The sequence below is a fragment of the Pan paniscus genome, chromosome 11 (genome assembly GCF_029289425.2).
Source record: "Pan paniscus chromosome 11, NHGRI_mPanPan1-v2.0_pri, whole genome shotgun sequence".
Lineage (NCBI taxonomy): Eukaryota > Metazoa > Chordata > Mammalia > Primates > Hominidae > Pan > Pan paniscus.
This window is the reverse complement of record NC_073260.2, coordinates 11,500,338-12,639,641: the sequence shown is the minus strand read 5'-3', so window position 1 is coordinate 12,639,641 and position 1,139,304 is coordinate 11,500,338. Positions and strand designations below refer to the sequence as shown.

At 47.9% G+C, this 1,139,304-nt stretch overlaps 20 protein-coding genes, 3 long non-coding RNA genes, 1 other non-coding gene and 1 pseudogene across 106 annotated transcripts; 15 read left to right on the top strand and 10 right to left on the bottom strand.

Moving 5' to 3' along the window:
• The first annotated feature begins 4,552 nt into the window (after nt 1-4,552).
• LOC129398701 (uncharacterized) lies at nt 4,553-10,542 on the top strand. 2 transcript variants are annotated; one of them, XR_010109179.1, is made up of 4 exons: nt 4,553-4,724; nt 5,737-5,866; nt 7,854-7,903; nt 9,465-10,542. It is a non-coding gene; the product is annotated as an uncharacterized LOC129398701 (long non-coding RNA). The 2 variants fall into 2 exon arrangements; XR_008626577.2 differs by lacking the exon at nt 4,553-4,724 and having other exon boundaries at nt 5,368-5,866.
• Nucleotides 10,543-88,748: 78,206 nt separating this feature from the next.
• ZBTB43 (zinc finger and BTB domain containing 43) lies at nt 88,749-121,418 on the top strand. Of its 4 annotated transcripts, none has more exons than XM_003808033.5 (3): nt 88,749-88,927; nt 92,579-92,701; nt 115,694-121,418. In XM_003808033.5, exon 3 carries the CDS (start codon nt 115,717-115,719, stop codon nt 117,118-117,120), a length of 1,404 nt encoding a protein of 467 aa, XP_003808081.1. In that variant the 5' UTR covers nt 88,749-88,927; nt 92,579-92,701; nt 115,694-115,716; the 3' UTR covers nt 117,121-121,418. The 4 variants fall into 4 exon arrangements, with proteins under 4 accessions (XP_003808081.1, XP_003808082.1, XP_034784966.1 ...); XM_034929075.3 differs by having other exon boundaries at nt 88,764-89,365; XM_003808034.5 differs by lacking the exon at nt 92,579-92,701 and having other exon boundaries at nt 88,763-88,927.
• A 22,422-nt stretch (nt 121,419-143,840) lies between these two features.
• On the top strand, nt 143,841-169,067 carry ZBTB34 (zinc finger and BTB domain containing 34). Of its 3 annotated transcripts, none has more exons than XM_034929076.3 (3): nt 143,841-143,941; nt 146,786-146,906; nt 162,577-169,067. In XM_034929076.3, the coding sequence occupies exons 2-3, from the start codon at nt 146,887-146,889 to the stop codon at nt 164,099-164,101; spliced, it is 1,545 nt and encodes a 514-aa protein (XP_034784967.1). In that variant the 5' UTR covers nt 143,841-143,941; nt 146,786-146,886; the 3' UTR covers nt 164,102-169,067. The 3 variants fall into 3 exon arrangements, with proteins under 3 accessions (XP_034784967.1, XP_034784968.1, XP_054973574.1); XM_055117599.1 differs by lacking the exon at nt 146,786-146,906 and adding an exon at nt 157,406-157,529 and having other exon boundaries at nt 143,874-143,941; XM_034929077.3 differs by lacking the exon at nt 146,786-146,906.
• A 28,872-nt stretch (nt 169,068-197,939) lies between these two features.
• Nucleotides 197,940-507,543, top strand: RALGPS1 (Ral GEF with PH domain and SH3 binding motif 1). Of its 17 annotated transcripts, XM_055117590.1 has the most exons (21): nt 198,604-198,651; nt 200,074-200,189; nt 245,569-245,690; nt 249,185-249,292; nt 261,054-261,104; nt 318,794-318,877; nt 334,366-334,455; nt 337,154-337,246; nt 353,506-353,632; nt 450,419-450,556; nt 453,028-453,121; nt 459,072-459,139; nt 479,473-479,599; nt 480,932-481,089; nt 483,473-483,524; nt 495,090-495,173; nt 496,538-496,643; nt 497,034-497,126; nt 497,351-497,456; nt 499,162-499,253; nt 503,122-507,543. In XM_055117590.1, the coding sequence occupies exons 2-21, from the start codon at nt 200,174-200,176 to the stop codon at nt 503,149-503,151; spliced, it is 1,839 nt and encodes a 612-aa protein (XP_054973565.1). In that variant the 5' UTR covers nt 198,604-198,651; nt 200,074-200,173; the 3' UTR covers nt 503,152-507,543. The 17 variants fall into 17 exon arrangements, with proteins under 17 accessions (XP_034784974.1, XP_034784972.1, XP_054973569.1 ...); XM_034929083.3 differs by lacking the exons at nt 198,604-198,651; nt 200,074-200,189; nt 503,122-507,543 and adding exons at nt 197,940-198,187; nt 501,292-503,082; XM_034929081.3 differs by lacking the exons at nt 198,604-198,651; nt 200,074-200,189 and adding an exon at nt 197,943-198,187 and having other exon boundaries at nt 495,093-495,173.
• ANGPTL2 (angiopoietin like 2) lies at nt 371,585-407,534 on the bottom strand. Its single transcript, XM_003824008.5, has 5 exons — nt 406,618-407,534; nt 392,219-393,084; nt 377,982-378,175; nt 375,922-376,192; nt 371,585-373,391 (listed from the first exon to the last, which is right to left on the bottom strand). Exons 2-5 carry the CDS (start codon nt 393,033-393,035, stop codon nt 373,192-373,194), a joined length of 1,482 nt encoding a protein of 493 aa, XP_003824056.1. The 5' UTR covers nt 393,036-393,084; nt 406,618-407,534; the 3' UTR covers nt 371,585-373,191.
• A 1,374-nt stretch (nt 507,544-508,917) lies between the features above and the next one.
• Nucleotides 508,918-679,393, top strand: GARNL3 (GTPase activating Rap/RanGAP domain like 3). 5 transcript variants are annotated; one of them, XM_034929091.3, is made up of 30 exons: nt 508,918-509,068; nt 528,630-528,800; nt 550,527-550,596; nt 576,769-576,843; nt 597,204-597,303; nt 599,015-599,133; nt 603,643-603,707; nt 606,292-606,355; nt 610,643-610,669; nt 617,846-617,921; nt 618,595-618,693; nt 620,802-620,905; nt 621,698-621,806; nt 623,684-623,729; nt 625,211-625,317; nt 627,785-627,900; nt 629,805-629,909; nt 630,973-631,047; nt 634,494-634,605; nt 639,419-639,517; nt 639,867-639,983; nt 640,869-641,044; nt 642,896-643,054; nt 650,981-651,047; nt 669,161-669,268; nt 670,750-670,868; nt 672,911-673,049; nt 674,626-674,841; nt 676,359-676,485; nt 678,816-679,393. In XM_034929091.3, the coding sequence occupies exons 2-30, from the start codon at nt 528,658-528,660 to the stop codon at nt 678,985-678,987; spliced, it is 3,111 nt and encodes a 1,036-aa protein (XP_034784982.1). In that variant the 5' UTR covers nt 508,918-509,068; nt 528,630-528,657; the 3' UTR covers nt 678,988-679,393. The 5 variants fall into 5 exon arrangements, with proteins under 5 accessions (XP_034784982.1, XP_034784980.2, XP_034784981.1 ...); XM_034929089.3 differs by lacking the exon at nt 508,918-509,068 and adding an exon at nt 509,612-509,769; XM_034929090.3 differs by lacking the exon at nt 508,918-509,068 and adding an exon at nt 509,953-510,064.
• LOC103787029 (density-regulated protein-like) lies at nt 581,063-589,315 on the bottom strand (annotated as a pseudogene).
• A 3,466-nt stretch (nt 679,394-682,859) lies between the features above and the next one.
• On the top strand, nt 682,860-695,153 carry SLC2A8 (solute carrier family 2 member 8). 3 transcript variants are annotated; one of them, XR_612782.5, is made up of 11 exons: nt 682,866-683,035; nt 683,125-683,287; nt 683,655-683,861; nt 685,653-685,752; nt 688,313-688,509; nt 689,415-689,558; nt 689,714-689,822; nt 690,573-690,746; nt 691,175-691,320; nt 692,908-693,334; nt 694,235-695,153. XR_612782.5 is itself a non-coding variant. In XM_003824005.5 (10 exons), the coding sequence occupies exons 1-10, from the start codon at nt 682,980-682,982 to the stop codon at nt 693,043-693,045; spliced, it is 1,434 nt and encodes a 477-aa protein (XP_003824053.1). In that variant the 5' UTR covers nt 682,860-682,979; the 3' UTR covers nt 693,046-693,710. The 3 variants fall into 3 exon arrangements, 2 of the variants coding, with proteins under 2 accessions (XP_003824053.1, XP_008975973.1); XM_003824005.5 differs by lacking the exon at nt 694,235-695,153 and having other exon boundaries at nt 682,860-683,035; nt 692,908-693,710; XM_008977725.4 differs by lacking the exons at nt 691,175-691,320; nt 694,235-695,153 and having other exon boundaries at nt 682,892-683,035; nt 692,908-693,710.
• A 14,494-nt stretch (nt 695,154-709,647) lies between these two features.
• ZNF79 (zinc finger protein 79) lies at nt 709,648-730,669 on the top strand. 15 transcript variants are annotated; one of them, XM_034929097.3, is made up of 6 exons: nt 713,486-714,410; nt 716,096-716,204; nt 716,376-716,464; nt 720,400-720,526; nt 721,218-721,313; nt 729,335-730,669. In XM_034929097.3, the coding sequence occupies exons 3-6, from the start codon at nt 716,432-716,434 to the stop codon at nt 730,501-730,503; spliced, it is 1,425 nt and encodes a 474-aa protein (XP_034784988.2). In that variant the 5' UTR covers nt 713,486-714,410; nt 716,096-716,204; nt 716,376-716,431; the 3' UTR covers nt 730,504-730,669. The 15 variants fall into 15 exon arrangements, with proteins under 15 accessions (XP_054973563.1, XP_034784986.2, XP_034784985.2 ...); XM_063594199.1 differs by having other exon boundaries at nt 716,055-716,204; XM_055117589.2 differs by having other exon boundaries at nt 716,055-716,226.
• A 2,356-nt stretch (nt 730,670-733,025) lies between these two features.
• Nucleotides 733,026-736,868, bottom strand: RPL12 (ribosomal protein L12). Its single transcript, XM_003822291.5, has 7 exons — nt 736,637-736,868; nt 736,087-736,160; nt 734,963-735,061; nt 734,632-734,713; nt 733,684-733,770; nt 733,224-733,336; nt 733,026-733,070 (listed from the first exon to the last, which is right to left on the bottom strand). The coding sequence occupies exons 1-7, from the start codon at nt 736,671-736,673 to the stop codon at nt 733,065-733,067; spliced, it is 498 nt and encodes a 165-aa protein (XP_003822339.1). The 5' UTR covers nt 736,674-736,868; the 3' UTR covers nt 733,026-733,064.
• On the bottom strand, nt 733,848-733,977 carry LOC112440899 (small nucleolar RNA SNORA65). Its single transcript, XR_003028890.1, has one exon. It is a non-coding gene; the product is annotated as a small nucleolar RNA SNORA65 (small nucleolar RNA).
• Nucleotides 736,869-737,304: 436 nt separating the features above from the next.
• LRSAM1 (leucine rich repeat and sterile alpha motif containing 1) lies at nt 737,305-788,653 on the top strand. Of its 5 annotated transcripts, XM_003822286.5 has the most exons (25): nt 737,305-737,443; nt 739,881-739,984; nt 740,383-740,439; nt 740,961-741,005; nt 742,700-742,777; nt 744,196-744,264; nt 746,361-746,445; nt 747,440-747,561; nt 752,879-752,969; nt 758,930-759,060; nt 764,084-764,113; nt 764,530-764,652; nt 764,986-765,125; nt 766,331-766,375; nt 768,095-768,165; nt 770,875-770,974; nt 772,819-772,906; nt 774,583-774,657; nt 776,350-776,430; nt 777,936-778,031; nt 780,450-780,548; nt 781,084-781,215; nt 782,373-782,454; nt 786,180-786,310; nt 787,928-788,653. In XM_003822286.5, exons 2-25 carry the CDS (start codon nt 739,913-739,915, stop codon nt 788,051-788,053), a joined length of 2,169 nt encoding a protein of 722 aa, XP_003822334.3. In that variant the 5' UTR covers nt 737,305-737,443; nt 739,881-739,912; the 3' UTR covers nt 788,054-788,653. The 5 variants fall into 5 exon arrangements, with proteins under 5 accessions (XP_003822334.3, XP_003822335.3, XP_008974054.3 ...); XM_003822287.6 differs by lacking the exon at nt 776,350-776,430; XM_008975806.4 differs by lacking the exon at nt 780,450-780,548.
• On the bottom strand, nt 755,680-774,593 carry LOC134728560 (uncharacterized). Its single transcript, XR_010109087.1, has 3 exons — nt 770,437-774,593; nt 767,644-767,757; nt 755,680-756,094 (listed from the first exon to the last, which is right to left on the bottom strand). It is a non-coding gene; the product is annotated as an uncharacterized LOC134728560 (long non-coding RNA).
• Nucleotides 788,654-790,482: 1,829 nt separating the features above from the next.
• On the bottom strand, nt 790,483-855,419 carry NIBAN2 (niban apoptosis regulator 2). Of its 4 annotated transcripts, none has more exons than XM_063594192.1 (14): nt 855,398-855,419; nt 816,705-816,835; nt 812,254-812,382; nt 810,113-810,218; nt 808,735-808,902; nt 802,945-803,060; nt 802,231-802,335; nt 801,976-802,138; nt 795,265-795,452; nt 794,165-794,320; nt 793,593-793,709; nt 793,264-793,371; nt 793,038-793,149; nt 790,483-792,602 (listed from the first exon to the last, which is right to left on the bottom strand). In XM_063594192.1, exons 1-14 carry the CDS (start codon nt 855,402-855,404, stop codon nt 792,016-792,018), a joined length of 2,193 nt encoding a protein of 730 aa, XP_063450262.1. In that variant the 5' UTR covers nt 855,405-855,419; the 3' UTR covers nt 790,483-792,015. The 4 variants fall into 4 exon arrangements, with proteins under 4 accessions (XP_063450262.1, XP_003822337.1, XP_063450263.1 ...); XM_003822289.5 differs by lacking the exon at nt 855,398-855,419 and adding an exon at nt 853,871-854,142; XM_063594193.1 differs by lacking the exon at nt 855,398-855,419 and adding an exon at nt 852,909-853,030.
• A 41,127-nt stretch (nt 855,420-896,546) lies between these two features.
• On the top strand, nt 896,547-976,686 carry STXBP1 (syntaxin binding protein 1). 3 transcript variants are annotated; one of them, XM_034929104.3, is made up of 20 exons: nt 896,547-896,794; nt 935,980-936,029; nt 938,089-938,170; nt 942,754-942,830; nt 944,400-944,478; nt 945,480-945,583; nt 947,577-947,725; nt 949,612-949,696; nt 950,474-950,604; nt 952,388-952,495; nt 954,198-954,258; nt 956,347-956,412; nt 957,477-957,557; nt 960,099-960,237; nt 960,939-961,048; nt 962,409-962,510; nt 964,136-964,221; nt 966,385-966,539; nt 968,343-968,468; nt 974,752-974,801. In XM_034929104.3, exons 1-19 carry the CDS (start codon nt 896,758-896,760, stop codon nt 968,450-968,452), a joined length of 1,812 nt encoding a protein of 603 aa, XP_034784995.1. In that variant the 5' UTR covers nt 896,547-896,757; the 3' UTR covers nt 968,453-968,468; nt 974,752-974,801. The 3 variants fall into 3 exon arrangements, with proteins under 3 accessions (XP_034784995.1, XP_034784996.1, XP_063450257.1); XM_063594187.1 differs by lacking the exon at nt 896,547-896,794 and adding an exon at nt 926,943-926,961; XM_034929105.3 differs by lacking the exon at nt 968,343-968,468 and having other exon boundaries at nt 974,752-976,686.
• On the bottom strand, nt 976,027-999,538 carry PTRH1 (peptidyl-tRNA hydrolase 1 homolog). 8 transcript variants are annotated; one of them, XM_008975810.6, is made up of 5 exons: nt 999,404-999,538; nt 998,835-999,054; nt 998,463-998,562; nt 998,239-998,284; nt 997,523-998,142 (listed from the first exon to the last, which is right to left on the bottom strand). In XM_008975810.6, the coding sequence occupies exons 1-5, from the start codon at nt 999,536-999,538 to the stop codon at nt 997,960-997,962; spliced, it is 684 nt and encodes a 227-aa protein (XP_008974058.1). In that variant the 3' UTR covers nt 997,523-997,959. The 8 variants fall into 8 exon arrangements, with proteins under 8 accessions (XP_063450259.1, XP_034785000.1, XP_008974058.1 ...); XM_063594190.1 differs by lacking the exon at nt 998,463-998,562 and having other exon boundaries at nt 999,295-999,538; XM_024930200.4 differs by lacking the exon at nt 998,239-998,284.
• On the top strand, nt 990,804-999,862 carry CFAP157 (cilia and flagella associated protein 157). Of its 2 annotated transcripts, XM_003822296.3 has the most exons (9): nt 990,804-991,051; nt 993,281-993,552; nt 994,462-994,615; nt 995,090-995,357; nt 995,681-995,811; nt 996,060-996,210; nt 996,570-996,736; nt 996,881-997,067; nt 997,694-999,862. In XM_003822296.3, the coding sequence occupies exons 1-9, from the start codon at nt 990,819-990,821 to the stop codon at nt 997,763-997,765; spliced, it is 1,635 nt and encodes a 544-aa protein (XP_003822344.2). In that variant the 5' UTR covers nt 990,804-990,818; the 3' UTR covers nt 997,766-999,862. The 2 variants fall into 2 exon arrangements, with proteins under 2 accessions (XP_003822344.2, XP_008974059.2); XM_008975811.4 differs by lacking the exon at nt 996,881-997,067 and having other exon boundaries at nt 997,694-997,885.
• A 58-nt stretch (nt 999,863-999,920) lies between these two features.
• Nucleotides 999,921-1,016,413, top strand: TTC16 (tetratricopeptide repeat domain 16). 5 transcript variants are annotated; one of them, XM_034929108.2, is made up of 14 exons: nt 999,921-1,000,023; nt 1,000,704-1,000,876; nt 1,001,194-1,001,284; nt 1,001,489-1,001,632; nt 1,004,619-1,004,719; nt 1,004,807-1,004,936; nt 1,007,947-1,008,161; nt 1,008,948-1,009,192; nt 1,009,584-1,009,725; nt 1,011,075-1,011,240; nt 1,011,783-1,011,925; nt 1,012,083-1,012,278; nt 1,014,393-1,014,480; nt 1,015,448-1,016,413. In XM_034929108.2, the coding sequence occupies exons 1-14, from the start codon at nt 1,000,006-1,000,008 to the stop codon at nt 1,016,215-1,016,217; spliced, it is 2,622 nt and encodes an 873-aa protein (XP_034784999.2). In that variant the 5' UTR covers nt 999,921-1,000,005; the 3' UTR covers nt 1,016,218-1,016,413. The 5 variants fall into 5 exon arrangements, with proteins under 5 accessions (XP_034784999.2, XP_054973561.1, XP_054973560.1 ...); XM_055117583.2 differs by having other exon boundaries at nt 999,948-1,000,098; nt 1,015,448-1,016,402; XM_055117586.1 differs by lacking the exon at nt 1,014,393-1,014,480 and having other exon boundaries at nt 1,015,448-1,016,396.
• On the bottom strand, nt 1,016,336-1,020,329 carry TOR2A (torsin family 2 member A). 5 transcript variants are annotated; one of them, XM_003822297.4, is made up of 5 exons: nt 1,019,925-1,020,329; nt 1,019,113-1,019,378; nt 1,018,198-1,018,373; nt 1,017,378-1,017,505; nt 1,016,336-1,017,092 (listed from the first exon to the last, which is right to left on the bottom strand). In XM_003822297.4, exons 1-5 carry the CDS (start codon nt 1,020,073-1,020,075, stop codon nt 1,016,848-1,016,850), a joined length of 966 nt encoding a protein of 321 aa, XP_003822345.1. In that variant the 5' UTR covers nt 1,020,076-1,020,329; the 3' UTR covers nt 1,016,336-1,016,847. The 5 variants fall into 5 exon arrangements, 2 of the variants coding, with proteins under 2 accessions (XP_003822345.1, XP_008974061.1); XM_008975813.4 differs by lacking the exon at nt 1,017,378-1,017,505 and having other exon boundaries at nt 1,019,925-1,020,164; XR_612477.4 differs by lacking the exons at nt 1,017,378-1,017,505; nt 1,019,113-1,019,378 and having other exon boundaries at nt 1,016,958-1,017,092; nt 1,019,925-1,020,163.
• A 2,756-nt stretch (nt 1,020,330-1,023,085) lies between these two features.
• On the bottom strand, nt 1,023,086-1,070,265 carry SH2D3C (SH2 domain containing 3C). Of its 9 annotated transcripts, XM_003822299.4 has the most exons (13): nt 1,069,653-1,070,265; nt 1,063,393-1,069,332; nt 1,058,717-1,059,194; nt 1,046,328-1,046,367; nt 1,035,926-1,036,054; nt 1,033,974-1,034,428; nt 1,031,909-1,032,033; nt 1,029,322-1,029,857; nt 1,027,611-1,027,726; nt 1,026,559-1,026,730; nt 1,025,027-1,025,138; nt 1,024,451-1,024,657; nt 1,023,086-1,023,690 (listed from the first exon to the last, which is right to left on the bottom strand). In XM_003822299.4, exons 2-13 carry the CDS (start codon nt 1,063,427-1,063,429, stop codon nt 1,023,515-1,023,517), a joined length of 2,583 nt encoding a protein of 860 aa, XP_003822347.2. In that variant the 5' UTR covers nt 1,063,430-1,069,332; nt 1,069,653-1,070,265; the 3' UTR covers nt 1,023,086-1,023,514. The 9 variants fall into 9 exon arrangements, with proteins under 9 accessions (XP_003822347.2, XP_003822348.2, XP_008974064.2 ...); XM_003822300.3 differs by lacking the exons at nt 1,058,717-1,059,194; nt 1,063,393-1,069,332; nt 1,069,653-1,070,265 and adding an exon at nt 1,055,882-1,056,250; XM_008975816.5 differs by lacking the exons at nt 1,058,717-1,059,194; nt 1,063,393-1,069,332; nt 1,069,653-1,070,265 and adding an exon at nt 1,046,838-1,046,940.
• An 81-nt stretch (nt 1,070,266-1,070,346) lies between these two features.
• CDK9 (cyclin dependent kinase 9) lies at nt 1,070,347-1,080,881 on the top strand. Its single transcript, XM_003822302.6, has 7 exons — nt 1,070,347-1,071,060; nt 1,071,523-1,071,604; nt 1,072,340-1,072,430; nt 1,072,769-1,072,935; nt 1,073,036-1,073,207; nt 1,073,366-1,073,514; nt 1,074,000-1,080,881. Exons 1-7 carry the CDS (start codon nt 1,070,615-1,070,617, stop codon nt 1,074,363-1,074,365), a joined length of 1,473 nt encoding a protein of 490 aa, XP_003822350.2. The 5' UTR covers nt 1,070,347-1,070,614; the 3' UTR covers nt 1,074,366-1,080,881.
• Nucleotides 1,080,882-1,086,964: 6,083 nt separating this feature from the next.
• On the top strand, nt 1,086,965-1,098,579 carry FPGS (folylpolyglutamate synthase). Of its 8 annotated transcripts, none has more exons than XM_034929120.3 (16): nt 1,086,978-1,087,186; nt 1,088,400-1,088,528; nt 1,088,614-1,088,667; nt 1,088,751-1,088,815; nt 1,091,097-1,091,211; nt 1,091,333-1,091,410; nt 1,091,545-1,091,606; nt 1,091,710-1,091,812; nt 1,092,358-1,092,435; nt 1,092,682-1,092,829; nt 1,092,924-1,093,013; nt 1,093,809-1,093,959; nt 1,094,132-1,094,207; nt 1,095,046-1,095,112; nt 1,097,268-1,097,396; nt 1,098,281-1,098,579. In XM_034929120.3, the coding sequence occupies exons 1-16, from the start codon at nt 1,087,049-1,087,051 to the stop codon at nt 1,098,298-1,098,300; spliced, it is 1,503 nt and encodes a 500-aa protein (XP_034785011.1). In that variant the 5' UTR covers nt 1,086,978-1,087,048; the 3' UTR covers nt 1,098,301-1,098,579. The 8 variants fall into 8 exon arrangements, with proteins under 8 accessions (XP_034785005.1, XP_034785011.1, XP_034785007.1 ...); XM_034929116.3 differs by having other exon boundaries at nt 1,098,181-1,098,579; XM_034929115.3 differs by having other exon boundaries at nt 1,098,178-1,098,579.
• A 508-nt stretch (nt 1,098,580-1,099,087) lies between these two features.
• Nucleotides 1,099,088-1,139,006, bottom strand: ENG (endoglin). The gene is made up of 15 exons (XM_003822301.4): nt 1,138,392-1,139,006; nt 1,127,215-1,127,366; nt 1,113,764-1,113,904; nt 1,110,590-1,110,752; nt 1,109,775-1,109,940; nt 1,109,312-1,109,438; nt 1,108,883-1,109,057; nt 1,108,386-1,108,528; nt 1,103,970-1,104,107; nt 1,103,692-1,103,730; nt 1,102,781-1,102,897; nt 1,102,185-1,102,442; nt 1,101,214-1,101,268; nt 1,100,011-1,100,121; nt 1,099,088-1,099,874 (listed from the first exon to the last, which is right to left on the bottom strand). Exons 1-15 carry the CDS (start codon nt 1,138,456-1,138,458, stop codon nt 1,099,750-1,099,752), a joined length of 1,977 nt encoding a protein of 658 aa, XP_003822349.1. The 5' UTR covers nt 1,138,459-1,139,006; the 3' UTR covers nt 1,099,088-1,099,749.
• On the top strand, nt 1,100,049-1,102,178 carry LOC100994766 (uncharacterized). Its single transcript, XM_008975820.5, has 2 exons — nt 1,100,049-1,101,408; nt 1,101,824-1,102,178. Exon 1 carries the CDS (start codon nt 1,100,647-1,100,649, stop codon nt 1,101,229-1,101,231), a length of 585 nt encoding a protein of 194 aa, XP_008974068.2. The 5' UTR covers nt 1,100,049-1,100,646; the 3' UTR covers nt 1,101,232-1,101,408; nt 1,101,824-1,102,178.
• On the top strand, nt 1,102,361-1,106,254 carry LOC134728559 (uncharacterized). The gene is made up of 2 exons (XR_010109086.1): nt 1,102,361-1,102,776; nt 1,104,934-1,106,254. It is a non-coding gene; the product is annotated as an uncharacterized LOC134728559 (long non-coding RNA).
• Nucleotides 1,139,007-1,139,304: the final 298 nt, after the last annotated feature.

The window sequence follows — 1,139,304 nt, the reverse complement described above, 5'->3', positions numbered from 1 at the left end:
TCTTTCCTGTGGGTCTTAGTTATATAGTAGACCTTCTCATCTTTCCCTCCCCTCTCTCCTAAGCATCTTTCATATTTTACCTCTCCTTTTTCTGTGTTGAAAATTATGCAGAAAATTATGCAGAAATAGGTACTTCTGTGGATCCATTTTCTATTCGGTTGGTGCAAAATTAATTGTGGTATTGGCCATTACTTTTAATGGCTAAAATCACAATTACTTTTGCACCAGCCTAATAATTCATAATTATCTCTTCAGCTGCATCTGATCTGCTATTTAATCATCTGATGAGATTTTTGTATCATCAATTATAACTTTCATTTATGCAAGTTCTATTTTGGTTTATTTTCCAATCTTCCTGGACATTTTTGATAGGTTTGTATTCTGCATTCAGTGTGTGTGTGTGTGTGTGTGTGTGTGTGTGTGTGTGTGAGAATTCATCTTGCATTTCTTTAAATATTTTCTACATAATTATGTTATTTTCTGTATTTTGTCATTCCAACAGCTGAAGTATTAAAGGGGTATGTCTACGCATATTGTTTTATTTGCTGACTCTCACTCATAGCGGCTTGTTTCCGTGTAGTTTGGTGACCACTGATTGTGAGTTCATATTCTGTTGAACTTAATCTGTGGGAATCCTGAGGGCCTACACTGGACTTACATTCCTACTGAGGCATTTGCATTCGCTTCTGCCAGGAGCCAAGGGGCTGCTATTAACCTGGGAGGACTTTAGCCACCTTTAAATGACTCTGGCACAAGGCAGGAGTCTCAGGTGCTCTCACCTTGCCTCTGCCCTAGACTTAATTTGCCTATCGCAGTGCTTATTTCATCATTTAGCTCGATTTTCTTGTTTCCCTGTTAGTCAACGCTCCATGCTTTAGCTTCAGTTCCCCACTGTCTTGCCACGCTTTTCTTGGCAGAGGACACTTAGTCCTTACAGATTTCCATTACTCTCTAGGAAGTCCAGCAATGCATTAAAATAATGGTTTTTTATTTGTTTTGTTTTTGTAACTCTTGTTTTTGTTGTTTTTGTTTTGAGCGGAGTTTCGCTCTTGTTGCCCAGGCTAGAGTGCAGTGGCGCGATCTCAGCTCACTGCAACCTCTGCTTCTGGGGTTCAAATGATTCTCCTGTCTCAGCCTCCCGACTAGCTGGGATTACAGGCATCCGCCACCACACCCAGATAATTTTTGTTTTTGTTTTTGTTTTTTTTTTTAGTAGAGACAGAGTTTCACCATGTTGGCCAGGCTGGTCTTGAACTCCTGACCTCAGATGATTCGCCCGCCTCGGCCTCCCAAAGTGCTGCGGTTACAGACGTGAGCTACCGCACCCGGCCTTGTTTTCGTAACTCATGCAGAATCCAGTTATATTTTCATGGGGTGACCTTTGAGAGCCCTAGCCCACCATCTTGCCAAAAGTAGAAATTCCATGGTGCTACTGGGATCCCCATTTTACAGATCGAAAACCGAGACTCATAAAATCAAATATGTTGCTGGAGACCACACAACACTCAGGCTGAGTGTTTAACCAGAGGCTGATGCTCCCCAAATAAGGAAATGTATTTTCAGGGTTGCAGCCTTGGCCAACGCTCTGGGATAAAACCACAAACTTCTGCTAAGGAAGGAATGAGGAGACCCAACCCAGCCCAGGGTGGGCAGGCCCCAGGCACCCAGCACCAGCTCAGCCAGTCTGCACGGGGCACTCCGCCTGCACCTCCTCCCACCCTGGGAAAGAGCCAGCAGCACTTCTGGCACTTGGGTTTCCATGGCAACCAGTCACCCTGTGTGATGAGATGCAAAAGCCACAGGCAGTGAGTGGAACATTCCTGAATCTGAAGCCCTCATTACAGGTGGGTCTCCTGCAGCCTTGGGGACAGTGTGAGGGAGGCTCAGAGGAGAAAGAATTTGTGTGAAGGGGTCATGTTCAAACTAGCCACAATACCACTTGATAGCCCCTTTCTTTTTGCCCATACCCCGGTTATGATGGCCCCAGAGTCGCAGGTCCAGGAAAGTCCAGAAGCAGGCTGGAGTCGGCCTGCTGCTAGGTCCCACACAATACCAGCTCTGCCTTTTTCATTCAACAACAGTCCCTTCATGCCTCCTCAGGCCAGGCCCTCAGGATCCTCTGACAGATGAGGGTACCTGCCTGCGGTGAGCTATCTGGCTAGTGCAAGACTCAGACAGGCCCTAAAAGCCAATTACAACCAGGGTACAAGGGAGCACAGAGGCCATGAGAGCACAGAAGAGCGAGTGCTCCCTGCAAGGAGGCTTCCCAAAGCAAAGATATTTGAGCCAAGCCGCAAAAAAATTCGTATGGTAGAAAAGGGAGGGAAGGGCCAGGCACGGTGGCTCATGCCTGTAATCCCAGTACTTTGGGAGTCCAAGGCGGGTGAATCACGAGGTCATGGGTTCAAGATCAGCCTGGCCAACATATAATGACATCTCATTTCTACTAAAAATACAAAAATTAGCTGGGCGTAGTGGCGGGCGCCTGTAATCCCAGCTACTCGGGAGGCTGAGGCAGGAGAATTGCTTGAACCTGGGAGGTGGAGGTTGCAGTGAGCCGAGATTGCACCACTGCTCTCCATCCTGGGTGAGCAGGATGGAGAAAAAAGAAAAGAAAGAAAGAAAGAAAAGAAAAGGGAGGGGAGGGCATTACAGGCAGAAGGAAGCACAATGCGGTGGGCTCAGAGGAACGAAACAGCAGTGACTTTAGTAAAACAAGGGCAGGGAAGCAGAAAAGGTGACCACAGAGAGGAGCCACAACAGAGCTTGCAGGACACTGCTGTGAACTTGGGCCTTATCCCAGAAGGAGTGGGCAGCCTTAAATGGTTTTAGGAGAGTGTTGTCTTCATGGCATTGAGGATGGATAGGAGCCAGGGAACCCGGCAAAGGGCCCCTTGCAATAATGCAGAAGAGAGATCACAGTAACCAACATAAAGGGTGTAGCTACGGGGATATGCAAGGAAGGGGCAGATTTGGCTGGGTGCCATGGCTCACACCTGTAATTGCAGCACTTTGGGAGGCCGAAGCGAGTAGATTGCTTGAGGCCAGGAGTTTGAGACCAGCCTGGCCAACATGGTGAAATCCCATCTCTACTAAAAATACAAAAAAAAATTAGCTGGGCATGGTGGCACACGCCTGTGATCCCAGCTACTCAGGAGGCTGAGACATGAGAATCATAGGAACCCAGGAGGTGGAGCCAAGATCGGGCCATTGAACTCCAGCCAGGGCAACAGAGCCAGACCCCGTCTCAAACAAAAGGGGGGCGACGACAGAGCAGCTGGACTTGGTGAGATATTGGGGCAAAAAGGATGGTAGCGTCAACCTGAGAGGGGGCACAGGAGCAGGGAGGGACTAGGGTAGGGGTGGCCATTCAGGCCCCTGCTGGGTCATGTGAAAGTGACCAGTTTTCCTCATACAGATGCTGGGGCTGACCTCCCTGGAGTGTGATATCCAAGACCTTTTCTCTCCAGGTCAATAGAGAAAAAGAATGTTCCAGAGCCTTCTTCAGCCTGGAAGCTTCTGGCAGGTTCCAGTCACTCTGTGGGCAGTACCAGCTGCAATCTTGCCGCCAGGCCCCACCCACTCTGCACTGCACCACCCCTGGCATCCCACAGCCTCTGCAGGGGGCACCCCAGGCACCTCCAGGCCACTGGCCCCTGCATCTTCCGGACCAGTGTAACCAAATTTCTGTTCCGTGTATTTCTGTTCCGTGTCCCGTTTCCTTGTTCTGGTTACATGCATGTCACAGAGTTATGTCTGTGGCAGCTAGCTGTGTAGCCTGAGGCTGAATTAATAAGGAGTACATTGTAGAATCAAGTTAATGACTGCAACTCTAAGACAGGTGGCTTGGGAGTCAGACAGAACCAAGTTCAAATCCTGACTTATTCGCTCTGTGTCTTTAGGCAGTGACTCCTCAGACCCTCCGTGCCCTCTGCTCACCCTTCCTCCTGTCTCACCCCTCTGCGGTTCACAGCCCCTCTTCCCTCAGGCCCCTCTTGTTCACACTTATCTCCTGTTCATGTGCCCCTCTCCTCCTTCGACCCCATCCCCAGGCCACACGCCTCTCACGCCCACACCTAGGGCAGGTTCCCCACTGTCTCCAGATTGATACTGGTCAGTTACCTCAGGGTTCTGAAGGAAGAGCGCTGGGGCCCAAAGGCCACCCCATGCCCCTCCCTTTACCTCCAGCCCCCAACCTGGTCTCCAGGCAGGTGCCAGCCCGGGCCGGCCTCGGGGACCTGGCTGGCCTGCCTGGCTCGACTGGAGTATTCCGCCCTGACTCAGGTCTTGGGAACACCGCTCTGCCCCCCGGGGAAGTTGGGGGTGGCGGTGGCAACTGGACTTCCAGCCTGGCCCGCATTTCTGCTCCTCTGACTCCCTCCCCCAGCAGTCCCCTCCCACCGCCCACCCCGCTGCGCTCCCCGGGAGCAGGGGAGAGGCGTGGCCCGAGACTAGGCCCAGAAAGGGGGCGGGGCCGGACTGAGACGTTCCGAGGCCAGCCCCGCCCCCTGGGCCCCGACAGCCCAGACCCCCTCAGGGAAGGCCCCGGGAACCAGAGTAGGGCACAGGCCGGGCGCCCCTCGGAGTTCGGACGCCCCGGGCCTGACCCGCACCCGGCCTGGTGGGGCCACCCCTCGGCCGGGGAGGCTCCCAGAGCCAGCACCCGCTTCCTCCCCAGGGCGGGGCCCGGCGGCCACGGGCCAAGCGCTGTAAAATTTAAAGAGGTGAGAGAGACACTTCGCAGAAACCTCAGCGGCGCGGGGAAATGAAATAAGGCCTCCCCCCGGGGCGCCCGCCCCCGCCCGCGCTGCCCAGGCCCCAGGTCACCCTGGAGGGTCCAGGTGCGGGCCCCGCGCACAGCAGCCTCTCCCCGGGCGGGCGAGGGCTCTCTCCCTTTCCAGCGCTGCCCCAGGCACTCGGGGATCGGGACCCAGCCAACGGCCCCAGTCCCAGGCGGGGGCCGAGCTGGCCCGAGAAGCTCTCCCCCTCCAGGGCAGAGAGCGTCCCCTCCCCCACGTGGAAAAGCAAACCCAGACCCCCCTGCCCTACTAAAAACTTGTCCCTCTCCTTTCTCGGTGTCCATGGTGGGTCTGGTTCCCACCGCTCCCTCCCTCCCCGCACAGTCTGAGACCCCCCCCGCCGGGCCGCCCCGTCGATCCCAGGTGATGGATGGAGCCTTCAGGGAGCCCGCGCGGGCGGGCTAGGCTCGGGCGGAAATGAAGAGGATAAGATCTGCGAGCAGAGCCGCCTGACACCGTGATATCCGCCTGGCTCGCTGCGCTCCGGGTGATGGATGGGGCGGAGCTCCCCACCCCCCAGCCCCGGAACCTGGCGCCCCTCCCAGAAACACCGCCCGGCTGCCACACATGCGGCCGCCGGACTCCCAGCCACCGGCGCACTCACGCGGCGCCCGCCACGCATCAGCCCGGCGCGCACGAAGGGAACCGTTCCTCTTCCCAGTCCCCTGGCGCTAGCACCAGCAGGACTGCCCTTAGCGCACACAACACCTTACCCACTTGCCCATCACACAGCCTCTTCCGCGCACGCACATACACATGCATGCAAGCTGCACGCCACCCCTCCCGCCCCCCAAACATGTGTTCTTTCCTGAGTCTTGGAGCCACTCAGGAAGAGGGTTTGACTACAGTGAAACTCAGCCCTGGGCGGGGGTCCTGGGACAGGGAACAGAACAGCAATTGCTAATTGTGCTCAGCATCTTGTTCGGCCACTGAACAGGTCGGGCTTGGCATGGACCACGGCAGCTGAGGCACCAGGACTGTCCGAGCAGGCCTCACCATCAGTGTTACCATGGTTACCATCTTCCTAGCATTATCACTCAGCGACATCGTCGTTACCATGGTTACAGGTACCGCATCTCCCTCTTCCGCGTTGCTGCCATTTGATTCCCATCACCATTACCATTCATTCATTCACTCATTCGTGTATCACTCATCCCCTCTATTCATCAGCTGGGGATAGAGAGATCAGTCAGTCGGTCCCCACCTTTGAGAGCGCACAGCTGAAAAAGGGGAGGCAGAGGTAAGCAGCCAAGAGCCTGGTGCATTCTGTAGAGCCCTGAGGAACAATGAGGCCTTGCCACATAGATGGCACCAGGCAGGAAGGACCACAGTAAGAAGAAAGGCATGCAGCTGTCAACAGCATCATCGCCACCACGGGGTGCTCCATGTGCTTGGAGGAGAGTACACTCTCCGGGGCAGGCAGGCAGGGCAGTCATGGGCAGGCAGTAAGGAGAGGAAACCGGTTTGGGCCACACCACGAAGGTTTAATGACCCAAGGTTCCTGTGGCACAGTGATTAAGAGCCAGCCTTAGGGAGTCTGAATGAAGGACCTGGACTTGAATCCTGACTTTGCCAACCCCTGGCTTAGGGACTTTGGGCCCGTCATTTCTGCAGTGTCTGGCACTTTGGAAGTGCTCTGGAAGTCATTGTTTTCATTACTATTCTTTTTCCTAGAGGCCACGCTTTTGGCCTCTAGGAAAGCTCAGGTTCCTCTCTTCCCTAACCTACCGCTAAGCCACACCCCTGAGGAGCCAACGTAGGTGGTTAAGGCCAAGGGTATTACTGGAGGGTGAAGTCTGGGAGCGGAGCTTTCCTAGAACCAGTCCACCTGTGTGTGCCCTCTCCTTTGTTTCCGTGTGGCTGCAGGCTGGAGGACCAGGGATTGTCTGTCATAAGGAAGGAGTTCCTACCCCTGCACATGCTAGGCAGGTAAAGGCTTGTTCCCGCTTACCTGAGCCAGGGATTCAACATCATGATTGGAACCCAGGGCCTTAGGTGATTGTTCTTTATCCAGGGTTTCCATCAGAACCACTGCTGGATTTTTTTTTTTTAAATATGGGTGCCTGGCGGCCTGGAAAACATAGCAAGACGTCGTCTCTACTGAAAATAAAATAAAATAAAATAGCAGGACGTGGTGGTACACACCTGTAGTCCCAGCTACTTGGAAGGCTGAGGCAGGAGGATCTCTTGAGCCATAAGGTCGAGGATTCAGTGAGCTGTGATTGTGCCACTGCGCTACAGCCTGGGTGATAGAGCAAGACCCCTTCTCAAGAAAAAAAAAAAGAAAAAAGATTTGTGCCTTATTATATCTGTCTGATTGTGCCTTCCTTGTCTCTTTTTACTACCTTCTTCACACCTACTGACTCAGAAGTGACTACAGTTTTTTGTTTTTGTTTTCTTTTTGTTTTTTTGAGATGGAGTTTTGCTCTTGTTGCCCAGGCTGGAGTGCAATGGCTCGATCTCAGCTCACCACAACCTCTGCCTCCTGGGTTCAAGCGTCTCCTGCCTCAGCCTTTCCTGAGTAGCTGGGATTACAGGCATACACCATGACACCCAGCTAATTTTGTATTTTTAGTAGAGATGGGGTTTCTCCATGTTGGTCAAGCTGGTCTCAAACTCCCGACCTCAGGTGATCCTCCCGCCTCAGCCTCCCAAAGTGCTGGAATTACAGGCATGAGCCACCATGCTCGGCCAACTACTGTTTTTAGCTGGTGTTTATTCTGCCTGTTCTCATGTTTACACTTTTACTATAAAGGTACCTGTAAAAATGTAGCATTATTTTGTGTATTTACATAAGTTGTTATAAACTATCATGTACATATTTACCTGAACAGAATCATTCCCAACTTTTCACTAAACATTATTTTCTAGGATTTGTCCACATTGATATATGTAGCTTTTGTTCATTCCTTTTATCTGATGATAAGTAGCCCATTGTACAAAACGACTGAAATTTCTTTATTTACCCCACTGTTTGTAGACATACAGATTGTTTTCTGGTTTTGTTGCAATTACAAATGATCATCCTCATGCATGTCTGTTTGTGTATTACAGCAAAATGGCTCTGGCGCATACACTAAGGAGTGGAATTGCTTGGTGCCAAGGTGTGTATATTGTCAAATTGTATTTCCAAATTGCTGTCCAAAGTTGTTGCCCTAATTTACCCTGCCACCAGCAGTGCGCAAATCTTCATTTCTCCACATCCTTACTAATACTTGCTACTGCCAGACTTTTAAATTTTTGCCCATTTGAAGGATGTGATATGATATCTTGTTAATCTTTTAACTGTGAGGGTCTTCACCCGATTATGAATGAAGTTGAGCATCTTTTCATTTGTTATGGGAAATTCCCATTTTCTCCTTTGCGTATTTGCTGTTCACACCCTTTGTCTATTTTTCTGCTGGTTGTTTGTCTTTACCTTATTGGACTGAAGAAGTTGTTTACATAAACTGAATATAAATCCTTTACATTTTTTATTGTGAAAATATTTTCTCCCACTTTGTGGTTTTAAAATACTTTTGAAGAGTGTTATTTCAAATTTTATTTCATCTTTAGATGACAAAAAATAGCCATATATATTATATATTTATGGGGTACAATGTGATGTTTTGATATATGTTTAAATTGTGGAATGATCAAAGCAAGCTAATTAACAAATCCATCACTGCACATTCTTAGTTTTTCATGGTCAAAACATATAAAATCAACTAGTAATTTTGATAAATTTTTTTCTGTACTTCAATGGATGTAAAAACTTTTTAAAATTTAGGATGCCTTGATATATATAATGGTTTTGGCACAAGGATAGGCAAATAAAACAATAGAACAGAATGAAGAGTCAGATTTATCAGTCTTCAGAGTTAGTGCTTTTCTTCCTCCCTCCCTCCCTCTTTCCTTCCTTTCTTCCCTTCTCTCCTTCCTTTCTCCTTTTATTCCTTCCTTCCTTCTTTCCTTCTGTTCTTTCCTCTTTCCTTCCTTCCTTCTTTCTTTCCAATACTTAAGAAATTTTTCCCTAAACAAGACCATGAGATATTCTTTAATAATTTCTTCTATTTTATTTTTTATTTGTATTTATTTATTTTTTGAGATGGAGTCTCGCTCTGTCACCCAGGCTGGAGTGCAGTGGTACAATCTCAGCCCACTGCAAACTCTGCCTCCCAGTTTCCAGCGATTCTCCTGCCCCAGCCTCCCGAGTAGCTGGGACTACAGGTGCACGCTACCACACCCAGCTAATTTTTGTATTTTCAGTCAAGATGGAGTTTCATCATGTTGGTCAGGCTGGTCCCAAACTCCTGACCTCAGGTGATCCACCCGCCTCGGCCTCCCAAATTGCTGGGATTACAGGTGTGAGCCACCTCACCCAGCTGATTTCTTCTATTTTAAATGCTTTGATTTTTTTTTTTTTTTTTTGCATTTAGATCTTCAATCACCTAGAATTTATTTCTATATATGATCTTCCAAATATTATATATTATTTTATATTGGCTTTCATATTGATAGCCAGTTCTTCCATCACTATATATTACATGGCTCCCCACTTCTGCACTGATTAGTGAAGCTGTCACGGGTATATACAGAGTTTTCTCTGACATATGGAAGTCAGTTTCTGGGCTCTACTTTTTGTTCTACTGATCTACTTGTTTATCCTTTGCCCCACCCATACAGTTTTAATGACTGTATCCGTATAAGAAATCTTGATGGTGGCCAGATGCAACAGAGACTGGCTAGCTCTTCACTACACCTATTTCCTCTTGTTCTTGGTACCACAACTGGGCTCCATCTCACAACCTCTCTTGTAAGTAGATGTGGCCACTTAAGTGAGTTCTGACCACTGATGTGAATGGAAACAACGTACACCATTTCTAGGCATTGCCTATAAAATGTCCCATGCATGACCCTTCATCCTCTTTCTCCTCCCACCACCTTGATGCAAACAAGCATGATGACCTTGAAAGATGGGATCCCAGAATGGAAGAAGCCTGAGTCTCCAAATTGCTATGTAAAGAAAGCTGCCCACTGAAAAGAAATGTCCATTTTGGATTTTACACCAGCTGGAAATAAATTATTATTATTATTTTCTTTTTGGATGGAGTCTTGGTCTGTTGCCAGGCTGGAGTGCAGTGGCGCAATCTCAGCTCACTGCAACCTCCATCTCCTGGGTTCAAGCGATTCTCCTGCCTCAGGCTCCCGAGTAGCTGGGACCACAGGTGTGCGCCACCATGTCCAGCTAAGTTTTGTGTTTTTAGTAGAGACGGGGTTTTGCCATGTTGGCCAGGATGGTCTTGATATCTTGACCTCGTGATCCGCCCACCTTGGCCTCCCAAAGTGCTAGGATTACAGGCGTAAGCCACCCTGCCTGGCCTAGAAATAAACTTTTATTATGCTTGGGCCTCAAATATGTTGAGGTTTGTTTGTTTCAGCAGCTAGTGTTACCCTAATACAGCATGGCTAAGTGTGTACCTACCCTCCCCCTTGTTCCTCCTCTTTAAAATTGTCTCGACTGTTCTTGGCTCTTATCCTCACAGGAATTTTAAGATCAATTGACGGACTTCCTTAAAAAAAAAAAAAAAAAAAAAAACTTGCTATGTCTTTGGTTGGAATTCCATTTAATTTCTATATTAATTTGTGGGGACTTACTATTCTTATAATACTGAGTCTTTTCATTCATAAACACAGTCCACTTACTTAGATATTAATTATTAAATGTTAATAGATTTGGTTTGATTCAATATTATTAGATTAATATTTATAATTTATTTTATATATAGGTCTGTGTATCTTCTATTACATTTAATTATAGTTATGTGGATTTTGTTGCCATTGTAAATTAAATATTTTTCTTTTTTACATTTTATGTCTTAATTGGTTTCTGCTGTTGTATAGAAACCCAACTGATTTTTGAACATTTATCTTGTATCTAGCAACCTTGCTAAATTCTCTTCTTAATTCTAATATATTTTGTAAATTTTCAATGTAGAGAATCATATCAAAGATGCTTCCACTTGCTATTCCTTTTGCCTGGAACTCACTTATCCTAGATATCTGTATAGTTCATTTCTTCACAACCTTCAGGTCTCTATTCAAATATCATTTAATCAGTCAGGCCCTCCTTGACCTCCTATACAAAGTAATACACATGCATACAGTGCTCTTTATTCCATTATTCTACATTATTTTTCTTCTTAGGACTGATATAAATTGTTCGCTTATTTTTGCTTGCTTCCTGCGCTAGAATGTAATTTAGTGCAGAAAGTTTTTCTGTTTTACTTACTTCTGTATCTCCCAGTGCTTATTTCAATAGATCATTTTTAAATGAATAATATCAAATGTATTATTTCCTTTCCTATCCCTAATCCTGATTCCTCTTCAGTACAAAATCAAAGGGGTTGCTTCTAAGATTTCACCACTTATATTCTTTGTAATAGGCTTGTGATAGGTTCACTTTATCTGGTTAAAACATTTCCTTTAATATCAGCTTTTCTATGAATATAGTTTTTCTATAAATATGTCGTTTTCTAAGAATTTAAAATACTTTATTATCATTGCAAATGGTTTTTCTCCATCTATTGATGTTAAAAATTATTTTTATTTTCAATCTGTTAATGTAGTGAATTGAACCAATAGATTTACTAGTAGTTAGCTATTCTTGTGTTCCTGGGATAAATTCAATTTAGTCTTGGTGTATTTTTAGTGTAAGATTTAAGGTTCATTTTGCCAACATTTTTAAAGGATTTTTACATCTATGTTCATAAGTAAGATTGGCCTGTCATTTTTATTTCTCTTACTGTTTCTTCTAAATCAGATATTAAGGTTATCTTAGCCACAGTATAGATGGAGGTGAGGGTTCATTCTCTAAGCAGTTTAAATAAGACAGGAGTTACCTGTTTCTTGAAATTTTGGTAAAGCTCACCTAAAAATAAATCCAAGTTCCGAAGTTTTTTTGTTTCTGTCTTTTTTTTTTTGAAACACAGTCTCACTCTGTCACCCAGGCTGGAGTACAGTGGTGTAATCACAGCTCACTGCAACCTCAGCCTCCTGAGTTCAAGCAATCCTCCCACCTCAGCCTCCTGAGTAGCTGGGACTACAGGTGTGTACCACCATGCTTAGCTAATTTTTGTATTTTTAGTACAGACGGGGTTTCACCATGTTGGCCAGGCTAGTCTGGAACTCCTGACCTCAAGCAATCCACCCACCTTGGCCTCCCAAAGTGCTGTCTTTACAGGCCTGAGCCACGGGGCCTGGCCGGCCATGAGGTTTTAATTGTAGGTCAAATTCTTAAGTGGTTATATAAGTGATTATAGATCGACTTGAATTTTCTATTTTTTCCCAAAGCTGATATTGATCATTTTTTAGATTTCTAAAAAAGGTTTTATTTCATACAATTTTTTTTCTTTTTTTTTTTTTTTTTTTGACAGAGTCTCGCTCTGTCACCCAGGCTGGAGTGCAGTGGTGCAATCTCGGCTCACAGCAACATCTACCTCCTGGGTTCAAGTGATTCTTCTGTCTCAGCCTCCCAAGTAGCTGGGATTACAGGCATGCACCACTACGCCCAGCTAATTTTTGTTTTTTTAGTAGAGATGGGGTTTCACCATGTTGGCCAGGCTAGTCTCGAAGTCCTGATCTCAGGCGATCCACCCGCCTAGGCCTACCAAAGTGCTGGGATTACGGGCGCGAGCCACCACGTCTGGCCTTCATACACGTTTTTAAATGACTTGGCAAAGAGTCAAAGTAGTCCCTTATGGGCCCAGCATGGTGGCTCAGACCTGTAATCCCAGCTACTAGGGAGGCTGAGGCAGGAGAATCACTTGAACCCGGGAAGTGGAGGTTGCAGTGAGCCAAGATTGCACCATTACACTCCAGCCTGGGCAACAGAGCCAGACCCCATCTCAAAAACACACACATACACACACACACACACACACACACCCCACAAAAACAACAACAAAGTAGTCCCTTATGATCCTTTTCATCTTTACTGTATACATCCCTTTGAAAAAAATTCTCTCTTTTTTTCTTCATTAAATTTGCTAGCGGTTGTCCATTTTACTAGTCTTCTCAGAGAACTAATTTTTTACTTTGGTGGTAATTTCTGTTGCTTCTTTGTTTTCTAGTTCATTTCTCTGTCTTCTTGAGTTGAAAATTTGGTTCAATTGTTGTTGGTCATCTTGTTTTTTCTAATACAGGTATTTAAGGCTATAATGTTCTAAGTTCCACTTTGGCAGAAACCCACACATTTTCTTATGTAGAGCTTTTATTGTTCTTCAGTGGTAAAGATTTGTAAATTTTTGTAAGGGATGTTACAGTTCCTTTTTTAACCCACTAACTATTTACAGGTAGTCCTGCACTCTAGTTAGCCTTTTACAATTAAATGCTAATTTCATGAGGTCTGCAGGATAGTGCTTCTTGGTTACTTTTGTTTCTTCGTTTATGTGTTAGAATGGGTTGATTTTTACAAACATTCCACACATTCAGGAAGAGAATGTATATGCTCCATTTGCTACATTCAGAATTCTACATGGATTCTTTACATTAGCTTAATTCTGTTATTTAGTGTTCTATATCTTCTTTATCTTTACTAGTTTTTTTTTTTTCATACTCCCTCTGCTAAAAAGTGTTAAAATCTCCTAGTATAATTGAGGATCTGTCCATTTCTGCTTAATGCATTTCAGGCTATATCAAGTTCAGTTTTATATGTTCCTGGGAAGTTGTTTTTATAATTAATTACCACCCACTTTTCTTAATAGTTCTCTTTTCCCTGAAGTTTGTTTACAATTAACATTGCTATACCTGCTCTCTTTTTGTTACTATCTGCTTACTGTTTGTCTCTTTCCATACATTTACTACAACCCATGTCATTCTTGTAGATGTGTCTCTTGTAAAGAGCACTTAGAGCTGATTTTTTTTTTTTTTTTTTTGAGGTGGAGTTTCACTCTTGTTGCCCAGGCTGGAGTGCAATGGCATGATCTCGGCTCACCACAACCTCCACCTCCCAGGTTCAAGGGATTCTACTGCTTCAGCCTCCCAAGTAGCTAGGATTATAGGCATGCGCCACCACGCCTGGCTAATTTTCGTATTCTCAGTAGAGACAGGGTTTATCCATATTGGTCAGGCTGGTCTCGAACTCCCTACCTCAGGTGATCCACCCGCCTCAGCCTCCCAAAGTGCTGGGGTTACAGGCGTGAACCACCTTGCCTGGCCTTATAGCTGAATTTTTAAACCAATCCAAAAATCTCTGTCTTTCAGTGGGTGAATTTAATTTGTTCACATTTACTGTGACTACTATTTTATTTAGAACTATTTATAACATCTTATTTATGTCTGCATGGGTCTCTTCACTATACTTTTCTTTATCCCTTATTTCTTTTTTTCTGTCGTCCATTGAATTAATCATTTCCCCTTTTCCCCTATTGGTTCATAAATTATATATTCTATTTATATTATTTCAATAGTTATCCTTAAATTTTAACATAATTGAAAGAACAAAGCCAAGAGATAATAATCAGTATCTCCTTAATAATATGAGAACTGATATTTAATTCATGTGTCAGCCCCATCATCCATATCTTTATTGCCTAGCTTTTAGTTTCACCTTACTTTTTTTGTTTTTTGTTTTGTTTTGTTTTCTTTTGTTTTTTGAGACGGTCTCCTGCTCTGCCGCCCAGGCTGGAGTGCAGTGGCGCGATCTCGGCTCACTGCAAGCTCCGCCTCCCAGGTTCACGCCATTCTCCGGCCTCAGCCTCCCGAGTAGCTGGGACTACAGGTGCCCGCCACCTGTATTTGTATTTTTTGTATTTTTAGTAGAGACGGGGTAGTTTCACCTTATTCTTTACTCTCCCATTAGTTAGTTATGTTTTAGAGCTAAGGCTTACCGTATTTTATCAAACCTGAGATTTCAGCAATTGTAAGAAACGCTATTATTTTATGGTCCCCTAAGAAAAAAAGGGGGTGACATCAGCAAAAATGGCAGAGTAAGGTCTTCTGAAAGTTCCTTCCTTCATAAAAGCAATGAAAACACTGGCAACAATTGTCAGAAACAACTCTTACAGAACTCTGGAAATTAATCAAAGGCTTGCAGCAATCTGGGAGTACTAAAAAAAAAAAAAAAAAAAAAAAAAAAAAAAAAAAAAAAAAGCCAACAGCTAAATCTCAGTAACAACAGCGAGCTCTGTGGCATTTTAACTTTTCCTATTTCCACATCCCCCGTCCCCAGCTCTCCAGTAGCCTTTTCACTGCAATTACAGTAAAAATCAACAGTCTGGTAACCAGTGGAAGGGACAGAAGGGGTTGGAGCAGTTCAAAGTCCCATTCCCAGAGAATTGTCAGTATTTGACTTGTCTGGTGGTTCCACGGAAGATCCCACTTAGAAAGCTGTCTTTATTCCACCTGATTCAGAGCTCACCCAGTGAAAACAACTTTTCTTCAGGCCCATATGCCCAAAACATTAGAGGCAATTGTTGAACATTGGGTGCCAGAGGCTGCCGTAGCTGTTGGGGCAAGCAAGAAGCTGAGCAAAAAGCTTAAAAGGAAAATCTGGGGAGTGAGATGACAATAGGGGGCCTTTTAAAAGCTCCGACGTATCCCAGGGAATCAAGAAAGCCAGACACATCTGTAGGGCTGTGCACATGCTCTGGAAAGATGTGGGAAGGCCTTAAACTCTCACCTCTGGCTAACCTTGAAGCTCTGCATCAGCAGGAAGTGAAGGCAAAAGCGGAGTTGTACGCTGCCTGACTGGATGTTGAAGGCATGCCCCAAAACACACATATACACAAATATAGCCCCTCAAAGAGACTTAGGGACTTATTGGTTCTAGGCATTTAAGAAAATGTCGACTGGGCACGGTGCTCACGCCTGTAATCCCAGCAATTTGGGAGGCCGAGGCAGGTGGATCACACAATCAGGAGATCGAGACCATCCTGGCCAACATGGCGAAACCCCATCTCTACTAAAAATACAAAAGTTACCTGGGCATGCTGGCGCGTGCCTGTAGTCCCAGGTACTTGGGAGGCTGAGGCAGGAGGTTCACTTGAACCCGGGAGGCAGAGGTTACAGTGAACCAAGATCGTGCCACTGCACTCCAGTCTGGCGACAGAGCGAGATTCCATCTCAAAAAGAAAAGAAAAGAAAATGTCTGTCCAGCTGTTACCTGGCCCACTAAGGTAACAAATCAGAGACTTCAGTAGCCAACACATGACAAGGAATATGTCACAGTAGCCACACATGACAAAGAATATAGACCTTGCAGAATTTGTTCAGAAAAGTCACTAAACAAGCAACAAAAAGCTACCACAAATACAAACCTTGGGGGGCAGAAAGGAGAGGAGGAAGTGGATTTCCAGAGTTGCCACATTAAATTATTTGAAATGGCCAATTTTCAACACAAAATTGAGACATGCCAAAAAAAAAAAAAAAGCAAGAAAATATGGCCCACAAACAGCAAAAAAGCAATAAATTGAAACTGTACCTGTGGAAACCCAGACATTGAATTTATGAGGAAAGCAACTTAAATCAGCTATCTTAAGTGTGTTCAAAGAACTAAAAGAAACCAAGTCTAAAAACTAAAGTGAAGTATGAAAATAATGTCTTATTAAGTAGAGAATATCAATATCAATAAAGAGATAGAAATTATAAGAAAGGGCTGTGCAGTATGACTCATGCCTGTAATCCCAGCACTTTGGGAGGCCAAGGCAGGAGTATCACTTGAGGTCAGGAGGTTGAGACCAGCCTGGCCAACATGGTGAAATCCTGTCTCTGCTAAAAATACAAAGATTAGCTGGGCATAGTGGCACAAACACCTGCAATCCCAGCTACTCGGTATGCTGACACAGGAGAATCACTTGAACCCAGGAGGCAGAGGTTGCAGTGAGCCAAGATCGTGCCACTGCACTCCAGCCTGGGTGACAGAACAAGACTCCTTCTCAAAAAAAGAAAGAAATTATAGGAAAGAACCAAATAGAATAGTCAAAAAGTAAAATAGCAGAAGTAAAAAATTTACTAGAGGGACTTAATGCAGATTTGAACAAGTGGAAGAAAGAATCAATACACTTGAAGATAGGTCAACTGAGATTCTCTAGTATGAGAAACAGAATAAAGTGAAGAAAATAAATGAAGAAAAATGGACAAAGCCGCAGAGACCTCCAGGACATTATCAAGCAAACCAATATATGTAAAATGGGAGTTCTAGGAGAGGAGTAAGAAAGGGGCAGAAATAATATCTGAAGAAATAATGGCTCCAAAATTTCTGAGTTTGATTAAAAATGTTAATCTACAAATCCAGAAAGCTCAATGAACTCCAAGTCAGATAAAATCAAAGAGATCCACACCTAGACACATTATAAACTATTAAAAGACTATGACAAAGAAAGAATCTTAAAAACATCAGAAGTAGACTGAGCATGGTAGCTTATGTCTGTAATCCTAGCACGTTGAGAGGCCAAGGTGGGAGAATCACTTGAGGCCAGGATTTTGAGACCAGCCTGAGACACATGGCAAGACCCTGTCTCTACAAAAAAATTTAAAATTAGCTGGGCATTGTGTCCCATGCCTGTAGTTCTAGCTGCTTGGGAGGCCAAAGTAGGAGGATTGCTTGAGCTCAGGAGGTCAAGATTATAGTGAGCTATGATCATGCCACTGCACTCCAGCCTGGAAGACAGAGTGAGACTCTGTCTCAAAACAAAACGAAACAAAACAAAAAGTAAAGTGACTCACTACAGACAAGGATCCATAATAAGATTAATAGCTGATTTCTCATCAGAAACCATGGAGGCCAGAAGACAGTGAGATGACATATCAAAGTACTGAAAGAAAAAAACCAAGTCAACCAAGAATTTTATATCTAGCAAAGTTATCCTTCAAAAATGAAGAAGAAATTAAAACATTCCCTCATAAAGAAAAAAATCCTAGACAATTTATTACTAGTAGGTCTGCTATAACCCTACAAGAAATAACTAAAGGAAGTCCCTCCAATGAAAGGACTGAAATGCAAGCACACTAAGCAACAATTCCAATCTGCATGAAGAAATAAAAATCACTGGTAAAGGTAACAACATAGGTAAATATTAAAAAATAGTATAGATGTATTTTTTTGTTTGTAACATTTTTCTCCTATATGATTTAAAAGACAATTGAATAAAGCAATAATTTTAAATCTGTGCTGATGGACACTCAATGTATAGAGATGTAATTTGTATGAAAATAATAGCACAAAGAAGGGGAAGGGGATGGAGATATGCAGGAATAAAGTTCTTGTATGCCATTGTAGTCGTACTAATATAAACTAGATTGTTATAAGTTAAAATGTTAATTACAATCCCTAGAGCAATCACTAAGAAAATAAATCAAGTAAGTTTAAAAAATGACAAGACAATGAAATGATACACTGGAAAAAATATATTTAACACAAAATAAGGAAGTAATAGAGGAATAGAAGAACAAAAAAGTCATAGGACATATATAAAACAAATAGCAAAATGATAGATTTAAATACCACCTTATCAGTAATTACACTAAATGTAAGTGGATTGAGCACTCCAATTAAAAGACAGAGATTGGGAAACCATTTATTTTAAAAAAAAGATCCAACTATATACTGTCTATAGGAGACAAACTTTAGATTTAAACATACAAATAGATTGATAATATAATAAAGGATGGAAAAATACATACCATACCAACATTAACCAGAAGAGAACTAGAGTAGCTATCCTAATATTAGACAAAATAGACTATAAGACAAAAAAGTGTATATATATATATATATATATATATGAATCATACAAGGTATCTCTTCTCCAACCACAATGAAATGAAATTATGAATCAATAACAGAAGGAAATTTGGAAAATTCACTATGAAATTTCAACAACACAGTCCTAAATAACCAATGGGTCAAAGAAGAACTCAAAAGAAAAATTAGAAAATACTTTGAGATGAAGTAAAATAAAAACACAGCATACCAAACTTAGCTAAAACAGTGCTAAGAGGGAAATTTATAGCTGTCAATGCATGTTTTTAAAAAGAATGACCTCAAATCAAGAACCTAAACTTCCACCTTAAGAAACTAGAAAAAAAATTAAACTAAACCTCCAAAAAAGCAGAAAGAAAAAAATAATAAAAATTAAGTTGGAAATAAATGTGATAAAGAATAGAAAAACAACAAAGAAAAATCAACAAAACCAAAAGTTGTTTCTTTAAAGGATCAACAAAATTGACAATTCTTTAGCAGACTGACCAAGAAAAGAAAGGATTCAATTATTAAAATCAGAAATAAAAAAAGAAGAAAATGTTACTGATCTTATAGAAACAAAAAGGAATATAAGGGAATACCATGAACAAATTAAATAACCTACATGAAAAGGATAAATTTTTAGAAAGACACAAACTACTGAAACTAAATTTAAAAATTTAATGTCTGAATAGACCTATAACAAACAAAGGGATCAAATTAGAAATAAAAAACTTTCCACAAAGAAAAGCCTAGGACCAGATGGCTTCACTGGTGAACTCTATCAAATGTTTGAAGAAGAATTTATACAAATCCTTTACAAACTCTTCCAAAAAACAGAAGATGAAATGTTACCATGCATTCTATGAAGCCAGTATTATCTTGATACTGAGACACCGACAAATCACACAAAAAGTACAGAACAATATCCCTTATGAATATACATGTAAAAGTTCTTAACAAAATATTAGCAAACCAAATCCACTAACATTTAAAAAGGAGTATACACTATGACCAAATGGAATTTATCTTAGGAATACAAGGTTGGTTCAACATAAGAAAGTCAAACAATGTAACGCACTATATTAATAGAATAAAGGACAAAAGCCACATGGTCAATAAATACAGAAAAGCATTTCACAAGAAAGAATGAGATTAACAAAACTCTGATGCAGTGCTTCAATTTTACACTTACTGAAAGCTTTTTAAAAACATCTATTAGATTTATTTTGACATAGATGTTTACCGTATATTACTCTCATGAATATATGAGGAAAATATAAGTGAAATCAATGAATTCCTAAAACTTTTCACATTCAGAGTACAACTCTTCTGAAGAATTGGTCAATATATATGTATATTCATATATTCATATCAAAGTATGGAAGGAGTACTAAAAAATACTGCAGTCCTTATTTCTGCAATGGGTGACATAGTTATCGTCAGTTTTTTATATTTCCTTCTTTCAACCACCTAGTTCATAGTCCCTTTGCACTCATCAAGCACTCAACTGGTTGTGGTTCCTTGCCTTCTGGATTGACCCTAGCTTTCATTCTGAAGGTCTGTGCCACTAGCAGCCTTGTCTCTATTGGGATGTGGTGGTTCTTCATTAACCTTTATTCCAGGACACGAGACTACTAAAAGTTACCCCCAAAAGACTTCTTGTATTCCACACATACTCCTCTCTGCCCTTATTATAGAAATCCAAATTCTGGACTGATTTCTGGATCAATCAACCTAAACAGTACAATAAATCCTTCATTGCCTGTTAGTTCATTGGTGTGAAGAGCCCAGTGTGGCCAGCTGGCAAACTCAGCTTCCAATTTAATGAAGCCACATCTATACCCACTAATGAGAGCATTCCTCCCTTTGGAACCAACACCTCTAAACCAGCAGAGCCCCACATGTCAGGGACATGAAACAAAAATTTTGCTAGTGAACCATTGGGGTAAAAGTGAAAAGGGCCACTCTCATTTCCACCCTTTGATTCCAGGACCTTGAATCCTGTTTATGGAACAAATGAGACCACATATTGGTCACAATGATTCAGAGCATATACCGTATCTTAGAAGATTCTGCCTTAGCCCTACAAGATGTTGCCACACACCTGGTGTCATAATTGAGTCTTCCAAAAGCCATGTCATTATTTTATCAGGCCAGCTGCCACAGAGTAATGGGGAACCTGATAAGCCCAGTGAATTCCATGAGCCAGGAGCCTTCTGCCACACTTACTCATTTTCTGTAAAGTGAGTTTTCTCTGGTTAGAAGTGATGTTGTGCAGAATGCGATGACTGTGGATAAGGCTGTTGCCATAGTTTGAATATGCTTTGTTTGTCCCCACAAAATCTCATGTTGATATTTGATCCCCAAAGTTGGAGACTGGGCCTAAATAGGAGATGTTCAGGTCATGGGGGTAGATCCCCCATGAATAGATTAATGCCCTCCTCAGGGGTTAGGAGCGAGTGAGTTCTCACTCTATTTGGTCCTATGAGAGCTGATCATTAAAAAGAGCCTGGAAGTTCTCCTGCCCTCTTGCTTCCTCTCTCGCCATGCTCTCTGCACATATGGCTCCCTTTCACCTTCTGCCATGAGTAGAAGCAACCTGAAGCCCTCACCACAACAAGATGCTGGCACCATGCTTCCTGTACAGGCTGCAAAACCATGAGCCAAATAAACCTCTTTTCTTTGTATATTACCCAGTCTCCAGTAGTATCCCTTTATAGCAACACAAAACAGACTAAGACAGCTGTGGATGGTGATTTTGAAAGAAGCATTGTGAGCAGAGAAAGCAAATCCACATCCAGAGTATCTATTCCAGTGGCAACAAAGTGCTGCCCCCTTTATGCTGTAAGTAGCCCGTATAACCAAACTGCCACCACATGGGGGGAATGGGCCCCCCACTGGAGCCTATGGGGAATGGGGCCATCTTGGGGGCTCAGTGTTGGTCTCTGCTGCTGGCAGGTCAGGCACACAGCAGTGACTGTGGCCAGATCAGCTTTGTTAAGTGGAAGTCTATGTTGCTGAGCCCATGAATAACCTCCATCCCTGCCTACATAGCCACTTAGTTCATCATCCCATACAGGAGTAACTGGGGAGAGAGGTTGACTGGAATCCAGAGAATGGGGCATCCTGTCCACCTGAGTATTATGATTCTTCTCTGCTAAAGTTACTCTTTGATGGGCATTTGCATGGACACAAATATCTTCACACCATGTGACAATTTAGGTTTATTCACATATCTCTTCCCCAGATCTCTTTGTCACCAACTATCCAATCTTGTTCTTTCCAAGTCCCTGACCATCCAACCAAACCATTAGCCATCTCCTGCAATTAATTTTTATTAATCACCACAGATCTATACCTCTTTCCAGCTCTCCTTCCAGGAGAAATGAACAATAAGGTGCACTGCTCAACTCTCCACTGGGAGGACTTCCCATTCCCACTGCTCTTCGGAACCACCCCAGAGTGTGGTTTAGTACTACAGTGGTCCACCTATAGATTGTTCCAGCCTGTCTTGCAGAACCATATATTTTCCAGTCCAAATGTTTTCTTTCTCAGTTAACTGGTCACTGGGAAACTTCTCATGACTGCACAGGTACAGACTGAAAAGGAGGAGGCAAAGTAGGAGAACCAGGAGTCACTTGTGCCTTTCAGATCCACTCAAGCCCAACCTAGTACAAAACACCTCTGCTTGCTGAGGGATTGATGGGATATGATGATGTGGATACTGCAGAGTTGTCTGTGGGCCCACCAGGCACACAGTGAAGTTGACACAAGCCAAAACTCCATTAGTCACCCAATTGCCATAATCCCCTTCTTTCATTGGTGAACCACGATGTCATTTTGGGTCCCCAAGCATGCAGTGATCTCCAAAAGTCTGGTTCTTTCCCCCTCCCCAGTGTATAGTCACCCTGGGAAATGGCTGCTGGTACCTTAGGAAGGTCCAGGAGGAAGAGTCATGATGTATTGAAAAAGTTGCAGTGCACACTTTTGGCAGTAGCATTCCTTGTGTTGATTCAAGTCAGACTTCCATTCACTGGACCTAGAGCTTTTTTGCTTATCCGAATCAAGCAAGACTTTAATAATCAACTGCCAATGCTAAAGCATTCTTCAGATCAGACCATTCTGGATACTGCTTTGGCTTCGCTGTCCATTATGGGAATCATGCCCACCTTGTCTCTGTTAAGTGCTACCACTTGGTCCCTGCTACCCCAGGATCCCATCATCCCTATTGAATCCAGAGAGCTCAGTTTCATGGCTCATGGCATCATTTCCCACTGTAATTCCTCTCTTGAAGAGAACTGATACTATGGGACTCTTCGGAGTTGCTGAGACTCCCTTCATCAATACCAATGCATTGCTTTTTCTTTTCTTTTCTTTTCTTTTTTTTCTGAGACAAGATCTCATTTTGTCACTTGATCATCAAGCTCATTGCAGCCTTGAATTCCTGGGCTCAAGTGATCTTCCTGCCTCAGCCTCCTGAGTAGCTGGGACTACAGGCATGTGCCACCATGGCCAGTTCAGTTTTTTTGTAGAGATGGGGTTTCACTATGTTACCCAGGCTGGTCTCAAACTCCTGGCTTTAAGCAGTTCTCCTGCCTCAGCCTCCCAAAGTGCTGGGATTACAGGAGTGAGCCACTGCACCCGGCCTTATTTCTAAAACCCTTGGTGAGCATATTATTTCCTAAAACTAATTATTGGTGAGCTAATTATCTCCTAAAGCCTTGATAAGCATAAACTTAGGGCCCTCCTGGGAGACATGGAGAGGGAGTGGGTGAGTAGGACATAAACAATGAATCTCTTCCAGCTTTCTGTCCCTAAGTTTTGGATATCTCCCTCTGTAGTATATGAAGAAAGTCATGAAATTTCATCCTTATTCAGTATGGTCCATATATGGATCCAGGTTTCAATCAACCAACTGAGCAACTGTTAGAGTCCCTCTCAGCCACTCAAACTACTGCAATAAATCTAGAGTCTTCACTTACATATTAATATCAATAAATTCAGCCAGATTCTACATTATATTGCTCCCACCAAAATCTGACAGTTAGGGTCCATTCCCATGTTGATACAAGTTGGAGACACCTTATAATTCTTTTCTGTATGTACAATGCCTCCTCATGAGTCACACTTTGTGCTTGATCCCATGAAGCTTACTGGGTTTGAGTCTGGTTATAGTTCTAGAAGCAATGGGTGTGTATGCGGGGTGGGGGTGGTGTAGGTCCTGAGGAAGATGGCCATTCCCCTGTAGGAATATCACCTCAGGAGCGGCCATTAGAGATTTTCCAGGCAAGTGGTGAGTAAACTCCCCAGAGGGAGAGGAAGGGATGCTTCCACTGACAAAAAGCTTGGTGGGATTGGGAGTTCAAGGTTCTTATCTTCATCGGAATCTTCCCAGATACCCCCACTCCAAATTTTAGGGTCGCACTCCTTCTCAATCAATGACCTCTAACTTTAACATGAGACCTTCCAAGGTTGTAAATTCAATGAGCATCATAATTTAGCTACCCAAGGGATTAGATTTAGAGTTTGGTTTTTAGAAATCAACCTGCAGCTCCAGGAGGTGAAGTTTTTTCTTTTCAGAGCATATGGAAGTGCTTCTTGATTGTTTACCCATTTCTTCATCTGAGAATTTAAAGCCCTGCACTCATCATCTTCCTCTCCAAATTTTCCAGTGCACTTAGAAGCAACCAACCTGTTGGGCGCAGTGGCTCACACGTGTAATCCTAGCACTTTGGGAGGCTGAGGCAGGCAGATCATGAGGTCAGGAGATTGAGACCATCCTGGCTAACACGGTGAAACCCTGTCTCTACTAAAAAATACAAAAAATTGTCCAGGCGTGGTGGCTCACACCTGTAATCCCAACACTTGGGGAGGCTGAGGCGGGCGGATCATGAGGTCAGGAGATTGAGACCATCCTGGCTAACACGATGAAACCCCGTCTCTACTAAAAATACAAAAAATTAGCCAGGCATGGTGACATGCGCCTGTAGTCCCAGCTACTCAGGAGGCTGAGGCAGAAGAACCACTTGAACCCAGGAGGCAGAGGTTGCAGTGAGCCAAGATTGCGCCACTGCCCTCCAGTCTGGTGACAGAGCGAGACTCCATCTAAAAAAAAAAAAAAAAGTAAAGAAGCAACCAACCAACCCCTGAATCCTTGTACCATTTATTTCCATCAAAATGTTCTATGGCAGTAGTTACTTGTTCAACAAAAGTCATGCCTTCTGTAGGCCTTGATGCCAAGAGTCTAAAGATGATAATTTAATAGCTCTTCTCCAGCACATGCCATCAACCACCGGCATCCCCTTTACTCCTAAAAGCAGAATCCTTAATGCCTCTATATCTACTCGGATGGGAGAACCAAACCACATTCCCATCCTTAACATTCTCTTCCCTGGAAAGCATCATTAGTATCAATAACTGCATCAGTCAGGGTTTGGTTAGGGAAGCAAAGCCACTGTGAGTGTTACAGGATACAGATTTATTACAGAGATTAGGCCTGAACAATGTGGGTAGAGCTAGGGAAGTGAAGGTCATGGGGGGAATTGGAGGATCACAGACAAAGTCACTAAGTCATCCTCCTCCTGATGCATCGGAGGCTCGGTTGGAATCGAAACCAAACACATCGAGCCACTAAAAATGGGATTGCAAAGGGGTCATTGTAGGGAGGTCCATGGGATGCTGTTGCCTCTTGGTAGCTCCTCCTCTGTGACTCCACAGTTAAGCATCTTGTAGGGGACATGGAGCTGCTCCTGGTCAACAAGAAGAGCCGGTTGTGGAACAGAGAACAAGGAAGACAGGTTGGGACCCACCCTGCACCTCAGCATCTGTCTTTTACCATACTCGACCACAGTGACAATCAGGGAACCATAGCAACTCCTGCACTTCTTCCAGCCACCTCCTGTCTTGGTCAAGCGTCCCCTGGAAGGAGATTCTGGGAGCGGTAGTTCATAGCTTAACCAAGCTGGCACTAGAACATTGCAGTACAGGGAATATAATGGCTTTAGAGCTCATAAACTTGCAAGTTATTATTTCAGATGCCGATTGAGACTAGATTGCTCTGTCAAAGCATTCTCCAAATGGCATGGAGAGAGAATCTGATGGTCTCAGCTTGGGTCCTGTGTCCACTACTTGTTTAATCAGCTATGCCCAAGGGACATATGTCACATTATGGCCTGTGGCCCTCCCCTGAGAATCAAGAAAAGGGAGTTGGTTCACAGCCCTCAACTGGTATTGTGTAAAATCGAGGACTTTGCTAGAATTTTTGTTTGTTGGTTGGTTGGTTGGTTTTAGAGACAGAGTTTCACTCTGTTGCCCAGGCTAGAGTACAGTGGCATGCTCATAGCTCACTGCAGCCTCGAACTCCTAGGCTTAAGCGATCCTGCTGCCTCAGCTTTCCAAATGGCTAGGATTACAGGTGTGTGCTACCACACATGCCCAGGTTTTTAAAATTATTTTTGGTAGAGATGGAGTCTCATTATGTTGCCCAGATTAGTCTCGAACTCCTGGCCACAAGCGATCCTCCTGCCTCAGCGTCCCAAAGCATTGGGATTACAGGCATGAGCCACACACCCAGCCGGAATTGAGAACTCTGCAGAGCTGCTTACTAATGTGAGGTACCCTGATCACAAGAGAAAGTAGAGGCTGTGTGCATAGGAGCTCACGCTCCACTCTGGGTGCCAGGATGGCAGGAACCAAAGGGAAAATGGAAATCTTCAAAAGATTTTCCCCATGGGCCAGGCACTGCATTAGGCTTCGGAACCAACACAATATCAGCTTTTGTGGAACTTACAAATTAGAAGGTTTTAAGTAGTTGGAGCCTGGCGCACAAAAGAAGGGATCAGAAAAGACATTGAGCTTGTTGGTGCTAGGAGACAAGTAGCTTTTCCCGTCAACAGGCCCAACAGTCCCCTGTGGCATGCTCATCATTGGGACCACCACTGCCCCTTGCACTGTCACCTGAGAAGCTTACGTGTACAAGCAAAAAAGATTTCCTAAACATCTGTTGCCATGCTAGGAGACTATTCTGTCTTCTTTTAGGTGATGGTCAGTTAGGTGGGGCCACAGCGGGAGACATAAGAGAGGCTCAAGGAAAGAAAGTTTATCATTCTCACAGCTCCTGGAGAGACAGAATCACTGCAGGAGGACTCGTGGTTGAGTGCCCTTATCAAGGGTCAGGGTGAAGTGCACAAGAAAAGGTGCAAGGGAATTTAATTGGTGGATTTGAATGTTACCAGGTCACAGTCAGGGGAGGACAGGAGCCTACCCTATCACACAGGTCACCTGGCAGGGTGCTTTCTGCAGCCTGTTTGTGGAGGCGACAGGAAATATAAAGTTTTTAAAATATGCAATACAGGCCAGGCACAGTGGGTCATGCCTGGAATCCCAACACTTAGGGAGGCCAAGGAGGGCGGATCACCTGAGATCGGGAGTTCGAGACCAGCCTGGCCAATATGGTGAAACCCCGTCTCCACTAAAAACACAAAAATTAGCCAGGCATGGTAGAGGGTGCCTGTAATCTCAGCTACTCAGGAGGCTGAGGCGGAGAATCGCTTGAACCCCGGAAGCAGAGGTGGCAGTGAGCCAAGATTGCACCACTGCACTCCAGCCTAGGTGACAGAGTGAGATTCCGTCTCAAAAAAAAAAAAAGTAATACAGAGATGGAGCAAGGGCCTGGGAGAACGTGCAAGAGAGGAAGATGCTGGAAAGAACTGAATCAACACGGTGGTTTGAGATCAGTGAAATATGCTCAAGGTCTTCTTTTTTCCCTCTCTCCCTCCCTTCCTTCCACTTGCCTTTCTTTCCTTCCTTCCTTCCTCCCTCCCCGTTCCCCTCTCCAGGAGAGATAAGGAGGCTGGGGCAGTCTGCGGCTCAGTGGTTAGCCATTATATATTACTGGTCACATATTTTACACTCGGCAGCATGAAAAAAGGGCATAAAACTGCAATTAAATGTCTGAACTGTTGCTATTTTGGAAATTAAAACAGCCTACATTATCCTCGGTGCAACTCCGATTACTGACTCAGGGCTGAGGAGCAGTTATTCCCACCACTTTAACCGACTTCTTTCCCATAAAAACCCGTCGTTAATGGGTCCCCAGGGACCTCTGAAAATAACAAGATCTGTAATAAAGAAATTAATAACATGCAGAGCAGGCCACAGCTAAAAAGCTTTTTAGAATACATTAATGGTTCTGTTCTGAATGAGGAATACTTGTACCCAAATTCCTCCCTCCTGTGTTTGATTTCTGGTTGATGCCAGGGGATGGGGGAAGGGGACTTTTTGGCTGCAGTGGCAGTGGGAGGGTGGTCCCCACTGGTGGGGGGAGTCAGCCACTCCCCAGTGTCAGCCTCCCTGCAGACAAGGGAGCTGGCAGTCCGGAACGCTGCCCAGCCTCTGCCTCCTCTTCCCTCTGCCTCTCCTTAGTCCTCATGATTTCTCTCTCAGTCTCCTCTTCCTCTGTCTCTGTCACTTTCTGTTGCCATCTGTTTCCTCTTTCTCATTATGACTTTCTCCTTCTTCCTGTCCTCCTTTCTTCGCCGTCCCCACCCACCAGCCACACTCACTCTCTCTCTCTCCTCTTTCTCTCCCTCTTTCTTCCTATCTCAGTCTTTATGTCTCATCTCTCTCTCCATTGATGTCTCTGCATTTATGTCTCTCCCTTCGTCCTTCTCTGTCTCACTGTATTCTGTTTTCTCTCTCTTCATTTTACATTCTTTTTTTTTTTTTTTTTGAGATGGGGTCTCAAAAAAATGGTGACAGACAAGACTCTGTCACCCAGGCTGGAGTGCAGTGGCACAATCTCAGCTCACTGCAACCTCTGCCTCCCAGGTTCAGCGATCCTCCCACCTCACCCTCCTAAGTAGCTGGGACAACAGGCGAACCACCATGCTTGGCTGATTTTATTTTATTTTATTTTTGTATTTTTGGTGGAGACAGATTCACTGTGTTGTCCAGGCTGGTCTCGAACTCCTGGGCTCAAGTGATCTGCCTGCCTCAGCCTCCCAAAGTGTTGGGATTAGAGGTATGAGCCACAGCACCTGGCCTTCATTTCACATTCTATCCTTCCCTCAGTTTCTCTGTCTCCACTTCAATGCTTCTCTTTCTGTATTTCCGTCTCTCTCTGCCACTATCTTCCTAATACATACATATATATGTACACACACGTGTGAATGTTTATATATCCGTACATATCACATATATTGTATGTGATCTTTCTCCTCACCCTTTCTCAACCACCCTCCTCCCACATCTTGGTTTCCCTCCTGCCCGTCTGTCTGGCCTCATCTCCCCTAGATTTTCTGCCTCTTCAAGTTTGAAAGTCATACATTCTATATCTGCTATTTTATTGGTTATCTTTCAACTTTTTTGCCCTTATATTTTTTATTTTTATTTATTTCTTTATTTTTGAGACAGAGTCTTGCCTGTCACCCAGGCTGGAGTGCAGTAGTGCGATCTCGGCTCACTGCAGCCTTTGCCTCCTGGGTTCAAGCAATTCTCCTGCCTCAGCCTCCTGAGTAGCTGGGACTATAGGTGCGCACCACCACGCCTGGCTAATTTTTGTATTTTTTTAGTAGAGACAGGGTTTCGCCATGTTGGTCAGGATGATCTTGATCTCCTGACCTCGTGATCCGCCCACCTTGGCCTCCCAAAGTGCTGGGATTACAAGCATGAGCCACCATGCCCGGCCTGCCCTTATATTTTTGATGCCCATTATTAAACATGCGTTTTTCAAACAATGTCTAAAGTTAATCAGAGTCTATGTAATTCACCCCCAAAAAATCCAAGAAATTGGATATTTTTCTGATTCTCTCTTCTACACACATGCACACACACATGCGTATACACACACACACACACACATACACAGACTTTCAGGTTTGAATTGTGGTTTCAGCTTGTTACTTAAATAATTCTTGACTATCACTAGTCAATAAAAATTACTGGCATGTGTTATCATTCCATTGCCTTGCCATTGTTTCATATAGTCCACTATTTCCTTCTGGCTTTATTTTTCTTCTCTCTCACTCTCTCTTTTTTTTTTTTTTTTTCTTGAGACAGAGTCTTGCTGTCACCCAGGCTGGAGTGCAGTGGTGCGATCTCAGCTCACTGCAACCTCAGCCTCCTGGGTTCACATGATTCTCGTGCCTCAGCCTCCTGAGTAGCTAGGATTATAGGCATGCACCACCAAGCCCAGCTAATCTTTTTGTATTTTTGGTTGAGACAAAGCTTTGCCATTTTGACCAGGCTGATCTTGAATTCCTATCCTCAAGTGATCCATCTGCCTCAGCCTCATGATTTCTTTCTCAGTCTCCTCTTCCTCTGTCTCTGTCACTTTTGTTGCCATCTGTTTCCTCTTTCTCATTATGACTTTCTCCTTCTTCCTGTCCTTTTCTCTTCCCCCCCCAACCAGCCTCTCTTACACGCGCTTTCTCTCTCCCTCTGTCTTTCTTCCTATCCCAGTCTGTCTTTCTTTATGTCTCATCTCTCTCTTCATTGATGCCTCTGCATTGTGCCTCTCTGTCTCACTGTATTCTGGGATTTTGCCCTTCCCTCTCCTCCCTTACCCTCCCCTCCCCTCCCCTTCCCTTCCTACAGGGTATTACAAGCGTGAGCCACCACAGCCGATTTTTCTTCTTTCTGGAATTCATTTTTTATTAGCCATAAGTGGATCACTCATGGCCATTTAGCGTTAATAAAAGATGGCCTTTCTTGGGTATCTGAGATACCCTGACATTTAAATGATGGTATAGAATTCTAGGTTCAAAGTTATTTCCAATCAGCACATTCAAAACGTTACTACTCTTCTGTCTTGCGTCCATTGTAGCTGATGAGAAGTCTGATGCCCATTTGATTCTCAGTTCTTCATAGGCAATTGATCTCTTTTTGGATGGATGGTCACTGTTAGGATTTCTATAGCTCTAGTAGATAGATGTTTGCAGTTTTGAATCTAGTCTCCATGTCTCTTTTCTTTTATACTTTTCTTCTTTTTGTTTTCTTTGTGCTATGTTCTAGAAAATTATTTTAGCTTGATCTTCCAGCTCATTAGTTTACATTTCAGCAAACTTGAAAAGTCAACAATTACCTATTTCTTATTTACAAGCTCTCTAATCCTTCCTTCCTTCCTTCCTTCCTTTTCTTTTTCTTTCTTTATTTTTGAGACAGGGTCTCACTTTGTCTCACAGGCTAGAGTGCAGCTGCAAGATCATGGCTCACTGTAGCCTCCATCTTCCCGGCCCAAGCAATCCTCCCACCTCAGCCTGCACAGTAGCTGGGATCACAGGTGGGCACCACACACCCAGTTAATTTTTTTGTTTTTTATAGAGACAGAGTCTCACTTTATTGCCTAAGCTGGTCTTGAACTCTTGAGCTCAAGCGATCCTCCCACCTTGGCCTCCCAAAGCGCTGAGATTACAGGCATGAGACACCATGCCCAGCCAGATTCTTTTTTATAAATGCCTATTTGTATTGTTCCATAAAAGGGGTTCCCTCCTTTATCTCTATGATCATGACTATCCTTAGTTCAAAGTCCTTTTTTTTTTTTTTTGAGGTGGAGTCTCGCCCTGTTGCCCAGGCTGGAGTGCAGTGGCGCGATCTTGGCTCACTGCAACCTCTGCCTCCCAGGTTCAAGCAAATATCCTGTCTCAGCCTACTAAGTAGCTGAGATTATAGGTGCATGCCACCATGCCCAGCTAATTTTTTTTTTTTTTTTTTTTTTTGAGACGGAGTCTCGCTCTGTCACCCAGGCTGGAGTGCAGTGGCGTGATCTCGGCTCACTGCAAGCTCTGCCTCCCAGGTTCACACCATTCTCCTGCCTCAGCCTCCCAAGTAGCTGGGACTACAGGCGCCCTCTACCACCCCCAGCTATTTTTTTTGTGTTTTTTAGTAGAGACGGGGTTTCACCGTGTTAGCCAGGATGGTCTCAATCTCCTGACCTCGTGATCCGCCTGCCTTGGCCTCCCAAAGTGCTGAGATTACAGGCATGAGCCACTACGCCCGGCCAATTTTTTGTATTTTTAGAAGAGACGTGGTTTCACCATGTTGGCCAAGCTGGTCTCGAACTCCTGACCGCAAGTGATCCACCTGCCTCAGCCTCCCCAAGTGCTGGGACAAAGTCTTTTTCTGATTGCTCACTCATCTGTTTCCTTGGATGTTGAGCTCACTGTTGCTCTTCACTCTCGGTAGCACTGACACCCTGGGTGGGTGCTGGCCGATTCTCAGCTGACACTCACTTTGGAGAAGAGCCCCCAGTATATGCTGTGGTGGCACAGCCTCCTTCTTCCTGCTGTGACTTTAGCTGCTTCCTTCTTTTAGGGATTCTTTTCCTATTATTTTTATTATTTCTATTATTTTTCTATTTCTGTTGCTCAGAACATTCTCTTTTTTGTTTTTGAGCACACTTTTTTTTCATCAACTTACTTTATAAATCTTCTCCTACCATTTCTAGGGTTTAATGAAATATGGCAGGATTTTTGTGCTCACTTAGTCTCTGCCAGGAAAGCAGATTGCCTGGCCCCTGGGAATTGAGTGTTTAGCCAAAGTGTCACCCCAAGGCTCGTGCAAACCAGGAGTCTTTGGTGCAGTTCCATCCTCACCTTTACTAATCAGTACCCAGAGTCCAGGAAGGAGCAGCCACAGCTTGGGTAAGGTCATGATGAACCCCAAGAGACACCCCAGGACAGCAGAGCATCCCCAGGGCAGCGAAGCTTCTTCCATCTCCTCCTCTTAATCTTCTTGTTTCTGTTGTTCTTTTTCCTTTCCCTCCAGCCCCAGCACCTCTTCCCTGTATTAGTTAAAACTCTGAGGGCTGAGCACGGTGGCTCATGCCTGTAATCCCAGCACTTTGGGAGGCTGAGGTGGGTGGATCACGAGGTCAGAAGATTGAGACCATCCTGGCTAACACGGTGAAACCCCGTCTCTGCTAAAAAAATACAAAAAATTAGCCGGGCATGGTGGCAGGCACCTGTAGTCCCAGCTACTCAGGAGGCTGAGGCACGAGAATGGCATTAACCTGGGAGGTGAAGCTTGCAGTGAGCCGAGATCGTGCCACTGCACTCCAGCCTGGGTGACAGAGCAAGACTCCGTCTCAAAAAAAAGAAAAAAACCTGTGAGTTATTGTGATTTAAAAAAAAAACACACACACACAACCTACTAGCTTAAGCAAAAACGGGGATTTATTGGAAGAATCCTAGAGAAGAAAATAGTGAACAACCAAGTTGAGGAAGGACAAGGGTGTGGCTGAACCTCAATCCCTGGATCCCGGGAGTGGAGTGCTGTGTGTGGGCTTCTCTCCATCTCTGCTCATCCCACTTCTCTGCATACCTGCTTAACCCTCCACTCCCACTATACACCAACTTCCCCTACCCCTCAGCCCATATGTCCACAGGACAGGACACCTGTCCACCAAGGGCTCCAGAGTTGGCCATGTTACAGCCCGGGCCATCAAGAGAGCCTGCTTCAACCCTCACTAGATCCAAGATCCTAAATCCAGGGAAAGAAATCACTGGCTCAGCTTGAGACACTGGCCATGGAAGACAGACATGGAGATCTACCACTTATATCCCCCTTCAAGGAAGAACTTGCTGCCCTACTGCAAGGAGGGGAGTTAGCTGCCAAGCCCTAACTATTCATTCTTTCAGGTCTACCTCAGCTTCGCAGCCAAGGTCATTCTCTTCTTGGGGTGGTCTCAACCAGTGACTGTGCAAGACTGTGGTGGATGGACCCAATACAGGACTCCTCCAACTGGTGATCACTGTTTTCTGGAGCTCTCCACTGGGCGGGCACAGCCTACGTCAGTTTGCATCACCATCTCATGGCTCACACGCCCATTCCCACTTCCTCCTCCATTCTCCTTTCACAGGCATACTTCTCAACAAACTGTTTGCATTCCTAACTCTTTCTCAGTTCCTGCTTCCCTGAGAACCCAATCTACACACAGCCCACCCCTTGGCCATCCTCTGAGCTTATGGGATCAGGCTGACATTGCACAAAATAGCTGCTCTCATGGAGATGCATGCTTGGAAAGGGGACATTTCCCTGAAAAAGAAGTGCCCAGAACACGCCTTCTCCTGCCCCTCCAGGTCTAGATTTTTATTTATTTTTATTTTTATTTTGAGACAGAGTCTCGCTCTGTCGCCCAGGCTGGAGTGCAGTGGTGCAATCTCAGTTCACTGCAACCTCCACCTCCCAAGTTCAAGCAATTCTCTGCCTCAGCCTCCCGAGTAGCTGGGATTACAGGCACTCGCCACCATGCCCAGCTAATTTTTTTTTTGTATTTTTGGTAGAGATAGGCTTTCACCATCTTGGCCAGGCTGGTCTTGAACTCCTGACCTCCTGATCCACCTGCCTCGGCCTCCCGAAGTGCTGGGATTACAGGCGTGAGCCACCATGCCCAGCCTGTTTTGGGTATTTTACCACAATTTCTCCATGTACTCACCAACACCTGCTATTTTCTGGGGTTGTTTGATAACAGCCATCCTAATGAGTGTGAGGTGGTAGGTATGAATTTTTTAATTGATACAGAATAGTTGTACATATTTATGGAGTATATGTGATGTGTCGACACATGCATACAATGTGTATTGTATGCATGATATCCACCACCTTGAACATTTATCTTTTTTTGTGTTAGAAATATGGAACAAACCTAAGTGTCCATCAACAGGTCAATGGATTTTTATTGGGATGGGCACCCAGCCATCCCCACTGACAGTGCAAGCCTTGGTGTTATGCCGGCTGTGATGAGCTGCCAAGATTACCCTCAGGACCAAGGCACTCACTCAGCTTCCAGAAGTGTCACCTGCTGACAACTTACAACTAAACTCCTCCCTCCCTGGGAGTTGCCTTTGGCTGGAAGGACCTGCCTCCTCCAAGTTTACATTCCTTTCCTCAGGATGGCACATGCTCAGTGACTGGTCGGTGCAGAGGAGGCCCAGCTTCAACTCAGAGTATCTCTGAAGAGCCGTCCCAGCTTCAAAGCTCCTGGCACAATCAGCTGAGGTCTCTGCTGTTCCTACACGGCAGTTCACCTTCACCCTCTGCCCAATCCTGCTTCCCTTGCTCTGGCTCTTGGGAGCAGGAAGGACAAGATAAAGTCATGTGACAGTCTCCCCAAGGGATTCTAGGACAAATCTAAGTTTGAGGACCACCGTACTTAACACTGGAGCAGTTCTAGCTAGACTCATTGGAGCCCCTGACAACAGGGAGGTTAGCCGCAGCAGCATTTGAGGCCCCAAACTGACACCTCTGGGCTTTGAACTTCGTCTGGGGAACATATACTCCTCGCATTCCCTGGGAGGCACCGACTGACTCTTGTCTATGCTTTGGTTCCCTGAGGACCTCCACCTGCACCTTGATCACCAGGAGCTTCAAGGGACAAACATTCCTCACCCAGACACTGACCTGCAATCTCGGCCCCCACGGGTTGGTCCTTTGCACACTCCATGCTGTGATTCATGCTGGGATCCCATGAGGAATGCTCTGCCCACTGCTGGGTCCAGCTCAACTGACCTCCTTCATGAAGTCTTTTCTGATGCCTCTCACCACCAGCCCACACAGCTAGACTAGACTGGGCACTCTTTGAGGGCAGAGCTTTGGTTGGATTCTCCTCAATACTGTCAGTGCCCAGCGAGCACCGGGCCCAAAGCAGGCATGTGAATATCACCTGCAAGGGAAAGGCCTGGCTTGGCCCCAACAGGATTTGTCTGATCTTGTCCCAGTATTGACTAGACTTCAAGGAGGTGTTGGTTCTATCGAAGGTGAAACTGCTCCTGCTGCCTGAATCCCAGGGGCCTGCTTCTGTCCAGACACGTCTGCCTACCAGCCAAGGTGGAAGAGTCCTAAGTAGCTGGGCCAGGCCCAAAGTAAACCTCGGAGTGCAAGGAGGTGTTCACCCTGCACCTGCATACTTCTGGGAGTGAGCACCTTCTTATATTTTGCTCCTTGGGAAGCTGCTTTATAACAATAACAATAACAGCCACACGGGGCTGGGCACAGTGGCTCACACCTGTAATCTCAGCACTTTGGGTGGATCATCTGAAGTCAGGAGTTCAAGACCAGCCTGGCCAACATGGTGAAACCCTGTCTCTACTAAAAAAATACAAAAATTAGCCAGGAGTGGTGGGGGGCACCTGTAATCCCAGCTATTCCGGAGGGTGAGGCAGGAAAATCGTTTGAACCTGGAAGGCAGAAGTTGCAGTGAGCCATGATCGCGCCATTGCACTCCAGCCTGGGAGACAGAGCGAAACTCTGTCTCAAAAAAAAAAAAAAAACAAAAAACCACAAGGCGGGAGATCACCTGAGGTCGGGAGTTCGAGACCAGCCTGACCAACATGGAGAAACCCCGTCTCTACTAAAAATACAAAAATTAGCCAGGCGTGGTGGCACATCCCTGTAATCCCAGCTACTAGGGAGGTTGAGGCAGGAGAATCGCTTGAACTCGGGAGGCGGAGGTTGCAGTGAACCCGGGAGGTGGAGGTTGTGGTGAGCTGAGATTGCACCATTGCACTCCAGCCTGGGCAACAGGAGCGAAACCCTGTCTCAAAAACAAACAAATAAACAAAAAAACAAAAACAGCCACACGTGATCATGATATCTGGGAAGCAGGTACTATGTGTGGGGCTCTGAGCCGCTTGCATTGCAGTAAGTCTAATTCACTCTACACCCCAAAGAGATGGGAACTTAGACATCTCCATTTTATAAATGAGGACACAAGGCCCAGAGAGGTAAGTGACTGCCAAGCTGACACACAGATTTGCTCCCAGCCCAACCTGGCACCGTCATCCTGACCCTGGGGAGGAAGCCATTTCCCTCCACGGAGCTCCATCGTGTTCCCCCAACACCCCTAGACTGTTCCCTCCTCTGAGTCTTTGCACAGGCTATGCCAGGCACCAAGTGAAGTCATCTGGTGCCACGCTGCCCTGAGTCCTTGCAACAGCTCTGTGCAGTGGGTGCTATGGTGCTCCTCATTTTACAGGTGAAGAAACTGAGTCTCAGGGAGGGATGGCGGCTCACCATTGGCCACCCAGGGTGTCAGGGGCAGAGCTGGGAAGAGTTCTCTTCTCCTGCCTCCCCATGGGACTCCTCTGTGAGACCTTCCACCAACCCTCACCTCATCAGGTATTTATGGTTTTGCCCATAAAAGGACAAGCCATCCTGATAAGATAGAAACGTTTTATGGGGCAACAAAAATATAGATAAAATTTTATAGTGCAAATCAGGGGGAGGAAAGTATTAAGTTCCACAAACACCTTTAAATTTTAAACAGCCCCCATTGCAGGGTCCCTGGAGGCAAACTTAAGTAATGGATCAGAAAAAGGATAAATCTCCCTGGTCCCCTGTGCGACGAGGGGAGAGGCCTGATCGACAAGCAGACAGCAAAGGTGGGGTGCGGTGGCGGCCAATGCAGTGCCGGGCCCTGGCGGGCCGCAGTGCGGGCACAGAGCCTCGTCTTTATTGTACTTATAAAATATACATGGCCCTTTATTGAATTGCCTGCTGTCGAAATCTGCAAGAACGTTATTGCCTTTTACTGTCCTGGAGTGAAGCAGAGCAGCAACATCTGTGTAATTTCGTAAGATGCAGGAGCCATAAATCTGATTGTGCCGGATATAAGATCGATCGTAAAAAATCACGCATGGAACATGGGGGATGTCGGGAAGCAGCAGGGGCAGGAGCAGCTTGGGGGGCCCGTTCCGAACCCCGCACCGCAATTCCGGTGGGTGCTGGCCGGCAGGTACTTTGGAGGAGCAGGGCCTGCTCTGTGGGGCCCTGGGCCTCTGAGGGAAGGGACGCTGTGTGGAGTCAAAACCTTCCCCAAGCTCTGGGGAGACCCACCCACCCAGAGAGAAGCAAGAACCAGAAGGGGACCTAGGAGCCCCTGTCCTTGGTATAGAAGAAAGACGGGCAGCTGTAGACACAGACACACGCACCCACTCGCTCACAGGCACCCCTGTGTCAGGGACAGCCCAGGGACACAAAGGCACAAAGGAGACACACCCCCCTTTCACCTCCACCCACCGTGCCCCAGCTGCCTGATTCTTCCTGTCTGTCAAAACTTGCTTCATATCTTCAATTAAAAACTCAGTGATATGGGGCCGGGTGTGGTGGCTCATGCCTGTAATCCTAGCACTTTGGGAGGCTGAGGCCCGCAGATCACTTGAGGTCAGAAGTTCAAGACCGGCCTGACCAACATGGTGAAACTCCATCTCTACTAAAAATACAAAAATTAGCCAGGCGTGGTAGTGCACGCTTATAATCCCAGTTACTCAGGAGGCTGAGGCAGGAGAATCACTTGAACTCTGGAGGTGGAGGTTGCAGTGAGCCGAAATGGTGCCACTGCACTCTAACCTGGGCGACAGAGCAAGACCATCTCAAAAAAAATTTTTTTAATAAAAATAAAAAATTAAAAAACTCAGTGATGTTGAATACGCCTGTTGATATTTGGGGGTAGAGACAACCAATAAAACCCCTCTCTTTCCCTCTGAACTTGGAAGCAATGGGAAAGAAGTCACAGAGACAGGTGAAATACGGGCTGGGTGACTGATGAAGCAGATTGGAGAACACGGCTTCCTGAGCCACCCAGTGGGCTTCCTCATGCTCCTCCTGGACTGAATTTGCCCTTCCACTCACATGCTACCCCTGCATGGGCAGAGGCTTCTGGGGCTGCCTACAGTACCCCTGTCATGAACAGGCAGCAGGCACCCTCCCTGCAGGCAGGCCAATGGGTCAAGAGAGCCCCACAGGGACTGGGAGGGGCAGGCTCAGTTCCTACTCCCACATGCACGGTCAAGTCTCACCTCCCTTGGGGCGGAATCAGTGAGGGATGCAGAGAAAAGTCAGGAGTATTCCTCATGGAAGTATGAGTCTTCCTAGCAACAAGGGGAGCTCCATCCCTGGCCTCTCTCCTGAGATGAAGTCCCAAGAAACTCATCAGAAAATGTGAGAAAATGGGAAAGGTTTGAACAACAACTCTCTGTCCTCTGAATGCCTGTAAATTACTTTTTCCTGTTAATCACAACTGCCCTTGCCCTAAAGTTGTGTGAGAAGAGTGAATTTTTAAAGGGCAGGAAAATGATACCGAGAAAGCAATTGGTTGCTCCCAAGGAGATGGTTTTCCAGCAGCACTGGATTAGTTCTCTGTTGCTGCGTGACAAATTACCGCAAAACACAGGGGCCTGAAACAAAAGCATTTGTTATATCATGGCTTCTTGTAGGTCTGGACTCCTACAAGGTGCAGCTTAGCTGGGTCCTCTGCTCCGAGGTCTCTCAGAGGCTGCAATTAAGGTGTTGGCTTGGGCTGCGGTCATCCTAAGGCTAACTGGAGAAGGATCTGCTTCCAAACTCACTTATGTGGTTGTTGGCAGCATTCAGTTCCTCATGGGATGTTGGCCAGAGGCACCCTCAGTCCCACCTTATATAAGCCTTTCCCACATGACAGCTGGCATCACAAAGCACCCAAGCTGAGAAGGCAATAGAGAGGGGGTGGCAGCAAGCCAAGTCTTTTGTGACCTAGTTCCAGGCATGACGTCTCATCACTTTTGCCATCTTCTATTCATTAGAAGCAGGTCACTCCCAAGGGGAGGTGAACACCCAAGGGCATGAATATCAGCATGTGAGGTCCTTAAGAACCAAGTCAGAAGCTGCCTACTGCAAGCACTCTTTCTCTCTTTTCTTTTTTTTTTTTTTTTTGAGATGGAGTCTTGCTCTATCGCCCGGGCTGAAGTGCAGTGGCGAGATCTCGGCTCACTGCAACCTCTGCCTCCCGGGTTCAAGCGATTCTCCTGCCTCAGCCTCCTGAGTAGCTAGGACTACAGGTGCGTGCCACCACGCCCAGCCAATTTTTGTATTTCTTTTTTTTTTTTCTTTTTTTTTTTAGATGGAGTTTCACTCTTGTTGCCCAGGCTGGTGTGCAATAGTGTGATCTTGGCTCACCACAACCTCTGCCTCCCGGGTTCAAGCTATTCTTCTGCCTCAGCTTCCTGAGTATCTGGGATTACAAGCATGCACCAACATGCCCAGCTAATTTTTTGTATTTTTAGTAGAGACGGGGTTTCTCCATGTTGGTCAGGGTGGTCTCAAACTCCCAACCTCAGGTGATCCTCCTGCCTTGGCCTTCCGAAGTGCTGGGATTACAAGTGTAAGCCACCGCACCTGGACTAATTTTTGTATTTTAGTAGAGATGGGTTTCACCATGTTGGCCAGGATGGTCTCCATCTCTTGACCTCGTCATCTGCCCACCTCAGCCTCCCAAAGTGCTGGGATTACAGGCGTAAGCCACCGTGCCAGGCCCTTTTTTTCTTCTTTGAGACAGAATCTCACTCTGTTGCCCAGGCTGGAGTGCAGTGGCACAATCTTGGCTCAATGCAGCCTTGTCCACCAGTGCTCAATTGATCCTCCCACCTCAGCCTCCTGAGTAGCTGGGACTACAGGTGTGTGCCACCACACCCAGCTAACTTTTCTTCTTCTTTTTTTTTTTGGAAAGACAGGGTCTCGTTATGTTGCCCTTAGGCTGGTCTCAAACTCCTGAGCTCAAGCAGTCCACCTGCCTCAGCCTCATAAAATGCTGGGATTACAGGTGTCAGCCACCGCACTTTGCCTAAGCACTCTTCCTAGGAGCTCCTCTTCTCCAGCCACAACCAGGACCCAGAAGGATCCCTGAAATTTGTGTTTCGAAGCAGACTACAATGAGAAGGCAGGCATGGTGGTGTCAGACTGATGAGCGCAGCCAGGGGCTATGACCAGGACAAGGACTGTGGCCCTAAATTCAACCATGGGATTCTTTACATGAAGGCCTCAGACCTGCAATTGGGATAGATGGTATAGCACACTGTTCTTGTCCAATCAATCAGCCATTGCCAATCTCACTTACCCTTGCCACCATCCACTATAGGCCAGAAAGCTGTTATTTTTCTCCCAGGCTCTTTTGCAACTGGGATAGCCATGAGATCCAGCTTTGACAATGAAATGTAAGTATTCCAGGTGGCTTCTGGGTAAGAAGCAGCTAGTGTCATCTGCCTTTCCTCCATCCTGCCAGGGACAGAGACATGCTGTCTGGAGTGGTGACAGCTACCTTGTAACCATAAAAAAAGTGAGAGCAAGTTGACAGTCATGAGGAGAGAGAGGCCCACCTGCTAAGAATGTTGAGTTAGAAAGAGAGAAAGGGTTTTTTTGGTTTTTTGCTTTGTTTTTGACCTTGGCTCACTGCAACCTCTGCCTCCTGGGTTCAAGCCATTCTCCTGCCTCAGCCTCCTGAGTAGCTAGGATTACAGGCGCCTGCCACCACGTCAGGCTAATTTTTGTTTTTCTAGTAGAGACAGGGTTTCCCCATGTTGGCCAGGCTGGTCTCAAAGATCTCAGGTGATCCGCCCACCTCGGCCTCCCAAAGTGCTGGGATCACAGGCATGAGACACCGCATCCAGCTGAAAGAGAGAAAGAGCTTTGAAGGCATGAGGAGAGGGTCAACCACCATAAGCAACCACCTTTCTCCATTTTTTTACGAGAAAATAAGTTATTTGTTTGAGCCAACGTGCGTTGGGTTTTCTGTAATCTACACAGCCCAACACAATCTCTATCTGACCAATAATGGTAACCAACTGGGGAAAATGCAGCTTTGAAAATGGGTCTCCCCCTCTGTGACGCAACACATTGCACCAGTGTACAGATAACAAAGTGTTTAAAAGAAATGCTCTCCAATTTGGCAGGAGTGTGGGGAAACAATCATTCTTATGTACTGCTGGTGGAAGCATAAATTGGTTTAGCCTTATTAGAGAGTAATTTGGCTGTATCTATTACACTATAAAATGTAGAAACTCTGACCTAGAAGCTTTAGCTGTATAAATCTATCTTAAAGAAATAATCACATGAATGTATAACGTGATAAGCATAAGAATGTTTACTGTAGCATTACTTATAATGGCAAAAATTGGAAGCAACCTATATTTCCATCAGCAGGCCCACAGTTAAATAAGTTATGGTTGATGCCTATGTCACCTAGTATAATGGGCACTGGCCACATATGGCTACTGAGCACTTAAAGTGTGGTTAGTCCAGGGCCAAGCATGGGGCTCATGCCTGTAATCTCAGCACTTTGGGAGGCCAAGGTGGGAAGATTGGTTGAAGCCAAGAGTTGGAGACCAGCCTGGATAACAAAGTGAGACACCATCTCTACAAAAAAATTAAAAAAAAAAAAAATTAGTCAGGTACCCTGTAATCCCAGTTACTTGGGAAATTGAAGCATGAGGATCGCTTGAGCCCAGGAGTTTGAGGCTGCAGTGAGCTATAATTGTGTCACTGCATGCTAGCCTAGGCAACAGAGCAAGATCTCATCCCTTAAGAAAAAAAAAAATAGCTATTCCAAATTGAGATGAGCTGTAAGTGTAAAATATATGCTAGATTTCAAAGACTTAATGTTCTGAAAGAATGTAGATTATGTCATTAATAATTGTATATTGTTTACATGTTGTAATATATTGGACACATTGAGTTAAGTAAAATATATTATTAAAATTAATTCTACTTGTTTCATTGAATTTTTTTCAACGTGGCTGTAAGAAAATTAAAATTACATGTGAGACTCACATTATATTTCTGTTAGACAGTGGCGTTTTAAACACAAACGGAAGAGTACTCAGGCTTTAAAAGGGTGAGGTAGGCCAGGTACAGTGTCTCACACCTGTAATCCCAGCGCTTGGGGAGGCTGAGGTGGGCGGATCATGAGGTCAGGAGTTTGAGACCAGCCTGGCCAACATGGTGAAACCCTGCCTCTACTAAATATACAAAAATTAGCCAGGCGTGGTGGCGTGTGCCTGTAATCCCAACTACTTGGGAGGCTGAGACAGGAGAATTGCTTGAACCCAGGAGGTGGAGGTTGCAGTGAGCCGAGATGGTGCCACTGCACTCCAGCCTGGGCAGCACAGTGAGACTCTGTCTCAAAAAAAAAAAAAAAAAGGTGGGGACACTGAGGTAGATATGAATGTGCACTTAGCAAAATGCCCACAATATGACTCAGTTAACAACACATTTATAGAACTTAAGAATTAGTATGATTCCAATTTTGGAAAAGAAAAAAAGTGAGTGTTGCGTGCATCGACAAAGTTGTTTGTTGTTTTTTGTTTTTTTTTTCAGACAGAATCTTGCTCTGTCACCCACGCTGAAGTGCGGTGGTCTGATCTCAGCTCACTGCAACCTCCACTTCCTGGGTTCAAGCAATCCTCCTACCTCAGCCTCCTGAGTAGCAGGGGCTACAGACGTGCACCACCACACCCAGCTCACTTTTGTGTTTTTGTAGAGATGGGGTTTTGCCATGTTGCCTAGGCTGGTCTCAAATTCCTGAGCTCAAGCGATCCACCTGCCTTGGCCTCCCAAAGCGCTGGGATTAGAGTTGTGTGCTACTGCGCCCCGCCCAAAGCTCTTAAAGGACATACTAAACTACTAACAGTGGTTACCTTGGAGTGAGCTCAAGGAATCACTTTTCATTTTTTGCACATCTGTTAATGTATTTCTTGTGTAACTGAAATGATTTTTAATAGGAAAGAGAGAGGAGTAACGGCAGCAAAACAGTGGCTGCCACATTTTAATCATAGAAAATTGCACATTAGAAACCGGGTTTCTCTAATTACAGAGGGGCCAGTCAGGGAAGAGAAGAACTACAGAGAAGGCAGCCAGACAAGGGGACCGTGCCAGGGGACAGCAGCTCAAAGGAGGCTGTCAGCCAGGGTTGAGACGCCACACTTGCGCAGCATCCTGGCGGCACTGCACTGCCCTGCTGTTCAGCTTCAATGCCGCTGCCCTACTGCTTGTTAAAATATTTTGAATCTCCTCCCTGACCTCTAGGGACCCATGGCTGGACGTCACCACCAAGCCCTCTTGAGAGGGGCACAAGATATGAGTTTTCTAAGGGCTGCTGTTTAGTAATGCTGCGTGTAATTCACCCACTTCAGTGGGTGACAGACAAAACAGACAAAACATGCTATTGACAAGGAAAGGAATAAAAAATTGGCAGCGGATATCAAATTTACCATACTAAGTGTGAGAGAGAATATATCTTTTACAGAGTTCTGGAATTAAAAGGATTGCGATGATAGAATTATTTTTATTTTTTATTTGATGCTAGAATTCTTTTTTTTTTTTTTTTTTTGAGACGGAGTCTCGCTCTGTCGCCCAGGCTGGAGTGCAGTGGCGCGATCTCGGCTCACTGCAAGCTCCGCCTCCCAGGTTCACGCCATTCTCCTGCCTCAGCCTCCGGGGTAGCTGGGACTACAGGCGCCCGCCACCACGCCCGGCTAATTTTTTGGTATTTTTAGTAGAGACGGGGTTTCACCATGTTAGCCAGGATGGTCTCGATCTCCTGACCTCGTGATCCTCCCGCCTCAGCCTCCCAAAGTGCTGGGATTACAGGCATGAGCCACCGCGCCCGGCCGATGCTCGACTTCTATACCCAGTCAGAATATTATTCATAAAAGACAAAAGCAGTTCAGACCTGTACCACCAATATATCCTTTCTGAAACAGTTACTTCAAGAAGTATCTAGTTAAAATAAGGTAGTTTTAAAATGTGGTCTACAAGAAACATGAGTAAGAAATCAAAACTGTTAAGCTGATAGTTTATTCTAATGGCTGACAATGTGGTTGTGGAATTTTATGCAATCTTTCAAAAAGGATTCTTGAAATATAAGAGGCATAGAGTAAACAACTAATAATAATGTGTAATTTACCTTATTGTTAATTTAATAATGCTTTTTAAGTGTAGATGATAACGAAAGAGGCATTAAGACATTGTAAAGGACAACTTTTTTTTTTTTTTTTTTTTTTTTGAGCCGGAGTCTCTATCACCCAGGCTGGAGTGCAGTGGCGAAATCTTGGCTCACTGCAACCTCTGCCACCCGAATTCAAGCAATTCTTCTGCCTCAGCCTTCTGAGTAGCTGGGATTACAGGCACGTGCCACCACACCCGGCTAACTTTTGTATTTTCGGTAGAGACGGGGTATGGCCATGTTGGCTAGGCTGGTCTCGAACTCCTGACCTCAGGTGATCCACCCGCCTCAGCCTCCCAAAGAGCTGGGATTACAGGCGTGAGCCACCACGCCCGGCCTGTAAAGGACAACTCTTAGTTGAAGAGCAAGAGAGAGGTTATAGGCACCACTTAACTTTTGACATTGATAGAACCATAATTTTAAATATGTTAAAATTTTATATCAATAAAACTAGTAGAAAACCATATATAGTTACCCAAAAAGGGGGAAAGAAAAAGAAGAAAGATCAACGCCCTACAGTACAAGCCAATAAGGAAAAAAAAAAAAAAAAGCAAACCACACAACAGTATAAGAAACAGAAACGTAACCCAAGGGGTGAAAAACAAGATCATACTGTTGCATCCGAGGGAAAACTCAATTATTAACTGAAAAAAATTTTTTCATGTTAAATTCTATTAAAAAACAAAGATTCTCAGATTAAATAAAACAGAAAAACTACTTCCAGTTATTTCCTGATGAGTAACAAACCACTCCAAAACTTAAAACAACAATGAACTGTTATTTCTCATGATTTTGTAGCTCTGGGATGCCAGCATGGCTTGGCGGGCGTCTTTTGTTCCACAGGGCATGGGCTGGGCTCACTCATTAAGCTCCATCCTGCGGGCGGCTGGGCTGAGCAGTCCAAGATTTTACTCACATGGTGCCTCCGTGCTCCTGCACTGTGGCCTCTCTTTCTCCAAGCCTGCCTCACAGTTTAATATTCCAGCCTGAGCTTCCTTAAAGTATGCCTGCTGGTTTCCCCAACACAACCTGAAGTCACCTGACTGCTTAAAGGCTAGGTCCAGAACTGACATCATATCACTTCCTCTGCTTGCTATTGGTCAAGGCAAGACACAAGGCCACCCGTATTGGAGGAGAGGAGAAACAGACCCCACCTCCTAATGGGCAGAGCCATCAGGCACGAGATAGGCACAGGAAGGATTTATGGTGGCCATCTTTTGGAGACTGTCTACCTCAATTATGCTTTACAAGGGATTCCCTCCAAAGTTAAATAATTATGAAAACTCTAAAATAAATACATTCCAGGGAAATCCAAATAGAAGAAAGAGAGTGTGGCAGTGTTCATATTTTCAACAGTGTAATTCAAGGGAGGCAAAGCGTTTAATGGAACTGAGGGATTTTTTTTTTCTTTTTTTTTGAGACAGACTCTTGCTCTGTCGCACAGACTGGAGTGCAGTGGCACGAACTTGGCTCACTGCAGCCTCTGCCTCCTGGGTTCAAGCAATTCTCCTGCTTCAGCCTCCTGAGTAGCTGGGATTACGGGCGCACACCACCACGCCTGGCTAATTTTTATATTTTAGTAGAGATGGGGGGTCTCACCATATTGGCCAGGCTGGTCTCGAACTCCTGACCTCAGGTGAGCCACCCCCCTCAGCCTCCCAAAGTGCTGGGATTACAGCCGTGAACCACCATGCCTGGCTGGGATTTTTTAAATAATTGTATTGATAAAATACCCAATCATCAAGAAAATATAATAGACATTTGTCAAACACTTACATGAATAATTTCATTTAATCTCATAACAATTATGTGAGGTAAATGTTATCTTTTTTGCCCCATTTAACAGATGAGGAAACTAAAGCTTAGAAAGATTAAGTAATTACTCCACCCCTACATATTTTGTAAGGGGAAGAACCAAGATTTGAACCCATGTACCCTAACACCAGAGTTCGTGCTTTTGTTTTTTGTTTTTGAGACAGGGTGTAACTCTGATTCCCAGGCTGAAGTGCAGTGGCATGAACATGTCTCACTGCAGCCTCGACCTCCTGGGCTCAAGTATCCTCCTACCTCAGCTTCCTGGGTAGCTGGGACTACAAATGCAAGCCACCGCTCCTGACTAATTTTTTTTTTTTTTTTTGGTAGAGACAGGGTCTCAAACTCCTGGGCTTAAGCGATCCTCCTGCCTCCTCCTCCCAAAGCATTGGGATTACAGGCATGAGCCACCTCGCAGGGCCCAGAGTTCGTGCTCAATCACTGGGTGGCTGATTAATCATGAATCTGAATCAGACAGATACATGGGCAGAAATACTGAGAAGAATATATAAAGCAAAAAGCAAAAATTGAGGCTGGGCGTGGTGGCTCACGCCTGTAATCCCAGCACTTTGGGAGGCCGAGGCAGCCAGATCACCCGAGATCGGGAGTTTGAGACCAGCCTGACCAACATGGAGAAATCTCGTCCCTACTAAAAATACAAAATTAGCCAGGCGTGGTGGTGCACACCTGTAATCCCAGCTACTGGGGAGGCTGAGGCAGAAGAGTCACTTGAACCCAGGAAGCGGAGGTTGCGGTGGGCCAAGATCGTGCCATTGCACTCCAGCCTGGGCAACAAGAGCAAAACTCCATCTCAAAAAAAAGCAAAAATTGAAAAACTAGGAGAATTTTACAAAAGCATGCAGAGTGGGAGATTTTAAAACACCTGACTCAAAATTTAACAGGTCAGATATTTTTAAAATCATGAAGACAATCTAAATAACAAAATTAACAAGATTGTTTTAATATATCTAGGTAGAATTTGAACAGGGAATTCCTTTTTTTCCAATGCTTACAGAACATATAAACAAATTGATTAAGTAATGAGTTTCAAAGTAAACCTTGATAAATTCCAAACAGTAGAAACTACACAGGCAATTTCAACAAATCAATAATAAAAAGACAAATGACCAAATAGAAAAATGGGCAAAGGATTGAAAGGGACTTTTTTACAAATGAGGATATATATAAATGGCCGAAAATATATAAAAAGATGCTCCAACTTCACTAGTAAACATAGAATATGAAATCAAATCAACAAATACTATTTCTCTTCACCAAAAAGATTGGGGAAAAAATAGAAAGTTGGATATCAGTTGTTGGTAAGAAAATAAAGAGAAGATTTTTTAGAGTTCTAGTGTAATGTAAATTGACATGCCGTTTTAAAGAACAATTTAGGGCCAGGTGTAGTGGTCACGCCTGCAATGCCAGCACTTTGGAAGGCCTAGGTGGGCAGATTATCTGAGGTCAGGAGTTCGAGACCAGCCTGACCAACATGGTGAAACCCCATCTCTACTAAAAATACAAAAAATTTTTAGGGCCTGGTGGCAGGTGCCTGTACTCCCAGCTACTGGGAGGCTGAGGCACGAGAATCGCTTGAACCTGGGAGGCAGAGGTTTCAGTGAGCCAAGATCACACCACAGCACTCCAGCCTGGGCGACAGAGTGAGACTCCATCTCAAACAAACAAAAAAAAATAGGCCAGGCATGGTGGCTCACACCTGCAATCCCAGTACTTTGGGAGGCCAAGGCAGGGGGGTCACCTAAAGTCAGGAGTTCGAGACCAGCTTGACCAACATGGTGAAACCCCGTCTCTACTAAAAATACAAAAATTAGCCTGGCGTGGTGTCGTGCTCCTATAATCCCAGCTACTCGGGAGGCTGAGGCAGGAGAATCGCTTGAACCCAGGAGGCAGAGGTTGCAGTGAGCTGAGATCGTGCCACTGCACTCCAGCCTGTGTGACGGAGCGAGACTCCGTCTCAAAAATACATAAATAATACATAAATACATAAATAAAATAAAGAACAATTTAGAAGTACGCATTAATAGCTTAAGCATATGTAACTATGTCACACACCAATTCAATTTGTAAATTCTACACCAGAGTTCTGATGCTGGCCAAGGCAACGTGTGCCACCACAACCTCTCTGTCCCACTGACTGCCAACTAAAAGATCTCGACAAAATACAAAAAGCACTGCCTGAGGATTCAGGAAATAACAAGTAGATTGGCAAGAGGGGCAAAAACTTGAAGAAAGACCCTAATGGGGTGAGTTTCCAGGGTTGTGTTCCTCTTTTATCACCCAGCTTTGACCCGAGGGTGGCCCAGATCTGGAACTGTGTAGCAGGTGCAGGCAACAAAATCTCCAAGAGAAACCCATCTTTCTGAACGGAGAATTGGAAAAGGGGCCTCTTGTGAGTTACAGAGTGTAGGGTATCTTTTCTTCTCTTTTCTCTCTTTCGACCTGTCCTAAGGGTGAGCCAGTCAGAAAGCTACACTATGGTGGCAGGGGTGGTGGCACAGACACCCAAAACCCCCAAAGAAAACCCATCTTTCTTGCCGGATGAACCAGGAATAGGGGGTGTGAGGGCGGAATCCCCCTTGCTTTTTCTCTTTCTTTTCTCTCTTTGCATTACCCTGAGGGCGGCCAAAGCCATGTGGAGCTATACAATAGATTATCTAGAGTTTTAGCCACCTGTGCTATTGCAGAAGCCAGAAGACTGGTCTAAACACACCAATTAAAAGACAACACTGGCTGAGTGCGGTGGCTCATGCCTGCAGTCCCAGCACTTTGAGAGGCTGAAGTGGGTGGATCTCTCTTTTTTTGTTTGTTTTTGTTTTGTTTTGTTTTGTTTTGAGGCGCAGTCTCGCTCTGTCGCCCAGGCTGGAGTGCAGTGGTGTAATTGGCTCACTGCAAGCTCCGCCTCCTGGGTTGACACCATTCTCCTGCCTCAGCCTCCCGAGTAGCTGGGACTACAGGCTCCCGCCACCATGCCCGACTAATTTTATTTTTTGTATTTTTAGTACAGACGGGGTTTCACCGTGGTCTCAATCTCCTGACCTGGTGATCCACCCGCCTCGGCCTCCCAAAGTGCTGGGATTACAGGTGTGAGCCACCGTGCCCGGCCTGTGGGTGGATCTCTTGAGGCCAGGAGTTCAAGTCCAGCCTGGCCAACATGGCGAAACCGCATCTCTACTAAAAATACAAAAATTAGTCAAGCATGGTCGTGCATGCCTGTAGACCCATCTACTTGGGAGGCTGAGGCACGAGAACCACTCGAACCCGGGAGGCGGAGGTTGCAGCGAGCCGAGATTGTGCCACTGCACTCCAGCCTGGGTGATAGAACAAGACTTTCTCTAAAAAAAAAAAAAGACAACATTGTCAGAGTGGATTGAACACACATATATACACATTTACATAAGACCCAACTACATGCTCTCTACATAAAACCCACCTTAATGTAATTACATAGATAGATTAAAAGTAAAATGATAGAAAAGGTTAAACCATATAAATACTGATCAAAAGACAGCTGGAGTGGCTATATTAATATCAGACAAAGTAGCCTTCAAAACAAGCAATATTACCAGGGATAAAGAGAGATATTACATAATAATAAAAAGGTTAAGGCTAGGTCCAGTGGCTCATGCCTGTAATTCCAACACTTTGGGAGGTTGAAGTGGTTGGATCTCTTGAGCCCAGGAGTTCAAGACCGACCTGGCCAACATGGTGAAACCCTGTCTCTACTAAAAATACAAAAATTAGCCAGGTGTAGTGGCGTGTGCCTGTAATTCCAGCTACTCGAGAGGCTGAGGCAGGAGAATCTCTTGAACCCAGGAGGCGGGAGGTTGCAGTGAGGCGAGATGGTGCCACTGCACTCCAGCCTGGGTGACAGAGCAAGACTCTGTCTCAAAAACAAAAAAAAAAAGTTAATTCCCCAAGAAGATATAAAAATCCTAAAGGTTTATGCATATAACAACAGAGCTTCAAGAAGCACGAAGCAAAAACGGATAGAACTCAAATGAGAAATAGAGAAATCCACTATTATAATTGGTGAGTTAAACACTCCAATAGAAAAAATAAACAAAAATTAGCAGGGATATGGAGGATCTGAACATCACTCTCAACCAGTGTGGCCTAACTGACATTCATAGAACCCTCCATTCAACAACAGCAGCATATACATTCTTTCAAGTGTGCGTAAAACATCATCAAGATAAACTGTATTCTGGGCTATAAAACAAACCTTAACACTTGTAAAAGAATAGAGAGAATATAATGTCCTCTGACCATAATGTAATTAAACCAAAAACCAATAACAGGAAGCTATCTTTTAAAATCCTCAAATATTTTGGAATTAAATAACATACTTCTAAGTAACCCGTGGCTCAAAAAGAAAGTCTCAAGGGAAATTTAGAAAATGTTTTGGGCCAGGCATGGTGGCTCACGCCTGTAATCCCAGCACTTTGGGAGGCCATGGCAGGAAGATCACTTGAGGTCAGGAATTTGAGACCAGCCTGGCCAACATGGCGAAACCCTGTCTCTACTAAAAATTCAAAAATTAGCAGGTGTGGTTGCACACCCCTGTAATCCCGGCTATTTGGGAGGCTGAGACAGGAGAATTGCTTGAACCCAGGAGGTAGAGGTTGCAGTGAGCTGAGATCGATATTGCGCCACTGCACTCCAGCCTGGGGGACAGAGCAAGACTCCATCTCAAAAAAAGAAAATATTTTGAATTTAGTGAAAATAAAAATACTACATGTAAAATTTTGTGGGAAAATTGTGGTTGCCAGGGACTGCAGGAAAGGTGAAATAGGGAGTTGCTGTGCAATGGGTATAGAGTTTCAGTCATGCAAGATGAAAAAGTTCTAGAGATATGTTATCCAACAATGGTTAGCAATACTGTACTATTTTATGTATATATAAAAATTTGTTAATACTATAGATCTTAAGCTATGTGTGTGTCTTTAAAAATTTCTTCCCTTCTCGGCCAGGTGCGGTGGCTCATGCCTGTAATCCCAGCACTTTGGGAGGCCGAGGTGGGCGGATCACAAGGTCAGGAGATCGAGACCATCCTGGCTAACATGGTGAAACCCCGTCTCTACTAAAAATACAAAAAATTAGCCGGGCGTGGTGGCGGGCACCTGTAATCCCAGCTACTCAGGAGGCTGAGGCAGGACAATGGCGTGAACATGGGAGGTGGAGCTTGCAGTGAGCCTAGATCACGCCACTGCACTCCAGCCTGGGCGACAGAGCAAGACTCCGTCTTAAAAAAAAAAAAAAAACAGTTCTTCCCTTCTCTTCTGAAACATATGTGTTTTATTACAATAAAAAAGTTGTGAGATGCAGCTAAAACATTGCCTAGAGGGAAATTCATAGCATTAAGTGCTCATATTAGAAAACTAAAGAAAGGTAGCAGACTGAGTAGCATGGCTCATGCCTGTAATCTTAGCACTTTGAAAGGCAAAGGTGGACAAATTGCTTGAGACCAAGAGTTCGAGACCAGCCTGGGCAACATGGCAAAAGTCCATCTGTACAAAAAAATACAAAAATTAGCTGGGCCTGGTAGCACACATCTGTGATCCCAGCTACTCGGGAGGCTGGGGCAGGAGCCTGTGCCCAGGGAGGTCGAGGCTGCAGCGAGCTGTGTTCAGGCCACTGCACTCCAACCTAGGTGACAGAGAGAGACCCTGTCTCAAAAAAAGAGAGAAAGGTATCAAATGGAATATATAAGCTTCCATCTTGAGATATTAGATAAAAACCAAATTAAACTCAAAACAAAAAGGAAGAAAAGTATTATAAGCATAAATCAATGAAATCAAGAACAGAAAAGCAATAGAGATAATCAATAAAATAAAAAGCTGGGCTGGGCACAGTGGCTCACGCCTGTAATCCCAACACTTTGGGAGGCCAAGGCGGGTGGATCATGAGGTCAGGAGTTCAAGACCAGCCTGGCCAAGATGGTGAAACCCCATCTCTACTAAAAATACAGAAAAAAATCAGCCGGGCATGGTGGTAGATGCCTGTAATCCTGGCTACTTGGGAGGCTGAGGCAGAGAATTGCTTGAACCCAGGAGGCGGAGGTTGCAGTGAGCCAAGATCACGCCACTGCACTCCAGCCTGGGTGACAGAGTGAGACTCCATCTCAAATTAATTAATTAATTAATTAATTAAAATAAAAAGCTGGTTCTTTTTTTTTTTTTTTTACATGGAGTCTCGCTCTGTCGCCCAGGCTGGAGTGCAGTGACGATCTCAGCTCACTGCAAGCTCCGCCTCCTGGGTTCACGCCATTCTCCTGACTCAGCCTCCCGAGTAGCTGAGACTACAGGCACCTGCCACCAGGCCTGGCTAATTTTTTGTATTTTTAGTAGAGACAGGGTTTCACCGTGTTAGCCAGGATGGTCTCGATCTCCTGACCTCGTGATCCGCCCGCCTCAGCCTCCCAAAGTGCTGGGATTACAGGTATGAGCCACCCTGCCCGGCCAAAGCTGGTTCTTTCAAAAGATCAATAATATCAGAGCCCATGGGTTATTTTTACTCATACTTACTCTATGACCTTAAATGATTTTATTAACAAAGAAGAAAGATTACAAATAAAGAAACCAAGCATTCTTCTCAAAAAGTTAGGAGAAAAATTAAAAAGTAGAAAGAACAAATTAATATAAAAGTAGAAACATAAAAGTAGAAATTGCCTAGGTTTAAATCCCAGCTCCACATTTATTAGCTGTGCCCTTAGACAAGTCACTTACTAATTTTGTGATTCAATTCCCTCATTTGTAAAATTAGATAATAGTAGTCCCTAACTCATAAAGTTGTTATGAAGATTGAGTTAATATAGCTTAGAACAGGGCTTGGAACAGAGTAAACACTTTGTAAATATTTGCTATTATATTTCTCTACTTCTGCTACTATTACATTTTTTATAATTCTGATGAAGAAATGAAAAGAAATAAAACACAAAAATACATCATGAGTAAGATGAGATCTTTTTTCCCTTTTCTTTTTTTCTTTTCTTTTTTCTTTCCTTTTTTTCTTTGAGACGGGGTCTCACTCTGCTGCCCAAGCTGGTGTCAAACTTTTGGCCTCAAGCGATCCTCCTGCCTCAGCCTCCCAAAGCACTGGGATTACAGACATGAGCCATAGCACCCAGCCCTAAGATTAGATCTTTAAAAGAGAGGGAACGATACAGAGATTTTTTTTAAATCATAAGTAAAACTATGTTTTTTTATTCTAATAAATCTGAACTTCTCTAGGTAGACAGAATAATTACTTCAGCAAAATATAAATGACCCAAATTGACTCAATCATGAGAAACCAGAAATGATTAATAATGTAACAAGTTTAAGGTAATTGTTAAAGGCCCCAGGTCAGATGGTTTTACAGATGAAGTAACAAACATTTGACAAACAGATATTGCCTAAATTCCTTAAAAAGTTTTTGAAGTACTAAAAAGCACTAAAATATATGGAAAATTTTCTATTTGTTTAATGAATATTGTATAATCCTGACACCAAAACAAAACAAAGCACAAAAAAAGAAAACTTTGTTGAAAAATTTCACCTACATGCAAAAATTCTAAAAACTATGTGAGCAAACAGAATCGAGTAAAAAGGGTAGCAAACTATTATCAGATTTATTCCTGGAAGCAAATGGTAAGGTTGGTTTCACTCCAGAGCATGGGTTTTGGAGGTAAACTGCTAGGTTTTGAATCTGGCTTCACTACTCACTAAGAACTAGCTGGGTAACCTGGGTAAGTGATGTAACCTCTCTATGGTTGTTTTCCTGTTTGTAAAATGGAAATAATAATACCTAATTCAGAGGGATGGGAGGAGTAAATTTAAATTATTCATTTGAAGAACTTAGTTAAGTATTTGGTATATAGCACTCAACAAGTGTTAGCTGTAAGTATTCATTTAAAAAATAATTTCAAGGCCAGGCGTGGTGGCTCATGCCTGTAATCCCAGCATTTTGGGAGGCCGAGGCAGGCAGATCACTTGAGGTCAAGAGTTTGAGACCAGGCTAGACAACATGGCAAACCTCTATCTCTACAAAAATAAATAAATAAATAAATAAAAATAAAAATGAGCAAGGTGTGGTAGTTCACACCTGTAATCCCAGCTACTTGGGAGACAGAGGCAGGAGAATTGCTTGAACTTAGGAGGCGGAGGTTGCAGTGAGCCAAGATCACACCACTACACTCCAGCCTGGGTGACAGAGTGAGACTCCGTCTCAAATAAATAAATAAATAGGCTGGGCACGGTGGTTCACACCTGTAATCCCAGCACTTTGGGAGGCCGAGGTGAATGGATCACCCAAGGTCAGGAGTTTGAGACCAGCCTAGCCAACATGGTGAAACCCTGTCTCTACTAAATATACAAAAATTAGCCGGGCATGGTGGTGCGTGCCTGTAATCCCAGCTACTAGGGGGGCTGAGGCAGGACGATCGCTTGAACCTGGGAGGCGGAGGTTGCAGTGAGCCGAGATTGCGCCACTGCACTCCAGCCTGGGCGACAGAACAGAGTGAGACTCCGTCTCAGAAAAAAAATGAAAAATAAAAAATAAAAACAAAAATAATAATAAATAGATATATATATAATTCCAAACCCCCTTGATAATGCAATTGGAAATTGGCTTGAGTTCTTCACCCAGCCCAAGTTCTCAAACCGGAATCAACTAAATTTCTCCGTTTCTGAGTGGGAGAGTGGAGGGATATGGAGAGGAAGGCAAGACAGGGCAGGAAACTCAGATTCAGGGAGCAGGGACCACACGGTGAGTCCCTGTGTTCCTGGGATTCTTCCAGGCCAATCTCCGTATATTGGTTTGACAAAATTAGTACCAAATTACCTAGGGGATTGTGGAATTGCTGCTCCTATCCTAGAAGTCTTAGCCAGCCGAGCTCAGAATCTTCCCCATGGATATTTAAGTCATAGCAGCAAACAACCACCAGGAGACAGCAATCTGCCGCTGAAGCAGAGGCACATTAGATGCCACAAACAGACAGACCCTGGGAGCGCGGGGCCTGCTGGCTGCTGGGGCTTCCTCCGCCACATGCGATTCTCTGATCCTGTGGGATATTTTGAACCACACAGGATGCATTGTGGTGGGGTTTCACTATACTAATTTAAAAGAGGAAAATTGGCCGGGTGTGGTGGCTTACGCCTATGATCCCAATACTTTGGGAGGCCGAAGCAGGTGGATGGCTTGAAGTCAGGAGTTCAAGACCAGCCTGGCAACATGGTGAAACCCCGTCTCTACTAAAATACAAAAAAATTAGCCAGGTGTGGTGGCGGGCACCTGTAATCCCAGCCACTCAGGAGGCTGAAGCAGGAGAATCACTTGAACCCGGGAGGCAGAGGTTGCAGTGAGCAGAGAACGTACCACTGCACTCCAGCCTGGGCAACAGAGCAAGACTCTGTCTCCAAAAAAAATCAATCAATCAATAGAAGAGGAAAATTGTTGACCATTTCCACAGACATTCAACAACCATTTGATCAAATTGACTTCTATTTCTAACTTAAAAAAAAACCCTCAATAAACCAGGAATTGAAGAAAATAGTCTTACCGCTATAGAAAGTACTTGTCTATTCACCCAACAATTCTTTTTCCAGAAATCACAGCAAACATCATACTTCGAGGTGAATTCTTAGAACAGCAGTTCCAGTACTGCCCTGTAGAACACTACTTAACAGGAGATGTTGAACAAGAAGGGCACATCATGTAAATGTCAGTGGTTAAATTAGCTCAAGACATGTTACTTAGTATATCTCCTTCTTCCACATCTGCAAGCAAGTCAATGTCAAATTTTCTGATTACTTTTAAAGTAAAGAAACAAATTTGTCTTTGTTTAACACAGTATATCCTAAAGTTATTTGGACCCAGAACACTTTTTGTCCGCAATACTACTATTAGCATCCTCTGATCCGTGTCCTTCAAATGAGTTTTGGAAATATCACATTAGGGTCTTTCTATTCAAGGTAGCAACATTTCAAGGATGTCTGCTATCACAACTGTCACTTTTCTTTATTCTAGAGGTGCCAGCCACGTGAATAAGATAACCCATGGCATGGCGGAGACAAAATTCTCATTATTTATAGATGATGTGTTTGCTCACCCTGAGAAGTCGAAAGAATAAACTGAAAACCTATAAGAACTAATCACGGCATTGACTATAGAGGCTGACACAAGGTGATAAATATATCAAGATCAATGCCTGTTCTCTACGCCAGCAATAACAGGTTCGAATGCATCAGGGGAACAAAAAAAGAATGCGCTTAGCAAAATAATGTGCAAAGATATGCTCGGGAGGTGGATGAAAGGCATTAAAACAAGATTTGAATCAGTAGAGAAATTGATCTTGTTCTTGAACTGTATTGTAAAAGTGTCAATCCTCCCTCAAATAATCTATAAATTTGATGTGATTTCAGTGAAAATCTCCACAGGAATTTTTTTATCTTGAGAGATTGATTCTTTTTTTTTTTTTTTTTGAGACGGAGTCTCGCTCTGTCGCCCAGGCTGGAGTGCAGTGGCGCGATCTCAGCTCACTGCAAGCTCTGCCTCCTGGGTTCACGCCATTCTCCTGCCTCAGCCTCCTGAGTATCTAGGACTACAGGCGCCCGCCACCACGCCTGGCTAATTTTTTTGTATTTTCAGTAGAGACGGGGGTCCACCTTGTTAGCCAGGATGGTCTCGATCTTCTGACCTCATGATTCGCCCGTCTCGGCCTCCCAAAGTGCTGGGGTTACGGGTGTGAGCCACCGCACCTGGCCAAGAGACTGATTCTATAGTTCACCTGGTGCAACGATTGCACAGAATAGTCAAGAAATTCGGGAAGTGAAAGGAGAGTCATGGGGGGGCTTGCCTTACAAAGTTCAATACTATAAAACTAAACTAATTAAAATGCTGGTGGACAATCTGGCAAATAGACCAAGAGAGCTTTCAAAAAGGGCACAGAAATCAAACAGCCATGTTTCTGTGGTGGTCTTAGGAGGTGCAAAGAGTAGAAACCCATTCAGGTTAGTTTAATCAAAAACAGGGACTTTGGGAGAATGTTAGATTATCTCACAGAATCCAAGGAAAAACTGGACAGCCAGACTCCAGAGTGGGCAGGAACTGGGGCCATGCTGAGGTGTCAGCAACACGAGCATGTGTCCTTCAGGGGACGAGTCTCTGTCCTGTGGTCCCTGTGTCCATCTCCTCTCTTTCCATCTGTGTTTCATTTCAAACCTCAGGCTGCTGATCTGGCTCTCCCCAGCCCAGCTGGTTCATCCCTGATCCCATTAGATATGGTCTGGGGTTCAGGAACTTTCCTCTGGATGGAGAGAAGCATGAAGGTGCCTCCTTAACCACACTTGTTCTCTTCCTTGACACTTTCAAACTCCACTTGGAGAAAATGAACACAGGGTCTCCCCCGACTAACCTGACCCTTCACCAGGGGTTCTATATTTCAGAAGATGCCACCATACAACCGGTTGGCCAAGCCAGAAGCCAGAGGCCCCCAGCCCCCTGGTTCTCCCCATCCCATGTGTCCAACTGGCCACCAAGTTCAATTGATTTTAGTTCCCAAATATTTCTAGAATCTGTCCACATTTGTCCATCTCCACTACTGTTACCCTAGTTTAAGGAATTGTCCTATTTCACCTGGACCATTTCAACAGCCTTTTGGTAGGCACTTTTGCCCTCTGCCAACATTCGCTACGTGACAATAGCCATCTCTGCTCACCCCTCAGAGCTCAGCTCCTGGAACCACAATTCTGATTTCTGTAATTATAATTTTGCCTTTTACAGGATACCATATAAGTGAACTCTATAGTATATGACCTTTTGAGTCTGGGTACTTTCACTTAGTCATCATATAATAATGTAATGTTTGCCTTCCCTGCCACCATGTGGGTTCTGTGGAGTGAGGGACCATGTCTGACTTGGTAGCCTCTGTGTCACCCTAGTTTAGCATGGCGTCTCTCACCCTTTTTTTCACTATTCTTCCTCTAAGGAGAAAATTTAATTTTAATTTAAATTATCGCAGATGAGAGAAATTAATTAAATAATTAGAATGCATCAAGCTCTGCCCTTCTATGCCAAATCTTATTCCATTAGAACTAAGGGGTAAGATTTGGTATAGAAGGGTGGGGCTTTGGAAGTGTTTCAGCTCAGGCTGCTATAACAAATTACCATAGACTGGATGGCTTAAACAATATTTATTTCTTACAGTTATGGAGCTGGGAAGTCCAAGATGAAGGTATCTGGTGAGGGTCCAATTCCTCTTGCAGACAGCTGTCTTCTCACTGTGCCCTCATGTGGCAGAGAGGAGAGAGAGATCCAGTATCTCCTCCTGTTTTGTTTGTTTGTTGTTTGTTTTTTGAGATGGAGTCTCACTCTGTCAACCAGGCTGGAGTGCCGTGGCGCCATCTCACCTCACTGCAACCTCTGCCTCCTGGATTCAAGCCATTCTCCTGCCTCAGCCTCTCAAATAGCTGGGATTACAGGCGTGCACCACCACTCCCAGCTAATTTTTGTATTTTTAGTAGAGACGGGATTTTACCATGTTGGCCAGGCTGGTCTCCAACTCCTGACCTCAGGTGATCCACCCACCTCAGCCTCCCAAAGTGCTGGGATTACAGGCGTGAGCCACCGCACCCAGCCTCTTCCTGTTTTTATAAGGCATTAATCCTGTAATGAGGGCCCCACCCTCATGACCTAATCTAATCTTAATTACCTCCCCACGCCCTCTTTCCAGGGTTACCTTAGCAGAGAGCAGATAGCATAAGAAGCAAAGATACCACAGGGCAGATGCCCAGAAAACAATAGCCCCGAAGGATGCCTGACATGAAGAAGTTGGACCACTGAGAAATTAACCATTACTGAAGCATTCACGTTTAGGTTGTGGCCAACTTTTTGTTATTGTTGTTAGTTGTTTTGCCTTATTTTGTTTTTGCTAGGATAAACACTGCTGCCATGAATATCTTTGTGCAGAAAGCCTTTTCTGTGTATAGGATTATTTTCTCAGGATAGATTCTTGGAAGTGGATTAACTAGGTTAAGGGGTAACACCATTTGTGACTACTGATGTATTCGGCTATGTTGGCTTCCAAAAGGTTATCCATGTGACCTCCTGTCACCAAAGTATGTGAGTGTGCTGTCATCAGTACAGGCAGTCTTGAGTCTTCTCTTTTTTTTTTTTCTTTTTCTTTTTTTTGAGGCAGAGTCTCGCCCTGTCACCCAGGCTGGAGTACAGCGGCACAGTCTCGGCTCACTGCAGCCTCCGCCTCCCAGGTTCAAGCGATTCTCCTGCCTCAGCCTCCCAAGTAGCTGGGATTACAGGCCCCCCACCACCATGCCTGACTAATTTTTGTATTTTTAGTAGAGATGGGGTTTCACCATGTTAGCCAGGCTGGTCTCGAACTCCTGACCTCAGGTGATCCACCACCTTGGCCTCCCAAAATGCTGGGATTACAGGCGTGCAGGCATGAGCCACCGCCCCCGGCCAGCCTTGTTCTTTTTAATCTGTGCTAATTTGATAGGGAAGGAAAAAAGGAAGAAGGGAGGGCGAGAAGGAGGGAAGGAAGGAGGGAAGGAAGGAGGAAAGGAAGGAAGGAAGGAGAGAGAGAGGAAAGAAGAAAGGAGAGGAAGGGTGGGCAGGCTGGAGGAAGAGAAAAACAGGCAGGTGAATGGAATCCCCAGGAATTGATGACTGGAGGTGGAGCATGACAGAAGCAGAGAATTCAAGGGTGGGTCTCAGCTTGTCCACTCAGGCACCTGGGTGGATGCTGGGATGGATACTTAGAAGGGAGGCTGGTTTGACATGAAGGTGCTGAGTTTGGTTTTGGTCTCTGGGTTTGAGGAAACTGTGAGGCATCTGGAGAGTCAGATGTCGATCAATGGACCAATTGTGTCTGCAGATTGGAGGCTCAGGAGAGAGTGCTGCGCTCTAGGAGGGAAGGGCTGCAGTAATAGTTCCTGACCCTGAGGTGGAGGGAGCATCAAGGAAAGTTTCTGGGACGCCAGGGTCCTGTATCCCATCCTCTCCATTCGCCTCGGATTTCAGCTGCAGCTGCTGTGGACAGTTCCACGCAAGCACAGATTCCTCCATGCTAACAATGTCGCCTCCAGCAAACTCCATGTGTCTCTCCCTTGCTCCAGCACCATGGCTGTGTGCTCAGCCTGTATTCCAGTGAGACGTGGAAACGCAGGGAGTGGGTGCCCCGGGACATCCCCCCGCCCATCCTCTCGGCAGATCATTCCTGGAGGCTTCTGTACCCTTCACAGTGGCCCTGGAGGAGTGGGGACCCTGCTATAGAAGCTGCGACCTCAGCCAGGCATCCTTACCCCGACTTTTTCTCCTTCCTTCCCTCATTCTCCTTTCCCTGTCACCCTGCATCCTAGGATCGCATCCCAAGTAAACTGCCTGCACCCAAGCCTTTGTCTCAGGCTGTGCCAGTGGGATGCTGGAGGGGCAGCTGACTGTGCCTTCCCCCTGCCCCATCACAGAAGAAACAGATGCAGTTGACTTGCCCCCACCCCACTGCCAGCTTTCCCTCCCTTTCAGTGCCTGCAAGGCAGATGTGTCCCTGGGCAGGGTGTTTGTTTCTTGCTAGGGCCAGCTCTTTTTCGGAGAGATGAGCAGAAGGAAAAACACTTGGTCTGGGCTAGGCACAGTGCCTCACGCCTGTAATCCCAGCACTTTAGGATGCCGAGGCAAGTGGATCACTTGAGGTCAGGAGTTCAAGACCAGCCTGGCCAACACGGTGAAACCCTGTCTCTACTAAAAGTACAAAAAAAATTAGCCGGGCATTGTGGCACACGACTGTAATCCTAGCTACTCGGGAGGCTAACATAGGAGAATCGCTTGAATCCAGGAAGCAGTGGTTGCAATGAGCCCAGATCAAGCCACTGCACTCCAGCCTAGGCGACAGAGCAAGACTCCATCTTAAGAAAAAAAAAGAAAAGAAAAGAAGACAGGATTAGGGAGGGGGTTCCTTTCACATGCAGACCCAGGTTTATCTGCACGCATTCCTGGAATCCTGACCCTGAGCCATCTTCACAGAGCCCAGGTTTTTTGTTTTTTGTTTTTGTTTTTATTTGTTTTGTTTTGTTTTGAGACAGAGTCTCCCTCTGTCACCCAGGCTGGAGTGCAGTGGCGCAATCTTGGCTCACTGCAACCTCCACCTCCCGGGTTCAAGAGATTCTCCTGCCTCAGCCTCCCAAGTAGCTGGGACTACAGGTGCTCGCCACCATGCCCGGCTAATTTTTGTATTTTTAGTAGAGACGGGGGTTTCACCATATTGGCCAAGCTGGTCTTGAACTCCTGACCTTGTGATCCACCCACCTCAGCCTCCCAAAGTGCTGGGATTACAGGGGTGAGCCAACGCGACTGGCCAGAGCCCGGGACTTTGGTCTCCTTCCTGGAGGATGTTCGGTCCCCCTCCTGGGAGCTGGGGGAGGGCGAAGAATGGACTGCAGGCTTCCAAATTCCAGGGAGAAGCTCTCCTGGCTGGGAATCAATGCCTGGATCTTCTTCCCGCATCTCTGTTGACCCCAGAACTGGGGAGCAGGGCCCTGCTTAAGCCCAGGGGGACACTCCAACATTCCCTGAAGATTTGTCTCCACGCCCACCTCGCAGGCTCAGGCTGCTCACCTGTCCTGGACCGGCTGCAGCAGCACCACCTCCAGGCCATCCCAGAGAAATGTATTTTCAGAACCCCACGGTGTGCCTGGATGACCTGGTTGGGCTGGGAGGCAGGTGGCAGGGGCCCGGCTGACACTGCAAGCCAGTGGCCTGGGGAAGCTCACCTCACCTCTCTGAGCCCCTGTAAAATGGGGATGTAACACCTCAAGGCGGGGCTGTGAGGATACAGTGAGACAGCCATGTTACACACCTGGAATGCACCTGGCCCAGCAGGAGCCCAGTAACCAATTCTGATACAGTTCGATGATGTATTTGTTGGCCTAGTTTGCAAAATCCCCAAACATCCAACCATTTCTGAGCTTTATAAAAAACTCATCAAAGTCCTCGCCCCTCCCCCTCTTCTTTTCTTTGTCGCTTTGGACCTCAGATGCTCGGAACTAGGTCAATCACGACCGTCAGCTCAGCTCACAATCACTAGAGACCACACGTGGGTCCTCTGGTGTGTTTCTTTTGTTTTTGATTCTTTCACCCACTTTCTCCCACCCACTCCTGTCTCTCTCCCCTCTCCCACAGGCAAACATTCTTCTGTCATCAGTGTGTGTGTGTGTGTCCATGAAATCATAGATTGCAGCATTCACAAGTAGTATTTGCAGGACTTTTTGTTTGGCATTACATTTTTACCATCTTCCAGAGCTAAAGCACGTCATTCTCACTTATTCCACGGAGCTGCGGCATGGGGTTTCATTACTCGGCTATGTTACCGGTAACCTACCCATTCCTTTACAAGTGGACACTTCGGTTGTTTCCATCCCTTGGCCAGTACAAAGAAATGCTTTCAGGAGGGATATCCTCAGGCAAGTGTCTTTGTCTACTTGTGTGCAAGTCGCTCTGGGGCTTGTGCCTGGAAGTGGAATTGCCTGGGCATGGGTTGTGTACTCTCAACAGTGGCCACACCAGCTCACTGTCCTGCCAGGACCAGAGTTTCTGCATCCCCGTGTCTTCACCAGCATGAGCCTATCTGATGAGGACCAAATGAGCTTCTCAACACCTCTCTCTCTTTTTATTTATTTATTTATTTTTGAGACAGAGTCTTGCTCTGTCGCCCAGACGGGAGTGCAGTGGCACAATCTCAGCTCACTGCAACCTCTACCTCCCAGGTTCAAGCAATTCTCCTGCCTCAACCTCCCGAGTAGCGGGGATTACAGGCATGTACCACCATGCCTGGCTAATTTTTATACTTTTTTAGTAGAGATGGGGGAGGTTTCACCCTGTTGGCCACGCTAGTCTGGATCTCCTGACCTTGTGATCTGCCCGCCTCGGCCTCCCAAAGTGCTGGGATTACAGGTGTGGTTCACTGTGCCCAGCCTCGGTTGTCTTTTTTTTTTTTGAGATGGAGTCTCACTCTGTTGCCCAGGCTGAAGTGCACTGGCGCAATCTCAGCTCACTGCAACCTCCACCTCCCAGGTTCAAGAGATTCTCCTGCTCAGCCTCCCAAGTAGCTGGGACTACAGGCGCATGCCACCACGCTCAGCTAATTTTTTGTATTTTTAGTAGAGATGGAGTTTCACCGTGTTAGCCAGGATGGTCTCAGTCTCCTGACCTCATGATCCATCTGCCTCAGCCTCCCAAAGTGCTTGGGATTACAGGCATGAGCCACCGCCCCAGCCTTGGTTATCTTTTAACATAAGTGGCTCCAACTGCTGATGCACCTCCTCATGGCCCATCATAACATCCATGTTATCCCTAGTATCCTCTGCTAGGGAGGTGACACGGGCACTAACTTGGCTATGGCCAGCTGGACAAGGGATGGTGCGTAGGTCTAAGACAAACCAAGGTGCATGGCTAGTCCCAAGATGGCCCCTCAAACTCCACTCACACTGAAGGTGCCAATCAACTCATCAAAAAGCAAATGCATCAGCCTGGACAACATCGCAAAACCTGTCTCTACAAAAAATACAACATTTAGCTGAGCCTAGTGGCACGCACCTGTATCCCAGCTGATTGGCTTGAAGGGCTGACACAGGAGGATTGCTTGAGCCCTGTGAGGTCGAGGCTGCAGTGAGCCAAGAGCATGCCACTGCACTCCAGCCTGGGTGACAAAGTGAGACCCTGTCTCCAAACAATAACAATAACAACAAACACACACACACAAAAAACAAAAATCAAATGCAGCTTGCTTTCTCACCACCTCTCTTCAGGAAGTCGAAACGTGCAACAAAAAACAGGAATGTGGTTGATTTGGTTTGGGCTCCTGTCCTGAGCCCCCGTTTGCAATCTTCTTGGTTGTCTATGAGACAGGAGGAGGGGCCACAGTATACGACAAACTAGGGCCTAAGACTGGGTGGCCCTGTCCCCTTCAAGCTCCAAATCCCTGGTGCTTTTGCATATAGGCTTTCAGAGTCATAAGCTCTGGAGTCAGAATATCTTGGGTTCAAATCTCATCTTAGCCACCTGGCAGAGCTGTTGTAAATGACAAGCACTCAGTAAATGCGAAGAGCTTAGCAGGGCTCCAGGCACATACTAAGCCTCGAAAGTGGCAATCTATTACCATTAACAACCCATAACATAGGAGATACATTCTCCACCTTATGGATAATAAAAGTCATTCCCAGAGAGGCTGATAGCTTGCAGGAAAACAGAATTCAAACCCAGGTTTGGGCCAGGCACGGTGGCTCATGCCTGTAATCCTAGCACTTCGGGAGGCCAAGGTGGGCGGATCACTTGAGGTCAGGAGTTCAAGACCAGCCCGGCCAACATGGTGAAACCCCATCTCTACTAAAAATACAAAGATTAGCCAGGCATGGTGGTGCTCACCTGTAATCCCAGCTATTCGGGAGGCTGAGGCAGGAGAAGTGCTTGAACCCGGGAGGCAGGGCTGCAGTGAGCCAAGAGGGCACCACTGCACTCCAGCCTGGGTGACAGAGCAAGACTCCATCTCAAAACAAAACAAAACAAAAACAAAAACAAAAAACAAAAGCCCGGGCGCGGTGGCTCACACCTGTAATCCCAGCACTTTGGGAGGCCGAGGCGGGCGAATCACGAGGTCAGGAGTTCAAGACCAGCCTGACCATTTTTAGTCTCTACTAAAAATACAAAAATTAGCCAGGTGTGGTGGCGGATGCCTGTAATCCCACCTACTCAGGAGGCTGAGGCAGGAGAATCATTTGAACCTGGGAGGCGGAGGTTGCAGTGAGCCGAAATTGCACCATTGCACTCCAGCCTAGGTGACAGGGTGAGACTCCGTCTCAAAAAAAAAAAACAAAAAAAGCAAACAAACAAACAGAAAAACAGGTCTATGGGTCTGGCCCCTCTATTTGTTCTCGCTGCCTGACTTCATTGACTTCCACCCCTGCCAGGAGCTGGACTGAGTCGAGCACTAGATGCCTTCATAGAGCTCCAGGTCCTGGTCTTAGGGTGGGAGACCAGGCCCCCTTAGCAGGGGTCCCTCAGGGAGTGGGAGGACCAGGGCGAGCCTGGGTCCAGGCAGGGCTACAAGAGGCTCCCAGGTGATGGGGAAGGGGGCTGCCTGGCCCTTCTCCAAGCACATTTAGAGCCAACCCAAGGGAAACCCCGATTCTGTCAGTGCCGGCACGCCTGGGGCACAAGCATCGGAGACATTAAATATTAAACACGTCGGCTGCCTTCCAAGCTTGGTAATTAAAACTCTTATTTCATATTTTACACAGGATGGACGGGGAGGTCACAGACCGCTCTTAGATGTTTCATAGTGCCTTGTTCACAGATGAAGTGGCTCTTCCGAGAAAAACCTCCTCTCACTTGGGATCCTCGCGCCCTATTTATTAAGTGATTTCCTGGGAGGGAGGCCAGGGAGCGGAGATCGGGGAGGTCTCCGGGGTGTAAGGCCCCAACCAGGAATCCCAGCAGGGTCTCGGGCTTTCTTTCTGCTCCTCCAAAATGGGCCTGGGTTCCCAGGAGACGGCCGAGGGCGCCTCGCCCCTGCTGGAAGGGCAGCTTGGGAGCTGCAGTTGGCAAACGGGAGGGGACGGGAGGGGACGGGAGGAGCCCCGGGGGAGGGGGTGTCTTCCCTTAGCTTTTAGCGCCATCTGCTGGCCGTGTGCTAAACTGCCGCTCCCCCGGAGGCCAGCTAGAGACCAATTTCGAGTTCTGAGCAGGGAGAGAGAGGAGGGGTTCCAGGACAATCAGGCCTGGAGCTTCCAGAAACATTCCAAAAACACAGTTTAGATTTTTAATTGTTCACTCAGTCATTCTCCCGGGGTCTAGGGAGAAATCGGACTCAGACTCGGATCTTTGGGGACCTACCCCAGCCTGATAACCTGGGTGTGCCTGGGGTTCATGGGGGCCTGGGAATCACGGAGGCCCCCTCACCTGCATTCACTGTGTGCCAAGCACTGGCCTACATCACTGACATTTGTTGTATCGCTGCAGGTGCTGTGATCTTGCTGCCGTGCTCATTTGACAGATGAAAACACTCAGGCTGTGAGAGAACCCCAAAGCCAGAGGATTCCCTTGATCACTCCCCACCATGGCCAACATGATGAAATCCTGTTTCTACTAAAAATACAAAAATTAGCCGGCCGTGGTGGCAGGCACCTGTAATCCCACCTACTCGGGAGGCTGAGGCGGGAGAATTGCTTGAACCTGGGAGGCGGAGGTTGCAGTGAGCCAAGGTCACACCACTGCATTCCAGCCTGGGCGACAGAGCAAGACTCCATCTCACAAAAACAAAACAAAAAGAAAGAAAGAAAAAGGGAGAGAGGAGAAAGCAAGCAAGCCAGTGTGAGGGAAAAGGAGTGAGAATGGGGAGGGCCTGAGATAAGACTGCAGCAGAAGGTCCGGGGCTACTGGATTTGAACCTGCAGCTTTAGAGCATGGGGCACCATGGAGAGATGAGAGGTAGGGAGGAACACGAGCAGATTTGTGGTTTTTTGGGGGTTTGTTTTGTTTTGTTTTTTGAGACAGAGTCTCACTGTGTCGCATAGGCTGGAGTGCAGTGGTGCAATCTTGGCTCACTGCAAGCTCCGCCTTCCGGGTTCACGCCATTCTCCTGCCTCAGCCTCCCGAGTAGCTGGGACTACAGGCGCCCGCCACCACGCCCAGCTAATTTTGTGTATTTTTAGTAGAGACGGGGTTTCACCGTGTTAACCAGGATGGTCTCCATCTCCTGACCTCGTGATCCGTCCGCCTTGGCCTCCCAAAGTGCTGGGATTTGTGTTTTTAAAATAACCCTCGGGCTGCACAGTGAAGCATCGCAGTGTAGGGAGCAGGGTGGGGGAAGGCTGGAGTCAGGTAGCCCAATTTGGAAGCCGCTGTTGTCAGGTGAGAGAGGATGGGGTTGGGGGAGGGAGCCTGAACCAGGGCAGAGGAGACAGGAGTGGAGATAGTGGATGGATGTGGAGATTGAAGCTGGAAATAGAGACCAAGAAGTATCCATGGCTCACATTTCTGCAAAACTGGACACCTGGAGGTGACGTTCACTAAAATGAGGCCCATACTTCTCCCACCACATCTCACTGACCAAGAGCAGTCAAGGGTGGGAGCATTCTCCACCTTTGGTGGGAAAGACCATGAAGTTACATGGCAAAGGGTGCACATGCAGGGGGACTGAAGAATCAGGGCCAGTGACGCACAGTTTTTTGTTTGTTTGTTTTTTGTTTTGAGACAGAGTCTTGCTCTTGTTGCCCAGGCTGGAGTACAGTGGCACGATCTCGGCTCACTGCAACCGCCGCCTCCCAGGTTCAAGCAATTCTCCTGCCCTCAGCCTCCTGAGTAGCTACAGGTGTGCACCACCACAGCCTGCTAATTTTTTTTTTTAATTTTTAGTAGAAATGGGGTTTCACCATGTTGGCCAGGCTGGTCTGGAACTCCTGACCTCAAGTGATCTGCCCTCCTCGGCCTCCCAAAGTGCTGGGATTATAGGTGTGAGCCACTGTGCCCAGCCAGGTGTCCAGAGAGAAAATGATCGATGTTTGAGAAGCCACCTTCCCCTTCCACACCCTTGCCCTGGTAAAGGAGAAGGAGTCTTGCTTGCTGATTCAGCTCCTGGCCGCCCTTCTCTTGTGGGGATTCTGGGTGAATGGTGAATCTCACATAAACAAGCTAGAGGTTAATCTATGTAAAAAAGACTTGAGAGTGAGGGCAGGTTAGGGAGAAAAAAACTGCTTAGGCAAGGAGAAAGAATACTGCCTGGCTCCCAGTAGCAACATGGGCCTTATTCCAGCCCTTCCTAAGGCCTTGCCAAATTCCCAGCATTAGTTCCTTTTAATAAGCCATCAGAGGAGACTAGGCTGGGAGTGATGAGACTTGGCATACATTGTTTTTAGAACACTCTGGCTAAGAATAGCTGAGAGGTTCTCAAGGGCAACAGGTAGGAGGGGTCAGGCCATCCTTATCACAACGCTCTAGTCATTAAAACAGTGTGGTTTCAGCACAAGGACAGACACAAAGACTAATAGAGGGGAAGGTAGAACCCAGAAGCAGACCCTCAAACACATAGGCACATAATCCATGACAGAGGTGGCCCACAGAGCAGTAGGGGACAGAGAGAGTCTTCAGTAAGTAATTTTGGGACGAAATTGAGTACCCATGTGGAAAACATGAAATGGACCTCCACCTCCACCATATGCAGCAACACCCATTCCCTGCAGGCCTCCCGGAAGGTCTGGAACCAGGAACTGGAGAGCTATCGGAACCGTGGCAGCTCTGCCGTCCCCAGCCCACTTTGCCTCCTCCCCTCCTGATGCTTACAGAACGCATTTTAGACACTGGGCACTGTGCTAACGGCTTCTTTGCATTCTCATTGAGTCTCCACAACATTCTTCTGAGGCCAGTATGATGACCACATTTTACAGCTGACGAAACTGAGGCTCAGCGATTGAGTCATTTTCCCAAGGGTATATAAATTATAGGATGTGGGGTTGGTATTTGAACCCAAATAGGCCAGTTCCAGGGCCTACTGTGTTACAGCACCTGATATGGTTCAGCTGTGTCCCCACCCAAATCTCAACTTGAATTGTACCTCCCAGAATTCCCACGTGTTGTGGGAGGGACCCAGGGGGAGGTAATTGAATCATGCGGGCCGGTCTTTCCCGTGCTAGTCTAGTGATGGTCTCATGAGATCTGATGGGTTTATCAGGGCTTGCCACTTTTACTTCTTCCTCATTTTCTCTTGCCGCTGCCATGTAAGAAGTGCCTTTCACCTCCCACAGTGATCCTGAGGCCTCCCCAGCCATGTGGAACTGTAAGTCCAATTAAACCTCTTTTTCTTCCCAGTCTCAGGTATGTCTTTTGTCAGCAGCGTGAAAATGGATGAATACAGCACCCCTTCTGGAAACAGAAGTTCAGTGTGATAGGGGTCTGTGGTATTGGGGTGGGGGGCTTGTGGTGTGGAGGCTGGAAGTGAAGGAGTGGGGTGGGAGGAGTGCCCGGGGAGGGGGGTAGAAGCAGACCATCAAGGGCATAGAACGCCAACCAGGAAGCTTCCCCTCTTTCCTCAGATAGGAGAGAGTGGGAGGATTGGAAAGTGAGAGAGTCACGCTGGCTCCTCCCCGCAATTCCCCTCATCACCACTTAGACCATCCCAGGACCCCAAGCCAGCAGTTCTTCAAGAAGGCTGTTCAGACACAGGCCGCTTCCTGCCAGCCTTCTTCCTTGTCTCTTAGGCCTTAGAAGTGGCTCAGTTACATCTTCCCCTGTCATGCCGGAATCTGGCCTCACTGGATGCCACATCAGGGTGAAGTGGAGAACCAGGATGTAGGCTAGCCAAAGCAGCTAGAATGTTTCAGTTGTAAAAAAAAAAAAAAAAAAAAAAAAAAGGCCGGGCATAGTGGCTCACGCCTGTAATCCCAGCACTTTGGGAGGCCAAGGAGGGCAGATCACGAGGTCAGAAGATCGAGACCATCCTGGCTAACACGGTGAAACCCCGTCTCTACTAAAAATACAAAAAATTAGCCAGGCGCGGTAGCGGGCGCCTGTAGTCCCAGCTACTCGGGAGGCCGAGGCAGGAGAATGGCGTGAACCTGGGAGGCAGAGCTTGCAGTGAGCTGAGATCGTGCCTCTGCACTCCAGCCTGGGCAACAGAGCGAGATTCCGTCAAAAGAAAGAAAGGAAGGAAGGAAGCAAGGAAGGAAGGAAGGAAGGAAGGGAGGGAAACGAAACGAAACGAAACGAAACCTACTTGGATTGGCTAATGCCCTAAAGTGAGAATTTGATGTTTCGACCACTGAAAATTTGAAATGCCACCGGGGCCTAGAAGGACCTGAAATCAGGAATTAGAGATCCAATGGGAAATAAGAGGCTCCTCTTCTTCATCCTAAGTCCCCCTTCTTTCTTTCTTTTTATTTTATTATTTTTTTTTTTTTTAGACAGGGTCTTGCTCTGTTGCCCAGGCTGGAGTGCAGTGGCGCAATCTCAGCTCATGGCAACCTCCGCCTCCCGGGTTCAAGTGATTCTCCTGCCTCAGCCTCGTAAGTAGCTGGGATTACAGGTGCCCGCCACCGTGCCCAGCTAATTTTTGTATTTTTAGTAGAGGTGGGGTTTCGTCATGTGGGTCAGGCTGGTCTCGAACTCCTGACCTCATGTGATCTGCCCACCTTGGCCTCCCAAAGTGCTGGGATTATAGGAGTGAGCCACCGCACCTGGCCCTTCTTTCTTTCTTAATCAGGGTTCCTGTGGTCCCTCCTCCCTGACATTCCTGCAGTCCTCTGCCTCTCCAGCCACCTATGTGCAGATGAGCCCCACATCTCTGGTTCTAGCCTGGTCTGCTCTGGAATCTCACACCAAAACACCTCCTGAACATGGCCATTAGGATATTCCACTAGCTCCTCAAACTCAGCATGTCCCAAACTCAACTCAGCCCCCTCCCCTGAACCTGGTCTTCTTATCCTATGTTCCTCTGCAGCGAGTGTATGATAGCGCCACTATGATAGTTGACCCAGTTACCAATGCCAAAAATCAGAAAGTTGCCCTGGACAACTGCCCCCTCACTCCCACATTCACTATTCAGCAAGACCGGTTAGTTCTTTCTCTTAAATGGCCTTCAAATCTGCCCTTTCCTCTAAGTCTCCACAGCCACTGCCTTAAACATCTTTCACGTGGACAACTGCTGTAGCTTTCTTACAGATCTCTCCCACTTCACTCTTAAAATACAAAGTAGGTGTGCCACTCCTCTGTTTAAAACCCTTCCGTTACTAGGATAAAGATAGATAATGGTTCAATGGGATAGAATTGAGAGCCCAGAAATAAACCCACACATTTACGGTAAATGGATTTTCAACAGGGGTACCACAACGATTCAGTGGAAGAAAGTTTAGACTTTTCAACAAATGGTGCCAGGACAACTGTATATCCACATGCAAAAGAATGAAGTTGGACCCCTACCTCACACTGTAAACAAAAATTAACTCAAAATTGATCAAAGATCTAAATGTAAGGACTAAAACTATACAACTTTTAGGAAAAAAGGTAGATGTAAATCTCTGTGACTCTGGATTAGGTAACAGTTTCTCATATATAACATCAAAGCACAACCAGCCAAAGGAAAAATGGATAAATTGGACCTCATCAAAACTTTAAAAATTTGTGCTTCAAAGGACAGTATTGAGAAAGTGAAAATGTCTGCACATCATGTATATGATAAGGGTCTAGTATCCAGAATATATAAAGAAATTTTATGATTCAACAATAAAAACACAAATGCAACTAAATTTTAAATGCTCAAAAGATCTGAATAGATATTTCTACAAAGAAAATATACATATGGCCAAAAAACTCATAAAACGATGCAAAATGTAATTAGTTACTAGAGAACTGCAAATCAAAACCACCAATTGGTGGGGCATGATGGATGGCTCATGCCTATAAACCCAGCACTTTGGGAGGCTGAGATGGGAGGATTGCTTAAGGCAAGGAGTTTGAGACCAGCCTGGGAAACATAGCAAGACCCCAACTCTAAAAAAAGAACAATTGTTTAATTAAACAAAATAAAACAAAACCACAATGAGATACGTTACACCCACTAGGGTGGCTATAACAAAAAAGACAGGCAGTAACAAGTGTTGGAGAGGATGTGGAGAAATTAGAAATCTTGTATTAATATATTGCTGGTGAGAATGAAAACTGGAATAGCCACTATGGAAAGCAGTTTGGCAGTGCCTCAAAAAGTTAAACATACTATTATCATATGACCCAGGAATTTCACATCTAGGTATATGCCCAAGAGCTCTGAAAACATATGATGTCCACACAAAAATTCGTACATGAATTTTCATAGCAGCATTATTTATAATAGCCAAAATGTGGAAATGATCCAAATGCCTGGGATATTCTTCAGTTCTGAAAAGGAAGTACTGATACATGTGACAACAGGGATAAATCTTAGAAATATGCTAAGTGAAAGAAGCCAGACACAAAAGGCCACATACTGAATGCTTCTATTTATATGAAATATCCAGAACAGGCAAATCTGAAGAGAAAATAGATTCATGGTTTCCAGCAGCTCGAGGGAGGGAAGAATGGGAAGTGATTGGGTGCAGGATTTCTTTTGGAATGATGACAATGTTCTGGATTAGAGAGTGGTGATGGTTGTACAACTTTATGACTATGCTATAAAAATCACTGAATTGTATACTTTAAAAGGGTGAAGCTTGTGGTATATGAAATCATGTATCAATCTTAAAAAAATAAAACCTTCAGTGGCTCCACTGACCCCGAGGACCTTTCATGGTCTAGCCCCTGCCTACCCCTCCAGCCTCATCCCGTGCTAGTCCTTCTACTGATCACTTTGCTCAGAGGAGCAGATCATTAGGATTTTTCTTGAGATTGTGGTTGATGGGTAAGCAGCTTTTCTGTCTGTTGCCCTGCATCTAAATGTGTCAGCTGCAATAGCACCTGACTAAGCAAAACCAAGGCTGCTGCTTGATCTCCACCTTCCTGACTCATACAAATTTCTCTTGAAACAAAACCTGACCCAGAACCACACAGGGAAAGGCATCTTGGGACATGAAGTTCCAGCTTAGCTAAACAGACATAGTACCAAGCCACCCGGGCTCTTCTCACATGCTATTTCCCTACCCAGAGCCCGGTCCCCACTTCTGTTTTCACCCACACATTCCTACTCCTTCTTCAAATCTCAGCTACCCTCAGGAAAGCTCTCTGGCCCTTGCTCTATTCCTGGACCGGCCCCTCCTCTGATCTTCCCTGGCCAACTTTATGAGGTCCAGGATGTGCAGTTGAGGAGGTTGTACACGACTCCAAGAGCACAGTTCACACTCCTAGTCATCAGAGTCATCACACACATCCTTAATGTGAATTTCTCCACCGATGGTAGTAAAGTGACTAACGCTTAGGGCAATTCTTTCTCTTTCTGTCCTCCCTCCCTCCCTCCCTCCCTCCTTCCCTCCTTTCCTTCCTTCCTTCCTTCCTTCCTTCCTTCCTTCCTTCCTTCTTTCTTTCTTTCTTTCTTTCTTGACAGAGTCTCGCTCTGTCACCCAGGCTGGAGTGCAGTGGCACAATCTCGGCTCACTGCAAGCTCCGCCTCCCAGGTTCACGCCATTCTCCTGACTCAGTCTCCTGAGTAGCTGGGAGTACAGGTGCCCGCCACCACGCCCGGCTAATTTTTTGTATTTTTAGTAGAGATGGGGTTTCACCGTGTTAGCCAGGATGGTCTCGATCTCCTGACCTTGTGATCCGCCCACCTCAGCCTCCCAAAGTGCTGGGATTACAGGCGTGAGCCACCGCGCCCGGCCCACTTGCGGCATATTTTTCTAACACAGGTGCTCATAGGCGGTTCTGGGGCTGACCGTAGTCCTTTTGTTTCAGGGGATGGAGGTACCTGGGCACCAGGCTGTTTCCCTTCCTAGACTGTGGGCCCCATCTGTCAAGAACCATGTCAGAACAGCTCAATATGGGGTTCCCAGCATTTAGCCTAGGGGCTGGTACACAGCAGACACTTGACATCTATAAAACAAAGGAATGAGTGAATGTCTAGAGGATGAGAGAGGAGCGGCAGGAGAGAGAGCAGGAAGATGGGTGGGCTGGGGGCTTCAGGAACTGGGCTAGAGGCAGAAAGACGAGACAGTACAGTGAGGTAGCTTGGAGTGTGGATTCAAGGGCCGGACCCTCATCCCCATCACTTACCAGCTGTGTGACCTTCAGTGAGTTACTTCACCTCTCTGTGCCTTAATTTGTTGATCTGTAAAAATAGAGCTAAGAATAGCACCTCCCTTGAGGGATTGTAAGAGAATTCACTGGGCTAATATTTGCAAAAGACATAGATAGCAGTACACACGTGTTCATTAAACAAAGAAATACATATATGCATGCATACATACATACACAAACACACAAATGAATAAATACAATAAAAAGATGAATAAATTTGTTTCTCTTTCAAAGCCAGGACAAAATGCAGCAGAAGGTGGTACTGGGGTTCCCTATTCAAGTGGTGGGAAGGCAGTGTAGTGCTTTGACTCTGAAAGTACATAGGTTTAAGAGCATCAAGACAAATGCCCCAGCTGGCAAGAACCTCTAGACTAGAGGGTATTGCATTAGCATACTGTTAGTTAAGGAGTTATAGCTCTTAGGATACCAGCTTCTGCACAATAAAATGATTTTTTAAACATTTTAAAAACCCGATTAAAACATAATGCTCTGTTGAGTTACTGCCACGAAATGTTTTGTTTGCAAATTACAGCCTAGTGGATTTAATTTACTTTCTGCTGACACCCGTATTAGACATGATGGACCAGGCAAGCACAGCAAGGCTGCAGGCTGCGGAACAGCATTGCAGGAATTGGAGCTTGCGGCTCCACCGTGGAGCATCTGTGGAGGAGGTGGCATGGCCAGGCCTCTCCACTCCCACCACTAGGTCCTGAGGGTCTTACTAATGGCCTGTCACTATGGTCCTTCCCATAGGCTCTCTGCACCATGGAGGGTTTGGGGCTTGGCAGGACACTGTACACTGAGGACAGAGACTGAGAAGGTGATCCAGGGCCAAGTTCAGCCACCTCATTGTTTGCCTGGCTCACACCAAGATTTCAAAAAATTTGAGCCAAGCTTTTTTTTTTTTTTTTTAGTGCAGTGGTGCAATCTCAGCTCACTGCAATCTCTGCCTCCTGGGTTCAAGCGATTCCCCTGCCTCAGCCTTCCAAGTAGCTGGGATTACAAGCATGTGCCACCATGCCTGGCTACTTTTTGTATTTTTAGTAGAAATGGGGTTTCACCATGTTGGCCAGGCTGGACTCAAACTCCTGACCTCAGGTGATCCGCCCACCTCGGCCTCCAAAAGTGCTGGAATTATAGGCATGAGCCACTGTGCCCGGCCTGAGCCAACATTTAAAAATCAGGAGGTACAGGCTGGGTGTGGTGGCACGCGCCTGTAATCCCAGCTACTCGGGAGGCTGAGGCAGGCAAATTGCTTGATCCTAGGAGGCAGAGGTTGCGGTGAGCCGAGATTGTGCCACTGTACTCCTGTCTGGGCAACAGAGTGAGACCCTGTCTCAAAAAGAAAAGAAAAACAAAATCAGGAGGTACTACCTTAAAAATCTTGATGTTTTACTACTCTTGAAAAAATGAGAACAACGGGCAACACTGGGCTGTCATTGTCATGGCAACGAAAGGCTGGAGTATGTATGAGTGGTCACGTGCTTTCGGTTTGTCACACTCTCTACCCTTCCCTACCGCCTCAGGAATCTGAGACGCACTGAAGTCCTATTTGCTGGTGCATGTGAGCTGTTGTTTTTTCTCTGGGTGGAGAAGTATTTCCAGACTCCATAGATATCATTCCAGTACCAGCAGGAAACAGATGACACACTCAAGTTGAGTAATTGAGGAGAGTTTAGCAATGAGATTATTTACAAAGGTATAAACAGGGATTAAGAAAAGCAACAGGGAAGGAATGATTTAGTACCCTGGGGCTAGGAACACTGGGGACTGTTGCCACCCTAAATTTGAAGCGGTGCAGACAGGGGACCTGGAGAGATTTACTGACGGAGCTGAGGCTGGGTCAAGGGCTGTGGCCAGCCCATGGGGACTCCACAGGAAGGGAGCCCGGAAAATGATTTTTTAAATGTACTCCTCCTTCCCTCCAGTCTCCCCTGGGGATCCCAGGGGCCACACCAGCTGGAAGCTAGCAGACAGAAGAGTCCATATGAATCAGCCCCCCAGACACAGACTCGGGGTGGGGAGGCAGAGAGGATCTGTGGGAAGAGCCAAATGGAAGACAGCCAGCCTGTCATATGTCCTTCAGAAGTGGCAGGATGGCCAGGCGTGGTGGCTCAGACCTGTAATCCCAGCACTTTGGGAGGCCAAGGTGGGTGGATCACTTGAGGTCAAGAGATTGAGACCAGCCTGGCCAACATGGTGAAACCTTGTGTCTATTAAAAATTAGCCAGGCATGGTGAAGCAGCCTAATTGGGAGACTTGAAGCAGGAGAATCAGTTGAACCTGGGAGGAGGAGGTTGCAGTGAGCTGAGATTGCACCACTACACTCCAGCCTGGACAACAGAGCAAGATGCTGTCTCAAAAAAAAAAAAAAAAATGGCAGGACAAAAAAATACACATGGAGGAGCCAATATCTAAGGACAAATGAGAGTGCATAGCTTTGTGTGGATGTTAAGAATATGCATTCTGGCCGGGCTTGGTGACTCACACGTATAATCCCAGCACTTTGGGAGGCCAAGGCAGGCAGATCACGAGGTCAGGAGATTGAGAAATTCCTGGCTAACATAGTGAAACCCCATCTCTACTAAAAATACAAAAAATTAGCTGGGCATGGTGGCACGCACCTGTAGTCCCAGCTACTCGGGAGGCTGAGGCAGAAGAATCGCCTGAACCTGGGAGGTGGAGGTTGCAGTGAGCTGAGATCACGCCACTGTACTCCAGCCTGGGCAACAGAGCAAGACTCCGTCTTGAAAAAAAAAAGAATATGCATCCTTATACAGTTAATGTGCAAATGTCTACTGTTCTCATTTGCATCACCGACTTTGGCTCTTGGGAAAGCTTGCCTCCCCTTGACCCCTTCATGCCCCCTCTCACCCCACCACACCATGTTTTTGTGCTGTTTCCTCTTTGGGAAATGGATGGGACTTTCCATCTTCAAATGGAAATAGCATTAGAGGATCCTACCCCTCCCCCCCTCTGTGTGGGGAGGCAGAGGACAGGTGACAGCTCAGACACTGGCCTCCCCTGGACCTGCCCTCATCAACAGCTTGTCCCTTGTTTCTGTTCCCGATGTCAAGCAGTATCTCAGCAAGGCAGAGCATCCCTGCTCCAGGAAGAGGGCTCTCCTACAGCCAGGAGAGAAATTCTGTTCTGGAGGCTGGGCATGGTGGCTCACGCCTGTGAGCACTCCCAATCTCAGCACTTTGGGAGGCCAAGGTGGATGGATCACTTGAGTGCAGGAGTTTGAGACCAGTCTGGGCCACACAGGGAAACCCCGTGTTTGTATTTTTGTTTCTACAAAAGATTAGCTGGGCAGGTGATGGCACACCTAGCTACTGAAGGGGCTGAGGTGGGAGGATCACCTGAGCCCGGGAGGTCAAGGCTACAGTGAGCCATGACTGTGCCATTGCACTCCAGCCTGGGTGAGAGAGTAAGACTCTGTCTCAAAAAACGAAAAAAGAAAAGAAAAGAGAAAAGAAGTTCAGTTCTGGGAGCGGGGAGGGAAGATTTTGGCCCCAGGTTCCAGTTGCATTCTTTGATTTAGATCTACCAGGAATAAAGCTGAAGCCATTGTCTCTATTTGATCTCAATCCCTTATGCCCTGTATTGAGACTCCCTAGCATGACACCCCATCCTGTGTTTGAGGAATTCCCCATTCTCCGAAACTTGGAGAGAGGCGGAAACTACGCCCCACTGTAGAAGCCCAAAGGGCCAGTTTGTTGCTTCCTCAGCCTCCCTTGCAGCCAGGGAGCAGACGCTGGGCCAGGCTCAGCCAACCAGAGGACTCTGACTCGGCAGCTAGTGGCACATGAGGGCAGTGGTGGCAGCAAGATCTGCTTCCAAAGTAGCAGGGGCAGCGCAGTGCAGACTGGAGGGGACGGGGGATCCAGTTGGCAGCAGCAACCGCACTGGCAAAAGTGGTGGCCATGGTGGTGGCAGCAGTGTTCTGGCCACCCCAGTTCTGTGGCCTGATTGTGGGTGTGGCTTGTCTGCATAGTCACAGAGCTCGATTTTCCAGCCCTCTTGGGGATCAGATCCTTTTAGTGAATTCTTTTTCTACTGTAATCAGCCAGACTCCATTTCTGTTCTGTGCAGCTTAGAACGTCTACCCAGACATGTGCACACATGCCCCAAAAGCCAGAACCCTGGAAGAAAGAGTGGGTGACTCCTCCAACCACTCCCCCGAGCAACCACCTCACAGCCTGTGTGTCAGTTAAGAGTGTCTTGATTGTAAAGAAACAAAAACAAAAACAAAATTGCAAACTGATGAGCAATGAAGGGAATGTGTTGGTTCACCTGGGTCTGGTCAGGTGAAGCTGGATCCAGATTCTCACCAAGACACTGACTTTTCCCTACCTGTGTTTTATATCTTTCTTGCTGTCAACTTCATTTCCAGCCCCCTCACACAGGCTCCTGCAATTCCAGGCTCTCTCCTTACAGAAATAAAATGGCTGCAATGGTTCCTGACCTCGCATCCTCCCACACCATCCAACAAAAGGGTGTCTGTTCCAGTAGCTCCCCACAACTCCTGGGGTGTCCAGCTGGTCCCACAGCCTGAAGCAGAGCTGCCCAGTTGAGCCCAGCTTAAACCAGCCAGCCCTTAACTGATCTGCAGACACACAAATGAGAATAGGTAATTACTGTTGTAAGCCACTGAGCCTTGCGGTGGATTGTTTTGTAATAACAGCAGGCGGACACAGTCATCGGCGCTGAAACTGGGAGCCTGCCATAATAAAAACTTCAAATATGAGGCATTGGGTTTGGGACCAGGCAATAAGCAACAAGGAAATATTTACGGGGGGCTGGAAAGTGGTGAGAAAACTTATAGGAAACAGGAAAAGGCAGCCTGTGTTAAGTAGTGGGAAACATTTAGTAAAACTCCTGTGTATGAAAATTTGAATGAGAAAAATGTATCTAATGAAGTTTTAGAGTTGGGAGAAGACATTTAGAGGCAAAACGTCAAAAGTAGGACTTTCTTGGCGGGCCACGGTGGCTCAGGCCTGTAATCCCAGCACTTTGGGAGGACGAGGCAGGTGGATCACCTGAGGTCGGGAGTTTGAGACCAGCCTGGCCAACATGGTGAAACCCCATCTCTACTAAAAATATAAAAATTGGCCAGGTGTGGTGGCACGGCCTGTGGTCCCAGCTACTCAGGAGGCTGACGCAGGAGAATTGCTTGAACCCGGGAGACAGACGTTGCAGTGAGCCAAGATCATGCCACTGCACTCCAGCCTGGGCAACAGAGAGAGACTCTGTCTCAAAAAAAAAAAAAAAAAAAAAAAAAAGTAGGACTTTCTTGGTGTTAGATAAATTTGAAAAGACACTACTATAAGAAAGAGATGTGCTCAGAAAAGAAATGGCCAATTTCACAAGCAATAATTAGGGAGAATATGGAGTCCAGAAATTGCTAGGTTGGAAAAATAAAAATAATGTCCAACCTCTCCAGACAGTAGAAGATTCTTATATCAAGGCCGGGTGCGGTGGCTCACGCCTGTAATCCCAGCACTTTGGGAGGCTGAGGCAGGTGGATCACGAGGTCAGGAGATCGAGACCATCCTGGCTAACACGGTGAAACCCCATCTCTACTAAAACAAACAAACAAACAAACAAACAAAACCAAGATTCTTATATCAAAATACAATTTAGGGACAAAAATTAAATCAAGGGCGTGGATCCTTTCAGCTGACAAAAAAGGCTTCTAGAAAGATTAAAAGGTATTAAGGGTATGGTCCCACAAAATTTTAATACCCCTAAAGTGCCAGTAAGTACATTGAGTCTATAGAAAGAGGCACATGTTGAGAAAAACTATAAGTATACCTTTGTCATATGAAGTTGACTGGAATCAAATACATAGAAAATCTACAATGTCTTTGAGGGCTATGTACTGGCAAAAGTGCCACCAGTCTGGATGGAAAGAGGGCAGAGATCTCCCCAACTTTCTTCTTTTTTTATTTTTTTTTTTGAGAGGGAGTCTCACTCTGTCACCCAGGCTGGAGTGCAGTGGTGCAATCTCAGCTCACCACAACCTCCACCTCCCAGATTTAAGGGATTCTTTTGCCTCAGCCTCCTGAGTAACTGGGACTACAGGTGCACACCATCATGCCCGGCTAATTTTTGTATTTTTAGTAGAGACGGGTGTCACCATATTAGCCAGGCTGGTCTCGAACTCCTGACCTCGTGATCCACCCGCCTTGACCTCCCAAAGTGCTGGGATTACAGGCATGAGCCACCGCGCCCAGCCGAGATCTCCCCAACCCTCTCTGGGAATGTAGCAACCTGAGAAAGCTGATCAGCCACCAAAAAACGCGCATATTTTTCAATGCTATCTTCAAGACATGCTTCAGAATTAAGCAAGGGAGTTGTTGCAAAAGGAAGGATTTCCAAAAGGGTAGAACCAACAGCTGTAGAGAACTGACTGAGGAGCTACTCTCAAGGAGAAATCAAGGGCCTTCATCTCAGCATAGTGATACCTGGCAATATTTGTCCACTGGGATTTTGGAATTGCTATTGACCAGTGACTGACTACTATGTGCCTCCCATTCTTAACTATTTTCAAATGAGAGTGTTTATTGCAGTTATCTCATTCCTATTCTATCACTGTGTGAGGCTGAGAAGGCAGACAACTTGTCTTTCTAGTTCGTAGATGTTTTAGAACGAAGAGGAGCCACATCCAGATCCGACGTACATCACAAGACTGTGAACTTTGATCCTTATGAGGATTTTAAGTCCGGATAAGATTTCGGAAGGTCTTGGGATTGAGGTGAATGCGCTTTGCATGCAGGAGGAATTTGAACAATTGTAAGATGGCGACTCTGGTCAATTGGTTTATTGTTCCCAATCCTTCACCCTTCCCTGTGTACATGCATGTTTTCACATGACTTTTTAGTTTCTCCCTCTAAAGGTGAAGTGCACTTCCTGCCCTTGACTTTGGGCTATCATGTGACTTGCATTGGCCAATAGAATATTAGCAAATAAGACATCCACGAAGGCTTAAAATGTGCTTGCAGGGTAGGGCCTTCTCTTTAGCCCCTTTGACATCATCACGAGATAAGCTTTTCCTGGGTAGCTGCTGTCCCTTTAGCCTGGACCTGCCTAAATGAATACATGTGGAGCAGACTTGGCCCCCAACCTGCAGAGAGAAAAGCCAAGCTCCGCCAGAGATGCAGTTTAAAGCAGAGGAAGGACAAATTATTATCGTTTTAATCCACTAAGTTTGCAGTTATTATTTAACAATAGCTAACTCTACACTTGCCTCTTGCCTCTGCAGTATGCTCTCAAACGGATTGGTTTATCAGTTGGAAACATATCTGGCTGCAAACAAAAGAAAATCCTCAAAACGTTGTTTAAATAGGAGGTCTGTTTATTCTCTCTTCTCTAGATAGATAATACATACAGAGAGATTTACAGAGATATCTTTGAGAGATACTCTCTATGATCTATGATATATATATCTCAAAGATATCTCTAAATCTTTCTCTATATTATATGTATCTTATCGATCTTGCCTGAGATCTGTCAGGTTTTTTTGTTGTTGTTTGTTTGTTTCTTTGTTTTTGAGACGGAGTCTCCCTCTGTCGCCCAGGCTGGAGTGCAGTGGCACCATCCGGGCTCACTGCAAGCTCCGCTTCCTGGGTTCACGCCATTCTCCTGCCTCAGCCTCCGTAATAGCTGGGACTACAGGCGGCCGCCACCATGCCCGGCTAATTTTTTTGTAGTTTTAGTAGAGACGGGGTTTCACCGTGTTAGCCAGGATGGTCTCGATCTCCTGACCTCATGATCTGCCCGCCTCGGCCTCCCAAAGTGCTGGGATTACAGGCGTGAGCCACCGCGCCCGGCCCCTGATCTGTCAGTTTTATTAGTCAATTCAAAAACTTAACTTTGGGCTTTATTGGTCTTCCTTATTGTATCTGTTTTCTAATTAATATACAAACTTACCTTTTCTTTTCCTGTGTCTTTCCTTTCACTTTCCTTGAGTTTACTTTGTTTCATTTTTCTAACCTTTCAAGTGATTAACTCATTAACTTAGGCCTTTCTTCTTTTATCATAATTGTTGCATATAAATTTCCCTCTTAAAACTTTTTTTGCTGACAACACAGATTTGGAAGGTAGTGTTTTTATAATCATTCAATTATAAATATTTCAAAATTTTCATTAGGATCTCTTTTTTAACCTGTTACTTATTTTTCTTTCTTTCTCTTTTTTTCCCCCGAGACAGTCTTGCTCTGTGGCCCAGGCTGGAGGGCCATGGCGTGATTTTGGCTCACTGCAACCTCTGCCTCCTGGGTTCAAGTGATTCTCCTGCCTCAGCCTCCCGAGTAGCTGGGATTAAAGACAGGCATGCACCACCACGCCTGGCTAATTTTTGTATTTTTAGTAAAGATGGGGTTTCACCATATTGGCCAGGCTGGTCTCAAACTCCTGACCTTGTGATCCACCCACCTTGGCCTCCCAAAGTGCTGGGATTACAGGCATGAGCCACCACGCCCAACCACCTGTTACTTCTTTTCTTTTCTTTTTTCTTTTCCATCCTTCCTTCTTTCCTTCCTTCCTTTCTTTCTTTCCTTCTTTCTTTCTTTCTCTTTCTTTCATTCTTTACCTGTTACTTATTTTCATGTGTGTTGTTAAGTGTCCAAATAGAGACTATTTTGACTGTATTATTTTGTCGTCAATTCCTTACTGAATTGCACTGAGGTAAGGGACATAACCCAGGTGATTTTATTTCTTTGAAAATTGTTTGGGTTTGCTTTATGGCCTAGCACACAATTTTTATAACTGTTCTAAACATGTCATATAATAAAATGATGTACATTATCCAGTTCTTCTGTGCAGAGTTCTACCTATATCCTCTCTCAGTCTGTTTGTGCTGCTGTAACAAAATACCTGAGACTGGGTAATTTATAAAACAGCATCCATTTATTGCCCACAGTTATGGAAGCTGGAAGGTCCATAACTGTGAGCAATTTATTGATCAAGGTACCAGCATGTTTTGTGTCTGGTGAGGGCCCAGCCTCTACTTCCAAGATGGCACCCTGAAAGCTGAGTCCTCCAGAGGGGAGGACAGTGGTGTCCTCACATGGTGGGAGGGATGGAAGGGGCAGAAAGGGCAAAACAGGGTGTACAGCTCCCATGCAGTTCTTTTATAAGGTCATTAACCCCATTCATGAGGGTGGGTCCCTCATGACTAATCACCTTCCCAAGGGCCCCACCTTCTAATATTATCACCTTGGAGATTAGGTTTCAACATGCAAATATTGGAGGGACACATACACTGAAACCATAGCAAATAATGAGTTGCATAATCTCCATACGAGAGTTAATTTGTCTATTTCTTCTTATAGTTCTATCAATATTTATACAATAGTTTGAAGCTGTATATAGATACATATATACACACACATATATACATATATTATATATGTATATACATATATATACACACACATATATACACACACACATATACACACACACACACACACACATATATATATTTGAAACGGAGTTTCACTCTTGTTGCCCATGCTGGAGTGCAATGGCACAATCTCGGTTCACTGCAATCTCCATCTCCCGGGTTCGAGTGATTCTCCTACCTTAGCCTCCCAAGTAGCTGGGATTACAGGCGTGCACCACCATGGTTGACTAATTTTTGTATTTTTAGTAGAGACGGGGTTTCGCCACGTTGACCAGGCTGGTCTTGAACTCCTGACCTCATGTGATCCACCCACCTCGGCCTCCCAAAGCATTGGGATTACAGGAGTGAGCCACTGCACCCAGCCTGAAGCTATATTTTTATATGGATACAATTTAGAAGTATTATGTCCTCCTGGTGAGCTGAACCTTTTCTCATTATAAATCACCTATTTGTATTACCCATCTTTTGCTAAGTTAGGCCATAGTAACAGCATGATAGCATGAATCATGCACTCGCTCTTAAAGTGCCCACCTGGAAATGATGCATGTTTTATAATACATTAGTGAGGCCGGGAGCAGTGGCTCATGCCTGTAATTCCAGCAGTTTGGGAGGCCAAGGCGGGTGGATCACCTAAAGTCAGGAGTTCGAGACCAGCCTGACCAACATGGAGAAACCCCGTCTCTACTAAAAGTACAAAATTAGCTGGGTGTGGTGGCACAAGCCTGTATTTCCAGCTACTTGGGAGGCTGAGGCAGGAGAATCACTTGACCCTAGAAGGCGGAGGTTGTGGTGAGCCAAGATTGCTCCACTGCACTCCAGCCTGGCAACAAGAGCGGAACTCCATCTCAAAAAATAATAATAATACATTAGTGAAAGAAAGGTATCTGAACACATCTACTTTCAAAAATTTCTGCAGCTTACAATAACGGTTAATTTCTCACTTACGTTATATGACTTATGTGTGTCATTTGTGGCACTATCCATTCTTCATTCTATATTCTCTTCATCCAGGGACCCAGGCAGGAAGAATAGTCAATCCCATCCAGGACATGCTCTTCTTGTGGCAGAGGGAGAGAGCAATGGTTCTGAAAGCTGTGCTCAGGAGTGCACGCATAACCTCCAGTCACATTTCAGTGACCAAGCCTGACATCCATGGGATGGGAAGTAAACCCTCTCACAGGAACAGCCACAAAATTATTGAAAACAACAATATAAGCTACCACATATTTCTAGAAATGCTTTTTTTTTTGAGACGGAGTCTCACTTTGTTGCCCAGGCTGGAGTGCAGTGACACGATCTCGGCTCACTGCAAGCTCCTCCTCCCGGGTTCACACCATTCTCCTGCCTCAGCCTCCCGAGTAGCTGGGACTACAGGCACCCACCGCCATGCCCAGCTAATGTTTTTATTTTTAGCAGAGACAGGGTTTCACCGTGGTAGCCAGGATGGTCTCGATCTCCTGACCTCATGATCCGCCCACCTCGGCCTCCTAAAGTGCTGGGATTACAGGCATGAGCCACCACGCCCGGCCGAAATGCTTTTTGTTTTAGAGTCTATTTATCCAATGTTTTTTGGTTTTTGAGACTGAATCTCGTTCTGTTGCCCAGGCCGGATGGAGTGCAATGACGTGAACATAGCCCACTGCAGCCTCAAACTCCTGGGCTCAAGCGATTCTCCTGCCTCAGCCTTCTGAGTACCTAGGACTACAGGTGTCACCACACTGGCTTTTTTTTTTTTTTTTTTTTTTTTGAGATAGGGTCTTACTCTATTGCCCAAGCTGGAATGCAGTGGTGCAATCATGGCACACTGTGGCCTTGACCTCCTGGGCTCAAGTAATCCTCCCACCTCAGCCTCTCGAGTAGCTGGGGCCACAGATGTGTGCCACCACACCTGGCTAATTTTTTTTTATTTTTTGAAGAGAGCATCTCACTATGTTGCCCAGGCTGAATGTTTTCATTTTTTATAGAGACAAGGTTTCACTATATTGCCCAGGCTGGTTTCAAACTCCTGGCCTCAAGTGATCCTCTCACTTTGGCCTCCCAAAGAGCTGGGATTAGGGGTATGAGCTGCCATACCCATCCTTATTTATCCAATGTTAATATAATTTAACCAGCACAGAATCTCTTTTGCCATTCTTTTACTTCAATTTTTCTTTTTTTCCTTTTCTTTTTTTCTCTTTCTTTGAGACAGGTCTCACTCTGTTGCCCAGGCTCGAGTGCAGTGGCATGGTCATGGCCCACTGCAGCCTCAATCTCCTGGGCTCAGGTGATCCTCCCACCTCAGCCTCCCAAGTAGCTGGGATTACAGGTGTGCACCACCACACCATTTTTTGTAGAGATGGGGTTTCACCATGTTGCCTTGGCTAGTCTTAAACACCTGGGCTCAAGTGATCCACCTGCTTCCCAAAGTGCTAGGATTACAGGCGGGAGCCATCATACCTGGCCTGAAATTTTCTTTAGGTTTGTGTTTTAAACAGTATATAGCTTGATTTTTTTTTTAATCTCATGTTTCCATTTCATCCTTCCAAGTAGCTGGGATTACAGACGCCCACCACCACGGTTGGCTAATTTTTTTGTTTTTGTTTTGTTTTGAGACAGAGTCTTGCTCTGTCACAAGGCTGGAGTTCAGTGGCACAATCTTGGCTCGCTGCAGCCTCTGCCCCCACCCCAGGTTCCAGAGATTCTCCTGCCTCAGCCTCCTGGGTAGCTGGGATTACAGGAGCACACCACCACGCCTGGCTAATTTTTGTATTTTTAATAGAGACGGGGTTTCGTCATGTTGGCCAGGCTGATCTTGAACTCCTGACCTCAGGTGATCTGCCCACCTCAGCCTCCCAAAGTGCTGGGATTATAGGCGTGAGCTGCCACACCCAGCTGCCTGGCAATTTTTCAAGAGTTTCTTGATATTCACTTGTGCTTTTAGCCCCTTTGTTTTTCTAAGCATGCTTGTTTTATATTCTGGTTCTAAAATATCTAATATCTAAAGCCGGTGTGGATCCACCTCTACTGCTTGTCTTCTCTGCTTATTTCCTCAGGGGGTTTGTGGTTTCTGGTTGTGAGTTCATATTTATTTAGAACCCTATCTGTGGGAATTCTTTGAAACCTGGGTTGCCAGTGAGCTCTTCCGGAGAAGATCTGTGTTTGTTTTGGCCAAATACTGTAGGCACCACCTACCCAGGTTCATTTCAAATTAAAGCGATTGCGGGCTTTTGAACTATGCAAATTGTGTGTCCATTTGATAGCCAGACTTTTTGGCCATGAATCCTCCAGGGGAATGTTTTCCCCTTCTGCTCAGAACCAAGGCACAGAGAGACATCTTTAATTGCTGCACCTCTGTACGGCAGATTTTTTCCACCATAGTTTATCCTTCACCTGAGGACATTTCTTCGTGAGTTCCAACCTGATGTTGCAATTTGACTCTTATCCTGCCTGGACCCAGGTGAACGCTCCCATAGCTGGTAGCAGTATCAGTGTTTACCTATCTCCAGAGATAATTTTGAAAATATTTGTCAGTACAGGACATGCACCAATGGATCGGAACAGATGCAGACGGTACCTCTGCATAATTTCTGAACATCAATTGTTTGACTTCCCAGGCTTGTGTTCTTGTTTTCCTCCTAGCTTCAGATAATTTTCCTGACTTTTTTTTGCAAGTGTATCCATGCGTTTAAGAGGGTATTCTAAATATTTCTTCTAGCAATTTTATATATTTTGTTGTAGTAATATTTGTAAATATATAGTCCTCAATATTGCCAGAAATAAAGTCCAAGTAAGAAGTTTATTTGGCTCATGCAACAAAACACTTAAGGGTGTCCAAAGCTGGAACTGTGGCCTAATGTCATATGGGACCTAGGTTCTCTCAATCTTCCTGCTTTGCCAGCCTTAGCATTTACTTACCACTTCATAGGCACATGATGGCAGTTGAACTTCCAAACTTCAGGTCTGCTTAGAGGCAGGAATAAAAGTGGCAAAACACTTAAAGAGTATACTCAACTAGGCTGGGTGCGGTTGCTCACGCCTGTAATCCCAGCACTTTGGGAGGCCGAGGCGGTTGGATCATGAGGTCAGGAGTTCGAGACCAGCCTGGCCAAGATGGTGAAACCCCGTGTCTACTAAAAATACAAAAATTAGCCAGGCATGGTGGCGTGCACCTGTAGTCTCAGCTACTCGGGTGGCTGAGGCAGGAGAATCGTTTGAACCTGGGAGGCGGAGGTTGCAGTGAGCCAAGATTGTGCCACTGCATTCCAGCCTGGGCAACAGAGCAAGAATTCGTCCCCAAAAAAAAAAAAAAACCACAAGGCGGGGGAGCTGGAGCATACATGTTTGAAGTAGAATCTTTGACAAGCAGTTCTGCATCCACTCCCATTTCTGTGCTTCCATATTTGTTTTCTTTCATTTTGTTTTCTAGAAAAAAAAATTTTTTTTTGGTAGAATTCTCTAGGAAAGCTACACTCCTGTGTCCTAGGGCCCAACAACAAGCAAGACAGGCATAACAGCTGGGAAACCAATCAGCTTAAACTGAGACAGACAATATCAAACGGGCATGTCAGGCTCCACGAGAACATCCACCCTAAATCCAGAAGGCATTATGACCACATCGCTTCAGCTGCCTGGATTTCAGGTATAAATTAGTTCTTCTACAAAGAGGGCACTTGGTCTGTAAACGGGTCCAAAGGTAAGAGTCCCACTGCTAAAGACCTATCTCTCTTCTACACTAACATGGTGGGGCAGTGGGGAAGAAAGGGGCGAGAAGAGGTATGGAGGGTTTTGGGAGGGAGTGGGAGAATTGGAGGCTAGAGAGATCGTTTCTGTCCCACCATCTGTGTGACCCCAGAGCCCAGCACAATGCAGCCCACGGAAAGGCACTGGTCCTTTCATTGACCATTTACTGAGCATCTACTACATGCCAAAAAGCGGGATGGGTGCTGTGAAGGCAGAAACGGATTTGGAGATAATCTCCGCCAGGCATACTGAGGTCAAGGTTTTCGTTCGTTTGTTTAGAGAAGAGACGGAGAAGGTCAAGATGTTTTTGTTTGTTTTGTTGTTGTTGTTGTTTAAGAGTCTTGCTCTGTGCTCAGGCTGGAGTGCAGCGGCGTGATCTCGGCTCACTGCAACCTCTGCCTCACGGGTTCCGGCAATTCTCCTGTCTCAGCTTCCCAAGTAGCTGGGATTACAGGCGCGCGCAACCACGCTCAGCTAATTTTTGTATGTTTTGTAGAGACAGGGTTTCACCATGTTGGCCAGGATGGTCTCGAACTCCTAGCCTCAAGCGATCATCCCCTCTCGGCCTCCCAAAGTGCAGGGATTACAGACGTGGGCTACCGCGCCTGGCCTATGCCAAGGTTTCAAGAAGGTTTAGAACTCGGTATCTGCTCCCCTATTTTCAACAGCGTAGTCAGTCCCTAAAATTGACCCGCTCCAGACTGTACTGCGCAGGCGCCCGCTACCTCCGCGCTCTCTCCCGACGCCCAGCTCAGACGGTAAGTCCCGCATGCGCACTCCGCTTTCTCTCTGACGCACCCCCGGAAGCACTGTCAGTTTCGGGGGGCGGGACCGGGAAGCGTTTCCGGGGGCTGAAGGCACAGGCTGAATCTGTTGAGGCAGCGGAGGCTAGAACAGGCCTGCGCCGGCGGCAGAGAGAATATCTTGGGCGGGGGATGTGAGCGCTGAGCCCTTGGCAGGTACTGCGTGGCCAGGACCACGGGCGGCAAGGGTAGGGGAGGAGAAGTCGGTGGGGGAGTTAAGGGCTCCTCTGCAGGCCCCGACGCTCGCGCCGCTGGCCCCGCCAGGCCCATTCCGTGGACCGGCATACCAAAGCCCCGCGCGGGAGGTTGGGGTCCCGGCGCTCCAGCTCCGAATCCCGCAGTCTTCTGCCCACACGGCGCGCAGACCGCGATACCGAGGCCTTTGGGGCAGCTTCTCGCCCAAGGTCACCCTCGCGGCGGCGGAGCTCCGCTGGCCACAGCGCTTAGAGATCCCGCCCCCGTCCGTCCGCTGGCCTTTCGGGGCGTAGGGTGGGCGCGGCTTGACGGCCTCGGGTTCGAGCCACCAATGCCTGAGGCCTGACGAGCCGAGCTGGGAGAAAGACTGCGCCTGGACTTCGCTGATCTTCTGTTTAAGTAAAACATTCAGCAACCCCTGTTGCTGTCTCTGTCACCTGTTGTAACCTGCCCTTTTTGTCTTTCAGCTAGGTCGCTGTCAACCTGATATTTCTCTCCACTTTGTCTTTGTCGGGGTATCTGGATCCTGTTTTATATCTGTCTCCACCTTGCTTCTGTGTCTGTTCACCCTGTCTCTGCCACTCAGCCCTTACTCTAATTCAGGGCCTGTCAGTCTGGCTTTTTGGCCATCTGTCTGTTTCTCTCTTTCTGCCAACTTTGTTTTTGCCTCTTGTCTCTCTTTCCTGAGTTTGTCTGGGTGGGGCAGGGCTGCCCAGACCTCTGAGCCATGGAAGGTGACTCATGACCCCGTGAAGTTCCCTGCACTGGTGACACTCTCAGTGACTCGACCGCAGTTTGTCCTCAACTCTGACAGGTGTCGCCCAACATAAGTGTCAGAGTGCAGGAGAGCCTGTCAGGGAGACAGGAGACCCATTTTAGGGCCAGAGCTGCTTGATGAGTCCTCTCCTTTTCTCGCCTGTGGTTTCTCAGGCCTGCACAGCTTCCCAAATGCCTTCGCTCTATCCACTCACCACGGGATGGTCTCCAGGGATCTCTGGAGCCTGCTCTTTGAGTTACAGCTGTTTAACAGGCCTGTCTACAGGCTAAGAAAGGATCAGACTGAGGTCTTTGGGGCTACTGGAACAGTAGCAGGGTTTCTGGGATAACTGCATGCTTAGTTCAGAGATTGTGTCAGCATTTTCAGTTAAATTATAAGAAACCTAATAATTGGGAATTTATTATTTGCTTTACAAAAGCACCACGGGAGAAATAAACCACACACAAAAGGACAAATGTTGTTTGAGAGCACTTAAATGAAGTACCTAGAATAAACCAATTAAGAGACGGAAAGTAGAATAATTTACCAGGGGCTGGGGATAGGAGTTATTGCTTAATGTTACAGAACAGAGTTTTGGGGGATGATGAATAAGGTCTGGAAATGGGTTGTGATGATTGCACAACATTGTGAATGTACTTCACTGAATTGGACTCTTAAAAATACTTAAAATTGTTAAGTCTTAAAGTTTTATGTATATTTTATACAATACAAAAAACAAAAACAGTATTCATTGGACACTCCTGAAACCAATAAGCTCCTTTTACATGTAATTTTTCAAAATTCATTCTGTAGTTGTTAGGAACACAGTTGAACCTGTGTTTATTGATTCCTACTCTCTTTACAGCAGTGGGTACAGCTGAGGTTCTTAGAAAAGTTTAGTTAAATGAATTTGGTTAAAGTCTTTCTCAGGCTTTCTACTTACTTTCTGCCCTGGCTCTCCTCCCTCTGCCTTTCTTGGAATCAGTGCAAGAATCTGCTCATAAGTAGGATACTTGATAATTATGCTTTTCACAGGAAGAAAACTCATAAGGTTGAAAAATAGCCCTTTTATTATAATGCAAAATTATGTGTTATTTCTTGAAATTTGTTATGGGGGATGCCTTTGTGGTTTTTTTGTTTTTTAAAATCTCTTATTTAAGCTATTTGCCTTTAAGGTAGTTTATCAAGCTTTCTAATAAGATATCGCAACTGAATTACTGCTTTATTTAATTGAATCCTAGATGCTGTTATTTCATGTACCACCAAGGAAGGGAGAAACCCTGCTAATTAAACTATGGCTTAATACGCTCTTATCGTTTAGACTTTTTATTATTGAAAACACTTTTAGACACTAAAACATGGTATCAATGCCTATTCTAATGCATATATACAAAGGAAAAATAAGAACACATTGGTTAAAGTGTTCATTAAACTTAACATTCCAAGTTCTACTCTTCTGTGCACTTTTCAATTCAGAGTGTGTCCATATTTTTTCTAGAGTGTCATCCTTTGTGTCATCAAGAACATTGATGAGGACCTCAGCAGTTCTCTATCATTGTCTCAGGCAGTGACAGCTATTAAAACTGCCACCTGGTGATCACATTCTGATTTCAGGAATTTTAAAATGTGAAAAAATGCATGTCTGAAAATTAACTGAAGAGTATCAGTTTCATGAATTTTTTTTTCTTGTTTTTGTTTTTGTTTTGTTTTGTTTTTTTGAGCTGGAGTCTCGCCCTGTTGCCCAGGCTAGAGTGCAGTGGTGCAATCTCGGCTCAGTGCAACCTCCGCCTCCTGGGTTCAAGCGATTCTCCTGCTTCAACCTCCCGAGTAGCTGGGATTACAGGCGCCTGCCACCACACACAGCTAATTTTTGTATTTTTAGTAGAGACAGAGTTTCACCATGTTGGCCAGACTGGTCTCAAACTCCTGACTTCAAATGATCCACCTGCCTTGGCCTCCCAAAGTGCTGGGATTAACAAGTGTGAGCCACTGTGCTGGGCCTGAACTTTTCCTTTTCACTCTATTTATATTTGCAGTTAGAATAGGGGCTTTTGTCTTATTTGTAACATATTGAGGAAAAAATATTTTTTAAAATTTGTCGATATGTTGTTAATTTCTTGAAATGAGTACTGTTTCCGCCTTCTGCTTTCTTGATTTCAGCTTCTTATCCTGAATTCTAATGCACATGAGGGTACAGTTAAAAACATTTCCTTGGCTTTATTGAAATTCAATGGAAGGATGATTGATAAATGGGGGGTTAGTTTCTAGAACGTTACCTTCTCTTTTGAATCTCAGAGAGTTTGCTGTAATAGAATGTTTGTCCTAGAAGTTTTTAAGTAAAACATTCAGCTGTGGCTTAAAATCGAAGGGAGTCATGAATCAAACTTCATAAAGCAGGTGGCTTGTTTTTTTAAAAAAAATCTTAAAATAGTTTTTACTAAGTGATTTGGCCAAAGTGTTCTAATTAGGAAAAAAATGGAAGAATACTGATTGACAGTGGTCAGGAGACCAATAGCACTGTTCCAAAGGATATATTAATTCTGCAAAATTACATAGTCATTGACCATGTTTTCTAGTTTTAATGAATATGCCACAGTAATGGATGAGAGGTATATGGGAATTATGCACTATATTTTCAGTTTTTTTGAAAATTTAAAATTATTACAAATAAGTTTGTTTTTTTAAAAAATACAAAAGCAGGAGCTACGAAGTTGCAGAATGGAATTTAATATAACCAAAAATGCCGGTCTTGATTACTTTTCTTTCTGCCGCTAATGTACATCTCTAGTGTTTATTAGCAAATACACGAGTACATAGCATCTCTTTTACATTTTCACTGTTACTCTTCCTTCCAGAAGTCAATGTGATTTTAATTTGAAGCAAAACTGAAATGGGTTCTTCTTCCTCATTCTATTCATGTTGCTTTTTGATGGCCATGGCATAAGGAACTCTATCCCAGGAATACAGCTTTGCATTAGGTAAGCTATCAACTTGCTCACGATACCATTTTTAAAGTTACTTACTGTAATCATTTCTCTTTTAGCAAAAATAATAATGTATTTTGTTAAGATTTTTAATTCCTCTAGACCAGAAGATTCTTTCTTCTCTTCTGAAGAGATGTTACACCTTCTAAGGCCCACCAATGCCATACTTTGCACTGATAGAGCATTTAATGTCAGATAAATTTTTCTGCCAAGTGAATTTTTTTTCTTAACTTAGAAAAATGTTAGATTTGGAGTTATACTGCTGTTTGAATGCTGACATGCCATTTCTGAGATGTGTAACCACCGGCAGTTCTTTTAATTTGAGCTTCAGTTTACTCATATTTCAAAAGGATGCAATGATACGGGAGTGTTGCACAACGCAGGTTTACATAGTGTGCTTTGTGAACTCTAAAGCATTTCACTAATGTAAAGAGTAGGCATAGGGTATTGGTGTTTTTGTACATTTGTGCCAGGCTTTAAATTTACTGAAGCAACATTTACTATGTTTAAATATGCTTTCTATAGTAAGCATGCAAGTTACCATATGCTCTGATTAAAGAAATCTCTGAAGGACTTCACAATAAGTAGCTGGTGGGTCTGCTTCCCTATTATATTGCTGTCATCTGTGTTTTTAGGATGTTTAATCGGTGTTTAAATCACGTATAAAATTTGACTTAGAGTTCCTCAGCCGAATAATAAATAGTGGCTGTTATTAAACTCATCAAAGTTGGAAGGAATCTTGAAGGTCATCTAGTTCAGGATTTCTTCAGTATGTTGCCCTTCATCTGCGTTAAAAAAAAGCCAAATAGCTTTTAAGAAGCATCGTGGAACAGGCTGGCATCGGTGTGTTTGTTTTAGAACTGTTGCTATTGGATTAAAAAAATAAAATACATGTGCAAAGTGGCATAAAACTGCTGGTATCTTTTTTTTTTTTTTTTGAGACAGAGTCTCGCTTTGTCGCCCAGGCTGGAGTGCAGTGGCAGGATCTCAGCTCACTGCAAGCTCCACCTCCCAGGCTCAACTCTGCCTCAGCCTTCAGAGTAGCTGGGATTACAGGTGCCGGCCACCACACCCGGCTAATTTTTTTGTACTTTTAGTAGAGATGGGGTTTCACCATCTTGGCCAGACTGGTCTTGAACTCCTGACCTTGTGATCCACGGGCCTCAGCTTCCCAAAGTGCTGGGATTACAGACGTGAGCCACCGCGCCCGGCCCACTGACTGCTGGTATCTTATTAAGGTTTTTGTTTGTTTGTTTGTTTGTTTTTGAGATGGAGTCTCGCTCTTGTTGCCCAGGCTGGAGTGCAGTGGCAGAATCTCCGCTCACTGCAACCTCTGCCTCCCAGGTTCAAGAGATTTTCCTTCCTCAGCCTCCTGAGTAGCTGGGATTACAGGCGTCTGTCAGCATGCCCAGCTAATTTTGTATTTTTAGTAGAGACAGGGTTTCGCCTTGTTGGCCAGGCCAGTCTCAAACTCTTGACCACAGGTGATCCACCGCCTCGTGCTCCCAAAGTGCTGGGATTACAGGCATGAGCCACTGTGCCCAGCCGTCTTTTTTTTTTTTTTTTTGAGATGGGGTCTCGCTCTGTCACACAGGCTGGAGCGCGTGGCGAGATCTCGGCTCACTGCGACCTCTGCCTCCCGGGTTCAAGTGATTCTCCTGCCTCAGCCTCCCAGGTAGCTGGGACTACAGGCGTGGGCCACCACGCACAGCTAATTTTTTTTTGTATTTTTAGTAGAGAAGGGGTTTCACCATGTTGGCCGGGATGGTCTCCATCTTTTGACCTGGTGATCCGCCCACCTCGGCCTCCCAAAGTACTGGGATTACAGGCGTGAGCCACCATGCCTGGCTTGGGCCATCTTAAGTCTAAGGATGGTCAGCGTGCTAAAGTTTGTGAATGCATTGTATATAATAAAATTATATAGATTATTTGTGAAAATGATATTCACGTTTACTTTCCATACTCTCTAACTATAGTGATATTCACAGCCAGGCACGATGGCTCATGCCTGTAATCCCAGCACTTTGGGAGGCCAAGGTGGGCAGATCACATGAGGGTCAGGAGTTCGAGACCAACCTGGCCAACATGGTGAAACCCTATCTCTACTAAAAACACAAAAATTAGCTGGGCGTGGTGTCACGCACCTGTGGTCTCAGCTACTCAGGAGGCTGAGGCAGGAGAATCGCTTGAACCTGGGAGGCGGAGGTTGCAGTGAGCTGAAGTGGCACCACTGCCCTCCAGCCTGGGCGACAGAGACTCCATCTCAAAAAAAAAAAAAAAGAAAAAATTATATTCACCTTTTCTTTCCACCTCTTAAGCTGTAGTGGGCCTGAACAAGTACTTTGGATTTAAATCTCAATTTTACTGCTTACCAGTTATATGACCTTAAGTTGCTTAGCTTTTTTGTCTATCTCCAATTCTGTACAATGGAAGTAAAAAATACCTATTGAGTGGGTTGCTGTGAAGATTAAGTGAGACAGAACATATAAAGTGCTTTGCATAGACTTTGTACAATGTCTGTATTAAGCAGTTTATATATTTGTATACGTATGTCATAAATAGTAGTTGCTGTTATTTCCTATTAATGATGACATTTTCCTAGTCACTCAGTCATGAAATTCAAAGTCGGCATTGGTACATCAGTTTGCCTTGCATTACTCTTTATTTTATTTATTTCCATTTTTTGGGATGGAGTCTCACTCTGTCACCCAGGCTGGAGTGCAGTGGGGTAATCTCGGCTCACTGCAGCCTCCGCCTCCTGGGTTCAAGTGATTCTTCTGCCTCAGCCTCCCGAGTAGCTGGGACTACAGGCACCTACCACCACACCCAGCTAATTTTTGTGTTTTTAGTAGAGACGGGGTTTCACCATATTAGTCAGGCTGGTCTTGAACTCCTGACCTTGTGATCCACCCACCTCGGCCTCCCGAAGTGCTGGGATTACAGGCGTGAGCCACCGCACCCGGCCACATTACTCTTTTTTAAACAGCTTTACAGAGACATAATTCATAAGTAATAAAGAGGTTTTTTTTTTTGGTATATTCACAGATTTGTATACCCATCACCACAATCTAATTTTAGAACTTTTGTCTCCCCTCAAAGAAACCCAGTTAGCAGTTGCTCCCCATTTCTTCTACCCGTAGCCACGAATCTACTTTCTGTCTCTATGGATTTGTCTATTCTGGACATTTCATATAAATGGAGGCATAACAAGATACGGCCTTTTGTGTCCGACCTCTTTCATTTAGCATAACGTTTTCAAGTGCCAGCCGTGTTGTCACATCTGTCAGTATTTCGTTCTTTTTTATTGCCAAACATCCTATTCTAAGGATATATCCTGTTTGTTTATCCAGTCATAAGTTGATGGAGCTTATGATGGTTTTCACTTTTTGGCTTTTAAGAATAATGCAGTTATGAACATTCATGTACGAGTTTTAGTGTGGACATCATATGTTTTCATTTTTCTTGGGTATGTACCTAGGAGAATTGTTGGATTACGTGGTAACTCTATGTTTAACTTCCTGAGGTGCTATCACACTGCTTTCCACAGTAGCTGTACCATTTTACATGCCCACGAGCAATGTATGGGGGTTATAATCCCTACACATCCTCACCGACACCTGTTATTGTCTGTCTTTTCACAGCCATTTTAGTGAGTGAAAAGGGATGTTTTGTAGTTTTGATTTGCATTTTTCTAATTACTAATGATGTTGAGTGGTTTTCATATGCTTATAGGTTATTTGTATATCTTCTTTGGAGAAATGTCTCTTCAGATCCTTTATCTGTTTTTCAGTTGGGTTATTCATCTTTTTATTATTGAGTCGTAAGAGTTCTTGAGGTATTCTGGATGCAAGTCACTCATTAGTTACATGATCTGCAAATAATTTCTCCCATTCTGTAGGTTGTGTGTTCACTTTCTTGATGGTATCATTTGTACCTTGTACTACTGCTGTATCTTCCTGCTGACCAGTTCTGTCAGTCTCATCAATGCCACCCCTTTTCCATACCCACTGTTACTTTTTTTTTTTTTTTTTTTTTGAGATGTAGTTTTGCTCTTGTTGCCCAGGCTGGAGTGCAGTGGCATGATCTTGGCTCACTGCAACCTCCGCCTCCCAGGTTCAAGCAGTTCTGCTGTCTCAGCCTCCCAAGTAGCTGGGATGACAGGTGTGTGCCACCATGCCCGGCTAACTTTGTATTTTTAGTAGAGACAGGGTTTCACCATGTTGGCCAGGCTGGTCTGGAACTCCTGACTTCGAGTGATCCACGTGCCTCAGCCTCCCAAAATGCTGGGATAAAAGACGTAAGCCACCGTGCCTGGCCCCACTGTTACTTTTATTACTACCTAGACTACACTTGTTGAAATCCTATAATTAGCTTCTACTTCAGACTTTCTCCTGCTTTAGTCCGTCAGCAGATCAACCTTCCTTAACCATGCCTCACAGCACGTCACTTAGAAGTTTTCAGTGCTGCCCCAATGCAGACGTCTCATTCGGCTTTTTCTAGATTTATCTCCCATCACTCATTGTCACTCATAGAAGGAAGCACAAGTAATGATGTGTGTGTCACCAGGGTTAGTCTTGAGTGGAAGAGAGCCGAGGGAGATCTGAAATGGCTTTCTGATGGTAATTTCACCATAATCTAGGATCTTGCCGTTAGTGTGATTGGACCAATAACTCAGTGTCTTCAACATATCATACTTATGATGTACCAAACCCGCAAGAGATTAAAGTATACAAACCAGAATGCCATGTGATTTATAATTTTTCTTTCTATGTTAATAAATGAGATTGGCTTGTAGGGTTTTTTTTGTTGTTGGCCAATTTTGATACCAGAGTTTTGTATAAAATTTATGAATTTTCTCCTACCCTATTGCCTTGTCCTCTTCTCCCCCTCTACTTTTTACATTTCTAGTTTTATCACATTGTGTAATCCATTGTATAGTCACATGTAATCAAATGTGCCCTGTGCATTTCCGCTTTGGAGAATTTATTGATATTCTCTGTAGCCACGTATATTATCATTTTTGTAAATGTCCTACAGACATTAGAAAAGGAGTATTATTTGTAGAGTATATAGGTATTGCATTAAATTAGCTTTATTGATAGCTGTCTAAACCTATAGATTCTTGTCCTTTGCCTACTTGATTTATTAAGAATTAAAGAGGGATACTTATATTTCCTGCTACAATTACAGTTCTGTTACTGTTGCCTTATTTTCTAACATTGTACTCTGACACATAAAAGTTCACAGAGTAAACTTCATTGTGAATTATAGGTTTCATCAATTAACAATAAACTTTCATCCTATCTGATTTTTACAGATGAAATTTACGTCTGTAAAATGTAAATTTTACATCTGTAAAATTTTTACAGATGAAATTTACAAAGTAAATTTACATTGAAATTTACTTTGATATTAGTATTGTGTTGCTTGACTTTTGTTTTCATGTGACTTTTTTTTTTTTAACTTTTGACCTTTTTGGTGATCAATTCTTTCAACTTTTCTATGTCTGAAAAAGTATTTTGGGCTGGGCGCGGTGGCTTACGCCTGTAATCCCAACACTTTGGGAGGCCGAGGTGGGCAGATCACGAGGTCAGGAGATCAAGACCATCCTGGCTAACACAGTGAAACACTGTCTCTACTAAAAATACAAAAAATTAGCCAGGCATGGTGGTGGATGCCCGTAGTCCCAGCTACTTGGGAGGCTGAGGCAGGAGAATGGTGTGAACCCAGGAGGCGGAGCTTGTAGTGAGTCGAGGTTGCACTACTGCACTCCAGCCTGGGCAACAGAGAAAGACTCTGTCAGAGAGAGAGAGAGAGAGAGAGAGAGTCAGAGAGAGAGAGAGAGACAGAGAGAGAGAGAGGAAAAGAAAAGAAAGAAAGAAAGAAAGAAAAAAGTATTTTGCCTTCACTTTGAAGATATTTTCATGGGTATAGAATTCTAAGTTGACAGGCCTTTCTGCCCCTCCCCCACCTTCATTTCAGTATTTTAAAATGGTCTCCTGTCTCTTGGCTTGCATTGCTTCTGAGGTTCTCTGTACACAAGGGGCATTTTTTTTGTCTGGCTGCTTTTAAGATTTTCTCCACTGATTTTAAGTGATTTGATTATGATGTGCCTTGCTGTAGTTTTTTTCATGTTTCTTGTGCTTGGGTTTTGTTGAGCTGCTTAGGTCTGTGAGTTCGTAGTTTTCATCAAATTTGAAAAAGTTTTGGCTGTTGTTTTCACATATGTATAAAATGTGTGTGTGTATTGTTTATATATATAGTTTTCAATATATAAAACTATATAGTTTTCAATATATAAAACTATATAGTTTTCAATATATAAAAGTATATATATATATATATAGTTTTCACGTGTCTGATAGCTTATCACATAAAACTTTTTGCCTTCCCCACAACAATCGTGTCTACATTAGGTATCTGGAAGTTCTCTCACAGCTCACTGATACTCTATTCCCTTTTTATTTGCCTTTTTTTTTCCTCTGTATGTTTTATTTTGGGTAAGTTTTTGTTGCCATGTTTTCAAGCTCACTAATGTTCTGCAGTGTTAATTCTGTTGTTATTCTCATCCCAATGTATGTTTGTTTTTTAAATTTCTAGATGTTTTATTTGGGTCTCTCTCTTTTTTTTTTTTTTTTCCAATAGTTTCCCTGTCTGTACCTAACATGCTTAATCTTTCCTCTACTTTCTTGAAAATATAGAATATAGAATTGTTTACCGGTTGTATAAATCTTCTGTCATTTCTGGATCTGTTTCTGTTGATTGATTCCCACCCCCACCTCAGTATCCTGGGTTATATTTTCCTAGTTCTTGGCATGCCTGGTGATTTTTAAATTTGATGTCAGATATGAGTTTTACCTTGTTCGGTGCTGGATATTTTTGTATTATGTAAATGTTCTCAAGTTTCATTCTGGAACATAATTAAGTTGGAAACAGTTTGATCCTTCTGAGGCTTGTTTTTAAGCTTTGTTTGGCAGGACCAGAACTGCATTTTGTCTGGAATTAATTTGTCCCCACTACTGAGGTAAGGCTTTTCTGAATACTCAAGGTTTTCCATTCAGGGCAGTTTTCTTCAATTAAATTTATTTTTTATTATTTCACGTTCTCTGGTTCTTTCTCTCAAGGACATTAACAGGCTGTACATTGATCTCTCTTCTCTGTTCTCCTGCTTTATCATCTTCTCTCTCGCTGTTTTCACTTTCTTATATTTTAGTAGAAGGTCCCCAAAGTGCCTTCCACATTATCGATTCCATTTTTTTACTGTTGTAATTCTGCTTCTTATTGCCTGTGTAAATTTCTGCTCTATATTAGTTTCCTGATACCCTATCGTTAATTCAGTCTGCCTTTTTTTCATATCATTCTACTGTTTTGTCTCATCTTCCTTATACTTTATTCAGAGACTGTGTTTTCATGAAGTTTGTGAAAAACATTTTAAAAATTGTTTAAAATGTACCCTTTGTCTATTTCTTGCTATTTTTTCTTTTTGATATTCTGGAATATATCCACAGACCTGTGTTGGTTTTATTTTGTTTAATTCTTGAGAGGGAAACATTCTGTTCAGGTCTGAAATTTGCTTTTGGGTCCCTTGTTGTATACCCGAATATTGTTAGAATCAGCTCTTAGTTCTTAAGCTAGATGCAGGGCTGAACCACATTGACATCTGGGGTTAGTTGAGTGGGGCAGGAGGGGTAGGCCTTAGGCACTCTCAGGGGAGCTTGAGCTCTGTGTACTTTCTTTGCAGTTGGTGAAATTGGGATACTAGGACCCTCTGTTGTCTTTGGCCCAACTGGCAAATCATGGTTATGCCTTTACCTCCTTCCTGGGGCTACGGAGTCCCACCCCCTTATGTTAATATTTTTTCCTTCTGCCAAGGCAATGTGCAACCTTTGGTATCCTAATACCACCCACCTCTGAGTTTTGCCAGTCTGCAGGACCTGTCTGTCCTTGGCTTTTAGCTCTGGGACTCCCAAGTGAAAGAGTGTTACTGATCCTGTCAGAATTGCCTGGAATAGGAAGTGGAGTTTCAGGCCAGTGTTTCCCTTCAACTTGGCCCCATTTCCACTGTATCTTTTTTTTTTTTTTTTTTTTTTTGAGACAGAGTCTTTCTCTGTCACCCAGGCTGGAGTGCAGTGGTGGCAGTCACAGCTCACTGCAGCCTCGACCTCCCCTGCTCAAGAGATTTCCCCTCTTCAGCCTCCTGAGTAGCTAGGATGTCAGGTGCATGCCACCATGCCTGGCTAATTTTTGTATATTTGTAGAGATGGGGTCTTGCTATGTTGCCCAGGCTGGTCTTGAATTCCTGGGCTCAAGTGATCTGCCCACCTCAGCCTCCCAAAGTGCTGGGATTACAGGCATGAGCCACCATGCCTGGCTGGACTGTGACATTTCTTGATTGTCTTTGAAGTCCCCCATAATACATTGAATATAATGTTCCATGAAGTTTTTTTTTTTTTTTTTTTTTGAGATGGAGTCTCGCTCTGTCACCCAGGCTGGAGTGCAGTGGCGTGATCGCGGCTCCCTGCAGGCTCCGCCTCCCAGGTTCAAACCATTCTCCTGCCTCAGCCTCCCGAGCAGCTGGGACTACAGGCGCCTGCCACCACGCCTGGCTAATTATTTTGTATTTTTAGTAGAGATTGGGTTTCACTGTGTTAGTCAGGGTGGTCTCGATCTCCTGACCTCGTGATCCACCCACGTCGGCCTCCCAAAGTGCTGGGATTGCAGGCATGAGCCACTGCGCCTGGCCCCATGAGGTTTTTTAGTAAGCTAATTAATTACTTCTATGACATCATCTAAATAACTGAAACAACAGCTATACTCTCAGTATAGGTCACAATTGCCTATGAGTTTGTAATAGAAAAACCTGTAGAAGTTTAGCGTGTTGCAGGTCAGAGAATATGGAGAAATGCCATATTCACCCAAAGTTAAGGGCAAGGATTTTTGATAGGGCTTGGTTTGAATCTGTGTATTGCTTTGGGTAGTATTGTTATCTTAACAATATTATGTCTTCCAATCCATAAACAACATGGGATTCTATTTATTTGTGCCTTTAATTTATTTCAGCAGTGTTTTGTAGTTTTTTTCTTTTTCTTTTTCTTTTTTTTTTCCTTTTTGGACTGAATCTCCCTCTGTCACCCAGGCTGGACTACAGTGGTGGGATCACAGCTCACTTTAGCCTAAAACTCTTGGGCTCAAATGATCCTCTTGCCTCAGTCTCGCAACTAGCTGGGACTACAGCTGTGCACCACTATTCCTGGCTAATTAAAAAATATATATACATATATTTAGAAACAAGGTCTTGCTGTGTCGTCCAGGCTGGACTCAAACTTCTGGCCTCAAGTGATCCTCCCAAGTAGCTGGAATTGCAGATGAGAGCCACCACACATGGCCGTTGTGTAGAGACAGGGTTTTACCATACTGCCCAGACCGGTCTCAAACTTCTGAGCCCAAGCAATTTGCCCACCTCGACCTCCCAAAGTGCTAGGGTTACAGGCATGAGCCACCACGCCTAGCTTCTTGAGTGTTTTTGTCATGAAAGGGTGCTGAATTTTGTCAGATGCTTTTTCTGTATCAGTTGAGATGATACATGTTTTATGTGTTTTTTTCCCCTTCATTCTGTTAATGTGCTGTGTTACATTGATTGATTTCATATGTTGAACTATCCTTGCATTCCAGGAAGAAATCCCACTTGCTGGTGGTGTATAATTCTTTTAATATGCCGCTTAATTTGGTTTGGTAGTATTTTGTTGATATTTACTCCAGTGTTCATAAGGGGTATTGGTCTATAGTTTTTGTATAGTGTTTTTGTCTGGCTTTCATATCAGAGGGCACTCCTGACCTAATAGAATGAGTTAGGAAGTGGTGCCTCCCCTTCAGTGTTTTAGAAAAGTTTGAGAAGGATTGGTGTTGGTTCTTCTTTAAATGTTTGTTAGAATTTACCAGTGAAGCCATCAGGTTAGGATCTTTTCTTTATTGAGTCAATGTCCTTGATAGTTATAGGTCTTTAAGGGTATTGTTTAATTTCCACATATTTATTAGTTTTTCAGTTTTCTCTCATTGATTGCTACATTCATTTCATTGTGGTTAGAAAAATACTTTGTATTTTTAAAAAGACTCAGTCTTGTTAAGTGTATTAAGACTCGTTTATGGTCTAACACATGATCTATCCTGGAGAATGTCCTGTGTGCACTTGGTGGCTGACGTGTCCTATACAGGCATACCTCATTTTGTGCTTCACAGATATTGGATTTTTTTTTTTTTTTTTACAAATAGATAGTCTGTGGCAACCCTGCATTAAGGAAGTCTATCAGCATCATTTTTCCTGTTGCACATGTTTACTTTCTGTGTCATATTTTGGCAGTTCTTGCAATATTTCAAACCTTTTCATTATTATTATATCTGTTATGGTGATCTTTGATCAGTAATTTTTTGATGTTACTATTGTAATTGTTTTGAGGCACCACAAACCACACCCATAAGGGACAGCAAACTTAGTCAATAAATGTGTGTTCTAACTACTCCACTGACCCACCATTCCCCCATCTTTCCCCCTCTGTTCAGGCCTCCCTATTACCTGATACACAACCACTTGAATTTAGGCCAGTTAATAAACCTACAATGGCCTGGTGTTTAAGTGAAAGGAGGAGTCATATGCTTCTTACTTGAAATCAAAAGCTAGAAATGACTAAGCTTAGTGAGGAAGGCATATCAAAAGCAAACATAAGCCAAAAGTTAGACTTCTTGCTCTAAACAGCCAAATTGTGAATGCAAAGGAAAAGTTCTTGAAGGAAATTGAAAGTGCTACTCTAATGAACACATGAATGATAAGAAAGTGGCAGCCTTAGTGCTGATATGGAGAAAGTTTTAGTGGTCTGGATGGAAGATCATACCAACCACAACATTCCTTTAAGTCAAAGCCGTCAGAAGAAGACCCTAACTCTCTTCATTTCTCTGAACGCTGTGAGAGAGGTGAGGAAACTGCAGAAGAAAAGTTTGAAGCTAGCAGAGGTTGGTTTGTGAGGTTGAAGGAAAGAAGTGTCTCCATAATGTAAAAGTGGAAGCTGAAGCAGCAAGTGCTAATGTAGAAACTATAGCAAGCTATCTAGAAAATCTAGCTAAGATAATTGGTAAAGATGGCTGCACTAAACCACAGATTTTCAATATAGATGAAAAAGCCTTCTATTGGAAGGAGATGCCATCTATGACTTCCATAGCTAGAGAGGAGAAGACAATGCCTGGCTTCAAAAGACAAGCTATAACTCTCTCGTTAGGGGCTAATGCAGCTGGTAACTTTAAGTTGAGGCCACTGCTCAGGTACCATTCCCAAAATCCTAGGGCCCTTAAGAATTATGCTAAGTATACTCTGCCTGTGCTCCATAGATGGCACAGTGAAAGCTTGGAGACAGCATTTACAGAATGCTTTACTGAATATTTTAAGCCCACTGTTGAGACCTACTGCTCAGAAAAAGATTTTTTACAAAGCATTACAGCCCGTTGAGGAGGCACTTGGTCACCCAAGAGCTCTGATGGAGATGTACAAGGACATTAGTATTGTTTTCATGCCTGTTAATACAACATCCATTCTGCAGCCCATGGACCAAGGAGTAATTTCAATTTTCAAGTGTTATTATTTAAGAAATACATTTTGAGCCAGGTGCAGCAGCTCACACCTGTAATCCTAGCACTTTGGGAGGCCAAGGCAGGCAGATTGCTTAAGCCTAGGGGTCCAAGACCAACCTGAGCAGCATACAAAACCCTATCTATACTGAAAATGCAAAAAATTAGTGAAGCATGGTGTCATGCACTTGTAGTCCCACCTACCCAGGATGCAGAGGTGGGAGGATCACGTGAGCCAGAGAGTCGAGGCTGCAGTGAGCCACAGTCGCACCACTGCACTCCAGCCTGGGTGACAAAGTGAGACCCCCATCTCAAAAAAAAAAAAAAAAAAAAAAAGGATATTTTGTAAGGCTATAGCTACTATAGCTGCTATTGATAGTGATTCCTCTGACACTCTGATGGATCTCTGGGCAAAGTAAATTCAAAATGTTTTGGTGGCAGTGTGGTAGCTCACACCTGTAACTCCCAGCACTTTGGGAGGCCAAGGTGGGTGAATCACTTGAGGTCAGGAGTTTGAAACCAGCCTAGCCAACATGGTAAAACCCTGTCTCTACTAAAAAATATATATAAAAATTAGTGTGGTGGCGTGGTGTCACATGCCTGTAATCCCAGCTACTTAGGAGGCTGAGGCAGGAGAATTGCTTGAAGGCGGGAGGCAGAGGTTGCAGTGAGCTGGGATCGCACCACTGCACTCCAGCCTGGGCAACAGAGCAAGACTCTGTCTTTAAAAAAAAAGAAAAAAAGAAACACAAAAAAAATGTTTTGGAAAGGATTCACTATTCTAGATGCCATTAAGAACATTCGTGATTGGTGGGAGGAAATCAAAATATCAGCCTTAACAGAAGCTGATTCCAACCCTCATGGATGACTTTGAGGGGCTCAAGACTTAAGTGGAGGAATTAATTGGAGATGTAGTGGAAATAGCAAGAGAAATAGAATTACAAGTGGAGCCTGAAGATGGGACTGAATTATTGCAAAGGCATGATAAAACTTGAGTGGATGAGAAGTTGGTTCTTAGGGATGAGCAAAGAAAATGGTTTCTTGAAATGGACTCTACTCCTGGTGAAGATGGTGTGAACATTATTGACAACAAAGGATTTAGAGTAAGCTTTTCTAACCTGTGGCCCAGGACGGCTTTTCTAACCTGTGGCCCAGGACGGCTTTTCTAACCTGTGGCCCAGGACGGCTTTTCTAACCTGTGGCCCAGGACGGCTTTTCTAACCTGTGGCCCAGGATGGCTCTGAATGTGACCCAACACAAATTCGTAACCTTTCCTAAAACATGAGATTTTTTTTCTTTTTTTGAGACAGTTTCTCTTGTCACCCAGGCTGGAGTGCAATGGCACGATCTTGGCTCACTGCAACCTCCGTCTCCCGGGTTCAAGCAGTTCTCCTGCCTCAGCCTCCCAAGCGATTACAGTCGCCCACGACCACACCCGGCTAATTTTTGTATTTTTAGTAGAGACAGGGTTTCACCATGTTGGCCAGGCTGGTCTCGAACTCCTGACCTCAGATGCTCGCCTGCCTGGGCCTCCCAAAATGCTGGGATTACAGGCATGAGCCACCATGCCCGGCCGATATTTTTTTTTTTTTTTTTTTTTTTTAAAGCTCATCTGCTATGGTTAGTGTTAGTGTGTTTTATGTGCAGTCCAGTTCTTCCACTGTGGCTCAGAGAAGCCAAAAAATTGGACACCCCTGATTTAGAATATAAACTTTATTGATAAAGCATCAGCAGGATTTAAAAAGATTGACTCAAATGTTGTGAAAGAAGTTCTGTGGGCAAAATGTTATCAAACAGCATTGCATGCTACAGAGAAATCTTTTGTGAAAGAATCAATTGATGTGGCAAACTTCACTGTTGTCCTATTTTAAGAAATTGGCAGGCCAGGCACAGTGGCTCTTGCTTATAGTTCCAGCACTTTGGCAGGCTGAGGCAGGCGGATTGCTTGAGCCCAGGAGCTCAAGACCATCCTGGGCAACATGGTGAGACCCTGTCTACAAAAAATACAAAAATTAGCTGAACATGGTGATGCATGCCTGTAGTCCAGCTCCTTGGGAGGCTGAGGCAGGAGAATTGCTTGAGCCCAGGAGGTCAAGGCTGCAGTGAGCCGTGATCATATCACTGCATTTCTTCCTGGGCAACAGAGCGAGACCCTATCTTGGGAAACAAAAAAGAAAGAAAGAAATTGCTACAGCCACCCTACCGTTCAGCAGTCACCACCCTGATCAGTCAGCAGCCATCCACTCAAGGTAAGACCCTCTACCAGCAAAGGGATTACAACTGGCTGAAGGCTCAGATGATTGTTAGCATTTTTTAGCAATAAAGTATTTTTAAATTAAGGTGAGTACATTTTTTTTTTTTAGACATAATGCTATTGCACACTTAATAGACTACAGTATGGTGTAAGCATTACTTTTATATGCACTGGGATACCAAAATTTATGTGGCTCACTTTATTATGGTGTTTACTTTATTGCGGTGTTCTTGAACTGAACCGACAATATCTCTGAGGTATGCCTGTATATGTCTTTATAGCAGGCTTAACTGGTTTATAATGTTGTTCAAGTCTTCTATTTCCTTATAGATCTTCTGTCTGCTTTTTTCTATCAATTCTTGAAAGTGGGGTATTGGAGTCTCCACCTATTATTATAGAACTGTCTATTTCTTCCTTCAATTTTATCCACTTTTACTTCATATATTTTAGAGTTATCTTGTTAGGTGTGTATATGTTTATATTTTCTTGATAGATTGAACCTTTTTACTCAACATATAATTCTTTGTCTCTTGTAACCTTTTTTGACTTAAAATCGATCATTTCTAATAATATAGCCATCTCAGGCCATTTTTTGTTGCACTTACCTGGAATATCTTTTTTCATCCTTTTGCTTTCAGCCTCTTTGTGTCATTATATCTAAAGTGAGTCTCATGCTCACCTCGGCAGCACATACACTAAAGTGAGTCTCTTGTAGACTGCATGTAGATGAGTCGTTTTTTAATCCAGTTACTGACAAGGAAAGATTCACTTTACAATTTAGCTATTTGTTTTCTGTATGTCTTACATGTTTTTTATTCCTCAATTCTTCCATTATTGCCCCCATCCTACTTTTTATTATTTAGGGGTTTTGGGTTTGTTTGGCAGTAAACCATTTTGACTCTCTTCTTTTTGTGTATGTTTTTAGTTATTTCCTTAGTAGTTACTTTGGGGTTTGCAATTAACATTTTAAACTTTTAACAACTTACCTTGAATAGTACCAACTTAGGTTTAGTACAGTCACAGCAAAGATATCTCCTGTCCCTTCACCTTCATGTTGTCATTGTCACTGATTATATCTTTTTATATTGTATAATGTGTATTAACATAAATTTATAATTATTGTTTTATGCATTCATTAGCCTTTTAAATCATATAGAAACAAAAGAATTAAAAACCAAAAGTACAACAATGATGGCTTTTTTTTTTGAGACAGAGTCTCACTCTGTTGCCCAGGCTGGAGTGCAGTGGCGCAATGTCCGCTCACTGCAACCTCAACCCTCCTGGGTTCGAGCGATTCTACTGCCTCAGCCTCCCAAGTAACTGGGATTACAGGTGCGCACCACCACGCCTGGCTAATTTTTGGTTTTTTGGTAGAAATGGGGTTTCACTGTGTTGACCAGGCTGATCACAACTTCTGACTCAAATGATCCACCTGCCTTGGCCTTCCAAAGTGCTGGGATTATAGGCATGAGCCACTGAGCCCAACCAGTGGTGACTTATATATTTACCTAAGTAGTTAACCTTTACCAGCGATCTTTGCTTTTTTATGTGGCTTTTCATTGTCTAGTGTTCTTTTATCTCAGCCTGAAGGACCCCTTTAGCATTTCTTGTAGAGCAAGTCTACAGGTAGTGAACATCCTTAGCTTTTGTTTCTCTGGGAATGTCTTAGTTTCTCCTTCATTCTTGAAAGGATACTTTTGCCAGATCTTAATTGACAGATTTCTTTTTTTAAGCGCTTTAAATAGATTGTCCTACTGCCTATGGCCTCCATATGGTTTCTGCTTATGGTTTCTGATGAAAAATTAGCTGTTAATTTTAGTGAGGATCTCTTTTACGTGACTAGGAGCTTCTCTCTTGCAGCTTTCAAGATTCTCTTTGGCTTTGGCTCTTTCTACAGTTTGACTATAATGTGTCTTTATCCTGCCTAGAGTTTGTTGAGCTTCTTGAATGTGTAGATTCAAATCTTTTATCAGTTTTTAGAAGTGTTTGACCATTATATATTTCTTCAAATTGTTTTTCAGCCCTTTTCTGTGCCTCTACTTCTGGAACTCCCATGATATGTATGATGGTGTCCCACAGGCACCTCAGGTTGTGTTCATTTTTCTTTTGTGGTGGTTGTTGTTTTTGAGACAGGGTCTCACTCTGTCACCTAGGCTGGAGTATAGTGATATGAATATGGCTCACTGCAGCCTCAACCTCCTGTACTCAAGTGATCCTCCCACCTCAGCCTCTTGTATAGCTGGGACTATAGATGCATGCCACCATGCCTGGCTATCGTATTTTTGGTAGAGACAGGTTCTCACTATGTTGCCCAGGCTGGTCTCGAACTCCTGGGCTCAAGTGATCCTCCCACCTCAGCCTCCCAGAGTGCTGGGATTACAGGCATGAGCGACTGTGCCCAGCCCATTTTTCTTCATTCTTCTTTCTTTCCGCTACTCAACTGGATTTTATTTACCTTATCTTTGAGTTTGTTGATTTTTTTTTTCCTTCTGCCTGCTCAAGCATGCCATTGAACCCCCTCTTGTGAACAAGTAATTTCAGCTTGTATTAGTTTGCCAGAGCTACCGTAACAAAATACTACAGGCTGGGTGGCTTAAACAATGGAAATGTATTTTCTCACAGTTCTGGAAGTGGGCAGTCTGTGATCAAGATGTTAGCAGGTTTGGGTTCTTCTGTGGCCTTCTTCCTCAGCTTGCAGATGGCCTCCTTCTCACTGGGCCCATACAGAGTCTTTTCTTCGTGGTTGTGCATCCCTGGTGTCTCTGTGTGTGTCCAAATCTCACCTTATAGGGACACCCATCATACTGTGTTAGGGCACATCTAAATGGACTCATTTAGGTTAATTACCTCCTAAAGGCTCTACTTGTAAATATAGCCAGACTCTGAGGTACAGGGCATTACAGCTTCAATGTGTGAACTGAGGGGCAGCAGGGGAAATGCAGTTCGGCCCGTAACGCATCGTTGCACTTTTCAGCTCCAGCTTTTTCCATTTGGTTCCTTTTTATAATTTTTTTTTTTTTTTTTTTGAGATGGAGCATCACTCTGTCGCCCAGGCTGAAGTGCAGTGGTGCCATCTCAGCTCACTGCAACCTCCCGCCTCCCGGGCTCAAGCGATTCTCATGCCTCAGCCTCCTGGGTAGCTGGGACTACAGGTTCATGACACCATGCCCAGCCAATTTTTTTTTTTTTTTTTTGAGATGAAGTTTCGCTCTTGTTGCCCAGGCTGGAGTGCAGTGGACTGATCTTGGCTCACTGCAACCTCCACCTCCCGGGTTCAAGCAATTCTCTTGCCTCAGCCTCCCGAGTAGCTGGTATTACAGGCGCCCACCACCACGCCCAGCTTATTTTTGTATTTTTAGTAGAGATGGGGTTTCACCATGTTGAAGACTGGTTTGGAACTCCTGACCTCAGGTGATCCACCCATCTCGGCCTCCCAAAGTTCTGGGATTACAGGCATGAGCCACCATGCCCGGCCCATGCCCAGCCAATTTTTATATTTTTTGTAGAGATGGGGTTTCACTATGTTGGCCAGGCTGGTCTCGAACTCCTGACCTCAAGTGATCCACCCACCTTGACCTTCCAAAGTGCTGAGATTACAGGCGTGCGCCACCACTCCTGGCCCCCCCGCCTTTTTTTTTGTTGTTGTTGAGACAGAATCTCATATTGTTTCCCAGGCTGGAGTGCGGTGGCACATTCTCAGCTCACTGCAAGCTCCACCTCCCGGGTTCACGCCATTCTCCCACCTCAGCCTCCCGAGTAGCTGGGACTACAGGCGCCCGCCACCATGCCTGGCTAATTTTTTGTATTTTTTAGTAGAGATGGGGTTTCACCGTGTTAGCCAGGAGGGTCTCGATCTCCTGACCTCGTGATCCTCACGCCTCAGCTTCCCAAAGGGCTGGGATTACAGGCGTGAGCCACCACGCCCGACCTCCTGGCCCCTTTTTATAGTTTCTGTCTCCTTATTGACATCGTTGTCCTGATTTTCTTTATTCATTATTTTCTTTTGTTCTTTGAGCATATTTAAAACAGTGGATTTAACCTCTGTGACTTGTGATTCTAGTGTTGGTGTTTCTGCAGGGACAGTTTCTAATTCTTTTTCCTGTGAATGTACTGTATATTCCTTTTTCTTTGTGTGCTTTTACTTTCTTGTTGAGAACTGGACATTTGGAGTATGATATTGTGGTAACTCTGGAAATCAGATTCTACGCCTCCTCTGGGATTGCTTTTGTGACTTGTGAGGTTAGTTATCTGTTTGTACAATGACTTTTCCTATTTTGTAAAGTCTGTATTCCTTGTTGCATGTAGTTGCTTAAGTTTTTTTTTCTTTTATCCATGCAACCAGCCTGTGACCAGGTAGATTTCCTTAAATGTCTGGATCTGTGTGTGTGCGTGTATAGATGTAGGTGTAGGTGTTTTAAATCTTGTGGTAGGTGCCACCAGGGAAACCACTGCAGCCTGAGGGGGCCAAAACAAAGCTGAGCGGGTTTGCCAGACTGGCCAAAATGCACAACCGCACATTTTTGGAGGACAAGGTCCTTCCTCCACCCCCCTCCTCTTGTATGAGCCAGCTGCTGTGGGAACACAGGCCACCTTCCTGCAGGCTGTGTGTGGCAGGGCTGCGGAATGGGGATTTATGCACACTGATCTCTTCTGAGCTTCAGCAGCCTCCCTCCATCCAGCACTCTCCTGGTTGCTGTGAGTGTCTGATCCGCTTCCAGAGTCCTGAAATCGTGATTTTGATCATTTTTTCAGCTTCCTGATTGTATTGGTGGAGGAACCAACCCATGGAGCTTCTGACTCCACCATTTTCCATAACCTCCCTTGTGGCATTTATTTTTTTAGAACTGATTTTAAATGTATTCTCGTCATTTAGAATTCCACAACAGAGGCCGGGCGAGGTGGCTCACGCCTGTAATCCCAGCGCTTTGGGAGACTGAGGCGGGCGGATCACTTGAGGTCAGGAGTTGGAGATGAGCCTGACCAACATGGTGAAACCCCATCTACACTAAACAAAAAAATACAAAATTAGCCGGGCATGGTGGCACATGCCTGTAATCTCAGCTACTTGGGAGGCTGAGGCAGGAGAATCAATGGCTTGAACCCAGGAGGCAGAGGTTGTGGTGAGCTGAGATTGCACCATTGCACTCCAGCCTGGGCAACAAAGAGTGAAACTCCGTCTCAAAAAAAAAAAAGAATTCCACAACAGGTACTTGCACTTTATGAAGCAAGCATAGGTTATTTGGCAAATAGTGTTAGAAAAACAGGCTAGCCATTTTGGAGGAAAAAAGGCTGGGTCCCAACCTTACTCTTCATGCCAAAATAAACACCCATGTATTAAAGGTTTTATTTTTTATTTATTTATTTATTTATTTATTTTTTGAGATGGAGTCTTGCTCTGTCGCCCAGGCTGGAGTGCAGTGGCGCGATCTCAGCTCACTGCAAGCTCCGCCTTCTGGTTTCACTCCATTCTCCTGCCTCAGCCTCCCAAGTAACTGGGACTACAGGCACCCACCACCGCGCCTGGCTAATTTTTTGTAGTTTTAGTAGAGATGGGGTTTCACCGTGTTAGCCAGGATGGTCTCGATCTCCTGACCTCGCAATCCACCCGCCTCGGCCTCCCAAAGTGCTGGGACTACAGGTGTGAGCCACCACTCCCAGCCTTCATTTTTATTTTCAAAAATAATTTTGGGCCAGGTGCAATGGCTTACACCTGTAGTCCCAGCACTCTGGGAGGCCAAGGCGGGAGGATTGCTTGAGCCCAGGAGTTTCAGACCAGCCTGGGCAACACAGTGAGACCCCCATCTCTAAATAATAATAATAATTATGCCTATAGACCCAGCTGCTTGAGAGGCTGAGGCAGAAGGATTGCTTGATGACCCAAGAGTTCAAGGCTATGTCAAATGCACAGCCCCTTAACCCAGCAATTCCACTGGTAGAAATTAAGCTATAAATATTTCCAAAGGTATGCAAGATAGTTATGCAAAAATATCTATTGTAGCATTGCTTGTGATTTTACAACCCCTGCCAACTGAAATTCTGTAAGAGGAGAACTGCTTACATTACGATACATCCATATAATAGAAAGCTATGTGGCCATTAAACAGAATGAGTTAGCTCTTTTTGTGCTAATGTGGGAAGATCTCCAAGATATATTAAGTGACAAAAGCTAAGTGTAGAATAAAATGTAGGTAATGAACCCAGTTGAGTAGGGATTTTTAAAGGATGTATATGATTTATTCTGATATATGCACAGAGAAGTTTCTAGAGATATAAACAGGAGTTTAATGGTGATTTCCTTTGGGGGAGACTAGGAATAAATGATGGGAGAGATTTTTTTTTTACACCTTTCTATAATTTTTTTTACATGTGCATGTGTTATATCCCACACCCCCTTTTTCAAATAGCTAAAAGCAAAATTCTACAGTGGTGAGATCTAGCAGAGAATCTGTTCACCCAGATGTAGTTTCCAGAATTTACATGCTTTTAGTCTACTCATTTATATAGTCAACTTTTCTTTTTGAAATTACGAATACCTAAATCATTTATTTCATGATCTATTTTTGTTTTAAATTACTATGAAATGTTTTAAGATGTATAGAACGATAAATTAATACTTCACTCTAAAAACACAGTCTTTTAAAATTATTAGTGCCTAATCTGGCATTTTTGGCATCTTAGAGGAGGCAGAGTCATGTGATAAGAAAAATCACATAGACTTTAGAGTCATCCAGACCTGGATTCACATCTCAACTTAATAAAAACTAGCTTTTAACCTTGAGAAAGTTACTTAAAATAGCTGAACTTCAGACGATCAAGCCCTACATTTGCAGAGTAATTATAAAGATTAAGTGGAAAAAAAGGTATCAGTCCCTAACATATCATAATTACTCAAGAAACCTTCATTTCTTCTCTTGTCATCTCTCCCTATCCCTCGAAGATGACTTTCAGTCTTTGTCTGGGTTGTCTGGCTCTTTTATATCATACTTAGAAAATTTGGGGCTGGGCGCAGTGGCTCACGCCTGTCATTCCAGCACTTTGGGAGGCCAGGCGGGCAGATCGCTTGAGTTCAGGAATTCGAGACCAGCCTGGACAACGTGGCGAAACCCTGTCTCTGCAAAAAATACAAAAATTAGCCGGATGTGGTAGTAGTGCATGCCTGAAGTCCCAGCTACTCAGGAGGCTGAGATGGGAGGATCACCTGAGCCCAGGAGTTTGAGACTGCAGTGAGCTGTGATCACACCACTGTACTCCAGCCTGGGTGACAAGAGTGAGACCCTGTCTCAAAAAAACAAAAGAACACTTGGTAATTTAGCAATGTTTGGATGTAGTATCAGAGCAAGGTGACATATGCAGTAATAAATCGTTTGGGTGTTTTTTTTTTTTTTTTTTTTTGCTTTAATTACAGAATTTGGGGGAATTACAGAGTATGGGCAGGATCTCTAGCACAGCTCATCTTGTGTGCCATTGTTAGGAATTGTTTCTAATGCTTGACTTACCCCACAGAATATATTTACAGTAGCAACACAGGCAATGCCTTAGTCTTCGTTATAACTTTGTCTTCTGATCGACTCTGTTCAGTAGCAGGGACTTACTATCCTCTTTGGTCTATAGACAGTTTGGAGATCACCAGATAAGAAGCATACCTCACCTTGCAGTTTCATTCAGTTTCATATTCTCAGAAGCTCTTAAAGGGCTAAAATTCTGGCAGCAGCTGGAGAAATCTGCATTGCTCAGGGCATGAGTGACTGTGCCCCTTTAGTGCTGAAAGACCAGAGGTGCAATTGTCCCGTCCTCACTGCTCAAGCCCCCAGGCCCCTCACTCCCTGACTGTACTCTAGTCTAATGGTCTCCTTGCAATTGCCAAATGCATTCCTGCCTCGGAGCCTTTGCATATGCTTTTCCTTGTTCCCACCATTCTGTTCTCCCACCCTCACCACAACCTGTCAAATATCAGTTAAATCTGAGGCTTAAAAGTTCTATCATTTTGAGCTGGGCATAGTGGTATATACCCATAGACCCAGCTACACAAGAGGCTGAGGTGAGAGGATCACCTGAGCCCAGGAGTTTGAGACTACAGTAGCTATGATGGTGCCACTACACTCCAGCCTGGGTAAAAGAGTGAGACCTCATCTCTTTAAAAAAAATTCTGCCAGGAGCGGTGGTTCATGCCTATAATCCCAACACTTTAGGAGGCTGAGGCTGGTGGATCACTTGAAGCCAGGAATTCAAGACGAACCTGGGCAAAAAGTGAGACCCCTGTCTCTACAAAAAAAATTAATTTTTTAAAAAAACTAGCTGGGCAGCTGGCGTGGTGGCTCACACCTGTAATCCCAGCACTTTGGGAGGCCGAGGTGGGTGGATCATGAGGTCAGGAGTTCGAGACCAGCCTGGCCAACATAGTGAAACCCCATCTCTACTAAAAATACAAAAAAAAAAAAAAATTAACCAGGTGTAATGGCAGGCGCCTATAATCCCAGCTACTTGGGAGGCCGAGACAGGAGAATCGCTCGAAACCAGAAGGTGAAGGTGGCAGTGAGCCGAGATCACACCATTGCACTCCAGCCTGGGCAACAAGAGCAAAACTCTATCTCAAAAAAAAAAAAAAAAACTAGCTGGGCATGGTGGCATGTACATACAGTCCCAGCTACTCAGGAGGCTGAGGCAGGATGATAGCTTGATTACCCAAGAGTTCAAGGCTGCAGTGAACTATGATTGTGCCACTGCACTCCAGCCTGGGCAACAGAGCAAGACCCCATCTCGTTTAAAAAAAAATTATATTATTTGAATGGGTATCTTGTTTGTTTTAACTGTAAATATTTACAGTACTTGGTTTTACTTGGGAGATTTGTATAGCTTACAAATCTTGTCCCTATGGATTCAGTTCTCTTACCCACAGACACAGAGCCAAAATCAGGAGTTCCACAAGGTGCGGTGGTGAGTCCTGCCTTTGGCAAACTCGCACCTGCAAGCTTTGCTCTAGGGATTGAATCCCTTACCCAGTGGGGCCTGTAGGCTAGAGGACTTTGTGGAACTTTGGAATTTGTCTTAACAATGGAGGAGGGGATAAAATAAGTTTATCTTTGGGCTGGAATTTGTACTAATTTTTCTTTCTCTTGTAGCACCGAACAAGATTTGTGATGAAATGGAGCCTGGAACAAACTCTTTTCGGGTAGAATTTCCTGATTTTTCCAGCACCATTCTACAGAAACTGAACCAGCAGCGCCAGCAAGGACAATTATGTGACGTCTCCATTGTTGTCCAAGGCCACATTTTCCGGGCACACAAAGCCGTTCTTGCTGCCAGTTCACCCTACTTTTGTGACCAGGTACTCCTGAAAAACAGCAGGAGAATTGTTTTGCCTGATGTGATGAACCCAAGAGTGTTTGAGAACATTCTCCTATCTAGTTATACAGGACGTCTAGTAATGCCCGCTCCAGAAATTGTTAGTTACTTGACAGCGGCAAGCTTCCTCCAGATGTGGCATGTGGTAGACAAATGCACTGAAGTTTTAGAGGGAAACCCTACAGTCCTTTGTCAGAAGCTAAATCATGGCAGTGACCACCAGTCACCAAGCAGCAGTAGTTATAATGGCCTGGTAGAGAGCTTTGAGCTGGGCTCTGGGGGTCATACTGATTTTCCCAAAGCCCAAGAACTGAGAGATGGTGAAAATGAAGAGGAGAGCACCAAAGACGAGCTGTCATCCCAGCTCACCGAGCACGAATACCTGCCCAGCAACTCGTCCACAGAGCATGACCGCCTGAGCACGGAAATGGCAAGCCAGGATGGGGAGGAGGGCGCCAGCGACAGCGCCGAGTTCCACTACACCCGGCCCATGTACAGCAAGCCCAGCATCATGGCTCACAAACGCTGGATCCACGTGAAGCCCGAGCGCTTAGAACAGGCTTGCGAGGGCATGGATGTGCACGCGACCTACGACGAGCACCAGGTCACAGAGTCCATCAACACCGTGCAGACAGAGCACACGGTGCAGCCTTCGGGAGTGGAGGAGGACTTCCACATCGGGGAGAAGAAAGTGGAAGCTGAGTTTGATGAACAGGCTGATGAAAGCAATTATGATGAGCAGGTGGATTTCTATGGCTCTTCCATGGAAGAGTTTTCCGGAGAGAGGTCAGATGGGAATCTAATTGGGCACAGACAGGAGGCTGCCCTCGCAGCAGGCTACAGTGAGAATATTGAAATGGTAACAGGGATTAAAGAAGAAGCTTCCCACTTAGGATTCTCAGCCACCGACAAGCTGTATCCTTGTCAGTGTGGGAAAAGTTTCACTCACAAGAGTCAGAGAGATCGGCACATGAGCATGCACCTCGGTCTTCGGCCTTACGGCTGTGGGGTCTGCGGTAAGAAATTCAAAATGAAGCACCATCTCGTGGGCCACATGAAAATTCACACAGGCATAAAGCCGTATGAGTGTAATATCTGTGCAAAGAGGTTTATGTGGAGGGACAGTTTCCACCGGCATGTGACTTCTTGTACTAAGTCCTACGAAGCTGCAAAGGCTGAGCAGAATACAACTGAGGCTAACTAAAAATAGGATCTGGCCCTTGAGTGGCATGCACAAAAATAAACTATGGTAATTAATGCAAATCTGGGCACAGATGATGCGTGCTACTTGCTATTATGAGAGAAGCTTAAAAAAAAAAAAAGGAAGATATTTCTGAAAGACCAGCTCTAAGTAGGCCAATTAAAAAAATCTAATTCCTCAAATTTGTGTGTTCCAGTCCTGGCCTGGAATGGGTAATGGGGTGAGTTAACCCACCGCCCAGCTGGCAAGGGAAACCTTCTGACTGGTTGTGATTGAAACAGGTGGACAGAGACACCTGCACTTGGAACTGGACTCCACCCACCAGTTCCATTTTGGGTGGCAGCAGCTTTGGATTACTCATTATTACAAGGTCATGCTGAAATTTTATTTTGCTCTTGCTATAGATACTTAGGTAATGTGGATTTGTTTTGGTAGCTATTTCACTGAAGGAAGTGCTACTTATATAAAAGCTACAAATAATGTGATTCCTAGGATGAGAAATTGGTTAACAGAGCTCTGTTGTCTGGTTTTAGTCTTTCTAAAGGATATTTTAACTAAAACTATGGAGATGCTAAGAGAGTGACTTTCTAAATATGAAACAGATAATTTACGGTACAAGGCTGACATAGTGCCCTTGTCAGTTTCTGTAAGATGCCACTACTGTCGCAAGGTGTTTCAGACTCTTGATAAGGCAGTGTTTTGTATTTTAGTTCTAACATTGAGTTTGGACAATTGTATCTAATTGTAATTCTCTAGGGTGCCAGAGATAGGTATTTCTCATTGGTTTGCTTTCCCAAATCCTGTTTGGTTAATTGTAGCCTCCATACAGTGGGGTCTTCTCTGTGGCTGGTAGACACCAAGCTGCTGTGACTGACCACGGTACCACGGGCTGCCACAGCCCCTGCTCTGTCTTAGATTATGGTGCTTTACAAAGAGAGTGGTCCATGACCACACTTAGTGAGAAGGAGCCACAAGTTGTGGCTGAGAGTTCCCTGTGAACTTGAGTAGTTCATAGAGTGCTAAGGTGACACTCCACCAACCAGAGTGAGAGGGCAGATAGGCAGGATTCTATGAGTGGTTATACTTAAGGGGGATAAAACTGCCCAAGAAGAATCTTGAGAATACACTCTTTCAAGGTGGGGGAGATACTCTTTAGAGGGTACACTGAGCTAATACTACCAGTTCTTTATGAGCGCTGGAATGTGTTTGTAAAAGGAGTCCTAAGTTTAGCAAGGTAGTCTACAGAATCATGCTCCCACATTATAGATAAAGCTGCTTAAACTTAAAAGTCCACAAAGCTACGCCGACCAGAAAAAAAGTAAAAAAAAAACAAGAAAAGCAACTATTCTGAGACCTTTTCTGCCCATCAGTTAGATGATTTAGGTTAAAAAGAAAGGTAATATTACACATGCTTTTAAGCTGTGTAACATACCTGAGGTTATCACCAGGGTAGGACAGGGTGCTACTACCATGTCATCTTTTCCACAATCGTACTGGGTTATTTACTTCTAAATAGAAACTTTTTTTTCTTAAAATAAAAATAATTTTTCTTGGATTTGGGGTGAAATTTTATTTGAAAAGTTTGGCTTTGCTGTAATGTAATAGACATTGCTGGCAATGGCCTCTGATTCTCAAGCTCCTAACACCAGGGTGTTTACTTGTTGAACATTGTCTGGAAAGAGGAAAGAAAATACTTATTTACCAGTTAACTCTTGTAAGCAAGATTACAAACAGGGATTTATTCACAACACTGTATCATTCTCGATATATAAAAAGCACTTTGTATTTAAAACTTTATTATAAATATATATATATATATATTGTTTTTTTTAAACCTAGAAACTAGATATTACCTCTTGGTTGTTTGCCACATTAATAGCTTCTCTTAGTATTGAAACGTTACTGGTAGCAGTCTTTTCTCTGTGTACCTGACACACGTATACTGAGGGGACTGTACAATCAAGCCTATTGTCTCCTTTTCTTTCACTCATGGTAGAGGCCAGTGGGTTTTAGGTATGATCCTAGCCATTATATTTGAGGAGAAATTGTTCTATTACTCCTACTAATTTCAGTACTAAGGTGGTGATGCCATTTTGTTCTGCCAAAAACTGATCACCCTCTCCCATGGTATTAGCAGAGCATTTTCTGCCTGTTTGGAAGGTTTGATGTCCTGTTTCTCATTGAAGACTATTTACATGATCATTAGGACATTGCGGGAGAAGTCTGAGAGGTAAAAATACAGATATTCTGGGAGAGTCGTGGTCCTTCAGTTCTGCTGAAATCAGCATAGTGCCCTTGTCATGAGGAAGAGTTTCTGTTCAGCCAAGAGTGGTGGCACGCTTGGGTGGTAGTTTTGGAAGCAGTCAGTTGTGCTAGGACTTATTTAATATGTTGTGAAGAGAAGAGTGTCTTCTTGAAAGCCTTATGTGTCCATCAGCTACTAAATGTAGAACTTAAATAAGTTGCTCACATCTGTTCTTTTAGGTTTTTTGTGGTATTTGAGGTTTTGGCAAAAATTGGGATTTTTTTTATCAGGCAGCCAGAGCCTGGGAGGTGGTAGGGTGTCTGAAATGCTGGCCATGTTCAGAGAGGCAGGAGAAGGGGGTTGCTTTCATTTGAATATTAAAAGTGAATTTTTGTAAACTCTGGTTTTTACCTTTTTTTCATCCCCACGTTGAGTTGGAGGAATAGTCTCTTCTCTTCACCTCAATATAGCTTTAGAAAATCTTTATCCTTCCTAATGAGTTTGGATGGTTGTGGGTAACATTGTTCAAACAATCTTTCAGGGATCACGTCAATGGCCTACAACCAAGCTATTTGTCCCCTACTTTGAGTCTTAACTGTGGTTTTTCTTCAATCCCCATGGGAAAGGGCTTCAAGGCACCACCAGTGGTATTTAGTATTCATACTTGGGGCCAGGCATGGTGGCTCACGCCTGTAATCCCAGCACTTTGGGAGGCCGAGATGGGTGGATCACCTGAGGTCAGGAGTTTGTGACCAGCCTGACCAACATAGTGAAACCCCGTCTCTACTAAAAATACAAAAATTAGCTGGGCGTGGTGGCGCACACCTGTAATCCCAGCTACTCGGGAGGCGGAGGCAGGAGAATCACTTGAACCTGGGAGGCAGAGGTTGCAGTGAGCCGCGATTGCACCACCACACTCCAGCCTGCACGACAGATCGAGACTCTGTCTCAAAAAAAAGAAAAAATTCATACTTATGCCATGCTTTTACCTTTAGATACACACGTTACAGTAATCCACATGGTGAAGTGCATGTCACCGCTAACTAAGGAAGGACTGCGGTAACTTACCCTGCAGGGCTGTAGGTTGCCTGCAGGCGCTCCAGGGCCCCAGCCTGTTGATTCCGATTTCTAGGTCTCATCTTCCTCTGGTCCCTTTTGGCCACTACTTTAAAAGCTTGCCCAAAGGGATCCCCTCCATTCTAGTGGGCATTTGCTGAACTAACCCGCCCCTAAGGCTGGCTTCTAACCACCGGGGAAAGCTGCTTAGCCTCCGGGGCTCCCTCCTTGAGAGGCTCACACACCCCCAAGCTGCTGTGGAGTGAATTTGAGACGGAGCAGAAGCTGCAAAGCTGTGCTTTTCCCTGGGGAAGGGAATGTGCTGCGGCCTCCTGGGTGGGCGTGGAGAGGGCGCCATCACAACGAGTCCAGGTTTTTGCTTTTGGAAGGTCTCTGATAATTTAGGGGTGCTGGAAACCAGCACTGTGTTATCCCCAATCCCTCCCGTGCCACCAGTTTTGTGATTTAGGTTGCTTTAGTGGGTGACTAACTTTTGTTCAGTGAAACCAGGGTTTGTTTGGGGTTTTTTTCTTTGCTACTTACATATTTAAAGGTACAAGTTTCTTATTTCAAATCTCTACTGATAGTGCCCTATGGGAAGATGCTGGAACACATTTTGCAAATGTGACTTTTTTTTTTTTTTTAGTTTTTGCCTGAAGCCTGTGTCATGTTAGTTGCTGCTGCCTTCTTTCCTTTTGTGAGGTTCCCAATGTTTCGTCCAGAAAAGTACTTTATTTATGCAAGTCAGGTGACTCTTAGGCCACAAAACCATTTGATGATAAACAGATTATCATTAGGTGCATATATTATTGATATTTTGTGAAATGTTATGCCTATGTTGCAAAAGTTGAATAGTTTTGTCTTTATATATTGCTGTCTTCAGTGTACAGCATGGTTTTACTTAATTGAATGTTAATGTTTAATATTTTCTTCTTATAGAAGAGATCATGCCCTTTTGTATGACATGTTTTAATAAATGTTATCTGTCAACTTTGTAAAAGTTTTGTTTTTCACTATGAGTAGATGACCACATCTTGTTTGACTCTGGGTTTTGCCACCTGAGAATACAGTTATATGGTGGCGTTTTGGTAAGTAAATGCCAAATAATCTGATCCAGTGGGCAGTGAGTGACTGCCAGGCAGGCATTTATAGTAATATTTTAAACCCCCACTGGCCCCATCGGGTACTTGGGGTGTGCTAGAGGCTCTCTGTGCCCCCTGGGTCCCCTTCCTGCTATGCACTTCTCTCCAGGAAGCTGGCCACTGTGGACCTGTCCTGGCTTCCAGTCAGGATCCAGAGACACTCTGGGTGGAGCCTGGCAGAACAGAGAACAGAGAAGTCAGGGAATTCATTCCCCTGGCTCCTTCCCGCCAGCTGTGGGTTGGCGGTGGCTGGGCTCCTCTGCCAAGGCCCACAGGTCCTGTCAGGCAACTTCTGGGGTTTAGTAGCCACACCCTCCCCTTGTCCCCTCAAGCCAGTCTCGGTCCTGACTCCCTGCTTTTGCCAGGCCTTGGGTACATCACTGTCCTCATTGGAGTCTCTTAACCCTGCCCACACCCTTTGTAAATAGTCCCTTTATGAAACTCTTCTTGGTCACTCCATCTGAGTGTACCATCTGTCTCCTGCCAGGACCCTGGCTGATAGCTTAGGTGTCCTCATTTTACCAGTGAGCCAACTGTGATTCAGAAAAGGTAAGTAAGGTACCAAAGATCGTCCAGCACCCAGAGCGGAGCTGGGCTTCTCTGCATGGTCCGCGGCTGGCACGCTTGGCGGTGGGTTTCTCCACTGCTCTCTCATGCCTCCACGCATTTGAGTGTTCGTTGGGTCTTTGCTTCACGTCACTTTGCCCTCTCCTACCCCTACAACCCTGCCCTCGAGAAGCAGCAGCGGTGCTCTTTCAAAGGCTGCAAGCGCCGGGTATTTCCTAACAACAGCTCATTACCAGAGACACTGCTTGTTTTAGACCAAACTCAACCACCTTCCCACACAAACCTTCTGTTACCACTGTTTGTTGTGAGGTTCTTCCCCCTCCCCATTGCTGATTTTGAAGCCAACTACAGATTGCCTCAGCTAGCTTAACCATTCTCTGTATGGGGAAGAAGTCATCCAGAAAAAACACTTCTAGCCTTTATCTGAGGCAGGGCTTGTCCATCCTGACCAAGGACAAGTAGCTCAGCCCCTGCAGCATGGTGACCTCTCTGACCCCCACTTTCAGCCCTGCAGAGGACCCCACCGAGGCCCTGGTTAACCAGCCGTGCACACCTGGGAAGCAGGTGTCCCCACTGCACATGCTTCTCCCCGGGGTGGAGGCCGGTGGGGTTGAAGGAGAGCAGCGCTGCGGTTCTTGTGAGGAGAAAGAAGATGGAGTGGTTCCTTTGTGTTTGGGAACAGAAGGGGGTGGGATGTGAGGGGTGTCACCCACATGGAGCATTTAACACCTGTGCGGTTATTTTGATTCCGTCACACTCAGCTCAGGGACTGCTACTTCCCACCAAACCACCGAAGCGTTCCTTGAGACAGTCCCCATCCCTGGGCATCTTGGAGGGTGCAGGGCTCTAGAATTTGCCCAGTCAGTGGACCAGTTAGCAGGTCATTGGAAATGAGGTAAGCTTGAACTTGCTGTAACAGTCTGTTATTCCGTAAATGATGTAAAATATGTTCTTTCTCAGTGCAGATAAGTAAAGGATAAGAACGCTCGCTGTACCCTTGGTTCCAACTCTTAGGTTCTTTTTAAGAAAATGTTCTACGTTTAAAGTTCAGTGAGTGAAGATGGGTGCGAATAACATTTTTTTCCTTTAACAGGGAAACAGAAAGTGAAGTAGTGGTGGGGAGAGGAGTCTTGGGGACTTGTTCTGAACTGGTTTGACTTGTTTGAATCAAAACCAAACAATTTGCTGGGTGCACTGGCTCACGCTTGTAATCCCAGCACTTTGGGAGGCTGAGGTGGGCAGATCACCTGAGGTCAGGAGTTCGAGACCAGCCTGGCCAACATGGTGAAACCCTGTCTCTACTAAAAATACAAAATTAGCCGAGTGTGTTGGCACATGCCTGTAATCCCAGCTACTCGGGAGGCTGAGGCAGGAGAATCGCTTCACCCAGGAGGTAGGGGTTGCAGTGAGCTGAGATTGCACCACTGCACTCCAGCCTGGGCGACAGATACTCCGTCTCAAAAAAAAATTGTTTTTTTTTATTTTAAAATATTGTACCACTTTTAATTTCTTCCAAATAAGCCAAAGTTTACATTGCAAGTAGCTTGATGCAATTACAGGAAGAGTTAACATTGTCCTTTGAGGGACTTTGTGGGCTCTATAAAAAAGGATAATTCATAAGCAATATTGTAGGTAAATACATATTATTTTTTAAAAGTGGCTTTTTACTTAGACTACAGTGATTATGAGATCTGTTTTTTTCCCCTCATTCCAAAATAAGAAACCAATACAAAAGCCATTAAATGTATTTATAACTTAATAAGATACTATGTTGCTCCCCAGAGTATTCTGGTCTGCTCAGTGCAACAGCTAACCTTTGTTAATGGAAGCTAAAGGCTTGCCTCTAGAACTGCCACCGTTAATTAGATAGGGACGGCAATGTCACCTACCTGGCAGGATTGGTGTCAGGGTGAAGGCTTAATCCATGGAAAGCGTTTAGAACGCCGCAGAACGCAGTGGCCCCGGGGAAATGTAAATGCTAGCAAGGAGTGAGCCCTTTGGTCACTGTGGCACGTGAACTTAAAACTGCTGTGGTCGGGAGAGGATGGGGAGGGGTCAATGCTCCTTTTACCCGCCCATTCCTTGGAGTAGGCCTTGATGATAGCTTTTCTACTAGTTTGAAAATCACTGGACTTTGTATTCCTGGGGTTAATTTCTACATGTATTTCCTAAACCTGAGGGTTCAAGTAGGGTTAGCTGCTGGTACCAGTCCTAGAGCACAGTCTGGGGGTGTGTTAATTTGGGGTTAGCAATGCTGTGATGAAATCTCACTTATTAGGATTCTCGGGAAAGATCCTCAACTGCACAGCGTTCCACTCAGGATAGAGGGATGACAACGCTGTAAATGCTGCTGGAATTCCTTCAGGATCTGGCTTAGCTAGAAATTCTAGGCTTAAACATGACAGCAAAGTGACCTTCAGCCAAACTAGAAAGGACTCATTTTTGCTTCACATAGAGCGTGTCATATTGTGTGAATCTCTTTTGTCTATTCATAATATGAAGAATATAAGCGAATTTTTCTTGGAGAGAATTTTTTTTTTTACTGCAGTTCTATATATTTATTGGACTCTGAACACCCACTCAACTCACTAAACACTATGCCGACTTTAATAGATATAAGAAAAATTGGGATTATGGAGTAAAAATAACAGCTCTAAGTGAAGATCCACTACATGCTTAACATGTGTTAAGAACGCAACTTGGATTAACTCCTTTATAACAGAACCATGAAGGGGAATTTCCTTCCAGGCCTCATGTAGCGGAAAAGGATGACAGCTTCCTATTCTGTTGGTGAGATGTTTTTCTTCTTCAGGGAAACCCCTCTGTAAGGCCTTCCTCCTGGGCCAGCAGGGATGTCTATGTCTGGAGTGAGATGCAGACAGTTGTCCCTCTCAGGGCACCAAGGCCAGCTTCTGATGCTGGGGAGCAAGGACCTAAATAGGCCAGGCTGTCCTACTGATGCCTTTAGGTGGTGGGTGACTCGCCGGATCCCCCTCAGGCTCTTGCCCTGGGGTCTCTGAGGAGAAATAGAGACTCCACCCCCAGACTGTGCTCTAGGACTGGTACCAGCAGCTAACCCTACTTGAACCCTCAGGTTTAGGAAATACATGTAGAAATTAACCCCAGGAATACAAAGTCCAGTGATTTTCAAACTAGTAGAAAAGCTATCATCAAGGCCTACTCCAAGGAATGGGCGGGTAAAAGGAGCATTGACCCCTCCCCATCCTCTCCCGACCACAGCAGTTTTAAGTTCACGTGCCACAGTGACCAAAGGGCTCACTCCTTGCTAGCATTTACATTTCCCCGGGGCCACTGCGTTCTGCGGCGTTCTAAACGCTTTCCATGGATTAAGCCTTCACCCTGACACCAACCCTGCCAGGTAGGTGACATTGCCGTCCCTATCTAACAGGAGAACACTAACTTTCACAGATGTAAGAAACCCAGGCAGCCGGTGTCCTGGGCCCCACTGAGCTAGCTACGCGTGCCCTGTTGCTATCTTGTGACTGCCGGCCCAAGGGCCCAGAATGTCAGAGGAAACCCCACTCTGCCTGCTGGCGCCCTAGAGAGGGGTTCTAAAGGCCAAGGGTTTATCTGGGCCCCTGACCATTGCCCTAGTGTTTATCTCCAAGAGACTGTGGGTCTCAACACCAGCAGAACCTGCTTATCTCCACGTTTTTGGGCCCCAAGCTGGCCTACCCTGTTCCCATTTGCTCTGGGACAGCCACTCCCTCACAGCAGCCTCAACTCCACACGTAGTCTTCTGCCCTTGACTGCTCCAAGGCCTCCTCCTAAGCAGATCTGATGCCATCATCTCCCACGTGAGGTCCGCCTGACAGGATCTCAGCTCCTCAGCTTGGCCTCCAAGGCCCTTCCAGATCTGACACCAGCCCTCTTGTTGGTTCTGTTCCTCTGCTCCCCACTTGGGACCTGGCTACTCTCCTAAGGCTTCTCTTGGCTCTTCCATGATGATTCTGCCTTGAGTATTCCCTCCTCCTCTTTTCTATTCACTCCCCTCTGACTTTTCCCCTCCTGGGTGAGCTCCTTTCTATTGTTCTAGGCTCTGCAAAAATCATTGCCAAGACACCTTCCCTGAGCATCCCACCCAGCTGCTTAGCACTCAGTGATCCCATTTCAATTTTTTTTTTTTTTTTTTTTTTTTGAGATGGAGAGTCTCCCTCTGTCCCCCCAGGCTGGAGTGCAGTGGCATGATCTTGACTCACTGCTACCTCCACCACCTGCATTCCAGCGATTCTGCTACCGCAGCCTCCCGAGTAGCTGGGACTACAGATGCCTCCCACTACGCCTGGTTAATTTTTGTATTTTTAGTGGAGACAGGGTCTCACCATGTTGGCCAGGCTGGTCTTAGAAGTCCTGACCTCAAGTGATCCACCCACCTCGGCCTCCCAAAGTGCTGGGATTACAGGGGTGAACCAGCACGCCTGGCCCCATTTCATTTTGAACTTGGCTCTGCTGTGGCACTTGTCACTTGGTAATTTTGTATATACCATCCATCTTCGCTCCCCTCCCCGCCACACACACCCACATGTCCCCTGCTAGACAGCAGGCTCCTCCGAAACAGGAACTATGACTTCATTGTCTGCCCGTTCCTGGCACAGTCCTGTTCCACACTCAATCAATACTGCTGGTTTTTTTTTTTTTTTTTAATGAATGCAGATTCACTGTTGAGTCTTTACCAGTTACAGCCATGAACTTTTTGCTTCCAAGATCTTAGGAAGTACAGGCACACAACAATGTTACGAAGTGCCCTCTTCCAGCTGAATGTCACCTAAGTGTTTCCAAAATTGCCTGTTACCTGAGAATTCTGAGATAAGTATGGGTCTTCTTTTCTAACCCAAATGAAAGATTTTATATCTCAGCAGACACTTAGCTGAAATACTGGACACTGGTTTATGTAAGTCAGGCAGAAGGCGGCAGTGGGATTGATCAGAAAAGGGTTTCTGGTAGAGTCAGTGTGTGTCAAGAGAATGACAGTTGGCAACTAGCTTTGGAGGTAGAATAAATGGAATTGACACATTCTCGATTAAATATACCAGAACTATAGTTATAAAAAGTGACTAATTTTGTTGTTAATTTCTGCTGGGAAGCTTGTTCTAGAAGGGCATATTTTCAGTGAGGTTTTGGCACAATCTAAAGCAGATGGTTACATGTTATTTGGTGCTTCATCTAATACTGAAATTTGTGGCAATTGATTAAGGACCGAAAGTTGCTTTTGGACAACTTTCAAATTGTGATTTCACCAATCTGAGCTCCAAGTAACAGTAGCACGTTGCAGTCAGGAAACACAGAATGTGGGCTAGATAACTTAGGAGGTTATATGTAATAAAAAACTGTTTCGTGTGAGTCAGCCCTGAAGAGTATGGTGTGAGCCTGTTCAGACCACCCGAAGTTAGAAAGGGCAGGAGTGAAGTCTGTGACTCACACAGGGAGCTCTGCCAAGGAGGTGCCATGCAGTTCTGCTGGCAGGGGCTTCAGAAGCATCTTAGGACAACTGTTTCCAATCTTTTCAAGTACTGTGGAAGGATGGATATTTATTTATTTATTAATGAATGAATGAACGAGACAGAGTCTCACTCTGTCGCCCGGGCTGGAGTGCAGTGGCATGATCTCGGCTCACTGCAACCTCTGCCTCCTGGGTTCAAGCAATTCTCGTGTCTCAGCCTCCCGAGTAGCTGGGATTACAGGTGCGCACCACCATAACTGGTTTTTTGGGGTGTTTTTTTTTTTTTGTATTTTCAGTAGGGACGGGGTTTCGCCATGTTGCCCAGGCTGCTTTCAAACTCCTCAGCTCAGGAAATCCACCCGCCTCAGCCTCCCAAAGTGCTGGGATTACGGGCTTGAGCCACTGTGCCCGGCCTGTTTTGGACATTAGAAAATTTTGCAGAGCATCCCCTCCACCACATAATAGTTGGTCAAGAAAAATTCAAAATCACAAAACTATTATGAATTCAGTAATGCTTAATGCATTTACATTTATTCTTCAAAAAAATATACAATTGATGCCTGTAATCCCAGCATTTTGGGAGGCCGAGGCGGGCGGATCACCTGAGGTCGGGAGTTCGAGACCAGCCTGACCAACTTGGAGAAACTCCGTCTCTACTAAAAATACAAAAAATTAGCTGGGCATGGTGGCACATGCCTGTAATCCCAGCTACTCGGGAGGCTGAGGCAGGAGAATCGCTTGAACCCAGGAGGCGGAGACTGCAGTGAGCCGAGATGGCGCCATTGCACTCCAGCCTGGGCAATGAGAGCAAAACTCCATCTCAAAAAAAAAAAAAAAAAAGTAGTAGTGCAAATATATGGGGGACCTCAAAAGTAGCTTTATATCCTTCCAGAGTCTGTTCTTTGGCTTAGTCATTCACTCCTTTATTTACCAAATATTTATTGACCATCAGCTTTGACTCTGGGCTGGGTCTACAATGGTGATTTCCCTGTCTTCAGGGGTTGTGAAAATCAGTACACAAAGTAGATAGGTCCCTTGCTGTCTGTGTCTCATAATTGGCTAAACCTTATGAATCCAGACCTATAAATAAAATTTAACCATCAACTTACAGAGAACAATTCTCAAACAAAGCTAACTGTGCTTGGTAACTAGGACACTTTTTTTTTTTTTTTGAGACGGAGTCTCGCTCTGTTGCCCAGGCTGGAGTGCAGTGGCCCGATCTCAGCTCAGTGCAACCTCTGCCTCCCGGGTTCGAGCAATTCTTCTGCCTCAGCCTCCCTAGTAGGTGGGATTACAGGCATGCGCCAACATGCCTGGCTAATTTTTGTATTTTTAGTAGAGACGGGGTTTCACCATGTTGGCCAGGCTGTTCTCGAACCCCTGACCTCGTGATCCACCCACCTCGGCCTCCCCAAGTGCTGGGATTACAGGCATGAGCCACCGTGCCCGGCCTAACTGGGACACTCTTAACTGTGAATATGGTCCAAGCTACTGAACTTAATTGATCTGTAGGACAAGACCAAAGTTAAGGCCACTTCTTGTAATAGCTGTGTAGCTATCTTCAATCACATCTCCTTTGCTGGGTGCTTTCAGTTAACTCATAACTTATCACCTGACTTTGAAAAGGGGCAAAACTTCTCCATCAAAGATTTCTATTTCTGCCTCCTAGGCTTTTCCCATTCCCCTATTTGAGCAGAACCTTTTTCTTATGTTTCACCTGCCATAGTTCAGCACGTCGACTTCACAAGGGCAGCATGGAAGCTGTAGAATAAATCAGACCCTCAAACAGCAGTATCCATCTAGTAGGCAGAGTCATGCTTTCAAAAAACCATAAGAGCCTAATGCTGTGTGATGTTCTAAGCACTGGAGATACAGCAGTAAATAAAATAGATTTTTTAAATCCCTCCTATCCTGGAGTTCACATTCTAAAGACAGGTAAGAGTGGTCCCTCTCCAATGCTAATGAGAAGTACCACGGACTCTCATGTAGGAACAGAATACCTAGGAAAGATGCAGGAAGAATGGCTGGAATTCTGACCTTGGGAAATGTGGATTGGAGTGAAGAAGAGGCCATCCACTGCCAACACCAAAGTATGAAGAAAGGTACGGAGGTGGGAAAGTGTGGAGGTAGCTGTGGAAATACAGTAGGACAGGTAGGTTGAGGGCCATATTGTTACCATAGTAATGGATATCAACTTCCGAGCATTTACTTATGCCAGGCTGTGTGCTACCTTCCAGATGTGTAATCTCATTAGGTCCATACTACAACCCAGCTTGACAGGGGAAACTAAGGCTGAGACAGGTTAAGTGATGGAGCTGGAATTCTGAACTAGGTTGTCTGACGCTAGCACCCCAGCTCACAATGATGACACCGCATTGCTGCACAAGGTCATGAAGGGCTACAGATTCCAGGCTGAGGACTGGTGGACTTGATTTCATAGGAGCTCATCAGAGCTGCCAGGAAGATTAGCCTGAATGATAGGATCTAGGACGTGGTGTGTGTGCTGCATTCCCTACGTGGGCTGAGTGACTAATAATAGGCTTACCAATATGGTCTCCTGGGTGTGGAACAGGTGCCTGGAGGGAGGAGCCACCAGGAGCCCAGGTAGGTCAAGTTCAAAGTCAGTGATGAAATGAGGCAAACCCAACTCCTAGTAGCCTAATGGGGGGCTGTTGTTAGCCTAAGTAGGGCCATCTGAGAACAAGGATTGCAGAGGCTTCTAAACCTGGTTTTCTTCCATGGGACTTGCCTCTGGCAGTGGTCACGCAACCTTCTAGTCATGTATGCCAGCCAAACTCCAATGAGCAATTCCTTTCATATAATCAAGCATTGCTCCACCAGTGTCCTCAGGATGAGCCATGCTCGTGCCCTCCTTTCCATGAGGCTCACGCAGGGAATGTCAAGAACCCCATCCCACACACGTGCTTCAGAGGTCCAGTCCTTCATACCGGGAAGGTGGCTGTCCCCGCCCATCCTCATTGTCTCTCACCTGGATGATTGCTGCAGCTTGGCCTCCCCGTTGCACGTCATCCTACATATTCCTATCTGCCTCACTTTTCGAAAACCTCATGCTGCCAGGCTGCTCAGAAACCTCCATGGGTTTCCCAGTTCCTGCCAAAGCATACCTACTGTAGACCTATGCCTAGTCCAGACCGTAGGCTTGGACTTTCTTTCTGGTTTGTTTCCTTCCCCACTTCTGCATCCTACTTACTCTACTCTCCAGCTAAATCTCGTATTCCTTGAACATTCCCCTGTATCCGGATGTAGGCGTTGCTAATGCTGTACCCTTTGGGATGCCCCTTTTGTCCTCTCTCCTCCTGCTAGAATCCTACCTATTAAGCAAAGCTTTTTTTTTTTTTTTTTTTTGAGATGGAGTCTTGCTCTGTCGCCCAGGCTGGAGTGCAGTGGCATGATCTCAGCTCACTGCAACCTCCGCCATCCAGATTCACAAGATTCTCCTGCCTCAGCCTCCCGAGTAGCTGGGACTACAGGCATGTGCCACAACACCTGGTTAATTTTTCATATTTTTAGTAGAGACAGGATTTCACCATGTTGGCCAGGCTGTTCTTGAACTCCTGACCTCAGGTGATCCACCCACCTCGGCCTCCCAGAGTGTTGGGATTACAGGTGTGAGCCACCACGCCCGGCCTATTTTTTATTTTTTGACAGGGTCTTGCTCTGTCTCCCAGGCTGGAGTGCAGTGGCACCATCTCTGCTCACTGCAACCTCCACCTCCTAGGTTCAAGTGATTCTTGTGTCTCCTCCTGAGTAACTGGAACTACAGGCATGTGCCACCACACCCAGCTAATTTTTTTGTAGTTTTATTACAGATGGTGTTTTGCCATGTTGGCCAGGCTGGTCTTGAACTCCTGGCCTCTAGCATGCCACCTGCCTTGGCCTCCCAAAGTGCTGGGATTACAGGCATGAGCCACTGTGCTCAGCCTAGGCAAGGCTATTTCTAATGCCAACTTCTCTAAGAAACTTCCGCTTTTCTAGCCCAGCATCATCTGTCTTTCCTTAGAACCCCATAAAGTTTAGGTCGTGTACTGCACACAGGCATCATTTAGAGCACATTTCTAGTTCTGCGAGGACCAGAGGGCTGCGAGATCAGCTTGCTTCTGTGTTCCTTACAGCCTAGGGCCTGGCCCCCAACAGGTGATTGTTCAGTTGAGGTCACAACGGTCTCCTACAGTCTTGAGACAGGCTTGGGAGTGGCACTAGCAGGGTGAGAGACTGGGGAGACCAAAATACTCCCTGAGATCCAGAGATACCCAATTCCTGTTCTGGTGAGGGCTACAAATGTACGAAACTGCACCCTTACTGGTTGTGTTGCCTCTTGTAAATTCAATCATCCAGTAAATACAGATGTTTCATTACCAGCCACTCCCAAGCCAGGCAGGACCTGCTTCAGAAATTACTGGGTGTTGGCCGGGCGCGGTGGCTCACACCTGTAATCTCAGCACTTTGGGAGGCCCAGGCGGGCGGATCATGAGGTCAGGAGATCGAGACCATCCTGGCTAACACGGTGAAACCCCGTCTCTACTAAAAATACAAAAAAATTAGCCGGGTGTGGTGGCGGGCGCCTGTAGTCCCAGCTTCTAGGGAGGCTGAGGCAGGAGAATGGCATGAACCCGGGAGGCAGAGCTTGCAGTGAGCCGAGATTGCGCCACTGCACTCCAGCCTGGGTGACAGAGCAAGACTCTGTCTCAAAAAAAAAAAAAAGAAAAGAAATTACTGGGTGTCACAGGTCAGCTTGGTCACATTCAAGTTTCTCCCCTCTTCGGGACTGAAATGTGCTGAGCCACAAAGAAGCTCCTGCAGCTCCTCCACCAGCCTGGCCTGCGAGCATCTGTCACAGCTGGCGTGCGGTGCCTGGGATCAGGAACTGGTCACTGTTCACAAGCCAGAGTGGTCTGACCGGGCCGTACGTCAGCCACCTTCTACTCTACCCCTAGCTGAGCTGCTTCTGCACCTCCTGGTCTCTGCACCCTCTCTGCAAATGGAGGCCCATGGTCATTCAGGCTGGATTTTCTTTTGGAACTTAGAAAAATGACTAGCTTGGCTGACTTTAAAAACACAATCTCTTGTTCTTTGAGTCATCTTATCAGGGTCACAAACCTCCCTTTCAGAAGTCTGGACCCCAAATTGCCTCCCTCTACCTTGGGCAGGATGAAAGTCAACTTGTTATTCTACCGAATGCCTGGGAGGCAGCTTGTCCTGTGATCAGAGTTGGGGGGTGGGGGGATTCTGCCGGGTGGAAGGGCAGCCTCCTTTGTGGTTGGCAGCCCCTCCCCAAATATGACCCTTATCTGCTCCAGGCAAAATTGTTACATGCTCTTACAGATTTTCGCCTGTAACAGCTGCACTTTCCAGCAGCTACTGACCCCTGGCCTCCATCGGGGGTAATGATACGGAACTTGCACAGACAGTGATCCAAGGGAGAGACCCTGGATAAGCATTCCCACCGCCCCCCCCCCCCCCGCCCCCCACCTTTATTCACTAGAAAAGGAAGGTTTTCTCTTGGTAGAGTTTAATGACCCCTATGGACACAGGAGAACTGGGCTGAATGCACCATTCTTTCCATCGCGCTATTAGTTTAAACTTAAAGAAATTTACACAAAAGCTTGCATTATCATTGTGTGATTCAGTCATGGACCTCAGGATTTCCTGCTGGCCACATGCACTTTTTTTTTTAGTAACTGAAGTATGATCAAGCATAAAAGCACAAATCATAAATGTATAACTCAATGAATTTTCACAAAATGAATGTGCCCGTGTCACCAAGTATCTAGATCAAAAAACATGGAGCTCAAAATTTCCCTCATTCTTCTTTCCAAGGGTAACCTATCCTGACTAGTAGCACTATAGAGTAGTTTCACCTGTCTTTGAACTCAGTATATGGGATCGTAGTGGCCGGGTGCGGTGGGTCACGTCTGTAATCCCAGCATTTGGGCAGGCTGAGGTGGGAGGATTGCTTGAGCTCAAGAGTTTGAGACCAACCTGAACAACATAGGGAGACCCAGTCTCTACAAAATAACAAAAAATTTTTTTGTGGCCAGACGTGGTGGCTTACGCCCATAATCCCAGCACTTTGGGAGGCCAAGGAGGGCGGAGAGTAGCTGGGACTACAGGCACCTGCCACAACGCCCGGCTAATTTTTTTTTTTTTTTTTTTTTGTATTTTTAGTAGAGACAGGGTTTCACCGTATTAGCCAGGATGGTCTCAATCTCCTGACCTCGTGATCTGCCTGCCTCGTCCTCCCAAACTGCTGGGATTACAGGCGTGAGCCACCGCGTCCGGCCTCTGCTGAAGAAGTTTAACGGGAAGAGGAATCCAAAAGCTAAGATATCAGCAAACATGAAGAAATGCTGCATCCGTTTCACTGAAAAGAATCGCTGTCCAGGCCGAGCGCAGTGGCTCACGCCTGTAATCCCAGCACTTTGGGAGGCCGAGGCGGGTGAATCACGAGGTCAGGAGATCAAGACCATCCTGGTGAAACCGGGTCTCTACTAAAACTACAAAAAATTAGCCGGGCGTGGTGGCGGGCACCTGTAGTCCCAGTTACTCAGGAGGCTGAGTCAGGAGAATGGTGTGAACCCCGGAGGCGGAGCTTGCAGTGAGCTGAGTTCGCGCCACTGCACTCCAGCCTGGGTGACAGAGCGAGACTCTGTCTCAAAAAATAAATAAATAAATAAATAAATAATAAAAAGAATCGCTGTCCCACAAGTGGGTTTCTGGAACATATTGTTGGTACAAGAGCGATGATTGAGGAGAGGTTGTTGCAGGTGATTCTCCCACTGAGAGAGGGAACGAGGTCAGTTACACCCAGCTCTCCTGGGGCTTCGCTGTTGGTCATCTCTTACAAGTGGACTCTGCCTGTTTGTCAACTGTATGGAAAGGCAGGGTGAGCAGCAGTTTTGAGAGGATGTTGGCATAAGGACCCAGGAAGGCTGGCATGGTGGGAGATGGTCTGCCTACAGGCAGGGTGGCTGGAATGCTGCCTAATCCGGAGGGTGCTACAAATCTGTGTTCCCTGGTTCCGAGCCATCTCATTCTAGCAGGAGCCTGACCTCTTTTTGTCCTTCCTTTGTTCCTTATTTTAAAACATTTATCGAGCACTTGCCTGTGCCCAGCTTGGTGTTATGCTCAGGGACCACAATGGGAAATAAGACAGTCCCTGTCCTCCAATCACAGGATGCCCGTGACAATAGGAGATGCTGGTAACTTCTAAGAACCACGAGAGAGCAAGACAAGGTCCCTGTTGTTAAGCTGCTTATGCCTGACAGTCAGCAGATGTCCAGGCTCAGTGTGATATTTCCCAGGTAAGTTGGGCGTGATAGAGAAGCTGCAGGAAAATAAGACCTCATCCCAACAAACCCCAACCTGGATGTAAGAACTACTATCTATTGCATGTCTATCACATACTAGGCACTTTGTAAATCTCTATACAATCATTATCTCCTAGGACTGCTCCCAACAACCCTGGGGGATCAAACAAGTATCTCCATTCTATAGATGAGGAAACAGAAGCTCAGAAAAGCATCTTCATTGTTCAGTGAGTTTTGACAATGGAAACTGTGTCCTTAATTTATTGCTTGACCAGAAGTTGAGCCACCCCTAACTAGACTTCAGGTCTGAAAGTTCTGTTGAAGAGAATGGGTGCAGGTTACCCACTTATCTGAATGTCCTATGAGTACTGGAGGCAGGTTATAGGGAAAGTCTTTTAGTATATTTTTGTCAGCTAAGCCAGGCTTCTGGGCTTGGAAATTAAAAACCTGCTTTGGTTCCAGCCAGGAGGAGGGATTGAAGCAGAGATACTGAGATTCTCTCTGTGCAAAAAAAAAGTCATCTGGATGAATTTAACCTACTGACTAGTTTGGCAGTGAACACCAAGGTTTCTGGAAGTTCTAAAAGCTACTTACTCTCAGGGAGAAAAACGGTATCTTGCAAGCCAGGGAATTAGAAATAAAGGAACAGCCAAGATACCTCAGTCTTCCGGAGTCTTGATTGACAAGGAAGACATCCTCCCCTTTGAACAGAGACAGCTCTTCAGGCTATGAGGGGGAAGGGAGGGAGGGAGCAGATCGGTTGAAGAGTTTTCTCTTTAAGTGGCCAGAGGCAAAGATTCCACAGAGCTAAGCTCCATGATGAAAGGGGAGCCCAGAATGACAGCAAGTCAGGGGTGGAGTGAGGGAGGGGGAGGCTTGAAGGAGGCCAGGGGGAAACAAAGCCAGGGTGCACCTCCACACCGTGCTGCTCCCTCACTGCCCCCTGCATTGCTACCATCTGCTCTGCCCCTCATATGCCAACAGCTCCTATTGACCCACCACCAACTAAGTGCAATGTTCTGCAGACCACTTTACCTCTGCTATCTCCTGGGATTCTTCTAACAACGAGCTAGGACAGGTACTGTGACGATGCCCATTTTACAGAGGAGAAACCTGAGGTTCAGAGAGTCTGATTAACTTGCCCAAAGGCTCATGGTTTTTACCATGTGTGCCCAATCTTGGAAATGCAGTGAAAGAAGTCAACTGCCCAGTAACAGCGGAAGCACTGAATGTGAAAACAAGGCCAGTGAAGCTCTGGGCCAGGGATGGGGAGCAGGACTACAGAGCTGGAACCAGGAGACAAAGGGGACCCAGGAGCTGAGGAGGAGCAGATCCCAGAGGAGCCAGCAGAAGAGGACTGATCAGAGCAGGACAAGTAAACAGGGCTCAAGTAAACCCCGGGTCAACATCAGCAGAGAGGAAGATGGTCAGGAAGGCAGGTAATGGTACCAGGGGTCCCTGCTCCCCTGACATCCGTGAGCCTCCTCTTGTTTCATAGAGTAAGGCAAGACTAGAAGAAAAGTAAGAATTCCAACTAGTATTAAAACACCCTCGTTGGTAATGTATTTCTTCTCCTGTTCCCCTTTCCCAGTTTATTTTTCCCACACCCCTTCTCACCATCTAGCATATCACACATGGTTACTCTATGCCTCTCCTTCCCATGAAAGCATGAGATAGCATGTAAGCTTAAGAGTATGGACTTTTCCCCCTATCTAGTTCTTTTTTTTTTTTTTTCTTTTTTTTGGTGAGATGGAGTCTTGCTCTGTTGCCCAGTCTGGCAATGTGCAATGGCACAATCTCTGCTCACTGCAACCTCCGCCTCTCATGTTCAAGCAATTCTCCTGCCTCAGCCTCCCGAGTTGCTGAGATTACAGGCGTGCACTACCATGCCTGGGTAATTTTTGCATTTTTAGTAGAGATGGGGTTTCACCATGTTGGCTAGGCTGGTCTCCAACTCCTGACCTCAGGTGATCCGCCTGCCTTGGCCTCCCAAAGTGCTAGGATTTACAGGCGTGAACCACTGCACCGGCCTCCCGTGTCTACTTCTATATTCACATTCCTTCTAGAGCAATGCTTGGCACTTAGTAAGAGTTCAATACATATTTGTTGAATGAATAAGCATGCAACAGTAGTTTTCATGACAGGCTCTCCCTGGCACCATGGGCCTCCCTCGTGCAGCTGGGTCTGCGTGCATCATGGTGATCTCACCTGATTGGGACTCCTTCATTGACTATTTCACAGCCTGAACAAGCAAGGCAAGGATGCATGGGGACTCTAGGAAGCAGAGTTAAAACAGATGCTGAGCACTCGTTCATGTTCAGCCAGGAAGAAAGGCAAAAGTCAAAAAAGCAAGGTCAGCCAGATGTGGTGGCTCACACCTGTAATCCCAGCACTTTGGGAGGCCAAGGCGAGCAGATCACCTGAGGTCAGGAGTTCGAGACCATCCTCGCCAACATGATAAAATCCCGTCTCTACTAAAAATACAAAAATTTACCAGGCATGGTAGCGCATGCCTGTAATCCCAGCTATTCAGGAGGCTGAGGCATGAGAATCACTTGAATCTGGGAGGCAGAGGTTGCAGTGAACCGAGATCGCACCACTGCACTCCAGCCTGGGCAACAGAGTGAGACTCTGTCTCAAAAAAAAAAAAAAAGCAAGGTCATGGTGACAGTGAACAAATGGGTACATTGGCCAAGACTCATCATACCTCATTAAAGTTTATTAAAAGAAAAAAAGCAAAGACAGACTCTCCCTCCTCCACAGTGCTTGGGACAATGATCTCATAGCCCCCTGGGATTTTTATCCCCAAAGGGCTCCTCTCCATTCTGATTCTCTTGTAAGGAGGAAGGGAATAAAGGACTAGCAGAAGAAAAAAAAAAAAAAAAAAAGGAAAGAGATTAAAGAGAGACTCCCTCCCCTCCTACTCTCCAGATCCTCACATTTGAAATCTTTAGTGAGGTCTTCAAGCAATCAGATTCCATAACTTTTATTTTTAAATAGCTCTCAACTCTGAAGAAAGCCCTGAAGTCATGTCTAAGGTCAGTGGAACTATTTGCTCTAGGGAAATTTACTTAGAGGGAAAAGGTTCCATCTTCCCAGGTATCTATTTAAAAAGCCTTGGTCATCAAAGTCATCCTGCAAAGCCCTCTGACTTCTGAGCGAAGGCGAGCAATGTTTCTGGTCTCATGTTTGATGGACAGGATGTTGGCTTTAGATTAAACACATGTGGCGGTGTGAATGCTCTTCACGTGCGGTTGGCTCCCTTCACTGAAATCCAGGGTGTGCTCAGCAGGTTTCTGCCTGGTTTCTAACACTTATAGCACAAAGTCACCTCTTTAAACCAGGCTAGATCTTTGAAGATGTCTTCACTTTTCTGACTGCGTGTGAGAAAATGCAATGTGAGTTACATCAGTCCACCCTGAGACATAGCTTTCAAGAATGCCATTGATTCTGAGCTATACTCTGGATATAATGACTGCCTTTGGGGCAAAAAACACACAACCATATTAAATATATGCATTGATTGTAAGTTGTCCTCTGATTCCAGAACAGAAATTCAGTGACATTAGTCCCTGTTTTCAGATGAGTAAGAAAAAGTAAAAAAGATTAAGTGATGCACTCAAGGCAACTTTAAAGGCCCCTCCATTCTCTTAACCAGCACACAACACTGCCTACCACAGTACTGTGAGTGTGGTTATGAAACTTTGCAATTGATGGCTCTGATGAAAATTGAGAGGCAATTGCACTGTGTTGAAAAAATGCGTCCTGTTGAAGGCACGCTTTTTGACCAGGTAGGTGTGTCCTCTGCAGGAACTGGGGTGGAGAGGTCCGTGCAGATTTCTTGAAAAGCTTATTTTTTATTTTTATTTTTTGAGATGGAGTCTCACTCTGTCACCCAGGTTGGAGTGCAATGGCGCGATCTTGGCTCACTGCAACCTCCATCTCCCGGGTTCAAACGATTCTCCTGCCTCAGCCTCCTGAGTAGCTGGAACTACAGGCACATGCCACCACACCTGGCTAATTTTTGTATTTTTAGTAGACACGTAGTTTCACCGTGTTAGCCGGATGGTCTCGATCTCCTGACCTCGTGATCCGCCCCTCTTGGCTTCCCAAAGTGCTGGGATTACAGGCGTGAGCCACTGCACCCGGCCTGAAAATCCTATTTTTCTAATGAGGATTCCCTACAAATGTGGAAGGCATTTCTCTCTCTTCTCACCTATTATCCTTATGGGTCAAGGGAAGCTTCCAGGTAGGGGCTGGTTAGGACCAAGAAAGCACTTACAGTGAGGGGAGAACCAGTGTTAAGGCATGATACAGGTAAAAGGGGAAGAGAAATGGGGCTTCAGTCTCTTCATTCATTCATTCAGCAAACATTGTTGCCCATTCAGCACCAGGTTCTCTGTAAGGTACAGGGAAAATGGAACAATAAAGCAGTCCTTGCCCTCAGGGAATATAGGCTTAGAAGAAAAACAGGTAGCCTCTCATTTTCTGTTAATCCAAAAAATATTTATTAAGTATCAAGCACTGAAGAAATAGCAGGGAAGAAGTCAGACAAGTTCTCATCCTCATGGAGTTTACAGGCTAGTGGTAGGAGACACAGCTATTAAACACATAATTATACAGGTAATTAATTGCCATTGTGATTACTACAAAGAAGTGCAGAGTGCCAGGAGAGTCAGTTAAAAGTGCTGGAGAACCAGCAGGAAACCAGGAGGGCGCAGACCAAGAAGAAAATTACAGAGGGGAAGAACTCCAGAGGCAGCACCTGGGCCCAGCGGGTGTCAGCAGGGCTCAGGTCAGAGAGAGGCAGGACCTGCATGGAAGCTGAACAGGGGAGGCAGGCGGAGAGTAGAGAGCAAGTCATCTCTGCAGGAAGTGAGGAGTGGCCTCATGGAAATGGGTGGCAGCTCTTGAGACCATCCTTTCTCCCTTTCTTTCCTCCCTTTCCTTCCTTCCCTTCCTCCTTTCCTTTTTCCTTTCCTTTCTTCCTTTCTTTTTTTTCTTTTTTTTGAGACAGGGTCTTACTCTGTTGCCCAAGCTGGAATGCGGCGGTGCCATCAGAGCTTACTGTAGCCTCAATCTCCCAGGCTCAAGTGATCTGCCCACCTCCCATCTCAGCATCCCAGAGTAGCTAAGACTGTAGGTGCACACCACCATGCCTGACTAATTTTTGTAGAGAAGGGGTCTTGCCATGTTGCCCAGGCTGGTCTTGGGCTCCTGTGCTCAAGCAATCCTCCCACCTCAGCCTCCCAAAGTGCTGGGATTACAGGCGTGAGCCACTGCACCCGGCCTTCCCTTGCTTTCTTGCTGATCAAAAATATTTATTGAGTATGCCATTCTGAAAACATTAAATTATTATCTTATTTGCCCACTGAGGTAGGTACCATCCCCGTTGCTACACAGACGAGGAGGCCAAGGCTCAGTAGGGTCAAATGTCTTGCCCCATCTCAGGTCATAGAAGTCTTGTGTGGCTGAGCTGGGGTTTAGACCTGGATCTGCCTCATTGCTTAGCCACAGGATTCTCTACTGCCCGGTCTTGATCACGGAAAAGAAGCTCTTCAGATCACACCCCTCAGCCTCACCATCATCTAACAGGTGAAGAAGAGAAGCTCCGAGGGGTAAACCAACTACCTGGTCCCCATTGCAAAGGCGGTGAGTGTCTGAGGGTTCTCCAAGGAAGTGCTCTCCCTGACCCATGAGGAATGTTCACCCTCCTCTGCAGAGGCAGCCAGGTAGAAGGAACCCTGACCTACTGGAATGATCTGGAAGTCAGTGGACATCTTGGGACTGTTTGGAGAGACAGGCTCCCCCTTCGACGGTACTGTTCAGGTAGTGAGGCATGTGGAAGGGACACACTAGTGGGTCCTGGTTAGAGGAGGAAGAATGAGGAAACCGCAAATAATTCATATATTTTGTTTAAGGGAGACACATGAGTTATATGTGTGTATAAAGACTAACAGGTGCCACCAGTCAACAGGTTTTGCCAAACTCTGAGGATTGCCAGGTGGACCAGAGCCAAGTCCTGCAGCCAGACTTCTGGCAGAAAGGGTCCCTTGTGGAGGCCAGAAGGAGAAGCTGGGACCAGTTATAACCTGGCTATCTTGGCTCTCCAAGTGCTCAGGAATCTGGAATCAATGAGAAGCGGAGATTCAGGCCGTATCTGTCCAAGGAGGGGGAGAAGAGGAAAGAATGGGAAGGGAATTAACTTTTACGGCAGACTCACACATGCCAAGCACTTCACAGGCTACCTCAATTAACACATGACATGGCGAGGAGGCTGGAGATGTGTTTTAGCCATGTGCTGTGGAAGAAGAAAAGGCAGAACACAAGTATTGGTAAGCTATCAGCCATCACCCTCACATAGGCTGACCCCCACGATGGGAAGCCCCGCACCTTTTTTTCTTTTTTTTAAGAGAGGGTCTTACACTGATGCCCAGGCAGGAGTGCAGTGTGGTGATCACGGCTCACTGCAGCCTTGACCTCCAGGGCTCACGCGATCCTCCACCTCAGCCTCCCAAGTAGCCGAGACCACAGGCACGTGGCACCACACTCAGCTTTTTTTTTTTTCTTTTTTGTAGAGATGAGGTTTCACTATATTGCCCAGGCTGGTCTCACACTCCTGGACTCAAGTGATCCTCCTGTCTCAACCTCCCAAAGTGTTTGGGATTACAGGCATGAGCCACCCCACCTGGCCAGAAAACTCCTTCTTAACTGTGGATTGAAGGGCAACCCCAAACTTCAACAAAATGTGAATTGGATCATTTCATAAATGCTGCTGGGGAAAATGGGTAACTGTGGAATAAATTAAAATGAGACTTGTACATCACTCCCTAGACTTCTTGATTTCAAGGGAGCTAACGAGTTAAATCATTTAAAACTGCCACAAAGATTATGGGAAAACAGAAACACATATGCACCTCAACTGTGGAGGAGTGACAGTTTTTTAACTAAAATTAGTAGAGACCATGACAATCAGCTAAACAACAAGAACGAAAAAAGCAAGGGGCTGGAAAAATATATAAATGATGAGTTTGGTGACCCAGTTAGGTGGGAGAGTAAATATAAACTATGAGGGAAATACCCAGCATCCAATGGACAGACAGATGGCCAACAACTTTGAGACACTTGGCAGAGGAGGGTCAAAAACTCAGGAACTATTTTAGTCTTTATAGTCCTTAATGATATGCAAATATTGTGTCACAGCCAAGAAGACCCTAACTCTTATCAACGAATTTAGCAAAAATCAGTTAAAATGATGAGGCCCAAGGCTGATCTGTAGGAAAAACTCTGGGCATAAGAATCAGCTCAGCAGTCCGGAGGAAACCTGACAAGATGATGTATTCCTGTGCCCTGGGTGCACACGTATCTCACCCTTGGGGACAGATCTCAAGAAAACAACTCAAGTGCAATAGCAATTCAAGAGCGAGACTACCTGTCTGCCCAGGTGCCTGCAGTTATAGGCAGGTTGCCTAAAATCCTATGCTTGGATGTTCTGTTGCTATAAGAAGTCAGAGAGACAAGGGAGTTCATCCCAAGTCTGCCATTTACTAGCTGTGTGACTTTGGATAAGTCACTCAACCTCTCTGAGCCTCAGTTCCCTCTTGGATTAAAATGGGAATAGATTGCCACCTCCTTAGGTTGTGTTAAATGAGGTCATGGCTGTCAAGTGTCTACACAGTGCCCTGCATGGAGTGTTTGACAAAGGGTAGCTGTTGTTATTGGAGGATGACCACTGGACAGATCCTGGAGAGACAGTTCCTGCTTGCAAAGGATGAAGTAACATCAGGAAGTCTCAGCAGCTTTCTATCCTGAAGAGGAGCTGGTATCTTTGCCTCCTAGTTTATTTTTATTACAAAGCCAGAAAAAGGAAAATAAACCTCTGCCACAACTACTGACTCCACCAAAATGCAAAGGGAAGCTCTTCAAAGAGTGTTACATTGGTCTAAAGCTGAGAGGAAAACGCTGGGTGAGGCTCCCACTCCCACCCAACGGTTTGAAGATTGGGGTGTCCCCAAGGGTCTGGAAATGCACATTTTTTGAGGCATGCTCTGTGACATGGGTTTTATAACAGTGAGTTGGGAATTTTCACCTCCGTTTTGTTTTGTTTTTGAGACAGGGTCTTGCTCTTTCACCACTGCTGAAGTACAGTGACACGATCATGGCTCATCGCAGCCTCGACCTCCCGGACTCAAGCGACCCTCCCACCTCAGCCTCCCCAATAGCTGGAACTACAGGCATGTGCCACCAAGCCTGGCTAAGTTTTAAAAATTTAGATGGGGCCTCCCTATGTTGCCCAGGCTGGTCTCAAACTCCTAGGATCAAGTGAACCTCCCGCCTCGCCCTCCCAAAGTGCTGGGATTACAGGCGGGAGCCACCTCCGTTTTGAGAGAGAGAAAACCTGCCCAAGGTGGTAAGTCAAGAGACCCCCTATGACAGGTCCCCAGAGCCCTGCTGCTAACCACTGCACCTTGCTGCCTTCAGCTGCCCTGCCAGGAGCAGCTCGGGTGCGTGGCAAGCGCCTGAAGAGATGCAGGAGGGAGGGTCTTGGAAGGGAGGGCTGGGCTGGGGGCAGGCCCCCCAGTGCTGAGGGGGTCGAGGGTCCTGGGCTCTCTCCCACCCGTTCGATTCCGGGAGCCCCTGAAACGCGCCCCACTGCACCGCCCTTCTCCCGCCAGCAGGGGGCGCCGAGGAGAGCGCGGGCTGAAGGCAGAGCCGACGCCGCTTCCCGGAGTCGGGACTCCGGGGTCCAGACCAAGGCTGCCGCTAGCCCGCGGCGAGGCTCTGGGACGACAACCGGGCGGGACTCAGGACCCCGGGACCCGGCTAGAGGTCCGCCGCGCAACGCCACCACCCGGGTTGGCGCCTGCCCGGAAGCGCGGGCGCCCAGGGGGCGGGGCCGGGAAGCGCTTCCGGGGGCGGGGGGCGCGGGCTGGGGCGGCAGCCGGAGCGGCGGGGACGGGCCTGGCGCCGGCGGCGGCGGAGGGGGCGCCGCGGGCGGGCGATGTGAGCGCGGCGCTCTGGGCAGGTGAGGCACGCTGGCCGGGGGCGGCGAGCAGCGGGCTAGGCGCGGGCGGGGCGGGCGGGGCGGGGGGCAGTCCCCGGGCCGCTGTCCGGCTCCCTCTGGGCGCGGCGGGGCGGGAGCCTCCGCGCCTGGTCAGTCCCGCGGGCAGGCGGCCGGCGCGGGCGGGAGCCGAGGCCGGGCGGGGTCCGGAGGCCCCGGGCACCTGCTGGGGTCAGGCGCGCGCCCCCGAGGGGCCAGCTGTGCTCGGTCCTGGAGTCCCGGCGCCGCTGGCCCGGCTGAGGGTCGCGCTTGGGCAGCTGCCTTGGGCTCCCAGCCTCCGCCCGGGGCGTCTCGGGATCCCCAGCTTCCGGGCCCCTAGTCCTGGGGGCGCTCCCTTTTGTACGGGGAGGGAGGGCAGATGGTTGAGTTCCCTGGAGAGCCGGCCGGGCCAGGGGTCGGCCCTTCGGGTGGCTGCCACGGAGCCGCTGCCTCACGCCACCGCCTTCCTCCAGGTAAACAGGCGGCGGCGACGGGTTGCGCTTGGCCCCAGACGTCTCCGTGGTCGCTCGCGCTCAGTTGGTCCTGCCATTGCGGAGGGCTGGGCTGGGGCTGACCGGGTTGTAAACAGTGCCCTTCTAGGCCAAGTGGCTGTGCTTTCAGGGCGGCACTCGTCTGGGAGTCTCTGTCTTGAGGCCTTCCGCAAGCCCCTTCCATGCTAGGACTCAGTTTCCCCATGTGATCATTGAGGGTTTCATTTAACTCTCTAAGAACCCTTCTGGCTCTGCCATTCCGTGTATGTCTCAAATTGGAAGGGCTGTCCCTGGTTCAAGATACTGGGCAGTTTCGCTGAAGACTTTGTCAGTGTGGACTTTTTAAGCCACTTACTGCATTTTGTTTCAGACAGGCTTTAAAATGATTTCAAGAAGCGTTTTCTAAACCTCACCTTAATCCTCATTCATCCCTTGCTTTTGTCCCTAGTAGTAGTTAATCACATTCCGCCGAGTTTTTGCATGCAGAATTTTTTGTTGTTTATATTTGCCCATTTTCTCTTTGTTCCCTAGTCCAGGCCCTCTTTGCTTCACATCTGGATTATTGCAACAGCTTCTAAGCTGGTCGCTGACTCCAGAGGTTCCCCCCTCCCCCATCCTTCCTTTATGCTAAAGCCAAACTTACTATAGGAAGTCAAAAAATAGTTGAGTGCTTGCTTGCTTATTAAATGGCAAGATGCTGTTCCATGTGGTGGGAAAGTAGTAGAAGGCACACTTACAGTCTCCAAGCAGCTTTACACAGGGTGCTGAGACATTACTTATGAAAAGGTAATTTTGATGAGACAAGGCTGTGTGCTGTAGAATTAAGAAGGAGAGATGGAGGTCACTGTAGGCCGAGTGGTTAGGGAGGGTTTAGTGAGGGGGCGGGATTTGAGCCGGGTGTTAAAGGATGAGTAGCATTCAGATAGGAAAAGAGGAATCAGGCCCAGTGATCCTATGGAGTTAGTGAATAGACCAGTCTCCTGGCAGAGAAGGGTTCATATACGAGGGAAGTAGGAGGAGAGGTGGGCCGCGGCTAGTTCCTCAACTCAAACACTAGGTCAAAGTTGAAACTACTGAAGGCATTGGTGAAGAAGCTAGAGGCCAGGAGATCAGTTAAGAGGCCACGGCAGTTATACCACTGTTCAAAGCTGAGTAGTGGCCTCTTGCCTGCCACGGTATGTCCAGCCACCGCCCACCCTGTCTTTTCAAGACTCTCCGTGGTTTGGCCCCACCCCACCTATCTGAACCTTATTCTCTGCTTCTCCAAGTCTGTCCCCTGCAGAACTGAGTTAGTTACGGCTTCTTGGGTTTTGCTTCTGTTGTTCCCCATTCTGAAGCACTGGCCTCCTTTTTCTTTTCTGTGCAAATTCTCCATTTCACTTCCTTCAAGCCCCTGCTGCAGATATACTTCCTCCAGAGGGTGTTCCCTGACTTCCCTGCCCCCATGGCTTTGTGGCACTCGGATTCAGCACTTGTTCCTTGGCTGTTGAACTTGTTCTTGTCCCAACTGGAGTGGGAGTTTTTTTAAGGGCATTGTGTCTTAATACTCCTCTCGGAGACCTTATAGTATCTAATACTGGGGCTGGACTTCTATAATAGGTACTCAAATACTTCCTGATTTTTGTTGGTAAACAACTTTTTGTTTTGTTTTGTAATTTGCCTTTTTTTTTTTTTTAAGGAGAATCTGTTTTTATCAGCTTTCTGTGTCATAGATAAGTGATATGTAATGCTACCATTCAAGGTGGATGTTTTCAGCTTGCTCTCTTAGGGTGCAGAAAGCACAAAACGAATCTTTGAAACTTTAAAACGTTTCCCTCTGATCATGGGAAAAGGTAAAAGTCATGTGATTCTTCATTCGGAGGCTGTGGGGAAAGAACAGCAGCTTTGGAATCAGAGACCTGGGTTTGAATCCTAGCAAGTCTGCTTACCAGCTCTGTGAAGTTGAGCAATTTATCTAATGCCTCTGAGCCTCCGTTTCTTATTTGCAGTGTGGAGGATAATAAAATCCAATGAACTGTAAACGAAAATGGAACGAAGTAGAAAAATGTGCAGCACCTAGTAACTGCTTAGTACATTTTCATTATTGTTATTGTCATTATTGGGTGTACATTTATCAAGGTGGAGAAATGATAAGCTGCTGAACTGTGTACCTACTGAGTTTTGGATTTCTGCACCTCTGTGTCCCCCCACTTTTGCCTTCCATTTGAAGCACTTGTCTAAAATGTCAGTACCATGAATCTAGTTACGTTTTATTCCCGTTAATGTTCATGTTACTTTAGTTTAAATTCTGCTTAATGTTTTTCAAACTTCTTAATTGTGTCTATTTAATGTTTTGTAGCTGACAAACTGCTGAATTTAGCTTAGTGAAGGTCATCAACTGAACGCAGTTAAATTTCTAATGGTTATTTTCTGGTTGATGTTGATGGCAAGGAAAACCTCATGGAAGAATGCAAGTCAAGGTGAGCTTTTCTAATCCTTTTGTCATAAGAGGCAGGACTTAATGTATTTTCCAGGGCCAGTGCCCCTGAAATGCTAGCCAGAAGTAAGCAGATAAGATGCTGTGCCTTACTATTTTTTAGTTATTTGCCTTAAGAAAGCTTATTTTATCTGAAACAAATCCTCTCAATTAATGATTAAAATATGAAACATCTTTTTGCCTACTTCACTGACAGAAGTAAAAATAAGGGACATTTTGCAAAGAAATGACTGCAAACCACTTGAAGTACAACATATTGTGACCCCTTAATCATCACAGTGTCAGACCCAGCCTGACTTTGTGTGGTGGAACATCCTTAAATGAGAATTCTCTTTCTACTCGGAGTTGATCAGTAAGAATCCAGCACCAATAAAAATCCTGCATCTCACCAGTATGCCTGGATTAAAATCTTACTCTTATAAGAGATAAGAGTTCTGAGTCTGAGACTGACAAATCTAGGTCCAAATCCTGGCTCAGCCAGTCATTAGCTGAGTGACCTCGGGTAAGTTTCTCAGCCTCTCTGGGTTTGCTTCCTCGTCTGTAGAATGGGGATAACTGCAGCCTCTTAGTGTCGTCTAAGAGCTTACTTACCATACTGTACACAGTAGGAGCCTACTGACCGTTAGTCCTTGTCATTGCTAGTAAAATTAAAGAGGCCATTTCTCTCCTGCTTGGAAAGCTCAGAAGAAGCTTCTGATGATGTTTTGCATTGACTAAAAGACAAATCACACCCTCTTGGAATTAGTGTATCTGAGCAGACCTGGAGAATGTTAACGCCTTGGTAGGAAATGTAACAGTTTGGATAAAAATGTTCTTTCAGGCTCACATGAATTAATGCAGTAAGAACTCTAAACTTGTTTTCTTTTAAATTAGGATGAGTGCTTCATGAATATCCATCACAGAATGCCATTTTATTTATTTTTTTTTCTTGCATTGGGTTTCAGTAGCACCAGAATGTTTCACACAGCCCTGGTGTTATTTGACTGCTGCTTTCTAAAAGATTAGATTGTAGCTCATGACAGCTCAATTTTGGTTTTAATCTAGACCCAGGCAGAAATACCTAGAAAAGTTATTTTTATATAATTGTTACTTCTGTTACCGTGCCTTTTGTCTGCGGTGCTTCAATCTGTGGTCTTTTTAATGACTTTGTATGAAAATGAAAATTAGGGATCTTCAGGTTTCCAGTGCCTGCCAGAGAAAGCCTAGTTTGAGCTGTGTCTCAGGTATCAGCAAATGACTGAAGCCAGCAGGTGCAAATCTGGGTTTGGAATCATGAGCATCTTGATTGAGAATAATGGGTACCTCCTGGTGCCTTAAACAACTTCCAAATTTGTAACTTTCCTTTCTTTTCTTGGAAGTGTAACTGGATATTTTTAAACAAAGTGTAGCATCTTGTGGAGCAAATTAAACTGTTTATGGGTTAGGTTGGAATAAGCCACCTTGCTAGATTTTGCTGTGGGCAGAGACGATCCCGCATCTCTGGGGTCTCCAGAAGGAAAAGTTCAGAGCTGAGGGTGCGGCTGTAGTGGCAGTCCATGGATCTTGAGCCACCAGCTTGTTTTAGTTGACATGTACTGAGAGCCTCTCTGCCCCAGACACACTGCTGGGCTCTGGGCACGCAGTCCCTGCTCTCGGAGAGTTCACCGCCAGGAGTGGAAGCTCAGCAGTGAGGAGTCTCACAGAATCAGCACATTTCTAATTGTTCAGCTTTTACATTTTTACTTTTGTTCTGGTTGTTGATATGTGGAGACAGTTCCAAGGCTTTATCCAAGAAAGTTGTAGAGGAGATTTTAAGGCCCAGGTGGGTGTTTTGCCCAGATGGCATCTGAGAGTCCCTTCTTATTTTTAGGTTCTCTGCAGAATGGGTCAGCAGTGTGAGAGGATGTCATTAGTTTTCCATTGTTTCATTTCCTCACAGCTTAACAGAATAGGTGGTGCAGAATTTTACTTAAAGATACTAGCCAATGGGGCCGGGCGCAGTAGCTCATTCCTGTAATCTCAGCACTTTGGGAGGCTGAGGCAGGCGGATCCCTTGAGGCCAGGAGTTCGAGACCAGACTGGTCAACATGGTAAAACCCTGTCTCTACTAAAAACACAAAAATTAGCTGAACGTGGTGGCACATGCCTGTAATCCCAGCTACTCAGGAGGCTGAGGCATGAGAATCACTTGAACCTTGGTGGCGGAGGTTACAGTGAGCCGAGATCGCACCACTGCACTCCAGCCTGGGCACAGAGCAAGACTCTGTCTTAAAACAAAACAGAAACAAAACTAGTCAGTGGAAAGGCTTGAGGAGAGGGCTAGGTGAGGATGTTACCCCTTTCATCAGGTGCTGTGTTTCCATTCCTCTTTTCTAGGAGCAAACACCCTTTCTATTCTCAGCCTTCTCTTTTTTTATTTTCCCTCCCTGAGTAACCTCATTTTACCAAAACAATCCTCATTCAGTACATGGTCAATCCCAAATCAGTATCTTCGGGTCTAATATTTCTCTCTAGCTCCAGCCCCATATTTCCCACGACCCCGTGAAATACCCGAGCCCAGCTTGTCCTGGCTGAGCTACGTGGCCTCCGAGTAGACACCATGCCTCAGTCTCCAGGTGCTGCCGCCAGAATTCTGTTTGAGTTCTCTGAGTATTCAAGGCCCTCCACCTTCTGACTGTGGCCTTCTTCTTCCATGGCCTTCCTTGTCCCTGAGCTGGGGCCACTGCATGCTGCCTGCTCTACCCCAGACGCTGTTTGCATTCCCCTGTGCCCTGTTCCTGCTTTTCCTTCTGTCTGGAGTGTTCTTTTTTTTCCCTTTGAAATGCAAGGCCCTGTTCAAAAATATCTTCCTCCATGAAGTTTTCCTTTGTTCTATTTTGATTTTTTAAAAATCTTTTCGGTCAAAAGTAATCAGCCTTGTATTGTTCCTTGTAGTTCTTTGTTTCTGCCTCTATAACTGTCTGCTTGATGTAATAATTATCCATTTACAGCCCATCTTTCTCCTCTAGATTCCTTGGTTTAAAAAATTATATATTTGTAGGTACTAACCTACATGTCTTAAAAAAAAAATTTTAGTGAGAATAATAGTTATGTGATTTTTTAAATGCAAAGGTATAAAATAAAGTCTGTTTCCCTTCCCTCTCCTTAGTCCTTCCCCACAGTGACCACCATTAATAGTACCACATGGTTCCTTCCAAAATGGATACAGCAAGCAACGTAATATAATTCCTTTACAAAATGTACATGAAGGGAATGACATATATGCATACATATTAGTCTACATCTTGCTGTTTTTGGCTAAATCTTAGCACTCCTTCCATATCAAAGCATACAGATCTACCCACTCTTCTTAATAGCTGCGTAGTATTTCATTGTTGATTATATTTTTTGAAACCAGTTTCCTTTGGGGGTTCTTTTTTTTTTTTTTTTTTTTTTTGGTATAGCAAAGAAAAATTCTTAGTGGTCGTTCTCATATGTCTCTCTTACACTTTTGTAGGTCCTATATATTAGTAGGCTTAATTCCTCCCCGTTATTTGTGGACCAAAAGGTAAATGCCTTTTACATTTTGATAGATATTACCAAATTATTCATTCCTCAGGACTACACTTGCCAGCTCTTTTAAACTGTGTGCAAGGCTGATGGGTTAAAAATGGTATCTCATTATTTTTTCTTTTTGTATTTCAGATGTCTTTAATCAGAAGTAAATTTTAGCATCTTTGCTTCTTTTTCTGTCATTTTTCTTTTTTTTTTTTTTTGAGCTGTTTGTATCCTTTGCCCATTCTCCCATAGGGGTTTTTTTTGTGTATGTCACCTAATTTGATATATAAATTAAGGAATTTGGAAAGTAGTTCTTTGTCAAATATGCATGTATTTTTCCTCAATATATCATTTATCTTTTGGCTTTTGGAGAAAAGGGGTATTTTTTTTGTCATGTACTTTTACGTTGTCGAATGTATTTGTCTTTGCCTTTGTGGCGTCTGAGATTTATGTCATGCTTGGAAAGGCCTTTGTGTCAGTGTTATAAATAAATTCACCCATGTTGTCTTTCTTTTTTTTTTTTTTTTTTTTTGGTGATAAGTCTTTTTAAAATACTGGCATAGGAATAGAATGGCATTAAATGGAAAGTAATGAGATCCTCCATACATTCCTTGGTGCTTTATAAGAAATTGGTTGACATGTGACACCTTTGAAAATTCAAAGGAGCTGTGTTTGCCATTGGTGGGCCATGGTATTTTATGTGACCCTCTAATGTTACATATAAGGGCAGTTATTGCCTTTTTGCCTCTTTTACTAACTCAGTGAGGGTGGGGAGCTGAATGGAAGAGCAGGGGCTTGAGTTACTGGTTTCTGTTCACCCTTCTCAGCCTCAGCCGTGAATGTGACATGATGGTCGCTTGCTTTTCCTGTTTTTGTCGAGTGGCTTTTTGTTCTTAAGCCCCTTTGGGTAAAATGCGTTAACCTGGATTGGGAGGTGTCTCTCCCTTGTGTGTTGTTGCAGAGCAGCCTCTTGCTGGCCTGATGCATGGGCGCAGTGATGGATTCTGTAGCTTTTTTGAGTGGGATCTTGCGAAGATGTCAAGCAGCATTACTTACCAAGCCTGTCGTCATATGGTCTCGCATCAGACCTTAATTTTCTTTTCAGCGCATCCATGCCTGCTTATTTCCAGAGCCCCCGCTTTGGCTTTGGACTTCAGGTCTGTAGGAGGAGTGTCCCAGGATGGCTCGTGCGGTCATTTCCAGGCAGTGCCGCTCTCCCTGTGGCTTGTACCCACAGTGCCTCACTGTGTGAGTGGCCTCCTGCTCTGGTTGCCCAGCCGGCCATCACTCCACAGCGTGTGTTCATTTCTCCCAAAGCTGCTCGCCTTCAGCTGTGCTCCCCTTTGCAGTGTGGCTTCCATGTCTGCCGTCCTCTGGTGCTTTCAGACTTGGCTTCATCACTGCTTGGTCAGTCCTGGAGGGCCCCTCACAGTTTGCTGTTGCTTTCAGGGCGCCGGTCTCAATGCTGCTTTGAATCCTGTTGAACTTGGGCTGAACCCTGTGTCTTCTTGGCAGCATCTGCTCTCTGTGACTTTCACCTTCAAACACCAAAAGGACCGGTTTACTTGAGCCCTAGATCTGTGGTTTCTAATTAATTGAGGCTTTCGCATGTAAAGATAGCTTTTTATTTAAAGCAAGTAGAGTGAGCCAGGGTCCGGGGCTCTGAGGAGGAAAGGGGGATCAAAGCTGTGAATATGGAGGGCATGATACACGGTGGCTGTGGGGCCCACCTGGAACATTCTTCTCCTCATAACCCTTCTGCCAGTGATTCTGGTCTAGAAAAGAGGGAGATTTTGCTCTACAAAGAGGGTGCTTCACTAAACTCCTACAGCTGAAATTGCTTGGTCACAGCGAATATGCAGATGTAATCTTGATGGATATTACTAAAATGCCCTCATTTGCCCTTCTCTATTCTGGGCAGCAATAGGGAGGATGTTTGCCCACCCCCCACCCCCCCCTCCCCCATCTCCATCCCTTTCCTTGACACTGTCCTAGGGCAGGAATGTAACACAGGTCCAGCTCGCTAGGGATAAGGGGTTGTTGTATAGGGACCTAGATACGCACACTTCAGAAGGGTCCTGGGAAAGTCAGCTGCTTGGATCCTTGGTTTCCTCATCTTTAAAATGGGAGCAATTGTACCTGCCTTAAGGGGCAGATTGGGAGGATTCAGAGACATACTGCATCCTAAGCCTTACTTACGACATGCCTGGCATGTATCACACATTCAATAAAAGCTGGTCATGGATGATGATGGTGGTGGAGTGACTCTGCCAAGTAAAGGGGGAAGGCTGAGGGGTGTGGCAGCAGGGGCAGTCATCCCCTTTTACAGTAGCCCAGGCTGGTGTGGGGGCGGCTGGGTGCCTGGAAGTAGGAGAATGTCGGTCCTGCCCACGTCAGAGGTGGTCCTTCCCAGAAGCTACCTGGGAGACCAGTGGTGGCCTTGTGTGGTCACGGCAGAGGCTGTGTGTGAGGTGAAAGCTATTCCACAGGTGTGAAATTATTCTCTTTCTTTGTAAGAAAGTAAGAATTTGGAAGTAAGAAATTAAAGAAATTGAAAGAGCAGAAAGATTGTCTTTCCATTGATTGAGTGAACAGAAGAGACCTGTGAAGAAGTTGAGGAGGTGACAATTTTGAACTTACCAAAAAACCATTTCAACAAAGTTCTATCCATGTGTATTTTTTAAAAGAAGTATTTCACATTCTTTTTCCAGAGTATAGTTTTTATAAACAAAAACAGAATTTTTGTTAAAATACGTATCGATACTGAAAATAAATCCAGCTTGTATGTGCTTGTTTTTTAAATTAAAATAATAGCAGTGTAAATGTCTAATTTGGGTGTGGTTTTTTTGCCTAGAATAATGTGACAGAAACACCTATGATTAATCTCCTGAATTAAAGAGTTCTGGTTCTGATGGTTTTAGTGAGTGGAATAATCAAATTCATTATTGTTTTCTGAGGCAGCTGCAAACTTAATCTAAATGAAAAACTAATATAAATCACTACTCTGCATTATCAAAAATGAATTCCATTCCCATCTCTCTGAGTGGGGAGGAATCTGCATTAAGCCTCTATCAAACTGCAAGACTGGGACTTGTATTCGTCTTTGAATTCCCTTTGGTTTTCTGTATGTAAGAGATTGATATTGAGTGAATATTTCCTATAAATGTAGGAAAAATAATTTAAATTCCCAGTCAGTGTGCCATTTAGTGATTGCAATTAAATCTAATACTTGCAGCGCATGACAAAAGGCTAATTTCCTTAATTTGCGAAGAGCTCTGACAAATCAATAAAAAAGGCAAATAAGGGCAAAGGATATGAGTAGGCAGTTCAAAGACAAACTTAGACAAATTGCCATTAAACATGAGAAAAGATATCAACCTCATTTATAATTAAACAAATGCAGCCGGGCGCAGTGGCTCATGCCTGTAATCCCAGCACTTTGGGAGGCCGAGGTGGGTGGATCATCTGAGGTCAGGAGTTCAAGAACAGCCTGGCCAACATGGCGAAACCCCGTCTCTACTAAAAATACAAAAATTAGCCAAGTGTGGTGGCTTGCACCTGTGGCCTGAGCTACTAGGGAGGCTGAGGCAGGAGAATCACTTGAGCCTGGGAGGCGGAGGTTGCCTTGAGTGGAGGTTGCACCACTGCACTCCAGCCTGGGCCACAGAGTGAGACTCTGTCTCAAAAAAAAAAAAGCAGCACATCAAAACAATGAGGTACATCTTTCACCTATCAGTTTGGCTGAAAAAGTGAAAGGGTTCGATACCCATTGCTGGCCGCTATGGGGAAGGAGGCCCTTCCCTGTGAACAGATAATTGCTGCTACCTCTTAGAGGGTAATTTGGCATTATCAACTGAAATGAAAAATTTACCACAATTCTGCTAGAAGTTGAGGCCACAGATTTATTTACATAAGAAAGCCAAGATGTAAGTGAGGGGTGTGTGTGTGTGTGTGTGTGTGTGTGTGTGTGTGGAGTGGGGGTGACATTCTGTGTTTGTAGTGGCTTTCTTAGTATCAACTGGGAACTGGTTAAGTACGTTGTGATATAGCCATCCATGGAATACTATGAAGTTAGAAAAAAATAGGTCAATGTGTATGTGCTGCTATGGAAAGATTTTCTTTTTTTTTTTTTTTGAGATGGAGTCTCGCTCTGTCGCCAGGCTCAGCTGACTGCAACCTCCCCCTCCCAGGTTCAAACAATTCTCCTTCCTCAGCCTCCCGAGTAGCTGGAATTACAGGCGTGTGCCACCACACCCAGCTAATTTTTATATTTTTAGTAATCTTGATCTCTTGACCATGTGATCCGCCCACCTCGGCCTCCCAAAGTGCTGAGATTACAGGCGGAAAGATTTTAAGCTATATTAAATAGATTTCTTTAAAGTAGGATACAGAACAGTTTATGCTGATAGATGTTGAAAATTTTCTCTGAAAGAATACCCCAAAACTCCTACCAGTGATTATCTTTGGGAAGAGGGGCTGGGGGAAAGTTTTATTATTTCTGTTCTATGATCTGAAGTTCTACCATATGCATATATTTTATTTTAAAGATAAAATTAATTAAAAATTGGCCAGGTGCAGTGGCTCATGTCTGTAATTCCAGGACTTTGGGATGCTGAGGTGGGAGGATCCCTTGAGGCCAAGAATTCGAGACCAGCCTGGGCAACATAGTGAGACCGTGTCTCTACAAATTTTTTTTTTTTTTAAATGGAGATTCGCTCTTGTTGCCCCGGCTGGAGTACAATGGCACGATCTCGGCTCACTGCAACCTCCGCCTCCCGGGTTCAAGCGATACTCAGCCTCCCGAGTAGCTGGGATTACAGACGCCCGCCACCATGCCCGCCTAATTTTTTTTGTATTTTTAGTAGAGACGGGGTTTTGCCATGTTGGCCAGGCTGGTCTCGACCTCCCAACCTGAGGTGCTCCACCCGCCTCGGCCTCCCAAAGTACTGGGATTACAGGCGTGAGCCACCGCGCCCAGCCTACAAAAATTTTTTTTAAAAGCTGGGCACGGTGGTGCGTGCCTATAGTCTATAGGGAGCTATAGCTTTAGGGAGGATAGCTTGGGCCTAGGAGGTTGAGGCTGCAGTGAGCCAAGATTTTGCCACTGTACTCCAGCCTGGGCGACAAAGTGAGATCCTGTCTCTAAGAAAATGTAATTCAAAATTGATCTAACCTAGGTGTAGGCCCACTGACATTCCACACAGGGGAGAAAATCAAGAGCTTCAAGAAACCAGTGAGTAGCCCATGTTGTAAAGCTGCTAGTACAGAGGGATAGAGGATCATATTTGAACTTGAATTGTGCCTACGTAAGAGGCTCTGACCTCCTCTATCCTGGGATCACTGGACCTGATAAATCCACACATGGAGTGTAGAACTTGTGATCGATGATGAGTTTCTCTTCCTTTAGTCTGGTCATATGGCTCAGACTGAAATTAACTAAGTTCACTATGTGCCAGTCATTTAGAAGCTTCTTGTTCAAGAGTGTGGCTTGTTAGCAGCTCTAGGGGGGAATCTTTGAATCTCATTGTCACTGTGGAAAGGAAGTGTTAATGTAAGGGAGAGGAGAGCAAAGCACTTCCTTTCTCATATTGCAGAAAAATGGAATCCCACTCTTAGGTGTTAATCATGGCGTTCCGTTTTTCTCAGTGATTATCTTTCAAGTGTAGTTCTCCACCTTTCTTCTGAGAAGTAGATAAGAAAAAAACACACAGAGGAGGGGGAAGCCTCATTGGGAAGCCGCTTTCAGTTGTACATTCTATTTCAGAAATGCTCTGTTGCATTCCTTTCTGTACTGGTTTTTGCCCTGCAGTCCACACCTTTAAAAAGCCTGAACCCACCTTCCTTTTGTCCTTGCATTCCAAAAGTCACTATTTACACACCCCGTGTCATGAGAATGCTATGATGAGTAGGTAACATTTGCCTATTTGTTAGGTGCCAGCTGAGTTGCATTTTTATAAGTTTTGCCAATTTGAGAAAGAAGTATTTTGTCTCATGTTTATGCATTTATTTATTTTTGAGACAATGTCTCACTCTATCACCCAGGCTGGAGGGTAGTGGCACAATCTCAGCTCATTGTAACCTTGACCTCCAGGACTCAAGCCATGCTCCCACCTCAGCCCCCCGAGTACCTGGGACTACAGTTGCCCACCATCTTGCCTGACTAATTTTTGTATTTTTAGTAGAGACAGGGTTTCACCATGTTGGCCAGGCTGGTCTCAAACTCCTGAGCTCAAACGATACGCCTAACTCGGCCTCCCAAAGTGCTGGGATTACAGGCATGAACCACCATGCCTGGCCTCATATTGATGTTTGTTTACTGATGAAGTTGTTAAGCATTTTTTTTCTTTTCTTTTTTTGAGACGGAGTCTTGCTCTGTCGCCTAGGCTGGAGTGCAATGGCGCGATCTCGGCTCACTGCAACCTCCGCCTCCCGGGTTCAAGCGATTCTCCTGCCTCCGCCTCCCGAGTAGCTGGAATTACAGGCTCCCGCCACCATGCCCAGCTAATTTTTGTATTTTTAGTAGAGACAGGGTTGCACCAGGTCGGTCAGGCTGTTCTGGAACTCCTGACCGCAGGTGATTTCACCCGCCTCAGCCTCCCAAAGTGCTGAGATTACAGGTGTGAGCCACTGTGCCCGGCCTAAGCATTTTTTCTCTACATGTAAAGGCTATTTTTATTTCTTTTTAAAAGCCTCTGTTCATACATAGTCGCGTTTTTCAGTTGTTACATTTGGCTTTTATTGATTTGTGAGAGACTCTGCTGTGTATGTTCTTTTTTTTTTTTTTTTTTTTTTTGAGACAGAGTCTTGCTGTCTCCTAGGCTGGAGTGCAGTGGTGTGATCTTGGCTCACTGCAAGCTCCGTCCTCCAGGTTCACGCCAGTCTCCTGCCTCAGCCTCCCGAGTAGCTCAAACTACAGGCGCCCACCACCATGCCCGGCTAATTTTTTTTTTTTTTTTGTATTTTTAGTAGAGACGGGGTTTCACCGTGTTCGCCAGGATGGTCTCAATCTCCTGACCTGGTGATCTGCCCGCCCCGGCCTCCGAAAGTGCTGGGATTACAGGCGTGAGCCACCGCGCCCGGCCTCTGCTATGTATGTTCTAAGTATTTTTTATTGTTTTCTACCTCGGTGTTTTGTTTTGTTTTGTTTTTTGCTGAAAAGAATTTTTTTGATATATAAAAGTTGTATTTCTTCTGTAGTTAAACCTACGTTTCTTCTGGTATCTTTGTGTGCTTAGAAAAACCTCTAGAGGTTATTTTGGGGTATGCTGTGAAGAAGGATCTAAATTTATTATTAATTCAAATTCTCTAAGCAGCATCTATTTCAGTAATTCTCCCCTTTTTACTTACTTGAAATGGCCCGTGAGGCCATCTCAGTCTGATTTCTACCTTGACAATCTCACGTGGCTTCTGTCCTGCCCCTTGCGCCTTGTTCCAGCTGTGCACACACTTCCAGCACGTCCTTCCTCCCCAACCCTTTGTACGTGTGATTCCTTCTGTCTGGACAGTTTCCCTGCAGCACCCCGATGCCCACATGTATCTGACTAACCTTTACTTGTCCTTTAGTTCTTATTTAAAATAGCAGTTGTTCACATAGGCTTCTCTGACCACTCCCCCATCGTGAAAGATCTCATAGCTTTTATCATGGTTTATGATGAGAGAATTAAAACTGATGGATCCCTAGTGCCTGACACTTAATACATACTTAGCCGATGAATTATAGCCCAATCACACATTTTGACATCTATAAGTTTGGTTGTATTTGTCTATTTCTAAAATTTCTTTAGTATTCTAGATCTGCACTATCCAGTTTGGTGGCCACTGACCACAGGCGACTGTTGAGCGCATGGAATGTGGTTAGTCCAAACCGAGCCATGCTGTGTGTAAAATACACATCAGATTTCAGAGACTTAGTGTGAAAAGAATGTAAAATGTCTCAACTTTCTGATATTGATTACATGCTGCAGTGATGTATTGGGTTATATAAAATATTACTACAATTTATTTTTTTAACTTTTAAAAAATGTAACTACTAGAAAGCACTAAATTACACATGCAGTGTCTTATATTTATGTTGGACCACAATGTTCTAGATGAATTTTAAAATCATTTTTTCGGATTTCTAAGAAAAGATTTCATCAGGCTATGTTATATTTATAAATTAATTTTGGGGGAGAGTGTCTCTCTTTACGATATTGAATCATCCTGCCAGAAGCGTGTTCTCTCTCTTCATTTATACAGGCTTTTGTCCATATTAAAATGAGTTGTATTTTTCTTGTTGACCTTGTTTTTTGCTTATCTTCCCCCACCCCTAGGTATTTTCTGGTTCCTGTTGCTATATTGTTGGTTGCACCTTATTGTCATTATCTTACCTGTTTTTATGTATAATTTTTTGAAACCCTCTACTTAGTAGATGCCTATTCTGACATTTTCCAAGTGATTCTCTTGGGTTTTCTCTGTAAATAATTTGCATATTATATCTGCATGTAATAGTAATTTTGTCTCTTTTTTAATGGCTACTTGCCTTAATGTTACTTTGGCTAGAAGTTCTAAAATAATGTTAAGTGAGAGTCGTGATGGCAGATAACCTTGTATATCTTCCCAGGCACTGATGGGAATGACTGCACTAAAGTTTTACCAAAGTGTGCTCCAGGGAACACTCATTCTTGGGAATATTAATATGTGTACCTTGAGAGAACAGTTCCACCATGAAATGAGTTTGCAAACTGCTGAGTTAAGCAGGATTCTTGTCCGCAGGACTTTTCTGATGGGATATTATGCCAATGTGTGTTTTAATCCCTAGGAGGTGAGGATATTGGGGCTAGCTATTGGGCTTGGGTTCTACTAAATGCATTTTGGGAAATGCAGACATCATGTTTCCTTTTTTTTTTTTTCCTTCCTTCCTTCCCCCCTTCCCCCCTTCCCCCATTTCCCCCTTCCCCCTTTTCCCCCTTTCCCCCTTTTCCCCCTCTCCCCCTTCCCCTTCCTTCCTTCTTTTCCCTGTTAAGTATACCAACATATGCAGTGTTTCCTTTTTAAGGATGATGTTGCTATTGGTTTGTAGTAGATACACTTTATTGTATTAAGAAAGTATTGTTCTGTTTCTAGCCTATTGAGTATTTTTGCCTTACTCTGAAAGGGCATTTAACTTTTTCTCACATGCATTTTTGACATAGTATTGATTTGGTCATATGGGTTTTCTCCTGTACTTATTGATGTTGCAAATTATATTCATCTATTTATTTCTGAAGATGTAGACATCCTTACATTTGTGAAGCAGCTGTTCTTGGTCATAATATATTATTTTAATAGGTTGTATTTGCTAGCATTTCTGTTAGGACTTTAAAATCTATTTATTTAGATGAAGTAGACAGTTTTCTCCTTTCTGCTATTTGTCATCTTCTGGTATCAGATTTGTGCCATATGAACTGAGATGCTTTAAATGTTTTTACATGCATCTAGAACAGTGTGAACGGCCTGAAGATCATTTGTGCCTTGGCACTTCTGTTTCTTATTTAGTTCTGCCAATTTATGTTATCCTAAAAATATGTTCATTTCATACAGATTTCAAATTGATTTCAATCATAAATCTAGGATAAATAAGGGCACAGTATTCCTCTTCGACTAAAATGTTTTAACTCAAATTTCGATGTGATAAAAAAAAATTCGGACATGATCTAGGCACATTTAACTGATCCTTTCCTGTGAGAGCCTTAGATTTAGTTGCACGTTGTTTTGTCTTAAAATTTAAAAATTCCGTCTGTGATTATGTGCTGTTTTTCTATATTAGTTATTTTCCTACTGTCTTTGGGCATCATTTGTTTTTCCTTTTCTGACCTCCTGAGTTCAGTCATTTCACTTGTTTTTAGTATTTATTGTTTAATGATAAAAACTCTTAAGGCACTGACTTTTCCTGTTACAGCTTTTTGTTGTTGTTGTTTTTCAAAACTCCCAACATTTCATTTTGAAAAACCTCAAACAGAAAAGGTGAGAAAATTTCACAATAAGTGCCCAGATATCCACCATGTAGACTTTACAATTGTTAACATTTTACTGTGTTTGCTTTATCACATATCTGTCCATCTCTTTTTTGGAGATACATTCTCAAGTTGAAGACATGAGTAAACTTCACTCCTAAACCCAGATTTTACGTGTTTTCTCATTGTCTAAGTAGTTTTATTCCATTTAGATTTTTTTCTGATCTAATACTTAGGAGGTGTTTACATTTCTGTTGGTCAGGTTTTAAAATATAATTGTTAGATCTGGTTTTGTTGTGTTTCTGTCAGAGGATGGAGCCGGGGCTATATATACTTAAGTAGTTCTGAGCAGTCTGGTGCTGCACATTTTAGGCCACAGGAAGGAAACCTGTTGTAGGTGTGCCGCAGCTGTGAGCGCTAGTAGAAGGTGATTCCTTTTGATGTGTCCATCACCCTTTCACTCTTGTTGTCTAAAATACCTACTGTTTAAAAACACTGTCTTGGCAGAGCGCGGTGGCTCACGCCTGTTATCTCAGCACTTTGGGAGGCCGTGGCAGGCAGATCACTTGAGGTCAGGAGTTCGAGACCAGCCTGGCTAACATGGTGAAACCCCATCTCTACTGAAAATACAAAAACTAGCTGGGTGTGGTGGTGCATGCCTGTAGTCCAGCTACTCAGGAGGCTGAGGCAGGAGTATCACTTGAACCCAGGAGGCAGATGTTGCAGTGAGCCAAGATCATGCCATTGCACTCCGGACGACAGAGCGAGACTCCATCTGTAAAAATAAAATAAAAATAAATAAAATAAAATATTGTCTAAAATAACTCTTCACTGGTCGGGTGTGGCAGCTCACACTTGCAATCCTAGCACTTTGGGAAGCTGAGGTGGGAGGATCACGAGCTCAGGAGTTCAAGACCAGCCTGGGCAACATAATGAGACCTCATCTCTAATAAAAAATAGTAATAATAGGCCAGTGTGGTGACTCTTGCCTGTAATCCCAGGACTTTGGGAGGCCGAGGGGAGCAGATCACCTGAGGTCAGGAGTTCGAGACCAGCCTGGACAACATGGTGAAATCCCGTCTCTTCTAAAAATACAAAAATTAACTGGGCATGGTAGCGCATGCCTGTAATCCCAGCTATTCGGGAGGCTGAGGCATGAGAATTGCTTGAACCTAGGAGGCGGAGGTTTCAGTGAGCCGAGATCACGCCACTGCACTCCAGCCTGTGCAACAGAGCAAGATTCTGTCTCAAAAAAAAAAAAAGTAATAATAACTCTTCACTGAAGGAGACTGAGCGTGGTAAGTCTCAGCCAAAGCAACCCAACCCAAAAGAGATATAAAGGTGTACAGAGCTGAAGGGCAAATACACAAATCAAGACAATAATACTGAAAAGGGTTTAGCTCCATTTATTGTATCCAGTGTGCTACAGAGTTGAAAAATACCAATCAGAAATACACAAGTAAGGTAGAACATTTTTAGATGAATTTAGTTTAGTTTTTTTTTTTTTTTTTTTTTTAGAAGGAGTCTCACTCTGTCCTCTAGGCTGGGGTGCAGTGGTGTGCTCTCGGCTCACTGCAACCTCTGCTTTCTGAGGTCAAGCGATTCCCCTGCTGCAGCCTCCCAAGTAGCTGGAATTACAGGTGCACAACACCACACCAGGCTAATTTTTGTATTTTTAGTACAGATGGGGTTTTACCATGTTGGCCAGGTTGGTTTCAAACTCCTGACCTCAAGTGATCCGCCTGCCTCAGCCTCCCAAAGTGCTGGGATTATAGGTGTAAGCCACTGCGCCTGGCCTGAGTTTAGTTATTTTTCACAAAGTACTTCAAACCCTCAAAAGTACTTGAAATGGGGAAATATTTTTCCTAAAAGGAGAACAATTTCTCAGTCAGAGCCAAAATAGTCCTACTATGTGTAAAATATTTTATTTTTGATCAAGATGAATATTAGGCAATTATGACATTAGGCTAATTGATCATTAGTTTATTTGGCTTTAGGTGAATTAACCAAAACATGAAAGACTAAAACAAGGGGAAGAATGCTTCAGGTAGATTTTAGGAGGTATGATAGCCACAATGGTATTGTCGTTGTAAGCTTGTGTTTATGCCACTTGTACTTAGTGAGGAGTCATTGGTGAATGATGCAAACTCTCTCTCTCCGCAGAGTACGCTTCATGTCAGTAGAAATGGACAGCAGCAGTTTTATTCAGTTTGATGTGCCCGAGTACAGCAGCACCGTTCTGAGCCAGCTAAACGAACTCCGCCTGCAGGGGAAACTATGTGACATCATTGTACACATTCAGGGTCAGCCATTCCGAGCCCACAAAGCAGTCCTTGCTGCCAGCTCCCCATATTTCCGGGACCATTCAGCGTTAAGTACCATGAGTGGCTTGTCAATATCAGTGATTAAAAATCCCAATGTGTTTGAGCAGTTGCTTTCTTTTTGTTACACTGGAAGAATGTCCTTGCAGCTGAAGGATGTTGTCAGTTTTCTGACTGCAGCCAGCTTTCTTCAGATGCAGTGTGTCATTGACAAGTGCACGCAGATCCTAGAGAGCATCCATTCCAAAATCAGCGTTGGAGATGTTGACTCTGTTACCGTCGGTGCTGAAGAGAATCCCGAGAGTCGAAACGGAGTGAAAGACAGCAGCTTCTTTGCCAACCCAGTGGAGATCTCTCCTCCATATTGCTCTCAGGGACGGCAGCCCACCGCAAGTAGTGACCTCCGGATGGAGACGACCCCCAGCAAAGCTTTGCGCAGCCGCTTACAGGAGGAGGGGCACTCAGACCGCGGGAGCAGTGGGAGCGTTTCTGAATATGAGATTCAGATAGAGGGAGACCATGAGCAAGGAGACCTATTGGTGAGGGAGAGCCAAATCACCGAGGTGAAAGTGAAGATGGAGAAGTCCGACCGGCCCAGCTGTTCCGACAGCTCCTCCCTGGGTGACGATGGGTACCACACCGAGATGGTTGATGGGGAACAAGTTGTGGCAGTGAATGTGGGCTCCTATGGTTCTGTGCTCCAGCACGCATACTCCTATTCCCAAGCAGCCTCACAGCCAACCAATGTATCAGAAGCTTTTGGAAGTTTGAGTAATTCCAGCCCATCCAGGTCCATGCTGAGCTGTTTCCGAGGAGGGCGTGCCCGCCAGAAGCGGGCTTTGTCTGTCCACCTGCACAGTGACCTGCAGGGCCTGGTGCAGGGCTCTGACAGTGAAGCCATGATGAACAACCCCGGGTATGAGAGCAGTCCCCGGGAGAGGAGTGCGAGAGGGCATTGGTACCCGTACAATGAGAGGTTGATCTGTATTTACTGTGGAAAGTCCTTCAACCAGAAAGGAAGCCTTGATAGGCACATGCGACTCCATATGGGAATCACCCCCTTTGTGTGCAAGTTCTGTGGGAAGAAGTACACACGGAAGGACCAACTGGAGTACCACATCCGGGGCCATACAGATGATAAACCATTCCGCTGTGAGATCTGTGGGAAGTGCTTTCCATTCCAAGGTACCCTCAACCAGCACTTGCGGAAAAACCACCCAGGCGTTGCTGAAGTCAGGAGTCGCATTGAGTCCCCCGAGAGAACAGATGTGTACGTGGAACAGAAACTAGAAAATGACGCATCAGCCTCAGAGATGGGCCTAGATTCCCGGATGGAAATTCACACAGTGTCTGATGCTCCCGATTAAGATGGTAAAGAAGTGCACCCAAACAAAGCACATTAATCAATGCATATTTGTGATTTGCTTTGTTGTAATCTTTGGTTTTCCCAACCATCTGGAAATCTCTTGGTCTCTTGGCAGTTTTTCTAAAGTTTCTGGATGGAACACTTCGTTGTGTTTATCCTTTTCCCCTGCCCTCCCTCCCCGAAGGAGCTCAAAGCATGAAGGGCAACGCATCCAGGGAAAACACAGGCTGACAGTATTCCTCTTTGGCTGAACTCTTAATCCAAAATCTGCCAGTGATTTAGCTATGCCAACTGGTTGACCCTCCATTCTCTGCCAAGAGGCATACTCTCTCTCATTGTGTGCGCTGGCAGCAGTGCACTTCCACGGAGGGAGATTAGGATGCCGTCAGCTGATACAAATGGGTAACCTTTTCTAATTTAAAATTCCTTTTAGGGGGTAGTTAGACAATTTATATATATATATAATAAAACTATTATTATATATATAGTATATATACATTTTCAAATTTGATTTTATTCTGGTTGAGGTGAATGTAAGAGGAATATATAATTTAATACAATGTGAACAGGGCTTCTGAGTCTATCTCATCCCTACCTAATATGTTAGGGTTTTGCCCCTTCATTTCCCTTACAAAAGAATGTTAGTAGGTTTATATTAATCATTGTGTCCAAAAGCAAGCAAAGCAAATCACAGTGTTCACAGCTCTGCTTCATAACAAATACATAAACCAAATGCCATAAAATTTCTTCAACTCTAGTTGGAAACCGTTTGGAATTTTTGTTAGTTGTCCAGCAGGTAAGCTGGATGACCTGTGGTGCTGACCTTTTTACATAGTGTAGTGTTATATTAGCCAACCCCAAAGGAGCAGTGGTTTTCAAGGTTTTTACTGGCCTACAAATCTACCTTCATTCCGTACTGTAGAAACATACATACCAGGTAACTAAATCGAATCACTATCATGAGTTAGTACTCACTCGCACTTAAGGAAAGGGATTTGTAGTTCTGTCTACAAAATTCTCCAAGCAGTGTTGTGGTTTTTTTTGTTTTTGTTTTTTTTTCTTTCTCTTTTCAAACAGCCAGTTCAGGTGCACAGCAACTTTTTCTACATGCAGTTCCCAGGGAAACTGCAGAACTTAGAATTTGTACTTTTTGTAAAGCTATACTCTATGGGAATTGCAAGCAATATATCTATCTTAGTATTGTGTGTGCTAATGAGAGCCTCAGTGGCTCCCCCACTCTCTCAGTGTTTCCTGCTTAAAGAACCAACAGTTTAAAAGCCCTCTAAGATACTCCGTGTCACCAAATCTGTGTGTCACCATTTTTTGGTCATGTGGTGCTATTTTTGTTAAGTGTCTTTTTAGGTCAGTATAGTTGTAGAAAATGTGAAATCTGATGGTAATAATGAATTATAATTGTTTTCCTCTCTTGAGTTCATAGCTTGAAAAGAGACCTCAAAAGCATGTGCTGGCAAACACATTACTGTATGAAAAGATACCTGAGTCCATTTGAATAATGTTTTATTAGTACTTTCGGAAATGTCTTCAGTTCTGTATTGTGTTCACATACACAAACAGGCTTTACAAGATTGCTTCGGTACTGTAAACTCTGGCAGAGAGTAATTTTGTAGGCAGTTTGGTGGTGAGTTTGTGCTGCAGGCTGCCTGTGGGATGTCAGCGTTCTGGTATCTGCCTGAGTGAGAACCTGGGCTCTGAGACGCACAACCAGTGCACCTCCGTAGGAGAACAGTGCAGCCACCTAAAAGAAAAACGAACGAAGGACCAGCCTCAGAGGCTAGAAGTTAAAGGAATACAGAATTAGATGTTTGCTGGTTTTCTGTGCTTTTTTGGCTCCTAAAATACCAATGGTGGATTTGTTTTTGTTTTTGTTTTTTGTTTTGAGAAATAAAAAGTCATTCAAGCCCTTTGTGTGTAATAGCCCCCAGGGGTGGCAGCTGTGCAGTCGCATCTCTTTAGCACACAGGATCTGTTCACGTGTGAACTGCTGCGCTACACATCAGTGTTAACTCCCTACAGATTACACTCTAATCCCGCTGCTCCCGAGGAGCGGCTTTGCTAAATCGGGTATATAGTATATGCCTTTTTCCTCGTCAAACTGCCTAAGTAGGGGTTCGTTCTCTCCCTGAAGCACTTGTTCAACTCCTGTTAAAGCCGCGTGCCTCAAGGGGAGGCTGGACCCCAAGTGTTTACCCACTTAAATATGTTCTGGGGTTTCAGGTAAATGTTTGTGGGGTTTTTTTTTCCTTAAATGAATAAGTTTGGTTTTGATTTTTTTTTAATTGAATGCAAAAAATTTGTGTTGTGATACAAATTAAGTTTGTGACAAGAAATGCCCAAATCCAAGGACATAAGAGGTCAAGCTCAGGGAAGGAACCTCCTTTTCACTCAGGCTTGGGGCCTTCAGCGAGGTTTCCAGAGCATTCCATGGTATGAGAGACAGTGAGGAGGGAGGGCACCTGGCGCGGGCACTTCCAGCGTCCTGGCTCTTGGCATTGTCCGTCTTAACCTTATTTACATGGAGTTCTTTGTATTTGTGAATCTGTTTAACTGGTTTGAGTTTACCAAAGAGTGACTTATCCAAAATTGTCTTTGACAAAAATATCCATTGCTTTGATTGTACAGTTCAGGTTCAAACATTGTAATGGGACTGTTAAGGGGCAGAAAATTGATTGAGTTTCTCTCTAAGAATCATGATTCCACATTTTGCAAGTTCCACTTGCTCCCATTCGTGTTGCTAACACTTTACCCTTTCCACTGCTCGCAGTGTTAAGAATGAATTCTCAAGCCATAACACAGTACTGTAAAGTTCCGCAGGGCTTCGAGGGAGGCAGCGCCTAGGCCAGCACGGAGCTGTGTAGCCTCTCTGAGCGTTCGCACTGTCATGCTTCCCAGGGGTGTGACTGGTGAGAGATTAACTCCGTTCAGATCGGGCAGCAGCAATTAATTGTGCCTTGCCGCATGAGGATGTGTCAGGAGGATTAACATGACCACAGAACCGAAACATTCTCTCCCTGAAGTTCACTTCACGTCTCCGCAGACGAAGTACGCTGTGTAACTCCTTAGAGCAACTCTTTTTGGAAAGCAAAGTCCCTATTTCTGTACAGTTTTAGGTTAGGTGTTTCATTTATAACAGATGCAGAAATCAATTAAGATAAAGTGATATGTGAAGAAATCTTTTACAGTAAAATATATCCTGAATTCATATAGGCTTGTTCATAATTGAGTCTCTTCTTGAGCTACCTTTTCAATATTAGACAATGTGAAGACAGTGACAGCGTCCTTTTCTAGAGATATTTAGCCTGTTATTACAAACTGTGAAGACAAAGAATTTTATACTTTTACTAATGTTTGTGGTTTTAAACAGTTATTTTCATTCTAATCAGTTCTCTACCCTCTAATTTCTACTAAAGCTGTAAATACATTTAGAAATTATATTTGTAAATACAGTATATGGAGACAAGTTAATTTTTTGGTCAGTGGAAAAAGCCTCCCAACCAATTGGCCCTGCCTTGGCAGTTGTGTTTTTTGTTGTTGTTGTTGTTTTAGTTTAGTTTTTTTTTTTTTTTAAACAGCAGAAAGGATACTGTCGGTTCACTGTTGAGCAGAATATACTGTAGAACGAAAATGATAATTTTTAAATCTTCCAGAGCATGAGTAAATGTCTTTTCTAATGATAGCAAATATAACCAACTCTTTGTTTTTCCCTTAGCCCAGACCATATAGACCTGCGTATTTTGTGTGTGGTTTTGTTTTTATTTTTGTTCTTACAGCCTAGACCCTAGGAAAAATTTGCAGGAACACAAAACAAGGGCTGGGGGGAAAATCATCTATGTGAATGAGCTTTACTTTAAAGAGATCAATGTATTTTATTTTATCAACTTTTTCTCTTAGTTACTGTGATTTTTGTTGTTGTTGTCCTCGTTATTGTTAAATTCTGTAATGGTTTCCTGTGAAGCCTCCACTGAAAGGGACTCAAATATGCAACACCTAAACTATTTTCCAAGGGCACATGCCCCTTGAATGGTGCTTCTAGACTGGTCAGGGTTATTTATTAAATTTTATATATGAAAGTATTGGGGAATTATGTAAATTCTTTATATGAAACTATCTAGTTCATAAATCATAGATTTCATATTACTCAGTGCAACTGAACTAAAAGTTCAGAAAAGTCATTCACATTGTTCCAAATTTGTAATGGTTGTCACATGTCACATGCGTCTTTTTCAGTAAGTGCCAGAGTGTTCCCACTGTTTCTGCCCAGTGCTTGACTTCTCGGCCCAGAAGAGAACCTGCTTTCTCTGGTTTCCTTCCTGAGTCTGGCACAGACAGGCCTATTGTAGTTCTTGATCAAGTCCTGGAGTCAGCCTTGCCTGGCTCTCCTTGTAGCAGATTCAGTCCACAGACCTCTTGCTGCCCCTCAGTGACAAGTATGCTGTGAATTCAACCTTTGGACTTGCTGCCCAAGCCTTTGGTTGCTGCCCTGACTATTGTAAGAGGTAAACTTACCTGGTTTGTTTGAGAATGACCATTTTCCTAATGTGAAAACCATCTCTCTCACCACTTTTATTAGTAGGGCTAACATTTTTTTCCGTTATAAATGGTTGAGCAATTTGAATGACTTAACACAGTGTCATTATCTTGCAATATAAACTGGTAACCTCACAACTCCACACTTCATCACCATATGAAGTAAATGAAGCTAGCTAAGCGGATGCTGTATCAACTAGTAACTTGCCATTAAGGATTATTTTATAGCATGAATTTAAGACTATTTATTCAAATGATATTTTACTCTTGTATTCACTTTGTTTTAGATTTGTGACATGAATATTTCAGTGCTGCTTAATTTTGTTCTGAATTCTTGTTTCTTGCTTGTAAATGGCTTTTTTATGGTATAAATAAAGTCAATGGACATTGCTGTTTGTAAATAAAAATGCTGCTAGAGCAAATGTGCTGTGGTCTCCCTCTGCGTGGGCCCCCTGAGCTTCGGTGAGTGTCAGTGGCTCTGACAAACATCTGCAGTGTCATAGTTTCTGTAATCACTGTTTTTGAAAGGTGAGGGTTTCCTAAGAAGCTCTTGTGCCACTATCGTGCTGAAAAGAAGAGAAAGAAGCGTGTATATTTCTGACCTCTTGTGTGGCGACTGAATTGTCGGCCTCGGTCTGCACCCAGGCACCCCCAGAACAAATCATGAATCCCTGCCCCTCGCGCCTGCAGAGAATATCTCTTGCTCAGTCGTCCACAAAGGGTGGGGTTGCACAGGCTCTTCTGTCTCCACTCAGCCAGTTAACTCCCCCTCCTCCTCCAGGTTCCAGCCCAGGGGCCCCTCTTCCCACCAGCAGCCCTCCAGGTCAGGCCCCTCTAACATAGCGTTTGTTGAACTGTGTTCCTGCTCTTTGGAGCACCTATTTCAGTTTGTAATAGGATATTCATTAGCGAGATGATTCAGTTAGTATTTCTGCCTCTAACCTGGAGGCGCCCTGACAGCAAGGGTTATAAACTCTTTTCTCTCCCTCAAGTATCCTCAGCACAGGACCCGGCACCACAGTAGGCACTCGGCAGTGTTCGTTGAGTGAATGAGCTAATGGGTGTCTCCCGAAGGGTCGCACAAGGCAGTGTGGCTGGGATGCAGGCAAGATTGACCTCAGCTCCTGTGGGGCTGCGAGGTGACCTGCTCCTTACCTGTAAGTAAGGGCTGCTGTTAAATGCTCACCAGGCCTCCTCCAGGGTGAGATGGGCGGTGAGATGGTGCACAGCAGGAAAGGTCCCTGCAGGAACCAGCTTCACCTGCTAGCTAGGGGCCCGGGGATTCCTGAGGGAGGCAAGGGAATGCTGGAGAAAGTGCATGGGCTAGCATAACTGAAGGCCTGGCTGTCATCCCTGCCTTTGACTGTGACTTTTAGCAAGCCACTTGCCTTCGTTAGCCCCAGTTTGACTCTGGTGACTCTGAAATGTGAGGCAATGGCTTCTGATGAATTTGCTTACTCCCTAAGGCCGGAAAAGTAGCGCCACATCAAGAAACGGGCGAGCTTCTTCTCCAGCAGGGTTCGAGGAATATCCCAAGGGGGTAGGGTCCTGGAAATAGGAGCATCAACTGAGGCCAATGCACTGAGTCGGAGCAGATGTTGTGTAGACCGCACTGAACTGCATTGCTGGCAAAGGCCATTGGCAGTCGTTGGCTCATCTTTCATTTGTCCTGATGTCAGACCTATCTTTACTCTGGTTTCTTCCAATTATAATTCATACAATTGTTGACCAAGCCTGGGTGGCTTCAGGGATGCTTATGAATATTATAATGTCACAGGACAACCACTAATCCCCAATTGTCTGCTAGTTTTCACCTCTGTTTCCTGGACCATTTCCCTCAAGCTCCTCAATCCTCAGTGGCTGTTTTTTTGTTTTTTTTTTTCCTGAGACAGGGTCTTGCTCTGTCACCCGGGCTGGAGTGCAGTAGTGCGGTCACAGCTTTCTGCAGCCTCCACCTCCCGGGCTCAAGCAATCCTTCCACTTCAGCCTCTTGAGTAGCTGAGACTACAGGTGCACGCCACCATGTCTAATTTTTAATTTTCATAGAAATGGGGTCTCATAATGTTGCCCAAGCTGGTCTCAAACTCCTGGGCTCAAGCGATCCTCCTGCCTCAGCCTCCCAAAGTGTTGGGATTATAGGTGTGAGCCACGTTGCCTAATTTTTTTTTTTTTTTTTTTTAGACGGAGTCTCGCTCTGTCACCCAGGCTGGAGTGCAGTGGCGCGATCTCGGCTCACTGCAAATTCCGCCTCCCGGGTTCATGCCATTCTCCTGCCTCAGCCTCCCGAGTAGCTGGGACTACAGGTGCCCGCCACCACGCCCAGCTAAGTTTTTGTATTTTTAGTAGAGATGGGGTTTCACCATGTTAGCCAGGATGGTCTCAATCTCCTGACCTCATGATCTGCCTGCTTCGGCCTCCCAAAGTGCTGGGATTACATGCGTGAGCCACCATGCCCAGCCTGATTAATTTTTAATTTTCGTAGAGATGGGGTCTCGCTATGTTGCCCAAGCTGGTCTCAAACTCCTGGGCTCAAGCAATCCTCCTGCCTTGGCCTCCCGAAGTGTTGGGATTATAGGTGTGAGCCACCTTGCCTGGCTCAATGGCACTTATTAAACATCTCCTATGAGGTTTTCCTTTGGTTTTTCACAGCAGACCTACCTTGCACATCTTTTGTCAGCATGTAGGGCTCACAACTTCAGAACACAAAAGAAATGGCAGAGAGGCGACGGTGAAGGAAAGGCATTACAGACCACATCAACTTGGGATCATGCATGGACCCTGTGCTGTGTGGTTGCTGTGCTTTGCCTGGCCAAAGATGTACAATAAAGCTCACTGCTCTAGCACTCACTGGTGCCTGCAACACTGGTGTATGTGTGTTTTATTTTTTGAGACAAGATCTCTGTCATTCAGGCTGGAGTGCAGTGGTATGATTGTGGCTCACTGCAGCCTTGACCTCCCTTGCTCAATTGATCCTCCCACCTCAGCCTCCCAAGTAGCTGGGAGTGTGGGCACAGACCACCTCACCTCGCTAATGTTTTAATTTTTTTGTAGAGACAGGGTTTTGCCATGTTGCCTAGGCTGGTCTTGAACTCCTGTGCTCAAGTGATCCTCCTACCTCAGCCTCCCAAAGTGCCCCGCTTATGTGTGTATTTTAGGTGTACAAATGAGAGTGAAGGTCATTTTGAATTCTGTTCCCTTTCCCGGAGTGCTAGAAGTAGAAGGGGAAGACCTTTGCAGTTTCCTAACAGTGGGAGAAGGACCTCACGGGTGAGCTACTACCTGGCCTGCCAGTACTGGGGCTCCTATAGTTGTCCACATAAGTAATCTCCAGTTATGGAAACCAGCTGCCTCCCAAGGGACTCTGCAAATTTGACAGCTTTGGATGAGCCCCAAATCAGCCTCCCTGGAGCTTGCACCCCTGCTCTCTGTTCTACTCCATGGGACCACAGTATGTTTTAAATCTTCAGTGATGGCTGGGCACCGTGGCTCACACCTGTAATCCCAGCACTTTTGGAGGCCAAGGCAGGCGGATCACGAGGTCAAGAGATCAAGACCATCCTGGCCAACATGGTGAAACCCCATCTCTACTACAAATACAAAAATTAGCTGGCGTGGTGGCGTGCGCCTGTAGTCCCAGCTACCCAGGAGGCTGAGGCAGGACGCTTGAACCAGGGAGGCGGAGGTTGCAGTGGGCCGAGATTGCGCCACTGTACTCCAGCCTGGCGACAGAGCGAGACTCCATCTAAAAAAACAAAAACAAAAACAAACAAACAAAAAAATCTTCAGTGACAATATCCAGTCTGTCTAGCCCTCTCTTTGGGCTTCCCTAGGCAAAATGTGTCTCTGGGCTATCGCCTTTTCCCTGGAGTCCAGGCTGTGGGGACAGATTTGCCCTTTCTCTCTGCCCACCGCCCCCCTCCAGTTTAGGGACCTGTTTCCAACAGAATTTTCTTGGAACCAAGGTGGTGGAACCCATAACTTGGAGGAACACTTTTTGGCCAGCAAATTACTTTAATGTGACTGTTATTTTAACTAGCCTGTCTCTGCCAGATGATCTATTCATCACACATCTGGGGCCCAGGTGCTGTTTTCAGGGGTTTTTCTAAATCCTTTTTTCCCTCTTCAGCCCATTCCCTCTCTCCCCTTCCCTCTCCAGATATTCAGGTGAGAATCAGAAGCCAGCCATCACCTTTACTTTGAGAAATCTGGGCTCTGAGCATCTTGCATCCGAATTTCCCCCAGGCCTCTCATGCCATCCATTCCCTTTGAGAGCTTCCTCCCGCTTCGATCACTGATTCTACCTGCTCTCCAGGGCGCTCTGGCTTCCTCGGGGAGCTGGGTCTCAGATCCCAGGCGCTGGTGCCACCTCAGGGTGGCACCAAGGCTGGGAAAAGGGTTTCCTGCCTTGCCTGGTTATCACCTTTGCAGAGGGAAGGCACTTGGGCCAGTTGCTAGTCTCACCCTCCTCCTCTTTGCCCGTTCATGATAGTGGCTTTTCCACGTTCTGGCCTCTCTCTCTCCTTCTTGCCCGCTGTGCCCTGGTCAGGCTGGTGGTAAAATGGGAATGTTATTAGGTTCAATAGCTAAACTACTAGTTCCCTTCTTTTCTTCCACTGTGTGTCCCTCCCCCGACCTTCCCCCAGAACGGGCCTCCAGGGACCTTCTGCCACCAGGCTCTGTTGAAAGGCCCCACTTCCGACCGTGGTCAGGGGATGGCCAGCTGTAGGCCCTGTGAGTATTAAAGCCTTCCACCGTGAAGATAAGGCCGCAACTCTCTGTGATTGTACTCGTGGAAGTGGTTCCCAGGCCAGCACCCCTATGAAGTGTCAGGCATTATGTGAATAGAATGGTCTGGCCCAGCTGGAAAGGGTTGAGTCGTTCCCTTCCTGGGGGCTCTGTGTGGAAGATAAGGTCCACAGAACGTCATCAACTGCCCCCACGGGGCTGGCAAAGGCCTGGCAACCCCGAGAGATCTCAAGAGGGCAGAGGATTCAGGAACAGGGTATTCTGCACCTGGGACTTGCCCTGGGCACAAAGATGGCCACTCACTTGGGTCCTGGAGGGCAGAATACAGGGAGAGCCAGTGCACACCTCCTGTAAGTGGAGGCCTCAGCCTAGGGCTGAGATTGCCTGGGGCTAGTTTGGAGGTCTCTTGAGAACTTATATCCTGCTGGAGGGAGGAGGGACCAGAAGAGGCCTAGTCTGAGGGAGGAGGCCCCGCTAGGTGAAGAGAGAACAGGCCCGTGAAACAAAATTCTGGTGAATTAAACTGTTAATTATAGAAAAATGAAGCCATAAACTAGTTTTTAAAGCATTTTATTTATGTATTTTTATTTTTTGAGATGGAGTCTCTCTCTGTCGCCAGGCTGGAGTGCAGTGGTGCGATCTCGGCTCACTGAAACTTCCACCTCCTGGGTTCAAGCGATTCTCCTGCCTCAGCTTTCCGAATAGCTGGGACTATAGGAGTGCACCACCATGCCAGGCTAATTTTTGTATTTTTAGTAGAGATGGGGTCTCACCATGTTGGCCGGATGGTCTTGATCTCCTGACCTCGTGATCCACCTGCCTCAGCCTCCCAAAGTGCTGCGATTACAGGTGTGAGCCACAGTGCCCGGCCTATTTTTTATTTTTATTTTTTGGAGTTGGAGTCTTGCTTTGTCACCCAGGCTGGAGTGCAGTGGCATGATCTCAGCTCACTGCAACCTCCACCTCCCCAGTTCAAGCGATTCTCCTGCCTCAGCCTCCCGAGTAGCTGGGACTACAGGCGCGCACCACCATGCCTGGCTAATTTTTTTTTTTTTTTTGTATTTTTAGTAGAGGTGGGGTTTCACCATGTTGGCCAGGTTGGTCTCGAACTCCTAACCTTTTGATCTGCCCACTTCGGCCTCCCAAAGTGCTGGGATTACAGGCGTAAGCCACTACTCCCGGCCTAGTTTTCTTTTATTTATTTTATTTTTTTAAAGGAGTTGAAGATTTACTTGCTTTTGCAGTAGGGAAGATATTATTAAGGATAAGACCAAAAAGAAGAAATCCTAAGGGGAAAAATAGATTTGACTATATACAATGTAAAATGTGTTTAGTAAAAGCAAAGCAAAAAAACCCCACATAATTGAAATGAAAACTACACATTTAAGAAAAAAAAAACTTTGCAACATATAGAACAAAGAGTTTGTAAAATTAATAAGAAAAAAGATGAATACTCCCATTTAAAAGGGGAAAGAACATGAAGCAATCCACAAAAGAAATACTGAAGGCTAATAAATATAATCCATGGTAAAGATGTTTTACCTCACTAGAAAACAAAGCAGCAATGAAAGCCAGTTTTCCTGCCCATTCAGTTGGCAATACCCAGCATTGACAAGGGTAGGGGAAAATGGGACATTCTTATCCTGCTGTTGGAAATATAAGCTGGTATAACGAGTTCTGGAAGGCAATTTCGTATCATGTTTCAAAATTGTAAATGTATCACTCCCTTGATATAGCAGTACTACTTTTAAGAATTCAATCTAGGAAGATACTCTAAGTAACTGAAGATGTACAAATGTATTCATCCTAGTGTTGATTATAATATTGAAAAGTTGGAAGCCACTATAATGTCTATCTATAAATCTGGTACATTCCTACAATGCTATAGTAGGGAGTCATTAAAAATAATGTTGTAAGCTCGGCACGTGACTCATGTCTGTAATCTCAGCACTTTGTGAGACCAATGTTGGAGGATCACTTGAACCCAGGAGTTTGAGACCAGCCTGGGCAACATAGCAAGACCCCATCTCTACAATTAATAATCATGATAATAAAATGACTTATACATGTGTAAATAAACTTGTATGGCATGGGGAAATATCCATGATGCACTGTTGAGTGTGGAAAAGCAACTTAAAAAAGAACCTGTGTTGTGTGAGACTATTTAAGTCAAAGCATACACATGTGGTCAGGTGCAGTGGCTTATGCTTGTGATCCCAGCACTTTGGGAGGCCAAGGTGCATGGATTACTTGAGGTCAAGATTTCAAGACCAGCCTGGCCAACATGGTGAAACACTATCTCTACTAAAAATACAAAAATTAGCCGGGCATGGTGGTGCACACCTGTAGTCCCAGCTACTCGGGAGGCTGAGGCAGGAGAATCGCTTGAACCAGGCAGTCAGAGGTTGCAGTGAGCCGAGATCGCACCACTGCGCTCCAGCCTGGTGACAGAGTGAGACTCCATCTCAAAAAAATAAAAAATAAATAAAGTATACACATGTATATGCAAGATATGATGTTATATTACATAATGTATAAATAATGGTCTCTATATTGGATACCTATGGGCATCTTTTTTTTTCTTTTGGAGACCCAAGTCTCGCTCTGTTGCCCACGCTGGAGTGCAGTGGAGTGATCTCGACTCACTGCAACCTCTGCCTCCCGGATTCAAGTGATTCTACTGCCTCACCTTCCTGAGTAGCTGGGATTACAGGCACGCACCACCACACATGGATAATTTTTGTATTTTTAGTAGAGACGGGGTTTCACATTTTTGGCCAGGCTGGTCTCAAACTCGTGACATCAGATGATCCACCTGCCTTGGCCTCCCAAAATGCTGGCATTACAGGTGTGAGCCACTGCTCCTGGCATATAGATATGTATTTTTGTTGAATGAGATAATGAGATAGTATATTTCATGAGACAAAATGTAGTAAATACTTTGTAAATGCTGGCAATTAGGAAACGAGGGTGGATAGGGTGGTTGGAGCCAGATATTAAGGTGTATTTTATTTCAAGCTGAGAAATTTGGATTTTACCCTGTGGCCATGGGGAGGCAGTAGAACTCAATTCAACGAACATTTATGGAGCGTCTACTGTCGAAACTACGTTAAAAAGGTCTTTTTATGGAGAATATTGCTGCAGAGAATGCCATTTTTATCAAGACAAGGTCAATAAATTGGCTCTCCAAGGTAGATTGCCTTGGGAACTTCATCAGGGTCTGAGGCTAGTCCTCAGCCTTGCAGACCTAGAAATCTATCTTTGAGACACAGGGAAAGTGGATCTGAATCTGTCACTGACTTACAGTCACTACGTGTAAAACTGACATGTAGAATTAGAATGCCACCGTGTTAAATTTCAGAGACCCAATAGAATGCAATAATCAGACATATTGCCACATTATTTTCAGCCACTTCTAGTAATACTAACATGGAGGGCTGCCATTTCTCAGACATTTAACGAGCGCTGGACAATATACTAAGCACTTTTTTTTTTTCTTTTTTGGAGATTGAGTCTCACTCTGTCGCCCGGGCTGGAGTACAGTGGTGTGATCTCGGCTCACTGCAACCTCCACCTCCTGGGTTCAAGTGATTCTCCTGCCTCAGCCTCCCAAGTAGCTGGGATTACGCCACCACCAATGCCCAGCTAATTTTTGTATTTTTAGTAGAGACAGGGTTTCACCATGTTGTCTAGGCTAGTCTCGAAATCCTGACCTCAAGTGATCCACCCGCCTTGGCCTCCCAAAATGCTGGGATTACAGGCATGAGCCACTGTGCCTGGCCCAACAATATACTAAGCACTTTTCATGCATTATTTCCTTGCATCCTCAGAACAACTCTGAGGCAGATACTATTATTATATTCATTTTACATAAGTGGAAACTGAGACTTCTGGAGATTCAGTTGGTCAGGGTTGTACAATATTGAGGTGGCGTGAAGTGGGATGTGCCTTCATAGCTTGCCCTACTTTAGACTGTATATGTCAATCATGTCCCAAACCTGTGCTAAGCATTAGGGACACAGTAGTGAGCAAAGCTGACAGCCCAGCCCTCATGGAAGCTTCGAGTTTAGCAGTGGAGAAACATCAGTCACATTAATCACATGGCCAGAATAGCACATAATCACAAAATGCAATGAAGAAAAGGTCGAGGGAAACAGGAGAGCCTATGGCAGGAGGATCTGACGCCATGTGGGAGCCACAGGAAGTGACACTTGAGAGAAACCTGATGGTGAGTAAGTTACTAGGTAAGGGGGGTGGCAGGGAAGGAAAAGCATTTCAAACAGAGGGAACAGCACGTGCAAGGGCCTTGAGGCTGGAAGAATCCTGATATATACAAGGAACCAAAAAAGGCCAAAGTGGATGGAGCACAGGAGAGCGGCCCGAGATGAGACACACAGAGGGCCCGTTGCTGGTGTTCAGCTCTGCATTTCCAATGTGAACCTTGGTGACCCTCTTACAATGCTTCTGTGACCAAGCAACCTGCCTTCTTTTTTTTTTTTTTTTGAGACGGAGTCTTACTCTGTCACCCAGGCTGGAGTGCAGTGGCGCCATCTCGGCTCAGTGCAAGCTCTGCCTCCCGGGTTCACACCATTCTCCCGCCTCAGCCTCCCGAGTGGCTGGGACTAGAGGCGCCCGCCACCATGCCCGGCTAATTTTGTGTTTTTGTATTTTTAGTAGAGATGGGGTTTCACCGTGTTAGCCAGGATGGTCTCGATCTCCCAACCTCGTGATCTGCCCACCTCATCCTCCCAAAGTGCTGGGATTACAGGCGTGAGCCACCGCGCCCGGCTGCAAACTGCCTTCTAAACAATCCACTCCTCTGTTAGGGTGGTTAACTTTTTCTTTTTCAGAGGACAGTCAAGTTTTCTTAGGCTGAGAGTCAACTCGTCTCTTTTTTTTATGAGACAGGGTCTCACTCTGTCACCCAGGCTGGAGTGTAGTGGTGTGATCACGTCTCACAGCAGCCTTGACCTCCCAGGCTCAAGCAATCTCCCTCAGCCTCCCAAGTAGCTGGGACTAAAGGTGGGTGTCACCACACCTGGTTAATGTTTTTCATTTTTTGTAGAGATGGGGTCTCACTATGTTGGCCAGGTTGGTCTTGAACTCCTGGGCTCAAGTGGTGCCCCTGCCTTGGCCTCCCAAAGTGCTGGGATTACAGGCATGAGCCACTGCTCCTGGCCAACTTGTCTCTTTAAGGTGTCTTTGCATATCATAATTCTGCTTGCTTCACTTGGTTTTAAAGTTGGAGTTTCCGAAGACAGTCTGACTTCCTTTGTAGTTGTGTTTTTGGATCGTGCCTTTCTCTAGCCCCAGACGATATTCTTACTGGTCTTCAAGCAAGGAAAGACTTTTTCTCTCAGACATGGGAGGGCAAGCTGCATCCCTCCCACAGAAGGGAAGGAAGCAGGGGTCCGGGCTTCTCAAATGTATCTGAGTCCACTTGGATAGTTGGGCTTGTATAAAGAGTCTCTCTTTAGCCCCATTAAAATGCAGTGCTTGGTGCTTGCTAGGCACTAGGCCACAGACATAAAGTCTTTATGGTCCCTGCCCCTGAACAACTCACAGCCTTAGTTGTAACTTAGATTTAAAAAATGACTGGTGGTGGGTCTGGAGCGGTAGCTCATGCTTGTAATCCCAGCACTTCAGGAGGTGGGTGGATCACTTGACGTCAGGAGTTCAAGACCAGCCTGGCCAACATGCCGAAACCCCGTCTCTACTAAAAATACAAAAATGAGCCAGGTGTGGTGGTGGTCGCCTGTAATCCCAGCTACTCAGGAGGCTGAGGCAAGAGAATTGCTTGAACCGGGGAGGTGGAGGTTGCAGTGAGCTGAGATTGCACCACTGCACTCCAGCCTAGGTGACAGAGCAAAACTCCGTCTCAAAAAAAAAACCCAAAAAAAAAAAAAAAAACCACTCAGCAAACTATACATTTAAAATGGGAATATTTTATTTTAATTATACCCTAATAAAGTTGATTTTAAAAAGAAAAAATATGTTAATATGGCAATACTGGGAGAGAAGTACAACCTATTTTCCTAGTATTAAGCTGGGTCCCTTCTTCAAACCTCTAAATCCTAGTAACCCCAAACGCTTCCCTTTTATTCACCCAGCCTGAGGGAGGGTAGCTTCCTTCCACAGTTATTGCCTCTCACAGTTTAGTGATCCTTTTTCATTTTTTCTTAGACTGCCAGTACATGTTTAACCCATTTCTTAAGTTATCTTTGCTGAAGTAACCAGTGTGATTTCTGTTTATTTTTTCTTTTTTTTTTTTTTTTGAGAAAGCGTCTCACTCTGTCGCCCAGGCTGGAGTGCAGTGGTGCAATCATGGCTCACTGCGGCCTCACCCTCCAGGGCTCAATTGATCCTCCCAGCTTGCCCTCCTGAGTAGCTGGGACTACAGGTGCACACTACCACACCTGGCTAATTTTTATATTTTTTGTAGAGTTGGGGTCTTGCTTTGTTGCCCAGACTGGTCTTCACCTCCTTGGCTCAAGCAATCTGCCCACCTTGGCCTCCCAAAGTGCTGGGATTACAGGTGTGAGCCACCACACCTGACTGATTTCTTTTTTTTCTTTTCTTTTTTTTTTTTTTTTTTTTTTTGAGATGGAGTCTCCCTCTGTCACCCAGGCTGGAGTGCAGTGGCATAATCTCGGCTCACTGCAAGCTCTGCCTCCCAGGTTCACGCCATTCTCCTGCCTCGGCCTCCTGAGTAGCTGGGACTACAGGCACCTGCCGCCACGCCCGGCTAATTTTTTGTATTTTTAGTAGAGACAGGGTTTCATCGTGTTAGCCATGATGGTCTTGATCTCCTGACCTCGTGATCCGCCCGCCTCGGCCTCCCAAAGCGCTAGGATTACAGGCGTGAGCCACCGCGCCTGGCCACACCTGGCTGATTTCTTTCTCTTGCCTAGGATCTGGCTGGTCTCTTCCGGATGGGACTCTGGGACTGGTTTGGTTGTTCTCCTGGTCTTGAATGCACTGCTGCCTCACTTGCCAATGGGAAAGCGCAAGTCGGAAACGCACAGCATATAGCAGCATCATGACTCATGAAATGATCCTCTGAAGTTGATTTTGATGAAATGTGGCTGCCACTTTTACTGATAGGCAGGAATACTAACTTCAAGGGCTGAGAAAGGAATGGCTTTCTCTGCCTGCACTAGAACACTTACAGAAAGAAAATGAGAAGCTTCAGACTTGAGTCATGGTTAGAGAATCCACGGGCTTTTATGGTGGGTCTGAGTGCATCTCTTCTTTCTTGAGTGTGGGTCAACCTCAGTGAAAACCAGACCCAAACTTTGTGGGTTGCAGAATTAAAATATTCGTTGAACTCACAGCCTTGCCACATTTCTCATGAAAAATTTAGGGCATTGATTTAGAAAGACTGGAAGCCTGAGATCCTGAGAGGGGCATCCAGGCAGACTCAGGTAAATCTGAGAATCCCCAAACCCCTGAATATCTGTGAGCCTCCTTCCCTTCTGTGGGAGGGACACAGCTTGCCTTCTCATGTCTGAGAGGAAAATTCCTTCCTTGCTTGAAGGCCAGCAATCATCTCACCTGGGACAGTGGCCTTGTGTGGAGGTGTCCCTTCTCTCCAAGACCCACTCCATCTACCACTTAATCACCCCTACAATTGTATCTAGCATCAGATTTCAGCATGCTTCAGAATACAAAGTGTGACCTGGAAGGAGATAGTAAATACTACAAAATGATCTTGCCATTTATTGAAATAATTTTGCCATTTATATCACAAAAACCTAAGGAGTGTGTTTGGCAGTAGTTAGACCAAGGAGGACAGAATGGAACACTGGACAGGGCTGAATTTATTTATATGGGTGCTCTGACCAGAGAGCCTGGATTCATTGTGCCAGCTCATGTAGCTAGAAGTGGCACAGTTTGCCAGGTTGCTTGACTGAAACTTGGATTCACTGAGGATGATGGGACTTATGGTGACAAAAGTCAAGTGGCAGGCAGCCTTTAAAAACCAGGCAGAGGCTGGACGTGGTGGTTCACACCTGTAAACCCAGCACTTTGGGAAGTCGACGTGGGCGGATCACCTGAGGTCAGGAGTTCAAGACCAGCCTGGCCAACATAGTAAAACGCTATCTCTACTAAAAATACAAAAAAAAAAAAAAAAAAAAAAAAGGCTGGGCATGGTGGCTCACACCTGTAATCCCAGCACTTTGGGAGGCTGAGGCAAGTGGATCACCTGAGGTCAGGAGTTTGAGACCAGCCTAACATGGTGAAACCCTGTCTCTACTAAAAATACAAAAATTAGTCGGGCGTAGTGGCGGTGCCTGTAATCCCAGCTACTCAGGAGGCTGAGGCAGGAGAATAGCTTGAACCTGGGAGGTGGAGGTTGCAGTGAGCCAAGATTGCACCATTGCACTCCAGCCTGGGGGACAGGGCGAGACTCCGTCTCAAAAATAAATAAATAAATAAATACACACAAAAAATTAGCCAGGAGTGGTGGAGCATGCCTGTAGTCCCAGCTACTCAGGAGGCTGAGGCAGTAGAATCACTTGAACCTGGGAGGTGGAGGTTGCAGTGAGCTGAGATTGCACCACTGCACTCCAGCCTGGGCGACAGAAGAAGACTCCATTTCAAAAAAAAAATACCAGACAGAAGGTGGGCATAACGGCCACCATGGGCAGCAAGAACACAGTGGCCATCAGAATGTTATGACCTATAGGGAATCTCATGGGTGGTTAATTAATCATGGTATCTCCAGGGATGAAACAGGTAGCCTACTGAAATATTATTTGATTCATCATTATAATAGAAAATATTTCTAATTGTAGAAACCCAACTTGGCCGGGCGTGGTGGCTCACGCTTGTAATCCCAGCACTTTGGGAGGCCGAGGCAGGTAGATCACGAGGTCAGAAGCTCAGGACCAGCCTGGCCAAGATGGTGAAACCCTGTCTCTGCTAAAAATACAAAAAATTAGTTGGGTGTGGTGGCACCCACCTGTAATCCCAGCTACTCCAGAGGCTGAGGCAGAGAATTGCTTAAACCTGGAGGGGCAGAGGTTGCAGTGAGCCGAGATTGTGCCATTGCACTCCAGCCTGGGGGACAGAGCGAGACTCTGTCTCAAAAAAATAAAAAAAATAAATAAGAGATCAAGACCATCCTGGCCAACATGGTGAAACCCCGTCTCCACTAAAAATACAAAAATTAGCTGGGCATGGTGGCACGAGCCTGTAGTCCCAGCTGCTCAGGAGGCTGAGGCAGGAGAATCGCTTGAACCCAGGAGGCGGAGGTTGCAGTGAGCTGAGATCACGCCACTGTACTCCAGCCTGGCGACAGAGCAAGACTCCATCTAAAAAAAAAGAAAGCCAACTTAAGTGCCCATAATGGGAAGTTGTAACTTTTCACCTAGTTCTGGACCTAAGCCAGTTCATAGCCCTAGAGCCCCATAGTGGAAAGGAGATGAGGTTTCCTTGAGAAAGGATTCTGCAGTACTGGCACCCGAGGTACCTGTAACTATTTACTAAAGTGACTGTGCATCTTTTGAGGAGTACTAGATACTGGCTGTGTCTTGGTCTGTTCAGGCTGCTATAACAAAATACCATAGACTGGGCGGCTTATAAACAACAGAAATTTATTTCTCACCGTTCTGGAGGCTGGGAAGTCCAAGATCAAGGTGCTGGCAGATTCAGTGTTGGGTGAGGGCCTGTTCCTCATAGACAGCCATCTTCTCACTGTAACTTTATGTGGTGAAAGAGGCAAGGCATCTTTCTGGGGGTCTCTTTTATAATGACACTAATCCCATTTGTGAGGGCAGGGCCCTCATGACCTAATCACCTGCCAAAGGCCTTCCAAATGCCATCACCTTGGGGGTTAAGATTTCAGCATATGGCTGGGTGCACTGGCTCACGTCTGTAATCCTAGCACTTTGGGAGGCCGAGGCAGGCAGATTGCCTGAGCTCAAGAGTTCAAGACCAGCCTGGGCAACATGGTGAAACCCCATCTCTGCTAAAATACAAAAAAAAAGTTAGCTGGGCCTGGTGGCATGCGCCTATAGTCCCAGCTACTCAGGAGGCTGAGGCAGGAGAATCACTTGAACCCGGGAGGCAGAGGTTGCAGTGAGCGGAGATCATGCCACTGCACTCCAGCACTCTAGCCTGGGTGACAGAGCAAGACTCTGCCTCCAAAAAAAAAAAAAAAAAAAAAATTCAGCGTATGAGGCCAGGCACGATGGCTCATGCCTGTAATCCCAGCACTTTGGGAGGTCGAGGCAGGTGAATTACTTGAGGTTAGGAGTTTGAGTCCAGCCTGGCCAACATGGAGAAACCCTGTCTCTACTAAAAGTATGAAAATTTGCTGGGTGTGGTGGCATGCACCTGTAATCCCAGCTACTCGGGAGGCTGAGGCATGAGGATCGCTTGAACCCTGGAGGCAGAGGTTGCAGTGAGCAAAGATTGCACCTCTGCGCTCCAGGGTGACAGACTGAGACTCTGTCTGCACCCCACCCCCCCACCAAAAAAAATGGCCAGGTGAGGTGGCTCATGCCTGTAATCTCAGCACTTTGGGAGGCTGAGACAGGCGGATCACTTGAGGTTAGGAGTTTGAGACCAGCCTGGCCAACATGGTGAAACCCTGTCTCTACTAAAAATACAAAAATTAGCTGGGCATGGTGGTGGGCACCTGCAATGCCAGCTACTCGGGAGGCTAAGGCAGGAGAATCACTTGAACCCAGGAAGCGGAGGTTGCAGTGAGCCGAGATTGCACCACTGCACTCCAGCCTGGGTGACAGAGTGAGACTCCATCATACACACACAAAAAAAATACGAAAAAAATAAAAGGTTTCAGCATATGAATTTTGGGGGAACATAAACATTTAGTCTATTACAGGGTCTAAATAGATGATGATAATTTCTGCCACACAAAGTACCACTGTGGTCCATGTGTCACAAACTAGGGGCTTATGGTGAGTAGGTAAAAAAAATGGGGTTTTGGCCAAAGTCTGTCTCACCGTGGGCCTGGCAGATCCATAGACCACCTATGGTCATTTCCGCAGTTCTTGAATGTATGATTGGAATAGACACACTCAATAACTGGCAGAACCTCCCACATTGACTCCCTGATCTGTGGAGTGAAGATTGTTAATGGTAGGTAGAGCCCAGTAGAAGCCCTTGGAATTTCCCTTCTTTACTAGGATACTTAACCAAAAGTAATACCATTTCCCCAGAGAGAATTGCAGAGAATGACATTAAAGACTTGAAATACATGGGGGTGGTAATTCCTGTCTCATTCCCATTTAATTTACCTGTTTGAACTGTACAAAAGGGATGATCTTGGAGAATATCTGTGGATTAGAGGTACTGTGGTCTATTTCTACTCATACTTCTGACACCAAATGCATGTTTTTTGTTTTTTGTTTTTTGTTTTTCCATACCAACAACCAATTCTCCAACTTTCTAGACACCAGCTGGGTGTCCAGTGATTTGATTCTATTCCAACACTAACTACTTGGAGTTAGTGCAGACCCCACAGGTTAAGGGTACAGTCCCACAATACTGCCCCTACTCCACATGTCCGTCACAAGTCTGGGCCTCCCATACCTCTGACCAATCAGCTAGCAATTGGAGATTCCCACGATCCCCTTCTCATGTCTGATAATTTCCTAGAATAGCTCACAGAACTCAGAAAGGCACTTTGCTTACTAATACTGCCTTAATGTAAAGTATACAACTCAGGGACAGCCAAATGGAGGAGAATGGGGTAAGGGATGTGGGAATGTTCCTGGAACCAAGCCGGGTCCAGCTGCATTTTCTTGTGGCACAATAGCAAGAAGTAGACAAACTAAGAAAGAAGGGAACTTATTGCTGTAACCGGATACAGGGAGAAGGCTGGAGATAATTCCACCAGACCAACTCAAAGTGTTAGAATTTTCTTAGTGCTTATACGGGTTGGGGTTATGTGCCTATGTGCAGTATAGCATTTGCTTAAGTCTATAGGTAACTAATTTTGTTTCAACTAGGTCAGAGGCCAAAAAAATGATTGCTAAGTCCAACTAAGGGGCCTCAGTACCTTCAAGGCCTGTCTACTGTGGTATCGGAGTGATTATTTTTGTCTTATCTCATTAACAGCTTGGTCCAGAGAGCTGCCTTAGACGGTCCAATAAATCTATTCACACAGCTGCCTCTGTTACCTTGACTTGTCTCAGATTTCGTCAACCTGAGACAGGTCCTGGCACTAGGAATGGAAGGCTGTCTCCATTATTTTGGCTTGCTCCAAGTTAGGGAGAAGCCCATGCAAGCCTCCTACTGACCATATGTTTCATGTCTAGCTTTGATGTCTGGGCACTGATTTCCCTAGGTTTAATTATTTGCTCAATGTTAAGGCAGCTCTGTGGAAATTTGCCTGTGTAACTGGAGTGCTGTGCAGCCTGTTTGTGTGACTGTCATGGAGGCCTGTTTATGTGATTGTCAAGGAGAATTGTCCTGCCACAGGAAGGCCTGCTCTCTCTGGGCACACCAGCCTCCCAGCACCTTGACGTGTTCAACCTAGAAGCTCTCTGAAGCCCACAGTTTAGGGGACTTTATGGAGGTTTTATTACTTAGGCATGATTGATTACACCATTGGCCACTGGTGATTGAAGTCAATCTCCAGCCCTTCTCTCCTGTCTGGAGGTTGGGGGTCAGGGCTGAATGTTCCAACCCTCTAATTACAAGGTTGGTTCCTCAGGCAATTAGCCCCCAACCCCGATGCTATCTAGGGGCCCACCAAGGGTCATCTCATTAGCATAAACACAGGTATGGTTGAAAGGAGCTTATTATGAATAACAGAAGATGCTCTTCTCACCTCTATCACTCAGGAAATTACAAAGATTTTAGGAGCTCTGTGCCAGGAACCAGGGATGAAGACCAAATATATATTTTGTATTATGTTGCAGTATCTCAAGATGGTTACTTCAATTGCAGCTACTCTCCCAGATATGGAATCTGGTGGAGCAAATCAGCACAGTCCTTGGTATGCAGAGAGTGATTTAGAAAAAAGTCCTTTTTCTTTATCTTTTTCTTTTTCTTTTCTTTTTTTTTTTTTCTTTGAGACAGAGTCTCACTCTGTCATCCAGGCTGGAGTGCAGTGGCACGATCTCGGCTCACTGCAACCTCCACCTCCCAGGTTCAAGCGATTCTCCTGCTTCAGCCTCCTGAGTAGCTGGGATTGCAGGTGCGTGCCACCACACCCGGCTAATTTTTGTATTTTTAGTAGAGACAGGGTTTCACCTTGTTGGTCAGGCTGGTCTCAAACTCCTGACCTCGTGATCCGCTTGCCTCGGCCTCCCAAAGTGCTGGGATTACAGGTGTGAGCCACTACGCCCGGCCAAAAAGTCCTTTCTCTTTATGCAAAATTGCAGGGACCACCTGACATAGTCAACATAGTCAACTATATACCTTTTTCATCTCGCCTCAGGGCTTCCTCAATTCTCTTGCCCTCTTTCATAATCTAGTCCACGGAGATCTTGATTGTCTTGATATCCCATACAACGTCACACTGGTTGACTACATTGATAAATCATGTGTACTGGTGTCAAGCCTACAGGATAAAGCAAGGTCAAGGCCAAGGTGTGATTGACAACTGATAAAGTTACAATGAGCCACTTTTAGATTATTATTCAGACAGCAAAAAGAAGAATAGCTCGTGGGGAGTCAATATCTTTGGCAACTAAGAAGCTGATACTAGGCTGCTGCTAAGCAGTTTGCAGGACTGATTGTGTAGCTCTATCTATTCTGAGGGGTTGAACTGGGAAGTCTCATACCTCATCAGAACCTGGGAGCAATAAGAAACTGTCTCATGACAACCTCCTAGGGAAGATAGGAAGGTGAATCCTCACAAGCTTTCCATCTTCTTGTGTTCCAGGAGGATTTCGAGGCATTCTTCCAAGATTCAGGTAAGCTGCCATTCAAGCTTTTTTTTTTTTTTTTGAGACAGAGTCTTGCTCTATCACCAGGCTGGAGTGCAGTGCCGCGATCTCAACTCACTGCAACCTCTGCCTCCTGGGTTCAAGCAATTCCCCTACCTCAGCCTCCCAAGTAGCTGGGACTACAGGCATGCGCCACCACACCCGGCTCATTTTTTGTAGTTTAGTAGAGACGAGGTTTCTCCATGTTGTCCAGGCTGGTCTCGATCGCCTGACCTCGTGATCCACCCACTTCAGCCTCCCAAAGTGCTGGGATTACAGGCGTGAGCCACTGTGCCCAGCTGCAATTCAAGCTTTTAATGCATGGCCTCTGTGGATAAGTGCAAGTTGCCAGAGTGCCATGGAGGAGCCGTTCCCCTACAACTGGATTACAGGGCAGGAAATAGCAAGTGTTTAGATGTCTTAGAAAGACACGTGAGCCAAAGAGTGGGAAATAAGCCTCCCAAAGATTCAGGAGCCCACTACCTCAATGAAGTTCCTGAGGATCCAGTGGTTTGGGAGAATGTTGGGATATTCCTTCTAACATGAAATAAGAATGTTTCACCATACACTGCTTATCATTAAAAAGAAACACAATGCTTGGTAAGACTTTTTGGATTTTGGATACAACATATATTATATTTGAGTCAGCTGCTCTGACCCAGTTACCTGTTTAGCTGCTGATTTGAGTGGGACCTATAGCAAGAGAAAGGTCTGGCGAAATCCAGACTGCAGTGCAAAGTTTTCTGCCACTTGGGCCTTATGACTAAGTAGATTCTTTGATGCTCCAAGTGTGTATGGTTAATAGGAGTGCTCCACGGAGCCTCTGCCGAGCCCCCAATAGGAGGATGCAGACCTCTGCAAAGTCATACCCTTGTCTGTAGACAAGTTTCTCCTTTTGAGAAACATTTCATGTCTTGCTACTGAGCCCTTGTTGAAATTGAACACATAATGTGGGAATAGTGAGTGACTATGTGACTGAGCTGCTCATCAAGCATTGAGTATTATCTGATCCACCAAGCCGTAAGGTTGAGCATGGGCAGCAGCAATCCATCATCAAGTGGAAATGGTGTGGCCGGGCACGGTGGCTCACGTCTGTAATCCCAACACTTTGGGAGGCTGAGGCAGGCAGATCACGAGGTCAGGAGTTCGAGACCAGCCTGACCAACATGGTGAAACTCCGTCTCTGCTAAAAATACAAAAATTAGCTGGGAGTGGTAGTGCGTGCCTGTAATCCTAGCTACTCGGGAGGCTGAGGCAGGAGAATTGCTTGAACCTGGGAGGCAGAGGTTGCAGTGAGCCAGATTTCACCATTGCACTCCAGCCTAGGCGACAAGAGCGAAACTCCATCTCAAAAAAAAAAAAAATCAATATATAATTGTACTTTATGTGTTTCTGTTTAGAGATACCTTGTTAATATACATTGTTGATTTGTTAACATTAAACTCGACTGGGCGTGGTGGCTCATGCCTATAATCCTAGCACTTTGGGAGGCTGAGATGGGTGGATCACCTGAGGTCAGGAGTTTGTGACCACTCTGGCCAACATGGTGAAACCCTGTCTCTACTAAAAATACAAAAATTAGCCAGGCGTGGTGGCGCGTCCCTGTATTCCCAGCTACCTGGGAGGCTGAGGCAGGAGAATCACTGGAACCCAAGAGGTGGAGGCTGCAGTGAGCCAAGATCTCATCACTTCACTCCAGCCTGGGCTACAAAGCGAGACTCAGTCTCAAACAAACAAGCAAGCAAACAAACACACACACACACACACACACGAAACTCACACCCAACAGCGCTATAACTTACGCCTGAATGAAGCTTTATCTAACTCATATATGTTCTCAGTAAGGTCCGGCCACAGCCGGCTCGTGCTCAGGAACACCAGACAGCATTTCAGCGCTATACCTGGGGCCACTTTAATCAGGGCAATCACCCAGAAAAAGCACAAAAATATGAAAAATATAGCACTAAATAGATGGAGAAAGGATATTTATTTATAGTACAAGAGGAAACAAGAAGACAGAGTGTTGTTTGACCTTAGCTGGGAGTGTATATATCGACCGACTCAAATTTTTACTGCTCTGTGCATGTCCATGAATGACCACAAAAGTGCTGCAAGTATTCATTCTGGGATACAAATAAATTGTAGTGAGCAGGCTAATTCACAAATATGGAACTGGAATCCATGAATAATGAGGATCAACCGTATGTCTGTTTCAGCATGCCTACTTCTGCCATCTGCCAGGGTAGAGGAAGATGGTAGAGAATTTCCACTTCACTGAGAATTGGCCATTGTTTTTGCCAGGCTTCTGAGAGCCACCCCAATAGCTGGATTCCTCACTGGGGTATTAAATCCCTTGTCCTGGCTGGGCATGGTGGCTCATACCTGTAATCCTAGCACTTTGGGAGGCCGAGGTGGGTGGATCACTTGAGGTCAGGAGTTCGAGACCAGCCTGGCCAACGTGGTGAAAACCCATCTCTTAAAAAAAAAGAAAATTAGCTGGGTGTGGAGGTGTGTGCCTTGTAGTCCCAGCTACTCGGTAGGCTGAGGCAGGAGAATCGCTTGAACCCAGGAGGCAGAGGTTGCCGTGAGCCGAGATTGCAGCACTGTACTCCAGCCTGGGCGACAGAGCGAGACTCTTGTCTCAAATAAATAAATAAATCCCTTGTCCGGAGAAAGTGTCCCTAAGTGAATGATTTCTTGCTTATCCAATCTCACATTCCAGCTTCCCTGATCAAGTATCCGCCAAATCCAATCCCAGGGCTACTCCCCCGGCTTGTGCCAGTACAAACTGGTTAATTTTTTCGATTTAGGGAGGGGATCTCTGTTCTCCCTTGTTTGGTCCAGTCTATCCCCAGCCAGGTTACTTTGGTATTTAATCCTAGTTTCCAGCCTGGCAGCCAGGAGTGGAAGTGGGGGCAGCACCCACGGGGGCATGTGTTGCCTGTGGCAGAAGAGCCTCTGTAGCATCTTCCAGCACAGCAATAGCTCCAGTCCTAACTCAGCTTGGGAAGCCCAGAGAGGCCTGGGGTACATCTCGTGGAGTCAACATCCTGAGGGATACCCATCCAGATGTCCTTATCCCATGTTTTAGAATCCTTGGTTTACCCCACCAGGGGATCCTGACCTTCACACAATAGACCTTCCTTGCCTGAATATTCGAACATCTCTGGGGCTCTAGAGTGTAGCTTAGCTCTTCAGCCTGCAACTCAATTGTGTCTGTCCTTCACCACCACAGGTGATAAGAGCCCTTTTGTAAGCTACCATCAAAGCTCTCTGGTTCTCATGCTTAGCCCTTAACTGCCCCTGAACAGCTCTCAGTCTCTGCTTATCCTTCTGCAACACAGCCAGTCAACTAACTTCCTCTGTCTTTGTCCACATTGTTCTCCCCATATTTTTCAGACTCTGGAAAATATGTGCCCGGCACAGCATTCTCCTCCATGGGGGTCTTTTCCCAGGTTGCTGTCAGTGAAATCTTTAGCATGTGAGCTACCACCTTGTTCCAGGGACTATCTGTGCTCCAGCAGGAGGGTATTCTCTTTGCCTATTGAGCAGTGGGTGAATCATCCCAAATCCACATCTCACCACCTATTTTCACTGCCTATTCCTGGGGCTTCTTGTGTCTGTCCAGGTTCACTAAGGAGCAGGTGCCATAACAGAATTAAACATGCAAGGATTGGCTGGGTGTGGTGGCTCACGCCTGTAATTCCAGCACTTTGGGAAGCCAAGGCGGGCAGATCACGAGGTCAGGAGTTTGAGACCAGCCTGGCCAATATGGGGAAACCCCGTCTTTACTAAAAATACAAAAATTAGCTGGGCGTGGCAGTGCACTCCTGTAGTCCCAGCTACTCAGGAGGAAGAGGCAGGAGAATCGCTTGAACCTGGGAGGCGGAGGTTGAGTGAGCTGAGATCACACCACTGCACTCTAGTCGGGGAGACAGAGTGAGACTCTGTCTCAAAAAAAGCAAAAAACGTGCAAGGATTTTATCAGGGGGAAATGGGTTGAGAGAGCCATCAGACTGTGAATCAAGTCTGACCTCAAGTAAAGGAGAGAGGGAAGGGAGTGTGAGGAAGCATCCCATACTCCCACACAGTCCAACAAAGCGTCAGCAAGGCTGTCGGGCTGTCTCTGAGCCAAAGATTATCTATCACCAGAGGACTCCCATTGTCACCCGGGGACAGGCCTGCCTTAGTACTCCTGCCATGGTCAGTCATTGGGTGCAGCCCATGGGTAACATGGCTTTGGTGCCAATGCTTTGATGGATTTCAGAGTGCAGAAGCTGAGCCCTTGGTCAAATAACCTCCCTATAGTTGGAAGTCTGCCAGGTGCATACTCATAGTCACTACAGGATTAACTCACTTTTCCTCAGGAGCACCCTGTAAGATAGGTACTCTGGATATTATCTTCTCAGAAATGAGAAAACCGAGGCATAAAGAGCTTTGGACACTTGTCCAAGGCCACATAGATGGGAATGGAAAAGCCAAGATTGTTTCCTAGAACTGACCAAATTCAAAATTTCACTCTCAGTCCCTATTCTTCCACCTCCTTCCTGCTTCCCATAGTGATGGCTGCTTTCCCTGACGCCCCTTGGTGGCACCTCACCATTGTACCTGTGTGCACAGGAAAAGCACCTGTGTCCCTAATGACAGTGCTCTTTCCTGCGCCCTATTTTCTGTCTTCTGATGCCCCCAGAGATACCAGCCACCAGGATCTGGAGGATACTTTATTCCAGAATCCTTATAACACCTGGGTGTTGATGGCCTCTGAGCAGGAGCTACCTCTTAGGCAACAGAAAAGAGTGGGTTATGGCCTGTATTAGTTATCTTTTGCTGTGTAACAATTTTATCCCAAATGTGGCAGCTTAAAATAACACACATTTATTATCTCAATGTTTCTATAGGTTAGGGACAGCTTTGCTAGGCCCTCTTCTTCAGAGTCTCACAGGCTATAATCAAGGTGTTGGCTGTGGCTGCAGTCACATCTGAGGCTCAACAGGTGAAGGATCTGCTTCTGAGCTCATGTGATTATTGGCAGCATTCTGTTCCTTTCAGGCTGCTGGGCTGAGGGCCCCAGATTCTTTCTTTCTTTCTTTCTTTTTTTTTGAGACGGAGTCTCACTGGGTCGCCTAGGCTGGAGTGCAGTGGCACAATCTCGGCTCACTGCAACCTCTGCCTCCTGGGTTCGAGTGATTCTCCTGACTCAGCCTCCTGAGTAGCTGGGATTACAGGTGTGTGCCACAATGCCCGGCTTATTTTTGTATTTTTAGTAGAGATGGGGTTTCACCATGTTGGTCAGGCTGGTCTCGAACTTCTGACCTCATGATCTGCCCGCCTCGGCCTCCCAAAGTGCTGGGATTACAGGTGTGAGCCACCGTGCTCGGCCAAAGGCCCCCCCAGTTTCCTGCTGGCTGTTGGCTGGAGCCTGCCCTCCGTTCCTTGCTGCGTGGTCTTCTCTATAGGGCAGCTCACACCATGGTGGCTTAGATCTTCAAGGCCAGCAAGAGAGTCTCCTAGCAAGATGGGTTACAGTTTTCTGTAATGCAATCACATACCTCCTAAAGCCTTTGGCTCATTCTATTGGCTAGGAGCAAGTCAGGTCTTGCCCACACAAGGGCAGGGACATAATGAGGTGGGCATTATGGGGACACCTTAGAGTCTGTCTGTCAGACCTTCCTTATGGGTCAGCATCTCTAATGAGAACAACTCCTTGAACCTTCCCAAGTTTGGCTCTCCATGAAGTATAAGTTTGTGCGAAGACAGCTGGGTTGAGGCTTGACCCTTAGTGATTTCTCCAATCCTCCTTTCCTCCTGTGGCTCAAAAATTCCTTTCCCTCATGGAGAGCGACTCAAACACATTAGATACTAAGAATGTGCCCATTTCACCAGCACATCACACTTTGACAGTGAACTCTAGTGGGCACAGCTAAGATCCTCTCCACATCCTGTTACACATATTTAAGCATGGGAATGATGGGATTGACCAGACTTTACAGTAACTTCATTTTATTTATTTATTTATTTTTTGAGATGGAGTCTCACTGTATTGCCCAGGCTGGAGTGCAGTGGTGTGTGATCTTGGCTCACTGCAGCCTCCACCTCCTGGGTTCAAGTGATTCTCCTGCCTCAGCCTCCCAAGTAGCTGGGACTACAGGCATGTACCACTGTACCTAGCTAATTTTTGTATTTTTAGTAGAGACGGGGTTTTGCCATGTTGGGCAGGCTGGTTTCAAACTTCTGACCTCAGGTGATCTGCCCGCTTCGGCCTCCCAAAGTGCTGGAATTACAGGTGTGAGCCACTGTGCCTGGCCAACAATAACTTTAAAAAATAGCTTTACTGGCCAGGTGTGGTAGCTCACACCTATAATCCCAGTACTTTAGGAGGCCGAGTCGGGTGGATCATGAGGTCAGGAGATCGAGACCACCCTGGCCCTGTCTCTACTAAAAATACAAAACATTAGCCGGGTGTGGTGGCACCCACCTGTAGTCCCAGCTACTTGGGAGGCTGAGGCAGGAGAATCACTTGAACCCGGGAGGCAGAGGTTGCAGCGAGCCGAGATTGTGCCACCTCACTCCAGCCTGGGCAACAGAATGAGACTCCGTCTCAAAAAAAAAAAAAAAAAAAGCTTTATTGAGATATAATTAACCCACTTAGAGAGTATAATTCGGCCAGACATGGTGGCTCATGCCTGTAATCCCAGCATTTTAGGAGGCCGAGGTGGGCAGATCACTTGAGGTCAGGAGTTCAGAACCAGACTGCCAACAAGGCGAAACCCTGTCTCTACAAAAATACAGAAATTAGCCAGGTGTGGTGGCATACGCCTGCAGTCCCAGCTACTCAGGAGGCTGAGGCAGGAGAATTGCTCGAACCCAAGAGGCAGAAGCTGCAGTGAGCTGAGATCGTGCCACTGCACTCCAGCCTGCACAACAGAGTGAGACTGTTTCAAAAAAAAAAAAAAAAAAAAGAAAAGAAAAAGAAAGAGAAAAAAAGAAAAAAAAAGAGCGAGAGTATAATTCAATGGCTTTTAGTATATTCAGAGTTTTACAACCATCACCACAATTAATTTTAGAACACTTTCATCCTCTTCCAAAGAAACTCCTAAGTTGTTGCCCCTAAATCCTCCTCTCCTTCAGCCTTAGACAGCCACTTTGTCTACCCTCCATCTCTATAGATTTGCTTATTATGGACATTTCATATAAAAGGGATCATATAATATGTGGTCTAGCTTCTTTCGCTTAGCATGTTTTCAAGTTTCATCCATGTCGTAGCATGCATCAGTACTACATTTCCTTTTACATTCCATTGTATAGACAAACCATATTTTATTTATCTATTCATCACTTGATAGACATTTGGGTTATTCACATTTTTTGATATTGTGAATAATGCTGCCATGAACACCTGTCTACAAGTTTTTGTGCAGACATATTGTGTCCATTTTTTCTTGGGTGGTAAGTAGGAGTGGAATGATTGAGTCATATGCTAACTCTATGTTTTCTAAAGTGGTTGTACCATTTTATATTTCCACCAGCAGTGTATAAGGGTTCCATTCTCTCTCTCTCTCTTTTTTTTTTTTTTTTTGAGAGGGAGCTTCACTCTTGTCCTCCAGACTGGAGTGCAATGGCACCATCTCAGCTCACTGCAACCTCCACTTCCCAGGTTCGAGTGATTTTCTTGCCTCAGCTGGGATTATAGCCACTTGCCACCACACTCAGCTAATTTTTTTGTATTTTTAGTAGAGATGGGGTTTCACCATGTTGGCCAGGCTGGTCTTGAACTCCTGACCGCAGGTGATCCACCCACCTTGGGAGACAGGCGTGAGCCACCACGCCCAGCCAAGGGTTCTATTCTCTTCACCTTCTCATCAACACTTGTTATTGTCTATCTTATTTGTTGTAGCCATCCTAATGGGTGTGAAGTGGTATCTCGTTGTGGTTTTGATTTGCATTTTCCTAATGGCTAATGATATTGAGCACTTTTTCATGTGCTTATTGACCACTGTGTATCTTCTTTGGAGAAATGTCTATTCAGATCCTTCTCTCTCTCTCTCTTTCTCAGACTGCACTTGGCTTTATTGCTTTAAGAAACCTATTATTTCTCGCTTATCACCATCTAAACTTTTCTGTCTTCTTTAACGTTGAACTCCCTTCTTCCTTGCTTCATTTTACTCCCATAGCACTTTTCTCTATCTAGCCTACTACTGTAAATATTGATTTTAATAGCTGCCTTACCCCACTAGAATGTCAACTCCACGAGGACAAGAATTTTTGTCTCTTTTATGCACTGCTGTTTTCTCAGCATTTACAGTAGCACTTGGCGCATAGCAGAGAACCATTAGATATTTGTAGAAAGAATGAATACATCCTTCTGGAAGCATCAAGAATCAATATTAAATGACCTTTCCTCATTTTAAAATTGGGTTTATAATAACTTCTAATATATCACAAAAGAATCTGTGTTCATTGAAAAAACTTAGAAAGTATGCATAAGCATAATAAAAGTATAGATGCCATTTAGCAAGCGTACATTGCACACACTTCTGTGCTTGCCCAAAGTCACACAGGTAAATATAATAGTAGCCAATGTTTATTGAGGTCCTGTTAGGTGCCAGGCACTCTTCCATGTATCATCTCATTAATTCCTGCCAACAGCCTGTCTAAAGAGGTTGCTACTTTTATCATTCTCATCTTTCAATAAAGAAACCCAGGCAGGTTGGGCGCGGTGGCTCAAGCCTGTAATCCCAGCACTTTGGGAGGCCAAGGTAGGCAGATCACCTGAGGTCAGGAGTTCGCGACCAACCTGGCTAACATGGTGAAAACCCATCTCTACTAAAATACAAAAATTAGCTGAGCATGGTGTGTCTGGCGTCTGTAATCCCAGCTACTCGGGAGGCTGAGGCAGGAGAATTGCTTGAACCTGGGAGACGGAGGTTGCAGTGAGCCAAGATCATGCCACTGCACTCCAGCCTGGGCAACAGAGCAAGACTCCGTCTCAAAAAAAAAAAAAAAAAAAAAGAAACGGAGGCACATAGATATGCTAAATAGCTTGCTCACATGTACACAGCTTGCTGGTGGCAGAGCCAGGGCAGAACCATTGCACTACACTGTCTCTTGTTCTCTCTCTCTCTTCTTTTTTTTTTTTGGGACGAAGTCTCGCTCTGTCGCCCAGGCTGGAGTGCAGTGGTGCGATCTCAGCTCACTGCAAGCACCGCCTCCCGAGTTCACGCCATTCTCCTCCCTCAGCCTCCCGAGTAGCTGGGACTACAGGCGTCCGCACCACGCCCGGCTAATTTTTTGTATTTTTAGTAGAGACAGGTTTTCACCATGTTAGCCAGGATGGTCTCTCTTTCTTTTTTGAGACAGGGTATCGGTCTGTCATCCAGGCTGGAGTGCAGTGGCGCCATCACTTGAGGCTCACTGCAGCCTTGACCTCCCGGGCTCAAGTGATCCTCCCATCTCACTCTCCTGAGTAGCTGGGACTACAGGCTGCGCCACCACGCCTCGCTAATTTTTGTATTGTTAGTAGAGACAGGGTCTGGCCATGTTGCCCAGGCTGGTCTCACACTTCTGAACTCAAGCAATCCTCCCGCTTTGGCTTCCCAAAGTGCTGGGATTACAGGCATGAGCCAACTCGCCAGGCTCTTGTTCTCTTTATGCAAAATAATTAAGCACCTTCTTCGATGATTACCGTTTTCTTAATACAAAATAGCAGAAACTCCTCCCAGAGGTCTTTTAAGACACAGGTGGTTTAACTTCTACTGACTCTATTTATATTCTTTTTTGTTTGTTTCTTTTTTCCTTTCATAAGCTTTGGGAAGCATAGTAACCAATCATTCCATATTCATTCATATTACTGCAAAATTACTTTGAAGATTGTCAGAATGATGTTCTATTTGTCCAAGAATCTTTCGGAGTAGGGCAGGTCATAGTACCTCCTGTCTGTGGGAGGCAGAACGGAGTTTTGCTATGGTTCCAGATTTCCAGGGATTCACAGACCTGGCTTCAATTGTCTTTGCAATTTATTATCCCTGCGACTTTAGCTAAATGACTTAACCTCTGTGCCCACCTCACCGTGCCTGGCACAGAGTAAAGATGTGGGAGCAGAGAGACAGGATCCGGGCTCATTCCCCAGCTTTGCTCCTGTGTGGTCTTGGGCAAGTCCCTTCACCTCGTTGGGCCTAACTCTGCCCAGCTGTAAAATGGATGAGACCCCCCCCCTCCCCTCCCCCCAGGATCTCCGAGGTTTCTTCTGGCTCTGACGTTCTGGGCTCTGTGCCTACCTCCCAGCTGTGAAGAATGGGCACTAAGGCGATGTCTCGCTCACAAAACCATTTTTGTTGAAAACGATAAATCCCAAGTAGGGATTTACGGGGGATATCGGGTGAGGCCTGGACAGCCGTGTGGGGAATAAGATGCGCGGCTATTTCTAGGCAGGGGATGGGCGTGGCGGGCGGCGGGCCGGGTGTGCTGGCAGCGCAGCATCCCTGCGGGCGGAGAGGGCGTCTGCAGATGAGCTCGGAGGCCGAGGCCCGGGAGGACCGCGGATGCAGCGGCTGCGCACTGGTACGACCAGCCGGCCGATTTGCGTGTCTCCGCCCCTACAACGAGCTGGTTGGGGGGCTGTTCTGGTGCCGCGCGCCGATTGGATGAGCGGCCCGCCGCTCAGGCCCTGGAGCGGACGGTTCCTACTGCGGCTGGGCACCGGCTCCGCTCCCGCGTCTGCCCGCGCTCCAGCTGCGCCTGGCCCGGCCCCGGCCCGGCTCGGCGTGGCCCCAGCCTCCAAGCGAAGGCGCCGCTGCCGCTGGGCCGCTCCCAGGGCCATGAGGAAGCGGCGGCAGCCACTGCGGCCCGCGTCAAGGTGACCGGCCGGGACTGCGGCGGCGGGGAGAGCGGCGGTGAGAGGCGCGGCCGACGGGGCGGGGCGGGGCGGGGCGGGCCCTGAGGCCGGGCCTGAGGGAGCTGCAGGTGTGGGGGGCGGGACCCCGAGGGCCGCCGGAGCCGGGGAGGGGCCTCGGTGCGGGAGGCGGGGCCGGGGCCGTGCCTGCGGGTGCCCGGCGCCGGGGCCTGGCCGGGGTCCGGGGGTTCTGGGGTCCGGGGCCGGGGGCGCGCTGGTCCCCGGGAGCGTGAAGGACGGCGGGGAAGAGGCGCGGGCGCGGGGGGCGGGGCCGGAGGGGCAGTTGGGCGGGGCGCCGCGGCTGCAGGTGCGGGGGGCGGGGCCGGCGGGGCTGCCGTGGGCGGGGCTGTGGGGTGCGGCCCGCGCTGGACCCGGGGAAAGCACAGGTGCGGGGGGCGGGGCCCGGGGACCTGCAGCGGCGGGGGGCGGGGCCCGGGTGGCTGCGGTACGGAAGCAGGGCCCCAGGTGAGGAGCAGGCGAGGGTGAGTGGTCGCCCGAGAAGGAAAGGCCGCCCTCTCCGCTGCCCAGGGGTGCTTGGGTGGGAGCGGGGGCTTTGGGCTCCCTGAGGATTCTGGGGGCATCCGGGGCTGCCGCTAGAAGGGCCGTCCGGGCCTGCCTGTGCCTCTGCTGACTCGGGCTTGGAGCTCAGCTGCCCTGGTTACTGGCCGGTTGCCTCCCCTATGCTACGCCGCGCCCTAAGTGGGGCGCGCTGTTTTTCGCACCTCAGGGGCTTTCCTGTTGCTATTGAAGGGGCATGCCAGGATGCGGGGGGCGGGGGGTTGGTTGTCATTGGATGATCGGCTGTTGAAAAATGTGTGTGCTTGAAGAGTAGTGTGAGGCTTGGAGGGGTCCTGGCTTGCTGGCTACTGGTACCAGAAGCTGCTGTAGATCTCAGCAGTGCGTCTCAAAAAGACTGAAATGGCAGCCTGTTAAGTGGGGAGAGCAGGGATGAGAATTCAGAAGCTTTTGACTATGCTACCTGGGAGTTTTTCACCTGTTACCTCCGTTGCAAAATGAGCATGTTAGTACCTGCCTGTGTGCCTCCCAGGGGCCTGGTGAGGATAGGATGAAACAGTGCCTACTGAGCAAATCGCTGGATAAAGTTATGAGTTTCCTTTTTCTTGTGCCGATGGGCAGGTTGGATTCAGGGACTGGAGAGTCTAAAGAAGAGAGGGTTTGTTTCTAGTTAAGAGGTGAGACTAGACCACTGTCTTTTCGCAGTTTGGGATGAGGTTTTGTTGGGAGTTCCCAAAAGACTCAGCTGTGTCTTGGATCGTGACTGCTTCTCCCTGCGAGGCCTCTGAGGGAGCTGCTGCAACGCAGGGAGCAGTGGCAAGTGGAAGCAGCAGAACATTTGTTTGCTGACCTTTAGACCCCAACCCCGGTGAGGACTCTGAGCTGGAACATAAAGCTCAGGCCTGAGGCTATGGAAGTCCCTCTGCCCCCATCCAAGTACAGACCCCGATTTTACCACATTCCAAGAGGGTCGGGCGCGGTGGCTCACGCTTGTAATCCCAGCACTTTGGGAGGCCAAGGCGGGTGGATCATTTGAAGTCAGGAGTCCGAGACCAGCCTGGCCAACATGGTGAAACCCCCTCTCTACTAAAAAATACAAAAGTCAGCCGGGCATGGTGGCGGGCACCTGTAATCTCAGCTACTCAGGAGGCTGAGGCCGAGAATTGCTTGAACGTGGGAGGCGGAGGTTGCAGTGAGCCGAGATCGTGCCACTGCACTCCACCCTGGGCGATGGAGTGAGACTCTTCCATGTCAAAACACACAAAAATCCCAAAAAGAAGACCCCCAAAAGAAGGCAATGCCTGACTCCACTGTGTACCCACAGGGGTGGGGAGAAGGAAGCAGGATGACAGGGCTTTTTCTGAATTTCAGGAGAGTGTTGTATACCCATATATGTGACCTTTCAAAGCCCAGTGCCTCTGCTCACTGGTAGTTGACCAGTCCAAACTGTAATGCCTCCTACCTTCGTTGCATGGACAGAAGTGAAGGTAGGTGGAGCCTTCTCTACTAACCTGCATTTTTTTTTTTTTTTTTCACTGTAGAAGCTGTGGGACTTTTAGGGGCCAGGAACCATGGTGCTGGCCTCCCTCATTACCACTAGTTGGTGCAGTGGTGACCCAGTAGCATTGAGGGGATTAGGCCCTTACTGGTGCCTGTGCTTGTGTGGCAGGTCCCAGAGGATCTAGAAGCAGCATGTGAGAGTTCTCCCACTCTGTCTTGGCAGAAGCGGTGTTAATGGCTCTCAGAGACTGCTGCTGTCTGAGTGACCATCATGCTCTTTGGGTTAGAAGGAAAGCTCAAACTTGGTGGCAAAGAAGACCTAGAACATGTGTTGAATAATGAGGGGATTAGCAACATTCAGGGTGGAGAGAAATACTTCATTAATGAAAAATACTGCATGTGAGGCTCTGTGATATGGCCCACTTCTTGAAATGGATTTTCCTTTTCAGTATGGAGGGTAAGAGCTCTGACTTGGAAGTCACTCAGGTCTGTTTGAAACCGCAGGCTGCCACCTCCTGCTGAGTGAACCAGCACTACTTCCTTAGCTTCACAGAGCTTTGGTTTCTTTATTTGTAAAGCAAGGATAACCATGCCCACCTTGTGAGGTTGTTATGAAGAATAAATGAGACAGGAGGGGAGAAGGCACCTGAAGGCACCTGATCCACCTGGTTAGGGTCCTGTTCTGTCTCTCACTGCCTGCCCATCTTTCAACACAAGCTACTCAGAACAGCATGTAACATGCAAGGAGAGCAGGACAGGGAATTCTGAGGCCTCTATTTTTTATGTAACCTTGAACAAATCCCTTCCTGTCTCCAGACCTTGGGTTTCTTAGCTGAGTGAGGAGGGTGTTAGACTATGTGATCACCAAGAGTCCTTCGAGCTCTAGCCTTCTGGTTAGCATGCTGTCATATTTTCTTCAAAGGCAGGAGGGAGGAAACTAATGACCTCTTGTTTAGTTCTTCTTTTAAAAACATCTGTCTAGCACCTTGCCTGGCACATAGTAGGTGCTCACCGAATGCTTGTTGAAAGAACAGATGAAGGACTTTGACTGGAAAGAAGGTGTGGCAAGTTGTCCCTGCTACTTTTATGCATATGGTTTCTGTACCTTTAACATACATTTTATTTATTGCACAAAAATATTGTAACATTAGTAAAATTAGTGAACTTCAACATGAAAGACAAAAGTTGTTGCATGATTTCATTTCATCACACATTAAATTCATTCGATTTTTGTTCGTAAACGTACATAATTCTTCATGGTTGCAATCGTACGTATGTAAGCATTTGGGAAAGGCCCAGTAATAAATGGTTTCTTTGAATACCGTTTAAAACTTTTTTTTTTTTTAAGAGACAGGGTCTCCCTCTGTTAGCCAGATTGGAGTGCAGTGGCACAGTCACGGCTCACTGCAGCCTTGACCTCCCAGGCTCAAATGATCCTCCCACCGTAGCCTCCCAAGCACTGTGCCACAACACCTGGCTAATTTTTAAATTTTTTGTAGAGATGGGAGTCTCACTATGTTGCCCAGGCTGGTCTTGAACTCCTGGGCTCAAGTGATCCCCCCATCGGCCTCCCAAAGTGCTGAGATTACAGGCATGAGCCACCACGTCTAGCAAGTATAGTTTTTATTTTATATTTTGAGGAAGTAAAAAAAAAATCACACATGGATTTTTTTTTTTTTTTTGAGACAGTTTCACTCTTGTTGCCCAGGCTGGAGTGCAATGGCGCGATCTTGGCTCACAGCAACCTCCGCCTCCCGGGTTCAAGCCATTCTCCTGCCTCAGCCTCCAGAGTAGCTGGGATTAAAGGCATGCCCCACCACGCCTGGCTAATTTTGTATTTTTAGTAGAGGGGGTTTCTCCATGTTGGTCAGGCTGGTCTCGAACTCCAGACCTCAGGTGATCCGCCCGCCTCGGCCTCCCAAAGTGCTGGGATTACAGGCGTGAGCCACCGCACTGGGCCCACACATGGATTTTTTTAAGGCGAGTGAGGGAATAAGTTGTAAGTGTCTTTCTTGCCTCAAGTTGACAGTTCCTAGTCCTTTTCCCTAGAGGCAGCCACTGTTACCAGTTTCTTGTTTATTATATATTCTTTCTCTTACACAAAGAATAGCATTTTATACATACTCATTGGTGCTTCATGTATCCACTTGATTTACTTTGGACATTGTTCTAGCATTGGAAAATGTGTCAGTTAGTATATACAGTTCCTTCTTAATAAATGTTTTTGACTGATATAAGCATAATTTTGTACCTCCACCCCCCACACCCCAATGATGTTTACTCAGTATTGGTTAGCAGTCATTGTTTAGAAGACTAACAAGAGACATCCTTTGTCCTAGGAAAAAAAGTGGCCTTGGTCCCAGTGAACAGTAGATTAAAGGGCAATCCATATATCTGGATGCAAGGCGGAGTACAGAAAGAGAAAGGAAAAGAGATTTGTTCACTGGTAATTGAGAACTGATTTTCCATTCAGGCCTTGATTCAAAGTCCAGCTCTGTCACTTACTGGCTGTGTGACTTGGAACAATTTATCTAATCTTTTTGCATCTTAGTTTCCATATCTGTAAAATAGATAATGATAATAGGATCTGTCTTTGGGGGTTTTTGTGCAGAGGAAGTGAGATCATGCTATGCAAAGTACATACAGCAATAGCAGGTCATAGTAGGTGCTTAAGAAGGATGAGCTGCTATGTTATTAATAATCTGAAATAGATTCTATTCTTTGTGAGCAGATATTTACTGGACAGTTAAGGGTGAGCCATGGAGAATACCTAAAGTCCTTGCCTTTGAGGTGCTCACATGCTGTGTGTGGAGATCGGCACACAAGCCATTGATTACCAAACAGTATAGTGGGCCAGGTCGTGGGAGGCGAGCATTGTGTGAGATCACAGAGGCAGGGAACAGTGACTTCTCCCTGGGGTGATTTGGAATGCCTCCTCAGCTCAAATTTTCCCTCCTTTGTGAAACCTACTTAATTTTTCCAGGCACCCTCCTATTTGTACTCCCTTGACTTTCATTCTGTGTGTACCTGGATCAGAGCACACATCATGTTATTGCATGTGTGACATTTTGCCTGTGTCTCTACTCTGCACAAGGAAAGTCTCCTGCTTTCTTTGCTGCTGGGTCTCCAGAGCTTGACACAGGGTAGGCTCTTGTTGAACAGTGTGATGGACCTGTGCTTAGACAAATCATACTACTAAGTGGTGGCAAATTCTTATTTATATGTCACCAGGTCTCTGGTGAAACCCATTTTCTGGACTCTACTTCTTCACTCCCCAAATATTTGAGTGCTGACTCTGAGACAGGCATGTGCTGTGCTATATGCTAGCTGTAGGCTTTGGGTATGGCTGATGATACTTGTCCTAAAAAGTCTTAGGGATGGGGAAGAAGGAAATATTTGTTGCAGATGCTGAAATTCAAGATGAGGAAGCAGAAAAATGGACAAGTCTGGAATGAGCTGCTCATGCTTGCTGAAACCCACCTCTCCTTTCCACAGAAGTATGGCTGTTCTCCCTTGCCTTGGGCTGGGGTTGTGGAGGTGCAGGCCAAAGGAGCTGAGTAGGTGGCTCATAGATTTTAACTTGGGGGAAGAGTTGGTTAGATTGGCTTCTGTGAGGAGTGTTTCTGGGCCTCCTTTCGTAGCAGAGAGTACACTTGACTTTCTTCAGGTGAGCATTAATTAACCTGCCTTGCTGGGCTCTTGCTTTGGGCTAAACCTTGTACTGGATGCTGGACACATGCAGATGAAGCTTTGTCCCTGCCCTTTGGGATCTCACAGTCAGTGGAGAAGTCACCCACAAACAGAAGGTGACTGAAGGCGATTGGCCATAACAGAGAACCTCTCGTGAAGTGGCCAAGCAGTTTCAGGCTCGGGGCCAGGCAGACCCGGGTTCAAATCCTGCCTCTGTCACAGACAACCTGTGTGACCATGGGCAGGTGTCTTCCCAGCTCTGAGTCTTGGTTTACTGATTTGGTAAAGTGGGGATAGCAGTTTTACCTAACTTAGGGCTGTTGAAGATTTCAGTGAAATAATGCAGTGCAGTGTTTAGCACAGTGCCTGCTGGGAAGCTAATGCTTACAGAGTGCTCACTATTGTAATTATACGTGATGCTGTGGGAGAACCAAGAAGCACCTCTTGAGCTGTTTCTCAGGGTCCTAGTGATAGTGTTGTGGTCATGATGAAAGTTAGGTATTGAATGTGAAGGTCAAGTCGTCTGAGAAATCAACTCTGAAGTCACCAAGCGCTCAAGGAGTCCTCAGGACCTTCCTCACCAGCCCTGTGGCTGATATTATGGCTCCAGGGCTATAGGCTTGTCTGTGTTTCCTCCCCACTTTCTGCATGAGCTCTTCTGAAAGATACATTTCACCTGTCATCATTGTGAACACCTTTTCTTTGTCTGAGTACCTGCACTGATCATTCCATGACTTCTCCCCAAGGAGAGGCATGAGTTGTACTTGTCTCGCCTGTGCTTGCTGAGGAGCGCAGAGACCTGAAGACCCAGAACAGCAAATAATTCCTTGGTTTTTCTGTAGAGCTTTCAAGTCTGTCGTGTTCTTCTTTGCAGGAGATTTATCTCCTGAGCATCAGAGAGGCAGATAGGGCAGTGCTTAAAACACAGACTCTGGAGTTGGGACACAAACAGATGTGGGTTTGTGTCCTGACACCATCACTCACAAGCCATGTGGCTTTGAGCAAATGACTATACCTCTGTTTCCTCATCGATACAAGAGGTGAGATAGTACACGCCTTTGTGTGGTTCGTACAGGGTTTCAGGGAGACGCTACAAAATAGGGCTTAGCAGAGGGCTTGCACATTGTGAGCACCCAGGAAGTGGGAGCTAGAATAGTGTCCTCTTTTCACCCGGGGTTATAAGATTTTTAGGATGCTTTTCTCAGGGTATTAATGTATTGCCTATGGAAGTTATATGAGTTACTGCACAAGCAATGTGTTAAAACACACATGTACTTGGTGATGGGGGGCTGGGAAGCATGTCCAGGGTGGCAGGCAGAACTCTTCCTGCGCTGGGATTGCAGAGGCAAGCCTCAGCTCCCACAAAGACATAGGGTACTGGTGAGGGAGAGGACGGAGCCATTCTAGGCGCGTTTGTCTCAGGCCCATTTAGGAACTGGGGGCTGCTTCTCAAGTTCTTTCTGTTTAATCATTCCATTATTCTGTGTAAATGATTGGTCTTTAATATAAACTGATAATGCAACATGATACTTTCCCTCTTCAGGATTTAAGTATTTATTTTTTAAGGTTAAGTCAGTTTTTGAGTAAGCAGAAGAAAATTTGAATCTTTGGCCTTGACATTCATAGGTTTCTTTTAAAATCATCTGAGATGAAAGGAAGAATAGGGAATGTATTTAAGTCCATGTTTATTGGATACAGTAATTATCACCCACTGTTGTATAAGCCTGATAACTAGGGCAAGGGAAGTTTGTGCTTTTGGCATATTTCTGAATAATTAAATATTTATGGAAAACAAGTTAATAGAGTCAAGACAATTTGCTGTGTCTTTCTCTGGCATAAAGTTCGTTATGTGGAATTACAGAGAGGATTAGTCCTCTGTGCAGCTGTTTATTTTTTCCTTATAGGCACCATATCTCTAACACTTTCAGTCCACTAGCATTTATAGATTGCTCTCCTACTGGGCTCCCACAACTCTCTCACTGTGTGCCCTGCCGTAGCATACAGTACAATTGTGCCCACCAGTGACTCTCTCATGACCTTTCTCTAGACTTTACAGAGTGAGAGTTCACATTTGTTCTTGCGTATTCAGGGCCTACCCCAGGGCAGGTAGAAGGCAGCCAGAATGGTCTGAGCATGCCATTCCCTTTGCTTAAAAGCCTCCAGTGGCTTCTAATTTCTGTCAGAAAAAAGACCACATCATTAGCATGGCCGGTGAGGTGTAAGAATATGCTTTCTAGGGTAATTGCTGGATATGTCTGTCTCTCCTGGTGCAGTACAGTCCCATCAGGTCATGGGCCGTGACTGTTTTGCCCACCAGCAGGTCCTCAGTGCCTAGCCTAGCATCTGGCCTGTAGTAGATGCTCCTTAAGTGTTTATTGGATGAACAAATGGAGTAAATAGTGGGCTCCCAGTGACTGATCTGAATCTATAAAATGAGAAGGTTGTTAGATCGGAGGTTCTGTCCATTATACAATATCTCAACCCTTTTCAACACTTAAAAAGGTCTCTTCACACTTTTTATTCCAGCCTTATGTTGATTCTGCAGGTAGCTAGGGCAGGTTTTGATGTGCATAGAAGACAATGGAAGCTTAGAGAGGTTAAACACATTGCCCAAGATGTAGCTGTGAGAGAAGCTGAGGGTCCTGATGCCTCAAGTGCCTCTTCTCATGCTCCTGGCTGCCTCAAGGTGTGGCTTCTGACACACTCATTGTAGAAGTCGCAGGTGAGATAAGGCGACAGGGCTTCATTGGAAAAAGGTACTTATAATAGTTTTTCTTGGTTTTAGATATTTCAGTTTCCTGATAATTGAATTTGAGGAGTTGAGTTAAATTTGGAATGATGGGTTTAAGGTCTTGTTTCATGCTTATGGGTCAGAAAATACTGAACTTTCCTGTAAATGGCTAAAGTATAGTAATTATTGGTACCTGTGATGATTAGTTTGTAACTAGGGTTAAAATTTGTGTTCTCGTTGAGAAGACACAGTCTTGCTGAGTCACCTGGGCTGGAGTGCAGTGGCTATTCACAGGTGCGATTATAGCACACTACAGCCTTCAGCTCATGGCCTCAAGCGATCCTCCTGCCTCAGCCTCCCAAGTAGCTCCCAAGTGCCACTACACCTGGCTGACAACCTTTTTTGGTAAGATTAGAAGTTACTTGCTGATTGATATGTAGCATCCTTTGCTGTTTTCAGAAGATACTTGTTGTTTCAGTTGGTTTATTTCTTTAATGTATCTCTGGCTATATCTGCTATGGGACACTTTGGCAATGAGCATCACTATGGCCTTTGTGCTTATCATATATAGTGTCCGTCTATCCTGATGGTTACCAATCATTGAGTCTACTCTTTCCACTTTCCAGATGAGGGTGGAGGCTTTGTTAGAGTTTCATACTGAGGTGCCCTGATTCCCCACCTGACAAAGCCCATGAACTGGAACATGTCCATATGCATGTAACAGTTTCTCAACAGCTGCCTGCCGTTCATATACTGCTGCTAATAAACCATGCCCACGGTGAAGCATTTATCCCAGATGAAAGTGTCTGCTTCAGGGGCCTTTGTTGAATCTGCAGTGTGACTGTATAGGAAAAGGATGCAAACTTGACTTAGCACACAGCTCCAATATCTAGTCCAGTGTTGGTGGCTAGTTAAGAAAAGACAGTGCCTGTTGTGGTCTGTTAACATGATAATCATTTCAGGGGGTTCTTAAGGACTAAGAGATTCTTGGAACCTAGTTTTATCAATATAGCCAGTAGTACTTGTTGAACAGAGAAGCAGCCTGGTATATAGAAAGATCAATGAATATGAAGTCAGAATGCCAAATGTGTCCATTTGCTTTGAGACTCCCACTTTCCATGTAAACAGGAATATCTTTGGTGTGCATGCATCCTTTTTCAGTAGGAAAGCCCCAGTTTTAATATCTGAGATTGTGTTATGAGGCTTAAGTCAGAACAAAGAGAGCTGGATGATTATAAAGGATTGTACCAATAACTGAAGGTAGTCTTATTCCTTATTCTTCCCTGTCCTCCGTAACTACTTGCCTACTAGCCCATCTGGCCATCCATCCATCCATGCAGTTCTTGTCCAGGGTCTACTGAGTGCCAGTGCTATGCCAAGTGTGAGGCCACAGTGGTAAAAAAAAGACAGGCCGGGCGTGGTGGCTCACGCCTGTAATCCCAGCACTTTGGGAGGCCGAGGCGGGCGGATCACCTGAGGTCGGGAGTTCGAGACTAGCCTGACCAACATGGAGAAACCCCGTCTCTACTAAAAGTACAAAAAATTAGCTGGGCATAGTGGCACATGCCTGTAATCCCAGCTACTGAGGAGGCTGAGGCAGGAGAATCGCTTTAACCTGGGAGGTGGAGGTTGCGGTGAGCCGAGATCGCACCATTGCACTCCAACCTGGGAAGCAAGAGTGAAACTCCATCTCAAAAATAAATAAATAAATAAATATAAAAATAAAAATACAGATCTGGTCCTTGCTGTCCTTTAGCTTACAGTCTAGTAGCAAGGTTAAATAACAAAAATAATAACAAGTACATAAAAAAGTAATTACAGGGGCTGGGTGTGGTGGCTTACACCTGTAATCCCAGCACTTTGGGAGGCCAAGGCAGGCAGATCACTCAAGGTCAGGAGTTCACGACCAGCTTGGCCAACATGGTGAAACCCCCTCTTCACTAAAAATACAAAAAATTAGCCGGGCATGGTGGCACGTGCCTTTAATCCCAGCTACTTGGGAGGCCTAGGCAGGAGAATCACTGGAACCGGGGGGGCAGAGGTTGCAGTGAGCTGAGATGGCACCACTGCATTCAGGCCCTGGGAGACAGAGTGAGACTCTGTCTCAAAAAAAAGAAAAAAAAAATTACAGTGCATAGTGTTGTGCACCTATAGTCCCAGCTACTCATAAGGCTAAGGCAGGAAGATTGCTTGAGTCCCAGAGTTGAGTCTAGCTTGGGCAACGTAATGAGACCAGCCTGGGCAACATAGACCCTATCTCTTAAAAAAAAAAAAAAAATTATAGCACTGATGTCTGCAAAAGAGGAGTATAAGGTGCTAAGAGACCATACATTTAATGGCTTTCCTGCTAGGGGAGTCAGAGACAGCTTACCAGAGGAAGGGGCCTTTAAGCTGACACCTGAAAGATGAATTGAAGCTAGCCAGGTGGAGAGGTGGCAGTTGCATCTGCCATCATCCTAGCTGGGGAAGGAGCATGGAGGACTCCAGATGTACTGGGGAGCCAGCATGGCTAAAGTACTGAGAGCAAGGGAGAGACCAGTGTTCATGTTCTGGTCATGGCCTTGTTTCCTTGGACTGTGCCAGAAATAATGGACAAATTATGTAGTTGCTGACTCATTTTTCATAACTCCCCAGCTGTCACCAAAAGCATCTATTACTGAAACATTACCTGTGGTTTCCAATATAGCAGTTGGCCTTATTTTTATTGCTTTAGAGATTGGTTGCTTCCTTTGCTTCTTGAAGGTGTGGAAGCAAATACTTGGACCTCATTAGTGGTTTTCAATCATTAAGTAAACATTTACTAAGCATGTAATAGGGCTTGACACTGCAGACCCTACCCTCAGGAGCACCAAGACTTGACAGATAGAAGTAAATACATAATGATAATACAGTGTCATGGGAAGTAGAGTAGTGGAAATGGAAGCTCATGGGACCGAGTAAGACTCACAGGCTCTTAAAGATTTTCACTTTTCCAGGTGAAGCAGGATACAGGCAGAGGAAACAGATTGTACAAAGGTACAGAAGCAGGAGGGAGTATGATGTGCTTCAGGGATGGTGGACAGTGTGGTGTTGCTGGAGTGTGAGATTTATGGTGGAGGATGGAGGGAGGAGGATCTGGTTGGAGAGGTGGTTTGGGGTCAGTTAACAGAGGGACTTGCAGGCAGTGCCTAGGAGTGTAGGTGTTGTCTTGTGGTCAGTGGAGAATCGTTCAAGCTCTAAGAGGAGAGAAGGATTGTCACTTATAGTCCTGGTGGCAGTGTGGAGGATGATGGTGTGAAAGGGGACTAGAGATTGGGAGCTGAGTGAGGGTTATTATAGGAATTCAGGAGTGGGATGATGGGGTCCTGGCTAGGTGGATGGGGAGGAGAAGGCAGGTTCAAAAGAAACTGATGTAGAGGCCTCTCTTACTTGGTAGATGGGAGGAAGGGCGATATCAGAGTTTCTCACTCGGTGCCATGAGATGGTAGGACCAGTCACTGAGCTATGAAACGTGAAAGGAATACTGGGTTGGTAGGAGGAAGGTTGTGAATTTGGTTTGGGCCATTTTGAGTTTGGAATGGATGAGGGGTTGCTTGGTGGACCTGCCCACTTGGTGACTGGCCTGCTAATCTGCAGCTGAGAGAGAGATCTAGGCTGGAACAGTGGTTCTCACACTCTAGAGCATCAGAGTCCTCTGTAGTGTTTGTGGGGAGGGAGGCTGGTAGTCTTATGTTTAAGGACTTTCACAGATGGTTCTGATGCCCCAGGAGATACTTGGGGTCATTCTTGCATAGCTGGCCCCTGAAGTTGTGTCATAGGAGAGGATGGGATCACTCAGGAAGGCTGTGTGGTAGTGGATGAGAGTCCCGGCTGAATTGCTGGGGAGCGTCAGCATGAGAGGTGGAAGTGGAAGTCAGGGAAGAAGCAAGAGGAGGAATGGGCAGCTAGGAAGAAAGACAGGAAGAACGATGGTGTGGAAACCGGTGGTGGGGGCACCAACCTCCACTTCTTTCCCTGCAGGGCTTCAGTTTTCTCATTTTCCTCTCTAGTAATTCATTAGGGAATTATTGCCCTGCTGCCTAGAGCTGAGCCTTCCGTGCCTCCCGTCAACATTTGTTTACACTAGTGTCAGAGCCAGTCTCCCATGAGAGGTTATGCTTCAGTTACCTTTGTTGTCGTGTGCAGAAGACTCTGAAAGAGGCTGTTTGCTGCAGACAGTCTCTACCCCCTTCAGCGCCTCCCAGCAACCTTCTCAAGCAATTCCCTCATGCCTTCTATTGCTGGTCCTCGGGACTAAAATCTCTATCCGCTGAAGCCAGAAAGTTGTGCCCTCCCCCATCTAACATTGTGAGGTTCAGGATGGATCTGCAACCTCAGGGATGTGTGTCTGGGTCCTAGGAAAGGCAGCTGATCGGAACAGTTTGAGTCTGAGAAGATGATTAAAACATTCAGATTAGACTAACGCAATGCGTGGGTAGGTATCTGTGACTTGGGGTTGGGGTGCATCCCTGGTCCATTCTGTATCCTGTGCTTGGGTAGCAGGGAAAAGCCTGTTATAGAATTTCTGGAACTTATTGTTGGGGTCTGAGAGTTAGAGTACTTGGGATCTACTCAGACTGCTGGTGGCGGTATCCTAAATTGGTAAAAGTGGAAGTCTGTCTCCCTGGTAAGCCTAAGTGCCTGACTGAGCTCAGCTTACAGAAGCAGGTGAAGAGCCTTTAATCTGAGAGGTCCAGTGGGAAACTGATCTGTGATCCATTGTGTGTGTTGTTAGTATTATCCTCAACCCTAAGACCTGGAGTGTAGGACAAAGGCACAGATCCAGTTGCCACTGACCCTGGTGCTGAAAGCCACAGCTGAGGAGTAGTGAGAAGGATCAGGGTTAACTTGAGGGGGAGTCCTTAATACCAGGACTGACCACCGTGGTGTGATGCCTTTTGCTTCTTAGGGAAGGAAGAAGAAAAGGAATTAATATTGGTTGAGCTGAGAAACCCAAATGCTGGGCAAAGAGAAGGGAACAGATAGAAAGTAGAGGCAGGATGATGAGATATGTGTACCAGTACAGAACGTAAAATGCTATTCAGCTCCTATAGAACATAAAGAAATGTTTCAGAATAAGAGGCAGACTGAGCTGTGTTCAAATCCTGCCTTTGCACAAATACTACCAGTGAGGATACTTTTTTTTTAATTTTTATTTTTTGGAGACGGAGTCTCGCTCTTGTTGCTCAGGCTGGAGTGCAGTGGCACAATCTCGGCTCACTGCAACCTCCACCTCCCAGCTCCAAGTGATTCTTCTGCCTCAGCCTTCCAAGTAGCTGGGTTTACAGGTGGCCACCACCACACCTGCCTGATTTTTGTATTTTTAGTAGAGACAGGGTTTCACTGTGTTCGCCAGGCTGGTCACAAACTCCTGACCTCAGGTGATCCACCCGCCTCGGCTTCCCAAAGTGCTGAGATTACAGATGTGAGCCACCACGCCCGGCCAAGGATACTCTTACTGGCTGTGAGTTCTTGGATATGTTACCTAACCTCTTTGGGCCTCAGTTTTCTCACTTTCTCTCTAATAATTCATTAGAGAATTATTGCATGGATTTGGTGGCATATTTCTATGGATAAGGTGCTTAGCAAAGTATCTGTCACAGAGTAATGGTTCAATAAATGGTGATGATAATGGTGATGACCATCATGTGAGTACCTCTGTAGATATCTCCACTGGACCAAAGCCTACCTGTATAATAAATGTTTGAAATGAACAACATCAACAGTAACAAGGTCAGTATGAGATTAGCAACATATGAGAGGGAAAACCAGATCCACTGGCAAAATTACTGGAACACTGAGAGGATAAGGATAGCAGTGGAGAATCATAAAAACAGGACATGATAGAAAATGAAAAGGTACAAGGAAGGAACTATTAAGTATGATCAAAGTAGTCTTATTGGCTGTGAAGAAGAGAGGCAAGAGATTCTGAATCAACACCTGGAGGTGATGAGGACAAAATAACCTTAGTCTTTAGTGATGATAGAAATTTTCTTTATTTTTTTATTTTTTGAGACGGAGTTTTGCTCTTGTTGACCAGGCTGGAGTGCAGTGGCGTGATCTTAGCTCACCGCAACCTCCACCTCCCAGGTTCAAGCGATTTTCCTGCCTCAGCCTCCCGAGTAGCTGGGATTACAGGCATGTGCCACCACGCCCGGCTAATTTTGTATTTTTTTTTTTTTTTTTTTTTTAAGTAGAGACGGAGTTTCTCCATGTTGGTCAGGCTGGTCTTGAACTCCCTACCTCAGGTAATCTGCCTGCCTTGGCCTCCCAAAGTGCTGGGATTACAGGTGTGAGCCACCGTGCCCGACTGATACAAATTTTTATTGCCACTTCTACTTCCCTGAGTATTTTAGTGGATAGATATTGAGGGGAAGTGGCATTAGGGATTTATTTTTCCTTTTTCAGAGATGGAGTCTTGCTCTGTTGCCCAGGCTGGAGTGCAGTAGTGCAATCATAGCTCACTGAAGTCTTGAACTCCTTGGTTCAAGTGATCCTTCCACCTCAGCCTCCTAAGACTACAGGTGTGCGCCACCACTCCTGGCTTAAAAAATTTTTTGTTTAGAGATGGGGTCTTGCAGTGTTGCCCAGGCTAGTGTTGAACTCCTGGCCTCAAGTGCTTCTCTGCCTCAGCCTTCTGAGAATCTGGGATTATAGGCATGAGCCATTGAGCCTGGCTACTGGGATTCTTTACCTAATGTTTGTTTATTTATTTTATTTTAGTTTTTTTTTTTTTTAACTCCAAAGCCCCATTGTTATAATTAGGCTTGTGACAGAGGAGCCTCATATTAAATATGTATTGAATGGGTAAGATGAAATAAATCAATCAGTTCCTGGCTCTTTCTAAAGAAGTTTAAATATAGTAATAATGACAGTATTATATCTCCAAATGTTGGCAAAGATTTAATGCAATTCCTATGAGATATTTTATAAAGCTTGAAAAAATGATGTTTACCTGGAAAACTAAGTTGGTAAAAAAATATTTATTTATTTTTAATTTTTTTGAAACAGGGTCTTGCTGTGTTGCCCAGCCTGAAGTATAGTGGCGTAATCTTGGCTCACGGTAACCTTCACATCCCAAGTTCAGACGGTTCTCATGCTTCAGCCTCCTGTGTAGCTAGGATTACAGGCCTGTGCCACCATACCCAGCTAATTAAAAAAATATTTTTAGTAGAGATGGGGTTTCATTTTTAGTAGAGATGGGGTTGGCCAAGCTGGTCTTGAACTCCTGGCCTCAAGTGATCTGCCTGCCGCAGCCTCCCAAAGTGCTGGGATTACAGGCGTGAGCCACTGCTCCTGGTCAAGATAGTTTTTTAAATGAGTGAAATTGCCTTTATTTTTCCAGATTCTTATTCATTTCTACAAATGTTTGAGTTGCCTACTATATAAAAGCAGTGCTAAACTCTTTGTTGAGGGAATATAAAAATGGCTATCTGTGTTATATTTTCTCATTTAACTCTTATCACTCTCCTTGTGAGAGAGCCACTTTAGGTTGTGCTATGAGTGAGAGAAAATGCAAAATAACAAAGACATAAACAAGGTAGAAGTTTCTTATGTGCAAGAAGTCAGAAGGTAATTAGGCCAGAGTAGGTATGGAGCCTGCATAGTCAGAGACCCAGGTTCCTTCTAAGTCCAAAGTCACTTCATGGCCTAAAATGGCTGCGAGAGCTCTAGCCTTTCCATATGCATTCCAGCCTTTGAGGGCTACTGTCCAGAAATTCGGCACGATACCTCTTACATCTCAGTCATTTAATCTTGGTCTTACGGCCACAACTATCAGTAAGGGAAGCAAGGAAATGTAATCTACACTCAGGGAAGCCATGTGTCTACCTAAAAAAAGAGAGGGAGGATGACTGCTAGCGGGCAGCCTCATAGCAACATTATTAGTAATTGCCAAAAATGGAAACAACCCAAATATCTACCAGTTAATGAACAGATAAGCCAAATGTGGCATATACATATAAAGGAGTATTATTCAGCCATAAAAAAGAATAAACTACTGTTTCATGCCTAATATGGATAAACCTTGAAAACATTCTGAGTGAAAGAAGCAAGACACAAAAGTCCACATACCGTATGATTCTGTCTGTATGAAACGTGTAGAAGAGGCAAACCCAAAGAGACACAGAACGTAGATTCATAGTTGCTGGGTCTCATGGCAGGGGGAGTGGGGAGTAACTGCTGATGGGTTGGGTACAGGATTTCTTTGTAGGGTGATAAAATGTTCTGGAATTAGATAGTGGCAGTGGTTGTGCAACTTAGTGAATATGCTAAAAATCACTGAATTCTATGGTTTAAAAGGTGAATTTTATGTTGTATAAATTATATCTGAATTTAAAAAAATAACTTTTTCTTATTAAATTTTAATTGTAAAAAAATAAGAACGATAGACAAAAAAGAAAGAACCAGCCATCATCTCATTGTCAATACCTGGGGTATGTGTCCAGACATTTTTCTGTGTGTCTGCCTTAAAGTTGAGTTGATAGAGGAGCAATGTGTTGGGATTAGCATAGTCCACAGACTTTTTTTTTTTACTAGTGCTTCAGAATTCCTCTGTTGTTAGGCTGTTACGTTGGAAACAATACTTGGCCATGGTGGAAACCTTAGCATATTTGGAAACCATAGCATATTTGAAGATCTGGGTGCCTCTTCCAACTCACATTGGGTCTGTGAGCTTGAGAGAGGCACTTAGTCTCCCTGTCCTCATCTTGAAAAGGGATTGTGGTACTTGGTGGTATCTTTCTTACTAGAATGGCTAAAATGAAGGGGGAAAAAGACAATATTATGTTGGTGAGGTTGTGGAGCGATCAGCTTTCATACTGCTGGTGGGAGAATAAATCGGTCTATCCACTTTGGAAAATTGACATCATCTATCAAAGCTGAACATATACATACCTTATGACCCAGCAGTTCCACTCCTTGGTATCGACCCAACTTTGAGACAGACACAAAGAAATACATATGGATGTGTACCAGAAGGCATGCTTAGTCACGCTTCTAGCAGCTCCATCTGTAATAGCTCAAACTGGAAACAATACCAGTGTCCATTGGTAGTAGAAGGGATAATACACGTGGTACACTCCCATGATGGAATACTGTAGTCAGTTAGAGTTAATGTACAAGCCCATTAAAACAATCCGATGAATTTCACAAACATAATGTTCATACAGATAGAAAAGGTTATAGACCATACAAGTCCATTTATATAAAGTACATTATATAATGTACATTATAAAACAAAAATGTTATAAAAACATTTTTATAAAACAAAAATGTTATAAAAACATTTTTATAAAACAAAAATGTTATAAAAACATTTTTATAAAACAAAAATGTTATAAAAACATTTTTATAAAACAAAAATGTTATAAAAACATTTTTATAAAACAAAAATGTTTTAAAAACATTTTTATAAAACAAAAATATTGTAAAAACATTTTTATAAAACAAAAATGTTGAAACATTAGAACATATAATTAATTTACAAATACATATATACATGTTAGAGGTGCTTTGCTTAATATTTTTTAACTGTTGGTCGTGAAGGATCGTAAAGTTTGGTGAGCCAAGGCTTGCCACCACAAGAGCGGGCAGTCTGAGCCGAGGCCGGGCTGTGGACGCAGCTGGCTGAGTGGGTGAGCTTCACGCTATTCAGTTGGCGGCCTGTGTTAGGGTTGCTTTCCTTGTTGTAGGATCATGAAATGTGGGACAGGGGAGGGTGGTGGTGAAGCTGGCGAGGGGGCAGGGGCCTGGAACCCAGCCGGAGGGCTGAGAAGAATGAAGAGGAAGCTTGGTGAGAGGACGAAAGGAAGGCGGCGCTGGTGTGGCATCCAAACAGAAGAAAGGAGCCAGCAGGGGAGGCCAGAGACCAGCGAGGCTAAGGAAATGGGAGGAGAAAGAGGGACGGGGCATCATCAGGGCTGGAGGGATGACTCCAGAAAGAGGGGCTGGTGAGCAGGTTAAAGCTGCCATGAGGTGGGAGAGCCTTAGGCCACTAGTCTCAACAATTAGTAGCAGGAGGTTCTGGGACCCCAGAGGGGCCAGTGTGACCCCAGCCTTTGGGCAGGGGTTACTGAGTGGGTGAGTGTCTGACGGGAAAGTAGCCTGGGCTTCAAGGGTCAAAGCTGTTCTGAAGATGTTCTTAGGCAGAGAGAAGAACCAAGGGAGCGGCAGAGACTGAGGTTGCCAGAGAAGGGGCTGACTGCCTGACTGGCAGCTGGGAGTGCACCCCAAGTCCAGGGCCTGCCCCCAGCCCTGGCTCTCAGTGGATGCCTTTATCAGATGTGGGAGGGGAAGGCCAGGTTAGAGGAGGGTCAGGAGGGAGCAGAAGTCACCTTCTCTCAGTGAAGGAGGTTGTGAGGCTGCCCCCTCGTAACCTGCCCTGGCGGTGCACAGGTGTAGAGTAAGGTGTGGGGTATGGTGAGGGGGTGCTTTGGAACAGCTGCCATGGGAGACAAGTGGCCACGGAGCTCGTAGCACCTTGTGCACAATGCTTGCGTGTGCCTGCAGGGGGGGTGTGCCACACCCACCCTCCCTTGCCTTTATACTCTTTTTCACACAGCAACATGCACCTGTGGCAGGAGAGTTTGTGTCCAGGCATTCCTGAGGTCCCTTCTCGCTGGGTGGTGCGCGAGGCCTTGGTTCGGTTTTTGGCCTGTCAGAATGCGTTTTCCCACAGTGTCAGGTTTTCTCTGGGGTTCATTCCCCGTGCACACCTTACATGCTTATTTACCACAGCGTGTATCCAAAGCATGATGGGAAAGGAAAATAGTGACCACATAGGATGAATTCCATGATTTTAGGACAGGATTTGCCACCTGATTGGCTAATGATGATACCAAATGTGGATGCGTGGGAAAAGTATTTTAACATTTCAAATAATAGATTGAAGTCAGACCTTGTAGCACTGTAACTGGTCCAAATGACTGAGCTTTGAAAGACAAGTCTTAACCATATGGAACATCAATGTAAATTGAATTATTTTCCCTACTTTTATAGTGGCTACTGTTTGGAAAGAGATGTGCTGGGAAGGTATGTCCTATTGATTAGGGGATTATGAAATCTAGCATGTATTCCTGGTAAGCCAGTGCCCTGACCATAGTGAAATGTGCCATTTTGAGTAGGCGGTCGTGCCGTGTGGGCACCCACAGGTATATACTGGGTACAGGGGAGCCAGGTGGTGCTGTAGTCAGAGAAACCTCCTGTCAAGCGGAGCCCGATGGGACTGAGGCGCTGCAGAGTGGTTTTCAGGGCATCAGGCAGCCTCTGCGAGCCACAAAACAGGGGATGTGTTAGGGGCTTCTTCACCACATGAAGCTCTGGGGTTTTCTCTATTGGTTCTCCTGTCAACGGTTTTTTAACTGTCTTTCTGTCTCTGCCTCCTCCTTGTGCACACCTCTTTTTGCTACCCTGTCATGCTGTCACCCTTGTGTTCCCATTGGTGTCTGTTCCCCCAACAGCTGGGCTTACTTGGGCAACCTCCCGTCAACCTCAGTCAGGTCCCTGTACCTACCCAGAAGCCCCCCTCCTCTCTTCTTTCCAGTTCACCTCCCTTCCTCACTTGGAGCTGTCCTTGCTTCAGACCCTTAATCAGAAAGAGCCAGCTCATTGTGTGAGTTATGTTTGGCCATGGGAGAATGGGGTGAAGGAATGTGAAGACAAATAAGACATGAGCCTTGTCTTTAAGGAACTACGAACTGGTTGACCTCCCTTCCCCACCACTGCAGACCATTCTTGCCCCCTGAGATTCTGCCCACCTCATTTGGCACCTCTTCTAAGAATGCTTTTCTGCTCTCCCCAGCTCGCAGGAGCTCTCCTTTCCTTAAACCCTCATGACACTGTGGCCCTGGCCACATTCTGCATTGCATTGTGCTGCTTTGATCTACTCTGTACCTCCTACCTTATCTCCTTGACTAGACTTTAAGCTCTTTTAAGGCAAGATCTGTGTCTTGTTCAATGCCTTACACACAGGAGATGCTCAATAAACGTTACAAGACTGAAACCAGCATGGAATCTGTTATGGCTCCCAGCATCCGTCCCCTTTGTTGCCATGGCGCCCAGGTCTTGAGCTAACCAGAGAATAAGGGAAGAAACAGAGAATGTTTGCCTGGAAGAATCCTAGGTGCTTCAGTTTAGGTAGGAACAGCCACAACAAATGTTAAAAGCTGAAATATTAACAATATTTCTCAGATTCTTCTGGTAGCCTCACTCTTCCGTCAACCTGTTTTCACAAAAGAGGCAGAAGGTAAAGTTTCTGATGCATTTCTGCACAGGGGCCCAGTCTTCTTTGATATTGCATGATTAACAACACTATAAGTAACTCATATAGTACTTAGAAGAAGCACGTTTCCAAAACTTTATGTATCAGTTGATTGGTTCTCCTAAGGAGGATGCTAGAAACAACCAGTCTTGGTTTTCTCACATGCTCTCTGCTTTAAACCAACAAAGGAGTAATCTCAGAGATGAGATTCAGAGATGAGTAATTTCTCTGAAGTCACACAGCAAGGAAGTGGCAGAGTTGGACTGGACTCAAGGTCCGTCTCTGGCTCTAGAAGTGGAGCTCTCTCCACTGTCTGATTAGAGTTGGATTCCATTAGAAGCACAGCAGCTGCCCACTTGCTGCCTATGCTCTTGGAGGGGCTGGTGGGATCCTGCCAGTCCCGAGGAATCTGGGCTGAATTGGCCCGAGTCCATTCAGCTAGGGGAGGACTGCCTCCCCCCATTGTCACCACAGGGACCAAAGGGCAGAGAATCTGTTTCCATTCCTCTTAGGAAGACCGCAGTCTGCTAACCCATTTCACCTGGGCCCACCTGGATGACAGCTGACCAGTCATCCCGAGCCTCAGGCATGCTAAGGCAGCAGGAGGTCAAGCAGTCTGTTGTGAACAGGGGATAGAGAACCTGCACTCACTGACAGGCAAAGACAAGTGACATTGCATTTAAGGACTCTTGGCCATGGAAGGGAGAGAAGGAAGCCAAGCTTCATACTTGCAGCTGTGGCGCTTTTGAAGCAGGATGAATGGAGTGACTGCATAAGAACTTTATAAGGAGAGAACTTCCAAAGAGAGGAGATTAAAGTATATGAGAGGCTTTCTGGAACTAAAAGTCAATGAAGAACTGAAATTAGTAGTTTGGAAGGTCAAAGGAAAAATATTTCGTGACAGAGTAATAATGACAAGAAATGGGAATAATGAAAATGTGAGGTACTTAGAGGCAGCAAGAACAGATTTATTTATTATTTTTTTTTTCCAAAGGAAAGAGAATTAGGCTGTCTTTGGGCTTCCCCTGTGCAACTCTGGAGGCTGGAAGACAGTGGGCTGGTATCTCCAGACTATTAAAGGGAGAGGGCCCCAAGTCCTCTATATACCCAGCCAATATGTCAGTGAGGTGCCATTGCAAAAGAAAGCCATTTTCAAACACGTGAGGACACAAAACATTTATTAAATGTACCTGAGGAAAATATCCAGTGAAGTTCTCTAACCCAAGGACAATGGAAGCGGAGTAGAGATATGGAGACAGGTAAGGAAGGAGTGCAGGGAACAGGAACGGCACCTTTTTTTTTTTTTTTTTGAGACATAGTCTCGCTCTGTTGTCCAGGCTGGAGTACAGTGGCATGATACTGTCTCACGAAAACCTCCATCTCCCAAATAGTTCAGGTGATTCTCCTGCCTTAGCCTCCCGAGTAGCTGGGATTACAGGTATGCACCACCAGACCCAGCTAATTTTTGTATTTTTAGTAGAGATGGGTTTCACCATGTTGGCCAGGCTGCTCTTGAACTCCTGACCTCAGGTGATCCACCCACCTTGGCCTGTCAAAGTGCTGGGATTACAGGCATGAGCCACGGCTGGAACAGCACATCTTTTAGTGCATGTAGTTTAATCTCAATGGATTAAACTGCTGTGAGTTGGAATTTCTATTATTAAATTATGAAGAGTTCTAAAAATAAAGGAGATCTGTTGTAAGGGAAAACATGATAATAGGTTGAGACAAAATTCTAAACCATTTCTCCAATACCTAAGGCTTTGGGAGGAAGGATGAGAGAGTGGGGAAACAAGTGCACTTAAACATAGGGCACACAGAACATGGCCACATAGCTATTCATTGTGTTACAGAAGGAGAGATAAGGGTTCAGTTTTGACTATTAGAGATCAGAACTTATATTAGGACTAGATTTTGTTGCCTATAATAATGCCTGAATGACAATGGGTTTACATCCTCACATAAAAAAGTAAAAAGATGGGCAGTCTAGGGTTGGTATAGTGGGATCAAAGATATCATGGACCCATGTTCCTTATATCTTGCCACTCTTCCATCCATAGCAGATTGCCTCCTGACCCAGTGTGGTTGCTTGAGCTCCAGTCATCACATCCGCATTCCAGGATTCAAAGGAGAAAAGGAGGAAGAAGGATGTGCCCCTTCCCTTCTGAGATACTTCTCAGAAGTTTTACATAGCTTTAACATGTGCATCTCCTTGAGTAGAGCTTAGCCACACTGAGGTGTGAGGGAACCTAGGGGTGCTTGGCTAAAGATGGGAGCTAAAGAAGACAAGGAGAAAGAAAGGAACTTGGCCTCAAAAGATAATCCCTACCAGGATGCAAGTTACAACAACAGGTTAAATGGCAGAAAGGTCACAAAGATGGATAAAACCAGTGTCAGGAAGTGAATGGGGGAGGTGGGTGCTCCTTTACATTACTGGTGGGAATCTGAATTGTTCAACTTTTGGGGAACATGATCTGAAGATACCTAATGTTAAAATATCTGTGTCTGGCAATCCAAGCAGTATACTTCTGTGAGTCTCTTCTGCAGAAATAAAGCACTGATGCAAAACGTGGTACATACAATGCCATTTTCTGCATCATTGTTTATAGTGGCAAAAAGGTGAAAAGAAGGGGAGCACCCATCAGCAGTGTTGGAAAGGAGCCAGCTCTCTAGAAATTGGCATGAGAGAAGGCCAGGATATATCGTTAGGTTTAAAAAATCTGCTACCCTACCTGAGGAGCTCTGTCTAATCTCCCTCTCTGATGCTTGCTTTGGCCAGTTGAATACGCTACACCTTTTGAAAATGTAAAGTTTTAGGTGGTGTAGTAGCCATAGGCCCTGTCTGTCCCTATTCTGTTAAACCTCCAGCTTCACCATTGACGTGATCTGTCTGGGCCCAGCAGGCATGGAGGCCATGACCCTGGTCTCTGGCATGAGCCCAGCATGATTACATGTTGGTAGGCAGAAAGGCATGGAGGAATGTGCTCTTGGTGGCTCAAAGTGAGGTGGGTGGAAGGGGGAGGGCGTACAAGGAAGGGTGGGTTGATGGCTTCTTATTTGTACACCCCTACTGGGTTTGGCTATAGCAATAAGGATATGTTTTCAAAGTAGGCTTGCTCAGAAAAGGCTTTGCGAGTCATGGAAGCTGTGGGTGGCCACAGCTGTGACAGTCCAGTGAGGAAGATGAACACACACTTCACGACAAATGTTTTGAGTGTTGTGGAGAAGTCTAGATGCTCTAAAAGCTGTAGGAGAAGGACCTACCTAGGGCATCACGGAGATTTCCCACAGGAAGTGACATTTAAATGAGAATGGAAGAGTACGAAAGAGCCAGGAGTAGAGGAGGGAGGAGGGTTTTAGGGAGACAAACTAGCCCCCGTTTTTGCTGGTGGTGAAAGAAGCAGGCTGGGTGTGGCCAGGGATGTGCCCGAATGACCTTCTGAGACCTGATGTGGTATCCACAAATCTCTCCTTCCTTGGCTGAGCTGTACCTACAGCGGAGCCACTTCTAAGGGCTGGAAGTGGGAGAGGGGGGCAGAGGGTCTGCACTTCAGCACAGAACATGCTCCCCTGATGGGCTCTGTGATCCTCATTGCTCCCCAGTCCTGCAGGGTCGCATGTGTCTGTCAAGGCACCTTCTCTCCTTCCAGTCCCTTTGTACTATCCTTCAGCCTTTTGGGACAGCAGAACCAGGCAGCTTGGGTGCTCATGGGGTGGCTTGAGCATCACAGGCTCACTCCGACCTTTCTCCTTTCCATAGTAGGCAGGGGAAGTATTCATTCATTTTTATTGAGAACACAATAGACTATGCTGGGCACTGTGCTGGAAACTGGGGATGAAATAACAGTATTTGAACATGTATCCCATGCCAGGCACTGTGATCAACACTTATTGCACAGAGATGGCTTCAGTTAAGGAACTTAACACATATAGAGCACTTAGACGAGTGCTTGGCACCCCCAGTACTCCTGAGCGCCAGCTGTTGCTATTAGTTAATCCTTACCACAGCCATATGAGATGGGTACAATCCTGTATCCCCACTTTACAGAAGGGGAAATAGAAGCCAAGAGGCACTTGCCACATAGGTGGTAGATGGCAGAGCAGGATTCAAACCCAGGACAGTTGGACTTCCAAGTCCTGTCCCTCTCTGAGAGTGAGTGAGACAGACATAGAGGGTGAATGGGATAGACATGACCCTCGCTTTACAGAGCTCTTATGGTTGAGCAGGGAGCAGCCGCATTGGCACGTCAGAGTGACAAGCGTTGCGGAGGGCTAAGCAGAGAGCCTGCAGAGGAAGGCCATGGACCCAGGCTGGAGGCCTGTTGGGTGGAGGGGAAGGAAACAGTATTCTAGGTAGAGTCCTCTGCGATCAAAGTCACTTGCTGCTCACCTAAGGGATACGTTTCATTTGCCTCTGGGCTTGGGCGAGGAGGTACTAGTTCAGTCGTCTGTGTACAAGCTATTAATGATTAATAATTTGAGTGCAGGGGTGTGGCTACTCATCCAAGCCAGTGTTCTGGGGTCTTATCTCCCAGGCACTCCCATTGAGGCTGATCCCTCCTTTTCCAAGCAACCTGTGCCCTGAGGTCCTGTCACACTTCTTTACCATGTGCAAATAGCCTGGGTTATGAATCTGTGCTGCCCAGCCCGCCTCTCACTCCACTTCTGTTGAGTGAGTGAGTACATTCAGATGTCGTGTTGGACTGTTCCATTGCACAGTTAGAAATAAAGAAATGAAGCATCATTATAAACCTATGATTGAAAGTCCAAGCCACGTAAATTCTGCTATGATCCTGCCACCTGCCACCCCAACATACTGAATAGTGTTTATGTTTGTGTACTTTTCTTCAGTCCCTGTCCATTGGGCAGGTGTATGTATATATATAATTTTTTTTTGAGATGGAGTCTCGCTCTGTCGCCTAGGCTGGAGTGCAGTGGCGCAATCTTGGCTCACTGCAAGCTCTGCCTCCCGGGTTCACGCCATTCTCCTGCCTCAGCCTCCTGAGTAGCCGGGACTACAAGCCGCCCGCCACCATGCCCAGCTAATTTTTTTGTATTTGTAGTAGAGGTGGGGTTTTGTCGTGTTAGCCAGGATGGTCTCAATCTCCTGACCTCGTGATCCGTCGGACAGGTATATTCTTATGCTGTTGTGTACAAAAGTGCATCTTGTCTCTTGCTTCCTCGGCATGGTTGTATGAAATTGAGTAGTTAGGTGATTGGCCACCAGGTGGTGCTGCAGCACCAGGCACCAGACCCGAACCTGGGAACCGCTGTCTTTAAATACCCAGCTCTGAGCCATCCTTGTCTGTGGAAGTTCATTTTCAGTTTTTTCCCCTAGGTGCTGTGCTGCTCATAAATGTTTTCCATACCTATTTCAAAAGAAACCAGAAAATATTGAAGTGTACAAAAATAGAAAGTAAAAGTGCCATACAATAATGCCATTAAGAGGCAGTGATATTAACAGTTTAGTGAATATCCTTCTATACTTCTATATGTGTGTTCACATGTGTTATAAAGATTTTAAAACATGTTCAAGTGTCATTTTCTCAGTGAGGACTTCTCATATACCCCCCCCCTTTTAAAATTATGACTTCGTCTAGTTGGGGGGGGTGGTTTGTTGGGGAAGGAGGGATGATTAATGGATTCAAAGATAGGAAGAAGATTGGATAAGATCTAGTATTTGATAGGGTGATTGTAGTCAATAATAATTTAACTGTACATTTAAAAATAACAAAAGGAGTATAACTGGATTGTTTGTAACACAAAGGATAAGTGCTTGAGGTGACAGATACTCCATTTACCCAGATGTGATTATTACACATTGTATACCTGTATCAAAATATCCCATATACCCCATAAATATATGCACCTGCTGTGTACCTGCAAAAATTAAAAATAAGTGTAAAAAAAAGAGAAAATTATGACCTGTCTCCCACCCTGCCTACTTTTCTCTGCTTTACTTTTTTCTTTATCACTTACCATGAGCTGGCAAGCCTTATCTTTTGCTGAATGATTTACTTACTGTCTGTTTCCCCCACTAGAATATACTGGGGGTTTTGGGTTTTTTCTTCACTGCTCTATCCCTAGCATCTAGGACAGTGCCTGATATATACTAGCTTTTCAGGAAATAGTTATTGAATGAAAGCATGAAAGTGAGTGTGCCCTGACTTTATGGACATTGCTCTCTCTCAGGAAGTATTGATCTCCCTCACCTTTTTATCTACCGCTTAGTATCCCATTGAATGGATGTGTTCTAACTGTCTTTACTGGAGCACATTTATGTGGTTTTCAAGTGTTTTCCTGGCTTTTTTGTAGCCAGTGTTACAGTCAGTAGCTTTCCTGGAACATACTCTCTGGTTATCTATTTGATGATTTCCTTGCTTTGTTTGAACTCAGGGCTTAGTGCTTTACAAAAAATAGCTCATATTAATCCTCACACCAACCCTGTAAGAAAGATGCTGCTCTTAGTTTCTCCTTTTCACCTGATGAGAAAGCTGAGGTTTAGAGAGAACAAACCCCCTGTTCAGGTCCACCCATCTTCCGAGTGTTGAGCCATCCTGTATTAAGGATGTTAATTCATCATCTGTCATGTGACATCACAAACACCCTTTTCCCAGTTTATTGACTGCCTTTCATTTTTTTCATGATGTCTTTTCCTTTATAGAAGTTTTAATTTTAATGTAGCTAAATCTGCCAGTAGTTTTCTGGCTTTTGTATCACTCTTAGGACTTTTTTTTTTTTACCTCCAAATTATTTTAAAAATTTGATCTGTGTTTTCTTTAGTATTTTTCCTTTTTTTGTTGTTGTTTAAGTCTTGAATCCATCAAAAGTTTATCCTTATATATGATATTGAGCAAGATTTTAAACAAATTCCTCTTTTTCCCAAGTGAATAGTAAATAGTTTCATCAACATTTATTGAAGAATCTATCTTCTCCACTGTTTGAAATGCCTCTTGGTTATATGCTACTCCTCACATATACTGGATCCTGTGTTCTGGACTGTGTCTTGTCCTGCAAATCTGTTTCTCTGTTTCTGTGCCATTTATCATTGACTGTGACTTCCTGGCAGGATAAGACCCTTCTTACTGTAGTTCTTTTTTGAAAATGTCTTAGCTGTTTTTAATTATTCTTCCAGATGAAATTTTAAATCAATTTGTTGAGTTCCAAAATGAATCCCCTTAGGATTTGGAGTGAACTTACATTTTATTTATAGATTGATTGGGTGGAATTGATGGCTTTACAATACTGTCTCCTTATTCCAGGGAGTGAAATGTCTCTCCTTTGATTTAAGTCTTTTTTTTTTTGTCTTTTAGTAAGGTTTTATAATTTTCTTTAAATGATTTTTGTACATTTCTTTTAAAGTTTATTTCTGGATATTTTTCTCTTTTGTTAGTGGGCTCTTGGGCCATTACGCTTTCTAGCTGGTTATTGTTTGTACAGAGGAAATTGTTGATTTTATAGCTGGATAGATATCATTCATAGATTTCTCTTTAGTCCACTTCCATTTGCTTGAAATCTAGAAATTCTTAATAATTTATAGTTCATTGATGTCATCCTTTTCTGTATTTTAATGCTGCAACAGATTTTTTCCTTTTTTTCTTTTTTGAGATGGAGTCTTACTCACTCTGTTGCCCAGGCTAGAGTGCAGTGGCGCAATCTCAGCTCACTGCAACCTCCACCTCCTGGATTCAAGCGATTCTTCTGCCTCAGCCTCCTGAGTAGCTGGGATCACAGGCATGCACCACCATGCCCGGCTAATTTTTATATTTTTAGTAGAGACAGGGTTTTGTCATGTTGGCCAGGCTGGTTGTGAACTCCTGACCTCAAGTGATCTGCCCTCCTTGGCCTCCCAAAGTGCTGGGATTACAGGCGTGAACCACCGTGCCCGGCCTTATGTTTTATTTATTTGGTCTTTTCAGCAGGACCTGGAGAGTGGAAGGCAAATGGGTGGACTCCTCTCATTATCTTCATAGTCTATTAGTCGAGGTTGATGTGAAAGTGTCATCTGTCCCTGTGCCTTTCTGGCACCTCCAACCCACACCATCAACCCTGCAGTGCTCTCCGTGGAATGTGGGCTGACCCTGAAGAGCCTTTGAAACTGGGCGCAGGTTTTCCGTTTTCCTGTCGCCTGGGGTGTGCCCTTTACTCCTGAAGTCTTTCTCCTACCGCTGCCTGGACTGCTTTCACTGCCCCTTTTCCAACCAGACCTTGCCCACCCTGCCTGTCTCTGTAGACAGCTTCCTTCTTGTTTTAAGGGAAGGACCAGGCTGTTCATTATGAAAATTAGGTCGTAGGGCCAGGACTCAATGCTGTTTGTCAACAAGGCCCAATAATGCAATGTGGGTATCCTGTTCTGCCAACCTACCCCTTGCCTCAAGGTTTCTGAGGTACCTCATCGCAGAAGGAACAGCAGCCAAGGAGAACTCAGAGACCCTCATTATGAGCCTGGCACCCCAACACAGGACCCTCTGGTCAAAGCTGGGTTGGAGCAGGTAATGGGCTCGCAGCCCATGGGGGCCTCCCACTTGCCTGAACTTGATCTGTGTCTGGGTCCCTTACCATCCGCCAGCCAGCAGCAGTGTATGGGACATGCAGGCCTGGTGGGCACCCTTAGGCAAGCACGCAGGAGTCAGAGAGGGGCTGAGCTCAAGCAGAGGCCCTAGTTCACCACACATCTCACAGCAGCAGTGGAGAGAAGAGAAGGTCTTGAATAGGTGATGATCTTTTGGCACTTAGTGACACTAATGGATGTGGTCCTATCCTGACCTGGCTTGGTACCAGCCAGACCAGTAATGCCTCTGCCTTTGGCAGGATCTAAGAGGGAGGGAAAAGGAGGTCAAGACCCCCTGCTCCCTACACGCCTCCTCAGTCCACCTTAGATGGTTTCTGTTTGGCCCACACGTAACAGGTGTAAAATGCCTGATTGTCAACACCCAGGGCTGCAGTCCTCCCATAATGGTTTTTCACAGGAAATGTTGAGACCCCTGTTTTTAGACCTGTTCCTAAGGGAGACTATGGGGAGGGAAATTGGGTGGGGAGGGAGGGTGGGATAGGATATGAGAATATAGAATCCTTAAATTTTTTTTAACTTTTTATTTTGAGATTATTTTAGATTTATAGAAAAGCTGCAAAACAGTACAGAGCTTACATAACCACAGTACTATTATGAAATTAATAGGTACCACACTGTTTACTGAACTACAGACCTTTTTCAGATGTTACCAGTTTTCCCCACAGTGTCCCTTTTCTGTTTCAGGATCCAGTCTAGGGTCCCTCAGTGCATTCAGCCATTGAGTCTCATCAGTTTCCTCTGGTCTGTGATAGTTCCTTAGTCTGTCCAGAAGGTATCAGCTGAGCCTTGGTGGATGAAATTTAGAGTCTAGTTTTGGTGATTCTATTTATCAAGCCTATAGAGTGAAAGAGTCTCATCTAGCCCTGCAGGTGTTGTTGTAGGCGCCTGGCCTGGCTGGCACTCCCCGTGGACATGAGTCTTCCTGTCCACAGGAGGCAGCCCAGGAGGCTCCCCACTGCTGCCCTCCTCCAGGTGAGGTATGAGTGGGCCACTGTACTCCTTCCTCCAGTTGCAAGGGAAGCAGCTAACAGGGTCTGACACTTCTCTAAGACTGTCTTTGTCAGGTGTCCTCTCTTTCTCTTGCTTTTTTTTTGAGATGGAGTCTCACTCTGTCACCCAGGCTGGAGTGCGGTGGCACAATCTCGGCTCACTGCAACCTCCGCCTCCCTGGTTCAACCCATTCTCCTGCCTCAGCCTCCCGAGTAGCTGGGATTACAGGCACTCACCACTACACCCAGCTAATTTTTTGTATTTTTAGTAGAGACGGGGTTTCGCCATGTTAGCCAGGCAGATCTCGAACTCCTGACTTCATGATTTGCCTGCCTCAGCCTCCCAAAGTGCTGGGATTAAAGGCATGAGCCACTTCGCTTGGCCTTCTCTTGCATTTTTAATATTTTGCCCTCTGCTAACTCTTTCAGTCTGAGGATGTGCTTAGAAGTCTTCCTCAGGCACCTCAAAACCCCAGCTTCAATCTGCTGCCCTCATCTCTTGCCTTCCCCTTTCTGCTGTACTTGGCTCTGGGAGAGTCAGGACCATCAGGTCCCATTGTGCATCGGGCCTTCCCTGACACTGCACACAGGGTGCTCTTGCCATTATATCCTCAGGCCTGTTCTCAGGTCTCATCCCAAGTGGTTCTGCAGTACCTTATACCATGGACTGAATTCTTTCTGCAGTTCCTGCTTTCTGCTTCTGTGTGATAAGGTCGTTCCCTGGGGCAGACATCATCTTCTCTTATCAGTCAGGATATTTCTTCAGCTTCTGTTTGGAGAAGGGGAAGACGCATTCTGTTTTTCTCCAGCTGGGTATGCTTTAGATATAGGAAAATGTACCTTTTTTAGTGTATTGTTATGCAAGTTATGACTTAGCTTTTGCAATCACTCTATTAAGAATAAACCATAGAGGGACGGGGCACAGCAGGGAGACTGCGTAAGAGGCTTTCACGGTAGATGGGAGGTTTTGGTGGCTTGGATCAAGATGGAGGGATTGGAGGTGGTGAGACCTGGCCATGTTCCACAGAGAGGAATTTTCTCTGTCCGTGATGGCCCAGGACAGAGACAGTACCCCTTCTAGTTCCAGACAATGTTGCCTGCTGATACTCAAAGCAAATGTTCCCTGGATCCTGATTAAGATTGAGGGTTTGGCCAGGCATGGAGGCTCATGCCTCACTCGGGAGGCCGAGATGGGCAGATCACCTGAGGTCAGGAGTTCGAGACCATCCTGGCCAATGTGGCAAAACCCCGTCTCTACTAAAAATACAAAAATTACCTGGGCGTGGTGGCACACACCTGTAATCCCAGCTACTTGGGAGGCTGAGGCAGGAGAATTGCTTGAACCTGGGAGACGGAGTGAGCTGAGATTGCGCCACTGCACTCCAGCCTGGGTGAGGGAGCAAGAATCTGTCTCAAAAAAAAAAAAAAAAAAAAAATTGAGGGCTTTACAGAGTTAGGAAAAGGAAATGGGGGGTTGAGTTCCTGGCCTGGCTACTGTGCACTGTGATTCCGAACACACACAAGGGGAAGCTTCACTATTCAGGCTTCCAGAATAGCAGGGCACCTCTGATGCACCCAGGGCTTTTGTGGGTATCTGGTATGTCTGAGGTAGACCACCCTCATTTCTTCACTCTCCCTTTCACCCTCATTTCTTGATGTTCCCTTTAAGCCCACCCCCACAAATATCCCCTGGCCTCCCAGTTTCCTAAAATTTGCCTCCTTTCCCTATGGAAGAAATCAGGTCTTGTCAGCTGGTGGCTGCAGGGGAGGATTTTTTCCTCCTTCACCTGTCTTCTGCAGGCACCTTGTTTTGGAAGGGGAGAACCTTCGATTTCCAGAGTAGATTGTAGATGCTTATGTGGGAGATGGGGACGCTCTAGCCAGCCTTTCATAGAGGGTCTAAAAGAAAACTCTCCTGCCAACTAGAGAACCCTTTCCTGGTCTTCAGAGAAATGCATATTCCTCATTCACATTTGTTTCATTGCCTCCCCTTCAAATTGATTCTTGTGGTCTTAGGCTAAGAGAGCATTGTCTGTGCTGGAAGGTGAAGTGGTGGTGGAGGGTGTTACCAGAAACAATTGCTGTCATTTCTTGAATCCACGCTACCTGCCAGGCTCTGCACCAGCCACTTCTACATACATCATCTTATTAATCCTTTCAGCCTCCTGTGAAGTAGGTACAGGGGTAGGTACAGGATGAGCATCCCAACTCTGAAAATCTGAAATAAAAATGCTCCAAAATCTGAGACTCTTTGAGTGCTGACATGATGCTCAAAGGAAATGCTCATTGGAGCATTTTGGATTTTGGATTTGGGGATTTGGGATGCTCAGCTGGTAAGATAATGCACATATTCCAAAATCCAAAAAATCAGAAATCTGAAACACTTCTGGTCCCAAGCATTTCGAATAAGGGATGTGCAGCCTGTACCATGATTCTCCCCAGAGGAGGAAAGTGGATGTTGGCCAGGTCAAGCAACTGGCCAAGGGCACAAAGTAAGTGAAAAGTGAGTGTTCAGATCCTGGTTCTCTGTCCCCTAAGCCACAGGGAGGAGCCTGGCTTCTTTCACTTGCTCTGTAGCTGCCTTGTTTTGTGCTCCTATCAAGCCTGCACTGCAGCTTGTTACCCTGGTGGGGGTGGGGTTGAGCTACAGGTGACTTTAAAGCCTCCCCAAATCCAGGTGTGCTCTGAGCCTTGTCTATAGAATGAAGGGTGGGTGCTGTGCATGGCCCCTACTATTACTCAAATATATGTAGCTACTGCAGGGATTGTTAAACCAGAGTGTTGGTGAATTTATCATAGCTTTTTGTTACAGAAGGTTTTTTTCCTTAACAGATGACAAAAAGAGAACTACATTTTTTTTAGTGTTGTAAGGCGGGTCTCTAGAGTGTGTTTCCCTTTATATTTATATCCCTGTATATCCACACATATCAGAGTATCTGTGTGGGTGTGTGCATTAAGATGCTACCCAACACTGTGAACTGTGTTAACCCTGGGGACAGGGACTAGGTAGGGGCTTTGGGGAGAGCAGACTTGCCTTTTATATTTTATACCTTTTTATCCAGTTTACATAATTCTACTATGCATATGAATTACTTTTCTTTTAAAAATTGAGGCTGGGCGCAGTGGCTCATGCCTGTAATCCCAACACTTTGGGAGGCCGAGGTGGGCAGATCACTTGAGGCCTGGAGTTTAAGACCAGCCTGGCCAATATGGTGAAACTCTGTCTCTACTAAAAATACAAAAAATTAGCTGGGCGTGGTGGTGCATGCCTGTAGTCCCAGCTACTTGGGAGGCTGAGGCAGGAGAATCGCTCGTTTGAACCTGGGAGGCAGAGATTGCGGTGAGCTGAGATTGCACCACTGCACTCCAGCCTGTGCAACAGAGTGAAACTCCATCTCAAAAAGAAAAAATAAAATAAAATAAAATAAAATTTCAGAAAGTCCTCATCCTTGAAAAGGTTAGGCATCCCTGGGCTGGACTATAAATTTCCTGAGGCCAAGGATGGGTTTTCTCCCCTTCTGCCTCCTCAGCTTCAGCATACAGAGCCTGGGACATGGGGGCGCTTGAGAATGCCTGTCACAGGATGGCTGCTTGTTTGTGCCGGCCCCCAATTCAGCTCCGTAAACATAGGCGCTTCCCTTCCCCAAGAAGACGCTTTTCCTGGCCCTTCTTTCCGTGCTTGCTCAATCTCCCAAGTTCTTTTTTTTTTTTTTTTTTTTATACTTTAAGTTTTAGGGTACATGTGCACAATGTGCAGGTTAGTTACATATATATGCATGTGCCATGCTGGTGTGCTGCACCCATTAACTCGTCATTTAGCATTAGGTATATCTCCTAATGCTATCCCTCCCCACTCCCCCCACCCCACAACAGTCCCCAGAGTGTGATGTTCCCTTCCTGTGTCCATGTGTTCTCATTGTTCAATTCCCATCTATGAGTGAGAACATGCGGTGTTTGGTTTTTTCTCCTTGCGATAGTTTACTGAGGATGATTTCCAGTTTCATCCATGTCCCTACAAAGGACATGAACTCATCATTTTTTATGACTGCATAGTATTCCATGGTGTATATGTGCCACATTTTCTTAATCCAGTCTATCATTGTTGGACATTTGGGTTGGTTCCAAGTCTTTGCTATTGTGAATAGTGCCGCAATAAACATAGGTGTGCATGTGTCTTTATAGCAGCATGATTTATAGTCCTTTGGTTATCTACCCAGTAGTGGGATAGCTGGGCCAAATGGTATTTCTAGTTCTAGATCCCTGAGGAATCGCCACACTGACTTCCACAATGGTTGAACTAGTTTACAGTCCCACCAACAGTGTCAAAGTGTTCCTATTTCTCCACATCCTCTCCAGCACCTGTTGTTTCCTGACTTTTTAATGATTGCCATTCTAACTGGTGTGAGATGGTATCTCATTGTGGTTTTGATTTGCATTTCTCTGATGACCAGTGATGATGAGCATTTTTTCATTTGTCTTTTGGCTGCATAAATGTCTTCTTTTGAGAAGTGTCTGTTCATATCCTTTGCCCACTTTTTGATGGGGTTGTTTGTTTTTTTCGTGTAAATTTGTCTGAGTTCATTGTAGATTCTGGATATTAGCCCTTTGTCAGATGAGTAGGTTGCGAAAATTTTCTCCCATTTTGTAGGTTGCCTGTTCACTCTGATGGTAGTTTCTTTTGCTGTGCAGAAGCTCTTTAGTTTAATTAGATCCCATTTGTCAATTTTGGCTTTTGTTGCCATTGCTTTTGGTGTTTTAGACATGAAGTCCTTGCCCATGCCTGTGTCCTGAATGGTAATGCCTAGGTTTTCTTCTAGGGTTTTTATGGTTTTATGTCTAACGTTTAAGCCTTTAATCCATCTCGAATTAATTTTTGTATAAGGTGTAAGGAAGGGATCCAGTTTCAGCTTTCTACATATGGCTAGCCAGTTTTCCCAGCACCATTTATTAAATAGGGAATCCTTTCCCCATTGCTTGTTTTTCTCAGGTTTGTCAAAGATCAGATAGTTGTAGATACGCGGCGTTATTTTTGAGGGCTCTGTTCTGTTCCATTGATCTATATCTCTGTTTTGGTACCAGTACCATGCTGTTTTGGTTACTGTAGCCTTGTAGTATAGTTTGAAGTCAGGTAGTGTGATGCCTCCAGCTTTGTTCTTTTGGCTTAGGATTCACTTGGCGATGTGGGCTCTTTTTTGGTTCCATATGAACTTTAAAGTAGTTTTTTCCAATTCCGTGAAGAAAGTCATTGGTAGCTTGATGGGGATGGCATTGAATCTATAAATTACCTTGGGCAGTATGGCCATTTTCACAATATTGATTCTTCCTACCCATGAGCATGGAGTGTTCTTCCATTTGTTTGTATCCTCTTTTATTTCATTGAGCAGTGGTTTGTAGAAACTCACTCAAAACTGCTCAACTACATGGAAACTGAACAACCTGCTCCTGAATGACTACTGGGTACATAACGAAATGAAGGCAGAAATAAAGATGTTCTTTGAAACCAACGAGAACAAAGACACAACATACCAGAATCTCTGGGACACATTCAAAGCAGTGTGTAGAGGGAAATTTATAGCACTAAATGCCCACAAGAGAAAGCAGGAAAGATCCAAAATTGACACCCTAACATCACAATTAAAAGAACTAGAAAAGCAAGAGCAAACACATTCAAAAGCTAGCAGAAGGCAAGAAATAACTAAAATCAGAGCAGAACTGAAGGAAATAGAGACAAAAAAAAAAAACCCTTCAAAAAATTAATGAATCCAGGAGCTGGTTTTTTGAAAGGATCAACAAAATTGATAGACTGCTAGCAAGACTAATAAAGAAAAAAAGAGAGAAGAATAAAATAGACGCAATAAAAAATGATAAAGGGGATATCACCACTGATCCCACAGAAATACAAACTACCATCAGAGAATACAGCAAACACCTCTATGCAAATAAACTAGAAAATCTGGAAGAAATGGATAAATTCCTCGACACATACACTCTCCCAAGACTAAACCAGGAAGAAGTTGAATCTCTGAATAGACCAATAACAGGAGCTGAAATTGTGGCAATAATCAATAGCTTACCAACCAAAAAGAGTCCAGGACCAGATGGATTCAGAGCCGAATTCTACCAGAGGTACAAAGAGGAACTGGTACCATTCCTTCTGAAACTATTCCAATCAATAGAAAAAGAGGGAATCCTCCCTAACTCAATTTATGAGGCCAGCATCATCCTGATACCAAAGCCGGGCAGAGACACAACCAAAAAAGAGAATTTTAGACCAATATCCTTGATGAACATTGATGCAAAAATCCTCAATAAAATACTGGCAAACCGAATCCAGCAGCACATCAAAAAGCTTATCCACCATGATCAAGTGGGCTTCATCCCTGGGATGCAAGGCTGGTTCAATATATGCAAATCAATAAATGTAATCCAGCATATAAACAGAACCAAAGACAAAAACCACATGATTATCTCAATAGATGCAGAAAAGGCCTTTGACAAAATTCAACAACGCTTCATGCTAAAAACTCTCAATAAATTAGGTATTGATGGGACGTATCTCAAAATAATAAGAGCTATCTGTGACAAACCCACAGCCAATGTCATACTGAACGGGGAAAAAACTGGAAGCATTCCCTTTGAAAACTGGCACAAGACAGTGATACCCTCTCTCACCACTCCTATTCAACATAGTGTTGGAAGTTCTGGCCAGGGCAATTAGGCAGGAGAAAGAAATAAAGGGTATTCAATTAGGAAAAGAGGAAGTCAAATTGTCCCTGTTTGCAGATGACATGATTGTATAGCTAGAAAACCCCATTGTCTGAGCCCAAAATCTCCTTAAGCTGATAAGCAACTTCAGCAAAGTCTCAGGATACAAAATCTGTGTACAAAAATCACAAGCATTCTTATACACCAATAACAAACAGAGAGCTAAATCATGAGTGAACTCCCATTCACAATTGCTTCAAAGAGAATAAAATACTTAGGAATCCAACTTACAAGGGACGTGAGGGACCTCTTCAATCTCCCAAGTTCTATCCCTTGTTCCTAGTACCTGTGGAGGATCCTGTCTCTAAAGCCAGCCCTCTTTACTGAGCATTGCTGACTTCTCTCCTCCACGGAGGCCTAGCCCCACATGGCATTTTGGACTCAGTGGTGCCTCCTCAGCTCACTATCTCTCCTTTCTTGGGAGAGAGGCCAGAGGTTGGATGCTGAGTGGTGTAGTTTGAAAGAAGTTGAGGAGGGAGCCGGTAAACAGTGGAGTGAGTGATGGCCATTCCAGTCTGACATGTGCTTACGTGGCCAGGCTCTCTTTGAAAGCCTCCAGATGCTGTTACTTGCCAGGAAAGGAGGCTTGGAGAGTTTGGAGAGGGTCAGGAGGAGGTAGAGATAACAGCATGGCCATCCTTACACAAGGGGGCCTTTCTTGAACTCCTGGCAGGAGGTCCAGACCCAGAGTAATGGGTGCCCTAGTGGGAAACCTTTTGGCAATACAAAATCTGATGTGCTGTGGCTATGGCTGAGAGAGAGTGTGTGTGTGTGTGTGTCTGTGTGCGCATGTGCATGCGTGCATGTGCCTGTGTGCACACGTGTACACTTACTGTTCATGGAGTAGACCGAACAGTTGTTGGAGGGGTTGTGGCAAAATCCTTCTTTGTTACCTTCCTATTTGTCTTTGTCTAGCTTCTGTGCATGACACAGAAAGGAGGAAGAGGCGGCTGCGGAGTCGTGGGAGAGCTGCACGTCCACACTGCGGAAGTGGGCTTGGAAATGGTGTTTGGGATCCATTTTCATACTTGTCTGAAACATTTGGAAGAAATCACTTTCTTGTAATTGAGCATTCCTGGACGTGTGTATTTTCTTTGAAACAACCTCCTTAAGCTGGAAAAAGTGATTATTATGCCTTCTCAGGAGTGGTCTGCATTGGACTGTCTCATGTTATTTTCTTGGTTTCCTGAACCTGAAACGTTGAAGGAGAATTCTGGAAGATTGGAAGGAAACCAAGGTTGCATATGGGATTTTCCTTTCCCTCTTCAGGAGTCCCCCCACACAAGACCAGATTCTGTCATAAGCAGAAAAAAGAGATGTGGGATTGTACTGTGGTTCTGATACAACTGCCACGTTCTTAAGAAGTTACATCATGAGAATCACTTTTTTTCCTGCAGTGTTTTGGTTTCCAGGGAGGAATTAGCAGCCAGAGTATGTGTGTGCATGTACACGTGCATGCGTGTGTGTGTGTGTGTGTGCGTGTGTGTATGTGTAAGGTGAGAGAGGCAGAAGGAGGGCGGAAAGAATGGCGTTTTTGGTGCGGTGCAAACTAATTTGCCCAAACTGAAAAAGCTGGTGCTCTCACCATTATGCCAGGCTACCTCCCTGTGTAGTAGATGACACAGCTGATGTAGATGTATAAAAATGGAGCCCCTACAGTTTATCTCTCTGAGCCTCAGTTGCCTCATCTGTAAAATGGGTCTTAATGTATATAAATCCTTTCACCTGACACCACGTGTCTGATAAATTGTCTCAATGACAATGATCAGACTGTGTATGAGCTCCTAGAGGCTTGTGCGACTCCCCTGCACAGAGCAGGGCTTGGGAAAATTTTACAAAGTTTGTTCAGAGAATGAGGGAGTGAACAGAAGGCAAGATGCTGTTGCTATATTGTGGTGTTAGTTCCATCTGTTAAAGGATAAACTGCATGGGGAGTCCTGCCTATCTTATTTGCTGCTGTGTCCCCAGAGCCCATTTAATCTGTGATGGACATGGGACTGGGGAAGGTGGGAGAGGACACCTGCCACTCATGCCCCAGCATGCTGGTATCCCACCTGTCCCTTTGTTCCCCTGTGCATCCACACATGCCCAGCGCCCTCCACACACTGCCCACACTTTACTTGGAGCCTCTCATTCATCCTTTAAGACCCAGCTCAGTGGTTCTTCTCAGCGATGTCTTCTTTGACCCCCAAAGGCATTGGTCACCCACTTCTTTGTGCTCCGGTGAACCATCTAGTGGGTGGGTGTTGAATAAACGAATGAACTACCAAGCAGTGTGTGGCAGTTAGGCCCCCATCTACTCATTCGTAACAGCCTCAAACTTAGAAGGCATCCTTGGTTCCTCTCTCTTCTTTTCCCCCTGCATGCAGTCCATCAGTAAGTCTTGTCTATGCAACCTCCAGAACATCTCCTGGATCCATTCCCCATGAATCCAAGCTGCTGCCATCTATTACCTCCTAACTGACTTAACTGCCTCCATTTTGACCTTTCCAATGTAGTTCTCCACAGAGTAGCCGAAGTGATCTTCCAAAACAGTGCCGATCAGATCATGTCACTCCCCTGCTCAACACTCTCTAGCACAGCCAGGCATGGTGGCTTATGCCTGTAATCCCAGCACTTTGGGAGGCCAAAGCAGGTGGATCACTTGAGGTCAGGAGATCAACTCCAGCCTGGCCAATGTGGTGAAACCCCATCTCTACTAAAAATACAAAAATTAGCTGGGCATGGTAGTGGGCACCTATAATCCCAGCGCCTGTAATCCCAGCTATTCGAGGGGCTGAGGCAGGAGAATTGTTTGAACCCGGGAGGTGGATGTTGCAGTGAGCCAAGATTGCGCCACTGCACTCCAGCCTGGGACTGGGTGACAGAGTGAGACTCTGTCTCAAAAGGAAGAACCTCTCTAGCATTCCCTCCAGTATACTCCAAATGAAACCCCAGCTCCTCACCATGGCCTACAAGGCCATTCATGCCCTGGCCCCAGCCTGTCGACTGCTTCCAGGTGACTCAGCTCCAGCCATGGCCTTCTCCCTCCATCATAAACCTGCTAGGCTCATGTGCATCTCAGGGCCTTTGCACTTGCTGTTCCCTCTGCAAAGAATACTCATATTCCCACTGGTTTGTATGGCTGCCTCCTTCCTAAGGTTTCAGCTTACATATCGCATCTGTAGAGAGTCCTTCCTTGACCATCCTGGCAAATGTCATCTTTCATCCTATTTCATTTCTTTAAGGCATTTATCAGTATCTTAAGTTACCTTCTTTGTTATGTGTATTTTCTGACTGCCTACCTAGAGTATAAGTTCCGTGGCAGCAGGGACCTTCTGTGCCTGCCCACCTTGTGTGCCCAGTGCCTGGGACAGAGGTTCTTGACCAGAGTATCTATGAATTTGGATGGAAAAAATGACATTCATTAACTTTGAACTGAAATTTAGCATTTCTCTCATTTATTAATATAGACAGTGAACCACAGTAATATTAACAGTACCTGGGACTTGGTCACCAGTAGAAATCTCAGATATTTTCATGTCACATAACATTCGTGGGCAACTCAGAATATCTGTGCTCATAACTACTTTGAAATTACGGTAGTTATTAGACTCCCCAATAGTTCTTGTTATTGAATACAACAATAAAGATATATATTCCCTTACATAAAGAAATACATATATTACTACATAACAAATTATTTAAAAAACAATTTAATATATTTTAATATAATTTTTTGGTATAATTTTATGCATTTAAAAACATTTCTATGAGAAGGAGCCCGGAGGCTTCACCAGACTGCCAGAAGGGTCTAAGACAGAAAATCGTTAGCAACTGTTGGCTAGGACAGTGTCTAGCATGAGGTAGGGACACAGTGAGTGAATGAATAGTGTGTGTCTTCCCCTTTCCAGTGAGCCAGTGCATTTCCAGGGTCAGATTTCCCGCGGATTGGCATGAACTTGATGTTTAGGAACGAGCTTTGATCAAGGTCTTGTGGAAATCTACTCTAACTGCCTGATGCTGACAGAGAGGCATTTATCGCCGGGCCCTGGGCTGCTCTCCTTTTCTTTCAGACACAGGCTCTTTCTTCAGTTCCTGCCTGTGCATCTGCTTCCTCCCCCTGCTTTCATCCCTCTGACCAGACTGTCCCTGCATGGGGCCACTGTCTACTCCCGAGGGTGTGGCACCTTAGCTTAGTTGACCAGCAGAGACTTAGTATCTCAGGGTCCTGAGTTCCTAGGAGAACCAGGGGGCACCCTGGTCTAGTCAGTCTGGCTTAGGAAGCACAGTTCCCTATCTTCAGGGCCCTACTCTGGGTAGGGAAGCTGTTCTCAGGGAGGGGCTAGGCCAGGCTGACCCCCTCAGTGGCAGTCTGCTTCCTGATACAGAACTGGGGGCTCAGCCAGGCCTCAGGGACTGAAGTTGGATGGATGGGGGTTTCTCTGAGCCTTGAAAAGGACAGTCCGTTGTACTTGATCCTGTACTTTCCTAGTATGTGAAGTATCACTTGTCTGAGAGTCGCTGCCCATAAATTCGGCCATTTTTGTCAGGGGCGAGACATGCCAGAGTCAGACTGGAAACAAGTGCTCTGTCTTTCCTGCTAGGTCAGACCTCCTGTATAAAGCATAATGGGTAACACACTACGGCTGCCATACTTCATCTGTAGGTGGGGTGGGCCACAGGGGGAAGATGGGCAGGTTGAGAGGACTCCTGTACTTGGACCCCTGGACTCAGCTATGCTCCCTGGGGAGCCTGGAACCCACTGCTGGTGATCCCCTTCCCAGCAGTGGAAGCCCATGGTTTTACAAAGCATGATACTGTTCTTTCTCAGACACTTAAAGTTAATTTTTTGTTTGTTTTAGGAAAAAAGAATAGGTATAAATGAATAGAAAATTGTATGATAACACTGACACCGATAGTAACTGATGATCTTGATTGAGTACTTGCCCTATGTCCGGCCCTGATGGAGCATTTTAAACACGTTTCCTCATCCAGTGCTCACCCGGACTCTTGCAAGAGGCAGTGTCAGGGATGATGAAGAGCCCAGGCCTTGGCATTGACTGACCAGGGTTTGCACCTCCCAGTCCTGCCACTAACTCACAGCAAGTCACATTACCTCACTGTGCTTCCATTTCCCTGAAGTCTGTAGTCTTTACCTCGTGGGGCTGTTGTGACGATTAAATGAGCTAATCATGTGATGCTTAGCCGGGTGCCTTACACAGCACCTGCACTCACTTTAGTGCTGGTGGTGATGTGTGGAGTGGAGCCACCCAGTGAAGCTGAAGAAGTGGGTAGCGTGGTGGTGCCCTTCAGATGGGCAGAGGGTGTGCGCCGATGGCCAGTGACAGAAGAGGGCCTGAGGGCTGTGTTGAAGGGCTGTGAGACTTGAGAATTCAGTTGTTAGGAAAGCAGGGAGAGCAAGGCCTCTCGTTTGGGCCAGGCTGAGCTGTTTGAGCTCCATGTCTGGGCTCCCCTTGGGAAGAGCTACAGAGTGCCAGGCACACCCAGAAAGGAGTCAGGCCCACTTCAGCCTGGGCCTGAGACAGGCTGGATCCACTCAAAGAGGATCAAGCTGGCTGTCTTCCATTTGGTCTCCTGTGGTGACTCTCTGTTAGGCCTGGATTGAGTCACTTTAATCCTGTTTGAACTGATCTGAACAGGTTCCATCCATACCAGCTGGTTTGTTCTGGCTTAGAACAGACAGGCTGAGTTGGTCAGCCTTATACTGCCTTTGAATCTTGAGATGGATTTACTTTTAGTCTCAGTTTTTGGTTTCCCATTTTGAAGTGTATGGGTTTTTCATGGGAGTTTCTGTTGGAGGGTCCCAGCCACTCCATCCTGGGAAGCCTTTCCTTGCCTCCAGGGGCTGTTTCCCTCCTCTCAGTGCCGTCTCTTCTGCACTAGACATTCCTCAAAGTTTTTTGCTTATTAATAGTATCCTGGATAAGTGTGGTGACTCATGCCTATCTATAATCCCAGCACTTTGGGAGGTGAAGGTGGGAGGATCGCTTGAGCCCAGCCTCAAGACTCGCCCGGGCAATGTAGTGAGACTTCATTTCTACAAAAAATAGAAAAAAATAGCTAGGCATGGTGGCACGTGCCTGTAATCCCAACTGCATGGGAGGCTGAGGATCCCTTCAGCCCAGGAGTTTGAGGTTGCATTGAGCTATGATTGCAGCACTGCACTCCAAACTGGGAAACAGAGCTGTCTCTTTAAAAAAAAAAAAAAAATATATATATATATATATATATATACACACATATATATGTGTGTATATATATGTATATGTATATATATACACATATATATGTATATATACACACATATATATGTGTATATATATATGAAATTTCAAGGGGAATGGGGGAGGGAAGAGTTAAACATGTAAGTTCAGATCACCATCATGAAACAGAGCTGAAGGTGCTTCTTTTATTGTAGTATAATTTATATTTCATAAAACCCACCCCTTCTAATGGTATAATTGTATGATTTTTAGGGAATTTTTAGAGCTAACTGCCACCACGATCCAGTTTTAGAACATTTCCATCCCTCAGAAACTCCTGTGTCCTTGTGTAGTCAGTTCTGTCCCTGCCCCTGGCCCACCAGTGATGTGCACTTTTGTCGCTCTAAATTTGCCTTTTCTGGACATTTCCTAAAAATGGAATCACACAGTACATTCCTTTTCATCTGTCTTCTTTCCCTGAGCATGTGTTTTAAGGTTTGTTGGTGAAGTGGCTGTATCAGCGCGTCACCTCTCTGTTTTGCTGGGTAGTGCTCCATCCTGCGGTGTGTCGACTGAATTCTCTGTCCGTTTACCAGGTGATAAACATTTGGAGGGTTTGTAGCTTTTGGCTTTTATGAATAATGGTGCTATAAGCATTCATGTTCATGTCTTTGTGTGGACATATGTTTTCTTTTTTTAGGTAGATACCTAGGAGTAGAATTACTGGGTCATGTGATAAATTTATATTTAACTTTTTAAGAGAATACCAAACGATCTTTCAAAGTGGCTGTGCCATTCTGCCTTCCCACCAGCAACGCATGAGGGTTCCGTCTCTGCACATTTTTGCCAATACTTGTTATGGCCTGTTGTTGTTGTTTTCTTTTGTTTTTAATTATAGCCATCCTGGTAGGTGTGATGTGGTATCTCATTATGGTTTCATTTGTGTTTCCCTGATGGCATTTCTCTTGTTAGCCATTCATGTATCTTCTTCTTCTTCTTTTTTTTTTTTTGAGGTGGAGTCTCACTCTGTTGCTCAGGCTGGAGTGTAGTGTGCAATCTCTGCTCACTGCAACCTCCGCTTCTTGGGTTCAGGCGATTCCCCTGCCTCAGCCTCCTAAGTAGCTGGGATTACAGGCATGTGCCACCACATCTGACTGATTTTTGTCTTTTTAATAGAGATGGGGTTTCATCATGTTGGCCAGGCTGGTCTCAAACTCCTGACCTCAGGTGGTCTGCCCACTTTGGCCTCCCAAACTGCTGGGATTACAGGTGTGAGCCACTGTGCCTGGCCCATATATCTTCTTTTGTGAAATGTCTGTTCAAATCTTTTGTGGAGCTGCTTTTTAAAGCTGCACCAGCTGTGGATCTGTGGTTCTTGGTGATGGCAAACATGGCTTCTCTCAGGACAAAAATGACTATCAAATGAGACTTCTCAGCCCGTCTCCTCTCCTTGCTCATGAAAGAGGACTTTGGCCTCTCCAGCTCAGCTGTTTCTCTAAGGAAAAACTTTACCTGACCAGTTCTTTTTTTTTTTTTTTTCTTTTAACTATGAAAATTATCAAGTACTTGGAAAAGTGCAGAGACTGGTACAATGAACTCCTCTATACCCTCTTGACTAGATTCAGCCATCGTTATCATGCTGGCATATTTGCCTTGTCTCTACTCACATATATTTTGCTGACCCATTTTAACCTAAGTTTTAAACTCACTTTACGTCTATATGTTGACACACACCTCACTAAGGATAAAGACCTTTTCCTACTTAACCACTGCATTGTTATCATACTTAGGAGAATTGACAGAAAGTCAGTGGTACCCTCTAAGATCCATAGTCAGCTTTCCCCAGTTGATTCCCAAATGTTGTTTATAGGGCAGGCTAGTTCTTCTGAGTGTTCTTGGGAAGAATGGGAAGGTAGAAGGCTCACAGGATAGAACTGAGGAGGGGATAACTGAAGTGGATATATTGTATTGGAGCAACTTTGAGGGATGAGAGAAGAGTCATTGTCAGCACTGGAGATGTACCAGGAGAGAACCTGGGTCATTTGGACATTCCTTTTTGGTTGCTTGCCCCTGTTTCTTCCCTTTCTTCCCTTCCCTCCCTTCCCTCCCTCCCTCCCTCCCTCCCTCCCTTCCTCCCTTCCTTCCTTCCTTTCTTCCTTTTTTTTTTGATGGAATCTTGCTCTATCACCAGGCTGGAGTGCAGTGGTGAGATCTTGGCTCACTGCAACCTCCGCCTCCTGGGTTCAAGCAATTCTCTTGCCTCAGCTTCCCAAGTAGCTGGGACTACAGGCGCCTGCCACCATGCCCGGCTAATTTTTATGTTTTTAGTAAAGACGAGGTTTCACCATGTTGGCCAGGCTGGTCTCGAACTCCTGACTTCAAGTGATCTGCCCACCTCAGCCTCCCAAAGTGCTGGGATTACAGGTGTGAGCCACTGTGCCCGGCCGCCCCTGTTTCTTTGACAGCATACTTCTGTGTGCCAGGCCCTGTGACTGAGGGACCTGGGAGGGTTGCAGATGGAGTCAATATCATCAGGCTGACTTTTCTTCTTTTTGAGCTACCTCCAAAGACTGGAGCCAACTGCAATTATCCAGGCAAATCATTTTTCGCAGTGACCTTTGGGCTAGATCTTGCTCTCCAGGACTGATTTTCACATAGGCATCACAGATTCGGCATTTCCCAAATCAAATTCACCATCCTTCCCCCAAATCTGCTATGTCACCTCTGTTCCTTCCTTGAAGAAGGACACGCCATCCTTCTGGTACCTCATGCCAAAAACCATCTCATCCTCAGCTGGTACTTCTGCCTCCCTCCACTTCAGTGCCTGGGGAGTCTCTGTCCTTCCTGTCTCTCAGTCTGTCTCCTCTCTGACTTGACTGCCGCAGCCTCAGCTCAGGGGCCCTTCCTTACCTCTTGCCTGGATAACTGCAGTTGGTTCCAGTCTTTGTCTTCTCCTCGCCTTCCTCCCAACTCCCTCCTTACTCTCCTGGTCACTTGCCACTAAAAAGCTGTCAGTGGCCACAGCTTTCTGTGTTCAGTGATGTGGTAGATGCTCTTCTAGAGGTGTGTGCACTTGGGTGACAGAATAGCTGGCTCTGTTTTGGGTTGTTCAGGCATGATAGCCAGAAGAAGGGACATTTGAGCAGGGTCTTGAATGATGACAGGGTGGCAGGGTGGCATGAACAAAGCCATCAAATAATGAGATATCTGCCTCCCTGTGCCTCAGTTTCCCCACATGCAATAGGGTGTAATGATAGGACCTACTTCAGGATTTTTGGGTTAGATGAGCTAATGTATGCCAAGCATGGCATATGGTACTATATGGGGTTAGCTATTACCCAGGTTATTATGGATGAAGAAATGTGGTGCCAGGGGAACACAAGAGAATTTGCTTGTCTTCTTCACCCTGCCTTTGGTTTAAAAGAAAAATCAAGACTGGATGCGGTGGCTCACACCTGTAATCCTAGCACTTTGGGAGGCCCAGGTGGGAGGATTGCTTGAGCTCAGGAGTTTGAGACCAGCTAGGCAACATAGCAAGACCCCACCTCCACAAAACAATTAGTGGAGCATGGTGGCACATGCCTGTAGTCCCAGCAACTCGGGAGACTGAGGTGGAAGGATCACCTGAGCCCAGGAGGTTGAGGCTGCAGTAAGCCGTGATTGAGCCACTGCACTCCAGTCTGGGTGACAGAGCAAGACCCTGTCTCAAAATAAATAAGACAAAGATCACAAACTCTAGTGCCTGCAAGGGCCAGGCACGCACTGAAATGGTCGCACAAGCTAACTGGGGACTCAAAGGCCCTGCTCCAATCCAAGGGGCAGCCACCACTCAGCTGGCTGATGGTCACCATACAGTAAAATGGGCCCAGTATTGCCAGAAAAGTCAGAAATGCAGAATTCTATGTGAAATCTTCCAATTTTTAAATGTTGGTTATTAATTTTAAAAATATTAATACCCTGTACAAGCCCATCAAACTGTATCTGTGGGCCATAGTTAGCCTGAAAGCCACTAGCTTATGACCTTTCTTTAAAGGTCTCCTCTGAGATGATCTGCTCAAATCTGGTACAACTTTTGCCTGGGGGTGGGGATAAATTTGTTTTGAAGACTGATTTTTATGAGCCCCTTTGCCTTGCAGGACTTCTCCAGACAGGTTATGTTACCTGCAGAGGCTGCCCTGAAGCTCCCTGTGGCCTGGAGACTATGTACAAGAGGAATGGTCTGATGGCTAGCGTGTTGGTCACCTCTGCCACTCCACAGGTACTGAGGCTGCAAGAATCGGGACAGTGGGTAGAGGGGTCTCCTTTCAGCTAACCCAGGCCCCAGCTGAGCCTTGGACAGCGAGGCAGTAGGGCTCTGTGAATACCACCATTCTTAGCACTCCTAAGGCCCCTGGCCATGCTAGGCGTGAGATTTGGGAGGCAGTCAGCCCTGAGGATCAGCGTGTTTTCTGAAGTCGTTCTCTTCAAAGAAAAACAAATACCTGCCCAGTCCAGCTGTAGCAAGTGCCACATTCCATTTTGGTGGCAAGAAGGGATCAGACCTTTCCCAGGAAAAGCCGCTGCTGATTATAAATAAGTCACACACATTCCGGAATGAAGTCAGACAGAAGTCATTCCAACTGGCCATGGGTTCTTATTTACCTTGCTCAGTGGGAAATGGTTATAAGGACTGGTGGTCTGCAGTGGCCTGGGCTAGGGTCCCTGCTGTGGGGTTTGGGAGTTTGATTTCCACGCTCGGTAATGGCACAGAAGCATGCAGGAGGAGTGGGTGCCATTTGAGGCCCAAGATGCCACCACCCTATTGTGTATGTAACGCCTGCTCCTCGGACAGATTGGCAAGGCCATACCAGGGTTTGAGCCCACAAGGCCCTCCTCATTATGCTAGGCTTTTGAAGTGATCCTGGGTAACCTGCCAAAAAGTCACAGGAATCAGTTAGTTTCTTATAAACCTTTCAAGAAAATTCGGTGTTTTGATCTCTGGTCCTGAAATCGGGATAGGTTTAAGTAAAGCTGTTGCTGCAGCAGAATTGTCATTACCCTCATCATCATCACCAATGAATGTATTTGGGGCAGCTTTTGATCAACACGTCCCCTTGTATGATTGTGTGTGTTTGGGGCGGATACAATGGTGTGTCACTGGAAAGTTATAATACCCGAAATCCCAGGAATGGACTCCTTTTTGTAACTAGAGGAGTCAGACTTCTATTTCCATTTAGAGTGAAGCTTCTTTCTTCTCTGGTCTGTATGTGTATATATGTATATGTGTGTGTGTGTATATATATATATTTGAGTGTGTATATATATGTGTATACACATTATACACATTCACACATATATGCTGTGTATATGTACATATATGTGTATCCAGCACAAGGTAAGTACTCAATAAATACTTTTTGAATAAATGAATGAGCAAATGATGAATACATGTATAACTGAAGTGCTCTATAAATTTTGATGACTGAGTGATACATTTACACCAACATAGCCCCATAATTTGTTGCTTACTATATACCAGGCACTTTTTTGCATGTTCCATAGGCACCGTCTAATTTAATATTCACAATAACCCCATCAGGTGTATATTATTATTTTATCCCTAGTTTATAGATGAGGAAGCTAAGGCACAGACAGGTGAACAAGCTGGCTTGGAATCACACAGCTGCCATGTGGGTGGGGATTCAAAGCCAGGCCTCCCTGACTCTCGAGCCGGTGCTCCTAACCATGACATTATACCATCCAAAAGAAAATCCACCCTGTCACCCTGATATATTCTGCTTTCTGGAAGGTGGGTGTAGAAGTACAGAACGGTTTGTACAGAATTGTCTGCTCAGGATCTACATATGAGACTGGGAGATGGAGTAGACTGCCGATTCCAGCAGCATCAGGAGAAATCTTTATAACTTTTCAAAAGTTCACTCTGCGTAGGTTCTCCTCAGGGGAGAATGTCCTGTCACTGTGGAACTTTAAAAATAGCCATGCCTGGGCTGGGTGTGGTGGCTCATGCTTGTAATCCCAGCACTTTGGGAGGCTGAGGTGGGTGGATCACCTGAGGTCAGGAGTTCGAGACCAGCCTGGCCAACATGGTGAAACCCTGCCCCTACTGAATTTACAAAAATTAGCCAGGCGTGGTGGCGGGTGCCTGTAATCCCAGCTACTTGGGAGCTACTTGGGAGACCGAGGCAGGAGAATCACTTGAACCCAGCATGTGGAGGTTGCAGCGAGCCGAGATCACAGCACTGCACTTTTGCCCGGGTGACAGAGCGAGACTCCCACTCAAAAAAAAAAAAAAAAATAGCCATGCCTGAGCTCACCCGAGTCCCCTTGAATCAGCCCTCCTGGGGATGGAGGCAGATTCTGCCAGTTATTTTTTAAGCTTTATTTTATATAACCCGTACTATAGCCCTGGGAAGTAGGTTTAATATCACCATTTTACAGATGATAACTGAGACTCAGTAAAACGAAGTTATTTGTCTGAGCACAGACAGCAGCTGGTGTGGAGCTGGCATTTTATCCAGGCCTATCTGACCTCAGAGCTCTTAACCACTATGGTATACTGCTTCTTAAGATCATCTTAAGAGTTTTTGGTATAGTAGACTCATTTTAAAATCTTTTGATGACACAGGCCTATCGAAATCTGCAGGTTTAAGTTCCTGCTCCTCTTTTTAACCTTACATTTGCAGTTGTTGACTATTGGTTTCCCTCACTGGCCTAAAAGCACTCTAGTTTTCAGGAAGATTACAAAGTTTTTCCAGATATAGCCATTTTGGAAAGAGTGAAATAAAGAAGAATTAATAAAAGCATATTCTCTAAATCCCAGTCCAAGATGTTGAGGTTAATGGAAACCACAAAATCCTTCTTCGTGAGCTGAGACGAATAAAATCATTTATGAACAGGGCACAATTTTTGGGCGGTAAGCTTGATTGAGCTTGATGAAGTTAAATTAAAGAGAAAGTATATTCAACATTCTGGGATCCCCACAGTGTTGAGATTCATGAAATCAGCCACATTTGAGGAGTTTTAGCTTGCCTTTTTATGGGAGACTCTTTCATATACATGCAGGATGCAGAGCGTCCTTAGCACAAAGGACTCTACTAAATATAACTTTCACACCAGCCTCTAAAGCCAGTTGGTTACCTCTCAGCTCATTAGCAAGCAGGCTTTGAATTCCAAGTGCCCCGCATGATAAATAAGCCTTGAGAGCTACTTTCACATTTTGTGTAACAATTTCCTGCAGTGACTTCAAGTAGGAAAAAACCAGGTAATGTTGGAAAGACATCATGAGGCAGATTGTCTCCTCAGGCCTCCTAAGACATGCAGTCCTGTTCTCCCTTGAGGAAGATTGGGCTGTAATTTTTTACCCCACCACTAAACCACTGGCCAGAGAAAGTTAGGGTGTGGCAACTGAAGGCATGTGTTTTGGGGTCGGATAGATACAAAAGTAAGTTTACTTTCTGGCTTTCCCTTTCATAGCTGAGATACCTTGGAGAAGTAACATTGCCTCTACTTCCTTCTCTATAAAATGGGAACAATAATAATTTGTACTCATAGGGCACATGTGAGAAGGAAATAAGATGATACACATGCAGTGCTTAACATGGTGCCTGGACTGGGGTAAAGCTCTAATCAATAGAAGCCATTTTTAATTGTACTATTCCATTGCTCTCCCATCCTGAATTCCGAGGAGGTTTGGGAGGCAATGATTCCACGTCATATCATTCAGTTGGCACCATCTTTCCCTGCTCTCCACAGGGCAGCAGCAGCTCGGACTCTCTGGAGGGCCAGAGCTGCGACTATGCCAGCAAGAGCTATGATGCCGTTGTCTTCGATGTCTTGAAAGTGACCCCAGAGGAGTTTGCTGTAAGTGAAACAGGGCTGGTGTGGGTGGCTGGGCACCACAGCAGGGCACTAGAGGGAGCCACCACTTAGGCTTTGGGCTCAGATTGGAAACATTCTATATGCCCAACAAGAGGGGAGTGTTGAGTAAAGTCCATACCACCCTTTGTGAAATACAATGCAGCATTAAAAAGGATGCTGTCTTGAAATTAACTACCCTGGAAGGCTGTACGCTATATATATAAATGTGAAAGGAGCAGACTAAAGCAACGTTTGTGGAGAACGTGCAATTTTAAAAATTCATGTACAGACTGGGCAAGGTGGCTCACGCCTATAATCCCAGTGCTGTGGGAGGCTGAGGTAGGAGGATGGCTTGAGCCCAGGAGTTCGAGATCAGCCTGGGCAGCATAGGGAGACTGCATCTACAAAAAATGGAAATAAAAAAATTAGCCAGGTGTGATGGCACACACTTGCAGTCCCAGCTACTCAGGAGACAGGTGAGAGGATTGCTTCAGCCTGGGAAGTTGAAGCTGCAGTGAGCTGTGATCATGCAACTATATTCCAGCCTGGGTGACAGAGAAAAACCCTGTCTCAAAAAAAAAAAAAAAAAAAAAAAAAAAAAAAAAAAAAAAAAGCATGTACAACACACATATGACATGTATTTGCATTTGCATGAGGTCTAGATTTTTTGTTTACATATTCATAAATATCTGGATCTATATAGCCAAACATATTATTTACTGTAGTATTTGGTTATAGATTCCAGGTAATTGGAATTTAATTTTTCTTTTTGTTTATGTATACTTTCTATATTTTTATAACAACCATTTTCTACAATGATAAACAATATTATTTGGGCAATTTTAAAAAATATAAATTAAAAAAAAAGATATATCTTCAACCAGTGTGTTGCTCCTGGTCTAACTAAGGGACTGTCCCTTGTGGTGGAGCAGTAAGCTCCTTGTTTTGCCATGACTTGGTTTCCTCTTTTTGAACTTTGACAGTAGAGGGAGAATATTGATTCTGGGGTGACCTCAAACCTGATTGAGAGTGTTGTCCAAGCGTTGAACTCTCCAGAACCCTGGAAGTGTTTCTAACCCATACCCACGTCTCCTCTACCCTCTTTGGTAAAAGAGGTTTCTTGTCCTCCTGGGTGCCAAGGGAACTAGCTGGGCCCCATGTCATTGCTCTGCCATCATTGGCTTCTTCCATGTTTACTTTGTGCCAGGCCATACTGAGCCTGGCACATGCATCATCTCCTTCAGTGTGTCTGAGGGATCATTTTAAAACCTTCAAACTCTCTAGTGGCTCCCTCCTACTAGAATGAGACCCAGAGTTCCTCCTGAGGCCTCCAGTACTCTCTATGGTCTGGCTAAGCCTCCTCTTCTGCCCCCACCTCTGTGCTCTCCCACTGTTTCTTTCTTCCCCAGGCTCACCTGCATCCTCTGTCCTTTTCTTTTTTCAGTCTTCATGGCTCTTCCTTAGTTGTCTGCTCACTCTGTGTTCAAATGTCTGTCCTTAGGACTTTCACTGGGCTAAAGTAGCATCTTTCCATCATTATCTTTCTCCTTACTCTGCTCTGTTTTTCTTCATAACTCTTATTACTACCCAACATTACATTATAGAATAATTTTTTTTTTTGAGACAGCATCTCATTCCATCACTTAGGCTGAAGTGCAGTGGCACAGTCACAGCTCATAAAAGCCTCAATCTCCCTGGCTCAAGTGATCCTCCTGCCTCAGCTTCCCAAAGTGCTGGTGCTACAGGTGCATACCACCATGCCCTGCTAATTTTTTTGATTTTTAGTAGAGATGAGATCTCACTGTGTTGCTGTGGCTGGTCTCCAATTCTTGGACTCATGTGATCCTTCCACCTCAGCCTCCCAAAGTGCTGGGATTGCAGGCGTGAGTCACCACTCCCAGCCTATATAATAATAAATTTAAATTGCATATCTCTTCCACTGGAATATAAACTTTCTAAGGACGGGAACTTATCTGACTTGTTCACTGCATTTTTTCCCAGTGCCCAAAATATACCTGGCTCATAGTAGGTGCTCAAAACATACGTATTGCCTGAAAGAGTTCAATTCTTTTTTTTTTTTTTTCTTTGAGACGGAGTCTCGCTCTGTCACCAGGCTGGAGTGCAGTGGCGGGATCTTGGCTCACTGAAACTTCCGCCTCCCAGGTTCAAGTAATTCTCCTGTCTCAGCCTCCCGAGTAGCTGGGATTATAGGCGCATACCACCATGCCCAGCTAATTTTTGCATTTTTAGTAGAGACAGGGTTTCACCATGTTGGCCAGGATGGTCTCAATCTCCTGATCTCATGATCTGCTCGCCTCGGCCTCCCATAGTGCTGGTTGGGATTACAGGCATGAGCCACCGCACCTGACCAAGAGTTCAATTCTTACAACAACTCAATGAGTCATATCATTTGCTCCCAATTTTCTGATAAAGTAAGGATCCAAGAGATTAATTTTCTTACATGGATTATATAGCCAGGTATTGGCAGAGCCAGGTCTGAAACTCTCATCTCCTAATTACCCATGTAATGCTAGGAAGTAATTATAAGAGCAACTCCTATTTTTGAACACTGATTATGTCTAGGTCTTGTGTTAAATGTTTTACATGCTTTATCTAGTTTACTTTTCATAACAGCTTTATAAATGAGGTATAATTATTATTCCCAATTTACTGATAAGCGAGTCAACACTTAGAGAAGAAAGTCGTCTCTTCACAAAGATAGTACATGGCACAGCTGGGATTTAAAACCAGGGCTGTCTGACACTGTAGACCAGTGATTTCCAATAGAAATACAATGTAAGCTACATATGCAATTTAAAATTTTCTAGTAATCGGCCGGGCGCGGTGGCTCATGCCTATAATCCCAGCACTTTGGGAGGCTGAGGCGGGTGGATCACCTGAGGTCGGGAGTTCGAGACCAGTTTGATCGACATAGAGAAACCAGGTCTCTACTAAAAATACAAAATTAACTGGACGTGGTGGTGCATGCCTGTAATCCCAGCTACTCAGGAGGCTGAGGCAGGAGAATCACTTGAACCCAGGAGGCAGAGGTTGCGGTGAGCCGAGATTGTGCCATTGCACTCCAGCCTGGGCAAAAAGAGCGAAACTCCATCTCAAAAAAGAAAAAAAAAAATTTCTAGTAACTACATTAAAAAATGAAAGAGGTAAAATTACTTGTAATAATATGTTTTATTTAACCCTGTATGTCTAAAATATTATCATTTTAAAATATAAGCAACATAAAATTACTGAAATACTTTATATTCTTTTTCTTTACAAGCTAAGTCTTCAAAATCCGATGTGTGTGTATGTAAGAGACAAGGTCTCACTATGTTGCCCAGGCTAGAGTGCAGTGGCTATTCACAGGTGCAATTACACCACAGTGCAGTGCCTTGAACTCCTGGACTCAAGCCCTTTTCCTGCCTCAGCCTCCTAAATAGCTCAGACTATAGGCTTGTGCCACTGTACCTGGCTCCAATGTGTATTTTACACTTTATGGTGCTAGCAACATTTCACATGCTCAGTAGCCACATGTGGCTAGTGGCTACCATATTGGACAGTATAACACTAGAGCCTGCACCCTTAGCCACAAAGCTGTATTGCCTCTCCTTTAGAGGACGTCATGGATCTCGCAGGCCAATGGCCTAGCTTCTATGTTCTATTTATGTATGTTTACTTGTACTTTTAAGAGTCATGTTTTTTTAGCTTCATGAAAGAAGCAATAACGAGGCTTAAAAATCCCTTTCTAGCTGTTTACCCTGTGGAATGGCAGAGAGTTAGACTGCATCATAGAAAAACATTGCCTAACAGGACTCCTTGGTGAGACACAGGGCCTGGTTTTCTAGCCTCAGCCGTAGGGTATTGCTTGGCTTGCTTCAGGCTGCCTTTCTGAGGCTGGGAAGACTGTAGGGAAGGATGGTGAATACTTTTTGAGAATGCAGTGCTAAAACTTTGGCTGTCCCTGCTGGAGCTAGTATGTCTTCAGCTTACATGTGAAACCAGGTCTCTGGAGTCTTTGGCCTCTGGGAAAGCACTGGAGTGCCTAGGTGTTAGAATTGAACCAGACCAACTGGCATTTTAGTTTCCTGTCTAGTGAAAGAAAAAACCCAGACATGAAAACCCAGTGAAAGAATTATTTGAGTGATTCTGGGAAGATGGTGGTGGCAGTAGCATATTTTTAAATTCTCTCTTAATCCGTATTCCCCCACCGCCCCACTGTAAACATTCAGAACAACTAGATAGCAAACCCTGAAACCCATGAACAAAATTGTAGTAAACCTAGGTGACAAGTTATCGTCATCACCCCCAAAATACAAGTGGTTGAATATATACCACCAACATCCACAAGACCTTCAGGGTATCAGCATCTGTAGAGGAGAAAGCAGAATAAGCACTGGGGTATTTGATAGACTTGAGAATAAGAGAACCCCAAAGTTGTCAATAGGTATTTGCTAGAAAGTTCAGTGGGTCAGGGTGGGAATAGCAGCTGAAATTGGCAGGGATTTTGACTATTCAAATAATGGGTGAGTAGAAGGGATCTGTGGAATAGCCATTATGACCTCTTGAAACCAGGCAACTAGGGGGTCCCTTCTAGAATGATGCTGCGTACCTAAGAAATTCAGTAGGGAGTGGAGTCAAAATGATCAGAAAGGATAGAGATAGTTGTGGCAAAAGATGATCTAAGAGTGTGTGTGTGTGTGTGTGTGTGAGTGAGAGAGAGAAATCTCAAGAAATAGTGGCTATGGTGTTGAACACTACATGAAAGCAACCTAAAACAGCTGTGTGTAGTTAGAAAAGGTACTCTGAACCATATTGCCCTGTAAAAGCTCAGGAAAACTAATTTTGCATGAAAATAAGCAACAGGAAATTATTGCTGTCAAATCTCATTCAAAGTTATTGTACAAAAAAAGAGACAAGAATCCCTATAGACAATGAAAGCATGGCACAAAAACAGACAAAACCTGTAACTGTTTATTTTTAAATGAGCTAAGAGATGTTAAGATCACACATGAATAACATAAATCAGAAATACAAAAATCTCAGAAATGAGATGACAGAACTTAGGGAAGACTTAAAAATAAAAGAATTCTTTTGGAAATGAAGATTGAACTAGAAGGAACACAGGAACACATAAACATAACAGAAAATGCCTAAGGGAGGAAACTTTTTCACATGAAAATAAATGAAGAAAGAATAAGACTTTGGGAAAAAGTGACAGATATTCATGATAGCCAAAGAACATCCAACATACAGACAATAGGAATGCCTGAAAGCAGGGAACAAAAAGGCAAGGGAACTTCACAAATAATTAAAACTAAAATTTAGGAAAATGTTCATGAAATTAAAAAAAAAAAAAGATTTGAAACCGCATATTGAAAGAACACACCACGAAGCCGAGAATGTCAACCCTAAATGGTCAATACTAAAGACATTTTTTTTTTTTTACAAACTACTGGGTTTTAAAGGAAAAAAAATTATTTGGGCATTTAGGCAAAAACAGCAAATGACATATACAGGAAATGATTAGATTACCATCAGTCTTTTTTGACAGAAACATGTTTTTGCCAAAAGGAAATGGAACTACATAATTAAGGAAAGAAAGAAGAAGTGAGCCAAAGAATTTATAATATATCCAGCAAGACTGACTTTAAAGTATAAAGGACACAAACAAACTGTTGTGAACATGCAAAGGCCTCAGAATTTTATTCCCCTGAGCCCTTCCTGAGGAATCTATGAGAGAATGAATCTTAGATAATGAACATAATTAGAGAACCATCACTATAAAGACAGAGAGCAGTAAACATGCAATTACTTGTGGAATTAAGACTGAATGAGGGTTAAAGGTAGAGGGTATAGTTTGTAATGAATGTATGCCCAGATGGTAGATATAGTATGACTATAGGATGAAGTAAATGAAAACTTACGGGATTCTGGAATCCTAGTATACTCTATGTCCTTGAGACCAAGATTTTCAAAATAGAAGAAAGGAGATACAGATATAATACAGAAGAGGTTAAGTAAGTTTTTAAAAATGCCCTGAATTTGAATTGGAAATATTAGTATGAATTCTGCATTGTGGTCTTGAAATAGCATTTCTTACTAAAAGAACCCATGGCTTCCGGAGAACTGGTTGATTCCAAGCCTGGGAAAGGACATGTTCAAGATGAGCCTGGTACATCTTCCCAGTACCCAGTGAGGAAGCTGTCAAGGAATAGGAGGGTTTGTGGCAAACGGACTCAAGAGCTAGCTAGAAGAAGCTCCCATTGCCCCATCATGGCACAATTTGAGCTTCAAATGATAATAATTGCAAATGATTGAAACTCATCAAGCAATGGGTCACCTTTTGATGATAATGGGGCAGTTTATAATCTTAAAAACTGGTAAATATGAGGAAAGAATCAAGCATTTGTCCTACCTTTTACTTTTGAACTAACTACACTGGATAACCAAACAGTAGATGAGGGAAAGTGTCTATTAAATTATTCAGTTAAGAAAAGGAAAAGAAATGAAAGAATTGGAAATCATCATTTTGTAACCCCAGTGAATGAAAATATCTAAGCAGTGAACATCAATAGCCACTAACATTACAAAAGGAGAGCCATTGTGTGCCTCCTGATGAAGCAGTGTGCCGCCACCTGCGGTCTTGCCAAAGAGTTGCACCTGTGTCTGATGAAGTCCCTGGGTCCAGCTGCTGATTTGCAGACATACCAAGAATGGAAGAACACATTGACCTGTTCCATAAGTGTGGAGAACTTATGGCTTGGATTCTTCAGCAGATGTATTACAAGGAATATAAAGGGATGGAGAGAATATTTGTAGATTAAAAGAGATTTTAAAAGTACATATCGGCTGGTGCAGTGGCTCACACCTGTAATCCCAACACTTTGGGAGGCTGAGGTGGGCGGATCACAACGTCAGGAGTTTGAGACCAGCCTGGCCAATATGGTGAAACCCCGTCTCTACTAAAAATACAAAAATTAGCCAGGCATGGTGGCGCACACCTGTAGTCCCAGCTACTCAGGAGGCTGAGGCAGGAGAATCGCTTGAACCCAGGAGGTGGAAGTTGCAGTGAGCCGAGATTGCGCCACTGCACTCCAACCTGGGCGACAGAGCGAGACTCCATCTCAAAACAAACAAAAAGTATGTATCAGGTTGAGCATGGTGGCTTACATCTGTAATCCCAGCACTTTGGGAGGTTGTGGTGGGAGGATTGTTTGAGGCCAGGAGTTAGAGATCAGCCTGGGCAACAGAGCTAGAATCCATCTCTACAAAAAATTAAAAAGTTAGCTGGGCATGGTGGCTTATACCTGTAGTTGTAGCTTCTCAGGAGGCTGAGGCAGGAGGGATCACTTGGACCCAGAATTTTGAGGTTAGCTCACTAGGTATGATCACACCACTGCATTCAAGCCTGGACAACAGGTAAGACACTCTCTCTAAAATAGGTAGGTAGGTAGGTAGCTAGATAGCACTTATCAAATTTTTAAAAAAGTGGACAGGACTACCCTGTGATGTATAGGTGTATATACTTGAGTGATTAAATTATTTAAAAAACTTGAAGAAAGTCAGGATAATGGTTACTTTTGGTGGGAGAGAGACTTGTGATTGGGACAAGTCACATTGAAGAACTTCTGGGGTGGCTCTTTTATTCGTTTTGATTGTGCCAAAATATACATAATATAAAATTTACTATCTTAACATTTTTCAGTGTACAATTCAGCAGTGTTAAGTACATTCACAGTGTCATGTAACCAATCTCCAGAACTGCTTTCGTCTTGCAAAATGGAAACTCTGTATCCATTAAACAACTCCCCATTCCCTCTCCTCCCAACCCCCAGCAACCACTACTCTACTTTCTGACTCCATGATTTTGACTCTTCTAGTTACCTCATGTAAGTGGAGTCATATAGTATTTGTCTTTGTGACTTTTCTGTAGATTTGACTTTCTGTTTTGTTTTGAGACAATCTCACTTACTCCCAGGCTGGAGTGCAGTGGTGCGATTTCGGCTCACTGCAACCCACTCCTCTCGGGTTCAAGCAATTCTCTTGCCTCAGCCTCCTGAGTAGCTGGGATTACAGACATGCACCACCACACCCGGCTAATTTTTGTATGTTATATTAGAGACAGGGTTTCACCATGTTGGCCAGGGTGGTCTCGAACTCCTGACCTCAAGTGATCCGCCAGCTTCAGCCTCCCAAAGTGCTATGATTACAGGCATGAACCACTGTGCCCAGCCTAGTTTGACATTTTTTAAAAATGAAAAGTTAAAAAAGCTTTAAATAAGTTACTGCTAGATTAATTTTCAAAAGGAACAGAACAGTTCCTAGGCCCATCCCCTGACTCTTTTCTAAATTGCCAGACACGGGCTTTCTGTGGTTCTGTGAGTCAAAGCAGGAATAGATCTTTGGAGCTGATTACTCTGTTCTGTGCGCCCTCCTGGCCATGCCTTGGTGGAGTGGGGTAAAGCCAATAGCTTTTTTTGTTTGTTTATTTGGGGTCTGGAAGACCCTTACATTTAAGGTTGAGGCTGGGAAGAGAGGATTTAGTCAGCCACTGTTAGAGAGGAGAAATACTACATTTAACATATGCAAAAAACTTTTTTTTTTCCTTTTGGCTAACCAAGTAGCATTTCCCTTAAAAGCCTGGGTTTTTAGAGGGCCCTGGACTAGGAGGAAGGAGGAGATGGGAGAAGGCTTAAGGAAGCCATTGCCAGGTGACTAGCTTGACTGGACATCCTATGTTAATGCTTTATTTCTCAAAATAAGGATAGGCCATTAAGAGACTTACGAGTGTTCTCGCTCAGCCCCACTACTGGCCGGATTTGCTGCTTGGAAACGAGAGTGGGAGGCTCCTTGTCTCATGTTTCTGTTGAGGCTGTAACATACCCCTAGAAAATGCCTTTTCTCTCCAGGAAACCAAGGTACCTCTCCTGAGGGAGGGACAGGGCGCTGAGATGGTCCCGAGAGCTGGCTATGAAGTGTGACAGGACCTGACCTCACCTCTTACCCCAACCCCTACCCATACTTCCCACCCCCCTTTTTGGTAAAACTGAGTGGCCTTGAGGGTTCAAACTTCCAGGGAAGGATTACTCATCAGCGACCTCTTTAACATATGTTTGGCTTTTTAGTAAAATGGCATGAAATCGATAATCTGATGATCTTTGTAAGTATCTTGTATCAAAATATCCTTGCTCTAGATACTGTATCTTTTTTGGTCAGAATTGAAAGGATAGAAATAGAGATGCTTCTGAAACCTCATTATGTATTTCGGACTAGCTAGTCTAAGTCTGGTGACCTCTGTTGTTGTTTGTTTTGAATAAAACACCTGAACACATTTTCTGACTTATGGTCTGAGCAGAGAGCAGAATATTTGAAACTTGGACCATCCAAAAAGTGTGAAATGTAAGGTCACTGCTTTAATAAATCATCTGGAAATTCAGTAGCAAACCCTAGAACTGGTGGCAGGATGGAAAGGAAGTTTTCTCATTTTCACATTAGCAGACTTTTGGTTCTTTTCCTAAATGACATTGCAAACATCCTGCCGGTTCTCCCAGATAGGGTGTTAACTTGAAGTGCAGGGGAGATTTCCAAGGTCCTCTGAGCTTTCAGGTCAAATCTCCTGTCTTTACAAGGCCTTTCTGTTCCCCAGGATGGCAGACTTAATCCAAATATGAGAAGCACTTGGCTAACCATCTTGATGGATCTGGCAGAAGAAATGCCAGTCTGTTTGCACTGCTCAGGACATAGTTCTGAGCCATGGAGCTCTAGGCCAAACATAGACCTATAGGCCTTCAGGGCTTACTGGCTACTCAACACCCAGATTATGAGGGCCAGATACATTATGCTGATGTCAAGAGTCTCCTTGACATCAAGAGGTGTTGGGTGGAAACTGGAGGCGGAAGAGCTCAGATTCCGCTCCAGTGCTTCCTTATTCCTGGTCCTCTCTCCCACCTCTCAGCCAGACTGGTGGCAGCATCTCACCCGTTTCCATGAAGAACACTAGCTCCACTCCTGGGAGAGTACAAAGAGGCTCTCCACTGAAGCCAGCTGCATGTTTTCCTCTCCACTCTGCCTGAGGATGGTCTGCTTTGGCCTGTATCCCGTGCTTCTCAGGAACCCAGTGACCTTGGACCACCTTTGAGTGTGTTGCCATTTTTCTCCAATATATTCTTAATACAAGGGTTTTTACTGGCTCAGTGGATTTTAAACATGTTCTTTAGAGCAACCTCAGTGCATGAATATTCAACCAAATTAATGGTCCCTTATTTGCTAGCTTATGTATTGGTCAGGAACCATAAGTTCACATGCCAGTACATGAGCCCATCTGTGTGGCTTCCGTTTTGACACACACACACACCCTCACACTCAACACTCATTCTCTCACACACATACACTTTCATATACACGCACACACGTACACCCTCACACATACACACACTTATACGCTTACACTCACACTCACACAGTCACACACACCATATACTCACACACACACACACACACACACTCAGATACACACACATAAACACACTGTCTTATGTGTTTATTGAGCATCTGTCAGGTGCCAGGAACGCTACCTCTTGTCTTGAATTTTCACCAAGATCCCATAAAATAGGGATTATTGTCATCATTTTCTAGATGTGGTACCTGACTGAGAGAGATTGTGTGTCAAAGAGAACATTGCCATTAAGTGACAGTGTCCAGACACACACCCAAGCCCTGTAGACTCCAGAGCCCATTTGTTCCCTGTATCATGTCATCCTGGATGGCCTGTGTTCAATGGACAGAGTGTCTTCTCACATTAAAGGCATCCAAAGGTCTTCAGCTCTCCTCTCCCTGGCGTGTCACAGAGGCATCTCTTAACTGACATCTGGCATCCCATGTGACATGGAGGTAGGTGGATCATGTGAAGTCAGTTCAGTTCATGCCTTGGTCTGAAATGAAAAATGGTCAGCATGATGCTTCCTGTTACTGTCACCAGATGAGGTTCTTATGATGGGCACAGCCTTTTAACCTGATGTGTGTCTTCTCTATTGATGACATTGCTGCATCTTAAGCCGGCTGTGGTGAAGGACTAGTTTTTTCCATTTGCAATAATTTGAGGACAGATACTTAAAATGTATATAATGGAAATGTCATGGTCATGTAAAAAATTGCTATGCAAGTTCCAAATGCTTGCTCTCAGCTTCTGTACTTCTCTCATTGTGGGCTGGTGGAATAAACAGTTTGTTGTCCCGTGCTGGTCTGTGGGTGCGTCTTGAATAGCACTCTACCATATAATTTAGGGGCAGTATCAATGACTTCAGAAGAAAAATATAATTTCTATAAGCCACAGCTTTAAAATGAACTTAATTTATAGTAATAGTGTTTCTGTTTAGCATTCTAATTTTAAATATTGTTTCTACAACTTAAAAAAATTACAAAAGTAGTTCATGCTTGAAATACAAATTCAAATAGTATGAAAATTTTCAAATAAAACTGTTCCCTTTTCTCCCAGGCCCACCCCCCAAACAACTTTTATCAATTCCTAAATTGAAAGTTCATCTCACATTCAAGAAAGAAGGGTGTGGATCAGAATTTATGAAGCGGGGGAAGGGATGGGAGAGGCATTTCAGAAATGTATCCAATTTTTTACTCTATTTGGTCTTGTTTTTTATCTCAAAGGGGAAAGTATAACTTTTATGAGTATATATGACTCTGTATAAAGTAACATGACAGTTATCTTTGATGTACAGTATTTTCTAAAATTGATTCTCTTTTGTTGCAGAGCCAGATTACATTAATGGATATACCTGTGTTTAAAGCTATCCAGCCGGAGGTCTGTACTTTGTCTTTCTACTCTTCTATTCATGCTGTGGGTGGGCAGCGAGGATTTAGCCAGCCACTGTTAGAGTGACTCCGTTTCTCAGTTTCTCTCTTGCAGGCTCTATAAATGCATGTTATCCATTTAAACCCCATTCTATTCTTGATGGTGCTCATGTTTTTGAGCCCAGTATTTGGATTTTCCAGAGAATGTCTCCCGTCTGGCCTACTCTGGCAGGGCTGGGAGCAGTTGGTACCCACAGGACTCCATGCCTGAGAGTCAGGTCTTAACACCCTCATTCCTTTTCCCAGGCTCCTCCTGCTGAAAATGTTTGCTTTCAAGAAGTGATGTGAGGGAACATTTTTCTGGAAAGTTCTCTTTTTGTTCATCCCAAATTCTGGTGGTTGCCTTGTTTCTATTTTTGAAACCAGTTGCCGTAGCAAACATGTACATATTTACATTGAAAGCATATCTGGGTCAGGTGTGGTGGCTCACACCTGTAATCCCAGCACTTTGGGAGGCCTAGGTGGGAGGATCGCTTGAGATCAGGGGTTTGAGACCAGCCTGAGCAAAATAGTGAGTGTCAAAAAAAAAAAAAAGCATATGTACATTTTTAGAAACAGCATATTCAATAAAGGGTAAAAAGTTGATTTTGGTCTTAAAAAAATTCCTGGAAATGTTTGGCAATTGATAACAAGGTTTTGGTTATTTTACCCAGGGTGTGTGTGTGTGTGCGTGTGAGATCAGGTAAACAAAAATCCATTTCAAAGTAGCTGAATAGGGAGGCTGAGGCAGGAGAATTGCTTGAACCCGGGAGGTGAAGGTTGCAGTGAGCCATGATTGTGCCATTACACTCCAGCCTGGACAAAAGAGCGAGACTCTGTCAAAAAAAAAAAAAAAAAAAGTAGCTGAATAGGCTGAAGAGGAATTTATTACAAGGATAAAGGGGCACTTTACAGAATTCATGGGGCGAGTTCAGGCATCCAGAGAGCCACCAGGACACAGGCAGTCCCTACTTCCTGCTCCGCTTTTACCTCTCCTTCTTCTGCTTTCTTGTCTGATTTGACCTGATTTGGCCTTTCCAAAGGGCCCACGTTTACATGATCTTTAAGTCACCGCCCCAGACTGGGACCAGCAGATTTCAGTCCAGGCCAGCATAGTCATGTGTCCAATGCTGGTCCAGTCACCTAAGGCCAAGAGTATGTGGTCAACATGGGCAAACACTGAGGGACCCAGCCTTGTGAGTGAGGTTCAGACCTCAGAGGAGAGGAGTGTGGTTGGGGAGATAGATCAAAAAGTGCTGCAACTAGGGTGTGAATTCCAGAATACTCTTAACTTAATGCCTTTCTTCTTACAGAACTGTGACTGTTAAGACTTGACAAAGAGCATATCTTAACACAAAGTCACAGTGTTCAAGCCTTCCGAGAGCTGGCACCTAGTCTACTAAAAATTAGGAGGAAACTAGTACCACTAGCTTTGTTCAGCATTTATGTGAAGACGTGGCAGTTATTTGTATTATTGTATTATTATATGTGTGTGTGTGTGTGTGTGCTTGTGTCTGTGTGTTGTGTTCATTAGGGTTGGGGAACAGAGCTTTGTTTGCTTTTTTTGAATTGGCTGACTTCCATTCTTTTTCTGTTTTGTTCTAATGTGGTATGATCCATTCTTTCTAATCAAAAACAACATCAAATCACTGCCTCTTGAAGCCTTTTGGTAGAATAGGTGTGTGATGGTTGCCTTAGTTCTCAGCTGAAGCTGTTTCTGATTATGTTCTCTGCTTAGCTCTGATCTGGAGCAGTTTAGACATTTAGGGCTTTATTCTTCATCCGAACATCAAGGAGGGCAGCCCACCTGCCGTGAGCCCTGAACCTGCATGTGCGCAGGAGACTGGGATCCTTGCCAGGCTGCTGGAAGGAGGGAAGCGGGTGGGGGCTTCTTCCTCTTCAGAGGCATAGCCAAGGCCAGACCAAGACTTTTCCCCAGGGTGCTGCAGTTTGGAAGGTACCTCATCAACACATACCTTAGTTCAAGTTGTGACAAGATGTTAGAGTGGAGATGTTTTGTTTTCAAGACTGTAGTTTGTAGCAGTGGTTCTTAATCATGGCTGCACATCAGAATCACCTGGACAGTCTTGGAAACATGGGGGTACCCAGAGTCCCCTCCCCAACACTCCCCCACAGACCATTGAATCTGAACTTAAATCTCTTGATGGGGGTCTGAAACCTAATCAGCCCTATTTTGTAAAAGTTTCCCAGGTAATTCTGAGGCAGAGTGAGGATTCAGAACTAGTTGCTTTAAGGTATCTGGAGAAACCCCAGACTTGAACATTTTGGATCTATAACATGTTAGCTAAAAATGGAAGAGTTTGCTCCTCATTGTCAAAACTGTGGTCAAAGGAAGCACCCTGGGAGCTGCCCCAGCTTTTTTGCTGATGTTATTATCATTAGCAGACTGAAAACTGAAAATTTTCCTCTTGGGGATGCCTGCCATGTTGTGGCTGGACCACCCCAGAGTTGGAAGGGCATGAATAAAGTACAATTGTAAGTATGCAGAGGCCAGCATCTGAGAGCAAGATGGGTGCTGTGAGTGACCTAGGCTCCCAGGAGATCAGGAAACTTGTAGACTAGTGCCTTTGAACCCTGGCTATGTTTCAACCCTGGCTGTGTATCAGCATCCACTTGGGAATTCTTTTAAAAAATTACACATGCCTAGGCTTCAGCCTTAGAGATTCTAAATGCTTTGGTTTAGAGTGTGACTCAGGAATCTGCTTTTGACTGGGCACCCTAGTGGGTTCCCAGTTGGATGAGAACCAGGGATGTAGTGATTGTAAGACTGATAGCAATTTGCTTTGTGAAATCCTAATTTTCTAATTTCTAATTTTCTTATGTAGTGATTGTAAGACTGATAGCAGTTTGCTTTGTGAAATCCTAATTTTCTAAAGATTTTTTCTTGCCTAGTTACTAAGATTACCCTTAATTCAGCCCACAGAGGTAAGAAGAAGAATATTAACCATGGACCCTGTAGCCAGTACCTGAACCAGGCCTGTCTGAGCCCTGACCCTAGAGCTCAAGCTCTCAGCCCCTGTTGCATGTGGGTGTAGCCTGACTCCTGCACTGCACAGTGGGCTTTTACCTCTTTTGATGTGGAAACAGCCATCTTACCAGGCTTCCATTGTGTAAGCAATATAGTTTATGAATATATTCCTAGGCTGTTCAGATCCTTCACAACTGGAGAATTGATCCTGGCTGGGTCTAGATATGGTGATTTGGACTTCTGGGGTTGTCCTGGAAGACATCAGCCACTTCCTAGCTGGTCATTTTTCCACCCTGGCTCAGGTTTCTGCTTTCCCATCATGCTGTTTGCCAACTCTGTGCTTATTAATGAGGAGATGGGGGTATTTAGCTTGAAAAAAGAAGGTACCTGAGGGACATGATTCTTGTCCTTGGAGATCTGAAAGGCTTTGAGCAAGCTATGAGGAGTTATGGTGAGACCTGGATACTTTTGGATGGTATTCGGGATGGTCCTGGAAGAATAATGTTCCAGGTAGTGGGATTAGCATGCACAGAGGGTGTGGTCAAGGACATTTGCTTTGATGGAGGAGTAGGGGAGATTTGAACATAAAGGCTTCTAAAGCCCTCCCTGCCATGGGGGTCCTTGAGTTTCTGGTGCTTGTCTGGAGGGCAGCTCCCAATGATGGAGTGGTGGGCAACACCCTTGCCCATGCAGACCCTTGCCTCTGTGTCCTTGCTTGGCTCCCTAGCCCTCTGACCTAATCCCTGAATGCCCAATGGCTCACTATGCACAGGGTTGAAAAGGGGTGGGTGCTGATGTGGACTGTTGCTGGGTAGCCTGGGCTGTTTACATTTTCCTGAGCATTTACTGTGTGCAGGCTCTAGGCTAGGCTCCTTAGATGTAGGGTCTCATTTAATCCGCATCACAGTGTTATGATGTACCTGCTGTTATTGTCTTTGTTTTATATATGAGGAAGCTAGAGCTCAGACATGTTAAGTATTATAACTTAGTCCATGATTACTATATTAGTCCTCTGTTGCTATGTAACAAATTACTCCCACACTTAGCAGCTTAAAATAATAAGCATTTATCTCTCATAGTCTCTGTGGGTGAAGAATCCAAGAGTGGCTTAGCTGGGTGGTCCTGGCTCAGGGTCTCTCAGGAGGTTGTAGTCAAGATGTTGGCTGGGACTGTAGTCATCTGAAGGCTTGAGTGGGGATGGAAAGTCTGCTTCCAAGGTGGCTCGTGCACAATGCCTGGCTGTTGGCAGGAATCCTCTGTTCCTTGCCATGTGGAACTGTTCAGAGCCACTGAGTGTCCTCATGGCATGGCAGTTGACTTCTCCTAGAATGAGTGACCCAAGAGAACAAGACAGAAGCCAGCAAGGACTTTTGTGACCTGGCTCAGAAGTCACATACTGTCATTTGCACAGTATCCTATTAGTATCACAGATCAGCCCTCTTCACCAAGGGGGGCACTATACAAGAGCTGGACACCAGCAAGTAGGAAGTGGGGGGCCCCTTGGAGACTGCCTACCACAGGCCTCAGGTCAGAAGGTCAAATACAGTTAGTCTAACTCCAGAACTTTCACAGTTCTGCCTCTGCCAGTGCCCCAGCTATGTGACCTTGGGTAAGTCACGTCACCTCTCTAAGTTTTGGTTTCCTCATTCATAGAGTGGCGATAGGAAGAGTACCTCCGTCACAGGGTTTATTTGGAGAATGAAATGAGATAATGCATATAGAGTACTTAGCACAGAGGCTGGAACCTAGTAAAACAACATCAACCATTTTTGAATGTGTAGTGCATACCAGGCATTGTGTTGAGCGGTTAAAGTCTTTATTCAGAGTTTGCTGCTATTATTACTATTGTTGTTGTTGTTGTGGCTGTGACTGTGGTTGTCACCCACCAGTTTCCCTTTATGTCAGTGTCTGGCTTGCTCTAGATACATGCCTTCCTGCCTCAGCCCCCTGCCCTGCTGTTCTCCTGTCTTCTTGCCTCTCAGTTCCCCTTCCTCTCCTTCTTATTCTTTAAAAATATTTCTTCTTCTTCTTCTTCTTCTTCCTTCTTTCTTCCTTCTTTCTTCCTCCTTCTTCTTCTTCTTCCTTCTTTCTTCCTCCTTCTTCTTCTTCTTCCTCTTCCCCTTCCCCTTCTTCTCTTCTTCTCTTCTTCTTCTTCTTCTTCTCCTTCTTCTTCTTCTTTTTTTTTTTTTTTTTTTTTTTGAGGTGGAGTTTCACTCTTGTTGCCCAGGCTGGAGTGCAGTGGCATGATCTCGGCTCACTGAAATCTCTGCCTCCCGGGTTCAAACAATTCTCCTGCCTCAGTCTCCCAAGTAGCTGGGATTACAGGCACCTGATACCACGACCGGCTAATTTTTGTAATTTTAGTAGAGATGGGATTTTGCCACGTTGGCCAGGCTGGTCTCGAATTCCTGACCTCAGGTGATCTGCCCACCTCGGCCTCCCAAAGTGCTGGGATTACAGATGTAAGCCACTGCGCCCAGCCCTATTCTTTTTAAACATTTCTTATTGTTAACAATTTTGAATAGATATGTGTATGCACATACTGGGTTTATATAGGAAGAGTGGTAAAATGAACCTTTGTATACCTGTTACCTAGATCCAACAATTGCCATCTTTGCTTCATTTACCTCTTTTTTTCTTTTTATTTATTCCTGGAAATTTTGAAAGCAAATGCCTAACATCCTATTACTTCCCTCCTTCAAACTTCAGATGTAGCTCTTTAAAAAGTTATTTTCTACCATAATCACAATAGCATTATCACACTTAACAAAATTAGCAATAATTCTTTAGGATCAAATTGGGGGAATTTCAAATTTCCCCAACTGTCTCAAAAACAAACAAAACCCACTAATAGCAGTGACAATTCCAGGGCCTGCACATTGCATTTGGTTGGTTGTTACGTTTCTCAAATTCCTTTTTATTCTAGTGTAGTCCATCCTCCCTCTCCTCTCTCATGCGCTTAACTTATTGAAAGGTTAGTCGCACTGTGTAATATTCTAAATTGTAAATATTCTGCTGCTTCTTGGTGGTTTAACTTGTTCACTTGTCGCCTATTTTGTTTCAACTAGAAGTTAACCCAAGAGGCTTGATTGGATTTTGGGTCAGTCTTTTTGGGAAGAGTGTGTCCTAGGTGGTGCTGGGTACTTTGTATCACATGTCACATTAGGAGACACCCAGTTGTTTTGCTCTGTGTCATGTGAAGATTTATTGATGGGTTCAGGTGGTGACTGTTTTATTCCTTCATTGTAAAGTTCCCCATCTACCTTTTACCTAATTATTTCATCTGTCAATGATCTTTGCCTGAATTGAGTATTTTATTGGTCCTAGCAAAATGGTGACTTTTCTCTCTTTTTTTTTTTTTTTCCTTTTTCAGAGACAGAGTCTTGCTCTGTCACCTAGGCTCTAATGCAGTGGTGTGGTCATAGCTCACTGCAGCCTCAAACTTGTGGGCTCAAGCCATCCTCTGCCTCAGCCTCCTGAGAATCTAGGACTACAGACATGTGCCACCATGCTTGGCTAATTTTTAAAAAATATTTGAAGAGACGTATCACTGTGTTGCCTAGGCTGGTCTTGGACTCCTGGCCTCAAGCAGTTATCCTGCCTCAGCCTCCCCAGTAGCTGAGATTACAGGCATGAGCTGCCACGCCTGACTCTTATAGCTGAAATTCTTAAGAAGAATTTTTCCTCATCAGCTAGGGCTACTTGTACATACTTAATTCTTTCCTTTTAATTATCAATTTTCAGAGTAAGCAGGTGGTGCCCCACTTACCTTTAATGGTGACTTGTGGGTGTGTAACTGCTTTGTTTTGTTTTTGGTGAGCAGTCTGTCTCCTCCATCATAATGAACTTGTGGATATTTATTATACGTCCTGTGTGTTTCAGTCAGTTATAGTCACCATTCTTTTTGGTATACAAATTGTCCTGTCTTTGACCAGTTGGATCCCTTTTATGTTGGCTCCTGTATCTTTTTAATGTGATCCCATTCATTTTTGATCACTGCCCTGCTTTTTGGCCCAACAAGATCCCCAGGGTTATGTTGTATATTTTCTGCTGCAGACCTGGAATTAGGCATTCCTTCAGGGGGTTTCTTTTAGTGGGGAATAATATTTAGAAACCATAATCTGGGTGAAGACTGCTTAGTATTACTGGGTTGCCATTGCTTTTAGGCCTTTGCCATGGACAGAGCTAGTAAACAGTTATTTTTTAAAAGGAAAAAGTCATGAGTTCATAGTTAGGGTAGATGATATTATTTCTCCATAATTCTTCCTTCTCACTTTACTCCTTGTCATACCTTCACTGTGGGTGGTGTATATCTCCCCACCCTATTGACTTTGGGCTTGGCCCTGTGACGTGGTTTTGCCCATGGAATGTGGGAAGCATGGCAGTGTGCAGATCTGAGCTGAGCTGCTGAGAGGCGTGGCAAGCTTTGGCCAGCTGTCTTGGAACTTCCCTTCTCCATGATGTACCGGTAACTGTTGCTTGTTTATCTTCAGTCCCCAAATGAGGACATTACAGTTGACCTGAACTGACCCGAAGTCTAGATTCCACACTGAGACAAGCCAAAGCCAACCTGGCAGAGCTGAGCTGAGCTGCATCATCTACAGACCTATGAGCATGAAATAAATGTAGCTGTTGTAAGCATCTGAGATTTGAGGATTGCTCGTTATACTACATTATCTTGTAAAAATTTGACTAATATAATACTGATCTTTCCAATTCAAATATAACATTATAGAGTTGTTACTTAATTCCCTTGATATTTATATATTTTATTTTACAGTGACAATTTTGGTTCCTAGCAACATTACTTACTTTATATTATCCTGTCATATATATGTAAAATAATTTAAAAATAATAATACGAATATTACTACTAAGCAGTAGACTGCTGGTCAAATTTTAACATTTTCTTGCAGTTAGTTCTTTTACTTCTTGTCTTCTCTCTTTCCTACTACTTATATACCCAAGTAGGCCTCTCCCCTGGACTTTTCCCTTAAAGGTCTTTGGAAGCACCAGGACAGAAAAGGAGGGTTATGCTAATTTGGTTCTAGAGGGTCTGCATACTGAGATACCCTGTTGTAATCCCAGTACCTGGAACACAGTACATAATAAATATTTGTTGAATGAGTGGAGTGTGAATGGATGCCTAAAAGGGGAAGCGCCATAGCAGAACATTATCTGGCTGTGTTTAGGCACACTGCCAAGCGAGGGGGTGTGCCAACCAAAGGAGCGATATTACCAGGGTGTCTTGTTTGTGGTGTAACCACTTCCCGCAAAGCAAGGGTATTTCCTGGTGAGCTCAGCCTTTTGAAGATTCACATTTCCAAATGCAGTTGATAACTGAGGGTGGAGCTGTGGCTTTTCATGACTTCTGCTGGTTTCTGCAAGGGGGACCACAAAGAACATCATTTCAGGGCTTAGAGGAAGCCAGGCAGACGGTGAGTTAAGGATTGGCAGAGAGTAAGGAAAATGGAAGTTACAAATATGGAACCATAACTGCCCTGTCCCCTGGTGACTCTAACGAGTGACCAAGTTTATCAAAAATTGGTGTATTAATGCAGATATAGCTTTGTAGCATAATATCTCACAGCTGTGTTGAACTTACAAGTTGTGGCCTAGAACCCCATTGCCACTGTGGTGGATTGGGTTGCAGGGTAGATTCCTGGGTGGATTCCTGGCTGCCAGGGCTCGGGGCAAGGGCTGCATTGTAAAGGAGGTCTGTCTGAAGGTCCTGGTGGTAGCAGCCTTCTAAAAGGGTATGTTTTCAAGGTGGTGTTTTGTCTCTACCAGAGCTCCTTACCACATCTGTCTGTCAGTATGTCCAGTTCCCAGCCTATGGAGTTGAAGGCGCAGCAGTGTCTCAGAGGCTGGTCTAAATGTCAGAACTGTTTTTGTCATTAGTTTTAGCATGGGGCAGCATCAAGGGGAAACTGCTGTTCTTAGAATGTGCTGAAAATGGGCACAGCCTGTGCTTTATTCAGCCCAGGGTTCTGTCAGAGCTGAGCTGCTGGGTCTGTTAAAGCCACACAGCTTGAAGAGCATGAACTTTGATCTGATGAAGCTGAGGTTGAGTCGCAGCCTCACCCCTCTAGCTTGGAGACTTAGGACAAGTCATGTATTTTCTTTATGCCTTGATTTTCTCATGTGTAAAGTTGGCGGGGGGTGGAAATCATAGCTTTTACCTTACAGTGGGCATGTAAGAACTTAGTACGGTGCCTGTACAAAGCAAGCTCCTAGTCATGCGTGGCTATCATTTCACCAGTGTATAGTTTGAATAGGCACTGTGGGTTATAGATGGGAGGTTGTTGCTCAGAATACTCAGGTGATACCTGTGCAGGAGCCAGTGTCCCAGAGGAGGTGATACCTGTGTAGCAGAGTGTTTAAGAGCATGGTACCTGGGATCCTTCAGAGCTCGGTTCACATCCTGGTGCCCTGGATAGCTGGGAGGCTGAGGTCTGGACCAAGACATACACCATGGTGCCCTAGGAGCCCTGCAAACATCATGTGGGGAACTCACTCAATCTTGGGGTTGTGACATTATCACTAGGCCTTGAAGGCTGAAAGAGATCATCTCTTATTGGTGATTTGGGGAGTTGGGGGGCAGTTGGAAAGGGAATTTCAGGCAGAATGAATAACCCTTTGGAAAGACAGGTGATGTGCTCAGCAAAATTTAATACTACTTTTGGTGCCTGGTGCTCTTGAGAGAAGAAAAGGAGAACCTGCTCTTCCCTCAGTTCTGTGCTCTGCCAGAGCATCATTGCCAGGGATACTGGTACATGCCAAAGGCTTATCAGAAGTCAGTGTTTCATTCCCTTGCCGACTGGCAGCTGGGGCATGGTGTACAGTGGGCCTCAGTGTGATAGAAACGAACTGCAGTGGGTACCAATTTCAGTGAGGTGGAAAGCTTTCCTAAGTGCTCGTGTTTTTTCCAGTCTTCTCACTGCCCCTGCCAACATTGTTCCATCCCCACTGTCAGATTTCCCAGTAGTCAGCTCTGCCTTCACTCATTTACTCATTCATCAGTCTACTGTGCTAAATGCTGGAGAAATGATGAAGGGGACCTCGGCACAATCCAACCTGAGTCAGGCAGACATGTAAATAAATAGTAAACAAGAAGTGTTCAGGGGTGGGGGCGCTAGCGTATCAAGGAAAGAGTGAGGGTGAGGATGGGCAGAAGGCAAGGAGCATGTCCCGCAGAAGGGATGTTTGAATAAGGAAGCCAGGAGAACGGGGTGGCCAAGAGCATCGCAAAAGCAGAAAGATTCAGTTGCATATGGGTGTTTGGAGAACAGTGAGAAGTCTGTCATGACAGGAGAAGTGTATCTAGGTCTCTCCTGCAAGACCAGGACCAAAATCCAGAGGATGAGTGGCCAGGAAATACAAGGACCAGTGGTGAGGTCAGCAGCAGAGGAGGTGGCAAGAAAGGAAGAGCCTCAAGCCTGGCGGGGGTGAGAGATTCAGAGGCCTTGCACTGAAACCTGGCCATACAAGGCCTGGCATCTTTGAGGAGCATGGACACGTGTCAAGAGAGCCAGGTTGGGCCACGCAGTTTGAGCTGGGCAGGAGACGGCAGTGAGGCTTGGAAGGGAGGCTTAGATGTGCCTGACTAAGGAGTATGAGCTTTATCTTGTTAGCCCTGAGCATTCACTGAGAGATTTAAAAAAACAAAAAATAGAGACAAAGTCCTGCTATGTTGCCCAGGCTAAAGTGCAATGGCATGATCATAGCTCACTGCAGCCTCAAACTCCTGGGCTGAAGCAATCCTCCCACCTTAGCCTCCCAAGTAGTTGGGACTGCAGGTGTATGCCACTATACCCAGCCCTCTGAAGGATTTTAAAAGGGGAGCACCATGGACAGATTTGTATTTTAAGATGTTCATTTCAACTGAGACAGAACCACCTGTAGTCAGGGAGACTAGTTAGGAGGATTTTGCAGCAGTCTGCATGAGGCAAGGTGGTCACACTGGAGAGAAGGGCAGGGCCTGATGTTATACTGGTTGTGAGGCTGCTGCAAGGGCCAAGATGAGAGGAAGCAGGCTGTAGTTGTGTCTGGAGAAAAGTGGGCTGCCCACTTAGGGAGCAGCAGGAAGAACAAGGGTCAAGGAAGGATGCCCAGAAAGTGGCCCTAGAGGTAGGAGGAGGCCTAGTTAAGTCAAGCAGAGTGATCAGCAATGTTGCCTGTAGGGAGGGAGGCCAGAAGGGCCAGAGACAGCCGATGGCCTGAAAAAAGGCTGAAGAACTCAGGAGGCCAAGGTGGGAGGACCACTTGAGCCTAGGAGTTTGAGGCCAGCCTGGGCAACATAGCAAGACCCCACCTTATCATCATCATCAGCAGCAGCAGCAGCATCATCATCATCGCTGAAGGACCAAAAGTCAAGAAGAGAGCAAAGCACAGATTTGGTTAGGGGAAGGGGAGGGAAGCCAGGAAATAATGGAGGGAGGAGGATTTCAGAGTTCAGGGTCTTTGAGGTGGTGTGGCTCTGGTGACTGTGCTTGAAGGTGTGATGGCAGTGCCTTTGTGAAGCACAGAAGAGGTTGAGGCATGGGGGCACCCAGAAGTGAGAAGTTTAGTGAAGTGTGTAGAGATGACAACAGGAGAATGGGAGGAGGGGAAGACTCAAGCCAGAGCTACAGGCAAGGGAGCATCATGGTGGGAGAGCATACAGCAGCGTGGAGGGGAAGTAGAGGTGTCAGGACCCGGCTTGGGCCTCCCTGAAGACAAGCTGTGGGCCTGGACTGTGGGCCTTGGAGGTGAGGAACCAGAACATCCCCAGTATCTATTCCTGGGTTTGAGGCACGGACCAGTTACTCAGTGTTAGTGGAAGGCAGGCCAGGGGTGGTCTGGGTGGGCCTGCTGGTCCTCTCCCTCTTCCTCATTGTCTGTGGCCCTGGAGGGAACCTGCTAAGTTCCTCCTAAGTGTGTTTTAAGGAAAAGGCAGTTCTGGTTAGAATGAGGAGGTGGGAGCAGCATTAACAGAAATGTTTTGGGACAAAGGAGGCATTCTGCAGATAAAATACATATTCCTGTGGGACACTTACTCTAGAGGGATTCGATTTCACCCTCCCTGCATCAGGCTAGAGCTTGAGACCTTGAGCTTGACTTGACCAGCATCTGTTGGGTCCTTTTCTGGTTTGCAGAAAGGCTGGCCTGCCAGAATGGAAGACTCCCTGCAGAAGTCCACAGTTTCCTCCAGGCCACATGACACGTTGCAGTTCAGGAAAACACTGCCTGTGGGTCCAGGAACCTGACCCTCTGGCCTTTTGTCTGGATGCCGTTTGCCTGCTCTGAAGAAGCGGGCATTCCAGAAAGCCGAGGTCAATGTTGGACGTCGGACAAACCCTGTGTGTCTTTGCTGCTCCTTGGAATCAGTGTTTGGCCCTCGGAGAGGGAATAATGTGGCCAGCAGGCAGTCATTTGTAAAGTGGAGATTGGTTTCGCTGACATCATTAAAACCCCTCTCTCAGGTCACATGCTGGGCAGTTTTCTCAGACCATCTCTCTCTGCTACACCAGCCTAGTCTAATCCACTGCCATCCCTCCCCTGAATGATGGCAGCAGCCTTTTCATGTCTCCTCACATTGAGTTCCATCCCCCAGCCTCCTCTTTGGAACCAGAGACATCTTTCTAAAGCCAAAGTCTGACCATGTCCCTGCCCTGCTTAGCGCCCTCTGTGGCTACCCACTGCTCCTAGGATGCAGATCCGCCTTCATGCAGCCTCCCAGGCTCTGTGAAATAGGCCAGCAGCAGACCTCCCGACTCTCTCCTGCTCCAGTTCACCACTTTGTGTGCGCACCACAGCCTCCCTGGTGTTCACTCCTGTCTCAGCACCTCCGCACAGGTTGTGCCCTCTGCCTGGAATGCTCTGCTCTGCCTCCGGGAGATGATGAGCAGTCAGAGCTCCGAGGTAGTGCTCCTCCTTCTCATGCTCCCTCTCATAGCCGCCTCATACTTCTTACGTATGGCACTTTTCACCCTCGTACTGAAATATTACGACTTTTAAAAGTTTGAATTATGAGTTCAAAGTCTGTTTCCCTCCTGGTTTGTGAACTCCAGGAATGCAGAGATCATGCCACTACTCTTCATCCCTGACTCCTGTGATCTAATGCAGTGCCTGATGTTGTTTGTTTTTTGTCGAATACATTTAGGATGTAGCAGTAGTAATAATACTAAAATCCCTTGAATCCTTTCCACTTCTATGCTATCTGCCTCTCTTTGTTCAAAAAACTGGATTAGGTGGTAGGGGCAGTCTTGGTGTCCACAAGTTGGGGCCAAGGCATAGAAAAGAGGGCTCCCAGCATAAGACTCATTAGAGCTATCGTTACTTAGCACCCAAAGGCTAAACAGCTGTCTAATTTGTTACCGCTCTGAGTTCACATTTGTTATTTGCCCATTTTCTAGGAATTGGTCTGTTTTAACAGTTTCTTGTCACAATGGAAACAGAGTAGAAAAGGAATTCCCCCAACTCCATTCATTTCATGGTGGAGATAAGAGTAGGGGCTGGAGTTCCTCTCTGAGCCGCAGGATAAGACCTGCCTGAAGGGTGGGGAGAGGCTACTGGGGCAGGAGTCTGAACTGGCTGCACACACAGGCCAGCAGCACATTTGATCCAACACTTTGCAACTTTGAGACTCATTTTTTTTTCCTTCTTGAGCATGGATATGACATTAGTGTTGGTTAGAAACCAAATTTCCTTTTAAGTGAATAAATAACACAAAACAGAGCCTTTGGTGAACAGCTGTTTTCATCCATGGGGACTTGGTGCCTGGTTGGGATTTTTGTCTGCAAGGAAAAGAGGGTTTGTTTGAACTCTTGTCATAGGAACAACTACATGATCCCAGGAAGTTTGGGGTAGTGAGAGGATCATAAGTTTTGGAGGCAGGAAGGTCTGCATTTGAAACTTGGCTCTGCTACTCTGTAGCTGTGTGATCATAGGCAAGTTCCCTCATCTTTCTGTGTCTCTGTTTTCTTCTCTGTAAAGTGGAAATGATACCCATCTCATAGTGTTATGATGGTTAAGAAGATTGTGGAAGAGGGGGCCTAGAATGGACCTCGCACATGGCAGAAACTCACAAATTGTTTCTTAATTTTTGAGAGAAGTCTGGGAAGTAATAAGGAGAAAAGCAATAGGCAGCGCTGATAAGTCAAGCTGAGAAGGGCTCTGGGCTCAGCAGTATGTAAAGCTTCCCAAGGGTAGGACCTCATCTGTCATTGCTATATCCCTCATGGCAAGCAGTGTCTGGTACATGACAGGATCAATACTTGTCAATACTTGTTTGTTGAATGACAGGTGTGTAGAAAAGCATTTCCACCTGTATGGCTTAAAGCTTAAGAGCTTGGGCTCTGGAGAGAGAAGGACCTGGATTTCTATCTCTGTGACCATGGTCAAGTCACTTAGCCTCTCTGAGTCTCAGTTTCTGTATCAGTAAAATGGAAATTATAATATGACTACCTCAAAAGAATTGGACATGAGGACAGCATGAGATTATTTTCAGCATTATTGAGGTATAATTTACATATGATAAACTATGCATACGAAAGTCAACAATTTGATATGTATGTATCTGTAAAACCATCACCATCTCAATATAATGAACATACCCATCACCCCAAAAATTTTTTAATACCTCTTTGCAATCCTTTCCTCCTCTTCCACTCCTTCCACTGTTCTTGAAATTAGGTAGGGTATGTCCTTAAAGTTTGTTATTCTGTTTCAAAATTGTTCTGACTATTCTAATCCTTGGCATTTCAATATGCATTTTAGGATCAACTTGTTAAGTTTTACCGAAGAAGTCTGCTGGGATTTTGACTGATTGTGTTGAATCTGTAGATCCATTTGGGGAGAATTGACATTTTAATGATATTGCATCACCTGAACTATGAAACACAATGTAACTCCATGTATTAAGGACTCATAACACAGTATATCACCTCATGTATGTAGGTCTTCTCTAATTTATTTTAGTAATGTTGTGTAGTTTGCATTGTATAGGCCTTATCATCTTTTGCCAAATATATGTAGGGTTTTCTACACAGATAATGATGCCTCTGTGAATAATGACAGTCTTGTTTCTTTCTGAACTGGATGCTATTGTTTCTTTTTCTTGCCTTGTTGCATGGGCTACAGCCTCTAGTACAATGTTGGGTAGAAGTGGTGAGTGCAGATATTCTTGGCGTGGTCCTGATCTTAGAAGAAAAGTGGCCTTTACTCATTAAGGATGATGTTTGCTGTTAGCAGTAGGTTTTTTCATAGAGGTCTTTTTATCAGGTTGAGGAAATTTCCTTGTATTCCTAATTTACTAAGAGTTTAATCTGGAATGGGTATTTGAGTTTTATCAAATGCTTTTCCTGCATCTATTGACATAATCATATGGTTTTTCTTTTTCAGTCTGTTACTTTAGAGAATTACATTGATTGATTTTTGACTATTAAACCAACCTTGTATTGCTGTGGTAAACCCCACTTGGTTATGATGAATTAATTATCTTTTTTGTATATTGTTGGATTTGATTTGTTAAAATTGTGTTTAGAATTTCTGCATCTGTGTTCATAATGGGGAATATTGATCCATGTTTTTCTTTTCCTGTAAAGTTTTTGTCTGGTTTTGGTATCAGCATAATGCTGCCCTCACAAAATGAGTTGAGAAGTATTCCTTCCTTTTCAATTTTCAAGAAGAGTTTGTATAGAATTAGTATGAGTCTTTCTTAAATATTTGGTAGATATCACCAGTAGAGCCACCTAGGTCTGGAGTTTTCTCTGTGGAAAGTTTTTTTTTTTTCTTTTAAATACAGTTTATTTTTAAGAACAGTTTTAGAGTAAAAAGCTTCCACTTTAGCTCCGGTCTACAGCTCCCAGCGTGAGCGACGCAGAAGATGGGTGATTTCTGCATTTCCAACTGAGCTTTGAAGAGAGTAGTGGTTCTCCCAGCACGCAGCTTGAGATCTGAGAACGGGCAGACTGGTTCTTCAAGTGGGTCCCTGACCCCAGAGTAGCCTAACTGGGAGGCACCCCCCAGTAGGGGCGGACTGACACCTCACACGACCGGGCACTCCTCTGAGACAAAACTTCCAGAGGAACGATCAGGCAGCAGCATTTGCGGTTCACCAATATCTGCTGTTCTGCAGCCACCGCTGCTGAAACCCAGGCAAACAGGGTCTGGAGTGGGCCTCTAGCAAACTCCAACAGACCTGCAGCTGAGGGTCCTGTCTGTTAGAAGGAAAACTAACAAACAGGAAGAACATCCACACCAAAAACCCATCTGTACGTCACCATCATCAAAGACCAAAGGTAGATAAAACCACAAAGATGGGAAAAAAAACAGAGCAGAAAAACTGGAAACTCTAAAAATCAGAGCACCTCTCCTTCTCCAAAGGAACACAGCTCCTCACCAGCAACAGAACAAAGCTGGACGGAGAATGACTTTGAGAGTTGAGAGAAGAAGGCTTCAGATGATCAAACTACCCCGAGCTACAGGAGGAAATTTGAACCAATGGCAAAGAAGTTAAAAGCTTTGAAAAAAAATTAGTTGAATGGATAACTAGAATAACCAATGCAGAGAAGTCCTTAAAGGACCTGATGGAGCTGAAAACCAAGGCACGAGAGCCACGTGATGAATGCAGAAGCCTCAGTAGCCGATGCGATCAACTGGAAGAAAGGGTATCAGTGATGGAAGGTGAAATGAATGAAATGAAGCAAGAAGAGAAGTTTAGAGAAAAAAGAATAAAAAGAAATGAACAAAGCCTCCAAGAAATATGGGACTATGTGAAAAGACCAAATCTACGTCTGATTGGTGTACCTGAAAGTGACGGGGAGAATGGAACCAAGTTGGAAAACACTCTGCAGGATATTATCCAGGAGAACGTCCCCAATCTAGCAAGACAGGCCAACATTCAAATTCAGGAAATACAGAGAATGCCACAAAGATACTCCTCGAGAAGAGCAACTCCAAGACACATAATTATCAGATTCACCAAAGTTGAAATGAAGGAAAAAATGTTAAGGGCAGCCAGACAGAAAGGTCGGGTTACCCACAAAGGGAAGCCCATCAGACTAACAGCTGATCTCTTGGCAGAAACTCTACAAGCCAGAAGAGAGTGGGGACCAATATTCAACATTCTTAAAGAAGAGAATTTTCAACCCAGAATTTCATATCCAGCCAAACTAAGCTTCATAAGTGAAGGAGAAATAAAACACTTTACAGACAAGCAAATACTGAGAGATTTTGTCACCACCAGGCCTGCCCTACAAGAGCTCCTGAAGGAAGCACTAAACATGGAAAGGAACAACAAGTACCACCCACTGCAAAAACATGCCAAATTGTAAAGACCATCAAGGCTAGGAAGAAACTGCATCAACTAATGAGCAAAATAACCAGCTAACATCATAATGACAGGATCAAATTCACACATAACAATATTAACTTTAAATGTAAATGGGCTAAATGCTCCAATTAAAAGACACAGACTGGCAAATTGGATAAAGAGTCAAGACCCATCAGTGTGCTGTATTCAGGAAACCCATCTCACGTGCAGAGACACACATAGGCTCAAAATAAAGGGATAGAGGAAGATCTACCAAGCAAATGGAAAACAAAAAAAGGCAAGGGTTGCAATCCTAGTCTCTGATAAAACAGACTTTAAACCAACAAAGATCAAAAGAGACAAAGAAGGCCATTACATAATGGTAAAGGGATCAATTCAACAAGAGCTAACTATCCTAAATATATATGCACCCAATACTGGAGCACCCAGATTCATAAAGCACGTCCTTAGTGACCTACAAAGAGACTTAGACTCCCACACAATAATAATGGGAGACTTTAACACCCCACTGTCAACATTAGACAGATCAACGAGACAGAAAGTTAACAAGGATACCCAGGAATTGAACTCAGCTCTGCACCAAGCAGACCTAATAGACATCTACAGAACTCTCCACCCCAAATCAACAGAATATACATTCTTTTCAGCACCACACCACACCTACTCCAAAATTGACCACATAGTTGGAAGTAAAGCACTCCTCAGCAAATGTAAAAGAACAGAAATTATAACAAACTGTCTCTCAGAACACAGTGCAATCAAACTAGAACTCAGGATTAAGAAACTCACTCAAAACCACTCAACTACATGGAAACCGAACAACCTGCTCCTGAATAACTACTGGGTAAATAATGAAATGAAGGCAGAAATAAAGATGTTCTTTGAAACCAACGAGAACAAAGACACAACATACCAGAATCTCTGAGACACATTCAAAGCAGTGTGTAGAGGGAAATTTATAGCACTGAATGGCCACAAGAGAAAGCAGGAAAGATCTAAATTGACACCCTGACATCACAATTAAAAGAACTAGAAAAGCAAGAGCAAACACATTCAAAAGCTAGCAGAAGGCAAGAAATAACTAAAATCAGAGCAGAACTGAAGGAAATAGAGACACAAAAAACCCTTCAAAAAATTAATGAATCCAGGAGCTGGTTTTTTTGAAAAGATCAACAAAATTGATAGACTGCTAGCAAGACTAATAAAGAAGAAAAGAGAGAAGAATCAAATAGATGCAATAAAAAATGATAAAGGTATATCACCACCGATCCCACAGAAATACAAACTACCATCAGAGAATACTACAAACACCTCTACGCAAATAAACTAGAAAATCTAGAAGAAATGGATAAATTCCTTGACACATGCATCCTCCCAAGACTAAACCAGGAAGAAGTTGAATCTCTGAATAGACCAGTAACAGGCTCTGAAATTGAGGCAATAATCAATAGCTTACCAACCAAAAAAAGTCCAGGACCAGATGGATTCACAGCCGAATTCTACCAGAGGTACAAAGAGGAGCTGATACCAATCCTTCTGAAACTATTCCAATCAATAGAAAAAGAGGGAATCCTCCCGAACTCATTTTATGAGGCCAGCGTCATCCTGATACCAAAGCCGGGCAGAGACACAACCAAAAAAGAGAATTTTAGACCAATATCCTTGATGAACATTGATGCAAAAATCCTCAATAAAATACTGGCAAACCGAATCCAGCAGCACATCAAAAAGCTTATCCACCATGATCAAGTGGGCTTCATCCCTGGGATGCAAGGCTGGTTCAACATACACAAATCAATAAATGTAATCCAGCATATAAACAGAACCAAAGACAAAAACCACATGATTATCTCAATAGATGCAGAAAAGGCCTTTGACAAAATTCAACAACGCTTCATGCTAAAAACTCTCAATAAATTAGATATTGATGGGATGTATCTCAAAATAATAAGAGCTATCTATGACAAACCCACAGCCAATATCATACTGAATGGGCAAAAACTAGAAGCATTTGCTTTGAAAACTGGCACAAGACAGGGATGCCCTCTCTCACCACTCCTATTCAACATAGTGTTGGAAGTTCTGGCCAGGGCAATTAGGCAGGAGAAGGAAATAAAGGGTATTCAATTAGGAAAAGAGGAAGTCAAATTGTCCCTGTTTGCAGATGACGTGATTGTATAGCTAGAAAACCCCATCATCTCAGCCCAAAATCTCCTCAAGCTGATAAACAACTTCAGCAAAGTCTCAGGATTCAAAATCAATGTACAAAAATCACAAGCATTCTTACACACCAATAACAGACAGAGAACCAAATCATGAGTGAACTCCCATTCACAATTGCTTCAAAGAGAATAAAATACCTAAGAATCCAACTTACAAGGGATGTGAAGGACCTCTTCAAGGAGAACTACAAACCACTGCTCAAGGAAATAAAAGAGGATACAAACAAATGAAAGAACATTCCATGCTCATGGGTAGGAAGAATCAATATCGTGAAAATGGCCATACTGCCCAAGGTGATTTATAGATTCAATGCCATCCCCATCAAGCTACCAATGACTTTCTTCACGGAATTGGAAAAAACTACTTTAAAGTTCATATGGAACCAAAAAAGAGCCCACATCGCCAAGTCAATCCTAAGCCAAAAGAACAAAGCTGGAGGCATCATGCTACCTGACTTCAAACTATACTACAAGGCTACAGTACCCAAAACAGCATGGTACTGGTACCAAAACAGAGATATGGACCAATGGAACAGAACAGAGCCCTCAGAAACAATGCTGCATATCTACAACTATCTGATCTTTGACAAACCTGAGAAAAACAAGCAATGGGGAAAGGATTCCCTATTTAATAAATGGTGCTGGGAAAACTGGCTAGCCATATGTAGAAAGCTGAAACTGGATCCCTTCCTTACACGTTATACAAAAGTTAATTCAAGATGGATTAAAGACTTAAATGTTAGACCTAAAACCATAAAAACCCTAGAAGAAAACCTAGGCAATACCATTCAGGACATAGGCATGGGCAAGGACTTCATATCTAAAACACCAAAAGCAATGGCAACAAAAGCCAGAATTGACAAATGGGATCTAATTAAACTAAAGAGCTCCTGCACAGCAAAAGAAACTACCATCAGAGTGAACAGGCAACCTACAGAATGGGAGAAAATTTTTGCAACCTACTCATCTGACAAAGGGCTAATACCCAGAATCTACAATGAACTCAAATTTACAAGAAAAAAACAAACAACCCCATCAAAAAGTGGGCAAAGGATATGAACAGACACTTCTCAAAAGAAGACATTTATGCAGCCAAAGAACACATGAAAAAATGCTCATCATCACTGGCCATCAGAGCAATGCAAATCAAAACCACAATGAGATACCATCTCACACCAGTTAGAATGGCAATCATTAAAAAGTCAGGAAACAACAGGTGCTGGAGAGGATGTGGAGAAATAGGAACACTTTTACACTGTTGGTGGGACTGTAAACTAGTTCAACCATTGTGGAAGTCAGTGTGGCAATTCCTCAGGGATCTGGAACTAGAAATACCATTTGACCCAGCCATCCCATTACTGGGTATATACCCAAAGGACTATAAATCATGCTGCTATAAAGACACATGCACATGTATGTTTATAGCGGCACTATTCACAATAGCAAAGACTTGGAACCAACCTAAATGTCCAACAACGATAGACTGGATTAAGAAAATGTGGCACATATACACCATGGAATACAATGCAGCCATAAAAAATGATGAGTTCATGTCCTTTGTAGGGACATGGATGAAGCTGGAAACCATCATTCTCAGCAAACTATCGCAAGGACAAAAAACCAAACACCGCATGTTCTCACTTACAGGTGGGAACTGAACAATGAGAACACGTGGACACAGGAAGGGGAACATCACACACTGGGGACTGTTGTGGGGTGGGGGGAGGGGGGAGGGATAGCATTAGGAGATATACCTAATGCTAAATGATGAGTTAATGGGTGCAGCACACCAACATGGCACATGTATACATATGTAACAAACCTGCACGTTGTGCACATGTACCCTAAAACTTAAAATATAATAATAATAATAAAAAAAACAGTTTCAGATTACTAGCAAAATTGAGCAGAAAGTATAGAGTGTACATTCTGTATCTCCTGACCCCGTACATGCACAGCCTCCCCCACTATCAGCATCCTCCCCCAGAGTGGATTTGTTAAAATTGAAGACCCTACACTGATACAGCATCATCACCCAAAGTCCATACTTTTCATTAGAGTTAATTCATGGTGTTGTGCATTCTATCAGTTTGACAAATATGTAATCACATGCATCTGCCATTATAGTGTCATACAGAATAGTTTTACTATTCTAAAATCCTCTGTGCCCCACCTATTCATCTCTTCTTCTCTCTTAACCCCTGGCACCACTGGACTTTTCACTATCTTCATAGTTTTACCTTTTCCAGAATGTCTTATAGTTAGAATCATATAGTATGTAGCCTTTTCAGATTGGCTTCTTTGATTTAGTAATAAGCATTTATGTTTTCTTCATGTCTTTTCATGGCTTGATAGCTCATTTCTTTTTAGTGCTGAATAATAATTTATTGTTTGCATATACCAAAGTTTATCCATTCACCTACTGAGGGATATCTTGATTGCTTCAAAGTTTTGGCAATTATGAATAAAGCTTCTGTAAAGGTTCATATGCAGATTTCTGTGTGAACACAAGTTTTCAACCCATTTGGGTAAATACCAATGAGAGTGATTGCTAGATCATTGTGGAAAGCTTTTAAACCACAAATTTAGTTTCTCTAACTATTCAGTTTATCTGTTTCTTTTTTAGTGAGTTTTGGTTGTGTTTTTCATTGAGCCTGTGCATTTTATCTAAGTTGTTAAATTTATTCCCATGAAGTTGTTCATAATATTCCCTTTTTATTCTTTTAATATCTATAGGATCTGTCATGATGTCCCCTGCTCTCATTCCTCATATTGGTAATTTGTATCTCTTTGCTTTTTTTCCCCTGGTCAGTCCAGCTAAAATTTACTAATTTTATTGATCTCAAGGAGAGCTTTTGGTTTCATTATTTTTTCTATGGCTTTTCTGTTTTCTGATCCATTGATTTCAGTTCATATTCTTTCTTCTGCTTACTTTGGGTTTAATTTGCTCTTCTTTTATAGTTTCTTAAGTAGAAGCTGAAGTCAATGATTTGAGCGCTTTCTTCATTGCTAATGTAGGCATCTAATGCTATAAATTTTCTTCTAAGTGCTGCTCTAGCTTTGCTCCTACGCATTTTGATATTTTGGGCCTTCATTTCCATTAAATTCAAATGCTTTCTAATTTTCCTTTTGATTTCTTTTTGACCCATGAACTATTAAAGATGTGTTATTCAGTTTCCAAATATTTGAGGAATGGCTAGGTATATTCCTGCTATTGATTTCTTGTCTTGTCTTGTCTTTTTTTTTTTTTTTTTTTTTTTTTTTGAGATGGAGTTTCACTCTTGTTGCCGAGGCTGGAGTGCAAAGGTACGATCTCGGCTCACTGCAACCTTTGCTTCCCAGGTTCAAGCGATTCTCCTGCCTCAGCCTCCAGAGTAGCTGGGATTACAGTCATGCACCACCACCTCTGGCTAATTTTTTTTTTTTGTATTTTTAGTAGAGACGGGGCTTCGCCGTGTTGGTCAGGCTGGTCTCAAACTCCTGACCTCAGGTAATCCACCTGCCTCAGCCTCCCAAAGTGCTGGGATTATAGGTGTGAGCCACCACGCCCGGCCTCTGCTATTGATTTCTAATTCCATTGTAGTTAGAGAACATACTTTGTATGACTTAATTTAAATTTATTGAGACTAGTGGCTAAGAATATGGTCAATCTTGGTAAATGTTTGGTATGAACTTGAGAAAAAAGTAAGTTCAGGCCAGGCGTGGTGGCTCACACCTATAATCCCAACACTTTGGGAGGCTGAGGTGGGTGGGTTGCTTGAGCCTAACATAGTGAGACTCTGTCTCTACAAAACAAAACAAAACAAAACAAAACAAAACAAAACTTAACTGGGCATGGTGGTGCATGCCTGTAGTCCCAGCTATTAGGAGGCTGAGGTGGGGGGATCACTTGAACCCAGGAGGTTGAGGCTGTAGTGAGCCATGATTGTGCCACTGCACTCAAGCCTGGGTGACAGAGCAAGACTCTGTCTCAAAAAAAAAAAAAGTAAGTTCACACTATTTTTTGTTCTCTTTTCCTTCTTTTTCTGACTTCTTTTTAATTAATTGAGCACACTTCATGATTCCACCTTAACTTCTTTATTGGCTTATGAGGTATAATTTCTTTAATTTCAGTGGTTGGTTTAGGGTTTTTAGTATATATTTTAAACTTATAGTCTACTTTCAAGTGATAATATACCATTTTATGTATAGTGTAAGACATTTACAACAGTGTATGTCTATTTACCTCCGTCCTATTCTTTGCAGTATTGTTGTCATACATTTTTCTTCTAAATATGCAATAATCAGGCTGGGCGCGGTGGCTCACACCTGTAATCCTAGCACTTTGGGAGGCTGAGTTGGGTGGATTACTAGGTCAGGAGTTCGAGACCAGCCTGGCCAACATGGTGAAACCCCGTCTCTACTAAAAATACAAAAATTAGCTGGGTGTGGAGGCGCGTGCCTGTAATCCAAGCTACTTGGGAGGTTGAGGCAGGAGAATTGCTTGAACCTGGGAGGTGGAGGTTGCAGTGAGCCGAGATCGTGCCATTGCGCTCCAGCCTTGGCAACAAGAGTGAGACTCCATCTCAAAAATAAAAAATAAAAATAAAATATATATGCAGTAGTCTCTATATTGTTAATACATTTGCATTAAATGATAATCTGTTAAAGTCTATTATCTTTTAAAGAAATTTTTTAAAATGCATATAATCAGGTACACAAATCTTAAGGCTATAACTCAATGCATTTTTACAAAGCAAACAAACAATGTAGCCACCATCTGGATCAAGATGTAAAACATACCAGCACCCCAGAAGGCTACCTCATGCCCCCTCCAAGTCATCAACTATGTACAAATGTAACCATGATTCTATCACCATAGGTAGTTTTGTCTGTTTTTGAACTTTATATAAATAGAATCATAAAATACGTACATTTTTTCTGGCTTCTTTCACTTAACATTATATATGTGAGATTTATCATGTTTTTGTGTGTAGCAGGAGTTTTTTTCTTTCTCATTTTTGTGTGGTATTCCATTCATTGTATGAGTAGATCATATTTTATTTATATTTTTCAATGGTGATGGATATTTTGGGTTTCTGGTTTGGAGCTATTATGAGTAGTGATGCCACAAACATTCTTTTTTTTTTTTAATTATACTTTAAGTTTTAGGGTACATGTGCACATTGTGCAGGTTAGTTACATATGTATACATGTGCCATGCTGGTGCACTGCACCCACTAACTCGTCATCTAGCATTAGGTATATCTCCCAATGCTATCCCTCCCCCCTCCCCCCACCCCACCACAGTCCCCAGAGTGTGATATTCCCCTTCCTGTGTCCATGTGATCTCATTGTTCAATTCCCACCTATGAGTGAGAATATGTGGTGTTTGGTTTTTTGTTCTTGCGATAGTTTACTGAGAATGATGATTTCCAATTTCATCCATGTCCTTACAAAGGACATGAACTCATCATTTTTTATGGCTGCATAGTATTCCATGGTGTATATGTGCCACATTTTCTTAATCCAGTCTATCATTGTTGGGCATTTGGGTTGGTTCCAAGTCTTTGCTATTGTGAATAATGCCGCAATAAACATAGGTGTGCATGTGTCTTTATAGCAGCATGATTTATAGTCCTTTGGGTATATACCCAGTAATGGGATGGCTGGGTCAAATGGTATTTCTAGTTCCAGATCCCTGAGGAATTGCCACACTGACTTCCACAATGGTTGAACTAGTTTACAGTCCCACCAACAGTGTCAAAGTGTTCCTATTTCTCCACATCCTCTCCAGCACGAAAACCTAGGCATTACCATTCAGGACATAGGCATGGGCAAGGACTTCATGTCCAAAACACCAAAAGCAATGGCAACAAAAGCCAAAGTTGACAAATGGGATCTAATTAAACTAAAGAGCTTCTGCACAGCAAAAGAAACTACCATCAGAGTGAACAGGCATCCTACAAAATGGGAGAAAATTTTCGCAACCTACTCATCTGACAAAGGGCTAATATCCAGAATCTACAATGAACTCAAACAAATTTACAAGAAAAAAACAAACAACCCCATCAAAAAGTGGGCGAAGGACATGAACAGACACTTCTCAAAAGAAGACATTTATGTAGCCAAAAAACACATGAAAAAATGTTCATCATCACTGGCCATCAGAGAAATGCAAATCAAAACCACAATGAGATACCATCTCACACCAGTTAGAATGGCAATCGTTAAAAAGTCACAAACATTCTTGAACATGCCTTTTGTCAGACATAAACTACCATTTTCCTTGGATGCAATGTGTGGGAGTGAAATTGCTGGCTCGTAAGGTGTGTGTATATTTAGCTTAATAGATACTGCCACACTGTTTTCTTTCTTTCTTTCTTTTCTTTTTTTTTTAAATTATTTTTTAAAATTTTATTTTAAGTTGTGGGATACATGTGCAGGATGTGCAGGTTTGTTACATAGGTAATGTGTGCCATGGTGGTTTGCTGCACCTATCAGCCCATCACCTAGGTAAAAAGTGACTGTATCATTTCACATTCCTGTCGGCACTCTGTGAGAGTTTCAGTTGTCCAGCATCTCTGTCAGCACTTTATGTTGTCAGAAGACAAAACAGTACCAAATGCAGAGTTCACCTCAGCACATTTATCCTCTTTCTGGCATCTTGGGCCTCAAATCCTGGCTTCTTTGGTTGCTCTGTCTCTTTAAATTGCTATGCTTTTGTTATTATAGTTACTTTAACCAATTTTTATGGTTAGTATCAGTTACTTTGCCGTAGACAGAGTCAAAGTCTCTTTTCTTTCTCTTCTCTTCTCTTCTCTTCTTTCTTCTTTTCCTTTCCTTCCCTTTCCCTTTTCCTTTCCTTTTTTGAGATGGAGTTTTACTCTTGTTGCCCAGGCTAAAGCGCAATGGCGTGATCTCAGCTCACTGCAGCCTTTGCCTCTCAGATTCAAGTGATTCTCCTGCCTCAGCCTCCCAAGCAGCTGGGATTACAGGCACCCGCCACCACACCCGGCCAATTTTTGTATTTTTAGTAGAGACAGTGTTTTGCAATGTTGGCCAGGCTGGTCTCAAACTCCTGACCTCAGGTGATCCACCTGCCTTGGCTTCCCAAAGTGTTGGGATTACAGGCATGAGCCTGTAATTGTTTTGAAAACAATCTTCTGTGGAAACAAATTATTTTTCTTTAATTATATTAAGGCATTGTTCTACTCTAAAGGGTTGGGATGGCATGAAGTGCTACTACTTATGTCTGGGTAATTGCAGTTTTCACATCACTATGTTATGTCCACTGTTATGGTGTCTGGAATATGTTCCATTTGAAAGGAATTTATGAAACTGTAACTTACCTTTATGATTATACACATCTTTTTGTGTTTATTTGATCTTAGCTTAAGTTGGAAAATGTCAATGAAAAAATATATTGTGAAGCTTACATAATCTTTAGTGTTACTTTCATAAGCAGACATTTAGCCTGCAATGATAGGCTTCTTGTCAGTGGTTGCATGACATCTGCAAAGGGGAAGGAGCATCCACCTCCAGAAGATACGTAAGGGAGAGGGGACCTTATTTAAGAGAAGAAGGCTTGAGTAAAAAGTCTGGAAATTTTTGAAAACTCAGATTTACCCTAATACAGCAGCCTTGTTTTGGAATACCCTTCAAAATTGTTTATTGCATTGCCAAGCAAAAGAAGTCACTCTCGTAGGAGAGAACTTGGTGATGCTGCTTAACTTAGACATGACTGAGCTGAGTTGTGGCCCAGAGCAGAGGAAGGAGATTAAGCAGTTCCTGTGTCAAGTGATGTGATTTCTAGAGTAGCTCACCTGTCTTCTGGTGTTTTGAAGCAGGTCATGGAAAGAATTGGCAGCAGTGCCATTTCTCTTAAAACTCATTGCATGAACTGCTAGTGATAGTTTTAGTGCAACCCAGCTACTATTGACATCTGTACCTGCATATTGTCAGCATCCAAGAAGAATTGTTATACTGCAAACCCTTTGAGAAATTTCAGTCTTCAGAATGGCAAACAGTTCCTTTGCCAAGCTAAATTTTGACTGAAAGGAATGTCAAGGCTATCTGTGCACAGATGAAGCATCTGCTTTCTCTGGCAATACTTCTGGTTTTGTAGCTTTCATGAAACAAGAAGGCCCACCTGTCACTGTGGCTGGGACTTTCTGTGTCAGCGTGCATTGATGTCAAAGATTGCAATGGTCTTGAAAGCCTGCTTTGACAGCCTGTGGTTTCATCAGAGCCAGGCCTTGAGTCACTGCCTTCTCAGGAGGTTTTTTTTTATGAAATGGAGCAGAACAGAAAGCTGCTTCGACTACACAGGAGTTCACTGGCTCTCCAAAGGATAAGCCTTGAAGTACTTGACTGAACTTCAGACTGAAGTTCTACTTTTTTTTCTTTGAAAGGAAAGGAAAACTCACAAAACAGAGAAAGAGGAATTCATTCATGACTTGGCTTACTTAACCAGATATTTTTGGCCATGTGAGTGAAGTAAACCTTTCAATTCACCATTATAGATGTTGCTGAAAAGTGGGCATTTTTAGCCACTCTGCCTTCTACAAGAGGAGACGTGGGTGGACAAGTCTGCAAACCTTCTCCTGCTGGAAGAAATGTTTGTGCAGCTTGGGAGTGGCAGAGTCATGCTTAGTCTTCAGCAGCAGAAATCTGCAGAGACCAATAGATGTGAATACAGCTTTCGATAAAATCCAACATCTCTTCATGCTAAAAACACTCAACAAACTAGGCATCAAAGGAACATACCTCAAAGTAATAATAGCCATCTATGACACATCCACAGTCAGCATCATACTGAATGGGCAAGAGCTAGAAGCATTACCCTGAAGAACAGGAACAAGACTAGGATGCCCACTGTCACCACTCCTACTGTCTGCTTTTGCAGGTAACTTCTGCTCAGCAAAACATGAAAACAGAGTATGGATTCATGGTCCTTCTTTGGGGACAAGCCATTCGTGAAGGAAACCTTGATGTTGTTTTTCTCAGGGACTTAAGAAAAAAGAAAAAAATGCAGTGTTGATCCAGCTGGAAAACCCTTGGAGAATGGTGGCGTTCTTTGACATCTGACATTCACTGACTCTTGTCAGTAGGCTTTGGGAGTGGTGATTTAGTATACCACTGCCTTCCTTTGGGAGTCTGGGTTTTCAAGCATTTGTTGATATCTAAATTTAGAAAAGGCAGGTTGACCAAATGTCAAGGAGTGTTTCACAATTCCAGTGTTACATTCAATAATAATAATCATTATAACTTTGTTTATTGAATGCTCGTTATGTGACAGGCATTATTCTAATAACTTTCCATGAATTAACCCATTGAATATTTCCAACACTAATATAAGGAAGGCAGTTTTATTATCTTCATTTTCAGATGAAGAGACTGAGGCCCAGAGAGGTTAACAAAACTGCCCAAGGTAATAGGGCTGCTCAGTGGTGGAGTTAGATATAAACCTAGGTGGTCTGGCTCTAGGGTCCACATGTCCACACCCCTGGTAACTGCTTCTGTTGTGCCAGGGTACAGCATACTTTGTGTTATAGTTTTCATTTTAATCTTATTGGCACAATTTGGATTTCTTTTTTTTTTTTTTTTTTTTTAATTATACTTTAAGTTTTAGGGTACATGTGCACATTGTGCAGGTTAGTTACATATGTATACATGTGCCATGCTGGTGTGCTGCACCCACTAACTCGTCATCTAGCATTAGGTATATCTCCCAATGCTATCCCTCCCCCCTCCCCCCTCCCCACCACAGTCCCCAGAGTGTGATATTCCCCTTCCTGTGTCCATGTGATCTCATTGTTCAATTCCCACCTATGAGTGAGAATATGCGGTGTTTGGTTTTTTGTTCTTGCGATAGTTTACTGAGAATGATGGTTTCCAATTTCATCCATGTCCCTACAAAGGACATGAACTCATCATTTTTTATGGCTGCATAGTATTCCATGGTGTATATGTGCCACATTTTCTTAATCCAGTCTATCATTGTTGGACATTTGGGTTGGTTCCAAGTCTTTGCTATTGTGAATAATGCCGCAATAAACATATGTGTGCATGTGTCTTTATAGCAGCATGATTTATAGTCCTTTGGGTATATACCCAGTAATGGGATGGCTGGGTCAAATGGTATTTCTAGTTCCAGATCCCTGAGGAATTGCCACACTGACTTCCACAATGGTTGAACTAGTTTACAGTCCCACCAACAGTGTCAAAGTGTTCCTATTTCTCCACATCCTCTCCAGCACCTGTTGTTTCCTGACTTTTTAATGATTGCCATTCTAACTGGTGTGAGATGATATCTCATAGTGGTTTTGATTTGCATTTCTCTGATGGCCAGTGATGATGAGCATTTTTTCATGTGTCTTTTGGCTGCATAAATGTCTTCTTTTGAGAAGTGTCTGTTCATGTCCTTCGCCCACTTTTTGATGGGGTTGTTTGTTTTTTTCTTGTAAATTTGTTTGAGTTCATTGTAGATTCTGGATATTAGCCCTTTGTCAGATGAGTAGGTTGCGAAAATTTTCTCCCATGTTGTAGGTTGCCTGTTCACTCTGATGGTAGTTTCTTTTGCTGTGCAGAAGCTCTTTAGTTTTGATTCTTTTTAGGGTGTCGGTATTAACTTTTGTGCATGAAAGGGAGAGAGGGAGAGAGGAGAGAGAGAAAGAGAGGAGGGGAGGGAAAATAATCTCTGAAAAGATTTTTAAAATTTAACTCTAAGATAAATTGTGTATAACATTTCTCATGCCTTTGTTATTTACATTTTACTGGGGAGGGAGCTCGTAACTGTTATTAGGGATACCAGAGGCTTCTGAGACCCAGGAGCAGGGACCACATCTGTGTGTCTTTGTCTCCCATATGCTTAGCATAGTTCTGGGTACATAGTATTTGTTTTGTAATTTTTCATTGAGTATAAAGTTGCTGTACTTAAAGAGTTAAAGCTCTATTTTCTGGAAAACTTACTTTTTCCAAACACTTTGCTTCCAGCTAGTTGATACAGGATAACACTCATTTGGTCAACAATTAGTTATTCAATGCCTTCTATGACTGGGTGCTTCCTTAGGCACCAGACACACATAGATGCACATATTAGATTGTCAGGTCCCATTCCTGCACATTGCTTGTAGCCTATGGAAGGAAGACATGACTCGAGAAGCAATTTAATAAAGAATGGTAGGGGCTGTCGGGGGAATTACATGTGCCATAGAAGTACATAGAAGGAGCATCCAGCTTTGTCTGGTGTACGGTGGGGGGCTCAGGAAAGCTTGTCTGAATAAGAGTATATAAGCCAAGACTTGAGGAATGAACTGGTAAAGGGGAGAAGGAGTTTTTCAGGCAGAGGGAGCAGCATGTACCAAGGCCTGAGGCAAGAGAAAGCAAGACAGGGAGGGCAGAGAACTGAAAGAACACATTTCAGCATGGCTGGGTCACGCCACAATGAGGCCAGTCACAGATGAGCTAGAGAGCCAGCCAGGGGTCAGGGCCGAAGACCCTTGTCTGACAGGTCAGGCAGTGTGGATCGTCCGCTGATAGCAGTAAGACATTGGAGGGTTTCCCGCAGGGGAGAGCTTTGATTAGATTTGCATGGCTTACAAGGATTGCTCTGGCTGCTCTGTGGAGAAGAGACCTGTGAGGGAGAGCCGTTCAGAGACTTTCCTGTGGTCTAGGTGAAAGACGATGTGGTCTGTGTGAGGATAATGCAGTGGACAAGGGTGACCCACATAGATGCAGGAATGTCTAGGTGCTGTTCTCTGCAGGCCTTGGTGCTAAGGTGGATGTGGATGTTGTGAGAGAGGGAGGAGTCAAGGATATCTCCCAAGTTTCTGGTCTGGGCAATTGGGAGACTGGTCAAAAAAAAAAAAAAATGATGTGGGGGTGGGGCGGGTATGTGCAGAATTTGGTTTTGCACATGTTGAGTTGGAAGTGCCTGTGTGACACCTGCATGAGGTATCCTGTACCAGCAGCATGACTGTGTGGCTAGTACACTTCTTACTCAAATAGCTGGGCTATTCCATGGACCTAATCTTCATGCCTTCTGGCAGAACTCTAGGTTCTTAGAAGCAGCTGCCCCTGGCCCTGTCTGTGGGAGGACCTCTAGGCTTGTGAAGGGATCTGGTCGGGACTGGCTTGCCACCAGAACCTCATTAGTGGCTGAAGTGTCTTTGGGGATTGGGACCTCAGCAGGACCAGGGAAACAAAACTGTCGGTAGAGGCAGCTGTGGGAAAAGTGGGATGCGGTGAAGTTGAACATCTTAGATTAGATCCCTAGTTGCCTAGAACCCTCCAGAAAGGAAGGGAGGAGTCAGAAAGGAAGCTCAAGCACCTTGTCTTTGGGGAGACTGGTGACATCCTGGTTAGTAGCATGAATTATGGTACAGACGGAGCTGGGTTTGAGATCCTGCTCTACCACAACCAGATATGTAAATCTGGGCTTAACATCTCAAAATCTTAATTATCTCATCTGTATTGGTGAAAATAATTGTACCCACTTCATAGGATTATTGGGAGAGTTCATGTATAATGAATTTAGATCCTGGCTAGAACGTAATCAATGCTCAGGAAATGGCTGCTGCTGCTATTTCTTCTCTTCCTCTTTTCCTTCGGCCTTCATTTGCTGTTATAATCATCACTCAGATGTCTCTCTGAGAAGTATGTTCTTGAATCTTGAATCCCAATTCTATGGCTTTAGAAAGGCTTTAGGAAGGCTTTTTGCTTTCAAAATCCACGCAAGATCCTAGAGGCTTATTTTTGTCACATATACCATTTTTCACTGCACCACAGTGATGTGGAGATACTTTTGCAAGTTCTTCTCAAAGAATCTGTCATATAGAACATTAGGGAGCCACATAGACTTCATCGAAAGGAAAATTTGGGAGCTGCACTATCAGCTTTAATAGGCACTATAGGCATCCCTGTTTCTAACATACCCATTGGATGCCTCATCATTGTGGGCCCTTTAGCTCATCCCAGCCTCTTTCAGCTTTACCCTGAACGACTCTTTGTTCCCCCCTCATCCTTTATCATGGATTGTCCCTGGGATCATCCATCTCCCTTTACTGTACAGAGCAGTTCAGATTTCTCAACACCTGTGGCCCAACACACATCCTCCAATCCATCAAGGGGACCAGCAGGTCAGAGCACCCTCCACCTAACAGGGCCACATTTCCTTGAAGTTTGTGAGTATAAATATCCCCTTTTAGCAGAGAAAGGATCTGATTTCATTATTAATGGTCACGGATATCTTTATTTGTGTTTCTTTGATCTAGGCCCTAGGAGATGAGTCAGTGGGTGAAATCTACTGAAGGGGTTGTGAGTATGGATTGTGGCCTATCTAGGTTGAAACTTGGGCCTTCCCACTTACTGTTCTGTGGCCTTGGACAGTTTGCCTCACTTTTTTGAATCTCTGAGCCTAAGAGTCTAGGCTGGTGTTTCTCTTCTTTAAAGCTACCACCATCTACTTTATGCCTTGGAAAAAATGTCCCCAGCATACCTGTGAGATAGAGTACTGTCTTAGCCTCTGCCCTTCCCACTTTCTTGAAGGTTTAGCCCACAGCCCTGGGTTTGTTGATGTTTAACTGCTAACTTCCCTGGAGGGAGGCAGGGAAGCAAAGTTGCACACCAGGAATATCTACAGAGATTCTAGAATTCCACAGAATTGGAGACTGTGCCCCTGGGTCTATATTTCTTGGCTCCTGACTCTTCCAAGGAGGTCCCTGGTTTCCTGTTTGCTTCCATTTTCCCCAAGAGAGGAGCTTTGCCTTTCCTTCATTGGGCCACCATGCTGAAGGGCTGTGAGAGTAGAACAGTGGGAGGCCAGGTGAGTCTGGCAAGCCAACTTGACCAAACAAGGAATTTGGCCATCCTCACGGGGCGGTGTCATGGAGGCTAGAGGTGGGGAGAGGCTGGAGCCAGAGCCTGGACACCTGACCAGGCTCTAGTTGTTCATCTCTCTCCTCTTTGTCCTTCCTCATCGCTTTCTCCTGCCTCCCCTGACTTCCTCCGACTGTATTAAGGTGGCTGCCCTACAGCTCCTGAGTCCTAGAGACATTCACTTTTTCTCCCTCCATCTAGCTTCCAAATTCATACACAAGTAATTTATTAATTGCCTGGAGGGTTCAGATTCATGTCATTCAAAATGACTGCCTGAATTCCACCCCTGGCTGGGGTTGAGGGCAAGGTACCGTTCCTAGAGATGTGGGAATGGTTGAGAGCTGAGCGCTCTCAAGATGCCAGGAATGGGTGCCATTGTCCATCAACATCCACTTGTCCTAATATGTCATTTGCCTCTTGGGGCCCTTCTGGCTTTGAGAGCCCTGTCTGCTTTGATCAGTGCCTTTCGTGTTCATATTGTGCTGGCTTCTGAGCAGAGGCCAAGAACATGGCTGCAGGGCTGGTGGGCTGGGAGCCCACAGAGGAGTCAGGGAATGAGTGATGGCTCCTGCTAATTGATGGCCTCAAAATCATCCACGTTAGTGCAGCCTTTAGTTTTACATGACTTGGGTCAGACGTGGGGACACTTGGCCATTAGGAAGTAAGCTTTATATAGCTATTTGGGGTTAAGAAAGATTCCCCTTATGAGAGAGCTCATTCTACAGTTTTGTAACTCTTCCTTTGGTCTCTGATGTGCTGTCTCTTTGTGGGATAAAGTCTGCCTCTGGAGAGTCCCATATATCAGTGGCCCATCTGGGTCTTTTGGGTTCTGTGGAGGCTCCCCGAGACCTCCTCTGGGGTGGAAGGAGTCCTAGAGCTACTTCAGTCACTTCCTCTGTGGTGATCATAGCAGTGTGGCCAAGCCAGGGGCTATATCTTGGCTGGGCAATGAGGGGGTTTGCCCTGGTGGCTGGAGATGCATGGGGTGTTCCTAGACCGAGAGCCCACCACCCCCCAGCCCGCCTTTTTTTTTTGAGATGGAGTTTTGCTCTTGTTGTCCAGGCTGGAGTGCAGTGGCGTGACCTCGGCTCACTGCAACCTCTGGCTCCTGGGTTCAAGAGATTCTCCTGCCTCCGCCTCCCGAGTAGCTGGGATTACAGGTGCCCGCCACCATGCCCGGCTAATTTTTTGTGTTTTTAGTGGAGGTGGGGTTTCACCATGTTGGCCAGGCTGGTCTCAAACTCCTGACCTCAGGTGATCCGCCGCCTTGGACTCCCGTAGTGCTGGGATTACAGGCGTGAGCCACCGTGCCTGGCCAAGAGCCCATTTTTTATGGAAGTGCACTTCCTTGGGACTCTTAGAATTCAGTAGGGTATATTAGACAAATTATATGTCTAACTAGAAAAAGTGCGTTTTAAAAGCTTTATTTATATCTGGCTGGTATTTTAATAGCCATGTTAGTAACTTCTGACTAGGTTTGTACCTATATTTGACTGAGACAGTTAGGTTGACTCTCCCTCTCACCCTAAGAAGTTTAAAAAATAAATACTTTTATAGGACCATAGGATTTTACATGCCAAGATTTAGGCTGAAAATCCGAGCATAAAAATTGGTTTGTATGTAACAGGAAGATTAATAGGCAGTTCCTCCCATCCCCTGTCCCCCGTCTTACAGAGTGGTCCTGGCAGCCCCTGCCTGCCTGTAAATACTTGGGTTTGCCTCATTGGCAGGTCAGCATGGGGCAGGAAGAAGCCAGATTATTTTATGATCCATAAACGCAAGCACCAGACATGCTCCGAAATTCATTAGTGTTTACTTGTTATTACAAATAGCCTGTGTTGTTTGCCTTCCGACTAGACGGGCAGACAGTCAGGGCCCAATTGCAGGGTGTGGAGGGCCCTGAAACCCTGACTCTCTTGGGAAATGAGAGTTTAAAGCAAAGTTTTAATTTATGGCTGCAGATTGTTTCTTTCTCCTGAGTGTAGGTATTGAGGGTGTGAATCTTCAGATTCAGACTGGCTTTTTCTTCAGTGGAAAATAGGAAGTTTTTGGATAAAACCTACTAATAAGTAGTCATCTCATGTTTGTTTTGTTTTAGTTATTTCCCCCTTTTGAATTATAGATAAACTTTTTAAGCAGGGAAAGCTTAAAAAGTTTAAGCTTAAAAAGCCTCAAAATGTTATGCCCAGATACTTCCCTGGGCAGCAGATTTTGTACCATCTCCCCCTGAGCCTGACCGCTTTACAGAGAGCAGCCCTGTGTCTCGGCCACCCTTCCCTTCCCTCCTCTTGGACCTGGAGCACCCAGGGCTTGGGCTATGGCAGGCCCCTGACTGTAGCCCCCTTGGTCCATTTCAGACCCGGGTGACACCACAAGGTGATTGTGAGACTGTGGAAACCCCTAAGCTGCTGCTGTTCCGACGTGGAGGTAGTCAGGACGGGCTGAGCTGTCTCAGCTGCACATGTGCTGAAGCCGAGACTAAGGCAGCCCTTGGAGGCTGAGTGGCATCTGGGGGAAGGCTGGTGTGCAAAGGGCCAGATGTCTGAGGTTTCTGAGTGGAGTTGTAGATTTGAATGTAATTAGAGGATAATTCTTCCAAATGATCTTCATGTGGGGCTGGCTTAGGCATTCCTGGGGTCTGCTTGGGATGGTGGCTTCATGTCTATCAATCACTCAGTTGTTCAGCACCTATTGACCAGGCACATACCATGTGTAAGACCCCCTGCCTGGTATTTCAGGGAACTCAAAGATGAATGAGGAATCCCTAGTCTAATGGGAAAGGTAAGAGATTTACCTAAATAATTACAAGGGTCTCACTAAAGAGGACAAAGTGCTATATGGGAGGGGAGCCAATACTTCCAGCTAGGACAACACACAAAGCATCCTGGTGGAGCTCCCGTTGTGGCCTGGAGAATTGGTATAATTTGGACACAAGATAGCGAGAAATGGCATTTCAGGTACCAGGAACAGCTTGAACACAGGTAAGGCAGTTGGGAAGAAAGTGGCCATGTACAGGGACCAGTGAGCAGATTAGTTTGATCTAAAGCAAAGGTGAGGAGCTTTGTGGGAAGTAAGACTGGAGAATAGAGTGGCCCCACTATGGCCTTGGTTCTGTGGGCGCTGGCAGAGCAAGTGGTGTTTGGGAGCTGTGCTTCCTTCAAGAAGCTGAACAGGTGGAAGCCAAAGTCCTACAGGTGCCATAGTCACAGCACGCCCCAAACCAAGCCTGATTCTTTCCCCAGAATCCCGCTGTGGTACGCACCCCTGGAATGGCATGCCTGCCCACCCAGTCAGGCCAGAAGCATGGTGTCTGTCATTGACGCCCCCCCTCTCTCTCCCACAGTCTCTGCTCCCAGTCAGTCCCCACACCCTATCTTCCCCTTTTCCACCTGTCTGTCCCCAGTGCTACCCCTCAACTTTGGCACTTATCCCCCAGCGGGCATCTCTACACCCATGTCTGCCCCATCCCACTCCGTTGCCCAATCTGTGGTTTTAAATCTCTGTCCACATCCCTGAGCCTCTTCAGCATCTCCAGTGGTTTCCCCAGTGCCTTTGGGTGATTCCACATCTCTAAGGGGGGCGTGCAGGTAGGAGTGACTTATCCTTTCCTTCCAACCCTCTTCTGGCCTCCCGACTCACTCTCTGATTCACCTCCTCTGGCCTTCCCACAGGTCCTTGAACCTACCTCCAGGCCTGTGCATTTTCTGCTCTCTGCCTGGCATGCTAGTCCCCCCACTTCAGCTAAGCCAGTCCTTCTTATACACTGATTGCACTCTGAACTTGTCCTTATGCGTTCAGCAACATGTTCATAATTGATGCCTGTCTTCTCCACCGGAAGCCAAGCATTGCCTTGTCACTGCTGTGTCCTCCCAAGCTTTGCACAGTGCTGGGCACAGAGGAGGCACTCCGTGAAGACTGACTGGCATTACTGATTAAAGGATGCAGGTGACAGAGCTGGGGAGCTAAGGCAAACAGAGCAGCCCGGGCCTGAGGTTGGGAACACTGCCATGGTCTTGCTTCCAGCCTTAAAAAAGGGGTTTCACACCATTGAAGGCTAGTGGCTCAAATGTCCAAAAGGTTTCCTCATACTTTTAAGTATCCCTGTATAGATCAAACATTTGAAAGTTGTTTTTCCTTTGAGCCTTTTAGGAAAGGGAACTTTTCCTGAAAGAGCCATTCCTCTTGGTCTGTGTGCACACCAGCCATCTGTAGCCATCATCAGACAGTGCAAATGCCAGAACAGCCCAGCACCCCATAAGATGTTCCACTGCGTAGCCATTGCTGGAATTTATCCAATTCTGGCATTGTTTCCAGGAATCCTACTCTGTCTAGAGACTTCACGCTGCTTGTGATCAAAAAGCGAGTTAACTGGGATGGGGGAGAAGACTCTTTGGCTGTGAAATGTTGAATGAAATTATTATCTCATAATAATTTCATTATGAGATTAGGAATGGAGACTTACCCTGTGGTCCCTCTTGCAGTCTGCCTTGCTGCATACTGAATTCGGCTGGACACTGCAGGGAGGCCTGGGGGTGGGGGGTGTGGCCCTAGGTTGAGACAGCCTTCAGTCCCTGTGCATCCTCTAGGCGCATCAGTTTTTTACAGCCCCCATCCCCCACCTCATCAGCCTTTTCTAAGTGATGTTTGTCCACTCCCTGGTCTCCTGTGTGGTTATCTTACATCATACCCGGGACCTTTGCTTATTAAGAGATCAGGCTCTGGAGTCTGCCATTTACTACCTGGATGCACTTGTATAGTTATTTAATCTCTGTGAGCCACAGTCTTCTCATCCATCAAATGAAATAGTAAAATCTACTTTATGGTCTGGTTTTGAGACTTAAATAAAATAAAGTAGATTTAAGCCCATTATATAGTACCTAGAATGTAGGAAACATGCAGTAACTTATAGTTCTCTTCCTTCCCTTTCTTTTTGTTCCTTTTATAACCCCTGTGGTGCCATTCACTTTGTAGATAGTCACTATTATTCAAAATACTGATAGAAAATCATGGTAACAATGCCTGCCCAGGCTGACAGCACTGTGGTTAAGAGCCTGGGCTTTGGAGTGCAGACCTGGATATGAATTCCACTTTGTCACTTATTTGTTACATTGACTTTAGGCAAGTTAATTATCCTTTCTGAATCTCAATTTTAGTTATGTGTAACCTGGGGGCAATCATAGCCCTTCCTCAGGGTGTCATTGTTAAAAAATTACGGGGCATAATGTGAGAAAAGTATTTTGCCTAGTGCCTGAGATACAGTAAGCAAACTGTTAGCTGCTGTTATTATTGTTTATTATTATTATTCTCAGCCTGGGAACAGGACTGCGAACAGATCTTGAAGGACTCTGTTCGCCTCTCAAAGTGAGGAGGAGCTTGGCTTCCTGGCGGTTGGTTATCTCAGTGTGTTCCCACTGTATTCTCGTCCTGCCTGGTGAGATTTGGGGCTACACGGTTTGGGTCTCAGCCTCCCCAAGATGGTCCTGGGTGTAAGATGGCCTAGGTTGCCTCTTTGGTGTCTGATCATCTGGTTGTGTCTGCTCCTGACCTGCAAACTTTCAGAGACAGCTTTTTCTTGAGAACATGGAAAACATGTGGGACACTTCATGTATACCACCCATTTGTTCCCCTCTTCTCCCAAGTTCTTCTCCTGCCCTGGACATCACATCCCTCCCTCCCTGCCCTGCTCCACTTGGAGGCGCTTCTCACACCATGTTTCCACCTCCAAAAGATGCACCTGATCCCACCTGGGGTTTAACCCTTCTGCCCTTGACTGCCTTTCTCTTCCTTCTCCTCCTTTTTTCTTTTCTTTCTTCCTTTCCTTTCTTCCCTTTCTTCTCTTCTTCTTTTTCCTTCTCTCTTCTCTCTGTCTCTTTTTCTGGAACCTGAGTTTTCCATTTGCATTTTTTTCTGTTCATCTGCTCCCATCTGTTCCCGGGCTGCCTCCTTCCCTGCCACCCCACTGTTTCCTGTCTCCTGCCACACCAGATTGTCTTGTCCAATTTATCCCTGTACAACAGTGCAGTGCCTAGAAGCCCCCACCCCTTCCTGAATGTCTCTCTCAGACTCAACCTCTCCATTTGCCCTCGAAACACTGAAAGAAAGAAAAGTACTGCAATTGCTCAGTCTCCAGGGGCAGGTCTTACTTAATAACGTTTTTATGTAATGCCGGATATATGGCCCCTGCTTCTCTTAGGCTCACAGAATGGGAGAGCTGGGAGGATCTCAAAGACCATCTGGTGCTGCTATATTTTATAGAGAGTAATCTGTAACTCCTGCAGTGGGATGGGCTGACTTTAAGTCACAGAGGGGGTTTAGGACACATCTCAGATTAGAACCCAGGACTCCTGACTTCATAAAAATATAAAATTGCCAATGTGAGCGGCATGTGTCCTTGTAGGTCTTTTTTTGTATTTATTTCATTCTACCTATAACCCGAGGCCTCTAACAGTTGCAGCTGGATCTACTTAACCCATTAATGACAAGCCCTACCTCCTTTTGCAGGAGTGAGGCATGGAGGTGGGGACAGACTTCCAGCGATGGAGATATAAACAACCTAGGTCAGTCATACGCAGTGTCATCATCTGTTCAGTCTTCCTACTTGTCCTGGGCTGACCTTGCCCTCTGGTTCTTAGCTTCCTGCCTTGGCTCCAACCTCACTCCAGCCCTTATTGATGGGGCTTCATGGTTTGTCTTTGGTTCTCCTACCTTGACCCCACCTTTTCAAGAAGTACACCTTATATTTCAATGTCACGTCTTTTTACATCAGTTAGAGCTGTGTTGTCTTAATATGGTGGCTGCATGTGGCTGTTGAGCATTTGAAATGTCATTACTTCAAATTGAGATGTTCTGTAAATATTAAAAAAAAGACCAGATTTCAAAGACTTACTACAAAAAGGAAAGTATCTCCTTAATAATTTGTTATATTTTCTATTGATTACATTTTGAAAAGATAATATCTTGGATATACAGTCATATGTCACTTAAAGATGGGATGCATCCTGAGAAATGCATCATTAGGTGATTTTGCCCTAGTGTGAACACCATATTGTGTACTTACACAAACCTAGGTGGCATAGCCTACTATACATTTAGGTGATACGGCATAGCCTCTTGCTCCTGGGCTACAAACCTGTACAGCGTGAGTACACTGAGTAATGCAGGCAAGTGTAATATAGTAGTAAGTATCTGTGTAGCTAAACATAGTTAAACATAGAAAAGGTACAATAAAAATATAATGTAAAAGATAAAAATGGTATACCTATATAGGACACTTACCATGGATGGAACTTCCAAGACTAGAAGTTGTTCTGGGTGGGTCAGTGGTGAGTGAATGTAAAGGCCTTGGACATTACTGTAATACACAACTGTAGACTTTATAAATGCTATATATGTGGGCTATACTAAATCTATAAAAAATTTTCTTCAATAATAAATTAACCTTAGCTTACTGTAACTTTTTTACTTTACAAACTTAAAACTTTTTGACTCTTTTGTAATTAACACTTAGCTTAAAACACACATTGTTCAGCTGTACAAAAATATTTTCTTTTTTAATATCCTTATTCTATAAGATTTTTTTGTATTTTTAAAATTATTTTTTCTTTTTCAACTTTTTTCATTAAGAACTAAGACGCAGACACACACATTAGCCTAGGTCTACTCAGGGTCAGGATCGTAAATATCACTGTCTTCCACCTCCACATCTTGTCCCACTGGAAGGTTTTCAGGGATGGTCATACACATGGAGCTGTCATCTCCTATAATAATGCCTTCTTCTGGCCGGGCGCTGTGGCTCACACCTGGAATCCCAGCACTTTGGGAGGCTGAGGCAGGTGGATCACCTGAGGTCAGGAGTTTGAGACCAGCCTGACCAACATGGTGAAATCCCATCTCTACTAAAAATACAAAAACTTAGCCGGGCATGTTGGTGCACCTGTAATCCCAGCTACTCAGGAGGCTGAGGCAGGAGAATTGCTTGAACCTGGGAGGCGGAGCTGCAGTGACCCGACATTGCGCCACTGCACTCCAGCCTGAGTGACAGCAAGACTCTGTCTCAAACAAAACAAAACAAAACAAAACAAAACCCAAACCAACCAACCAAACAAAATAATGCTTTCTTCTGAAAGGACCTGCCTGAGGCTATTTTATAGTTAACTTAAAAAAAAAAACAGTAGAAGGAGCACATTCTAAAATAACAGTGGGCTGGGTGTAGTGGCTCACGCCTGTAATCCCAACACTTTGGGAGGCCAAGGCAGGTGGATCACTTGAGGTCAGGAGTTCCCAGCCTGCCGAACACGGTGAAACTCCGTCTCTACTAAAAATGCAAAAATTAGCTGAGCGTGGTGGCGTGTACCTGGAATCCCAACTACTTGGAGGCTGAGGCACAAGAATCGCTTGAACCTGGGAGGCGGAGGTTGCAGTGAGCTGAGTTTGTGCTGCTGCACTCCAGCCTGGGTGACAGTGAGACTCTGTGTCAAAAAAAAAAAAAATAATAATAATAATAATAATAACAATGAAAAGTATAGCAAATACATAAACCAGTAACAGTCATTTATTATCAAGTATTATGTACTGTATATAATTGTATGTGCTGTACCTTTATATGACTGGTAGCACAGTAGGTTTGTTTACACCAGCATCACCACAAACACTTGAGTACTGAGTTATGCTATAACCTTTCTATGACTACGGCATCACTAGGTGATGGGAATTGTTAGCTCCATTATAATCTGATGGGACCACTGTTGTATATGTGGTCCATTGTTGACCAAAACGTCGTTCTGCAGTACATGACTATATTGAGTTAAATAAAATAAATGGTCAAAATTAATTTTACCTGTTTCTTTTTCCTTTTTTAAAACGTGGTATTTGAGAATTTAAAATGTGTGGATTACATTATATTTCTGTTGGACATTGCTGGGTTATAGCCTCATAGGCCTTTCTCAACCAGGATTTCATGAGAGAATTAAGCCTTGTGCCTGAAGGTCCATTGTATGTAATGAATGTACCATCTCAGGAGAGTTAAGAAACAGTCACTCAAATCATTTTCTGTGCTCTGTGGTTCAGATAAGAAACTTAGATGAGAAAGGCTGTAGCACCTGTTGTTACTCTTTTTTCTGTTGTTGCATGCATTTACTGTTCATTTTTTATTTTATTTTATTTTATTTTTGAGATGGAGTCTTGCTTTGTCGCCCAGGCTGGAGTGCAGTGGTGCAGTCTCGGCTCACTGCAAGCTCTGCTTCCCGGGTTCATGCCATTCTCCTTCCTCAGCCTCCCGAGTAGCTGTGACTACAGGTGCCCGCCACCATGCCTGGCTAATTTTTTGTATTTTTAGTAGAGACAGGGTTTCACCATGTTAGTCAGGATGGTCTCGATCTCCAGACCTTGTGATCCACCCACCTCGGCCTCCCAAAATGCTGGGATTACAGGTGTGAGCAACCGCGCCTGGCTGCTGTTCATTATTTTTTATTGCTTACTAATAATATTCCATTGTATAAATGTACCACAACTTGTCTGTCCATTCTGCTGCTTGACATTTGTGTTTCCAGGTTGAGGCTGTTATTTAACTTTGATTTTAAGTTCAAGGGTGCATGTGCAGGGCGTGCAGGTTTGTTATACAGGTAAACATGTGTCATGGGGGGTTTGTTGTTTCAAATTTCAATTCAAATTCCTGTAGTGTTTCTCTCAATTGTATAATGAGGGCTGTTGGTTTGAGACAGATACTACTAAGCTTCTAAGTTGTTTTTCTCTTTTTTAAAATCTCAGATGAATGTTACATTTTGCCAATTACCATTTCAATATCTATTGAGAGGATCATATCACTTTTTTATCTTGGAGTTATCAATATGCTTATTTGATTATTAACATTAGCTGATTCCTGTATTTCTTAGCCAAACTTGTTAAGTTTGAGGATTTTTTTTTCCGTCACTTTTTGTGCTGTGGTATAAACTATTTGCCATAAGAATTATGTATTCTTCAAAAGCCTGAGAGAACTCACTGGTAAAACCATGTGGTCTTGGAACCTTTGGGTTAACTTTTCTCGTTTCTTGCAGGGTTTTTAGCATACTCATCAAATATAGAAAAGTTTCAGTTAGTCAAAAATAGAAGGCAGTGCGAAGATTAGGTCAGAGCCTGCACCTTCCTGTGAAGCAGGTACTTCCAAAAATTTCATTTTGTATTCCCAGCAATAGTCAGGATGACCCTGCAGCACATGAGGATCAACATTAAGAAAGATTGAACTGTGCTGAGACACATGAATTGCAATGGGAAAAGTGAGCAACAAGTTAGAGATTGCAGAAAACCAAAGTAATAAATTAAGGGACAAACTACAATTTTCTTCTGAAACTCAGAGCAAAAACAAAGGAAGATGAATGTGATGAATTGTTTCTAGGAGATGTCATGTGTGTATATCACAGGAATTCTAAAAAGGAAGGGTGGGCAGATGTGAGAAAATGTTTGTAATGTATTAAGGACAAAAGCAGATTATAAAACCACAGCTATAGTATGAGCTCAGTTGAGAGCCAGTGTGTGTGCATGTGTGTGCCCCTGCACCTGTGAGTGTGGGCATAGCTACTGGCCATGGATGTGCTCTGTGGCTGAGGGTCCAGGCTCCAGAGGCAACAGGCCTAGGTTTAGTCCTGGCTCTCATATTGAACACATATGAGGATTTGAGCAAATTGTTGAACTTCTCCAGCTATGCCTCTATTTCTTCATCTGTAAAATGGGGCAATAATAGTACGTATTTCATAGGGGTGTTGTGAGAATTCAGGGAGCAATGGATAAATATATGTAAAATTACTGACATTGTGCCTGACACTTAGAAAGTGTCCTCAGTAAATGTTATTGTTTTTATTGTCATTATTATAAACCAAAATGTAAACTTTAGTTTTCTCTGAGTGTTAAGGCTAATAGGTAATTTAAATTTTCTTCATTGGAGGCCAGGCCCAGTGGCATCTGCCTATAGTTCCAGTTACTCGGGACGCTTAGGCAGGAGGATTGCTTGAGCCCAGGAGTTTAAGGCCAGCCTAAGCAATGTAATAAGACCCTGCCGGCCAGGCTTGGTGGCTCGCAGTTGTAATCCCAGCACTTTGCGAGGCCGAGGCAGGTGGATCACTTGAGGTCAAGAGTTTGAGACCAGCCTGGCCAACATGGTGAAACCCCGTCTCTACTAAAAATACAAAAACTTAGCCGGGCATATTGGTGCGCCTGTAATCCCAGCTACTCGGGAGGCTGAGGCAGGAGAATTGCTTGAATCCCGGAGGTGGAGGTTGTGAGCTGAGATCGCACCATTGCACTCCAGCCTGGGCAACAGAGGGAGACTCTGTCTCAAAAAAAAAAAAAAAAGGCATTCAGATTTTTAAAAAAAGTTCTTCATTGGGCTTTCTGTATCATGCAGGTTTTCTGTAATGAACATGTATTAGGTCCCTAATTAAAAAAAAGAAAAGTTTTTCTTCTTCTTTTTTTTTTTTTTTTTTTAAAGAGAACATCTGAATGATGTATTTGGAAAAAAACATTTCCCAAGAATATGGAGAAAGGGAATTGAACATAATTCCCAGTGTAAGAGTGGAATGAACATGTGGCCCTGTGGGCCTAGTCCCAGTTTGTTAATCTTGTGAGCAGAGCTGCTGGCGGCTGCTCTCAGTCCGCTAATCGGGCTCTTTCTCTGTCACGTGGACAGGAGACTGCTCACAGAGTTGCAGTTGGCTGCTGCCCTGCGTTGACAGCTGGTTCTAATTGTGCAGAGCTATGTAGTACTAGGGCTGGAGAGGGAAGGTTTTGGGAAATTTGCATCATCTTCCTGACCCTAAGTCTGTATGTTTTCCAAGCAGATGGTAGCTTGAGGATTTGATGAAACAGTAGTGACTGTAAATGAGTTGTTATTCTATAGAAACTAGTATGACCTGAAAGCTGAGAAAGATAAATTGCTTCTGCTTATTCAGTGAGTACATATATGTGTATACTGATTTCACTGGAGGCACCATTTTTCCACAGTGATCCTTTCCCCCTCTTGTGGTTTGTCTAGCCAGGGGTTCTGGGGCCTCGGGAGGCCCTCATGTTCATTTCTTCCACGGCCCATCCTGCCTCCTCCCTTTCTCCACACACACAGCCCTTAACAGGTATTTATTTCAAATTACCAAAGTGAGTTGCTCTCACATAAGAAAATGCAAATATCCCATGCACTTACCAAACTTGATTCTAGTATAGTAGAAGGTGCTTAAAGGGTTTGGGCCCTGTCTGCCATGCTCTCCCTCATGGCATCAGGGCAATACAGCCTACCAAACACTCCATGTGAGGGTTTGGGGAGCCACCTCTGCCCAGTCCCTACGTTGTTTTCCCATCCCATGCAGAAAAAAAAAAATTGCACTCTTTACCTTCCCTTAAGGCTGGGACCTGGCCTCCCACCCCTGTCCTGTCTCACTGTTTCTTCTCCCAATCCTCCCCAGGCTCCTTCTGCTCCAGCCATGGGCTACCTTGCTGTTCTCAGATATCTCATGGTGTTCCTGAATCAGGGTCTTGACCCGTGCACTTCACTTCCTTCTGCCTGGGACCCTCCTCCCCTAGATACCTGCAGAGCATGCTCGTTTACCTCATTCCTGTCTCTACTCCATGCCAGCTTGTCAGACAGGCCTGCTGAGACATCCCCTCCGAATATTCCTACCTTCATCCTCATTCATGCTTTTTCGCAGGAGTTATCTTCTGACTTATTATGATTTCTTTAGAAATCTCTCTTCTCCTGTAGAAGGTAAGCACCATGAAAGTAAGAGCATGTTTGTTTGTTCACTGCTGCATTTCCTAAAACATACTTTAATTTTGGTGAATAAATGAATGTAGATGTGCTTTATAAACTGCCAATCACTGTTGTCTCTTCCTTTTTCTCTTCCTTCCTCCTTTATGCTTTCATATCAACCCTTTCCCTTCTTCAAACACCATCATCATCATCATCATCATCATCACCACCACCACCATCATCGTCCAAGAAAGAACTAAAGATACCTCAGTCCACTGGCAGCTCCCAGAAGGCTTGGACCTAGGCAATGTCTATTAGGACTGCAACCTTGGGAAATAAAGCCGGAAAGTCCAGTTGTCCTTTGTGGCCTTGAGTTGTGGTAATTTATGTTCCTGTCTGTCCCTGCTTGGAGCAGACACCAATTTCAAGACCCGGTCTGACTCACTGTGGAACCTTTCCAGCACAGTCCTGGCACTTAGATGGCTCTCTCTTCTTCCTTTCCCACTTGCCCTTAATCCCTTTATTCCTCCTCCTCCCTTCTTTTCTTCAATTTTTCTTCCCCTTTCCTTGCTTCCTTGTTCTTTTTGTCTTTCTCTCCTTCCTGTTTTTCTTTCATGTTTCACTGCAGCTGGTCTTCTTCCAGGGAGGGCTTGGGACAGTGCCTGGCAGTGAGTTCCCCTCCAGCCATGAGCTTTTCTGACTCCCTCAGTGCTAATGCTCCCTCCCTCTGCTACCAGGGGACCTGCATGCACTTGATTCTAGCCTTAACAGCTCTCCTGTAGGACAGGTGTGTTTCCCTAAGGTCCAGCTGGTCATGATTTTCACATGACTACTCCATCAAAAAGTACAGAAACAGGGCTGGGCGCGGTGGCTCACGTCTGTAATCCCAGCACTTTGGGAGGCCGAGGTCGGTGGATCATCTGACGTCAGGATTTGGAGACTAGCCTGGCCAACATGGCAAAACCCTGTCTCTACTAAAAAATACAAAAATTAGCCAGGCATGGTGGCGGGCTCCTGTAATCCCAGCTACTCGGGAAGCTGAGGCAGAAGAATTGCTTGAACCTGGGAGGCGGAGGTTGCAGTAAGCTGAGATCGTGCCACTGCACTCCAGCCTGGGTGACAGAGTAAGACTCTGTCTCAAAAAAAAAAAAAAAAAAAAAAAGGACAGAAGCACCTAGTGGTCATGTGAAAACTTTGTGTTATTTATAAATGTTGACACTGATAGGTTATAAGTAGGTTATGACTTTATAAAAATTAGGCATATTTTAGAGTATTTACTCAACTTCAAAATATATTTTTTACAAGGTTTACAATGTGTAATATGTCATCTACTAAAAATTATTTTTTCCAAGTGATCTTGTACATGATAAATAGTACAGGAAAGCTTATGAAGAAAAACCTTCACCTCAGTCCCCTCCCCAAAGGTACACTCTTTAAACTGTTTTTTCTGCTGGTTACTTTTGGAATTTTATTTGGCACACCAAAGCCTGAATTTCTTGTTTCACCAGCTTTGTGTGGTATCTTGTGACCGCTCACTTCCTATGCTTTCCCTCCGGTTCTCCATTGCCCACCTTCTGTTGATTATACTTTTACATTGCCTAATTAATGAGCTTCACCAAACTCATCTCACTTTTCCTTAGGTGGACTCTTAAAGTTGAAAACCATCAAACAACACTTATTATTATGGCTACATAACTGTTACACATAGTCAAGCCAAGTACTATGCCAGGATTGTGTTTCATTCCCTAGTAACCCTGGGCCATTCAAAAGAGAATATGCCTCACAAGACCTGTAGATTTTCTTCTCTTTTAATCCATTGATTGCTTGATACTGGGTATGTATTATATGTTGATTCATGTTATATTTTTAATTGCTTTTATATTTCCCCAGAGGCTTCCCTTCAGCAGCACTTTGTCCTGCTCCAGTGTGAACTAGTTGTTTTCCAGTCTTTTGCGCAGCTGTTTTTATAGGACCTTCCTTTGCAATGCTCTATGGTTGGACTCTTTCCTTTTTTTTCCTTCGTCGTATTTATTGAGGTTTAATTACATCCAGTAAAAATCACCCATTTTAGTAAACAGTTTGGTGATTGTGAAGAATGAGTGTTCTCATGTGGAGACCTTGTCTGTCAACCCCAAAAGTTCTGTGTGCCCCTTTGTAGCCAGTTTGCCTCCTGTTCCCAGTCCTTGGCAACCAAGGATCTAATTCCTGTCTCTGTCATGTTTACCTTTTCCAGAATGTCATGTAAGTCAAATCATAATACTTTCTTGTGTGGTTTCTTTCACTTAGTATAAAACTGTTGACATTCGTGTACGCTGATGTATGCGTCACTCTGTCATTCGTGTTTTTATTGCTGAGTAGTATTGGATTATATGGCTGTACCATGATTTGTTCATCGCCTCACCAGCTGGTGGAAATCCGGGTTGTTTCTAGTCTGGGGAAATAGAGAATGAAGTTGCCATAAACATGCACATACAAGTTTTTTGTGGACATATATTGGTATTGGGTAAATACCTACCCAATGGGATTGCTGGGCCTACCAGTGAGATTGCTGGGGCAGTTGATAAGTGTGTGCCTAACTTGATGGGAAGCTGCCCACCTGCTTTCCTAAATGGCTGTTCTGATCCTCCATAGCACCTGGTATTGTCACTTATGTGTGCTTTTTGCGATGATTGAATTAAATGTGGTGTCCATTGTCATTTAGTTTGCATTTCCCTACTGACTAATGACATAGAGCACCTTCCCCTGTGTTTACTTGCCATCCACGCGTCCTCCTGGTAAAGTGTATGAACAAATCTTTTCTTTGCATTTTTTTTTTTGAGACAGTCTTTGTTCTGTCATCCAGGCTGGAGTGTAGTGGTATGATCATGGCTCACTGCAGCCTTGAACTCCTGGGCTCAAGCAATCCTCCTGCCTCAGCCTCCTGAGTAGCTAGGACTGCAGGCAAGCACGCCATGCCTGGCTAAGTGTTTTTTGTTTTTTTTCTAATTTTCTGTAGCGACAGGGTTGCACTATATTGCCAGGCTGGTTTCAAACTCTTGGGCTCAAGCAATCCTCCTGCCTCTGCCTCCCAAAGTGCTGGGATTACAGATGTGGTTTACTTTTTAAAAAACATTGGTGTATTAGGGTTCTCTAGAGAGACAGAACTAATTATATATATATATATATATATAGGATATATATACAAAAGGGAGTTTATTAAGTATTAACTCACACGATCACAGGGTCCCACAATAGGCTGTCTGCAAGCTGAGGAGCAAGGAGACCCAGTCCGAGTCCCAAAACTGAAGAACTTGGAGTTCGATGTTTGAGGGCAGGAAGCATCCAGCATGGGAGAAAGATGTAGGCTGGAGGGCTAGGCCAGTGTAGTCTTTTCACATTTTTCTGCCTGCTTAGATTCTAGCCGCATTGGCAGCTGATTAGATAGTGCCCACCCAGATTAAGGGTGAGTCTGCCTTCCCCAGCCCCCTGACTCAAATGTTAATCTCCTTTGGCAACACCCTCACAGACACACCCAGGATCAATACTTTGCATCCTTCCATCCAATCAAGTTGACACAGTATTAACCATCACAATTGGGTTGTTTGACTTCTATTGTTGAGTTGTAACAGTTTATATTTTATATACAAGTCTCTTTTCTATCACATATTTGTTTTACAAAATGTTTTTTCAGTCTGTTGCATTTCCTTTTCTTAACAGTGTCTAAGTACGTTAGAGGGGTTTTTTCTAAGTTTTTGTCTCTTTTTCTTCCAAAGTCATTGTCATTTATTACCTTGGTTTTCCTTCCGTTCTGTTGGCTTCACTCATATGCCTGGTGGCTTGTAGGTGTTGTGACTTTTTTCCCCTGGCTTTTCTCCTGAGGGGAGTCTGCCTGGGATAGCCAAGTGGCCTGGGCAAGACACAGCAGGTTGCCCACACTGCAGGATGACAGGGTGGGGACTGGCATGCAGGGTGCAGTTTTCTAACTGTCAGCAAAACGAGGCGACCTTTATTCTGTGGGTTCCAGCATGGAAGCCTTTAATTCTCCCATCCCACTTTTTGCCCGGGGGTGGATGCTAGCAGGCAGCGGGTGGGGGTGCTGGCTGAGACAGTGTCCAGTACACTGACCTTTCATTTGTCCTCTGTTTATTGTTCCTTAATGACTCTGAGCCAGGAGCCTTTCTGAGGTCCCCCAAGGCAGCCTGACTTCACCACCTCTGTAGCCCCTTCCTGGCATAGTCTAGCTTGAGACTTTCTGTTTTCGTTTAATCAAAATCCGTGCTGATCTCCAGTAATGTGTTGAAATCTCTCATTTGACGAGGGTAGTAGTGCCCTCCACTCCATTCTCTTCCTAGTTTAGGTCTGTCTTTTACTTCTGTGCTTTGTCAGAGGGGTCTTGGGAGTGATGTTAGGCAAATGCGTATGTCAGGTGTCATTTGAACACACAACCTGTTTTGAACTTAATATGGCACCAGTTGTAGGTGGTTTTGGGTTTGTCGCAGACACAGGTGATGGAATCAGCTTCTCCCTTTTGAAACTTGTTTTTAATCATGGACTAACTTCATTGTTCTCTCACATATTTGATTCATGGTCTCATTAAGAGTTATAGAAAAAGATGATATTTGATTGTGTTTACAGTGAAATATATACAAATACGAGCATTTATATTTTGTTAATAACTATTAGGATCTGCTGGAACTGCAGATTTTACTGAGGGGAGAACTGGTGGTACTGGATGCGACCCCCACCCACCAGTGGATGAGGCTTCTCTGAAACAGACCAGATGCGTATTCTCCCCAGTTAGCATATCCATAAACTATGGCACATTTGCTGCCTAAAAGAACCAAGAAGCTTCTTTGCTTCCCTTATCCTGCTTTGTAGTCTCAGATTGTTGTGAGTTCTGACTTTTCTGACACCATGTAGAGCGTGGGCTCTGGAATCAGACTGAGGTTTGAATCCCAGTTCCAGCACTTACTAGCCGTGTGACCTTAGACATGTGGCAATCTCTCTGAGCCTCATAGTCTCATCCATCAATTGGTGCCTATCTCATCGTCTTGTTTGTGGATTCAGTAAGTTACAGCGTGTAAGTCCCCTAGCCCAGAGTCTAGCAGGCCATTTTAACACTCAGTAAACACTGATTCTAGATATCCCTAAGTCTCTGCCCCTGGAGGAGCTCCCTATGCATCTGTAGACATTTTAACTCTGGATCCTATTATCCCTTTTGTCTTTTAAGCCCTGCCTGTGTTGCCAGAGGCACTATGCCCCATTCTGGCCATGGCAGCCCGATTCTTGGGCTGGCCCTAACTCAGGTGTGGTGCTCTCAGAAGGCTGCACAGGTTCTGCTTTGGTCTATGCCTTCATGTCACCCAGTTCTCCTCTAGGCTGCAAGCCTGCCGGAGCCCCGGCTAAGGCCTGCAGCTCTGTTCTGGCTGTGGTGAGGATGGGCTCCCATCACTTCTACCATCCACTACCTGTGTGGTCTGGACAAATTACCTGCTTGTTACATATTATTTCATTTAGAAATTGGAGGTCAGAGCAGTCATATCCACTGTGAGGGTTCTGTGAGGATAAAATGAGATGGTCTCTGTGGAGTGTGTAGCACAGTTCCTGGCACAATGTAGGTGCTCAATAAATCTTGCTGGTGCTTCCCTCTGGCTGGGCCTTGGCTCTCATCCTGGCACCATTGGAGTCCTACTGTCCAGGGTCTGCTGTCCTGTGTGCCTCCTCCATCTGATTCCAGGGGCTCTCCTGGCCTGAATTTTCAGCCCCTGCACCCACTGCTCAGCGCTGCCTTTCCCCTTTGAGCATTATTTAATTTAATAAGCACGTTAAAAATATTACAATGTATCATTTTTTTCTAAGCACTTTGCAAATATCGGCCCATTCAATTCCTATAACTACCTTACAAAGGAGGTGCTATTATTAATGCCATTTTTCAGATGCAGAAAGTCAGGCACTGAGAGTTTAAGTGACTTGTCCGGGGTCACACAGCCAGGGAATCAGCCCTGGTCCATGTAAGTCCTTAACTACTATATGCTGTGGCCTCTTTTTTGTGACCCTTGTGCCCTCAGAGCTCACTCCTGAGACCAGAGCCAGCCCCTCTGCCAGATCCCAGGTGGGTAGCTTTCATGGAATTCTGTTACTCCTGCTTGGGCCTCTAGACCCCCAACTTCCACACAAGGAAGGTGTGGACATCATGCACCTTTGCTACTGCCACAGCAGTCAGTATATATGGTCTCCTGGGGTGAATATAGATAGAGAAGAATGTAGACTTCCTTGTGGGTGACAAGGCATGGAAGTCCCTGAAGGACACGCCAGCCATTCTCTTTTATTTGCCCATCTCCTTAGCCCATTCTTAACTCTGTCACAAGAGTCTAGGCCCTGAATGCCTTACTCCCCAGTCAGACCCACTCTGGTCAGGTCCCCAAAACTGGCACTGTCTCCCTGACTGCCTTACTGGGTCACCTATCTCCCAGGGTGTTTCAGAACTCCTTTGGTTAGGTGTGTAATTGTCCCACCAGTTCTTCTGAAGATGATTTATAAAAGCAAATCTGGCAGGTCTTTCCTGTTGTTTTTTTTTCCTTCCTGTGAGAGGGTAGGATGGGAAGAGTGGGAGAAACATGGAGGGAGGAGGAAGAAGAAAGCCATTGAGCACAGTGGTGATGTGCTGTTGGCTGGTGCCAGCCTGGCAGTGGTCCTGAGGTCTGTTGTAGTGACTTGCCCTTGAGGCAATGCATTTTCCATGTGGACACGTTTGATGAACGTGATTTGGAGATGACTGCAGTGAGAGTTAGGCACACGTGGAAGGGCCATGTGCTGACGCCAGCTTCCTGTGGCCCGATGGCCTAGATGCCGTGGGGGTCTTCAGAGAGGACTTGTCACCACTCCCCAGTCTCCTTTCCCAAGGCCTTACCTGATGGACTCCAGACACGGTCAGGGTTGGGCCTTTCTCAGCTCACCTCAAGGCGTCTGACTCCCAGACCCCTAAGCACAAAACCGGCAGCTAGTGGAGTGAGCCTCATGGTGGGGTGGCCCAGAGCAGCTTTGCAGGGGCGGCTGAAACCAGTGTTGATTCTTGCTTTCACCTAGGAATGCTTACAGGTGGGGGTATTAAGACTAAGTTGTTTTTGCACAGTTAGGGATTATTTCCACAGTGTCTTTGTGATAAACATTCTTCTTTGACTGTCAGATGAATGTCTAAATGAATTTTTTGTTGTTAACGTGTTTTTTATTTAAGGCAGCTGGTCAGATACCCCTTTGGTTCTGGGCCCACTGATTTTGAGTTGTCTGTGGATGCCAAAGAAGGTATGGCCAGGAGGTACCTGGCTATCTTGGACGGGAGCTCAGGAGAGAAACTTGGGCTGGACACAGACATGTAGTTGAAGCCACAACAGTCAGTATATGTGATCTTCTAGGGAGAAATATAGAAGAATGTAGAAGATGACCTTGGACAAGTTGAGGTGGAGATTGTGTCAGAAAAGAAAAGAGCAGCCGGAAAATAAGACTAAGAGTGAGGGGCCCGAAAGGTGGGGAGACAACAGGAGAACACAGTGTGCAAAGGCAAGGCAGAGGACAACAAATATGGTGGAGGCCAAGAGCGGCCGGTGAAGGGGCACTAATTTCCTAGTTGGGAAGTTGTCTTAGGGGAAGGAACAGTTACAGGGGAGCAGAGAGCAGGGAAGGCAGGTAGGAGAGGGGAGTGAGTTTAAGTCGTTCTCTTGCAAGGGAGAAGAGTGAGCAGGAGCTGGAGGGGACAGGGTCTGGGAGAGGTGTTTTTTATTGTTATTAATATTAATGGGAGAAGCTTAATGCATGTTAAAATGCTAGCAGGAAGGAGAAATTGGAGAGGAAGACGTGGAAGGTACAGGGATGACAGAGGGCATCAGAGTAAGATCTCTGAGAAGGCAGAGGGGTGGGATGGGGGCAGGAAGAGAGCGAAAGAAGCCCCTCTTTCATTAAAGCCAGAAGGAGGGAGAGGATGCAAGGACATTTAAGTTTGGTGGCAGGAAGTTTTCTTCTCATAGCATCTGTTTTTCCCTGATGAGCCTGAGGAACACCCTGGTGACAGGAGGAAGGTCTCAGCAGCACCTGGTAAAGGACTGCACAGGCTCTTAGTCTCCTCACATCCAGTCAGCTCAGCCACGAAGTCAGGGCCAGGGACCGTCTGGGCAAGATGTGGGCCTCAGTGCCCATGGGAAGGGCTGTGCGACAGTCCCTGGGCAGCGCAGTGGCTCACCACAGACACAGAGCTACCAGGGCTGTACTGGTCTCATCCCAAACCCTTGTCTCCCTTCTAGAATCAGCCTTGTCTCCTCTGGTCAATTTTAACTAAATTACACTCAAATAAGTTCCACAGTGTGGACCTTTTTTAGGCATTAGTGACTGGAAGAGTTTTGTTCTATTACTTCACATTTTCCTAAACCCACTTAACACGGATGGAATCTCTTGTAATCCTGTAAGACCAAACACAGAAGAGGAACTGCGCCAAAGCGGTCAGGCCCAGTACTTGTTTTAGCACAGATAGAATGGTCTTACTTCTTCTGACCTTGTGATAAATCTTCTGTGCTGAATTTGGGAGGTCTTCACACTGAGGAGTGCTCATGCTTCATTCATTCAACAGAGGCTGCTTGAGCATCTACTGCCAGCCAGGCCCTGTGCCCCGCATGTCACCTCCCTTGTCAGGCTCTGCGTCCTTCAGTCTCCGTCACAATTCTATGGGGTTAGCTACAGCATCTTCATATTTAGTACTGAAGGAACTGATGCCGAGAGAGGTGATTTGTCTGGTGTTTCCCAGGAAATAAGTGACATGGTGTGGGATTCAGAGCAAGATATTTTGGCTCAAAATCCTTTGCTCCTTCCATTTTATCAAAGTACTTCTCAAACATAATGTTTTACTCTGCTGATGTGTTAATTTTAAATGTTACATGCATTCTAGTGCTAAAGATTCCTTAGGAAATTGTTAAAACCCAATAACTCCACATAGAGTTTTTGAATTAGGGTCTTAGAAATGTTCAAACCAAGTAAATTTAGGGAAGATGTATTAAGTACCAACTGGTTCTTGCCTGCATGATATCAGCAAAATGAAAGAGAAATAATAATAGATTTTGTTAATAATTCAAGACAGTAAAGAGAGAATGGTGTGGGAAAAAGAAGACGTTTGGCGTTCAAGCTGAGTCTGAATACTGCCTTGTTGCTTAACAGCAGCGTGCCCCTGGGAAGAGGAAGGCAGGTAACCTTTATCAAGTACCTGTCACGTGCTAGGTGCTTTGCATGTCTTAATCTAATTTAATTGTTATAATGAGCTTCACAGATAAATATAGTATCATACCCACTTTAAGATGAGAAACTGGAAGTTCTAAGAAGATAAGCATTGTGCAGCTGGTGTGTGGCCAGCCAGGATCTGACCCTGGGGTCCACACTGCTCCCTTTCTGGGTGTTGTCTGAAGTTATTACGGTGTGGAAATAAGACCACAGAGTCTGTATTAAATTCACGCATGCACATGTGCGTGTGCGCGCACACACACACACACACACACGACTTCTGCTATTTATTTGAAAATTCAGGAAAAATACAAAGGGAGCAATTATCAGCTAGAAATTGGGCAACAACCGTGCCTCAGTCCTGAAACATCAGTTTTATGAGTTGGGTTTTATATTTGGTTATAAACCCATACTTTTCCAGGACTGGCTTTGTGATTCACTGGGGAGAGAGGCCTTTGTCTTCACAAACAAACTTTAAAAGGGCAATAATAACATATATTTGCAAAGTGATTCAAGTATGTGTTTTAAAGAGAGGGAGATAGTACATGTAACTGAGGTAGGTCAAACATACATTTGAAACCGAACATAGCCTGGGTGCAGTGGCTCATGCCTGTAATCCCAGCCCTTTTGGAGGCCGAAGCAAGAAGATCGCTTAAGGCCAGGAATTTGAGACCAGCCTGGGCAACACAGTGAGACCCCCATCTCTACAAAAATAAAAATTAAAAAAAGAAACCAAGTGCAAATATATGTCATCAGAACAAGAAGAATCATAGTAAACAGCTGTAACTTCTACAACTTAAAGAGACTCATCTCTGCTTTTGAAAAGTAGAGTCACAATATTCATCCAAGAGAAAGAAACCTCTTTATTAAAATGGATGTGGTGAGAATTACATGAGATGACATAGGTGAGGTGCCCTGTCCAGCACCTGCTGTGTGGGGAATTCTTGCTAAATGGTAGCACCAGTGAATTCTGTTGTCATTGCTATTACTTGAGTCTAAGTTGTGAGGGTGTGAAGGACATGGCAGGCTCCAGGTTGTTTGTGTTCTCTTGTGTGGGTGACCTTAAGGACAGAAGTGAGGCACCAGGAGGAGGTGTCTCGGCCTCTGGCTGATTCCTCTGTGTTCCTAAGTCCAGGGCATTCATCTTGTGACCAGGAGCTGCTGTTGCCTTTAGCCAGGCTCCCACCAAGCCCCTGTCTGTGGCTGATTGTCAGGTCCTAAGGTCTGTTTGACAGGCGTGGCCCTTCAGACGTGACTGCTAGTGGCCAGTTTTGTCCTGGGCTGTTCCTACTGCTCCCCTCCCTGCTCTCCTAGGAGACCCCTGATCTGTATCTATTGTAGCTGCTGGGCAGCTGCCTCTCACTAAAGATCTTATGAAAACTCTAGGTCAATGGCAAAAAACCAATGTTATTAGTAATACTGAGGCCTGGTAGGAATTAAAAGGCAGTCTTGTAACTTATAGGTGGAGAATTTCAGAATTTGCAACCTTTGCTACCTTTCCTCTAGTCTGTTTCAGGGCTCCACAAGGCACACACTGAGAATGCTGGGCATTTGGATGATGGCTTCTCCTTGGTCCTTTTTTGTAGCACCAAGTAATCCCATTAGATTGCTCCTATTGTGTCCAGCTTTTATCCCTTGGCTAAGAGCCAGCCTTACTGATAAATAAAATCTAGATAATTCAGTTCTTCAAATTATAATGCTAAACCTAGTGGAAAAAAAGAGACAAGGCCCCTGAACAAGATATTAAAGGGGACCTTTCCTTCTGCATGCTTTTGGTTACATGAGGGATTGGAGGGGCCAACTTCAGGACAGAATCTGAGGTCATACCAGAAGCTTCTCTGATTGCAGTAGGCTTGGACTGAGACTTTGCCTCACACCAGGAATGGATGATGTCATGTGGCCAGTGAAATCTGAGATTTTTTAATGGAGCCCTGGCATCACAACTATGTGGGGATGAGTTCTGCTGGTTAAAACATTTCTGTGCCCCCTCAGACAATTTGCATTGTAAGAAGGACTTCTGGTCTTAGAGAAGCTGGCAGAGTGGCAGTGGATTTCTTTTGGCACAGAAATCCTGGGAAACATGGCCAGAGTTGTTGAGAAAAGTAATCCAGTTATCCTCATTTCTGGTAGTCCCAGGCTGCACCGTCACCTACAAACCCAGCCCTTCTCTTCCACCTGGTAAAGATGGGAACAGCCAAGGTGTCAGCCCTTTCCCACCTTCATGCATGCTCATGTTCCCATTTAATGCCCCTGGTGTATTTTGCATCCCAACTAGAATCACTGTTGAAATTCATTCTGTGCTTCCTAGGAACTAGCCAGCTGTGGATGGAGTAAGAAGGAGAAACACAGTCTTGCCCCTAACGTTGTGGCCTTTACCCGGAGGTTTAACCAGGTAAGCAACACCCCTTGCATGTGCCTATCCAGAGAGCAATCTGCTGCTGTCCCCTGTAGGCTGCGAGCCCCCTGCCAAAGCTGTCTCCCAGGCTCCCAGCTGGCCCCAGATCCAGCTTCTCATATGAGTCCCCCACCTTTATCCAGTTTTGTGCCATTATAGTCCATTTTCACAGAGCAGGTGGAACTGAACATACCTTTCCTATGCTTAAATCACTTCAGTGACTTCCAGTTTCACTTAAGCTAAGGTTCAAGTACCTTAATATGCTTTGCAAGGTTCAGCATGGTGGATCTCGCTTCTGTCCACTCCTCCAGCCTCATCTCTTTTCCCTCCTCCTGGCCTTCCTTCTCTTACTGATATACCTTATCTCTCTCCTGTCAGGCTCCATGTGTGTGGTCTTCACAGCCCAGAATCCTTCCTCCCTGTTCAACTTCCAATCAGATCTCAGCCTAAATGTCATTTCTTTGGGGAGTCTTCCCTGAATCCCCAGCCTGTGTGAGGTCACATATCCCCACATTGTACCCTGTGCTCCCTGTGATCCTTTACTAATTTGTCCTCATGTTGTATAACTCTGTAGTCTCCACCTTCCTTGCCGTCCTGGGAGCCCCATGAGCATGTCTATCTTGTTCATTACTGTGTCCCCCACCACCTTGCCCAATGTCAGGCATATCATAGACCCTCATTAACAATATATGGAACGAATAGATGAGGTGCTCAGGAAGTACTTTTTAAATTGAATTTTCTTGAATTCCTGATGGCCTGATCCCTGGCCTTGCACTACTTTAAACTGACTTGGTCCAACAAGAACCTGTGCTCCAGGTATGAAGATCTGGAATGATGATTGGAGACTTGGATCAACTGAGGGAGGTAGGGTGTCTTATTTCTCAGCCAGACCTGTGTGATCTTCAGGAGAAAGCATGCAAACCAAAACCCCAAATTGTACTGTTGACAGATTTCCTTCATTCTTATTTTTCTGGTTTCTAATGAGGCCAGTAGCCTAGAGGTTGCGTAGTATGTATGACTGGCCCTCTGGGTGATGGGGCCTGGATTCCCTTTGGGCCCTCTCTCCAGCTGGGCCTTCTCTCTCAGAAATGCTTGGTCTTGTGCATCACTGTTGCTCAACCCTCTCCAGGCTTCTCCAGCCTTGACCTTCCACCCCAAGTCCAGCGGGATCCTCAGAAAGGCACCAGCTTGTAGTTTGAAGATTGAGGCTCGAATTAGCATTATTATTATTTGATGAGATATAGTAGGAACCAAGAAAGACCTAGGTGCATCTGGAGTAGGGGCTGCACACTGTTTGTTTTGAAAAGAGAAGTTCCAAAGTCTTTTGCTTCTTTCTTCTTTGTTTTGAAAAATCGTCTCTTTTCAACTGAGCTTAGTCTTTAATTAAAAACAAAAAAAGTGTGAGAATTTTGTCAGGGAATTCATAGTTTCCTTAACAAAACTATTTGACTGGGAGCCAACTCAGTCCCCACCTCTGACCAGCCACAGAGCTCCCAGAGGAGGGTCTGCTGGGGCTCTGATGTAATCTGCTTTGCATGTGGATGCCAGGTCAACTTGGCAAAGGCGATGTGGCTTATTCTGTGAACAATTGTGTTGTGTCCAGCTCAGACCAAGTGATGAAATGAGCCAGAAGCAAAGTCACATTTTTTTTCAAACAGTGCTCTGGGAAATGGTCTTCCTGCTGGCCTATCAGCCACTCGGAGAGCCAGCAGCTTCTGGACATAGCCCTGGTAGCTCTGGTTTGAAAATTGGCCAGAGGCCAGGCCTGGTCAGCCATTGGAGCTGCCTTCTTTGGGATGAACTCGTTGGCGTCCCTTCCTGGCAGAATTTTATGTGTGAGAACAACACTCATCAGACTCCAAATAAAAGAAAGCAGGTCACTTACCTGTCTGAGCCTCAGCTTTCTTTTCTGTAACTGAGAATAATAGTAGTGCTCTCCTTGCACTGTTGTTATGAAGAACAAATGGAATATGAAGAGCTTTAGCACAATGTCTGGCATGTAGTAAGCATCCAAATGTTTTGGGAGAAGAAAAGAGAAATGTGAAGATCAGCTGATTGGGAGGAGGTTGCCAGGGGATTTGAGGCTTCTTGTGGCCAAACAGAAACCCAGTGGCTAGTGCTTGCCTGCTTCTCCGTGGGATCCGAGTCCCTTGGGATTTGCTCATAGAGTGGCTGAGGTGGAAGAGTTTGGCCAAGTTCACTAAAGGTCTTTTATGAGCCAGCCTATGTTACAACCCCAAGGAATACCCTGTGTAGCACAGAAGTTCTCAATCTTTTTTGGGTCTTGGGTTCTTTTGAGAATCTGACAGTATCACATATGAATGTTCCTCCAGAAAACTGCAGAGATATACAAATTTGCATTTAATTTTAGGGTGTTCACTGCCTTCTGGGAGTTTATGTGTGGACATTTATGGGTCTGCGGACAATAGACTGAGAAGCTGTGTCTCAGGGAATCCCACAGGCCTGGGTGTGAGTCTTATCGCAACAACTTATTAGCTGTATGATCTTGGGTTGGCTTTTGGCCTCTCTCAGCCTCATAGTCCTCATTTATAAAACAGGAAGAATCATTTTAAGTGGTTTTTGAAGACTAAACAAGAATCATGAATATAAACGGGTTACCCCAGTGCTTGACACTTAGTAAACATTCCATGTAAGCTTAAACAAAGGGGCAGAGTAGTAGGAGCTATGAGCTGAAAGGAAGGTTAAGACCAGACCAACAGGCTTGGGCATATGTGCAAGGTTGGCCTTGTATCACAAAGATGCTGAAAATTTTGGAAAAGGTGGAGAGGGAATTGGGAGAAATGTGGTTCTAGTCTAGGCCGTGCTGCTAACCTGCTTTAAGGCCCCTCCTCTCTTTGGGTCTCAGGACCTTTTTCTATTCATGGAGATTGGACAGGGCCAAATGTTTCCAACTTGTCTCATGGACACATTTTATAGTTGCTAATGACTGAAACCCCAGCTCAAACTCAGGTAAGCACAAAAGAGAGCTTCATGGTTTTTGTATAATAACTAAATCTAGGGAGATACTGACTTCAAATATTGCTGAATCTAGGCAGTGGGGACAGTACCATCTGAACTTGGTCTTGCTCTCTCCACCTCCAGGTTCTGCTTTCCTCTGAGCTGGTTCTACCTCAGGTAGCCTCCCCCTGTGGTTGCAGGATGGCTAGCAACACTTCCAGGCTTGTATCATATTCCGAGGGCAACCTCAGGAGAAAAGACCTGCTGCTTTTTCAGTAGCTCTATCTGATGCCCTGGAATTGAGACTCAGTGGCTCAGATTGCCCTGGCTTGTGGCCTATCTTGTTTGTTATGATCTAATCACTGTGACCAGGAAGACATGAAGCTCTGATTGGCCAGGTCTTGGAAACAGGCCTTCCTGTGGAGGAGAGGTGGTAGGCCTAGGCCACATGGACTGAGAATGGAGAAGGGGTATTTCCTCAAGGAAAATCAGGGTGTTCTGGAAGGAAGAAGCTATGGATGAGGGCCAGAAAGGAAGACAGATAGTTATCATAGACCTTCTTTTCTCTTGTACTCTTCCAGTCTGCTCTGAACTTTCTCCCCAAGTTGATACCTTGTTGATACCTTGTCACTCTCAAGTCCTGTCTGCCCTCTGAACTCCCATGCTCATGAGCCTAGTGACTGAATGTTTCTGCTTCCTCTTGGCTTTCATTGAAACTATTTTAAAAACATTTATTGAGCATTAATGCTGAACTTATTGAATCAGATACTATGCTAAGCATTTTACCCGTGCTATCTAATTCAATTTTCACGTGCCTAATGAGATAGATATTTTACACTCATTTCATGGATAAAGAAACTGAGGCTCTGCAAAGTGAAACAACTTGCTCAAATTTACATAGCTGGTGAATTCCTCTGCTTAAGGGGCCTTCTGTTTTTTTCTGAACACTTTTCTAATAGAAACTTCTGCTTTTCCAAACCTAATTTATCACAGGGCTGGGAGACAATGTTAGCATTCTCCTTTCTTCCACATGCTATCTCTAAACAGTTACTCTTTCCTCATTGTGTAATACTCCCTTTTATATGAGGCTCATCACTCTAGTTTTATTCATTTATGTATTCAGTAGTCATTGACTGAATATGTAATAGGCTCTGTGCTGGTTCAGGGGGTCAACAATAAACAAATTGTCGCCTTTGCCATTGTCAGCTCATAGTCGAGTGTAGGAGGCAAACATGATGGAGGCGATTCCAGTCCAGGGGAATCTGTGCTAGGACGGGGAAACCAGAGGACAGGCATGTGCAGGAGCTAGGGAGGCCAGAGTGGGGTCTGTTCCTTCAATGTGAGTGAGGGATTGGAGCTGTAAACTGGCTGGGCACAAGAAAATATTAGAAGACAAAATGACAGCCCTTGGTGATTGATTGGTTATGGAGGGAAATGACAGAGAAGAGTAAAAGAGGGTCCTCTTTTGGTATTTGGGCAGTCCCATCCTTGAGACAGTGAACACAAAGGAGGAGCAGTTTTGAGAGTTGGAGATGAGTTAGGTTTGGACATGTGGGATGAAGTATGCAGGAGGTCATTGGATATTTGAGTCTGGAAGTCGGGGAAAGGTCCAGCCTGGAGATGCAAATATTGGAGTCACCTGCATTTGAAGGCCTGGGGTCAGTGAAATCATCCAAGGAGAAACAGAGGCCCAAGTGAGTACCTGAGGATTGCTGACATTTAAGGGATGGGCAGAGGAGAGGAGGCCACACAGGAGGCAGAGAGAGAGCAACCTGGGAGCAGAACACTTGGTGATATGGAAAGGGCAGTATCTGGAAATCAGTGTTTCAGAAATGAGGGAATGCTACAGAATGAGTCTTCTAAGACAGGGCTAAAAAAGCGTCCTTTGATTTTAGCAGCAAGGACAGTTTTGCAGGGATGTAGCAGGTTGAGTGGTAGATGTGAGGCAATGAAGAGAGCAGGTGTAAGTGATTCTTACAACACTGGCTCCAAGGGGAGCTGAGAAGGGAGTGGCTGGAGAGTGGAGGAGTCAAAAAAGTCCTGGGAGGTGGTTGCATGCTTTTTTCTTCTTTGAAGTGAGCAGATCCTTAAGGATGTGAAGGAGCCAGTGGACCTGGAAAAGTTAAAGATGAGGAGAGGGAGGAAGTACTTAATGAGGTAAAGTCTCAGAAAAGGTGGAAGAAGCCAAGACCTGGGTGCCTCTTCAGTGTAAGAGATGAGTCAGCAGAAAGGAAAGGGGCAGATGTAGACCCATTTGTAGGTGCAATACAAGGAGAGTGATGGCTTTTCTTCGTCAGTGAAATGGGAGGGAAAGGGGGAAGGAGTGGGGCGAGAAGATTGATGGGTTTGGGGAAAGCTTGAAAAAAGCTGCTTCACAGGAAAGGAGAGAGAGCTGACTCTGGAAATACAGCAAGACTCTTGGGCAGTGATGGTGGCCCAGATGAAATAGAGATTGTGATTTTCTAAGTGGCCCCAGTGCATGTAGGTAGTAGGTGGTTTTCTCTAGTTGCACTTCTCAGCCTAGGAGTAGGTACATGGAAGAGCAAATGGTTAGACCCATCCCCTTAGGGGTTGGCAAAGCAGATTTTTTGGAAGGGTCAAGATGCAAGGGAAGTTAAACTAGTGGCAAAGAAAAGGCTGAAGTAGGCCGGGCATGGTGGCTCAAGCCTGGAATCCCAGCACTTTGGGAGGCCAAGGCAGGTGGATCATCTGAGGTCAGGAGTTCAAGACCAGCCTGGCCTACATGGCAAAATCCCATCTCTACTAAAAATACAAAAATTAGCTGGGCGTGGTGGTGCACACCAGCAGTCCAAGCTACTTGGGAGGCTGAGGCAAGAGAATCACTTGCACTCGGGGGGCGGAGGTTGCAGTGAGCCGAGATCTCACCACTGCACCCCAGCCTGGGCGACAGAGCGAAACGCTGTCTCAGAAGAAAAGAAAAGGCTGAAGTGACAAATGATAGGGGATTGGTCTGCTTAAGAGGAAAAGGATGCCAAGGAAAAGGGCTGCCAGGGAATCCAGGACATGGTGAGAGGAAAGGTCTGACACAGTGGGGGTCAAGGAGAGAGTAAGGACTAGAATGTTTAAAGATTGTAGCCCCAGATGGAACCGAAATTTTCTGACATAGAGCAGGTCTGGGAAATCAAGAAGAAAGAGGTGGCTGAGGTGATAGGGAGGTCTAGTTGCTAAAGTTGAAGTGCTCAAGGGATCTGAGGCCAGGGTCATTTGCAGTGATGTTGAAGTTGCCCAAGGAAGAAGGCAGGATTGGTGTGGAGGGGAAGATAGCAATCCAGATCCTGATCTGTTTACCGTCTCTACCGTGGAATCATAAACATGTAGCCTTTTCACATGGACTTTTTTCACTTAGCGATATGTAGTTAACATTCATCCATGTCTTTATATTACTTTATATGTCTTGACAGCTCTTTTGTATGTGTATATTCCATTGTATGGATTTACCATCCATGGTTTGTTCATCCATTCACTTACTGAAGGACATCTCAGTTACTTAGTTACTTCCAGTTTTCACAACTATGAATAAAGCTGCTACAAACATTTGTGTGTGTGTGTGTGTGTGTGTGTGTGTGTGTGTGTGTACTAAAGTTTTCTTTCTTTCTTTTTTTTTATCCCCGAGGCGGAGTCTTGCTCTGTTGCCCAGGCTGGAGTGCAGTGGCGTGATCTCAGATCACTGCAACCTCCGCCTCCTGGATTTAAGCGATTCTCCTACCTCAGCTTCTGGAATAGCTAGGATTACAGGTGCATGCCACCAAACCCAGCTAATTTTTGTATTTTTAGTAGAGACGGGGTTTCACCATGTTCGCCAGGTTGGTCTCGAACTCCTGACCTCGTGATCTGTCTACCTCGGCCTCCTAAAGTGCTGGGATTCCAGGCCTGAGCCACCGCACTCGGCTAGATTTTCAGATCAGCTGGGTATATACCTAGGAACACAAGCTAGATTGTGTTTGTCCCATTTTGTATTCTCACCAGCAATGAATGAGTGTGTGGCTTCAATCCTTGCCAGCAACTGATATTGTCAGCTATTTTGTGTTTTAGGCATTCTAGTATGTGTGTAGTAATCTTGCTTTTCTCAGCTTTATCCAGACCACTCTTGGACAGTTACGTCTGGTTCTGGGTGCCTCACATGAGGGGTGAGGGTGGGAATTATCACACAGGAGTGGCATGTAAGTATTACAGTGACTAGAAGAGTAGGGGAAGGAAAACATGTTATACAGGGATAGGTGGAGGATCTGTGAGTGAGAAGACTCAGGGAGAAGGTCATCAAGGTTTTCAAGCAATTGAGGAGTTCTTAATGGGGAAGCTGGATTCAGCATAATCTATGGGGCCTGGTCAATAAGTGCAGGGCCCAAGGGATGGAAACGGGGAGGCAGTTGGCCTCCTCCTAATATAAGGAAGTTTCTTAACCATGAAGGCTGAGGCAGAGACCAGACAAGGGCTTTATTACTGTAGAACACCATGCAGCTGTCAGGGCAGGGAGTAGATGGGACCTCTAAGATGCTTTCAAACTCTTGGTTTCTAAGAAAACTGTGAATGGACTTAGGAGAAATTTGTGGCAAAAGTAGATTTTTCATAAGAAATAGTAGTATTTTTAAACCTGGATTTTTCTTGTTGTTTTACTTTGTTTTATTCTTTGATTGTTTTTTTCATGGTTGGTTAACTGAATAAAGTTGTGTTCATAACTATTCTGTTTTTTTATAATTCCGCTGTGGCATGTCCCAGATATTATAGTCCTCAGTAGCTAAATGCCAGTGCTAGCTATACCACTATAACAATAATAGTGTTAATAATAGGTTATGTGTATTAAAAGTTTATTAGCACCATGACCCACTGGGGTTATGCTCCGGGTGTGTTTGGCTCCTTCAGCAATTGGAAATCAATTAATGTAATCCACTGTACAATAGGCTAGGGTAGAAAAATCATATTATTATATCATTTGACCTGAAAAAGCATCTCACAAAGTCCAGTACTCATTCATAATTAAAAAAAAAAATCTCAGCCAATTAGGAATAGAACAGAACTTCTTCAACTTGATAAAGAACATCTACAAAAGTCCTTCAGCCAACATCATACATAATGGTAAGACACTGAATACTTTCCCCCTAAGACTGGGAACAAGGCAAGGATGTGCTCTCTTATCCGTTCTGTACAACATCTTACTGCAAGTCCTGGCTAGTACAGTAAGACAAGAAAATAAATAAATAAAATGTATACAGATTGGAAAGGAAGAAGTAAAACAACCTTTATACATAGGTGACGTGATTATCTAGATAGAAAATTCCAAAGAAATCTCCAAAAATACTCCTGGAACTAAGAAGTGAGTAAGCAGAGTTGCAGGACACAGGCCAGTATACAAGAGTCAATTGATTTCCTCTAGACCAGCAATGAGGAACTGCAATTTGAAGTTAACAAACAATACCATTTACAATATCACCAAGAAAACCATAAAACTTAGATATACCTCTAACAAAATATGTACAGGTTCTGTTAATATGGAAACCTCAAAAACTGATAAAAGAAATCAAAGTGGAGCTAAATAAATAGAGAAATACTCCATCTTCATGGAATGGAAGACTCAATACTGTTAAGATGTCAGTTCTTCCCAACTTGATCAATAGATCCAGTGCAATCCCAATCAAAATCCTAGAAAGCTGTTTTACAAATATCAACACAATACTGAAAAAGAACAAAATTGGAAGACTCACTCTACCTGATTTCAGCACTTATTGTAAAGCTACAGTTATCAAGACAGCATGGTATTGGCGAAAGAATTGGCCCCATAGGTCGATGGAGCTGATAAATAGACCTACACAAATATGGTCAGCTGATCTTTGATAAAGGTACAAGGGCATTCAGCGGAGAAAGGACAAGTGGTGCTGGAAGAATTTAAATATTTGTGTGTATATGTAAAAAAAAAAAATGAACCTAGACACAGACCTTAGACCTTTCCTAAAAATTAATTGAAAATGGATCATAGGCCTAAATGTAAAAGACAAAACTATAAAACTTTTAGGAGAAAACGTAGAAGAAAACCTGTATGACCTTGGATTTGTTAATGAGTTATCAGATAAAACACCAAAAGCAGAATTCATCAAAGAAAAAATAAGTTGGAACTTTATGAAAATTAAATTTTTTTCACTCTGCAAAACACATGGTAAAGAGAATTAAAAGACTTACCACAGATTGGGAGAAAATATATGCAAAACACATATATGATAAAGGAGTTGTATCCAAAATTTACTCTTGAAACTCAACAATAAGAAAATAGCCCAATTAAAAAATGGGCAAAAGATCTGAAGAAAGCTCACCAAAGAAGATATGCAGATGGCAAATAAACATATGACAAGATGCTCAACATTATTTGTCATTAGGGAAACACAAAACACTACATACCTATTAGAATGTCTACATAAAACAAACAAAAAACCCTGATAACACCAATTGCCGTCAAAGATCTGAAGCAACACAAACTCTTATTCATTGCTGGTGGGAATGTGAAATGAGACACTCAATCCAGCAATTGCAATCCTAGGTATTTACCTAGCTGATCTGAAAACTTATATCCACACACAAAAAACAGCACACAAATGTTTATAGCAGCTTTATTCATAGTTGTTGAAAATCAGAAGTAACCAAGATATCATCCTTCATTAGGTAAGGTAAATGGATAATAAACCATGGTAAATCCATACAGTGGAATAGCATTCTTCCAAAAAAGAGAGAATGAGCTATCAAGTCATATAAAGACATGGATGAATCTTTTTTTTTTTTTCTTTTTTTGAGACAGAGTCTCACTCTTGTTGCCCAGGCTGGAGTGCAGTGGCGTGATCTCAGCTCACCGCATCCTCCGCCTCCTGGGTTCAAGCAATTCTCCTGCCCCAGCCTCCTGAGTAGCTGGGATTACAGGCATACGCCACCATACCCGGCTAATTTTGTATTTTTAGTAGGGATGGGGTTTCTCCATGTTGCTCAGGCTGGTCTGGAACTCCTGACCTCAGGTGATCTGCCCGCCTTGGCCTCCCGAAGTGTTGGGATTACAGGCATGAGTCACAGTGCCCGGCCCGAATCTTTTTTTTAAAAAAATAATTTCATGTTTTATTTTAAATTCAGGGTACCTGTGCAGGTTTGTTACATGAGTATATTGCATGACGCTGAGGTTTTGGAGTATGAATGATCTTGTCACCCAGGTAGTGAGCATAGTACCCAATAATAGGTAGTTTCTCAGCCTTTGCCACACTCTCTCTCCTTCCTCTAATAGTCCCCAGTGTGTGTTGTTCCCATCTTTATGTTATGGATGAATCTTAAGTGCATATTGCCAAGTGAAAAAAGCCAGTCTTGAAAGGTTGCATATGGAGGATGCCTTTTCTCTTTTCTTCCTCCTTCTGAATCATTATTGTTGGTTTATTACAAAGCAAAGAAAATGTTCTTGCTAGCATAAATCAAGTTATCAACATGATTATACTTCTACATTTATATTTCCTTTTTTGACATTCTGGAAAAGGTAAAGCTATAGAGATGATAAACAAATCAGTGTTTGTCAGGGCTTTGGAAAGGGGAGAGGGCTGAATAGGTGAAGCCTGGGTTTTTATTTATTTATTTATTTAAGGCAGTGAAACTATATGATATTGTCATGTTGGATACATGACACAGTGCATTTGTGAACTTTATAGCACCAAGAGGAAACCTTAATATATGCAAATTTTTAAAATTCAACTTGAGGGATCAATGTAACACTTTGTTACATTTTGTTACGTATAATATTACAAAATGTTATAGCAGAATGTAACAAAAGAATCTATTATAAATGTATGAACAACCTCACTGAGGACAGGGAGAGAAAACTTTGCTGACCTACGTAAATTTGTAATAGAGTGGAGCCTATAAGGCTAAGGACAAAGGAACTGTATATAAACACCATACTCCATTTGATAAAGTTGTTTCCCAAGGGGGATGGGTAACAATTCTGAAACCATTATCCCTGTGCACTGGAATCAAACAATATAAGAAATAGATGAATATAAGAGAGTATAATGAAATGGATGGCAGATGGTGGGAACCAAGTTTCTCACTGTTGGAGTGGGAAATTACAGATAAGCCAGGTGTGAGGAGGCTAGAACGACCTATGTGGTAATGGATTACAGTTGGAGACATCAGTATGAACTCATGTTTAGCTTAATACAGATATAGATGGTTACATATAGAAATCTTTACAGATATGTGTATAGGCATGGGTTAGTACACACACACACACACACACACACACACACAATTTCTTGGCTCTGCCAGCTGAGAGGACCTAGAAACGATGATACCCCAGTAGCAGCAAGCATACTTCATACCTGTTTTGTGCTAATCTTGGTTTCTAATACTGTTATTTGATAAAAGGAACCAACGTTCCTTGGAGAAATGACTAATTTTAAGACTAAGGCAAGAAATATAAAAGATGAGCCTGTTGCATATTGTATTGCCAGAAGGTAAGGAAGTGCTCAAACTAACAAACCAAAACAATACAGGGGTTGTGTCAAAGGGATGCAGGAGCCAACTGAAAGAACTCTCAAAGGCCAAACCTGGAACAATTTGAGCAGCATATAAATAATAGTATTGGATTGTAACCCAAAGTATAAAATAAATATCCACAAGTCTATACTGATATAAATAAATGTGGAAGAATCGACAAATCTCTCATGCAGAAGAATTTCAAATAATCTATGTAGATTAGATCTCAAGAAGGTAGAATGTAACTTCCCACTTGTTAAATATTGGCTGAGCTTAGTGACTTCCTTGCAGAGTTTGAAGTGGTAGTGTAAATTGTGTAACCAATTCCCTATCAATGGACTTTTAAAAATTGTAGATAGTGCTTCAATGAAACCTTGTGTATCTGTGTTTCTATATTTCTGTATTTTTGTAAGGTAAATATTCTAGGGAGACTATACCTTAAACATCCTGAAAGATATGTTCAAGTTGTTCTTCAAAATGTTATTGATTTCGATTCCTCCAAACAATGTATAAGAGTACCAATGTCTACATGCTCTTGGTACAATATATGACTCACAACATGTATTTTTATTTGATATACAAAGAGCTTTTATCAATCAATAATAAGAAAAAACCTGCTTGGGTGACATAGTGAGACCCCATCCATACAAAAAAAAAAAAAGCCAGGTGTGGTGATGCATGCCTGTAGTTTCAGCTACTTGACAGGCTGAGGTGGGAGGATACTCGAGCCCAGGAGTTTGAGGTTGGAAGGAAAGATGTCCCAGTAGAAAGATAGTTCTTCACAAGGACCTGTGCAGGCAGTTCAGAAGGCAAATAATACAAATGACCTATAAATATTTGGAACAAAAAAAGTTAACTGAAAAAAAGCAAAACAAACAAACAAAAAACACCTGAATAGTCATGAAAGAAATGTGAAATTGAAACTGTGAAATACCATTTTTTCCCATCGAATTAGTTAAAAAAAAAAAACTGATAGTAACTGGTATTGGCCTGTGTATGGCAACATGGATCTGCTTCAACTTGTTGATGGGTAAACAAATAGACCTTTTGGAGGCCACTTTTTTTACATATACTTTTGAAAACAGGTACACACGCTTTTATTCACTCCACTTTACATGAATTTATCTGAGGACCTTAATAAAAAGTGTACAAACATATGTATAAAGATGTTCATCTCAGCATTATTACAACAAAATTAGAAATAACCTGTTCAACAGTAGAGGGTTATTTAAGAAAATGATGATACTTCTCTATGATGAAATACTTGGAAGCTGCTAAAAATTGTAGAATATTCACTTATAAAAATCTTGTGATATATAATTAATATACACCAATTTAGTTTTAAGAGACAAACATGTTCTATATAGAGAAAAAAAAGATGGCCAGGCATGGTGGCTCATGCCTGTAATCCCAGCACTTTGGGAGGCCAAGGCAGGTGGATCACCTGAGGTCAGGAGTTCGAGATCAGCCTGGCCAATACGGTGAAACCCCATCTCTACTAAAAATACAAAAATTAGCCAGGTGTGGTGGTGCATGCCTGTAATCCCAGCTACTAAGGAGGCTGAGGCAGGAGAATCGCTTGAACCCAGGTGGCGGAGGTTGCAGTGAGCAGAGATCGTGCCACTGCACTCCAGCCTCGGTGACAGAGCGAGACGCCCTCTCAAAAAAGAAAAAAGAAAAAAAAAAAGGAAAAAAAGACTAGAGGGACGCATACCACAGTGTTTATGATGTTGGTCTATATGTGAGACTGAGATTTGTCTTTTTGTACTTATCTCTTACGACTTACTTTTGTACTTATCTCTTATTCCTTGTTTTCTTCATCAAACTTCTGAAGTTAAAAACTTAAGTTTTGTAGTTAGAAAAGAGAATAAAATAAAAAAGTGTTTACAACTATGCTGATTCTACCTTTGTAATGTCTTCCTTATCTCCCTCTTCTTCCCATCTCCTTCAGCATGGCGCTGGCTCAGACCTCCTCATCTCTCACTGAGACCATTGCATCAGTTTTCTAATGGGTGTCTCTATCCTTGCAAAGGATCTCATCTATCACCCTTCTCAGAAGCCTCTGAAAGTCCCTGTGTAGCATAGTGTTTTAGCTCCTTCCTCTCACCTTGTTGCACCAGTCCTCCCCTCCTCACCACACACCCAATCTGGTCTTTTTCTCCCTCCCCACCCTCATCATCACTCACAACCCCCACCCACAGCACTCCTGCAACACCAGTGCTTTCAGCCTATCCAGCCGTCCCTGGTCATGGGACATATGGCCACACTTCAGTCTTCTCTTGTTTAAAGTCTACCCATCTTTCAAGGCCTATCTTCTTCGAGAAGCCTTCCTCTGTCATTACCTCTCTCATACTTTGGTTTACTGTTTGAACTTCTTCCATGGCCACTATTACCAGCTGCCTTCTAATACAGCGATTCCTTAAGGATTCTGCCTCCTCCTTTGGTCACCTCAATTTCAGGAAGGTCTGGGCTCCCAGTGCCTGGAGCCCACACACCGAAGGGGCTTCATGGAACTCTGCTGAATTGAGTTGTTGACTCAGAGTTGCCTCTGCACAACATGGGCTGCAGTTCCAGAGTCAATGCTTCCATGTTCCGTAATATGCCATAAACGTGTGATTCTTTGACATGCAGGAATCTATTAAATTGTACATGTAAACTATCACACTTGAGTGTGATAATATGCCATAAAAATGTACACATATTAAAATATAAGGTTTATGGGCATCCCATTTGGTATTTAGAAAAACTTTTTTCTGTAACTGGCTAGTAAATATTTGAGTCTGAGCTTAATTGTGGGCAATTCCTTGGAAAAAAATGATTCTATGGAAACCCAGTCATGTCCTGGAGGCAACCACAGATAATTACACTGAGAAAACATTTCTATAATACTCCTGCTTAATATAAAAAGCACATTGTTGATTCTTGGTTTCTCTTTCTTTGCTTTCTATTTGAAAAGTGATGGTATTTCAATAACGAGAATACATTTTATTGCAGCAGTAAGCTTGTTTTATTAGCTCTGGAATATCCTTAACTATATTTTTCCCTATAAAGTTAAGGGGTTTTAGATGCCTTGCCTTCTTTTTAATTCTCCCTATGCCCCGTGCTTTGCCTGGCTCTCCACCTTTCTTTGCAGTGCTGTCATTGCACTCTTGGGCATCCGTGTTTCACATAGAACTGTTGTTACAGAAGTGAAACATAAACAGGAAGAGCTAGCCACTTCCCAGCATTTCTTGGCATGAGTCTCTTCCGTTGCATTGAGGTGCCATGTGAGTCAGCTCCACTCTGGTAGATGACTTTCCTGTTCCACCATCAGACACAGGGGTTCGGGCTGTTGCTGTATGTGAGAGGTCAAGCATGAATGGGCTTCTGAACCAAAGCTACCATCATACCCTTTTTGGTGCATGCTGTCTCCGGGAAAACATGCCCTGTAACATGCATTGCTTTATGGAACTTTGAAAGAGATACTTCCATATCATTTACATTATGGGATGGGCCTCTCCCAAAAAATTAAATTTGTTAAAATTGTGCAAATATTGATGAATCCTCCTTATCTTAGGGCTGGCTGGGGATATGGACCTCACAAGTGTTCCTACCAATATACATGTCCCTTTGGCTCTTTGTCCATCTGTCCCTTCATCCACCCGTCATCTATGATCTCCCCACAACTGGGATCCTTCTGAGCAGGAATTCAGTCTGATTCATCTCAGGATTCCCAGCAGCTCTTCTTGAGACTCGTGTCACGGAGGCCCAGCGCTCCCTGGGATGACGAGGAAAGTGCTGCTTTCTCTTGGCACTGCAGTGTGCACTGGAGACAGGGTGCTGAGAACACGGCCCATTTGCAGGGTTGGGTGCTGTAGAGGAACTCTTTAACTCATGTGACCCCAGGCTATCCTCTCCCAGTTTCCTGACCTCTTGGAAGTCCCATAACAGCGGTGGGCAAGGGGGACACGGGTGGTCCAGCAATTAACAACTTTTCTGGTGTGTATGTGTGTATGTGTGTGTATTTGATTCTACAGGTCAGTTTTTGGGTTGTACGAGAAATTCTAACAGCACAGACTTTAAAAATAAGGGCAGAAATCCTCAGCCATTTTGTGAAAATAGCCAAGGTAAGCTTTTTATTATTATTTTTCCTTCCTTTCCCTCTTCTCTCCCACACCTCCTCCCCAAAAATATGTTTCCTCAGTACTTTGGGAGCTGCTTTGCTGTGGGCCTGCCAGGCACAGTTCAAACAGGGTGCTGTGGCTTGACTTCCCTAGGCAGAGCCAGCTGTTAGACCTGCCTGGGTGCTCACCAGCCCCCTAGCACCTTGTGCGCAAATTGGCAGCATGCCCCACACCCTATAATTTTAGCGGCCAGCCATTCTCCTTACCTGGACTTTCACAGTCTCTCCGCAAGGCAGGACCCAGAGGCTGCCCCTGGAATCCATTCATTCTCCTACTTTAGATTTAGCCAGTTCTGGGGGTTGATGGATTTTAGTTAGCATCAATGCTCAATGCTTGTGATATCACTACATCCTGCACAATATTGTCAGCAGTCAGCACACCCCACCCACCTCCCACTGAGCTTCAGGTCTGGGCCAGATGACTCTGCAGCCCCCCATCCCCACCTCCTGCCCCCTGGCCTGATAGGTTCCGTCCTTGTTGGGAATCACCTTTTCCCTTCTCTTCCCTTATCTCTAGGAATGCTATGCCATCCTGTGGGCCATCCTGGACCACTGTCACGCCCAGTAGCTCCTCCCCATACACTGGTTTCAACCACCCAGGCTTGTCTGACTCTCAGCCGCAGCATCGTGCTGGCTGTTTCGCTGCTTGCTTCATGTGTGCATGTGTTGTCTTCCCACCCAGGTCCTAGGAAAGCTGCCCTTTACGAGCCAGGCACCATGCTATGGTCACCTGCTTTACTGACCTCATCATATTCAGTGCTCACATGATTATTATTCCATTTGCAGAGGAAGGAGAGCTTAGAGAGGTGAAGTGTCCATGCTCAGGGCCCCATAGCCAGTCAGTGGTGGGCAGGAATCGGAGTCGTGCCTCTCTGCCTTCAGGGAAGCTGCTCTGCTGGCCCTCATGGGCGGGTTAAGTGCATCATCTATTTATGTTAAGAGCAGTGGCCACATTTACTTCCTATGCATTCTCCTGAAGTACTTGGAACTGGTGCTGGGCTTAATGATATTTGTTGCTGTCAATCAGTTCTGTTCTGGGCCACAAGAGAAAGTAGGATGTGGTTCCAGTCCTCCTGGGCTGTCAGTTTGGAAATGTGTTTATGGTGCCCACCCATGGAATTCAAAATGATCCCTCCTTAATCTCTGCCATTTTCTGTGTGGCAGACTGTCATGCTGGCTCTGTGCCCTGGGTCTTTCCTTGTGCAAGCCCCTTCCTTTCTCTGGGCCTTGGTTTTCCCATCTATAAAATGAAAGGGGTGGGTTAGATAATTTCCAGAGCTGTGGGTTAGATAATTTCCAGAGCCCTTTCAGCTCTAAAAAGAAGTTCTGTGACAGGCATAACAATGCAGATACATAGAATGAAATTCAGTTCACTTAGAGAATCTATTCTTACAGGAAACAATTAGAGAATGTTACGAGATGTATGAAATGAAGTATTTAGCTCATGTGGTGACAGAGAAATTTCCAAGTAGGAACAGAGTTGTGAGGACTAAGTATAAGGGCTTTTCCTTTCTTTATGCATTTCACTAGGCCCTACAATGTGCTGGGCACTGTACTGGGTACCAGAGACACCATGGTAGACAAAACTTTGTCCCTGCTCTCGGGAAACACACAGTCCAGGGTGAGAGAGAGGCAAGTAAAAAGCAAGTACAATCCAGTGTGCTACAGATATGCATGGACTTCTGTGGGGACACAGTCAGGAAAGACATATTAGAGGAAGGGGCAACTGAGCTTGGAAATACTTAAGTGACAGGGGTGGGGAAAGACAAGGCTGAGACTCATATTGTACTGAGCTCCTGCTCTGGGACCAGCCACTGGTCTAGGCAGTTGATATGTACTGTCTCATGTAGCAGAAGTGCCGTGATTGCCTTCTGCACTTTAAGGATGAGGACACACAGGTAGTGGGAGCTGGGATTGGAACCAGGTCTTTTGATTCCATAGAGCCTGCCTAATAACCCAAACTTCATTGACTCCCAAGAAAGAGAAATGGCACCCCCGTCCTGTTAGCAGGTTTCTCTTAGCATAAAACCAGGAACAGAGCAGTCGCATTTTTCTGTACTTACACTCAACTGTGTCTCATTCTGTTTCCCTCCATGGTAAGAAACTTGTCTGAGACTGAATTGAATCCAAATGTTCTCACTAATTTGGGGTCTGGTTCAAAGGAACATGGTCAAGTGATGGGGAAGCCCGAGCATTGCCTTCCCAGCTGAGAGGGATTATGCAGATTGGTACCATCTTTCCTTGGCCTCTGTCTCCTTCTGGTGTTAAGGTAATCATAGAAGACCCACATTGATGCTGTTGGCACAGGCGGGGTTTTAGTTTACAAAAGCCTGCTGGGACAGTATTCAGATTTGTCTAAAAAAAGAACATAATGCACACTATCAAACCTTACCCCGTGCCACGTTTCTGTCCAGACTAGTCAGCTTATGAAATTTTGCACGTTTTAGATGCAGACTCACCTTTTGACAATTTAAGAGGAAAAAAGCATATGGTTTCTATGAAATCCTTAGAACTATGTTTTCCACATGAGATATTTTTAAGTGTAATTGAATTTCATAAATATGACATTTGGTAACACTTGAGCATGTTTTTGTTCTGTTGTTTATAGCAGCAAAATAATCTATTCCATATCTTTTTTTCAGAAACTTCTAGAACTCAACAACCTTCATTCTCTCATGTCTGTGGTATCAGCATTACAAAGTGCTCCCATCTTCAGGCTGACAAAAACCTGGGCTGTAAGTTAATCTCCCTAAGTCTATCTGATTTTGGCTATCATTTCGTTGGTGAAGTTCTTCATTCCACAAGCCCCAGCCTTTCTCTTACTGTCTATACTTTGCCAACAACAGAGTTACTATGAGTTGATGACAGTTCTGTAGGCATCCTCACTCCGTCAGTGACCCCAGCCCCATTTTGGCACCAGGGAATGGTGAAGGTGCTGACGTGGCTGGGGTCAGAAGCCCCCAGAGTGGATCTTCCTGGACACCACCATGTCATGAATGATGACCGGGTCAGCGGCATGACTTCTGCCCTCCACTTGGCTGGAATTTTTCTCTGGCAGGCTCCAAACTGTCCTTGGGAAGGTCTCTGGGCTGATGGTTCGCAGCTGCCCTGGGTCACTAGCCATACCGCTAAGTTTCTCTGGAGAAACCTGTGACCCCCGTGTAGGAAAAAACGGATTTTTTTCCTAAGGCCCTGGATAATTTCAGCTCAGAGGTGGAGTCTGATAGTTACATAATTGAGTCTGTAGGAAAGTTTTTCTGCTGTAAAAATACTTTAAAAATATCTCAGGCCTCTTTATGCTCCTTCGCTTGGCATAGTGGCTGACATGGGGGAAGTAATTGCTATTTCCATAGCTCATTAGCATTCACCTCCTGGCCTGCCTGATCTGGGGTCTCTCACAGCCACACAGCACAAGCCTTTTAAGACCTGTTTATATCCCACGGAACTGACAGAAACTGTATGGAATTGTCAGATGTGCTTCTGCAACTCATTTCCGAACTGCTTTCTGCCAGTCTGTGGGGCTGGGCTCTGTTTCCTACTTGGCTGGTTCAAGGGCTTTTAAAATACTCAGGGATTATGTTGTAGGTGATCGAAAATGAGCCTTGTTTCTTTAAATTGCCGTTTTCCATAGATTTAGTCCTCGCAAAGTGGAGTGAGAAGTTTTAGCCCAGTGTCAGAAAACTGGGTTTGCATTCAGGTGCCATTCAGAGCATGACTTCTGTGCGACTTATTTTCTCGTATCAACTCGGGGAGGTTGGCCTAGATTCTTGGTTTTCCATCAGTGCTTCATGGAGTCCCAGGGGTTCCTTAGAGTTGCCTTGGGTGCCACCAGGGGCTGAGAGAGTGGAGAGATGCTGCCAAGCAGGCGGTTTGGGCACTATTTCCACCAGAGCAGCTCTGTTTGTATCAGTTTTATGTACTGGACTTCTGGGTGAATTTCAACTGAGCAATGGCTTTGGAGGTTGAAAGCAAGTTTGGAAGCCACCGGTCTTAGCAGTTGCTGCCAGCCCTGTGATTCCAAGTCCATCTGACCAGTGAGGCTTTTTTTCAAAAGTTGCTTGGAGATTCTTTTTCAAATGAATTTTCCATCACTTAGATGCTGTTATTGTTTTTTGGACTGCCGGGAGCTATGTGAGGACCCAGCAGGATGATTTTTGAATCTTCTCATGATGCCTAGACTTTACTGTCAGTAATATTGTAACTCTCAACAATCCCTATAAGCTGTACAGTTGGTGGAGGCAGAGATAGTTAATACAGAGGGCTGGGTGTCTAAGGGTCTTGCGCAGAGATACGGTCCACTCAGTGATAGGGCCAGGCCCATGGATGAAGCGATGGTGTCCTCCAGGGGATGCTGTGTACTGCCAGGACAGTGGGCAGCAGCAGGTCACAGCAGTATCCAGGACCACTCTGTTTGGCTTGACAGGCCCTACTCAAGGTGGCTGGGTCTTCACTCCTGTTGATGGTTCTTTGCTGTAATGAAAATAAACCTCCAGGCCAGGTGCAGTGACTCACTCCTATAATCCCAGTACTTTGGGGAGCAGGGGGTGGGAGGATCGCTTAAGGCCAGGAGTTTGAGACCAGCCTAGACAACATAGCAAGACCTCATCTCTGCAAAAATTCACAAAATTAGCTGGGCATGGTAATGTGCACCTGTGTCACAGCTACGCAGGAGACTGAGGCAGGAAGATCCCTTGAGCCCAGGAATTCAAGGCAGCAGGGAACTATGATTATGCCACTGCCCTCCAGGTTGGGTGACAAAGACCCCATCTCTGAAAAAGAGAGAGAGATTGATTGAGAGGAGAGAGAGAGAGAGAGAGAAGAAATCTCCTTGGGGAGCCTGGAATGGAATTTGCACCCAGGACCCATTCAAAGGCGTGGGCATATTCACCTAGCACCCTTCCAGGCCATCTGGGTTGTGTTCTTCCTCACACATATGCCAAGATAAAAGCATGTGGCAGGTACTGCCCTAAATGCTTTTTCTGTCTGTCTGTCTGTCTGTCTGTCTGTCTGTCTGTCTGTCTGTCTGACTGTCTGACAAGGTCTCACTCTGTCACCCAGCTGGAGTGCAGTGGCCTGAACACAGCTCACTGTAGCCTCAGCCTCTTGGGCTCAAGCAATCCTCCCACCTCAGCCTCCTGAGTAGTTGGGACTACAGGCCATACCACCACATCCAACTAATTTTTAAGTTTTTTGTAGAGATGGTGCCTTGCTATGTTGCCCAGGCTGGTCTCAAACTTCTGGGCTCAAGCAGTCCTCCTGCTTCGGCCTCCCAAACTGTTAGGATTACAGGTGTCAGCTTTTATACCTGGCCCCTAAACACTTTACATATATTAACCATTTTGTTCTGATAGCTACCCATTGAGATAGGCACTGTTACTATTGTCATTTATAGATGAGGAAACAGACACAGAAAGGTAGAGTGGTTTATGCAGGGTCCCACAGCTAAGTGGCAGGGCTAGGATCAAACCTAAGCAGCCTGGCTCCAGAATCCATGCTCTTAACCACCGTACGCCACTGAACAAAAAAGACAATTCCAGCTTACCCCCTGTCAGCCAAAACAAGAGAGGGGTCTTATTTTTTTATTTTTGTTTTTGTTTTCCCTTTTGTACCATAAGTATTGCATTAGGAACTTGAAAATAAGGTTGGTAGACTACCGGTGCCTCCCGGGCCTTTGGGTCTCTGTCTTGGGTGTGGCTGCTGCTGGCCTGGCACCTGGTTGCTGGAGTGCAGCAGAAAGAGCAGTCAGAGGAGGGCCTGTCAGGGAGGGGATGTGCAGCCAATGAGCCAGAGAGCTGCAGCAGGACTTTGAAGGCTGCCCTGCAAATGCCTTCTGGCCACTGATTCCTTGGATTGATTGTTTATACCATGGCTTCTGTTGCTCCTCTACTTCCCTGGGTTGGCTCCTGTCTTTGCACCTCCGTTGGCATTTAGCTGGTGGGGAAGAGGAAGATGCCAGGGAACTAAGATTACATGTCACCTTGCTGGGGACTCAGGGCAACAACATGTCCCTGTTCCTATTCTGAGAAACCTGCCTATTGTGTCCTAAGGGCTGAGCCAGGGCTCTTTCCCTGGTTACAGAGAGCCACTTACCAGAGCAAAAGGTGGGTAGATGCAGCATCCCAGGAAATAAGAATGGCAACTGCCACAGTATTGTGTCAGGGAGAGAGGAGGTGATACACACTGTGTGGATTACAGCATGAGGTCTCCAAGGTCACTTGTGGGGTAGCTGCTTGTTCTTGGTGAACCCACTATTCAGCCTTTGTTTTAGATCAGACTCTCCCCTCTCACTCACTCACATGTCTTGTTAATCCAAGGACTACATTTGGCATAGAACATTTAGGAAACAGAGGGGGCCAAACTCATCATCTTTTTCTTTCATCCAAATCACCCCCAGCCCCAGTGGAATGGCAGACTCCACTGTCTGTATTCTTGATGCACCTGTCTGGTAACAGCACGCAGGGTGGAGCATGCACCGACTCTGCAGTTTTGTTTATAGGTCTGCCTCCCCCTTTTGACTGCATTCCTCATCGATGATGTTGATTTTTCTCTGTATCCTTGGTGCCCAGCCACTATACATTTGTTGTTTGAATTGTATGTGTTGTCCTGAGTTGCATTGCATCCTTCTTTTGATGTTAATTTCTGGTATGAGATGGCCATAGAAAATGTTGCCCAAAGAGAGCTGTTTCCTCTCTGCTCACTTGTCCTTTGAGTTGGGACTGGTGAGACCTCATGTGCCACAGAGTAGGGAGGTGCAGGTGGCATTGGAAGAACCAGCCATAACATCCCCAAAGGTCAGTGCTATGATAGTTTTTGTTTTGTAGAGGAGGAAACTTAGGTTTGAAGAGATAGAATGACTTGTTCAAGATCCAGAGCTGGTGAGTGACAGAACCAGCATGACACAGCCTTGTCCTGCTGGAATCCACAGTCCGTCTTCTTGGCGGGTATGCTGGATGGCTTGCTAATGGCAAGAACCTGTGAGAGAATCAGGCTGGGCACAGGGCAGGAACAAATAGACACCTACACTGCTTGGGAAATGGGGCTAGAGAAATGCAGCTAGCACACAGGGCCTGGGGACAGGGCAGGCCAGCTCTCTGTGCCATCCCTGTGGGTTGCACTGAAAGCCTGAATATCTGGGAAACCTGGTGGAAGGGAGTTACAGGTGTGGGAGGATACCTGCCACTTGGCTGCATCACGGATGACTTCCAGAGAATTGGCCATTAAGCTAGGGCAGGGCGTCCTGTTGGCCTCTCCATGGGTGGCTGCTAAGTGCTAGCTGCTGGGTGAGCTGCACAGGACCGACTGACACTGAACATAGGCCTGTACACAGTAGGCCCTTAATAAATGCCATCTGCATACACAAACAGGAAGGCTACCATAGCTGGCCTGGAAAAATGCAGATGGGTAATGATTTATCCCAGCACTGGGACCACTTTGGAATATTGGCTCCCTTAAAGCCATGAAACCTAAGCAAGAAGTTGTAGCAGCCATTTCTGATTTCCTGAGTACACATCACCGTGTGGCTGTTATTCATTCTGCAAATCAAACATTTCTCAAATGTCAGGCCCTGAAGCCATAGTCAAGGCCCCTGTCCTCATGGGCTTTCATGTTGGGGAGAATAAACATGTGCCTAGTCTGGCTGGCACAAGAAGTGATCAATAAATGTTTATTGAATACATGAAGTGATCAGCAAGGAGCTGTCAAATTGGAAGAAAAGCGATGCAGAATACATGACAGAGAATGACTGAGTGTCTGCTTTAGTGTGGCGTTAGAGAAGGCCTTGCTTCCCTAGTGTCATGCTAAAGTACAGGCCTAACGTAGATTCAGGCCATGTACTTTCAGTCAAGGCCTGAATGACAAAAAAGAACCAGTCGTGCCAAGATGAGGGGATGAGTGTTCCAGGCAGAGGAGATGGCTGGTGCAAAGCCCTGCACAGGAATCAGCTTGCTGTGAGCAAGGAACTCAGAGGTCAGTGTGGCCAGAGCTCAGCGTGCCAGGAGGAGATGGATGTGAGAGGCAGTGACTGGGCAGCGGGGCCAATCATGTAGGGCTGAAAGCCTGAGAGAGGAGTTAGATTCTATTCCAAGTGCACTGAAGGATTTTAAACAGGAGGCGGACACAATCTGGCTTCCAGTTGCTCTTTGGTTTTTGTGTTTTTAATTACTGTTGCTACTGTGTGGAAAACAAACTGGGTGGGGGATGGGGACCAAGAGTGGAAACTGGGGGCCTACTCAGCAGGTTAGGGCAGAATTCAGGAGCAAGGGGATGTTGGCAGGATCAGGGTATGGCTGGGGACATGAGAACAGCAGGCTGATACCGGATATGTTGGGGAGAGCTGACAGATTGTGTGCTGGATGAGATGTCGAGATGAAGAGAAGAGAAGAGAATGAGGGGTGAGTCCTAGGTTTTGGGCCTGAGCAACTGAGAAGCTAATGAAACCTTTTCTTTGATTAGAGTGATCTCAAGAGGAGACTGACTGCTTTGTGAGTGATCTAAGGGTATGGAATTCCTAGCATATGGATGAGTCACTCATTACAGTAATTACAGTCAGGTGCTAGACATGCCACGTGTGCGCATGTACATAAACACACACATACCCCACACGTGTGCACACATACGTACATTCTCTTCTTGCTCTGTGCATGTTCCCAGAGTGATTTGCTCTTTCCTACTGAATTGATCCAAAGAGTTTGACTCATTTGCAGCAGCATTGTGAAAATTGAAATTCTTGGCAGGCAGGAAATCATAGCCGATGGGTCAGGAGACCTGGTCTGGAGGGTGGTGACCTGGGAGGGGAACTATCCTGGGAGTGGGGCTCTTACTCCTAGATATCTGGGGACACAGTCATTGAGCTCTGCAATTCAGAGAATTGCTCCTTGTACCAAAAGAACTAAGGCCACTTTGCAAATATCACAGGACGGCAGATGTATGACATTCAGATACTTTGGAGTTCAAAGTCTTTCATCCAGGAAGTGCCCTTTGCCCCCCTTTGACTGATGCAGTGCCTCAGTAGCCACCCTCTGATGTTGTTGAGAAGGTGGTGATAGGCCTGAGCTGCTTTTTGGAGGCATTTCTGAGCATTTGGTCAGGTGGGAGGTGAGTCAGATGAGGCGATAAGGAGATGGATGCAGAGGAAACCAACATTTGTAGCCCTCACTCACACATCCTCATCATTCCTCATAGCCTGGTTTGGAACTGCTTCTCAGAAGATCTCAGTCAAATCTGCTGACATTTGCACCCTCATCTTCCTTGACATTGCTACAACATTGGACACTGTTCATAACTCCCTTCTTGAAAAATCTCTTTTCCCTTGGCTTAATTTTCTTCCTCTTGACTCCTTTTGTTGCTATGGATGTGGATGTTCTGCAAGGCTGTGACCTCTCCACCTTCCCTGATCCATTTGCTATCCCTTGGTGGTCTCATCTGCTTGGGGAGCTTCAAGTGTCACCTCCTGTACCCCAGTGATGGCTGGCTTTTCAGTTATAGCCCTGATCTCTCTCCTGTACCCTAGAACCCTGTTCCAGCTGTCTGCTGCATAGATCCCTCTGCTTGCATGTTCCTTTGACAGCTCACACTTGGCGTGTCTGAAATCAAACTTTGGTTTCCAGGAAGATGATGGTGAGTGCCAGAAGACTCTCTTAACAGACTGTGTTTTAGGCTCTTAGGCAGTATGGTAGACTGAGAAATAAGCCTCTCCCTCCCAGTCTCCTGCTTCAAACACACAAACACAAGTTCTGGATAAAATACAACCAAATTAAAAAACCAACAAGCAAAGCTAAATTAGAAGCCAAGAAAGGGAAGTCACCATGTGTTAAAAATAAAGTGCTCTCAGAGTCAAAACAGTGAGCAGAGTTCAGAGAAACTGCTGTGTATAAGCCTTTGCAGCTGGGAGCTAGGGTTGTAATGCCTGCACAGAGGAGAGTCCGGCTGCCCACACATGGGGGGCTATAATTCAGCTACCTGTAGAAATCAGAGAGACACGTCAGGTATTGCTGCATCAAAAAGTCCCTCTCCAGCCTAGGAGAGCCCCAAGGGAGCATGAGTGGAAAAACTCATCTATGAGAAATTGTCACCCTAGCCTGAACCTCATGCAGCGAAGGGATCTGAATACATATTACATATGACCTGCATTGGTGTGGGGACCTCAGACCAAGAAATGAGGGGCATGGAGATTGAGAGCATGGCCTCTTAAATCAGACACCTGGGTTGAGCCCTGGGCTTACCTCTTACAATGAGGATTAAATGAGTAAATACATGAAAAAATGTTTAGAACTATGCCTGACTCATATTGAGGGTTTGGTAAGTATTACCTGTTGTTGTTGTTGTTGTTATTAATATTTTCAACTCTTCTTGACTATTCTCGAATGGGTTGGCAGAGGCTTCCATCCTTGTATGACAGGGCCTTTTACTTATGGCCTGAACTGTCACCCTCTTTCAGCTGGTCTCATTGCTTCGGGACTTGCTGTCTCTGGGCCACCCTCACACCATTACTGGAGTGATCTCTCCAAAACATACCTTCAAGGTTTTCACATCCCTGGTTAAAGATAGTTTTTAGTGTTCTCCCTCAACCCTTCGTCCACCTTGCTCGGATGGGGGCTGTGTGCCATCGCTCCTTCAGAGCGGCATTGTGCTCAGATACAACCATTCTGACACCAGTTTTTCTTTTTGATCTGCCATTTGAGCATTTATTTCACCTTCAGTTTTATGATAATAATATTTTGTCAGCCAGTCTTTAACCATCATGTGGATTTCCAACCCTGTATTTCAGTGATGCCTCTGAGTGAAGGAAAGAGACTGAGCTAGAATGAGAGAGAGAATTGGTCTGTCCTCGTGTTTCTGAGAGAGACTTGCATCTGGGGATGTGGCACATGATGAAAGCTGGTGGCTGCTGAGTGTCTTGCAGAGTGCTGAGGACATAATAGACGCATTTTGACATTAGCAGCAAACACCAAAAGATTTCATACCTACTTCCTGACTCTAAAAAACAAACCATACACCTTTCAGCTGTGGCCAGCAGTGCATCTGCTACCACCAGCAACACAGCAACTCAGAGCCCCAAGTCATGTGTGCAAGAGATGCTAGAGTTGGCCTGAGGAATTTTCTGTTAAAACATGGCCATAATCAACTCATTCTTTTCGATTTGCTGTTCATGCTTAGCAGTTTGTGATTGGTACCCTGTTTGCAAGTTGAGCTGAAGTATCTGGAAAAGTAGAATAAGCAGTCAAAATGGTGTTCACATGCCTATGGCATCCAAATGGCCAAGTCAAAACCACACTTTGTCCAAAGGTGAGTTTCCATCTCTCCAGTCTTTTCTAGTCTTACGCAAAGCAACACTTACCTCCACTTTAGCCAAACTACTGTTTCCTTGAACATCCCTTGTATGCCCACCTCCAGGCCCGTGCTCATGCCTTTTGTGGCCTCGGGTCCTCTCCAGCCCCATCTGTGCTTGTTGAAATCCCTCTAGACTTGTTTTCAGGACTACCTCTTCCTGCAGTTCCTTCTTTGGGTAACAGAGTTTGTTCTTCCCCTAGAGAGCCCTTTCCTATGTAGTGTTCCTGATTCTTCCTTGCTAAACCAGGTTGAACAAATGAGATGTATATTTGGTGCCTGACTCTCTGCCCACCGCCAGACCAGATCTGGACCCTGAATGGGCCCTTGGCAAACTTATATCAGGGGATCGATCTCAACCTCCCAGCTCTCTACTCTTGGGTCTTTGTGGGAGTATCTGCTGGGTTGCCATGGTTGGAATAAAAAAATTAACAACATTATTAGAAATAAATGAGAAAATTATCCTACAGGATTGTGTATGTATGTGCATATGCATGTGATTGGATACCTGTATATATATGTGTGTGTGTGTAACTGTGTAAGGATTTTTTTGTTGTTTTTTTTTGTTTTGAGACGGAGTCTCGCTCTGTCACCCAGGCTGGAGTGCAGTGGCGCGATCTCGACTCACTGCAAGCTCTGCCTCCCAGGTTCACACCATTCTCCTGCCTCAGCCTCCCAAGTAGCTGGGACTACAGGCGCCCACCACCATGCCCGGCTAATTTTTTGTATTTTTTAGTAGAGACGGGGTTTCACTGTGTTTGCCAGGATGGTCTCGATCTCCTGACCTTGTGATCCACCCACCTCAGCCTCCCAAAGTGCTGGGATTAGAGGTGTGAGCTGCCGCGCCCGGCCAAGGATGATTTTTTAAAAAGATAAAATCATGACTCATACAAATATAAGATGAATACTTGTCAAAGGTTTTATTTAACTCATTGATTAAGGAGAGAACCAGTAAGATATTACAACCGTATCAAAAGAGAAGCTAGAGTACTACACTTTTATAATCAGGTAAGGAAGGCTAAAATCACATTTAAAATTGGTATGAAATTAGTCAGTATTCCCATGGTGATAATCAGTAGCATTTTATGAGGCATAATTTGCCTTTCCGTAGACAGGAATTATTTATATTACTACATTTTCTACAAATTAACTTCTGTCTGTACAGGGTTTAAAATAGCTTTAGTCAAAGACAAACATGGACAGCTAGCCAGCACACCACTAAATTTCAGTTACAGTTTTTCCTTGTGTTACATGCGATAGTCTCCATTGCATCTAATATTTTATATTAGGTATGTGACTTTGTAGTTTTTTATTTTTCAGAAATGGGTATTTTGCATCCAAAGAAGTAAAAAATTATTTTAAAAATTCCAGTTCATTTCCTTACTGATTCCATACCTTAGTCTGCTGAATCCATTGGTCCATAGATTATCCACAACACTAAAAATTCTTTGCATATCAACAGTAGACACTGGAATTGAAATGGAATTTTGAGCCAATTTTAACATATTTGGAGCAACAGTCTCTTTGCTAAAAAATATTTCCATGTATCAAGAAATATTATTCTCTCGAGGCAAGGGAACAAGACACCAAAGTCCTCATAAAGAAAATTTGGAGAAATTTTTTTCTCCTCCATGGAGACAACTTCCAGATTTGAACTGCTTTACTAGAAAGGGGAGTGGTGGTATGATCAGTCAAATACAAGTGCCACATACGAGGTACTCAGAGCATGATGGGAAATTTCCAAAAGCCACCCACTTCTTCAGATATTTCTCCAAGATTTGTGACCTTCCTGGCTTTTGACCTCGTGGTTTGTGAGTCCCATTTACCCTTTCTACCATGAAAATGATTCAAAATTAATAAGCAGGGACTTTGTTTTTACCTTATAAATTAATTCATTTTGCATATGTGGTTATAGCCCCTTTCTCAGTCCTATGTTGTATATTTTTGCTTTTTATTAGAAATTTTACCTATTTTATTGATATTTTATAAAAATTAGCTCTTAGATTTAGTTATCATTTCTATAGGTTTGATATTTAGCTTTTTTTAGTTTGATGTTTTGTTTTTTAACATGCCAATTTTGTCATTGATTTCTTTCTCCAGTTTTCCCACTATTTTCTTAGCTTGTTGAGTTGAATATTTAGTTCATTTATATTAGTTCTTGTTTAATAATAAATGAGTTTAAAGCCACAAATTTTCCTCCTAATGTGCTTTTGGCCTCATCACATAGTTTAACGTATAGTATTCTAATTATGTACGGCTTGTAAATAGTCCATTATCTTGGCTTTTATTTGGTCTTTTGCCCAAGAATTATTTGAATATTCAAAATTTTCCAAGTAATTGGGTTTTTCAGTTATTATTGTTATTTTTCTCATTATTCTTTTATGCAGCAAATATTTTGGCAGTGTTTCCTCTGTGTCAGGAATCATACCAGATGCAGGGAACAGTAGAGTGGATGCAGCCAGCATGGTCAGCCTCCTCATGGAATCCATAATTTGTTGAGGGAGACACAAATGTTATCATACAGGCAAGCACAATCATGATCAGTATTATGGAAGAAAATCCCAGGGTGCCCCAAGACTTCTAAACTTTACTAGAAGTGAAGCTAGACTTAGTGAAATGTTCTTTAACCTTACTTTCTTATCTCTTTTCTTGAACAAGAATGGTTTTAGTATCTGTTTGACTCTGGGTAAGCAGACAATTTACTTTCTTCTATGTAGTTCTGATGGTTTCTTCCTGAGGCTTCCCATAAACTCCAAAATCTAAGGGACCCTCAAGTTCAGATGAGGTTTGCAGTTTATAGTTCTTGTAATGAAAGCTTAAAACGTGTGAGTAAATGCTGTTATTTTCTGAGTAAACAAACCCATTAAACCTAAAAAAATTATTATCAGCATTACATGCACGTGAATTTTAAAAATCACTAAGTACTGAAAGGTTTAGTGAAACAACTGACATTCATCACTCATCTCTCCACACCCCAATTATTCCCCAGAGGCAACCACTTTCAGTTTATTGGCTTCTTCTAGTAGTTTCTGCCATATACTTACCAATGTGCTTTTGCTACAGTTTCTTGACCCATCTGCTTTAGACAGCATCTGGTGACTTCTTTGTATGGTAGATGTTGGTTTAGTTTTCCTGAACCACCTTCCCTTGTTCCTCAAACACATTCATCATTATAGTGAAATCATTTTGTTAAATGAATATTTGGTGTTTTAATGATTAGGAATGAGTAAATATGCGTCACTATATAGTCAAGTAGTAAACTATGAATAACATGTCCTTCCTTGAATATTTTGTCATTTCCCTGGATTTATTTTTTTTTTGTTTTTGTTTTTGTTTTGGTTTTGGTTTGTTTTGTTCTTGTTTTGTTTTGGTTTGTTTGGGTTTTTTTTGTTTGTTTGTTTTTTGTTTTTTTGTTTTGGGTCTTTCTATTGCCCAGGCTGGAGTGTAATAGCTCATAGCTCACTGCAACCTTGAACTCCTGGGCTCAAGCAATCCTCCCGCCACAGCCTCCTGAATAGCTGGGACTACAAGTGTGCACCACCATGCCCAGCTAATTTTTTTAATTATTATTATTTTTTTGAGACAGAGTCTCACTCTGTGGCCTAGACTAGAATGCAGTGGCCCACCCTTGGCTCACTGCAACCTCCGCATCCCGGGTTCAAGGAATTCTCCTGCCTCAGCCTTCTGAGTAGCTGGGATTACAGGCGCACACCACCAGGCCCGGCTAATTTTTGTATTTTTAGTAAAGATGGGGTTTCACCATGTTGGTCAGGCTGGTCTCAGACTCCTGACCTCATGATCTGCCCACCTCAACCTCCCAAATTGCTGGGATTACAGGCGTGAGCCACTGTGCCCGGCCTTAAAATACTTTTGTAGAAATGACATCTTGCTATGTTGCCCAGGCTGGTATCAAACTCCTGGCCTCCCACAGTAGTGAAATTATAGTTGTAAGCTACCATGCCCTACCTATTTTTCTGGAATTTCTAATTGCCTTAAAAAACTTTTTCTTATCCTATCTACCAGATATCTAAGTAATCCTAAAATTATTTTATGTTTATTTTTTATTATATATAATAAATATGTCTATCCCCTCCCCTCCATGTGCCATCATGTCAGGTTTTTAATCAAGCCTTCTTTTTCTCTGGGGACATCTCTTCCAGGGCTGATCCAGTGTGCACCAGTTGTTCTTAAGGCCTGCTATTCATTGGTCATCCCGGAATCTCCCTTTGCTACTCCTGGATTGGATCCACAATTTCCTGTTTCCCATGTCTTACTAATTCCTGGCTTATTCCTGCATTTATCTAGAGGAAATTCTCAGTTTTCAAATACATCATGGGAAATACATGTTTAGGGTTTTCTGATGTCTTCTAGTGACTTATGCACTATTCTTGAGAAATCTGATACTGTCTGAGTCTCATTTGTAGGCACAGAAGGGAGCAGATGAGTAAAGTTAACTAGATTTAGCCCTTCTGAATGTCTGTGTGAGTGTGTGGGGCAAGTTGGGGATGAGGCATAGAAGATAGGCTGATCAGCTCTGAGGTGCTGTCCATACAGGCACTTGACAGGCTGGGCAGGTAGGCTGGGCATGGCAGGGAACATGGGCAGTCCCCCAGCTGAGACCAGAGAACCAGTGGCCTGAGCCCTGGGAGCCAGCTTGGCCCAGGCACAGTGTGTGTGAGGAGGACATCCAGATTTGTTTAATGGCTGGCATTGCCAAACAAGTAAGGAGTTCTAGGTTGTATTAATAAAGAATGACCTCCTGAATAAGGGGCGTGAGTGGTCGGCTTAACAACGGAGCAGTTCTTTGGCCGGGCATGGTGGCTCATGCCTGTAATCCCAACACTTTGGGAGGCCAAGGCTGGCGGATCAGCTGAGATCAGGAGTTCGAGACTGGACTGGCCAACATGGTGAAACCCCGTCTCTACTAGAAATACAAAAATTAGCTGGGCTTGGTGTCATATGCCTGTAATCATAGCTACTTGGGAGGCTGAGACAGGATAGTTGCTTGAACCCAGGAGTCAGGGGTTGCAGTGAGCTGAGATTGCACCACTCCTTTCCAGTCTGGGAGACAGACTGAGACTCCGTCTCCACAAAGACAAAACAAAATAAACCACAATGGAGCTGTTTTCCAGTAGGTATGTGGTTCTGGTCTGAGTATATATTGTTCATTGGCAAATTTCTCATCCTTAAGTGTTCATTTCAAATGCTGCCTCTCTATATAGCTTTCCTTGACACTTCCTTTTCCCATAATTCATTTATAATAATAATAATTATTTTACAGACAGGGTCTTGCTCTGTCACCCAGGCTGGAGTACGGTGGCGCAATCAAGACTCACTACAGACTCACTACAGCCTCAACCTCCTGGACTTAAGCAATCTTCCTGCTTCAGTCTCCCAAGTAGCTCATTTATTATTTGTCTGGGTTATCAGTCTCTGTTTACTTACCACATTGCTATACTATATCTCTCTCCTGTGTTGAATCAAGTTCCCCAAAGATATTTGGAAAAGTTACTTAATACTTGTGATTATGAACTGGAAATGGAGGTAAAAGTCCTTGCTCCATTTTTACCACTGGGCTTTGTGAAGATTAGATGAGTTATATATTACAGTGTCTTACAAACAGCAAGTAGAAGATGGTGTTTTTCCCTGTCCATTTTAGCAGACCAGTTAAGCAGCCATTGTCCTGAGCATCTGTGTAGCATCCCCACACTGAGATGTCCTGAATTCCCTAGTGGGAAAAGAAAAGTTCACTTTTATTCTTCAACTTCTTCAGCACCAGAGCCTTCCTTTCAGCATATTCTTCTGCCTCTCCTTACCGAAGTTTGTAAGCTATCACTGCTCCTGTGCAAGTGGGCTGTCTTGTGGCTGCATCCTCTGTGGTCCCAGAGGCTGAAGATGAAGGAACCAGGCAGGGCCTGCCCAAAGCAGCCCAGGGCTCCCTAATGCACCAGACATGGCCTGAGTTTGGGAATTGCAGACCAGGTCTCAGGAACTGCACTGCTTCCCCAGGTGCTAGGCAGTCATTTTCCCACTCCTCTCCATTGCACGATGGGGCTTTTGAACACGTCAGTCTGATGGACATGGTGGGTCTCTTGTTCTAGGTTCTTGCACAGAGCATCAAGGTCTGAAGAACTTGGCCAAAGGGACTCCAACCCTGGGGCTTCTGTTTATTCATGCTCTTGGGCTTAGCCATTGACCTCCAATCCCAGAAGCACTAGGCCCTGGCAGCTAGACTCACAGGTGCTGCCAGCATCAGCCTCATGCTTTGCCTCAGCCACCCCTCCCTGAACTCCTCCTTTTAAGCCTAGCCTTTCTGCCTAGACTTCTTTCCTTAAAGCCATGTTTAGTCAGCCATGTTGCCATTTTCTGGCACTGGGCCTTGACTTGGAACTTTCAGGTTAACCACAGCCTGAGTCCTTAGCATAAAGTCTTGAAAACCAGGAGTTCTGGTTTCTGTTCCTTTCTTTTGAGAAGGCTTCAAATGTACATTGAGCTGCCGTTTACATACCAGAGATCTCAGTCACAAAGGATTTGCTTCTCTAATCTCTGACTAGGGATACCTGTTCATCCTGTATTTGCTTAACTAAGTTGCCCCTTCGATGACTGCATGTAGAAAAGAAGGTTATCTTCTTTTGATTAAAATTACCACACCCAGTGTAAATATGACACAGTTGACTGTAGGGGATCTGGAGGATATAGCCTGGATTCGAGTGGTGGCTTGGCTTTGTATACATGGGCATGTGAATTGTGTGGAACTTACTGGGACTTTCAGCCCTGGAGATGGTGAGGAGAGCAAATAGCTGTGGATGCAGGGAAAGAGACCTGGTGTAGCTGTGAAATAACTCTTCAGGTGACCCTGAGCAGTCTGCTTTTCTACCTCAGCACCTTGCTGTTGTAGGCTCTCTGCACCCACAAATTGCTGTTATGTGGGGGATTCTGACATCATGTAGAACAGTGGGCCAGGTTGCTTTGGGGGATAACTTCCAAGTGTGAGATTCTGTGACAATGACAAGATTGAAGCTTTCCATCTCTGTGATGTAGGGAAGGCAAACCCTAAAATTGGTGCTTAGCCCTGGAGGGTTCTTGGCTTCGCCCAGGAGAGAATTCAAGGGTGAGCTGGTGGTGTTAGACAACAGCTTTTATTGAAGTGGCACTGTATAGCAGCAGCAGCAGAGATGTTGCTTCTTGTGGTATGGGGCTTACCCCATAGGCATTGTGCCCAGAGTAGCAGCTCAGAGGCAGGTCATATTTATATATGTTTTTAGTTACATGCAAATCAAGGTGCAGATTATGCAGAAATTTCTAGAAAAAGGGTGGTAACTTTCAGGCCATTGCCTTGGAAAGGGGTGGTAACATCCAGGTGCTGCTATGGCAATGTCAAACTGACGTGGCACACTGGTGGACGTGTCTTATAGAAAGCTGCTTCTGCCTCGTCCCTGTTTTAGCTAGTCCTCAATTTGGTCCAGTGTCCAAGCCCCACCTCTGGAGTCGAGTCCTGCCTCCTACCTCATATGCACGAAACAGCCTTTTAAAATCCTTAGTTCTGTCCAGGATTTGGCACACCATAGATGTGTCACTTAGGATTTTCCCTTTTAGTCTTCATCCACAGTTATCCACTCTTTAGCTTCTTCTGGTTTACTTATTTTGCTATATTTTCTTCTCATTCTAGCTTTTAAATCGAAAAGACAAGACTACCTTTGAGAAATTGGACTACCTGATGTCGAAAGAAGATAATTACAAGCGGACACGGGAATATATCCGGAGCCTGAAGATGGTTCCAAGTATTCCCTATCTAGGTAGGAGTTTGAATTGGCTTATTATTTTTTAAGAAACCTACTCGGTGCCAAATAAGATGTTTTTACAGTTTCTACCTGAAAAATTTCCAGGAAGCGACATGGCCCGTAGATAAAGAGGCAATTGGTTGGCTCTTTGGGTTGGAACAGGCTGTTGGTACTTCCCAAGGTTGGAAACCTGGATTAGGGTGATATACAAGTGATGTTCTGCTTTTTATATAAAAGACCTGTGGGCCCCATGGTTCCCCAGGCTGCAGCCCAGATGGGTCACAATGAGAGTGGTAAGACTCTTACTGGTTCTTCCACATCCTCCTGAACTGGGGCATGTCAGGCACAAACCCTCTGTTCTGGTTCTCTGGGCATTATTAGTATATTTCATATTTGTACAAATAAAATTATAGTAATGTTTATTATATTTTCTGGTTAGAAAATAATGCATGTTAATTGTAAGGAATTAGAGAAAAAAGTTAATATCTTTTGTTATCTCACCTAAAGATATTTGCTTCATATCTTATTGATTTGGGCATATCTAAAATATGTATGCTTACTCTATCCTAAAAATGTTATTTTTATCTTAAAAATTTTATCTACTTTTCGATGCTATGACTCATTCCCATCAGATGGATTTGTCAAACTCGAATCTGCTCTCCAATATTGACCATTTAAGGCAGCAGCCCTCAACCTTTTTGGCACCAGGGACCAGTTTCCTGGAAGACAGTTTTTCCACGGATGGAGAGTGGGCTTAGGAGAGTGGTTTCAGGATGAAGCTGTTCCACCTCAGATGATTACTCTGAGGAGGAGCACACAACCTGGATCCCTCACATGTGCAGTTCACAGTAGGGTTCGCGCTCCTATGAGAATCTAATGCTGCCACTGATCTGACAGGGGGTGGAGCTCAGGCGGTAATGCTTGCTAGCCTATCGCTCACCTCTTGCTGTGTGGCCCAGTTCCTAATAAGGAGTTGGGAACCCCTGATTTAAGGTATTTCTACATTTTTGCTATTAAAATGTCTCAATGAACATCCTTATTGCAAAAACTTTCTACATGTAGTTATGATTATTACCTTGTGATAAATTCCTAGAAGTGTGCACAGCTTCAAAACGTATGCAAAAACGTATGCCTTTTCATGTATATTTCCAAAATGCACTCCAGAGAAGTTGTGTCAATTTGTACTTTCATCAGAAGGGGATGAAATTGCCTGTTTCTCCCACATTACAAATACTATGCTTTTTCATGGTTTTCCTTTTCCTTTTTCTTTCTTTCTTTTTTGTCTTTGCCAATTTGATAGGTGAAAAATACTTCTTGTAGTTTGGATGTCAGGGTTTTGCCAGTTTTATGAAAAAATCTTTTGATCTTTTATGATCTAAAATAATTCTAATAACAAGGGAAACCAACATTATATAGAAGTGACTCCTGATATTTGCAAGGGATCTAGTGCAATTTTTTGAAGTTACATTTTTGACAATTTTAAAATTTCTTTCATGAGCATTGTTTATTTAGATTTTCTTTCTTTTAATTAAAAATTAATTAGAATATTTAATTCTTTTAAAGCCAACTTGGAAAATTTGTTTTTTAGTAGAAAATTGTCCATTTGTTCCAGATTTTCAATATTACTAGCATAGAGTTTTTTTCTTATTTAATTTTTTGACAATATAATATTCTCTTATAAATTTGAATCTCTCTCTCTGTATATATATACACTAAATACTAAAGCAAGTATAACTAAAAATATACTAAAACTAAAAAATACTAAAGCAAACATATATATATATACATATGGTTATATTTGCTTTAGTATTTCTAATAGTTTAGTATTTCTCATACTTTGTATTTTTTGTTTTCTTTCTTTTTTAAAATTTACCTCCTTGCCAGAGGTTTGTCTATTGGTCTTTCCAAAGATTAAATTTTGGATTTGTTTTCAGTCACACTGTCTTTCTGCTTTTTAGTTTACTGTATTTTATCAATCAAGGATGTGCATTTTCTTTCCACATTTTAACACTTCTGAAATTGGGATACATCTTGCAATTGATAACAAAGCATTGTGACATTTTTTAATTGGCAGCAGTTTTTCTTAGTGATACATAAAAAAAGACACACCTGATAAAAGGTGACATCTTAAACATAACGAAATATGGACTTTCCATGTTTGTCTCTTATGATTCATCTCTCCTGTTTTCCTTAAGTTGTTTCACCATTTCTGTTAACTACTAGAGTTGAATTACTGGTTTATTTGTGTATATGTTTTTTTTTCACTTTAATATAGAAAACAGTTAAGGCTATACATTTTCCTCTAATTACTGCTTTTGTTGCATCCTACGTGTTTTGGTGTGTAATAGTCTCAGTGATATTCTTTAAATGCTCCCTATAGTTTTAATTTTTCTTTTATGCAAATATTATTTAAGACAGTGTTTTTTTCATTTTCAAGGGCTTAGGCTTTTGTTTTTATTTTTAAAACAGTTTACTGAAATATAATTAATACATAATCCATTTAAAGTGTACAATTCACTGGTTTTTAGTAATAATCACAGTTGTGCAAACCATCACCATGATCAGTTTTAAAGCATTTTTATCACTCCATAAAGAAACCCCACGCCCATGAGCAGTCATTCGCATTTCCCTCTAGCTAACCCTCCTCTCCCACCTTCAGCCTTAGGCAACTATTAATCTTCTTTGTGTCTCCACACATTTTCCTATTCTAGAAATTTCATATAAATCCAATCATACAATATGCTGTCTTTATGACTGGCTTCTTTCTCATAGCATCATGTTTTCAAGGTTCATCCATGCTAGAGCATGATTAGTACTTCATTCCTTCTTTTTGCCAAATAATATTCCATTGTACAGATGCACCACGTTTAATTTATCCATTTGTTTTTTTAGACAGGGTCTGGCTCTTTTGCCCAGGCTGGAGTGCAGTAGCATGATCTTGGCTCACTACAGCCTGAAACTCCTGGGTTCAAGTGATCCTCCCGCCTCAGCCTCCCAAGTAGCTGGGACTACAGGTGCACGCCACCACGTCCAGCTAATTTTTTTGTATTTTTTGTAGAGACGAGGTTTCGCCATGTTGCCTAGGCTGGTCTCAAATCCCTGAGCTCAAGCAATCTGCCTGCCTTGGCCTCCCGATATCCATTTATTTGATAAACATTTGAATTGTGTCCATTCTTTGACTATTATGAATAATGCTTCTATGAATGGCTTAGGTTTTTAAAAACATAGTCTTCTCTAATTTTTGAGATTTGTTTTGTGGCTTAATGTAAGATTGGTTTTTATACATGTTTCATGGTGCATGCTGGAAAAGAAGGTGTAATGTCTCAAATTAATCTATAATTGCGTTGTAATGTTCAAATTATAAATTTTTGACAACTTGGTCTATCCAGAAAGAAATATATGTTACAGTCCCCTTATATTTCTAGTAGTTTCTGCCTTACATATTTAGTATATAGAAATTTGTAACAGTTGTAGATTCATTGTGAAGTACTCCATACAAAGTTATCTTGGTTCCATTTGTTACTTGCTTTTACTTCTATTGTCTGATATTAATTGTGTGACATCTATTTTATTTTTCATTTGGATTTTTTTGCCAAGTGAAGACATTATTTGTATTGATAGATAATATTTTACATATTTAAGGGTCACGTGGTATTTTGTTACATTCATAGAATGTATAATAATCAAGTCAGGGTATTTGGGGGTATCCAGCACCTTGAGTATTCATCATTTCTGTGTGTTGGGAACATTTCATGTCCTCTCTTTTAGCTACTTCAAAATACACAATACAGTGTTAACCATAATCACCCTACTCTGCTATTGAACATTGGAACTTATACCTTCTCTCTAACTATGTTTGTATCCATTAACCAACCTCTCTTTATTCCTCCTTCCCACCCACACACACTTCCCAGCCTCTGGTATCTATCATTCTACTCTCTGCCTCCATAAGATCAGCTTTTTTAGCTAGCACATATGAGTGAGAACATGTGATAGTTGTCTTTCTGTGCCTGGCTTATTTCACTTAACATAGTGACCTCCAGCTGCATCCATATTGCTGCAAATGACAGGAGTTCATTCTTTTTATGGCCAAGTAGTACACCATTGTGTGTGTGTGTGTGTGTTTGTGTGTGTATAATATTTTCTTTATCCATTTATCTGCTGATAAACACTTAGGTTTATTCCATATCTTGGGTAAGGTGAATACTGCTGCGATAAACATGCAAGTACAGTACTGGTTTCTTTTCCTTTGGATAAATACCCAGTGGGATTGCTGGATTGTATGGTAGCTCTATTTTTAGTTTTTCAAGCAATCTCTATACTGTTTTCTGCAGTGGCTGTACTAACATACATTCCCACCAACAGTGTGTAGTTCCCTTTTCTCCACATTCTTGCCAGCATGTTATTTTTTGTCTTTTTAATAATAACCATTGTGGCTGGCCCAAGACGATATCTCATTGTGGTTTTGATTCATTTGCATTTATTTTATAAATCTTTGGCTATAGTTTAGATTTTAATTTTTTATTTTATTATTATTTTTTTGAGACTCAGTTTCACCCTTGTTGCCCAGGCTGGAGTGCAGTGGCGCCGTCTCGGCTCACTGCAACCTCTGCCTCCCGGGTTCAAGCAATTCTCCTGCCTCAGCCTTCCGAGTAGCTGGGATTACAGGTGCCTGCCACCATGCCCCGCTACGTTTTGTATTTTTGGTAGAGACGGGGTTTCACCATGTTGGCCAGGCTGGTCTCGAACTCCTGACCTCAGGTGATCTGCCTGCCTCAGCCTCCCAAAGTTCTGGGATTACAGGCATGAGCCATGGTGCCTGGCTGAGATTTTAATATTTTAAGTTGCCTTGATTTAGTCATGATTCTTGCAAACAGCATTTAGTTGGACCGTGCATGAGAAGCCTTGCCTTTTAGTAGGGGAATATACCACTTTCATATTTGTTTCACCTTATGCCATAGATTGAATTCTATTTCTTTCTTTTTTTCATGCTTTTGCATCTTTCCTTGTTTTCTTCTTTGGCTTACCATAAACTGCAGTGTCTTTCTACTTGGTTACTGGCAAATCCCCACCTCAGGTCTGCAGATGGAAGGCATGTTGCTGTGCACAGCTCCCAAGTCCATTTCCATCACACCTGAGGCTCATCAATTGAGAGACAACGTTGATGGTACTACCGTGAGGGTAGCCTAGTGCAGCCCACGGGTTCCACTAGCAGAGGTGTTCCAGGGTCATTAAGGATGGCCTCTTTTCTCGAATAAGGATGATCATGAGAGCTGCTGTGCATTGTTTGCTTTCTCTGTGCCTAGCACTTTGCTAGGCATTTGAATGCATCATTTCACTGAATGCGCACAATAGCCCAGTGAATAAGCAGGCAGTGAGAGGTTGCCTAAGGTCACATAACTGGAAAGTAACAGAGCCAGGACTGGGCCCAGATGGCCTGGCTATAAGCCCTAAGCTCTTGACACTGCCCTCTCCTGATTCCCCACCCTATTCAGGTCATTATTTTCCTACACACCCTTGTGGTTACCACCTGTGTCCTCTGGCTATTTATGACTTGTGGGTGGCCCCCATCAGGCACTGTGTGAAGGGTATAAATTATTGCTCCTGTTTCTTGTGACATTCCCTATTGTGGGACCACAAAGCAGTGCAGTCTTGGGCTTCCAAGGGCATTGGTCAGCCTGTGCCAGCCTTCAGGCCTCTTGCCCCTCAGAGTTTCTAGACAGATGCAGCCCCCCATGTCCTTGATCACCTCATCTCAGCTGCTGCTTCCTGGCAGGTGCTTCCCAAGAGGCTCCATGGAGGCCTCCATCCTCCTGCATTCTTCCTGCTTCTGACTCTAAGCGAGTCCAGCTGAACTGCTGTGGTCTTATCCCTTCAGCCTTATGATTATTTTCCTCTCCCTTTAAACCAGGTGGACTACATTTCTTATGTTGCATCTGACATATACAAGTCAGAGGGAGAGAAGAGGAGGTGACTGCCACCTGCTCTCTATTCTTGGGATAGTGTATGAGGGTTTACCATGGGTTGCCATAGTTTGCTTAAAAAAGAATGAAGCAAGACCTCCTGAGGCAGCTGGGAGTTCCACCTGCATGCATGTCTGGTTGCCTTGGACATACCCTTCCCAAATCCAGGTTGTGTATTCTTCTAAAAAATGCAACCTGTCCCAGGGACAGATTTGTTTATTTAAAGAGGAATAGTTATATAATTCCTGGAAAGTACAACATAGGAAAAAATATCTGAAACCATTTGTTTTTTCTCTGGCAAAGTCCTCACTATAGGTCTTTTCCCCCTTGGGGTGAGAGGAGGCTGTTTTTCTGGGAGGAACTGTAGGTCAGTCCCTGATACTTCAAGCTGCTTTGTTACTTCTGTTGCTTGAGACCGTGAATGCTGCTTCAGCAGTTATTTGTCTCTAATAGCAATTATGGGCTTTATTTTTGTAACAATTCTTTTAACCCTCTGTGGAAGATTCTATATGCTAACTGGTCTCCGGTGACTATTCACATATGTGTCTCTTTGTTCCATGTAAAGATGCCTTTACGTAGTACTAGCCTTTGTTACTAACCACATGGGTGTGATTCTGACTCCTTTTAATGCAAATTGTAGAGCCAGTTGGCTGTACTTTGGTGTAGTGAGTTCCTGATGAAACATAATTTTAAAAATACTGAGGGAAAAATGTATTACATTTATAAAATAAGACTCTTTGAATCAAAAAGTTTCTTGCAGATTACTTCAAAGTGTGAAAACAGTGTTGAGAAATAGTTCAATTATTTGCAGCTGATTTTATCTGATAGCAGCTCCTTGCAAATACCCGGTTAGATTGGAATGATAACAAAAGCAAGCAAAGAGCTTTGAAGAATGTCTACATCATTTGCTTATAAATAGCTGTATTGATTTAGGGGGTGTTTTGTTCTTACTACTTATTTCCTTCAGGAAATAACTAAATTAGAAATGTGATGGATCTTAAATGGTTTAGAGCTGATTCTAAAAGTAACCATAGCAGTGTGGAAAATTATGATCTCTCAAGGAACAAAAATTAGGTATTCTAACACTTCTGGATAGTAAGAAAACATTTGGAGACATTCTTAGTAAATTTACCCAGACTTCTAACATGTGAAGTAAATTTCTAGAACGTAAGTTATTCCTTCAAACAAGCAAAGCTTTCCATTTTTCAAAAAGCAAGACTTTATTTGCAAATATAAATTCTAAAGTTTAAAATCAAGACAAATTTTTCCAAATATAAAATCAACAGGGCTAAACTGTTGGATGTCTAAAAGGGCTTTCAAAAAGAAGTGATCATTGGTCAAAAAAAGTGTTTACTCTGATGCCCCAAAGCCTCCCAGTCAGACACCACCCCTGCCCTCATGGAGCTCACAGTCCAGTTGTGATCACCAGCACTGGACAAGAAACTGCAAGTGAGCTGAGCATTTTGAAGGAAAAGGCAAAGGAGCAAACCAAGGGGGCCCCGGCTAGTCTGGGGGAACCAGGAAGGGCTTTCTGGAGGGAAGTAGAGTCCTGAAGGATGAATAAGCTGGGTGAAGAGGTGGGAAGTGAGCATTTTACACGAAGATGACAGCTTGTGCAAGAACCCTAAAGTGAGGAAAAACATGTTTGTTAGAAAAACTGGCCGGAGAGTAGTGAATGAGGGGGAAGGTGTCATGTGGAGCAGCTGCAGTGGAAGGGAGGGGAAGATTGCTTAGGGCCTAGACATGGGAGTCAGGAGGGAGTGGGGAGCCCAGGCTCTGACCAACCTAGAAGCAGTAGGGAGCCATGAAAGGGTTTTAAGCAAGGGCATGCTGGGTTGGATTTGCATTGAACACACCTCACCTTGGCTGCAGCAAGTGGCTTTGAGGAGGTCAGGCTGGAGGAGTGAAGGCCAGTTAGGGGATCCTGTAGAAGCCTGTGATGAGTCACTGTATTTCAGAAATTTCCAGGGAGGGGGAAGGCTCTTTAAAAGCAGTTCATTTTAGAGCAAAGCCTTGGAGAGACCTAAAACAGTTGTCAGAGAGTATATCCCTTATACCTGATGAAGACACATAGCATGTCCTTGTACTCTGGTTTTGAGAATCCATTTGTGCGTTTCAGCTGTGGGACCCCTTAAAGCAGAGAGGAAAGAGCAAGCAAGGGTGGGATCAAGCCAAGGATGCGGCAGAGCTGCTGCTTCCCTGAACAGGGATATGAGTGGTGGCCGTTGCCCCCTTGATGGGGGCCACCACCCTAGGACCAAGGTGCAGTAGTTCCCTTGTCAGGATTAGCAATAATGTTAACTGGCTGTCCCTAGGTTGGCCAGCTTTTAATGCCCAACTGAAAAAATTCCATTCCACATGCAGGAAATCCAGCCTTTTTTTCATTTCCCCTCCCCACGTTTCCAAGGTTCCCCAAGGAGCACTCATTTATTCCACAGATCCATCCTGGTTGTTGCTTGGTGCCTCAGCCAGCTGCCTGGCCCCAGACTTCTGAGCCCTCCCGCTGGTCCCCTCCTGCCATTCCCAGTTGGACCTGTGTGGAACCAGGCTGCTTCCTTAGCTGGAAAAGGAGGTATCTGTCAGTCCACAAAGCAAAGCTTAAGGCTGGATTCTGGTCTGCCTGCCCATGGAGCAATAGACCTTGTTCCTTTTTCTATTCTGCCCTGATGGCCACATGCTACAGGGGCCAACTTGCTGCCCTCCCCACCCCCAGCCCAGGAAGCCTTTGAACAAATCTCCCCTTCCCTAAATCTAGGCATTCAACCCTCTCTGGGATCCAGCAAGCAAGGAAAAGCTTCCCTCGACCCCAGGCTCAAACATACTTCCCAGTCAACAGAATGATCTCAAAGACACTATCCCATCCAAAATGAAGGAAACTATTTCCATGATTTTGAAGAGTGGTTAGCTACATTTTGTTTCAAATCTCTCCCTTCCAGAAGGGAAGAGATTGCCTTTACTTTTGCAATCTCCGGATTTGTTACCTTAAAATTCACATTTTTTCTGGGACTCTGTAGTCTTTCTCATTTCTTACAAAAGGCCAGTGGATGTTATTAAAACCCCCATTTTATGAATGAAGAAAAAAAACATAGCTTGACTCATGACTTACCCAACATCATATCCCAGGCGGATACCAAGTTTAACTCAAGATCTCATGCTTACTGCTGAGGTTCCACCCAGCCTTAACTTATGCATCCTCCTTTTAATATCTCCGTCTCCATGGAAATAAACAGTAGAAGGAAAACGTGGGGGCCAAGAAAGGAGCACTAGGTGGAAAGGCTTGTTTTCCGAATGCTTTGCTGCCCAGAGCGGGAGAACCTTGTCCCATTTGTCCCTTCTGGGGCAAAGGGAGGATCTGCAGTCAGCTTTTCTCTGGGTCAAGAAGTTGTGTCTGAACCTGCAAAACGAGGTATGAGCATAAGCCCATTTTGTGCAAGAAAAAGTGTTTTCATGGTAGGAATCTTTATACTCATTAGGATGACTATTCCTCTTTGACTTCCTTTAGTTTTTTGGATTTCGAATTAGAAACTAACACTAATTACAAAAACTCATGTTTACTGTTTTACTATGTGATTGCACTGCATTATCTCATTTAATCCTCTCAACACTCCTTCCTCTGAGGGAGGCATTATTTTTGTCTTATTTGGTAGCTGCAAAATATGAACAAGATTCACATTGAAGTTTACACACTAGTAAATGGTGAGATCAGTGCTTGTATCCAGGTCTGACTCCAGTGCCCCAACCACTAACCTCAAAATATGCCATATGTTCCCCAGAACAGGCCTTTAACCTCTGGGTAAAACCACAGCTGAGAAGGAAAGTACTTCTAGGGACTCTTCCTGTGTGGAACAAGGAGACTTCCTGGTGGGAGGTCCTGGAGAAGCACATTGACTCATGGGTGGGGACAGAGTGGATTGAGTGGACACTGGTCTTCTACTGATGCATTCTTATTGTCCTCTTGTACCTGGGCTGGCCCTAATAAAGAAAAGGATTGGGACAAAGGAAAGACTGGGGAGCTTCTGCATCCTCAGGACCAACCTGGAGCCATTGGGATGTTTCATGTAGTAGACAGCTCTTCAGATGGCCCCCGATGATTTCTGTTCCCTAGTATTTGTATCCTTGTATAATCTCTTCCCCTTGAGTGTAGGCAGAACATAGTGATTTGCTTCTAACAAATATGACAGAAATAATGGGATGTCCCTTCCAAGATTAGATCATTAAAGACTATCCCTTTTATGTTGAGTGCTTGCCCTTTCTACTCTCTTTTGGATCATTCATCCTGGAGGAATCCAGCTGCTCTGTGTTTGGCAGTCGTGTGAAGAGGCCTGTGTGGCATGGGATTGAGACCTGCCAACAACCATGTGAGGGAGTTTGGAAGAAGATTCTGCTAAAAAGGCGAGCCTTCAGATGAGACTGCAGCCCCAGCCAATAGCTTGACTGAAGTCTCATCACAGACCTTAAACCAGAGACACCCAGCTAAGACATGCCCAAATTCCCAATCCACAGAAACTGCAAGACAATAAATGTTTATTGTAAGATGCTAAGTTTCAGAATAATTTGTCACACAGCAATGGATAACGAGCACATTGCACAACCTTTATCACTACTCCACATTTATTACTTTGTTGACCAATCTGTACTGGGACAAAATCAACTGTAAAACTCAACACATAAAGTCCTACAACATTGGCCTCTAGGGCAACAGGACGTGCTGGACTCCTCTCGAAAGCTAGTTTTGAGGTGGGGGGATTCGATAGGCTAGAGAAAGTGGTTGCTGCTTTGAGAGGTGATGAGTTCTTGCAGTTCTATGAGAAAGATGGGTGCTTGGGGATGACTGATTAGGGTCTGAGAGGGCCTGGAATGTTACCCTTAGGAAGCCTGTTGTTCCCTGATGGAGTATACAGTGGGCTCCTGAGTACTCAAGGGAAACAAGGATATATCCTTTTTTGTGACCATCCAGAAAGGCATTTGGTGCCCACTCATTCTTTTAAAAACTTAAATATTACAAAAGTAACACATTGCTTGTTGTAAAAATTATTCACACTGAAGTTTATAAAGTAAAAAGTGAATGTGCCATTATTCTTCTCCCACTTTCCAGAGGCAGCCAGTGTTTGCAGTGGGTATGTGTTCTTCCAGACATTCTTATCCACAAATACAAAAGGACATGCCTGTGGAGGGGCACATATGATATTGTGCTTTTTAACCAAAGTGGGAACATTTTATATGTGTTGTTTTGCACATATAAACTATCATAGATATTGTACAGTGGCAGCAAATCTAGAACTCTCCTGTTCTTTCTGGTAGCTCTTTGGCACCCACAGATGTATGGGCAACGTGTTGGATATCGCCTGGATGAGTGCTGATTTGTCTAGCTGTGTCCCAACTGATAAATATTTAGACTGTTTCTAGTTTTTCCCTTTTACATGTACAAGTTGAATATCCCTAATCTGAAAATCCAAAATCTAAAACATTTTGAGAGTCAACATGATGCTCAAAGAAAAGCCTCACTGGAATATTTTGGGTTTCAGATTTTCAGATTAGGTTTGCTCAACAGGTAAGTATAATGCAGATATTCCAAAATCTGAAAAAGTCTGAAATCTGGAACATTTCTGGTCCCAAGCATTTTGGATAAGGGATGCTCAGCCTGTAGTGCAGTGGGGAGCATCCTTATCTGTGTGTCTTTACCCTCCTGTTAAAGTACTTCTGAAACACTGAGTGCTGGAAGTGGAATTGCTGGGGAAAAACTCTTTGCAACTTTACAGTGCCTACTGCTGGAATGCCCTCTGAAATGCTTGCAGTTATATTTCTGCAAACAGGATATGAGTATGCCTATTTTTTCCACTCTTACCAACACTAGATATTATCCACCGTGTTTTATTTATGCTAAAATGATAGGCACAAAATGGCATTTTTTTTTAAATATACATTTCTCTGCCCACCAATTCTCTTGGGCTCTAAGATAGGTAGCCAGGCCTTCAGGCCTCCTACCCAACTGATCAGCCACCCTCTGCCCTTGCCTCTGCTTCCTGAATTATCTATCCTTATTCCATCTCCCTGTGTTCCTACCACAGGCCTGCACTGCCCTGATTGATGAGGAAAGGCTGCCTTGCTGTTGGGTTCCTGTGGAGAGGAGGCTGACCTAAATCCATCCCCTGCACACTTGCCTGGGCATTAGTCAACCTTCCAGGCTTGGAGAAGGCTGTGTGCTTCTTTTAATCGTTTTCCCTTGTTGAGATGACTAGGGCGGAGTCCTCTGTCATCACATGGCCCCAGAAGGGAATTCTAATTCCACTCCCTCCACATTAACTATCCTTCTAGGCTCTGGGCCATTCCCAGCTCTGCTGAGGCTCAGGGCAAATGTGGCCTGTCTTTCCTCCTCCAAGGAGCCCTCTCCTGGTACTGTGAGCCCTTCAGCTTCAGGATGTGCTGCAGCAGTGGGGAGGGAACATTCCTTGACCAGCCCTTGGAGCTGGATTTATTAATATCATGACCATCAGCAAGCACAGCATGGGACAGGCAGATGGCCCACCCACCTAGGAGGTGCCGCATGTGGCAGCGCTGTGGGAATGCCACGCAGATGGGAGAGATTGTCTGCGTCTGGGCTCCCAGTGTGGGCTGAGCTGGCCCAGGATGGCCATTCGGGAGAGACACGGATATTTGAATGTCTCAGGGATGGCTGGTATTGAAACATCATGTCCACAGAGGCAGAATCCCAGACTAGGGCTGGTTCAGGCCTGACTCTGAGGTTTGAGAGAGACCTGTAAGCAAGTGCCAGGCCTGGAAGCATGGATATGGGAGGTGAGCCACCACTACTGGAACCCAGTTACCAGATAATGAGGACCAAGGCTTGAACCAGGTAGATTTGGTCATCTGGTGACTGCCAGAGCATCCACAAGTAGGATGTTCGGAGTAGCAAAGCAGGGGGGCTGATGAGTCTGTAAGCTGTAGGACAGTTGGCAAGAAGAGGAGCTGCAGCCTGGCAAAGGATTGGTAGCCCAGGGAGCTGTGGAACATTCTCCAGCACTGCCCCTTGTTACTCCGTGTCCATTGTTTGAGATAAATTAGGCAGACAGCTATGGACTGGCTTCCTGACATCTAGGGACCTTCTGGTATCAAGCTGCTGCTGCTGCATAGGCAGGCTGGCTGGCTACCTGACATATCCACTCCTGCTGTGGGCAGGAGGCTCCATATCACCGTGATTCTCAGATGTATTACTGAGTGATACCGGGTGACATAGGAGCTGTAGTGTGATCTCACTTCCTCCCTGGGTATAGTGATCGATGCTGTAGAGGCAGGAGCTCAGGAATCAGACTGACTCGAGTTCACATTCTGAGTGTCAGGCTGCATGCACTTGGGCAGCTCACTTACCTCTTTGATGTAAGTTTTCTGTTATGTTGAAGAGAGAGTAATTATAGAATCCACCTCGTAGAGTTGTTGTGAGAATTTAAAGAGCCATGCATACTGCCTGGCACATGGAAAGCACCCTATAGATGATGGCTAGTATTAGTGCTATCCACATGAAAATACAGCTAAGAAGACCCTATCAGTGAGAACCCTGTTGCCCCCTGTATCCCTATTGAGAAACACAGCATACCCAGGAAGGGCAGCGTACCCAGGAAGAGGCCCATCTGGGCACAGCCAGGTGTCATGTTAGTTAGCCACCTGGGCTTAGAAGGGTTGGATGTGATTTCTGGGATAGTGCAGGGGTCAGCAGCAGGAAGGGCTGGGGAATAGGATCCCATCTGATGAGTAATGTCTGGCTGGCAAAATATGGTCCTGGAGAGGATGGGGACCAATAACATCTGGAGTGTAGTCTAGACACCTTTTTGGATAGAGACCCAGCCTGTGACCCCTCCTTCTCTGGGAACCTACTTCCGCTGCTTCTCCCTTGGCACTGCACGCCAGCAGCAGTGTTCCTTCCACCTAGCTCTGCTCCACGGTCAGAGCCCATAGAGTTGGGGTGGATACCCAGCCTGAACTGGGCCAGTTGGATCCTCTATCTGGGAGCCAGCATTGGAACATAGATATGCTGGCACTCAGATCAGGAGGATGTGAACTGAAAAATGCCATCTGGTGCCATGTGCCAGGACAACTGCAGAGAATAGTCCACAGATGGACGCTTGATGAGAAGCAGAGAAAGAGACCCTGCAGGAAAGGGAAAAGGAAAGAGCAAGGGAGAGGGGCTGAGAAAGTTGCTGCCTTGCATCTTGAAGGCTTTCCAGGCAATTTCTGGTTCCTGGCCCTTGTGAGGCCCAGCTGTGTCCCTGCCCGTGGACTTGGGGAGATACCTCGTGTCCTTATGTAACCAGCTTATTAAATGAGCTGGACTCAATCAGGTGTAAGAAGAAACCAAACTCATTTTTTCCCCAGTGTCCTTTTGAGCCTACTCTGTGGACTTTTCTTTTCCCAGTCAAAGCTGAGAACTTAGCAGGTCCTTTGGTCTTTGAGGTGCTAGGCATGAAGCAGCCCAATCCATTCTAACACTTCCTCATTCCAGACAGTCCAGTGTAGTAATTGCAAGTCTGGACTCCTAAAGCTGACCAGCTGTGGAGGTCTGGAGTGGGGGAAGACAGATGGTCAGCTTGTTTGTTTGTTTGTTTTGAGACAGGGTCTCATTTTTTTTTGCCCAGGCCTGGAGTGTGGTGGCATGATCTTGGCTCACTGCAGCCTCTGCCTCCTGGGCTCAAGCGAGCCTCCCACCTCAGCTTCCCGAGTAGCTAGGACCACAGGTACATGCCATCTTGCCAAGCTAATTGTTTAGTTAATTAATTAATTAATTTTGGTAGAGATGGGGTTCTCACCATGTTGCCTAGGCTGGTTTCAAACTCCTGGGCTTGAGCAGTCCTCCCACCTCGACCTCCCAAAGTTCTGGGAGGCGTGAGCCACAGCACCTGGCTGACACGCAGTCCACTTCTTCGCTGGATCCCGGCCAGTCCCACTGCCTCCCCAACCTGTTCACTGAAGTTTCTGGCCCGTGGCAACAGGGGAGGAAGAAGGGAGAGAGAACGGCCCATCTTTCATAGCTGTTGGTAACTCAGAGCTCGTGCTCCCTCCCTGGAGTAATGTATAGCTCCCTCCCTGGCTCCTGTACTTCCTGCCCTGCCCCTACCCCCACCATCCAGGCAGCCCTCTGGTCCTAGGAAGCCTGAATTTGTGCCTCGGTGGGCTGGCCTTGTGCTGTCAATGTGGGCCCCTCTTCCCGCTGCTCTTTGTGCCCCTGGGCCTGAGTCAGACAGGAGTGCTTATGCCGTCCCATGCCAGGCTGTGGGAATGGTCCCTTGAAGTCCCTCTCACTTGACTGAAGGTGGATGAAAACACCCATCTTCCTTGTGGTAGTGGGGACACGTGAAGGACAGTTCATTCTCCCCTCTCCAGGACCTTCTTTCTATACTTCTCACACAGTGTCAGGGAAGCCATCAACTAATGCTGGAGAGCCAGTGCAGGGCCATGCCCTTTGCAGGGATGATCTTGCAGCTTTTATCTTGTCCTTAGCCTTTGAAGTCTCAGATAAAAGTGAGGCAGAAAGAGCGCCTTTTAAACATGTTGTTACACTTAAAAGCTTCCCTTTTTGGCTTAATCTAGTCATGTGGGTTTCTCTTACTATAACCAGAGTCTTGACAAGTCTGTGTGAAACAGATGAGGGGGTCTTGGGAGATCAGAGAGGACACCTTGAACCTCCTAAGAGTGTCTGTGAACTGTGAGCATGGTACACTCCCATTACCATTGTTTTCAGTAATGTGAAGGTTTCTCTTTCAGTCTTGCTCAAATTGGCAAGATTACAGGGAGGGGGTCTTTTTCAGTGTCACTTGCTCAGAAAACATCACTGTCTTCTGGCCCTGTTCACACAAGCCCAGCAGGTGGGTGCCGCTTGTCACCCAAGAGACCAAGGTATTGGCTAAAACTGGGATGCAGGGGTTTGGCTGGGGTGGGAGAAAGTCTGGGCTTCATTGACTTCCTTCTGGGTCTGCAAATGCAGTGCAGCCACCATGGCGAACTTAGTAATAGTAGGACTCCTGTGATTGTAGGCCTTAAAAGGTCACTGATGGGATAGGAGAGGATGGTCTGGTTGGCAAGACCCCAGGATGCTGACTGGCTGTCTTTGCTGGCAGGTAGAGCAGTTCACTGGGTACCCAGGCTAGGGTGCTTGGACAGAGCCCTCCTGCCCCATGCTCTTCTTCCATGCCACCAGCTTAGTGAACTGACCCCTACCTTTCATTTTCTCCACATCTCTGATGAGCTTTTTCCTTCCTCTCCTTCTATATAGCCTGGGTGTGGTTTGATTAAGATTCAGTCTTGGGTATTGAGATGGGGTTTGGGAGAAATAGCTGGTATCATGACCTGCTTTCATTTGAATCCTAACTAGTTTAGAAAAAGGATGGCTCTGCAGTGTCCAGCAATGGCTTTCCAGAGCTCTCTGTTTGGGGTTTTGGAGCCAAGACCAGTGACCAGTAAGGTTAGGCCTTGTTTTCCTTTGCTCTTGTTCCCTATGTCCCACACACTCCACTCCAGATGTGTGTGGAGGGGTGACTATAGTCTGGGCCAAGATTAAGATATTTTCCTCAAATAGCATTCAGATTCCACTGTGATCCCAACAACTTACTAGGGGCTTAGGAGAAGGGAGTTGAGAACTCTTAATTGATGCCTGACACCCAGCACCTTCTGGATTAATTGCTGCCGGGGTATTCTTACCAGCAGTCTGACTTCAAGCCTCATTTCCGCCTCTTTTGTAAAGTGAGAATAATGATCCCTCCTTCACAGAGCTTCTGTGAAGGTGACGTAAAATGCACACGCGCACGCGGACACACACACACGCCTGTTTCTAATCACATGGTAGGCTTCAGTGCGTATCAGTGCATCTCTCTCTAACTGCAGCTTTACTAGAAAAAGCTATCATATGGTTATGTCACTTGGTCATTAGGTAGAAGGATTGCTGGGGCCCAGGGTATAAGTGCATTTACAATTTTGATATATACACTGGCAAGTTACTCTTCAACAATATGGAGTCAATTTATATGTCCATCCATAGTGCACACATCTGTCCATTCCCTTGTCAACATGGAGATTGACATTTTTTTCATCTTTGCCAATCTGACAGGCCACACGTCATGGTTTATCCTTCACTTATAGCACCTCTCTGATTACTACTGAGGTTGACATCTTGTTTACTGGCCATTTGTGAGTCTTCTCATGTGTACATGTACTTTGCCAAGTTTTCTGTTACAGGATTTGCATCTTTCTTAATTTGAAAGAGGTTTTAGCATAGCACGAATATTCTGTATTTGCTATATATGTTTCAAATATGTTTCTCTTGTTCAATATTTGCCTTTTAATCTTGGTCATGTTTTATTTTTTTGCTTTGTTTTTTGGAAAGCAGAAAATTTGAGTTCTGAAAAAAGTTGTATCTTTTAGTCTTTTCCTTTAGGTTTTGGGGTTTCCTGTCATGCCTAGAATCACTTCCCAACCCACAGATTTGTTTTACAAGGAGACAGTTCTAGCAGCTAGGGTGGAAATTGGACTGGAATGAGGGAGATGGAGACTCCTGGTCTGGAGCCTGGTGCAGTAGTTGAAGGGAGAGGAGATGAGATCCTACGCTAATGCAGGCAAGATGGCTTGGCGTGGAAGGATGGATTGTCCTTGGCAGGGGAAGGGAGAGGTCCTTGTTTTTGATCTGAGCAATTGAGTACCTGGTGCCATTTGGTGAAAAGGGACCAGACCTGGAAGAAAGGTATGTCAGGTGTTAAGTGCACTGCCCGTGAGGTGCTTGGAGGATATCTGGTGGAGACATCCAGGACACAGCTGGATGTGAGGAAGTGGAGCTCCAGAGAGCCATCTTGGCCTGAAGTACTACTGTGGTACTTCTGAGGGTATAGGTGGTAACCAGAGATAGGGTGGGTGTGATTTAAATGATTCTGGTGTGTGTCCTGGTGCCGAATCTCTTCCTGGTTTTACTTAAAGAGGCTCTGATATGGGAGGCCCCAGGAAGGCATTCTAAAACAGTAACACAGAGTGTAGATACATCCAAATAGCACTGATGGCTTTTATTGCAGATTCGTGTCATTACAAGGATAATCTGGGAATATATTTTTTAAAAAACCCTCCCTTTTATATACACAAAACATGCTACATGGTACACTTTGTGAGAAATGCTGAGGTAATAGGCACACACCCAGACATGGACAGTACCAAACATCCAACATCTCACACAGCCTGGCCCACGTGCCCACTGGGAAGGGTCTCACCTTCTTGACTCATCCCTTGCCCCTTCTTGGCAATAGTCCCGGGAGTGCTGAGGCTGACACTTGGTGGCCAACAGGACTCAGAAAGCCACCATGCTGCAGTGCATCAATCAAGGGGTCCGGTGACCCCTGATTATTCAACTCCTGAGAAGTGGCCTGTTTTCATTTTTGTGGCACTTGTTCTCCAGGGAAGTGTAGTTTGGAGATGAGATGCGGACTCTAGTCAGCCTGAGAGCGTGGAATCTCTGGTCTGTAGCCATCTGGGGGCTCTGATGATCTGATGACTTCTGTTCTGAGATAATTCTCCTGGCCAGATAGGTTATTATTTGTGTGAAGACTCAAATGACCTGTAGGTTAAAGTATGAATGGAAGATACAAAACTGCGAGTACATTATCTATACGGCCGGTGGAGCTTTTGGCCTGGCCTTCCCTTCCTAACCAGAAACCTGGAGCCCGGAGTGTTTCCTACTCAGAAGCTGAGGAATCTCGCCTGGAAAGAAGGGGCTGTGCGACAGAAAAGGCAAGGAGTAGGTAGGCGAGGAGTACAGCAGAGCGGAAAGGGGGCCTTGAACTGCAGTGAGTGGCCAGGGACTGACACACAGAAGGCACTTAATGAATGGTGTCAAATGAAGGGATAAGTGGGTGATGGATGGTGAAAAGTCCTGAGAATGGGGAAAAGTATGAAAATGTGGGGGGAGGAATTTTGAAATTTGATTAGGTGCCAAAAGGGGTTCTTAAGAAGCTGGGAACCTCTATGTGAGAGATTAGCATTGTAGACATTCTGGAAGAATCCAGGCACACAGATGCCAAGGGTGATCCTTTCAGTTGAGACCACATAGTCTGTGATCTACCCTTAGACTCAAGTAATACAACACTAATGAAATGCTTTTCTCCTAAGAGCAAAGCTGCTGGTGACAGCTTCAACATCTGAGAACTGAATATATGTGTATTTAGGTATCTAAGGCAAACCTATATATGGATCTAGATATATCACATGTGATGTATATCTAAATGCATATATATGTGGTATACACATACGTGCACAAGGGAGGCTCATACACATGTATATTATGAAGGTACTTTGCAGTTGTGTTTTTATTATAGAGACTTAATTTATTTAAAGAAAGAGTTGTCTGTAGTCCTGTCCTGTCCTGGAGACATGAGGGGCTGTCTGGTGTGAAGGAAAGTAGGAGGGACAGAAAACACCGTATCGATTCAGTTCCATCATCTGCTGCAGTGACTTCGGAAAACAGAATCCAGCATCCCGGTCCTCCCAGCCTCAGGATGAACTGGTGAGGAGTTGTTCTTTGTGCTGTGGCCAGCGTGACCAGGGTGGGCTCCTGGCAATGGCCACGCGAGGTCAGGAGGGGGAGCTGGCTTAGTGGAAGGTGTTGGGGTTCGGTCGGATCATCATCACCACTTTCTTGAGTGAGTAAGAGCCTCCTCGGAACTCAGCCCAGTAGACTCCGTCCTGGTAGCGGCTCCGGTAATGGCCCCCGCGGTACCAGACCCCGTTGAGGTTGGAGTGGGCACAGGCGTTATACCACCAGCCTCCCTTCTGGTAGTGGGCACAGTTTCCTGCAAGAGAGAAGGCAGTGAGAGGGTGTCTGGGAGGAGGCCATTCTACCTGCGTCCATAGTGCTCAGGGCTTTCGGCAAAGCCCTCTCTGGGAGGCATCTGGAGCAAGAACGCTTGAAAGGTGGACCCGTCTCCATGGGTGGTGAGAGGCCATGCTTCAGGCCCGCCTTTGAGGCTCAGCTTTGTAACTAACTAGCTGTGTGATCTCAGACAAGTGACTTAACCTCTCCCAGCCACTGTATCCTCATCTGTAAAATGAGAATAAAAATGACGCCTGCCGCACAGGACGGCTCTGAGGATTGAATGAGGATGCGTACTTGACACCTAGCCCAGGGCTGGGTGCAAAGGAGGCCCCAAGGGAACTCCACACCTTGTGTTCTGATAGGAAATGGAGATGGCCTGAGGTGGGCAGGGAGGGAGAAAAGCTTTTCCTTAGGAATTTTTGAGTTGAAACTGTTGGATTAGAAGTCTTTAAAGAATGACAAAGAAAGTGTTTAAGAAGAAATGCTCCTCCAGTCCTCCCCAGCTTGTATTCCATCCAAACAATTTTTTGTATTACTTCACAAAGGAAAGGTATTTCCATAAAACTCTTGGCATTATCACATCATGCTGAATTTTGCTGCCAAGGACAAGCAGTTCAGAACAACAGTAAAAACTGTGGGAAGGTGTGCGCGGGCATGCAGGGGCGGTGCACTCTGTGGCAGGAGGACAGGGGGCCACTATCTGCCAGCATTGCTCTTAGTGAAGGGGGGTCCCCACTTTCCTGACTGGGCCTGGCAAGGGGACCCCGTACTCAGGGGAGGGGCTGCTCCAGTCAGAATTGTGGGTTGGAGGGCCCAACAGAGCAGGTGGCCGAGGCCGTGGGATGAGGTGAGGAGGTCGCACTCAGTCTGAGGCAGAAAGCAAGAGGGGAGGTGGAGCCAGGTTTTCCCAGAGTTTTTCTGGGGATCCCTCTGGGCCATGATTCCAGGCCACAGGGACCAAGTGGCAGTGTTGGACTGGTATAGCAGGGAGATCCTTGGGCACGCCATAACCAGCCTCCTCTTTGCCAGCAGAGGTCCCACACACCTCCAGGGACAAGGAACTTGCCAGCTACTGATTTTGCTGCTGGCTAGATCTGAGTTTGGATCATAGAATACACTTTCCGCTCCCTAAGGAGGTGGCCCTCCAGAAAGGCTGTAGCAGCCCCTGTGTCCCAGGGTCTGACCAGCTCTGAAGGTTATCCTTCTGCCCTGCTCTTCTAGAAGCCTCGGCAGCCCCTACTGCTTCAGAATGAGGGCCTGTTCCTCTTCCAGGGCCCCTTCGGGCCAGGCCAGTTCAGTGTCAGTGGGCGGACAGAGGTGTCTGTGTGATACAGGGATGGGCAGGTCATGTCCCTCCTGTCCCCTGATGTTGGGAGAATTACCCTTCAGAATGTGGCTGCCATGGGGACCTGGCATGAGGATCCCCTCCACCTTAGTATGTAGGTTCCAGGGCCTGCCTGAAGTGCAGGCCATTTGTAGGACAGTCTTGAGAGCTCGCTTCTCAAGTGGGAGGGAGTAGCCTTCTGACCAAGACCACATAGGAAATGGAGGCAGGAGGGGACTGGGTTTGCCCTTGAGAGCAGACAGCCTGAGCCTGGAGGCGGCCTCGGCCATCAGGTGGTGCCAGCCTCAGGGAGGAGCATGGCAGACTGAGAGGCCTTCATCTCAAGAAACTGGGTGTTGGCCCTGGGGAGGCATTAACTGTGTGGGAGTCTGATATCTGGACTCAGGGCCAGACCATATCTATGTTTCTTCTGATTTTCTGTTTTTTTCTCTTGTTTTTTGTTTAATAAAGACTTCTTAGTAAAGACCTAGATTTGAAGCATGTGATCTTAGACAAATCACTTTCTCTCTCCTATCTGCTTTCCTCTTAATAGCTTTCTCTCAGCACTGCACTAGCATTACATGCAGTAACAGTGACCATGAAGAAAGCCAGTTTGTATGGAGCCCTCGCTATGTGCCAAATCCTAGACAAAGCACTTTAGGTACATTCTCTCTACCCTTCTCCCTACCCTGCAATGTAGTTCTTGTCCTTACTTCCAGATGCGGAAACTGAGACCCACGGAGATTTAGCAGCATGCCCAAGGACACATGGCTGGTAGGAGGTGGGGCCAGCACTGGAGCCCAGGTGTGTGACCCAGAGCCTACGCAGTTGGTTAGCTCTATACCAGGTGCCTTGGACAGAAGTGGTGAGGCCACAGCCCAACACATGTCTTTCTGCATTGGCCCCAGTTGGCCCTGGTACGTGTGATTTGTATACCTCTTTATGTCTCGCCCCATCCCATTTTTTTTTCTTAATTTGTAAATGCCACTGTGACCCAGCTTTGTGAAGGGGACCTGTGGGCAGGAGAAGGGACCCTCAGGGGGTGGTAACAGGGTCAGGCAGCTTGGCCCAGCTGCTTCTCACCCTGGGATCTTCCCGTTTCCAAGCCCTGGAGTCAGGGGCTCTGGCTCTGGTTGACCTCTTTTCCCTACCCTGCACCTGGGTTTGACTCCACTTTTCCTACCTGTGTAGACATCATGATCTCTGTCCAGGGTGGTGAACTGCTTGCCGTTGTGCCATGTAAAGGAGTCACCCGCATTGCCATGGTAGCGCCCCAGCCGCAGCTTATAATACTCGCTCTCAGGTTCCAGGCGGAAACTGGCGTATTCTGCAAAGACTTTGCGGCCGGACCAGTCCTCCATGGTCACCAGGAGTTTGTAGTTGCCTTGGTTCGTCAGCCAGTAAATGTTCTCCAGGCCCAGCCAGTATTCGCCGTCAATGTTCCCAAACCCTTGCTGGGGAAAACCCAGGAGAGTGTTAATGTGGAGCCTGCAGCACCTGCAGCCAGCAGGCTTGGCTGTCAGACACTCAGCCCTGGATAGAGGGGCCTGGGAAACAAGCAGAGCATGAAGCAGACCTGGTTCAGACCCTTACTCCACCTCTTAATCTCTCCATGACTCACACATTATTCAAAAATATGTAGAGTGCCTACCCTGTGCCAGGCATCATGTGAACCCCAGATTCCTTGTTCTTACGTCAGGGAGGCTATATTACCTTCCCCACAGGCTTGCTGCAGGAACACGTGTGCTGTGGCAGGTGGAGGGCCTGGCACTCAGTAGGCACGCAGCAGGCATTCCTCAGACAAATCTCTGACCTTCACTGAGCTTCACCTCCTTCTCTGGAGATGAGCTGTGTGTGAGGGTCACGTGTAAGCTGTAATGCACCAGACGGGTGTGAGCTGTGACGCATGTGTCCCATCCACCGGGGCTCCCCTCTAGGTCTAAAACCCAGTGGTTTTGTGGTTATTGTTTTTTTTTGCATGTGGTTTTGGGGTCAGCAGCTGAGTTATGGCCACTAAAGTCTTGGGAATTGGTGATTCATTAATACAATAATTATTTAGTATTGAGCGCTTGTGATGTGCTGGCACTGTTTTAAGAACTTTACATAGGTTGTTTTACTAATCCTCATGTCAACTCGAAGAACTAAGCGCTATCATTATCCTCCCTAGTATGGATGAACTGAGGCCCAGAGAGGCTCAGGGTCTCAGAATGCCTGAGGGTGAACCAGGATTTGAACCAAGAACCCAGTCTTAATCATTGCACTGTATTGCCTCTAAGAAAGGAGGAGTCTCCCGCTCCTAATGTAGGTGGAAGAGGAGAAAAAAGCAGAGACACAGGCTGGTCAGGAGGTGGGGTGGGGGACAACCAGGACAGGAGACTCAAGAAGGGGCATGGCAGAGCCATGTGTGCAAGGCATCATGGCTTCAGGTAGTTTGTGAGCTTCAGTGTCAGAGGCCTCAGCTGCAGTCACTACTGGGCCAATTCCTGGCTTTGCAACCCTGAGCAAATTACTCCACACTTTCATCTGTAAGCTGGGTCCATAACAGAACCTCCCTCAGGAGGTTGATACGAGATTAAACAAAATAATGCACGAAAGCCCTTAGCATGGTGCTGGCACGGGTTGGGCACTCAGCAAACAGAGCTACTCTTGCCTTCCTTAGTACTACCTCTGTTTAGAGGGGGAAGAACGATGTATGACTGAGTCCTGGCAACTTTCCCTGCTACACAGATGAGCATTTCAACTCCCTGGGAACCAGGGAGCCCAGAGGATGAGCCTGGAATTAGGACTTGAGCATTGCCACAACTCCCTACCAGGACTTTTTGGGGGATTCTCCCAGGAACTGGGAGCCTCTTGGGACTTGCGCCTTCTGGGCTTTGAGAGCAGGTCTTTCCCCATGGAAACCCCACTTGGGAGTGAAATGCTCCTCACCCCTGGGCCCCCATACCAGCGTTTCTAAACTCTCACCCTGTCCTGTGGGGCTGTGGTGGTCTGGTCTACTGACTCTTGTCCTGCAGCAGTTTCTAGCAGCAGGCAGAGGAGGCGCTGGTCCTCACTACCCCTGGTGGGTTTGCAAAATGGCCCTGTCTGCATCCTTCTCGCCTCAGGTATACGTGTTGGGGCTGCACAGGCCTGGGCTTGGTCAGCATGTACCTCTGAGTGGGCTCTTCTGTTGGTTGCTCAGGCCTCTCTTGGGGTGGGCCAGTCACCTTGTGGGCAGCACAGACATCCCCTGCCGAGTCTCACCTTGTACGTCTCCCAGTTCCTGAAGAAGTTAACAGAGCCATCCAGGCGTCTCTGGATGACGGTCCAGCCCCCGGGGTCATGTCTCTGGTCGCACCACACCTGCATGAGGCGGTTGGTGTTCTCCGGCTTCACCAGGTAGATGGAGCTGGTGTCGTGGCCATCCTCCAGGGCCTGCAGGCAGTCTCTCCATGGGCCTGGGGACACAGACATGCATATACATCACAGACCTGCCTGTCACCAGGCCACACCCCCAGCTGTACCCCAAGCAGGCACAACCTCTGTTGAGGCTCCAGCTGGGAGCCACAGGCCCACGGTCTGAGGTAACCAATTTTTGTTTTGCGAGTTTAATAAGTAATTATAAAGACAAGAGCCTCGGACCAGGGGTCAGGATGCCCATACTCCAAGCTCACTTTCTCCTCTCACCCGCCTCACAGTTTGACTTTTGGCAGACTTCTTCACTTCTCCCAGCCCTCAGTTTCTTCTGATTGTAGAAGGAAGATCAGATTTCCCTCATATAGTGTTGTCAGGATTACTGAGATCATTTGGGGGAAGTTGCTGGAGTGATCTTTTTCATGTTCATTATATTAGGAAAAAGAGATGTGGACCTACTAAACGTGGCAACATCAGTCAGTGCCTGCAGGCTCTGATGGCTTTGCTTCTGCAAGGAAACTCGGTTCCACTGGATTACTGTTTCTGGGGGCCAAGTACAGTTGGCACCCTTCAATTCTGACTCCACATCTGCCCTTCCAGTGACAGTGCTTCGTGATGACTGCTGCAGCTTTTACTAAATGAACTTCCACAGTCACAGGGGCCTAGGCCATGCCCAGAATTTGGCCATGTAGCCAGAGACTTTGGGATATTTCTGCAATTCATTCACTGCTCTTCAAGTGTGTTTTTAGGGGGCCAGGTTCCCTTTCAGCTTAATCTGTGTGTTTTCCAAAGGAAGCTCAGTGAGGGCCAGATGCTTGGCACTCACGCATTCTGAGGTCCTCCTTGCAGGCTCATAAACTTAAAGGATGATGTCTAGGATACAGCCCAATCCATGGCTCTCTTCTGAAACTGAGACCAGAGGGTTCTGTGATTCTTTGTGACTGCACTGAGCTTGGGCAGCCCAGTCAGAAGGAATGGGTATTATACCACAGGTCTTTCAGCCCTCCCCACCCCTGCCCATCAACTCTGCCCTCCCCAGGCAGTTTCTTATGCTCCATTGTTGGTCACATCAGCAAGAAGGTACAAACTTGAGTCACCAAGGGTCTGGACAGGCTGGGGCCTTTCTCATTGATCTGAGGAAGCTTTAGAAGGTCAAGGCCTAGCCATTCAGATGAAAATGGCTGAAAGAAAGAAAATCACATTTTGCTTCAGTCTCTTCAAAATATTCCTCATAGGGCCGGGCGCGGTGGCTCACGCCTGTAATCCCAGTACTTTGGGAGGCTGAGGCAGGCAGATCACAAAGTCAGGAGATCGAGACCATCCTGGCTAACATGGTGAAACCCTGTCTGTACTAAAAATACAAAAAATTAGCCGTGTGTGGTGGCACGCACCTGTGATCCCAGCTACCCGGGAGGGTGAGGCAGGAGAATCCCTTGAATCCAGGAGGTGGAGGTTGCAGTGAGCTGAGATGGCCCCACTGCACTCCAGCCTGAGTGGCAGAGCAAGACAAGACTCCGTCTCAAAAAAATAAATAAATAAAAATCCCCACAATGAGACTGGTTAAGGACAAAAGTGCTAAGAAAGTACCATTGTATGTTTTCTATCAATTTGTATGTTTATTCAACAACTGTTTATTGAGTCCCAGCCTCTGCAGATGCGGTGCTGGGCAGCGGAAGCTCAGGGCAGGGTGGGGCCGCTCTGACGCCCTGCAAGGGAGGAGCTGACCTCACTACCTCCTCCCCACTTGAATTCCTGTAGACTCCTGTCCTTTCTCTTTCTGTGTGAGTTGAAGGGAGGTGCCCATCAGTGACAGGTATACTCAGCTTTTCTGGTACAGGTCACACTTCTCAGATTCCTTCCTGGCTGGTGTTTGGGCTCAACTAGTTCACACGTAATAGTTATAAACCAGAAAGATTTAGGTTTCTGGTCTCTGTTAGACATCTCAGGTGGGGTGTTCCTGAGGAAGAAGCCTTGTGTTCGAGCATTCATCCACCTAGAACCTGACGGGAAGGCAGGGGCTGTCTTGCTCATTCCTTGCTTCCCACTGCCCAGTATTGCCCCGAGAAGAAAGATTGGTTTGGGTGCTGACACTTAACTCAGGGGCTTCTCCCTTCATCTTCTGGGGAGGAAGGATCTTCTCACCCATTTACCTTTTTGCCAGGCCTCTTCTCTAAGGGATGGGGCAGGACCCAATGCTCCCCACCCCAGGGTAGCAGATGGGGCACAAGCAGCTGCTTCCTTTGCCAGTGCCACTTCCTGCCTTTCCCCCACCACTCCCTCAGTATCCTTCCCGGGGAAGGGGAGGCCAGACCTCCAGAAAGAGCATTTGTGAAGGAGAAAAAGGTTTTGGTTGTGTTCAGCTGAAGCCCCAGGGACGGAGGCAGAGAATGGGAGTCTGTCCCCAACAGCTGGAGCAGAGCGCCGGTGGGCGTGGGAGGCCTCCCAGCTCCTTACCAAGTCAGCAGCACAGGAGAGGCCGTTCGATGTGAATGCTGGTGACGGAAGATCCGGCAGAAGCCTGCAAAATAACGCCCACTGAGAGCGAGCAGCCCAGCCTCTTACTGCACAGCTGCCAGGACTGCTGCAGAATTGTCAGAGGTAAAGGCTGCCTTTGAAGGAGGCGCCACGTAGGGAGAGGCTGTGGAGGCTGCTGGGAGAGTGGCAGTTGGCCTCGTGGCTCCAGCTGGGGCTGCCTTTGTGGGCGCCATCAATGATCTCAGTTTTACCTTTGGCATTTCCACCAAGGGCTCTTTTTAAAGGCAAGTGTTTTTAAATGTTTTGGGGCTACTAGTCCCTTTAAGAATTTGGGGATGGTTCTAGATCCTTTGTTCAGAAAAATGCGCAGACTCACACAATTCTGTATACAGTTTCAGAAGGTAATGGATTCCCAAAGTCCCAGGTTATAAACTCCTTGCTCTAAGAGTAGTGACTGAAGTAGTAATAATAATAGCCAGTGTGTACTGAGCATTTCCTATGGTCCTAGCCATGTATTTCCACAGGTGACCCTCCTGACACTCCTATGAGGTAGGAAAGCAGACCCTGTGGTCATTAGAGGAGCCCCTCAAGGTTACCTGGTGGGTAAAGGACACAGCAGGTGTATGCACCCAGGGGGTGTGCAGAGCTCACACACTACTTCTTTTCCCCCAACCAGAACGAACTCAAGAATGAGGGATCCATGCTGACTTAGCTCTGTGTCCTTAGAACTAATGTTAATCTTTGCCAGTCAGCCAGCGAAAAAAATAAAACATAAAAATTTACAGTTCTTTGTCAAGGTGTAAAACTTTTAAAAATCTTTAATGATTTTTTTCTTCCGTATTTACCTTTTGGTGTTCTTTGCCCATTTTTCAACGATTGTAGTGTCTGTTATGATGTAGAAGAAGTTTTTCTTTTTTTAAAAAAGGCAAATGGGGTAATTCTTTTAAGGCTTTCTAGAATAATGGAGTAGGTATCAAATTGTGTAGAAATGTTTAGTATTTTCTGCTGTTACAAAAAATGTGCATATGTGTCTGTACACGGAATTTCACATGACAATCAGGCCCCATTAGCTTCCATCAAAAACACGAATTCAAACACAATTACATGCAATCAGGCCCCATTAGCTTCCATCAAAAACACGAATTCAAACACAATTTCCCTTAGAACCCTTAGTAGACCTCTGTGAAATCTCCTGCATTCAAACACGTTTCCTTTTCACACATTAAAGGCACCAGTGGCAAAGGTCAGAAACATCACTGATGGATGAAAATTAGTCAGAAAAAGAGTTAACATTGAAAAATTGTCAGCAGTAAAATTATGTGGCTCCCTTAAAATAGCAGAGACAAAACATCCTACTTTGATGAGAAATCCACAACTGTAACATATAAATAATACTGTGAAAAATCTGTAGCTGTTCCATATAAATAATGCCCTCGTAGGGGGCCAGGCAAGGGTCTGGCCTCGATGGAGGAAGACCTGGCTGAGCAAGCGAGGGCTGGAGGAAGACTCCACACTTGGAGTCAGGAGCCCTTGGCTCCAATCTCGATGGCCTCACCTATGCACAGTGTGACTTTGGGCGGTGTCCTCATTGAGCTTCAATTTCTTCTTCTGTGAAATGGGAAGAGACCATAGCTGTTCTGAGGATGTCATGAACCCAAGAGCGGCCAGCATGGGAGCCAGCTGGGGCAGGTGCTCTGTGAAGATTATCCCTTTCTGTTTCCTTTGATAGATGAAAGCTGACATTTTTGAAGTTGTTCACCCCCCCAACTAATTCCTCCTCCACACACGTTACTATATTTGCTTTTCAATACAAGACTAAATGTAAGATATTTACCAGTAGATGTTTTCCATGTATTTTTAAGTCAGAATTTCAGTGGAGAAGGCCACAAAGATATATTGACATGAAGAATGGAAATCTTTTTTGTCAATGAAACTGAGTTTTCAACGTGCAGTGGGCAAAGCGCTCCCTTTGGACCAGTGCAGAGTACCTAGCGGTGTTTAACTTGGCGCCCCTTCTGAGAGGGCAGCTCTGCCCAGAGCATCAGGCCAACACTAACTCGGCAGCACCTGGGCTCAGAGTGGAGCGAGTGCTGCGACCTCATCTCTATAAAGACCACATTTACATTCTTGGGGGAGCTGTGGCCAAATGTTCCACGTGAAGAGAAATGCAGCCCCGTGGCTGAGCCGAGTCTGTGTGGTTCCCTGAAGAAGCAACAAGGATGGGTAGGCACACAGGGTCTGGGGTCAGGAGGCCTCCAGAGGAGGGACATCAGCAAGTGGGGGAGTACCAAGTACACAGGTCTCAGCCCGGACCCCACTGCCATTCCCTGGTAAGTGTTGGAGGTGATCAGCTTTGGGTGCTTCCTTCCTCCTCTCTGGGGTTCTTGACAGGGATTAGGCACACAAGGACCATGGCCTCCCAGGAAACCAGGACCCACTTGATTGATGGCTGATACAGTGCCTGCTACTCCCAACACAGGGCCTTTCTGGTCAAGCTGAGTTAGAACCGGCACCTAGGCCAGGCAAGCATAACTTCCTATTTCCAGTTCTCTCTCTGTGGGTCTGGGGCAGACCAGCATCAGCCTGATTTACCCGTCCAGGCCCTAGTGGAGAAATGGGCTCACAAACTGCATCAGCTCTCAGTGCAGTGCCCCTCTTACTAGGAAAACATGGCTCCGTGAATATCTGACCTTGAGGCTGGGAGCTAAGCAGTGAGGCCTCCATGGGCAAGAGGGATGCCTCTTCTCTCTGACGTGCCTGAGGTGTGGGGGGAGGAGCAGAGTCCTTCCTGCCCACAGCGGGACTGGACCCCATGGCTGGCCAGCAGCCTGACAGTCCTTTTTATCCCCTGAGTCCAGCCCCAGGTGTCAGAATTTGACCACCTTAGGCCACTCAGAGGACCCTGTGGCCTGTGGGAAATGTTCTGGGGGGCTCTTGGTTCTGGGAAGTTGCTCCTGTGAATATTTTAGTCCATACGCAGGCACTAGGGAGAGGCTTCTGTGATATCACTAAGATGCAGTCTGCTTTTCATGAGAACTGTATGCTGTTTTCAGTTACTCTCACTGATGGTCTGTCTCCAAAAAGTCTTCTCACCACTCCCTGAAACATTTTTCTAACAGGAGAAATGACTAACTGTTGAAATTGGATCTGCAATTTCCTACCCAAATTAATGCATCTGAGTGCCACGGCACGTGGCCTGCTTAGGTGAGAGTCCCACCCAGGCCAGCATCAGGACTCACTGGGCACCCCATGAGGGCAGGAGAACAGACACACAGGGTCGGGGGATGGGGTGTGAGGGGTGGCTACAGTGAGAAGCAGTTATTGGGGGGTCTTCGAATCTCATTTATCCAGAGGCTTGGCAAAATAAGATTTTGGTTATGGACGTATATATATTCTATGTCAATCACTGCTTTTCAGCGAACCAGAGTACAAAACAATAACCTAAACACAGGAGTAGCTTGTATGGTCCCAAAGGCATTTCAGTTCCTGCAGAACCTCAGAGTTGATATCACACATGTCATTTCTGATCATTCCAGGGAAAAGGTCCAAATGCTTGTGCCTGCTTTCAGGCCGCTTTAGCCCTCAAACGATGGGCATGGTGCCTGGGGCCAATGAGTGTTTCAGGAGTTGATGAAAATGTTTGAGGCCTAAAAAAACTTACTGGCTCTAAAATATGAAAAGAAAACTGCAAAATCAAAATTTATTGTATGTAATTAAATTACTACGAAGTGTGACATCTTGTCAAGTTCATTAATTGTTAAATTTTGTCTTCATGAAAATGTTATTACTTTTGAAAACAATTTGTAGGTTAGATTTTTTTCACTTCCCAAGAATTCCTGAATATGCTTGATGTTTACTGAGAAATGAGATCCAACCATAAATTAATTGAGTTACTCTTAGCCAAATAATTTTAAAAGCAAAAGTATTAAATCCTTTCAAAATTGTTCCAGTAAAAATTCTATTAAATGTGTGAGGTAGGTCATTTCAATGCATGTGATACAGCCTGAGGCCTCTCAAGTAAGAGCTCTTAGGGCCCAGAAAGGGCTTATAAAGGTCCTGTTTCTGCTCATTTGACCTCAGGAGAAACAGACATTGCAGCACTACTTTCCAGAGGCCACTGTCCAAAGCATTGCGTCGCTCTTAGGTTTCCACCAGCGCTGTTGGGCAGGAGGAGAAACAGGGGCTTTAAAGACATTTTAAAAAAGAGTTTAGAAGGGGCTTTGGTGGTCTCACTGTGTACAGAGGTGAGCAGCTCACCTTGGCTCCCTGGGGGCAGTGGCCAGTTGCACCCAAGGCTTCCTGGGTGAGGGAGGTCTCTGATGTAGAGGTGGGCAGTGCCCCAGGGTTCCACAGGCACACTAATGAGAGTGGCCATGGCTCTGTCAGAGACTGTGGTGCTGTCCTGCAGGCACATCATGGAAGAACTTATCAGACCCATGACTACAATCCACAGATATGGACAGGTAGCAGTCCCATAGTTGGCCAGCATATTAACCCTTTCCAAGGAAGGGATCAGCTTCATTGGTTTCTTCTTTAAGAACCTATGTCGGCTTTCACTGGTGACCTTTTAATCTTCCAAATGCTCACGAACCCTTTGTGTACTCTTTTCTATAATTTTACTGGGGCTTCACCACAAGCCAGTTGTATGTGATTTCTGGTATACATTCTTTTTCTGAAAGCAGGACATTTGTCTGGCACCAAGACTTGTCTTCATGATTTCTTGACTATCACTGGTGGTGGTTCTGAGAGCACCACAAGGCCCTTACCTTCCTCATCACCTCCTTCAGGAAGCTTTCCCCAACCCCAGGAAAGCTACTTTATCCTTTTCAGTGTTCCCAAAATGCTTTGTATATTTATCTCTACTGGAATAAGGTAAGAATGGTGATGATCATGTATCTAGAGCCTTTCACCTGCCATGTGCTTTGCACACCGTTTCATTTCATCCTCATAAGCCCCTGCACCTGCGAGAAAGCCAAGGCTCAAGAGGATCACACGGCTGGAAAGTGGAGGATCTGGGATTAGAACTCAGGTCCACTTTCTGTGCTGCAGTTATCACACCACATTAGGATTGTTGGGGATCTGTGTCCCCATAAGACTGTGGGCTCCTTTCAGGCAGGAACCCTTGCAGGCTCACTCCATGAGTCCCTCAATGCTCTGTGTGCCTCCCTCCATCCTTCAATCCTCTATCCTTGACCCTCCATCCTTCACCCTCCATCCTTCACCATCCTGAGCTGCATCCCCTTTGCTACCTTCATTCTGTGCTTTCCAGCTGAGAACCAATAATAATAAATCCATCTGGAAAGAGAGACCCCACAACAGATGATAATCCACATCCAGACCAAACCCTGGCAAAGGAAACCTGCTTTGTGGGAAAGCCTGGACAGTTTATAGTAGTCTCTCTGCACATTATGTCTGGGATGGTGCCAGATGAGTGGATTTTTTGTTCATTTGGACCCTACTCTAGACATACCATCTAAGATACTTAATTTCAACATTTAGGAGCTGTTGCATTTATAACGTAAACAAATTGTCTTAGCAAGATTTTTCTCTGTGTGTATAGTAGTTTTGACTTACTGTATTCAAAAATATCAGGGAAAAGTAACTTATTTTTTTTTAAACAAAGGATCACATAAATACTCCAGGCCCTGTAGTTCCACAGGCTCATCTTGAGATATAAGATGAGGACCATCAGGCTTATTTTCAGCATAATCTTTGACCAGATTCATGCCAGGGAGAGCCGAAGTTGAGGCAGTGGTGATGCGGGGATAGTAGGAAAGATCATCTCCAGTGTTCCCATCAAGAGGTCTCTGCTGCCTGCATCCTTCACTGATGTGGGTATAAACCACTGGAAGTATATACTTCATTACTTTTACAAGACTGAACATAGTCCATTTTCTGCTGCTATAACAGAATAGCATAGACTGGGTAATTTATAAAGAAAGGAAGTTTATTTGGCTCACAGTTATGGAGGCTGAGAAGTCCAGGAGCATGGTGCCAGCATTTGTATGAGGCTAACTTAATACTACTTTATTTATTTTTTTTGTGGGGGTGGGGGTGGAGGGGGACAGCATCTCAGGATTAATACTATACAAGTTCACCACAACAATCCATTTGTATGACCAGTTAGCTGGCCACAGATGCCTAATCTCTAGGGTTTTCTAGATTTCTTTCAGTTTGCCAAGTACCAATCTTGGGATTTTCAGGCATCAAGATCCTAGATCTCAAGATTTTTTTAACAGTAACAAGTTGATAGTTTATCTCCTATGACTGTAAATACCCTGAGCATTTAGCCAAGTGTCATCTTTGGAAAACTGCCTGAGGAATGGAGGGGTAGCTTTCCATCACCCTCAAAAGGCTCTTTGTGATCAGTTCCCCAAGGTACCAGAAGAGGAGGAAGAGAAAGCAAAGCAATAAGGGAGCTGGCCCTCCTGGAACCATCATCCAGGTGGGCCATCTTCCTAGAGTAGATTTTGTTTAGGAAGAAGCTAGCAAAGAGTGCTCTTTGAGAAATCACTGGATTATGTAGTTTGTACTGAATTTGAAATCTTATTTTGTTTAACAAAACCTTTTAGAATAAAAGAAAGTATTGTACAGTGGAAACAGCACACGCTCTGGAGGCAGGAGACCTGTGTAGGCTTTTCCCTCAGCCTCTGTGACCTTGAAGGCTGACTCAGGATGGGCAGAGTCACCCTCACTCGCCACCATCACCACACACACCCTGTGCTTCTCCACCTCTCTGCAGTGCTTGGGCCTGGATGCCCAGCCTACTGAAGCTGACCCAGCCACACATGGGTTGACACCTTTTCACCTGGTTGCTTGCTTGACCTCCAGAAAGAATGGGAGCTACAACATCATATATTTCTCTGTTTTAAAACATACCATTGTGCTGGGGAACCACAATTGTGTACGTATTTCCTACCTTATAGGGTGGAATAAAATACAGGTGGAAAATCCATCTAGGAAAACACTCTTGTTCAAGTTGTCCATGCCATCCTGGCCATAGCCCAATAGCCCATCTGTTGTGAGATGGGGTGGCTTCCTGCTAGCACTCTTGTCAGTGAAGCAATGTGGGGGCCTCCTAACGTGGTCCCAAGGGAAGGTCATGTCTACTGACATTTATACAGTCAGGGCTAACATTTAAAGAAATCAGAACTTCACACTTAGCTATATGTTGAAAGACTTAGCTATACATTGAAATGCTGAGTAGAAGGAACCCCAGAGGATATGTCCAGATTTGATAAAAATTAAAAATTAGACTTCAGTTGGGTCCATTTGCTGGGAGTCAGGTGCACGTTGTACTTTCTACTGGAGAGCTTGGCTGGTTCCTGCTAGGCCTAGGGAGGGGGAGCATGATGTTGGTGGGTTGGTAGCGACAGTGTTTTGTGTCATTGGAACCATGTTCTAATAACAAATCTACCACCTCTGTTCCCAGAGCTCATTTTAAGGAACTGTTTGGAACGTGGTACCAGGAAGTAGAGCTAGAAGGTCAGGAAGTAGAGATAGAAGGTCAGGTCCCTGTGGCAGCTGGGGCCAAGTCAGACATTCACGGGGTGATTTTTACACCAGTTCCCCTCCAGCCTTCCTGTGGAAGTGTGCAATATCCAGAGTCGTTAAAACATACTTTGGTTTGAGCCTTGGCCAAGCCACTTACTAGCTGTGTACCCTTGGCTAAGTTACTTGACCTCTATGAACCTCAATATCCTGCAAGGTACAAGTCCCAGGGTCGATCTCTGCTCTGCAACCAACAGGCACTGTTACAGGAAGGCCATGCTAGGGGATCTGAGAGGCCCCTAATAGTTCCAGTATTTCATGGTTTTATGGCCCCTTCTTCTTCACTCATTGAGAAATAAACTGAACTGGTTGTATTCTCTTTCTCAGGAGAGAAAACAGCTAAAAGTGCTCACTCCTTTTGGTCTTTAAAGATTAGTTTCTGACAAAGCCCGTCTGTGGCAGCTGCTGTTGGCGCTGTCCTTTCCTCCCTGATCAGTCTCTGGGATGGGCACTGTGCAGGAGGGCTGGCAAATGTGTGGCTCTGCCTTGGGTGGCCTGAGAAACAGTACCAGGCCTCCCAGAACCCAGGTGCCTGCTCTATCCTTTGCCTCTTAGAGAATGACCCCTGGAGCCTTCCTCTTTTAATAGCAGCAGCAGGATAGGTGGAGCAGAGGACCACAGACAGGGCCATTTGGCCCAGGCCTCATCACAGAATCATCCTAACCAAAATGCCTTTGGGTCTGGCCAGACCTGAGAGACACAGGACAAAGCCCAGGTGAGGAGCCAGGGAAGCCAGGAGCTGCCTGTGCCTCCTCACTCAGGCTCTCAGCAGGCCATCCTGGCCTGGGGCCACCCTGTTACTGTCTCAGTAAGGCTGGGAACAGGCTTGTGGTACAGCTTCAGATAAGCAGCCATGGCTCCCTTAGTCCCCTGGGGAAGGGCATGCTGTGGGCAGACGAAGAAAAGAGCACATGGCTCTGAGGTTGCTGAATGAAAGGTTTGGAAGCTGCCAAGGCTCGGATGCAAAGGTGTTTAATTGCAAAGGTATTTCTGGCAAAGTGATGTCCCTAAGAACAAAGGATCTGTTGGGTAAGAGCACAGAAGAGTGTTTTGTCTTCCAGGATAAGAACCTGCCCCAAGCTCTCTGAACAGACCTGATAAGAATGTTCTCTGCTGATTGGATGCCCTGACTGTTCCGTGCAGAGAGACCATCTGTTTTTTCCTCCCAGTTTAGTCCTCAACACCAGGAGAGGGCAGGACCCTCCCCCAGCTGCTCTCTTCCTGGGCTCTGTCTACCCATTCATCTTCCACAGCTAGGCACTCAATCCCAGCTGGCAGCGCCTTGTGTGGGAGCTCAGTGGTGAGATGGGTCACAAGAAATCTACTGGTAATGAGCAAGTACCAACATTTGGGGATCCTTGCGTAACAAAGAAGGATAAATTCTAATGCATTCCAGTTATCTCTGTGATGAAATCACTGCCATTCCCTCCCATGACGGCGTGCTTTCTTAAGTGGGGGACAAAAGACGGGCGAGTGCAGGACACTTGGATACACACAGCCCACACTGGGTTGTGAACACAAAGAAGCAGGAGATTGAACCATTTGAGGTGCCAGGAATAGAACTGTGCCCCTGGGCCCTTGCACAGACTCATCTCCATCAGGGATCCACTAGTCACTTGGGTTCCCAACTCCCAGGTCTGCCTGGTAAAATCTTACAAATCCTTCAAGATGCAACAAAGAAGTGCCACGTCTATCTAACCTCTCCCTTCCCTCTAGGCAGAATTAGTCATGCCACCTTACTGTCCCCCAGGGCACTTAGCACACCAGGGTATCACCACAGTGATCCGACAGCCCAGTTTTCACTGCATTCCTGATTTTAGAAATTTTGGCCTCGACGGATACTCCCTCCCAGAGAAATCCATTGTCAGATCTGATGTGCTGATGTTAGGGACTAGAAATCATGGGCATTGGACAGATCCCAGATGCATTCATGCACCTGCCATCTACCCCAGACTGAGTTTCTGGAGGTCAGGGACCACAATTGTCACCTACTTCCCCAAGTCTAGTGCTGCGACTAGCATGTAGTAGGGGCTCAGTAAATGTTGGCTTTACTACATGACATAATGTTTCATGCTTGATTGTATTGTATCCACAGCATAACACTGTGAGGTTATGACCCTTGTCCCCATTTTACAGAGGAGAAAATTGAGGCTCAGAAGAGTTAAATAACTATCTCATGAGCGAACAGCTAACCAAGGGGTAGAGCATGGATGCAAACCCAGGTCTTATTCCTATACTATGTATCTGCCAGCTTAGTTCAAGCCCAGGAATGTCCTGAAATGTTTTGAGTTAGAAACCAGAGACACTGAGGCCAGAGGAGATCTGTTGAGTAACCATTGAGTCCAGCCTGTCTCCAGTCAGGGTTATAACAACATTCAGCTGAGCCTTTGTTTGGTGCCCAAGGGCACGTTTTACCCTCTCGGTATTCTATCAAGACAAATTAACACACCCTGCCCTCTCTTTCAGAGCTTCTGATTTAAAGCAGACACGTGTACAGATGGAACGCCAGAGCTAAAAAAGGGACTGTTTATTTCAGTCTCCTTGTTTTAAGATGAAAAGACCTAGATCAAAGGAGGCTTGTAGTTTACTGTGGACCCAGCATTGTGCTAAACATGTTTTTTGCAGTATTTCGTTTCCTAAAGTGACAGGCACTATTTTAATCTATCCTCAATTAACAGATGAGGAAACCGAGCCTCAGGGGGACAAAGTGACTTGCCTAATGTCCCAGAGCTAATCAGTGGTGGAAACCGCATTTAAATCCAAGCCAGCCTACTCCAAAGCGCCTGCTCTCAATCCTGCACCCAGGCCAGGTCTTTCCTTTGAGGTGCTGCAGTGGATGCTCACTTTGCATTTAGCTCACCTCACCCACCCCATCTGAAAACAATGCTGCCCTTGTCCTGTGCACTGGCCACCCTCCTGCACTCAGGTTCAGCCCCTCTTTGGAATTAGCAAGAAGCTGCTATTCCCAGTACTGGTGGTTATTTTTTAAAGTGTGAAATAAGTGTAAAGCAGGATATTTTCAGTAAAAATCTCTCCCTGCTTATACAATGAAATGGTACCGAAAGCACTGACTTGGAGTAGATACATGGTTCGTTTATGCAGAGATGAATATAGTTCTCATATGGCAGCCCACTGGGAAGGCTCAGGTGTTCTGGATGAACAAGGGGCTGAGCTTCAGGGGACTGGATGTGTGCTGACATTCTGACAGGGGAGCCTCTGGCCTGCTTCTTCCAGAAATGATGATTCCTAGAGTCCTAGAGCATAGAGAAGTCAGCCAGAGATTTAAAGTGAAAAGACCTTAATGCAAATCTAGCCTGAACATCCTAAGCCTATTAGCAAGTTATTCATCCTGTCCACAAGGAGCTCCAGGAGTTAATTATGTAACATACATGGAAATGTCCAGTGCCAGTATCTTGGTTAAGCTTTAAAACCTGCCAGCAATCCCATTCCTCCCCCATAACGGTATTCTGAGAATTGCTATATTTTAAGATGAAACGTGTATGTAAGAGCATATGGAAGCATCATTGAAAATTCTAGACAGCAGCAGACTCTAGGAAGTGTGTGGGCTTTAGGAAGGACTCCTTCCCATGCCCAGCCCCTACAATGTGTTTATCATATTCTTAACGTGGGTAATACTTTCTTTTCTTTTGGCCCATTGTTTATTTGGTGAGCATTTACAGAAGGCCAACCCTGTGCCAGGCACAGTGCATGAGCTGCAGGAGAGACATTCTCTTCTATCTGCCAACACACGGGATCTCATGCAGAGCCTAGAAAACTACAGGCCCTGGGTTCTTTCCTGTCAGAAACCAGAGAGTGTTTGCCCTCTTCTGAAACTCCATTTTTTGGCAATACCTTTGAGGATCCATCTAAGGAATGTGGTTCCCCCCCACCCCTCACCCCGCTGGCTCCAGCAGCTCAGCCCAAGGGATTGCTGGGGGATTGTGCATGTCTTTGGCCTAGCTTCAACTGGCCATGGCTTTTCCCCATTTGTGGACACAGCCAAGGGAAGCCTGGTGCCTGGCTCTGAGACCCACATGGAACACGATCCCAGAAGCACTTACCCGACGGCTTGTCGGTGGAAGATGGGAGGCTGGTGAGAGTGGGCATAGTGGGCAGAGGGGGTGGCAGCACCTTCAGGTTCTGGTCACTCTGGATCTCGTTGGTAGAGATCTGGTTGATGATGCGGTTGTAGGTGGGTGGTTGGTAGACCCGGGGCGGGGCAGCGGGGGGTGGCTGGGGGACGGGCCTGGCCGAGGGCACCCTCTGGCAGTGCTCCTCAAGCTGCGCGATGATCTCTGATTGGTTGTGGGCCAGTGTGGCCAGGTGCTGGTACTTGTGCTCCAGGTCCTTGTACTTGCTGGCCAGCTGCAGCATGTCGGCTGTCTGGTTCAGGATCCTGTTCTCCAGCTGGGAGAGCTCCAATGCGTTGTCCCGCTTGCGGATGATCTCATGCAGGAGCTGCATGTAGAGCTGCGTGACCCGCGAGTTCATGTTGCGGCTCTCCTTGCGCAGCAGCTTCACCTCGCTCACAATGCCGCCGTCCACCTCCACCAGCTGCTGCAGTGTCTCGATCTGCCGCTTCTGCTTGAGCAGCTCATTGTTGAGCAGCTCTAGCTCCTGCTTATGCACTCGGTTCTCCAGAAGCACCTCAGGCTCCTTGGAGTTGACGCAGATGGCACCCGTGACCCGCTGCTGGGGCACAATGAAGGTGTAGGTGCACTTGTCCTGGGACTCGCCCGCCCGCTTGTACCTGTTTAGGTAAATGAACTCTCTTGGCGAGCCCTCCTCAGTGCCCTCAAAACCATCCTCCTGGCCTGCAGCAGCTCCCGTGGCAGCCAGCAGTCCGAGCCACCAGCATGTCACGCACAGTGGCCTCATGGTCCTTGCAAAATGGTGGTTATTCTTTGTGAATAGAATCTATGAAAGCCTGAAAGTAAACAGAGGGGAGAATCAGTGATGGTCCCACCACTGTCAGTGCCCTGTGCCATCAGTGATCCCAGCCTTCTCGCCAGGCAGGCAGAGCTTTCCAAAAACTCTGCTTCAGGATGCTGGGTTATACTCTCTTGGAGTCAGAGAACAGGCAGCCATTCTGGAAGCAAGAGGAGACAGGCAAGCCCCAGCAGAGGTAGAAGGGAAGAGGGAGGGTCTCAGGGCATCTGGAGGCAGGAGGCCATGGCCCTGCTACTCCCAGAGCCAGCTCCAATGCCCGCAGCCCCCTTGCTGAACTCCTGGCCTAGAGCCTGAGAATTGTATCCAGGCAGCTTCAGGCTGGGGAGGGGAGGCAGAGGGAGGGTTTTCTAGTCTCCCTCTTCTGCTACCTTTGGTTCCTCAGACTGTTGAGTCTCCCTCTTCTATACTTTCACACCCCCTGAACTTTCCCCTTGTAATACCCATCACCGCTGTGCTGAATAGCAGTTCTGTTTGATCTTCTCTGTTGGATTCTAACTCCATGAGGGCATGTCCTCTGTCTGATTCAACCCTGTATTCCCAGGATATTGCACTTTGGGCAAATATTTGATAAACGAATGAATCGTTAGGCATGTTATGGAATACATTCAGGGTTTAGTGGACAATATCAGTGGAAGGATGTGTCCAGTTACGTGGCTCTGGTCACTGTGTTAGCTAAGCTACAGAGCCAAAACAGGAACAAACAACTGAGCTCTTCTGAATCCAAATATTTGCAGTAGCCAGTGACAGCACAGTCCTGACCACTGCAACGTGATTAAGTTAGAAGGGAGCAGAACACAGAATGTGCCTCCAGATTTGCTTCACTTCTATTCTTGGACCATTCATCCTTTCACCAGATGTTCATTGAACACCTGTGATTTGCTGGACAGCATGCTAGTGGCTAGGGATACAGCTACCAACAGGATGGAGCCAGCCCCTGCCCTCATGGGGCTTTCACATCATTATGCCATTCCCAAATGCCGGAAAGCACAACTGTCACATGCTGTAAAGGAGTATTACAGGGAATTGACCTAATCAGAGGGTCAGGAATGCTTCCCTGAGAAAGTGCCCTTTACACTGACCCTTGAGGAATGAGTAGGAGTTAAATGGGCCAAGAGGGAGGAGAGGACATGTGCTAGATCCCTTCTCTTGCCCACTCGAGGGCCTTGCTCCAGCAGTCCTCACTGTCTCCCCAACATCAGGATGGTTTTCCTATAATCATACGGTTTTTTCTCTCAACTTAAAACCCTCTCTTGACCTCACATCCCCTCTGCAGCTCTTGTTGCATTTCTCTGCTCCCCTTTTTAGCAAAGCCTCCAAAGAGATGCCTGCACTCACCATTTCCAGAAAGTTCCTCTCTTCCTGGTCTCTCTTGAGCCCACCCTCATCAGGCTTTGCCCCCTCACCTTCATTCTAGGTTGCCCTAGACAGGATCCCCTGTCTGTTTGCCAGATGGAAGGGCTGGTTCTTGATCCTCATTAATATTTTCCCTCTCACACTGTGGGATACAGTTGGGCTCCCTTCTTGACCTTCCTTTCCAGAGCGCCACCCTGCCTCCTGTCTTGCCGGCTATTCCTCCTCAGAGCCTGTGCTGGTTCATCCTCATATTCCTGTCCTTTCTCTACTGTTGAGGGGGACCCAAAACTCAGTCCTCAGAATTTTCTTTACCTTAGTCATCTCATCCAGAGGTCACGTTGGTGATCACCCTCAAGTACTGATTACATCCGCATTTATTTCTGGAACTCTCCCCAGGACTCTAGACTCATACATACAGCTGCTTTTTTGACATTTCCACTTGACTATCTGCTAGGTATCTCAACTCATCCAGAAATGAACTCGTTTTTCCCCATATCTCCAACCCAATCTGTTTATCCCAGTTTTTCCTGTGTTCATAAATGTCCACTCTAGTTGCTCAGGCCGAAAGTCTTGAAGTCATCCTAGACGCCTTTCTTTCTTTCATACCCCACATCTAATTCACCACCAAATTACGATGCCAGAAATATTCTCAGAGTCCTGTGTCTCCCCAACTCCCTGCCGCCACCCTGTTGCAACCCACCTGCACCATTTACCTGGACTATTGGAGTAATTTCCTAACTAGCCTCCCTGCCCCAGCCTTGCCCATCCTACCTTCTGTCCTCAACTTTACAGCCAGAGTGGTCCTTTTTAAAAAGTCAAACGCGGTCACTCTTCTATTCAAAGACCCCCAGTGGCTCACCATCTTGGAGGAAAAGCTAGTGGGTCTCCAAGGCACTCTATGATCTGGCCCCCACTTCCTCCCTGGTCTCGTCTCTGACCCCTCTCCCCTACGATCATCTCCTCCAACCACCTGGTTGACCTTTTGGTTGTCCCTCAAGTGTTCTAAGCACAGTTAGGACTCAGGGCCTTTATACTTGCTGGTCCCTGCCCCCTTCTTCGTTGTTTGTTCCCTCACTTCTTTCAGTCTTTGCTGAAATACCACCTTCTCAGTTAGACCCTCCCTGCTGATTTAAGATTGTGACCTCACCACCTTCCCCCTCCAGTGTCCTTATCACCATAAGATACACACTGTCTCCTCCCCATTCCCTTGAATGCAAGCTGCATGATGGTAGGGAGGTGTTTGTGTTGGTCACCGCTCCATGTGCAGTGCCTACCACGTGGCCTGAAATACATAGGAGTTCAATAAATATTTGTTGATGGAATGACAAGACACACCTGCCAACAGCTGCTGAGCAGCTGGGAGTGCTGGAAAGAGGGATAGATTGGGGCAGGGAGCCCATGGACAAGTGACTGCCTGAGGAGGTCAGAGCTGCACAGAGGAGGGCCTATGTGTGTATTTATTAATAACATCCATTGACCAAGGTCCGCTATATACCTGACTCTGGACTAAACATTTTGCAAGTGTTTTCCAGTTTCCCGTATTCTCATAATCTCCTTTTAAGGTAGATACTGTTGCTGTTTACATTTTACAGGTGAGGAAACTGAGACTCAGTGAGGCTGAGTGACTTGCCCAAAATCAGAAAGCTAGAAGGTGGCAGAACCAGGTCTCGGCCCTGGTCTGCTGGATTCGAACCTGCTAACTCTTAACGATGACACAGGCATGTATTTAATCTGGTTTTTACTAGTAAAAGGGTATTAGCATCACTACTTTCTGATTTCACATTAATCTGTGCTAAAATAACAAGTATGACACAGGACCTAAAGATTTTGTCCTCCCTGAACCCCTTTGGGTCTTCTCCAGTGAGGACCCTGGGTCTGGGCTCCACCTTGGACCAGCCAGTGAGCAGTTACAAAAGAGACCCTGTGCTCCCTGGGGCCTTGCTGAGCTGTTTTCCACTTAAATGACAAAGCCCAAGCATGATTCCTATGGCCTGCTCAGGCCTCTCTGTGAGGCTAGGCAGAGAAAGGTGTGTGGGAGCTTCTGGTTTGGGCTCTGCTAGGAGGTGGGGCTGCAGTGACGTCAGTGGAAACCCAGCTGAGTTTGGAAGTGTTTGCCTGGTTTCCAACGGTGCTTTGGCAGCCCCTGTGCTAGTGGCCACACCCACCCCAGAACAATGGGGAGGAGCCGCCCCCGACCCTGGGCTAGGGCAGGCCTGCTGGGCCACCGCCTTCTTCAGGCTGCTCACCTGAGGCAGTGGGTGACAAACACCTCTCTGTGCCCATGTGGGCGCAGGGCTCCACTGTGGCCAAGAAACTGCCAGAGGCCCAGGAGGCAACCTGGCTGCAAGACAAGGTTGGTTTCCAAGCCTTCCTGGACCTCCAGATTTGATTTGCACTATTTATGGTTGAGTTCTATCCTCTCCCAAACATGGGCTCTCACGGCTCCCCGGCAGAGTTCTTGCCATTGCACTTGAGACCTCAAAGGCTGAGTCTTTTCTGTGAAATGGGGTGATCCAACCCACCTTGCACACTAGGTGAGCAGCATGGAAGTGCATCACAAGCGGGAGATTGGAATAATGTGTTAGCAATACGATAGCAAGAACAACAAAGCTGAAACAAAACCAACAACAGTGAGGATACTGGGCGTGGGCCAGGCAGTGTGCCAAGCACTCACACCATCTCCTTGACTAATGCTTGCACAGGGCTTTAGGGCTTCCAGACCCTTCACATCAACATTCTCTCATCTAATCATTCCAACACTCAGAGTGACTTACTAGTGTTATGCCCATTTCTAGGCTGAGGAAACTGAAGCTCAAAAAGGTGTGGGGGTAGCTGACTTTGAGGTCATGTTGCGAGCAGTGGGACCTCTTGTAACTACATTGATTCTGAGTCCTACTGTTACACCTCTGTGGGGCCTAGGCTTAGTGGGGGTGACTCAGAACTGATTGGGTTACAGGAAGGAAGGGAAGGAACAGGGCACTGTGCTGGGCGCCTGACGTACATTGTCCCAGGTAATCCGGTGGGTTGTTATTCACCCCTCTTTTATCAACGGAGACATTGCAACCCAAACAAGCTCAGTGATTTGCCCAGGAACACACGGCAGATAACAGCCAAAGGTGACTGAGCCTAGGACTTGGGTCAACCTGATACCAAGGGCCATGCTCCTTGTGCTTCTCTTTGAGCCTCAGAGTCATTTATTTTCCTTGGAGTCCAAGACTCCAACCCCAATTCCTCCCCTCCCCCCAGCAGTTTTTTGCCAGTTTGGCGGCTCTTAATGGGCAGTAATAAGTTTGTTTACTTTTGCTCTCTTGATATTTATTCAACTCATTGTATCTCAAGAGAAGTAACACCCCCCACCCCCACCCCGGCATTCCAGCCATCTTAGGACTGAAGGAGAACTCAACTCCAATCAAAGTGATGCTCCTCACTTTTTTCCTGTGTCCAACAAAGAAAAGCAAATCCAACTGTTTTCCTTGGCTTCAGAATTAAAATAAAAATGATTCTTAAAATTGCTTTTCCACATTGTATTGTGAGGAGTTTCCATCACGCATGGGTTTTCCCTCCCCACAAGTGAGGCTGGTGTGACTGTGCCACGTGACAGCCTTTGTACACTGGGAGGCAGCCTCTCCAGGGCTTGGGTCCCACCCAGTCTCCAGTGGGCTGCCTCTGAATGTCCCCGCTTGGCCTGATGTGGTGGGGCCACACATCATGTGTCCACATCCCTCTCACCACTGTGGTGCCACAGCCCAAGCAAGGGGCCACTTTGTGGGAAGAGCTGTCATTTTCATCAGATGGAGCTGTGTGTTCTGCCCTGCAGCAGAAGCTGCCAGCCTGGGATCCTCTTTTGAGTTCACCCCAAAGGTTAGAAATGAGAAAAGTTCCAGCAATTAAAAGAATAACAACAATAAATTGTCACTATGGCTCAAGCACTTTATATACATTATCTCACTTAATCTTCCCAACAGCCCTCGGAAGGCGGCCTGTTATTTGAGGGCCGCCATGCATGGTGGCCCCACTTGAGCACTGTGCTACTCTAGGGGACACAACTCACATTCATAGTCTTTATGTTTTTTATATTTATATTGTAGCAATTTTCTGATGCCCACAAAGATACTTTTAAGGCTAACAGCAAAGCTGACATTTATCCCTATTTGCAGTTGAGGAAACTATTGAGATTTGAGGATCGTGAGTCATTTGCCCAAATCACAAATTAATAAGTAGTAGAGCCACTAACAGATCCCAAAATAACCCCCAAAGATACCATACTGTGAATAAAGAGAAACCAAAGTGCCAAAGTGACTGGAAACCCAAAAGAGGTTGTTCTCTGACCCTCTAGGCAGGACGACGACAGGAGTGCTCTTGCCGTCATTAGGCCTGCAGATCCCAGGGAAGCCTCCAAATTAAATCCGGATCTCAGGAGTTGTTTCATCATCAGTCCAGGTTGTAGTCCTGCCTGGAGGACTTACAGAACCACCCCCTCACCACCCGTCCTCTGGTCAGCACTGCCCATTGTCTGTGATCACAGATGAAGGCCAATAATGGGTCCACGCAATAAGAGGCATCCCAGCACTGCAGGAGGCCTGAGAAGCGGGCCTCTGCCAAGGCAGTCAGGGAATCTGGAACTGCCAGCTGGCCCCTGACGTCGGGGTTCTGGGAAGCTAGAAGCCTGAGCTGTGCTTGAGTGAGTCTGGTGGACCTGAGCATGAATCAAGTTTGTGAAACTATCATCAGGACAGAAGACAGATGAAAACATCAACATTAGCTAGCAGGTGTTCCTACTAAGCTGTTGAAATGTATGGTGTGCTGGTAGGGAAGTATCCAAACCAGTTGGTAATCCAAGATGTGGGAGGGATCCAGATGAAGGAAAAGGCCCAGCTGATCAGGTGACCAGTAGTATTGGTAATAATGGCTGTCGTTTGTTGTGAATTTGGGTGCCCAGCTGTACTCTGTCTCATTGGCTCTTAATAGCTCTATGAGTAGGGGACCATACATCCTGGTTGGCCTCAGTTGAGGTCTGTTGTCTTACGTACTTATTATTATTATTATTTTGAGATGGAGTTTCGCTCTTGTCACCCAGGCTGGAGTGCGATGGCGCCATCTCAGCTCACTGCAACCTCTGCCTCCCGCTTTCAAGCAGTTCTCCTGCCTCAACCTCCTGAGCAGCTAGGATTACAGGTGCCTGTCACCACACCTGGCTAATTTTTGTATTTTTAGTAGAGACAGGGTTTCGCCATGCTGGTTGCGGTCTTATGTAGTTATTAATAGCACCCCCTTTTCACTCTCAATATTGTCCTGACTGAGCAACAAACTATATGATCCCATTACCTAAGAGAAAGGTATTATATCTGCATTTGGCAGTAGAGGAAACCCAAGTCTAGAAAGGTTAGGTCGCTTGTTCAAGATCACTTGGAAGTAAATATCACAACTGGGATTTAGCTGTCAACTGCTAGGTCCAAACCCTGCCTTGCATCAAGATTGTCTCTTCAACCAGTATGAATAAAAGGTGCTTGTTTGTTTAATGGCTGAGATGCAGCTTGCATGTTACTCACTGTTGACTGAATAAGTAGAAATAGCTTTCAGGTCAGCACAAGGGTGTGTTTTGTTGGATGTTGGAAAGAGCTGCTTGATCACGCAAGTGGTAAGACCCCAAAATGGGCATCTGGGATGAGCAGTGACACCCTCACCTTGGAGAACCTGGTGAAAGGACTGTGCATTGTTTGTCCTGGATGATTCACCATCGGCCCGGAGGCCAGGGAGGGCATATCCAGATCTCCAACTGCCCTCCCCTCCTGGCTGAGGATGCTATGAATCATGCCCCACCAGAAGGCACCTGGGGAGTCTGGAGCCAATTCCCAAACCCTTCTAGTTCAGCTCTCATAAGACCATTGAATGAACCATTTATCCATCCATCCAGCCCTCCATCACCCACCCATTTAGCCTTCCCATGCAGCTAGCCATTGTGCATTGCTACTACCTGTCATGGGTGATGGGAGCCATGAGTCAGAGAAGCAGGGTAAGACAGATTTGCCTGGAGGAGTAGCACTGGGGGTTCGAATCTGCCTGATGCTTTGGGCTCTTGTGCTCCTGCCATTGGTGAATTGCTGGCTCCAGGAAGAGTTCATGGAGGAGGCGGGTTGTGGTCACACCATGAGATCATAGGGTAGAGGGGGATGTGGTTAGGGAGTGGGGGAGCTGGTTGCCTTTGCCGGGGGACAAGGACACTGCTGTTACTTTTTCACAGTGCGTTATTTGGGAACCATTTTGAGATTCCCCCAAAGTCTGTGCACTGAGGCCTCTGTGCCAGGAGCCTCGGCCAACAGAGCAGAGGCGGGGAAGAGTCTGCAGAAGCCATTTCAGAGTCCAGCTTCTGAGTTGGCTGCTGCATTTCCGGCAGCGCCTAGTGTGCTCTGGAGCCCTACAACTGGGAAAGCCCTAGACAAGAGGGAGAAGTCAAGGGCTGGGTGGACAGCACTGCCCCAGGGTGACTTTCTTGGGAAGTCCAGGCCTTGCCTGGAGCTGCTTTTCTGGACCAGGCTGAGAAGTTGGCACCAGGGCCACCTTGGCTGTTTGGATGGACTTGTTCCTCAAACACTGGGACAACCAATGTTTGTGTCTGCCTCACTGATCCCGGTAGCTCTTTGAGGCAGGGGCTATGACTATCCTCATTTCACAGATGAGCAAACAAAGGTAAGGGATGAAGCCACTTGTCCAGGGGCACGGTGCTACCAAGTGGTGGAGCTGGGCCCAGTAACAGATTTGTCTACCCCAGGGCCAGGTTTCTTACCCACAGAATCCTAATTGGCCTCCCTGCCTTTGGGTGCTCTCTCCCCTGCAGTCTACACTGCATGCAGCTCCAGGGCTGCCTGTCTGACACCCACATCTGATCATGTCAGCGTCCTGCTTAAAAACAGACCTTGTGTTGTCATGCCTCCCTGCCTTTGCATGTGCTGTGCTTCCTGCCTCGAGTACCTTCCCCCACTGTCCTGGCTGATGCCTGCCTGTCTTCCTAAGTTGACCTCACCATGAAGCCATCCATTCAATGAGGTCTTCCCTCCCTCCTTCAGCTCACAAGTGCAGCTGTGGCTGCTTCCAACTCAACACCCAAGACTCAGATTGCAGTCATCTGGTTATCTCCCTCCTGACTACAGCTTCTTTAAAAAGCAGGGCCAGGGCAGATTCCTCCTCTGAGTACTGAGTATCCGGGATGGCACCTAGGTTACTAAATAGGAATTCAAGAACTTCATTCGTATAATGTATTTCCCAATAAGTTCTCCTCTTCCAGCCACTGTGCCAGCGGCTGGAGGTAGAACAGGAACAAGGTGGGTGAGGTCCTTACCCTCAAGGGGTCCACGGTAGTAGGTGAGACAGAGACTAGGCATTTGTAATGCAAAGAGATCTGTGCCCAGATAGGGAAACTTGGGGGGCTGTGGGGCACCTGACCTAGCCTCAGAAAAGCCCTTGGCTGGACAACAGAGAGAGGAATGGTGTGGCACCCTGGGGTAGAGAAGCTTGTTTGCTTGAGAGCCTGGGCCTGAGGCTTGCTTCATTGATTCATTCATTCCACAGATATCTTTTCTGCCTGGCCCTGAGTGGGTATTAGAGATTCGGCAGTAACTGAGACAGACACAGCCTTTCCCTCATGGAGGTTGGAGTGGGACCACCTCAGGCAGGACTTTAAGGATTCTTGGAGCTGGGCAGGTCCTCAGGCATCTCTTGAAGATAAGAACAGAGTCCATTCTGGGCTTTTCCTTGGTGGTCTTGGTACTGCCTGTCTGGACAACTAGGCAGCAGGGGGTTGCTGAGGCTCTGGGGCTGCTGGCCCCAGACAGGCTGATTTCAGCAGAGAATGGACTGACACAATAGTTCAGTTGTGAGAGGCCTGGCTCCCCACACCCAACATTTAATTTTTTATTTTTGAGATGGAGTCTTGCTCTATCACCAGACTGGAGTGCAGTGGCGCGATCTCAGCTCACTGCAACCTCCACCTCCCAGGTTCAAGGGATTCTCCTGCCACACCCAACATTTTAACATTCCTGGGACCAAAATGTGGCTCATGATTGATGTGTACATGTGACAGGCCATCGTAACGTTGTAACCCCCAACACTGTTATGAACTCAGTCATATGGCTCACAGTCCATGTGAAAGAACACAGTTTTGTCGTAGAAACTACCCCCAGAATGAGGCTTCTGACGTGACCAGTGTATCACCACAAACTCCAAGCTGCCTGTGGCTGAATAACTCTTCTATTTGGGGTGTTTTATATAAATTCACAAAAAAGAAACGCTATTCAATGAATTGATTCTTTCTTGAGATTTCCACAGTGTGGTTGTCCAGGATGGCAGCAGGCTGGGGTGGAACCAGCACAGGTCTGGGTTTCAGTCTTTGCTTTTTGGCCCATGCATGGAGAGACCGTGGGAGAGGTGCTGCACCCTGACCCCCAGTTTCCACTTCTGTAAGACGGGGACAGCACCACCCACCTTGAGGACCCTCTTAGCTCCTTGTGCCACCTCTTTACAGCTTTCACACAGTTGTGTGTTTGTGTGATTATTTACTGTCTGCCCAGTCCTGCTGGGCTGTGGGCTCTATGAAGCAGAGCCCCTCCCCCATCTGCCTGCTGTCAGTTGAGACCATTCCAGATTAAATGGGCTGTGATTCAGAGAGGCCAGTTGCTGAATGTACCTGCTTTGGCAGGGCTGCTGTCTGTTATGTTTGTTCTATTGTAGCTACCCGTTGCCATCTCCCTGATGTTTTCTCAGAAATTGCTCGTGTGTGGCCCAGTGTGGGTGATGAGGACCTGAGCTCTGATTCTTCAGTCCTAAAGGAGCCTCCAAGTACGGATGTGGAAAGCGCATCAATAGTATCTTAGTCACATGGACCAGTGTTTCCCTGAGGCTCTGCCCCCACTGAGCTGGGGACAGAGTTTCCTGGTGCTGATGTGGTGAGACAGTATCGCAGAGCACCCAGGCACGTGGAACAAGTCAGCCAACCTGGTTTCGAAGCTCAGTTCCTCTTGTCACTGACCATATTACCACATAACAGGTACCCTCATAACTGTGCTGAGGCTCATCTCTAAGAGTAACAGTCATGCCTATTTTGCCTCAGAAGTAGGCTTCCATGAAGAGCAAGGGATGCGCTAAAGTTGAGTAAGTCCATGGTTTTCAGAGGGGTTGGTGCAGCATTCGATAGGACAGCAACCAAAGCAGATGTGGCTACTGACGACACTGGGCAGGGACCCAGTGACAGTCAGGATAAGAGAAGTTGAGGTGTCTAAACAAGGCACTGAAGTGAGAGGAAGTCAGGGGCTTTGGAGCTAGACAGAGCTGGGTTCCAGTCCCACATAATCACATAACTGTGTGACTTTGGGCAAGTTAACCTCTCGAGACTTAGTTTTCCCATCTGTAAAATGGGATGCTAAAACTAGAACCTACCTTCTAGGGTTGTGGTGAGGATGAAATGACATAATGTATATGCCTTATTTAGCCCAGTGGGTACTTCCTAAATCACTGGGGGATGGAGGGCCAGATGGAGGAACAGCTTATTTGCTCTGCCTGTGAGCTTCAGCAATAACATGTAGTCCCCTGCTGGACCATGTGCGTTACACATTTTTGTCTGTTCCACCCAGACTGCCTCATTAGTAGTAAGTAGTCCCATTTTTTTTGCCAAGCTCATGAAGTCAGTCAGAGCCTCTGCTCATCCTAAGCTGCCCAGAGAAGACAGTGAGCCACCATGGTTCCAGGCTGGAGCAGGGAAACCTGTGGCTTCAGTAGCCCCAGATGCCTTGTGCTAGAGAAGCAAATACTTGATGTCACCTTTTCAAAATGCTTCCAAGCGTGCAGGGAGCCCACTGGAACCTCAGGGGGCCACAGCACAGAAGCTCCTCTCCTGGGCTAAGATGTATCAGTGTTGTCTGGTGTAAGATCCACCAGACATGGCCACCATAGTGCCAGACTTGGTGATGGCCATTCCTTGCCTCTTCCTCTGCAACTCCGGGGCAAACCTGACTATGGATCCTCCTGATTTTGTGAGCTTCCCACAGCACTAAGGTAGCTGCATTTTCTTATCCACTATGGTTCTGCTGGGGAGATCAATAGGCAGACAGGCAGTGCCCATGTGGGAAGCAGGATGCCCTTCCTCCTGTAAGGTTGGTATTAGATCCTTTTGTTAATATGTCTGCACTTTTTCTTAGTATGGACTTCTAGGATGCAGGCACGCTGCAGGTGGCCCCAAACCCAAACCCCAGACATAAAGCCCCCCTCTCCTCAGGCTCCTGGAAAGCCCTCCAGTGTGGGCAGTGGTAGTAGCCACAGTATTATCTCTGTCTTGTGGGATTTTCTGAAAACCCTAGCAGGATATGTCCAGAACAGGGAAAGAATTTGGGTCTCTGGCCGGGTGCAGTGGCTCATGCCTGCAATCCCAGCACTTCGGGAGGCCGAGGTGGGCGGATCACGAGGTCAGGAGATCGAGACCATCCTGGCTAACGTGGTGAAACCCGTCTCTACTGAAAATACACACACAAAAAATTAGCTGGGCATGGTGGTGGGCACCTGTAGCCCCAGCTACTCGGGAGGCTGAGGCAGGAGAATGGCGTGAACCCAGCAGGCGGAGTTTGCAGTGAGCCGAGATCATGCCACTGCACTCCAGCCTGGGTGACAGAGCGAGACTCCATCTCAAAAAAAAAAAAAAAAAATTCGTGTCTCTGCTCTTCCCTTCCCTCTGTGCCAGTCCTGATTGTTGTGGTTTGTAATCATCAGTGACCAAGGTTTGTTCAGGGTTTGCTGTGCACCAGGCACTAAGCCAAGGCCTTCCTAGGCATGGGCGCCTAGCTTTCTCCTAGAAAGCAGTAGGGTGTGGTTGAGTGGCTCCGGAGCCACACCACTGGGTTCAAGTCCTGGTCCTGGCACTTACTAGCCATGCAGCCATGGGCACATTACTTTACCTCAGTTTCCTCACCTATAAAACAGGGATGAATAATAATGCCTGTGCTATAGGGTGGTCATGAGGATTCTACAAGTTGAGTCTGGCATAGAGTAAGTGCAATATAAGTGTTAGCTGTTACTCTCTGGCCATTGTTACCACCTGGGCAGTATTATCCCATTTCACAGATAAGAAAACTGAGGTTTAGAAAGGCTAAGTGTTCTGCCAGAGCCGTTGGCTAGTAGGTAGAAGAGCTGGGATTTGAAGCCAGCTCATGAGGACTGCCCTACTCTGCCTCCATTTGGAAAAATACATGTGGGGAGCATTTGGCCGGCTTCGGAAGTGGCATTCTCAATTTTCCCCAGAGAGTGGGGTGAAAGGAGATGCTTTTCCAAGTAACTGAACTGGCCTCTGGGAGCTCTCATAATCCTACAGCAGAGGCAAGAGCTGACCCATGACACACATATCATAGAAGGAGAAGGGAAGGATCAGTGAAGAATTTGTTTGGAAATGTTACCTAATACTGAGTGCTTTCAGGCGACTTGGTATGTGGAGCCCCTGCTGTCCCCTTGCGGGGGTACCAGGGAAGCCGCATCCTCCCTGTATCTTGGCCACATCCACTCAGTTGGAGACCCGGGGTACCATCCAGTGCAGCAGCCCCTGGGTGATGCGTGCGTTCCCGTGCTGGGTGCCTCTGCTCTCCTCGCCAGCTGGAGGGTGTGAGCAGAGGCAGCCCAGCTCCTGTAACTCTCCGAGCCGGGGCTCCCAGCGCCTCAGCACAGCGCTTGCCTTTGCCTCACATTGTCCCGGCCTGGGGGCATAGGAATCCAAAGCTTCAAAGTGACTACCCAAGTCCTTGGGCCACCCCTGCCTTCTGCAGCTCTTCAGTCCGCTGCCCTCTAAGCACACACCTACACACACGCACACTCCCAGCTGCTCTGCCGTGCCGGGAGCTGCCGGCCTGCACCCCAAAGGCTCTTTGTCCAAAAGAGGAGAGTGAGGCTTACTCATGAAGTCCTCGAGATGCCAGCCCATGATCATGTGCCCCCAAACACCACCAAATGTCCACAGGTTCTGCCCCGGACATGCCTTGTTTGGCTCCAAGCGATAGCAGGGAGTGACCCTCTGAGATCCAGCAGCACACACCCCCAGCTGGAGGGTCAGGGTTCTGGAAGCCCTAGCCACGGGGCCAGCGGCTGCCTCTCGCCCCTGCCTCTCATGGCCGCAGAGCTGGCCCCTTACCTCTTCCCTCCTGCTTGGCTCCGGGGCGGCTCCTCACATGCTTCACCCTGGCCGTCAGCGGGGCAGCCTGTCCATGGCCTCTGGAGGGGTTCCTGAGTTGCAGGCCGGTGGCTGCCAAGCAGCCCTGCCTCACTGGGCTCCACTGGCTCTGCCTCCACAGAGGGCTCCGGCAGAGGCTGGGGCCAGGGCTGGCCAGGGGTCCTGCGGGGCTGCTCACAACCTTCTTTCCCTCACAGTAGCGTCAGCCGCTGCCTCAGTGCCACGCTCGGCAGGTCCAGGGCTTGGGGTCCATCCTCAGGCCGTCCGCAGCAGCCTCATTTGAACTCCCAACTCCTTTGTGGAGCCTTTACATGCCGCCAGAGGAAACTGTGAGCACAGCCTGACCCTGGTTGGCTGCAGGCGCTTCTCTCCACCCACCAGTGCAAGAGGATCCCCCAGGCCCCAGAAAGGCTCCGGGCCTCCCCTCAGCGCCAGACAGAGGCGGGCCGCCCGGTGATGTCACACGAGCTCCGGCCCCAGCTGGCCTGGCCCCTCCCGCCCAGCCCGCTTTGGCGGCCTCGGCAGGCCCCCTCCTTCCTTGGCACGGGCAGCCTGGCCAGCTCTGCTCCCTGGCCCGCCCTCTCCCCAAAGCTCAGGCAGCTCCCGCGTGCTGCGAGGCGGAGCGCTTCCCCTTTGACTCAGGGAATGGGTTTAGATCCGCTCCAGCTGTGCGTGCAGCCGCGTGCGAGCAGCAGGCAGCGGGTCCTCCCCCTGGATGCCTCGTTGGGCACTGCAACCACTGAGCCCCAGGCTGGCGGGCGGGGCAGCTCAGCCCAGAGCGCCTCTCCCCATCAGCTGCCCCTCGTGGAGGCCTCATTCTCATCTCTAAACCCTGGGGAAAGGAGTCCAAGGCTGTCCACACAGAAGCTGTGGCATCGGAGCTGCTCGAAGTTAGCAGGAGGCAGTGGCTTAGGACGGTAGAAATACCACAGGCTGAGGGTGGAGGCAGCCCTGGAGGAAAGCTCTGTGACTTCACACCTGAGTGGCTTTGATTAATTCACTTCACCTCTCTGGGCATCCCTTCCATGCATCGGTAAATGAGCTAATTAATACTAGTAATCTACTTGCAACAGCTGCAGCGAGGACTCTGTAAGGTCACGTGGGAAGGAGCTTGGCACAGTGTCAAGGACACCTCCTTGAACTGAGCTTAGGACTCTGGAGATGGGTGGATCAAGGGTCTCCTGCTCCCAGAACCTCTGCTTTGTGATCCTCTTTAGCCTGTGTTTTCATCAAAATGTGACCTCCTATTGGGCTCTTCTAGGAACAAACACTGGAACTGCATCAGAGTCCTCAGCATGGAGCCAGCCGCATAGGTGGAGCTCTGTGAATGTTGATAGAATCAGAGTAAGAAAGGAGAGGATGGCACTGGACCCCACGATGCAAGCATCCTCCAGACGCGTCAGCACTGGCAGCCTGGGAGAAGGTACAGTCAGTGCAGGAGGACAGGCCTGCTGCCGGGCACCCTGCGGGGATACAGAGAGTAGGAGGATGGCAGGCACCAGGAAGGGAGCCCCAGGGTACAAGTTTGCCCCTCTGCTTGGACAAGAACATGTGAAATATTGGTGGTATCTTTGCTTTTTTAAAAAGGTGTTAGTGATGATGGTGGTGATGATGTTTGGGAACAAATTGGGAGAAAAACTTTAATGGGACTCTCCCTGCCCCTAGGCATCCTCCCTACTACCAGGCACCCGTCCCAACCCTGTGGCAGATTCGTCTTTCAGAGATGGCCCAAGCAATCTCTCCCAGTCCCCAAGGAGACCCTGACACTTCACCCATGGAGCGGTGAGGTCCCTGCTCCTCGCCTTGAACCCGAGAGGGTTTGTGACTTGCTTGTGACCAGAGGAATGTGGTGGAAGTGGTACCACCTGACTTCTGAGGCTGGGAGAGGAAAGGCAGCGCAGTCTCTACCCTGTTCACCAGGGCACTCTCTTTTGAAGCCCCGAGCTAAGCTGGAGCCTAAGAAGTCCAGCTAGAGGCCACACACAGTGTAGGTCCCAGCTGACAGGAGCATCAGCCGCAGACATGTGAGCAAGGAAAGATGCCTGTAGATGATCCCAGCCCTTAGCCACAGAGTCACCCCAGATGCTGCATCACTGTCAGCTGTAGAGTCTTCCTGTTGAGGCCCCACACACTGGGGAGCAGAGAGAGCCATTCTACTGTTTCATCTCCAAATTCCTGACCCACAGGCCCCATGCGTGTAATAAGATGGTGGTTTTAGGCCGCTAAATTTTGGTGGTAATTTGTTACACAGCATTAGTAACTGGGATAGACTCGGGCAAGAGCAGTTGGAGGGAGCCCTTTAGAGGAGCTGAGAGAAGTACATTGTGGCTGAGGAGAGAAGATGGGGTCTTGTTAGAGAGGTGGAACTTTATTCCAAAGACAGTAAGGAGCCACTGAAAAGTTTTGAGCAAGACAGTGTTGAGACTTGGTTTTATTTTTTAAAGGCTACATTAGTTATTGAGTGGAGACTGGATTAATGTGAGCTACAGACAAAGTGTCCTAGGACTTTCCCGCCCTCTGGTAACAGGTCCAGCACAAGCCCCTTGGTTACTAAAAGAAAGTTGTTTTCACTATTCAAAGTTCTTAGGATCCCCTCAGTGGAGGAGGAGCACCAGGGTGTCTTGCCGCATCCGTCTTTGCACACCTCCCGCCCCACTGGTGGCATTGGGCAGTCAAAATTGGTGGCATTGGGCACTGGGGAGCTCAGGAGTCAGATTCTAGTTCTACCATTTGGTTGCTCTGACCCTCACTTTCCTCATCTGTAAAATGGGGATGATATGAGGATCTCCCTCACAGGGCTGTGGGCTGTTGAGAAAATGAAATAAGATGTGATACATTAAGTGTAACACACACTGCCTAGTACAAGGCTCAACAAAAAGCTCTTGTAGTTTCTGTTGCTTCCTTCACTGGGCTGTGAGTCCCCTGAGGCAGGGGTGTGTGCAGGCCATGTAGCGCCCTCCTTTCGTGTAGCCCAGTACAGAGGAGTGAATAAACGAACTGCTGGCTGGAGGAGGATGAAGAGCCATGGCTCAAAGTCTAAGGGACCTGTGCTCAAATCCCAGCTCTCTCACTAATCTCCGGCAACTTTCTTATTCTGTCCGAAGCTCTGTTTCCTCACTTGTAAAAAGGGGATGCTACTACTCCCAGGGTTACTGTGAGGATTGAGTAAGATGATGGGGCTGAAGCATTCGGCCCTGCGCCCGGCTGCAGCATTTAGCGGTTGCTCAGGAAATTGCTGCTGTTGCTTCTGCTCCTGCCCTCAGACTTCTCCCCACTCCCACCCTGATCCTCTCCAGCACCCTTCTAACTTGGTGACTCCTGGATCTCCGTGTCCCCCTGACCTCCTTGAGCACCGTTCCCACATTTCCACTTGTCTGTCAGACAGAAGCATCATGTGACTAAAGCATTTGAGGAGAAGGGAATCTTCCTTTCCTTTTTATAGTTTTTATCATTTAATGCGTGACTTTTTAAAATTTTATCAGTAAATGCGTGACATTTACATGGTGGTAGAATACAAAGATTCTTCATGTAAATGACACAATTCGTAAGAATGATTTCGTGTCTTACCACCTTCCTGACAGTTGCAGGTTTTTTTCTGTTGGAAACAGTGGGATGGTCTACTGGGAGACTGCGTATATATGAGGAGCGGTGGGTCAGGGGATGCAGGTATACTGTGTTCTTAGAGGGGTGTACTTGGGAGGGGGCAGTTTTGCTGTATCTTGCATTCTCAGAGTGCCACCATTATTTGAAGCTTCACACATCCCAAACTGACTCTTTCCCATACCCCACCCCACCCCTACCCCCAACTCCCTGCTACCTTCAGTACTTTTTAAATGTCTTTCTATTGTCTTCTGACCAACATTGTTTCTGATGAGAAGTCAACTGCCTTCCTTATTGTTGTTCCTGTATACATAATGGATCTTCTATTTTCTGGCTTCTTTTAAGATTTTCTCTTTGTCTTTGATTTTTTAGCAGTTTGACCATGATGTGACCAAGTGTGGTTTTCTTTGCCTTTATTCCATGTGGGTTTACTGAGCTTCTTGGACCTATATGTTTTTACTAAATTTGGGGATATGGGGAGAATTTTTAGCCATTATTTCTTAATTTTTTATGCTCAATTATCTCTCCCCTCTCCTTCTAGAACCCCATTTACACACTTGTTCTTCCACAGGTCACTGAAGCTTCATTTGTTTATCTTTTCTTGTCTCATGCTTCAGTTTGGATCACTTCTCCTTCCTGTCTTCACATTTGCTAACCTTTTGTCTACAGCATTTAATCGGCTGTTAATTTCGTGTAAAGTATTTTATGTCAGATACTACAATGTTTGGTTCTAGAATTTTCACTTGGTTTATTTTTATAATTCCCATTTCTGGGATTCCATATCCACTGATTCATTCTATCTTTCATGTTCTCAAAATCCTGTGCACCTGTGCATGTTTATAATAGCCATTTAAAAATCCTTGCCTACTAATTCCAACATCTGGCTCATTAGTGAGTTTGATTTTACTGCTTTTTTTTCTTGATTATGGGTCATATTGTCCTGCTTCTTCACATGTCTATAATTTTTTATTGTATACTGGACATTGTGGATGATACATGAAAGACATTCTGTATTTTCTTGTCTTCCTCTAAAGAATGTTGGGTTGTGTTCTAGCAGGCAGTTAAATTACTTTGCCTTCTGTTGTGCTCCTTGGAGTCTCTCTACTTGTATACAGTTTAGGAGTTAGCTAAGGATTTGAAGGGAATTGGTGTAGTAATTTTGGGGCTTCCTCTTCTGTAGTTCTGTCTTTTCTGGCATTTCCCCACTAACTTTCCACCCTCAAAGTCCAACCTCTTTCCCATCTTCCCAGACAGTAAGACTGCTGCTTTCTGTTTCAGATTCGTTCTTCTGTGTGTCACCGTGAACTGGGAAATGCTCTAGTATGCTTTCCTTCTCCATTGATTTCAAGCAGGTCTTTTTAAATTTTTAAAATATTTTTGGTCCAGAGTTTGTAATTGTTATTGACCAGAGTAGTTGTTCAAAACAGTCCACTCCTCCATTTCGGGAACTGGAACTCCATATCCCAATGAATTTGTTTTCTCACCCAAACCTTCTGTACCCGTTCTGCTGTTGGTGCTCTGCCATGAGCCTAGTTGGTTGGTTGTCCTTCATCCAGTTGTCTGTCCTCCCTGCTTCTGATCATAGTCTGTTGGGAAATGTCAACCCCAAGATCCCAGGTTGGTACATCTCAGTGTACCACCTGAGCACTAGAAGGTGAAAGAGATGTACTGTCCTCACAAGCCCTGTTGGAGCACCTTATGTAGCTACTTGTGATGTGCTAGACATTGAGCTCAACATTTATAGGTATCACTTCATTTTAAAACCATACGAGTGAAATATTACTATTCTATTTTACTAACAAAAAGATTGAGACTTAGCAAAGTGAGGTTCCTTGTACCAGGCCACACAGCTAGGAAATAATGGGACTGGGAATAAAATCTGCATCAAAGCTAGGAGGAACACGATTGTCCTGAAAAAAAAAATTGTGCTTGTTTTTATTGTTATTATACTTTTAAGTTCTGGGGTATATGTGCACAACGTGCAGGTTTTTTACATAGGTATACATGTGCTGTGTTGGTTTGCTGCACCTGTCAACTCGTCATTTACATTAGGTATTTCTCCTAATGCTATCCCTCCCCCAGCCCCCCACCCCCCTCTCTGTGTCCGTGTGTTCTCATTGTTCAGCTCCCACTTATGAATGAGAACATGTGGTGTTTGGTTTTCTCTTCTTGTGTTACTTTGTTGAGAATGATGGTTTTCAGTTTCATCCATGTCTCTGCAAAGGACATGAACTCATCCTTTTTATGGCTGAATAGTATTCCATGGTGTATATGTGCCACATTTTCTTTGTCTAGTCTATCATTGATGGGCATTTGGATTGCATCTAAGACTTTGCTATTGTGAACAGTGCTAAAAGTTGCTCTTGTTTAATACCAGCATGCTGCTTCTTGTTTTAAGGTCTCTGACCAATCAAGATGCTTCTCACCATCAGTGGTGTGTCATAGTCTAATTGGCAGCACTTTTTCTTTCCTAGTAGAATGTGACGCTTTTTACAGTTGATGACTTGTCAGATTCAAGGAAGTGTGGCAGTTTTAGTCATCAAGGCCCCAGTGAGGTTGGCCTGTGGCTGAGGAGCCAAAAGGCAGAGCCCCTCCTCTCCTGGTCAGCTGGCCTTGGAAAGGTCTTGGGGAGTGTCCAAGCATCAAGAAGCCTGTGGAACTGCCAGAAGCCTCCATCAGTCCAGATTTAATAAAACAGCTGCCACTAGACTGAGTGTGAGCCAGCTGGTCCCCTCCTCTCTTGAAGGCGCGTGGTCAGGTCCTGTGACTCTCCGCACCATGCCGGGTGGGGGAACCACATGTTCCCTGGCTCTGGTGAGGAGAAGTTAGGAGACTTGGACTTGTGGGCGATTCTAAGGTGGTGCTACTGTCCAGTGTCACAAAGGATATCCAGGCACCATGCAAAGCCCTTTGAGGACACTGTGACTGTTAAATGCTGGCCAAACAAGTATATCCAAAAGTCATAACAGGATGCATGCTTGGGTACAAAGCAGCTTTGAGAGCCTGTTGTTAGCTCACGTGTGACTTCTCAACTCACTTGCCAGGGGACCGTGAGGACAACACCTCTCCTCAAGTGTGGGTGTCACCTAACAGCCAACAAATATTCGTATTAAGCTCCATCTGAGCACCAGAGTTGGGCTCTAGGTCAATTTGCCCAAAGACAATTTGCTGAGAATTTTAGCTGACTGGTTTTCATTTTGTTTCGTAACAGTATTTTAAGGCGTGTCCAGCTCTCTCATACCATAGCTGGTGCATGGCCCCATCCCCAAGAGAGGAGACTGAGGACTGGCAAGAGTAGAGATTTAATTTTCATTTGCTGGTTTGCTTTGTTTCTTCATAGCGAAAAATTCATAGACACTTTCCAAAGCTGTTTAAAATAATTCCCATCCAATATACATTTTTTAAAAATATTGTCACTTCTGGAACATTGTCTGTGCCAGACGGGACCTATATCCCAAACAGGAGACAAGGTACTGAGGGCAGCTTTATAGTCAGTGGGGGAGGATTCCAACCCCCTTACACAGATACCTGCTGAAATTCCCATTCCAAAGACCAGCCAAGCTGTTGCTGACCTTGTTTATCTTTCCTGGGACCCAAGGAGGCAGCTGATTAGATAAACGAGGGCTTCTGGCAAAAGACTGATAGAGTGAGCCTCTCAGGAATGAGAGCAGGGTGGTGTCACCCCAGACGGAGGTGCTGGTGCTGGACAACAGGGGCTGCTGGCAGAGAGCTTTCTGACTAGTACGTCTGATGTTGGGGGTTTCAGGGGCACCCACATAGGCCCTGCAGGGAGTAATGGCAGCCAGTGCAGGAGGCTTGCTTCAGTCCTGCCAGCCTCCAGACTACCCCACCGCCTTCTCTCTTCCCTCCCTGGGCTGGGCTGGGTAATCCTGGCTCAGAGGCCTGCAACCCTGGAGGGCAGGGATCTGTTTTTCCTGTCTGCTCAATATTCTTCATCTGCTCCCAGGATCTGCTCTTTGGCACCCTGCCCTGTGCCCAGATGCTGGCTGACCTGTGGGGATTGCCTCTATGGGCTCTCTTACCTTCTGGATTTGGGTTAGGGCTGGCCTGTGGCAGGTGCCCACAGGAAGTGAGAAGATAGGAAGTGAGTGAGGACACGTGTGTCACCAGCTCCCTCCCTGTTGGACCATAGGTGACTTGGTCGAGTCGATAGGAGTCAGCTAGGCTTGGGTTTGAATTCCACCTCCACCCCTTATTAGCCCTGTAACTTATGAAATTTACCTATCCTCCCTGAGTCTCAGTTTCCTCATTTAAGAACTGGAGATAGTAATATCACCTTCCCAAGATGGCCGGGAGTAAAAAGTGAGACATTGTGAGTACAGATGTCCTAGTGCAATATTGGAGACATAGCAGGTGCTCAGTAAATGCTGGCTTTCTTCATTTAGTAATTTGGAGCCTTGTTATCTTGGGTTTCTAATACACTTGGGTCCTCTGAAGGTCATCAGTCATTTCGTATCTCTCCAGACAGCTTTCCTTTAAGTTGTCCCTTTTTGGTTTGCACATCTGTCACTGTCCCCAGAACCACTGCCATAGAGCCTGACTACTAATAGTCCTTTAGTCAAAGAAGTATTTCTCTGCCTTTTCCTTTGCCTGCAGCCTGTATATGAAGTCTGCTTAACCAAAGAAAAGAATCCTTTTAACATAGTGGAAAGCAAGCTTATGGAAAGACAGTGCATGTATTGACATCCAAAAATAATTCATAATATTCACTGAGCTCTTATTGATCCTTGCAACAACCTTATGAGCTACGGTAGGTTCTTTTATTATTCCCCAGTTTTCAGATGAAGAAACTGAGGCTCAAGTTAATGGACTTGTCCAGGGTCACACAATGGGCCAGTGTTGACCTTTGGCCAGTCTGGCACCCAGAAGCCTGCCCTTTCAACCTCTTCGTTATCTGCCTATGTGATGGAGAAGGCTCAGCTCTCCAGGCCCTGGGGACCATGTCATTTTAGACAATTGAATTGGCTAGAAAGCTACAGGGTTATCTCTTTCAACATACAGTGTTTTAAAATTTGTATTTATTCTTGTTATGTTTCTGCACAGACCCACACATGCATATGTGCACTCGCCTCCATAAACTTGGCTAATTACACTATTGGCCGCTCCTTGGTGACTCAGTTGTCTTGAATAGACTAGCTTGACTGTGGGCTGTGGGGGTGGAGGGCAATGTTGACAGGAGCCCTGTAAGCCCCAGGCAGCCGTGTTTGTTGGTACTTTCCTAGCAGCCTCTCATCCCTCTCCTGATTTGTTGCTTCTCACCCAGCTGAGATTCCAGAAATCTGACAAGAGTTATTTGTAAATGAAAATAACTGGTCACTAAACTAAGCTAAAGGGCTCTCCTGTGAGTAAAGTAACTGAGACTCACTGCCTGGACTTGATTACATCAATATTGGGTACTCACAGGCCTTTGAAGCTTGCAAGACCTCTGTTCTTATGTAACAGCCAACAGCCGCCGTCTGTTACACACTCACCACATGCCTGGCACTGGGGAGGCCTCCTGCATGGATTACGTCATTGAGTTCTCAAAAACGGAGCCTCTCAGGAGAAGTTCTCTTCATCCGTCTTCCATTTTAACTGATGAGGTAGCTCAGGCTCAGAGTGGTGAGGGAGTCTACATCTACGCAGCCAGTAAGCAGCGAAGTCAGGATTAGACATGGGCCTGTTTGACCCAGAGTCCACACTCTTAACAGACTTCAGTCTCTATAGCTTCCCAGCAGTGCGAGGTTGGGCAACTTAGGGAGGCTCCTGACCCTCATGTCTTCATCTGTAGGATCATCCTGTTTATGTCCAGAACTATTGTGAAGGTTCATGGAGGTGTGTGCTTGAGATACGCATAGCAGGCACCCAGTCAGTGGCGGGTCCTTGTACTCACCACTTCAGCCCATCCTAGGTCAGTGGTTCTCAAGCTTTTGCGCTTCAAGATCAACTGAGGGCTTGTTAAAAGTTTGCTGGGCCCCACCCCCAGTTTCTGATTCAGTAAATCTGGGGCCCGGGAATTTTCATTTCTAACAAGTTCACATGAGGCCCTTGCTGTGGGAACCACTCCTCGAGATAGAGGAGTTTGCCATGAAGGAGAGTCAGGACTGGGCTGGCAGTGACCATAACCTGCATCTGAGAGCTGTTTCGTGAGTGCAGATGCTGGTTACGTATCATGCAGGAAAAATGCGGTTTGGCTTTTTTCAGGCATTTCCTGGGAGCTGGCTGTCTTGCCCTTTCACTCTTCTGAGTGTCATTGACCCTGGGAAAATGTAGCATTTAAGCCATGTTGTGATGTCTGAATGTGAAACAAACTTCATTCGACTGATTTCATTAACACGTCCCTGATTTCCAATTGCTTTCCTGATACAGAAAAGGAAATAAAGGGTACGTTTAAAAAAGGTAATAAATCGTCTTGCAGAAATTACTTCTGTGAATTATCTACCACCACCACAACAAAACACCTGAAGCATGGCTCAGACTAGGTATACTTCTGCTTCGCCTTGGAATTTTAGGTTCATTGACACGATGGTGTGATCAGTGTTCTTCCCTCCCCAGCACGCTGTAAGGGTGGAGCAGCCACCTCATTGCCTTTGGGTCTCCAGTGCCCAGCACAGTGCTTGACACACACCAGGGGGTGCTCAGTCAGCATTGCTGTCACACAAATGAGTGAAGGGTGCAGCACCGGGTACTAGAGTCAGAGGAACCTGGGTTTGAACCCTGGGCCTGCCCTTCCCAGCTGAATGGCCCTGAGCAAGTAACTTAACATGGGCCTCGTTTCTCCTTTTCTAAATTGGGGATTATAAAAATAATACCCATATTTCATAAAGTTGCCATGAGAATTAAATGACATAAAATATCCAAAGTGCCTGCCATATAGTAAGTACCTAATTTTTTCTTCATAATCATCATCAACATCATCATCCTCATCCTCACCCTGCCAGGAAGGCCAGTGTACTGGTATAGACTGTGGTCTCTGGAACCAGACTTTTAGGTCCAAATCCCAGCCCCACTGCATGCTAGCTGTGTGCCCTTATTCATGTCACTTCTCTATGCTTCAGTGTCCTCATCTGCAAAGCAGGGATGAAAAAGCACCTACTTCATAGAGTTCTCGTGACCATTGAGGACATGTACATGTTAGGTGCATGACTGCATGGCTGGCACATGGTAAGCGTTAACTCTTTCCCCACCACCTTCACAGAGGGGCAGGGAAGGAGCCTGTGGAGAGAGCGGCGTGGCCCCATGGGGAGGGAATGGGAGGAGGAGGCACCGTGCACCCTGGGGAGGCTGCCCTGCCCGGTGCCCCGGACCCTCAGCCCCAGCCCCCAAGGGGAGAGAAGGGCAGCCTAGCAGAGAGTGAGAGTGGGTAAAGAAAGATCCTCAGGCTTCTGACACTGGAAACCCCCTCTTCCTGGCAGCCCTTGGAAGCGCAGCTCAGTCTTCACTGTGAGTTGACAGACTCAGCTGGTTTTGTTTACTCAGCGAGCTTGAGAGCATGCCGAGGTGGCGTCCCCCTCTGCAGAGCCGCCTTCGCCTGCAAATATCACCCCCTTTCTGCTACCTGCCAGCCAGGGCTGTGGGTGGGGTGGACCCAGTAGGGACAAGCCCCACCCTGCCACCCACTCACCCACCGGCCTGCCCTTGCCTTTCTTCCTCTGCCAGGCTCGCTCTGGGCAGCCCCAGGTTTGGCCCTCCTTCCCGGCATTGTCAGAGAAGCTTCCAACACCTCAAAATCCACCCTTGGGGGGACCCTCTCCATTTTCTTTAACATGGAACCAAAACTATCCTGGTTTCTATGTGTGCAGAAACGTTTGGTAAACAGAATGCTTAAGCCGTGACTTGCTGGAAGGGGCAAATCCCAGCTGACACCCCAGACACTCGGCCTATTTTGGGCCTGGTCTCTGTGGTCAGAGTGTTTATCTTTGGGCCCCCAGCACCCACTGTGGGTGTCAGATGCTCCTTTCCTGACTGAGTGTTGGCCCTGCCTGGTCCCCTGCCCCTGCCTCCTAGGCTGCTCCGGATAATGCCCGTATCCCCTTAGTAAATGCTCTTGTCCTCGCTCCCCCCCGTGAATGCTGTGATTCAGCACACACAGAGAGGAGCTTCACGTAAGAAAGAAAATATTCACGGCCGCCATCCAGCTCCAGCAGGCGCCGGGAGACAGCTGCCGGCTCCTGCCTGGCCAGGATGGGATGGCTGCCCACCCTCCACACACAGGGGGGTCTCTCCTCCTTTGTTTTTTTAAAGACCCACAGTCTCTTTTGGTTGCTACACTAAATGCAATTTAAATCTGTATTCCGAACACCTCTGATAAGCAGCAGATAAATAGAATCCTGGAATTCGGAGGACATCACCCATTCAACAAAATACATGTTACAGGCCTGCTGTGTGCCTGGCACTGTGCTAGGTTCCTCTGCAGAGCTGGGAGCAGCCTGGAGGACACTGAGCCAGTGGCTTGGATCCTTTCCCCACCTAAGACCCCTTTCATTACCTCCTCTTAGCTCTGGGTTTTGAAAAAATCTATCAGTAATAATAGCAGCCATGCTACTGTGAAGTTGAGTATGATGTGAAGCTCTTTGTTAATTCATTTCTTCCTGTCCATCACGCCTCACCATGGGTATGATGATTCTAATCTCCACTATACAGATGAGGAAACCGAGCCCTAGAAAAGAGAAAAATCTTGCCAGGGTTACAGAGCAAGGTCTTGCTCCCTAAACTGACTCAGATCTTCATTTTGTTTTTGTTGTTGTTGTTGTTTTTTACTGTTGCAATGTATACAGTCTCTGTGAAACATGCTGCTTATATTAAATAAAAATAAATGTCTTACCCCTTTATTTTTAAAAACTCATAGCTCACTGTTCAGAGCTTCTGAACAGCTGAGAGTAATCATATAATGTCTGTCAGAATAAAACCAAAGTAATGGTTCCCTGCCCAACACCCATGCTCAATTCCTTCTCCACCCTCTCTCCGGCCCAGTGAGTCCAAGATGGGCACTGTGGGGAAGAGAGAGGGTCCTAGACTTGCAGCAAGTGTAGTGCTGAGAGGAGACAGCACTCATCTCTGCTGCCTGGGACACTTGAATGTGCCTGGGACAGACTGCTGCCTGGGACACTTGAATGTGATGAGCTATAGACCCTTGGCCCACCAAGGAGCATGGAAGAAGAGGGGCTGTGTCCTTTCAGTCCTCTCTCCCTCTCTGGGGAGGGAGATTGACATGTAGCTCCTGGAGTTTGGGTCACATTGAACATAGAAACTGGTGGCTGTTTCTAGTATAGAGATTTCTGAAAGCAGAAACCCATGGGGTCACAAGGCCTTGGAAGGACTTGAGTATCTGGGAAGAAGTGGGCTCCACCCTCTCATTCCTGTCTCTGTGGCCCTTGCAAGATGGGCCCACATGGAGCTAAGAAGTTACTGTGGTTCCATGTGAAGGGGCACAGAGGCTGGAGAGGGGCTGGAGCTGTGGCTAGCCAGGTGGCTGCTGTACCAAGCAAGGGACACCCAGCCCAGAGCAGGGGCCAGGGACATGTGCCCCTGTGGCAGGGAAAGATTTGAGTGCCCTTTGGCAATGGAGGAGCCAGGGCAAAGCCAAAGACAACCTTAGGAGACCCATATCACCACCTCTGTGGGGACCGGCTTGACAGGAGCCACCTACATCTGAGGGAACCAGACTAGGGGCCCTCCCCACCACTGATGGACAACCCCTGTGGGAGCAGATCTTGCTTGAGAGAGTGGGTCCCAGCCAGGCTCTGCTAGAGTCTGTGAAGGGGGTAGGGGAGGAAGTTTACAAAGACAAAGGCAAGGGGACTTGGTAAAGAGCAGAACTCTATCCTACCTCCTCCCAGCTCCCAGAGCCGTAAATAACTGTGGGGAAGGGGCATGCAAGGAGAACAAAGATGAACTTTGAATTGCATTTGAGTCAAGTTTTCAAATAAGGAGAACAAAGATGAACTTTGAATTGCATTTGAGTCAAGTTTTCAAATAAAGAGAACCAAGTGTTAAATCCTGAAATGAGACTATTCTAATAATGGAAAGTGACTGCAAAGTTACAGAATCTGGCCCAGATTTCATTTAGGGACTTGCTGCCCAAAATTGCAAAGGGGAGGCAACATAGCATAGTCGGGGAGTGGGTGTTGGAGAGAACGAAAGCATTTTGTGTTTATACCCCTGGTGGATCCAGCTTCCTCAAGAAAGTAGTAACGACCTCAGCCATCCAGTGACCCCAGGTTGTGAGTCTGTGATCTGGCCACCTGAACCTCCACAAATGCCCGAAGGCCCAGGGTTACCCAAGGAGTCTCTGCACACTCTCTGAGAGAAGTGGCAGGAAGGGGCAGAAGCACCCCCTGAGCTCCAGCTGGCTGCAGCCCAAAGGGGAACCCAAATGCATTAGACCTGCCGGCACTGCCAGCCAGGGAGGGGGAGGCCTATGGCAGCAGAGATGATTTGGTGAAGTGAGAGAGTGGGAAAGAAGAAAGCAGGAGCTGAGCCAGAGAGCCTTGTGAGCGTTGTGGAGCACCCACCCTCTTCCTGGGACCCTGCTGGGGGCTCCCAGAGGCTTCCTCCTCCACCACTCACTCGCTGCAGAAGTGGAGTTTGCATGCCAGCTCCCTGCATGGGACTGTGTGCCTTGGGAGAGCTCTTCAGCCTCTCTGAGCCTCACTGTCCAGGTCTATGGAACAGCAATTAAAACAGTCTGCTCTTAGGGTTGTCATCAGGATACAGTGAGCAGAAGCACGTGGAGTCCTGAGCTCAGCCCTGGCCCCCCCTAGAGGCATTCCACACTTGCAGGCTCTCCCCACCATCACCTCACCTTCATCATCTCCTCATTGTGATCACACAGGACCTGGTGCATACCTGGTTTTCTGGGTGGGATGCCTTTGTCTTAGTGATTAAGGGTCAGGGACTAGATTCAGGTCTGCCTCACTCCAAACCCAAGCTCTTTTCTGCCTCTGACCCCATGGAGTCAGTGGGTGCTAACACTGCTCTGGATTCTCATCACCCCAGGCTCTGTTCTTGTCAGCAGGGACTCAAGACATGGGAACTGGTAGACTCAAGTGTAGAGACAACCTCAGTGGTGGCTAGGAACAGATGGCCACAGGAATGACCCATGTCAGAGATTTTAACCTCAGCCTTGGGAGAGGGGTATATTTTTAACTACCCCACAATTAATAGGAATTGAGTTTGACAAAAAGCTGAAAGTATACATGGGTAACTGAGATAATGGCCTGTTTGACAAGGTTGCCTAAGGGGATGGCTGTTCTTTTTGCCCATCTACCACCTGATTGTAGAGAAGGGCATGCGACCCAGCTACCCCAGCCATGGCCTCAGACTAGTGCCCCACCCGGGCCACAGTGTATCCTGTCCCTCCACCCTCCAGACTAGTGGCCCACTCTAGGCCAGTTGGAGTCCTTGTCTGGATTGTTTGGTTTTTCTGAAGCCAGGGGAGAGAGAATCTCCTTTCCTTGATTGTAGAACTGTCAGGATGACACCACAGCTGCCTGTAGCTGACCTGAGCCACATGGAGAGGCTGAGTGACTGGGGGGAAGTCACTCCCTGAGACGGGCAGCAATGAAGAGTGGTGAGAGCAAGACATGCAGGCAGCAGGCTGCCAGCTCTACCCCCAACTCCACCTTGCCAGTGGGGCTGTCCTGGGACACAGCTGCAGCCTTTGGTCCCATGAGCCATTTCAGGATTCTTGCCGTCCTTTTCCCTTTTGAAGCTGGTTCCAGTTGAGTTTCTATCACTGGAAACCAAAAGATTCTGACTTATACATCTTTTTCCCCCTTCTTTCATTTAAGAAGTATTACTGAGGTGGAGCAGAGCCTGTGCTGGGCACTGGGGAGATACATGGCGTGAGCAGATCAGGTGTGGGCTCTGACCCTGCTGGACCTGCAGCCTGGTGGGGGCATGTGTTGAGCAAGCAGCGTGTAGAGGCTAAGGGGTTAGATGGATATGGCCATTTGACCTTGAACAAGTTGTTTGATATCTCTGAGCCCAGGTCCCTCATCTGTAAATGGGGTCCAGGGAGATAATACATGTTGAGCTCACATGTAGCCCTCAGAGAATGGAAGCCACTAATATCAGTATGATTCGAGTCCTTCAATTATAAAGTGGCTGAGTATCACAAAGGAGCAGCCAAGGACCTATGAGAACCTCAAATGGGAGAGCTAACCATGTCAGAAGGCAGGAGGGCTCAGCTCTGCAGGGATGCTGTAGGCCACGGCCGAAGAATGAGGAGGCCTCCCCGGGTAGCGAACATGTGTTCATTTCCACAGACTTAATGCTCTATGTGGTGTAGCATTCCAATCTCTGGAATCAAAATGTTCTCGAATGTTAGAGCTGTAAGTTCCAACCCCATCGTTTATCAGTGAGGAAACTAAGCCACAGAGAAAGGCAGCAATTTGTCTGTGGCTGCATTGTCAGTAAGGAAGAGCTGGGAAGAGAGGCCAGAACGCCAGGTCCTGCTCAGCCTGGTAAGTGCTTATTGAGCACTGTGGCCATCAAGCCACCAGTGAGAATGAGGAGTGCTCCACGGTTCCCAGAGTTTGGATGACAGAGGGCAAATGGGCTTCACTAACCACAGTGACACTGCAAGAGGCAGAACCCTGAACCATCCTGGGCACACACCACTCCAGGGAATAGGTGTTGGGCAAGCTCACAATTGCTGCATGTACTCTATAGAAGAAACTCCTGGAAAGAAAAGGCTCTCGGTGCCAGTCATCAGCCCTGCAGAGCCACAGAATCCTGTGGAGGTCAGCCACGGAAGGACAGAGAGTCTAGGTCCACATCTCCACACACCCTGGGTAGTTGTGTGACCTCAGGTGTCCCCGAGTCTCAGTGCCCACATCTAGGAAGTGCCTGCCTCAGAGAGCTGCGTGAGGACTCCATGGAGCTCATTAATGCAGGAAAAGCCTGGTGTGACATCCATTAGGAGCTCAGCTCATGGTAGCCATTCTCACTAGTTTATTATTAATACACTAGGGTTACCGTTACTGGGGAATAGATAGCTCTCTAATTGGCAGTAATTTTTAGTTCACACTGAATCAGAATTCTTCACATTCCTGTTCTGGTCCTGTCAGAGATGGGGATTCCTGGTTTGGGATTTACCTGATTCTTCTATCTCTCCCTGTAATTTGCTGCCCTGTAATTTGGCCCCTGCACTTCAGCTCTGTCCTTAGAAGGGATGGAAGATGATCCTGGAAGCCAGGGACAGACCTCAGGGCCAACAGTGTGTTGTCTGGGCTCGCCCTGCCTCAGAGGAAGGTTTGGCCAGAAGGTGGGTCACGTAGTCCTGTGCTGACACACAGCAGACCTAGTGAGGTATGAGTTGACAAGCCACCCATGTTCCCATTTCCAGAAGCTGCTGACCTGCCATTCCTGGGTCACTCTGACTAGTGAGGCTTCAGCAAGTTGTGAGTGCCAGGTCCGAGGCAGACTCCCCAGGTCAGGCCACCCCATCTTCTCCTCTTCAGGAATGGGGCCTCTTGTTCAGCAGTGGCACAAACATTCATGAACCCAACCCACCTTGTGCCCAGCTGTGCCAGCTGAGATGCCCAGACAAACAGGACCAGTAGTGGAAGCTTGTCAGGAGATGGTGCCCAATGACTAGTGGCATGACCCAGCGCTTGGAGCGTCTGCCTTGGGCTCTGTGAATAGCAGCTGGGGTGGGGGTGTCAGCATCAAGGGCAAGGGGAGGAGAAGCAGAACCCTCCTTTGCAGGGCCCTGGGCCAGTGGAGGTCCACCTCTGACAAGACAGGCCTGGGCCCTCATCCCAGTCACCACCAGTCAGGCGTGTGTTGTGGGTTGTCTCCCTGTGCCTCGGCCTCCATGTAGGTAGAACAGCTGCTGAGAGGAGTCAGTGAGGTAACACAGTGTTTTCCCAGACCTCAGGCATCTGTGACCACCTTGGCCATTTCTATTAACTTTCTTGCTCAGTTTTTCTCTTGAAGTCTATTTTATTCGTAGTCTGAGTTCAGGGGTTTGATGTGCCGTAGTTTTTCTAATGCTTGTTAAGAATAGATACAAATCCCTATTCCCGTGCCACCCGCCCATGCCACCCGCCATCCGCTCATGGCATGTGTCCACCCTTTGGGAAACGCAGAGATGACATGTGTTGATGGCTTGTCACAATGCTTGGCATCCAGGGAGTTCTCAACACTGGTCAGCTTTTGTATATTATTATTATTGTTGTCACCCTTATCACAGCAGTGAGACTGTGGGAGGAAAGAAAAAGGGAGCTTTGGCTGTCTTGTTAGGGCCAACTCCTCTTCTTTACCAAGGAAGCCAGTCCTTTTCCTTTTACCACTTTTCCTCTTACCACTTTTCCTCCTGCCTTGAGAGTTGACTTTGGGGCACCCTGGAAGGCAGTGCAACAGGTCAGTCTCTGGCTGACGGATCAGATGAAAGTGCTGTGGCTGCCCATTCCCAGACCCCAGAGCCATCCGGGCACTTGTATAAAATGATAGCTCTGATTATTTGCAGTCAAGAAAGGCCTGAACGGGATGTACCCAGGGACCAGCAGCCCCTGTCTACCCCTTAGATCGTCATGAAAGGCCTCTGGGGGCACCCAGCACTTGAAACAGTGCCTTGGTGCCCACCTGGGCTGGAATCCTTTCCACTTCCACTGAAGGATGAATCCCCTGGGGTCTTCCACCAACAGAACATTCCACCAGGACCACGTGGCAGCATGTGATTAGCTTGTACAGGTGTGTATGTTTATGTGGAGGACACACCTAAATCCTAAGAGCAGTTACTTCACAGTGATGGGATTATAGGCAGTTATACTTCTCATTATACCTTTCTATATTCTCTAGAATGACCATAAATGCCCTTTTAATTGGAAAAAAAAATTTTTAACCTCCCCCCAAAAAAATCTGGTAGAGACATTTAAGATACACAGAACAGCATGGGGCAGCCATGGAGTCCACGCTGGAAGAGACTTGGGCGAGGGTGGAACATGGAGGTGATGGACAGCCTGGCTGTGCTGCAGAGGCAGGCCCTGGAGAGATGGAAGGGTGGAAACCCTGGCAGATCAATAAGGGGGCAGGGGCAGGCAGCTAAGGTCATTCATTTAGGAGTCAAGGTGCCTACAGGGCTGAACAGCAGGGAGTTGGGGGTAGGCAGCTGCTGGGAAAGACCAGGCACCAAAGGGAGTAGGAGAGGACCCAGGTGGGTGACGTGGAGAGGGCTGTCCAGGGAGTGGAGGGATGGCCTTTCTGCAGCGGTGGAGATTTCCTCCAGCAGCGCTGGGCAGCTGGTGCAGCATCTGGGAGACTCCTTCTGAGACCGATGCAAAGATAGGGCTTTGCTGGGTAGTGCCAGGGAATGCCAGGGGTTGTGGGTGTTCGTGAGATTGGGATTCAGGCGATCAGCCGTACAGTAAGACGTAAACTCTGACTGAAAAAGAGGGAAGAAGTAAACTCAAGTTTGAGAGTTTTGTGCCAAACTGAAATTCCTGCCTACTTAACTTTCAAATATTTTAAGTTTTAAATGTCCTCCAGCCAACAGTAACGCAAAGCTGCCTCCCTCCCTAGCCATCTCGCTTTCCTTGCTCAGAAGCACCCTTGGGGGTTTCTAGCTCAGGCACAGTCCATGCCAACCAACAGCCTGACTGCTGCCAGAGAACCACGTGTGATCTCAGGCCAGTGGGTCCCAGACTTTGGATTTCATGGGCAAGGGAAGCTTCAAAATGAAACTTCAGAGACTCTCACAGGGTTGCCAATTTTTTTTTAATGGCAAAAAAAAAAAGAAAGAAACTGTCCTTATCATTTCCTGGAGAAAGAAACATTTTAACACCTACAGTGTAAGCAGGGCATAATCTCAGAATAAAGAATATTTTTTCCCAAGTAAGGACAACTGGCAGGCTTTTGCTCATACATTTTGAAAGTATTTTTTAAAGTATTTTTCATTTTAAATATTTTAAATATAGAAAATTGAAATGTAAATTTTTATTGCATGTTTTACTTTATATGTAAATGAATCATTGATATGAGTTTGTCATTTGGGGTTATGTATTCAATAAATTATTCAATAATAGTATGTTTTCAGTAATCATGTTATTGAATATGTAACCCCATTCCACTATAGTACTTGGTGTTTTCCACATTCCTTTGTAAAAATCCAGCCTTGCGTAGGTCTGTTGATAATGACAGGAGCAACGTTCTAAATGGTAGTTGCTTCATTTGGAACATTCTGGGAGAAAATACAAGTGGCAGGCTAGCAAAGGCTGTGGGCACTCCTGCCCTGCGGTCTGAGCCCTAGATGCCTCGTCACATCATAGAGAGCAGGAGATGCCTCTAAGAGGGCATTAGGGGATCCATCCTTACAGACCAGCCTCATATGCAGATGTATGGGAAGCCCTGGTCTCAGGTTGCAACAGTAGGAGTAGAGTGTCTAAGAAAAGGGAGGTGATCGTCCACTGTGCAGTGTGTTCATTGGTGAGTGCCACACTATGCTGCGAGTGGTCTGTGAGATGGGTCAAACTGCAGACAGCCTAGAATGCCAGGCTAAGTGATCCCACCTAATTGTTTGGATGAAGAGGACTCTGGAGGCAGTTGGAGGGGTGGGCATGATGGGCGCATCTGGAGGGAAGCAGAAGTCAGGGTGGCTAGCAGAGAAGCACCATGGAGTGTCCAAACGGTCAGATTGAGTCAGCAGGTCCAGGACTCCCTCCGCAGGAGGGCCTCCAAGCTCAGTTCTCTTGGGTTGCAAATAAGACCCTGGAATCACAGCAGGACCACAGACATTTTACTTGCTGCTGGCTCAGAGTGCACAGTGATCAGCCAATTAAATAACTGAGAAGAGGGTTGTGTAGTTAATTGCCTGGCATTTTGAGAGGAAACCACTGTTCTTTGAGCTTGTTGACTCTTTATTTATATTTACATTATACACAAATGTATACAAATTGTATACATTTGTGTGTGTATGTATGTATGTGGTTATGTTGCTACTCTGATAATAATTAAATCTGGACAGTAAATAGCAATTATGAGAAGAAAGTTATATCTTAATGATTAATCAGGTAGTATGTGGAAACTACCTCAACAATGATTAATCTTTTTTGAAATGTACAAACTGTATAACAATGCTGTAAAATTTTTTAAAGCACTTAAAATTCCACTATTCCAGTACTTTGTGGTTCTGTATTTTTGTTAAGTAGTTATTTTAATTTCCTTAGCTATTTCCCTATTGTTTGACATTAGAATGTTTCCAAGTTTTTGTTTGTTTTCTTTTAACCACCGTAGATTTCCCTGCAATAAATACCCTGGTGTGTACAATGTTTTCCCTTCTTTTAGAATTATTTCCTCAGAATAAGTTCCTGGGAGTGCAACTGCTGAGTCAAAGGATACCAATATTATTCTGGCTTTGGAATCCCTGATGCTTTCCCAAAGGGTTGAACCAGCTCACCCTGCTCCAGCAGTGTATGGGTTTCCCGATTTCACCACAACCCTGCTAACTTTCACACTGGTCTTATTTTAAATTAAATGATAACTGGATTTTAGATGGAGGCTTTTATTTATTAATTTACACCTCTCAGTTCTCTCCATTGCTCTGCCCAGAGCTCCTGTACTTTTTCTCCATAGCCCCGTGCTGTGGTTTGATTGACATCTGCCTACCCTCCAGACATGAAGCCCTAATGAAAGAATGATGATAGGGCCTAGACATTCCTCCCTGTTTATGTGGAAACTACCTCAACAGATTTTAAGAAAGGGCAGTTGAGAGATGTTTAAACTATAAATAGACTTGGTGACACCTCTTATTTGGTCAAGGTGGTCCCAGTAATGAATGCAGACTCTGTGCTTCTGGGAGTATGTTTATGTCTCACTTGAATTCTAGAAGACATCAGAGTTAACGTTAAGTCATGATGTATAATTTAAGACAGAGATGAAAGAGTTCCCACTGAAAACAACCCTTCTTTCTAGGTGCTCCGTAATTACCAAGACAGAGGTCTCCATATAGGGGCAGGAGTCCTCGTTGGAGAATGTCTGAAGAAAGCTGAAGGCAAGCCCCTTTGCTATGCCCTTGCTCTCCCCTTCCGGGCACCTGGAGAGTTGGCCACAAGCACAGCAGAGGATGGATTAGGCTGTGGGAGGGGCAGCCTGAGTGAGACTAGCCCCCAGATCCCCTCTTTGAGCCTCTGCTCTGAAGTCATCTCCGTTGTTGGTGCTGAAGCCTGGAACCCTCAGCCTTGTTCCTTCCCTGCCACCTCCTTTTCTCCTCTCCACCCCGTGTTCTGAAAGCTTAGCCCTGAGGCCTGAAAATGGAGCTGCTTCCCTGGCTCAGAGCCTTGGCTGTCCCCCTCTAACAGTGCTTTTGACCCATCAGGTGACCGCTGGATCCCCACCCAGCATTAGCTCCTGGACCCGTAGTACCCCAGCAGTGGCCCTCATGGACGATTTGTGCAGGAACACATGAAATCTGAGTTTCCCAGAGTGTGGGCATGCACTACTTTGGGTCCTCATGATTTTAGATGGCATGGTAGATAACCTTACTTTGATAGCTAAGTATTTATCTTAATGCGATTAACACATCAAACTTATGATTTCACTCAAAAAGTTAAGTAAAAAATCATATAGTGTGACCCAGCAATTGTACTCAGGGTATATACCCAAAAGTAAAAACACATGTTCAAACAAAAACTTGTACATGAATGTTCATAACAGCACTATTCACAATAGCCAAAGCATGGAAACAACTGAAATGCCCACCAAAGGATGAATAGATAAACGAAAAGTAGTATATGCATACAGTGGAATGCCATTCAGCCATAAAGGCAGTGAAGTACCGATCCATGCTACAACACTGATGAACCTTGAAAACGCCAAGTGAAAGAAGCCAGACACAAAAGGTCTCATATTGTATGATTCCATTTATATGAAATGTCCAGAATCAGTAAGTCCATAGAGCCAGAAAGTACATTAGTGGTAGCCTAGGCTGGAAAGCGGGGAATGGGGAGTGATTGCTTAATGGGTGTAGCATTCCATTTTGAGGTGAAGAAAATGTTCCAGAACAAAATAGTGATGATAGTTACACAACAGCATGAATGTAATAAATGTCACTAATGGTAAATTTTATGGTGGGTGTATTTGGCCACAATAAAAAATAATAATAATATAGGTACTATGTTGGCAAAAATCATGAAGGTGATATGTGAGTAAGGCAAAAATAGCCTTACAGTATATAAAGCGAGATAAGAAATAGAGCTGCTGGGCCCTGACACTCCAGCTGGGTTGTATTTCATTGTTGAAATCCACTTTGCTGGAGGGAGGACCAGCTTGACTTTCAGTGTCTACAAGAGGACAGCTGCTCCATGTCTGGCACTGAGTTAAGCCCTTCGTCGGTATTATCTCACTGTAGCCTCACAGTGGCCCTCCAAGGGAGGTGCTCTTATTCTCCCTGTTTTTTAGAGGAGAAACTCCAGGCCACAGCGCTGGTCAGTGGCAGAGCCACGTGGGCACACCTACCCTCCAGGCCCTGTGACGACCTGCATCTTTTCACCCAGGGTTCCTCTGAGGTATCCCGGTTGGGATGTCACCTACTGGTGATATCTGCTACCCTTATGTTTTCAAAAAATGGGGCAGTTACTTCCCTAAACTCATTTGTTGACTATTGGAGGACTTAGAATTCTTCCTCATGATGCCTTCTTTCCCAGGGTTAAGTAACTCCAAGGGACCAAGCCCTCCATCTTTCTGACTCAGGCCGGGGAGGGCTGCATGGAGGCACAGCAAGCCTTTTGCTCCGACTCTGCCTTTACTCTGAGCAGCTCTTAGACTAGAGGTAGAGCCCCAGAAGATGTGGAGCTCTCTGCAGATGCTTTTGAACTCTGATACTATTCTAGGCAAAATAATTCCTATTCAATGAGATTTGAGGCCTAGCCCTGCCACTTACCAGGTCTGTGGCTTGAGACAAGCTTCCCAACCTCTCTGACGTTTCGTTTCCTCATCTAGAAAATATATATAATGGCATTTACATAAATGGAAGACTGGATGTACTCTTTGTTGTTCATATTATTTCATTTTAATTAAGTAATTATTCATGCAGTTATTTGTTTACTGTCTGACAGCTCTGCTAGGCAGTAAGCCGCACAAAAGCAGGAATCGTATTGGTTTTGTTTCCTGCAGTATCTGCGGCATGGAGAACACGGTGGATTCTCGATACGTTATCTATTTTTTAAATTTCAAACTTTTATTTTAGATATGGGGGTACATGTACATATTTGTTACACAGGAATATTGCATGATGCTGAGGTTTGGGGTATGAATCTCATCACCCAGGTAGGGAGCATGCTACCTAATAGGTAGTTTTTCAGCCCACACCCCTCCTCCCTCCTGCCTCTAATAGTCCACAGTGCCTGTTGTTCCTGTGTTTATGTCCATGTGTACCCTGCGTTTAGCTCCTGCTTCTAAGTGAGAACATGCGGTATTTGCTTTTCTTTCCTGTGTTAATTTGCTTGGTATTATGGCCTCCAACTATATCCGTGTTGCTTCAAAGGACATGATTTCATTTTTATGGCTGTATAGTATTCCATGGTATATATGTACATTTTCTTTATCCAGTTTACCATTGATGGGGCACCTGGGTTGATTCCACGTTTTTGCTATTGTGAATAGCGCAGTGATGAACATGTGAGTGCATGTGTCTTTTTTTTTTTTTTTTTTTTGACTCAGCGTCTCACTCTGTCATCTAGGCTGGAGTGCAGTGGTGCAATCTCAGCTCACTGCAACCTTGGCCTCCCATATTCAAGTGATTCTTGTGCCTTAGTCTCGTGAGTAGCTGGGATGACAGACATCCACCACCATGCCTGGCTAATTTTTGCATTTTTAGTAGAGATGGGGTCTCACCATGTTGGCCAGGCTGGTCTCAAACTCCTGATCTCAAGTGATCCTCCTGCCTCAGCTTCTCAAAGTGCTGAGATTACAGGTGTGAGCCACCGCACCCAGCCTGAATGTGTCTTTTTGATAGAAATGATTTATTTTCCTTTAGGCATATACCCAGTAATGGGATTGCAGGGTTGAATAGTAGCTCTATTTTAAGTTCTTTGACAAATCTCCAGACTGCTTTCCACAGTGACTGGACTAATTTACATTCCCACCAACTGTGTATGTGTTCCCTTTTCTCTGCAGCCTGACCAGCATCTGTTGATTTTTTTAACTTTTTAATAATAGCCATTCTGACTGGTGTGAAATGGTATCTTACTGTGGTTTTGAGTTGCATTTCTCTGATGATTAGTGATGCTGAGCAGCTTTTCATATTTGTTGGCTGCTTGTATGTCTTCTTTTGAGAAGTGTCTGTTCATGTCTTTTGCCCATTTTTTAATGGGGTTATTTGATTTTTGCTTATTGATTTGCTTAGGTTTCTTATAGATTGGTTATTAGGTCTTTGTCAGATGCATAATTTGTGAATATCATCACCCATTATGTAGGCTGTCTGCTTACTCTGTTGATAGTTTATTTTGCTGTGCAGAAGCTCTTTAGTTTAATTAAGTCCTACTTGTCTATTTTTGTTTTTGTTGCATTAGCTTTTGGGGACTTAGCCAAAAATTCTTTGCCAAGGCTGACGTCAAGAAGAGTATTTCCTAGATTGTCTTTTAGGATTTTTAATAGTTTAAGGTCTTACATTTAAATATTTGATACATTTTGAGCTCATTTTTGTGTACGGTGAGAGGTGGGGGTCCAGCTTTAATCTTCTGCATATGGTTAGCCAGTTATCCCAGCAGCATTTATTGAGTAGCGAGTCCTTTTCTCATTGCTTGTTTTTGTCAGCCGTGTTGAAGATCAGATGGTTGTAGGTGTGCAGCTTTATTTCTGAGTTTTCTATTCCCTCGATACATATTTATTGAATAAAAGAATGAATTAATGCCTGAGAAACACTTAGCACGATGCTGGGCACTCAGTAAATGCTAATAGATGTTAGTCAGTGGTGGTGGTGTTATCATTATCATTACTATTGGTGTATTAAAGGCATTCACGAAAACTCTGATTCTCAAAACAGCCTTGCAAGGTTGGAGTTATGCTCATCTTGAAAAAATGGAAATTAAGATTCAGATAAGGTAAATACATTAACTTGCCCAAGTCCTTTAGAACTTACAGTGAAGTCTGTAACCTAACATTGCCCTAAACTCCTCCTCGGTAGGTATAAAACCCTGAGTCCCTTCACATAGACCAGGAATTGGTAGCACTACTGATATATAATTATACTTTTTTGAGCACACATGTCTTAGAAATAAAGCACATTTTGTGGGAGGCAGCACAGTACCTGTGGATTCGGTGTATGAGAAGCTGCGGTTGCCCAGAAGATAAGCAGAATTCCCAGGCTGCCACCCCTGCCCAGACTGCGGCTGGCCTCCCAAGCTGTGAGCCCCCAGCCTGGGATTCTCTCTGCACACCCAGGTGGGGGCCAGTCGGGCTGGATGTGGGGCTCCCATGGAAGAGAGGAAGGACACAGGCACTTCTTCAGTGCTTGGCCATTGTCAGGCCCATGAGGGGAGTAGGGAGCGTCTGTTTTTTCTCACTGTTGTATCCTGTGAGCCTAGCACAGAGCTTAGCTGAGAAAGTGCTTAGCAGCTACTTGGTGAATACACAAACGAATTAATGACTGAATGAATGAACAAACCTGCTGTGTGCCAGGCACCGTGTTGGTTTGCTTATATGATCTCATTTAATGCTCAGCCTGGACACATGAGGTGAGAGCACATGAGGTGAGGCTCAGAAGGGTGAGGTTGTTTACTGAGGGTCAGCCAGTGGGGTGGGTGTTCAAACCAGGTCTCCCTACCTCCTGTACTACCCCAGGGAGTAGGGGGGGCTCCCAGGCCATGGAGAATCCCCTTCCCCAAACAAGAGAGCCCATTTCACCTCTGGCTGTGATAGAGGCTCAGAGAGGAGGCAAGGGCAAGGAAATAAGTTGTTCTCAAGGCGGTTGCATGCTTTTTCAGCCCTCGCTGTGGATGGAACAGAATGTGGGGCTGGCGGAGGGAGAACACGTTGGAGAGGAGTGGAAACTGAGGCCTGGGTCCTCGTTTCTCTGCAGTCTGGGCCTGCCATTTTCTACTAATGTTATCACCATCACCCTAACCTTTATTGAGCAGTGACCTCATATACACCTCATTCTGTCTACACCTCCACATGAGGGAGGCACCGTTGTTACCCCTGTTTACAGAGGCCAAAACTGAGGACCAGAGGAACTGTTCTGGCCGAGGAACTCTCCTGAAGCCACAAGTCAATGGCAGCATCCCCCCGACCCACTGAGACCACCTGGCTCTAGAGCCCCACCCTGTCCAGGCCGGCCGGCAGAGGGTCGCTTGGTCCTGGAGCAGCTGCTGCTATTGCAGAGTGCGGCAGGCCTCCTGGTTCTGAGTCTAGTTCATCCACTGGTTGACACTGGTGTCTTATTGTTGTCTTCCAATGTTGGAGCTGAGAAATCTCAGAAGGCTTTGTTGTGAGGTCCATGGTAGGGGTGGTGCTGACACCAGGATCTTACTAAAGGAAGAGTTTGGCTCTAGAGGCCTGAGCCCAGCAACATAGTGGAGCTGGGCACCATGAGCCTGTTCAGTGAGGTTTGATGGGCTATGAATCAGACTTGTCTTCCTGAGCTCGTGGTAATCCACTTGGAACTAAGTCCTGTTCTGGTCTGGAGATGTTTCCAGTCCCCAGCAGGACATCTGCCCCCTCTGAGGGCAAGGCCTGTGCACCTACCCTCCAGGACTGGATTAAGGATCACAGAGAGTGGGGACCACACAACTCAGCTCCCAGTGTGAACACAAAACAGAGGTTCATGGCTGACAGGTGGGCCCCTGGAGTCTACCCAGCCATGGCCAGGAGGTTGAAGGAGCAGGGTTTGTGGCCAACCAGACCTGGATTCAAACCTTGGCTCCTCCAACTGTGGGCCAAGAGACCTTGGGAAACTCACCCTACTGTTCGGAGCCTCAGTTTCCCCACCTGGATGAAGAAGGTCATGATGCTTTCCTTGGAGTGCTTTTGGTAGATGAGCTGAGGAGATGGCTCAGGTCAGCCCATGTGGCAGCACCCCTGCCCTGGCTCAGCAGCTTCACACGATCACATGCAGTCAAATAAGGCCAGGATGGGAAGGGCAAGCTGAAGCCATGCCATGGATCAGGGCCCAGACTCAAGAGTCAGACCTGAGGTGCAGTGTCAGCTCTGCCACACACTAGCTGTATGATCTTGAACAAGCAACTTAGCCTCTCTGAGCCTCCCTTTCCTCTTCTGTAAAATGAAGACTCCATGAAATTGTACACGTGCTGCTCAGCCCAGAGCTTGTGACCATGGTCACCATTCCCAGCATTCTTTTGCCTGCAGGCTCCCATTCTCCCATCCCACTCTCTGAGGCAGCTCCCTTGACCCAGGAGCCTCATTTGAGCCCCACCTCTCCCAGTGCCCCTGTTTGTGGGCTCGGGGTCACTAGGGGCCAGATCACTGTCAGGAACCCTCACCGAAGGAGAGAAGCAGGCCTTTTCCCAGACCAGTACCCATTGCAGCCTTTGAATAGAACACTTCAAATTACTCCTCTTTCACCATTGCTTTAGGCTTTCCAAGCTCCAAATGGGCCTTCTTACTGGTATCCCTAGGCTACTTTACCACCCCCCTCACCCCACCCACACAGCTGCATCAGGTGCAGCCTGTGCAGAGTGGGCATTTGTATGCCCTTCATGGCCAAGTATAAGCTCCTGCTTCCTGCATTTGAGATGCTCGTGCTCAGGGAGTTGGCATGAGGCATCCTCATCCCCATCTCAAACTGGACTCAACAGAGATGCCCTTTCCTGGGCTTTTACAACTGGATTACTAGGGCAGCCTCACTACCGAGCCCCAAAGAAAGGCGTTCATCCTCAGAGCTCACCAGATGGGATGCAACCGTGAAAGCCACCCAAGTGCTTGCTTTCTGCCCCAGGGGTTTGGGTGGCATCTGCAGAAGGAGTCTGTGGGCTTCACAGACCACTGATGAGGGAGTGTGGCTATGGTGGGTGTGATCCATTAAGAGTGAATTCAGGGCTGGGCTCGGTGGCTCACGCCTGTAATCCCAGCACTTTGGGAGACCGAGGCGGGCGGATCATGAGCTCAGGAAATCGAGACCATCCTGGCCAACATGGTGAAACCCCGTCTCTACTACAATACAAAAAAAATTAGCCGGGTGTGGTGGCACATGCCTGTAGTCCCAGCTACTCGGGAAGCTAAGGCAGGGGAATCGCTTGAACCCGGGAGGCAGAGGTTGCAGCGAGCAGAGATCGCACCACTGTACTCCAGCCTGGCAACAGAGCAAGACTCCGTCTCAAAAAAAAAAAGAGAGAAAAAAAGAGTGAATTCAGAAGTTGAGAGCTGCTGCTGCCGCCGGTCTGTGATGGTGAAACAACCCCATAGATTTATATGGAAAAAAAAAATGTGCGTTGACCAGTATTTTATGGCATCCAAAATCCTATCTCTTTGGGTCTTTATATCTAAGTACCATAATTACTAAGGGAAAATATCCTTCTTAAAAAAAAATCAAAGCAATTGACATATCATCAGATGTCCACTAATATTTCATAGGTAAACAGTCCTTCCTGCCTTCTAGAAGCTCCTCCTCCCACAGGGAAGCAGGTGGGAAGGACAGCAGCTGCCATACAGCATCATAGCTGGTCTGGTGGAGTGTATAATTCAATTACAGCGGAGGGAAAAGGGAAATAAAGAGGGTCAGGGGTCACTTTTATGGTTTTTTTATTTTTTATTTTTTGCTTTTTGTGTTTTGCCTGAGTCTTTACAAGAGTTTTTTGTTTTCGTTTTTGTTTTTAATTCAAGTGTTTAGCCAGAATGGGTCTAGGAATAGATTTCTTTCCTGGAACCTAATAAACTCAGAATGTATCTAGGGATAGATATCTTTCCTGGAGCCTGATAAACTCTGAGTTCTATCCCTAGATACATTCTGGCTAACTGCTTGAATTCAGGAAAACACCCTTCTCTGGGTCATCTCTCTGTTCTCAGGCCCCTGTATCCCCTTATGTTCTTTCTTCCCCTTCTTCCCCTTCTCTTTTCATTGGCACTGAGGGAGAGCTTGCCAACCTTGCCCACCACATCCATGATGCAAATCTCCGCAGTATCTGCCTCACTCCTTACTGTGTAATTTTTTAATTCTTCTGCCATGTTTTTAGTATTCTTTGATTTTTTTTCATATCTCATGCATCTCTCTTTCCATCGCATCCACCCGCAGTTTCATCTCTGACAGTTCTCTCTTATCACAGAAGCCTTGTCTTCTTGTACTGTATTCAAAAGAAAAGCTGTTTGAACTTTCTTCCAGATCCTGGAATAGACTGTGTGGGGAGGTGTGGTCTCTCTTATCCCTCTACTTCTCCTACATGCAGTTCAAACCCATTACTTGGAAGTATTCTTTTGTATTATCCTTTTTGGATTTTCTTTCCCCTGAATGTACCCTTGAATGTAGTAAAATCTATTCAGCTTTGGGGTTTATTAATAGGCAAGGCATTTGGGCTTCCCTCCGAGCACACTCCAGTTCTTTTCTGGAAGTAGCAATCTACAAATGAATGTGAGAAGATGGTGGGCAAAGGGTGAGTCAGAGCATTCTAGAACCCCTCCGGTCAGCTCCTACTGGGCAGTGAGTGTACTGGTCATTGGCCCAAATTTTCTGGTTTCCATAGCCTTGGATCACTGTGTCTTGGGAAAAGCCCCAGGAGATATGAATTATTTTGGTTTCAAGAGATAAGGTGTAAATCTGTTCAATTTCTGTCCTGTATATCTGCCCTATAGTATATTAAATTTCTTAGATCCTAGCACTAAGGCTGTCTGTCCATAAGTCTTAGTTGGTAAGGAGGTTTTTAGTGGTAAGTCAGGGAAAGCTCTGTGAGGGGCGGCCTAGTCTCTTCTGGAAGGTTTCCAGAAACTGGTCTGTACCCCCATCTCCTCCTAAAGCTTCAGGGATTTTTTCTCAAGTAACTTCATTGAGGGCCAACATTATCCAGATAATCTGCAACCCTTTCACATGCATTACCTGCTTTCGTCTTCAGCCCTGTGAGAAAGTTACAGGTACTATCTCTATCTCCCAGATGAAGAAAGCAAGGTCCCAGGAGTTGAATAACTCACCCAGAATCACACTGAACAATAAGTGGCAATGCCAGGATTTGAACAGAGATGCCTCAGGTTTTCGTAGTTTTCGTATCTTTCCTCCAGTGTATGTGTTGAGCTACATGTGAACATCACATATGACATAGTATATGTGAGTGTGGGTTCTGCAGTCAAACTGTCTGGGCTGGAATCCTACCATTGTCACAGAGTGACCTTGGGCAGATTACTTAACATCTCTGGAGCTGAGGAGAGTAGCCAGGGCAGGGGGAGAGCAGATGAATGAACTCTGCGAATGCTGAAGACATAGCTAACCCTCTTTTGTCTCACTCACCTCTTGATTCCTTTGGGGTCTCTCAGTGGCACCTGAGGATGATTCCCCCAAGTAAATGTATGCTAGAGGATTACTTTTTTTTTTTTAAAGCAGTTTCATGCCCTTAATCGTTTGTGTAATTAATGCCTCTGTTGAATGTCCCTCTTCTGCCAGGCTGCATGCCTCATGGGTTCAGGGCCTGTGCCTGTCTGGTTCTCCTGTATACCCCTGTGTCTAGAATGTGGGAGGTCCTCAGTGAGTATTTGTGATGCTAAGGCCCTGTCATGATGGCGGCGCACATCACTGAGCGAGCTGGTCCCTAAGCACATCACCCTGTGCCCTTGCAGCTTCCTCTCCCCAGTGACCTGTCACCTTCCTTCAGGGTCCTTGCTTCTTCTAATTGGTCAGCAGACATGCTTTCTTGCCACTTTGGCCTCTGTTCCCTGCAGAGCATCCTCTGACGATGTAGCCAGAATGTCCTAATGAGGGGAGCATTGGCCACAAGGCCCTGCTGGTGTAGCAGAAGGGGAAGTCAGAATTGAGTAAAATTGGTGCTGGAGAATCAGTGCACCAACTGGTGCAGAGCAGAAGGATGGGTCTCAAGGAGGTGACCAGGAGACCACAGTCCAGAGGGTCAAGTTTCTTGGGTCCTTTCCCAAGGGAGTTGAGTCTCATGGGCAGAGGAGAGGCAATACAAGGAGAGTAGGTGTAGGCAGGCCTTCCAATCTGAAGCTGACCCCAGCCAGTGACGGCCCAGGCTCTCCCCTACCTTCCCATCCCACCCCACCACACAAGACCAGACTAACAAGAGCACTGGCTATTCCATCACCCGCTGCTGGCAGAGCTGAGGGCTGAGTGCTTGGCCTGCCTTGGGTGAGATTGGCTCCCAGGCTTGGTGAGAATAGCGCTGCCTACAGACCCTGACCAGGGTGTTAGGGCTGCAAGAGGCAGGGCTGCTGCTGGGCCAGCTGGATCTGGCCAGGCCAAGTGCCTCGTGTCCACAGGGTGTCCTGGAGAAGGGTGGAGCCCACAGAGATGGCTCCTGCCATGGAGTAGGAGGAGCCCCTGCCCACTGAAAGCCTGCGACCTCCCCATGAGGACTCACATCCTCTCATCTCCGTTGAGAAAGGCAGGGAGAGATCAAAACACCTGAGCCTGAAAACCACAAATAAATTCACAATCAGATGCCTTCTTCCTTCCAGAGGGCCCAAGGAACCTCTCAGTATTTCATTTCAGCAAAATCAGTAAAGAATTTACTTTGAGGAAGTGAAAATCAGTTTCGATCTAGCTAACCCTCTGAAAATCTGTTGCTTGTTTTCCAGAGAATGCAGGGATTGATGATTGAGGTTTAGAATGTTGTCTTTTGTTACACAGTTTCCATTGAGTAATGAGTAAAGCTGACAGTTTTGCATCTGCCTCCATTATTATTTTTGTTATACTTAAAGACTAGGTACAGTGTGGTCACAGATACGCGAGTGCATTAGTGGAAGTGGAAAATACTTTGGCGACTGAAGCGGCTGTCTGTGATCTCACTCTCTGGCCGTGATCCTGGTGGCCTCGGACGTTTGGGGAGCCTTTCTGTGCACAGTAGCAAATCTCTGAGCCAGGGTTGGAAAGACAAGCTCAAGAGTGTTTTCCTTGGCACATGGGCAGCCTCGGTTCTACCCAATATAGAGGCAGGTTTCTAAGGCTTTCACTGGGGGAATCATCTTGCATTTCCTTTTAGTGACGTTAGCTCCTCTGGAAGCACTTTATAGCACTCTGAGAAATATGAGTATTTAGCTTACAGATACCACAGTGTGGGGCTGTCCCTTAACAGAGTGGCTGTGGAGTGGGGTGCCTGACAACCGCAGCCACCCTTCCACTGAGCAATAGAGTTTCAGAGGCCAGGTTGAAGGGAGTCGTGTATATTCCAATAAAGATTCAACATGGGGTCCATTCATTTCCCTAGCCGTTTGCTGAGCCCCTGTTCTATGCTAGGCTTGGTGCTGGGCCCTTGAGCATGCAGAGATGGATAAGGCACAGCCCTTGCCCTGGATAAATGCTGTAATTGAGGAAAGGACAGTGTGCTGCGAGCCCAGGAGGAGCCAGTTAGCAGCCAGGAAGGAGAAGGAGGCACAGAGGGAAGGGGAGGAAACCCCTCTGCTGAGGCTCAGAGGCATGAGACAGAGGCCACATCAGGGGCTGCATGGAGGGGCTGGCATAGTTGGGGCATCCCATGAGACGTGGAGGAAGAGGCTGGAAAGGTAGTGTGGGGCAGAGCCCAGAGACCTTGGATGCTGTGCTAAGGAGTTTTCACATTGCCTGTTGGGATAGAAAGCCACTGGGTATTTTTAAGTAGGTGAGGGGCATGGTCTAATAGGGTTTGAGAAAGATCACAGGGTATAGACTGGACTGGAAATGGAGAGAGCAAAAGCAGGGAGATGTATGAGGGGATAGGAAGCACTAACAGATTGGAGTCAGTGTCTGTGGCCTTTAAATCTAAACCTAAAGACCAACCAGGGGCTGCGAACGCTCGGAAATTCTTGTGCTTCACATATTGCTCTCCTTCTCCCTGCCAAAAAAGTGTTTGCTTCTTTAACAGAAAGAGAAAGAAAGAAATATCTTGCTTTTTTTTTACTTCTAAAACTGTAGTATATATTCATAGCTAAAGGTTAAAATAATATAAAATTGTATAAAGCAGAAAATAATCCTGCAGTTTCATACCCAAAGATGGCTATCGATAACAGATTGAGCAGTGTATTCTCTGTGTGTGATCTCTCTATTGTTACAGGCATACCTGATGTTTTTCACTTAAAAACATATCATGGATATCTTTCCGTGTCAGTTCTTAGAAATATATTTTATCCTTACAATAGCTGCATGATGTTCCGCTACTTGGATATAAAATAATTTATATAAACCATGTGTTTTTTGTATAATTATAAATTACAAACAATGCTGCAGTGAACATTTCTTATTAATGTTTGTAGTAGTATTGCTACAATTTGTAGTAGTATTGCTGTAGAGTAAATTTCTAGAAGTGGAATTACTGGGTCCTAGAAAACACATTATTTGACATCCAAATTCTCCTCCCAAAAGTTTCTATCAATTTATGCTGTCGTCACTCTTGTATAGTGTGACTTTTTCCACACGCTCATCAACACTAAATATTATTGATTTTTAAGAACTTTGTCAGTATAAATGGGAAAAAATATCTTGTTTTAGTTTGTAATTCCTTGATTATTACTGCATCTTGGGAATCTTTCACATTTTTATTTACATTTGTACTCTTCCACAAATTGCTCATCTTTTATAACATTATTTGCATTTATTGTAGGAGCTCTTTATATATTAGGACTATTGACTGTCTTATAAATTGCAAATATTTTTCCTACTCTATTTGTCTTTCAGCTTCATGTATGGTGTTTTATTTGATCGTGCAGAAGTGTGTGGGTTTTGAGAAGTGGACCCCAATATGTCAGTCTTTTTTTAATGGTTTTGGGTCTCATGTCACACTTAAGCCTTTGCGTACCTCAGCATTATAAAATTATTCTTCTGTATTTTATTCAAGTGCTCGTATTATTTAGATTTCAACTCCCTAATTTATCTGTAATTTATTCTGTTTTAGGAATGAAGTAGAGATCCAGCTTTATATTTTTCCAAATCAATAATCATTTGTCTCAGTATCATTTATTGAAGGATTGTTCCTTTTCCCATTGATTTGAAATATACCTGCATCGTATACTAAATTTCTATATCTCTATGTATGTATTGCTGGGCTCCCTTTATTTGTCTAACTCTGTAGCAATACTATACTGCTTAATGACTGGGCATCACAGCACATTTTATAACAAGCCTCTCTCTTCATTCTTCTTGTTAAAAATGTTTATTTTCATACATTTCCTCTTCCAAGTGAACTTTGGAATCATTTCAGATATGAAATGTGTATGTTAATTAGGCAATAATTGACATCCTTGTAATGTTGTGTCTTCCCATCTAAGAATATTATATATTTCCTTACTTATTTACATCTTCTTTCAATCCTTCAGATATTTTTACTTCATTAGTTTTTACCTGAATTACCAAAGTGTTACATTCTCATTGCAACAACTCAGATACAATGAGATGTAGATAAAAGGTTTGTATTCTTATGAATTGTGCCTTTATTTAGTAAAATGGATGCTTTGGAGAAGGATTCATAGGCCCAGGATATGTGTATACTTGATTTTAATAAATGTTATGTATGATTTTTCCATCAAATATGTTTTATTCATATAAGTCTTACACATTTCTAAGTTTATTCCTAGGTGTTTTATAGTTTTGCTGTTATTGTAAATTGCCCTTTTTTTCCATTGTGTTTTCTAGCTGATGATTACTGTTATATAAGAATGACATTGATTTGTGTATATTTATTTTGAAGTTAACTTTGTTATTCTAATAGTTTTTCAGTTGATTATCCTGAATTGTCTAATTATATCACTAATGTGATAACTAATCATATCACCTGCAGAAATGACACTGTGATGTGCATCTTTAATATTTATTCCACATTTGTTGTCTTGCTTTATCACATTCAGCATAGTGTTAAATGATAGCAGTATGTCAGATATTCTTGATTTGTTCCTATTTAATAGGATTTCAATATTAAGAACATTGTTTTAATTTTCTAATATGTATCCTTTATCACATTAAGGAAGTCTGTGTCTAGCTCAGTGCTTTATCAGGACACGCCAATGAGTTTTATTTGATAATATTTTATTTGGAATCCCTGCATCTTGATTTATTAATGTGATTGGTCTCTGTTTTATGCCACCTCTGTCAGGTTTGGGTGTAATGGTTATGCTAGAATCGTAAAATGAACTGCAGCTATTTCTGATTTTTCCTGTTCTGGAACAGTTTAAGTAACATTAAGTTTTTCTTTTACGGTTTTATGCATGAGCTCCTTAAAAATCATCTAGATATTGTATTTTAATTATATTAGATTGGTGCAAAAGTAATTGCAGTTTCTGCGATTAAAAGTAATGGCAATTACTTTTGCACCAATCTAATAGTATCTTTCTCCATTATTAATATTTTTCTCTTTATTAGTAAATTAACGTTTTTTTCCTCTTCTTGAGAGAACTTTGAGAAGATATATTTTCCTACTAAGCATTCATTTCATCTAGATTTTCAAATATGTTACCATAAAATTTACACATACCACTATTTTAACATCTCTTCCATATTTGAAATCATATCCCCTCTCTCATCCCTAATATTGTTCGTCTGTGTCTTTTTCCTCAGTCGTACATACCAAAGGATTGTCCATTTCATTGATTTTCTCAAAGAACCAACTTTCAGTTTTATTTATCACTTTGCTAGACTGTTGATTTTTTAAAGATTCATTATTTATGCTTTTATATTTTAAATTGTTTTCTCGTTTCTTTTTTTTCTAGTTCTATATAATGAATACTAAGTTCACTTTTTAAATGTTTTTTAATTATTAATATAAGCATTTGAGGCTGTGGACTTTCCTCTCGGTGGTTACATGGCCTTGCATCATTGTGGATAATTTTGATATTTTAATTTTAACTTATTTTTTCATCTCAAAATTAATTGGTAAGTGTTTTTTCTTTCCCAAATAATTATTTTTAAAAATTTGTTTTTACCCATGGGACAGAGAAGGGGGTGGAATTGCTCCAGATGCCCCGAAGCCACACGGGTTATGAGTGTGGGAGGTATAATTTCCCCAAAAGGAAATCAAGGGCTGTTTCCAAAATAGGGAGTGGGTGTTAGGCAGAAAAAAGTGTCAGTTTCTTCTCTATTCCCAAGTGTCATTGAAGGGTTAAATGAGCTAGTACATGTAATATACTCAGCACAGTGTCCAGCATGAAAAAAGGCCAATAACAGTAACCAGATGCATGGCCTCTCCTCATGCCCCTTCTTACTGCCAGTCAGAACCCCAGTGCACGCTATGCCATCCATTGCACTCTGGGGGAACGTTTGCAAACAGTGGGTTACCTCTTTGTGCCTGTACATTACCAGGCAATCCCCAGGGCATGAGGGGATCTATAGTTGTGTCCTCATTTCACCTTGGGGAGCCAGGAGGTGATTTGGCTTCCCTGGACTTCAGGATTCTGTCCAGACAGCAGGACTTTGCCCACGTGCCTTTGTGATTCATGAGCCACAACCCCAAGTCATACACAAGGCCATGTGCTCATCCAGAAAGCGTGGCCTCTGACCACCTGCCATGTGACTCCCTGCGCCTGCCCCCTTCTGCAGACCGAGGAAACTGTCTCAGTGACAGTAAGCTTCCAACAGCTTTCACAAAAGGAATACTCTCTAAATGAGGATTTGTTTTGAAGCCCTGTTTTGCTTGATGGATATTAATTAGCAGGTGCTAGTTAATACTCACAGTCTTCCCCATCTTCTCAGGGAGCCTGGGCCGCCTGCTGAGATCTCGTCATGCAGTAGATGGAAATGCTTTGTGCTCTCTTAAAGAGAGCACACACATCCTAATGAGCTGCTGCTTTGTTATTTCATTTGGAATTTATCAGGACAGTTTATGTGATCCAACCACACAAGTATAGTTCTGCATGCCAGCACTCCTGAATACTGAAGTTTGAAAGTGATCTTTTTAAGGCAGAGCAGGAGAACATGGAAAAAAGTCTTTCATCTCAAACTTTGAAAAAGGGAGAGAGAGAAAATGGAAAGTATAAGATGGAAATATGGCACATTTTTATGCTGTAGAGGGTTTTTTTTTTCCCCTCAACACAGCAGAATTTTCCTTATTAAAAAGATAGCTGTATGAGAAAAACCAAAACCAGACTCGGGTTGCAAGTGAGACGGGGTGGCGATGGGAGAACAAGGGAGCAGTGAGTCTCTGGGCTTGTGGGAAGTCCTGGTGCCAGCCGTGGGCTTTGGCTTGGGGAGGCTGCAAGCGCCCAGCTTCAAGCAGGCTCTGGGCCATCGAGCATGGGTGTCCCTCAGCTTCAGAGAAGGTGTCTGTTCAGAAGAGCACCTCCTTTGTCAGCCTGGCACTCCCTCCTTGGGGCCGGGTGTCCTGTGGACACCTCTGGTGGGGAGCCTGTATTCACTGTCAAGAAGCAGGTTTGGCCACCTGCCCCGTGTGTTGAGGCCAGCCCAGCTGCGGAGGGCTTCTGGAGCAGAACGAGCTGAGAACTGCCCACTCTGGCCCTGGGGGTTTGCCTCACCATGGCAGTCTGATTGGCACTCATGTGGCAGCTACAGCAGTGTCACCAGGCCCTGTGTGGGGCATGGAAGGAGGGAGCAGAGCCCAAGCATGGTCTGGGATCTGTCTCAGAGGAGGTCCAGTCTGCGGGTGGGCATAGCCATGGGGCAGATGCCAGCTGCCAGCAGTGTCCTGGGGATTGGGGAAAGACAGGCCACAGCAGGGGTCCTCACACCCCCAACTCTCTGCCTGGAATCCTCATCCCTGTGCCAGCCAATGACTTCCAGCCCCCAGCCTCCAGCCCCTAGCACTGCTGTCTGTCCCAGATCTTTGGAGTCAGGTAGTCCTGAATTCAAATCCTGATTCTCTCACTTGCAAGCTGTGTGATCTTGGCCAATTGAAACTAAGCTTCAGTTTCCTAATCTGTAAAATGGTGGGGAACAGGAGTGCCTTCTGTACAGGGTCACTGCTAAGGTGCCATGGTAAACACAATACCTCCCTTCCCTAGAGTAGACAGTGGCTGTTACTGTCAGGATTGTTCCCCCCAACAGGTCTGCACCTCTCAGCCTTGCCTGGTCCCTGGCACTGTCCAGCCCCAAGGCAGCCAGGGCCAATGGCTGATCCAGTTACTGTCCATCTTCATAAGGCCAACATCACAATGTCATCTGCTTTGGTAACTGTGTAAATAGGAATAGGAGCTGAGATGTCCAGCTGTGCTGTCCCAGTCCAGGTGACAGCTCCAAGCACTGGTCCAACTGAGGGGTGGCCACCATGCAGTCGGCATCTGGGCACCATCCACGGTTGTGGCAAACCCAGCTGGGCTCATTCCTCCCATGCTGCTGCTTCAAATAGGGCCAGCCGTAAGGTCAGCTCAGCTTCTTATGCACTTCAGTGGTCCAGGCCCTGGACTGGGAGACTCGTGTAAACCACCGTTATTACCCTTATTCACAGTCAAGGAAACTGAGGCCCTGGGAGGTAAAAAGGCTTGCCTAAGGCCACCCAGCTGGTGAGTGGCAGAGCCAGGGTTCCGAGTCTCCTGGATCCGGGCTCCACGTTCTCTCACTTATACCACAGCTGCTTGTCATGTGGCAGAGCTGGAAGGACCCCCAGGACTGGGTGGGACACTGATGATGGGACCTGGGGGCTGACCAGACTGACCACAGTGGACATGAGGGAGGTGGAGAGTAGCAGGTGGTAGATGGCACAGGGGAGGCAGCCACAGTAGAGTCATGAGCCCTTTTGGAGAGTGTTGACCCCATAGGGGAAATCAGTCAGGGACAGCCATAGCCTGGGTTCACCTATGCCCCTATCTTGCCTCACTGGCTGCCATACACCAGAGAGTCTGGCTGGAGTAAAAGAAGAACCGCTCATAGACAACCTGGACAGACCTGTGCTCAAATCCTGCTTCTGCCACTTCCCAGCTGTGTGGCCACAGACAAGCAGTATTCCCGGTGCACTCTCAGCTTCATTTTCTTCCCTTATAAAATCACAATGAAACCTCCCTGACAACAGCATTTTTCTTATGAATCGATAATCTGGGCAAAGCTCTTAGTTTAGGACCTGGCACACAGTATGTGCTCGGTAAGCATCAGCTCTCTTTATCATCGCTTGACTGGTGGTGGCTCTCTCTTCAGCTACAAAACGAGGGTAACATGTGCTTCATAAGGTTATTGTATGAGTTAAATAAAATATGCCTTCTCTCATGCATTCCTTTGTCAGCCAGCGTTTACCAAGCAGCTCCTGTGTGCTCAGTTCTAGATGCTGGAGATTGAGCTCCTGGAGCAAGACACACTTCCTGCCCTTGAGGCGTTAGGCCTGATGGGGAGTCAGATTTGAAATACACAAATGATGCAAACAAGTGTCTGTGTGCGGTTGTGGGGTGTGCCAACTACATGTAGAGCTCAGCACTGTGCCTGACATGGTACAAGTGGAAGGTGGTTATTCTTATGATTTCATTATAGTTTAGGCTTATACATATCTCTGTTGTGGACTAATACAGTACTGAAAAGATTTCTGTGGATTTGTGCAGCGTTAACTGTAGGAGACTTGCTGCTTGTGCTGTGGTTTTCATTGTGGGAGTGAAAGGCTATTTATAGGGAGGTTCTTTCTAGGCATTGCCTAGGCTCAAGGTCTCCCCACATCGTTGGAGCCAGGAGGCTTCCTTTTGAGGGGTGCTCTACCCAGTCCTCAGCAGGTATGGCCTTGGCTCACACTCCCGGGTCTTGAGGAGTAGGCAGGTGTGGGCATCTGCACGTTTTGTAGAGGGGAATTATGAACTCTGTGGGCCTCAAGTTTGCAGAGCACCACTCAGGGATCCACTTCCAGGAACCCAAGAGGAGGCCCAGTGTCCGGCACCTGTTCTCACAGGGCAGCACAGGGTGCACCTTTCATGTTGAGAGTGTTACTTGAGAAAAGGCAACTCCCTCTGTGTTTCTGATGACCAGTGGATGGGAACATGGGTGCAGCAGCCTGATAGACCTGGGTTCAAATTCCATCACCCTTGCTGTGAGGCCTTGGGCAGGTTTCTTAATCTCTTTGAGCTTTAGTTTTCTCCTCCTACTTTCCAGGGTTGGTGGCAGGATCCCATGAGACAGGAGGGAAGTTTCTGTCTTGGATTTGATACCCAGGGAGCAAGTTGCCTTTCCCCCCATCCTGCTCTCCAGTTTCTCTGCTTCTGGGCTGAGCTTTCACTCTGCCACTCTGAGCCAGCTGGGCCGAAGTCTGCACATTGCGTCTGGAATAAAGCTGCCCTATGTCCCACATCTCTTCACTCCCTGCCATGCACTAGAGGATGCTTTTTGTTGTGGTTGAAGCAGTAATAGCATTTTTCAGGATTGCCGTTGCTGACGCTTCAGGGTGGTAACTGAGTTACATTTTTTTTTAAATTGTGCACATGTACCCTAAAACTGAGTTACATTTTTAAGAGGGGAGAAGAAAAACAAGGTGAAGAGAAAGAATAAATCTGTGGATTCAAACTCACCAAACTTGGAGCTTCTCTACAAGGGAAATTATTTCTAATTATTAAAATTTTGGAAACATGGTACCACCAGGAAGAAAGGAAGTGGAAATGGCTCCTGTGAGAAGTATTAGCATATGTTTCTGTGATTTAACAGTTTCCCGCAACAATGTGCATCTATTTTAAAAGCAGACGAATGACTCATGGTATCTAGCACCAGTGCTCCACTGTAATGGCAGGAAGTGTGTACCCTGGAGGAGGCAGGCTTGGGTTCAACTCCTGTCTCTTTCATTTACCAGCTGCATGACCTTGAGCAAGTTACACATCCTCTCTGAGTTTCCTTTTCCTTCTCTGTAAAATAGCTTGTTAGAAGGATAAATCAGATAATGAACGTATAACTCTTAGTGCAGTGCTCATCTATCCATGCACAAACCCTCACAACTTTTATATAATTAACCAAGTTAATTCCAATATTTGTAATAATTCTTAGTTGTTCAATAGTAAATTTTTAAGGCTATAAATTTCCCCCTGATTACCACTTTGGTCAGAACCCGTAAGTTTTGATATGTAGTATTCTCCTTGTCATTGTCTTTAAATAGATTCTTCAAACAGATTTTTTATTTTTTCTTTGACCTAAGAGTTATATGAGTGTGTGTGTGCATGCGTGTGTGTTTTCAAATGGTTAGTTTTTTTTCTGTATTTATTGTTAAATCCTAGATGTAGTAAGGTCAATGAAAGTAGATAATATAGCATTTACTTTTTAGGACTTACTGAGGTTTTCTTTATATACAATCAATTTTTGTACTCCATGGGTACCTGAAAAGAACTATATTTTCATTTATAGAAAACCAAGCTTGTTATTATTATTATTATTAGACAGAGTCCTGCTGTGTTGCCCAGGCTGGAGTGCAGTGGCCCGATCTCAGCTCACTGCAACCTCCGCCTCCTGGGTTCAAGTGATTCTCCTATTTCAGCCTCCCGAGTAGCTGGGATTACAGGCGCCCACCACCACACGTGACTAATTCTGGGTTTTTGGTAGAGATGGGCTTTCACCGTGTTAGCCGAGCTGGTTTTGAACTCCTGACCTCAGGTGATCTGCCTGCCTTGGCCTCCCAAAGTGCTGGGATTACAGGCATGAGCCACCATGCCTGGCCTTTTTTTTTTTTTTTTTTTTTTTGAGACAGAGTCTTGCTCTGTCACCCAGGCTGGAGTGCAATGGCACGATCTCAGCTCACTGCAGCCTCCACCTCCTGGGCTCAAGCAATCCTCCTGCTTCAGCTTTCCAAATAGCTGAGACTACAGGTATGCACCATCATGGCCACCTAATTTTTGTGTTTTTTGTAGAGACGGGGTTTTGTCATGTTGCCCAGGCTGGTTCCGAGCTCCTAGGCTCGAGCAATCCGCTCACCTCGGCCTCCCAAAGTGGTGGGATTACAGGCGCGAGCCACTATGCTCTGCTCTAAAACTTGTTAACGTTGTTACTGTAATACTGTATCATTGCATTAATATATATATGTGTATATGTATATATATGTGTATGATGTATACATATATGCTTATATAAATTCTGGAAAAGACATACCAAAGCCTCCCTCTATGGTTGTGTTTTTGTTGAACTCACTTTTCATTTCTAACTTTTTTGTACTATGTATTGTTTGATGTGTTGTTTCTTTATGCATAGAAATTTGTAACCGTTAGATCTTCTTGATCACCTGGACTTTTGTTTTTTAGAGCAAGCACTCTTCCTTGCTTTGCTTAATGTTTTCTGCCTTGAATTCTGCTTTATGTCACTTCTCCTGCCCAACTCTGCCAGTGTGGTGGGCACAATAGCAGTGCTCCTGGAGGGCAGCTGAAAGGACGTTCCATCCTTGGCCCATGCACATCTCCAGGTGGTCTGAAGCTCGGCCCTGCAGCTAGTCAGCCAGCTGAGAGCTGTGTAGTGGCTGCATAGCCAGCGGCCCTTCCCCTTCCCCAGCCAGGCAGTTTGTCCTCAAATCCCCCCAGCTTATCACTGGCCTGTGATGGATCTTACTAAGATTCTTTTAGACATAGGTTTGATCTTCAAAAGCTTTGCAGACTACATGTTACTATTTCTGTAACAGCTGTATTTTTATTTCACATCTTATTTTCTTGTTAAGCACGATTGGCCAAATTCTCTAGCTTTAGAGGGAATTTTTTGCACTGAGAGCTGTTGCTTTTTTAATTTTTTCTTTTGTTTCTTAGTTAATGTATGGTGAGGTAGGGGTAGGGGAACAGATAGACAAATAGACAGCTGGGCAAATAAAGAAGAAACTGAATTCAGCCCAAATGGGTGTTCTCCTGGACATGGCACCTTAGACCTATTAAACTTCAGCAGTTGGTAAGAAACATAAGTATTCATCCCTTTCATGTCCTGTTATTTTCTAGTTGGGTTACAGGTAAAAGCCTTATTGCTGGAGAGTATTTGAACTAGAAATGCTAAAATCTTGCCAGCATACATTTTGGTTGTTGCTCAGATGTTTGATTTATAGTTGGGCAGTGCTGTGTGAAAAAATTAGTAATCAGGATTGGAATTAAAGTCCAAATATTATCTCAGTTTTCCATAAGTCACCCTTTATATTTTTTAGCAGATCAGTACTATTTTGTGCTATTTTGTTCTGGTTTGTGGTAAGCTCCTTCCATCATGAAATATCTTCTTTAATTTTAGGAATCTATCTTCTGGATTTAATCTACATTGATTCTGCATATCCTGCCTCAGGCAGTATCATGGAAAATGAACAAAGATCCAATCAGATGAACAATATTCTTCGAATAATTGCTGATTTACAAGTTTCCTGCAGCTATGGTTAGTACCCTTGTTGTTAGAATTGTGAAATCTTACGTCATTGAAATTTGGGTCTTATCAGTGAGAAAGCTCTAGAAACCTTTCAAAGAAATACAAAGTTCCTCATTTTAATATCTCGAGCATCAAACATGTACTAGATCCTTTTATACATAGGTTTGATCTTCAAAAGCTGTGCAAACTAGGTGTTACTATTTCTGTATTACAGGTGAGGAAATTGAGGCTGAAAACAGTTTAGTCACTTGTCCACAATCACGCGTCTAGTGAGTGGCAGAGCCCAGGTCTTTCTGGCTCCTGGGTCATTCATTCATTAAGAGCTTTCTGGACAGCTCTCCTCCAAGCAGATTTGGGGACCAGGCTTCATTGTTCTGTGACTTTGCTGTCTCCCATGGCCTCAGAATCCTCCACTGGACTCTGCATCCAGCTGGCAGGTGCAGGATGAGAGAGAACCATATATGGGTGGGTTTTATGGTCCAGGCTTGCAAGCAGTGCAGGCCACTTTTGCTGACAGGGGCTAGGAGATATAATCTAGCTGTGGGCCTGGGAGAAGGGAAATGATGTGGTAAGCGACTGGCCACACTCTGCTGCACGTGGCCAAATCCACAGTGTGCCCATGATGGTGGGTGTGTAAGAGGGATGGAGAAAATCATTGGAGATGATGTCAGAATGCTGGATGGGCCATCCATGTGGGGATTGATTTCACCCGAGAAGATGGCAGACTTGGGGTGTGGAGCTTGACTATGAGCCAGGTGCTCAAGTCTTCTGGGAATTAGCACTGATGAGCAGGCGGTTAGTCAGCGGAAGTCAGCCGTGAAGGGGGTGTGGTGCATGGGGGGTGGGGCTCTAGGCACCTGCCTCTGGGGAGCAAGGCTTTCACAAGAGGGCAGAGGAGTAAAAGTCTGGAAGCACCAAAGAGGGGTGGTAGGAAGGAACCTAGCCTCACTTGCTGTGCGTAGGGTGTGAGAAAATCCACAGCCTCCGTTTGGGAATGTCACAGGGAAGCCAGGGTGGGTTCACCGAAGCAAGAGCCCTGCTCACCAGCCCCTCCACAGCATCCCCAGGCAGGGTGGGGGTTCCCACACTTCAGGGCCGCTTTCCTCTGACAGGAGGGGTAGGAGGCACCTGTATTCCCAGTGCAGATTTCGCCTGGCCCGGGCCATCTCCAGCACAAATACATTGATACTTGTTGTTCCATTGGCCAGCAGAGCAACCACAGACATGGGCTTCAGGGTCAGATGGACTCCGGTTCCTGTTCCAGCTTTGTCTCTTGAAAAGTCACTTTCTCCCCTTGAAGGTTTTCTCATGCATGAAAATGGGGATAGGGTTCATGCAGAGCCCTTAGCACAGTCCCTGGCATTTCATGAGAGCCCAGCAAATGCTCTCTTACCACTGTTCACCTTCACCTGCGTCATCTCCATCAGTTTTGTAAAACAGGTGTCATCCTCACTTCAGAGAGAGGACACTGAGGCTTCAGAGAAACAAAATGATCTGCTCAGAATCTCGCTATGAAAGGCCAGAGCTATCGGGTGCTCATGCTGCACCTGGACGCACCTCTCCAGAAAGCGAGGGTCCTTCCTCGCCCTCTTTTCTGCTCCTCTTCACGACCTCCTCTACTCCCTCCACCTCTCCTCTTGGCTTGTTCTGTCCCACCCAGTGGCCCTCTCAGAAGGAGTGCAGTGACTGTGAAGGTCTGCAGAGAGCAGCTGACACCAGTCCCTCCAGAGACGGGCAACACCGTGTGGCAGAAGCCTTCCATCACCTGAAGTCCCAACCCAGCTCTGCCCTTCTCAGCAATGCGACCTGTGCAGGTTGCCACAGTTTCTTCCTCTGTGCAATGGGGATATTGTTTCTCCCACGTGAGGCAGGTGTGAAGGTTAACAAAGATGACTCCTATAAAATTACCTGCTGCAGAGCCTGGTACAGGCATGTTCAGGTGCCTGGACCCCTCCCTTTCTTCCTAGGATGCAGCAGCTCCAGTCATAGGCCAGCTTCTGGGTTAGGCCTCCACACCTGGCTGGACAGGGTCTGTTCATTCATTCTTGAATTCATGTCACACAGCTGGTGGGTAGATATAGGAGGCTTGCCCAGTTACCCCAATGGAAACCTGTTTTAGGGCACAGACACCTGGCTCTGGTCTGTTTTGGAGGCCAGGGAGCCATCTTTCCCCAGTCCCTGATATCTGAGTGGAGGCGCAGCTCCTCCTTCCTGGCTAAAAAAACATGGTGGCCTCAGAGTGTGGTGACTGAGGCCCGGTCATCTGGGGGGTACTCCTTGAGGGCAGAACCCAGGCCTGATGATCCCTCTGTTCCAGTGGCCAGCACAGGGCCAGTCCCCAAAGAGCATCAGCAACTGCTGGAAGAGTGAATGAGTCTCAGTATCCTGGGAGCATCTAAAATCATGATTTCTATACTTCTCATCTGGGGGCCTAAAGATGGGAGAGCCTAAAGTTTCTGGATGTGGTCCACCTTTTGCAGATCACCTCACCACCCTGCCCCATGTGCAGAAGTACCTGAAGTCCGTACGCTACATTGAAGAGCTCCAGAAGTTTGTGGAAGACGACAACTACAAGTAAGTCCCCACGTACTCCTGTGTCAGGCCTCCCAGCCCCACTTTTGTCCTTAGTGCTCAGGTCCCTGCAAGTGGCCTAGCCCTTGTTGGGACCAGTGAGTAGCCACCTGCAGGGCTTATCAGAGTCCACGGCAGTAGCGCCCAGGCCCCAGCACACACAAGCACACGCGTGCAGTGTGATCTTTGACCTCACAGCCCCGCAGTGGTGATGTCTGAACAGCTCTCATACCCATCTCTGCCCCATCCTCATATGGCCCCCCAGTTCAGAGTAAGGTGTTGTGTTAACTTCTCAGTATGGCTTTCCCACATGGCATGGATAATATGAGCTTGGACCCCACAGCTGTGAATGGCACAGGCGTGGTGCTCTGGTTCTCACAAGTGACTCCCCCATCCACAGTGCTGGGTGGCAAGGCAGCTTCTAGCCATATCTCCAGACTAGCAAACAGAGTTCTCCAGGAGCCTGTTTCATGGATGAGACAGTTCCTTATAACTCTCAGCTCTCTGCAGTATTCAAGGCCTTACCTCCTTCCCCGTAGAGCCCCTGTGGAGTAGACCCAGTTCTCATAACAAACCCATGGGCCCTTTGGCCTCATCTTCCACTAACCCTGCTGAGGCTTTCAGTTCTTTCTTCATTTGTGGCATCTGGGAATTTATCCAGCATTTCTATGTATTTGGAGGGAAAAGAAGGATTTTTTTCGTGTTAACCCTGTCTGCCATACTGCTTGGCAAGTCCTCTTGGCCCATTTTCAGCTTGATTGAGACTAACTAAGAACCTCAGTACTTTTTCATATGACCTGGTATTAAGGCAAGTCCCAGCCATCTTGTAATCAATCATTTACCTCTTAAATGTCAACTTCACATTCACAGATGGTCCCCAACTTAGGATGGTTCAACTTAACAATCTTTCAACTTTACAGTGGTGCGAAAGCAACGCACATTCAGTAGAAACTGTACTTTGAGTACCCATACAGCCATTCTGTTTTTCATTTTCAGCACGGTATTTAATAAATGCCATGAGATATTCAACACTTCCTTATAAAATAAGCTTTGTGTTAGACGATTTTGTAAGCTCTTGTAAGTGTTCTGGGCACATTTAAGGTAGGCTAGGCTAAGCTATGGTGTTCGGTAGGTTAAATGTATTAAATGCATTTTTGGCTTGTAATATTTTCAACTTATGATGGGTTTATTGGGATGTATCCCCGTCGTAAGTTGAGGAGCATCTGTATTCTTTTAAATCTTATCTTATGATGGCTTCCAATATGCCATGATTCCTTGGAATCTTGTTATTCCAGTATATTTTTTATCTCTTCCAGTTTTGTGTCTGTGAATTTAATTAGCCAGACTGCATGGTCTTCATCTAAGTTCGTGAAAACTGTAGAGAACTGTAGCCACAGAGACAACCCCCACGTTACCCACAGTTCACTCACCAGGAAAGACCTTAAGGGGAACGGATGTTCAAGCAGTGTCCCACCTGGTCAGCTTTACAGGAGTGGTCTGCAGCCGTGGCTGTGAACCAGAGTCACCTGGGAAACTCTAACCATCCAGATGTCTGGGGTGGGGCCTGAAAAATCTGTATTTTTTCAAAGCTCCCTCGGTGGTGCTAATGATCTTTTGCAACATAGACATAATGCTTTTAGTTGTTTTATATAATAATTTGTTAAACTATAATAAGAAATTGTGATCTGTTACCCAATAGTAACAACAATAGATGAAAGCCAGAGATTACTATTAAAATTATGCTTACCACAAATCAAGCTCATTTTATTTATTTACGAAGCATTGGCTGTTCCTGAAAAGAGTGCCCTGGAGTACAAAATTATTCCCACTTAGTTTCTGGGATAATATTTTCCATTTATGCACCAGTATTGTGATAAAGGAGACAATGGCTTTTCATTAACACTAATATGCTTTAGACAGAAAAATGGCCTATAAGTACTTCTGACCATGAGATAATCTTTGGACAAACTGCAAATCATGAGTAATTACTCCTTCTACTTTGAAGGAGTAACGCCTCAGCACCTGATGCTAAACAACAGTCAGCCTAGCTCTTTGTTGTGGTCAAAGTGGACAAACCCAGGGAGGAGGCCTGCATTCTCACCCCCGGCCCTCAGACCATCGATGGAGTTCCTCCTCAGGGAGGTCCTGGCCCCAAGGGGCAAGAGATGGGCAGAGCCTGTGATTCTGCTTGAGGACCCACACTCCGTGGCCCAACTGACATCTGGAGGCTGGCTCCTCACCCACAAGGATGCAATGGCTTAGTTATTACCTTGGTGGCATTGCATTGCTGACATTCTCCCCCATCTGCTTTGGAGATGTTATGCCAAGAGGTCCAACCAGTGCTTTATTCCCCACAGCCTTTATTCTATTTTATTTTATTTAAGAAAAATTACCCAATTTCCCATTACCTAGAAAGCATGACCATTAGCATTAAGTGAACATACTTTTGGACATTTTTCTATGCATAGAAAATGTACATATATGTAGGGAAGGATGGATAGATGGATGGATAGAAGGATAGAATATTAAAATTGGATTCTACTACACTGGCTATTTTTAATTTAAAATACTAACTTTAATTTCATTTTAATTTAACTAGAAAAAAACTTTCATGTGAAAAAAAAGGCTGCTCTTTAAATATTTATTTACCAAAAGAGAGATTATTTTCCAAAAGAGCCTTCTAAAATTAATAAAAGAGGGCCGGGCACAGTGGCTCATGCCTGTTCACGCCTGTAAGCCCAGCACTTTGGAAGGCCAAGGAGGGCGGATCACCTGAAGTCAGGAGTTCAAGACCAGCCTGACCAACATGGTGAGCCCTGTCTCTACTAAAAATACAAAAATTAGTCTGGCGTGGTGGCACACATCTGTAGTCCTAGCTACTCGGGAGGCTGAGGCAAGAGAATCACTTGAACCTGGGAGGCAGAGGTTGCAGTGAGCTGAGATTGCACCACTGCACTCCAGCCTAGGTGACAGTGAGACTCCATCTCAAAAAAATAATAATAATAAAAGAGATCAGGAAAAACATTAGGAGGCTTGAGTCAATAAGTTTTATTTTAACTAGGTTTCCATTGTGAACAGTGTCAGCCAACTCTGGTTATGAAAGATGAGAATATTAGCCCTCTCCCCTTCCTTAACCTCCACTTCACCAGCTTCCAACTTTTTGTTAGTTGTGTTATTATTACCACGTAGTCCAAGTCTATAACATAAGCATGTTCAGGAATCATAATTCTTACTGTTTAGTATTTTTAAACAGATTCAGTTTTTACCACCTGTTGTTTCTCCATAGTTTTTCCATTCCTGGAGTCTTTATTTTAATCAGTCCCTTAATTTAGCTGCATTTCATCAGGAAGTAGGACCCCCTACCTACTGCTCCACCAGAAAAATAAAAGTGCTCACAGGGCCCGCGTGCCCTGCATTCCCTCAGAGAAATGTCTGCATTGGACTAGACCCGGCCTTGCTGGCTGCCCTCCTTTGCTTCTCTCCCCTCAGCACTGCAGGCCGTGTGCCATTGCCTCTGGGCTTTGGGTGTTGCTGTAGAGAATGAGCCCGTCTCATTTTTTTTTTCCTCTTGTTAAGGGTCCTGTCTGCCTGGTAGGTGAAGAATTCCTTAAAGTTCAAAAGCTTCATAAGAGAATGCCTCAGAGTAGAGGGTTCTGTACCAGATTTCCCCAGACCATGGTGTCGTCATCTTTCTTCATGGCAGAAGAATTCCTTTTGTTTATATCTTTGACTACTTCTGTGCCATTTCGTGGCTTCTCTCTTCCAGGGATTCCAGGAATCCGTCCGTGTTGGATGCTCTCTGCCCGTCATAGCCATTCGCTTCTTGCTAACAGCGGCAACCTCCATCTTGTTCATCAGCTGTAACTGGGATTGTCTATTTCTACTTAGGTATTCATTCAGCACTCTCTTATTTCAGTCCTGGATTTGTTCCCCCTAGGTCTTCAATCTCCTTTTTTCTTCTCATTCCTTTGTTTTAGCATCTCATTTTTCGGGTTTTGTTTTACTTGTGTTTGTAATAAGTTGTTCCACTGCTCTAAGCACTTGAGGGGATTTCGTCTGCTCCTGGGGCTGCCTTCTCGGTTGGGCCGTTGGGCAATGCTCACCTGTTCTCTTTCCTTCTTTTGCAAGAGGATGTTGGCTGTATTGCCATACCATTTCTTTTCTTCTGGCTCCCATTTGAGAAGCTCTGTCTGGATGTTCCATGGGTGTGATCCGAGGGTGGGAGAGATGTCTGGCCCTCCTCCCATGTGTGTGAGGGGGAACCCCTTACTGCTAGCTGGGAGGTCCAGGGGTTTTAGTCTTTCTCCTCTTCTGTAGCCTGTGGGAGTAGAAGGCTCAGGCTCTGTGGAGGCAGTAAGCAAGCAGTCTGTTTCACATATGTGTGTTCTGGCAAAAGGCCTGTGTTGGAGTTTCCTTCACCTCGTTGGGGAGCTGTATCCCATTCCAGAAAGAGATACCCTCAGGTTTCACATCATGCCCCGTGGAGCCTTCATTTCCATCAGAGGAGCTGCCGTGCTCTCCACCTAGTTCCTTAGCAGCTGGTGCCATTCAGCAGAGGGAGCGATAAGGACCCCCACTCAGACCCAGTGAGACCCCTCATTGGGCTTGACAGGAGCCATGCCATGATGCAACTCTTAGTCCAGTTTCAGAATCCTCTTTTTCTTTCCTTAACTCTAATTCTTTGAAGTTCATAGCTTTAAATTATGCCCCTTCCCTTGTTTAGTTGCACCTGGTGAGTTCTTTTACTTGTAAGCTTTTATAATTTTTTGTTGGTTTTGGGAGGAGAGGGAGAGTCTGGCATCTAGTCTCACTCTGTCATTTTCACCCAGAAGTTCCTATTCGATGCTTCAAAAAGATATATTGAAGGGCCAGTCCTCATAGCATGTCCGTTGCCTTGTGCCTCTCTAAGGGCATCTGATCATGGGGAGTGCAGTGTAATGATTAAACACTCCAGTTGAGAGGCCACGTGCGGTGGCTCATGCCTGTAATCTCAGCACTTTGGGAGGCCAAAGCGGGCTGGTCACTTGAGCTCAGGAGTTCGAGACCAGCCTGGGCAACACGGTGAAACCCCACCTCTACTAAAAATACAAAAATTAGCCAGGCATGGTGGCACACGCCTGTAATCCCACCTACTCGGGAGGCTGAGGTATGAGAATCGCTTGAACCTGGGAGGCAGAGGGTGCAGTGAGCCGAGATCTTGCCACTGCACTGTAGTTTGGGCGACAGAGTGAGACTCTGTCTCAAAAAAGGGGAGGCCGAGGCGGGCAGATCATAAGGTCAAGAGATTGAGACCATCCTGGCCAACATGGTGAAACCCCGTCTCTACTAAGAATACAAAAATTAGCTGGGGATGGGGACGCATGCCTGTATTCCCAGCCAGCTACGTGGGAGGCTGAGGCAGGAGAATCACTGCATTCCAGCCTGGCGACAGAGCAAGACTCCATCAAAAGAAAGAAAGAAAGACAGAGAGAGAGAGAGAGAAAAGAAAGAAAGAAAAAGAGAGAGAGAGAAAGAAAGGAAAGAAAGATAGAAAGAAAGAGAAAGAAAGAAAGAAAAAAAAAGAAAAGAAAGAAAAAACTAACTCTGGTTCAGGGTCACACATTCCTGGGTTTGATCCCCTACTCTGCCACTTGCTAATCCTATGAATTTGGGGAAGCTGCTTAACCTCACCACTCCTCAGTTTCCTTATCTAGAAAATGTACTGGTTCAGAGTGAACACATCTGTGCTCAGTAGAGAGTAGGCCACACTCAACTCCTTTTCACTTTGTCTTTCTTAACCATTGTTTCTTGGCTGTGGAAACCCCCGGAGACCTCAGAGGGAAGTGACTGTGATCTGGAGCAGATCTCACAGTATTCCTGGCTTCTGTGACTATAGTAGCTTTTCCCAGCCCCAAACAGGTTCCTGTGTGGTAAACCAGAGCCCATCTGATCTTATGAAAATCTTTGTTTTCAGACTGTCGCTCAGAATCGAACCAGGAAGCAGCTCTCCAAGACTAGTCTCTTCCAAGGAAGATCTTGCAGGTATCGTAGCTACCTCGAGTGGGAGCAAACCCACTTAATAGCCTAATTGTGGCTGCCAGAGTTGGCCTTGACTGGGGAGGCCAAGGGCAAATCAAGTTTGCAGCTTAGCAGACTCAGTTATCCCTGTTCACAGCCCTCCTGCACCAGCCTGCCCAGGCTCCTGATCATGCGGGACTTCTGTGGTTCCCCTCTGTGCCGGGGCTCCCTGGAAGAGCCTGAGTGTTAGAGCCTGGGCCTGAACAGCCCCAAGAGAGGCAGGATCAGAGCCCCAAGTTGGGAGCACACACAAGGTAGAGAAAGCCCCAGCATCTTCTCCAGGCTCTCCAGACCCTTAGCGGGGCTGCTGCCCAGGCTTGGGTTTATGTGCCCTGGAGGGGTGCGGAGGATGCCCAGGGTATTTGGTGCCACCAGATGCAGGTGGCTCATCAGACTTGTGAAACACACACACATACACTGTCCCCTAGTGATTTGAGCCCAGGCTTTGCAGTCAAGCCCGAGCTCCGCTGTTTCCTGGCTTTGTCACTTTACCTGTAATCTTCAGTGGCCTCATCCACAGAATGAAGATAATATGACGACTTACCTTCTCGGGTTGTTGTGATGCCTGAGTAAGCTCGTGCCTGCCTGTAAAGTGCTCTGCTCACACTGACATTGTGAAAGTGTGCTCAGTGTTGGCTGCTTCATCGTTATTATTTAATGGTTACTTTTTACTCATATTCCAACTGACTCTCAACGACAGGAGCTGATCTCCACTGCTGTCCAGGGAGAGGTCGGGGGCGTGGGGGGTCAAGGGGAACCCAACAGCACTTCCTCCCCCTGGTTTGCGCTCTAGGTCATACCACCCTGGGTTCTAGGCCACTGCAGTCTTGGACAAGTGACTTAACCCCTTTGGGCCTCCTTTTTTTTTTTTTATCCTATAAAATGGGATGATGAAACCTTCCTCCCAGGAACGTTGGAATGTCAAAAACAAAATACTATTTGGAAGGCACTCGGCTCAGAGTCTGATGTGCCCTGTTTGTAAGGGGGTGGCTGCTACAAGCTGCTACGTGGTGCCACACCTCCCCTAGCCCGTTGACCTGCTCAAGCCACTCTCCCCACTGTCTGGTGCCAGGCCAACCTCTGTAACAGCTCCTGCTGGACACAGGACCACAGAGCCCATAGGGCCAGTGTGGCAGCCTCTCATGAGCCCCACCCAGTAAGGCTCTGCCCTGATTCCCAGGGGGGACTCCGGGCTGCTTGCCTTTTCCAGCCTCTCCTGGCTGCATTGGACAAGCCAGACCCTGCCTCCAGCACCCCTGGGGGCCTCTGGTATCTTAGAGAGACATGCTGGTTGATTCTCGGGGTCTCCGGAAATGCTGTTGTCTATACCTCAAGACAGTCCTGGCAGAAGCTTGATTTTCACAGGGTTTCCATAAGCCCAGTATTAAAATACCTCTTGCAGTCTTCCAAATCCATTGCCTTCCATATGTGGCAGGTGACCCCCAGCAAAGGTGGCCAGAAGGAAAGCTCCTAGTGCTGGTCTTGTCTCTACTTTGTCATTTCTGCCATTCTAGAACACCTTCCCCCTCGGTCAGCATTGCTCCTTTTAGGTGCGCAGTCACCTACAACTGACCTGTGGGGGACGAGGAGGGAGCAGGGCAGGGTTCCTATCAGAAGACTGTAGGAGACAGCAGTTGTTTAGAGCTACAGAAGGAATGCTAGCAAAGACTAGCCTATTGCATCGGGAGATAGTGCCAGAATTCTGGAGCAAAATGAAAGTGGTGGTCTGTCCTTCCGAGTCCCCTCCAAATTAGTGTGAATAAGAGGCCTGTTTGGCCTTTGTAGCCTCTTCAGTTCAATAGCCTTCACAGGATGAGCCACATCCCTGGACTTCTTTAAATGCCAAGAAGTCTCCATGCCACACTTGCTGTCCTTCAGACAGCTCTGGAATACCCATCTCCCGGTGCCCCTTCCTGCTGCCTGATTCCATGCTGGAGCCACTGAGCAGGGAGAGGTGGGAGAGCCCAGGGTCAGGCACAGGATGGTGTTCGCCTTGGTGTGAGCCAACTCTGCCTTTCCCTAGTGGTTCTGTCCATCCACAGGCCACACCCTAGCCTCACCTCTGCCTGAGAGTAGCAAGGCCTCTGTGAAGTTCTCCTCCCCAGGCCCCTCGCTCGAGCCTTAGACATTCTTCCCCTTGTTTTTGTGGTCTGCTCCTGCTCATCCTGTTGGGCTCAGGGTGGCCTTTATTTCAGCTCTTGGCTTCTTTATGGCACTCACCACAACTTGTCATTATTCTCTGTCTGGTCACTGGGCCCGACTCATTCCTCGTTGGATCTTTAGCACCTGGCATTATGCCTGCCCTTTGTAGATGCTCAATTTTCGTAGGGTTTTTGGAGGAGAGGGATGGATGGGTGAGTGGGTGGGTGGGTGGATAGATGGGTGGATGAAGAGCCAGGCTGCAGCTCTGGGTGGGCCCCTGGTATACACTAGCCCAAGTGTGGAGGAGATCCTGTTGCTGCAGCCTCACGACTGAGCCTCAGAGGGCTCTCCTCCTCCCTGGTGCCTCCACCCTTCACCTCCAGCCCAAGCCCTCATCTGCCAGCCTGGCTCTCCCTAGCACCAGCCATTCAACACGCCTGCATGCTGCTTCCTGCCAAGGCGATGGTGACAGAGGCTTCCTCTTCCCCTCCAGGCATCTATGTGACCCAGCTGGTCCCTGCATTTCACCACCATCTGCCCCACTATCTCCTCCCTGAGGAAGAGCCCAGGGCCCTGCCTCAGCCTCAGCCTCAGCCTCAGCCTCAGCCCTAGCCCCCAGCCCAGGTCTGCGCTGAGCAACACTGGCTCCCCCTGCTAGGGTTAGGGAGAAGAACAGGAGGTTGCAGACCTGGAGCCAGGCTTAGAAAACTAAAAGTGCTAATTGGGGGCCTCAAGAATGGGGTCACTCACTGGGCCCTGGGGCAGGAAAGGAGGCACTGCATTTCCTGGCCTCCTTTGACCCCTGACTGTCCTGGAAGTCAGCTGGGCAGCTAGGAGCCAGCCCTGGCCCAGCCTCCTCAGGTACAGCCTCCTTTCCCACAATCCACCCACACCTCTACTTGGCTCTGTTGTTTATTAGCCATGTGAGACCAGAAACCAGCAAGCCAGCCAACCTCCAGCATCAGAGCCCTGGCAGGGGACAGAATGGACCCCAGATGGTTCACATGAAGAGACTTTAATGAACAGAACCAATAAAGCATGGCGAGGCACCCATGGGCCGGCCCAGGGTCCTGGGGAGGGTGGAGCCTTAGGCTAAAGGGCATGGGGAAGAAGTGTTACCAACCCCAGGGATGGCTGAGTTCTGGAGGATGATTGGCTGTGCAGGGTCTGTGGGCAGGGAGGGGGAAGCAGGAGCGAGCAGAGAAAAATCCCTGGCCTCCCTCTCCAACAGCCCTCAGTCTGCCGCCAGAGCCTTTCATTGGCCAAATCCAATAGAAAGCTGGGGGAAAGGGGTCCAGGAGATACATCTCAGGGGTCAGCCTCCCCCAAACAGAAGTGGCAAGTGGGCAGGGCAAAAAATGCAGCTGAATTGTGTGAACAGAGTACTCAGCATACTGCCAAGCCTCAGTGTCTCTATCTGTAAAGTGGGCATAAAATCTTCCTCCTTCACAGGGTAGTGTTGTTATTAGCACAGTGCGCAACATAGAACACACGTGTTAGGTGGAACTTGATCATGGTGATGTGATTATCATAATTGTCATATTGTGATTCTGCCTCCATCATTGCCTCAGCCTGCAGCTTTTAGCTAAATATCACTGCCTTGGGGAAGCCTTCTCCCCACTATCACCCCCACCCCCAATCAGGTCAGGCCGTGTAACAGCCAGGCTGTGGCAAACTGTGGGACAGATCCACCCTCTGTTTTCATATGGGCACAGCCACCCCTCTTTGGTTGACATATCGCCTGTGGCTGTTTTCATGCAGCAGTGGCAGAGTTGAGTGCTTGGGACAAAGACCCTGTGGCCTGCAGAGCGTGAACTGTTTACTATCTGGCTTTTACAGGCACATGCTGGCCCTGGCTCCTTCCTGCAACTGGCCCTCATGCCCCTCCGTGGCACTTCCTTCTGCAGTGATGGCACAGTTAGTTGTGGGCTTATTTGCCCATGTCTGTCTGCTCCGCCAGACTGAAAGCTCCTTGAGGAAGGGCCCAGTCTAGAATTCCTAGAGCCCAGGACAGAAATCCCTCTGTCAGCCACAACTCTTCAAGCTCCTTACAGGGTCCTGTAGGCACCTGGTCCTCAGAGGCAGCTCCAGAGTGGGCTGACTGCTGACTCGGCACAGCCTTGGGAGAAGTGCTGATGCCGGCAGTTTTCCACAGCAGAGCAAGCCCCAGCTCATAGGAGTGTTTTCCACCAATTTTCCAAATCCCTGGCTTCAGCCCTGGAAGCAGGATGTGAAGGTTTTCATTGATCACTAGAGGGTCGAGGAGTGCCTGGAAGGTTTCAGACACACTCGGGGGTCCCAGCTTCCCACTAGCAGCCTCAGAAGACAGAGAGTGGGTGCTGCTGCAGCTGTGGGGTAGCCTGGGGTCCTGGGAAGGGTGGGGCCAGAGGGGCAGCTCCAGGGAGGCCTTTCTGGACCTGGCAGCCAGACTGAGCTGCGTGGCAGGAGCCTGACCAGACTCAGGGACAGGAATGTGCCTCTTGCAGTCCCAGGAATGGGAGGAACGCAGGCTTCCCCGGCTCCTCAGGAGGGGGTTTAGGCTTCAGCTCGGTGCCCTTTCCAGTAGGCACATCCCCCACACCTGCAAAGGAGAGGCCCTAAGACATGTTCATTCATTCATTCACCCAAGACTTCCAGGCCAAGGACTTGCTGTGAGCCAGGTGCCCAGCAAGAGAAGGCAAGAACCTTCCCCACGAAGCTCACATTTTAGTCGGGGAAACAGGCAGCAAAAGCTGCCAGGGGCAAGGATGGGTACACTGAGGAGCTGAAAGGAGGCAGTGGGAGCAAGACCAATGTGCCGGGCGGTCTCTCTGGCCCTCTTCTAGGCAGTGCCCACGCCTCTACCCCTCTACCCAGCCCACCTGCCCTCGCATTGACAGTGGCCCAGGTCTCGCCCTTTGAGGCCTTGATTCACGTCCGAAGTGGTCTGTGGGCTGAGGCTGCCCTTTGTCTCTGGGATGGTCCCTGTTGCCCACAGAGAGCTGGCCCCCACTTTCCACCCCTGCAGAATGACTTCACAGGCAGTTCCACACCGACAAATAGGCTGTGAGAAAGGAAATGGAGAAACCTTCTCAGTTTCTGTGTCTGTGGAGAAAAAAAGGCCAAGAATGCCACGTTTTCCATTTTCCCTCCACATGTAATGTTTAGTTTCTATAAATGAACTAATATTTTCCTGGAGAGAAAAAAATCATAAAGAACGTTGACCCCCAGAGAGGGCAAGTAATGTTTGTGTGTACTTTGGAACTGGTGAAGACATTTCCAGATTTTGTTAGCCCCGCCTCCACGTGGCTTTACCAACTGACAGGTTTTCTCAGAAGATTCCTGGGCAGCACCGCGAGTCCAGGAAAATCTTCAGCCTTGGCCTCTGGTTTCTGTGCTCGCACTGTGAGGACTGCTCTCTGACACACCTGCGTGTCTCCCTATTGTATTGCCTGGTGGTAGAAACCACCTCTGGAGTCAGGCAGAGCTCAGTTCAGAGCCTGGCTCCAGCAGTTCTTAGCTGTAGGCCCTTGGGTCATTGGTTTGATCCCCCTGTTTTCCTATTGGAGAAATAGGAATAGGAATCTTCATACAGACATACTTCACAGGGTCTCTGGGGAAGTCCCCTTAGTCCAGCCCCTGGCATACACTCACCTCTTGAGAGTGTTAGCTCATGGCCTCCCAGGCGGGCTCTGGTGCCGTCCAGACATCGGGGAGTTGGTAGGGGGACAGAGGGAGCTCCTGCTGAGGCACTCACCAGCATACCAGTACTGCTGTCACTCACGAGCCACCCCAGAACCTAAGGGCATGAAACAACCATTTTATTACATGCATAGACTCTGTCGGTCAGGAAGCTGAACAGGGCTCCGGCTGGAGCTGGAGTCACCTGGAGCCATCTTCACTCACATGCTCAGTGCTTGCTGCCAGATGGGGCTTGGGCTACAAGCGGGGGGCGCAGAACACTTACCTGTGGCCCCCCACTGTGGCCTGGGCCTCCTGACAGCATGGCAGCCTCAGTATTGCAGCCTCCTGCAGGGCAGCTGGCTTTCACCCAGAGCAAATGGCTAAGGAGAGCAGGGTAGAACCTGCATCACAGAGCCCTTATGAGCCAGCCTCAGAAGTCACGCAGCCTTACTGCTGCCACACTCTGCTGCTCAGGGCAGTCACGAAAGCCTGCAGGTCCAAGGAGAGGGACGTAGACCCTACCACTGAATGGGAGCAGCATCAAAGACTTTGTGGACAGGTTTTAAAGCCAGCACCTCAGCTGTTCCACAGGAGGGAAACAGAGGCTCCAAGAGTTATGCAATACCAGTCATAGCAGCTAAGCTGCTTTGAGCCTGTACTCTCTGCCAAGCACCATCGTAAGTGCTTGTCATGTGCTCACTCAGTGACCGTGACACAGACACTGTGAGGTAGGGCCAATGTCATCCCCATTCTACAGGTGAAGATGCAGGTGCTCGCACAGCCTCATGCATTGAGGAAGTGGCAGAACCAGTTGCCAAGCCCAAGGCTCTGGACAGCCTCTGGGGCTCTGTCCCCACAGCTCCATATATCCGTATAGTGCAAGTAGGCATTACATTGGCATGTCCTTGACTTTCCTACAGTCACTTTTGAGTCACACATTGTCCCCAGTTGGTCTCAGAAGGCAACTTCCATGTAAGAATCAGAACTCCAAACCCGATCTAACATTAACTCTAATCTCCTTGTCACAACCTAGTTGGGGTGCTTCAGGCCTGGCTGTTTGTGGCAAGAGAGGAGGAGTGTTTGGCCCTTCTCCCTCCCTAGGCCTTTCTCCATCTCTTTGGCCTGTGGCAACTGGGGGAGAGGATACAGTCGTAATTGGAGCATAGGGTCATATGAGCCACATCCAGGCAAGGAGTTGGCCAGAGGTAGGTTTGAGTCTTGCCTCTTCTGCTTGACCTTGATGTCAAGGCTGCTGAGATGGGAGACTCAAGAACAAAGGAGATGTGAAATCCCAGAGTAATGGGCCACAACTGGCCTCCTATCCCTGGAGCTCCTCAAGGAGGGCCCCTCCCGCCCATCCATTCTGAAAATATAAATGGGCAGCGAGAGTATGTTTCCCCTGCAGATCTCATGTTTAGGGGGCCAGGCGTGGTGCTTCATGCCTGTAATCCTGGAACTTTGAGAGGCTGAGGCAGGCAGATGGCTTGAGCCCAGAGTAGAGTTTGAGACCGGCCTGAGCAATATGGCAAAACCCCATCTGTTTAAAAAAAAAAAAAAAAATTAGCAAGGCGTGGTAACTTGTACCTTAGCTTCCTGAGGCCATCACTGGAAGCAGATGCTGGCAGCATAATTCCTTACAGCCTGTAGAACCATGAGCCAGTTAAGCCTACCTACCTACCTACCTTCCTTCCTTCCTTCCTTCCTTCCTTCCTTCCTTCCTTCCTTCCTGCCTTCCTTCCTTCTTTCCTTCCTTCCTTCCTTCCTTCCTCCCTCCCTCCCTTCCTCCCTCCCTCCCTCCCTTCCTTCCTCCCTTCCTCCCTTCCTCCCTTCCTTTTATTTATTTATTTATTTATTTTTTTGATGGAGTCTCGCTCTGTCACCCAGGCTGGAGTGCAGTGATGTGATCTCGGCTCACTGCAGCCTCTGTCTCCTGACTTCAAGTGATTCTCCTGCCTCAGCCTCCCGAGTAGCTGGGATTACAGTCGCCCGCCACCATGCCCAGCAAATTTTTGTATTTTTAGTAGAGATGGGTTTCACTATGTTGGCCAGGCTGCTCTTGAACTCCTGACCTCAGGTGATCTGCCCACCTTGGCCTCCCAAAGTCCTGGGATTACAGGCGTGAGTCACCACGCCCAGCCTAAACATCTTTTCTTTATAAATTATCCAGCCTCAGGTATCCCTTTATAGTAATGCAAATGTACTAATACAGAAAATACCCCACTCCTAGTACCTATTTTCTGTGTTAGGCCATTCTTGCATCACCATAAATAAATACCTGAGGCTGAGTAATTTATTTTAAAAAGAGGTTTAATTGGCTCCCAGTTCTGCAAGCTTTACAAGCATGGCACCAACATCTGCTTGGCTTCTGGTGAGGGCCTCAAGAAGCTTACAAAAGGTGAAGGATGAACAAGCATGTTACATGGTGAGAGCAGAAGCAAGAGATTCAGGGGTGAGGAGAGGCGAGTTCCCAGACTTTTAAACAACCAGACCTCACATGAACTGAGTGAGAACTCACTTATCACCAAGGGGATGGTGCTAAACCATTCATGAAGGATCTGCCCCCCGATCCAGTCACCTCCCACCAGGCCTTGCCTCCAACACTGGAAATCACATTTCAACATGAGATTTGGAGGGGGCAAACCATTTCACAGGGCCTTCTAGCTGGCAGCCGATATCGCTGATGCTTCTTCTCCCAGGCACTTCCGTGGGTATTTCAGAGATTCCACAAGTCCCTTGACCCAGGAAGATGCAAATCTATTTTGGGGACCCCTGCAGCCCCTTCCATGCCCCCCCACAAAGTCTGGTGCCCACTGCCAGCTTCCTGATGTTTGGGTCCCCTCCAGCCCTCAACTCTGCCAGCTTTCCTCACATGGGCCACCTCGGTCCACAGGAGGCCATACCTGTCCTCATTCTAACAGACCTGTGAGCACAACAGACTTGCCTGTGGCCACCGCTGTCTTCTGGCACAGCCGTTTGGCCTCGTCAGGCCTGAGTAAGGCACAGCAGCTCCCCTGGGTCTCCTGACTGCTAGAGACATAGTTCAACCTCCGCAGGGGGTCTGTGGAGACTCCGCCTAACTATGTGTGAGTAGAAAAAGAGAACAGCCAGGGGCAAGCTGTAGGCCCTCTCTCCATGTGCTCCTCTCTCTGGAAACATACTCTCTCTGCCCGTTTATATTTTCGGAATGGATGGGTGGGAGGGGCCCTCCATGAGGACCTCAGGGATAGGAGGCCAGTTGTGGCCCATTACTCTGGGATTTCACATCTCCTTTGTTCTTGAGTCTCCCATCTCAGCAGCCTGTCACGTCAAGGTCAAGCAGAAGAGGCGAGACTCAAACCCACTTCTGGCCAACTCCCTGCCTGGATGCGGCCCAGCTCCTCACGAGTACCAGCAGCTCCCCCAGCATCTGCTGCTCCGCGCTTCCCGTGGCCTAGGAATCTAAGAAATGATCATGGTCAACCAGGTGCAGTGGCTCTCACCTGTAATCCCAGCACTTTGGGAAGCCGAAGCAGGAGGATCACTTGAGCCCAGGAGTTCAAGACCAGCCTGGGCAACATGGCAAAACCCCATCTCTACAAAAGTATATAAATTATCTGGGCATGGTGGCGCGTGCCTACAGCCCCAGCTCCTCAGGGCTTAGGTGAGATCGCTTGATCCCAGGAGGTGGAGGCTACAGTGAGCCATGATCGCGCCACCGCGCTCCAGCTTGGGTGACAGAGCAAGACCTTGTCTCAAGAAAAAAAAAAAGGGAAATGAACCAGGCCCTCTAAATGATGTGTGAGACAGCTCTTGGCTGACAGCGAGAACTCGTGAGAGCTGCATGTATGAGAAACAATGTGTGTGAATGTGAAAGTGACCAGCTCCCAGGCTCCACTGTGAAACCTGGCCAGAGAAGGGTTTCAACACAGACTTTCTGTGCAGAGGGGCCCCAGTGTCCTGGAGAGCCACAGGGTCTGGCAGACCTGGAGAGGGCCTGAGTCCTTGGGAACCGGATTCTCAGCCTGGGCAGGAGAAACACTGAGGACACTGAGCCCCCTTCACATTAGGTGAAAGTCACCGTGTGCACCAGAGGCTCAGAGTGGTACCTGCAAGAGCACCCGGTTGCACAGTTGTCAAGCCCCCTCCTCCAGTGAGAAAACGCAGGCTCCAAAGAATGAGACTGGACTGTGAGCTCCCAGCTCAGCGTGGGGCAGAGGCTGGACTGGAACCCAAGTCTTGTGACTCCAAGCTGAGTAGTTTCCCCTCTGCCACAGCTGCCTCCCATTAATTTCTGATGTGCGATACTTGGAAAGTGCCCCTGTGAGCGGCAGCAGGGCTGCCAGGCTGCTTAAATAGGGCAGTGCTGTCCCAGGCAGGCCACTTGGATGCTGCCGGAAATCCGTGGGAACGAGGCTTCCCATCCCAAACACATGTCTTCCTCAGCAGCCATGAGCACTATGCCCATCTACCCAGTGGCCTCCAGATATCAACCCCAAAATGAACTTCTCATCGTGTCCCCAGAACCTGACAGTACCAGGGATACCACTCCACCGACGGTCACCCCAAGTCCCCCTCCCTCCATACCCCCAGCCTGTGGTGTCAAGTCTTGGCCACATCTGGTTGCTCTCCAACCAAAGCAAACTTTCTAGGGTACACATCTGAATGCATCAGTGCCCCTTCCTAAAAATCTCTACACCTTCCCCTCGTTGAACTCCAGGCTTCTTCAAAGGCCTTGCTCTCTGTCAACCCGAGTCTGTGCACATGCTGTTCTGTCTGCATCCATCACTGCTCCTGCTGGAGCTCTTGCACCCACCTGGACATCAGGCCCTCCAGGGGTCCCCTCTGTGTTCTCATGTGCACCGTGCTCAGGGCTGTCCCGTTCACTGGCTGCTCAACTGGGCAAGTTCCTGAACTCTTCCCTTGTCAGGTTCTACATCCTAAAAGTGAGATAGCAACAGTACTTGCATGGCAGTGTTAATGTGAGGCTTAAATAAGATCAGGTGTACAAAGCATTTATCACAGTTCCTGGCACCTTGTAGATGCTCAGTAAATGTTAGCTGCTGTCATTATTACCATCATTATTGTTGTAGTTATACTACTGGTGTAGTTGTTGCCTTTACCGTATTTATTATTATTATTCTCATGTAAAAGTAGATGTCTCTCCTGGTGTAATTACCTGGCTACTTCTCTCTCCCACACTTGACTGGAAACTCATCTTTCTAATCCAGTGTAGTATCTCCAGCTCCTGCCCCCGAGGTCAGGACTCAGGAAAAGTTTGTCACGTGAAGGAGGGAGGGATGCTGTATGGCTTACTCCTCACAGGGAGGCTGTCAGTCAGGGTCACCATTCCTGTTTTGCAGATGTAGAATTCAGGTTCAGAGGTGTGAGGTGACCTGCTCAAGGTCACTCATCCTGCAAATGGCAGACACAGGTGGTGGACCAGGCCTGTCTGCCTTCAGATCCTGAGTCTTTGGCATCACTGTTCATCATCCTGTCCACTCCAAGGCTGTTGTTAGGAGGCTCTGGGCTCATTTCTCTTCCAATCAATGAGAGGTCTGTTGGGCAGCCTGTTGCTTTCTTGAAAGAAGTGTAATGAAAACCAGATTTTTTTTCAACATGATATCTCGTTCCCCACAGAGACTGTCAGTTCTCATATGTTCCAATAAAACTGCTAAAGAAACAGCCACTTAAAGAGCTTTAAAGATTATTCATGGAAAAATTATGCTGAGGAAAAATGGAGCAATCCTCTGAGATAGTCAAGCCACATGGTCAGTTTTTCCAGCTGTCCGTGCCATATCGGGGCTGGCAGCAGGAACTGCACTCTGCTCAGCCCGCCCAGAGCCCTGGTGCATTATGACCACCCACACCCTTGCCCCTGCTGCGGGACATGGAGAAACAAACTTGCCAGCCACCCAGCTCACAAGCGGTCCCAGAAGACACATGTCCCTGGTGCTGTCACGTGGTGGCCACCCCAGGCTTGGCAGGGCAGGAACATGAGGCCTTTCAGTAGCAGAGGGTGTCACTTACTGGCAGAGAGGCCCACCATCCCTGGGGCCCAGTTGAATGGGAATTCTTCTGCTTCCGCGTCAGACCCAGGCTGTTGGTCAACAATGCAGAAGAGGGGAGGAGCTGAGACCCAGAGCAGGGAGAGCAGCATCAGCTTTGAAACGGTGCCCAGGGAGGCTGCAGGCTTTTCTGCTGGGCCCCCCACCCTTCCTCCAGTTGGGTCAAGGGGCATCTGAGGCCAGGCGTGTCTCCCAGGGCCATCCACAGCCGAAAGAAGAGGCGGCAGATCCAGGCCTAGTCCTGGAGGGAGAGTCAAGAATTGAATGGAAGAGACCAAGGGCAAGTCCAGTGGGTTTGGGAGAGACTGGGCATGGGAATCGGAGCTAGAGGCAGGAAGCACATGGAGACAGACAGGAAAAGGAGTCAGGCAGGAGTGAGCAGGAAGGGCCAAAGAAGTTACCAGAAGAGACTTGGAGCCTCCGCGTCTCACTGCACCCCTCCAGCTGTGTGACTGCAGAGTGCCTCTGAGCCTTCCTTTAAAATGGCGATGATAAAAGTTACTAACCTCATAGGAGTCAAAGAACAGGACTTGGAAGTGTTTACTCAAGTCTGGCACACAGTGCATAATAGATGCTAGTTCCCATCACCTTCCTTTCCTCAAAGGTAGTAACTGGGTCTTACCCACTACAGTCTTCCTGGAGGAAATGTCTCCTGTTTACTAGATCACTTCAGATATGGCCACCGTGTTCCTCCTTCCTCATGTTCTGACCAGCGCCTGACCTCTGAACAGCTAGCCTTCCTCCCCAGCCACCACAAGAGTGCCTCACACCTGGGATCAAGTCCTGCCTCCAGCGTGCAGTAGCTCTGTAAGCCCCACTTTCTGATCTGTAAAATGGGGCTACTAAGAGTTTCCACCTCAAGTCTTGTGGCACAGGTACAGAGCATAGCGCCGGGCACATTACATTAGATTATAGTTATCATCATTATTATTACTACCACAACACCAGGTAGCCTTGGGTTCCACTCCAAACCGCAAGGGAGGAGCAATGCAATTTGACCTTTAGAAAACACTTTTCGGAGTCAGGGTGGGAGCCAGAGTGACTCAGGCAGTGAGACTGTAATCCCTCGCGCACGGCTGCTGATAAACAAGGCAAGATCCACCCTCTACATGGATTTGTTTCTTGAGCAATATGTGCAAAACCAAAACAAAGCAGGATGGTTTTCATTCTTCGTTTTCCTTTCTGGAACAACTGCACGAGATGTTTCCTTCGGAACAGAGCCTGCCTGTATTGCAGCACTTTGAGCAGAGTTTCTTCCCCCGGGGTGCACAGCAGAATCACCTGGAGAGCTTTGGCTCCAGGTCTGCAATGCCCAGACCCACTTGTGGCCCACAGAATCAACCTCCAGGGGTGGCCCAAGAAACTCCGTTTTTAACACTCTCTCCAGATGGTTCTGATATATTCTTTGGTTAAGAATTAGAGCCTTTTTTTTTTAGACGGAGTCTCACTCTGTTGCCCAGGCTGGAGTGCAGTGGCACGATCTTGGCTCACTGCAACCTCCGCCTCCCGGGTTCAAGTGATTCTCCTGCCTCAGCCTCCTGAGTAGCTGGGACTATAGGTGCCTGCTACCACACCCGGCTAATTTTTTGTATTTTTTAGTAGAGACAGGGTTTCACCATATTGGCCAGGCTGGTCTCAAACTCCTGACCTCGTGATCCGCCCGAGCCTCAAAGAAGCTGATGACCACATGGAACCCCTTGCGGGGAAAATGCACAGATACAAAAGCTTAGCTGCACTTTCAGTCCTCTATACACCTCTCCTGGGTTTGTGAAGTCTAAGCCACAAACCTTTCCTTTAGAGTCATGCCTCTCCAGTTCCATTACGGTGGATTGGTCTGTCAGATCCTGTTCTTGAGATGCCATCTGAAAGCAGGAACTGGGGCCTTGGAGAGCCTCTCCTCTCTCCTGCCACCAGGCTGGTTTATCTAGGCAGCTGCGCCAAGAGGCAGTGTCGGGTGGTGGGGTCTCTTTGTTAAGGTTCTTTGAACTGCAGCAACAAAGACAGACTGGCTGACTTCAACCAAAAGAGGACCCATTGGGCTGGTTGCAGTGGCTCATGCCTGCAATTCCAGCACTTTGGGAGCCTGAGATCGGTGGATCACTTGAGGCCAGGAGCTTGAGACCAGCCTGGCCAACATGGTCGCAAAACCCCGTCTCTACTAAAGACTAAGAAACCCCGTCTCTACTAAAAAAAAAAAAAAAAAAAAAAAAAAAAATGTAGCCAGGCATTGTGGTGTACGCCTATAATCCCAGCTGCTTGGGAGGTTAAGGCATGAGAATCACCTGAATGCAGGAGGTGAAGGTTGCAGTGAGCCAAGATGGCACCACTGCACTCCAGCCTGGGCGACAGAGCAAGACTGTCTCAAAAAAAAACAAAAAAAAAACCCATTGGCTCACAGAATCCAGGGAGGGCTGAACAGCCAGGCCAGGGACACACTGGGTGTCAGGAACAGCTGAAACAGAACTCTCTTCCACCTTGCTTTGTGGCCTCACTCAGTGAGGTTACTTTCTTTTTCTGTCACCACAGATCAGATTCCCTCACCACAAGCAGGGAAACATGGCCATCCTTAGTATCTAGGTTTTATTTCTCATTCATCAAACAGAGATTGTCCTCAAATGCTTTCTAGGCTCAAATCCAACAGTCCTGGGGAGTGTATCCACTCGTAGACCCATCAGCTGGGGCCAGAGGCGAGGCCGCTTTGGACTGGCATTGCCTCCCCTGTCTCCGTCAGTGGGAGGAGAATGTGCTTCCTGAGAAGGTGCTGGGCAGGTGATCCCAGGTGTCTGCTCCATGCACCCACAAGGCCTAGACTTGAACGTAACCCCGTCGCCAGCCAGGTTCTGGACGCATGCTTGGTGCCTACCCACTGAGCTTCTACTACTCTACTTGCAAGTTGAAGCTAATAATACGGACCTCAGAGGAGTGCTGTGTGGATTAAATGTGAAGGCACTACAGGGTCAAGGCAGACACAAATGACACACTCAAGTTGGGTGGTTGGAGGAGAGTTTCAGAATGGGGCTATTTACAAAGATGTGGGCAGAGTGTGGGGACCCCAAAGGACAGCTCAGTACCCCAGGGTTAGAAATAGACTGCCACCTCTCAGGAGGGACCCCACAGGCAGAGAGCCAGAGGAGGCAGCTCCCCGTCAGCCTAACCCAGCGAGGGTCCAGAGCGGGCCAGGGAGCCTACTGACCTAGCCCCATATGCAGCCCCCTGGTCCATGGCACAGGGTGGAGAAGGGTGGAGGACAAATCTGGAGGGGCAGATGGAGATTCCAGCATAGCACCTGGCACAGAGTAGGTGGCCACTATTTTTAAAGTAGTCTCACTTTAAATAATGAAATAGTTAATGCATAGAGAATACCCATTGTCCTCACTATCCGTATTTAATAGCAGTTAACATTTTGCCAGGTTCACCACGTATTTCTTTAAGTATTAATACTACACATGGAGGGAAGGCCTCTCACCCCCATCCTGCCTCATTTCCCTTTCCTCCCTACAGTTACTGCTGTGCTGATTTACATTATTCTTGTGCAGGTTTTGCGTTTTACTGCGTATATACTTGTGTGTAAACATATATACTGTTGTTTTGTGTGTTTGTAAAAATTTGACCTAAGTGGCATAATGCCATAAACATTCTTTTGCAACTTACTCTCTCCACTTAACAGAAGTTTTGGGTTTTGTTTGTTCGTTTGTTTGTTTTTTGAGACAGGGTCTCAGTTGCCCAGGCTGGAGTGCAGTGGCATGATATCAGCTTACTGCAGCCTCCACCTCCTGGGTTCAAGCAGTCCTCCCACCTCAGCCTCCTGAGTAGCTGGGACTGCAGGTGCACACCACCGTACTGAACTAGGTTTTGTATTTTTTTTTTAGAGACGGGGTTTCACTGTGTTGCCCAGGCTGAAACATAAGTTTTTACGATTTATCTATATTGATACCTGTAGATGCAGTTTCTTCTCTTCGTAGAATTTGTTGTAAATAAACCACAGCTCATCTATCTATTTCCCTACTGATTGGCATGTAGCTTGTTTCTGCTTTTTTGCAGTGACGCACAATGCTACCTTGAGCATCCTTGTGTATGTGGCTCCTCGTGTATATATGCAAGAGTTTCTCTAGAGTAAAAACCTCAATTAGAATCACCAGGTATAAAAGGCAGGGCATCTTCCTTTATTCAGCATTGCTCATTGCTTTCCAAATATTTCACCTTCATATAAGCCCCAAACTAGAGTTCCTGTTCCTCCACCTCTGCCAATGCAATACATTGTCAGGCTAAATTTTTTATTTTTTTTACCATCTGTTGTAATAAAAAGATATCTCCTTTTACTCTCATTTGCATTTCCATTATTACCAGTGGGGTTAAGTGTCTTTCCTTATTGTTACTGGCCATTTGGAGACTCTGTTCCTTGAATTTGCCTTTCATATCTTTTGCTTGTTCTCTCTGTGTAGTTTGTCCTTTCTTACAGATATTTGAAGTTCTCTGTGTATCTGAAAGCTAATCCTGTGTTGGTTTAGGGGTGACACATACCTTCTCCCAGACTGTGATTCGCCTTTTAACACTGATTTTGATGTCGTTTTTGGTCGGTTGTTTTGGTACAGACATTTAACTGTTGTCAAATTTATTCATCTTTTCCTTTGGGATTTGTGTTTTTTCTTTCTTCCCTTTCCCCAAGATTATAATGATTGTCTCCTATTTTTTTCCCAGTAGTTTTGCTTTTCACATTTGTGACATTAATCCACTTGCTTAACATAAGGCAGGACTCTAATTTTGTCTTTTTCCACACGGAACCCAGTGGTTTTGCCCCTCATCCTGAAAAGTTCCTCCTTTCCCCACTGACTGGTAATGCCGCCACCATCAGGAAGCAGGTCGGGCTCTCACTTTGTATTCACTGAACTGTGTCTGCATCCATGCCCAATACCACACTCTTTGAATACTACTGCTTTAGGTTTTGTTCTGCCATCCAGTAGGGCAAGTCTTGCACTGTTTTTCTTCGGAATAGTCTTGGCTACTCTGTCTTTTTTCTTTTCCATCAGGTTTTTTTGGTTTTTTTTGTGTGTTTTTTGTTTTGTTTTGTTTTGTTTTTTTGAGATGGAGTCTCACTCTGTCACCCAGGCTGGAGTGCAGTGGTGTGATCTTGGCTCACTGCAAGCTCTGCCTCCCAGGTTCACGCCATTCGCCTACCTCAGCCTCCCGAGTAGCTGGGACTACAGGCACCTGCCACCACGCCCGGCTAATTTTTTGTATTTTTAGTAGAGACGGGGTTTCACCATGTCAGCCAGGATGGTCTTGATCTCCTGACCTTGTGATCTGCCCATCTCGGCCTCTCAAAGTGCTGGGATTACAGGCTCGTGAGCCACGGCACCCGGCCTCCATTGGGATTTTAAGATCGGCTTAAATGGCCAGGTCAGGAAGAACTTTGAACACCATGTCATGGATGATATCAAGCAAGGCGGTGACATGGTTAGCTTCACGTTTTTCAAATACTTGTGAAGCTGTGCTTGGGTTAGATTTTAGAAGATCAGACTGGAGGCAGGAAGACAATAAAATGTGGGGGCCCAGACCAGTCAGTGACAAGAGAGGTGGGCAGGGAGGGGCTGTGCAGAGTCTGGAGGCCATGATGACTGTGCAGCAAGTGAGGAGGGAAAGGGAGGAGAGAAGAGGCAAGTTGCCGTGTGGCAGGAGCCGAGGGTGGGCTCCCATTCCAGGCCAGGCGACTGGGCAGCCCACAGTGCCTCCAGCCAAGGCTGGAAACAGGAGAAGGAGTTGCAGGCTTAGCCTTAGCTGTGCTGCACCTGATGCATCTTAGGAAAGGGCAGATGGAGGGATGGTGCCAAGAGGTGGGTATATGGGTCTCAGGCTCAGAAAAGAGGTCCGGGCCAGGCCTGGTGGCACCCTCCTGTGGTCCCAGCTACTCAGGAGGCTGAGCTGAGAGGGTTGCTTGAGCTGGTGAGCCGGGGAGGTCGAGGCTGCAGCGAGCCATCATAGCATCACTGTGCTCCATCCTGGGTGACAGGGCCAGACCCTGTGTCAAAAAAAAAAGAAAAGAGGACTGTAGTCAAGATTTAAGAGTCATCAGCTATCCAATCAAACAAAAAACAGGAGCCAAAGAGGGAGGCCTGTGTGGACAACTCCAGCATGAGGGGTGTTAGAGGAAGAGGAGGAGCTCACGGAGGAGGTGGTGACAGTGACTGAAGAGGCACAGGGAGAAGCAGGAGAGTGTGGCATAGTGCCCGCCAAGGAAGGAGGGCATTTTGAGAAGGAGTGACCCTGAGCACCAGGTGCCAAGGGCTCTGGGAGGAGGCTGACGAGCCTTCATTGATTTGGCAAGAAGGAGGTCAGTGGATGTGTCATTAGGTACAGAAGTCAGCTGAGTGACTGGAGGAGCACAGACCTCCATTTGCTGGGAAAAGATCCAGTGAAGGACCTTGGCTTACAGGGAAAGAGAGACTAGAGCTTGCCTGTAGGCTAGGGGAAGGAGCCAGAGAGAGAAGGGGAAAGTGAGGCAGTGAATTATCAGAGGAGACGGGTAGGACCTGAGAGAAGAGAAGGGCCCCGGCCTGGTGGGAAGGCCAGTGTGAATGGAGGTGTGCATGGCCACTGCAAGGGTGGCTGTGAGAGAGATCCCACCTGACAACCAGTGTTGTCACTGAAGTAAAGAGTGGCAGCATTTGAAAGGGTTGGGGTCTTGGAGTTGCCTGGGGGCACTGAGGAAAGAAGTGACATTTTGGAATGTTATTGAGAATAAGAAAGTTGGCTAAGACTTAATAAAGGGATTGGTGGGGGCGGATGAAGGAGAAGGTGCCTGTGCAGAGTGGGGTTGGGAAGGAGGGGGGACAGCAGAGAAGACAACTCGTGGGAAGTGAGCACTCAGCCAGCACAGGAGCTCAGAACTGGAGGTGATGCAAGTGCCCTTGCCTCCTGAATCTGCCAAAATGCCAGATGGGCCAGCCTTCCCACAGTATACGGGCTAGGGGTGTGAGTCATTATTTTGGACATTAAGATGACCCAAGCAGGCTGGAGGACATGGGAACCTGTAGGCCACTGGTGGGTCTGTAGGGCCTTGTGTTGGAGGACCTGGAGGTCTGGGTGGGCTTGGGCTTTATGGGTCCCCCAAGAAAGTTCTCCAGCCATGGCCAGGCAGCCACCCCCTTGATCTGCTCTGCATTTGATGTTCTCTGCAGGAAGCAGCTGAGCCCCTTTGTAGAGTCACTGGTTCCCACCCCCAGTGCCTGGCCCAGATAGCCAGAGCTAGGCGAGCCTCTGGAGTCACCTCCCTTAAAGACCTCCCTTCCCAAGCCACAGAAACTAAAGAGTGCCACAGTGGCCAGGGTCACATTCCTCCAGACATGGCTGAAGACATGGCCAGCATGAAGGATTTGGCCTCAGTCTCTGTGTATTGTGCACAGTGAGGTTTGCACCCCTAACTCCCTGGCTCTGGTGACCTGTTAGCCCCATGACTAGGATGAGAAGGACCATAATAAATTAAGTATGAGGGCTAACTATGAAAGTCTGTGTACATTACCTCATGGACTTCTTCTGACCACCTGCAAGGTGAGTTGAATTATTCCCACTTTTCAGATGAGGAAACTGCGGCTCAAGGGATATGTTCAGTAACCTATCCATGGTCCCAGGTAGCAAATGAAAGACCTAAGATCTGAACCCTATCAGTCTAGCTGTGCTCTTGCCCCTTTTTGTTTAATGAGTACATAGAGACCAGAAAGTGGCTGTGTAAGAGCTCAGGGGTAAGGGAATGGACTTGGTGTTAGAAGACACACTTTTTTTTTTTTTTTTTTTGGGACAGAGTCTCACTCTGTTGCCCAGGCTGGAGTGCAGTGGCACAATCTTGGCTCACTGCAACTTCCACCCCCTGGGTTCAAGCGATTCTTCTGCCTCAGCCTCCTGAGTAGCTGGGATTACAGGCATGCGCCACCACACCCGGTGGATTTTTGTATTTTTAGTAGAGATGGGGTTTCACCATGTTGGCCAGGCTGGTTTCGAACACCTGACCTCAGGTGATCCACCTGCCTCGGCCTCCCAAAGTGCTGGGATTACAGGCGTGAGCCACCACACCCGGCCTAGAAGACATACTTTGAAGTCTCACCTCTGTCGTTTACCAGCTGGATGTCCTTAGATAAGTCATGCCATGGTGAAGCAGGGCCAAGACTATCCCCATGTCCATCCATGGTGCCCTCCCTTTGGCCAGGACAGCAGGACATTGACCATCCTGAGAGTTGGTTGTCAGCCTTGGGAGTCAATTACTATATGGAGAGTGAAGGATCAATATCTAATGAGTAGGAAGCTACAGAGCTCATATGAACCTTGCCCCACCTGTGACATCTGGGCCAGTTGCTGTACTTCAAACCCGGGGCCCACCTCCACACCTCAACCCAGCCTGTGCAGCCCCTCACCCTCCCATCATAACCCCCGTTGTTGCTCTCTCTGCTCTGTTTGCAGGTCCCTCTGCTGGCTCCGGTTCTGCGAGGTTCAGCCGGAGGCCCACCTGTCCTGACACATCTGTTGCTGGCAGCCTCCCCACACCTCCAGTCCCCAGACACAGGAAGAGCCACAGCCTAGGCAACAAGTGGGTGACTGAGCAAGCCCTCCCCCCGGGCTTCAGACTGTCCTGCACATGGGCCTGGGCACAGTGCAGGGAAACACTTGCTGGCTGGGTCCCTCCCCTGCCCTGTTCTGGGAGTTGCTGATGAGAGCTCTTGGAATCCTGGCCAGTGCGCTTTCCTGAGGCTGGTGTGAGCTTGGGAGGAGCTGAGGGGCACTGTGGCAGCACTGACTCCACACCACCGACAGGTGTCTCAGGCTCAGCAGCTGATGGAGGAAGGGTGCAGGGAAGGGGAGGGAAGTAGCAGTGGCATTCCAGAGAATTTGCCCAAGCCCAGTTAATGACTCATGGAAAACCCCAAAGTCCAGTAGATACCAGTGACTGTCGACAATCCAGGGCAGTGTTCAGTTTCTCATGGCATCTGCCTACAGAGCAGTGAACCTGCTGGCTCATCAATCCTGTGAGGCCCATAGCTGGGGGACATGCGTGAGCCCTCGGCATGGCTAGGGCAACTGTGCCTGTGTCTCCAGGGCATTAGGCACAGGCTTCCGAACAGATGAGTCCCTCCCTTCCTTCCTTCCTTCCTTCCTTCCTTCCTTCCTTCCTTCCTTCCTTCCTTCCTTCCTTCCTTCCTTCCCTCCCTCCCTCCCTCCCTCCCTTCCTTTTCTCCCTTCTTCCTTCCCTCCCTCCCTCCCTTCCTCCTTCCTTCCTTCCTTCATTCCTACCTACCTACCTACCACTTCCAAGGCACAAGCTTAGCCCAGGCTAGGCAGGCCCTGGAGGAGCTCCAAGGCTGGAGGAGAAAGAGTTGCTCTTTGAGTGTTAAGCAGCCCTCTGTGCTAGACACTCTGCATATGACTGTCAAGCATGATCTCCCTGAGTCCCCATGCAGGCCTCTGAGGTGGGTGCTATTATTACATATTTTGAGAACGAGTCTAATGAGGTTCAACAAGGTGAAGTTCCTTGCAATGGTGGAAAAACATCGGAGCAAGGGTCTGGACCCGGTGCATGTGACTCCAGGAGCAGACATCCTGGCCACAGGCCCACTGCTGCTCACCTGTGCGGCCTCATCACTCACAAGCACATCTGCTCACTCGAGCCTCATAGCCACCAGGGGGATGGACAGGGCAAGTATCGTTATCCCCATTGGATGGATGGAGAAACTGAGGCTCAGAGAAAGGATGTGACTTGCCCAAGGTCATGGCATGAGAGAGGACAGAGCCTGGGCTGTACCGTGGCTCTGAGTGGAGGCCTTTTTCCTGCAGCTGCACCATCTGCTCCGGCCCCAGGCAGGTGTAACCACTGTCACTCCATAGATAAGGAGCTTTGCCTTCTTTCTTCCTTTCCATTTTCCAGTATGATGTGTCAGTTGAGTGTAGTTGAGAGTAAAAGTGCGACATTCCCATCGGAGAAAGCAAGGCACCTACTGGACGACAGTGTCCTAGAGTCCCGCAGCCCCCGAAGGGGCCTGGCTCTGACCTCCTCCTCTGCTGTCACCAATGGACTCTCCCTAGGTAAGCGTCTCCGGCCTGCACATGATAGGCTGGTGGGCTGTAGGCCCAGCATGTGCTCCGTGTCTGTCTCTGTGTCACTGTGCCATGCCCAGTGGCACTATCATTCTTGGGGACCCAGTGGCCCCTCACCTCCCTGCAGAGGTGGCTGCCTGCAGGAATCGCCCAGACCCAGGGAAACCCTTGTCTCCTAGCCTCGTGGGCTTCATGAAGAGCCCCGGATCTGTCCTCATCCTGCTGGTGGCATGGCAGGCAGGTAGAAAAAGCAGCCAAACACATGCCTGAGACCAGCTGCCATTGGCTGGCAGCTCCCCAGACCAGACTGGACCACAGTCAGGCTTCTGTCCCTGAGGGATCATGACCCACAGGGCCCTGCAGGGCAGAGCAGGAGAGGCAGCCAGGGAGGGTAGCTGGGTGGCCACTGGGTTCTCACTGCGTACTTGTCTTCACAGTGGGAAGCTAGAAGGAGGGAGGATGAAAAGTTGATGTTCAGGGATGAAATTGCGTCACTGAGTGTCAGCCAGACGTGGTGCTTATGGCAACAGAAGAGACAGAAACTGTGCTGCTGAGGCTGGGATAAGAAGAACTTGACATTAGGACTCAGGCTGGTGTTGAGCTCTGGTTGTAGGTCCATACCCCTGCAGTGTCCAGGTCAGCTGAGGACAGGTGGGCACCGCCCTGTTATTACTGCCATCAGGCCAGTGTGCTCTGATGCCTGTTGCCTTTCAGTGTGCCTGTGCCTCTGTGGTCTGTGTGTCTGTGTGTCTGTCGGCTTCCCTTAGCAGGGAGTCCTCCCATGGCTGGTGGTTAGACCAGTTGCCGAGCTGGGAGTTGATCTTGTGAGGACTGCAGAGCAGAGGGCCCAGAGCATGGGGGTGGGGGGCGGGAGGGGACAGGAGAAACAGGCAGGAATCACTCCCACGTCTCTGTGAAAGCAAGTCAGTCTCAGAGGGCGTGGGCAATATCAGTCCAGGGGTCGCTGTCTCCCACGCCCTGGAAGTCTGACAAGCATGTTCTGTGTCTGCCTCTGTCCTCAGAGGAGGTCATCCTGTTTGGAGCCAGTCAGGGTTATACAACAGCTCAGGACAATGTGTCCGGGGTTACGAGGTGTGCCTTGGGAGAAGAGTTCCAGGTCATGCATGGGGAAAGGCTGGGTTGAGCAAAGGTGTGCAGGTTTCTTCCCAGAGACACAGCTGTGCTGGTGGGTGGGAGTCCTCTAAGAAGGCATCAGAGTCCACAGTGTCCACATTCTTTGGTCATGGGACCCTCTTCCTTGGAGTGTCCAATGGGACCTGGGTTCTGAGGAATGCCCTCTGGGAAATGCCGGCCCAGCAGGACTCAGCTGGGCGGCAAAACAGCTGTTTTATATCCAGAAAACTTTGTGAGCTGCGCCTGAGTCCAGGCCTTGCTATTCCTGAGATAGAAAACGGAGTCAGATGCAGAGCTGTCCAACGTCCAGACAGGAGATCATAAGGTTGTTTGGTTCCCGGCTCCTCAAGTTGGGGAATTGAAACTGTTTTTCTGTTTGAGGCCAAAAGCCCTGATGAAGCGGCCATTTGTGCATGTGCCCTGTTGGGAGCTGGGCTGGTCCTCCCCTCTGTGATGAGGGCCGTTACTCAGACAGATGCCAAGGGGCCTGGGATCTCCTCCCTCCCCCTTTCCCAGTGCTCGGCCTTCGTGCTCTTTCAGGCAAAGAGCACTGAACCTCAGAGCCTCTGAGGTCTGAGAGACAGTCCAGAAGCATTGCGCATGGATGCTTGGGTGAGAGGGGAAAATCTCTCCTCCAAGAGGGCTTAGAGAGCCCGGAAGAAGCAGGGTCGCCCATTCAGCCCAGAGGGACAGGCCTGAAGGAGGAATAGGGAGCAAAGCTGTGGGACCCAGCCCCTCTCTGTGACCCCACTGGCCAGGGGTCTGCAGGGGCTCTCCCTTGAGGCTTCTGTCTAATGCCAGGTAGCTGCACTGTGACCAGCGTCTAGTCAAGTCCTGACCCTTGGGGAAGAGGAAGAGGTGCTCGTTTGGCCTCACCAGGTGAGGCCTGTTCTAGTCCTGGCTTCACTTGGGCCAGAAGGGAGGCAGTGGTGGAGCCAGGTCAGGCCCAGAAGAAAGCCTGAGGACCCAGACCCCAGCGGGCCAGTGGGCAGTTAGCTGTGGCCCCCGGGGGCAGTGGGAAGGTAGCAGAGGACCTGCCTGGAACAGTGGTTCTTTGACCCTCCCAGAGCAGAGTTAGAACTCGCAGCAAAAACTCAAGTACGTTGAGGCTCCCAATGTCAGGAAGCAGTTTCTGTGGCACTTCTGTGAGCTCAGGGGGCCTGGGCCCGGTGACCCAGGAGAACAGGCCCCTCTTCTGTGAAGCCGTTGTGCTCATTGACCTGTGTTCCTTTTCCAGGCAGTAGTGAGAGCTCAGAGTTTAGTGAAGAGATGTCTTCAGGGCTGGAAAGGTGAGTGTGGCCTCAGCATGGCCTCCCTCCCAGGGGCGGTGCTCAGGGCCGAGGGAGCCGAAGACAGGCCCCGGGCAGGGACGGGCCCTGCCCCACCCACCCCGTGAGGCTGCTCTGTGGCTCCTTCAGCAGACTGGCCGGGGCAGGGCTGACTAGGAGGGAGGATGGAAGAGCAGGATGGTTGTTGGGGCCCCAGCCCCCATGCTCCGAGCAGCCCCATGCCTCCCCTGATCCAGGAGGCTCTTCCTCCAGCACAGCTGCAGGAGGCCTGTGAGTAGATTTGGTCTGAAGTGTGGGTTCTTGAAACCAAAAGCCTAAGAAGTGGCCTGTTCTTGAGATGGGCATGTGGCTCCGCCTGGTGGGGTCTGAGAATATTGCACCCTAATGGCCTCAGGCCTTGGGTATTTATTGACCCCCACCCTGCTAGGCACTGGTGACAGGGAAGTGGCCATAGCCTCTGCCTCCCTCGAGGATCCCTCTGCCTCCCTCGAGGATCCCTCGGCCCAGGGTTTGGCTCCCTGGGAGAGCCTGTCTGCCAGGGCCCCAGGCCTCCTGCTCAGGAATTCCTATCGCACAGCTCCATGTACTAGTGTTTTCCTGTGCCAGGCGCCCGGTGATCTCTAGGAAGGCAGGCGATGCTGTGAAGGGGGTGCCCCCACAGCCATGGCACCACCAGGGGTGAAGGGCATCATGGCGACTCAGGGTTTGAGGGGAGGCGGGAAACATCCAGTGACACAGAATGTCCAGGAAAGGCAGGTTTGCACCAGTATCCAGGGCCCTGGGCACACACACACACGTACACATGCACACTCACATATACACACATGCCCTACACACTCACATATACCCATGCACACACTGTACACTTGAACTCACCTATGCTTGCAGTCTCACGTACACAGGCACACGCTCACACATGTGCTTGTGTATACATTCATATAACCACACTGTCACACGTGGGTGCATACACTCACACATGTACATATGCATGCATGCATGTACCCTCTCACACATTTGTGTGCATAAACACTCATATGCATACACGCACACACACATACTCCTCCTCTGGCGCTGAAGCTTCTCTTCTCAGTCCTCATAATCATAAATTGGCCAGAGAGAAGATAAGTGCTGCCTAGCAACTCCTCCCAGGGCAGACGGGCTGCCTGCTGGTCAGTGCTCTTGGTTGAGCATGGCCTGTGCCAAGCACTGTCCTGGTGCTTTGCGTGCATGGATGCACCAAATCCTCAGCACTCCTGCACAGCAGCCATTCATAGTGTCCCCGTTTTATACATGTGGAAAACAAGGCTCAGAGAGGTAAAGTGACTTACCTGCTCCACACTCTGGTATGGACAGAGCTGAGCCACACCCAACAGCCCCCTGACCACTGAGCCACCTCTTCATCACTGCTCCACAGCTTGGCCAGATACGGGGACTGTCCCATATTGGTCAGTCAGTCTATCTGCCTGTGAAACCCAAGATGGGGGTTGGTGGGGGAGTGGCGATATGCCAGCCCTCAGAGGCTCTCTCTTTCCCCTCCCCGGCCATCTGGGTTGCTCAGGCAAATGGGCCAATAGCTTTCACCCTGGGAGCCACCCCGGCAGTGGGGAGGAGAACTGGACAGGCACAAGGGCAGACTCTAGAACTCTCAGCATCAGTCAGGGGACTCCTGGGGACACCCTGAGGGAGATAGCTTACAGGCAGGCCAGCACTTCCCCTGGCCTCAGGCCAATGAGAAGACATCAGATGGCAAACAGAGGCACAGATCCTGAATAGCAGCTAGACCTGGACCTGTTATTCATTGATTCATTCATTCTTTCACTCGCTTATTCCTTCATTCACTCACTTACTCATTGAGTAGCTGTTAAGCAGCTGCTCCCTGCCAGACACCCCACGAGTTACTGAAGGTGTAGCAGATATAGTTCCTGCTAAGTACTCATGACTGAGATTAGAGCTTCTAGGAAGGAGGGTGGTGAGAAAGAATTCCTTGTCCCAGGGAGATGATGCTGTTTGCAATGCTGTCATGATCACTGTAGGCCACAGCATTTCATGGCATTTAGATCACTATCCATCTGAATGTCTAGAATAAGTGATTTTGGGATCTCTTCCAAGCACTGGTCTCATGGCTGGCGCAGATGCCCGGTGCTGCCTCCAGCAGTCTTGAAACATCCCTGCAGGGAGGATGTCCTGTTTCTCATCCTCTGAGGATGGCTTTTGGCCCAGCCCCACCTTGCTGAGGGGAGCAGGGGGCCACCTGCTTTGGAGGATGCCAGTGGGCCTGCGATGTCTCCCTCAGTCAAGACCCAGGCCCCGTGCAGTCCTGATGAGCAGATGCCAGTTGCCCCTTGGCCACCGGCCTCCATCTCCATCCTGCACTGCCTCTTACATTCCCTGAAATAATCCACACTCGCAAAAGCAAAGGAGCATTCTGGACCTTCCTGGAGAGTCCACAGGAGAGTTGGAGGGGAAGATTGACCTCTTGCAGCTTGAAAATCTTCATTGCCTGTGGCTCTTTTCTTTCAGTTACTCACCTTCATGCTCTTTCCTGGGTCTTCTCTATTCCTGACCTTCATGGGCCTGATGCTTAGCTCCTCCAGGTCCTCCCTCCACTCCCAGCTCTCACCCAGGCCAAATCCTCCTACTCTAATGGGGAGCAGACTCCCTCTCCCTCAGAAGACTGAGTGTCAGCCTGCCTGGGCCCAGAGGCCAGCACCTGCCCTGAAAGAGCTTCCCCTCCTCAGAGACCCCACGAGCTGTTCCCTGCAGATGCCATAGGAACACAGCTTTCTCTGCAGGCCGCACCACTCGAGCAGACAGAGGCCGTGGAGCCAGAGCCAAGGGTGCAGGGGAGGCCTGGGCCACGCAGAGAAGTGAGGTGTGAGAGAGGAGAGGGGGAGGCTTGGCCGTGGTGGGGGAGACAGCATTTTGCCCCACAGCTCTGAAGCGCAGGGGCCACACTCTTCTATTGAAGATTGCCACCAGCCCCCTGCCCCTCAGCCCTGGTAATAAGCCTGCCCAGGCTGGGAAGAGAAATAGAGCCAGATACCAAGATGAAAGACAGGAAGACCCCAGGCCAGTTCCTCCACACCACACACACCTCTGGTGGGTTGAGGGCACACCTTCATCACCAAGAATGCCAGTGTCAGCAGGCAGGCAGGAGTTTCTATTGTCTGGCCAGGGGTGAGACTCTGCATGCCCGTCTGGTGAATTTGCCTTCCCGGAGTTTATGCACATAGATGTCTCCTCTTTGGGTAGTAGCCAGAGTTCAGGCTGCAGATGCCCAGTAGGTCCCCATAGTGTTCGGCCATAAAGAGCTTCCACACGGGAGCTGGAGCCCACTGAGGCCTGTGGAGCTGCTGTACTGCCCTCGGTGGGAATGGGTCTGTTCCTACTGGACTGTGGAACAAGGGTGCAGAGAGCAAAGGGGACCCTCTTCTGCTCTTCATCCTCCTGTCTCCTCACCCATGTCAGCCTTGGCAAGGACACAGGGCCTGTGGGGTCGGGGAGGGGCAGTGAGATGCAGGGAGGTGTTTGTTAGTCACTTCTGAGCCCCCAGGCTGCCTTGAAGACCCTCCCCTACCCTCGGGGCCCAGAATGAGGACAGGGTGGTGGTCCTGGGCCAGGGCCCTCAGGAACCAGAGAGCTATGGGCAGGGGTGGGCCTGCTCTTCTCTGTGACTCCACCTAGTGTCCCTGGTCAGCAGTCTTCCTCACCTCATGCCGGGGAGAGTAGGGGCGAGGAGAGAAGGGGGGCCCCCAGCACACTCTGCTCTCCCAGGGAGGTGGGGAGGCAGCCGCAGGGCATTCGGTTACCTGGAGAGGAGGGCTGTGGGCTTGTCAGGATGATCTCCAACCATCCTAGGGCCCCTTGGAAACCAACAGGGAAGGGAGCGTTTAGTCAGGAGCAGCAGTAATGGATAACAGATGCCTTTTTCTGCCTGATTTGGAAAGCAAGTGTTGGCACTAAGATGAAAACAAGAATATCAGCCTACGAGTTAAAGGATTTTAAATGAGGTGTTTTTAAAAAGATGAACAAAGTGGATTGTAGCGGCGATCATGTATGTATATATGAAAATAGAGTCTCACTCATCCTATTTCTGGTCTCTAGGTTTATTGAGTGAGTTTATTTTCCCTGTATTCTTCAGATTTTCCACAGTGCGTAAATGTTTCTTTTCTACCCAGAAAAACAATTAACATTTAACTGTATAAAAGAAAACATAATCAGAAATGATTACTGATCAGTTTTTAACAAGTGAAGTATGAAAGTGCCACAAAGTTGATTACGAAACCCTTGGCCACCATCTCCCCTGGTCGGAATCACCTGTCTCTGTGGAAGGGCCTTCTCGTGTGAGGCACAGGCTGTAATACAGGTAGTGGGAAGAGTAGGGGATGGGGGTTCCTTGGAAGGCCCAGGGTGAGAGGAGGCCCCTGTAGTGGGTGAGGGAAGTGAGGCTGGGGCAGGGTTGGGGGGCACAGTGCACAACCCTCTCTGAAGCAAAGCCCGTTCCTCTTCCTGCTCTGGGGGAGGTGAGGGAATGGGTCAGAGCTCAGAGTCTTAAATAAGTCCTGTCAGGGAAGCAGTTGTGCAGGATGCAGTGGGAGGATCCAACAGGGCGACCTGCATCAGGCACCAGGCTCAGAGGTGGCTTCTGGAGAAGGGGATGGTTAAGGAGCAGCCCAGGACATTTAGTGAAGAGGACCCTAGAGAGCCCTCGAGGCAGGACCTGGGACCTGAAGAGGCTGTGGGCTGTGAATCATGCACCAGGCTGGGACAGATGGCCCAGGGCTTGGTGTCTGTAAGAGTCTCATACAGGCTGGGCCCCGTGGCAGGTCCTCTTCTCTGGAGTTCTCCATTGACCTCCACAGTGAAAGGCACAGCCAGCCATGCGGGGGCACCTGAAGTTAGGACCACTGATCCTCCCAGGTCCTTGGGCAGCTCTCAGTACCTCTGAGCCTCCATTCCTCAGCCCTGTGATGAGGCTAGGCACAATGAAGATCTAACACATAGGTGGAGCTACCACATCTGAGGAACTGATTTAGGGACTTTTTTTTTTTTTAGACAGAGTCTCACTCTGTTTTCCAGGCTGGAGTGCAGTGGCACTGTCATAGCTCACTGCAGCCTTGATCTCCCAGGCTCAAGTGATCCTGCTGTCTCTGCCTCCCAAGTAGCTGGGTACAGGTACACGCCACCATACCTGGCTAGCTTCTTTATTTTCATTTTTCAGTAGAGATGGGGGCTCACTGTATTTCCCAGCTGGTCTCAAGCGATCCTCCCACCCCCACTTCCAAAGTGCTGGGATGACAGGCAGGAGCCACTGTGTCCAGCCTGAGTTGGAGACTTTTATGAATTTCCCTCAATAGGTACTACTTACCACCAAGAAAGCAACCCAGGGGTCTAAGGCTGGGTAGGGGGAAGAAAAGTTTCCTCAAATGCAGTTCAGTCATCATGGGAGGGATGGACCGGAGTGATGGCAAATTTCTACCAGCACCCTCCAGGATGACACTGGACTGTGGGAGGGCCCCTCTAAGAGGTCGCTGCAGACAGTTGCCCCTCAGAGTGCTGTGGGGTGGTGCTGTAGGGCGTTCAGGGAGTTGGGTGATGCAGTTTCTGCCCATGTGAGGTTTACCTGTTCGTTTTAGCTGGTGGGATCATCCGACATCCTTAGGGAGGCACCAGGGAAATGCAGTCATGGTGACAGAGCACCAAGTCTCCTGCCCCAAAAACTGAGTTTTAAAAGACACTTGTTTCCTTCCTTGAGAAGATCAGAGGACCCTGGTAGATGCCCAGGTCTGCCAGGTCCCAAGGATGCCTCTCAAGCCCCAAACTCTGCAGTATTTTGGGAGAGGCAGGCCAGGCTCTGGAGGCGATCCCGCAGGTGATAGGTCCCCTTGGCTGCAGCAGACATGCCAGTGGCCATTCTCGGTGACTACCGCAGAGGACCTCACTGTCCGCCACACCTGTGGCTGAGGCCAGGATCCCAGGCTCTCATTCTTCCCCTGAGTCTGGTGTCCTCGGGTTCATTCTGCTGCCTGGTGCCTGGCTTCAGTGCTCTGGACAGTTGGCCTATCTCTCCTGCATGAGACTCAGAGACACTGAGCCCTGGGCCATCTGTCCCAGCTTGGTGCATGACTCAGAGCCTGCAGCCTCTTCAGGTCCCAGGACCCCCCTCGAGGGATCACTAGGGTTCTCTTCACCAAATGTCCTCTGGGTGGCAGCCCAGTTAGAAAATTTGCCAGCTTCTGATTTGGGTTACCCTCCGATATGTGATCTCTTGCCTTACTCCCTTAGCTCCAAACACTAAAGTCTGGCAGTTGAGGCTCCAGCCAGCAGACTGAGAGAAGTCTGCAGAGAGAAGAGTGCACAAAGAACCCCTGGCCTCTAGGTGCCAGGGCCTTTTGCTTAACTCTGTTTTCAAGCCCTGCCAGGCAGCTGCTGCTGCTTCATGGGTAGCTGGGAAATCTCTGCCCACAGCTTCTCTGTCCAATATCTACAATTCCTCCAGAGTCAGCACCTAGAAAGTGGGCAGGACGCTCCTTCCATCTTGTGTCCATCCTTCTCTGTGCATATCTGCTTTACCCCTCCCCACTCTCTCTCAGACAAGATTTCTGAACTTCTCAGTGCACAGAGGGGAAGATGGATGATGCCTCATGGCAACTTGGGATGCCTCCCAGGTTTACATGTGATAGTTTCGCCCAGCCACTGAGCCTTACTTTCAGCCTCTCAGATCTGGTTCCTAATCACCAGGAGAGAAGATCTGGCATACCTGGCTTGGATCACTGGTGTTGCCCTGTCCACTTAGCTGTCAGAAGGATGGGGACATACAATACAAATGTGGTTCCTAGGGACCCACTTAGTGAATCAGGGATATTGCCCAGAGAAGAGTGGGGCCCATAGAGAGCAAATGTCCTTCAAAAAGTGCTGCTAGAAGGGACATCCCAGGGTCCAGCAGAATTCAGGGTAGCAGCTTCCTGCCTGAAGATGAGAGTGAAGCATCAGAAAGTGGCCAGCATAGGCCATGGCCTAATTGGATGGCTTCCCATCCAGGGTGCGCAGGCGCAGGTGGACACTGCTGATCAGTAGCATCACCTGGGCCCTTCCACATGTGCATTCCTACCCAGGCTCTGTGGACTTGAGGCTGGGGCTCTGTGTACAGAAGATTAGGGAAAGTATATTAGTCTGTTCTCACGCTGCTAATGAGGACATACCCGAGACTAGGTAATTTATAAAGGAAAGAGGTTTAATTGAGTCACAGTTCAGCATGGCTGGAGAGGCCTCAGGAAACTTACAGTCATGGTGGAAGGCGAAGCAAACATGTTCTTCTTCATATGGTGGCAGCAAGGAGAAGTGCTGAGCAAAAGGGGGAAAAGCCCCTTAGAAAACCATCAGATCTTGTGAGAACTCACTCACTATCATGAGAACAGCAGCATGGGGGTAACCACGCCCATGATTCAGTTACCTCGCACTGGGTCCCTCCCATGACACGTGGAGATTATGGGAACTACAATTCAAGATGAGATTTGGGTGGGGACACAGCCAAACCATATCAGGGAGGGATCCTACTTCTACTAAGACCAAGATTTCCAAGGCCTCAACATAATTATTTTCTGGGGAGGTTGCCCTCCAACCTCCTAGCCCAGAAACAGGGACTTAGGGCTTTATGAAATGTAAGCCCCAGGATACCTACAACCTAATGTGTACCTAGAAAATGATGGAGTGAAGATGGCCTTTCAGACCTGCTTGACTAGTCTGAATTCTCATGATGCTGTTGGCTCTGGAAGTGCCCTGGCCACTTCCACCTCAATAGCACCACCTACTCTGCCTCTTCCCAGTGTCGTGATCTTGGGCAAGTGACTCCACGTCTCCAAGCATCAGGTTCTTTATCTATAAGGTGGGGATAATAATAGTGCCTACCTCACAGTGTTATATGAATAAATGAGATGCTGAGCGAATCCTGCTTAGCACATTGCCTGGCACCCATTGTCTCATCACCACCACCACCGTTACCACCATCACCATCCTCATCTCATCCTCCCACTTTTACTGTCACCACCACCACCACCATCATCGTTATCCCATCATCTCATTGTCCCATCATTATCATCATCCCATGACCCCATCCTCCTGCTCATCATCACCTTGTACACCCCTTGGGACTGAAGTGTTCTACTTTGTTGCCAGTCGATGTCTTCCCCAGACCCAGGTTCCCACAAGCTCCTGGTCTGGGCAAGCCTCAATTGCCTGTTGCAGTCCTCCTTCTGACTCCACCTAAGATCCCTGAGAGGGATCTTAGTCAAACGGCCTTCCTAGGACACTGTGTTCAGCCACAGGTTCTCAGAATGACACTGGGAAAGGTGTCTGTGGTTCTGGGCTATGAGCCCCTATGTCAGTTACCAAAAAACAAACAAACAAACAAAAACTATGATTTCTGGGGTTCCTCTGATACCACCACCCAATCATTTTGCATTTTCTGGCCCTGAACATTCAAATAACAAATTTTCTCAAAGCAGGGACATTTCCAGACACTTTCAGTTGTCTGGTTGCAGTGGCTGAAGATCCTAGCTCCTCTATGCTGATGCTGGCCTGCCAGGCAGCCAGAGTTGCCCTGCCCAGCACGGTCCTCCTCCAGCTCTGGAGGGCTCACCTGGAGGGAAGGCTGGCCACTTCCACCCTGACTCTGTGTTCCTAAAGGCTGGCCTGGAGAAAGGTCACACTGGTGCCGCCCTTCAAGGCCTGGGGTTGCTCCCCGTGGCTCCAGAGAGAGCAGGCTCTGACGTCCATAGCCTGGAGCAGCCACCCCGGCACAGGCCCTCCACCCGCACCAGAAAATGAGCCTCCCTTTGTGAACACTTGAGTCTCTATCTCTAATGACAGGCCAGCAGGGTGGGACAAGTGGCTTCACCTCCTTGAGCCTCAGTTTCCTCATCGAAAACTGTGAGAACCGGGCCCCTCTCACAGAGCTGGGCATGCTCTTGTGTGAAAGCATGTAGTTGGCACGTGGCGTGCAGTTGAGAAGAGGCAGCTGCTCTTCAGTGCCAGGCAGCAACTGCCAGGAGACTGCTCCCCTGGGGCCACCAAGGGACCAGGAGACCTGGAGGTGGCCCTATTCTGGGAGATCCCCAAGCCTAAGAATCTTGTGGTCATTCGGTCTCAGACACTGACAAATCCCAGGCAGCGTGAGTGCAGGTGGGGACCCACAAGTAGAGGTGCCTCTGAGAGGATAATGCCAGAAAGGGCCCCCACAGTGGGTCCAGTCCCAATGACAGACCCCACCATGTTGATGCTGCCGCCTCTCCCTTATCCTGAAAGGCTTTATCTCACAGTGTGGTGAGGAACTTGGGCTGCAGAGTCAGACAGTCCTGGGTTCAAGTCCTAGTTTACAAGGCTCATGCCTTGGTCAAGCAGATTCACATCACTGAGCCTCAGTTTCCTCATTGTGGGGACGGTAAGGGTGCTTTACACAAAGCTTCGGTGGCAGTGCGAGTGCACTCGATGAAGTTGCAGGAGCGTCAGAGCATGTGAGCACTCACTACCTAGTGACTGCTTGATCTGTCAAGAGCCCACCCAGAGACCCCTGGTGTCCCTGTGCTCCCCGCCAGTCCACTCCTCACTCCTTGAGGGAGGACATGAGGAAAGGCTGCTTACGAGGCTAGCCTGCTTGGAAGATGCTCGTTTCAAGCTCTCCATCAACAGATGTCAGTTCCTTCAAACATCTGTGAAATACAAAGCCACGCACTGTCTCACGCAAAGGGAGAGAATGATGGGAAGAAGGTAGCCGCGCTGGCCACCATGCCCTGTCTCAGGTACTGTGGGAATTCCGGACAGTCCACTGCCATCACATTCTCCTCAGGTAACGGGGAAAAAGACTCACGAGAAGAAAAGTGGCAAAGGGGCCAGAGGGCCCGTCTCTGGGAAGGGGGACTCCATCCTCAACTCCCAACAGTCAGCAGCTCACAGCTGGAATCCAGCCCAGGTGAGGAGGAAACATCCCTGGATAGCAGACAAAGCCACAAAGGATCTCACTGCAAGAAAGTCCATTGTCAGACCCTGCTCAGAAGAAATCCCCGGTTATGGCTGGAAGAAGAGCAGCCCCGGAGGCAGCCGTGGCCAGTTCCCCTGAGCAGTGCTGCTTCTGCATGGGCTCGGGACCTGGCCGTGCTAGTGCACTCACTTGCGAGGTGCCCAGCATGTGGTGCCGGTAACAGTGAAGTTGGTGACTGTTTGACTTCTCCAAAATGAGAGAATCATGGTTATCTGCATGAGTCATGTTCACTTGCTGCACTCCACCCCTCTTTCTGAGAGGGAGGTGGCCATTGGGCCAGTGGCCTGGGAGTTGAGCACACCAGGGCCTCTCTTGTCTGTGCTACAGCTCAGTATGGGTGGTAGTGGGGTCAGCCTATTACCACCCTGACACCCATTATGTTAGAGGACTGGGGGGCCAAGCACATGCTATGGTATACCATCACCCAGAGAGGAGGAGCCGATGGGCAGGAGGCTCGGGGGCCTGGAGCAGCCGTCCCAGCTAACCATCAGACTCCCACCAGCCCTGAAATTGGGCCCCTGGACAGTGGACCCGAGATGGCCATCAAGAAGAGCTCCTTCCTGGGAGGAGGACAAAGGCCCCTGGGCAGGTACGATGTACCTGCTGCAGTGTGTGAGGGCGGCCCCACACTACCCACAGGTACTGATGTCACAGAGCAACGGCTGACCATGGAGGACTGAGGGGATCTTACAAAGGAACTCCGGGCCTCATCTGACTTTATTAAGTTGATTACGTTGTTGTCTGGCCAACGGGCAAAAAGAGCTGTGGTCAGAGAATAGGCCATGCCTCAAGGGTGGGGAGAAGTTTGGAACATCAAGTGGATACGGGAAGTGAGTCTTCTAAGACAGAGAGGCTAAAGGAGAAAGAGGGTGCCTCCCCGCGAAGAGGCTGAACAGGAAGCTGCACGTTGCCCTGGAAAGGCTCACTGCCGGGGAGTGCAGGTGAGAGGAAAGCCAGAGGGCCGCCCACGGAGCAAGCTTGGAGCATGGACTCTTGGATGCTGCGGCAGGTCACAGAGCGAGTTTGCAGGGGCCTGGCTGGAGCCGCAGAGGAGACTGTCCAGTCGAGAGCAAACAGAAGGCTCCGGTTGTGTCCTGGTGAATGACCCCCAGGCCCAACATGCAAGGTTGCCCACAATTCTGTGTGCACTTTTCACGTGGACTTGCCGTGGACTATCTGGGCTGTACAGTGTTTGCTATGAAACATCTCAGCCCCATGCTGAGGCAAGTGGGCGTGCCTGGATTTTAATCATGCTCTTGACACTGGAAAAAGGGTGAACACTCAATAAAAAGTTGAAAGAATTACGCGGAGACTTGGAGACTCTGAGGGGTGCTGTGTTTACTGGCCTGGCAGCTCCAGGTGTGCTTGTAGTGTGGCCGAGGAGGCTGGGGAGGAGTTGGGGAGGGAGGGAGGTTGCTCTGCGGGGCTTCCTGAGCTAATTGACTACGTAGTCCGGGCTGCTCTTGCCTCCTTCAGGAGCATCTGGTCTTTCAAAGCTGTTGCTAAAATTTAACCCTTTTCCTCTGAAGCAGGGGACGTCTCTATGCCACCCTGGGGCCCAACTGGCGGGTTCCAGTTAGGAATTCTCCCAGAACCCGGAGCTGTGTCTACAGGTATTCATGTGTTCATGTGTTCATTTGTTTGACACATAGCTTGTTATGTGGCCTTTTGGATGCCAAGCACTGTGCTAGAGGCTGCCGAAAGAAACAGACACAGCCTTTGCCTACATGAGTCTACTGCCAGGTGCACTGGCTGTCCCAGAGGAGGTGAGGGGCACTTAGGAAGAGGAGGGGGAGCTTACTTGGTTCGGGAGATCAGGGAAGGCCTCCCTGAAGAAGAGACTGGAAGAATGATAGGAATTCGCCAAATAATTGGAAGTGGAGGGGCAATGAGAATGCTCCCAGCAAAGGGACAGCATGGGCTATGAGGCAGGAAGAGCTGGGTGATTCGAGTGAAGGGAAGGGAGTGTTGGAAGGAATGAGAGAGGGCAGGGACATGAGATGAGCTGGAGCCACATCCAGCATGCATCATCCAGCAGGGGTGAGAATGGTGGCTCAGATCTTAAAAGCGACAGGAAGCCATGAAAGGGGCTTGCTGTGGGCGGGTGGAGGAGAGGAGAGGAGAGGGGGAGGGTGGAGGCACTGGCCGGTGTGGACCCAGGAAGGCCCGTGGAGCGCACTGGGCAGTGGCTCGAAGGAAGGTCCAGTGGCCTGAGGTGTAATGGGATGGCGAAGATGGATGGTCAGACATATTTAGTACCTGATCCCCAGTGCATCCTTGGGATTGATTAGGTTGCAGGGGCATCCGAGAGGAAGAAAATCCCCGCTTTCTGGCTGAAGCAGCCAGTAGGGGGTGGTGCCATTCCTGAGGCACCGGCAGATCCGGAGCTCAGGAGGGAGGTATGGGCTGCCATGCCCTTGGACGCCTTCATCTGTAGGTGGTGCTTGAGTACCCAAGGGAGAGGGTGAGTGAAGAGCCTGGGAAAGATGTGGGGAATGGTGCGTGTGGGCTCACGTCCCTCCTGTCCCTCCACACCACCTCTTCCCTTCCTCGCTGCTCTCTCAGGCTCCTGCCAACACCAGAAGGAGGGGCTGCTGGAGCTGGGGCTTCACAGGCACCAGCTCCTCAGGTGTGGAGGAGCCCACGCCAGCCCCAGGGAGCGGCCAGGCTGTAGCCACGACAAAAGCATCCCTTAGGATAGGGTGGGGGTGCTGATCAGGGCCTGGGTTATGAGGAGCTTGGTCACCAAGCCTGGAGCTTTGCAGCCCCAGAGAGACGGGTGTGGGAGTCCTTGGCGGTGGGCCCTTCATGTGCGTTATCACCTGGCCCTCCCCTCCGGGCCTTGCCCTGCGCCGTTGAGTCTGGACTGCTGGGACGTCATGGACTTGGTAGTGGGGCACCTGTGGTCCCCAGTGAGTGAGAGGGTGCTTGACCTCAGCTCCTCCAGGGCGATGTCTGACTGGTAGTCTCTCCTCAGCCCCACCGGCCCGTGCATCTGTTCTCTGGGGAACTCCGCAGCTGTGCCCACCATGGAGGGGCCTCTGAGAAGAAAAACCCTGCTCAAGGAAGGGCGGAAGCCTGCGGTAAGTACAGACCCACATCCACCGGGGCAGCAGGGGCTTCCACATCTGTAAATAGTGCCCACTCCTAGAAGTCTCAGCAAAAGTCACATGCATGGCAGAGGCTCTGCTTGCAGTGGGCGTGCAGCGAGCTGAACTCTCAGGAATTATACCTGACACTGCCGTAAAATGAACAAAGGGAAGGCTCCTTGAGTAAAGGAGCAAGAGACGGGAGGGAAGACGCCTCCTGTCTTGGTCCTAGGTGGAAGTTGGCATTGCCAGGGGGTGGTGGAGGGCCAGGGAAGAGATGGGGCCTGCACTGGCATTGATGGGATGGCTGGGTCTGTAATCAGCCAGGGATCCTCTACCCCCACGACCCCTGGTGGCATCACTCAGCCTCCCCTTCCTCTGTAGCTGTCCTCGTGGACCAGGTACTGGGTCATACTTTCAGGATCCACCCTCCTGTACTACGGAGCCAAGTCCTTGCGGGGCACAGACAGAAAACACGTAAGTCCCTTGAAAGGACTCTAGTGCTGGGACTTCCTCTAGTGGGGAAGGGGCCTCTGTGAACTGTGGAGAATGGGGGTGGGAAAGGGATCTATGTGAACTGCGGAGGATGCAGGTGGGAAGGCGGCAGGGGAGGGAGGAAGCCTTGCCTGGCCCATGTCGGCCTCCCTTGTGGAGTGGAGGGCTGGGCCCCGGTCTCCGCATGTGTTGTTGCTCTCCTCCAGTATAAATCCACACCTGGCAAAAAGGTTTCCATCGTGGGCTGGATGGTGCAGCTGCCCGATGACCCCGAACACCCAGATATCTTCCAGCTGAACAACCCTGACAAAGGTAGGCAGCAGGCCAGAGCTGGCGCCTGCAGCTGCTCTCTGCCCATTTCCTCTCTTGCACAGCGTGCATTTTGAATTTATTAGGACCTTTGAGGCTGCTGCCTTCCCTTTGCTTTAGATTCTGATGTTCATGGGGTCCATGCTAGTCCACAAAAGCTGCATAGATCATGGTTGGCATGTCCATTGAGAAGGGTATGAGGCACAGGGTGCTGGAATCCTTTTTGCAGCCTTACCTATGGCTGCTGGGGCCCATCACTCCAGGAGCTGTAGTCTTACGGTCTTGGAATAAATAGTAAGGCTGGATGAGGCAGGGCCATGAGGCTGGAAGGGTCTTGGCTCTGGGGAGATTTCAGGGATCCCCTCACATGCCTGTGCCATAAGACTCTGGCAGTGTCCAGTTCCAAGGCCAACTCAGAGAAGAACCCTTTTAACTTCCCAAAGTTCCAGCCTTCTCTAGCTGTCTCCCAGTTCCTCCCGGTTCCCACTTCATGATCATGCTGGGAAGGAGGAGAGATTCTGGATGCCATCCTGTCCAGTAGCCCTGTCTTCACTGACATTCAGAACAGACTATGGTGGGTCTCCTCAGTAACCCATGTCACATGACAAAAACCCAAAATTGCCTGGGTCAGTTGGATTCCAACCAGGCAAACCGATTTGGGCTGGAAAATCGCCACGCATTTTCACACCTTAACAGGAATGTTCTACTGTAGGGTTCATGAACACACAAATCACCTGGGGATTAGTTAAAATTCAGATTTGGATTCAACAGATCTGGGGGTAGACACCAAGATTCTGCATTTCCAGCAAGCTCCCGGGTGATGCAGATGGCAGTGCTGGTGGGGAGACCATGCCTTGAGTGTCAGGCTTTAATGTTCTTAGCTGAGAAGCAGAGAAACAAAGGGAGCCTCCAGGAGCCTGGAATGGGGAAGAGATAAATTGCCAAGTTCTCTGCTCCGTGTCTGAGTGACTGAAGCCACATTTGTTGCACACATGTGGCAGTGTGTCCTGAGTTTGGATACCATTTGAGTTTCTTCCTCCCTCAACAGTCTGGACTGGATTAGCAGTGGTTTCTTAAGGAATTGTGACACAAGGGGTGGCCAGGGTCCATGGATGGAATTCAAGAGGTCTGTGAACTTGGGTGGAAAGAAAAATGCATCTTTGTTTTCAGTTACTTGTGACTACTTCAGTTATGAGTATAAGCATCCAACAACAAAAATGTTAGCAATACCTGTGATTTTTATCTCCAAGAGGAATCACATATTGTTACAGACATTTCAAAATGTCACTTATGCTCATCTCTTTGAAATTACAGTGCAGTATCGGACCTGTACTAGATCTGTTTTTAGTGCTTTAATATAGAAGCACCTATAGAATTATACTGCTGGTTTGTTTTTTAGTTGTTTAATAACTGTATTTGAGTATTATCGATTTCCTTTGTATTTTATACATTTGGAAACATTATTCTGAGGATGGTCCACAGGCTTAACCAGACAGCCAAAGGCACCATGGCCCCAAAATGGTTAAAAGCCATGGTCCAAAGAGACCACTGGAGGGAGCCCTGGAGGCTGCTTTCTCTGCATGTTCCAGCTCACCTGGGGCCGACCTTCCCAGTTTAGTTACCCGTGTTTACATTTCTCTTTATGCCAGTCACCAGCTGACCCTCCTACGTGGCCCTCTTCTTAACTCATGGTTTCTCTACCCATCAGGCAATGTTTACAAGTTTCAGACTGGTTCCCGATTTCATGCAATACTGTGGCACAAGCATTTGGATGATGCATGTAAAAGCAACAGGCCTCAGGTAAAGTCATCAAAATCCTGCTTGTCACCTGAAATATCCTCTCCCACCCTTGGAACTAATGGTCTTTAGAAAACAGGGTTCCCTTCTTCTTTCAGAGCCCATTAGCCACACTCTCAGATACCCTCTTCTGATCAGCATCTTCCCTTGAGACAAGGCACCCCCTTGCTCAGCTTAGAACTAAGCCCAGCTCCAGACCAGAACTTTGAATCTGGTTCCTGTGTCTTTCCCACAATAGGAAATGCCACAGAAACACCCACTGGGGGATGATTATGAGCAGCTGTGATATCACCCCAGGATCAGGTTCTAGCATCTATTTAGGTCATCCCTGCCAAGAGCTGACTTCATGGGAATACTCCAGACTCACTAAAGGGCCTCCCTGCCCCACAACCCTTGGGAATAATGCGGCTAGCTAACTTACTGACAGCCAGCCATGGGCCACGCAAGGCTGCTGGTGAAAGGGGGTCCCTAGCTTCTCAGTGTGTTTGAACCAGTGGGATCTGTCTTGACATAGGCCCTCTCTGGCCTGCTGGGCCTGGCTCATGGTATGGCCCCCTCCCCTGGTCGCCCCCAGCCGTCCCACGAAGGGTGTTATGCGAAATGTTTCACATGCAGGAATTGGCTGAATTCTCTCAACATCCCTGTGAGGTAGATTCTCTTACTGTCTCCGTTTTATGCTGAGGGTCCTGAGGCTCAGAAAGGGGCAGACACACATTTAAGGTCCCACATTAGTGAGCAGTGGAGCTGGGATTGAACCCAGGTCTGCCTGACTTCCCCGATTCTCTGCTTGTTGCCTCTGAGCCCTCCTGCCTCTCCTGCCTCCACTTCCCTGGTAACCCCTGCAGCTGAGCAAAAGACTGGAAGCACATCCCTAGCTGTCAAGGCTTGTGAAAGAAATGGCTACCTGAGCCCTCAGCAGCAGATGGGGGTGGGCTGAAGCCTCCTGCTCCCTGGGGGTCAGGTGGGCAGCATTGATGCTCCTGTCCCTAAGTGTCCATGTGTGTTTTCCCCAGGGATCAGCCAGAGGAGGAGCGGGGGAAGCAGGAGTCCTCTCCTAGCCCATCTTGGGAGGGCTAGGCGCATGGCATAGAGGGTGGCGCTTCAAGGAGGACAGTTAGGCGTAGTGCCTGGGAGTAGACTCAGCAGGCCCCTTGCAAGCAGCAGCTCTGAAGTCTGGGGGACCTCAGCAAAGGCAAGTTCATACCAGGCATTTGGGTCCAGGAGGATGGGGACTTCATGGTGCCACATGGCACAGTCACAGACTTCCTGGTCCCTCCAAGTGGTTCTGGAAGCTGAAGGGAGGTCTCTAGTGACAGTGACAGGTCCTAGGGCTCTGTGCTCAGCTCGGTCTGTAACACAGATGAGGACAAATACGAAAAGCTGATTGCAATTACAGATGATAAGAAGTTAGAAAGCAGAATTAGCAAGTTCTCAGAATTAGTCCTCGACCAACTAAAACAGGACAAGACCAATACAAGAATAAACATGAGGTGCCACAGGGAGGTTCCAAATAAATTGCACTTGATTCCCTTGACTCACCCATCTGACTTTGGGGAATTTGTCCTAGGGATGTGCACACACATGTGCTCAAAGATGTGTTTAAGAATGTTCACCGCAGCATTGTTCTTGATAGGAACCAAAACCCTGGAAGCCTCTGTGACCCTCAGGGGTCCCTATTGTGTGACACTTGATAGTTATTAGAAAGAGGCAGATCAGGGCAAAAACATTTGGAAAGGATGATCTCATCTGTATAAAAGTTCTAAGACGATACACAAGAAATGGTAATTCTGTAGTTTCTAGAGAGCTTTATGTATAGTTTATACATTGAATAAATGTAATTGGCCATCCGTATCAAGGTGATCCCTTGAGACAAGATGCCAAGACTTGAACAAGGCTGCCGCCACCCCAGCTTGCATTAAGAGAGGAAGAGCATCCTGGCTCCTCCATACTGGTCACACCATGTGTGTCTGGGGTCCCTCAGTAGCTCTGAGGGCCGCTCTTTTAAGAGCACAGCACACTGAAGCTCACCTACCACACACAGGAAGCCGGAGCAGCTCCAGGTCCAACAGGAACTGACAGCCACGAGGTGGACCACCTGGAGGGTGGTATGGGGAAGGAGGCAGGGCCCTGTGCCTGAAGCCTGGGCACCATGGTGGCCCCAGTCAGGAGCAACAGTGGTAGCCCTGAGTAAAACCCATTGTCCCTCTTTGGAGGAGCGGCCAGAGGATGACAGCAGCCCCAGCAGGCAGCAGTGCCTGGGCAGGCTGATCCAGCAGAGCACTAATGGGTCAGTTTCATATATTGGCAAATGTGGTGTAGCATGGCAAGGCTACAAGTTTTAAGGATTTTTGTCTGATTTTCAGACCTAGAGGAGGGGATTTTTCTTCCTACTTTCCCCCTTTTTTATTTCTAATTTACTTTCAACCAAATATTACCACTATGTGCTATATGTAATAATAAAAAGTTGACAACAACTGAAATATTCAACAGCAGAGGATGATTTAAGTGAATCACAGTACATCCGTGTGATGGAATGCCAGGAGGGTGTGAGAAAGAGTGTGACAGAAATGCATCTATTCACGAGGAAACATCGCAGTGACTAGATTGATTTTCTATTCTGTGGAACTGCATGTCCTAAACTTGTTTTTATTAACACTGAATACACTTAAACCTTATCTATAACATATGTATAGGTATAAACAACAGCAATAAAACACCTTATTGCCACCATGAGCCTAACAGCAGAGCCACCAGGGCCTTGGAATGCTGTCCCTCACCATGGCCTCTTCCTAACTCGGTTTCTCTCCCTCCCACCTGTGCCCCAGCACCACTCTCCTGATTTGTTTGCTGATTATTCCTTTAGAATTGCAGGTCACGTACTTGATTCCTTCATGTATTGTCTGGGGTGCATTTTTAAACTTTCTTATAAATAGAACCATAACGATGCATTTTCTTGTGTCTTGCTTTTCTCCTATAACATGTTCCTAGGATTCATCTGTGTTACCACATGTAGCAGTCATTCATTTATTTTTACTCATTTTGTTTTTATTAGTTCTTCTGTTGGGCATCCCAGGACTGATTTTCTGCTTTTTTGCTATAGTGAACAGTGCTGCTAATGACCATTCTTATAACTGTCTCCTGGTACATGGAGATGCATTTTTTTCCTAATTCATAGTTTGACCAAACTGACACCAAAATGGATTTTTTAAAATGAAATTATTTCTAATCAAATCCTCCCATAGCAGTGCTGAGGGAGGAGGTCTGGGGCTGAGGACCTGTTGGCAACTTTTGGGGGTGGCAGAAACACTCTGACCTTGGGGCTAGTGGTCCCGCCAGTAAAGGGGGCTAGGATCTTGTCCTGAGGGCAGAGCTGTGGGAAGGTCTTGGGGTTTCTGATATCCCTGAACTGACTCTTTCTCCCATGCTTCCCTTTGCCAACTCCAGCCACCCACCCTCTGCACACACCTCAGGCCTTCAGGATTTGTCTCTCTGCCCCTAGCGCAGTTTGATTTTCACTGAAGGAGATAGGTTGAGAGCGTGGGCTCTGGGTTCTTAGCCCTGCTGCTTACTTGCTGTATACTGAACCTCCCTAAGCCTCAGTTTCCTGTCTTTGTAATGAGGACGATCCCAGTGCCTGCCCCAGGGGTTGAAGTGAGGACTCAAGAACGCAGTGCATGCGGTGGATTCAGAGCAGTGCCTGGCATGCAGCTGCCACTTCACATGGGGTGGCTATTGTTATTGCCATACCCTCTCCCTACCCAACCTGCTCATTCCCAGACTCATGGGGAAAGGCCTGTCCCTTCCCTAGGGACCACCCCTTGTCCTTCTCTGAGGTCGGAACTTTAACAAGAGGCTGAGCTTTCTCTTCTAGGTACCTGCAAACCTTATGTCATTTGAGTAAGTCTCTGCAGGACGTGGCGTGACTTCAGAGGCTTCTGGGAACCCAGGCTGGGCCTGGTGGTGAAGAGCAGTCCTGGGCACAGGCTGTGAGCCAGGGTGCTGGGAAACTCACAGCCGGACTCAGGGGACACAGCCTGTGGCCTCACCATCCCAGAGGGCTTCACCAGTGTGGGATCCACCTGTCAGTCCCCAGCGACTCTCATGACACTCATTCTGCAGCACCGCCTCTTGGGGCAGTGGTCAGACCCCAGACGCCCTCTCTGGGCCCACCACCTGCATCTGCGACTAGAGAGCACCCGGCCCACGTTGGGTTCTCAGTGCTTTCTACTGCACAGAGTGGACAGCGCTAACTAACCTGTGAGAGGGGCCCGAGAGAAGAAACAGCTGTGGAACAGGCTTTTTACACCCCAAGTGCACGGGGTTGCTCGCCCACAGGGCTGCCTCAGATTTTTGTACAACCCCGAAGCGTCCTCTGCGTGTGCGTGCTGTACGTGTGTGTGTGTGTGAGCGAGTGTGAACTCTTCAAGAAACATGCATTTTGGCACAAGACTCGTGACATCACACACTTCATTCGCTTTGAGGCCCTGCTTTAACCTTAAGTTATAGCCCTGTCCACCGAGGAAGGTCAGAGTGAGAGCCTAGATTCCTCCTGTGTCAAGGGTCCCTCGCATTCTTTTACTGTAAACAAACAATGCCTTAAATTGTGTCTTGTTTTCTGTTCCTATGGGTGCTATTCATCTGGAAGGCCTGCTTCCAGGCCTCTTTGCTGTCAGCCCTTCTGAGACAGGACCTGGCTTCAGGACTGTGGACTGGGCTGCTGGCCTGCTTGCTTCCTCCCTTCCCCATTCCTAGCAGGGCCTGAGGCCCTCCTCTTCTCACCCTTCCCACCATGCCAGAATGGGAAGTTGTGACGTTGCAGCTCCAACCGACGTGCTCATAGTGATCAGCTGTGCAGGAGCCATGAGGCACCAACCTCTCCCCGCAGGGCAAAGCCTGTGCCCCCATCATCTCACTCCTTTGCCTGCACCGCCAGGGTGGAGCCCACCAAGATTCCTGATCATGACGGGAAGCTGAGTGACCCTGAGGCCTTAAGCTTCCCCGGTCTTGGCCCCAAATGCAGTCACCAGCAAGTTTTCCATTTTCCAAGTCCAAGGGCACAATTGTTGATGACCGTGTGACAACAGAGCGATGCCCTGGGGAGTGAACAGTCCAACCTCTGCATTCAGTTAGGAGCTCTTCACATGAATCACATCCTTATCTGTCACCTTTTGTCACATTTTAAAGTGACTTTTTATTTTGCACAAATAATTTTTATTCAGAATAATAAATCACTCTTTATTCACAGTATCTTCTCTTCCCTCTTCCCCTTTAGTTTGGATAGCCTAACTCTGAGAAGTTAACCCTTAAACAGTTTTCTGGAAGAGACTGAATTTCTGGGTCCTTGCAGCTGTGATGGTTTCAGAGCTCAGGCTAATCAGGCATCAAGCTACCCTCAAGAGTTTCTGGGCTGGATGCTTCAGAACAACATCTACACCAGTAAACTGTAATAGGTCAGTTTCAAAACGACCAAAAGACCCACCACTGTATTTTGACCAAATAATGACAACTTCTCTAGAAATTTGAATGGCTTGGTGAGGAAAGTAGTTGTCACCAGGGCCTCATTTTGTAGTTGAGCCTTACAGTGCTTAGTAATTCATCTTCTTTTTGAGCAAAGACTAGAATACTTTCCTCCTAAGAGAAACTCCCAGGTGGTAAAGTTGATGCCATCAAACTTTGACACTGGGTGCTCTGCACACCCACGCGGATGTTGCACCTCATTCTCCCGATGACTATTCAAATCAGCATCTAGAGGCTGAATGACAATGCCAAACACTCCACCTCTGATCAGAACCATGCAGTGTTAACACTTTAACCTACATTGAATCTGATTCTGTTAACTTTTAAAAAGTCGTAAGTTTGGATGAAAGTGCAAGATGTGGAACATCAACTACCTATTTTCCTTGGGTTTTTCCACTCTGCAAACTGTCCTGGTTTTTCACACCAATGAAGTATTATAGATGCCAATCCAAAACCTCAGAATTTCAGGCACCACAAAAACAGGTAATTTTCTATCCCTTATAAGTTTGTCTTTTCTTTCAGAAACATCTCTTAGCCTAATTTGAAATAGCACAATCACAATTCAAAATGTTTAGTCTTCTCACTAATTGAGTCTGCTTCCACGTCCTCTCCCAGGAACATTCTTAGCTCGGACTCTTGAAGAATCTCTTTAGATTTTGTTGGCAAAAGCCTTATAGAAGCAGTAAGAGGCTTGACCACGCCGGAAGAGTCCTGGAGCTAAAGCTGGAAGACACTCAGCTCTCTAAGCAGGGGCTCGGCCAAACATGGGAGTTAAGTGCTGCTTGTCTTCCCAGTGTTGGTTTGAACCCTGTGAGCCTGAGACAGAGAGGGCCAGGCACCAACCACAAGGCGGGAAAGTCCATGGGTAGACCCTCCCCCTGGAGGGAAGCATTTCTAGTTTTTGCTCCTTGACTGTCCAGAGTGTACAAATGTTCATAACGCCATTGAAGGGATTATTTCTTGCATGCATATGCTGAATTTTTTTAAGCAAATGGATCATGGCACCCCAAAATGAAAGTTATAGAAAGCTGTCTACAACTGTGGAGTTGGTAGCTGGTAACATTGTTGTCCCAAGAACAACTCACCTCTCTCCCTAGGACTAATTTTTGTCTCTCTCAGTTGAACATGTTTTGTCATTCAAGATCAGTCAGGTGCATTCTGGCAACTGACATACTTGACGGAGGATTGATTCGGTAGAGAGCAGTAGAAATCTTGTTCTAACTGTGCCTGGTGAGAGACTTTGGCCCCCTCCCTCCCTATAAGGCTGTGGAACCTGAGGAAGTAGATACTTGAAGAGATTCTGTTTAGGAAGAAACTCACTCTCTTTTGCCAGTTGAATTTATAGAGCATTTTTTTTCTTACCAAGATGGCCAGTATCATTTTACCCCCACCTCCCAAGCCCCAAGAGGTGTACCTTTTCAGATGCCATTTTACAGGCGGAAATGCTCCATGAAACAGGAAGCCACTTGCAAGCAACATCTGCTCTGTTCCTCAGGTGGGGCCCAGAGCCCTTCCCCGAGACTGCTGATGTCTGTAACCACTGGGGAGCACTGCCAAAAATACAGCTTTCTGGTTTGTGAGCCCACAAATGACTTAAATCAGCTTTACATCATTTTTACATATCAAGTGGTTTCATGTTAAAAAAACAAACTCCTAGTCCTTTAGAAATAACAGATTCTCTGCACAAAACCACCCATTCATTCATTTATTCATTCACATCACTAGCAAGTGCTGCCTATGCTAAGAACAAGTCAGATCTGATCCCTGCCCTCATGGACCTGACCACTCAACAAACAGTCCCCACCACACCTGTCTCCTTAGGCAAGACTTTGCCTCTCTCCTAGTCCTGAGTATAAATCCTGTGCATAGATTCCTCTAGAAAGGCATCAAAAGACTCAACAGACTGAATAGCCTCTTGGTCTGCGAATTCAGTTGCAATGAGGATGAAGTCACTATCCTAGAGGCTGCTTGGCCCAGAAGAGCCAGGCACAGAGCTGCAGTTGGGTACGCCAAGGATTCCAAAGGTGGAATGAGAGAGTAGGGTCAAAGTGTCACAGTATCTGCTCCATAGGTTTCTGTTTTTAATTTCAGTGTTAAATACAACTACAATATGAGCGAGAACTGCATTTTCTTGGGTGTTGAGAACTTGTACCATGGACTTCAGACCGCCTTGCAGCCCTATGCTGCACAAGCGTGTACACCCCCTGGGCAGCCTCAAAACCCCGCTTACAGCAGCAACACAGGAGATCATCTGTCCATTTTAGAACCATTAATCTCTTTATCCATTGCTGAACGACTGTGACTATTCAGTAATGAAATAATATTAATTAATTAGTATGGTATAATCTTTAATAAATTTCGTGCCAAAATGCATGGTTTTCCACTTAGCATTCAAAATGTTGCATAGAGAGTAGTTTTCAATTTCTTATGTACTCTTCGAAGTAAGTTGAAAATCAGTTTCTACATTTTAATTCATTTCCTGTTAAATCTGTTGCACTCTCCTGGGCTGTCTTTTTTTCCAGCAGACCCCTGCATGCAGTTGTGTAAGGACTTTCTCTAATTCTTGTGAATCGTCTCACCCGCAGTAACCACTGAACATCAATCAGCCCTCCATGGGGTTCTTTAGATTTTTGGTGAAGTATTTTGTTACCTCAGTCTTGTATCAAGTTGCTGTATTTTTCAGCTTGTTACATTGATAATAATTATTTCACTAATTAAATACTTTAATGTACAAACATCTTTGTTTACTTTGAAATTAAATGTGTTTTCCAATGAATATTGCTCAGTTTATTAAAGTCACACACATTCACTTAGCAAACAGTTGCTGTTTCAGATAGACACAAAGGAGGCATGGGGTGCCCAAAACTCAGCTAGGATGTAACCAGAACATAAAAACCCTGCAGGAGCAGCATCCTCAGGAAGGGACAGGCACTCCAGGGAGAGAGGCAGAAGACCTGGGGATGCTTTAGAAAGCAGTGGGTATTTGGAGATTCAGTTCAGAGGTTGCAGAACACATGAAGGGTGGGGGCAATAGGGAGACAGAAATGAGAAGATGCAGGATGAGGCTGGGAAAAAGGAGGCAACCTGATCTCACTGACTACAGGTTTTGCGGGAGTAATGGGATTTAAATCTGAAAAGATATGTTGGGAGGACTTCATGGTGTTAGGCAAAAATCCAGAACTCCATTATTCCTCGCTTGGAGAAAAAGGAGGGCTGTCTTAAACGGGTTATCTCATGGAAACCTGAGGGGAGGACCAGGGGCATCTCTAGAGGGGCTGGAAGGACAAATAGAAACACCTCCTCTACATCTTTCAGTGCTATCTGGGCAGCCCCTTCATTCTCTCACAAAGTTCAGGCCTTACCAAGAAAGAACCTGGAAGTCATTGAAGTGTGCACCAGGGGGTGATGTAATCCAAGTTGACTATAGGATCCCCTGGCCCGGACTGCCTCAGTTTCCCAGCCAGTGCCTTCCAAATCTGCAGTGGCCAGTCCCCCAAGCACAGGTTCCCCCCAACAAGCACACTCCTCGGGCTCTGCTCCACCATCCCAGTTCCAGGCCAGCATGGCCACACCTCCCTAGCTACGACAAAACCCCGCTTGCCGAGGTAGCCCTAGCTTACCTCCTCCTCCTGATTTAGACAGCACGGTGGCCCCAGCTTTACCCAGATGGGGTCGCTGCCCTCAGTCACAGTGCAGTGTTCAAGGTCCCTGAGAAGAATGCATTTGACTTAGCGAAGTGGGGATGGGGTTGGGGGTTGTCACAGTTGGAAACTAACAGTCAAGACTCGAACCCACCACAACTGGTATCCTGCAAAGCTCCAGCCCCTTAGCCTCAAGGCGTCAGGCGCCACAAACGGCCACCAGGAGACAGCAATACCTCCACCTTGATGGGTGGCGGGATCCCGGAGCCAACGCAGACCGGACGGCGGAACGCCGCTTTAGCCCCGGGTGCGGGCATCTACCCAGCGCGGACCCTGCGGGCAGGCTGGGCGACGGCGCGGGAGGAGGGAGTGGCTGGGCGGGGCCACCGAGTTTGGGCGGGGCCTCTCGCGGCTGGGCGGGGCTGTGGCGGGCCCTGTCAGAGCAGAACTGAGCAGGCGGTGGAGCTGGGTCTGGTCCGGGCACGGAGTGGGGGCTTCGAAGGGAAAAGGCGGGGCTCCTGGGGGCGGAGCCATACCTGTGGGCGGGACATGGGAAAGGAGGGCCCGAGGGGCGGAGCTACAATAGAAAGGGCCAGGAGGTGCTGAGGCGAGGAGAGGCCGAACTCCAAGGGACGACGCTCGAGGAAGCAGAGGTTTGGGGTGAGTGCGAGGGCCTTGCGCGAGCTCAGTAGTGCAGGGGTAGGTGAGGGGGGCCTGGGTCTGTGCCGAGGGGCAAGCAGCAGGAGGGGTGGGGTCGTGGACGGGACAGTCGAGGTTAGGGTGGGCGTTTTGGGCCTGTGGGCCTCGCAGAGGTGCAGAAAGCCGGCGGCAAGAACCCCGCGGGGCTGGCGCGGGAGGGGCGTTACCGGAGCGCGGGGCGGGGCGTGGGCGGGGCGTGGGCGGGGCCTGCTCCGGGCTGAGGGCGCGGGGGAAGCGGAGCTGGAGTTGGGAGCGGGGCCGGGGCGGGGCCTGTAACAGGCTGAGCGGGCGCGGGGCGGGGCCGGGACCAGGGTGAGTGATCGCGGGGCGGGGCTTGGGCCCAGCGGAGGGTCTGGGCAGGCTGGGGTTCGGGGCGGGGCTGGGGCGGGGCCTGAACCAGGATGAGAGGCGCGAGGCGGGCTGGGCTGTTGTTCGGGGCGGCGCCGGGGCGGGGCCTGGACCCAGCGAGGGGCGTGGGGCGGGACGCGGGCTGCGGCGCGCGAGCCGAGCGGCCGGCCGAGGCCCGAGCCCACCCGAGTGCTCCCGAGCCCGCGGCCCCCGCCCGGGGCGATGGAACCGGAGCCCGGCGGGGTGGCCGCTGCGCTCCTGCAGCAGAAGAGGGCGGCGCTGCGGCGCAGGGGGTGCAGCTTCGAGAGCCCAAGGTACTGCGGACGGGGAGGGGTGCGGCCGGGCGGGGTGCCGGCCACGTGGGGGGATGGCGATGTGAAGGGACAGCGGGGCGAGGCCGTGGCGTGGGAAGGGTCTGCGGAGGTTCTCAGGAGCCCGGGCGCGGAGCCCGGGCTGAACGGCCGTGGGCCGTGGGAGGGGCCGGGCCGTCGCGCGGGAGGTGCAGGGACGGGTGTCGGGCGTCCAGAAGCGTCGGTCCAGTGGCAGGCCCCGCACGCCCGCGGCTTCGGCGGGGCATGGGCTGAGGAGAATGTGCCCTGCCCACCTCTGGTAAACCCTCAAGGGCAAGGTCGGGAGCTCACCCCTCCGTCCACTGGAGGCTTCCTTCCGGCGCCCGCGTGCCCTGGCAGCCGCACACCTGCTGCCTCCGCGGCCCGGCTCGCCCTGGCGCCCGCGGCCCCCGCGCCCCTCGCGCCCCTCGCGCCCCTCGCGCCCCTTGCGCCCCTCGCGCCCCTTGCGCCCCTCTCCCTCGCGACGCCGGCCTCTGCCCGGGCCGCCGGCGCCCCTCGGCTGCTCTTCCCCCGGGGCCTCTCACGGGACTACCGCCGCCCGGGCGCGTGCCCTCCCTCGGCTTCCCTGGCAGTCCCTGAACTTGGAACGGATTCTCCTGCTTCGACGTCGCTCAAGTCGGCCCTACGATTTTCTCAGGTCTTGGAGATGACTCCAACGTCCTCTCAGCCACACTTCCCATCTCTGTTCTGACACCTCTGAAATCCACACCCCAGCCGGCCGCGAAAGGGGTCTTCCTAAAGCCGTGACTGTGCCCTTCGCGGCCAACACCCCTTGAGGAGCTCCCCATCACCCGCAGCAGTGGTAGGGACCAGAGTGGGGGACAGAGAGAGAGAAGGATGTGGACTCCGACCCGCACTGAGGCCAATAAGAGGGTTCCATTGCTAGGATAAAAAGCAAACTAACCAGGATCCTTAAGATGAAGTGCGGGGCCCTTGACTGGGCCTTTTCCCTCCATCCTCAGTTCTTGGCATTCCCTGCCTCACCCTTGGCGCTCCAGCAGTACTGGTGAGCCTGGCATATAAGCATCGCGGGGGCAGGGAACAGAGCTGTCCTGGTCACCCCTGGGTGCCCAGAGCTGGCTCAAGCCTGGCCCATGGGACATCATCTGTGTGTTGTATGAGTCAGTGTCTGACCGCTGGTGCTTCCTCCCTTGTGCTGCACTGTTTCTCATCTGGGCCCTTATTCATATCACACTCTTCTCTCTACTTAGAATTTTCTTTCCTTTCCTCTCTGTATACGCCCACCCCTCCTCCTTCGGAAGTCTTCCTTGAACCCCAGATTGAGCTCTTTGCTGTATTAATAATCTGTGCACCTGTCTTCAAGTCCACATAACACTGCGTGTAGTTACCCAGGTAGTATGTCTCCCCCACTAGACTTGGAGAACCAGACAGATAACGGTCTCTGTGCTCATGATGCTTACATGCTTGTTGCTGGAGCATGAAGGATGTGAGAAACTGAACCAAGGGATGAGGCTGAAGAGACAAGCCGGAAGCTGGATCCCTCAGACCTGAAGTGGAATGCATGGAGCAGCGCTGTCCCGTGGAACTTTCCGCAGTGATGGAAACCTATAATCCATGCTGTCTGTTATGGTAGCCTCTAGGCACCTGTGGCCATGCAGCACTTGTAATATGGCTAGTTGAGCTAAGGAACTGAATTTTACATTTTATTTAGCTTTAATTAATTTAACCGCCTAGGACTAAAGTCTACCATATTGGGCAGTGCCAGTTTAGAAAATGTTTCCCTTTGAATTCCCACTTTTATTACCCTCTCCTTTGTCTTCATAACCTTACACCTGAAAGACTAATGATTTCCTGGCCTCCAGAGTTTTCTTATTCTCTATTTGATACTCCATGACATTATCTTATCAGCTGCAGGATAATAATGATTATCATTTTTTCTGACTATAAAACTAATTTGTGGGCCAGGCGCAGTGGCTCATGCCTGTAATCCCAGTACTTTGGGAGGCCGAGGCGGATGGATCATTTGAGGTCAGGAGCTTGAGACCAGCTTGGCCAACATGGTGAGACCCCATCTCTACTAAAAATACAAAAATTAGCCGGTTGTGGTGGTGGGCGCCTGTAATCCCAACTACTGAGGAGGCTGAGGTTGGAGAGTTGTTTGAACCCAGGAGGCAGAGGTTGCAGTGAGCTGAGATTGTGCCACTGCACTCCAGCCTGGGCGACAGAGTGAGACTCCGTCTCAAAAAAAACAAAAAACAAAATAAACCTAATTTGTGGCTGGGCATCGCGGCTCACACCTACACTCAATGCATTGGGAGGCTGAGGCACGAGGACCGCTTGAGGCCTCAGGAGTTCAAGACTAGCCTGGGCTACATAGCAAGACCCCATCTCTACAAAAATTAAAAGAAATTAGCCAGGCATGGTGGCACATGCCCGTAGTCTCAGCTACTCCAGAGGCTGAGTCAGGAGGATCACTTGAGCCCAGGAGTTTGAGGTTATAGTGAGCTGTGATTGCACCACTGCACCCCAGCCTGGGCAACAGAGCAAGACCCTATCTCAATAAAATAAAACAAAACTAATTTGTGTTTGTGAGAAGAAATCTGAAAAATCAAGAAAAATATAAAGAGGATAATTAAATGTTTATTTACCCATAATACCACTAGGTATTAACTAGCCTTTTTTCTTAACTATGTATGTGTATATTTATATTAATGTTTTAACTTGCTTTTCCACTTAATATAGTGTAAGGATTTCCACACATCCTTAAACATTTCTGAAATCTATTTTAAATTGCTGCCTGCTATTCTGTCATATGGATATATTACCATTTATTTATTGGACACATGTAGTTTACTTACAGTTTTTCACTCTTACTAAAGATGCTGTAAATCCATGTGCATTTGTTTAGCTATGAAGAGGTCAACTTTTATAAACAGGTCATCACAAATTTATAGAAGTGATGGGAGTTAGTGGATCAAAGAAAATGAACATTTTAAAGCCTTTTGAAGCATAATGCCAAATTGCTCACCAGAGAGTTGTACCAATTTATAGTCCCCCAAGGGCATATGAGTGTGCCTGTTTTTCCCCACTCTCAATACTAGGCATTATCATTTATAAATATTTGCCAAAGTGGTACCTTGTTTTAATTTGAATTTCTTTGTTTCATAGTGAGGTGAAACTTTTCCTTGTATTTATCCATAATTTATACTTATTTTTATGAAATATAGACGCATACACTTTGTCTATTTTCCTTTGGAATGCTTATGCTTTCCTTATAGAATTGAAGCACTTTTTATTTATTTATTAAGGAAATTAATTGTTTAGGTCAAATATATAGCAAATACTTTTTTCAGTTTATTATTTGCCTTTAATTTTCTTTATGTTTCTGATAAAGCTTTTTTAAATTGTGGTGGTGGTTTTAAAATTTAGTCAGATCTTCCTCCTGTTTATGCTTTTTTGTTGTTTGTTTGTTTGTTTTTGAGGCAGAGTCTTGCTCTGTCACCCAGGCTGGAGTACAGTGGCTCAATCTCGGCTCACTGCAACCTCCGCCTCCTGGGTTCAAGCAATTCTTCTGCCTCAGCCTTGAGTAGCTGGGATTACAGGCACATGCCACCACACTCGGCTAACTTTTGTATTTTTTAGTAGAGATGGGGTTTCACCATGATGGCCAGGCTGGTCTCAAACTCCCGGCCTCAAGTGATCCACCCGCCTCGGCCTCCCAAAGTGCTGGGATTACAGGCGTGAGTAACTGTGCCTGGCTCTGTTTATGCTTAAGTAAAAGTGAATTCCTTAACTTAAAACAGATAAATGTTCATCTATACCTTCTCCCCTTATTTTTGTTGCTTCGAAAAACTACCCCTTAATTCATTAATCCAAATTACCTCACAACCCTGACTGTGTGTCAGAATCACCTGTGGACCGTCTTAGCCATACAGGTGCATATGAGTGCCCCTTGATTCAGAAGGTTCAGGGTGGCACTGGGCCTGTGGATGTTCAGAAAGCTCTGCAGGTGCTTCAGAGGCAACAGCGCCTGCCTCAATTGTGGGCCTGTTACCAGATTAGCCTCCGTTATCCAAAGTCCTTAATTCTTTCTCATTTCCTGTTATATCCATTTTATTTATTCATTCATTTATTTTTGAGACAAAGTCTCACTCTATTGCCCAGGCTGGAGTGCAGTGGCACAATCATAGCTCACTGCATCCTTGAACTCCTGGACTTAAGCGATTCTCCAACCCCAGCCTCCCGAGTAGCTGAGACTACAGGTGAGTGCCACCATGCCTAGCTAATTTTTAAAATTTTGTGTAGAGACTTGATCTCACTTTGTTTCCCAGGCTGATCTCGAAATCCTGGCCTCAAGCTATCCTACTGCCTTGGCTTCCCAAAGTGCTGGGTTACAGGCTTGAGCCACCATACCCAGCAGTTTAAATGCCTCATGTTTAGGGCTTTTCAGAATCTGGTTTAGCCATATTTACCTAAGCATCTTGTTGGCATCAGGAGAAGAAAGTCCTTATTTTCACTTTGGCAACTCTGTTGGCTAAATATCTGATGTCAGCTCTGATAACTAACTAGCCTGCAGACACAGCAAACTGATGAATGTAAAGGCGAAGGGAAAAGCCCAGGCATTAGGTCTCCAGGCAGGGGCAGTGACAGACTAGCTGGGAAACCTGGATGCAGTAGAATAAGACACTTATGCTGTTAAACCACTTGCCCTGGATGTGTTTGCCATCATTTTGTAGGAAGGCACATCAGTTAGTGTTAAAGAACAAGGGCTTTGGAGTGAGACAGACTTGGGTTCAAGTTTCTGTCTTTTCACTCACCACTTGTGAACTTGGACAAGTTGCGTAACCCCTCTGAACCTTGGTTAACTCCTTTTTAAAATGACCTGCCTCAAAGTATTGCTGTCAGCTTTAAATGAACTAATTAATGCAAAGTGCTAAAAACAGTACCTGGCACAAAGCTTTAGTAAATGGTAACTGCTCTGGACAAAAATGACAAACATTCAGCCGGGCATGGTGGCTCATGCCTGTAATCCTAGCACTTTGGGAGGCTGAGGCAGGCAGATCACCTGAGGTTGGGAGTTCGAACCTGACCAACATGCAGAAACCCCGTCTCTACTAAAAATACAAAATTAGCCGACGTGGTGGCACATGCCTGTAATCCCAGCTGCTCAGGAGGCTGAGGCAGGAGAATCGCATGAACCCAGGAGGCGGAGGTTGCGGTGAGCCAAGATCGCGCCATTGCACTCCAGCCTGGGCAACAAGAGTGAAACTCCATCTCACCAAAAAAAAAAAAAAAAAAAAAAAAAAAAAAAAAAAAAAAGACATTTACATAAAAAATTCTTCTCAACCTTTTCCTCCCCTTGCCTGATTGAAACTTCGGCTTTGTCTATTCAGTTTTTCCTCCTCCCCTGCCCTCAGAATAAGGTTCTGCTTTGCTTTGTTGCATTTTTGAGCTGCAGATTTAGGAAGAGAGGAGGTGAGGAAAAGGACAATAGGTACCTAGGGAAATGGTTAGGATTGGCTGAACAAAACTTTTAGGGGTGTTTAGAGGTGAAACATACAGGAAAACCTACTTTGTGTGAGGGAAGCTAATACAGGCAAACGATATATATATACACACATATATATGTGTGTATATATGTGTGTGTGTATATATACATATATACATACATATATATGTACATATACATATATACATACATATATATGTACATATACATATATATACATACATATATATACATATATATTATTTTTATTTTTATTTTTATTTTTTTTGAGACAGAGTCTAGCTTTGTCACCCAGGCTGGAGTGCAGTGGCGCTATCTCGGCTCACTGCAAGCTCTGCCTTCTGGGTTCATGCCATTCTCCTGCCTCAGCTTCCCTAGTAGCTGGGACTACAGGCGCCCGCCACCACGCCCAGCTAATTTTTTTTTTTTTTTTTTTTTGTATTTTTAGTAGAGACAGGGTTTCACTGTATTAGCCAGGATGGTCTAGATCTCCTGACCTCATGATCCGCCTGCCTCGGCCTCCCAACGTGCTGGGATTACAGGCGTGAGCCACTGCGCCCGGCCAGGCAAACGATATTTTAAGACATATATCTGTTGTCTTTTGTCCCTTTGTGGTGATCAAGAAATTGATGAACCAGAGTTATTTTAAATTATTTTCTATTGCTGAGCTGTGTCATTTTGGCTGCAATATTTCATAGAGGCCAAACCACATATGAGCTACCACATTAAGAGGGTTATATATTAGTAGGATTGAATTTCTGAGGTAAATCCTGAAGATCAAATAATCTCAACTTTGAATGGAACTTTAGACATCACCTAGGTCAACTGCTCAGACATTGCTTCTCAAAGTGTGGTCCCTGGACCAGCAAGCAGCATCTGCATTCCCTAAGAACTTGTTAGAAATCAGATTCTCAAGCCTCACCCCAAATCTACTTAGTCGGAATCTGTGGAATGGGGCTGACGAAACTGAGTCAGATTGCTAATACAGTTCTCAAACAGAGCATAGATAGGAGGAGGGCTTCTTAAAACACAGTTGCCTGAGCCCCACCCCCAGAGATTCTGATTCACAAGGTCATCAGTGGGTTCTATGAATCTGTGTTTTTAACACGCTCATAAATAATGCCATACTGCTGGCCCAGGGACATACAGTACTTCGAAAACCAACCCTCTGAGTAATACCAGAATCTTTCCTGCAACAACCTTTGTAGTTGATCATTTGGCTTCTGTTTCTTACATCTAAGGTCCAGGAGCCCACCACTTCATAAAGCAAACCTTTTTAATATTGAGCAGCTGCATTAGCTTTCCCTGAGAGTGAAGTCAAAGCTTGCCTCATTATTCTTGCCACCCATCACTCATCATGCTCTCATGGCCACTTGCAGTACCAATGTTCGTAGGCTGATTCCAGGTGTAGCCTTAATTGTCAGGTGGCTCTTACCCACTTGTAATCACCATTGAACCCTTCTCCTTCAGCTACTGAAGCAGGAGTAGTAACTCATCAACATCCCTTCTTTTTGTCTTTTTAAAAGACAGAGTCTCACTCTGTTGCCCAGGCTGGAGTACAGTGGCATGATCATAGCCCACTGCAGCCTTGAACTCCTGGGCTCAATGATCCTCCTGCCTCAGCCTCCTGAGTAGCTAGGACTACAGGTATGCACAACTACTCCTGGCTAATTTTTAAATTTTTGTGTAGAGATGAGGTCTTCCTGTGTTCCCCAGGCTGGCCTCGAACTCCTAGGCTCAAGTGATCCTTCCACCTTAGCCTCTCAAGGCACTAGGATTACAGGCATGAGGCACCGTGCCCAGCCTGCATTAGCATCTTTCCTGATTGGCTGATATCAGTGCCTTACCAGTAGTTAAATTTTTTCTTAATATTGTCAAAATCTATGAATGACAAGCAAAGGAGAGTTATTGGTTCCTGCAATTGCAAAATGCTGGGGTAGACCAAGTGTTGGGAAAGGATGGCTCCAGGTGCTTGAATAATGACATTAATAGTCTTCATCTTCTGGGTTGACTTTATGCTCAAGGCCTTTCCTCATTGAGGCAAAGAAAGTTAACTACTCCAGACTTAATTTCAATGTAGGATCCCAGCAGAAATATAGGACTGCTTTCTCAATAATTCTAGCATATGACTTGGCATGGTGGCTTGTGCCTGTAATCCCAAAATTTTTGAGTCCAGGAGGTCGAGGTTTCAGTGAGTCATGATTATACCACTGCACTCCGGCCTGGGTGACAGAGCAAGACCTTGTCTCAAAAGAAAATAAAAAATAAAAATTAGTTGGGCATGGTATTGCATGCCTGTAGTCCCAGCTACTCAGGGGGCTGAGATGAGAGGATCACTAGAGTAGGAGCTTGAGGCTACAGTGAGCCAGGATCATGCCACTGCACTCCAGCCTGGGTGACAAAGTGAAACCCTGTCTCTTAAAATAACAATAATAATTCTAGCATATGTCCCTGAGTTGACATTCATTGGCTCTCTTGGGTTCCATGGTCATCCTTGAACCAATTGCTTTGGCTAGAAGGGGGTGAAACATGCTGATTGGCTGGGCCTGGTCACGTGCTGAAATCTTCCATTCACAGAGACCAAGAAGTAGTGATTTCTCAAAGGAAAAGCACAGTGCTATTACCAGAAGAAGGGAATTGATATTGGGTTGGTAGAAAAAAAAGTCATTATATCTGGGATGCTTTTCCAAAGTATGAATACCGAGATGCCACCCAGGGTCACAGAATTGGGGTTTCTGTATTTTTTTTTTAGTTTTTGTTGTAAAAGCCTGCCTTAGTTAAGTGGTTAAATTATGCTTGCTAAGTTTAGCCACTGTGGGTGCAGAGCCCTACCATAGACAGAAGATTTTGAATTACAAATGGAAAACATATTTTCTACTTTCCCAAATATTGCTTTGTGCATGGTGGTTTCCTTATTAGTAATGCATAGAACCCACGCCTTGTGAGAACAAATTCGATGCCAAGACAAATGCTTTCTTGTTCCTGAATGTTGCTTTCCAGGCCAAGATAAGTTCAGAAAAGAGCAGTTATCCATTATGTGTCGGGGTGCCTCCTTTTCTTCTTCCTTATGTTTCTTGGGACTCTTAGAGTTTGTTTTTCTTGTAGTTTTCCAGACTTTCTTTTTTTTCAGGTAGTTTTGTGAACAAATATTTTAATGTGAGCTTTTTTCACAGTCTTCATTCCTCTGTGTTCCGTTATTACTTTTTTTGTTTGTATCAGGCCCTTAAGTATTTAATCACAAATAAATCTGCTGCTGTCAGTTTTCTTTTGGAAAAACAGCAGTCTTCTTGGGAAAGACTATTAAAAGCTGTCTTGTATTGGGCTGACATAATGGGCTCTTAGAGCCAGCAGAAGAAAATTAATTTTCATGTTATGTCTGTTCTCCTAAGAGCAGAGAAAAAACAACTTTTATTATTCACTAAGATTTTAAATTAATGCAAACCAGCTTCCTTTCTTGGAGGAAGACAATACTCAAATTAGTTTTGCTTTAGAAGGTTAATATGAGAGATTATGCTTGGTTGTCTGGTTTCCAGAGTTAAAGATCTTAAGAGAGATGAAGTCTGACAAACAGTGCTGTAGGAAAATTATAAAAGATTTGTCCTTTACAGTGAGACTCACGGCTGGTTTTCCTGGGAGGAGAAGTTCTACAGCAGCATGCAGAGATATACAGAGGCAGAGAGTGTAGAGATGTGGGAAAATAGAAACCCCACATCTAGTTGTCTCTAGAGCTAGGATCTTAGAGGACAGTAAGCAAGTATGAGTTAGCAATGAGGTGTGACTGCCCAAAGAGATTTACGAAGAAGGCTATTCACTGTAGGATTGCTTGTTGCCCTAGTCCATTTGGGCTGCTAAAACAAAATCCTTTCGACTGAGTAATTTATAAACAGAAATTTATTGTTCACACTTCTGGAGGCTGTAAAGTCCAAAATCCAGGTACCAGCAGATTTGGTGTCTGGTGAGGGCCTGCTACAGCACCTTTTGTGTCCTCATGTGGTAGAAAAGGTGAATAAGCTCTCTTGGGATTCGGTTATACAGACACAAAAGGACATATTCATGAGAGCTGAGCCCTCGTGTCCTAATCGCCTCCCAAAGGCCCCACCTCTTAATACTACCACGTTGGGGATTAAGTTTCAACATATGAATTTTGGAGAGACACAGACATTAGATCATAGCACTTATAAAAGTTTTTTTTTTAAGTCCATCAGAAGTATGTCAATATGAATAATATGTTAGAATTTATATTTCTGCTTGGAAAGATACCTAGCATATACATATGTGTTAAGTGAAGAGAAATAAGCAGCTTCTGGCGATAGCCAGGGTACAGAATTGCATATGTAATTTAAAAATTCTAGTGGCCAAATTATTGAGAAAGTTTCCTTTTTTCCCATACTGTCTTCAAAATCTAGTATGCATTTTACACTTATAGCACATCTCACTTCAGGCTAGCCACATTTTAAGTGCTGAGTAGCCACCTGTGGTTGGTGGCTGCCTTAGGACAGAGCAGATATGGATCCTCAGGTAGGAAACGTTTGAAAGAATGCACCAAGGTTTTTGTTTTGTTTAGCTTTGTTATTTAATGTAACTGTGAATCACAGTGAAATAGGGAAACAGAAAAATTTTGTGGAATAAAGGGATATCAGGAGATGTTAGGAACGAGAATCACTACAGAAACTTTATTAGTCGGAAAGGTAACCTGTGATTTGGTAGACTTTGATTAATTGTTCATATAAATCCCAAGTGAAATGTAGACTTGAGACTTGAATGTGAAATCATTGTGTCATGGATACATAATGTGATTGACATTTTTTATTTGGGGGAAATAAGATTCATATAGTTTTTTTGTTTTTTTAAAAAACAAAGAGGGAATGATTTTCTGTGTCATATGTTGATAGCTCAAACAAAATGAAGAACTAAGAGTTGACCACTGGGTTTAGCATTATTGGTCCTTTGGTGGCCTTTGACAAAACTGTTTCTTTGGAACAGTGAGGGTGAAAATCTCACTGGACTGGCTTCAAGAGATAATGAGAGGAGATGATTGGAAACAACGACTACAGTCAACTGTTTGCACAGGTGGAGGGAATGTGAGTTGAAAATTTGTTTTTGTTTGTATGTTTTTGTTTGGGTTTTTTAGCTCTTGTTTTATAAAGGTGTTTATATCTGATGGAAGTGATCCAAAAAGGGAAAAAATCAATATGGGAGAGTAGTGTTTTACATGAAAAAGAAAATTCATGGAGGATATGACAGCTGCCTTACCACAGTTGACAGGGTTTCATTTACAAAGAAATTAGGCTCACTCGGCATATGGCTTTGGCTAGACCTGAAATCACAGTGGGTATGAGGTATATTAAAACTGGTTGGACTCAGTACCTGAAAGTACATTCCTACAGTTAGTTCTGCCCCAAGCTAGGATGGCTTACTGTAAGGAGCAGTAAAAAATGTTATTATCGGAAATGTCAAAGCATCTATAAGTTAGACTAGTATTTCTCAACTGTTTTATGTTTTTTGCACACTTTTGAATATAATTTTTGGTAACAAACTTGAAAAGACTCAAAACAATGCTAAGCAGGTCAGCACCAGTGATAGCACAATCACACTCCAGTGTAACAGTGACCTCAGAAGTATTCTCAATTAGTGTGCTGTTAGAAATAGGGTCTCTAGACCTATTGTCTCTAGACCAGACAGTCCGGAGCACAGTGGCGTGATCATAGCTCACTGTAACTTCGAACTTCTGGGCTCAAGTGATCCTCTCACCTGATCCTCCCACCTCAGCCTCCTGAGTAACTAGGACTAAACTTTTTGTAGACAAGGTCTCACTATGTTGCCCTTGCTGGTCTTGAACTCCTGGCCTCAGTTCCCCCTGCTTCGGCCTCTCAAAGTGCTGGGATTACAGGTGTGAGCCTCCACATGACCCTAGTGTGCTATTCTTTTGGTTGCTTCTCGACATTTCTTTGCTGCTTGAGCAGAAATTCCTAGTGCTTTGAGCAGGCTCTCTTTTATTCTAAAAGACAACATTCCTATGTATTCCAGTAAAAATATGCAGTCTCTTTTTGTTGCCCACTGGAGGTTATCCATTACTCCTGCCAGAAGAAGAAATTCGTGCCCTACTCTGCGCTCTGCACAGGGTCAATTAAACTGTTAAGCTCACAATCCAATCTGACAGACACTAAAAAAGGCATATCAGTTAGTAATCTGTTGCAGACAACAGAATCTACTCTACCCAATATAAGCAGTAAGGGATGTTGTACTGATCCAGGGAATTAAGTGTGTACAAGTTTGTTGGAAGGGCTGGAGAGCCGACTGCTGTCTGAGCTCCCAGGACCACTCTGCTCTGCTGTCTTCAGGAAAGGAAAGCTGCTGCATCATGTCAAGAAGCTGATCAATCAAGAAGCAAGGAGCTCCTGGCACCTTGACTAACTACAGACCCATGCTGCCGACTCTGCCTGGATCCCCAGAGCCACCACTGCTACTTCAGAAAGCTGGAGAATCAAGAAGCTGCTGACTCTAGAACCATGATACTCTTGTCACTGTCTGTAAAACCAGAACAATGCTTATATCCTCTCTTTTGCACCACTGACTCAGTTCCAAGTCAGAGTCTCTCATGAGTGCATCTGACTTGTGGAATCTAAATCACGTCCAGAACTCTAACTGCAAAGGAGTTGAGAACATTTAAGTTTTAGCTTTCCAACTTTTGCACAGTGGAAGGGGACTGAAGTGGGTATTGAGCAAGTCATTCCACAGTATCTGCCACAGACAGTATTTTTCTCCAATCATAACAAAAATAAATGAGACATATTGATGGAAAGTTGGTCACACAGTAGCCAAAGGTTCCCTGTACATGGATGTGCTGTTGCATAGCTGGCATGCCCATGTGGGAACCACCTTATTGGGTGAAGAGGTAAAAATGGGCAATCCAGCCTCAGTTGGGTGCTTGAGGTAGACTTTCCAACCATAAGTGTCAGCGATTGCATAGTTTCAGCACAAATGGAAGTAAGGACATAAATATCTGTCTTGCATTTTATGACCAGAGAAAAAAGTGTCTCTAGAAGCACTGCCAGCCACTAAGTATTCCCCAGTGTCAGTTCCATAGATCAAGCCCGGGTTGATGTTTTGCAGATGGATTGTCTTTGCTCCTGTGCACTTGTCACAGTCCTCACAAAGCAGCTGCCTATCAGAGACTGGTAAAGCAGTGGAGCAGGTTTCCCATCCGCCTGACTAAAGCCAGCAGTGACCTCATTCAAGAAAGGCCAGATCAACCTGACATGTTCTCCCTATGCCAGACGAATACCTTTCTAATGCTTTTGGCATTCACATAGTCATGTATTCATTCAGCAGCTATTTTTGGAGACCGCTATGTGCTAAGTGCTTGGGATACACCATGAACAAAACAGATGAGGTTCCTGCCCCCTCATGGACATTCTAGTGGAGGGAGATAGACCATGTCCCAATAAACAAATGCGTAACTAGGATGACTTCCAACAGTGATGAGGGCTGTGGAGTAGGAGGTGATAGCATATAAGGAGTGTGCATGGGAGGGGGCCAGTTTAGATTTGGTGACGGAATCTGGTGTCCACTCCTGATTCGTCCACTGACAGCCGGCTGCTCACTGTAGCCTCCCACTGCGCCAGCTCTGCGGGCGTTGCTGCTCACTTGGTGGCTGCATCACTCCAACCTCAAAAGCTGATATTGGTTTGAAGACCTGCAAAAATGATGAGTTATGCCTGGGTCCAGGTAGTTTTCAGTGAACAATCAGAACAAGGAGTGTGCAAGATTAAGGGTGCAAGTGAGTGGGTGTAGCTCTCTGAAGCTTCCCATGTTCCCTGTGGGATATGGCTGAAGGTCAGTGATCAGGGTGGTGAAGTGGCTGCCAAGTTGAAGGAGCCAAAACTGAGATCTTGTCCTTTTTGCTGTCGTGCTGCATTCAGGGGTCTCCCTACTAACATTTGAGATGACTTCTGGGCACACTTGTGTTCTTCCATGGTCTTTTTTTTTTTTTTTTTGAGACAGAGTTTCGCTCTTGTTGCCCAGGCTGGAGTGCAATGGCGCGATCTTGGCTCACCGCAAACTCCGTCTCCCGGGTTCAAGTGATTCTCCTGCCTCAGCCTCCCGAGTAGCTAGGATTACAGCCATGTGCCACCACCCCGGCTAATTTTGTATTTTTAGTAGAGACAGAGTTTCTCCATGTTGGTCAGGCTGGTCTTGAACTCTCGACCTCAGGTGATCCACCCACCTCGGCCTCCCAAAGTGCTGGGATTACAGGCGTGAGCCACCACACCCGGCCTTTTTTTTTTTTTATTTTCGAGGACAGAGTCTCACCCTGTCACCCAAGCTAGAGTGCAACGGTGTGATCTCAGCTCACTGCAACCTCTGCCTCCCAGGAAGCGACTCTCCTGCCTTAGCCTCCTGAGTAGCTGGGATTACAGGAGCATGCCACCATGCCTGGCTAATTTTTTTGTTATCTTTAGTAGAGACGGGGTTTCACCATGTTGGCCAGGCTGATCTCGAACTCCTGACCTCGTGATCCGCCCACCTTGGCCTTCCGAAGTATGGTCTCTTTGAGACTTCTTAATTAGGCCTCATCAGGCCTGGCTGTGGCTGCCACAGCTAGAGGAGCCCAGTCGAGCTCCCAGACAAGTTCTCTGGACTGCTGTTACTTCCTTGTGGCCTTGAGGAGAGGCCTAACTGTGAAGTAGGCTACGTTTCTCTCTACCTCCATCTCTTTGGACTCACAATACTAAGACTCAAGGCACACCTAGGGCTTGGGAGTCACAACACAGGAGGGGAAAACTGTAAACTGTGTGCTTCTCAGGGCTGTCCTCTGTCAAATAGGAAACCACATACATACAAAAACACTTTCCATAGGAGAACTGCTCAGGGATACCCCCATGTCCTCTCCTACAGGTCCACTGCCCCCAGAAAGCACTTCCACACTGAATCATCCTTTCTCCTACCTTATTCTGGGATATTTATCCTAGAGCCTTGTGAAATCTGCCTATTGCAGTATTGGACGTTTTGAGAGAAGCTTTGTTCTCTTGGTGTCTTATTTTTCACCTGCTCCCTGTGGAAACCTCCTGATCTGTACTCCTCATCTGTCCGGTGCTGCGTTTCTCATAGGTCCTGTGCTCGGTAGTCTTGCATGTTCATCTTTGACTAGAAGCAGCTCTCCTGGGTCGTGTACCCACTAATAATGTGGGTGGAACCACCTAGACTCCCTCCCGCTCTATCTGAGCAATGGTTGGATCTTCTCTTTTAGAACCTGAGCTTGAGGTCTGGCCTCAGGAATTGGGGAGGGTACAGAAGCAGTAGGAATGTGCCATCTCTTCTTACCAGTCCCACATTTTCCCATCAGTCCACCCAATTACCTGTTCCTGTGCTGTATCTGACCCCCCTGGCAGGGCTTCCCTTGAATTTCCAGCCTTCACCCCCACTTCAAGGCAAGACCCTCTGTGGGTCAGTGTGATTTCCCCTGACTTGTAGTCTTTCTTTGGGCAGGTTCACATGTACTTTTGGTTAATATCTTTCAAGAGATCTAAGTGGCTCCTAAGACATACTTATCCCTCTCTTCTTCAGCCTGTCCTCAGAAGGTCACCCTTTCTCATTAGAAAGCTGGGACAGTGAAAAAAACAAAGAGGAAACCCTCTGCCCAGTCCCACCCTTGCTGCCAGTCCTCACCCCTCCAAATCAAGCCTGGCCAGGCCTTCAGGACACGCCAGGTCATTTCCCTCACATTACGGGAGATGTACAGACTCTCAATGATCTCTTTCAGTTTGTCTACACTTAATCATATGTAGCAGATCTCAGAGTTCTAGCATGGAGTTTGGCCACTCTCTTGTTTCAATAAGTTGTCTTTATATATTGAGCTACTTTTTGCTTTTTTCCTAGAGTGCCAAGGAGTTATTATGCAAATGAGTACTTACTCCACTTCTTTCCAAGAAGTTCTTCAACTGCTATATATTTTAAATAGTGAGAAGATAAAGGTAAAATATGTCAGAAGGTTAAGAGGAACATATTTTTTAAAATTAGAAAGTTAGGACTAGAAAAGATAAAAGAAATGAGTAAATGGATTAAAATTAACAGTGAGGAGACAAAATCTGAACAGTTTTAGAAGTCAGAGAATTAGATGAAAGTGCAAAAAAAGAACTCTAAGAGTAACGATGGCAAAAAGATAAAATTAAATGAGAGAAAAGGTTTAAAAAGGCTAGCCTTTTAAATTTTTAATAAAATCTTTAAAGGGCTAGAAAAGAACATGGTAAGATAATTAAATCATCTTAGTATTTAAAGATTAAAAAGCTAAAAAGAATGTAAACAATGTATTCTGTAATATTCCAAATTAAGGATGCATGTATATTTACTGATGTAGAAAGATGTGTAAGACCTCTAGTTTAGAAAGAAAAGCAAGTCACAGAACATTGTATAGTCCAAGCATATATATTGCATAAAGGTTTGCAGATAGAGAAAAGAATGGTAGGAAGCCAAACTACTGAAGTGGTAGGGAGCTACTGAAGAGGAAAGGGAGTGGGGTGGGGGGTGTCATGGACATCGTCAGCCAGTCCCCTTAGGTGCCCTCAGGTCCCTTTACCGTTTCTGTGCTCTTTTTCCCATCCTGAGTGCCATGCACCGCCAGCCCTCACAATGGTAACTCGCAGGTGAACTGCCTTTGCACCCTTGCACCCCACATGTGTAGACAGCTTGAAGGATTCACTTGGGCCTTTACATCACCCCATCCTCACTCCCACCCTGTGGCCCTCAGCCAGTAACTGAGGCTGCAGGAAATGGAAGCCTCGCCCCTTGTCTCAGGTGGGGACAACTCTGAGATGTCAGTTGCCTTGAGCAGCAGTGTCCAAAATATAAAGCAACCTACATATGTGACTTTACATTTTCTAGTAGCCACATTAAAATTCATTTTAATAAGGGGCTAGGCATGGCATTCATGCTTGTAATCCCAACACTTTGGGAAGTCGAGGTGGGAGGATCACTTGAGCTGAGGAGTTTCAGACCACTGTGGGCAACATAGGGAGATCCATGTCTATACAAATAATGTTTTAAAAAATTAGCCAGGTGTGATGGTGCACACCTGTGGTCCCAGCTACTCAGGAGGTTGAGGCAGGAGTATCTCCTGAGTCTGGGAAGTCAAAGCTATAGTGAGTTATGATTGTGCCACTGCACTCCATCCTGGGTGGCAGAGTGAGACCCTGTCTCAAAAAAAATTTTTTTAATTAAAATCATTCTAACAGTGTATTTATATCATTCAACATGTAATCAGTGTGAAAAATTATTAATGAGATGTTTTGAATTCATTTTTATTTGTACTAAGTCTTCAAAACCCAGTGTGTAACACACTTCACTTGGGATGTCCCCATTTCAGTTGCTCAGTAGTGGCTAGTGGCTACCCAGTCGGACAGCTCAGCGTCAGTCACATGGAAGCTGTTCCTCCGCAGGGCTCTGCCTGAAACTGAAGTCTCACTGGGTTTCTTCTCGTTCCCTGTCCTGCTTCCTCCACTCCCTTATCGGTATCTTTTGAGAGCACTGCTTAATAAATCTTTTGCATACAAGTATTATCTTTGTAATTAAAATAAATCTGGGAGGTTCAAAAGAAAAAGAAAATGTCTCTCATCCTGAAGCCCTGATTTGTTATTTATTTGTTGGTGTATCACTAAGGTAGCCGTAAACTCTAGTGACACTGGGTTTTAGAAGACTCGGGGCTCCTTTGGGTAAAGAACAACTGATAACAGAACCCTGGTTTCTTGCGCTTTGTCATGAGTGGGTGACTTGAGCCTTTGATATCTATCTAGTTGCTGCCAAGATAAGTGGCCTGAAGCCAGCCTAGGGTGAGATTACCTAGAAGTCTGGGTCAGGTATGCAGCATGTGGCCTCCTGGGCCCAGGAAAGGCAATGGGGGAAGCCAGGTCATCATTTATAAGAGGAATACCAGAGGGACCTGACAAGAGAGAAGACAAAGGGGACAGGTAGGAGGTTATGTGAGTCTTGAATCCTTCCTGCATTAGGCACAGGTCATTAGAGTGACTTTTTTGAGGTTTTTTGTTTGTTTGTTTTGTTTTGTTTTGTTTTGTTTGAGACAGTCTAGCTCTGTCACCCAGGCTGAAGTGCAGTGGTGCAATCTCGGCTCACTGCAACCTCTACCTCCTGGGTTCAAGTGATTCCTTTGCCTCAGCCTCCCAGATAGCTAGGATTACAGGCGTGAGCCACTATGCCCGGCCTGGTTTGTTGTTGTTGTTGTTGTTGTTGTTTGTTTTTTAATATGCCTGCAGCCTTGGGTCTAACTGGCACCACTATAGAACCTTCAGAGTGGCCAGTGCCTATCTGATTCCAAAGCCCCAACTTGTGTGGAGTCGCTTTTCTTGGTCTCCAGCCTCACAGCACTCCCTTCTCATGCATAAAACCTTTCTGAGCCATTAGGCCTTTTGTCTTTTCTCAGTCTTTCTTTCTTTCTTTTTTAAATTCACTCGCGACTCCAGCCAGAGATGTCACATGTTTCTTAAGAAGACATTATAAAGAGTCCCCTTTGACCAAAGTGTTACATAAAATTGCTTTTTATTTTTCCATTTCCAAGTAATTGGATTTTGCTGGCTTGTTTGTCTGTCAGTTGAGGTAGAGATGAGTGAAGAGCCCTGCTAATTGGCTCAGAAAATAATTCCAGTCAGAAGGAGTGTGATGCCTGCATTTCCTAACAAAGTAGCCCCATCATCCCACAACTGCCTTTTCCACCTTCCTTGATGCATCATCGGAGAAAGGAGCAGACACATCTCAGGAATGCATTTCTCAGTTTATTCCCATGAACAAGCCATTTATTAATTCAGCAAGCATTTACTGCTTATATATACTATCTGCTATTACTCTTGAACTGTGGGCTTTAGTCCTTGTCTCCAGTGTTGTTGCCAGTCTAGGCCCTTTTTATGGCTTTTCTTGGATTTTTAAATTAGAAGATAAACCAAGTGCTCCTGGACTACCCCAGTAATGGCCATGAAGTCCTACCACCAGTGATTCTCCAGAAGCATTCTAGACATAGCTTCCCTTACCAAATTCATACTGCCTTTCTCTAAACAAGTTTGTGATTGTTCAAATGCTCACTGGGCCTCCTTTTACTTTATACTCCACGGACTTAACTGATTGCTGAGGGATGTAACAGGACTTGGATGGTTCCATGGCCCAATGCTTCCTTGATGCAGTAAGGTCATATGCGGTCTTGGTGGGGCCCCTGGGTCTTGAGGGTGCTTCAGTGTCACCCTCCTCCTTGCTTACCAGCAGGGCTGCCTTTGGGAGGAGGGTAAAGCAGGCCAGGGATTGGCCTGCCGTTCTTCTCTGTCTCTTAGTGCCTTTCCCAACTCTTCTGTTTCAGGACAGCTGCCCAGCCTCCAGGCCCACTGATGGACCCGTTAACGAAGGTGCCTTGTGGGAGTCAGATGGCACAAACCATTCTATGGAAAGCAAAGTCGTCTCTCTCCTTCGGCATCCAGCCCCTTCAGACATGGCCAACGAAAGACCCTGAACTAGAGTCCCAGGTCAACCTGTAAGTAAGTAAAAGAAGCATCATCTCAGTTTGGGTTTATGTTCACTATAGCTTGAAATCCCTTAATGTTTAGGAAGAATATACTTTTTACTTCTGGGGGGATAGTGGGGAGGGAGAGAGGAGTGGATGTTTGGTTGGGAGACTGCATTTCTGTTCTTATTTGTGTATTTAGTAATATTCATTGAGCACCTACTCCGTCCAGGTCCTGTGTCAGACATTATGAGCAAAATAGATTCAGTTCTTGTCATCAGTGGGCTTGCAGTGCATGGGACAGATAGCCATTACTCAAATAATCACACAAATAAATACTAACAATATTGTAATAAGCTCTATGAAATGTGCTGCCTTGATTCAATAAACATTTACAGAATGCCTTCTCTGTGCCAGCAACCTACTGGGGATATTAGAGAATAATACATTTTACCTACCTTTGAATATAAATAGTATATGGAAGCAAAAACATTACAATGTAATACAAAATAAATTTTAATAATAACGAATAGAATTAATACATCAGTAGACTCTAAGGCCTATAGGGTGGTAACTGTGTTTTTATATTTACTCCTGAATCCCCAGGCCTTTGTTATGGTGTATGATAATACTCGGATGAATGAATAAGTAAATGAATAAAGATGCTACAAGAGAGGGGTACTTAGTTTTCCAGGGGGAATCAAAGGCAGCCAGATGCAACAACACGGTTGACTTCAAAACAAATGAGATGCTTCATCAATTCAATGCGACAAATATTTGGATGCTTGTTTACTGTACCCAGTGCTTTTGTGAAGCGAGTTCCTAGATAAGGACATGGATCAGAATCACCAGTGGGACTTTAAAAATCATTTATGCCTGAGACCTGCCCCTTGAGATTCTGACTCAGTGGATCTGAAGTGGGTGAAGGAAGACACTTTGTCTGCCCTCAAGGAACTCCCTACTTATCCAGGGAGACAGACAAGTCACCAGGTCACATCAGTGATGCTGGAGAAGCAGCGTGAATAACGTGCTAAAGGAAGCCATCACCTGCTGGAGGACAGGGAAGAGAAGGGATAACAGTTGAGCTTGGCCTTGTAGGATGAGCATTGATCAGGCAAGAGAGAGGGAAGAAGACCTCTTTAAAACAAGGATGCCACAAAGCAAAGGCTCACATGCATGAGGCTGTGTTGATAGGCAGTAAACCAACAGTTCTTAACCCGGGTTGCACGTGAAAATTACCCAGGGTAGCTTTAAAAACATAGAAGTCTGCCCTGCCCCTCCAAAATTCTGAGATCTAGGGTGGGACATAAGAACTCGTATTTTTACAAAGCTCCCCAGGTGATTCTCACGTGTGGTAGACGTTGAGAAACGCTGCTTTTAAGAAATGTAACCACAAATAAGTAAATACAAAATAATTATGAAGCACCTTATATGCCTAGCTCAGGGGCCTGAACCTTACATCTTAAGCAATGGGCACCATTGACAGCTCTTATGCACTGAAGAAGTGATGCAGTTTGGAACGTAAACGGGTCACATCGTTTAGATAAAATCGTGATGGTCAGTTCTGTGGTGGATTCTTAAGGGAAACTAGCGAAGCCAGGAGTCACTGTTGGCTTTTCAGAGCTTCCGCACCTTCCAGAAACTGCCTCTCAGGTGAATAAGATATTGAATGTCTCCTTGATCTGAAATGGGAATTTCAAATTTCAGGCGATACTGAATTATCTGAGCAAGATGGACCCGGTAGTCTCGCGGGTCCTCGGTGACCCCAGCGCACTGCAGAGGACGGGAGGGAACCCAGGGCGTCAGTTCCAAAGGTGGGGCGGGTGGGTAGCCCCGTCTTCCCTCTTTATCACTAATTAGGAAAAGGAATTTGTGTCCGGGGCGGGGGGTTGGAGGTAACCTGAGGACGCTCAGCGCTGGAGCTCCGGGCAGGAGTTAAAGTACCCGCAGTGGAGCTGGCCCGCTGCCTTTCCAGACTGCAAGGCCCCCAGTGCACCGTGCGGGTGACGTGTAACAGGGGCGGGCGGGACTGCTGGAGAGCCTATGAGCACAGCGGAAGCACCCCGAGGGGCCGCCTTCCGGCCCTATTGGTGAATCCGATTAGGGGTGGGACCGAGCCGTGGTGATTGGCGGCCGGAGGGATGGCAAAGCTGCCACGCGCACGGGGGTGCGGGCTGCGGGACTGCGATTGCTGCCGGGTAGGACCAGGTAGTGTGCACACCTCCGTCCTTAGGAAGGAACCCAGCGGCAGATTCTGGACTTGCGTGGCCTCACCCGCTGATCTCACTCAGCGGCATGTAGAAATGGGTGGAGTCAGGCCTTGCTCTGGACCCCAGACTTAGGGACCGGACTTGAAACCAAATTGCAAGGCAGCCAGAGATTGGGTTCCCTGGAAAGATGCGTCTTTAAGAACCACTACCATTTTGTGGGCCGCCTATTCATTAACTCCTTCACTGAACAAATATTTATTGATCACCTGTGTACCAGGCACCTTGCCCAAGCATCCTAAATGCATTTTCACATTTATTCACAAAACCCCAATGAGATAGGTGCTGTTATCTCCACTTTACAGGTAAGGGTGCGGAGGCCCAGCCTTTTCTGGGATGCACAGCTTGGAAGTGACAGAACAGGGATTGGACTTCGGTCTGTCTGGTCCAGTGCCCATCTCTTAACCTCAGCGCACTCAGGAGTGCAATCAGGAGAAAAATATTTATGGGATGGCAGCGTCCACAGGGCTTCTCGGTGCTGTCCAGTGAAGTATATATAACAACAGTCCAGTGCTGAACACCAATGAAGTTGACCAAGCACCAAGTTGGGTCTTACACTAGGTACCACAGTACCTCAAAGACCTACTTTGAAGTTGGTGCTTCTTAGGGAGTGGTGGGCAATGAGCCTGTGAAGGGAGACAGAAATCAACCCATTGGGGAGTGGGAGCCATTGGTCTTGACTCTCTAGAGGAGGGCATAGCATGCTCAGATTTGAAAGTTGGAAAGATAATTGGCGTCAGTAGGCAACTGGATTTCAGTAGGATGAGGCTGGTGGCAGGGAGACCTATCAGAGCAGAAGATATGAAGGTAGATGTTAAGAGTTCTGATGAGCAACAGGAATGATGGGATTGATTTGGGAAGTATTTTGAGAAAGATTAGAGTGGATCTGGTAAGCGTATGGGTTGTGGGGTGAGGAAGTGAGGCTCAGAGCTTCAACTCAGGGAGCTGAGTAGTTGGTGTTGTCATTAATAAGAGGGCACTGAGATGAGAAAGCACAAAATATAAGATAGAATAAAGCAAAGGTCATGTAGAAAATGATATCAGGGGCCAGGAGCGGTGGCTTATGCCCTTAATCCCAGCACTTTGAGAGGCCAAGGTGGGTGGATCACCTGAGGTCAGGAGTTTGAGACCAGCCTGGCCAACAAGGTGAAACCCCGTCTCTACTAAAAATACAAAAAATCAGCCAGGTGGGGTGACATGTGCCTGTAGTCCCAGCTACGTGGGAGGCTGAGGCAGGAGAATCACTTTAGCCCAGGAGGCGGGGATTGCAGTGAGCCGAGATTGCATCACAGCACTCCAGCCTGGGCAACAGAGTGAGACTCTGCCTCAAAAAAAAAATTGCTGTCAGGGCTGAAGAAGGGTACAGTAACATCTTTGGGAACAGGAGGCATTTAGGAAAGTCTTCTTGGAGAGAAGGTGAAATGGACCTTGAGAAAGGAGTAGACCTTCCTTCTTCTTTTTTTCTTTCTTTTTTTTTTTTTTTTGCGTCAATGTTAATAGGCAGAGATTGGGGAGGAGAGGATTCTAGATGGCGAGATTGGCATGGCAAAGGCACAAAGCAGGGACACTCTTTCAGCGCATTTTTGAGGAATAACAGCTGTCTTAGTTGAGGAATAACAGCTGTCTTGTGTGGTGAAGTAGTGAAAGTCTGGAAAGTCAAATTGAGGGACATATTGTGCAAGATGTTGTACTGAATCCTGGAGTCATTGGGAGGTGCTGAATGGCTTTTGAGACAGGCAAGTGGTGGTTTGATGTCTGCTTTAGAAAATTAGTTTCACTGTTGTGTACACTGAAGAGCCCAGTTACAGGCTGGACTAGTGAGGCGCTTGTTGGTTGTAAGTGACAGAAACCCAACTCAAATTAGCTTAGGCCAAAAAGAGAATGTATGGGTTCATGGAACCCAAACTAAGAAAAGGGACGGATCTGGCTTCAGATCCAGGGCCTCAATGCTGTCAAGTCAGATGGTTGTCTCCTATTCCTTTACCTCCTTTTCTCTCTTTCCCCGTGCTTCTTGATGCTTGCCAGCCTCCCTGTCTCCTACTGTCCATAGTTTAGTTTTTGATCTTTTGAGCAAAGTTGCCATGTGTTTGAGTTTGTCACCAAGGCATTAAACAAATATTAGGCGATTTTGTTATTTAGATATTTTTAAACTTTTTTTTATTATTTGTTTTTAGTTTTTGTGGGTACATAGTAGGTGTATATATTTATGGGATACGTGAGATATTTTGATACAGTTATGCAATGTGTTATAATCACATCAGGGTAATTGGGGTATCCCTCGCCTTAAGCATTTATTCTTTGTGTTACAAATAACCCAATTATACTCTTTTAGTTATTTAAAAATGTACAATACAATTATTTTTTACTATAGTCACCTTGTTGTGCTAGCAAATACTAGGTCTTACTCATCCTTTCTATTTTTTCGTACTCATTAATTAAAGCTTACCACTACCCCCTGTCCCCTACTATCCTTCCCAGCCTCTGGTAGCCCTCCTCCTACTCTCTATCTCCATGAGTTCAATTATTTTAATATTTAGTTCCACAAATAAGTGAAAACATGTGAAGTTTGTATTTAGACCCTTTTTAATAGCTTTCAGAAGCTTTGAAATACCTAGTTTGCTCCTAAGTGTAGGGCTACTGTATTTTAAAACAAGTGCCAGAAAGTAAGCTTTTAGTTTACTGTTAGGAGGAATTCTATTCCCCTGCCGTTGTGTTTCCATTAAGAAACTTCTGCTTTACTCCCATGGAGAAGAGAGGTTGGAAGGGCGGCTGACTCGTCCCCTGCCCCATTTCCTCTCTCCCTTTTGGGATCTGGTTGCCCACAGAGCTTGTGTGTTACTTCGCCTCCTGTTTCTATGTGGGAAAACACACCCAAGTCTTCTAGAGGTAGGCGTGGGGGCCCATCTGTTTCCATTCCCCTGTTGAAATAGTCCTGAGACTATTTCCCTTGCAGCCGACCTGGCAGGTGCCTGCCTGTCTGCAGATGAGACTCTCCCACAGGAGGGTTGCCCCCAGGGTGTAAACTTGTGGGAAGTAGTAGGAAGCCCACTTGCTTTTGGACTCAGCTTTGTTTGTCAATGAAACACTGACAGCAAGGAAATTTCTTATTTTCTTCTGCTTTTTTCTTTTCTTTTCTTTTCTTTTTTTTTTTTTTTTTTTGAGACAGGGTCTCACTCCATTGTCCAAGCTGGAGTGCAGTGGTGTGATCTCGGTTCACTGCAGCCTCCATTTCCTGGGCTCAAGTGATCCTCCCACCTCCTCAGCCTCCTGATTAGCTAGGACCACAGGTGTGCGCCACCATGCCCAGTTAATGTTTTTGTATTTTTGGTAGAGACATGGTTTCGCCATGTTGCCCGGGCTGGTCTTGAACTCCTGAACACGAAGAGATCTGCCTGCCTCAGCCTCCCAAAGTGCTTGGATTACAGGAGTGAGCCACCACGCCTGGCCAGTATTTTGTTTTTCATTTGCCCGACTCCTGTCACTAATTCCCAGCTAATTCCAAAAAGACAAGAAAGGGTTGGTTTATTAATAAGTTCCCAAAGCTCCAACGACTATGAGACAGGTGAGTATTTTGGGGCTGGGGCTGGGTTTTCTTTTTTATTTCCTTTTTCTTCCCTGTCTTAATAGAGTACCTGGCATGTAAAAAGTGCTTACTATTTGTTGTGTGTAAGTTAAGGTTACTAGAGTAGAGATGCCAGTTAGAAGGCATCTGTAGCAGTGAAGATCTGAGCTTAAAGTAAAGAAAGTAAAAATGGAAAGGGGAGAAGGGGCAAGAAACTATGACAGGGTGGAATTCTACAAGTATTCTCATGTGCAAAATGGCATATACAAGATTATGGACCAGGTGCAGTGGCTCACACCTGTAATCCCAGCACTTTGGGAGGCTGAGGTGGGTGGATCACTTGAGCCCAGGAGTTCAAGACCAGCCCGGGCAACGTGATGAAACCCCTTCTCTACCAAAGATGCAGGAAAATTAGCTGGGCATGGTGGTGTGTGCCTGTGGTCTCAGCTACCTGGGAGGCTGAGGTGGGAGGATCACCTGAGCCCGGGAAGTTGAGGCTGCAGTGAGCCGTGATCGTGTCACTGTACTTCTGCCTGGGTGATAGAGTGAGAACTTGTCTTTAAATAAATAAATAAATAAATAAATAAAAGATTATGCATTGCAGCATCATTAGTAATAGAAAATATTGAAAACCATTTAGCTAGGGGCTTGGTTAAGTAAAATATGGTATGTCTACTCAATATAAGAAAGAATACAAGAGGCCCAGGTGTGGTGGCTCATGCCTGTAATCCCAGCACTTTGCGAGGCCGAGGCGGGTGGATCACCTGAGGTCAGGAGTTTGAGACCAGCCTGGCCAACATGGTGAAACCCCGTCTCTACTAAAAATACAAAAAATTAGCCAGACGTGGTGGTGGACGCCTGTAATCCCAGCTACTCGGGAGGCTGAGGCAGAAGAATCACTTGAACCCAAGAGGCAGAGGTTGCAGGGAGCCGAGACTGCACCACTGGGCTCTAGCCTGGGCAACGAGTGAAACTCCGTGTGGAAAAAAAAGAAAGAATACAAGAGCTTTTTTGTTACTGATGGAAGGATTGCTGAGATACATTAAATGAAAAGAACAAGGAGTAGGATTGTGTGTAGTGTGCTACCATTTGTGTAAAAAAAGGGGAAAGGGGAAGATGTATTTCTTTTTCTTTTAAATACATACAATACCTCTGGGAGTTATGCAAGAAAAAATAAAGGTTGCCTGTGGGGAGAGGAAATGGGGGCTGGGAGGCAGAAGATGGGGAGACTTTTTCCTGTACAGCCTTGTATACTCTGAGTTTTGAACCAACTGAATGTGTTATCTCTTCAAATAATAAAATACAATACATAGATACAGTCATACACGTTTCAAAAGCAACATGGTGGTGGGAGCAGTAGCAGGCCTGGTGACTGAGTAGATGTGGGATGTGAGAGAAGACATGGGAGATGACTCTGAACTTTGTAGCTTGAGCGACTGGCAAGAGGGCAGCCCCTCTGCTAACAGAGTCAGGAATGCAGGAGTGGCAGTAAGTCTGATTAGGGGCCCATGATATTTTGGGGGCTGCTGGGGTATCCATGGAACCATGTTCAGTATTTTGAAGTCTGAGTTTGCAGTTGGGGAGAAAGATTCGAGTTGGAAGTTTGGTTTGGAGAGTCATTAGAACAGAGCTAATATGTGAAGACTCAGGCACAGTCGAGATTTTCAGGGAGGGAGGTGGACTGAATTGAAGGGAGAGGGATGTGGATCTTCATCATTCAAGGTGACACAGAGTTAAGGATGCTGCTCATAGACTGCAAGCACAGAACAGAACTTGTTTATTGCTGCTCCTTGTGCCCTAAGAACAGGGAGGAGGATGGTCTCGCTCCCTGCCAGGACGTCCTGGCCCTTTTCTGAATGCCCTGCTCACTGTTGAGCTCAGCATCCCCTGCAGGAATAACTGCTAAAAGTAATCATTTTTCCTCAAGGAGGTTATGCCATTACTAAGAATTCTATTCCTTTGACTATTACAGTTTTCGGGTCTTTCAACTTTCATATTCCTCAAGGACCAGTAACCCATTTTTGGTGCTAACCTCATCTCAAAGTACAGTACAGCACACCATAAAGGCACACTATAAATAGGGATTAGATAGTATTACTATTTTTAATCAGTGCTTTTAAGAGGCAAAAGGCAATTGTTTGGGCTGCCCTGCCCTAAATTCTCCTTAGCCAGCACTCATTTTTGTAAATCTAATTTTGTCCTTAGAAACAGCCTGGTTGTTTTCTTGTCATCTCCTATAGTAATAAATGTTCTTAGTTCAAATACTTTTGCTTCCTATATTTCCGTGAGTTTGGCTTATCTATTATTTTGCTTTCTTTGAAGAACATCCCCCCTTCCCTCATCACTCTCAATCACCATTGATTTCATAGTTTTTTTGTTTTGTTTTGTTTTTTTCAGGAGAGCATCTCAGAATCAGAGCAGCTTAATGAAGTAAACATTTTGGAAAATCTTTCAAAAATATAGTTTGACCTTAAAAGCACAGAGTAAGCTGCTTTTCTTCCACTACGTGGTCTGAATGTGTCTGAAGAAAAACAGAGCACAGATAACATGGAGTGGACCTAAATTGGTCCAGAAATTTGGAATACAATATAGAGACCACTTGAAAAGCAGCTCTGTGCCTCCCGATCCATTAAGGCAAAATTCATGTCAGTTCCACAGCATTTATTTTTATGTTTGAGACTAAGAATTTCTCACATATTGGTATTGGCAATGAAAGGGATCAGAATATGCCACCCCAAGATACACCACTTTGGCAAAAGGATTATTTTGAGCAGAAGGCAGTTGAAAAAAAGCAGACACAGGAAGAACTCTCTGCCCTTTTTCTATCTGCCTAAAAGCAGGGCATAAATTTCCCCTTGTGAGGATGCCCCCTCCCCTTAACTGCACCAAGAGGAGAACAACACTTATCACCAGAGATGGAGATAGAGATGAGACAAACCCTACTAAATAACCTTTAACTACCGTTAGTTTCCCCCACATATACCTTCCAATAAGTTACCAGCTCTAGAAACCCCAAACCCTTTTTCCTTTGTCTAGTCATTTCTCCACAAATTATCGCCCTTTGTCAAAATAGTATATAAGCCCCCCAGTGTAAGTGCCTTTTTGGATTTTTATTTGTTTTCTGTGGAACCTCCCTGCATGTAAAATTAAACATAACACTTGTATACTTTTTCTCTTGTCAATTTGTCTTTTTCCAGTTAAATTTGCAGGCCTCAGGGAAAGAACTAAGAGGGTAGAGGAAAAGTTTTCCTTCCCTCATGGTTATGTTCCTAAAGCAACAAAATTGTAGACTACAGCAAATTCTGGCTTGCCCCTAGCCATCTACAGAGACCTTTTTTCTTCTCTGTTGTTGATGAGAAGCATGGATACACAGCCTGTTTATTCAAATATTTATTGTGTAAGCTGGACACCACAATAAGTGCTTCATACGTCTTTTTTCATTAAATCCAATGGGAAGGCACTATGATGATAAATATTTGTTGAGTTAATTTATTAATCAAACCATCAAACCCCATTATATAGTTGTAGGAACTGAGGTCCATGAAGGCGATGTTTATTGCCTAAGATCAAGCAGTGAGTTAGTGGTGACTCAGACAGGGCTAAGTAGATACCAAGCAACATTTATGCACATATAATTTCTCTACACATGTAGATATTTATTTAAGTTTAAGTTCAGAGTTCTATATTTTCTGTATGTGATCTTTGTTTTGGAATTTTTTGTTAAGCTGTTATTTACATGCAATAAAATGCAGATATCTTAAATATACAGTGGGATGAATTTTGACAGTTGTAGCTGATTGATTTTTTAATGTTATGGTGTCAGTCAGTTCCACTTAATTGCATTATCTATGTATTGAGAAACATCAATCTCTAGACATGGGGAATGTCATCGTGAACTGACAGCTAGTGAGCCATGTCACAATTTATTCATTATGATTGCTCCCATAGTATTTTCTTTGTTCACTTATATTAGTGGCATTGTATTAACCTCTGAAATGAATTTTTTGAGATGAACCTGAGGCAACATTTATAGCATTTTTATGTCTGACTCAAAAACAAATTTCATGAATATGCTGTATAAGGCAGTTCACTTCAGCTGTTAGTGGAATTGTGAGCCGAGGGATTGACTCATGGGCTTGACCCTACAGAAAGTTATGAACTGGTCTGTGTGTTTGCCCTGTCCCTTCTTTAGACACTACCCCAGTATAGCTGGCCTCACCCTCCCCTGTTACTCCCAGCCTCCTTTACAGAAGGAAAAAAAACAAGGGGGCATGATGGCTCTCCTCAAATATTTGAGATATTTGAAGGGCTTTCCTATACAAGTGATTTTAACTTGTTTTATATGGCCCCAAAGGACTGGCTGGCTTGCTTGCATTCATTCACACTTTCATTTAACAAAACCCTACTAAGAACTAAGTCTGTACCAGATAGTATGTTAGGTGCTTAGGCTTAGTACTGAAAACAGGGAACCCATTGTGAAGCTTAAATTGTAGGTGGGGAGGCGGGTGTTAATCAGATTCCCTCTTTGTAATTCCTAGTTTGGGAGGGAGAGTCAGGAAGAAGGAGGAGTTTGGAGGGAGCATTCTAGGTGCTAAGGGCAGCTCAGCAAATGAAAGGGAATAGGAGAAAGGCAGTATGGCTGGAGTGCTGAGCGGGGAGTGGTGCCAGACTAGGCAGGTGGTTGGGGGTGTGGGAGTGATGGTGAGGAAGTTAAGAAAAGATGAAGGGTGTAGGTGTAGGACCAGCTGGTGGAGATAAAGGTGTGATGGATTTCAATTCAATATAGAAAAATCTGTTTAACAGGAAGAAGGGAGGACCTGGGTTGTGGGGGTGTTTCTTATCACTGAGAGTGTGCAAGTAGAGACTGGATGGCTATTTTTCAAGTATCTGGTAAAGGATACACAATTGCAGATAAAAGATTAGACACTAGAAGGTCCTTAAGTCTCTGGACCTGGAAGTCTCTGAAGTCTCTTCTAACCCAGTGAAAGAGACAGAGATGAGATGGCTTCATGGGATTTTGTAGAAAAGATACCTTTCATTGGCATCTGGTGGGTGGGAAATGAGTTGGTCAGCATCTCTCAGGGTAACTGTAACAAAATCACCTATTAAATGTATTTTAGTTTAAAATTTAGGTGCTTGGATCCCATTCCCGAAGATTCTAATTGAGGAGGTCTAGGGTAGGAACTGGACATTTACTGATTTAGATGAAAAAAATTATAAAGCAAACTTTGAAACTTTTGCATGGAACAATAGAGACTCTTTAGGAAATCATGATGGTGAAGGATTTCTTAAGTCAGAAAAACAAAGACCATAAAGGAAAAGATTGAAAATGTCTGCATTAGAATTTGAAAACTTATGCATGATCAAAGATATCAGAAACAAAATTTAAAAAGAAAAACAACTATCTGGAAGAAGACATCTGTAATTTGTTAACAAAAAATGGGTTGGTATTCAGAATATACAAATAATATCTACCAATTCTCACGCCTGTAATCCCAGCACTTTGGGAGGCCGAGGCAGGCGGATCACTTGAGATCAGGAGTTTGAGACCAGCCTGGCCAACATGGTGAAACCCCGTCTCTACTAAAAATACAAAAATTAACCAGATGTGGTGGCACGTGCCTGTAATCCCAGCCACTCGGGAGACTGAGGCAGGAAAATCGCTTGAACCTGGGAGGTGGAGGTTACAATGAGCCAAGATCGTGCCACTGCACTCCAGCCTGGGTGACAGAGCGAGATTCTGTCTCAAAAAAAAAAAACTACCAATTAATTGGAAAAAGACCAATAACATACAAAAAAGGAGGGGGGCAAAAGATTTGGAATAGGCAAATCATGGAACAGGTAGCCCAAAAGGCCAATAAGGAAAGAAAAAGATGTTCAAGCTCTTGAGCTATCAGAGGAATGCAAATTAAAGCCGTACCTCAGTGAGACACCATTTCATACTCTTCAGACTGGCAAAAACTAATGCCTGAAAATCCCAAGTGTTAGCTAGACTGTGGAGCAACTAGAATGCATATGCTGCTCATGAGAGGGTAAATTGGCGTACTCACTTTGGAAAGCAAATGTGACACTATGTAGAAAAAATAAGAGTGCACACATCATGACCTTGCAGCTTCACTCCTGGGTATGGAATCTAGGGATATGATTGCACTGGTATTCAAAGTGGCATGTAAAAGGATGTTCATTACAGCATTGTTTAAACATTGGAAACAACCAAAATGTCCATCAATAGGGGAATGGAGGATATTGATGCAGCAGGATATCATATAGCAGCTAAAGTGGGTGGGTTAGAGCTACAGGCATCACCATGAACAAATCTCAAGAGCAAACTGTTCAGCCAGATGAGCTAGTTGCAGGAAGATATGCATGGTATAGTATTTACTTGTGTAAATTTTTAAAACATGCTAAACAATGCAGTATATTGGAAATGAGTAAGTACATAGTATAAATATAAAACTATAAGCAGGCAGTATAAGCCCAATTAGTGATTGTTTCAGGGGAGGGAGAGATGTAAATGGGGTCAGGGAGAGGTACACAGGGGTTTTAAGTATATCTGTAATGTTCATTATATTATTCTTCATTATTCTGTATCTTGAAATATTTGATAATAAAACAAGTTAGAGACAAAATTCCAGGTGGTTCTGATACACAGGTAGGTTTGAGAACCAAGATCTAGAATCAGTGCTTCTCAGATTTCAATGTGCATATGAATCCCAGGGAAATCTTGTTAAAATGCTGATTCGGTTTCTTAGGTCTGGGGTGGGTCCTGGGACATTGCATTTCTCACCAGCTCATATCAAAAGACCACACTGAGCAGCAGAATCACAATGACCTTGGTGTTCTCTAGGAATCTCACTTCCTAGGGACTGCAGAAACACCTGTTCCAAATAGTAGGCATCCCTTCAAGGTCTGGGCACAGCTAGGGGCAGATCTTGTGAATCCCAGCAGGGAAACCTTATGAACCTGGAGAGATAGACTTTCAAGGGATTTCCCCAAAGAAGTAGATCTGCAGGTGGTTAAGGGAGGTATGCCACAACATATGTTGCCTACTGAATTATTTTCCTTATATTAAGTTTCCATTTAATACAATTTGGTCATGCATTTATAGATCCCACATGGAGTGATGTTTCCCATACCAAATTATACTCTGGGCTGGAAAACCCTCAAGTGTTGACCTTACAGGAAAAGAGAAGCCAAGGTTGCTGTCACTGAAGAATTAAGAAAGGAGGGAGCAGGTGTGCAAAACATCATACTTCATAGGAACCACTTAGTTAGTAATGTTTCCCAGGTTTCTGGATGATGGGTCTTGAGCTGAGAAGAGTGTGACAGACCTCCCCGGCTTCTGCTGTGGGCACCCACACCCGAAGACTGCATATGCTACTGACGAAGGGGATAAAAAGAGGCTGTTTTACAGTTTGCCAGATTTGCTATATACATATTGTGCTTTGCTTGCACAATATTTTTGTTCCTGTGAAGTCCTGTGTACTTTGTGTCTTTCTTTCCCACTGCACTGTAAGCTGTATGAGAGCAGGGACCGCATATCTCAGGTTCAGCACCTGGCACAGTGCCTGGTACCTTGTAGGTACTCAGTAACCGTTTATTAAGTGAGTGAAAGAATTTTCACTCAGATACAGTATTTTAAATTAAACTTTTTATTTTGAGATAATTATAGATTCATGTGCAGTGGTAAGAAATAACACAGAGACATCTCATGTACCCTTTACCAGGTTTCCCCCAGGGGCAGCATCTTGTGTAACTATAGTAACTATAGTACTGTATTGCAAGCAGGAAATTGATGTTGATACAATCCACTGATGTTTAGATTTGCCCAGTTTTACATGCAGTTTTATTACATGTGTAGGTTCCTGTATTTACCTGTATTCACAGACAAGATACAGAACAGTTCCATCCCCAAAGGCTCTCTCATGTTGCCCTTTTATAACCACACCTCCCTCCGTCCTCCCTCTATAATTTGGTCATTTCAAGAATGAATCATACAATTTGTAACCTTTTGGGATTGACATTTTCCATTCAGCATAGTTCCCTGGAGATTAATCCAAGTTGTTGGATACATCAGTAGTTTGTTCCTTTTAATTGCTCAATAGTATTCTGTGGTGTGGATGTACCACAGTTTGTTTGACTGTTTGCCCTTTGAAGGACATCTAAGTGGTTTCCAGTTTTTGGCTGTTATCAATAAAGCTGTTTTGAACATTTTTGTGCAGGGTGTTGACCATACATGTTCATTTTTCTGGGATAAATGCTCAAGAGTGCAGTTGCTGGGTCACATGGTAACTACATATTTCACTTATAAGAAACTGCCAAACTGTTTTCTGAAGAGGCTTAGCTTAAAATTTTATAGTCCCACTTGCAATGGATGACTGGTCCAGCTTCTCCACTTCCTTGCCAGCATTTGGTATGGTTACTATTTTTTATTTTAGAGATACGATAGTAAAGGCACTGATAGAGATCGTTATTGAAAGGAATCTTGCAGTGAATTGCCACAAGTCTTTATTAATGCTAGTGAACCACATAAATTTCAGGGGCATATGTCTGCATCAGAAACTTAGTGGACACACCGATTCTGTAGGAGGTGTGCTTTCCAGAATTAGAGAAAAGAGAAGTAGAATGAGAAAGATGACTGAAAAATGGTAAACAATAACTTCAAATGTACTTGAAAGTATGTCTGAGAATGTATACTGGCAGTTGTTGGGGGGTGCAGGGAGAAGAGAAAGGGAAAGGAACCCACCTGTGTTCAAGTAGAGCAAATGTAGTAATTTATTCACAATTAATTTATTCAACAAATATTTATGAAGTGGCCTGTTATGAACCAGGAGCTCTATAAGGTACATCAGGGCATGGCGATGGCCAAGACAGGTAAGATCCATGACAGTTAGAATAACTAGCATTTATTTAGTGGCTACTGTGTGCCATATGATCTCTTTCAGTCCTCCCATGGAGACAGATATTGTTTTAACCCCCTGTTGCAATGAGGAAACAGGCTCAGAGAGGATAAGTAACTTGTTTGAGGTCACGGTGGTCATGTGTGATGGAGCCGAAATTCAAATCCAGGAGTATCTAACCACTTTATGGTTGGTGGATCTTGCTAAGGGATGGTAAACTTAAGATCCTGGTACAAGGAACACATGGTATTGTACCCCCAGAAACAAAACAGGGGAGCAGGGAGCTGTCTGGAGAGTTAGAAGAATCAAAGTGCCCTGATTTCCTGGGTCCCCTTTTGTTTTGGAAATCTTTCTGCTTACTTCCTACTTCGTATGTCTCAAAGGTCTTCAAGAGGACAGAATTGTTCCATTTCATTATTAGAAGTTAATGTGGGCCAGGTGCAGTGGCTCACGCCTGTAATCCCAACACTTTGGGAGGCCGAAGCAGATGGATTGCTTGAGCCCAGGAGTTTGAGACCAACCAGGACAGCATGGCAAAATCCTATCTCTACAAAAATATGAAAATTAGCCGGGTATGGTGGTGTGTGCCTGTAGTCCCAGCTATTTGAGAGGCTAAGGTGGGAGGATTGCTTGAACCTGGGAGTTTGAGGCTGCAGTGAGCTGTGATGCTGCCACTGCACTCCATCCTGGGCCAAAGAGTGAGACCCTGTCTCAAAAGAAAAAAAGAAAAGAAATTAATGTCATCGCATCCCTGCTTTTCTGTGGCACTTTACTTATCTTCAGGAGGAGAGACAGCTGGTCCCTTCTGTGCAAGAAGCTATTCTAGCACCTGTTGTTAGGAGGCCCTGGGCTCCCTACAAGCCTAAAACTACAGTCTGGCACATGGTTTAGCTTCTCTGTCCCTCAATAAGGAGAATCCCTTCCATCTGTTTCTTACTGTCTGCCTATCGTGGAGCAGGGGCTGAGGCCTTTTCCTAGAGCTCCTGACTGTTGGTAGGCTTCTGAACAACTGCCTGTTACTTCTCACAAATTCTCTCTACTGGTCTAGGAAGAGTCTCCCTTGTCGCTGTTGCCCTTAACTCTTCTACCAGGCCTAGCCACTGCTGAGGCCTGGCCTTGTGGGGTCTGTTGTGAGGTCAGCACTAATCTCAGTGTCAGTTGAGTGATGACCTGGATCTCTGCGTTTGGCTTCCCCTTGGGGGCTGGCTGACTCCTTTTCTTTCCTTATCAGTTTTAACAACTCTTGACTCTTTGGAGGAGGTTGTCCTGCTTTCCAGGAATGTGACTTACATCATGGAAATCTGTCTAGCTTCTACATGGAGCTGGAAATCTTTGCTCTCATCCCAGGCCATATTTAGAGATTTAACATGGAGGTCCTCAGCTCTGTTCATGCCTGCGAAGTGTGATTCAGCATCCTCACATGTTAAATTGCCAAAGCAGAAGGGTTTATATTTAGAGCCTGGACCACGTTGCCTGTGGGAAACTTGAAGTTCTTTTTGGTACTTGCCTTGTTCAGGTCACTTTCTCTAGCCAGGTTTCAAAGTCTCTTCCCCTTGTCATGGCAACAGGGGGTCCCAGGTATTTTCTAGGTGAGGTCAAACTGCTAGGCCAACGCTTTTAGGGAGGAGATGTAGTGCTGAAGCATGATGCCATCCTCAGCGCTGCCCTGGGAAGCCTGCTGCTTGGCCCTGGGTCTCCCTTACTGCTACCTGGGGATAAAAGGCAAAGCATTTTATTTAAAATTATTTTAAAATTTAGTAATCATTTATTCCAACTTTCCAGGTCCCTTTCTAAAAACCTGAGAGGGATTCATATTATTAATAAGAGCTGGCTGGATGTGGTGGCTCATACCTGTAATCCCAGCACTTTGGAAAACTGAGGTGGGAGGATCACTTGAGGCCAGAGTTCGAGACCAGCCATGGAAACATTGTGAGACCCCCCGCCCATCTCTACAAAAAAAAATTTTTTTTAATTAACCAGGCATGTAGTCCCATCTACTCAAGGGGCTAAGGTAGGAGGATCGCTTAAACCCAGGAGTTCAAGCCTGCAGTGAGCTATGATTACACCACTGCACTCTAGCATGGGCAACAGACATTGTGCTTAGAACCTTGTCTGCTTTTTCTTGTTTATTCTTTATAACCCTGCTAAGTAGATGATATTTTCAATTGCATTGTACAGATGAAGGAACTAATTCCCAGAGAGGCTGAGAACCCATGTCTGTGACTGAAGTGCGTGCTCTGAGGGACTACATTGCATCTCCTCCCACGGATAGAAACCTGGATTAAGTTAGCCTTGTCCTTCCTTATAAAGAGTGCTACAGAATGGTTAACAGGTTTCCCAGGATTCCTGAGTCATCTGGAAAAGGAATATGTTTCAAAGCATTGTTTGTGGACTGCCTGCATCAGAATTCCCCTGGCTGCTCCTTAAAATCACAGATTAACTGACTTACAACCTCTCGGAATAGGGCCAGGGAATCTGCATTTTTGCAAAGCTCAGACTCTAAAGTCTGAGGAACATGTCCTCTGACATGGTGTCAGAATTTTCTTCACTGACACACTAATCAGTTTCTGGGTAGGCCTAAAACCAACAGTAGGGATTTGGGAGACTATACTACAGGGATTGACAAACTTTTTCTTTAAAGGGTCAGTTTGTAAATAGTTTGGGCTTTGTGGGCCATATGGGTCTCTGTTGGAGCAATTCAACTCTGCTGTTGTAATCCAAAAGCAGCCATAGACAGTTCATAACCACTGGGCATGGCTATGCTCCAATAAAACTTTGCTTTCAAAAACAAGCGCTGGGCTGAATTGGGCTGTAGTTTGCCAACCCCTGATCTAGAGTCATCCTGGCCCACCAGCCCTCTGACAACCCCTGTTTGTGGAACTTATTCTTACACTACTTTCTATTACCTATGGAGAGCTGTATCAACTAAGATAAAATTGCCTGATGTAACAGATAAACCCTGAATCCTAGTGACTTAAGGCAATAAAAGTTATTGCTCACTCATATCAGAGCCCAGTGAGGCTACTCCTGGTTAGAATCTTCTATGTGGGCCGGGTGTGGTGGCTCACGCCCGTAATTCCAGCACTTTGGGAGGTTGAGGCAGGCAGATCACCTGAGGTCAGGAGTTCGAGACCAGCCTGGCCAACATGGTGAAACCCCATCTCTACTAAAAATACAAAAATTAGCTGGGCATGGTGGCGGGCACCTGTAATCCCAGCTACTTGGGAGGCTGAGGCATGAGAATTGCTTGAACCCAGGAGGTGGAGGTTGCAGTGAGCTGAGACTGCGCCATTGCACTCCAGCCTGGGCAACAAAAGCGAAACTCTGTCTCAAAAAAAAGAATCTTCTATGTGGTCATTTAAGACCTAGGCCCCTTCATATTGCGGCTGTATCCCTCTTGGGCCCCAGAGTCCTCTCCATTGCAGCTGGCAGATAAGGAAAGAGACCAAGGATTATTCATGGGAAGGTGTTTTTTTTGTTGGTTTTTTTTTTTTTTTTTTTTGAGATAGAGTTTTGCTCTTGTTGCCCAGGCTGGAGTGCAATAGCACAATCTCAGCTTACCGCAACCTCTGCCTCCCGGGTTCAAGTGATTCTCCTGCCTCAACCTCCCAAGTAGGTGGGATTACAGGCATGCACCACCATGCCTGGCTAATTTTGTATTTTTTTTAGTAGAGACAGGGTTTCTCCATGTTGGTCATGCTGGTCTCGAACTCCCGACCTCAGGTGATCCGCCCCCTTCGGCCTCCCAAAGTCCTGGGATTACAGGCGTGAGCCACCGCGCCCGGCCTTCATGGGAAGTTTTTAAGGGCTGGGTCTGGTAGAGGTGCCCCTCATTTCTACCCATATTTCTTTGGCCAGAGCTGTTATTGTTCGGGATCCAGAAACTGATTTCTCAAGTCCATGAGGCCCTTGGTCTCTAGATTCATTCTGTTTTCGTCTATCTTTGCTTGAAACGCCTCCAATTCTTTCCTGGGATTGTCTCTTCATTGTGAAGAACCTCGCTAAGTTCAGCCAAGAGGAGACAGTGCTCAACTTCACTCTGATTGTTTCTAGCCACTTTCCCTAGATCTGCAGGCTTGCTGAGTACATGGTCCACCTTCTGAATGACTGCAGGTGTAAGTTTTACCAAATATTTTGCTACCATCTAATATAGATTTCTATCTTTCCAGCCTCTGAGATCCATTTCCTCACTGGCTGCTGCCTGCCTACTACTTTAGGTTGTTGCTATTGCAGCACCCCACTGCAAGATACCTACTTCTGTATTAGTTCAGGTAAAACAGCAGCTTTAACTGGTAGACTCAAATTCTACCTGATTAACACAACTAAATGTTTACATTTTGCTCACATCATATTCTAGTACAGATGTTTTTTGTGGTGTAGCCTTCCATACAGATGTTCTTCATGGTGTGGCCTTCCATGTGGTCAATCAGAGACCCATGTTTTTCCATCTTGAAGCTCTGCCCTCCTGCAGGTCTCTACAGCCTCTCTGTCCAGCTGGCCAAAGGCTAGAAGATCAGGCACATTTCAGAGGATGTGCTGGAAGTGATGCATATCCATCACTTTGGCCTATATTGTCTTGGCCAGAGCTCAGTCTCATGGCCACACATCCTGCAAGAGGGGCTAGGAAAGGTAGTCCAAGTCCAAGACAAAAGGAGAACAGGTTTTGGCATGCACATAGCAGTGGCTGCCTTATAGGCCAGGACTCTGGACTGAGGGAATAATGGCCAGCAGAGAATTATAATGGCTCATTAGGGGGGGTGGCAGTGGGCAGCCTGCCCTGGTAGAAGAGGTGCTGTCAGGCATTAGCTAGTATGATTCAAAAGATATACAAATACCTTCATTAATGCAGTAAGCATTTACTGCATGTCCACTATGTGCCAGGCAGTAGGCCAGACACTGGGGCCTTGGGAGGAGAACAAAGCTCCCCTTGGAGCTCTGGGTGAGCCATTCTACTCCTAACCCTTGTGCTGGAGGCCTAGAGGCCAGAGAGCCTGGGAAAGGAAGAGGGAAGTGGCTAGGTCTTTTTAACTTGGCTGGTTTGAATGCCTCCTACAACCCAAGAAATGCAGCCCATATAGGTCAGCCTGGTTCCCACTATTAGCAAGCATCCCTCTGCGGTATATTGAATGAAATGTAATATGGGGGAAGGGAGGGCAACACATAGTGGACATTCTCTTTATAGCTTGCTCCCTGGTTGTTTTCATAGGACGTTGTTTTCCTTCTGTGAGGCATCTAAGGAAGGTGGTGGATCTAGGATATAGGGTTATGTGTTTGTGTCTGGCTGCTGGTAAAGTTAGGGAATTGGCACCGTGTCTCAGAACCCCCTCAGCAGAGCTGATGGCAGCACAGGGAGGACCCAGTGCTCTACATCCTTGCTTTTTTCGTATTATTGGCTATTCATGTTAGAAGCTGTTGCTGTTGTTAATTTCCTAGTGGGCCTGGCTGAAATTGAAGCGGCGGGTTGAGCTCTGGGCAGACACAGCATTTAGTCAACAGCCATTGGGCATCCGCTCTGTGCCTGATCTCTGTCCAAGTCCACCGGCACTCCTCTCACTGGAGCGGCCAGTGATGCGGGCTTGGTAACTGATATGTAGGGGAATGGCAGTAGCCTCCAGGAAGGTCTTCAAAATGAGCTAAGAAAATGGGCGTAGAGGACATATTTAATACAGATTGGAATAGACCATGGAGGGAAGGTTTTTATTCTTTTTTGGAGATTTTTGGGTAGAAAATCATATCACTAGAAGCAAGAATGTAGCCTGGGTAATATCTGGAACACTTTCAAACTGCATGCATTGATGTGTTGCCCATTTTCAACTAAGAGAGGGAGGACTACAAAAGGTTAAATTTCTCATATAAGATTAATTCAGCCATCTCTGTGAAATGGTGGAAGCAGAATGCCATTAGACTCTCTAATCTCATTTCTCTCATGCTGTCTTTCTTGGAGCCTGTCAAACAGTGTCCTGGCAGAGAGTCAGTTCTCTGGTTGCTAAACATCAGAGTCAGTCTCTTTCTGCATGTGCCAAGAGGGCTGTAATTTAGAAAATGCAACCTACCTTTTAAGGAAGGATGAAAAGGTACTAAATGCACCTTTCTTTGCATGTTAGATCCCAAATGTTTTGAATATAGTAAACATGTTATTCCTATATAATTTTATTTTCTATGTTATCGTAGAGTTATTTGCATGACATATTAGAATCAAACTTATTAAAACTGTTTATATTTTGTGGATCTCATGTGGTTTCATGAGTATTGCTTGAGTGCTAAATATACTAACTAATAAGATTTGTGCCTTTTGAGTGTGCAACTGTGCATTCAGGATGAAAACGTAGTAACAATTTTGCCCTTGTTTTAATTACTCTTCAACAACATGTGATTTTTGAAATCTGATTTAAGCCTTTTTGGGGGGTGGGTAGCTGCTGCTATGTAAAAAGCTGAATATACTTGGACATTAGATTTTCTGTTAGTTCTGGTCTTTTTTCATATTGCCACATAAAAATCCTAAATTAAAAGGGGACAGAGGGTGGAGCCTACCACGATTGTGAAATTTCTTTCTCTTACTTAAAATATAGCATTAAATAATGCTGGTTATTTTTATGTTGCATATTTGGGACAAAGAGGCTCTCTTAAATGAAAGATAATTGCAAGATCCGGTTCAGCAGCTTTGTCCCTTGCCTCAAGTTTACTGCAGGGCTTCTCTCCTCTCTGGTTATACAGAAATGAAATTATAAACCACCAGTAGCCTTGGAAATTTCAATCGATTCCAAATGACTAAATATTTAATTCAATCATTGCCTATACTTCCAGGGATGACTCTGGCATTTGCTTTTTATTGAGGGCTCCATGAAAGCCAGGCTCTGCAATGGCTGCTGGGGACTGTGTCTGTTGCAAGGAGGCTCCCCTGCAGTGAGGAGCCGGGGCACTGCAAGTCTGTTCCATAGCAGCCCTTTTTGCAAATGGTAGTTGATTTTTGCAGAAGGTTTGTGGCCAGATCGCTATGTATAATACTGATGAAGCATTTTTGTTCCAGCTCTGTCTCGGAAGACCTAGGCTGTAGACGTGGGGATTTCAGTAGGAAACATTATGGATCTGTGGAGCTGGTAAGTTTATGCTGTCTGTTCAGTGGTAGTACATTGATTTAGATTTAGAGACGATTGCCAAGCTCATCAGATCTTTTGTTGTATATTTACTGTTAGACCATGTGGGTACAGTGTAAGGATTGGATTGGAATAAATAACTATACAAAGGCTATGATAATTTGATCATCTTTATCTATTTGTTTTTATTGTTACATACTTTTTAATCTTGTCTTCCAGTTTGTTAAAAATATGTTACGGCTTGGTATTTTTCTCTGTATATATAATTAAATAAAACAATTTATGAATTAAGAAAGGTGGCATTTGGCTTATATATGACCTTTTTCCTAAAAGTTTATAAATCTAGTTTTCAAGGTTTAAATATTATTGAAATATGTATTCTGATTTTCTGTATGTTTGCTTTCTGGGTGTGTAGTAGGAGTTAGAATATTTATGAGAGCTGTTTTTCCCATTAAAAGCATATTGGTTGGACTAGATAAATGACTATTATGGATGATCAATATTTGGAATGAAAATATTTACATTTTCCTTAATGAGAGACGTTAGTGTTTGTGCTATGATTTTTAAAATTTGTGTGTTTTCATTTTAAAAGAGCCATAATGAAAGCATATAATAGTCTCAATATTTTTTAAAGATAGAATGTGATTTTTTCCAATTATGTGAAAATCTGAACAAATTTTCAGAAATGTGCTCATAAAATTATATTGATTATTATTTAACACTGTTAATGACATTGTCTACTATTTCTATTTATTAAAAATGAGTTGCTTGTATCTATTTGTGTAGCACCCAATTTTCCCCTATTAATATAAGCTGCATCCTTGCAGAGTTTAAGTAGTAGAAAAATTTATAGCGGAGTTGTGTACCAGTGGCGTTCTACTTGAACTCAAGCATATGTTATGGACCTGACTGTGTACCTAGTCTGGAGCTGGGTATTCTTGAAAATATAAAATGAGTAAAAGATATAGTCCTTGTTCTTAAGGAGCTTACTGTCCTCTGGCTGGGTAGATAAGACACATAAATTATCTGAAGAATGAATTTAGCCACATAAAAGATACCTCAGGTGATTCAGTCAACACCTGTTCTGTCTGTCACTGGTGACACTACACCACTTAGACCACCACCTCCCCTGAAGGAGCAGGTGCATAGCTATAAGTCAGAGTAGGAATTGGTACTGTGAAAGAGATGCATGTAGAGCACCACGGGGGTTCAGAGAAGGAAGGGATCACCCATTCTGGCCAGGGGTCTCAGAGACACACCATGGAAGACCTTGCAGAGAGCTGTGGGATGTGAGTTGGTGGCAGAGTGGATAGACAGTAGGTATGAGCTAACAGTATGATTCCTGGCAATGCCGTGTCCCAAGGCAATGAGCAAATGGTCCTGCCTAGCAAAGAGCTTTGTAATTACAAAGCAAGCAAGCTTTGGAATCAGGTAGGCCTGGGTTCCCATACCAGGTCTATTACTTATCTTTGTGACCAGTCAGGTTACTTCTCTGAACCTCAGTAATGCTGAAGAACATGTGATCTGAAGTCATTCTTGTTTCATCATTCACTAATTGTATGATCTTGGACTTCCTTTAGCATCAGTTTTCTCATCTATAAAATGGGGATATTTCTGTTATCTACCTTAGAGGGTTGTTATGAGGATTAAATGAGATCATGTACATAAAGTACTTAGCACATAAGCACAGTTTATGTTAACCAGCTGCAGTCATAAAGACAAAATTCAGTAGCAAAAGTAGAGCCTTGACTGTCAGGTGAACACTTTGGACTTGGCCTAGCAAGTAATATGGAGCGCTTTTAAACAGGGACAACATTACTTGGGGGAGATAACATGGGTGTGAAAGATGGACTCTTTAAAGATGTGGGGAAATCACAGAATATCAGAATGGAAAAGTACTTGAGAGCAGTGGTTCTCAAACTTGAGCAGACATCAGAACTCTCTGGAAGGCTGATTAAAACATAGATTGCTGGGCCCTAGTCCCAGAGTTTCAAATTCAGTAGATCCAAGGTTAACCTACAATTTGCAATTCTAACAAGTTCCCAGATTGATATTGATATTGCTGGTCCCAGGATCATACTTTAAGAAGCTCTGCCTTAGAGGACCTCAGCTAGGTCATCAGTTATCCTTGGCCTGATGAGGTATCCAGTTGACCAAACGTTCCTCAATCCATTTGTTCACATTTTTCCTCTGGGGCCATGACTGTGTGTATGTGTATTTGTAGTTGACTTTTTAGAATATTATAAAATACATTTTAAATATATTTAAAAATTCCACGTATAATCTTACCTTGCAGCAACTGTTTTCATCTCCTTGTGGTACCTTCCAGTCCTTATAGCTACAAACCTCATTTTTATCTTGTTATAATGAAATTATGTATTTAATTTAATTTCGCATTCTTCTTTTTCCATTTATACTGTATTTTCTAAATGTCTTCTTATATAGTCTTCAGAGTCATATTTTAATGGGTACATGATAGGCCAACATAGTGATAAATGATTATCTGTGTAAATTTTGTAAAATTAGGTTGTTTCTCATTTTCCCGTATTAAAAATGACATGTGTGCTGGTGGTCAGGAAGGTTGGGAAAAGTGAAATGAGCAGAGCTCCGTTCTTATTATCTGAGGATCTCTTGAAATTCTGACTGCAGTGTTTTAAGAGGAGCGTGATGTTTCCTCTCACTTCTGAACAACAGAGTATTATTAAATTACAAACCATTATGTGTTGCAGGGACTTATGAAAAAGTGAGTTTGACTTTTCTTATGCCTGCTGTGATGAAAATTGTTGGGAACCCAATAAGTGTTGGGCATCTTGGAACTCAAACTTTCCAGAAAGGCGTCTAAGATTATATAAAATTGAAATTTTAGCATGAACTTCTCCTGACCTTGAACAAGTCACAAGTCTTGTGAAGAATGAAGCTCGGCCATTCATATCAGTAATGAGAGAAGACTTAGGGCTTAGTTCTCTAGGTTTCCATCCTGCATTAGTTTGGTGATGAGAAGATGGAAACCCAGATCTTGACAGACTCGTGGGAGAACTACTTAGCGTTCTTTCAACACATATTTATTGAGGGTCATCCATGTGTCAGGCTCTGTGCGAGTCACTGAGAGTCAGGGGAGAGAAGCAAAACCATTTTTCTGCTCTCATGGAGCCTTCACTTTAGAAACTAGCAGCCTCACACCGTGTCCCCAGGCTGTGTTGTATCTGGATCTCAGCTGTTTCCCTGCCTTAACCAGGGATTGTTTTCTTGTGAAGAACAGAGATCTGTTCTGTCTAGGTCAAGTATAAAGCAATTCACTGAAAGGATATGGGTGAATCTCACGGGAGGGAAGTGCAGCTGCGCCTCATGTGATGGAAAGCCAGCAAGCCACTATTTTCTCTTTCTCTCTGGTCCATATGCTTTCTTGTCTTCACATTTCTCTGTGTCTGTATCACTCTCCTCTCTGCAGAACAGCTTCTGATGGCACAGTTGCCTCTCTCCAGCTCATTTTTCCCAGCAGTCAGAGTGGTGTTTTCTTTTTTAGTTTATTTTTTATTGTGGTAAAACAGACAGAACATAAACTTTGCCATTTTAACTATTTTTAAGTGTACAGTTCAAGGAGCATTAAATACATTCATATTGGTGTACAACCATCACTGCTATACACTTTCAGAATGTTTCCCGTCATCCCAAAATGAAACTCTTTATCAATTAAACACTGGATTCCTATTTGGCAGTTCCTCAAAAAGCTAAAAACAGAGCTTCCCAGCCCCAGGTAACCTCTATTCTACTTTCTGTCTCTATGAATTTGCCTATTCTAGATACCTCCTATAAGTGAAATCATACAATATTTGTCCTTTTGTATCTGGTTTTATTTCTCTTAGCATGTTTTCAGGGTTCATCCATGTGATAGTGTATATCAGAATTTCATTTCTTTTTATGGCTGAATAATATTCCGTTGTATGGATACACCACATTTTGTTTATCCATTTATCTGTTTTGTTTGTTTGTCTGTTTGTGAGGCAGGATCTCACCTTGTCACCCAGGCTGGGGTGCAGTGGCACAGTCATGGCTCACTGCAGCCTTGACCTCCTGGGCTCAAGTAATCCTCCTACCTCAGCCTCCCAAGTAGCTGGTATTACAGATGCATGCCACCACACCGGGCTAATTTTTTTGACTTTTAGTAGAGACAAGGTCTCTCTATGTTGTCCAGGCTGGTCTCGAAATCCTGGGCTCAAGCAGTCCTCCTGCCTTGGCCTCCCAAAGTGCTGGGATTACAGGCATGAGCCACCGCACCCAGCGTGTTTATTGATTCATCTGTTGATGAACACTTGCGTTGTTTCTACATTTTAGCTATTAAAATTAATGCTGCTATGAACACTGGTGTACAGATACCTGTTGGAGTCCTGCTTTTGATTCTTTGGAGTTTATTAACTAGGAGTGGAATTGCCGGATCATAAGGTGATTCTGTTTTTAGCTTTTTGAGAAACTGCCAAACTTGTTTCCACCATGGCTGTACCGTTTTACATTTCCACCAGCAATGCACAAAGTTTCTATTTCTCCACAATCTTGCCAACACCTGTTATTTTCCATTTTTAAAATAATAGTCATCGTAATAGTATGAAGTGGTATCTCATTGTGGCTTTGATTTGCATTTCCCTAGTGATTAGTGATGTTGAGCATCTTTTCATATGCTTATTGGCCATTTGTGTATCTTCTTTGGAGTAATGACTATTCGAATTCTTTGTTCATTCTTGAATTGGGTTTTTGTTTTGTTTTGTTTTTTGTGTTTTTTTTTTTTTTTTTTTTTTGCTGTCAAGTTGTAGGAGTTCTTTTTATATTCTGGTTATTTGTCCCTTATCAGATGATTTCCAAATATTTTCTTCCATTCTGTGGCTTATTTACTCTGTTGACAGTGCCTTTAATGCACAAAAGTTTTTAATTTTGATGAAGTAAAATTTATCTATTATTTATTTTGTTGTCTATGCTTTTGGTGTTATATCCAAGAAATTATTGCTAAATTCAATGTCCAGAAGATTCTCTCGTATGTTTTCTTCTAAGGCTTTTATGGTTTTAGCTGTCTTTGAGCCATTTTATGTCTTTGAGCCATTTTGAGTTCATTTTTTCTATATGGTGTGAGGTAAGAGTCCAGCTGCATTCTCTTGCTTGTGGACATCCAGTTTTCCCAGCACCAGTGGTTGAAAAGACTGTCCTTTCCCTATTGAATGGCCTGGTACCCTTGTCAGAAATCAATTGACTATAGATGTGAGGGTTAGTTTCTGGGCTTCCCTTCTGTCTCATTGGTCCATATGTCTGTCCTTATGACAGAATGATGTTTTAAAATGTTGACAATACAATGTCTTTTCCTTCTTAAAATGTTTCTTCAGCTGTTCATTGTACTTCAAGGCCAGACCATGTACCAAGGCCTACAAGAACCTATGTGATCCTTACCCTGTCTTTCTCTTTCACCTTCTTTCATGCCGCTTCCTCACGGTGGCTCAAATGTCCGGCCTTTATCCTGGTCTCTGGAACACACTGAGCTCTTCCCTGTCCCAGGACCCCTGCGCTTACTAGTCATTCTTACTGATGGATTCTTGGGGCTTCTCACGGCTGATCTCAGCTTAAATACCATCTTCTCAGAGGGGCCTCCCCTGACCATCCCATCAACATTAGTTCCTTCCTCTGCTATTCTCTAACTCAACATCCTATTTGTTTTCTTAGCAGTGCTTATCACAATCTATATTCATTTCATTTACCACTTACTTACTACTCTGTATTGTTCATTGTTTTATTTCTAGAACATGGCACAGGGCCTGGCACATACTAAGTTTCTTATAAATGTTTTTTTATTACTGAATTGATTTCTGGCCCCCCAGTCCCCATGGTTTACATGGGTTACAGCTCTGTTGGCCACCGTGGTCTCTTCATTCTTGGATCCTAATTTCAAATTCCAAATAGAATACTATGGATTGTTTCCTCTTTGTTCAGGTATCTATCCCTGATTCAAACACTTGTGCTCAGGGTAGTGGGGTCATAGACTATAAACATGGCTTTTGAGGCCCATCCCCTCAGCAATGCTTGTGGACAGGGCAGATTTTCTCTGGAGATGATATAGACAAGTCAGTTTCAAAGAAGGGCATGAGCTGAGCTGGAACTCCCAAATGTGTCCATTAACATTCCTTCATATAGTGAGAATTTAAAAGCTCAAACTAAAAGCACTTAGTGAAAATTTCTTCCTCTGCTGATGGACTCCCTTATCTCTGTACTTTTTTAAATACCATAAATAAAGATATAGATTATGAACTCCCTAAAAATAGGAATAATGTTTATTTGCCACTGTATCTCTAGAACTAAGCACAATGCTTAGCATTAGTTACTTAGTAACTATTGATTGAATGAATGAATGATCCCATTTGGTTGAAATTAGAGAGTGGCCTAACCCATCAAAAATAAATAAAGGAAAGAAAAAACAAGCCTCTTTGATTCCCCCCTCAACCAATATACTTAGGCTCATTAGCTGGCAGTGCATTTCATCAAAAGCATATGCCATTTTTCTTCTTGATGAATTGCAAGTCTTGTCTCTCATGGCAGCATTCTAGGCAAGACACAGCTATCACACCATCAACCATTCTTCATCACTTTGTGTTGAAATCTGTCAGAAAAAGCACAAGATTGTTTGTAGCTTTTATTGATCTTTTTTTGGCCTTTAAACTGGATGGCTAGGAAATTGATACAGTATCAGTGATAAATGGTATGGGCACAATATAGACCTCTCCCCTCCCCAGCCCAGCTGCTGACTCTCATAAAACCCCGTATCTTGATACTTCTGGGTAAGTAATGATCTACTGGTGATTTCAAGTCAGGATAAAACAAGGTAGTATATTGTCCATTCCTTTTTAAGCTTGTTTCTTAATGACTCAAACCTGCATTTAGATGAGCCACGTGCATGCTCCCCTGCTATATAGGAAATAAATATATCAGTGCTTCTCTATACAGATAGCATGATTTCGTTGTCATGAACTCAGGGTAGCCTCAAAGGGTATCTGGCTGTACTGTCTAATAACTATCAAAAGAACGGTTGATGATGAACTTGCTTGGCATCTGCAGATTTTAACATTTGAGGTTTTGACTGTTTGACTCTTGAAGTCTTGATATGTAGTAATTTGTATTTTTGTTCAGGCACGGATTGGATTTATACCTGTGGGACTGTTGTGAAGAAAGATGATGCTTTGCTAATGAGTGATTTAACTGCCTGTCCAGCACCCCTAACACAACTCAGTTTTGTGCTCTACTCAGGGTTAAGTAGGGTTTTTACTTTCAAAGGCACTTTATGGGAGAAATTATATTCTATCTAGTATTACCAAACTGAGAGATTAGCGAGGGTACCAGCATATTTCCCTCAGGAACATCAAAACATCAAGACTTCAGCGTTGTACAGCTAAAATCATAATTTTGACAGATGTTCTTTAAAATTTATCTGGCTTATATCTGTGTCTCACATAGCAGGCCAACTCTTTTTTTTTTTTTTTTTTTTTTTTGAGGAGGAGTCTCACTCTGTTCCCCAGGCTGGTGGCTCGATCTTGGCTCACTGCAACCTCTGCCTCCCAGGTTCAAGCGATTCTCCTGCCTCAGCCTCCTGAGTAGCTGGGACTACAGGTGCACACCATCACGCCCAGCTAATTTTTGTATTTTTAGTAGAGACAGGTTTCACCATGTTGGCCAGGATGGTCTTGATCTCCTGACCTCGTGATCCACCTGCCTCAGCCTCCCAGTCAACTCTTGTGGATACCTCCAGGTACAACGTGTATCAGAACATTCACCAACAAGTTAACATGTTTTAAAACTATGGATGGTGCTTTTTTGATATTTTTACTGCCTCTGTTGGTGATTGATAGTGCTCACTTTTAAACTTTTTCAGGCCAAAATTTTTGTAACCATTTTCTGTGATGTAGAATTTTGAGACTTTAATAATTACTTTTTATACATTAGAATGGAATCAGAAATCTTTTATTATGGTTATTATTTTATTATTTTTATTATTAGTTTTAGCATTTTATTGAATGCTTACCACGTACCAGTCTCTGTTGAATACTGTAGATGTATTTACTTATTTAATCCCCACAAAAAACCGTATGAGGTAGGCATTATTTGATTAGGCCACACACTGTAGATGCTCAGAAGACATTTGTGAATATTAAATGGATTCCCATTTAACTGATGATACCAGAGCGGTCCCACAGCTAGGAAGAAGCAGGAGTGACATCTAAACCCAGGTCTATCTGCCTCCGAGAGCCCCTGCGCTTAATCTCTTCACCTGCAAGCCCATGCTCTTAAAGCCCTGCTGTGTATAGAGTGTTTCCTGAGAAAATTAGGTTGATTGTTAGAACAAATACCGCTGTCCTTAATCAAAAGCATAAAGTAGCTCTGCTTTAGGTTTCCATTCCAACATATAATTTCCAACTATTTTTCGTCCAAATCTTAACAAAAACTTGCTGTTAAGAACGTCCATAAGGAGTTATCCAAAGACATGCCCATGCCTTAAATGGTTTAAATTTAATTCCTAGATCAAGCCCAACCATAAGTTAGCTACAAACACTTGGCCTGCCTTTGTTGGCCCCTCTCAGACTTGCTTTTCTTGACTTGTACCATGGCATTATGCCTTTAACTTGCATTGATGGACAGAGTGGAAAACAGCCAGATAGATCTTGGTGGTGTGTTGCTTGTAGGATGCTGCTAAGAATTTTATGTTCGTCATATACAGAGTCTCATTTAAAAAGACCTATGAGAAAAAATTTTTCTCAGGACCAAAAAGTGCCATGCTTCTCCTGAGAAGCTGATTTGTTGTTAACCTTATAAGCAGTGGGAATCCTGTAAATGAAAGGGCTTTTCCTCTTTGCATTGGCTCCTAGGAAGCTCAGAACTCCATTTGTGGCTTATCTCTAACAGTCTTAAAGGACTTTATAACATACATCCTCATCTTATTCTCTTGTTTTCAGTTTATTTACCTACACTTGATTTTTCCTTGTTCTGAGTGTGCTCAGTATCTCATTTTATCCTTTAAGTAAGATATATTTAAGTAAGCTGCTTTTAAATCCTTTCTAAAAAATAAGATAGAGCATAAATATAAAAGTATTTCTGTATCTAGCCCTTAACAGCATAATCCTTCTGTCCTCCATTGACAGGTAGAATAACTTTGATGCTTGTCTCCTCCCTACCCTACTTTTTGATACAGTATGATTTTATGACCTATTTTTCTAGGATCAACAAAACTTGGGGAGAATTAACACCACCTGACCAGCCATTTGGTGACCATCTTGAGCTCCGAGTGCTGTGTTAATGACATGCATAGGCGGGTCACAAACTGTAACAAATCCACCAGCTGAACACATGCTGTAATAAGAATACCAGACAACTTCTCCAAATTTTCCCAGACAAAATCAACCTTGGGAACCTTGATACCAGACATCAGCATGCTCTCTAGTTTCAAAACCAGAGTTACAGGCACCCCACTCCCTCCTTTCTGAGTCCTGGCTTCCTCATGCTCTCCCTAGAGGCCACAGGAGTCTCCCATTCCTGTGACACTCAAGGCTCTCCTCCTCAGGGCAAGCCTCTCTGCGCCTCTGTGCTGCTCTCTTGCAGCCACCTTGGCTTGGCTCACAATCTCAGGCTCCTCAACCTTATGCTGGTATCCTGGGAGTCTCTGTTGTTTGACTCCAGTAACCTTCAACTGATGGGATATGGTCCCCTGATGTATATAAAAACACTTCCAAATTTTGATCAATGTATAATAGTTTATTTTTCATATAACCAGAAATACAAACTGAACACGCCACTTACCTGGTTAACTCTTCAGCAAAGGAAATTGAGTACAGCAGTTTTCTACCTTGATTGTGGTTTCATACACTCAGGAGGCAAAATTCACATAAGTCTCTAAACACGCAGACGTTCTTGGTGTCTGTTTGGTAACAGCCGTTGCCTTTCACACCTTACTTGTACCAGATCATTCTCTGCCCTGCATCATGGCTTGTCGTGTGCCCGCCTCAACTTTCAGAAGAGCAAGACCAGGCTCAGCAGTGTGCATCATCTGTTGTAGCAGGAATAAATTTTAAACTTGATTAAAATATATAATGTAATATACCTTTATGTACTGCTCTTAGCAATAGAATATATTTTGTTTTCTCAAAGTTGCTTTTTTCAGTACCTATGTTTTCTTCTGAACTCATGCAGGCCTTCCCTCAAAACTGTGGTATTCACGTGCCATGAACATGCATAGAGTTTGAAAACCACTCTTTTACCTCTTTGGGGCTGTTAAAGATGAAGAGGAATTTGGTGTTTTTGCCAACCTTTCCCCACATGGGCTGTGGACTTTAAGAGCTCTTTTTTTAGGCCCTCAGAGGAAAGTCTAGCTTATTTTAACTTATTAACTGCCCCTTGGCAGGCAACTTGGAACAAGTTTCCCTGGGGTTCAGGATCCAAGAGAATTTGAGGCTTCATCAAAGTCTCTCTTGGTGCCTTAAGATGAAACCCTTGTCTTTCAGCTTTCTCCTGTCTCAGGGCAAGTTTCTGTTTTCGTAGGGCACATATCCATTCCATGGGTTAGAAGAGCTTTTGGCCCTGTTTGTTAAGGAGGGGAACATCTGTGGGTTCTGAAATTTGCTTCCCTTTTATATCACTAATCAAATTTAGGGAGTCATGCAAAAAAATCCAGTGTAGCTTGCCGTGATTGGCTTACCATAAATGGCTGGCTCATGGTGTCACACTGCCACTGTTAGTTGAGCTATAAGTAATATTTTTATATTGAACTATTTTACACATGTAATTAAAGCAGTTACTTTGGGTTCTTTTATGTGCAAGAAAAGGATTGTATGCTTTTTGGCCTCAACTTTTTAATTGGTCTATTGCAGTTATCATTGTGTTGCAGTCTTTTAAAATATAATCTCAAACTGTGCGTGCATAATATATGTGAAGGCTTTTTGATTACTTTGGGAGTACATTTCAGCTATTCTCTAAATTCTCTTTTTGCTCCTTGTAATGGTTCCACAGTTTCCCTTCTTACTTTCTCCTTTTGATGCTTCCCTTCCTTGTACTCCACTGAAACTGCTCTTGCCAAGGTCACCAAGGGTTTCCTTGCTACCAAATCCAGTTGGCATTCCTCAACTCTGCCATTTTTTTTTTAACATTTTGAATTGATTGATTGATTGTATAGATGGGGTCTCATTATGTTATCCAGGCTGATCTTGGACTCCTGGTCTCAAGTGATCCTCCCACCTTAGCCTCCCAAGGCAAGGCTGGGATTACAGGTCAGTCTTCATGTTACATGACAACTCTGTAGCCCTGTTAAAATTTTCTCCTCTCTTGACATCTCCATACTATCAGCTTTTCCTCTTGCCTCCCTGCTTCACCTTCTCAGCATTTTTTTTTTTTTTTTTGATTCCTTCTCGTCTGGCTGGCCCTTAAATGTTGGTGCTCTTCTAGATTCTGCCTCCAGCACTGTTCTTACTATATATGCTCTTTCTGGGTAATCTTTCCCTGTCTTAAAATTGGTGACTCCCAGATCCATATATTGGGTCCAGATTTCTATCCACAGATTTCTGTGCATGGGCCCATTTGCCTAAATGCCCACTGGCAGTCTCTCCTGGGATGACCCATAGGCAACTAAACTGCAATATGCCCCAAGCTGAACTCACCCTGTCTCTCTTGTGCCAAACCACTGAGTGAATGGCACCATCTTCCTTTCAGTTGCTAATTCCAGAAACCAAGAAATCACACATAGCCATGTCCCAGTCTCTTACCAAATCCCATTGGTTCTATTATATATTCTCAATGGATTTCATGGCCAGTTGCTCTTTATTCATATCACTGTGTACAGCCAGTGTCAGACAGCCTTTTGAGTGCTTTGTATGTGTAAACTACTTTTCACAATGACCTAATGAGGTGGGAGTACTGTTATCATCCCCATCTTACAGATGAGTTAACTGAGATTCAGAGAGGTAAATTAACTTGTCCAAGGTCACACAACTGGTAAGTTGTAGGGGGTGTCCCCCAACTCCCATCCACAATAGGTTATATTTACTTGAAAGATCCATGATCTTGCTGCTGTTACAGGCTGCTCCAGTGCCCCTCAAACTTGATTATGCATAAAAATCACTTGAGCAGTTTGTTTAAAACCTGTGTTCTGATTTGGCATATCTGGAGTGGGCTGAGTAGTGTGCATTTTTTACAAGCTTACATTTTGAAAGTGACTTTTAATTCCTTATGTGTTTCTTATTTAGACTCTTGAAGAAATACAAGTAAGAAAAGAACAGGATGTTTGCTTCTATGTAGTCCTTCTTTTGTGTGACATTGGTATCATTTCCTCTTTCCCTGAGCTTCTGGCACTTTCTCTTGCTCTCCCTGACTTCTCAAAAATTCCATTTAACAAATTCTTGATAAGATTACATCTAGTTTGTCCGTGTCCTCAGATGTAATTAACCTAATCCTGGGAGCTTTGATTTCCTTAATGCTGTAAAGAGTACTTTCCCTAATGTACAGCTCTGGCAGCATCATCTTTATGCATTCAAGCAAACAAATTCCTGCTGTAATAACAACAGCAAACCTTCAGCATCTCTTTTTTGCTTATGAAATAAAGTAGGTAGTCTTCAGCTTGACAGTTAAGGCTTTCTGCAGTCTTGCTCCAACCTATCTCTGAGCCTTACTTAGCTCATGTGGCCCATGATCCAGCAAACGGACCTTTACCCACCATTGCCCAGGCCTGAGACTTCCTTATACTTTTTCATCGTTCTAGAATGCCCTCTTGAAATATGCGTCTGTTGAGTGTCATTTTTTCCATGCAGCCTTACCTGATTCCCCTATGGGAAAGTCATCTTTCACTATCTAGAACCCCACAATTGTTTGCATTTCTCTATGGTACCTGTCATATTTTACATTGTCATTATTTGTGGGCATTTTTTACCTGTCCTAGTAGGCAGAGATTATGGTGCTTTTCTTATTGTATCCCCAGCAGTACTTGGCTCACTGCCAGACATCCACAAATCAGCTAGAAGATGAGTTTTGCCAAAAATCTCTCTAATAAATTCTTTTTTCTTAAATTTTTTATATTACTTCATAGTATTTTTGTGTGTATGTGCATGTGATGCTGATATACTTTTTAATATATTTTTCCGATTATGAAAGGAATACATAGTCATTATAGAAAATTTGAAATATACTGAAAAGCACAGAGAAGAAAATTAAATTCATATGTAATCCTACAAATAATCACTATTACGATTTAGTACACATCGATTTAATAATTAAATTTGTATACAAAATGGGTTTATGTATTTTATTGGGCTTCTTTACTTAAAAACAAAGTATAGTCTTTTTAGGCATAAAGTTGTCTTCCATAAATGACTTCATCTCCTTATATCCAAATCTCTTTTTTCGTCTTCATGTGTAATTGCATTGGCTATGACCTCCAAAGCAATCATAAATAGCAATAGTTGCAGGTGTCCTTGTCCTGGAGTTTCAGGTAAGTTTTTAAGGCTGTACATGAGGGTATCTTTTCTTAATCATTACATATCTGAGCATGTCTCTGATTCATAGCTTTCACAAGAACAACTTTACCTGCTTTTAAGTGTCTGAGTCATCACCTTTTTCCTTTAAAACTTCACAAATGTTGATCTGTTATCGTGTTAGTTTCCTAGGCCTGCTGTAAGAGTTTATCACAAACTGGGTGGCTGGGTCACTTAAAACAACAGAAGTCTATTCTCTTACAGTTCTGGAGGCTAACAGTTCAAAATCAAGATGTAGCAGGGCCATCCTCCCTCTGAGGGCCGTGGGGAAGAATCCTTCCTTGCCTCTTCTAGTTTCTGGGGTTGCGGCAATCCTTAACCCCCTTTGGCTTATAGCTGCATCACTCCAGTCTCTGCCTCTGTTATCACATCGCCTTCTCTCTGTGTCTCCGTATCTGAATCACCCTCTCTTTTTCTCTTATAAAGACATCAGTCATGGGATTTAAGTCCTACCTGAATCCAGTAGGACCTTATATCAACAAATTACATCTGCAAAGACCCCCTTTGCAAATAAGATCATATTCTCAGGTTCCAGGTGGACCTGAATTTGGGGGGGACACTATTCAACCAGTACAGTTACCTTTTGCCCTTTAGTGTTCTGAAGAGAAATCTGAGCCAGTTCCAATTCAGTTTCTTTCTTGGTGACCTTTCCTGGCTGGGTTTTTCTTACATTTTTTTTTTCTTTTCATCTTTCATTTTTTACATGTTTTCCATAATTTATCTGCACCTTTGTATTTTCATTAATTTTCCTTAAAACATTGCACCTCTGGGATTCTTAGATCCAGTCCTTTAATCAAGGATGAATATTTTCTTCTGTTATATCTTTGATTATTGCTTGTTTTTTCCCCTAAAACAGTAAAGACCATTTTCTCTGTCCTCCATGACTGTCTTTTCTTTCTTTTTATTTTCATTTTGTTTTGTTCCTTTCCATTCTATAATCAGCATCTAAAATGATGGAGATATTACTGTTTTAGTTCCCTAAAATTAACATTTTGTTTTCCTCCTCCAGTGAAGATTTTAATCCTACATTTGCATTTTTTCATCCTCTTTTATCTCACCCACTTGCACAAGGTTTCTACACTATTGCAAAGAGCTCATGTCTTCTGTCTCCCTGAGGACAGCAATGGCTATTCTGAAATTTTATTTTGGTTTCATAGTAAAGATGGTTAAAGGTATGCTTCCCTCTTTTAGTTTTCAGGATTATGTGTAGCATTTTTTCATAGCCCCCATGTTTTTTTTGTTTTGTTTTCATTTTTGTTTTACTTCAAACAAAAACAAAGAGCTATTCAGACCTTTTTTTCAACATTCAGAATGTATAACTGGCTCTCAGCTATCATTGTTCATTTGGGACTGTAGCTTCTCTGAGTTAAACAACTGGCTGGCTGGAGATTATACAAAGCTCCTTGATCAATTTCCAGGGTCTAGTTGGTGTTTATCTTATAAAGCTCTGCTGGAGTGAGATAGGATATTCTCCTGTGCTTGGCTTTTTGCTGCTCTGTACCAGTGGCTCTAGAATTTATACATAACAGGGGCTTAGGAACTACCAGTAGCAGTCTGGTTGAAAGAGGCATATTGAAGTAATGTTTGCTTAGCTCTTTACATAAGCCTGAGAAAATGCCAGCTGTCTAGATCAAAAAACAGGATGCAGATTGTGAAGAGGTTAAATCTCCCCCAGCCCCTTGGCATGTTGGGGAAACTAAACTCCCTAGGATGCTCTGCCCTCAGGACTCTCCATGTCTCGCTCCCTGGGGCACTTGGTTTATGAGGACCACATTCTCTAAGATGGACTCACTCTCCCTCCCTACTTCTTGCCCAGTGTTTTCTTGTCATGAAAAAGAGGTGCTTGTACGAGTGAGGCTACCTCAAAATGCAGTGCCCATGCAGTAAAAAGATGATTCCTAGTGTTTTATTCTTACTCTTCTGAAAGACCCAATGTCTCTTAGCTAAAATTAGATGGTGTGGGGAAGATTAAAGTGCCTTCCAACCTTCCATAATTATCACAGATTTGTTCTGTTCCAAGCAACAAAGCCAGACACCAAATACGTTTCTCGATTCTTCTCCATTGGCCGTATAGTAAGTAGAAAATGTCTTGATATTTTGGACGTAGAATTGCCAATCATTCCTTCTTAATATTCAAAGGAGTTGTCATCATTTGTGGTGAATTTTCACAAGTCTTTTACTGGGAAATGGAGTATCAGGGACTACTGTTCAGATATGATTTTAATTAGAAAGCCAAGACAGGTATATTTTGAGCTGGAAAGCTACATGACAGTGCTTATCCTGAATTGCCTCATGTTTCTCAGTAAAATAGCAGAAAGGTCATCTGTTAGGAGAAAGGGTGTTTCTGTAGTGGTAACATGTGACAGATAAGGTGGAGGATGTGATGGGAAGTACAAAAATAATGGCTCAGAAGATTGGATGGTGGTGAGGATCTAGCCATAATCAAATAGCATGAGCATGTTGTAGGCCTGGTCAGATGGAAACTCTTCTTTGAACACAGAAAAAGAGTGAGAGTTCAGTTGGCAGGGTGTGAGCGAGTGACTTGACTTGGTGGCATGAGGAGGAGTGAGCAGCATGCCAGATATGTGGGGTGGTAAATGCAGCCTGATTAACCACAGATCCCCAGATAGAACCCATGCCAAAAAGAGCCCGAGTGGGTTATGAGGTAAGGTAGGTCCCATGATGCCACAGCTGTGCCAGTGAGAAGGAGAGGATGCTGTTGGAGTTAGGAATGGATGGCAGAGCCATGGAATTGGGAGGTATTCCATTTGAAAAGACAGAAGAATATGAGCTCAGGCTGTCAGGTCAATCATAGTGATGGGTGTTGAGTTTGCTGAGGACAGGGGCCAGGGACAAGGATGATAAGAAAAGTCTGAGTCCAGATCCAGGGCCTTGGTGGCTCTCCTCCAGCGAACATTTATCCTCCTGGCTGGGGAATCTGCCTGCCACCTGGTTGGTTCTATATGCGCCATGGTGCTCTCAGCACCCAGCTGCCCAGCTGCCCAGTCACCCGGATCTCCCTGTCCCCCGGCACAGGCAGAATAGGATCAAGGTGAGGAGTGGGAGGAGGAGAAAAAAACCTACCCCTTCCCCCTACTCTGGTCCTCACACTGGCTCCTTCTCCCTTGCCTTTCCCTGCAGGCACAGAAGTGGACTAAAAGAGACCAGGAGACAGGCCCCAGGGCAGCACTCAGCAGTGAGGGATGGCTCATTCTACCCATGTTTATGCCTTTTCTCACCCCCTCTTTTTGATGCAGACATTTAAACTTTTCTTTCTTCCTTTCTGAATAGTAGTACTTTCTAAGTCAGGGATGTGTCTGTGTCTGTGTCTGTCTGTAATTTGCATGTGCAGGGTCAAATGGATCTGCTTTCTTGACCAGTATTTGCAGTTTAAATAAACCAGCTTATGTTGGAAATCATTTCTCAAAGATCCTGTACATCTTCTGGAATAAATTGCATTATAGCAATGCAACCTTCCCCAGATCCCCCAGGCAGAGTTGGTCTCTCCAGTGTCTGTCCCCTGTTCTTTTGTCTGTTGTTATGGCATTTAACCAGGTTGTGTTGTGATTTATCTGATTATATGTATGTGTGTCTCTTACTCCCTCTAGGATTTGCAGTCCTCTAGGGCAGGGATCATGTTGGATTTATCTTTGTCCAGCAGTTAGTACAGGCCCTGAAAAAAATGGTTTCAGTAATGTTTGCTAGATGGACAAATATTTAAACAGATCTTCCAAGAGTTTAAATGTAGCATAAAGTGGCTTAATCATGCTAATCAGAGCATTTTATATTAATCACTATCATATTACTACAATATATATTATAGCATTATAACATTTATTGAGCACTTATTATGTCCAGGTACTATTCTAGGCTCGTTATACATTTTACATTATTAAATCCTCACCACAAGCCTAGAAGTAGGTACAGTCATTGTCCCCATTTTAGACATAAGGAAACTAAAATTTAGAGAGGAAAAATTCAGTGATTTTCCCAAGGTCACATGGCTAACAAGTATGGAAGTGAGATTTGAACCTGGTCAGTTGAGCCCCGAAACCCATACTCATAAGCCCTCATTTTAAAGAAAGGGGATCTAGGAGAAAATATTACCTATTATGCTTAAGGATGTACTTTACATAATCTTTTTGAGTTTTTTTTCTAAGTAAAAATATTGTTCCTGTGATTTATATACCTGAATGCCAAGTACACAGTGCATGCTGAACAGAGATCGTAGGGAATACCAGCACTGATTTAGAATGGAAACAAGCACCAACCCAGTGAAACAAAGCAGTGAAATAAATGAGGAAGTGCTTTTTGTTTTTGAAAAATTATGTATTTGTATTAATCTAAGAAAGATCCTCATTTAATAATTGCCTACAATTTGAGACTAATAATGTTTTTATTTATAGTTAATAACATTTTATGCTTTCTATTTAAAAAAATTAATTTGTTAAGTTCTACAAACAAGTATTCTTGCTTGGATCTTATTTTTTTTCCTGAGATAAAACATCTAATATATTGAACACTGTTCAGTGTTAAATGAAACAGTTAGTTTTGCTGAGATTAGACCAAGGCCTCCACTCAGGATGTTAAATCACATGAATTTTCACTACTGAACTAACTGAATGGGAAACCAATTTGATTTGGGTCACCCAGAGCTGCATGAATGTCCAGCATGTCATTATACATAAAAATATGTATAATTGGACAGGGTTGTGGCCCTGTCCAATAGAACTTTCTACAATTATGGAAATATTTTTATCTGTGCTGTCCAGTGTAGTAGTCACACATAGCCACTGAGCACTTGAAATGTGACTAGTGCACTCAGGAACTGAATGTTTTTTATGTTAATTAAAATTAAATCTAGGCTGGGCACAGTGGCTCACGCCTGTAATCCCAGCACTTTGGAAGACCTTAGCAGGAGGATCACTTGAGACTAAGAGTTCGAGACCAGTCTGGGCAACATAGTGAGACCCTGTCTTTACAAAAAATAAAAAAGTAGCCAGGCGTGGTGGCATGTGCCTGTGGTCCCAGCTACTTGGGAGGCTGAAGCAGGAAGATTTCTTGAGCCCAGGAGGTCAAAGCTGCAGTGAGCCATAATTGTGCCACTACACCCCAGCTTGGGAGACAGAGCAAGACCCTGTCTCAAAAAATAAAAAATAAAATTTAATTTAATTTAAACAAGGCTGGTGGCCACAGTATTGGACAGTGCAAGAACTCAGAAGTAATCACTCACAGTGCCTGGCAGATCCTAGCCAAATGATCATTTAAGTCGTTTTGTTGTTGTTGTTGTTTGTTTGTTTGTTTCCTTTTTCTCCCTCCTGGGCACGGTCTTCCTCAGAATCTGAGTATTTGGTGTATGACCATAGCAGAGATATAAGACCAAATAAAGTTTAAAAAATCCTGTCCTCTTTTCTTAGCGTTAGTGATGTTACACATACATGTTAATACCCTTTTCCTAAACATATCCATCAAAATGAATGCAAAAGATCTGGTGTCTCTTCTCGAAGGAAACTGCCCCACTTTTCTGTGAGTGTGTGGCTCTTATGTGGCTCTCATGTGGCTCTCGTGTAGCTCCGGTGTGGAGCATCAGATCCTTCACCTCCTCAGAAGATGCTCTGGGCCAGGGCTGCCTTTGTGGGGCAGTGTTGTGACAAGATCTTCAGTTTTGCAACTAGCTTTTGGTCTACTCAGATTTCTTTCTTAAAATATTTTTCATTGTGTATGTTTTCCTAGAAAATTTGCCATTTCATTGAACTTTTTGATGATATTGGCATAATTTCATATAGAATGAATGAATATAATTTCATTCTCTTAATCTTTTAGAAATCTCTTTCTTCTTAGTGGTTCTATTTTCTTTATTATCACTATATGTATTTGTCTTTGTTCTTTGCTTTTTAAAATCAGACTTGCCTTGGAGTATCTTGGATATGTTAATCAATTATACTATCTTTCTAGTTTTATAATTTCTGCTCTGATCTTTTATTGATTCCTTTCCCCTGCTTTCCCTGGGTTTATTTCATTGTTCTTTTTTTATCTTCTAGTGGTTAATGCTTAGTTCATTGTTTTTATCCTTTTTTGTTTGATAATAAAAGCATTGAAAATGTGAATTTTTCTGTAAATATAGCACCTATCACATTATGTGTTTTCATATGTACTGTTCTTATTGTTGTTCACGTCTGAATAGTATCTAATTTTACTATTCCTATTTGACTCAAGAATTTATATAAATATATGCATATAAATAAATTTATACATGCATATATACATATATAAATTCTTGAGTCAAATAGGAATAGTAAAATAAATTTATATATGCATATATTTAAAGAGATGGGATATCACTGTGTTGCCCAGGCTGGAGTGCAGTGGCTATTGATAGGTGTGATCATGGCACACTATATCACTGAACTCCTGGTCTCAAGCGATCCTCCTGTTTCAGCCTCCCAAGTAGCTGGGACAATAGGCACAATAGGCTGAGATGCATATTTTCTGATTTTCAGTTTTTAAAATCCTTTTGATACTAATTTCTTATTCAGTTGCATTATGCTAAAAATGACCTGTACAGTTTTATAGAATATTTTAGAAGTTTTTTATTTTATATTGTTCTGTAGAACTTTTTCTTCCTTTTCTGGGCCAGACATGGTGGCTCATGCCTCGGCACTTTGGGAGGCCGAGGTGGGCGGATCACCTGAGGTCGGGAGTTTGAGACCAGCCTGACCAACATGGAGAAACCCCGTCTCTACTAAAAATACAAAATTAGCTGGGCATGATGGTGCATGCCTGTAATCGCAGGAGACTGAGGCAGGAGAATCGCTTGAACTCGGGAGGCAGAGGTTGCAGTGAGTTGAGATCATGCCATTGCACTCCAGCCTGGGCAACAAGAGTGAAACTCGCTTTTCTTTCTTTTCAATATTAGGTCGGTTTTTTTAAAGTTTACTAGATATTTTTAAAGGTGTGTATTCTCTGTACCTTGATACAGTCAATATATGTCTATTAAATCATGTTTATTAAATTTATGATTTGATTCCTCTATAAATCCATACTCATTTTTGCCTTGACCTATCAGAGAGAAATGTACTAAAATGTCCCATTACAATTATAATTTTATAAACTCTTCTTTCTAGTTATAATAGTTTTTGTTTTATAGTGATATGTTGTTACTCATTACATAAATGTTTATAGTTATATTTTGGAGATGGGTGGTTCTAATTATCCATATAAAATAACATTTTTTATTTGATGTCTTTTTCTCCTAAGTTCTACTTTGTGATTTCATTATTCCCTTACTTTCTTTTTGTCCCAATTTGCCTAGAATATTTTTTACTTTGCCTTTCTTTTTCATGATTGCTTTATTGTATTTAATATATTTCATTTATGTTACCGATCAAGTCTTTTTTGTTTTAGTAGGGAAATGTAACCAATTCATATTTATTAAAACATCTGTGCTGTTCTGTTTACCTTTAGGAGAAGTTCCAGGCTCCTCTTTATCCACTTTCTCATTTTATCCCTCCCTCTCACTCCATCCTTCAGGAGTGCAGATCTGGATTGATCAGATTAGATAACATCTTACTAAGTACTAAACTCCTGGATAGACAGAGCTATATTTGCAAAGGTCAGAGCACACATGCAAACATGCAAAAGTCTCTTTTCTGGACTCTTCTCCCAGAAGAATAACAAAGGGCTGGATGCATTCCAGTGTGAGAGGAGACCTAACCAACTCCCTCCTCTTTGCTGGCTTTGGAGGGGTAAGATCTCAGACTGCCTTCCTGTCTTCTTTCTTTCTACACCACGTAGGCTGATCTACCTTCACTAGTAGTTCTCCTTTAGTCTTGGTCTCACTCATTAGTAGAGAACCTTGCTAGAGAGGGTGGTTAGTGTAGGAGATGATTTGTTTATTCCTGTGTTCTGTTCTCTGCCCAAGGACCACTTTCGTAACACCCCAGTCCATTCTTTACAGTTTTTCCCAGATATGTTCTCTATTTTTCATAATCATTTTCCTCTATTTATCTCAAACTGATATTCTGATTTACTCTTTACAGGCATTTTCTTCTCAGTTCTAGTTTTTGGTTCACCATGGTCACTACATTTTGAAATTCAGTAATTACACTTTTCATCTGAAAGCTGATTATAGATTGTCCCATTTTCATAGATTCAATATGCTCCCAAATTATTACCATAATTGGAAATTTTCAAAAAATTCCTTGTACTTTTTGTAGTAAATCTGTTTTGTAGAACATTTTCTCTGATATTTCAGATTTTACATTTTATACTATGAACTTATCATAGGATCAGCGATTATTCTCTTGATTCTTCCTCATTGGGTGTATTAGTTGGCTTAGAACGTCACAGTGCGGTAAAAAACAACAAGTTTATTTCTCTGTCATATGCAGCCAGGAACTCTAAGTGGGTGGTGGGTCTGCACCACACATTCAGGCTCAAGAAAACCTGCTGTCTTCAACATGAATTTCCAGATCCCTCTGGTCATTGGGGTTCTAGCCAGTGGAGAAGGAAAAAGCGCATGGAAGAGGTACCTCCCCTCTCCTAAAGGGCCTGGGTCCATATATGTACCCAGGTGAGCTTTGGCCCACCTTCAAGTGGAATTAATTCAGTCAAATGGCCACCTCTAGGGAAATGGGGTCTAGCTTTGTGTCCAGCTATGATTCTGCACTGTGACAAATGGCGAGAGTGGATTTTGGTGGCAGCTGGAGCTCTGTACCATCTGGATGAATTGAGGGAGAGGGCTTCTAGGTTGTGCAGTTTTGACATTTAGATGGGTTCTGATAGAGATTGTGTCATTCCTGAGCCAAATCTTCTCCCAAAAAAAGGAAGTGTAGATTTTTTATAGTTGTAATTGGCCAGATCAAAGGTTTGTGAGGACAATAGAAAGAAAATGGACAGAGACAGCTACCTGATAATCAGCTTCTCTACTGCGTTAAAAAGATTTTTTTCCTGAAGTGTTAGTTTTTTCATTCCCCAGTTTGCTGGGGCACTTTCTCCTTTCACAGCAGCTGACGTACTGGTCTTCATCAGGCCCCAGCCACCACAGCCCCCTCTGCTTTAGTTAGCAAGCTGTGTGAGCCAGCCGGGCTTGGGGGACACTGAGACTGCCACTCTGTGCTGGCCCTGAGTGTGACCAGTAGGATCTCCTGCCCACCTACTGCCCTCCCACCCATGCTCTCCTCAGGCAGGTCCTGCCAGCATGAGCTCAGGGTGTTGGTGTGAACCTGCATGGTTTGATTAAGTTACTGCCCAACCGACTTTCCCCAGCCTGTGGTGCTTCCGGTTATCTGGCCTGCCCTTCACTTTGGCCTTTCCTTCATGATAGAGCTGGTAGAATTTCTTTGACATTTCTTGCATGATTAATGAACCTTCTCTGCTTTCCAGGGCCAGTATAGGTCTTACCCCTGTTTTTATATCCCTTTGGCCATTTGCAATAGAAATTTGGCATTCATCTATTCCCATATTTCTTGTTTATGAATATTTAATGAGACCGATACTGTGTCAGGTGTTATGCTTAGCTCTGGAGATGCAGTGGTGAGAACAAGTAAATGTAGTTGCTGTCTTTTGAAGTTTGCTGGAGAGCAGAGAGAGCGCCTGAGGAAAGACAGGTGGGAACTAAATAATCATGCAGAGAAATGTAAATCACAACTCTGCAGAGTGCCCCAAGAACTGACAACAGGGTCATCTTCCCAGGCAGTGGGTCAGGGAAGGTATACAGAAGGAGGGGGACTTTGGTAGAACTGAAGGATGAGTAGTAGGGTTTTTTAGGGGAAGGTGAGAAAGGAGGGCCTTCCAAGCCAGGAAGTCCCAAGCATGTGTCCTTCGGTGAGAAGAAGTGGGGATGCTGGAATAGAGGTGGGATTGTGGCACAGTCATATTTGCAGTTTGCATAATCACCCAGGCTGCAGGCTTCGTTGTGAGGAGCCGCTTGGAGAGGAGCAGTGGTAGATGGGTGTCTAGACTCAGTAGGAGGTGGTTGTTGTCATCAAGGTGACAGATGATGGTGACTTGAATGAAGATGGGGATGGTGAAATGGTAAAGGTGATAGTCAAACCCATTAGCATGAGCTCTGTCTTTATGGATTTCATGAGTTCAAAGGGAGCTGAATTTCTTTTTACCATCAAATCGTTAAATTTGTTCTTCCTTTTTTTTCTTGAACTTTTTAAGCAAGACAAGCAATATGCTTCCTGTTCTAAACTCAACAAATGAAAAGAGCATTATTACGTATGCCTGTGTCTAAAATATAGTGTTTTATGATGTTTAATTTATATTTTTATATGAATGAATGACTATCAGCTCTTCTCCCAAGCCTTCGACTCCTAGATGAGACTAGTTATAGTCAGGACTGTCTCTAGCAACCTCTATTTTAAGGGTAACAAGTAAGGGGAGGGTGTGTCCCACGTCTTTATAGGCCTATGTCAGACATTATTAATTGATCATAGTGCTCTTTTCTTGCCAAGTCCAGATGTCATCTCAGAATGCTTCTCCCAAAGCCCTTGAGGCAGCCTATACCAGTAACACTCTACCTGAAATCTACTTGCTTTTCCCTCTATTTTAACAGTGAGTAGAAACCCACAAAGAAGCTGTTGATGCTGAATCCTCTATACTTCCCCTGTGAAAACGGCAGTGACCCTATGATATCTAAATTTATCTTTCTCTTGTACTTTAAAATTGGCCTCTGTAAAGTTAGAGACAGTCCACCAGATTACCCTCACTTCTGACACCAACTACTACAGCGTTCAGGAGTCCCCAAGACCACTCTCAGGTTTGATAGTTTGCTAGAAGGACTCACAGAATTCACTAAAAGCTTCTAAGCTCACTTATGATTTATTACAACAAAAGGATACACATTAAGATTAGCCAAGGGAAGAGGTGCATGGGACAGAGTTCGGGAGAGTTCCATTGCAGAGCTTCCCATTGTCCTCTCCTGATGGAGTTGTAGACAGCATTAACTCCTCCTGGCGATGATGTGTGACAACATCAGCACCGAGTGGAATGTTGCTCATCAAAGAAGCTCACCTGAATTGCGGTATCCAGAGTTTTTAGCAGGGCTTGATCCCGTAGATGTGGTTGACCACCCACGTGGCTGACCTGAGCCTTCACCCCTCAGAGGTAGAGCTGATACTGTGTGACCCAAAGCCCTCACTATAAATCAGTGTGGCTCAGAGCCCCTAAGTAATCAGACACTAACACAGGTCATTCCCAGGTCTTAGAGATCACCTCCCAGAAGCTGAGGGCAAAGGCTAGACCTCTGTTTGGACAAGTTGAAATTCATGACTACACAGCCTCTTGGGCTCATCCTCAGTTTAGCGAATAGTGTAATGATCTGATGTCATCAAAAAAACATTTGCTTTTAGAAATTATTTTGCAGGAGAAAGATGAAATATAAAAACTGAACCTAGTCACGGACATTCTCTGGAAGATGGTTAGGGAGGGTGGTGGTTAGATGAGGACAATGGGTTTCTGGGGTCTGGCTACCTCTGTTCACATCCCAGCTCTACCTGTACTAACTAGTTAAGTGACTGTAGCCCGTTATTTTACCCTTCTCTGCCTCAGTTTCCTCGTTCATAAATGAGAATAATAATAATACCTACCTTGTGTTATTATGAGAATTAAACGAGATAATACATATTAAGAGCAAAAGAATGCATGGCATTCAACAAATACCAGATACTGTTTCTATATTTATCGTAGGAAAAATTTATCAATCTCTTTTAAATAATTTTCCTTGAGAAAATTCATTGCAGTTTTTCCCTAAATTTTTTTCTATTAATTTTTATACCATCATATCTCTTAAGCACTAGTGAAAACATGAGGTAACCATCTTTCCTGAGAAATCACATTTCTGTTTTGCTGAGTGAGCTCTGAGTTAGAGAGGTGAGAAGTGCCCCTCAGGGCAGATGCGTTCTGATGAGTCTGCTGCAGATCTTTGTTGCAAATTGTGGGTAGATTTAAAGGCTAAAAAAAGATGTGTTGCTTTCCCAAGTCACTACTGAGAAAATCTAGAAGGAGAAAATAAGTTAAATCTTGAGTCAGTAATTTTGGACTCAAGTGCCAAGCCCTGGTGTGTTCACTCACCTCTTTCGAACATTGGGCCCCTTGGAGACTGTCTATTTGCAAGCATCACCTTGCCAGAGCTAAAACACAGTCTGCCTGCCTGGGGAGGGACTAATTGGCCTTTTGGAAACTGTTTAAAACTGAATGAAGCACAGGCGCTTTCTTCGATGGTAGTAGAGCCTTGAGTTCTTGCCAGCCACTAATTGTTCTTTAGGCTTTCCTGTGAAGGAGGCTGAACTTGAGAGTTGGCTTTTGGTCTTGCCATCTGTGAACTGCCACTTGTCCACATGTGATGTGTATTAAGATTGTTTTTGCTGGGAGCATCAGTATTGGAATGTGTTCCAATTAAAATGTGATGCTCTTGTTTTCCACTCTTGCAGGTTAGGCATTCCTTACTCTTGGGTTCCCAAGGACAGTGGGAGCCAACTGTATGAGTACCTGCCTGATAGAGCTTTAAAAAAACTGTTAGCTTCTAGGCTGGGCACTCCAGCCTGTGTCCTTAGATGTGGCTTACTTATAGGATAATTACATACAGATAGAAGAGACATTGTAAATGCTTCCTAATTGAATGCTTTTTCCCCCCTAGCTTATTTCCAGTGATGCTGATGGAGCCATCCAAAGGGCTGGAAGATTCAGAGTGGAAAATGGCTCTTCAGATGAGGTAAGGAAGCCTCCCCACTTCCTGTAATGCCACCAAGCACATGATTATAGTGCCTGGGATATAGCAGTGAAAGAGTTCTGGAAGAGGTAAATAGAGCTTTTCAGAGCTTTGCTTGAAGCAAATGGAAGGGAAATGTCAGTATTCTGGCATGGAAGGTGCTATTCATAGGGTGACACATACCCTTTAAAAGATCTATGTTAAAACCAGGTAGACACAGGAAGTTGTTCTGCCAGCAGTGGGACCAAAGACAATTCTGCCACCCTCTGTGAATGGTCCCAAGTCCCAGTACTTCCTCTGCCAGGCTGATCAGCTTGGCACAGCCATCCGAGCAGTGCCAGGGTCCAGGAGGGAGATGCCAAAAATTACTGCAATGACAAAATGTCACCAGGAAAAGAGGCTGGTACTGCCTACTGCTCCTTGGGCCACGCCTACTTTCTGGGCTCTCTGGGTCTTCCTTGCTGCAGGCCACAGGACTCACCTTGCTTTTTTTTTTTTTTTTTTTTTTTTTTTTTGCCACTACCCTCTCTATCCCACGGGGTCTACCCTTTAAACTGCAGAGTATGGCAAAAACTCGCCAGCCTTTTTCTTCTTTGCTGCCTTTTTGCACGGTAGCTCATCATAGCTCTAGTTCCCTGACCCTGACCCTGGGCAAGGACCCCAGCCACCCTGAGCCTCATTTTTTTTTCATCTGTAAATTAGAACCTGTCTCAAGATTATTGCAAGAATTCAGTGAGCTATGTTTGTGAAACTCCTAGCACTATGCCTGGCACATAGTAAGCTTCAGAAGTGCTAGTTATGATGCTATTGATGGTTATTGTTATTGTCATCACTGCCACATTGCCAGTTTTCTCCTGACCACCTCCTAATGCAAATTCTCGGTAAAGAGCTATGAATTTAACTTGAAAGCCCATGACATTTGGGAAGTGATTGCATGTTTTCACTCTTGGCCTTAGCCATGTACATTTACCTGACCCTTGCCATTGACATGTTAGCCAAATGGAGGCTGAATACCCCTGAATAGGTACCCACATACTTCTTGTTCAGAATGATGTTAGCTGACCCACATAGAAGAAGGAACTCATGGAGAATTTTGCTTCTGAACCTTAGAAACATCCCTCTCCAATGGCCTGGCCCCTGGGACTAGATAGCCTCACCACCAGAAGCTTAGGCAGCCAAGGGTTCTCAGGAGCTAAGCCAGGCACAGAGGCATTGAGTTATTGCTCTCCAGTGCTTGGAAAGCTAGCGGCCACCATGCCGAGTTTCTACTTTGAGAGCCCATGGAGGCTGTATACCTTGAGACATCTTTCTGCTACCAAAATTTTGCAGAACTTCAGCCCAGCCTGAAATGGACAAACCAAACTGGACTTTGCCACCCTACGTAAGCACAACTCTGGCCCCTGCCACATCCAGTGTCTGGAGGAAATACACACCTCCCAGGAAAGACATCAATGGGGCCTTCATGTGATCCTTAATCACCATACACTTGGCAGTCAAACACTGCTCACCTGGCCCTGCCATACACCAGAGGATAGGTTCTGGGACCCAGTCAGGGGTTAGAAATAACCTGTGCTTGGGTCATGATCAGGAGTGGCTTAAGAGTCAGACTTCCCAGGGTTCAAATCATGGCCCTACAACTCACCAGCAATGTGGCCTTGGGCAGTTCAGTTGACATCTTGGGAACAATTTGGGGGAGTTACTGATTTCACAAGTCATTGCAGTCTGTTGTGTTCAAAACACAGTCCATCTCAAATTGCTTCTCTGGAAATATAATATCAAGGATCGAATACTGTTTTAGGTTTTATTTCCACCAAAACTACTGAGCATGATGCTCCATTGGAGCACCTTGGCTGTTTTGTATTGGTGGTCTTCAGTTAAAAGTTTCTGGCCAATGGTACTTTCTAGCCTGATAAAAGACCTTGTGGGCACTTGACTTCCAGAGGGAAAAAACAGCTGGCTTTCTCTGAATTAGGTAAAGCAGTTAGTGCAGTAAAGGACTCACTGTATATAGTTGCTTAAAAATTCTCAAACCTCTGAACAAACAAATTGCAAATTTTGTTTTGGGGTTATTTGTGCTTTTATTATTCAATTGTAAGAGTTTTTTATATAGTCTGGATAATTAGACACTTATCAGATATATGATTGGGAAAAGTTTTCTCCTATTCTGTGGGTTATCTTTTCACTTTCTTGGTTGTGTCCTTTGAAGCACAAAAGCTTTAAGATTAGATCATGTCTAGTTTGTCTATTTTTTTTCTTTCATTGCTGGCACTTCCGTTGTCATGTCCGAGAAACCATTGCCTAATCCAAGGTTGCTTGGTCACTTTTTATAATTTACTGTTCCCTTGAGATAATGTCAAATTTGTCTTTTATTTCTTTAAACATAGTGTAATGGTTTTATCATCTGCGACCGAGAATTCCAATATGTGAAGTTTTTGTGGCTGTTGTTTCATTGTTTTCCTCTGGCCTATGCTCCTCATGTAATGTGCTTCTGCGTGTGCTAGGCTGCCTGATTGTGTGCTACTTATTGTTCCTGAAAATTTTTAGGAATAATATGAAGCCTAAGATGAGTTGCTTTTTGGTAGGGAGGACTTATGTTTGCTTTTGCCAGATAGATACCTTTAAACCAAATACCCATCTTGAGACCTTTTAAACTACCAAAGTGCTGCAGATTACAACTACAGATTTATGTGAAAGCTGGCTTGTGGTCACCACACCTCAGAGACACTCCCCTGCTCAGCTCTGCTCAGTGCTGTGACAACTTCCTTGTAGTTTTTGGTGGTGGAGGTGGTTTCTTCTGATTCCCTCTTCCTTCAGTGTGCAGCCCTTTGGGATCCTAGCATAATGTGGGGCAGGGCTCCTATTGGACTTGCCTACCCCAGTGGGTCTTGGGATTTGACTCTTTGTCCCCCACAAGGTCACCAAAATCCAAATTCAATTTTGCTGGGATTGACAAACATCCTCAAGCCAAAAAGGACTTTCATGCTGCATTTACCTCTGTGGGTTCCCACTTGCCTTTCAGTTTTAATTGGCAATTCCTACAATCTGGTAAGCACTCCAGTGCTTTTTTCCCACCCCTCCCCCCGGCCAAGACAGAGTCTTGCTGTGTCATCCAGGCTGGAGTGCAGTGACACTATCTCGGCTCACTGCACCTCCGCCTCCTGGGTTCAAGCAATTCTCCTGCCTCAGCCTCCCAAGTAGCTGGGATTACAGGTGTGAGCCACCATGCCTGGCTAATTTTTGTATTTTTAGTAGAGATGGGATTTCACCATGTTGGCTAGGCTGGTCTCGAACTCCTGACCTCATGATCTGCCAGCCTTGGCCTCCCAACGTGCTGGGATTACAGGCATGAGCCGCTGCACCCGGCCTCCAGTGCTTTTAAGGAGATGATTTTAATATTTTTCTAGTACTTTTAGTTTTTTCAGTGGGAGGGTTGATCTGAATAACCTAGCCTGCCATTACCAAAAACATAAGTTATATCGGGAGTGCTTTTCATATAATGTGACAAAACATTCATTCAACTGGCATTCATAGGGTCATTTCCTAGTGCCAGACAGGCTGAGCCCTGGATGTAGGATTGAATAAGCCTGCTGAAGTCCCTGCTCCTAGAGGCCTGCAGATGGCAGGGAGAGCCATCAGTAACCAATACAAACACATAGAAGGATTGCAAATTTTGGTAACTACTGTGGCAAAAACAGAGGACCATGGTGCAAAGAAACAGGAAGAGCCCTATTTAAGATGGGGTCGTCAGAAAGCCCTTACCAGCGACAGCCAGTGAGGCCAAGCCTCTGAACAGTGCTTCTCAGACTGTCCATCTTTTTAATTTCCGGTCAGTTGCAGGAAATTAAATATGTGATCCTACTCTGCATAACTAGTACACAGAACCCACCTTATGCAACTCATCAAGGAATTGGATATCATCCAGATTGGTCTGGACAGTTTCATGAGATGAATCCACTGAGCATGTACTTACATGCCACAGGCATGTCAGAACACTGTAAAGATTTCTTGTACACCTTGTCATGGGCTAGTAAACAGTTTGCAGATTGGCATCCATCAGAATGGACCATACTTTCCTGCCTTAGAGTTCATCTGGGCCAATCCCCTTCCCAATGCATGAGTTCCTGCATCAGCTTTGCCAGCAGTTAGCTGATCTGTTCCTGCTTGAGTATATCTCCAGTAATGGGAAACTTGATACCTCCTTTATAGGACTTTTTTCCTCCTGACACCAATCAATTCTGACACCAACTGAGTGTCCTACAATTCAATTCTCACACCGACTACCTGGAGTTAGCATCAGACTCCACAGGTTTAAGGGCTCAGTCCCACAAGACTGTCCTCATTTCAGAAGCCAGTCACAAGCATTGGGTCCCCAGATTACCTACATTCCACATTTCTTACCAACTTGGCTACAAAGTCAGGTAGCCATTACCACAGCCTCCTCCTCAGCTTCCATAACTCCCTAAAATCACTCACAGAATTCATGAAAGCACTTTTTTTTTTTACTATTACTGATATATTATAAAGCACCAGTCCCCAACCTTTTTGGCACCAGGGACCAGTTTTGTGGAAGACAAGTTTTTCCACGGACCAGGCAGTGGGAGATGGTTTCAGGATGATTCAAGCACATTACACTTATTGTGCCCTTTACTTCTATTATTATTACATTGTAATATATAATGAAATAATTATACTACTCATCATAAGGTAGAATCAGTGGGAGCCCTGAGCTTGTTTTCCTGCAACTAGACGGTTCCATCTGGGAGTTATAGGAGACAGTGACAAATCATCAGGCATTGGATTCTCATAAGGAGCACACAACCTAGATCCCTCGCATGTGCATTTCACAATAGGGTTCATGCTCCTGCGAGGATCTAATGCTGCTGCTGATCTGACAGGAGACGGAGCTCAGGTGGTAATATAAGTGATGGGAGTGGCTGCAAATATAGATGAAGCTTTGCTCACCCACCACTCACCTCCTGCTGTGTAGCCCAGTTCCTAAGAGGCTATGGACCAATACCAGGGGTTGGTCTGTTATAAAGAGTACAACTCAGGAAGAAGCAAATGGAAGAGATGCATAGGGCAAGGTATGGGGGTGGTGGCATGGAGCTTCAATACCTTCTCCAGTTGTATCCATATTTTCAGTACCTCAATATGTTCCCCAACATGGAAGCTCCCTAAGCCCCATGATTTAGGGGTTTATATAGAGGTTTCATCAGGTAGGCATGACTTTTTTTTTTTTTTTTTTTTTTTTTTGAGACGGAGTTTTGCTCTTGTTGCCCAGGCTGGAGTGCAATGGCGCAATCTTGGCTCACTGTAACCTCCACCTCCTGGGTTGAAACAATTCTCCTGCCTCAGCCTCCCAAGTAGCTGAGATTACAGGCACCCACCATTGTATCCAGCAAATTTTTATATTTTTAGTAGAGACAGGATTTCACATGTTGGCCAGGCTGGTCTCGAACTCCTGACCTCAGGTGATCCGCCCACCTCGGCCTCCCAAAGTGCTGGGATTACAGGCATGAACCACCACGCCTGGCCAGGTAGGCATGATTAATTAAATCATTGGCCATGGATGACTGCCTCAATCTTCAAACCCTCTCTCACCCTGGAGGTTGGGGTATGGAGCTGAAAGTTCCAAGTTTCCAATCAAGGCTTAGTCTTTCTGGCAGCCACCCCTGATCCTGCAGCTATCTAGGAGCCCCCTGTGAGTCCCCTCCTTAGAACAAAAGATGTTCCTGTCACCCTTATCACTCAGGAGCTCTGTGCTAGGAACCACTAACAAAGACCAAATACGTATTCCCATTATACCACACCCCTAAAGCAGTTAATTCCATTTTTCAGAATCTCTTAATTTCTAGAAAGGTCTTTTTATTGAACATAATTCACCTGTCTACTGTATTTTCTTTTTCTTTTCTTTTTTGAGACACGGTCTCCCTCCCTCTATCACCTAGGCTGGAGTGCAGTGGTGCAGTGATGGCTCAATGAAGCCTCGACCTCCATGGCTCAGGTGATCCTCCAACCTCAGCCTCCTGTGCAGCTGGGCCTACAGGTGCAGGCCACCACGTCTGGCTAATATTTGTATTTTTTGTAGAGATGGGGTTTTGCCATGTTGCCCAGGCTGATCTTAAACTCCTGGGCTCAAGTAATTCGCCCACCTCAGCCTCCCAAAGTTTTGGGATTTCAGCTGTGAGCCACTGAGCCCAGCCTATATTTTCTTTTTTCTTTTTTTTCTTTTTTAACACAAGGACAATTTTAATCCTACACTCTCCTATAGTATAACAGCATCCATTGCTAGCTATCTATTAATTGAAACTGCATTTGCTAAGAACTGTGAACATTAAGAAGCTTTACATGAAGTCACGTGTTGATATAGGCACATAGACATCTTCTAGCACCAACAGAATACATACGTAACACATACCGAATGATCTTGATGGATAAATTTGCTCCACCAGGTAATTCTATTTAGTAAAATTCAGTTAATGCAGAATCCCATTTTTAAAATTTACATCTTTATTACACATTTTTTTATTTTTAAAAAGTCATTCCAGATTGTAATTTGCATGGCAATAAACAGTGGCTTCATGGATTCTTAGTTTCTTAAAGCTGTCTATAGCAATTTAAAACACAAGTCTTCTTTTCAATTTGCAGCACCTGACTTAGAGTTTAAATTCATCGAATGTACTCATTAAAACCGTTCATTTTCTCTTGTGAGAAAGACATGTTTCAATTGCTATTTCCCAAACTATCTGTTGAGCATGGGTGTGTATTGTTTTTATTTGGTTAATAGAATTACTCACACAATTTGTAGCCGGAACAAAAACCTCTAGCCTCTCTGAATGGCCTTCCACTCAAAACAGCGATGATAATAAATGTCTAAAATGTATCTGGGGTCTGCCCCAACTTGATATCACCAAACATGTTTCCAAGTTTTTGTTTTTGGTTTTTTGGGTTTTTTTTGAGATGAAGTCTTGGCTCTTATTGCCCAGGCTGGAGTGCAATGGCGTAATCTCAGCTCACTGCAACCTCTGCCTTCTGGGTTCAAGCGAGTCTCCTGCCTCAGCCTCCCAAATAGCTGGGATTACAGGCACCTGCCACCATGCCCGGCTAATTTTTGTATTTTTAGTAGAGACGGGGTTTCACCATGTTGGCCAAGCTGGTCTCAAACTCCTGACATCAGGTGATCCACCCACTTCAGCCTCCCAAAGCACTAGGATTACAGGCATGAGCCACCACGCCCGGCCTGCTTCCAGGTTTTCTTAGAAAATATGGTTTTTAACTCTATGCATAATACTCTACCACGTGATACACCATCACTTCTTTATTTCCCAGTTGTTCATTTCTACCATTTTATACTTGTAATTTTTTATATTATAAATAATATTGTAATGAACACCTTCATCCATAAGTTTTATGCGAGACTGGTTATTTCTTTAGAATAATATCAAAGAAGTGGCTTACTGGTTCAAACAGTACATGTGGTTTTAAGGCTTTTAATATAATTTACTGAATAATCTCCAGAGTAGCTCAAAAAAGTCCTACCGACAGTATGTTATTATGCCTCCAGAGTCGACTTGCTAACAGTGAAGCAAATTCAACCACAAATTTATTAGATTCTCACCTATCTCAAGATTATCACATCAAAGAAGCAAGAAGATGTATTACTGGTGAGGAAGCCAAATTCAAATTCTTTCAGAAAATTCACTCAACTTTAGATCTGTAAAATAGTCAACAGAAATGCTTCCCACAAAAAGTCTACAGGGCTTTTCCAAAAATAAAAAGAGAGAAAGAGAAAAGTCAGGCCAGGCACGGTGGCTCACGCCTATAATCCCAGCACTTTAGGAGGCTGAGGCGGGTGGATCACGAGGCCAGGAGACTGAGACCATCCTGGCTAACATGGTGAAACCCCGTCTCTACTAAAAATACAAAAAAATTAGCCGGGTGTGGTGGCGGGTGCCTGTAGATCCAGCTACTCGGGAAGCTGAGGCAGGAGAATGGCATGAACCCGGGAGGTGGAGCTTGCAGTCAGCACCACTGCACTCCAGCCTGGGCAACAGTGCGAGACTCCGTCTCAAAAAAAAAGAAAGAGAAAAGTTAGTACCAAATGACCAGAATTTTTTATTTGACTAAATTCTATTCCATGCATAAGCGTGACAGTCTCCTGTGGTTATCTGACTTTGGCAATAAAAAAACAAGCAGCCTTGTGCAATGGTGCGATCTTGGCTCACTGCAACCTCTGCCTCCCAGGTTTAAGCGATTCTCCCACCTCAGCTTCCTGAGTAACTGGGATTACAGGCGCCTGGCTAATTTTTTTGTTTTTGTTTTTGTTTCTGTTTTTGTTTTTTTTGAGATGGAGTCTCGCTCTGTCACCCAGGCTGGAGTGCAATGGCGTGATCTCAGCTCACTGCAAGCTCCGCCTCCCGGGTTCATGCCATTCTCCTGCCTCAGCCTCCCAAGTAGCTGGGACTACAGGCACCAGCCACCACACCTGGCTAATTTTTGTATTTTTAGTAGAGACCGGTTTCACCATAGCCAGAATGGTCTCGATCTCCTGACCTTGTGATCCGCCCACCTCGGCCTCCCAAAGTGCTGGGATTACAGGTGTGAGCCACCGTGCCCAGCCAATTTTTTTTTGTATTTTTAGTAGAGATGGGGTTTCACCATATTGGCCAGGCTGGTATTGAACTCCTGACCTCAGGTGATCCACCTGCATCGGCCTCCCAAAGTGCTGGGATTACAGGCATGAGCCACCATGTCTGGCCATATATACATTTTTTTTAAAGGCCTGTCTCCCTTTGGCCATATCAAGATTAAGCTCAGGTCATTAAAAACAGACAGATTTTCGAAATCACTTCTTTACTTCTCCAAGATCTTCAGTGCTGTCATCATTTACCTCTGGCCAGTTTTCCTGAATAACATCAATTATGTCATCTGTAAAGTCTTCCTGAATGATAATTTCTTCCTCTTCTGTTACTGAGGCACCACACAATTTTTGAGCAAAAAATCTTTGTGCTTTTTTAAGATCAATTTCAAAAGTTAGAGGCCACACATTCATGTTACATGTTTCTTCTCTGTTCTGGGAATTTTGGCTGTGTAACCTTTTCTGGTATGGCCTTCTTTTCTTTGTTTTATTTGACCCCTTTCACCTCTCTTTTGTATTTTATTCTCCTCTTCTGCCCCTGCTGTTCCTTGACCCTCATTAATTCCAGCTTCTTGTTTGGGTGAATTTTCTTTTTTTTGTTGTTTTTTGAGACGTAGGCTGGAGTGCAGTGGTGGGATCTCTGCTCACTGCAACCTCCACCTCCCAGGTTCAAGCGATTCTCCTGCCTCAGCCTCCAGAGTAGCAGGGACTACAGGCATGCGCCACCACGCTTGGCTAATTTTTGTATTGTTAGTAGAGATAGGGTTTCACCATGTTGGCCAGGCTGGTCTTGAACTCCTGACCTCAAGTGATCTGTCCCCCTCGGCCTCCCAAAGTGCTGGGATTACAGGCGCGAGCCACCGTGCCTGGCCCTATTTGGGTAAAGTTTCTACAGTAAGTTTTGCAGATTCATTTGGAAAATTCTTCTCTAACCATTATCTACATTTAGCAACATTAGGCATGTATTTACAGTAGCCTGTTGGTAATGAACAGACTCCACAATAAAGGACTCACAGTGGGTAATCAGTATCTAACTCGGCCCTGTTCCTTAGGTCTCCTTTGCACTTGGCCCCATAGGATTCAGAAATGTCTGCAGCCATTTCACAAACCCAGGTGGTTCCCTCTGCTATTGCCAGTTGAAGCGACACATGAAACTATCATCTGTATTTTCCACTCAGTGTTTCTATTTATATTCTCCATAGCCCCAGACTGTAAGTCTGAGCCCTCTTCAATGTGACATCTGTTGTTTTCCTCCTAAGACACAGGATCAGTTCCATCATTGTCATCCTTATTGCTGTTCCTTGGACACTTGTGAGGTTGTTATTGAACCTTTTGGACCAAAGTGCTCAGAACCGAACACAGGGCTCTGGGCATGCTCCACACAGCCACAGAGTGGAGCAGGCTCATCCCCTTCCTTGCTGTAGACACTACCTCTTTTTATGGACCCTAATGACTCGTTATGAACCTACAATATGTTACTTTGCCCACCCCCCATCTTTTTCACATGTGCTGGTGTTTAGCTGTGGAGCAGCGCTATGATATAATGGAGACTATTTTGGAGTCAAACAAACCTGGGTTCAAACCTCAGCTCTACCACTCTCTAGTTTACAATTCAGTGTCTCTGTGCCTCAATTTCCTAATGGGTAAAAAGGGAGGGGAAATCCTTCCTTGTACCGTCTGACCTTGTCCTTCAGTAATTTGTATTTTGTATCTAAGTGTAGGATCTTGCATTGTCTACATTGAATTTAATCTCATTAGTGTGTCTCATAATTCCTAATTGTCAAGACTTTTTGGTGACATCTTGATTCTGTCACCTGTCCTGTTAGCTAACCCACTGAGCAGCTTTATTTTACCTTCAGATGTGCTTGTCTTGCCATCTGTGTGCTTATTCAGATTATTAATTAAAATGAGTGTGACCCCTGGGTGGATCACTGGGGACCTCCCTTACAGCTCACTTGTATGTATCAATTAGTAGATAGTGCAGCAGAGGGGACAATCTTTCAGCTTTTTACAAATCTATCTTCCTTAGCATTGGGAGGACTCTTTTTTTTTTTTTTTTGAGACAGAGTCTCGCTCTGTCGCCCAGGCTGGAGTGTGCAGTGGCGTGATCTCGGCTCACTGCAAGCTCCGCCTCCTGGGTTCACGCCATTCTCCTGCCTCAGCCTCCGGAGTAGCTGGGACTACAGGCGCCTGCCACCACACCTGGCTAGTTTTTTCTATTTTTAGTAGAGACAGGGTTTCACCGTGTCAGCCAGGATGGTCTCGATCTCCTGACCTCATGATCCACCCGCCTCGGCCTCCCAAAGTGCTTGGATTACAGGCTTGAGCCACCGCGCTCGGCCGGGAGAACTGTTATACACTGTTGGAGGATATGAAAATTACCACAATCTTTTGGGAAGGCAATTAGCAATAATTAAAAATGTGTATACCATTTGGCAAGACCTTCTATTGCTAGGACGTATATTGTAGCATTATTTAAAATAGGAAAAAAACTGGAAACAGCATCAGTTTCTTTCAGTAGAGGAATTATCATGTAAACTATGGTCCATTTACACAATGAACTGGTTAGTGGCCATTAGAATGAGGTAGACACATATGTACTACTACACAAAAAATGTTTAAGATACATGTTAGACATAAAGGCAAGTTCCAGAATGACTTGTTTAATATCATGCCATTTTTCTTAAAAACAAAAAAATGGGAAATATGCTCGTGAAGATGCGAGAAAATTTCTGAAAAGATACAGAAGAATATAACAGTAATTGTTTCTGGAGAATGGAAATGGGAGCTCAGGAAAGAAGCTGGAGCTGGAGGACCTTAACCTTCCACTTGATGCCCTCATATACTGTTTACATATTTTACAAGCTTATATTCATTCAACTGAAGAGTTGAATTTTTTAAAAGAAGAATCTATGTAGTTGTTAAAAAGAACAAAATAGATCTATATGTATTGACATAGAAATATTCCCGGGCTGGGCATGGTGGCTCACGCCTGTAATCCCAGCACTTTGGGAGGCCGAGGTGGGCGGATCACGAGGTCAGGAGATCGAGACCATCCTGGCTAACATGGTGAAACCCCGTCTCAACTAAAAATAGAAAAAATTAGCCAGGCGTGGTAGTGGGTGCCTGTAGTCCCAGCTACTCCAGAGACTGAGGCAGGAGAATGGCGTGAACCTGGGAGGCAGAGCTTGCAGTGAGCCAAGATGGCACCACTGTACTCCAGCCTGGGCGACAGAGCAAGACTCCATCTCAAAAAAAATAAAAATAAAAATAAATATTCCCAAGATATTTTCTTTAGCAGAGAAAAATTTTTCAGTGTAATATCTATACTACTGTCCCATTTATGAAAACAAATTATGTATATGTATATATAGGCTTATGTATGTATATATATTTTTGTATGTATATATGTATGTGAATGTGTGATATGTGTGTATGTGTGTATAAAGTAAACACATCTTTGTAAATGCATAAAAAGATCTGGGATTATTCAGACCAATCTAGTAGCATGGTTATTAGAGGGAAAAGAAGTAGGTTGGGTCATGGAGGATGGGGGAAAGAAAAAGATTTTAACCTTTGTGTAGTTTCATGTTTTTATAATCAGCTTTCATGCTTACATTTGTAATTTTTTAAAAGTTTTAGTTTGTTTTTTAAAAGAATCCATTTTCCCTACTGCCATGTTATCTCAGCAGTTTAACCTAGGAACTGAAGTAAAATCAGCGTAACTGCATTCATTCATGTATTGAACTCACTCTGGAATAGACTCTATGAAAAATCAAAGGAATTATTTTAAAACTGTGGATACCATTTGTATTCTGAGTTTCTGTATTTTGTGGATTCCCTGCTTAAAGTCAAATATTTGAGAACACTCAAATAAAACCAGGGTGTCATATATGGATTTTGATTACATTATCCTCAAAATATCCTGGCCAGATTCAGTCTTCCTCCGTCACATCCCACAAGTATAAGTAGGGGGTGGGGGAAGATAATGAAGGCAGTGAGAAGCTTTGGTGGGCTTTGGATCTGATGCAGAAATGATTCAGGACTTTTGGGTCTCTGTGGGTATGTACAGGCCTGAATGCAGCATGAAGCAACTTGAGTTCATTTCCCTCTGTTGTAGCCTTTCATAAATGTTTACCTAAAGGGCATAAAATAAGCATGAGTGTTTGCAATGTTAAACTTCAGTTATCTGGAAAGTGTAATCATCAGCCTATTTTCTCCTAACTTTCTAGTTGATGTCAAATGAATAATGTGTTCCTGTTTCATTGTCGCCTTAAACTCCTATAGACAGAGTTTCTATATCTCCAAGATCTTTTGTAAAATAGGTGACACTTAAATTAGTTAGGATTTATTGTAGGTTAAAACCACAATTAGGTACTACTTCACCAACTCCAGAACTGCAAGGACTGAAAAGCTAAAAGTTTGGTCAGAGAACGTGGAACAACTAGAGCTCTCATATATCTTGCTAATAGGAGTTTAAATTGGTGTGTGTATCCTCTTTGGAAAATTTTTTGGCAGTATCTGCTAAAACTGAACACACATACGTCTGTGTCACCGGATGTATACCCAACGGAAGTGAGTACTTGTATCCACCAAAAGACAGACTCAAAATGGTCATAGTGGCTTTATTCTTTTTTTTTTTTTTTTTTTTTTTTTGAGGCAGAGTCTCACTCTGTCACCCAGGCTGGAGTGCAGTGGTGTGATCTCAGCTCACTGCAACCTCCGTCTCTTGGATTCTAGTGATTCTTGTGCCTCAGCCTCCTGAGTAGCTGGGACTACAGGCATGCGCCACCACACCTGGCTAATTTTTTGTATTTTTTGTAGAGACAGGGTTTAGCTTTGTTGGCCAGACTGGTCTCGAACTCCTGACCTCAGGTGATCCACCCACCTCGGCTTCCCAAAGTGCTGGGATTACAAGCGTGAGCCACCAAGCCCAGCCAGTGGCTTTATTCTTAATAGCCAAAAACCAGAAACAATCCAAATGTCCATCAATAGAAGAATGAATGCGTAAATTGTGGTATTCATCCGGTGGACTACTACATGGCCATGAGAAAGAGTGAACCACTGCCACACCAGTAACACAGGTGAATGTTGCAGACCGAATGACAAAGGATAAACGCCTGACTCAAATACACATCATATGATTTCATTTTCGTAACGCTCAAGAGCAGGTAAAACGAATCCATGGTGATAGAAGTTAGGACAGTGGTTCTCTTTTGGCATGTGGTTGAGTAATGACTGGGGAAATGAACAAGGGAGCCTTCTGGAATACTGAAAATATTTTCTATATTGATCTAGGTAATGGTTATGAGGGTGTATAAATGTAAAAAAAATTATTTGGCTGTACACTTCTTTGTGCCCTTTACTGTCCACTAGTACTACACATCATCGGAACCTGGAGCTTATGTTCAGAGTTCTTCTTCAGGGTCCTGGGAAAAGTGGGATTTTTTTTGTTGTTGTTTTTTGTTGCCTAGTCTCCATTGCTTTTGTCAGTTCCTGCATGTATTTTTGTCTTTACACCTCATCAAATGTGGTTTTAGCAAGGGATGGGAAGTGTCTTGCTCTGTGAGACTCACAACATTTTTGGAGTTGGGTTATTTCCCCTGTGTTTTGGTTAAGTATTCAGTGAAGAGGAAAGTGAAATAGGTAACTTTTATTTTAATTTTTTTTAATTTTTAATTTTTTTTCTTAAGAAACACGGTCTTGCTCTGTTGCCCAGGCTGGAGTGCAGTATCACTATTATGGCTCACTGCAGCCTCAGCCTTCTGGGTTCAAGTGATCCTCCCACCTCAGCCTTCCAAGTAGCTGGGACTACAGGCACACACTACCATACCTGGCTACTTTTTATTTTTTAATTTTATTCATTTATTTATTTATTTCTTGTAAAGACAGGATCTAACTATGTTACCCAGGCTAGTCTTGAACTCCTGGCCTCAAATAATCCTCCCAACTCGGCCTCTCAAAATGCTGGGATTATAGGCATGAACCACTATGCCCAGCCCAGTAATTTTTTAATCATTAAAGAAAACTCCTCATATTGACAGTTGGTATTCAGCATGCCAGTGCCTCTGGAGTCCCATCTCTCCCTCTGCGATGCTGAGCAGCACCTTGCGCCTCCCTGTGGTGTTCCATTCTACACTTGGCAGTGTTCAAATCTCTGGGAGGCAGACAGTTGCAAGTGCTTCAGAAGCCTAGGGCATGCAGGTCATTTTCCATGCCTTTGAATCCCCTTGGAAATCTGCTAAAACCCCTAGACCCCTTCTCAGAATAATGTTTTTAAATACATGAAATTAAATACATAGGATTACGAAGGAAAACAGTTGTATTGAAATAATTATCAACATGATTTTTGAAACCTAAATTATGATACAGTAATATATATGATTTTAAAATACATTAAATAGGCCAGATGTAGTGGCTCACGCCTGTAATCCCAGCACTTTGGGAGGCTGAGGTGTGTGGATGACTCGAGGTCAGGAGTTCGAGACCAGCCTGGCCAACGTGACGAAACCCCGTCTGTACTAAAAATACAAAAAGCAGTCAAGTGTGGCCGGGCGCGGTGGCTCACGCCTGTAATCCCAACACTTTGGGAGGCCGAGGAGGGCGGATCACGAGGTCAGGAGATCGAGACCATCCTGGCTAACACGGTGAAACCCCGTCTCTACTAAAAATACAAAAAATTAGCCGGGCGTGGTGGCAGGCGCCTGTAGTCCCAGCTACTCAGGAGGCTGAGGCAGGAGAATGGCGTGAACCCAGGAGGTGGAGCTTTCAGTGAATCTAGATCGCGCCACTCTACTCCAGCCTGGATGACAGAGGGAAATTCTGTCTCAAAAAAAAAAAAAAAGCTGGTGTGGTGGCACACACCTGTAATCCTATCTACTCGGGAGGCTGAGGTAGTAGAATTGTTTGAACCTCAGAAACAGGTTGCAGTGAGCCAAGATCACGCCGCTGCACTCCAGCATGGGCAACAGAGCAAGACTCCGTCTCAACAAAAAATAAATACATTAATTAATTAATTATAATACATTAAATAATGAATCTAGCAGCAGGCCTCATAAATACTGTAATTTTGAAAAGTGAAGAGTGTAAACAGTATTTTAAGATATCAGCAATCACTATAATGAATTCTGAAAATATCTTTGATTTTTTTTTTGTCGGCATGGTTACCAGAACTGTCCATTCTATCGTTTTTTTGCATATATTCATAACTGAATGAAACACTAAATTTTAGTTAGAACTTAGGGAAAATAAAGTTATATTTGTTTTGCCCCATCCAAGTTTATGCCCCGCTCTCTGTGCTGAATTCTTTTAGAACTGGCATAGAGCATTGTTTCTCAAAGTTCAGTTTTCATCAGAACCACTTGTAAAACAGTTGCTGGTTCCCCACTCATAGAGATCTTAAGGAAGAAGTTTACGATGGGCCCAAGAGTGCACACTTTAACAAATTTGAGAAGCACAGAACTAAGATCTGTTGCTGCTACCTGAAAGAAGCTTGTCTGTGCCATCCACGCATCTCTTGGAGGCCCCAGAAGTTTAAACGTCCTGATGACAGCTTAGGAGTTTACTCTCTAGGCGAGAGAGAAAGACGTTCATGACAGTGTTGCTTTTAGTAGAACAAAGAAAAATAACTGTGATAGGCAACTGATCAAGCACAATAATGTGCAATTATGCAGTGAATACATGGAGTTGTTATGATGTAAATACATATTTATTAATAGTCATAGTGGGAAAATGTGATACCAAATAGTATGCCTATTGTGATCTCTGTATATGCAAATGAAAAATTGTGGAACAATACACGAAAATGTTAATTTGAAAATTCAGGTGATTTTTGTTTAACCTTTGTTTTCTAATAGGGCTAACAAGTTTTTTTTAATGTGTCAAGTAAATAAAAGTTTTAGAAATACTAAAAAATAAAAAAATAAAAAGTTTACTCTCTAGGCTCTGCTCTAGCTTTGTAGGATCCAAGGCCTTGGGACCATGACACCAACCACTGTGGAGTCTGGCTGAGGCCAGCTTCCTTGGCTGGACTCCCCCTGTGTCTGGTCAGCTGATGCCTGAGGCTGGCTGGTGGGTCATGCCATCGCTGCATGCCCTGCAGTGTCATAGTGGAAAGACCTGGAGACCAGGAGTACTGCCAGTAGTTCATGGTTATAAAGTAAATAACTGTTGATAATGAATCATGCGAAAGTCCTACAAGGAACAAAATCCAATGATATGCTTTCACCAAAAGGTAAAAACTAAGAGGTAATATCTTGAATAGGTAATCAAAATTAACATCACCACTGAGGAACAGATGGGTATTTTGAAATATGATAAGCTGAGGACAAACCTCACTTACATGGTATTCCAGCCAAGTCTGCATACCCTGAATCTAACTGGGGAAACATCAGACAAACCCAAAATGAGGAGGGAAGATGCTGCATTCTTCAAAAATGTCAAAATCAGACACAAAGAAGGGAACTATAGACACTGGGGCCTACTTGGGGGTGGAAGGTAAGGAATGAAAAATTACCTATTGGGTATTATGCTGATTACCTGAGTGACAAAGTTATCTGTTTACCAAACCCCTGCAACACACAATTTGCCCATGTAACAAGCCTGCACATGTACCCCTTCAACCTAAAATACAAATTGGAAAGAAAAAAAAAATAGTGACAGTCAAAAAATGTCAATGTCATAAAGACAAAGAGTCAGTGGAAATGTTGCAGATGAAGGGAGTCTAAAGAAACACAATGAAATGATCCTGTACTGAAGAGAGAAAATGCTTAAAATGACATTGTTGACTCAATTGACAACATTAGAATACAGATGGCATCAATGTTAGACTTAGAAAAGTTGATAAAGCTCAACTGTGGTTACGTAAGAACATAGCCCTACTCTTGCGAAATACACACTGAAGTATTTAGGGATGAAGCCTATTATTTTACATCTGAGTCTTAAATGGTTCAGAAAAAATATTGTATATGTGTGTATGTTTGTGTGTGTGTTGGGGGTTGTGAACAAATGAGCCAGTGGGGTAAAACATTAACAGTAGGTAAATCTGGTAAGTAAAAGGTAAACATGCTTTTTTACACTGCTCTTATTCTTGCAGCTTTTATATAAATTTAAAATTATTTCCAAATAAAAATTCATATGTATGTAGCAATAGCTAGTTTTTTAAAATTCCAGAAAATCTGATAAAAGCAAAATAATACTAAAATTTTCACCTACGTTTTTACTCCTTAATAGGCTTAAAAGGCAGGACATAAAAAAGGACACAGAAGATGATGTAATGGTTAAGATAAAAAAAGAAAAAAGAAGAAACCTCTGGAATTGGAACTGGTTTCAGTTCCAGCTCCACTACTTATTATCTCTGTAACCTTGGGCAACATGTTTAAACTCTCTCAGTCTCAATTTCCTCATCTGAAAGTAGGGGGATAAAATAGAATCTATCTCATAAGGTTGATGGGTGGTTCTGGAGATAATGCATATAAAATGCTTAGCCTAATACTTGGCATTTAGCACTCTCTCAATGCATGTCAGTATTTCCAGAGCAATGACAAGGACAGAGAGCTTCCCGTTTCATTTTATAAGGTAACATAACCCTGAAAGCATGACAGAAATACAAATAGAAAGGAAGCCTATAGATCTATCACACAAATATGATACATAAATCATTTGTTAAAGTCAAGCAGTATATTAAAAGAATACTATACCATGACCTAGTAGGGTGGATTCCAGAAATGTAAGAACCTTTCAATGCCAGAAGAGCTATTACTATATTCATTATTCATTCATTACATTACATACTGTGATTCCCCCCATTTAACCTGTTCTCTCAACAGTTGCCCCCCAAAAAAAGCTTTTGGTAAATTTAATTTTCATTCCTGAGAAAAGCCTCTTTGTAAACTTCCAATTGAAGGAAACATCTTTAGCATGATAAAGAAACTGACCACAGACATCTAGTAAATCGCTAGAGGCATGTCAAAGTCAGAGAGTATGTTCCAGTAGTCTGTCTTACATACGTGGCACGATGGAGATATCAACAAAGCTGCAATAGAGTGACATCAGTCATGCAGGAAAACTGACATCTAACACAGTCTCAGCCCAGACCATGCAAGATTCAGACATTTGCTGTAAACAGTAATTTAATGCCTTATAAGGATTGAGAATGATAGAGTGTTCAATAAGTAGAACTGAGTTAATTGATAAATGATTTGGGGAAAATTGATCCTTCAGAGCATACATCAAAATAAATGATAAGGAATGAACTATAAAAATGAAACATCTGAAAGAATATAGAGGTAAACAGTTTCGTTAATGCTGGGATGGGGGAATTTTTGATAGTAATTAAGCAAAAGCCATAAAGGGAAAAAAAATGAAAATTTTGCTTATGTAAACATTTTGAAACATCTATGTGGCCAAAAATACCATAGAACAAGTTTAAAAGCAAAAATTTGATCAGAAGAAATTATTTGCAATCTATTTCAAAGATTTCACAAAAGAATACAATAATCAGAAAACTGGCAAAGGACATAAACAGGTAACCCAAAAAATAATTGTAAATGACCAATAAAAATATGAAGAAAAGCTTCAATCTAAATGTTATACAGGCCAGGCGTAGTGGCTCACACCTGTAATCCCAGCACTTTGGGAGACCAATAATCACTTGAGGCCAGGAGTTCGAGACCAGCCTGGCCAACATGGTAAACCGCATCTCTACTAAAAATACAAAAATTAGCCGGGCAAGGGGGCATATGCCTGTGATCCCTGCTACTCAGGAGGCTGAGACAGGCAAATCACTTGAGCCCAGGAGGTGGAGGTTGCAGTGAGCCAAGATGGCACCACTGCACTCCAGCCTGTGCAACAGAGTAAGACTCTGTCTCAAAAAAAAAAAAAAAAAAAATACATTTTGCCATTAAATTGTAAGGAGGCAATGTTGACAGTATAGGGAAGATGGTACCCTCAGCCATTGCTGGTGGAACTATAATTTTGTATCAGTCCTCCTAGATGTCAGATTGGCATTGTGTTGCAGATCCTCGACAACGTACATACCCTTTGACAAAGAAATTTAACTTCTAAGAATTATCCTAAAGAAATAATTGAACAAGTAAGTATGCAAACGTGGAATTAGAAGATGATAAATTTTATTTACAATAACAAAAATTGGAAGCAGCCTAATTGTCCAGTATTATTAGTTGTATCTATATAATAAAAGAGTATAGAGCCAATAACATAGGATTATATTTATTGACATGTAAAATAGTTATTGGCAAAGCAAGCCACAAAACTGTATATTCAATATAATTTCATCTTATTAAGAAAAATATGTATATGCATGGGGAAAAAAAAAACAGAAAAAACCTACCAAAACATGGATTAATTCTAGATGAATTGTGCCTGTTACAGGGGTAACAAAAAGAAGGGGGTTCCTCTAGGGGGCACCAACTCCCAAATACTGTGGAAGTTTCAGCCCAGAAAGGAGAGGTACTTGGTACCCATTTTAGGAATAGCTGAACTCACCGGTTCATTGGTTATTTTTCCTACACCCCAAAGGCCTCCTGGATGCTTCCACGATGTGAATTTAGACTGGGTGTCTTTTCTAATGAGAACATGCAGCCACAGCCCTTGGGTGTATGCTTTTAACAATGATTTTTCTGGTTCTTTGGCCACTGGTTCATTGCCAGCTTCATGTTTACTTTCTGAATAAGCCTCTTAATGTCACAACTTTGTTCCATTACAGAATGCAACTGCCCTGCCTGGTACTTGGCGAAGAACAGACGTGCACTTAGAGAACCCAGAATACCACACCAGATGGTATTTCAAATATTTTTTAGGACAAGGTAATTATGCTATTGTGGTGGTAGGGAAGAAAGGGTATTCAAAATGGAAGTTAGTGTTCATATAATTTCTGGTATCCTATATGAGTGAAACTAGCCATTTTAGGAACACTAACATCAGGGCATTTCACTTCAAGGTCAGTAGTAAGCTTTGTAGGTTAAAAGATTCAATTCAGAGTCTCAGCCCTAAGAGTTTTTGCTCATAGTTTCCTTTTTTTATGGACAGTCATTTTTATCCCTGGAGAGCTAAAGATTAGATCATCTGAAAAAGTGATTTGAGAGATAAGACGAATTTTCCAGGGTGGAAAAACAACTTTAGACCTAACAAGGCAATTGCCCTGTCTATATTGGGTTTTGAATACTTAGTTCAAGGCAATGAGGGAAATAATTGGTTCCCTGAGCTCCAGGGCCTGTATAGAACTAGAGAGACATTAGACTGTAGACTCTGGCATCATTCATACATTCAACCATGACAAGTATTTATCACCTACTACATGCCAGGCAATGTGCAGAGCAATGGGGATACAGGGGCAAAGACACTCATGATATGGGTTTGGATCCTGATCCTGCCATTATTAATCAAAGGACCTTACACTAGCTACTCTCCATTTCTCTGAGACGCAGTTTTCCTTTCTGTAAAGTGGAGATATTACGAGTGCATATCTAGTAGGTTTGAATGGAAGTTTCAATGAGATATGCAGGAATAATACTAAGCCCAGTGCCTGGCACATACCAACAGCTCAGTCATTAATAGCTATGTACATTTAAAGTGAAGGGCTCAAGTGAAAATATACAGAAAGGTGGAAAACAGGAGTGTGGTTAATGACAAAAGATTTGGAGAATGGAAGAATAATCACTATTTTGAGATTCAAAATGAGTTAGAGAAATTGCTTCTCAGGCTAATGTATTCATTTGTAGATATGATGCTTGAATGATGAAATGAGAGTGAGCAGACCTAAATGATGCCTTTAAAGAAATCTGACTGTGTATTATTGTAAGAAGTTCCTTTATTTGACCAGGCAAAGTTTATTGGTGTGTGGGGGATATAGAAGCAGTTATTTTAAAAAAAGGAAATCAGCAGGAAAACCGTCATCTTCCCAAATGCTTGCAAGTAGTGCTCAGAGCAGTGAGGACTTTAGAGAAAAATGGCGCCATGAGTTTGGATGCCTTCAGGTGCAGTAACAGAAAACCTGACTCAAACTGGCACAAACAGTAAAGGATATAACAAAAAACCCAGAGGCAGGGCAAGCCCCAGGGTTGGGGGATTCAGAGGCCCAGTAATGTCAAGGACCCAGGCCTTTTCCGTTTTTCTGCTTCCCCATCCTTAGTGTGGCAGCTTGGCCCTTGGGCTGGCCCTGTTCAGGGTCACAAGATGGTTTCAGGAATTCCAGGCATCACTTCTAGACTCCACCAGGTCCAGAGGAAGAAGAAGGCGGTATTTAGGAGTGAGGAAGCCTCTCTAGAAGCCCCTTGGCAGATTTCTCCAGTCTCATTGGCCAGAATTTGGTCACATGTTCATTCCTGAACCAGTCACTAGCAAGGGGAAGAGGAATACATGATCCCCCGAGAGAGATCAGGGTCCATCCCAAGCTGGCTTTGGGATTATTGTTCCCTGAGTATGTGGGAAGGGCTGGACACCACCTGCAGTGTCCTCTACCATCTGTGACTGGCAGGATCAGTTGCATTCTCACTGTTCTAAACCTTTCTTTTCCAGTCCATCAGAACTACATTGGAAACGATGCAGAGAAGAGCCCTTTCTTCTTGTCCGTGACCCTTTCTGACCAAAACAATCAACGTGTCCCTCAATACCGTGCAATTCTTTGGAGAAAAACAGTAAGTATATGGCTCACACTTGAAGCAAAATTTATGCATCAGTTTCAGGAGATAACCCCTGTGCTGTGGAACTGTGTGCCAGTTTCTTCCAGGGCATGCCTCATAGTCTTCTCGTGATTTACCTCTGAGAAGTTGACAGTGCCTTTGCCCAAAGCACCTTATTTTCTGCACCAGGAGACTGTTTTCTGGCCTTTTAAAAAAAAAAAAAAAAAAAAAAACTTATTTATTTTATGTTTGCTAATTACAGCATTCTAGTCTCTTCTGGTTTAAATATTTTCTTTGGGATGACTTTGTCTCTTTTGGGCAAAGAATCAAGCCTTTCCAATTTTTTCGCCTCCTCCTGCTCCTCTTGTGGTTGGTATTTGTGCACATGGGGAGAGGGCTTATGAGACCTAATGGTCACAGAAGAGAACTGTGGATCCACATGGGCCCTCTGTCTGACTTCCGTTGTGGAGTGACTGATCCAACCTCTGAACTCGTGACCACGGAGGTATAATTGATTCCTCTGGCTCTTTTGGGTCATTGGAAAGCATTTGCCCCTGAAACCCACAGTGCCAGCTATTTGCCTCATGTTGTAAAGTCACTCCTTGTCCTGATCCCAGGTCTCCGCTAGTCTCTGAATCTTAGCTCTCCATCCCTTCCTGGGGCACATCCGCTATGAGCTATAGGTCAGATGTGAGGAGGCAGGACCATTGCCATAGGCCTGTGTGTGTCATACTTCTGGTCATTAACATTTGCAGCCACTGAGTTGCTACCCTTCTCCAAGTTCAAACCAGGTGCTGCCTGGACTTAAGATTCCCATGCAAGGCCATGCCCGGGAAGGGGCCTCTGGTTCAAATGCTCTGAGGTGCCTCCAGGTCTTCCCTTGACAGATTTACAGCATCCCACAACGCCTTCAAAGCCTGTCCTTGGCATGGGGGCATCAAGGGCCCTGGCATCCACCTCTTGGCTGGCCTTTCTTCCTTCCCCCCTTCCTTCCTCCCTTCTTTCCTCCCTCCCTCCCCCTCCTTCACCCTCCCTCTCCCTCCCTCCCTCCAAGGCAGGAGAGGGTGGGTTTCCCCCTTCTTCTACTTTTCTGGAATGGACTTTCTCAATGTCCGTATCTTCTTCCTCCAGGAAGTAGCAATCACATCCTCACTAAGATGGCTGCCATGTATGAGGAGAGACAGAGTGGGACAAATGCAGGGGGAACATTTGCTTATTTTAATTTCCAAAGATACTGTCTATATGACATTATAAGTTGTGATAAGCACTCTGAAGACAGAGAATGACAGAGCATGCTACAGGAGCCCCACTTAGATGAGACAGTTTAGGGAAAGCCTCCTGAGGCGGCGCCCAGCAAACAGAGGCCTGAAGATGGAAGGGAGCCAGTCATTTGACGAGTAGAAGGGGAATCAGAGAGTGTTCCAGGTAGAAGGAGCAACAAATGCGAGACAAACAAGGGTTACTCGTACCTGGTATTAGAAAAGCCAAGGAGGTGGAATTTAAATCCCAGGACTGCTGTGAAGGCAGCATAGGGGCAGGGCATGATGAGAAGTGCCAGTGCCTTCACCCAACACCTCTTCCCTTCGCCTTCAGTTATGTGCCAAGGACAATGAGAGGGTTCTCAGCTGTTGATGGAAGTGCTGAAGGGAGGGAGGAACTGAGAAATCAAAACTGAGCATTGGCACAAGGGGTCAGTTATTAAGCCCCTCTTGGCCTGAAATTAGTGCTAGAGGCTATGGGAAGTCCACAGAAATATGTGATTCAACCCTCGCTCTCCCAACTGCCAGCACACATCTTCTAGGTTATAAAGCTGTTAGAAAACTAGCTAGGCCCAGCACAGTGGCTCATGCCTGTAATCCCAACATTTTGGGAGGTCGAGGTGGGAGGAGCACTTGAGCGCAGGAGTTCAAGACCAGCCTGGTCAACATAGCGAAACCTTGTCTCTACAAAAAATAAAATAAAAATTTAGCCATGCATGGTGGCTTACACCTGTAATCCCAGCTCTTTGGGAGGGTAAGGCAGGAGGATGGCTTGAGTCCAGGAGTTCAAGGCTGCAGTGAGCTATGATTGTACCACTGCACTCCAGCCTGAGCAACAGAGCAAGACCCTGTCTCTACAAAATCAAAGTAAGAAAGAGAAAAAAAAAAAACTAGCTAAACATATAACTCTATTCTACACAGTCTTGCATATCTCTACTGTGTTTCTTCTAAATACACAGAAATGGCTCACACAAATAAAATATGAAAAATGATTTGTACTTATTTTGAAAATTATATCCAAACAATACAGCAAGTGAAAAGAATCCAACTACTCAGAGATGATCACTGCAACAGGCTTCTAGACATCCGTCCCTGTAGACACACACCTGCACACACACACCTGTTACACAGGGTAATCTTCGACGTGCACTTCTGCATCCTTGCTGTGCTCACTGGGTGTTGCCTGATACATACATGCACTTGACTCTACCTGTGCATTTGATGCTTCCCCTGAACACAGAACCATTTTACTTGAACATTGACTCTGGAAGCTACAAAAGGGAGGAGATGAGGAAGAGCTTTACCAGTTTGTGGTGAAGAAAAACACAAATCCACAATCCCAGGAGCCCTGAGTTTCGCACCCACATAGGCAGCTCATAAAGGTGTCACTGTCACCCAGTGCAGCACTGGAGCCCTCTGCTGTGCCACACATTCCCCCAGGCTGCCCTTGGCTTCTCTTTAAAACTGCCTTTGGGCTGGGCAGGGTGGCTCATGCCTGTAATCCCAGCACTTTGGGAGGTCAAGGCAGAAGGATTGCATGGGACCAGGAGTTTGAGACCAGCCTGGGCAACATAGTGAGACCCTGCCTGCTACAAAAAAAATAAAAATAAAACTGCCTTTGGAGTGTTGGGTAAGAAGAAAAGGTAGACAAGGTAGGATCTAAGCTAGAGGGGCAGATTCAAGACCATCTCTTAGACAGGGAATGCAGTGTAGGCTGGAGCCAGTTAAAAAGCAAAGCCACAGAAGAACTCGGGTTTCAATGGGAAGGACCTGTAGAATCAGAAAACGTGTATTTCTATCGTAATATTCATCTATAATTGGAAAAAAAATTAATCTCTGTAACGCAAACTACAAAAAGAAAAGCTCAGCCCAGTTTCCTTGGCTAATGGAGAACCCATAAGAAGGGCTCTCTCTAGTGCAGCTTCTCATCCTCAGCTCCAAAGACATCCTCCTCCCTGGCCTGGAGAGGGGTGAGAGTAGCAGGTCTCCAAGGATGTAGGCATGAAAGTTTTGTTTATGCAACGAGACCATGGGCTTGGAAAGCTCAAAGAACTCCTCTCCCTTGCCATTGTTCAGAGCTTGGACAGATGAATTGGCAGATGTGTCCCAATAGCACAAGAAAAATCATATTTCTTTGCCCATTCCCTAAAAGAAATGTTCTTACCCTCCTCTAGCCGTTTGTGATGACAATTTTATTACTAATCAAAGTCAGGAAGAAAGTTTTAAATGTGTGGTATATGATAATCCCTTTTGCTAACTGTGTAGTGTGAACCTTTTTGGATCCTAAATCTATGTCACCTCTTCTTAGACGATTAGGAAGAGAATAGCACTCATCTGTTCCCGGGTGGTGTGGACGTGAGACTGAATCACTTAGGCAATTCTTCATTTCCTTTTTAGTCAAAATATATTCATTGAGTATTCCTATAATGAGTCACAGTTGGTACTCATTTAGGAGAAAGGAGACTTTAAATAAGAAAACACAGATAAATGTAAAAGTGTGCATTATGAAAATGTCTCTGAAAGATTCAGGGGATTTCTAGTTCAAAAAGTTTTTGACTGGGAGACATTATTTTTGGGTCCCATTGAACATGTGGAGACTGTTGTCTTATGGTCTTTGAGGCTTATTTGATGCTTGGCTCGGAGACCAAATTCCCAGCCGGGCGTGGTGGCTCATGCCTGTAATCCCAGCACTTTGGGAGGCTGAGACAGGCAGATCACTTGAGGTCAGGAGTTTGAGACCAGCCTGGCCAACATGGCAAAACCCCATCTCTACTAAAAATTAGCCGGGCATGGTGGTGCATGCCTGTAATCCCAGCTACTCGGGAGGCTGAGGCAGGAGAATCGCTTGAACCCAGGAGGCAGAGGTTGCATGAGCCGAGATCACACCACTGCGCTCCAGCCTAAGCAACAGAGCCAGACTCTGTCTCAAAAACAAAACAAAACAAAACAACAACAACGAAAAAACAAATTCCCTTCTCATCTAGTTCAGATGGCTCAAGTGCTCTCCATAATACCTAAGACACTGAAGACCTGTATGTTGAAGGCCATGCTGAAATCCACACATGTTGGGGTGGAGAGATCCTGGAAGTTGCTATCAAACCTGAGCAAGATTGTTTTCAGTCATAGAATGTGTTTATTCGTATACATTCCCCTTGAGGAGAAAGAAGAAAGACTGGGCATGGCTTTCTTTTGAATGACCTGAGAGGCTCTTTTGGAGAAGGAAGTTGTAGAACTTGTCACTGATTTGATGTTTGGACTTTTCCAGGGTACCCAGAAAATATGCCTTCCCTACAGTCCCACAAAAACTCTTTCTGTGAAGTCCATCTTAAGGTGAGTTCTAATGGGTAGAAACCCCACACATGGATTTGGAGCCCTTTATACACTGTTTTTGCCTGTGATCATTCTGATGTTACCTTTCCATTGTCTTGAGCCTTGACTGTGTGTAAGATGTTTTGCTAAGCACTTGACATGACGTGCATCACCTCGTGTCATCATCACAGCAACCCTGTAGGGCAGGTGCTGTGACTGTGCCATTTTATAGATGAAATGGAGGTTCAGAGAGAGAAAGCCAAGATCATATAGCAAGTGTGTAGTGGAACCAAGGCCTGAGTCCAGGTCCAACTGATTTTGAGCATTGCTCTTAGGCATCTCTCCTTACTGCATTAGTTGCCAGCTTCTTTTTTCTTGCATGCACTCAGATACTTTAGTTTTATAAAGATAATCAAGAAATATTTTTGCTTCCATTTTTCTACCTTGAAATAGAAACCCAGATGTCAGCAAAGAATGTACTTATTCTTCGCCAGACAGAACGTTAAATGGATGGAACATCTGGCTGCTTCCTGCTCAGCCACCTCTCGTGCCCCCACCCTCCCACCTCCCTCTCATCTCTCTCCCATGCTTAGGCGGCAGCCTCCCCTAGGGAATGCCGCCACTTGGATCCAGCCTGTTGCTTTGTTACCAGCTAAGATGTTACATCATAGCTATGGTAGCTTCTGTCAGGCACTGTGCTGAATGCTTTATGAGTGTTCTCTGAGTCAATCTTTAGCTCCATGAAGTAGATCTATTATTATCTCCACTCCACTTATCAGGAATTGGAGCCTCAGAGAAGTGAAGGGATCTGACAAAGATCTCACAGCTGGTAAATCACGGAGCTGGAGTCCATGTGACTCCAGAGCTTGGGCTGTTTAACCATTAATGCCCTATCGTATGAAGGGCAAAGCTTATCTCAGAGCCCTAGTGATTTCCTCTTTATTCGTCTGCAGCTACATGGTGGTAGATGTGTTTCCAGTGTTCCCAGGTGACACCTAATAGCTACAACTCATCCTTACCAAAATGGCTCTTACAGTGACAAACTTGACTCTATCTGTTGGGGATTGCATCTGGCTGACTGAAAGGCACCAAGGCCGGGCGCAATGGTGCACGCCTGTAATCTCAGCACTTTGGGAGGCCAAGTCAGGCAGATCATGAGGTCAGGAGTTCGAGACCAGCCTGGCCAATATAGTGAAACCCCATCTCTACTAAAATACAAAAATTAGCCAGGTGTGGTGGCACACACCTGTAGTCTCAGCTACTCGGGAGGCTGAGGTGGGAGAATTGCTTGAACCTGGGAGGTGGAGGGTGCAGTGAGCTGAGACCATGCTATTGCACTCTAACCTGGGTGACAGAGTGAGACTGTGTCTCAAAAAAATAAAAAAAAAAAGGAACCAAGATTAAGAAATGAAAAATGTTATATCCCACTTTCAAGCTTAGTTTGGTCTCCAGATTGCAGACCTTTTCCTGTCTGCTCTGTGTCTTCTGATTTTTCTTCTGAGCAGTTCTAAAGCCTGAGTTAAGCCTCTCCACCAAGAGGCTAACATTTTTTCTGAGCACAGAAATATCCTGCTGCTTTCAAGGAACTATAAATCTTAATTTGCTTGGAGAGTAATACCTTAAATTATACTGGTTTAAGATTTCTGTGAATTCTTTTTTCTAAAAAGAAGTTTACTCTAGCTCCTTTCTTCTTTAAGAACGTTTAAAAACTAGGCATTTCATTTGTTATAATTTCATTTAGTTTATGAGCAAGTCTTAGCTTTTCGGTATACCCTCATAGCTGGAGCAAGGTACAGCAAGATTTTAAAGATATGACAAACTACACATTCTACAGTTGCTGCCAGCAGAGAAAAGATTTTATCTTCTTTTGTTACAAGAATGAACTTGAAAACTTAAAAGGAAATTAAAATATAAATACTACAGAGTCACATAAGCCTAGATTCAAGTCCTGGCTCTGCTTTTTACCAGATCTTTTTCCTGTTATTTAACTTCTGAGCTTCAATTTCCTGGGGCTAAAATAGTACTTGCCTCATAAGGACTAAATGAGAAAATTCATGAAAAGCATTTATTACAGTGTCTGGTGTATTGTAAGTAGTCTAGAAGTTCGTTATTATTTTTAACTTTCACTTATAAATATTGGAATATTAGCTGAAAGGAACTCTAGAGATCTATTTCAATCTCCTTGTTTTACCTCTATAGGAACTTAGGTTCAAGGGAATTTACGTTGCTTGTCCAAAGTAAAACATTTTAAAAAGTCTTGTTAAGGATGGTCTTTTGCCCTATGTGGCATAGAAATTTCAGTTAAATCTTAATTACATTCATTACTTTTAGTAAATAAAAATAAGAACCTAGAAGAATAGCCAAGGTTACCTGAAACAGATGTTCCTGATTTCTCTCTCCCTCTCTTATGAGTATCACTAGGAGCCAGTTATATAAGTCAAGTACATGTGGTGTTGGTTACTTTCATCTGTTTGTTCATTGATCACTCATTTGTTGATTTGTATCTTCTGAGTATCAGGCTCTTTAGGGAAAACAGCTGTGATTTTCTAGAAGCTCCTTTTTAGCTTCTCTGATGCTGCAGCTCATCCTGTCCATTCTATTTCAGTGCCATGAATCTGGACAAATTTGAGAAAGGCCCCAGGGAAATTTTTCATCCTGAAATACAAAAGGTAACAGAAAATTTTATGCTTCATAATTGTACAAAATTGATTACAGTGTTAGGATAGAACTGACAGGTCATCATAATCCTTAGCCTAGGATACAAAGCCAAATCACCTATGCAACTTTAAAAAAATCATCACGGGAGAACCTCACACCTAAGGTTCTGATTTGATGGGTGTATGGTAGGGCCTGGGTATCTGAGTTTTTCAGAAGTTCCTCAAGTGATTCTAATGCATAGCCACTCCTGAGAACCGCAGAACTGTCCTCAATCCACGAACCCATAGGGTGTACATTCAGAAAAATCTTATTGGCTTAAAAGCTACCCTTTTTACTGAGTAATATAGAATTGTGTGGAACATTAAAGAATTTTTTTTTTTATCGAAATGGAGTTTCGCTCTTGTGGCCCAGGCTAGAGTGCAATGGTGCGATCTCAGCTCACTGCAACCTCCGCCTCCTGGGTTCAAGCGATTCTCCTGCCTCAGCCTCTAGTAGCTGGGATTACAGGTGCCTGCCACCGTGCCCAGCTAATTTAGTAGAGATGGGGTTTCACCATGTTAGCTGGTCTCAAACTCCTGACCTCAGGTGATCCACCTGCCTCAGGCTCCCAAAGGTGCTGAGATTACAGGCGTGAGCCACCACGCCCAGCCTGGAATGTTAAAGAGATTTTTAAAAAATTAATAAATACAAAACGTGGTCGATTGAGCTCTTACTCATGTAGTAGACTGCGCTGGCTACCATCGAGGATAAAAGGTATGCAGAAAGCCATTCCTGTTTTCTTAGGTCTTACTGTTAAGGGAAAACAATCTGCCTTAGGAGAGAAAAAATTTAGTCATAATTTAGGTGATGGTTTATCAGAAAAATGTCAACCAAACTTTTGTCTTGTAGTTATAACCAATTTAGCTTTGAAACTTACAAACACAGCCATCACTAGTAGAGTGCCTGTCATGTGTGAAGCTGAGATTGAAGTAGTTGGGTACGCCAGGGATGGGTGACAAGAGAGGAGGCTGGAGAGGCAGGCTAGAATTCTATCCAGGAGGCAGCAGGGAGCCAGTAGAACCTTTAAGCAGGGAGCATCGTGCTCAAATTTGCTTTTAGGTAAATAGCAAGAGGAGGATTGATTGGAACATGAACAATCTTTGCTTGTATATCTTTAAAATACGGTTAGCTTTTAAAATAAGGTTATCAACTCTTGGCTTACCCCAAATATAGAGAGTTGTGAATTCTCATATCTTTTGTTTTGATGTAATTTTTAAAATAGTATTTACATCCAGCCTCAACCCCAGACGGAACTCAGGCAAAAATGGGTATGTTAGGTTAAACTGTAAGCGACTTTAAGCCATCCAGGCTTATTACAAGTGATACTTTATAGCAAATTTTAAAACAAACTAGAATTATAAATATGTCAGTACCCATGTGTCCTTATTACTTCACTCACACAGGTTATTATTCCTAATCCTTCTTTAAGCCTTGGTCTGATCCCCCACACCAACTCTGCTTCCCAGACACGGAGCCCCAAAACCCACAGAGCCAGAGCTCTGTGATGCTTCTTTCTGCCTCTTGCTACTGAGCCAGTTCCCTCGGCAGAGCTCACCTCCGCTCAGTCATCCCTGTCTGATTTTTCTAGGAGAGGAAAAGAAAAAAAAAAAAGATATAGCAGCATTCTGCCTATTTATATCACAACTCTGTGCCTGTTTTTACCAAACAAAAGGTACTTTTATGCTTTCCTACATTTGTATTTTGGCTTTTTTCCCCTTAACAAAAGGAACCATTTGTGAACTTTCCCCTTGTCCTCTGTGTGTGTGAGTGTGCATGTGTGTGTGAATTTGCACATGTGTATGAGGCTCAGAGATGCAGGGTGAAGGCTGTCATCACATTTCTGTAGATTTCCCTTAGGAACAGTTGAGCAACAGGCTTTAGGTAGAGAGGAAAGAGTTCTTAAAAATGGTAGGAGCCAGAGAGTAAACAGAAAGTAAACCAACTGTGTTGTAAAGAAGGCATCTTTCCACAAAAAGGGAAGGTGGCTGGTGCTGTTTTTAAATGTTATTTGTCTGTTTCTGGCTGCTATACTGTAGTAACATTTTCCTTGACCAAAATCCAGAAGCAATGTGTGATTAAGCTAGCTTTAAATGGATAGAGAAAAAAGGGTATCTGTGTGTTTCTTCCCACTCCTACCCATCAAGTTTGTTTCCAGATAGTTGCGATATGTTTCCTAAATGACCAGGTATTTTATAAAAACCTGTAGAGCTAAATTTGATTTTTAAAACACTTCTAGGTTTAAAAAGTGTATGTAAAATCACTCTCCCAAATCTCATATATATGAAAAAAATCAGTGTCAGCCTCAAACTAATGATTAGAATCATGCATACATCAAAAGTAATGCCAGTAGGACTGTATTGAGAAACACCATTACTAGCCAAAATTATACTTTCTGGGCTAAAATTACACACTAGAAAGCAGCAAAAAAGAGGACTTCCGATGCTCACAAATTCAGGAACAAGAATATTTTAAAAATCTGAATTATGTTAAGTGGGACATTGGCAAACCAGGGCAAATTGCAGGACTATTCGCTTCTGAACAAATGTAATCCAAAATAAAGAAACTGCAACATAAATGTAACCTGACAGCCTATGACATCCCTCCTGCCTCTACAGCTGAGTGTTGAGACTCTAGCCCTGAGCTCAGCCGGGACTCCTGTTGCAAGGCTCTGATTCCTTCAGCCTAGCCCACTGAGGAGCAGCCTCTATTACCAGGCCAGGGACTGGTTGCAAAACATCCCAGTCCTAATGCTTGCAGGGCTAGTGGCAATTGAGAAGCTGAGAGGTGCGACCCTTTTCTTATTCACCACAGTTAGCAAGGAAGGAGCACTGGCGTGGGTGTTAAAAGGACTGGGCATGAGATTCAGAGCTGACACTTACAGGCCACATGACCTTAACTGGGGATCCAATTCCTCCACCTGTGATTCAGGAACAATTAAACTGCACCCCCCATAAAGATATATATATACACCTACTGATGTACCCATAAAAATTAAAAATAAAAAAATTAATAAAAACCACAAGGTGTTGAGGAAGATCAAAGTAAACCATGGAAAGAGAGAATTTTGTAATGACATACACAGTGACATGCAAACATAATGTCCCAATGTAAAAAATGTGTAACATAATTTTATTTTTTCCCAGAATTCAGAAATAATACAGCCAGGCGTGGTGGCTCACACTTGTAATCCCAGCACTTTGGGAGGCTGAAGCAGGAGGATTGCTTGAGCCCAGGAATTGGAGACCAGTCTGGGCAATATAGTGGAACCCCATCTCTACAAATAATACAAAAAAATAGCTGGGTATGATGGTACACACCCATAGTCCCAGCTACTTGGGAAGCTGAGGTGGGAGGATTGCTTGAGCTCATGAGGTCGAGGCTGCAATGAGCCAAGGTCGCACCACTGTGCTCCAGCCTGGGGGACAGAGCCAGACCCTGTCTCTTTAAAAAAACAAAAAAAGAAAGAATAAAATAATAAAGATGGCTGAGTTCTGAATGAAAGAGGCTTTCTGTTAAATAAAATGGAGGTTTGTATGCCTCTTACAGTTCTTTCAGAATTGCCGTGTCTCCAGTTGACACAGCTCTTCCCCAGAGAGTCTTGGGCCAGAAGGAGGATGAGGGTCCCTCCAGCCTCCGTGCCTCCATCCTGACCCTCGTCGCCTCTGCACTGTCCCCATGGCTCACCTGGGCCATTCCTTCCCCCTCCGTTCAGCCACAGGGTCCCTGTCAGAGCCTTGGCTTTGGTGTCCGCTTATCAACCAGAATCTACTTTTTTAGAAGTTCTGGAAAAGATGGGACTTCCTTGTAATAAGTTTACAAACTTTTATATGGGGTGACTAAGAATGAAAAGGAAAGTAATTTAAGTTGATTAAATCTCCGTTGTGTACCAGGTCTTCCACACACGCTGACAGTGATCTTCACAGGGGTTAAGACAGAAGGAAGGAGAGACCCAAATAGATTAAATGACTTATGCCCAAACACAGTTAAGAATGCGACAGCAGGGATTCAAAGGATTGTTTAGGTTTGCTGCTCCATGCTGCTCTTACGAGATGGTCTTATAGGGGAAAAAGATCCAAGACTCATGGCACCCACCTTTGTCATAGTTGGGTTTTTTCCCCCAAACAAAGCTCCTATAACCAACTTTTAAAATTATTTTCAAAATGTCAGTGTGAGCAAACCAAAGCTTGGCTTTCACAGCAAGTCAAAATGAAATAATTACTGTTATGCCTGGATGTAACTTTTAAAACTTTATTTGACAGGACTTGCTGGTTCTTGAAGAACAAGAGGTGAGTAATTCTATGGAGATATTTGCACCTGCTCTGCTTCCATGTTTGTAAATATATTTCTCCTTTCACTGTGAACCCAGCCTTTGCTTTCAGCCAAATCTCCATGTAGATTTGCACAGTGGGACACATTGTGCGGAAAGAACTTACTGGCATGTATTTTTAAGGTATATTTTAGAATTTTCTATGCATCTAGCTATAAAGCTATGAAAACAAACTACTTAAATCTGCTTGGAAACATTTAATGTGTTAAGCTTATGATCAGGGTGAGTAATGAGGTTTTAATTTTCATTAAAGTAGGGTGTGTATGCTTTATTAGGATGCTCTTAATATAAAAAATGCTGAATTTATTTGCATGTTGCCATTCCCTGTTGCCCCCATTAAAAATATAAATATATTGGATTTTCTAAGTATATAACTAACATAGGGAAATATCTAAAATATTATCAATAGGCAATGGAGTAAATAAATTATGGTTTATGTATCTTATCCCTCTCAGTAAATAGCAGTATCTTTTGTCTTGCTGCTCAGGCCAAACTTGGAAAAATCCTTAATCCATGTCTTTCTCTCTCATCCTATATCTAACCTATCAGCACATCCTGGTGACACCTCTTCATAAAATATCCCTAATCCAAACACTTCTCAACACTTCTACCACAACCACTCTGGTGTGGGGATGCCACCCCATCCTCTCTTGCCTGGGCTCTGCAGACTCTCCTAACTCTTTTCCTGGCTTCCACTCTCACCCTCTCTTCTGGTTTCCAGATAGTAGCCAGTTGTCCTTTTGAAACATGTGGAATCGGGTCATCTCTCTGCTCAAAACTCTAAAGGTTTCCTGTGCTGTTCAAAGGGAAGCCCCAGATCCTGACCCTGGCCTGCTGGAGCCTGCATGATCTGGCCCCTCTACCTCTCCAATCGTCAGCTCCACACTAAACATACTGAATTCCTTATTCTTCCATCTCCTCAGAAAGAGCCTATAGTTCCCACTGCTGGGGATGCTTGTCCCCCAGATGTCCTCACTTAATCAGGACCTCTCCTCAGAGAGACCTTCCCTGACCACTCTGTCTAGAATAGTACACCCTGCCTCTCACCCTTAGCCTCTTTGATTTTTCTTAATGCTGGTATTTTCATTTGTGTGCTTATTATCTGTCTCCCCCATGAGAATAAAAGCACCATGAGAGCGGAGACTATAAGCACCATGAGAACAGAGACTTCTTTAATTTTGTGTTCCCAGATCCTAGAACAGTAAAAATAGAAGGTATAGAGTATTTGTTGGTTGAACAAGTGATTGATTGATTGATGATTGATTGATTGAATGAATATATTATGAAATGCTATGATGCCATTAGAAAAAATAAGGTAGTAACACAAAGGATAAATGCTTGAGAGGATGGATACCCCGTTCCCCATGATGTGATTATTACACATTGCATGCCTGTATCAAAACATCTCATGTACCCCATAAATATAACTACTAATATATAATACACCTAATATATAATACTAATGTATAATACACCTACTATGCACCCATAGTGCAAGAGTGAGATAGAGTACTATGGTCTGAATGCTTGTGTCCCCCCAAAATTCATATGTTAAAGCCTGCATACCAATGTGGTGGTATTAGGAGGTGGGGCCTTGGGAAGTAATTAGGTCATGAGGGGGGAGCCCTTGTGAATGGGATTAGTGCCCTTATAAACAAGGGAGCTTGTTTGCCCCTTTCACCACATGGGCATGTAGCAAGAAGCCACCACCATCTGTGAACCCAGAATATGCCCCGCCCCAGACACCAAATCTTCCACTGCCTTGATATTGGACCTCCCAGCCTCCAGAACTGTGAGAAATAAATTTCTGTTATTTTTAAGCCACCCAGTCTATGGTATTTTGTTATAGCAGCCCAAATAGACCAAGACATAGACCTTTACTTATTGGCATGGAAAGATTGCCATCACATAGTATTTACTGAAAAAAGCAACTCACAGGACATTATTTACGTATAATCCCAATTATGTTTTTATAAACAAATATTTTTATGTATATTCATTCATTCATTGATTCAACACATACTTATTGAGCTCCTACCGTGCATGTACCATGTACTGTTTGAGGCGTTGCGGATACATCAGTGAGCAAGAAAGGTCCCTTCTTCACGGAGCTTACAGTCTGGTGGGGTAAGACAAGCTAAACAAGTAAACAAACAAACAGAAACATGGTAAGACCAGTAACCCCAAGAGCTGTGAAGAAAGTAATGCACAGAGGTGGGGTGTGTGGTGAGGGGATAGGTTTTTTACATTGAACAGAGAAGTTTTCTCTGAGGCAGGGACACCTCAGTTGATTCTTGAACATGTGGATGTAAATACAAAGAAGGGGCTGAAAGGATGCACCCCAAATTGTTGGCGGGAGTTACTTTTGGCAGGACAGTGGAACTGGGGTGGGATGCAGCAGAGAGCAGGCAAAGGGAGATGCTTGCTTTTTTTATTTTTTAAGAGAGGGTCTCGCTATATTGCCCACGCTGACTTCCAACTCCTGGGTTCACGTGATCCTCCCGGCTCAGCCTCCTGAGTAGCTGGAACTTCAGGCTCATACCACCATGCCTGACTACATTTTTATCCGTATTTTGTACATCTTAGATTCATGCTTGTTGCAGGAGAATTTATGGACTTCACGTGTAATTTGTAAAAGGCAAAAAGTAAAAAAATCACATTTCTGGTAAAAATTTGAAAAAGAAATACACAAAAGATAAAAGGAAAAAATCACCTGCAGTCACAAAGACGACAGCTATTAACATTTTGGTATATATGTTTGTTACATTTTATATAAAATTAGGATTATATATAGCTTTTATATCTCAAAATTACTCTGTTCATTAATCCACAGATATTTATTGAGCACCCACTGAGTGCATGCACATGCCTGTTGTAACAAACAAACAATAGAGAGAATGCACTGACGGGAAATGTGAACACTTACTTCCCCTGCCCCGACTTCACCACTTTTTCAGGGGCTGGACCCTGAAAGAACGCCTGTTCACTGTTCATTGCATCCTCCTCTGCTTTTTTTGAAACTCCCAAGTTGTGAAAAATAAGTTGCTGATCTCTTTATTTTTCAATTTTATTTCCTTATTAGGGGGATATTAGCTTGAGACAACACTAGTCACTTGTCATGACATCTTGGAGTGTGAACAATGGCCATGATCCTCCAGAGCTTCTCTGAGAGCTGTGTGGCGAGGCACTCTATTTAATCCTGCTGCTTCTCAACTGGGATAAATTGGGAGCATTTATCCCAATTCCAGCCTATTCTAGTGGTAAACTATTAGCTGCAAAGATGGGCAGGTAATCCAATAAAGAATACTAGTGAGGCTCCCGAAAGGTTAGCACTTTGGTAAAATGATGTCAGTGTCCTGAAACCCATGTTTTGTTTGCTGCATAGAGAGGCACCCCCACAAGAGAACATGGCATCCCAAGCTGTACTACACATGGAGAGAGGAAAGATGTGTAGGAACCTGTGGAACCCTAGAAATATGGAGGCGTTGCCTAAACAAGAGTAACAAGGAACCAGGGGTGTCTCATTTTGAATAAGGCCATCATTTCTCAGGTCCAAAAAATTCTTCTGGAATCATTGGGACTTTAGTTTCCCCCCATAGTTTGTTTTTCTCAGAAGAACTATAATTCATAGCATACTACTGATTTCCAAGAATGTGACTGCCTGTTGGTTTGTAATCAGGTTGAGTTTTGTCTTGTAAAATTTAGAACTTAGAAAATTTAAATTCCATCCAAGCAGGAATGACAGATGTGACCTTATCTGTATGTTGAATGTCTGAGCAAGACTTACATCCTGAGAAAACCAGTACCTGTGAATTCCCTCCAGCAGCACCTCCCTCCAGGGACCCAGGTCTGGCCTTGAGACCTTGAGAGCTCTGAATGGCTGGTTAAAATATTATCTGTGACAGTCCACTTGCACCAGATCAAACTATCCCCTCCTAAAATATGAAATACCTCATTATAATGAGCCATACCTTGATTTCTGGAGATAGGTGAAAACTGTTAGTCATGGACATAATTTGGGAAGTCCTGGACACCATATTACCTAAATGAGGCTGTATAAGTAGGTTCAAGTACTTAACAAGTACTTCCAGTCTTTCTGGAATCTCCACCTGAAACAGGAGGATTTCATATAATTTATCATTTAAACTGGGACCCTTTGAGAGTAATTACTAATAACATCAGGACAACAGATAAAACAGATATAAGCTAGGGCTGTCTTGGCAAACTTGGACACATGATCTCCCTACCTTGAAGATCCTACACCCTTGGGTGCACAGGTACTTAAAAGACCCCCATCATGCAACCCTTGCTGCTTTACAGACTTTGCTCTTGTCTGACCCTAATAACTTGTGATGAAGACTTGACAGGACCTTGCAAAACCAGTCTTTCTGGAGTCTCCACCTGAAGCAGAAGAGGTCCTCAGCAGGGGTATGGTAGCATGGTGCCAGTCTCAGAGCAATCCTATAAAACCTTTTAAAAGCATTGGCCAGTGATCAGGTGGTAGTAGGCCCCATCTCTGCTTGTACATCTCAGTTTCACTTGAAACTTTTCAGAGAAGATTATGCCATGATATTGGAAAGAATGCTGGATCAAAAGTCAGAAGACCCAAGTTCCAGCTCCGGTCCTACGTTCACTTAGTTCCAGCCATGCGCAAGTCCCTGTCTTCCCTGAGCTTCCCTGTCCTGTCTTAAAATAAAAGCATGGACTCAGTGGACTATAGGGTCCTTTCTGGTTTTAGCAGGCTGTCAGTTTATGGCTCAGAGTTATGGTCATTGACCTAGTCCTTCTTGCTAGCTATCAGCTCAGCTGGACCCGATCCTGGGCCTCCTGACAGCCTCTTGGTTTTTTCTTTAGTCTAGTGGTTCTCAAAGTGGGGGCCCTAGGCCAGCAGTATCAGCATCACCTCGGAACTTGTTAGAAATGCAAATTATCAGGCCCTATCCCAAACCTGCTGAATTGAAAACTCCTGGGGTGGAACCCAGCAATCTTTAGTTTAACAAGCCCTTCAGGTGATTCTGATGCCTAGTCAAGTTTGAGAACCACTACTGTATAGTTCCTGCACTATTATTCTAAGAGGATCATATGTCAGACCCCAAATTACTGTAGGTGCTTTTTAAGGGACCCTTGAGACATGTGCTTACTGTCATCACTTCGAAAACAGAGAAAGAAAAGTTATAAACCATAAAACCCTAAAGTGAATAGAGGTCCCTGGAAACATTCTAAGAAATTTATCAAATGCTAGTTTGTAAGGAAGCAGTGATCATTTGGAGACATCGTATGAAAAATAAGTTGTTTCTGACAAAGTTTCTTTTCTCATTTATTATGCATACAGTCACTTATGTCATGAATATTTATTAATCTTTTCCAATGTACTATGGTCAACACTGGGGATTCAATGGAAAGAAAACAGTGTATGATTTCTCCTGCACAGGACTCAGGTTCTAGTGGTAGAAACAGATACGCAAGTTCAATAAAAGATTTACAGAGTGTAAATAGTGCTTCGAGGAGAATAAACAAGGTTCTCTGATGGAGAATAATAGCAGGAAGGAGGGTGGCTTTATATGGGGAGATCAGGAAAGGCCACTCTGGAAATTGACACTTGAGCTGAAACCTACGTGATGGGAGAGAGCCAGTCATCCCCGGAACTGTGGAAGAGTTCCAGGTGGAGGGGTCAGTTTGGGAGTGTCCTCTCTCTTCCTGTATAGAAAACCACTGTTAGTGATGAGTGTGCATCTCAGGTGTGTTGGGGACAGAAAAATGTTCGGATGCACAGCCTTAGAACTTGGATTTTCAGATTTTTAATACTCTCAGATCCAGCTATCCTGAATCCTGGCAATCGCCTTGACTTCCTGCCTCTGACCCATTGGCCAGTGTGCTTTAAATATCTTTGTCCCTTGTCTACCCTTAATTGACCACCAAGAATTTCTTCATCTAGTGGTGGGTCAACCAACCTTGTAGAGGTCGATTCTCTTCCAACATTTGATTTTGTGTTTATTATGAAATACTTCAGGTATACAAAAAAAAGTATAGGGAATAACATAATGAAGACCTACAAAACCACTACCGGCCGGGCATGGTGGCTCACGCCTGTAATCCCAGCACTTTGGGAGGCTGAGGCAGGTGGATTGCCTGAGGTCAGGAGTTCGAGACCAGTCTGGCCAACATGGTGAAACCCCATCTCTACTAAAAATACAAAAAAAATTAGCCAGGCATGGTGGCATATGCTTGTAATCCCAGCTACTCAGGAGGCTGAGGCAGGGGAATTGCTTGAACCAGGGAGGTGGAGGTTGCAGTGAGCTGAGATCACGCCACTGCACTCCAGCCTGGGTGACAGAGTAAGACTCTGTCTCAAAAAAAGAAAGAAAAAAAAAACCACTACCCAATTTAAGGAAGAAAAGCATTAAAAATATGATTGAGTCCCTGTTTACGCCTCCCTGCCCCTGTTCCTCTGTCTTCCTCCCTTCCCTGTGGAAGCTGCTATTTATCATTTCCACCAGATCAGAATTAATTCGGTTTAAAGTTGGAGATGGTAGATTGCACATTTGTACCAGCTACTGCTTGCTTGGCTTGGGCTTGCTTTTTTTTTTTTTTTTTTTTCACATCTGTTTTGTGACTTCTTCAGATTGAATATCTTTAGGAATTGGGGAAAATGAGCTTTTAGTATAAATTGCCTATAATTTTCATTTCTGTGTCTAAAAGAGTCCACAATATATCAGCCTGAGATTATGTTAAGCTTTGAATTACAACGAACTCTTCTTCGCTGACTGGGATTTGGACTGTTGCTCATGGGTTGATTGGAAGATGGTGCCAGGCCTATGAGTTCCTGTGGCCATTTGTTGGAACCCTGTTTTGCCACAGAACAGAACTGGTATCCTAGAGATGCCATTAGTAATGAAATTACAAATGAACGAATTCATAAAAGCATACAGTCTCATCTGTAAGCTATAAATACCTATAAAAATGAAGGAATGATTGTTGTTAACATTGGTCAATAACCCGGATGGATGGGAGGAAGGGATCCCCTGACTGTCCATCCTGGTGACTGCCATTGTGCTAAGTCACGAACAGCCCATCTCAAAACTATATACGCTGTGATGATCAAATTAACTGTAACACCTTTTGTTATTATCCTAAGGGCTCTGTGAATTTCAAGTTTGGGGTTCTTTTTGCCAAAGATGGGCAGCTCACTGATGATGAGATGTTCAGCAATGGTGAGTGATCTCCTCCCGCTCTCTGCTGCCAGAGACCCTGTCCTGCCTTGTTGCATTCTTGCCAGTTGGAGCTTAACTTGTCTGTTGAGTTGGAGTCTTTAATATGAGGAGATAGTTTTACACAACTTCAGCGTGAATTTTGTAGGGCAGTTGTTGCCCAGTTTCATTCATTTGGCAAATATTTATTGATCACCTCGTTTGTACCCAGTCACTGTTCCGGGCACTGGAGAGACAGAAGAGCACATGGGATTTGGAGAATTTGGTTCTACACAGTCCCAAGAGCAGTGGAAGATTTTTCTGTGATTTTTATGAGAGGAAGAATTATAAGATGGCGTCATCTTCCTAATATTTAGCACTTTTCGTGTTAAATACCTGCTTATTCTGAACGCAAGCAGTAATAACATTTTTGTTTTGCGATAGTAAACACCTGTGGTCCCAGGCTGGCAGTAGTAAGCTGGGTTCATCTGTTTCTGCAGTTTTCCTTTCCTTGGAGTCCTGGGAATTGTGGGGCTTCCTCATGGTCCTCAAGAAGAAGGAAATGTGACTTACCCATGCTGTTTACCATGCATGAATCGGCAGAGCCCGGTTAATTTTCCAGCGATTCTGGTCCATAGTTAGAAAATGAGGACTTGTTGATGCCCATACTTTCCTCATACTCTACTTCTTCCTGCAGAAATTGGAAGCGAACCTTTTCAAAAATTTTTAAATCTTCTGGGTGACACAATCACTCTAAAGGGCTGGACGGGCTACCGTGGCGGTCTGGATACCAAAAGTAAGCCTGCCTCTTGATCTGTTCTGTTGTAATTTGTATAACTTTTGTAAGTCAGCCTGACCCGTGTCTGAACTTATACCAGAGAAGGGGGAAGGGATGGATGAGAGAAGACTGGAGGGAGGTGAGCTCCACACCCTGTTCAGCATAGAGTCATGGACCTGTTTGGCATTTCCATTGAGCTTCGTAAAACTAAATCAGCCCTCACAGCCCTGGACAGTGTCAGAAGTCCTGGTCTGCCCATGAATATTACTGCTCAGCACCATCTGTGTGCCAGTTCTCTGGGGATATAGAAGTGGATAAACCAACATGGGGTCCTCCTTTCTAGGAGCCTGCAGTCCAGGGGACATCCAGCAGATGTTATGCAGATAATTATCAAATGGTTTAGCACTAAGTACAGAAGGCAACTGAGAAGAAAAAGTACAGAGTGCTATGGGGCATTTTGCCTAATCTGGGGGATTAGGGAAGGCTTCTCTGAGCTTTTTTGAGGCCAGAGGGAGGGGTGAGTCGGAATAATTGGAGGGTCTCGAGGGGAGAAGAGAATTCCAAGCAGAGAGAACATCCATGAAGACCTTGCGGCAGAAAAGAACATGTTGTGTTCTAGAAACTAAGAGAATTTGTTTATGGCTGGAGGGAACGAGGCACTGAGAATGATGCAATGTGGCCTGGAGTAGGAGAGGGGGCATGACCCTGAAGGGAGTTTTGAGGTTATATTAATAAGTCTGCATTTTATTCTCTGTCATTAAGGGGTTTCAAGTAGGGGAGTGGTGAGATTAGATCTGTACCTTTGAGCAGACAGGGGAGGCAGAGGAGAAGCCTGCTCTCAGAGGCTGTGGCAACAGTCCAAACAAGAGATAGGGTTGCCTTGGGAGAGGGCCATAGGTCAGAAGGGAGACAGGGGAACTAATTCAAGAGCCATTTTCATGGTAGAATTGGCAAGTGGAGGATGAAAGAGGAGACAGTACTTGAAGACACTTCAGGGTTTCTGCCCTGGGTAGCTGGGTGGGGTTGGCACCAGCAGTGAGATTGGAAACACCTGAAAGGAAGCATTTTGAGGATGGGTGCCTGAGTGGGGAAGGTAGGTAAGATTACAAGCTTAGGGTTGGAAGTTCTTTCACCATCTCATTTTTGTGTAGCATTGCTAGCTTTTCCCTTTGTTTCTGTTTTTTTGCTTTATTTGATCTTCACAGTCAGTCCTTGAGGTAAGTCAGGCAGCGGGTGTGAGGCCCTTTTGGCCTAATAGTGATAGGCTTCGAGTGCAGGTCTCCTTACCCTCTGGGAGCCTCATCTTCCCATCAGCCTGCCATGGCATCACGGATTCTGAATTCGGGAGAGCTAAGTGTGCCCTAACTGACAGATGCAGGGATAGGGGATTGGGCCCCAGTTGTCAGGTTCCAGCTTCACTCAAACACACATAGAGTGCACAAGGTGAATTCTTCAATGCCTGCCTCTCATACCCCCACTGCCAACCCTCAGCGTCTCCAATATGGTCATAACAACCATCCACTGAGCCCTTGATACAGCCAGGCATTCTGCTAAGCACTTTGCAAATATAATCTCATTGAGTCTCCCCAATATCCCTAGGAGTTAGATACGACTTTTATCCTCATTTTCAAATTAAGGAACTGAGGCTCAGAGAGAAGTGAGGTAACTTGTCAAAAGCCACATAGCCAATGACAAATTGAATCCCAGTCGGCCTCATTGTAAAGCCTTTGCTTTTAATCACAAACAATTCTGTCACAAATACCACTTCCTTTTGGCTTATGGACATAATTGTTTGTGTCATCTTGTGTTAATTTCATCCCGTACCTCCCACAGCAACTGCAAGGCAAGGAAGCTCAATACTCTCCTCTTTAGCCTGGACTTCTTATGACCTCCTCCATTCTGAGGCAAGGCATGAATCGGACAGCAAGTGAGCTTAGGGAGAGAGGAAGAGGCCTTTCCATGTGGGGGGTTGCATCAAGTGGAGGGTTGTTGCTTCCATGCAGGTGGATAATCCAAATATCTTTGAGAATGTCCTGTGTACAGTATTTCCCTAGTCTGCAAATGAAAATGCTTTCCTTTTGGCTCGAATTCTCTGTGCTCACTGAATGCATATTTATATTTTGCAGATGATACCACAGGGATACATTCAGTTTATACTGTGTACCAAGGGCATGAGATCATGTTTCATGTTTCCACCATGTTGCCATATTCCAAAGAGAACAAGCAGCAGGTACATGTGAACATACAAACCATCAAATGGTGATGTGAATGTGGAGAGGGCACCATTATGATTCCATAGAATTAGGGGCTATGCCGGTTAACATATGAGCTGAGCTGCGGCCACCAATTTAGGGATGCTTTTGGCGGTCTGTATTGGAACTTTCAACAAATCTTAGGAAGAGCTGTTCTCACTGGTGCTGTCACCTTAGAGAAATAAGGGGTCAGAGATAATAATGTGCGTGCGTGTGTATGTGTAAACATGTATAGGTATTTGTATGTGTGTGAGTGTGGTTTCATAGACTCTTTTTTGTCTCTCTCTTTTTTTTTAATATATTTGATTCAAACATTCTTCTATCCAACATGGACTCTTGGGAGACTATTTTGTATAGGTGTTACCTTTTCTCTGTGCCTTCTCTCAGTGTGCCTTGTCTTGTCAAAATGAGACTCTCCAGGACATATCATAAGTGGTCCTGTGTGATGGTTGACAAGTATTGTTTTCAGGTCACTGCAGGAAGTTAACACTGAGTATCTACATGGGCTGTACCAGGCTGGGAAAAAACCTCTATCTAAGATACTCCTCACCCACCCCAGAGCTTGGCCACTGAGACAGGAGCAGAGGAGATGGGTTGGTGAGCAAGGGCCTAGGCTGGCAAAACATGGGAAGCCTGAAGTCAAAGATGTCTGAAGTTCAGGTCTCTGTCATAGTGGCTGTGGTTTGTTATATTGGGTTATGGTTTTTTAACTCTGTGAATGTGCCATGTTTGAGAGTCTTTCTCAGTGATGTTATTTATGCTCACTACAGGTGGAAAGGAAACGCCACATTGGAAACGATATCGTCACCATTGTGTTCCAAGAAGGAGAGGAATCTTCTCCTGCCTTTAAGCCTTCCATGATCCGCTCCCACTTTACACGTATCCTGGGCCTTTGTAAATGCTCGTGTGGCAAGCTGTGGTTCAGCCTCACTGGACTTCCATGACCCTTAAACCAAATCTTGTCATGGACTTGTTTTGTAATGCTAGCTTTAGACCCATTTTTGGGGAATTTTTCCTAAGCATTGTGTATAGTTCCCCCTTCCTCTCTCCTTCCATTTCAGTAGTAGATGGATTAATTCTCAGAGAATTCTTGACTCCTGAAATATGGTCTCTTTTCTCAGGTAGTCTACAAAATGAGGAAAACTTCCTGCTATCCTTCAGTCATAAATGATTTAGAAGAATTATAGGTAGTGAATTCTCTGAGAAATTTGCTTTAGGCATAAAAACTTGCAAGTTAAGATAAAAGGCCAAAATAATTTTTCTTGTTGATTTAAGCCCTGGTAATAGCTGTTGTATTACCATGTCTTGAAATTTGAGAAATGATAGAATTAATAGTATTTTTATCTGATTCCCCTAATCCCTGTTCAGCTCATATTGCTGGCAAAGTCCAGCAGTGGGGCTGAAGCTTCTGCAGTGTCTGAGCTCAGCTCTGCCAGACAGGCATGGGGCATGAGCTTGACCCGCCCAGCAGACACTCAGTTGTGGCCCTGTTGCTCTGGGTCCCAGACCATGACAGCAAAACCCAAAGTTGGTGGCTCTACTGGTTATACATAATAAGCAAAAGGCAACAAATCAGCATTTTCAGAATAAATTCTAGTCGAGTTACTCATTTCCCTGGAGGCTCCAAGTAAACATGTTTGGAGACAGGCCCACGGTGACTCATTGCATCTGGAGACTTGGACTTGTTCCTTGTGACATAAAAATAGAGGATGGAAGTAAGTGTTTAAAAGTTAACAGTTTCCAAACTTTCTTCCATGAGGGTAGGGAAGCACACAATATGCACTTGCACCTTCATTAGAATTTTCTTCCCTTTTCATCCCTGCTTTCTGAGCAATATCTGCCCCTGTCCCCTGGGATTTAGGACTAATATTTCCCCTTTCTAGAGGTGGTTCTTCTTGTATAACAGAAAACTTCTCCAAATTCACAGTAGAAGCAGTGGTGAGGTGACTGTTCAGGTGATTGAGAGGTAGTCATTATTTTTTAGAATTTCCCTGAGTTATACGTTTTAGATTTGGGGCTTGGCACATTTGTTCCTGAAAAGGGGCAAGCAGATCATTAAGGCAGATTCATTCCAGGGAGCCTAGAAATGGAGACAGTAAGGAATTGATGGCTCCATAGCCCTAGCCAAGGAAAGCAGGGGTTGGGAGATGGTGGGTGGAGGTGGAAGGGGAGGGAGAAGAGTGGGAGAAAGGAAGAAGCTGGATGGATTCTTTCCTACTATTGTAGACTCTGCAAACCCCAGCACAAGCCAAGTAGATTCTGCTCAGAATCTGCCACCAGCTACAACAGGCTTGTTTTGTTTTGTCTACCAAACCCAAAAGGAGAGAAAGGGAAGGTATACAGCGGAAACATTTAAATTGCTTTCCCTTTCCAAATGTGTGAGATGAAATGTATTACTAATTTCCTATTGGGATCTTGTTTGTACTTCCAGGCAAGGGAACTGCTCTTTTTGCTTTGCTGACTGCTTAGTTGTTTAATAGCTATATTTCTATTGCTTTTCTGACAGCTTTGGAGATTTAAACCTTTTCCCCAAAGGATGCACATACAAACATTGAACCTACTCATGGTGCCCTCACATAAGTCTCCCTGGGCTGTCTCTTGGAAAGAAGTATGGGTTCTGTCCCAACCTAAGAGTGATAGGTGCCCTAAGCACAGAAGCGCTGGTCGAGAATGACTCTGCACAAGGGATTTTCAGAGCGCAAGCTGTCAGTCGTGAGCATCAGTGTTGTGATTAGTTCCCTTAACCATCACCACAGATATTTTTGCCTTAGTGAGATACAATCAACAAAATGACAATTACAGGTAGGTAATGACTTTGTCTCGATTGCTTGTCCTAATCCTCATGCTTGTTAATTTAGCATTGATTTTTACAAGACTCTTGATATACATATTTCTTGATTGATTTAATATGAGTGCCCGCACCTTACAAAACTTTCTTCAAGGCCACCATCTCTTCAGGAAACATTTACTCCATCCAGTGTTGTTCCATGAAGGAGACCTAGGGGTCAGGGTTAGTTTGATATTTTATTGTACTTTACCATGGGAACAGGTTTGATATATTTGATCTTCATCCTTTCCTAGTCTACATTCTTGCTTGCTTATCTTTCTGTTCTCAAATATTAATCTGTTAAAAGGTATTATGTTGTAAAAAGAACCTGAACTTTGAGCCAAATAGATTTGAGTTCGAATCCCAGTTCTATCATTTATTTGAGGCTTTGAAAAAAATGTTTTGTCTTCTTGGAGCCTCAGGCCTTCTGTGTAGAGTGAAGGTAATGACACTACCCTGGCAGGTGTAGTGACAATCAGAGGCAATACTGTATCATAAAATACCAAGTATGCTGCCTGGTATGCAGCAGGTGCTCAGTTATGGCCATTGCTCTTCTTCCTGGGTACCTGGCTTGATGGGTTGGACCATGAAGGATTCAGGAAGACCTGGTCTCTATCCTCAAAGCACATTGACTAAGCTGGAGGGGAAAGCGAGGTAGTGGCCTCGGCCCTGGCAGACCAGAGAAGGCACTCCTGGCATGGAGCAAATATTCCTGACACATCCCATATGCAGCTGGATAAATGGAAGGACAGAATAGTGGTGTATTAGTTCATTTTCATACTGCTAATAAAGACATACCCAAGACTGGGAAGAAAAAGAGGTTTAATTGGGCCTGGCATGGTGGCTCATGCCTGTAATCCCAGCACTTTGGAAGGCTGAGGCGGGCGGATCACGAGGTCAGGAGATCGAGACCATCCTGGCTAACACGATGAAACCCCGTCTGTACTAAAAATACAAAAAATTAGCCGGGCGTGGTGGCAGGTGCCTGTAGTCCCAGCTACTTGGGAGGCTGAGGCAGGAGAATGGTGTGAACCCGGGAGGCGGAGCTTGCAGTGAGCCGAGATTGCACCACTGCACTCTAGCCTGGGTGACAGAGCGAGACTCCGTCTCAAAAAAAAAAAAAGAGGTTTAATTGTACTTATGGTTCCACATGGCTAGGGAGGCCTCAGAATTATGGTGGGAGGCAAAAGTCATGTCTTACATGGTGGCGGCAAGAGAAAATGAGGAGGAAACAAAAGCAGAAACCCCTGATAAGCCTATCAGATCTCATGAGACTTATTCACTATCACGAGAATAGCACGGGAAAGGCTGGCCCCCATGATTCAGTTACCTCCCCCTGGGTCCCACCCATGGCATGTGGGAATTCTGGGAGATACAATTCAAGTGGAGATTTGGGTGGGGACACAGCCAAACCATATCAAGTGCTAATATTAATTCTGCAATATTCTCTACTTAGGCTGAAAATATTTTCAGAAGAGAGCGTACCACTCTTTGGCCCTCCCTTGCCAACTCCACCAGTGTTTACAGACCACCAGGAATTCAGGGACTTTTTGCTAGTGAAATGTAAGTTTCTGTTTTGAAACAATTTTGCAAGTTGTTCTATGTCAGAATACATTTCTTCAGATTCTCCCAGAATGCTGTTTAAGGAAATGTCATTGTTTAAGCATTCCATGTTCCGTTAATTCTTTGCACAACATGTGTTTAGTATTCTGGTCATGTTGTGCACGTTTTCTCCTATGTTTTCATCCCCACCTTCCATCCTGTCACCTGCCTTGAAGCTTCTCTACACTCACCCACTAAGGACCCTCGGGCCTCAAATTTGCCTTTCTGCCCTGTGTTCTGATAGAGCCATTGCTGAATCTCTGCTTGTATATGTATCTGTATCTGTCAGAGAGTGGGATGTAGGTGGGGGACAGAGTGGTTGTGGGTATATGCTTAGGGATAGGGAGAGTTGTTGGGGAATGTGTGTGCACACTTGCGTGAGTGTATATGTGCACCCATGCACATGTGTGGGAAAGAGAAAGACAGAATGAGAACATAATGTGTGTAGACCGTGACTGCCAGGCATCACTTGCTGGTGAGCACATATTTTCACTCTACTGGTAATACCCAAATACCCGACTCTGAGGCCACATCTCTTAAAGCACAAGAGCTCTGCGCATCCCTCCTCAGGGCACCCCTGGGAATTATTTCTGGTAGTCCCATGGTGGGACTGTGTCATTGATCAGAAAGAAGTTACTCGGGTTCATCTGCTGCAGCTTGCTAGCCGCACGCCCTGGCAGGGCTGCTTGGTCTGTGCCCTCCATGAAGATACTGTTTTCCGGCCTCCTGCCAGGTATGCTGGGCATTGCAGCTGCTTTGCTGGCTGCCTCCTGTCCCCACCTGCAACTCCTCCCCACTACAGTCTTTGCCTAAGTCTGTCACTGTTGCCGTGCAGCTCTGAGACATCTAGAATGCCCCTCTCTTCTCTCTGTCCATCCTGGCCACCTGGCCTCAAGGAAGCATTGACTGAGCCCAAAGCCTCACTGAGTCCTACGTGGACAAGTGTTACCCAACCTCCAATCTTAATCCTACTCCAGTACTGGCCCAAGCCAGTCCCTCAGGCCAGGGCAAGGGACAGGCACATGTTGTTTCTCCTCTGTCTTCCTGTCTCCCCAGTCACTCCTTCACAGTGCCAAACATGACTTCTCCTGCACAGAAACAGTGCCAAGCATGAGTGTCAGTTCTAGTCACCAGAAACATCCAAGTCCTGGCCAGGCTGTTTGGTAGCCTCTCTTCCATAGGAAACCCCTCCCTTCCCTTTCAGAGACCTTGGCATGATTCCACAACTTTGTCCTGGAGAACAGAGACATGAAAGACACCTTTGCTGAGGCTCCCTCTGCTTTCCAGCTGGGCTGCCTCTCTTCCCAGCTGGACCACCAGCATTGTTACCTCCCATACTCCAACCTATACCAGGGTCCATGGGTGATGTCTCCCTCGACACATTAGAGGCAGCAGACACTGCAAACCATGTGCAACAGATGATGATTTTGTCTCTCCCTTTCCAGTATTTATACTCATTATTTCAAATGCTACAACAAGGTCCCAAACTCAGATGCCTGGAGAGCCAGGCAGGGAGCATGAGCAAGTGAGGCGGGCTGAGTGGAGGACAGTCAGGAGTGCTGGGAGCTGTGACACACTTGAGAGCATGTGCTCACTCCATCCAGCTGAGGCCTTTCAGAGCATGCACCATGGCCAGGGTTGCCAGATACTCTGAGTTTTCAAATCAAGCCAGAAAGCTGAAATTGTATGTGAAATTGTCCAAGTCTCATGTGTTCAAGTCCAGAGGATCAGACAGAGAGCAAGAAACAGATCTGAAACAGAGTCAGCAACAGAGTGGGTGTAGCTACTGGAAGCTGAAAGGGTGTTGGCAGCATGGGGCTCAGGAAGACAGCATTCACTGTAGGGGGCCTGTGGCAAGGAAGGGGCCACTAAAGACCTGTAACCACCAACTGGAGATCACTCAGCAGCACTAGGGACCCGGCTTATAAGTGGAGCCAGTCAACGGACGGACTTTCATCGGCGTTGTCAAAGACTTGAGGTGAAATGAAACAAAGGGCTGGGTTGATTTGACGTTGAAGATTTGAAAGTAGAAACAGCAGAAGAATGCAGGCTCAAGGTGATGGATAGGGTGTGTTGAGGAGATGGAGTGTGAGGCCAGGAAGGACCAGGAGGGGTTGGTGCGCTGAGAGGACAGGTAGCAGCCGGCGGATCAGAGAGTCTCAGAATTCCAAAGTGGATTGAGCAGCGAGGTTGAAAACTCTGAGATTACAGGAGATGGCATTTCAACAAAAATCTTGACCTTTTCCTTTTCAGCCGAAGCGAGGCTTTAAAATGGATTGTTCCAAGGTACTAAGCAGAAAAAAAACCTCAAACAAAAAAATTCCCAGATTCACAGAACTAAAGAAAAGAACAGACAAGCATAGTTTCAATTCTTGTGTGTGTGTCAAGAGATATCTTGTAATTCCCTTTTTAACTTGATTTATTTTAGTAATTAATGGTGAAAAAGCCACTTTGGAAACCCCAACATTTGCCCAGAAACGTCGGCGTACCCTGGATATGTTGATTAGATCTTTACACCAGGATTTGATGCCAGATTTGCATAAGGTAATTCTGGGTCCATGGTCTTCTTTCCTTCTTATGGGGTCTGAGTTGAGAACACAAGTCCTCAACTCAGCGATGAGGCCCTGGTGAGAAAAGCGTAGGAGGCGCCTTGATCCTTGCTGTCAGGACTGTGCTGTGGCCACCGTGGGCTGACAGTCTCTCATTGTGACACAAGAAGGAAGGACATTGGGTTTCCATACACAGGAATGCGATTTCCAGAAAGCCAGGGCCTGTGGAAATCAAGGTGCAAACCAGGGACAGGGAGGTTGGGTATCAATCAGCAATCTCTGGAGCATTGAAGAGTGCTTTTTTTGGGGTGGCTGTTCTTGGTAATACTACTCAGCATTGCCAGTCACATGAGCTGATGGGCAGGCAAAGGTGGGATTTTTAGAAAGGCATAGGGTGCTTTTTTTTGGAGATTTATTGGCCAGCCCCATATTCAGGCACTGAAACAAGCATTCCCATTTACTGAAGACCCAGACGCTTCGTAGGCATGAGGCATAGCCACACTGATGAGACCCAACACCTTTCTATCACTTCAGGTGCACATGTGCTCTTTTCTTTTTTTTTTTTTTTTTTTTTTTTTGGAGACAGAGCTTCTCTCTTGTTGCCCAGGCTGGAGTGCAATGGCATGATCTCGGCTCACTGCAACCTCCACCTCCTGGGTTCAAGCAATTGTCCTACCTCAGCCTCCCAAGTAGCTGGGGTTATAGGCATACACCACTGCACCTGGCTAATTTTTTGTATTTTTAGTAGGGACGGGGTTTCTCCATGGTAGTCAGGCTGGTCTCAAACTCCCAACTTCAGGTGATCCACCTGCCTTGGCCTCCCAAAGTGCTGGGATTACTGTCATGAGTCACTGCGCCCGGCCGACCAGCACCATTTTATAGGCACTCCTTGACTCTTGTCTGGTCGGTGTACCCCAACCACTCACAGGGATTGGGCCAGGCTAACCCCAGGACCCTAAAGAGCAAACCTTAATTGGTAATCTCTCAATTCCGTAAGGTCAGGGAAGACACAGAGAGGGTACCAAGATGAGCAATGATGTCCTTCAAGATAAGTAATCATATCCCAGCTGAAGCATCACTGCCTGAGCCAGGCTTCCCTAGCCCCCCAGTTGAAGCCAGGTCCCCTGTTAAATGTTTTCATGTACTTGCCACACTTCCCCTTCATAGCAGTGATCACATGTGCTAAACATGTCGTTGCTTAATCTGTCTTCCCAGTAGACTCTGTGCTCCACAAGGATAGAGACTATGTCTATCACATTCCCAAAATCTGGCAGAAGACTAGGTGCTCAGTCGGTACTTGCTGATTGAATGAGCATACCCCATTCAGTGACTACAGTTTTAAAGAGAACTAACATTACTAAGTATGCACTAGGCACTGTGCGAAGTACCTTACATGCATTGCCTCATTTAAACCTCATAACACACCTAGGAGACAGGTATTAACCACACAAAGACACTGAGATTCGGAAATGAACTAATTTGCTCAAGGCGACCCACAGGGCTGCAGATTTGCACAGCTCTAGGGGTACTGTTCTCATAGAATTCAGTTTGTTGTGTTCCAGGGGGTGCTGCTGTGTAAGATTGGCATCCCAGAGCTGTGCAATGTGGTGGCCCAGGTCACACTGTTAGTAAGTTAGTAAGTGATACAGCTGCAGATCTGCTGATTTCAAAGCCGTGTCCTCAGCCCCCATGCAATGCTGGCTCTCCACCTAGTGACTCTGAATCTAGTATCTACCATGGACCTGGTACACAGCAGGTGCTCCATCAATGCTTATTGAGTGAATGAAACAGAAGGTAGAAATAGGACCATTTGGATAAATAGTTTTGTGCACTATGAGAAGCCAAAAGATGAGACTTAACAACTGTTTGTGGAATTCATAACTTGTTTTTCTTTTTTAGAACATGCTTAATAGACGATCTTTTAGTGATGTCTTACCAGAGTCACCCAAGTCAGCGCGGAAGAAAGAGGAGGCCCGCCAGGCGGAGTTTGTTAGAATAGGGCAGGTGGGTTTTCCTCTGAAACCTTTTCTGCGAGACATGTAGTTTTGAGTTCCATCCTAACCAGATGGCCCATGTGCAAAGACTTTGTTTGCCTGCTGCTGTAGGAGCTCTGTAATTTCTGTTAGGATTGTTGTGGCAACCACGAGTGAGATTTTTGAGAACCGAGTAGGTGCAGTTCTCTGCAGGCATCACTGAGAGAGCAACACTCTGCAGAGGTAGGAATGCTACTGCCTCAAGGCAAGTAGCCACAGGGCCCAGCTCTGGGCCCCCCTCTTCCAGAGAACACAGACCTCTTGCCTGCCTCCTAGGAATTTTCTGAAGAGTGAGGAGCCGATTTGGGAAATGCCCCTTAAACCCATGACTGGCAGGAGGGAGCACAGAGTGGCAGTGGCACTCACAGAAGACTTGAATTACCACCCTATGACTTGGAAACAATCCAAGTCACCACCAAGTTAGGTGGTGCCCAGTCACCCCCTTATTCCAGGCATTGGAGAAAATCACTCCCTTTGCCCCACTCGCATGTGACACTGGTATTTCTCAGTTCCGGGAGGCGACACAGCTGTCTGCCTTGATCACACATCACAGCATGGAGAAGGAGGAGTGCCCTCAGCTGCAAATAAGGTTCTGGCCCAGAAGTAGAAAGCTAGACAAGGCAGGTGGAGAGAGGAAAGCCATGTAATCAAGGGAAGCTTAGTTACAAGGTTCTCAAACATTGGTTCTTGTTTAAAGATACCCAGACTTTATTCCCAGAGATTCTGATTCATCAAGTTTGAGGAGGGACCTGAGAATCTGCATTTTTTCAAGCTCATGGTTTATAAATCACAGTAATGATATATTGATTCATTGAAATAATAAAATGCATTTGGATAATTTGGGTTGCAACATTGTCATTAAGGCTTCACTGTGTCCAGCTAACTTCAATTATTGATTAACAAGTCAGTAGAGGAACCCGAAATGTTAGCCTGCAATTACTCCTGTTTTATTAAATTTTTGTCAAATCACAATTGTTTATCCTGCTGTACTTTTGCCGCCTAGTAAACTTTAATAGAGATCTCTGTTCTGTAAGGCACTAAAACTGAAATCCATTGTGAGAGGGGATGCTCCATCAAGCTTGGCAGCTTCAGGGATCTGTAAAAAAGAGGTGAGTTCATGATACTTTCAATTTGAACTTTGAATTCCCCTTTTCCTTAATGAAAATGATTGAGATTATTGGAAAAAGGTTTGAGAGCAGAAGGAAGAAGAGCATGTCTACTGCAGAGTCCTCAGGGAAAGCCCTAGATAAAACTGAGTGGCCATTTAGTGAGAGCCTCTGTGTTGCCATGGTATGCGCATGCCTTCACCTGCTTCAATGGAGCAGAGCTGCTGGAGGACCGACCTGGTCAGGCAGGCCAGGCCCCACAGGGCCTCTCAAGCTTTATGTGCATACACATCACTTGGACACCTTGACCAAATGCATGTTCTGATCCAGTAGATCTGGAGTGGGGCTGAGAGTCTGTGTTTCCAACAAACTTGCACGTGGTTCCTGTGCTGCTGACCACAGACATGCTTTAAACAGCAAGGCTCCTGGGCAGTGCTGCTCAAGCTTCAGTGTGTATTGAATTCACCCCCAGAGTTTCTGATTGAACAGGTCTGGGGTGGGACCTGAAAGTTTGCATCTCTAATGGCTTCCCAGGTGATCTTGATGCTGTTGGTTAGAGGACCACAGTTGAAAAACCAATGCTTAATCTACAGTTCACTCAGCCAGCCAAAAAATTCTTTGGCTATTTATCTACATCCTGTTCCACTTTCCATGGGGGTAAAAACTAGGTGATCATCAAAAATAGAACAGACAAAAATACACAAATTATATTATGAATATGATTTTGTATTGTAGAACAGTACCCCATGTACTTAATTATATCTCCATTCAGAATACATAAAAGTTAAATGGGACAGATTTACAGCACATCACCAGAGAAGTGTCCATTATAAAAGCAAAATAATTATGAATACATTTACCTTACTGATAAAGGTATAGATGATGTGAGCCTACGTGCTTTAAAGTCTGGTTTCAGGAAAATGATGAGCTCAAAATATAATTAACCCTAAAAACCACAACCAACTTCAGACAAGACTACTGGAAAAGCATCCTTCCCAAAGGCTGCAGCAGTTCCAGTGTCTGCTTGTTCCCATGCACAGTAGGAATTTACTGTTTCCAAGCACGTTATAGGTACCAGATTCCAGTAAGATTTAATAATGATAAGAAGTTTTTAGGCTTATATTAAAAACAGAAGTCTGTGGAACCATAACTTGTTCACCAGGTAATAACAGAGCGAGCGTCCATTGTTGAGGTCAGTACTTATAACCCACCTGCAGGCCGTAGACCACCTCAGAGAAACTCAGCTCCAGAGGGCCCCATGGGCTGCTGCTGTGCAGTTGGCTCTGCAGAGGCCAGAGTCCCCTGCTGTTCCCAAGTGTTCTGTGCCCAGAGAACCCGGCTTTGCCCACCTCTTCAGCACTCATCGTTTCATGAGCTGTGGTCATGTTCTTAGAGAGTGCCCAGGAACAGTCTGCACTTAGACATGAAAGCCTGGAGACCACATTCTCACCTGGTGGAATCCACATGAAGGCTCCCCCATGGAAGGGAGTCCAGGGCAATGGCAAACACTGTCTGTCGTCAGACCAGAGCAACTGTGGGACCAGATCTGAGTTTGCTGCTGACACTGCATGCCCCAATATTCAACAGTTCCTCAGACCTCACATGGTCACTGGCACCCGTGTAAAGCAATGGACACCCTGCGTGCACCTGCCCATTAAAATGGGGCCGGGTGCAGTGGTTCATGCCTATAATCCCAGCACTTTGGGAGGTTGAGGCAGGAGAACTACTTGAGCCCAGGATTGGAGACCACCCTGGGCAACATGGTGAGACCCTGTCTCCACAAAAAAAATCAAAAAAATTAGCTGGGCATGGTGGCTCATGCCTATGGTCCCAACTACTCAGGAGGCTGAGGCAGGAGGATCACTTGAGCCCAGGAGGTCAAGGCTGCAGTGAGCCATGTTCACACCACTGCACTCCAGCCTGGGTGACAGAGCAAGACCTCGTCTCAAAATAAAATTTAAAAAAAGGTAAAATGGCATATATATGCAGCATTTGAGTACAATTTTGGGGGTTTCACAGACCTCCTTAAGACCTCTGTGGATCCTGTAGGGCCCTTGGATCTTATGGGGGAAGAACTTCTTTCTGCCTTAGTGTTCCAAACTTGTGTCTTCTGGGCAGAAAACATATTGTTACTAAGAACTGGTTGTTCTGTTGGTGTTACCTAATGCTGATGTCTGTGTCTTCTCCCTATTGACATTTATATTAACTTTGCTTTTTTTATGTCCTTTTGGTGTAAGTCACAAACTCAGAATTGCCAGAAATTTTCTTGGGGAAACGTCATTTCAATTAATGACCTGCACTTGTTTAGCCTTTTTTCCATTTACAAAATGTTGTCACATTCTTTAGGGGATCTTTTTAGAACATCACAAGTTCCATCTTAGCAATTAGAATATTCTTTTTGAGACCGTGCATTTCCTAAAGGGAGAGCATCCTTTCCTTTTCTAAGAGAGCAGTAACACACAGCATTTACCCTCAGCCCTAATGCCGTTTTCAAAGGTGGTCCTCAGAGCCCTTTGCTTTACCTTGAGTATGCAAATGCATGTTTGCCTGGGTACTTAAGAACACACCTACATGTGCACATGCAGGCTCTACTACAGCCCCAGGTGGGACACATCAGGCCCTGATGCCTGATTGAGAGTAAAAGTGAAGATGTAAGACTTCAACTTGGGCCTGAGAATCTCCACAAACTGAGGCTTATCCAGTGCTTTGGAGGGAAGCTAAGAATTCTGTTGAAAATGTCCACAATTCTGGTGTGACTAAGATCATGGAACACAATGCCTCCTACTCCACACATCCACGTGTGGCTCTAAGGCTCCCCCTTTATGCCTGAGATGGAAATGAACTAAGAAGAGTTTGCTTGGTATAGATATGTCATGCGGAAACCTGACTAGCTCTGTTTACAGCTCTTGCCAAACAGATGTTATTTTTTCTTTAAGATTTTGTATCTTATGTGGGTCAATAAGCATTTTCACGTGAAAACAATATCAACCTTTTAGTGCATCATGTATGTTTTACTAATTTGCTGAATCAGCAACACAGGAATCTGACTTTTTTATAGAATTATGTGGGACTTCCTTTAATGATGAACTAATATGAATTCTCTAAAACAGAGGCACCATTTGGCCCAACTGTCAGGTGTTAAAGCAAAATGCTTCCTTAGAAACCATTACGAATGCGTCAATTGCCCCTGAAAAACATTATAATACGGAGACAGGTTATGGTGCCAGAAACCTGTGAATTCACTCTTTTCCTATTGCATACGTATTTGAAAGGAGACTTTTTTTCCTAAGAAAGGTAATTGAGTCCAGACCCCAGGGTTTGGAGTGACTCCGCTCCCACGGGGGTATCTGTGTTACTGTTTCAGGTGTGGTACTGTACATTTCCATTTGGTGGGCTGCAGTGTATTTTTTCTGGTGCACTTATCTTCCGATGCTTGTATTGCCTCACAGCCGTGGGAGCCCCAGTGTTTCTGCAGTAATTTCCCTCACGAAGCCGTGTGTGCAGATCCCTGGGGCCAGGCCTTGCTGGTTTCCACTGATGCTGGCGTCTTGCTAGTGGATGGTTAGTGAGTAGCTGCTCCTACAAATGTCTTTTTCATGTAACTTGTAGTACTTCTAAGATGAGTGACCACCAACCAACTCCCTTTGGGCCATAAATGTGTGATCTGCAGAGAGTTTAGTGAAGTTTTATTTCCTTATGAAATTAAACCCTTGTTTCCAGGGCAAGCAGAGGAAATATACTCTGAACCAAGCATGCTGGAGGGTGGGCCATAGGTTCTCTTCCCAAAATATATGATGGGACTGTGGATATCAAATGACCTGCAAAAAGAATCTCCTTTTCAGCCAATACTTATTATCACTCCAACATTTTACTTTAAATCAACAAGGATACATTATTTAGAACCACTGTCTCTGGGACATTCCCTCTCTCGAAGTCTTAAAAAAAAAAAAAAGATTTCTGATTCAAAAAGTACTGATGTCCAAAACAAACAATAAGAATCTTAGATAACACATTTTTGATGGATATAGAAACAAAAAGATTTTGACAAGGAGACAGATTCCAGCTCAATATAAAATCACACATTCTGACAGCCAGATAGATCAGCCTGCCTGGGGAGTTAGTCAGTTCTCTGTCGCCACAGATCAGCCACCGTCGCCCAGAGAGGGTGCAACTTCAGAGCAGGTGTAGACTCAAGGACAGTGTGGTCCCTTCCATCAGGAGTCCCCTTTAGATTATTCCAGACCCCGAATGAATGACAGACGAGCTAAACACTAGTAACAGGTTGTCTCCTGGGCTTCAGAGGGAGCCATAGGCACAGAGACAATGTCTTCAAAGGGCATTTCCTCAGACTGCCCAGAAACAGCTGCCCAGTCTCTGGTTACCATAGTGACATTTTGTGAGAATCCCAAAGCCACCACTGTGAGAATGACATAATGGCCTAAAACTGTGGCATCTTCCCATCCTTCAGTACAACCTATACGTCCTCCCTCCGATGCTTACTGGGCACATTTACCAAACACCTGCTGTGTGCCAGGGCCCCACGCCAGGTGCCTTCTGAAGCATGATAGGAGATGTGGGCCGTGCTTCATAATGGATCTATTTCTGACCTCATCTGTTATTTTTGATATGTGTTTCAATTGTGTGCCCATAGTCATTGTATCTATAACAAACTTAAGGCAGATAATTTAAAATTCATAAATTTATAATTTAAATTCAGTATGTAATTTTTGAAATTACAAAATGATTGGAAACTGTGATCTGAAAGAAAACCTCTATGAGCCTCGAGTTTCTCTAAATTGGAGATAATTTTTTAAGATGCTGAAAATAGTTTATAATGATGAAAATCGGTGAAACAAAATGGGATGATGGTCACAACTAGAAGGAGGGGGTTGTAGGGGCTAAATAAAGTTATCTGTATTAAGTGTTTACATAGTGGTTGGCACATAGTAGTAACTTATTAAATGGCAGCTATTATCTTTACTATGTCTCTATGAACTTGCTAAGAGGTAATAAAATCCTTCCGGGTGCAGTGGCTCACGCCTGTAATCCCAGGACTTTGGGAGGCTGAGGTGAGCGGATCACAAGATCAGGTGTTCGAGACCAGCTTGGCTAATATGGTGAAACCCCGTCTCTAACTAAAAAAATACAAAAATTAGCCGGATGTGGTGGCAGATGCCTGTAGTCCCAGCTGCTCAGGAGGCTGAAGCAGGAGAATCACTTGAACCCAGGAGGCGAAGGTTGCAGTGAGCCAAGATCGCAGCACTGCACTCCAGCCTGGGCAACAGAGCAAGACTCCATCTCAAAAAAAAAAAAAAAGCAATAAAATCCTTAGATCTTGCCAAAAGTGAAACAACAACAACAACAACAAAAAAGAATGCAAACAACAGACTTTAGAAGTTTAGTGCAGTCTGTTAGTTTTATTGATGAACAAGCTGAGGCCTAAATAAATGATGTGAGTTAGCCAAGATCACAAAACTGGTTAGTGGCACATCTGGGACTAGTACCCAGATGTGGTTGTTAGTCCAGGGCTCTTTCCACTAAACCAACTACATTATATTAAACTCTACCAATGTCTCTAACACAGATTTCCAAAAATATAGCCCTGGGCAAATAATTATGAAAAATTTTGTGATTTAAAGAATGTTCACTCCTTCCCTTTTGCCCTTTTGGGAAAGAGAAAGCATGCTTCATAATGACTATTCGTAAGCTTGCCTAAAACCAAAAGATTCTATTTGAGTTGCCTCTATTTTTTTAAATGCAAAATCCAAACCAAAATTACCAGGTTCCTTTCTGAAATTTTTATCTTAAGGATCCAAAATTTAATGGAAATGTCAGATATAAGGAGTATTGTGATTTGCCAGGAAATTCTTTCTTCCAAATTTGAAGGAAGTCGCCTTCAACAGGATGGCGGGTGTAGCTGTTTACACCCACCATTGCTTTGGTTTATGATTTAAACTAGTTTTTTCATGTCCTTATTGTACAATGATGCTTCTGTTTGTTTTTGCTTTAAAAAAAAAAGAAGAATCTTCAGGGCCTTCTTTATATTTCTTGTTGTGCTTTTAAGCCACAATTCTCTTATTTCTTTGTTTACCTTTTTCTTGTCTACATTTAATCATATTATGAAATGTTTCCATGAGTGAATCCATCCATTTTGTTTCAGACTGAGTTCCACTCTATCCCATTAGCCTTTGCTTAATTTCATTAGATGTATCCCTTGAGAGTCTACTCCTTTCAAGGTCATTATTAAAATCAAGACCTTTTGTATCCTAAGTTAGCAAAACCTACTTTGAAAGGAAACTGAATACTGATTAAATATGCTCTCGCCCTGTGTTTTGGTTTTGCAGTAACAGAAAAGCTGGTTCTAAAAGATTGTTCTTCATAAAGAGATTACAGGAAGGAAAGCATTGTCATCAATCAGTCATTAAATCCACCTGTCACTCTGTCAGGTCCTTGCCTCCTCCTCCTTCTTGTGTTGTATACAAACCTGTTCAGCCATCTGAGAAAGACTGGATGGAGATTAAGTGCTAATTCACTCTGTACACAGCTCGGCAGCTGTACAATGTATACCTCTGTTCCCATGTAAAATGAAGGGCCTCTGTCATTTATTAATTCCTTGGAGTGCTGTTGCTGCTGTGGTCGCATCTCTATCCACTGGGATATGGGGCTGCTCCAACATCCCATTTTATGTTCCAACACTGGTGAAGAGAGCATGGCTTTGTCCTTGCACAGGCTTGGGCTCCACATCCTGGAGGTGTGACCTCAGACAAGTATTAACACCAAGCCTCAGGCTCCTCCTTTGTTCAATGGGAGTATTATAAGTTCCTACCTAATAAGGTCATTGGGACATTTAATTTAAACATATGAAACCCTAAGCATTAGGGTCTGGCATATGGAAAGCCCTTAGTATATGTTACCTGTCCTTGCTGTGACTGCTCTTCTCCCACAAATGGAATAATTGTAGTTATTTAGCCAACTATGATGATGGGTATGAGGATGATTGTCCAGTGTTTTGAAAAATTAAGTCTGCCCCAGCGGAAGTACAAAGACCCTGAGAATTAGTTCCATTTTGTGGGAGCCCAGGGTAGAGGAGGAAGAAAAGTGGTTGATGAGCTATCATAAAATTTACATTTGCCCCAGTAATTGAGAGGAACAAGAGACAAGCCCTAGGTGTAATACTAAGCTTAGCTTAGTCTGTGTTCTGACAAATCTGAGCCCTCAGAGGCCTGCAGGAGTGCGAGCTCCTCTCCCCACTGTGGGGGCAGTTATTAATCCTGATGGTGAAAGCTCTGCTCCCTCCTGGACCATCCAGGACGGGATGAACTCCCTACCACACTTAGATTTCTGGAAAAGAAAAGATCCTCAGGGCCCCTTGCTCCTAAATTGTGATTAAACCCAACCCCACAGCAGAGCATTTGCAGAATAAATGCAGGTAAAGAATGAGCCAGCCACTTCTCCTGCCCCAAAGGTCTCCACCATCCCGGACACCTCTGCCTTGCCCTGATTCTGCCATGCATCTCAGAACAGACCCTTTTGCTTACAGAACTGAGTGGAACAGCCTTAGTAATTCTTTTAGCCCCCTGTGTCCTCGGAGCCCCCAGGAGCAAAGTAATTGTTAGCAACTTAGATTCTCAGTAAGTAACCTCAACAACAAATCCTGTGTGGCAGTGCAATGTCTTGAACCATCCATTTATTGGAGATTTCCCTCAGCATTCCCACTTCAGTTCGTTTTTCCTGCTGTTTTGGCAATTTAGTTAATATTTCTCTTTATTTATGTTTTTGTCTAAAAAGGAGATTTCCTATTCCTTTGGGGAAAAATACTGAAAATGTATAGGCAAACTACTACTGCTACAAACACGGGACATGTTAGGGTAGAGTGTGTTTATATTTATCTTAAGTCCAAAAGGAAATTTTAATTTTGCTTTCTTGAGGTATATACAATATGACCTAAGATATAATGCAATTTCAAATATTACATAAAAATGAGAAAATACTTGAGAAAAATGGCTGCTCTTTTTTTTTTTTTTTTAACTTGGTGTTCAGGCCTTTGGTACAACCCTAGTAAAAATTGGTATTGAGAGATGTTGCTTTTTCTTTGATGAACAAAAATAGCGTTTTCATGCCTCTGCTGCTACGCCCCCTATATAGAGTTTGGGATATAGAATTGCCTATGGGAAGAAAGCATCAGTACTTCTTCCTGAGCTAGGAGGAGAATAGTGCTTGAATGTATTTTGTAGAGCTTATGAAAGCCCTAGAAGCTGACTTCCTTCCTTGCCTAGAGATAACTTGGGTTCAAAACTACCCACAGGCACATTTGGTGGGTTCTGGAAAGCGTGGGCTGGGTTGCAGTGATGGGTAACCAGGTTTCCTTTTCCAGATGACCTTCCATCAGTGCCCGTGTTTGACAGAACTCTGCCAGTGAAGCAAATGCATGTGCTTGAGACCCTGGACCTTCTGGTTCTCAGAGCAGACAAAGGTGGTATTCCCTGCCGGGTGGCATGCTGTGGAGGAAGGAAAACAGTTGCCTTCTGCGGCCCACACCACAGGTCGCCAGGGTCTGACTGCATAAGTTCTGCCAGCTGTTTCCTTTCCTGAGGCGCAGTGCTTGGGATCCCTCAGTGGCCCCTTTGTTCTCTGGGGAGGGAAGCCGTTGGGGGAAAGGGGTGCATACGTAATTGCATTGTCAGGTTAAAGTGGTGTGGGGTGCCTCCTGAATTCCAGAACACCTCCAATCCTAGTTTTTCTACACAGTCTGCCCCTGGAGGCCCTCCAGGTTACCTTACTTTTCCATTTAATCTCCTCTTCTGTCTTTTTTATGTCACCAGGAAAAGATGCTCGCCTCTTTGTCTTCAGGCTAAGTGCTCTGCAAAAGGGCCTTGAGGGGAAGCAGGCTGGGAAGAGCAGGTCTGAATGCAGAGAAAACAAGTTGGAGAAAACAAAAGGTGACTTGATAGATTGGTAGATTCCATTCAATTCATTTTTTTTTTCCTCAGGCTGCCCAGGTTTTACTGAAAATAAAAATGAGTAGGAATTTGATCTTATTAGTTTGTTTTTTGTTTGGAAACATCACAAAAATAGCATCACTGTTTCCAGAAGGAGCTTGAAAGCTAGACAAACACATTGAGGACTAGAAGAAATTCTAGGCCTTGCATAACAGGTTCTAGAGATGCATTAAACTCTATTAGCAAATCTATTACTGAAGAAATGTTTAGACTGGTTCCCAGAGCTCTAATTACTTTAATTGATGTCATGTCATAGGTATGAAGTTAAGTCCACAAACTCTAGAATGTAGGAAATAGGACTTTCTTTCCTTTCCCTTCCTTTTTCCTTTCCTTTCCTTTCGGCAGAGTCTCACTCTTGTTGCCCAGGCTGGAGTGCAGTGGCACGATCTCGGCTCACTACAACCTCTGCCTCCTGGGTTCAAGCGATTCTCCTGCCTCAGCCTCCTAAGTAGCTGGGATTACAGGTGCCCGCCACCATTCCCAGCTAACTTTTGTATTTTTAGTAGAGATGGGGTTCCACCAAGTTGGCCAGGCTGGTCTCGAATTCCCGACCTCAGGTTATTCGCCCGCCTCGGCCTCTCTAAGTGCTGGGATTATAGGCGTGAACCACCGCACCCAGCTGGGAATAGGACTTTCTTAATTTTCCTGTAACTCAACCTAATTTTAATATGTAGTCTCCGTTTTGCCTAGTGTCAGAAACATTCTTAGTCCATTCACTGAGTTATGCTTAATTTCCAGGGTTCCTAGGTATTGCCAAATTGTCAAGGTCTGGGGGCTTCCACACCCGCATGTCATGTGTAGGGCATCATTTCTTTCTCCTCCCAGGCTGCCACCTGTATGCTATTAACACTCACCACAGCAGAGAGCTGAGGATTGTGGTTGCAATTCGGAATAAACTGCTTCTGATCACAAGAAAACACAACAAGCCAAGCGGGGTCACCAGCACCTCATTGTTATCTCCCCTGTCTGAGTCACCTGTTGAAGAATTCCAGTACATCAGGGTAGGTTTGCTCTTTAAATCATTTATCTCCCAACCAAGTTGTCTTGAAGCAGACTCTGTCCTTCCACCCAGAGTTTGTTACCCACTGAGGTTGTCCCACTGTTTAGTAGCCAACTAGGGAAACCCTCATCTCTGGTGCCCTTGTTTCCCCCAGAAGACTAAAGCTAAAGCTCATTCATTCCAGTGAACATCTACGGGTGCTGTTCTAGGTACGAAGGACACAGCGATGACCAAAACAAAGTCTTCTGATGGGGATTACTTTCCAGTTGACAGTTAACAGAAATAAGCAAATAAAGCTATGATGGCTGGCATAAAGAAATACTAAAATTAAACATAGAGGAGGCCCAGGGAACAAAGGATAATGGAGCAGGGAGTTGGGAGATTCTGTTTAGAAAGAATGTCCCAGGAAGCCCTCTCTGAATAGGTTACCTGTGAGCAGAGATCCAAAAGAAGTATGGGAGTGAGTGATGAGGGTATCTAGGAAAAGGATATTCCAGGCAGAGGGAGCAGCCAGGCAAGGGCCCTGAGGTCCTATTGAAGGCACAGTCAAGAGCAGAGGGAACAAGGCAGGCAGGTCAGAGAGAATTGGGAAATATACTCTTGAGCCCTCAGGCCATTGCAAAGACTTCGGCCTTGACTCTGAGTGAGATGGGAAACCACTGGAAGGTTTGAAGCAGAGAAGTGGCATGTTTTGAAAAGATTGTCCTGGCTTCTGGGTAGAGGGGAGCTTAGGAGGCCAAGGGTGGAAATAAGAAGGCCTGCTATGAGACCAGTGCAGGATCCTGGCAAGAAAGGTTGGTGGCTTTGGTAGCAGGAGAGATGGGAAGAAGCAGTGGGCAATGCTTTCCTGCTTGCCTCAGTCAGCAGGATTTGCTGGGAGATTGAAGGGGGAGCTTGTGAGAGAAACCTCCAGGCTCAAGTTCCCTCCCTGACGTCACCATCTCTTATCTTTTAAAGACTAGGATACATTAAGGTATGGAATATATCTAGCATTGGCCACTAAGATGGAGTATTTCTACTGGAGAGCTGAGAAGGTATTTTTTGCTTAGAGTTAAAGCCTTTTGAATTATGCCTATCAATTTCTGCTAATGTTCAACTTCAGGGGACAGAGCAACATGACAGTTAAGTTAAAACATGTCTGCTAATGTTCATCTTCAGGGGACAAAGCAACGTGACAGTTAAGTTAAAACACATCTGCTAATGTTCAACTTCAGGGGACAGAGCAACATGACAGTTAAGTTAAAACACGTTAAAATCTTGCTCTACTTAAGTGTTAGCTTTCTTCCTATAGTGATTTGCTATTTTAATGAAGATTTACATGCAGCATATACATTTATGTAATATAAGCACTGAAATTAAATCTCCTGAGTTTATATCTTAGCTCTACCCTGTGTAAACTTTGTGATGACTTTTAAGCCTCAGTTTCCTCATCTGTAAGACAGAATAGTAGCTGTACCTACCTTATAAGTAGGATTCAATGAGAACAGTGCCTAGCACATGTTAAGTACACAAATAGATTAGTTAGCAATTATTAATACTATTACTGAATCCCAGGACAGGACCAGACGACATAAGGGATAAAGCAGACCATACTGTTGATTGCATTTTGTTTAATTGTTTCCTGGCCTCAACCCTTTCCAGTAGACAGAGGCCTGAGTCTTGAGGACAGGTTATGGGAAGGAGATGTGACCCCTGGCACTCCTCTCTTGTCCCTTCTTCCCTGTAGCACGGGGCTCTGCAGGAGCCTGGAGAGGGTGCCTTCTCTGTAAGGAGGGAATGGGCAGTGGGGCTTGGCATGGAGCTGGCTGCTCTGTTCTCACCCCTGTCTCTTGTATCCTCACCAACCACACAGGAGATCTGTCTGTCTGACTCTCCCATGGTGATGACCTTAGTGGATGGGCCAGCTGAAGAGAGTGACAATCTCATCTGTGTGGCTTATCGACACCAATTTGATGTGGTGAACGAGAGCACAGGAGAAGCCTTCAGGCTGCACCACGTGGAGGCCAACAGGGTAAGCCAGCGGTTGTGGGGACAAGTGAGAATCAGAAAAGAGTAATCATCGTTGTGTATTCTAACCCTGACATGCCATGATTTGGATTTCTTTAAAATTATGTACTATTCATCACATCAGTATTATGTGATTCACTATTTAGACTGAGCCATGTGAAGTTACCATTTTTATAGGTCAGAATGGTTCTATCTATTATCATGTGACTGTCCCATTTGCCCTGTTTAGTTTTCAGATCTTTCCTTGCCATTCCATCCTTCCGAATAAAAGAGATATGAAAAGGCCGGGCACAATGGCTCACGCCTGTAATCCCAGCACTTTGGGAGGCCGAGGCAGGAGGATTGCCTGAGCCCAGGAGTTTGAGACTGGTCTGGGCAACATGGCAAGACCCTGTCTGTATTTAAAATTAAAAAAAAAAAAGACATGAAGAGTCAAAAGGCTGACTATAATAACTAAATAAATGAGAGCATTTGTTAGATGATTTGTCCTGGGAGGGTCCTTGGAGAATAAGCTTGACCTCTGAGGCACTGCAGCCTCTCATCTTGGGGACTGGGTGTTTGGGGTGGGTACCGCACCCTCCCTACCCCCTTAAAAGCCCACTAGGAAAGGAAGAAGGGGTGGAAACCCATTAGGAGAGAGTGAGCAGGCAGATTTACCCTGAGAGTCTACACCCCTGGCCTGATGCACAGGGAACAAGGATGTCCTAGTGTGGCACAAAATCTAGGGCCACCCAAAACTGCACTCATGTTCTAAAGGTGACCGTGTGGGGTTTGAACCTTGGCGCCCACTGGACAGTGGTGAGCACTCACCACCCTGAGGCCTGGCAGCCTGTCTGTCACTGGAGAGCGTTCAACACTGACACTGACATTAGCAGATCACAGAGCTCTTCAGCCCACGTATGTATCTCTGTGAGGCAGGACAAGGCCTGCTGTCAGTGAGCCATTGAGGTTTGCAGCATGCAGTGCAAGCCAGTATTCTGGCCTAGGTACTGAGGAAACCACAGAATGGGGATGTCAGTCCCAGGGAGACTAACTCCTAGTGAGGGCTTCCGGACCCACAGGCTACCTCCAGTCCTGTTCAGCTAAATCAAACAGACTGCAGAATTCTTCCAATTATGCTTTACAACTTGTATTAATTGTAAATATGCTCTGTATAAATATTAAAATTGCTAATTACTATTTTAGGAAGACTTAAGACCTAATTAGAGCAAGATTTTAAGAAACAGAAAAATAAGAAATAGAAAACTGTAGTTGTGATTAGGAGACCTTCTTGTCTTCAGCTATTATTGATCATAGAGTGGTCTGTCATTTCTCTTATCTATATTGGTGGTGGCCAGACTTGTCTGCAATTGGAGTCATCTGAGGAGTTTGAAAATATACCACTGCCTGTGTTCCTCCTCCAGGGATTTCCTGGGTCTGGGGTGTGGCATGGGTTTGGGTATGTTTAAATGGTCCCCAGATAATTGTAATATTTAGCCAAGTTGGGAATCCCTGGTATATTTCATTGCTTTGCAACCCTGGCTGTCATTCCTTGGAGAGCTTTAAAAAGGTCAGTGTCTGACCCCAGGCCAAGCCAATTATATCAGAATCTGGGGGTGTGTGGTACTTGAGAACCAATATTTGTTTAAGTCTGCCCCCAGGTGATACTAATATAGACCTAGGAGAAGGAGTGGGTCCTGAAACTTCCTAATTTAAAGCTGGGAGGAATGCCGCCCACTCCCCCCACCCGCCGCCCCCCACTGCCTGGGCATCCCTGGACCAGCATGTCTTCCTGCCACTGACTTCTGAGGAGCTGGAGCCCTGATTTGTACTTTAAAAGTTCTCCCCCCTTGGCCGGGCACAGTGGCTCACACCTGTAATCCCAGCACTTTGGGCGGCCAAGGCCGGCGGATCACCTGAGGTCAGGAGTTCGAGACCAGCCTGGCCAACATGGCGAAACCCCATCTGTACTAAATATACAAAAATTAGCCGGGTCTGGTGGCACACGCCTGTAATCCCAGCTACTCAGGAAGCTGAGGAAAGAGAATCGCTTGAAGCCAGGAGGCGGAGGTTGCAGTGAGCCAAGATCGTGCCACTGCACTCCAGCCTGGCGACAGAGTGAGACTCCGTCTCCAAAAAAAAAAAAAAGTTCTCACCCCCTTCTTCCTTCTCAAAACTGTGTAAGCAGCCAAACAAAGCAGAAATGCCATGGTGCAGCAGGTCCTTGTTCAATCAGTCCTTTTCCTGGCAGCTAGTTTCCTAAGACTTAGCCAGCTTTTGCTAGTGGAAAAGTCCTCACCTCATTTCAGAGAAACTTTCTGACAAGTTCTATTTTAAAATAAATCATGCTTAAGTGGCTGAAAATTATGCAGTTTACTTACTCATCAGGGTAGCTATAGAGAATATCATTTTATTAAATTTCTTTTATATGGTGGTTTTTATTATTTACCTATATTTAATGTCCTATAATTCATTATAGGATTTCTTTTTCCTATGATTTGTAAAGACCCTGGATAAATTGGGTTAAAAACCATTTTCTTTGATGACTTCTGTGCTTTGTTTTTTGGATGGCTGTCAGGAACGACTCTCAAGTTTTCTGTCCTCTCTTCTATGTGCTTCTTAAAAGACAAATATACAAAGTTTTTTCCTAAGAGAAAAAAAAATGTATTTTTGTTGTTGTTGTTGAGACTGAGTCTCGCTCTGTCGCCCAGGCTGGAGTGCAGTGGCGCAATCTCGGCTCACTGCAACCTCTGACTCCCTGGTTCATGCGATTCTCCTGCCTCAGCCTCCTGACGAGTAGCTGGGATTACAGGCACAGCCACCATGCCCAGCTAATTTTTGTATTTTTAGTAGAGACAGGGTTTCACCATGTTGGCCAGGATGGTCTCAATCTCCTGACCTCGTGATCCCGCCCACCTTGGCCTCCCAAAGTGCTAGGATTACAGGTGTGAGCCACCGCACCCGGCCAAGAAAAAAAAGTTTTTAAGGAAAAAAGAGGAAAAAAAACCCCTTCCCTATTTCCTGGCTCTGAGAGGATCAGCGTGTACAGCCCTCCCGTGGTAGAATGGTGGCTGCACAGCTCCCAGCAGGCACAGTGCAGTGCACAGCTCCCAGCAGTGCTTAGTCAGATGCACTCACTCATCTTTCAAGGAGGGTACTGTCTGATTGGGGAGATGAGCCCTAAGAAAATGAAAAAGATAATGAGCTGTATGTTTTCTAATAGCTGGTTAGAAATAGGCCTTGTGGGAACAGGACTAGCTTTTTACCAAGATGTTCCTGCAGCTCAGCACCCAGGGCAGTGGGGACAGGAGAGAGAAGCTGACACAGCGTAGGTCATTGGAATTTCATTTCCATTCCGTCTACATTCGCTGCCTGCCCGCCTCTGTGGGCACCAGTGTTAACTGGGCAGGCCTCGCTTCCTGCTCCCATTCCTCCTCTCTTAGCCAGGACCACTTGATCCCTATTTCAGGCTTGTACCCACCCCGGGTTCTGTAACAATCCTAGCTCAAGAGAGGAAATGTTTAAGAAGCACTAAAGCAACATTCTGAAAGTCACTGACAAGTTCACTGTACCAGTGGGCCTGCTGTGACCCACTGCCGCTGCTTTAACCACCAGCACTGACCTCGTTCCCAAAACCAAGTTCTCCTCTAGGGGGAACTGCAGGCATAGCCATGGGATCTGGGTCCCTGGTTTATGGGAGGGGCTCAGGTCCTCATCTTGACATCTGCCCAGAATCCAGTGGTTCTCAGCTGGGGGCTGAGCCCAGAATCACAGGGAAGGCTGAAGGCAGAGCCAGCTAGGGGAGGTACAGTTCCTACTTCATTTGTTACAAGTCTGTGTTTTGAATTTTTACAACCACCATACATTATTTGTTATCATTTTAAAATACCAATAGAATGAACTACTTATTACTTTTTATTTTTTTTAAGAGAGAGAGAGAGACAGGGTCTAGCTCTGTCCCAGGCTGGAGTGCAGTGGTGCAATCATAGTTCAATTCTCCCTCGTTGGCCTACCAAAGCACTAGAATTACAGGCGTGAGCCACCATGCCCAGCCAGAACTACTTATTGTTAATCAAACTTATGAAATAAAGATTTAATGCCTATGTCCTACACCAGACCTGCCATATCAGGGTCTCCAGGAGCAAGAACCCCACCAGGCCCCTGTCCCAAGGTGGAGACAGACACCTATATCAAAGCATAAAATAGGTCTCATTGTGATAAGTGTTAATAAAGGTCTGAATAATAAAGTGCTGTGGCATGCCTGAGGAGGAAGTGGTTAAGGGTTAAGTCCAAGCCTGTTTCTGAATCCTGGCCCTGGGGCTGAAGCCTGCCACCACCTGTCCTGCAGCCCAACTCTCTGAATATTGCCACGTCTGTCTGCCTGTCAGCACAGCGTTGGAGCCCCTTGGTAGACTTACTTGATGCCAAGTACCCCCCTGGTGTCTGTGGTCATTGTGCATAGATCTTGGTCTAAAAGGCTGCCTGAACTTCCTCCATACGTGTCACCACTGCCACCCTCCCTCACCCCACCCCAAACACACACACAGGCCTTATCTCTAAACTAAAAGGCTGTCTAGTTCCACCTTTCCCACTGCAGTCAACCCTCCCATAATTATAATAATTGTGGCCATCACTGAATGGCCACCTCTGTGTACCAGGCCCTGGGTCAGAGCATGTCATAAGCGTTATGTCTTGGAAGGGGCTCTTCATTTCTCCTTTTTTTTTTTTTTTTTTTTTTTTTTTGAGACAGAGTTTTGCTCTTGTACCCCAGGCTGGAGTGCAAGGCACGATCTCAGCTCACTGCAACCTCCACCTCCCAGGTTCAAGCGATTCTCCTGCCTCAGCCTCCCAAGTAACTGGGATTAGGTGCCCACCACCACACCCGACTAATTTTTTTTTTTCTTGTATTTTTAGTAGAGACAGGGTTTTGCCATGCTAGCCAGGCTTGTCCTGAACTCCTGACTTCAGGCCCACCTCGGCCTCCCAAAGTGCTGGAATTACAGGCATGAGCCACCATGCCTGGCACATTTCTCCATTTTTATTGAAAAGGATACTGAAGTCAGAAAGAAGAAGTCACTTACTTACCCCAGAGCACACAGCTAGTAAGTGGCAGAGGCAGGACTTGGACCCCAGCTGGCTGACTCCAGAGACCATGTTCCCACAGCTGGTGGAGATAGCAGGTCCAGCCACAAAGCTGGTAGCACTCGGCCCCTCCTGTGGAGAAGCTCCCAGTCTGGCAGAGCAGACACGGTGCAGCACAAAGCCTCTAGCTGAGATAGTGAAGTAAAACTAACATGTACAGGGACATCTGAGGAGGAAGTGATTCTAAGTCAAAGTGGTGGGGCCAGGAAGGCTCCTTTCTGGGGTCAGAGGAGACTCCAGGACCATCCTTCATGTAATATACCCATTGTGCTGGTTCCTTATCTAAATAAAGGTATCAGCCAACATTGAGCATTTACCGAGCTCCAGGCCCTGTGCTAGGTGCTTAGATAAGTTACCTCCTGGAGTCCTCAAGCCAGTAGGCCTAGATACTCTTATTTTCTACCATCTTACAAACGAAGAAACTGAAGGTCCGAGAGGGGAAACAACTGGTGTGAGTGCGCATGCCTCTGAAGTGATGGAGCTGGGATTTCATTTACTCACTTGCCCATCGGATGAGTTTATTCTATCCCTGCCACCCGCTAGGCCCTGATCTGGATGATGAGGGGCCAGCAGTGAGCAGCACAGACAGGCCTTTGCGTCATGAGCCTTAGATCTCATGGGGAGGGGAGCCACAGGGAACAAACAGACAAGAGAGCACCAGAGGGTGAGGGACGCTCTGCAGAGAGCCTAAAACACAGGGCATAATAGGAGCCATGGGGATTATTTTGGATTTGACAACCCCCGGGTCTGTCCAATGCCAGTGCTGGAGCTCTTGGCCACTGGTCCTCACTGTCACTCCCTGCTGAGCTCCTGCAACTTTTGGTTGAGGCATTTGCCCCATTATACCTTGTTTTATGTACTTATGTGCTTTTCTGGGTTTTTTTCTTAAGGGGTCAACCTCACCTTATTCTTTTCTGTATCCTAGTGGCACTGAGTACGTGCTAGATAATGACAGATGGGAGAGAGCTGGGGATTCCATTGGAAGGGGCACCCAAGCCCAGGCAGTGGCACTGGCTGAGGATGGCCAGTTGGGGCCTTGGCACCATAATGAGACCTTTTAGAGGTGAAGGCTGTGTTCTGGTGACACCAGTGAAGAGAAGGGTCAGCCAGTGCAGGGCCAGTGGGAGGAGCACAGTGTGGACGGAAGGGCTGGGACAGAGGAGCCAGCAGGAGCCCACAACATGGTGCTCCTGCGAGGAGGTCAGGGCTTAGCCTAGAACAGCAGCAGGGGTGCAAAAAAACACCTGAGAAACTGTGTGAAGAGGCTGCTGCTGGACTTGGGTTGGAGGTGGCCCTGAGACTTTGAGAATAGTTATGCTAACAAAAAGGAGGAGGTTTAGAAGGAAAGCTGGTTGTGTGGGAGATAAAAAGCCAATAGCCTTCACTGAGTGCTCATCATGCATGAGGCCCTGTGCTAAAATCTCTGCCTTGTCTCACTGAATTCCCATTACAATCCAGCAGGGTCAGTGTTCTCATTATGCCTGCTTTACAGACGAAGACCTAAGGCCAGAGGCTAAGCCATTTGCCACACACCACAGAGGCAGTAAGTGGCCTAGACAGGGCTTGATCTCCCGTCTGTCTGCCCAGTCTGTGCCCCTCCAACCACCCCACCCCCAATCCACTACCTCCTGCTTTTAATGACTTGGATGTGGAATCAGTTACATCTGAGAAAAAACGACATAGTCTAGGGGCTGCAGCCCTGGGGAGAATGTGTGCCTGAGCCCGTGAATTTAGGGTTTGGGGCACAAAGCAAAATTTGGAGCTATAGAAGTGGGGTTTTACTAAGGAGAGAAGAGCCAAGAAATTGAAGAATAATCTGAGGTGGGAGAGAGGGCAGGAGGCAGAAGATGTCACCCATCAGAGGCTGCAGAGGGCAGGATGGATAGATGAGCAGAGGCCAAGGCCTTCGGTTGGGGAGAAGGAGATCTTGGCTGAGCTCAAAGGGTGGTTTTCCTGGAAGCACAGGAGGCCAGGCTCTAAGGGTTGAGAATACAAGGGAGGAAGTGAAAGGAGCAGGAGGCTCTTAGAGGGCTGGAGTTTTGAAAATCAAGAAGGACCAAGGACACCATCAGGTTGAGTGCCCTCCTCTCAAATGCAGAAACTGAGGCCCAGAGAGAGGAGTTTGCCCCAGACCACGGAACTAGGTGTTCTGACACCCTTTTCATTGCACCATGCTGCCTCTCTTGACATGAAGAACAGAGAAAGAATAAAGTGTGAAGACATGCCGTGGCGATTTTAAGGTGCACAGACTTTATCTGTTGGAGGCAGAAGGATGCCTCGCTGGAGGTACGAGAGCGGTAAGGTTGAAAGAGAACCAGAACATTAGTTCAGATGTTGGCTGTGGCGTGTACCAGTCAAGGGACTTAAGTGACTTCACCCTGAGCCTCACTTTCATCTTCTGTAAAATGATAATTATACCATAATGTCAATAATATTAGGTTGATGCAAAAGTAATTGCAGTTTTTGCCATTGGAAATAATGGCATATAAACCTGAGGCATTTCAATAGAGAGAGGAGACATACCAAACACAGAGCTTCTCAACGGCTATGAAAAGATGATGAGAAAGTCCCAGAGAAGAAAGAATGGAGAGACTTTTCTTTCTTTTTTTTCTTTTCTTTTCTTTCTCACTTCCATTGTATTATAATCCCAGCCCCCAATGTGCATTGTGGGTGCTGGTGGGGCAGACATGACCCTATGGCACCTGCATCACAGAGGGCCACAGCCTCCACAAATGCTCACAACTTGTAAAAGTCTTTTCACAGGGTCAGCATCCAGCCTGCCCACTACCGTTGCCCGTTATCATTGCAGGTTAATTTTGTTGCAGCTATTGATGTGTACGAAGATGGAGAAGCTGGTTTGCTGTTGTGTTACAACTGTAAGTTAAGGATGTGCTTTTATCTTTATTTGCTTAAATGGACTGGTTTTTTTTTTCTGGGCAATTTAAAAAGATTGTCCTTAGATTTACCCAGTGTATCATTCCTGGGTTTGTAATTGCCTTCCAGGAAGGAACTGAAAAATACCTTCCTCCCTGAGTCTCCCGCTGCGCACCAGGCCTCTTGGTGACACAGTGCAAGAACTGGCACTTGTGATGCTATCTCCAGGATGCGCCAGTGATGACAGTGGCTTCCAGTTAGGAGGCCCTTACTGTGTGCCAGGTGCTGTGCTTGGTATGCTGTGGTCATTGTCTCACTTGATTCTCACAATGAATGCCCGCAGCAGGCTCGGTTATTATCCCCAGTTTAGAGATGAGGCAACTGAGGCCTAGAGAGGTGAACTCGTCAAGGTCTTGTGGCTACTAAGCAGCAGGGCCAGGGTTTGCATCAGGTGCTCTCTTGACTCCAGCACCCACAATTTTAACCACTGTCGCTATTCTACATTTTGTTGTTTCTCAGGTATTAATGAAATCAGCCTCAACCCAGGGTATCCAGCCTCAGTTGGCCTAGTTTGGATTAGGTGGCAGGGTAGGTGTTGGGCAGACCAAAGGTATCAAATGGGATCTTTAAGGATTTTCAGCATTTCAAAAGCTAATATTATAATACATTTTCATAAAAATGATGTTTTAAGGGTAAAAGAAAAGAAGTAAGCTATTTTCCTAGATAAAGCTGCCCAGTCTAACAAGACATAAAACATGTTTTTTGGCCTAGGATTTTATCAATTTAGAGTGGTAATGCTGGGTCAGATGTTTTGATTAATTAATCTTTGATTAATAAGTATAAGAAAGCTAATTATTAGAAGAGAAGGTTGTTTTATAAACATCATCTTTCAAAATTCGAGATTTATGGGGAATAAATTAGGAGAAGGTGGTTAAACCTCTTCAACAATAAATTGCTCTTTGGGGACATTTTATGCACAGAACTGTGCACCCTCCTCAGAACAGCAGGTCTTTAATGGCCCATGTGATGAGAAGGGCCCCATCAAGGCAGCAGGAACGGGCCACTCTCCCACACCCCATGGGCCAGGCCACTGCCACTCCTGCTGCCCTGCATCCCCAGGTTTATGGCTGCGTGGTAGAAGTCACTTCTGTAAGAAATTCACCTTTCTAAAATAAAGTATGCTCTTTTTTCTGAGACATCTATAGAATAACTTGTGGCAGAGTGTTTTAAAAACTGATTTGGATTTTTTTTATCCTTTAACCGTGTGAAAGGATGGAAGGGATTTTAGGTGGAAGAGAAGTTAAGAACAGAAAGATAGAGCAGGTTTTTAGAGTGGGAGAATTAATCCCAAAGAAAAAGAGGGCATGGAAACAAATGTGGATGCCATGGGCTCTGTGCCAGACTTGCCAGTGCTGACTGGAACAGGCCAGGCTCCTCACTCAGCGGCTCCTGCCTCAGCTGTGGTTCCCGCAGCCTCTGGGTCTCACGGAACCCTTCCTTGGGAGTTCCATTTCTCATGGCTTTGCTCATCTTCCGGCTTCAGGCTCTGACTTCATCTCAGGATGGGATCGGTGTGTGTCTGTTTTCATAGATCCACTACATCAGAAGTATCTTTACATCTCTGTATCTTTACATCCCAAGGCCAAGGCCCTGGCAACCTCAGAGGTTCCCATAGCTTCAGTCTTCCCCAAACCATGCCACTTCCTCCCATTTCTTTGGGTCAGGAATCTGGCTTTTGTTTTCCATATTTCTTTTTCCCAAGACATTGGGAGGCATCTGGTGAACAACACCAATAAAACAGTTCTCTCCCCACGGTCATCCAGGTCACTTCTCTAACTCATTCCTGCACACACAGCACACGTGGAATTTGCCTGTTTAGTCTATGTTCTTGACTTGATCACAGACGCCTGTACAATAAAGCCCCTTTTCAACAAGGTGCTGCAGAATGATAATGCTCTCCCCAAAATCTGAAACTGATTTGTATCATTGAAGTTTTTTTCTGTATTAAAAATAAAGCAAAATTAAAAATAAATTTTATGTGGAGGAATTTTTATCTCAGATATGTTAGAGTTGAAAATATTTTATAATGGAGATTGCAACTTTCAGTTATGTGTTATTTGAAAAAAATATATATTCACTTGGTAACCTTTAGGGGAAAAAACAGTATAAATTGTTCAATATGCTACTAATGTTGGGTTTTTTAAATAATTAAACTCTATTTTTATTACCAGAATCTGTCTTTAACTGTTTAAAAAGACAAAGAAAAAGAAAACTTGGCTCTGCCCTTAGCACCCAGTAATCATTCACCTTTAATGCAAGTAATTTCAGTGCTAAGGGCAAACTCTTGTGTTTGCTGATGATGCTTTAAAGATAATCATGCCAGGAAAACTAGAAAAGCTCGCATAAGTGCCCCTTGTTTTTGATGCGATCATATTTAACCTCACTAAGTCTTCACTTTCAGATAAGTAATAGTAAGAATACAAAACCTGCTTCTTACCACTGTTGTAAGTACTAAGCAGGATGATACCTGTAAAGCCCACAACACATTGCCTGACATGACAGGATTTTATTTTCCCACTATTTATTCCAGAATCATCAGAGTATTTATTCAGAACTCAGTTTTTTAAGCTTCATAGACTTTCTTTTTTTTTTTTTTTTTTTTTTTGAGGTGGAGTTTTGCTCTTGTTGCCTAGGCTGGAGTATGGTGGTGTGATCTCAGCTCACTGCAACCTCTGCCTCCCAGGTTCAAGCGATTCTCCTGCCTCAGCCTCCTAAATAACAGAGAGGCGACGGGATCCACAAGGTTGAAGAGGAGCACTCTGGCTGCTGTGGGGCATTCGCCGAAGGGGTAGGGGTAGGGAGACCAGGGAGAAGGCGACTGCATATGTCTGATGAGAGGACAGCAGTGGGACCAGAACTACAGCAGTGGAGATGCTGAGAAGGTCAGGTCCAAAATACATTTCTTTTTTTTTTTTTTTTTTTTTCCAGATAGAGTCTAGCTCTGTAGCCCAGGCTGGAGTGCAGTGGCACAATCTTGGCTCACTGCAACCTCTGCCTCCCAAGTTCAAGCAATTCTCCCATCTCAGCCTCCTGAGTAGCTGGGATTACAGGCACGTGGCACCACACCCGGCCAATTTTGTATTTTTAGTTAGAGATGGGGTTTCACCATGTTGGTCAGGCTGGTCTCGAACTCCTGACCTCAGGTGATCCACCTGCCTCAGCCTCCCAAAGTGCTGGGATTACAGGCGTGAACCACTGTGCCCACCCCGAAATGCATTTCAAATATAAGGGCCAAGTGCAGTGGCTCACGCCTGTAATCCCAGCACTTTGAGAGGCTGAGGCGGGCAGATCATTTGAGGTCAGGAGTTCAAAACCAGCCTAGCCAACATGGTGAAACCCCGTCTCTACTAAAAATACAAAAATCAGCCAGGAGTGGTGGTGCGCGCCTGTAGTCCTATCTACTGGGGTGACTGAGGCAGGAGAATCGCTTGAGCCCAGAAGGTGGAGGTTGCAGTGAGCTGAGATCACACCACTGCACTCCAGCCTGGGTGACAGAGCAAGACTGTCAAAACAAAACAAAACAAAACAAAAACATTTCAAATGTAAGAACCAAGATCCAGTACTCATCCCTCAAATCTGCTGCTTCCCCTGCCTTCAGCTTCCCAGCAGCAAGCACCAGCCTTCCACGGCAACACGGTGTCTTCGTGCAGCTTTCCTGTTTACACTACTGCTTTTTTATTAAATGGTGTTCAGTTAAAAAAAAAAAAAAAAAAAAAGAACCAAGCTAATTTGCTGATGAATCAAATTTGGGATGTGAGAGGAAGACGAAAAAAAAGGAAGACTCTGCAGTTTGGAGCCTGAGCAGCTGGGAGAATGGAGAACACGGCTTCCTGAATGAGGAAAGCTCGGCCAAGAGCAAGTTTGAGGAAAAGCTCAAGAGTCCAGCCTGGACCCATCAGTGCCTTCCTGTACCCCCGTGGAGATGCCCAGTGACCTGGATGTGCAAGTCCAAGGCACTCAAGAAAGAGCTGTGCCTGGAACTCTTTCATTAGCATATAAATGATGTTTAAAGTCATGAAACTAAAGAAATTACCAAAGGGAAGGGAGAGACAGAGGCACCAGCAAAGTAGACTGAGGAAGAGTGCCCAGAAAGGCAGGGATTACCAGGAGCCTGCAGGAAGGAGGGCGTCCCCACCTGTGCCCCTGCCAGAGCAGGCGAGGCCTGTCTGAGAGGGACCCTTGGACCCAGCGAGGTGGAGGTCATTTGGAAGACGAGAGCGGGCGTCTCTGGAAAGCAGGGGGAGCACTTTTTCACAGCGGTTGTGAGGCGGTGGGAGAAGAGAAAGCAGACTGGGAGCACAGATGACTCTTCAGAGACTTGCTTTAAGGGAAAAAGAGAGAGGCGGGATGTAACAGCTACAGGAAGGGTCTTTTTGTTTTTCTGAAGTGTGGGATAAATAGTAAGTTTGTAAGGCCATGGGGGAAGCTCCAATAGGGAAGGGAGGACTAGTGGTGCCAGGGAGAGGGGGAGAATTGCTGGAGCAAGTCCCTGCATCTGTGGAAGCCATCAGGACACAGTGGGAAGAGGAAGGATTGGCCACACCTGAGAGCATCAGAGCCACAGGCAGCCGTGGCAGTGGTGCCCAAGGTGTCCTCTCTGGAGCATTTGTTCTCTCGGGAAGTAAGGGCTCTCTTGACTGTGGTTAGCTTTTTGTCTTAATTCACTCTGTCAGATACACAACTGTAAGACACTAAGATAACTGTTTTACAAGGCACAGTGGTCGCATCAAAGGAGTCCCTAAGCCCGATGGGCCAGGACATTCCAAAAAGATTGGACATAGTGGGAGAGGTACTTGTTTCTGGAGCTTCTGATGGCGTTGTCACCTCCCCTGTTCCTGCCCCGCAGCGCAGGCCTTGATCCGAAGCTCCGGCTTTCTACACCTCTCTCTCCCACGGAAGTGGGAAATATCAGGAGTTTAAAAAAAGAACTGTTAAACTGTACAGGATTCCATATGACAGGATGCTGTTGAAAGTGTGCTGCCCAGAGAGAAGGGAACAAGGAAGCAGATGGCATGAAAAGAAAAGAAGGGGAGAGCCTCCTTCAGTGAACCACAAACACCCAGAAGGCCAGACCATGGCCCAGCTCTCTGGCCCGGACCCCAGGACCCAGCTGGCACAGTGCTTGTGTCCATAAACTTTGCTGGACTGAGCCAAACGTGTGCCCTGTATCAGAGAGCCATATCAGAGGCAGATCTATCCAAGGAGACTTTTCTGTCCCCACCTTTCTGACATTGCTGTCCACTCTCCTTTTCAGACTTCCTTCTCTCCCAGCTTCTGTCCCATCTTCTTGCTTTCTTTCTGCCCCTCTGGCCCTCTTGTCTCAGTGCTGTGCCGTTCACAGTCTCTTCTCCAGTCACCCCTTAAACGCTGGCATTCCAGAGGGCCCTGTCCTCGCCTTTCCATCTGGTGTGCTCATTCTCCCCTGCAAGCTTGATTGCCAGTGTGCTGCTGCTGACTCCCAGGTCTCTCCAGTCCAGACCCACTGCTGAACTCTGCACCAATGTGTCACACTCCTTACTGTACAGCCCACTTCAGCAGCTCAAGGGCACCTCGGACTCAACCTGTCCACCCTGAACTCGAGATCTTTCCTCCTCACATGTGCTCCTCCTCTGATGTGCCCCACCCCAGTGCAAGGGCAGCACCTTCCACCCATCACCCAAGCCAGAGACACAGTTGGCACAATGGACTTCTCCCTGCCTTTACTCCCCATCTCCAAGCTGTCTTCCCACACAGCTCAGATTCATTCCAAATGGCCTATCTTTTATGGACCAGTCACTCCTCACCTGGTCGGTGTAGCACGCACGGAATTTCTTGGACTTTGGCTCCGTCTTAGAGCAACCCACCTCTCCCCTCTGCACTGCTGCTGGAGTCAGCTTCCTAGAACCCTGATGCTATCCTCTCACTTTCCCTAGCCAGGACTCCCTTCCCCAAGCCAGCCTCTGCCTTCGTCTGCCTTCCTTCACGTAGGAAATCTCTATGTGATTTCCAGAGATTCCTGGAGACAGGAGAAGTTGTGCCCTGATTCTGTGGGAAGCACGGAAGGAACTGGTGCAGGCTGTGTGCGTCACAGTGTTGGGTGACAACGGGAGCAGCTCACCAGTCTTGTTCTGAGCAAGAGGCTGAAGATCGAGGGATACATTCCCCATCTGTTTACCTGCCAGCTGTGCCTTGGTTCAAGGCAAATTTTATGTAGAATATAAAATGCTATTACAGAAAAAGTGTCATAAGACTTTATTCAAGATTTTCAATGTCATAGTTTTTGGTTTCATAATGACAAATATATTTTAAATGTTTTCTAATCAAGTGAGTCACATAATAACATATCATTAATGTGTTATATATTTTGTTATCACATATAATTACATAAACAAATTGGTCAATTGAACAAAATAAAGAATCCAGAAATAGATTTACACATATTTGGTAAATTGATTTTTGACAAAGGTGCGAAGGCAGTTCAATAGCAAAATAAGAGTCTTTTTTAACAAATGATACCAGAATAATTGGATAGACATGTGCAAAAAAAATTTTTTTTGAGAAGGAGTTTAGCTCTTGTTGCCCAGGCTGAAGTGCAGTGGTGCGATTTTGGCTCACGGAAACCTCCGCCTCCTGGGTCCAAATGATTCTCCTGCCTCAGCCTCCCGAGTAGCTGGGATGACAGGTGCATGCCACCATGCCCGGCTAACCAAAAACTTTGATCCATACCTCACATTCATTCATTCATTCATTCATTTTTCTTCAAAGCATTCACTCATTTATTCAGAACATATAAATAAGAAGTACAATATGTCAGGTATTGTTTTAGAGGACGAAGACACTATCCTTGCCCATCCCCATCCCAGGATTCTTGACACATAAACAAATTGGTGCAATGTGCTATAGGAGATGTGTAGGGGAATAAGAGTACCAAGAAAGAAGCCATGAGGCTGTGGGTGTTTGTGGGGCTGAGGATACAAGAAGTGTTTCCTGTAGGAGATAATGATAATATGTGTTTAGTCTACTATGTATTCTTAATCTATATTTGTAAAACAACGGTCCACATAATGATATCTGACTTGTACAAAATATCTTTTAGGGACAGTAGTTTTTATGCTGGCAAATTAAAATTATGCAAGAACTCTGGGACCCCTTAAGTTTTCCTGGGTCTTACTTACTTTGTAAATTTTAGCTCTACATAGTGTAATATATGTTTTATCTGAATGTTGAGACACACTAAGGAACAACACACTTCTTTTTGCACAGACTGGTGGCAACAGCTTTGGAATGTGTTTATCAAATTAAGAGACAAAAACACAAAATGCTACAGTTCAAAACTGGCTTTTTATTAGATCTGCTACTTTGCTTCAAACTTTAAACTATACCCAGATAATGCAAGAAACAGAGAAGTACCAGTTGCAGAAAACCCTCTGTGTTGATTGCCTTTTGGGAATTTTAACATTTGAATATACTTCCCAGTGTGGAAGCTTGGAGTCAGGGGTGGACTCCAGAAGATACAGGGGCCTACCTAGCTGTAACCACATTATTATGAAGAACAAAATTACAGCTGAATTAAATTTTGAAGGCTGTCCTTGAGAATATGCATAGAAAGTTTTGTGTTACCTAATAGATAATTTGTGAGCCTGATGTCATTCAAAAGCCAGAGAAGAAATATTCAGGCTAAAACAAAACTTCCTACTTTCTTAGAACAAAGAGAATGTACTTCTTGTTGGGAAGCTAAATCCTAGGAAAGGGAAAACAAATACTCATAGATTGCAAGTCCCAGAGAATTTTAAAGTGAGTAAGATCGAACCACCAGATGAACCAAGGACCTTCCTAGAGAACTGAAAAGAAGCCTCAAGTATTGCTATTGCTGTAGCGTACAGGCATCAGAGTGGGTGTTTTAGGGAGTTAGGTTGAGATCAGGTGGCCTACATGAGCTCTGGGAACCAAAACAGCAACATAGGAATATAGGTTAAATGTGTAGGTGGTGCTATAACTTTAAGTGGCTGAGTTCAAGATAATTTACAGTGATTTGGTCCTAGATGCTGTTATACTGGCACCCACCCAGCCTTTTTAAAAAGATAAAATCAGCCGGGTCCGATGGCTCACGCCTGTTTTCCCAGCACTTTGGGAGGCTGAGGCAGGAGGATCTCTTGAGGCCAGGAGTTCAAAACCAGCCTGAGCAATATAGTGAGACCCTGGTCTCTAAAAAAAAGAACATCAAAGCCTAAAAGTACAAAAGAGGTCTTTCAGGTTGCAGAGATAAGACATGATCCATCACCCCCTTGGTGGAAGAGTGAATAAAAATATTGGCCACTTTGATTTTGCTGCTGTTTAGAAGGACTCCTGGCTGGGCGCGATGGCTCATGCCTGTAATCCCAACACTTTGGGAGGTTGAGGTGGGCAGATCACTTGAGTCTGGCCAACATGGTGAAATGCTGTCTCTACTAAAATTACAAAAAATTAGCTGGGCATGGTGGTGCACACCTGCAATCCCAGCTACTTGGGAGACCGAGGCACAAGAATCACCTGAACCCAAGAGGCGGAGACTGCAGTGAGCCAAGATCAGGCTACTGCACTCCAGCCTGGGTGACAGAGTGAGACTCCGTCTCAAAAAAAAAAAAGGAGGCTGGGTGCGGTGCTTCACGCCTGTAATCCAGGCACTTTAGGAGGCCGAGGTGGGTGGATCACCTGAGGTCAGGAGTTCGAGAGCAGCCTGACCAACATGGTAAAACCTCGCCTCTACTAAATACAAAAAATTAGCCGGGCGTGGTGGCTCATGCCTGTAATCCCAGCTAATTGGGAGGCTGAGGCAGGAGAATCACTTGAACCCAGGAGGTGGAGGCTGCAGTGAGCTGAGATTGCGCCATTGCGCTCCAGCCTGGGCAACAAGAGCAAAACTCTGTCTCAAAAAGAAAAAAAGAAAAAAAAAAAGGAAAGACTCCTCTCACATCAGATTTAAAAATTCATTCAAAATGGATCATAAAACTACATGAAAAACCTAAAACCTTATAAAAACTTCTACAAGAAAGCATAGAAGATATTTATGAGCTTGGGTTGGGAAAAGTTTCTTCGATATTGCACCAAAAGCATAATCCATAAAAGAAAAAATTAATAAATTGAACTTCATCAAAACTAAGAACTTCCTTGAAAAACACAAGCAAATGACAAGGCAAGGCACAGACAGAGAAAATATTTGCAAATCACCTATCTCATACAGGACTGGTAAAGGGAAAATATAAAGAACTCTCAATAATAAGAAAATAACCCAGTTAAAAAGAGGGCAAAACACTTGATGAGGTAGTCCATCAGAGAAGATTTATGGATGGTAAATAAGCACATGAAAAGGTGTTCAATATCATTAGCTATTAGGGCAATGCAAATCAAAACCACAATGAGGGCTGGACAAAGTGGCTTACACCTGTAATCCCAACACTTTGGGAGGCTGAGATGGGAGGAACACTTGAGGCCAGAGTTCAAGATTAGCCTGGGCAGTATCATGAGACTCCATCTCTACAAAAAAAAAAAAAAAAAAAACAAAAAACAAAAAAAACTTTTAAAAAAAACTATAATGAGGTACCACCACACAACTATTAAATGGCTAAAATGAAAACGATTGCTCGTAATCAGTGTTGGTAAGGATGTGAAGAAAATGGCTTTCTCATGTGTGGCTGGTGGAAATGTAAATTGGTATAATCACTTTGGAAAACAGTTCTTCAAAAAGTTAAACATTCACTCACCATATGGCCCAGCCGTTCCACTTCTAGGAATGGATGCAAAAGAAATAAAAGCACAGGCTGGGTGCGGTGGCTCACACCTGTAATCTCAGCACTTTGAGAGGCCAAGGCAGGCAGATCACCTAAGGTTAGGAGTTCAAGACCAGCCTGGTCAACATGGTGAAACCCTGTCTCTACTGAAAATACAAAAAAATTTAGCCAGGCGCGGTGGCAGGCACCTGTAATTCTAGCTACTCGGGAGGCTGAGGCAGGAGAATTGCTTGAATCCGGGAGGCAGAGGTTGCAGTGAGCCAAGATTGCGCCGTTGCACTCCAGCCTGGGTGACAGAGCAAGACTCTGTCTCAGAAAAAAAAAAAAAAGAAAAGAAAGAAATGAAAGCATATGTATGTCCCCACAAAGATTTGTATCCAAATATTCATAGCAGCATTATTTGTATTAGCCCAAAACTGAAAACAACACAAATGTCCATTGTGGAGCTTTTAAAATATGTCCACAAGTTCTTTGATAATTCTTCCCTCAAGAGGTGGAGATCATTCCTCTTCCTTTGTAGGCAGGCTGGACTTAGTGATTCCTGTCTACCAAACAGAATATCGTAGAAGTGAAGGTATGCAACTTCTAAGACTAGGTCAAAAAAGGCATTGCGACTGCCTTATGGTTCCTTGTGTCACTCACTCTGGAGAAGCCAGCTGTCATGTCCTGAGGACACTCAAGCAGCCCAGGGGAGAGGTCCTTGTGGTGAGGAACTAAGTCCTCTGCCAAGAAGCATGTGAGTGCGCCATCTTGGAAGCAGACCCAAGTCAAGCCTTCTGATGACTGTAACCTCCAATGACATCTTTTTTTGTTTGTTTGTGAGACAGAGTCTTACTCTGTCACCCAGGCTGGAGTATAGTGGCGTGATCTTGGCTCACTGCAACCCCTGCTTCTGGGTTCAAGCGATTCTCATGCCTCAGCCTCCCAAGTAGGCTGGGATTACAGGCACACACCACCACGCCCAGCTAATTTTTGTATTTTTGGTAAAGACAGGGTTTCACCATGTCAGCCAGGCTGGTCTCGAACTCCTGACCTCAAGTGATCCACCTGCCTCGGCCTCCCAAAATGCTGGGATTAGAGGCGTGAGCCACTGCACCCAGCCTCTTAACATTTTTTTTTTTTTGAGACAGTCTCGCTTACTGTAGGCTCCGCACCCCAAGTTCACGCCATTCTCCTGCCTCAGCTTCCCAAGTAGCTGGGACTACAGGCGCCTGCCACCTTGCCCGGCTAATTTTTTGTATTTTTAGTGGAGACGGGGTTTCACCGTGTTAGCCAGGATGGTCTCGATCTCCTGACCTTGTGATCCGCCCGCCTCGGCCTCCCAAAGTGCTGAGATTACAGGCATGAGTCACCGCGCTCGGCCAGCCTCTTAACATTTTAACATCTCTGAATTTAGCATGCATCTTATAATTATAGTGGACAGCTTTCTTTCTTTCTTTCTTTCTTTTTTATGGGACGTTTTAAAGGATGTCTTATTACTTTTGCCAGAAAAACAGTACATCTTTTATTCAGTGACATCCTAGATTCAGTGAAATATGGTAAGTTTTGAAATCTAGGTAAGAAGAACAATTTTGTAGTTGAAAATAAATTCCTAAAATTGTCCTTAAAAATGGCAGAAAACCTGATTGAGTCAGTAAGTATAGAAGATATTGGAAAGTTTTTTAAAAACTAGCCTCCACAAAAGGGTCCCAACCCTCGTGGAATTTGGGACAAGGACAATCCAACATCACTGTAGAATCTAAGAAAAAGTTTGAACAAATGGACAAATATACTATGCTACTGAATGGGAAGACTTCATCTTGCAAAGATGTATATTTCTCCTCAGATGAAATAAATTAATGTGATTCCAGTCAGAATCCCAATTCTTTTCTCTTTATGCCTGGCATGTAGTAGGCACTCCATAAATATCTGCTAAGTGATTAGATGAGTGATTTGCCAAAAATTTTTTAAAAGATTTGTCATGAAGGATGATTATTTCTTTAACATTATAATTTATTGCAAAGCTACAATAATTAACACAGTATGATGCTGGTGCAAGAATAGACGAGCCACTCAATACAACAGAATAAAGTCCAGAAATAAACTCAAGTATATATAAAATGTATACGATGAAAGTAGCATTTCAAATCTGTAGAGACATGATGAATTTTTTTAAAGATAACGTTAGGACAATTGGACAAACTTTTGGAAAAAGTAAATGTATGCCTCTGTTTTTAGTTCTAAATAAATTAAAAGTGAAATATAAAAAGTCAGTGTCTGAAATTTATAAAAGAAAACATGAACCACTGTGTACCAAGTCTTAGCAGTGGAGAGAGCCTTTATAAGGACGACATTAAAGCAGAAGCCGGCCGGGAGGGGTGGCTCACACCCGTAATCCCAGCACTTTGGGAGGCTAAGGCGGGCAGATCACTTGAGGTCAGGAGTTCGAGACCAGACCGGCCAACATGGTGAGACCCCATCTCTACTAAAAATACAAAAATTAGCCGGGCGTGGTGGCATGTGCCTGTAATCCCAGCTACTTGGGAGGCTGAGGCAGGAGAATCGCTTGAACTTGGTGGGGCAGAGGTTGCAGTAAGCTGAGATCGTGCCATTGCACACCAGTCCAGCCTGGGCAAAAGAACCAGACTCCGTCTCAAAAAAAAAAAAAAAAAAAAAAATGCAGAATCCATGAACAAAGTTTGAAAGATCTGATTACACAAAACTTAAAATTTCTATGCCAAAAAGAACCATAAAATTAAAAGAGAAACAGCAAACTGGGGAAAATATGTGTGAGTTTCCAAAAGGGCCAATATCATTAGTATAGGCTGGGCACGGTGGCTCACACCAGTAATCCCAGCACTTTGGGAAACCAAGTCGGACAGATCACTTGAGCTCAGGAGTTTGAGACCAGTCTGGCCAACATGGTAAACCCAGTCTCTACTAAAAATACAAAAAATTAGCCAGGCATGGTGGCACACGCTTGTAATCCCAGCTACTCAGGAGGCCAAGGCACAAGAATTGCTTGAACCAGGGAGGCACAGGATGCAATGAGCCAAGATTCTCGTGCCACTGCACTCCAGCCTGGGCAACAAAGCAAGACTCTGTCTCAAAAAAAAAAAAAAAAAAATCATTTACATAAAAAGAGATCTTACATATCAAAAAGATAAAGACGGCTGGGCACCATGGTCACGCCTGTAATCCCAGCACTTTGGGAGGCCAAGAGGGCAGATCACCTGAGGTCGGGAGTTCAAGACCAGCCTGGCCAACTTGGAGAAACCCTGTGTCTACTAAAAATATAAAAATCAACTGGGCGTGGTGGCCCATGCCTGTAATCCCAGCTATTCGGGAGGCTTAGGCAGGAGAATCGCTTGAACCCAGGAGGCGGAGGTTGTGGTGAGCCGAGATTGTGCCATTGCATTTCAGCCTAGGCAACAAGAGTGAAACTCCGTCACAAAAAAACAAAACAAAACAAAAACAAAAACAGATAAAGGCATGAGCACCCATTAAAATATGAGAGAAGGATATGAGCAGATAATTTACAAAAGAAAGAAATCCAGTTACCCAATAAGCATTGTTAAAAGATAAATTTTGACACATTAAAATTTTTAAGAGTTTGAGCAGTGATTTTTATATATATATTTTTTGTTTGTTTGTTTGTTTGTTTTGAGATGGAGTCTCACTTTATAGCCCAGGCTGGAGTGCAGTGGTGCCATCTCAGCTCACTGCAACCTCCACCTCCCAAGTCCAAGTGATTGTCCCACCTCAGCCTCCCGAGTAGCTGGGATTACAGGTCCCCACCACTAGGCCCGGCTAATTTTTTTGTATTTTTAGTGGAGATGGGGTTTCACCATGGTGGCCAGGCTGGTCTCAAACTCCTGACCTCAAGTGATCTGCCCCCCTTGGCCTCCCAAAGTGCTGAGATTACAGGTGTGAGCCACTGAGCCCGGACAACAGTGATTTATTAATCAGGCAGCTCCAAACCTGAGGGAACAAAGGGAGGCTTTTATAGGGTGAATGCAGAAGCAAAGCAAAACAAGTATTTGATTTGCTAAAATGGAGCAGTAGCTTTACTTGGCTCATTCCAATGGAAAGTCCCTGGTTAGAGGTTAGTTGACGGTTTCTGGTTGGCTCCTAGAATATGACCTTTTACACTGAGTTGGGTTTTGGTTTGCTTATGTAGAAACTCACAGCACTGGGACCACCTTGTTCTAATGGCCTTGCAATTATTTTAACATCATGGGAAAAACTGTGCCCCACTGAGAATTTTAATATGCAAATTATCATTGTAATTATTTGGTCACTCAGACTGGCTGAGACTGTCAGAGTCATGGATTCTGGCACCCTCTCTCTGCACTGCTAGAAGTGGTCTAGATGGTACAGCCTTCTGGGGAAGAAGTTGGCAGGATGTGATTTTTAATGGACACAGCCTGTGTACTCACAGGCAATTATTTTAAGACATAATCAGCAAACTGTGAATAATGAGTTCTTGATTGTCTGTTACAACATCATTTATAAAGCAGAAAGCTTTGGAAACTAAATGGAAACAGGAGGAAACTGGTAAAGATGTTTTGTTACATTCAAATACTGAAGTGCCATACAGTGAGTTAAAGTTATGTTCTTGAAAAATGCATAGAAGAAAATATACAATATAGTGAAGAAAGCAAATTATATTTTAAAGTCCAATTCTGTTTTTCTTTATAACATTTATCTTGCTTATTCATTCTGAATAAAAATACTTGAAGGAGAAATACCAAAATGCTATCAGTACTGGCCGGGTGCGGTGGCTCACACTTGTAATCCCAGCGCTTTGGGAGGCCGAGGCGGGTGGATCACCTGTGGTCAGGAGTTCGAGACCAGCCTGGCCAACATGGTGAAACCCCATCTCTACCAAAAATTAAAAAATTAGCCAGGCGTGGTGGGACACGCCTTAGTCCCAGCTACTCGGGAGGCTGAGGCAGGAGAATTGCTTGAACCCAAGAGGCAGAACCCAAGAGGCATAGGTTGCAGTGAGCCAAAATCGTGCCACTGCACTCCAGCCTGGGTGATAGAGCAAGACTCTGTCTCAAAAAATATATATGTGTGTGTGTGTGTGTGTGTGTGTGTGTGTGTGTGTGTGTGTGTCTGTCAGTATTTCTCCCTGGGACATAGGGTTGCAGATGATTTTTTAAATTTTCTTCTTTATGTTTTTCTTTGTTCCTCAAATATTCTACAACAAAACACAGAAAAAAATAACGAAGCTCATAAAGATGTAGATATAGATACAAAGTATTTAACAGTAAATAACATTCTGAATAAAATAAAATCATGTGACTTACATATAACCCAGCAATCTATACAAGAGAAATGAATATATGTCCATGCAGACTTGTACAGGAATGTTCATAGCATCTTTATTAACAATAGCAAAAAGCAGAAACAACCCAAATGCCCATCAAATGGTAAGTAGATCAACAAAATGGAGGCTATTCATACAGTGGAATATTATTTGGCCATAAAAAGGAATGATGCACTGACACATGGGTGAGCCTCAAAAACATCGAGCTCAGTCAAAGAAGCCAGACACAAAAGGCCACATGTCGCATGATGCAATTTATATGAAATGTCTGGAAAAGGCAAGTCCACAGACACAGAAGCAAATAAGTGGTTGACCAGGGCTAGGGGAAGAAATGGGGAGTGAGGTTTCATTTTAGGATGATGAGAGTTCTAAAATTAGATCATGGTGATGTTAGACAACCCTGTAAATATGCTAAAATTCATTGAATTGTACATTTTATTTTTTTTTTTTTTTGAGACAGTCTAGCTTTGTCACCAGGCTGGAGTGCAGTGGCGCGATCTTGGCTCACTGCAACCTCTACCTCCCGGGTTCAAGTGATTCTCCTGCCTCAGCCTCCCAAATAGCTGGGATTACAGGCATGCGCCACCACACCCAGCTGATTTTTGTATTTTTGGTAGAGACAGAGTTTCACCATGTTGGCCAAGATGGCCTCGATCTCCTGACCTCGTGATCCGCCCACCTCGGCTTCCCAAAGTGCTGGGATTACAGGCGAGAGCCACTACACCTGCCCGAATTGTACATTTTTAATGGATGAATTTTGTGGTCTATAAATTATCTCAGTAAAGCTGTTATTTTTAATAATTAAAAAATAAAATTGGTTTCATTATTTTTCAAACAGTAAACATACTAATGCAGCCAAGACCCAATTGCAACAAAACTCTATATCTACAGATTCATCAAGTTGCTAATTATATCATGTTTTATTCCTTTTTTTTCAGAAATTAGAAATGTGATTCTAAAATGTAGGTGGGGACATTTTGTGAACTAAAATGCATTAGCAGAATCCAAGATACTGGTCCTACATGTCATCTCTTCTCAGAGTAACACTACCATCTTTACCTCTACCCTCTGTAGACAGTTTTAAACATTTAAACGAATGAAATTATACAGTATGTGCTCAGATATCTAGCTTCTAGCTTTTCTTTTTTTTTTTTTTGAGATGGAGTCTCGCTCTGTCACCCAGGCTGGAGTGCAGTGGCGTGATCTCGGCTCACTGCAAGCTCCGCCTCCCGGGTTCACACCATTCTCCTGCCTCAGCCTCCTGAGTAGCTGGGACTACAGGTGCCCGCCACCACGCATGGCTAATTTTTGTGTGTGTGTGTATTTTTAGTAGAGACGGGGTTTCACCGTGTTAGCCAGGATGGTCTCGATCTCCTGACCTTGTGATCCTCCCGCCTGGGACTCACAAAGTGCCAGGATTACAAGCGTGAGCCACCGCGCCTGGCCGCTTTTCTTTTTTTGCTCAGTATTATGTCTGTGAGTCATCCCTGTTGTTGTGTGTCAATAATTAACATTCAGATGTTTAGTAACATCCATTCTTTATGATGTTAATAAAAATTCAGGCCGGCTCGGTGGCTCACGCCTGTAATCCCAACACTGTGGGAGGCTGGGGCGAGTGGATCACTTGAGGTCAGGAGTTCGACACCAGCCTGACCAAATGGAGAAACCCCGCCTCTACTAAAAATGCAAAAACTAGCTGGGCATGGTGGCGGGCATCTGTAGTCCCAGCTACTTGGGAGGCTGAGGCAGGAGAATCGCTTGAACCTGGGAGGCAGAGGTTGCAATGAGCCGAGATCTCACCACTGCACTCCAGTCCAGGCAACAGAGCAAGACTCCGTCTCAAAAATTAAAAAAATAAAATAATAATAATAATAACTCCTTCTTTCATTGAGAAAGAAATGTATGGCTAAAACATGATGGTTTGGGAGGCTGAGACAAGAGGATTGCTTGAGCTCAGGAGTTGGAAACCAGCCTAGGCAACATAGAGAGACCTTGTCTCTACTGAAAAAAAAAAAAAAAATTAGCTGGGTGTGCTGGTGTGCACCTGTAGCCCCAGCTACTGGGGGATTTAAAGTAGGAGGCTCACTTTAGCCTGGGATGGGGAGGCTGCAGTCAGCTGTAATCATGCCACTGCACTCCAGCCTGTGTGACAGAACAAGACTCTGTCTCCAAAAAAAATTTTTTTTAATTTAAATTTTAAAAATGTGATGGACCTCTGTAATAAATGGGGCCTTTGTTTCTCCACGGACTTTCTCACTCTAAGAGGGTCTGAACCACGTGGACTTGTGTTTAGAGCTTGCAGCAGGCCAGGAACAATGTAGTTGAATGAACCTTGTGTTAATCTAATACTGGTTGAGGTTCACCAAGAGGATACAAGCATATGGCTTCAAGTCCTCTTGAATAGTAATAAAATGTTAGGGGGTATCTGGCTCCCACCACCCTTGTCCTGAATGAGGCTCAAGGTGTGATCCACCTTGCAGGAGGGCATTCTCCACCCAAGGGCTGCCGTCAGGTGTCCCTTCTTGACCGTTCACAAGTGTGGGAGACAGTAGGGCATAGGCATTCAGCACACGGGCTCTGCAGTCACGCAGACCTGTGTTCAAACCCTGCTTCCCCCACACAGTGCTTGTGAGACTTTGGACAAACTACTTCACCTCTCCTAACCTCAATTTTCTCATCTGTAAAGTGAGTGTAATGATGGTATCTACTTTGTGAAGTTCTACAGATTAAATGGGATAATGGCTTTAAAGCTCAGTGCCTGGCACATAGTAAATTCTCCCAAAACAGCAGCTCTTATTATTTGTAGTAGTAATATTATTCTGGCTCAGAATGCCTTTGACCCTAAGTATCCAGCATCATGGCGGTATTCATACTGGCTATTTATAAAGAACTAGCAGATAGGATACTATTCTTGTTGCCTGTTTTTCATTTCTTTAATTACAGTCATCTAAGTGTTGTCTCTAACAAAAATGAGTTGCTGTTGTTTTCATTGCAGACAGTTGCATCTATAAAAAGGTTTGCCCCTTTAATGGTGGCTCTTTTTTGGTTCAACCTTCTGCGTCAGATTTCCAGTTCTGTTGGAACCAGGCTCCCTATGCAATTGGTAAGAAAAGTCTTTATCATAACGCTTTTCTCCTTCATGGATATGTCTGAACTATTGTAAGCAAATCCTATGTAAGCAAATCACTGGCTTACTGCGAAATTGCTATAAATTATATGCGTACAATGAATATTCACAGCGTTCTTTTTCTTTTTCTTTTATTTTTGTTCCCCTTTTGGGACTATCGTCTTCTACTGTTCCTCCTAGCTTCTCTCAGTGCCTGAGCATGTATGCATTTGAGAGCAATTAAATGTCATTTTTCAGTACTTGGTTATCATTTCAGCACCTCAGTTCATTTCTGGGCCTCACTTTCCTTTTTCTAAAATTCAAGCGTAAGGTCTCCAGCCTCAAAATGCTGACTGACCTCGGGGAGAAGCACAGTGCTTTCAGGGCCATTGGTATATGTTTCATAGAAACTCAGGTACCTGCCTGCCACTAAAATGTCAGGACATGAGCGGCGATGCTTTGTGTTTGTGATTCAAGATCCACAACTGGCCATTGCCTTTTGGAAGTCAGATCAGAGCCAAGAATGTTCCAGTTCATTCTTTTGTCCTCACAATAAAACTGTGTGTTAATAGGTCCACAGGACAGCATTTTGAGAGGAAGGCAGAGGGACCAACCTAAGATCCTGGGAGGACCAGTTAGACTTGATGACAGATTAGATCTGGTAGACAGGAAAGGGAGGTTTTGAACCACGTTGCTGGAGGGGCTTGAAAGTCATGGCTGGAGGCATAGATGTGGTAGGCACAGTCACCAGGAAAGCCAGGAGAGCAGATGCGCTCATCCATGAAAAGAGTGCAGAGAGAGCCAGTGCGAAGAAGGGGACAACACGAAGTGCCAGGAAGAAAGAGGTGTGCCCCAGGGCAGCCAGGGCAGGCACAGTGCCTGGAAGCCAGTGTGTCATCCAAATCATTTCAAGCAGAGGGGCCAGCCCTTAACAAATAACTCAGCAAACCCCTTGATGCCAAGGGACACTGCGAGGGCCAGTGAGGAATAAGATGCAGCCCCGGCTCAGACATGCAGCTGGAGGAGCACATGGGAGGAGCGAGGAGCACTGAGGGACACCAGGGCTGGGCCTTGAAGAGCGACCAAAGGGAAGGGTCCCAGGCAGGATGGCCTGGGCCTGCAGACAGAATGTCAGGCTGGCATCTGAACAACAGAAGGGACTCCCCACAGGACTATGGCAAGTGAGCTGCCTCGCTGGAAGATCAGGCAGTGGGGTTTCCATGGGGGAAAATGGCAGCAAGCATGGTGACAGTGCACACCTCCTGGGAGGCGCAGTGTGGCAACCGAGGGGAGGCTGTCTTGGGAACCCAGGCTACCTTAGGATCAGGGTGACATGCACATATGAAGGAAGGAGAGAAGCAGCGAGAGGAATGAGAGATGGAAGTTTCTAGAGAAGTGAGTGTGACTATGACACAGTCACAGCCCCTTCACGGCCACCAAGCCAGCAGCTGGGAGGTGACACTCCCGTTCCCTTGCAGTCTGTGCTTTCCCGTATCTCCTGGCCTTCACCACCGACTCCATGGAGATCCGCCTGGTGGTGAACGGGAACCTGGTCCACACCGCAGTCGTGCCGCAGCTGCAGCTGGTGGCCTCCAGGGTGAGTAGGACTGGGATTTTATCTCTGAGTGGTTTGGGGGACCCCGGCACTGTGGGATTTCAGGTGAGCACAGAAGCCGCCTCTTGTCAAGTTAGGCTGATGAAGACCGGTGTCAGAATGCCAGCGCGAGATGGAAAGCCTGAAACCAGACTGATCTGTTGGGTTTTCATGTGTGATTTCTGTGGGCTTTCAGAACACTCCTCAGCTTTGTTAATAGTCATTAACTGGTGCTGGTGGCAGCTGGGGAGCACTTAGCTGAAAAGAGATATCCCTGATCAGAGACTGGGTCAGTTATTCATGTCACTGCTGCCCTGGAGGACAGTCCAAGTCTAGAAAAGTCAGAGCTTGCAATCTTTCTTCTTTTCCCACCCTCTATCCTCAGTTTGAATTCTTAGCCTATGAAACATGGCTAATTGATTAATCCCTGCCTCATAACCCACAGCTAGGGCAAAACGGAGGGATGCAGGAACAAAGATGCCTTCCAAGATGTCTTTTGTCGCTGGCATATAATCTGGGGGGTCTTGTTCTAGTCCCCTCCCCTGAGTCAGGCCCACAAAGTCCTCCCCAGCCCTGCCAGACTGGGCTGGCTCCCCCGCTGTGTCCCCTGTTCCCTGGTCCTGACATCCATCACATTTGGTGGTAGGTGACTGCCTATTTGTTCATCTTTGCTGCTGCACTGATGGTTCTGTGAGAGCAGATGCCATGCTGTCTTACCATCGTAGTACCAGTGGTGTGCTCAATGCTTCAGTCCCGCAGTGCTCTGGAAAATGTGTGTGTGTGCACATATGTGCATATATGTATGATATGTGTACATATCTGCATGTATGTATCATATGCGTGTACATTAGTTGATTGTAAATAGCTTACAATTTACAAATAATAAATATACAATGCTGTTTATCATAAAAATCCACTTAGCCAATTGGTTCTTACAAAATGTTTTTGTTAATATTTGCTGAACTCTTGTATCCATAGCCAACCTACAGTTGCAGTTCAACCATGATTTTACACTTGGAGTTATATCTCAATCCACTCATTTTTTTCCAATGTATATTGTCATTTAATCTGATAGGTAATCTGCTATAAAACTATTTTTCACCCTCATACAACTCATAGTCATTAAACTGAAACTTCTTTCAGCTTCTGTACCAGACTAAACACACTTCTACGTTTCTTGTTCATTACTAGTACTTTCTCCATCACCGTAAGTCTAGACAATCAACAAAACAACAAATCAAAGTCAAACTGATAGTCTTCGCTGGATTCCATGGTGTAAAGAGTCCCTCCATGATTGATTTCAAGCTGCCAGCGTGACGCCACTGCAGGTGGTGCTGGGGAGACGTGCATTATCCCCCATGGTGCAGTATCTCTCCCCCAAGCCCCACACAGACACTGTTGGTGTCAATAACTCCAGAGCAGATGTAATAGTAAGCACAGTCAAATAATTAGGAATGGCTGGATTTGGATATTTAGGGCCTTTGTTTTTTTAGGTTTGTATAATTTAATTTCTAATCATGCGTGTTTAGCAGCCAGTTTGCAAAATTCCTGAAAATTGGATCTCATAGATCACATCCAGCACACCACTGCTGTTAGCAGCAGCACCAGCGCATCACGGGTGTGCCTGAGTATCTGCTGGATCAGTGAATGAAGAATCCATTTCCCCATCTGCCAAATGGGCCTAACTGAATCCCTAAGATCTTTCCCGTTCTAACACTCCAGGTGCCTGAGATTCCTGTTAGGGAAGTGTGTGCTGTGTTTGTGATTGCAGAAGATGTGTGGTGGAACACTGACTGTTTTCTATTGTGGATCAACAAATAGATGATGAAAAGTGGCGGGGAGTGGAATACTCAGGAAAAGTGTAACTAGCCACGCTGGGCTTTCCTCCAGAAGGCTCCCTCCATCCCTCGCCCCGGCATCCCGCACCGCACTGTATGCTCCAAGGATGGGGACCAGTTGGAGGGTTTGCAGTGATGGCAGGAGGGCCAGTGGATGCAAGGCCTAGAACACCAGGCAGCCCGGTAATGCTCTCTCTTCCTTTCTAGTCGGATATATACTTCACAGCAACTGCAGCTGTGAATGAGGTCTCATCTGGAGGCAGCTCCAAGGGGGCCAGTGCCCGAAATTCTCCTCAGACACCCCCGGGCCGAGATACTCCAGTATTTCCTTCTTCCCTGGGGGAAGGTGAAGTCCAAGTTTTACTGTTTTATTAATATTTGTAATCCACTCTAATTTCTCTAGTTCGTTGTCTAATATCTACATGTGATTACTGTTTAAAGAAGTTACTATTTAAAGCCATTAAAAAAAGAAACCAGCTGAGTGTGGTGGCTCACGCCTATAATCCCAGCACTTTGGGAAGCTGAGGCGGGCGGATCACCTAAGGCCAGGAGTTCAAGACCAGCCTGACCAACATGGTGAAACCCCATCTCTACTAAAAATACAAAAATTAGCCGGGTGTGGTGGCACACACCTGTAATCCCAGCTACTTGGGAGGCTGAGGCAGGAGAATCACTTGACCCTGGGAGGTGGATGTTGCAGTGAGCCGAGAGCACGCCATTGCACTCCAGCCTGGGCGATAGAGCGAGACTCTGTCTACAAAAAAAAAAAAAAAAAAAGAAATCTTGCAGTCTGAATACATGGTTGTGTTCTTAAGAAACCTGGTGATAACAACGACAAAACTCCATTATAAAAATAATAAATAAATAAATAAACTGGGCTAGGCACTGTGGCTCACACTTGTAATCCCAGCACTTTGGCGGGCTGAGGCAGATGGATCGCTTGAGCCCAGCAGTTCAAGACCAGCTGGGCAACATGGCAAAACCCTGTCTCTAAAAAAAAATACAAAAACTAGCTGGGCATGGTAACATGTGCCTGTAGTCCCAGCTACTTGGGAGGCTGAGGTGGGAGGATCACCTGAGCACCGGAGGTCAAGGCTGCATTGAGCCGGGATTGCACCTCTGCACTCCAGCCTGGGCAACAGAGTGAGAGACCCTGTCTCTACAAAAACTAAAATTAAATTAGCTGGCTGTGGTGGCATGCACCTGTGGTCCCAGCTACTCAGGAGACTGAGGTGGGAGGATCACTTGAGCCTGGGAGGTCAAGGCTGCAGTAAGTCATGATTGCATCATTGCACTCCAGCCTGAGCGACAGAACAAGACCTTGTCTCAAAAAAAAAAAAAAAAAAAAAAAAGTTTCAGTGGGGAGGAGGGAGTTAAAGGCTATAGAGTTTCCAACTTGCAACAGCAGTTATTTTTCCTTCAGGGCTGTTAACAGTAGTGGGTTTTGAAAGCTAAAAGAATAGAGTCATCAAGCCTAGACATTCCCCAGCACATGCAGTCTTTCACTCTATCTGGCTTTGCCCACAAACCCCAGAGGCCTCTGCTGTGGTTACCTCATCGCTTTGAACACAGTGCTTTTCATAAATTCTTACCACATCACTCATCTTTATTGCACACAGTTAAGATAAAGCACAGAATTCCCCAAGCAGGGCAGCTTTTTGCTTTTCTTGTCTAGTCTTTTTTCCTGTGCAGTCACGAGTGCATTTTACCTAATTTACACATGAAAATGCTCTTAGAAAACGCAAAGCCATCAGGCACCCTCAAATTAGTGCTCCTGGCCAGCCCTCCCAGTGGGACATTACAGATCAGTGTGTGACATAACGTCTTCCTTCATGCTATGTTAAGGAACAAGAAATTACTCTCTTGTAAATAATGTGAACTTTTCTTAAAGTTCTGATGTTCTTTTTGAAATCACATTTCAGGTGAAATTCAATCAAAAAATCTGTACAAGATTCCACTTAGAAACCTCGTGGGCAGAAGCATCGAACGACCTCTGAAGTCGCCCTTAGTCTCCAAGGTCATCACCCCACCCACTCCCATCAGTGTGGGCCTCGCTGCCATTCCAGTCACACACTCCTTGTCCCTGTCTCGCATGGAGATCAAAGAAATAGCAAGCAGGACCCGCAGGGAACTACTGGGTAATGGTTCTCAATCCTGGTTTCCACTGTCTGTGAACAGACCAGCTGGTTTTATCTTTGGATATGAATTGTCCTCAGAAACAATGAGTTTGAAAGGAAAGTTTCCTTTTAAGAAGGGATTTTTAAGTAAGTTCTAATACCTCTATACCAAGGAATACACTATAATGTAGCCACCAACAGTGATGTTGTTGATCTATATTTATTGGTGTGGAAAGCTGCTCAAGCCATGTGAAGGGGGGAAATGGGCAGTTTATAAAACACTATGTCTAGTCTGATACCATTTTTAAAAATAAAAGTACCAATCTATGTATGATTTCCTAGAAAGGTGTCTAGAAGGATTTATATCCCACAGTCCTCAGACAACATTTTATGTTGGTATGTCCCAAAGTGGAAATGTACCATGTTTTTACACGTGTGTGTTCAGTTCCCTTATTACTTCTCCCAGCCCTAGACAGTGGGGGCAGGTCTGTGGATAGAACAGATGCAAGATATGTGTTGAGCTCATTTCTCTTAGTATAACTATGGGACTGGGCTCACACCTGTTATCCCAGCATTTTGGGAGAGGCTGAGGCAGGCAGATCACTTGAGTGCAGGAGTTCAAGATCAGCCTGGGTAACATGGTGAAACCCCATCTCTATAAAAAATAAAAAAATTAGCCAGCCATGGTGGCATGTGCCTATAGTCCCAGCTACTCAAGAAGCTGAGGCAAGAGAATCGATTGAGTCCGGGAGGTCAAGGCTACAGGGACCCATGATTACACCACTGCACTCCAGCCTGGGTGACAGAGTGACACCCTGTCTTTAAAAAAAAAAAAAAAAAAAAAGATGAGAGGCCAAACCAGAGAAACATAAAGCCCCTGATAAGTGTGAAAAGGTTAGACTGTTAGAAACCTTTTTGTTCAGATTTGTGGAAACAAAATAAGGAAAAATGGAAGTGACAGGTTAAACCAGGAGAAACTGGTTTGAAAACTTAGACTGGGACCTGCATGAACGTTGGCCTGGGCACACCCCTGCCCTGCAGTAATATTCCCTGGAACAACTGCAGGAGGGGATTCAGGCCACCTGACAGGGCAGGACTAGACACTAACAAAGTCCATTGGTTTTTCAAGTTGGTGCCTTCCACTGTGTTTTGAAAATAAATGTATTGCTATTTTTAATGCAGCCTTCCATATCAAAGCTTGATCTGCCCACCACTGTTTACAAACCACTGAGCTTTTGCAAAACGGAACCTCTGAATTGGAGAATTACAGGGTTATCAACGGTAGGACTGTAAATCATCTGTCCTCATTAGGCTCTTTGAGTCTAATTTTTTTGCAAAGTGTGTATACTTTATAATCAGAAAAGAAAAACCTTCTACCAACCAGAAAACCAATAATTTGAAAATATATATTCTATCATCTTTCTTCCTGACTCTAGCACAACAATGCACCAGTTCCCAACCAAGAAAAAATAAGGGTCTTTTCTGTCTCCGTGGCAGCCCTGTGGTAGTGACCCTCTGACCTATGATTCTCAATCCAGGCCTCTCGGATGAAGGTGGACCCAAGTCAGAAGGAGCGCCAAAGGCCAAATCAAAACCCCGGAAGCGGTTAGAAGAAAGCCAAGGAGGCCCCAAGCCAGGGGCAGTGAGGTCATCTAGCAGTGACAGGTAAAGAGAGGGAGAGGCCCCTGCTTGGAGTGGTGGACCTATGAGTCACAGCACTGCCCAGGAGGCCCCTTCTGGGGATTGATAAAGCCACTAGTGGCCCCTGGCAGCTACAGCAGAGGGCCAGCAGCCTGTTCCTCTCTGAGGGTCCCCAGACCCTCAGGCCTGCCAGGGAGGGATCTAGACAAATGGGCACCCTTACCAGCAGTCAACTGCTAATTCAAATCTATTGAGACCTGGCCAGGCACAGTGGCTCATGCCTTTAATCCCAGCAGTTTGGGAGGCCAAGGCGGGCAGATCACCCAAGGTCAGGAGTTCGAGACTAGGCTGGCCAACACAGTGAAACCCCATCTCTACTAAAAATACAAAAAGTAGCCGGGCATGGTGGCACATCCCTGTGGTCCCAGCTACTTGGGAGGTTGAGGCAGAAGAATCGCTTGAACATGAGAGGCGGAGGCTGCAGTCAGCCAAGATCGTGCCACTGCACTCCAGCCTGGGTAACAGAGCAAGACTTCATCTCAAAAAATATATATATAATATATATTTTAATATATATTTATTATATATTTTATATTTATATATTTAATATCTATTATATATATATGTAGAGAGAGAGAGACTTTTTCCTCACCAGATTGACAGAGAGTTTTTAAAATAAAAATGCTGGCTAGGCATGGTGGCTCATGCCTGTAATCCCAACACTTTGGGAGGATGAGAAGAGAAGGTCACATGAGCCCAAGAGTTCAATCCCAGCCTGGGCAACACAGCAAGACCCATCTCTACAAAAAAAAAATATATATATATATTAGCTGGGTCTGGTGGCATGAGCCTGTAGTCCCAGTTACTTGGGAGGCTAAGGTGGAAAGATCACCTTCCTTCTGGGAGGTCAACGCTGCAATGAGCCATGATCACACCACTGCACTCCAGCCTGGGTAACAGAGCAAGACCCCGTGTCAAAAAAAAAAAAAACACTTAGTAAGACTGCAGGGAAACAGGTGCTCTCTATGCAGTAATGCAGTACTGGTAGCACATACACAGTCCAGCCTATCTGAATGCCAGGTCAGCATCACACGTCAATGAATAGTAGTTAAGTCACACTGATTTGTCCTATAAGATCTCTGTTATCCTTCAAGCAACATCACACGTGCTCCAGTGTGGGGAGTGATAGTTCGTATGTCCAAGCTTCATTCATTCACTCAACACACATTCTTGGAGCACCTAGGACTTAGTTGGGTATGAAGATATGGAAAGGACTAAGCCCCCACCTGTGCCTTCAAGGGGTTCCCAGGCCAGTGGCAAAGACCAACAAGGGTCCAGAAAATGACTGCATTCCAGTATGGCAGGTGCTGTGTAAGGAGGGTTGCCATCCAGCCCACACCTGGGGCAGGGAGGGTCTCAAACATCAGGGGAGGCTGAGCCTCCTCTCAGAAGTCATAACCTGACAAGGCCCCTGCCCTCAGGGACTTTGCATTCTAGTGTGGGAAAACAGACAGCCAACCTGTAAACAAGTAAGCAAATAAAATCATTTCAAATAGTGACAAGTGCTACAAGAAACTGAGAAGCAGTGACGGGGCTGGCACATAGAAGGTCTACTCTGAGAGAGGGGTCAAGGAAAGCTTTTTGAGGAAGTAGCATTGGGCTGGGCTTGGAATAAATGGGAAGAAGCTAGGGGAACAGCCCTTCTGACAGCAACTACCTCAGGGCAAGGGCCCCGAAGCAGGCCTAGCATGGCCAGTTAAAAGGCAGGAGGAAGAGTGGACAGGCTTGAGCATAGAGAACGGAGCCAGGAACTGTGTGAGGCCGAGAGTGGGCAGCAGCTGAGCCAGGTGGGCTTTTGCAGGCCAATTAGTATTTGTGGAATGCATTAACTCTCTGAGAAGCGGAAACCAATATTGGTCAAATTAATATGCAGCTATTGAGAGAGTCCTGAGGAGCTGGAGGAAACAGAGGGAGTCAGCGGTGCCCTGGGAGGCTGGAGGGATCACAGGCCTAGCCCCGGAACCTTGGCTATGAGTTTCAGCCTGAACCTCAGGCCCTGGGCACCCATGGGAGGGTTTTAGGCCGGATGACATTATCTGGATTTGCACTTTAGAAAGGTAGGTAAATAATGCCTCACAAACACCTTCCATGTGTCACACACTCGGCCTTTAATCCTCAAAACCCCCTGAGGTGATGGGGGTGGCATTCCAGCACTTCCCCACCTCTACCACATAACAGTGAGGGTTTGGGGAGCCAAACTCATGAGCTCAGATGAGCAGGAAATTGCCAGAAAAAAATAGGCCCAGTTCTGTGGTACTCCCAAGGATCCTCTTACAGTGACTTTTCTCTTCTAGGATCCCATCAGGCTCCTTGGAAAGTGCTTCTACTTCCGAAGCCAACCCTGAGGGGCACTCAGCCAGCTCTGACCAGGACCCTGTGGCAGACAGAGAGGGCAGCCCGGTCTCCGGCAGCAGCCCCTTCCAGCTCACGGCTTTCTCCGATGAAGACATTATAGACTTGAAGTAACAGAGTTGACTCTCATTTGCCATCTTTAGTTTTCTTATGGAGGTTTATACTCTTTAAACAGTTCTGATGTAATTTCTCAACAAAATGTGGCTTTTAGCCTGTCAGTGATCTATTGGACCAAACCTTCTGCACACTCGGCCAGTTCCCTCTCCAATGTCCGGTGCCATCTTTCCTGACCTTTGTTTCTTTCTGTTCAGGAACCATCAGTCCCCTTGTAATAAAGGTGGTAGATTTCATTGAGGTTTTAGATTGAAACTTTGAATAAATCAAAAATACTCATTCTTATTTACTGCAACCTTCTCATATTTTATATACTTAGATGGAAAATTATTTTTTCATTACAGTTTTGATTTATGTCACATAATGTGTTTCTTTTATAAAGAAAAGTCGTTGCTTTTTAACTTTATTATAAGTAAGTTTTTTTTCTGCACCTTTGGCCCCAGTTGCTGTTTCAGTTCACCGTGATTGGAACCAGCTGCATTCCTGCCTGTAGACTTTTGAGAAAAGTTGAATGGTTAGATCTTAGAAGCTCCTCCTTCTTCCCTGCATCTCATGAAAAATATTAAGGCATAGGAGCTTGTCAAAAGTCTTCAGATTATTTTGTGTGGTTTTATTGTTACTCTGCAATAATGTAACCAGAGAACAGCTACTCCTTGTGGTTAAAAGTATTCTCATTGTAATCCCAGTGCTTTGGAAGGCCAAGGTGGAAGGATCCCGTGTGCCCAGGAGTTTAAGGCTGCAGTGAGCTAAGATTGCACCACTGTACTCCAGTCTGGGCAACAGAGGGAGACCCTGTCTCCAAAAAAAAAAAAAAAAAGAAAGGAAAAGAAAAAAAAAAGAAAGCATTTTCAAACTCCTCCTTCTTTTTGAGTCCCCCTCACTCTTTCACATAAATGATATGAAGATAATAATTTGGTTTATCTGCCTTTCCTGGCTCCCTCTCCAGTGTGAACAGAAAGAAATGTGGACTGGGCCAAGTGCAAAAGAAATAGTGAAATCTCAGCCACTAGCCAAGGGGAGATCCAGTTTCACTAGCATTGTTTGCAAATATTTTAATCTGTGTGAAGAAGGTATTTTACCTTTGGCTTTAGTCTAGCCAATTCAATTTTATTCTTTCTCTTCCTACTTACATTATTACATTATTCATCAAAGGAAACTTCCTGTTACCCCGTTAAAGCAGCTCAGAAGAGTTCTTCTGCAGGCTTTTTTTTTTTTTTTTTTTTTTTTTTTTTTTTTTTTAGACAGAGTCTTACTCTATTGCCCAGGCTGGAGTGCAGTGGCACGATCTCGGCTCTCTGCAACCTCCACCTCCCAGGTTCAAGCCATTCTGCTGCCTCAGCCTCCTGAGTAGCTGGGATTACAGGCACGCATCACCACACCCAGCTAATTTTTGTATTTTAGTAGAGATGGGGTTTCACCATGTTGGCCAGGCTGGTCTCGAACTCCTGACCTCGTGATCCGCCCGCCTTGGCCTCCCAAAATGCTGGGATTATAGGTGTGAGCCACTATGCCCGGCCAGCAGGCCTTCTTTGTGAGTGTGGAGAACTGAGTTTGACAGGACCTTGGTCTGACAGATTTTATAGAAGTTTGGGTCGTACCTCCTAGTGGGCCTTGCACACTGTGGGGAAAGTTCCCCTCTCTGTCTTTTGTACAAACAGATCAGCATGATAGCCCAAGCTGAAGGTTGCTTGGTTCATCTTTGGCAGAAGGCAAGAGTCAAGAGTAGTAAAGACAGTGCTTTTTAGGTATACCCAGATGGGGCTGTTTATAACCAAATGTGTCTGCTCATATTCTTTGCAGCAGTTAGCATGCCCATTCTTCCTTTGTGTTTTTTATGCCCTTTTCCTATATAGGGGGAAAAAAACACTGTGTCTCAACCCCACCAACAGTTTAATGAATTATGTTTTATTATTCTTGCTTTTCAAATAAGGAAATAGGCTTAGGAAGGGGCAATGGTTTGAACCTGCAAGTTCTTTGACTCCAGAGCCCTTGCTTTCCCCACGTCTGCCATGCAGAGCCAGGCTAAGTGCCTTGTGTCAGCTGGATCTGGCTGGTGTTTTTCATGTTAAACTAATTTGTAAGCTTTATGAGCTTGTATCTGTGTTTTTCCTTTTTTTCCGGAAGTTTCTTGCTTCACAGTGTAGCATAAAAAAAACCCAAGGACTATTTTAGAGCATTCTTCCAAATCAGCAGCATTAGAGCCACCCACAATTTGACAAGAGTCACAGGTCTGAGGAGTGATGTAGCAAGGGCAAGAGGTGGACCCTACTGATCAGGCTGATGGTGCTTTGCCTATGAAAAGGGGGCAGGAGGCTGTTCTGGCAACATTATTTGTCTACAAAGGCCAAGAAGTGAGTTCTGCACACTCACGGGAAGGGAAGCCATCGGCCACAGGGTAGGAGCACCCTGCCTACATAATCCTTTCTGTGTACCCGACTGGCTGAGTCACACAGAAAATCATCTAACTGCAGTGTCTGCCTATGGAGTTGGAGGCACTGATCCACTCTGCACACACCAAGTGCCTCCTCTCCAGAGGAGGTCATGTCCATTGGGGGAAGGACGGAAGTAAACAGGGGATCACAAAGCGGTGATAAATGCTGTGATAAGAATACACATCTAGTGCTCGAGTTATCAAGCATTAGATGCTGTGGGAGTACAGAAGGGCAGTTGCCTAAGTCTTTAAGGATAGGCTTGTGGTCAGGACTGAAAAATGTTGGTTGCTAGAACCATCAAGTGACTGCAACATGTCAGATGACTGTCTTCATCATACCGGTTAGCCTTTGAGTGCTTCACATGTCTTATATACATTACCTTGCTTCACAACTCTCCTGGAAGATAATGGTCATCCCCACTTAGAGATGAGGAAACACAAGGCCCAGAGAGGGATTACAAGCCAAGCCTCTTACTCCCATGCCCTGGCTCTTTCCAGAATTACACCAGCATTCCACCGCAGCTGCCTGCACCCAGAGTGTTGGGTATGAATCGGGTACAACTGGTGAGATCCAACAGTGCCTCCTCATTCGACTTGTGTGCACACGGGGAGAAGGTGGCATTAAAATCCACAGGGAACTCAAAATATGGAGGCAGGTAGATGAAGATTCAAGAGTCAGGACTCCCTGTGAAGTGAGTGACACTTAAGAGGGGGAGTGGAGCCCAGATCTGTCACACATACGGCGTGGGGGACCCCACCTACCACTGGTCCTCAGCACCTGGAGACCCGAGCCTTCAGCAATCTGGGAAGCATGAAAGTGGGTTTCGGTGCACAGGGCCACGCCTCCGCCGCCAGCAGCCCAGCGGGAGCGTCTGACCAGTCTCGGCCTCCGAGAGGAGAGGGAGGCGGCCCAGGACGGTCTGCTTAGAGGCTCTCTCCCCTGCAGAGCTGGGCCCAGGCAGAGGTCAGACGCCTCCAATACAGTCCCCAGGGCAGCGATTAAAGCAGGGCAGGAACTGCAGACCCGACCGGGCAGGACAGGTGCAGCTTCTCGGAGTTGGGGGCGGGAAGTCTCGGGCTGAGGCCCACGTGCTTCGCCTTCGCCCCGCCTCTACCCTCATTGGTTGAAGCCAGATTGAGAGGAGGTGCCAGAAAAAAAAACTCCTCCCTCCAACCTCATTGGCCAGCTCAGTTCTGAGGCAGCTCTCCGGCCCCGTCTATGGGCTCGCACTACACTCCAATTGGGTGGTTGTTCTCCCAGACGGAAACTCCGCCCCACCTGTACCTTGGGCCGCTCCGCCCTAGGGGCGGTTCCAGCGCGCTTCGCTAATCGGTTCTATGCTTCCATTGGTCTGCTTTAATATGAAGGGCGGGTCCTAGCTGATTCGCTAGCCCCGCCTTGCGTTCCTATTGGCTGCTCCTGCTCTGCGGTTCCGATCCCGCCCAGCACCGTCCCCCACCCCCCGCCGCCCATTGGCTGCGAGAGGCCGGTGCGGGCCGCACTCGCAGGGCCGGTGGCGGTTCAGGGGCCAGAGCTGGCCGATCGGCGTTGGCCGCCGACATGACGCCCGAGGACCCAGAGGAAACCCAGCCGCTTCTGGGGCCTCCTGGCGGCAGGTGAGCTCCGGGGAACCCGGGCCCGGATGCGGCCTCGCCCTCCCGCCCCTCCGCGTCCGCTCCGCTCACCCTCGGCCCTGTCCCCCCAGCGCGCCCCGCGGCCGCCGCGTCTTCCTCGCCGCCTTCGCCGCTGCCCTGGGCCCACTCAGCTTCGGCTTCGCGCTCGGCTACAGCTCCCCGGCCATCCCTAGCCTGCAGCGCGCCGCGCCCCCGGCCCCGCGCCTGGACGACGCCGCCGCCTCCTGGTTCGGGGTGAGGCCCCGGGCTCGCTCCTCCAGCCCTGGGACCCCACGCCCTCCTCTCGGGACGGGCATCGGGACCCTCCGCCCCCCACCCTTTCTCTCGGGACAGGCATCGGGCCCCGCCGCCCCCCACCTTTCCCCACGAGACAGGCATTGGGCCTCTCTGCCCCCCATCCCTTCCCTCGGGACGGGCATCGAGCCCCTCAGCCCCCACCCCTCCCCTCGGGACGAGCACCGGGCCCCTCAGCCCCCTACCCCTCCCCTCGGGACGGGCGCGGGGCCCCGGCTCCTTTACCTCTGAGCCCGCGGGGAGTGGGCGGAGGGGGAGGATGGGCTGCGGCTTCGGCGCCCCCTCCTCAGCAGCCGCCCGCCTCCAGGCTGTCGTGACCCTGGGTGCCGCGGCGGGGGGAGTGCTGGGCGGCTGGCTGGTGGACCGCGCCGGGCGCAAGCTGAGCCTCCTGCTGTGCTCCGTGCCCTTCGTGGCCGGCTTTGCCGTCATCACCGCGGCCCAGGACGTGTGGATGCTGCTGGGGGGCCGCCTCCTCACCGGCCTGGCCTGCGGTGTTGCCTCCCTAGTGGCCCCGGTGAGTGTCCCGTCTCTCGAGTGTCCTGTCTCGCGGCCTGAGACCGAGGGGGAGTGGGACAAACCGCTCCCCAGGCCTGGGGGCGCGGCTCCCCCTGGCGGGACCTTCTGGGTGCCAGGCTTGAAGTCCCTGCGTTATCTCGCGGTCCCTCCCGTCGACCCTGGGAAGGATCCTACTGTTCTCTCCATTTTACACTGAGGTCATGACATGCAGTCTCGGAAAGGTGAAGTCCTTTGCCCAGGCGAGGTCCACAGCTAGTCAGAGGGGAAGCAGTTGCAGGAACCCAGGGTTGTCCCACTTAGCCGTGCCCCTCTTTTGCTCTACAAACCTGCGGATGATCCACAGGAGCCCACTCCCTACATTTTGGTTTTCATCCCTGGCTTCGGGTCAATGACTGCAATTAGCAGGAAGTTCCTGTCCTGATTTCTCTTGGGGCAAAGGCTGCTGGCCTCTGTGTTCCCCTTCCCTTCTCACAGGCCAGCCCCTCTGGCTTCCCCATCTTCCCCCTTTCCCCCTCCTGACCCAGGCTGCCCACTTGGGAGCCCCGAACATCTGGGTCAAATCCTGGTTCTGCCACTAACCTGAGCAGAGTGCCTCCCTGGGCCTCAGTTTCCTTCTCTGGAAAACAGGGATTATGGCATTAGCCCCTGAGGTAGTGGTCAGGATTCAGTGGGACTTTGGATAGACAGCCCCTGGCATGGCTTGTAGAGGACTGGATCCTGGCAGCTTGGTGATCCATGAACTGCCCCCAGCCATGGGCTTGGACAGTATCTCCCCCAAGTAAGGTTGAAAGCAGCCACTCAGGCCCCTCCCTGGGTGCTCATTTCACCAACGTTGGCTAACCGGCAGCAGCAGCTGGACCAGAAGAGGGTGGGGAAGAAGCTGGGCCTTTTATGTCTTTGGTTTTTTTAACTGGGCAGAAACACACCTGTGTTAGGGGCCTAAGCTATGGAATAACCTTAGATGCATGGGTGAGGGCCTGGTGGCCTGTGGGCCCAGGAGGGAGCTAGTGGCAGCCACTGGTAGTGACCGAGGCAGAGAGTTCATGCTTCTAGTCCAAGGCCACCACTCAAAGCGTGGGCCCTGGGCTAGGATCCTGGGTGGGCGTCACGTGGAGCTGGTTAACAAGGTGGAATCTTTCGCCTGTCCAGATCTACTGCATCGGAATCTATGATTTACCCAGGATGTCTGTGCACATTAAACGAAGGCTTGAGAAGCTCTGTGCCCACCGCCTCTCGTCATCATATGCAGCCCTCTCCGTTACCCTTAATCCCCTTTAAACACCTGCCACAGATCTTTCAGTGGTGGGGACCTGGGGATGGCTCTGCTCACCTAGGCAGGTTCCACTAAGGGGCTTCAGGGCCTGCCGTAACCCCCTGCAAGGACTTTCCTCAGCTCTGAATGGCTGAGACCTTTCCATTTTAAGAACTCTTGGAGCCCGAGTAAAGCCTCATCTTTTTTTTTTTTTAATTTTTATTTAAAAATTTCGGAGTTTCGCTCTTGTTGCCCAGGCTGGAGTGCAATGGTGGGATCTTGGCTCACCGCAACCTCCACCTCCGGGGTTCAAGTGATTCTCCTCCCTCAACCTCCTGAGTAGCTGGGATTACAGATGTGTGCCACTAGGCCCAGCTAATTTTGTATTTTTAGTAGAGATGGGGTTTCTCCCTGTTGGTCAGGCCAGTCTCAAACTCCCAACCTCTGGTGATCTGCCCGCCTCGGCCTCCCAAAGTGCTGGGATTGCAGGCGTGAGCCACTGCGCCCAGCCATAAATCCTCATCTGATTGCTGGCAGGTCTACATCTCCGAAATCGCCTACCCAGCAGTCCGGGGGTTGCTCGGCTCTTGTGTGCAGCTGATGGTCGTCGTCGGCATCCTCCTGGCCTACCTGGCAGGTGTAGTTGTCATTATCTCTTGCTTCCTGTTTGTGGTCATGTGGCCATTTTACAGATGTGTAAACAGAGGTTCAGTGAGGTCAAGGGACTTGTCTGAGGTCACATAGCCAGTGCCCAACATGCCAGGCTCACCTTCCTGGGACCTTGGGATAGGTGAGTCTTTTTTTTTTTTTTTTTTTTTTTTTTTTTGAGACAGAGTCTCGCTCCGTCGCCCAGGCTGGAGTACAGTGGTGGCTCACTGCAACCTCTGCCTCCTGGGTTCAAGCGATTCTCCTGTCTAAGCTCCCCAAGTAGCTGGGACTACAGGCATGTGCCACCACACCTGGCTAATTGTTTGTATTTTTGGTAGAAAGGGGGTTTCACCATGTTAGCCAGGATGGTCTTGATCTCCTGACCTCATGAACCGCCAAACCTCAGCTTCCCAAAGTGCTGGGATTACAGGTGTGAGCCACCGCGCCCAGCCGATAGGTGTGTCTTATGACTGAGTTCCAGGGACAGCTGGAGAAGGTGATATCCTCATCTTTCCTGAAGCCCCCTCTAGGGGTGTGGGAAGGGCTGACTGCTTAGGTCAGTACCTTACTGTGCAGTGACAAACCAGAGGGCTCCAGAGGTGGGTGGGTCCCTGTAAAAATCTTCAGCCCGGGCGAGTAAAGGGCTGAGCAAGTCCCCCTGAAAATGTCAGTGCCAGATTCACCATGTCGGCGAGTTGCAACGTGAAGGAGGCCGGGGTCCTGGGGACCCCGAGGGGCAAAGCTGGGCCAGCATGAAGAAACTTCAGGAGACAGGTGTGTTCTCATTAGAAAGAGGCCAGGCTTTAGAGGCCAGACCCAGTGGCTCACACCTGTAATCCCAGCACTTTGGGAGGCAGAGGCGGGCGGATCACTTGAGGTCAGGAGTTCGAGATCAGCCTGGCCAACATGGTGAAAACCCATTTCTATTTAAAATACAAAAATTAGCCAGGCGTGGTGGTGGGCACCTGTAATCCCAGCTACCTGGGGGGCTGAGGCACAAGAATTGCTTGAACCCAGAAGGCTGAGGTTTCAGTGAGCTGAGATCGCGCCACTGCACTCCAGTGTGGGCGACACAGTGAGACTCTGTCTCAAAAAGAAAGAAAAAACAAGGGCAGGCTTCAAATCTGACCATCCTGGGTTTGGGGATAGCCTCTCCTACGTGCTGTGTGACCTTGGCCAAGTCACACCACCTCTGAAAGCCTCAGTTTCTCTCTCTTGAAATGGGCATAACCTCATCTAGTCCAGTACCTGTCCATTAAATTAATTGACACATGAAAAGTGCCTAACAGTGGGTTCCAAATGAGAATTGTCAAGGGATGACTTGAGAACCATAGGGATCATCGTAGGAGGCCTCGGGGGCCTGACGGGCTATGGCCTGGCCCAGGGCACAAGCCCTCTGCATCGTCAGGGCGGATGATACACAGGTCTTTGGTGTTTCATTTTTACCCACTTAACCACCCTAACAAATTCAGAATCCTGCCAGCGATCTGGCTACCTTGGGAGACCTGAGTAAACCAAAGCCCCCACTGTGTGCAGGTGTTGACATTCATCATTTCGGGGACAGGTACTGGGTGTCCACCCACCCGTGGCACTATCTTCAGCTCATCTTAATATGTGCTTGTTGCTTCTCCTGCCTTTCCTGATCAATTTCTGTGAGTTTCGATCCACTGGGGTGGGTGAACTCTGATAACTCCACAAAGTGACATGGTGGTGGCACGTTTGCTTCACATTGGGGCAATCATGTTCCAACAACTAGACTTCATAGAACAATTGTCTGCACCCCCAGCACAGAAGAAAAATAGGGACATCATGGCTATCTTAGAGGTATTTTTCCACTGGGAACCAGGGATGGGTAAGCCTTGGGCTTAGGAAAAATTAGTAATTAGAGCAGCAATGCCCTAGACTCATTTATTCCAGGGCCCCTTTGTAAGAGAACCTTTTAACTTTATATAAAACTAGGTAATTCTGCACTTATGCTGTTCTTCATACGTCAAGACAGCAAAATCCTCTCACCTCTCTACTTTCATGTATACTTTGAATAGATAATGCATTCAAATGACTCAATACTCAAGTGCCAGAGTGGAGAGATGTCCAGTGAAAAGCTTCCTCCACCTCTGTCCCTTTCTTGTCTGGGGGAGCCCCCATTGCCTGTTTCTTGGTAGCCTTCAGAGAGTCTGTTCATATGAGGGACATGCATATTTATCCTCCCTCCCCCACCTCTTCTACAAATGGTGCCACATCATACCACGCGGACACGCAGCAAGCACCTCATCCTTCGTTTTTGTGGCTACATAAATGTTTCGCTGAATGGATGCAGCCTAGTAATGTCCGCGTTGTCATACCCACTGTCGCTTCCGCAGCTGGTGTGATTGGCCCGTGCCATGTGCCTTCATGAACAGTTGTGATAATGGCAATGTCAGTAGCGAACACGAGGGCAGATGTGCAGAGGCAGCGAGGCCCCATCTCTGAAGCTGAGTCTTTGAGGCTGGCAAGGCCCAGGCTGGCTCACCCTGGCTCTGACACCAGCCTCCCCCACCCACCCCCCGCAGGCTGGGTGCTGGAGTGGCGCTGGCTGGCTGTGCTGGGCTGCGTGCCCCCCTCCCTCATGCTGCTTCTCATGTGCTTCATGCCCGAGACCCCGCGCTTCCTGCTGACTCAGCACAGGCGCCAGGAGGCCATGGCCGCCCTGCGGTTCCTGTGGGGCTCCGAGCAGGGCTGGGAAGACCCCCCCATCGGGGCTGAGCAGGTGAGAGGCTGGAAGGCAGAGCTGACAGGAGTGGGACAGCAGTCACGGGAGGGTAGCACAGCCTGTTCCCAAGGCCACACACTTGGGGGGTGGGGGACAGGGAGGTGCCTATCCACCCTCCACCCTCAGCGAGGACAGGCCCAGTGTGTCCTGTCTTTGAGCAGGCCAAGACAGCTGGAGCCCCACGGAGCTGGGCCCTGGCCTCCAAAGTCACCAGCAAAGCCCGAGCTTTGACCCTTACTGTCCCAGGAAGAGAATGGCCAGGCCTGGTGGGGGATACAGAGGCAGAGCTGAGGACTTGGATTTAACAAGGGAGTTGCAAGGCAGGGTAGAGGGCTAAAAGTCTGGGTTTTAGAGTCACCCAGGCATGGGTTTGAAGCCCCCACGCTGCCCCTCACCTAAGCCTTAGCTCTTCACCTGTGATGTGGGAGTCAGCACCTGCTTCACAGTGCTGGGTGGGACTCAGTGGGGGAAAGGAAGGTGGGGCTTAGGGAGGAGGGGGGCTCATTGGGGAGGGTGGGGTCAGCGAGGAGGATGGGTTCAGTGGGGAGGGGAGGGACAGGGCTGTAGGAGGTGCTTAGCTAGGGCCAGGCCCAGACCTGAGGCAGGTGCTGGATGTGTTGGTGGTGGCAGGGATGAGGGCAGCAGCTTGCTCTTTGCCCAGATTACCTCTTTGTGGCTCCCCCCACCTGTCAGGAAGTGCCCTGGGCAGGTGAGGGTCATCTCACCTGACCCATGGGGAGGCTGGGACTTGTCTGCACACCTGAGGACACAGGGGGTGCTGGGATGAGGAGCCAAGACATGGGAGTCAGCACTCCCCAAGCCTTAGGGCAGTAGACCCCCAGAGGGGGGCCGCTTGCGGGAGGGGAGAGAGAAATCCTGATGGCCAGTATCCGTCAGAGCAGAGCTTTCACCTGGCCCTGCTGCGGCAGCCCGGCATCTACAAGCCCTTCGTCATCGGCGTCTCCCTGATGGCCTTCCAGCAGCTGTCGGGGGTCAACGCCGTCATGTTCTATGCAGAGACCATCTTTGAAGAGGCCAAGTTCAAGGTAAAAGGGCCCTGCCTGGCCTGCCTCGTCCAGCCCCCACATAGATGGAGCTTCCTCCCCAAGCCCAGGGCCCAGCCATCCAGCACAGGCCTGGAGAGGGAGGGACCCAGCTCTCGGCTGGCCCACCTGACCTGCCTGGGCTCTGTCTCCCCCAGGACAGCAGCCTGGCCTCGGTCATCGTGGGTGTCATCCAGGTGCTGTTCACAGCTGTGGCGGCTCTCATCATGGACAGAGCAGGGCGGAGGCTGCTCCTGGTCTTGTCAGGTGAGGGTTCACCCCTGTGCAGCCTCCCCGCCATGGTGGGGAGGGCCTTCGCCAAGGCCACCACACTGCAGGAGGAGGACAGGGAGCATTTGTGATGACAAACATCATGGACTAATGCGGCCATGATTTGACAGCAGCTTGTCACCAAGCACTCACTGCAGGCCTGTCCATGCCAGTGGCACTCCCACACCACGCCTTTAACCTCTGTGGTGAACCCACCAGAAGGCACTCTCACAGCCCCAGCTTATGACGGGAAAACTGAGGGCCAGGAAGGTGAAGTGACTCAAGAGTTTGTGGGTCCTTTTGGACAAGTGACTTTACCTCTCTGAGCCTCAGTCTCCCCCTCTGGGAAGTGGGGGTAATGGCAGTGCCTCCCTCAGCACCATTTTGAGGAGTGGGAGGTGATCCACGTGAGGCCTTCAGCAAGAGCTGTGGCCCACGGACATTTGGTACCCAGCAGCTGCTGCGAAGACGACCGTCGGGGCTGAGGGTTACTCGCTGCTGCTTCTGCGCCGGTACCTCCCATTTCCTCGGCCCAGAGGGTCTGCTCCGGGAACTTTTTGCAGTTCGCTGAGGTCCAAGGCAGGGTGGCTGCCACCCACTCAGGGTTCCTGCGGCCAAGGTGCCAGAACACCAAGCTGGCTGTTCTCTGGGAGCCGGGCCTGCCCCTCTCAGAGGCATCCAGGCCATGCTGCTGCGCCCTGGGCCGTTCCCCGGGTGCCCCGCCCAGTGCCACCCTCCCGCCTGCAGGTGTGGTCATGGTGTTCAGCACGAGTGCCTTCGGCGCCTACTTCAAGCTGACCCAGGGTGGCCCTGGCAACTCCTCGCACGTGGCCCTCTCGGCGCTTGTCTCTGCACAGCCTGTTGATGCCAGCGTGGGGCTGGCCTGGCTGGCCGTGGGCAGCATGTGCCTCTTCATCGCCGGTAAGGGGGCCTGTGGGAGGCTGGGCGAGGAGTGGGAGGTGATCCCCCCGGCCCTGCTGTGGCGGCTCCCGGCAGGTGGGGTCTTCCCCAGCCTCACCTCTCCTCTCGTAAGTTCCAAGCTCTGCATTTCTAGCTCTGACCACATGCAGCTGTGGAACTAGGCCCCTCTGCGTTCCTTTCACTTAATCCCCTGAGCAGCCCTCGAGCAGGCCCCGTTGTGACCCCATCTCAGAGACAGAGCCTGTGCCTGAGGAGGGAAGAGGCTGGCCGAGGCCTTGGCAGGAAAGCATGGAGCTGGCGGGACCACACTGGGATCCGGGACCCCACAGCCCCACAGGCTGGGAAGCTGGGTCTCTTGGCTCTGCAGCAAGCTGAGGAGCCCAGCCCTGCGGACTCTGATGCCTGTCTTGCCTGTCTCGCTCCCACAGGCTTTGCGGTGGGCTGGGGGCCCATCCCCTGGCTCCTCATGTCAGAGATCTTCCCTCTGCATGTCAAGGGCGTGGCGACAGGCATCTGCGTCCTCACCAACTGGCTCATGGCCTTTCTCGTGACCAAGGAGTTCAGCAGCCTCATGGTGAGGGCAGGCTCCACCAGCACCGCATTCGCGCAGTCAGCCGAGAAGCACTTTCTGAAACCACTTGTATTGCAGAAGACCCAGGGTCGTGGCCTTACATGCAGCCTGAGCCCCACCATGCCTGGGCCACTGGCCATCTTGGGCAAGGCGACGTGGAGGCAGATGGGCTAGGCCAGATGGGGAACCCAGGCTGTGACCCCTTGGGAGTCCTCTGCCTGTCTTGGCAGTCAGACAGCACAGCTGGCCTCTCCCCTTAGTGAACGTCAGGAAAGCGGGCCTTGAGCCTAAGGTCTTACATGGGAAGAGTTGACAGGGCTGGGCTGCAGCCCCACCCTGGCTACTTCCTTGCTGTGTGACCTTGGGTATGATGCTTACCTTCTCTGAGCCCGCTTCTTTGGCTGAAACTGGAGGAGAGTAACAGCAGCTTGCTCTTAAGACGGATGGGAGCATTAATTCAGTTCATCCTGTTGCTGCCTTCTCACGGATGGACTGGCACAGGTGTGGCCCCTGTCCCGGGGCTTCCCAGCCAACAGAGAGACAGTTCTGGGGTAGATGATCTGGTTGTTTGTTCAGTCATTTGTGCCCTCCAGGTCTCCTGGCATGTGCCATGTCCAGGCCCATTCAAGGCGCCAGGGAGAGCAATGAACAAGATGGACAGGGTCCCCTTTATGACAAGGACGGGAAAGGCCATGGCAGTGGTGGGAGAATGAACCCCAGTGGGGCTGGGTTAGGATGTGGTGGGGCGGGTCATGAGGGGCCAGCCTGGAGTCTGTGCAGAGCTTGGGACCCGCTTAGGCAGGACTGCCCGGGGAGCACATCGAGGGGGCCAGGCCGATGCCTGGGGGTGGAGATTACTTGCTGCAGCTGGGAGGGGATGCGCAGCAAAGGAAGGAGGAAAAGAAGCCAAGAAGGAGGTGACAAAGGACCTAACAGTCCTTTTTTAGGAGAGAAAATGTCCAAGAGGCCAAGAGAAGGCCTTCGAGGAGGGAGAGATCACCAGGTCCCAGAGGACCAGGAGCTGAGAAGCACCTTTTTAGTTCTGGCACGTGGGAGGTCACAGTGGTGGTGGATGGCAGGGACAGGTTCTGACTGAAGGGGACGGCTCAATCCTGCCTCCATGCCACTAGCCCCAAGAGTCCCCATGTGCTCCTGGGGCCATGCTCGCTTTGCCCTGTCTCACCCATTTCCACCACACTATGAAAGAACCCCCCGGGGGCCTCAGGGTGGGGCCAAAGCTGAGGGTGGAGGGTTGGTCTGTGGGCCCTGGAGTCAGACCTGGAACAGGAGCCCAGCTGTCACTGGATAGCGGGTCTCTGGCCTTGAGGCAGTCACTTCATTGCTGTGAGCCTCAGTTTCCCCAGCCATACGACCTTGGTATCTTGGACAGTGCTCGGCCCAAGCCACCAGACTGGATGCCAGACTATCCTCCATGTCCCAGAGCTGGGTGGAGATAAAATGGGTGTGGCCTTGGGCAGGGCAGGCTGGGGTCAGGGGACTGGACCCCCTGGTGGCAGAGCTGTCTCAGTGATCGAGTGGGGCTTCCTGATCTCTCCCCGCGTCCACCCATGGCCTTTCCTCTCTCTGCAGGAGGTCCTCAGGCCCTATGGAGCCTTCTGGCTTGCCTCCGCTTTCTGCATCTTCAGTGTCCTTTTCACTTTGTTCTGTGTCCCTGAAACTAAAGGAAAGACTCTGGAACAAATCACAGCCCATTTTGAGGGGCGATGACAGCCACTCACTAGGGGATGGAGCAAGCCTGTGACTCCAAGCTGGGCCCAAGCCCAGAGCCCCTGCCTGCCCCAGGGGAGCCAGAATCCAGGAGCACAGCCCCTTGGAGCCTTGGTCTGCAGGGTCCCTCCTTCCTGTCATGCTCCCTCCAGCCCATGACCCGGGGCTAGGAGGCTCACTGCCTCCTGTTCCAGCTCCTGCTGCTGCTCTGAGGACTCAGGAACACCTTCGAGCTTTGCAGACCTGCGGTCAGCCCTCCATGCGCAAGACTAAAGCAGCGGAAGAGGAGGTGGGCCTCTAGGATCTTTGTCTTCTGGCTGGAGGTGCTTTTGGAGGTTGGGTGCTGGGCATTCGGTCGCTCCTCTCACGCGGCTGCCTTATCGGGAAGGAAATTTGTTTGCCAAATAAAGACTGACACAGAAAATCAGGTCAGTGTCTCTGGGCTTTGTGCAAGCTCAGTTTGAAAAGGGTTTATTCCCATCACTTCCAGGACTAGACGCTGCCCAGGACACCCTGTGGCTTTACTTGCTCATGGTCAGCCAAGCTTACCCTTCACACTGAGAAGTCATTTCTGGCTACTTCCTTGGGCTCAGTTCCCTGGGTCATCAGCCATCAAATCTTGTTGAGTTTAAAAAATAAACAGCAAAAAACAAAACAAAACAAAAAAAAACACCTTTTGTTCTGTTGACTTTAATGGAGCCAGAAGTCTTTTATAATTTTATTATTAATTAGCTAATATGTGTTCATTGTAGGGAAATTTAAAAAGATTTAATATCATTTTTATAGCTGTTAACCAGCTGCTAGGCACTGTCCTAAGCACTTTACAAATATTAACTCATTTATTTGAATAAACAATGATAAAACTATTTACAGCCACCCCTTTCCAGAGATAACATCTCTGTTGGGATTTTGTTCTGCCAGGCACGGTGGCTCACACCTTTAATCCCAGTGCTTTGGGAGGCTGAGGCAGGAGGATCTCTTGAGCCCAGAAATTCGAGGCTGCACCACTGTACTCCAGCCTGGGAGACAGAACAAGACCCCAACCCCACCCCCGCAAAAAAAAAAAAAAAAAAAAAAAAGATTTCAGTTCTATCTTGAAAGATCTCACTTCCAACACACATGCTGTCTAGCAACACTAAGTAGAGGGGACCATTCTTCCCAACTCACGGCTGCTTTGTCCACTTCCCAGACCTGCAGCCCCAGCGCCTGCCCAGCTTGGCATCTCCCATTAAGTCACATAATGAGGGCAGAGAGCAGGGGCCTGTTTTTGCGGACACTTGAAGTACAGCATGGACCAGGCAGAGCAAGGCGCCGGATCAGATCAGTTCCAGAAGATATGCAGCAGCTGCTCTGATTTCAGTGAAATGTGTGAAACCATGCACAGGACTTTGGACAACTCTCAGCTGTAGCAAATCCAGTTTCCCCTTGGGCCTTCCAGAAGCAGGGTCCTGTCTCCGCGCAGGAGCATCTCCCGTGGCAATGGCTGCACCTCGGCATCCGCATTACCAGTGCTTGCGTGGCAGTCCACTAATCAGGTGAGAACCATATTGCTTTTTGCATCTCAATGAAGCAATAGTAGCAATTTATCAAGCACTTTTTTTTCCAGACTGGTATAAAATTGTATGTGCTTTTGTAAACCATTTAACAATAAAAGTAAAATACAAAGGGGAACAGGGCACGGTGGCTCACGCCTGTAATCCCAACACTTTGGGAGGCCAAGGCGTGTGGAGTCAGGAGTTCAAGACCAGCCTGACTAACATGGTGAAACCCTCGTCTCTACTAAAAATAGAAAATTAGCCGGGCATGGTGGCACATGCCTGTAATCCCAGCTACTCAGGAGGCTGAGGCAAGAGAATTCGCTGAGGCTGAGGTGAGAGAATCCCTTGAACCCAGGAGGCAGAGGTTGCAGTGAGCCAAGATCGCGCCACTGCACTCCAGCCTGGGGGACAGAGTGAGACTCTGTCTCAAAAATACATACATACATAAAATAAAAATCATTAGAGATATATTCTCTTTCCACCAGCTTTGTGCCTGGAGGTTATGGATGTGGGGCTCTGGCTGCCCTCTTGCCACCAACTGGAGCTTCAGACTGAAGCTTAACATGGGCCAAAGCAAGCATGTAGGAGAGATAGGGAGGTTGGGGGAGACGATGGGGAGGTGGGGGAGATGGGGAGGTGGGGGAGACGATGGGGAGGTGGGGGGAGATGATGGGGAGGTGGGGGAGATGATGGGGAGATGATGAGGTGGGGGAGATGATGGGGAGGTAGGGGGAGATGATGGGGAGGTAGGGGGAGATGATGGGGAGGTGGGGGAGACGATGGGGAGGTGGGGGGGAGACGATGGGGAGGTGGGGGGAGATGATAGGGAGGTGGGGAAAAAGATGGGGAGGTCAGGGGAGATGATGGGGAGATGGGGGAGATGAAGAGGAGGTGGGGGAGATGATGGGGAGGTGGGGGAGATGATGGGGAGATGATGAGGTGGGGGAGATGATGGGGAGGTAGGGGGAGATGATGGGGAGGTAGGGGGAGATGATGGGGAGGTGGGGGAGACGATGGGGAGGTGGGGGGGAGACGATGGGGAGGTGGGGGGAGATGATAGGGAGGTGGGGAAAAAGATGGGGAGGTCAGGGGAGATGATGGGGAGATGGGGGAGATGAAGAGGAGGTGGGGGAGACGATGGGGAGGTGGGGGGAGATGATGGGGAGATGGGGGAGATGATGAGGAGGTGGGGGAGACGATGGGGAGGTAGGGGGAGATGATGGGGAGGTGGAGGAAGATGATGGGGAGGTGGGGGGAGATGATGAGGTGGGGGAGGTGATGTGGGGGGAGCTGATGGGGTGGGGGAGGTGATGGGGAGGTGGGAGAGGTGATGGGGAAGTGGGGGAGGTGATGGGGAGGTGGGAGGTGATGGGGAGGTAGGGGAGATGATGGGGAGGTGGGGGGAGATGATGGGGAGGTGGGAGATGATAGTGAGGTGGGGGTAGGTGATGGGGAGGTGGGGGGAGATGATGGGGAGGTGGGGGGAGGTGAGGGGAGATGATGGGGAGGTGCACATCAAAATGTGAACAGTGCTGCCCTGCCACTTGACTTTTTGAAAGCTGCCTTGAAAATAAGCTTTCTGGGTCCAAATGATCCTTTGCTCAAGCAAAGCCACTGATACATGGCTTTAGGTTAGTAATATATAAAACCCAGAGCTTATGAGTGCGGGGAGGAAGTATTCACAACATTATGGTTATATAAACATCGTTACTGTAAACCTAATGAAATGGACTTAAAGACATAATCCTATGTCAGTCAGCCTGTGTTACTCAAAAAGGAATATTCTAAGCAGCAATATAAAATGGATTTTCTCTTATACTACATCAGTTAATTAAAATAATGCCAGATTTGAGTTTGTACCTTATTTAGGACATGATAATATTAGATTTCTTTTTTTCCTGGAGTTTTGTTGTTGTTGTTTTTTCCTTCTTAAGAAACGTGTCATTTTCTTCACCATATGACTGAGGTCTTTCCCCTTTGTAATATGCTAGCTGTTGCATGGAATCCATTTTTTTCTCCTTCTGACCTCTTGTTTTGGGGGACCTGCGGCAAAGCTGTTTTCGTTTCATTGATTCCTGGGTTAATTTCTCTGCTTCTTGGGTTCCACACCTTGCTCCTTGGATTCCATTTCTTTTTTCTTTCTTTCTTTTTTTTTTTTTGAGACGGGGTTTCGCTCTTGTTCCCCAGGCTGGAGTGCAATGGCTCGATCTCGGCTCACTGCAACCTCCGCCTCCTGGGTTCAAGTGATTCTCCTGCCTCAGCCTCCCGAGTAGCTGGCATTACAGGCACCCGCCACCATGCCAGGCTAACTTCTTGTATTTTTAGTAGAGACGGGGTTTCACCATGTTGGCCACGCTGGTCTTGAACTCTTGACCTCAAGTGATCCGCCCACCTCAGCCTCCCAAAGTGCTAGGATTACAGGCATGAACCACCGCGCCCGGCCTCTTGGATTCCATTTCAATTTGCAGGGCTGCACCTTCACAGGGCTACCATGTCTGATATCAGTCATTTTTTCAGGACAGGTACAGAGGGAGCGAGTTTCTGCATGCCTAAAAAGCCTTTATTTTACTGTCACTTTTTTTTCTTTCTTTTTTGTAGAGACAGGGCGAGTCCATACAGTAAAGTGAAAGCAAGTTTATTAGCAAAGTAAAGGACTAAAGAAAAGCTGCTCCATAGAGCAGCCCCGAGCGCTGCTGGTTGCCCATTTTTATGGTTATTTCTTGATTAGATGCTAAACAAGAGGCGGATTATTCATGCCACCCTTTTTTAGACCATATTAAGTAACTTCCTGACATTGCCATGGCATCTGTAACCTGTCATGGCGCTGGCGGGAGTGTGGCAGTGAGGACGACCAAGATCACTCTGGTTGCCATCTTGGTTTTGGTGGGTTTTGGGCCGCCTTCTTTACCGCAACCTGTTTTATCAGCAAGGTCTTTACGACCTGTATCTTGTGATGACCTCCTATCTCATCCTATTACTTAGAATGCCTTCACCATTGGCATTGGCAGTGCAGCCCAGGAGGTCTCAGCCTCATTTTACCCCGCCCCTACTGAAGATGAAGTTGCTCTGGTTCAAACGCCTCTGATACCATGAGATTTTGAATCTCGATACTTTCTTCTGGGAACTTGTTCTTCTTTTACTTCTTCATTCTCACATCCCAGCCCCTGATTTTCTCTGTTTCCTCTTTCTGAAACTTCTAGTAGACACTGTACTTCCTGGCACAGTCTCCTCCCTCAATTTTTCACTTATATACTCTTTTAGTGTCTTCATATTCTAGGAATTTTTTTTTACTTAATCCTCTAGCTCTTCTACAAAATGTTCTGTTTTGTTAATCATGTTTAACATAATTTTGATCCTTTTAAATGTATTGAGACCTATCTTGGTGAATGTTCCATGTGCAATTGAAAAGAACATGTACTGTGCTGTTGCTGGGCGGAGTGTTCTATAAATGTCACTTAGGTCAAGTTGTTTAATAGTCTGCTTCAGGTCTTCTGTATTAATCAGGGTTCTCCAGAGATTAAACTAATGGTGTGTGTGTGTTGGGGGGGGTGTGTATGTGTATGTAGAGAGAGATATATAGAGAGAGAAATAAGAAATCAGTTCACATGATGGCCAAGCACGGTGGCTCACGTAACCCCAGCACTTTGGGAGGCCAAGGCAGGCAGACCACTTGAGGTCAGGAGTTCGAGACCAGCATGGCCAACATGATGAAACCCTGTCTCTACTAAAAATACAAAAAAATTAGCTGGGCATGGTGGCATACTCCTGTAATCCCAGCCACTTGGGAGGCAGGAGAATCACTTGAACCTGGGAGGCAGAGGCTGCGGTGAGCCGAGATCGCACCACTGCACTCCAGTCTGGGCAACAGAGACTCCGTCTCAAAAAAAAAAAAAAAAAGAAGAAATCAGTTCACATGATTATGAAGGCTGAGGTCACAAGATCTGCAGGGTGAGTTAGCAGCTGGAGGCCAAGGAGAGCTGATGGTGCAGTTCCAATCCAAAGGCCAGCAGGCTGGAGATACAGGAAGAACCAATATTGCAGTTCAAGTCTGAAGGCAGGAAAAGACTGTCAGTCATCCCCACTCAAGAGAATCAGGAAGCGTTTCCCCTTACTTTCGTTCTACTCAGGCCTTCATGGATTGGATGAGGCTCGCCTACATTGAGGGGGGCAATCCGCTTCACTCAGTCTACTGATTCAAATGTTAATTTCATCCAAAAACACCTTTACAGAATAATATTTGACCTGTCAGGTTGACACATAAAATTAACTATCATGTCTTCTAAATCCAGGTTTTCTGTCCACTGATTCTGTCGATTACTGAGAGAGGGTGTTGGAATCTCACCTCTGCATGTGTATTGTCCAGCTCTGTAGTTCGTTGGCCTTTGTCTGGCACTTTGGAGCTCTGCTCTTAGGCACCTGTGCATTTAGGATTGTACCGTTCTCCTGACTGCTCCATCCTTTATCTTTAGGAAATGGTCCTCTTTATCCCTGGTACTGCCCCTTGTTCTGAGGTCTGACCCTGTCTGACATGAAAATCGCCACTCTGTTTTGGCAGTAATTTCTAATATTGTCTTATTCCCTGTGCCTTTTTATTTTATTTATTATTATTTTTTAAATTTTCCTGGTTTCCTTGGTGTCTTCTAAACCTGTGCCTTTTTCGTAGCATCCTGTGCTCTTCTTTTTAATGGCTTGCCTGTTTGAATTTCTCTAAGGATACATATTTTCACTTTTTATTTTATTTATTTATTTATTTTTATATGAAAATATATATGTGCCATTTATTTTATTTTTTTTGTTGTTGTTGGTTTTTTTTTTAATTATACTTTAAGTTTTAGGGTACATGTGCACATTGTGCAGGTTAGTTACATATGTATACATGTGCCATGCTGGTGCGCTGCACCCACTAACTCGTCATCTAGCATTAGGTATATCTCCCAATGCTATCCCTCCCCCCTCCCCCCTCCCCACCACAGTCCCCAGAGTGTGATATTCCCCTTCCTGTGTCCATGTGATCTCATTGTTCAATTCCCACCTATGAGTGAGAATATGCGGTGTTTGGTTTTTTGTTCTTGCGATAGTTTACTGAGAATGATGGTTTCCAATTTCATCCATGTCCCTACAAAGGACATGAACTCATCATTTTTTATGGCTGCATAGTATTCCATGGTGTATATGTGCCACATTTTCTTAATCCAGTCTATCATTGTTGGACATTTGGGTTGGTTCCAAGTCTTTGCTATTGTGAATAATGCCGCAATAAACATACGTGTGCATGTGTCTTTATAGCAGCATGATTTATAGTCATTTGGGTATATACCCAGTAATGGGATGGCTGGGTCAAATGGTATTTCTAGTTCTAGATCCCTGAGGAATCGCCACACTGACTTCCACAATGGTTGAACTAGTTTACAGTCCCACCAACAGTGTCAAAGTGTTCCTATTTCTCCACATCCTCTCCAGCACCTGTTGTTTCCTGACTTTTTAATGATTGCCATTCTAACTGGTGTGAGATGATATCTCATAGTGGTTTTGATTTGCATTTCTCTGATGGCCAGTGATGGTGAGCATTTTTTCATGTGTTTTTTTGGCTGCATAAATGTCTTCTTTTGAGAAGTGTCTGTTCATGTCCTTCACCCACTTTTTGATGGGGTTGTTTGTTTTTTTCTTGTAAATTTGTTTGAGTTCATTGTAGATTCTGGATATTAGCCCTTTGTCAGATGAGTAGGTTGCGAAAATTTTCTCCCATGTTGTAGGTTGCCTGTTCACTCTGATGGTAGTTTCTTTTGCTGTGCAGAAGCTCTTTAGTTTAATTAGATCCCATTTGTCAATTTTGGCTTTTGTTGCCATTGCTTTTGGTGTTTTGGACATGAAGTCCTTGCCCACGCCTATGTCCTGAATGGTAATGCCTAGGTTTTCTTCTAGGGTTTTTATGGTTTTAGGTCTAACGTTTAAATCTTTAATCCATCTTGAATTGATTTTTGTATAAGGTGTAAGGAAGGGATCCAGTTTCAGCTTTCTACATATGGCTAGCCAGTTTTCCCAGCACCATTTATTAAATAGGGAATCCTTTCCCCATTGCTTGTTTTTCTCAGGTTTGTCAAAGATCAGATAGTTGTAGGTAAGCGGCGTTATTTCTGAGGGCTCTGTTCTGTTCCGTTGATCTATATCTCTGATTTGGTACCAGTACCATGCTGTTTTGGTTACTGTAGCCTTGTAGTATAGTTTGAAGTCAGGTAGTGTGATGCCTCCAGCTTTGTTCTTTTGGCTTAGGATTGACTTGGCGATGTGGGCTCTTTTTTGGTTCCATATGAACTTTTAAGTAGTTTTTTCCAATTCTGTGAAGAAAGTCATTGGTAGCTTGTTGGGGATGGCATTGAATCTGTAAATTACCTTGGGCAGTATGGCCATTTTCACGATACTGATTCTTCCTACCCATGAGCATGGAATGTTCTTCCATTTGTTTGTATCCTCTTTTATTTCCTTGAGCAGTGGTTTGTAGTTCTCCTTGAAGAGGTCCTTCACATCCCTTGTAAGTTGGATTCCTAGGTATTTTATTCTCTTTGAAGCAATTGTGAATGGGAGTTCACTCATGATTTGGCTCTCTGTTTGCCTGTTGTTGGTGTATAGGAATGCTTGTGATTTTTGTACATTGATTTTGTATCCTGAGACTTTGCTGAAGTTGCTTATCAGCTTAAGAAGATTTTGGGCTGAGACGATGGGGTTTTCTAGATAAACAATCATGTCGTCTGCAAACAGGGACAATTTGACTTCCTCTTTTCCTAATTGAATACCCTTTATTTCCTTCTCCTGCCTGATTGCCCTGGCCAGAACTTCCAACACTATGTTGAATAGGAGTGGTGAGAGAGGGCATCCCTGTTTTGTGCCAGTTTTCAAAGGGAATGCTTCCAGTTTTTGCCCATTCAGTATGATATTGGCTGTGGGTTTGTCATAGATAGCTCTTATTATTTTGAAATACGTCCCATCAATACCTAATTTATTGAGAGTTTTTAGCATGAAGGGTTGTTGAATTTTGTCAAAGGCTTTTTCTGCATCTATTGAGATAATCATGTGGTTTTTGTCTTTGGCTCTGTTTATATGCTGGATTACATTTATTGATTTGCATATATTGAACCAGCCTTGCATCCCAGGGATGAAGCCCACTTGATCATGGTGGATAAGCTTTTTGATGTGCTGCTGGATTCGGTTTGCCAGTATTTTATTGAGGATTTTTGCATCAATGTTCATCAAGGATATTGGGTATTTTCACTTTTTAAATATCAGCTTTAGGCTGGGCACAGTGGCTCACACCTGAAATCCCAACACTTTGGGAGGCCAACGTGGGCAGATCATTTGAGGTCAGGAGTTCGAGACCAGCCTGGCCAACATGGCAAATCCTTGTCTCTACTAAAAATACAAAAATTAGCCAGGCGTGGTGGTGCACGCCTCTAATTCCAGCTATTTGGGAGGCTGAGGCAGGAGAATTGCTTGAACCTGGAAGGAGGAGGTTGCAGTGAGCTGAGATCACACCACTGTACTCCAGCCTGGGTGACAGAGCATCATGACTCTGTCTCCAAAAAAAAAAGAAAAAAGAAAAAAAAACCAGCTTTGATTGAGGCATTATTTACTTAAGTAAAATTCAATAATTGTAAGTATAAAATTTAATGACTTATGACAAATGTATACAGTCATGTAACTGTCAGGCCTCTGAGCCCAAGCCTGCACGTATACATCCAGATAGCCTGAAGAATCACAAAAGAAGTGAAAAATGGCCAGTTTCTGCCTTAACTGATGACATTACCTTGTGAAATTCCTTCTCCTGGCTCAGAAGTTCCTTCACTGAGCACCTTGTGACCCCCACCCCTGCCCGTAAGAGAACGACCCCCTTTGACTATAATTTTCCACTGCCCACCCAAATCCCATAAAAGTGCCCCACCCCATCTCCCTTTGCTGACTCCTTTTATGGACTCAGCCCGCCTGCACCCAGGTGATTAAAAAGCTTTATTGCTCACACAAAGCCTGTTGGTGGTCTCTTCACACGGACACGCATGACATTTGGTGCCGTGACTCGGATCGGGGGACCTCCCTTGGGAGATCAATCCCCTGTCCTCCTGCTCTTTGCTCCATGAGAAAAATCCACCCACAAGCTCGGGTCCTCAGACCAGCCCAAGAAACACCTCACCAATTTTAAATCGGGTAAGCGGCCTCTTTTTACTCTTCTCCAACCTCTCTCATTATCCCTCAACCTCTTTCTCCTTTCAATTTTGGCGCCACCCTTCAGTCTCTCCCTTCCCTTAATTTCAGTTCCTTTCCTTTTCCAGTAGAAACAGAGGAGACGCTTTTTTTTTTTTTTTTTTTTTTGAGACAGAGTTTTGCTCTGTCACCCAGGCTGGAGTGCAGTGCTGTGATCCCCGCTCACTGCAAGCTCCACCTCCCAGGTTCATGCCATTCTCCTGCCTCAGCCTCCCGAGTAGCTGGGACTACAGGCGCCCACCATGTCTGGCTAATTTTTTTTTGTATTTTTAGTAGAGACGGGGTTTCACCATGTTAGCCAGGATGGTCTCGATCTCCTGACCTCATGATCCACCTGCCTCAGCCTCCCAAAGTGCTGGGATTACAGGTGTGAGCCACCGCGCCCAGCCCGAGACACGTTTTATCTGTGAACCAAAAATGCCGGCGCCCGTCATGGACTTGGGAAGACAAGTCTTCCCTTGGTGTTTAATCACTGCGGGGATGCCTGCCTGATCATTCACCCACATTCTAGAGGTGTCTGATTACCATGGGGATGCCTGCCTTGATCCTTCACCTTGGTGGCAAGTACCACCTCCCCTGGGTGGCAAGTACCACCCCCCCCCCGGGGTGGCAAGTACCACCTCCCCTGGGTGGCAAGTGCCCGCCCCCACCTCTGTGTCTCTACCCTCTCTTTTCTCTGGGCTTGACTCCTTCACTATGGGCAACCTTCCACCCTCCATTCCCCCTTCTTCTCCCTTAACCTGTGTTCTCAAAAACGTAAAACCTCTTCAACTTTTGCCTGACCTAAAACCTAAGTGTCTTATTTTCTTCTGCAACACCACTTGGCCCCAACACAAACCTCGATAATGGTTCTAAATAGCCAGAAAACAGTGCTTTCAATTTCTCCATCCTACAAGATCTAGATAATTTTTGTCATAAAATGGGCATAGTCTGAGGTGCCTGACATCCAGGCATTCTTTTACACATTTGTCCCTCCCTAGTCTCTGCTCCCAATGTGACTCGTCCTAAATATTTCTTCTCTCCTGTCTGTTCCTTCCGTCTCCACCCCAAGCTCTAAGTCCTTTGAATCCTCCTTTCTACGGACCCATCTGACCTCTTCCTTCCTCCCCAGGCTGCTCCTCGCCAGGCTGAGCCACGTCCCAGTTCTTCCTCAGCCTCCGCTCCCCAACCCTATAATCCTTCTATCATCTCCCCTCCTCACACCCGCTCTGGCTTACAGGGGGAAGGTAGCCAAGGATGGAGTGAAATGCAGGGTAAATGTCTTAAAGGAAATGAGAGGTTCTACGAGGCAGGCTAGTGGCTTGTAACCTACATGGAAGAAGTTATGAAAAGATGACAGAATGGAATGAGCCTGTGAGGGTGAAAGGAGGTATTTCCTTGGTCTAAGAACCATTTGCCTTCAGTGGGGAGGGATTGATAGGTGGAAACTTCAGTGCGAGAGTAAGTAGGCGTGACTGATGAGGAGAAAAACTGGCCATGAGGGACAGAAGTAGGAATAGTGGCTGCTGCTTTTTCTGTCTTATCAGCATAATTGTTGCCTTGAGCAATGGAATGTGGGGCCTTTTGATGGCCTTTGCAGCTTCCTTTGGAAGTAAAGCAGCCTTGAGAAGAGTTTTTATTAAAGAAGCATTAATGATGGAGGAGCCTAGTGTAGTGAGGAAACCTCTTTCAGCCTATGTAACAGCATGGTAGTGCAGCTATTTCCAACTTGGGGCTATATGAATAAAGCCACTATAAACAGTTACATACAAGTCTTTGTGTGGAGTGGACTCGCTGGGTCATGTCTTATGTTTAAGAAGCTGCCAAACTGTTTTCCAAAGTGGCTGCACCATTTTGCATTCCCACCAGCAGTGTAGGGGAGTTCCAGCTGCTCACATCCTCCACCACACCAAACCTGGCATTCACTGTGAGGAATACAGCTACTTACACGCTTTTTCAAAGTTGTCTTCTGTTCTCGACTTCCTCTGGGATCAGTTGATCTGCTTGTTTATGTTGGGCCATCTCTTTTATGCTGCTGGTTTATCTCAAATATCTGGTGAGCTCTGGTTGTCCATATTTAGGAATAAAGAACTAGGCAGCTTAACTGCAGTAGCTGGTATAAGCCTTCCCCCTCCCCCACCTCTCTACCTATTCTATGCTCTGTTATGGATGTGTTCATTTCTATACATCTCCAATGTCATTTCAGTGGGATTTGGCAAAGGAGAAAAGGAGGTAAATGTGTAAGTTTAATTCACCATCCTGAACTAAACTTTTTGCATCATTTTAATAATTACTTAGTATTGTTTGCCTTTGGAGTCGTGGTGCCTGGCAAAGACAGTACTCAAATATGTTGAATGTAGGATTATTTCATCATATAAATATATCAGAACTGAAGTCAACCCCACATTAAATACATCAGAACTTAACTCCAATTGCTCCACATTTACATTGTTTCCAGTTTTCTGCTTATTGCTAATTTTGCTATTATATAGATATAAATTTAGAGGGAGATGAGAGACAATAGCAGCATCAAAGAGGAGAGAGGGGAGAGCAATGGCACAGAAGAAAAGAGAGATGATGGAGATGAGTGACGGAGATGGAGACAGAGGTGATGGTGATGGTGGGGAAAAGGGAGATGATGGAGTTGGAGATAGAGATGGTAGAACTAGAGATAGACCTGTGCCAGCCGGGCGTGGTGGCTCATGCCTGTAATCCCAGCACTTTGGGAGGCCAAGGCAGGCAGATCACGAAGTCAAGAGATTGAGACCATCCTGGCCAACATGGTGAAACCCCGTCTCTACAAAAAACAAAAAATTAGCTGGGAGTGGTGGTGCGTGGCTGTAATCCCAGCTACTGGGGAGGCTGAGGTAGGAGAATCACTTGAACCAGGGAGGTGGAGGTTGCAGTGAGCCAAGATCGCACCATTGCACTCCAGCCTGGCGACAGAGCAAGACTCTGTCTCAAAAAAAAAAAAAAAAAAGAAGAGACCTGTGCCTAACTGAACAGAAACTTCCATAGGAGGGAACATTAGAGCATTAGAGGTGTCATTGCTGGCCAAGGGGTGTACATTGTCAAAGCTATTACACCCCAGAAGGTTACACATGGGCTGTGTCTGAAAGGGACCTATTCCCTCATCTCCAAATCAGTTATCAGGGAGTCCACACCATGGACCAAGGAAGAGGACCCGAGACAGGTTCATGCACACATTAGGTGTCTGATGACTGGGACAGCTGTTTTGCTTGATACCTCAGGCCACACAGGGCTTGAGCAAGCAGCCTAACCTCCCTAAACTACAGCCTCTGCTCGGGACACCCACTCTCATCCACCTCGCAGAAGACTGGTCTTTGTCCTGGATGAGTTCTCCAACTGGGGCTTCAGGCCAGAGGCTGTTCCCAGCTCTGGCTTGGCTGTTCTCCAGCCTCTGCAAACCAGGGCTTGCAAAAAAAAAAGAGGGAAGGCAGGAGGATGTGTCAGCCCCCAGGCTACAAGATAGATGGTAAACATGTGGGCAAGGAACATGTCACTGTGGCTTCAAACTCTTCCTCAGCCTGTCTCCTTTGCTCTCTGCTGGAGTCTGCATGGAGGGTAAGAGTGTGCTTAGTTCCAATTCTGGTTGTTCCACTCCCTGCCTATGTGATGTGGACAAGTCACCTGACCTCTCTCAGCCTGTTTCTTCAACTGTCAAACGGGCGTCATGGCACTACCTCCCTCATGGAGTTGTGAGGATGAAAGGCAAGAATTATGTAAAGCACCTGAACCTGGGGACGGGACAGAGTAAGTGCTCCGGCAATGGTCGCTGTTGTTACTGGTGCGAGTGAGGGTGGGGCAGGGGGCGTGGTGAGGGTGGGGAGCTGTGCTAGGCGGGTGGGAGGCCCCGGGGGGGTTCATAAAGGGACATTTGAGATCTTCAATCATTTTTCTCCTTATATTCTATTTCCTACCTCGCCCTCTTGGCAACTCCCACCCACACCACCTGCTGTTGCTACCAGTACCCACTTACCCATGCCAATAATGGGATTCATACTCTTCAGAGGTCCCTTTGTTTCCCTTTAAGTCTTCCCATCAGAGCACAGAATGCTTCGCGGATCCAGAGCCAGCCCCCATTGACCATCCTGTAGGGGCCCCAGAAGCCCAGCCTGGCGCCATCAGGAAAGGATTATGGAGAGGAGCACTGGATAGAACAGCCCCAGGGAACAAGTGCAGCATAAGCTTGCTTTACCCAGCCCAGGGCCGAAATCTGCACGGCCCACGGATGCCCACTACCCCCTTACACCATCCCAGCTCCTGCCCCAGAGTAACTTGGCTTCTGCAAACCAGAGAGACTTGTCCCTGATGTCCCCCGGGGACCAGGGGTGGAAGTGCATCAGCTGGAGCAAGACACACTAGGCTACCTCATGGTGGGCGTGTGCGGGATCCCAGGGCTAAGCCAGCAACCCTGTAGTGGCCATTGGGGTTGGCACCTACTGAGCCTGGGGCTGCACGCAGAATCGCACCAGCTGAGGTGTGACGCTCTCTGCCGCTGCCTTGTGGCCTGGGCAGGATGACACTGCCTCTGGTCCCCAACAGAGTGAAGAGTGATTGATTATGACTCCAAAGCTCATTCAGCCTGCTGGACAAGGCAGGATCAGCCAAAGGGGTTGAAACCTGCTTCTGCTTGGTTTCTTTTGTTTGTTTGTTTTTGAGACAGAGTATCACTCTGTCGCCCAGGCTGGAGTGCAGTGGCATGATCTCGGCTCACTGCAATGTCCGCTTCCATGGTTCAAGCGATTCTCCTGCCTCAGCCAACTGAGTAGCTGGGATTACAGGCGTGCACCACAACGCTCAGCTAATTTTTTGTATTTTTAGTAGAGACGGGTTTCACCATGTTGGCCAGGCTGGTCTCAAACTCCTGACCTCAGGTGATCCGCCTGCCTCGGCCTCCCAAAGTGCTGGGATTCCAGACATGATCCACCGCGCCTGCTTGGTTTCTGGCTCCTTCTGCTCCTCTTTCCTCTGTCCCTTTCAGACCACACTCCCAGAGGGAGCACAGATCACGGCCCTCAGACTCCATCTCCCAACACGCTGCTGTGACAAGCACTAATGGCCTCCAGAAGGGGAACCCAACTCGCCATCAAGGACACTGGGGGTGGTGGCATGAGAGCTGCAACCTCACATGGGACCCTGGGTTAGGGGGGACACCTGGTAGGGTCTGGCCTGGCTTCCTCTGCTGTAACTAAGTCACCGCTTCAGTCCTGCTGTCCTGACCACCCACGAGATGATGGGTCTCAGTCCCTGGGTCATTAGGATTCTGTCGATGTGTCAGAGGTCCCACTGTTGGAACACCTGCTATGCACGGGCTCTCACTGGGAGACCGAGGCACACCTTGCTTGACACCAGATGAAATGACCCAGACCCTCCTTGGTCTTTGGGGAGCAAATCTAGGAGAAAAGGACTTAGGGCAGGTCAGTCACTGAGCAGTGAGACAGGAAAGGCTCTGCGGGCTTGCACAGAAGGGATCGTTATGCCTGAAGCATCCGCAGGGGCTTCCCAGAGAAGGCTTTGAGCCCAGCCTTGATGACAGAAGAGCAGGCCAGGAGACAAGAGAGGCACCCAAAGGAAGGGAACAGCACATATGAGGTATGACACAGCAGGTGCCGTGTATAGTTTCTGCAAAACTTGAGGCTCCTCCTCCCAGCCTCCTTGGTGACTTCCTCTGCATTGGCCAGACTGGGGCACTGCTGAGATGGTGCCACGAATAGCTGACCAGGAGATAACAGGATGATGGCAGCCATTGGTGGACTCTGGTCATCAGGAAATTGAGGCCCAGTTGTTGCCTTAGCAACTATGGCTGGGGCAGGGAAAGGCTGGGGTTGAAATTACAAATTCGTCTGACATGCTGAAAAGAAGGGCCAGCGACACAAGGGTAGGGTCCTCCTTATCTCTGAGGCCCCATCCCTCAGAGCTGAGGCAAGGACGGAGCCTTTTTCTTAGCTACAGACATCACACACTAGGCTGGGGACAGTGGCTGTGCCTTCCTGATCACTCAGGAAAAAAGGAATGCCAAGCTTGGGTCTAGGGGTGGTGGCATGGGAGGAGTGTTGAAACAGGCACTTGGAGAACCCGTGCCTGCCCTGGGGGAACATCATTCATTCACTCTTTCAGCATCTGACTACCTACTGTGTGTCAGGCAGTTGTAGACACTGGTGATATGGTGGCGGCAAAGAATACAGCACCTGCTCTAATGGGAATTAGCTTCTGAAGAGAGGCAGACAATAAGAAGTACAGAAACAAACAAAAGAATTAAACAGCTCACACCTGTCAGCCCAGTGCTTTGGGAGTATTTTTTTTTAAATTAGCCAGGTCTGGCCTGGCGTGGTGGCTCACGCCTATAATCCCAGCACTTTGGGGGGCCAAGGTGGGCAGATCACCTGAGGCCAGGAGTTCGAGACCAGCCTAGCCAACATGGTAAAACCCCGTCTCTACTAAAAATACAAAAACTAGCCGGGTATGGTGGTGCGTGTCCATAATCCCAGCTACTTGGGAGGCTGAGACAGGAAAATCGCTTGAACCCGGGAGGCGGAGATTGCAGTGAGCTGAGATCACGCCACTGCACTCCAGCCTAGGCATCAGAGCGAGATTCTATCTCAAAAAAAAATATATATATATATATACACACACACACACACACACACACATATATATATACATATATACACATATATGTGTGTGTGTGTGTGTATATATATATATGTATAGGCCAGGTACAGTAGTTTATGCCTGTAATCCCAGCATTTTGGGAAGCCAAGGCGGGCTGATCACCTGAGGTCGGGAGTTCAAGACCAGCCTGACCAACATGGAGAAACTCTGTCTCTACTAAAAGTACAAAAAATTAGCCTGGCATGGTGGCGCATGCCTGTAATCCCAGCTACTTGGGAGGATGAGGCAGGAGAATCGCTTGAACCCAGGAGGCGGAGGTTGTGGCGAGCCAAGATCGTGCCATTGCGCTCCAGCCTGGGCAACAAGAGCGAAACTCTGTCTAAAAAAATAAATAAATAAATAAAAAATAAAATTAGCCAGGTGTGGTGGTGCAGACCTGGAATCCCAGCTACTCAGAAGGCTGAGGTGGGAGGGCTGCTTAAGCTCAGAAGTCCAAGGTTGCGGTGAGCTATATGAGTGGCGTGCCACTGCACTCCAGCCTGGGTGACAGAGCAAGACACTGTGTCTAAATTAAGAAAAAAAAAAAACCAATCTATGTGAACTTATTCAATAGTGGAAAATGCTAAAAGGAAATAAAAAGTCACCATGGGAGCAGCAAGGGCTGTTACTGTACAGGGTACTAAGTGAGGGCCCCTCCTGAGACGTACGCTCAGACATCATGCATGAGAAGCGGCCAGCCGTGTTGAGTGCTGCTGGTCATGGCCCCGCAAGTGCAAAGGTCGTGTAGCAGGATGGAGGCTGGTGTGACCTCTGAAGCCATTAAGAGCCAGTGTGGCTCTGAGCAAAAGGAGAGGCAGGGAGCCGCAGCATGTGCTTGTGGAAGGAAGTAGCTGTCTTGTGGCCTTTCCTATGGCTCGTTTATTTTCTTTCCTTTTTTTTTTTTTGTTTTTTTGTTTTTTTGAGACAGAGTCTCACTTTGTCTCCCAGTGAGCTCTCAGCTCACTGCAACCTCCACCTCCCGGGTTCAAGTGATTGTCCCACCTCAGCCTCCCGAGTAGCTGGGATTACAGGTGTGTGCCACCACGCCCAGCTATTTTTTAAATTTTTAGTCGAGACGGGGTTTCACCATGTTGGCCAGGCTGGTCTCAAACTCCTGACCTCAGGTGATGCACCTGCCTCAGCCTCCCAAAGTGCTGGAATTACAGGCGTGAGCCACCGCACCCGGCCTTGGCTCATTTTCTCCACAAAGCCATTTCCTCTGAGTCAGTGATTTTCAAACTTTATAGCGTATCAACTACAAGGATTGTCAAAACAGAGGCTGCTAAGCCCTGACCCCAGAATTTGTTTTATAGGTGTGGAGTGGGACCCCTGAATTTGCTTTTCTAACAACTTTTAAGGGGGATGCTGCTGCTGCTGCTGGCCTGGGGATCCCACTTTGAGAACCACCACATTATTAAGGGGACAGGACACTGATTGCTTATGACAGCTGAGAGGCAAGACAAAGGAGAATCTCTTTTTTTTTTTTTTTTTTGAGATGGAGTCTTGCTTTGTCGCCCAGGCTGGAATACAGTGGTGCGATCTCGGCTCACTGCGACCTTTGCCTCCGGGTTCAAGCGATTCTCCTGCTCCAGCTCCCTGAGTAGCTGGGATTACAGGTGCGTGCCACCACGCCCAGCTAATTTTTGTATTTTTAGTGGAGGCGGGGCTTCACCATGTTGGTCAGGCTGGTCTTGAACTCCTGACCTCGTGATCTGTCCACCTCGGCCTCCCAAAGTGCTGTGATTACAGGCGTGAGCCACCGCGACCAGGATGATCTTTCTAAGCAGTGTGTCTGTGCTTCAGGACACACAAGGGCCAAGTTAGGGCAGCCAGGGCCATGACCCTTTTGGCTGCTGTTGGGAGGGGAGGGGTGACACTTGCTCCTGGGTGCTCCCTTATCTCCACATACGCTATATCAGCGGGGTGGGGACAGCCTGAGGCTGGCCAGAGCTTTCTTGGGGGCCCTTCTCCCATCTTCCTTCTGCCACCTCAGGCCTCCTCAACACAGGAGGCCAGACAGAGGGGCAAGTTTGCCTCATTCTGGCCTCCTGGTCCCAGGGATATGAAACACTTCCTCTTCCCTAAGTGTCCTATCCATCCCAGTCTAGTTATGCTTCCTCTCCTCAAGGTAACAAGATTTCTCTGACAAGAAACTTCTCTCTAGCCACTTGAGCCCAACGCCTCTTCTCAGGAGATGGGATTCAGGACTCTCAAGTGTGGGAGGAGTACATCAGCAACACTGGGAACATTTCCTGATCACGGATTCAATTCTGAAACGACCAAGGCAGTGAGTCTAGAGTGAGGCCAGGTATCCCCCAGTGATCCAAAAAGCACTCTGGATGCAGCTTTCCTGAGAGCTGACAGGTCTGGGATACCTCTGCCAGCCTCACAGCCAGCTGGATCCTAGATTCCTGGTATCCATTCACTTCCATCTGGTTTTCTAATCCTGCTGTGGTCAGCAGAATACCACCCCCCAAAGATATACATGTCCTAATCCCCGGAACCTCTGAATATGTTAGGTTACATGACAAAAGGGAATAAAATTGCAAATGGAATTAAGGTTGCTAATCAGCTGGCCTTAAAGATTCTCCTCAATTAGCTGGGTGAGCCCAGTGTTAACCATGAGGGTCCTTAAAAGTGGAAGAGGGCTGCGGAGGAGAGAGAACCATACAGACGGCAGCAATGGACGGACTCTGGCTGAGGTTGCTACTTTGAAGTTGGAAGAAAGGGCTGCGAGTCAAGGATGCAGGCAGCCTCTGGAAGTTGGAAAAGGCAAGAAAAGATTCTCCCCTGGAACCTCCAGAAGGAATGCAGCACTGTCGACACCTTGATTTTAGGCCAGTGAGACCCACTTCAGACTTCTTACAAAACTGTAAGCCCCAAACTACAGCTGCCCAATATAGAGAAGGGCTAGCTCAAAGACATTTGTGAGTGTGGCTTCTCCGATGGAGCCAATCCCATTAAGATTTATAGGAAGACCCACAAAATTAAGAAACTTACACTGGCAAAAATGCCACCAGCTGTGATTGAAAGGCAAAGAGACAAGACAAAATGAAAAGGGGCCTTAGAATCCCCATACTCACTTATTTCCTGGGTAACCCAGTCCCCTCCCCTTAACGACAAAATGCCTATAAAAAGGAGCTGATCATCGAAAAATTGCTTAAGAAGTAATTTCCAACGGGCTCGAGGGAAAGTCCATTGAAACATCCCCAGCCTGCAGCAGGGAAGCCCTTAAGGAACACAGGATTCAGGAACCTCCTCCCGCAGAAGTGCTGATCAAACACTGCCCCTGAAATGACTGAAGCAGTTCCCGCCGGCCGATAGGTTTTTATACTTTGAGGGTCCCAGGCCACCCACTCACGGCTGTCCTGTTCAGACTGAGGGACTTCTGATTTCCTTTAGTCTTCCCAAACTTTTAGTACGGCTCAAGAGGACCCTGAGAGTGGCTGGTGATTGCCCTGAGTAGAAGGCCAGGGAGGGACAGGCGTACCGTGCGCAGAGTGCCGCGGAGAGGAAACCAATCGCCTAGCGCCAGCGAAGACCGGCGCCCCATAAGCCCAGCATTCCCAGGATCCTTCGCGGCTAAGTCACTTCTTTTCCCCGAGGCTCCATTTCGTTGGATTCTGGTGGACTTTAAACGTGTGCAACAAAAAAGCACGATGGATAATAGATTCCGGGAGCAAGCACAGGCGGAAGCCTCTCTGGGAAGTACAATCCCTGAGCGTGTGTATATCATAAACCTGGCTGCAAGAATGAAAAAGACTTTGGCCAGAAACAGAGCCCCGCGGCGACTTCTGGGAAATGGAGTCCGGTGTGGCCGCCGCGGGGCATGTGCGCATGACCGGAAGTGGCGCCAATCACGCGCGTCCCTCTGGCGCTGGAGCCAGGACCTGGCGTTGGGCAGTACTTGGACAGCGGTTCTTGAGCTCTCGCGGTTGCCGGTAGATTGTTGCCAGTTGCCAGTTGTTTTTCGGAAAGCTGGCAGCGGCTTTTTCACCGGGTTCTGCTTGAGGCCGAGCCAAAGAGTGGCTGTGAGTCGGGAGACGGAGTGGAACACCCGGCTGGGCAGGCCCGGACAGCTCCCGCGACCCAGCACCGCAGGATCAGACCGTGCCTCTGCGGGGAGAGGCTGGAGAGGTGCGGGGAGAGGCTGGAGAGGAAGAGTCCGGCCTGGGAGCCGTCAGAGCAGCCCTGCAGAACGGGGTGGGGGCTGCTGTAGATAGACCCTTACGCCCAGAGAACTGCTGGGAGGCTGTGGCGCGAGGCGGGACTCAAATGCTGGAGGAAGGAGGTGAGGAGTGATGGAGGGAGCGATTGTCAAGAGATCCGCTGCTGCTTCGTTTGCCCACGACTGCCGCTGTGTGAGCCGAATCAGAACTCTCTTTATCTCTCCTACAGTTAGTTGGAGACAATCATTTTTTCTTTCTTTGCCCATGACACAGCCCCAGGAGATCCTGAGAACATGTGCCCCTACAGTCCTTTTTTGAGTAAAGAATTCGGCGGTCAAAAAAGTTTGAGGACCTCAGACCTGCGTGATTTCTGAGGATTGTACCACGTACCCCAGTCTGCCCAGATGGACCAATGACAGTGGAGAGTAGGGAGAAGTGGGTTCCTGAGGACTCCTCTGTCACTTTTCTCCTTCTAGCTCTTCTCTAAGCAGCCAGGAATGCCTGGAAGCCCGGGAAAGTTTGGGGGCAGGCCAGCCCAGTAGGATTGTGAAGTTGTGGAGGACAGGGGAATTTGCAGTTAGAAGGCACAGGTTCTTGTGAAAGCTGTGAGGTACCAGCCAGGTCTCTTAACCTGTATTTCTCCATGGAAGAAAGGACAAAATAATGTTAACTACTTTGTTTACCTCTGAGAATTGTAATTCTCAAATGAAATAACACTTTTGAAAGCACCCTGAATGTGGTACAGAACAAATGTGTAAGCAGGCAACCTCTTTTAAGTCTTAATCACCAACACCTCTGCTGTTCACCCCTAGATCAACTGTATTTGGTCTTTTACTCTACAAGTGCAATTTTACATCCAGAATTTGGTGCTGTCCCCAAGATCAAGAGGTCCTTGTATTTGTTTTTTGTTTGTTTTGTTTTGTTTTTGAGACAGTCTCGCTCTGTCGCCGAGGCTGGAGTGCAGTGGCGCAATCTCAGCTCACTGCAACCTCCGCCTCCCAGGCTCAAGCGATTCTCCTGCCTCAGCCTCCTGAGTAGCTGGGACTACAGCTGCCCGACACCACGTCCAGCTAATTTTTGTGTTTTTAGTAGAGACGGGGTTTCACCATGTTGGCCAAGCTGGCCTCAAACTCCTGACCTCAAGTGATCCACTGGCTTCGGCCTCCCAAAGTGCTGGGATTACAGGCGTGAGCCACTGCTCCTGGCCGAGAGATCCTTACATCGCTTGAGCATGGGGAGGTGGAGGTTGCAGTGAGCCGAGATTGTGCCATTGCACTCTAGTCTGGGCAACAAAAGCAAAACTCCGTCTCAAAAAAACAAAAACAAAAAAAAAAAACATACACACAGAAAATTATGTGCTAAGCCAGCATTTCGGCCTTCCAAAGTGCTGGGATTAGAGGTGTGAGCCACTGTACCCAGTCAATAACTAAATTCTTTTTATTTTTTTGAGGCAGTCTTGCTTTGTTGCCCACGCTGGAGCGTAATGGCGTGATCTCAGGTTACTGCAACCTCTGCCTCCTGGGCTCAAGCCATCTTTCCACCTCAGCCTCCCAGGTAGCTGGGCCTGCAGGCATGCGCCACCACGGCTAATTTTTGTATTTTTAGTAGAGATGGGGTTTCATTATGTTGCCCAGGCTGATCTCGAACTCTTGGGCTCCCTAAGTGCTGTGATTACAGATGTGAGTCGTTTTCACTCAGCCTCTTCACTTTCTTGACAGAGCCTGTTGGAGCACAAAATTTTTAATTTTGAAGATATCCAACTTACCTATTTTCTCTTTTGTGCTGCTTGTGCTTTTGGTGTCATATCTAAGAAATCATTGCCTAATCCAACCTCTCAAAGATGTATGGTTTTCTTCTAAGAGTTCTACCCCTTTTTTTTTTTTTTTGAGATAGTGTCTCACTCTGTCAACCAGGCTGCAGTGTAGTGGTGTGATCACAACTTGCTGCAGCCTCGACCTCCCTGGCTCAAGCGATCCTCCCACCTCAGTTCCCCAAGTAGCTAGGGCTATGGGTACGCACGACCAAGACTGGCTAATTTTTGTATTTTTAATAGAGACGGGGTCTCGCCATGTTGCCCAGGCTGGTCTCGAACTCCTGGGCTCAAGCAGTCTGCCCACATCAGCCTCCCAAATTGCTGGGATTACAGGCATGAGCCACCGCACCTAGCCAAGAGTTACTTCTTAATTTTAGGTCTCTGATCTATTTTGGGTTAATTTTTATATATGGTGTGAAGTGAGACTCTCTGCCCAGCCTTCTTCTTTTCATTTAAGCAAATGCCTTAAATTTGCAGAGTCACTTTCTCCAAAGAGCTAAGTAATAGATAATCTCTTTAAACTGTATACTTATGTGCTGGGCATTTGCCGACTGCTTTATCTGTATGTTCCTTTAATCTTCACAGCAGATTATCCGTTACAAGGGATTATCATCCCCATTTTGCAGATGAGAAAAATGAGACTTAGAGAGGTTACGTGATTTGCACACTGCTGCTGAGTGGTGGATCATGGATACTTGAGAGTCTGTGAACACTCTAATGCCTCCCTACATCTGAGTGAGTTGATGGAATTTCTGAGGTAGGAGGGAATGGAGAAATTTACATCACACTACAGGTCTGCAGATTCAGCCCAAGTGCCCTGATACCTGCTATGTCCCCTCTTCACAGTGAGAACTGGTGACTTCATAAACTGCTTTTAACATTATTAGTTTTTTTCTCTTTCTCTAGTACTGCCTTCCCCAGACCCTGCCCTTCCCCAAGAGGAAAACACAGGAGAGGAAGGAATGGCTGCTGGTCTCCTCACAGCTGGGCCCCGGGTAAGTTGGAAATTAACTTTGGAAGGCATCCTTTTCTTCCCCCCTAATATTAATGGTAGGGTTGGCTTGTTTTTTGTTGTCATTGTTTGTTTTCTTTCTTTCTTTATTTTTTGAGACTGAGTCTCACTCTGTTGCCCAGGCTGGAGTGCAGTGGCACAATCTCAGCTCACTGCAACCTCCACCCCCCCATGCTCAAGCGATTCTCGTGCCTCAGCCTCCTGAGTAGCTGGGATTACCACCAGACCCGGCTAATTTTTGTATTTTTAGTAGAGACGGGGTTTTACCTTTTTGGCTAGGCTGTTCTCAAACTCCTAACCTCAGGCGATCCTCCTGCCTTGGCCTTCCAAAGTGCTAAGATTACAAGTGTGAGCCACCGTGCCTGGCCCTAATAGTTTCTTTTGCTGTATAGAAGCTGTTTAGTCAGGTCCCACTTGTCAGTTTTTGTTTTTGTTGCAATTGCTTTTGAGGACTTAAGCCAAGGATTCTTTGCCAGAACCAAGGTCAAGAAGGGTATTTCCTTGGTTTTCTCCTATGGTTTTTATAGTTTAAGGATTTACATCTAAATCTTTAATCTATCTTGAGTTAATTTTTGTAGATGGTGAAAGGTAGGGGCCCAGTTTCACTCTTCTGCATATGGGTAGCCAGCTATCCCAGCATCATTGATTGAGTAGGGAGTCTTTTTCCCATTGCTTGTTTCTGTGGGCTTTGTTGAAGATCAGGTGGTTAGAGGTGTGCAGGTTTATTTCCGGGTTCTCCTTTCTGGGTCTATGTGTCTGTTTTTGTCCCAGTGCTGTGCTCTCTAACACACTGTTTGTTTCACATAGTCCTATGAGAGTAGGAACTGTCCTTTTTTCTTGACTAGGTAATTAGCTATTTATTTTCATTTTTAAAGTTTGCTCTTGGATTTCCTTGCTAGTTCTGCTCTTTATTAATACATTTTTTTCTTTATTAATCTTTTGCTTCTGCTTTCCTCAGGTTTATTTTTAAATTTTTTTTTTTTTTTTTTTTTTGATGGAGTCTGACTCTGTCGCCCAGGCTGGAGTGCAGTGGCGCGATGTTGGCTCACTGCAAGCTCCGCCTCCCGGGTTCATGCCATTCTCCTGCCTCAGCCTCCCGAGTAGCTGGGAATACAGGCATCCACCACCACACCCAGCTAATTTTTTTGTATTTTTAGTAGAGACAGGGTTTCACCATGTTAGCCAGGATGGTCTCGATCTCCTGACCTCAGGTGATCCGCCCGCCTCGGCCTCCCAAAGTGCTGGGATTACAGGCGTGAGCCACCACGCCCGGCCTAAAATTCATTTTTTAACTTCTTGAGTTGAATCCTTAACTCACCTTCTTCCTTGTTTACATTGAAAGTTTTTGGCTATGTATTATTATTTTTTTTTAGATATTCCAAAATTATTATTTTGCTTTCTTTATCTGCCCATTTGGCTGGTCTGTGCTTTATGAGGATGGAGTTTGTGTCTCTTGTCAACAAAAAATGCCAGCACAGTCTGATTGCAGGGTATAGGGTTTGATAGCTCTGTCAGCTCAGCCTTATTAAATTGCTCCATCTTCCATATCTTTATTCTTTTTGTTGTTTATTCACTTTGGGCTGACTGTCAATGACTGGATTATTTTAACATCTCTCAAAACCCTAATATTCTAAATTTCTCTTTGCATTTCCTGCAGCTTTTTCTTTACGTATTATATATTTTTGTTATTTGGTTCATGACATTTATATCTTTATATTGGATATTACTTTCCTGATTATTTTGAAGTTACACAAAGATTTTAAATATTTTTCAGTTTTTTGTATTTTTAGTAGAGATGGGGTTTCACCATGTTGAACAGGGTGGTCTTGAACTCTGACCGCAGGTGATCCACCTGCTTTGGCCTCCCAAAGTGCTGGGATTACAGGCATGAGCCATCGTGCCCGGCATAAATATTTCTTTGTTTTAAAAGATGACCCTCTTTGTTCCACTGAATGTACCTCTCGGTGTGATGAATGGATTGGACGAGCAGGTAAAATCAGAGGCCTGGAGACTGGTTCCAATATGGAAATTGTTGCTGGTTTGCAAAGCAGTGGTAGGGGAGTGGAAATAAACGGGTGAATGAATTCTCATGATATTAGGAGGAAGAATCAATGGGGATTGATGCTGCGGGAAAGGAGAGGATAACACCCAGGTTGCTGGCTTGGCCAGCTAGGTGAACAGAGGCCCCATTCCCTGAGCTGGGAACAGACAAGGAACAGCAGGTGAAGATGGGTTTCTCTGTTGCATTTTGTTGAGTTTGAGGTTCCTGTGGGGCCTGACCAGGAAATGATTTCTGCCTTAGGTTAATACCGTGTGTTATCTCCTGATTCATTTCTTCCCTTTCCATCTGGCTACTCTTGTCCTCCCGCCCTGTACCTAGCAGAGGATGCATTACACAGAGTAGGTGCCGCTTTGTTACATGAACAGCTTTAGCTGACCTGTGTGCCTTACAGCTCCTGCCCAGAGTCTCCTAACTCCAGATCCGTGTTTTCACCTGTGATAGAACATCTACACCTGGATTTCCTATGGCCACCTTAAACTCTGTGGGCCCCAAAACAAACTAGTTACCTTGCTAACAGACCCTTTCTTCCCATGTTTCTTCTCTTTGTGATGACACTGTCATCTGTCTGCTCTTTCAAGCAGGAAACATCTTTGATTCATTCTCAGCTCTTCTCTCACAAAGTTCATTTCTGGCCTTGCATCTAGTCCCTCTTCTCAAGCAGGATCCTCTCTCAACTTGACACTGACACTGTTGGAGTCCTTAAAACCACCTCTCCATGCCTCCATCTCAAGACACAGTTGCCTTCCAGCGGCTCCCTGTTGCCTGAGGGATAAAAGCATCACGTTTATCAAGTGATTCAAGGCTTTTTACATTCTGACCTCAACAGCCTTTCTGCCACTCTTCATCCCCCCACCCAAACTGCCTGCCATTTCCTAAACACACGAGGACTGTGTCACCTCCATGCTTCTGCTCATGGTGCCTCTCCTGCCTTGGATAGCCTTCTCTTGCTCCATCCGGGAACCTTCTCCTTCAAGGCCAGCTCAGTAATTGCCTTCTCTCTGTGGTCCTCCCTCCCCGCCTTTCTGTTCTCCTGGCAACTAGTCTGTGTTTCTTTGACTTGTGCTACATTTGATTGTACTCATACCTGGCTCTCCTGCTGTACTGGGTGATATCTGCGTTCACAGAAATATTTGTTAAATGTTCTGAAAATTCATCTTTCACATTTCTTTGATAATTTGTACCTGATTCTTCACTGTATCAACTCACATTCTAATTTCGCTCTTTCTATATTACCTCTTCAAGTCCCAAGCACCCATTAATTTTTGCCCGGTTACTTCACACGCACACCACACTCTATTTATACATAAAGTCTATTTATACATAAATGTGTGAAGAGAAGAGACAGTGGTGTGTGTGTGTGTGTGTGTGTGTGAAATTATCATAGTGTTAGGCACTGCAATGCTGGTGATCAATAAATGCTTTCTCCTTTTTTTGAGACAGAGTCTTGCCGTGTCACACAGGCTGGAGTGCAGTGGCGTGATCTCGGCTCACTGCAACCTCTGCCTCCTGGGTTCAAGCAATTCTTCTGCCTCAGCCTCCTGAGAAGCTGGGATTACAGGCACGCACCACCACGCCCAACTAATTTTTGTATTTTTAGTAGAGACAGGGTTTTGCCGTGTTGGCCAGGCTGGTCTTGAACTCCTGGCCTCAAGTGATCCGCCTGCCTCACCTCCTGGCCTCCCAAGGCGCTGGGATTATAGGCGTGAGCCACCGCACCTGGCCATTTTCTTCAACTACCCAGAGACCTGAATCTTTTCAAAGACTTTTCCAGCTCCCCCAAAACTGCCAACGTTAACCACCCCTATCACCCTAGATCCTAAGGCCACTGGCAAGATGAAATGTGCTTGTTTTTTCAGGGATCCACATTCTTCAGCAGTGTGACGGTAGCTTTTGCACAGGAAGGGTGGAGGTGCCTCGTGTCTACTCCACGGGAGAGGTTCAAGGAGGGGATACCAGGAAAGTCCAGGAGCCTTGTCCTACTAGGTAAGGAAACTGTTTCTTTAAGATTTAGAATCACTCAATTCTGAAAATCTGTGGCACTTGCTTTCCAGAATCTAGGGGTTTCTGACTGGTGTGATGTACCAGAGGGATGGTGTTTATTCCTCTTGTTCTCTTGGGGAAGGTCTCTGCATGCCCACTTGGCAAATAGGCAGTTTCCCTTTGCTTTCCCCAAGGCTGCACCTCCCCATTCTCTCATTTCCCAGGAGGGGTGGGGTAACCCTCAGGTCATTTCCTCTATGTTCAGTACGTTTCCATCTTCCTAAATTGGAGACTTGGGAGTTTAGCTTAGCTCCGTGGCTTGACCCCTCCTTGAGGCTGTTTCCTAGCTCCTTCCAGAAACGTTTTATGTAGCCTTGGCATGGCTGGGTGAGGTGGCTCACACCTGTAATCCCAGCATTTTGGGAGGCCAAGGTGGAACAGTCACCTGAGACCAGCCTGAGGAACACAGTGAGACCCTGCCTCTAAAATTAAAAGGATGTTTAAAAAGACCTTGGCACCATGTCTCTTATGTACTGCTATAGCCCCTGGTGTAGGCACTAAGTAAGAGCTCAATAAGGATTTGTTGGCTGAATGAAATGAACAGTCCGACTGGCCTACTTGCTCTCCCCTGAGTTCTGGGTGGCTGTTCATACTTACTTACAATTTCTAAAGCCTGTTTTTTCCCGTTGAATAGGACTTCCAGTTTCCCAGCCTGGCATGAACTCCCAGTTGGAACAAAGGGAAGGCGCATGGATGCTGGAGGGCGAAGACCTGCGAAGTCCCTCTCCAGGTATGTGAGCAAGCACTTAGCCAGTGGGAGTCTTGGGAGCAAAAGCGCCTTTAAATCACACATGAGTGTATTTGATTATCATAACAACTGTGAGGTAGGCGCTATTACCCCCATTCTACAGATGAGGAAATAGAGCTGAGAAAGGCTGGCTCACTGGTTCAAAGCTTCACAGCTAGATAGTGGCAAGGCTGGGATTTGAAGCAAGCTCTGTCTGCCTCTAAAACACACTCTTCCTCACCTCATCCTTATGGAGGCTGCCAGGGCCAGGAGGTGTTTGGGGGCACGTGTGATGTTCCTGGCCTCTAAAGAGTATCCTTCCTTATTGTTGGGAAGCAAGAGTCATCTTTGCTGGCACATTCCCTGCTTGGGGTCTCCCTCACTGAGGATCCTAGGTGCCACCTTTACCCATGCCACTGGGTGTCACAGTTCCTGCTGCCACCCCATCTGGCCCCTTAATTCATTCTGCTCCTCCTTTCTCACTGCGTGGCCATGCCAGAATTTTCCAAAGGGCTGATACTAAGAAACTCAGGGAAAACAGAAGGAAAGGAGACCATAGTTTCCACTGCGTCTCTCTTACCACCCACGTACAGCTGCTCTCTCCCCTAATCTCTCTCAGCCTCTGCCCTGGTGCCACCTCTGGCAGGGCCTCAGCAGCTTTTCCCTGGGGACCCAGTCACTTTTGATGTTTGAGACTTAAGACATCAAAGGTGCAAATGAATTAAACCACTTTGAGGTGACAACATTTGACATGTTTCTAAAGATGCAGCCTGGGCCGGGTGCAGTGGCTCACGCCTGTAATCCCAGCACTTGGGGAGGCCGAGGCAGGTGGATCACCTGAGGTTAGGAGTTCAAGACCAGCCTGGCCAACATGGTAAAACCCCATCTCAACTAAAAATACAAAAAAATTAGCTGGGCGTGGTGGCAGGCACATGTAATGCCAGCTACTTCAGGAGGCTGAGGCAGGAGAATCACTTGAACCTGGGAGGCAGAGGTTGCAGTGAGCCGAGATTGTGCCATTGCACTCCAGCCTGGGTGACAAGAGTGAAACTCTGTCTTTAAAAAAAAAAAAAAAAAAAAAAAAAAAAAAAAAAGATGCAGCCTATTTGTTGCTTTATTTCTTGAGTTATAAGTTATTGCTGCTGATAGGGCAATGGGCACAAGCCCCTGGAGCATTCTTTGCGTGGTTCCCTGGAGCTGCCTCTTCTCCTCCCCATCTTACCATCCTCTAAGCAGACTGTTGCATGTTACCTCACCCTCGTGGTGTGCCCGGCACCACTCATGCTTGTTGACACTGCCTGTGGCAGGGAGCCTCCCTGGCCCTGCTGCTTCCTTCTCTCAAGGCCCCCACTGCCTGGGCATCTCTGTGTTCTATACAGCCTATACAGAGGACTGAAGTCCTCTGTGGAGCTTCAGAAATTGAGAGCAGTGTTTAGTGGCGAGGGGAACAACTGCATTTTTCTGGGAAGAGTGTTCATCATAGTCTCAGAGGGGTTCAAGACCCTGAAAAGGTCGCTGTATTAGTTTTTTGGGGCTCTCATAAGAAATAACCACAAACTGGGTGGACTAAAACAATAGCAGTTGATTCGCTCACAGTTCTGGAGGCTAGAGGTCTGAAACTGAGGTGTCAGCAGGGCTGGGCTCCCTCTGCAGGCTCTGGGAAGGATCTTCCTTGCCTCTTTCTAGTTTCCGGTAGTTGCCAGCAATCTTCGGCATTCGTTGGCTTGTAGCTGCATCACGCCAATCTCTGTCCCTGTCAGCATGTGGCATTCTTGATCTGTGTCTGCATTTCCTTCTTTTTAGGGCATTAAAATACCCCAATCCAGTGTGGCCTCATTTTAGCTTGATTATGTCTACAAAGACCTTGTTTCCAAGCACAGACACATTCTGTACTTTGAGGTTGACATGATGTGGGGGCACTGTTCACCCCAGTACAGTGGCCCCAAAGGTTAAAATCACCACATCATTAGAAACAGGAGTTGGAAAGGGGCATTTCCACCAAGAAGGTGCTCTGAGGCAGCAGTGTAGGGCAGTAGAAGCAGCTCTTGGTGTGGGTGCCCCTGAGCGGAAAACCACAACCTCTGCCCTTATGCACAGCAGGACTCAACATAGGAGACAACAGAGAGGACTGAGGTTTTCCCCCACACACCAAGCAAGCAGACACCATCTACCTGGAGATAGCATCAGATCCCACTGGTTGAGGGCTCAGTCCCACAAGGCGCCTCCTGCCCCTTCCCACCAGTCGCAAGTCCAGGCCTCCAGAACTACACTGGCTTCAGATTGGGGTTCCCACGACTCCCCTTTGGATTACATTAATTTATTAGAGAAAGGACACAGAACTTGGGGAAGCACTTATTTTAGAAAAGATGAAGATGAAGAGATGCATGGGACGAGGGGTGGGGAAGGTGCAGGGAGCTTTCATGCCTTCCCTGGACCGCCGCCCTGCAGGAGCCTCCATGTGTTCAGCTCTCTGGAAGCTCTCTAAACCCTGCCCTCCTGGGCCTTTGATTCATTGGATAGGCGTGATTGAAACACAGACAGCATGTTGAGATGAGATTGAACAGAAAGGGCCTGACTGAACACCGTAGACTGAGTGGGGACACCTGGCAGAGCCTGTCTGTGCGGATTCTTCCTGGCCTCTGTGCAGCATTCCTTCCTCCAGGGTATGGGGCAGGATCTTCTCTGGAATGGGGGTCGTATGGCCCACAATCAGATTACAGTCCTGCTCGGGCAGGTGAAAGAAGGGCAGGGGGAGGTCAGAGAGAGAGATTCTGTTTCTGAGGCCTAAAGTGCTCTTACGTTTTAACAAAAGACTGTAGCAATGGCTGGGCGCAGTGGCTCACGCTTGTAATCCTAGCACTTTGGGAGGCCGAGTTGGGCAGATCACCCGAGGTCAGGAGTTTTGAGACCAGCCTGGCCAACATAGGGAAACCCCATCTGTACTAAAAATACAAAAATTAGCTGGGCGTGGTAGCACACACCTATAGTCCCAGCTACTTGGGAGGCTGAGGCACGAGAATCGCTTGAACCGGGAGGCAGAGACTGCCATGAGCCAAGATCGTGCCACTGCACTCCAGCCTGGGCGACTAAGCGAGACTCTGTCTCAAAAAAAAAAAAAAAAAAGAAAGACTGTAGCAGTGGCTATGGGAGTTATGAGCCAGGAACTGTGGGTGAAATACACACACACTCACACACACACAACGCGCACACACACACATATACACGTATATCTCATATCTCAGTGAATATGAAAGACACATACTCACAATCCCTGCTTGCCATGCATTAACTACATGGATTCCAGGCACACCACTGAATTATGTAGTCATGTTTCCATATATGAAAAATGTAGATGATAAAATCTTTCTTATTTCACCAATTAACATATATATGAAAAAAGTTGTCAACTGTAGAGTTATGTAAGCTATATGATAGTGAACAGAAGTCGTCAGGGGCAAGTTTCCACTCTAGCTATTAGAGGAGCTCAACATGGCCTCTGTTCTAACTCACAGCATGTCCTGGGCATCACTGTGCCTCTGAGGGCTGGGTTTGGGCCCTGGGTTATTCTACCCTACCCCTCCCAAGTGACAGACCCAGGAGTTGAAAGTGCCGTTCTCCCTGCTGCTCACTTTAGGGACTTCTGTGGTGGGTGTTAACACTTTCGCAGACCCTGCTGGCCAGTTCTACTCATTCTGATTCATTGAATCATTCATCAATCAGCAAATGTGCCTTCAGCATTTGGTACATACCTGGCATCATTTTAGCTGCCATGGGTAATATGTATTCCCTTTGTTGAGTGGGGATGAAGACATAGTTTCTGCTTACATCTTCGTGAAGAACATAAACTGAGCAAACAATAACTAATCTACTTTTTTTTTTTGAGACGGAGTCTCATTCTGTCTCCCAGGCTGGAGTGCAGTGGCGCGATCTCAGTTCACTGCAAGCTCCGCCTCCCGGGTTCATGCCATTCTCCTGTCTCAGCCTCCCAAGTAGCTGGGACTACAGGCGCCCGCCACCACGCCCGGCTAATTGTTTGGATTTTTAGTAGAGACGGGGTTTCACTGTGTTAGCCAGGATGGTCTCGATCTCCTGACCTCGTGATCTGCCTGCCTTGGCCTCCCAAAGTGCTAGGATTACAGGCATGAGCCACCGCGCCCGGCCCACTAATCTACTTTTTATGGTGATGAGTTGTGTGAAGAAAATAAAGCCGCGCAAGGGATTAGTGACTGGGGCACAAGGCTGAGTCGGGAATAGAGGGGAGGGAGCTGTTTGGGAGCTGATGAAGAGGAAAGACTCTTTGGAGGTGACATGGGAGCCGAGATCTGAAGGAAGGGGATGAGCCAGCTGTTTGGAGGAGACCTAGGAGAGGAACATTCTGGGCCACAGCGTATGTTGAGACCTTGATGTGGGAATGAGCTTGCTTAAGGATTAGAAGACCTGTGTGGCCAGAGCTTAGTAAACACGAGGAAGAGTGGTGTGCAGGGGACAGATTGTGTGGGGCCACTGGAGCCATGGTAAGGCGTTTGGGTTTTAGTCACCTAAGAAAATAAGCCATTAAAGAGTTGTGATGCAGGGAAGGGATGAGATTTATGTTTTAAAAGAGTTCAGCATTTGGCAAGTGACACTGGTGAAAAAAATGAAAAAGAATTCAGCTTTATGTGTGAAGAATGGACATTTGAGGGTCAGGCATGGGAGCGGGGAGGTCAGTTAGGAGGCGGCTCTTGCAGACATGGGAATGTGAGGTGATGGTGGCCTGTAAGAGAGGGGTCAGGACATATTTTGGTGTTAAAGCCAACAGGACTTGCTGGTGGATTGGATGTGAGATGTAGGGGAGGAGGCATTAAGGATGACCCTAGGTTTTGGCCTGAACAGTTGGGTAAGTAGGAAGATTAACAAAGGCGCTGGGTTAAAAGGGAGATCAGTAGCTCTGTTTGGGGTGTGTCAGGCCTGAGATGTCATCAGACAGTCTTCTACTGGAGCCAGCACTCGAGAGAGGTGAGCTGAGGGACAGGCCATTTGTGAGCATCATGTGGTCCTCTGAATTGCCCCTTCTTCCCATGGCTTCTTATCACTCTTCCTCTCCTTTTGATTTTTTTTTTACTCAAATAGATGGTCTGCTTTTAAAAACTGTCAAACCCATAGATGATCGGACTCCAAGTTACACAGAGACGCTCTCAGCCTGTAATGGGGCCTCTGTGCTCTTGGTTGACTGGGGGCATTGGTGTGCACTTGCAGTTCTGAGGGAAGCCTACTTAATGCTTTAGGATGGTTTATAAGGAGAAGGTACAGAATAACAAGAACCATGCAGATAGCACTTACTGTGTCTCAACTACCATTCTGGGTCCTTTATGTGTCTTAACTCATTTAATCCTCACAGTGATTCTATGAGGGAGCTGCTTTCACAGGTGATAAATCCAAGGTTTCAAAAGATTACATAATTTGCCCAAAGTCACAGAGCACGTAAGAGGTGGAGCCCAGATTTGAACCCAGCCAGTCTGGTTGAAGACTGTGTATAGAAATTCAAGGAAACGGTCGGGCGTGGTGGCTCACACCTGTAATCCCAGCACTTTGGGAGTCCGAGGTAGGTGAATCACCTGAGGTCAGGAGTTCAAGACCAGCCTGACCAACATGTTGAAACCCCATCTCTACTAAAAATACAAAATTGGCCAGGTGCGGTGGCTCACGCCTGTAATCCCAGCACTTTGGGAGGCCAAGGCAGGCAGATCACAAGGTCAGAAGATTGAGACCATCCTGGCTAACACAGTAAAACCCTGTCTCTACTAAAAATCCAAAAAATTAGCCGGGCGTGGTGGCGGATGCCTGTAATCCCAGCTACTTGGGAGGCTGAGGCAGGAGAAAGGCGTGAACCTGGGAGGCAGAGCTTGCAGTGAGCCGAGATCATGCCACTGCACTCCAGCCTGGGTGACAGAGTGAGACTCCGTCTCAAAAAAAAAAAAAAAAAAAATTAGCCGGGTGTGGTGGCACATGCCTGTAATTCTAGCTACTTGGGAGGCTGAGGCAGGAAAATTGCTTGAACCCGGGAGGTGGAGGTTGCAGTGAGCTGAGATCACACTATTGCACTCCAGCCTGGGCAACGAGCAAAGCTCCATATTAGGTCGGGTGTGCTAGCTCACGCCTGTATTTCCAGCACTTTGGGAGGCCGAGGTGAGTGGATCACCTGAGGTCAGGAGTTTAAGATCAGCCTGGCCAACATGGTGAAACCCTGTCTCTACCAAAAATACAAAAATTAGCCAGGCGTGGTGGCGGGCACCTGTAAAATCCCAGCCACTCGGGAGGCTGAGGCAGGAGAATTGCTTGAACTCAGGAGGTGAAGGTTGCAGTGAGCCAAGATCGCACCATTGCACTCCAGCCTGGGCAACAAGAGTGAAACTCCATCTCAAAAAAAAAAAAAAAGAAAAGAAAAGGTATGGTAAAAATACAGTATAAAAGATAAAAAATGGTACACCTGTATAGGGCACTTACCGTGATTGGAGCTTGCAGGACTCTGGGTGAGTGGGTGGGTGAGTGGTAGATGGATGTGAAGGCCGAGGGCATTGCTGTACATAGACTTTAGAAACACTGTGCACTTAGGCTACACTAAGTTTACTTTACACATTTTTTTGGGGGAGGCTGAGGCGGAGGATCCCTTGAGCCCAGGAGTTTGAGACCAGCCCAGGCAACTTGGCAAAACCCTATCTCAGCAAAAAATACAAAAATTAGCTGGATGTGGTAGCACGGGCCTGTAGTCCCAGCTGCTCAGAGGCTGAGGTGGGAGGATCACTTGAGCCCAGGAGGTCGAGGCTGCAGTGAGCCATGATCGTGCCACCGTGCTTCAGCCTGGGCGACAGTGAGATCCTGTCTCAAAATCTGTGTGTGTGTGTGTGGCACTATTTTTTACTTTTTAAACTCTTGTTAAAAACTAAGAAACTCACACATTAGCCTAGACCTGACAGGATCATGCGTATCACTGTCTCCACCTCCACATCTTGTCCAACTGGAAGATCTTCAGGGGCAATAACAAGCACGAAGCTGTCATCTCTAAGATAACAATGCCTTCTGGAAAACCTCCTGAAGGACCTGCCTGAGGCTGTTTTACAGATAACTTTGTTGTAGTGGAAGGAGTACAGTGTAAAATAACTATTAAAAGCATAGTATAGGCTGGGTGTGGTGGCTCACACCTATAATCCCCAGCACTTTGGGAGGCCGAGGTGGGAGGGTCGCTTGAGTCCAGGAGTTCGAGACCAGCCTCTCAAAAATATCAAAATTACCCAGGCATGGTGGTGTGCTCCTTTAGTTCCAGCTATTCAGGAGGCTGAGGTGGCAGGATTGCTTGAGCCCAGGAGGTTGAGGCTGCAGTGAGCTGTGACTGTGCCACCGCCCTCCAGCCTGAGTGAGACTCTGTCTCAATTAAAAATATATATTAAGTATAGTAAATATATAATCCGGTAACATAGTTGTTTATTAAGTATTATGTGCTGTACTTTCATATGACTGGCAGCGCAGTAAGTTTATTTACACCAGCATCACCACAAACGTGAGTAATGTGTTGCACTATGACATTACAATGGCTTTGAATTCAGTAGGTAGTAGGCTCCATTACACTCTTATGAAAGGAGGTGGCTGGGCACGGTGGCTCACGCCTGTAATCCCAGTACTTTGGGAGGCCGAGGCGGGTGGATCACGAGGTCAGGAAATCGAGACTATCCTGGCTAACACGGTGAAACCCCGTCTCTACTAAAAATACAAAATATTAGCTGGGCCTGGTGGCAGGAGACTGTAGTCCCAGCTACTCGGGAGGCTGAGGCAGGAGAATGGCGTGAACTCAGGAGGCGGAGGTTGCAGTGAGCTGAGATCGTGCCACTGCACTCCAGCCTGGGCGACAGAGCAAGACTCTGTCTCAAAAAAAAAAAAAAAAAAAGGAGATGAGTCATCAAACCTGTGTGTGTGAGAGCTTGGCCAGACTCCTTCAGCCTTTGGTATTCCTTCCACCAAGGGAACACAACAGCTTTTTATTTTTTTTTCAGGCTGGAAGATTATATCTGGATCACCACCGGAGCAAGCCCTTTCTGTAGCTTCATTCCAAGACCCATGTGTAGAGATGCCCCCTGGGGATTCAGACCACGGGACCAGTGACCTTGAGAAGAGCTTCAATCTGAGACCAGTCCTCTCTCCGCAACAGAGAGTGCCCGTGGAAGCGAGACCTCGCAAATGTGAGACACACACTAAGAGCTTCAAGAACTCGGAAATCCTGCAACCTCACAGAGCAAAACCATATGCATGTAATGAATGTGGCAAAGCCTTCAGTTACTGTTCTTCCCTTTCTCAGCATCAGAAGAGCCACACTGGAGAGAAGCCCTATGAGTGCAGTGAATGTGGGAAGGCCTTCAGCCAGAGCTCATCTCTCATTCAGCACCAGAGGATTCACACTGGAGAGAAGCCTTACAAGTGCAGTGAATGTGGAAGAGCCTTCAGCCAGAACGCCAACCTCACCAAACACCAGCGAACCCACACCGGAGAGAAGCCCTACAGATGCAGCGAGTGTGAGAAAGCCTTCAGTGACTGCTCAGCTCTTGTTCAGCATCAGAGAATTCATACCGGAGAGAAGCCCTACGAATGCAGCGACTGTGGGAAGGCCTTCCGTCACAGTGCAAACCTCACGAACCATCAGAGGACTCACACCGGGGAGAAGCCCTACAAGTGCAGCGAGTGTGGGAAGGCCTTCAGTTACTGCGCAGCGTTCATTCAGCACCAGAGGATTCACACCGGGGAGAAGCCCTACAGATGTGCCGCGTGTGGGAAGGCCTTCAGCCAGAGTGCAAACCTCACAAACCATCAGAGGACTCACACTGGGGAGAAACCCTACAAGTGCAGCGAGTGTGGGAAGGCCTTCAGCCAGAGTACCAATCTCATAATCCACCAAAAGACCCACACCGGGGAGAAGCCATATAAATGTAATGAATGTGGGAAATTCTTCAGTGAGAGCTCAGCCCTCATTCGGCATCACATAATCCACACCGGAGAAAAACCTTATGAGTGTAATGAGTGTGGTAAAGCGTTTAACCAGAGCTCATCCCTTAGTCAGCATCAGAGAATCCACACAGGCGTGAAACCCTACGAATGCAGCGAGTGTGGGAAGGCCTTCCGGTGCAGCTCTGCCTTCGTTAGACATCAGAGACTCCACGCCGGAGAGTAACTAGGAACATGGTAGAAGTGGAGAGAGTCCCTGACATGCCGACTCAGGACAGATGGGTGAGGATCTGAGAAATGCTAAAGGCTTGAAAGCATCTGAAGACATCTAACTTAGAGTCTGCAGCCCAGAGCCACATGCAAAACACCTTCAATAAACAGCCACTATTTCACATGCTGTATGTGGACACTCAGCTCTCTAACACCTTCTTTCTGTAAGCATCAAAAGATCAGGGCTCCACTCAATTGTAGGTTTGCCTTTATTCAGATAGTGGGCCAAAGCACTTTATTTGGTAAGCAATCCAGAAACCTGAGTTTATTCAGAGTAAGTGACCAAATCAATGAGTAAAGAACTTGGCTCCTACATCAAAGCCAAGTCTTTGGGCAATGCTGGCAGTTTCTCCTGGAAGTAATGAGAAATGTTGTGAAAGAACTCAGCGCATTGGCCAGAAATGATTGAAAAACCATCAAATTTGGGGCAGCAGGAGGTGTAAATACAAGTGAGAAAAGGGATTCTAGAGCCACCTATGAAATACCACAATCTCCTTGAGGTGGGGAACATTCCTTGATGTTCCAAAACTGACAAAAACACAGCCAGGGCCACCCTTTGTAGAGTTTGTTGCTGTTAGAGCCCACCCAGGCAGATCACAAGGTCAGGAGTTTGAGACCAGCCTGACCAACATGGTGAAACCCCATCTCTACTAAAAATACAAAAACTTGCCGGGTATGGTGGCATGTGCCTATAATCCCAGCTACTCAGGAGGCTGAAGCAGGAGAATCACTTGAACCCAGGAGGCAGAGGTTGCAGTGGGCCAAGATTGCAACACTGCACTCCAGCCTGGGCTAGAGCGAGACTCCATCTCAACAAAAAAAGAGCACACCCAGAGGCTACTGGTGTTGAGGGTAGAGCATGCTGCTAATGAACCAAGAGGCACATCCCTTTCCATGGAGAATAGGAAGCCCCGAGAATGGGGAGGTGTGTGACAGCCATGCTGGACTCAGAGGCAGGTGTCATAAACTGCCCCCCAGGCTCCTCATTCTCCCTTCTCCCTCATGGAGAACAGTTGTGTTCCCCTTGTATTAGAGATCCAGATTTTTGCCTTTGGCCTGCTTACTGTCTGTTTCCTTGGTGACTTGGTAGTCCCTTCTAGGACACTGGAATGCTTTTGTGCCAGCCCCTCACTCTCATCACCTAGGCTGGAGTGCAGTGGTACAATCATAGCTTGCTGAAGTCTCTACTCCTGCACCCTCCTACCTCAGCATCCTAAGTAGCCAGGCACACACACCACCATACCCAGCTAGTTTTTTGGAGAAAGTGTCTGGCTATGTTGCCCAGGCTGGTCTTAATTCCTGACCTCAAGGAATGCTCCTGCCACAGCCTCCCAAAGTGCTGGGATTGAGGCACAAGCCACTTTATCCGAAATAGAATCCTCTCCCTAACTCAGGAGGTCCAGGTAGTTAGTCCTTTCCACTTAAGGCAGTTCTCCAACCTGGTGACATAAAAGCACTGATCTAGAGACACTGGCAAAAACTAATGTGCAAAGAAATGAGTCATATAGGGGAAATCAATTTCTCTGGGCTACAACTTCCAACTCCCTTTACTCCAGTACCCAGAATCCTCTCCCAGGTGGTGCTTCAAGCTGTTCAGGAGTGCTTTAGGGTTCATCGCAAAAACAAAAGGGAGTGATGAACACAGGCTCTAGAAAGTTCATCAGAAGGAACAGAACTGTGGGAAGATGAGACTTGAGAAACGTGAGACAGCAGAAAATAACTTTAAGCCACTAGTTCAGAGGAAAGGTTGGAGTAACAGTTTATAGTTACTTCAACAGATGACGTGAACCTCACTTTCACAGGACCAAAGGATTAGTCCAGGACTCGGAGAGTGGTTAGGTCAGTGGTTCTGAGCCCTGGCTGTGCACTGGAATGGCTAGCAAAATAGATCCTGGGCCCCCAACCCACTCATAACTTCAGTTGGTTGGGGATGGAGAGCTACACTCCCCATGTGTTCCGGTTTTGTTAGAGCATTTCTTAGGAAAGGCTTCATGATAGTCTACAAAAAGTGCTTCGTGGCCAGGCATGGTGGCTCATGCCTACAATCCCAACACTTTGGGAGGCCAAAGGCAGGCGTATCAAGAGGTCAGGAGTTCGAGACCGGCTTGACCAACATGGAGAAACCCTGTCTTTACTAAAAATAAAAATTAGCCGGGCATGGTAGCACGTGCCTGTAATCCTAGCTACTTAGGAGGCTGAGGCTGGAGAATTGCTTGAACCTGGAAGGCAGAGGTTGTGGTGAGCCAAGATTGCACCATTGCATTCCAGCCTGGGCAACGAGCGAAACTCTGTCTCAAAAAAAAAAATAGGAAAGAAAGGCTTCCTTTCTGAGCTCAGCCCAGCCCATACAGGGCAGTTTTGTTACCCAGGACAAGGTGCTTGTTACTTCTCCACAGGTTCTGCCACCCTGACCCCACTGACCACCCCACAAAGGAGCTAGCTCCCTCAAGGAAGACGCCACACCAGAAAATCCACCAGTTGTCAAATGATCCTTTATTGAAATATTTTCCTTTGTGCTTAACTCTGTGGGAAAGAAGAAAAAAAAAATCAGTAAGAAGTTTAAAAGGATTATCCCACCCCACCAGTAACCATTTCCAAAACTTCCCAGCTTATCTCTGTGAATACACTGGGTGGCCCCCCTTTCACCCCTACTGTAACAATGAAAATGTCACTTACGGCTGGGCATTCCACAGCACCACTGTTGATGTCATCGATGATGTCATGAGGGTGGCGGCCATCAACATTACAGCCCACAGACTGGGCAGTCCCCAGGATCTCTTTAATGGTTCCTTTAAGTAAAGAAATGGTGGCATTGGAGGTGCTGGCTCAGTCCCTCACAATCCGCAGATACTGGGGAATACTGAAAGGGTTCATAGCAGGCAATGGAAGGAATGAGGTTCCTGCTCCCCTAATATAGAATATAGAGCTCCATCTAGTTCCATAACCCGGAATGCAAAGCTTCCATGGGTCCTTGATGCCCAGATTAAACACATCCAATTTACGATCCATCCTTTCAGTCCCAGAAAACTGCACCCCATCTTGGGTCTCACTGAGCACCCTTCAAGTAAGAAGAATGTTATCACTCAGTGAAAAATACAACCACAGTTACGGCGGTTACATGTTGTCCTGCTCTTACCAGAGAGTTCTCTGGCTAAGGATCGGTGCCGCATCTGTCGAGCAATGTTGACGATCTCATCAAAAGTGATATTCCCACTGTGTTTAACTGCAGAAGAGGAAACAGCAAAAGCTCTTTTAAAGTCTGAAGCCAAAGCAGATCATGTGTCCTTCATTTTGTTTCTAGGCTGTTCCCATGCTTTCGGCACAGAGTCGTCCACATGAAGAACAACCCTGTTTCCTAAGCTGGGGTTTACTATCAGCTCACCACTGGATTGCACCAGCCAACAGAGACCTGGTCAGGTGCAGTGGCGGGTGGCTGAGGGCAAAACCAAGCCTTCACAAATCTGACATGGCAGAAACTGTTTTAGAGAAATGACAAGCTTAAATTGCCAGGGAGTTAAACTGCCCAGTACCTGCCAGCTGTATGTGGTCTCCTGATTAGAGGTCATTATTGCTGACACCTTCCTCCCACATGCACCGATTGGGGCCTGCCCCACACAGGGACTACATGGCACTTTTTTTTTTTTTTTTTTGAGACGGAGTCTCACTGTCACCCAGGCTGGAGTGCAGTGGCACAATCTTGGCTCACTGCTACAACCTCCACCTCCTGCGTTGGAGTGATTCTCCTGCCTCAGCCGTCTGAGTAGCCAGGACTACAGGCGAGCACCACCAGGCTAATTTTGTATTTTTTGGTGGAGATGGGGTTTCACCATGTTGGCCAGGCTGGTCTCGAACTCCTGATCTCAATTGATCCACCCGCCTCAGCCTCCCAGAGTGCTGGGATTACAGGTGTGAGCCACCCAGCATACATGGCACTTTTTGATACTACCTGGCTCTAGCAGCCCTAACCATATCAACACCCAATACCCATGTCAACCCCAGGTTTCCTTTAAGGGAAAACACAGCCACATATATCAAACATCTCACAAACCATTACCAAAACCAAACTAGGGAAAAGACAACTCACTGTTTTTTTGTTTCTTTCTGTCTCTTGGTGGTTCCTTGAGGGCTTTGATGATCAGGGCAGAGGCAGAAGGCACCACCTCAATCTGCAGAAGAGATTCTTGAGTGAATACTCCACCTCCAGTGAATACTGCCATGCACGCTGGCTCTCAAAAATCATGGCCACACACTGTCCAAGTCTTTGCCCTAGGTCCGTACTCTTGACAAAGCCTCCCCAACAAGGTAAAATCACTCTCTGCTCACCACTGGTGGCATAAATACTCTTCAGGAATCCCAGAGGGTTGCTACCTCTGTCCCCCCACCCTCCTCTCCCGAAACCAAGCACAAGCAAATACCTGGGCCTGTCTGTTCTGAATGGTCAGTTTCACTGTAATCCTCAGGCCCTTCCAGTCACCCGTTGCCTTGGCAATGTCATCACCAACCTTTTTTGGAGACTAGAAATAAAGGCATGTAATCAACATGGTGTCCAGAGGTGAACCACAGCCTTGAAACCTGCCCACCACTTCTCACTTGGCAACAAAGGAAGCTATCTCAAGTACCTAAGGGCACCTTCTCAATCAGAGCACAGCTATCACCATAGCATAAATTGGGGGTTGGGGTTATCTTGTCCAGAACTGTAAACTGCAGACTTGGCCACAATGTAACCTAGACCCCCTCCTAAGTGCCCATGTGCTTAAGGAGGGGGATTTTCAGCCCTGCTGACATTAGAATCACCTAAGGAGCTTTCAAAATACTAGGCTCCCATGTCAGACCACCCACGTCCATCTTCCTGGATGGAGGTCTGATTATTTGCTACTCTGAAGTTCTCCTCCTCTAGTAATCCTTAGCCTCAACAGGAGGCTAAGTGTCCCTTAAGTGCCAGCTAACGGCCAAGGAAGAATAGTTAAGATACAGGTTAAAAAAGACCAATGGGGAAGAGCATTTGGGGCAGGGGAGCATTGTGCAAGGATTAAATAAAGGCCTAATGAAATTCAGAGAAATCCAAGAGGCCAGAATGACGGGGAAGCCAGCAGTTGCTCAGCAGGCATGAGACACAGCCTGCCACATTAACTGCTAGGTTTACATCTACAACACAGCTGGAAACGCTCGCTGGATCTTCACCCACACCCCGTTTAATCTTACCAACAACGCCATGCCCACTTCCTGACGAGGAAATACAGATGTTGGCTGCCCAATGTCTCTAAGCCAGTCCTGACTTCAAAACTCCCCCTTGGGCCCACCCCTCAGGTACACCAAAGCAGCAGTGGAGACACATGGAGCTAATTACAATTTAAAGACACCGGGTTCGATTTTTCACACACGACCTTCCTAAGGTACCTAGTACTAGTTCAGTGGCTCAGGCCTACTGAGGGTGACAGTCCAAGCCACGAGGGCACCTCTGGCACAGGCGTGACTCCACGAGCCGGCGCTTAAAGTGAAACAAATGTGAAAAAAATGCCCCTTGGAGGGGATAACGTACCAGACCCAGGGGGCCGATCTTGGGGGCCAGGGCAGAAGTGGCACCGACTTCACCTCCGGTGCACCTCAGGTATACTGGGGGAAAAGAAGAGTTAGTGTCTCTGCAGAGGGAGCCCCGAGCCACAGCCCTCTCAGCGTCTTTCCGGGGTTGGACATGCCACCCTCTGCCTGTTCTCGAAACAGCACAGAGGGCGAGGCGGGCCACCCGCTCCTCCCTCGGGTGTGGGCAGCTCCGAAACTCACACCGGGGAGGCGTGGAGAGAGCCCCGTCGCCCGCGAACCCAGGCCAGTGGGGCGAAACACCCGGAGACAAGCCTTACCCTAGGGCGTGCGGGCTCCCAAGCCGCCACAGGTGGTCCAGTCCTCCCTCCCCACCTACACGTGAAGAAGCTAAGGCCCAGAAAGGCTGAGGCTTGGCCGGGGCGGCGCAACACCGGGAAGGTCTCTGGGAGGCAGCGGCTTTAAGAGCCCCATACGGGGAAAGCTTTGCACGCGCGGCGGGGCCGAGGGATGCTCCATCCCGCAGCCCCGGCCACAACTAGAGCACGCACCGACTTTGATCTCGTTGGGGTCGAACTTCGGCGGCATGGTGGAGGCGGCTGGTGTCGGATGAACCCGGATTCGGGACGACCGAAGAAAGTTGCACCTTGGCCTCCTCCGAGCCGAAAGCCGAGAGGCCGGAAATCGCGCGGACAAGCCAGATATAGGCAGGAAAACGCGGCCATCGCGAGAACTGTCGTCACTGCCCGGCCTTCCAGAGACGCCCTTGTCGCCATGTTTGTTGTGGGCAGGCGCCTGAGGCTGACGGCTGGCAAGCAGGGCACTGCGGTGCGCTGAAGCTAGAGATTCCGAAAGGGGGTTCGGGTAGTTCGCTCCGGAGAAGTCTGAGAAGAGGGGTTGCTCCGGTGATCCCAGGCCTAGCTGTTTCCCATATTCCTTTATCGTGAGTGTCACCCCGGTCCCCGTCACCCAATCCCAGAGCCCCGCCCCTCCCCTGAGGGGTCCGTAGTCCCATTCCGAGACCCCAGTACCGCGGCGACCCCTGCTCCCTCGAGCACTTGTTGTGTGCACTTTAGTTATCAAAACAGTCTATGTGGAAATCCAGTCCCGCTCTTCATTCGGAGAGTCCGCGATTCCTAGAGCCTCAGACTTCGTCATCCCGGTCTGCGTGACTTTATGAGATTCTGAGTTTCTGTTCCCAGCACCTGCCTTTGAAGGAGACCAGACTCCGGCTCCGCCGGGCCCGTGCCGAGTGGTCTGCGGCCCCGAGTCCGTGACCAAGCCCTCCGAGTGATCGGCCTGCCCCCGGGTGCACCCGCGGGTCCCAACGTGGGGGACCCCTCCATCTGCAAAGCCAGGTCAGCCACTGCAGACCCCATCCCAGGAAATATGGGTGTGGCCCTCCCCCCGCATCTAGGCTGGACGTCGGAGAGGGAGGGACAGGCATGTGGGGCAGCCTGGAAAGAACTGATCTTCGGGGAGGGGTGGGAGAGCGATGGTGGTTGGGAGGAAGTGGGGAGGGCTGCACATCAGGAAGGGGGTGCAAGAGGGTTAGTGATTGGGGAGCAGAAGGGTAAGTGCTGGTCATCAGGGACGGATGGGGGAGGGCTGTTTTCAAACCATTCCCCATCCTTGCAGGCAGGTGGGGTGACAAGAGGGCCTGAACTGGCTCTGCAGGCCTGGCTGCCTCCCCAGACAGCCCCGCCCCCGTGGGTGCAGAGCTGCCATCTTTGCCCATCCCTCTGAGGACTGGGTCTTCTTCAACTGCATCTCCTCCCATGACTATCTTCTCCCTAGCTCCTCTAGCGGGCCCTGAATCAATGTTGCTTGCATGTGGGTTGCTTTGTGGCTAACATTTATTGAGCGCTCATGTGCCAGGTACTGTACTATGGGCTTGACATACATGAAGTCGCTGGATCCTCACAGAAGCCAGTGTTGGTAGCATGGTTACTCACACTTTACAGATGAGGAAACTGAGGCTCTGAGAGGTGAACCAAGGTGACCTCTGCAGTTGTGGGTGGCAGATTTCGGATTCAAACCCAGTTCTCTTTTCATCCCAAAGCCTGTGCTGCTCACCATGCACTTCCCTGGGTGATTGCCTCCTGGCTCATGGCCATCCCTTATCCAGCTCTGGTATTTACAGACACTGTGCAGGCCCTGGGCAGGCAGTGAGCACCTGGCTCTGAGTTCAGGACAGTGTACTTCGTGTGTGCCAAGTTATGTGAGCACCAAGCAGTCGGGCAAATCCCACAGGTCAGGACTTGAGAGACCACGGTTCCAGGCTGCAATCCAGGCTGTACAGCCAGGCCACTGAACTTAATAAGCATCTACTTCTTCACTTTATTTATTTATTATTATTTTCTGAGACAGAGACTCCCTCTGTCACCCAGGCTGGAGTGCAGTGGCATGATCTTGGCTCACTGCAACCTCCGCCTCCTGGGTTCAAGCGATTCTCGTTCCTCAGCCTTCCAAGTGGCTGGGACTACAGGCGCATATCACCACGCCCAGCTACTTTGTGTATTTTTAGTAGAGATGGGGTTTCACCATGTTACCCAGGCTGGTCTCGAACTCCTGGGCTCAAGTGACCCACCTGTCTTAGCCTCCCAAGGTGCTGGGATTACAGGCATGAGCCACAACACCCGGCGTGTTTCTTCACTTTAAAAAGGGTTATGGTGAAAACAAAATGGAATAATAACTGAGGGTGGTAAGCTGAGAATTGCTTTTTAATTTGTATTCACCGCAGAGGTCTCTTTGGTCATGATGTAGTTGAGCTCCCTGAGGTCCTGGCTGGCTCTGGATTGCTCCTGCTGATCCTGCTCTGACAGCGTTTGGGGGGCTAGAAGTGATTCATTGGCAGAGTCTGTTAGAGTCCTCAAAGAACAGCCTTGGAAAGTGCCTGAGGAAACGTCTCTAAGTTTCCCTAGAACAGGAAAAGGATAATGCCAAGGCCTCACTATGGGTCGGTGGCAAATATGGGCCCCAACCCAGGTCATCTGGCTTGTCTGTCTCCACCTCATCCTGCTGCTCAATGTTTAGTCAACAAAGAACAAGGAGTACTGAGTGCCTGCTGTGGGCTCAGGACACAGATGGAAGAACTAGAAAGATGCAGCCCCTGACCTCATGGAACTCACTAGAAAGATGTGGCCCCTGACCCCATGGAACTCACTAGAAAGATATGGCCCCTGCCCCCATGGAACTCCATGAAACTAGGAAGACGCAGTCCCTGGCTCCATGGAACTCGCTAGAAAGACACTGACCCTTACCCCATGGAACTCACTAGAAAGACACAGCCCCTGCCTCCATGGAACTCAATAGAAAGACGCAGCCCCTGCCCCCGTGGAACTCACTAGAAAGACGAAGCCCCTGCCCCCGTGGAACTCACTAGAAAGACGCAGCCCCTGCCCCCGTGGAACTCACTAGAAAGACGCAGCCCCGGCCTCCGTGGAACTCACTAGAAAGACGCAGCCCCTGCCTCCGTGAAACTCACTAGAAAGACGCTGTCCCTGACCCCATGGAACTCACTGGAAAGTCGCAGCCCCTGCCCCCATGGAACTCACTAAAAAGATGCAGCCCCTGCCCCCATGGAACTCACTAGAAAGTTGCTGCCTCCATGGAACTCTCTAGAAAGACCCAGCCGCTGCCTCCGTGGAACTCACTAGGGAGACACAGCCCCTGCCTCCATGGAACTCATGGTCCAGCAGACCAGCTGCATGCTCTGTGTTACTGCACTACCTGTCCCGGGTGTTGGGGGCTGTGACAAATTCCCCAGTCCCTAACTTCTCTCCTGTGCCCCAGGGTCCTAAAGATCGCTCTGGGAAAAGGGAAGGATGCCGCTCTTCTTCCGGAAGCGGAAACCCAGTGAGGAGGCTCGGAAACGCCTGGAGTACCAGATGTGTTTGGTGAGGGAAAGTGGGTTTCCTCTAACTCTATCCCATCTCCTCCTCGGTCCCCATGGAGTAGGCCTCCGCACTGCCCCCGACAAGCCGTGCTCCTTCCCATCTGCCTCCCCCACCCACAGAAGAAATATTTGACTTAGACCCAACAGATGAGGCCCCCTGCCAAGGGTGCTTCTCCCCTGTAGACTGAACGCACTGTCATTGCTTTTCAGTTCCTCATCCCTCTGGGCCTCAAGCTCTGGGAAAGCAGGGGTCATTGGTTCACCTGCCAAATGGACCAGTTGAACCAGATAGTGTCTATGGTCCTTTGCAGCTGCTTACATTTATGTTCTTTGCCTGGCTTGTCCACTCTGCAAAGATGTTTTGTCTTAATACTTTTTAAAAATTCTTTTTATCCTTAGGCAAAAGAAGCTGGGGCAGATGACATTCTCGACATCTCTAAATGTGAGCTCTCAGAGGTAAACTGAGGATAGTGTTGGGCTGTGAATTGGATCTGTCCCGTTTTCTTGGATCTTGTGTCCCTAGGAAAGACAGAGGTGGACTGGGGCTTTAGAAAGGCCAGAAGCTCTAGTCATGAGATGTTTCCTTAGATTTTGTTCTTGTCCAAAATAATTGAAGATGATCCTTTGGCCTCAATATAACGTAGTCTCCAAGAGTCAAGGAGTCTAGGTAGAAAATGTACCCACAGACTCCTACATTGCTAGAAGGGCCTGGCATTCTCCAGCCCCTGAAGGGGTTCACAATGGGGACAGGGTGGGTGGGGCAGGGCAGTCTCCTGCCAGCTGACCGAGGGAAGGGCTGGCCACATCCCCAACACCACTGCTTGCCAGCCTTGCCCCTGGGCTCAGCACTGCCACCTGCTGTGGCGTTTTGCCCTTGTTCACCTCCTGCCTGTCTCTTCCTCACGTGAATGCCACTCAGAGAACAAGCTAAAAACTGGCAGGAGGGGAGACACTTACTCTTCTTTATCTTATCTTAGATTCCATTTGGAGCTTTTGCAACATGCAAAGTTCTGCAGAAGAAGGTAAGATGGAGCTTCATCTTCAGAGACTTTCTTGTTGCATGTCTGCTTGTTTGAACCCACAAGGGACTTTGAGGAGCTGTCTTCCCGGCGTAGACACCTCCTTTCTCTCTGCTTCTTATGCTCTTGGCCTGCAGCAGGTGTTTTCACAGATAGGAGAGTAGGCTTTGGGGTTGGACCTTCCTGTGTCACATTCTAACTCTGCCCTCACTGGCTTCATGACTTGGGCAACTTCCTTAAACTCTTACTTCTCAGTTTCTTCCCCTGTGAAATGAAGACATTCATAGTTCTCCTTTCTGAGGTATTGTGAGAATTAAATGAGTGGTACATAGCTAGATAGAGATAGAAATATACTGAGTGTACATGCCTGCCACGTAGTAAAGGCTTATGAACCCCGGTGTTAGTAATAATAGAAACTCACCCCTTTTATTCTGGTCACCCAGGGGAGATTCAGAGGGGAGTGAATGATTTTTCAGCAGAGCATTGCAGCTTTGAATGCAGATGGGTAGAAGCGCTCTAAGTGAAGTATCTAAATGAGAATATGCAAAAAAAAAAAAAAAAGTGTTCCATGCCAACAGAGTAGTGAGCTCCTTGGCGCTGGAAGTTTTTTTTTTTTTTTTTTTTTTTTTTTGAAGACGGACGCTCTGCTCTGTCACCCAGGCTGGAGTGCAGTGGTGCAATCTCGGCTCACTGAAACCGCCGCCTCCTGGGTTCAAGCAATTCTCCTGCCTCAGCCTCCTGAGTAGCTGGGATTATAGGCGCCCACCACCACGCCCAACTAATTTTTGTATTTTTAGTAGAGATGAGGTTTTGCCATGTTGGCCAGGCTGGTCTCGAGCTCCTGACCTCAAGTGATCCACCTGCCTTAGCCTGCCAAATGCTGGGATTACAGGTGTGAGCCACCACGCCCAGTCTGTGCTGGAAGTGTTGGGCAGCAGTCGATACCTAAGAAAAATGCAGTAGATTGGCTGGGTGCGGTGGCTCATGCCTGTAATCCCAGCACTTCGGGAGGCCGAGGTGGGCAGATCACGAGGTCAGGAGATCAAGACCATCCTGGCTACCATGGTGAAACCCGGTCTCTACCAAAAATTAAAAAAAATCAGCTGGATGTGGCGGCATGCGCCTGTAGTCCCAGCTACTCGGGAGGGCGAGACAGGAGAAGTGCTTGAAACTGGGAGGCGGAGGTTGCAGTGAGCTGAGATCACACCACTGCACTCCAGCTTGGGCGACAGAGCAAGACTTGGTCCCCCAAAAAAAAAAGAAAAGAAAAAAATAGCAGTAGATGACCTGGACTGAGCCCTGGCCCCTCTGCCAGCCCTGGAAGTTTTGCGCATGAGCTTTTATTTAACATCATGGCAGCCCTGGGAGGCAGGCACTTTATTATTCTCTATTTTCCACGTGAAGACGCTGGTGCTGGGAAGGTTATGATCAGGATGGCTGCAGGGGGATCCCTTCTCAGATGGAAGGAAGATGTAGACCTCTAAGGTCCCTTTCACCCTTGAAGATCCAGGTTTTAAGGAAGGGCATTAGATTCCCCATTGGGAGAGTTCATGATACTGACCCGCATCCCCTGTGGTGGTGTCTGGGAGAGCAAGATGGTGGGGCGTGGCACGGCGCTGGGCTGGCTCCCACGCCCTTAGCCTGCCCTGCCTGCTGCTCTTCCTCAGCCCAGCATGGCTGCTCATCTCTCCACACAGGTGCTGATCGTCCACACGAATCACCTCACTTCCCTGCTCCCCAAATCCTGCAGCCTCCTGAGTCTGGCAACCATCAAGGTACTGGGCCCTCCTCCCAGGCAGCTGGGGCTCTGCATGGGGTTCCACGCGGCAGCTGAGCGCCTGCTCCCTTTGGGCTGCCTCTTGCATGTCAGAGGGGCCCAATCTACCAGTCAGTCTGGGATTTGATCAGTATCGTTTACTGGATACTTCTGTGGGCTGTGTGTGGGATAGGGTGACAAAGATGACCAGCCACAGGCCCTGTCCCTGGGGAGTTTACATGCCAGGAGGAAAGCCAAGTGACAGCCTCATGGCGAGTCAGCTAGCAGAGGGCGAGGAGACTGATGGTCCCAGGCAAGAAGGAAGAGGAGGGACGCCCAGGTGATCTGGAAGGACTCCCTGCTGACTGTGAGCTCCTCCCCGGATGGGCTGGGAGGCATTCACAACATGTGGGAGGTGTGAGCCCAGGGTTGTTGTGTGCAGACCTGAGCTTGGGAGAGTGATATGCACCTTCAGAGGAGGCCGGCAGCACAGGTGTCAGCCCAGCAGCACAGGCCCAATCTGTTATACTATATTGTTTAGGGAATAATGACAAGAGAAAAGCCTGTATGTGTTCACTACAGATGCTTTCTTTCTTTTTTTTTTTTTTTTTTTTAATATTTTGCACCTGAGTTTGGTTGAATCCATAGATGTGGAGGGTACCTGTGTGTGCACATGTATAAATATTTCTCCAAGGCCTTTTTTGTGCATTTTCATTTTTAAAAAATTAGCATTCAGTCGTGGTGGCTCACACCCATAATCTTAGCACTTTGGGAGGCCAAGGCGGGTGGGTCACTTGAGGTCAGGAGTTCGAGACTAGCCTGGCCAACATGGTGAAACCCCATCTCTACTAAAAATACAAAAACACCAGCAGAGCATGTTGGCTTGTGCCTGTAATCCCAGCTACTTGGGAGGCTGAGGCACGAGAATCACTTGAACCCAGGAGGTGGAGGTTGCAGTGAGCTGAGGTCGTGCCACTGCACTCCAGCCTGGGTGACAGAGTGAGACTCTGTCTCAAAATAAAATAAAATAAAATAAAATAAAATTAAAAATTAGCAAGTACAGTTAAGCAAAGGGGGAAACATCTATAATTTTACACTGTGGAGTACCACTATCAATATTTTATCGCATATTTGAAAGTCTTACATATTTATACAATGGAGTGTTTCTTTTTAACATATTAGTATCTAGGCATACTGTTTTATAGCATAGTTTTTCAGTTAACAGTAAAAATAAATATACATAAAATAAGAAAATGGTATAATGGTTTGAGAAGGAAAATGAGGCGGGAATGATCAACACTGAGTGGGAAAGGAGTGGCAGGCACTCTGTTTCTGCACTGGGGGTGTGAGGTGGCCCCAGCCCCTCCTCAGCGCTCTGGAGCCCGGAGTCTGAGGGACTTTCTCACTTGGAGACTCACAGGGGTCTTTCTTCTGTAGGTTCTAGATCTCCACGATAATCAGCTGACAGCCCTTCCTGACGATCTGGGGCAGCTGACTGCCCTCCAGGTAAGGCTGCAGAAACAGAAACCCACCTCGGATGGCCCTAGTGAGACCAGGCAGTCACTCAAGCCTGGAATGTTCTGGCTGGGCTCCAGCCAGTGGAAGCAGGCTGTACTCAGTGCCAGCTCCACCCTCCCCTTGGCCCTTTGGGGTCTTTTTTTTTTTTGAGGCAGTGTCTCACTGCATTGCCCAGGCTGGAGTGCAGTGGCGCCATCAGAGTTGCAGAGGCAACCTCTGCCTCCCGAGTTCAAGCGATTCTCCTGCCTCAGCCTCCCTAGTAGCTGGGATTACAGGTGTGTGCCACCACTCCCGGCTAGTTTTTGTATTTTTAGTAGAGATGGTGTTTCGCCATGTTGGCCTGACTGGTCTCAAACTCCTGACCTCAAGTGATCCACTCACTTTGGCCTCCCAAAGTGCTGGGATTACAGGTGTGAGCCACCACGCCTGACCAATTGTACCACTTTGAGCCACAATAAATACCTTGGTGTAGGACTTTTTGTATGTGTATTTTTTTTTTCTCACTCTTGTCACCCAGGCTGGAGTGCAGTGGCACCATCTCAACTCACTGCAACATCTGCCTCCTGGGTTCAAGAGATTCTCATGCCTCAGCCTCCTGAGTATCTGGGATTACAGGCACACGCCACCACACCTGGACAATTTTTGTATTTTCAGTAGAGACTTGTTTTCACCATGTTGGCCAGGCTGACCTCAAACTCCTGGCCTCAGGTGATCCACCCGTCTTGGCCTCCCAAAGTGCTGGAATTACAGGCATGAGCCACTGCACCTGGCCAGTAGGTGTATTTTTATAGAATCGCTGCATTCACTAATTTGTAACTTTTGGATACCTGACAATAACTCATAGCATCCTTTGGTTCATCAAATATTCATCTTATTATTTTTAATGGCTACTTAGCTTTCCATTGCATCATTTTTTGTTTGTTTGTATTTTTGAGATAGAGTCTCGCTCTATCACCAGGCTGGAGTGCAGTGGTGTGATCTCGGCTCACTGCAATCTCCACCTCCCGGGTTCAAGCGATTCCCCTGCCTCAGCCTCCTAAGTAGCTGGAATTACAGGTGCCCACCACTATGCCTGGCTAATTTTTTGTATTTTAGTAGAGACGGGGTTTCACCATGTTCACTTGGATGGTCTCAATCTCCTGACCTCATGATCCACCCACTCAGCCTCCCAAAGTGCTGGGATTACAGGTGTTAGCCACCGCGCCTGGCCCCCATCGCATCTATTTTTAATGGTTAGTGTGTCATCCTGCTGGCCTCGCTCACCTCGAGGTGCCACCTTCTGGAGGGAGCACAGCTTCGGAATCCAACAAGCCCTGGTTCAGTCCCAGCACCACTGCTGGCCTGAGGCCTTGGGTGGATCACACAGCCTTAGGGCAGCCTTTTCCTTAAGGCCGGGGGATCTAGAGCCTCCTGTGCTGCCTCCCCAGATCCCCAAGTCTGTAGTCCCCTTCTCCCTCCTTCCCTGATGGTGGGGCAGTTACTGAGCATTTTGTGGTCAGTATAAGTGCTGGAACCTCAGCCAGAAGGGGTTCAAGGCCTGGCTGTGCTCTCCTGAGCACGTGACTTTGCCACCCTGAGCTTCGGTTTTTTCCTGTCTCCAGCGGAAACAAGAATTTCTGTCTTCCTCAAGGGCCGGTAGGGGGAGATAAGGGCTTGTGTGTGTAGTGCTTGGGTGCCCTGGCCCGGCAGGGCGAGGGGTGCGGGGGTCATCACTGTGGTCTGTGTGTGGGTTCTCGTGTCACCTCTTCCTGTTTCTTTCTTTCTTTTTTTTTTTTTTTTTTTTTTGAGACGGAGTCTCACTCTGTTGCCCAGGCCGGAGTGCAATGGTGCAATCTCAGGTCACCGCAACCTCTGCCTCCCGGGTTCAAGCAATTCTCCTGCCTCAGCCTCCCGAGTAGCTGGGACTACAGGCGTGTGCCACCATGCCCAGCTAATTTTTGTATTTTTAGTAGAGATGGGGTTTCACTATGTTGGCCAGGCTGGTCTTGAACTCTTGACCTTGTGATCCACCTGTCTCGGCCTCCCAAAGTGCTGGGATTACAGGCATAAGCCACTGTGCCTGGCTGCCTCTTCCTCTTTCTTAGGTCTTAAACGTGGAAAGGAATCAACTGATGCAGCTCCCGCGTTCCATTGGGAACCTGACCCAGCTCCAGACTCTCAATGTTAAAGGTAGGGACCAAGAAGCCGTGTCCGTGTGACCCTCCATCAGCTCTGGGCCGTCCTGGCCGGGATCCACAGGCTGCCCCACCCGGGAGCCATTGAGCAGGAGGGCAGCCAGTCTCCGGGGGTCGCTGTAAATGGACTGACCCCTGCTGGGTCAGCTGTCTTCATGGTAACCAGAGACAGGCTGTCTGGAGGGTTCCTGTGGCTCCTGAGAGCCAGGGCCGTATGGCCGTGTGGGGAGGCGGGCAGCTGGGCCCCGAGCCTCAGTCACTCATATTTATAATGGTGAGTGTAGTGGACTGATGGGGCGAGAGCTCCTAAGGAGCCGCAGTAAGGTTCTGAGCAGTGCTTCCACCTCCAGCGACGCAACAAGCCTCCTGAGGAGTCCACTGGGCAGGCTGAGGGCAGTGGTGCCATCCCCAGTTTACACACGAGGAAAACAAGGCCCGGGAAATCAAGTGTGACTTGCTCAAGACCACCCCGTGGGATGGTGACAGAGCCAAGACCACTGCACAGGCGCCTTACCCGCAGGAGCGCTCTGCTCGCCACACCCAGCTCTCTCCCTTCTCCTGGCTGTCCTTAAGCACTTCCTGCAGAGTGCCTCTGTTTATCAACTGTAACATATGAGTAATGAGAACAACAGTGGCGCCCCATTGCTCAGCCATTACAGCATGAGGGGCCCTGTGCGGAGGACCTCACACATCATCTACCTGAACCTCCAATCTCCCCGTGTTCTTATAAGGCTGGGTGGCAGTGTCATCCCCATTTTCCAGGTGAGAAAACTGGCACAAGGAGGCAAAGCCAGTTGTCTAAAGTCTCTTGGCTAGTAATTGGTGGAGTGGGGACTTGAACTGGAACTCCACCTTCTTGAGCCTACGAAACCTCAGAGCCCAGGATCTGTTGTGTGCCCTAGAGGTCAGAGTGGCTCCCAGCGGGCATCAGGCAGGAAGCTGGTGATGGGGATTTGGGGTGTTGAGCTGTGCTATTGGGGTCTCTGCAGACAACAAGCTGAAGGAGCTTCCAGACACCCTGGGGGAGCTTCGAAGCCTGCGTACCCTCAACATCAGTGGAAACGAGATCCAGAGATTGCCGCAGATGCTGGCTCACATTCGAACCCTGGAGGTAAATGGGAAGCTGTTCTTGCCTGGGGTGCTCTCTGGCCTGCCCACCTCCCCTCTCTCCCACATTACTGAGTGCTTGCTCTGATCTCACGGTACCAGGGCCACACAGAGATGCCAAGGCATGGTCCTTGGAGGCTTGTAGAGAGGCCAATGTGTGAACATTCGTAATTATATGACTTTTGCTGCCATAATAGAGGCAGAAAAACATACATTAAGAATGAAGAAGAAAGAATGCTGAATCCAGAAGAGGCTGACACTTTAAGAAAGTTGTCGGTGGGGGAACAACACAGTGAGGCCTGTCGGAGGAGGGTGGTGGGGAGGGAGAGCATCAGGAAGAAAAGCTAATGGATGCTGGGCTTAAAACCTGGGTGATGGGACGATCTGTGCAGCAAACCACCATGGCACATGTTTACCTTTGTAACAAACCTGCACGTGCTGCACATGTACTCCTGAGCTTAAAAGTTGCAGAAGAAAAAAAAAGTTGTGATATTCAAGCCCCACCTTAAAGGAGGAATAAGATTTCTGGGCTGGGCACCGTGGCTCACTCCTGTAATCCCAGCACTTTGGGAGGCCAAAGCAGGTGGATCACTTGAGGTTAGGAGTTCGAGACCAGCCTGGCCAACATGGTGAAACCCTGTCTCTACTAAAAATACAAGAAATTATCCAGGCGTGGTGGTGCACACCTGTAATCCCAGCTACTCGGGGGAGGCTGAGACAGGAGAATTGCTTGAACCTGGGAGGCGGAGATTGCAGTGAGCCGAGATTGCACCATTGCATTCCAGCCTGGACAACAAAGCAAGACTTTGTCTCAAAAAAAAAAAAAAATTCTGAGCAGACCTGGATAACAGGGGCAGCCCAGGTGCAGGAGGCAGGTGGTGGGAAGCACAGATTGTCTCAGGGAGGGGCGAGGAAGTGATGTGGTTGGAAGCTGCTGAGCTTGTGTGATATGGGGCCCAGAAAGCTGGGAGGGAGAGAAGGAGGTAGGGAGCCGTTGGGATGGGGGTTCAGAATTATCCAGGCCAGGGGAATTCTCTAGGCTAGAAGTCCAAGATCAAGGTGTTGGCAGGGTTGGTGACTTCTGAGGCCTCTCTCCTTGGCTTGTAGGTGCTGTCTTCCCTCCCTGTGTCTTCACCTCATCTTCCCTGTGTACATGTCCGTGTCCAAATTTCCTCCTCTTACAAGCACACCAGTCCTATTGGATTAGGGCCCCGCCTAATGACCCCTTTTTAACTTAATTACCTCCTTAAAGACGCTGTCTCCACATACAGCCACATTCTGAGGGATGGGGGGATTAGGATTTCCACATAGGAACTTGGGAGGGGGACATAGTTCAGCCCATGACAGACACTGACAGGGGCAGCTGCTCACGGAAAGCAGCTCTCACAGTCATGCTAATGAGGTAGCTCACCTTTATCTGGGGCTTTCTAAGACTGGGCATAACCTGGAATCGCTCCGTGTATCATCACAGAACTCTTGTGAGGCAGATACTATTGTGCTACTTTGTAGATGAAGAAACTGAGGCACAGGCAGTTTAAGAAACTTGCCCAAGGGCCACACAGTCACTGACAGCAGAGATCGTTGTAAACCAGGCCGTCTGAAGCTGACGCCTGTGCTCCCCACCTCTGTATGACTCGGCTTCTGGAACAGGGACTTCTCCATTCATGGTGGCACGCAGTCTGGCCAGCATTCCGGAGTGGCCTGGAGTTGACCCCACTCTCAGCCAGCCCAGCCTGCTGAGCAGAGGTGTCTGTGTCAGAGTGGGTGGGTGATCACAGAGACAGCAGAGGAAGGACTGACCTCAGCAGCTGGGGCCCTCCTGCCTGAGAAAGGGCCGGCTGGGGAGATGGGCCAACATGGCTTGTCCTCTCTGCTGCCTACTGGAACTTTCTGCAATGATGGAAATGTTCAGTGACCGTGCTGTCCAGAGCGGCAGCCACTGGCCATGTGTATCTAACGAGCACCTGGTGACCGTGCTGTCCAGAGCGGCGCCCACTGGCCACGTGTATCTATTGAGCACCTGGAGACCGTGCTGTCCAGAGCGGCAGCCGCTGGCCATATGTATCTGTGGAGCACCTGGAATGTGGCTTGTGTGTACAGCCAGGAACTAAAAGTTTGATTTCATTGAATTTTAATTAATTTATATTTAAATAGCCGTGGGTCCCTAGTGGCTACCATTTTAGACAACACAGCTCAGAGCACGTTCCCAATCCTGAAGCTATCTCGACATCTAGTACGAGTTCTGGACACTTCAATTTTTTTTTCTTTGAGACAGGCTCTCATGCTGTCACCCAGGCTGGAGTGCAGTGGCTCAATCATAGCTCACTGCAGCCTCAAACTCCTGGGCTCAAGAGATCCTCCTCCTCAGCCTCCCAAGAAACTTGGACCACAGGTGTACCCCATCACACTTGGCTAATTTTTTTATTTTTTGTAGAGATGAGGTCCCACTATGTTGCCCAGCCTGGTCTCAAAGTCTTGGGCTCAAGCAATCCTCCCGCCTTGACTCCCAAGTAGGTGGGATTACAGGTGTGAGCCACCACACCCAACCTGGACACTTCATTTTATTTCGATTCCTTTAAAAAAAATCTTTTGGGTTTCTTGGTGGCACCTCGGACAAACCTTCTTTTAGGATGAGATAACCATTCTGAGTTCAGGCTGTACTGTGGGCAAGATCTTCTTCAGGTGTCACGCACGCCACCCACCAAACAGCCCACCAGGTCGGTAACACTGCCTGTTTGGCTATGAGGAGACCACAGCCCCAGGACACTAAGGGGCCTGATTAAGCAAACACACGGCCAGCATGCAATGAGCCGGGATCTGAAGCCACGGCGGTGTCTTTGGCACAGCAATGTCCAGTTACTGCTCCTGCTGCCCACGATGAGAATGCTCTATGATCTGTGCAGCCAACATGGCCACCCCAGCCACTTGTAGCTGCTGGGCCCTTGAAATGTGGTGGCTGCAACCAACCATGGACTCAAACTTTAAATCAGATTTATTTTCAGTTACTTAAAATGTAACCATAAATGGCCACACATGGCTTGTAGCCAGCATCCTGGTATAGCCCACAGTCTGTGCCCTTAAGCCACCACACTTTACTGATGGTGACTAAGAGCACCCATGTGGGGTTCATTTGCTTCCAGGTATGGGGTTTTCTGCTGTTGGGCCCTCAGCATCTGGGCGGTCAGTTCCTCTTCCCTGGGGCAGTCTCCCACTCCCTGTGCAAAGCACGTTCACTCAACACCCACCGTGTGAGGGCTGGGCTGGCCAGGGCTGGGGGACCTGAGCTACCCTTCCCACCCAGCCACTTGTGTTACAGCAAAATCAGAGCTTCCCAGGCCTTCTCCTTTTCCAGGACTCCCCTGATACCCAGGCATAGAGGATATCAGTGCCTGCCAGCACTCTGGGATGAGAGGGCCTGTGGGAAGTCAGAGGTTGGCAGGGGGAGGGCTGGGTCCAACACAACTCACACCGTGGATGGGGCAGTTCTGTGGCTGTGAGCTGAGGCCCCTGCTTCCTGGGCTTCATAAACACGGAGGCATCTGCATGTGTGCGCTGATAAACATTTGTCATTACATAATTTAAAAGTCATACTGTATATTGTAAAACAAAAAAAAAATGCAAATATTAAGAAACATTTCTGCCAGGCACAGTGGCTCAAGCTTGTAATCCTAGCACTTTGGGAAGACGAGGTGGGTGGATCACTTGAGGTCAGGAGTTCAAGACCGGCCTGGCCAACATGGTGAAACCCCATCTCTACTAAAAATACAAAAATTAGCTGGGTGTGGTGGCGCATGCCTATAGTTCCAGCTACTTGGGAGGCTGAGGCAGGAGAATTGCTTGAACCGGGGAGGCAAAGGTTGCAATGAGCTGAGATCACACCACTGCACTCCAGCCTGCCACAGAGCAAGACTCTGTCTCAAAAAATAGTAATAATAATAGCATTTCATGTAGATAGTAACCCAAAATCTCCTTTTAGAGGAAACCACTTTTAGTTTGATAGATATCCCTCCAATTTTTTTCTATAAAATATTAATGTGAAAGTGTATGAATATATTATATGAATATATTATCTAACAAAGGAAGAATCATATATATATATATATATTTTTTTTTTTAATAGAGATGGGGTCTCGCTATGTTGCCCAGGCTGGTCTCGAACTCCTGGGCTGAAGTGATCCTCCCACCTTGGCCTCCCAAAGTGCTGGGATTACACGCATGAGCCACCACACCCAGCCAGTGGAATCATATTCTATATGCTGTCCTATAACTTCCTTTTTTTCACTCACTTATGTATTTATCCAAAGTGACTGAGAGGCTGGGTGCATGACTCACACCTGTAATTCCAGCACTTTGGGAGGCGGGCGAATTGCTTGGGCCCAAGACTTTGAGACTAGCCTGGGTAACATAGTAGGACCTTATCTCTACAAAAAATACAAAAATTAGGCATGGTGGCATGTGCCTATAGTCCCAGCTACTCAGGAGGCTTAAGTGGGAGGATTGCTTAAACCTGGGGAGGTCGAGACTGCAGTGTTCGTGCCACTGCACTCCAGTCTGGGCAATGGGAGTGAGACCCTGTCTCAGAAAAATGTAAAAAAGTGCTTGCTGCTGTTGTAACCAAGCGAGTTATAGAGAAACACCACACTTTGAGACAAATTGAGGAGTCCTTTATTAGCCGGCAACCGAGAGTCAGCTAATGCTCAAAATAATCTTGGCCCTGAGGAAGGGGCTAGTTTTGTTTTTATACTGTGGTCTAAATAGGGGAGGGGGGAGTTTAGCTGAAGCAATTTTTACAGAAGCAGAACTGGCAAAAAGTTAAAAAATTAATTGGTTACAAAAGCAGTTACAAAAAATAAACAGTTCCAGGTGCAGGGGCTTAAACTATCACAAAGGGATAAATGCAGGGGCTTTATGTGCCATCCACTGCGCGTGTCCCCAGGAGCTGCTGGTGCAGCTCGCCTCAATATCTTATCAGTAAGTGCATTCCTGGATGTGCTTTGAGTCAGTTTACACTAGTTATGCCCTTAAGGGAGGGAGGAAAGGGGGCTGCAGGTGAAGAAACTAAAATGGAGTCTGTCCGGCTCTCTCTCTGCTAGGAGAGAGTCACTCAGGTTAAAACAAGGTAGGGCATCACACTGCCTGCCTGCAGTCATCCCAGGCGCTGGGAACGCAGCTGTAAGTAACAAGACAGCTCAGCCACCTCTGCTGTCAGGCCATTCCTGCTGGGTAGAGGTGACAGAGAACACACAAATTGATAAGGAAATCGTGTGGTCTCCGGTTGCGTTGGTAGCGAACAGTAAAGCGGGTTACCCTTGTGTCTGCAGATGCTGAGCCTTGACGCCTCGGCCATGGTCTACCCGCCGCGGGAGGTGTGTGGTGCCGGCACCGCGGCCATCTTGCAGTTCCTCTGCAAAGGTAAAGCCAGGCTGCTGCCTCCTCCCCTCATTGAGGAACTATGACCCCCATGGCCACCCTGTGCCAGCCCAGGCTGGGGAACAGCGGAGACAGAAATGGCCACAGTGCCTACCTGCTTGGAGTTCGAGGTCTGGCAAGGGAAACAGGCAAAACAAATGTTTACACAGGGAAATAGTTACAGACTGTGGTCATGGGAGTACAGTGGTGCAGCTGATTTAGGTTGGGGCCACAGGGAAGGCCTGTCTTTGAGAGTGTGGCTCCACTGACACGGAGTCATGGTTAAGATCTAGAAAAAGCAGAAAGCTGTTCCGCCAGTAGGTGCATATGGAAGGGCCTTGATGGGAGGTTTGACAGAGAGAGGGCCAGTGTAGCTGGAGGGAGGAAGCAGAGAGAAGAGAGATGGGGGAAGCCAAAGACAGTGCCTGGGCCCAGTGTCCAGTGGGAGAGCATGTGATCAGTCATTAGGCTGCAGGGAGGAGAAGGGATTGGAGGAGGAAAGAGTGCAGGACAGGGGACCAGTTAGGAGGCTGTCGGGGTCATCCAGGAGAGACGCACAGCAGAAGGAGCTAAAACCCAGAGCCAGCACTGGCTGGAGGCGGGAGGAGAGCAGGATGCCCTGTCAGGCTGGAAGTTCTTAGCTAGTGGTTCTGGTCACCTGTGGGACTTTCAGAATGCAACCAAGACACACATGCCTATGACTTATCATGGCCATTGCAAAACAGTGGGGAAGGATGGTCTTTTCAATAGCTGATTCTGGATCAACTGGTTGTCCCTGTGGAAAAAATGAACTTTAACCTCTTCCTTAAACAGGAAGCAGGCAGTACTCATGATAAAAGATTGGTACCTTAGATTTAATTAAGGCCAGACATGGTGGCTTGTGCCTGTAATCCCAGCACTATGGGAGGCTGAGGCAGGAGGATCTCGAGCCCAGGAGTTTGAGACCAGCCTAGGCAACATGGTGAAACCCTGTCTCTACAAAAAAAATAATAATAATACAAAAATCAGCCAGGCGTGGTGGCACGTGCCTGTGTTCCCAGCTACTTGGGAGGCTGAGGTGGAAGGATCATTTGAGCCTGAGCTGTGGTCATGCCACTGCACTCCAGCCTGGAGCAAGACTCCAACAAAGCAATACCCTATCTCAAAAAAAAGGTTTAATTAAAATCAAAATATCTCTTCCTCAAAAGATACCATTTAGGGAAAGAAAAGGAAAGCCATAAAGTTAGAGATGATATTTGCAATACATATATATCCAACAGAGGACTGGGATCTGGACTATAAACAGAAATCCTACAGATCTACGAGGAAAAGACATTAGCAAAAGACTTGACTAAGAATTTTTACAAAAGACAATGTCCACACGGTGGCTCACACCTGTAATCCCAGCACTTTGGGAGGCTGAGGTGGGCAGATAACCTGAGGTCAGGAGTTTGAGACCAGCCTGGTCAACATGGTAAAACTCCATCTCTACTAAAAATACAAAAACTAACTGGGCATGGTGGCAGGCACCTGTAATCCCAGCTACTCAGGAGGCTGAGGCAGGAGAATCACTTGAACCTGGGAGGCAGAGGTTGCAGTGAGCTGAGATTGTGCCACTGCGCTCCAGTCTGGATGACAGAGCAAAACTCCATCTCAAAAAGAAAAAAAAAAAAGAGACGATATACAGATAACAAACAGTATCTGAAAAAAGTGCACAACATCATCTTAGTCAATGGGAAAATGCAAATTAAAACTGCAAAGAGATACTTTGACAAACCCACTAAAATGGCCAGAACTTTTCAATGGAAAAAAAAAAAAAAAAAAAAACTTCCTGCTGACAAGTCAACCAGAAATAAAAAACAAAAAATAGGCCGGGCGCGGTGGCTCACGCCTGTAATCCCAGCACTTTGGGAGGCCGAGGTGGGCGGATCATGATGTCAGAAGATTGAGACCATCCTGACTAACACAGTGAAACCCTGTCTCTACTAAAAATACAAAAAAAATTAGCAAGGCGTGGTGGCGGGCACCTGTAGTCCCAGCTACTAGGGAGGCTGAAGCAGGAGAATGGCGTGAACCCGGGAGGAGGAGCTTGCAGTGAGCCGAGATTGCGCCACTGCACTCCAGCCTGGGAGACAGAGCAAGACTCCATCTCAAAAAAATAAAATAAAATGGCCAAAATTGAACTGATGATACCAAGAATTAGCAAAGATGTGGAGCAACAGGAACTTCCATATACTGCAGGTGGGAATGTAAAGTGAAAATTACCTTAAAAATTATTCTCAATATCTACTCAAGCTGAACATTCAAATATCCTATGGCCCATGAGTTCCATTCCTAGGTACACGCCTGTATTAGTCTGTTCTCACACTGCTATGAAGAAATTCTTTATAAAGAAAAGAAGTTTAATTGACTCACAGTTTCACATGGCCGGGAGGCCTCAGGAAACTTACAGTCATGGTGGAAGGCACCTCTTCACAGGGCAGCAGGAGAGAGAATTAGTGCCAAGTGAAGAGGGAAGCCCCTTATAAAACCATCAGATCTCGTGAGAACTCACCCACCACCATAAGAATAGCATGGGGGAACCGCTCCCATGATCTAATCACCTCCCACGAGGTCCCGCCCCCAACACATGGGGATTACAATTCAGAGATTGAGGTGGGGACACAGAGCCAGACCATATCAATGCCCAATGGAAATGCATATGAATAAATGCCAAAAGCCATGTGCAAAGATGTTCATAGCAGCACTATTTATGCCAGTCCAAACTGGAAACAGCTTTAATGTCCATTAGTAGTAGAATGGATAACTAAACTGTTTTATACTCAATGTGTGGATACCACACGGCAAGTGGAAAGAATGAGCCACTGCTCCTTTCAACAACCTGGATGAGTCTCACAAACAATGTGGAGTGTGAGGAGCCAGACACAAAGGAATATGTGCTCGTATCAGTCACCACAGAGCTTTGAACCAGCACTGGTTCCTGGTCATGAGAGTGTGTTCACCTTTAAACATTCATCAAGCTCTGCATGAAGATTCTGTGCTCTCGGCCCAAAGGCAGTGAGTTATCTCAATTGATTGCTCACAGTCAGTTACAGATTTAAGTCCTTGTTCCACTCTTTCTCCTCTTCTCACCGCTGCACTTGACTAATCTTAAAAAAAGGGAGAGAAAGATTTTGTGCTCTTTTCTGTATGTATGTTATATTTTACTTTAAAAGAAAGTGGAGGGGGGTGGCTGCGGATCATAGCCACCAGGCCACACATATGCAAATTAGAGTCTTCAAGCAACAGGTGATTCCAATATACACCCTGGCCAATGGCTGAGCTAGCTAGACAAAAGCCTTTATTTTCTTTAAAAAGATTTTGGGGCCGAACAAGGTGGCTTACGCCTGTAATCCCAACATTTTGGGAGGCCAAGGCGGGTGGATCGCTTGAGCCCAGGAGTTCAACATGGGCAACATGGCAAAACTTCATCTCTACAAAAAATGCAAAAATTAGCCCAGCTTGGTGGCATACCTGTAGTGCCAGCTGCTCGGGAGTCTTAGGTGGGAGGATTGCTTGAGCCTAAGAAGTGGAGGTTGCAGTGAGCCAAGATTGTGCCACTGCACTCCAGCCTGGGTGACAGAGAGAGACCTTGTGTTATAAAAAAAAAAAAAAAAAAAAAAGATTTTGGGCTGGGCGCGGTGGCTCACGCCTGTAATCCCAGCACTTTAGGAGGTCGAGGTGGGTGGATCACCTGAGGTCGGGAGTTCGAGACCAGCCTGACCAACATGGAGAAACGCCATCTTTACTAAAAATACAAAGACTAGCCAGGCGTGGTGATGCATGCCTGTAATCCCAGCTACTCAGGAGGCTGAGGCAGGAGAATCGCTTGAACCCATGAGGCAGAGGCTGCAGTGAGCTGAGATCTCGCCACTGCACTCCAGCCTGGGCAACAGAGCAAGACTCCATCTCAAAAAAAAAAAGAAAAAAGAACAATTAGCCACCACGCCTGGCTAATTTTTGTATTTTTAGTAAAGACAGGGTTTCGCCATGTTGACCAGGCTGGTCTCATACTCTTGACCTAAGGTGATCCACCCACCTCGGCCTCCCGAAGTGCTGGCATTACAAGTGTGAGCCACCACGCCCTGCAAGAAATAATTTTTTTTTTTGAGACAGAGTCTCACTGTCACCCAGGCTGGAGTGCGGTGGCGCAATCTTGGCTCACTGCAACCTCTGCCTCCTGGGTTTAAGCGATTCTCCTGCCTCAGCCTCCTGAGTAGCTGGGATTACAGGCGCCCACCACCACGCCTGGCTAATTTTTGTATTTTTAGTAGAGACGGGGTTTCACCATGTTGGTCAGGCTGGTCTCGAACTCCTTACCTCGTGATCCACCCGCCTCAACCTCCCAAAATGCTGGGATTACAGGCGTGAGACACCATGCCTGGCCAAGAAATAATTTTTCAATTTACCTAAACTATGTAGAAGTGTATATATATATATATATATATATATATATATATATATATATGTAAAATTTGTTTTTTGACCTTTTTGAAAACATTAAAGAGGCTGGGCGTGGTGACTCACACCTATAATCCCATAACTTTGGGAGACCAAGGCTGGCGGATCCCCTGAGGTCAGGAGTTCGAGACCACCTTTACCAACATGCGGAAACCCTGTCTCTACTAAAAATACAAAATTAGCTGGGTGTAGTGGCGCATGCCTATAATCCCAGCTACTCAGGAGGCTGAGGCAGGAGAATGGCTTGAACCCAGGAGGCAGAGGTTGCAGTGAGCAGAGATCATGCCACTGCACTCCAGCCTGGGTGACAGAGCAAGACTCCATCTCAATAAATAAATAAATAAATAAAAATAAAAATAAACATTAAAGAAACCATAAAAGGTATCATATGATGTGATTCTATGCCTTGCTTTTTTTTTCTCAAGAAAAGTCTTGGGTATTTTCCTGTCTCATAGTATGGTTTGAATGTCCCCTTAAACTGGTCACAGGATTTCATGTGGTGGCACCTGTAGCTTCGTAGCCATCCCTGTTGGAAGGCATTTCCAGTTTCCTGCTGTTCTGAACATTTGAACTGACACCTCTCTGTCACCATGTGCACTTTCCCCTAGGGTGGGTGAGAGGGCACGAGCGCCCTAGGATGCCTGGGAAGAGGTCCCATCAGTCTCCATCCCATGAGGAGTGGCTGGGAGGACCTCTCTCCCCCTTCACAACCTGCGTAACACGAAGTATTTTATTAAAGAGTCTGCTAATCGGATGGATAACAAGAGAGCCCATTATTATTCTAATGTCACTTCCTTGATTCTGTGAATATTTTTCGTATGTCTCCTGCCCATTTTTAGTATTTCTTGTGACGTGACTGTATCCTTCCCATGAGGGGAAAAAAGATAACTTTGAGTACATCAAAACTTACAACTTGTTTACCCCGGAAGGACACCATCATCAAAGTTAAAAGACCAGTTACCACCTGGAAGAAGATAGTTACAACATATTATAGACCTAAGGTTATTAACTACAATATATAAAGAGCACCTACAAATCAACAGGAAAAAGACAAGCAGCCAAATAGGAAGTGAGTCTAAGGTATGAACCCTTTGAAATTTTACAGGCAAAACTACACATGGCCAGAGAAGGAAAGCATCTTGCCCAAGGTCTCACATTCAGGGAATTATTGGTAGAGCTGGATCTAGGATGCAGGTTTCACTTCTTATCTCAGGCTTTTTCATCACTTCATTCTCACTTGGATGGTAAGAGGTGTAAGGGGTAGCCAGTACCCATTGACTCACTCCACTGACGTTTACTGAGCACCTGCCACATTCCAGGCCCAGGGCTAGGACCGGTGAAAAACACGGAGCGCCCAGGCTAGGGAAGAGGAGAGCAGTGGCTGAGTCAGGGTGGGGCCGGCTGCCCTGGCAGTGGGAGCGGGTGTCTCTGGGTACCTCAGCTGTCTCCTCCCTCCTGGTCAGCTTGTGTCCCCTCTCTTACAGAGTCAGGGCTGGAATACTACCCCCCTTCTCAGTACTTGCTGCCAGTTCTGGAGCAAGATGGAACCGAGAACTCTCGGGACAGCCCTGATGGGCCCACGGACAGATTCTCAAGGGAGGAGTTAGAGTGGCAGGTAAGACAAGCCAGCCTGCTGCACGCATACATGTGTGTGTGTGCGTGTGCGTGTGTGTGTGTTGAGGGAGCTGGGAATGGAAGGGGGCGGTGGTTCAGAGCTGCAGCTCCCAGATTCCTCCATAGAACTAGAACTGGCCTCCTGACGAGTTGAACTGCTTTTTCAAGGCCTGCTGTGGCAGCCTCACCCCACCAGCTTGCCAAGCACAAGCTGTGCCCTGCTGCTGTCTGTTCCCTGAACTAACCATGATCCTTCCCTCTTCAGGGCCTTTGAACAAGCAGCTCCATCTGTCTGGAATCTCTCCACTCACTTGTCTTATCCTTCAGTTCTTTTTTTTTTTTTTCCTTTTTTTGAGACAGGGTCTTGCTCCATCACCCAGGCTGGAGTGCAGTGGTGTGATCATAGCTCACTGCAGCCTTAACCTCCCGGGCTTAAGTGATCCTCCCACCTCAGACTCCCAAAGTGCTGGGATTATAGGCATGAGCCACCCTGCTCAGCCTCCTTCAGTTCTCAGTTTAAACATTACATCCTCTGAGAAGCTCCAGTCGAGGTCAGGTCTCCTGTTGTGTGTTCTCAGAGTGCCCTGCACAGTTCCTTGGTAGCACTTATCACAGCGCTAAATTGATGAGGAACTCTATGGGAAATGATCTGTCTCATGTCTGTCTCCCCTGCTGGATGAAGCTTTGTGAGAATAGGGATTGTGTCTGTAATGTTCATTGCTATCTCTCAGCAAATACTTCTGGACCAAATGCTACTCACTGTCTGGGACACACACCCACCATGCTCTGGGTCTAGTGAAGGAGTCAGACAGGCACATGTGTGAGCACCAGTGACAGGCTGGCCCTGTCAGGTCCTGGCGACAAGCTAGCACAGGACGACACAGAGGAGGAAGCTCAAAGGGTTTGCCACATTAGCCTGCGTGCCCCCTCTGCCGCCATCCCCAAGGCTCATGATCCAGGGTCCTCTGCTGGCTGGTAGATGGGGGAGGCCATCACTGGGCAGGAGTACCAGCTGCCGGGCATTTGGCTTCATATCTTCCACTGACTCTTAATCTCTGGTTCCTAGATGCCACCCTTTCCCATTTTCCACTGCTGCTGGGAATGCATTTGGGATATTATTACGATTATTATTATTATTATTATTATTATTATTATTTTACAGTTCAGCAAGAATTAGAGAGGGAGGAGAAGGCTGTATGTGAAAATTGTGCCAGTTCACATTCTCAGAAAATATTTGCAACACAGTCACTGGCTAAAGGATTCGTAGATTGAGCAGAGAAAGAACTCTTTCCAATCAGTAAGAAGAAAACCATCACAATAGAAAAAATATTGGGAGGCCGAGGCAGGTGGATCACTTGAGGCCAGGAGTTTGAGACCAGCTTGGCCAACGTAGTAAAACCCTGTCTCTACTGAAAATGCAAAACTTAGCCAGGCATGGAGGCGTGCACCTGTAATCCCAGCTACTCGGGAGGCTGAGGCACAAGAATCACTTGAATCCAGGAGGCAGAGGTTGCAGTGAGCTGAGATTGCGCCACTGCACTCCAGCCTGTCCAGGTGACAGAATGAGACTCCATCTCAAACAAACAAACAAACAAACAAACATTTAAAAATGCCAACTTTGCTGGTAATCAGAGGAGAGGCATGTTAAGTTAAGACAACATTGAAATACCATTTCCTTCCTCAAGATTGGCACACATTTTGACATGACAATTTCTGTTGGCCAGAGTATGGGAAAACAGGTGTCCTCATAAACTGCTCTTGGGAGTGAAAATTGGTATCACAACTTTGGAGGATAATTTGACAGTAGGTGTCAAAAAAGATTTTATTATTTATTTATTTATTTTTTTTTTGAGATGGAGTCTCACTCTGTTGCCCAGGCTGGAGTGCAGTGGTGCAATCTTGGCTCACTGCAACCTCCATCTCCCGGGTTCAAGCGATTCTCCTGCCTCAGCCTCCCGAGTAGCTGGGATTACAGGCATGCGCCACCATGCCCGGCTAATTTTGTATTTTTAGTAGAGACGGGGTTTCACCATGTTGGCCAGGCTGGTCACGAACTCCTGACCTCAAGTGATCTGCCCACCTCGGCCTCCCAAAGTGCTGGGATTACAGGTGTGAGCCACCACACCTGCCAGATGTCAAAAATTTTCATGGGCACAGCCCGTGATCCAGAAGTTCCGCTTCTCAATGTATACCCAAGATAAATGCTTGCATGAGGAGACATTTGCAGGAGTGTTTATTGCAGCCTTATTTGTAGTATTGGATGCCCCCCAAATGTTTGTCAGTGAGAAGGCACTGCCCCTGGGTCATGTGCACACCATGAGATGGAGCATTTGAGCCTCGGCTCGCTGGGACGCATGGATTAGTGAAAAGGGCAGATTGCAGAACAGGATGGGCTAGTCTATTTCCATTCTTATGTTTAAAAAGAAAACTCAATCAACACCAGCCTGGGCAATGTGGCGAGACCCTGTCTCTACAAAAAAATACAAAAAAATTAGCCAGGCATAGTGGCACGTGCCTGTGGTCCCAGCTACTAGGGAGGCTAAGGTGGGAGGATGGCTTAAGCCCAGGAGGTTGGAGTTTGCAGTGAGCCAAGATTACACCACTGCACCCCATCCTGAGTAACAGAACTAGACCCTATCTCAAAAAAGAAAGAAAAAGAAAACTCAAAACAAAAAAAGGAAACAGACAGGTAGTTGCCAGTGGCTGGAGTGGGAAGAGGATTTGATGATGAAGTGGCATGAGCGAATTTTCGAGGGTGATGGAATTGTTTTCTTTTTTCTTTTTGAGACAGAGTCTCACTCTGTCACACTAGGCTGGAGTGCACTGGCATGATCTCAGCTCACTGCAACCTCTGCCTCTCAGGTTCAAGCAATTCTCCTGCCTTAGCCTCCCGAGTAGCTGGGATTACAGGCACCTGCCACCACGCCTGGCTAAGTTTTGCATTTTGTTAGTAGAGACGGGGTTTCACCATGCTGGCCAGTCTGGTCTCGAACTCCTGAACTCAAGTGATCCACTTGTCTCAGCCTCCCAAAGTGCTGGGATTACAGGCATGAGCCACCGCGCCCAGCCAGAATTGTTTTCTATCTTAATTGTGTTTAGAGGTTACAGAACTCTATGCATATATAAAGATTCATAGAATTGTTCACTAACATTGGGTGAATTAGAGTAAATAGATTATACTTGATTAAAAAAAAGTTTATATATGCACACAAATACAAATATATTTCTTTCCCAAAGGCACAAATTATATATGTACAGATGCATGCCTTGGGCCTGATAATGACAGTTACACCTGACAGGAGGTGTGGGGTGGGAGGGGAACCAGGGTTAGGCTGGAGTGGTCAGTAGGTGCTTTAGTTTTTTATACCATGTTTCAAACTTTTACAAGGAGAATATATTGAGATGTTATCTGTATAATTGAAGATTAATTTTAAAAATTCCTACCATTAGTATAGGCAAAATCCTATTTATAGGTTGCTGCTTTTATAATTCAGAGACTGATCCTGTTCTCAAAACAGGATAACTAAATAGAAGGACCATTCAAAAAATACCTGTGTGCCAGGCGCAGTGGCTCATGCCTATAATCCCAGCACTTTGGGAGGCCGAGTCGGGTGGATGCTTGAGCTCAGGAGTTTGAGACCATCCTGGGTAACATAGCAAGACCTTGTCTCTACCAAAAATACAAAAAATTAGCCAGGCATGGTGGTGCGTGCCTGCAGTCTCAGCAACTTAGGAGGCTGAGGTGGGAGGATCACTAGAGCCCAGGAGGTCGTGGCTACAGTGAGCTGAGATTGTGCCACTGCACTCCAGCGTGGGCAAGAGTGAGACTCCATCGCAAAGAAAAAACTTGTGTGGGCCGGGCGCAGTGACTCATGCCTATAATCCCAGCACTTTGGGAGGCCGAGGCAAATGGATCACCTGAGGTCAGGAGTTCGAGACCAGCTTGGCCAATATGGTGAAACCCTGTCTCTACTAAAAATACAGAAAATCAGCCGGGTGTGGTGGTGGGTGCCTGTAATCCCAGCTACTCAGGAGGCTGAGGCAGGAGAATTGCTTGAACCCAGGAGGTGGAGGTTGCAGTGAGCCAAGATTGTGCCATTATTGCACTCCAGCCTGGGCAACAAGAGTGAAACTCCGTCTCAAAAAAAAAAAAAAAAAAAGAAGAACCTAACTCTTGTGTATGTATGTATTGCTGTTTAATTACATCAATAATAAATAAATTAATTAAACACCAATAATCACATTACATTATTGATGTTTAATACCTGCTCCTTGTTATAAATTTAAACAATACAGACAATTACAAACCAAGTGAATGTCAACCCTTCCACCCTGCACTCCCGTTGCCTGGAGGTAGTCATCGTTAACTGATTAATGACTGTCCTTCTTGACCTTTGACTCAATACCTTCACACATATGCTCAGAGTTGAGTTTTCTTGATGATGTTTTTGCAAAAGTAGAATCATGCTACACACAGGTGAGGGATCTCACACATTCGCCCCATTGGCGGTTGTGTAATAGTCCACTGTATGGATGCACCATGACTTACGGACAGATGTTGATAGATGTATGAGTTATTTCCAGTGTTTTTGCTCTTTTGAATAATTCTGCAGGAAGTTGTACCCACACCTTTGTGCACTGTGAGTATTTTGGTGGACTGGAACCGGGTGCTGTAGGTGTGTTACGCAGATATCCATGGGCATCAGATATCCCATTTCCTGCTCTGCTCTTCAGACCACCATCCCTGCTCAGGGCTGCATCCCAGAACTGTCTTGAAGAGCCCCCTCCTACGGTGCCATGCACACAGTGACAGCCCAGGGGTTCTCATCAGGTGTTCACTGGAACCACCTGGTGCCCTTGATCAATACGGATCCCCTCATCCCCCGACCCCACCATTCTGAGGCAGTGGTCTGGGGTGGGCCAGAGTTTGTATAACATCAGGCCACCCGGGGGTTCCTGGTGCCCATGCCAGGGAGAACCACTGCTGCCACCCTCTCTTGACCACTGTCTTTTTTTCTTCCCAGAACAGGTTCTCAGACTATGAGAAGAGGAAGGTAAGAAAATGCCTTTACCCTTCTGTCACTCTTTTCTCATTCAAGATCTCAACTCATAAAATATTTGGGAAAATGACTTCTTCCCATCTCAGAATTAGAGGTCACAGTAATGCCTTCCTCTTACACGCACAGTCTGCTGCATCCTCACATGCCTCAGGTGGGTGGTAGAGCATCCATGGGACAGGTGCAGAGACTGAGGCTCAGAGGGGTTGAGCCTAGCACCGGGCTCTAGACCACTAGCCTCTTCCTGTGAACAGCTTGTTTTCTTACAGTTGGGCCCTGGAGGAGAGTGGGGGTTGCTCAGCATGAAGACCTGGAGCCTGCCCTGTCAGTGTTGAGGGGTGGATTCTCCCGACTTCTGTGTCCTAACTCCCCCAGGGCCTGTGCTGACAGTCACCAGGATCTGTGTCTTGCAGGAACAGAAGATGCTGGAGAAACTCGAGTTTGAACGGCGCCTGGAACTGGGGCAGCGGGAGCACGCCCAGCTCCTTCAGCAGAGCAGCAGCCAGAAGGATGAGATCCTTCAGACGGTCAAGGAGGTTTGTGAGCCGCCTGCTAGGGTCCAGCCTGGCTGCACCCCCCAGCCAGTGGCCTCCTGGCTTGGGCCAAGGTCCCTGGGATGTGGAAAGGAAGTGGGATGAAGCTGTCACTTCCTTCTGTCCCCCAGCACCTGGGAGGGCCCTTACAGATCACCCAGCCCAGCCTCCCTGTGTGCAGATGGACACTGTAGCCTACTGGGAGGAGCTGGCCCGAGGTCACACAAAAAGGATTGGCAAGGCAGGGTGGGAAAACCAGCCTCTTAACCCCAGTCAGTACCCCTCACGGCGTCTGAGGGGGTCCCAGGGGCTCAGGACCCCTACCTCCGGCTGCAGGAGCAGTCCCGGCTGGAGCAGGGCCTGAGTGAGCACCAGCGCCACCTCGACGCAGAGCGGCAGCGGCTGCAGGAGCAGCTGAAGCAGACGGAACAGAACATTTCCAGCCGGATCCAGAAGCTGCTGCAGGACAATCGGAGGTTGGGCTCTGCTCCTCGGCCCCAGCCCCAGAGTCCTTCCCCGTGCAGTCCCCTGAGGAGCCGGGAGGAGTGTGTTTCTCCCTCACTGCCTCTGCCCCTGTCCCGGGCTTCCCTTGTCAGGATCCAGTCTGGGTGCTTCAACTGGCACCAGCGTAGAGAGAAAAGAATCTGACCCAGTCATTACAAAGTCTGGTTTCTTAGCATGAGACTGCTACCAGATTGGACCTGCGGCCTCGGGCAAATGTTTCCCCACTGGGCCCCAAGCTTCCCATCTATAAAGTGAGTGGGTTTGACAAGATAGTTGGGATCACATCCTGCTCCAGTATTTTGGGTTCTGCGTAAGCCGTTGCACTGAGTTCAGCTGTTCACCTGTAGTGAGATTTGCCTTAACAAACCCTGTGCGAGGTACGAGCTAGTAAGAGCAGATCTTGATGGGACTGGGGAGACATGGCGCCAGAAAAGCCTGAGAAGTCTAGTGAGGGGGCCCATTGCAGGATGATTCCAGAAACAGGCTCCAGCCATATGCCCTGCCACTTCCAGGCCTCTTTTTTCTAACCCTGAATCACTCGTTCCTCCCTCACCTGTCAGTTTCAAAAGTACCTGCATGAGTTCAGGAAACCAGTCATTTGTTGGATGCTTCTTATGTGCCAAGCTTGTTACATCTATTTCCTCATTAACTCTTTACAAATGCACCAAGAAGCTGGGTTGTTTTCATTTTGTTTTGTTTGAGACAGAGTCTTGCTGTGTCACTGAGGCTGGAGTGCAGTGGTGTGCTCTTGGCTCACTGCAACCTCCTTCTCCCAGGTTCAAGCAATTCTCTTGCCTCAGCCTCCCAAGGAGCTGGGACTACAGGCTTGGGCCACCACGCCTGGCTAATTTTTGTAGAGATAAGGTTTCTCCATGTTGACCAGGCTGGTCTCGAACTCCTGACCTCAAGTGATCTATCCACTTCAGCCTCCCAAAGTGCTGGGATTACAGATGTGAGCCACTGTGTCTGGCTGGGTTTTTTTTATTCTTCTAATTTCATAGGTGAGGAAACCTGGGACTTGAGTGGTTTCAGTAACTGGCTAAGAACCCAGAGCTTCAAGGTGGTGGAGCCAAGGTGACCCCAGCCCATTTCCTAAGCCCCTCTGCACAGCTAACGCAGTGAGACAGGAAACAGGCCTGCTGGTGACTGCCAGGACCTTTTATGATTTTCTCCACAGACAAAAGAAAAGCTCCGAGATTTTGAAATCGCTGGAAAATGAAAGGTAAGTGTTCTTCCAGGGGAGGGCAGCATTTTTTTTTTTTTTTTTTTTTTGAGACGGAGTCCTGCACTGTCGCCAGGCTGGAGTGCAGTGGCACAATCTCGGCTCAATGCAACCCCCGCCGCCCAGGTCCAAGCAATTCCCCTGCCTCAGCCTCCCGAGTAGCTGGGACTATAGGCGCATACCACCACCAGCTAATTTTTTGTATTTTAGTAGAGACGGGGTTTCACCGTGTTAACCAGGATGGTCTCGATCTCCTGACCTCGTGATCTGCCCGCCTCGGCCTCCCAAAGTACTGGGATTGCAGGCGTGAGCCACTGCTCCCGGCCAAGGAGGGCAGCTTTGAGGAGAGAATGTCTTGTGATTCTCCAGAGGATTATGCCAGGACATTTCCCTAAAGCTATAAGGAGATTCACCTCCTTAGACGATATTTAATTACAAAGAATCATTGTCTTCAAGTTCATTAAAACATATGTACACTTCTGAAAAACATTCAGAGACATGAATAAGGCTAGATATATAATGTCCAACTATATTCCTAGTATAAAAAGTTCAGGCCAGGCGCAGTGGCTCACATCTGTAATCCCAGCACTTTGGGAGGCCGAGGTGGGCAGATCACTTGAGGTCAGGAGTTTGAGACCATCCTGGCCAACATGGCAAAACGCTGTCTCTACTAAAAATCAAAACTTAGCCAGGAGTGGTGGCAGGCGCCTGTGGTTCCAGCTAAAAAAAAAAAAGAAATTCAGAAAAAAAATCTATATTTCTGGAAAGAAAAATTATTTAGTTACATAAATTATGTATGGAGGAATAACCTGCAGCCATTAAATGTCTTATTGAATAATATTTCTCATTAAGGGAAAACATAACATATTGCTAATGGAAAAAGTGACAGGCTATATTTATAGCAGAATTTTTCGTATATCTTTTTTTTTTGAGACGGAGTCTCACTCTGTCACCCAGGCTGGAGTGCAGTGGCACGATCTCGGCTCACTGCAACCTCCACCTCCCAGGTTCAGGCGATTCTCCTGCCTCAGCATCCCGAGTAGCTGGGATTATAGGCGCATACCACCAGGTCCGGCTGATTTTTGTATTTTTAGTAGAGATGGAGTTTCACCATGTTGGCCAGGCCGGTCTCAAACTCCTGACCTCAAGTCATCCGCCTGCCTCAGGCTCCCAAAGTGCTGGGATTACAGGTGTGAGCCACCGCACCCGGCCATGTGACTATTTGTGAAGGAAATATTTAAAGGACATTTTGCTAGGTGCCAACTTACCTTCCCAAAAACATTCTGCCAGTTTACACTCCTCTCAGCAGTGTAGGAAAGTGCCCATTTCTCCACCACCATCACCATCACCAACAGTTACCAGTTTTCTCACTGTCAACCAACCTAGTAGGTGAAAAGATTTTACTTTCTTTAGTTACCAGTAATGTTAAGCATCTTTCCAGATGTTTATTGATCACTTGAATTTCAGCATTGGCTATTTGCTTCTTTTGCCCATTTTCTAAGGGAGCGTCCATCTTTTTACACAAGATACTCGAACTACAGGCTGAAGGCGAACAGAGGGCCCCAAGGGTTGCTTGTGATGCGGTAGGCATCCAGAGAGCCCATCTAGGTGTAGGTTGCCAAATCAAGGAGGCCTTCCTGGAGGAGGTGGTGTTCATCTGCTGGGATTCCCTGTTGGAAATGTTAAATTTGCTGAATGAATGGATGGATTTTTTTCTAGAATAAGAATGGAACAGTTGATGTCCATAACCCAGGAGGAGACTGAGAACCTGCGGCGACGTGACGTTGCCTGTGAGTTTTGGGATGGGGAGCTTGTGAACACGCTGCCTGCTGGCTGGGCTGGCAGGGTGGATGGCCCTCCCTCTGTTGGCCATGCATGGAGGGTCCTGAGTGTTAGCCCTCGAGAGGGGCAGTCAAGTCCTGCCATGGAGCACAGGCTCTGGGGTCAGCCTAGATGTGGATGCAGAGTCCCAGTTCAGACACCCACCATGTGACCTTAGGGACATTACTGCTTACTGCTCCCCAACTTTTCCAAGCCTCGGTTTTCTTAGCTATAAAATGGAGGAAATGGGCCAGGTGTCGGGGCTCATGCCTGTAATCCCAGCGCTTTAGGAAGCCGAGGCTGGAGGATCACATGAGCCCAGGAGTTCAAGGCTGCAGTGAGCTGTGATCACACTACTGCACTCCAGCCTGGGTAACACAGCGAGACCATTTCTCAAAAAAAAAAAAAAAAAAAAAGAAAGTCCAAATGCCCCCAAATAGAGGATTGTTTAAATAAATGTTGGTGATCCATATGCTGTGGCACTCTGCAGTATTAGCATCCCATTAGCATGTTATCAGGGGGAGTGTTCATAAAAATGGGAAGTGGGATGATACCATTTTCATTTTTTTAATTGTAAAATATGCATCATGTAAACTTTACCATCTTAATCACTTTATTTTATTTTATTTATGTTTTAAGACAAAGTCTCGCTCTGTTGCTCAGGCTGGAGTACAGTGGTGCGATCTTGGCTCACTGCAACCTCCGCCTCCCAGGTTTAAGCGATTCTCCTGCCTCAGCCTCCGAGTAGCTAGGATCACAGATGCACACCACCACACCAGGCTAATTTTTGTATTTTTAGTAGAGATGGGGTTTTGCCATGTTGGCCAGGCTGCTCTTGAACTCCTGACCTCAAGTGATCACCTGCCTCGACCTCCTGAAGTGCTGGTATTACAGGCGTGAGCCACCGCGCCTGGTCTTCATTTTAAAATATATTAGTTCTGTGGCATTATTGTTATACAACTGCCACCACCATCCATCGCCAGAACTTTTTCATCTTCCTCAACTGAAACTGTCCCTAGTAAACACTAACTCCCTGTGCCCCCCTCCCCTCAGCCCCTGGGAATCAACATTCTACTTTCTGTGTATGGATTTGAGTGTTATAAGTACCTTCTATATGTGGAATCATACAATATTTCTCCTTTTGTGTCTACCATATTTCACTTAGCATAATGTCCTCGGGTTCATCCATGTTATAGCATGTGTTTGAATTTCTTTCCCTTTTTTTTTTTTTTTCCTGTTTCTTTATTTCTAAACACTGGCCCACCAGGGAAAAATTTTCTTCCTTTTTAATACTAAATAATGTTGCATTTCCTGTATATGCCACATTTTCTTTCTTTCTTTTTTCCTTGCTCTGTCACCAGGCTGGAGGGCAGTGGTGTGAACATGCTCACTGCAGCCTCCACCTCCTGGGCTCAAGCAATCCTCCCACTACAGCCTCCCAAGTAGTGGGGACTAGAGACACACGCCACCTCACCTGGCTAATTTTTTTTTTTTTTTGAGATAGGGTCTCACTCTGTTGCCCAGGCTGGTCTCAAACTCCTGGGCTCAAGCAGTCCTCCCACCTTGGCCTCCCGTAAGTGCTTATATTACAGGTGAGCCGCCATGTCCAGCCTCTACATTTTCTTTATCCATTCATCTATCAATGGGAATGTGGGTTGTTTCCACTTTTTGACTCTTATGAATAATGCTACAAATGTGTGTGTACAAACATCTATTCTAGTTTCTTTCAATTATTTTTTTTGATTTTTCTTTTCTTTTTTTTTTTTTGAGATAGGGTCTTGCTCTGTTGCCCAGGCTGGAGTGCAGTGGCATGATCTCAGCTCATGCAACCTCTGTCTCCCGGGTTCAAGCGATTCTCCTGCCTCAGACTCCCAAGTAGCTGGGATTACAGGCAACTGCCACCATGCCCAGCTAATTTTTGTATTTTTAGTACAGACACAGTTTCGCCATGTTGGCCAGGCTGGTCTCGAACTCCTGACCTCTGGTGATCCACCTGCCTTGGCTTCCCAAAGTGCCGGGATTACAGGCATAAGCCACCACGCCTGGCCTATTTTAATTTGTTTAATTCCTAAATGCATAAAAATTGACTAGAAGAATATATATATCAAAATGGAATAATATTTCTGGATGACAAGATCACAGGAGATGTTATGTATGTGCTATTCAGTGTTTTACAATTAGCCTTCCAAGCATACGTTGCTTTTATAGTTAAAAAGAACAGGCCGGGCGCAGTGGCTCACCTGTAATCCCAGCACTTTGGGAGGCCAAGGCGGGCGGATCACGAGGTCAAGAGATCGAGACCATCCTGGCTAACACAGTGAAACCCTGTCTCTATTAATAATACAAAAAATTAGCCGGGCGTGGTGGTGGGCGTCTGTAGTCCCAGCTACTCGGGAGGCTGAGGAGGAGAATGGCGGGAACCTGGGAGGCAGAGCTTGCAGTGAGCTGAGATCGCACCACTGCACTCCAGCCTGGGTGACAGAGCGAGACTGCATCTCAAAAAACAAAACAAAACAAAAAGGAACAAAGGGTTTTTTTTAAGATAACTATCAGGTAGGTAACCAGGTGAGGCCTCAAGGCCTGTTCCTCAGTTCCTGTGGAAATCCCTGCTGCCTCCCTGCCCAGGCGCCCCAGGAGCAGCCACTCCACTCAGCTGTCCCCACCTCATGTTCCCACAGCTGCCATGCAGCAGATGCTGACTGAGAGCTGTAAGAACCGGCTCATCCAGATGGCCTACGAATCTCAGAGGCAGAACTTGGTCCAGCAGGCCTGTTCCAGGTAAGGTAAGGAAGAGGAGTCCCAGGTGAGGGAGCTGGGGGAGCTGGCTCAGGGCCCAAGACCGTGGGATGAGAGCTGGGCACTAAACCTCCCGCCCTGGGCCACCCCAGCCTCTGCTCTGCTGTTAGGGGCAAGTGATGGCTGCTCTTCCTGAGTTTTCTAGCCGGATCCATGATTCAGTGTTGGGCTGTGTTAAAGTGGTAACAGTCATTCCCATTTCTTGTGCACTTCCTGTGTGGCAGGCACTCGGCTAAGCGATGAACCGCATTCGCTGATTGATTCTAGGAGGGACTGAATTGTTATTAGCCCCATTTCACAATCGCAACTCAGGTTCTGAGAAACTGTATAACGCACCCAAGGAAGCAAGCCAGCAGGTGGCGGAGCCAGGATTTGAGCCCAGCAGAGGGGAGGGGTGTGCTCTTGACTGTGGTACACTCATCAGTGTCTGAGGACCCCCACGGTTGGGGGTGGGATGCCCTGGAAGGATAAGTGAAGGGGTTGCTTTCATGCTGATGGCTGCTCTGGGGTCCGGCTCCCTGTGCTCACTGGGCACTGTGGGTTTGTTGGAGGTTCCACAGGTGCCCAGCAGAGCCAGTGGGGAAAACTCAGTCAGTGCTCAGGAGCCCCAGACAGGGACAGGCCAGCAGCCCTGGATGCCCTGTTTCTCCTCCCATGCAGGTGGCTGGCACTGCTGCCACCCTCCAGGGCGCCTGGACTGTGCGGGCCTCCCCTGGGTCCCTGCAGATGTGGGAATTTCTCCCCCCTTTCCTGATATGTGACACTGTGCTTAGGAGTTGCAAGCGCAGGGGTCAAACAGACCTGGATCCAGGTCCCACTTCTGCTTACTAACCGTGAGGTCTCAGGCAAGTCTCTTTCCTTCCTTGGGCTTCAAATTCCTTATCAGATAAATCATAGTACCTACCTGTAGAGTTGGTGGAGAATTTGATGAGTGTTGATGAGCATAATCTCTAGTGCATAAAGGTCCAATAAATATTTGCTATTGTTGTGAAGCAGGGACCTCACTGGGAAAAAATAGTTGCTATTATGAAATAAACAAAGCCAAGATGGTGGCTGGGCGCAGTGGCTCACGCCTGTAATCCCAGCACTTTGGGAGGCCGAGGTGGGTGGATCACCTGAGGTCGGGAGTTTGAGACCAGCCTGGCCAACATGGTAAAACCCCGTCTCTACTAAAAATACAAAAAATTAGCCAAACGTAGCAGTGGGCGCCTGTAATCCCAGCTACTTGGGAGACTGAGGCAGGAAAATTGCTTGAACCTGGGAAGTGGAGGTTGCAGTGAGCCACGATCACACCACTGCACTCCAGCCCGGGTGACAGAGCAAGACTCTGTCTCAAACAAACAACAAAAAAAAACCAAGATGGTGCCAAAGCACAGACATACGTGAGGCTGCAGGTTCTTGTGCCCAAATCAAGGGCTGCTCCTTGCTCCCTGCCCAGGGTGAGAGTGCCGGGAAGGACAGCTTTGTCATACTTCGGTGGCTCACCACCCATGGGAGTCAGGAGCTCCCCACCCATGGAGGTGGCTGGGCAGAGGCAGGCATCCACTTCCGGGGAGTGCTGGGGAGGGGATTCTGGTGGCGGGTTGGGTGAGAGGACCTGGAAGCATCTCTCTCCCAGCTCCCAACTCGATCCCCTTCCCTCCAGGCCATGGGATTCTGACAGACTCAGTGTCTGTGGCCCACCCAGGGCCCGGCTCCCAGCAGGTACTCCGTGAGTGTGGTCCACTGAAGAAATGGGTTATCTTGATCTCCTCCAAGGGGCCTGGCACATAGTAGGTGCTCGGGAAACGTTCCAAGAATGAATGAATTTGCTGTCTTTCTGGCAGCATGGCCGAAATGGATGAACGATTCCAGCAGATTCTGTCGTGGCAGCAAATGGATCAGAACAAAGCCATCAGCCAGATCCTGCAGGAGGTGAGCCCTCGCCCAGAGCCTGAGGGTGGGGGCTCAGGAGGGAGGTTCAGGAGCCAGGGCAGAGTGCAGAGCTCCACACGGAGCCCTTCCTAGACAGCATGTGGGACCACAGAGGTTTGTGACCATAGAAGTGTACAAGTGATCAGGGTGAGGGGTGGAGAGAGGCTGAGGGGGGGCCCGGGGGATGGTCTTCTGGTCACTAAAATCCACAGAAGCACCTCCACCTGCTCTCTGGCAGGCTCCTACCCCCATCCTGTGTAGGAGGCTCCATTGGAAGGACTTAAGTGGCAGGAGGTGATGGTGACCACACCATGGAGGTCAGGGCACAGAGGACGCTGTGGGACCTCTGGCCTCTTCTCATGTCCAGACCTGCTGTGCTGCTATCTGCTCTTCCATCTCTGCGGTGCTCAGGAGGTGCCTGGCAGGGCTCTTGAGTGGATGAAACGAAGGGCCCCTGTGACCTCCTCCCCTTCGGTGTCCATATTACTCTGTTTAGCGTTTTTGTTTTCTTTTTTTGAGATGGAGTTTCCCTCTTGTTGCCCAGTTTGGAGTGCAGTGGTGCGATCTCGGCTCACTGCAACCTCTGTCTCCCAGGTTCAACTGATTCTCCTGCCTCAGCCTCCCAAGTAGCTAGGATTACAGGCACCCACCAACACGCCCAACTAATTTTTGTATTTTTAGTAGAGATGGGGTTTTGCCACGTTGGCCAGGCTGGTCTCGAACTCCTGACCTCAGCTGATCCACCCACCTCGGCCTCCCAAAGCGCTGGATTTACAGGCATCAGACACCGTGCCCGGCCTGTTTAGCTTTTTATTTTCCTTTTTTTCTTTTCTTTTTTTTTAAGACAAGGTCTTGCTCTGTTGCCCAGGATGAGTGAAGTGATGTGATGATCACAGTTCACTGCAGCCTCAAACTCCTGAGCTCAAACGATCCTCCCACCTTTGCCTCCTGAGTAGCGGAGACTATAGGGCCACCATGCCCAGCTAATTTTTTTTATTTTTTGTAGAGACACAGTTTCCCTATGTTGTCCAGGCTGGTCTCAAACTCCTGGGCTCAAGCAATCCTCCTGCCTCGGCCTCCCAGAGTGCTGGGATTACAGACATGAGCCACCGGCCTGTTCAGCTCTTTCCTGCAGCCCCGTGGGAGTCTTGCCGCTGCCTCCCTTCTTCTCTCGCCTTTCTCCCCTGTCCTCTGCGTGTTTGTCATCCCACCCTGCTCCTTTCTCCCTAATTTCAATCTCTGTTCTAAAATGGTTTGACTTAGTATCTGTGGAGCTTGTCTGAGGAAAATTCTCCATTTCTCAGAGGAGGCATCTGCCTTGTGGTTAAGTGGGGCTCGGGAGCTGGATAGGCTTGGTGTGTGTCCCAGCGCCGCTGATTCATGCCTCTGAGTGTCACTCCCCATCTGCGAAGTGGGGCAGTAAAAGCACCCCCACGGTCCACTGTGGTGGAAACTCAGGGTGTGATGCCGGAAGTGCATCAAGTAGAGGCTGCCCGAAGTGAGCCCCTAGTATCATCTTAAGGTTTACACAAGTGAGGTGAAATCTTCTCCCTCTCTCAGAAAAAAAACCCATCCATTAAGGTGCTTTGTACACAGCTTTTGCTTTTCACAGGGATGGGGCTGCAGGGAAAAGTGTGGGCACGGCTCCTGCTGAGGGCTGGTGGTCTGTGTTGCAGAGCGCGATGCAGAAGGCTGCGTTCGAGGCACTCCAGGTGAAGAAAGACCTGATGCATCGGCAGATCAGGGGCCAGGTGAGCGCTGGGGCTGGGGTCCCTGGACCTGCTCTCTCAGAGACTTGCAGAGTGGCCCTCCAGGGCGGCAGGTCGCAGCAGTTGAGGTTTGAACCCCGGCTCCTTGGCTTGCTAGCCCAGCAAGAGGTCGAGGCCTTGCCCTCAGAACCTCCCTTTGCTCCCAGCCTTGTGTCGGGGCTGCTGGGAGGGTGTCTAGAGACCTCCTATTCCGGGGTCTGGCGAGGGTCTTGCCAGCGAGGCGGGTCTCCACCACGCCTGGGCCAGGGAGGCCGGTGCTGATGTGTGGCTTTGACTGCTCCAGCTGCCTCTGCTGTCCCTGCTCCAGGCAGGACTTCCCCACTGGGAAAAGCAGCCGGCGCAGGCCCCAGCGCTCCTATAGCTCAGACCGACAGAGGCGTCTCGGGGGCATATAGTATTTCCCCCAGAAGAGGGCAGGGGGAGCTGTGAGCCACCGTGGTCCTGACGCCTGCTGAAAAGTGACCTCAGCCCAGGAGGAGGCGGTCCTCCTCGTAGACCCTCCCTCATGTGACAAGTACCCCCCACCCCCCGCAGGCTGGCTGCTGACCTTCAAGCTATCCTTGGGCAAGCCCACCTACACGGCTTGGTGGTCACCGCCTGTGGCGTGGGGCTGGGGCTGGGGCTGAAGTGAGCGTCAGGCTATGGGAGTACTCCTGCATCATGTTCAGCACACTGAATTTTGCATTTTTGCATGGTTTTTTTCTTTCTTTCTCTATTTTTCTTTCTTTCTTTCTTTTTTTGGACCAATTTACCTTTTTAATTTCCCTCTTTAATTTCAATTCCACATTGCCGGACATGAAGCTCATTCCTCTGACCAGGGGTTGGTGGTGTCATAGGGACTTAGGGATGAGGGTCACAGGGTCATGGGCACAGGATAGAGAAGTACTGGCTATGGGGTCTGACCCCCACCCCTGCCCAGGGCTAAAATCCCCTAGACACACCCTGGAGAGTGTGTGAGGGCCCCCAACATTCTCACTGCAGATGGTTTTGACCAGGTCAGCTGTTGCCCTTAAACCCTGAGCTGAGGCATCCCAGAGAAAGGGATCTCTCCCTTACCTGCTCTGTGTCCTTGGGCAAGTGACAACCTCTCTGAGCCTCAGTTTTCTTGTCTATAAAATGGAGGCAATAATACCTCCTAGCAGCCAGAGAATTGATGAAATATGATACATCAAGTGTGCAGCACAGGCCTAGCACATAGTAGGTGCTCAAGACATACCAGCTACTACTACCACTGTTACTCAGTCACTTCCACTACCCTCTGCTCTCCCCTGCAACAGCGATGCGAGGGACAAGAGAACTTGACCAGCAGGAGGCTGGGTGATAGCTCTGTCTGTGCTTTACTCTGGCCTGAATCCCCAAGGAAAGCCCCCTCTCCATTGCACAAGCCTTTATCCCGATCCCACTCTAGGACAGATCCTGTGCTGGCCTCTTGGTAAACAATTTTGGCCACAACAAGCACGTCCATGACCCCAGGAACGCGAGGCCATGAAGGAACGAATTCTTGTTCAAGCCCCTTGACGAGGTTCCCAGGCCCGCAGGTTCCCCTCATTCCAGAGCCTCCCCAGCCTCCCCAGAAAGGCTTCTTAGACCCACTTGGTCACCAGAGAGTAGCAGCACAAAACTGAACTGTGGTTAATGTGAGTAAAAAAAAACCCTGTCTCGTCTTCTGTTTAGATTAAGTTAATAGAAACTGAGTTATTGCAGCTGACACAGCTGGAGTTAAAGAGGAAGTCCCTGGACACAGAGTCACTCCAGGTATGTAGGGCTCCCTGCCCCTGCCCTCCTTCACGTGGGGAGACCCCCACCTGGTGCTCCCTCCCAGCCTCTGGCAGCTGCTCACCAGCCCCTGGGAGTCAAGGGCTCCCCCAGCAGACAGAGGGCAGAGCTCCTCTGTGGCTGTGACACCAGAGGACACCCCCAGCCCCAGAAGGCCCAGTGCAGGCCAAGGTTAGAGGTGGTCAGCCTCTTGCGAGGCAGGAGGGTCAGAGGAAGGAGGGTTTCATTGCCAAGGCTCCCCCGCTCATCTCCATCACTGTGTCTCCTGTGCTGGGTGCGGGCCCGCCGCTGAGCTCCTGTCTCTCTCTGTAGGCCGTGCTTTAGGCCCCCAGGCACACATCCTCCAGGGCTGGAGCTTTTGGGTGTCCCGGGTTGTCTGGAGGAGAGGGCCCAGCCGCATCTGTGTAACTCCCTGCAGGCAGCATCTCTGGGGCTCCAGCCCGGGAGTCCTGCGCACACAGATGAGAGGGCAGCAGGGACTGGCAGCTGGCGTCCTGGACTGGATGCCTGGGAGCCGGGTGTGGCCCAGCACAGCCCTGCTGTGCAACTTTGGCAGGTGGGGGAGGAGAGGCAGCCCTTTCCCCTCTCTGAACCTCAGCCTCTCCAGCTGCAGACGGAGGGCTGGATGGGATGGTGTGTGAGGACATGTGCCTGTGCCAGGAGTTTGAGCAGAGCCTTTGGTCTGTCACTGTCCCTGTGTCTGTTCTCAGTGGAGAAGTCTCAAGCCATCCCATGCACTCCTCAGTGCAGTGAAGGGTCTGGGATCTGGATCCCTGGTCTCAGGTGCACCGCAGGTGTGCTGTGTGCCCTTAGACAGGCCTCTGCTCCTCCAGGCCTTCTTCCCCTACTCCATAAGATGGCAGCGGTCCTCCAGGCACAGCCTGTGCCATCAGGCCATCGGAGAAGGCTGAGCTAGCAAGGGAAAGCCCTTTGTGAGCCTTGAAATGATCTCCAGAGATGAGGGGACTGGGACTGCTCTCAGAGAAGCTGCGGTCATCATGCCTGGCGGGTGCCCTAGTCCCTGCCCACAAGTGTGGCAGGGCTCTGGCTGTTGGGACCCCCATGGGGTTTCCAAGAGCAGGCGCAGGAGTGAAGCAGGGACCCCAGGCTCTGGTTTGCACGCACCTCCATTTGTGTGGGGCCCCACACTGCTCCCCGCCATTTGCTTCTGCCCATGTGCTCTGTTGTCTGGGAGACCAAAGGCAGGCACCTGTGGCTTGTCATTTCTTTTGTTTGATGTTTCTTACCATCCCATTGTCATCAGTCACCAGGATCCCATGCCTGACTTAACCCCACAAGGAAGAGAGATGCGGGCTTAGGGTAAGGAGGCAGAAGGGCCTCTTAGCTTTGTCCCCCAACGCAGCCTGGAGGCACTGGGCAGAGAACTGAGTGAGCGGGAGGCCAGGCCCTTCTCCATCCTGCCACCGCGGGACTCCTGCGCTGCCGCCAGCTCACGGTGGTGTGGGGTGTGCTCTTGTTCGCAGGAGATGATCTCGGAGCAGCGCTGGGCCCTCAGCTCCCTGCTCCAGCAGCTGCTCAAAGAGAAGCAGCAGCGAGAGGAAGAGCTCCGGGAAATCCTGGTATGTGTTTGGCTTCTGTGCTCAGCATCACACAGGCATTTGCTTTTCTTTAACAGACTTGCCATTTTTAGAAACACCTGTTATTCAAGTAAGAGTTATTCATCAAAGAAAAACTGGAAAGTACAAAGGAAAATAATTGCATTTCCAAGCGTTATCTCCTGCCGTTTTTTATTTGTTTGTTTGTTTGAGACAGGGTCTCACTCTGTCGCCCAGGCTGGAGTGCAGTGGCGCAATCTCAGCTCACTGCAGCCTTGACTTCCTGGGCTCAAGCGATCCTCCCACCTCAGCTTCCCGAGTAGCTGGGACTACAGGCATGTGCCACCATGCCTGGCAAATTTTTTTATTTTTTGTAGAGATGGGGTTTCGCCATGTTGCCCAGGCTGGTCTCCAACTCCTGGGCTCAAACGATCTGTCTGCCTTGGCCTCCGAAAGTGCTGGTTTTACAGGCATGAGCCACCGCGCCTAGCCTCTCCTGCGGTTTTGATGCATATTTTCCAAACATTGTGATGCATCTTTATAGCTGTTCGTGTATGCGCCTTCTAAACGTGACATGCTGCATACCCTTTTCGAGCAGCCTGTTTCCGCACATTCTTTTCAAGTCATTAAACTATTCCTTGACGTCCTTTCTCAAGGCTGTGCTTGGCCCCTATTGTTGAGTATGTGGATTACTTCTGGTTTTTAAACTTTTCTAGGCAATGCTCTTCGAATGCCTTTGTAGTTGAGTATTCGGGAACAGCCATGAGTATTCACTCCAGACAGGACTCACTATGTCCAGGGCAGGCCGTTTGATAAGCTTTTGGCAGGAGTGGCCCAGCTGTCCCCTGTCTCCTGATGGGTTTGACACTGGCACATTTTCAGCGTGGCAGAGGCCCCCTTGAGAGTGTCTCCTCTAGACCCAGAGGGCACCCAAGCAATGAGGACAGAGGCCAGGCTCACCATCTGGGGTGGAAAAGACCGAGTCGTTCCTGTGTCCCCGTGAATGCACCAGACGCCCTCTGAGCTGCGTCCTAGGCCGGGCCCTGTGCAGGTTTAGAAGAGAGAGACCAGCTGCTTCTGGAGCCCTGAACAAGCCAAGTGGTGCCTGTGCCCATCAGAGGAAGCTGCCTGTTCCTCACGGTGCCCTACTGCCATCTCCTACGCATCAGGTTACTTTGCAGATGGTGCCTTGGCGCTGTGCCGTAGCAGCCAGGTACTATGGCTGGTGCCCCTGCCCTTGTAGGCCTTGGGGGTCACCACCAAAGGAGGAAGCACCGCCCCAGCAGAACACAGCCCATCCGGGCTCCTGGGTGCTGGAAGAGAGGGGCTGCAGCCCGGGAGGGCCAACGACGGAAGGGAGCAGTGGGCGTGGCCAGGTCCAGGAGGGGCCCCCAAAGGGCAGTCAGGCCCAGCAGGGATTGGGAAACGCCTGTGCTGATCCCACTCCCCATGTTATGCCAGCCCTCACTGAGCAGCTCCGTTGTTCTGAGCACGGGCTCTGGAGCAAGACAGGCCTGGGTCTGATTCCTGGCCCCACCCTGGGCAGGTTACTCATCACCCTGAACCTCAGCTCCCTCACCTGGGAGGTAGAATCTCCTTCCCAGAGTTGTGAGAATTAATGATGGCATCTTTAGGTGCACAGCATGGCCTGGCACATGGTACTGTGAACATGTCAGCTACGCCTGTTGTCACCGTGGCTATCAGCATTGTTTGTTCACTGCTGTATTCCCAGCACCTAGAACAGTACTCAACAAAGAGTTATCGAATGGCAGAATAAAAGAATCATGTTCAGGCTGGGCGCAGTGGCTCACGCCTGTAATCCCAGCACTTTGGGAGGCCGAGGTAGGCAGATCACTTGAGGTCAGGAGTTTGAGACCAGTCTGGCCAACGTGGTGAAAACCCCATCTGTACTAAAAATATAAAAATTAGCCGGGCATGGTGGCACACACCTGTAGTCCCAGCTACTCGGGCACTCCAGCCTGGGTGACAGAGCAAGAGTCCATCTCAAAAGTAAAATAAAAGTACCAAGTGCTGTCCACCCGCTCAGAGGAGCATAGTTCATAACCATCATTTTGGTTTTGTTTTGTTTTTTTGAGACGGAGTTTCGCTCTTGTTGCCCAGGCTGGAGTGCAGTGGCGTGATCTCAGCTCACTGCAACCTCCGCCTCCCGGGCTCAAGAGATTCTCCTGCCTCAGCCTCTTGAGTAGCTGGGATTACAGGCATGTGCCGCCATGCCCGGCTAGTTTTGTATTTTTAGTAGAGATGGGGTTTCTCCATGTTGGTCAGGCTGGTCTCGAACTCCCGACCTCAGGTGATCTGCCCTCCTCGGCCTTCCAAAGTGCTGGGATTACAGGCATGAGCCACCGCGCCTGGCAACCATCATTGTTATTACAGGTTTTATTACCATTTTGTGACTAACATTGCCTGCTTCATTCCTGGCAGACGGAGTTAGAAGCCAAAAGTGAAACCAGGCAGGAAAATTACTGGCTGATTCAGTATCAACGGCTTTTGAACCAGAAGCCCTTGTCCTTGAAGCTGCAAGTAAGGACTGCTGGTGCCTGCCCCGGCCAGGGAGCCCTGGGGACGGTCTCCCAGAGGCGCCTGTGGTGCCTCCACCATGCTCTGCCTCGTTACTTTTCTGGTGACTCTAGCGTGCCAGCTCCTGTGCCAAGCCCCAGTGGAGACAGAAGTGAGAGTAAGGGAGTGTTCATTCTGGTGAGGGGGACGACAAGGCACTGGTCACTGCTGTGCAGGGCAGAGACCACTGAGCCCACAGTAGAGCAAAGCCTGTGCCGGGAGCCACTGTCTGTCCAGCACCTGCGGGGACAGAGAGGCAGTTGAAACAGCCCCCTCTTGGTGGATGTTCAAGTTGCTTACTATTTTCAGGTTTGCAGACAGAGCGGCAGTGAACCCCTGGGCCTATCTATCTCTGTGTGCCTACATATGAGTTTTTGTAGGAAAAATCCCGAGTACATTCTATGTATTATGTTATATATATTCAAACCCTTCACTTCCTGTTGTAAACAGTGGGTTCTTTTCTTCCTTCCCGCTCATGGTACACGTTTCTGTCTTGCAGGAAGAGGGGATGGAGCGCCAGCTGGTGGCCCTCCTGGAGGAGCTGTCGGCTGAGCACTACCTGCCCATCTTCGCGCACCACCGCCTCTCACTGGACCTGCTGAGCCAAATGAGCCCCGGGGACCTGGCCAAGGTGGGCAGCAGCCGTCTGCAGGGAGGGGAGGGGCGCGCAAGGCCGCTGTCCTGACCAGCCGGGGGTTGATCTGCTCCTTGTGTAGTCCTCGTTGAGGCCTGTCCTTACCTAATGGCCCAGGGCCACCTTGCTTCCAGATGGCCAGAACACCTGCCCATCTGCCCCAGCCGCCTGTGTGTGCCCTGCACACTGTCTCACTGGGAAATCCTGGGGAGGTGGGTCCTGCTGACCTGATCAGACTGGATCTTCAGACTGGAGGGACAAGACAGGCCCTTGGGGATTATCCGATCCAGCCTCTGCCCTGCCTCATGGTGTCACAAACTGTCGTGGCCACAGCACTGCCTGAGCCCGTGTTCCTTTCTGGGCACAAGCTGAGCTCTTTACAGCACATTAATCCACTTATTCTTCAAAACAGAATACTCATCACTGTGCCAGCTAACTTTGTAGCACCTGCACGTGCGGGGCACCATTTTAAGCACTTCTTGTATTCGAACTCACTGAATTCTCCCGACAGCCCAGCGGGGTACATATCATTATCATCATCTTTCAGTTGAGACCCAGTAAGGCAATAACTTGGCCCAAGGTCACACAGCAGAGTGAGGTCTCCACCCCAAGCAGCGTGGCCCCAGAGTTCGTGTTCTTTGCCATGAGACTGTCTTGCCCCTCCCTGGACAGATGCAGACACCAGGGTCCAAGAGGACTGGATGGCACTGAGGGTCACAAGGCCGTGCCGCTCAGGCTCTGGAGGCTGAGGGACTGTGGGGCTCGTGTGCTGCTGCTGCTTAGTGGCTTGGCCTCCAAGGCTTCTCTCCTCCCCCACCTGGTGGGGAAGTGGCTGAGGTGTGCAGGTGAAGCCTGGCACCGGGAAGCAGTTGCTAAACCATAGCTGTTGCTAGTGCTGGTTTCCCTTTGGGCCTCAGTTTCCCCCCAACCCCTGCCACACTGATTGTTGGGCTGAGGCCTGGGGAGGTTGCCCTCACAGCTATGGTGCTGCACTGCCTCATCCTGACCATGGGCCCTGCCAGGCCCCGGAAGGCTTCCACATTTCCAGCAGGAGGTGTCAACGGTCCTGTGAGCCTGGGCCTGTGCCACGTGGCTCACACCATTTAGCGGGCTCCCGCCCAGGCCACAGTCTGCACTTCCTTGAACTGTCACAGGTGGGCGTCTCAGAAGCTGGCCTGCAGCACGAGATCCTCCGGAGAGTCCAGGAACTGCTGGATGCAGCCAGGATCCAGCCAGGTACCAGCACAGCTCCAGCCTCTTCCAGGCAGGGCTCCAGCCGTATGTGTGGGCTCTGGTGGGGACAGTCAGTCATTTGCTTACATTTCAGGATGAGTCCTGAGGGCTGGTTCTAGCCTCTGCTGGTCGGTAAGGTTCCCGCCCAAGGAGCAGGCTTAGGGATCAGTGAGCCCGTTTTACAGATGGGAAAAATGGGCCACCAAATTGGGAGAACAGGAGACCTCCACCTAGCAGTGGAGGGGCCCTCCCAGCTCCCTGTCCCATAGCCTTCCCTCAGTCCACCCTACAGACGCTGGGATCCACACACTGAGGGACTTTGGACTAGAGGGAGAAATAGCCCGTCCCCAGGGCCTGCAGTATACCCAATGCTGGGCCTGAGGCATGCCTGTGGACATGGAGAGATGTCCACAACAGGCTGTGAAGGGGCGAAGGCAGGTCGTGAGGCCCGTGGGGAGAAGGGGCAGGTGTGGAGTCTGGGGTCTGCCATGTGCTGAGCATGATCTGGGAGCCCGGCACCTGCCCACCGCTGTGCATGAACCACGTTGAGGAACCTCCGGATCCACCCCGTGAGGAGGCACTGTTGTGGTCCTCGTCTTCAAGATGGGGAAACTGAAGCGCAAGGAGGTTAGCATGTCCCCCGTCACGTCCCATTGCTGGCAGATGGTGGAGCCACTGGGCTTGCCTGCCTCCCTGGGGAAGAGGTGAGGGGCCAGAGCAGGGGTGAAGGAGAGGGCAGTCTTGTGCTGCTGGGCTGGGTGAGGCTCTGGACAGGGCATTTTTAGCCAGAGCCAAGGAAGAGGCGGAGGAGCTGAGGCGAAGGTGGAGTTCTGGACTGGACCTCAGTGGGGAGGCCCCAGGGCTCCAGGGGTCTGGGCTGACTGCAGCCCCAGGATAGCTTCAGGCACCAGTTTTGCAGCTTTTACTCCAGGGACATTGACTCAACCCCCAAAAAGTCATTAAACTTCTTAGCTTTTTGATATCAAGTCATGTGCAGAATAGGCCCCTTCTGGATGTTCCTGACCCCCCCAGCTCTCAGACTGGAGATCAGAAGAGTTTTCCATCAGGAGTTGGGGTCACCCCCGGCAGACAAGCCTCACGTGAGCAGGAGCCACAAACAGGTGCCCTTCACCCTGAGTGGGGTGCAGTGCCTCTGAGCCCAGCAGTCCTCAGGACCTGCTGCTTCTCACTGTTTGAGTCATCCCTGGAGCAAACAAGCAGGTTCTTCCTCTCCATAGCAGATTGGCCATGAGGATCTGTGGCCACATGCAGAAAACGGATGCCTGGGCTGCTCAGGGCTTCCTGCTTGTGCCCATTGGCAGGGGAAGGGGCCATGGTGGGATCCGTCCTCAGTTCCAGAAGACAAGGGAAACCCTCAATTTCCTAGCAATTCTCTTATTACTCCCAGAAATTGGTATACTTTATATCAAATATAGAGGCTGGGGCCAGGTGTGGTGGCTCACACCTGTAATCCCAGCACTTTGGGAGGCTGAGGTGGGCAGATCACCTGAGGTCAGGAGTTTGAGTCCAGCCTGGCCAACATGGTGAAACCCTGTCTCTACTAAAAATACAAAAATTAGCCAGGCGTGGTGGCGTGCACCTGTAGTCCCAGACTCAGGAGGCTGAGGCAGCAGAATTGCTTGAACCCAGGAGGCAGAAGTTACAGTGAGCCAAGATCATGCCATTGCATTCCAGCCTGGGTGACAAGTGAAACTCTGTCTCAAAAAAAAAAAAAAGAAAAAGAAAAAGAAAAAAACAAATATGGAAGCTGGGTGCAGTGGCTCATGGCTGTAATCCCACACTTTGGGAGGCCTACGCGGGAGGATCACTCGAGCCCAGGAGTTTGAGACCAGCCTGGGCAACACAGGGAGACCCCTTCTCTACAAAAAATAAAATAAAATTAGCTGGGTGTGGTGGTGCACATCTTAGTTCCAGCTACTTGGGGGGCAAAGGTGGGAGGATCGCTTGAGCTTGGGAGGTCGAGGCTGCAGTGAGCCATGATTGTGCCCCTGCACTCCAGCCTGGAAAAGAGTGAGACTGTCTCAAAAATAAAACAAAACAAAACAAAAAAATAAAAAAAAATTAGCAAGGCATCATCCCAGCTACTCCGGAGGCTGAGGTAGGAGGATTGCTTGAGCCTGGGAGGTTGAGGCTGCAGTGAGCTGTGATCATGATACTATACTCCAGCCTGGGTGACAGAGCAAGACCCTGTCTAAAAAATAAGTAAATAAATAAATATATATATATATATATATATATATATATATATATATATATGAATGCCCCCTCAAAATGGTGGTTTGGGGGCAGCACTGATAGCCTTAGAGGGTCTAGTGTTGTAACAGCCTTTAAAAAATCTTTAGTTGTGGCCGGGTGCAGTGCCTCACGCCTGTAATCCCAGCACTTTGGGAAGCCGAGGCGGGCGGATCACGAGGTCAGGAGATGGAGACCATCCTGGCCAACATGGTGAAACCCTGTCTCTACTAAAATTAGCTGGGCATGGTGGCGTGTGCCTGTAGTCCCAGATACGCAAGAGGAGAGGCTGAGGCAGGAGAATCACTTGAACCCAGGAGGCGGAGGTTGCAGTGAGCCGAGATCGCACCACACTGCACTCCAGCCTGGCGAGAGTGAGACTCCATCTCAAAAAAAAAAAAACTTTAGTTTTTTCCTGTTATAAAAAACAATGCTTGTAATTCAAGCCATAGAATAAAGTGAACCGTGATCAGGAAGGGAACGAGGGATAGAGTCAAGGAAGTGGGTGGCTCACGTTGCTTGATAGAAAAAGAGACTTAGCAGCCGGGCACGTTGGCTCACGCCTGTAATCCCAGCACTCCGGGAGGCTGAGATGGGCAGATCACCTGAAGTCAAAAGCTTGAGACCAGCCTGGCCAACATGGTGAAACCCCATCTCTACTAAAGATACAAAAATTAGCCTGTCGTGATAGTGGGCACCTGTAATCCCAGCTACTCGGGAGGCTGAGGCAGGAGAATTGCTTGAACCTGGGAGGCAGAGGTTGCAGTGAGCCGAGATCACACCACCGCACTCCAGCCTGGGTGACAGAGCGAGACTCTGTCTCAAAAAAAAAAAAAAAAAAAGAGACTTAGCATTTTGTAAGGGCTGCTTCTGATGTCTTAGCAGGGGATGCTGGCTCCAGGGCAGAGCAGCCAGCATGCTGGGGACTCTGTGGGGCTGGGGGCAGGGGAGCAGCCTTGGGGGGGCCTCTCATTCTGCTCCCCTGGGTCACCTGATGGGCAGCAGCCCATCCTGTCTCCTGGGCAACCAGGTGGAGAAGCCCAGAGCTGGCCCTTCACTGAGAGCTCCTGCCCCAGGGATCTGCAGCTGCATCACCAGATGGCCACGTGGCCCTGGGTTGAGTGACTCCCCGTCTCTGAGCCTCAAATGTCTCATCTCTGCAAGTGCCAAGCCCTACTTGCAGGGTGGCTATGAAGCATCCCGGGGACATTAGAGATCAGAGGACCCACTTAACAAGCGCTGCGGCCATCCCTGCAGAGAGAGACTTCACTCCCATTCTGCAGATGGGAAATGAGGCTCAGAGAAGAGAAGAAGAGAGTGTGTGGCAAGGAGAGCACTTCCCTCAGATCTGAGAGCAGAGGCTCCCCCACCCTCCAGCTCACTCACCATGGGGATGGGCAGGGCCACAATGAGCCCCTAGGGGTTGGGGTCAGCGGAGATGACCCTGGCTCAGTCTGTCTGTCTGGTCCCCACAGAGCTGAAACCACCAATGGGTGAGGTCACCCCTACGGCCCCCCAGGAGCCTCCTGAGTCTGTGAGGCCATCCGCTCCCCCTGCAGAGCTGGAGGTGCAGGCCTCAGAATGTGTCGTGTGCCTGGAACGGGAGGTAAGTCCGGGGCCCTCCCCACCCGCCTGCCCTGCCTGTGGCCACCCTCCTCAAATTCTCCAGGTACAGGGTTGTCTCTGAACGTGTTTTCTCCAGTTCTCTAAGTAGATTGTGCTCATCTAGAAAGAAGGCAGGAAATAAAGATGACCCCTGGTCCCATGACCCAAATATGAACTGCGCTCACATCATTTTCCGGACCTTTTTCTTTTTGTTCCTACTTAATAAATACATTAGGAAAAAATTTCCCAAATCATGAAATATCAACAACATGATTTACCCTGCAGAGGCTTTAGAAAATCATCTTTTGGCCGGGCATGGTGGCTCACGCCTGTAATCCCAGCACTTTGGGAGGCCAAGGCAGGTGGATCACCTGAGGTCAGGAGTTCGAGGCCAGCCTGGCCAACATGGTAAAACTCCATCTCTACTAAAAATACAAAAATCAGCCAGGCGTGGTGGTGGGTGCCTGTAAGCCCAGATACTTGGGAGGCTGAGGCAGGAGAATCGCTTGAACCTGGGAGGCAGAGATTGCAGTGAGCCAAGATCCCACCACTGCACTCCAGCCTGGCAGACAGATCGAGATTCCATCTCAAAAAAAAAGAAAAAATCATCTTTTAAAAATTCATTAACACTTACTCTAAAAATTACACAGAGCAGTGAATGAAATACAAATCCTCCTTTGCCTCCACTGAGGGATCCTACTTAGAAAAGCAGCCATGTTTGCAGTTTGATGATTCCAGGGTCTCCAGTTGACCTGACTCATGCCATGATATGGATGGACCTATTGGTTCCAAATATAATCCCTGTTCTGGGGCCCTTGGCATTCCAGACAGCTTTGAGCGGAGCTTGGATCACTTCCTGAAAGCAGGAGATGCTAAGGCAAAGTGTGGTCCTGAGTCAGTGGCTGCTGCTCCGGGTTGGGATCGTTTGTAGACTGAGGAGTTCAGGGCCTGGGCAAGTGCATCAACAAGAAAGAAGCCTGAACACCCTGCGTGCCCTCCGGTAGGGGCTGGCTGAATAGGCCTCCGTCGCCTGTCCAGAGCGCAGGAATATAATCCCCAGTTTTATTTAAGAAAGAATCAGTTGGGGCATTTATATGGGTATTTATATTTTTTACAAACTATAGAGAAATAGCAAACTGCTAACAGAAGGCCTAGGTTACCCGTTTCGGCCGTGCCTGCTCTGTTTCTGTGGTGGTCAAATGCCTGAAGGCCCCACTATCAGGCGTTTATGGTAAAAGATGCTAAAGAATAATGAAGGGGGCCGGCACGGTGGCTCACGCCTGTAATCCCAGCACTTTGGGAGGCCGAGGCGGGCAGATCACTTGGGGTCAGGAGTTCGAGACCAGCCTGACCAACATGGTGAAACCCCATCTCTACTAAAAATACAAAAAATTTAGCCAGGCATGGTGGTGCACGCCTGTAGTCCCAGCTACTTGGGAGGCTGAGGCAGGAGAATCACTTAAACCCAGGAGGCTGAGGTTGCAGTGAGCTGAGATCACACCACTGCACTCCAGCCTGGGCAACAGAGTGAGACTCTGTCTCAAAAAAAAAAAAAGACGGGCCTGGGACTCCTGGAACCCGGTAGGGCCGGCCACATGCTCCCGCTCTCCCTCCCCAGGCCCAGATGATCTTCCTCAACTGTGGCCACGTCTGCTGCTGCCAGCAGTGCTGCCAGCCACTGCGCACCTGCCCGCTGTGCCGCCAGGACATCGCCCAGCGCCTCCGCATCTACCACAGCAGCTGAGTGCTGCCCACCCACCTGGGCCTGGTCCTAGCCCTGCCTCGGCCACTGTGAGCCCCGGGCTCCTGCTCAGCCTTGCGCCAGCCAGACTCGTATGAGGCTCCCCTCTCCCCTGGGCCCCTTCCCCACTGCCCAGGAGCCCCCATCCTAAGCTCCAAGCACGTCTGGGCCAGGCAGAGGTGATCCTCATCCATGACACCACCAGTCTGAATGGTCCTGGGGGTTGGGGCTGGAGAGGCCGCTGCACCACCACCCGAGCCTGGGAGCCAGCGTCCCCGCCTAATCACGGATCTGCTACCTCCCAGCTGTCTTGACTGAAGGCCACTGCCCCTGCAGGAGCTTGGGTCCTCAACTGGGGGCCATGCACAGCCCCCTCCCACCCTGCATGTGGGAAGGGAGCAGGAGGGCCTGGCTGGGTGAGGGGAGGCCTTCCTGGGAAGGCGTGTGGTGCAGGCCTGTGCTCACAGTGGCACCAGCAACCCTGGGTCTCCCTCTCTGCTGCTCCCCAGAACCCCAGGGCCCTCCTGCTCTCCACAACTGTCCCTCCTTACCCCATGTAGCTCGATCCGAAGCAGGAGTGTCAATAAACCTGTCTTCAGTGCGCTTCTGGCCTGAGTCATCACTGGGTTCTCATGGGAGCCCAGGGAGGGGAGGGGACGAGGTCTCGGGATGGGGCTCCGGCAGAGGGCAGCTCTTCTCGGGGAAGGAGCCAGGAGTGCGCCGCACCTCAGTCGAGAGGAGAGGTCAGGTAGGGCCATCTTGAATGTCGCGTTATCCCAGCGCCCCCTTCACAGGTGGAGAGACCAGGGCCCAGAGGCAGCCAGGGCCAGTGATGGCTGCGGCCTGTGCCTCCATGAGCGGAGGAGCCCCGTGTGTTCCGTCCATTATCCCAGTGAGGCAGCTGAGGCTGATGGGGGTAAATGCCCAGGGCCTTGCAACTGGGACATGGTGATGCGGGGTTTGAGGCCCAGAAGCATCCTCACCTTCAAGCCCGTGCGGTTGTGCAGGTTGGTCACTGCACAGTTCTTGGAGACATATACACTTGCACTCGCTGCAGAGGTGCACGTTGATTACGCATTTTCCGGCAGACGGCGTTGAGCCAGGTGCAGCCTCTTCCTTGGGCTCGTGGCAGGCCTGCTCGGAGCACCTGGGCTCTGCCTCCAGCTCACTCAGTGATCGTGGCCAGTGTTTGGGCTCGTTTCCCTGTGCATTCAACACAGGACGTGATGCAGCCCTGACCGGCTGGTGGCCTCCAGGGGGCGCTGAGTGCTTGCCCCAAGTACAGCGTCCGCAGAAGCAGGCAGGAGAGTTCAGGTCCTGGGGTGGCAGAAAAGCCCTACGCCTGGGCCTGTTTCCCTCTCACTGAGACCATCAGTCCTGTGCACTGAACGGGGCAGGCGAATACCCTTTGTCGTGTGAGTCATTTCCCAGGCAGGAGCTGGGTGGCCTTTTCCCACCCACAGTTCCCCCTCCTCCCAACACCCTCCTGAGCTCAACTTGGCCAAGAGGGGAGAGACTGAGGCAGGTGGGGCTACCTCCTGGAGGGCAGTGCTTTGCAGATCTCCTTACGCTCTCACTAGGGCCCAGGGAGGCCTCATGGAGGATCTCGAGGCTCAGTGACCTGCCAAGGACAACAGCAAGGGACAACCACATCCCTGGTCTCCGGCCACACAGCCCCGTGTTCTGCACCTCAGCCCTTGTTGACCGAGGGAGGCCCAGGCCCAAGCCCTAGGCCACCATGGACAGGCTGGCACCAGGGAAGCCAACATCCCCAAGGTGACTGGCTGCCACCCCACCAGTAGGGACATGTTTTTACCCATAGATGGGGCAACCCACCCCCAACAGCTGCAGGGGCTCGAGGGTTGTTCCTGGTGCCACATAGGCTCGGCCCAGGTCCCCACCTTCCAAGGCCTCAGTGTACACATCGGTGAAATGGTGGTGACGACTGTGTCCACTTTCTAGAGCTCTCTCGAGGCTGCTGTTCCTGCACACAAGGCGCTTGGCCCACAGTGAGCGCTTGGTAAACAGGAGTGTGATCGGGAGCGTTGAAGGAGCTGGCATCACTGTTTGGATCCAGCCCGAGCCTGGGCCCACCCCGCTGTGGGCACCCCAGGGCCCTGACTGGCCTTGAAGCTGCTGCCTGCTGCCATCCCTCTTGGACTCACCATCACCCAAGGCTGCCCGAGCGGCACCCGGCACAGGTCTGGCTGAGGAAGCTGCCTGAGCTGCCACCAGAAGGCAGGTCACCTTGGACAAGTCCCTTCTCGCTGAGCCTGTTTCCTCCTCTGTAAAATGGAATAAGAACTCAGATCATAAACATAGAGGCACTCAGTCAAGTGAGAAGCCCAGAAAGCCGAGCCGTATGGGGGCCTAGACACAGTCCCCAGCCCAGGCCCCCCGTCCCCTACCCCAACAGCACCACTCAAGGCAACTGGCTTTAAATAAAGCGTTTATTGATTAGTAGAAGCATGAACAGTGTGCATAATATTTTCAATACAATATCAGGGAGGGATGATGGGAACCCCTCAAAAGGCACTAGAGGCGCAGATCTTCGGGACAAGAGGGAAGAGATGCGCCAGTGACCAAGGCTGGGGCAGCTGGGGGTCCCTGAGTGCCAGGCGCCACCACACGTCCTGTGGGTCAAGGCGCCTCCTCTGGGGAGCAGGTCTAGGGCACGGAGGATGCAGGGCTGGGAGGGGACCCCACCTCGGGGACCCAAAAGGAGTCCATTTCTGCCCTGCCCCCTGCAAAGCAGCAGGGGAGGGGGCCTGGGGGTCCTGGGGTGGGGGATCCCAGGCCTGGGCCCATCCTGGCTTGACCCTTGTCCCAGGAACAAGAAGCTGAGGAGGGACGACAGCCAGGCCCGGAGGGACGACAGCCAGGCCCAGAGTGACTCACAAGGAAATCCAAAGAAGGGACTGGATTTTCAGAGGGAGGTGACTTGGTGACTGAGAGGCAGCAGAGGCCAAAGCCTGACCCCAGACCCTCAGGGAGGGCCCACCCAACCTGTACCCCTCAGGAGCCCCGTCCGGCTCCCCAGGCAACCACTGAGGACCTCGGGGTGGCCTGTAGAAGACAGAACCCAGCCCCATTACACCCCTTGCTGCTGTTCCATCCCCAAGCACCAGACAGGGACAGGGACCAGAGGGAGACCTGTGGGCCAGGCGGGCAGGAGGGAGGCAGGCTGGGGCCGGGAGAAGGGGATACACAGGCCCACAAAACCTCAGGCTCCCCATAACCCTCACTCAGCCATCTCACTCACTCACTTACTCCCAGTATCCCCCAGGATGGGGGTCCCCTCCTTCACTCAGGACACTTCCCCTCCACAGACCTGCACGTTCTGGGCCTTTCTCATTTCACCCCAGGCCCGCCCACCCCATGAGGCACCCCCTAAATCTCACCTCTCCACCCAGCACCCCCAGCCTGGCTCCAGCCTGAAGACCCCCTCCTTCCCATTCCCTCCAGAACAGGGGGGAAAGCAAGGCTCGGTCCACCCCTAACTGCAGAAGGAGCAGGGCCAGGAGGGCAGCAGTGCTCCCTCTCCCAGTCCTGGCCCAGCCAGCTCCTGGGTGAGTGGGCGGGAACCCACTGGGCTCACACCAGCTTTCACCTCCCTCTCTCCAGGAAGGATGGCAGCACCCATGAGGGGACGGAGGCCACAGAAGGACAGGAAGGGAGGGGCTTTCCAGCCCCCCAGCAGTGTCCAGCCCTCGGCACAAGCAGGAAAACCCCAAAACCAGCCCCTGCATCTGAGATCATCCCACAGAAGAGAAAACAGGGAGCAAGAAAGTGTTGTCTGAACCCAATAAAGTGACTCAGGTGGGCCCGCTCCCTGGCGGTGCCACACAGCCCTGCCCCGCCTCCACCCACAAGGCACAGACCAGGGTGCCCTCCCCAGAGCTGAGCCTGCCTGGGTCCGGAAGGGAACGGCCTGTGCCATGTGCAGCAGTCAGGGACCCACTGGCTTAGAACTCGGTCTGCACCCCTGCACTGTCCTCGGTGGTGGTGTGGAGGGCAGGGTGGCTGCTGGGGCTGGACACCTGCTCTCCAGTCTCCTGGTCGCTGGGCTTGGGGGGCCCAAGGTCCACAGCCTTTCCAGGCAGGAGATGCTGGAGGGGTGAGGCAGGCGGCGAGGAGGCCTCGGGGGCGGCCTTAGGCTGGGGACTCTCCCCAGTGGGGGCCCCGTTGAGCAGGGGGCCGGCTGGCGGGGGGCTCTCAGGCCGCAGACCTTGGGCCAGCAGGCCTTGGATCTCAGTGACACTGTCCGGGGACGCAGGTGGTGGTGACTCAGGGCTAGCCTCAAAGGGCAGCCCCGCCTCCTCATCCTGGACCACGGAGACCACCTGCTTGGCGCGCCGTCGCTTTTCCGAGAGCGTGGCTGCCTCCGGGGTGCTGGGGCTGGGGCTGCCGCCCCCACCGCTGTTGCTGTACTCCTCGCCCCAGTCGATGGGGGCGCCCTCGGCCAGCAGGTGCAGGTTGGGGTCACTGTTGTGCATGACCATGCTGTCCCGGTAGAGGTTGTGCTTCCTCTGCACCGCGGCCTCCTTCACAGCTGCAGGGCCACAGGGGAAGGGTCAGGACACAGCACTGATCCCACAGCCGCCCCTGTGCTGGACTCTGCTCAAAGGAGACCCGTCTCATCCCGCCGTGGGGGTCTGTGATTGGGATGTGACTCATTCCAGGCCTCGTTGCTAAAAGCAGCAAGGCCGTGATGCTAACTCCAGGCCCAGGCTGCTGACCACATGTCATCTCATCACTCCTCTGACCCTCCCAGCAAAGCCAAGGACGCGAGAAGAAACTAAAGCACAGAGACGCAAGGCTACGGCCGCTCCGGAGGCCACACAGCGAACAGTGGGCTTCACCCAGCCCCCAGGTGCAAGTCTGGGCTTTTCTTTGAGGCTTAGCTGACCCCCTCAGCTGCCACCACTTCTCAGCTGCCCCCCCAGCATCCTCCTGGCAACAGTCCCCACCCCGGGACGGCACCCACCCTGCAGGATGTCCTTCATGACGGTCTGCAGCACCACCTCCTCGTACGTGTTTTCCACCAGGATGAACCTGGCAAAGTCCTCGAAGATCAGCTCCTGGAACCGGGGCAGCTCCTGCCCGGGTGGGGCGGCAGAGATGAGAGGTCAGGGCCAAGGGTAGAGGGAGGTCTGTGGGCTCCATCCCCCAACTTAGGGCCCAAACGGCTGGAGCAGGTGGGGGCTGCTCACCGACTTGCAGGTAGGGGCCAGCTTCTTGAGCAGGAACGGGATGCTGACCTGCAGCAGCGCCTCCCGGAAGAACCGCTTCCGCACAGAGCTGCTGTCGTAGTCGTATTTCTGCAGGGAATGAGGGGGTCGGGGGTCTGCAGGTCAGTGGGCTCCATTGGCCCTGAGGGTAGGACGAGGCCAGTGGTCCGACCCAAGCCTCCAAGTCCTCATCCGCACAAGAGGACCATGGCGCCTCCTTGCAGGGACAGCAATCCTGGTGGTGGCCGGGGATGAGGCTCGGGGCTCGGCCTCGCCTAGGACGGTCCGGGGCAGGGTGTGGGGCCGCTCACCTTCAGCACCCGCTCCAGGACCCGCTGGATGGACTTGCACAGCTCCTCCTTGGTGGGCCCCTTCCCCAGCTCCTGGTGCAGGAGGGTCTCGAACGTATACACGGCATTGTCCATTTGCTGCAGGGCATACCGCGGACATGTGAAGCCCCCAGGGTGACCACAGCCCCTTCCTGGGTGCCACTGAGGGGTCCTCATCCTCAACCAGCCCCCCACCCCGAGGCCTGCCAGGGAGGAATGGCAAGCGGTCTATGCCCACCCACTCATTTGCCCACTCACAGCGCTGCATGCTGGAGCAAGTCCCTGCCTCAAGGCAACAGGAAATATGGGAAGGGGCCTGGGGGCGCAAGGAGAGCTTCCTGGAGGAAGGGGTCTCTAAGCTGAGACCTGGGAAGTGAGTCAGAATTAGCCAAGTGGGCAGAGGCACAGATGTTCCAAGCAGAGGAGGAGAGAGCGTGCCAGGCAAGCGTGGCTATGGCGTGACAGGGGACGGAGCAGAAGGGACCCCCTGGGCGAGGGGGCCTGTGGAAGGCGGTGGACAGGGTGTGGGGTGGGGGTCGTAGCCTCGGGTCTACCTCCCGCATGTGGATCTGGGCTCGCTGCTTGAACACGGACGTGCTGGACACATCAAATCGCTGCTGCAGCCCGTCCAGTCGCAGCGACTCCATCTTCTCATAGCAGCTCTGCATCTTCAGGGGGTGGTACGCCAGCTGGGACAGCTTCTCCATGTACTGCAGGGGGCGGGGCCGCGGGGGCTGAGCAGGGCCGCCCTGTGGCCAGGCAGCACCCCCCACACACTTTGCCTGGGTCCTCGAAGTCCAGGCCCTGGGGCTGGCGCCTGCTACCAGGGATGGCCACCTGGTGCTCATGGCCACAAAGGTAAACCCAGGAGGGCCCAGGACAGAAGCATGAGGCTCTGAAGGCACGGAGGGCGCAGTCCAGTGGCACAGCACTGTGGAGAGGCAGCCTCGGTGCCGGCAGAAGGCGCTCATCCCTTCTGAGGTGCTGGGTGACCTTGGGCAAGTCATTCACCCTCTCTGAGCCTCAGTTTCCTCAGCTTCAAAATTGGGAGAGAGCTTTCCTGCTCTCCAAGGTCCTCTCCAGGTCTCAGATTCTGGGATTATTATGGTCTGTGGACTCCCCATTTCAGAGTATAAAGGAGGAAACTAAGATACAGGATAAATTCAATCTGACAACTATGCGGGCTCCGGGCAGCCAGCCCAAGATGGACACTGTGGAAGGACATTCACCCCGAGAGCCAGATAACTGAGGTCAAGTAAGGGCAATGGCTGTCTCCATTTGGAGGGCGCGTGACTTGTGAATTCTGCCTTATCAATCTCATTGCTCCACCTGAAGCCCGCCCTTCCCTCTCCCCTCCTCTCCTTCCCTCCTTCCCTCTCTTCTGTTAAATTCTTTTCTATTTCAGCACCACTCTTGGTTACTAAAGGCTGGTGGCCAGGAGCTAATGTTCCCTCTTTCCTCAAACTGCAGGCCCCACGAGGACTCCAACAGCCCTGGCCTCACGGCCTCTGCCCCTAGTCCCCAGCAGCCCTTCCCCGTCTACAGGGACGGCCTTGGAGGGGAACGGCTGCCCTGAGTCACGCAGCCGGGGCCCTCTGGGACAGACCAGACCTACTCTCAGGAGACCCCCTCCTAGGGGCGGTCCCGGCCTCACCTCGCCCAGCTTGTCAATGCCGCCCTCATTGATGACGTTCAGGTTCATGTCCGTGACCTCCTTGAAGAAGACATCTCGCACCTCAGTGAAGCCCTGGCTGGTGGGGACCATCAGGGCCTCCAGGATGGATGGGATGTAGGGCTGGACATGGTTCCGCACGCACACCTCTGCCTTGGGGAGGATGAAGGCTGTGCCCCGAGGGAGCCGGGTCAGCAGGGGCTCCCCAAGGAGCACCTCCCAGCCATCCCAGAGCCCAGGTGCTGGAGGCTACTGTATTACTATTATTATCATTATTATTATATTTTTTTTGAGACGGAGTCTCGCTCTGTCGCCCAGGCTGGAGTGCAGTGGCGCGATCTCAGCTCACTGCAACCTCCACCTCCCAGGTTCAAGCAATTCTCCTGCCTCAGCCTCCTGAGTAGCTGGGACTACAGGCGCGTGCCACTGTGCCCAGCTAATTTTTATATTTTTAGTAGAGACAGGGTTTCACCATGTTGGTCAGGCTGGTCTCAAACTCCTCACCTCGTGATCCACCCGCCTCGGCCTCCCAAAGTGCTGGGATTACAGGCATGAGCCACCATGCCTGGCCTATTATTATTTTATTTGAGACAGGGTCTTACTCTGTTGTCCAGGCTGGAGTGCAGTGGAATAATCAAAGCTCACTGTAGCCTCAAACTCCTGGGCTCAAGCAATCCTCCCACTTCAGCCTCCTAATATTATTATCATTTTTATTTCAACTTTTATTTTAGATGCAGGGGGTACATTGCAGGCTTGTTCCATGGGTACATTGTGTGACCCTGAGGTTTTGGGTAGGATTGATCTCATCACCCAAGTAATGAGCACAGTGCCCAAAAAGTAATTTTTCAGCCCTCTCCCAACTCTCTCTTCCCATCATATTATTATTGTTATTAATTTTTGAGACAGAGTCTCGTGCTGTCGCCCAGTCTGGAATGTAATGGCGCGATCTCAGCTCACTGCAACCACTGCCTCCCAGGTTCAAGTGATTCTCATGCCTCAGCCTCCCAAGTAGCTGGGATTACAGGTGTGCACCACCATGCCCAGTGATTTTTTTTTTGTATTTTTAGTAGAGACAGGGTTTCACCATATTGGCCAGGCTGGTCTCAAACTCCTGATCTCAGGTGACCCGCCCACCTCGGCCTCCCAAAGTGCTGGGATTATAGGCGTGAGCCACCGCGCTCAGCCCCCATCAATACTTTTATTATTATTATTATTTTAAGAGGCAGAGTCTCACTGTGTTATCCAGGCTGGTCTCAAACTCCCTGGGCTCAAGTGATCCTCCTGCCTTGGCCTCCGAAGTGCTGGGATTACAGGCATGAGCCACCATACCTGGCCAATATTATTTTTTTAAAAAAAACCACTGGGGGCAACATTAGCAAGCTGAATGATTTCAGACAAATAGTGGATAAAGATGAGAAATCCATGCAGGAAAAATGACAAGGTGTTCTGAGATTGGACCCTGATCTTTCTGAAACCATGGTGGCAAAAAACTAAGAAAACTGCCATCTGACAAGAGATTAATAATCAGAAAATATGAGGATCTCAAACAAGTCTATAGGAAAAAAATCCTAGTAATCCAATTAAAAATGGGCAAAAGATTTGAATACATATTTCCCCAAAGAAGACATATAAATGGCAAACAGGCATATGAAAGATACTCAACCCAAAACAGGCATATGAAAAGGTACTTGACATCACTGATCAGAGAACTGCAAATCAAAACTACAATGAGATGCCACGTCACCCCAGTTAAAATGGCTTTATCCAAAAGACAGGCAATAACAAATGCTGGCGAGGATGTGGAGAAAAGGGAACCTCCGTACACTGTTGGTGGTGTGAAAGGAAAATATCTTAGGCCCCCAGAATTACGAAGCTAAAGGGAAAAGTCAAGCTGGGAATTGCTTAAAGCAAACCCACCTCCCGTTCTATTCAAAGTCACCCCTCCGCTCGCTGAGATTAATGCATATCTGCTTCCCTCCTTTGGAGAGGCTAATCATCAACTCAAAAGAATGCAACTATTTGTCTCTTTTCTTCCTATGACCTGGAAGCCTCATGCCTGCATTGAGTTGTCCTGCTTTTCCTTCAAGTTCTCCCGCCTTTCCGGACTGAACCATGTTCATTTTACATTTTTTTTTTTTTTTTTGAGACAGGGTCTCACTCTGTTGACCAGGCTGGAGTATAGTGGCTCGATCTCGGCTCACTGCAGCCTCTGCCTCCCAGGTTCAAGCAATTCTCATGCCTCAGCCTCCTAGAGCAGCTGGGACTACAGGCATGCGCCACCACATCCAGCTAAGCTTTGTATTTTTAATAGAGACGGGGTTTCACCATGTTGGCCAGGCTGGTCTCGAACTCCTGACCTCAAGTGATCCACCCGCCTCGGCCTCCCAGAGTGCTGGGATTACAGCTTGAGCTGCTGCGCCCGGCCCATTTTACGTATGTTGATTGATGGCTCAGGTTTCCCTAAAATGTATAAAACCAAGCTGTGCTCTGACCACCTGGGCACATGTCATCAGTTCCTCCTGAGGCTGTGTCACGAGTGCGTGTCCCCAACTTGGCAAAATCAACTTTCTAATTTAACTGAGACCTGCCTCAAATTTTCAGGGTTCACAGTGGGAATGTAAATGAGTACAACCACTATGGAGAACAGTTTGGAGGTTCCTCAAAAAACTAATAGAGCTACCATACAATCCAGCAATCCCACTGCTGGGTATATACCCAAATAAAGGAAATCAGCCCATCACAGCGATATCTGCACTCCCGTGTTTGTTGCGGCTCTGTTCACAACAAGCAAGATTTGGAAGCAACCTAAGTGTCTATAACAGACGAATGGATAAAGAAAATCCGGTACATATACACGATGGGGTACTATTCAGCCGTAAAAAAGAATGAGTTTCAGTCATCTGCAACAACATGGTTGGAGCTGGAGGTCATTATATTCAGCCAGGCACAGAAAGACAAACATCACATGTCCTCACTTATTTGTGGGATCTAAAAATTAAAGCAAATTGACATTTTGGAGGGGGCCTCCCCTGTGGGAGCAATAAAAAAGGTAAAAACAGACAAATAAACAAACAGAAAACAAAGCAATTGAGCCCATGGAGATAGAGTAGAAAGATGGTTACTAGAGGCTGGAGAGGGTAGTCAGGGGGCGAGGGGGAGATGGGGATGGTTAATGGGCACAAAAAGTAGAAATGTCAGAGGCATTTGAATCAGAGCAACTGTATCTTAAATAGGAGCTGGGTAAAATGAGGCTGAGACCTACTGGGCGGCACTGCCAGGCGGTGAAGGCATTCTAAGTCATGGGATGAGATAGGAGGTCGGCACAAGATACAGGTCATAAAGACCATGCTGATAAAACAGGTTGCAGTAAAGAAGGTGGCCCAAAACCCACCAAAACCAAGATGGTGACGAGAGTGACCTCGGTCGTCCTCACTGCTACACTCCCGCCAGCACCATGACAGGTTACAGATGCCATGGCAACGTCAGGAAGTCTCCCTATATGCTCTATCTAAAAAGGGAGGCATGAATAATCCACCCCTTGTTTAGCATGTCATCAGAAATAACCATAAAAATGGGCAACCAGCAGCCCTCGTGCTCTGTCTACGCAGTAGCCATTCTTTTATTCCTTCGCTTTCTTAATAAACTTGCTTTAACTCTATGGACTCACCTTGAATTCTTTCTTGCCCAAGATCCAAGAACCCTCTCTCGGGGTCTGGATTGGGACCCCTTTCTGGTTACAGAATGAATAAGCCCTAGTATTTGATAGCGCAACAGGGTGACTATAATCAATAATAATTTAATTGTACACTTAAAAGTAACTAAAAGAGGCTGCACAGGTGCGGTGGCTCAGGCCTGTAATCCCAGCACTTTGGGAGGCCAAGGCAGGAAGATCACTTGACGTCAGGAGTTTGAGACCAGCCTGGCCAACATGGTGAAATCCCATTTCTACTAAAAATACAAAAATTAGCCGGGTGTGGTGGTATGTGCCTGTAATCCCAGCTACTTGGGAGGCTGAGACAGAAGAATCACTTGAGCCTGGGAGGCAGGGGTTGCGGTGAGCTGAGATGGCACCACTGCACTCCAGCCTGGGCAAGAAGAGTGAGACTCTGTGTCCAAAAAAAAAAAAAAAACTAAAAGAATATACTTGGATTGTTTGTAACACAAAGGATAAATGCTTGAGGGGATAGATACCCCATTTCCCATGATGTGACTATTACACATTGCATGCCTGATCAAAACATCTCATGTACCCCATAAATATGCACACCTACTATGTACCCACAAAAATTAAAAATGAAAATAAAATAAAATAAAATAAGAAAACTGCCAGCCCAGAGGTGTCAGCAGTGTTCTGCTTAGCTAGAAGTAGACAAAAACTCCTTTAGGATGGGTCTTGCTTCTTCGTTTGAACAAAAAGAACAACAGCAATGAAAAATACGTTACTAGATTCAATGAGCCTCTTGGTTTTACAAAAACTGGGCTGATCCTCTCTGGAATAGTGTGGCTGGCTCTGCATAATTATGTAAAAGGCTTCTTCCTTTGGGTAGGGACCATCTCCAGAACATTCTGACCAAAGCATTTTCACTCGAGAATATTTAGATGTCCGCCCCCATCCCAGCCCAGCTAATGTTCTTTGTTCCACACAAGAAATGTCAACGCTCAGTGTCCTATCCAGCTGTCAACCAATACTCAGGATCTGGCTAGTAAAGAATAACCTACAGGAGACCAGGCGCGGCCACTCATGCCTGTAATCCCAGTGCTTTGGGAGGCTGAGGCAGGAGGATTGTCTGAGGCCAGGAGTTCGAGACCAGCCTGGGCAACACAGTAAGACCCCCCTTCTCTCTCTTTCAAAAATTTTTAAAAGAGACAGAGTTTTGCCCAGCCAAGACCCCTTTCTCTACAAACAATTTAAAAATTAGCCAGGCTTGGTGGCCTGCACCTGTAGTCCCAGTTACGCAGGAGGCTGAGGTGGGAGGACTACTTGAGCTCAGGAGGTCACGCAGTGAACCATGATTGTACCACTGCTCTCTACCTGGAAGACAGAGCGAGACTCTGTCTCTTAAAAAACAGGCCGGGCGGCCAGGCGCGGTGGCTCACGCCTATAATCCCAGCATTTTGGGATGCCGAGGTGGGCGGATCATGAGGTCAGGAGATCGAGACCATCCTGGCTAACACGGTGAAACCTTGTCTGTACTAAAAAATACAAAAAATTAGGTAGGTGTGGTGGTGGGCGCCTGTAGTCCCAGCTACTCAGGAGGCTGAGGCAGGAGAATGGTGTGAACCCGGGAGGTGGAGCTTGCAGTGAGCCGAGATCACGCCACTGCACTCCAGCCTGGGCGACAGAGCGAGACTCCGTCTCAAAAAAAAAAAACCAAAAAAAAAAAACAGGCCAGGCACAGTGGCTCACACCTGTAATCCCAGCACTTTGGGAGGCCGAGGCAGGTGGATCACTTGAGGTTAAGAATTCAAGACCAGCCTGGCCAACATGGCAAAACCCTGTCTCTACTAAAAATACAAAAATTAGCTGGGCATGGTGGCGGGTGCCTGTAATCCCAGCTACTTGAGGGGCTGAGGCAGGAGAATTGCTTGAACCCGAGAGGCAAGGTTGCAGTGAGCCCAGATTGTGCCACTGCACTCCAGCCTGGGCAACAGATCAAGACTCCATCTCAAAATAATAATAATAATAATGGCTGGGCACAGTCGCTCACATCTGTAATCCTAGCACTTTGGGAAGCCAAGGTGGGTGGATTGCTTGAGCTCAGGCATTTGAGACCAGCCTGGGCAACATGGCAAAACCCTGTCTCTACAAAAAATACAAAAATGTGCTGGGCGTGGTGGCACATGCCTGTAGTCCCAGCTACTTGGGGGGTTGAAGTGGGAGAATGGTAGAGACTGCAGTGAGCCAAGGTCGTGCCATTGCACTGCAGCCTGGGCGACAGAGTGAGACCCTGTCTCAAATAAAATAAAATGAAATAAATAAAATAAAATAAAAAGAACGTCCCATGGGAAACTGACAATTGCTAAAACTGAGCTCTGCAGATGTGTTATGGGGACCAAGCTGGTGAAAGGATCCCATCTGGCTGGGAAGAGAAAGGCGTACAGTCTGGGCACAGTGGCTCATGCCCGTAATCCCAGCACTTTGGGAGGCCAAGGTGAGTGGATCACAAGGTCAGGAGTTCAAGATCAGCCTGGCCAACATGGTGAAACCCCATCACTACTAAATATACAAAAGTTAGCCGGGCATGGTGGCGCGCGTATGCCTGTAGTCCCAGCTACTCAGGAGACTGAGGCAGGAGAATTGTTTGAATCCGGGAGGTGGAGGTTGTGGTGAGCTGAGATCGCACCACTACATTCCAGCCTGGGTGACAGAATAAACTGACCTGGGAAAGCTATACTTGCTGAACGTAAATGTACTTTAAAATGACACATGGTAAAAATCTGTGACGAGTCAGAGATGAAAAGAAGGCTTGAACCTCCAGAACAAAAATTTTTCTCTTCAAGTTCTGGGCTTATAGAAATAATAGCCACAAAACAACTCACAGGGGTTGGAGTACCACAGTGCAGATTTGGCTCTAATTCTTACAAATGATCAATGAGCAAGTCATTGCTGTGAAATTTACATGAATCATGAAATAAAAAGAAAGTCCGCCTTGGCCCCTGGAGGGCCCGTCGAGCACGGGGGTGGCTGCCTACCTCGGATCTTGCTGGCAAGGTGCTCCTTGGAGGTGATAATTTGGTCCATGTCAGTTCGGATGACGGCCTGCATGGCCGGCTGCACCTGCTGCACCTTGGACAGCACCTCCTCGAAGCGTGCCTTGGCCTGCTCGTACACCATGCGGTACACGGCGTCCGAGATCTGTGGGCAGAGCAGCTGAATTGGCACCAGGGCTGAGGGCACCACACCAGCTGCAGGTCCCGTCCCCGCTCCAGGGCCCCAGGCCCACCCACCTGGATCCACTGCCGCTGCCGCTCCTGCGGTTTCCCCTTCAGCCGCGGGCCGAGCTCTGCCTTCAGCTCAGGGCCCAGCTCCTCCATCACCAGGTTGCTCAGGATCTAAGTTGAGGAGGCACAAGCCAGGCCAGGGGCTGGAAAGCGCTCAGCTGGCCTGTTTCTCTCTGCATTCCCACAAGCCAGGCCACTGCAGCCCCCACCTCCTCTGCGACTGGCCCATTGCTTCACCCTCCCTGCTGCCCTCTCTCCTGAGCTCCATTCCCACAGGTCCCAACTCATCTGCCTGGGTGTCCTGTAGGATCCTCAGACTCAAGGGCCAGCCCCAGGGCCTTTGCACAGGCTGCCTTCCTTACCTAGAATACCATACTCCCTCCCTGCTTTGCCTGCACATGGAAGTGTACATTTATTTGCCAAATGTCTGTTTCTCCTGCTATACAGAGAGCTCCCTGAGGGCCAGGAATTTGTCCACATCATTCCCAGCTGCACCCCAGTGCCTCGTCCAGGGTAAGTGCTCAGATGCCCAGTAAGTGATGAATAAGACAGCGAGTATCTCCACGTGCACTGGCCCTGCACTTGTCCAAATCTAAGCATGTCATCTCCTTCCAAACCGGCAGCGCCCCAGAGCCCCATCTCTGTACCCCACCCCCTGCCCTCCCCTGCTGGGTCCTTGGGTGACTTCTGAGGTTTTCTCACCAGCCCGTCTGGCCTCACCTGCACCTCGTTCCCACACAGCATCTCCCAGGTGCCGTACAGCTCCTTGGACTGTCGGTACATGCGGATGGCATCTGTGAACGCAGGGCCCTCCACCTTGGAGTCCTCAGGGATTCCTGCCCAGGAGACGGAGGGAGAGAGGAGGTCAGCAGATGGCCCAGTGGCCTCTACCAAGACCAACTGAGAACTGACCAGAACCCCCCACACACACATGGCATGCACCTCAGGAGGGGCAGCTGGGACCCTCACTTTCCTCGTCATCAGAGCAGTCATGGTTGTATCTGATAGGCAAAAGCAGTAATGACCCCACCACCAACAGTGACAAGGCGCCCCCCTTGCCTCCTCCTTAGCTCCTGAAATCCTCCCAACCACCCCAAGACCTGGGCACTATCATTCAACTTATTGCTCTACAGATGATTACAGATGAAGAGATAACCGTTAGGGGACAGGCCACGGGCCCAGGGTCACAGAGCAGGGAGTGGCAGAGCCAGGACTAAAAGCTCCCGTCCCATAAGCAGCCACCCAGAATGGCCCTAGAGGCACCCAGAGACCCTTGTTCGAGCCCCAGTTCCTCCCTTACTGCTAGATCAGGGCCCTTCGAACTTTGCCTGGAACAGGCTAGGCAGCAGATATTCTCAGCCCGGCAGGCCATAAAACCCCTCCCGCAATGCTCGCCTCTACAGTCACAGCACAAAAACAGCCACGGACCATCCAGAAACAAATGAGCGTGCCTCTGCTCCAATAAACTTTGTTGACAGAAACAGGCAATTGGCTGATCTGGGCCCATAGGCCATAGGTTTCAGAGCCTGGTTCTAGATCACTGAACCCGAAATGGCCTGTTTCCTCTTCTGAACAATGGAACAATGGCCTCACAGGTCCACTGCAGGGCTCCCTGGGCCAGTGTAGGGACAGGAGATCAGGGCCCAGCACTGCCCTGCGCCACACTTTTTATCAATAACTGAGGAGCCAGCTGCCTGCCCCACTGGGCCCGGGGTCTGTCCTGTTACTGCTGAGTCCAGGTCAGTACCTGGCACAGATGCTTGAATAACTTTGTTAAAGAATGAAGCTGGGTGCGGTGGCTCACGCCTGCAATCCCAGTACTTTGGGAGGCTGAGGTGGGGGAAATCACTTGAGGTCAGGAGTTCGAGACCAGTCTGGCTAACATGGCGAAACCCCATCTCTACTAAAAATACAAAAATTAGCTGGGCGTGGTGGCAGGCACCTGTAATCCCAGCTACTAGGGAGACTGAGGCAGGAGAATCGCTTGAACCCAGGAGGCAGAGGTTGCAGTGAGCCGAGATTGCGCCACTGCACTCTAGCCTGGGCGACAGAGTAAGACTCTGTCTCAAAAAAAAAAAAAGAATGGAAGAGTTTGCTATTAACAACAGCTAGAAGAACACCATTTCTGAATTTTTGTCACTGTTGGTGCTGTCAGTGGCCCAAACGCCAGCAAGGTGAACCCCTGAGTGAGGCGTGGACCTCCAGATTCAGTGCCCGGGAGGCAATTGGCAGGAAGTTACAAAATCTGACTTGGGGTAAGAAGGTGGTCAAACGCCACCGAGCCAGGCAGCAGGCAGACTCCCCTGGCCGCGTGCCTCTGACCACCGCATCCCCAAAGCCCAGGAAGGGGAAACGGAAGCCTGTGCATCAGAAACCTAAGGCTCCCACTGCCATGACTATGGGCTGAGTCACCACCGGCAGAGAAAAAGCCCCTCTCTGGGTCCCTCCCCTCCCCACACCCAGCTGACCACAGAAATCACTGCCTGTCGGAGCCGGGAGGGAGCTGAGCAGGGGGAGGCCCAGCCCTCATCCCTACAGCGCAGCTGCCTGGATGGGGAGGGGGGCCTGTGGGAGTCTCACTCCTGCATTTCAGAGACCTGAAGTCAGGCAGGAGTGACAGGAGCATGGCAGGGATGTTCCAGCTGGAGCAGCATGCAGAGCCCTGGGTGGGGGCTGCCCATCTGGGCCAAGGAAGGAGGTCCCCCCGCCACCCCACCCGCCTCTCAGAAGGGCATGGTTTCCTAGAAACCAAGTTTTGACTGGAAAATCTGGACAGTGCGTTACCTGCAGGCTCTCCCACAGGGAGAGGGAATTTTCATCCTGCATGCACCAAGTCAGGTGTGCAGGGCAGGCCTGCTTTCCAGGTGGCAAGAAGGTGAGGCAGAGGGCCGGGACAGCGGGAGGGAGGCCGGCCAGCCTTGACCCATGGGATTCTCTCTTTCTGCACACCCAGCCGCTGAGTGTGACAAGTTTCAGGGTCACCCCTCCTGAGCCCTTCCCGTGAGCCTAGCTGTTAGGGGCTGAAGTGTGTCTCCACACCCCCCAAATTCATATGCTGGAGTCCTAACCCCCAGTACCCCAGAACGTGATTATATTTGGACCCAGGGTCTTTTTTTTTTTTTTTTTTTTTTTTTTTTTTCTGAGAAGAGTCTTACTCTGTCGCCCAGGCTGGAGTTCAGTGGTGCAATCTTGGCTCACTGCAGCCTCCGCCTCCCAGGTTCAAGCCATTCTCCCGCCTCAGCTCCCAAGTAGCTGGGACTATATGCACCCGCCACCATGTCCAGCTAATTTTTGTATTTTTAGTAGAGATGGGTTTTCACCATGTTGGCCAGGTTGGTCTCAAACTCTTGACCTCAAGAGATCCACCCACCTCAGCCTCCCAAAGCGCTGGGATTACAGGCCTGAGCCACCGCACCCGCCCTTGGTCCTAGAGTCTTAAAGAAGTAAGTTAAACAGAGGGGATGAGGATGGGACCAAATCCAATACAACTAGTGCCCTTAAAAGAATAGTACATTTTGGCCGGGCACAGTGACTCACGCCTGTAATCCCAGCACTTTGGGAGGCCGAGGCAGCAGAATCACGAGATCAGGAGATCAAGACCATTCTGGCTACAAAAAATTAGCCAGGTGTGGTGGCACACGCCTGTAGTCCCAGCTACTCGGGAGGCTGAGGCAGGAGAATCACTTGAACCTGGGAGGCGGAGGTTGCAGTGAGCCGAGATTGCGCCACTGCACTCCAGCCTGGGTGACAGAGCAAGCCTCTGTCTCAAAAAAGAAAAAAGAAAAAGAAAAAAAGAAAAGTACATTTCTTCTTGAAAGAAGAGAAAACACAGGCACACAGAGGCATGACCCTGTGAGGACTCAGGGAGAAGGCGGCCGGCCACCAGCCAAGGAGAGAGGTCTCGGAGAAACCAGCCCTGCTGACACCTTGACCTCGACTCAGACCTCCAGCTGGGAGAGAACATATTTCTGCTGTGTAGCTGCCCGGTCTGTGGTATTTGTTATGGCAGTCTTGGGAAACTGAGGCCCCAGCCCTGGCTGAGGCTGCACACACATCAGCTCGTTGAATCCTCAGCTCACTGTGCCCTACTTTTCCCAGGGAAAGAACTGAGGCTCAGAGAGGCAGTTACTGCTCGAGGCTACTCAGCTAGTGGACGGCAGAGCGGGGCTTGAACCCAGGACCAGCTGACTCTAGCCAGACCTGGAGACCTTCCAAGAAAGGAAACTGCATTCCTCACTCCCAGGCAGCAGACAGAGGGGGACCACGGTCAGACAGGAAGAAGCCTTGACCTCTGCACCCCAGGCCAACACTGAGGACCCGGCACAGCCAGTGCCCCAGCTGCCTCCTGCCACCCCCAGCTGCTCCAGGAATGCAGGATGTGAAGGGGTCCCTGGGACCGCTGGTGTCCGCCCAGCTTGGCCTCCTTCCCCCCACCCCCCACTTCCTGGCAGCCCCCGGAGTGAGCAATTCCAGGCTTCACAAATTCCAAGCCCAGCCTCCAAGACGGAGGAAGCAGAGAACTTTCTCACAGTCCGTGGGGTGGAAGGAAGGCCTGAAACCAGCCTCATCAGCTCCCGCCCTGGGGAGAAGGGGCCACCCGGCAGGACACCTTCCTGGCACAGGACACCCCTTCATTCCCTGGCCCAGCAGCTCTCCTGGGCCTCCCTCTGGTCCACTGCACCTTAGAACCAAGAACTCCCCCATGGCCTCCCCACTGAGTGCTCACTGTGCGTGCCAGGCTCATGGCCAAGTGCCCCACCCAGACCAGCTCTTCCCAATCATCTCTCAAGCTCAAGTTTATCATCATCCCCACTGCACACATGGGGGACTGACGTGGCCCTTCCCCACCTTGTTCTGTGCCCACCCCTTCCCTATCTGGCGCAGGTCACCCACCCTGCCAGGCCAGGTCAGCCGTTAGCCTTGGAAACCTGGAGAGATGGCACCAGGCCAGGGGCTGGGGAGGCGGGAGGGCCCTGGGCCAGGCAGCCAGAGCCTTGAGAGCCTCCACCCAGTCCCAGCCCACACTCCCCGGGACCTGGGAACAGGAGGCCCTTTGTGGGCAGCTGGGCCCAGGTGGCAGGGGCTGGCCTGATTGAAGACCTGGTTCCTCCTGCTTGGCAGATTCCAGACAGGGCAGAGGTGGCTCTGGAGAGGCGAGCAGGAGGGGTGGGGTGAGCTGAGTCCCGCGGCAGCGGCCCAGAGGCCATTGGCGCCCACTCCGTCCCCTGCAACCTTCCACCTCTGCACCATGTGGCACTGCGCCCAAGGGTGGGGCGGGGGCAGGAGCTTCCCTCAGGCCAGATCACCTGGAAGCAGTTCAGTGTCCAGGACTGGGTTGTTCCTTCCCTAGGGGCAGAAAGACCCCCAGGGACCCACCCTCACCTTGGAAGACCATCCTCACCCTTTCTGTTCAAATTCCTTAGAGGCCTTCAAGGCTTTTCCAGACCTGACCCCAGAGGCCCCCCTCCAGCCCCATTTCAGGTCACCCCCTCCCTGCTTCAGGGCCTCGTGCAGTTCCTCCTCCGGGCCTACCCCTACCACCTGTGGGTCTCCCTTCATGCTGACTGCCTACCTCTGCCTGGAACACTCCTCCCCTCTCCTCTATGCAGGATATGAGGGGCCCTGGGACTTCTGGCATCTCCTCCTTCAGGTCTGGGACTTCTCCTTCAGGTCTCTGCTGAAGCTGAACCGTAACCTCCTCAAGGGAGCCTGCCCTGATCAACCCCTCCCCCAACACACACACACCCTCAGGCTCCCAGGTTGGCTCCACCCAGCACCCAGCACAGCTGTAAGCCATCGTGCTGGCATCCTCATCTGTCTATCATCCGTCTCCAATTGTAGGAGGGCAGGGAATGTTTCTTGCTCCCTTGTTGCACCCCCAGTGCCTAAATCTGGGCCTCCTCAGAGTAGACACTAAAAATGTTTGTTGAATAAATGAGTGAGCTGGAAGAGTCACCCCATAAGTTTACAGATGAGAGCAATGAGGCCCTGAGGGAGGCAGTGAAGTTTCCAAATCACCCTGCAGGTTGGTGGTTTAAAAAAAAAAAAAAAAAATATATATATATATATATATATATATATATATAAAATAAAAAAAAAATCTTTACCAAGCATGAGGTAGACTCTGAATCCTCATAACCCCCCTAAGACACACAAGGCATTATCCCCACTTTACAGAGCCTCCAAGAGGTAAGTCAGTTCCCTAAGGTCACGTAGCTGGAAAATGGCAGAATCAGGATTGTGACTTTGTGACTCAGGGTCCAAGGGCTCAACAACCACACCCCTCTGTGAATAATTTCCTACTTTTTTCCTGAGCAGCACAAAACCGTTTTCATCAAGGAAGAAGACTAAGGGTGGTATTACATGGTTTCTTATAACCCCAGAAGGGAAATTAGAACAGCCTGTAGAGCAGGGTTGCCACACCATAATCAGCCACTAGGTGTCACCATTCAGCAATAACCCAGGTCCTGCCCCTCCCTCCCACCGACCCTGCACCCACAGGCCACTCACCATTGTTGCAGTGCCGGATGCAGTCCTGCAGCACAGCCTGCCACTTGTCCTGCTCGGCTTCCGTCATCATGCAGAAGTAGTAGTGACGCGCATAAGGATGCCAGAGGATGAGTGGGAACTGTGTGGGGCACTTGAGGATGGGGGCACTGCCTGACTTTGCCGTGGTCCCTGTGGAGACAGTGCCTGATGAGCAGCTGCCCTCTGTGGTTGCCCTCCACCAGAGGATGGCAGAGAACTGATCCCTTGGCATCAGCTCTGAGGTCAGGCTCAGGCCCAGAGAAGGCCAGCCTGTCCCAAGGTGACCAGCAAGCCGGCGGGGGTGGGAGCAGCCTTCTTTCTGGCTGTGTTCTCCTCAGCCCAAAACCTGAGTCCAGCATCCATGCAGACCCATTTCTTAGAGTGGGTAATAAGTCACATCCACCCCACTCTTGGGTTAGGTTTTAAACTCTGTAAAGCACAAACAACACAAGGTCAGAGCCCCCAGGTTCAAGGGTCAAGCACTACCTTCTTGGGTTTCCCTTCAGATTTCGGCTGTGGAGGCCAAAGTGTGGCTTAAGTGTCCACAGGGGGAGGGGGGCATGTGGGGAGGGACAAAATACAGCAAAAGGAATTTTTCCCTCCTTCAATTTCATTCTCAAGGATATGTAAGATCCAGCGAGATAACTGGTCCTGGGCTGTGACCCTGCCACTGTTGTTAATGATATGACAATAACAGTTCTTCTTTCTGCCCTGGCTCTGGGTTGGCCTGTGCCCCTCCAGGGTCCACACAACACCCTGAGGGCAGTCCTCTTAGTGCCTGTGCTTTGTAGACACTGAAGAGGCTGAGATTCAGGGGAGGGGGGTGACTCGCCCGAGCAGACACAGTGAAACAAAGCCAGAGTCACGCTGGAATCCAGGAATGCTGCTGGAATCCAGGAATGCCGCTGGAATCCAGGAATGCCCAGGCCCTCCATCACCACAGAATGGAGGCATGACTCAACTCTCAAGTCCCTGGGGCATGACCTGCCCCCCAGGCAGGCATGTCCCCTGCCCTCTAGTTCCCAGGGATCATCAGAGAGGCCAATGTTGTTCCTGCAAGGCTTCTAGGGAATTTCAGCCAAGGTGAAGCAAAAGCAGGATGCCAAGAAGAGTAACTCCTGACGAACACAGTGCTGACCCACAGGTTTATGAGGGAAGGTCACTGAACATCTTCCAGGAGGCTCTCAAGGACTTAGGGAGATGCAAAAGGCAAACAATGAGGTCTCCATCCACAGCTCTAAGCCTAGTTGGTCTCTCCGCAAACGTGGGGCTGAAAGCAATGGGCTCAGGGCCACCCCTCCCCTGGCCAGCTCCAGATGCCTGTGCAGGGCATTATGGCCTGGGATGGGTGCTCCTTTACCTGGTAAGGAGTTGCCAATGAGCTCCAGGTATTGGTCCATGGACGTGAGGATTTTGTAGCCTGCACTGTTGATGACGGCTCGTGGTGGGACCTGCCGCTCATAGGCCTGAGGGAGGCAAGAGAGAGGGTCCCTGAGGGTTAAGGTGCGGCCAAGCCCAAATCCCACCTGGCTTCAAGGCCCTACTCAGTGTGGCCCAAAGTGGGGAGGAGAAGGGAAAGGAAGAAGAAGAGGCAAGAGAGGAACAGAGGGGAGAATGTCACTATCATGGTGATTGGGGCAGTGTGGCATCCACAGCAACCTAGACCCCAGCTCTGGGCTCAATTCCTGGCTTCACTGGGTAGTGTCTGTGTGATGCTGAGGATAAAATTCCTTAAATGCCTAAATTTCAGCTTCTTCATCTATAAAACCAGGGAATCAAGAATATTCAGGATAGGGAAAACATTTTAAAATAAAAACAAAACCAGGGTAATAACCATTCCTGCCTCACAGAGCCATGTGAGGCTTGAGTGAGATAATCTGCAGTGCCTGGCACACCACAAGGACTCAGCGAGCTTGGCCGAGGTTGTTGTTCTTACTGTTTCTACTGCTGCTATTGCCTCTGTTCCCAGCAGCTCCACTAGTTAAGCATTTCTTACATACCAGGCCCTGTGCTAAGGGCATTGCATGCTTAATTTCACAGAATTTTCCCAATCCAAAAGGTGGATCACCCACAAATTCACACAGTTGGGAAGTAGCAGATGTAGGACATGAACCAGGGCTATCTATCTCCAGAGCCTGGGGTATTTGACCATTACCCTGAACTGCCCCCACCAATTTCCTAGGTTCTGAGCATCACACAAGCGTCCTCTGGAGAATTAGGTCTAGAAACTTACACCAGTAGCAGGGGGCAAAGCAGTTCTGATGGAATAGCTCATACAGCAGGGCTACCATGCTACTCCCTGCCACTAGGTGTCACTATACAACACAGTTCCTGAAAGTAGCTCAGAACCTGTAGGGCACTGATTTGCAAAACATGGTCTCTGATCTTCAACACCACCCGAGAACTTACTAGAAATGCAAATCTTTACAGTCCGGGCGCAGTGGCTCACGCCTGTAATCGCAGCACTTTGGGAGGCCAAGGTGGGCAGATCATGAGGTCAGGAGATCAAGACCATCCGGGCCAACATGGTGAAAAACAGTCTCTACTAAAAATACAAAAATTAGCTGGGAATGGTGGTGCACGCCTGTAGTCCCAGCTACTCCTGAGGCTGAGGCAGGAGAATCACTTGAGCCAGGGAGGTGGAGGTTGCAGTGAGCTGAGATGGCGCCACTGCACTCCAGCCTGGCGACAGAGCTAGACTTCATCTCAAAAAAAAAAAGAAAAGAAAAGAAAAAGAGATGCAAATCTTGGCTCCCAACCTGAATCAAACTCTGGGGGAAAGCCCAGCACCGTGTCTTTCAGCAAGCCCTTCAGGTGATTTGGACATGCTACCAGTTGAGAACCACTACTCTGGGGCACGAGGTTGCTCTTGACTTTATGTTGCTCTAACATTGATCTTCCGTGAAATACAGGGCCCAGGCCTGTCCTTCTGGCTGCTCTGGAGAAATGAGCAATTGAAGAAATCAGGTCTGTGGCTCAACCAGGTGGGGCTTCCCTGAGGGCTCAGGGAAAAGATAAGGCACAATGCTCCCATAGGATGTCCTTCTCGGACACCTACCCACCTGTAGGGCAGGGGCAAGCCACCGCAAGGAATGGCCAGATTGTGCCTCCAACAGCTCTCTGTGGCTGTCGAGGGTGGGAGGGGTCGGAGGAGAGGCAGGAAGCCCAGTGAGGAAGGAGGTGGCAGGAGGAACGCCCTGGAGCCAGCTGGAGGGACTGAAGAGAGATTAGGAGGGATGGGGAGGAGTGAGTGACAGTTGGTTATGAGGGACAGAAGGAGTCAGCGATATTCCCCAGAGATGAAGAATGAGCTGCCGTCCAGAGAGGGCACCCAGGGCAGCCCAGTTTGGGGGAGGGGAGGGGCTGAGGTGGTGCTCTGGCCCTGGTGACCGCGTGCAGGCTGTGACGGTGGCGCCTGGGGCCTAAGTTTCCGAGTTGGGGGAGGGGGCACACATGGAGAAAGCGGGGAGGCTCAGTGTGGCGCCCGGGGCCAGGCCTCACCGCTTTGTTTTCGTAGAGCACCAGCCCGTAGTTGTGGGGCACGAGGCTGAAGCGGTTTCTCCACTTCTTGCTGTCCTCCTGGTGCTGGAAGAGGTTCCCCGAGAAGACGATGCGCTCGTCCAGCGGCACCTGTGGGCAGGAGTGGGTGGGGAGTGAGGCCCAGGTCTGCGGGGGTGGTGCTCCCCATGAAGCTGATGGCCCAGCCAGCAGAGCCTGTGTGCGCACCCCCTGCCTAGCATGTCCTCCATTTTGGGTCTCCCCAAGTCCTCCCAAGGCCTCTGAGGCCGGGCTGCATCTCATCCATTCTGCAGATGAGGAGCGAGACTCGGAGCCATGGAGGGGCTCACCCAGCATCCAGGCAGGGTGGTGATGCCAGGACTTGAACCCACGACAGGCACTGATGTAGGGCCTGGCCACAGCCAGGCTCTCCCTCTGCATCCCAGCCTTGGGCTGTCACCGCTACCTTGGAAGGGTCTGGGGAGATGGTTGCTCCCCACCCACCTACAGCTACAGCACTGGTGCCCCGAGGTCGCTCCGGGCACGGGGGACACACCCACAGGCCAGAACTGCGAGGGCCCCAGTGCCTGGGCAAGCCTCTCCCCAGCTCTAGGCTTCTGTTTCCCCTCAGGGCAATGACAACTTGAACAAGGTGGCTCCAGAGAGCCTGTCAGCTCTGATGGCTGATGAGACGCCTTCCTAAAAAGGAGTAGGGGGAATGGAGGGGGCCTCTGTCTGGGGGTGTTTGATGTCTGACCCCGTCCTGGCAGGCTAGTGACCTACATGGGCTGCAGAAACGCCCGGACCTTCCTACAAAGCCCTAGCTCTGCCTGACTCACAGTGTGTCTAGTCACTTTGAGCATCAGTTTCCTCATCTGTAAAATGGGAACAGTAAGAGTTGGAACCTGACAGGCAGGTGCATAATGCACAGGACCGCCATGACCACTACGGTAGGACTCAGCGTCTGTGACGGCCTCCAATCCTCAGGGACTGACTTATCTGGGGATGGGGAAGGAGAAGGGAGATCTTTAAACCAGGGTTGGGGGCCCAAGCGAAGCTATGGCCAGGTGCAAGGCGTCCTGAGCAGACAAGCACCAGAAAGCTTCTGGAAGGAGACAGACCACAGTGGAAGAGGCTTCGTCTTGGATGGGAGGGAACCCAGGAGAGTACAGTGTTCCTCTGCAAATTCTATTTGTTCTACAATAAATAAGGTGCCTTTTGCAAAAAGAAACATTTCTCAGATGCACTCATGGGGAAAGGGTGATTGCCATCATGCCTGCACCTTCCTGGCTTCCTGGCTCTGCCCTGGCCCATCCCTGCAGTCCCGTCTCCTCTTGACCCTCCGCCCCCTTCACCATGTCCCCCTCTCCCCAGCTCCCTCCCTGCTGCTCTTCAAGGGGAAACACAAAACACTCCTGGAGAAGGAGAGCCCATTGTGCTCACACAATAGGACCTGCAGGCTTCTTCCTACCGGGTATAAAAATATTTACAGGAAAAGAAAATGGTTCCCCTACCACCCCCACACACAGTGGGCTTTGCCCAAGTCACAGAGCTGCCCTCAGCCGTCTATGTATAAACTGCCCACACCCAGCTCAAATCCCTGTCTTTTCTAGAAAGAGCAGACAGAGCTCTCATAACACCCTAGCAAAAGGCCCCTAGTTTTCATCTTCATCCCTGCTTAGGGCAGGAGCCCCGGGACACAAGGACGGCACTCCGGGACAGGGCCAATCCCAGCAGGAGGCTGTGCAGAAGCAGGCTTGTGGCCCAGGCAGGCTCAACAACCCCCACCACCCAGTCCGCCCCCAGATCCTGGGGAGCTCGAATGGGTGGCTGGCTGTGGGTTTGGGTTTTATTTTTAAGACTTTCAAATGGCAGAGTCGTGTACAATTGGAAGGCCTGCAGGAAATGAAACAGAACTCGACAGCCCAGGCAAAATATTTTAGACTCTGCAAAGCTCTCCAATGCCTCGGTCAGAGACAGCACAGGCCCCAAGGTCAGATAACTGGAACTCCTGTGTCGGCACCACCCACCACCAGATCCTGGACAAGTAGCTCCACATCTCTAAGCCTCAATGTCTACATCTGTGATGCAGGCATCATCATAGCCCCTCCCTCAGAGTGGGGCCACAGGGCTGAGCAAACAGTACCGGCATAAGATAACTGCTGTTTTAGCCGGGCGCTGTGGCTCACGCCCGTAATCCCAGCACTTTGGGAGGCCGAGGCAGGTGGATCACCTAAGGTCAGGAGTTCGAGACCAGCCTGGCCAACATGGTGAAACCCTGTCTCTACTAAAAATATAAAAAATTAGCGGGGTGTGGTGGTGGATGCCTGTGATCCCAGCTAGTGGGGAAGCTGAGGTATGAGAATCGCTTGAACCAGGGAGGTGGAGGTTGCAGTGAGCTGAGACTGTGCCACTGCACTCCAGCCTGGGCAACAGAGTGAGACTCCATCTCAAGAAAGCAAAAAACAAACAAAAAGACAACTGCTGTTTTATTATTCTTATTTCTGTTGTATTATTATGTTATTATTATCACTATTTTTATTTGTATTCTATTATTGTTTCTAATAAAAACCACTATTGTTTTGATCACCACTGGTGATTAATATTATTTCCAGTATTATGATGTTATCATAACTTTGCATTGTGATGATCGGTTTCCTGAGTGGCCAAAATGAGACCAAAAATACTGCTTTTCAGGGACTGTGGGTGAGTGATCTCATTTCACTCTCCTTGCTTACATGTTGCTATTTTTCTACAATAAATATGCACTCCTGCCTCCCCAGACTTAAATGAGGCCTCACGCAGAGGAAATGCTTCACGCCCTCAGTCAGTGCCCACTTGTCTTGGATTATAGGGACTTGGGCTGCCCATGACATTTCTTTCCAGACAGGTGAGCCATTCTGGCCCCGCTCGCCTGGGCTGCGTCCAAGGCCTCCTTTTCTTTCCTTTCCTACCACACAGATACGCACCTGCCAGACACCCAGGCCACAGCAGGCCCCTCTGACGCTCTGCTGCCACAGGGTCAAGAGGTTACCATGACACTGGGGAAGAGGCAACCTTTTCTGGGTCAAAAAGCAAAGGTGATGCTCTGAGCAGCTCCGACACACGGTCCTGACCTCCCTCCACCGGGCGGGTTGCAGTCACGCAGAAAGGGCCCTGGGCTGGCCCAGCCTCCGCCATCCTGAATGAGCCACTTAAAGGCTCAGCCTTGGCCAGGTGCGGCAGCTGAGGCCTGTAATCCCAGCACTTTGGGAGGCCAAGGTGGGAGGATCTCTTGAGTCCCGCCCCCGGCCCCGTGTCCGAGTCAATCACAGGTTCCTCTTCCCAGAAGGCTTTGCCAGCCCCCTCTGGCCCACGCTGACCCTCAGGCTGGAGCCAGGCAGCTTCTAATCTCTCACTCAACAAATATTTCCTTAGCAAACAGCATCCTACTATTTATATCATAGCAGATCATGATGGAGCCAGTGACAGTGCTTTCCCTGCTTCAGGCACAACCACCCTGTGAAGGAGGTGTTCTCATCCCATTTGACAGATGAGTAAACTGAGGCTCTTACTGGAGGAGCTTGCCTTGAATTGGAGACTATCCAGACTCTAGAGCCCCAGCTCTGATGGTGGAGGAGGTGAGCTAGGAGGAGTCACCCACGGTGACTGAAGGGGTCTCAACAACACGACCTGGGTTACCCACCTATTCAGAAGTGGGAAGGAGGCTAGGCATGGTGGCTCACGCCTGTAATCCCAGCACTTTTGGGGAGCTGAGGCTGGAGGATCACTTGAGCCCAGGAGTTTGAGACCAGCCTGGGCAACACAGCAAAACCCCATCTCTACAAAAAATGCAAAAATTAGCCTAGAGTGATGGTGTGCACCTGTAGTCCCAGTAACTGGGGAGACTGAGGTGGAAGGATCACTTGAGCCAGGAAGGTTGAGGCTGCAGTGAGGCATGATTGCGCCACTGCACTCCAGCCTGGGCAACAGCAAGACCCAGTCTCAAAAAAAAAAATTAATAAGCCGCACATGGTGGCTCACACCTGCCTGTAATCCCAGCATGTTGGGAGGCTGAGGCAGTCAGATGGCTTGAGGTCAGGAGTTTGAGACCAGCCTAGCCAACATGGTAAAACCCCGTCTCTACTAAAAATACAAAAACTTAGCCGGGCATGGTGGTGCACGCCTGTGGTCCCAGCTACTCGGGAGGCTGAGTCAGGAGAGTGCCTTGAACCTGGGAGGCGGAGGTTGCAGTGAGCTGAGATTGTGCCACTGCACTCCAGCCTGAGTGACAGAGCGAGACTCTGTCTCAAAAAAGAAAAAATAATTAATTTTAAAAAAAAGAAGCTGGGGAGACCCTTAGAGGCCATCACAGTAACAATGGGAAACTGAGGCCCAGAAAAGTAAAGTCACTCCCCCGAGGCCACATGGCGAGAAGTAGCAGAACATACCCGAGTCCTCCCAGCACCTCTCACCTTGCGCCAGAGCAGCTGGGCCTGCGGCAGCCCCGTGCCCTCAATCTCATGGCGCATGCTGTTGAAGAGAGCCACGCCATACTGGTCTTCATAGAACTGGAGGAACTCCGTCAGGATCTTCCCGGTTTTTTCTGGAAGAGAAGGACAAGCAGGAGCTTGAGGTCCTCAGGGATGCTGATGCATCACGATCCTTCCCCTAGGCAGGAGTGGCTGCAAAGCCCCAAATTCCTGCATGTGGAATTGTTTGCACAGGCTCCTCGCACTCATCTGCGCTGCATTTCTGGCCAGAGCCCCGCGTTTCCTGTGAAAACCAACTGCCTTGGAAAGGGTGAACCTCCAGATGGGAAAGCGGGTAATGGCCATAGACAGAGAATCAAACAAATGCAAACAGAACCAAGACTCCATTTCCTGTCGTCACACTGGTGGGGACATGCAAAAACAGGCCATGTCACTCAGAGCTGGGGGCGCCAGGAATGGGGACAGCCATTTCGGAGGGTGGGTGTCCTGTCCTTGGATGCTCCCACCTCTAGGAATCTACCCCCATAGAACGATTCGCAGGACACAAAGGCGAATGTGCACTGAGGCCATAGCGGGGAGCAGCTGAATGTGATCTCTAGGGATGATCGGTATACATTGGTTCACCCAGGTCAGTAAAAAGTAAAAAGATGGAGGGGGGCCAGGCATGGTGGCTCCCAGAACTTTTCAAGGCCAAGGTGGGTGGATCACCTGAGGTCAGGAGTTCAAGACCAGTGTGGCCAACATGGCGAAACCCTGTCTCTACTAAAAATACAAAAATCAGCAGGGCATGGTGGCAGGCGCCTGTAAGGCCAGCTACTCAGGAGACTGAGGCAGGAGAATCACTTGAACCTGGAAGTTTGGTGGAAGGCGGAGGTTTCAGTGAGTCGAGATTGCACCACTGCACTCCAGCCTGGGCGACAGAGCGAGACTCCATATAATAAAAAAATTTAAAAAAATGGAGGGACCTATCCGGATAGGTGCCAACAAACGGAAAGGGCTCATGCTCCATTAAGGAAAGAAAGCAAGTGACAGAGTCACCTGTTGACGATCAGCTCATTTAAAAAAAAAAAAAAATCGCTTTCTGGCCAGGTGCAGTGGCTCACACCTATAATCCCAGCACTTTGGGAGACTAAGGCAGGTAGATCGCTTGAGCCCAGGAGTTTGAGACCAGCCTGAGCAACACAGCAAGACCTCATCCCTACAAAAAAATACAAAAGTTTGGCCAGGTGCGGTGGTTCACAGCACTTTGGGAGGACAAGGTAGACAGATCACCTGAGGTCAGGAGTTCGAGACCAGCCTGGCCAACATGGCAAAACCCCATCTCTACTAAAAATAGAAAGATTAGCCAGGCATGGTGGCGGGTGCCTGTAATCCCGGCTACTCAGGAGGCTGAGACAGGAGAATCACTTGAACCCAGGAGGCAGAGGTTGCAGTGAACCAAGATCGTACCACTACACCCCATCCTGGGTGACAGAGCAAGACTCTATCTTAAAAAAACAAAACAAAAGGCTGGGCGCGGTGGCTTAGGCCTGTAATCCCAGCACTTTGGGAGGCCGAGGTGGGCAGATCACAAGGTCAGGAGATAGAGACCATCCTGGCTAACACGGTGAAACCCTGTATCTACTAAAAAATAGAAAAAATTAGCCAGGCATGGTGGCGGGCGCCTGTAGTCCCAGCTACTCGGGAGGCTGAGGCAGGAGAATGGCATGAACCCGGGAGGCGGAGCTTGCAGTGAGCCGAGATCGTGCCACTGCACTCCAGCCTGGGCGACAGAACGAGACTCCATCTCAAAAAACAAAACAAAACAAAACAAAAATTAGCCAGGTGTGGTGGCGTGTGCCTGTATTCCCAGCTATTCAGGAGGCTGAGGTGGGAGGGTCACTTAAGCCCAGGAAGGTCGAGGCTGCAGCGAGCTATGATCGTGCAACTGCACTCCAGCCTGGGCGACAGAGCGAGACCCTGTCTCAACACACACATAACAAAACCAAAACTCCTCCTATTTGTACATATAGCTTACTTAGGCTTGGGTGCGTGGAGGAGGTCTGGAAGGCAGCATGCCAGGCTGGGAAGGCAGGACCTCTGGTGTGGGAGTGGGGAGTACAGAGTGAACTTCATTTTCTGTTTATTTGCTTTTATAGCATTTGAATTATTTTATAATCATGATTCCTTTCATAATAAAAAATAAACATTCTAAAATTAATGCCTCTACCAAGTGAACAACCTTTCTGCTTTCACTGGCCATTTGCTCCTGTCTTCTGCGCGGTTTCTGAATAGAGGTGAGTGCTATGGCCTTGAAGGCAGGCCCAGGCCACATCAGGCTCAGCACGTGTGCTCCTGGGCGCCCCCATGTTCAGATGAAGGAGGAGGCCCAGAGAGGGTCTCGGACCCATGAGGGGAGAGGCTTCCTGGTCCTAAGAAGCTGCAGCTCGCGTCCCAACTGGGATTTGTGCTGGCCCGCTGTGCGGCTCCCCTCTCTGGGCCTCGGTTTCCCCCATGCACTGAGAGGCTGCATTCGATGACGGACAGGCCCTGCCATCTCTGACAGTCTTGGATTCCAGGTTTCAAAGACCTGGTCCTTTCTCAAAACAGGAGCTGGCAGGAACCTGCCCCTCCCATGGCCAGTCTCCAGGTACCGAGGGCACCTGGCTAGCATGACATTTCATTCCATCCTCTCTATAGTTCTGTGAGGGAGAACCTGTGTTATCCCCACTTTACAGAGGAGGTAACTGAGGCCCAGGGAGGTTAAGTCACTGGCATAAGGTCACACAGCCAGTGGGTGGTAGAGCTGGGATGCAGTCCTGGGTCCCCACCAGGAGGTGGTGGCCTGGGAGGAGGGCTGAGAGGGCATGTCACACACCATGCCTCACAGCTCATAACCAGGGTCCCAGGCACGTGACCTTCCTGGGTGTCTGCCCACACCCCGGGCCCTGCCTCGGTGATGGGGGTGGAGGGATGCCCCCCAACCCCTCTCCACAGACCCTGTCCCTCCCTGTACTCCCCTTTCCTGGAGTAAGGTCATGTCTGTCCAGATTCCAGTTTGGGGGGAGGAAGGGGAGAACAAATGAGGAATTTGCTTTGAATGCCTATTTTTTAAAAACCATAAACAACCAGAACTCTCTCTGAGACCATGGGAATTGTTTTGAAAAATCATGAGGCAGAGAGGGGGCAAATGGAAGAGAGTCATACATCGGGGATAATAAAGAAAAGAGGATGGAAGCTGACAATAACATCGGTACCATGGTTGTCATTGTCATAGCCACCATTTGCAGAGCATTAAACCCGTGCTACGGCAGGTTTTATGTATGTGAACCCAGAGAATCTCCATGAGAACCCCAGGAAGCCAGTGCTGTTGTTTTCCTATTTCAGGGATGAGGAGTCAAGCCACGCACCCCACAGGCATTCTATCAACGTGGTCGGCAGGATGGGCAGGCTTGGGCCTGCAGGTCTCAGGGGTCCTTTGGCCGTGGTTCCAGGGCCCCCAGCCAGCCCCAGTGCATCCAGCCCACAGACAGATCCCAAAGGGCTGGAGTCTGCCACCCTGGCCCTCAGGGAGCAGGCCCTGGAGGGAGCTGCCATTGCTGTGAGGACTCGAACACAGGTCTGCCTGACCACAGCCCGTGTTCAGCTGCCCGGACAGCACAGTCCAGATATGGTGTCCAGGCAGGGAGGAGCTGGGTTCAGAAAGGCCCCTGGGCTGGGCTGGGGAGGACAAAAGAGGGCAAGACTGAGCCAGGAGAAGGCCCAGGCATGTCCCACCGAGGGACAGTTAAGGCCCAAGTTGGGCAGACTGTGGACTGGAGAGGAAGCTGCAGGAAGCTCTGAGGAAGGGAGACATGGGAGTGCGGGGACCCTGCTGCCTGTCAGGGTGGGAGCTGAAGGTCAAGGCTGAAGGTCAGGTCCCTGGACCAGTGCAGTGCTGCCCACAGGCCTAGGGCCTCGGGCTGAGGGGACCCAGGCAAGGGCCAGGGGTCCAGGATGCAGTTCCCTCTAGGTTTGTCACGTTGGCCCCAGGTGGGGCCGGAGTCGCTCACTATCCAGGCTTGCTCTCAGAATTCAGGAGCCAAATGGGTCAGGTAGGGAGGGCCAGGAACTCTGCTGGAGGGGTCTGGTCTCCTTTTGCTCACCACTGGATCCTGGGCACCAGGCCTGGCACAAGCAGATGTCGGCAAGGGGAGGAATAGTGGGGGTTTGGTCCAGCAGCCAAATAGTTACTAAGTCCAAACAAGGGAAGGCCGTGGGGCAGGCATCGGGGGGGGGTACTGAGGGAGCGCCATGCTGCAGGTAGGGGGACAGCATTAGCAAGGGGTTAAGGACCTTAAGGACGGAGCCCAGGCAGCACCGGGAAGCCAGCTCCGCTCAGAAGAAGGGTGGCGACCACGGGAGAGCTAGAAAGGGAGGACCATGGGAAACAGGGCCACGGATGGCTCCTTGGCAGGGGTAGCCCGGAGCACATTCTTGAGAGATGTCTTCAGCCAGCATGGAAGGAACCGCCACGTGCTTTGTACAGAGGAAGTAACCCAGAGACGCAGAAGATGAGGACTCGGGTGCTGGGGACCCCAGGTGTGGAGGCCAGAGGGACCCAAAAGGCCAGCAGCATTGGGAGGGGGCCAGCCTGGACAAAGGGCTTGCAGGGCCTTCCTGGCTGGACCCTGCTGGAAGAGGACCCAGGCGGGCACTGCAGCCCTGGCAGGGGCTCAGCCAGAGGACCCAGCCTGGCCACCGCCTTACCTGCTGAGCTCTGGGGCTGCAGTCCAGGCAGGCCCCACCCAGTACCCCACTTTTCCTTCTTGCTCCCTGCAGTGGCTCTCCCCCGGCATTGTTGCTTCAGGATTTTACAACTCAAATTCCCACACGGCGTCCCGGCCTGGGTGTCTGTGGGGGTCCTGAGCCCGGGCACCCCTCTTTCCTCCATACTTGCCCACAGCAGCTCTTTCCATTTCCTGCCACAGCCTCTGGAGACACCACACACCACGGATTTGGGGCAGATGTTGGACAGGGCCTCCAACACTCAGGCTTACCACCCTGTTAGGGGAATGTGAGCCAGAGAGGGTGAGCAGCTCAGCTGAGGTCACACAGCCAGATGGAGGCAATTAGGTTTGAGCCATAGTCGGCTGCATGCCACCCTCCTGGTCCTAGCTCTGGCCATTGTCTACAGGGCCCCACAGGCCCCCTACCTCCCCTTAGAGGGCAGAGAGGAAACTGGCTGTGCCCCCATCTACAGAGGCAGGGCTGGCCCGCAGGTCCTGGGCCCAGGAACTGGGGGGCTCCAGCTGGTGGTAGAAATCACTCGCTTCTGTGAGCTACAGAGAGGCTGGGGTGGGGTGGTGTGAAGGTGTGTGCCAGCTTCGTCACTTTCCACATTATCTCATCCATTCTGCCTCCCTGCATTGACTCAGCCCCAGGTGCTGTTAGGTGAGAAGGCAGGGAATGGAGTGGGGCAGGACTCACAGAGCCTGCCCTGCGGCCCCAGGTGCCCAGCCTCCTGGTGAGGAGCTTGAAGTCAGGACCAGAGTCCCCGCCCTGCCATATGCCAGCCCTGCAAGCGCCTAGCTCTCAGAGACTCACATTCTTCATTTGTAATTGGGCCTCTCCGAAGCTGTTTCCGAGCTCTGAGCTCTGCAGGACCCGATAGCGTTTGAGGTGCTCAGCTCCAGGCCTCCATAAACGTCACTGTTAATCATCAGTGTCCTCAGCTGAGAACAGCAGTCATAAGAGACTGTTTGAAATGTTTATTAGCAGTATAACTTTTATAGTTTGAAATAATCCAATAAAGATTTGTTTTCTGAAGAACCGGGACAAGAATCACAAAATAATAATGATAATGATGGGAGGCCTTCCACAAACAAAGATCACAGATGCGGGGAAGCCAGGGGGGACAGCAGGTCCCTGTGTTTGATGGGGGGTCCTGCCTGACCGTGGCTAGGATCCCCTGGCATAACCCTTAGCCTCTGCTGGCGCCCAGAGCCATTGGTTGCCCCCTTTTCGCCTTCTGCCAGCAGGAGGTAAGCCCACGCCCATCAGACACAGGGCCCACCTGTTCTTTGCCCCAACACACACCATTCTTCAAATGGCCCAGAGGGAAATACAACCCTCACTTTACAGCTGTATGAACCGAGGCTCAGAACAATTAAACAGCTCAGGAAAGGCCACTCTTGTCAGTCCACAAAACCTGCCGAGGCCCCTCACAGAGGTTGTCACAAAAGGCGCCTGCCTGTTGGGGTCCCGGTTCCCTTCTTAGCCCAAGAGGGCAGCGTGTGAATTCTGGGAGTGGAGTCGAGTCCTGATCTGTGCCCAGGGACCTCAGGAAGCCACTCCCATCCCAGGCCTCTGTCTCCACGTGGTGTCTCTATGGGTACTGGGCTGCATCCACCTCTGAAGAGGCCACTTTTGGGGATGCAGGTCCAGGGCAAAACTCACAACACACACTTGTGGGTTTGTTGTGGAGCTGAGAGCCAAGCCTTTCAGCAAGTTGGTTGAATAAGGGGGTGCTCTGTGGATCTCAGGGGGGCTCTGCTCCCCATATGACTGGAACCCTGTCTCCAAGGGCTGCATCCTATCGGGTTATTGAGGGTGACTGAGAAGGACCCCCTCACAAGCCAGTCCTCCTAACTCTGCCCCTGGATCCCCAGAGTTTGCCAGGGATAGGTGCCTATCCACCGACAACTTACTGCATGCTCCACAGCCTGTTTAATCCTAACAGGTATTAGTATCCCATCTGACAGATAAGAAAAGTGAGACTCAGGCTAAACACAGCGGCTGCCACCCAGGAAGCACTCAGTGAGTGTCACATGGCTATTTAGAAACGCAGTTGTGTGGCCAGGCATGGTGATGCGTGCCTGCAATCCCAGCTACTCAGGAGGCTGAGGCAGGAGAATCACTTCAATCTGAGAGGCAGAGGTTGCTGTGAGCCGAGATCGCGCCACTGCATTCCAACCTGGGAGACACAGTGAGACTCCATCTCAAAGAAAAAAAAAAAAAAAAGAAATGCAGTTGTGCGGCCGGGCACAGTGGCTCACGCCTGTAATCCCAGCACTTTGGGAGGCCGAGGCAGGCAGATCACTTGAGGTCAGGAGTTTGAGACCAGCCTGGCCAACATGGTGAAACCCCATCTCTACTAAAAATACAAAAATTAGCCAGGCATGGTGGCGGGCACCTGTAATCCCAGCTACTTGGGAGACTGAGGCAGGATAATTGCTTGAACCTGGGAGATGGAGGCTGCAGTGAGCTGAGATTGCGCCATCGTACTCTAGCCTGGGAGACACAGTGAGACTCCATCTCAAAAAAAAAAAAAGAAAGAAATGCAGTTGTGATCACATCTGGAATTCACTATATACTTAAAATGGATAATTTATACAAAGACTGTGTATTAGGGACATCTCATAGTAAGAAAAATTAAGGATCGAGCTGACTGATCTTTTGGGAATGATAGATATGTGGAAAAATACAATAAAGATCTAATTTGGGTCAGTCAAAAAAAAAGAAAGGAAGAAAAGTGAGGCTCAGAGAGACTCACTGACTCACTCAAAGACACACAACGGAGGGGAAAGAGGTGGGTTTTGGACCTTGTCTCCCACCAAAGCCTGCACAGAGCCCTACCCCGCAAAGCCTCTCATCCCAGTGACCCCTCACGAGGACCCGCAATGCCGCTTTCAAACCCCTGGTTTTCCACTCTCTTGCTGGGTTCTTGCCCAATCCCAAGAATGAGGCAACACAAGGCTTTACTATCCTCATCTTACAGACGAGGAAACCGAGGCTCAGAGGGCAAAGTGACTTTCCCGAGGCAACAGCTGGCAGGTGTCAGAGCCGGGACTGAGGTCTAGGGTTTCCAGCTCCACTGGCCCCTGTCGGGTCGGAGCTGGTGGAGAATCATCGGACCCACTGGAGCCTTACTTCTTCATCCTCACTGGGCCCTAATTTTCCCACCTTTAAAATGGGAGGGTGGGTCCCTGTCAGCTCAGCTGACCGAAAATCTCAACGACAATCTAATCAGTGCTGCCCTGGCCCCAGGAACTGACCGGGATGCTGGCCTCAGCACCTCCTGTGAGCTGCTGGTGAGTCAGCTCTGACCAGCAGCTGATCACAGCCCCCTCGGGCCAGACAAAAGGACCTGGGGGAGAACTAGGCACCCCCCATCACCTGCAAACAGGGCACCATTTCTACATGGACACACAGGCTCTGGGTCCAAGTCCCAGCTCTGCCACCTATGAGCTGTGTGGCCTTGGCTAAGGCACTTCTCTTCTCTGAGCCTTTATTTTCCCCTCTGCAAAATGGCACAACAGTATCTGCCTGACTGGGTTATGAGACAAACGGGCTACTGAGCATGAAGCCCTTTACCCTGGCAAGAAGGGGGCACTTCACCAATGGGGGCTCTTAAGAAGTGCCTCTTGTCAAGGTTCCTCTAACCCACAGTGAGGCCCTTGAAACAGAGGCTGAGCATGCAGCCTGGCCCACCCCGGGACCAGCTCCAACAGCAGCCAAGGCGGCCGGAACTTTAACTAATCTCTGATTTTCCAAACTGACAACGTTAAGGGCCACGCTACTTCCTGTGCAGATAGTGAGGCTGGGCAAGAACTGGGGAGGCCCCAGGGTGGCCTGGAGGCTTGGGGAGCTGGGGGATGGGGTACCAGGCCCACTGTGCAGATAGGGGAACTGAGGCTCAGAGAGGAGAGGAGGCTTGCTGAGCTGAGAATGGAGGAAGGAGTACAGGGGTTCTCAGAAAATGGACCTAAAAAGGCGTATCCCGGAGGGCCTCGAATGCCAAGCTAAGGAGTTCCTTCTTTGCCTTCTCATGACGCTCCCCAAAGCCACCATGTGCCGCACCTGTGCTAAGCATTTTGCTTGGACCCGTGCCCCCGATTCTTCAACTCAACCTCGGGCCAGGTGGTATTGGTACTGGCAGAACATTTCAGACCAGGTGACCGAGAACTGGGTATCTCTGCCAAATCACTCTGCTGAGAAGAGGCAGAGGTAGGATCTGCACCCTGGTCCCGACCTGATGCCTAAGCCTGAAACCCTGTTCCACACGGACGGGGGACCCAAGAGGAAGAGAGTCATCTCCAGCTGTGACCACATCCAGCTCATGTCCACCATGGGGGCTGCACGCCGGCGCCAGCCCTGGTTTGGCCCCAGTGGAGGGCGCTGTGCCAGACCCGTTCCTGGCTCATCCGGTCTCTCCAGTGGGCTCCAGGGACACACCTCACCCACGAGGCCCAGCCCGGTTTCAGGGTTTCAGGGCTGAGAGGTTTGCCGACGGAAACCAGGCAGGTAGCAGCACCCTGTAGGGTGGGGCGGGCTCAGAACCTGCCCGCCTGGTTCCCAGGGCATAGGGAGCAGGTCCAGCATGAGGAGGTGGGGGAAAGAGGGGGGTGCCGACCCCACCTACCCTACAGTCCAGGGACCAGCAGAGGCAGAGTCGGGCCAGGGACTCCATTCTCCCAGGTCTCAGAGTTGTCCCAAGCACCACCATCTCCATCATGTGCCTGAGACAGCAGGGAGAGCTTGGGGTCCAGAAAGGTGGTGACACTCTCCTAGGGCCACACAGCACATCCAACAGAGCTGGGTTGGCATAGACCAGTGCCTCGCTCAGGGCCTTTCTACTTTCTACTCGCCCCCCACCTACTGTCACAATCGACACACAATAGCAGCAGCCACTTGTCAGCACCACCTCTGTGCCCAGCACGGCACTGCACATGCACACTCATTATTTCACGCACTGTCCTCACTTCCCAGAGAACACTGAGGCTCAGAGAGGTTAAGGGACTTCTCCAGGGACACACAGCTTGTAAATGACATGAACTCTGAACAGGGAACCAATGTTTGGGCAAAACCATCTCACCCTGGCCTCCCTGCAGCACCAGCCCGTGGGTGGCCTCCACGGGAAGGGCAGACACAGGGCTCCTGCTCAGGACCTGTAATCAGGTGGGAAGTGGGGGGTGGGAGGGGTAATGACAGGCGCCATCAAGTAGCAGGAGGGGGACCAGCAGCCCATCCACGAGAAGAGCCTGAGCCAGCAGCCAGAATCTGGCAGGCCAGGGAGGAGGAGGACAGCTGAGTGTCCCCCACCCAATCAATTCCTGTCCAGAAGAGGGACCATACCAGAGAAGGCAAGAGACAGATTCAGGGTCCCTCCATGAGCCATCCTTGGAAGAAGGGGTACAAGAGCAGACCCCTGGGACCCCCCTTCTGGGCCTGAGAGAAACAGGGCCTATGGGATTCCCACCCCACCACGACCTGCCCCCAGCACAAGCCCAACAGGGTGAGGCAAGCTCCCCAGCACCCAGGGGCCAGTCAAGTGGCCACCCAGCCTGTGCCTCTAGTCACTGCCCCCCAGCCAGGCCACTCCCGTCCTGTGCCCACCGCAGCCACCGAAGTCCTGCCTACTCCATCCTGGCTGTCTCTGATCCTTCCCACACACAGGGGCCACAGGGGAGTTGCCCAACGTTTCCTGGCTCGGAAACCTTCCAGTGGTACAGCTCCTACTGCCTCTGGGATGGAACTGAGCTCCTTACCATGCCCGCAGGCCGAAGTCATCTGGGGTCTCTCAGAGGCTGCTCCCCAAGTCCGGAATACAGTCTTCTGCCAAGCTCACTCCTCAGCCCACCACCATGCGTCTTTCAACTGGAAAGCCCCAGGCTGGGTGGGAGCCCTCCACCTATTCCCGCAGCCCACCGCTGGCCTCCTGGTGGGTAAAGGTCTGTTCCTCATGTGGCTCCCACAGGCAGCACCCCTGCTCCTGGGGCGGGGCCTGGCACGCAGTGGAAAAGGAAGGGAAGCCCACAGCAACAGGCCAGAAGTGGCAATCTCAGGCCAGACCCACCCCCAAAAGAGAGCCACCAAGCCACTGAGCAATAAGCCCCCACACACCCCGGAGATTCCTCACCACGGAAACGGAGGCTGACATCGGAGCAGGCCCTTGGCTGGGTCCTGGGGATGAGGAAATGTACACTGTGCTGTCCTTCCTTGGGAAGGTGGCTGCCACCGACATTTCCCCCCCTGCTGGCCTCAGGTGCCCTGAAGGGGCCCTTGGCTGTGTCACTCTTCCCTGAGGCCAGTTTTGTTTTGTTTTGTTTTGTTTTGTTTTGTTTTGAGATGGAGTCTGGCTCTGTTGCCCAGGCTGGAGTGCAGTGGCACGATCTTGGCTCACTGCAACCTCTGCCTCCCAGATTCAAGCAATTCTTCTGCCTCAGCCTCCCCAGTAGCTGGGATTACAGGCACCCACCATCACACCTGGCTAATTTTTTGTATTTTTAGTAGAGATGGGGGTTTCACCATGTTGGCCAGGCTGGCCTCGAACTCCTGACCTCAGGTGATCCACCCACCTCAGCCTCCCAAAGTGCTGGGGTTACAGGCGTGAGCCACTGTGCCTGGCCCCAAGGCCAGTTATTAACAAGGAAAAACCTCTTCCCTTAAAGACAGCATCCCTCAGCACGCCAAGGCCCGACAATGACAGCCGTGTGACCCTGCGTGAGCCAGCCCTCAGCTAGGGACTTCCAGTGCGAGATCATTCTCGACTCTCAAAATGGCCCAGGGAGAAAGGCTCTGTCTCCACACCAGGAACAAAAAGGCACAGAACAGTTAGGGAGCCCTCCTACCCCGAAGCTAATGGGTGTCACGCTGGCTGGGGACACCTCACGCCATCTGACATAGACCCGGACAACAGCTGCAGGAAGTGGTACAGGAATCACCCCCGATCAAGACAGAGGCTGGAAGGTCCAGGGCCTTGTCCCAGGTCAGCCGGCTGTCAAGCAGGGAGCCAAAATCCAAGCTGGGGTGTGAGCCCAGGCTGGCTGAACCTAGACTCCACGGGCTGTGGAAACATCTGGAAGATGGTTGCATGAAGCACTTTGTAAAGGATCTCTCTGGGCTCTGATGGCCCCAAGAGACTATGGACTCACCTGTCACCACAGGCCTGGCACACGGAAGCCCACAAGTATGTTACACAGAATCACATCCAAGATCCGCAACCTCAGCCCCGCTCTCCTTCCCATCCCCACACCCTGGGCGTCTCTTGCCTCCATTACACATTTCCTACCTCCACATCTTCATCCATGCTGTGTCCTCTGGCTGGACCGCCCTTCCCTTCAATTCCACAGTTCACAATCTTAGCCAGACTTTCAACGCCCTGCTCACCCATCCTCTCCTCCATCACACTGTTCTTCAGTTCCCCATTTGCAGAAAATTATAATCATAAGTGCCACATGAGCTAATGCATGTAACAGTTAGCTCTGTGCCAGGCACAGAGGCAGATCCCATATATGCTAAAAATTATAGTCAACATTATTTCATTTAACCCTCACTGGGACGTACTGCCAAACCCACTTTATGGATAAGGGATCTGAGGCTCCTGAGAAGTTAAGGGACTTTCCCAATATTACACAGGTAAGAGCAAAACTGGGATGTGAAGCCAAGCCTGCTTCTGTTCACTGCTCAAACTATGCTGGAAGAGAGAAGAGCTAGAACCATTTGCTGACTCTCTGCTGGGACATTCCTTGCTCGACTGGCAGCTTCCCAGGTTGGAATGGTATCTTGTTCACTTCTGTATCCCTGGTACCTAACATGGCACTGGCCTTGGGAGAGGAGGGTGGGTTTCTCACAGAGATGGGTATTTCTGGAGCCATGCTTAAAACAAGAAGCAAACCCTGAGCTCAGAACAGCCTCTCTGGGCCTCAGTTTCCTTATCTGTAAAGTGGGTATAATGTCATAGTCCTCCACCACCACCTCACAAGGTTGCTGGGGTAGGGAGCACTCAGGAGATGTTGGCTTTTGTTGCTAACACCAGGATAGGGCTGCGTGAACCCTATAAGGGCACATGGCTGTTATTCTTTTTTTCTTTTATTTATTTAATTAATTAATTTTTTTTTTGAGATGGAGTCCCCACTCTGTTGCCCAGGCTGGAGTGCAGTGGCATGATCTCAGCTCGCTGCAATCTCCGCCTCCCAGGTTCAAACAATTCTCCTGCCTCAGCCTCCCAAGCAGCTGGGATTACAGGCATGTGCCACCACACCCAGCTGATTTTTGTATTTTTAGTAGAGACGGGGTTTCACCACATTGGTCAGGCTGGTCTCGAATTCCTGACCTCAGGTGATCCACCCGCCTCGGCCTCCCGAAGTGCTAGGATTACAGGCATGAGCCACTGCACCCGGCCATGGCTGTTATCTTGGCCTTTGGTGCTGGTAGAATCCCTGCCATGGCACATTCCCTCATTCATGGGCCAGCCACATACTCCTAAGAGGCCACTGGACCTGGGAAGGGACCTCCAAGATCAAGTCCAAACTATCTTTTGGACAGATGGGGAAACTGAGGCTGGGGAAATGGGGAAAAGCTGCCCAGGGTCCCATTGCCCTGTTAGTGTCCCAGCTCCTCTGAGACCATCCTGGGGAGAAACAGGTGAATGGGGCTTTCACACCCAGCAAACCCAAGCGAACCGCAACCTCAGCCCCTCAGCTTCCTCCTCAGCGGAGGAAATCTGGCCTCTGGCCTTGGGGTCCCACGTCTACAGTGCCCTCCTAGCGTCCACCCCTTGTGCCTGGCCAACTCCTCTTTCTCCTCCCCAGGCTCAAGTGCCACCTCCTCGGAACCCTCCCTCCAGACAAGTCCCGGCCTCCCAGGTCTCCACAGCCTCCCTGGCCTCCACTCCCACAGCCCCTGGCCTGCCCCCCGGCACTCCCCTCAACCACAGTTAATGCCTCATCTGAGACGCTCCCCGGACTGAGACTGCTCTCCGCTGTCTCCCCAGCACCCAGCTCCCGCCAGGCCCAGGGGGGTGCTTGATAAACAAGTGCCGAACAAGTGTTAGGTCACCCAGCCTCAGGCGCCAAACAGGTCACCAGGGAGGCCATGGTGGGCAGGGACGCAGTCTGAGGGCACAGGCCGTCTGGGTCTCATCACAGAGGCAGGTCAGGCCCAACAGAGCCAGGAGTCAGCTGGGGTTTTTCACAAGGCTGCCTTGAAAACTCTTCTCGGTTGGCAAATATTTAACCAGGGCTGGGCCACAACAGGTCTGGTGGGGAAGGGTGAGCTTTGAGGCAGGAGGGCTGGGAGGAGAGGGCGGGGCTGAGGCGGGAGCCCAGAGAGATGCACCCAAAAAAACGGGTGACCAAAAACCCGCCCACTGGGGCTGCCCTTTCCTTTACACCTCGAGGCCGCCTGGTGGGAGGAAGTCCATTCCCATCTTGACACAAACAGAAGGAAACAAAAGCCCTCTCATCCCCTCCTGCCCCCCACCCCGCTTGCCTGGCAGTGGCCCCAGCCCACAGCCCACAGTGGCAGCTTGTTCTGGGAGCCCAGGATGAGGCATGCCTGCCGTCTGGGAACACAGATCCTCGCTGGGAGGGCAGCCCAGGGGGTGCCGAGACCCCCAGCAGCGTCACCACCCAGAGCAGGACCCACACTCCAGGGGGTGGGCACCCAAGGCTGCCGTCCTGCGGCCCCCTGGCCAAGGCCACGCCCAAGGAGGAGGCTGATCTATGACAGTGATTGTGTAGACACGACCCTCCTTTCCCCTCACATGGAGTCACCCATTCCTGTTGTCTCTGGCCTTCATTCCTTTCTTGTCATCCTCACCACCCCCACAAGAGCCTGAGCCTTAGCCAGCCACCTGTCAAAACTGCCCAGGCCCCAGAGGAGCATCCCCACGCCTGTCCACAGGTGCTCCTCATACCCCTTCTCTCAGTCACGTCCAGGGCCGAGGCTGGACTGGGAACCCAGGGTGCTCTGCTGTGGCTCGTGCACATTGGCAGGTGCCCCCCACGGGCCTGGACACCTGCCCTGGGCCTGAGAACCCACCACCAATGTTCCCCTCAGCGTCCAGCCTGGTGTTGGACCTTGAGATATGCAGGAAGAGCCTGTGGTCAAGCCCTTCCCCCAAGATGTCCGCAGTGTCAACCACCCAGCCCCGCCCCATCAGACAGGTCACAACCACTGGGGCAGGGCTGAGGACAGGACCCAGCCCAGATCCCATGTCCTCCATCAGCCAGCGCAGGCCAAGCCAAAATGGCAGATGTCAGGCGAGTCACCAAGTTCAGGCGAGGCTCTGAGGCTTCATCACGATGGCCAAGAAAGGGTTTATGTTGCCCTCACTCATTCATTCAGCAATCCTGGCCACTGGGTACTCAGGAGAGAGTACACTAATGAGGGAGGCAGATTGTCAACAAAAACTACAATTACTAGGAGCCCCAACTGGGAGAAGCACAGGAGGTCACAGGAGCCCAGGAAGGTGACTGACCAAGCCTGCAGGGTCACAGAAGCCTCCCAGAGGGAGGTAGCAGCTGAGACACAAAGAGTCCCTGCTTGGGGAGGGAGGACACCGGGAAGGGAGTGTGTGCCAAGCAGAAGACCCGAGAAAGGCCAAGATTCGGACAGGCATGAAAGAGTTAATCCATTCCACAAAGATTTATCAGCACGTCCTAGGTCAAGTAGGACCCTTCAACAGTGCAGTGTCAAGGTCCTGGAACCAGATCTCAGTTCAAATCCTAACTCCACCCTTTGCTGGCTATAGGACTTTCAGCAACACATGGCTCAATTCTCTCTGAACCTCTGTTTCCTCAGCTGTAACATGGGAGTAACAGCAACCTGGCCAGGTGCGGTGGCTCACGCCTATAATACCAGCACTTTGGGAGGTCACCTAAGGTCAGGAGTTTGAGACCAGCCTGGCCAACATGGTGAAACACCGTCTCTACTAAAAATACAAAAATTAGCTAGGCGTGGTGGCGCATGCCTATAATCCCAACTGCTCGGAAGGTTGAGGCAGGAGAATCGCTTGAACCTAGGAAGTGGAGGTTGCAGTGAGCTGAGATCGCGCCACTGCACTCCAGCCTGGGCTACAGAGCGAGACTCCATCTCAAAAAACACAACAACAACAACAACAACAACAAAAACAGCACCACCGGGCACGGTGGCTCACGCCTGTAATCCCAGCACTTTGGGAGGCCAAGGTGGGCAGATCATCTGAGGTCGGGAGTTCGAGACCAACCTGACCAACATGGAGAAACCCTGTCTCTACTAAATATACAAAAGTAGCCAGGTGTGGTGGCGCATGCCTGTAATCCTAGCTACTCAGGAGGCTGAGGCAGGAGAATCGCTTGAACCCTAGAGGTGGAGGTTGCGGTGAGCAGAGATCGCACCATTGCACTCCAGCCTGGGCAACAAGAGCGAAACTCTGCCTCAAAAACAAAAAAACAAACAAAAAAAACCCAGCAACTTTACGATCCCCCATCTTGCAGGGTGTCATAAGGATTCAATGAAATGAATAAACCCACAGAGCCTGGGCAAATGTGGGCTGGTGTTATCAATGGCAGTGATGGAACCTCTCGAAGGAGCTCCATCTGTCCCAGTATTGGTGGCCAGGACATAAATGGTCAGGGTGCCCAGTGGCATCTCTCATTAGTGCTCATGGCAGTTCTCTGTCCCATGTTTCACGCCACGCAATGGGAACCAGCAAAGGGTGACTGGAACAGCACCTCCCTGGTCCCTCAGCTGGTGGGTCATGAGATTAAAAGGTGACATGCTTGGGGTCCAATCTTTCTGGACCCTCATCTCTCAGGTTAATTCATCAGGAAGGAGAAGTGGAGCAAGAAACATCAATGAAGACTTCTGAAAGCCAACACCCAAACGTACCGCACCCCTGAGAACCTCGACCCACCACAGCCCCCCTGCTCTGTGACACTGGCATGGAGAACACTCTGGCCTTGCCGCCTCTCCCTTAGCTGCTGCATCCATCACCAGAGATGCTGGTTGGGAAAATCAAGGGCCCTGAGTCCTCGTCCAGCTCTGCCGCCAACTCACATGTGGCCCTGGGCAAGTTCTGGTCTCTCCAAGACTCTGCTTCCTGTAGGCAGCCTTAGGGGGTGGAGAAGTCCAAAGACCAACAGTGCTTTGTTGTCGCCAGTCCCTGAACTCCATGAGGGCTTTCCCGCTGTCTTGCATTTGTACTTCTCTTTTTTTCTCTCTTCTCTTATTGCATTGACTAAGACATCCAGATCGATGCTAATGAAAATACCTCTAGGGTTTCAACATTAAGCTTCAGACTTGCTTGGTATGTGATGAATGAAGCTGTGACGGGCTAACTACCACATAGGGGCTGCTCAGGGAAAGGAGGGAGGACTTGTTCCTCTTCCCAAACCTTAGAGTTGGACAGTTCCCTGGAAAACAGATGCTGGGGAAGTCCAGCCGTAGCCAAGCCCTATTGGCAAGCAGAGCCCATTCTCAAGTCATCCACAGAAGACAGACAAGATCCCAGCAAGGGCTTTCTAACTGCCTCAGATGCCCAGGATAAGGGACCCTGGTGGGTAGGGAGGGCCTCATCACTGGAGGTGTGTAAGCAGAGGCTGGAGGGTCAAAGAGCACCCACCTCCAAGAGTTGGTGTGAGGACTAAATAAGATGTGTGAGATGCACCTGTCACCCTGCCTGACTCCCAGGAAGAGCCCAATAAATGCCAGCTTCTGTTCCAATAAGAACTAACAGCTAATAAGTGCCAGTCACCGTGGCCCAACCCCAATGGAAAAGGACTAAACTCGGATACACAAACCCCACAGATCTCATCAGCCAAGCACCCTCTACTGCTAATATCCTTTCCCTAAGCCCAAGTCAGGTTCTTCCCAAGTTGCCTCGTGACCCCTGCTCACCCACCATTCACACACACGTGTATGCCCACACGCATGCACACTCACACTCGCATGCCACACACATGCACTCACATGTGCATGCACATGCACGTACACACACTCACATGCACGCCCACATGCATGCACTCACATGTGCAGGCACACACATGCACATTCACACATGTGCATGCCCACACACATGTACACTCACACACTGTGCATCCACTCACACACATATGCATGCTTACACATGTGCACACACATGCATGCTGCTGCCTGCAGCTTCTGGCCTGCAGGGTCCTCTCAGCGAGTGGGACTGGGGAGGGGTGATTCTGCCTTCTCAAAGCCAGGGAGGGAAAGAAGGGGAAGAAGAGAACAAGAAAGATGAGCCAATATGAAAATCCACTCGTGTGCTTGCTGCTGGGCCAGAGGAAACCCAATCCCAGATTGGAATGCCAGGGACCCTTTACATGGATAGAAGGAAAGTTTATTCAAATAACAAGACTCCCTTGGTCTGTACTCTAAGCTCAGCGAGCAGCAGGTGCAGGGCTTGCCCCACCCTCAGGTCACCAGCTGCAGGTGTCCTCAGGCTCCAGAGGGGGCCAGAAGGGGAGGTGGGAGAACAGCTCCCCTCCCAGCCCTGCCAGCCTCCCACTCTCTGTCCCAGGTGCCTGCGTGACCCCATTTGTGCGCCCTGAGAGACCCTGCGCAGCCAACAGCCTCTGTGGTCTTGGTCTGCTTCCCCGGGGGAGTCCCTTGAGGGTGACTGGGGACCGCCTCAGTGTCTCCCCATCACTGGCCAGTGAAATGGGGTGGTGATACAGGGCTAAGAGCACTGGGCCCCAAATCCATGTACCTGACTGCTGCTGAGTGACCCTGGACAAGCCCCTCACCCTTCCTGGCTCCCTGTCTCCTCCCCGTACCATGAAGGGACTGCACACCATGGTGCTGGACCCTCAACGCCCTGATGCCCTCCACCTGGGACATGAGACAACGCTCCTTCCTGACATATTGGGAAGCCCAGAGGAGCCCACCATTAAGCCTTGATCGAACTGACCTGAGTCCTAACTGCCAGCCTAGGGTGCTGAAAAGCACTGTCCCTGACTGTTGCCAGCTCGCTCACACAGGTCAGACCCCTCTGTTAGTCATTAGCACAACTTTGCTTTAATAATTCATTGTTCCATCTCCATTTGCCCTAGGAGGGCAGGGACCCTGTCTGTCTCACTCATAACATATGCCCAGCATCTAGCACAGCACTTTGCACAGAAATATTTATCCCAACTATGTGACATTAGACCAGAGCTCTGCAGTTCAGTCTCCCAGTCATGTTAAGACACCAGAGGAGGATGGCATATTCCCAGAAAGGTTAACTCCAGCTTGGGGACAGACACTTCCCAGCCCCCAAGGTCCATATAAACCAGGGCCTCTCCAATCCCAGTATGGCCCAAGAGGCAGGACCCTTCCTGCAAATATAGGGCTGGGTTTGGGGCTGGGCCAGGCCAAGGTCACATATCAGCAGCAGAAAAGGTCACTACCTCCTCATGGAAACTAAGGCGGTCACCTAAGCTCAGATCCTCCACGTCCTCTTCCTGCTTGGATCCTGTCAAGTGATCCGGCACCTGCAAAGAGCCGGGAAACCAGAGCTGGCGGATCCTGCACTTCAACACCCTGTCCCCTGCGTGCCGGGCCGGTGAAAGGCCTGGGTCCGCCAGCCACTCCCCTGGGGCATGCACGTCACTCTGCTTCTGTGTTCCCATTAAGAAAAGGGAAGCCAGTGATTCCCACCCCACAAAGGGACAGATGGAACGGCACTTTGAAAAAAAACTACCGGCTAGGTGCGGTGGCTCATGTCTGTAATCCCAACACTTTAGGAGGCCAAGGTGGGTGGATCACCTGAGGTCAGGAGTTCGAGACCAGCCTGGCCAACATAGTGAAACCCTGTTTCTACTAAAAATACAAAATTGGCAGGGTGCTGTGGCTCACACCTGTAATCCCAGCACTTTGGGAGGCTGAGATGGGCAGATCACCTGAGATCAGGAGTTCAAGACCAGCCTGGGCAACATGGTGAAACCCCGTCTCTACTAAAAACACAAAAATTAGCTGGGTACACTGGTGGGCACCTGTAATCCCAGCTACTTGGGAGGCTGAGGCACGAGAATCGCTTGAACCCAAGAGGCAGAGGTTGCAGTGAGTGGAGATTGCGCCACTGCACTCCAGCCTGGGCAACAGAGCGAGACTCTGTCTCAAAAATAAATAAAAAAAAATATAAATAAATAAATAAATACAAAATTAGCCAGGCGTGGTGCACATGCCTGTAGTCTCACCTACTTGGGAGGCTGAGGCAGGAGAATTGCTAGAACCCAGGAGGCAGAGGTTGCAGTGAGCTGAGATCACGTCACTGCACTCCAGCCTGGGCAACAAGAGCAAAATTCCATCTTAAAAAAAAAAGAAAGAAAGAAAGAAAAAGAAAAGAACTACCACAGTGTCATGCACATGGGAGCTGCTGCCAGGCTGGCAAGAACCACAGCACCGATCTCTGGGAAGTTTTGGTTCCCTCAATGCCCATGCTCTGTCTACTCTGGGCCTCTGCAGAGCTGCCCTCTGCCTGAAACTCTCTCCTCCTGTATCCTTTGTGGCTCACCTGAGAGGTCCCCTCCCATGAGCTCAGCCAGCAGCAGGTGCAGGGCTTGCCCCACCCTCAGGTCACCAGCTGCAGGTGTCCTCAGCTGGGCCTCCCATGACTCTCCAGGTCTGGGTTAGGGCTGCTCCCTGGCTCCCAAAGATGCCCTAAACCCCCACCTCTGCTGGCGTGCCATGCTGGGCCTGTCTTCCCCAGACAGGGGTCCCCAAGAGGTTGAGGACCATGGCCGCCTCCCCACCCAGCACCCCCAGTCCCAGCACACAGCCTGACACTGAGCAGAGATGGCTCTCAAACCATGCGGAATCAATGGCTCAATCCCATTAATTGATTTAAGCTTTCCAACACAGCACTGTTTACAACAACAAAAAATAGAGCCGGACACCATGGCTCATGCCTGTAATCGCAGCACTTTGGGAGGCTGAGGCAGGAGGATCACTTAAGGCCAGGAGTTTCAGACCAGTCTGGATGACAAAGTGAGAATCCATCTCTACAGAAAATTTTTTTAAAAAATTAGCCAGGCCTGGTGGCACAAGCCTGTAGTCCCAGCTACTTGGGAGGTTGAGGTGGGAGGATTGCTTGAGCCCAGGAGATTGAGGCTGCAATTGGCCATGATGGTGACACTGCCCTCAAGCCTGGGCAACAGAGCAAGATGCCATCTCAAAAACAAACAAAAAAAAAAGAAAAATAGAAAAAGCCTAACTGCCTGGCAATAGGGCTTTGACTGAGTAAGTTAAAATATAGACTATTGAGGCATAATGGAATATTCTTTTTTCTTTCTTTTTTTTTGAGACAGAGTCTTGCTCTGTCACCCAGGCTGGAGTACAGTGGTGTGATCTCAGCTCACTGCAACCTCTGCCTCCTGGGTTCAAGCAATTCTCCTGCATCAGCCTCCCAAGTAGCTGAGATTACAGGTGTCCACCACCACCACGCCTGGCTAATTTTTGTATTTTAAGTAGAGACAGGGTTTCACTATGTTGGCCAGGCTGGTCTCCAACTCCAGACCTCAGGTGATCCGCCTGTCTCAGCCTCCCAAAATGCTGGGATTACAGGCATTAGCCTCCTTGCTCAGCCATAATGGAATATTCTGTATCCATTCACAAGGAGGAGGCCCACTACCCACTATTAAGGTAGAAGAACAAATTATGTATCAGGAAGGTGCCTGAAAGTCTTTTCTGGGTGGTAGGATTATTGGTGATTTTCATTTTCTTCCTATTACTTATCTGTTATTTTCTAATTTTCTTTGACCACTAGCTATTGCTTATGTAACAATAATAATAAAAGGTGAAAAACAATAAAGGGGGAAGACTGGGGAAGCTCAAAGTTGAAAGGCCAAACCTCCAGAGCTGTGAGAACCTGACCTTTGGCAGATGCTGCCAGGTGGGAGCCACAGTGGGTCTGAGGGGGAGGCCAGAGCTCACCGCCAAGCAACCTGATATAATACCATCCTGGCCATCAAGTTCAGGCTGCTGAGGCTCCTCCAGGAGGGAAGGAGTTCCCTGGCTGGGGACTGAACCCCGAGGACGGAAACTCTTCCTGAGTATTTGCTGTGTGCCAGGTACCAGGGGTGGCCCTGGCATGAAGCTCACAACAACCCTCTTGAAGGTAGCTGCAACCATCCCTGTGCTACAGATGGGTAAGGAAAAGCAGAGAGCTGAGGTCATCATGGAGACAGGCGGAAGGGAAGCCCTAAACACAGCAGAATGGGGTCTTCGTGCTCAGCCTCGTGCAGCGCATGCTTCTGGCCACCCAAGTTCTATGCCAGGTACCAGCATCCTGTGCATATTACCCTGGGGACCTGGAGCTCTGTCTGGCCTGGAGCCCTATCTTGCTCAGTTGCCCAGGCTGGAGAGCCGTAGCATGATCCAGCTAATTGCAGCCTCAACCTCCTGGGCTCAAGCAATCCTCCCACCTCAGCCTCCAGAGTAGCTGGGACTATAGGCTTGTGCCACCATGCCTGGCTAATTTTTTTTTACTTAGCAGGGACACCTCCGGACTGGAGGTCTGATGGGTCATAGGCTTTCCCAGTTGGATGGTACCCAACCACTCCTCACCACCCCAATGCCCCCACCCATGCCCGGCCTTCAGCACTCATCACGGAGAGAGACTCTTTATTTGTGGAATCCATCTGCCATCTCTGGGCTAAACTACCACAATCCTATCTGCTCACAGCCACTGGGGGCTCAGAGGCTGGGCACACAGACAGAGCCTACCTAACACAAGTTTGTTGCTCTCCTTGCCCTCATCACAGAAATTGAGTCCTCATTCTAAAGTCCAGCTAACAAGTGTTCATGGGAAGGACTCCCCATTCCCCAACCCCTTTGCCTGGCACTCAAGGCTGTGCTCAGCTCCCTGCCTTGGATAAGCAAGGGTCTATGCCAGGCCATGCCCTCCACTCACCCTTACCCCAAGTCTGCTGGTTAAAAATCCCTCCTGTCCTCCAAGATTCAGCTCAAACACCCCTCTTCCAGAATTTTCTCTTCCCTCTTCCCCGCTCTGGAGCCTGCCCTGTGCTTGCAACCCCCTTGGGGCTCCAGTCGGGCCAGCATGGCTTAGATTCTGAAGTCAGACAGGAATCAAATTGTTCCACTAAATACAGTCAATAGGGTTATTCTTTTCTTTTTCTTTCTTTTTTTTTTTTTTTGCTTTTTGAGACAGGGTCTCACTCTGTCACCCAGGCTGGAGTGCTATGGCACGATCTTGGCTCACTGCAATCTCAGCCTCCCAAGTTAAAGCAATCCTCCTGCCTCAGCCTCTCGAGTAGCTGGGACCACAGGCGTGCAACCCCATGCCCGGCTAATTTTTGTATTTTTAGTAGAGACGGGGGGTGGGGGTTTCACCATGTTGGCCAGGCTGGTCTCAAACTCCTGACCTCAGGTGATCTGCCCACCTCAGCCTCCCAAAGTGCTGGGATTACAGGCGTGAGCCACCAAAATGCTGGGATTACAGGCCTGAACCACTGCACCCACCCAGGTTATTCTTTTTGATTTAATCCACTCACTGTAAAAAAACAAAAAACAAAAAACAAAAATCAGGAGAGAATAAAAAAATTAAAATAATCCATTATCCCGCCACTCCAAAATAACCTCTATTTATATTTTGGTGAATTTCTTTCCTTATTTTGTTCTATGCCTATACAAACATACACACTTTCAGACATACAAAACTGAATCATCACTTTTAATGGCTTCATATTATGCCATTGAACAACGCCCGTTAATACATTGTTTCCATTCCATCCCCCATGCTGTAATGTAACCATTTTGTTACCTAATGCGGTACATTCTAGATGTGAAATGTTGGGGTGGGTTTCTCCCAGGGCTTTGGGCCACCTTTCTGCTGTCCTGTGTATTGGTGGAGGGAGTGGGAAGGGGGACGACCACCCTTGCCAGCCCCCATTTCCTGCCTAGCCTTTAGAAGATCCCAATACTTTAGTCACAGTGGTTTCTGTCTAGGGACACACAAAGGAGGGATTTAAAGACAACAAACCCAGCTCTCGCTGCAGTTCCACAGTCCCCAGGCTAAAACCCCGAAGCCAGCCCACCCACCCAGAACCATGGGGGGCCAGCGGCGGACCCTGGGCCTCCTGAACAGCACTCCTTAGTGGGGAGCGGCAGCTCACGTCTGTAATCCCAGCACTTTGGGAGGCCAAGGCAGGCAGATCACTTGAACAGCACACCTCTAAGATGGGTGACGAGATCCTGAGGCCCCAGGTGGGCACAGGACTTGCCCCAGAGCTGAGCCTGCTCCCTTTCCCACTCGGTGGGCTGTGTTTCCTCCTCTGTGACAGGAGAGCAAACCACAGGCACTGCTGGGGAGATCCCAGGACACGTGAGCTCCCAGGGAAGAGTGGCCATTTCTTTATAGCAATTCGCCCTCCGGTAATGATTTTAATTAATGACTGAGTGGTAATTGTTCTGTGTGTCTCCTGACCAGCCAGGAGCTCTACAGAGGCAGGGCCCAGGTGAGCTTGACTGGGCTGTTTCAGCCGCACCAGCTCAGATCCAAGCCCTGGGTGGGCCCTCAGTGGGTGCCCACCCCAAGCCTGACACACATGGGGTCAGTGGGGCCACCAGGACCAGGGCCCAGGTGTCCACCCCACCCTACCCGCACCCCTCCATCCCTGCCTGTCATGCTCAGAAGCTGCAGAAGGGCCAGGAATAGAAAGGAACCCAGAGAGACAGCCGCCCTTCCAAGAAAGACTCTACCCGCCTCACCCTTGGGGCTCAAGGACAAGAATGAAGGGCTCAAAGCCAGTGAGTCACGCTTCGAGGAATACAGTCAGGAGGAAGGAAGTTGTGGATGGCCACATGGCTTCGTGCCTGCGGGTCTGAGACACGGAGGGGCCCAAACCACTCCTTCCACAAGGGCAGGGAGTACGTCACCACCCCAAGCCCCTCCCACATCTGCCCTGCTCCTCTGTAACCAACCCCCACCAACCACACACACACACATTCTGCACCTACCAGGACCTTCATCCAGAGAGCTTTGGGATCCCCATGCTCCCAGGATGTAGGACCTTGCAATGGCATTCATTCATTCATTCATTCATTCATTCCTGCTAGGGAACTAAAACAATTTGCACTAATAAATGTTCATTACAGTTATTGACCCCTCAGCATTTCTTGTGCTTTACACACATAATTTAATAACCTTTACAATCCAGTGGAGTAGAAGTATCATCATGCCCATTTTACAGCCAATGAAACTAAGGCATAAAGCCTGACCTAGGGTACTTGTTCACGGCACCTGACCTAGGGGTACTTGTTCAGCTGCTGGTGGAGCAAGTCTGAGCTGTGAGGCCACCTGTCCACCTCAGGGGAGCCCATGGTGAGTTAGCCCTCAGGTACTCATATCACAGATGGGAATTAGAATCACAACCATGGGCTGGGCGTGGTGGCTCAAACACCTGTAATCCCAGCACTTTGGGAGGCCAGGCAGGAGGATGGCTTAGCTCAGGAGTTTGAGACCAGCCTGGGTAACACAGGGAGACTCTGCCTATAAAAAATATAAAAATAAATTAGCCCCATGTGGTGGTGCACACCTGGGGTCCCAGCTACTGGGGAGACTGAGGCAGAAGGATTGCCGGAGCCCGGGAGGTTGAGGCTGCAGTAAGCTATAATTGCAATACTGCACTCCAGCCTGGGCAACAGTGCAAGACCCTGTCTCAAAAACAAAAATGAATCACAACCATGTGAGAAGGGCTACAGGTACACACGAGTGGCCAAGGGGCTGTGGGAGCTCAGAGGAAGAGCCTGATCCAGCCTACCAGGAGTGGGGCTACTGGCTGCAGGGCTTGGTCTGTGAGGGCATTTCAGGGTCTGCGCTTGACCTCGAGGGCACAGGACAGCCTGGAAGGGTCAGTCTGAAGGAGGGTGACACATGGTTAGTAGCAAGGTCACTCTACTACCAGAGGCTCTTATCCAACCCCTCCATTGAACCATGGGGGAAAGTGAGGCTTGGAGGAGAGGCAGGAGTTCACCCAAGGCCACAGAGGTCTGAAGCAGGACCAACCTCCCATCTACAGAGCTGGACTCCCAGAAGCCACACAGGGGACTGCAGGAAGAGGGGAGGGAGGGCGGGGGCTCAGCCCCAATTGCACAGGAAGTCTGCCAGGCTCCACCCGGGGGCCTCCAGGCAGGGCAAGCTGCCCAGCCCCCAGCCTGCAGGGCAGGCACCAGAAACAGCTCCTCTCGGATTCTGCCACAATCTCAGCAGGAAGACAGGAAAGCTGAGCTGGGCAGCCTGCTAAAGTCAGGCCAGGATTGGAGGTTTGGCCTCCCAGGACCAGGCCGGCTCTCAGGTCACTGAGAAAGTCACTCCTCTGCTCCAAGAGGGGCCCCTGCCTCTGGCCAGAGAGAAATGAAGAGTTTCTGAGATCCCAGTTGGCCTCGGGTCAGGGTGAGTGAAAGGGCTCAGTGTATTCAACCAGTTGGCTCAAATCTTTCCCCATCCTGCCACCCTCCTTGAGAGATGGGGTGACCTCCACTCTAGAGATGGGGAACTGAGGCCCAGAGGAGAGACGCCCCTTGACCAAGGTCACACAGTGAGCTGTGACTGTCCCAAGCTGGGCCAGGAGGGCTGACCCCAGGAGAGTCCTAGGGGGTCGGCCCCTACCTCCTTGGAAGAAAGGGCTGCCCCTTTCCCCCTCCTCTTTTCCTGGCAGCCTGAAATATAGGAGTAGGGGTGGGAGGGGAGGGTGGCTTTGGCTTTTTAAGTCCAACACAGCCCCTCACTGTCTGCGCATAGACGGGCCTGGGCTGTCTCCTCGGACACAGGCCCATCTGTGAGGCCCACACAGGGCTTGCTTCTCTCCCAGAGAGCTTGTTTGTTTACCCAGTTTTCATAATTATAAGTTCTGCAGCCCCACCCGGCCCAATCATTCCTTCCCTCACCATCCCTTGCCGTCTGGGGCCCTGCACGGGTGTGGGGGGTGGGAGTAGGAAGTCGGAGAGGGAAAAGCTTCATGCTGGGGTCAAGGCCCTGGGTTCCAGCCAAGCTCTGGTGCCCCTGAGAGCATAGGCATGTCCCATCATCTTCCTGGGCCTCAGTTTACTCGGGCATGAGAAAAAGGAGGGGATTGGTTAGAGGCGCTCATGGGGTCCTCCAGGACTAGGACGAGGAAGGGTCTGGGCCTGAAAAAGAAAAGCAGACACTTCTCAACAGCACCTCAAAAATCAAGGCAGGGCTAGGGGAGGTGTGGTAGGGTGAGAGGCACACACCTTCCCCAGCCCATCAGGCCTGCCCACCCTAAAGCTCAAACTCAGCTCTCTTTTCTACCCTTCGCCTCCCAGAGAATACTGCTCTCAAAAAAAGCAAAAACAAAAAGCAAAACAGAAGTGCAATTGTCAGCTCCCTCCTCCTCTAGATGCCTGAATCACCCCTTAAATCTCTGACAGGCCGGGCAAAGGACACACAGCTTCCCTAAGAACTCAGCTAAAACGCAATTGCCATTTACTGAGCAGCCTGCACAGGCCAGGAACTGCGCAGTGCACCTCCCAGAACCTTCACCCAGCCCAAAGGCAGGGAGCACCAATCCCATCTTAGCGACAACTGGACCTCCAAGGAGGAGAGCTGTGTGCCGAAGGCCACACAGCTTTCAGTGGCAGAAGCATACTGCCACCAGGTCAAAGCCAGACACGCTGCCTCTTGAGATGGGCCGACTGAGTGCTGAAACCAACATACACTCTGGGAAACATAAAGATCCACGGGCTTTGTAACATGAGCCACAGCACATCCAGCTTGATGGAATCTTCTTGGCTGGCATGAGTTCCATGAGATCAGGGCTCATGTCACTGCTTTGTCCCCAGTTCCCAGCTCAGGCCAGGAACAGGACAGCTTTCAGAGCAAGCTCTTCCTTCAATGGCAAGATGGCCTCCTGCAATGTGGAGGTGCTGCACCTGCTCTGTGCCTTCTGTGCAGCCTAAGGCCCACAGGTTCCTAAGGGGTCACAGCTGGAAGGGCATGCCCGTTGCACAGATAGGCAAAGTGAGGAGGAGGCACAGAGAAAAGGAAGGGCTTGTCAGAGGCCTCCAGGCACCCATCCTGGGGAGCCTGCCTCCTAGCCTGCACCCACCAGTGGTTCCTGGCAGGTGGAATAAATCAGAGGTGACTGGAGCACGAGTGGGTGGGCAGCTTCTTCCCAAGGGACTCCTCTTCTAGAAGGTGCTAAGCTTCACAAATTCGGCTGGACACAAATAGTTCTGCTCAGCATGGGGCATGGGAAAGATGGACAGCAGCTGCAGTTGGCTTGGCCACAGATGGGCAGGTGGGAAAGTGGGGTCTGCACTTTGCAAACCACAGTTCATTCTTCCTCCCCTCCTGGATGCCCAGTTACTCCCTGGGCCCCCACCCCTGCACGTGGACCCTCTACCCAGCACCCTGACCCACACCCGGCACTTCTGATCTGCAAGAGGAGGGCCTCCCTTGGCCAATGTCCTGTGTGAACCACATAGAACGGTAACAGTGGATGAACCAGGAGCCGATGCTCCCTAAGCACAAAGAGCTAAGGCCACATCATCTCACCGACCCTGCACAACAGCCTCAGGGGCCTGGGATACTGCTGTGTCCACTTTACAGATGAGGAATTTGAGGTCCAGAGAAGGGAGGGCAGCTGCCAAATGACAGGGCAGTCCTGACAGCATCTCAAACCAGGTCCTCTGACTCCCGGCCTCTTTCTACTCTGCCCTTGGAGGGGAAGAAGGTTCTCATTTTCAGGGCTGCCTGGGAAAGGACTGAGTTTCCTGTCACTAGAGGAGTGGGAGCAGAGGCTGCAAGACCAGTGGTTGAAGGTCTGCCTTGATAAAACAACCTACAGAATCCAGACAGGTTTCCCTGTAGCCAACAGTCACGTACATCAGCTCGCCCCAGTCCTGCACAGCACCATCACTGAGGCCTGGCCACGCCACCCCCCCTGTACACACATATCCCTCATTGCACCCGACCCCCACCCACGCAGGTCCAGTCCCTCTCACCATGGGGTTCACCTCCTCCCATTCACACTCACTCACAGCTGACCCACCGGTGCCACTTCTGCCTGAAAATGCCTCCAAGGCCTCCCTGGGACCCTAAGGACAAAGGCCCTTCCTCGCCAAGACCAGCCTTTGTGGTTCCCTCTACCTCCCCCATCCTGAGTCCCAGCAGGCTGGCCCACCCCAGGCCAGTCTCCCTTACACCTTCCCAAGGAAGGCCTTTCCCTTTGGGAACATTGCTTGCCCTGTGAAGGGACAGCCAGCCAGGAAGCACACACAGGCAGACACCATGTGATTGTGTAGCTGCGTGTCCCTGGTGCCCAGCACAGCGCCGGGCACACAGAAGGTGTTCAATAACTATTGATTGAATTCATACAAGAAATAAGGACTACGTGTGTTGGGGGCCAGAGCTCATCACACCCCTTGATGGTCTCACAGGCATGCACCTCTATTTCTACATAGAAGCCACCAGCCCTGCCTTTGGAAGGCATCTTGAGACCCCTACAAAAGGGTTTTCAGAGGCAGAGAATTCCCAAGAGTAGATACTGGCCTTGAGGTCACAGACAGGGAGAAAAGGCACAGAGAGGCATGGCCATTGGGTCCAGAGTCACACAGCAAGTGGTCAATGGGACCAGGCTTAAGGCTTACAAGTCTAGTTCTTGACACATGGGTGGGCAAGGAGGGAGCATGTTCCCATCCATCTTCTCACCCTTTTCCTCTGTGCACTGCCAAATGCCAGACACAGAGTGGATGCTGCTGCGGAGTGACTGACCTTGCTGGAACCACAGCCCCATCCCACCACCCTCCAGGAACTCGCTGAATACCCCAGGTGTCCAGGGCCATAGGCTGGTGCTCCTCTGACCTTGGAAGGGAAGAAGATTCTCATATTTAGGGCTGCTTAGGAAAGGAGTGGGTCATGTCAACTTCCTGGAGCACATGGCAGGGAGCAGGGGATGCACAAGGCCACAGACAGACCAGACACATCTCCCTGGGTGTCAAGTTAGCTCAATAAAGTCACAATCATAACAGCTACCACTCACATATTGTCACCTCCCACCAACACTGTTCTGCGCTGACCAGGGGACTTGACCTTCATACCTTGAGATGCCAGAACTCTCATCCTTATGTAAGGAGGGCTCTAAGACTCAGACACGGTGACTGACTTGCCCCCGAACACCAGTCCATCCAGTGGCAGAGCCAGGACTCAAACCCAGTCTGACTGCAAAGCCTTACCCCAAAACCTCTGGGCTCCCTGCTTCTTCAGGCTTACCATCCACCACGTCACCAGGCAGGCCCCTTCACCTTCGTGGGCCAGAAGCAGCCCAGCTCCAAAAAAACGGGACCAGTCCCAGGGGGTGGACACTTCCTGTTCTTCCAGTTTTAAAATTTTTGAGATCAAAAGATTGTACCCTTCCATGACTCAGGCCCTAAGATTCTACCAGGAGAAGAGAATGGCTTTGCTCCACCCTCACGGGTTTTAAACCTAGGCATCTGCCCGGACTCCTTCCTTAAACCTCTGCCCAGCAGCGTCTACAGAATACCCTTCTTCCTCCAGCACAGAAGTGGATGGGGTGGGGCAGGGGAAGGAAAAAGCAGTGCAGGAATTTCTGCAACCGCAGGATGATGCTTGCAGGAGCCCGGGGTGGAGTGAGTCATGAGCTCTGCCCGCGGGGAAGGAGGTGGGGGGCGCAGGGAAGGAGAATGGGGCTGGTCAGAGGCTGTGAGTCTCAGACTGAGTAATGACGGGTGGGATAGATTTGTGCAACCTATGGGAGGGAGACTGACACAAGCTGCTCTATTCCCACTCGGCTTCTCCTCCCACTTCCTCTCCCCGCCTCCGAAAGCTTACCTCTCTTGGAGGCCTTTTTCAGTGTCCCCCTGCCCAGTCTGGGCACCACGGACGACATACTAATAGCAGAACGTGGTTTAAATAGCTAAGGCCTTGGACTATCCGATCCAGGCCTGCCACTGAGGTGGGAATTCAATAAGATGATACAGACAAAGGAAGGCTTGGCACATAGCAAGTGCTCAGTTAAACCGTTGCTAATGTTATCACTCCGAGCCTGATTACTGCCCCTCCCTGCTCTATCAACCATGTCTTCAGACAGAAAATATATATCCATTCCTACACACCGCAGGCTAGAGTCTATGGCCACACACCCAGAGGCCATGGTCATCAGTCCCCGTCCCCAGTACACAGGCAGCCCCTTCAAGCCCACTAGCCCTGAACGATGCTCAGAGATGGCAGGAAGGAGCCTCCCTCTAAATGCCCAGGTTGGCGGAAGCAGAGCACGGGAAGAGTTGGGCTGGGAGATGAATCGGTCTTCGACAGAGAAGTTGACTGGAGCCAGAAAAGAAACACACACAGTGGCTCTGTTTGCCCCTACAAACCAACATGTGAGAAACAACCTCATGTCCAGCATTAGGGAAAAAGCTGGGAAAGTGACCCTCTGTCCTCAAATGGAATAAAATGCAGCCTTTGGGGATGCTTCCAGGGAGGTTTTAATGACCTGGGAGAGATGTTTACTATAGATCATGTAGTGAAAGAAGCAAGACACAAACTTGAGTCATGGTCCCAGTAAAGTGTAATGATCGACACAGAAGGGAAGTACTCCCAGAGGATGAAGTGGTTATCGCAGGACGGCGGGTGAATGGTTCCTATTCCTGTTTTTCCGCTTCACTCCTTGGACAGCAGGGAGGGCAGCCATGGCCCAGCGTGGGTTTAGAAAGGTCTCTTTGGCAGTGTGTGTGGGAAGGACTAGAGGCTCCGAGGAGGCTGGAGCAGCTCTGAGTAGGCGAGGCCGGCACTCAGGCCCCAGCAGTGGAAAAGGAACAGAGTCAGGGGGACTAGAGGAGGCTGGATGGAGGGGAAGGCAGGGTCAAAGCCAACAAAAGCATGTTATGTAAGACCCAACAGAGAGACAGCATCATCCCCAGACACTTCGCCCCCAGGGGCTGACCCGGACCTTGGCTAAGGGCAGCGGCCCAGGCCCAGGCACTGCTTCCGGCCAGCCTGGTCTCTCTGCAAAGTCCAGGGGAGCAAAGAGGAAGCCACACAGCAGGGTGAGGGGTGGCAGAAGGTGGAACCCCTCCATCCCTTCACTCTTGGCATCTACAGCCACTTCCCAAATGTTGAGAGGTAGATTTTTTTTTTTTTTTTTTGAGACAGAGTCTCACTCTGTCACCCAGGCTGGAGTGCAATGGTGCGATCTCGTCTCACTGCAACCTCCACCTCCCGGGTTCAAGCGATTCTTGTGCCGCAGCCTCCCAAGTAGCTGGGACTACAGGCACGCACCACCAGGCCCGGCTAATTTTTTAGTAGAGACGTGGTTTCATCATGTTTGCCAGGCGGCTGGTCTCAAACTCTTGACCTCAGGTGATCTGCCTGCCTCTGTCTCCCAAAGCGCTGGAATTACAAGCGTGAGTCACCACGCCCAGCAGAGAGGTAAGTTTTTAAAATCACTTTGGAAAGAAGCATTATTTGTTTTGCTCAATAAATAATTAAGACACCCTTCTTCTCATATCTGGTTGTCAAAAGGATGAAAATGCTCAATGCTAAGGTCCATCTTAGCAGGAGAGTGTCAAACGCCTGCTGCCTTCTTAAAGGCTATGTGTCCATCTATCAAAAGATGACCCAGGCAGGGCATGGTGGCTCACGCCTATAATCTCAGCAATTTGGCAGGCCGAGGCAGATGTATCACCTGAGGTCAAGAGTTCGAGACCAACTTGACCAATATGGTAAAACCCCATCTCTACTAAAAATACAAAAATTAGCCAGGTGTGGTGGTGGGCACCTGTAGTCCCAGCTACTCAGGAGGCTGAGACAGGAGAATTGCTTGAACCCAGGAGGCGGAGGTTGCAATGAGCCGAGATCATGCCACTGAACTCCAGCCTGGGCAACAAAGTGAGACTCTGTATCAAAAAAAAAAAAAAAAAAAAAAAGGTGACCCAGGAGTTCCATTTCAGGGCCTCTCTGATACTGGAATATTACAGAGGGTTTGTACCAGCAGGTTCAAGCAGCACTGTGAATACTAGCAAAATACTGGAAACAACCCAAATGCCCATTCACAGAGGGCTGGGTAGACAAACCATCCATGCACAGAAACGAACTCACCAAGAAAAGAATGAGGTAGTCTTGTGAGTTCTGACACAGAAAGATGTCCACCAATTTACCAAGTGAAAAAAATCAAACCACAGAAGCATAGAGTAATATCTCTTTTTATAGGTCGGGCGTGGTGGCTCATGCCTGTAATCCCAGCACTTTGGGAGGTCGAGGTGGGTGGATCACCTGAGGTCAGGAGTTCGAGACCAGCCTGGCCAACATGGTGAAACCCCGTCTCTACTAAAAATACCAAAATTAGCCGGGCGTGGTGGTGCACGCCTGTAATCCCAGCTACTCAGGAGGCTGAGGCAGGAGAATTGCTTGAACCTGGGAGGCGGAGGTTGCGGTGAGCTGAGATCTTGCCACTGCACTCCAGCCTGCGTGAGACGCCATCTCAAAAAAAAAAAAAAAAATCTGTTTTTATAAACCAAGCTATTATGAGCATGTACAGAGAGAGGTAGGTTTGGAAATGGTGACACACCACACTTAAGTGACTTCTTCTGGGAAGTGGGATTTAAGGAAGAAAGATGGAGGGTGCTTTCATGTTTTATTTCACCCTCCTAAATTGTTTGTACATGCGTTACTTTTGCTCAGGCAATCCTTCCACCTCAGCCTCCCATCTAGCTGGAACCACAGGCGCTTACGACAATGCCCGGCTAATTTTTTGTATTTTTACTAGAGACGGGGCTTTGCCGTGTTGCCCACGCTGGTCTTGAACCCCCCGGTTCAAGCAATCCGCCCTCCTCAGCCTCCCAAAGTGCTGAGATTACAGGCGTGAGCCACCATGCCTGGCCTGTGCACACATTACTTTTGCAATTAGACAAAATGTTCAGTGGTTGCCTAGATTTAGGAGGGACTAGGAGGAAACAGGAGTGACTACTAAGGAGTAGAGGATTTCTTTCCGGGCTGATGAAAATGCTCCAACATTGATGGTGGCGATGGTTGCGCAATTCTGTGAATATACTAAAAACTGCTGAAGTGTACACTTTAGGTGGCTGAATTGTATGGTAGGTGAATTACGCCTCAATAAAGCTATTATTTTTGGTTGGGCGTGGTGCCAAAGCTATAATCTTGGCACTTTGGGAGGCTGAGGAGGGTGGATCACCTGAGGTCAGGAGTTCGAGACCAGCCTGACCAATATGGTGAAACCCCCGTCTCTACTAGAAATACCAAAATCAGCCGAGCATGGTGGTGCGTACCTGTAACAGAGGGCTGAAGCAGGAGAATCACTTGAACCCAGGAGGTGGAGGTTGCAGTGGGCTGAGATTGTGCCACTGGACTCCAGCCTGGGACAGAGAGTGAGACTCTGTCTCAAAAAAAAAAAAAAAAAAAGAGATGTTAGTTCATGGGCGGGAAGTTCACACCTGTAATCCTAGCACTTTGGGAGGCCAAGCCTCCCAAAGGAGGATTGGTTGAGCCCAGGAGTTCAAGACCAACCTGGGCAACATAGGGAGACCCTGTCTCTCTCTCTCTCACACACACACACACACACACAAATTAGCACGGCATGGTGGCGCATGCCTGTAGTCCCAGCTACTTGGGAGGCTGAGGTGGGAGGATCACTTGAGCCCAGGAGGTCAAGGCTGCAGTTAGCTATGATGATGCCACTGCACTCCAGCCTGGGTGGACAGAGCAAGACCCTGTCTCAAAAAAAAAAAAAGATATTACTCCAAGGTTGCAGGCGTTATATTGGGACCTTGAGCTGGCTTCAGTCTGGGGGAGATTTGTGGGGAAAATTTGGGATTGTTAGGCCCTCAGAGCTGAAAGGGACTTCAGCCATCGAGTGGCCCACCCACTTCGGTTCACAACTAGGGAAACGGAGACCCAGGGAGAGGAAGTGGCCTGCCCAAGGATCCTCAAGCCTCCCAGATCCCAGGCCAGGGATTCTTCCTCCCCGCACACTGCCTCGTGTAAGGAGGCAGGAGTCATCCTGCCACCAGCCCCGTGGGGCTCCTGGTGTGGAAACAAGCCTCTGCTTGCCAGGGGCTTTGAAATCCCAGGATGAAAGGTGCCGTGGCAGCAAAACAGCACCGTGGCCGGGAGCACGCTTGACCTTTGCCAGGACTTGCAGGCAGGCTGGCATTCACCTGCTCACCTGCTCGGGGCGGGCACAAAGCTGCAGGTCAAACCTTGGAACCCTAACAGGCCTGGGAACTCAGAGCACTGTGGGAAGGGATGTCTCTAACTCTGACATTTCTACTGGGGCAGAGAACAAGGCCTCAGGTAGGGAGGGTTCTGGAATTTTAATTGCCAGCTTTGAGAGTACCTACTGCTCCTTGGGTGGGGTGAGGAGGGTGCCTGGATCACTGGAGGCGGCAAATACACGCCCTCATTCCCTTCCAGCAGAGATTTCAAAGGCAGCTCACTTCCTCTGGAGGAGACTGGGAGGCTTCCCGGCTGCCCCCTTCCAACACCCCACCCCCCCACATCAGGAACTCCTCTCAGGTGAGTCTGGACCAGGAATTCGAGGCATTTAAAGAGGATTATAAATAGCACTGAAGTGTGGAGAAGAGAGAGACCAGCAGGCTCTGAGTGGGCACAACTTTCTTCCACCCAGCCTGGTATCCAGAAAATAAATCCAACCCTCTCCAGTAAAGGACACTTCACCTTCTGTGGTCTCAGTCCCCTCCCCTGTAACATGCCAGGGGAGAGAGGGTGGGCTGGCAATTCTCAGCCCAGGAGACGGGAAGACAGGGAGGCCCAGCACTGAGTATGGGGAGAGGAAAAACCCCACCGAATGCACGGCACACCCCACCCAGGCCCCTCGAGGGGCCTCAACAGGAGGTCCTGAATGGAGGGACTGTTACAGAGCCCCAGGAGCTTGCTGCGACAGGGAGGGGACAGGAAGACTCCGTCCTGGCCCTTCCTCCTCCCACAGTCCAGGCCTGGTGGGACAAGGAGGCTTTCCAGGACTTAACCCCACGCTGGTCAGAGGCTAGAGAGGGTCCGATTCATTTCCACATCACCCCAGTCACCCCTGTGCCCAGCCAGCCCCAGGCCTGGCACAAGGGAGGGACTCTGGCCTTGGGACTTGGCCCGGGACCACAGTCACTTGGCAGACCTCCCCAGCACCTCCCTGGTGCCCAGCATGGGTGCGGCCCTGGAGACATGGAGTTAAAGGACACCTGGCCACTGCTCTCAGGGCTTCCTGCTCTCAAGGGAGCGTGGAGAACACGGTGGTGAAATTCTACAGGACACAAAAATAAGTGCAGGCGGACGCGGTGCTCAGGGCCCACTAGACAGCGAGGGGCGACCCACCTGAACCGTCACCCCACGTACAAGTGCCTCTCCTATGCCAGGCCCTGTGCTAAGCAAGCCACATGAGTTACTTCACGTAAGCCTCCCAACACATTAATAAGGAAGAAATCACTGACCCCATTTCAAAGAGGAGAAAACCAAGGTGTACAGGACAGATGTCTGGGAAGCAAATGCTGGGATTCCACCCAGGGCAGCTCCACCAGCCAGGAGAGATCGGCCAGAGAGGAGTTTCTCAGGCAGCCGAGATCCTCATCCTATCTCACCGTTCTCCAGAGTCTGTGGGGAAAAGGAACCCAGGACCCCGCTGCAGCTCCGGCTTCCCCAGGAGCCTTGGGGACAGCTGTCCCTGGGAGAAGTGGCCACTGTGCAGTAATAGGCTGAGAGTAGGGTTGGCTGAAGAACAGGGTTGAAGGGGCTGGCGACTGGCCCTGAGGGCCCCCCCACTCTGGTGACCGGTCCCCGGGCCCCTGCTGCTAGCAGGGGCAGCCTGCTGTCTGCGCCAAAAGACATGCAACCCCACCGCCTCCGGGGCGCCCCATCGATCCCTGGCCCCACTCCCCTGGATCAGTCCCGGGCCTTCATGGGCCCGTCCTTCAGGAAGCCTCCGCCACGTGTACCAGGACTGGGGCCCGGCGGAGCTGGGGACGGGACGGCTGGGGAGGAAGGTGAGCGCGCGCTGGCTGGGTCTGGGAGATCCCAAAGCTGGTAGCGGATGGGCTTGGAACGCTTCTGGGCGGGGACAGCCAAGGGTGGGCAGCAGGCTGCGACCCCTGCTCCAGCTCGGCCAGGGGTCGTGGGCTGGGGGTCCGCCAAGCCCGGGCTCCGAAGGGGTTCCGGGAGAGAAGGGGTTCCGAGTCCCCTTGAGCCGGGAAAGGTGGCGCTCAGAAGAGCGCGGGAAGGGGCGCCCAGGCTCGGAGGGAACGAGCTCGGACGCGGGGCACGCTCCCTGGCAGCTCCCTCCGGCCCGGCCTGACTCTCCCGAGCCCCCGGCCCCGGCGCCGACTGCTGGCCGGGGCGGGGGCGTGGTCCGGGGGTTCCGGCAGGACCCTGGGCGCGCGTGGCGCGGCGCGACCCTCACCTGCGATGTGCTGGCGCCGGGCGTCGTCCAGGTGCGTGGAAAGCACGTCCCCCATGGCCAGGAGGAGTCGCGGCCCGATCCGGCCAACGCCGCCGCTGTTGCCCGCGCTGCTCAGGCGGACGCCGCCGGCGCCATGGAGCCCGGCCCGCCCTGCTTCCCCCGCTCCCGCCGCTCCCGCCGCTCCCGCCGCTCCCGCCGCTCCCGCCGCCCGGCTGCGGCTTCCGCTCCGGCTCCGCTCCCGGTCGGGCCCCGTCCCTCCCGCCGGCCCCCTTGGCCCCCTCCCTGCCCTCGGCCCTGCACCCCGGCGCCCCGCCCCGCCCCACCAGACCACGCCCCCGCAGGCCAACCCCGCCCCCTCCCCGCCCGCCGCCCTGCGCCCGCCGCGACCCACCCCGCCCCGCCCCGCCCCGCCCCGCCCTCGGTCCTGCACCCTCTGCGCCCCACCCAGCCCCTCCAGGGTCCGCCCCGTATGCCTCGCCCCCTCCGCTGCCTCGGGCGGGCGGGGCACAGGGGCCGTGGACGCCGGGACCGCCCTGGAGAAGGAGACAAAGAGAAGGTCCCAGAAAGGGAGACCGCGGAGAGACTGCGAAGAGCGCACCCGCCCTGTACCTAAGCAGAGAAAGAGACGGGGCTGGTGGGGGCATCTGAAAAACTGGGGGTGCTCTGGGGGACTCCAGCCTGAGTGTCACCCCCCTCCCCTCCCCAACCCTGCCCGCGCGGGAAAAGAATCGCGCCGAGGAGGATGTGGGGCACTGGCAGGGGACGCCTGGACCTACGGGCCGGAATTCGGCGTTCGCCCCCTCCTCTTCCCTGAACAGTGCCCCCTGCCCCCCCAGTCCCGCCCGCCACTGCCCGCGTTCAGGAAGTTCCCTGGCCTTGATTCGACCTGCCCCAGAAGGTGTGCCCGCCGGTCTTGCACAATAGCTATAGGAAGGGGGTGGGGAAGGCTCGGGCCCGAAGGCACCCCCGCCCCAGTGCCAGGCGGGCTTGCCTCAGGCCCAGCATATGGGCATTTCACTCGGGAGGCGGCTTGGGGGACAGAGCAAATCAGAAAAGGAAAAAGCAGTAGCACTTTACAGTTTGCAAAAGACTACCAGAATCAAAACCCGGAGACCGACAGGCACCAGCCTATGGGGCTGGGCATGGGTGGGTCGCAGTGCCAGGGGAATGTGTTTCAGTTTCAGGACCTCCCAAGCTGGCAGGGGAGACAGTCAGGTTAACCAGTGGGATCCCCAGATCTCAATCCTTCTTTGGCTGCTGGTGCTCAGATCTCCTGATCTGCACTGGGACAAGGCCATCCACTTTCTGCTTGTTGACCCCTGGTAACTAAGCACTCACCACTTCTCTCATGCATTTCACGTTGTTATTGGGCAGCTCTTAGTGTAACTGTGGCATAAGGCAGGAAGTGATGATGATAACAGTTAAATTTGCTGAGCACCTGTACTTCAGGCCTGTGCACACCACAGGAGGTAGGTTTGAAATGGATTAAAGTGATGCAGACATTCATTCATGCATTCAGTCACTTACCAGTCATTCAGCAATGGATGGTCAACACCTGTGTGCCAGGCCCTCTGCTAGATGCTGGGGGTGAAAAGAGAAGGAAGCCCAAGCTGCCCTCCCCTCTGTGACCCTGGACAAGTGGCATTACTTCTTTGAACTTCAGCTACCTCATCTGTCAAAAGAGAATGATGCTTTTTGGGGGAGAGTTAAATGATATCACAAAATGCCCAGCATAGTGCCTGGCACCAGGGTCCATCATCTCTCAATAAACAGAACGTGTCATTCTATTATTCATAGTCCCTGCCCTCAAGAGCTTAGAGAAGCTTGAGGAAGGAGCAGAACATTCTGTTTTAAGGAAAATCACAGAGGGGGTAGGACCAGAACTGGAAGTTGAAAAACAAGACTTTTGACAGCAGATACTGAGAAACAGCATTCCAGGGAGTGGGGACAGCATGGGCAGGGGCCCAGCCTTTGAGGGCCGGGATGCATTCATGCGTCAAAGAGTCATCATCAGGTGGAGTTGAAGTCATGCTGGTTAGGGATCACTAGTTTCCTTTTATAGAGGTGGAAACTGAGGCCCAGAGAGGGAAAGTGACTTGCTAAGGGCACACAGTGAGGCAGAGGGAGAACCTGGCCAAAGGCCAAGTCTCCTGGCACCCAGTGTCTGATTCTCTCTGAGCAACCAGAAGCAAGTGTTGCTGATAACCTCTTTTCATTTTTCTCATAGCCCAAACTGCAGGGTCTGCTCTGCCCAGGGAGGAGCTAGCTGGAGCTAGCTGGCATCTGGACACCAGAGGCATCTTCTTGGCTGGGCTGGAGGCCTAGGCCAGGGGGGTTAGAGATGGGGCCACAGTGGCCTTTCCCCAGCCTTCGTGGCACACCCAAGCCTGGAACACCCACAGCCTGCCTACCATGTGAGGCCCCTGGCCCAGGGACGGGTTCCACCCTGGCCCAAGGTGGGACCCCAGATGGGGAGGCAACTTGAGCATCCAAAAGGTCTCCTCTTGCTTTGGAGACCTTCTGTCACATGTCACCTAATCCATCTGAGCATCCATGGCCTCATATGTGAGAGGCACATGAGATGAAAGTGGAAAGGCGGTCGGGCGCAGTGGCTCACACCTGTAATCCCAGCATTTTGGGAGGCCGAGGCAGGCAGATCACGAGATCAGGAGTTTGAGACCAGCCTGGCCAACATGGTGAAACCCCATCTGTATTAAAAATGCAAAAATTAGCTGGGCATGGTGGCACGCGCCTGTAGTCCCAGCTGCTCAGAAGGCTGAGGCAGAAGAATCGCTTGAACCCGGGAGGCAGAGGTTGCAGTGAGCCAAGATCGTGCCACTGCACTCCAGCCTGGTGACAGAGCGAGACTCCATATAAAAAAAACAAAACAAAACAAAAAAAACAAACAGAAAGTGGAAAGGCATTGTAAACAGTAGGGTGCTATGCACACATGTGAATAGCTCTCCGCAAATCTGGGGCCAGTCCCTGACAATTCAAGATTCATTCATTTCACACCAAAAAAAAACTGCCTTGTCTAGGGGTGGGATGAAGGAGAATTGATGGCAAAAAAAAATCTGGAGGGAACTTTAGGGGGATAAAAATGGTCCTATGTCTTGACTGAGGTGTTGGTAAGAGAACATATTTATCTAAATTTATCAAACTGTACAGATGCATCAAACGGATGCATTTTATTATATCAAAATTATACTTCAACAAAGTTTATTTTATTTTTATTTTTGAGACAAGGTCTCTCTCTGTCGCCCAGGCTGGAGTGCAGTGGTGCAAACATGGACTCAGTGCAGCCTTGGCCTCCTGGGCTCAAGGCATCCTCCAATCTCACCCTTGGGCTACCACACCCAGCTAATTAAAAAATATTTTTCATAGAGATGGGATCTCACCATGCTGCCCAGGCTGGTCTCCAACTCCTGGGCTCAAGGGATCCTCCCGCCTAAGCCTCCCAGAGTGCTGGGATTACAGGTGTGAGCCACCATTTATTTTAAAGTGAAAAAATAAACATGCAAGCACCTACTATGTGTTGGATGCTGTTCTAGGTATTGGGGATAAATCAGTATGCAAGAAAGTCACGGTCCTCATCTTCATAGAGGTTATAGTCTTATGAAAAAATACAACAAATAAATAAAATGACTTCAGAGAGTAATAAACATTAAGATGGGATAGGGTGACAAGTGGGGTTGGGGTGGGATGCCATCTAGGAAAGTGGTCTAGGAAGGAGGAGGAGATGATGCCTTGGGACCTGATTGGCAAGAAGGAGCCTGCTTGAAGAAGGTTCAGGAAGAGCTGCCATTTATGGAGATGGACCACAGACCAGGTGTCACACCAAGGACTTTTCTGCCTCCTACTGTCCTCACAGCTTCTGGGGTAGTAATGATAAAGCCCATTTTAGAGTTGAATAAATTGTTGCGAGGATTTTTTTTTTAATGATATTCAGGCTGAGCACGGTGGCTCACACTCGTAATGCCAGCACTTTGGGAAGCTGAGGCAAGAGGATTGCTTGAGGCCAGGAGTTTGAGACCAGCATGGGCAACAGAATGAGACCCCGTCGTTAAATAATTTTTTTTAAAAATTAGCTGGGCCTGGTGGTGCATGCTTGTAGTCCCAGCTACTAGGAGGCCAAAGCAGGAAGACCTTGAGCCCAGGAGTTTGAGGCTGCAGTGTGCTGTGATCTCGCCGCTACACTCCAGCTTGGGTGACAGAGTGAGACCTTCCCTCTTTATAGATATATGTATGTACGTATGTATATATATTCCATCGTATGTATACAGCAATCCTTGTTCAAACACTGGAACAGGTAGGCACAGAGAAGGCGTGACAGGTAAAGGCGTGAGTGTGAGCAAAAGGAAGCAAGGTGAGTCCTTGTGGGGCCTAAGCCAGATGGCTGATCTAGGACTTCCTGCAGGGAAGGAGGGGTGGGCCCTGGCATGGACTGGTGGGACCCCAGATGGGGAGGCAACCTGAGCATCCAGAACAGAATTTGTTGGTTTTTTTTTTTTTCACTCTGGAAAGATTGTAAAGCTCTTTAAACTTTCTCTACTCTCTCTACTATATGTTAAGAAATCAATTATTGTAATAAAAAAAAGTTACAGTCTTTGGGTGGGGAAGGAATGAAGTTATTTGCCCTTTTTTTTTTTTTTCAAGGAAAGAAAAATAAACATAGTCATCAGCACTATGAAGGATTCCAGGAAGTTTGACATCAGAGAATTTCTCAACTCTAAAATGCTGGAAACCCCTGCCCTCACGCTGGAGGCCATTTTGATGTCCCCTTGTTACTTTTGAGTAAATGGAAACATCTTTTCACACATTTAGTGGCCATTTGTGGGTTTTTTTTTTTTTTTTTATTTCGAGACAGGGTCTCGTTCTGTTGCCCAGGCTAGAGTGCAGTGGCACGATCTCTGCTCACTGCAATCTCTACCTTCCTTCTGGGTTCAAGCAATTCTCCTGCCTCAGCTTCCCAAGTAGCTGGGATTACAGGCACCTGTCACCATGCCTGGCTAATTTTTGTATTTTTAGTGGAAATGGGGTTTTGCTGTGTTGGCCAGGCTGGTCTGGAACTCCTGACCACAAGTGATCTGCCTCCCTTGGCCTCTCAAAGTGCTGGGATTACAGGTATGAGCCACCGTACCCAGCCTGGCCATTTGTGGTTTTTAAAATTTATATCCTCTGCCTGCTTTTCTGTGGGGATGTCTATCTTTTTCTTATTGATTTGTAAGAGCTCTTTCTATAGCAAGGATTTCTGAAATCTGCAAGGCAGAGGGATATCTGTTCTTTTTCTAAGACTCTGGACGCTGTCTCTATTCACCAGGGGCTCCCACTCCCTTTTCTTGGCTCAGGCCCCAGAACCTGGTGGAAAATGCCAGGGCTGTGGACAAAGGGTGGCAATGGTCTACATCTGGAGCAGAGAGGAAAGGTTCTCCCTGCCCACTTGCTGGGCCTGCCCCTCTTGAACAGAGAATGCCACCTACAGGTCCTGACTCATCAGGCCTTTCTCTGGAAGTGGCTTCTGCCCACTGCCTCCCTGCAAACCTGCCCTGCCCCTCCCCTCCCCACCATATCCTCAAGCATATTTGGAAGCAGGGACCCAAGGGCGAAGAATAATAATATCTGGCTTTAAAAGGGAGGGTTCAGACGGTCAGAGCCAGAGCTTGGACCGAGACTCAGAGAAGGAAAGCAATTTGCCCAAGAGCATTCCGCAGGAGCCCAGCCCAAGACCCATTGCTAGTCCTGTAGGAAGAAGGAGAGGCCCTTTCTCTCCCCATGAGTCCCTCTCCCTCCCAGTTGGCACGGAGTCCCAGCTCTGCTCTCCCCACAAACCTGTCAAACCTGAAATAGACCAGGAGAAAAAAAACAAACACCTCCAGTAAACAGCAAGGAGTATGAATGAATCAGGATTTTGTTTTTAAGGAATATCATGTATCTACCTCTGTTTACCCAGTTGGCATGGCCCATTGTGCAGAAGGGACCCTGGCACCCAGCCCGGACCTCCTCTCTTTATTAACTGTTGGGTGGTGGAAAGGTCCGTAGCTCACAGCCTGTTCCGTCTGTCACCTGGCCTCAGGCTGCTAAACTCCCTCTTACTCTTTCAGTGGCCAAGCTGTCACCTCTCCCCAGCTCCACTGCCACGCCAAGTCCAGGGAATTGGCCTCCCTGCCTCCAGCCCCCCATGCATTCCTCACTGGGAGCCAGAGGAATTGTTGTAAACACAGATACGACCTTGCCATTCCCCCACTTCTAACGTTCTGTGGCTTCCACTGTCCTGGAGAGAAAGACTCCAGACATGGCACTGCGGGCCCCTGCCAGTCCCTCCCCCCACTTCCCCTCCCCATTCTCTAGCCACACTGAGATTTCACATCCTCAAACTAGCCCTGCTCCATCCCACCTCACAGCTTATGAAATATGGATTTTTTTTTTTTTTTTTTTTGCGATGGAGTCTCGCTCTGTCACCCAGGCTGGAGTGCAGTGGTGCGATCTCGGCTCACTGCAAACTCGGCCTCCTGGGTTCAAGCAATTCTCTGCCTCAGACTCTCAAGTAGCTGGGATTACAGGTTCCTGCCACCACACCTGGCTGATTTTGGTATTTTTAGTAGAGACGGGGTTTTACCATCTTGGCCAGGATGGTCTTGAACTCGTGACCTCGTGATCCACCCACCCCAGCTTCCCAAAGTGCTGGGACTACAGGCATGAGCCACTGTGCTGGGCCCTTTTTTTTTTTTTTTCTTTTGAGATGGAGTCTCGCTCTGTCACCCAGGCTGGAGTGCAGTGGCGGGATCTCTGCTCACTGCAACCTCCACCTCCCAGGCTCAAGCGATTCTCCTGCCTCAGCCTCCTGAGTAGCTGGGATTACAGGCACCCGCCACTATGCCTGGTTAATTTTGGTATTTTTAGTAGAGACAGGGTTTCACCATATTGATCAGGCTGGTCTCAAACTCCTGAGCTCAGGTGATCCGCCCGCCTTGGCTCCCAAAGTGCTGGGATTACAGGCGTGAGCCACCGTGCCTGGCTGTGTGAAACATGGATTTTTTTCCCCCATCTTGCCCCACCAAGCAGCATTCAGCCTTCAACCTCAGCTAATTACCCTTCATCAGAGAGGACATTTCTGCACCCCGCCCCCCTACTAGGTCAGGTCTGCCATTATTATCACCCCCTCCCCAGTGTCCTAAACTCCTCCTTCATGGCAAGCATCACATTCAACATGATTTTTTGTGTGTGCAGTTATCTGTTTAAATAGATCTTTCTCTCTGAGGACCGGGACTGTCCTCCTTCGACATGACATCACTAGCGTCAGTCGCAATGGGAGCTTGAGGGAGCACGTATGATGTGCAGAACACTATCCTGGGCACTGGAGGGGAACGTGACAGTGAGGGACCCACCTGGTCCTTGGGACCTCACAGGCTTGTTCATAGACCTATACCGACACGCTCATGCCTGCAGTGGCCATGACACATCATGGGGTACAAAGTCCCTTCTACAGTGCATGTGGGCCTCTGCTACTGTGCAGAGCTTCTGCTTGCAAACTTCCAGGAAGGGGGTGCCTCACCGCCTTCCCAGGCACAAATTCCGTGGTTGGATCCAACAGCACTGAAGTCAGGCAGGGGGCCGCTGAAGTGCCAGCAGACAGGCAGGGAGTGAGAAATAACTTCAGGATGATAAAGATAACGGAAGCGCCCGTTCATTGCAGGCTCCTGTGCTCAGTTCAGTGCTTTATAGCTTCTGCCTCATTGAATGGTCACAACTTTTGGGGGACACCCACTTTACAGGAGAGAAAACTGAGGCTTCATGAGGTGTAAGTAAGAGATGAGGATGAGATCAGGCACAGTGGCTCACGCCTGTAATCCCAACACTTTGGGAGGCTGAGGCAGGAGGATCGCTTGAGCCCAGGAGTTTTGAGACCAGCCTGGGCAACATAGCAAGACCTCATCTCTATTTTTTTTTTTTCCCAAGACAGAGTCTTGCTCTGTCACCAGGCTGGAGTGTAGTGGCGCCATCTCAGCTTACTGCAACCTCAGCCTCCCCAAGTGCCACAACGTCCAGCTAATTTTTGTATTTTTAGTACAGACGGGGTTTCACCATGTTGACCAGACTAGTCTCAAACTCCTAACCTCATGATCCACCTGCCTCGGCCTCCCAAAGTGCTGGGATTACAGATGTAAGGCACCATGCCCAGCCTCTATTTTTAAATAATTTATTGTTATTTTATTTTAAAGTAACAGATGAGGCCAGGTGCAGTGGCTCACGCACTTTCAGAGGCCGAGGTGGGCGGATCACCTGAGGTCGGGAGTTTGAGACCAGCCTGGCCAACATGGTGAAAGCCCGTCTCTACTAAAAATACAAAAATTAGCCAGGCGTGGTGGTGCACGTCTGTAATCCCAGCTACTCGGGAGGCTGAGGCACAAGAATCACTTGAACCAGAGAGGCAGGGGTTGCAGTGAGCCGAGATTGCGCCACTATACTGCAGCCTGGGTGACAGAGCGAGACTGTGTCCACCCCCCCCCAAAAAAAATTAAGAGATGAGGATGAGACCCATACATAGCTCTGCCTACTTTAGAGCTGCAATACCCCACGCTTCCCACACCATCCTCCAGATCCAATACCCCACACTTCCCACACCATCCTCCAGATCCAATACCCCACGCTTCCCACACCATCCTCCAGATCCAATACCCCACGCTTCCCACACCATCCTCCAGATCCAATACCCCACGCTTCCCACACCATCCTCCAGATCCAATACCCCACGCTTCCCACACCATCCTCCAGATCCAATACCCCACGCTTCCCACACCATCCTCCAGATCCAATCCTAGAGTTCAGCTCTTTCTCAAACACAAAATGGGCTTCTCTGCTATATCTTTTTGTTTGTTTGTTTGTTTCAGGGATAAAACCTCTTGCTCTGTAACCCAGGCTGGAGTGCAGTGAGTTGATCATGGCTTGCTGCAGCCTCAAACTCCTGGGCTCAAACAATCCTCCCCACCCAGCCTCCTGCGTAGCTGGGACTACAGGCATGCACCACTACACCTGGCTTTAATTTTTTAATTAAAAAAAAATGTTGGGCCAGTCACAGTGGCTCACACTCGTAATCTCAGCACTTTGGGAGGCTGAGGCAGGTGGCTCACAATGTCAGGAATTTGAGACCAGCCTGGCCAACACAGTGAAACCCTGTCTCTACTAAAAACACAAAAAAATTAGCTGGGTGTGGTGGTGGGTGCCTGAAATCCCATCTACTTGGGAGGCTGAAGCAGGAGAATCACTTGTATCTGGGAGGCGGAGGTTGCAGTGAGCTGAGATCGCGCCACTGCACTCCAGCCTGAGAGACAGAGCAAGACTCCATCTCAAAAAAAAAAAAAAAATTTAGCTGGGCGTGGTGGCCTGTGCCTGAAATCCCATCCGGGAGGCTGAGGCATGAGGAATCCCTTGAACCCAGGAGGCAGACGATGCAGTGAGCCAAGATCCAGCCACTGCACTCCAGCCTGGGCAACAGAGCGAGACTTAGTCTCAAAAAAAAAAAAAAAAAAAAGTGGCCAGGCGCCATGGCTTACACCTGTAATCCCAGCACTTTAGGAGACCGAGGCAGGTGGATCATCTGAGCTCAGGAGTTCAAGACCAGCCTGGCCAACATGGTGAAACCGTCTCTACTAAAAATACAAAAAAATTAGCTGGGCATGGCGGTGGGGCCCTGTCATCCCAGCTACTCAGGAGGCTGAGGCAGGAGAATCGCTTGAATCTGGGAGGCGGAGGTTGCAGTGAGAATGAGGCGAGATCTCGCCATTGCACTCCAGCCGGGGTGACAAGAGTGAAACTCCGTCTAAAAAAAAAAAGAAAAGAAAAGAAAAAGAAAAAGAACCCCTTGTCAGTGGGTGCTGTAGTGCCTTAAGCCTGTGACACTTTGGGAGGTCAAGAAGTGAGGATCCCTTGAGCCCAGGAGTTTGAGGCTGCATTGAGCTATGATCATTCCGCTGCACTCCAGCCTGAGTGACAGAGCAAAACCTCCTCTCTAAACAAACAAACAAAAAAGAACCCCGTGTGCCTTGTGTCCTGGGGACTTGTGCACAAGTCTTACCTCCCATCCACCCCATCCTCCAGAGTGAGAGCCCCAAAAGGAAAGGACCGGAGCTGGCCCAGTTCCTGACTCCTAGCACGTCCTTGAGAGCTGTTTGCTGCTGAGCCAGTGCCGGACAGTCACTCCCAGTTCCTCTAAGGCCAGCCGGGCGGGGTTTCGGGCCCCACCACCTCCCTCCCACCTCTTCCATGCTAGACTTTGTTTCCTGCTGGGCTGCAGCTGCCCCTCACCAGCTGGTGACTCAGAGCCTGGGCAGGATGACAGTGCCGATTGGGCCCTCACAACCCTCTGAGCCTTCTGTGACTCAGCTTGCGGTGAGGCTGCGCCCGGGCTCCCGGGTGGGGCACCTCCACCCCAGCCTGGCCCTCCTTCCTCTCCCCTTTAGGTCTTGCTGATTTCTGTCCTCCAGGTCTTCTCAGTAGAATGAGGATAATCCTGAATTCAGAACATATTTCCTGAGTACGGTGAGTGCCCAGGAGATGGGGGCTGAGAGCTGGCTCCTGCGCTCCTGAGAGCACAGTTTCCTGGGCAGGAGCAGAGAGAAGGCCCAGAGAAAGATGGGAGGGAGGCAAGGCAAAGGATGCTGTAGGGAGAGCCCAGAGCTGGGCCACAGGTGAGCAAAGACCACTGTGTGTTAAGGACTGGTCAGGGACCTGGGAGCAGAGAGGTTACGAGGACCGGGCCTTCCCACACCACATGGTGCCTCCGTGAGAATTAGCAAAATCAGTGAAAACAGGCTGGGACTGTCTTGTGCCAGGGCCCCAGCTGGCTTGGCAAATGCAGTGTGGGCTGGATTCACCCCCATCACCCAACGCATTTGTGCAGGGATCCCTGAGTGAGGAGGCAGGGATGGTGCCGCCTCCTAGGGGACATTTGGAAATGTGTCTACGGAGGTGTTTTCATTGCCACTATGTCTGGTGTTTGTGGGAGTGGGGGAGTGTGGGGCAAGGGGAGGGTTATTGGCATTTAGTGTCTGAAATCCAAGGATGCTAGGTGTCCTGTCAAGGTGGCTGGTCCTACCAAGGGTGATGAAATATTCTCTGTACTCCCAAATCCAGGCCTGAGACCCCTCTGCTGTCCAGTTACATAGTGGAGAGGACCATAACAACTGTGACCTTGTGAAATTCTTCCCAGTGTTCTAAGTCGGTTTTTTTGTTTGTTTTTGTTTTTGTTTGAGATGGAGCCACGGCTGGAGTCCAGTGGTGCGATCTCAGCTCATTGCAACCTCCACTTCCCAGGTTCAAGTGATTCTCGTGCCTCAGCCTCCCGAGTAGCTGGGATGACAGGTGCATGCCACTACACCCGGGTAATTTTTGTATTTTTAGTAGAGATGGGGTTTCACCATGTTGGCCAGGCTGGTCTCGAACTCCTGGCCTCAAGTGATCCGCCCGCCTCGGCCTCCCAAAGTGCTGGGATTACAGGCATGAGCCACTGCACTCGGCCGAGCCTGGTTTTCTACCTATGCTACTTACTTTCTCTAGGGATGCTCTGCTCTGGAAATCTTCAAGGGAATGCCTTTTACCTTAAAGTAGCTCCCCTTCCTCCCTGTCAGGCATCTTTGCATAACTCTGAAGAGTTTTGAAGATGCAAAGTCCTTCCTCTCTGCCCATTCAGGGAAGCTTCTGGCCGCCCTCGGGGTGAGTGGGCAGTGGAGGGTGGAAGTTCCTCAACTTCATTACAGCTGTGAGGCCTCGGATTGGCTCTCACCACTCTGGGCATCCTTTTTTGTAAAATGGAGCCAGTAATTTCCACTCTCCTGGTTATTGTAGGCTGGCAATGAGGGCATCCGTGGATGGCACCTGGCCCACTCATCAAATGGCAGCTACCCTCTCTCGTGATGATTGTCAGCATCTAGTGTGAAAGATGGGAAGAGCCTACATCAATTCTTTTTTTTTTTTTCTTTAAGAGATGTAATTGCCCAGGCTGGTCTTGAACTCCTAGACTCAAGCCATCTGCCTGCCTCAGCCTCCTAAAATGCTGGGATTACAGGTGTGTGCCCCCAAGCCCGGCCTGCACTGGATTCTCATTCTGGTGTTACAAGGTGGATGCGGCCATGATAGAGGTTTGGGCCAGCAGGGAGGGTGTGGCACGAGGCCTGATGGCTTCTTGGAGGAGGAGGTGTTTGAACTAGGCCATTGGAGACAGAACAGATTCACTGGGAAAGTAGCTGTGTGTGCCAGGTGCACCAGCCGGGCTGCCAAGTGCTGATTTGTAGAAATTCTCTGGGGGGTTCTCTGAGTGAGGAAGAAGGATCCATGGGGCCTGGGCAAGGCTAGAAGTGACAGCCTGGGAAACAGGCTCAGGAGTACAGTTTCTTCCTTTTTCTTGTACTTGTTGAAGGCTAATTTACATATTATCAAATGCACCAGTCGCAATGAGTTTTAAAAATGTTTTGGCAGCTTTATGTAAGTATAACTGACAGATAACCTACACTCATTCAAAATGTACAATTTGACCAGGCACGGCAGCTCACGCCTGTAATCCCAATACTTTAGGAGGCCGAGACAGGTGGATCACCTGAGGTCGGGAGTTTGAGACCAGCCTGGCCAACATGGTGAAACCCCGTCTTTACTAAAAATACAAAAATTAGCCAGGCGTGGTGGCACATGCCTGTAATCCCAGCTACTCAGGAGGCTGAGGCAGGAGAATCACTTGAACCCGGGAGGCAGAGGTTGCAGTGAGCAGAGATTGCACCATTGCACTCCAACCTGGGCAACAAGAGTGAAATTCCGTCTCAAAAAAAAAGTAAAATTTGATGATTTGGGGCAGATGTGTCCATCCATAGAACCATCGCCACAGTCAAGATAATGAATATATGTATCACCCCCAAAGTTTCCTCTCTCCCCATGTAATCCCTCCCTCCCTCTCTCCCTATGTAATCCCTCCCTCCCTCTCTCCCCATGTAATCCTTCCCTTCCTCTCGTTCCATGTAATCCTTCCCTCCCTCTCTCCCCATGTAATCCCTCCCTCCCTCTCATCCCATGTAATCCCTCCCTCCCTCTCTCCCCATGTAATCCCTCCCTCCCTCTCTCCCCATGTAATCCTTCCCTCCTTCTCTCCCTATGTAATCCCTCCCTCCCTCCCCATGGAATCCCTCCTTCCCTCTCATGCCATGTAATCCCTCCCTCCCTCTCTCCCCATGTAATCCCTCCCTCCCTCTCTCCCCATGTAATCCCTCCCTCCCTCTCTCCCCATGTAATCCCTCCCTCCCTCTCTCCCCATGTAATCCCTCCCTCCCTCTCATCCCATGTAATCCCTCTCTCCCTCCCTCAGGCAACCACTATTCTGATTTCCATCACTATAAATTAGCTGCTATTTTCTAGAATTTTATAGAAATTGAATAATATAGTATTACTCTTTTTTATCTAGCTTTAAAAAAAAAACTCATCATTATGGCAGGGCACAGTGGCTCATGCCTGTAATCCCAGCACTTTGGGAGGCCAAGGCTGGCAGATCACTTGAGTTCAGGAGCTCGAGATCAGCCTGGCCAACATGGCGAAACCCCATCTCTACTAAAAATACAAAAATTAGCTGGGTGTGGTGATGTGCACCTGTAGTCCCAGCTACTCCAGAGGCAGGAGAATTGCTTGAATCCAGGAGGCGGAGGTTGCAATGAGCGGAGATAGTGCCACTGCACTCCAGCCTGGGTGACAGAGCAAGATGCCGTTTCAAAAACAAAAACAAAACAAAACAAACCAACAAAAAACAGAAAAAGTCCAATAAAACACTTGTGAACATCTGTGCATACCTTGATGAGGTTTTAATCTGTATATACAGGCATATAACCATCACCCGGGTCAAGACATGAAACATTTCCCGGACCCAGAAAGCTCTCCTGTTTCAGGCCATATTGCTTCAACTATTTTGACTCTTATCACAATAAGTCAGTTTCATTCCATTTATATTAAGTTTATAGAATTTCATACATATGTAATTTTTGGTTTTTTTTAGACAGGGTCTCACTCTGTCACCCAGGCTGGATTGCGGTGGCACAATCATGGTTCACTGCAGTCTCAGCCTCCCCAGTTTGAGTGATCTTCCCACCTCAGTCCTCCCAGACTCAAGCAATCCTCCCATCCTCTCAGCCTCCCGAGTAGCTGGGACTATAGTCATGCACCAGCATGCCCTGCTAAGTTTTTTATTTTTTGTACAGACAGGGTCTCACTATGTTGTCCAGTCTTGAACTCCTGGGCTCAAGCAATCCTCCTGCCTCAGCCTCCCAAAGTGCTGGGATTATAAGCACCAGCCACCATGCCCAGCCAATAACTTCATATAAATGGAATTAAACTCCTTGCATATGATTTCTTACGGAAAAAAAAAAATGGAATTAAAGAACAATGCAGGCCAGGCATGGTGGCTCATGCCTGTAATCCCAGCACTTTGGGAGGCTGAGGTGGGTGGATCACCTGAGGTCAAGAGTTCGAGACCAGCCTGACCAACATGGTGAAAACCTGCCTCTACTAAAAATACGAAAATTAGCCAGGCATGGTGGTGCATGCCTGTAATCCCAGTTACTCCGGAGGCTGAGGCAGGAGAATCACTTGACCCCGGGAGGCAGAGGTTGAAGTGAGCCGAGATTGCCCCATTGCACTCCAGCCTGGGTGACAAGAGCGAAACTCTGTCTCAAAAAAAAAAAAAAAAAAAAAAAAGAGAACAATGCAATCTATGTTTTTGTGTCTAGCTTTTTTTGCATCACACTATGTGTCTGTGATTGACCCGTGTTGTTGCCTGTATCAGTAGTTTGTTTCTTTTATTGCTGTTTAGGGTTCCACTGTACAGATCCACCACAAGGTGTTTACCCATTCTCCTTCTGATGGACACTTGGGTTACTTCCAGTTTTGGCTATTATAAATAAAGATGCTATGAACATTTGTATACAAGTCTTTTTATGGACACATATTTTCATTCTCCTGGGTAAACAGCTAGGAGTGGAATTTCTGGTTCATAGAGGAAGCGTTCTTATTACTAGAAACTGTCAAACACTTTTTCAAAATGTTTCTACCATTTTACACCCTCACAAACAATGTATGAGAGCTCCAGTTGCTCCACATTCTTGCCAACATTTTTGCTCCACATTCTTGCCAACATTTGGTATTGTCAGACCTTTAATTTTAACCTTTCTGGTGATAAGCAGCGGTATTTCATGGTGGTTTTGTTTTACATTTCCCTTATGACTAATGACTAATGTTGTAGACCATTGTTTCATATACTTACTATACTTAAAAAAATTTAAGCTTTCTGGGCCAGGTGCAGTGGCTTACGCCTGTAATCCCAGCACTTTGGGAGGCCGAGGCAGGCAGATCACGAGGTCAGGAGATCAAGACCATCCTGGCTAACGCGGTGAAACTCCGTCTCCACTAAAAAAAAAAAAATACAAAAAATTAGCCAGGCGTGGTGGCGGGCGCCTGTACTCCCAGCTACTCCAGAGACTGAGGCAGGAGAATGGCGTGAACTCGGGAGGCAGAGCTTGCAGTGAGCCGAGATTGCGCCACTGCACTCCATCCTGGGTGACAGAGCAAGACTCTGTCTCAAAAAAAAAAAAAAAAAAAAAAAAAAAGTTAAGCTTTCTGTTATTTATTTTAAAAGTAAAACATGCTGTGCATGCTTTGTAATCCCAATGTTTTGGGAAGAGGCCAGTGTTTAACACAAGCCTGGGCAAGATCCCACCTCTACAAAAAAAAAAAAAAAAAAAAAATTAGCCTGGTATGGTGGCAACTGTAGTCCCAGCTACTCAGGAGGCTGAGGTGGGAGAATCACTTGAGCCCAGGAGTTCAAGGCTGCTGTGAGCTGTGGTTGCGCCACTGCACTCCAGCCTGGGTGACAGTGAGATCCTATCTTAAAAAAAAAAAAAAAGTAAAACATGCTTAATGTAAGACATTAAGACATTGGCTGGGTGCAGTGGCTCACACCTGTAAGCCCAGCACTTTGGGAGGCCGAGGCAGATGGATCACGAGGTCAAGAGATGGAGACCATCTGGCCAACATGATGAAACCCCATCTCTACTAAAAATACATAACTTAGCCAGGTGTGGTGGCGGGCGCCTGTAATCCCAGCTACTCGGGAGGCTGAGGCAGGAGAATTGCTTGAACCCAGGAGGCAGAGGTTGCAGTGAGCCGAGATTGCGCCACTGCACTCCAGCCTGGCGACAGAGTGAGACGCCATCTCAAAAAAAAAAGAAAGAAAGAAAAAAAAAGATGTCTAACTACAGAAATCTATAAAGTACAATAGAAACATTTTTACCTTACTCCTCCAGTTTCACTCATTGACATTAGCTAACAATAATTTGGTTATTGGTTTATTATACAGCCTTCCATATACACATTTTTCTATGTCTACAAAAACAGATATTATTGCGTACACACACACAGAGCTTACATTTTTGTAACCACACACACACACAGTGAAAACCTCTTGTTTTTTATTTTTATTTTTAAATAGAGATGAGGTCTCGCTTTGTTGCCCAGGCTGGTCTTGAACTCCTGTGCTCAAACAATCCTCCCACCTCAGCCTCCCAAAGTACTGGGACTACAGGCATGAGCCACTGTGCCCTGCCCCCCCTTTTGTTTTTATTGAGCATATACTATATGGAGATTTTGAGCAAAGGGATCGACATGCATCTTATCATTGAAATTGTTCAATAACTGTGGTAACTGGATGAGGAGACTGGAGCTTAGAAAGGTTAAGACAGTTGCCAAGGTCACACAGCTCACAAGTGGCAATGCCCTCACTTGAACCCAGGTCTCTGACATCAAAACCACAGGTTGATGAAATGAGATGTTCTCTTCTTGCAATCTTAGATTCACTCAGTGTTTCTTTTCTTATTTTTATTTTTAGACAGAGTCTTGCTCTGTCCCCTAGGCTGGAGAGCAGTGGTGCAATCATAGCTCACTGTAACCTTCAACTCCTGGGCTCAAGCGATCCTCCTGCTCCCAGCCTCCTGAGTAGCTAGGACTACAAGTGCACACCACTGTACTCAGCTAATTTTACTTTTTATTTCTGTAGAGATGGGGTATCACTATGTTACCCAGCCTGGTTTCAAATTCCTGGCCTCAAGCGATCCCCATGCCACAGGCTTCCAGAGTGCTGGGATTACAGGCATGAACCACAGCACCAGGCCTTCACTCATTCTTTCATTCATTCAACAAATATTCTTTGAGCCTTCAGAGCCACAGATGAGCTGAGGAGCCAGCCAGGTAGACTGACTACTAACATTTAGGAAAAGGGGGGTGTGATGGGAGAAGTAGGGGGAATAGCCCTGACCCAGGGCCTGAGTCAGGAAAGGGTCCTAGAGGAAGGACCCCTGAGGGATGTGTAGGATGCCCAGGGGAGGAGACAGCGTTAGCTGAAGAACGTGTGTATGTGTGTGTGCGTGTGTGTGAGTGCGTGTGCATGTGTGAGAGTGTGTGTGTGCGCGCTTGTGTGTGCGGGTGTGTGCGTGTGTATGTGTGTACAGTGCCTTGTTAGGGAGCCCAGTCCCTCTCCAGGGTGCTGGGGTCGAGTGGAGGCAGGCAAGGGCCAGCAGCAAGACCCTAGGACCCTAGGGCCATCTTAAGGAGTCTGCCTCTGTTCTCAGGGAAACCCTGCAATGGCTAGAGTGACAGTTTTCAGATTCTAGGGTTTTAGGATTTAATTTCTTTCCCTTCCCCTCCCACAAGATTATGCTGCAAGGAGCACAGTGTCCTGGTGGCTCAGAGGCCATCAAGGCACCCCCAGATCCCCACCCGCTCCCTGGGCCTGCAGGTGGACTGTTGACTCCAGCCCTGCTCCAGGATTCAGGCTGGCTCTTTGGTCATAAAGGAACCCATTGCCCCCTGGTGGTGGCTGGACACAGCTGTGGAAGGAATTCCAGACTCTGGCGGGGTGAAATGGGGACAGGTCCTGCTTCTCGCCTAGACCTCCCCATGTCTGTCACCAGCATCCCTACCCAGGTGTTCAGTGTGGGCTCACCCTTGAGCCCCCTCTGTCCTCTCATTTCTTTTCTTTTCTTTCCTTTTTTTTTTTTTTGAGGCAGAGTCTCGCTCTGTTGCCCAGGCTGGAGTGCAGTGGCGAGATCTCGGCTCACTGCAACCTCCACCTCCCAGGTTCAAGCGATTCTCCTGCCTCAGCCTCCCAAGTAACTGGGATTACAGGCATGTGCCACCAACCCAAGCTATTTTTTTTTTTTTTTTGAGACGGAGTTTCGCTCCTGTCGCCCGGGCTGGAGTGCAATGGCGCAATCTCGGCTCACCGCAACCTCTGCTTCCTGGGTTCAAGCAATTCTCCTGCCTCAGCCTCCTGAGTCGCTGGGATTACAGGCACAGGCCACCATGCCCAGCTAATTTTTGTATATTTAGTAGAGACGGGTTTCACCATGTTGGCCAAGCTGGTCTTAAACTCCTGACCTCAGGTGATCCACCTGCCTCACCCAAAGTGCTGGGATTACAGGTGTGAGCTACCATGCCCTGCCTAGTTTTTGTATTTTTTGTAGAGACAGGGTTTCACCATGTTGGCCAGGCTGGTCTCAAACTCCTGACCTCAGGTGATCTGCCTGCTTCAGCATCCCAAAGTGCTGGGATTAGAGGTGTGAGCCACTACACCCAGCCTAATGTTTTAATTTTTAATAGAGATGGGGGTCTCACTATGTTGCCCAAGCTGGTCTCAAAGTCCTAGGCTCAAGTGATTCTCCAAAAATGTTGGGATTACAGATGTGAACCACTGCGCCCAGCCCAAAATCTTATTTTAGTAATTGACCCAATAGTGCCCTTTGTAGCATTCCATAGTGCAGGATCTAGTTAGCCTAAGATTAGATATTGCATTTAGTTGTCCTGTCTTGTAGGCTCCATCAATGAGGAACACTTCCACAGCCCTTCTTTGCTTTTATGAGTACAGTAGTGGTTCTCAGCTGGAGGTAAGTTTTCCCTCCAGGGGACATTTGGCATGCCCGGTGACACTTTGGGTGTCCCAACTGTGGTTGTATTACTGGCATCTAGTGGGTGGAGGCCAGGGATGCTGCTAGATACCCTATAGTGTACAGCACAGTCCCCTGGACAACCAAGAATATCTGGACCAAAATGTCAGTAGTACTAAGGTTGAAAAACCATAGACTAGAGTGATCTTTTACAAATGTTAATCACATCCCATCACCTTCCTGCTTAAGTCCCTCCAATGGCTTTCCACTGCTTTCAGGATGAAATCCAACCTCCTCATCACCTACTAAGCCCTGTGTGACCTGGCCCTAGACCTCCTTGCCTCCCTTTGTTCACTGTGTTCCAGCCACATCAACCTTCTGTTGGTTCCACAAACGTGCCCAGCTTGCTCCTACCCCAGGTCCTTTGCACTCCCTGTTCCCTCTGCCTGGAACACTCCTCTCAATAGCCACTTGGCAGATTTCTTAGTATTCATGTGTCATCTTAAATGCCCCTCTTCAGAGAGCCTTCCTGACCACCCACTTATTCTCTCCCATTACCCCCTGCTTTGGTTACTCATTTATTTATTTATTTTTGAGACAGAGTCCAGCTCTGTCGCCCAGGCTGGAGTACAGTGGCACAATCTTGGCTCACTGCAACCTCCACCTCCTGGGCTCAAGCGATCCTCCTGACTCAGCCTCCTGAGTAGCTGGGATTACAGTTGCACGCCACCATGCCTGGCTAATTTTTTTTTGTATTTATTTATTTATTTTTTTTAAGTAGAGATAGGGTTTCACCATATTGGTCAGGCTGGTCTCAAACTCCTGACCTCAAGTGATCCTCCCACCTCAGCCTCCCCAAAGTGCTGGGATTACAGGCATGAGCCACTGTGCCCGGCCTGCTTTGGTTTTTTCATAACTCTTTTTACTCTATCTGAAATTATCTTGTTTATTGCTAGTCCTCCCTTGCCAGAATGAATGCTGCATGGGAGATAAATCTTTAGCCATTTTCTTCATGGCTATATCCCCAGCACCTAGAACAGGTCCTGGCACATAGTAGGCATGCAGAAATATTTGTTGAATGAATGCATATGGCCAAATGACGACAAGAATGGGCTTTGAGTCAGGCAGACCTCGGATTAAATCATTGCTCTGCCACTTACCAGCTGAGGGACTTTGAGCGAATGACTTAACGTCTCTGAGCTCTGTTTCCTCATTTGTATATGAAGGTAAAAGTGGTGTCTCTATCACAGGGGTGTCTGTTGATCTGATGAGCTAAAGCTTATAGAACACTCTGTCCAGGCACATAGCAAGTGCTAGATAACTTATTATTGTGTTTCAAACATGAATAAAGCAGCAGGTATACATGGGCACTGGGCTGAAGCCCATCCAGGCTCTTTCCCTCCCATAATCCCAGATACAATCCCTCCCTTGGCCATTTAAAGCTCTTGTAACTCTTTATTGCATTTGCAGGTGTCTCCTTATTTAACAGCTGTCTAAGGGCAGATATACTCCCTGAATGTTTAACATAGCTGCCTGCCAGGAAGGAAGGGAGAAAGGGAGGGAGGGAGGAGGGAAGGAGGGAGGGATAGGGAAGGAGAGAGGGGGGAGGGGAGGTGGGGAGGGGGGTGAAGGAGGGCAGCTGGGCTGGTGTTCTTGCCTGTAGTCTTATGGAAGAGGTGAGGTCCTCTGGTGAGATGGCAGTACTGGGATGGGGGATGAAAATTCCAAGTTTTGGCAAGTTGCAGAATAGGAAGTGAGTGAAGTACTCAAAATTTAGGGTGCAAAATTTTAGGGGGTACCAAAGACCTCAGTAATCGAGACAAATAATTGTTTAAAATTCAAAATTAGGCTGGGCACAGTGACTCACACCTGTAATGCCAGCACTTTGGGAGGCTGGGGCAGATCACGAGGTCAAGAGATCGAGACTATCCTGGCCAACATGGTGAAACCTCGTCTCTACTAAAAATACAAAGATTAGCTGGGCGTGGTGGCAGGCGCCTGTAGTCCCAGCTACTCGGGAGGCTGAGGCAGGAGAATTACTTGAACCCGGGAGGTGGAGGTTGCAGTGAGCTGAAATCGCACCACTGCACTCCGACCTGGCGACAGAGTGAAACTGCGTCTCAAAAAGAAAAAAAAATTCAAAATTAATGCAGAAAAATTCCATGATGGACAAAATGTCAAAATTTTAAACCAAACCAAGATTAGTAACAGTGCTGTGCTGAGCCATATCGGAGCCTCATGCGGGGGAAAAAAAATAATGATTCCATCACCTGAGTCCTGGCCCTCAGGCTCCTGCTGTTGCTCCTGACAATCTGCAGGTGGCGCCTGATTCTGGAAAATAATCTCCCGCTGGGTCCGTTTTCCAGGTCTGTGGAATTTAAGTAGATTCTCTTCTGGCTGGACAGTCATTCTGCGATAGACGATCATTCTGAAATCACAGATAAGACTCTTTCCCTCTCTGGGTCTCCGTTTTTCTGCCCGCAAATTTCATTTCTAGCTGGAACATGCCAGCCCTGAGTCCTCATTCATCCTTATTATTCATGCCACATCATCGGGCATGTGATTGTTCTTGTAGGGGTGAAAGTTAGCTGAAGTGAACTTATGATAGAAAGATGAATAGGAGAGAAAAGCATACAATTGTATTTAATGTGCAAAGCACAGGGGAATTGCAGAAGGACCACCTAATAGCCCCATGAGGTACAGACACTTAAATATCCTTCTTCATAGGGGAAAGGGGAGATGGGGGATCTAGGCAATTCTTTTTTTCTTTCTTTCTTTTCCTTTTTTTTTTTTTTCTGAGACAGAGTTTCACTCTGTCACCCAGGCTGGAGTGCAGTGGCACTATCTTGGCTCATTGCAACCTCCGCCTCCCAGGTTCAAGCGATTCTCCTGCCTCAGCCTCCCTAGTAGCTTGATTACAGGCACCTGCCACCACACCCAATTAATTTTTGAATTTTTAGTAGAGACAGAGGTTTCATCATGTTGGTCAGGCTGGTCTTGAACTCCTGATCTGGAGTGATCTGCCTACCTTGGCCTCCCAAAGTTCTGGGATTACAGGCGTGAGCCACCATGCCTGGACTTTTTTCTTTTTCTGAGACAGAGTCTCGCTCTGTCACCCAGGCTGGAGTGCAGTGGCACAATCATGGCTAACTGCAACCTCTGCCTCCCAGTTTAACCTCCTGCCTCAGCCTCCGGAGTAACTGGGATTACAGGTGCAGGCATCACCACGCCTGGCTAATTTCATATTTTTAGTAGAGATGGGGTTTTGCCATGTTGGCCAGGCTGGTCTTGAACTCTGACCTCAAATGATCCACCCACCTCGGCCTCCCAAAATGCTGGGATTACAGGCATGAGCCACTGCACCTGGCCCATTAATTTATTCTTTTAGTATCTTTTTTCTATTTCATTAATGTCAGGCTTCATTTTATTTTTCACCTCTTATTTTATTGCTGTTTTTCTAATTTCCTAGGCTGAATACTTGGTTTATTTATTATTTATTTAATTTTGAGACAGAGTCTCGCTCTGTTGCCCAGGCTGGAGTGCAGTGGCACGATCTCGGCTCACTGCAAGCTCTGCCTCCCGGGTTCACGCCATTTGCCTGCCTCAGACTCCTGAGTAGCTGGGACTACAGGTGCCCGCCACCGTACCCAGCTAATTTTTTGTATTTTTAGTAGAGACGGGGTTTCACCATGGTCTCGATCTCCTGACCTCGTGATCTGCCCACCTTGGCCTCCCAAAGTGCTGGGATTACAGGCGTGAGCCACCCTGCCCGGCCAGTTCATTTATTTTTGGTCTTTTATTAAAAATGAAAGTATTTAAGGCTGTCAATTTTCATCTGAGTACTGCTTTAACTGTGTCCCACAAGTTTTAGTATGAAGAATTCTTTTCATTTCCTTTTTGAGATTTTTTTGTTTTTTGAGACAGTCTTACTTTGTCGCCCAGGCTGGAGTGTAGTGGTGTGATCTCGGCTCACTGCAACCTCCGCCTCCTGGGTTCAAGCAGTTCTCCTGCCTCAGCCTCCCGAGTAGCTGGGATTACAGGCACGCGTCACCACACCCGGCTAAGTTTTGTATTTTTAGTACAGACGGGGTTTCACCATGTTGGTCAGGCTAGTCTGAACACCTGATCTCATGATCTGCCCACCTCGGCCTCCCAAAGTGCTGGGATTACAGGCGTGAGCCGCGGTGCCCAGCCTCCTTTTTGAGATTTTTTAAAACAAAGGTATACTGTTATTACTTGTACATTAAAATGTAGTGAAAAAACTGCATAGAACTCAACCGCACTGTGGTCCAATTATATCATTGCAGGATTTCTCCTACAGTCGGAGGGAAAACCCGGGAATGAGGAATGCTGATGGACATAGCACTATCAGAGGACTTGATCCTGTTTCTCAGAGAGGAAGACAGACACTCTTAGCATAATGAGGGTCAAAAGTTGGGCCAGGCCAGGCACGGTGGCTCACGCCTGTAATCCCAGCACTTTGGGAGGCTGAGGCAGGCAGATCACTTGAGGTCAGGAGTTTGAGGCCAGCCTGGCCAACATGGTGAAACCTCATCTCCACTAAAAATACAAAAATTAGCTGGGTGTGGTGGCACATGCCTGTAGTCCCAGCTACTCAGGAGGCTTAGGCAGAAGAATCGCTAGAATCCAGGAGGCAGAGGCTGCAGTGAGCCGAGATCACACCACTGCACTCCAGCCTGGGTGACAGAGCAAGACTCTGTCTCAAAAAAAAAAAAAAAAAAGAAATTGGGGCTAGCAGTATCAATAATAGGGGATCTCATACCAAGAGAGCAAATGGCCCAACATTCATCTTCAGGGTAAAGAGGTCTGGTTAAAAAAAAAAGCGTATATGTATACACACACACACACACACACACACACATACAACTGAAGAAAACGCCAAGGGAAAAAAATGTAAGCTATAACCCCAGAACACAAAACATAATGCCCTTCACCCCTCCTCCATGCGACCTGCCAGCAGAAAGACTGGGGGTGTGGCAGGGCGGTGGGGGCAGGGGGTAGGGTATGTTTGTAGCCTTTCAGTGAAACAGGGCAGAGAACTGCTCCTTTTTCTTTTCTCTCTCTCTTTTTTTTTTCTTTTTGAGACCGGGTCTCGCTCTGCCACGCTGGCTGGAGTGCAGTCGCGCCATCACAGCTCACTGCAGCCTTGACCTACCTAGGCTGAAGCGATCCTCCCACCTCAGCCTCCTGAGTAGCTGGGACTATAGCACTGCCATTCCTGGCTAGTTTTCATTTTGTCTTGTTTTTGTAGAGACAGGGTTTCATCATGTTGCCCAGGCTGGTCTCAAACTCCTGGGCTCAAGCAATCTGCCTGCCTTGGCCTCCCAAGTAGCTGGGACTACAGGCTCACACCCCCATGCCCCACTAATTTTTTATTTTTATTTCGTAGAGACATGGGCTCTATCTTGCTATATTGTGGAGGCTGGTCTCCAACTCCTGGCCTCAAGTAATCCTCCTGCCTTGGCCTCCCAAAGTGCTGGGACTACAGATGTGAACCACCATGCCCTGCCCAGATGTTTTCAGATGGTTGGGGATCCATTCAGCAAAATAGCTGCTATTTTTGTTTGGTTTGGTTTGGTTTTCCTTTTTTTTCCCCTGCCCTTATTTTTGTTTTGTGTATTAAACATCTGCCTAAACATCACCTCCATGTACCCAGGGCTTGGCTAGGATGTATTCATAGGGGATGTATCAACAGGTAGGGGAAGGGTTATAGCCTGGAAGGAAGTGAGGGAAGAATTTGAGGGTTAAGGAGACAGAGCATCGGCTGGGCATGGTGGCTCACGCCTGTAATCCCAGCACTTTGGGAGGTGGAGGCAGGTGGATCACCTGAGGTCGGGAATTCGAGACCAGCCTGACCAACATGGAGAAAAAAACCCCATCTCTACTAAAAATAAAAAATTAGCCGGGCGTGGTGGCGCATGCCTGTAATCCCAGCTACTTGAAAGGCTGAGGCAGGAGAATTGCTTGAACCTGGGAGGCAGAGGTTGCAGTAAGCTGAGATCATGCCATTGCACTCCAGCCTGGGCAACAAGAGTGAAACTCCATCTCAAAAAAAAAAAAAAAAAAAAAAAAAAGAGACAGAGCATCAGAGGGGGGAGTCCCTGTGAAGTGGGGGAGGGAGGCCTACACGAGACCCTGCATGGGAATGCTCCAAAGGTCTGGGCAGTAAGCCCCGAGCTTATGGACAATCAGACCAGAGACTCCAAGCCTGCCTCCCCTGCTTACCCAATGACAGGCACCTGAGATACTGCCAGGGCGGCCGCGGATGGTGAGGAGGGGAGCCAGGGCCCCAGCATGAGCCCCCTTGTCTACCTGCTCCCTGACTTAGGGGAGAGCCAGAGACATCCACTGTGCTTCAGGACAAGGAGCCCAGGGCCCAGGTTATGTGTGCATGGGAAATGGGGAAACTGATGTCCAGAGAGAATTGACTGCCCCGGGTCACCAACAGGGCAGGGCCAGACTCGGAGCTCAAACTGCCAGCTCCCCAGAAGCTAGGAGTCCTGCTCAGACTGTGGGGAGGGCTCTGGGCCCTGATTCTGTGGGGGGAGGCGGGGAGGTGCTGCTGTCAGGGAGAGGGGTGAGTGGGGAAAAGCGGGGGTGGGGAGACAAAAGGAGAGGGAGGGAGGGAGGAGGTTGGCAGGGCAGACAACCTGTGTTTAATGTTGAGTTAGCAGGAGGCGCCTCTGCTTTTCACAGCAAAATATAGGCAGGTCGTAGAGGCTCAGTGATCCTCTCGCCTTGACCTTTCAAAGCTTTGGAATTACAGGTGTGAGCCATCCAAATTGTTGAAGCTTCAGGCCCCAGAAAACCTGGATCCTCCCTGGCTCCGTGGGTGGCTAGGAAGATGGGTGGCCCATCATTAGATCCAGGGAGCACCATGGCAGGGTAAGATCCTGACTTAGGAGTACTTTGCCTTCTCCAGTTATGACAGGGCACCCTGGGTGTCCTCATCATCCGCCCCCAGCACCAGTGTCTTGTAAAGAAGACCTAGAAAAGCTTTCAGTAGCCTGAGGCTGTCTTTAAGAAAAAGAAAACAAGGCCAGACACGGTGGCTCATGCCTGTAATCCCAGCACTTTGGGGCCGAGACAGGTGGATCACTTGAGGTCAGAGTTGGAGACCAGCCTGGGCAACATGGTGAAAACCCATCTCTACTAAAAATACAAAAATTAGCGGGGCGTGGTGGTGCGCCTGTAATCCGAGCTACTCAGGAGGCTGAGGCAGGAGGATTGCTTGAACCCAGGAGGCGGAGGTTGCAGTGAGCAGAGATTGCAGCACTGCACTTCATTCTGGGTGACAGGGCAAGAGTCCATCTCAAGCAAAACAAAACAAAACAAAACTCCAAATACAGAATTAGGTACAGAGCCTTGTAAGGAGACATGCCCTTCGAAGGAGTACATCCGTCTCTGCTCAGAGCCAGCTCTGGTTTCTACTTCCTCATCCTCTGTAACCCAAGTCCCACCACTTCCTGATGGGAAGGTGGGAGCAGCAGTAGCAAGGGCATGGATGTAGGGTCAGACGAACCTCAGCTAGAAATCTGGCCAAGCCACCTCCTGCATGACCCAGACAAGTCTCTGAATTATTTAAAAATTATTATTATCAGCCGGGCGTGGTGGCTCATGCCAGTAATCCCAGCACTTTGGGAGGCCGAGGCAGGTGGATCCCCTGAGGTTAGGAGTTCGAGACCAGCCCGGCCACCGTGGTGTAACCCTCTCTTTACTAAAAATACAAAAATTAGCCAGGTGTGGTGTCACGTGCCTGTAATCCTAGCTACTCGGGAGGCTGAGGCAGGAGAATCGCTTGAACTGGGAGGTGGAGGTTGCAGTGAGTCAAGATCATGCCACTGCACTCCAGCCTGGGTGACAGAGTGAGACTCCATCTCCAAAAAATAAATAAAATAAAATAATTATTATTTATTTATTTATTTTTGAGATGGAGTCTCGCTGTCACCCAGGCTGGAATACAGTGGCGCGATCTTGGCTCACCGCAACCTCCACCTCCCAGGCTTATGCAATTCTCCTGCCTCAGCCTCCCAAGCAGCTAGGATTACAGGCATGCGCCACCACACCTTGCCAGTTTTTGTGTTTTTTGTAGAGATGGGGTTTCACCATGTTGGCTGGGCTGGCCTGGAACTCCTGACCTGAAGTGATCTGCCTGCCTTGGCCTCCCAAAGTGCTGGGATTACAGGCGTGAGCCACCGCACATGGCCATTATTATTATTTTAAATTTTATTTTGTTTAATTTTTTTTTTGAGACAGGGTCTCACTCTGCCACCCAGGCTGGAGTGCAGTGACATAATCACAATCATGGCTCATTGCAGCCTCAAACTCTTAGGCTCAAGCAATCCTCCCACCTCAGCTTCCTGAGTAGCTGGGATCACAGGCATGTGCCACCACACCCGGCTAATCTTTTTATTTTTTGTAGAGATGTTAGGGGGGTGTGTCTCATTATGTTGCCCAGGCTGGTCTTGAACACCTGGGCTCAAGTGATCTTCTCAAATTGACCTCTCAAAGCTGTGGGATTACAGGTGTGAGCCACCACACACGGCAGCCTATATTTTTATTATTTATTTATTTATTTATTTTGAGACTGAGTCTTGCTCTATCACCCAGGCTGGAGTGCAGTGGCGCAATCTCCACTCATTGCAACTTCAGCCTCCCAGGTTCAAGTGATTCTCCTGCCTCAGCCTCCCAAGTAGCTGGGACTACGGGTGCACACCATCACGCTCAGCTAATTTTTGTATTTTTAGTAGAGAATTGGTTTCGCCATGTTGGCCAGACTGGCCTCGAACTCCTGATTTCAAGTGATCCTTTTGCTTCGGCCTCCCAAAGTGCTGGGATTACAGGTGTGAGTCACCACGCCCAGCCTGTCCCTGCTTTCTTGAAACCTCAGTTTTCTCCTCTGTAAAATGGGCATGCCTATATTTACCTCCCCAAGACTACCGTAAAAATTATATTATGCATAGCACTTAGGACAGTGCCTCACGTATCATAAGTGCCCAATAAATGGTATGTCTGATATATCATATACATTCCATATATGATTATAATAATTATCCAAAATGGTTTCAAGTTTTGCCTTTAATGGCACTTCTTCCAGGAGGCTCTTTAAAAAAAAATCAAAGTATAATATACATGCAATAAAATACACACTTCTTTTTTTTTTTTTTTTGAGACGGCGTTTCACTCTTGTTGCCCAGGCTGGAGTGCAATGGCACAATCTCGGCTCACTGCAACCTCTGCCTCCTGGGGTTCAAGCGATTCTCCTGCCTCAGCCTCCCGAGTAGCTGGGATTACAGGCATGCGCCACGACGCCCCGCTAATTTTGCATTTTTAGTAGAGATGGGGTTTCTCCATGTTGGTCAGGCCGGTCTCAAACTCCCGACCTCAGGTGATCTGCATGCTTCGGCCTCCCAAAGTGCTGGGATTACAGGCGTGAGCCACTGCGCCCAGCCAAAATATATAATTCTTAAGTGAGCAGCTCCATGAATTTTTACATAAATATGCACCATGTTACCACCACCCACATCAAGACACAGAGCGTTTCCAAAGTCCCTCTCATCTCTCTTCCCAGTCAATACTCTTCACCCTCCATCCCCATGAGACAATCATTATTCTAATTTCCTTTATCATAGACTGTTCTTAAAACTTTATATGCATGGAATCATAATGTATACTTTTGTGTCTGGCTCAAAATGGCTCTGAAATCTAGACAGGCAACAGAGCTGTGTGGGAAGGAGTCCAGGATTTGGGCTCAGAAACGCCAGGCTCAAGTCCTGGTTTGGCTTGGAATTTGCTACATTCATGCCCCAGGATGTGTCGTGTCTGTTTCCTCACCTAGAAAATGCGTAGAAATCATCATGAGATCTTGTGCTGCTGGGTGCAGTGTCACCCACCTGTAGTCCCAGCTACTCTGGAGGCTGAGGTGGGACGATGCTTGAGGCCAGGAGTTCCAGGCTGCAGTGAGCTATGGTTATGCTTGTGAATAGCTACTGCACTTCAGCCTGGGCAACATAGTGAGACCCCGATCTCTAAAAAAAAAAAAAATATATATATATATATATATATACACATATATATATTAGATATTGTGCATGAAGCACTCAGCACATAAGAGTTCTCAGGAAGTGGCAGGTGTTATTTTTTTGTTTTGTTTTGTTTTGTTTTTGAGACGGAGTCTTGGTCTGTCACCAGGCTAGAGTGCAGTGGCACAAACTCGGCTCACTCGGCTCACTGCAACCTCCGCCTCCCGGGTTCAAGTGATTCTCCTGCCTCAGCCTCCCAAGTACCTACAGGTGTGTGCCACCATGCCCAGCTAATTTTTGTATTTTTAGTAGAGATGGGGTTTCACCATATTGACCAGGATGGTCTCAATCTCCTGACTTCATGATCCGCCCACGTCGGCCTCCCAAAGTGCTGGGATTACAGGCGTGAGCCACCACACCACCCGGCCAAGAGGTATTATTCTTATTCGTCTCCGTTCAGCCCCTCCCATTCCTGCCCCCAGGGTAGGACTCCATAGTGTCCAGCCTGAACTCTTGCACCAGCCTCCCAGGGGCCTCCCACCCTGGTACCTTCACCTCTGTTGCAGCCTCCAGTCTGCCACCAAGTGGGCTGTGCCAACGTGAACATGCCAGATCACAGGTCACTGGGCCTTCCTCACCCATGCTGTTGCCTCTGCTCAGAATATTCTCTGCTTCCCACGCCCCTCCTCAACCTGCAAATTCTAGCTCAGCTTTTAGGTTTCAACTTTGCCTTTCCCCAAGAGTCCTTTCGAGGTCCCAGGCTGGGCTGCATGTCCCCATCTGTCCTCCTAGATCCTCTGTTGCACCCCTGGCAGAGTGCTCAGCCCTGCCTTACTGGAAGTCCCCGAGGGCGTGATTATGTCTATAAGTTCAACCTGGAGTGCTCGGCACAGGCAGAGTGCCTGGCACACAACAGGTGTAAGCAGGCAGCAGGACCCCAGGGATTCTAGGAATTTAATCAACTTGAGCAATCAGCCTGCTTTACAGCCTTCCTCCCTGCGGCCTGTTCCTCCCCAAACCCTGTAGAATTTGGCCACCTTGTTGGTTTAAACCAGCTCTTGACAGACCCTGGCAACTTATAGATGAACTCAAGTGAACTTTCCTCATTAGTACACTGAAGTCTCCACCCTGGAGGAGCTATAGCTTCTTACCCTAACACCACACTCATGTGCTGGCATGATGACACACTGACTCTGTGCAACTGGGACCCCTCCTCTACATGCCACAACGCACCCTCTCCTCTCTCTGTCGCCCCCTAAAACCCTCCTGTCACTTTTCTTCAGGGAGGCACTGCTTTGGAGAATACTCCCAGTGCCCTCCTTACTTGCACCAAGTAATAAAACTCCTACTAATCAAAACCCGAGTCTTGCGGTTACTTACCAGGTGAACAAACACTGGTGTTTTATTTTTGTTTGTTAACACGGGCACATGATAACTATTTATTGAATGTTAAACAGATGAATAAATAAATGCCACTTTTTTTTTTTTTTTTTTTTTTGAGACGGAGTCTCCCTCTATCACCAGGCTGGAGTGCAGTGGCGCGATCTCGGCTCACTGCAACCTCCGCCGCCCAGGTTCAAGTGATTCTCTTGCCTCAGCCTCCCAAGTAGCTGGGACTACAGGCACGTGCCACCACGTCCAGCTAATTTTTGTATTTTTAGTTAGAGATGGGGTTTCGCCATGTTGGCCAGGATAGTCTCGATCTCTTGACCTCGTGATCCACCTGCCTCGGCCTCCCAGTGTGCTGAGATTACAGGTGTGAGCCACCGCACCCGGCCTTTTTTTTATTATTATTTAAATGGAGTCTCGCTCTGTCACCCAGGCTGGAGTGTAGCGGCACAATCTTGGCTCACTGCAACCTCTGCCTCCTGGGTTCATGCCATTCTCCTGCCTCAGCCTCCCAAGTGCCTGGGATTACAGGCACTTGCCACCATGCCTGGCTAATTTTTGTATTTTTAGTAGAGATGGGGTTTCACCATGTTGGCCAGGCTGCTCTTGAACTCCTGGCCTCAGGTGATCCGCCCGCCTCAGTGGGCAGAGTGAGCCGAGTGAGCTGAGTTTGTGCCACTGCACTCTAGCCTGGCGACAGAGCGAGACTCTGTCTCAAAAACAAACAAACAAAAAAACAAAAAAAGGAATAACACCTACCACTTCCTGAGAACTCTTATGTGCTGAGTGCTTCATGCACAATATCTTTTTTTTTTTTAAGAGATCGGAGTCTCACTATGTTGCCCAGGCTGGAGTGCAGTAGCTATTCAAAAACATCCCAAAGTGCTGGGATTATAGGCATGAACCACCATGCCCGGCCTAAGTGTCACTTCTATATTTGAAAACCTTCCATGGTTTCTCACGGAGAGAGAAATAAAGTCCAAACCACAGTGTACTGCATTCCACTTCCGTCCTCATCTGCCACATGCCAGGGTCTAAATCCCTGCCCTATCATTTATTGGCTGTGTGACCCTGGACAAATGGCTGTTTCCTCATCTGTAAAATGGGGATAATAATAGTAACTACCTCATAGGATGATTGTGAGGTTGAAATGAGTACATACATGTATACTCATTTGAGTATATATATATATTGTGAGAGAGAGGGAGAGACAGAGTCTTGTTCTGTCACCCAGGCTGGAGTGCAGTGGTGCCATCATGGCTCACTGCAGCCTTGATCTCCTGGGTTCAAGTGATCCTCCCACCTCAGCCTCCCGAGTAGCTGGAACTACAGGCATGTGCCACCATGCCTGGCTAATTTTTACATTTTTTGTTGAGACAGGGTTTTGCCATGTTGCCCAGGCTGGTCTCTAACTCCTGGGCTCAAGCACTCTTCCCACCTCGATACCCTGAAGTGCTGGGATTATAGATAGGCCTGAGCCACCACGCTTAGCCCATGCCCTGACTAATGAATAAGTCAGTTTATTATTGACTTTTTATTGTTTTTATTTATATTTATTTTTTTACGTCCTAACATAAATTGCCGAGATATTTATTGTTTTTCCCTCTAGAATGTCAGCTTCTTGTCCACAGGGATTTTTCTCTTTTGTTCCTTGCTGTATCACCACTGCCTAGATTAATGACTGGCACCCAGTAAGCGCTCAATAAATATTGCTAAATGCCACCACACCACACTTTCTTTGCCTATGCCAGAGGTGCCCAAACATAGCAGCTTTTATGTCTCAGTGATTTTTTTTCATAGCAGTCCTAGGTCAAAAGAAATAGCTAACCAGGGCTGGGTATGATGGCTCATGCCTGTAATTCCAGCACTTTGGGAGACTGAAGTGGGAGGATTGCTTGAGGCCAGGAGTTCGAGACCAGCCTGGGCTACATAGCAAGGCCCTTTCTCTACAAAGAAAAAAAAAATACCTAACTTCTGTTTCCTCCCCCTCTCCTTCTCCCTTTCTCTCTTTCCCCTTTTCTTTGCCCTCTCTTTGCCCTTCTGCATGGGATGATGCAGCAAGAAGGCCCTCACCAGATGCCAGTATCTTGATCTTGGACTTCCCAGCCTCCAGAACTATGAGAAATTTCTGTTATTTATAAATTACCCAGTCTATGGGATTCTGTTTTAGCAGCAGAAAATGGAGTAAGACACCATGGTTACTTAGTTAATGGGATATGTGTACTTTCTTGGAATCTTGGAATCACATTAGATACCAATTCTTTCTTTCTTTCCCTTCCTTCCTTTTCTTTCTCTCTCTCTCTTTCCCTCCCTCCCTCCCTTCCTTCCTTCCTTTTTGAGACAGGGTCTTGCTCTGTCACCCAGGCTGGAGTGCAGTGGTGAGATCACGGCTGATTGCAGCCTGAAACTCCCAGCTCAAGTGATTCTCCCACCTCAGCCTTACTAGTAGCTGGGACCGCAGGCACACACCACCATGCTCAGCTAGCTTTTATTATTATTATTTTTTTATTATTATTAGTTTTTCAAGATGGAGTCTCGCTCTGTCACCCAGGCTAGAGGGCAGTGGCACCATCTCGGCTCACTGCAACCTCTGCCTCCTGGGTTCAAGTGATTCTCCTGCCTCAGCCTCCTGAGTAGCTGGGATTACAGGCGCACATCACCACACCCAGCTAAATTTTGTATTTTTAGTAGAGATGGGGTTTCACCATGTTGGCCAGGCTGGTCTTGAACTCCTGACCTTGTGATCCACCCACCTCGGCCTCTCAAAGTGCTGGGATTACAGGCATAAGCCACTGAGCCCGGCCTTTTTTTTTTTTTTTTTTTTACATCCAAGTAGTCAGTGAATAGCTAGCTTTTGTATTTTTCCCAGAGACAGGATTTTGCCATGTTGCCCAGTCTGGTCTCAAACTCCTGGGCTCAAGCGATCCTCCTACCTCAGCCTCACAAAGTACTGGGATTACAAGTATAAGCCACCACACCTGGCCAACACTCTCATTTTGTGTTCCACATTGATTTTCATGAGTAATTTGTTATTTTCTTCTTCTTCTTTTTTTTTTTTTTTTTGAGACAGAGTCTCACTCTGTTGCTTAGGCTGGAGTACAGTGATGCAGTCTCAGCTCACTGCAGCCTCAACCTCCCTGGCTCACACTATCCTCCCACCTTAGCAGACTCCCAAGTAGCTGGGACTACAGGCATGTGCCACCATGTCTGGCTAATTTTTGTATTTTTTGTAGAGATGAGGTTTCACCATTTTGCCCAGGCTAGTCTCAAACTCCTGAGCTCAAGTGATTCTCCCACCTCAGCCTCTCAAAGTGCTGGGATTACAGGTCTGAGCCACCTCGACCAGTTGAGTTATTTGCTTCTCTTTGTTAGGGAAGCAAGAGCCTAGGACAGCCAGAGTGACACCATTTTAAATTCAGCTCCATCCTGAAACTAACAAAGCACATTTCTTGCTGGTCATGACCCATAGTCATGGGATGTTTATAGTTTAGATGTACCAATACTCATAACAATATATGCTTTCAAGATAATTATAGTTATGCTTTGATGTACTCACACACTAAAATGTTAAGGATAGTTTAAATCAAGAGAGTAATAAATTTTGTCATGCTGTCTGCTCACCCGCACGTAGACACAGGCTTGGCTTAGCTTTTACATAGACAAGACCCCTTATAAGAAATAACTTAAACAAAGACAGGGCATTCTTCCTCTTGCTTTCTGGGGACACCCTCCTGACTGTAACAGAGTAGCTTTCTTTTTTCTTTTCTTTTCTTTTATTCTTTGACATGGAGTCTTGCTCTTGCTGCCCAGGCTGGAGTACGACGGTGCTATCTCGACTCACTGCAACCTCCACCTCCTGGGTTCAAGTAATTCTTCTGCCTCAGCCTCCTGCGTAGCTGGGATTACAGGCACATGCCACCATGCCCGGCTAACTTTTGTATTTTTATTAGAGACAGGGTTTCACCATGTTGGCCAGGCTGATCTCAAACTCCTGACCTTAAGTGATCCACCCACCTTGGCCTCCCTAAGTGCTGGGATTACAGGTGTGAGCCACCACGCCCAGCCCAGAGTAGCTTTTAATAAACTATCTCTTCTCATTGCACTCTGCAACATGTCTTGAATTCCTTTCTGGGTGACATGCAAGAACCCTCTCTTAGGGTCCGGGTTGAGACTCTTTTCCAGTAACATTATCACATCGATTGCTGAAAACCCAGTATTACAAAGATATAATACCACAGAAAGCAAAGTTGTAGAGCTTAATGTTGAAATTGTGTACTGTTTCCAGCTAGCTGTTTTCACACTATTCACCCAAAGGTGAATATAATTGTGTTTCCCTCCAAAGTTTGAAATATTCAGCTGGGCTGGGCATGGTGGCTCATGCCTGTAATCCTAGCACTTTGGGAGGCCGAAGCAGGTGGATCACCTGAGGTCAAGAGTTCAAGACCAGCCTGGCCAACATGGTGAAACCCCGTCTCTAGTAAAAATACAAAAATTAGCCAGGCGTGGTGGCGGGTGCCTATAATCCCAGCTACGCAAGAGGCTGAGGCAGGAGAATCGCTTGAACCTTGGGGGCAGAGGTTGCAGTGAGCTGAGATCATACCGCTTCTCTCCAGCCTGGGCAAAAGGGCAAAACTCTGTCTCAAAAAAAAAAAAAAAGAAAAAGAAAAAAAGAAAAAAAATATATATATATTTGGCTGGGCACAGTGGCTCACACCCATAAGCTCAGCACTTTGGGAGGCTAAGGCAGGAGGATTGCTTAAGGCCAGGGGTCCAAGACCAGCCTGGGCAACATAGTGAGACCCTGTCTGTATAAAAAATACAAAAAAATGGCCAGGCATGGTGGCTCACGCCTGTAATCTCAGCACTTTGGGAGGCCGAGGTGGGCAGATCACAAGGTCAGGAGTTCAAAACCAGCCTGACCAACATGGTGAAACCCCATCTCTACTAAAAATATAAAAATTAGCCAGGTGTGGTGGTTTGCGCCTGTAATTCCAGCTACTTAGGAGACTGAGGCAGGAGAATCGCTTGAACACAGGAGGTGGAAGTTGCAGTGAGCTGAGATCGCGCCATTGCACCCCAGCCTGTGTGACAGAGCGAGACTCCGTCTCAAAAAAAAAAAAATTAACTGGGTATGATGGCATGCACCTATATTCCCAGTTACCCAGGAGGCTGAGGTGGGAGGATCGCTTGACCCCAGGAGTTTGAGGTTGCAGTCAGCTATGATCATGCCATTGCACTCAAGCCTGGGCAACAGAGTGAGATCCTGTCTCAAAAAAAAAAAAGATAAAGTAAAAATTTTAAATATTCTATCATGCTCCTGTAAATGCAGTGTGGTACACAAGGGTGCATCTATGCATAGTTTGGGAAGCATGGGTCTAGCCTTTTTAAAAGATGTTTTATTTATTTATTATTTTAAATTGACAAATAATAATTTTTTTTTTTTTAGACTGAGTCTCGCTTTGTTGCCCAGGCTGGAGTGCAGTGGCACAATCTCAGCTCACTGCAACCTCTGCCACCCAGGTTCAAGTGATTCTTCAGCCTCAGCCTCCCAAGTAGTTGGGATTACAGGCATGTGCCACCAAGCCAGGCTAATTTTTGTTTTTTTTTTTTTTTTTTTGAGACGAAGTCTCACTCTGTTGCCCAGGCTGGAGTGCAGTGGTGCAATCTCGGCTCATTGCAACCTCTGCCTCCCGAGTTCAAGTGAGTCTCCAGCCTCAGCCTTCTGAGCAACTGGGACTACAGGCATGTGCCACCACGCCCAGGTAATTTTTGTATTTTTAGTAGAGACAGGGTTTCACCATATTGGTCAACCTCGTCTTGAACTCCTGACCTCAAGTGATCCACCCGCCTCGGCCTCCCAAAATGCTGGGATTACAGGCATGAGCCACCTCGCCTGGCCTGTTTATACTCTTTTTAAAAAAATTGGATTTGGGCCAGATGCGGTGGCTGACGCCTGTAATTCCAACACTTTGGGAGGCCGAAGTGGGTGGATCACTTGAGGTCAGGAGTTCAAGATCAGCCTGGCCAACATAGTGAAACCCCCATCTCTACTAAAAATACAAAAATTAGCCGGGTGTCATGGCACACACCTGTAATCCCAGCTACTCAGGTAGCTGAGGTATGAGAATTGCTTGAGTCTAGGAGGCAGAGGTTGCAGTGAGCCAAGATTACGCCACTGCACTCCAACCTGGACCACAGAGCAAGACTCCATCTCAAAAGATAAATAAATAAATAAATAAACAAACAAAAATTGGATTTGAACCCCTTTCTCTTCTCAGCCTCCAGGCTCAGCTGAAATGCCAAAACATATATGAACAAAACAGTTTCCCCAGTTGGAATGAAAACACTTTCCTCTGGGATTGGACAATTATTTATTTATTTATTTATTTATTTATTTTTTAGACAGGGTCTCATTCTGTCTCCCAGGCTGGAGCACCATGATGCAACCTTGGCTCACTGGAGCCTCGACCTCCAGGGCTCAAGTGATCCTCCCACCTCAGCCTCCCAATTAGCTGGGATTACATGCATGCACCATCATACCCAGCTAACTTTTGTATTTTTAGTGAAGATGGGATTTCAACATGTTTCCCAGGCTGGTCTCGAACTCCTGGGCTCAAGCAACTCATCTGCTTCAGCCTCCCAAAGTGCTGGGATTATAGGCATGAGCCACCATGCCCTGCCTTGATAATAATTTAATCTGTTGAAAGGTATGAATTTTTCTGTGATACCCAAGATGTAAAAAATGCCATATTTCTTTCTTTTTTAATTGGATAAAACCTGCTTTAAGCCCCCACTTCTAATGTCTGGCTTTTTTTTCCCCAGTGACTCCTCTTTGTTCCTGGGCTTGTACCAGGACTCAAGGGCTTACACAGTCTGGGCAAAATTGAGCTGCCCACATCAGCCACTCTCAGAAGCTTCCACTACAGGGCTTACCAATCCAAGAAAAAGAGGCTGGCCCTACTGGCTATATGCACTGCCCCAGAGCCTGGCTAAGCAGAAGGACCCCCTCTGTGGCCCTAGAGACTGAAGTCCTAGTGCTTGGTGCCCAGGCATTTACACCATCCCCACCCCTAGTCCAAAGCCCTGCTCACCAGGGGACTTTATATGAGTGGAGGAGCATCAGTGCCTCTCTGGGCATCTGCTGCTCCTTCTTCTTGCCCTTGGGGGAATCCGACCTCTCACTTTGGGAGGAAGTATTCCAGTTCCTTAGAGTTTACATGCAGGTAGCGCGGGGATGAATGTGGTCCTCATATGTGTTTTGTTTGGGCAGTGTGGTGTTATCATCTTTTAAAATGCAGGGCACATGTTCTCAGGATTTCCTGGGCTGTGTTACAGGTTAAAAAAAAAAAAAAATCCATTGCTGGCCTGGCGCAGTGGCTCATGCCTGAAATCCCAGCACTTTGGGAAGCCAAGGCGGGAGGATCAGTTGAGGTCAGGAGTTTGAGACCAGTCTAGCCAACCAACATGGTGAAACCCTGACTCTACTGAAAATACAAAAATTAGCCAGGTGGCACACACCTGTAATCCCAGCTACTCAGGAGGCTGAGGCAGGAGAATCGGTTGAACCCGGGAGGCAGAGCTTGCAGTGAGTAGAGATCATGCTTCTGCACTCCAGCCTGGGCGACAGAGTGAGACTCTGACTCAAAAAAAAAAAAAAATCCATTGCAACACCTAAACATTGGGAGATGTTGCATAATTTCTACATTCTAGACCCTCAGTTGCTGCAGGGAAACCACTGACTGGAGCTAAGCAAGCACTACTCCTCTGGGCAAGTCATGTGCTCTGCAGCTGGCTACTATCTGTGGTATTACATTACCCTGGCCTCTGCGGTCCCTTGAAGTTGAGGCCCTCTCCTGGGCTTTTGAAAACAAAGCCTTTTTGATACTGCAGTGTGGCCTCAAACTCAAAAACGGTTCACTCTTGAGTGCAAGGATGTCTCAAACTTAAGTACTCCAGGCCCAGTCGCTCTTTGTAGATGTATGCATGGTGGAGGGGGTGACAGCGACAGAAACAATTACTTTTCATTCTTGCCAATGAATCTAGCAGCAAATAAGCGGGACACAGACTGAACTCTCCATAACCCATACCTATCTATTTAGCAGTGATTTAATTCAGCCTAATGATGTGTCATTTTTAAGAAGGATATTAATAGCTAACATTCACTTGAGCCTTACCAGGTTCCCAGTCCTGGATAAAGTACCTTATAAATATTATCTTGTTGAATTCTTTAGAAACTGCTCCTAAAGGAGTGTCGCAGAATCAAACGGCCCAGAGGCCAGGAGGAGGGGATGTGGGTGAACACAGAACACCGCAGCTGATGATGCAGCTTAAAAGCAGAAGGGAGGGAGGTGCAGCCCGAGGCTGTCGGAGAAGCGGCCCAGACTGGCCCCAGGGCTCTGCAACAGGCTCCAGGTGTGCAGGGGGGGCACAAGCTTGTGATACCGCGTGAAGGACTCAGGAGGTCCGGTGGAGGGGTGGCCTCTCTCCCGCTGGTTGGCTCCATTGCTATTTCTGTCTCCTCGTTCTCAGTCTCTCCAGGCCGCTCCCTCTCCATCTGTCCTGATCGCCAGCCTCTCCCCCGCTCCTCTCCGCAGCGGTCGGCCCACCTGGAGCACTCCCCGCCGCCACGTGACCCGTGCGTAAATCGCAGTACTCTTCCCACCCCTGCGCTGGGCCAGCACCCGGCTCTGCGGAGGCTGCAGGCCGCGCATGCGCAGCTGTGGACGCACCTGCGCGCCCGCTGGCTGGTGCCGCCGACCAACCCCGCGCATCCTGCGGCTGCTATCCCGGCTGGCCCTGGCGCTGGGCCCGGGTCGGGGGCGCGGACCCGCCTGGGTCCAAACTCCCGAGGGTGCTGATTCTCTTTGCTGATACTCTCCCAACGAGCTGTCCACACAGCCAAACCTCACCTTAGGTCTGGGCACTGGGGCTGCACCCTGGGCGCTCGACGTTCTCCCCTGGTCATCAGGAAGTCAGAGTCCTGGCTCAGCCGTTAGAGCTGTGTGACCTTGGACAAGTGACTTGATCTCTCTGCGCCCCAGGAACGTGGAGATAATAATAGCACCGACCTCATAGGGCAGTAGTGAGAATCCAGTGAAAATTCATGAGAGCTTTTTTTGCACAGTGCCTGGCATGTATCAAACTCCCAGTAAATGCAAATTAAGAATACAGAGCAAAGGGTAGTATTGTGTGATAGCTGAGGGAGTATTTTACTCTTTTTTTCTTTCTTTATTTGAGAGGGAGTCTCCCTCTGTCGCCCAGATTGGAGTGCAGTGGCGCCATCTCGGCTCACTGCGAGCTCCGCCTCCCAGGTTCCCGCCATTCTCCTGCCTCAGCCTCCCGAGTAGCTGGGACTACAGGCGCCCACCACCACGCCCGGCTAATTTTTTGTATTTTTAGTAGAGACGGGGTTTCACTGTGTTAGCCAGGACGGTCTCGATTTCCTGACCTTGTGATCTGCCCGCCTCGGCCTCCCAAAGTGCTGGAATTACAGGCGTGAGCCACCATGCCCGGCCGTATTTTACCCTTTCAAGTGGATCATTTTGCTGGCTTCTCAGTCACCCTGGGAGAGAGGCCTGGAAGTTTTATTTGTCCCCGTTTCACAGATGGGGACACAAGGCTCAAAGATGTCAAGAGGTCTCCAACCAGGTCTTGGATGCCAAATCAGCGCTCCCAACCTGAATTCCTGGGTGGATTCACAGTCTGTCACCCCGCTCTATCTTCCAATCATGCTACTTAAAAAAAAATCCATTCTGATTTTTGTCATCCCCAGTGAACATCTCAGGTACACATCTGCAGGAAAGGCTTTTTTTTTGTTTTTTTTTTTTTGGTCCTTCCTTCTACAGAAAATAAGAAGCTACTATATATTATTTGCTGTGACCTTTGAGAAGGTCCCTGAACACGGATCCCAGGCCACTAAGAAGTCCTGGATCCTGGCATCCAGGCCTACCCTGGGGGCTCTTCCTCCAGCCCTACCCCTCAGGCTTTCTCCTCTCTAGTCACAATGTCCCTTCTCTGTTCCTGGAAGAGCCAAACTCCTTTCTGCCACTGGGTCTTTGTACCTACTGTATATCTGCCTAGACACTCTCCCAGGTCCCTCTTACCACCGTTTTCCCATCTCAGGAAGCCAGCTCTGACTGTACCCCAGCCAGTCCACTGGGCCAGGTGCCTTGCTATCCACTCTTACAGCCCCTTCTCCATCTGCTTCAGCACTTGACAGAACAGTCACTCAATGCTGTAATACCTTGTTTCCTGTCTGTCCCTCAGCTAGAATACCAGCTCCTTGAGGACAGAAATTGTCTCCATCTTACCCACAGCACATGGCCCAGACCTTGGCCGCACTCAATAAACGCTTGTTGACCCACTGACTGGATGAGTGACAAGAGGAGCCCTTGGCCATTCCTACTCCTTAGCTGCTAAGGAATTTTCCAGCTTCGAATTTATATTTTCATGGCAGATACAGAAACTGTGGAGTCTCTGCTGATATGTGCCAGCTGGCGAAGGAGGAAGCATGTGGCATTACCAGTGCATCCTAGGTCTCCCCATGTTTACACACTATCTCCTCCTCCAAATACACACAGGGGCTATCAATATGTTTCCTGGGCAAAAGGCAAGGCCCAGACATAGAGAGTTGACACATTAATGCCTCCTCTCTCTCTGAACCCATCTGAAGGTTCTGTTGGGGGTAGATTGGGGTGGTGGTGAGAAGATGGTCAAATCTGCTTGACCTGGGGCTGGCGACTGAAGTAGGACATGTAGCCTTTTGTCCTGGCTCAGCCACCACTGGCTTCTGTGACTTTGGAAAATTCCTCCTTAGTTCTCAGCAGGTTTTTTGTTTTTGCTCAGTATAAAATAATGGTTCAGAATTCAGATCCTAGAATTGGATCTTTCCTTTGTCATTTACTAATAAAGCACTTATCCACTCTGAAACTCAATTCTTCATCTGTAAAATATTATTATGCGTCTTAATAATATGAAGATTAAAAACCTAGCTCAAATGTATTCCAAATATTTAATGAATATTCACTGATTTTTACTACTACTAGCTCTCTTATTCTTTTTTATTTTTAATTGGCTCAATTTGTGTTACTTTGAAGCCAAAAGCAAGCCCTCCCCCATATTTCAAAAGTAGTATCTGAGACCAGCCTGGCCAACATAGTGAAACCCCGTCTCTACTAAAAATACAGAAAATTGGCCAGGCGATGGTGGCGGGCGCCTGTAATCCCAGATACTCTGAGGCTGAGGCAGGAGAATCACTTGAACCTGGGAGGCGGAGGTTGCAGTGAGCCAAGATCGCGCCACTGAACTCCAGCCTGGGCGACAGTGCGAGACTCTGCCTCAAAAAAAAAAAGAAAAAAAAGGAAAGAAAAAAGAAAAAGAAAAGCAGTATCTCCTATTAACAAAGAAAGTCGAGCAAAAACTGACCTGGGACCGCTTTAATAAATACGGACTCCAGGAAGGAGATACTGAGACCAGAGTCGGTCCCACAGTATATTCGTATCAGATTTGGGGCTTAGAAACTTCTAAACTCTGAGCGCCCATAAGCAGGATGAGATTCTGCCTTGTACATGGTCGTAGCTCCAGGGGACAGAATAACGGCTTACACATAAAAGTGACAGAATACTGAACATTAGCTAACGGATGCTACGCTGCCTGAAGGTAAGTCTAGTGCTATTTCCAATATCTCCGAGACTTGGTTTTTTCACAGGAAAATGGAGATTAAAAATAATGCCCATAGGTATGAGGTAAGAGGAGTGTAAACAAAACAAAATAAAAAGCAATGCCCAGTGATTGGAGGATTTGATGAGATGATGCCCGCGAGGTGCTTGGCACGGAGTTTGACACAAGAACTCAGTGTTGGTGAATGCACGAATGCAGGTACCCAGCGACAGGGAGGTGCTGTGGGTGGATTCACCCTGGCTTCGCTGCGGCTGGGAGTGGGCGCTGCTAGTAAGAGATCTCGCCTCCAAGCTCCTTCCGTGGGCAGGAAAAAACGGAAGCTCCCAGAAAGAGGAAAGACAGGACCCGAGCGGGGTTTCAGGCAGATGGAGCGCGTCGGTAGCCTGTGGCCAGGGATCCCAGCACCGAGGGGAAAGAGGAGGCCTGGGTACCCTGCGCCCCGGGCGCGCGCGGCGCGTGAGGTGAGGGGGAGGGCGCGGCTCCGCACCAGCCAGCGGCCGCCTGGCGCCCAGCCGCATCTCGGGGGGCGGGGCTGAGCCTCCGGGCCGCAGTGCGATTGGCGGAGGCGAGTGGGTGACGCCAACGGCCGGCGCGAGGCCCCGCCCCCGGCTTGCCCCGCCCCCGCGCGCGCCGGCGGCGGGGCAGCCTCGCTCTGGCTCGCGCCGCGCCCCCGCGCCCAGTCCGCGCGTCAGTCGGTCCCTAGCGCGGCTGCGGGGCGGAGAGCTGCGGCTGGCCCAGCGCGCCCACCTGAGGAGGCGGAGGGGTCCGCAGGCGTCGCGGGACGAGGAGATCGGAGCCGGGAGACTCGCGCAGCGCCATGGCCCCCATTGGCCTCAAAGCTGTGGTCGGAGAGAGTAAGTGGAGCCGGGATCCTTCCAGCAGGCGGGGACTGCGGCTCCCGAGGAGCCCCGCGCGGCCCCTGCCGGCAGCGCCCAGGCCTCCGAGCTGGCTGCCGGCCCTGCGCCCCGGGCCTGAGGCTCCTGGTCCGTGGGGTCCCGTTATTCAGGCGCCGCCCGCGCGAGAGGAAGGCTTGCCCCGCTCTCCCCTCCCTCACCTCATGTTTCACCCCAGCCCTCCCCCTGCAGCCCGCCCTCCTCCCTCCCCATCCTCCTTCCTCGCGGTCCCTGTCTCCCTTTTCCCTGCATCCTCCTTCCCCTCCATCCCTCCCTCCCTCTCTTCCCTTCACCCCCCTTTCTCTCCCCTCGCCCCATCCTTCCCCCTTCCCCCACCCCTCCCTCACCCCACTCTCTCCATCCCGCCTCTCCCCCATCCCACCCTCCTTCCCCCTCTTTCACCCCCAACACCCGTCCCTCTCCTTCATCTCGCCTCTACCCCCTGCAGCCCGTCACCCTCCCCCGCACCCCCATCCTCACCCCCGTTACCTTCCCCTCAGTCCCCTCTCCCCTTCCTCGTCTTTATTCCTTGAGCGCCCAGACTCCGCTCCCTTTTCCTGCAGTCCCTCCTCCTCCCCACCCTCCTGGGTGAGTCGTGACGAGCGAGATCCTGGCCTGCGTCCTCCTCCCCCGCCCCGGGCCGCGCCGCGGTCCCTGGCTGCGAGACCCACCTGGGAGACTAGGCGCAGTGGCTCGGCCTGGGGAGGAGACGCCTGTTTTCCGGAGGCTGAGCTCTGCTGGGCCGGGGCCACCTCACTCCTCCCCTTCCCGGGGCTTGGCTTCCAGGGCGGGGACTTATCAGGATCCTGAACCCCTGAAATCACTCGGGAGATGAGGAGAGCTTCGGTGTCCGCCGCCCAGCGCCGCAGTCTGCAATCTCCCTGCTTGCGGGGCTCTGCCCTGCCGTGGCCGAACGCTTCAGGAGCTCAGACCACGGTGGCAGGGAGGAAATGGTTGTTTATGGGTTTGGATGAAAGGCACCACATGAATGGATTTTTAAAAATGGGTGGCGGCGGGTGGCGGCCGCAGCGGAGCGAGGGCTGATGGTGGGTGACATTTGCAAAACGGCATCCACAGTGCTAAATAAGATTGGTGATATGTGTGGAAAAACAGTGCCTCGTCAATATTTTGGCACTGTTTTTCTTTATAACAAAAAAAATGTGTAAGGATTGCTGTGGCTTTTGCTATCTCTTTGGGGATTAAGTGAAGATTAAAACTGGGCTTTTCTCTGTAGGAGAGGATAAGAAAGGAAAAAGAATAAAATGGTGGAAATTTAGTTTCCTTTCCAATGATTCTCTCCTATCATAGCGCGCGCTCGCTGTGGAATGCTTTTGGCCATGTAGTGTTCTTGTTGGGCACCATAGCTGTTTTATTTCCCCTCTCCATTCTTTTCATTGATATATAGGAAATACTCCTACTGAGGAATCTAGTTGTAAAACCTTATCTCACCTATTACATCAGAAGAAAATTGTTATAAAAACTGAACACCAAATAAAACAAAATTTTAAAAGGTGCTCATCGTAACACCTTCATTGTACCCATGCAGTACGGGTTCTGATACTTGTACTCGAGATGTTTAGGGCTAGGAGGACCCATAGGGATCCTCTAATATCAACATCTCATTTTACCCATGAATAAGAAATGGAGACTTAGAGCAGTTAAGTGACTTGACACGATCAGTGTTAATTTGGTAAAACCTGGTGGGCATTTCCTTGCAACATTAGTAAAAAATAACTTTCTTCATTATTCTGTATGTATCTTTTCTTTCCAATATCCTTTTAAAGCGTGAAATATAGAATAGAATGTTACAGGTTGTATTCTTTAAAATGTTACATTTGTACTTTGGGAGGCTGAAATGAGAGGATTGCTTAAGCCCAGGAATTCAAGATCAGCCTGGGTAACATAGTGAGACCCCATCTCTATAAATATAAAAGTAAAATAAAATGGTATATTTGAACACTACACATTGAAGATAAAATCCTCAAGTGTTATAGAAATCAAGTTTTGCATCATTTTGCTGGAACCCTTGTTTATGCAAGTGGCTCCATAATCCCCTTCCCCCACCTTTAATTAGAAGCAAGCATAAAGGTAAAAAAAAAAATCAATATGCAAGCATGGTCAGAATTTACTTTCTGAAATAAAGCAAACCCATTGTACACAAAGATAACAAAGCAATTTTACATAAAATTGGTGAGGATGGCTAGGTGCAGTGGCTCATGCCTGTAATCTCAGGACTTTGGGAGGCCGAGGCCGGCGGGTCACCTGAGGTCAGGAGTTCGAGACCAGCCTGACCAACACGGTAAAACCCTGTCTCTACTAAAAATAAAAAAAATTAGCTGGGTGTGGTGGTGGGTGCCTGTAATCCCAGCTACTCGGGAGGCTGAACCCTCGCTTGAACCTGGGAGGCAGAGGTTGCAGTGAGCCGAGATCGTGCCATTGCATGCCAGCATGGCAACAGAGCAAGACTCCATCTCAAAAAAAAAAAAAAAAGAAAAGAAAAGAAAAAAGAAAAAAAAATGGTGATTATGTGAACAGAGTTCTATTCCTATAACAATTAGGTATAAATTTTAGAAAAAAAATGTTGAAATCCTTTGTCAATGACGCAGGTTAATTCTGGCTTCTAATTTTGGGTAGGGTTTCTAGCTTTGCCCTTTTCTCTAAAAGAGGCTGAGGCAGAAGAATTGCTTGAACTGGGAGGCAGAGGTTGCACTGAGCTGAGATTGCGCCACTGCACTCCAGCCTGGGCGACAAGAGCCAAACTCTGTCTCAAAAAAAAAAAAAAAAAAAAGAACCTAATTATACATTAAAAACAAAAATGACAATCAAGTGGAGCTTATTTCAGAAACACAATAGTTCAATATTAGAATGACATTAAGAAATGAAAATTTTAAAACTATATAATCTTCTCAGTAGAAACTGAAAAACAAGTTAATCTGCTTTTAAAAACAAAACAAAAACTCCTAGTAATCCAGAACTAAAAGGAGTAGTTTAAATGTCCCTGTAGAGAAACCTCTAACCTCCCCAATCCCATCAGGCCTCCCTGTAATCACGGTTCCCTGGACTTTCCTTTGTAATTCTTATCACAATTGCAGTTAATAAATTATTTGTACTAATTGTAGGACCATAAGTTCGCTGGGGGTAAGAACTAGTGTCTAGCACAGTGCTGTCACAACAAACTCTAGGAATAAGTCTAATAGGAAGTTAGCAAGACCTTCATAAATGGAGAAGAATGCTATGTTGCTTTATGGAAGAATATGAAAAAATATCAGTTCTTGCTAAATTAACCTATACATTTAATAAAATTCCTACAAAAGTCCCAACATTCATCTGGAATGGTAAAGGCTAAGCTAAGAGGAGCTAAGAAATTTTTGAAAAAAAAAAGAAAATGGGAATTTTCACCTACCAGATTCAAAACATACTGTAAAGCTACGATTACCAAAACATTGTAGCACTACCAGATGAGAGGGAAAGTGAAAAGATCAATGACATAGAACAAGAAGTCTAGAGTAGGTCCAGATAAGAATCCCGTATATGGCAAAGGTAGCATTTTAAGTCAGTGAGGAAAGGAAAGAAGACTCAACATATGATATTCAGGCAGTTGGCTACATTTTGATGGGGAAAATAAATTTACTTCTGTACTTCACATGTTCACAAAAATAAGTCCCATAGGGATTAAATAAATAAAATGATAAAGGTAGTAGATAATAACAGATGTACTTTTCCTTATATTATTGTGCAGGAGCTTTCTAAACATTATTAGAAAACATTAAGGAAAAGACTGACAGATATGACTATACTTCTATTCAGTAAAAACACCAAAAAGCAATTTGAAAGACAAATAAGCTTGAAAAGTATCTGCAGCATATAACAAAGGGCCGATATCTATTTATCTATCTGTAGAGAGCTTCCTTAAATTGTTTTTTAAAAAAACTAAATAAAAAATAGACAAAAGACATCTATTAGTTATCTATTGCTGCATAACAAATTACACCAAAACTTAGCAGCTTAAAACAATGAACATTTATTGTCTCAGACATCCTGAGGGTCAGGATCTGGGAGGGGAGCAGCCTGGCTGGGAGGTTGTGGCTCAGGGCCCCTCAGGAGGTTACATCAATGGGCTGTAGCTATCTCAAGACCAGACCAGAGCTGAAGAATCCGCCTCCAATGGCACTCCTGTTGTTAGTGGGCCTCAGTTATCCAGCAGGCTGTTGGCCGGATACCTCAGTTCTTTGCCACAGGGGCTTCGCCTGGGGCAGCTCACAGCATGGCCAGCCGGCTTCCTCCAGAGCCAGCGACCCAAAAGAGATGGAGACCTGGAGACCGCAGTCTCTATAACCTAATTTAGAAGGGCCATCATCACTTTTACCATATCCTATCCATCACACAGACCAACGCTGGCACAAAGTGGGAGGGGACTACACAAGCGTGTGAATACCAGGAACCAGGGACCACTGGAGGCCATCCTGGGGGCTCTCTTACCCCAGAATGAAAACAAGAGCTCCAGAACTGGGCTAGGACACAGTAGGAAAGCGGGGAGGAGAGCAAGCCCAGCAACCAGATGCCTTCACTTTACACACTTCTGTATTTGATTTTCTTCTTTAAAATGTATAGTGTGCTCTACTTTTATAATTTAAAAAATAAAGTTTTTAAAAATATTTTTATTAACAGGAAAACAGAGAAGGCCTCTCTGGTTCTGTCTGGGTATCACCAAGTTCCCCAGATTGTGCCAGGCTCTAGTCATAATAAGAATGACCACCTACTGAGAACCTATGATGTGCCAGGCACTGTCCTAGTCACTTAAATATACTATTCCTTTTTTTTTTTTTTTTTTGAGACAGAGTCTTACTCTGTTGCCCAGGCTGGAGTGCAGTGGTGCGATCTCGGCTCATTGCAACCTCCGCCTACTGGGTTCAAGCAATTCTCCTGCCTCAGCCTCATGAGTAGCTGGGACTATAGGCGCACGCTGCCATGCCCGGCTAATTTTTTGTATTTTAGTAGAGGCGGGGTTTCACCTTGTTGACCAGACTGGTCTTGAACTCCTGAGCTCAGGCAGTCCGCCCGCCTCGGCCTCCCAAAGCGTTGGGATTACAGGCGTGAGCCACTGCACCCAGCCAAATATACTATTCTTAACGCTAAATGTCCTAAGTAGATATAACTGTCCCCATTTTAGAGATGAGGAAATTCAGGTACAGATAAAGTCACTTAACAGTGCACACAAGTGGTAAGGCTGGAATTCAAACTCAGGCTTCTCTGGCTCCAAAAGGCTGAGCTCTTCATTAGACCAGTCCCCTTGCCCCTCGATGCCCTGTGTAACCCACTAGAAGAGTGGGTAGGAGGAAAGCCATCAATCCCGGAGCACCAGGGAGACACACGAAAGGCCCAGACTCCGGGACTGAAGAACTGCTGCTGACAAAAATAGTTATAAACATTCCTGTCCATTTGGGATCATTGTGGGTTGGTATTAGAACAAGCTGGACATCCTAATGTTCCAGGCAAGCAGAAGCTCTCTGCTTCAGACCATATACTTTCTAATAATGTAACTAGCCAAAGCTAGTCATAAAAATTCTGAATCACTGGTCAAGAAACACATTTTCTCATCATCCCCTCTATAGCCACCCCTCCAACATTTTCCCCTGATGATTGAATTCTAAGGTTCCCTCACCCCTGCTTTTCTCTGCCAGGGGATGAAGTGAGTAGAAGGAGGCTTTGTCTAAGGACTGTGACTCCTCTTACCCTCTCACTGCACTCAGCAGCCCGAGAGGTGAGTTCAGGCATCATCCACTTAGCTCTTCTAGGGCCAAATTATAAGTGGAAAGCAGGAGAGATCAGAGGTGTCAGACTCAGTCTATGAAAGACAGATACTCCTCTTTTTCCTCAATCTCCCTCACTAATCCCCACCCCCCCAAATAAATACACTGACAAAGCGTTGAAAGTTGCACTTTCCAAGTCAATTCAGTCTCTCTTATGAAGTGGCTTCAGTATTTATCAGGTTATAGATTATGATCAATTGGTCTGAACTTTGAATCTAAATCTAAAAATTATTGCTTTGCTTCGAATAAAACTAATAATAAAAACTAAATCTATTGATCACTTATTAGGTGCCAGACACTGTCCTAGGCATGTCGTATGTTGTCATTTAATCTTCAAAAAGATCCCATGAGTTACTCTCATTAGTCTTCTTTTACTCTAAGGAAACAGAGGCTGAGAGAGTTTAGGATAATTCCACAAGGTTATCAATTTGTCGTTATAATGTTTGTATGTATGTATGTATGTATGTATTATTTTGAGACAGAGTCTTGCTCTGTCTCCCAGGCTGGAGTGCAGTGGCACGATCTTGGCTCACTGCAATCTCCACCTCCCGGGTTCAAGTGATTCTTCTGCCTCTGCCTCCCGAGTAGCTGGGATTACAGGCGTGTGCCACCACGGCTGGCTAATTTTTGTATATATGTATATATTTTAGACGGGGTTTCGCCATGTTGGCGAGGCTGGTCTTGAACTCCTGACCTCAAATGATCCACCCACCTTGGCCTCCCAAAGAGCTGGAATTACAGACGTGAGCCACCGCCCCAGCACTGTTGTTATAATGTTTTAGTAACTAACATTTACATCACATCAACAAGTGCTAAACACTAAACTAAGTGCTTTGTGTATGCTAACTTGTTGAATGTCTATAGTTACCCTGTAAGAGAGGTGTATTCCCTGCGCTTTATGGATGAGAACATTGAAGTCAGGTGAGGAATGTGCGCTAGGTCCCATAGGTGAGAATAGGCAGATGCAGGATTTGGACCCTGGTAGTTTGGCTGGAGCATCAGTCTTAATCTCAACACCTGTCTTCTCAGATTTGGATTCTGGCTCACAGGCTGCAGAGCCTGTACTTCTTTTTTTTTTCTTTTTCCCAGAGACAGGTTTCTGTTGCCCAGGCTGGAGCACAGCGGCGCAATCATAGCTCACTGCAACCTCAACCTCCTGGGCTCAAGCAATCCTCTTGTCTCAGCATCCCAAGTAGCTGGGACTACAGGCACGCACCACCATGCTCAGTTAATTAAAAAAAATTTTTTTTTTCTTCAAGACGAAACCTCGCTCTGTCACCAGGCTAGAGTGCAGTGGTGCGATCTTGGCTCACTGCAACCTCCGCCTCCCGGGTTCAAGCAATTCTCTTGCCTCAGCCTCATGAGTAGCTGGGACTACAGGCATGTGCCACTACGCCCAGCTAATTTTTTGTATTTTTAGTAGAGATGGGGTTTCACCATATTGGTCAGGATGATCTTGATCTCTTGACCTTGTGATCCACCTGCCTTGGCCTCCAAAAGTGCTGGGATTACAGGCATGAGCCACCGCACCTGGCCAATTTTTAGAAAAATTTTTAGTAGAGATGAGGACTCACTATGTTGCCCAGGCTTGTCTTGAACTCCTGAGCTCAAGTGACCCTCCCGTCTCAGCCTCCCAAAGTGCTAAGATTACATAGAGCCTATATTCTTAACCTCTCTTCCTTGGTTTTTGATACTTGAAAATATTTTTTCCCTAAATTTTTCCAAAAATGTACAGGATCCAAGTGGCAGACAGGTCCTCCGGATTCTATTCCGGGTTCTGTCCCTGACTCATGGGTGACACTGGGTAAGTCACAACTCTGCCAACAAGACACTGAAACTTGCACTTTCCCTCTACTAATTATTTAATGTACTGCAAATCCTGCTTGACCTTAAGTACAGGAGAAATTTGACTTGTAAAAAGAGATAACTTAGGCCAGGCACAGTGGCTCATGCCTATAATTCCAGCACTTTGGGAGGCCAAGGTGGGAGATTCACTTGAGCCCAGGAGTTCAAAACCAGCCTGGGCAATATAGTGAGACCTCGTCTCTACAAAACATTTAGAAATTAGCCGGCCGGGTGCGGTGGCTCACGCCTGTAATCCCAGCACTTTGGGAGGCTGAGGTGGGTGGATCACCTGAGGTCAGGAGTTGAGAACAGCCTGGCTGACATGGTGAAACCCCATCTCTACTAATAATACAAAAATTAGCTGGGTGTAGTGGCACACATCTGTAATCCCAGCTACTTGGGAGGCTGAGGCAGGAGAATTGCTTGAACCCAGGAGGCAGAGGTTGCAGTGAGCCGAGATGGTACCACTGCACTCCAGCCTGGGCAACAGAGTGAGACTCTGTCTCAAAAAAAAAAAAAAAAAAAAAAAATTTAGCCAGGCATAGTGTCCCCGATCTGTAGTCCCAGCTACTCAGGAGGATTGCTTGAGCCCAGGAAGTCAAGGCTGCAGTGAGCCAAGATCATCCTACTGCACTCCAGCCTGGGAGACAGAGTGAGACTCTGTTTCAAAACAAACAAACAAAAAAAAGGTAACTTTAGGCTGGGCGTGGTGGCTCATGCCTGTAATCCCAGCACTTTGGGAGGCCGAGGCAGGTGGATCACTTGAGGTCAGGAGTTCGAGACCAGCCTGGCCGACATGGTGAAACCCTGTCTCTACTAATAATACAAAAATTAGCCAGGCATGGTGGCACACACCTGTGATCCCAGCTACGCGGGAGGTTGAGGCAGGAGAATTGCTTGAACCCAGGAGGGGGAGATTGCAGTGAGCAGAGATCATGCCATTGCACTCTAGCCTGGGTGACAAGAGAGAAACTCCATCTCAAAAAAAAAAAAAAGAGGTAACTATTTGGCAGTGCCTCAAAAAGTTACACATAGAGGGACAGGCACTGTGGCCCACGCCTGTAATCCCAGCACTTTGGGAGGCCGAAGCGGGCAAATCACGTGAGGTCAGGAGTTTGAGCCCAGCCTGACCAACATGGAGAAACCCTATCTCTACTAAAAATACAATATATTAGCCGGGCATGGTGGTGCATGCCTGTAATCTCAGTTACTTGGGAGGCTGAGGCAGGAGAATCGCTTGAACCTGGGAGTTGGGGGTTGTAGTGAGCAGAGATTGTGCCATTGCACTCCAGCCTGGGCAACAAGAGTGAAACTCCATCTCAAAAAAAAAAAAGTTACACATAGAGTTACCATCTGACTCCGCAATACCACTCCAGTGTATATAATCAAAAGAAATGACAGTATACATCCACACCAAACTCATATACAAATGTCGCAGCAGCATTATTCATAACAGCCAAACAACTCAAATGCCTATCAAGTGATTAGTAGATGAGCAAAATGTGGCCTATTCATACGATGAAATATTACTCAGCCAAAAGAAGGAATGAAGCACTGACATAGGCATGAAGCACTGACATAGGCTACAACACAGATGAACCTTGAAAACACGATGATGGCCGGGCGCGGTGGCTCCTGCCTGTAATCCCAGCACTTTGGGAGGCCAAGGCAGGTGGATCACCTGAGGTCAGGAGTTCTCGACCAGCCTGGCCAACATGGCGAAACCCTGTCTCTACTGAAAATACAAAACTTAGCTGGGCGCAGTGGTGGGTGCCTGTAATCCCAGCTACTCAGGAGGCTGAGGCAGGAGAATTGCTTGAACCCAGGAGGTGGAGATTGCAGTGAGCCAAGGTTGTGCAATTGCACTCCAGCCTGGGTGACAAGAGCAAGACTTGGTCTCAGAAAAAGAAAGAAAGAAAGAAAGAAAACATGACACTAAGTGAAAGAAGCCAGATACAAAGGCCACATAGTGGATGCTCCCATTTATATGAAGTGTTCAGAGTTGGCAAACCCAAAGACAGAAGGTAGATTAGTGGTTGCCAGGGGCTGGGGGAGGGCAGAATGGGGAGGGATCGCTAGCAGGTACGGGGCTTCTTGTCGGGTGATGAAAGTGTTCTGACCAGCTACAGGGAGCCAAGATCATGCCACTGCACTCCATCCTGAGTGACAGAGCGAGACCCTGTCTCAAAAAAGTAAATAACGTAAAATGGCAAAGCTTATGTGAATTACATCTGAATAGTAAGCTTTCAGATGTTTAAAAAAAAAAGAGAGCAAGCTAACTTGAAAGGTAAGCTATTAGCCCAGTTGACACCTTTGTCCTGAACTTTCCCTGTAGTATCCCTTAAATGCACATCATCAAGGAAGTCCTTTTAAAAGAGTGTCAGTTGGAAACATTTACATTGAGACAGAGGACTTCAATATTTAATTGCATGGCCTGGGTCTCCAGGGAGGAGGGTGCTTAAATATGAGCATTTGTTTTACTTCAAAGTTACATACAATTCTGTGGGTGACCTGTCCATGTCACAGTTTCTCCATGCAACTGTGAGACAGTTTAGGGGGAAATAAATCATCCCTATCTGATAACAGATTTACTAGGATTTTTTTTTTTTTTTTGAGACAGAGTCTCACTCTGTCACCTAGACTGGAGTACAGTGGCACAGTTATGGCTCACTGCAGCCTCAACCTCCTAGGCTCAGGTGATCCTCCCATTTCAGCCTCTCAAGCAGCTGGGACAATAGGCACACACCACCACATCTGGCTAATTTTTGTATTTTTTTTAGAGATGGGTTCTCGATGTGTTGCCCAGGCTAGTCTCAAACTCCTGGGCTCAAGGGATCCTCCTGCCTCAGCCTCCCAAATTGCTGGGATTACAGGTGTGAGACACTATGCTTGGCCTATTATCTTAAGAAAATATCCTAAATGTGGTTTTGGAAGAAAAAAGAAAACAATTTTCCTAGGAACAATGTAGGAAGATAGAATAGGTATAAAAGCAAAGGTGAGGCTGAGTGCGGTGGCTCATGCCTATAATCCCAGCACTTTGGGAGGCTGAGACAGGCTGATCATCTGAGGTCAGGAGATGGAGACCATCCGGGCCACCATGGTGAAACTCTGTCTCTACTAAAAATACAAAAATTAGCTGGGCATGGTGGCACGTGGCTGTAGTCCCAGCTACTCGGGAGGCTGAGGTAGGAGAGTCACTTGAAGCCGGGAGGCAGAGGTTGCATGGAGTCAAGATTGCACCACTGCAGTCCAGCCTGAGTGACAGAGCAAGACTGTCTCAAAAACAAAACAAAACAACAACAAACAAAAAACTAAACTAAAGGCAAAAGTGACTTTAAAATACAAAATACTCATCCAAACAGATGTTGCTGTTACACAGGAGTAAAACCTTGGTGACTTGGGTTGTGCCAGCATTGCTTTCTTGGCTGCTGAGTTATGGGAATAGCCAACAGGTCCCAGGAAAAAGGACCCCACAGCAGGGAGATGAGGGGCTCAAGGCAGCAACTACATACCAACCAGTATGGAAGACTTCCACTATTTTAGTATCAGCCAAAGTGATGTGTACCATCAGGATATCAACTTTGGGTTCAAGAATACATAATGTTGAGAAATTTGGGAAAGACCTGTAACGGTCTGGGACCTGAGAAGATGCCATACATATGCAATTTAATTCCACAGAGCTATTTGTTGCCTGCCTGCCATCTATAACTATTCTAGGCACTATGGGGAATGGCAAAAGAAAGAGGACACAGTCCCTGCCTTCAAAGAACTTATGACGTATTATTTAACAAGGAAGCAAAACTTTTGACCAGGTGTGGTAGCTCACGCCTGTAATCCCAGCACTTTGGGAGGCCAATGTGGGCGACTGTTTTGAGTCTAGGAGTTTGAGACCAGCCTGGGCAACATGGCAAAACCCCATCTGTACGGAAAAAAAAAAAAAATATATATATATATATATATATATATATATATATATATATATATTAGCCAGGCATGGTGGTGCACACCTGTGGTCCCAGCTACTTGGGAGGCTGAGGTAGGAGGATTGCTTGAGCCTGGGAAGTGGAGGTTGCTTGAGCCTAGGTTGTGCCACTGTACTCCAGCCTGGGCGACAGAGCAAGACGCTGTCACACACACACGTGTGCACACACACACACACACACACGAACTTTTAACAAATAACTATAACAGGCCGGGCATGGTGGCTCATGCTTGTAATCCCAGTACTTTGGGAGGCCAAGGCGAGTGGATCACTTGAGGTCAGGAGTTCAAGACCAGCCTGGCCAACATGGCAAAACCCCATCTCTACTAAAAATACAAAAATTTGCAGGGCATGGTGGCACATACCTGTAATCCCAGCTACTTGGGTGGCTGAGACACGAGAATTGCTTGAACCCGGGAGGCAGAGGTTGCAGTGAGCTGAGATCGCACCACTGCACTCTAGCCTGGGCAACAGAGCAAGACTTTGTCTAAAAAAAACGCAAAAACCAAAAAAAACCCCTATAACCTAATGCAGAATGCAGAAAATGCCATAATAAAGAACTGCAGTGGCTCACATCTGTAATCCCAGCACTTTGGGAGGCGGATGCGGGCAGATCACGAGGTCAGGAGATCGAGACCATCCTGGCTAACACGGTGAAACCCCGTCTCTACTAAAAATACAAAACAAAATTAGCCAGGCGTGGTCGTGGGCACCTGTAGTCCCAGCTACTTGGGCGGCTGAGGCAGGAGAACGGCGGGAACCCGGGAGGCAGAGCTTGCAGTGAGTCGAGATCACGCCACTGCACTCCAGCCTGGGCAGCGAGCGAGACTCCGCCTCAACAATAACAACAACAACAAAAAAAACTGAATGGCGTCTAAAGAGTGAAAGGAGACATTTATTTGATTTGATTTGATATTTTTTTTGAGACAGAGTCTTGCTCTATCACCCAGGCTGGAGTGCAGTAGCATGATCTCGGCTCACTGCAACCTCCGCCTCCCAGGTTCAAGCGATTCTCCTGCCTCAGCCTCCCGAGTACCTGGGATTACAGGCACGTGTCACCATGCCCGGCTTATTTTTGTATTTTTAGTAGAGACAGGGTTTCCCCATGTTGGCCAGGCTGGACTCAAACTCCTGACCTCAGATGATCCTCCTGCCTCGGCCTCCCGAAGTGCTGGGATTACAGGCGTGAGCCACTGCAGCTGGCCTAAAGGAGAAATTTCTATTCCAGATAGGAAAGAGAAAAATATCTTGTTGGGAAAAACAGTATTAACCAGATCTTGAAGAATGGGGACATTCCCAGGATGAGCAAGCTATATTAGAATCCTTTTAAAAAATAGAAGTTCTAAAAGTATGACACTTTTAATTAATAAACTGGAAACGAAGACACAATCGGACCACTCAACAATAGTGATTTTAAAATTTTAAATGAATTATCTAAAAAGACATAGGCCAGACACGGTGGCTCACACCTGTAATCTCAGCACTTTGGGAGGCTGAGGCGGGCAGATCACGAGGTCAGGAGTTTGAGACCAGCCTGACCAACATGGTGAAACCCCGTCTCTATTAAAAATACAAAAATTAGCCCGACATGGTGGTGAGCGCCTGTAATCCCAGCTACTCGGGAGGCTGAGGCAGGAGAATCGCTTGAACCTGGGAGGCGGAGGTTGCAGTGGGCTGAGATCGCGCCACTACACTCCAGCCTGGGCGACAGAGCGAGACTCTGTCTCAAAAAAACAAACCAACCAACCAAAACAAACAAACAAAAAAATATATATTCTACAACTGTAGTTGTGATCCCCTTTCTCATTCTATCCTGTTTGTGTATTATTTTCATGGAAATACTTGCTGGAAACTTACTTATTTTACTTTCCTTTAAAAAAAAATCACTTTTTTTTTTTTTGAGACAGAGCCTCGCTCTGTCTCCCAGGCTAGAATGCAATGGCACAGTCTTGGCTCACTGCAACCGCTGCCTCCCAGGTTCAAGCGATTCTCCTGCTTCAGCCTCCCAAGCAGCTGGGACTATAGGCACGTGCCACGACACCCGGCTAATTTTTTGTATTTTTAGTAGAGATGGGGTTTCATCATGTTAGCCAGGATAGTCTCGATCTCCTGACCTCGTGATCCGCCTGCCTCAGCTTCCCAAAGTGCTGGGATTACAGACGTTAGCCACCGCACCCCACCAAAATCAGTTTCTTCTGTATTGTGTGTAGCTATTCTAATTTATTGAATAACATGCTGGGATAATTTATTAATTTTTCTTTGTTTTCTACTAAAAGCATCTAAGGATATGAATTTTCATCTGAGTACAGCTTTGGTTGAATCCCATAGGTTTTTTCCCCTGCTCCATAGTTTTTATTTTTATTTTTATTTATTTATTTTTCAGACAGAGTCTCTCTCTGTTGCCCAGGTTGGAGTGCAGTGGCATGATCTTAGCTCACTGCAAATCCATCTTCCGGGTTCAAGCGATTCTCTTGCCTCAGCCTCCCGAGTAGCTGGGATTGCAGGCATGCACCACCATGCCTGGCTAACTTTTATATTTTTAGTAGAGATGGGGTTTCACCATGTTGGTCAGGCTAGTCTCGAACTCCTGACCTCAAGTGATCCACCCGCCTCGGTCTCCCAAAGTGCTGGGATTACAGGTGTGAGCCACTGCGCTCAGTCCTGCTTCATAGTTTTTAATATCCAATATTTTTGCCATTTCTTTTTTTTTTTAATTATTATTTTGTTATTTTAGAGACAAGGTCTCAGTCTGTCACCCAGGCTGGAGTACAGTGGCACGATCCATAGCTCACTGCAGCCTTGACCTTCTGGGCTCAAGCCCCCTGAGTAGCTGGGACTATATTTGTGTGCCACCGTGCCTGGCTATTGCCATTTACTTCTAAATATAGTCCTTTGTTTTGAAGTGGATGTCACTCTCATAACTGGTGATAAGTAGTTTAAATTGTGGCAAAATTTCCCTAAGAGGTGGTTTGGGACTCAGGCATCATCATCAAATGTAAGAGAGCATGTATCTGCCTCTAGTATCCAAGAAGGGCTTATTGAACGTGCAGTGAAAGGTTTTCCCTCTGGCTTTTTTGGCGCACAGCACCTCTGAGACAAACAGGTGCTTGACAGCTAATGAAATATCTTTAGTGGAGTGGTCAGGCCAAATTTTGTAGTTATCACTGGCAATGTAACAGCCATAAATTTTGAGTCCTAGTCCTGTGCTCGCCTGTACAGGAAGTGCTTTGGGAATCCCCAGTATGATCCTCTTTAATTGCCTCAATTAGTTGCTTCTCTGCGAGGCTGTTGCAAGAGCTAAAGTTAGAGTGAGGTGACTGAGACTCTGTTTTCCTTTCAGCAAGTATGAGGTTTACTTACCTTTTTCCATGTCTTTTTTCTTTTTTATTTGTTTTGGAGGGAGGGGTGGTGGTGGGAGATAGGGTCTGGCTCTGTCTCCCAGGCTGGAGTAGAGTGGCACAATCACAGCTCACTGCAGCTTTGATCTCCTGGGCTCAAGCGATTCTAGCTGGGACTACAGTTGTGTGCAACCACACCTGGCTGATTTTTGTATTTTCTGTAGAGAAAATACATGTTGTCCAGGCTGGTTTTGGACTCTTGGGCTCAAGCAGTCTACCCACCTCGGCTTCCCAAAGTGCTGAGATCACAGGCATGAGAGCCACCGTGCCTGACCTTTTTTGGTTTTTTGTTTGTTTGTTTGTTTTTGTTTTTTTTGTTTGTTTTTTTTTGAGATGGAGTCTCACTCTGTTGCTCAGGCTGGAGTGCAGTAGCATAACCTTGGCTCACTGCAACCTCAACCTCCCAGGCTCAAGCCATGCTCCCACCTCAGCCTCCCAAGTAGTTGGGACTACAGGCATGCATCACCATGCCTGGCGGATTTTTCTTTCCTTTTCTTTTCTTTTTTTTTTTTTGTATTTGTGTATTTTTTGTATAGATGGGGTTTCACCATGTCACCCAGGATGGTCTTGAACTTCCAAGCTCAAGCAGCATTCCCACCTCAGCCTCTCAAAGTGCTGGGATTATAGGCACGTGCCACAGCACCTGCCCTGATCTTTAACTTTTTTCTTTTCAACATCCACCCATCTCTATCTGTCACTTTATTTTATTTATTTATTTTTTTCTTGTGAGATAGAGTCTTGCTCTGTCACCCAGGCTGCAATGCAGTGGAGCAATCCTGGCTCACTGTAACCTCTGCCTTTGGGGTCGGAGTGCAAGTGATTTTCCTGCCTCAGCCTTCTGAGTAGCAGGGATTACAGGTGCCTGCCACCTAGTATCCAAAAAGGGCTTATTGAACGTGCAGTGAAACGCCTGGCTAATTTTTGTATTTTCAGTCACGACGGGATTTCACTATGTTGGCCAGGCTGGTCTCAAACTCCTGATCTCATATGGTCCTCCCGCTTTGGCCCCCCAAAGTGCTGGGATTATAGGTGTTAGCCACCACACCCAACCTCTACCTTTCACTGATGTCTACTAATTATTTAGTCTACGAGCAAACCTTATTGGAAGTGAATGAGATATTAAGTATTTATTACAGTAGGAAAACCTGTTTTATTCTTGGAAAGAAAAAAATTTAGAAGGAGATAAAGAAAAGTGGAGAAAAACAAACAAAATTAAAAAAAAAATCTTTGGAGCCTGGATGTGTGAATTCAAATTCATGCAGATTTGAATCTGAGCCTCCAGTAGCCACCCCTTATTTGGTGTCCTTCTGAGATGTTAGAGAACTCCAGGACCATAAATTATAGTCTGTGTTCATTTCAGCATGGCTCAGCAGGGTCTGGGACCAAGTGTTTTCATTCATCCAACCAATATTTGCGCTGTCTGTACGTGCCAGGAGCTGTGCTGCATGGGCAGCAGAGATAGTAGTGTGTAAGTAGACCGGGTCCTTGTGGGATTTAGACAGGCAGTGGTGACGCAGCAGGAATGTGCCCTGACAGGGCAATATAGGTAATGCTGAAGCATGTGGGAAGCCCCCAGGAAGGCCTGGGCATGAGCGGGGCAGAGTGAGACCTGCAGGATGAGGAATTAGCCAGGCAGGAGATGGGGTCCGTGGGGCCTGGGGGAGAGGAAGGTCTAAGCTTGGCAAGAAAATGAGAAAGGCTGTGGCTGGCTGGAGCTGTGGGGAGTGTGTGGAGAGCAGTCGGAGAGTTGCCAGGGCCTGCTTAGCCTTGGTGAGGTCGTTTATCTCTCTATTCCAGCAGCTGTGGGAAGCTACTGAAGGTTTTGAGTTGGGGAGAGGTATGGTTAGAATTGAGTTCAAAATGCTCTCTGGTTGCTGTGTGGAGAGTGGGCGGGAGGCAGTGGGAGGGAAGAGGCTGTGGTGCTGGTCCTGGCTGGGGATGTGATGGCGAGGATGGTGATTTATGCCAGGGAGAGAGCAGCAGTGTTGGGAGGGGGACCCCAACTTGAAGGCATCTTAGGATGCAGAAGGGTCAGGTCATGGTGATGGCTGTGCAGGAAGAGGAGAGGAGGAGTCAGAAATGAATCCCAGTTTTCTGGCTCGGGCGGCCAGTTGGAAGGTCATGCTGTGCATTGAGAGATGAAAGGCGGAGAAGAGACAGGTTTGTGGGGGAAGATGAGGTTTTGTAGGCACAGGCTTCAGGTCCTGTGGACCACCTGCGGGGGATGCTAATGGGAGCAGGCAGACATGCTTGAGATTGGCAGTCACCCGGTGCCAGAGTGTGGGCAGGTCAGATGCACAGGAGAATGGGAGAAGAGGGCTGGGATCTCACCCCGTGGGACACTGGCATTTACAGGACAGGCCCAGGAAGAGCAGCCAGCAGGCCTGAGTGTCGGAGGGGAAAGGTGAGGCTCACAGCAGTGTCTTATGATTTTGTGACTCATGGGACCCAACCTCAAACTGAGCCAGTGCAAGCTGAGCCAGCCACCAGGAGGCTCCAGTTTAGGAACAGCCCCCACTCTCTAGGCTGGGAGGCTTGGCCGCTGGAAACTTCTCAGGAGTTTGCCTGTCTGTGGTGTTGCCCCTGTGTTTTAGACAACACTTGCCTGTGTTAACTTCCTTGCTCAGGATTGTTTTAAGGAGGAAATGAGGAAATGGTTATAGTTAGTCGACGTGCAAAACTCTGAGCTTTTGGGCTTTATGCTGTGTTAAAATGGCATCAGATTGGCTGAGTGTGGTGGCTTATGCCTGTAATCCCAGCACATTGGGAGGCCGAGGTGGGTGGATCGCTTGAGCCCAGGAGTTCAAGACCAGCCTGAGCAATGTGGCGAGACCCTGTCTCTACCAAAAAATAAAAATAAAGTACAAAAACTAGCCAGACATGGTGGCACACGCCTGTAGTCCCAGCTACTCAGGAGGCTAAGCTGGGAGGATCACTTGAGCCAAGGAGGTCAAGGTTGCAGTGAGCCATGACACACCACTGCACTCCATCTTGGGGTACAGAGCAAGATCCTGTCTGCTGTGGTTTTGTTCTGTGTCCCCACCCAAATCTCATCTTGAATTGTAATCCGCCTAATCCCTACATGTCAAGGACAAGACCAGGTAGAGGTAATTGAATCATGGGGGCAGTTTCCCTCATACTATTCTCAGATAATGAATGAGTCCAAAGGTTTTATAAGCGTCTTGCATTTTTCCTGCTGGCACTCATTCTCTCTCCTGCTGCCCTGTGAAGAGGTGTCTTCTGCCACGATTGTAAGTTTCCTGAGGCCTCCCCAGCCATGCGGAACTGTGAGTCAACGAAACCTCTTTTCTTTGTCAGTTACCCAGTCTCAGGTATTTCTTCATAGCAGCATGAGAATGGACTCATACACCATTTCAAAAAAAAAAAAGATGGCATCAAATTGTAGAATCTTGGCTCCGGAAAGGATCTTAGAAGAATCTAGTGCAGACCGTGACCCAGAGTAGGAAGTCAGATTGTGCTAGTCTATTAGCTTGATCACATTGGCCAATTTTTTTCTTCTCTGTGGCTGCTGGGGATACAGTATTATCTTCATGTTCCACACCAGTGTAGAGTCACAATGGCAAGTATAAACCATGAAGAGTGTGTGGAGGCAGAAAGGCTGCCTACCCTATGCTTAGATGTGGCTCTGGACTCTAGTTGGTTCTAATCCAGTCGCAGTTGAGCCTCGTGAGCCTCCTTTATGGCAGTAGGAACAAAGCTGCTTCATTTTGGCAGTGAAGGGAGGAAAAAGGAAGAACATTTAGGCTTAAACTGTTTTTGGAGCCCCCATACTGGGTACGACAAGGTGAACCAAACCCCACTTATCTCTTCTGTCAGTTTCTTCTGAGCATTGGTGTGGTCAGGATAGCATTGGAGAGGAGCCCCCTGCCCAGTCTCTGGACACATTGGTATTGATGGTTCTAGTTGCTAGAAAACAACTAGAAAACAAAACACTGGTGGTAAGCAAGAGTCACCCTCCGCTCTGGGAGAATTTCACACTACAGGCTTTAAACAATAGACTACAGTGAGGCAGAGCCCTTAAAAATCACTTAATCTGCAGACCTCCTTATATTGGGGGTCAAAGTGCTGCTTCAGGATTTTAGGATGAGGCTATTATGTGACTACTCAGAATGTTTTTCAGTTTGCTTTCCCTTAGATAATCTTAGGGTGGATTACCCTGGGGGGTGACTCTGGCTCATTCCTCAATAATCACTAATTGACTAGCAAGAAGATCCCTTAAAAAAAGTCACGAGGCCAGGTGCGGTGGCTCACACCTGTAATCCCAGTGCTTTGGGAGGCCAAAGTGGGCTGATCATCTGAGGCCAGGAGTTCAAGACTAGCCTGGTCAACATGTTGAAACCCTATCTCTACTAAAAATACAAAAAATTAGCTGGGTGTGGTGGTGGGCACCTGTAATCCCAGCTACTCGGGAGGCTGAGGCATGAAAATAGCTTGAACCCAGGAGGCAGAGGTTGCAGTGAGCTGAGATCGCAACACTGCACTCCAGCTTGGGCAACAGAGTTAGACCCTGTCTCAATACAAAAACAAAAACAAACACAAACTGATTGGGAGCTCTCACCCTGTGGATGGGCCTGACCTGGGTGGGCTGTTTGTTGGGGAACTCCCGGTGTCAGCATATTTAGATTTTTCTTCTTGGTCTCTGATTCACCAGAAAGGTCTTCTTTTGTCTGCTGTCTGGGAGATAAAGGTCTGGCTACCAGAATTCTGGGAACTGACTGGATGAGATGGGCTGACAGTGGGTTCTCAACAAGCTTTATGCCCCTCTCATTCTTTTTTTTTTTTTTTTTTTGAGACAGAGTCTTGATCTGTTGCCCAGGCCGGAGCACAGTAGCATGATCTCAACTCACTGCAAGCTCCGCCTCCCAGGTTCACGCCATTCTCCTGCCTCAGCCTCCCGACTAGCTGGGACTACAGGCACCCACCACCATGCCCGGCTAATTCTTTTGTATTTTTAGTAGAGACAGGGTTTCACTGTGTTAGCCAGGTTGGTCTCGATCTCCTGACCTCGTGATCCGCCCGCCTAGGCTTCCCAAAGTGCTGGGATTACAGGCTTGAGCCACTGCGCCCAGCCACCCCTCCTATTCTTTTAAGTTCCAGAGGCAGCTGGTGCTGCCAGTTCCTGAAACTTTTGAGGATTCTGCTGTGTACATTTGGTTGGTTTTCACTGCTCCCTACCACCAGATAAGGATTCCGCTTTCATGGGCCTACTAAGTCAGTTACAACGCATCTATTGTAGAAAATAAGACGACAGACTCAGAATGTAAAAACACAACTTTATCATTTGTAATAACTGCATTCCAGGAAGGAAGGAGGGGAGTAGCCACCAGCCAGAGACTGGGGACCACCACGCCCGAGTTTCTTTCTTTTTTGAGACGGAGTTTCGCTCTTGTTGCCCATGCTGGAGTGCAATGGTGCAGTCTTGGCTCACTGCAACCTCCGCCTTCCGGGTTCAAGCGATTCTCCTGCCTCAGCCTCGTGAGTAGCTGGGATTACAGGCATAAGCCACCATGCATGGCTAATTTTTGTATTTTTAGTAGAGACGGGGTTTCTCCATGTTGGTCAGGCTAGTCTTAAACTCTCGACCTCAGGTGATCTGCCTGCCTTGGCCTCCCAAAGTGCTGGGATTACAGGCATGAGCCACTGCGCCCAGCCCTGAGTTTCTTAACACAGCAGAGCCTCTGGCTCTTTTGGCCACTTGTTTTTCTTTCTCACTGAGAGGAAATAGAGTCTCCTAAGAGAAAGAGTTTTGGAACACCACAAATCCAGGAATTTAATACTGAACTAGCCCTCAGCTCACTTTGAAGCAGGAAATCAGGTGAGGCTAAGGTCATGCCTTCTGACTGGATAAACCCTCCTGGACCCAGGAGACATCCTCACCTGCCCGGACCCCGGGAGGCATCCTGACCCTTGCGGGCCCCGGGAGGCATCCTCACCCTCCTGGACCCCAGGAGGCATCCTTACCCTCGCGGACCCCGGGAGGCATCCTCACCCTCCTGGACCCCGGGAGGCATCCTCACCGGAGCAATCTTTGGTATAGAACTTTTAACTAAATTACACAGTGTGGAGAGACAAGCTTCAGTCATTTCTCCACTACCCACTCAGTGCCTGGCGGAAGGCAGGCAGCACAGACCTTCATCCCAACGCACGAGGGGAATATTCAAATCATGCCTTAGGGGCACAGGGAAGGGAGTCAGAGACTGCCCCACCTGTGATTTTGATACAAGTAGATAGATGATCTGAGAGAACAGCCTCTGGTCTGGATGATTTCAGTGGAAAAGAAGAAGAAAGATCCATGTGGAAACTTTGTAAACGTTTTATGAGGGGAAAAGACAAGTGTAGCATTTAGGTAAAGAAGACCAGCACAGAGAAAACCATTTATCATTCTAACATAAAATGATCAACCAAGAGCTCAAATGTGATGTAATGTGAGATAACAGAATGAGGTGGAAAATGGGCTAGCAGGGGAATTCAAGAACAGCAAATCATGGCATTGCAGAATGAATAAACCAATTTTACACCATAAGAAGCAGAATCTTCGCTATAAAATATGGAAATTGCTTGAGAAATCACGCAGCCTGCATATTCATGAGCATTAGTGCTCCCCGTGTTTCTTTTGGATTTTTCGCGTCTTCTCTTCCTGGAGCTCCACCTCCTTCCCGTGCTCGATCTTTGGCCCCAACCCCAAAAGGATGTTTTCTTTTCCTGGTATCTTACTATAGCCAGTTCCACAGGTTGGGGAAAGGAAGCCCTCTTAACACTGGCCCTTTGTGTGTGTGGATGGGTGGGTGGGGCATTTCCTGCCTTCTGGAAGCTTCCCTGGGGCTTTTGTCTTATGTGGGTTTGACATCAATAGCATGGCTGAATTGAGGGTTCCAGAGGGAGCGTGAGCTTATGGCCTTGTCATGTTATGTGGGACTAAACATTTCCTAATATCTCAGATCTGTAGACCTGAAGCAGGCTAAATCTTAGAGCAGAACAGATTGGGCTGGTCAGAATCTTGGACTTGAAAATAAGACAGAGCTGAACTTGGTGACATGCACCTGTAGTCCCAGCTACTCAGGAGGCTGAAGCAGGAGGATTGCTTGAGCCCAGGTATTTGAGGCCAGCCTGGGCAACATGGTGAGACTCATATCAAAAAAGAAAAGAATAGGATGACTGTCACCACCATGGTCATGGATAAATCATGTGATCTCTCCTGGATTCGGTTTCTTTATAAGATAGACTGCATCAGAATTTCTCAGTCTTGGCACTATTGACATTTTGGGCCAGATGAGCTTGTGCCTTGTGGGATGTTTAGCAGCATTCCTGACCTCTACTTGTAGATTCCCATAGCATCCCCTAGTCGTGACAATAAAAAATGTATCCAGACAATGCTGACCTTCCCCTTGGGGGCGCAAAATCACTCCCTGTTGAGAACCACTGGACTAGGTGATCTTTTTTTTTTTTTTTTTTTTTTTTTTTGAGATGGAGTTCTGCTCTTGTTGCCCAGGCAGGCTGGAGTGCAATGGCGTGACCTCAGCTCACTGCAACCTCCACCTCCCTGGTTCAAGCGATTCTTCTGCCTCAGCCTTCTGAGCAGCTGAGATTACAGGCAAATACTACCATGCCCGGCTAATTTTTTGTATTTTTAGTAGAGACAGGGTTTCGCCATGTTGGCCAGGCTGGTCTCGAACTCCTGACCTCAGGTGATCCACCCACCTCAGCCTCCCAAAGTGCTGCGATTACAGGCGTGAGCCACTGTGCCCGGCCCCACTGGACTAGGTGATCTTATGTCTCCTGTCTGCTGCTGGGTTTCTGGGATTGTATGAAACACTCCATTCTTTTCCTCTCTCTTTAGTTTTAGACTCATCTTTAAGTCCTTAGGGAAACTCCCATTCAAGCCAAGAGATGTGATTTGGAGCCATTAAATGCTGCATCTACCAATTTAAGATGCTAGCCACATCTTGGGTTCCTGCCAAGATCAAGATACATATTCTGGGTTTCTGCAGTTGAAGGAGGAATTCCTGCAGCCATCGCAGAGTCTGTAGTAGGAGCACAAGCTTTTTTCGGAGACACAGATGTGGCTGGGCGGGTGGCTCATGCCTGTAGTCCCAGTACTTTGGGAGGCCGAGGCGGGTGGATCACCTGAGGTCAGGAGTTTGAGACCAGTATGACCAATATGGTGAAACCCCGTCTCTACTAAAGATACAGAAATTAGCTGGGCATGGTGGCAGGCGCCTGTAATCCCAGTTACTTGGGAGGCTGAGACAGGAGAATTGCTTGAACCTGGGAGGCGGAGGTTACAGTGAGCCGAGATGGTGCCACTGCACTCCAGCCTGGGCGACAGAGCGAGACTCCGTCTCAAAACAAACAAACAAACAAACAAACAAACAATAAAACAGACACAGATACAGGTTGACAGGCCAAGTGGGCATTAACAGATGAGGACTGCTGCTGTTGGTAATGTATAAGGGCAATGTCTTTTCTTTCTTTTTTTTTCCTGGTCAGCTGTAGTCATGTATCTTTTTTTTTTTTTTTTTTTGGAGATGAAGTCTCACTCTGTTGCCCAGGCTGGAGTGCAATGGCACGATCTCGGCTCACTGCAACCTCCGCCTCCTGGGTTAAAGTGATTCTCCTGTCTCAGCCTCCCCATTAGCTAGGGCTACAGGCGTGCACCACCACACCCAGCTAATTTTTTGTATTTTTAGTAGAGATGGGGTTTCACCATGTTGGCCAGGCTGTTCCTGAACTCCTGACCTCAAGTGATCTGCCTGCTTTGGCCTCCCAAAGTGCTGGGATTACAGACGTGAGCCACCATGCCTGGCCCAGGCTTCCCAAATAACTGAATGCTGGTATCACTGTGGTGTATAAAAATGGTCCTCATTTTCCAGTCCTTTCTTTTAAAGATGTCCTTACGTAGCAGAGCTTTATGTGGTGAGAGTAGTGTTTGCTCCCCTGGAAGGTTACTATTTCACAATTTTTGTCTTTCTTTGGTATTTTTGGTTCAAAATATCAACATAACTCAATAGTGTTGATGACAATAAGCTGTTGATTTTAAGAAGATATGAATTATTGGATTTCCACTTTTGATTGATTTTTCCATTTGTGTGTATTTTGTAACGTCACAGCTCCTTTTATCCAAGGAACGTTGTTTCAGGCAACATAAGGAAGAAACAATTTCCCTTTAGAACTGAGGGGAGGTGACTGCTGCCTCTAACATATACCTAGGAACTCCTATTTTTCATCTCCACTAGCCCCGGTTTGAGATTTTTTTTTTTTGGAGATGGAGTTTCGCTCTTGTTGCCCAGGCTAGAGTGCAGTGGTGTGATCTCGCCTCACTGCAACCTCCGCAGTTCAGGTGATTCTCCCGGGTTCAGGTGAACCTGAACCTGAACTTCTCCCGCAGTTCAGGTGAACCTCCCGGGTTCAGGTGATTCTCCTGCCTCAGCCTCCCAAGTAGCTGGGATTACAGGCATGAGCTACCATGCCTGGCTAATTTTGTATTTTTTTAGTAGAAACGGAGTTTTACCATATTGGTCAGGCTGGTCTCAAGCTCCTGACCTCGGGTGATCTACCCACCTCAGCCTCCTAAAGTGCAGGGATTACAGGTGTGAGCCACTGCGCCTGGCTGAAGTTATTTTTATTTATTTATTTATTTATTTTTTGAGACAGAGTTTCACTCTTGTTACCCAGGCTGTAGTGCAATGGCATGATCTCGGCTCACCGCAACCTCCACCTCCCGGGTTCAAGTGATTCTCCTGCCTCAGCCTCCCGAGTAGCTGGGATTACAGGCACCCACCACCACGCTCAGCTAATTTTTTGTATTTTTAGTAGAGATGGGGTTTCTCCATGTTGGTCAGGCTGGTCTTGAACTCCCGACCTTAGGTGATCCACCCGCCTCCACCTCCCAGAGTGCTGGGATTACAGGCGTGAGCCACCGCGCCCTGCCATGGCTGAGATTTTTTTTTACTAATCACTTTGAAGGTTAGTGAGTCTTTGCTTAGAGATTTTCTGGCTCCTTCACTTTTTGGCTCCAAACCTTATAAAACAGGGATATAAAATAAAAAATGGGAGTCTCTCTTGAAAGAGAAAGTAAATAGTCATTTCTGTAACCCTACCCAGTATCTTTATGGACCCGGGGTTAGGATTTGGTTTCTCGGATACTAGGCATTTATCATCAGGCACTCTCTCGGATATTGGCAGTAACCCAGGTTTTGTATGTTACAGCGTTGGACATTTGAGTCTTATGCAATCTTTGGGTGTGCTCAGTAGGCCGATGTAATCAAATCATTGTTAACCCATCTCTACACGTTTTAAAGCTTGTGACAACTCCAAACAATTAGCCCTCACCCTTTTTTCTCACTACCCATTACCCAAAAATCAAACCTAAATAGAGATGTTCTCAGATTATAACCAGGCTAATTAGTTGTCATTCAACAGTTACAGGGAGTGATACCCAGTGCTTGCCCTGTGGCTGACAATTTGAGATCTCTATTTTGGTCTCTCCCACTTCCCACAAATACAATTTAGATATAAAATTATAGTAAATTATTCTAGATAACTAATAGTTGATAGAGTTACTGTCTTCAAATGAAGGCACTATGGAACAGTTTTATATTAAGCATAACTGCATTTGTTTTGTTTTTGTTTTTAAAAATTTTTTCTAGAGACAGGGTCTTGCTTTGTTGCCCAGGCTGGTCTCTAACTCCTGGCTTCAAGCGATCCCACTTTGGCCTCCTAAAGTGTTGGGATTACAGCCATTGTGCCCAGCCAGTTTTTTGAGTTTGAATTTTAATTTTTTATCTAAAATTCTCTAATGATTTTAGAAACAGCTTTATTGGGATATAATTCACATACCATACCATTCACCCATTTAAAGTGTATAATTCAATGGCTTTTAGTCTATTCATAGAACAGTGTGTCCATCATCACAATCAATTTTAGAACACTTTCAATTACCCCAGAAGGAAACTCCATAGTCCTTATATGTAACCCCTAAACCCCCCATCTCTCCTGCTCTAGGCAACTACTAATCTCCTTTCAATTTGTATGGCTGTACCTTTTCTGGAGATTGCATCTAAATGGCGTTACGCAATATGTGGTCCTTTATGACTGCCTGCCTTTTTTTGAGACGGAGTCTCTCTCTGTCGCCCAGGCTGGAGTGCAGTGGTGCAATCTCAGCTCACTGCAAGCTCCGCCTCTCGGGTTCACACCATTCTCCTACCTCAGCCTCCTGAGTAGCTGGGACTACAGGCGCCCGCCACCACGCCTGGCTACTTTTTGTATTTTTAGTGGAGATGGGGTTTCACTGCGTTAGCCAGGATGGTCTCGATGTCCTGACCTCATGATCCGCCCACCTTGGCCTCCCAAAGTGCTGGTATTACAGGTGTGAGCCACCGCGCACAGCCATGAATGCCTTCATTTACTTAGTGTGTTTTAAAGGTTATTTGGTCTTACAACATTTATTGTACTTCACTCCTTTTTAATGACTGAATAATACTCCATTGTGTGGATATACTGCACTTACCCATTCACCCGTCAGTGGGTGTTTGAGTTGTTTCCACTTTTTGGTTATTATGAATAATGCTGCTAGAAACATTCATGTACAAGTCTTTGTGTAGACATACATTATTTATTTATTTTTAAAATTTATTTATTATTATTTTTTGAGACAGGGTCTCACTCTGTTGCCCAGGCTGGAGTGCAGTGGCACTATGTCAGCTCATTGCAACCTCTGCCCTCCGGGTTCAAGCAATTCTCTTGCCTCAGGCTCCCGAGTAGCTGGGATTACAGGTGCCTGCCACCATGCCTGGCTAATGTTTGTATTTTAAGTAGAGACAGGGTTTCACCATGTTGGCCAGGCTGATCTTGAACTCTTGATCTTAGGTGACCCACCTGCCTCAGCCTCCCAAAGTGATGGGATTACAGGCATGAGCCACCACGCCCAGCCAACATACGTTTTAATGTCTTTAGGATATATACCTAGGAATGGAGTTGCTGGATCTCTATGTTTGGTTATTTGAGGAGCTGCCGGCCTGTTTTCCACATCAGCTATACCATTTTACATTCTCACCAGCAGTGCATGATGGTCCAGTGCCTTTTTATCTTACTGCGCTTAAGGTGTAATTCCTTCTTTCTCAGACTGGACTGTAAATTCTTTGAGGTAAATACATTGATTTATATGTTGCTTGTATCCTCTATTGCCTTCAAGTGGTTATGTGCATTTTATTGTGCAATTGCTAGATACTTTGTGTCTCTGAGCGTCAGTGTTTTACTTTGTAAAATGAGGGTGCTATAATTCTTGACCTCTGAGGGCTACTGGGAGCTTTAAATGAGATGATATATGTAAAACACATGAGGAACTCTCTCACATGTAGTCAACCTTCAATATGTTTCAGATATTGCTATTATTATGGGCATTTTTTTTGTTATTGAGAGTAAATTAACGATTGAGTTTTTTCTTTATTTTGAGGAGTCTTGCTTTGTTGCCCAGATTGGAGTGCAGTGGTGCAATCTTGGCTTGCTGCAACCTCCGCCTCCCAAGTTCAAGCAGTTTTCCTGCCTCAGCCTCCCTAGTAGCTGGGATTACAGGCACCTGCCACCAAACCCAGCTAATTTTTGTATTTTTAGTAGATATGGGGTTTCACCATGTTGGCCAGGATGGTCTCAAGCTCCTGGCCTCAAGTGACCTGCCCGCCTCAGTCTCCCAAAGTACTGGGATTACAGATGTGAGCCACTGTGCCCGGCTGACTTTTTCTTTTCTTTTCTTTTTTTTTTTGAGACGGAGTCTCACTCTGTCATCCAGGCTGGAGTGCAGTGGCACGACCTTGGCTTACTGCAACCTCTGCCTCCCGGGTTCAAGTGATTCTCCTGCCTCAGCCTCCCGAGTAGCTGGGACTACAGGCTCACACCACCATGCCTGGCTAATTTTTGTATTTTTAGTAAAGGGTTTCACCACGCTGGCCAGGCTGGTCTCGAACTCCAGACCTTGTGATCTGCCCGCCTCGGCCTCCCAAAGTGCTGGGATTACAGGCGTGAGCCACCGTGCCCGCCAAGTTTTTTCTTTATAAGAGCTTTGAAAAAATTTTGGCTAAGGTTGTAATATCTCAATCAGACACTGGTTAAAAAATTAGCAGTAGGGGAATTATCAGATGGTGGACCTTCTTCCAAGCCCCCAGCCAGTTCATTAAACTGTTAAATTTCCTTTGAGCACTGATCCCTCTCCGAGGCGATGGTGTTTATTTCTTTGTGTTTATAGGCAGTCTCTCCCTTCCACACCAGAGTGTAGGCATTTTGTTTAGCTTGCTCATCATGGTCTTTCTGATGCCTAGAAGGATGTCTGCCACATAGCAGGTGTTCAATAAATATTGTGGAATAGATGAGAAAAAATGTATGCAGAGAAAAAATTAGAAGACAGGAGACATATTACAAACCCCATGGAGGAACAATAAATCACTAGATTCTTCCTTATTAGGAACGTAAAAATATTATTTAAAATAGGTGATAATAGGGCCAGTGATAGCCAACAGGGTTAAGTACTGTTGTAAACACTAAGCTAAGTGCTGTACAGGCAGTCACTTATTTAATCCTCACGATACCCCTATGAGACATTTGCGGTCCTTCCCATTTTACAGATGGAGAAACTGTGACACACAGAGATTTAATAACTTGCCCAAAGGCACAGCTAATGAGTGGAGAAGCAGGGATTTGAACTTTAACCATCTGGCTCCAAAACCCATTTGAATCCCTTTGCTTTACTCTGTCAAGGTGATCATAGCAATGTAGCACAACAAAGGACAGCTGGGTTCAGTGTCAGAGTCTAGCCCATGCTAGCGCCAGAGAGACGACATGTGCAGTGGGAAGAACATGCGGACAGGGGTCCAGAGAACAGTTTCTGCTCATGCTAGAGTGACCAATTAGTGGCTTACCCACTCCAGATGGCTGTCTTCTGCAGGGAGTATCTCAATCCCCAAATTGAGACCTGAGACCTGGGACCTGGAACCTGGCCTTAGCTGATCTCTGAGGTTCTTTCCAATATTAAAGTTTTCAAGCCCCAAAGAAGAATAGTTGAAAATTACTTTGCCTCCCCAGGCTACAAGGTGACATAGATCAAAAAATTTTATTAGCCTCCTGTGTTAGTGTTTATGTTTACAATAAAGTCCTCACTAATTTGATTGGAATAAATCAGCAGGTCTCCAAGTAGAGACTGTCTTATGAATACATTTAAGGAGATTTGTGCAAATTATTGTATGTTCATACTATGGAATGCTATGTAGTTTGAAAGCATGTGGTAGGTCTGTGTGAAATGATACAAGAGAAAGTCTATAATATATTGAGTAGAAAATGTAATTGCAGAACAATGTGTATACGTGTAATATCCCAACCAAAGAGCTGTGTACATGTGCATACCTCCCCACACCTGGGTGTATGTGCCCAGGAAGGGATCTGTAAGGGCACACCCGAAACTGTTAGTGGCTGTTTTCCCCGCAAGAGTAGGGGGAAGGAGGGAAATTTCACCCTGTATTTATATAATCTATTGTTTGATTTTTTTTTACAAGAATGTGCTACTTTTTTATTATTAAGAACTACATAGGCTGGGGGTGGTGGCACATGCCTGTAATTCCAGCTACTCGGGATGCTGAGGCAGGAGAATCGCTTGAACTGGGGAGGCAGAGGTTGCAGTGAGCCAAGATCATGCCATTGCGCTCCAGCCTGGGCAACAAGAGTGAAACTCCGTCTCAAAAAAAAAGAACTACGTAAAGGCAAAAAGTTAAAGTGGTTTATAATTAGGTTACCAATAGTGTGTGTATAAATGATATTTCCAAGAAAGGAACCTTGAGAGTACTTGGAAGGCTTGTTTTCAAGTATTTGTACCATTTCCTGCAATCTTGTTGAACATTAACTTATTCCACCTGGGAAAATGCAGTTGTTTATCAAGGAGACCCTTCAGCCCCACACGAGACATTCAGAGAAACTTGGTTGCTGTCTTTGCTGTCAGGAAAGAGGAAGACTACCTAGACATGTTGCTCCAGAGCAGAATTTCCAGCCGTAGATTGAACCTTCGGAGGCCGAGTCCCAGCCCAGTGTAAACTGGTAAAGAGTGAGCCCTCTTCCTACAATCTGGTTATTGCTGCTGTGTAAAAAGTCCTCTTGATTTTTATGTATTTATTTCTTATCTGCTGCCTTACTAAATGTTTTAATGTTGCTAATCATTTTGATTTCTGCAGATATATATCATTATTACTAATATTGTAACTCATTTTATTTTCTAATCTGACTGAATTTTTGGATACATGTTAAATAATAACAATTTTAAAATACAGACCTGTGTGCCCTTTTGTGACTAAAATGCCTTTGACTTTCTATCGGCCTCTGCTTGTGCTTCAGATTAACTCACAGATAGCCAGGGGCCACTCTCTGCCCTCTCAGAAGGGGACGGGGGTCCTTATGTTCAACTTTATATTTTCTTTCTTTCTTTTTTTTTTTTAGTTTGAGACAGGGTCTCACTCTTGCCCAGGCTAGAGTGGTACAGCAGCGTCATCTTAGCTCACTGTAGTCTCTGCCTTTCAGGCTCAAAGGGATCCTCCTGCCTCAGCCTCCTGAGTAGCTGGGACTACAGGCGTGAGCTACCACACCCAGCTAATTTTTGTATTTTTTCTAGAGACGGGTTTTTGCCATGTTGCCCAGGCCAAACTTTATATTTTCATTTAGGATTTGTATACATTGGTGCTATAGTGCCATTATTCCAAAAATGTATTCATATATTTACCGCAGGTCAGAGAAGTTTTGAAATTTTTGGTGAAATATCCATGTAGTTTGCTATCTGAATATCTTTGTGATTATTTAAAAACTATTTTAAACATTTATTTCCTTTTTTTTTTTTTTGAGGCAGAATCTCACTCTGCTGCCCAGGCTGGAGTGCAGTGGCGTGATCTTGGCTCACTGCAAACTCCGCCTCCCAGGTTCAAGCAATTCTCCTGCCTCAGCCTCCCAAGTAGCTGGGATTACAGGCACCCACCATCATGCCTGGCTAATTTTTGTATTTTTGGTAAAGATGGGGTTTCACCATGTTGGCCAGGCTGGTCTCAAACTTCTGACCTCAAGTGATCCACCCACCTCAGCCTCCCAAAGTGCTGGGATTACAGGCATGAGCCACTGTGCCCGGCCACATTTGTTTCCTTTTAAGAGGATTTTTATATTATGTTAAAAATATTGATTGGTAGAAGTTATATTTCATAATTTTCTTCTTCCTTTGTATGAATAATATGCTTTTATAGTGATGTCACAAGAGGTGCCTTTTGCAGAGTGCCTCATACGTGTCACTGGACTAAGTAAGCATTTTATCTCATTAATCTTCACAACAGGCTATTAGAGTATTATAATTTTAATTTTGCAGATGAGAAAACTGAAACTTAAAATGTTTTAAACTTGGCAAGGCACGGTAGCTCGGTAGCTCACGCCTGTAATCCCAGCACTTTGGGAGGCTGAGGCAGGTGGATCACCTGAGGTTAGGAGTTCGAAGGCAGCCTGGCCAACATGGTGAAACCCTGTCTCTACAAAAAACACAAAAATTAGTTGGGCGTGATGGCGTGTGCCTGTAGTCCCAGCTACTAGGGAGGCTGAGGCAGGAGAATCACTTGAACCCGGGAGGTGGAGGTTGCAGTGAGTCAAGATCTCGCCATTGTACTCCAGCCTGGGCGATAGAGGGAGACTCCTTCTCAAAAAAAAAAAGTCCCAAGGTCACACAGCCAGCAAATGCCTGAACCTGGATGTCAGCCCTGGTCTAACTTTAGCGCTTCCTTGGGCATTTTTGGGGGTGATTTCTGCTTGAGCAGCCAGCATTACCCCCTCAGACCCCTGGAGTTCAGTCAAGAGGATGCCTTTTAGAAGAATGTCTACTGTTGAGTCAGAATAACTCTGGAAATTCCCTGTACTCTGGATTGGTAAAAAGAGGCAGGGAGTTGTGGGCTGAGGTTGGACTCTCTTAGTTCCCTCAGCAGCATGAAGGCAACTTCTCCCAACCTGGGGAAAGTGGATCCTGGTGCCTCTGTCCTGGGCAGTGTGGTGCTCTGGGGCTACTGTGTGGAATCTTGGAATCGCCTGTGGTGTTGACTTTGGTTGCACTTCTCCTAAGCTTCTGGCTCATCTAATATTAGTCACGCTACTTCAGGTGTTTGCATGTGCCCTGGGCTCAGGGCATCGGGCATCTGGCATATGTCACTGTGGAGGGCAGTTGTGAGTCCCTCCTGGGCTGTGAGGGTGGGGCTTCATAGGGAGCTGCAAGCCTTGAGCAGTCCCTGTAGCGATCCCTGGAGCCTGTGTTTTGGGACTCCAGTTGAAATATTGGGTGCATTTGAAGATGTCCCAGATCATCTTAGACCACCGGCCATTTTTCTCAGGACATGGCAGAGATTTGCCAAGGTTGGGAGTCACCCAGGACCTAGAGGATGTGGTTGAGAAGGGACCTGCTTTCTTACTCATTTGGCCATGAGGGAAGCAGAGTCCACCAGGGTCTTCAGTATTACGGAGGAATTGAAGCTGCTCCGGTCTTTTAAACACATCCCCGTAGACTAGCTGGGTGGTGGAGCAGGCATTTGGCTGTAGATACACATGGTTTGGTATGCGGAAGTAAGACCTCCTGGCTGGACCCACTTCAGAAGGCTTCATTGTTTCTCTCCACATGAAGAGGACTTAGGAAGGAGATGAAATGAGATTGCCAGGGATTGTGAGGAGGTAGCCCAAGCTACTTGATTCTTAATGCTAAACTGAGCTCTAATCCTTGTTTCCTTTTCGGTATTGGATTAGAAAAATGTAGGGCAGGATTAGAATTGGCTGTTAACAATACCCAGGACAAACATATGCCCTGAGAACTTTGGAAAGGAAATAACTTCCTAGGAATGGTGGCAGCTGCAGTGGTAATTTATATGTGTCTTTTAACACTTGTAGTACTTGGTTTTATCTTTTGATTATATCTCTGCCTTTCCCTATCAAAAGGCAACTTAAGTGTAATTTTTTTTCAGTGAATTTATATTAATTTTTAGTGGCAAGAAAATATATTCATCCTCAATAATATAATACATTCAAATAAAGAGTGAACTATACTGTTTTCTGCTGTCATTGTGGCAAAGATTAAAATAAGTAAACCTCAAGATATTTTATCAGTTAGTATGTTAATGTGGAGAGTCACATAGTACTGGTGAGGGTGGGAGACAGAATTTTGGAAAGTAATTCAGCAGAGTTTATCAGGACCCCAGAACATTTAGATGTTTTACCAATTTATTCCATACTCAGAAAGCTACCCTAACGGAATAATTTGTGCTAAGAAAAGCCCTGGCCACAAAGATGGTCACTGACACATTATTTTGAGAGCATTTTTCTTATGCAGAAAGCTTGGGACAACATTGGAAGGCACAAATTGGCAAGTAAAGGTTAATTATAACTTTATTGCACAAAAATAAGCTTTTGGTATGAGTTTTTCTAATTTTCCTATGCATATCTGCTTTAAAAATAGTTGTAGCATGCTTTTTTCACCCTTAGCCATATATTTTGAGCATTTTCTTCCTCGTTTGTACTCATATATGAAAACTCTAACCTTAGTTGAAACCAGCCTTCCTTTCTTGCACCTGGACAGCCGAACATTATTGGGAAAAAACATTACTAAGCTGCCTGGTTTAACTTTAAATTCACAGTCATGACCGTCAAATTAGTCCTTAGTACTGTCTGTAAATGCTAAAACATTTCCACAGTAAATTGACTTTCCCAATCTCTGGGAAGATATATGATACCTTCTTTCTTCAAAGCTTCCATATATAACACCCCTTCCCCACTCTTAGCCAATGACTTCATCTCCAACAGGGAAACCCCTCACCTCTGCCACCGTGTCTCCAAGCCCATCTGTGGCTTTCCTCTCCTTCGCACAGGATGCCTCCTGTCACAGGTCAAGCTTTCCTCTTGTATCTCAGCTCCAACTCCTCCCTCTTCCTCAGGGACCTCAGTCTTTCATTACTCCATCCTCTCTCCTGCATCGTCACTCTCCCCTTCCCTTTTGACTTATTGCCAGCGTCACTAAAAATGCTATAATCTTTCACATCTTTAAAAACAAACAAATCCTACCCTTGCATCCATGTCTTTATCTACCCTGTTAGTTTTTATGCCTTTTCTCTGCTACCTTTTAAAGCAAAACTCCTTTTTTTTTTTTTTTTGTCACCCAGGCTGGAGTGCAGTGGCACGATCTCGGCTCACTGCAAACTCCACCTCCCAGGTTCAGGCGATTCTCCTGCCTCAGCCTCCTGAGTAGTTGGGATTACAGGCACGCGGCACCACGCCCGGCTAATTTTTGTTTTTTTTTTTTTTTTTTTTTTTTTGAGACAGAGTCTTGCTCTGTCACCAGGCTGGAGTGCAGTGGCGAGAATTGGCTTACTGCAACCTCCGCCTCCCGGGTTCAAGCAATTCTGCCGCCTCAGCCTCCCGAGTAGCTGGGACTACAGGCCCGCCACCTAATTTTTGTATTTTTGGTAGAGACAGGGTTTCACCATGTTGGTCAGGCTGGTCTCGAACTCCTGACCTCATGATCCACCCGCCTTGGCCTCCCAAAGTGCTGGGATTATAGGTGTGAGCCACCACGCCCGGCCAAAGCAAAACTTCTTAAGAGTTGTTGTCTGTCTTGTCTTCCTCCTCTCCCATTTTAGTCTGGCTTCATTCTTATTATTTCACTGAAACGCTCGTCAAGGTCCACAAAGACCATGTCCATCCATCTCACTGCTCCTGTCAGAGTCATTTTCTGCAGCCTTCCCTCCTGCCTCTATTTGATAAGTCCCCAGTGTTTCACTCCAGCTGAGGCTGTGCTTCCAAGCCCAAGAGCTAACTCTAGCTACCTATTCAGCGTCTTCCCTTGAATGTGTCTTAGCCATCTCAATCTTAAAACAACTAAAATAGAACTCCTGATGTTCTCCTACAGACCAGTTCTCCTTCCTCTGAAACTCTCTGAATGCCTCTACATCAATTTCTTGGCTTAAACCAAAAATCTGGGAGTTGGTTATGTTTCTTTTCTTTTCTGCCACATCCAGTGTATCAGCTAGCCCTGTTGGTTTTACCTCCATAGTGTATATCAAATCTGCCCACTTCTCACCATCTCCTCTGCCACTGTCATGCCTGGACTGTTGGAAAGGCCTCCTGACTCCACCCCCTGCTTCCATTCTTGCCCCCTCCTTCTTGTCTCTCTGTAGCACATCAGATTACATCCTTACCTTCCATGGCTTTCCAATGCCTTTCAGATAAAATCATACTCCTTATCAAAGACCACGAAGCTCTGTATGATCCGGCCTCCAACCTCAGCGTATATCATCTTCAGTTCCCAGAAAATGTCAATCTCATTTTCCTTTTTCCACAAGACTTTGTACTGTTCCTTCTCCTTTTCCTAGTTCTTGGCTGACTTCTTCCTCGTCAGGTCCAACTTGCTTAGAGTGGCCTTGCCTGACCCCCTATTTAAGTAGGCTGCCCACACCCTTTTTAAAAATCGTAGCACCTTATTTATTTAATTCGGAGCACTTATGAGAAGATGCAATTGCTCTTTTCAGTTAGTGGCTGCCTCCTTCCCTAGAGCAGCAGCTCCACAGGAGCTGAGCAGCACAGTATCTTGTTCATTCACAGGGTTTAGCACAATGGCTGGCAAGTAGTGGTTACTCAACAAATGCTTATTGAGTGAAAGCCTGAAAGAATGAGTACATATTTTCCCATATTATTATTTCCAATGGGTTCATAGTATTCCATTGTACAAATGTAACCTAATTAAGTTAACCACTGCCCTATTATGGATATATTGGTTTCTAGTTTTTCACTACACTGAAACATGCGAAGTAATCTAAATGGCTATTGGGAATATTGTTGACCATGAACAATTATTCAGGCCTTAAAATCCTAGAAAGTGTTTTTATTAAAATGGGTGAATTGAGTACATTAAGTGAAAAAAGCATAATATAAAATTATATATCTACAGCATGTTTTTTTTTTTTTTTTTTGAGTCAGAGTCTCCCTCTGTCACCCAGGCTGGAGTACAGTGGCATGATCTTGGGTTACTGCAACTTTGCCTCTCACTGAAGCAGTCCCACTACCTCAGCCTCCTGAGTAGCTAGGACTACAGGTGTATGCCACCATGACTGGCTAATTTTTGTATTTTTTGTAGAGATGGGGTTTCACCATGTTGTCCAACCTGGTCTCGAACTCCTGGGCTCAAGTGATTTGCCTGCCTTGGCCTCCCAAAGTGCTGGGATTACAGGCATGAGCCACCGCACGTGGCCAACATGATCTTAACTATGTAAAAGTGCATAGAAAAAGCTAGTATGAAATAAAACTAAAATGTTAATTATGCATTTCAAGTTGACATGATTACGGATAATTTTTCTTTTAGATTTTTTTTTTTTTTTTTTGAGACGAAGTCTCACTCTGTCATCCAGGCTGGAGTGCAGTGGCTAGATCTCGGCTCACTGCAACCTCTGCCTCCTGGGTACGAGCGATTCTGGTGCCTCAGCCTCCTGAGTATCTGGGATTACAGGTGCGCATCACCACATCTGGCTAATTTTTTTGTATTTTTATTTGAGATAGGGTTTCACCATGTTGGCCAGGCTGGTCTCGAACTCCTGACCTTAAGTGATCCACCCCCATCAGCCTCCCAAAGTTCTGGGATTACAGGTGTGAGCCACCGCGCCCGGCCTGATTGTTTTGTTTTGTTTTGTTTTTATCTTATTTATTTATTTATTTGTTTATTTACTTTTGAGACGGAGTCTTGCTCTGTTGCCCAGGCTGGAGTGCAGTGGCACGATCTCAGCTCACTGCAAGCTCCGCCTCCTGGGTTCACGCCATTCTCCTGCCTCAGCCTCCTGAGTAGCTGAGACTACAGGCACCTGCCACCACGCCCAGCTAATTTTTTGTATTTTTAGTAGAGACGGGGTTTCACCACGTTAACCAGGATGGTCTCAATCTCCTGACCTCGTGATCCACCCGCCTCGGCCTCCCAAAGTGCTGGGATTACAGGCATGAACCACCGCGCCCGGCCGTTATCTTTTTTATTTTAAGACAGAATCTCGCTCTGTCACCAGGCTGGAGTGCAGTGGCACGATCTTGGCTTATTGCAACCTCCGATTCCCTGGTTCAAGTGACTCTCCTGCCTCACCCTCCCAAGTAGCTGGGATTACAGGCATGCACCACCATGCCCAGCTAATTTTTGTATTTTTAGTAGAGACGGGGTTTCACCATGTTGGCCAGGATGGTCTCGATCTCCTGACCTCGTGATTCACCCACCTCGGCCTCCCAAAGTGCTGAGATTACAGGCATGAGCCACCGTGCCTGGCCTGATGGTTTTTTAAGCACAAGAGTAATACATTGAATTTTTTGTTTTCTTTTTTTTTTGAGATGGAGTCTGGCTCTGGGTCTGTCACCCAGGCTGGAGTGCAGTGGTGTAATCTTGGCTCACTGCAACCTTCACCTCCTGGGTTCAAGCAATTCTCCTGCCTCAGCCTCCTGAGTAGATGGTATTACAGGTGCACACCACCATGCCCAACTAATTTTTGTATTTTTAGTAGATATGAGGTTTCACCATATTGGTAAGGCTGGTCTCGAACTCCTGACCTCAGGTGATCCACCCGCCTCAGCCCCCCAAAGTGCTGGGATTACAGGTGTGAGCCACTGTGCCTGGCCAGAATTTTTCCTTTATACTTTTCTGTGTTTTCCAAGTTTACTGCTGTGTGTGTGTGTGTGTGTGTGTGTGTGTGTGTGTGTGTGTATGTATGTGATTACTGTGATTCAGTGATTACTGAAGATAGTCAAAAGCAGATTTAGGAACCATCGAGCCCTAGAGAATTGTCTAACTGTCTGAACCATACGTGCTGACAACAGCTCTTGCCCTTCAAGTTGCTCCAGGTGTGTGTTACTCAGGTTTACAGAGTAGCAAGAGTGGACTTTCCTATGGAGCCTCCACAGCTGGTCAGGTGTGTGTGTGTGTGTGTGTGTGTGTGTGTGTGTGTGGTGTTCTAGGTAACGGGGCTCATTAAAATGGTGATTTGGGGATAAGAGTGCTCTGGAGATGTGCTCAGGGTTTTGAACATTTCACAACTGCTCCTCACATCTGTTTTTAGAGCTTGAGGAGGGCTCATGTGGCCTGAGGCATTGTCACAGCCTTTACCCACTTAACTTTAGGCAGTGATTCTCAAATCTGAGCCCTTTTGGGGGTTCATGAGGTCAAAACTATCTTCATACTAAGACCAAGATGTGGTTTGCCTCTTCATTCTCATTCTCTCACGGGGCACAGCGAAGTTTCCCAGATGTTATATGTTTCAGGACATACTGGCTGCAGAAGCAGATGGGAGAAGCCAGAAGTAGACAGGAGAATGTCTATGAGGCCAGACATTAAGGAGGGTTGCAGAAATGTAAAACAATCCCAGCTGTCTCCCTAAAAATGTTTTATTATGACAAATATATTTATTTTTCATTAAAATGCAATTAATGTAACATATGAGTTTATTATCTTAAATGAATTAATATTGTTAAAAATTTCTCAGTTTAGTTTCCAATACAATAATTAAGAGCGTAAAGAAGTTATGAGACCAAAAAGTTTGAAAACCACTGAATTAAGGAGACAGGAAGAGAACTTTTTTTTTTTTTTTCAATTTTTGAGACAGAGTCTTGCTTTGTCGCCCAGGCTGAAGTGCAGTGGTGTGATCTCGGCTCACTGCAACCTCAGCCTCCCGAGTAGCTGGGATTACAGGCATGCACCACCATGCCTGGCTAATTTTTGTAATTTTAGTATAGATGGGGTTTCCCCATGTTGGCCAAGCTGGTCTCGAACTCCTGACCTCAGGTGATCTGCCCCCTCAGCCTCCCAAAGTGCTAACTTGTTCATCACTGAATCCCTAGCACCAATTACAGGTGTGAGCCACCATGCCCAGCTGAGAACTATTTTTATGGTGGGTTGGTTATGGCTCAGTAAACCAGTTGGTGAATTGCATGATTCAGAAACACAAAGCCTAAGGTGGGAAATGACCTTATCTAACAGAGAGGTGTAGAAGTCTTTGATATTACATTAATTTCCTCTCTCTCTCTCTCTTTCTCCTTTTTTAGAGATTATGCATGATGTGATAAAGAAGGTCAAGAAGAAGGGGGAATGGAAGGTGAGTAGAAAGTACAGTTAATGGGCTTAAGGTGAGTTCACATGGAAAAATCAGAAGGGGATGGAGTTGGAGGAAAGTTGTAGGCAGGAATGAGGGCTTTTGCTGTGTCCAGAGAGTACAGAATGCTCCTGGATTGGAGAAAGGTGATCTGCTCTGCCTCACATTTCATATGGTCTTGGTTAAGAATTCTGTTTGTCATAAAGCTTATCTTAAAGACCACCTGGTCAGGCAGTTAGCAGTGGAACTCTTTTGTTCAAACAAAATATTACCTGGAACCCGTTAGATAAAGCAGAGGAAGGTATAATTCTGCTGGCTCTGGGAGAGGAAGAAGAGGCCTTCTTGCCCCTTTGTGGCCATAAAGCATCTCCATGGAGTCCATGTACAGTTTGGGCTCAAAGCCCTCATCTGGTCTATCCTCATTGAACTGTAACTACATAAGACAAAAATAGTAAGCTCGTTTAATCACGTAACATTGACAGGAGTGCTGGAAACTATAGTGTACTTGAAACAAGTATTTAAGCCAATCAAACTGAGAGTGGGCCGGGTTCCTGGAATGGGTGGTACAGGAGTGGCACCTGCTGCCCCCTATGCATGAAGTCAGCATTTTAAGGACTGCTTGGTTGTCTAAGGCTGAGAATTATACTGGCCAGAAGAGTGTGCAGTTTTACTTGATTTTTTCTGCATGTTGCTGAAGAATTTATACCAACCTTTCTTGCCATCAAGGTTTCCTGCAGTCAAAAGCCCATGCAGTTTCAAGTGCATTGGGCCTAGGAACAACAGAGCTGATTAGTACAGGAGGATTTTGAAGTCTCACCCGGGGCCTTTGTTTTAACCAGCACATCTGTCCTTGCCACCCAGAAGGGGAGGCCGTGCAGTGGGCCTCCCCACCGCATACCTTTAGCATACCTCTTTAGCATACCTTTCTCACTTACCCTTCCCATCAGTGACGGGCTTGTAGACATGTGAATTTTAAACTAATCTTGAGGAAGCTGCCTTATATAATAAAAACTAATTGACCCCTGTACTGCAGCAGAAAGCTTTCTCATCCACACTATCTGCCCTGATGTGTCTTCCTCCTGTTGCCCCCTTCTCAGTTTATAGCATTACAAAAAGAGAGGATAAATAGCCTTGTTTTAACTGCCAGCTTCCTCTCCACTGTGGGCTGAATGAAGATAAGAAAGGTTAGCTGAAGAGTTGCAGGTCTGAAGCTTTTAGGCCAGGACTGGAATGTTCTTGTTCTTACAGCCTAGACTAAGGTACACTATGTCCCAGCTGACATGTGTGTTAGTGGCACAGTTCTGATGATGCTTTTCATCAAGTCCCCACATGCCAGACCACATGTGCAGGCACTAGTGTTCACTCTCCCCTTAAACACAAGTGCGTGCCGTGAAAAAGTACTCACTAATATGATTATGTCTGAATGTTGGAGCTATAGATGATATTTCCTTTATTTATTTATTTATTATTATTATTATTATTATTATTATTATTATTATGAGATGGGGTCTTGCTGTTGCCCAGGCTGGAGTGCAATGGCGCGATCTCGGCTCACTGCGACCTCCGTTTCCTGGGTTCAAACATTCTCCTGCCTCAGCCTCTCACGTAGCTGGGATTACAGGTGTGAGTCACCACACCTGGCTAATTTTTGTAGAGACGGGGTTTCACCATGTTGGCCAGGCTGATCTCGAACTCCTGACCTCAAGTGATCCACCCGCCTCAGCCTCCCAAAGTGTTGGGATTACAGGCATGAGCCACCATGCCCGACTGATTTTTTTTCCTTTTTTAAATGGGTATTTACTTTGTCATGGGAAATAAAAACTTTTTTTTTTTTAAGTTTATAAAATTACATCAGTGAGAGGAAACTCTAACTCCTAGAAAGTTAGGTTAGGGTATGGGAGGTACAAGTGAGCATGTGTCCCCGTGGGCTTCTGGTCCATAGGAAATATGGTTTCTTCTGTATTCTGTACTTCTGGAGCTCCTTTTGGAGTCTGATGCGGTAAGCTGAGTGAGAATCACAGCAGATGCCATGCAGCCCATACGCTGTTCTCTTTCCTTGCAGGTGCTGGTGGTGGATCAGTTAAGCATGAGGATGCTGTCCTCCTGCTGCAAGATGACAGACATCATGACCGAGGGCATAACGAGTGAGCATGCGCTCTGCACTTGAGCAGTGCTGGAGCCTTCTCTCTGTGGCGGGCTTAGCTCTTTCCTATTCATTATTATCTCCTTCTATTTTAGATTCTTCCAGCAACCTGTGTGCTAAGACCAGAAGCTCCTGAGAGGCCCAAGGCTATCTTGTTCATCACTGAATCCCTAGCACCAAATCCAGGGCTAGATGCTCATTCAATGTCTGTTAAAGGAATGCCAAAAGAAAGGTTAAATCAAGAAAGAAAAGGCAGCCCACCCAATAGAAAAAAGTTCTGAGCAGGCACTTAACAAAAGAAGAAATCCAAATGGCCAATCAATCTATGAAAATTGTCCACTGTCATTAGTGGTCGGGGAAATGCAATTCAAACCAGAGTGAGATGCCGATATAGATTCAAAATATTAGAATATTTAATCTCTGATAATGCCAAGTGACGGTGAGGAGGTAGAAAAATGGAAACTCCTACGTGATGGAATGTCTGCTGGTGTAGCCCCTTTGAAAACCACTTGGCAGTGTCTAGTAAAGTTGAAGGTATGCATGTCCTGTGAGCCAGCAAGTCTGTGGTCAGGTGTGTGTCCTAGACAACCTCCGGTATGTGTGCCCAGGATACATGTGCAGTAATACATGTGCAGTGTTGCTCATAGGTTCCCCAAGTGGAAAATAACCAAAACGTCCATCAAGTGTAGAATGGTTAAATCAGTTGCGTGCAATTACACAGTAGAATACTCTACAGGGATGAAAATGGGCGAGCCCTGAGCGCTCACAGTAACATGAATGCATCTGATGAACAACGGTGAGCAAAGACAGCAAGACACGAAAGACCACTGATAGTGAGCCTTCATTCCACAGAGTTCAGACCGCAGAGCTCAGCTGTGTTGTTTTAAAATGCAGATGTAAGGGGTAAAACCTCAAGAGAAGAGCTCACCATTCAAGGGAGGATAATGATTCTGTTTGCGGGGAAGAGAGGAAATGGGTTGATAGAGGGGAATGTGAGCTGGAGCCAGGGCACTTTTGTGGTGCTGATTGGGTTTCGTTTCTTAACTGGGGTAGTGCTTATTTAGACATTTGCCTTATGGTTATTTGTATGTTTATGTTTTATTCACACTTTGGAATGTGTGCTATAACTTTTGGTAAATAATAGGGAGCAGGATTGCTGGATCACATGGTAAGTATGCTTAGTTTTGTAAGATACTGCCAAACCATTTTTCAAAGTGGCTGACCATTTTGCATTCCCAGCAGTAGTGAATGAGAATTCCTGTTGCTCCACATCCTTACCAGCATTTGGAGTTGTCAGTGTTCTGAATTTTGAGCATTCTACCAGCTGTGTGGTGGTATGGTATTGTTGTTTTAATTTGCATTTCCCTGATGACTTAGGATGTGGAGCATCTTTTCACATGCTTATTTGCCATCTGTATATTGTTTTTTGGTGCAGTGTCTGTAAGGTCTTTGGCCCATTTTTTAATTGGGTTATTTGTTTTCTTATTGTTGAATTTTAAGGGATATTTGTATATTTTGGATAACAGTTCTTTATCAGATATGTCTTTTGGAAATATTTGCCCTCAGTCTGTGGCTTGTCTTTTCATTCTCTTGATGGCATCTTGCACAGAGCAGTACTTTTTAATTTTAATGAAGTCCAGCTTATCAATTCTTGTTTTCATGGATTGTCACTTTGGTGTCATATCTAAAAAGTCATTGCCAAATCCAAGGACACCTAGCTTTTCTTTTATGTAATCCTCTAGGAATTTTATAATTTCGCATTTTACATTTAGGTCTGTGATCCATTTTGAGTTAACATTTCTAAAGGGTATAATGTATGTGTCTGTATTCATTTTGGTTGCACATGGATGTGATTCCTTCATTTTTAAAAAACAGATCCAGTGTATCTATCAGCAGAAGCACAGTCCTGTAAATGGCATACATAGTTTTTTTGTTTGTTTGTTTGTTTGTTTGTTTGAGACAGAGTCTTGCTGTCTCCCAAGCTGGAGGGCAGTGGCACAATCTCAGCTCACCACAACCTCTGCCTCCTGGGTTCAAGGGATTATCCTGCCTCAGCCCCCTAAGTAGCTGGGATTACAGGCACCTGCCATCACGCCTGGCTAATTTTTGTATTTTTAGTAGAGACAGGGTTTCACCATGTTGGCTAGGCTGGTCTCGAACTCCTGACCTCAAGTGATCCACCTGCCTCGCCCTCCCAAAGTGGTGGGATTACAGGAGTGAGCCACTGCACTTGGCACACATACACAATTTTTTATGTGACTTTTATGTCATTTAGTGACCTAAGTCAGTGTGTTTTTTGTTTGTTTGTTTTTGAGACAGAGTCTTGCTCTGTTGCCCAGGATGGAGTATAGTGGTGCAATCTTGACTCACTGCAAACTCTGCCTCTGGGGTTTGGGCAGTTCTCGTGCCTCAGCCTCCCGAGTAGCTGGGATTACAGGCAGGCGCCAGCACACCCGGCTATTTTCTTTTTTTCTTTTTTTTTTTTTAGTAGAGACAGGGTTTCACCATGTTGGCCAAACTGGTCTTGAACTCCTGGCCCCAAGTTATCTGCTCGCCTTGGCTTCCCAAAGTGCTGGGATTACAGACATGAGCTACTGTGCCCTGCCCCAAGTCAGTTTTAAGACTAGGCTTGCCCCTATTTTGAGTTTATGATGTTATTTTCTTCATTGAATTTTTGAAACTATTTTTTTCGTCTATCAAAGCAAAAACAGACAAAAAACACAAAAGTAAAGGAGAAAAACACTAAATGGAGCTAACAAGGATCTAAGAAAAGAGCAGTGACCTCCTGTCCTCCCATCTCCCATCCTCGGGGTCTATTACCCCAGAGGCAGCCACCTCGCCCTTCATTCTGGTCATCTTTTTTATTTTTCTACATAAATGCTTGTTCTATTTTCTCTTGATTCAGTGATATTAGATATTATTAACTGACTTCCTGTGGGAGATGGGGATTCAGAGCTCTCCACTATACACAGACTCTTGCCTACCCCCAAAAGTGGTTTTTAAAAAATGTCCTTATGGCCGGGCATGGTAGCTCACACCTGTAATCCCAGCACTTTGGGAGGCAGAGGCAGGCGGCTCACAAGGTCAGGAATTTGAGACCAGCCTGTCCAACAGAGTGAAACCCTGTCTCTACTAAAAATACAAAAATTAGCCGAGCATGGTCGCACGTGCCTGTAGTCCCAGCTACTCAGGAGGCTGAGGTGGGAGAATCACTTGAACCTGGGAGGTGGAGGTTGCAGTGAGCCAAGATCGTGCCACTGCACTCCAGCCTGGGCGACAGAGCAAGACTGTCTCAAAAAGAAAAAGAAAGAAAGAAAGAAAAAGTGTTCTTACTTAACAAAATTTAAAAGTTAGCAACCCTATGTTGAAGCTCTGAAACATTTTGGGGGGAAATATTAGTGGCCTATGAAATTAAACAAATCTATAACCACTGGTAAAGTAGATGTTTGGGGATTTTTGGTATTAATTTGAACATTATTTAAGGTGAAAGTCTTTATAAATATTCCAAGTCTTTATAAATGTTACAATCCTCTAAAGTGATGCTTTTATCTGCTTAAATGATCTGCATAGAAAGAATGGCACCTGTATAATTGCCTTGCTCTCTCAATGCCAGAGGACAGTAGGTAACACATTTTAAGCATTACCAGGTGATTGGTAAGATTCTCCCAAAAGCTGTTCTTTCCAGGTGAAGTCCCTGACATAACTGTAGAGGAAACAAGCAAACCAAAGCCTATGGTTTGTTTTAACCAAATAGAACATTTAATCTTTGCACTATTGAAGGAAGCAATATTGTATAGAGAATGTGGTTGGAATGCCCTCATTTGATATGCAGAGGAGAGCAATGAAACTATCCAGCTGTTGATAAATAAACCCAACATGGAAATTCCAAAAGAATTGGGATTATCTAGGGCAGATGAGACAAAGCTGAAGAAGAGGCAAAGGACCCATTCTTGACAGAATTAGATATCATTTTCCATTTCCTCTCAGAACAGATCAATGAATTTACTTAAACTGAAATGGGAAGTGAGAACTATCTAGTGTGAAGATTTCAGATTTTTCTTTGTTGTTGTTTTTGTCGTTGTTTTTGAGATGGAGTCTCACTCTGTCACCCAGGCTGGAGTGCAGTGGTACGATCTTGGCTTACTGCAGCCTCCACCTCCCAGGTTCAATCGATTCTCCCACCTCAGCCTCCTGAGTAGCTGGAATTATAGGCACATTCCAACATGCCTGGCTAATTTTTGTAGTTTTTTAGTAGAGATGAGGTTTCACCATGTTGGCCAGGCTGGTCTTGAACTCCTGACATCAAGTGATGTGCCCATCTCAGCCTCCCAAAGTGCTGGGATTACAGGCATGAGCCACCATGCCCAGCCCAGATTTCAGATTCTAACATCTTGGGCATGTTGAGACCATGGAATTCACTCCCAAGGAACGTGGTAACCTTAAGGAATGAGTGAATGATTCCCCCCGGTCCCCCATTGTAGATATTTATCTGCAACAGTCTGAAGGTAGCCTGTCTATATTGCTTCTGGTTTTATGGTCACCCATCATATTTTCTTATTCACTGTGGGTTGTTTTGTTGTCTAGTTGTGGAAGATATCAATAAGCGCAGAGAGCCGCTCCCCAGCCTGGAGGCTGTGTATCTCATCACTCCATCCGAGAAGGTAAACCTTCCACCAGAGGAGGACTCTGGCTAAGGTTAGATGGACTGGCTTGGGATTTATGTGGCACAGACTGTCTGACATTTCTAGGTTAAGCACGCATTTAACACACTGCTCTGTTTAAGCATGCAATCCACAATGGGGTGGGGTCGGGGGTGGTGTTTATGCAGTGAGAAGTGATGAATGTATTAAGTGTTCTTAAACACAGCAGCTGTGCAGAAAACCAGAGCCTGTGTTCCGTGGCCCTGGATCATTCTAGTTTTCCCCCTTGCACTCCCTCTTCAGGTAGGACCCACTCTGTCTAATTAGCAGTCCACCTCCAGACTTTGGTATTTTATGCTTTCATTTTATTTTATCAATATCCAGTTACTGTTCACATTTACCTGTCTTATAATTTTGGAGGTTACTTCAAATCACTATCCAAACAAGGTCCAACTCCTTGCTTCTGGGTAATAGTTGTCTTAGGCAGGTTTTGTTTTGTTTTGTTTTGTTGGTTTTGTTTTGTTTTTTGAGACGAAGTCTAGCTCTGTTGCCCAGGCTGGAGTGCAGTGGCACGATCTCGGCTCACTGCAACCTCTGCCTCCCAGGTTCAAGAGATTCTCCTGCCTCAGCCTCCCAAGTAGCTGGGATTACAGGCACCCCCCCGCCACACCCAGCTAATTTTTGTATTTTTGGTAGAGACAGGGTTTCACCATGTTGGCCAGGCTGGTCTCGAACTCCTGACCTCAAGTGATCCACCTGTCTTGGTCTCCCAAAGTGCTGGGATTACAAGCATGAGCCACCACTCTCAGCCTTTTTTGTTTTTTTGGGTTGTTGTTGTTGTTTTTTGTTTGTTTGTTTTTGTTTTTGTTTTTGTTTTGAGACAGGTCTCTCTCCATCACCCAGGCTGGAGTGCAGTGTTGTGATCACAGTTCACTACAGCCCCGACCTCCGGGGCTTAAGTGATCCTCCCACCTCAGCCTCCCAAACAGCTGGGACTACAGGCACATGCCACCATGCCCAGCTAATTTTTGGTAGAGATGGAGATCTTGCTATGTTGCCCAGGCTAGTGGCAAACTTCTGAGCTCAAGTGATCCACCTGCCTTGGCCTCCCAAAGTGTTGGGATTACAGGCGTGAGCCACCATGCCAGCCTTAGGTGTCTTAGTCTATATAAATTTCCTCCAATTTTCACACTTTTTTTTTTTCACTTTGAAAACTGGCTTACATATGAATTTCTACAGATGCAATTAAATTGCCAAAAGGTCATCAATATGAATCTCCTGGAAGGTTTCTGCCAGGTTTCCTTTTTTGTGGGTGTCTTCCTAACAACTAATTACAGTGGCTCCAAAGAACTGATACTGTCATTCCAGAATGAGCTAAGAAGGCCTTTGTTCATCTAAACTCTGAAATAATACTAATTTTAAGTCCTCAGGACTTGGTTATGGCCAAACATGAGTGTTAGAATTATGCATCAAAAATCCCCTGATTTTGTGCAAGTGGCTTGAAGCCATTGGATTTAACTCAGTTCAGATACAGGTCCCATTTGGCTCTAGAATTGGATTCAGGTCCCTCTTTTTCCCCCCCATCCACAGTCCGTCCACTCTCTCATCAGTGACTTTAAGGACCCGCCGACTGCTAAATACCGGGCTGCACACGTCTTCTTCACTGACTGTGAGTACAACCAAGAGCTGTCCCCAGTCCCATCAGGCAGGTTAGCATTTCTGCACAGCTGGGCTGAGCCAAAACTAAGGCAGGTCAAGAGGGAAGACATGGGTTGTTACCATGCTTGTCCCGATCTGCTGGTTTCTCTTCAGAAGATAAATTGCATAAGAGACAAAAATAAGTGCACGCAAATACAAACCCACTAGATCATGCAGTCCTTCCTGCTGAAAAATAGCACACAAGCACCTCTTCTCAGGACTGACAGGCTTGGTGCTGAGAATGACCTTCCTGAGCCTTGGCATTTCATTATGTAGACTTCCAGTTAGCACTGTATGCTGTAGTATGTTTCCATCAATTTTTCAACTACAAAGATATTCCAATCCAGTAGTCTTTGTATTAGATAGAATCTGCATCATTACCCTAGAATTAGTTTTCTTATGTTTTGAAGATTTTATGCTCAGATCCTAGCGGAGAAGCAGAGGGAGATGAATTGACCTGGACAGCTACAGAGTATAAAACAGTAAGAATTCACCCAGAGATCTTCTCTCTAGGGATAAACTCCCACAGCACTCACCACTGAGAAAGTGGAAAGGATATAGCAGAAGAAGGATTTTGGCTGGGTGTGGTGGCTCATGCCTATAATCCCAGCACTTTGGGAGGCCTAGGTGGGTGGATCACCTGAGATCAGAAGTTCGAGACCAGCCTGGTCAACATGGGGAAACCCCGTCTCTACAAAAATACAAAAATTAGCTGGATATGACAGCAGGTGCCTATAATCCCAGCTACTCGGGAGGCTGAGGTGGGAGAATTGCTTGAACCCGGGAGGCGGAGGTTGCAGTGAGCAAGATCACGCCATTGCACTCCAGTCTGGGTGACAGAATGAGACTCCATCTCAAAAAAAAAAAAAAAAAAAAAATCCTGATAAAATGAAGAGCCCACTGTACATGTGCAGCTGTTAAATGAACCAGCAAATGGACAGGAAAGCCAACTGTCTTTTGTCATGTTTGCAGCTTGTCCAGATGCCCTGTTTAATGAACTGGTAAAATCCCGAGCAGCCAAAGTCATCAAAACTCTGACGGAAATCAATATTGCATTTCTCCCGTATGAATCCCAGGTGAGCCTGAGTAGGGGGTGCAAAGGAAATCTGCATCCTGTCTTATTCTGAGAGGGTGGGGTGGGACCTACTAAAGAGTTGAGGAGGGAAGGTACCATGCTCTGAATTGCCAAATGACAGGTTAGAAGTGGATGTTTACTGAATGGAAATAGTATTCCATAGGGCCTGCCCCCTGCCCTCATCTTACTCTCCAGTTGTTTCTGACTTTGCTTCAGCCTTGTGCCTTTCTTTGTGTGCATTTCATCCTTGCTCTCAGTGTTCACTCCTGTCGGCTGACTCCTTGAATAACCACAAAGTAGCCAATCAGAAACGAGCTTGGAAGGAGAGCGAGGGTGGGGAGCAGAAGCATCCCATCTGCTGCGAAGGAGACTGTTTTTTACGTGGAGATAACCTCAGCTTGTCATGTGCTGAGAGAGCAGATGGCAGCCTTCGTCATTAGCCGTTAACACTTCAGGTGCCAAATGCCAGGCCCATAAAGCACTCCCTTGGAAACAAACAAAATTATTAAACAAATAAAGGTGAAGCTGATTGTGAGAGAACAGACACAACTTGTCTTGGTATTTTGAGAGTTGTTAAAATGTCTTCTCTTACCAGACAAGGAAACAAAAACCACAGGACTTTGATGCATTTTACGGAGCTAAAAGATGATTGTGGCATATTGGATCTTTACAGATCAGCTTCAAGACACCAGAGAGTGACCTATTCTTAGAGAAGGAGAGATGCATAATATATAGTGTGAACATTTAAAAACAGGCTTCCTTCTCACTTGGCCTAAAGCCTGTCACCCGCTTGGGGGAAGGGATTTTTTTTTCTTCTGTGTGTTCCATCCCCACCTGGATAGAACAAAATCCAGCTTTAGCATATTGAACAATCTTATATTTCAGAAATTTTAAGAAAGTAAACTATTTTTCGAATACCATTTTTTAAGATTAAGGTAGTTTATATAAATGAGAATTTAAGAGAATACTGATAACTGGAAGACTCAGTCATTTAAGAGAGAATCTTCAACTTCTAGCACACTCCCAAAAAAAAAAAAGAAACAGAAAAAGAAGAGACAAATACGGCCAGGCATGATGGTTCACGCCTGTAATCCCAGCACTTTGGGAGGCCAAGACGGGCGGATCACGAGGTCAGGAGATCGAGACCATCCTGTTTAACACGGTGAAACTCCATCTCTACTAAAAATACAAAAAAATTAGCCAGGCGTGGTAGCGGGCACCTATAGTCCCAGCTACTTGGGAGGCTGAGGCAGGAGAATGGCGTGAACCCAGGAGGCGGACCCTGCAGTGAGCCGAGATCATGCCACTGCACCCCAGCCTGGGCAACAGAGCAAGATTCTATCTCCAAAAAAAAAAAAAAAAAAGAAAAGACAAATACTTAGAACATGCTACTGAAGATAAGGCATTATTAAATCCATAAATAGCTCCTTTATTTGCCCACAGTCACAGCACAGTATCTGGCTTGTCTCTTATTTATTGAAACTAAGCTTACAATTTCCAGTGTAGTCTCACACTAATCCCTTCTGCTCTCCTCCTGGCCTTGTCACTGTTCTCCAGGCACCCTAGGTACACACCCGCCCGAGGTCCTTGGCACTGCCTGTTCCCTCCATGTGGAAGTCCCCTGTAAACATCCCACCTTCAAGCCCTTGCTCAGATGTTACCTTCTCAGCGAGTCCTGGTGTCCTCCCCGTCCAGCCCTCCTGGACATCCTCCCCTGCTCTGATATTTTCTCATATACTTGCCAGTTTCTCAGGACCACACAATTCACTTTTCATTATGTTTATTGTCTGCTTTCTCCTACTAGATTGCAAACTCCTTGAGGACAGGGATGTTTTGGTCACTAATAGTTCCCAAGGGTTTAGCACATGGGTACATGGTAGGCACCCAGCACATATTTGTGGAAGAAACGGGAACATATTCTGTAGACTCACTGCCAGGGTCAGAGAACACTCTGATAGTTCACAATATGTATTAATACTTCTTCTCCTCCCCAGGTCTATTCCTTGGACTCTGCTGACTCTTTCCAAAGCTTCTACAGTCCCCACAAGGCTCAGATGAAGAATCCTATACTGGAGCGCCTGGCAGAGCAGATCGCGACCCTTTGTGCCACCCTGAAGGAGTACCCGGCTGTGCGGTATCGGGGGTAAGGCAGTGCACCAGTCTGCTGGAGTGGCCTCCCGTGTGTCCCCCAAGTGAGGAGCTGGCCTGGACTCCTCCTCCGGCCTTAAGGTTCCTCTGACAGTTGTCTCAAGAAGATCAGGATTTGAGCATCTCTTACTTCAAATTATTCTTCCAGTGGTTTTGTTATCTTCTCAATGTTATAGTGAAATATAATAATACATGCAGAAAAAAGCATAAATCAACTATTGAATAACGAAAATGTGAACCTCTATGTAACTGCAACTCAGGCTGCCTATCGTTTTTAATTTCTTTCTAATCTTTAAAAACAAATACTATCTTTACTGAAGATGTTTCAGAGTAAGATAAAATACAAAGAGAGTAATTCTCCAAAGGACATGTTCCTCAGATTTTATCAAGCCACGCATTTCTCACTTGCTTGCTGAGTGCTGGGGGCACCTGAAGCTGAAGACCCAGCCCATGATCAGGGAGGATGGGTGGGATGTGCCTTCCAGCGTGTATGTGCATGAGAGATGCACCCCTGCAGGCTCGACCCTGCGAGATAGGACAGGCCAAGTGCTGGGGACAGCCACAGTAGGGAGAGGGCCCTTTGAGCCAAGGGTGAAGCCCGTCTGCAGACCACAGGTGACGATAGGCTCATGAGGAGAGAGAGGCCAGCATTTTGTGTGCACAGTTGGCTCTTGCATTTGGTATAAACAAAAACTTGGGAGTTGGGAAAATGTGGGGCACATTTGGGGAAGATGGGTAGTCCAGCACAGTGTATGTGTATGGCAGTGGCGTGGGATGAAGCCAATTCTGGAGGTCTTGGATGACAGGTTTGGGATTATGTCCTTCGGTGGTTATCACTGGAAACCTATGGGGGATTTGGACGGGGATGACCACAGTGCTCTGGGAGAGTGAAGGCTGGAGTATAAGCAGGAGTCAGGGCAAGGAAAAACCAGAAGGGGTGGCTAACCAGGAGGCCACTGCAGGAGGAACAAAGGGCCTGGTCTTGGAGTGATGGGAACGGGGTGGACAGGTAAGGACAGAATCTGAGAGGGTGCAGAGGTGGACTCGGAACTGCCAGCAGGTTGGGAGTAGGGCAGGAAGGGCTTAGGCTGCCAAGGCATTGTGCCGTGGTAACCAAGAGCTTGGTGGTGCCACGGATCATGGGTTCACCCATCCTGTGACCTCATTGTCTCCTGGAAGTTGTGGCCATAGAAAAACACCTTCCGGTTGCTGTCCCAGTGCCTGGCTTCCCTCCACTGTTGGTACTCATGGACAAAGCCGGCCGGCAGTTAAGAAATGGGACCTAGGTGGCATCTCCTGACTGACCGGTGGGAGCTCAGGCTGGTAGCAGGGCTGCTGCAGTGCTGAGACTGGCCAGGAAGCAGGCAGCCGCCGCCCCAGCATCAGGTCAGGTGGGGCCCAGGGAGTGCTGTCAGACCCAGCCATGGGGAAAGGTTCAAAGGTTCTCACATTGTTCTGGCCATGCCAGCTGAAATGTCACTCTCCAACAAACAAAACAAAACAAGACCCAAGAGAATGTGAACTGAGGGAAGTGAGAATCATGGGAGTCAGGCTGGGAGCCTGATCGTGGCAAAAGGTTCACTGACTGGTCAGGGCCCCCAGTGGAAGTGCGGCAGTTTATCTGAAGCTGCTTGGAAAGACATCTGTTTCCACTTAGATCATTCTGGATAAAAGCAATAAGAAAATCCCTTACTTATGGTCCAGGCTAAGTGTTTTATTTTGCTTTTCCTTTCTAATTATACTCTCATTGTAAAAACACGAATACAGACGATGCTCACATCTCCCCTAACCCCGCTGCACTGCTTGGCTTCCTTTCCTGGGGGCAGCCAGCACCATCATGGGTGCTGGGTGGTTCATGCTCTGTCACCCCTCCTTTGTCAGGGAATACAAGGACAATGCCCTGCTGGCTCAGCTAATCCAGGACAAGCTCGATGCCTATAAAGCTGATGACCCAACAATGGGGGAGGTAAGTCTGGCTTGGACCACGTGGTTCTCTTACCAAGGACCGCAGTGTTTGTGTGACAGTCCCAGAGATAGCTTGGTTCTGTTGCCACAGAGCATGTGTCAGTGCTGCTTTTCCTGGGGACTGGCTTCCAGTGAAATGCCTGAAGCCCCTGGGGCAGGGCCATCTACATGTGTTCAGCGTGGCCAGGGTGACCAACTTGTTCTGTTTGCCAGGGCTTACCTGGTTGCAGCTCTGAATGGCCCAAGTCCTGGGAAACCCCCAGAAGCATAATAGCAAACCAGAAAATCGACACTGACACACGCTTCAGAGCTCATTCAGCATTCACTGGTTTTTACACATGCTCTGTGTACAGTCCTGTGCAGTTTTACACATGGATAGATTCATGTAACCATCTTACAATCAAGATACAGAGCTGTTTCCTCACCACCTTGATTTTAAAACTGAAAGTCCCAGGTCCTGGGAACCCGCTTAGTCCCAGGCACACTGGAGGGTGGTTGCCCCATTTGTAGTTGAACTTGGGCAGTTTCCTACAGAAACTCACTTCGGCTCCTAGCGTTTCATATCTGCCCCTAAGTGCGCTTGCTATGAAATAGAAACACTGGAGTCTTTTAGGGTATTTTTGGTGATCTTGTCTAGCAGTAGACTTCTGTGCTGCGTTAGTAACTTTGCACCTCAAGAGTTTGCTTCCTGCTGCCCTCCTTTACAAGAGGGGTTCGCTAGGTGGAGAAGCCGGAGTTGGCTGGGTGGCTTGTGAAGCATCTCCCTGTTTTCCCCCAGGGCCCAGACAAGGCACGCTCCCAGCTCCTGATCCTGGATCGAGGCTTTGACCCCAGCTCCCCTGTGCTCCATGAATTGACTTTTCAGGCTATGAGTTATGATCTGCTGCCTATCGAAAATGATGTATACAAGTAAGTATAGGGTTACAGACCCCAGAGTGTATACGGCTCTGCACATGAGCCAAAAATATGTCTAGAAAAAGAACGGGCTTTTTTGTTTGTTTGTTTTGAGATGGAGTCTCGCTCTGTCGCCCAAGCGGGAGTGCAGTGGCACAATCTCAGCTCACTGCAACCTCTGCCTCCCGGGTTCAAGCAATTCTCCTGCCTCAGCCTCCCAAGTAGCTGGGGTTACAGGCATGTGCCACCATGCCCAGCTAACTTTTTGTATTTTTTTAGTAGAGATGGGATTTCACTGTGCTGGCGAGGCTGGTCTCAAACTCCTGACCTCGTGATCCGCCCACCTCAGCCTCCCAAAGTGCTGAGATTACAGGCATGAGCTACCACGCCTGGCAGAAAAAGAGAGTTTTTTTGTTTGTTGTTTTCTTAAGACGAAGTCTCGCCCTGTCGCCCAGGCTGGAGTGCATTGGCGCAATCTCAGCTCACTGCAACCTCCACCTCCTGGGTTCAAGCGATTCTCCTGCCTCAGCCTCCCGAGTAGCTGGGATTACAGGTGCCCACCACCACGTCTGGCTAATTTTTTGTATCTTTAGTAGAGACGGGGTTTCACCATGTTGGCCAGCCTGGTCTCGAACTCCTGACCTCATGATCCGCCCGCCTCAGCCTCCCAAAGTGCTGGGATTATAGGTGTGAGCCACAGCGCCCAGCAAAGAGCATTTTTAACCCTAGGAAAAACGGTTCATTGATACAGCCTTGCAAATTAGCCTGTAAGTTCTTCTGCGAGTTCCCCAAATCCATGTGGCATTTCTAGGCAGGAACTCATGACTTGTCCTCTTTTTGGGGAGGACAAGCACTTTAGGTCTTTGGTTCCCAGCTCACAGCACCTCAGGTCATAGCCTACTTGGATATGTTAATATTGATTTTTGTGTTTATGTGTGTATCTCATTCAGAGTTGAAATTTTTTCTTTTTCTGTTTTATTGGTTCTGCCTCTCTGGAGGCAGAGTTGAAACTTCTTGTTTATAGATCCTGAAACATGATGATGATGAAATATATCAACAGAAGTTTCATACTGAACTTTCCTCACAGAGGAGCTGTTTTCTTCATTTGTAAAAAACATTTTTCTTGGTAACAATCATCAGAAATTTAGTTTCTAAAAACCAGTTTTTCCTTTTATGGAACCAGACTGTATAAGAAACAGACTGTATGAGAACAGACATTGTTCTCATGGCATTTAATAGCATCCATCATAAAGATAGTGGTTTCAAAATGAAGATTCTAAAAATGTGAGTGAATCTCGGTTCTCCCTGTTGGTAGCTATAATTTGTGCCTCCTCCAGCTGTTCACGATTTCCCATGTGATTGGTGCTGAGGGCCTATTGCAGGCAGCTGCTGGAAGCTATTTAGGCACCACACATTGAAGATGACATCCCAGTGCCTTTCCAGAGGGACAGATGTGATCTTTGCCTTTCCCCTATAAATAACTAAACTCATGTATGACCTGACTTCATGCCCTGGACCAGACAGCTCAGGTGGAGCTTGTATCAGCTGACCCAGAAGATTTTAAGACAGAATTTCAAATTGGTTGACTTTGAATAGAGCTTTGAATCTCTCCTACCCGAGGAATTGCAGCCCGGGTCAGTGCTGCCACAGCAAGCCTGGCTGACAGGTCCAATGTTGTGACGGCACTTGTGAACATCTGGCAGCTGAGGGTGGTGAGCTGCTGCCGCTGTAAGCTGAAGAGGGTTCGATGAATGTTGTGGAGACAGTGCACTCCACCTGAGTCCCGTCTCCATTCTAGGTATGAGACCAGCGGCATCGGGGAGGCACGGGTGAAGGAGGTGCTCCTGGACGAGGACGACGACCTGTGGATAGCACTGCGCCACAAGCACATCGCAGAGGTGTCCCAGTAAGAGCCCCCTGCCCCCTTCTCCAGCGAGGCGCCTCTCCCCAGCTGCTATTGATGATGCGTTCACTCTGGGCACCTCGCGGGGGCTCATCACTGTGTGAATTCGTTTTCTTGGCAGAGTCACCAACATGCTAACCCATAATGATAAATCCCTTCTGTTTTCTGAGCTTGAGCTACTCCGACTTCATGAAGTTAGAAAATCAATTCTGTATTAGGGCTGCTTTTAGGATTCTTGGAAAACATATGTAGCTCTCTCAGAAAAATGCATTACAAACATTAAAAATTTAAAGCTAGTTCATTCTATTGAAAGACCCAAACACCACAGTATACAATTGGACTTTCTTTTTTATAGCTGGTATACAGCCTTCCCTGTTTTACCTACAGTTCCTGAGCAATAGCTGATGTCTCCCTACTAAACTGTATCCAGCTCTGAAAATGTTTCAGAATGTTTCTAATATTTAAACATTGTTGTAAGACCTTTAAGCTGTAGATAATGATTCTGCTTTTTCAGAAAGACACATTCTGCTACAGTGAGTTGGTGATATATTCAGGAAATTCCCAAGGAAGAGTGAGAAAATAATACAGCCTTGGATAGTTCTGTTGTTTAGAGAAGAGGTCTCTAAACTTTTTTGATCACTCAACTTAAAAAGATACTAACCTGTGGCCAGGCGTGGTGGCTCACACCTGTAACCCCAGCACTTTGGGAGGCCGAGGCAGGTGGATCACCTGAGGTCAGGAATTCGAGACCAGCCTAGCCAACATGGTAAAACCCAGTCTCTACTAAAAATACAAAACTTAGCTGAGCGTGGTGGCGTGCGCCTATAGTCCCAGCTACTCGGGTGGCTGAGGCAGGACAATCACTTGAACCCGGGAGTTGGAGGTTGCAGTGAGCCAAGATTTCGCCATTGCACTCCAGCCTGGATGACAGAGTAAAACTCCATCTCAAAAAATAAAAAAGATATTAACCCATATTTCAGTAAATTAAATGTATTTATGAATTTAAAATATGCTTTATTGTACTAATGTGTGTATTTACAGCATAAATATATGTTTGTATATTTTTCAAACATGAATTATGTTTCACTATTTATATTCCAATATAAATTTGAAAAGAATGAGGTAAAATAAACATAAGTAGATATTCTAATATTTTCTTCTCTTTTCTCCTTGAATAATCTGGTACACCCCACTCTGGAGACCACTGGTTTCAAATATTAATTAGAAAAGCTATGTGTCTCTCTTCTCTCTTAGAAAATAACTTCTTTTTCTTTTTCTTTTTGAGACTGAGACTTGCTCTGTCACCCAGGCTGGAGTGCAGTGGCACAATCTTGGCTCACTGCCACCTCTGCCTCCCAGGTTCAAGCAATTCTCATGCCTCAGCCTCCCAAGTAGCTGGGATTACAGAAGTGTGCCACCATGCCCAGCTAATTTTTGTATTTTTAGTAGAGATGGGGTTTCACCATATAGACCAGGCTGGTCTCGAACTCCCAACCTCAGGTGATCTGCCCACCTTGGCCTCCCAAAGTGCTGGGATTACAGGCGTGAGCCACCACACCCGGCCAAAAATAACTTTAAATGCATACCTTACTGGCAGGAAAACTCACCACATACTCCTAAAGGAAAAATTGCATGACTCCTATAGCATCCATAGCAAGGTCCATGGTGTTGCTGTGAAACTTAGCTGCCTCCTTTTATCTTCCAGGGAAGTCACCCGGTCTCTGAAAGATTTTTCTTCTAGCAAGAGAATGAATACTGGAGAGAAGGTAAACCCATGCCAGTGCTCAAATGCCCAGTAAATTAGTCCCTGCTTTCTCTCTAAGAGCAGGGAAGCTGCCTCCTCCAAACAGGACTAGTGGGTTAGCAAGGCCATATCCCTCTCTTAGTTTATATCATTTTGCCTTATTTTTATTTTGCTTTTATTATTATTATTATTATTTTGACAGAGTCTTGCTCTGTTTCCCAGGCTGAGGTGCAGTGACAGGATCTTGGCTTACTGCAACCTCTGCATTTTGGGTTCAAGCGATTCTCCTGCCTCGGCCTCCTGAGTAGCTGGGATTAGAGGCACGCGCCACCACCCCTGGCTAATTTTTTTGTATTTTTAGTAGAGACGGGGTTTCACCATCTTGGCCAGGTTGGTTTTGTACTCCTGACCTCCAGCTATCCACCCACCTTGGCCTCCCAAAGTGCTAGGATTACAGGCGTGAGCCACCGTGCCCGGCCATTTTTACATTTAAGATACAGATCCAGGCCGGGCATGGTGGCTCACACCTGTAATCCCAGCACTTTGGGAGGCCGAGGCAAGTGGATCACAAGGTCAGGAGTTCGAGACCACCCTTGTCAACATGGTGAAACCCTGTCTCTACTAAAAATACAAAAAATTATCTTGGTGTGGTAGTGGGCACCTGTAATCCCAGCTACTTGGGAGGCTGAGGCAGGAGAATTGCTTAAACCCGGGAGGTGGAGATTGCAGTGAGCCAAGACCATGCCATTGCACTCCAGCCTGGGTGACAGAGTCAGACTCTGTCTAAAACAACAAACAAAAAAAAGACACAGATCCAGAGCCCCTACATTTTGATATTTACAGAGAACTGCTTTTTGTTACTCTGATGGTTAATATTTACTGTTTTGGATCATGATTCATTTTAAGCCAGAAGAATGAACTGTGAGACCTTTTTTAACTTGTGGTAAAATTATAACCTACCTTATTTATATATATAAAATTATATATATATAATTATAACCTACCTTATAGAATTTATAACCTACCTTACCTGGGCCTCTCTATATCCTGCCTGTTTATCAGAGGTGGCACACCTGTCTTCGTCAAGGGAAGTGGAATTACCAAAATACAACTCTGGTTGTGTTACTCACTTGCTTAAAACCATTTAGGGACTTCTTGTTCCCCTTAGAATAACTCCCATCTGCAACACACACACACACACACACACACACCCCTTCCAAAGCCCAGATCATCAGCCCCACAGGCCTCTCTCTGGTCTCATCTCTGCCCCTATCCTTCTTGCCCTGCCTCCTTGCTCCAGCCACACCAGTGTCCTCTTGCCTCAGACCTGGCCAGGTTCTTTGGCTCAGGCATCATTTCCTCAGGGAAACCCTCCCCGGGTCCCTACCCAGACTAGGCAGATGCCTGTACCACGTGCACCCACACTACCTGGTGAGTCCCCTCTAAGGGCCCTGATCTCTGCAGTGCTTTGGCTCCTCTCCTGGATGCTCTGATTCTCCGTGAATTAGAGATTCTTTTTTTTTTCTTTTGTCCTTGTATCTCCAGCACCTAATAGTTCCTGGTATATAGTAGTAATTTAGTAAATTTTTGTTGGGTAAATGGATGGGATTAGATGGCCCACACAGAAAGCACACAGACCTGTCTTGCCCATTGGGTGCAGATTCCCACCCTCTGTGACCTCCCTGTGCTCCTCCCGTCCACGTAGCCACAGTCTTTCTGCCAGGAGGAAGTGCAAACTTGATGCTAAGGCTGCTTGAGCTGAGGATGAAGAAAAGCAGTGAATAGAAGGATTTTTTTTCCTCAGCAAGAATTAGCTCTCAACAGCTTTCTAGTCCAATAAGCATAGAATAAAATATAACTGCTAGACTTCAGAGTTCAGTTCCCAACCTATAAGACAATCATATTTGGATCAAAAAAAATTTTGAGCCAGAGGCCTGGAAATCTAAACACACATGATTTTGTGTTTCACAGATTCATTTTGAGTGTTACAGAGTGTGCGCTTGGGAACCCTAGTGTGGGCAGCTGTCCTGTCCTGTGCCCACCAGCCTTGCAAAGCCTCCTAACATCAGGGCCATTAGAGTGACACCATGTGCCTTCCTTTCCCTTACAGACCACCATGCGGGACCTGTCCCAGATGCTGAAGAAGATGCCTCAGTACCAGAAAGAGCTCAGCAAGGTATGGCAGCCCCAAATCATCTGTTTGAATCATTGAGTAGAAACAGCTGCAAAAAGACTTCTCAAAGCCCTACTACTCTAATTGATTCATGGAAATTCACAGATTTAGTTATCTTCAATGTTTATTAGAAAAGAAATGAAAGGCTGGGATAGGCACCTTATTTCCTGTCACTTTCTTTTCTCCTCTTTATCTTTTCCTTCCTATTCCCTTGCTGTTGGCAGGAGGCCTCAGTTCCTCACCACATGGGCCTCTCCACAGGGCTCCTTGAGCATCCTCCCAACAGGGCCATTGGCTTTCCCCAGAGTGAGCCATCTGAGAGAGAGAGTGCTAGGAGGAAGTCACAATACCTTTTATGTCCTGATCCTGGATGCCATGCATTATCAGTTCCTCCACATTGTTTGTTAGAAGCAATCTACTAATTCCAGCCTACAGTTAAGGAGGGAATGAAGCTCTGCCTCCTAAAAGGAGGAGTATCAAAGAATCTGTGGACACATTGTAGTAATAAAACCATCATTGGCTGGGTGTGGTGGCTCATGCCTGTAATCCCAGCACTTTGGGAGACCGAGGTGGGCAGATCACCTGAGATCAGGAGTTCGAGACCAACCTGGCCAACATGGTGAAACCCCGTCTCTACTATAAGTACAAAAATTAGCCGGGCGTGGTGGCACGTGCCTGTAATCCTAGCTACTCAGGAGGCTGAGGCAGGAGAATCACTTGAACCCAGGAGGCAAAGGTTGCAGTGAGCCGAGGTTGCACCACTGCACTCCAGCCTGCGCAACAGAGCAAGACTCTGCCTCAAATAAAAACCATGGTGCCACCTACCCTCATAAAGGATTTCTCCTTCGTCTTAACTCTTTTAGAATGTGGTTTGTCCCTCTCTTTTGACATGTAACACTTTCTACTTTATGATGTTTGTGTACCCGCTTGTACACACTTTTTACCTCCTTTCTGAGGCTAGCAACTCCTTGGTGCCCAGTGGTGTTTTATACATAGTAGGTGCTCAGTAGATGTTGCATGCATCCATGATTAGTCCCTTGGTCACAAACTGTTGTGCTTTTTCCTAGTACTCCACCCACCTGCACCTTGCTGAGGACTGTATGAAGCATTACCAAGGCACCGTAGACAAACTCTGCCGAGTGGAGCAGGTAGGACTCTCCTTCTGCCATGGCAAGTTTTTGCCAGGCCTATTTACCCAGCAGAATTTTAACATCTGCCCTTGAACATCCTGCAGAATCATAGGAAATAGAGACGGGAAGGCCTGCTAGATCATGCTGTCTCAACTCTGGAGCCAGTGTGGTTCCACTGTCCATGGTAGGGACTAGATTGGTCTGGAATGCTGTGCCGTTTGGATTTTGCATGCCTATTTTGAAAGGCTCTGTTTTCCCTGGAATGAGTGAAGAAAGATATGTGGGGTTCTGAGCCCTACATTGACAGGACTGGCAGAATTTTATATTCTGAATGTGTTCTACTCTTGCCATGGCCAGACCAGCTTTGGAGACCTCGAGGCTGACAGAGGGTAGAGCAGTAGCAATCAGAAATTTGCCCAAAGCATCCCTGATCACAATTGGGATTGTAAATTGAGAATTTGGGGTTTGAGTTCTGTCTCTGTCACTGATTATTTGATGTGCCTGTTTCTTTGTGTTTCATTTTTTTCATCTGCAAAAGGGAAATCATTGCTGACATTTTTCAAGGTTGTCTTGTGGAGTCACTAATCCTGGCTTAGATTCATCCTAATTCTTCAAGTGTTTCAACATTATAAAACCATGGTTCAACTTCTAAGCGAAGAGAAGATGTTAAAAGATTCTGAAGCCGGCTGGGCATGGTGGCTCACGCCTGTAATTCCAGCACTTTGGGAGGCCGAGACGGGCGGATCATGAAGTCAGGAGTTCAACACCAGCTTGGGCAACACAGTGAAACCCCATCTCTACTAAAAATACAAAAATTAATTGGGCATGGTAGCTGGCGCCTGTAATCCCAGCGACTCGGGGGGCTGAGGCAGGAGAATCACTCGAACTCGGGAGGCGGAGGTTGCAGTGAGCAGAGATTGCTCCACTGCACTCCAGCCTGGGCAACAGAACGAGACTCTGTCTCAAAAATAATAATAATAAGATTCCGAAGCCTCAGCTTGGCCTCTTTCATAGAAAAAAACAATTCAGGATCTCAGTGTGAAGCTAAGATTTCAATCCTCTGGTTTGGTGTGACAGGCTCAGTTTAGGATTGTAAGCCCTGTCCTGTATCTTTGGATATTTTATAAGGGGAAGCAGCCCTGCTAAAATCCATCAATTTTACAGGGGATTATAGCAAACACAAGGTGTCCTCTTGAAAAGAACCTGACCATCTAGAAAATAGGTCATACCTAAATCAGTAAAAATGCAGTTTGGGATTAATTTTGGAAGTTTACAAATTTTCAGAAGTGATCAAAAGTATTGTTGAACTAGTTGCATTATTAAAATCATGTCCTGCTAGTCAAATGTCTGTTGAGGCTGGTGGTAGGACTGAAAGGTGAACGGCCTGTGAGAGGTGTCCTGCCTTCCTGGGACACAGACTGGAGAGAGACTATGAACTCGAGATCAGAATTTGTATGGACTCTTGGGATCTTGAGAGAAAAAAAGAGAGCCTTCAGGCAACCTCCTAAGAGCCACAAAGGAAGCTGCAGCTGTGAGTCCTGGTTGGCTGAGACCAGCGTGCTGCCTTCTCTGGATCTGAGTCTTGCCTGCATCATGAAGCGGGGCCAGGAACTTGTGTTCACTTCACTCTTTTTCATGTCTAGTTCTTTTTCAGCCCATATCTTCCCCTTCATCTCCTGGGGTTTGGATTTGCTGGTTTGGGGGCTCTTTTTTTCCCTTCCTCACTCACGAAACATGGTAGAAAGATTAAAAACACGTTAAAAGCCTGGAGCAGTTCAAACTCAAAAAGCATGTGCTTCAATGTGAGGGGAAGCAGAATGGAAAGAATCTACCCACGCGGAGGCATCCTAAAATCCCAGCACTTTTCATGGGAGGGAAGCACATCCCTTTAAGTCCCGCTCCCTCACAGGGCCTTGTACCTCTAGAGGGCCTACCAAGATTTAGTCTTTTTTTTTTGTTATGAGCCAGGGTCTTGCTCTGTCACCCAGGCTAGAGTGCAGTGGCGCAATCATAGCTCACTGCAGCCTTGAACTCCTGGGCTCAAGCAATCCTTCTGCCTCAGCCTCCTGAGTAGCTGGGACTACAGGCATGTGCCACCATGCCTTGGTAAAGATGAGGTCTCTGCTGTGTTGCCCAGGCTGGTCTCAAAACTCCTGGGCTCAAAAGATCCTCCCACCTCAGCCTTCCAAAGTGCGGAGATTACAGGCATGAGCCACCGCCCCCAGCCAGGATTGAGTCTTTATCTGAGAAGCTGGCACAAGTACACTGGCACTCACCTACAGTGAACAGCCTACTTTAAAACAAGATGGTAAACCATTGTGGTTTCTGTTGGGCAAGTGGCACTCAGGGCTTTTATCCACCCTCACTGATGCTGTGGGAGACAGTGCTGATCACACTCCTGCTAACTACAGTGCATTATAAGAACAGAAGCACCTGTTTAAGACCTTCCCCAACCAAGGTGGCAGTTCTAGACATTTGTGGATCCTGAATTTCCTAAGAACTACCGTTCCTCCACACTGTCACCAGAGAGATGGAGCCAATGAGGTATGTTTTCCTTAGGACCTGGCCATGGGCACAGATGCTGAGGGAGAGAAGATCAAGGACCCTATGCGAGCCATCGTCCCCATTCTGCTGGATGCCAATGTCAGCACTTACGACAAAATCCGCATCATCCTTCTCTACATCTTTTTGAAGAATGGTAGGGCTGTGGGACCTAGAGGAAGGCACAGACCCTGTCTTGGGGAAACTGAGACAACTGAGAAAGAGGAAACAAAGCAGAGAAGTCATTTAAAAGACATGGACTGGGGAAGGAAAAGAAGATCCTAGGGGCCCTTTTTGTTTGGGGAAATGCAGTGTAGTCAGATCGTTGCAGCTAGAGGCTGAATGTCCCCCAGTCATTGTAGAGTTAATAAATGGTATGGAGTAGATGGAAGAGGACAGGGCTTGGGAGAGAGGGAAAGCTGCTTGGCCTTGTGGCCAGTTTACCAGAGCTATGCCCATCACGTATTTTTAACTTGCATCACATTGGTAATCTCTGCCTTTAAAGAACTGACTTTTACCCAGTTCAATCACAGTTTCCCAGGAATGTCCATTGTACAAAAGATAGATAATAAGACTCTTGTCCAATTTGACTTTGATTCAGGGTGGGGGTGGGCAGGGGTTGCTGAGAAGCCGGGGAGCAGATGGAAACACAGACTATAGGGGCAGCTGCTGATGGTCCTCACTCAGGCAGAGTGGCTGGAGGGGAATCGGGATCCTCGTGTTGTCCTCACCTATAGTGAATCTGATGAGGTGGGGGAGCAATGTCCACTAACCCTGAGGGGAGAAGGGCCACCATCCGGCCTGTCCCATTGGGTGCATGGGGGCTGTGTGTGGTGATCGGGTGTCTTGTGCCCTCAGGCATCACGGAGGAAAACCTGAACAAACTGATCCAGCACGCCCAGATACCCCCGGAGGATAGTGAGATCATCACCAACATGGCTCACCTCGGCGTGCCCATCGTCACCGATGTAAGAGGCCAGCTCAGCTTCCGGGGGAGGCGGGAAGGGAGCTGGCAGATCTGTCTGCTTCTGCTCTGACTGACATACAGCATCTCTGATACACACTCGTACGTCAAGAGAGAGAGACACAGAATCAGAGGGATAAAGGTGTAAAGCTATATATAAATCAGAGACACAAAGCCAAGAACCTAGACCTCAACAGCAGTGAGTCATTCACAGTTGTGAAAGCTGAGATGTCTTGGAACCAAACCATAACAGGGGTCCCCGCCATTTTATCTGTCTTGTCTCAGGGTCTGTCTGGCCTCACCTTTGGACAGCTTAGCCTCAGCGTCCCCTGTGAAGATGAGAATATGACACTTAGAGCTAGCAGTTTGGCCACCTTTGAGTCTTCTGCACTGGGTTGGTTCAGAGCCAAGTCAGGGCAGGTTGTCTGGGAGGCCTGGACCACGTGATGTGTTCTAGAAGAGGTGGGGTGAAGCCTCCAGGACCCTTGCAGAGGACTCTGCCATGAACCTTGCATGTCACAGCCCCACTGTGTGCTTGTCTTCTATAGGCACAGCACTAACAAAGCTAGGGTTGCAAATATTCTCCCTCTGGAATCTTATAGACAAAACTGTTCCAGTGCCACCAGACCATAGCCCTGTAACTAGCAGGAGTTTGGCATTTTTAAACCCTTGTTCACAAGAGGGATCAAAATGAGAATGGAGATGTGCATTCATTCAGTGCAACTGTGCTGCTGAAATCCAATACGGCATGCTCCAAGCAGTATGCCCTCCTCTAATAGGCAGCAAACTACTGTTTCAACTGCCTGGAGTTTTTTCTTTTTAATGGCACTTACATACTTGACCTATGTTTGCCCTTTTTTATGACTTTTTTTTTTTTTTGAGATAGAGTCTCACTCTGTAGCCCAGGATGGAGTGCAGTGGTGAGATTTTGGCTCGCTGCAACCTCCACCTCCCACATTCAAGCAATTCTCCTGCCTCAGCCTCCTGAGTAGCTGGGATTACAGGTGCACACCACCACGCCCGGCTAATTTTTGTATTTTTAGTAGAGACGGGGTTTCGCCATGTTGGCCAGACTGGTCGTGAACTCCTGACCTCAGGTGATCTGCTCACCTCAGCCTCCCAAAGTGCTGGGATTACAGGTGTGAGCCACCAAGCCCGGCCTTTTTATGACTAAAGAACAAGTTTGCTGCAGGTTCCCAAAAGGGCACATTTAGGGCTATTCCATGGAAAACCATCCCCCCACCATTACTCTTTGCCAGTGCTGCCTCTGGGGTCCTTCAGGGAATTTCCAGAGAGTAGCAGAGGTCACCTAGGGCCCAAGTGGCCCTGACTCAGGTTCTAACCTGGTGTGTGTGTGCATGCAGTCCACGCTGCGTCGCCGGAGCAAGCCGGAGCGGAAGGAACGCATCAGCGAGCAGACCTACCAGCTCTCACGGTGGACTCCGATTATCAAGGACATCATGGAGGTTAGTGCTGGGTCACAGGGAGGAAGAACCAGGCCCAGGGCCCTTGGCTTGTCAGCCTGGATGCTTCCAGCCTCACCTGCGGCGAGGTGCTGCTGACTTCACGGGTACTGCCTCCACTTGAGGATTCGCATCCAGGCCTCCTTCGGCCCTCATGGTGCCCCTTGCCCTGGGGGTTTATGAAGAGCTGAGAGACTGTGAAGCACAGCCCCAGATCTATTTGTTGTTATGTCTTGGAGGACTCAGCTCCTATAATAGAGACTCCTCTAGGGTGCCGCATCCAGAGGGGTCCAAGTGTATCTCAAAGGTCAGATGAGTGACATCACATCTCCACACAGGTGCAGTGGCTCAGCACACCTCCCCAGCATGGCCCTGCCTGCCCCGCCCTTCCCTCCTCCTGCTGTTCCCTACCTGAGCCTCCACACACCAGCAAATCGGATTCTGCTCCTCTGGCCAAAGCAGCCCCTTGCCTGGCATATTCTCACCCCTCCACTCCCCTTCCCAGATCCTGCTTTCCATCAAAGCCCCTCTTGAATCTCACCATTTCCATCCGCCGCCCCACCTGTCTGACCACTCAGCACACAGAGGCCTCCCCTGGACTCCTTAGTGCACATGTGCCTCTTGGTGCCTCGGGTCGCCTTTTTGTTTGTTGGTCCTGTCCCCTCAGCTGCTGTGTCATCTGCACAGAGCCTCTAGTGCAGCAGGTGTTTTTGCAGTTGTTGGCTGGAAGGTGTATAAGGTGGTGGCCACCGCAGTAGCCCTGTGGGGTTACTCCCTTCTCTCCTTGTAGCGGGAAGAGACCCTGCACAGAACCCTGCACCACTAGATCTTTCCAACTTGATTAGTGAACAAAACTGGGGTCTAGAGAACGAAGGGGTTTTTCTCGGGATCCCTTAGTTAATTCCTGGCAGCCCAGGTGTTCCTATTGAATTGTACATTAATATAAATGTATTTTAAATATATAGAGTGAGTCAGCTCCCATTTTTAAAATCCACAAACTAAAAGGATGGGTGAACATGAAACATCTAGAAACCAATTATATCTCTTTGCTTGTTGGGATAGCCAACCCCTCTGTCTCATTCCTTCCTTTGTTCTCTGCTCCCTTTTGCTCCCCCTCCTCTCAGATCCCCTAAAGAGACATGTGTAGGCTTCATGTGGGAGCTGTAAAGAAGAGTGTGGATTTCTAGGCAGCAGGAGGTAAATGGTGAGAGTCCACCCACCAGATAATTAGACACTTGAAAAACGGAGGGGGTAAGGCTTCTTCATGCAGGAGAGACACTGCTTGTGCCTGGTTTCTACAAGGCTGATGGCAAGTATCAGGAATTTATTGGACAGAATGCATCATTTATAAAACCTCACATAGATTATGAAAGTGAATAAACTGGAAGAGAAGCAAGAAAAAACTTCTCTTAAAAAGCAGGCTATCTCAGTGTAGCAGCCAGTTACAAAGCATCTGCTATAACTGAGCCCTGTGCTAGGCACCTCTGGCCGCAGGGAAGGGAGCTCTGGTTGTTGCAAACCTGGCCATGGCTTTGCCAAGTGACATGTTCTACAGATCATCTGGCCTTGGTTCCTATCAGCACTTTTCAGACAGATGGCAAGCTAATATCTGTCTCTTTTCCTTCTAGGACACTATTGAGGACAAACTTGACACCAAACACTACCCTTATATCTCTACCCGTTCCTCTGCCTCCTTCAGCACCACCGCCGTCAGGTAGGTGAAAATCCCTTAGCAAGGACAGAGGGGAGCCAGCTCTGGTTGGATGTCAGCTCTGCGGCAGACCCACTGTACGGCTGTGTGATCTACCAGAGCCCTCTCGCTGCTGCTCCCAACAGCTGCAGCGTGGGCCAGGTCTGCACAGTGGTCCCACGGCCCTTCCCCCTCCAGCATCCCGTTCCTCTCTGATTCATCCCTCACACCTCCTCCCTCGCTCACTCTGCATCAGCCATGCCAGCTTCCTCGCACTTCTCAAACAGTCAGGCTTACGTCTGCCTCAGGACCACTGCACTTGCTTTTCCCTCTGCCTGAAATTATCTGTCCCCAGATATGTCTGCATGGGCTGGGCACAGTAGCTCACACCTGTAATCCCAGAACTTTGGGAGGCCAAGGCGGGTGAATCACTTGAGGTCAGGCATTTGAGACCAGCCTGGCGAACATGGTGAAACCCTGTCTCTACTAAAAATACAAAAATTAGCTGGGCATGGTGGCGGATGCCTGTAGTCCCAGCTACTCAGGAGGCTGAGGCAGGAGAATTGCTTGAACCCAGGAGGCGGAGGTTGTGGTGAGCCAAGATCGTATCACTGCACTCCAGTCTGGGTGACAGAGCGAGACTCCATGTCAAACAAAGAAAAAATATGTCTGCATGGCTTGCCTCTTATCTCCTTTGGTCTTTAATCAAGTGTTACCTTCTCCAATCTTCCCTCACCACCCTGTTTAAAATTGCAGTGCATCAGCGTTCACAGCTTTACTCATGCAGTCCAAGTGTGGAGCAGCCCACATGTCCCCCAGCTGACGAGTGGGTAACACACGTGGTCTCTCCACACAGTGGCTCCTGAGAACAGTCAGGGCTGAGCACGCACTCGGGATGGTAGAGTTAGCAGCTCGAGAGGGCGACCCTGGCATTGCAGCTGTGCCACACCTGGCACCCCAGGATGTGCACATCTCTGTCCCTCCTCTCCTGCTTTCCCCACCTGTCTTCTCTTTTGCGTCTCTTCTCTCTGTGTTCACTTTTGGCTTCAGCTGGGCCAGAGGCCTGTGGTGGCCTCTGTGTCATTGTGCAGCCCTTCTCATGGCAGCAGAGGTAAAACGTTTTTTGCCAAATATGGCATAAAATACAAAATCCCAAGTAGCGCCACAGTCAGGCTGGGTGATGAGAATGGGATATCAAATGATGGCACAAGGAAAGAAAGCAACTGTGAGATTCTCTGTTGGCCCAAATGGTGCCCCAAACAGTGTCTTCCTGGTTTGGAAAGTGACTGTAAAGCTGTCATGAGTCAGGAAGAAAGGCGACGCATTGCAGTGGCCAGAAAGGACTTGCTCCTTTCATCTCATTTTTCTCATTTTCTTAACCTGGGAACAACCCATTTGTTCCTGTTTCTCAGTCAAAGGTAAAGAGCTATTGAAGGAAGCCCAGGTTCAGAGGGAGGCCCCTCTGGGAGCAGCCTTGCCACTGAAGTACTCTTCCTCCCTGGCTTCGCCGCAATTTCCAGGAGGCAGCTCAGGGATTGAGAAGCCTCCCCAGTGGTGCCCGGACAGGGTTCCAGGGCTTCCCTGTGCTTGGCCCTATAGCACAGAGCTCTTCATCAGACCAGGATTTGGGCTCACTTCCTTCTCCCCACCTGCCCCATTCAATGATGACCTCTTGGTCAAGGCCTGTGTCTCCTTAGGATGTGGTACTGGGGAGGCCCTGGCCTCCAAGAGGCACTCACTCAGTACCTGTTTTCAGGGGATCTATGTGCCAGCCTGAAGGCAGATCTTAGACTGTCATCACTGTGCACTGACAGCAGAGCGTCCCAGGCAAGCTCAGAGGCATGTGTGACTTGGGGTAGACGTCTGCATGAGCCTCTAGCAGGGGGAGGCTACAGAACTTGACCCAGCAAACGTCAGAGCTGAACTGATCCTGTCTGTTGCCTGCATGTTTCTAAGAGTGACAAGGTCACAGCAGCACAGGCATTCATAGTGACTCTTCTCCTGGGAACCAATCCACTTGAAAATTGCATTGCAGTGAAATTTCAGCCAGCACTCACTAAGCATCTACACTGTTTGGGGCACAAATGTACAGACCTAATAAGTAAACAAACCACTGGAGTATGAAGCACTAGATGCCGTGAGTGCAGATAAACTGACTGACACTCTCTTTCTCTCTCTCTTTCTCAGCGCCCGCTATGGGCACTGGCATAAGAACAAGGCCCCAGGCGAGTACCGCAGTGGCCCCCGCCTCATCATTTTCATCCTTGGGGGTGTGAGCCTGAATGAGATGCGCTGCGCCTACGAGGTGACCCAGGCCAACGGAAAGTGGGAGGTGCTGATAGGTGAGTGGCCGTGCTTCCAGCGGAAGGCGCCGCCGCATCGCACCTCAACTCCATTCCACGCTTTGGTGTCGCATTCTGTCATAGACTCCCTTGACCCACAAAACTTAGTCTTTAGGTAACTGTGGACAGCAGAAGCTAGGGGCAAAGGGTTCCCTCCTTGGTCTGCCCTGCTGCATCTCTCAATGGAAGGCAGCCTCATGAGGTAGGAAGTGCCTGATCCCAGGGTCCGGCAGACTCAGGCTCAGATTCCTGCTCTGCAAACTGCAAGTGGGGGACCTTGAGCAAGTGGCTCGAGCTCTCCAACCATTTCCTTACTCAGCAAAACAGGATCAGTCATACTCATTCACAGCCTTGAACTAGGCCCAAGATGAGGTCTGTCAGTCTCCTGGCATTGGCCTCATGCCCAGGCAGGAATGGGCAGTGAATGGCAGTCAATCGCTACCCTGTCAGGTGGAGATGGACAGACAGCTGTGAGCAGGTGCTGCCTGAAACTACTGCCTGACCGCTGGACTCTGCCCAGGGCTCCCCCAGCCACCTCCAACCACTTTCTAGGTCTGCCATGCCCTTTCTCGTATTTCCTGTTCGTTTCCCAAAAGAGAGGAAGCGACTTGTAGGAGCTAGCTTAACGCAGCAGGAGCCTTTTCTCCTTTTTCGTGCCTTTTGGGGGCTTCTATGATGTTTAGGGCTGGAAGAAGATGAACGAGCTAAGAAAAGTCTTGCTTTCTCCAGATGCCTCCCTTTTTGTCCTGTTTTGCCCTTAACAAAATGGAGGGTACCTGCCAGCCTGGGAGTCCCTCTCAACACTGTCTGGCAAGAAGCTGTCATGTTCACTACCCTGGCTGGGCTCTGTCCTCAGTGGAAACAGGCTCATGCTGAGCAAGGAGTGAGGCCAGGGCTCTTGGCCTCCTTTTGGAAGGGGGTGTGCTCTGCACAGTGGGGAATTATACTCTCCAGGGCCAAGGATGGCCTCTCAGGCCACTTACACATGAACTGCTACAGGGAGAGGCCCTGAGCTGCCCCAGCTGGGAGGCATCATTGACCTTCTCCCATAGGTGCCCACCACTGGTCTTAATCCCAGGCACAGTCATGATCTCGATAACAAGTGGCGGTTTTATAACTCCTATTTGGGGTGAGCAAGTCGCAGCACCCCCCCGCAAGCTGTCCAAGTGAGCAGACTCCATAGACCAGTCCACATGGCTGTTTCTGGGTTTTTCAAGATGGATCTGGGGCTGTCAGCCGCCTCTCTGATAGCACAATCCAGTGGGGTGACTGTACCTCCCCACCGCAGCCCTCAAGCTTCCCATGTCAGGTCACCAGCTCTCCACATAACTGCTTTTCCCTTCTGTTGTGTAGCCCCGGTGATAAAGCTCTCTGCTCCCTGCTTGCATATGTATTGCATGAATGTAGTGAGTAATTCTGAGCTCAAACACAGCTTTTCTGGTCAGAGGCTGTCACAGCCAGGCTTTGGGTGTAAATCTTCCCCTTCATCTTTAGACCTGACTTGAGGTTCCATATATCGGGAGGTGGGAACCTGGGGGTATGCAGTTGCCCATGAAGATTCATGGAGGGGCCTCGCACAGACAGCTGACGTCCGCTGTGTGGCCTCCCATGCTTTGTGCATGCCAGCCTCCTTGCTACCATGTGTGTTCGTGCACGCTTGTGTGTGTGTGTATGCATGCGCACACGTGTGTGTGTGTCTTGCTTTCTCATACCTCATTGGCTGCATAAAATGTAGGCCTAAGTTGGCATGTTCCTGTGACGTACCTTTGTTCAAGCAGTCAGCTGGCCTCTGTTCTCCCACAGGTTCTACTCACATTCTTACTCCCACCAAATTTCTCATGGACCTGAGACACCCCGACTTCAGGGAGTCCTCTAGGGTATCTTTTGAGGATCAGGCTCCAACAATGGAGTGAGAGCCAAAGAAACAAAGTAAAAGCAGCTTATTACAGAAAAGAAACTCTTCCACTCTGAAGGGCTTTCTTTGATTATTCCGTCACTCTTTTTCTTTATTTCTTCCTTTTTAGTTTATTATTTATTTGATTTTGTTTCAACAAGAAAATGCTTGCAGTTCTCAACACCGATTGAAAATGTGTCCAGTGCTGCCCTCACAGCCCTGCCATGAACCCTCTGGGCTCTGACCTGCTGGCTCACCCATGCCTTGGGTTCCGCACTGCTCAGTCAGATGCCTGCAGGCCGCTGGGTGGAAACTAAAAATGATAATGACTGCTGTGAACAGTTGTCAGAGAGGGAGCTGAAGTTTTGGGGGATGCCTGAGGCACAGTGCCCAACCCTGCTGGTCTGGGATGAATTTGTGGCCCCCACAAGGAATGTAGAGTGTCCTGGTTGTGCTGGGTGTGGGGGTCTGAGAGCGAGGCCAGTGGACATTCAGGGAACACCATGTCCAGGAAGGCAGGCGGTGGTGGAGATGGCTGGTCGTGAGGGAAGCTTGGCAGGCAATGTAGAATAGACCCCAGGTCAGTGGCAGCTGGACGGATGGTGTGAATACCTTTTTCCTAGGACAGGCACTTCTCAAGGAATAAGTTATAAGGGGTAATTGGGTCACAAGCCGCCATCTGCTTGGGGAACCCCAATCTTTAGCGGGAAGAGCTTTTGTTTCATGTTCCTCTGCAGGAAACGGCACTTAATAGTCATTTGCTCTTTTACTAATTACTTTTAATTCTGTGGATCCTTTCAAGAGTTGAGTAGTCATACCCCTCTCTCTCCCACTGAAGTCCCTTGGTAAGGTCTGAGAGCCTGTCAGTAGAAATGTATTTTATTTTTTTGAGACGGGGTCTCGCTATATTGCCCATGCTGGAGTGCAGTGGCTCTTCACAGGTGTGATCACAACACACTGCAGCCTCAAACTCCTGGCCTCAAGAGATCCTCCTATCTCAGCCTCCTGAGTAGCTGGCACCATAGGCCCATACCACTGTGCCCAGCATAAACCTATTATTAATGCTCTGTGTGGTTTTAGAGAGCATCTTCTGTCTCCCACCAAGCTTGTTACCCAGAACCTGTTGTCTGCTTAGTAGACTATCCAAATTTTATTTCATTTATTTATTTTTATTTTTATTTTTTATTATTATTATTTTTTTTGAGATAGAGTTTCACTCTTGTTGCCCAGGCTGGAGTGCAATGGCATGATCTCAGCTCACCACAACCTCTGCCTCCTGGGTTCAAGTGATCCTCCTGCCTTAGTCTCCCAGGTTGCTGGGATTACAGGCATGCACCACCACACCTGGCTAATTTTTTTTTTTGTATTTTTAGTAGGGATGGGGTTTCTCCATGTTGGTCAGGCTGGTCTCGAACTCCCAACCTCAGGTGATCTGACTGCCTCAGCCTCCCAAAGTGCTGGGATTATAGGCGTGAGCCACTGCGCCCAGCCGACTATCCAAATTTTGATCTTCAAAACTGTCCTCATTCCCTCCTCTCTCTTTCCATCCTTCAGATATGATAGAACCTTCTATGTGTTTAAATGGCAGGCTTCCATCATCACATCAGTGACTCCTTAGCTTGTTACATATTCTTTCATGAGGCCATATTTTGTGTACCTGACTTTGTGTATATCATTGACAATGGACCCTGGAAAAGCCCCTTCACCTGAGCTGAGATGTGGCCCAGTGAGTCACAGAGCATGAGTCCCCTGTGAGCAGTGGAGAGAGACCTGGACTCAGAGCCAGGAGGACTGGCCTCTACTCCAGCTCCTCCGTGGGCACCTGTGTGGCTGTGGGAAGATACCCTCGCTCTCTGGCCATAGCATAGGAGCACAGGGAGGGTGGATCGTGTGCCCCCAGGCACGCAGGACCTCTGACATTCTGTATATTCAGTGATTACGATTTGTGCCTCAAACCATGCAGTCCTGCTCACTCTCTCACTCTCTGGTGATCCTCAGGGGAATGGCCTTTCAGAACCTTGGCTAGGTGACATCAGAAGCTGCTTGTGTATGTAAGGAAAATGGGGCTTCCTCCTAAAGGTAGGAACAGGAGGCTACGCTGTTTATCTCCTCCTCTCTCCCTTCCTTGATATGAATGTCAGGGCAGCAGTGTGCTCAGGAACTGAAAGTAGTTGGGAACCCAGAAAGTGGACCTGGTTATAGCCCTAGGCTATAGCTCCCATCCTGCCTGGGCTGGCCCTCCCTAGAAAGCAAGGCCAGTAGGTGGTGAATAAAAGCCATTGTTTTAAAAAAAATCATTCCTTAGAAGCACTTTGATAGGTTGTAAATCAGAGACATCTGGTTCTGTGTGCAGACTGCAGGTAGGTGGATGGATTTGCTGCAGTATGTATTTTAAAACTTCTAGAAAGACAAATGTTCAGTCGAGTCTGCAGCAATAGCAGACCACTTGCAGGATCTGAAAGAGCACAGACTCAAACTGCAAAGGCTCCTGCTAGGATGAGTTCTGAGCTTCCCTGCTTCAGAACAAGCTTCTCCTTTGCAGAGTATTTTCCTTTGCGTTATATTTGCTCAGCAGAGGTCTCAGCTGCCATCAAAACAAAGAGAACGTAAACAGACTCCGTATATTCCTGGCTTCTGAAATCATTTGCTGAGTGGTGTTGGGTTTTAGAGCATTCAGTTAAGCAAGGCACAGAGCCCTAATACCAGTGAGGTCAGAAAGCAGATTAAGGTCTGACTTGCCCTCTTCTGTTGTGATCGTCCAGGTGACCAAAGTACAGGACAGTGCAGACTGTCAGAAAACTTGAGTGTCCTAAAGACCAGTATCATGGCAGCATATCTTTTGTGTCTTTTTTCTTTCTTTCTTTCTTTTGAGTCAGGGTTTCACTCTGTTACCCAGGCTGGAGTGCAGTGGCATGATTTTAGCTCACTTCAGCCTGGACCTTCTGGGTTCAAGTGATCCTTCCACCTCAGCTCACCTAGTAGCTGGGACCACAGGCATGCGCCACCATGCCTGGCTAATTGTTTTGTATTTTTGGTAGAGACTGGGTTTCACCACGTTGCCCAGGCTGGTCTTGAACTCCTGAGCTCAAGTTATCCCCCAGCCTCGGCCTACCAAGTGCTGGGATTACAGGCATGAGCCACTGCACCTGGCCCAACATATCTTTTAGGAGAGGATGAGTTTTCCTGCAGCAAATGAGAGGGTTCTCAGCAGACACCGTGCATGGGTGATGGTGCCATGCCCTGTCTTCCCAGCTCCTCTCCCTCCTGTAGCTGAGGCTGGCTCCCCCGAGGTCAGGGTTAACCAACAACTCTCACTAAATCCTCACCAGTCATCCCTCCACATTGTCTAAGAAATGAAATCTTTTGATTAGATTTTCACCTCTCTGCTCTGGTTAGTTTATGATAAAAGTACTCTTCTTTGGGGAATGCCCAAGAGACTGTGAGAAGCAAATGTGAGAGAGCTGAAGACTGGATCAAGTCTTTGCAGTACATGGGGGCCACTTGGGAGAAAGTTGGTAGGTTTTTATATTGATTATTTTGCTTCATTCCAGATTGGGGTCAGGTATGTTTCATTTTTCTTTGGGACTCAGATTTGAATCTGAATTCAGAGCCCACCTATTGCCTGGCTGCTATTCAAGCATCCACCTGCCCATCCCCTCCCCTCCCAGGGGCCACAGGGTCCCGAGAATCAAGAGCCTGGAGGCACTGCTTCTGGACCTGTCTGTGCCACCCACCCTGAGCAAGCACCTGACTGCTCTGGCCTTCACGTGTCCCATGTGTAGGATGAGGATCCCATGGGCCGGATCACAGTTTTCCAAACCTGGCTGATGATCATACTCACCTGGGCTGCTCTTTAAATGTACACATTTTCTGGCGCCGCCCTGCATATTCTGAGTTAGTAGGTCTGCTTCAGCCAAACTCAAGAATGATTGGACCAGCTAGCCCGCAAGAACACTTTTGGTTTTCAGATTCTGTCCGTGTAGAAAGAAGGATTTTGTCCCATCAGAGCTTGCGGTGTCTGGCCCACAGCTTTGAAAACATGTAGACAGTCATGTAGATGGGCCTCAACTTAGTTTTTAGAGACCACTGTTTACATAATCGTCCAGTTATAGGGACTAAATAGGACCCTCAGAGCAATAGGGCCCACTTGCTGCTTTATTCTGGAAAACCAACATGGTCAGCCATCTGTGGATTCAAAATGAGAACTGTGCAAAATGTGGATTATGCACTCACTCAGCTTAATTTGCAATGTTTATGGTGGTGAAAAGCTTGACCAATTTATTAAAACAACACAGATGACTGAGTTTGAAGAATTGGCTTTCTGATGATCAGCATTTACACTAGCTAGTCTGGTCCCCTTAAAGAAACCACGTAGGTGAAGGCCTAGGCCACAGCCTGTTGCCGAGGGTCTTCGAGGCTTCACTGATTGTCTCCAATACTCAGTCCTAGAATTATTGTTCTTCAGTCAAGACTGGGAGCAATGAATGGTCAGTGATTAAATAATATCAGAGACTTCTAGTGCATTAATTCCCTAACCTCTCTTTGGCCTCTCCCAAATCCTAGATTTACATATCAGCAAAGATAGGGAGGACTTTGGAATCAGCATCTGATCAGAGGAACCCCTTCGGATGCCTCCTTTAAAATGAGTCTGCCCTCTTATTTCCTAGAGTCATTTGGATGGCTAAGGAGGGCCTTGGGGACATTTTCTCTGGCACGTGCGCTCCTTGCTGTTGCTTGTAACGAGGAAGCTCCCAAGCGAATCCTCACGCTCTGCAGGACAGGCTGTCTTTCAACATCTGGACACGTGGGCTACATGGAGTTGCAATTTGGAGGGCCCCCATCCTGGCAATGGTTCACTCTTCAGAGTTTGGGGCAAGCCTTGTAATATGCGTCCTTTCTCCTCATTTGTACAGCAGCCTTTGGCCTCTTTTAGGACTAGCAGGAGGAGTGGTGAGGTCACAGAAATGAGTGGACTTCAGGGGAAAGGAGTGCTATAAAAAAGCCCAGGGACACACTCCTGAAACCTGCATCGCATTTGCTGAAGGAGCCTCAGGTCTGCAGAATGATGAGTCAGCTTTCCAGCGCAGGGCCCCTACAGGCCGCGTGCACAGGGCATCATGCCGAGGACAAGTTCCTCACTCAGCTGGGAGTGGGCAGCTGGGGCCTGAACTGCAGAGAAAGGGATGTTGGAAGAACAGAGACGGCTTTCCAAGTTTCTGCTAGTCTGGAGTGACCAGGAAGGGCTGCAGTTCCAGCAGTCTTGGGTCAGCTGAGCGAGTAGTGAGTGGTCAAAGGCATAGGGACCCTGGTATTGGAGTCATGCCCAATGAGCCAGCCAAAGCCTTCTTTTGCCTGCCCTTGGGGTGGAAATCCAGCATCCGGTGGTTTCCGCTCCCCTGCTCCCATGAAGGCCCATTCCTTTGCCACGTCTCCAGGGAGGCACATTTTCAAGTACGGGTCTCTTTTGTTCAGTTCTTGTCTCCCACCAGGACCTTTCTTTGAAGCACACTGCTGCATGCGTGCAGGCCTCATGCTCACCCACACACCACCCCGGTCACCTCTGTTCTGTTTAAGTCCATGTCCAAACCACACGACCCATGCATCTTTTTTTACTGCACTTACTAGATCTCTCTCTCTCTCCTTATGACAAAGACTTTCATTTATTTTTATTTTTATTTTTGCAGTAGAAGTATATCTAATTCCATTAGCTTAAATTTTTGCAAGCATTTCTAATCTCTTACAATACGCGGTCTCTGCAAGGTAAGGCCTCAGGTCCCCTGGCCCTTTCCCTCTCACACCTGAGGTCCCACCCACCAGGGCAGTACCAACTGGCTGGCTCCCAGAGGTCAGTGGATTCTCCCAGGGGGCTTTGCCTATCAACTTCCTCTCCCAGGCACCATGCTTTCCACACATGGTCCCCCTACCAACTCTGGCCCCATTTTCAGCCTTTCCCTGCCTTGCCATGTTTGGAATTTCTCTCCCTGGCTTCACCTGGAGTTTAAGAGTGAATTAGAATTGCAGCTGCCCATCACCTGCAGATGGCTCTGCACCCTGATGGTGAGGCGGCTCGTTCCTTGGTGCAGCCTGGGACCCTGCCTGAGCCAGAGGATGTGTTTTGTTTCTCCACAGCCCCCAAAAATCTCCCAGGCCTATTGCGACGGGACCCCAACCCCAATTCTGACTCCCCTCCCTGCTTCCACTGTACCCAGACCAGGGTGGGGGAGGGGGGTGGGTGCAGATCTGGGAATCGAGAAGCGCAGGAAAGGAAGTGTTAGAAACCAGAACTGGCAAGCTCACTGTCTTCTCTGCCTCCTCCAGGATCCACGCACATCCTCACCCCACAGAAACTGCTGGACACACTGAAGAAACTGAATAAAACAGATGAAGAAATAAGCAGTTAAAAAAATAAGTCGCCCCTCCAAAACACGCCCCCATCCCACAGCGCTCCGCAGCTTCCCACCACCGCCCGCCTCAGTTCCTTTGCGTCTGTTGCCTCCCCAGCCCTGCACGCCCTGGCTGGCACTGTTGCCGCTGCATTCTCGTGTTCAGTGATGCCCTCTTCTTGTTTGAAACAAAAGAAAATAATGCATTGTGTTTTTTAAAAAGAGTATCTTATATATGTATCCTAAAAAGAGAAGCTCATGTGCAATTGGTGCACAGCAGGAGAAATTTCTGGACTGTTAGGATGAATGGACGCCTTCTCCCCGTTATTTAAGATTTGTGACCTTGTACATAACCCTGGGTGACGTGCACATTGCTTGGGTATGGAACGGTAGAAATTTGGGTGTTTTTAAAACCTTGTTTGGGGTTGTTCTGTCCTTGTTGAGAATCATAGAGATGTCTGTGTTCTTGGAGTATTTCACACTGAGGACTAATCTGCTCTCTTCATTCCAGTCCCTACCCCTCAGTGCCTGCTCTCATCCAAATAACCTGGGAGGTGACAATCGGGATATCTCAGGAGGTCCAAGGTGGAACAGACCTCTTTGCCTTTCCCAGCGTCTCATACCCCCGGTAGTGCAGCTGTGGGTGGAGGCTGGGGTGTCTGCACGAAGCCAGGCCAGCGTCCTCCTCCACAGCCTGTCACTGCCCCCTCCCCAGCCTGTGTCCACAGTGCTGTGATCCCGAGGGAAGTCCTCCAGTCTAAGTCACAGTGCCCTGACAGGTGAGAAGCAAACTCCCACTGGAAGCCTCCATCTCTTTGGAAAAACAGTTAGTCTGGAGCCTGTGGCCCAGGCCCTTCTGTCCCCAGGCATCATCCCAACAGCTCATTTTCCCTAGTCAGCCTTCGTTCAAGGGTCAGGAATGGACCAGAACAGATGGGTTCTGGAGGCCCCTGAACAGAGGGCTATGGCTGTGGAGAAGGTTCTTGGCCCGTTGGACTCACACAGACCCTGTACCCTCTCGGCAAGCATCTTCAGTCAGATTATCCTCAGTTTCAGGTACTTCATAATACCTTGTGTTGTGTGGGGTCATACATCATCGTGTTTGTAAGAGAAGATGGTCATTTTATTCTCTGTATAAAACTTAGCTCTAAAGCAGAAACTAAAGCAGCAAATGCAGGAAGGCTGTCTCGCCATCCTCAAGACTCAGCAGCTCTCATTCTCCAGTGGTGAGCACACCATTTGTGCTGCTGCTGTTGTCGTGAAATATAATAACAGTGGAAGTCACAAAAATGTCCCCTGCCCAGCCCCCTCGCCGCCCTTGACCTCCTGCAGGCCATGTGTGTATTACTTGTCTAGTGATGTCCTCTCAAAGTGCTGTACGCGAGCTCGGCGCCACCTCCGCCTCCCTTTCAGAGCCTGCTCCCCGCCCTCTCCGCTCGCTGCATTGTGGTGTTCTCTTCTCAAGGCTTTGAAATCTCCCCTTGCACTGAGATTAGTCGTCAGATCTCTCCCCGTCTCCCTCCCAACTTATACGACCTGATTTCCTTAGGACGGAACCGCAGGCACCTGCGCCGGGCGTCTTACTCCCGCTGCTTGTTCTGTCCCCTCCCTCGGACCAAACAGTGCTCATGCTTCAGGACCTTGTTTGTCGAAGATGTTGGTTTCCCTTTCTCTGTTATTTATATAAAAATAATTTATCAAAAGGATATTTTAAAAAAGCTAGTCTGTCTTGAAACTTGTTTACCTTAAAATTATCAGAATCTCAGTGTTTGAAAGTACTGAAGCACAAACATATATCATCTCTGTACCATTCTGTACTAAAGCACTTGAGTCTTAAGAAATAAAGAAATCAGCACCCCTTCCCGGTGTCCAGGGGGCTCCAGTCTGGCTTTCCTTTGGGCAACGGAAGGAGAAAGCTTTTGCAGTGGTTCATCGCAGAGGAGGCGGCCACCTCTGGCTGTGGCATGGAGTCTTCTGGACTCAGGTCCCCGTTGCTTGCGTTAGATCTGTAGCCGCCTTACACTGGGGACTAGCCATGGAGCTTGTCTTGGGCCCCTAGCAGCAACAGCGTGCTGCCTAGAGATGAGGCTATTCTTCCTCCGTGTTTCTCCTTATCTAGAATGCTTTTCTTTCTTTCCTTTTTTTTTTTTTTTTTTTTTGAGATGGAGTCTCACTCTGTTGCCCAGGCTGGAGTATGCAGTGGCGAGTCTCGGCTCACTGCAACCTCTGTCTCCCGGGTTCAAGTGATTCTCCTGCCTCAGCCTCCGAGTAGTTGGGATTGCAGGCAGCCACCACCATGTCCAGCTAATTTTTGTATTTTTAGTAGAGACAGGGTTTTGCCATGTTGGTCAGGCTGATCTTGAACTCCTGACCTCAGGTGATTCGCCCACCTCAGCCTTAGACTGCTTTTCTAACGCAGACACTGCAGGGCTCCATCTTTGCAGATGCTCCCTCTCCAATCATGTGGTGCCTGTGTATTTAGGGCATGCAGTGAGATCACTTCACCAGCGTTACTCCTCTCCTCCTCTGCTCCTGCTGCCGTACCACCCACCCTACGTGTATAATGAACTTCTCTCCAGGATGGAAGCCGGTGTGTGTCCTGCTTGTCTTGGAACCTGCTCCTGACCTGAGAAGACTGCAGTGAGGTGGGCCCAGCTCTCAGAGTGGACCCGTAAGTGAGGGTCGAGGCCACACAGGAAACTTGCTAGAATGCTGGGCCCCAGGGAGTGAGACCCTTTGTAGGGACTTCTGTCTCTACTTCTTTTTCCCCCATCATTCTCATTCTGATCCTGATCTCCTTTATAGCACTGAGAAAGCTACCAACTCAAGGGCAGTTAGTGGAATTTGCACCACCACAGCCTGCTATAGTCTAGTGAGACATGCCTCATTAGGAGGGAACAACCATTGACTGACCCTGCCAGGCCCCTCACATACTTGTCTGTTAGGCAGATCCTCTCCCATTCTACAGATGAGGAAGCTGAGGCTCAGAGAGATGCAGAAATTCAGAAAGCTCACTCCCCTGACACCCATTGTCCTGTCTTGTTGTTGTTGTTGTTGTTGTTGTTTTGAGACTGGGTCTCACTCCCTTGCCCAGGCTGGAGTGCAATGGCCTAATCACGGCTCACTGCAGCCTTGACCTCCCGAGCTCAGGTGATCCTCCCACCTCAGCCTCCTGAGTAACTGGAACCACAGAACCACAGGCACGTGCCACCATGCCCAGCTAATTTTCGTATTTTTCTGGAGAGATGGAGTGTTGTCCAGGCTGGTCTTGAACTCCTAGGCTCAAGCGATTGGCCTGCCTCAGCCTCCCAAACTGCTGGGATTACAGGCGTGAGCCACTGTGTCTGGCCCCCATTATCTTTATCATTAGTTCACCAGCAAACAGAAGGCTTTGGAACGAGATCCAAGACTGGAATTTTTAAAATTCTAAATTGTTCTAAGCCAAATTTACATTAAAGCAAAAGCAGCACTGTTTGCTGCTTCCCGGGATCATCTGTCCCTCCAAGCTCCTGGGACTGGCTTTCTAGTATCTCCCTGGTTGTTTCTGAAGTCTTCTGTCCCAGCTTCCTGTCACCTCTCTCCATTCTACCCCTTCACTACCACCCAAGAGCAAATGAGTGTGGCTTTTTAGGTTCTTGGCCAAAGCCCTGGTCCTCCTGGGTTACCCAGAAGAGATGGAACCCACAGGCCACTGCTAAAAAGTCTCCAACGGTGTTAAATATCCTTGGAGGAGCAGGGAATTCCAAACAACCCAAAGCATGCAACACCAACTGAGCCATTCTAAAGCCAGGTCTGTGAGCTGCAGCCAGGCACTGTGCCTTTCCGGAGGCCCTGGTCCAGGCTGCGGGACTCAGCAGAGACTGCTGGGGGCCTGTGCACCCACCTCGGAATGACACCAAGCATTTCTTCCTGAGGAAGCAGAAGGCCAGAGTTGTTAGGAGCACAGACTTCAGCATCAGCATACCTGGGTTAAATCCACCCTTGGCCTCTTTCCACATGATCCTGACAGGTGACTTTGTTCCCTCCTGTAGTGCCCGTGGAGGCGGGAAGCTGAGCCCGGCTCCCAGGAAGCACAGTGAGGGCTCAGCCATTGATGATGATGATGATGATGATGATGGTGATGATGCTGCTGCTGCTGCTGTTGACGATGAGTCCAAGCCAAGCCTGGGGAGAAAAGAATAAATAGTCTCATAAATTTAAAAAAAGCCCAATGCTCATCAAGAAGAGAACAGATAAACTGTGTATTCACCCAATGGTGAGTTTAAAGCAGTTAAAAATGCATGACACACAGTTGCATATGTCAACATGAATAGATCTCAGACACTTAACGATGAGTGAAAAGAGCACAGTATGGGAGGACACAGACAGGATAGTGCATTTATATAAAGCTTCAATGTTGCAGGCTGAAAGAGTGAGGGTCGTGATCAACTCAGTATCCTGGAGGCTACATGAGTAAACAGCAAACTGTTCTCATAAATGCAGAATGTTGGCAAACTGACAAACTGCATCTGCCGCCCAGAAGGAATGCGGAGGGCAGTCACCTAAGCGCAGTTTTCTTGTGATTAGGTACATCTGAAGCCTGTTAGCAATAATGTGAACCTGTGATCAATCAAGCAGCTCACCAATCATTACCTCCTCTTCCCTGCTCTTTCTACCCAGTAAATACAAAGGGCTGTAGAAGCTCAGAGCTGCTGCTTTTGCTCAGTAGAAGCAGGGAGTCCTCTTCTTCTTCCCCCGACCCCTTCTTTTAAAACAGTTTCTTTTAAGTTTTCATTTCTGCGTTCATCCTCCTTCATTCAGTCCCGTAGTAACCGTGGCAAACCACGGCACTTCAAAACCTCATAAAAAGCACCACATATTGCTTATTTGGGTACATATGTTGTAAATGTGTGAAAACATGCATGGGAATGACAAATACCGAAGTCAGGATAGTGACTGGCCATGGGGAAGGGATGGTTATTATTGTCGTCTTATATCTTCAATTCCAAATGAGCCACGGGCTTAAAAGTACTTCATTGAATTTAAAAAAAAACAATGTATTAATGCAATCATTCTGATTGTGGTTATATATTAAGGCCAGGCACAGTGGCTCATGCCTGTAATCCCAACACTTTGGGAGGCTGAGGAGGGTGGATCACTTGAGCCCAGGAGTTTGAGACCAGCTTGGACAACATGGTGAAACCGTCTCTACAAAAAATTAAAAAATTACCCTGGCATGGTGGCATGTGCCTGTAGTCCCAGCTACTCAGGAGGCTGGGGTGGGAGGATCACCTGAGCCCAGGAGTTCGAGGCTGCAGTGAGCTGTGATTGTGCCACTGCACTCCAGCTGGGACAACAGCAAGACCCTGTCTGTAAATAAATAATATATGGCACTTATTATGTGCCAGGCACCGAGTGCTTTGTATGTGACTTGCTGAATCTTCTCAACAACTCTAGGAGTTAGGTGCCATTATTAGCCCTATTTACATATGGGGAAGCAAAACCACATAGAGACAAAGCAACTTGGCTAGGGCCCTCCAGTTAGTACGTGGCAGAGACTAGATTTAAACACAGCCGTCTGACTCCAGAGCCCTCCACTATCAGAAAAACATTATCATCCGGGTGCAGTGGCTCACATCTGTTAATCCCAGCACTTTGGGAGGCCAAGGAGGGTGGATCACTTGAGGTCAGGAGTTCGAAACCAGCCTGGCCAACATGGTGAAACCCCGTCTCTACTAAAAATAAAAAAAAATTAGCTGGGCGTGGTGGTGGACACCTGTAATCCCAGTTACTTGGGAGGCTGAGGCAGGAGAATCACTTGACCCCGGGAGGCAGAGGTTGCAGTGAACCGAGATTGTGCCATTCATTGCACTCCAGCCTGGGGAACAGAGCAAGACTCCATCTCAAAAAACAAAGAAAACATTCTCGGTATAAGCAGACAGTGGGATTCCAGTGTGAATACAGAGTGTGAGTCTGTATAGGCTGGAACAAATGACTCTTCAAGGATGATGATTTTACACAAGCAGCAAAAAAGAAGAAAAAGAGTGGAAATAAAGTGGTACAATAAAAATTGGATTTTCCTGGGCCAGTGAGTTATACCTGCCTGGTCCCCTGTGCATTACCTGTTATAAAAGAACATTGTCACAGAGTGGATGAACACACTGAAATATTTTAGTTATTTCAGTTACTTCAATCAAATATTTCAATCAATTTCAACTGAAGCACAGTAACCTAGTCCATAAGCCAAGCCCAGTTTTCCAGACCAAGCACTAAAGAAGACATTCTAGAATGAAACTGATGAATTCCATTGCTCAAGGTTGGGAAGAAACCCAAACTACAGAGACAGTGATCTGAGTTACGCTCCTTGGAGTAAAAAGTGGCACCAACTGTTGGCAAGAAGTTTGTAAAACCAGCTGCTGCTGGCCGGGCGTAGTGGCTCACGCCTGTAATCCCAGCACTTTGGGAGGCCGAGGTGGGCGGATCGCCTGAGGTCAGGAGTTCAAGACCAGCCTGGCCAACATGGTAAAACCCCATCTCTACAAAAAAAACATAAATTAGCTGAGCATGGTGGCTTGTGCCTGTAATCCCAGCTACTCGGGAGACTGAGGCAGGAGAATCACTTGAACCCGGGAAGCAGAGGTTGTGGTAAGCCAAGATCACACCACTGCACTCCAGCCTGGGTGACAGAGCAAGACTCTGTCTCAAACAAAAACAAAAAACAGCAGCTGTTGACCTCCAGCACCAGATGACAAGGCTGGTGAGAAGTGTCCGTGGCAGACTATGTGGAAGGACACTGTCAACACATGCGCTCCTTCTTACAACTGGGTTGAATGGTGCTGAGCAGAATTTGAGTCTCCTCCTGGAGGGAGCGCTGCCTCTTTATGAAGGGGAAGTGCTCAGATAGTGCTTGCTCTGTTTATCATTAAAATTGCTTGCTCGGATGACACCAAAAGCACAGACAAAACAAGAAAAAATAGGTAAACTGTTCTACTTCAAAATTTAAAGCTACAATCAAAGGACACAATCTGCAGGGTGAAAAAGGCAGTCTCAGAGTGGGAAAAAACTGTTTGCAAATCACATATCTGATAAGGGGCTAATATCCAGATGCAAGAACTCCTATACTCAACAACAAAAAACAATCTGACTTAAAAATGGGCAGAAGTTTGGTGGCGTGTGCCTGTAGTCCTAACTACTTGGGAGGCTCAGGTGGCAGGATGGTTTGAGTCCAGGAGTTTGAGACCAGCCAAAGCAACACAGCAAGACCCCGAATCTATTTAAAAATAAATGAAATCAAAACCAGAAAAAATGGGCAAAGGATTTGAATAGCCATTTCTCTAAATAAATTATACAAATGGCAAATAAGCACACAAAAAGACGCTCAACTGAAATGCAAGTCAAAACCACTACCTCATACCTATTAGAATGGCTACTAGAAAAACGAAAAACAGGCTGGGCACAATGGCTCATGCCTGTAATCCCACACTTTGAGAGGCCAAGGAGAGCAGATCACTTGAGCCCAGGAGTTCATGGCCAGCCTGGGCAACACAGTGAGACCTCATCTCTACAAAAAAGAAAAAGAAAAATTAGCCAGTCGTGGTGGCACATGCCTGTAACCCCAACTACTTGGGAGGCTTGCTTGAGCCCAGGAGGTCAAGGCTGCAGCGAGCCATGATTGCACCACAGCACTCCAGCCTGGGCAACAGAGTGAGACCCTGTCTCAAAAAATAAAAATGGGTGGGGCAAATTCCTACCCATTCTCTCTGAAGCACGTGTGCCCCTCCCTGTGGATATAGAATCCCTGGATCTAGGGTGTAATGGTATGGGGAATCCACCACCTTGTCTGTTTCTAAGAAAAACAACAACAAAAATAAAGGGATGGGTTAAAGTTCCTGAATTAGCCGCCCCTGGAGCTGTCCCTGTCCCAGCAGCGGCTTCCCACAAGACCAACATTTTTTTTTTTTTTTTTTTTTTTTTTTTTTTTGAGACGGAGTCTCGCCGAGGCTGGAGTGCAGCGGTGTGATCTCGGCTCACTGCAACCTCTCCCTCCCGGGTTCAAGCGATCCTCCCTCCTTAGCCTCTGGAGTAGCTGGGACTACAGGCTAATTTTTGTATTTTTAGTAGAGATAGGGTTTCACCATGTTTGCCAGACTGGTCTCGAACTCATGACCTCAAGGCATCCGCCAGCTTCGGCCTCCCAAAGTGCTGGCATTATAGGTGTGAACCACCGCGCCCGGCCAAGGACAACTTCTTGGTGTTTCACAGAAGCCAAAATGCCCAAGGAACCCCCGGCGCTCTGGCAAGGGTGGGACTCCACCCGGAGTTGCCGCCAGAGCGCCTTCTGCCCGGCCGCCCGCACTCCCCTCAACCAACGCGGAACCGACACTCGAGGCCGAAACACTGTGAGCAAGGAAAAGGCCGACACCCAACACCGGTCACACGGCGGATCAGACGCGGCCTCGGGACTGAGCTTGGGGAGGCCGGGCTTCCGGGGCTAGTAAGCGTCTACTAGCCGGGCTATTTAGGGATTGGTCGCCTCTGGCCCTGGAGGCGGGGGTTCCTGGAGTAAGACGGTTGCTGATTGGCTGGCTTTCCGAGGCGGGGTTGTGAAGCGTTGGTCATTCTATCTGGGTGCTGGGTTAGGCAGTACGAATACTAAAATTGGAACCAGTGACACGCAGATTGGTGAAGCGTTCCATATTTTTTCCATGTGATACCCTAAAGTAGGATGAAAGACTGTGCTGAGCAAAATAAAATGGGCTATCGGGGGGGGGGGGGGGGAAAACTGGTTCTGGGAGTTAGCTGTTACCAGAACAGTCTCTTCCTAGGAGAACAGGCACTTTTAATTCTCAGTGTCTATTGCATAATGGTCACCAGATGGGCTATGGAGTTGAGCCTGGGATTTGACTCCTGACTTCCCTGTGTGACCTGGAGAAGTTACTTAACCTCAATTTTCCCATCAATATAATGGGAATAATATAAATGCCTCCCGAGACTGAGGCGGGCGGATCACTTGAGGCCAGGAGTTCGAGACCAGCCTGGCCAACACGGTGAAACCCCGTCTCTACTAAAAATACAAAAACTAGCCGGTTGTGGTGCACTCCAGCCTGGGCAGCAGAGCAAGACTGTCTCAAAAAAATAATAAAGTCAAATAAAAAAGCAACTTGGAACCTGCGCTTCTGCTGCTGATCAAATACTGCACTGCTCCTTCTCTGCTCTAGGAAGCTTATGTGTCAGGCTGTCTCTCTGACCCCCTCTTGCCCGCTCCCTCCTTCTCTCAGCTGCAGCTTCTCTGGCCTTCATCAAATCTGAGTTGTTTTTCTTGCTTTAGGCCCTGTGCTGTCTTTCCACCTCCCACCCACACCCCTTATGGGCAGCATCTCCTTCTCCTCCAAGCCTAGCGCCTCCATGATGGGGGCTGTTCCTGGCTCCTCCTTGTGCTTTTGGAGCTCTCTGTACCTTTCCTCTGTCAACTAAAAATGAAATCAGCCCTTCACTGACTGAATGGAGTCCCCCTTGGCTAAGGAACCCCAGAAAAACCTTAAAAACAGTTCCCAGCCATGATGAGATGGGGGGTCAGACATGCCTCATGAAGCCTCTCCGTTTTACAGTTTAGAAACAACAACCGACCAGCATTCATGTTAAAATAGAGACCATAAGACTGGCAGAGCAGACTCTTCTATGGCAATACAGTATCAAATTATAAATAGGACCTCGGGCCATGGCAGGTGAGGATTAAGTCACACACTCCACACTTGCCACAAGTTTTCTTTTTCTCTAGCAGCTAAACAAGTTCTAGATGGCCTGGAGATAAGCAATATTAAAACAATTACAATTCACCCAGCTCCCAGAGGCTGAGGGACTGACCACCTGTTCCACCAGCCATAACTACAGCTTTCATTGGACAAGAGGCTGACTTCAGCAACTTTCTCCAGATAAGAAGACTATGAACTGGCTGTGGCCAATTTACAGAGCACTTGCGTGCCCTCATCTTCTGAAAAGCCCTTCCAACGAATAGGGCCTAATTGTAATATATTTAAATGCCAAGTCTCCACCCCAAAGTAAACATGGGTCGAATGGTACATGCATGTTTGTTCAATATGCATGTGTCAAACCACCTTCATGAATACGCATAGCCCCTCCTACAATCTGCTGAATATGTATGTTTAGCCAACCCGTTCAGCATAAAGCTCCTACCCCAACCCCTTCTCCTACCTGTCTCTGGTCTTGGCTGGAGGCACACTTCCTAGTCTGTGGGATGACCACCTTGCAGGCTGTAAACTCCTCTAAAGGCGCCTCCTCTCCTTTCCCAAATTTATAAATCATGTGATTTTTTTCAAGTTAACGTATCATAGTACCAAATCACAGGTGTAATTCTGCTACTTGTGTTCACATCTGATTGATGTCTTTCCCAACACACACGGGGCCACTCACTTTAATAAGGGCATAGGAGCAGGGATCTATTAGTTGAATAAAGAAAGGGAATGAATGAATGAATGAATGAATGAATGAAGGCACTTAATCAAGACTCAGCTGTTTGCCAGACAGGCTCCAGCCCAAGGATCAGGAGTACCTGACCTGCTGAAGAAAGTGCTCTTCATCTCAGAGCTGATGAACCTGAACGTTCCAGTCATTTCCCTGGTAAAGTGCCCAATCTACTTGAAATCTTTAAAAATTGGCATGTTTGGGCCGGGCGCAGTGGCTCACGCCTGTAATCCCAGCACTTTGGGAGGCCAAGGTGGGCGGATCACCTAAGGTCAGGAGTTAAGACCAGCCTGACCAACATGGAGAAATACCGGTGTCTCCACTGAAAACACAAAATTAGTCGGGCGTGGTGGCAGATGCCTATAATCCCAGCTACTCGGGAGGCTGCAGCAGGAGAATTGCTTGAACCTAGTAGGCAGAGGTTGCAGTGAGCCAAGATCGCACCATTGCACTCCAGCCTGGGCAACAAGAGTGAAACTCTGTCTCAAAAAAAAAAAAAAAAATTGGTATGTTTGGTTGGGCATGGTGACTCATGCCTGTAATCTCGACACCTTGAGAGGCCGAAGCAGGAGGATCACTGGAGCCCAGAAGTTCGAGACGAGCCTGGACAAAACAGGGAGACCCCCGTCTCTAAAAAACAAATTGTTTAAAAATTAGCCAGAGGTAGGCTGGGCGTGGTGGCTCATGCCTGTAATCCCAGCACTTTGGGAGACCGAGGTGGGCGGATCACGAGGTCAGGAGATCAAGACCATCCTGGCTAACACGGTGAAACCCTGTCTCTACTAAAAATACAAAAAATTAGGCAGGCATGGTGATGGGCGCCTGTAGTCCCAGCTACTCGGGAGGCTGAGGCAGGAGAATGGCGTGAACCCAGGAGGTGGAGCTTGCAGTGAGCCAAGATCGCACCACTGCACTCCAGCCTGGGTGACAGAGTGAGATTCCGTCTCCAAAAAAAAAAAAAAAAAAAAGCCGGAGGTGGTGCATGCACCTGTAGTCCCTCCTACTGGGTGGAGGTGGGAGTGGGGAATCACTTGAGCCCAGGAGATCAAGACTGCAGTGAACTGTGGTTGTGCCACTGCACTCCAGCCTGGGAGACAGAGTGAGACCCTGTCTCAAAAAACAAATAACAAATAAAAACCAGCGTGTTTGTGTCATCTTAATTGACAGATCATCATCATGATTATCATCACCACAGCCATTTGTTGCGAACTCATCAGGTGTGAGGTGCTGGGCTTTTGACATGAGCCTGTGACGTTGTGACATGCTTTGCCAACATTTGTCATTATTTTTCTTTTTTTTTTTTTCTTGAGAGAGTGTCTTGCTCTGTCGTCCAGGCTGGAGTGCAATGGCATGATCTCAGCTCACTGCAACCTCTGCCTCCTGGATTCAAACGATTCTCCTACCTCAGCCTCCCAAGTAGCTGGGACTACAGGCATGTGCCACCACGCCTGGCTAATTTTTTTTTTTTTTTTTTTTTTTTGTATTTTTAGTAGAGACAGGGTTTTGCCATGTTGGCCAGGCTGGTCTCGAGCTCCTGACCTCAGGTGATCCACCCGCCTCGGCCTCCCAAAGTGCTGGGATTACAGGTGTGAGCCACTGCACACAGCTGAAAGTCACTTTGAAACAACCAATCCACTTTTTGTTCTGTTTCTGCTTTGTCAGCCTTCTCCATCTGTAAAACCAGCCTCCTCTGTTCAGCAAATCGGGACACTCATTCTATTGCCCAATTCTAGAATAACAAATAAAAGCCAATTAAGGCTAGGTGCTATGGCTCACACCTGTAATCCTAGCACTTTGGGAGGCTGAGGCGGGCAGATCACCTGAGGTCAGGAGTTCGAGACCAGCCTGGCCAACATGGTGAAATCCCATCTCTACTAAAAATACAAAAATTAGCTGGGTATGGTGGTGCACACCTGTAATCCCATCTACCTGGGAAGCTGAGGTAGGAGAATCACTTGAATCCAGGAGGTGGAGGTTGCAGTGAGCTGAGATCATACCACTGCACTCCAGCCTGGGCGACAGAGCAAGAGAAAGAGAGAGAGAGAGAGAAAGAGAAAGAGAAAGAGAGGGAAAGAGAGAGAAAGAGAAAGAGTCAATTACGCTATTTAAACTGATTGGTTGTAATTTTGTCTCTGACAGCCTTTAGACATGGATTTTTTGAAGCTGTGACAGAAGTGAGTCCCCTCGGCAGAGTGACAGAGCTGTTTGTCCTCTTCCCCTGCCTCTTTCCCCAAAGCAAAAACCCACATGCCACGGCACCCAAACTGGGGGAGGGACCTACTTTTCCTAAGTCACACCCTGCTCTATAAGTGGGTACCAGGGGGTGGCAGCCACTGGTATTCTCAGCTGGTCTCGCCCCACCTGGTATGAAAAAGCCTCCATCCTATGAGCTAGCTGGAGTTGGGCCGGCAGGGCCCAAGCATTCTCAACCTGCCACACCTGGAGAAGAGCTTCCATGCTCCAGGTGGGCCTTGTGGGAAAGTCCTCTCTGCTGTACCTGCTTGCAGTAGAGATTCTGCAACACAGGGATGGGCAGGGAGGGGTGGGGTGCTGTGTAGAGAAAGGCCAGCAGCCTTCCCCTCCCAGGGCGAAATGAAGAGCCAGACTAGGAGCTGGGAGCCCCTGTCTTTTTGACCACACCTGCCTAGAGTATAACACCCCAGGTAAAACTTCCATGACACAGAGCTGGGGGGTTAGGGGGAGAAATGGTGTTTTTCTAACACCAAATATTTGTTACTTTTCACACCAATTCTCTGATACCAGCTGGGTATCCAACATGTGAGAGTACGTAAAATTTAAAAGCTGGCTGGGTGCAGTGGATCATGCCTGTAATCCCAGCACTCTGGGAGGCCAAGGCGGGCAGATCACTTGAGATCAGGAGTTTGAGACCACCCTGGGCAACACGATGAAACTCCGTCTCCACCAAAAAAAAATTTAAAAATTAGCCAGGCATGGTGGTGCGTGCGTGTAGTCCCCAGCTACTCGGGAGGCTGAGGCAGGAGAATCGCTTGAACCCAGGAGGCAGAGGTTGCGAGCCGAGATGGTGCCACTGCACTCCAGCCTATGTGACAGAACGAGACACTGTCTCAAAAAAAAAAAAAGAAAGAAAAGAAAAAGAAAAAAATTGTAAAAGCTGTTGGAACCCCAAAACCACTTTAAGCCTTGAGAGATATGCGACTGTGATGTGGGTCATAGAGCCTGTTCTGCAGATCTGCCTCTTAGACTGGAGCTTAACCCTCTTCCCCATTGTTCCTGTTCTGTAAATGATGAGGAAAGACCAGAGACCAGAACTCCCCCTCCCCATCACTGACCTTGTTGGAGATTAACTGCCTCTTTTATTGGCCTGTACCTAACTCAGACCAGATGGCGTCGTGAACAGAGACACTGTGGCATGATCATAACTCACTGCAGCCTCGAATTCCTGGGCTCAAGCAATCCTCCCACCTCAGCCTCCTGAGTAGCTGGAACTACAGGCGGATGCCACCAGGCCTGGTTAATTTTTTTTTTTTTTTAGAGATGGGGGTCTTGCTATATTGCCCAGGCTGGTCTTTAACTCCTGGCCTTAAGTGATCCTCCCACCTTGGCCTCTCAAAGTGCTGGGATTATAGGCATGAACCAGTGCACCTGGCCAAGGGCATGTTTAATGATGCCTGGCCTCCCTGCTTCCCCAGGGCCTAGGTTTCTTCCCTCCAAAGTCTCCCAGAGGTGACAGTACCCCAGGCCACTGTCCACTGTCCTTGGCCGGTGCTGCAGTCTGCATGGCTTTGTGCACTGCCTGACTCCCCTCAGAAGACCCAGCTCCTGCAGGGTTTGTGTCTCACAGCTCCAGCAGCTCTGGGCCCATCAGCCTCAGTCTCCAAGACTACGGAAGGCAGCTGGAGAAGCGATAATGAGACAGTGCCCCCGTGGCAAGTAGCGGCCTATGGTCCAAAGTAGGGAGCTTTGGGGAGAGTCTCCAAGCAAACCCCAGAAAGTGCTCTCCCTCCACCCTGCAGCGTCCCCTCCCTGCCTAGAAGTTCAGCTCGTCCCTCTTGCCACGTGGTGCTGACAAAGCCATCCTGGTGCTGATGAAGGCGAGGAGGGCAGGTCTCCAAGCTGACACCCTCTGTGGGCTCCAGGCTGCCCGAGGGGCTGTGGGCCCCATTAAGCTGGGAATTCAGAGCTACCCCCTGCGATGGGCCTGGGGAAAAGAGAATAGAAATGGGGGAGGCACGGGGAGGCCCCCGGTCAGCTGGGAGCACTGTGGGAATTTTTGCCCGCCTAGGCTCCTGTGGGAGCAGCTGTTCAGGTGGGGGAGGGGGCAATGTCCAGCAGGAGCAGGGCCATCGCATTGAGCTGGAAGGGCACTGGGCCAGGCCTCCCCGCTCTCCCCACAAGGCCTGGGCAGCCAGAGCTCCCTCACTTGTAAGTGCACTCAGGCTGAGGCCTGTGCAGAAGCATGGGGGTCTCTTCCCTCTGCCAGTCACATTTGTGCCCTCCCAGGGCTGCCCTGCCTGCAGGGAACAGGCACCCTGGGAAGGGCAGACCACCACAGGCGAGGTCCAGGGCTGTCGGAAATTCCAGGCAGGCCTGCCTACCACACAAAGTGGGCGGGAGCTTCATGGGCCACCACTCACTAAGTGCCCCCAGCATCCCTGGACCGTATCCCTGCACAGGGAACTTTACAGATGCTGTCTTGTGAACTCTTTCACAGAGCAGGGTTCAGGCCATTGGCCCAAGGACCCACTGGAGGTCAGACAGAGCCCAAATGTGAGCCCACTTTTGACCAACCAATCACTTCTCTGACCTTTCTCATCACCAACAGTAAAAATGCCCCCACCTCCCTGTGTTTCTGACCCGTCACCGTGACCCCAAGCTCTCCTCATCCCCCTGCCCCCGCCCCAAGGGTCCTACAACTCACAACATCTAGTTGCTCCAAGAAATCACGTTTGCTGAAGTACCACTGCCATTCCCCTTGGCTATTGTCAGAGTTTTTCAGGGTGGTGCTATAGTCATCTCTTGCTAAGTGACAAGCCCTGGGACGACAGGGATGGAAAGGACCTGCCCGCTGTCCCACGGAGTGAGTGCCTGGGCTGGTGGGGAACACAGGCAGGCACACAGGCATGGCTGGCTGAGATTGGGGCTGGGGATGGAGCTCATAGAGGCACCCAGCTGCCAGCCAGGGCCCCATCAGCTGGACGCCCTAATGCACCCATGCCAGGACACTGTCACCCCAGGCCACAGCTGCAGAACAGGCTTTGTGTGCCCGAGGTTAGTGTCGTCCATCTTCTGATCAGCACAAAGGAAAGGATGGCGATTTCCAGGGCCCTGACCCACATGAACTTTCCCCATGGCGCTTATTTCCACGTGGGAGAAAGAGGGGTGTCCCCAGAAGCCCAAAAAGTTGCCCTGGGAGCCAGGCATCCTGCCTGCCATGGCCTGGGACTCCTGGGCCTGGGGCCTCACTGATGCCATCTGCTTGGAGTGGGACCTGGTACCAGCACCCAGCAAGAAGAGGGCAGGGTCCCTTTAAGCCCAGCCTCACTCCCTCGGCCTGTTGCTATGTACGGGACCAGCTTCCTTAGCAACCACCTGGCCTCTTCCTGGGGCCTGGAGCCCTGGTTGCCATCAGCCATGGCTCCCAAAAAGAGTGTGAGCAAGGCAGGCAAGGAGCTTGAAGTCAAGAAGAAAGGGGGCAAGAAGGAGCCGGTGGTGGCCGTGGAGCCGCCTCTGGCCAAGGAGATGAAGGAGTTCTACCACATCCAGATCCGAGACCTGGAGGACCGGCTGGCCCGGTGCGTGGGCTGGTGGGCAGGAGTCTGGTGCCCTGGGTCAGAAGCCCCCGCCCAGGTGGCCCCCATGCAGGTTTGGCCACGGGGCCTTAGGCCTGTGTTCTGACCTCCCCTGGGATGTCCAGACCCCATCCCGACCCCAGCCTCATTTCCTCATATGTACCTTTGGGAGGTTTCAAGATTTTGAGGGTAAATGGATTTCCCCACCTTCCCAGCTCCTAGAACCCTGGGCCCACGATGCTAGCTCGTGGCCCCACCCCAGGCAATCCCCACGTCCCCCTGCCTCACTCCTGCCCCATGGGATCACAGGCTTTATGAAAGGGTGGAAACAGCCCTCTGGCAGGCGGGTGGACCCCCAGGCCCCACTTCCACTTCCTGGCAGTGGCACCTGTGCCCCACTGACTCACCCAGCACATGAGCCCAGTTGTTTCTCCATGCTGGGCCTCAGTTTCCCCAAATATAAGTGGGGAAGGTTGATTCCCCCTCCATGGCTGTGACATTCTATTCTAGAGCCAGTTTTGTGTGTGACATAGTGCCGGGGGGAGATCCTCTAACTCTTCATTAGAGCCATGTTCACCCGCCCATCATTTTCTTATGTTACAACCAGTTTCCTCCCCGTTGTGAGGCACCAGCCCCAGTCTCAGGGTGACCTTAAAAGACAAACCAGTAGGCGGCAGCTCTTCCCCAGGTGACTGATGCTGTGGGTAACCACAGCTAATGCTGAGTCCCTCGTGGTGCCAGGCAGGCCACGGGCTGGTGCTCACTGAGTCCTCACAGCAGTCTTACTAGAGAGGTCCTGATGTCATCCCCATTGCACAGATGGGGAAGACTGAGGCTCAGAGAAGGGAAGTCACCCCCAGGAAGAGGAGGCACCAAGATGGGGGCCCTGGCCTCCTGACTCCCCTATGCAAGACTGCTTCCTCAGCCCACACCCCTGAAATGCTCTGTGTGCAGTCACTATTTGAAAGATGTTGGTCAACTAAATTATGATGTAAAACAACTTTCCAGGCCAGACACAGTGGCTCAGGACTGTAATCCCAGCACTTTGGGAGGCCAAGGTGGGCAGATCATGAGGTCAGGAGTTCGAGACCAGCCTGACCAACATGTTGAAGCCCAGTCTCTACTAAAAATACAAAAATTAGCCGGGCATGGTGGCGGGCGCCTGTAATCCCAGCTACTCAGGAGGCTGAGGCAGGAGAATCACTTGAACCTGGGAGGCAGAGGTTGCAGAGAGCTGAGATCGTGCCACTGCACTCCAACCTGGGTGACAGATCGAGACTCCATTTCAAAAATTAATTAATTAATTAAATTTAATTTAAAAAAACTTTTCAAGTAACTTCAGTTACTCCATTGAAAACCACTAAATTGGTTATGTGATACTGATTAACACACTTCCCTTGAAATTCACAAACTTCCCTTGAGCTGAGATATCAGGTAGAATATATTCAAGGCAAATGTATTTAACAGAGTTATTGGGTGCTTACTATTTGCCAAGCCCTGGGAATACAGAGGTGGAGGAGAGGGACATGTTACTAGGTTTTGACCACTCAGTGGGACAAGGGCCAACTTACAGGAGCACCAAAGAGAGGGCCACAAATGTGGCTCAGGGCCAAGAAGGGTCCACTGAGGAGAAAACACCAAGGTTACTGGATGGAAAAAGGTAAGGGAGATGCCAGGTACAAAGACTTGGGATTGGAAAGTGCGGAAGAGTTATGGAGGGATGCAGAGCTGGCCGACTGCAGCAGGCATTGTGGCTAAGAGCCTTGCTTCTGGGGATCAGACTGATTCAGGTTCAAGTCCTGGCTGTGCCACTTACAAACTCAGAGTTCCTTTATCCTTCTGAGCCTCAGTTTCCTCATCTGTCAAATAGGTATAAAATCATCATAGTACCTACATTCTTATAGGTTGTTGTAATGATTTAACAAACACACTGCACACCTGCTATCTGCCAGGCACAGGTGTTGGGGACATACTTGTAAACATAACAAGGCCCTGCCCTCATGGAGTTTACATTCTAATGATGTAATGAAAATAACATGCTAAGCACAGGCATTGGCTGTGGTCATGACTGTCGGATCAAGGGGCATAGTGGAAGATGAGGCTGGATTCTGATCACAAGGAATCTCAAATGCCCCTTTACGGGACAGGGAGTCCAGGAGAGTGGGCCCAGCTGCACCAGAGGCCTGGCTTGCCCAGCCTGACCCCTGGACCACGGCTCTGCCCCTGCCCCAGGTACCAGCGGAAGTGGGATGAGCTGGCTGTGCAGGAGAAGCTGTTCCGCCAGGAGTTTGAGCAGCTGGCCAATAACAAGAAGGAGATTGTGGCCTTCCTCAAGCGCACGCTCAACCAGCAGGTGGATGAGATCACAGACCTCAACGAGCAGCTCCAGAACTTGCAGCTAGCCAAAGAGATGGAGAAGGATGCCTTCGAGGCGCAGCTGGCCCAGGTGCGCCACGAGTTCCAGGAGACCAAGGACCAGCTCACCACGGAGAACGTCATCCTTGGTGAGGAGGGGACTGGCTGGTTAGCCTGCAGGCACACATCCCAGCTCTATCACTGACCCTGTTTCTCACCTGGGAAACAGGGATAATAGCCACATGCTGCTTGGCACACACTGTCTTCCTTAATTGTCCCAGCAATCCTACGAAGCTGGAAACATCCCCCAACCAGTTTGTAGACAAGGAAGCACCTCAAAAGATGAAGTGTCGTGACCAAGGTCCCCCAGTTGGCAAGGGTTGTGAGGCTCAAATGTCAGATGGCATTAGAACCTAGCCCAGAGAATATATACAGTCCAGCTGCTGGCTGGGCGTGGTGGCCCATGCCTGTAAACCCTGTGCTTTAGGAAGCCAAGGCGGGAGGATTGCTTGAGCCCAGGAGCTTGAGACAAGCCTAGGCAACATAGTAACACTCCATCTCTACCAAAAAAATACAAAAATTAGCCAGGTGTGGTGGTGCACATAATGTAGTCCCAGCTACTTGGGAAGCTGAGGTGGGAGGATCTCTTGAGCCTGGGAGGCTGGGAGGTTGAGACTGTAGTGAGCTGTGACTGTGCCACTGCACTCCAGCCTGAGTGACAGAGCAAGACCCTGTCTCAAAAAAAAAACAAACAAAAAAAAACAGTTGTTGTCATCACTGTCGCTTTCATGAGAGTATCAAGGAAGGCTTCTTGGAGGAGGTGGAACCTGAACAAAACTTCATAAGATTCATGGAGGGGTGGAGGGAGGGCAACCCAGATGAAGGCAGTAAAGGTGACAGGGCCAGGCAGGGTAGGTGGGGGATGGTAGACCTGCCCCACTGAGACCGCACAGGGCGCACAGGAAGGGACAGGGACCTAAGGGGCATCTTTAAGGTCCTCGCCAGGCCCTGTCCTCTGAGGCAGCCCATCATTGGGCCTTGTGCACTGTGGCGGCCAGGGGGGAAGCTGGCAGCCCTGGAGGAGTTCCGGCTGCAGAAAGAGGAGGTCACGGACAAGTTCACATTGCTGGAGGAGCAGGTGCGGAAGCAGGAGAATGAGTTCAGGGACTATGCATACAACCTGGAGAAGAAGTCGGTGCTGGACAAGGACAGGTGGGCAAGCAGGGCACCCTTTGGGGCCTTTGGAGGCTTCATCCCTGGGGCTACGAACATCCTAGTCTTCAGGCCTCAGCTTCTAACTGGGGGGTTAGATGGGGAAACTGACCGCCGCCCCGACAACCTGCTACTCCTTGGAATCCCAGCTGGTGATTATGGAGGGGTGGGAGAAAAGGAATAAGCTCTCAGCTGCAGTCCTCACGCTGGCATTGGAGACTCCCAGGGCTTCCTTTTGCCACTTATTGGGATTAAATCATGTTACTTAACAGGTGAGAGTACATTGAAATGGTACCAATTACAAAGGTCCAGAGGATCTACAGGGAAAGCCTCCCACCCATAGCCCCAACCCTCCCAGGGAGAGAGCATGCTGGTGTTTAACAGCCCTAGGTGCTCTGGGAACCTCACAAAGGGGTGTGCCCAGGGCTTGTGCCCGCTCTGTCTGACGCCTTCCCCTCCCACCTTTCTGGCCAGACTGAGGAAAGAGATCATCCAGCGCGTGAACCTCGTGGCCAATGAGTTCCACAAGGTGACCACGAACCGGATGTGGGAGACAACCAAGCGGGCCATCAAAGAGAACAACGGCATTACCCTGCAGATGGCCAGGGTCTCCCAGCAAGGCATGAAGCTGCTGCAGGAGAATGAGCAGCTCAAGGGAAGACAGAACAATCTGTGCAAACAGCTGGAGCTGCTGGAGAACACCCAGAAGGTCATGGCCAGGCACAAAAGAGGCCACCAGAAGGTGTGCCTGCAGGCCTCAGCACAGGGCATTTGGCATGCAAGGCAGGAGGCCGCCCTGGGGGCCCTGCAGGGGTAGAGTCAGGGGCAGTCAAGTCAGGAGGGAGGGAGGCAGCAGAGAGAGGACTGGGCCTCCTGTGGGGGCTGCAGGGTGCTGGGCCTAGCTCCGGATTGTATTTACTTAAAGCCCCCATAACTTATGGAAGCAGAGTCCAGCCCTGGAGAGCTCACTGGCCGCTCTGCATAGGGGAACACGGGAGGCCTGGCTGTGTCTGCAGCTGGGGGACAGGGCAGGCTGAGGGCATGGCCACCTGTCCGCACCCGCAGATCATCCTCATGCTGACTAAGAAGTGCCAGGAGCAGCAGCAGGACACCAAGGAGGCCGAGGAGCTGCACCTCCTGCTGAGCCAGTTGGAGCAGAGATCCCTGCAGCTGCAGGTGGACAACCAGGCACTGAAGTGCGTATGGCCCACAGAGGGGCGGGCGGCGGGTGCAGGCTGGGGCCAAACTCTGGCCCAGCTCTTTCCGATCCCACGACCCAGGCCAGTGACTTCCCCTCTCTAGAGAAGCCTGCCAGACAGGCTGAGGCTTGGGGCAGGATGGGGGCCCCTGTGGGCTTGGAGAGAAATGGCAGGGCCCCTGGCCCCAGGTGGCCCCAGTCCTGGGGAAGGGGGAAGGCTGTTGACTCATCCCAGTTGGGGTCCAGGAGCCAGAGAGACCAGCTGAGCCTGCAGCTGGAGCAGCAGCAGGTGGATTTGCAGCGGCTACAGCAGGAACTGGCTAATGAGCAGAAGGTTCGGGCCAGCCTGGAGGCGGCTCTGGTCCAGGCCACCTCCTTCCTACAGAATATTCTGCAGGTGAGCAGAAGGGAGAGAGGGAGGGCGCAAGGGGATGGGGAGTGAGCCCAAGATGGAAGCTGCTTGCAGAGAAGGGGCTGCCTCAGGATCAGAGGCCCCTCTTTTCCCTGAGAGACTCCTGGAAAGTCTGTCCTTCACTGATTCTGGCCTTCAAAGATCCCTCCAAGGTCTTAAAGGAGCTGGATTCCTTCTCTGAGGCTCTGAAAGGTCTTGGGCCTCAGTCTTCCCGACTGAAGAATGGGTATCCCACCACAGACAGGGAAAACTTCGTGGAAATGGGCACTGAGGTTGGAATTTCCTGGAGGAGGGTGGGTACTGGGGCCACTGTGGGCCTGCTGCCACCCCACCCTCACCAACAGATGCACCGCGATGAAGAGGACAGCGACTTTGACGTGACGTTCCAGCCATGGCACAAGGAGATGCTGCAGCAACTGCTGGTCATGCTCGGCTCCACTGTGGCCACGAGACCTCAGAAGGCTGTGTGTCCCCACCGGGAGTCACAGTCCCATGGCCCACCCAAGGAGAGGTGAGCAAGTGGCCCTGTGTGGCCTCAGAGGCAGCCACAGAGAGCAGGGCAAAGGCATTCAGCCATGGGGACAGTGCTCGGCTCACCCTGGGCCAGAAACCTGGCTCGCCGAAGGCTCTGTGACCCTCGGCCCCCTCCCCACAGCCGGCCCGGCATCCAGCTGCCCAGGACTGGGTCTCTGCTGCCGCAGCTCTCTGACATCACCCCCTACCAGCCGGGGGATCTAGGCCTGGTACCTCGCCAGGTCCACATCCCACCCAACCCCCAGGACCTCAGGCTGCTGTCATATATCACCCGTGTGGGGACCTTCCGGGCACACAGCAGCCCTGAGGTGAGGGTGCCAGGGGCCCCAGGGAAAGCAAGGTGGCAGCTAGTCCTGGGTACAAACTGAGGCGCTGCCAGGCCACAGCTGTGTGGCCCTGGGGATGTAACCAGATCTCTCTGAGCCTTCCCATCTGTAAAATGGGCTGAAGAAAGGAGTGGCCAAGCCTCAGTGGGCCAAAGCATGCCCACACATGCCCTGGGAGGGGGGTTGGCTGGACCCTGTTCTTCCCTCCCCCACCAGCAGGGAAAGAGTGGGATCCCCCTGAAGAGGCCTCAGCTTCCAAGCCAGCATCTTTCTTTTTTTTTTTTTTTTTTTTTTTTTTTGAGACAGAGTCTCACTCTGTCACCCAGACTGGAGTGCAGTGCCACAATCTCAGCTCACAGCAACCTCCGCCTCCCAGGTTCAAGTGATTCTCCTGCCTCAGTCTCCCAAGTAGCAGGGATTACAGGCATGCACCACCATGCCCGGCTACTTTTTGTATTTTTAGTAGAGACAGGGTTTCACCATGTTGGCCAGGCTGGTCTCGAACTCCTGACGTCAAGCAATCCCCCAGCCTCGGCCTCCCAAAGTGCTGGGATTATAGGCGTGAGCCACTGCACCCGGCCTCCAAGCCAGCATCTTTAATCTTACAGATGCGTGCCCCTGGTTCTCTAAAAAGGCTTGAAAAGTTTAGTCTTCCTGAAGTTCCCCTACGTCCCAAGTAGGACACAGAGAGAAGAACCTACTCCAGAAATGGACTGGTCCAGTCACAGTCACCCCCACTTTAATCCGCAGGCAGCCTGGAACAGTCTAGAGGAGATTTGTATAAAAAGTAGATACCAAGGCTGGCGTGGCAGCTCTGTGGCAGTGGCTGGGTTGGTGGGCACTACAGTCAGGCAGGCAGCCATGGCCACTAGTGTCACGGCCCCAGTGAGGGCCCCTGGCTTCGCTCACGGATGTGGTCCAAGATCAGGTCGGTGGCTCGATCCAGCAACAGAGGCAGCAGCTCCTGCTCAGCAGGGGAGAAGCAGCCCAGCACATGGGCCTGAACCGCCTCAGGGTGCGCCGGGCGCCCGATACCAACCCGCAGCCTTGGCATTGCCTGTGGGAGAGCCAGAGAGGCCCAGGAAGCTTTGGCGAGGTGCTGGGGGACCCCTGGCCCACCCGACCCAGTTGCACAACAAAAGAGTAGACTCACATTGGAGTTGAGGCAGCTAATGCAGGAACGGACTCCATTGTGGCCCCTTCAAGGGATATGGGAGGGGCAGTTAGTGCCTCCCTGGGGCAGTGTCCTTCCACCCCTCCCTGCCCCGGCTGGGTCAGAGCAGCCCATTTCCTGTGGAGACTGGGTCAGCAGCCCTACTCCACCCCAACTGGGAGGCCTGAAGCCCTATCCCAACCCTGACCATCTCAGGACCTCACCTGGCACTGCCCCCCAGCTTCAGAGCCAGTCTCCCCAGGGGCTTGTCCAGCTCATCATGCACCAGGTAGACTTCCTCGGCAGTCAGCCCAAACAGCTCCGCTTAGCACAGGGAAACCGCAGCCCTGGTTACTGCCCATCTGCCCAGAGAGGCACTGTCCCGACTCCCATGATGAGGGACCACAACTAATCCCACTTCACATATAAAGAAACTGAGGCCCGCCGAAGTACCCAAAGCCATGCAGCAACTGGAGCTCAACAGGTACTTGGAGGTGAACCCGCGGATCTGTCACAACCAGTCCCCCCCTCTGGCCCCTGCGCCCCCACCCCCACCCCCTCGGCCCGCCCGCCCACCCCTGGCGCTCTCAACTCACCAGCCCGGGCCACGCTGCGCCCGTTGGCGTTCATAAGCCGCCGTGGCCGGAGCAGGACCAGTTGGGCATCCCCCAGCGGGGCCAGGGCGAGGTCGGCGGCACAGTGCCGGTCGCGCGTCCAACTCTCCGCCACACCCAGCCGCCGCGCCAGCTGCCCCAGCACCGCCATGCCCACGCTGTGTCGCGTGCCGGGCAGTCCGGGATTCCCCAGGCCAGCCACCTGCGGGCGGCACCAGGGAAACTGAGGCCCAACAACTCTCGCCACCCCCGATCTCACAGCGTCCCGTGGGCCCCAACGCAGAGGAGCGGAAACGCAGAGCAACGCTGCAGTGGGGAAGGGGCGCGAAGAAGGGGCCCAGAAACCCGACCCCTGAGAACTCCAGAAGGCTGGGCAGGCAGGGCGCCCTAGTGCAGGAACGGAGCTTCAAGAAGTTTGGAGCCCGTCGAGCACTGAACTCACCAGTTAAGAAAACAGAGCAGCAATTTGGGGGCACTCGGCTCCCGGGACATAATGGCCGAACTGAAGCTAGGGACCGGGAGCCCCTACGTCGCCGCCCCACGCCACTCACCATCCACCGCTTCCCCGGGGGCCGAGGCTCCAAAACACATCGGCTCATGGCTCTACTCAGCCGCTGTCCGGCGCCCAAAAAGCCGCCCGGCCTCATGCTGCCCCCATTCACTCCGACACCGCCCCCTGACGTCATCACCCCGCAGCAGCCAATCGTGTTGCCAACTGTTTGGCGTCCACCGCCAACGTCCAATCCGGGCCGGGCTACGTGGCCGCCATGCTTCTGAGGGGCGGAAGCGGCGAGGCGGTGGCCGAGTCCGGGAACCCAGGCGCCTTCAGTAGCGCGGCGTCACAGTGTCCCTTCGGGACTTGTGTGGGACGCTCGGAGCTCTTGCTTGACCTTCGGTTGGGAGGCCTTGTTATGCCCCCTGCTATGGCCCTGACTTGCGGCGAAAATCTGGCAAGTCCTTTCCCCGCTGTAGGCCTCAACCTCTCCAGCTAATAAAAGTTTTCTACCTCCCTCCGGCTCAAAATGCTTGGTTCCCGGGGGCGTGGCCAGAGGGGTGGGGCCTGTGGGCGTCCTGGTGATGGTGCCTAGCAACGTCAGGGCCAGGGCCGCGAGGTAGTTGGCAGAGGCCTCGGGGTCCTCCTGGAAGGGGCCTCATGACAGATTCGGACGAGGTGCGGGCTTGGGAGAAGACTAACGCAAAGGCAGAGGGCCAGGCAGAGAGACCGAGGCTGGGTTCGCAGGAAAGGGTGAGGGCCGGGAGAGGCAGGGGCAGCAGTCCGACTCAGGGAAGGCCCTGGCCGCCATGCCAAGAACCAGGCATGTGAAAGATCCTTGTAAGGCTCGGCGGCTGCTTGGACAGAGGTCTCTGGCTTGGGTAGCTGGTGGGGAAGGTGACCTCACCAAAATGGGAGAACCTGGGGCAGAAGTCAGGTGAGGTGCTCAGTGTGGCCTGCTGGAGTGAGGGTCCTGAAGGTTACCCAAGGGACTGTAGGACCCCCAAGGCCTGAGACTTGGGACCAGGCCTGAGCTGGAGACATCAAAGCTTGGGGTGTCAGTAGCCGGAAGTGGGAGCTGGGAAGGCCCTGGGGGAGAACAGACAGTGTTGTAAGCATGAGGACCCTGATCCCTGACCTTGACCACAGGAGAGGGAGAAGGGCAGGACTGCAGAGGGACAGGTTGGAGCGACCCTAAGGGGAATGGGGCTGGGAGCGCCACCGGAACCCCGAGTGGGAGTGCCTCCTTCCAGGCCTCATTTCCGCCTCTCCTCCCTCCCTGCAGAATGCTGGGGAGTGTGTCAGTGGGTGGGGGTCATCTCGGGGGCCTGCTCCAGCTTGCTGTCCTTCGGTTCTAGGATGCCCTGAAGGTTGACCAGGGCCCCTCACAGGACATCCCAAAGCCATGGGTGATTCCAGTCCCCAAAGGGATCCTGCAGCACATCTTTGGGACCAGCCAGGTGTTCCAAAGCATCTGTGATGTAAAACCAAAGGTCACAGGGTTAACAGTGCCCCTCAAAGTCAGGGAATAGTGAGTGACTACCTTGCTTTGGGGTCCCAGGTTCCTGCCCGACACAGCCATTCACATGCTGTGCAGCTTTGAGCCACTTACTCTCTTCAGGCCTCAGTGAACTCAACTGTCTAATGGGGCTCTTCCACCTCAGTGGGAACGAGGCTGATGGCCTGGCTGGACTCCAGGAACACCAGCCTGCCCTCCCTGGGCTTCTGTCTACTCCTCCTGCCTCTCCACCCAGCTCCCTTGCTTCCCACAACCCCCACCCCAGCCCTATGCCCTGGGCTGGTCCACAGTCAGGGCCACCCCTCTGCCTGTCCCCACTTTCCCCACAGCTACTCCAGAGGCCAGCAGTGCTTGGAGCAGGCAGACTGGGAGACAGCTGTGCTGCTCTTCTCCCGCGCACTCCACCTGGACCCACAGCTGGTGAGAGGCAGACCTGGGTGGGCACAGGCAGTTGCTGGAACATGCTTCCTCCCTCCCTGTCGCACCTGCCAGATCCCTCCTCTCAGGGCCACCAAGTCCCTGATGGGAATTGGATGTCAACTCTCAGGGGGGTGGAGACTTTCCCCTACCCTCCAGGGGCAGATGGTGGGGAGGATCCAGCAGCCTGGGTCCCCTCACCCTCAGGTGGACTTCTACGCCTTACGGGCTGAGGCCTACCTCCAGCTCTGTGACTTCTCCTCGGCCGCCCAGAACCTGCGAAGGGCCTACTCATTACAGCAGGACAACTGCAAGCACCTGGAGCGCCTCACCTTTGTGCTCTACCTACAGGTGCCTGGGGCCTCCCGGGCCCATGCAGGGCACCCACCTCACACTTCTCGGGGGCTCTCCTGGCTCCTGGGCCCAGCCTCTGTCTCCTTAGATTCCTCCTTGTCCCTGTGTCTGGGTCCCCCCCGCTGCCCCTCTCACCTCCAAGGCTGGTTTACTGCCAGGGTTGAGTCAAGTTTGGCAGCATTGTCCATTTGGGCTTTCTGCCATAATGACAGTGTCCAATATGCTAGCCACCAGCCACGTGGAACTGTTGAGCCCTTGAAATGTGGCAAGTGTGACTAAAGAACTGAATTTTATATCTTATTTTTATTTTATTATTATTATTATTTTTGAGACAGTCTTGCTCTGTCACCCAGGCTGCAGTGCAGTGGCACGATCTCGGCTCACTGCAACCTCTGTCTCTCGGATTCAAGCAATTCTCCTGCCTCAGCCTCCTGAGTAGCTGGGACTACAGGCACACGCCACCACGCCTGGCTAATTTTTTGTATTTTAGTAGAGACAGGGTTTTACTTTGTTGCCCAGGCTGGTCTTGAACTCCTGGGCTCAGGCAATCCACCCACCTCGGCCTCCCAACGTGCTAGGATTACAGATGTGAGCCACTGCGCCCGGCCTCTTATTTTTATTTTAATTAATTTAAATGTGTATAGCCACACAAAGCTAGTGGCTATTGTCTTGGACAGAACGCCACAGATCTAGAGTCCAGAGGCTCTAAGCACTAAAAAGGTCACAGTGACCCCCAAGTGTATTTCAAAGGAAAAACAATATTAAACTATAAAACACCAACGAAGTGTTGCTTTTTTCCATTTTGATAACCCTGATGTCAGCTGCCCCCTCCAGGAGGGAGGTGGGGGGGTCAGCCCCCCGCCGGGCCAGCCGCCCCGTCGGGGAAGTGAGGGGCGCCTCTGCCCGGCCGCCCCTACTGGGAAGTGAGGAGCCCCTCTGCCTGGCCACCACCCAATCTGGGAGGTGTACTCAACAGCTCATTGAGAACGGGCCATGAAGACAATGGCGGTTTTGTGGAATAGAAAGGGGGGAAAGGTGGGGAAAAGATTGAGAAATCGGATGGTTGCTGTGTCTGTGTAGAAAGAGGTAGACATGGGAGACTTTTCATTTTGTTCTGTACTAAGAAAAATTCTTCTGCCTTGGGATCCTGTTGATCTGTGACCTTACCCCCAACCCTGTGCTCTCTGAAACATGTGCTGTATCCACTCAGGGTTGAATGGATTAAGGGCGGTGCAAGATGTGCTTTGTTAAACAGATGCTTGAAGGCAGCATGTTCGTTAAGAGTCATCACCACTCCTTAATCTCAAGTACCCAGGGACACAAACACTGCGGAAGGCCGCAGGGTCCTCTGCCTAGGAAAACCAGAGAACTTTGTTCACTTGTTTATCTGCTGACCTTCCCTCCACTATTGTCCTGTGACCCTGCCAAATCCCCCTCTGCGAGAAACACCCAAGAATGATCAATAAAAAAGAAAAAAAAAAAAAAAAAGATAACCCTGATGTCTTTTTTTTTTTCTGAGATGGAGTCTTGCTCTGTCACCGAGGCTGGAGCGCAATGGCGCAATCTCAGCTCACAACCTGCACCTCCCGGGTTCAAATGATTCTTGTGCCTCAGCCTCCCGAGTAGCTAGGATTACAGATGTGCATCAACATGCCTGGCTAATTTTTGTACTTTTAATAGAGATGGGTTTTTGCCATGTTGGCCAGGCCGGTCTCCAACTCCTGACCTCAAGTGATCCTCCCGCCTCGGCCTCCCAAAGTGCTGGGATTACAGGTGTGAGCTACTGCGCCTGGGCTTGATGTCTTTTCTTTATGTCAAAAAATATTCAGTTCTTGGCCGGGCACGGTGGCTCACGCCTGTAATCCCAGCACTTTGGGAGGCCGAGTTGGGCAGATCATGAGGTCAGGAGTTTGAGACCAGCCTGGCCAACATGGTGAAACCTCATCTCTACTAAAAATACAAAAACTAGCTAGGCATGGTGGCACGCGCCTGTAATCCCAGCTACTTGGGAGGCTAAGGCAGGAGAACCTCTTGAAACCAGAAAGCAGAGGTTGCAGTGAGCCAAGATCGTGCCACTGTACTCCAGCCTGGGTGACAGAACAAGATGCTGTCTCAAAAAAAAAAAAAAAATTCTGTTCTTAAAAAGAAACATTTGGGGCCCTCAGACCATGTGTGAATCTGTCTGTTGGGGGCCCATGTCCTGCACTGCCACTTCCTGTGTACCCTTGTGCAAGTCACTTCACCTCTCTGAGCCTCAGTTCCTTTATCCATAAGAGAAGCATGCTAGTGCCAGTGAGAAAACAAGTTCAAGTTCTTAGCACGGGGCTCAGCACCCAGGGCCCAGGTCCAGGCTACAGCCTGTTTGTGTTAGTTCTGCTGGTCTCTTCTGCCATCTGAGTGTTTTGTTTTGTTTTTGAGATGGAGTCTCACTCTGTCACCCGGGCTGGAGGGCTGTGGCACGATCTCGGCTCACTGTAACCTCTGCCTCCCGGGTCCAAGCGATTCTCGTGCCTCAGCCTCCTGAGTAGCTGGGATTACAGGCATGCACTAACGCACCTAGCTGATTTTTGTATTTTTAGTAGAGACGGCGTTTCACCATGTTGGCCAGGCTGGCCTCAAACTCCTGGCCTCAAGTGATCCACCTGCCTGGGCCTCCCAAAGTGCTGGAATGGGATAACAGGTGTGAGCAACCATGTCTGGCTCAGCTATCTGAGTTTTCTGCATTTTCTCTTTGTTCCTGAATCTCTGTATTCCTGTCTCTTGCCAAGCGTGCATCTCTTACTGTCTCTTGCTGTCTTTCCCCAGATCTGTATCTCTCTCCATCTCTGTCTGTGTCTCTGCCTCTTCAAGTCTCTGCCAGATCTAAAAGGCTCTGTCCTTGTCTTTGTATCTCTCCCTCCTGCCTCAGGGCTTTCTGCTGCCAACTGGGGGGTGCAGCTGGGCTGGGGTGGCAAGCAGAATTGACTGTCCCCTGTGTCCCCAGGGACAATGCCTTTTTGAGCAGTGTGCCTTCCTGGATGCCCTGAATGTCTTCTCACATGCTGCTGAGCTCCAGCCTGAGAAACCATGCTTCCGTTACCGATGGTGAGTGCCCCTGCCAGCCCCTTCTCCCAGCACCCACTTCCTGCCGCCCCACCCGGGAAACGAGCACTCTGTGCCCTCTGCCCTCAGCATGGCCTGTCTCCTGGCCCTCAAGCAGCATCAGGCCTGCCTCACGCTCATCACCAACGAGCTGAAGCAGGACACCACCAACGCCGATGTCTACATCCTCCGGGCCAGACTCTACAACTTTCTCCAGAAGGTACAGTGGGGAGGGCGGGCAGGGGCATGCCCCCCAACCTGGGAGTCCTCAGTGTGCCCCAAGATTGCAGGAAGAGGCAAGGCTGTCAGCCAGCCCAGAAGCCCCATCCCACAGTGCAGTGGGTGCTGTCCTCCCTGGGAAGAGGCCCACACTGGCCTGGACCACTCAACTACCATGTCAGGTCCTTGTTCCACTGTTGCTCAGCCCTGGCTCTGTGCCAGGCCTGTGCTGCACCCCATGGGAAGCAAAAGATGAGAGAAGCATGTCATCCCTGTCCGGATGGAGCTCACAGCCTGGGGGAGGTGTCCCTGGGCAGATGAGCACACTAGGAGGGCTTTAGCCACAATCCTCTGAAGCCACACACCGGGGCACCCAGGGCACCTAACATGAGGTAGCCCTTCCCCCTTCCTCCCTCCTTCTTTCTTCCCTCCTGCCTTCCCCCTTCCTCCCTCCCCCCTTCCTCCCTCCCCCCTTCCTCCGTCCCCCTTCCTCCCTCCCCCCTTCTTCCCTCCCCCTTCTTCCCTCCTCCCTTCCCCGTTCTTCCCTCCCCCCTTCCCCCTTCCTCCCTCCTTCTTTCTTCCCTCCTCCCTTCCCCCTTCCCCCTTCCTTCTTCCTCCCTGCCTCTTCTTCCTCCCTCCCTCCTCCCTTCCTCCCTTCCTCTCTTCCTCTCTTCCTCCTTCTTCCCTCCTCTCTTCCCCCCTCCTCCCTCCTCCTTTTCTTTCTCCCTCCTCCCTTCCTCCCTCCTCCCCTTCCCCCTTTCTCCCTCCCCCTTCCCCCTCTCTCCCTCCCCCTTCTTCCCTCCCCCTTCCTCCCTCCTCCTTCCTCCCTTCCCCCTTCCTCCTCTTCTTCTTTCTCCTCTTCCTCCCTCTTCCTTTCTTTTTTCCTGTTTGCCTCAATGAATCATCCCTACTCCTGACCACCCACACAACCTGGGCTGGGCACAGGGACAGACAGTACAGGGAACAGCTTGGGAGCAATAGAAACTTGGGGTCACAAGGAAGGAGGTGGAGGGGGTGCTGGGCACCAAGGAGAGGAGGGCAGGGATGAGAAGTCTCCCTGGAGTCAGTGGGAGCCTCCACCAGGTGTCCCCAGGGCAGGGGGCTTTAGGAAGATCATTCTGGTGTCCGCAGGGAGTGTGGGTCAGCGGGGAGGCCTGCAGGCCAGAGCCTAAGAAGGAGGCTGGGCACCATTGCAGGGTGGGGTGAGGTGGAGGGAAAGGTAGTCATGAGGGCGGCAAGGAGGGGCAATTCCCACAGCCCTTCAGAAGGCAGGGCCGGAGTCTGGCTTGGGGGTGGGCTTGAAGGAAAAGGAAGGATCCAGAAGGGTGCCTGGTGTTCTGGCTTGGCCTGGGTGGATGGGGAGCTGGGAAGCTAGGATGGGGAGGAGCAGGTGGGCGGGGTGGGGCGGGTTCACCTCATTCTCCAAGCATCCTGGGTGCGGCTGAAATGCCAGCCTGCATTGCAGGAGGGAGCACCACCACCCTGGCAGGAGTGACTTCGGGGAGTGCAGTCCACCCTGGCAACTCCTCCCTGTGCCCCGGGGCTGGGCTGCAGCCTCCCACAAGCGATTCAGTGGCATGAGACTAGTAATTTGTTTTGTTTTGTTTTGTTTGAGACAGAGTCTCACTCTGTCACCTAGGCTGGAGTGCAGTGGCGAGATCTCGGCTCACCACAACCTCTACCAGGAGGTTCAGGCAATTCTCATGCCTCAGCCTCCTGAGTAGCTGGGATTACAGGCACCTGCCCAGCTAATTTTTGTATTTTTAGGAGAGACAAGGTTTCGCCAGGTGATACCCCCTGCCTCGGCCTCTCCAAGTGCTGGGATCATAGGTGTGAGCCACTGCGCCCGGCTGAGACTAGTAATTATTGATAATTATTGGTGACTGTTGTGATTTTAGCCCCTCCGATACGTAGGCGTGTTCTCAGCACTTTGCCCCTGCTTAGCTGTGAGGCTCGCAGCAACCCTTTGGGATAGAGACACACTGTCCTCGTTTCACAGAGGAAGAGCCAGCCCCAGGTGACTTGCCCAAGGTCACACAGCCTGTTCCCAGTGGCATTGCCTGGAGCCCAAGGCTGCTTATGCCAAAGCCCTGCCCCTAGCTCCTGCCATTTCCCTCCCTCCCTCCACCCACACCTGCTGTCCACACCATCCCGTTCACCTGCCAGCCAGTCACCCCGCAGGGAACAGGGTGTTGTTGAACTGTCTGTTGCCTGACTGAGCTGCGCCTTCCTCCTCCCAGTGGAAGGGACTTGCTGGGGGAGGTTTCCACTGTACCCAGGCCCGAATCTGGGCTTGGGCAGAGGGGTCTTGGGCTCAAAGGTCAGGGAGGAGAAGAGGGAGTGCAGGGGAGGGGAGGGAGGACACAACCGTCACAGTCAGGAGGTCACACGCTCCCCGCACCTTGAGTGGGCTTCACAGAGGCCTGACAAGGAGGTAGCATCTGCAGAAACCACTGGGGCTGGCCTGGCTCACCTGAGGTCACATCTGGAAAGGGCCAGCTGGCATGGGGCCTGGGATGGAATTTCTCCACGATGCTCCCTGTCTCCTTCAAGAGGCAGAAAGGGGCCAGGCATGGAGACTCAAACCTGTAATCCCAGCACTTCGGGAGGCCAAGGAGGGCGGATCACCTAAGGTCAGGAGTTTGAGACCAGCCTGGCCAACATAGTGAAACCCCATCTCTACTAAAAAAAAAATACAAAAATACAAAAATTAGCCAGGTGTGGTGGCACGCACCTGTAGTCCCAGCTACTCAGGAGGCTGAGGTGAAAGAATCGCTTGAACCCGGGAGGCAGAGGTTGCAGTGAGCCAAGACCACGCCATTGCACTCCAGCCTGGGTGACAGAGTGAGACTCCATCTCAAAAAAAAAAAAAAAAGCAGAAAGGGTGGAACATGGAGGGATGTGAGGGGCACGGAGGAGGCATGGTGTGATGCCACCCTGCTGAAGAAAGGCCTCTAGGTCCCGTGGCTCAGTTGGCCTGTGCCCCTGATGCCACCCATGGCCTCCTGCAGCCCCACCTCTGCTACCGGGATCTGCACAGCGCCTTGCTGTTGAATCCCAAGCACCCGCAGGCCAGGATGCTGCTCCAGAAGATGGTGGCCCAGGCCCAGCAGGCGCGCCAAGATGCGGGGATCCTGGCTGTGCAGGGCAAGCTGCAGCACGCACTGCAGCAGATCAACCGTGCCATCGAGAACAACCCTCTGGACCCCAGTCTCTTCCTCTTCCGGTACTGCATGGGAAGGTGCTGGCCTTGGGTCCCAGGTCCTGCCCAGCCAGACTTTCTGCGTGGTTTAAGGAGAGTCCCTGACCCTCTCTGGGCCTCAGTTTCCCCAGCTAGCCTCTAACAGTCTTTCCCTACTTCCTACTGGGTTAAGGCATTGCAGAGGTGGTCTCTGTTACTGCTGGAAGAGGGATGCCAACACATGTCTCAGTTACCCCAGGAATCCTAGAGCCGCAGCCTGCGAAGCAGTTCACGCTGGGCGCTGAGCCCAGCTCAGTGGAGGAGACTTAGGCTTGAGTCTGGTCCCAGGAACTTACCACATCCTGCTGCATTTCAGGAGGGAGTGCCGCTGCCCTGGCAGGAGTGACTCCAGGGGGCGGTCCACCCAGCCAATCTCTCCCTATGCCAAGGGGCTGGGTTCAGTATCCCACAAGTGATTCAGTGACATGAGAGGCCACTGTGATTTCGGGCCAATTAACCTATCCAAACAGTGGTGGTAAAACACCTGCTTCTTGTACAAAATGCTTTAATGTAGAGACTGGCATACACCTGGCTCCCAAAAAAGAAGGTATTTTTGCAAAAAAAAAAATGCTCAGTGCCTAGTGGGTTATCTGAGTAGCAGTCCAGAGCTGGCCCCACGGGACAAACCTAGCAAATGAGGTGGGATCCCCACTGCCTCCATGGGTCAGGAGGCCCAGAGCCGGCAGTGGCTTGTATGGCCACTCGCCAGTCGGTGGGGGTGCACTGGCGCTCATGTCCCTCCTGCCGTCTCCCACGCCCCCCCCCCCACAGGGGCACCATGTACCGACGGCTCCAGGAGTTTGATGGGGCAGTGGAGAACTTCCTGAAGGTGCTGGACATGGTGACCGAGGACCAGGAGGACATGGTGCGGCAGGCACAGCGCCAGCTGTTGCTGACCTACAACGACTTTGCCGTGCACTGCTACAGGCAGGGCGCCTACCAGGAGGGCGTGCTGCTGCTGAACAAGGCCCTCCGGGACGAGCAGCAGGAGAAAGGACTCTACATCAACCGAGGTGGTGCGCAGCGACCAGGGCACTGGGGAGGGGGGGTGCGGGGGAGCCTCGCCATCTCTAAGGCCCCCACTGGGCACTTGAGGCCCCTGGGGGGAAGGAGGAAGGGAGAGAGGAAGGAAGCAAGGGAAGAGGAAATGTAATAGTCTCAGTATCCCAGGAACACACTTTGGGAAATGTTGCCTTAGACAAACTGGCTCCAGACTCCTTAAAATGCTCAAAACAGGCAGCTGGGGAACAGTGCCCAGACGCCCAGAAAACTAGAGAGGACGGAGACCGCGGCGGGGTGTTATCAGCCACCAGTTTCAGGCCCTGGCCCCCGGGCTGGAGCCGGCTGGGCTGGGGCTCCCGGGCACTGGGAGTTGGGGGTCCACTCACCCCCGCCTCCGGACCCTAGATTGCTTCTTCCAGCTGGGCAACCTGGCCTTTGCCGAGGCGGACTACCAGCAGGCGCTGGCGCTGAGCCCTCAGGACGAGGGCGCCAACACGCGCATGGGCCTGCTGCAGGAGAAGATGGGCTTCTGCGAGCAGAGGCGCAGGTGCGTGGGCTCCCGCCCCCACGGTGGGCGGGGCAGGCCCGAGGGCAGGGCGGGCAGGAGGCCAACTGCTGGGATCCCTGGGTCAATCAAGCTGCTTCTCTCCTCGGGGGCGATGGCTCATCCCTGTAATCCCCACGCAGGTGGATCGCCTGAGGTCGAGAGTTTGAGACCAATCTGGCCAATATGGTGAAACCCATCTCTATTAAAAATATAAAAAAATTTAAAAATTAGCTGGGCGTGGTGGTGTGTGCCTGTAATCCCAGCTACTCAGGAGGCTGAGGCAGGGGAATCCCTTGAGCCAGGGAGGCGGAGCTGGCAGTTAGCCAGGATTGCGCCACTGCACTCCAGCCTGAGCGACAGAGTGAGACTCTGTCCCCCCAAAAAAAAGGCTGGGCACGGTGGCTCATGCCTGTAATCCCAGCACTTTGGGAGGCCGAGGCGGGCGGATCACAAGGTCAGGAGATTGAGACCATCCTGGCTAACCTGGTGAAACCCCGTTTCTACTAAAAATACAAAAAATTAGGCGGGCGTCGTGGTGGGCGCCTATAGTCCAAGCTACTCGGGAGGCTGAGGCAGGAGAATGGCGTGAACCCGGGAGGTGGAGCTTGCAGTGAGCCGAGATCAAGCCACTGCACTCCAGCCTGGGTGACAGAGCGAGACTCCGTCTCAAAAAAAAAAAAAAAAAAAAAGCTTCTCTCTCCGTTATGCTTTCCTTTTTTTTTTTTTTTTAGATGGAGTCTCACTCTGTTGCCCAGACTGGAGTGTAATGGCACCATCTCAGCTCACTGCAACCTCCACCTCCCGGGTTCAAGCAATCCTCCTGCCTTAGCTTCCCAAGTAGCTGGGATTACAGGCACCTGCCACCACGCCCAGCTAATTTTTGTATTTTTAGTAGAGACAGGGTTTCACCATGCTGGCCAGGCTGGTCTCAAACTTCCCACCTCAGGCGATCCACCTGCCTTGGCCTCCCAAAGTGCTGGGATTACAGTCGTGAGCCACCATGCCCGGCCTATACTGCTTTTCTTTGTGATATTTTTACTACTCAATAACTTGGAACTTAATCATAGTCAAATTAATATATTCATTTTAGCCGATGGGTTTATGCCATTCTCAGAAAGGCCTTCCCTACCCCAAGATCATAAAGATATTCATTGATGTTGGAGTTTCACACTGGCATCGAAGTGTTGGCTCCATCAGGGACGTACCTGATGGAGAGAGAGGAGAGGGGCATGGTGAGGGGAGCAGACCCAGCCTGGTTTCCCTCTAACTCCTCAGTGGGGCCCAGTAGCCACCATTTTCCCCACAGATGGCCCAGCTCATAGCAGCTTGGGACCCACTGTGTCGTGCAGGCAGTTCCAGAAGGCAGAGAACCACTTCTCCACGGCCATCCGGCACAACCCCCAGAAGGCCCAGTACTACCTGTACCGGGCCAAGAGCCGGCAGCTGCTGCAGAACATTTTTGGGGCCCGCCAGGATGTGGCCACTGTCCTGCTCCTCAACCCCAAGCAACCAAAGGTAGGTTCCTGCCACGTCAGGAGTGTAGGCTCCGGAGTCATGCCCGGTGCATAAAGATACTCCTCGGCCCCCAAAGAAATCTGGTTTGATAACAATCATAAGGCCAGGCATGGTGGGTCATGCCTGTAATCCCAGCACTTTGGGAGCCCAAGGCGGGTGGATCATTTGAGGTCAGGAGTTCGAGACCCACCGGGCCAACATGGTGAAACCCCATCTCTACTAAAAATACAAAAAGTAGCCAGGCATGGTGGTGTACGGTTGTAATTCCAGCTATTCAGGAGGCTGAGGCATGAGAATCGCTTCAACCCGGGAGGCAGAGGTTGCAGTGAGCCAAGTTTGTGCCACTGCACTCCAGCCTGGGCGATAGAGTGAGACTCTGTCTCAAAAAACAAAACAAACAAGCAAACAAAAAACATTGCAAAACTCTTCCTTCTTCAGCCCTGGGAAGGGCCAAATCTGGCTGTGCAGGGTCAGGGCAACATCGTGCTGTCTGTCTGCTGCTCTGGCCCTCACCTGGCTCTGGTCACCCCCTTTCGTGGCAGCTGTCCCTGCTGATGACCAACCTCTTCCCGGGCATGTCGGTGGAGGAGGTGCTTAGCACCCAGATAGCCCACCTGGCCAGGCTGCAGCTGGAGCAGATGGTGGAGGGCAGCCTGCAGGCCGGCAGCCCACAAGGCATTGTGGGGTAAGCCCTGGAGCAAGGGGCACAGGCCAGGGCTGGGGAATGGCTGCAGCTCCAGGCTCCTCTGGCTCCAGCTGCATGATGGGGCCGTTGTCTAGTCCTTGGAGAGACCAGCATGGGCCAGGGAGACTGACAATACCTGGGGGGTAACGTTTGGCAGGATGCTTAAGCGGCAGGAGTTGGAGCGCCAGAAGGCCTTGGCCCTGCAGCACTCATGGAAGCAGGGGGAGCCTTTGATTGCGACCTCCGAGGAGCTGAAGGCCACCCCTGAGATTCCGCAGGTAAAACCGGGAAGCTCAGAGGGAGAAGCTGAGGCCCCTGAGGAGGAGGAAGAAAAGGAGAAGGAGAAAAAAGAGGTAAGTGGAGTACAGGCCAGGGCTCGGAGCCCTTGGGGTCTGGGGCACAGCGTACCCCAGCCCAGGGCTGAAGGATGCAGGCCAGTGGAGTCTGGCTTCCAGGCCTGGCTCTGCACTCCCTCAGCTGTGTGATGGGCTGGGGACATCTTGCTATGAGATGGGGATGGTACCAGCAAGGGGTGCTCCTGACGAAGGGTGTGTGGGGATGTGGGCCCTCAGAGAGAGGAGTCACAGCCCTGCTCATGGTCACTGTCATGAATTCTACTGTAGGCACTAGCCACTTGCCGCTTGTGCCAGAATTTTTTGTTTTTGAGTCGGAGTCTTGCTCTGTCACCTAGGCTGGAGTACAGTGGCACAATCTCGGCTCGCTGCAACCTCTGCCTCCTGGGTTCAAGCAATTCTCATGCCTTAGCCTCCCAGGTAGCTGGGATTACAGGTGTGTGCCACCACATCCGGCTAATTTTTCGTATTTTTAGTATTTTTGTTGGGCTTAAGTGATCTGCACACCTGGGCCTCCCAAAGTGCTGGGATTACAGGCATGAGCCACTGCACCCGGCCCCCAGAATTTTCTTAATTCTTAAATTTGTTTCTGAAAACCTCTTATTGAACGTAACATAAATATAGAAAAGTGCACAAATCATAAGTACCGGTTTGATGAATTTTCACAAACTGCATTACACCCATGATAGCATTATCCAGATCGAGAAAGAACACTTTCCCAGCTCCCAGAAGCCCCTTGGGGCCCCCTTCGAGGCCCCTCCCGTAACCCACCCCACCTACAAGGCTGTCTTGATTCCTAACACCAAACATGAGTTTCGTCTTTTCTTCACATAAATGGACAGCATGGTGAGCGTCACTCACGCTGCGGCGGGTGGCAGCGGCCTGCTCCCTCTCGCTGGTGCTGCAGAATATTCCATCCTTGACAGTCCCACAGTGTGTTCCTCTGTTCTGCTGCTGGTAGACATCAAGTACACTAATGTTCAAAGGAAACTTGAAGCAATTGAAGTAGAGGAATACCAGCATCCCTTGCCATCAATAGAAAATGTGGCTGGGCGCGGTGGCTCACACCTGTAATCCCAGCACTTTGGGAGGCCAAGATGGGCAGATTGCTTGAGCCCAGGAGTTCAAGACTAGCCTGGGCAACATGGCAAAACCCTGTCTCTGCAAAAAATACAAACATTAGCCAGGCATGGTGGTGTATGCCTATAGTCCCAGCTACTTGGGAGGCTGAGGCAAGAGGATCTCTTGAGCCCCAGAGTCATTTGAGGCTGCAGTGAGCCGTAATCATACTACTGCATTCCAGCCTAGGTGAGAGAGCCAGACCCTGTCTAAAGAAGAAAAGAAAAAAGGAAAGAAAGTGCTAGCTCTTCAGTTTTCTAGCTCATGTTAGAATGAATATTAAAGTACACACCTTCCCTCTGTGTGACCCCTGAAGTCAGAGGCTCCCTCCCCCAGGGAGACATTGGGCTGAAGTGGATGGAGCCCAGAGCGCAACTCCCAGCTGGCGCCTGGAGCACTATGGTGTACCTCGCTGTCTACAGGTGTGAACGTGGGCAGAGACCCGCAGCCTAGGTAGGGTCTGGCTGTGGCAGCCAGCAGACCTGGATTCAAACCCGGCCTCTCTGCTTCTTAGCTGAGTGGCCCTGGACAGGTTGCTTAGGGGCTCTGAGCTTTGGTTTCCTGTTCAGTGAAATGGTCATTAGCAGCTCTCCCCATCCCTCCGTCTCCACTTGTATTGGGAGAATGGATGGGGGTAAAGCATACAGAAGCTCCTCAAGTCCTCCGTAAGCATTCCCCAGGGCACAGCCCTTTACAATTTACAGAAGCCTGTTCCACACCTGAACTAATTTTCATTTTGCAGTTGAAAAAAACCAAGGCGCTAGCAGCCCCTTCAACACAACCGTTCTCACGGCACCATGCCTGTCTAGCCTGGTCGCTCCCCTTCCTGCCAGGCTTAGCCTCTGCGTGTCCCCACCCCACCCTAACCTGGCACCTTCAAAGACCTCCAAGCTCAAGAGAATGACCACCGAGGGGCCCAGGGCTGCTGGCCTTCTAGAGGTGCAGCTGCACGGGCCTCCTACCATCTGAACTACAAAGCCTGTTTCTTGCCATAGGAGAAAAAATCAGAGCTCATACCTAGCAAGGTGGCGTCCCTATCTGACAGCTACCTTGACCAGATCTCTTCAGCCTCCAGCATGAGCTGTAAGTCCCTGGTGCTTCCGCCAGGCCTCAGGAAGCTAAGGCAGCAGGGTGGTCAAAGCTCAGGGGTCGAAGACCGCTGGTCTAGGTGTGAGTTCGGCCCGCTGCTGACAGCTGGGTGGCCTGGGGCGAGTGGCTCTAGAGCGGGAGTAACACTGTTGCGGGGCCTGCCCAGGACGAGGTGAGGCTTGCTCCAGGCACTTCATGGTAGCTGCTGCTCTGCTCTCATCCCCTCCTAGCCCTGTCCCTGAAATAAGCCCACAAACCTTGTGCATGGCCAGGGGGCTTTTAGCCCCAGTACATAGGGCCCTAGCCTGGAGGAGACAGAAGTGAAGAATGGGGAGGCTGCTCCTCAGAGGCCCCAAGGTGGGTGTGCGCAGTCCTCGCTCGGGAGGCGAGTGGCAGGGCCCAGGCCCCTTCTTCATTTTGTGAATCCAGCAAACTCCCCAAGTGCCCTGGGCCAGGCCTGTGCTCAACACTAGGCACAGGAATGACTGGCATAGTCCTTGCCCTGAGACGTGAATTCTAAGCTCCAACAGGAAGAAGGCTCCCAGGTGACCCACAGCCAGGAGACAGGGCAGACACAGTGCGGGGGAAGCCGGGGTGTGGGTGCATTTAGCACCTTTTAGTGGGGACGAGGATGGAAGAGCAGGAGGGTGCCAGGCGGGGGGACGCAGGGGCCCTGCTGGGGCTGTCTGCTGCAACAGGAGCACAGAGGGCAGGGGCAGCCACAGAGCAGAGGCCTGGGACTGGGAGAAGGGGGCTCCTAGGCATCTCCCCCATCTCACAGCCCCACGCCTCAGGGTCTGGGTCGCTGGGGGCTGGGCGGGGGTGATCTGCAGGTCTTTCCCTTTGGCGATGCGAAGCCTCTGGGCCATAGGCCAGTGTGAGATTGGGAAGCCCCTTTTCCCAGAGCTGTCCAGGGCAGGTGCGGCAGGCCTGATGGGGGCTCTTGGCACACCCTTCCTAGTCAGGACCACAAGCACCTCAGAGACTGAGACGTCGGCTATCTGCCAGGAATACAGGAGCACCTCAGCCACCGCCGTGACATTCTCTGACTCGTCACTGTTGAAGATGCAATCCTCGGACTCTGGGAACAACAGGGAGGCACTAAGCCATGGTCCCAGAAAAATCAAGGCCACCCAGGGCCAGAGGCAGAGCCTTAGCAAGACCGAGGCCACCCAGAGCCAGAGGCGGAACTCCAGCAAGACCAAGGCCACTATACACAAGAGGAACTCCAGCAAGACCAAGGCCACCCAGAGCCAGAGGCAGAACTCCAGCAAGACCAGGGCCACCCAGGGCCAGGGGCAGAGCTCCAGCAAGACTGAGGCCACTCAGGGCCAGAGGCAGAGCTCCAGCGAGATTGAGGCCACCCAGGGCCCAAGGCAGGAGCCCAGTAAGACCAAGACCACCCAGAGCCCAAGGCAGAGGCCCAGAAAGGTCAAGGCTGCTCGTGGCCGGAGCTGGAGACCCAGCAAGGTTGATGCCACCCAGGGCCGAAGCAGGGGACTGCTCCGAAGTTCCACCAAGACTGAGGCTTTCTATGAATCAAACTGGAGCCTCAGCAAGACTGAGTATGCCCAAGGCCAGGGCCAGAGGTCCAGCAAGGCTGAGGGTGCCCAGGGCAAGAGCCAGGGCATGAGCTCAACTTCCAGCAAGGCCGAGTCCACCTGGGGACCCAGCCCAAGTCTCAGCAAAACTGAGGTTGATCAGGACCTCACCTACTATGAAGCTGTCTGAAGGGACCATCCAGACCCTCCCTTCTTGCTGGCGACGGGACGAGTTCCACCCACCTCCCCACACTGGCACTCAGCCAGCTGCCTCCTTCCAGAGCAATTAAAAGTCTTAGCAACAGTCCTCTGGTCCCACAGCTGAGTTTATTATACTTGTTCTCTTCTTTTACAAAATTAAAAACATCTAAAACCAGGCCCAAGTGGCAGCTTGAGTCCCTCCATTTCTGGAAACTGAGAAGGCTCCACCTGGCTTGATATGGACACAGGGTGTGGAGTGGAGGGGAGGAGGTATGGTGCCCAACCAAGGAGGCAAGGGGCAAGGGTGGCAGACTGAGGAGGGAGCACCGCCACGAGCCACAGTCCCTGAGTTATAATTCACAGTAAGAAGGCTCAGGCTGCAGGGGGAGGTCAAGGCTCAGTGACGTTCTGGGGTGACCAGGGGTTTTCCTGGGGAAGGTGGCCGGGCCAAGATGCTCTCGAGCCAGTTTAGAGGCCAGGGCCCTTCCCGGCCATCTGTCCCGTGGCCTAGCCGACACTCCGTTCATCTCACTTGGTGCTCTGGGTTCCTGTGACAGAGGCCCCAGGCCTTTCCTGCATGGCCTGGCCATCAGGGGCGCCGAGGACACCACTCAGAGAGTCAGAGGAAGAAGGCGATTCGGGAGGCCACGGTCTTGCAGCCGTTGGAGGAGAAGAGCTGCTCGTCTTCAGGGAAGAAGGTGGTGCTGTCCAGCACAGCCTGGACAACCTCATCCCTTGGCTCCAGGCCCAGCTGGGCCAGCTCGTTGAGCACGCAGTGCCGGACGTGGTGCCGCTGGAGCGGGAGGAAGGGCACCACTGCGTCTAGGAGGCGCTCTTCCATGATGCCCGAGTTTGAGAAGCCATCTGCAGGAAGGGTAGGTGGGGAGGGGACTTTGTGCTTCACAAGAGGGGAGAAGCCGGCCCCAAACCCCCAGGGACAGGAGGAAAAATGCTGGCCTCAGTTCCCTCAGCCGCCTTCTGGGTGTAGGACTCAGGGGCTGTAAGGCTCACCCAAAGTCACAAAGCTGGGAGTGCCAAAGCCAGGCTCAGAACTGCCGGGTCAGTGGGCAAAGCATGAGACCCCGGGAGAGCCTGGCCCCTGGGTGTGGGGTGAAGCCGCCCAGGAGGGGGCTGCTGAGCCAGACTCACGGTGCGGGTTGTCCAGCACCGCGCGGGAGATGACCGGCTCCAGCTCCTGCAGGAGGATCTCCTCGCGGTCCCGCCGGCTGCGCCACGCCTCCAATGCCACCTGGTTGATCTGCTCGCCACCCGTGTTGCTAAAACCATGGGGGACCCAGGCTGAGACTCAGATGAGGACTAGCGCAGGGCAGGATTGGACCCTCGCTTCCCCGCTGCCACCTGACATAGGAACATGGCTCAGTGCGGGGAGGAGCCAACTCCACTGAAAACGCTCCACTTCCCCCTCCATGGTGTCCACATCCATGGCCCCTGTAATTCACCTACACATGCCACGTACTTTATAGTTTACAAAACACTTTTGTGTCCCTCAACTGACTTTCCCTCACTGAACTTCCAGGAAGGCATCGGGGCATCATTATTGGCCCCGCTGTTCAGAAGCAGAGACAGAGGCTCAGAGAGGCGGAGCCATGCTGCCTGAGGAAACACAGCGAGGATTCTGAGAGCTGGGACTAAAGGACAAGAACTCTGTTCCTGTTTTTCCCAGGCCTGTGTCCTCCTCACCACAAAAGAGGGAAAACTTCTTGACCTGGCAGGGCTTCCACAAAGAAGTGGCGATCAAAAAGACTGAGCCCAGAATTTGCTGAGAATGTCCAAAGGGAAATCAACCAGGCAGAATGACAATGTCATCTCTGAGAGTGGCAGGGGGCACTGGGAAAGCCCAGCTAAGCCCATGGGGAATTGGATTCTGCTGGGAGCACAGGCTAAGGCTGTAGAGCTGAACCTCTGAGAAGTGGCCCCCCACTGTGCCCCCTGCAAAGCCGGGCCCCACCTGATGAAGATGAAGATGGCTTTGCGGTAATTGGTCCCGTATACCACCCAGGAGGAGCCCAGGAAAGGCCGCAGGACTTCCATCAGGCCTGGGGGCATCTTGTCCATCTCATCGAAGAGGAAGAGGGAGCGGCCACAGGCAGTGAGGTTCCCTTGGACCCAGCTCTTCAGATCCTTCTGTAGGGGAGACACAGGAGTTCCAGGGGGGCTGGAGAAACTCCCCCAACCCCAGACCTCTTCCCAAACCAAAAACTAATCTCCTTTCTAGGGAAGGATGTGGTCTTCCAGAGAGCACCAACCTCTTAGTGAGACTGATGGTGAAACTGTATCCCAGATTGGGGCAGAGACTTGCCCAAAGTCACACAGCCAGTCAGAACAGGGACTCAAACCCAAGCCTCCCACTTCCCTGTTCAGGGCTCCTTCCACAACGCCTGCTGCTTTCTATAAAAGGGGAAGTCTCCTTCCTGTTCCCTGAAACTACACAGCAGTGTTGACGGCTGAAACTGATCAGCCTGGTGGGTACCCTGCAATCAACAACAGTAGTAGTAAGAGCCAATATTTCCCGATGCTTCCTCTGAGCCACAAATTGGGGCTGATTTCCAGCAAGACAACAGTGCAGATTATCTGACAAACATAGGTGCTCCATAAATGATATCTGCAATGGTATAATCTCATGTCCCTCACAACAACCCTGGCATGTAGGTACTGCCAGGGTTCCTTACTGCCCCAAGGAATCAAAGTACTCCCTGCCAGGTAGAATGACACCTTCCCAAGTTCTCTGCAGGATGGGTCCTGAGGGCTGGGGCTGCAGCCGTGTGTGGCCTGGAGCAGGTGACTCCCCTGTCTGGGCTCAGGACTTACTCCCTAGGGTGGCACCCCATGGTGAGAACAGTGGTCAAGGACGCATCCAGCCTACCTTGTAGCGCTCGATGTGGCTGGGGTGGGGGAAGTGGAGGACGGGAGAAAAGTGGTGCACGCGGGGGCTGCGGAGGCCGCCCTGGAAGAGGTAGTGCGCCAGCAGGGAGCTGACATAGGATTTGCCGGTGCCGGTCCAGCCGTGCAGGGAGAGGACCAGCGGCTTGGTGGGGGCTGGGTCCCGCACAAAGGCCTTCAGCGCCTTCACCACCAGCGCCTTGGCCAGATGCTGGCCGGCCAGGTGCTGAGCCAGGTCACACTCCAGACCTAGGGCCACAGGAGGATGGTGAGGACACATCCCACCGAGGCAGAGGTTCAAGGAGAACGTCATGTCTGGAACCTGGTCTGGGACTCCTGTGTCCTTACGTTTGTCCAAGCTGCCTATGCACATGGCACGCAAACCTTGGGGTCTGTGGCGGAAAAGAGCCACCTTCGGGCCTGATTCAGCTCGGCAGCGCCCCCACCAGGCGGTCCTCCAGATTGCACTCAGCCCTGAATGCGAGCTGTCAACGGGGTCAGCCGCAGACCCCGCCCATCCCCAAGGCGCACTGCACTTCTCCTTTGACGGCCAGGCCATTCCGGGGAGGCCCAAGAACTTCCACCAAGGGTTCTGCTGGCTGAGGCCTCTCTCCAGGTTGGCAGGGCCTCCTGGACCTCAACGGGTACCCTCCACCCTCCCAAGTCTGCGGGCCCCGCCCCTCGGTCCCACCCTCTGGGTCCTCAGCTTCTCTGGCCGGCGCCAGCCGGGCTCCCAGCGCTCCCGCGTCTGCCCGCGTCCGCCCGCCCCTCGCTCCGGGCTCCCTGGCGCCTCACCCGGCAAGTCGGGCCGGAAGTCGCATTCGCAAAAGGCGCCCAAGTTGCAGCGCAGGGAAGCCAGGTCCCAGGCGGCGGCCGCGGTCGAGACCAGCCCGAGCAGCCCGAGGAGCGAGCCCCAGGGCCGGCAGCCGCGCGTCGCAGCCGCCATCCGGGTGAGGCCCGAGCTCGGTGTGGGGCAGTCAACTGCCTCGCCCGGGAACTGCAACTCCCGGCGTGCACCGCTCCGCAGCAGCCACGCCCATCGCCTACAACTCCCGACGCTCCTCTCCCCGCCTCCAAGGCCCGCCCGTCGTTCCGCAGCAGGACCAGAAGGTGGCCTCCAGGGGGAACCCGCGAACCGTCCAATCCGGGACGGCGGGCCGCGTTTCCATGGCCACGGTAACTAGGGGACCATCGTAGTGGCTGAGAAAGAATAAATAAAGGATTACGACCACAAAGGGCAACGTAACAATTACAGCAAAAACTTGTGCGGAACCTTACGCCTTGCAAAGCGCCTTTTCCATGCTCCTTTTTTCTTCTATATGACAAAAGTGCCTTCACTAACAGCTTTTGGTGAGCACTTACTCTGTGCCATTAGTGCTAAGTGCCTATATACCTTATAATATGGTAATAGTATCTGCTATCCAGAGAAATGGTGCTGTTCCAGTGAGATAAAGGCACACAAATTGTCTGGCTCAGAAAGTGATCGATACATGATCATCAACATTCCGTTGTGTATGAAACAGGACTGTCCCTCACCTAGCAGCAACTGTGGCCAAATGCTTGGCATCAGTCCTGGGAGATGGGTTCTGTTGTTGTCCCCATCTTGAGGAATTTGGGACCGAAGAGGTTAAGCCTCTTACCCAATGTCACGCAGCTGGTAAACAATAGAACTAAACCCAAGTCTGGCTGCTACCAGAGCCGTAGTGCGTGGTTGCATGTTATCAGCCTCTCTTGGTCAAAGGATTCAGAAGGCAAAGGACTCCAGACGTTTGAGGTTCAGCGCACAGGCTCCCCAGGCCTCCAGCTTGGCCTGGATTCGTTTTGATCCACGTTGCCCACCTCCCCCACCCACTGGAGTAAGGGAACCAAGACAACAGCCTTCATGGCCCACCTCAAAGACCGTGTCCCTACCAACCTCAACACATAGTCACACACACACACACACACACACACACACACACACACACACACACACACACACACAAGACTTCTGGGGCCAAATATCAGAACCTGAAAAAGAAATAAGTATTTCCGGCCAGGTGCGGTGGCTCATGCCTGTAATCCCAGCACTTTGGGAGGCCGAGGCGGGTGAATCAACATGGCGAAACCCCGTCTCTACTACAAATACGAAAATTAGCCGGGCGTGGTGGCAGGCGCCCGTAATCCTGGCTACTCTGGAGGCTAAGGCAGGAGAATCACTTAAACCCGGGAGGCGGAGGTTGCAGTGACAAGAGTGAAACTCCGTCTCAAAAAGAAAAAGAAAGGAAAGGAAAGGAGAAAGAGAAAGAATGAAAAGAGAGAGAAAGAAGGAAGGAAGGAAGGAAGAAAGAAAGAGAAGAAGAAAAGAAAGGAAGGAGGGAAGGAAGGAAGGAGAAAGAAGAAAGAAAGAAAAAGAAAGAAAGAGAGGAAGGAAGGAAGGAAGGAGGCCGGGCGCGGTGGCTCACGCCTGTAATCCCAGCACTTTGGGAGGCTGAGGCGGGCGGATCACAAGGTCAAGAGATCAAGACCATCCTGGCCAACATGGTGAAACCCCGTCTCTATTAAAAGTACAAAAATTAGCTGGGCGTAGTGGCGCATGCCTGTAATCCCAGCTACTGGGGAGGCTGAGGCAGGAGAATCGCTTGAACCCGGGAGGCAGAGGTTGCAGTGAGCTGGGATTGTCACTGCACTCCAGCCTGGCGACAGAGCAAGACTCCATCTCAAAAAAAAAAAAAAAAAAAAAAAAAAACAAGAAAGAAAAGGAAGGAAAGAAATAAAAGAAGAAAACGAGTAGTTCCCACTATCAAGGAGAAAAAAGGAGAGAAGTCTGGGTCCAGGAAGCCAGGTGGAGCCTTTCCCACTCTGCTGCTGCTGTGACCCGGGAAAAGTCCCTTCTCCTTTCAGGCACCAGTCTTCCAGAGGGGAGTTGGGATCATAGATTTCAAAAAGCCCTTCCACCCCAAATCCTCGGATTTTTGGTTGTGCATTTGTGGGAACTGTTGCCATGGCATCCATCCGAGGGCAGGGCAGCGGATAGGAGCACTGGGTTGGAATTAGCTATTTATCTCTCCTGCTGGTCTGTGAGCTTCCAGAAAGCAAGGATTGGGTTTTCATACTTGCTGTAACCCTGGCTCCTGGCACAATCTGGACTGTCCCAGGTGCTAAAGAAGTATTTGTTGTTGAGTCCTAATTAGGGAAAATGAGTCATGCTGATGGGACCAGGGGAAAGCAAAAAGAGAAAGCAGATAAGCTTGAAGTCTGCCTTTTTTTTTTTTTTTTTTTTTTTTGAGACAGAGTCTCGCTCTGTCACCCAGGTTGGAGTGCAGTGGCGCGATCTTGGCTCACTGCAAGCTCCACCTCCCAGGTTCACGCCATTCTCCTGCCTCAGCCTTCCGAGCAGCTGGGACTACAGGCGTCCACCACCACGCCCGGCTAATTTTTTGTATTTTTAGTAGAGACAGGGTTTCACCATGTTAGCCAGGATGGTCTTGATCTCCTGACCTGGTGCTCCACCTGCCTCAGCCTCCCAAAGTCCTGGGATTACAGGCATGAGCCACCGTGCCTGGCCAGAAGTCTGCCTTCTTGATGGTTCAGGACACACAGCCCTCCTGTGCCCAACTTCTCACCGGACGCATGTAGGTTAGCCCACTGCAACCTTGGCATTATCAGTACTGCAGAAAGCCCTGTTCAGCACACAGCAGAAATGCCATCCCATAAAAACTCACAGCAAGGCTTTGTCTCTTTGCAGTCAGCTCCTCTTCTGCTGATCTGCCCGTTGCTACCTTGCAATGCATTTTCATGCTTCCTGTAATAAATCTGCCTTTCTTTACCTACAACTGTCTTGGTAAATTCTTCTTACTCCCATGCCACTGGCCCCAGATACTCGGCACTCACTCACAACATTTGTTGAATGAAGTTTTCTACCTTTCGCCTGAGAAAAGGTGCTTCCTTCTACCCCAGGAGCCCGAGAGACAGAATAAAGAGTCATAAAAGTTTATTATATGAAAGAAATAACATGGCTTCTGTACATCTATTTACAGAACAGAGACTTATTTACAGTGAGATGGAGGCCTTGGTGTTGGTGAGGGACAGACGGAGAGTGAGGAGGCGTGAGCAGCCTGCCTCCCATGGCTCGAAAACAGGGAACCCCAGCAGGAAGGGGAGCAGCAAAAGCTGGTGGGGGAACCAGCGTTCCTGTTCTTCCTCAGCGGAGACCTGGTGAGCATGTAGCAGGTGGGATGGAACCCAGAGTCCACGCAGGACCCTGGAGGTGCAAGGGAGATGCTTGAGTTGAACCCAGAACATTCTCGGGTTGATCACAGTGTCCTTGGGGTGCTCTGGGGAAAGGTCTGTGCCCCTCTGCCCCTGACGCTGTCCGCAGCTGCAGAGGGGAAATGTCCCTGGGGTCACAGCTCGCTGGAGCGGACAGCAGGTTCCAGCTTGTGGGACAGGGCAGTGAGGACCTTGTCGAACTTCTCATAGCGCCGGGCCTGGCTGCTGCTGGCACCCTGACTGCCCCAGAGGAGGCGCATCTGGAACTCCGTGCTGAACACCTCCAGGAGCTCCGGCCGGGCCTGGAACCCTGCAGTGTTGGGGCATAGGGTCAGGGCAGAGGCTGGGGTTCCTGTCCAGAGCCCTAGCATTCTTCAGGACCCCCCTGTTAGGGACCTCCCCTCAACTCCGCCAGGGATCCAACAAGGTTTGTGAATCAACACGACCCTGTAGTTTAGCATCTTTGTCCTGTTATTTGCAGCATATAATTTAAAAATGACTAGACCATAAAATATTAATGTTAAATATGTTTGCAGATTTTTGGTGATTTTTTTTCTTTTTTCATATTTTTCTGTTAAGTTCCAAATTATTTCCTAAGAAAGATGTATACATTTTAGGCTGGGTGCGGTGGCTCACACCTGTAATCCCAGCACTTTGGGAGGCCAAGGCGGGTGGATCACCTGAGGTCAGGAGTTCAAGACCAGCGGCCCAACATGGTGGAACCCCACTTCTACTAAAAATACAAAAATTTGGCCAGGTATGGTGGCTCATGCCTGTAATTGCAGCTACTTGGGAGGCTGAGGCAGGAGAATCGCTTGAACTTGGGAGGCGGAGGTTGCAGTGAGCCGAGACTGTGCCACTGCACTCCAGCCTGGGCGACAGTGTGAGACTCCATCTCAAAAAAAAAAGAAAAAAGAAAAGAAAAGACATGAGAGGAAGGGGTCAGGGAGACAGGGCAGGACAGAAGAGTGGAGAAATGTGAATGGATGCCTTGGAGGAAAGGGAAGCAGTGAGGCAGGTGGAGGGAGGCCCAGGCCTGCAAGCCCCCCAAGATGCCACCCGCCACTCACCCTGCAGCTTGACTTCAGCATTGGTGTGGTACAGGCCTCCGTGGTGTGCCACTGTGCGGGCGGCCTCCAGGTGAGCCAGCACCACCTCCACGCCGTGCTCCGTGCTGCCCCAGGGCTCAGGGCCCTCTGGTGGGGCCGAGTCACACTCCAGCAGAGTGATGAGGGGCAGCACATGAGGAAACGTGGTGTTGCTCAGCGGCGGGCCTTCTGCAAGGAGAAAGGCAGCAGGCGCTTAGAGATCCTATAGTGCCCCACCATCCACTGCAGTCCTGGAAGCCGAGGTGCAGGAGGGAACGGGCCTGGCTGAGGTCCGGGAGAGAGCCCCAAGGGCTCCTGACTCCTGGGACAAACCCTTTCTTTCGGATTCCCCCAACTGAACCCACTGCAGCCCTGGCCCAGCCCCAAGGGCTGAGCCTGGACATGAACAGGGCTGACACAGCTGCCAGCAGGAACAGTGAGCTCAGGGAAAGTAGCTTGCACAGAGCTCAGCCAGGCTCTCATCACTGTCCATGCTGGGAGTCTTTGCCACCCCAGGGAGGGCTGCAGCCTGTCCAAGGTCACGCAACAAGGAAGTACCTTTGCCCTCGTTGAGGCTCTTGAGAAAAGGCTTGAGCTTCTTCTCGTACAGGATGGCACCCTCTGTGTGTCGCTGCCGCAGGGTCACCCATGTCTGCTCCAGCCGAGAAATCTGGGGAGGCCAAACTGTGAGAGACCAGCCAGGCAGAGGGCCTGCAGGGGCCACCCTGCTGCCCTGCTGAGTGGAAATCCAGATGTGGGATCGTTATTATTATTATGGCCATCCTTCATGTACCAGGGACAGTGATGACTACTTTTCATGTCTACCATGAAGCTCTCACAACCCATTTTACAGATTAGGGAACTAAGGCTCAGAGACGGGAATGACTTGCCCAAGGTTATTCCGAAAAAAAGTGGCAGAGCTGGGTGGGAGTTGAACGCAGGACACTGCCTCTGGGAACTTGTTGTTCTTATTTATTTATTTTTTATTATTTTGTTTTTGAGACGGAGTCTCATTCTGTCACCCAGGCTGGAGTGCAGTGGCGCAATCTCGGCTCACTCCAAACTCCGCCTCCTGGCTTCACGCGATTCTCCTGCCTCAGCCTGCCGAGTAGCTGAGAGTACAGACATGTGTCACCACGCCCGGCTAATTTGTTTGTATTTCTAGTAGAGACGGGGTTTCACCATGTTGGCCAAGATGATCTCAATCTCCTGACCTTGTGATCCACCCACCTTGGCCTCCCAAAGTGCTGGGATTACAGGCGTGAGCCACCGCGCCTGACTGTTGTTATTTATTAGTCATAGGAGAGGCAGGCTCAGCTCTGAAGTCAGCCAGACCTGGTTCAAGTCCTAATTCTTTCAGCCTCTGACTGTATGACCTTAGGCAAGGACTGCTCTGTCTCAAACACTCCATTTGTAAAATGTGGACGCTAAAGGCACCTACTTCATGAGATGGTTCTGAGAAATCAGTGCTGGTTAAGCACTTAGTATAGCACCTAGCCTATAGGAAATACTCACTAAATGGTTGCCACTTTCTTCTTCTTCTTCTTTTTTTTTTTTTTTTGAGACGGAGTCTCGCTCTGTTGCCCAGGGTGGAGTGCAGTGGCGCAATCTCGGCTCACTGCAACCTCTGCCTCCCTGGTTCAAGCGATTCTCCTGCCTCAGCCTCCTGAGTAGCTGGGATTACAGGCGCGCACCACCACGCCCGGCTTTTTGTACTTTTTAGTAGAAACGGGGTTTCACCATATTGCCTAGGCTGGTCTTGAACCTCTGACCTCGTGATCCGCCCGCCTCAGCCTCCCAAAGTGCTGGGATTACAGGCATGAGCCACGGCGCCCGGCCTATTCTTATTCTTTAAACTCATATAATGCTCCTCATTTGTTTTATTTTACAAGCGAGGAAACTGAGGCCTAGAGAAAGGGAAGAACTTGCTGTGGGTCGGCACTTGCAGAACTCAGTTCTCCCGGGTACTCTCACCAATGCTGCCTAGGAATTCCAAAGCTCCTCCTGATTCCATATACAGCCATCCCAAAGGCACCCCAGGGCTCTTCCAGACAGTCTACCGGGTGCCAGCTCTGCGTGGCTCTCAGTACCTGGGCCATGTCCAGGGCACCCATGACCGCCGCGAAGCTAAACATGTTGCCCATAGTCCCCCGCAGCTCGGCCGCCAGCTGAATGGTCTTGTGCAGCAGCGCTGCCCGCTCCTCCGCAGAGCCGGTGCAGCCCAGGATGTCCACGGCCAGCATGATGGACATGGTGTGGAACCTGTCAGAGCGGCGGGGTCAGAGGCGGCGGGCTCGGGGACAGGGGTGAGGGGTGCGGGCCTGGGGCGCTGCCTGTGGTTGGGCCGGGAGAGGGGGAGGGCGGAGCCAACGTGAGAGGTTGTAAGGGTCAATGGGATAAGGGGGCGCGGCCAGAGCGTGGAAAGCAAGGCCTCGGGCTTCTGATTGGTCAGCATAAGTCAGGGGCGGGGCCAGAGCTGTGGGTCAGCAGGGAAATGCATCACGCAGAGTAGTTTTTTGTTTTGTTTTTGTTTGTTTGTTTTTTTTTGAGACGGAGTCTCGCTCTTGTCGCCCAGTCTGGAGTGCAATGGCGCGATCCCGGCTCACTGCAACCTCCGCCTCCTGGGTTTAAGCGATTCTTCTGCCTCAGCCTCCAGAGGAGCTGGGATTACAGACGCGCGCCACCACGCCCTGCTAATTTTTGTATTTTTAGTAAAGACGGGGTTTCGCCATGCTGGCCAGGCTGGTGTCGAACTCCTGACCTCAGGTGATTCGCTCGCCTCGGCCTCCCAAAATGCTGGGATTACAGGCTCGAGCCACCGCGCCTGGCTAGGCAGAGCAGTTTTAAGAACGAACAAGGAGGAGCCCCAGCTGATGGGCGAGGCCAGGCTGATGGTCAAGGGGATGACTGGTCAAGGGGATGCGAAAGGAAGGCGAATGCGGAGATACAGGATTCAGTCTTTGGGAAATCAGCCTGTTTAGAGCGGGTTATCAGGGCTTGCGATTGGTCAATGGGATGGGAGGCGTGGCCAGAGCCCCCTGGGAGCCGAGCTGAGGCTGTGATTGGCCAACCCGCCCCGTCCAGCGGGGAGTGCGGTAGCCGGGGGTTCCCCGCGAGTCCCCGGGTGCCGGCGCTGTCTCACCTTTCCAGCAGGTCTAGGCGTAGCTGCCGGCCATGGGGGAGGGTGAGCAGTTCCATGCCCCAGCGGACTCCCATTAGGGTCTGCATCTCCTTGGTAACGCCCAGTATCCTAGCAACCTGCAAAGACGCCCAGAGGGCTGATTAATATCCTGTCAGGGCTGGCCCCAGCCATCTGGGAGTCAGAGAGCTTTATCTAAGGGGGTAGGTATCCTGGTTGGGAGGCGGGGTTTGAATTCCAGCTCCACCGCTAACCCTCTGATATGGAGCAAGTGACTCTGCCTTTCTCAGCGAGCCTCAGTTTCCCCATCTGTGAAGTAGGAATTAATAGGAAAATGCCCAGAGGTGCCTGGCAATTAAATATTCAGTTACGGTCGGCCGGGCGGGGTGGCTCACGCCTGTAATGCCAGCACTTTGGGAGGCCGAGGTGGGCGGATCGCCTGAGGTCAGGAGTTCGAGACCAGCCTGGCCAACATGGCGAAACCCCATCTCTACCAAAAATTCAAAAATTAGCCGGTATAGTGGCGCGTGCCTGTAGTCCCAGCTACTCGGGAGGTTGGGGCAGGAGAATCGTTTGAACCCAGGAGGCAGAGGTTGCAGTGAGCCGATATCACGCCACTGCACTCCAGCCTCAGTGACAGAGTGAGACTCCATCTCAAAAAATAAAAATAAAATAAATAAATAAATATTCAGTTAAGGTTAAGAGCCGGATACTTGTTCATTGCAGAGGGAAACCCTGAAGCCTGGGCAGGGAATGGGCTTGCCCAAGGTCACACACTGGGCCTAGAACCTGGGTCCTCCCTGCCACCCTGGACTCTTCATGGAGTGACATCTTTGCCTTGTTTCTTTTCTTGCTTCCCGCGCTGTGAGACCAGTATAACCCAATAATCAGTTTCTCCCAAACTGTGAAAGGAGAAACTGAAGCACAGAGAGAACTGGGGTCTTTAGATGTTCAAAGATTTAACAAAGCTAAGGCCCAGGCATTGACAATTTATGGGCCGAGGAGGTAATGATTTCTGCTTATTTGTCCAGTGGGGGTGGGGGGGTGGGGGCGGAGAGTCGGGCCTTTTCTAGTCCCAGGACAAGCTGGCTAACCCTCAAGAGGCTCTATGGCACACTAGAGAAGTGTCCCCAACTGCCTCAGGGAGCCAGAGACCACTGGGTTTCAGGGCTGCCCAGTTTTAGTGCCAAACTGACATCTGGAGGAAGCAAGGATATCTTATGTGCTTTTTTTTTTTTTTTTTAATAGTGTCGTTCTGTTGCCCAGGCTGGAGTGCAGTGGTGTGATCTCAGCTCACTGCAACCTCCGCCTCCCAGGTTCAAGTGATTCTCCTGCCTCAGCCTTCCAAGTAGCTGGGATTACAGGCGCCCACCACGACGCCTAGCTAATTTTTGTATTTTTAGTAGAGACAGGGTTTCGCCATGTTGCCCAGGCTGGTCTTGAACTCCTGACCTCAGGTGATCCGCCCGCCTCGGCCTCCCAAAGTGCTGGGATTCAGGTGTGAGCCACCACCCCTGGCCTTTTTAAAAGGAGAAACTGGAGGCCCAGTGAGGCTAAATGACCAGCCCAGAGTCACAGAGCAGGCAAAGGACAGCCATGGAGCTAGAATCCAGGCCCACCTGCTGTACTTGGGGAATCTGGGAGCCAGCTTCTCACTGCCCTGCCCCACAGAACAGAGATGCTCCCTCCACCCCAGTGCACAGCCAGCACCTACCAGGCAGTCCACCTTGGTGACATGCCGGGCCAGCGTCCGGGCATCCACTTCTGCCAGCAGCTCCTTGACCTTGCGCAGAAGGCCCACCTCCAGTGGCCGGTTATCCCTGGGGATCAGTAGTGACTGGAAGGTGGCCGGGTTGAAGGAAGAAGTGACTTCCACGATGGGGACTGTGAAGGTCTTGCCCCAGTCCCCTTCAGGGGCCCCATTTTCTGACAGTTCCTTTAGCTTCTCCCCATAGCTCCTGGCCTGCTGGCTGGAGGTCTCAGTCGCTGCCCACTCTCGGCTGCCACGCACAGGAGGCTGGAGCTGGCAGTAGTGGCCAGAGTCCGGGTCACTGTAGCTGCTGAGTGATGGTGACGGGGAGGCCTTGCCAAGGGTGTGGGAGGGGCTGGTGTGGGGGCCCTTGTCTGACTCCCCATGGGTCTTTGGGGCACTTCCGGGACACAGCTGGGGCTCACTGGAACGGCGGGCGACAGGGGAGGCAGGCAATGCTGTGGCAGAAGGGGCTGCAGGGGCGGCATGGACGCGGGTTACTGCAGAAAGGTAGAGAGAGAGGCCCCGTTATAGCAGCTCCCCACCAAAGTGAGATTCCTGCACCCCTTCCCAAAGAACAGGCTCCCTCACTCCTTGTAGGGAGTACAGAGGTGATGTCCCCACCTCCCTGCATCACCAGAGACCAGGGCCGATTGACTCTGGCAAGCTGACCAGCCCAGGTGATGCTCTGAAATCACCAGGACCCAGGAGTTTGCATGGCCCCACCCTGAGGCTGCTGCAGCCTTGGGGACCCACTGCTTGGAGGAGCTTCAGTGATCCGGGGAAGCTGAGTACCTGCTGGAGTTTCTTGTGCCACATGTGATTGTTTCTCGACGAATTAGCAATAATGATCTCCTTTTTTTTTTTTTTTTTTTTTTTTTTTGAGTCACTGTCTCCCTCTGTGTCCCAGGCTGGAGTGCAGTGGCGCCATCTAGGCTCACTGCAACCTCCACCTCCTGGGTTCAAGCAATTCTTCAATTCTTGAGCCTCAGCCTCCCCAGTAGCTGGGATTACAGTGATGTGCCACAACGCCTGGCTAACTTTTTTTTGAGTCAGAGTCTCGCTCTGTTGCCTAGGCTGGAGTGCAATGGCATGATCTCAGCTCACTGCAACCCCCGCCTCCCAGGTTCAAGCAATTCTTGTGCCTCAGCCTCCTGAGTAGCTGGGATTACAGATGTGCACCACCACGCCCGGCCTGAATTAGCAATAATGATTTGTTGCTAAACCTTGTGTGCTAGGAGCTGGCAACATGCTGGAGACATAACGACAGTAAAACCATCATCAAACCTCAAAGGCGATATTTACTAAGCTCTTAGTGCCTGCAAGACCCTTCTTTGTACCTCAGTCTATTTAATCCTTTCAATGTCCTATGAAGTAAGTACTTTTATAATCCTCATTCTACAGATGAGAAAAGTGAAGCTCAGAGAGGTGCACTAACCTGCCCAAGGTCACCCAGCCAGCAAGTGGTACAGCTAAGATTTAAGTCTTGACATCTGGGCTGCTTTACTATACCAGATTGCTTAGAAATTGTCCAATAAGTCATTCTGGCAAGGAATTTTAGGTTTTATACTCAAGGTATTGCTTTGAAATCAAGTTTGTAGTTATGACAAAGTTGGTGGCTCTGTGTTTAGGGAAGGATTTGTGACAACCGATACAGACAGCAACACTTCAATGGAATGCCACCCTAGGCAAAAGTTCCTCCTGAGACAGCCCCCTCTCGTGACACTTGGCCTGCCACGTGGACAATATGGCCTGTTGAAAACATTCTTTTTATTTTTTTCCAGAAATGATCTATTGGAAAGTTTCTAACAGAGAAACTTTCTTCGTATTTATAAGAAAGCACAGTGTTCTGTACTTTCCACTTAATTTTGCTGCAAACCTAAAACTGCTCTAAAAAATAAAGTCTATTAAGAAAAACAGAGGCCAGGTGCAGTGGCTCATGCCTGTAATCCCAGCACTTTGGGAGGCTGAGGTGGGTTGATCACCTGAGGTCAGGAGTTCGAGACCACCCTGGCCAACATGGTGAAACCCCATCTCTACTAAAAATACAAAAATTAGCTAGGCATGGTGGCACACGCCTGTAATCCCAGCACTGTGGGAGGCCAAGGCAGGTGGATCACCTGAGGTCAGGAGTTCGAGACCACTCTGGCCAACATGACGAAACACCGTCTCTACTAAAAATACAAAAATTAGCTAGGCGTGGTGGCAGGGGTCTGTAATCCCAGCTACTTGGGAGGCTGAAGCAAGAGAATCGCTTGAACCCAGGAGGCGGAGGTTGCAGTGAGCCAAGATCCCACCACTGCACTCCAGCCCACAAGAGCAAAACTGTCACAAAAACAAATAAATAAATAGTTGCTAAATAAACAAACCATGGATACATCTTATATGTTGATATCAATAGTTCTGTTAGCAGGTTGCCAGTGTCAGTTCTTTCTCTCGGTAAAGGTCGCGCCTCATAAAAGAGGCGGAAACACACATAACCACACATAGGTGACAGAAGTCTTCAACAACAGATTCCCTCCACCTGCTCCACCCCCTCTGCTGGCCATACCAGTGCTGTAGGCGGGGGAGCTAGGGCTCTCGGAGATGGGCGACATGGGCGAGTGCAGGTCTGGGATCTGGTCCATGCTGAGGGCACAGCTGCGGATGGAGTCCCGAGGGCGGGGCAGCGACGTACTGTGGAGCAGACACCATCATGGGCAGGGAGCCCGGAGGTCAGGGGCCTCAGCCTGCCTCTGGGACCCCCCACCTCTGCACCTTGAACTTCAGAGGCAGAGAAGGCTTGGAGATTATCAAATCCAACTTCCCGACTGACAGGTACCAAAAAAAACTGAAGCCCAGATGACAGAGGGGGCACAGCGAGTCAGGAGCAGAGCTAGGAACCCTGGTGGCTAGAACGCCTGGTTTCTTTTTTTCTTTTTTTGTCTTTTTTCTTTTCTTTTTTGTTTTTTTTTTCGGAGATGGAGTCTCACTCTGTCGCCCAGACTGCAGTGCAGTGGCGTGATTTCAGCTCACTGCAACTGCTGAACCTGCCTCCCGAGTTCAAGACATTCTCCTGCTTCAGCCTCCGAGTAGCTGGGATTACAGGTGCCCGTTACCAAGCGTGGCTAATTTTTTGTATTTTTAGTAGAGATGGGGTTTCACCATGTTGGCCAGGCTTGTCTCAAACTTCTGACCTCAGGTGATTCACCCACCTCATCCTCGCAAAGTGCTGGGATTACAGGCACGAGCCACCGCGCTTGGCCATTAGCCCGGTTCCTAGTCGGTATCTTCCACATGACCCTGCTCTCCTCCTTTCCTATCCAGCTTCCCCTCCCACAAAGCTTAGAGCAGCCTGAGGATGAGGCTTGGGGGCACCCAGCTGAGCCAACACTTCTCAAGCTCCTCTGTCCCTCTCCTTTCCCAAGGAGGAGAGGATGGGAAAGGGGGTATAGGCCAGAATTCAACTACCCCATGAGGTGCCTTTGTGCAAATTAGTCAACTACAACCATTCTCTGGGCAGACACGGCCCCTCACTAGTGCCCTCAGCTTGATAAGCAGAATATTTCCTCCAACCTGGAGAATGGTCTGGGGAGAGGGGCTAGCAGGAAGAGTAGTGAGCCTTAGGGAGTGGGCCCACCATCCCGACCTCTCCTCACTGCTCCCAACTATGCTCAGGATGCCTCAGGCACACATGGTCCGTGGATCCTGACACCATTATGTTTACTGGTTCGGAACCACAGGCTAAGTGGCTGCAGCCCACAGGGTATCCATTCATCAATTCCTTGACTGGGAGCACCCAACCCAGCCCCAGGGAGATGGAGCCTCAAGGGCCTATCCAAGTGCAGGTGGCACAGGACAGCAGATCTCTTTGCAAACAGCCAGGGAAACCACAGAAACTTGGGGCACAGACTTCAGAGTCTACAGACCTGGGTTCGAATCTTGATCCTACCACTCTCTAGCAAGCGGCTTCCCCCCTCTAAGCTTATGTCCTCATCTACAAATTGGGTGTATGGGCAGGACCCACCTCCCAGGAGGAAATGGGCGTTGATGAGATTGGGCACATACAGCACTTAACACTTAGTAGGATCTCAGGAACCGTCAGCTGCTGTGGCTTTTCCTGGCATCTGGGGCCTGGTTTTAGCCCCGGACACAACCAGGTGTGATTAAAATTTGCTGAGAACATCCCATTCCCTGTGCAGTGATTTGCATGCTGTAAAGCCCTCTGCTCGGATGCCCACCTTGGCCTAGCTGGGTAGGATGTGGAGGGGTGGCATCAGGTGGCGGGAACCAGGCCCCTCTCCGGTTCAGGACTCAGGGCTCCCTTGGGGTAGGGAGGGCTGCTTGAATGAAAGCCTTTATAGGTAGGAACATGGGGATAACAGAGGAGAGGTGACAGGGTCAAGGGCACATGGCCAGCGAGTGGCAGAGCTGGGATTGCAACTTGGGTCTGACTCCCTGCAAGCCCTGTGTTCCGCACATCCACAGAGTATGGCCCAACCTTCCTCCCATTCCTCCCTGCACACAGAGGCTCCAGGAGAGTAATTTCATCCCATTTCAGCGTACCTAGGCCTTCTCTTTCTCACTAGCCCTCTCATTACCCACAACCCCATTTGACAAATGGGGCCCTGGCTGACCTGGTGGGGCAGCCATCGCTGCGGGTGACCTTGTCGGCAGTGAGCCCATCGGTCATGGTGACGCTGCGCCGCTTCATGTGGCTGCCCTTGGGGCCTGAGGGGCTGACGGGGCTGGCAGGCTTGCTACTCCCCTGTCCCAGGCCATAGCTGGCCTCGAGGTAGCGCAGTGGGAAGGTGCGGTTCACCGGGCAGTAGATGATGGCACCACTCTGCTCTGACACAGCCTTGCGGCTGCCCACATGATAGCGCACGAGGGCGGGCACGTGGTCGAAGCTCTCCTGCTCAAACAGGTACTGGATGTGTGTGTAGCTCTCGCCTGCCTTCACCACCACCTTGTTGATCTTGAAGTGCAAGGCCTGGTTGCGCCAGCGGCACGTGAGCACATAGTCGCCCAGGCTGGTGAGTGAGTCCCGGATGAGGAAGTCGCCATTGCGTTGTACCAAGGTCTCCGAGACCTGCAGAAGGCATGGTTAGGCTGGAGTAGGGTGGGGCCAGGAGAGGGTCAGACCCAGGATCTGGGGGACAGAGCAACCCAGGATTAGGGGCCACAGCAAGGCCAGACTCAGGGCATAGAGGACCCAGTGAACAGAGACATCTGACATCTGAGAGCGGGGATGCAATGACCCAGGTTCACAGGGGGCACCTCAGCCAGAGGCCCTGAGTCTGCAGCACAGAGGCTCAGGAATGGGAGGACCCAGCACCTTGGAATGGGAGGCACAGAGGCCCAGGGTCTGGAGGAGTGAGAATGGCTGTAACCTGAGACCCAGGTCTCAGACCCATCCCTTCTCAGGGTTCCGGTTGGGCAGAGTGAATTCCCAATCCTCATTCTTCCAACCACCCAGTGCTCTGGCATGCCTCTGGCCCTTGCACCCTCAAGCTGCTTTTTTGTCCTGGAACACCCTTCCTGCCTTGTCCATCTGATGAACTTCTTTATTATTATTGTTATTATTATTATTATTATTAAGATGGAGTCTCACTGTCACCCAGGCTGGAGTGAGGTGGCACACTCACTGCAACCTCCGCCTCCTTGGTTCAAGTGATTCTCCTGCCTCAGCCTCCTGAGTAGCTGGCATTACAGGTGCATGCCACCATGCCTGGCTAATTTTCTTATTTTTAGTAGAGACGAGGTTTCACCATGTGGGCCAGGCTGGTCTGAAATTCCTGACCTCAGGTGATCTGCCCACCTCAGCTTCCCAAAGTGGTGAGATTACAGGCATGAGCCATCGCACCTGGCCCCACCTGGTGAACTCCTATCCATCTCACAAAGGCCTCCATCCTCAGTGTCCCCTCCTCGGGACTCGCCCGTATTCTTACCAGGCACTCTATTCTTGTACTTCTTCCACTAGGCTCTGACTGTCATCCTGCCTGTCAGTCCCCCACCCTGGGCCATTAGCCATCAAGAGAAGCCACCACCTTTTCTACCTCTGCACCCTTGGTGCTAAGCACAGGTCCTGGCAGAGTTGGTGTTTGGCAAAGATCATAGCATAGATGAAAGAAGGAACAAGTGATCTATCAACTTAAGTCTGTGGCTTATAAAGTCACCTCAGCCAAGAAACTCAACTTTGCCAAAACTAAGTAGCCCAAAGATTGGTACTCACTAAGCAAACATACAAAAGGCAGATATGTAGACCAGTAACAATAACAGCATAATAATAAGAACAAAGGCCAACATTCATGGTGTCAAGCATCATGTTAAACATTTTACCTGCATTATTTCATTTAATTTTCACAACACCCCTTTGCAGTAGACACTGAGGCTCGGAGAGGTGAAGCAACTTGTTCAAGGTCACACAGTCAGTAAAGGGCAGAGCTAGACCTCATCCCAGTCCATTCTGATTGAATTCACCAAGCAACAGGTCAGAGCCTCCCAGGTGGCTGCAGCCAGGGCTGGGGCTGGCCAACGCAGTGGGTGGGAGGGTCCCGGGTTGAAGTCCAGCTCGGGGCCTACTCACCTCTCGGGGGATGCGGCCGTGGTACCAGGCATGGCTGCGGAGATCCGTGCTGCTGAGTTTGAGCTCCTCCTCCAATTCCTTGTGGAGTTTCTCTGGCGATGAGTCCAGGATGTACTTCTCCTTGGAGAACTGGGTAGAAAACAGCAAGAGTTGGCATCCAACTTAAAGCCTCCTTCTTCTTTCCCTCCCAACTTCATTCTACCATGGATGAAATCCTCCTATCCTGGGACTCTGGGAACACTAAGGCACAGGTGCCAGACCCTTTCCCATGGGTCCCAGAAAGAGTAAAGAAATCTCAATTCCTTCCACAAAACAATGCCAGCTGCATTCCAGGCCCTGTGCTATATGCCAGGGGTGGATGCAGTGATCCATAAACCAAGCCCGGCCCTCAAGGCAGTGCCTAGGCTGAGGAGAGGCAAAAGCAATAGGAGCCTCTGAGTAGAGTGCGGTCAGCACCACAGCGCTGGACAGCGGCAAAGAGCCGGGTGGCTTTTACAAGCGGGATTAAGCCTGGGCGAGACAGAGGGGTCTGGGAAGCCTTCCTGGAGAAGATGGCAGTAAGAAAACACTCATTATGCACCAAGGGCACCAAACTGTTCTTGAAGTGTTGGAGGGGGATTTCTACAGGTGAATCTTGGAGGTAAGGCAGCAGGTAACTGCAGGAAAAGCTATGAACAAAACCACAGAGCTGGTTGGACAAGGATATGTTCTGGGATGGTGCATTCTACAATGCAAGGGTGGGGAAGGGACTATAAACAGGGACACGGGGACCCCACACAGACATCTGCATTGCCCCTTACAATTTCCAAGGCCATTTCTCCCTTGAAATCCTCAGCAATCCTCACCCAGATGGGGAGACCATGGCCCAGCAGGGAAGCCCCATGCCACTGAGGGAGATAATACCCAGTACTCCACCCTCCCACCTGGCCCAGAAACTCCTGGTTTCTTGATTACTGTGGCCTGAAGTTGGAGGCTGATGGATCCCAGGGGCCCTAAGGGAAGAGGAAAGGAAGCCCCTAATGCCAGGTGTACGCCCACCAGAGCCCAGCCCAATCCTGGCTGTGCCTTGTGAGCTCTCTGGGCCTCAATTTCTTCCTCATTAAAATGGGTACAGTGACAGAACCTGCCTCACCTCACTGCGAAGATGAAAAGAGACAGCACTCCAGAGTACTACTAGCACATGGACATCCTCATCACTGCGAGGACATGGGATGGTTCTTCCTCTCCTTCCCCCACCTCCGGGCCCCAAAGATGGCTACTCCAAGACAGACAGACCCCAGCGCTGGCCAGAAGGCAGGACAGATGAGGGAGGGTAGTAAAGGGCCTTCATCCCAGGTGAGTCTCTCCCTGGGGCCCCTCGCTCCCGAGAGTCCGAGGGTCCTCCAGTCCACTCCCTGCCTCCTCAGACTATCCACAGATCTCGCCTCCTAATTCTGTGGCTACATCCCTCACCCCTCTGCTCCCACACTGCCTGGGTTTAGCCTAGTCTGCATTGCTCCCAAGACACCATGATTCCCAGTGTCAGAGATATCTAGAATCTCTGACTCCATTCAACATTGACTAGGTCCCTATCCTGGTCCTGTGCCAGGGCTGAGGACCCAAGGTGGCCTCTGCCCTGGGGGAGGCCTTGCAGACACTGACAATCAATTCCAGGTTTCCTGAATGTCCTGAGATGCACAGAGATGGTGCACCACCAAACTAGTCAGGGGGCAGAGTCAGGAATCACTTCCCTGAAAAGGTGGTGTTTCTGCTGAGGTCTGAAGAAGGACTGGGTGAGCCAAGCAAAAGCACCAGGGTGGAGAGGGCGGGTGGACAGGTGGACAGGGAAGAGCTTCTGGGGAGAGAGCGGCAAAGTCAGGGTCCTACGGGCAGAGCCAAGGGGAGGGAGGGGAGATGAATAAGAAGCTTCCAAGGGGCTGTGGGGGCAGGGGCAGGTGTGGCAGGGCTGCCTCAGGGAGCTGGGGTTTATCCGGAGGCCACAGCAGAGCCATGGAGGGGTTTGGAAGTGTTGGGGCAGGTTTAGTCCACTTATGGAGAGCAGCCTAGGGTTTTCCAGGCAGTGGCAGGGCAGATAAGGCGTGGGCAGAAGGAGTGGGGGAAAGGGAGTTTAGATGGCCATTGATTCATGTGGGGGAGCAGGGCGGAGGGGTCAGAGAGGACTCTTGGCCGAGATCCTAGAAGGATGATGGGACATGCTCTGAGTGGGCAAGGCTGGGGCAGGAGCAGCTTGGTGGTGGGCCCATGAAAATTTGGACCTTGAGGAGCCTGCAGGGCTCTGGGGACAGATGGTGGGAGTGGGCGGTTTGCACAGGTGCTCAGGAGAAAGGCGGGGCCTGGGGGTGGGAATTCTGCACATCCTCCGGCTGTGGTAGAAACCGACGCCCCCGAAGGGCAGAGAGGCCCAGGGCTGAGCTAGGATCTGGGCCTTCTCAGACACCTACACTTCTCCAAGGGGTCCCCTACTTCTGGGGGTCCCTGGTCTCTCTCCCTCTCACTCTGCGGTGCTCACACCAGCCTAGTCCTCTTTCCTCACATCACACCAAACCCTGGAAAGGGAAGAGTGGGCGTCACAGGGAAAAAGGGAACCAAGACCTCAGCCTTCTGGCATCCTCCTTGACAAAGGGCATGCAATTGAGACCTTCCCCCAGTTCCACAGCTGGAGCTAGAGGGACGCGGGCAAAGGAGGGAGGAGGCTGGATGTTGAAGAACCGCCCCAAGGCTGCCACTGTGTGACCTTGAGCCAGTCACTTCCCCTCTCTGGGCCTGGGCAGCCTCATCCGTTAAAGGGGCTGGGAGACTGGGCTCCACTTTTCTAGCTTAATCACTAGCCACGGAGAGTTTGGGGGGACCAACTTGGTCCTCCCACACACCTGAGGGTGAGGAATCCTAGGGTCCCTGTGCCTTGATCTCACCTCGACCTGGGAGCCCCCAGTTCCCTAGAGTTGGGTGTGCTGGGGTGCGAATGCAGCATCCCTGCGCTCGGCGCCCTGCTATTGGCCAGAGATGATCTCACCGCCTCCCGGCCTGCGCGCGCCTGATTGGCCGGTGCGGGGATGCTGCGCTCCGCCGCCGGCGGGGCAGTCCTTCAGGCGGGCTCCGCGAGCGTGTGTGAGCCTGGGGGAGCGAAGAGCCGACGCGCCTGGCATCTCCCAGGGGGCTCAGGGGGAAGGAGCGCGGAGACCCCCGGACAGGGTCTTAACCCCTTCCCGCCAGCCCGAGCCCAGCATCCCCTCCAGCTCCCCTCGGCGTCCCAACCCCAAGCAAAGCCATCCCCAAAGGATGCTCCGCAGAGAGGCGGGGTCCGGGTCCTCCCCTCCACCCCTTTCCGTTTAACCCTCTCACCGCCGCGGCGCCGTCCTGCACTGCCCGGCCAGCTGGGCTGGGAGAGACCCGCGCCCCAGGCATGTCCAAGCCCACCTAGAGGGCGGGAGGGTGGCGGGCGCTCTGGCCCCAACCCTGGCATCCGAAGCATCCCCCGCGTTTCCTGCTCCTCACTCAGTCTTCAGATCCCAGTCCAGCGCCCCCGGTACAATGGGGAGCCAGGGTGTCCAGGTCAGCCGCAAGGGCCAGCGTACCAGGCGGAGGACCGGCAGGACGCCGGAGACCCCATCTCCCAGTCCCCCCTGCCCCAGCTCTCTCCCTCCTGCGGAGGAGGCAGAAACGGACCGGCATCTACTGCAGCCCGGAGTCCCAGGAGTGGCCGCCGAACCCTCACCCCACGGAGCGCCTGGGCGCCCAGAGGTGAGGCTGGGGCGACCCCGCCCCCTCCCCGGGCCGGCCCAGCCCGACCCTCCCGGGCGCCGCTGAGCTGCAGCTCCCCGGCTGGCTCTAGGGCCCCGGGCGGGGCGGCCGGGGGTCCCAGCCCGGCGCGCGTGGCGGGGGCCGAGCCGCCCCCTCACCTGCACCTGCACGAAGGAGCCGCGGTAGAAGCAGCAGGCGGCGGCCGACAGGGCGCTCCACAGGCTGCACCGCTCGGTCATGGTGGGGCCAGGCTGCCGGGGCCGGGACGGTGTGGGGGGGCGGTGGCCGGCGGGGCAGGGGCGCAGGGACCAACCGGCTGGGCACCGGCTGCGCGTGCCTCTCAGCGGCGCGATTACCTCATCGCCTTGTCGGGGGAGGAGCGGGGAGGCGGGGCGGGGAGACCCCACCCTCCAGCCGGCCAGGGGAGGGGAGGGGGCCATTGTTCCTCCCTCCGCCCGCCCCCCGCTCCCAGCCCCTCGCCCCCCGCCCTCCAGTTCCGCGCGCTCGGGCTGCCTGGAGCTGCGGGCGCGGAGCGGAGGACCTGCCAAGGAGGGTATTACCGGGGGCAGCGGGATCGGGTGGGGACCCATGGGCCAGCGAGGGGAGGTTCCTGCCTCCCCCACTCGCCGCACCTCTAACAGACCGGGAGCGGGCAGAGACTTTGAATTAAATCATATCTAAAACTGGAAAAATCCGTATATGTGCTGGACCAAATTCTTTGTGGCCTCAGGAAATCTCCCAGAGCCCAGGATTTCTCACCCCTGGTTTGGAATCAGAGACTCTGCTGGGAATCGAGGATGTTCACTGACAAGACTCTGGGGGTGCAGAGAGCCAGTAAAGCCCAGCGGTTAGAGAGGCAGCCTGGATTCAACTGTCCCCTAACTACTGGTGCGCCCACTCCCACCAGCTCTTTCCCTGGGATCTACGACTCACTTGTGGAAAATGCACCTGTCAAACGCAGCTAAAGCCTGCGCTGACCTCACAGAACTCTTGTGAGCTTTCGCTGAGCTGGTGCATGTAAGTTGCCAGGCATGAAGTAAGCGCTCAATAAGTGCACGCTATTATTTTCAAGCTTCCTGTCTTAGAAACTGGACTTTTTGGCCTGGCATGGTGGCTCACGCCTGTAATCCCACGCCCTGGGAGACCAGGGCAAGTGCATCACTTGAGGCCAGGAGTTCAAGACCAGTCTGGCCAACATGGTGAAACCCTGTCTCTACTAAAAACACAAAAAAATTAGCCGGGTGTGGTGGCGCATGCCTGTAATCCCAGCTACTCAGGAGGCTGAGGCATGAGAACCGCTTGAACCCAGGAGGAGGAGGTTGCAGTGAGCCAACATTGTACCACTGCACTCCAGCCCGGGTGATGGAGCAAGACTCTGTCTCAAAAAGAAAAAGAAAAAGAAACTGGACTTTTTGTCCCAGAACCATAGGCTCTTCAATGCAAAGGGAGCCATTGCTGATTCCCCATCAGTCAGGCCTCAGGTCCAAATCCTTCTGACAGGCTGTGTGACCGCAGATGGGTGAGTCCACCTCTCTGCACCTCAGTTGTTTGTTTGTTTTCTGTAAATACATCTGAAGCTCTGGGCATGCAGCCTGGAATTTTATGGTCTTGGAATTTAAGAATCCTTGCCTTAGAATCAAAGGATGCACAAAATAGTTTGAGAACTCTGAAGTTCTGGAAGCTGACTCCTCAAAGATGAGTATCTCAAGGTAGGAGGGGGCTTTTTTTGTTGTTGTTTTGAGATGGAGTTCGCTCTGTCACCCAGGCTGGAGTGCAGTGGCAATATCTCAGCTCACTGCAAGCTCCGCCTCCCGCGTTCATGCCATTCTCCCGCCTCAGCCTCTCCGAGTAGCTGGGACTACAGGTGCCTGCCACCATGCCCGCTAATTTTTTGTATTTTTAGTAGAGACAGGGTTTCACCGTGGTCTCGATCTCCTGACCTCGTGATCCGCCCACCTTGGCCTCCCAAACTGCTGGCATTACAAGCATGAGCCTCCACGCCTGGCCTGTTCTTGTTTTTTTGAGACAGAGTTTTGTTCTTTTTGCCCAGGCTGAAGTGGAGTTGAGTAATCTTGGCTCACTGCAATCTCGGCCGCCTGGGCTCAAGCAATTCTCCTGCCTCAGCTTCCCAAGTAGCTGGGATTACAAGTGACAAGTGCGTGCCACCATGCTTGGCTAATTTTTTTTTTTTTTTTTTTATAGAGATGGGGTTTCACCATGTTGGCCAGGCTGGTCTTGACCTCTTGACCTCAAGTGATCTGCCCGCATTACACACATAAGCCACCGTGCCCAGCCTAGGAGGGGGCTTTTGGAACCCAACTATTGATTCCTTTTAACCCTCATTTGATTTTTTTTTTTTTTAAGAGGCAGGGTATCCCTCTGTCGCCCGGCTGGAGTGCAGTGGCATAATCACAGCTCACTGCAGCATTGACCTCCTGGGCTCAAGCAATTCTCTTGCCTCAGCCTCCCGAGTAGCTAGGACTACAGGTGCGCACCACCATGCTCAGCTATTTTTTTTTTTCAAGACATGGTCTCACTCTGTCACCCAGGTTGGAGTGCAGTGGCTCAATATCGGCTCACTGCAGCCTCTGCCTCCTGGGTTCGAGTGATTCTCATGCCTCAGCCACCTGAGTAGCTCCGAGTAGCTGGGATTACAGATATGCACCACCATACCCAGATGATGATGATGATGATGATTATTATTATTATTATTATTATTATTATTATTATTATTTTGAGATGGAGTCTCGCTCCATCACCCAGGCTGGAGGGCAGCGGCAAGATCTCAGCTCACTGCAACCTCCAATTCCCAGATTCAAGCAATTCTCCTGCCTCATCCTCCTGAGTAGCCGGGATTACAGTAGTGTGCCACCACGCCTGGATAACTTTTTTATATCATTTTTTTAGTAGAGATGGGGTTTCTCCATGTTGGCCAGGCTGGTCTTGAACTCCTGACCTCAAGTAATCCACCCGCCTCGGCCTCCCAAAGTGCTGAGATTACAGGCGTGAGCCACTGCACCCGGCCAGTTTTTTGTATTTTTAGTAGAGGGTTTTCACTATCTTGGCCAGGGTGTTCTCAAACTCCTGGCCTCAAGTGATTCGCCCGCCTTGGCCTCCCAATTCTAAGGCCCAAGGCCCCCAAAGTGCTGGGATTACAGGTGTGAGCCCAGGTGTGAGCCACCGCACCCGGCCTTCCCAGCTAATTTTTATATATTTTTTGTGGAGACAGGATCTTGCTATGTTGCCCAGGCTGGTCTCAAACTCCTGGCCTTAAATGACCCTCCTACTGTGGCCTCCCAGTTGCTGGGATTACAGGCATGAGCCACCGTGCCTGGAACCTCATCTGAGTCTTGAAACTAAAATTAACATTCCTTTGACTTTGTCCTTTGGCAGACTGTTTAATCAGTTCTACTGAGCAGGTATTATTTATTTTACAATGTTAAAAAAAAACCTACATTTTTAAACCCTAAAAATAAACTAAAGGAAAAAAATATAAAGCCAACATTCTTCACAGGGATCTCACTACCTTACCAGGCAGCTGGGGTCGATGGGATGCTGAAATATGCCCCCTGCATTCCACCCATTGGCTTTGGTGTTGGTTTTCCCCAGGTCCTCCCTCCCACGGTGGCATAAGGGTTCTGGAATTTCTGCTCAATTTGCTGCTACCCTGGGCTCTGTTTCTGGGCTCACGCAGTTTACTTTCTGACTTTGTCCACACTCCTGCCTCTGCCAGGGCCACTCTCCTACCCATCTCTGCTTAACTTTGTCTCCTTTCTAGCATTTCATACATGGAGAGATCTCAGTGAATGTTCCCAGTCAACTGCAATGGCCTGGCTCCAATGCCTCCTCCTCCAGAAAGCTTTCCTTCATCTCCAGCTCTCCAGCTCCCCACCTAAAAGTCATCCCCTACCTCTGGAGCTCCCACAGCTTCTGGTGATGATGAGGGGGCAGCAATCTGAGGACTTCCCTCGCTGCTCCATTACTAGTCACTTACATAGAGTTGTGCAGGTAGCATCTCAGGGTGATGAAATGTCCCTGCAGTGAGGAGCTAGGCCAGCCCGCCCTGTTCCAGGCCCAGGTCGCCCACTCACGGCCACGGGCTCACTGAAGCCATAGCAACCCTGGGTTGGAGGCACCCCTGTTACCATTTCACACAGTCAAACACAGGCTCAGGGAGGCAATGCCACACCCAAATCCAGTGGCAAGTAAGTGGCAGATCTCAGACTAAAATTTGTTTTTTAGTTTTGTGGGGTTTTCTATATCAGCCTACATCATGCTTTTTTTTAAATCTCTTTTGAGATGGAGTCTTGCTCTGTCGCCCAGGCTGGAGTACAGTGGTGCTATCTCGACTCACTGCAACCTCTCCCTCCTGGGTTCAAGGAAGTCTCCTTCCTCAGCCTCCCCAGTAGCTGGGATTACAGGCATGTGCCACCACGCCTGGCTAATTTTTGTATTTTTAGTAGAGATAGGATTTCGCCATGTTGGCCAGGCTGGTCTCGAACTGCTGACCTCAGGTGATCTGCCCGCCTTGGCCTCCCAAAGTGCTGGGATTACAGGCATGAGCCACTGTGCCCAGCCTGAGCCACTGGGCCTGGCCCATCATGCTTTGACGGGACTAAAATTTGGATTTGCTGGGCGTGGTCACTCGTGCTTGTATTCCCAGCACTTTGGGAGGCTGAGACAGGAGGATCACTTGAGGCCAGGCTTTTGAGACCAGCCTGGGCAACATAGTGAGACCCCACCTTTAAAAAAAAATTGTTTTTTGGCCAGGCGTGGTGGCTCACACCTGTAATCCCAGCATTTTGGGAGGCCGAGGCAGGCGGATCACGAAGTCAGGAGATCAAGACCATCCTGGCTAACACGGTGAAACTCCGACTCTACTAAAAATATAAAAAATTAGCCGGGCGTGGTGGCAGGCACCTATAGTCCCAGCTACTCGGGAGGCTGAGGCAGGAGAATGGTGTGAACCCGGGAGGCGGAGCTTGCAGTGAGCCAAAATCGCACCACTGTGCTCCAGCCTGGGCAACAGAGTGAGACTCCGTCTCAAAAAAAAAAAATTTTTTTTTTTTAAATTAGCAGTGGCACACACATGTAGTCCCAGGGACTTAGGAGGCTAAGGTGGGAGGATTGCTTGAGCCCAGGAGCTCAAGGCTGCAGTGAGAGACAGAGTGAGATCCCATCTCTTAAAAAAAAATAATAAAAATAAAAGTTGGATCTGATGGATTGCAAAAAACAAGCGCAAAGCACTATATGCTTCTTCCATGGGTCCCACATGGACCGGGAGCCCTTTGAACTCAGGGCCTGGTGCTCCTTGCCCTCTGCCTACTCTCAGTACTCAGCACAGGGCGTTGCTTAGGGTGGGGGCTCCTGGGGGTAGAAGGTCAAGGGCTTTGGCTATAGTCCTGGCATCAAACTTGGGGTGTAATCCCAGTTCTTCCTCAAAATATCAGGTTGGTGCAAAAGTAACTGTGGTTTTCACCATTAAAAGTATGTGGTGTAGGGGGCTAGGGGAGGGATAGCATTAGGAAAAATACCTAAGGTAGATCATGGGTTGATGGGTGCAGCAAACCACCATGGCATGTATATACCTATGTAACAAACCTGCACATTCTGCACATGAACGTGTTACCCCAGAACTTAAAGTATATAACAATAAAAAAAAGAAAAAAAAAAGTAATGTGACCCAGGGCAAGTCACTGCACTTCTCTGGACCTCAAGTTTCCCATCTGTAAACGGGCACAAGAAGGCTCTCCCTACCCAGTGATGAGGGAGAAAATCAAATACCTCTCATGTAAAGAATGCCTCTCCTCCAGTGTCTAGCAGCCAGCACAGGGTCTGCACACAGTAGGCACTCAATATGTTATTTATGATTATTATTATTACTATCATTGTTATTTCAAAACTGCATTTTCTTTTTTTTTCTTTTTTCCCAGGCTGGAGTGCAGTGGCGCAAATCTCAGCTCACTGCAACCTCTGCCTCCTGGGTTCAAGCGATTCTCCTGCCTCAGCTTCCTGAGTAGCTGGGATTACAGGCACGCACCACCACTTCTGGCTAATTTTTTGTATTTTTAGTAGAGATGGGGTTTCACCATGTTGGCCAGACTGGTCCTGAATTCCTGACCTCAGGTGATCCGCCCGCCTTGGCATCCCAAAGTGCTGGGATTACAAGCATGAGCCACCGTGCCCGGCCAAAACTGCATTTCAATGTTCCCAGTACCCAGGATAAATGAAGCTTTGGATAAATCTGAGCTGTGCCCATTATCTGTGATAAAGAACTGAGTCATCCTCTCCTGCTCCCCGCTCCCAGCGCCAGCACACAGTAGGTGCACAAAGATTGGGTGGGATTGGAAAGCTGCATCCTTTACATGGAGACACTGTTGGGGCCCCGTCCAGCTGGCAAGTGAGTGGGGTCAGATGATATCAAATATTGGGTTGCCCTGAGTTTGGGGCCAGGAAAGAATAATGGCTGGTGTAGGAAGAAGGTGCTGAGAATGAAACTGGATCCAAATGCTGCCTCGACTCCGAGAACCTCCCCTCCTGGGAATACACAGTGAGGTCTGGCTCCTAACAAGGCTTGAGGAAGGGCTCTGCCCACCCGTAATGGAGCAGGCTCTGAGACCTTCAGTGTCCTCTGACCAACCCCTGGCCCAGCCCCTCCTACCTTCACATAGTCGCCTCCAGCCTCTGGCTCTCCAGCAGCCCTGGAAGGAGAAAAGACAAGTGAGCATCCCCAGCCCTGCTTGGCTCCCCAGCTGCCGGTCTCTTGCCTGCCTGCCTGGGGCCAGCACCTGGCCCTTAGGACCCCAGCAGGATCACCCTGAAGGCAGGAGGGGGCACTTATCAGCTGGCCTGGCTCCTCCACTTTCCAGCTGTGCACCCCTAGGCAAGTCCCTTCACCTCTCTGAGCCTGCATTTTGTATCTGTAAATCAGGAATAATGACAGCCTCTGCCTAATGGCGTTGACTCAAGGACTCAGGGCGTGATGAACATTACATGCTTATTATGGAGTCTGCTTCCCAAACCACTTTCTTCACTGGACTCCAGACACCACGCCTCCCTGGTTTTCTTCTTCTTCTGTCTGCCTTCCCTACCCCCTCCTCCCACCCCACCCCCATCATCCCTGACTCTAAACACTGGAGGGCCCCAAGTGGGGATCAGCCCGTCCTCTTACCCTGCACTCACTTCCTAGGGTAGAGTGACCCAGTCACGGCCACTGCCCAGCTGACTGCGGAGCCACTGCCGGTGCTAGAGGGCTACAGAATTGATTCTGCCCCCAGGGTGGAGAGCCTGGAGAGGCCAGAGGCCAGAGATGGCTGTTTTTCCTTCCTTCCTCCTGAGGGCCACCGTGAACCACTCCCCCCACCGCATGGCCTTAAATGCTACCCCTACCCTCAGGCAGCCTGGACCTGCCCCTCCAACCCCAGACTTGGCAACCCAACTACCTCCTGGACGCCTCCCCTTGGATATCTGAAGGCCATCTACAACTTGTGTATCCAAAGCAGAACTGTGGCTCCTCCCTGCCCCCTCCCCATCTTCCCCGTCTCAGCTGATGTCAGTTTCCTCTTTCCTGCAGCTTTGGCCAAAAACCTTGTGGTCCTTTGTGCCCCCTCTTCCATTCAGCTCCACACCCAGTCCACCAGGAAATCCTGCCGCTCCGCCGTCAGAATCCTCTCCGCATGTCCACCCCGTCCCCAAAGTGGGGCCACCCTCGTGTCTCCAGTGGAGCAGAGGAGCCTTCCCTCGGGCTCCGTGTCCACTGCCACCCACAGTCAGCTTCTGCCCCAAGGCCAGAAGGCACCTAAGCTTACAACCTAAGCATTTGATGGCAAACGAACCATCCTCAGCCCTTCAGCAGCTCCCATCTCTAGAAGAACAAAATCTAAACTCCTCTCCATGGCCATGCAATTTATCATCCAAACCAGAACTTTTCTTCCTTTGTGACAGTAAAGACGGTACCATGATTATGCCAGAAAAACAGGCATAAATTGGCTCATCTGTTCTCCAACCCACAAGGCCCTGTGTGGCCTGCTGGTACCCGACAGCCACCCTGCCAACCCTCCAGGCTGTCTCCCTTGCACCTCATGTCCCTTATTCTGCCTCTGCCCCACCCTCCTTGGCAACTTGTTCCGGCCACAGGGCCTTCGCACTTGCTGTTCCCTCTGCCTGGAATGCTCTTCCCCAAGGGCTTCATGAAGCTTGTCCCTCCTCCCTCTTTATTCAGGGCTTTGCTTAATGTCACCTCTTCGGAGAAGCCTTCCCTGACCCCCCAACCTTGAATAGTCCCTCGTTTCTTCACTCTGTGTTCCCAACCCTACTTTATTTTCAATTTTTGCAATTTCTGCCTGAAATGGCCACTTCATATTTATTTGTTGACTTAATTATCTGATGCCCTTATGAAAGTGTTGACTTTGTCTAAATCACCACTGAGACCCAGTCCCCAACACAGTGCCTGCAGGAGCTCAAGAAATATTGCTTAAAGAAAAATTAGCCGGGCGTGGCAGTGAACGCCTGTAATCCTGGCTACTTGGGACGCTGAGGCAGGAGAATCACTTGAACCCAAGAAGAAGAGGTTGAAAGAAAGAAATATTGCTTAAAGGGATGCATGAATAGTAAAGAGCCAATTTTAATTGTTGATCGCTGTCATCATTAATTTTGTTAGGCTGGGTCCAGGTTCTCTGGTTAAGAAAGGCCTCAGCCTTCCCATCTGCAAAATGGGGAGGGGAGTCAAATATTGGACCTCCTCCTCAAATACAGGAGCCTAGTATTTACAAACAAAAGAAAGCCGAGATAAAAAATAAAATTGTGAGTTCCCCCAATCCTAAAGCCAAAAGCTCCTCCTTAAGACGTTGTCTGATAGCCCTCCCTGTTCTAACATACTAGGGTTCTTCATTGCTAATCTTCTCTCCTAGAAAGCCCTAGCTGGTAACTAACCACAGTCCCTCAAGCTACAGCCCAGCAACAGTAGGCTTTTGGGTTCTCTCTGTCCAGCAGCAGTGGGAGTGAGGTAGAGTAGGGACCCCTCCCCCAGCCACCTCCGCCCACTCTTCCCGGGTGAGGCATCCCATCCCAACATTTCCTGCTATTCAGGCCCGGAAATCCTCCCACTGCTGGGAACAGATTGGCCAGGACACTGGATCAACCCAGCGCTTCCTCCTGCTTCCTGTACTTCCCCTCGGGCTCTGGGACGGGGCAGAGCCTTGGAGATTGGTGCCTGCACAAGAGATCAGGCCTGACTAGGGTGGCCAGAGCCTATAGGGGTGCTCAGGGCAGAGGACCAGCTCAGGGAAGCTGAGGCTCTGGGGCCACTCTTTCGCCCCATGGCCTCACCATGGGGTGGCGCTACAACACTCTGACATGTCCAAGACACAATCACCATGTCCAGTTACAATCCGCTGCCATCACTTGCCTGGACTATCACCACCACCTCCCACTGGCTTCCCTGCCTCCATCTGTGTCCCTGAGACCTATTCTCCCCGCACAGCAGCCACAGCAGTCCTGTTCAAAGGAAGGCCAGATCACAGCTTTCCTCTGCTCCAACCCACTTGCGTGGCCCCCCAGCTTCACTCACAGTAAGAGCCAAGGTCCTGGAAAACAGCCTTGCACACTGACCCCATGGCCCACCACACTCCCCCTCACCTGCGCTGCTCCATCTCCCCCACCCCACCTCAGGGTCTTTGCACTTTCTATTCCTGCTGCCTGGAATATTTTTCCGGCAGATATCCCCTGGGTTCCCTCCCTCCTGCTCGTTTTTGTTGTTGTTGAGATGGAGTCTCGCTCCATCGCCCAGGCTGGAGTACAGTGGTGCGATCTTGGCTGACTGCAACCTCCGCCTCCCGTGTCCAAGCGATTCTCCTGCCTCAGCCTCCCAAGTAGCTGGGATTACAGGTGACCACCACCACGCCGGGCTAATTTTTTGTATTTTTAGCAGAGATGGGGTTTCGCCATGTTGGCCAGGCTGGTCTTGAACTCCTGACCTCAGGTGATCTGCCTGCCTCAGTCTCCCAAAAAGTGCTGGGATTACAGGCATGAGCCACCATGCCTGGCCCTTCAGTTCTTTTTTTTGAGACAGAGTCTCACTCTGTCATCTAGGCTGGGATGCAGTGGTGAGATCATGGCCACCATAGCCTCGACCTCCTGGCTGGAGCGATCCTCCCGTCTCGGCCTCCCAAAGTGCTGGGATTACAGGTGTGAGCAACCTCACCCAACCCCTCCTTCAGTTCTTCACTAAAATGTCCCCTTCTCAGCAAGGCCTTCCCTGGCCACCCTTTCTGAAAGTGTGATCTTCCTCCACTACCACATTCCCTTCCCTGCTTAATTCTGCCCTGACCCTCATCTGACTTAGCACGCATTTCCTCTCATGCAGGGACTAGCTCCTCTCACTAGAATGTCAGCCCCACAAGGACAAGGGTTTGTGTTTCTGTCTAGACAATGTCAGGAACCATCAGGAACTTAGTAAATATATTTTTTTGAATGAATGAATGAGTGTCACAGCAGCCCCCTGCAGCCCTGAGGACAAAGTCTAGTCCTGGCTGGGCCATCTGTGACCCAGCCTCTGCTGGTCAAATCTCTTCTCTCTCCTCTCCCTTCCTTGCACTCTGGCCTCCTCAAACTTCCTCCAAAGAGCTCCACCCCCTGCAGCCTCAGGGCCTTTGCACGTGCTGTTCCCTCTGCCTAGAATGTCTTCGCTCCCTTTTGGCTAGGGTCATTCCTACTCAGCCTTCAGAGTTCAGTTTGCTTGGGGATTTCTAGAAAACTCTCCCTCCCATTGTAATGATCAAATCCAGGAATCAAAGCATCCATTTTTAAAACTCAGCTCCACTAATTAATTTATTTATTCCTCATTTTACAAACCTAAAAGAGACTTCTCCTGCCATATTAGTGGTGAAATCAATTAATAAATAATAGTGACAATTGAGCTAAATCAGTCCCATTAATCATCAGCATTAATTATTTAAATAACCAAGCCCTTTCACTGCCTGTATTAACTGATTTGTTCTGATAACTGATACCACTTATTGCATACATTAGCTTAATTAATTGGATTAATGAGCAGCAATTAAAGCCCATTATCGTTATTTTCCCAATGCATGTTTAAATCTGAGCTTCACCCTCAGGGCCTTCATCCTGGGCCAGAAGGAAGGGTGACGTTCCCCCAGGGGCCCTGTAGGAGAAGGGGTGGGGAGAGGCTGCCATCCTGCCCCACCCTGGCCCTCTTCCATGATAGTGACCTGGTCCTCTGCATAGGCCTGTCTGCTCTCCCTGTCTGTTCCCTTGGGCCTTGAGGCCTGGACATACGTCCTCAAGTGGAGACCTCCCCAACCTCTGCCACCTGCCTTTCAGCTTTTCCCCTGCCTCTGATCCCTGGCTCCCTGCCTTCCCTCTCTGAAGCTCAACTTCGTCATCTGTAAAGTGGGCACATTATAACTATCTTCCCAGAGGGGCTGTGAGGACCACATGAGAAGGAGGGGTGCAAGGTTCCCTGGCCCATGTGGGGCTCCTCTTGTTGCTCCAGACTCCACCCATGAAGATCTGCCACCCTCCCACCATGCCCCTCCTGGGGGGCTGAAGTTTCTTTCCTTCCTGTTTTTGTTTGTTTGTTTGTTTGTTTGTTTGTTTTGAGACGGAGTCTTGCTCTGTTGCCCAGGCTCGAGTGCAGTGTCATGATCTCGGCTCACTGCAACCTCTGCCTCCTGGGTTCAAGTGATTCTCTTGCCTCAGCCTCCTGAGTAGCTGGGACTACAGGTGTGCGCCACCACGCCCGGCTAGTTTTTGTATTTTTAGTAGAGATGGGGTTTCACCATGTTGGCCAGGCTGGTCTTGAACTCCTGGCATCAGGTGATCCACCTGCCTTGGCCTCCCAAAGTGCTGGGGTTACAGGCGTGAGCCCTGTGCCCAGCCTCTTTCCTTCCTTCACGCCCATCTTCACTCACCCACTGCAGAGAAGCAACAGGTACCTGCCTGCTCTGAGCTTCTCAGTCCTTAAAGGCCCTGGGCAAAAAGAGCTGGGTGGAAAGCCCCGTCTCTCCCAGGACACCAGCCATGGGGCCTGTGGGATTCCCTGCCGGGAAGGCTCTTGGCTTTAGCCCTGCCCCACTCCCCAAGATGGGCCACCATTGTGCCCAGCACATTCTGCTCCCTCTCCACCGTCTGGAGCCCTCAGTTTTCCTGAGTGGGCTGCAGTGTCCAGCAGGAGCTCAGGACGGGCGACAGCCTTGTGAGGAGAAGGCAGAGCAGGGGCCATTCTTCCCAGAGCGGAGCTGAGGATGCTGGGCCCTGACAGCTGCCACCCAAGTCTCAAAACCTGCCAAAGAAGAGAGAAAAGAAAAGGCATCTACTGAGTGCTAGTGGATGAGGGAACGCCTGGATCTCGAAGCCCCATTTTACAGGGGAGAAAACTGAAGCTTGTAACTTGACCCAGGGCATGCAGCTGCTCAGACTAGAACCAGATGGCCTGATGTCTAATTCCCTGCTCTGTTCCTTACATGGGTGGACTCCCCCAGACATTGGGAGCCACTTCTGGGTGCAGAGGAGGTGAAGCTAGAGAGGGAAGGCAAAGAAACAGACAAACAAAAAAACAACATTTCAACCAGAGCCCAGAACCAATGTCAGGAAGAGGAAATGGGGTAGAGCCTGAGAGGGCCCTCGGCTGGGAGGTAGGAAGTGGTGTGGCTCTGGGCAAGTCCCTCTCATCAGGCCTCAGTTTCCCTTTCTACAGCATGAGTAGCTCCTGTTTACTGGTACTTGCCTGGGCCAAGCCCAGAATAAATGCTCCACCTGACATATCCCGTCCTCACAGTGACTCTATGAAGCAGGTGCTGTCACTGTTCTCAATTTACTGATGGGGAAACTAAGGCTCAGAGAAGAAAAGGGACTGGCTCAAGGTCACAGTCAGTGGGCCTCTGAGCTACTGCTGTACCTGACCCCTATCCTCCCCAGCCCTCACCCCATGCAGGTCCAGCAGCCTGCAACTGGGTCCCCTGGGGGTTTGGGGGGATGTGGATCCAGCTAGGGGTCGGGGGAACAGCCCATCCTTCCCAAGCCAGCCCGGTTCCCACAGCCCAAGGCGTCCGGGGGTCTCAAGGACTGTGAGAAAGTCTCCACAGGAAATGAGAGCCAGGAGCAGCTGGGCCCCTTCGGAAGACAAGGACTAGCCTCCCAGAGTCTGAAGAGGCTGCACAGACACGGCCCACCACGACCCCCACCCCTGGTGGGTAATCGCTACCAGATGCCCAGCAGCTGACGTCACCCTGCAGGGCCGAGAGGGTCGTGGGACTCTGGGGAGAGTTGGGAATTCTTGGACCAGAATCAACATTCCAAAAGGAAATGGAGTGGTGGGGGGAGTATCCTGGCCTGTTTTCAGTGCCTGGCACCAGGGCTGGGGAAGGGGCAACACAGGGTACCCCTGGTTCTCAAGTCTCCATTTCCTTCCGAACAGCCCCTTGGGAGTGAGGGTAGGGGCTTGGATCTCTAGGTGGGAGGCAAACGACACTCAGATGAGGCACTAAAAAGCGACACAGAACAGCAATCAGATCCTCCTAAAAGTTCGAGGCTGCAGCAAGCTATGATCGAGCCGCTGCACTCCAGCCTGGGCAACAGAATAAAGCCCCTGTCTCAAAAAAACATCAAACACAGAAAAGATTCTCCTAAAAAGAGGTCTTTTAACAACATAAGTCACAGTGGGGCCTGCCGCTGCTCAAGGCCAGCAATGGCTCCCGTTTTGCTCAGAGCCAAAGCCAGGTCCTTGCTGGGCTCTTCCAGGCCCTACGTTATCTGCTCCCATTTCCATCCCAGCCTCCCAGCCCACCCCTCCCTGTCCTCCCCACCTTGCTCTGCCCCGGCCACAGTGGTCTCTACTGTTCCCCAAACATGCCACGTCAGGGCCTTTATACACGCTGTTCCCTTGGCCGGGTATGCTCCTTCCCAGCCAGCAAGAGGGTTTGTCCCTTCGTCTCCTTTGTTCAAACACCACTTCCTCACTGAGCCTTTCTTTCTGGCTAACCTTCTTAAATTGGCACCACCAGCCACTCCCCACTTTCGCCAACCAATTCTAGAGCTGATTTTAAATTTTCTCGGTAAGGCTTTTCTCTTCTAGTCGACCACAGAACTCATTTATCTTGTCTATCTTCTGTCTCCCCTGCCCTGGAATGGGGACTCCATGAGGGCAGGGTTTTGTCTGCCATGCTCACTGCTATCTCCCAGGACCTAGAACAGTGTCTGAGGCATAGCTGTACCTCAGTCAAAATGAAAATGAATATCATTCCCATTCAACTAACTGCATCAACTCAAGCAAGTTATTAGCCTCACAAAAATCTCAACATCTTCATCTGTAAAATGGGCTCCTTTCCAGGGAGTCATGGGAAGTCATTTGAAATAATGGTAGAAAAAGCTGGCTGGGTGCGGTGGCTCACGCCTGTAATCCCAGCATTTTGGGAGACTGAGGTGGGCAGATCACCTGAGGTCAGGAGTTCGAGATCAGCCTGACCAACATGGAGAAACTACGTCTCTACTAAAAACACACACACACAAAAAAAATTAGCCAGGTGTGGTGGCGCATGCCTGTAATCCCAGCTACTCGGGAGGCTGAGGCAGAAGAATTGCTTGAACCCAGGAGGCGGAGGTTGCGGTCAGCCGAGATCACACCATTGCACCCCAGCCTGGGCAACAAGAGCAAAACTCCATCTCGAAAAAAAAAAAAAAAAAAAGAAATAAAGAAAAAACAAAAGAAAAAACTTTGAGATTTTTACTTGCAGGAGGGGAAATGTGACCTAGTGGTTTAGAGCTTGGGCTTAGTCAGGCCTGGGATCAAATAGTGAGGCCTGACACCCAATTTCTCTGTGACCCCAGGAGAGTCCCTTCCCCTCTCTGAGCCTCAGTCTCCTCACTGGCAAAATGGAGCAAGTAGAGGCTCCCACCTCACACCCTAGTCTAGTGTTGAGCTAGACAACACCTGTCAGGTGCTTGCTGGTTGTCAGCTGGTGATCATGCCTCGTGGGACCCTCACCTGACAATTCCAGTGTGGGTAGGCGTGGGGTAGGGAGTGCTGGGGCTTCCTGTCCCTCTCTAGGCCTCTGCTTCCTCCTCTGTAAGATGGATTGAGGAGGGAGGGTGCCTCTCTGGGACCTGCAGAAGACTGAGGGTCCTTGGGAGGTAGGGGGCAGGCTAGGCTGGTGCTTTCCTTTTTTAGCCGGGGGAGCTAAAGATCCCTCCTCCCTCCTTCCTCTTCATCCCCATGATCTCAGCAGGGAACAGGACACCAGGAAACCCCTGCAGCCTCACCTCTTCCCCTTCCTTCCTCCTGCTCCAGGTGCACCCTGCCTCCCCGGGGTGGGGGAGGGACACTGTCTCCCCAGCTTAGGCCTGGGATGGCCTCCTCTAGACACTCAGGAACAGGGCCCCCGAACTTGCTCACTGGCATTTCCCAAATGTCCTCCCCAAACTGAATGGATCCTCAGAGACCATCTCAGGCCCATCTGGGCTACTGGGGAGACTAAGGACCAGAATGGGGCAGGGCTAGTCTGAGATCTCATGGGCCAGGCTGCTCCCCTGACTCCAGGGCACAGGGTTGAGGTTCAGGGCCTTCTGGAAGGAATGTTCAACAGTCCCTGGAGGGCAGATGGAGCACTGGGTCCCGGGGCACCAGAAGGGGGCTCAATCTGGTCTGCTAACCCCATCCTCCTCGGGACACTCCAGATGCTGGAGGGGAAGAGTCTCTTCATTTCCTCGGTCAGCTCCTGGCTAAGCATGATGCCAGAGGCACTGTTAGGCCCACCAGGGCTCTGTCCACAGGGGAAGAAGGCTTGGGCTGGGTCCTGGACTTGCCATTCTCAAGGTTTCTCAAGACCACCTTTCTCAGCGGCCCTGGCCCTGCTGGAGAGGAATGTGCTGCCCAGGTATTAAGAGCATGGGCCAGGAAGCTGGGTTTAAACCCTGGTTCTGACGCTCACTGGCTGTGTCAAACTCGGCAGGCAAATCTTTCTTTCCTCATCTATAAAATGGGGGTGATAGTAGTACCTCCCTTCTGGGGCTGTTGTGTAGAGTAGATAAGCAGATGCCTGACCTGCGGTGACAAAGTTACACCCAAAGAAAACTGGCTTAGAAAAGTCCCTGATGCTAACCCCGCCCCCAAATTTGTCAGTTGCCCCAGGGGTGCAGATTTCCTCCTTCGACCTCTCCTGCTCCCCGCTGGCCCTCCCCAGGCCCAGCTCGGTCACTCACCCTCGGGACCCCAGCGCGGGGCACCTTCGGCCCACAGCAGTCATGCTTCCCCCGCTGTCGCCGCCGGCAGCCCGGGGACCTCCTAAGCCCAGCGGCTCCTGCCTTTCTCGGGCCACTGAGCTGCAGAGTTCAGTGCCGGACTCCGGGGGCGGAGACTGACCTGTAGACCACGCCCCCCAGACACGCCCCCGCACTCCTTGTCTGGCCCCACTCCACCGCCTACTCCACCGGCGGGGAAGGACGCTCTCCGCCTCGAACACGGCCCTCCGCCTGCGGTCTCGCTCCGCCCCCTCCCCATCAGTCAGTGTCGGGAAGGCCTCGCCCCCTAGCACACCCCTCCGCCTCGCCCGCCCGGCTCCAACGCTCGCTTCCCCAGCAGCTCTCCGCGCAGCCTGAGGTAGGCCACGCCCCTAGACACGCCCTCAACTCCGCCTCACCTCGCCCCACCCCGCCCCGCCCCGCTCCCGCGAAACTCGGCTTCCCTGGGTGGGAGGGGCCAGGCTCCTAGTGCAGTCTCATACCTTGGGGTGTCTTAGAACGCCCCAGGACCCATCATCAAGCCCTCTCAGCTACATACAATCCTTGGTCCTCTACTCCCGAATGAGGACGAATGTAGGAGGGGATGACAGAAGGCAGCCAGGGATGGTGGAAAAACATGAGTTCTATTAATCGTAAATACAGCATTCCCATTTACTGAGTGCAGCATGCCAGCCACTGTGTTGAGATTTTACAGGTATGTTATTCTTGAATCCTCACCACAACCCGACCAGTTAGATGCTATTGTTACGTCCATTTATCAGATGAGAAACTGAGGCTCCAAGAGAGGAAGAGATTTGTCCAGTCATGCAGCCAGTAAGAGGCAGAATCTGGACTGGATTCACTCTACCCCTTTACATGGTCCTCCTCACTGATCAGGGGTCTAGGCAATTACAGCTCAGAGACAGAGGCTGTGCTTGGTGTCTCAGGAAAAAGCTGCTCAAGAAAGTTACCAGAAAAAAACAAAAGAAAGAAAGGTCCCAGAACTCTGGCCCTACAATTACTTTTGCTCAGCTGGCTTTTTTTTTTTTTTTTTTTTTGAGTTGGAGTCTCACTTTGTCGCTCAGGCTGGAGTGTGCAATGGCGCGATCTTGGGTCACTGCAACCTCTGCCTCCCAGGTTCAAGCAATTCTGCTGCCTCAGCCTCCCCAGTAGCTGGGATTACAGGTGCCCGCCGCCACACCCGGCTAATTTTTGTATTTTTAGTAGAGATAGGGTTTCACCATGTTGGTCAGACTGGTCTCTTTCGCCAGGCTGGTCTCGAACTCCTGACCTTGTGATCTGCCTACCTCGGCCACCCAAAGTGTTGGGATTACAGGCGTGAGCCACTGCGCCCGGCCAGCTGACTTTTTTTCTTTATTTCAACAGGCACATGTGACTGGTGTGTTGAGACAAAGGTTCTAAGGATTGAAAAGCCGGGGACTCCTTTGGCTGGGATTGAGGGGTCTCCCGAGGTGTGAAAGGCATGGCCCTAGGATTGAGAAGGTGGTGAGTCTAATGTGGTACATAAGTGTGCAGCCTCTGGAAGCAAGCAGATTCCTGCTCAAATCCCAGTTCTGTGTAACCTTGGCTGAGTCTCAGTTTCCCAATCTGTAAGTGGGGCTAATAATTGAATCTTTTTTTTTTTTTCAAGACTGAGTCTTGCTCTGTTGCCCAGTCTGGAGTACAGTGGTGTGATCTTGGCTCACTGCAACCTCCACCTCCCAAGTTCAAGCAATTCTCGTGCCTCCACCTCCTGAGTAACTGGGACTACAGGCACGCACCACCACGCCCTGCTAGTTTTTGTATTTTTAGTAGAGACAGGGTTTTACCATGTTAGCCAGGCTGTTTTCAAACTCCTAGCCTCCCAAAATACTGGGATTACAGGCATGAGCCACCGCACCCAGCCTTAATGATTGAATCTTCTATGGAGTTTTCAGTGAGATACTTGTTTTGATACCCAGTAAAAATGCTTACTAAATGGGAGCTATTGTCCTATCATCACAATTTGTATTTTTACATGAACTCAACTCACCCTATAACCAAATTAAGCTGACAAATGGTTTTCTAGACTAGGTGGAGGTATTGTCCAGCAGAACTAATGGTGATGATTTGCGTGAGGGGGTTCAGGGCAGGGGTCTAGTGACTGGGTTTAGGACCCATCCAGCAGCTGAGGGCCCATGCTAGAGGCTGACTGGGACTTTGGAGGCAGGGGGGTCTCGGTTCACATGCTGGCTTTGTCATTAGCAAATATGCACCCTGACTGAGGCAGATGATGTCACTCTGTGAATCTCAGCTTCCTCATCTGTCCTATGGAAACAGTAACAGTCTCTCCTTGCCAGTTTTCTTTTGCTAATTACAAGTAAAGGGTTTAGCACAGTACCTGGTCTACAGTAAGCACCTGGTCAATGTGTAGGTTTTTTTCTTTTTAACCCAGATGTGTACTGGGTTAAAAAGAAGCCCGGGCCTGGTGGCTCACATCTGTAATCCCAGCACTTTGGGAGGCCGAGGCAGGCAGATCACCTGAGGTCAGGAGTTCGAGGCCAGCCTGGACAACATGGTGAAATCCTGTCTCTACTAAAAATACAAAAATTAGCCAAGAGTGGTGTTGGGCGCCTGTAGTCCCAGCTACTCGGGGGGCTGAGGTAGGAGAATTGCTTGGACCCGGGAGGCAGAGGTTGCAGTGAACCGGGATCGCACCACTGCACTCCAGCCTGAGAGACAGAGCCACACTCTGTGTCAAAAAAAAAGAAAAAGAAAAAGAAAAAGAAAAAAACAGAAGCCATCCCTGCAGGTCCCAACCAGCCCCTGGGCACCTACCTTTCTGAGTGCACGTCCCTGGGAGGTCTCTCCTCTTCTACGTCTCCTGTGGGGACCTCAGGCTTTCTGATGGGGTCTACCTCCACTGCTGAAGGGTTGGGTTCCATTGCTGGGGTGTCCTCTAGAGGGCCAGTGGCCTTCACCATCACCTCTTTGGCTGCCTCCAAGCCTGGGGGGTCGGGTACACCTCCGGGTACCAAGTTGGGCTTGGGACCCGCCTCCTGGGCCTGCCGGGCAGCCTGTGAGTTCTGTGCTTTCTTGATGCTGGGGCGAGGCATGGTGCCCATGTGGCTGTACATGTCACTGGAGCGGGCATAGGCTGGGGGACTCTTGGGCACCGTCACCATGTCATCCTGCGTGGCTTCAAAGGTGTCAGGCTCCAAATGGGACTGCCTACTGATGGAAGCTGAGGATCGTCTCAGAGTGAAGGATCGAGGGAGGTTGGAGAGACTCCCAAAGCCCTTGAACTTGAAGAACTCTAGCAGAGGGGAAGGGAAGGAAAAGAAGTTAATGACAATGTCAACGTCAATGATAATAATGAACAATTCCTGCAGTTTCACTCGGTGAGGGGCTGAAGAGGGCTGGCGGTTTCCCGGACACCCCTTCTAAAATTGTTAACACACCCCTAGAAGTGGTATAAGATGGGAGCTTTGGGGTCACGTGGCCCTGGACTTGAATTCCTGCTCTTTCACATCCTAGCTGTGTGACCTTAGGCAAGTCACTTGACCTCTCTAAGCTTAGCCTCATTCTCCACATCAGTAAAATAGAGATTCTAGCACCTACCCACTAGGGCAATGTGAGAATTACAGAAAAGCTTAGGCCAGGCGTGGTGGCTCATGCCTGTAATCCCAGCACTTTGGGAGGCCGAGGCGGGTGGATCACCTGAGGTCAGGCGTTCGAGACCAGCCTGGACAACATGATGAAACCCCTTCTCTACTAACAATACAAACATTAGCCGGGTGTGGTGGCGCACCTGTAATCCCAGCTTCTTGGGAGGCTGAGGCAGGAGAATTGCTTGAACCCGGGAGGCGGAGGTTGCAGTGAGCCGAGACTGCACCGTTGCACTCCAGCCTGGGCAATAAGAGCAAAACTCCGTCTCAAAATTAAAAAGAAAAAGAAAGAAAAGCTTATAAATAACATGCTTAACATGGTGCGTGGCACACAGAATAGTCTCAATCAGAATTAGCAAAGATGATGATGATGATGATGATGATGATGATGATAATAAATGTCTCTCAGCTGGGTGAGGTGGCGGCTCACACGTGTCATCCCAACACTTTGGAAAGATGAGCCAGGAGGACTGCTTGAGGTCAAGAGTTCAAAACCAGCCTCGGCAACATAGCAAGACCCTGTCTCTACAAAAAATAAAAAAGTAAGGCCTGGTGCCATGGCTTATGCCTATGATCCCAGCACTTTGGGAGGCTGAGGCGGGCAGATCATCTGAGGTCAGGAGTTCGAGACCAGCCTGGTCAACATGGTGAAACCCTGTCTCTACTAAAAATACAAAAATTAGCCGGGCATGGTGCATGCCTGTAATCCCAGCTACTTGGGAGGCTGAGGCAGGATAATAGCCTGAATCCTGGAGGTGGAGGTTGCAGTGAGCCGAGATTGTGCCATTGCACTCCAGCCTGGGTGACAAGAGTGAGACTCCATCTCAAAATAAATAAATAAATAAATAAAAATAAAAAGTTAGCTGGACGTGCTGGTGTGTGCCTGTAATCCCAGCTACTTGGGAGGCTGAGGCAGGAGGATGGCTTGAAACCAGGAGTTCAAGGTTGCCGTGCACTATGATGGCACCACTGCACTCCAGCCTGAGCAACAGGGCAAGAGCCTGTCTCTAATAGCAATAATTATTTATTTATTATTTTTTCTTTTGAGACAGAGTCTCGCTCTGTCACCCAGGCTGGAGTGCAGTGTTGCAATCCTGGCTCACTGCAACCTCCACCTTCTGGGTTCAAGCGATTCTCCTGCCTCAGCCTCCCGAGTAGCTGGGATTACAGGCAAGTGCCACCACGCCCAACTGGTTTTTGTATTTTTAGTAGAGACAGGGTTTCACCATGTTGGCCAGGCTAGTCTCAAACTCCCGACCTCAAGGGATCCACCCACCTCGGCCTCCCAAAGTGTTGGGATTACAGGGGTGAGCCACGGTGCCTGGCCACTAATAATAATAATTTAAAAATTTCTGAAAATGATTCTGCATCTGCCAAATGTGCTGCATGAATTCTCAGCATAACTCAGTGACACAGTTTAATCCCCATTTTCCAGATGCGAAAATTGAGATTCAGAGCAGTGTAATGAACCGAGCTCACACTGCTGGTAGGTGGAGCAGGTGTGCGTGTTTTGTGCTCGTGTAGGGGGTTGGGGAGTGTTCCAGCCAGCCTCTGTGCACCTGGGGTGGGGGTGGAATGAGGAGGGGGTTGTTGCGAGCCTGAGGGTCGCACTGTCTGTGGTTCTCTCCTTCCTGTCAGCTGAGCCCAGCTCCAGACTCAAGAGGAACGGCTGGGGTGATACCATCTCCTGGTTTCTGCGGGGGTGTATGTGAGTTCCCTCCCCCTGCCCCCAGCTGTGGGACTGTCCCTTCTCACAGCCACCACCAACTGACTTCCCCACAGCCTCCAGATGAGCAAAAAGGTAAAACTCCGGCATTTTCCACATCCTCAGCATCCTCCACCTCCTCAGCTGTTCGCACCCGTGCTGGGATGCAGGTAGGATGCCCCCAGTTGACAAGGGAGGAAACTGAGGCCCAGCAATGGGGAGGGACTCCCCCAAGGTCACACAGCAAGGCCATGGCTGAGCCTGGACACAGGCCCAGGGCTCAGCACAGCTGGGTCAGTGCTCAGGGGTTTGCTTCCCAGCCCTGCCGGCCCTATTTGGTTATTGCCTTGGTCTCCTGAGAAACGTGTCGGCAAATGTGGCTGCTCTGCCCTTCTGCTGCATGCGGTGGGGGTGGAAATTGCATCAGTGGCCAGAGGGAGGACCCCCAACCGCCTTCTTTCTCAGCACCACTGGTTTTGCCTCCTGGGCACCAGACGTTTGGAGGAGATAGTGGGGGCTGGGAGGGAAACTGAGGCCCAGAGTCCAGGGTCTGGGATTGGGCCCTGCTCAATAGCCCGTGTGACCTCAAGCAAGTCTCTGGGCCTCAGCGTTGCCATCTGGGAAATGCAGTCATAATCGCCTCAGCATTGCCATCTGGGAAATGCAGTCACAATCACTGCCCTTTACGCCACACGTCCCCCACCCTGGTGGGGTCAGATCAAAGGAATCAGGAGACAGAAAAAGTTTGCTGGGACTGGGAAGGACAGACACAGGAAAACAGAGCAGTGGGCAAGTGTGGCCCCTCACCCTGGAGCCTGATTCTAGTACCTCTGTGCTCTTTCCCCACCCAAGTGTTGGGTCCCAGCCTCACTGCTGTTGGGAATGTGGGACAGCATCCCATGACACCCCCATCCCCCTGCCACCCCAGTAAATTCCCACCTGGGATCCCATGACGCCCCCATCCCCCTGCCGCCCCAGTAACTCCCCACTTGGGATCCCATGACGCCCCCATCCGCCTGCCGCCCCAGTAACTCCCCACCTGGGATCCCATGATGCCCCCATCCCTCTGCTGCCCCAGTAACTCCCCACCTGGGATCCCATGATGCCCCCATCCCTCTGCTGCCCCAGTAACTCCCCACCTGGGATCCCATGTGAGCCCAGGCCTGCGGGCAGGGGATGGAGTGTGCGAATGCCTCCCCTGCCCGGCCGCGAGGTCAGAGACAGCCAGAGACACAGTGGACTGCAGAGATCGAGAGACGCGGTGGGGAGACAAAGAGACGGATAAAGAGAAGCACAGAGATGGAGAACGAAGTCAGTCAGAGAGAGAGACAGAGATGCTGGGCCAGAGTGACAGCCAGAAAGCCACGGGATGCCCAGAAGCAGAGACGTCTGCAGAGAGACAGTGATGGACAAAGAGAAACAGAAACAAGGCGGGAAACAGGAGGATCGCTTGAGCCCAGGAGATCGAGACCAGCCTGGGCAACAAAGTGAGACCCCACCCCAGTCTCTACAAAAAAAAAAATCAGTTGTATTTTACTTTATTTATTTACTTATTTTTTGAGATGCAGTCTCGCTGTGTCGCCCAGACTGGAGTGCAGTGGTGCAATCTCTGCTCACTGCAATCTCCACCTCCTGGGTTCAAGCGTTTCTTCTGCCTCAGCCTCCTGAGTAGCTGGGATTACAGGTGCGTGTCACCATACCCAGCTAATTTTTTGTATTTTTAGTAGAGAGGGGTTTCACCATGTTGGCCAGGCTGGTCTCGAACTCCTGACCTCAGGTGATCCACCAGCCTCGGCCTCCCAAAGTGCTGGGATTACAGGCGTGAGCCACCACTGCACCTGGCCAAAAAAAAAAGAAAATTTGATTGTGCCTGGAGTCCTAGCTATTTGCCTAGCTTCTTAGGAGGCTGAGGTGGGAGGATCAGTTGAGCCTGGGAAGTCAAGGCTGCAGTGAGCCGAGATTGTGCCACTGCACTCCAGCCTGGGTGACAGAGACACGTGTCCAAAAGTAAAAAACAAAAAAAAGAAAAAGAGTGAGAGAGAGAAAAACAGAAATGAGACAGTGATGAAGAAACAGATGCACAGAGAGGCCCAGAGGAGAGCCAGGGATGGAGGACAGTGCAGACGGCACCCCACACTCACTGAACTTTTTGCTGGTCTTCTTGGTCCCCTCTGTCATCTTGGCAAGTTGTGTGAAGCCCTTGGCCAGCTTGCGAGTGGCCACTCAAGGCTCTGGACATCAAAGTTGAGGTGCCTCTCCCACCTCCCCTTCCCCTTTCTCTTACTCGCTTCCTCTGTGTATTTTTAAACCAGTGAAACTCCCACAGCTCCACCCTCCCCACCCTCTCAGCAGGGGGCGGGGGCTGGGGCCTCTCCTAGCCCCAGCCCCTGTGGGCCGCCTCCTTGGCCTCAGCAGCAGGGGCAGGGGGCAGACCGCAAGCCCGTGGGACCTGGAAGGTCTAAGGAGCAGGCCGCAGGCTCTGGGAACGGAGCCCAGTGGGCTGGGGGCCGCTGGGGACCTGCCAACAGCTGTCAGGGGGCCTGGCCATCAGGCTGGGAAGGTGAGGGGAGTCAGGCCTGTGTGCAGGGCAGTTGCTTCTCAGCCTCTGTACCCAGGAGAGGGACTGGCAGCCGCAGATGGGAGAGTGCTGTGGTCAGGCCTGTGGACTCTGGGCCCCCCAGACCCAAGTTCCACTCTTGGCTGGCCATTTCGCCACGGTGTGACGTCCTCCCTGTGAACCGGGGGTACTCGCAGTGCCCACTTCATCGGGTTCAGCCATGGGTGTAGGGCTTGGCACAGAATCAGTGCCTACCAAAGCACAGTCACCGCTTTCCAAGCTATCAGGGAGATGTCATCATGTGTTCCACTGTACCCACTGGACAGAGATGGTGAAACCGAGGCACAGAGAGGCAGAGGGATTTCCCCAGGTAACACAGCTGGTTGCTGGCCCAGACTGGGCCACAACTCTCCCTTCTAGGCCCCTTAACCCACGGGCTGGTGCCTTTCCACCCTACAAACTTGCCATGTGTGCATGCTCAGGTGGGCAGACCAAGATGAGGAAATGCAACCTCCCCTCCACGGGTCATCCTGGACATCTGCAAAGGGTGTCAGCAGCTGCTGGGGCTGGGGGCGGGGCCCAAGACCCAGGGCTGCCAATCCCAGCTACTTCCACCTCCCAAGCCTCAGTCACCTGATTTCTAGAATGGGGAGAAGTGGGAGGTATGCAGCCAACCTGCCAACCAGTGGGGGTTCAACATTTTATCCTGGACCCCAGGCTGGCAACCCAGGCTGTGAGAGGAGTCCACTGCCATCTGATAGGGCACTTCCTGCATCCTCCATTAACAGTAACAGCCCCAGGGTGGGCGCGGTGGCTCACACCTGTAATCCCAGCATCTTGGGAGGCCGAGGTGGGTGGATCACCTGAGGTCAGGGGTTTGAGCACAGCCTGGCCAACATAGTGAAACCTCGTCTCTACTAAAAATACATTTTAAAAAATTAGCCGGGTGTGGTGGTGTGCAACTGCATTCCCAGCTACTCGGGAGGCTGAGGCAGGAGAATTGAACCAGGGAGGCGGAGGTTTCAATGAGCCGAGATCGCACCACTGCACTCCAGCCTGGCGACAGAGGGAGACCCTATCTCAAAAAAAAAAAAAAAAAAAAAAAAGCAGAGGCAGACACTGGACAGACTGACAACCAAGTGTCCTAACTCCCTGGCTGGTGTCCCCTAGCGGAATAGAAAGTAGGTCCGCGGCTTCTGTCCCAGGATGGGGTTGCAGTGTGACTTGGGTTAGCTGCCAAGGCTATGCTGCTTCCTGGCCAGGCCTGCTCCCGACTTGCTGTGTGATCTCGCACAAGACACTTTGCCTCTCTGGGCCACAGTTTCCTCATCTGTTAAATAGAGCCACAGCAGCTCCCCCTTCCTGGGGTTGTTGGGAGGGTGAGAGAAGCAAACACTGGTCCAAGCCAGCACACCGTGGGCCTCCGCGAGCCCTGGCTGTGGTTGCTGAGAGATGGACACAGATAAGGGGCAGATTGGCACAGGACAGGGAATCCTGACAGGGACAGGCAGGCACAAGGCACAAGACCTGGGAATCTCAGCCACAGAGATGCTGTGTTCCTGCGGCAGAGGCGCCTCGTCAGAGCTGGGGCCTGTCTGCTCTTGGCCCGGGCGCCAGGGCAGTTTCTGGCACCCCTAGGAGAATGAATAGGGCTCAGTGTGGTGGCTCCGCTGAGCTCAGAGCCCCCTTTGTGCTGCCTGGAGTGGCCGTTAGGAGTGCGACCGAGGACCTGCCGGTGGGTGGCTGTCCTACAGGAGCTCTTCAGCTTGCACTGGAGGGCAGGTCAGCCCAGCCCATGGTCCCCTGTCCTGAACACCCCCGAGTGCTTTCCTGCCTCCAGGCCTTCGCTCAGGCTGGCCTCACACCACCGGGAATGCAGCTCTGCCCTCCCCGCCTCAGGCTTTTACCTCCTTTGGATCCCTGCAGGTTGGCTTGAGGCTATAGTGCCCCAGGATCCCTGAACTTTTTTCTTTTTCTTTTCTTTTTTTTTTTTTTTTTTGAGACAGAGTCTTAAAAAAACCTTACGACAGAGACTTAAAAAAAAAAAAAAAAAACTCTGTCACCCAGGATAGAGTTCAGTGGCGCAATCTTAGTACCGCAACCTCCGCCTCCTGAGTTTAAGCAATTCTCCTGCCTCAGCCTCCTGAGTAGCTGAGATTACAGGCGCGCCCCACCACGCCCGGCTAATTTATTTATTTATTTTTTAGTAGAGACAGGGTTTCACTATGTTGCTCAGGCTGGTCTTGAACTCCTGACCTCAGGTGATCCTCCAGCCTCAGCCTCCCAAAGTGCTGGGATTACAGGTGTAAGCCACCACGCCCAGCCCCCTGCTCTCACTTCTGTCCCCTATCCTTGCCCCTCTTCCTCAGTCTATGACTCAAGCAGGGATAGTGTTGCGGGGCCTATGGAGAGGAGGGAGAAGACAGGCTCACAGACAGGGCAGAGTTGGAGACCTTAAACTTCATCGTCAAATGCATCAGGCCCACGCAATCCTGGGTTCAATCCCCACCTCCATGACCTTGGGCAAGTCATGTCACCTCTCTGAGCCTTTTTTTTTTTTCCCCATCAGTAAAATAGGATAAATATAACATCCCTTACATGCTCTCATGGCAGCAAAATAAAATATTTATACCAAGAGTATCATTTTGATTTAATCCCCTTGTGTCTTTATTTGCATGTTCCAAACAGACCTGAAGCCTTCTGAGAAAAGCCGGGGCCTTACCCATCCACACTAGCCCCCTTCCATATGAGGACTGGATCATGGGTGCTCAACAGATGCTTCTCCCTCAGTTGACCTGACACTGGGGACAGTGTGGGATGATGGCAAATGACCCTAGGCTTTGAGAGTAAAGAGACCTGGCTTTAAATCCCAGCTTCATAGCTTCCTGGCTGTGTAGCCTGGGGCAGGCCACACCAACCTGGGCCTCAATTTCCCCTTTCGTAACTTGGGTCTAATAATAACAACCTCCTAAAAGGCCTGCTGGAGAGTTTCAGGGAGACAATGCAAGTCAACCCCAGGCCAGGCACTGAGTCAGTTCCTGGCTAGTGTGGGCAGAACTTCTGTGATTGATTGATTGATTGGAGACAGAGTTTCGCTCTTGTTGCCCAGGCTGGGTGCAGTCGCCAGATCTCAGCTCACTGCAACCTGCTCAGACTCTGCAGTCACTCCCGGACTCAAGTGATTCTTCTGCCTCAGGCCTCCTGAGTAGCTGGGATTACAGGCGCCACCACGTCCGGTTAATTTTCTGTATTTTTATTAGAGACGGGGTTTCATCATGTTGGCCAGGTTGGTCTCGAACTCCTGACCTCAGGTGATCCACCTGCCTCAGCCTCCCAAAGTACAGGGATTTACAGGCATGAGTCACCGCACCCGGCCAATTATTATTATTATTAATTATTATTATTTTGAGATGGAGTCTCATTCTTGCCCAGACTGGAGTGCAGTGGCGCAATCCTGGCTCACTGCAACCTCCACCTCCCAGGTTCCAGTGATTTTCTCCTGCCTCAGCCTCCCAAGTAGCTGGGATTACAGACGCACGCCATCACACCCAGCTAATTTTCCTACTTTTAGTAGAGATGGGGTTTCGCCATGTTGGCCAGACTGGTCTCGAACTCCTGACCTCAGGTGATTCACCTGCCTCCTCCTCCAAAAGTGGGGATTACAGGTGTGAGCCACTGCGAACAGGCAACTTTTGTGATTTTAGAGGGTTGTGGGTATCACAGGCTGTTCTCTGTCCTGTACCCCTGCTATCCAGTTGACCCACTGTCTCTTCAGATGCACCAGCAGCCAAGAGCAGCCCATTCCATGAACCCATCTTCTCCTTCCCTCCTATGCTTCCCGTCTGTCTCTGCTCAGAGGAAAACAGGGGGTCCAGGCTGGGGTCAGACAGCTGTCCAACGCCTCCCTTTCCTGTGCTGCCCTCACCTTCTCTGTTAAATGGCAGCAGGACCAGCAGCTCTCTTGGGGCAGACATCTACCAAGGAGTGGCCACATGCCCAGCCTTGCCAGCTTAGCCGACCCCTGGGAAGCAGGAAACGTTTCCAGTCAGTGAGAAATCACTCATTTCTTCTTATTTCTGCCTGGGTTTTGCCAGCTTGGTGATCTGGGGCCCCGGACCTGGGCAGCCTGGGTAGCTTTCTGACAGGCTTCCGGCCTTTCCTGCCTCTCTTGCCTGCCTGCATCCCACAGTGGGGACTGAGGCCCTGAGGCCCCAAGGGGAAGTGGCGGGCGGATGCTGGGGTTCAGACCAGGGATGGCAGGGTGTAGGTGACAACTCCACCGGAACTTCTGCTAGGGCCTTTGCCCACAGGATGTGACTTAGGGAGGGCTCAGGGGAAACGGCAGGCCCTGGCTTGAGATGTAGTCGGATAATGGAGGCCACACAAGCCCACCGCAGATCCCCGCCCACCGCACTACTGCTCAGACCCCAGCAATGCCGTGGCTCCACCCCTAGGCCAGATGGGCAGGGCCCTGAGATGGGGAAGTGCTGGGGTTTGTGCCAGACTGACCTGGTTCAAATACCAGTATGGTCACTGACCAGCTGTTTGACCCAGGCCAAGTGATGTCACCTCGGGATCCTGATGTGTACAATGGAGGTGACAACAGTACCCATGTGGTTGAGTGGCAACCGAGATAATTCCCATAAAGTGCCAAGTGTAGGGCTTGGACCATTTATTTTCCGTCAATAAGTTGTCATTACTAAAATTTTTATGGTCTCACTCCTTATCCTCCCCACCTCCAATTTAGCGAACAGCCTCCTGCTTCTAATAGTGTAACCCATGAAGCCGACCCTACATCACTAACTGCCTAAACCCCTCTCTTGCTCCACGTTACTCTCAGGAGAGGGCTCCTTCCTCCTCAGCCTGACCTTCCAGTCCCTCCCTGGTAGTGCCCTTCCCCAGAACAAGACCTCTTGTGACATCAAGGTCACCAAAGCCATTCCTGCCTCCTCCTAGGAGGCTTTGAGGCTAAGCAGTGTGGGGTGAGAGCTGGGAGCCACCCCGAGGGCTTTTTTTTGAGACGGAGTCTCACTCTGTCACCAGGCTGGAGTGCAGTGGCAAGACCTCGGCTCACTGCAACCTCCACCTCCTGGGTTCAAGCAATTCTCCTGCCTCAGCCTCCCGAGTAGCTGGGACTACAGGCGCCCAATACCACGCCTGGCTAATTTTTGTCTTTTTAGTAGAGACGGGGTTTCAACATATTGGCCAGGCTGGCTCCAACTCCTGACCTTGTGATCCGCCTGCCTTGGTCTCCCAAAGTGCTGGGATTACAGGCGTGAGCCACCGCGCCCACTCCAATGGCTTCTTGCAGGAAGAGAGGATACCGAGAGTCTGGGGGAGTGTAAGATCAGGGGAGCACCGCCCTGAACGCAGAAAGGCTTGGGGAAACAGTAGAGAGATTCGCATGGCCACAGCTTGAGGGGTGGGGTGTGAACTGGAAAGAGCCTCCAATGTCACATTCAGGTTCTTCGGGGACAGAGAGGCCAGACTGGGGGGCTAGGTCTCAGGATCCACCTGCAGAGGGCTGGAGAGGAGGGGGCAGATTGAAGCGGGGCAGAGGAGGCAGAAAAGACGGCTTTGCTGGAGGCTGTCCTTGGGCAGAGCTGGAGGGGGAATCTGGGGGCCGCTGGTGCCAGGAAGATGCGAGGGAAGGGATGGGCGCGATGGGGGAGGGAGATGTGGGGGTGAACGGTGAGCTGGCGCCTGCATAAGGACAGCAGGCCTCCCCACTGCTATCCTCCTGGCCCAACAGCGAATAGCGTGAGTCAAGAGAATCCCCTCACTCAGACACCCAGGTTCGGGTCCCAACTTTGTCGCCGTGTGACCTTGGGCAAATGACCTCACCTCTGAGCCTCAACGTCCTCTTCTGCAAAATGGGTTAGTGATCCTGATATGGGGCTGTTGATTCAGGATTCGGCGGGAACGCCCAGCACTTCCTGAGTACACAAGAGTGCTGAGAAAATGGTAGCTGTTTTTTGCGATTACTGACTCGGGGCCCGACCAGCTCTGGCACGACTCAGCGGAGGTGGGAGTCCTGCGGGTCCCATCCCTGCCTCCCGGAGAGCCAGGCCCCAGCGATAGAAGGCCCGGGCGTTGCTTGCTCGTCGCCGCTAGTGCCGCCGCGCCCCCTGGCGGCCGTCGGTTGCCATGTCAACGGAGAGTGGCGGGGACCGGGGGAGGCGGAGGCGGGGGCCGTTCTCTCCTCCCAGGGCCGGAGGACGCTCCCTCCGCGCCTCCCGCCTTCGCCTCTGTGGGGGCACTCCGAGCCGGGGAGGAAGGGGCTTTCCGCTGCAGCCGACATGTGGGGGTAAACTGAGGCACGCGGCAGGGCGCCCGCAGCCAGGTGCCGAGCGCGGGGCCCCACCTCCGAAGGCGGAGGAGGGGCCGCGGGCGGTGACGCGCCGAGGGCGGCCGGCGGACAGCGAGCGAGCGGGCGGGCGGGCGGGCGGGCGGTGGCGGCGGCGGCAGGTGCGGCCGTGGAGGGTGGGAGGGAGGAGGGCGGGGGCGGGCGGAGGAGGAGGGGAGGGCGAGGCCGGGCACCTCCCCCTTTATAACGCGCCCCCTCCTGGGCTCTCGGGCCGTCTCCTAGTCGGCTCTTCCCGTCTCGCCCCCTCGCCCGGCCGCCCCGGGCCCGGGTCCGGCCAGGGAGCTCCCAGGCCGCGGCTCGGGGGCTGCCCCCCCGCCCGCCGCCCCGCGCAGCCCGGCGGAGGCGGCGCCGTCGGAGGAGGAGGAGCAGGGCACTGCGGCTGGCCCCGGATCGGGCGCCAGAGCGGCAGCAGCTTCGGCAGCAGCGGCGGCCCGGGCCCATGCAGCGGGACGCGCCACCCCGAGCCCCAGCTCCGGCGCCCCGGCTCCCCGCGCCCCCGATCGGGGCCGCCGCTAGTAGTGGCGGCGGCGGAGGCGGGGGCAGCGGCGGCGGCGGCGGCGGAGGCGCCTCTGCAGCTCCGGCTCCCCCTGGCCTCTCGGGAACTACAAGTCCCAGGGGGCCTGGCGGCGGGCGGCGGGCGGAAGAGGCGGGGTCGGCGCCGCGAGGCCGGAAGTGGCCGTGGAGGCGGAAGTGGCGCGGCCGCGGAGGGGCCTGGAGTGCGGCGGCGGCGGGACCCGGAGCAGGAGCGGCGGCAGCAGCGACTGGGGGCGGCGGCGGCGCGTTGGAGGCGGCCATGGCAAAGCAGTACGACTCGGTGGAGTGCCCTTTTTGTGATGAAGTTTCCAAATACGAGAAGCTCGCCAAGATCGGCCAAGGCACCTTCGGGTAAGGCTGGGCCCCTCGGGGCCGGGAGCCCTGGGCCTGCACCCCTAGGGCCGACGTCGGGATGCCCGGGCCCCCCCCCCGAGTTGGTAGAGAAGTCGTCTGTCCCCGGGCTTGCCTGCTGGTCTCTAGGCCGCGCCGCACCCCGCCCCGGCCTGACGGAGCCGGCTGGTGGGGAGGAGCCTGAGGCCCGTGGTGGGGGCGGGGAGGGGCTGCAGAGAGGCGCCCGTGAGGGGAGCGGGATCTCTCCAAGGGACGCCCAAGTGAGGAGAAGGGACTGAGGGAAGGAAGCAGAGGCTCCGAACGAGACAGGGTGCCGGGTGGCGGGGTAGCCGCGTGCCCTGGGTACCTAGCCCAGCCCCTCCCCGGAATCTCTTTGCTGCTGCCCCTCCTCCTGTAGTGGGGGAGGGGCGGGCCCTGCGGAAATGGCCTGATGAGTTCTCGGGTCTCCCTTTCCGCCTGCAGGGAGGTGTTTAAGGCCAGGCACCGCAAGACCGGCCAGAAGGTGGCTCTGAAGAAGGTGCTGATGGAAAACGAGAAGGAGGGGGTGAGTACGGATCGGGCGTGCGGGCCGGCCGGCTAACTGCCCGGGACCCCGGGTCGGTTTTCCACCCTGCTGCTTCTGGGAGTCTCAGGTTGAGATTTATTTTTTTTGTAGTAGTTCAGAAATTTCCAGGGAATGTGGCTTCCACCCTAAAACTAAATGTTTCATTCTTAGGCAGTTATGGGTGAGGCCAGGAGGGGGAGTTGATGCGTGCATCGTGTGCACTTTATCTCACGAAGTTAGGAAGCCTTTAAACACCTTTTTTTAGTGTTAAATTTCGCTTAATGTAAAAGAAAGATTATATATGCATGCTTTTTGAAAGGTGTCTGATACTCAATTATTTAACGTATTTAAAAGGAGCGGTCCCTTCTCCACCCCATCTTAGCTCTAGTACAACTTCCCATAAACCTTCTTTTGCCTAATGTGCTTTAGCAAGGACATTTTTAAATCATCATGTTTGTTGCCAACGAAACAGCCATAGAGCTGAAATTTGAAGACTGAAACTGCCGAGCATTTAGTGGCTAATAGCAAAGTATTGCTGTTTCAGTTTGTTGTCTCAAACCATCACCTTGAAGTGTGCATGCTACTAATATCCATTTTATAGACAAGGCTTCTGAGACAGCTGGTTTCAGAGCCCATGATCTTGCTCTCTCTCCCAACTTGGCTGTCAGTACAGACCCCAGGGCTGGGCTCTGTACTGCGCTCACTCTTGACCACTTTCCCCTCTCTGCCACCCAGTTCCCCATTACAGCCTTGCGGGAGATCAAGATCCTTCAGCTTCTAAAACACGAGAATGTGGTCAACTTGATTGAGATTTGTCGAACCAAAGGTAAGTTGTTTGGTGCTTACGAGAAGATGACACTTGTAGCCTAAGGTTTTGTTTGTAAAGTTGGAACTAGGCACACCTAAACTGCCTCTTCTTAACTCAGATGGACCCATGGTGACTGCTTTTTCTGGTCCTCTTTCATCGTAGCTGGTGCTTCCTCGGGGCCTGCCCTGGCCCAGAAGAGGCACTCAGAAAATATTTGACCGGTGAAGGAAGGAACAGACAGATGCTCTGGAGGGCATGGGTGCCCGTGGGTTGGAGCAGGAAGAAAGAAGCTGGTTGTGGGAAAGTGTGTTGGATGTGGTTTTCTTGAGTTTTTCTTCTTTCTATTCCTGCCTCAGCTTCCCCCTATAACCGCTGCAAGGGTAGTATATACCTGGTGTTCGACTTCTGCGAGCATGACCTTGCTGGGCTGTTGAGCAATGTTTTGGTCAAGTTCACGCTGTCTGAGATCAAGAGGGTGATGCAGATGCTGCTTAACGGCCTCTACTACATCCACAGAAACAAGGTGGGGGCCAGAGCTGGGAGGAGGACCCAGGCTTGGGCTGGTCTTGGCTCCCACTCCCGGGTGGATGTCACTAAAGGACCCACTCTTGCCCTTCCTGCAGATCCTGCATAGGGACATGAAGGCTGCTAATGTGCTTATCACTCGTGATGGGGTCCTGAAGCTGGCAGACTTTGGGCTGGCCCGGGCCTTCAGCCTGGCCAAGAACAGCCAGCCCAACCGCTACACCAACCGTGTGGTGACACTCTGGTACCGGCCCCCGGAGCTGTTGCTCGGTGAGGACTCCCGAGCGGGCCAAGGGGGGTGAGGGCCAGGCATCTACCTGGCCCCTTCCCCCCAACTGCCAGGGCTTCTTGAGCTGCCGGCCCTGGGGCATTGAGCCTCAGGAGGCCCTCGGGCTCAAGGGGCCCTCCTGGTGCGCTCTTCTTCCCAGGGGAGCGGGACTACGGCCCCCCCATTGACCTGTGGGGTGCTGGGTGCATCATGGCAGAGATGTGGACCCGCAGCCCCATCATGCAAGGCAACACGGAGCAGCACCAACTCGCCCTCATCAGTCAGCTCTGCGGCTCCATCACCCCTGAGGTACGGGGCCCCGGTCCCCACGGGGTGCAGAGATCGAGGTCCCCCGGCAGAGGAGGAGTGGGGAGTAGAATGGAAGGAGTGCTCCTCTCTGGAAGGGAGGCTGGTTTGGTGACAGGGCCTGTCCTGGGGTGGGGAGTGTGTGGGAGAAAAAAACACCTGACACAGGCTGTGCGCCAGTCTTGGTTCCATCAGCTGTTCTGTGGCCTTGGGCAGAACATCTGAGTCAGCGCTGGGTTTCTCTTCTGTAAACCAGAAATGTGACGTGTATCAGGGTTGGAGCCCATATTCCAGGTGATGTGGGTAGAAGGACCTGGCACGTGGTATGTGCCAATCCATAGCGGGCACTGCTTCTGGGAGGGGTCGAGTAGCAGTCTGGGAGCCTCCGAGTGGAGCAGGTATTTTAGTCCTTTTAGGCCTTTATGAAGGGATAAGCCACGCACCTCCTGACTGGACTCCATATTCTCTCAACGCCCGCTCCCTCCCAGGTGTGGCCAAACGTGGACAACTATGAGCTGTATGAAAAGCTGGAGCTGGTCAAGGGCCAGAAGCGGAAGGTGAAGGACAGGCTGAAGGCCTATGTGCGTGACCCATACGCACTGGACCTCATTGACAAGCTGCTGGTGCTGGACCCTGCCCAGCGCATCGACAGCGATGATGCCCTCAACCACGACTTCTTCTGGTCCGACCCCATGCCCTCCGACCTCAAGGGCATGCTCTCCACCCACCTGACGTCCATGTTCGAGTACTTGGCACCACCGCGCCGGAAGGGCAGCCAGATCACCCAGCAGTCCACCAACCAGAGTCGCAATCCCGCCACCACCAACCAGACGGAGTTTGAGCGCGTCTTCTGAGGGCCGGCGCTTGCCACTAGGGCTCTTGTGTTTTGTTTCTTCTGCTATGTGACTTGCATCATGGAGACAGGGCATTTGAGTTTATATCTCTCATGCATATTTTATTTAATCCCCACCCTGGGCTCTGGGAGCAGCCCGCTGAGTGGACTGGAGTGGAGCATTGGCTGAGAGACCAGGAGGGCACTGGAGCTGTCCTGTCCTTGCTGGCTTTCTGGATGGTTCCCAGAGGGTTTCCATGGGGTAGGAGGACGGGTTCGCCCACCAGTGACTTTTTCTGAGAGCTCCTGGCATGGTGGAAGAGGGGACAGGTCCCTCACCCACCCACAATCCTATTCTCAGGCTGAGAACCCTGCGTGGGGACAGGGCTGGCCTCAGGAATGGGCTGTTTTTGCCTAACCCTCAGAAGCACTGGGGCTGGCACAAACTCTTGGTTTCTTCAACAGGAGAATTTTATCGTGTTTCTTTTGGTTCCATTGTTTGGAGACATTCCTGGGCACAGTTTGGTCCGTTAGAATTAAAAGTTGAATTTTTTTTTTTTAATTTTTTTTTTCCTCCAGGACTTGATGTGTGTTTTGTTCTGTGCACACACCGCCAGCTGTTCCCCCCCAGTCAGCAGCAGGTTGGGCCTGACCATTGGGACTTGATTGTCAAGTCACTGGAGGTCTTGACTTTTTTATCTCAGTTCATGTTCTCTTACATAATTGGAAAGGACCTTTGTCTGTTTTTCCTCTTGGGTGCCTTCCAGAACGCATCTCGTGTCCCTGGTGAGGGAATTGGTGAGGGCCTGCTGCGAGCTGCTGTGGCTGCGATGGTCACCCAGCTGGGCAAATCATTGGAGTGACAATTTGACCTGTCACCTGAGAAGGATGGTCCCTCAGACTGCTGGGTAGAGGGCCTGGGGCAGGCTGGAGAGAGAAAGTGGGCAGAGGGTGAAGGGATCACAGGGGTCTTGGAAGGTGGCAGTAGTTTGGACGGGGGTGGGGAGTATGTGGGAGAAAAAAACAGACTGAAGGTAGAATCCTTGGGAACCTTTGAGGAGCGGCACATTCTGGCAGGCACGTTTTCTGTGAGCCTGAAGTTAGGAAGAGACATTCGGAAGGTCAATTTCCTACATCCTCTTACAGGCAGAGACCTTGAAGTGGGGCCAGGAAGGAAGGTTGGCAAAACCTTTGACCAGAACTGTCCTTCATTTACAGAAACTGACCCAGACCACAACACAAAAGGCCAGTAAAAGTAAGAAAAACAAATTTTTTTTTTTTTTTTTTTTTTGAGACAGAGTCTCACTCTGTTGCCCAGGCTGAAGTGCAGTGGTGAGATCTCGGCTCACTGCGACTTCTGCCTCCCGGGTTCAAGTGATTCTCCTGTCTTAGCCTCCTGAGTAGCTGGGATTACCACCCACCACCACACCCAGCTAATTGTATGTTTAGTAAAGATGGGGTTTCGCCATCTTGGCCAGGCTAGTCTCGAACTCCTGACCTCGGGTGATCTGCCCACCTCAGCCTCCCAAAGTGCTGGGATTATAGGTGTGAGCCACTGTGTCCAGCCAAAGAAAAAATTCTTGATTGGTGTATTTGTTTTTCTGAGACTTCTATAACTAATTGCTACAAGCATGCTAGCTTAAAGTAACAGATTTATTCTGTTGGTTCCCAAAGTCATTGGTGGCAGGGTTGGTTCCTTATGGAGGACCTGAGGGAGAGAGAATCCTTCCCGTGACTCCTGGTGGCTGCTGGCAGTCCTTGCATCCCTTAGGCTTGTAGAGGCGTCACTCCGGTCTCTGCCTGTGTTCACATGGCATTCTTCACTCTGTGTCTCTCTTTTTTTTTTTTTTTTTTTTCGAGATGGAGTTTCGCTCTTGTTGCCCAAGCTGGAGTGCAATGGCATGATCTTGGCTCACTGCAACCTCCGCTTCCTGGGTTCAAGCGATTCACCCGCCTCAGCCTCCCTAGTAGGTGAGATTACAGGCGCCTGCCACCATGCCTGGCTAATTTTTGTATTTTTAGTAGAGACGGGGTTTCACCATGTTGGCCAGGCTGGTCTCGAACTCCTGACCTCAGGTGATCCACCTGCCTTGGCCTCCCAAAGTGCTGGGATTACAGGCATAAGCCACCACGCCCGGCCTATGTGTCTGTCTTGTATGGACACCAGTCTGGATTTAGGGGCCACCCTAACCCAGTTTGACCTCATCTTAACCGATTACATCTGCAAAGACCCTCTTTCCAAATAAGGTCACATTCTGAGGTTTGGAGAGGACATGAATTCGGGGGGCACACTTCAACCCAGTATAAGTAGTCGAATAAATCCAAATTGGCCAGGCGCAGTGGCTCACACCTATAATCCCAGCACTTCGGGAGGCCAAGGCGGGCGGATCACGAGGTCGGGAGTCGGAGGTTGCAGTGAGCCAAGATTGAGCCACTGTACTGCAGCCTGGGTGACAACAGCGAGACTGTCTCAAAAAAAAAAAAAAAAAAAAAAATTAGCTGGGCATGGTGGTGCACGCCTGTAGTCCCAGCTGCTCAGGAGGCTGAGGCAGGAGAATCACTTGAACTAGGGAGGCGGAGGTTGCAGTGAGCTGAGATCGTGCCACTGCACTCCAGCCTGGTGACAGCGAGACTCCCGTCTCAAAAAAAAAAATCCAAATCAGGGCTGGGCGTGGTGGCTCACGCCTGTAATCCCAACACTGGGAGGCCAAGGTGGGTGGATCACCTGAGGACAGGAGTTCGAGACCAGCCTGGCCAATATGGTGAAACTCCATCTCTACTAAAAAAAATTAGCCGGGTATGGTGGCGCATGCCTGTAATCCCAGCTACTTGAGAGGCAGAGGTGGGAGAATCGCTTGAACCCAGGAGGCAAGAGATTGCAGTGAGCTGAGATGACACCACTGCATGCCAGCCTGGGCGACAGAGTGAGACTTATCAAAAAAAAAAAAAAATCGAAATTAAAGCTGTTGTGTGCTGTCCTGACAGCAGTCACTAGGAATTGAGTGTGGATAAACTCACAGGGCTGGCCTAATTGTATTTTCTTTGAAGGATAAAAAGCTTCTCTAAAAGGTTCATATTCTTTGACTCAGCAATTCCACTTACAGGAATTTTTTAAGAGCAATTACACAATGATAATCTTTATCTCATTGAACCCTCACTGCAATTTCGATGGTCTCATTCGTTCATTGAGCGTATTTATTAGGTGTGTCTTCCAAGGGTCATCCCATTCGGGACTTAATACAGCTGGAAACAGTGGTGGCCCACCCCCACCCCAGTGGAGCTCACCTTCCAGTAGGTCCAAACTGGTTTGATTGAGTTCCATGGAAAACAACAAAGTGGGATAAGGGGAAAAGTAGTGGGGAGCTGAGGGGGTCAGCATGACATGGAAGCAGAAATCAAGAGACAAGGCTTTGTGGGGTGCGGGTGTGGGTCCAAGTGCCAAGGGCCGGGGAGCTTTGTAGAGTGTGTGGTTATGTTTCTCGGTGTTTCCTCATAGTTGGTTAACTAATACATTCGTTCATGCAATTAAGCCATCTTTTCATTTTTAAACATTTTAAAAAATACATATATTTTTTAGAGATGGGGGTCTCGCTTTGTTGCCTAGGCTGGTCTCCAGCTCCTCAGCTCAAGGGATCCTCCTGTCTTGGCCTCCCAAAGTGCTGGGATTACAGGTGTGAGCCACCAGGCCCAGCCAATTAAGCTGCATTTTAAAACAACCAAGACAGACCGTAAACCTTGGAGCTGCTGACCCAAGCTCATCCTCACCCCTCTTCCCCAGAGTCTACCCCAGGGAGGAACAGGGACTGGCCAGTCAGGTGAGGGTTCTCTAGCTTTGGCCTCAAGCTCTGGTGTGACATGGGTGCTGTTTCCACCTGTGGAGGGAGGTATGTCACCTGGAATAAAGGCTCCCCAGAGGGCAGGGCCTTGTGGGGCTTTTACCATGTTCCCAGCACCTAGATAGTGCCTGGCACACATGAGTCTCTGGGATACAGTGGAGTGAGTGCAGTGAACAGATGGCCGAGGAGGCTGTGTAGATGGGAAAGGCCTTCGCCAGCTCGCGGGGATGAGCTCAGGCGGGGGACTGAGTTCTGTGTCCTGGCTTTTTGTTTGTTTTTTAAGAGCCTGGAGTCACATCCTGCCCTTTTTTTTTTTTTTTTAAAGGAAAAATGGTGGTTTTATTCATTTGTACTTAAACCAGCCAAAGTAGTACTGATGTCATTATGATTCAGCAAATACAAGATCTCTTTCCACAAATATTAGCATAACAATCAAAATAGGGACTATAGTAAAACAGCCAAAAAGGGCTGAGGGAATCAAGTATGTTACAGTCTAACTCCACCTCAGTATAATTTTTATTTTATTATTATTTTTTAACACAGAGTCTGGCTCTGTCGCCCAGGCTGGATTGCAGTGGCGTGATCTCAGCTCACTACAACCTCCTCCTCCTGGGGTCAAGTGATTTTCCTGCCTCAGCCTCCCGAATAGTTGGGATTACAGGTGCCTGCCACCCACTCCTGGCTACCTGGCTTCTTTTTGCCCAAGTGATTTGGTGAAACAAAGCCTCTTCCTCCAGCGGACTTGGACTCTTAAGTCAGGGGTGTCGTGTGTCCACGCTGTACTTTGTATACTCCTCTCCCTGGCCAGGATCTCACCCTGGCAGGGCAAGGGCAAAACGGGCCCTAACTGTAAGGTGGGTGGACTGGGATAAGGAGGCCTGGAAGAGGCCAGATAAAGCCAGCCCCAAGGTCTGGAAGCCTCCCAAGCATAGCCCCCTCCCCTCCCACCCACCTGCCTGTCTGCGTGCTTACCTTTAACCTCCACCCAGTTGTTATTTAACTTGCGGTAAGGTTCTGACCAGTCCCATGCTCCACTCCAGAAACCCGCCAGGGAGGCTAAGTCCCTGGGCTGACCCTAGGATGAGGGCAGGAACCTATCAGGTAAAACCTTTCTCCCTGCACACTGGAAAGGCCAGAACTTCTGCCCCCAGTCCTGTCAGGGGAGGGGAGGCCTTGGCGTCTCCCAAATCACATTCTCTGGGTCAACAAGCCTCACAGCTCTAGTTAAATCCTGGGCAGAGCTGGCTTGGCAGAGATGCCCACACCTGTGCGTCACTTCGTGCCCTACCCAGAAGGGGAGCAGGAAACCAAGGGATGAAAGGTGCTGGGTCCCTGGCTGCCTCCTTGTCCATGGCTGAGAAGTTCTGGTGGGAAGGAACCATGGAGGGCCCATCCGGATATCCTTCCTCAGCTAAAACTGCCTCCTTCCAGGTAGGAGAACTCGGTGACCAGGCAGGTGGCCTTTCCTGTCTAAGCCTCAGTTTCTTGGGGGCGATGCTGCCAGCCCCTCACAGGGCTCAGCGCAGCACCCAGCATGCTTGGAGGGTGAGAACAAATTGAAAAAAAAAATCCCACATTTTTTTCCTCTGAAAATTTTGGTAAGACGGCCAGGCGCGGTGGCTCATGCCTGTAATCCCAGCTCTTGGGGAGGCCAAGGCTGGTGGATTATGAGGTCAGGAGTTCGAGACCAGCCTGGCTAAGATGACGAAGCCCCATCTCTACTAAAAATACAAAAATTAGCTGGGCGTGATGGTGGGCACCTGTAGTCCCAGTTAATTGGGAGGCTGAGGCAGGAGAATCACTTGAACCCGGGAGGCAGAGGTTGCGGTGAGCCGGTATCACACCACTGCACTCCAGCCAGGGCAACAGAGCGAGACTCCGTCTCAAAAAGAAAAGCAACCGGGCATGATGGCGCATGTCTGTAATCCCAACCACTCTGGAGGCTGAGGCAGGAGAATCTCTTGAACCCGGGATGTGGAGGTTGCAGTGAGCCGAGATCAGGTCCCTGCACTCCAGCCTGGGCAACAGAGTGAGACTCTGTCTCAAAAAAAAAAAAAAAAAAAAGTCGGGCACGGTGGCTCACACTTGTAATCCCAGCACTTTGGGAGGCCAAGGTGGGTGGATCACGAGGTCAGGAGATCGAGACCATCCTGGCTAACATGGTAAAACCCCGTCTCTACTAAAAATACAAAAAAATAGCCGGGCGTGGTGGCGGGCGCCTGTAGTCCCAGCTACTCGGAGGCTGAGGCAGGAGAATGGCATGAACCCGGGAGGCGGAGCTTGCAGTGAGCTGAGATCACGCCACTGCACCCCAGCCTGGGCTACAGAGCAAGACTCCGTCTCAAAAAAAAAAAAAAAAAAAAAAATCCTCATCCTCCTAAAGAGGAGACTAGGGGTCAGACAGGATCAGAGAGGGAAGTGTCTTGCCCATGGTCACACAGCAGTTTGACAGCAGAGAGGGCCAGGGTGACCAGACAGGTGGTGGTAAGGTGCAAGGACCAACATTAAAGTCAGTAATCTGGGTTTGAATCGGCTTTGCCACGTCCATGTGCCTGCTGTATTCCTGGGTGAGTTGATTAACCTCTCTGAGCTTCCATTTTTCCACCTGTAAAATAGGGATCATCTGTAATTCACACAATTTTCATGAGATTCCAGGTGCCAAACACAGGGATAAGTGCTTAATAAATGTTTATTTGTTTTGAGACAGCGTCTTACTCTGTCACTCTGTTGCCCAGGCTGTAGCGCAGTGGCGCCATCTTGGCTCACTGCAACCTCCGCCTCCCTGGTTCAAGGGATTCTCCTGCTTCAGCCTCCCAAGTAGTGGGACTACCGGAGTGTGTCACCAGGCCCAACTAATTTTTGTAATTTTAGTAGAGATGCGGTTTCACTGTTGTGGACAGGCTGGTCTGAAACTCCTGGCCTCAAGCGACTGACCCACCGTGGCTTCCCAAAGTGCTGGGATTACAGGTGTGAGCCACTGCTCCCAGTCGAGTGCCTACTTAATAAATGTTAACAAGAAAAACCCACCCCAAAAAAGGAAAGAGGACAAACACAAGGCAAGGGTGTTTCAGCAGAGGCAAACATCGCGAGCAAAAGCTTGCAGGTGGGAGAGGCCAAGGCCAATTGCTGAAGTCCTTGCCAGCTGGCAGGGACTGTGCCCTGTAAGTGGGGGATGAGTCCAGAGGCAGGCAGGGACCAGGCCACAGTGAACTTGTGGGTTTTATTAATCCCGAGTGTATGACGGGGCAGGAGAGAGTGTAGTATCCCAGGCAGATCTGAGTTCAGAAAGACCTGACCCACTCTGTCTGTCTCTCTCTCAGCCTTAGCCTGCCACTCTACAGTGGTTACCATCTGACCTGATCAGGGTTTGTAAATCTGTATATTCCTTTGTGAATTTCTTTATTTGCTGCCCTCTCACCCCCAGGACTGGGTGCTCTGTGAGCAGTACCTTGTATTCTGTTCTTCACAGTGACCCCAGCATCTAGCCCAGGGTCTGGCAGAGATAATTTCTTCCAATGAATAAGTGAATGAATGACATCGTTTCCCTGTGGGAAGGTGGGGGTTGAGGCAGAGTTCCTCAGTCTGCTCCTACCCCAGCCCCTCCTTCCGTCCACACGCACCTGCAGATCTGCCCGCATGAGTGGGCACTGGCCCACTTACTGGTTCCCCTGCCCCCTTTGTTTTCTATTGTTCTTCCTGGAGAGAGAGAACGCAGTGCCTTCGTGGTCACCAAAAGGCCAACGGCGATTCCCTCTCCAGCTGCATGATGAAGATCCCTTTGATTTTTCCCTTTACACTTTCTTCTAGTTCCTTCTATAAATATTTGTGGCTTTTCAAGTAAAAAGCCACAAAGGAGGTGAGTGGGCTGTAAAGGAAACAAAACAGCTTTTTTTTTTTTTTGAGATGGAGTCTCACTCCGTCAGCCAGGCTGAAGTGCAGTGGCGCGATCTGGGCTCACTGCAACCTCTGCCTCCCGGGTTTACGTGATTCCCCTAGTAGCTGGGATTACAAGCACGAACCACCATGCCTGGCTAATTTTTGTATTTTTAGTAGAGACGGGGTTTCACCATGTTGGTCAGGCTGGTCTTGAACTCCTCACCTCATGATCCGCCTGCCTCAACCTCCCAAAGAGCTGGGATTGCAGGTGTGAGCCACTGCGCCCAGCCAGCTGGGCGCAGTGGCTCATGCCTGTAATTCCAGCACTTTGGGAGGCCGAGGCGGGTGGATCAAGGTCAGGAGTTCGAGATCAGCCTGCCCAACATGGTGAAACCCCGTCTCTACTAAAAATACAAAAATTAGCCGGGCGTGCTGACGCACACCTGTAATCCCAACTACTCGAGAGGCTGAGGCAGGAGAATTGCTTGAACCTGGTAGGTGGAGGTTGCAGTGAGCCGAGATGGCACCACTGCACTTTGGCCTGGGTGACAGAGTGAGACTCTGTCTCAGAAAAAAAAAAAAATGTCAAGTGCAGGTCACCTTTGACCCAGCAATTGCACTTGGAATTTATCCATGAAATAACCCACACAAGGAAGAAATGATGAAGGTAAAATGTTACCCACTGTAGCTTGGGTAAAATATTATCCATTGCTTGTGATAGCAAAATATTGGAAACAACCCAAATGTCCATCAATAGGCAACTGGCTGAATACACAGTAGTACTTCCACACCATGGAGTACTACACAGCTTCAAAACAAATTAGCCAACGGAGTGGCCCTTATGTACCGACACAGCCCAGAATAGGGCCCTGGTTAAAAAGGGACATGGAGAAAGTACAAGGCAGGCTTGCCTTACAGTCTGCTGCTATCTGTGGGTATAAAAGGGAAATCAATATATATTTGTATTTGCTTGTAAATGCATAACATATCTCTGGAAAGGTGACAAGAAACTGATAACATTGACTGCTTTGAGGGAGGAGGATTAGGGTGCTGGAATCTGGGCTCCCAGAGAGGGAGGCTTTTTGCTGTACACAGTTTTGACCCTTTAACTATTTGTTGTTTTTTGTTTGTTTTGAGACAGAGTCTTGCTCTTTCACCCAGGCTGGAGTGCAGTGGCACAATCTTGGCTCACTGCAATCTTCGCCTCCCAGGTTCAAGTGATTCCTGTGCCTCAGCCTCCGAAGTAGCTGGGATTACAGGTGCGCATCATCAAGCTTGGCTAATTTTTGTATTTTTAGTAAAGACGGGGTTTCATCATGTTGCCCAGGCTGGTCTCAAACTCCTGACCTCAAGTGATCCACCCGCCTTGGCCTCCCAAAGTGCTAGGATTATAGGCGTGAGCCACCACGCCCAGCCAGTCTTCGAACTATTTGAATGATATATTATCCAAAAAATACCAGAACTTAAAAAGAAAACATAAGAAAAAGTGTTTTTTCCAGCAATGTGGACAAGCTTTCCACCTTACACCACAGGAGGGAGTCCGGCTCTGGGATCTCATTCTTGGAGGAATGGCTTAGAGCACCTATGCCACCTCCTACAGATGAGTCCACTGAGGCCACCAATAGTAGATCTGGAAAAAATACTTGCCCTACAGAGGACAGAAACTGAGGGATAATATCAGTACTACACAAAGTGCCTTTTTTTCTTTTTTTTAACTTTTTAAACATTTGATTTATTTATTTAAAAAGATGGGGGTCTCGCTATGTCACCCAGGCTGGAGTACAGTGGTGCTATCATAGCTCACTGCAGCGTCAAACTCCTGGGCTCAGATTATCCTCCTTGGCCGGGCGCAGTAGCTCATGCCTGTAATCCCAGCACTTTGGGAGGCTGAGGCGGGTGGGTCACCTGAGGTCAGGAGTTTGAGACCAGCCTGCCTAACATGGTGAAATCCCATCTCTACTAAAAATACAAAAATTAGCTGGGCATGGTGGCACATGCCTGTAGTCCCAGCTACTTGGGAGGCTGAGGCAGGAGAATTGCTTGAACCCAGGAGGCGGATGTTGCAGTGAGCCGAGATTGCACCACTGCACTTCAGCCTGGGCAACAGAGTGAGACTCTGTCTCAAAAAAAAAAAAAAAATCCTCCTGCCTCAGCCTCCAAATCACTGGGACCACAGATGTGCACCAGCATGCCCAGCAATTTTTGCTTTTTGTAGAGAAGGGGGTTTCACCATGTTGCCCAGGCTGATCTAGAACTCTAGGCTTCAAGCAATCTTCCCGCCTCAGTCTTCCAAAGTGCTAGGATTATAGGTGTGAGCCACTGCACCCAGCCCACAAAGGGCTATTATAACTGACATGAAAAAGCGAATCAGAGGTTAGAAAAATGGGCCAAGGATAGGTTAGGCAGTTCACTGAAATAAATGCATGGGAAGATACTCAAGTTCACTGCAGCAGGGGAATGACAGAAACACTGAGATGGTTCTTTGCACCCTGTGGTCTGGGGGCATCCTGGGAGAGGGGTGCCTCCTTCACACACAGCTGCTGGGATGCCAAGACTACAGCAGCATTGGGGAAAAGGATTGCAAACATCCCTGGACCCAACCCCACCCCTCCATGCAATCCAACTCCCAGAAATCAAGCCCTTCGATGTAAACGCATATCCATAGCAGCAAAACACTGAAGGCAGAATGAATGCCCTTCCACAGGCGAATCCAGGATGCTCCTGGGAAGGCCATACGGCCATTAAAGACGCTGAATTAGCAGTGTCCCTGGGGAGACAGGGAAGGAGGCGCAGAGGCTAAGAATAAGGACTCTGGGGCCAGACGTCAAATCTTGGTTTTGTGACTTGAGCATATGCTTTTACTCCTTTGGGCCTATATGATAATATTAGTACCTATTTCATGGGTTTGTGATGAAGATTAAATGAGCAACTGTGTCAGAAGCGTTTATAGCAGTGTCTGAATCTAGAAAGGTACTACTTAAAGTGTTTGCGAAGGGCTGGGCGTGGTGGCTCAAGCATGTAATCCCAGCACTTTGGGAGGCTGAGGAAGGTGGATCACCTGAGGTCAGGGGTTCAAGACCAGACTGGCCAACATGGCGAAACCCCGTCTCTACTAAAAATACAAAAGTTAGCCGGGTGTGATGGAACACACCTGTAGTCCCAGCTACTTGGGAGGCTGAGGCAGGAGAATTGCTTAAACCTGGGAGGTGTAGGTTGCAGTGAGCCAAGATGGCGCCACTGCACTCCAGCCTGGGTGACAGAGCAAAACTCCATCTCAAAAAAAAAAAAAAAAAGTGTTTGCTAAGTAAATGTCTTAAAAAAATAATAAGCTTGTCATTGAGTAAGAAAGTTAAGTTGCAGCCAGGCATGGTGACTCATGCCTGTGATTCCAGCACTTTGGTAGGCCCAGGTGAGAGGATTGCTTGAGGGCAGGAGTTTAAGGCTGCAGTGAGCTATGATTGTGCCACTGCACTCCAGCTTGAGTTATAGATTGGGACCCTGTCTCTAAAAATAAACATTTTTGAAAAGCTAAGATGCAAAAATATTGTCACCTGCATTGGCAAGACCCTATAGATGTCTAGGTGTGTCTGGTTTCATGAGCATAGAAAACTATGGGACACATATTTAGTCGTCAATAGGATTGCCAGAGGAGGAACTGTGTGTGTGTGTGTATGGGGGGAGGGGGAAGGGAGTAAGCAAAATAAAAATATTTAAAGCCTCATGATTATTATTATTATTATTATTTTCGAGACAAAGTCTTGCTCTGTCACCCAGGCTGGAGTGCAGTGGTGTGATCTCAGCTCACTGAAACCTCTGCCTCCTGGGTTCAAGCAATTCCCCTGCCTCAGCCTCCCGAGTAGCTGGGATTACAGGCGCCTGCTACCACACCCGGCTAATTTTTGTATTTTTAGTAGAGATGGAGTTTCACCATCTTGGCCAGGCTGGTCTCGAACTCCTTACCTCATGATCCACCCGCTGCGGCCTCCCAAAGTGTTGGGATTACAAGGCGTGAGCCACTGCGTCCAGTCTCTTGATTATTTTTATGCAGTCATTAAACTATATACATGCATATGTATAGAGAAAGTTTCAATGACTAAAAATAAGGAAACCAAGAAAGAACTTCTCTATCTGCCATGGGGCCAGGGTCGGGGCACCCCAGCAGTGTGTGAAGAGCAGAAGTCCAGCCAATGACAGACTCTTCCCAAAACATCACTTGCTTATTTCGAAATCAAACAATTTCTCATAAATATTTTCTCCCAATGCTGGGAAGAGGGAGAGGGGAAGGAGGTACGGAAACTCCATCAATCATTTGAAGGGCTGCCTTTTATCAGACTGATTTTCCGTAGTGGGTTGTTTGCAGCTTCCTCCTCCCCAGTTCTGGGCCTCAGCTGTCAAAAGGATTTCACCATGCAACTTTTTCATGCTAGCAGTTGGGGCCAAGAAGCTAATAGATGGGAAAAAGCTCTGAAAACTCCAGGACGACAAATAGGCGTCCTCCTCACAGAAAAGAAGGATTACTGCCCCACCATCCCCAGGTGGCCCTCAAATCCGTTCTCTAAACGGCAGCAGCTGTTTAGAGGTGTCCACCAGGTGTCCGCAGCTTTGTCATCCTATCCCTGTTCGGGGCAGAGACTGAGGGCTGCTGACCCGGACCGGCTATTTTGGGACGTGCTGCGGGGGGCCTTGGGAGGTTGGTGACGAAAGGAGTGCGTGCTCGCTAAGGGAGGGGACGCCCCGGAGCGTGCACTCATAAACCTGGTCCCGAGGCCTGCCCCTCACCAGGATGGTGCACGGGGAAGGGGCGGCTTTTTAGTGGCGCAAGGGGGCTGGTCGGGGGTAGTTTGGGGCGGTGCTGATTAATGGCGGGCGGGGCGGGGCGGTGCTGATTGGCGGGGGGGGGGGGCGGGGTGAGGCGACGCTGCGCTGATTGGCTGGGGGCGGGGCGGGCGCGTCTCCCGCCCGGGCCTAGAGCGCTGCCGGGGGCGCCGGGACTATGTCGCGGGCGCGGAGCCACCTGCGCGCCGCTCTATTCCTGGCAGCAGCGTCTGCGCGCGGCGTAACGACCCAGGTCGCGGCGCGGCGGGGCTTGAGCGCGTGGCCGGTGCCGCAGGAGCCCAGCATGGAGTACCAGGTATCAGGCGGGCCAGCGGGCCTGGGCGCGACGACACGTGGGCCTGCGCTGAGCCGCAGAACATCCGGGCTCCGCTAGCCGAGAGGGTATCGGGAGCCCTGGACTGGGGGACTCGGGGGGCGGAACATCCTGGAGGCTGGGGGTGGGGACAGGGACCAGGAAGTTGGGCCCGGGCCGCCGGGGCTGGGAATTCGGAGACTATAGCGTCCCCGCCCCGGGTTGGGAAGTGGGAAGGGGCACAGGAGCTAGGATCCAGAAGCCCAGAGGCTCAGCGGTGCTTCTGGAGTTCCAGTGATCCCGGAGTCTGAACCGGCAGTGAGAGGGGGAAAGAGGGTAGAGAAGAGACTCAGGAATTCAGGCTTGAAAGATCCAGGAGTATTGATCTGGGGGTGGGCTGTCCAGGATTCAGAAGATTGGGGATCCAAGTGCCTGGATTTGGGGGAGAGGCAGGAATCAGGGGTAGTGGAGGGCCCCAGAACCTGGAAAATAGAAAATGTCCGCGGGCGCTGTGTCAAGAGCCGGTTGCCCTAGACCAGACCCTGATGCCAGTGAGGCGGGTGGCACTGGTTTGATGAGGGTGGGGCCTCCAACCAGCCTTGAGGTCCTGAGGGTGGGAGGCACGGAATATGAGGCTTAAGGGGAATGAAATAGCACCCCCACTCCCACTTCCATTGTGAACCCTCCTGAAGCCGTACCTACCTGCCTTCCTGGCTGAGTGACCCTTGGCACACCCCTCCTCCCTCTGAGTTGCTCCTCTGTGGGTTGGAATGTGGAACCCCAGAGTCATGAGGGTTGGGATGGAGCTTCGGGGAACTCCAGAATTCGAATACCCCAACCTTCTGTAGTTCTGGCCCCGCTCTGGCAGGGAGCAATATAGCAATGGACCCCATTGGAGAGAATGAGGGCAAAGGCCCAGGAGTGAAGTCGGGGGAGCCTGGGCAGGAAGCAAGGCTAGCCCGTTAGTCATGCCACCTTCTTTGTGTAGCACTCCCTGGGTGGGGCTGAACTGCCCCAGACTCCCATTTTTGCCAGAGCTGGAAAGATGCCATACTCTCTGTTGCTTAACCTACAGGCTAGGCTAACAGTGCTGGCATGGCAGGGAGGCCTGGTACTGGCCTTGTTGCCCTGGCTTGGCCACTGGTCTGCGGGCTGTCTCTGTGCCTGTGGACCCTGAGTGAGCCTTAACCTGCTATCTGGGCACTGTGGTTGCCAGGATGCCGTGCGAATGCTCAATACCCTGCAGACCAATGCCGGCTACCTGGAGCAGGTGAAGCGCCAGCGGGGTGACCCTCAGACACAGCTGGAAGCCATGGAACTGTACCTAGCACGGAGTGGGCTGCAGGTAAGGTAGAGAGGGCCTGTGACCACCTCCCACCCCCATTTGTGATTCCCGTAGCTGAGGCAGGGACCTTGTCTGTCTGTCCCAGGTGGAGGACTTGGACCGGCTGAACATCATCCACGTCACTGGGACGAAGGGGAAGGTGAGGGGCAGGACCCTGGGGTAGGGGGTCTATTAAGTGGCTGGTGGAGTGGAGCCTGCCCAGACAATCCCTTTTCTTTCAAGGGCTCCACCTGTGCCTTCACGGAATGTATCCTCCGAAGCTATGGCCTGAAGACGGGATTCTTTAGGTACTGGCTTGTGGGGGGATGTGGTGTCTCTGTCCCAATGGACCCTTGGGGGGCTATGGAACCAGCCAGTGCTTCAGGACCAGGGTCACCCCCAGGAGGTCAGCTGCATGTCTCTCTGCCCAGTGTTTATTCATTCAATAAACATTCAGTTAGCACTTACCATATTGGCCCATGTTTATGGCAACCTTTAATTTTTTTTTTTTTTTTTTTGAGACTGAGTCTCACTCTATCGCCCAGGCTGGAGTACAATGGCACGATCTTGGCTCACTGCAACCCCCGCCTGCCAGGTTCAAGCAATTCTCCTGCTTCAGCCTCCCGAGTAGCTCGGATTACAGGCACCTGCCACCACACCAGGCTAATTTTTGTATTTTTAGTAGAGATGGGGTTTCACCATGTTGGCCAGGCTGTTCTCGAACTCTTGACCTCAAGTGATCCGCCCACCTCGGCCTCCTAAAGTGCTGGGATTACAGGTGTGAGCCACGGTGCCTGGCCTTAATTTTCATAATTAAAAAAAAATTGGGGAAGGGGCAGCAACTTTAATGTATAAACTAAATATGTAGCAGGAGGTCCAGTGTGGTGGCTCATGCCTATAATCCCAGCACTTTGGGCAGCTGACATGGGAGGATCACCTGAGTCCGGGGAGGTCAAGGCTGCAGTTAGCAGTGATCATGCCATTGCACTTCAGCCTGGGCGACAGAGCAAACTGCTATCTTAAAAAAAAAAAAAGAAAATTACATAGCTGGAATAGTCAGATGGTCAGATGTCTCTTTAATAACTTAAAGTCCAGGTTGAGTGTGGTGGCTCACAACTGTAATCCTAGCACTTTGGGAGGCCAAGGTGGGAGGATCACTGGAGCTCAGGAGTTTGAGACCAGCTTGGGCAACATAGTGAGACTTCATCTCTATTAAAAAAAAAAAAATGAAAAGAAAAAATTTTAAAGTCCATATATAACTTTAAAATCACATAGAGATATTTATCAATTAGTATGTCTTTAGAGTAAGGAGAAAATTGCCTTGCAAGGGCTTAAACGATAAGGGTGGCTTGTGCCATCCACGTTAAGGTCTCCTAGGCGGGCTGCAGATAGGAGCCCTTCTGCTTGGCCAGTCTCCACTGTGGCTTTGCCCTGGGGCAGCGCCCCCTCTTGGTCTCACTTGTCTAGACTTACACAAGAGGATGGCCAGGTGGAACCGGGATCACTCTTCCTGTGCCACGCATGTCTTCTAAGCCCATCACCACGAACTTCTGAAATCAGCTGCCTAAGGTCATTTCAAGCCGATATGTTTTCCCTAAACAGTTCTTGTTCAAATAAAGAGATGGAGAGGAGGACTTACTACCTGAGTAGCTTTGAGGATTGAAACATAAGGCACCAACCTGTCTTCTAAAATCACTTTTTGGGCCAGGCGTGGTGGCTCATGCCTGTAATCCCAGCACTTTGGGAGGCCGAAGCAGGCAGATCACTTGAGGCCAGGAGTTCAAGAGCAGCCTGGCCAACATGGCGAAACCCTATCTCTACTAAAAATACAAAAAAATTGGCTGGGCACGGTGGCTCATGCCTGTAATCCCAGCACTTTGGGAGGCTGAGGTGGGTGGATCACCAGAGGTCAGGAGTTCAAGACCAGCCTGGCTAACATGGCGTAACCCTGTCTCTACTAAAAATACAAGAATCAGCGAGGCGTGGTGGTGTGTGCCTGTAGTCCCAGCTACTTGGGAGGCTGAGGCATGAGAAACGCTTGAACCTGGGAGGCAGAGGTTGCAGTGAGCCAAGATTGCACCACTGCACTCCAGCCTAGGCGACAGAACAAGACCCTGTCTCAAAAATAAATAAATAAAAACTACAATCATTTTTGGGATAAAAACCTAGCCTTCAACTTGGGCCCACATGGCCTTGAGGGCCAGCCCAGGGCTGCAGCTTGAACATTGGTTGTGGGCTTTGTCTCTGAGAGCTGTAAGACAGATGACATTGTGGGACAGATGTCAGCAGAGTGACTGATTGGTATGGGACTGTTGGAGCCCATAGAATGTGCAAGACCAGCCTGGGTGAGGAGGCTGTCTTAGTTGAGACCAACGTGGTGAATAGGGTGAGCCAGGTGCAGAGGCCTGGAGATAGAAGATGGGGAGGACTGGGGGGCTACAGATAGTCCGGGGGGATGGGGCACCAGGAACAAACCGAGGGACACAGGAGAGGTGAGGCACGGAGGCCAAGTAGCATCAGTCCCTGCAGGGTGGGGGAAGGCCAGGACGCTCGGGAAGGGAGTCCTGATGACCCCAGCTGTCCCGGCAGCTCTCCCCACCTGGTGCAGGTTCGGGAGCGGATCCGCATCAATGGGCAGCCCATCAGTCCTGAGCTCTTCACCAAGTACTTCTGGCGCCTCTACCACCGGCTGGAGGAGACCAAGGTGCCCCATGCAGGAGGGCTGGCGGGTGGGTGTGGTTGGGGGTGCTACGTGTTCCAGCACCCCATCTCCCCAGAGAAGGGGCTGCATGGGCTCTGGGCCCTGACATGTCCCTGTGCCACAGGATGGCAGCTGTGTCTCCATGCCCCCCTACTTCCGCTTCCTGACACTCATGGCCTTCCACGTCTTCCTCCAAGAGAAGGTGTGTGCCCTCTCCCTAGAACCCTGCATCTGAGGCCTTGGGAACGGGAACCTCAGCAGGCCTGGGGGCTCCCTGCTTCCATGCGGCCTCTGGGCACCCTCATATCCCCTGCCATGCCCTCTGGTCTTTGACAGGTGGACCTGGCAGTGGTGGAGGTGGGCATTGGCGGGGCTTATGACTGCACCAACATCATCAGGTGAGCGCAGTTGCTTGGGACGAGGGGTGGCAGCCAGGAGCACAGCCTCACCTGCCGCCTGGTGGCTCAGGGCAGGGCCTCATGGCCTTTTCCTCCCCTGCAGGAAGCCTGTGGTGTGTGGAGTCTCCTCTCTTGGCATCGACCACACCAGCCTCCTGGGGGATACGGTGGAGAAGATCGCATGGCAGAAAGGGGGCATCTTTAAGGTGACCAGGCAGACTGGGGGAAGGGAGAGACATGGAAGGCCTGGGAGTCTACGTTTTCATCCTGGCTTCACTGTGTGACTGGAACAAGTTGAGTCTCCTCTCCAGACTATTTCCCCATTGAAACGTGAGGGATGGCTGGGCATGGTGGCTTATATGCTTGCAATCCCAGCATTTCAGGAGGTCGAGGTGAGAGGATCACCTGAGATCCGGAGTTTGAGACCAGCCTGACCAATATGGGGAAACTCTGTCTCTACTAAAAATACAAAAATTAGCCAGGTGTGGTGGTGTACGCCTGTAGTTCCAGCTACTTGGGAGACTGAGGCAGGAGAATCACTCGAACCCAGGAGGCAGACGTTGCAGTGAGCCGAGATTGCGCCACAGCACTCCAGCCTGGGTGACAGAGTGAGACTTCATCTCGAAAAAGAAAAGAAAAGAAACATGAGGGATGAGAGACAGTGGTAGCCCAGACCCAGGGATGTGGGGGCCAGAGATAGGAGTGTGGAGGATGCTAGGTAGCCCTTTCTCTCTCCTTCTTCCCTCCACAGCAAGGTGTCCCTGCCTTCACTGTGCTCCAACCTGAAGGTCCCCTGGCAGTGCTGAGGGACCGAGCCCAGCAGATCTCAGTAAGTCTGATTGGAATGGGGCAGCGGCGGGGTAGGTGTGTGTCCCTCCTGTTTGAGGAGGCACTGCATCCTCTGGGGCCTCAGTTTGCTCATCTGTGCAGTGAGGACGCTGGGCCAGCTGCCGGGCCTGCTGGAACACATCTCAGTTCTGGGAGCAGGGCTTGGTGGCTGGGGGAGGGGAGAGATGCAAGGGCTGACGTGGTCAGGGAGGGCCTCTGCTGACCCGCTCCTGCCTGTCTCCCCCAGTGTCCTCTATACCTGTGTCCGATGCTGGAGGCCCTCGAGGAAGGGGGGCCGCCGCTGACCCTGGGCCTGGAGGGGGAGCATCAGCGGTCCAACGCCGCCTTGGCCTTGCAGCTGGCCCACTGCTGGCTGCAGCGGCAGGACCGCCATGGTGAGTGGGCAGCTGAGTGGGCAGGCAGGTGGGTGGCACCTGTGGAGCCTGCCTAGGAGGGTCCCGGACACACTTGGTCTCACACATCCCGCAGGTGCTGGGGAGCCAAAGGCATCCAGGCCAGGGCTCCTGTGGCAGCTGCCCCTGGCACCCGTGTTCCAGCCCACATCCCACATGCGGCTCGGTGAGTTAGACCTTCCTGCCCAGCTGGGACCACTGCGTGTGTCTGTGCCCCTTCAGATTTTTTTTTTTTTTTTTTTTTGGTTTTCTGTTTGGGAGATAAGAGACAATTTGAAGTGGTGCTTAAGAGAAAGGACTCTGATGTCAGCAAACCTCCCTGACCTTGAGCTCATGAACTCTTTCTGAGCCTGTCTTCTCATCTGCCAAAGTAGATGATGATAGGAGCCACTGCCACGGGCTGTGGTGGGGATTCGCTGAGGTGACATCACTAAGGTGCTGAGTGCAGAGCCTGGCCAATGTGGGATAAAGTGCCAGCCAGTGGTAGCTGCTGTCACTGTCACTATCATCATCATCAGACCCTGAGGTTCTGGAGGATGGTGATCCAGTCATCTGCTTCTTGCCTCCCCCAAAGCTTTCAGCACCCAGCAGGTGCTCATGCTGTTAACCCCCTTCAGCAAATGGTGGGCCCGCTGTGTGCCACGCCTGTTGTCAAGGGCAAGTGACAAGGTCCTGGAGACAAACCGACCTCGCATCACATCCCGGCCCCAGCTAAGGGCTCTCAGGCTGTCAAACGGGAATAGCAGGCCCTTTCAGGGTTGCCTGAAAGATTCCACCAGATGAGACAGCCGAAAAGCCCAAGCCATTGACTGGTGCTAGTAAAAAGTTCCTGGGCTGCCGGGGTCCTGAGTGTTGAGGGCGGGCGCAGCCTGCAGGGGAGAACGGGCTCAGGAGTGTGTGTGCGGAATTGAGGACGGGGGTGGGAGAGGGCCTGGAGGACTGCCTTGCTGCCCTCCCCCAGGGCTTCGGAACACGGAGTGGCCGGGCCGGACGCAGGTGCTGCGGCGCGGGCCCCTCACCTGGTACCTGGACGGTGCGCACACGGCCAGCAGCGTGCAGGCCTGCGTGCGCTGGTTCCGCCAGGCGCTGCAGGGCCGCGAGAGGCCGAGCGGGTGAGGGGCGGGGCTGGGGGTGGGGCCGGGGCTGGCCCACGAGGAGGGGCGGGATCTTGGTGAGGGGCGGGGCGGGGTCGTGGGGAGGGGCGGGGTCGTGGGCGGGGACGGGATTGGTACCGCAGGGAGAACGGGCGGCGCCCTTTGACCCAGCTCCTCACCCCTGTCGCAGTGGCCCCGAGGTTCGAGTCTTGCTCTTCAATGCTACCGGGGACCGGGACCCGGCGGCCCTGCTGAAGCTGCTGCAGGTGAGGGGCCAACTTGGGGGTGGGCGGCAGGCAGTCCTGAAGCCCTGGGTCTGGCGGTGTGACCCTGGGGGGTGCCAATCCCCTCCCCCTTGAGTTGTATTGAGGATTAGATGTGACAAGGTGCCTGTGCTGGTTCCGCCAGGTGCTGCAGGGCCGTGGGGAGGCCAGTCATAGGTCATTACTCATATTCCCGCGTGTCTAGACTCAAGTCCAGGCTTAAGAGGAGGGCCAGATCGTGGCTAAAGGTGTAGACTCTGGACTCGCTTGTCATGCCCCTTTAGGCACTAGCATATCACCCTGGACGAGAAGTGGCATTTCCCTGAGCCTCAGTTTGCCTCTCCATAAAATGGGGTTGCTGCTAAGGGTACCTGCTTCTCAAGTTTGGTTGAAGGAGTCATTGGGCCTTTCTCTGCTTGGGGAAACTGAGGCTGCCCAAGCTGTCAGGGCTGAAGTGGCCCCTAGGTATCATCTCCCATTTCACAGACCAGGAGGCTGAGGCTGTATCCAGAACCTCTCCCATTTACCCACAGCCTTTTTCCAGCCTGGATTTGGGGCCCCCTCACTATCTGAGTGACCTTCAGCAAGTCCCCTTGACCTGTGGCCACTGTTCCCCTGTCTGTACAGTAGGTTGGGGCTTCGCTGCTCAGGCCACAGGCCAGGCAGGGTATACTGAGGCAGATGGGGGCAGGGTGCTGAAGTACCTTGGCTAGGTTTATACAGCATCATTCTAGTTGTCAGGGAGGCTGCATCTCCAGAGATGTGGGCGCAGGGGGCCATATGGAAGTTGGTGGACATCCTTTCAGGGGTCTGACGCCAAGTCTTTCCCTTGGCCTTCTAGCCCTGCCAGTTTGACTATGCCGTCTTCTGCCCTAACCTGACAGAGGTGTCATCCACAGGCAACGCAGGTGAGAGGTGACAGGCATGGCCCCTGGGGATGAGCAGGGGTCCCTGAGGTAGACAGTGGGGGCTTCCAAACTGGAGGTTTGGGGTAGGAAATAAATTTGTTTTACTGTATAAGAACACTTTAGTGTACTTATACTCTTTTATACACCAAAGTATACTTTATTTAATTTTATTTTTAAAAATGTTTGGCTGGCCACGGTGGCTCACGCCTGTAATCCCAGCACTTTGGGAGGCCAAGGCAGGCAGATCACGAGGTCAGGAGATCGAGACCATCCTGGCTAACATGGTGAAACCCTGTCTCTACAAAAAAAAAATACAAAAAATTAGCCGGGCGTAGTGGCGGGTGCCTGTAGTCGCAGCTACTCAGGAGGCTGAGGCAGGAGAATGGCGTGAACTCGGGAGGCGGAGCTGGCAGTGAGCCGAGATCGCGCCACTGCATCTAGTCTGGGCGACAGAGCGAGACTGTCTCAAAAAAAATAATAATAATTTTTGAGACAGAGTCTCACTCTGTCCCCCAGGCTGGAATATAGTGGCACAATCTCAGCTCACTGCAACCTCTGCCTCCTAGGTTCAAATGATTCTCATGTCTCAGCCTCTGGAATAGCTGGGATTACAGGCATGTGCCAACATGCCCAGCTAAGTTTTATATTTTTAGTAGAGACAGGGTTTCTCCATGTTGGCCAGGCTGGTGTCAAACTCCTGGCCTCAAATGATCCACCCACCTCAGCCTCCCAAAGTGCTGGGATTACAGTTATGAGCCACCATGCCCAGCCAGCATTTTTTATTTTATATGAAATAGAGTAGAATAGAAAATACCAGTGTACGTTGCACAGAGTAAGGGTAGGTCCTGTTTGGTGAAGATTAGTCTGTTCCAGGCATATGTATAAGTATGTGAGTACTGAGTTGCAGTGTAAAATGTGTTTTTTACCATGTATCATGTTTAAAAAAGTTTGAAATAGTGTAAAAATTACAGATCCCAGGCTGGACTTGGTGGCTCACACCTATAATCCCAGCACTTTGGCAGGAGGATCGTTTGAGCTCAGGAGTTAAAAGCCAGACCTCATCTCTATAAAAAAAAAATAGAAGAATTAGCCAGGTGTGATGGTGTACACCTGTGGTCCTAGCTACTCAGGAGGCTGAAGTGGAAGGATCGCTTGAGCCTGGAAGGTGGAGGCTGCAGTGAGTCATGAAGTCGTGATTGCATCACTGCACTCCAGCCTGGGTGACAGAGCAAGACCCTGGACCCTCTCTTAAAAAAAAAAAAATCTCCAGTCCTCACATCAGTCTGGTTGGGGAGAGTTCTGGAATCTGCATTTTTTTTTTTTTTTTTTTCTTGAGACAGTCTCGTTCTGTCACTCAGGCTGCCCAGGCTGGAGTGCAGTGGTGCCATCTCGGCTCATTGCAACTTCTGCCTCCCAGGTTCAAATGATTCTCCTGCCTCAGCCTCGTGAGTAGCCGGGACTACAGGTGCGCGCCACTACACCCGGCTAATTTTTGTTTTTTGTTTGTTTATAAGATGGAGTCTTGCTCTGTCGCCCAGGCTGGAGTGCAATGGCTTGATCTCAGCTCACTGCAATCTCCACCTCCCGGATTCAAGTGATACTCTTGCCTCAGCCTTCCAAGTATAGCTGGGATTATAGGCGTGTGCCACCACACCTGGCTAATTTTTGTCCAGCTAATTTTTGTGTGTGTTTTTTTTTTAGAGACGGGGTTTCACCATGTTGGCCAGGCTGATCTTGAACTCTTGACCTCAGGTGATCCGCCCGCCTCGGCCTCCCAAAGTGCTGGGATTACAAGTGTGAGCCACCGCACCCAGCCTGGAATAACTATGCTCACCTGGTGATGGTCCCCAGCTGGATGTACATTTTATAGATGGAGACAATGAGGCCAGAGTGGGGAAGGGGTGCCTAGTGGGCAAAAGCTTTGGAGTCAGACTGTCTGGCTCTGCCTCTCGTGACCTTGGTGAAGTCACTGAACCTGCCTGAGCCTCAGTTTCTTCATTGTGTCCATGGAGAAGACCACTAGCCGAGACTGCTGGCCTGATGATGTAAAGGGCGTGGTGCGAAGCAGGTGCTCACGGTGCACCCGCCCCTTTCTCCACCCCTGTCCCTTACTCCCTCTCCCCTTCGCTGATATGCCTTTCTCTGTGCCCCACAGACCAACAGAACTTCACAGTGACACTGGACCAGGTTCTGCTCCGCTGCCTGGAACACCAGCAGCACTGGAACCACCTGGATGAAGAGCAGGCCAGCCCGGACCTCTGGAGTGCCCCCAGCCCAGAGCCCGGTGGGTCCACATCCCTGCTTCTGGCGCCCCACCCACCCCACACCTGCAGTGCCAGCTCCCTCGTCTTCAGCTGCATTTCACATGCCTTGCAATGGATCAGCCAAGGCCGAGACCCCATCTTCCAGCCACCTAGTCCCCCAAAGGGCCTCCTCACCCACCCTGTGGCTCACAGTGGGGCCAGCATACTCCGTGAGGCTGCTGCCATCCATGTGCTAGTCACTGGCAGCCTGCACCTGGTGGGTGGTGTCCTGAAGCTGCTGGAGCCTGCACTGTCCCAGTAGCCAAGGCCCGGGGTTGGAGGTGGGAGCTTCCCACACCTGCCTGCGTTCTCCCCATGAACTTACATACTAGGTGCCTTTTGTTTTTGGCTTTCCTGGTTCTGTCTAGACTGGCCTAGGGACCAGGGCTCTGGGATGGGAGGCCGGGAGAGGATGTCTTTTGTAAGGCTCTGTGCCTTGGTCTCTCCTTCCTCCTGGCTGAGATAGCAGGGGGGCTCCCCGGGTCTCTCACTGTTGCAGTGGCCTGGCCGTTCAGCCTGTCTCCCCCAACACCCCGCCTGCCTCCTGGCTCAGGCCCAGCTTATTGTGTGCGCTGCCTGGCCAGGCCCTGGGTCCTGCCATGTGCTGGGTGGTAGATTTCCTCCTCCCAGTGCCTTCTGGGAAGGGAGAGGGCCTCTGCCTGGGACACTGCGGGACAGAGGGTGGCTGGAGTGAATTAAAGCCTTTGTTTTTTAAAGAAATGGCAAAGCCTTCGACTGACCCTTGATCCCCTGCTCCCTCAGCAGAGACGGAGAGAGGGGCTGCTGGTGGTCAGGGACCTGCACTGTGTAGAGGGAGCCTGGCTGTGTGGCCTGGAACAAGTCCCTCCCTCCCTGTGCGCCTCAGGTGGCCTGTCTGTGAGATGAGAAGACGACCAGACTGAAGCCTGTTCACCATATGCCAGGCAGTGCTTTCTGCAGACCCCCTTGCAGAGACCTTGTGATGGAGAATTATACCCATTTGACAGACGAGGGAACTGTGGCTGGTTTCAAGAAGCCATGGAGGCCGGGCACGGTGGCTCACGCCTGTAATCCCAGCACTTTGGGAGGCTGAGGCGGGCGGATCATGAGGTCAAGAGGTCGAGACCATCTGGCCAGCATGGTGAAACCCCGTCTCTGCTAAAAATACAAAAATTATTAGCTGGACGTGGTGGCGCATGCCTGTAGTCCCAGCTACTCGGGAGGCTGAGGCAGGACAATTGTTTGAACCTGGGAGGCAGAGGTTGCAGTGAGCTGAGATAGTGCCACTGTACTCCAGCCTGGGCGACAGAGCAAGACTCCATCTCAAAAAAAAAAAAAAAAAGCCATGGGACCTGCCTACAGTCACAAGCCAACAAGGTGGCAGGTCCAGGATTTGAACTTAGAGCAGTCGAGGGCCTGTGTTGGGAACCCCAGAGTGAGAGTGTGGATGGGGCCTCCTGGTGTTTGCTTTTTTGCAGCCTAGACCCTGGGGTGTGCTGTCGAGGGGGTGAATGGCAGAGGGGAACTGGCTGAATGAAAACCTGCTGTGCCCTGGATGCTGCTACTGTTCAGGATGCCACCCCTGCCACCAGGCCAGCCCAGTGGGGGCCAACTACAAAAGCAGCCCTGTCCTGTGCCCTCACCCCACCCTGGCTTTGAATGTCACTGCCCTTCTCCCAGCCCAACCCATCACTGGTTTCATGGTCTGATTTATTGGTGGTGAATACACAGGGGCAGGCCCAGGACAAGCAGCTTGGCTACTCCCCCTCTGCTGGCTGCCCGACCGGCAGAGGGGGCTCCATGTGGCAGGAGCTAGGCTCCCAACGCCCACTGTTCTTGCCACCCTCTGGGCTCCCAGGCTGGGCTCCGCTAGGCTCCTGTCTCCCCTGCCAGTTAGGCAAGTCCAGGTGTGGAGGCCGCAGGGATAGATCCAGGTGGCTCTGGGCTGGGCCCTCTTCTCTTCCCAGCGGGGAGGTGCTGTTGGCCTGGCTGGGCTGGCCTGGATCTGTTTCAAGTTCTCCCTTCCTGCCCAGCTCAGTTCACCAGTGCTGGATCCAGGTTCAAATGACAGGGACTTGGGTTTTTACAACAGCGTGGCAAGTGGTCTGTCTCCTGGGCAGCCATATCCCAGACCCACTGGGTTGAAGGTTCTGTGGGGTGGAGGGACCCCAAGGTGTTCCAAGCCAGTGGCTGCACTGGCAGCAGGCCTCTGAGAGGGAGGCGGGAAGGGTAGGCGCGGAGAGCAGGCTCCATTCTGGGTCGAGTGGAGGACTGGCTCCCAGGGTGAGTTCACACCAGTGCTCCCAGCTGGCGGCTGCTCAGTCTCTCCTGCTGGGCAAGCGCGGGGGGCCGGGGCTATGCCATGCTGCTGGTGGAGCAGGGGGTGCTCTGGGTGCTCCCGATGCTGTGGTTGGTGCTGCTGCTCTCCGAGGAGGCCGGGGCAGCCACCGCCACCACGGGCTCCCGCTTGCTGGGGGAACCTGGGAGCAGGGGCAGGGGCAGGGGCGGAGGTCAGGGTCCTGGCCAGGGCCCCTCAATCCCTCAGAGGCTTCACTGGGCTCCCCCGGGTGGATGGAGGGGCCCGGCATGCTCACTGTGGGGGCCTGGGGTACTCACGCGTGTGCGAGTAGATGTACCAGAGTGCAGCAGTGAGCAGGGCCCCGATGAGGAAGGCACCAAAGGTGATGCCCAGCACGGCGGGCAGGACGAGGCCTTTGCTTGTGCAACCTAGAGAGGGCCGACGCCATCAGCACTGCCACTCTGCCCCTGCCCCATCCCCTACCCTGTTGTGCTGGCCCGCGTGGGCTTTGGTGCCAGCTCTGCTCAGCCATGGACCCTCGACTTCTCTGAACCTCAGTCTCCTCTTGTAGCAAACGGGCTCATCACAGCCAGGCCTGGCATTGAGCCATGGTTGCTAGGACTGTCCACCTAGAGGGCCCAGCCAGGCCTTTTGGGTCATGCCTCTGCCCCTCAAGGCTGATGGAGATGGCGTTTTCAGGGAGGATGGATGGGGTAACGTGAGGAAACTGAGGCTCGGGAGTACAGAGCCTGCCCCAACTGCTGCATGACCTTGGGTCAACCCTGCCCCTCTCTGAGGCCTTTAGCAGGTAGAGAATGGGCCAGAGCAGCTCCGAGTGCCCTGCAGCTCTGCTCTTGGATTGTTCCAAGCCTCATTCCCTCCACATTCCTGACTCCTGTGTGGCTATGGGCCAAGCAGTCTTTCCTTGAGCCTCTGACATCCGATTCTGTGTCATGGGGTTATCAGCCCTGCCTTCTTGGTCCTGGGCTGGGAGTGGAGGCTCCATCCTGGCCTGGATGGGGTGGCAAAGAGGTAGGTGCCCCCATCCCTCACCCCTGCCTCTGCCACCAGTGTTGGGACTCTTCTGCCTGGTGTGGGCCTGGGCCTGGGGGGAACTGGAGAGGCTAGAGGGGGCGTCCTGCAGGGAGAGGCCTCAAGGAAGGCAAGGCCAGCACCCACCCTCAAAGGGCCTCTGTCCTACCCAGGAGGCTCCATCCTTCCAGCAAGGTCAGCCAATAACTGTGGGGATGGAGTGGAGCCGTGAGTGGGGGCAGAGGCCTAGACTCCCACCCCACAGGGCGGTCCCGGGCAAGGGCTCTCCATCTGCAAAGTGCAGCTCTGGCCCCTGCTCTAGGCTGCTGTGGCTCTGGGAAGCCCTCCTCCTGCCCCTTCTGGGCCGCTTTCTCTGGGGTCCCCCTTGCCATGTGCTATGTGCCCAGGCCGTTTCTCAGGGCTGCCCGCTGTGCCCTACTGTGACCTCAGCCACTAGAACAAACCCGAGAGACCTGGAGGGAGCTCACCAGACAGGTCAGGGGTGATGATGTTCAAGCGCATGAAGACAGTCCTATGGACTTCCTGGAGGAGAAAGAGAGAGCAGTATGTGGCACCTTTGGGAGGCGGCTTCCAGGTTTACTCCCTGGCTCCGTGACCCCAGCCCACCCTAGGGCCTTGGCTTTGAATCCCATCTCCACCGCTTCGTAGCTGGATGCCTCTGGGTGAGTCCTGGAAGATCTGTACTGTGGGAGGGTGCCTAGTGGATGATCCCTGGCTGCTGCTGAAATGTTTCCTGTGAGTTCCTGGAGGCCTTGATGCCCAGGAGCACTGTGGAAGCACTATGCATCCCTCACCCTTGTGAACACTTTGGAGCTATGAGCCAGGTCAGCCCAGAGTCCCAGGCTCACTGTGGCTGGAGGGAGAGGCCCACTTAGGGGAGTTGAAGGCTTCCCTAGCTTCCTATGACCAGAGAAGTTTGTAATCCTGGAGGCCTGTCTGTGCAAGGGCCTGGGGGTGACTCTGGGGGCGTCCAGGATAGATTGCCTGAGAGTGGGGGTCACCAGATGGTGAAGTGTTGTGACTGGCAAATACAGAAAGCCAGGAGTGTGTGTCCTTTGTCCGCCTCTCTTCCCTCAGGTCTCCTGTTCTTTGAGATTACACTGGTGACCATACTACGTGGATGTGCGGGTGGCTAGATTCCTGGGTGGGAGGGTGGATGGATGGATGGACGGACGGGTAAGTGGAAGGATGGATGGATGGATAGATGGACAGTGGCAGCTGCATAGTCTGCCAGTGCCCCAGACACAGCAGTCCCACCAGAAAGCTCTCGGGTGGCAGAAAGCGCTGCTGGCAGCCAGACTGCCAGGCCACATGCCTGATTAAGGCTCCGCCCCTCACCAGCTGGCCCCACATCCCTGTGGGCTGCCATGTCCCTTCCTGCAAACCACAGACCTGGAAGCTCCCACTTGAAGCTGGGGCGGGCCCAGGCCCCACTCACCTGGTCTTGAGACCCGGTCTTGGGACGCAGGGCTACAGTGCAGCTGAGGGTGCCGGTTTTGGGTATGGGTACTGTGTAGAAGTGGAGGAGGAAGCTGAAGCGCGGGTCACCCTCAGGGCTTGGGGACAGCAGGCTCACACAGTTGCCCTTGGCCGCCCGGCCCTGGATGAGTTCCACGGTGCCTCCCTCAGGCCCCAAGTCCAGGTGGCAGCTGTCTAACTGGAGCAGGAACTCGGAGATGGATGGGGACACTCTGACCTGCATGGGTAGGTAGGGCCACGCGGCATGGGCAGCTGCTCTTCACCCCACCCCACCTGCTGCCTTGAAATATCGGCTAGAATTAAGAGTTCCCACCCCTGAGTCCTCACAGTGGAAGGAAAGACATGGACCTGTCTGGGGCAGAGGAGGAGGACAGGGCCACATCCTTGTCAGTGTCCCTGAGCAATGCCTTCTCTGTCTCTCCCTCTCCCGTGCACCCAGGCTGTCTCCCTCCTGACTCTGGGAGTCTCATCTCCTCTGGAGTCACGGTGGGAAGAAAGGCGGAGAGGAAGTTCCAGGAGCTGGGAGGCCTGAGGGGTGACAGGCATGCCAGGTACCTGCACAAAGCTCTGCTGCCCCGGCTCGATGGTGTTGGAGGCCTGGAGGAAGTGTGGGCTGAGGTAGAGGCCCAGCTGGAAAGAGAGGCTGTCCATGTTGAGGCAGTGCACCTTTTTCTGGGGGAGGACGGGAGGGAGACTTGGTCAATCTGGCGGCACCAGCCAGGAGGGCGAGGGGTGTGGGGAGGAACAGGCATCATGGCCCTGTGGAGTTGCCTGACTCTTTTTTTTTTTTTTTTTTTTTTGAGACGGAGTCTCGCTTTGTCGCCCAGGCTGGAGTGCAGTGGTGCGATCTCAGCTCACTGCAAGCTCCGCCTCCCGGGTTCACGCCATTCTCCTACCTCAGCCTCCCAAGTAGCTGGGATTACAGGTGCCCGCCACCAAGTCCGGCTAATTTTTTGTATTTTTAGTAGATACGGGGTTTCACCATGTTAGCCAGGATGGTCTCAATCTCTTCACCTCGTGATCTGCCCGCCTCGGCCTCCCAAAGTGCTGGGATTACAGGCGTGAGCCACTGCGCCCGGCCCTTTTTTTTTTTTTTAAACTAATATTTATCAAGGAGGCACCAGCTGCCAGGCTGTGTGAAGAGCTTCCACACAGCACCTCATTGGCTGCCCAGAAGCACCCTGTGGCGCAGAGTCCTTTCTTAGGCCACCTTTGGGCCCAGAAAACTAAAGTGACTTGCCCAAGGCCACACAGCCAGTATGTGCTAAGCCCTCTGACTTGAGAGACCGAGAGCGTCACCCTCAGCAGTCCTGCTCCGGTCATACAGAAGGGGAGACCGAGGCATTCCAGACACACATGGCTTGCCAGGAGTTTCCCAAGGCCTGCTCCCTCCCAGGCCAGGAAGAGGCCCCGGCCCAGCAACAGCCCCTGGGCCAGGTGGGTTAGCACGTGACTGTCCATCTCACCCGCTGTGGTGATGAGCTCGACAGGATATTGACCACCGCCTGCGGGGATAAAGCCAGGGAGCTGGTCAGAGCCAGAAAGGACCCCAGAGGGTATCCTACCCAATACGGTCATTTTTGCAGATGGGGAGACTAAGCCAACCAATGGCCAAGCTTGTCTTGTGTTCTGAGCCCCTGCAGCCTGCTCTCCCAAACACACCTCCACCCTGGGGGATCAGGGAGGCACCTGAGGGGGGCACCAACCAGGCTGGTCCTGATACCTTTTTGGCCCCAGCTCTTACCTCATTGCTGATCATACTTGCTGACACCTGCATGCCACAGCTGGAGTAAGCACTGCGCAAGACAAACTTGTCACCCCTGTCCTCTGCCTCACAGCTGGGGTCCCAGAAGGTCAGGCCCGTGATGGTGCACTTCAAATGCTGGGTCGGAAGAGAGGGGCACCATCAGGAGGCACTGGGGTCTCTGTGGCCTGCCACACCCCAGCACCAAGGACTGACCACAACCCAGGGGTCCCAAGTCACAGCCATTCCCCTGCCCTGCTCCCTCTTCATTTTTGTTAGATGTCATCATCCTACACCACTTAAAACTTCTTTTTTTTGAGACGGAGTCTCACTCTTTTTGCCCAGGTGCAGTGGCTCGATCTTGGCCCACTACAACCTCCACCTCCTGGGTTCAAGCGATTCTCCTGCCTTGGCCTCCTGAGTTGCTGGGATTACAGGCACGTGCCACCATGCCCGGCTAATTTTTTGTATTTTTAGTAGAGATAGGGTTTCACCATGTTGGCCAGGCTGGTCTCAAACTCCTGACCTCAGGTGATCCACCTGCCTCGGCCTCCCATTGCAGGGATTACAGGCGTGAGCCACCGCGCCTGGCCAAATTTTCTTCTTATATCTATCAAAATAAATACAGAACTATTAAAAATATTCCTTCAGGCCGGGTACGGTGGCTCACGCCTGTAATCCCAGCACTTTGGGAGGCTGAGGCAGGTGGATCATGAGGTCAGGAGATCGAGACCATCCTGGCTAACATGATGAAACCCCGTCTCTACTAAAAATACAAAAGAATTAGCCGGGCGTGGTGGCGGGCTCCCGTAGTCCCAGCTACTCGGGAGGCTGAGGCAGGAGAATGGCGTGAGCCCAGGAGGCGGAGTTTACAGTGAGCCGAGATCGCACCATTGCACTCCAGCCTGGGCGACAGAGCGAGACTCCGTCTCAAAAAAAATATATATATATATATTCCTTCAAGTTCCACATACAATCATCACTCACAGCCCCAAGGGCATGCAAACCCTGCAAGCATAATCCAGTCTCAGGCCTGGCGTGGGCGAAGTGTTCCTATAAAGAGCAAGATAGTAAATACTGTCATGCACCATGGGACAATGTTGTGGTCGGTGATGGACTGTGTATATGATGGTGGTTCCTGGTCCCATAAAATTATAACGAAGCTGAAAAATTTCTATTGCCTAGTGTTTGTGGTGATGCTGGTGTAAGCAAACTTATTGCACTGCCGGTCATATAAAAGTCTAGCACAGGCTGGGCGTGGTGGCTCACGCCTGTAATCCCAGCACTTTGGGAGGCAGAGGCAGGCAGATCACAGGAGGCCAGAAGTTCGAGACCTGCCTAGCCAACATAGTGAAACCCGACTCTACTAAAATTATAAAAATTAGCCAGGTGTGGTGGCAGACACCCATAGTCCCAGCTACTGGGAAGGCTGAGGCACAAGAATCGCTTGAACCCGGGAGGAGGAGGCTGCAGTGAGCCGAGATCGCATCATTGCACTCCAGCCTTAGTGACAGAGAGACCTCGTCTCTAAAACAAGAAAAAGAAGGCCGGTTGCAGTGGCTCACGCCTGTAATCCCAGCACTTTGGGAGGCTGAGGTAGGCAGATGACCTGAGGTCGGAAGTTCGAGACCAGCCTGGCCAATATGGTGAAACCCCATCTCTACTAAAAATACAAAAAAGTAGCTAGGCTGCGGACCAGGCGCCTGATTCACGCCCGTAATCCCAGCACTTTGGGAGGCCGAGGTGGGCGGATCACAAGGTCAGGAGTTCGAGACCAGCCTGGCCAACATAGTGAAACCCCGTCTCTGCTAAAAAAAATACAAAAAATAAGCCAAGAGTGGTGGTGGGCACCTGTAATCCCAGCTACTCGGGAGGCTGAGGCAGGAGAATTGCTTGAACCCGGGAGGCAGAGGTTTCAGTGAGCCGAGATTGTGCCATTGTACTCCAGCCCGGGCAATAGTGTGAGACTGTCTTAAAAAAAAAAAAAAAAAAAAAAAGCCAGGCGTGGTGGTGCACGCCTGTATTCCCAACTACTCAGGAGGCTGAAGCAGGAGAATCACTTGAACCCAGGAGGTGGAGGTTGCAGTGAGCCGAGATTGTACCACTGAACTCCAGCCTGGGTGACAGAGCAAGACTGTCTCAAGAAAAAAAAAAAAAAAAAAAAAAAGAAAGAAAGAAAAAAGAAAAGAAAAACCACTGTAGCCAAAATTGAAAGAATTACAGCAAATCAAGGGAAGTGGTGGCCAAAGGGGCAACCTTTTTTTCTTTATTAAAACTTATAAAAATCATCAAGAAAAATACCAAGCCTCAATGATAAGGAGACTGAGGTTCTCATCACTCACGTGGAACCATGCCCACACTCACTACTAACCAGAGAATTACAACTAAAACAAGAATGGAACGCCATGTGCCTCTTCCCACACTGGCAAAGGTTTTTCTTTTTTTGAATTATAGTCTGGAGACAGCGAAGAGGTTGAGGTGTTCTCGTAAATCAGCGGTGAAAATTCAAATCATCTTTGGGAAAGTGGGTTGGCAACATGTATTGAAACTTCATTCATATTGACCCAGTAATTCCACTAATGTGGAAATCTATCCTGAGAAAATAATCCTATATAAAGAAATGTTTCATGCACAATGACATTTTTTGCATATTTATAATACTACAGAATTGGGAACAACCTAAATGTGTAACAAGGGAAGAGGAGTTAATTATAGCATGTCAATATGATGGAATAATATGTGCTTATTAAACATGATATTAGGTACAGCTGTCAAAGCTCTAAAAATACATTAAGTGAAATAGCAAGAGACAAATGAACACATCCCTTATGATTACATCAATATAAGAAATACACAGAGAAAACACTCCAGAAAGAAGCACACCAAAATGTTGGCAGCCATTGTCTTTGTGTCAGAAGATTAAGATTTTCTAATTTTCACATATTTTTTAAAGCATGTTTTTTGTTTGTTTGTTTGAAATGGAGTCTCGCTCTGTCGCCCAGGCTGGAGTGCAGGGGCACAATCTCAGCTCACTGCAATCTCCCTCTACCGGGTTCAAGCGATTCTCCTGCCTCAGCCTCCTGAGTAGCTGGGACTACAGGCGTGCACCACCACGTCCGGCTAATTTTTTCTATTTTAGTAGAGACGGGGTTTCACCGTGTTGCCCAGGCTGATCTCAAACTCTTGAGCTCCGGCAATCTGCCTGCCTCGGCCTCCAAAGTGCTAGGGTTACAGGTGTGAGCCACTGTGCCTGGCCAGCATGTGTTCTTTTATTTTATTTTGAGACGAGTCTCGCTCTGTCACCCAGGCTGGAGTGCAGTGGTGTGATCTCAGCTCACTGCAAGCTCCGCCTCCCGGGTTCAGGCCATTCTCCTGCCTCAGCCTCCCAAGTAGCTGGGACTACAGGCGCCTACCACCATGCCTGGCTAATATTTTGTATTCACCATGTGTTATTTTTATAACAAATATATTTGTTTGTCAACCAGGCAGTGATCATATTGTATAGGCTTTTTTTTTTCTTTGAGATGGAGTCTCTCTCTGTCACCCAAGCTGGAGTGCAGTGGTGCGATCTCAGCTCACTGCAAGCTCCGCCTCCCGGGTTCACACCATTCTCCTGCCTCAGCCTCCCGATTAGCTGGGACTACAGGCGCCTGCCACCACGCCCGGTTAATTTTTTGTATTTTAGTAGGGACAGGGTTTCACTGTGTTAGCCAGGATGGTCTCAATCTCCTGACCTTGTGATCCACCCGCCTCGGCCTCCCAAAGTGCTGGGATTACAGGCACCGGCTTTTTTTTTTTTTTTTTTTTTTTTCCGAGACAGAGTCTCACTCTGTTGCCCAGGCTGAAGTGTAGTGGTGTGATCTCGGCTCACTGCAGCCTCTGCCTCCTGGGTTCAAGCGATTCTTGTTCCTCAGCCTCCCAAGTAGCTGGGACTACAGGTGTGTCCCATCACCTCTGGCTAATTTTTGTATTTTAGTAAAGACAGGGTTTCGCCATGTTGGCCAGGCTGGTCTCAAACTCCTGACCTCAAGTGATTGCCCATCTTGGCCTCCCAAAGTGCTGAGATTACAGGCGTGAACCACCATGCCCGGCCTGTGTAGGTATTCTGCTAAGTGACCAGCCAGCTCAGGGAGCATTTAGGATTAATAATGACAACTACCTAGTGCTGGCATTATTTACTAAGCACTTACTATGTACCACATCTTGCTGTGCCACGTGATCGGCCTGTCAGACTGCCTTTAATTCTCACCACGTGGTAGGTACCATTATCAATTCCATTATACAAGTGGGAAAACTAAGGCTTGCAGAGGGATGTGACTTGCCCCCCTGCCTGGGCTAGGACCCCAAGAGTCTTGGGCTAGGGGAGGAACCAGATGTCCATGTCATCCTGAGCCAGAGGGGCAGGAGTTCCCTTACCGCAACAAGCTCTTTCTTTAGTACCAGGGTCATGGCGTCGTCGGCACACTTTGTCTGGATCAGGGACATGAGCAGCTCCGGGCTGCAAGTGTCCTTGGGAGGAGTGGTCTGGATCGGTGCGGGTGAGGTCTGCAGCCTACCACCTGTGGGGTAGCAGAGGCAGGCCAGGTGGATGGTCACTGTGTGATCATTGTGTGCCCGGACCAGGCTTTTTTTTTTTTTTTTTTTTTTTTTGAGACGGAGTTTTGCTCTGTTACCCGGGCTGGAGTGCAGTGGCACGATCTCGGCTCACTGCAACCTCCATCTCCCAGGTTCAAGCGATTCTCAGGCTCTTCTATGATTAGCTACTCCCATTGTTCCCACGTGCAGATGAGAAAAATGAGGCTCAGAGAGGCTGATGTACCTTGCCCAAGCTCACACAGAGGTGCTTCACCAACAGTGTGGCCACTGATCCAAGGGAGGGGAAGGGAAGGGAGGGGCAGGGGAAGGGTGCTCACCGCAGCTGGAGGCATGAAGTGAGACAATGCTGGCCAGCGGTAGCTCCACGAAGGATGCCACAATGCTGGCATTGAGCATCCGGGCCTCCCCCAGGAGGCCTTGAGGTGTGTCTGGGAGCTTGAAGCCACGAATGTTTTTCTCTGGAAAGATCTTCAAGGAGTATTCTCCAGTGGTCTAATGGTGGGGAGAGAGGCAGAACGGGGCCATGGACACAGTCTGTGCCACAGCAGGCCAGCCAGGGTTATGCCAGGCCTCGGTCCTGCTGTGTCCCCACTCCTGCTGCGTCTTCTGCCTGGCCCCTTCCCTCACGTATGGGCATAGGTGATTTGTCCTTCAACTCAGCTCGGGGGTTCACCTTTCCAGGAAACTTCCCTGATCCAGAGGTTGGGAGTTTGGGTTTTGTGTCCCGGGAGCTGCGCAAAACTCACCCAGATCTGCATGTTGTGGTTGGCGTCGATGAGCCAGGACACGTAGGGGGGACCCTGCAGGATGAGGACGGCATCGAGATCCCCGGGTGCGCAGCTCAGTTCCACCTTCACCGTCACCGTCCGGGGCCTGCGGGGAGACAGACGCGGATGGAACACTGAAGCGGACAGGCCAGGCGGGGAGCGAGGCCTGGCGTCGGGTGGGCGGCGGCTGCACTCTTACCTGGCCAGGTGTGGGTTTATGGGATAGGGATGGGACTGGGGCCAGGCTTGTGCCCAAAGGGAAGGGGCCCATAGGGGGCGTAGCCTAGAGTAGGAGAAAGTGACTGCGCTCTCACAGGGCTGCGGCGGGGCTGGGACTGGGACTGGGGTGGGGCTTTATAAGGGACCGGAGAGGGGGCGGGGGGTCGGGTGGGGGGGTCTCTCGGGGTGGGGACTAGTGTCAGGGGCGGGGCGAGAGCCATACCCGGCCGAGTGGCCCGGCAGGACCCTCAGGATGTGCGCCTCCTTGTGGCCGGCCACGCCTTCCAAGTGGCAGCCCCGGACCAAGGCTGGAGTACGCGGCCGCCACTCCAGCGTGCGGCCCATGTCCTGGCTGGCTTCCAGCATGCAGAAGGACAGTGACCCCTGGGCTGCAGAGACACGTGCACCTCAGTCCCTTCCCTCAGCAGCCCTGCACCTAACAGAGCCCCACCCTCACCCACAGCCAAAGGTAGTGGTGGGGCAGGCAGGACGGTGCTGCAGAGGGGGAGAGGCGTCAGAGGACCTAGGTTCGAACTTCCCTTCCACCACTCACCTGCCAAGTGACCCTGTGCAAGTCCCCGGGCCTCCGTTTGTTAACATAAGGGATGAGCCCATGACACATGTTAGGCTGCAGCCCCGAAACCACCCAGCAAGACCCGAAATTATAGATTTATCTGTGTACATGTACATGTTTATTGTCACCTTCCTCATCACAGTATCAGCTCCAGGAAGGCAGGGCCTGAGTGTGTCCCCAAGTGCCTAGCATGATAGGGCTTTGGCACATAGTAGATGCACAATAGATCGTATGAAAATGCTGGGGTTTTAGGTCAGAACCTGGCATATTCCACATGCTTCAATCTGATGTTTGGTGGAGGAGCCATCACTGTCCCAAGGCAGCACTGGCTTGTGGCATGTGAACTGTGGCACAGCGTGTCCCCTCCTGCACTCTTGGTGCCCAAGTTTGAGGTGTGGGCCAGAGGAGCTCAGATTCCTCCTGAGCAGTATCATGAGCCCAGAGAGGTTGCTGGGGAAACTGACCTTGGCCCAGTCGGAGGAGGATGCTCTGGGGGTCATTCAGCTCAGCAGCAGAGGTGATGGGGCCCCTCTCAGCTGCCCACTCGAGGATCTGGGTCTTGGGGAAGGATGGCAGCTCTGTGGTGTTGACTCCTGGGGGCTCTTGGAAGGTGACCAGGCTGGAATTCTGGGGAGACATGTGGAGGCTCAGCGCGCTGTTCCTGGCCCTGTGCCCTCTCTATCCCATGTAGGAGGTCAGGAAGTAATTTGTGGAGTCAGCCCATTGGCTGAGAGAAAGAGGCTGGAGCTGAGAATGCTGGCTGGTGGATCTGCAGTCAGCCCGGAGCCCCCTAGCAGTCAGATCAGCCCCTTCTCCCTTGCATACCTGGGGGGCCAGATGAACACACCACCTTGTTCATCCACCTGTCCAAACATCACCCACCCCTCCAGAGCTGTTCTCATTCAACCCACATCTATGCCATCATGCGGCTGTCTCTCCCTACACCCTGAGGCTCTGGATCTCCCTACACTGTGAGGGTCTACAGGGGGCAACGTCTACCTTGCCCATCCTTGCACAGTGCTTGACACATAGTACGCACTGAGAAATATTTGTCTGACTTTGTGCTGGGCCCTGGGCCCATCACAGGATCCTGACATGCCAGCGTCACCCTGACACCCAGCATGTGGTGGGTGCTCCCCGCCTATGGGAAGACAGGGAGAAAGGGAAGAAAGAAGAAAGGGATGGGTGAATGAATTAATGAATTAAAGACACATATCAGTGGTCCCTGCCCTAGGGGATATTACCATTCAGAAACTAGACATGCATCAAGTCATTTGAAGCAATAGAAGACAGAATTTTCTTTAATAAGAAACAAAGGAGCCAGACAGATCTCCTGGTTGGACAGGGATGGGGAATCTGGGTGGCTTCAGCATCTCACTGCCTACCCTGCCATTGCCTCAGAAGAAATGGGGGTTGGGGGTGAGGAGGAAAGCAGACAGGGAAGACTTCCTGGAAGAGTGACTCTGGAAGCTGAAGGATTCAGAGGAAGCTGTTGGGGCCGCTGACTGAGCTCCTTAGTGTACAGTCTCCAAAGCCAAGGGCATTGAGCTGAATGAAACAGCAGCAGCAGAAGGGCAGAAGGGCTTCGGGTTGGATTTAAAAATATTTTTTATTGTAATTTTTTAGAGACGAGGGTCTCACTATGTTGCCCAGGCTGGTCTCCAACTCCTGGCCTCAAGAGACCCCCCTGGCCAGGCACAGTGGCTCACGCCTGTAAACCAGCACTTTGGGAGGCCGAGGCGGGTGGATCCCCTGAGGTCAGGAGTTCGAGACCAGCCTAGCCAACACGGTATGAAACACTGTCTCTACTAAAAATACAAAAAATGAGGTGGGGGTGGTGGCAGGTGCCTGTAATCCCAGCTACTCGGGAGGCTGAGGCAGGAGAATTACTTGAACCCAGGAGGCGAAGGTTGCCGTGAGGCGAGATGGGGCCATTGCACTCCAGCCTGGGCAACAAGAGTGAAACTCCATCTCAAAAAAAAAAAAAAAAAAAAAGGAGACCCTCCTGCCTCGGCTTACCAAAGTGTTGGGATTACAGACATAAGCCAGGTCGCCTGGCCCAAGCTAGATATTGAGTATTGCCAGATGGCAACAGTAGAGAAGACACCCTAGAATGGCCCATCTAGAAGGAAGTAGATACCTTCTCTGTAGGGATTCAACAAGGAGGCAAAGTGATGGGCACCTTGGGTGAGGAACCCAGCCCGCGGAATGGGAAAGGGCTGGGACACTGGCTTTACAGCTGGGTTGGGAAAGGGATCTGATCCTTGAGTCATCCCCTGTAAAATGGGGATACAGCAGGGCACGACGTCTGTTGGTCGCCTGGCACTGGGTCGGGCACCGAGGCCACGCCTTGGCCTCTTTGTCCCCTCTGGCCACTGGCCCCAGGGAGCCCGCTCGGGAAGCAGCGCGGCCCCAGGAGGAAGGCGGCGCGGCCGAGGCCAGAGCCGGCGGCTGCTGCGACCTTCCGGCTGGCGGGCGCGTTTCATGTTCCTGCCTCACCCTGGGCTGCACGGACTCAGATCGGGAAGGGGGAGGATCCATGGTAAAGGCCACGCCCCCTCTGGGACCTCGATTCCCCTTCTGGGCGGCCGAGGGATGGGCTGCAAGGAGTCAAATCCTCTTGGCCCTGGTGGTTGGATTTGGCCCCCTCCCTCCTAGGACTTTGGCATGCTGGCTTGGTCATGTCTGACTGTCTCTGTGCTGTCCCTGTCACCAGTCCGGAAGCTTCTCCCCTGTCCCCCACGCCCAACTTCGCTCAAGCCTGCCTCCCTCCCCCAATGGGCATGTTTCTTTCTATGCCTCTCTCCCCTTTGCTATCTTTGCTCTCCCCCGGGCTCTCCCCTTCCTACCCTCTGCTTTCTCTGTTGTAAACAACAGCTGCTCACATCTGGGGGCCACCTCCCAGACATTCCTCATGGAGGAGGCAGTGCTGGCAAGCCACCCTGCCTCCTCCAGCCCTGACCTCTGGCAGTGGGTCCCAGCTCCCTGACCTCCTCTCTCTGGTGGATATATCTAACACTTTTAAAACTTGAGGCTTTTGGTTGTTTGTTTTTAATTTTTTTCCCCCAAATCCACAGCTGACCTGAAAACTTGAGTTTTTAAAAATATTTTTTTTCTCCAAAATAGGCCAAATCCATTTAGAGCAACTCTTGCAAACTCAACAAAGTGTGAAGAACCAACTAAATGTCTCTCCTAATCCCACTTCCCAGCCATAACCACTGTTAACACGTTAGGTTTTTTCCTGGCCCTTTTCCTCTGTCTTTAAATATTTTCAAATATATGACGTGTAACTTTTTCAAAGACAATGAAAAGATTATCATATAAAATATTGAGTTCAGTTGTCCCACTGGACAGAGAGGCAAACTGAGGCTATGCAGAGGATCAGAGTTGGCCAGGGCTGCACATCAACCTGACTCCCACCTCTTGGTCTAGACTCTTTACTGTAGTCCTGGTGCCCTCTGGGTTCTCTCTGGTAGAGACCATTGGCGTCACCAGGCAGGACCCTGGTGAATAATGTCAACATGAAAGGGAGAAGCAGGGCTGGGCCGCTGGGGTGGGAGACCCTGACCCACAGAGATGGACAGTAGGGACCTCCCATGGCCAGAGCCTCAGCCTGGGGTTGGAGGGAACACACTCACATAGGCCAAGTGCAGTGGGATTCCCAGGGCCTGGAGATGCAGGAAGACACTGCTGTTTACACTGAGGACCAGAAGCACCTCTCGGGGCCGGGTGCCATTTTGCTTGGATGCCTGGAGAGTCAGCTCCAGCTGTGATGGGCCCTGGGGGACACAGAGGAGAGACACACACAGTCCAGTCAGATTTGTATAGGTTGTGCCACCCAGACAGGCAGTGATGATTTGGATGCTTCCACTCCACTCTCCCTGCCTGCTGTGTCCACCCTCACCTCCCAGTGCCCGGGGTAGTGCCTGTCCCTCTGGCCATCCTCAGGGAATTCACAATAAACAAAGAAGGAGGTAAGCCCGGCAAATCTGAAGAGAGAAAAAAAATTAGGCTGGGCACGGTGGCTCACGTCTGTAATCCCAACACTTTGGGAGGCTGAGATGGGCGGATCACCTGAGGTCAGGAGTCGAGACCAGCCTGACCAACATGGTGAAACCCCATCTGTACTAAAAATACAAAAATTAGCCAGGTGTGGTGGTGGGCGCCTATAATCTCAGCCACTCGGGAGGCTGAGACACAAGAATTGCTTGAACCCTGGGGACAGAGGTGGCATTGAGCTGAGATGGCACCACTGCATTCTAGCCTGGGCAACAGAGTGAGACTCCATCTAAAAAAAAAAAAAAAAAGAGGCCGGGCATGGTGGTTCACGCCTGTAATCCCAGCACTCTGGGAGGCTGAGGCAGGTGGATCACCTGAGGTCAGGAGTTTGAGACTAGTCTGTCCAACATGGTGAAACCCCGTCTTTACTAAAAATACAAAAAATTAGCCAGGTGGGGTGGTGGTGGACGCCTGTAATTCCAGCTACTTGGGAGGCTGAGGCAGGAGAATCTCTTGAACCCAGGAGGTAGAGGTTGCAGTGAGCTGAGATTGTGCTATTGCACTCCAGCCTGGGCAACAAGAATGATGCTCCGTCTCAAAAAAACAAAAAACAAAAAACAAAACAAAAAAAGGGATGAGCCTGAACTTCATCCATCAAGGATCAAATGAGAACCTGTTGTGTACTGGGCCTTAGGGAGTGTCCTGTGCCTGGAGGCAGCGATCCCCTGCCCCATCGTCCCCACCACCTTTCCTGCTGTCCCTGAGTGACAGCTCTGCTTCCAGCCCACATGAGACAGTCACAATTGCTCTCCCAGTTTGCAATATTCCTGCTTGTCTCACCATTTTAAAGTACTAAAATCCTGGGGGGTTGTTTTGGTATAATGCCATTATTTTGATATAAGAATGTGAAGTTGAAATCATTTATGTCTTGAGACGTACCCACTGCATTAAAATTTTTAATTGTTCAATGATGTATACATTTAGAATGTTTTTATAACAACAGCAATACCTACCTACCACGTAAATAGGGCCTATTAAATCCCAGCAGTGTTCTAAGTGCTTTACACATTAACTCATTTAATCCTTTCAACAACCTTAAGACGTAAATACCATTTTTTTTTTTTTTTTTTTTTTTTTTTTTTTTTTTTTTTTAAAGAGACAGAGTCTCCCTCTGTTGTCCAGACTGGAGTGCAGTGATGTGATCTCGGCTCACTGCAACCTCTGCCTCCCAGGTTCAAGCAATTCTCCTGCCTCAGCCTCCCGAGTAGCTGGAACTGCAGGTGCCCACCACTACGCATGGCTAATTTTTTGTATTTTTACTAGAGATGGAGTTTCACCATGTTGGCCAGGTTGGCTTTTTTTTTTTTTTCTTTTTTTTCTTTGAGGCGGAGTCTCGCTCTGTCGCCCAGGCTGGAGTGCAATGGGGCGATCTTGGCTCACTGCAACCTTCGCGTACCAGGTTCAAGTCATTCTCCTGCCTCAGCCTCCCGAGTAGCTGGGACTATAGGCGCCCACTACCATGCCTGGCTAATTTTTGTATTTTTTAGTAGAGACGGGGTTTCACCATGTTGGTCAGGCTGGTCTCGAACTCTGACCTTGTGATCCACCTGCCTCGGCCTCCCAAAGTGCTGGGATTACAGGCGTGAACCACCCTGCCTGGCCTTTTTTTTTTTTTCTTTTGAGACAGGGTCTTGCTCTGTCACCCAGGCTGGAACCCAGTGGCACAATCTCAGCTCACTAAAACCTCTGCCTCCTGGGTTCAAGCAATTCTCCTGCCTCAGCCTCCTGAGTAGCTAGGACTACAGGCGTGTGCCACCACACCAGATTAATTTTTTATATTTTTAATAGAGATGGGGTTTCACTATGTTGGCCAGGCTGGCTTTTCTTTGTTTGTTTTTTTGAGACAGGGTCTTACTCTCTTGTCCAGGCTAGAGTGCAGTGGTGCAATCATGGCTCACTGCAGCCTCAACCTCCTAGGCTCAAGCAATCCTCCCACCTCGGCTTCCCAAAGTGCTGGAATTACAGACATGAGCTACCATTCTTTTTTTTTTTTTTGAGACAGAGTCTTGCTCTGTTGCCCAGGCTGGATTGCAGTGGCACAACCTCGGCTCACTGCAACCTCTGCCTCCTGGGTCAAGCAATTCTCCTGCCTCAGCATCCTGAGTAGCTGGGACTACAGGCGATTGCCACCATGCCTGGCTAATTTTTGTATTTTTAGTAGAGATGGGGTTTCAGCATGTTGGCCAGACTGGTCTCAAACTCTTGACCTCAAATGATCTGCCCGCCTCGGCCTCCCAAAGTGCTGGAATTACAGGCATGAGCCACTGCACCCGGCCACCATTCTTATTTTCACTTACAGATGAGGGAACCAAGACCCTGAGAGGTGAAGTCATTTGCCTTTGATGACACAGGAAGTCAGCCAGGGGCTGGGATTCGTGCCCAGGTAGGCCTGTGCTCTCACATTTTTCTTTTCTTTTCACTTTTTTTTTTTTTCTGAGATGGAGTTTCACTCTTCCTGCCCAGGCTGGAGTGCGAGACCAGCCTGATCAACATGGTGAAACCCCAATGGTGCAATCCCAGCTCACTGTTTCTTTTTTTTAGGCTCGTCAAGTGAAGCAGTGAGAGTGGAGAAGGAACAAAGCAATCTGTAACTAGTTGTGATCAGTTACTTGTAAACACAATTGTTTTTTTCATTTTAGTGTGCCATTTAGTTTTTTTCTATTTATTATTATTTTTTGAGATGGAGTCTTGCTCTGTTGCCAGGCTGGAGTGCAATGGCGCGATCTCGGCTCACTGCAACCTCCACCTCCTGGGTTCAAGTGATTCTCCTGCCTTAGCCTCCCAAGTAGCTGGGACTACAGGTGCATGCCACCACACCCAGCTAATTTTTGTATTTTCAGTAAAGATGGGGTTTCGCCATGTTGGCCAGGATGGGCTCAAACTCCTGACCTCAGGTGATCCACCCGCCTTGGCCTCCCAAAGTGCTAGGATTATAGGCGTGAGCCACCGCACCCGGCCGCTCTCACATTTTTCTACACATTTTTGTGTAGCACATCCTTCCCTAGCACATTTTTCTAACCTTATTCCCAAGAAGAAAAAGAACACAGCAATCTACAAGCCAGTGTCTATTGAAAGAATGACCTCAAAGACTTTCTGAACTAGTGGCATGTGAACAGGTGAGTGCTGAGACTAAGACAGGCAGGCCAGGCGTGGTGGCTTATGCCTGTAATCCCAGCACTTTGGGAGGCTGAGGTGGGCGGGTCACCTGAGGTTGGGAGTTCAAGACCAACCTGACCAACGTGGAGAAACCCCGTCTCTACTAAAAATACTAAATTAGCCAGGTGTGGTGGCGCACGCCTGTAATCCCAGCTACTCGGGAGGCTGAGGCAGGAGAATCGCTTGAACCCCAGGAGGCGGAGGTTGCGGTGAGCCAAGATCGTGCCATTGAGCTCTAGCCTGGGCAACAAGAGTGAAACTCCGCCTCAAAAAAAAAAAAAAAAAAAGACAGGTAAATGCCTCAGAAGCCCTGCCACCAACTCAGGAGGACAAAGACAAATGTAATTTGCTGAAACACAGACTCCCAGTGCTCTCATACAAAAGCTGCCAGTCTAAAAGATGATCCAAAAGCTGTTTTCAAAGTTATGAAAAAGGGGAAGGCTATTTCAAGATGAAGACACCAGTGGAAAGTTTTGAGATTTAACTTTTAATCATCTTGCCATTTCCCCAACTGACGTCACAAAGCCAGAGACAGTGTTTCAGCCACTGGAAAAATCTGCCCAGAAATATTTCTGTTACTCAATAATGATACCATAATTACTCTTTGCTTTTAAGTTTCCTCTTTAAAACACAGAAAGAACAAATAATAGTATTTCATTTTCAATGTGTCACAAATATTTTGTTTCCTTTTTTTAGGCTCGTCAAGTGAAGCAGTGAGTGTGGAGAAGGAACAAAGCAATCTGTAACTGGTTGTGATCAATTAGTTGTAAACACAATTTTTTTTTTCATTTTAGTGTGCCATTTAGTTTTTTTCTATTTATTATTGTTTTTTGAGATGGAGTCTTGCTCTGTTGCCAGGCTGGAGTGCAATGGCATGATCTCGGCTCACTGCCACCTCCGCCTCCTGGGTTCAAGCAATTGTCCTGCCTCAGCCTCCCAAGTAGCTGGGACTACAGGCGTGCACCACCATGCCCAGCTAATTTTTGTATATATATATTTTTGAGATGGAGTCTTGCTCTGTCACCTAGGCTAGAGTGCAGCAATCTCTGCTCACCGCAACCTCCACCTCCCGGGTTCAAGCGATTCTCCTGCCTCAGCCTCCCGAGCAGCTGGGACTACAGGTGTGCGCCACCATGCCCAACTAATTTTTGTAATTTTTTCTTTTTTTGAGATGGAGTCTTGCTGTGTCACCCAGGCTAAAGTACAGCGACCTCCGCTCACCACAACCTCCACCTCCTGGGTTCAAGCAATTCTCCTGCCTCAGACTCCTGAGTAACTGGGATTACAGGCACCTGCCACTGCGCCTGGCTAGTTTTCGTATTTTTAGTAGAGATGGGGTTTCACCATCTTGGCCAGGCTGGTCTCGAACTCCTGACCTCATGATCCATGCGCCTCAGCCTCCCAAAGTGCTGGGATTATAAGCATGTGCCACCACGCCCAGCCTAATTTTTGTATTTTTAGTGGAGATGGGGTTTCACCTTTTTGGCCACAATGGTCTTAATCTCTTGACCTGTGATCTGCCTGCCTCAGCCTCCCAAAGTGCTGGGATTATAGGTGTGAGCCACTGCGCCCAGTTAGGTTGGTTATTTTTAAATAATTATTTTATGCTAATTTATGGGATAAGATATGTTTCAAATTTATGTTTGTATAAGTTCATGTTTTGATTAATGTTTTCTAGTGGGTTTATAACTTTTGGTTTTCAAAATATATTGTTTCATCAGTTTTGAATAAAATATATATATATATAATTTTTTAAAGACAGGGTCTCCCTCTGTTGCCCAGGCTGGAGTACAGTGGCATGATTGCTCACTGCAACTTCCGCCCCTCAGGCTCAAGTGATCCTCCCGCCTTAGCCTCCCAAGTAGCTGGGACTACAGGCATACACCAGTATGCCTGGCTAATTTTTATATTTTTTGTAGAGATGGGGTTTCACTATGTTGCCCAGGCTGGTGTTGAACTCCTAGACTCAAACAATCCACCCACCTCGGCCTCCCAAAGTGCTGGGATTACAGGCGTGAGCCACCATGCCTGGCAGTTTTTAAAAATATTACACTTTCTAGGCTGGGCGTGGTGCCAGAGCGGGGCCTGCATTCCCTGGACCATGTCCTCCCTCTCAACTGCACCTCTCTCCCAGATTGCCCTACAGTCCATTGCTGTGCAGCCCCATCTGCTTGTCCCAACCTGGAGGAAAGAATTGCAAGGCCCACACGATGAAGAGATGGTCCCTCTGGATAGTCAGATCATGGCCAGGACACAGCACAGCCTGTGGTGCATGAGGACATCCATCCGCCATCCCATGGTGACACCCACAGGCCAAGCATGCTGCAGAAGCCAGAGTGCAGTCTGGTGGCCAAGCCCTGAGTGGGGATGAAGGAGCCCCATGGCCATCCAGTCCTACTGCTGCTCCGCCACTGTCCCTGTTCCTCTATGCCTCAGTTTCCTCATCTGTGAAATGGGGGTAGGACAGGGTTGGGAACCAGTACCAGGTTGGGCTATGGATAAAGGAAGTGAAAAAAAAGGGAAGTGCAGGTCACAGCCTGGTCATGCTGTCTGTGAGGGGTGACGAGGAGGCTGGAACTTCAGAATGTTTCTTGGGACACTCAGCTGTCATCCCAGAGCTCACGAACCAAAGCTACCACTCAGTTGTCACCAAGTCCTTCCCTGCAGGCTTGAGGGCAGGTAGGAGGTGGGGGCAAGTGAGTAGTTGGGAAACTCAGCGGGGCTGGAAAGCTGGGTGCTCAGGTTCTCTGAGCTGCGGGGCCAAGCTGAAAAACAGCTGGTTACCAGAAAAACCCAGTCAGGGTTTCTACAGCAAACATTTCCCTCCCCACGGCCCTGACTCACCGCCACGGCCACTCACACGCACACCGACTTCCCCCTTCTCTCCCAGCCGGGGGCCCCAGAGGCAAAAAACGATGGCGCCAGCCTTGCCCCCAACCCCAAGCTCCCAGCCTTCCTCATGGGACCCTGGGAATTCCGCAGTCTGGCCAGCCCCTCACCCCCAGCCTGGCCAGCCTGCGCCTACCCAGCCCCCTCCCTGAGCGGGTGGGCGGGAGACCGCGTTTCTATTTTTGTACCAATGTCCCACAGATGCCATTGTTGCCCAGCAGTTGGTGGCGGGAAGGGGGGATTTCGGTGAGGAGGCCCTGAGTGCTAGTAGCCACTTATAGAAAGTCGCTTCCAGCAATTCTTCTAGGAGTGGAGCCTCAGGGCTGCCTGCAGCCCCCACCCTCCCAGGGCCTGACCGGAGGCGGTCAGATTGGAGCCAGCCGTCCCTCTGTCCACCCCAGAAAACTCAGATGGTCCTACAGGCAGGGTGGCAGGGGAAAGGATCAAAGCCAGACCAACCTGAATTCAGATGGGGGCTCAGTCATTAGCCTATGACCTTGGACAGTCACTATGCCTCTCTGGGCCTCAGTTTCCTGATTTGGAAAATGGTATTCCCACTTCATTGACTTATGAGGTTTCAGTGCAATTCCACCTGCAAAGTAGGTTGTCCAGTGCCCAGCTAAACATGTGGGAGTAGTTTGGCTTTTTTTTTGAGACACAGTCTTGCTCTGTCACTCAGGCTGGAGTACAGTGGCACGATCTCGGCTCACTGCAATCTCCGCCTCCTGGGTTCAAGTAATTCTGCTGGTTCAGTCTCCTGAGTAGCTGGGACTACAGGCACCCACCACCGTGCTCAGCTAATTTTTGTATTTTTAGTAGAGACGGGGTTTCGCCCATGTCGGCCAGGCTGGTCTCGAACTCCTGACCCAAATGATCCACCCACCTCGGCCTCCCAAAGTGCTGAGATTACAGGCATGAGACACCACGCCTGGCCTGGTTGGCTTTTTAATCCCTCTGATTCTCCCCTTGCATACAGTCATCCAAGGAGAGCCATCCACGGTTTAGGGGCTGGGAAGCATGGGTCCAGTTAGAGGTGGGCTGCAGCTGGTGAGAACTACAAATCTCTCAGCCATGCCTCGCTGTGGCATCCTATCTCTGAGCCTCAGCCCCCCCATCTGTGCAAGGAGGAGTTGAGCTCAGTGATGTTCTAGAATTGTGTGGCCCCTAGATCCCAGGCTGCCTTCTGGGGGTCCCAGCATTTTACATCTAGGAGTCCTGGTCTCCAGCCAGATGGCCACAGAGTGGGTTTTCAGAATGCCCTGGAGAGATATGCTTCTTCCTCAGCTGAGGGGGCCCCTGGTACCTCCAGCCCTTCTGGTGGTCAGCCCACGTGTCCTCACCTCTCCAACTCATTTGCCTGTCTGAGAGGCTGGCACTGGGCCCAGCCTGGGGCTTCTGTGTTCTCAAAGAACAGAAAAGGCATAACTCTGTCCTCAAGAGCTTGGCAGAGAACAAACCAACACCTCCGAACGACCAGACATAAACAGCAAGAAACATCATCAGCCCACTTGGGAATAGCCAATCACCAAATGCTTATAAGAATGTACAGTTTTTCCTTCCTTTCTTTTATCCTCTCTCCCTCCCTCCCTTATCCATCCATCTTCTCATCCATGCCTGCATGCATCCATCCATCCATCCATCCATCCATCCACATCCATCCATTCATCCAACAGATATTGATTCCTGGGCTGACTTCGAGCTTAACACCAAAGATTCAGCAGTAAGAGGGCAGGCACAATCCCTGCTCAGCCTGTCTGACCCTCCCCAACCCCCAATCCTGCCCCTTCAGCAAGACTGTCTCTAATATTTGCAAGGCCTGAGACAAGAATACAAATGGCAGCCTCTGGCCCCAGTGCTTTCTCCTTCTCATCACTGTGGTTCTGACAGCCAGCAAGGGTGCTCATGTGTCCACATGTGGACAGCTCAGCCCGGATACCCAAACTCCACCATGCCTGCCTCCCCAAGTAGCCAACTCAACCATCCTTCGGGTCTGGGGGAGCTCACATAGCCATGCAGTGCTCCCCTGGAGGATGGAACAGGAAAGATCCCTGCAGCCCTGAGAGGAGGCTCAGAGCCATTTGGGATTCTGGGGTCCTGGGTACCCAGAGCATTGTCTAGAAGGGAGGGGTACAGGTTTCAAGGGGGTACATCCCTTTGGCCCCACAGAGTCCCCACCCTGGGAGAGGGCTGCCATTGGCAGAGGGCCAGAGGGAGACTGCTTCCCCCAAGCCCAGGCAGGGGTCCCCTTTGCCCAAGTCTGAGGGCTGTACTGCCTTCCATGGCCTCCCACAGCCTCCCAGGACAGTCTGGGGGAGCTAAGGTCCCTCCCGGCTCTCTCTCTCTGCCTGAGCGGTGTTGCCTGCCCCTCTGGTCAAGAGTGAGTCAGTGCTGGGGCCTGACAGGCTGTGTCTGTTCAGGGGTGGGTGGGGTCTCAGCTGCCCCAAGTTTGCCCAGGAGCGGGTGAATCAGTGCTGACCCAGCTCTGCCCTGGCCTGGCTGCCTGTGCATTTGTTAGGAGGATAGCAGATCGGCCCAGTCAGCCTGACGGGAATTGCTGAGACACCAGGCTGGTTTCCTGTCTCCGAGGGTCAGGATGTGACCCTGGGCCCCCTCCCGGAATCCAGGCTCCGGCCTGCCCTTCAGGGACCCAGCGAGATCCAGCCCCTGCCCAGCGGGGCTGTCTGCAGACCTGCCCAGCACACGCACTGAGCGGCACTTCCTCAAGGCTCTCGGCTGCCACCGCCCATCTACCACCCACCCACAGGAAATCTGAGGATTCTGAGGGATGGACGGGAAAGCCACTTCTCTGTGCCAGAGATCGAAGAAGCCGGCCATAGGTCAGGAGGGATGGGGCTGGCTGCTAAGAGCCGCCACCCCCACTACCACGTCCAGCCCCATGCCGCTAGGCCTTTGCCGTGCACTGGCTTCTGCCTGGAATGCCCTTGCTGTGCACTGGCTTCTGCCTGGAATGCCCTCTACCCTGCTCTTGGGCTAGACACCAGGGGCCTTTTCCCTAACGCCCCTCCCTCCTCTACCTTCAGTGCTCATCGCCCCATCACCTGCGGCCCCCTGAAGCCCCACTTGCTGATCCCACCACTCATACCAGGGCTGCTGATGCCACCTCTGCCTCCCTGGCTCTACCTTCTGTCTGCATCATCAACACAGGCTGGGCACAGAGTGGCACCTGGTGAGGGCTGCGCAATGGGGACTGTGAGCTCTAGACCCCACTCTTAGGGGATGCCTGGGGAGGAAGGTGCCTCCCAGGGAAACCACAGGGTCCTCAGTGGTCACAGCAGTAGGGGCTGGCAGCATCACGGGCTCAACCCTCAGAGCAGGGAGACAAGAAGCAGCAGGAGGAGGAAGGCCCAGCTCCATGAGGCTGGACCTCAGCTTGCCCTGCTGAAAATGAATTCACAGCCCTGCCCCATTAATCTTTTTTTTGTTGTTGTTTTGTTTTTGAGACAGGGTCTTGCTCTGTCGCTCAGGCTGGAGTGCAGTGGTGCGAACTCGGCTCACTGCAATCTCCGCCTCCCGGGTTCAAGCGATTCTCTTGCCTCAGCCTCTCTAATAGCTGGGATTACAGGCACCTGCCACCACGCCTGGCTAATTTTTGTATTTTTAGTAGAGATGCGGTTTCGCCATGTTGGCCAGGCTAGTCTCGAACTCCTGACCTCAAGTGATCTGCCCGCCTCAGCCTCGCAAAGTGCTGGGATTACAGCTGTGAGCCACCGCGCCTGACCTGCCCCATTGATCTTGTAGCAATAACCATTGAGGTTCAAATTATTCAACTGATACGAAGACATTCTGTAAATGGTAACAACCCTGGCAAAATGGGGATGTTCACAGATGAGAAATGGAACCCAGAGAGAAATAATAATAACAATAACCGTAGCCACCATACGCTGAGCCATCGCTCCAGGCAGGTCCTGTGCTTGGTGTTTTGCTTGCACCGTCCTGCTGGATTCTTACAACACACCTGTGAGGTAGGTGCTGCTAATGGGTCCAGGTTTCCCGTGGGAAAATCAAAGCTCGGAGGTGGCCCAAGGCGATGTGGCTCTCAGAGGCGGAGCCACAGTTCAGCTGGAGGGCTGCCTGGCTCCAGAACCTGTGTTCTCAACCCCTGCATCAAGGTCATACAGCGGCGCACACATTTGTGCACGCATGCGTGCATTCACTCACACGTTCAAGAGTTACTTGGGGCCAGACGCAGTGGCTGATGCCTGTAATCCCAGCACTTTGGGAGGCCGAGGTGGGCGGATTATTTGAGGTCAGGAGTTCAAAACTAGCCTCTCCAACATGGTGAAACCCTGTCTCTACTAAAAATACAAAAATTAGCTGGGCATGGTGGCGGACGCCTGTAATCCCAGCTACGGGAGTCTGAGGCAAAAAACAAACAAACGAAAACAACAAAAAACAAACAAACAGAGTGATTTGGTGTAAGCCAGGCCCCTGGGCCAGGTTCTGCTACTCTGTGTTCTCAGGTGAGCTCCTGAGTCCGAGAAAGGCGTGTCTACCAGCAAGTGGGGAGAAGGACCACCCTCTGCACACCAGATGCTATGCGAGGTGCTGGCCAGGGACAGATCCAGGACTGAACCCTGGGTTTCCTGGACCCCAGATGTCTCTACCACCTCCTCAAATGAACATCCCTCAAAGCCCTGGAGCCTGCAGCCTGGCTCCTTGAATTAAAAGCTGGAAGCTCCCTGGAGCGAGTTCTCTAGAAGAGGCAGAGGCTAACAGGGAGATTTTGTTGTCATGAACTCAAGGATCCTTGGAATATGGCATGAGTTACAGTGGCCCCCTGCCATGCCCCTAAAATCCCTCCAAGAACTGTCATTGCCCACGGGATAAAGATCAAACTTCTTAATATGGCGACAGGCCTTTGCCATCTCCCCTGTCCTGCTGGGGAACCTCTAGCTCCTGCCACCTGATGACCCCAGACAGAGCCTGTTCCCTCTGCCTCCGCATTCACTCTATTCTGTGCTCTTCCACACCACCTCCTTCCTTGGTGAGCTCTTGGACATCCATGATGTTTCTTCCTCCAGGCCCAAGTCTCCTTAGCTTCCAAGATCAGATGAGGTCGGATGTGTTCAGGATGGTGTGGCCGTAACAAGCCATGCCTAATCCCGTAGCAGCTGGAGTGCCCTGGCCCTGTGCCCCCCTGAGAATGCACCAGTCCCCTGGATCCTGGCTGGCTATCTACACACCTATCTCCCATAGACCTAGACACCTGCCTAGGGGCCCTCCTCTCACCCTGGCCCAGTATTGAGCAATTAGGGTTGGGGGATCCCAGTCACCCAGAGGAGGCACAGGGACCTGAACATTAAAACAAACAACGCGAACTAACAGAGGCAGTCGTATTTTGAATATCATTACCAAATTTGAAAAAAAAAAATGACAATGCCTATGAAAACCACACAAAGTGTGTTTGGCACTATCTATGATTTGGAAATTATCAAAGCCCACAGTCCTCGTGGAGGGCAGGGCGGTGGGGAGCAGGGTCCCCCGATATTGGTGGTCTGAGCACTTTCTTATCACTGCACAAACGCAAGGCAACTTAACAGTTTTGGGGGCAGATTGGCCATAAGTTTACCCGGAGCTGACATGGCGAAGTCAGTATCGGGACCGAAGGCCACATCAACCAGGTGTAATCTCCAGTCCAACAGGCCAGAAGCCACCTGAATACTGAGATCCACCTGGGGAACCAAGTGGCAGGCTGGCTCTGGCATCCCCAGGGATCTGGTGTGAACTCTGGCCCTGGGCATGTCACTCCATCGCTCTCAGCCAGCCTCAGTTTCCTTCTCCAAGAAGTGGGGATAATAACAGACCCTGGCAGATGAGCCTTGGGAGGCTTAATACATGTTGAGATGCTTAATTCCGGGCATGGAGTCGGCCCTAGCACAGTCTCTAGCACATAGCGCTTAACAAAGGTGGTGTTATTATTCAGGACAGACGTATCAGACAAACCGATGGTGGGCTGGGAGGGGAGGTCTCCTGGAGAGAATCATCTCCAGGCCGGCAGCAGCCTTTGGATCTCTGAGGGTCACAGATATTCAGCAGGGGACATTCCAGGGAGAAAGATCTGGGCTCAACTGAAAAGCACTTCTCTTTTTCTTTTCTTTTCTTTTTTTTTTTTTTTGAGACAGGGTCTCACTCTGTCACCCAGGCTGGAGTGCAGTGGTGCAATGTTGGCTCACTGCAACCTCCACCTCCTGGGTTCAAGCGATTCTCCTGCCTCAGCCTCCCAAGTACAGCTGGGATTACAGGCATGCGCTACCATGCCTAGCTAATTTTTGTATTTTTATTTTATTTTTATTTTTTTATTTTTTATTTTTTTGAGACGGAGTCTCACTCTGTCACCAGGCCAGAGTGCAGTGGCGCAATCTCAGCTCACTGCAACCTCCAACTCACTGGTTCAAGCAATTCTCCTGCCTCAGCCTCCCAAGTAGCTGGGATTACAGGCGCTCACCACCACGCCCAGCTAATTTTTGTATTTTTAGTAGAGATGGGGTTTCACCATGTTGGCCAGAATGGTCTCGATCTCCTGACCTTGTGATCTACCTGCCTCGGCCTCCTAAAGTGCTGGAATTACAGGCGTGAGCCACTGTGGCTGGCCCAAGAAGCACTTTTCAAAGTCCAAGCTCCCTAGAGAGGAGCTGCATTCTTCTGAGATTCCGTGAGGTCTCCATCATTGAAGGTGCATAAGCAACACTCACCTGGTCCCCCCCCACCCATCTGGCTCTTCTCTACTCAGCTCTTCCCACCTGAGTCTTCTGGTGGCACCCAAAAGATTGCCCTGATCCAGACCCTGCCCCTAAAAATGCCACCTCTTATGGGCCCTGTGAGATGCCCACATCACTCTCTTGGCAGGGGGCCTAACGAGGACTCAGCCACTGCCCCAGGGACAGCCACAAGGAAGGCACCCCTCACCCCATCTGCCTTGGAGCTTCCTCTGAGCCCCCACCCAACCCTGCCATGGGACACTCACCGTTGGGAACTCCAGGAAGAGGACATGGACTTCAAGGATGGCATTGGGGGCCTGAGCCACGCAGCCCTTCGAGACCTGGCTAGTGGTATATGTCACCTCGCCCCTCTCGGGGCCCACAGGCTGAAGGTCACAATGGACTGTTTCTGCAAGACCTGTTGGAGAAACATCCAGAAAGAGGCCAGGTGAGAATAAGGTGTTGACAATGACTCCTACTTTCCAAACGTCTCCTAGGGACTTGACATGAGCTAACGGCTTTCCTGCATCATCACAGCCACCTTACGAGGTGGATATCATTATATTCGTTCCATGGATTAAAAAAACCAAGGCTAGGAGAGGAAACGTCTCCTGCCCAAGGTCACAGTGCTACTACGTATAGGATTGATGAATAGAAGGACACCCAGCTAAATTTAAATTTCAGATAAACAATGAGTAAATTTTTTTAAGTATTAGTATATTGCAAATATTGCATGGAACATACTTATACTAAATTTTCATTGTTTATCTGAAATTCGGATTTCACTGGGCCCCATGTATATATGTGTGTGTGTGTATATACATACACACACATATACATAGATCTACATATATACATACATATATATACATATATAGATATACATATATACACCCACACACCCACATATATATATATATATATATATATTTTTTTTTTTTTTTTGAGACGGAGTTTTGTTCTTCTTGCCCAGGCTGGAGTGCAATGGTGTGATCTTGGCTCACCGCAACCTCTGCCTCCTGGGTTCAAATGATTCTCCTGCCTCAGCCTCCCAAGTAGCTGGGATTATAGGCATGCACCACCACACCCAGCTAATTTTGTATTTTTAGTAGCGATGGGGTTTCTCCATGTTGCTCAGGTTGGTCTCGAACTCCCGACCTCAGGTGATCTGCCCACTTCGGCCTCCCAAAGTGCTGGGATTACAGGCGTGAGCCACCGTGCCCGGCCAGCCTCCTATATTTTTATTTTTTATTTATTTTTAAAAATTATTTTTTATTATTTTATTTTATTTTTTTTGAGACAGAGTTTTGCTCTTGTTGCCCAGGCTGGAGCGCAACAGTGTGATCTCGGCTTACTGCAACCTCTGCCTCCTGGGTTCAAGTGATTCTCCTGCCTCAGCCTCCCAAGTAGCTGGGATTACAGGCATGCGCCACCATGCCTGGCTAATTTTTTGTATTTTTAGTAAAGATGGGGCTTCTCCATGTTGGTCAGGCTCGTCTCGAACTCCCAACCTCAGGTGATCCACCTGCCTTGGCCTCCCAAAGTGCTAGGATTACAGGCATGAGCCACTGCGCCTGGCCTATTTTTTATTTTTTTGAGACAGACTCTGCTCTGTTGCTCAGGCTGGAGTGCAGTGGCAAAATCATAGCTCACTGCAGCCTCAACCTCCCAGGCTCAAGTGATCCTCCCACCTCGGCCTCCTGAGTAGCTGGAACTATAGGCATGCACCACCACACCCAGATAATTTTTGCATTTTTATAGAGATGAGGTTTCACCATGTTGCTCAAGCTGGTATTGAACTCCTGGACTCAAGAGATCCTCCCACCTCGGCCTCCCAAAGTGTTGGGATTACAGGCATGAGCCACCACACCCGGCTTATTTTCATTTGATGTATCTGGCAAACCTAACTTCATGGCAGGGCCTAGTGTGAACCCAAGTCTCCCTCCAGGTAAGGCAGGAGCTGAGATCAGGAGACAAAGCTTCCCCTCTCTTGCCTCAAGGTGGTGGGAGGAATGGTCTGAAGGGGTTGAGAGTTCCCTAGCCCCAAGGGACAGGGCGAGCCGGGAAGGCGGCCCAGGTCTGGAGGCTGCCGGAGCAGACCGCAGAGCCCGGAAACACAGGTCCTGAGGGAAAGGAATGGAATTTCACCCTGACCCAGCAGGGTCGGAAAAGGAAATGAGGCTCCTACACCTCGTCCTGAGGAATGTGCCGGGGGAAGGGGGCTCCGGAGGAGGGAAGGAGGACAGAAGGGGAGACTGTTTGGAAGTTTGTGTCTCCATCTTGTCGCGCTCACTTCCTGTTTTCTTGGAGATCAAAGATGGGCGCGGAGAGACTGGCTTCATGTCCAGCCAAGGCCGGCTCAGAGGAGGGGGCAGGGAGGCTTCTTCTGAATCCTGGGCTGTCTGGAGCCTCACCAGCCTCCTTCCTCACCTTCCCGCAGCACGTTGGGCTCTGGGCCCCAGAAGTCAGCAAAGGAAGTGAGATGGTCGCCCCTTGCCATGGCAACGCCATTCCCAGCTCTGTCTTGGGAAGGAGAAGATCTGGATGAGGACTTCTGGCTGCCACGGGGGCCCAGGCCTTATATGTCCTCTCTCTGACCCTATCCTACATGTCCCAGGGACTCTGGAGTGCCTGGACATAGTGGCATTTTGGTTAAAAGCAAGCTCCCTGGAGCCAGGCTGACCTGGTTTGCCTCTCAGGCCCAATGCTTACCAGCTATGTGGCTTTGGTGAATGATTTCACCTCTTGGGGCTTCAATACCTGGTCTATAAAATGACAACAGAGCCCACATGATCCACGGAGGCGGCTGGGAGGACTCCATGAGACTGGGCACATGGCAATTCTTTCTTAAATTTCTATTTGTTTATTTTTCAGACAAGGTTGCCCTCTGTCTCCTGGGCTGGAGCGCAGTGGTGTGATAACAGCTCACTGCAGCCTTGAGCTGCTGGGCTCAAGCGATCCTCCTGCCTCAGCCTCCCGAGTAGTTGGGACTACAGTTGTGCGCCACCACACCTGGCTAATTTTTTAAATTTTTAGTAGAGACTGGGTCTCACTATGTTGCTCAGGCTGGTCTCAAACTCCTGAGCTCAAGCAGTCCTCCCGCCTCAGCCTCCCAAAGTGCTAGGATTACAGGTGTGAGCCACCATGAGTGAGCCAGCATGCCTGGCCGGCAGCTTTCTCTTACTTACAATTATTTGACTGACTTCAGTCACTGTAGAATTGACTGTTCTAAGGGGTGGGGTGAAGTGGCGGGATGGGGTGGCCTCCAAGTGACGGTCCTCTGGGATGGAGAGGTCACTGGGATCTCCCTCACCCCAACAAAATCAAGGGCTGGTGCCATCTCCTGTCTCCAGCCCCTCTGACCCACCAGCCCCCATGTTCTCCCCACCCTCTCCTTTCCTCATCGGTGAGCACAGGTTCCTTGGCTGTTACCTAGCTTAAGCCCCTCCTACTCAGATGGGGAGACTGAGGTCTGGAGGGATGGAACAGGTCAAAGTCTCACAGCACATGGCTGACCAGGCCGGGCCTCGGACCCGCGTCTCCCGACATGACCCAGTGTCTGGCCTGCAGATTATCGCAGCGCCTCCCTCCTTCCCTTTGGGACTTTCCCTGCCCCCTCCCCAGACTTCCAGGAACCCCAGTTCCTCCCGGATTGCTGGGGCCGCCTGGGGCCGCCTCCTCCATGCCGTCAGCCAGCGGGAGAGGCCACAAGCCTGGCCATTATGTAATGATCAGATAACAGGCCTGGCGGGGAGATCAGATAAGAGGTCCATTTATTTTGGGGCCTTTTCGAATCCTGGCCGCCCCCACCCCGCAGACGAGAATGGGGAGACAGGAGGGAGTGTGACGCCTGGGCCTGTCTCCCGGAGCCTGAGGCGGGCCCAGACCAAGTTGAAAACAATCCCCTGGCACCAAGGGAAACGCCAGGGCCTCCCGGGACTGGGTCAGAGGAGGAGCCGCTGGGGGCCTGGGTGACTGGAACCCCAAGTGAGAGACCCAGAAGCCACCTCCCACCACTGTCCCCTCTCCACCCTCGCCACCCACGTGCACACAGCACCTCCCAGATTTCCAGAGGGCTACCTTCAGCACCTTGGAGGATGATCAAGAAAAACAGCTCTGGAGCCAGATGGCCTGGATCAAATCCCAGCTCTGCCTCTTAAAATGCTGGTCACCTTGAGCAGAAGCCTAACCTCTCTGAGCCTCAGTTTCCCCATTTGCAGACCACCAATAATCACTGCAGATGCTCCCATCATGCTTATTGGGAGCCTAGGCAGCTTTACACGAGTGAACTCATTTGATCCTCACAGCATCCTTGTGAGGTGGGCAGCGCTATTACACCCATGCACACTCCAGGAAACTGAAGACCAGGACGGTTAAAGAAACTGAAGACCAGCTGCCCGAGGTGACCCAGCTACTAAGTGTCACGGCCTGGATTTAAACCCAGACAGTCTGGCTCCAGCAAGCAGCAGGCATTCACAGGCTGAGTGTGTCAGTTTGATGGGGTAACCCCTGTTGAGTGCCTGGTACTAAGTAGGTGCCCCAGACACAGAAGCTGTGAATATTATTTCATCATACTAGGACAGATACTTTTCTTCCCGCTGCCACCCCCCCTTTTTTTTTCTGAGATAGAGTCTCGCTCTGTCACCCAGGCCAGAGTACAGTGTCTCGATCTCGGCTCACTATAACCTCCCCATCCCAGGTTCAAGCGATTCTCATGCCTCAGCCTCCTGAGTAACTACAAGTGGACCACCACACTCAGCTAATTTTTGTATTTTTTGTAGAGACGGGGTTTCGCCGTATTGCCCAGGCTGGTCTCAAACTCCTGGGCTCAAGCGATCCACCCGTCTCAGCCTCCCAAGGAAGATACGTTTCAACAAGGGTCTTTCTTGCTGCAATGCCTGCCCCGTCTTGTTCAGTACCCCCGGGCCACTCTTTACCCTTTTCAGGCCCAATTACAGCCTCACAGGTTTCCCAGCATCCAGCCCAGCCACTGCCCCCAGCCACCAGGAGGTCTCAGCATGCCTTGGCCCCGGGCTCCCCCCTGGTTCTACGATGCCTGCAGGGTCAAGTTCCTGCACTGCAGCCTACGGTAAAGGTGAAAAGCACAGCGATTTGACAGATGCCAAAGGTTCAGGTCCTGATTCTTCCACCTGCCAGCTGCCTTTCCATCCTCAGTGTTCTCACCTGTAACATGGGGATGAGGGTCATCATAACAGCTTCCCATGGAGTCGGCAAGCAGGCCAGTAAATTACACCTGCACAGCGCTAGGCTGGCTCCTGCTAAGTGGGGGTTGCTCAGGAACTGGTGACTACCATCACAATTATTTATGCCCAGTCAGTGGGGAGATGTGGGCTCTTCCCCTAAACACACCTCGCTCCTGCCTCTGCCATGCCCTTTCCCAGACCAACGCTCATCCTTTGTTTGACCACCTGGCCTTTTTTTTTTTAATTTTGGAGAGTCGGGGTCTTGCTCTGTTGCCCAGGCTGGAGTGCAGTGGTGCAATCATAGCTCATTGTAACCTCCACCTCCTGGCCTCAAGCAATCCTCTGCCTCAGCCTCCCGAGCAGCTACAGGTATGAGTCATTATGCCCAACTAAATTTTAAAAATATTTGTGGAGAGAGAGTCTTGCTATGTTGCCCAGGCTGGTCTTGAACGCCTGGCCTCAAGTGATCCTCCCACCTTAGCCTCCCAAAACATTGGGATTACAGGCATGAGCCACCATGCCCAGCCCCTAGTGAACTTCTATTCATCCTTCAAAACCCTGTCCTGAAAATCTCACTGAAGCCAGTCCCTCCTTTCTTAGGTGCATCCGTCCTTGGGTGTCCTTGGAGAACCAGACCATACATGCCCAGGTGTGCTGTTTTGATTTGTCAGTGTGTCTGCACTCCCAGCAGACAGTGAGTTTTTCCAGGACAAGGAGAGTCCACAGCATTCCATGTCCCAATCAGTTAGTCCAGGGCTCAGAGCAAACATCCACTTCCACTGGATACAGTGAGTTCTAGATTTCTCTTCAAAGAATCAGTATGTCAGTATGTTCAGTTCTTTGTCCTCCATTTTAAAGTTTACCTTCCTCATGGTTTCAGTAAACAACCTTTTCCACCAGTTTTAATCAGTAGTTCACATCTGTTCCCCTGGTCACCTGCTCCATCCTGACTCATCCTGGTCATGTGCTTTGACCTCACAAACCCCTGGTCACCTGCTTTGACCTAAGTCACCTTTAGTTACCTGTTCCTAACCATCCTTCCTGCCAAACTACTCACCCCACCACTCTGGCTCATACCCCTGCTCTCTCTAAAATAGCTAATTGGAATTAGCTTAGACTGTGCGGTCCAACACTAGCCCATAGGGGAACGACGTAGCAGTAGGGGCTACCTGCGTCAGGAGTAAGAACCCCTTCCCCTCCCTTGTTCAGATGTGCTCTCGCCATTACTCCATTCTTGAATCGCACCCTTCTGTAGAAGTAAAAATTGCCTTGCTGAGAAGATTAAATTTATGTTCAAGTGCTATTTCTTTGCGGCACTGAGGAACAAGCATTTTGTTTCTAACACCACAAACATCCATTTGTGGAACTGGCTGGTCAGGGCTGCCTCTGACCTGCTGGGTGACCCACATCAAGTCCCCCCACCATTCTGGGACTCTGTTTCCCTATGGCTAGTGGGTGGGGAAGAGGAGGGGTGGATAGGACATATTCTAAGTTCTACTAGGGGTCTGACAGTCTGAGGTTTCACCTAAGGATGAAGGCAGGAGGAAGAGAGAGCAGGGCATAGATGGGGCTGCTGAAGGTAAAGGCAGGGTCCCAGGGGTTGTACCCCGGATGGGAGGGCCGTTATGGGGACCAGAGAAAAGGTTGAGTGCCTGCGGGGAGAAGATCAGGCAAGAGGAAGATCCCCATCCTCTCCACTGTGGCAGCACACTGCAGTGCTTAGGCCCAGGGCTCAAGCCCCAGTGGCTCATTTCAGGGCAGTGTTACTTGGGTAAATTTCTTCACCTGACTGAGTTATACGAGTACCTCAGTCTCCCCATCTGTCAAATGGGGGCAGAAAGAGTATCTCCTTTGTAGGGCTTTTGCAAGCGTTAAGTCTGACAGTACACATACCACGCTTAGAGCAGCGTCTAGCATACTGTAAGTGCTGAATAAATGTCAGTTGTTATATCATCTCTTTATCCCACCCCCACTCCTGCCACAGGGGTTGAAGCCAGCTGAACCCTGGGTGAGGGTCCCCTTCAGCCTCCAAGGCTGGTGCCCCAAAGCCTGGGCTGGAACTAGGAAGCAGGGTCCCAGAGCCAAGGGTAAACAGTTCTTTAGGTCTCCAGCATTCAGGTCACAAAAGTTGTGGGGAAAAGAAGCTGAATTTGGAAGCAGACGGCCTGGAGTTGAAATCTGGACCTGTCATTTGTCCCAAACCTCAATTTTCTCATCTGTAAACTGGGGATAGAGGCAAGGAGGAGCTGGCTCTATGCCTGACATGCTGGGGACAGAGGAGAGGTGGCTGCCTCACTCTTGCCCAGATCCACCTCCAGCCCTGGGGCAAACGAATGGGTCTGTCGCCAGAGGGCCCGGCACCAACACATCCGTGACCACAAGCAAGTCCCTCTGTCCCTCTGGGTCACATCTGTCTGGCTGGGGTGAGGGAGAATGCTAATGGTCACGTCCCCCGTGTCTCGGGGAGCCCACCCTCTCCTGGTTCACACGGCTCCTGCTCCAGGCTCTTTTTCCTCCTAGCAAATGGGAACGCAGCCTCTAAGAGACAGGTGTTTGTGGTCTCGCTCTTGCGCCACTGACCCTTCTCCAGCGAGTCCCAGACTCCAACACAGACAGCCAGCAGCATGGGGACTTTAAGTCCTCCAGCAAAGGATCCTCCACACTCAGGAACACTCTTCAATCCCAGCCACCCAGCACAGGCCACGAGCCGCTGCAGCCTTGCTGCTGGGACGCAATCCACATGAAATAATCCAAAATACAGGAAAAGGTGCACGTACCAAAACTGTGCATTGTGGTAGTATTTATAACTAGAACAAAGGGGAAATCACCTAAATATTTAACAATAAGGGGTCTGCTAAGCAAACGGTGACAAGTTGATGGGACAGAATATTCCAGAACTGCAAGAGGATGGTCATGGAGTCCACAGGACAACATGGAGATCTGGTTTGAAAGAAATAGACAAAAGACTCCCAAAATGTGGACCCATCTGGATTAAAAGTAGCTTAAAAAGTTAGAAAAAAAAACTAGTAGGCCATCTACCACCATACTAACAGTACCTGTATCAATAAAGGAGTTCCGAGGTGATTTTTTTCCTTTTCTCTATTTTTTTTGAGGGGCAAGCTGAGGCAGCTATATGGTTAATTTTAATTGCTTTAAAAAAAATCTCTACATGCTTGTTCTTTTTTTTTCTTTTTTGATACAAAGTCTTGCTCTGTCACCTAGGCTGGAGTGCAGTGGCTTGATCTCGGCTCATCACAACCTCCACCTCCCAGGGTCAAGCGATTCTCCTGCCTCAGCCTCCCAAGTAGCTGGGATTACAGGCGCCCACCACCATGCCTGGCTAATTTTTGTATTTTTAGTAGAGACAAGGTTTTGCCATGTTGGTCAGGCTGGTCATGAACTCCTGACCTCAGGTGATCCACCCGCCTCAGCCTCCCTCCCAAAGTGCTGGGATTAGAGGCGTGAGCCACTGCACCCGGCCTGCTTGTTCCTAAAACAAAAGAAAACAAAAAAACCCAACATGACAGGAAAGTGTGTCTTAGAAAGTCAAAGTCCCAGCCAGGCATGGTGGCTCACACCTGTAATCCCAGCACTTTGGGAGGCTGAGGCGGGCGGATCACGAGGTCAAGAGTTCGAGACCAGCCTGGCCAACATGGTGAAACCCCGTCTCTACTAAAAATACAAAAATTAGGCAGGTGTGGGGCCGGCGCCTGTAGTCCCAGCTACTCGAGAGGATGAGGCAGGAGAACTGCTTGAACCCGGGAGACGGAGGTTGCAGTGAGCCTAGATTGTGCCATTGCACTGCAGCCTGGGTGACAAGAGCAAGACTCTGTCTCAAAAAAATTTAAAAAAGAAAGTGAAAGTCCCACAGAGAAAACCCCAGACCAGAGAACAGTAATAGTGGGTTAAATAGAAAACTCTATTCCAGAATTTTCTCTGTGCATATTGTACATTATTACTATTTTATTGTTGCCAAAATGGAATTATTGTTGTTTGGGCACCTAACAGTGTGTCCCTGACATCCGTCCATGGCAGTGTTCATATGACTCTGCCTTCTTGGTGCCTGCTGCATGACATTCCGTCGTGTGGTAATTTATTAACAGTCTTTGCTCATGGACACTTAGATCATTTCCAGTTATCGGGTTTTTGTTACGGGTACCCATGGACCACGCATCTTTACAGAGTTGAACAAATAACTTTAGAAGGCTGACTACTGAAGGCTGATTTGTGAGGGTATCAAGTCACATGCAAGGTACAGTTTTAGGAGATTCTTACAAGTGGTGCCCCCAAATTCTAGACCCATTTCTAGGAGGTCAGGGTCACTCCGACCCCCACCCCCAGCTGGCTTCCAGGCCCTGGCCCCAGGCTCCCCTCTGCCTTCCATGGGCCTCAGCTTCCCAGACCATAAATGAGTTGGGTTGATGGTCTGTTGTACCTTTGAGCCTGTGACTCCTGGTGCACTGGGACCAGCTCCTACCTGCTCACAGGAACAGACGGATACGTTTCCAGGAGTTTTTCCAACTGGCTGTTACATAGCTATTACTATATATTTTTAAAAGGTCATGAATGTCCAAACTCATTTCTTCCTAATCGTTTTACACCCCTGACTGTCATCTCTGCTCTCGATGTGATCTGCGCCTGCAGAGACTCTGGAGAACCAACCGCCAGGTGCTACCGGGCACTGATTCCCAGCTCCAAACTTGGTGAGTTGGTGGCTTGAAGTCAGCCGGGTGGGAGTACTTACGCTGTGAAAATCCACAAACGCTACAAATTGAGCTCCCCACCCCGTTGTTAATTATTCACCAGCATATCACTGCCTTTGATCCTTTAAAACCAGGCCCTAAATGTCTGCATGGACCTTTCTCTAACGACCAAGAGGAAGAGAGTGTTACTGCAGCGAGAAATACGAGAGAGGGAGATCTTGGAGCTGAGGTAGGGGCTCCGTCTTAGCCATGTGAACTGGGCAGGTTAGAGCCTCCCTTTTCTGTAAAATGGGGATGATGATGGCAGCCATCTTGCAGGGTCGTTGTGAGCCGCATTAAGAGGGTTCACCCTATCACACCTTACTAGGAGCAAACATTTAGGGAGCCGCAGGCCGGGAGTCAAATCCCTGCTAAGTCCCTTAATATGTCTGAGACTCAGTTTCCTGTCAATCAGGTGGTGGGCAGAGCTTTAGAGACCCAGAATCAGGGACTCTAAAATGCCATCAGGTGGGGAGATGGGGAGAAGTTGGCTGCCCCACCGCTGTTTTCCTTCCCCTTCCTCCCCACACTCTCAGCTCATTTCTGCCCCTCTTCCCCCAAATCTGTCAGGAAGCCCCTGGATGCACAGGTGGGTCAAAGGATGTCCACAGGACCGGCCAGCGGCTTGAGGTGGCCGAGGGATAGGGAGTGGGACATGGGGCTGGGGGTCCCTTGTTCCTCACCGCCCCTCCTCTAGTCAGTTTCAGAAAGCAGCAGAGGCCATGACCCCTTGGAAGAGCCCCCAGGCCAAGGAGCCCCGCAGAACCCCTAACCTGGCCTGCACCCACTCCTGCACCCTTTCTGGGGATCAGGGAGGTGGGAGGGAGGCAGGGCAGGGCCCTGCAGCCTTGCCCTGTTCAAAGGGTTTGAGGAGCTGCCCAAAGGCCCTGGGGAAGGTGAGCTGGAGGAACTTAAAGCTAACAATAAAACAACACAGAAGTGGCCAGTCTGCCAGAGCCCTCTCTGCAATGATCCCTCACCACCCACCTCCTCAGCAGCTCTGAGAGGGAAGTCTGTTCTCTTCCCCACTTTGCTCAGAGGCCCGAAGGCAGTCCCCCAGGATCACACCACAAGGAAGTGCCTATGTGAGATTTGAACCCAGAGACGGTGCTCAGAGCCCAGGCTGTGGGCCCTCCTTCCCATCCATTCCTCATGGGGAAACTCAAGGCCCAGAGAGGCCAGGAAACTCTCCCGTCGCTGCACAGCATTCTGGGACCTAGGCTTCCCAGGGAGTAATGGAACGCAGCTGGGTGAGCAGACGCCAGAGACCAGGGTTAAAGTGAAAGAGTCAGCCCAGTTTGCCCGAGGCTTTCAATACTGAAAGTCCTGCATAACCATTTAGTTCCAGCAAACTGGGAGGGTTGGTGACCCTCCAAAGCCCCAGGGATGGCTCTGCTGGGCGTAAGCTCAGGATACAGGAAGGAGGCCGGGAATACTTGGGGCCTGGTCCGTGCACCGGAGGCCGAGTCTCCCCACCCCGGGTCCCTGGACACCTACTTGTGGGGCTGAGGCTGCAGCCGGCCAGCAGCAGGGCAACAGCCAGAGGGAGCGTGCCGCGGTCCATGCTGTCCACGTGGGGGCCTGTGCGCTGGGCCTTATCCAGTGTCCAGTGGCAGGGCTGCGGGCGGGCACCAGGGCCGGCGTGGGCTCGCACGGGGACCCGAGGGGAGCAGGCGGCCGGAGCGACGGCGTCCCTGCTCCAGCCTTCTGGGGTGGCGGCCGAGGGGTCAGGAGAAGTGGACACAGGGACGCGGGGCTGGGCTGGAGTTGCTGTCCGAAGGATGGGCGGGGAGGGGGTGCTGGGCTCTAATGGATGGCAGTGACGGCAGCAGTCCTGGCCCCAGGGCGCAGATGAAGGCTGTGGTATGACCGGCAGCAGGGAGCTCCCGGCTCATCCAGCCCGGCCGGCCCAGGGAGGCAGGAAATGCGCTTCCTTAGAGAAGGGGATGGGCCAGGCCGCCTGCCAACCGGGTAGAGGAAGTGCCACGGGCTTTGTCACTGGGTGGGGGGCCCTGGGATGGGGGGAGGCAGTGGGGTGGGAGGGCCCAGCCTCTAGGCTTGTCTCCCCAAGCACCCCACCCTCCCATCCCACCCTCTCCAAGGCTGGCGGGTGGGACGCATCAGGCAGCCCCACAGATGAAAACAATCACCCTAACAGCCCACCGAGGGGAACTTTCAGGGGGCTGGGCTTGGCTAAAGTAGTTCCTGTAGAATTTGTGACCCACCTGAGCTCACTGATCCCATTTTGCAGATGAGGAAACAGAAATCCGATGTGTTGAGATCACTGGTTCAAGAAGATGGTAGCGCTGGGATCCTGCCCACCTCCACCACTTCATGTCTTGTCGGGCACCAAACCCGGCCTACTAAGTGCAGTTGACATGGGGCTGCCTAACAGGCAGGAAAACTGAAG

Bases quoted from the DNA above. Each gene is read 5' to 3' on its own strand.
- ZNF79 (XM_055117588.3), top strand. From the start codon at position 713,147: ATGGATAATAGATTCCGGGAGCAAGCACAGGCGGAAGCCTCTCTGGGA. The intron at 720,527-721,217 runs GTAAGGAAACTG...CCCGTTGAATAG, and splicing joins CAGGAGCCTTGTCCTACTAG to GACTTCCAGTTTCCCAGCCT. The intron at 721,314-729,334 runs GTATGTGAGCAA...TTTTTTTTTCAG, and splicing joins CCTGCGAAGTCCCTCTCCAG to GCTGGAAGATTATATCTGGA.
- SLC2A8 (XM_003824005.5), top strand. From the start codon at position 682,980: ATGACGCCCGAGGACCCAGAGGAAACCCAGCCGCTTCTGGGGCCTCCT. The intron at 683,862-685,652 runs GTGAGTGTCCCG...GATTGCTGGCAG, and splicing joins TTGCCTCCCTAGTGGCCCCG to GTCTACATCTCCGAAATCGC. The intron at 690,747-691,174 runs GTAAGGGGGCCT...TCGCTCCCACAG, and splicing joins CATGTGCCTCTTCATCGCCG to GCTTTGCGGTGGGCTGGGGG.
- RPL12 (XM_003822291.5), bottom strand. From the start codon at position 736,673: ATGCCGCCGAAGTTCGACCCCAACGAGATCAAAGTCG. The intron at 734,714-734,962 runs GTATTTGCTTGT...TCTCTTCTGCAG, and splicing joins TTCAGAACAGACAGGCCCAG to ATTGAGGTGGTGCCTTCTGC. The intron at 733,771-734,631 runs GTGAGTTGTCTT...CCTCTTCTGCAG, and splicing joins CAGAAAGAAACAAAAAAACA to TTAAACACAGTGGGAATATC.
- TTC16 (XM_055117583.2), top strand. From the start codon at position 1,000,006: ATGACAGATTCGGACGAGGTGCGGGCTTGGGAGAAGACTAACGCAAAG. The intron at 1,004,720-1,004,806 runs GTGAGTGCCCCT...CTCTGCCCTCAG, and splicing joins CCATGCTTCCGTTACCGATG to CATGGCCTGTCTCCTGGCCC. The intron at 1,008,162-1,008,947 runs GTACTGCATGGG...CCCCCCCCACAG, and splicing joins CCCAGTCTCTTCCTCTTCCG to GGGCACCATGTACCGACGGC.
- ANGPTL2 (XM_003824008.5), bottom strand. From the start codon at position 393,035: ATGAGGCCACTGTGCGTGACATGCTGGTGGCTCGGACTGCTGGCTGCC. The intron at 376,193-377,981 runs GTGAGACTCGGC...GGTTTTCCCCAG, and splicing joins GGAACTGGGAGACGTACAAG to CAAGGGTTTGGGAACATTGA. The intron at 373,392-375,921 runs GTAGGAAAAGTG...TCTCTCTTGCAG, and splicing joins AGATCATGATGTCTACACAG to GAAACTGTGCCCACTACCAG.
- ZBTB34 (XM_034929076.3), top strand. From the start codon at position 146,887: ATGGAAGAATGCAAGTCAAG. The intron at 146,907-162,576 runs GTGAGCTTTTCT...CTCTCTCCGCAG, and splicing joins ATGGAAGAATGCAAGTCAAG to AGTACGCTTCATGTCAGTAG.
- CFAP157 (XM_003822296.3), top strand. From the start codon at position 990,819: ATGTACGGGACCAGCTTCCTTAGCAACCACCTGGCCTCTTCCTGGGGC. The intron at 994,616-995,089 runs GTGGGCAAGCAG...CTTTCTGGCCAG, and splicing joins TCGGTGCTGGACAAGGACAG to ACTGAGGAAAGAGATCATCC. The intron at 996,737-996,880 runs GTGAGCAAGTGG...CCCTCCCCACAG, and splicing joins CATGGCCCACCCAAGGAGAG to CCGGCCCGGCATCCAGCTGC.
- FPGS (XM_034929114.2), top strand. From the start codon at position 1,087,049: ATGTCGCGGGCGCGGAGCCACCTGCGCGCCGCTCTATTCCTGGCAGCA. The intron at 1,091,411-1,091,544 runs GTGTGTGCCCTC...GGTCTTTGACAG, and splicing joins ACGTCTTCCTCCAAGAGAAG to GTGGACCTGGCAGTGGTGGA. The intron at 1,092,830-1,092,923 runs GTGAGTGGGCAG...CACATCCCGCAG, and splicing joins GCAGCGGCAGGACCGCCATG to GTGCTGGGGAGCCAAAGGCA.
- ENG (XM_003822301.4), bottom strand. From the start codon at position 1,138,458: ATGGACCGCGGCACGCTCCCTCTGGCTGTTGCCCTGCTGCTGGCCGGC. The intron at 1,109,439-1,109,774 runs GTATGGCTCTCG...GTCTCCCCGCAG, and splicing joins CTGCCGGGCCACTCGGCCGG to GCCCCGGACGGTGACGGTGA. The intron at 1,109,058-1,109,311 runs GTGAGTTTTGCG...CCCCACCATTAG, and splicing joins ACCACAACATGCAGATCTGG to ACCACTGGAGAATACTCCTT.
- RALGPS1 (XM_055117590.1), top strand. The intron at 245,691-249,184 runs GTACTGAGGCTG...TGCTCTCCACAG, and splicing joins TCACCTCTGCCACTCCACAG to GGCAGCAGCAGCTCGGACTC. The intron at 497,457-499,161 runs GTAGGCAGCAGG...TCTACCCATCAG, and splicing joins GCTGAACAACCCTGACAAAG to GCAATGTTTACAAGTTTCAG.
- LRSAM1 (XM_003822286.5), top strand. From the start codon at position 739,913: ATGCCGCTCTTCTTCCGGAAGCGGAAACCCAGTGAGGAGGCTCGGAAA. The intron at 741,006-742,699 runs GTAAGATGGAGC...CTCTCCACACAG, and splicing joins GCAAAGTTCTGCAGAAGAAG to GTGCTGATCGTCCACACGAA. The intron at 747,562-752,878 runs GTAAATGGGAAG...TTGTGTCTGCAG, and splicing joins CTCACATTCGAACCCTGGAG to ATGCTGAGCCTTGACGCCTC.
- PTRH1 (XM_063594189.1), bottom strand. From the start codon at position 999,538: ATGACGTCAGGGGGCGGTGTCGGAGTGAATGGGGGCAGCATGAGGCCG. The intron at 999,055-999,294 runs GTGAGTTCAGTG...TGCCGCCCGCAG, and splicing joins CTGCTCTGTTTTCTTAACTG to GTGGCTGGCCTGGGGAATCC. The intron at 978,981-998,834 runs GTGAGTTGAGAG...TTTTCTCCCCAG, and splicing joins GCGCAGCGTGGCCCGGGCTG to GCTTGGCTTGGACTCATCGT.
- TOR2A (XM_003822297.4), bottom strand. From the start codon at position 1,020,075: ATGGCGGCTGCGACGCGCGGCTGCCGGCCCTGGGGCTCGCTCCTCGGG. The intron at 1,019,379-1,019,924 runs GTGAGGCGCCAG...CTGTGGCCCTAG, and splicing joins CTTCCGGCCCGACTTGCCGG to GTCTGGAGTGTGACCTGGCT. The intron at 1,018,374-1,019,112 runs GTAGGCTGGATG...TCTCCCCTACAG, and splicing joins GCCACATCGAGCGCTACAAG to AAGGATCTGAAGAGCTGGGT.
- ZBTB43 (XM_003808033.5), top strand. From the start codon at position 115,717: ATGGAGCCTGGAACAAACTCTTTTCGGGTAGAATTTCCTGATTTTTCC.
- SH2D3C (XM_003822299.4), bottom strand. From the start codon at position 1,063,429: ATGACAGAGGGGACCAAGAAGACCAGCAAAAAGTTCA. The intron at 1,036,055-1,046,327 runs GTAGGAGGGGCT...TTTTCTACCCAG, and splicing joins CTGGAGGCGACTATGTGAAG to TTCTCCAAGGAGAAGTACAT. The intron at 1,025,139-1,026,558 runs GTACTGAGAGCC...TGGCCTCCCCAG, and splicing joins GTGCCCTGGACATGGCCCAG to ATTTCTCGGCTGGAGCAGAC.
- STXBP1 (XM_034929104.3), top strand. From the start codon at position 896,758: ATGGCCCCCATTGGCCTCAAAGCTGTGGTCGGAGAGA. The intron at 942,831-944,399 runs GTAAACCTTCCA...CCCCATCCACAG, and splicing joins TCATCACTCCATCCGAGAAG to TCCGTCCACTCTCTCATCAG. The intron at 960,238-960,938 runs GTAGGGCTGTGG...TTGTGCCCTCAG, and splicing joins CTACATCTTTTTGAAGAATG to GCATCACGGAGGAAAACCTG.
- GARNL3 (XM_034929089.3), top strand. From the start codon at position 509,678: ATGGAACCGGAGCCCGGCGGGGTGGCCGCTGCGCTCCTGCAGCAGAAG. The intron at 631,048-634,493 runs GTGAGTTCATGA...ATTGCCTCACAG, and splicing joins CAGGGATCTGTAAAAAAGAG to CCGTGGGAGCCCCAGTGTTT. The intron at 673,050-674,625 runs GTGAAGTCCAAG...ATCACATTTCAG, and splicing joins TCCTTCTTCCCTGGGGGAAG to GTGAAATTCAATCAAAAAAT.
- LOC100994766 (XM_008975820.5), top strand. From the start codon at position 1,100,647: ATGGGGTTATCAGCCCTGCCTTCTTGGTCCTGGGCTGGGAGTGGAGGC.
- CDK9 (XM_003822302.6), top strand. From the start codon at position 1,070,615: ATGCAGCGGGACGCGCCACCCCGAGCCCCAGCTCCGGCGCCCCGGCTC. The intron at 1,071,605-1,072,339 runs GTGAGTACGGAT...TCTGCCACCCAG, and splicing joins TGGAAAACGAGAAGGAGGGG to TTCCCCATTACAGCCTTGCG. The intron at 1,073,208-1,073,365 runs GTGAGGACTCCC...TCTTCTTCCCAG, and splicing joins GCCCCCGGAGCTGTTGCTCG to GGGAGCGGGACTACGGCCCC.
- NIBAN2 (XM_003822289.5), bottom strand. From the start codon at position 853,925: ATGGGGGACGTGCTTTCCACGCACCTGGACGACGCCCGGCGCCAGCAC. The intron at 802,139-802,230 runs GTGGGTGGGCCT...CTCTGCCCACAG, and splicing joins GGCAGCGGCAGTGGATCCAG to ATCTCGGACGCCGTGTACCG. The intron at 795,453-801,975 runs GTAGGCAGCCAC...CTCGGGGCACAG, and splicing joins CCTTGCCAGCAAGATCCGAG to CCTTCATCCTCCCCAAGGCA.